The sequence below is a fragment of the Ambystoma mexicanum genome, chromosome 8 (genome assembly GCF_040938575.1).
Source record: "Ambystoma mexicanum isolate Mex_15411 chromosome 8, UKY_AmexF1_1, whole genome shotgun sequence".
Classification (NCBI taxonomy): Eukaryota; Metazoa; Chordata; class Amphibia; order Caudata; family Ambystomatidae; genus Ambystoma; species Ambystoma mexicanum.
The window spans coordinates 235,933,910-237,087,342 of NC_090929.1; the positions used below are offsets into that span (position 1 = coordinate 235,933,910).

Sequence of the window (1,153,433 nt, forward strand, 5' to 3'; positions counted from 1 at the left end):
TAGAGGCGAAAGAGAATCGTGTTTGAAAAGGGTATGCAGTGGGGAGCAGGGTTTCATTTTACTAAAACTCACATGGCATCGAGTATGGGGGTGACATGACCTTATTGTATTTATTTATTTATTGGACATGTGTAAGGCGCCTATACAACACGTGAGGTTTCAAGGCGCCGGCGGGGAGGAGAACACAAACGGATCAGAGCGGAGAGGATCTTGGGCTTGCCCCCCCCCCCTTCACCCCAGTACAGGAAGCCCTTACTTTATGGTGGGGGGTTGGATTAAGGGAGCTGCCGTGTATATGGCCTCGAGTGACTCCGCGGTTTGTACACGGATCGGATGAAGCTGGCCCTGCGAAGTCATGTCAGGGGTCGGGGGGGGGGGAGGGTTTTGGGTGACATCCTCACAGGAAGTCGGGCAGTGTCCACTTCAAGCCCTCGAGGCGAGGCAGGTGGCACCCGGGACAGAACCGCTGACTACAGCGCTTTCCTCCCCGTCCAGAGATACGAGTATTCAGCAGCGCCTAGACGGGCCCGCTGCAGCACGTACAATAATGATGAGAACATAGGCGCTACAAAACCAGGACCACAAGCACACGTGTGATTATATCTATAGCACACACACCGCGCGTGGCTACGGTCATTACGCACAAGGTCGTGAATGTGTGTCAGTTAAGGTGATGTATTACTTATAAGCAATTGCCACCCACGATATGTTCGCGGACCCACAGAGGCAAGGCGGTTGGCGATTATACACACGCACACACCTACATAGTACATTCTCCTTTCCTTGGGGAATATATATATATATATATATCCATCCATATCCAATTGAAGTACGCTCCCTCCTTCGGTTGGCGCACACACCGCGTCCTCTGTGGCGGCCGGCTGCGCTAGGAAAGCCCCTCCCAGGCTTGGGCTGTTAAGCGGCGGCGCCGCAGTGCCTCTGGGGCGGACGATTCTTAAGGAGCGCGGGTTTAGCCTCGGTCTCTGGGTGCACTCCGCCTTTTCGCGGGCGCGTTTTTCCGGCTGCGGCGTTTCCTCGGGGTTCGTCGCCGCGAGGCACCATCTCTACACGGCGCCGGTCCATTTTCCGTAGGGAGGCGAGTCGGTGCTCTCCTTCTAGCGCACCTCCGCCTTGAAGCCTAGCGTGCGACAAGTGACGCTATATTCTAAACCTTGACCTGGGCCGGTGCCGACAGGCCGGCTTTGCAGCGACTGCAGGTGGCCCAGCGTCCCCACTGCTCGGCTTTCTAAAGCCATGCACACATTTGAGGCGCACTGTTCTGGTTGTGGACACCACCAGGTGCTTGGAATGGCTCTGAATCCCTTGGGAACCCCCGCTGATGCGTCCATAGGGACGAGGGGCAGAAAACTCCCCTTCCATCCTTTGTCGTCTAAATCTTTCAAACGTTGCGCCCCACTTTATGCAAAGTGCTCGGTTACGGGAGAGGCAAGACAGGCCGGAGTCGATGGCTGGAACCGCCTGGAACTTTGGCCATAGACGGGTGTCCATCTATCTGTCCAATCCTTCCAGGCGCGGCCCTGTGGTCCTGGGGGTGGGGGGGGGGGTCGGTCGCCGTGTGCATCCGGCACAGGAGGACCCAGAAGCGCCGGTGGCCACCGTGGAGCTTCCCGGCTGAGCTTAACTGCGATGGGAATGCAGCGTTACTAGCCACACAACGGGGTCACAATATGCACACACACACACATTAGCAGACGACAGACACAACATGCCTAACTATACCCGTTATAAGGGTCCATTCAAAATCGGCTGTCCCTTGTTGGATAAAAACGAACACTGCCCGGTAAGAAGTCGGCAGCATTCCGGATCCCTCGTAACTTAGCCAGTTAGAGAAATCCGCGCCCCAGCAGCGCGCTTCAAATTTAATATCGGTGCCTAGTTGCCGCCCTTAATACACCGCGTAGGTTCGTTCTCAATCTCATTTAAATAGGCCTGTTTAACAACTGGGGACGTGTGCATCGGCGGGCCGGGCCGTCGCAGACTGCGGCATTGCTCTATTCGGACTCTCAAGTGGCTTTCCTAGAAAGAGGCGTGCGGGTACAGCGCGAGGTGCTGTGCACTTTACATCTCTCTCTCGCTATTGATCAGCTATATTCTGCCAAACAAGGATTTAAAACAAGCTATCTAGATAAATATATATATTCTGCAAAAATGCGTAAAACAAGTTTATCGAACAAAAAAATGCACCGAAACTTCTATGGGCCATTGGATGCGAAGTCAACCCACGTGAAGCCATCACTTTGGGGAAAGAACATTTCGAAAAATAACGTGTTAACGAAACACCCCGCATGTTAAAATTGTTCTAATTAAAATAACGGAATTGTAATCATTAGGTTTTATTATTTCTTGCCCTCACTTGCAATTGACAGGCAGACGGTGCGTCGCGAATTCGTTACGCATTCACTTAACGAATTAGAGGAGCCATATGAACGTGGTTTCATGTAGCGTTTACATCGCAGAGGTCCATCTGTGCGCTAGAACAACTCATGCAGCCATCAACCCAACTCTACTCAGGTTACCATAAGATGCGAGCCAAAACTCGCAGCAGGCGCTTTAGCCCCCCGAGCAGCTTTTTTCGAGAGAGCGCGTACTGAGCGCCACACAGCGCCGGGAACCTGGTTTGTTTTGCAGCCGCGTCCAGCAGCGCGTGTGCCAAGTCTAGGGTCTGAGCCCACGCTCCACCCCCATGCAGCTCCCTCTACCCGCCAGCAGCGGGCTCCAACATCCGATACACGCGAGATTGAACAAGCTATCGATTCATTGGTAACTCGATCAGTTCGGGGGCAGAGACGGACCCACCCACCCGTAATCCCCAATCAGTGCGGCCAGAGCGCCGGCGCTTCAAAACAAGCAGACATTTTATTCGATCTGACAGGCAAATTGGGCCGGTTGAGAGAAGCAGACGCGGGGCAGTGCGTCAGACGTGGCCAGAACCTGTATGTCCCTATAAAGTAAACACAATTTAGTTGTCGGCGATAGAGTGTGGTGCCTGCAGCCCCCTCCCCACAAAAAGTCCCACACTTAAACCCCATTTAGATCACTTTCAGCCTCTTGCATTCGATGTCTACTGAAATACATCTAAAGGGTTAACAAAATCGCCAGCATGCCTTAAAAGAAAAATCCGAAAAATATACAGGTTTAAATACCGGAACCCTTAAATGTCGAACGTTCTAAGCGTTAGAAAAAGCAAACGCCCAACATTTACATTTCGGGAGTCCGCTGTGAGCCCCGCCCGGGGCAGAAACGTGCCCCCGGACATGCCACAAGCGTTCAAAAGCACCAGGGAGGCAGTTTAGTTCTCGCCTCTGCACATACTCAACAGGCTGCAAATGGACCCATTCTAAAGCAGGCTCGAGCAATTACCCCCAAAGAAGCAACCCTACACAGCTCGACTCCCACTAAACCTTGACTTTCCATGTATTACGTTTAATCGCAACATCATACAGGCCCCGACAATGTTTCACCTCTTACCTTGGCCCAGCTACACTAGAACGACTTCCTTTTCAATATCCAACCCCCTACATTCGTGAACCAACTAATATGCTTGAATTGGCTAAAAGGCAATTAATTCAGAAGACACGGTGACAAATAGGAAAAATCATAATTTATTAAATCGAAAACAGTCAAAATAGCAGTTATTTCACAACAATGTAAGAAAATGACCAAGTCCATTTATTACCCCCCCCCCCCCCCGCTGGGGCCCCGTCCATACATGGGTGGTCATAGGCCAGCCGTCTTGTCATCTCATCTCCTGGGAGAGTGCGCAGATCCGGCATGGAGGCCAGCAGGGCCTAGCAGCGGTGCGCAGACAAGCCAGTGCTGCCCCCCCCCCTCCGGGAATGCGCATCACCGCTGCATTGGAGGCGGGTGGCTTGGAATTGGGAATGCATCTCCTATGGACTACAGCGGAAAAGAAACACCGTGGGACTGTACATACACAAGGCATCCCGGATCAGTGCAAGGGTGGTCCGACCCACCGCCGGTAGGCACAGCCGACACTGCGGCCAGGACACTGAAGGTGGCGAGATGGAATGGGAATGCGGCTCTTCGTGACTAGGCACAGCCTGCACCGGGGGATGCTCACACACTGGGGCTGGGCCACGACGCAGCCTTATTGCACCTCGTGCAGGCAGGCGCGACGCTGCGGCCAGTTCACTGCAGACGGCGACACGCAATGGGAATGCGGCTCTTGTGCAATGACAGTGCCTCTCTCTGCATAGCGCGGGAAATCATTGCGGCGGCACAGGGCTGCACGCATGCACGCTTGCGCCAGGCCAGCACACACCCACCCTCCACCCTCTGGGCAGTGCATGGCAGGTGCTGAGCTGAAATGAAAACGGCGAGCTTAGGGCATCTGTACACATCCTCTTCGTGTGACATCCTTCTGCCGCACACCGGGTCATTTTACAGAGAAATACTTTTTTTTTTAAAGTGCTTGGCGGTACAGTAAGCTATGGCCATTTGAAGCACCGCTAGGAACGCTTCGGGGGAAACCCCTAGATTTTGCGCTTGAAACGCAAGCAGAACCATGATAATTTCCAGCTGTTATTTGCTGCAGCACCTGGAAGTGAAGAGCAGGTCTAGCGCACGCGTCACATCCTGGGGACCAACAACAAGAGTGAAGCGCCTTTAAAGGGAAGAAACGTGCTTGCACATAGGCGCGCGCCAGTAGCACTCGGCTCCATGTCTCATTAGCTGCAGCAGAACCTAATAAGGGGCGGGGGGAGGGGGGCTGTGGGTGGGTGTTCGGGTTAACGGTACCATGTTCTTAACTGAGTGTGCCATCATTGTGCGCAGTTTGCTAATGACAAAGGGATTAAAAGTCAGATAAAAGACAAACCTGCCACGTGTACAGGCTCTTGCAAACCCAGCAAAGTGTTTGGGTGGGTCTCAATAGGCTGCTGGGCTGCGGTAGGAGGGACCCTTTGTGGCAGTGCCACTTTAGAGAATGCCACACACCCAGCGTAGATGAACTGTTGGGACACGACGCGATCTCTTGCGCGTGTCTCAAAGGGAAGGCGGCAGGATCTCGGAAACATCCCATCACGCGAGTGGTCTACACACGGGGCACGCCATGGAAGCACGCACACCAGATGCCCCTCCCTAGTCAAGGGCGAGGACCACCCAGCCACGCTTCCCTGCAGGAAACCAGCCGGCTAGACTCCCCAGTCCACACGAAATGACACCTGAATGCAGGCCTCCGTGGCAAATATTACAGCGCCGTTTAATAGAAGGAACTTGCTTATTCTGTACGAACATATCAGCAAATTAATATCTGTAAAAAAGGGAAAATTTTGTTACAAAGTAACAGGTGCAGTCTGCGCTCATAGATGCCCGCCACCCAATCCGCACACGCGTTTTAAGAGGGAGGGGCACGTGAAACAGTTTGTTTTGATCCCGTCGCCTCATCTCCTGGATTTCCAGCCAGCTCGCGAGTAAGGGGCAGTCCTTTTTTTCTCGACTGGTTTAAAGTAGGAGTGGGTGGGCGGGCCAGGCTGCTCCACATCCGGGTTCTCAGCCATCATTTTCAGCTTGGCTTCGATTGCTTTAATTTTTGCACTGACACTGAAATACAAGTGGAAAAAGACGAACACGTGAGGGTTGCAACATGTACATTTTACACAAACGCAGGCTGCACAATCAGGAGTGAGCACATTACATACTTTTATCAGCATTTGTGTTTTTCCAGAGCCAGCTTCTAGCCACGTATCTGGAGAAAGCAGCCTTAAAAGAATACCCCCCAGCCCCCTTCTCCATGAATGATCAGTACACCCGCTAAACACCTCACAGTACCTACAGAGCATCACTTGCATTTCAATCAGGGCACACGTTCTAAAAAAAATATACATAGTGAAATATGCAAACTTCATTGAATTTGTCTTTCCCAGTTGAAGAAGGTGTGCAGGACCAATACGCATTTGGCAAGAGAACATTGCTGGCAAAGTATAGAAGTTGTGCACCTTTTAGAACTAAGATTCGGTAACGAAACATGTCCTTTATGGCAAAGTGTCAATATGAGATATTTCAGTTTTCAAAATAAGAGAATTGTGTGGTCTTCTGCTTTGGTCCTTCAGCTGCACAACCTGCGTTCAAATCCCAGCCGCGCATTCTTTACTTCAATGGGGTGCAGCAAATTATTTGTATAATTCCTTGAAAACACAGAGTGGGGACAGAGTCTGCCCATGGATTGCTTCGACTTGTGCCCCGAGTTTGATGCACTTTTTACTACAACCCACCGTTGTACTCCATGGCCATCTTGTGTCAATGGAAAGTCAGGCCCGGTAAAAATGAAGTTTGACTGCTCTGGCGATATAAACCGGGGAATAAGCCCCTCCCTACTCGTGGGGCCTCAAGAAGCATAGAAATGACTACACGTTTACAAAATCATGTGACATCATGGAAAGGCAGGAAAGGCAGGATACACTTTTGCCTGAAATACATACATATATACATATACATATACATATATATATACATATACATATACATATATATACATATATATACATATATATACATATACATATACACATATATATACATATACATATATATATATTATATATATACACACAGCCTTTCTCAGTTTTTACTTTCATTACACAAGTGCATGTCACCAAAAATGGAACCCAAACCGGTTTCCTAAAGTAAACTGAAGCCAAGAAACTGCCCTGCCTCTTCAAATGTGGGGCAGATGGTTTACTGTAAAGAGAAAGAGGCACACAGAAGGTCTGAAATTTAATTGACAGAGGCGTCAAAAAAGTATCACTTTCATCATTTCTCACTTGCTACCACGAAAAGGGTGCACTTTTGGGATACCAATATCTATCTGCTTCATTGAGAAATAGCAGCCTGCAATTGCATGGAGTGCCACACAAACCAGGAATAGCCATGCAAACGTAGCCCCAAGACTGGGTTTTAAATTACTTAAAATGAACAGCGTTGGGCTGAAAGCTCATTCCTTACAAATGAAGGAACTGCATATCAGAAATGTGAAGAGTCCCAAGTGTATAGGGAATATGATCAAGTAAGAGGATACAGCAGCTGGTGCTCCAGACACATTAGTTTTAAAACGATAAAAGTCAAATGATAGGATGTTGTCAAGTATTCTGAATGGTACACCTATGCAGTTTCCTTGCTGTACATCAAAATAAGTCCAGATGAACCATCTTTTCATTCAGTCTCTCTAATCTAACTTTTTTCCGAACTATTCTCGGATTATAGTACAACATTTATAACATGGAGGATTTTACATAATATCTTACAGTGTAAACATGTAAAAAAGCAGAGGTTCGTTTGTGTTGGTTTGGAGAACACTCGTGTCATTTCAGCCCTATATGGTGCAGATTTCAGTTGACCAGAGCTTCTACCCAGAGTAAACTAGCCCCAACCCTTGGGAGGGCCCTACAAGAGGATTCTTACAAACAAATAAGTTAAATACCAACTATTTGAGATTTGCGATGTGATTGGAGATTAGCATCTGCTGGTCAACATCCTCCAATTAAAGTGAGAGCTTTTGATCTTTGCATTGCTATAAATTCAAACATATGGTCTGCCTAATACAGTGGAGCAAAGTGGAAATGACATGATATTCAAATCAATCATTGACTAAAGCAATGATGAAGGCTTGTTAACAGGAGTAATTCTGTTGAAACACAAGATACTTTCTACGGTTAAATGCATTTTACATACATAATTTGGATCATAACTTTGCAGCCATGTGACATAAAAACATAGCATTGGGTGCATGGTTATCATGAGGGTCCTCCAATCAGTATACACCCACATTTCCTACACATATTAACACAGAAATGTATTGTTCATAACTTTACTAATAAACATGCCGCACATTCACATCACATAGCTAGACGTGCCTGGGTGGTCGGCGCTTTACAGAATTCCATGTTTAATTAATGTACCATATTGCTGCAATTCGATAAATAAAAAAAAAACAATTTAGAATTCGATATTAATCAGAGCAAATTGCCCCCTCCTTAATTCCTATTCAGACATATGAATAGCCAATGGAGATCGGGTGTGTATTCTCTGCAAGTGTCTGACTGTTGAGCAAGCCAATGGAAAAATGTAACCAATTAAAGTGTGACATAAGCTTGGGAATACTGCACATGTAAAAACGTAGCAACACACAGGGAAGGGATCCTGCTCCTTGAAGAAACTGCAGGAAAGAATAGCACCTGTTCCTATTGGACCAGTGCTGAATATGGATATGATCCGGATTATCCATGATGGAATTGGAACCAACTTAATCCAAGGTAGCAGGCCTGCAGCAAAGTGTCATACCAGGCCTTTTTTATGCATTACAATCTTGTAAATGCACCACATTTAATCTTTACATGCATATTATTTCTGCACCAATTTAGAGTACAGTGCAGTTCGAAGGGCAGGTGTCTTGACAGAAATCGAGAGTAAATCTTGATTTTTATTTGCATGGATGAAGTTGGCATTTTTTCTATCAGCAGAAAGAAACCACACACAGTGAGATAGGGAATAGTTTCTTTCTGGTCAACATCTGCAGTATTTTGTTTCTGTAGATGCTCATGAATAGATGCATATTTGTTTTCTAACATTTTATGATTTTATCAGTAATATGGATGGAAAACCAGGTTACAATTGGAACTCATCCTTTTATGCTTTTTTTCATTGAATACATGCATGCATTGCACAAAAGTATATGAGGAGTTTGTGTATGGAACAAGTTACTTACCTGCAACTGCGCTCGAGCATGGGTCTGGCATGGATTCACATGCTCATGAATATTCCCCAGGCTGGGAATCCTCGGTAAAAGAAAATACAGTGACTGCCCTCTACCTAAGCCCCTCCTCTGGCAGCCATCTTCAGATTTGGTAGCATGTAAAGTGGCAGTAGGACCAAGAGAAGAGACGCAGACGGGCAGGCGGGAGGGTTCGCATGTTAAGCAATGCCAGACCCATGCTGGAGAACAGTTTCAGGCAAGTAACTTGTTCCTTCTCCAGCATGGGTTCTGGCATGGATTCACATGCTCACGAATAAAGAATACATATCAGTACACATGCACAACCACGTTAGGTGGCAAGGCTCAACAGAAGCAATCTTACTACCTCCTCACCAGGCTCACCTTCAAGCGAAAAGGTTGCATAGCACTGCTTAACCGACTCTGGACTCCTCCCTGGAATCGACGCAGTAGAATCTTGTGAAGGTGTGCGTCGACCTCCACGTAGCAACCCTGCAGAAGTCCAGCAGGGGCACACCAGACAGGAATGCCGAAGTGGCAGCGATCGCTCTGGTAGAATGGGCTCTCGGGACGGCCAGACAATGGTCAGTTTGCCAACCAGTGACAGTGAGTGATACAGCCGCAGAGCCACCTGGAAATGGAATCCTTGGACAGGGCCTTCCCATGGTTCACAGGACCAAAGTTCACAAAAAGCAGAGAAGTTTTCCGGAAACTCTATGTGCGGGCCACAAAAAACTTCAGCGCTCTAGCCACATCCAGCAAGTCCTTTCAGCCGGCGACGAAGATGTCCGAAAAAACGCAGGTAACACCAAAGGCTTGTTCAGATGAAAGTTTGACGGCACCTTGGGCATGAAGCAGGGGTGCATCCGCAGCACCACCCTCATCTCGTGGAAAGTCAAGTAAGGTGGTTTACAGGATAGAGCCTGGATCTCACCCACTCGTCATGCAGAGGTGATGGCCACGAGAAAAGCTGTCTTCCACGACAGAACAGAAACTTGAATGGGACAAAATGCATAGGCTCAAACGGGGCTCCCATGAGCCGAGTAAGTACCACATTGAGCTCCCACGCCGGGGCCGGAGCGTTCACCACCGGGAACAAGCGGCATAGTCCCTTGACAAATTCTTTGACTAACCGGTGCAACCACAAGGAGGGTCGTCCTGGCGATCTGGTGTAGTAGAAGACAGCCACCAGATGAACCTTGATGGAGGCGTGAGCCAGCCCACATTTAGCCAGCGACAGCAAGTATGGAAGTAACTGAGGGGCTGTGACCCTCGGAGGGTCTATCTTCTGCGAACGGCACCAAATTGCGAATCTCTTCCATTTGAGTACGTAGCATTTTAAAGTAGACAACGCTCTGGCCTTTGCGAGTACCTCCTTGCAGTCCGCGGGAAGATCGTAACCCCCAAATTCTAATGCTGCAGGAGCCAGGCCATCAGGTTCAGTGATCCTGGGTCATGGTGTAGAATTGCGCCTCCTTCCCTGGCGAGAAGATCTATGACCACTGGCAGCTTGACTGGAGGGGACGATGACATGCCGAGAAGGTCCGGGTACCAGATCTGCCTCTGCCACGCTGGTGCGACTAGGGGCATCATGCACCAGCTTAGTTGATTGAGGACTCGAAGAAGCAAAAGCAAAGGAGGGAACGCATACAGAAACAGGCCGTCCCAGGGGAATGAGAATGCGTCCCACATGTTCCCTGGCTGGGCAAACCTGCTGGTGAACCTCCGGCACTTGGTGTTAGTCGCTGTCAACTTGGTCCTGCCGAAGCTCCTGCTTGTGGCAAGAGCGTACCTCCCAGCTGAGAGAGTCGGTGACAGTGTTCTTTACTCCTGCCAGGTGGAATGGAATGAGGAACATCCCCTGGGCGAGGGGCCAGTGCCACAAGTCCTGCACCTCCCTGGAGAGTGCCGGGGATCTGGAACCCCCCCTGCTTCCGGATGTAAAGCATTGTGGTGGTATTGTCCGTGAAGACCCTCACCACTTTGACCTTGAGGGACGGCAGAAACGACTTGAGGGCCCAAAACACTGCACGTAGTTCCAGTACGTTTATGTGTCGCGTCTTCTCTTCCAGCAGCCACAGACCTCTGGCGTTAAGGGCTCCCCATCCTTCCAGAGACGCATCCGTCGTGACCATCTTCTGGTGCGGGGGACTCTGGAAATCCGTGCATCTGCGATTTTGGAGCGCACACCCCACATCTGATCACTCGTCAGAACTCCTCGTCGATCGCAACCCTATCCTGGAAGCTTCCAGACACCTTGGCTCAACAGGCATCGAGGGACTCCTGTAGAGGCCGCATCCATAACCGGCAGAGCTGAATCAGGTAAATTCAAGACAACATCATGCTGAGAAGTGCCTTGATGGTCCTCACCGTGGCAATCTTCACTGCCAACAGCCGCTGCACCTTGCCCAAGATGGCCGATATCCTATCCTCAGACTGTGGCGCCAGGCATGACATTGTGTTGAGCCTGGACCCTAGGAACACAGCGTCCTGCGATGGAGTTAAGCAGGACTTTGGCCACAATCACGAGGGCGTTGGCAGCCTTGACAGTCGTCGTCGCCGAATAGATAACCTTCCTACCCATAGAATCCAACTTCTTCCCCTCGTCGTCTGGAGGCGTGGAGGAAGCAAAGCTCGACAATTTCTTCCTGGCGGCCGCAGAGACCCCAGAGTCCGGCGATGGTTGAGACCGTAAGTGCAGAGTCCGGCATCCTGTACTTCTTTCTCCAATCGATCCCTCTTCGCTGGTGCTGTAGAGGGGTTCTTCAACAGAGCCAGCGTCCAGGAATGGTACCGAAAGGATGGTCTTCCTCGTTGCCTCCCGGCACTGATATAAGAAGCCTTCCTTCTTTTCCTCCGGCGTGAGCTGGAAAAGCTCTGATGATTGGGCAATCATCGCGTGGAACGAGCCCACCTCATCTGGCGGAGAGGCTCTGGGCAGAGGTGAGGAGAGGTCCCCCATACTGCCGCCGTCATCCGTGCCCCTTGTCGCCGTGTCCAACTCGGTTTCCCTTGGGGGGGGGGAAAGGGGGAGGGGCAGTGGAGAGCGGGGCGATGGGTGGCATGGAGGCGTAAGGTGCCTCCTCCTCTTCTTGGCCGATGGTTCCCCTGGTGTCAACGGGGTGGCCTGTACTGGCGCCGCGGGAGGTGTGGGTCGCCAGCATCCTCCTCTGTATCGGCATCCTCCTCTGTATCTCAGACACCAGCGTGTGTAGGGTAGAGAGGACATCCAGTGAAAGGTCTCTAGGCGGTATCTGGGGTGTAGGAGCGGTGGGTTCTGGGACCTCATCGTCCTGCAGCCCCTCGTCACCTCCATCGATGGTAGCCACATCGTAGTCGCCCCCGCTAGAGGGGTGAGCCTCTGGCATTTCCCTCGTCTTCACAGACTTGCCTTGTGTTGGGCCCCCAAGGGTGGGGCGCTCTCAAAGGACTTAGAAGCCGCTCAAGTTTGCCGAATCCGGGAGAGGGATGCCCCTGGGTGGCAACTAGGGTAGAGACCTTGGACTGAAGACACGCTTCCAACCGCTGGCGTCGATCCTTCAACGTGCGCTTTGAGAAGCCACGGCAAAACTCACAATCTTCTTCCTTATGTGTCAGATGAAAGCAGTACAGGCACTGGGAATGCTTGTCCATGTACACATTCCGCAAACCGCAGTCGGAGCAAAGCTTGAAGAGGGAAACGCCGTCCTTCTCATCTGACATGATCGATGCAGTGTAGGCCTGAAGAATCTTCTGGAAGCCTCCAAGAAGAACACTCGACGAAAACAGCCCCTGAGGGGCGCTGAAAAAGCAGCAAAACGGATCCCTGTTTGTCGGAAAGATGATTGATGGAGCACAAGGGCTCGAATGACCGAAAAATAGAGTAACTCTCAAAAAGGGAAAAACGCAGCAAAAAGCTTGAAGAGCGAAGCACGAGGACTCCCAACACTTGAACGTGCGGTAAAAATCTGCAGATGGCTGCCAGAGGAGGGGCTTAGGTAGAGAGCAGTCATTGGCTGCGGGCAGTAGACCCAGAGCTCAGTGATTGGTTTATGGGAGAAAGACAGTTTAGACACGAAACTGAAACTGTTTTTTCTTTGACTGAGGATTCCCAGCCTGACGACGGGGAATATTCATGAGCATGTGAATCCATGCCAGACCCCATGCTGGAGAATCTGTGCATGTATCATCAAGATGAATCTATGTGGTGTGTTCATAATCCTTAATATTTAGGAGAACAAAGGTAGTACATTATTTGTAGCGAGACAGCTTTGCTATTCAACTCGGTTTTGTTGTTAATGCACACTATTCATTTTCAAGTTTAGTCACGTTTTGGTTGCCTGTCGCAAACATTTTACACTCTTGCAGAGGCAACCTTTACTCTTACAATTTAATTTACAGTTCATTTATAAAAGCAGTGGGCCTCATTACAAGTTCAGTAGTGCAGTAAAAAAGTGATAGCAATTCCATGACTGCTACGGTATGAGACGATTAGCAAGGTATTGTCAATTCCCATGAGGCTAAAGAGGTGCAGCCGATACTCAATAGTCCCCCTAGGGGTGGTATGATGCGCAAGGACCACATGGGGAGGGACTCCCCCTCTGGGGGATAAGGACGATCACCTAGAGTATTGCCTGTTTCCCAACATTGCACCCCAACCTTCCAGCCCCCCGCCATGTCAAACAACTTTCTTGAGAATAGCCCCATGTATTTCTGGAACGTAAGAGAAACAACCACAACAAAGTACCAGGACGAAGAAGAGCACAGGAGACATGAAGAGTACTTACTCTGCTAGTACTGGTACAAGGTGGCATGAAGACCAATCCATCAAGCACAACAAAGGACTTTGACAATCCGCCAGGGTGGGACTGGCAACATTGTATAAGAAGAGATAAAGGACTGAAGACTTTGTCAAGCCCAGCCGGCATAGGCAGCAGGTGCGGGTGGGAGTTTATAACCCCGTCTGCTTACTGGAGAAGCAGAAGAGCGGAGGATGCCGGCAAGCTGCTGAGGGTGTTCTCCATGGGTCCAGTAGGAGCGGACCCCGAAAATTATGTAAGAAGAATCCGAGCAGTCCTGGAGCGCAGAGCTGCTGCAGAGGCAGAGAAAAGCAACGCAGAGCGATGCGCCCCAGTCCCAGGAAGCCCCGGTGGCCTAATGATGTCCCAACAAAGGTAACAGGAGACAACAGAGACCTGGAGGGGACAAGGGATGGAAGAGAGGCAGTCTCAATAAGCTCTCCGCCCACCCAGTACTAACAGTCAAACTGCTGGGAAAGGTGTATCAAGCATCAGAGGAGAACGTTCTCATTGCAGTGGCAGTAACAAACCCACTGACCGTCAGAAAAGGGTCTGAGACCTCGACAAAAGCACCTTGCGTATCCGAGGAAAGGATCCTCATCAGAGTGGCAAGGAAAAGTCCATTGAGGCCCAGAGCAGGACTTGGGACTTTGCCAATATGAGGAGAAGCGTGTCATTCGACTGGTTCTGAAAGGGAGAGAAACAGAGTACTTTTGAAAAAGGTGTCAGGGGAAGGGAGTCATTCCCCATGACTTTTGTGTGAACTTTATCGGAGGCGGTGAACCAATACCAGGAGCAGGGGGGGCATTCTCCTGGTACCGAAAATTGACTATTGTAAAGGTGTGTTGGAACCACAAGCTAGGGGAAGGGAGTCATTTCCCCATGCATCCTATTTACCAAAGAATATTATCCAACTACCAGGAGAAGGAACCTTCTGTTGACTTATTCTTTTGTTGTAGTGTAAGGGATAGTAGGTTTTGACACAGGGTAGTGGAGATGGATTCTGATGGACATTCCGACAGCTCATTTAAGTATTAGTTTGAGGCAGGGAAACCCTCTCTTAAAAGATAGGGAGGGTTTAGTTTTCATACAAATAAGTCTTTACCAACCACCATGCCACCTTTGTGTCGGCATCCTTCGACACGTTTACAATGACCACTCCACCGAAATTAGGAGGTAAAATGGATGAATCGCCTCCAAGTAACAAAAAGCTGGCGGTAAATCCTCCACTTACCTCCAAAATTGGCAGATTTACAGTGCAGTAATGCCTCTAATTCTAAAACCTGCCAAAAATCCCCAAGGAGACCTATGAACTCCTAAAATTGGGATTTGCACTGCTGTACCACCACTCATAATTCTGTGGTAAGGTCACCGGACTGAGTGGAAGAGTAATTGATTTTTGCGGTAAACTTTACCACTAAACGTGTAATGAGGCACAATGTGTAAAATACAAAAAATGTAATCTGGGGTACGGATGAGTATGCAGTGTCCTGTTAAACATCCATTCAACCTTAAATTGGAGTCAATGCAGTAAATGGTACTATAAATGGTCAGCGGCAGCAAGGTCCTTTGCTCAAGGGTGAGTGGATGCCATTAAACTAATTACAGAGCGGGAGGGGGGGGGTCACTATTGCTTTAAAATCTTCAAGACTACAATTAAACCAGACACCCCAGTCAGTAAAAAACTGTCAAAACAAACAAAAATGAAAAGGCTATATTTGCAACTAAAATAGAAACTCAGCAAAACATGTCCCTGCAGTGGTAATACAGAAAGGTATTTAACTTTGTTTATGTAGCGCATCATGTAGGGTTCATCCAACTTCTAAGCACTGCAATCATTATTAAACTCAGTCGATAGTCAGTTTACCGTTATCTAAAGAATTTGACGATAAGATGTAGATTTTAGCACTGAGCCCTTACCTCTCTGCACCAGCTTACCATAACACTGACATTCCATTAAATAGAACACGCTCTGGAAAATGAGCACTTTCATTAATCATCAAAAGACAATTCTGTTAACAAAACCTAATTGGCCAGGTTGGTTTTTGTCCTAAAAGTTAAAATATATACAGAAGAGACCAAATGTGCGGAGCTTTGTAGAGGAACAATGATGGGCGTATTGAGCGACTTAGCCTCCTGCATAATATTAACATCCCATTCTGAAACATGCTTTAGGAAGTGAACCAGCTTTAGAGTGACAAGGAATTGGTACAAAAATCAGTGTTTGTTCTAAGGTTGAATTCCCTCTAATTAAGGTTAACTAAATTCCTACTACATGGTGTGACAGGGCCAAGCATTGTGAACCTGTCAGGGGTGGGGGTTGGGGCCCATCCCAGCCCAACACTGGTGCCTGAGTGCAGACAGGTCCCCTTCACAGACCTCTTTATCTGCGGAGAGGACGGCCTTCAGGCCGTGGTTGGAGTGGGGCAGCCGCCCCAGGAAGAGGAGGCCGGCGCAGGGCCATGGAGAGCCCTACCACATCAAGAGAGCAGCCAGACTGCGGCGGCGTCCCTGTCACGGGGTACCAGCAAAAAACACCTCAACACCGGCCACAGGATGTGGCTTGGATAGATGTGGCACCAAGAAGAGCCGTGTCCATCACAACACCGGCAGGCTCCAGCAGACTGTCTGCTAGAGTCTGCACCCACAGGGGGCCCAGCTAACCCAGCAGGGATTATTATTAGTAATAAAGGCCCCCAGAAGGCCTTAAACCCACTATGCCACCAGAGAGTATCATTTTCAAATACCTTGAGCAAAACAACGTCCAGCAGGGTCCATGTTGAAACAGGGGCGGAGCTTACCAGCCATTTTAAGCCCTTGCATTGCCTTCCTCTGTCACATCCCATGGAGCTAGGTAAGCTATTTGTTATGGTAAGTGTCCAATCCTGGGAAGGGGTGGAATGTTTACGAAGGTGCATGCAGGTGGTTTAGCGTGGGTTAGTTAGGTGAGGAATAGAGGCAGTGGAAGATGTGGAAGAAGTGGAGGCGAGAGTGAAAGGAGTGCGGATGCCATTATAACAAGGGGGTCTTTGGAGTGATTGTGTGAGAGAGGGGAGAGTGTGAGTAGTAGAGAAGGAGTAAGAGTAGCATAGTGGTAGTAGTGGCAGTTGGGAATAAAGATAGGCAGGGGGAGTAGCGAGTGATGGAATTAAGTAGTAGAGTGGTAGTCCGTAGTAGATGGGTGAGCACTGCACAATATCACTGGTGTTTAGAGAGGAGAACAGAGTGGGAGTTTGGCAGTAGCTATTAGCGTAGAGTGAAATAGATTAAAACTAGAGGACTACTAAGAAGCAGGGAAGTGAGTGGGAGGAAGGAGGGAAAGGACGATAATGGAGATAGTGCGGTAGTTGGAGGTACGAGTGTTAGTAAGAAAAGGAGGAGGAAAGGAAGTAAGATCAAAGAGTGGAGGTGGAAAGGCAGAGTGCGAGATTGAAGGTACAGTGACATGGTATGAGACCAGTATACTGAAGGGTCAGGTTTGAGAGAGTGTGAAAGGAGTGAGCGTGACACTGGGAGAAAGAAGGCAGCCTTCAATAATCCCTGAGAATACTAAGTGGCAATAGGAGAGGGAAAGAAGATCCCAGTGTTACCAACATCCCTGATAGGGTCATCTGGATTAGGGAGGCAGGGACAAGGCAGTGGGAGCACAGAGAGAGTGTCGGCTGTAGCGCCAAATATCCCAAGCCCCGCTAGGCCCCGATATCGTTGCCACGAGAGAAGCCTATTCCATCTATAAAGAATCTTAATAAACACCATGGAACCCGCTAACAGAGTCATTGTGATTCTTCGTGGCGGGCCACCTTGTGGCAGTGAAGCTTTTTCTAAATGACTACTTTGTGGAGCTTTTATGATTCAGAGTTGACCTACATATTTGGACTAGTCCCCATCAATGCTATATTGGTTCTCTATTTGAAGAGGTTGCACCGCAGGGACAATTAATGGTTTCTGGTCTATGTGGGCGAGGGTCACACTGCTCCAATTATGCTGTACATTTTCTACGTGACGGGAGTTTGGATCACTGTGGCTCATGTTCTTTATGGTGGGAAAGTGGACTGCTGAGGTCTATGCTGTTCCAGTTCTATGTACAAGTGTAGCTTGCATTGCCTAGGGCCTTCATCTATCAGTTCAGTGAGAGATGCCTGCACTGCTGCATCCAAAACAGTTGCTCCTCTGTGGGTGGACCGTCTATGCTGTGGGCCATGACTAATCTGTTCGAAGTGTGACAATCGTGGACTGTCAAGACCCACAACATTCCTATTCTATGTGAGGAAGGCATGATCTACTGAAGTCCATGGCGTACCTTATCTATATTAGGAAGGGTGTGTGCACTCCTGCAGCCTATGCTGTACCTGCTCTGAGGGGCGCTTCCACAGAACAGCAGAAACCCATTCCTTATGTGTTGTGTGTGTCGGAATCTATCCTTGATTTACATTGCACTAATTCGCTCCGTCTATTCTACATGACGAAAGCTTAAATTGCTATTGATCAGACTCACCTTTGCCGTTTGTGTGAGGGAAGCCTGCACTGCTCCTACTCAAGCCAACTGGTTCTGTTTAAGCAAAGCATTCAAAAGCTTATGCTGCTGTTGCACCTATTCCTTGCATGCAAAGGAAGCTCAGAGGGTTAGCGCTCATCTCTTCCATTTGTGAGAGGGTGCTGTTCTACTGCACACTGTTTTTATCTGGTAATTGTGAGAGAAACCTTTTCTGTCACGATGTGGAGCGCTGCCCCACGATACGGATTACATACAGTTAACATTTTGCACGTTTATGATGGATGTCTTATGCTTTCTACTCTCTTGTGAAGGAGAAACCCCATTTTTACTCTCTTCAAATCACATTTACTTTCAAAGTTTAAAAATAGGGAGTAAAATACTGACACCTCATCCTATCTGGAGTACTGCAAAGTAGATTGGTTTTCCTGAAAAAGGAGTAAGATATCAGGAGGGGCCTGCTGACTGGGAATTCACTAGGAACACAAGATGGTCCCTGCTGGCTCTGTGCCTTTACATAATTACTGAAAGTGAGTATGAAAACTCAAATGAAATGATATATGCGCAAATCATTTGTTTGCCAATTTCCAGAAGGGGGTGGCCTGGAAAGGTGTTACTGCATATGCTTATTTTGTAATGGGAAATTAACAGTGCACTGTCACTGCATGTACAATCAAGTGAGATGTCCTTTCAATCTAATCCAAAAATATATTTCTGTGTTGTGTGATGCAGACATTTCTATGTAGTCTGACACTAGCTCTTTGTAAGTAATATTCTCATTAAATGGTACCCAAAGTGTTTTCACAGAGCTGGTTAACATTAAGCTGTGATATGAAGACGTCCATACCATAGCCTAATGAAGATTTACTTGATAATGTGTGTTCTGTGATGGCCAGAGATATTTAATATGGATTTGGAAATGGGAGCACGTTTAAGTGGGCCATGAAGGCAAATCCCATATACAGCTCACTGCGCAGTGGGACTATTTGTGAGGTGGGAGGGGCAACGAACTGGTCAATAAAATCCTAAAATATTTCTCTGAGGTACGGTGGGTTTGTGTGGTGAATCGATAACACTGTTTCCCTATTTAAAACCTGCAGAATTCTGGTGCAATTCATTATAAGCAGACTTTAAAATGCAAACACATGGGGGGGGCGCTGTTGCGCACGACAAAGATGGCCGCCTGAAGGGAGAGCTCCGGCCCGTAACATATCCTACTATAAAATTAATCCTGTTCAGGGCCACCTACACGCTAATAAACATCGGTTATCGGCAGTGGAAGACCTGCGGCATCATTCCACTGATTTCCCTGCAGAAACGCCGGCTCAATTCTGAGATATCGGACTGGAAACCTACACCGTGAGCGCGGCGGCGGCGGCATACCCGGACCACGGCTCCAGAGGAATCACGCGAAAGCCGGAGGTGTCGGCTCGTCTGCAGGCCGGAGAGGGGAGGAGCCGCGCTGTGCACCTTTTTGCTGCCGTGTGCCTTCCTGATACACTTCGGAGTTGCTGGTGAATATATCCTGCTGGCCCCCGGTCCTCCTCCTGGGTGTACACCGCAAGCCCGGCTGGAACATTACTTTTTTTCAGTGGGGTGCCGACCCGCTCCCTGAGCCGTTGCTGCCCCGCGGACTGATCCTTGACTGACTACCGAGTCGGACCTTGCCAACGGCGGCATGCCAGCTGCGTTCGCTCGTCGGGGCATGCTGATAACATCATAAGGTGGGTGCCCTTGTCGTGGCTCCTCCCGGGATGCTCTGGCGCATTTCCTCTGCATATACCGGCCACACAAGCAGTGTTGCCCTCGCCGCCCCGTATGCAGTGCATGCTGCCCACAAACTACGCTGATGATTGAGTCACATGCCTAAGTGGCGGCGATCGCTGACCACCTACTACCAATGGGCACCAGAATGTGTGTGGACGCAACCCAACAGATTTAATATATGGGCCGCAGCGAAAAGAAAAGTATGGGCCGCAAGAAAACTGGTCCGATGGACTCCTTTGCCAGCTTCCAGCCACATGGGTCTGCCGAGACTCCCGCTGAGCCCTCGGGCGGCCAACCGGAGTCTCCAATGGATGAGAGAGTGGACAAACTATTATTGATGGTCCAGAGTGGATTCCTGGCGGTTAACAGCAAACTGGACGATATAGGGGCGACGATCAGCTCTCTGAAGGCAAGGGTTGACAAGGAAAGTGCACGCACTACGGAGGCGGAGAACAGAATTGGAGTCAACGAGGACTCGATAGCACAACACAGCCGCAATATCGGCCAGTTAAAGGGTGACCTGCAGAAAACCCTGAATAAGTGCGAGGACTTGGAATCTCGTTCCAGGAGAAACAACATCCGCCTGGCCGGAGTAGCCGTATCCTTCAGAAAAGGTTCCATGGAACGCCAGGTGGAAAACCTCCTGAAATCCCTCTTGGGCCCTGATGCTTTCTCCGATCATTTTCTCGTGGAACGGGCCCATCGTACCCTGGCCCCCCCCTCCCAAGCCTGGAGCACCGTCCCGCACGATCATTGCCCGACTCCTGAATTATAGAGACAGAGACGCTATCCTGAGGCTTTCCAGAGAAAAAGGCTCCCTGCATTATGAAGACAACAGGATACACATATATCCGGATTTTTCAACTAATGTGCAAATGTTGAGGAGGTCCTACGAAACAGTCAAGAGACAACTGAGGATACGCCAGATACCATATGCACTTGCCTTCCCGGCTAAAATGTGCATCCAACACAGAGGCCGTGCACACTTTTTTGAGAATTCTACGGAGGCCATGATGTATGTCGAGGCCTCAATCCCCCTTACCCGGAGAGCCGGGAGACTAACCGAAACTTGCCACCTCGGCCGGTGGCGGAACCGGAGGACCATGCTGGCTGATGAAACTTACTCCGCACTGCCTTGCCACAAGTTCAATAACCCGTTGACGGCGAGGTGGCCCTGTCCACCATATGTTGTCGTAGGGCCGTGAGACCCCCCCCCCCCCATGGTGGTCGGTCACGTGAGTACAGCTCACACCCCCCAGGAGACTTCCCAAGTTATGGTTGATGGGATACATCATCGGATTGGGGTTGATGATGCGGGTGGGGGTTGGTGGGGGAAACCGGTAAAAGTTTTTCCTGGTGTTCTGCCAGGCATGGTTGGGGGTGTTACAAAGTTAAAATCAGGGGACTACTTTCCAGCGGGACTCTTCCATCACTTGAGAAATGGCGCCATACTTGGCAAACGCTCCCTCTGATAGGCAACTATGGTGCAGGCTAAGGGTGGGTTGAACATTAGATGACTCTCCTGGAACATTCAGGGTCTCAACAATCCAGTCAAGGCAAGAAAAACGGCCCCATACATTACACACCACGACCCCCACATCCTTCTGATACAGGAAACACATGCGCTGGGGAGTATCAATACCAAATTCCTCCCACGATGGGGTCCTCATTAGGTACTTCACAGAGTATTCAACACATTCCAGGGGAGACCCGACTCTTATACACCCCAAGCTATGCTTCAGGTATCTTTCTAGTAAGATAGACCCTCTAGGTAGATACGTGTTGGTATGGGGGGGAGGTGGCAGGATGGCAAATACTGCTGATTAACACATACGGTCCTAATATAGATGACCCGCTATTTTACTGCGCAATCCTTGATATGCTGTCCACATCGGAAGAGGCGCAAATAATATGGGGTGGGGATTTCAATATGATTCTTGATCACTTCCTGGATCGTTCATCTACCTCCCCCAGGGCCCCGTCCAAAGCGGCTCTTACTGTTAGACAGATGATGGAACAGACCGATATAATTAACGCATGGCGCACGTTACATCCACATGAGAGGAAATTCACTTTCTACTCATCTGTTCATGACTCCCACTCCCGTATAGATTATTGGTTCATTAGTTCATCCCTCTCTGGGGCGATCGCTGACTGTGCAATACACCCCTGCACGCTCTCAGACCACTCGCCGATAACACTAGACATCAGCCTAGATTACTCCCCACCTCCGGCTAAAAGGTGGAGAATGCCCTCTGCGATCCTTAGGGACCCCAATATCTGTGAGGCACTACATATTGAAAATGAGGAATTTCTGGAGTTGAACGATGGTTCGGTGAGCACCTATGCTACCCTATGGGAGGCATTCAAGGTTTGGATCCGGGGTACTATACTGGGTAAGTCTACAGGTATGCTGAAAGCGGTGAGAAGGGAACTGGGTGTGGCTGAAGCCACAATAGACACATTACAGATGGAATATAGCGCCACAGTGAACAAGGAAACCCTATCTAAGATGCACGCTTCTCTCAAGGAATTCAATGAGTTAGCCAGTAGGGAAGTCTTCTACATGGCTGCCCCGGCTAAGGCCCACAGGTACGGGGAGATTTCTGGCCAACATGCTTAGAACAGACAGGCACCTCAACCCAATCGCTAGCATCCAGAACCCGGCTGGGGTCACGGTCAATAAAGAAAGTGACATTAATTTTACTTTTGCTGATTTCTACTCTGCTCTGTACTCCGATCATGATGTTATAACCAGGGAAGACACGTTCAGGTACCTAGACTCCCTCGATCTCCCAACACTTACCCATACGACACGAAGCATTTTGGATCAACCCGTTACTATTTAAGAACTCACTGAGGCCATTAAATCTCTATCCGGTGGCGCCTGACCGCCCAACTGTACAAAGAATTTCAGGGTGAGCTAGCCCCACTATTACTGAAAGTGTGGGAAGAGGCCATGAATTGTGGTATCCTTCCAGACTCGATGCGTGAAGCAGTTATTATGGTCCTTCTGAAGCCACGCAGACCAGCACAGGATATGGCCTCCTACAGGCCCCTCTCCCTAATCAACACTGATGCGAAAATCTTCGCCAAGGTGCTGACCACCAGACTCCTGCCGTACATGCCAATCCTGGTCCACCCTGACCAAGCTGGCTTTATACCAACTAGAGCTACAGCTTTAAACCTGAGACGACTATTTAATGTGCTGGCGCAAATAGATCCGGAGGCAAAAGCGGCTGTAGTGGCCCTAGATGCCGAAAAGACCTTTGATTCCGTCTCCTGGACATACCTTTTCCTGGTACTCGAGAGGTTTGGCCTTGTGCCATATTTTATTAAATGCGTCCGGCTGCTATATACCCAACCATCCGCCAAGGTCCTAACTAATAACACCCTGTCCCCTTCTTTCCATCTACACAGAGGGACCAGACAGGGCTGTCCTTTCTCGCCCATTCTCTTTGCACTCACTATTGAACCGATGGCGGAATATATCCGTCAACACCACTCGCACAGAGGTCTCAGGATGACTGGCCCTCCCCAAATTATATCACTGTACGCGGATGATACGCTGTTATATGTCCGGGACCCACATGAGAATGTGCAACACATTATGTCTGATATACACGAGTTCTCGGCATATTCAGGATATAAAATCAATGTCCCCAAATCTGAAATATTTCCATTGACCCCTAATACAGGTGACCTATCTCACATTATAGGGTTTAAGCCTGCCCCCATGCAGGTAAGATACCTGGGAATCATGGTGGCCAGAGATAGACAGCTGCTGTACTCGCATAATCACGGCGAATTACTTCTCACCCTTACGACCAAGCTCCAACTATGGGCTAATCTCCCTCTGTCCTTATACGGCCGAGTGGCCCTACTTAAAATGGTAGTTCTACCCAAACTCTTATCCCTTCAACAACATCCCGATTTGGCCCGGTAAACCCCTTTTTTGCAAAACTTAAATCATTGGCGTCTTCCTTTATTCGGAACGGGAAAACTGTTAGGCTGGGTTGGGACAAGATGGTGGAGCCATACTCACAGGGCGGTATTGCGGCCCCCGATTTTGAATTGTATTGTATAGCAGCACAAGCACAATTTGTGAAGCATTGGTTTGACCCCGAAGACACAGCCCCACACCTTCTTGAAAAGCACGCAGTCCGCCCTAATGATATACGATCGGTATTTTTGAACCCCACTTATGGTAACAACTGCCCTTTCGACCCGGTATACATCACCACACGAGCTTGGTCCAAGGTTTACAGGAGGATTGGCCTGGAGATCCCCTATGACCCAGATATACCCCTGCAGAACTTCTCTAGTATTTCCCCGACTTTTGACAAGGCCCTTCAGCGAACCTGGGACCTGAATAAACTCTTCAGGATGTGAGATATGTTCCCCGATGGCATGTTTTGTGAACACAGACTTCATAGATGCGGGGGGGGGGGGGCGAGGGAATCAGCTTAAGCGGCTTCAATATTATCGTATGAGAACAGCTTTTGCTGCTAAATGGCCTTCCTTCTCGGCAGTACCCCAGACACATGAATGCATCAGAGCTATGGTGACGACGGATGGTCATGATAAGGGAATCTCGTCGCTATACACCTTGGTGCAAACACATTCCCCCTCACGAAACACTATCAGAGAAACCTGGGAGCGGGATGTGGGTACCAAGATTGAGGACGTGAGATGGGCCCGATATTGTCAACTCACCAAATCGGTCTCCATGAACTCAGGACTCCGACTGATCCAATTTAAAATCCTGAATCAGTTACATTACTCCCCGGCTAGGCTAGCTAAGTTTGTAGAGGGTTTCACAGGGACATGTTCGAAATGTGGCACCCCCGATGCTGGAGCGTATCATATGTACTGGTTGTGCCCGGTTATTGAGGACTTTTGGCGAGAAGATCGCCGTTATCTCCTCTCGTTGAGGAGATAACGGCGATCCCAGCAGCTCTGTCCACCCTGAACTACCCGTTTGATGACATTGGAAAGGTGAAGGAAACCACAAGAAGGTTTTTTAATATCTCATGTGTTATTGCCAAACGCTGTATCCTTAAATGTTGGAAGTCCGCCGCAGGGCCTACCCGATCCAACTGCCTGAAAGACTTGGGTATGGTGAATGATGATGAGGAACTTTTTGTCTTATCAGTCCCAACGCCCTGTCGTCCCAAAGATATATGGTCGCTTCTACGTATGTACCTGTGTGATTTGATGTCTGATGTTGATGTAACACCTACTCCGTCACCTTAGGTGACGATGCCTGCCTCATTGCCACTGATGTATGTCATTGTCGAAATTATGCACATGCTGTGCTGCACTGCTTATGAGAATTGTCTTGCTGTGAACCGTTCCCTTAATAAACAAAGTTTTAAAAAAATAAAAATAAAATGCAAACACATACAGCCCACAGGACCATATTTACATGGGAAATCTGAGACATGCAACACTTCTCTAATTTCATCTTTTGTTGGCGATATGAGGGAAAGTAAATATTTTTGGACCAGCTTTTTATTTAGGATATATCGTGACTACAAGAAGTGTGGTGACAAACGCCCCTGATAACAGATGGCTTTAATGTTTGTTTAAAGAAGGCTGTGAAAGATAAATGGGGTAGACCATTGGGTGGGCTCTTAATCACCACTAGGGTCACTCTTCTTGAAAATTTAGTTTGTTCAAGTTCTTCCTAGTGACGATGGGGAAAGGGTAAGGACGTGTTAATTATGAATATATATTGTAATTCGAAAGTGGAATGCAAGGATCAATTGAGATTCAAGCACAATAATATTTTTAATTGGTGGAAAGGTTCTGAGGGTCGACAGGGAGGGGATCTGCAAATTTAATCTGTGCAGGGGGTTTTAACTAAGCCTCCCCTATGTTACAACAGACGGGGCTAATAACTTAATACTCGTTACACTGCCCATCTCTCATAATAAGCATATTCATGTTAAATCCCAGTCCAGAGTGCAGAGTTGTACCAAAATCATAGCGGACTTACTTTATTAAATGAAATGGGAATTTAAAAAGGTAATATTCCAAGTCAAGTGATTTTGTCTCGATTGTCCTCCAATTCCACCATGGACTACATTTTGCATCCTCACCCATTTTTGATAAGTGTGGATCATTGGCAATAACAAAAAGTCCCCAGTGATCATTCAAGACTAGTTCTAAAGCTTCGATACAACCATAAGAAAATGATACTGTGCAATTATAACATAAGCAATATAGTGGTAATAATTAAGGCAGGTACTAGGCAGAAGTGGAACCCTAAGAATGTCAATCTTATCATTCAAAATATTAGCAGTACGTTGATAAAATGGGATAATCGAAGGTTGGGCAACTTAAAAACCTCCAGGACTTTTGGCCCAGATGGATGTAGATTATGGGGTAAGATTCGTATGACCATATCAACAAATATCAGACAGGAAAGCCCAAAAGCCATAATCTACAAAAAAGGGGGATAGAACACAAATTATCTACAGGCTGATCTCCCTAATCGACATCAGTAGTGAGGTACGGACGGCTTTTGTTCTAAAGAACATAATAAAGTGGGAAGATTCAACTGTTAGGTTCAGTATTTATCAGGCAGGATTTCCCAAAAAACAGGAATGTTTCTTAATGGGCTGATTTACTACATGTGCGGGTGGCAATCTGTTAGAGGCAAGGGTCGTTCCCTCTACTCGGTCTGTCTGGATTTGCCATCTGCCTTTGACAGTGTAAATAGATGGGTTGTGGAGGAAATTAGCCTCCTGGAATATTCTGGTAGGCTTATTAAATATGTTATTAATGTTCCACATGGATACCACACTTCAAATAAGACTTGACAGGCAAGGATCTGTATCTAGGGAGGTAGCCAAGTTCCCAGGTCTGAGACAAACCAGTGGCCTCGCTTCATGCCTACTCAATTTATAGGTTTCGGTCATAGAAGAGGTTCTCAAAAACTAATGTCCCCCCCCTCCAAAATAGCCACCTTACAAACAGGATGGTTGGCTGTGCTGACTATTTTATTGGACACTGTGCCAACAGGCCTACAAAAGAGCTTGAGAGGTTTCGCAAATTTTGCTCCAGAGAACAACTTAAAAATGAATACTGCCAAAACAAAAGTAATTAACTTTAAAAGAAATAGGCGGTGTGATGGCTTCAAATGGAATATTACGTCCTGCTCGAAATTCAGATCACTAGGTTTTTTAATTGGCAACAGGCAGCACATCAGTTTGATTTAAATAAAAAAGGTGGGTGCTTTTATCATACAAATGAAAATCATGTTAGGGAAATATAGGCAATACTCCAGTCAATAATAGACCATTTCAAGCCTAAAAGTACCTCTGTATTTTGTATGGTTTAGAATTATTGGATATCACAAATTGGAACTGGTTAATTACGTTAGCATGCCAGCTTTGACAAACAGATAGTATGGAGACTTACACCCTGCTTTCCTATTTTAGGTATTAGATTCGAATTAGGCATTCAATCATGGGAGTCTCATCAAATTGGAAAAAACTGAATCTCTATCTTAAGAGCTGCATAACAACGGAAGGTAATCGGTTTACAGAAGTCACAGAGATTGTTTTGCAAGGTAATGCAGAGGTTGTCAATTATTTTATGATCCACTGCAAAAACGATCTGAGAAACCCTAATTTGGTTAAACAATAAAATGAACCAGCTAAGATTGTAGAAAACTGGACTAAATTAACAAAATATAAGTCATCGAGTGAATATGTGAAATAACCACCACCAATGTCAACTCTGATGATGTATTTGAAAACATTTCCTTGTCCAGAGTACAGAAATTGGTACCCAATATTTAATTTGTTGTATATGTTGGAAGTGGTGTGTCCAAGGAGACACCTGGACCACAACCAACATAACTGCAGGATCTTTAAGATGAAGCTCAAGGAAAAAGACACGTGGTAACCCAGTGTGACGCCTTGGTGGTCATTATGAAAAAGGTATTTCAAATGAGTTGTACACTCATTTGAATCTCTAGCACACAAGTCCTTCTGGATACATGAATGCAGGATAAACGACCATTGTTGACCCTAGCACCAATTGTCTAAGGGATATTCACATTCTTTCGGGGGGGGGGGAGCTTTCCATGTATGTTTTGATTTGTTATGTCATAAAGGCACTGGATGTATCCTGTACAAACTAGACGTTGGTTTTAATTCAGAATGGATTTCTATTTTGTGCTCTGTAATCTAGGTATTTGTTCTTTAGTATTGTTTTTTTGCACGTCACCTTATGTATCTTTGTATTATAGGCACCTAGCACCTTCTTGAATCTAACATTTGTTTACAGTACCAATTTTTTGCTAAGGCATCTACCACTTATTGAGTACTGTCGGATGTTCATGCTGTAGCAGGCATCATGCACTTTAGCTGGTTGTATGTTCCACACTGAAGTAAAACCATGACCTTTTCTTATATGAATAAATTATGAATGTATTGTAGTTTATAATGTAAAAGATTAGTTTTTTTTAAATCAAATATGGATGTATTGTATTATCAAGGTGTGATAACATGTGAAAAGTTTAAATGGTAAAACCAGATCACAACATAAAATAAAGTTGTACAATTTCTAAATCCAAATGTGTGGAATTTAAAAAGGTTTTGAAGTCAGAGTTTTGATACAGTGACGACAAGTGGCAGAACTACAACCCGAATACCTATTGCTATTTAGAATTAAACACAGAATTGATTATGCAAAATAAACCCGGTGTTTGCGAAACAGGAAGAGTTTGTTAGGCAGAATATTTTACAATTATTTTCTTTTTGTCGACAAACTGCCTGTGATTGTTTAATATTGTGGTGACTTCCCATAAATAAAGCTTGAGGGCAAACCTTTTCATTGATTTTATTTTGATAACATGTTGATTCCTAAATTAGCCTGTTTATTGTCACAATAATTGTGGTGTGGGGTGGTATGTCGGGGGGCATTAAACCAGAGGTGCCCTCTTAGTGAAACAAACCAAAATATAGCAGCTAATATCTGTGAGTAGGCGCATTCATGTTTGTTCATTGTTTTTGCTTTACCAAATCACTTTAAACATCTTGGTTAAACTACAAGGTACTCCATCATCCTCTACATCTGTCAAGGATTCACTTTTCTATATGTTAAAGATGCAGCATGCACGCATTCCTCCAAACACATCAACAGACTTGTTTAATTGTTTTCAGCAATGAAAGGATGTTCTGCTTTGCATCCAAATTTCACTCAACATTCTCTGTTAATGTTTTATTACAGTTATTTCTCCCAGGTAGGGGGGTGGGAGCCTTGACTAGGGAGGTGAGCCCACTATTCAATAATCCCCCTCAGGGTGGCTGGTCAGCGGAACCTCACTGGGAGTGACTCCCCCGAGGGACAGGGACCCCTGTTCCACAGAGGAAACCCGTAAAACCCTTTCCTTTGATGCCAGAGGATCACCCTCAGAACAATCTATTGCAAATTACATGAAGAGAAAGAATGATGGAAGAGTAATAATCATTACTCCCTGGTCTGGAACCAATAATACTGTGACAAAGAAGATTGAACCGAGAATGAAGTGTGTTCAACAAATAGATGCAATGAGAGAGGAGAAAGAGGAGAGAGCGGAGAGAGAGGAGAAAGAGGAGAGAGAGAGGAGAAAAAGGAGAAAGAGGAGAAAGAGAGGAGAGATGGACGAGCAGAGGGGAAGAAAACCCCAAGACGGAGAAACAAGCAAGAGCAGTGATGTGACCCTGGAGAGGTGGACTGGTGAGTCTGACAACTACGCTGCAACCGTTGGGGCCTTGAAGCCACATAGAAGAATCCAAAACAGATGGAACGAGAAACCAAGCTGTCCCGACAACGCACAAAGTCCCGCTCCTGCGAACAGGCCCGGTGATGCCAACCCTCGAAAAGCAAGGCAACATGGACGGCGGGAGACCCGGCAGGGAACATGGCAATAAAGAATACTGTAAGCCTACTTGTTCCAGTGAGTGTCCCGAAGGTAAGAAGAGTGACATACACTGGGGCTCAGCCTACTCGTCACAGCGAGGGGCCAGAAGAGAAAAACCATTGTGAACCCCACCCTACTCATTTCAGTGAGTTAAGAACTGGATAAAAGAATTAATATTGGGTCTACAATAAGAATATGTGATGAGTCTGATGAGATCATCCTTAAGGTCCTGACAGTCCTCCTCTCATGTAGCCAGGGAAAGGCAGCCGCTACCTGATCCTGACCCTGGGGGTGGTATTATGCAGGAGGATCATATGGGAGGGGAATCATGTCAAGGGGAGTGGGAGACCTCTTTAGACAATTTCCCAAATGTTTCTAACACCCTAATGGCCTATTGCAAACAAACTTGACATTTTTGACATAAAAATCATTATGGACTTCAAGTCCCATAATGCTTGTGGTACTGGGACGAGGAAGAGGGCTTCAGAGCCGATGAAGCAGAATGAGCAGTCTAGTGGTTGAGGCAGAAAGCACTCAAACAGGAATTTTAAATGTATAAATGAGTTTCAGGTGCAGGTAGAGGAAGGAGAAGAAGCGTATTGTGCAGTAGTGATGGCAGCAGGACTACTTGTGGGAGACGCTGTGGGAGCAGAGGAAGCTTGGCAGTGCAGAGGATGCGCAGCGGGAAGCGACTCTGAAGGAAGCTACGGCATGTGAGACGAGCTGGCAACACACCGTGAAGTGCTCGGTACAGAAGTTAAACCGGAGATTATACAGAGCTATCAAAGCTCCTGAGGAAGACTACGCATCCGCGGCAGACAGTTTGGAGCAGACAGGAGTGTAGAAGGAAACTAAGAGCTCTGCAACAGAACCCGCAAGTCAGAAGGGGACGCCAAGGCACACCAGTGAGTTGGCCTGAAGCGGGTGACCCAGGGGCGCACCGAAAGTGACTGCTAGGTGAATATGATGATTTTGAATACAAAACACATGAAATAAAGTTGACTGGGCGCAACTCTCCTTACCAGGGATACTAGTTGGGAGACCATTGTAACCTACATTACCAGCAGCCAAGAGGTTGCCAAAGTATAAAACAAAGGCTGAATGAGAAAAGCCATCCTTGTAGGAGAAATCGACGGGGAGAGAACTGTAACCTGCATTGCCTACAGCCAAAAAGCATTAATAGAATATTACAGAGACAGCAAGGAAGCAACTTCACTTTTATGGAATACCAATTTGGGAAGAGCTGCAACCTACTGTTAAAAGTCAAGAGACTATAAAGAGACTGAGTTGTTCAAACCTCCTCGCTCAGAACCCTGCTAGGAAAGTTTTGGAACAAGCATTACCACAGATTCATTGATTGGCACTGCATACCTATAAACAGGCCATGTGCCTGTGAGGCGGCAGTGGAGCAGGCAGACTACTAAGTGAGAAATCTGAGGCACCCCGATTGCAGGCAGACCTTGTAGGATTGATATTGCCAATGCCGAATAAAGGAGCAAAGATGAAAAATAAGCAGACCACGCTGGAGACTTTTGCGACGAGCCAGACGCCCCAGTTGGAAGGAACAGATGGGGCAATGGGGCAGTCTCAGTCGCTAGAAAGCCCAGGACCTATCAATCAACAGCTACTGGATGCGATTGGGGTGCTGCAGACTAAACTGGAGGGTAAGATCGGTGCAGTGGCTATTGACCTGGCATTGATGCGCCAGGATGTCTGCACAATTGCAGAACGTACAAGCCAGTTAGAGGAACAGGTGAAGGAAAACACTGAAATTCAAGCACAGACGACGAAAGAAAGATGTGGATGTTCTGATGCAAAAAGTGAATCTGCTTGAAGATGGGGCGGAAGAAGCAGAAGGGCGAGCCCGCAGAAATAACATACGCTTCGTGGGCCTTCCGGAAAGAGCCGAGGGTGCAGACCCCACTAACTAAGTGGAGAATGTACTACTACTACTACAGGAAATAGGTGCGGGAGAACTTTAACAGGGGTTTACAATTGAAAGGGCACATCGCTCCCTTGGCAGGAGACTGCCCCCGGGCGCGCCGCCCAGGCCGGTGATAGCCAAGGTGCTCAACTACAGAGGCCGTGAGAAGATACTGGCCTTTTCTAGAGAAGGCGGACGGATAAAAAACGATTCAGCAAAAGTAGCTGTGTACCCGGATTATACATTTCAAGTCCAGAAAAAGAGGGCAGAGATCATAGTCACAAAGTCTAGACTACGAAAAGCTGGTCTCAAGTATATGCTCATATACCCTGAGAGACTGAAAGTGATCCACAATGGCAAATCCTTATTTTTTTAATCGCCTGAGGAGGCGCACGAATGGATGGATAGGAGACAGCTGCCAGAGGAGCCCGAGACCGGCCAAGGACCCGGATAGCGCTGGGGCAGAGCTGCACGTCAGAACGGCGTGGGAACCAACCAGGCGTCCGTGAGACAACATGGACTTTGAATTGCTGCTTAATATCTCAATGGAATGCAATAACTAAATATGATATGTTAACGGTGCAGGAGCATATTGGGTATTGCAGAGGTCCGGTAGAGGGAACGCCAAGCGGACCCTATACCCCCCCCTCCCTTTAGAATAGTTGAGGACCTAGTTTGTAGGGTTCGCCCGTAGGGCACCAGGAAACTTGTCATTTGACAGGTGGAAAAAGGATTATCCCAGCATGCATCACATAGCGGGACTAGTTACGTTTGTGGTTGTTGTAATGGTTGTAGTAGTGGTAGTTGGGCGTGGGGGACAGAGGGGGGGTTGGGGAGTGGGTGGGTAATGGGAAGCCTGTCACAAATTATATCAAGACGCATCAAAATCCTCCTTAGTCTTGCCAAATGGAGATGGCCTCACAAACCTTTCAGCACAAGCAATGATGGATAACACAATAAGAATTATGACCTGGAATGTGAGGGGGCTGAATAATTATTTGAAGCGTAAGAGGGTGAGCATGTATATCCGACGCCATAAGGTGGGAATAGCATTATTGCAGGAGACACATCTAGACAGACAGAAGCAAAAGACCCTAGAGAGGGCTTGGGAAAGGGTGCTGGTGGGCTCTACATATTAGACGTATGCAAGAGGAGTTCTTATCTGGATAGCTCCAGACGTACCATTCAAGGTATTGGCGGTGAAAACTGATAATGAGGGGAGGATGGTGATGGTTAATAGAGAACCGTGAGGTTTGTGTGGCGAATACATATGCACCTAATCACGATGCCACAGTGTTTTTTAGATAGTTGCACGCAAGGTTGGGGTTGCACAGAAGTGGCACTTTGATTTGGGGCAGGGACTATAATTGTACAAGGGACCCAGTCCTGGACAGGTCCGATTCCAAGCATAAGAGGTATATGTTTACAGGAGAAGAGAGCTGATCTGAATTCTCAGAGACTGAGTACCTAGACAGAATATTGTCGGATCACTGCCCGCTGGTAGCGAGATGGAGGGTGTCAGCCCCTAGACCACCGATCCCCACGGGGAGACCGAGGAGTGAGGTGCTGCAGGATGCTGCATTTGCTGAACATGTCAGGAAAAAAAACATACAATACATAAAGGTTAATGTGGGGAGCGTCAATGAGGTGAGCACAGTCTGGGAAGCATATAAAGGGGTAATTAGGGGAGTGATGATAGCCGAATCGGGGGAGGGGGGGGTGGGAGTACAAAAGGTATTGGTGAGGGAACTAGAGAAGCAGGAGGGGGAGGCCTTGGTGGGACAGCAGCAGCTGAAGGAGATGATAGCATTACGGCAATCCGGCCTCTCACAATGGGACAGGCTTGGGAACTTTAAATATGCCAAACATGTGGAGAGGAGCCATGCGTTAGGAGACAAGCCAGGGAAGATGCTGGTGTGGCTGTGCAGGCGAGAGACCGTCAGGCCTCGTATTTGCCTAATCAGAAATTAGAAGATGGAGGAAGTAGGGACGCAAGAAGGGATAAATACAGTGTTCTCTGAATATTACAAAGCATTATATGCTGCACCCCAAGATAGCACGGACGAAGAAATACAAGATGTACTTGAGCAGATAGATTTGCCCAGCTTAGAGGACTCCCAGGCGGAGTTACTAGAGGCTCCCATAACACCAGAGGAGGTGGCGGCCATTATTAGATCTCTGCCCACAGGGAAGGCACCGGGGACGGTTGGTCTTCCGGGTGAGCTCTACAAAGCATATGCAGACATTTTGGTGCCGCTGTTGACAAAGGTGTTTAATGAGTCGTTTGAGACTGGGTTGCTGCCTGCAAGTATGAGAGAGGCCCTGATAGTGCCGCTGCTCAAACCAGACAAAGATCGTAAGGACTGCGGATCCTATAGGCCATTGTCCCTATTGAATCAGGACAGCAAAATCCTAACTGCAGTCCTAGCAAGCAGGTTCCGGACAGTGATACACAAGTTGATACACCCGGATCAGACAGGGTATGTGCCTGGGAGGAGAATCTCAGAATTTGAGGAGGCTCCACCATGCGATTTACAGCACGGCAAATAGTCCCGTCCATGGGGCAGTGGCCTCCCTAGATGCTATCAAGGCATTTGATTCAGTACATTGGAACTGGTTGTACGCAACGATGGACAAAATGGGGATTGGTCCACAGTACTTGAGATGGGTGCGCCTGATATACACGTTAACAATGGCCAGGGTTAAGACAGGCAAGAGGTACTTGGGGGCTTGGCAACTGTACAGAGGTACTAGACAGGGGTGCCCGTTGTCTCCGATGTTATACATACTGGCAGCAGAACCCATGGCGGCATATACGAGAAAGGAATATGGGGATGTAGGCAGAGTTGCCTGAATGATGACAAAACGGAACTCCTCATCTTGGGCACAACAGCTAACCTTAACAAACTTGGCTAGAACTATTCTTCATTCAAAATTGACAAGAATACCGTTGCCGTGGCTAAGGAGGTAAAAACCCTTGGCTTCCATTTAGACTCCACACTAACATTCAAAAAAACAAGTAAACGCTATGGCTTCCGCCACATCCTATACTTGCAAACTCATCAGAGCAGCCAAACCTTTCCTCTCCTCCAATAATTGCATTACCCTAGGTAGAGCTTTGATCCTGTCCAAGTTGGACTATTGTAATGCCCTATACGTAGGCAGTAACTAATACATCACAAACCAGATTCAAATCTTGCAAAATAATACCTTAAGAGCAGCCCTCAGTCTCCCGTATAAAGCCCACATTTCAGATATTAGATCTGTCAACTGGCTCTCCACGACAGACAAGATCTTCCTTAAATGTGTCTCTATGATCCACAAATGTCTCCACCATTCTGCCCCTCCTTACCTGAAAAAGATTTACCAGACAAGCTTCCTGCTGCCCCTCCAGAAAGGCCAACTCAAACCTCCTATTGGTGCCGAGATTCAAAACACACTACGACCGGGGGGGCGGAGGGGGAGTAGCTTTCCCGTCAAAGCAGCACAACAGTAGAACTCTCTACTGCCACCCCTAAGGGAAGACCTTCCTTACATACAATTTAGATCCAATCTTATCCACTGGATCAAGGAACACGACAACTAACATACTTGCTCTTCTCACCTACCCTATATGCTTAGCTATAACTTGTACATTTTGTATATTACACTTTCTGTAAATATGTTTTATTTTATCTGTTCTCAATGATGCGGATGTGTCCAGTACTGTAACCATAGCTGGACTCCATCCATTTCGCCATATGTAACCTAAGCTACACAATCCTCTTGCTGCTCTTGCGCCCTGCTACCCTTGGGTTACGTGCGCATTGCAAGTAATAAAAACAAACATACATAGTGGTAGATGGGGGCAGACATGTAATATCAATGTATGCAGATGATGTGCTATTATATGTGCGAGACCCTGAAGTGAACTTGCCATACATGATGCAGGTACTGGATAACTCTAGCAAGATTACAGGTATCAAAGTGAACAAGATGTAATCGTGCCTGTTCCCCATGGCGGCCACTGCCTCATTGGAATCAGATAAGCTGCCAGTTCTACCGCTAACTTGGTGCAGGACCACATTTAGATACCTGGGAATTAACATCCACCGGGACCCCTCCCAAGAGCATGAGTATAATAAAATGCGTGCTAAAACAGGTTTAGTTGCTTCCATGGGGTTCTGGGGTAAACTGCCCTTGTCGGTGATGGGGAGAGAAGCTCTGCTAAAAATGGTGGCCTTGCCGTGACTTGTGCACTGCTTCGGGAATGTCCCATATGACATACCGGGGCGCTTTGTCAGGGAACTGGAGAAGTTATGCAGAGGGTTCCTGTGGCAAGAAGGGTGGCACACGGTGGCTCTTCACACATTGCAGAGGCCGTACGACCAGGGAGGGCTGCGGGTGTCAAATTATGAGTTGTACTTCCTAGCATGTCAGCATGTTGGATGGCTGATGAATCCACGACTGAGACAACGCTACTGCAGCCCGCACTAAGGGGATGGCACCTGGGAGACCTCCTCTGGGCCCCTGCGGGGACACAGATGGGGAGCCGTTACCTATTGAAACTGGGCATTCGAATCTGGCACAAGGCTTGCAAGGTAGTTGGGATAGCCGACCCGCTCTGTCCGCAGATACCGATAGTGGCGGTGGTGGGAAACAGAGCAGGTGACATGAGCACAATAAAGACAAGAAAGGAAACATATGGAGTGGCTACGGTGGGTGGGGTGACGGGGGTGGAAAACCTTTGAGGAATTGCGGGAGGGATCAGGGATACAGGTGGGTCAGTTCTTACTACATATTACAGTCCTGGGATTGGTCCGTAGTAGAGGGCCTGAAGTCATGAAGAGGATATTGAAAATGTTGATGTTGAGATGATTCTCACAGCGGCAGAAGGGGGACATGAGGTGTCCAGAATTTATGAAGTGCTGATGGGCTGTACTGCACGGGCGGATCTGCATAGTAGTAACAAATGGGAGAGGGAACTGTGGAGGGCATTCGAGGAGGAGGAGTGGGGGGGATTAAGCAATACCATAAGAAAGTCTCCAGAAATGCCAGGCTGCAATTGATACAACTGTACATTGTACATAGAGCATATTTTACACCGACGGTGATCAACAGATTCAAAGGGGCAAAGAACCAAGTGTGCCCCAAGTGTAAAGGAGAAGAGGCGGGGCTCACACACATGTTCTGGAGATGCCCGGTTGTACAAGGTTTTTGGGAAGATGTGGCATTAAAAGGTGGCCCAAGGCGGTATAGACCTTGATATTAAAATGCCAGAAGCCTTAATGCTGGGACGATTTAAAAGGAATAAGAAAGACAAATCGTTGCATAAACTAAGGTACTTGATATATATTACAAGTAAGCGTTGCATAGCCATGGGATGGAAAGATACGAGAGCACCGAGCACAGGCAGATGGTGGTGGGACTTCGAGAAGTGATGCACAGCGGAGACAGGAGTGTGGGAGAAAGCACTTAGGGCGCAAACGAAGGAGCCTGGGATAGATTTACAGAGATGGATAATGTTGACCATAACGTTGTTTGCAAGCACAGAAGGTAAAGAGAATACGCAAGAACGGGTGGATGGAGGTGCAATAATCATGACGGCTTAAAAGACACATGTGCAGGTTGGGGGCGGGAAGGTGTGGTCGTAAGGAAGAGGGGGCATTGTAGTTGAGCCTGTTGCTCTGTGTGGTGTATTTGTTATGTTATGGAAAAAAACGAATAAAAACTATTAAAAAAAAAGCATTACCATAGATTACAATTGTTGTACTAGGAATTATATCCTCCTGGCAGGTGAGTGAACTAGGAAAGGGACCAATAGTTAGTCCTGGCAGGAGCGTATACCAGGAAAGAAGAGGATGATTTAAAGTACTGTGGTTATGGTAAAAAGGTATGTTGAAAAAGTGTTAACGCCATCACCTTGTCTTGATGATCTTTTGCACTGCAGAAAGTGTTTTGTTACGAAGTATGATTATTAAGCTATCCTGACTAAAGTGTTTCTTTTGAAGAATTAAAAGAACAATTGTCCTGAATTATGCACTTGGGTTTTGAGGAAAATACTTTTGTTTAGCCAAGAAAGACTGTGGAAAAATGAACGTTGTTTTGATTAATGAAAAAGCAGTTGGAAGAGAGATATTCACTTTATCAAGTAGAAGGACATATTGAATGGAAAATACCTTATGTGCTACGTTGAATGGAACTGTGGTATTACACAAAACCTTCTTGAATCTGAACTTTGCTCAAGACAAAGTTTGAAATTGCCAGGAGCTATTTAGCTCCTGGTTATAGCCAAGGGGAGTCTGGTTAGCTTGACACCAGACGCTACCAGGAGCTTCACTTGACTTCTCGGGCAAATGGTGCCAAACAAACATAGCTATGTGATATTAATTGTGTAGTTTTGGGAATGCGCTTACAGGAAAATAATGGACAAACCTAAGGGACATATTGTATAATATGCAAATGAACAAGTTAAAGTTTGCATCTTGTGCTTGGGTTACATTTGCTGCACGCTATGGACAGACTCCTGGATTCCCCAGAAGTAGCTCCTGCCTAATGGATGATGCTCGATACCCAGGAGCTGTTTGCTCCTGGTCAACAAATCCCAATTTCGACACCCGTCGAGATATTCCTGCATTGATCCAGGGAAAGGGAGTCTAACCATGGTCACAAGGAGTACTTTCTAAAGCTTTTGAGTTTGAATTGATATGTTATTTTGTGGAACGTAAAACAGCCAAACAAACCTTATATGACTTTGTTGTGTGTATTAGTGTGAGGGTCAGATACCTTTTGGACACCAAGTCATTTTTCTTTAGTCTTAGTTTGTTAGGCTAAGGAAAGAGGCGTTTGGCTCACCCTTTTTATTTAATAAAATAGCGTCTTGTGAGAACACTTTACCTTTGTGTCAAACTGACATTTCTGATTCCTCACAAATAGCAAGAAGAAGACAGTGAGTCAGAAGAGAGGCAATAGGATATCAGCTGTGTTGTGCACAAAGAGTTGAAGAACTGAAACCAAGAGGTTAAGTAGCACACAAAGAGGGAATCAGCCTCCCTAGTGGAACCAGGGAGAGTAAGACTTAGACATCAGGATTTCCAAAGTTAACCAGGGTGAGAAGGAAACGCCTGCCAAGGGAACAAGCAGGGGAAACCAGGACTGGGAAAAGTCCCATGCAATAACTAAACCAATTACTTCAAGAGATAGCCAAGCAATATCTCAAGATTGCACACAGAAGCTGAAGAAGCATATCTTGGATAAGAATCACATTCTCCTGGTCTTTTGCTTTCTATTCGTGGTAGGGACAGACTAGATTAGAGTTGGCCGGAGGACAGACTGTTTTTGGACTTTACAACAGACAAGCAGTTAGTTTGGATAGGCAGGGAAGGAAAGCCATAGACTAGGGATGGGAATAGTTTCTTACCTGTAACTCCATTTCTCCAGCATTGGTATCTTTCATGGATTCACATGCTTAGAATATTCCCCGTCGTCAGACTGGGACCCCTCGGTACACATATATAGCCTTTTCCAATCGGAAAACTTCTGACACTTTTGTGTCCTATCTACGTCCTTTTAGGACCCGCCTACGCATGCGCCGTAGGCCGTCCCCGTATAAGAGGCTGCCCCCGCGGTTCCCCTTCAGATTTCGGCCCCTCCAAAGTAGGAAGGGTTAAATTTATCAATTAAATACATTACATTCCGGGGAGGTTGGCAGGCGCATGTGAATCCATGAAAGATACCAATGCTGGAGAAATGGAGTTACAGGTAAGAAACTATTCCCTTCTCCAGCATTGGATCTTTCATGGATTCACATGCTTAGAATAGATTGTATAGCAGTAACACTTGAGACGGCGGCGAGAATGTAATGTAATATACCCTCAACATACTACACAATGCATATGTACAGTAGGAATAAGTTAGCGCATATAACCTTACCCACCTAAAATAAACTGTCATTAAAAAAAGGTAGACAACAGATTCTCCACAGCGTGGAGCTTACCTTACTGAAACAGATGGCGCAGGACAGCTCTTCCCATCTGCACCTCGTCCGCATGCTGCCTGGCAAGGCAGTAGTGGCGGGTAAACGTGTGGGGCACTGACCATGCCGCAGCTTGGCATATGTCCGTCAACGGAATTCCTGCCCATAAAGCTGTTGAGGACATCGATCTTGTAGAATGGGCTCTAGAATGTCCTTGCAGTGGCCTTCCGGCCTTAGAGTGACAAAACGCAATCGTCGATGAGACCCATCGAGCCAATCCTTGTTTAGAGATTGCTTTTCCTCTTGTCGACGGACCATATGCGACGAACAGTTGTCTAGTAGACCTGAATTCCTGTGTACGATGTAGGTAAAATTTCAGAGCCCTCTTAACGTCCAGGGTATGAAGAGCTTTTTCTGCTGCCGATGATGGTGTGGCGAAGAAAGTAGGGAGAACAATGGACGAGTGTTTGTGATACACTGTCGGAACCTTTGGGACGAACATAGGATTAGTTGCCAGGACTACTTTGTCCTTAAAGAATCTTAGGTATGGCGGGTCTACGACCAGCGCTTGCAGTTCCGAGATTCTTCTAGCTGATGTGATAGCAATCAAGAATGCCAACTTCCACAAAATGAATTTTATGTCGGACGTGGCCATAGGCTCAAAAGGCGGTTTCATTAAGCCTGCCAACACTGTTGAGACTCCAAGTCGGGGGGAAACGTTTTTCCGGGGGAAAAGCTCGAAATAAACCCCTCATGAAGTGTTTTACAAGTCTGTCGCTAAATAGAGGAGACGACTGCCTTTTCCTTGTGAACCTCGAGATGGCCGCCAGGTGCACCTTTATCGATGTGAAGGATAATCCCCTCTCCGCCAAGAGGAGCAGGTAAGGTAGAACTTGTTCCGGCGTCACCGACAACGGTTGTAGGCCCTGTTGTCCCCTACACCATTCACAGAACCTCCGCCACTTATAGGAGTAGGATTTGTTTGTAGAAGGGGCTCTAGCCGCCTGCAGAATTTTTTGACAATCCTCCGAAACGTCTAAAGCACCGAACTCCGAAAAGTCAGGAGCCAGGCTGTAAGGTTGAGACTGTCCGGGTCGTGATGCCACACCGTGCCATTGTCCCGGGATAGGAGGTTCGGGGCTTTCGGAAACCCTATGGGATGTTCCAGCGACAGGTGAAGCAGGTCGGAGAACCACAGTTGCCTTGGCCAGTATGGTGTCACTAGAATTACCCGGCAATTGTATCTGCGTATCCACTGTATTGTCCTCCGTATGAGGGGGAACGGGGGAAAAGCATAGAGGAACATGTCCTTCCATGGGAAGGAGAATGCCTCCCCCCTGGAGCCCTCTTGAGGCCATCTGCTTGCGAATTGCTCGCATTTCTTGTTGTCTTTGGTTGCGAAGGCGCCCAGAGGGGGGTGACCCCATTTCTCGAACACTCATCAGGTGAACTGTGTCCAATTCCCACTCGTGTATCTGGGCCATGCTTCTGCTGAGGGAGTCTGCTTGGGAGTTCCTCACTCCTGGAAGGTGATGAGCCACGATGGAAATTTCGTGCTTTAATGCCCAATGCCATGTTTTCTGGGCTCCTATGGAAAAAGTTCTTGATCGCGTCCCTCCTTGTTTCCTCAGATAAAACATGGCCGTTGTATTGTCGGTCAGTATTCGTACTCGCAAGCCCTTGATGTGTGGTAGGAATGCCTTCAAGGCCCATCGTACTGCTCTGAGTTCTAACACGTTTATGTGTAGGAGTGACTCCGTTGGAGACCAGCGACCCTGCGTTTGGAGAGCACCCATGTGAGCTCCCCATCCGGTTAGGGACGCATCCGTGACTATGGTTCGCTGAAACTCCGGCTCCTGTAGGGGTACGCCGTTGTTCAGATTGTGGAAACTCTGCCACCACTGAAGGGTCCGAAGCAGCTCGTCGTCGTCGTCATCGATGGTTATCTTGTCTGACCACGATCCTTGAGCCTACGTCCATCGGTCCGCGAGGAATTCCTGGACTGGCCTCATGAATAGGCGACAGTTTTCCACCAGATGGATGCAGGATGCCATGGCCCCTAGGACCGAAACGTATTTTCTCACTGAGATCTTGGTGTTTCGCCGTAGTCGGCATGCTTGTTGATCGAGTCTTGAGGTTCTGTCGAGAGAAGGTTTCACTAGCCCTAACTGGGTCTCGAACTGTGCCCCCAGGAATACCAGCGATCTCGATGGCTGCAGAGAGGATTTTTCGAAGTTTATGGCGAATCCCAGCTGTTGTAGAAGCTGCATGGTGGCTTGTAAACTTGTGTTGGTCGACGCTGGGGAGGATCCCCTTACCAGCCAGTCGTCGAGGTATGGGTATACATGGTGGCCTTGCTTCCTTAGCCAGGCCGCTACTGGGGCCAGGCATTTCGTGAACGTTCTGGGGGAGGTCTTGAGCCCAAAAGGAAGAACCGTGCATTGGTAGCGAGTCCGCCCTATTACAAATCTTAGGAATTTCCTGTGTTTCCGACACATTGGAATATGGAAATACGCGTCCTGTAAATCCAGGGACGCTAGAAAATCCCCCTCTTGAACGGCGCGGATCACTTTCTGCAGAGTGAGCATCTTGAATTTTAGGCTCTTCAAAGATTTGTTGAGATCGCGTAAATCTAAAATGGGACGCCATTTGCCGTTCGGCTTTTTTACGATGAAATATCTTGAGTAGACTCCTTGACCTCTGTGATGTTGGAACTAATTCTATCACGCCCTTTGCTAACATGAGTGTTACCTCTTGTTGCAGTATCTTCAGATGGGAATGAGCGGTGACCGCAGGTGGAATTTGTGGAGGGCTGTGTTTGAATTGTAGAGAGTGTCCGTTTCTTATAGTATCCAGCACCCATTGATCCGTCGTTATTCGTTCCTATTCGTCGACATATGCTGAAACTCTTCCCCCCAGAACGGTGTGTTGTATGTCACTGCTGATCTTTATTTTGCTTGTCTCTCGACGACGACGGATATGATGGTCTTTTTCTGGAAGTCTGGAAGTTCCGGCGACAGTTTGCCGTTTGGGAGGCACGTCTGTATCCCTGGGAGGGGTAAGCTGATCTGCCAAAGGATCTGTCTTCAGATGCAGAGAATCTTGAATTACCTGAAGCCCCTCTAAAAGGGACGAAAAGACTTGTAGTTTCTGCCACTCTGGAGGGCACCCAATGAACGTGCCATGTCCGAGTCCTCTTTCATTCCCTTTAGGGCTTCGTCCACCTTCTCACCGAAAATAAGGTCTCCCTCAAAGGGCATATCTAAAACTTTGTATTGTACTTCTGGCCTGAAGTAGGTACACTTAAGCCATGACTGTCGACGTAATACAACCCCATTATTGACATGCTTGAAGCCTGACTCAGCGAGGTCCACCGCAATGTTTATTGCGTGATTTGAGGCTTCCTCACCTTCTCGGACGAGTAACATCGCTGCCTTCCTATGCTCTTCCGGAAGATGATCAAGCAACGGAGCTAGCCTGTGCCACATCTCCCTATCGTATCTGGCAACAATTGCCAGAGAGTTTGCGGCCTTTACTGTGGTCGCTCCCACGGATAGTACTTTCTTGCCAAAGGCATCTTGGCGTCTCGCTTCGTTCTCAGGAGTCGTCGTGCACTTGTGCTGGGCCTTCGCCTTCCTCGCCGCCGCCACCGACACCGACACCACCGAGTCTGGCGTTGGTTGGGAGGATAAACACTTGGGGGTAGACTCTGGAGCCTTAAACTTTTTTTCCAGGCGTCCTTTCACTGCCGGCTCTGAAAACGGGTGATGCATTGTCTGCAACCCCTCCTTCCATACATGGTCTAGTATCAGTATCGAGAACACAGACCTCCTTCTCTTACCCATGTGGTCGAACAAAAAACAGTCCTTTTTCTGTTCTTCCTGGGACAAACCAAATTCTTTGCATGCCTTCTCCATCATAGAATGGAATGACGCAATGTCGTCCGGAGGGGACGGGTGAGCTGGGCTTCTAGGGGTTTCCAACTCCACCTCTGACTCCCAGGTTGGATCCCTGGAGGGGGATGATGAGATATCCGACATGGCTCCCCTGTCAGACTCCGAATCTGGCAGCTCACCTTCCTCTTGTGCCAGTGCTGAGATTGGCGTGCGTAGGTGCGTCGGTTGACGGGACGGGCCCAGCTCGTCGACGGGTGACTGTGGCAGGTTTGCCTGAGGTAGTCTCTGGTCCAACGACTAACAACGATTGAAGCGTGGACAGAATTTCCAACGACAAAACAGATTGAGGATTGAGAAGAGGGGCAGATACCGGTATAACGGATCCCCTCGTCGACGACTTGTCAGCCACTCGTAGCCCTAGGTCTGCTGGGCCAGCTATTCTCTCATTCTCGTCCTCGGAGGACAGCAACAGAGCCTGTTCTTGTAGTAAAGTATCCGGGGGGATCGGATCAAAAACTTCAGGCCTCCTGTAGAACCCCCGTCGACGAGGACATCGTCGACGTCGTCGTCGGTGGGACGGTGGATGCCACCTGCGTAAGTGGCAGAGTGGAGGCCGATGACTGGGCCGCCGTCGACGACTTAGCAGGTGGTTTTGGCGGCCCCGCCTTTTCCACACTTGGCTTGCTTTTACTCGACTCTCGACTCGTGGTCGATCTATGATGATCGCCCGAGGAGGATTTCCTTTCCTTTGATGAAGATGATTTCTTTGACGAGGAGTCTCTAGTTGAGTGACTTCCAGATGACTCTTTTTCCGTCGGTCGAGATTTCTTCGCCGGTGGTTCCGACGAGGTAGCGCGGCGTGATGTTTTCGTCTATTGTGTGGAGCCTACCTCCGAAGGGGGGTATGCCCCCGCTCCCTCATTCAGCCATGCCACCAGTCGACTGTGGTCCTTGAGGGTATTTTGAGAAAACCCTTTGCATATGTCGCAGTTATCCGCCGAATGATGAGGGTGGAGGCAATATATACCATATGTCCGTCCCCCTCGTAAACTTTTTTCAAGCCGCACATCGCGCAAGGGCGGAACAGCGCTTTTCCTGACACGGAGGACATTTTCTGTACTCAAATTCCAGTAACACAACCTTGTACAAAATAGTAAGACAACGCGAGGAGATCCCACTACTTTGGAGACGGTTGAAATCTGAAGGGGAACCGCGGGGGCAGCCTCTTATAGGGGACGGCCTACGGAGCAAGCGTAGGCGGGTCCTAAAAGGACATAGATAGGACACAAAAGTGTCTGAAGTTTTCCGATTGGAAAAGGCTATATATGTGTACCGAGGTGTCCCAGTCTGACGACGGGGAATATTCTAAGCATGTGAATCCATGAAAGATCCAATGCTGGAGAAAGTAAGGCATTTTTCCTTTATCATTTAAATAAAGAATCTTGAAATGACAAGAAATGGTCTGTCTCCTCCTTCTGACCTACCACAAGCGTTACAGAACAGGTAACATAATTTGGCATTGCTCAAGATCTTGCATAATCTGCACCAGCAAAGCCACGTTTGCTTGCCGATGAGAACAATTTTCCAATATCCAAAATTAATGCTTTTAGAAGCTTCAGAAGAGCTGGACAATATTTTGAAAAAAAAGGACCCTGACCCAGAATAAAGTTGGTCTACTGTAGAAAAAATTACGAACACACTTGAAGCAAAAGAAAGTGAATTGCCGAACAAGGACCTATTGTGGGAATGTAAATATATTGTTTTTTGATGGATGCCTGCTGAACATGATCAAGATGTCGAAAGGCAATGCAGAAAATAATGGCACAACTTGCGGCAAACACTGATTACTTTTAAATAAAAACAATTGGAACAAACTTGGCAACAATGCAAGTTACCTGTGTGGATGAACGTTACCGTAGATTTCTTCCAATACCATTTCCCCATATGAGATTTCACTGAATATACTTCCCCGAAAAAAGGTAGGGTGTGTAATGCATAATAGGTGGGGTCTGGGGTAGGGGTATAAGTTAGGGTAGGGAGGGTTCAGAAGGAGGTCAAGCTCTGCATAAAAAAAAAAGAAAATAAAAAGAAGATTTCATTTTTCGGTGAAATGGATTGTGAAATCTCCATCAGGAGAAATATATTCGAAGAAATCACATACATTCCTGAATGAACAGTACAGCCTTTCATGGCCAGCTCAACCTCTGCCTAACTATTCACAGGTGCGGGGGTGTGGGGAGGAGAAATACGCAAAAATCATGTGCACTTTTGCTTAGCGATTCAGCATTCACCAACATAGACTGGCAGTATTTTGGACTACAGTTCAAGTCAAAGAAGTTATACTTTGAATACCTCTTCTCTGCAGTAGATGGTGCATGGTGACAAGCGCAGGCAGCACTGAACAATATTCTTGCAGGAAAAAGGCTTTGCTTGGCAAATGATGGTCAGTGTGGCAGCTTTGGATTTAGTGAAAAATAGAACTCCGGGACCTGTGCACTAGAAAATTTTAAGCTCCACAAGGGTCCAGATTCCAGAGAGTACTTCCTCTGTTGCGATGGAGAAGCATGGTTTTGTAAAATTGGACTTCTTCAATCTAAAGGTTTAGAAGCCAAAATGGCACCCACAGACCGCCATGTGAGCATAGCCAGAGTCATGAGAGAAATGTTGCCAACGATCAGTCATCAATTTGACGTTTCCGAAGTGTCTAAGTCAGTGGCCAAGAAAATCAATGCTTCAAGGGAAACAGGTAGTGAAGAGCTAAAAAATTGGCCACAGTTAATAAATAACCATCTTGGGCGGATTTCTCACAAATGTGATCACTAAGAAGACATACTGGTTGAAAAGTGGCAATCACCTCTGCACCACACTGGGAGGTGTACCACAATATGTGCTTCAAATACTGTTCCAAAAGATTCCATTTCAGCATCAATGGCATGGAGGCGAGGACACACTTTACTCTGTTTGCCCACAATGAAAATGTGTGTAGGCAACAGGCAAGAACTGGTGCAATGTGAAAGGAAGCTAATGGAGAAATGTGTTCTGGAGAAAAATAAAGGAAAGAAACAGAGGAAGAAAAAGAAACAAAGAAGCCACATTTGCAAAAAATTGAATTTCGAATGGGTGTTCTCATCTAGTATTATTCGTCATGGAAAGGGAGGGCCATTGCCATCAAATTGGATTTTGAACAGGTGCTGAACTATGCCCAAAAACATTGCACACAAAGGACGTCCTCCAAGGTATGCTATTGTCGCCAAACTTAGTAGCCAATTTAAATGAATATGTGATGTGCTCCTTTTTAAATTGTGAATCTGTTGCAGTCCCTATTAAAGTCCTATTTCATGAACCAATCTGCCAATGCTTTTTGTGTATACTGTAAAACTAAGGTTTGTTCATTCACTGAATGGAATTGGTGCATTCTTTTTGCATATCACGGAGGAATGTATTGTTCATGTACTAGAATCACTTCGAATGCATATTAGTAAGTGAGTGTATGCAAAGATGTCAGACCCGATTGCTCTGTGGGTCTACCACAGAGCTTTCTGAGGCGATCAGTGTTCATGTGCAAGACTAGAGTTGTGTCCTGCTTTTCGAAAAACAGTGGTTCAGAAACATATGTAGTAGTGGCTTGAGGATACAGCAGTGAAGACTGTGTGAATAAAATAGGTGCATGACCTGGGCACAGACCTTGGGAGGGTCCACCACATGGCAGCCTGTTTCAAAGGAGTGCTCCACATTTTCATGCCAAAAAAATAGCATGTCATGATTAGGTAAATAGCCATGCTGAAGCCATCAGCTTAAAGACTGCTGTCTGGCTGTTTTTGACAAGTACATTTTATCCATTCAGCCTTACGGGTTTCTGTGTTCCAATTAGTAATGTCTTATCTTTTTATTTATTTATTTATTATTATTTTTTTTTTGACCATTTCCTTTCTTAACAAGAAAACAGGCACAACACATATGACCTGAGATTCACAGAAGTGAGAACTGTATGCAAGCACAGTGTGCAGATAAGGTTCATAAGAAGAAAAGAAGTGTTCACAAATAATAAGTCATGATGTGGTAGCTTGGGGTCTCCCTTCCCCACGCTTTTTCCACAGGACAAGGCAGGACTCCTGAGCACAGCACACTCTTGAGCTTTCACAGCACGAGACAACAGTTCTGCTCTCCGCTTTTGGGACCTTCGGTGGTTAAGACTCTTTTCTACAAAAAAGTCTCCTGCCTCCAAGGACCTGAGATTCCAAAAAAATAAAACGAAAAGTTCCTTTCCAATGTATGTTGGGTGAAGACTTCACCCCTGAGTCCCCCTCTTCCGGGCTCAGACCCTTCTCTAAGTGCCAGCTTCCCTCTGTCGGGTTCACTATGGCTTGTATGCAAAGATGTTTTCACCTTTCGGATTCACAAATCTTAATGTCTTTTAAAAATTGAAAACATAATTTTATTAGCATTTTCAACTCAAACAACATTTACAACCCCCCCTCCACACTCCCCTCTGATCCCCGACCCCCAGGGCCGAGTTGCAACACCAATCTTCCCACATTTGGAGTTAAGCACCTTTTGCTCTTATTTACACAATGTTTAATATTCTGAGGTGACGAGGACACCATTGCTGTACAAGTCACATTTTAAAAAGTCCACGACCAATGCCCATTCTTTTTGAAATCTTTTGAATTGTCCTTGCACAATATACGTCATCCACTCCATTGTCATTAACCCCCACAATTTAAACAACCAATCCCTTATCGTTGGTGGCCTTTTCTGTTTCCAACCACTCGCTATCACCAACCATGCGGCAATCACCATTAACATAAATGCTTTACTATGCATTTCGGTAGACCGTTGGATCTCTGGATCAAACAAGCCACACATCCATTCCCTACGTGTCAAATTCCTATTTGGGGATATCATCATCTTTATACGGTTCGTAACATCCTCCCAGAATTATCCTATACTTGGGCACTCCCACCATATGTAGCTCCAGTCCCCCTTCATACCACATATCCCACATCCCCTCCAACATGTTTCGGTTGTTGTCAGGAACATTCTGTGCAACCTTACAGGGGTGTAGTGCCATTGAACCATGATCTTATAGCACATTACTCTGATTCGACCTAGTCAATTTGGAATGTTTGCCCATACATTTTCCCGATGATCCCTAGGTAATCCATGCCTAAAGTCTTTTCCCATTTATACATATATCCCAAGTCTGCCCCCCCCCCCTTCCAACAGCATTGCATATAGCTTGGACACCATTTGTCTAGTGCCCGTATGAGTGGTGATGAACTTTTAAAATATTGTAAGGTCTCTCCCGGCTGCTACCTTACCCCCCCCCCGCCGCCACAATTCAGTGCCTTAGTTGATAGGCCTCTTGGAGAAGGATAGATTGGAGTACTAAGGACTGTTTACATTCTTCAAATGAGCAAATATTTCCCCCTGCATCATCTCTCATCTTCACACATCCCACTTTCTATTATTACCCGACTACACAGCTAAGGTATGATGCCACCTAGGCGCTAAAGCATCCAGACTCTACAATGCCTCTATCCAGCCTGCCCTTTAGCATCACTGCCTCGGTGTGACTATGTAGGTGCAGGTTATCACCAGTCCTATTACCAAGTAACCTGCCTAGACCTACCCTGCAACCCACCATAAACCACAACCAGAGACCCAGAAAATGGGCTCCTAAGAAAACACAATGCTGAGCCTAGAAATAATGACCCTCTGACCAAGCAAATCATAGCATACTACGGTCCTACCTGTGAATCTACCTCAGAGTGCTGCTACTGCAAAACATGAGCACAACCACTGCCAGGAACAGTGGGCTCCTAAGAGTAAAGCATCTACTCCAGACACTCACCTCTCCAACCACTATGCTCACTCTCTACTTTACACCAACACACAATAGAGCACAGCTATAACCCTCGACCGATTTCGGGCCTAGCTGCACACATACAAACAATACTCCATGAACACCTCAACATCCTGCTAGAACGTACCTATACCCCAGCAAAGAAAATCAGCCTAGCTTCACACATAAATGACCTACACAGGCCAAATGCCGCTAGAATGCAGTCTCGGAGACCAACCACTAGACTGCACACATTCGACTGATCTCTCACTACCACCGCACCTAGTGTTAGGATGCAGCTACCATTAGGCAAATCACACTAGCTGCACACAAATTGAGGGCACCCAATCACCCTATACTACCCCACTCTCTCGACTGACCTGGACTACGGTGCCCAAGTGAGTTCAACCCACAAGCGCTTTGAGATCATACCAATGATATATAGGTCACTATATAAATGCCAAACAACAATTGTCAAAATGCTCCCTGTACCATTCCAGGGCAAAATTGCAGATTCCCGAATAGCGGAGTAAACGGAGAAGGACGCGTGGATAAGTTACCTTTTTCTAACAGCCAATCCCATATATTGCATACTACTACAAGTGCCTGACTAGCCTGAGTATTGGGTGGGCAGCCAGAGGACCTCTTCCAATGGAGACTCCGCCACCACCCTATCCATCTTTAGCCAGGGTTTTGTGGTATCCTCCATAAAACATTCTCGGATTACTCACATTTTACAAAGTTCAGCAAACCCACCCCACCACCTACTCTCGGTACCATTAATGTTCGTAAAGCAATTTTAGGGGTTCCATTACACCAGATGAATCTCAAGACCACTTTGTTCAGTGCTTTAAAAAAAAAAGTGTGGAACCTCTACCGGAAGAGCTTGAAACTTGTAAGGCAGTCTAGGGAGTACCACCATCTTTACGGAAGCTATTCTTCGCAACCATGAAATGAGGAGTGGGGTCCATTTCCCCAAGTCTTCCTCAACTTTCTGTAGTAGCTGCGTGTAAATGTTATGATACAACTGCAAGACCACCTTAGTTATGTTAACCCCCAGGTACTTAATACATGTCTCCGCTATAGCAAATGGCGAATAGGACAAAACAGCTCCTTCTGTGTTGTACTGAGTCCCACTTCTAGAAGCTCCAACTTCCCCATATTAACCTTCAGACCCGCCACCTTTTCTAGGTCTATCAATTCCCCCAGCAATGCTGGTATTGACTGTTTAGGATGTGTCAATGTTATCAACATGTCATCAGCAAAGACGACGATCTAACTTAATGCAGAAACAGTTCTAAATACAATGCATAAAGAGGCGACAGTGGGCATCCCGGGCATGTTCCACGTCCTATTTCTATAACACGGGACACTGGTTTATTGACCGCCAACCGCGTTTTAGGAGCCTGATAATGTTACGCTCACCTGGTTTCCACAGGGACGCCACCCAGCCGGGTTACTCACTGGTATGCTTCTCAGTTTTGCCCAGATGTGGTCTGTGGGGAAAGTTCTGCCTGAAAATACAGGAGGACTGTGTTCAGGACTGGCCGACCGGGGCAAGTATCCTCCCTCCACCACCGTATGATTTCAGCCCCTCAGGGGCCCTCTCCTCACCTTGTGGTAGAGTTAGGCGTGCTCTCTGTTCTGCCTTCTTGCAGGGGCACGTTGTCTTTCATGGGCGTGTGCGTTCCAGTTACTTCACTGACGCCGGCCCGTTTGATATCGTTCAGGTAGGTCTTATTGATGTTCTTTAGTATTGTTGCTATCCTGCATGCCTCTTGTTTAATAATGTCTCTTTTTCTCCCTTAGGTATCCGGAGCTTCAGCGCAGCGAACTGGCTTGGTTGAGCCCTGCTGGTAAATGATGGCGCTTTAAGAGCACTATGATGCGGTAAGTAAGCGCTATGCGCAACGCTGCGATGGCTTGCCTTTGCTAACCTGTTTTGTCTTCTTTCCTTGCAGCTTGCGGTGTTCTACAGCGCGTGTGGAATTTTCCGGAGTGGTGCCAGCCAAGAGGCGACCAGCCAGGTAAGCCTTTTGAGCAGTTCGTAATTTGCAATGTCTCTTCTGCTTTCTTAATGTTGCCTCCATCTTCCTCTTTCAGGTCGTGCAGTCTGGGAGGCGTGCAGATCCAAGGAAAGCTGTTCTCAGGAGCTGCAAGTAACTATAGATGAAGACTGGAGGTAAAATGCTGCTGCTAATGATGTTCGCTTTGTCTCCATGCAGGTTCTGCTTCTCCGAGGTTCGGGAGTATAACTGGACACGGTGAGCGTCAGGTTGCAGGCTGTAAAGTAACGCGAAGCGTGTTGTCTTGCTCTGGTGTGGTTTAAATAGCCCCAACAAAATAGTCCAAGTAAAGCAGTCCCTAGGCTGCCACACCCAAAACACTAGACTGCATAGCTTGGTTCTGAGGAACTAAGCTATGTGGATGCCTCCATGTTGACTGACAACACAAAGTAGTTCCCAAGCACATGTTTTTCATGGTGTATGAGCCTGGCACCATAGGCACTAGGACTGGCCCCAAGAGGGTTTTGGAAGAGGATACCAGGCTCTGGAGGCCCGAGTCCTGACTCCACCTGGCCAATAGGTTTGCCAGAGGGGGTTTTGGGCGAGGGTCGTGACAGATAATTCACCCGTACCATCCGTAGAAACTTAGCCCACATTCCAATCTGTTCCATTACGGCAAGCAAAAAGGGACAATACGCTGTCAAATGCTTTTTCAGAGTCCAATGACACCAACACTGATGGAATTTGTCCAGCATTAACCTTATCAAACAGATGTATAATCCTCCTATTATCATCAGAGGTCTGTCGACCTATGATAAAACCCAATTGATCGCCATTTATCAAGTCTGGGAGGATCGGTGCCAAAACGCCCATATATCATTTTGCATCAATATTCATTAATGCGATGGGTCTATATGACCCGCATTTCGTCGGGTCTTTACCTGCTTTCCCAAACACCACTTCCGCCTCCAACATCAACGTAACCCCCTCCCCCCTCCATTTGCCACCATCTTATTAAACACCTCTGCTAATCTTGGGGCCAGTTGCCTTGCAAATTTTTTTATAAAAAGGCAGCCCTGAACCGGCCATATCCCGACGCTTCATTCAGCGGCAATGCCTTTATTGCGGTCACTACCACCTCCTCCTCAATATCACCTTCTCACTCTGCAGTCGTTATCTTTGGCAGAGACATGTCTACGAAGTAGCATTGTATCTCTCGAGGATCAGGGTGATTTTGATGCATATAGTGTCTCATAAAACTGAGCGAAGGCTTCTGTTATAGCCACCTATTCAGTTAACTGACCATCTGGTTGCACAATCAGATTGATTGTTTTAGCTGCCACTGATCCCTTCAACTGACCAGCCAGCAGTTTATCTGCCTTATTAGCCCGTAAATAATACCTCTGTTTGGTCATCAATAGAGTTCTCTCGGCCCTATGGGTCTGTAATAGTTCTAACTGGCTATGTAGTTCCTTCACTTTTTTACATAGAGCCCTCGTCCTGTTTCACTATAGCCCGATGGGTATCTCAATTGTCCTTCCAGGTCCCCTTCTATTTTCGGCCTCCGTTTCTCCCGCTGGACCCGTAATGAAATTAGTTCTCCCTGCATAACTGCCTTAAAGGCATCCCAGGTCCCTTCAAGCGAGACCATATGTTTACTATTAACAGGGAAATACTCTATCTTGCCCTGTATCACTTACACAACTACTTCATCATTCAATAATTCAGCTGGAAAAGCCCATGCACACATCCCTCAATGTCACTATTAAAGGGCATGACCGACAATGAAATGGACCCTAGATCCATTTCCCTAATCTTCCCCCATTAAGCTTGGTGTTACCCACACATTGTCAATTCTGGACAGGGATTGATATATACGCGAGAAGCACGTACACCAACTTGCCTCTCCTCTCCTAGCCCGCCAAACATCCTGCAATGTTAAGCTTTGAAAAGGTTGTTTTAACGCCCGTGTATGGAGTACTGTCCCCTTCTCTGCACCCCCACTCCAATCTACCGTAGGATCCCACACCAAATTAAAATCTCCCGTGAATACCATTTCCCCTATTGCAAAATCTTCCAACTTTGCTACCACCTCCCTCAATAACCCAACCTGTCCTGCATTGGGTGCATACACCGTTGCCAGGGTGATTTGTTTATGTTCCAACTGTACTAATAAAAAGAGATATCTCCTCTCCATATCCACCAATGGCCACACAACCGTAAGTGTATCTCTGAATCCCATCATAACCTCTGATGTCTTCCCCGTTGCATTAGATTGATAGATTCGAAAGAATGATTGCAACTTAAACTCACGTTTTTTCTGCCTTTTAAGCAAAAAAAAAAAGAATAATTTTACAACCTTTATTTTGCAGTTGACGGTTACAATACAAAAAAAGCAAGGTACATTACAACTCGTGTATAGAATAGCAATTTACCCACAACTCAACTTCCTCAGGCTATTACTATAGTTCAGATGGACCCGGTAGATGAGGTATCACTCTTGGCATCTTCCTGTGTGTCCCTGAGATATCTGTGTAATGGTGCCCAAATGTCCTTAGGCCTACATACAGCTGCAACTCCTCTGACATAGCCTTCTTCACGTTCTTGTATTGAAATTAAGTCTGAGCCATGACAATGGACGGGGCCTGCTTTGCTTTCCAACGCATCAGAATGTTCTGTTTGGCAACTGCGCCTGCCACCCAAAAGAGCCTGCGCACTTTAATTGGTACTTTTCCAATGTCTCCTAAAAGATACTTCAGAGGAGTCGCTGGATTCCGTATATCCAGTATATCACTAAGTGTTTTGGACACATCCTCCCAAAATTGCCTAATCTGAGGGCATGCCCAGTACACATGCAGCAATTCAGCATGGGGGGAGTTGCACTTGGGGCAGAGAGCTTGTTTGGTGGGATCGAATTTATTGATCTTACTAGGAGTGATGTGTAGTTGATTCAACAACTTAAATTGTATTAACCTGAAGTTGGTGCAGAGAGATATATACTTGGTGAAGTTGCAGTATTTAGACCATTTGGTGTCGTCTATAGTTATGTTCAGGTCTTTTTCCCATTTGCACCTCATATTGTTTTTGGATGGGGTGTGTGTTTGCACCTCTTTATACAGCGAGTTGATGCTACCCTTGATCAGAAATGGGTGAGGGTTGGGGGGCGTGGCTTGGAGCCATGACGGTCGGAGCGGCTCCGTAAGAGCTTCCGGCTGGTGCCACGTCGCCAACGAAAATGCACCGGTAAATCCATCGCCCCAATAGCTTCAGATACAGCGTTCGCCTGCTGAAAGGCTGGTGCAGCAGATATCCAACTCCCAAGCTACACAGAGTAGGGGTTTGCAGCCCCTTCGGATCGGCGCCAAAATCGCTTGCCAGACAGCGGAACGAAGGCAAGATGGCGGTGACTCCTACTAAACATAACGGCCACTGAGAGGTCGCTCCTATCCCAGCTCCGTGGTTGAATCTGCTGGAGAAGGAGACGATCGGCAACAACGCGGGACCGGAGCTACATGGACGGCGGCCCATATCTGAGGAGCCCCTCGGGCGCCTACCCAGCGTCCTGCCCAGTGATGCCGTACAGATACCCAGACTCCAAGCGGATTCGGGACTCAGGCCGGTGGGAATCACCCGGCACACCGGAGGGCAGGGGAGCGCCCCCTGCTCTCGCATAACAAACCACCCAGACACCAACCTGACGAGGTGGTCTGTGGTACCAGGGCTGGGTGGTTGCACCCCCCTACTAGCCAGCGCAGAGGAGCAGCAGCATGACGCGGGAGTAGCAGGCACTGGGAAGAAGCCGCGAAGAGGGGAGCCACATGTTGGGGGAGGCCTGACCGGACCTTCTAACATAACAGTGGAGACTGTTGCCGCCGGACTGGGTGCGGGCCCAGACTGGTCCAAAGCTTCCAAGTAATCAGACCCTCCCCCTGACTATCTGATAACCCCGCCTGGCAGCCCCTGTCCCCCTCATCAAGTTCCCGGAGGCTTGAAGCGAGAGAGGGGGGGGGGGGGTTCTGCACCAAACAAAGGAGCCGGGCTTCTCTCCCCCCTCAGCCCGGAGCTGCAGCAGCCCCTGACATGCTGGGGCGCTGGCTCCTGAACCCAATAGAGAATCCGAGGAGGTCTGCTGGGGGCGCACTCGGAGACCTAGGCCCCTCTTCTACCACCTGACCAAGGAACTCAACGCCTAATGGCCCACACCGCACAGATGCAAAAAGCCTGTGGGGAATCCGCAAGAACACTCACCTGATGCCAACAGCAGAGCGTTAACCCCTCGGGGTACCTCACCTAAAGCATCCTACCCATGGGGCAGGGACCTCGACCCCACACTACCCAAGCTCAGCGGTACCGCTGATAAAAGGTAAATCGGCACCTGCCGCACCAGCGGGGGGAATTCAGCAGCAGCACAAGCAGTGTCTTCTCGCCCCACGGGACGAAACAACGCAAACTGACTCAGCCACATAGGTGGTGGACCTAAAGATCCTAGGAACTGGGATGGGCCCGCAGGCTCTTTGAGTCTCAAATCCCAGGCCAGAGCCGATTTCCTAACCTCCAGCAGCCTGAACTTAAACACCTAAAGCAGACCCCGAAATCCGGAGCGTCAGTGCACCCAGCGGCCCCAGGTTACCTGCTGCCCCCCCATAAACTGCCGCGAGTAGAGCAGAGGTTCCCCTGACGCCCATCAATAGCACCCAGAGGGGTCTCAGCAGCAGATGTAAAGGGGGAGGATTCCTGTTACGAGCAAATAAAAGCTAGAGTATTGACGGAGGGACTTCCCACCATTCCACCCCCCCCCCCACAGGATTGTGAATGCTCTCACAATGTCTAAGAATCCCAAGCCTGCCAAACAGACAGACATTGCTACACTGCTCATGACACGGATGGCAGAAAAAACGAAAAGGGGTGAGCGCAGCGACAGCGCAGCACCAAGTAACCGTGCAGAAGAGGGTCCTGACCAAGGTGCACAATCAGTCACAAAAGCAGACCTACAAGAACTCCTATCTGCCATCACTAAGGAGTATAAAAAAGGTACTGATGAGGTGAAGAGCAAGATTTCAACGCTTCACAAGCGGATTGGGGAAATTGAATCAAGAACTGTAGAAATCGAAACCACAGTCTATGAACAGAACTTCGAAATAGGGGAGGGGGCGGATAGGCTCGCAGCACAAGAAGCCACATGTGAAGCTCTTGAAGCCAAACAGGAGGATGCCGAAAATCGTTCCAGGTGCAACAACATCCACCTAAGAGGAATCCCAGCATCAATCCCAGACGAGGAACTGGGGGCGTATGTCAACGACTTATTCTGCTTCATCATAACCCTCCCAGACGAATCCCCGCTGGAACTCGACAGGGTGCACAGAACGAGAGTAAAGCAAAACTCCCCCACATCCTCGGACGTACTGGCAAGAGTACACTTCTACAAACTTAAAGAGGAAATAATGCGGGAAGCCAGAGGTATGCCTCACACACACTTCAGAGACGCCACAATATCTCTGTACCAAGACCTAGCTGCAACCACATTGGCAAAGAGGAAAGCCATAAAGCCTATGACGGAATGGCTGCGAGAGAGAAAAATCATATACCGCTGGAGTTTGCCCACAGCCCTCGCATTCTCATGGGAGGGAGTGCCCCGGCATATCCATACCCCAAGAGAAGCCGAAAGCTTTATGAACCCTGAACCAGATGTAGGCAAACCCGAGGAAACAAGGCCCAACAAGGAGAGAGCAGAGGGGGAACCCCTGAAATCCTGGTCCAGGGTGGAGGGTCGATGCAAATTACGAGGCCCGCAGCCCAGGAACAACAAAGCAAACAACCGCTAGGGGGGGACCCCCCCACAGACCCAATGCACAGTACACACTGAGCCGACCTTGCTGGGCTGACTGGAACTTGGACACAGCAAGGTTGCCCGGCAGAAGGCAAGTCAACAAACAGGATGGAACCCCCGGCTTCCTGACAACAGGCCTTGACCTCACAAGCCAATCTCCAGGTATTTGAGGAGACAGAGCCCTTGCTGCAAAGCACGCAATCCAAAAGAACGGTCCAAACCCAAGTGAGGATTGCTATAAACAGTCCGGAACTACGTCAGGTGTAATCGCCGCTTACTGAGTTGGTGACGTGGACCCAGCCGGTTGCCCTGTTGGTGAACGGCTGGACCGGAAAACCAGTTTATTTTCCTATTTCTTTGTGGGTTTGGGAGGGATGCGGGGGGTGGGGCGGGGTGGTGGGCAAACACATGACAAGGGGAAAGACTGGGGGGGGGAGAAGAGACACGGCAAAAGACAATTCCAACAGCAGTAAACAGCGCAATCGGCATGCGGATATCATGCAGCCCACACAAATCAAGGCACGCATTAAGCAAAGGGAAAAACAGAGTATTAATGGCCACCTCGAATAAGTAGCTAACCATGCTGACCTGGAACGTGCAAGGCCTAAACGCCCCAGGCAAAAGGAAATTGGTGGAGCACAGGCACTCCCAAATAGCAGCAGACATCGTCTGTCTACAAGAAACTCTTCTCCTAGCAGCTGACGAGAAACGAGTCTCCTTCCAACATTACCCAAGACGCTTCTTTGCCTCAGCGGGACAAAAGAAAAGGGGGGTGGCCGTGCTCCTGAGCCACAACCTGCCACTAACTCAGGTTACAGTCAAATGTGACCCCGAGGTTCGCTACCTCCTGTTGAAAGGCCTACTGATGAACTGCCCATCACTTTAGTCGCAATTTATTGTCCGAACTCCGCGCAAGAGCGCTTCCTCCGTAACCTTCTACCATCATGTCGGCCTTTGCCGTAGGTCGCCTACTAATTGGAGGAGACTTCAACTTACCCCCGGACCCGAATCGGGACAAGACACTGCCCCCATCGAAGGAAGACTTCGTTAAAGCGCTAGTCATGGTCGAATTTCTAAGGGAAACTGAGACCAATGACGTTTGGAGGCTGCCCAACGGGAGCGCAAGAGACTACACATTCTATTTGCACGCCCAATTAGGGTACTCGAGGATTGACCTGTTGACGACGGGCACGCTCATCCCATGCGTTGAAGACATTCAGATAGGACACAGTCATATCAGACCACACCCCAGTCATCATGCGCCTAAGGGTGCAGGGCCTACCGGAACCACCGTACTGCATGTGGAAACTCCAGGACCAGGTCCTAACGGACATAGCCAGTAGAACAGAATTAACAGACGCCCTAACCAACTACTTTAAGGAGAACATGACCACAGACTCCAAGGCGATCATCTGGGGTGCGCTGAAACCAGTCATCCGCTGGGTCGCGATGGACTGCACTGCAAGACACAGGCGACTAAACCAACTGCAGCAAGACAAACTAGAAGCAACGGTGGTGGGAAATGGAGAGAAGCTTCAATCAACGCCAAACCAGAAGAATGGGCCGAGAACTGAGAAAAGCAAAAGCCGCGCTGGAAATGCACATAGCGGACCGATCAGCCAGAGCACTGACCTACACCAAGCAATTTTATTACCTAAATAATAATAAAGCTAACCGCCTCCTGGTCCACAAGCTTAAGAAGTTAAGGTCGCGGAACAACATTCAATGCCTGGTAGACGACACTGGCACCCTCCGCTACACAAACGCAGAGAAACTGGCGGTTACGGCAGAATATCACAGGGAGATTATGGCTGGACCCCCAAGAGATAAAGCCACACAACTGCAATACTTAAGGTCTGCCCGAAAAGACCCACCGCACCCTCACCTAGAAGCTCTGGAATGCCCAATTACGGCAGAAGAGGTGTGTGATACCATTTGCTCCTTAAAAAACACTACGCCAGGACCAGATGGGCTCACAGTCCAATTCTACAAAAAGTTGGTGCATATCCTCACGCCCCAGCTAGCGGGTCTGTTCAACTCATTCCTCTCAACAGGATCCACCACCCCATCCATGGAGGAGTCACTAACTGTTCTTATACTAAAGCCCGGGAAAAGACCCTGCGCAATGCTCATCATACCGCTCTATAACCCTGTTAAACAATGACACTAAGGTGTACAGAGCTTAGCGCCACTTCTCCCAGACATGATACACCCAGACCCAACTGGTTTCATCCCGGGTCGCAGCACCCAGGACAATATCAGAAGAACAATAATCATTGAATCAGCAAATAGGACGGGATCGGAAATGGTGGTCCTGTCGTTAGATGCACACAAAGCTTTCGACATGCTAGACTGGGGGTACATACAAGCAACGCTACTGCACTATGGATTCGGCCCCAACTTTGTAAAATGGACATGAGCCAATTACCAACATCTCTCCACCAGGCTTAGACTAAACGGGAACAGATCGGACAGCATCAAGATAACGAGAGGCACCAGACAAGGGTGCCCCCTGAAACCCCTGATATTTGCGCTCTCAATGGAGCCGTTCGCCAGCAGAATCCGCCACAATCCAGCAATACGCAGCCTTGAAATCAAAGGGGAAATCGTACAATGCCACCCTGTACGTCGATGACGTGCTACTAACACTCACCCGGCCGGAAACATCGACGGTGGCTCTGTGGCAAGAGCTTGAAGCATTCGGAGGGGCGTAGGGATTCCAGGTAAATCTCTCCAAGTCAACAGCAATGGGCATCAACATGCAGAGGAAGCGCCAGAACGAACTAGAAGCCGATCTCCTGATTCCAGGGGCGAAATCACAACTCCGTTATCTGGGAGACCTGGTGCCTAACAAATCAGAAAGAATATACAAACTAAACTTCCTTTCACTGTTTAAAGAACTTAAAAAGGATCTGACCCACTGGCAGAAACAAATATCATGGTTTGGGAGGATCACAGCTCTAAAAATGAACCTGGTTCCGAGACTACTCTACCATTGCCTAGCCCTCCCAGTAACCGTTCATAAAAAGCCATACAGAAGCTGCAGACGGACATTCTGAAATTCGTTTGGGAGGGCAAGAAAGCGCAAATACCGAGACGCATTATGCCTCGTGGCTCAATGGTCGGCAGTCTGGGGGTCCCCGATGTGTCCAGGTACAACTTAGCAGCTCAGCTCTAGCAGGCCTTTGCATGGCGGACCAACACCAATAAACCCTGATGGCTAGATCTGGAGGAAGCCTGGTGCCAGGTCCCAATAGAGTCACTCCCGCACACAAAGAAACAAGTAGATCCCCCGAATACGGGGCTGCTGCCGGCGCCCAAAAACACAGTGTTGAACTGGCATAAAGCAGCCCGCCAATGGAAGTGTAGAACCACGACGGGGCCACTTACCCCAATCTGGGACAACCCAGACTTTACTCCAGGTATTACCTCAAGCAACTTCCACAAATGGAAAGAAGGGGGGCTGCAGCAGGCCACATACTTCTTTGAGGATGGAAACCCCCTGAACTTCGAAACCTGTAAAGCCAATTCAAGGTTCCAGAAACTGAGAGGTTCAGATACGCTCAGCTCAGGCACTGGCTCTCAGGCGAGATGATGAAGAAAAATGGAAGTAGAGAACTCACAGCCCTAGAGAAGACACTCACGTCAAACCCCTCCAAAGGGAAGATATCCACACTCTACAAGTTGCTCGACAGGACGGACTCGAGCAAAAAAAAGAGGCCTACATGTTCAAATGGGAAAAAGGCCTAGCAAGAGACATAGATCCCGAGGAATGGAGCCAAATCTGGGCCAGGGGGCACAAAAGCTCCAAATGCATTACCAACAAAGGAGCATTTAAAGTGTGCTACAGATGGTACAGAACTCCAGATATACTTAACAAATGCAACCCATCCATCCCCCACACTGCTGGAGAGGGTGCCGCGACAAGGGAACGCTATTGCACCTCCTATGGACATGTCCCAAAGCCACACAATTTTGGCACACCAACCTAGAACAAATTAAAGTGATCACTGGTCTCACGATCCCATGGGATCCGGGAATTGTCTTACTAGGAGCAACCGGGGATGGGCAATTCCCTCTGACCGGCCGAAGGGCAGACTTATGCTTGCTCCTCCTGATGGCTGCCAAGATATCCACAGCCAGACTCTGGAAACACCTGGAAGGCCCAGCAATTCCAATGTTGTGGTCCAAATGTTGGGACATAATCGCAGCCGAAAGTCACAGCCATCCGGTTTGGGAACAGAGACAAGTTCTACCAGACCTGGGCTCCCTTCCTGGACTACACGCAGCAGTACCCAGGGCTGGCAAGGCAACCCCCAACACTGCAATGGTTGGAGAAATTACACTAGAAGACTATTCGGAGGGCCCAAGGCATAACCCTGAAACTTGAGCATGGCAGAGGAACTAAACAGGCAGAACGCTCTGGGTCGACAATCACAGTTCCCTTTGTGTATTTTATTTTTATTTTAGTTATTTGTTACACGCCCAGACTCTCAGGTATCACGGCGTGGTTACATGAAGGCTTAAGAGTTATTCATACATTATTACAAGATACAAAAATGATTAACAGATTGCGACATAGTGCATAGCAGATGATAGTAGGAACAATATACAACTTTTACAGATTCCACTGGAGTGTTTACATTAGCAGGGCTCCCTGTGCTAATATTGGTTAAATAACCAAGTCTTTAGCAGTTTCTTGTAACCTGGGAAGGAGGGTTCTTCTTTGACATTGATAGGGAGGGTATTCCAATGTTTAGGAGCTAAAACTAAGAAGTGTGTGTGGGGGGGGGGGGGGTGCCAGTAGGAGGTTATTGTTGGATCTTAGTGATCTGGTGGATTCTTTTAACTGGAGAGTGTTGTTGAGGTATTTTGGGCCTTTTTTGGAGAGGTATTTGTGCGCAATGCAGAGTGTATTAAAGACAATTCTAGCTTTGATGGGAAGCCAGTGAACATCCTTCCTTGTCTTAGTAATGTGGTCCGATTTCTTTATTCCTAGTGCTGCCCTTAGGACTTTGTTTTGCAAGAGTTGCAATTTAGTAATGTTAGTATTGGACGTGCCTAATAGTAGCACATTGCAATAGTCCAATTTTGACAATACTAGGACCCTGGCCAACGTGAGGCAGTTGGAGGGGGTCAGGAATGGACGACAGAGCAATAAGTTTGGAGGTGTAAGCCGTGGAAGAGGCGAGTGTGTTAATATGCTTGGTCATAGTATGACTAGTATCGAGGTTGACGCCTAACGTTTTCACTTGCTTCAGCACTGGAATAATGGTTCCATTTATTTTGATAGAAGAGTAATCCGGGTGGAGAGCCGCAATTTTGGCTGGGGATCCTACAATGAGAACTTCAGTCTTCTCGTTGTTAAGACAGACTATTTAGTGCCATCCAATTCTGTATGATGACACATTTTGTTGATGGTAACAGTATCATGGTCATAGTTGCCTGTGAGTGGTATGAGGATCTGGGTGTAATCTGCAAAATAGTATAAATGACACCCATATCGTCTAGTGCTGAGAAGAGGAGTTTAGTATAGGCATTGTAAAGTGTAGGGGAGAGGCATGATCCTTGGGGCACTCCGATGGGGACGGAAATGCGGTTGGCAGCTTCTTTTCCCAAGAACACTCTGGAAGTGCGATCAGCTAAAAAGGATTTCACCCATCCAGTGGCATCGCAGGTAAAGTTGAAATGCTGAGCAAGTGAGGTGCATAGTTTATCATGGTCTACGAGGTCAAATGCTGCAGAGAGATCTAACAGCAGGAGGATGCATAGGTTCCCTGAATCTCTAATCGCATCCATCTGGATTTTAAGGTCCAAGAGTGCCGTTTCTGTGCTATGGTTGGGCCTAAAGCCTGATTGTCTGGTACCGAGGAGCTGATGCTGTTCCAGGTGTGCTTGGATTTGATTATAGGCTAACTTGTCAATGATTTTGAGTAAGAATGGGACCGTGGATATGGGACGATAATTAGTCGGGATAGTAGGGTTCAGAGTAGGTTTTTTGAGGAGTGAGGTAACCCAGGCTTTTTTGAGGCCTACTGGTACTATGTTGGAATTGAAGGATGAGTTGACAAATTTAGTGATAGTGGGAGTCAAAGTGGAGGCACATGCTTTGACTAGGTTAGATGAGACTGTATCTCCTTTGAAGTTGGAAGCTTTTAACTTGGAGATAGTGTCGAACACTAGTTCTTGGGTGACAGGGGTGAAATGGAATAATGATTTGGGGTTATCGATAGTGGTAGGGAGGGTGGTAGGGGGATTTTTGTCTGCTAATAGCAATCTTTTAGTAGTTATTTTGTTCTGTAGCAAGGCAATTTTGGCGGCAAGTGCATCTTGTATGGTAGTACACCATTCTTTACTGGAGTTGGTGGATGTGGCTATTGGTAAGGGGTTTTCTAGTTCTCTAAGGATAGAGAAGAGTTCTTTAGTGTCTGATGTTGCGTTGCTGATACGGGTGTTGTAGGAATTGGCTTTGCGAGAGATGATGGCCGTTTTGTATATTTTATTGGCATCCTTAAAGGCTATGGCTGAATCAGGGGTGGGGTGTTTACTATGCGCATGCTCAAGAGAGCGTTTAGTCCTTCTTAGGGCGACTAGTTCTTCATTAAACCAGAAATTTGTTTTTTTATTAGCATGTCGCGTTTTAGTTGTAATAGGAGCTACTTCATTGGTAGTGATGGAGAGGCATTTGTGGTAGTAATCGGCAATGTCAGTGGGATCGTTGCTGACAATTGAGTGAGTTGCTAGTGTTAAGTTCAGGGTGGTTAGAGGTCAAAGTTTCGAATGCATAGGATCGAATGACCAAAGGGTCGAATCAAAAAGGACCAAAAACCAAAGGGGCACATTTTTTTTTTGGGGGTGGGTCCACCAAAACCCCTTTTTTGTGGTCCAAAACGGAAACCCAAATAAATAAATAAATAAAAATAAATCGACTCTTTTGTTTTAGGTCAAATTGAGTCGACCCTTTGGCATTCGGTACTTTAACTGGACACCGTTCAGGGTAGGGTCAAAGTTCTCTACGGTGAGCTTGCGGGGGTTTCTGCTTTCAAAAGGTATCCATTACTGTGGTTTTAGGAAGGAAGGGGTCATCACTTGTGAGAGTGAATTATACACAGAAATGGTCTGTCCAGCTAAGTGGGGTGATTGGGCCCATGTTAAGTTTGGTATTAAGAGTGAGAATTCAATTGAGGGTTCTGCCCTTGCTGTGTGTGGGTGCATCAACAAGTTGTTTGAAATTCATGTCCGAGTGCTGGGTGTAGGGCTGCTGCTTTCAAATCTTGGTCATCATTGAATCCTAAATTCAGGTCCCCAAGAATGATACATTTAGTGTTAGGTTTTATGATGGGCGCGAGTAGTAGCGGGATGTCTATTTCTGGGTGGCTGTTAGTACTGGGGGTTCTATAGCTTACCACAATATTGATTGTGGTATTTTCATTCATGGCAAGTTTGGCGAGCAGTAATTCATACCCTGCAATTATTTCGATGGAACTTGATCCAATTTGGAGGTTGTTCTTGGAAACAATGGCAACACCACCTCCTGTGGTGATAGTTCTGTCGGTTCGGAGAATGGAGTAATCTGGTGGGATGGCCAGTGCTAAAAGAGGTCCTGAGGCTTGATATAGCCAGGATTCTGTAATTACTAATAGGTCCAGATTTAATTCAATGATCAGGTCATGTATTTCTATAGCGTGGGCTCCTAAAGATCGGGCATTCATGAGGGCATTTTTAAGGCTGATGGGCGGTTTGGGATCCTTTATGGGGACAGGCTTGGTCATCTGAGATGAGGGAGCATGAGGAGTTCTTTTGGTGTTTGCTGCAATGGGTGGGACAAACTTTTCATTTTTCCAGTGGTCTAGAGGTTTGGGTGGTTTGGGAGGCAAAGGATTGAGTATAGTATTATGATGGAGTATTTTGGTGCGTGCTCTTAGACGAAGCGTTCTGTCAATCCCTTTGATGGGGTACGTTTTGAAGTTGGCTAAATGTTTGGGGAGTGACAGGAGAGGGCTCTACTTCACTATCATGTTGTGGGCATTGAGGCTGGGAGTGTGTTTGAGGTTGGATGGGAATGGAGGCGTGAATGGGAGGAATGGGGTAGGACAGGGAATGGGGTAGTGTCTCGGGCAAGCCAGTCTTGCGAGGCCATTACTGAGAGTAAGGAAGTGATTACTTGTGCACAGTGTATTAACTTGGGCAAAGCAGAAAGGGAACATAATGAGGAGTATCCAGCCTAGCATAATTGTATCCGCTATGGTATGGCGTGGGAGGGCTAGATAGTCAACTCTATGCTGCAGTCAGAGCGGGAGGTAGTTGGTGTGTAAGTGGTGGTGTGCTAAAGTGTCTGGTGGGTTGAGTACTAAAGCAATAAGGGCAGGTGATATGCCCGAGCAGATATGCTCTGATAGGCAATATGCGAGTCTGGTCCTAGAGCTAGAGCAACGTGCTCCAGGACACTAGGAGGTGGATAGGCTAAATGTGGTATCAACACAAACGTAAAGTGGCCGGTGGGCTAGAAACACTAAGCTGAAAGAGATGCCAAATGCTGGATAGGCTGGGTGTAATAGTAATACAATACAAAAATGCAAAGAATATGACATAACACAGTGGCTAAGTATGACAATGCATTACTTACCGTAAAAGCATTTCTGATGGTTGTATCTGCTTAGATTCACATGCTGTGCATAGGTCCGACATCCAGTGGTCACTGCGGAGTATTGCATTTTGTTTTTCGTAGTCGAAAAGGGGACGTCGACAAGGCGTGTCTGTAACACTATCCTTATAGTGATGTGCGTTGTACCCACAATCCCTCACGCGTCGAGGTCAATCTGTTTGTATTTTTCTGCCCTGAGGGAGCCTTCTAGACGTGAGTGAGTACAGAAAAGAGAGAAATATAGGAAAGGATGTCTATGTTCCTTCCATCCGAGCGGGGAGGAAGGGCGGGCGCATGTGAATCTAAGCAGATACAACCATCAGAAATGCTTTTACGGTAAGTAATGCATTCTCTTCTGATGTTTGTTAATCTGCTTAGAATCACATGCTGTGCATAGACTAGCGAGCAGTACCCGGAGTTGGCGGTGGGTTATGAGAAGGAACAGTAGAGAAAAGATGTCTTAATACGGCCTGTCCCTCCTGGGAGTCAGATCTAGAGTGTGCATCTAGACAGTAGTGTTTTGTAAAAGGTGTGCACAGAACTCCAGGTAGCCGCTTTGCAGATGGACTCAAGGGGAACATTTGCAATGAATGCTATGGAAGCCCCAGTGCCTCGAGTGGAATGTGCTCTTGGCTTGAAGGGTAGTTCTCTCTTAGCAAGAGTGTAACAGAGAGTGATGCATTGTACAATCCATCTAGATATAGTGGACTTAGAAACTGCATCTCCTTCTCTTCCTGCTGCCACCGAGACAAAGAACTGATTAGTCTTTCTCAGTGTTCTGGTTCTTTCCATGTAGAACATGACAGCTCTGCGTACATCTAGTGTATGCAGACTTTTTTCTCCCAAGCTGGAAGGGTTTTGAAAGAACTTTGGTAGTTCTATAGACTGGTTTACATGAAATTTCGAGATGAATTTTGGTGCAAACCTTGGGTGTGTGCGTAGAACCACCTTATCCTTGTGAACTGTTACGAAGGGGTCTAGTACAGAAAGAGCCTGTAGTTCACTTACTCTTCTAATGGAGGTGATAGCTATTAGGAAAGCAGTCTTAAGAGTGAGGTATTTAAGAGTTGCCTTGTGCATGGGTTTGAAAGGAGTGCCCATGAGTCTAGAAAGTACCACGTTTAAGTCCCATCCGGGAGCTGGGTTAGCTATCGGAGGGTGTATTCTCTTTACCCCCTCCATGAAGGCCTTGATAACTGGTATCTTCCACCACGACACTTTAAGTTGGGAAGTGGTGTATGCAGAAAGTGCCGTTAGGTGGACTTTAATGGAATTAAACACTAGACCTGAATCCAGTAAATGGGTCAAGTACAGAATAATGTTAGTGGCAGAGCGGTCAACCGGGTTGATGTTCTTACCTCTACACCAGATGACAAATCTTTTCCACTTGCTGGAATAGCAGTGGCGAGTATTAGGTTTTCTGGCTTCCCTGAGGATGTCCATACATCTCTGTGGGAGATGTAAATGTCCAAATTCTATGATCTCAGGAGCCAGGCTGCTAAATTCATGGTCTGAGGGCATGGATGCAGAGTCCTGCCCTTGTCTTGTGACAGCATGTTGTAACGGGCAGGGAAGTTTCATTGGGGGAGATAGGGACATCTCCATCAAGTGAGCGAACCATGGCTGCCGGGCCCACATTGGGGCCACTAGTATCATGGTAACCTGCTCCTGGTGCATCTTGTGCACCACCTTGTTGAGGAGGGGAGTCGGGGGGGAAAGGCGTAAACAAATTTCCCTGACCATTGAATCGACAGACCGTTCCCCTTGGACTGGTTCTGGGGGTACCTGGAGGCGTAACTTTGGCATTGTGAGTTCTCCAGGGTTGCGAACAGGTCTATTTCCGGGAATCCCCATTGCGTGAAGACGTCTAAGACGATGTCTTCGTGCAATTGCCATTCGTACTCTTTGGGCAGGGGGAAGTCTCTGCTGAGTTTGTCTGCTAGCAGATTGAGTTCCCCTGGTACATGTTGTGATAGTAGGAACATGTTGTGTTTGAGAGCCCACATCCATATATTCTGGGACAGCTTGGACAGTCCTGGAGAGTGAGTGCCCCCTTGCTTGTTGAGGTAGTACATGGCTGTGGTGCTGTCTGTGAGGACCATCACTGTCTTTCCTTGTAAGTGTTCCTGAAAGGCTTTCAGTGCTTTGAACACCGCTAGTAGTTCCAGCAGGTTTATATGCTTGGATGCTAAGCTCGGAGTCCACACTCTGTGAGCAGTCTGATGGGATAGGTGAGCCCCCCATCCTGTAAGGGATGCGTCTGTGGTTAGAGTGGCTTCCACTGCAGGTGTGGCAAAAGTTTTCCCCAATAACAGGTTTTCCTTTGTCCACCACCGTAGCGAGAGAACCAAGGCCTGCGAGACCACCACTAGATCGTCCCATTGTCCGCTGGCCTGACACCACTGCCTGTAAAGCCACTCTTGCATTGGGCGCATGCGCAGGCGCGCGTGAGGTACCAAATAAATACATGACGCCATAATCCCTAGCAAGCGCATTGCTTTGCGTACCGTCACCTCTCGACCTGCCACATAACTGGGGATCTGAAACAGCATGTTTTGGACCCTCTCGTTGGAGGGGGAAGACGAGGCCGTCCTTTGTTCGAATTAGAGCCCCTAGGAATTGTTTGATTTGGCTGGGGTCTAAGCTGGACTTCTTTTCGTTGATGGAGAAGCCCAGTTGGGACAAAAGGTCTACGGTCTTTTGGGTATTGGAGAAGCATGTTTCGTAAGAATCCCCTGTTATGAGCCAGTCGTCGAGGTAAGGGTATACTGGGATGGATAACCTGCGCAGGTGGGCCGCTGCCACTGCCAGTACTTTCGTGAATACCCTTGGTGCAGATGCTATCCCGAAGGGTAGTACTCTGAACTGGTAGTGTTTGTCCTCTATCTTGAACCTGAGGTATTTTCTGTGCGCTGGCAACATTAAAATATGAAAGTATGCATCTTTCATATCTAGTGTTGTCATGTAATCCCCCTGTGATAACAGTGGGATTACTTCCTGCAAGGTTACCATACGAAACTTTTGGGGTTTGACAAACTTGTTCGCTGGGCGCAGATCTAATACAGGGCGCATGGTTAAATCCTTTTTGGGTACAAGGAAGTACACTGAATAAATACCTTCTGTTACCTGAGATAGGGGGACAGCCTCTATAGCTTCTTTTTTCAGTAGCTCTTCTACTTCTTGAAGAAGAATAGTGAGGTGTTCCGGTGTCATGCGTTGGTTCCGTGGGGGTCTGTATTTCGGGGAACCGTTGAATTCGATGCAGTATCCGTGGGCTATGGTGGATAATACCCAGGGGTCTGACGTTATTCCCTCCCATGCTGAAAGGAACGATGTTAGCCGGCCCCCGACCGGTGATGCATGGGAGGGGACCCGAATCTTCGGGTCATTTGTTGGTATTGGGCGTGGGGCCTTTGGGACTGGAGCCGCGACCTCTTCCTTTGCCACGACGTTGGCCTCTTTGACTGAACTGGGTGCTTTGGTTAGAGGGCCAGTTGGTAGCAGAGTAAAATTGCTGTTGGCTTTGCTGCTGGCGTTGGCCACGAAAGGAGCGTCTATTGCCATAGCTACGTCTGTTAGGTGGCCTAGAAATTTGGTCAAGAGTCTTGATGGTATCAAACTCTTTCTTCGCATGTTCTAGGGCTTCATCAACTGCTTTCCCAAACAGATGTGTTTGTTCTATGGGCTTATTTATTAGGGAAGCCTGGGTTTCCGGCTTAAATCCCGAATTGCGCAACCAGACATGGCGTTTGAGAAGTATTCCCTGAACCAGGGAACGGCCAGCCGTCTCTGCGGCATCTAAGGAGTTCTTTACGATGCCCTGGTTTACAAGAGTTCCCTCTGAGATTATAGTCAGCAGGCGCAAACGCAGGGGTTCTGGTGCGTCCTCTGCTTCGCTGCGCAGCTTGCTCCACTGTGCATCTGCGTAGCTAGCTAGTAGGGAATTGTTATTTGCAATCCTAGTTGAGAAGGCGGCAGAGGTCGTGATTCTCTTCCCAAGTGCATAGAGCTTCTTGCCCTCTGTCAGGTGGTGCCTCACTAGTGGATAGTGGTACCCCCGCTCTTTTTCTTGTATTAGTAACTACAAGGGAGTCCGGAATAGAATGTCCCCTGATGTACAAAGGGTCAGAGGACGAAGGGCTGAAGAGCTTTTCTATCCGAGGGTTTACCCCTCTGACTAAGGCCGGATTGGAAAGGGAAGGAGTTATTCTTCTCCTTATGGAAGCCAGGAGCGGAATAGATTGACTAACCGGGGCTTTTTCTTTAATAACTTTTTCTACAAAGTCTATGTCCGGAAGAGTCTCCCCTCTGTCTATTTCAAAATGCGCTGCTGCCTTGCGCAATAGTGCATTAAGTGAAGGTTGGTCATCTATGGGGGAGGTGTTTCCAATAGGTGAGTCCTTGAGAGGAGAAGGGTGAAAGACATCAGGGTCTGAGTGCACTGATGGGGATTGCCAAGGCTGCACTGATGGGGATTGCCAGGGCTGTGAGGTAGCTGTATCTTCTTCAAAAGCTCCTGCACTAGTGTAAGGTCTTCTTCAAACCCCTCTTCCTCATGTACTTCCTCTCCACCCAAACGCTCCTCATCTTCCTGGAGGTATTGCTCCTGTTCAGTGAGGTCATATGCGTCTGTAGAAGGGGGAAACAGCCTAGGAATCTTGACCCTAGGGTCATCCTGGGTCCATTCTCTTGGTCTTTTGGGCGTGGGTGGGTTTTGGCTACCCAAAAACCTTTCCATTTTTTCCATACAAGAATGGAGTCTTTCAAGGGTCTCATGGGGAACCCCTGAATAGTCTAGAGGGGGGAAATCTGTGTTTTCACCTTCAAAACGCTTCGAACGCTCCCACAACGTCGACGAAAGGTTTCCGTCGCCCTCAGAAAAGCCCTCCGGTAGTTTAGAAGTGCCCTTAGATGAAGGGGGCAGTTCCTGGCTACTCTTGTGCTTTTTCGGCGTTTCTATATCTGTTGGTGCGGTATTCGACGTCTGTTTCGTCGTCCGGTAACGCTGGTCTTCGGAAACAATTCTCGCCAGGCTCTCGACAACGAGTTCGTCAGTAGAGGGTTCTGGAGTCGACGTTGCCTGCGTTACGCGTTGTTTCTCGACGGCTGCTCTATGGAGCGTTACGTCGGATGTTTTTGAGGTAGCGCCCGTGTTAGATGAAAGCCCAATCGCTGGTCGCGGCTGCGTTTGCAGGTGGGGCTTGAGACCCTTACGGTCTGAGGTAGACGCCGGAGTGCCCTGCGTCCCCTTCGGCGCTGATGGATCCTTCGTCCTCGACGACGAAGAGCCGTGGTTTGTGTGCTTAGGCCTATGGGGTCTGTGTGCGTCCTTGTCGCCGGGGTGTTCATCCCCATAAGCAGGGCGTGAGCCGAGCCCGTCGGGGCTGGGGACGGACGTCGAGGAGCGCGAGCGCTCCTTCTGGGGGTTAATGACTTCCGTAACGGACGTCGAGTTATCACCCTCCTCGTCACTTTCTGTAACAGCGGCGGCATTTGAGGAAACTAACTTCGACATAGCATAGTCCGCCCACCTCTTAACTTTTCGTTCTTTAAGAGTTCTTGGTTTCAAGTGCTTACAGGCCGCGCAGCTGTCCTCTTTATGATCGAGGGGCAAGCAACGATTACAGAGCTTGTGTTTGTCCTTCCAAGTGTATTTGCCCCTACAGCGTGGGCAAAACTTAAAAGGTGTCCTCTCCATAGCTGAGGCAATAAAAACTGGTGATAACAACCCCAAGGGAAAGATAGGGGAGAAAGAAAGACATTCTCGACGAGAAGATAAAAGTTCGAACCCCCACTCTCCCTACTGTATGTTGGCCGGCGAGGCCTGGCCACGTATTCGGCAGCGCCGAAGGATCTCCTCCGTCTCTTCCCCTCTGTCGAAAACTTGCTCGGCGGAGAAAGAGCTTCACAGCTAACGTCGAGGGGAGGGATCTTTAACAATAAGTATAAATTAAGGACCGAGGTCCGTAGTAAGTGTTTTGCAATCTCTCTCTAGGAGCTCCGCGTAAGGCGACCATAAGCTGGGCGGAAAAAAACAATCTGAGGGACCTCGACGCGTGAGGGATTGTGGGTACAACGCACGTCACTATAGGGATAGTGTTACAGACACGCCTTGTCGACGTCCCCTTTTCGACTACGAAAAACAAAATGCAATACTCCGCAGTGACCACTGGATGTCGGACCTATGCACAGCATGTGATTCTAAGCAAATTAACAAACATCAGAAAATAGGTTGCGAGTAATGGCTGATAAGGTAGGCTCAGTATGGTAACATCAAAGCGAAGTGGCATGACAGGTAACAAGCTCATTGGAATACTTTGGCCTGGCGGAGGTGAATGCAAGGAACAAGTAGTTGTCTTACACATATTCGGGTGACATCACAATGAATGGGGGCCAGGTGGCATCATGGTGTGGCATCATGGTCAAGAGTACGGTAGGGCAGTACTAATTGCTTAGGTACAGAACAAACATCTAAAATAAAGCTAACAATGCGTTGAATAAAGCAATATAACAGACTTAAGCCCATATAAGCAAATATGTTTGATGCAATTTAATAATGCATGTAGTGTGGCAGTCAGTACAGCGTGGCTCGAGGTGGCGAGTCTAGGGGCTACAGTAGTAGAATCTGCGCACAAGAAGTTGTTTGTACATCGAGTCAACACAACAATATGCAGGCAAGAGTAAACACGTTACGGGCATGTCGAGTTAAAGGCCTATAGACTAATGGGTCTGCGCTGACAAACAATGTAAACAATCATTACCGAATACAGGCAACTCACTTTAATACTTGGCAAGATCTACGAGTAAGGGACAGTGTGGTAAAATGGATCAGCAGCAGATGGAGGTTAAGTGTATAACCTTCAGGCGAGCTAGACGACCAAGTGCGCCAATGTGCATTTCCTACCCAGATCATGTGTAAAGCGAAACTGCTGTCTCTCATGTTCCCTGTTCCCCCTTGTTCCCCCCCGCCAATGGACTATTTCTGTTGATGATTCTCGTTACCTTGTTCTTATGTTATTGTTTATCAGTTATCCTAGCTCTAATCATCACAATTGTCATCTGATGTGCGCAGAAAAGCTGGAATGTACAAAACCAATAAAAATAGATTTGAAAAAAATAAAATAATGGGTGAGGGTTTGGGGCTGCTGGGAACGATGGCCACTTGTGCTTACATGTAGCCCTCAGGCAGTGGTATTGCATTGCTGTGGTTCGGCCTCCCCCAACCCTATCCCTGACCTCTTCCAATTGGACAAATCGCCCCCCAGGAATAAGTCCCCTACGCACATCTCTTTATGCAGGTCCCAACTCCTTTGCAGTGCCGTGTCAAACGTGGGTATCATATATTGGAAGTGCCAAAGCGGGGGTATGTGGCCAGTACGGTACCTCACACCCGACTCTGCAAAAAAGGGCAGCCCAGGCTCGAGTATTGCAAGCCACGGGATTCACCTCCCTCATGTCGCTTTTTACCCTCACAAAAATTATAGACTTTAAGGGCGCCAGGGAGGCTGCACAATTTTCGGCCTGGATGTGTGCGTATGGTTCCAAGCTGCGCGACCAGTACTTCGCAAAGTGTGCCTGTGCGGCCAGATAGTATAATTGGAAGTCTGGGGCTGCTAGGCCGCCGGTGTCAAACGGTTCACACAGCTTGGGCCAGCTAAGTCTCACTCCGCCCCCTCCCCACAGAAAGTCGGACGCACGTTTTTGTATTCTCACGAAGAACTGGTGGCCCGGCCAGAGTGGGGTGTTGCTGAATAAGTATATCAACTTGGGCACTACCACCATTTTCAGTAGGGCCACTCTGCCATACATAGAGATAGAGATAGGTAGCTTGTCCCACACCCTCATCTTAATCTCAAGTGACGCTATATAGGGTTCATAATTATTAGTATATAGGGTATTCTTGTCTGTAGCTAGGATGATACAGAAGTAGTGGGGCGTCGTAGGAGACCACCTGAATTGTGTTGTGGCCAGTGATCCAACTGTTCCTGGTGTTAGTGGGATAACCTTCGTTTTGATTAGATTAATTTTGTATCCAGAGAATTTGGCGAAATTGTCAATCTCCTGCATTACTGGGGGGGGAGGTTAGTGTAGGGGTTACGCAGGTATAGCATAGTATCGTCGGCGTAAACAGATTTGAATTGGGGGGGGCCTCTAATACGAATGCCTCGCCATTAATGTTTATGCCTCAGATTTGCAGCCATACCCTCTATAGTGAGTGGGAAAATTGGGGGGACAATGGGCATCCCTCACTCGTCCCTCTGTGCAATGAGAATGCGGGTGAGAGGGTTTTTGCTTGTCCCGACTCTGGCTTTTGGATCATTGTATAGCACCTGTATACATTTCAAGAACCCAGGTCCAAACCCCATCTTACCAAAGCCTGCCTTTTTAATATGTGTCTCCTGCAGTGTAATAGCATTCACCTTTTCATTTTTCAATAGCTTCTACCTTTTTTCGCTTAACGGGGGAATTCAACTCCATAACATTGTAAGATATTACTTTGAATGGACCACATTAATTCTGCTAATCACCGACATATTCCAATCGTTCCTTAGCTTTGGTTGTGGCCATTCCTTCACACTTCCTCTGCCCCCCACACCTCCCAAACCCCCTCCACCCCCCATTTCTCCACCCAAACCCCCCCCCCCCCCCCCCCCCCAACTATCCCTCTCAGGACCAGACCTAAGATACCCTTGGGGATCATCCCCAAGGCTTGGGCCTAGACAAGTACCTGAGGTCACTCCCTTGGGGAAGCCTACTAAACCTCCCTTAGATTCCAAGACATTATCTGCCAGTTCTCTCCTCCCGACATCCCCAATGAAACATCCTGACCCCTTTTGTCTCTCCATCTCCCTTTTGTTCAACAGCAGCCTTTCACTCCTAGGAGGCCCCCTCCCTTCTTCCCTCTGCACCCCCTTCTTGCCCTGACCCTAGCAGGCCTTTCAATTTCACCTCTCTCCCTCCCTTCTTCCCTTGCACCCTGGACCAGTCCCATTGTCGCAATCCTTCTTGGGATGAAGTCCTCGGTCGCCTCTCTCCGTGTTCTTCTTCCTCCTCCTCCTCCAAATTCAGCAGTGCCAACCCTTCTGCACATGATGTTATACGATGCTGTACCCCTTCCAAGGTAAAAAGCAGTCCAAACTGAAACGTCCATTTATATGGAATCTGTTTTGAGATCAAAGCACGTGTGAGCTGACCCATATCTCTTCTCTTCTGTAGTGTTACCAGGACCAGATCTTGGTACAGCTGCACTTGTGACCCATTCACTGTAATGTTCACATTTGTTCTCGCAGCACACAAAATGTTCTCTTTTAATCCGTATGAAGTTAAAGCCACCAACACATCCCTAGGTCTAGCACCTGGTTCTCTCCTCCTAGGGCCAGCTCTATGAATTCTGTCAATTTGTCAATTCCAATGTCTTCCGGCGGTACTTCCGTTAGTAGATTTCCAAAGCATTGCTGGACCGTACACTTCAAATCTCTGTCCTGTATTGACTCACTTAAGCCTTTCACCCTAATATTAGTCCTCCTTGAGCGGTTCCCCAACTCCTCCGCCTGCATTTCTAAATTATGTGAGATTCTATCCAATTGGTCTAATCGTTCACTGTTTTGCCATACCTCAGACATTTCCGCTCTGCCCTGTTCGGTAAAATCCACTCTTTCACCTAGCGCTTTCACTTCTCCCTTAACTTCCATCAAGGAATTTCGTAGATCTTCACTTAGTGCAGTGAATGGTTGTTGAAAGTTGTTTGTAATTCTGCCTTCCATTTCACTAAGACATTCCTTTAGGTCTTCCTTACTAAACACCATTTCCTCACTCTCCGGGGTATACTTTCTCTTCCACCACTTCTTGGCCCCTATCTTTACCTCACCACTATGTTTCCAGAACCGCTCCAATTGACCTTCCTGCTCTGCTTGGGGCTGTTTTCTTTTAGCCAAGGTGCCTTTTTCTTTGGGTTTTGGCATCTAGGGAGGCGCCACCCAGCTTTATTATGCATTCTTCAACCTCCCAACTTGTATCCTCACCAATCACCCTTTTGCAAGGGCCCAAATGTCTTGCTATGGGGATCCTCCAAATTGTCACCAGTTTATATATTTCCTCTGGGTAATGCACGCTCCGGGCTAATTTCCGATATGGAGATCTTATTCTTTATGCTGCATAATATTTCTTAATTTAGCAGCAATTTCCACCAAATGTCAATACTGCTGCTTGAGCCTTATCCCCCCTCCCCCTGCCTCCTCCAGCCACCGTTAGCAATGTCACTTCAGTCTGGGTGGCTGCACTAGGGTTTTACAGTCACTACTGTTCTCAGTCTCTTAAATAGCCATTATGCAGCATGCATGCGCGCCTTGCCAGAGGTTTTCTGTTCATGTTCCTTCCAAGTGCTGAAAAGGCTATTAGTTGACTCAGGGCCAACGGGCAATTTCATAGATGCCCAGTTTGCGGTCAAACTGGGAATCCCCATGCAACAGAAGTCCAAACTGGAACCCGTAAGAGCGGTAGATGTTACACCTCTCTGCTATGGGCCTATAATGCATAGTACCCGTTTGGTGACCTTACGATGTGGAGGTTGGCATTGGGAAGAAATTGCTTTTGACATAATTGTCTCCCCGCAATTCGGCTTATGCTGGTATTACCGTGGTTAAAGAAACACGATCCTCAGATTCAATGGACCGCAGGGTTGGTCAACTTGAGCTCCCCCTACTGTCAGGAGCATTGTCGGCAAAAGGCTCAGCCGACTCCTCACATCATGAGTGTTACTAAAGGCCAACCCGAGGTACGTCCTGAAGATCTGCCTAAGGAGTATGCCGACTTTGTAGACTTCTTCAACAAGAAGACCGCATAATCTTTACCCCTGCACTGGCCATTTGACTGCCGAATAGATCTGGAGCCAGGGGTGGTTCTATCATGCAGTCGTATATATGCCTTAACTGAGGCTGAGAACGAACACCTCCGGGAGTATATTGCAGCTAATTTGCGAAGTGGCTTTATCAGACACTCCAACTCACCGGTATCTTTGCCCCTGTTCTTTATACCGAAGAAGTCCGGAGAACTGCAGACTTGCATAGACTACAGCGGGGTAAACCGGATCACTATTAAAAACTTATCCGCTTCCCCTTATTCCGGTCCTTCTTGATCAGGTCAGGAATGTGGTTATCTACACAAAATTGGATCTTCGAGCTGCATACCATCTGGTGCGGGTGCGCGAAGGTGACAAATGGAAAACCGCCTTTCGAACAAAGTTCGGGTTGTACGAATATAAGGTTATGCCATTCGGTCTCTGCAACGCACCGCCGCCTTCCAACACTTCCTGGATGAGGTCCTCAGAGTATCTTGATGTGTGTGCCATTGTTTATATCGAAGACATACTAATTTAATCTCATAGCCTCCAGGAACATGTCCAGCATGTATGCGCTGTCTTGCAGAAGCTAAGGGAGCACCACCTTTATGCCAAATTGGAGAAATGCTAATTCCACCGCACCATCGTGGAGTTCCTGGGATATTTTCTAACTCCAACCGGCGTACAAATGGATCGCAAAAAGGTGCAGGCTATTCTAGATTGGGCGCCCCCAGCCAATGTTAAAGATGTGCAATCCTTTTTGGGTTTTGCAAACTTTTATAAATGCTTCGTTAGAAATGTTTCTGAATATGTTACCCCAATCACGAGGCTTCTTCGTAAAGGATGCCCATTCATTTGGGACACCCTAGCTGAGCAGGGATTTCAACAGCTCAAGAAGGCATTCACCGATGCACCAGTACTGAAACACCCAGACTTGCCCCAGCCATTTGTGGTAGAAACGGATGCTTCTAGTTATGCGCTAGGTGCCATCTTGTCCCAGAGAGATCCCCAGATGGGCCTATTACACACAGTGGCCTACCATTCAAGAAAACTACTCCCAGCAGAGACGAATTACATAATAGCAGATCGAGAGTTATTGGCCGTAAAGGCCACTTTTAGTGAATGGCGGCACTACTTGTCATGATCACGGGCTGGTCACTAGGGGTTAATTCCCATAAGAGGGTCTTGAAAGGTTGGGCTCTGGCATGGCATGTTTGGCGAACTGCTTCAGAGTAGGCATAGGCTTTAATGTGGAATGGAGATACTCTGTCCTTTCATCATGCCCGCCTGCATTGTCCTCTGTATTACTATCTCGCAGGTCTAGGTGTCAGATCAATCCTTCCTTTTAAGCCCAATCCCCCTGGAGGTCCGCGCTTCGCGTCGTGACTGCTTTATGCAGAGCACCGCTTACCGCGAGCTCCGAGTTCCACAGAGTTTTCCTCAGAGAAATTCCTAGTTATCTCCGTATTTACAGTCAGAGTTTTAGTTCCTATCCATGTTCCCTTAGTTTCCAGTCTGTTCGTAGTTTTCAGTATTCCGCTACAATTCCCGTTAGATTCCTGTCAGCCGCTTCTCAAGTTCCAGTCAGAGTCAGCTGATATTCCTGTCACTCGCGGCTAAGAATCCTTGTCAGCCGCAGCTTCATTGCTGGGTTTAAGAACAAGATTCCAGATATTTATTTTTCTTTCGTGTCACGCAAGTACCGTTCACTTATATGTTACTTTTTTCATATGCATTAACTCCGTCTGTGCTTGCGTTTCCATGAGTTGATTTAAAGGTGCACAGCCGGTTGCGTATTCCTTGAGGTTATTTTAGGATACATATGAGCGCTGTTCACTAATGTTTTTCTATGGTTTTTTGGCTAAGCCTCCTGCACTATTTCCTTGGCGAGTTTAGGGTTGTGACTGGTTTAGTGCATGAAAGTCTTTCCTCAATTTGCCTACAGCAAGAGGTGTTTTTAGACACTTGCCACTTTTTTTTAGCACCAACTTGTTAATGCTCAATTAGGAATTCCCATTCCTTCCTCACTGCATATCTTATCCTTTCCCAGTCCCGTAACCCATTCTAGATTCCATACCACAGTTGTACGTCACGTTTTCTTCAGAACTAGCGCCCCTGCTTAAGTTCAGGATGGATAGCTCCACAAACTAAAAGCTAAGGTGAGTTAGTGATATTACTAGCAACCGAGATGGAATCTATTTACTAAGATTATTGGTTGTTAATAGTTTAGCAAGATAGCTTAGACCTCCCTGTTTTTTTCTTACAGAATTACCCTGAAACTTTTAGAAAAGGAAGGCATCACCAAGAACTTCCAAGGCGCTCCCGCAGAGTTCTCAGGTAAGCGTTACACTACTTGATGGGGGCACGTCACCCCGTGACGGTAATAACCAACCATCGCGATCTTCTTTATTAAGACTGCCAAAACATTGAGCCTGCGTCAGTTACGTTGAGCTCAATATTTTGCCGAATTTGATTTTATCATTACGTACAGACCTGGGACAAACAACCGGAAGGCAGATATTTATTTGCACTATCCGAAATCAGCAATGAAGGAAGCAGAGACCGTATCCCGGCCAATAATCTCTCTGGCACAATTAGTAGGTGCAACCACTAATTTCTTTGAGGCCATTCAAAAAGAATTTTCTGTGCAAGACATGCATCAGTGGTGTAAACAAGACCCATATCATGCCATTATAGCTGGGCTCCCCTATCATGCAAAGGCTTTGTATTTGCCTCCGAACCAACTTCAGGAAAAGGCCATGTCGTGGTGCCATGAATCATCCTTAGCGGGTCACCCAGGGAAAGTAAAAATACTAGAAATAGTGGCTAGACACTTTTGGTGGCCAAAATGGCAGCACAACATCCAGCAATATGTACTAAGGTATGAGGTTTGTGCCCGAAACAAGGCTGACCACCAAAAACCAGCAGGTCTTCTTTGGCCATTGCCGACCCCTACTATACCATGGCACACCATCACCATGGACCTTATCGTAGACCTCCCAAGGGTGCAAGGCTATACTTCCATATTAGTAATTGTGGACACTTTCTCGAAGATGGCCCATTTTATTCCCTGCAAAGGGGTCCCGACAGCCAGTGAAATCGCAGAGCTGTTCTTACAGAACGTGATCCACCCTCCACGTGTCAGGTTTTCACATTTTGTATCTCAAATTGGCAAGGGCTCTATGGGAAAAGGCTGTGTTAAATATAATTTTAGGAAAGGTAGAAAAGGGGGTTAGTTAAGTATTGTACAAGCCCTGGGTAGAGAATTAAAAGATTTAATTTTCATTTTCTTTTCTAGACTTACTCAATTTTCTTTAACTCACTTTCATTATAGAAAGAGGAAAAGCTCCCAAGTCAAGATGGTGGAACACCTAGCCAGCAGTGATTGGTTTAGTTCACAGCAGGCAGCATTGGGTTGTCATTTGGAATGTTCCAATTAGTTCTAAACTGCCTTTCATTAAAGTATTCATTAGAGTAGATCATGTTTTCCTTAGCTCTGTGAAAAATACAGTAAAAGTATAAGATAGTAGAATCTCTAGTTGTAAGTTTAGAGTCAAGAAAAAGGAAGCAGAAAATTAAAGTGGAAGAATTTCCAGCGTAAACCAGGAAGCTGAAGTTGCAGAATTCTTTGCACATCTTTCAAGGACTGAGCTAAGTGAATTCCCTATTGTGAAATATTCAAAGTATGGACTGTTGAACTGAGCTCAATTGAAGTTTTAGGAGAAACCTGTTTTGAATGTATTATATTAATTTTGAGTTTCAATATTAATTTTGAAGAGTAAACAAGTTCCTTAACGAAATACACCAAAAGACATTAGCGATTTATTCTTTGATGTAAATAATTGTATTATATTAACAAGGCGTGCGGATCGCTACCGTCACGTTACTAATGTACATAACAATCCTAAAACAAAGAACTAACAGTTTATAGTGGTTCTCCGTACAAATTTTTCCCGGCGCGTATTGTATTTATCTACGAGCGAGCGCGGACATTAGAAGAAAGGACCCTCCGACGTCGCGCGTGCGTCGCGGCCATTTTGTGGACTTCCAACGCTCTCCGTTCAGTTTTCTTCGTTGCTCATTGTACGAACAAGATCCTATGAGAAGTATATGTTGTTACTCAGTGTTTGTTAGATGAGCAGATTTAAACTTTCCACAGTTATCGGCGGCTTCAAAATATATATAAACAACCAGAGACATACTTTGAGTAGTATACACAGCGCGAACGAGAAGGTGTCAGTTTCAAGTAGCTTATCTGACGAGTGTTCAGCCACGCAGAAGGGCAAGTGAGAGCAGCTGACCAGAATTTTACTGAGACATTATTTAGAAATTATCTAGATTTTGACTTTCTGGTCAAGGAAGTCTGTGTAAGCTCTGACTTGCAGGCACCAAGACCATAGAGGGGGTGGTTGGTTCTGCGCCGCTCCTGCGCCTTGGACTTGAGTATCGTGACTCGTGACAGGGGACACCCAAGGATTCCCGCCAAAGGCAAAAAGCACGCACAGCCCCCACCCGTACTCCCCCCAGAATGGTATGGTAGCAGAAGGGCTGACAAAGAAAAACCACGCTACTGATGGGGGGAAAAGAAGGGAGGCCCCAAGTTGGTACTTGGGTGCTACTAGTGTGCACTACAGAGGCTATGGACATCGCATATGGTAGAAAAATCACACAATAGTTGGTAGAACCCGTCCAATGCCATCACCCATAACTAGGAGTCACAGGAGCAGAGAGGAGGCGATACTAGGTATCCCTTTGGCACTCCACATAAGGTGATGTGTGCCAATATCTCAGACTATAAAGCTCAAGTATCTCTCTATCCTTAAGAACTGTAGTTACTCGAGGATACAGAAAAATAACCTCAAGGGAGGACCCTAAGGGTCCTCAGCAACACTGTCCATAAGGAGCTGTGTGCTGCAATAGTAAAATACAGTTGCCTTTAAGAGTATATGGATCAAAAATAGACTCCATATGATAGGTACAATATAAAGAATAGCGTTCCAAAAGACAGACCATAAGAATGAATGAGTGGAAAAAGGTTCCAATCATTCAGGGTTTCAGAAAAAGGTCCAGAAGTCCAGCAAAAAGTGCTGGGCTTCTCACTAGGAGATGAGAAACCTAAATGTGTCTCACCCGCTGGTCCTCAAATCTGTCATCCAGGTGGCCAGGACACGGCCATCGCTATTGGATCCAGTTCCTGGGGCAGGGGGGGGGGGAGCATCACCTGTGCGAGGGGTCTTCGGGGAGTGGAAGTGGGACACTGAGGGTTGAGATGCAGTATCCCCTTCCCTGTTACACCTTTTCCCCATCTTACCCTGTAGGATATTTAGACGCTCTACCCCCACCCTTTTCCTGCACAAACTCTTTCTTACACTGTAACAGACAACGGACTGACACCAGAGCAGTTTACCTGACAAGACCCAATACACAGGTCAGGCAATTTACAATCACGCACACCTTACGGCCCTTTACCTGTTCCAGAGGGATAAAAAGCAGAGCACGAAAGCACACTTCGAGCAGAAAAGCAGAGGACGAAAGCACACTTCGAGCAAGCCTGAATGCAGGAGGAGGCAGCAACACCAAACCAGCAGTACAAAGGGAGAAGAAACACGGTGAGACCTGGAAGGACGACGAAGGGGGAATTGCCCTGTCTTTTTGAACTCAGACCAGCGAAGCCTCCAGAAAGGAAAGCGTAAGACCGGGAGTTACAGCTGGCGTGCTGAGCAACAGAGGTCAATGGTACACGGGGGCCTCCCGCTTTGATAACGCAGGCAGAGAGGCAAGCTTGGTACTGTGGTACTATCCTTGACTCTGTAGAATAAAGAAGACAATGGGTTCAGCACAGCCGGTGAGTCGGAGGAAGCTGATATCAAACCGAACAGTGTTAAATCCAAGGTTGCGAGTAGCAACATTTTGAACGCAAGAAGAAAGAACTGGTGTGTATGTTTGAACTTTAAAGAAAGCCCAGTTGAGGTCCAGGTGCAGATGTGTCCGGCGCCACGTGGCCGCTCATTCAACAGGCTCTGACCAGGCCTGTTTTGTTTGAAATCTACAGTGATCAGAAGGCACTAGGAAAGGGTGGCGTGCGGCATCAGAGTGGTCCTATAAGGGTCACATCAAACCCCTTATACAATCGAAAGTCTCTGACCTGTTGCCAGCTAGGGGAAGGGAACCCCGCTTTCCACTGAGATTGAGAACTGTGATAATAAGTGTGAACCCGACAGAGGGATACTCGAAAGAAAGCTAAAGAGAAGGAAACCCTGTTTTCTGACAAAACCAAGCTATACGTTAACTATATTATGTAAGGAACTCATGGTGGCAACAGTAAAGAGACAAGTGATCACAGTTCAAGTGTGTTTATGAACGGTAAAGTTAGGTTGGAAAAACACCCAATCTAAACTTAAATCTAAGATGGGAGCAAGCTTTGACCATCAAATAATAAGGCAGTCCTAGTGGTGTTGTGTCCAATAAAAGGGCCTATACTAAGAAAAACCTATTGCTAACCCCAAGTGTGGGATAAGGTTCTTAAGAAAGAAGGTAGTGTTCATAAATGATAAGTCAGGATGCAGTACTAGAGTTCTCCCTTCCCCCCCAGTTTTTAGCACGGGACAAAGGTGGACTTTGGAGCACAGCACATGCTCGAGCTTGACTAGCACGAGCTAACAGTTCTGCTTTTAGCAATCAGGACCTTCGATGGTTAAGTCTTTTTTCTTATCAAAAGTCTCTTGCCATCGTGGGCCTGAGGTATTCAAATAATCAAGCAAAGATTTCCTTTTCACATATATATTGGGTGGTGCCTTTTCCACCTCTGAGTCGCCCTCTTTCGGGCTCTGATCCTTCTCAATCGTTAGCCTCCCTCCGCCGGGTTCACTAAGGCTATCAACACAATCTTCTTTGTGACATTCACAAATCTTTATGTCTTTTTGTACAGTTCACTGTGGACATCCCTCGTTCGGGTTCACACTTGCCAATCTTGTTTTTTTCCATTCAACTCTTACGATTCAGGATTCACTTCCCTTAGCTTCACAATCATCCGTCGGTCAAAGACGTTGGACTGTATAGAGGATTTTACAAGACCCCTGTATGATCACTTTGACCCCTTTTCTAGCCTTTCCCAAGGCCTTCTGGTTACGGTAGTTTCAATAATTGGTTAATCGCCTAAAGTCTCTTTGCATTTTATGCTTTCAAATTTCAAGTGGCCGTTTGCTACTTTTCGTTCAACACAGTTCAGTTTCTTATCGACTCTCCCTTCGACTCACCAGCTGTGATGAACTGCTTGGCTTTCTTTCTCCTCAGAGTCAAGGTTGGTACCACGGAGACAAGCGTCTCTCACCAGCTTTGTTATCAGCAGAGGGGGGTCTTGTGTACCTTTGACATCTGTTGCAACATACGCCGGCTATTGTTCGCAGTCTTAAGATTCCTTCTGCAGCGGTCTCATGGGCCTTGGTCAGAAAGGGCATTGTTGCTTCTCTCCTGGTCACCCTCTCGGTATGCGCAGTCTTTCTCCTCCTCTTGATCTACTGTGCTGAGTTAGTGCCCTGGACGTGTGGTCTGCCTTGCTCGTACTGCGCTCCTGTTCTACAACCTTTTATCCTTGTGGGGAAGGGAAAGGGCCGTCTGGTGTGTGCAGTTCTGGTCAATATCCTGACCCGGCTGCTGGAACATGTCAGGTAAATGGTTTGAGTGTTAGTCCGTCGTCTTTCGTAATATGCGAAAGTGTTTGCGTCGAAAAAAGGGGACAGGGCTAAAGTGTTTGTGTATCCTACATGGTAGGTTGGGGAAAAGGTGTCATAAGAAGGGGGATACCGCGTCTCACCCATCGGTGTCCCACTTCCACTCCTCGAGGATCCCCCCTCCCCCATCCAGGTGATCCTCCCTCACTGGTCAACCCCCAGGAACTGGATCCAATAGCAATGGCCGTGTCATAGGCCACCTGGTTGACAGACCCCCCCGGGACTAGTCAGGGAGACACCTTCAGGTTTCTCATAATTAGGAATACATAAACTGTATACAAGAAGGGGGACATAGTGAACCCGACGAAGAGGCCCATTTGTACAAGAAGGCTCTGAGCTAGACAGAGGGAGGTCCCAGAGGCGAAGAGCATTCACCCAAAGAACTTTTGTTTGTTTGTCTTTGTGAAATCTGAGCGAAGAACAATTGCCCAAGGTGCAAGATCACATTGTTTGTCTTTGTGAAACACCACAGGCCTTCTGAGGCAAGAGACATTTTGAAGGGGACTTAGCATCTGTAGGTTTTTGATATCGTTGAAGTGAACTGTGACACTTGTGCTGACGAAGCCAAGGAGTGTGCTGTGCTCGAGAGTCCCGCCTTGTCCCTCTCACCCTTTCCACTCCCATAGACGGTCAGACACCAATCCCCCCCAGTCCCCCTCCGGACCTCCAACTCTCTAGTGCACTCTGGTTACCGAACAACACCTGAACATCCGATTGTACCTTGAACGTTGCCACTGAAAAGTGTCTGCACAGAATGCTAGAGTAGACAGACCACTAGAGGTAGCAACTGTAGCGTGCCTAGCTTGATTCGGGGACAGGACATGTTCTGCACTCAGCTGGGCCGACCTACCTAATTATCAAGGGGCTTACCCAAGCACTCAGAATGCTCAATTCATAGGTTTTCACTGGAGTTAGAGGGCAAGTGTCCAAGTTTAACCTGGGGTAAAGAACATGGTATGCACTTAGATGGCTCTTGGGGGTAGGGATGGTGATGCAATATGATGCTATAGGGCATAACACAACACACAGACAGTTGTTTCTTTTGGGGACAGAAAGTGATAACATTGGTCTTAGGTGGCAATGCCCATTTAATTTATATGCCTCTTGCACTCAAAGAATGCCACAAGCCAGGTCCTTACCTAAGAAAATGCATTTGAACGACCAGCTTACTGCCTTGGGAGACTTGGGGTCAGAAGAAACCTGACAAAGCGACATCGAAGATAGATGACCTCAGTCTGAATTTAAGGTATGTATAAATGCACCACGTCTGTGGACACATTCTGCAGGGCACAGCTCTCCATCTGTGCACTCTAGAATGCAGCTACGGCTATGTCAAATTCGGTCTAGCTGGTCACATACCCTACCTCACTGGAACCCCAGACGTGCCTCAATGCCTCTGCCACTCGGTATACAGCAACAACCTATGACAAATTCGGTCTAGCTGCACTAGCACACTGTCTTGACATCAACAGCAGAACGCACGCACCCAACCTCATGGATTGCTTATTGGAGCCTATCCAGCCGTCCTAAGTCCTAATCCCGGCAGAATCAACACATGCATTTTAAAGTCCAGTCTTCTAACGTTTTCCCATACCTGGAATTTGGTCCCAGAGTGCTTTCCAACCAAAAGGCACATTGATGCCATACAAGTGGGGGGGAAATGGTGCTATAAAAATGACAACTACAATACAGAAAACTACGACCTGCTTTGGCTCTTATTGGGATCATTCTGAAATGTCACTATATGCGGTTGCACAGAGATTCTTTTCAGCAAAGGCTGTCAACTCTATACCACTGGAATTATGCTTAAGTGATCTAGTGAAAACCTGGCTTTGCGAATAGTAAACTGTTACCTTCCTCCCTGGATCTGAAGGGGCATTGCTCTTTCTAAACATTTAGCACCAAGGTGAGGTTTTGGAAAAAAGGACACACTATACATTTTATTGAACATAGTCCTTTATACTCTGTATTATTAAAGATACTCCAATTGTGGGAACTCCAACGCTGTCCCTTAATGCCATAATTGTTCTAGAGGAAGCACATAGAAAAGGGGGCAAAGAGAAGACACTAGAGAGGAGAAGAGAAGAGCTGCGGTTCCGAACCTTCCACATATCTGATACTCGGTTCCAGATGGGTGTTTCATGGGGGAAGCTATCGCTTCCTACCTCAGCAAGACACATTCCAGTAATAGTTACCAGAGTATGATTCTTTATCACAATTATCTTAATGGTAGTGCCTACCGACGCCACTGACAATTCAGGTCACATAAAAACCCACCACTATAGTTTTTGACAGTGTATCGGCAAATGTAATACAGGTAACCTGTTCAGCGCACTTTTTTCCTTTTAATTGGTGCATCATCGAGGAAGCTGTTCCAGCAAGTTGGCAGATTTGTGTTTATATTTTTTCGTTTTATTTGGCTGAAGCCTGAGCTATCGAAATCATACCAAACGTAAGAAAGAGAAAAAATAATTAATAAATAAAATCGATCCGCAATCTCTTGCAGAAGAGTGCTTTGGAAGCAAATTCCTTCCGTGCAGCTGTGGAATATCACAACAACCTTTACAGATACTACCAGTGATTTCTTTTAGAGGCATTAACTCGACACGCTCCCATCGTAAGCTATCAATGTTCTGCTGAAATACCAAAACCGGAAAGTTCAGTTTCATTATACGTCATTTCTAGCTAAAAACTCAAAAAGTCACTGTATGTGCATTTGGCCTTTGGTTGTAGAAAACTGTAACATAAGAGCTTTTGATGACCAAGAAGAACACCACATTACTTTGGTGTAAAATTACAACATGCTTCTGTACAGCAACTTTCTGATTTCTTTGGCAATGATCTGCAAAAACAACTTCCACCGCAGACACGTTGGAATGCATCCACCTCAAAAAGCCAGTCACATTGCCAAGGGAACAGTCAACCAGACACAGCTTAAAGGAGCCCTAGAACATTTGAGACTAGAAGGTTTTACCTACTCACTGATGAACGGACCAAATTATGCTTATTCTCAGAATCAACAAACTTTCCCGCGTGAGCGCCTTTGTCGTGTCGTGTTTCCCCATCCAAAAACCTATACGGATGATGCTTTACTTTTGACTTTATGTTACTACTACTTTACCATGTGTAACATGTCTAGTAATTGTGGTTCTTTCTCCTTTCACTGCCATCCTTCTGCATCTGCATTTCTCAGCTCGTTTACATAGTTCTAGGATTTCAATTGTTTGATGGCTTATAGCAGTTTACTGAGTTTATAGGTTATCATTCTCCGATTATCCGTTTTACGACTTTGCTTAACAAGAGAAACACGATTCTTGCTTGCAAAAAGAAAACAACTGCAATAAAGCTGCTGACATACATTTCTGCATACATTTCTGCAAAAGGAATGTATAGTGGTGAACTGCTGATTTATTTAGCAAAATAATGTTGTTCAAAAAGCATACACCAAATACTTTGCTTTGAAAGAGCTCACTGTGCATATTAGATTATTGCTGAAGACTGCAAGGTGTAAGTAGCTCCAAAAGCCTCAGGTTTGCTGCTTGGAGGATTTATGAAGAGCCTTAGAGATGGAAGGCTGTACAGAAGTGGGGGCTGATCTAATTCAAACCTGAGGCCTCAGAAGAACATATGGGGAGTCAGAGTACGGCCTCATTCGACAGAAGCTGGACACCTTCCGACACCTGATATTTAAGGAAAGTTAGTGCTTCTGGATCATCAGTACCCCCAGATTGTCAGTTGTACCTGGCATATACTTCATTTTGTTAAAATATATTTAAGGATTCATAAAGCACCCAATGCATACTAGCCACTTCAAGATCCTCGGAAAGGGACATACAGGTGAAGGGAGGGTTGCGTTGGGTTGAGAAGAAATTAAATATGGGTTCTACATAACCATTCACAGTTAAGAATGTTACATTTCAGGTTACAGTTCAAGTACACACACAGATACAGGTTACATGATCAAGGGCTACTTCATTTACGTTTTTTTTCCAATATCTGTGTCCGAAAGATTACCTCGATAGCATTTTCCGGAATTTAGGGTGTTTTTCTTTTGTCCTCAGGGGTTTGTGAAGCTCATTCAGTAGTTTGTCCGCCATAGGCTTAAGTGATCTGCCGCCATGGATGCCAGAGGGTTTGGACAAATATTGGTAGGATCCTTTTGTAATATGCTGATCACAGCTTCCTGCCTGGCAGTGATTTTGGGTGTCCACGAGAGTGGTACCGTGCATGCTGGTCCCAGAAGGCCCTGCGGTTGGTACACTTTAACTTGCCACCAGCTGGCAGTAGGGTCTTTGAGACCTAAAGTGAGGTTCCTTTGTTCCATGCCTAGTAGCAGTCTGGCCCCTATTGTTTTGCGATAAATTGTCTTTCCGCACATGTCAGACCCAGAAGTAACATTCTGTGAATCATACAATGATACTGTTCTTAATGTCTTTTCAATGATTTTTCAAATGTTTAAAAAAGGAACTTTCACCAATGTCCGATTGTTTGCTAGGTTAAATGAATAATGAATTATGAGCAATTTAATTATTTTTTTTGCCCACCATAGCAAGTGTTCGCCATGGGTTTGGAGAAGATTCATCTATGTTCGCGTCTACCTTTGAAAAGATGCTCGGGGAGGGGTAAGGTTGGAGGAATTTACACGGGCTGTAGACTGGTCAAAAGCCTCCACTTTCCCAATTTTTTTTTTTTACATGAAACCTGTGGACCAGGAACCACTGAATGGGATGTGTTGACTTTGAAGATGTAGATGATTGGTTGTATGTACATCTTGCCAATCAAATGATGATTGTGCCTGCTTTACGGACTTCCCAGAAGGGATCCCCATGGCTGTATTCAAGTTAGAAGCTGAATTTTGGGCCTGTATTTTAGAAGAGGTCTCTGGTGTACTAAACAAGGGCTATGTAAAAACATCAGGAGTCAATTAAATTATTAAAAAATTAGACTGACAACTCGGGTTACCACAGACTGTTCAACCTGTTGGAGGTACTGAAATATTTGCCATGCTTCTTCTGGTCTATATTGAAGAATGGGTTAAGAGCAGACATTTTGATAACAGCATCTCAGGATGCATTTTGCTGTGAGTGGTCAGTGGAGGCGGGGTTCAATTATTTTTTTTAATCTTGTGGGATCCTCCCCCGGGAGACAACACGACTAGATGCACATTTTTATCCCGGTTCTGTGCACATGAGGGTGGACTTCGACTTTTTGGCAAGGCCCTTATTCTGATTGAAGCTGGGGCTTTGTGTATTTGCCCTTTGGATTTTGAGTAGTCTACATGAGCTCCATTCCGAAAATTGGGCACTCGTTAATCCTGGGTCCATAAATTGTGAAATAAAAATGCTGTGCACTAAGGTTGCATCTTGGACCCTGTCCTTTTCGATCTTCTCATTTCAGACCTTCCTAGGTCGAGGGAAGAGTGGTGTTCCTTTTTGCCTAAACTGAGTGATATCCATGAAGGAGCACTGAATATTCTGGCGATCCAGTCCTTTAGAACCAGACACCCATTGGGCTCCAATGGAAAATAATGCAGGTACAAAAGTCAATCTTTTTAAAACTAATGTTATTTTATTTTGGGAGCTGGAAAGCAACTGGGACTTAGCTTTGATGTATATGTAAGCTAGCGGTGGTGAAGAGCTATCGCTATCTTAGTGTGCTTTGCGATGGTCAGGTTCACTGTGGGATATGGCAAAAGGGGGCTGAAACCATTTCTAACCATATCCTGGCACCGACTGAGCAATATCGTTGCTCAGTTTGAAAAATATGGTCGCCCTGTGCTTGTCCCACAGGAACAGAGAAACTCAGGGATGCAGTAGTTTGGTCAAACAAAGAGCATACACATCACATGGCAAAAACATTCTCCTGGTTAATGACTGAAAAGTTGGGGAATCAAATGTGCTTGTATGCGGACTAGTCCAGAAATGTGTGTGAGCTACAAAAACCGAGCACATGAGAAAGGTACTTGGAATTAGGACAAGACATTAGGTGGGATGCAGTTGAAAGTTTGGAAAATTGGACTGCGTTATCCAACTGTGTGTGTCAAACTTATAAATGGCAGGTTTTCATTTATTGTTATGTAATCTGTTAATGGCAACATGTTTTTATTATAGATGAACAAGCTAGCAATCTTAATGTTTTAAAAAAGAAAAGGCATGTTCCCCGAGTGTTCTGTCCTCAGTGTTCTGAGGGTATTAGCCATCTTCCCGATGGTGCTGCTTGCCTAGTATCTGTCCCCTATGTACCAAATACTGCCTGCTCACCAGAGCGTTCCTAGAAATTCAATAAAGCACACTTACCTTGGACCAGCTGCCTACTGTCATCCTTGACCTCAATACTTCATTGTTACAGAATATCTGTAGCCATTTCAATGTTTTCTAGTGGAGTGCAGCCAATATAACTTTCATTAATAATAACGGTCCACTGTTTTCTCATCAGCTTGAGAGCTGGTAAACAACAGGTTGAAGAGAACAGAAGGAAGATACTGCTGATGTTCAGAATGTTTTGATACAAAGGTGTGATAGATCTATGGGTTTTTGGGCTGAGGTACTGGACATCATAGACTTGGTGTGTGATGGAAAAGTGGCAAAACCTCAGAGCATGTGATGTTGCCATGTGCTAGAGAGCAATTCTTCCATTAATAAAGGGGTACAACATTGGATAAATAGATAAGTAATAATTTACAAAAGAGAACATTTTAAGCTCTGTAAGAATAAATCGAAATTGTGTTCTCTATCAAGGCAAGAGGGATTAGTATTTTATTTGTTAAAGGTCAAAATGTCATTGTGTAGACAGTGGTCGGGGAGATTATTCTTACCAGAGGTTATACTAGATAACACTATGGTCGTCATTGGTTTAATCTATGGACCATGCAGTGCAGGAGGACTTACCATTATGTAGTTGAGTCTTTAATGTGAGTCAGGTAAGAATGAGTATCAAATATACTGTGGCAATAAGACCCGAGGCGGCAGGCCAATGCCGCCCATGGTAATGCCCCCGGGGCCGTAGTTACAGGCCCGAGAGTGGCAAGGGCCTTAACGAAGCCCCGCGGGGATTATCGTGGGCGGTATTGGCCCGCTGCCTCGGGTCTTACTGCCATTAGTACCCCGGCCGTTAGACCGGGGTACTAATGGCATTTTCTTCTGTTTCGAAACGCTGCTGCGTTTCAAACAGAAAAAAAAGTAAAATAAAAGTTGAACAAAAATGGCTGCCGGGAAAGGGAAAACGTAGTCCTTTTTCCCTTTCCATGGTGGCCACCAGGAGCAGACGCGCTGGGAACAGAAGTTTTTCTAGCGTGTTCGTTCCCAAGAAAAGAAGAAAAAAGAAGGTAAGTGGGGTTGGGAGGGTGAGGAGGGGATAGTTTGCAGGGGAAGGGGGGTGGAGGAAAAAAAAAACGTACCCGAGTCCCCGGCGTTGGACGAAAGCAGCCTCCAGCCATGGGGAGGCTAGGAGCGGGGATTGCCCAGTTTCGAGCCTCCTCATTGGCTAAGGGGTTGCCACGCCCCTCGCCGGGAACAGAGTACCCGGCACGCACTAACGTACACGAGAATACCGTGTGATATGGCTCGGAAAAGAGCCAATCCACACGTATTCCCGGTGCGCAGCGCGTGCCAGGTACTAATGATTGAGAAGGTAGTGGCTGTTGACATTCAGTAGAGATGGATATCTGATCATGCAGTTAAGTTTGTCATTTTGAATGAGATGGAAGCAGTCAAATCATTGAGGGAATTTACTGAGAAAATATTTTGTGGAAAATGAGAACACATCTGATGCATTTACAATTTGGGAAAGTTTCAAATCGGTGATGAGGGGTGAATTCATAAGTTGTACACATCATATTAAGAAAATAGGACCGGCAGAGAGATCATCATTAGAATAAAGTCTAAAAAAAAAAAAAAATTGAAAAAAGTGTGCGGTGTACGGAAACGAGGCGAAAAGACTTGGTTTTCCTAGATAAGATAAATTTGCAGGCCAAAAAATATTCGAGGGCAAACAAGCATACTGAGAAAATGGCGATAAAGGAGGCAGATTACTTGCTAAGAAACTTAAGGAACTTTACAGCAAACACTGGTTAGAAATTTTGTGGATGAGAAGGCTCAGAAGACTAACGAAGAATGAAGTGATATGTAAATGCTTTAGATCATTTTATGAATCAATCTATTCAGAGGATATTAACCCCATGCACCCTGATCTAGATTATTCTTTTGAAAAGATCGAACTGCCATGTCTGACCCCTCAGAATAGGCAAAATTTAGATCAAAATAACTTAATGCAAGCTGTGATTACAGCCACTGTAATTTGATCAATCATTCTCAAAGCAACTGGCTCCTGTATTATGTAACTTATACCATATTTTATTTGAATGCCAATTGTCTCCCACAATGAGAGAAGCATGAATGCTCATCTCAAAGCAGGGAAAACACCATTAAACATGTGGAAACTATTGCCAAATCTCACTGCTTAATGTAGATAAACAGATTTGCTAAAATATATGCACATAGATTCAAAAGTTGTATAGGCAAAGTTATACATAGTTCACAGGCAGGATTTGTTAGGTAGACATATGAATATGTTATCAGGACACTCATTGATGCGCTGCAATACATATAGTGTGATCACCTCAGAAACAGCCGTAACCTTTCTGGATGCGGAAATCACATTTGATATAGTAAATTGGAGATTTTTGGAACATACGCTAGATAAAGGAGTCGTTTCTTACCTGCAACTCCATTTCTCCAGCGCTGGTATCTTTCATGGATTCACATGCTGTGAATATTCCCCGTCAGGTTGGGAAACCTCGGTAACTTTAACTTAGCATTTTCCTATGGAAAACTTTGCCACTTTAGTGTCCTATCGACGTCCTTTTTGGGTGCTTTAGGCTACACCAATAGGACGTCCGGTATAAATAGCCCCACCCTGCGGCTTCCCTTCAGATTTTAACCACCTAAGTATAGGGAACCCAAACCAAGGTTTGCCTGCAGGGGTGGCCGGCGGGCACATGTGAATCCATGAAAGATACCAATGCTGGAGAAATGGAGTTACAGGTAAGAAACTACTCCCTTCTCCAGCATTGGATCTTTCATGGATTCACATGCTTTGAATAGATTACACACCAGTATGATCAATATTTTGGAGGTGCATGACAGGCAAACCATACCCCATGCCCAAGACAGAGATAATAATCTCCACCAATATGCATGAGAACAAACAACAGTAAGTGACAGAGTAAAATAGAACCCCCCTCCCCCCCGAAGCTGCAGGGCTCACCTTACTGAAACAGGCGTTGGAGGACTGCCCGTCCCACCTGCACATTCTCCACATGCTGCTGCCCCAGACAGTAGTGCCTGGTGAAGATATGCGGCACCACCCAGGAAGCCGCCTGGCAATCTGGCTGACGTAATCGCAACCAGAAATGCAATTTTCCACGAGAGGCACTTCAAGGAAACCGTCGACATAGGTTCAAACGGTGGCTTCGTCAGAGCAGAAAGCACAACATTGAGGCTCCACAATGGTATAAACCTTTTCACCGGGGGAAAAGTCTGAAACAGTCCTTTCTGAAAATGTTTAACCAGGCGGTCACTAAACAGTGGAGTAGCATGGCGCCGTCTTGTGAACCTGGAAATCGCTGCCAAATGAACCTTGATTGAAGATAATGCCAGGCCCCCCTGTACAAGGTGTAACAAGTACGGGAGAATCTGGGCTGGAGAGAGGTCCAATGGTTATATCTCCGGGCGACTCACACTAGGCACAGAACCTCGCCCATTTATGACCATTTGATACATTGGTAGAAGGGACCCTTGCTGCTTCCAAGATTCAATGACACTTCTGCGAGATACCTAGATGACCGAACTCGGTGTGGTCAGGAGCCACGCAGCCAGCCTGAGAGATGCCGGATCGTGATGCCACACTCTGCCTTCGTCTTGAGACAGGCGATCCGGGTCCATACCTAGACGAAACTGCTCTTCCACCGCTAGATGAAGGAGATCTGAGAACCACGTCTGCCTGGACCAAAACAGCGCTACCAAAATCACTCTGCACTGGTACTTGTGCACCCACTGGATTGTTCTCCGAATCATTGGAAACGGGGGAAATGCATACGCGAAGAGTCCCGTCCATGGGAACGAGAACACATCTCCCATTGATACCGGATGAGCCACTCTGCTGGCAAACTCTGGACACTGTTTTCCATTGTGGCGAACAAGTCCAGCAGGGGAGACACACATTTTCAGAAGATTTTTGCAACCAGCTCCTTCTTCAGATGCCACTCGTGCATCCGACTGGTGTCTCTGCTGAGCGCGTCTGCCTGAACATTCAGAACTTCCGGCAGATGGAAGGCTACAATATGGATCCCTTGAGTCAGAGACAAATGCCAAACGGCATTGGGAGGATCCTCCTCTTGGGAGGATAGCTCAGGGACAACATGCTTGCCCTGGAAGCAAGACGACACGGAGCACCACAGGTTCGATCACCGGGTCCGCGCTTAGAAACCTCGGGGTATTAAGCATGTTATAAATAACCTATCATATCACATAAAACCTCCTGAGCCTCCTTTGACAGGATCCGAGAATGCGTGCCCCCCTGTTTCCTCAAATAGAACATCGTGGTGGTGTTGTCCGTCAACACCCACACCACTGCTCCTCGAATGCGAGGGAGAAACGACTTCAGAGCCCAGTGCACCGCTCTCAACTCCAGCACGTTGATATGCAACAATGTTTTCTCCCGAGACCATAGGCCCGTACCTGTGACTCGTCGAGGTGCGCCCCCCACCCAATCTGGGAAGCGTCTGCCACGATCGTGAACTGAAACTCTGGTTCCAGCAGGGGCATGCCCCGTACGCAATTGTCTGTGCAAGTCCACCACCGAAGGGCTTCCACCAGCCCCCCTGTCGACAACCATTTTGTCCAACCACAACCCTCGGCTCTGCGACCAGCCGTCTGCAAGGAATTCCTGCACTGGTACCATGAACAGGCGGCAATCTGGAATGAGCGGAATACAAGAAGCCATGGCACCCAACAGCGACATGTAACTTCGGACCGAGACCACCATACCACAACCCCATTCGCTAGCCTTTGACTGTAAATTCACCACTCTTTCGCTGGAAGGTTTCACCATATTTTCCTGGGTAAGAAACTGTGCCACGAGAAATACCAATTCCCTGGAAGTCGTCAAATAAGATTTTTCGAAGTTGACAGCAAATCACAGCTGTTGCAACAGGCCATGGTAGCCATGAGAGACACTCTTGTCCTTTCCGGTGATAGACCCCTTACCAACCAATCATCCAGGTAGGGGTATACAGGATGCTTCTCCCTCTGCAGGAAGGCAGCCACTGGAGCCAGGCACTTTGTGAAAGTCCTGAGAGACGACTTCAGTCCAAACGGGAGGACACAGAACTGGTAATGGTCCTCACCGACCAACTTGCAGTGTTTTGGTCTCATTGGATGTGAAAGTAGGCGTCTTGCAGATCTAACAGCGCCAAGCGGATAACATCCTGAAGCGTGACCATCTTAAACTTCAGGCGTTGCAGATTCCTGTTTAGTAGCCGAAAAGGTAGAATAGGCCTCCACTTGCCATTGGGCTTTTTCACGATGAAATACCAGGAGTACACCCCGTGACCCCGTTCCACTTCGGGAACTGGTTCCATCGCCCATTTCTCTAGCAGGAGTACCACCTCCTGCCGCAAGACTGGAAGATGAGGCTGCGCCACATACAAGGGTGGAGTGGGGACCGGAGGATGCCGAAACTCCAACGCATGGCCGAGACTTCCTGTATCCAGCACTCAGCGGTCTTAAGTGATAAGCTGCCTCTTGGCGACGAGATTCACCACCCTGCCCCCCAGCAGATTGTGCATATGGCAGTCATTGCTGGGATTTTGACTGCCTGCCTTTAGCACCCGAGGCCTTTGAACCTTTCTTGAGCTGAGCTTGAAAGTCCCTGCTCTTCTGAGCCAACTGGAACGAGCGCCTGTAACCTCGGTCTTGGGAGACGGCAAACAGGGCATTACCAGAGGCTCAGCAAAGGCACGAAACGAGCAAACCGACCAGCCACTCTGCAGGGATCCTAAAGACTTCGCTGTCTCAGTATCCTCTTTGATCCCCTTCAGGGCATTGTCGATCTATTCCCCGAACAAGTGTTCACCCTCACAGGGCATATCGACCACCTTATAATGGACCTCCGGGAGAAAATCTGTGCACTTCAGCCAAGCCTGCCATCGGAGCAACACAACATTATTGATTTGCTTAAAACCGGACTCCGCCAGGTCCACTGCAATGTTGATGCTGTGGTTGGAGGCCTCCTCCCCCTCTCGAATCAGCAGCATTGCTTCCTTGCGGTGTTGCTCCGGGAGATCAAGAATCGGGGCCAACTTGTGCCACATCTCCCTGTCGTACCTGGCCATAATAGCCAAAGAATTTGCAGCCTTCACCGTGGTAGCCCCTACCGTCAGGACCTTCTTCCCAAATGCAGTCTGTTTTCTGGCCTCACTGTCGGGGGGCGTAACACATTCGTGTTGGCTTCTGGCCTTACGGCTAGCTGCCACCGAAACCACTGACTCGGGCGTGGGCTGCGACACAAGACATCTCGGGGTGGACTCTGGAGCCTTGAACTTCTTTTCCAGACAGCCCTTCACTGCAGGCTCCGAAAACAGGTGGCGCATGATGCGCAGGCCCTCCTGCCACACGTGGTCTAGAATCAGGAACGAGAAGACCGCCTTCCGTCGCTTCCCCATATCGTCGAAGAGAAAGCAGTCCTTACGTTCTTCCTCAGGAGCCAGACCAAACACCTGACACGCCTTCGCCATCATGGCGTGGAACGCCCCAACATCATGCAGTGGAGATGGTTGAGCCGGGCTACTGGGCTGTTCCACCTCAGGATCGGTATCCCGTGCATCGTCCATCGTTGGTGATGAAGACACTGTTGACAGGGTATCACGCGGAGCACTAACCGGATCAGAATCTGGCAACTCACCTCTTCAGGTTGACTTCAGGGACGATCCAACCCCACCGGCAACGGAAATCGCACCGGAGGTGACTTCCTAGGAGCCTCACAAGCCACACTCGCAACCACAGGAGCCGAAGGGCTCGGAGGCGGTGGAAGCCTCGCATCCAGTTGACCCAATAACAAATGGAGCCTATGCAATACCTGCAAGGAGAGCAGGGACTGTGGATTTAGCAACGGGTAAACGGGCGGCCTAGTCCCCACCCCACTCGACGTCGACGGGCGTGCACCTTGCAGACTGAATACATCTGCGCCGACGACAACAGTGGACCACTTTCAGTCACAGCCGTGGGAGGAGCCGATGACACCACAGTCAATGACGGAAAAGCAAATGGAACCCCCACCGTCGACAAGGGAACATCCGTCGACAACCCTCTCGTCGTTGGAACCACGGCCTCGGTCTTAGCCTTCTCCAGTGACGCAGACTTTTTGGAAGAAGAACCGGAACGGTGCTTCGAGGAGTCCCGGCTGGACAAGGACCTATGATGATATTTAGACGTGGAGTGCTTCAAGGAAGAAACCGTCTGCTTCGTCAGGCCTTTGTCAGACACCATCTCGGGCCTACCACTAGACCCCTTCGACCTGTCCGGCCTATCTGACTTGTACAGCGAGGAGCCATTCGCCCCTTTCAAATGAAGTGACCTGGACGTAAAAGACTTGCTACCTCTCCCTACCTCTGACGTAGGCAACTCTGTCCGGTGCTTCTTAGCAGGAGGTTCCGCCAACACTGCCCGTCGGTGTGCCGAGGCCTTTTCCGTCGTAACTGAAGACTGGCTCCCCCGGGCTCAACCCACTTCCGAAGCTGGGTAAGTGCCCTCGTTCAGCCAACAGTTGAGCCGCGGTTTTGGTCCTTCAAGGTCTTTTGCGAAAACCCTTGGCATATCTCGCAGGCATCCGTTGTTTACTCCCATTCCCATTTCAGCCCCCATAGGGCTGAATGGGAATGGGAGAGGGAGTAAACAACGGGCCATTACGAGATGGCCCGTTGTTTGCTGCCTCTTCCCCTCGCGGGACCCGGTATGCATGCCTGGTTTTCCCAGGCGTGCTTAACGTGTCCCGCGAGGGGACCTCGTAATGTGGCAGAACGGGTTGAACGGCGCCGCAGCCTTTTACGGCGCCGTTTAACTCGTTCCGCCAGGGTCGTAATGAGGCCCTTTGTATTAAAAAACTATTAAATGTGTATTCCAACTATGCAAGACACCTGGTGTACTCCCCTGCAAGGTTCGTCTCCACTTTAGTTTAACTTTATTCACAGTCTTGTTTTTGCCTGGCATATCCCTCTGCCAGGACTTCTTGTCTGCTTCATATACTTGCAAACTTTGGCTTTTCCTTGTATACTCTCCTGCCAGGACTTTTAGTGTTTGTCTTTTTTTAACCACTTGCCACTGTTCTGGTTTCACAAAGTTCATGAGGTGAGGTTATTCTCCTCTCTCCTGGACCTCTCTCTGGCTTTGCGTCCGTTACATGAGAGTTCCAGACTCAAAACTATTATCTTGCGAAAGTTCACAAATTGAGTGATTTTACTTCTTTCCCCTGTACTTTACTTCCCTTTCACACACTTGTAAAACTTGTATACTTCTTATACTCGTTTCCGTTACTTCTTTTTCAGCAAAGGTAGATGGGGGAACGGAATTGCAGTGCTCCGCCTCCAGTTTGCAGGCTCATCGGCTTCACGCGCCAGTCTACACATCCTTTGCAGCTCCCACCTGGTTGCTGAGACCTTCTCTTTGCTCGGGTGGCTGTAGTGCTTCTCTCTGGTTCCTGCGGCCGCCAACAAGACTTGCCTTTCTCTTCTGGCACGGTCTCAGCGCGGCAAACCATTTCCTGCAGTATTCCTCCTTCTGCCTTCCCCTAGAGCCAGTTGGCTCCACAGACTTGTCTCCAGTGGCTCGGTAGTTCCTTGATCAGCGTGGAGTGGACACTGCTTCCCCAGGTAGCTCTCTTCCTCCATTCAAGTTACGCTTTTTAAATGTTCCGGTACTTGTCACAATCTTGTGAACACCAGAGCACGTTCTGCACTAGTCTCCTGGATCTTCATTGCTCCCTTCAGCCTCCTGATCTCAATATTCTCATACAAAGTCTTTCTGGATTTTCTTTTTACATGATACTGTAAGAGGGTATTAGTAGGTCTGGTAGGGAGCTTTTACATTAAGTCATAAAAGCTTGAGGTATGGAAGAACATCCCTAAAAGGAAAAGGGGGTTATGTGCATTCATCTGAGGAGGCCATGTTATCCCCTTGAAGGTCACCTCCCCCATGTGGTCCTCCCTCAAAAAGCCACCCCTAAGGTCAGGATCAGGTAGGGCTACCGTCCCCTGGCCACATGGAGTGAGGAGGCCTCTGGGAAAGGAATGATGACATCAGATTCATCACACATGCTACGTAACAAATACCATTTAGGGAGACGGGAACTAACAAGATATACCAAGTTTAGATCACTTACATCAATCAGGCTTAAGATGTTGGGCACCCCCCTGGTGCATAGACCCGATCTTTGTAAACTACTTGACAGCCCCTCCTGAACAGCATCTACATTCCTCAAACTCATGCCTATAAAAAGGTGAACAAGTTGATCAAGGAAATGCTTACAGAAAAATTGGTCAGCAGAATTGGAATGTGATATCTGAACCAAACAATGGGAGAGAATAGGAAGGGTGTTCAATTCAAAATTAGATCTTAATATGCGTCTCATACAACAGAAAATAAAAAAAGGTTATAATGGACTAGGATTACTGGACAATGAAGTCTGCTGGCAGTGTGGGCTTTCTGTGCCATCCGTAGCACAACCTGGGCTTAAACTGGGATTTGGCTGGGTTCTCCTATGGTCTTGGTGCGGTCTTTGTTGCTGCAGAGTATTCACCAGATAACGCCTTTGTTGGACCTATTTAGTCTAGATCCCTGCTGAGCCATAAGCACAACACTCCAACGCACCAGTGCACGCACCCTTCCTGAGCAGACTTCTCTGCAACTGGTGCTGCAAGTACTTTTCCGTGGATCCTATTCTGATAGTCACATGGTCCTCAGTGGAACCATGGGTCTGGGAGTAGGGACTCCCCTGAGCACAAAGGTGGGTGCGGTTTACCACCCCACTACTATTTATATGGTGGTGTGGCGCCAATGATCTCTGCCTTAATGCCAGTAAGAAGGAGATTCTCCTCATCGGCACAACCGCTCCCTCCTTTCCTGTAACTCTCTGGCCAGCATCTCTTGGCCCTCTTCCTGCTCCCACCTGCGAGGCCAAAAACCTCAGGGTCATCTTCGACTCCACACACTACTTCTCTCCTCAAATCTCGGACGTCTCCAAGTAGTCACACTACCAGCTGCACCTCCTCAGAGGTATTCTTCCTTTCCTCTCCTTTCCCCAGAAGCTCACTGTCTCCAGAGCTCTGGTTCTCTCTAGGCTGGACTATTGCAACAGCCTCTTTCTAAATCTGCTTGCTTCTTCTCTCCCCCCTCTGCAACTCATCCAGAATAGGACTGCTAAACGTGTCCTTGGCCTCAAGCCCAGGGATCGTATCTCTCCAGGACTGAAATCTCTTCACTGGCTCCCAGTGCCTGCAAGGATTAAGTTCAAAACCGTCTGCTTTGTTCACAAGGCCTTCTGGGGCCTGAGGCCTCAATACCTTCACCTCTCTCTTCCTAAATATCTTCCTTCTCGAGCTCTTCGCTCATCCGCCTCCAACTCCCTCAGGGCCAGTCGCTTCTCCAAGCAACCAGTTGGTGGTAGATCTTTTTCTTCAGCTGGGGCCTCCCTCTGGAACAGCCTCCCTGAAACTTGAGGAGAACCATCTCCGGTTCCGGAAGCACCTCAAAACCTTCCTCTTTGTTTCTGCTTTCTCTCCTCCTCTCCCCTGCTGAATTCCTGGCTGTTAGGGCAATGGCTATCTTGCCACCCTCTGATCTCGGGCCCAGGTCCTCTCCCCCGCCAGTTACACACCTGCACTGCCTCCCTGGCTACCCCCGCACTTGGGGACTGTTCTCTGTATCCCTACAGTCCCCCACCAGCTTTTTTTACGCCTGATGTCTGCACTTACCCTTGCACTTGCCACCAGATGACCCTACTTCTCTTATTACTTATTTATTCTATTATCCCATGTACTGCACTGTCCACACCCGCCTCCCACTCCGCACTTTTCCTCTTCCACCTTCCCCTGCACTTGCGTGATCTGAATGATACTTGGCTTAGTAGGATCGTGGTCTGTCTTCCCTCCGTTTCCCCCTCCCCTGCCGCGTCGCACCTTGAAACACGTGTATATGCGCATTATAAATGCCATATCATATAATTATCTGGAATGAGGTTTGTGCTCCCTCTACAACTAGCTCTTCCTCTTCCTGATGGTTCCTCGAACACTGGGCTGGAAGTGATCTTGGGGGCTGGTGGGGTCCCTTTAGCTGGTGCTACGGATGACACATAAATCACTCCTAGTTTTCAAGACAGTGCAAAGGCTTAAAATGTCTTCATAGGGCCTAGGGCCATCCATCTCGCTTTGGTCTTATGAACCTCCTCCCTAAACAGGCATACTTAAGCCTGGGTTAGTGCTACTGAATGTTGACCCCACTGTCTAAACACGGTCTTAGGTCAAGGATAATTCCCTAAATGACGGTTATTTTATGAGGTCCTTGATGCAGCTTAGTCTACCATATCTATCCAAAGGTTAGTGTTCTAAAGGGGACCGAGAGTCCCTTACACTTAAGCTAGTTTGAATCAGACTATACTTGCACGTCAACCCTCTCCTCTTCCTCTTTACACTGACCAGTTCTCGGTCACTCCTCCCTCCTTTCTGAGATCGCCTTATTGTCTCACTCCTTCTGCTCTTGTCTACACTTTTTAATGTTACCTTTCCTCCCACTCCACTCTATTACACTTCTCAGCTACTACTCACTTCCTCTACAATACTACTCTCCGACTCCCACTAGTACTCACACCCTCTTTTCACTCTACACCATTCAATTCGTATTTACTCTTTACACTAATCCCTCTACTTAATCAGTCAAATAAGTTTATTCTGAATAACCAAAATCCAAAAACATCATACAAACATACACCCAATATTCCTGGGACATGCATATCAGCTAGGATAGATTAAACTCACAGTACCTAGTAATATTATTAGAACAACGTACATGCGATTCAAGTTTAATCTACTGTTAACGAAAGACCGCATGAAATGTTGGAAACATAACAAAAACGAGGGGAATAACTTGAATTGTAGATTTTGTATGAGTGATGTAAATGAATCCTTGAAACATCTAGTATTATACTGTATTTCTTTTGAGGAAGTTAGACAAAAATATTTGTGCAAATTCCTATTTGGCACCCTGGGAATTCCCCTAGAAATGTTATGGGTAGAATGTATGTGGGGAAACAGGATTTCACTTATACTTGCACTAGTCAAAGTACTACAAATTATTGAAAAAAAACTCGATTGGTTCGAGAATTATAGTAAAGAATAGAAAAAGATGTGAAATTTGTAAATGTTTTATCTAAGTAGGCCCAAGTACATTGAAAGCCTCATCCGATACTGTTTGTACTTGTAGTGCTGGAATTTAGACTTATAAATGCTCTTTTTATGTTGGTAGAAATATTTTATACTTTAATAATAATTGTGTTATACATTGAAGAACTATGTTTTATATTTATTTGGAAACTTGAATTTTATGTTTGAAGAAAAAAAAAAAATGGATGTTGTAAAGATTTATTATCAAAAACAACAATAAAAAAAAAAAAAAAATTAACTCACAATTAGATGAGTCAAATCTCATAATTCTTTTTATTCTTTTCCATGTCGGGTGTAAGTAGGACTTTCAGCATCAGGGATGGAAAGCAACAACATGAAAGCAGATTTTCAATATCTTAAACTACTAGCCTTTAGGAAACAAAGGAGATGCCGTCTCTGTAGATCATTGTAAAGAGGCCACAAAAGAGCAAAATGAGCCAGGGTTTCGGATTCCCCTCTACTCACTGACCACACAATTCAATTGCAGATCCACATCCACTCCTATGCCAATACCTCACTTTCTCCATGTATCTCCTCCACAAGCCGCTGCTCTTTCCTTCCATCTGCTGGTCTTTTGGTTGCCTTCTACCTGCAACCTCACCGGAAAAACCCACACTTCCCGTTTCCCGTCTACTCTTTAAATCCTCCTCTACCTGCGAGGATTGGTTACCTTTCCCTGGATCAGTCTTTCAAACACAGGGGCCTGCGGGCGTAAGCCCGGCCCACTTTCTCCAGTGGGGTTTGCAGTGTACCAAAGATGGTGACGTTGGTAGTCAAATCTTCCAGCCTCCCTTTTTCTTCCGTGGTGGTCCAGAGGGCTTTCGTGCTTGTGTGTGGCTCGCTGATTCTCTGGCAGCTCCGTGAGACCTTCCATAACTTTGTTCTCTCTTGCAGGGTTGTTGCCTCTGCCATTCTTCAGTGGCTGCGCTTAGGTTTTCAATGGCAGCCCCCTCTCGTTCTGTGAGCAATTTTATCCCTGTGATGGTGCAGTTTTCTCTTCTGCTGGGCTGCATTCTTGACTTCGGATGCAGGCAATGCAAATTTAACAGAAAAACACTGGCGAATATCTAATACACAAGGTGAGGCTGGAGACAAGGGTCTGCAAGCAGAAATACTGGCACAAAGGGGGGATAGGAGTCGGGGGGAGGACTGGCAGTGGATCTCTCCCTGGTAGGCATCCCAACCCCAGATGAGAGGGTTACCCGTCCCATCTCAACATGACCAGATCACTAGCTTTGTCACACTGGTTGTCCAAACAAGAATTTGCCAACTTTCCACATAATTGTGGTAGACCAAATGGGATCTGGCCCCATTGTTTCCTATGGGAGAGCTTTTGGAAACTTCTTAAACTGCTTCAAAGTGACTTGCAAAACATAAAAACCTGATCCATTTTTCTTTGGTGCCCATGGGGCCCTGGAGTTCATAGAACAAAGAATGTCATTTTAGACTGTACCAGTCTTGTATTACAGGATGGTGTATAATAAACAGGAAAAGTGTGTTGTTACAATAACCACAAGTGGTTTTATTGTTTATAAACGGGCCCTGTACTGCATTTCTAATTGTACTTACTGTTGACTGGCCGTTTGGGTCAGTTTCCTATATTGATCACCGTTTATGTTAGACTCCTAGATCGTGTTTCATGGGGCAAAGTGGAATACATTTTTAGTAGGGGCATGCTATATACTTACTTTGTTAGAATCTATAAAAATTATTAAAGTTCTTATTTGATTGTGTTATATCCAAACACAATACTAAATGTATGAATGTATTAATGTATGTATGTATGTCGATAGATTTATGGACAGTATACTATAGGTGGTGTAAATTTGTGGTGTAAGTTGTAGCAAATCCCTCGAAGTCATAACTTTTCCCCCAGAGGGGAATCCGTCCCAGAGGGCCAGGGAGGTGAGGCTGCTACCCGATAGTCCCCCTGGGGGTGGTACTCAGTGGGAGGATCCCATGGGAGGGGACCCCCTCTGTGGAAGAAGTAAAGACTATCAAGGGAGAATGCGGTATGTTAACCACCATTTATTTTATTTATTTATATATTTGTAAAGCGCTGGAAGCCCGCGGGCATCAGAGCGCTGACAAGGAGACAGGACAACGAATAGTGAAAAACAGGACACAGTGTGAATTGACAGATTTCCTCATGAACGATTTGGCCTGTTTCGCAGAGTTAATGCCGACAGACATTACTCGCCTAACAACATAAGTAGGGCCCAAGCACCCCCACGCCCTCAGCCTCCTCTTTACTCTGCTAGTTACCTCATACATAGCAGCCCTTTATATCAGGTAGACGATACTGTGATGAGGAAGAGTGAGGCAAGAGTAAGAATGGATGACTACAAAAGTACTGACATGAGAAAGAACAGACTAATGAAGTGCCCTATGCGGAACCAATACAAACATACGAGCTATCCGCGGCTCGAGAGTCAATCCGCCATAAAAACTGACCAAGTACTCCTCAGTGTCAGTCCAGCCCCAGAGGAGCATCGAGCGGGGGAGCGAAGCCACGCAGAGAGGAAGTGATACAGACCCGAACACCTTGAATGGGAAGGCGGGAGCCAAGAAGGTGGAGAAGAGGCAAGACTTAGCTGAAGGCTGGGGAACTAGATGTCTGGTGGCAGCCATCCGAGTGGCCCAGTCGGGACTCGAAGTGCAGAGAGGAACCAGCGTGGTGGAGCCACCAAGAGCAGACCGCGAGAGCCAAGGAGAAGCTTCCTAGTGTTGGAGGACAAGAACCCTTACGGACGAAGTTGAAAGGTACGCAGAGGGGATCCGGGAAGGCACTAGGAGACTGCAGAGGCTGTGGTTGTGAGGAAGTACAGAACCATCTTCCTTGTTCCAGTGGGACTAACGGAGAAATCAAATAAGAACATTGGGTGAAAGAACACACCAGAGAGACCCGAAGAGGGACCCAAATAATGAGAACCGAAGAATTGCACATGCAAGATAACGCCTGGCAGGTTAGTGAACCGGGGCTACGTAAGAGACATTACAAAGCTAATAAGGGTGTTTGGGTCCCACATAACAGGAAGAGAAGACCTCGGGATGAGAAGGGCATCCTTTGGAAAAAGACAGCAGAAGACCTCGGGAGGAGAAAGAGATCCTTTGGCACAAGTTATGAGAAGACCAGAGGAAGGAAGATGCATCCTTTGGCCGAAATCCAGATAATACCGACGCTATTGCAAGAGAAGCTAAAAAGACTTGGCGAAGGGAGACCCCTTTACAAATCTTGTTGTGGAACTATAAGTAAAACACCTAAGAAGGTCTGGGGAAGAGAGACCTCCTCTCATCGGTGTGGAACTGTCACGCACTCACACCTACATCTCAGGGTTCCCAGTACCCCTCCATTGCTCCCGATTCCCCCAGTTGTCATGCCCGGTTCCGGGACTCGCATGGGTCCTCCCCAATTTCCTGTGTGCCAATACGTGTGCTTCAACCTACAGTCCGCTCGCGGAGACGCCCACTTCAGTGGCGAGTTCCGTTGCAGTTACGGGACCGGTTTCGTGCTTCGCTTCCGCATGCCACGACCAACGCTCGTCACCCACGTGATGCGGTCATGATCCACAGGATCAGAAGGATAAGCATACGTGGTGTAATTGCGGGTCACGTGTCCGGAAGGACGCGCTCACGTGATGCGCGTATGTGTCACATGTCCAGGAAGTCCAGGAAGTGAAGGAAGCGCCAGTATTTAAACAGCCGCATCGGAACACTCTATGCTTCAGAGCTGTTTAATTTGGACACTGTTCGGCGCTAAGGATATTGACTTTTGGATTGCCTGGAAACCGACCTCGGATTGAATTAAGGATTTGCTCTCGGACCTCCCTGGCTTTGTCTTCTGGTTTTGTTCGATTTTCTCGTTACGGATCACAGACTGTTTCTTGGACTCCTGCTTGCTCAATCCTTTTGCACTACGTTCTCTGGTTTTCTTGCCCGGACTCTGATATCAGGTGGGCCCGTACACGAAACAACGCCTGACCTATTGGCACACATCCCCTGCTGAGGGGACGCTTGGTGGGTCCCAGAATCCCTACCATAGGTACAGAAGAGTCGTTCATTTGTTATTGTCTGGTTAGTGATTGCGTTTGGGCTTTATAACTTAACCGGTGCTTTCTTTGCAGTGGTCCAGGGTACCCAGAGGTCTGCAGTCCCGGAAGATCATCTCCCACCTGTGGCCTCAAAGGTTTGACTCTCTCTGTGCGGCACTTGTGGACAGAGGACTCTTCTGACTACACGACAGTCAAGACATAGACTGTGAAGCCATCCTGTCGTGTAGTCATGAAGGGGGCTGCGGACAAACTTTTGGCTGCTATGGTACAAGCCATAACCGTGTTATGTGCAGACATGGCCGCATCGAACACTGCCATACACCAGCGTTTGGACAATATCCAAAGCACAAGACATCCCTTGCCCCCCGATGCTGAATTCGGGGATACTCCGTCAAGTTCACAGCCCGTTCCGCCTCCTGTGTCACCTCCCCAGAACCCCCTACCGGTGGTACTTCCTTCTCCTTTTCCATTGGCTGCCCCCGAGAGGTATCATGGGGACCCCAGTAAATTCAGGACCTTCCTGAATCAGTGTAAATTACATTTTTTGTGTAGACCCCAGGCCTTTCCAGACTCAACCACTAAAGCAGCATTTACCCTCTCCCATTTAGCCGGTACAGCCGCCGCCTGGGCTAACCCCCTCTTAGAGAACGACAACCCAGCCCTTTATGACTTTGATCTACTAGTCACGGAGATGTCTCGGGTGTTGGATACACGCCACAAAGTACAGTCCCGAGACCTAGAACGCCTGGATTTAGGGGAAGGGAGAGGACCCCTAATCGAGTATATCACAAGATTCAATCAGCTCGTAGCAGAGACGTCTTGGCCCGAGAGTAAAAATGCCGTCGTGTTTTATAGGGGCCTGAACAATGCCATGAAGGACGTCCTTGCTGTTGTTCCCTCCTTGCCAACCTCATTTCAGGACTTAGTTGACTTAGCCTTACAGGTAGACGCCCGGCGCTCGGAACGCAGGGCTGAGGCCGGGTTTGCCCATGCTCCAACGCCATCTGTCACCCCAGCTACCTCCAATACTACTCAGGAACCCATGCAGATAGGGGCCATACAAAGCCCGATCACACCCACAGAGAGAGAGCGCAGGAGGGTGGACAATGCATGCTATTATTGTGGGCTAACCGGTCATTATGTCAAGGAGTGTCCTCGTCGGCCAAAACTCAAGACCTCAGGTTTTCGGACCGCTCGACCCTAGAATCGGGGGTTGGGTCGAGCGCTTCTTGTTTCACCCTGAATCCAATACCCGCTTTCGGTCGCATCAGGCCAATCCATGTGCAAGCCATTATCCAACCCACGCCTGAGGTCTCTCACCAGGTAACGATCATCATAGACTCTGGGGCTACGGGCAATTATATCGACATCGCACTTGCTCATTCCATGAACCTACCCCTTCTGACCAAGACCTGGCCCGAACCAATACAGGCGGTCGACGGAAAATCTCTGATCTCTGGGCCTATTAAGCAACAGACAGCTCCAATGCTCCTGACAATTCAATCTATACACAAGGAAACCCTGAGCTTTGACCTTATTGCAATGCCCCTATTCGGCCTGATATTGGGGATACCTTGGCTCCAGGAACATAACCCGTTGATAGATTGGAAAGCAGGTTCCGTGCACTTTGAATCAGCTCTCTGCCAACATTATTGTCTTCCCGCAATCACCAGGGACACCACACCAGCCCCGGCTTTGGGGGCCATTGCCCATCTGACCCTTGGAGATTCTACAGTCCCCCCGATAGGACACCATACAGTGGGTCTGATTTCCACACTAGTTCCTGTCCAATACCAGGACTATGCCAGGGTGTTTGATCGAGGTTCATCTGAAGTGCTACCACCACACCGCCCCTATGACTGTCCGATAGACCTGATACTTGACAGCACCATTCCCACCGGCCGGATCTATTCCCTATCCCCTGCTGAAGACCTAGTTCTGAAGGAATATATCCAGAAATCCCTCCGCTTAGGTCACATACGCCCTTACACTTCCCCAGAGGCAAGTCCCATCTTCTTCGTCCCCAAAAAAAGAGGGCGATCTACGCCCGTGCGTGGATTATCGCCAGATTAATGCTATCACAGAGAAAAAAACGTTATCCTATTCCCCCCGTTTACGCCCTTGCTTGATCGTCTCACTCACGCATCGGTCTTCACTAAGTTAGACCTTCGCGGGGCCTACAACCTGGTTCGTGTACGCCCTGGCGATGAATGGAAGACCGCCTTTTGCACTCGCTATGGGCTATATGAATACACAGAAATGCCATTTGGCTTATGCAACGCTCCTGCCACGTTCCAGAGGTTTATGAATGACATCTTTTCCGATATCCTGGACGTGTTCGTTGTGGTCTATCTAGACGACATTCTGATTTTCTCTCGGAACCTGAAAGAACACGTACAACATGTACGGGAGGTGCTAACCCGCCTGAAAAAAACACTCTTTGTTCGCCAAACCTGAGAAGTGTCAGATCCATGCCGACACTGGAGTTTCTTGGTTTTCACATCACGCCTGGTGTCAGTTCCATGCAGACACTGGAGTTTCTTGGTTTTCACATCACGCCTGGGGGGTTGGCCATGAACACATCCAAGGTGAGGGCTGTATTAGACTGGCCCGTTCCCAAAACGCTGAAGGCGTTACAATCATTTCTTGGCTTTGCTAATTTCTATAGGTGTTTTATCTCTGGGTTCTCTTCTCTAGTGGCTCCTCTCACCTCTTTGACGAGTCCTTGCAATCCTTTCCTATGGACAGAGACACACCAACAGGCCTTCGAGGTCTTAAAACTAGCATTCACTACCGCTCCTATCCTACAACACCCGGAACCAGAACTGCCATTCATTGTAGAGGCCGACGCATCCTCCTTTGCCTTGGGCGCGGTTTTGTCACAGACATGTCCCACCACCGGCCGGCTTCGCCCCATGGCTTTTCATTCTTGCAAGTTCACCGACGCCGAGGCTCATTACACAGTAACTGAAAAAGAACTGCTGGTAGTCATTGATGCCTTCCGTGTTTGGCGGCATCACCTCTTGGGTGCCAAAAACCGGGTCAGGGTATACTCAGATCACCAGAACCTGCAGGACTTCGCGTCCCTGAAGTGGATCAACAGCAGGCAGGTCAGGTGGCATTTGTTCTTTGCAGCTTTCGATTTTGTCATCAAGCATCGTTCGGGCTCTGCCCACGGAAAGGCTGATGCCTTGTCCCGATCCCCTGGGGGGAGGGGGTTGTGGCCTTGCCGGTATTTCCTGACACGCTCCTAGACTGTGGCAAGGTGGTTTGTTTATGCACCTCGTCTCTGCCATTACTGGAAGCTGTACGGAGGTAGGTTATCCTTCACCCGGACCAATTGTCAGAATGGGACCCTGTGTTTCGTGACGGTCTTCCCTTCGTCTCTGATCGATTATTCCTGCCCACTACAGATACCCGCAACATGGCCCTAGAGTGGTCCCACGACGCCCCTGTTCACGGACACCCCGGCCAATCACATACATTGGCATTATTGAAACTATGGTGCTGGTGGCCGTCCATGAAAAGGGACGTGGAGTGCTACGTCAACACCTGTGCAATCTGCGCCCAATGTAAACATCGTAGGGGTCGCCCTGTGGGTCTCCTCCTTCCCTTGCCTATCCCTCCTAGGCCCTGGCACACATTGACCATGGATTTCATCACCAACTTACCCCGGGTCCAGGGTTTCGACACTGTGGGTAGTAATCAATTCCGTTTCTAAAATGGCTCGCTTTATTCCCTGCAAGGGAATCCCCTCCGCTCCTGCACTGGCTAAATTGTTCTTTGTGAGCATTTTTTGTCTCTTCGGTCTGCCTTCGGTTCTCATTTCTGACAGGGGTTCTCAATTTACATTGCGCTTTTGGCCTGCACTGACCAAACTGCTCGGTATCGACGTCCGCTTCTCGTCGGCATATCATCCCGAGACGGACGGTCAGACCGAGAGGCTCAATCAAACCTTGCAGCAGTACTTACACTGTCTGACCCTGCAACAACAGTCATCATGGCTCCAAGTGGTGCATCTCGCGGAATTCACATATAACAATGCTGTTCATTCTTCCACTGGTTTCTATGTCCTGTATGGTCAGCACCCCCGTGTCTTGCCCATTCCTGATTTGTCTTCCTCCGTCAACCCAGCTGCTGCGGCTTGCGTTAGGGACCTGGCCTCCATCCATGCTCAGACCTCGACCCATCTCCTCGAGGCTCAGGCATCTATGAAGGCGCGGGCCGACACACGACGGGTGATGGCCCCGTTGTATTCAGTGGGGTCCTGCATCTGGTTATCAAATAGGCACTTACGGCTAGTGGGTTGTAGGAAGCTCTTGCCTCACTTTGTAGGTCCTTATGTGGCGTCCCGGGTAATTAACCCTATGGCCTATCGGCTTATTCTCCTGGTTTTCTATGTTTCCGTACCCCCAGTCCGGTCCTACTCGGCTTCGTGCCCCTGGTCCCGGTTTGTCTGGCCTCTCCTGATGTTTGAGATCTCCACGGTCCTGGGCTCCCGTGTTTGTAGGGGTCTCCTTCAGTATCTAGTGGAGTGGTCTGGTTATGGGCCGGAGGAGAGGTCCTGGGTCCCTGCTGTTGATGTCCAAGCTCCCCGCCTGGTGGCCCAGTTCCATAGGGACAATCCTTCCTGCCCACGGGGTCGTGGGCCTTGTGGGGGGGGGGGTGTGTCACGCACTCACACCTACATCTCAGGGTTCCCGATTCCCCCAGTCCTCATACCCGGTTCCGGAACTCACATGTGTCCTCCCCGATTTTGTGTGTGCCAATACGTGTGCTTCAACCTACAGTCCGCTCGCGGAGACGCTCACTTCAGTGGCAAGTTCCGTGGCGGTTACGGGACCGGCTTTGCGCTTCACTTCCTCATGCCACGACCAACGCTCGTCACCCACGTGATGCGGCCACGATCCACGGGATCAGAAGGACACGCATACGTGGTGTAATTGCAGGTCACGTGTCCGGAAGGACACGCTCACGTGATGCGCGTATGTGTCACGTGTCCAGGAAGTGAAGGAAGCGCCAGTATTTAAACAGCCGCATCGGAACACTCGATGCTTCACAGCTGTTTAATTTGGACACTGTTCGGCGGTAAGGATATTGACTTTTTGATTGCCTGGAAACCGACCTCGGATTGAATTAAGGATTTGCGCTCAGACCTCCCTGGCTTTGTCTTCTGGTTTTGTTTGATTTTCTCGTTACGGATCACGCACGGTTTCTTGGACTCCTGCTTGCTCAATCCTTTTGCACTACGTTCTCTGGTCTTCTTGCCCGGACTCTGATATCAGGTGGGCCCGGTACACAAAACAACGCCTGACCTATTGGCACACATCCCCTGCTGAGAGGACGCTTAGTGGGTCCCGGAATCCCTACTATAGGTACAGAAGAGTCATCACTGCCCCTGTTGGTAAGACCCTTCCATTTGTTATTGTCTGGTTAGTGATTGCTGTTTGGGCTTCATAACTTAACTGGTGTTTTCTTTGCAGTGGTCCAGGCTTCCCAGAGGTCTGCAGTTCCGGAAGATCATCTTCCACCTGTGGCCTCAAATGTTGTACAGGAAGTACTTTTGACTCTCTCTGTGCGGCACTTGTGGACAAAGGACTCTTCTGACTACACGACAGTCAAGACACAACAGGAACAATACAGAGAAACTTGTTAATAAGTGGAAGAAGGATATTTCCCCACTATTCACAAAGTGCGTAAAAATCATCCCAATGAATGGAGCTACCGTTCTGGAGTCCAGGTGTAGCCTACATTATCATTTTCCTTTGAAGTGTAAGGGACGGAAATAGGTTTGGGACACAGGACAGTGGAGCATTTGTTTTTGACGGACACTCTGACACTATCCTTAGTTTTGTTTGAGGAAGGGGAAACCCCTCTTAGTTATAGGGAAAGATAAGGTTTTTTTTTTATTTCTGTTTATGTCAACAAGCATGCGACCTCTGTCTCCCCAGTCTACCTCTGCACCCTTACAAAATGTATAGAACTAACTGGACTATCCCCTACTAAGTGTGAATGAACCCCAACTGCTGTGCTACGTTACCCATTGAGAGAGTGTTGGTCTAACTTGGTGGGCACCCCATTCTTCCACTCTGTATAGTTCTCTATACACCCCACACTGGAGCACTGTGGAAAAACATCTTTAACATACACAAACTGGGGGGGGGGGGCACTTCCTGCATAGTTCTGCCAGAATCTTCCAAAGCCTGCACCAGACCACCAACAAACACCCTTTTACCCATGTCCCAAAGTCGGCCATTCAGGACAAACTGCTCCATGTTCACTCCAGCACAGGTCCTCTCCTTTCAGCTACCACCGCCACCTGAGGCCTGGCCTGATTGTGTTGAAGGCGACTTGGAGGGATCTCCCTGCGAATCCAGAATATGACACAGGACTGCCCTGGATGAAAGTTCCAGAGGAACATGGAGGGGCCTTTGTAGATCAGCTGCTGGAAAGAGGTGCATTCAACAAGACACTCGCTTTGATCCCTGTGACATAGAACATGAGTCCCTGCTGGTAAGAAGGGTAATTTAGAAACGCTTCCATAATAAAAGCCACTTCTATTGAATCCTTTGATTTTTATTTATAAAAAAAATCAAATACAGGAGCACGACTGTATTTTGTGCTATAAAAAAAAACAGGCTTGATTTTTTGAAAAAGGCACAGACGGGACCAAAAATTACTGGGGGTTGGGGTGGGAGGCACAAATATGTAGGGGAGCAGATCGATGGTTTGCATATTCTAGTTGTCCATTGGTGCTTTATGCAGCACCTACAGGGGAGTTTTCTGGTCCAGTCTGTTGTAGGAGCAGAATTTTCCCAACTGCATGGGAGTGAGGGAGAGCCTAACGGATTCGTGAGTAAATACAATTTAAGAACTGCATAATGTAGAATGTACACTATGTGTTTAGGCTGCGGTATTGATCCATTTGCACCGTAAAGGGAAACCAGTCCAGAAATATTGGTGGGACGAATACAAACCATTTATTTCTAGCGTAGATATGTCACTGTGCACATGTTCTTCAAAATAATTCGAATTAAGAATCCGATTAAATTCCTTCATCAAATGTCTTCATGGATGTGAAGTTGGCCACATTTTCTTGTCTAACACCATATTCAGCAACTCCACCCCACACTCCAACACATTTCTTGAATACACTCCATTGCAGCCAGCTCTGCGCCCAACCCAACTCAACAAAACTAGCCCCTGCACAGACCTAGTACACAAACCCCCAAACAGTTTTTTCCAAATGAAAAGCTCATTCACCTTGGAAGTTCACAATTTGCACTTTTTGTAAGCAGTCTTATTTTTTCCAACTTTTGTTTTCAGAGTGTTCACATTCCCACAGTCCGCTTTTTCTATTTTACTGTCTGCTTCAGTCCAACTTCATCTCCTTATTCTTAAAATCAATCTAACAACCACATCCACCAAGTCTTCTATATTGCCCACATCAATGACGTTTAGCCAAACATTAACTCATCTCCCACTTGTACTCGTTTCAACTCTGAGCCTAAAACCTCACCCCTTTGCCATGGCCACAATTCTTGCGAGGGAGTCAAAGATTAAGTCTATGCATAGTAAAATTGCAAAAAGGAAGGAAGGGCAGGATCAGTAACAAAATGATGGGCAACGGTTGAAGGGAGAATTGAGAAAGTGACGACTGCATTGATTGAATTTGGTGTCCTGAGCTGGATGGAAATTGGTCATCTGCCCAAGTGAGAAAACTGCTCAGCCAGTGGGTTAAAGAGGATGGTCCATTCATGTTACAGAAAGGAATAGGACAATGTTGAGGGTTGCAGCAGATTATTGTGCACACACAATGGCGATCCAGTGTCAAACCCGGGTCCCATACATGGAGAGTACAAAGAACTGAATGAGCGCACGTGACTTGGAAAGTTTCAGGAAACGGGCCATTTGCTCATTGAGTGCAAACAGCGTTTGGGCGAAAAACAGCATATCATCTCATTCCATAGTAAATGTCTAGGAGTAGGCATTATTTTGTTAAGATGGATGTTCATGATGGACGCCAAAAGAGGCATCCATTATGGATGAGGTGGCGCAGATGAGCTCACAAGACCATATCAAGCACAGAGAAGTTCCTAGGAATGCATTCTCCCTCTGAAGGAAACCTGCGCTGCTGCACGTGCCCAATGGTCCAAGCAAGGTTGGGCTGTGGAAGGAAATGGCACATTCGGCATGAGTGAAGAGATGTCTGGAAAATTGCAGAGGCCCTGGTTATTTATTTATACCAGAAAAGGAGACCGTGCCTGTTGAGCCAGGGTGCAGAAAGTGTGCAATGCTTGCTTCTCCAACAGTTACAGACTCGAAACTTGTGTTCAATCAAATGTGATGCAGCTCCCACTGCTTTTCTCAGAGCTCTAAGGCATTCAGATCAAAGAACCCACTGAATATTCCGGGAATTGGAGACATTGCAAAAATGCAGTGTAGAGAGCAAACTTCAAACCGTAAACTAAGATCAACACAGTGCAAAATACGAAATAGAGCTTTAGCAGGTGCACAAAACACGGACAGAGAAGTGCAGACAGTGCTGCTGGTTTAAATCCTATAAATAGCCTTTTTGACCCACAGAAAAAAAAGTGCTATTGCCAGCCAGTTTTGCACTCCCGCTGCTGAAAATGAATGAACAATAATTCATGAATGCTTCTATTCTATTCTGCCAACAAGGTAATTGCGCTATCTTCTGTGAACGTGTTTGAGATGCCCACTTGTCTGTTGCAATTAGGCTTCTTTTGAATCTTCCAATCTTACAACCAGAATAACTCTGCCAGGAAAGAAGAAGAAAAAACTTTGGAGTTCTGCACTTCCTCCTTTCAGAAATTATGAACAATGGACTTTACAGCCCACTGTTAAATGCTGTCGTCAGACAATTTTCTGGACGGTTTCACTGCAAGCAAAGTCATGAGGCCATCTTCCCATTCATTTCGAACGTGATTTTATTTTGTACAGCCAAGCATGCCGGAGCGGACCACAAACGGGTGAAGCCTTGCTGTACAAAAACACCACTTCTACATTAATAAAAGTGAAAATGTATGTGTTTATGGCTTGGCGACGCGTTGTTCCTTGTACAATTCCACACCGTTTAACCGATCTACACCAAATTTGGCATAGTTACGTGTTCCGATCCTCCCAACATTAGTTGCTACAGAACATTTGGACACACTGCCCCTTTCCCTGGATTTCAGCACCTTCACCCATGAGACGGTTGGCTGAAATCAGCAAAACATCAATGCGGTCATAGAAGTACTGGTCTCGACACGAGGAACAAAACCGGTCTCGACACGAGGAACAAAATTCGAGGTCGCAAACCATGTTTAAAGGCCCTAGGATGCACGATTTCAGAGATATTTGCATCGCAATGAACTGCACCATGCCAGGGTGAGGCAACAGGTGGGGAGAGCACAGAATGTGCCAGTATGCAGAAGCACACCACTCTCACCCCCCCCCCCCAAAAACATCGGCACATGGGTATGTCAACCAGCCACACGCGCCCATTCTCAGTGCAGTTTACTTCAGAGTACAAAGCACATCAGGCAATAAGCCAATCGGAACAGCGACCTACAGGATCATTGATTTTCAACAATTGATGTGTCATCATGTCGTCTACAGAACCCGTTTGGAAAATGGGTACTTTTTGCTAGTTCTATATAGTTTTGAAATTCTAACTCTTTTTGCTTTCACTTTGTATCTAGTGTCAGCATTTGTCCATATAAAAAACAAATACAGCCCTGTGAAAAATGTCATATCCAGTCAGTACCCACAGGAAAACCTCAGCAAATTATTGTGGGCAAACTTTAACAGCCATCAACGGAAATCCATGGTTAATTGTTGGCTGTGAAGGATCAAACATAAGCACATGGTACATTCATAAAGCTGTTTACAAACCATGCTGAACCGTACGAGATTATCTAAAATACCGTTTCGAATGTCGCAAATTTTAAAATGTTCCATTTGGCCAGAAATTTGGATGAACTGAATGGATTTTCCATAATTTAGCAGAATTTTGAAAATGCATTACATGCAGGTCGGGCAAAACACTCGTACCATTGGTTTCAGTGGCCCATCTGGGTATACATGTGTGCACATTTCTTTATATACAGTGACAAGCTGTACAAGGGGTTACACACTTGCACGATGCCCACGCTAAAGAAGAAATAAAGGCATCAAACTGGCTCCCCTGCTTAGCAAGAGGTTTTCAATTGTAAAATCAGATGTCAGCAGAGCAGAGGGACCTAGATTCACACATTAAATAGCACCAAGACTTCCAGGGGAATGTAGAACGACAAAACAGACAGGATTTTATTTCTGATGAGCCACAGATGTACATGTCGCTTACGGAGCCGAACTGCAGGGGCGATGCCAACATACACCATGGTTTCAAAATTGCCACACCAAATAACACATTAATACGCACAATTTGCAGTGACAATGTGTGATTAACTGGTGCAATGTCAAGCCAGTTTCATTGGTACTTTGCCATGGCCTCCCCAGTAAAACACATTGTCATGCAACTTAAAGCCTTGCCCCAAAACACAGCCCCACCATTATGCCTCACACCAACACATTGCTAGCCAAAACGTCCATGCCCTTTCACTTTCCCAGGTGCTCTGTATCCCTTCCATATTGCTCTCCAGATGTTCCTTGCCCTTTTCACATAGCCCCAGACAGTTTTCACATTGCCTCAGCCTCCTAACCCCATCCTCCCACACATCCGCCCAAACACACCTACCCTGCTTTTTCTGCACCCGCAGCCACTGGTTTCCTCCTGGTAGGGCGGCCACGAAGTAGAAAGCAGGGCTAGATGTCAATCACTCATCTCCCCGATTTATGACTCCTGGATAGGCAACTGGACTCTAATGGGCTTTACTGTAAGGCTGAAAAGGGTTCATAGCACTGCCTCTATGCAAAGAGAGACAGGGCCAGCGTCGTGGCACCGACCAAAAGCTAGATCACAAGATCACAGGAGGCACCGACCAACAGCTACTTTATTTCCCCATTATGGACACCGGGGATAGGGAGGTGGGGAGAAGGCTGGGGAAGTGCAGACCGAGTGGGATGGTCCTAGCTCCAAATCTCCCAACAGTATCTGGTAGACCCTAAAGAACCTCGAAGACAGAAGCCATTCTGACCCTTTGTATTTTAATGAACACCCCTGGGCTTACAACCCGAGTCACCGTTTTTTTGTGGCGGGCCACCCCGTCACAAAAAAATACAAACTACTCACCAATGAGTGCAGTTCGGCCAGCATTAGTCTTGATCACACAAGGGCAAATGCACATGTTCTTTAAGTGCCTGTTCAAGCACAGCAATGCTGCCTATATGGGGTGCACTGCAATGCAGGGCCCTCAGCTTCATGGTACCAATGTTTTTGGAGGTGTTTAGTTTTACCAACTCCTAATAATGAATGGTTCGGACACTTTTCAACCACCCATTAGGGGCCAGATGTCACGTCTTGTGCCATTATATATGAGCTAGAACTGTTCTGTTAGAGAGGTTTTTGTGATCATAATCAGAATATGTGGTTTACTTCCCAGACTGTTCACGTGAGTATATTTACCTTAAATTAGACTGTGTTGGCTCAGTACTGGATGAGGGCTCAAGGCTGATTGGAAGAATTTTTTCGCTCTTGTGGTTGTCGTATCTCTGTAGGTAAGCAAGAATAAGGGACACAGATGTCAAAGATCCAACAATGCACGTTAAACACCACATGCTTAGACTTTCTCTCATAAATCCACCAAATTGTACTTCTGTGACATTCTACACATTATTGCACCACTAGACTGCAACTTGGCATGATCAGCGCCACTAAAAATCATTGCTACAGAGATATTAATTAAATGTATATAGCACTTTCATCAACACGGTGTGCTGTATTTAAAGATGTACACAAATAACTGGATTAGCAGAAGCTAAATAAGAGGAAACCATTTTCAGGAAAGGGTACATGGACAAGATGTGCTAGAAAAGAGTTTAAAAAAACAAGAGGAAGAAGACTAAACAGAAAGAATGAGCATTCCACGGTTTTGGGGAATAGTAAAGTGGAACCAGGTTAGTGCAGAAAGAGCATGAGGACGGGTTAGATGGAACAGGAATATAATTAGGGGTCTAGAAGCAAGCCAAAGAAGTAACATTCAGGACTATAGAATGGAGGAATCTGAAAACAGAGAAAGGGAGACTGAAGACGAGAAAGATATGGAAGGCAGAGACACGAAATGAGCAGGGGAGATGTGATGGGGAAGCTTAAATTAAATCAGAGGAGTCCATGGGGGCAAGAGAATAGATCTGGAAAAAAATAATAATTAGAGAGGTGTGAAAAAAAGTATCCATTTTCCAAACACTTTGAAAGTTCTGTATGAGGCTGAACAGTTTGGTGCACCACAATATACTACAAGTTCATCACAAATCCTTTCAGGAAAGAACCCAGTAATGTTACAAGTTCTGCTCAAATGATCATACACGTACCCACATATCGATGGGGATGTTGTCCCCCACTATCCTATGTACTCTGTTCAACCCAGTCAGACTGTGGTACTACAACATTATTCAGGTGGCCACGATGTAGAATGTTCAGATGAGTGACTACACTTGTCAATGCTCTAGCCTTACAATGAGTTTGTGTGTAAATCCACTGTCACAGATGGGAGGCCAACAGACAACTCAAAGTCAAAGTGTTTCTTTCTCTGCATTGGGTAAAATAAATGTAAAAAAATATATATTTAAAAAGCTGGAAACTGTGTCTAGTAAAGTCCACGGGGAGGGGTTGTACAGTATACACATCTTGGATTGCCTTGCTTTAGGACTGCAGTCCTACAGTCTCCGATGTGTATAGTCATTCTTGGCTAAAGCAAGATTTTGCGTAGGCCCTCCCAGAATGATGGAATACCTAGCATCACAACCCGTGGCGATTTACGCCATCTGGACTGAGATGAGGGCATCAGAATATTTCAACAGCTTTTGAGACCAAAAGTGTCAGGCTTCCTATCCCTCCACTTAACAGAGGTGGTCTGAAAAGGAGTAAGCTGAATGCAGAAAAGAGGTCTCTCTTTTTGGCATCCAATGCAACAACTCCACCCACCAGACAACTGCAGAACCCTCACCCAATCCTACATTTTAAGTGCGATTTCACCTGTAATCATGTTATGGGTCCAAGTCACATCCCAACACATCTCCCTTGCAATTAAAATAAAATGAAATGCTGTAAACCATTTACAACGTCCTTCAACCAGCATGGCACCTTTTCAGTCTAGTGGAGCCAGGCAGATTTACACTACAGTCAGTAATAACTTGAACATTGTCTCATGGAAGTACCAGCGAATCAACATGACTCTGCCGAGACCCAGTATGGTGGTTAGTCTCATGCTCAATTGGCCCCAGAAAGATATGTGCCAAGGTTTATATCCGGGCCAAACAAAGCAGTTGATGGCCCCATTCAGACCATACCTCACCAGGCAAACCAAAGTCCACATTTCTCCTTCCAAAAATACAACACTCTGTTTTACTGCACAAATCCTTTTCACATCCAGGAACATTACACCCTGGCATTTGGGACTTTCCTCGGGCTGTAAACAAGGACTAGCTCACTATCACTTCACTGCTTCACCTTGACCTTATCTTTTAGGTCAAACTGCTCCTTGTAAGCTCCTTTAACCCTTTCCATGGCTCTCATAATGATCCAGCAATTGACAGCAACATTTTCAGCATTACTTAGCCAGCTGGGATGGAGCAGAGTAACGGGCCCTCTCCCCTTCAGCAAAGCAAATGGTGATAGCCTGATGTTTAAGAATCTCCCTCCACGCACAGCAACAACTCAACGCTAGTCTAGTTGAATCACATTCTTGAGCATCCAGTTTGCTTGCTCCACCAAGTCATTGACCTGGAAGTGGCATAAGGCTGTCTTGGTCTACCTATGGCAGCCCTATGAAGGAAAAGCTGACGGCTTGCATGGCAAACCGCAACCCATTCTCAGTTACAATTGTCAGATACAGTGGGAATACCTCTCAAGAACTTGATTTCTATGTGTGGGATATATTGACCCACTCAGCAGAATTCCCATCCATAACTAAGCTGCACTTCAGCAGAACCAGCAAAATGGCTGCGCTAGCTCCTGTGAACACCATTGCCTCGCATCAAAACAACGTTTTGCAGCTAGAAAAGGATGGCTGCACTGTTTTGCCAAACACCATTGGGCAAGTTGGAACAGGGAGCAGCCCGAGAAAGGCTGCCAGGGTGTGTTCTTGTGTGTACTAAAGGAGCAAAGTGCTTCGCTGCTTTGCTGCTAGCCCAAAAGTTCCCAGTGAAACAGGGAAATTCTTTACATTTAAAATGATGCCGTTCTGATGCTCTTTTCATCTGTTCTACATTACGCTGCTGTTATAAGTGACGCCCTGCCATGCCCATCCATATTCAGATTGTGCCCCAGTAGGAGAGAGCATTATTCCTGAATGGCAGGCTGTGTCAGACCAGATCCTGGAAATCAACAGCTTTACTTTCAGCTGCACAGAAAAACACGACTTTTGGGCTAAAAAATGTCAAAAATCACTGCTTCAATGTTGGGAAGTAAGAAGGAAGAGAACATCTTTTGAAATGGTCAGCCCAGCAGACTTCACCATAGGTTAAAATGCGCTTTTGCAAATAAGGAAAAAGGCCCGTATTAAAAGTGTAATGTTGAAAGAAGGCCCTGTCTTGGCCTAGCAATGTAAAATTGGTTTTGCTGCGAAACATGCATGGGATGTTTTATTTCAATAGGCTTGCTTCGGATTCAGAACAAAATAAAATATTAAATACAGTGGCTGGACTGTGGAAGCTCCAGGTGTTTCTGCTGACTAAACTAAGGCCTCCCCACAAAAGGAGCCACCATACATTTCTGGGACACATGCATGTTAATTGCTACCTTTGATAACTTTGAATGGACCAAGAGAAAGAAATATCACATGCTCGTCAGACATTTGTCTGGGCTTCAGCTTGAGACAATGGATCTGGGACACCCATGTGTGAAGTGGGGGAAGTGGCAATACACCTTCAATCAAACTGGAAACCCCCATGGCCACCCTGGGCTGAACTGATATTTGGTGGTAGCCTGGAAAGACATGACCATATTTGGAGGACAAAGGCAGCCCCATTTGTCTCAAAATACTATTTGATGAATAAACTTTTAAAACTGTTTATTCTGTAACCGGACAGCACAGAAATGTAAAAGTTGGACAGTTTAAGTGTAATTTTTGTGGCTTTTAAACAAGACGTGTTAGCCTGCACTGGCATATTGTGGACAGAAATGGCAGAGAATTGGACATTATGAGGAAAGTGTATATGATGCCACTTTGAAATTCAATATTCACATGCCTTATGACAATATATACAGATGTATAAAGTTATAGAATTTTAGGTAATTCCATTGAAAATCCACAAAAAGGAACAAGTTACTTACCTTGGGTCTGGCATGGATTCACATGCTCATGAATATTCCCCGTCGTCAGGCTGGGAAACCTCGGTAAAGAAAAAACCAGTATCAGTTTCGTTTCTGATCTGTCTTTCGTAGTAATAACCAATCACTGGTCTCTGCGTCATACTGACCACAGCCAATGACTGCCCTCTACCTAAGCACCGCCTCTGGCAGCCATCTTCAGATTTGGAAGCACGTGAAGTGGCAGTATGACCAAGTGAAGAGCCGCAGAGGGGTAGGCGGGAGGGTTCGCATGTGAATCCATGCCAGACCCATGCTGGAGAACAACAGTTACAGGTAAGTAACTTGTTCCTTCTCCAGCATGGGGTCTGGCATGGATTCACATGCTCATGAATAAAGAATACATAGCAGTACACACATGCACAACCACGGGAGGTGGCAAAGGCTCAACATTAAGCATCACATCAACTCAACATTAAGCATCTTACCTCCTCACCAGGCTCACCTCAGGCGAACAGGTTGCGCAGCACTGCTTGGCCGACCCTGGACTCCTCCCTGGAATCCCGGTCGACGCAGTAGAATTTCGTGAAGGTGTGCGTCGACCTCCACGTAGCAGCCCTGCATATGTCCAGCAGGGTCACACCAGATAGGAACGCCGTGGTAGCTGCGATCGCTCTGGTGGAATGGGCTCTCGGACGGCCAGGCAGCGGTCGGTTTGCCAACCGGTGACAGCACATGATACAGCCGGAGAGCCATCTGGAGATGGAAGCCTTCGAGAGAGCCTTCCCCTGATTGACAGGTCCAAAGTTCACAAAGAGTTGTGACGTCTTCCGAAAACCCTTCGTGCGGTCCACGTAGAACTTCAGCGCTCTAGCTACATCCAGCGAGTGCAAAGTCCTCTCAGCCGGCGACGAAGGCGACGGGAAGAACACAGGTAACACCAAGGGTTCGTTGAGATGGAAGTCCGACGGTACCTTGGGCATGAAGGAGGGGTGCGTCCTGAGCACTACCCTCGTGTCGTGGAAAGTCAAGTACGGGGCCTTGCAGGAAAGGGCCTGGATCTCTCCCACTCGTCGTGCGGAGGTGATGGCCACAAGAAAAGCTGTTTTCCACGATAGAAACTTCAACGGGGCCGAGTGCAGAGGCTCGAACGGAGGTCCCATGAGCTTGGTCAGCACCACGTTGAGCTCCCACGCCGGGGCCGGAGCCTTCACCGGCGGGAACGATCTGAACAGTCCCTTCATGAACTCTTTCACCAGACGATGAGACCACAAGGACGTCCGCCCCGTGGTTCTGGTGTATCGGGAGATCGCAGCAAGATGAATCTTGATGGACGCGTGTGCCAGACCAGCTTTGGCCAGCGTCAGCAGGTACGGCAATACTTGGGGAGCCGTAATCCGTAGAGGGTTAATCTTCTGTGCGTGGCACCAGACAGAGAACCTCTTCCATTTGTGTCCGTAGCATTTAAGAGTCGAGGACGCCCTGGCCTTTGCAAGAACCTCTCTGCAATCGGCCGGTATGTCGTATCCTCCAAACTCTAGCGCTGCAGGAGCCAGGCCTGCAAGTTCAGCGACTTCGGGTCGTGGTGGAGGATGGCGCCTCCTTCCCTGGAGAGTAGATCCGCGTCCGCCGGCAGCTTGATCGGCGGGGACGCTGACAAGTCCAGCAAGTCCGGGAACCATATCTGCCTCGGCCACGCAGGTGCGACGAGGATCATCCTGCACCGTGACCTCTTGAGCTGGTTGACGAGCCGGATTAGCAGAGGCAAGGGAGGGAACGCGTAGAGGAACAGGCCCTCCCAGGGGAACGAGAAAGCATCGCCCATGCTCCTCGTCTGGGGAAACCTGCTGGCGAACCTCCGGCACTTGGTGTTTGTCGCCGTCGCGAACAGGTCGATCTGGGGTGTGCCCCACCGTCGGAAGAGGCGATCCACCAGATCCTGCCGTAGTTCCCACTCGTGGCATGAGCGCAGCTCCCTGCTGAGTGAGTCGGCGATGGTGTTTATCCCTGCCAGATGAAACGGCACCAGAAAAATCCCTTGGGCGACGGCCCAATGCCACAGGTCCTGCGCCTCCTTGGACAGCGCTGGGGACCTGGTTCCGCCCTGTTTCCTGATGTAAAACATGGTGGTGGTGTTGTCGGTGAAGATCCTCACCACCTTGCCCTTGAGGGACGGAAGGAAGGACCTGAGGGCCCAAAACACTGCACGGAGCTCCAGGACGTTGATATGCAGGGACTTCTCCGTCGGGAGCCAGAGTCCCCTTGCGTGCAGATTTTCGGTGTGCGCTCCCCACCCTTCCAGGGAGGCATCCGTGGTCACAGTCTCCTGGTGGGCTGGGGTCTGGAAGTCCATGCCCGCCGCCAGATGCGCGCGGGTGCCCCACCACCGTATCGCTCGTCGGAAGCTCTCGTCGAGCTTGATCCTTTCCTCGAAGCTGCCCGTCGTCTGGATCCAGCGCGCATCCAGGAATTCTTGCAACGGGCGCATCCGGAGCCTGCACATGGGAATGAGGTAGATGCAGGAAGACATCATCCCGAGGAGGGACTTGATGGACCTCACTTTGGCCGCGTCGGCCACCAACATCCGTTGCACCTTGCCCAAGATGGTCCTGGTCCTCTCCTCCGACGGGGAGGCCAGAAGGGACACTGTGTCGAGCCTCGCTCCCAGAAACAGTGCGACTTGCGCGGGCACCAGGTGGGATTTGGCGTAGTTCACGGAGAATCCCAGGTCCGTGAGGAGTTGGACGGTCCTTGCCGTGTGGACCACGGCGAGCTCCCTCGTCTTGGCGCGGATGAGCCAGTCGTCCAGGTAGGGGTAGACGTGAATCCCCTCGCGGCGCAGCTGCGCCGCCACCGGTGCGAGGCACTTGGTGAATACCCTGGGTGCCGACCGTAGTCCGAAGGGAAGGGCTTTGAACTGGTAATGACGCCCTTGGACCACGAACCTGAGGAATTTTCGGTGCCCCTTTAGGATGGGAATGTGGAAGTAGGCATCCTCCAAATCCAACGACGATAGGAAGTCTCCTTCCTCCAGCTGACCCAGGACGTGCTGGAGGGTGACCATCCGGAACTTCTGCGCCTTGATGAACTTGTTCAGACGTCGCAGGTCTAGGATGGGGCGCCATCCTCCCGTCTTCTTCTTCACGAGGAAGTATCTCGAGTAGACTCCGGAGCCCCGAAGCCTCTTTGGGACGAGTTCGATGGCGCCCTTCCTGAGCATCGCCTTTACCTCCAGGAGAAGCTGGGGGACGTGAAGTTCTTTCCTGGCCACGGGGGGGACGCGCGGGCACCTTCTTTGAAACTAGAGCGCGTGGCCCCGGGCCAGGGCGTCCAGCACCCAACGGTCGGTGGAGATGGACTCCCACACGCTGACGAAGCCCGCCAGCCGGCCTCCCACCGGGGTGCTTCGGTGGGGGCCCGACCCCACGGCCGGTTCAATCCTGCTTGGACGCGGCCTTGCCGCCTTGACCTCCTTGGCGACGACGGAGGGGTCCGCTAGACTTGCCTCGTCCTCTGTAGGCCTCTTGCGACGACGAGCGGGCCGCTTGACGGTAGGAAGCGAAACCGCCGCCGGAACCTTTGGAGGCGCCCTTGCCTCCGCTGCTCCGAAAGGGCGTCCGTCGTTGCTGCAGAACTCCAAGGGCCCGGGCCGTCTCAGTATCCGCCTTGATGGCCTGAAGGGAATCGTCCACTGTCTTCCCAAACAGGTTGTTCCCGTCGAAGGGCATGTCCAGGACTCTGGTCTGGACGCCCTGCCGGAAGTCCGTAGCTTTGAGCCATCCACGACGTCGAAGGCAAACGCCGTTGCCCAGCTGGCGGAACCCAGTGTCGGCGATGTCCGTCGCCACGGTGATGGCGTGGTCCGAGGCCACCTCACCTTCCTGCAGGATCTCCAGGGCCTCCGCCCTCTTGTCGTCCGGCAGAAAATCCAGCAGTGGAGCTATCTTGTACCAGAGCTCCCTGTCGTAGCGAGCCACGATAGCCAAGGCGTTGGCCGCTTTAATCGTCGTCGCTGCCGACGAGATGACTCTACGTCCCATAGCATCCAATTTCTTTCCCTCGCCGTCCGGCGGGGAAGTCGATGTGGAGGCCGCACCCCCCCCGCTTTCTTCCTGGCTGCCGCGGAGACGACGGAGTCCGGGGTAGGCTGCGCCCGGAGGCATAGGGGGGCCGTGTCCGGGACCCGGTACTTTTTCTCGTACCGGTCTCTTCTAGCTGGCGTCGTGGAAGGGTTCTTGAGGAGGGAAAGGCCCTCATCCCAAATGTCGTCCAACAGAGGCACTGCGAGGACCGTCTTCCTCTTGACCTCGCGCCGCTGATAAAGGAAGCCTTCCTTTTTCTTCTCCTCAGGGCACAGTTGGAAAAGCTCGGAAGCCCTGGAGATCATGGAGTGGAAAGATCCGATCTCGTCGGGCGGAGAAGCCCTGACGGGAGGCGACGACGGAATATCCTCGTCGTATGCCTCGTCGTCCGTACCCGTCGCTGCCGTGTCAGTCCCCGTATCATCCCCTCGGGTGGACGGGGAGGAGGGCTGGACGGGGCACGACGGTTGAAAAGGAGGTGGTGGATGGATCCTTCTTTTCTTGGTAGGGGGAACACCAGAAGGTCCCGGTTCTGGATCCCCCAACGGGAGAGGTTCCTCCGTCGGTAACGGTAGCCTCGTCCTTATCTCGGAGCATAAGGACTGTATGGCCAACAAAATGGCCGCCGAGTTGTCTTGCGGCGCTGGCAGAGGGGAATCCGACGGGCGAGCAGGGGCCCCGTCGGTATCCTCGACGATGTCGTCGTCGCCACCTGCGTCGGGGTCCATTCCGACGGGCTGGCCTTCTTCCACGCCTAGGCCGTGGCTTAAGACCTCGATCAGCTCCTCTTCTGAGGTTGAGGCCGAATCTACGACGACGCCCTGCCCCCCCTTCTTCTTCCCCACGGAGGGTTTCACGGGGGTCCTATCGATGGGCACAAAAGAAGACTCCCTCCGAGGAGGCAGGGAGATTCTGGGCCCCGAGGTCGCCACCACTGGTGCAGCCTCCACAGGCTGAGCCAGGGCCGCCGCGACCGTTTCGATAGAGGGCTTGGTCGGATGGATCAAGGCCTTCACCACCTTAGGTGCGCTCACCGCCTTATCCTTGAGGGAGGGGGCACTGCCACGCTCCTCCTCTGCCTTAGAGCTCGACCGGGGCCTCTCCAGGAGCTTCGCCGGGTGCTCGGCCTTCCTCTTACCCGACCCAGAGCGTTGGCTCGTGGTTGATGGTGCCGGGGAGGGTGCGCCCTGCCTGGCGCCCGTAGAGCCCGACCGTTCGGCGCTCCCGGTGCCAGCGGACTCGCGGTGCTTAGCCTTATGTTGGGCCCCGTCGCCGGGGCGCCCTCAAAGGTCTTAGAAGACCGCTCGGATTTCTTCTTCTTCTCGCCAGACGGGCTCTTACCCTCCAGCCAGTTGGCGAGACGTTGATGGCGGTCCTTCATGGTCCGTTCCGACATGTTGCCGCAAAACGCACAGTCCTTCTCCACGTGCGTCTTGTCCTCATGAAGGCAGTAAAGGCAGAAAGAGTGTTCGTCCTCCTTAAAGACGTTCTGCAGCTGGCATCCAGGGCAGACCCTGAACAGCTTTCCGGGCGTCGAGCTTCCCTTCTCCTGGGCCATCTCCGAGACCGGGCCTGAGAAGCTTCTGGAGTCCTCCGAAGTGTAGCTCGACGAAATCTACACCCTTGAGGGGCGCAGACGAATCCGTTGATCGGATGTAGGATCGGTGGAGCTTGAGGCTCTTTTGACCGAAAGAATCGAAGTTTTTTGTGAAAAAAGCGCGAAAAATAGCACTAACGCTCGAGAGCAATAGCACGAGGATCCCAACACATGAACGTGCGGTAAAAATCTGAAGATGGCTGCCAGAGGCGGTGCTTAGGTAGAGGGCAGTCATTGGCTGTGGTCAGTATGACGCAGAGACCAGTGATTGGTTATTACTACGAAAGACAGATCAGAAACGAAACTGATACTGGTTTTTTCTTTACCGAGGATTCCCAGCCTGACAACGGGGAATATTCATGAGCATGTGAATCCATGCCAGACCCCATGCTGGAGAAACTATTAGACGGACAAAACAAAGTCCTACAAACGGGAGAATTGGACCGCAATGTTCTGCGTGAAATATGTAATCTGCCTGTGTAATTTGTTAAGGTGCCACAACTGTACAAATGTGTAATTTATGTTAAAGACTGACTTTAGCAAAAGTAACTGTGGGATGGTCCTATGCATTGTAAAGCACACATCGTAAATCTGACATGCCCCTGAAACCAAACCGGCTGACAGCAAGGCAGTAATAATCATCCCGGGCCAATCCAGTGGTTGGAGGCATGCCTAGCCTAAACCTGCCCCATCATATAATCCTATGATGTCACCGTGCCTTATAAATATGGGAGGCTGACAGAACTCTAGGACACTCTCTCTCCTGAATTTCCAGCGCCTGCGTATCCTGACATTCCAGATCCACCTTTGCAAGATTCCAGACTCTACTGCAAGGCCAAAGAATAGCTGATCCTATCCCAGCAAGGCCAAAGCATAGCTGATACTATGCCAGCAAGGCCATTGATCCAGAAATTCCACTAAAGTCCAAATAACAAAGGGGAAAAGCTGTGGTACCTTGGGGAGCATCCTGTGACCAGACCTGACTTTTTTTTTCTCACTCCCTGCATGCCCGCTGTATCCTTGCCATCATCCAGTAACCAGACTTGCCCAGTTGTTTGCTGTTAGGAGAGCCGCCTTCCCGTGACCAGAACCTTTTGAGTCCCGAATCCGGTTGGCTGCCCAAATCCCCAAACTCCAGTGCTGATTGTATTTCCCCATCACACAGCAACACATAGTCTACTCATCTTGATGCCTTTTCTTTGTTCTACTCTTCAAGACATCCTATCCGTGCCTTGGTAACTTGTTTAAGACTGTTAGAATTCTCTGTGCATCTTGTCCTTGGTTCCTAGTGTTAGCGCCATTCTTTCATTCACCCCATCTTGTAACTCCTTAGCAATATTTGGAATAATCAAATTCCCACATAGATCTGAACGCGGGGTGAAAGGGTTCAGTTGCAAAATAACCTTGGATCGTACCGTGTCTTTATTTAACAATATAGTCTAGATAATTAAGTTTAAGTAAAACTTGCATTTCCTTTTCAAAACCGATTTTCTCTTTTAACGGCTCTATTTCCCTAAAATCGAACCTCATTCCACCTTGAAAATCTCATTCAATTGTCCAGCTATAGTCACTCTTTCACATTCATATTGTCCCTGTGATGTGCATCTATCACCCAGCCAAAAAAATGCATTCTGATTCTGTTTTTTTCACCCGTTTTAAAAAAGAAAAAAACGTTTTTGACATTTAAAGCTGAAAAAGAGAAAAATGCAACTCTTCCATGTGTGATTTTACTGCACTGTGTTTTCAATTTCAATCTGCTTTTTTGAAATGTATGCCTTTTGTGATACCTTACCTTAGAGTTGCTAGTGATATAACATCCCTGAGACAGTGAAAAAACATATGTACATCATTATTTAATTACACATATAATTAATGATTTGTTAAAATCCGAATGTCATTTTAGGCCATTGCAGGGTTATTTTGTGAGGGAAGGTCGGATTTTGATTCTGTTTGCTGCCTCATATCCGACTATCTGCTGCTTCTTTCTAACCACTCAGAATTCGAGTAATTGTTGGTTGAGGGAACATTTCAGGGGGAAACCTTAACGTGGGTGCCATCAATCCTAATTGAAAAAGTGCCCCTATTCATTTGTGCTTTGGAAATGTTCTTGTAGAAGGTTACCCAAGCGTATTACAGTGGTTTTCATTGTTATTATCACCCCATTGGTGATTGCTGCCCCATATAAAATTGCATAATTTTCTTTGAAATTAAAATAAATCAATATTGTATTTCCACCAACTGGCCTGGTCAATGGTCCATTGTGACCCGGGGTATTTGTAAAAAGGGGTGCGAGACGGGTTGGGTATCGGCTCAATTCGAATTCGTAGAAAATAGAGAAAGTATTCTAATTGGGCGCTACATCCTAGGCTCAGGGCAAGAGGATCCGGTGTGTGACACCCGGTTAGAATCCTTCACAGATGGTGGCAGTCTACCTAATTGAAGTACATTTTACCACATGTAATAGTAATAGTAGTCCACTAGCATCAAAATGAACCTGGGGTTCGACCCCAAGACCTTGCTGGGCTCCATTACAGCAATCTTGATCCAGGATTCCCACGAGAGGTCTAAGAGGGGCTTGCCTGTTGGTCGTGGACTTATCACTTTTCTCACACTCAACACAGGACCTGGCTAGTGTCTCCACAGCATTGTCAATGCCTGCTGTGAGAAATCTGAGTGTATCCTCATTTCCTCCCACCCCCCCACACCTCCCGGATCCTCTGCTCAGATGGTCAGGGAAAGGCCATTGCTTTTGGATCCCGACCGTGGGGGTGGAGAAGCGAGTGAGGATCACCTGGGTGGAGGGTCCTTGGGGATTGGGAAAAGAGTACCCACAGGCGCGACATGGTATCCCCTTTTCCCTGTGAAAAGCAACCTACCCCTCTCGTTAGCCTTTATGGGCTACTGTAAAACAACTCCCCTCAATTTTCCTCAATCTACTACAGTACTGGGACAAGGAAGAAACAACTAGGAGTAGTGAACACCAATGGGTTATTTCACCATTCTAGTACTGAGACGAGGAAGATGCCTGTAAAGTACCACAAAGGCAAGGCATGTCCCTCTAATTGTAGTCAGGCAGTGCTAATTGAAAACTCACACCTGCAACCAGTTAAGTGGTTGCAGGTGTATAAGAAGGGAGGAAACCAGCTACACAGGGACCAACAGCGAGGACTGTGTTGGGGACACCAGCAGGGAACCCTTTTTTATAAGGAGGCAGCTGTGGTGGGGCCTGCAGGAAAGCCAGGGCGCCGGGAGAGGACCCAGAAAACCTGTGGAGCCCAGGGCGAGTTAGGCCGGCAGAGTTCCACAGGTGTGGCCTATGTGGTCAGAAAGGAGTAGCTGGAGCTGTGAGCAAAGGAGACAGAAGCAAAGGGGAAAGCAGAGCTGCAGGCGAGCCGGGAGAAGCATCCGACTTGCGAGCAGGAGCTTGAAGTGACGGCAAGCCAGCTGGAGAAATGCCAAATGAACCAAATGGAATGCTGAAGGAAAAATTATATATGCAATGTGAAAAACGTAAAGGTGTTTCATGACTCAGTCCCCGGGAATCCCTTATTCAGGAGGCATGGGAAGGGCCTTAACAATTGGATCCCAACCCTGGGGGTGGACAAGTGAGGGAGGATCACCTAGGTTGCGGGTCCTCTGGGAGTGGGAAGGAGACACTGGAAGGTGAAATATGGTATTCCCCATTTCCCCGACAGTAATTTATCCCATATTCCCTCTAACTTTATGTCATACTACAACTCCCATAACTCCACTAATTTCCTTATCAGCCCAACCACTGAGACGAGGAAGAGGAAGAATGAGACTAGGGAAGATTACCACTAGTAACGTACTCTGGCCATGTCCCACTAATAAGGACAAGCATGGTCAGGCACTCAGTCACAATCACACACACCTGAAACTCATGGACCGTTTTCCAAACTATAAAAGGTGGATCGCAGAAAGACGCAGACACGAGACAGGGGACAAGAAGGAGGGCAAGCTGGATGGCGAGACGGAGGAGCAGCTGACAGAGCTGCCAAGAACCAGGCCAGGGAGAATGATATGCTGAGACACTGACAGGCTGCGCGTTGAGGCAGGAGAAAGCAGGCTGAGGGAGCTGCATCTCCAAGAAGCCGGGAGAATTCAGAGAAGGGCGCTGAGGGGCTAATCCCTTTCCTCCATGCGCCAGCAAACTGCTCGTTTCCTGCCCGAGGCCGCCCGGGTGTGTCTGAGGGGCAGATGGCCAAGACCCTGACTTCAACAAGCTGAAAACAGAAGGACACATAAAAGCAATCACAGCCGGTGAGTTCAAAGAAAGGGAGAGCCCAGTTTGTGATGCACACGATTGTGAAAAGCTACAATGTTAAATGCAAGGCTATGCGTTGAAGGATAAAGACATTGTACTGAAAGCTTGAATGTATTTAGCTGGCGAAGGAAACGATTAGAAACAAAGTAATGGAGCTGTGCCATATGAGAAGGCATGTTTTTTAAACGATTCTTGAGAGATAAAAGAACAGTGATAAATGAAAATAAAATGTGTTGAAAGCCATTGAAGGAAAGGGCACACTACAAAGACAGTGTGCAGAGATCCCGAAAGGCTAATGTGAAAGTGAACTGATATTTTTGTGAAATAAGGAACAGAGTGGCAAAGAGGGCCCATTCTGCAAAACCAAGTGTAATAGGCATGGACATTGAGAAATCAACTCTATTGTCAGAGTGGTCACGCATTGGGGTGAGAATACTGTGCGGTTGCGAAAGTCTCTGGCAAGGCAATAATGATAAGGACCTTGCTGTTGGAGTGGTAACACATGGGGATTATAATACTATGTGGTTGCAAAGGTCTCTGACAGGTGAACACTGTGAAGAAGTACAAACGTTGGGGAAGGGAGTTCTCCCCGAGCTTTGTGAAGTGCATCTGTTTAGCTGGAAAGTGTTTCAGCCAGGTTTATGTTTTTGAAGACAAGCAAGGGCAGCCAATGAAAGTAATTAAGAAGGAACTTTGTGAATATCTGTTTGTTTGAGAATTGTGAAGCCAGGTTAGGGAAGTCCGAAAGAATCCATTCAAGAGAACTGTGATGCATATTGAACCGACATTTAAATAGGTGAGGGAAGCCTCACAGATTTATAGGAAATCTTTGGACTGTCCATCTACCCACCTTGAAGGAATTTTGTAAGAACCCTAGTGAACTGAACTTGGAGAAGGGAGTGGTGAGCCAATTTCATTGCCATTCTGACATTCCTTTGATACAATCTTTATTTTCTTATTTTCTCACACTTGGTTATTGTGAAATTATAGGTTTCTGACACAGACCTTTCCTTTGTCTTACTGACTTGGACCATTTACTTTGATGGCTGAGATTACTCCCATTATAAAATTAGGGCCAGCTAGGAAGTGTCCATCCCCAATCAAACTTTATAAAGGTGTGTCTGTGTCCTTACTTGTGCTACACCATGCCTGCCTCAGAGCAAGTTGAAATAAACCCAAAGCCACAGGTTTAGTGAGAATTAAGCAGCAAAACAAATCATCATGAATATTGAATACCGAACTGAAAGAAAACATTATGGGCAAAGCTACGATGTGATGAAAGATGAACATGAAAGTGTCCTTTTGAAAATAACATACAAAATAAGAAAGCAACTGTGGAAGTTTGCGAACGAGCATGACAGAAAGGTGGGGAAGAATCCAAACCACCATGCAGTGAACTTTGTGCATGAATACAGTGCGGCAAGGCCAAAGACTGGCAGAGGATATTTGACACATTGTGGCAAAGCCAAGAGAATAACTAGGAGAGGCCAAAAGAGTGTGAACTTTCATATAAAGCCAAGAGTCCGACAAGGAAGAAAATAAGTGAGTGTGAATCTGTGCAGGGGGCAATTACAGAAGAACCTGTGTGGGATGAAGAGCCTAGGGTTCCTGATTGCATGACCTGTAGTGGGTGGACCGTGTGGTCTGATAACTGCACCTAGACCAGGGAACCAGCTCTTCAGGAAAGGTGCATATCAGGCCTTTTTACGCACAGAATTCTTGTCAATATGGCCCTTTTAATTCTTCCTTGCATACCACTTAGACAGGCTATTTATGGAGTTCACTCGTGACAGCTTGGCCAGCAGTAGCTTGCATACACTTTATTTTAGCAATGCACACAGTTCCCTGAAAGAAGCAACTGGGATGAGTCCTGGTCTGTTTATTTTTTTTAACACTCTCCTCTGTTAATGATTCTATCAAGATCATATTTTCTGAGTAATGTAGAAGGCAATTTATGTTTTGTTCACATTGTTCAACTGCTTGCGTTTTGTAGGTTACAGTGTTAGTAAAATATTTTGAATCATGAACATGCTTTTCACATTGCTTTAGGACACGTTTTATTGAGTAACATGAAAATTGTCTTAAACAAGGGCTGCATTTCTGCTCAATTGCCTTTATTAGAGGCAGCGCAGTTGCAGCAGCATGGGCATTTCATACTTTGTTTTCTTTTCATCACATAAGAACATGAATTGCATTTAATGGCTTGGGGTTCTTGGCGTTTCAGGGGAGCCTCCCAGCAAGCAGTTGTTTGGCATTTGTGAGAAGAACAAGTTACTTACCAACTGTAACGTTCTTTTGATTGGATGTTCCTCCCACGTATTCCTCATTTTATGATAATCGTATACCAGCTTCAGCTGCTTCGGATACTCATATCCCAGCTTCAGCTGCTTCGGAATTTTTTTTCACCAGGGGCGCTGTGTTCGAGACAGCAAAGTCGAAGTCCCTCGAGGGCCACCGTCGGACGTCGACGTTATCCACTGTATAAAGGGCTCGAGCAGCGCCCGTTAACTCAGTTCTGTTTTTATGGTGTTCATGGTCGCATCAGTTGATCAGGCTTTAAGTCTCGAGGCTCTTAAGGAAGTCAGAGTGCAACTGGCATAAACTGTACAGAGGGTTAGGATGGGAGGGTCGATGAGGAATACATGGGAGGAACATCCAATCGAAAACGTTACAGTTGGTAAGTAACTTGTTCTACGAATGGATTGTGTCCTCCCATGTATTCCTCATTTTATGATAGACTCCCATAGCAGTGGTAATTTTGGAGGTGGGAGTACTAGACATTTTTATTATGGACTGAATGAAGGACAGCTTTTGCAAATAGTCTTTGTTGGTATGAAGTTGAGTCCAAGCAGTAATGCTTTACAAAGGTGTGCATCGACGACCAGGTGGCCGCAGCACAAATATCCTGCACCGGGACACCCCTCTGAAGGGCCGTAGAAGTTGCCATGCCTCTGGTTGAATAAGCCCTTAATCCACCTGGAGGCTCTTTCCCAGCTAGTTTATAGCATTCAGAGATTGCTAGAATTATCCATCTGGATAGAGTTTGTTTAGATACCGCAAGGCCCAATTTGTGCCCAGTATATCCAACGAATAGTTAGTCACATTGTCAGAGATTTGCCAATCTGGAAATATTCGGTCCAGTCTATGTAATATTTCCTCTTCCTTACTAGCGTGAGGTGGAGGATAAAAGGAAGGTGAGACAATCTTGTGACAGATGAAAATCAGACACTATTTCAGGCAAGAAAGATGGCTTGACCTTTAAAATAACCTTGTCCCTATGGAAAAAGGTGTGAGGAGGCTTACAAGACAGTGCATGCAACTCACTTACCCTGCGTGCTGATGTTATAGCCACTAACAGAATTGTTTTAAGAGTGAGCAGTCTTAATGGACAAGAATGTAAAGGTTTGAAAGGAGCACACGAGAAATTTTAAGACTAGATTTAAATCCCATATGGGCACCTGAAAAAGTGTCGGAGGGTATGCATTTGTCAACCCTTTCAAGAATTGAATGACTAAAGGCATTTTAAAATAGGACACCTCTTCCGAGGAGTGCTTAAAGATAGATAGCGCTGCCAAGTAACCTTTTATCGTGCCAACTTGGAGCCCCAAATTGGCTAAGTGTAAGAGGAAAGAAAGTACTGTTGGAGTATTACAAAGAAATGGATCCACATTCTTATCCCTGCACCAGTTACTGAACTTGTTCCAACAACACCGATACAGGGATTTTGTTGCTGGCCTTCTGGCCGAAAGCAAAATCTCCATTACGTCATCCGGGAGGCCCCAATCCTTATATCTTAGCCTCTCAGAAACCATGCGTGAAGGCTGAGAGTCTTGATCTCTGGATGGAGAACCCGCCCTTCCTCTTGCGAGAGAAGATCCTCTCTTTGTGGTAGACGTATTGGAGGGCAGATGGACATGTCCAGAAGGTCCGGGCACCACATCCTCCTGGCCCAATCTGGGGCAATTAGGATCATGGTTTTCCTGAACTTTCTCAACCTCCTGATTACGTGAGGAATCACAGGGACTGGAGGAAACGCGTAAAGAAGTGGAAATACCCAGTCCACTACGAACACGTCCCCTAGAGCTCCTTTTGGGGGAAAAGTCCCTTCAGCAATACAGTTCGCACTTCTGGTTGGCCCCGATCGCAAACAGGTCCACTTGAGGGGTTCCGCAAAGGGCAAACCTCTCTTGCAGGACTTCCTGAGCTAGCTCCCATTCGTGGGAGACTGTGCTCTGCCTGCTTAGAGCATCTGCCATCGTGTTTAGCTCTCCGGCGAGGTGAACTGCCGATCGAGAGATTCCTTCTTGCATTGCCCAGAACCAGAGCTGCATTGCCTCTCTGCACAGTGGAAGTGATTCTATGCCTCCCCTTTTGTTGAGGTAGTACATGGCCACTGTGTTGCCTGTCATTATCAGGACATTCTTTCCCTGTATAGAGGGCAGAAAAGCCTTCGACGTTAGTCTGATTGCTCTCAGCTCAAAAGGTTGATGTGTAGTTTGGACTCCGATGGAGACCAACGACTGCTGATTGTCAGATCGTTGGTGCGGGCTCCCCACACCTCGAGTGAGGCGGCCGTCACTACCTTTATCTCCGGCCATGGTTGCCAAAAAGGTTCCCCCTTGAAGATATTCTCTTTGCAAGCCCACCATATGAGATCTTGAGCCATTCTGGTCGGAACTTGTAGAAGATCTGACATTTCCCCTGAAAACTGGGACCATTGAGTCCTGAGGGCCCACTGAAGGGATCTTATCCTCAATCTGTCCTCTGGCACCAGAAAAATGCAGGATGTCATGAGGCCTAGCAACCTTAGAAAGTCGAATGCCGGTATATGTTGGGCATTTTGAAATGTCATTACCATCTGCAGAATGTGGTGAGCTCTCTCCTCGGGAGGCGAGGCTTTCCCTGAGGAAGTGTCCAAGATCGCTCCGATGAATTGGAGTTTTTGGCTTGGAATCATTTGTGACTTCTTGTTATTGAGGGAGAAGCCCAGACTGTGTAAGAAGTGGCAGGTCAAGGCCAGATGTTCTTGGGCTCGATCGGATGAACTCTCCCTGATTAGACAATCGTCCAGATAAGGGCAGACGTGAATCCCCCTTCTTCTGATACTCGCTGCCACCACCGCCATCAGTTTGGTGAAAACCCTCGGGGCGGAGGTAAGCCCAAATGGTAGAACCCGAAACTGATCATGAGAACCACCAATTACGAACCTCAGGTACTTTCGGTGCTTGAGATGGATTTGGCACATCAAAGTAAGCATCTTGAAGGTCCAATAAAACCAGCCAGTCCTGAAGATGAAGAGCCTGAAGGATCTGAGAAAGGGTCACCATCTTGAACTTGTCCTTTCTGAGGAACTTTTTCAAGCTTCTCAAGTCCAAGATGGGTCTCAATCCTGCGTTCTTTTTGGGTATGAGAAAATAAGCGGGCGGGAGTACCAGCCCTTGTTCCTTTCCGCTACAGGTACATGTTCTATTGCACCTTTCTCTAGCAGGGTTAAAATCCCCTACACAAGGAGCGGGTCTGGAATTTTTACAGAGTCGGCTCTCGCGGGATGATCTTGAGGTCTTTGATGAAAAGGAAGACAGTAACCATGGGTCACTATCTCTAGTGCCTAGGCATCTGACGTAATACCCTGCCACTCGTCCAGATACCGAGTGATTCTGCCTCCCACCAGGGTTTTGTAGGTGAAGACCTCAAAGTGGCTTTGCAGCGGCTGCAGCAGTGGCTGAGGAGGTAGTAGCCGCTGCTGTGGCTGATCTAGCACCTCTCCCTTTTCCACCACGAAAAAGGTTTTCTCTGTTGGCCTCTGTGACTGGCCTGCCTCCCTCCCTTTTCCAAAAGAGGAATAAAAGTGAAAGGGGCGACTCTTCCAGGAAGATGAGCCTGCGTAAGAGAGTTGTTTAGGTTGCCTTATAGCGGCGTGGAGTGATTATGCTGCAGCTTTTGAGGTCTGTAGCTTCTCCAGGCTCTCGTCCGCCTTGCTGCCAAACAACCTCAAGCCGTCAAAGGGCATATTAAGTAATCTAGATTGCACATCAGGTGCAAAACCAGATTTTCTTAGCCATGTGAATCTGCACAAGACCGTGCTAGATGCCATGGACCTGCTTATACTATCTGCAGTGTCCAATCCTGACTGAAGGCATTCCTCCGTAGCCTCTTTACCATGCTTCACTATAGCCAGGAAAGCATCCCGTTCCTCACCTTCCGGGATGTGTTCAGCCGCCGACGACATGCAGTCCCACAGGGTATAAGTAAATCTTGCTAATGTGCAAGTAACATAAGTCGATTTCAGGGCCATGCTGCCCGAAGTAAGAGCTTTCCGGGCCCAAGCATCAACTTTTTTATCGTCCCTGTCTGGTGGTATTGATGGGTAAGCTGATTGCCTAGTGGAGGTTGCAGCTTGAACCACTAGACTTTCAGGAGATGGATGTTTGGATAAATATTCTGGATCTGACAAAGCTGGCCTATATTTTGGAACCAGTTTCTCATTTACTGCTGCAATTGAGTCAGGAGTATTCCAATTTATTATTACCCTTTTTTGCAGTGCTTTGGGAAATGGAAGAACAGGATCTTTTATGGACCCTCACTCAGGATGTCAGTCATGTCATCCTGCTCAAAATCCTGGGAAGCTGCTTTCCAACCCATAAAATCAATGACCCTTCCCATAAGATTCCTAGAACTAGGATCAGCATGATCTGTAGGATCTGGCCTTTCAAAATCCACTTCAGGTGCAGTGTAAGCCACTGGCATTTTGTAGACAGTCATAAAGGTCTGTTATCTTAGACTGTGGGTCCACTAATTCATCAGGAACCTCTCTGGCTCCAAATCTAACTCCAGCTGGGGTGACATCTTCTTCAGACGAATGTTCCTCATATATAGGTGACATGGATTAAAAAAATTCCTGTCTAGGTTGAGGTTGGAAAGTCTTCAGGCATAAAAAGTGGAATTTGCCTAGGCATAGACAATGGCGTTGACTTGGGTCTTGGTATCAAAGAAGGCCTCGAAAAAGGCGCTGAAGGCATCGATAGGGTAGATGCTGGCTTTGACGGTGTTGAAGGAGGCTCCGATACCGCTAAAGGTGTCAACGTCATTTTCGTCAGTGGTCTCGATGCTATGGTCGTCGACTGTCAATTCGGGTCTTGGTTTCGACTTCGATGTCGATTACGCTAGCCCCGATTTATGCACCGGGGGCTTAGACTTAGTGCGAGGCGTCAGGGAACTTTCCCTTGAAGACACTCTCTACTCTTTCAACCCTTGCGTGTTTGGATCTTGATTTTCCTCTGTCACTTTTAGAGAGTAGAGGCATGATCACCACGTGGCAACTTTGAGGGAGTCTGGCCAGCTTTCTCGAATATCTTAAGCATCGAAGCCCTCCCATTGTTTTGGGGTATCGTGTTTAGACGGCTAATTTACTCTCCTCGCAAAAGAGGACGAGGAGGAAGAAGACCTATGATGTCGCTTTTTTGACTTTCGAGGACGAGGAAGATTTCCATGAGCGGCTTTCCGATCTCGACCTCCTCGACTCGTGACAAGATTTTCTACCGGATTTATCGAATCCTTTTGTCTTTTCAAAGACTTCTATTTCTCCTCCCCCACCGCCAGCTTACCTCTGCGTTCCCTAAGAGCCTTATTTGACATGGCCTGACAGGACCCGCACTCATCAACCCGATGGTCTGGGCTGAGGCACCAGAGGCAATTCCGATGGGTCGGTTATAGACATCTTCCTGCCACACTTCAGACATTTTTTGAACCCCGTCTTGGGTGTGGAGGGAGTTGAAGACGGGACATTGTCAAAGAAATTCTTGATGCACTGTTCGTAACACGAAGCAGTTGCATCAGAAAAACGGAACTGAGGTAACGGGCGCTGCTCGAGCCCTTTATACAACAGATGACGTCGACGTCCGACGGCAGCCCTCGAGGGACTTCGACTCTGTGGTCTCGAACACAGCACCCCCTGGTGAAAACTATTTTCGAAGCAGCTGAAGCTGGGATACGATTATCATAAGATGAGGAATACGTGGGAGGACACAATCCATTCGAAGTAAAAGCTTTTTGTGTTCTATATGAAGATGTGTTTTCTTTAGTCTCAAGATTGCATGTGTATGCGTGCATGAAAGGGCACTGTACATAGTCTGTTATCTTACAGAGCAAGGAATAGCTAGGCATGTGGCTGAACTTTATTTTTTGAAAACATTTTTATTGTTTTCACAGTATAAACATAGTGCACTTTAGCAAAGTAACATCCCTTATGTCCACCCCCCTGCAAGACATGCTCCTTTTTCCAATAGTTCTCAGGAATGTCTATGAGCTGAATATGTCTGTTATTCTGATGTTGTGCGGGAACCATTGTTCCATATAGTCTGATTGCAGATATTCCAGAACCCCACCCCCCCATTCCTTCGTGAAAGATCCATTCGAGCCCAGTAAGTGGTGTGTGATCTTTTCCATGGCCATTTGTGACCAGACCTTCTCCAGCCATGTGTATATTAGTGGTGGGTCGTGCTTCTTCCAGTTTTGGGCGATCGTTGCCCACGCCGCTATGACCAGGCCCATAAAACTTCTCCATTGTGCCTTATTGTAGTTCTTGGCCTGTTGATCTTTCACTCCGCATAACCACACTTTCTCTCCCAGCTGGTCCGCCTCAGGGAACATCTTTTTCATTTCCGTTATCATTTCCGACCAGAATCCTTTGACCCCTTGGCAGTCCCACCATATGTGCCTCCACGTACCTGTTCTTAGCAGCCCCTCCAGCAGCGGTCAGACGTTTCCGGGTACATGTTGTTGAGCCTCTCCGGTGTGTAATGCCATTGGGTAACTATTTTTATCCACATTTCCCTGGTCTGCACTGCTCATGTTAGTTTAGGAATGCCAGCCCACAGCGCCAGCCACTGCCGTTTTGGAATCTCTTTCTCTAGTGTTATTTCCCATCTTTTCATGTATGTCCATTTTATTTCTTCATCTTGTGTGTTGATAAAGTTGTATAGAGAGGAGACTAGCTTCTTGGCTCCTGAGTTGGTTAGGATGTATTTTTCAAATAGGGTTAAATCCCTTGTGGCCGCCTGAGTGATCTCTGGCGTTGCCAACCAATGTCTGAGCTGCTCGTATTTGTACCTGTCCACCTTTGTCAAGTTCCACATGTTTTTACAGTCTGTAAATGTTGTAACTTTTCCCCTATTTATTTGCACCCTGCATCTTCCCTTTTCTCGAAGACCCCATGCTCTAGTGCCGGTGGGAATTGAGGGTTCCTACAGATGGGCTTGAATGGGGCGATCACAGTGGTCATGATGCCCTTCCGTGTTTGTTCGTCCCAGGCGTTCAGTGTGGATTTCATGACTTTGCTAATGCAGAGATTTGGGTGTCTATGTTGTTTGAGTTTCCATAGGACGTCTTCCAGCGGAGTTCTTGCGACCGCCCTGTCTTGTGTTACCCAGATCTTTGTTGGTCATCCCCCAGCCCTTCTTTCAGCACCCACAGTTGCGCTGCTTGATAATATTTTCTGAAGTGTGGAGTGACATTCCCCCCGCTCTGACATGTGTCAGAAGGTCGGATCTTGCAACCGTTGGGGGCTTCTTGTTCCAGATAAAGGACGAGACTGTCTTTGTCAGTGCCTTAAAATGAGTTTGGAATTGTTATCGGGAGGGCGTGGAAGTAGTACAACAGCCAGGGGAGAGTGTTCATTTTCACCGATTGGATTCTACCCCACCATGATATCATTAGCGGACACCATCGTTCCAGGTCCTTCTTCACTCTGGCAAGTAGTGGGGGGTAGTTTCCCTTGTATAGCAGGTCCACCTTATGTGTGAGCGTTATACCCAGATACTTGATTCCCTCCTCTGCTATTTTTAGACCTAATGTTCCCACCTCCCTTTCCAGTGCCCCTCTTTACCCCGCTAAGTGTAGTATTTCCTGTAAATTTTTAGGCCCGAGATCTCCCCAAATGCCTCTAGTTCTTGTAAGGTATGTGGCAAGGTCTTCCCCAGGTCTTCTAGGGCCAGCAGCATATCGTCTGCATAAGCTATTATCTTGTGCTCTCTGCCTGCCATCTCTATCCCCCTTATTTGGGTAGTTTCCCTGATTTTAATTAGTAACAGCTACAGAAAGATGGCATATAGGAGGGGGGGGATAGCAGGCATCCCTGTTTGGTTCCCCTGGTAATCATTACTCTATCTGTGATTTCCCCATTAATTGCTATTCTTATTGATGGGGAGTTGTAGTTGGCTTTGACCATATTTATGTAGTGGTCTCCAAATCCCATGTGCTCTAGTGTTTTAAATAGTATGGACCATTCCACCCGGTCGAAAGCCTTTTCGGGGTCTACTGAAAGCAGTATTGCTGGTGTGTGTGTGTAATGCCAACTTTTTCTATTAAGTGTGTTAGTCTTCTTAGATGGTCATGTGTTTGCCTGCCCGGGATGAAGCCTGATTGATCGGGGTTTATTAAGGAGGGTAGTAGTGGGGATAACCTAGCGGCCAGGATTCTCGTGTATATCTTAGAGTCCAGATTTATCAATGCTATGGGGCACTATGAGCCAGGGCGGAAAGGGTCTTTGCCAGATTTGTGGAACACCAGGACCTTTGCCTCATTCATGGACGGGGTTACGTTTCCGCTTTCCTTGAAGGTATTTAATAGTCTTGTTAGAATTGGGGTGAGAATGTCTGCATATTTTTTATAGAGGGGGGCTGTGAAACCATCTGGGCCGGGTGCCTTGTTATATGGGAGTCCTGCTACTGCCTTCTTCACTACTTCTTCCGTAATCTGGGTTTCCAATGCAAATTTTTCCTCTTCAGATATTTTTGGAATGGGGAGAGATTGTAGGAATGTCTTGGTCGCCTTCGTCCAGGCGCTCTGTCGCGTACAACTTTTGATAGAATGCCTTAAATGCCTCCCCTATATCCTTAGAGCGTGTTAGTGTCTCCCTTGTGCGTTTTTGATGTTTAAAATGGTCATTGATTTTTGTTTTGCGGAGAGTTGTCTTGCTAGGTATCAGTCTGCCTTGTTGGCTTTGATAAAGTATCTCTGCTTGAGATAGAGGGGGGATTTCTCTGCCTTTTTGTTGGGGAGTAGTTCCAGTTGCGCTTGCGCATGTCTCAATGCCTTCTTGAGGCTTCTGGTGGGGTGAGTCAATAGCTCCTCTCGTATGTCTAAGTTTCTTTTCCAGTTCTCTTTGCCAGGCGTGCCTCAGTTTGTCCTTGGTGGCTTTCAGACCTATCGCATGTCCCCCGGATTACTGCCTTGAATGCCTCCCATATAGTTCCCAGTGGGACGTCCCCTGCATCGTTTTGATCAAAATACTCTGATATTTTATCCCTTATTGCATCTCCAGTCACCGGGTCTAAGAGAAGATCTTGTGGTAGCCTCCACCGGCAGAGTCCTCCCCAACCTTCCCAGGGGTCCTTATATCCAGCCATAGCGGGGCATGATCCGACAATGCAATAGGACCCAATTCCATTCCTTGAATTTTTCCCATCATCCCCACCGACACCCAGAAGTAATCTATTCTCAACATTGTGTTGTGTACATGCGAGTAGTATGCAAAGCCGTTGTTTTGACCCTTCAGTTCCCTCCATGCATCACACAGTGCCATCTGATCCTTCTTTTGCTTGAGATGCTTGGACGGAGCACCCTGGCTTTGGGGTACCCCCGCGTTCCTGTCTAATCGTAGGTGCCATGCCATATTCAAATCGTCCCCAGTATTGTCTCTCCCTTCGCAAGCCCCTCCAGTTTCCCCATCGTATCCCGCAGGAAGCCATCTTCGCCCGTGTTCGGTGCGTATATCGATGCCAGAGTGAGCCTGATGCCGTCTAGCATAACATTGGCAAACGCGAACCTCCATTACCTGTCTGTCTAAGAGCGTTGCGTCCACTCCCCCCTTTGTTGCTATCATTACCCCCACTCTTTTTTCTATTGCATTTGATTGTACCAGTACATTGTACCCTCTGAGACATACCTTCCTTCTATCCTGGGCTCTTGTGTGCGTTTCCTGGAGCAGCAAGATGTCCGCTTTCTCCCTCCTGAGCATATGCTCTACCTTTTTCCTCTTCACAGGGGAGTTCAGGCCCCTTACATTTAATGTTAATATTCTGAACTTCCCCATTTCATCTAGCCCAGATTGGTTGCCATATGATCCAGAATACAGTGATCCCAACTGTCTTCCGGAGTAAACCCCCCCACCCCACGAACTCCCAATTAACCCCCCCAACTTTAAACAATAAACCAACTTGGATCCCGAGGAGGGCCCGGGTACCTATGGATGCTAGGGCGTTGCGCCTATTGCTCCCTGCCCTCTGTGAACTTGGGTTAAACTTTGCGGGGAGTCCTAAACCCTGCATCTTCCTCAGACCTTACTGTGTGTCTGTTTCTGATCCCCAGCCGGGCCGCTGGGTATTGCGATTTACGAGTTTCCTTCAGTGTGTACCTCTCCAGGTTCCTCTAATTGGAGACTGTCCACTACCGTCGCCTTGCATGGGTGTCTCCTCTACTAGACTGTTGTCGGCTTGGTGCTTCCCCTTCCATTTTGTTTCTTTTTCTGCTGAGCCACTTCCAACCTCTCAGCCTTTTCTGCTGTTCCCCCTTTGCGTTGGTGCCCCTGCTTACTGCATCCTCTGCCTTAATGTCCATTATTTGGAGCCCCTCTTCACAGGTTGTTACTCTTCTTTGCTTTCCTTCCCACTCGAACAGCAGACCGAATGCGAATGCCCATTTGTACCTTATTTCTTTCGGCACCAGCTCCCTTACCAGTGGGGCCATTTCTCTTCTCTTTAGTAGCGTCACTGACGCCAGGTCCTGGTATAGCTGAATGTCCGCCCCATTCATCCTTATGTGTTCTACCTGCCTAGCTCTCCTTAAGATATGTTTTTTCTGCGGGTACGAGGAGAGGGCTACCAGCTCGTCTCTAGGTCTTTCCCCAGAGGCGCCTGTTCTTTTTGGGACCACTTTGTGAACTCAGTCGATCCCTATGATGTCTGCTTCTTGTGCTTCAATTATGTCTCTGAACACTTCCTGTACCGCATTCTTAAGATCCTTATCCAAAACGGTCTCAGGCATATTTTTAATGCGGATATTATATCTATGGGACCTATTTTCTAAGTCCTCACACTGGATCTCTAAGTTGTGGGTTAATCGCACCAAGTGTTCTTGCGTTTCGCTGTTCTGTAGTGCTTAGTCTTCTGCATTTTGCACACTTCTCTCGAGGGTGTCAGTCCTTTCTTCCAGTTTGGCTACGTCTAGTTTCAGTTCTTGGACTACCTGCTTCATGTCGTTCCTCATTGTGGCGAATTGGTCCTGCACCGTCGACATGAATTTGTCCTGCAGCTCCACGAACCAAACGTGCATGTCGTCCCTCGACGGGGGGTAGGTTGTGCGAGTTGGGGGGGATGGCGTCAGCTGTGGGGTCTTCCAGTGTCCTTCCCCTGGTGGTTGCCGGGGTATCCGACGACCACATCTGAAGCAAGCTAGAGTCTTGTTTGGCCGATTGTGGGTTCGGTAGGGTCTCACCCACTTTCCCCTTCGCCTTGGACATTGCCCCTGTGTCGTGGTGGTCTTGCTGTATTTCTTAAGCCACTTTGGGGGACGGCTGTGCTGTTCCCTCGAGGCAGCGCCTCAGCGGTCCTCTTCTTGTTATGATGGGTTGGGCCTGTTTGGGGGTAGGCCTTATAGCTTTATAGCCTTATGTCCCTGTGGAGGGTTTATATTCCCTCCAGCCTCCTGGGGGCCCCTAGCTTGAAAGCCCACTCTGATGGTAGTGGGTCTGGGGGTAGAGGCTTTGTCTGGCTCTTCCTGTCTTATCCGCCCTGCCCCCCTGCTTGAGAGTCCGGTGACTGGAGTCGGGAGGGGGGGGGGGGGCAGTCTTTCCCCTGTTGGTTTGTGGCCTTATGTGGTTATGTGGCTGGGGGGGGGGAGAGTGGAGGGGGGCAGGTGTCTCGCATCCTGATTAGGCACTCCGGAGTCTTCTTTGATGGGGGTAGTGTGGGGTTGGGGGGAGCCTCTCACCTGTGGCTCCGCCTGAGCCCGTCGCTGGAGTTTCTCAGGACCTGTGTGCAGTGTGCCGCTTCCTCCGCCCGCACTTCTCCGCGGCTCTCTTGGCCCCTTCCGCGGCGCCGGAGCGGAGTCTCCTTAGCCCCGTAGTGTTGCGTGTTGCTTCTTTTGGTGTCGTGCGCCACGTTGCTGGGGTCCCCGCCTCTGGGTTCCCCTGCGCTTTCTGTCGCTTTCCTCCTCGGGTCGGGTCCGCGCTTTTCTTGGTGGGGGAGGGGCGAATTGTCCGGTGTGTCTGCGCGGCCTCCCGTGCCTTTCAGCTGGGCACCTTAACGGCCGCTGGATCACCACAGCCCTGTTGGGGTGTATGCCGCTTCACACCAGTGCCGCTCCCTGTCCTCTGCTGTTGGGGTCCCAGTGTAACGCTCACCTGGCTCCCACGGAGGCGCTGGCCTGGTCTGGGTTGCTGTGGCCTCTTCAAGCGTGATGCGCAGAATTCAGACCACCGATTGAACAGGACCCCCAAATCTTGCTTGTCTGGCCTGTAGGAATAGCCTTCTGCAGGTGAGAAAGGGGATTAACTGTCTGCTGAATAGTGTGCTTGCTCCCCCCTTTGTTCTTCTCCGCCTTCCTCCAAAACCCCCGGTTTAAGCTCACCTTATGGTTTGGAAGGATGAACTCTGCATCCTGCTTCTGGTGCAGGGGCGCGCGTTCGTCCAGTTACTTCACTGGTTTTCAGAATGGCGCTGGCACATCCACTTGACTTTTCTGAGCGATACGCCGTAAGTATGAAGATGCAAAAGTTCAAGTGTGAGCCTCCTTTTATGTTGTTTTTTTCTGTCCTTTATTTCAGGTGCAGAACAAAAGGCGATGCGTTGAGGGGTTAAATTGCCGGTGGTAAAATCAGGTGAGTTAGTGATGAGGGCGACCCCTCTAAATGTCTTTATAGTTCCCCAGTAATGTCTTTTGTCCTTTCCCCATAGGGGCCGGGGTGCGATGCCTGCCAAAGATGCGGCGCCGACCCGAGATGTGGAATGGTTCACCAAGAAAAGCCGGTAAGTAATATGGCTGAAAATTCGGCTTTCCTCTTGTGTTCCCTTGCTCACCTTTTGTCTCTTCTTCTCTCCCCTAGGTGCAGAGATGTGGCGACCGGTGCTGAGAGCCGCGATGGAGCCGGGCGGCGTCTCGGGAACAGGTGAGTGAAGCGCGGCGCTGCAGCGAGCAACGCGGTGCTTTTAAATGGAAGTCTTCCTTCAGGAATGCTGGCGTGAAGATTCCGGATGCAGGTAAGAAGGTTGAATAAGTTCTTGGTTTTCACCTTTCTCTTCTCTTATTCCCTTACAGGTGTTCCAGGTTCGAGGCGGGCGTGGCTGGAGTCCAGGTGCAGGAGCAGACACGGTGAGCGTTCAGCTGCTGGGATGCAGAACAACGCGAAGCACGTGTGGCTGTCCGGGCGTGGCTTAAATAGCTTTGGAAGAAGTTCCAGGTGAGTATTCTTCCACAGCCCCACCCAAGTAACAAAATAGTTCCTTCAGAAAAATAGTCCCTCCTAAGCCTCATTTGGTTTGGTTCTTCATGCAGCATGGTCTGCATCAGGTGAGTGTGCAGCATGGTCTGCTTCAGGTAAGTGCACCAAACACTTTCCCTTATGAGCCTGGCGCGTATGGCGCCAGGACTGATGTCCAACATGAGCCTGGCGCCAACAGCGCCAGGACAGAGTCCAAAGAGCCCCTATAAAGGGCTGCTGGGCTTTTACCCGGGGGCGTGATGCCTGCTCCCGGGGGTGCTAGGCCTGGCCTGGTGCTCCGGGGGTAGGCATCATGACACCCAGTCACAGCCTCCTCCTCCACCCTTGCTGCGTGGGTCGAGGCGCGATCCTCAGAGGGGGAGGGGTGTCTCATTGCATCGGCGCTGCCTCCTTTCTCTCCCCGGGGGCGATTTCCCTTTTCTGCTGCGCCGGCAGCCTCTGGAGAGGATCGGCTGTAGATTTGGGAGCGGATACCCTCGGAATCAGTGCTCAGTGTGGTGCTTCAGTGCGGCCCAGCAGGAGCGAGACTCAAACACGTCTCCCTGCACCGGCGGCCATCTTGGTCTCCTCCTGAACTTTATTTTAACTGCCATTTTGAACACCCACCTCAAGTAGGTATAGTGGATACAGGTAGAAGCAGTGCTGTATATATTTTCAGTGGCACAGATTGTATAGTTACCTCTCAAAGGGACTGCTATATTTTCAGGCAAAGTAGCCTAATTTATCAGCAGAGCTGCTATAGGCATGTCAAGGCACAATGCCAATTATTCAAAGCAGGGCTGATTGCATCATGCCCACATTTCTTAACAGGACTGCTATGTTTTGGAACAAACTTCATTTCTTAATAGAGCTTCTCTAATGACACAGCACCAACCTGTGTTGGCGTGTTCTGCAAAGAGCAAGAGTATTGAGCAAGAACAGTGTCTGAGCTCTTCCCACCATCCTCCTGAGCTGGTGTGATACACAATGGCAGTGTGAGAAGATGGCATTGCTGTCATACGCTTCAAACCAACCTGCTCATTCTTGCGCTTTTCAAAACATCTGCTTCTCCCATGTCTGATTACTGAGTCCCACTGCCAAAAATCTAGCACATTTCAAAGCCTCATTATGAATCTTCTGACTCATGTAAGATAGTTCAAACAGGCTTAGAGCTTTTGACATGCCAGTTATGTCAGGCAAGCCTCACATGGAACTGTCAGTGCCCTGACCCTATGTGCCTTTCTTAGTCTCCAACCTGTTGGGAAAGGTAGCTCAGTGGGTCAATAACCCTGCTGCAGAGATCATTGTGCAACCTGTTCATACAAATCCTGTTGATGGGTGACAATGCGTCTGCATCAGAGGTATGTGTTTATGATGCAGATAACCTTCAATTGTAATAGAACGGACTTAGCTTTCAGCTCATCAAAAGGACTACTAAATCTTCAGTGATTCAGAACACACATCTCTCATCTCGGCTGCTATACTTGTAATGGCATACAGTGCTGGTAAAGCATCTGCATTCAAGGAAGTGCTGCATCTGGTGAGACAAAACCGCTAACTCTTATGATTCCCAGCCTAATGGCCAAAAGAAGGTTTGCACACATCTAGAAGGAACACCCAATGCTAAAGCTGCACTAGATTTGTGTAGGCTTTTTTGATATTTATTGGTACTGTCAAAAGACAAACAAAAACAGGAGAGGAAGAGCAACTCTGAGCCTAAGCAATACAGGAGAATAAAGTGGGGTGGGGGCGCGAGGTCGAGTGAACAGAGAACATACTAGACAATCCAAAACAGGAATTCGAGCAACTGGAAGAGAGACCAATGTGCTACATGAGAGAGCAACAAAGAAAGTGAGAAGGGAAACAGAGGTAAATAACGGGACACGCACAATAGGAGCGAGGGATAGAAGCATAGCAAAAGAGACATTTAGAGACAGTAGAATAAAAAACCCAGATCAACAGCAGGCAGTGGGAGCTGCAAATTGACTAGAGAAAGGTAGGCAAATAACATAAGGGAAGGTGCAAGAAAGATAATCAAAAGGAGTAGCAACCACAACAGAAAAAAAACAGATCTAGCCCGAGTAATGACATGCGAGAGGAAGAGGAGTTTATATCAACGGATACTGCAAGATATAGGATTAAAACAGCAATAATAGAATGCAGAGACGGTAAAGAATGACAGAGCAACAGACCACAAAACTTGGTATAGCAACACTTAAGGGTGTGAGGCAGAGCATCAGAAAGTGAGACACCAGGGAAACAAAGTAGCAACCGGAAAAAGGAGAGCTGAGCAAGGTAGTGCCAGACAGCAACAGTATGGCCGCGAGGCAGAGAAGTAATACTGGTAGAGCGAAGGACTTGATTTATGATGTAACTAGCTGGAATCTGTAGTAGTTCCCAACAGAGTTTTTGTGTCCAAGTATAATGAAAATGAAGCTTGGTAGTACGCACCTACAAGTTCTTTGTCACTAATGTTTCTAACACAGTTTTAATTTTACAGCCACATTGGAGAGTTGTCGCACACTTTTTACACTCTTACGAAGGAGGAAACTAATTTTTACTGTCTTGAAATTTGATTTACTCTCCAATTAAAAAAATTGGAGTAAAATACTCTCTCACGCCAAAATCCTATCTGGAGCAGTGCAGGGAACCCTCAATTGTGAAAGCCAAAAACATTGTGGAAATAGATAAGAACGAGCCATTTAAGTGAACGATTAATTCAATCCAGAAGGAGCATCCCGTGGATTTGTAGTTGTGTTCAAAGTTGAAAAACTGAAACCAAGTTGACAAGCTGCACTTGGGGAAGGGAACCTTGAGACTGGATGAACTTTAATGCCATTTTGAGGACAGAGCCCTCAAGACCCTTTTCTTTGGAACTGCACTGCCTTGAACTTGGGGAAGGGAACCCCAAGGATTTATGGAACCGTTTGAACTTGGGAAAGGTAATCAAGACTTTTGAGGAACTTTCTTGATCTTTGGGAAGGGAAGATGAAAAGGAAGCTAGGAGCTGGAAGAAACTCAGAACTTCTTTTGTTTTATTTGTATCTGGTTTATTACACACCTTTACAAAATTAACAAGAATCAGAACAAAACAGTACAGATGATGTAGACAACTGCAAATTCATACTTTAGATTGACAATTCAAGCACAAAAATCCTATATTAAAATGCATCCGTAAATGGCAAATTGATCAACAATAAAAGCATGAAAGTGAAAAGATAAGAAATCCATTAATGAAATCCTAAATCAATTACATAATTCTAGACTCGATAAAATTAAGAAAACGATATAGAGATGGGATCAAAGCAATGAGATAGGATGCATCACCCAAACCGCAACAGCATACCTAGTGGAAAGAATACACCAAGCACCAATCAACAGGCCAAAACGCAACAAATACATACACCAACTCTCAATCCCAACATTTAACAGAGTGAAAGCTGGTGGTTCCAGCTTTGAATTTCTAGCCCCTAAAGCATAGAACTCGCTACCGCCCAATCTAAGAAGCGAACAATCCCTCTCCACATTCAGGAAATCACTGAAAACAAGGCTGTTGAACTAACTCTCAAATGCCTCTGCTTGCCGCTCCGCCCAACTGCTCTTGTTATCCCTTGTAACACTGAACCACGGACTGCTAACCTGTACTAGGTTTAATATGTTTTACAGCGTCACATTCCCTGTAACCATGAACTAAGGTCGCTAACTGTACTAAGTTTGAATATTCTGTTAACAGCGCTACGATGCCTCAGGGCAGCTGGGTGCTTTATAAATCCAAATAAATAAATAAATAAAATAAATAAATAAATGTTCTCACCCCACATCAGTCTAGACTAGGAGAGGTTTTGAGCATGATCACGCTCAAAATGTATTTCGGATGTGACTAAAATAAGGACAGTCAATTATCCAATGTTTGAACACATTTCGTTTTTTGGAGAATCGGCAGAAGTCTGAATCCTTAAAAGAGGCCCAATTTTAGTACGTTCTCTAGCAAACTGATTTAGGCAAAATTGCCTGTAAGTTGATTGTGCTTTGTTGCATGGGAAGCATTTTAGGTAGGTACGAAGTTGACGTTTTATCCTGTGAATCTAAAGAGTTTTTAACATTACAGGGACGATTAAGGAGTTCTTCTTTGGTGGAATCAATTTCATTGAAGAGTGAAAGCATCTTCTGTCTGTATGCATTCACTGAAATGGAACAGGCATCTTTCCTCATTGAGCCCGAAACCACATATAGGGAATTACATGGAGCTACTGCAAATTTAGCAAAGTTAGAAAGTTGCCTCCAGCGATATCTAGCGTGCAAAGAGATCAGTCTAACTTCATGCCTTATAATAGCATTTGGCAAGACAGACTACCTCTTTCCAGACCTGACCGTGTAGATAATTCAAGTAATCACCCAAGTCAACTAAACACATATCTAGGCCATACAGTAATATGGGCTCAATCTTCATCAGCTAATAATTTAAAAGTGGGAGTAGCGAAAATGTACACAACCTTGCATAAAGACATTTCATATGTGCTGTCAAAGGTCGAAGCTTTTCTAACAAGGAGGTCTTCCACATACTTAGGACGATAAATTAATAAGATGGTATCCCAAATATCTCAGATAAACATCTCAGTGTATTCAGTTATTTCCAATGTTCCATGGCATGGTTTTGAACTTATATCCTCTAGAAAACACAACTATTTTGTATTCAAGATCATTGACTTGCAAGTGGTTTGCTAATGAATATTGAAGAAAAAGATTCAGCTCAGAACTTTGTTTTGATCACTATTTATTGTATTGTTGATATCCCTAAACATTGTTTAGCTTTAGTTGTAAGGGGAAGAATAGCTTTTGGACATAGACAGAATTTTAAGTTGAACTTTCCGACTCAGAATTTCCTTAGTTTTGTTCAGGTAGGGAAATCCCACCTTAGCATAGGGCAAGTTAAGCCTTTAACCATCCTGACATTTGAGTGAATAAAACATTTTATTTTGAACTTTGAATTTGCTGCCGGTGTCTTGCTTCATAATGCATTCACACTGCCCACCAAAACATTTGTTACAGTCGTGTCTTGGACAAGTTGCTCCCTTGGCACCCCTCATGGAGCTACTTGGATTACGGATTCTCTTAAATTCTTAGTGGGTAAAATTGTGGTATTCCACCTAAGCCACTCCCGTCCCTGACAATAATGCACAACTCCTACTCGACTTTGTGCCACAGCCACCAGTCTCATCAATGGTAATTTTGCTTGACTAGCCACTCGCAGTTCATTGTCTGATGCATTTAAGAGTGGCCTCGTCCACCTCAGCGTGATCTTAGGTCTTCTCCTAGGTGGCCGCCAACCCCACATTGGCAACCACAATATCCTGCTAACTGGCTCAACCTAATCCAGCTCCTCAATTGGAAGGCGAGAGAGAGATAGTCAATTGTAGCCAATTTGTTGCCCGCAAGTGACACTACTAGTTTTGCACGGTGATACCGCAGAGGCCTTACTTTTTACCAGCATATAGCTTTCACTCGGCTCCATTAAGAGCCCTAGATACACAGAGGAGCACAATATTGGCACTGTTTGTTGTGTGAACTGTACAAGGCTTTGATCCTTATTCTAAAATTGGGCTTCAAACTGCTTACATGTATGGCTAGGCTCAAGGTGACCTGTCCCAAAGGGGATCAATAATGGACAATATAGGTTGAGGGGTAAGGATACAATCGTAAAACACAAAGGGATTGAAAAGCCCAGATTAGGTTGGTCTTGAACTACATAAGGGGATTAGGCAAGGCCATTTTATTGTAAGAGACCTTTTCTAGACAAAATGTACACAGATCTGAAGCTGCTTCCTTTCACCGTCTAAGAGGGTTAATATCCTATTTACAAAAAACATGTGATGCTCCATTGGTCGCATTGTGAACAATGAACATCGCTTTGTCATAGCAGACTGGAGTATTGAGGGTAAGCTAGTGGTATTGGGCAAGTCTCTGCATCTAACGATGGGGAGAGTAAATTCATCCACACGTTAGATGACAGGCTCTCTAAACTGTCCGGGGAATTATTCACATTAGGTGGGAACCTCAACATAGTTTAGGATCCAAGACTCAACAGAACAGGACATTTTAGTACTGAACCATACAGTATGGATTAGCTGTTCTTTAAAAATTCTTTGAATATTAAACATCCTTGACGGGTCTGTAACTCACTGAATAGTGATTATACTTTTTTCTTTAATATTCATTGTTCCCATTCAGGCACAGATTTCTTTATGACCCTCTCGCAACACGTTGGACTTGGTTCTGTAACCAGGTACAGGAGAAATTGCGATTTTAGATCACAGTCTTACAGTTGGACTTTTCTGACCATTGTGTGGGCCGAGCCCTGGAACTGAATCATGTCCAGTTATCAGATGAAGCATTCCTTGAAAAAAAATAGAGACAACCTTCACCAAGTACAGGGAGGTATATGTTTTTTCAGTGGGAGATTACTTAGTGTTCTCAGATGCCCCCCAAGGCATTTATTAGAGTGAAGATTATTCATTTTGCAGAAACATAGAAGCATACAATACATCTTAAGTAAAGGGATAAGATAAACATTAATTCTAAGGATAGAGAAGATTAAAAAAGAGATCCAAGCAAAAAAGCCAATTTGTTCTGTTGAGAGTCAAATGTAATGGCAGAAAAAGCAGAGATGCATTTTATTTATACTAGACAAGCATATTAGGATTAGAAGATAGCGTTCAGCTTCTAGCAGTTAGGCTTAAAAAAATGTGGAACAGAAGAGAATGGTGGACTACATTGTTAAGAGGATGGATCCTCTGTACACTAAAGCTGACATATGCTCGGCTCTCTGCACATATTACTTGGAACTCTACGACACACAGTTGGAACCGGGAAGAGGTTAAGATTAATTTGAAACCTTCCAGCCATCACCTCTTTTGTTTTGCTGTAGTCACCCCAAGTGGGACGGGTATGCCCAGATGTGGGTCCCTTGCCTGGCCTGCTGGGCCTAGAGACCCAAGCTTCTCCTCATTGATGAGGCCCCACGAGGCCGAAACATGTTTGGGGATGCATCTGGCCTCGTGCAGAGGGGATGTGACCAAGCAGTTCTGGCTGGACTGCCCCCTTTTAGGGTGGGTCCCAGGTTTGCATATGGTCTTTCCCCTTTTGTAATGGTTTGGCAGATGAGAACGATGGTCTGGAGGGTTGCCCAGAGCAATGCCAGAGGTTAAGAGTAATTCTAAACCTTCCAGCCATCACCTCTTTGCCTTCCATAAATGTTATCCATGGCCCCACGAGCAGGGATCTTTAATTCACCATGATTTTCTCTTCCTGTTTGCACATTCATCCCCCACCCGTACGGACCATGGTGGGAATTTTGGGATGCCACAGACAACATAGTAATGAGTCTACAGGATCCCATGTATTCCACCTACAGGGCCCATTTCGTGGTACACTGCCTTCAGTTTCTCCATTGCCCCATAACTTTGATCTTCTCACAGCCTTTATGGGCACCTGAGTGCTGGGAGAGTGTAAATACAGTAAAACATGATGCAAAAGTGGACAAAGAGCTAGAACATGCAGAAACAATAAAAACCTGAATAAAAAATATAGAAAACATCTAAATTAGCCACAATGCCAAAGTAGGAGCCTAGATTACTACGGGCCAAACAAATAGATTGACTGGCCATGTCCACACATCCATTCCAGACTTATGATAGGTTATTTATAACGCGCTTAATACCCAGAGGTTTCTAAGCGCAGACCCGGGGATCGAACCTGTGTTGCTTCGTGTCGTCTTGCTTCCAAGGCGAGCACGTTGCTGCTGAGCTATCCTCCCGAATCAGGAGATATGACCAGGTACAAAAGATGGTAAGGCAACCGTAGCGATAGAGGTGGTCACTATTTAGGATGGCTCAGGTCAAATGATTAATGGTGTCAGCTACAGAGAAGCCATAAGAAGGCAGTCTCTGGGGTCTTCAGTAGGCAGCATCGGGGCAAGGATTCTGCTGGAGGCAGCAACAGGGATGGTGGTAAAGTTCCAGTGAAGGTAGAACTCCAGAGAGAAACATTGAGCAGTACATTTTAAAACTGGAAAGAATGCAGTTTATCCAGAGATTGAGATGAGTCTCTATTAAAAGTCGAAAGCAAGCACATTTTTGATGAGATCAAAATCAGGCTAAAACATTTCGGCTCTCTGGCATTGAGAGTGGAGCATGTCTGTTCACAGCTCAAGCAGCGGTGAACAATGTTAAAAGCTAAGAGCTAATTTGATGGGGGAGGGGAGGCTGTGAGAAAAGATCAGCAAGCGCCACTGGTTCGTATAGGTTGTGCATGGAGCCCATGATTTTTAATATAAAATGAAAACACAAATGGAGAAATGGACCTGCAAGTGGCATGATCAGGCTAGCAGCATGGGGTCTGCCACTAACGCAACTGTCGGATTAGATGAAAAAAATAGGGGCATATTTGCAAATATATGGGATCTATTAATCCAAGGGTGGAGTAAATATATTTGCGTATTGAGAAGTCCAATACAACAATATATTTAAAATCACAGACTATCAGCTTTGAAGGAGGTGGTTCAGTGTGTTAGCAAAGTGATTATTGGAAAGGATACTGTAGGCTTGGAGAATTGAAGATATCGTGGCGATTTGTTAGAGAGCATGAGTGCAGCTGTAAAGCAAATACCACACATTAGGATTGCCATGTTACTTCAAAAGGAGGGTCTAACAATCGTAGCCAGGAGCAGAGCAAGCACGCGTTGGGTCTCCGGCAGGATTTCCAATGAAGATCAAGGTGATGCTTGACTGTAGGACACATATTGGGTGAGGCAATGGGTTTGATAGGTACTTACTGGCACCATGTAGTGTATTGTACATTGTGAGAATTAGTCTTGAACAGGTGCAGGCAGACTGTTAGAGGGGGTTTAAATCGGCAAGACAGCAGAGTTTGGTGAAGAGAACATGCAGCCGCCTACGCAGTAGATCGCAAAAGCAAAGCTAGCTTTTGGTGTGCTTTGAATATATGTGTTCCATTTTGAGCAATACACTTGCTTGAACTAGAAGAAAAGCAAACATTTTAAATTGGTTATATTTTAGGAATTTTGCAAAAGCATTAATTTTGCTTTTACTTAGTTCCGAAAACTTTTTCCACGCAGCATAAGCACAGCATTTCCTCAATACCATTGGAAATAAAGTTTATGTTCTTGAACTAGAATAATTAAATACACACACAGAATCTACGGTTTATTTGATTTCTTCCAGCTGGACTGGTTTAGCTATGCAGTCTTCATATTTCTGTAAAATGTGTTTGCATAGAGAAATGTGCTGTTATTGTTCATATTAGATATTGTGTGGAGAGGAATGACTAAGAAATGCACTACCAATGTTTATAATGCACATCAGAATGCGAATTATTAGTTCTTTGATTTAAATGGCTTGGAAAACCGACCTTGACATTTTACCCCACATTACAATAGTGAATGCAATGCCGTTCATTGGTATACGTACACAATGCACAGATCAAAAAGAGAAACCACAAATTTAAAATAGATCCGTGAACGAAGGTACATTATCAGTTGTGATAAAATCAACACAATTAGCAATGATAATTCACTCTTTTCTGCATCCATGAGCAGGAAGGAGAATTACTTCCTACCATTCTGAACAATACCAAACAACTTTGAAAAACAGGCTAGACATTGCATAGAATACACCCAAGACAAATGGGTAAAATTCCACAATTTCTGCACCTGTTCAAGTACACTGCATCCTTGCATAGCGGAGAATAATTCTACCCCATACATTTATTTTTCTCGTTGATTTACATGCCACTTCGTGCAAGACTCCAACATTTAAGAGCTTTACCGGGAAATCGAACACCTGCTGCTCCCGAGCTACCATCCCTGCTAAATGTTATGAATTTTCCCATGGAGGTTGACCAAGGTTGAATTCAACCATTTACACTTCTTGGCAGACAACTCCACCCAGTCTTAATCATGAGCGCCTCAAACATTCAGGATGAGCCACAGAAGATAAAATGGTAAGAGAAAGATTACAGGCTGTATTATGTGCCACAGTCACACCTCAAAACCCATTATGAAACACGGCCATATGGACAAAGTAATAATGCATCATCACCGTCACTTTCAGATGACAAATCTAATCCAGGTGGGAGGAAAATGAATTTGGGACCTAATCAACCAGGCCTCACAAGTGCACTAGATATATTTACCTTAATTTGTGCATGTGCCCATCGTACTACTAACTTTTTCGAGAGAGCCAGCTTTCCGTTCAAACAATGTATTGCTTGCTCAGCTTCCTGTATCAGAAAAGAAAAAAGATGTAGGACACAGATAGCAAACAGCACAAAGCAAATCATATGGGCGAATTGGGAGGAAGGAGAGACTTCGAATAGAAGGTGGCAAAATATTTTGGTAGAAGTGACAAACCCGCTGATAGAAAAGCTGTGCACATTTCTATAACAAATCATTCTAGCGTGGTGCGTACTCATACATGCCAAAACACGAGTCTGGCATTTCTAGCTTTAAACATGTACCACTAGTGAAGGAGCATTTCCACTTGAATAAAGCCTGAGCTTGCCATGACCTTACTGTGTTCCCGTTTCTCTCCCAGACCCCTCTCATATTCTGCAGCACTAGATCAAAGCAATTCTCCAAAGCCTAGATTTATCTGGGCGTTATTAATTCCACCCACCCACAACTCATAGTAGCACATTCTCAGACTAAAGGAAATCTAAAGAAGATAAGGGAAGCTCTAGTATTTCTGGGTGTTCATTAGAGTGGTGCATCTACGCTGCTCCTCAGTACCTCTCATCAAATTACAGGAGCCCCAAGAATGTATTGATGGAGGGTTGAGGGCGGGTGAGTGATAGAGAATGAATGCTGGTAATTTACAGTGACAAAAAATAAAAGTTATATTTGGCGGGTGTTAATCGTCGGAAGAATCAGGTAACACCAGCCACAGCAATGTAGGAAAGATCTTTAATGCATGGTCACGGATGTTGATTCTCAAAAACCTCTTCCATGGCACCAACAGAAGCAAAAAAATGGTGGCGGGATCAGCCTACTTTAATCTCCATGAAAAGTTTAGAATGAGGGATCCAGGTAAACTTTTTGAGGGGATTATTGTAGTCCTTACCTTTGGAAGTTGGGATTGAAAGAATTTTTTATGGGAGCAAGCAAGACAAAATAAATGTTAATTGCTTTAAAAAACATAGTATTTTATTTTAACCCATACTTTGTTTCCAGTAATTATCAGATGTAAATCCAATAGGCCCTCCCAGGTCAGGTTACAAAGTAGTTAAACACCTTTGTGTGGTAGGTATGGTTCATTCCTCTGCTCTAAACACATCAACATAGCACTGTAGGTGTAATACGGGGGATGACATTTACAGGTCACTCAAACTTTTATTTTCTTGGGCGTATTTGACTAATTTTAGTGAGTAAAATGGACAAGTATGCAGCTTCTCTGATGGGATTATAATGAAGATCTACCCAATGATTAATTCATATAGCAGATGTGCATTTTGACTCATGACCATCAGACAAAGAAATTCCCACTGATGCAAAGCCATGTTGGTAATACTAGAAGCTCTGGCCAGCATTACATTTCAAACTTGTTTAAGCAGAAATAATAGACCCACATTTGGGATTTACAAATATGTGAGGTCAGATATGATTGACAGCCTTGATCTTGTAAGCACTAGTGGAGGCTAAAGGAGTGCAACAAAACAAGTCACATTAGGGACATTCCTTTGGAAGTATGGAGAAGTTATCTTGCCATCTGTTTTCTTTATTTAAAAAGTATAAAGGAGGGAGGACAAACTAGTCATGGATTTTGGTACTGCATCATTAAACTGCAAGGGGCCAGCAAAATGAACATGCAGTACCGCACCACTCCACTGAGGGCTAAAGATTTCTTCCTCAGCTTCTGAAAATCCACCAGACAACAGAACATTTGAGCCAATTCCCCAGCAAAAAACAGAATAAAACCATGTAAACACCTTAAGAACTTCAGATTCATAAGCTATACAATTACAATCAGCAGGGGTCAAAATTAAGATTAGATAAGTAGCAGTTAAAAGCAGCCGCTGGGTATCCTGAATTAACCAGTGAGCAGGAGCTACCACCGGGGAACCAGGAGCTAGTACATTGTGTTCTACAAATCTAACTTCAACGTAAAATGCAAAGTTAACATTTTGCTTATTGTTATGACTCTTCATGCTTTAAATGCCATATAGATGTGTCCTACTGCTTATTTACAGATTGTCCCATATGCATAGAGTTAAATTCACATAGGTGTATTTGTTCGTCATCTGTTTGCATGGGGAGCCAAAAGTAGCTCCTGGTAGCTGTTGGCGCCAAGCTAACCAGGTTCTTCTAGGTTATAAGCAGAAGATAAATGGCTCCTAGCTCCCCGAAAAGATTGTGTTTCCACCTTTTCTCTGTGGTTTCAAATGCATTTTTGTACTGCATGCTTTTAGTTTAAAGCATGTAATCTGTTTTTTCACTTTCGTCAATTAACAAATACCATGACATAATACGCTCATAAGAATGTCATTGCAGTCCTTGCTTCCGATTAAGTACTTGTGCCTTTCAGGTTTTCTGTGGTGTTGAGTTTCTAACCAGTCCATGATTTATTGTAGGACTGAGAAAAAGAGATACAGGTAATACACATTGGTCAGATTCATGAATTGATAATTTCACATATTTAAGACTATGCCTTTCTTTACAAACTGGAAGGACAAGAATGCTCCTCTTGCAAGGAAATAAGGTAATTTTACCTAGTGGACCGGTCCTCTTAAGGAGGATAGGATTCAGATCAGCAGGATGGCTAGACTACCTGGTGGCTCCCAAAACAGGATATGGGCAACAGTTGCACTAATGAAATGGGTTCAAAATTAATCCCATTTAGAGAAAACATTTTGGTAATCTGATGCAACACTCAAAATGTCTTATTTTGTGCTCAAGCCTTTTAAGAGGAATACACATTACAGTTTAGTTCAATTTTATGGATAGAAATGACAAAGTTGAGGAGCAATAAAATAAATTGAAATGCACAGAATTGATCAATCGTGACAAGTCAAATGGTCAAAGTTCACAAAGCTTGTCATGAAGTGTACAGCTGTGCCCGGTTTCATTGCTTGCCACCTAGGCCGGTGCTATGTAAAAGCTGTATACACTAGCGATGCTGGACAGTTGCCATCTATATCCAAAGGATTTGGCACCACTGGTATATAACCCAGAAGAGACCACAGTAGGATATAGCTAGAATCACCATCCCGAAAGTGTTTGAAAATTAAAGAAATACACCCAAGAAAGGAGCAACTTGCTGGCTTAAACAGGAGGAAATTGCACTCAAGTGTCATAAAAGGTTGTAGGAAGTGTGCTATGCTCAAGATGGAATCCATCGTTGTTCCAAGTCAGGGGTGTCAAACAAGTCCTATGGGTCAGATCAGGCTTCTGAAGCCCATTCATGCAGCCATCCAACTGGATAGTAAATATATAACAATGTCCTCGGAGAGGCGATAACAAAGAAAAGACTTCTGCTGCAGCGGCTTCAGCTTCCATAATGTTCGAGAAAGATGCAGCCACCATTAGCTGCTTAACTGGAGCTTATCTGGGAACACCACTGAACTAAAAGCAAAATATCTTAAAAATTGATTGGATCTTAAAGCAAGGCAAACAATGTAGCGAGTTAAAACTAAACCAAGCAAATAAAAACAGAAATAATCTCTAACCTTACCATTAAACGTCTGCTTTCTTTTAAGCAAACAACACCCACTCTGCAAGAGGCAGTTATTCAGAGCAGAACAAGATACACACAAAATGGCCTACAAAAACATCGCTGGACCATACCATTTCTAGGATGCCATGCCCGAAAGGTGCTAAATATCTGAAATAAAGATTAATCTGCAATCATTGTTACAATATCAGCTGACATTCTTGACTAACACAATCTTACAAGGTGCAGTCATTTGCACCCTTACTTCAAAAAAGTACTAAACATAGTAACCTATAAATTGAATGAAAGTTGAGGTTTGAGATCCAGCTCCTTCAAACTTTTTAATATTTTAAGATAGTAAAATTACACAGATATCTTGTACAGTGTATATGAGAAACCTGAGGGTATCCTCACTCCTACTCCCCCCTGGATCCTCTTAAGGTGGCCAGGGAAAGGCCATCACTTTTGGATCCGGACCCTCTGGGTGGAGAAGCGAGGGAGGATCACCTCGGTAGGGGGCCCTTGAGGAGTGGGGAAGAAACACTGGAATACGAGACATGGTATCCCCCATTTCCCGACAATAGTTTGCCCCATATTCCCTCTACCTTTGTGGGATACTACAACTCCCATTTTTCCCCTCCATTCGGTGTCAGCCAACTACTGAGACGAGGAAGACTGAGATTGGGAAGATTACCCCATGTAATATGCAATGGTCCTGTCCCGGTAATGAGGCCAGGCAGGGTCAGGCACTTGGTTATAATCACACACACCTGAAAGGCATTGACGGCTACCTAGAGTATAAGAGGTGGAACATAGAGGCACAGTGAGCGAGTTGGAGATCAAGAAGGTACACGAGTTGGAGTTCGATTAGGCATACAAACTAGGTCGCCTATGTACCTCGAAATCTGTCAGTGGAGAACGAAGCACTGAAACGCTGAGGGCCTGCGAGGTGAAAAGGCTGCAGAAAGCATGGCGAGGCAGCATTGTCTACAAGGAGTCAGAAGGGGGGGGGGTCGCTCAAGGAAACATACTCCAAAGAGGAAGCCTGGTAAAGGTGCTCGTCCCCTCCCCCCCGGGCTGCAAGAAGGCCGGGAGTGTCGGAGGGGCAGTGGAGAAGACCCTGACCTCGACAAGCATCAAGCAGTAAAGAAAACACAGCCAGCGAGTTCCAAGCAGAAGGGAGCCCTGTTTGTGAAAGTCGCGAGGTGCGAATGAAATACAATGTTGAAAAGCGAGGACAGGCATATATGGCGAGAGACGCAATGAAGATGAATGCTTAAATTGTCCATTGTTGAAAGAGTGTGATGATAAACAAAGTGAATGCGATGCCGCATGCATGTTTACACGAGTAAAGAGATTTTCGAGATTGTGAATTACAGAGGGCTGGAAGCACGAGCTAAAGTGAAATGAGAACCGTTATATTTGTGGAGTTAAGAAGTGAGTCTGGGACCTGTTATGAGAATCAAAAAGAGGGTCTGGGATCGCCAAAGTGAAGAATGTGAAAAACAGTGCCGGGGCATGACCAAGTTAAATATAATACGAGGAGCATGAACTGTATGAACGGCCTCAGTAACAGAGTGGTCCTGCACACGGCCGAGCAATATACTGTGCGTTTGCGAATGTCTGTTACTGTACTATGAAGTAAAGAGGTGCCAAGGGCACGATTGTGTGAAAGCCTCACCGACAGAGTGGTCCCACACAGCGCTAGTGAATACTGTGCGTTTGCGAAAGTCTCTGTCACGTAAACCATTGAAGGATTGTTGAACTGTTGGGGAAGGGTACCCCATTTTCTTTCGTTGATGCTGAATCAGGCGAGGGAAGCCTGAGCCAACTCTATGCTGATGAACTGTGTGAATTCTGAGCAAGGTAAAGGAAGCCTGCAAGAACTGTGCCTCATTGAACTGTTTGAACTAGCCACCCAAGCTCCTAATGAATTACAAAAGCTTGGGGAAGGGAGTGTTATTGAACTCCATTGCCATCCTGATATTATTTGACTCACTCTTGTTAAGACCAAATCCTTTACATATTATCATTGTAGAATTAAGTGAGGGCAAGATTGGGTTTGACACAGACACCTTTATTATTTTGACAGACCGACTTTGACATCCTTTAGTTTAATTTCATGGTCGAGACTACTCCCATTATAGAGACAGGGTAAAATAGGAAGTCTCCAATCCCTGTTAAAGTTAAATAAAGGTTTTTTAAACTGTTCATTTGTATCTGTCTGCCTTGTGAAATCATGCCTATCTCACAACCATGACAAGCAGTCGATCATCAGTCATTTCTTAAGGGCTTTGGGAGGGATGCAGGGGTGTGTCCCTAAAGGGCCACCAGTGAAATAGGTCGTCTTTCAGTTTCTGACAATAGCAAAAACGAATAACAAGCAAATCAGTCAATCATGTTGGCATGCAACATACTTTTTGCCATTCAGATCAATTTGAATTTGTGGGTGACATTGCTGAACTGGCTATGGCAGACTTGCCAAAAAGCCTGGATTATTTGTAACTGTGTACAAGGATTAGAAGCAAAAAAGTGCTTCTGCGCAAGAACCCAAGGAAAAAACTGCTACATCTGTTTCTGTCTTAGTTTCCATTTGGCCCAACCTACTAATCTGTGTTAAGCTGCCCCAACCTACTCATTCGTGTTAATCGTGAATAAACATGAAAAAATGAAAAAAGCGACTTTCCACTCTACATCAGCTGCATAAAAATGGATGGGGAAAATCACAAAAGGAAAGCATCAACAGATCAAGACAAATCAAGTTGGTCAAACAAGAAAGTATACAAGCACTGCACTAATTCCAGGCAACAGCTGATGTTTTACGGTGAACTGCTCTTTAATTCATAATCGTTAAAATCTACTTTTTTCACTGAATTTGATATCCCTGGCCTGCAGAAGACTTATCAAATTAGAATAACTGAACATATGAAACCCTTAATGGCACAAGTAAACTGATACTGGTGCACAAGTTTAAACAACACTGTGTGCACTAAATGAAAATAATAGAAATTAAAGAATCTATAGATGGATTATCCATGGCTCAAAGGCAGCCTATCTGAAAATCTGAATAACAATGATGTGAGAATTAGGATTACAAGTGAAGTACATCCATAAACAGAAGGTTTTCCAGCTCAATGGATATATGGCTCCAGTAGATGGCCTAATTAACCATCCCTGGGCACTAATGCACATCCCAAGAGATGGTACATGCATCTACTGTATGTATTCAGCAACCATGCACTCAAGTTGAACCTCAACAGGTTTCAATGCTACACATTGTCTCTCACTGCATTCAGGAAACCTGGCCTGCACAAAATAATCTTGTGTAGTTCTTGAGAGAGGTACGCATGGTGTGGTCACCACCATTGACATGCCCAACTTGGACCTGTAAGAATTCTCATTACTCCTATCAAACGATGTTTCTTGTTAACCCTTCCAAACAAAGACATTTAAATCAGACCTATGGAGAAGACAGGAGGTAGGACACCGGATGATTTTGGGAATCTGGAAAATGTTCATTTATACACATCAATTCATATGGCCCGGGTGGCTAAAAATCTATATTTGTTTAATAGAAAACACAAAATAAAAATGCGATTTCATTTAAATTAGATGGTTTCATTTTTTGATGTATATGCTTCAAGTAAAATAAATAGGAAATAAAAAGGATTGTTCAATTAAAACCGACAGGACAAGCACTAAAAAAAGAAAGTAGCTAATTTTCTTGGAAACACTTTCAAACCTCTGTAGCAGGGTCAAACCACGACTGCTAAGGAGGATTGGACTAGGACATGGGCATCAAGCAATCATACTTAGAAAATACCAACTATAAATCAGTTTCAGGGGGAAGGAACAACAATTCCAAAAATGCATGTTTGCTGATGATGTTTTAGACAGTCACAGCAGTAAACTGGTGGAAGTTCTTTAACCCTCTGAATTCAGAGATTTGCAATAGCTTCTTCTGCCAGAGAAGAAATCATATTTTCCTCCTTTGGACCAATTGACTCCAAATTGTGAAATTGTTTTGGACGCTAGTACCGATTAAGAACCAATTTAAAATGAAGGTAAAAATGACAGATAGCAACAGGGGCCAATACTTAAAATTTCTCATGTTGACATATTTGACAGTTTGTTCGTAAAATCCTTTGAACTAGTTTAGTTAGAAACAATGTAAGTAAATTAAAAAAAAAACGAATTTATGTTCTACTAAATTCAAAAATTCATAAGATTACACAGAAAAAATTTGGTTGAATTAAAACCCATAAATCTGTTCTTTTAGTTAAAAGCATGTTTAAAATGTCTGTCTGGCGATATTCTTCTCGTAGAACAACATGGCAAGAAAATCCTAAAATCCTCCAAATATTAAGGATGAACCCGTAGGAGTGGGCATGGAGAAAGGCACAATAAAACTTTTGATTGTTGCAATCTCAACAGGTGCAGATATACAAGCGTCTCATAAAACTGGAGGGCTTTTTCAGCAAATGGGAAACAGCTGCAATTTTAAGTTGCTGAGAAATTGTACCCGCTTGTAATGAATGATTTGGCATAGGTCAGAGACTACAGAAGAACTCCATTGTTTCACATTTCTAGCTGGGCACAGAGCAAGATGGGAGCCTAAGGGGCGGCACGTCTCCATCAATTTGAGTAGAGCTTGTTCAGATATAGTGAATGTGACGGCTTGAACCCTGAGAAGGGGGGCAGGGGGACGGAGGGAGTGAAGTGTGAGGAGACCAAGGAAAAAGAGAACACACGTGGTGGGGTGCCGACTTAAGCTCGGATAATGACACTGCTTCACTAAACCCTAACGCGAGCAACTTGCACATTCCACAACTAGAAACAGAGGGGACTGCGAGTAATTGCTCAACCCGAGAGGAAGGGAGGAGAGGAAAACCTGCGGCCGTGACTCGGACACAGCCAAGCAATGAAGGACACGGCCTGAACCTTCCCTGTGCACCGCGGCAAGAACGGCCAGTGTATATGCAGACGGCACACCGCAGCCTCCATGAGGAATGTGGCCAACAGCTGCTCTACACGCAGAAAGGGAAAGAACGTCTGGGGGCTGTTCGGACGACCTGCCGACACACAGCCACGGCTCAGGGAAGGGGGGAGAAACCCTACGAGTTGCCGCAAGAATGGCGATTAGCCAGCACATATAAAAAACCCACAAACAAGGAAAACGAAAGTACACGCCAAAGTCCTTACCTCACGGCACGCGAGTGGAAGGCATCATGGCGAACGGCCTCAAGGAAGGAAGGGGGGGGTTTATCAAGGCTTAGCTGGATAGAGATCTCCGATTGGCCCAGAAGTGATCAGCCCCTATATAACCCAGAGAGAGATGTAGGACCAATGGTGAATTTTCCACTTCTTTGCAGAACCACATGGGAAGCGAAGCAGCAGGAGCCTCTTACCGGTGGGCTTACGAGGACTAAGCCCAGATTTAGTCCATATTCCACAAGTAAGCCTACAAGGGCTATATCCCAGGCACGAAGAAGGAGTACTTGGAAGCCTGACTGGGAAGATTAATTTCTTTATTTTCTTATAGTCTTCCTGCCATATTTTAAAGTTGTTCAAAAGTCAATAAAGACACATTTTTGTTACATCAAGCTGCCTTGTTGGAGTGATCCCTCACAAATTTGGTGGCAGCGGTGGGATTGGAGAAAGCCATGGAGGCAATCATAAAAGCTCTCACCGATGGATAGCAACAGCTCCAGCAATTAATGCAAGTGCAGTCACATCAAGCCCAGACTGACAGACAGGCTCTACAGCAGGCGTTGCAACTACAGGCGGCAACCCAAGATGCCATCAAACAGATAATGGAGACTATGAACGCGACCAGAGGTGCTTCCATAGCCCGTACAAATGTGTTACAAAAATTCCAACAAGGAGAAGACCGGGGGTATTTTTTTCACAAACTTCGAAAGGGTGGCGGGAAATTCACAATGGCCAGTGGACAAATGGGGCCATTTCATCGCTCCCCTCCTAACAGGCCCCATGCAAGGAGCATATCAGGCTGCTAACCCTGCAGGAGATGCCACATATGCTGACATCAAGAAAACCATTCTAGAAAGGATGGGGGTGGACGAAGAAGCCTACCGGGCCAGGTTACGTGAATCCAGACTACGAAATGGCGAAACGCCAAGACAATTATATTAAAGAATCCATGATCTAAGCGACAAATGGTTAAAACCAGCCTCAAGTTCAGTGCAAGAAATCATGGACAAAATCAAACTTGAACAGTTTGTAGAAGCCCTACCAATGGCAATGCAACGCTGGGTACGGCAACACCACCGACCAACTCTGGCGGAGGCCATTGACATTGCTTCTGCTTTCCAAAAAGCAGGCCAAACCGCTTGATATCTACAGACTTTCCAAAACCAGTACCCAGAGTATCAGTACCCACAGAGAACAAGAGTGGTCGCACCGAAGCAAAAAGCCCCACATGGCCCACCACTAACAGACAGCCACAATGCTTTGACTGCGGCGAATGGGGGCACATAGCCCTGTTTTGCCCGAGGAAGCCAAAAGCTGAACCAATGGAAATCGGATGTGTCCAGTCCAGAGACTTCAGAAGAAGGAGGGATCCCTATCTTGTAGACGTACGAGTATATGGAACACCCAGACAAGGTCTTCTTGATTCCGGAAGTTAACAGACGGCCATAAGACCGGAAGTGATCTTGAAGGGGCGGGGAAACATCCTATACAAATTAAATGTGTAAATGGGGACACAAAAATGTATCCTACAAAGGAAGTAGATCTGGAGCTCAAAGGGGTTAGCACAAGAATGAGGGTCGCCATAATGCCACACTTGCCAGCCCAGGTGTTGTTGGGGACAGATCTACCTTCATTTGGGGAATGCGTTAACGAAGCAGAGTGGTTAAAAGGTGCCCCGTATGCCCAGAGTGAGCTTGAACCAAGTGCGAGTAATCACCTAAAGAAAACACAAAAGGGAAGTGAGAGAAGCAAAGAAACAATGGGGAGAAAGAAGCCAGATAATAGAGGTAATCGATTGGTTACCGGAAGATGGCATGAAAACATTTCGGAGTGAACTATTGAACGATCCTTCCTTGAAGTATGCCAGAGAACAGGCCAGGGCTGATAGAGATACAGGGACAGCATACCCTTGGTTCAAATCAAAAAGAGGGCTCATTTATAGAATAACAACGGAACCAAATAGAGGAGAAATAGAACAATTACTAGTGCCACTGAGTTACAGAACAACAGTGATGAGACTGGCGCATGACGTATCGGGGGGCCACCTGGGTAAAGAAAAAACTCAAAAAAAGTTGTTAAAAAGTTTATTTTGGCCAGGGGTGTACAAGGAAGTGACCAAATACTGCGAGGAGTGCCGGGTATGTTAGAAAACCAACCCACATAAACCACAAAAAGCTCTGTTATGTCCGATGCCCCTCATAAAAGAACCCTTCTCCAGGATTGGTATGGATCTGGTTGGCCCTTTGGAACCAAATAGTCACGGACATAAATATATCCTGGTTCTGGTTGATTATGCCACCAGATACCCGGAGGCCTTTCCTATGAGAGGCATAAGCGCTCAACAGGTGTGTCAAGAATTGGTTCCATTTTTTTCCAGAGTTGGTTTGCCTAGTGAAATAGTGACAGACCAAGGCCGCATTTTTGTATCCGGAAGAATGCAGAAGGTGTGCGAACACAGTTACGTATTAAACACATACGTACCACCCCCAGACGGATGGACTAGTGGAGAGATACAATAAAACAATCAAAGCCATGCTCAAAAAAATAACAGCCCCGTCTGGAAAAGATTGGGACCATGTACTTCCGTGGGTCTTAATGGTCCTGAGGGACACCCCTCAGTCGTCCACGGGGTTCTCCCCATTTGAGCTTTTGTTCGGACATAAACCCAAAACAATACTAGATATTGCAAAGAGGGAGTGGGAAGAACAAGAGGAAGAAACCAATATAACAGATTACGTGATCGAAATGAAAGAACACCTCTTGAGACTAAGAGTTGGCAAGAGATAACCTAGGGAGAGCACAGTTGTCTCAAGCGAAGTATTATAAACCAAAATGCAAGGGTGAGGACCTTCAAAGTTGGTGAAAAGGTTTTGGTTTTGTTGCCCGACTCTTCAAACAAAATGCTGGCTCAGTGGAGGGGGCCATACACAATAACAGCCATAGTCGGTCCAGTGAACTACCAGGTGGAACAACCAGAAAGGAAGGAGAAACAAATAATCTATCAGATTAACCTTGTAAAAAAATGGAGAGAACCCGACTCCGACAAACGGGAGATTAATCACTTACAGGTTACAAGAACAGATACAGCCTTCCAGGCTGTCAACTGGGGATCTCAACTCAAGTCAAGAAGAAAGAAAAGAATTGGAAAAAGTCCTGGAGGCCCTACCACATGTATTCTCATTCTATCCAGGGAAGACATCTCTTGTGGAGCACAAGATCAACACAGATCCATCCCAAACGGTGAGAGTGAGACCTTACAGACTACCAGAATCAAAAAGAGCAGCATACAAGCCGAGGTGGAGGAAATGCTGCGCCTAGGGGTGATTGAGCCATCCACCAGTCACTGGTCATCACCAATTGTATTAGTCACTAAACCTGATGGGTCCACCAGGTTCTGTATGGATTACAGAAAACTCAACACCATATCAACCTTTCAAGCATACGCCATGCCCAGGATTGACGAGCTAATAGAACAACTAAGCACGTCCCAGTACATCAGTACAATAGATCTAACGAAGGGCTACTGGTATATCCCGTTGCGCGAAGAAGATAAATTGAAAACAGCGTTTTCTATGCCAACGGGTTTATACCAGTTTTCAGTACTACCTTTTGGTCTACATGGTGCCCCAGCAACTTTTCAGGCATTGATGAATAAAATACTGATTCCACACACAGAGTACAGCTCGGCTTATCTGGACGATATTATTGTGTTCAGCAGAACATGGGAGGAACACATGGATCATTTGGTGAAAGTAATTACCTCCTTAGGAACAGCAGGGTTACACATAAACCCAAAGAAAACTATCCTTGCAGCAAGAGAAACTAAGTACCTGGGATACCAGGTTGGCGGCAGGGTCATCAAACCACAAGTAGACAAGGTGGAGGCCATCATGCGGTTACCTATGCCCAGCAACAGAAAACAAATTAGAGCATTCTTAGGGTTCGTAGGATACTACAGAAGATTTATCCCTAGGTTTTCTACCATTGCGGGACCCTTAACCGAGGCCCTTAAATCCAATTATAAGGGTAACGTGGTACAAGACAATCAGGCAATAGAGGCCTTCAAAACCCTGAAAACCCTCATGTCCAGTCTACCAATCCTAAGGTGTCTGGACTTCAAAAAAACATTTTTTGTACAGACAGATGCATCTGGAACAGGGCTAGGCGCTGTGCTGTCACAAGGAACCGAAGAGGACTTGGTACCAATATCATTTATTAGTAGAAAACTTCTACCCCATGAGATGGTGTATTCCACTTTGGAAAAAGTGTGTCTGGCCATCAAATGGGCCATTGAAACCCTAAGATACTATCTGTTAGGAAGGTCTTTCACGGTATTCACTGACCACGCTCCTCTACAATGGCTGGCCACTCAAAGATTCCAATCAGAGAGTCCTCAGATGGTTCCCCACGCTACAGGCGTTCTCGTTCAGAGCAGTACATAAACCTTTATCATTTCAGATTGTACCCGATTATCTGTCCCGATTCCTCGGGGGGTGTGTGTGACGGCTTGAACCCTGAGAAGGGGGCCGGGGGGGACGGAGGGAGTGAGTGTGAGGAGACCAAGGAAAAAAGAGAACACACGTGGTGGGGTGCCGACTTAAGCTCGGATAATGACACTGCTTCACTAAACCCTAACGCGAGCAACTTGCACATTCCACAACTCGAAACAGAGCCGACCGAGAGCAATTGCTCACCCCGAGAGGTGGGGAGGAGAGGAAAACCCGCGGCCGTGACTCAGACACAGCCAAGCAATGAAGGAAGCGGCCTGCACCTTCCCTGTGCACCGCGGCAAGAACGGCCGGTGTATATGCAGACGGCACGCCGCAGCCTCCATGAGGTATGCGGCCAACAGCTGCTCTACACGTGGAAAGGGAAAGAACGTCTGGGGGCTGTTCGGACGGCCCGCCGACACACAGCCACAGCTCAGGGAAGGGTGGAGGAACCCTATGAGTTGCCGCAAGAACGGCGATTAGCCAGCACATATAAAATACCCACAAACAAGGAAAACGAAAGTACACGCCAAAGTCCTTACCTCACGGCACGCGGGTGGAAGGCATCATGGCGACCGGCCTCAAGGAAGGAAGGGGGAGGGGATTGGGGGGGGTTAATTAAGGCTTAGCTGGGTAGAGATCTCTGATTGGCCCAGAAGTGATCAGCCCCTATATAACCCAGAGAGAGATGTAGGACTAATGGTGAATTTTCCACTTCTTTGCAGAACCACATGGGAAGCGTAGCAGCAGGAGCCTCTTACCGGTGGGCTTACGAGGACTAAGCCCAGATTTAGTCCATATTCCACAAGGAAGCCTACAAGGACTATATCCCAGGCACTAAGAAGGAGTACTTGGAAGCCTGACTGGGAAGATTAATTTCTTTATTTTTTTTTGCCATATTTTGAAGTTGTTCAAAAGTCAATAAAGACATTTTTTTTACATCAAGCTGCCTTGTCGGAGTGATCCCTCACAGTGAAGCAGACAAAGACCCTACATTGGTTAATACAATCACCTGTGGTATTAAAACAGCTTGAGCAGGTAAGAGCAACAAATAGCTTCATTTTGGTCACCAAAAAATTGGACTAGATCTTCACAAATCAATTGAAACAGTGGAGTAGCATGATGGGATTAGTTTCTTACCTGTAACTCCATTTCTCCAGCGTTGTTATCTTTCATGGATTCACATGCTGTAAATCTTCCCCGTCGTCAGGCTGGGAAACCTCAGTAACTTTAATTTCGTCGTTTTCCGAAAGGGAAAAATATTGACACCTTGAGTGTCCCATCAACGTCATTGTGGGTGCTTTTGGCAGCACCAATGGGATGTCGAGTGTATAGCTCTGCACGACAAGCTTCCCCTCATATCTTAACCTCTTCAAATGGAGGATATCCTATACGGGATGTTTGCATGAGGGGGGAGGCTGGAGGGCGCATGTGAATCCATGGAGACATGGAGTTACAGTTCAGAAACAACTCCCTTCTCCAGCATTGATCTTTCATGGATTCACATGCTGTGAATAGATTTTGTAGCAGTATACATGTTTGGAGGGGTAAACCAGGAAAACACAAAATAGACCTTAAGCAGAGATGTACATTAAGGCAAAAGCATACATCTGTAGGCAGAAATCGTGAACAACCCCAGAAACTGCAGGGTTTACCTTACTGGAATAGTCGTTGGTCGACTGCCCACCCCAAGTGCACATCCTCAGTATGTTGCTGGTGTAGGCTGTAGTACAGGGTGAAAGTGTGGGACACAGCCGATGTTGCTGCTTGACAAATGTCTCTGATGGGAACCCCTGACCTGAGAGCCACTGAGGCCGCCGTGGCTCTTGTGGAATGTGCTCTGGGGTTCGATTGTAATGGCCTGTTGGCCTTTGCATGGCAGAAAGATATTGTAGATGCCACCCATCTTGAGATGTCCCGTTTCGAAATGGATCTCCCTTTGTTGGATGGGCCAAAGGTTACGAAGAGTTGTTTAGAGGATCTGAATGATTTTGTGCAATCCAAGTAATATTTCAGTGCCCTCTAAACATCCAGTGAGTGCAGTGTCTTTCTGCTGGAGAAGAGGCATTTGGGAAAAATGTTGGTAGAGTGATCGTAGAGAGGACCACCTTGTCCCTCATGAACCGAAGGTAAGAAGGATCAATAACCAAGGCTTGGAGTTCTGAAACCTGTCTAGAAGACGTAATGGCCACCAAAAAAGCCACCTTCCAAGTGAGAAACCGGACATGGGTTGTTGACATGTGTTCGAATGGAGGCTTCATAAGGCCTGCCAGAACCAGGTTGAAGCTTCATACAGGAGGAATCATTTTCTTTGGAGGAAAGGTTTGGAAGAGCCCTTTCAAGAAATGTTTAATTAGTCTGTCGCTGTAGAGCAGAGAAGATGTTCTTTTACGTGTAAATCTGGAGATTGCCGACAAGTGCACCTTGATAGAAGAGACCGCCAGACCTCCTATAGCTAATAGCAATAGATATGCCAGGAGCTGCTGATGCGTTATAGCTAGCGGCTGCAGATTAGGTTGTTGTGCACACCATGCACAAAATCTCTTCCACTTTTGGCCATATGAGATGTTGGTGGATGGGGCTCTTGCTGCTGCCAGGATGCAACAGCAGTCCTGAGTGATATTTAGATTCCCGAATTCGGAGTGGTCAGGAGCCATGCCATCAATTTGACGGAGCCTGGATTGTGATGCAGGATCATCCCGTTGTTCTGGGACAGGAGATTCGGCTGGGATCCTAGATGAATCGCATCATCCACTGCCAGTTGAAGCAGGTTGGATAACCAGGTCTGTCTGTCCCAGAACGGGGCCACCAGGATTATCCTGAAAGGAGCCTTGCTAATCATTTGTATGGTTGTCCTTATGAGAGGAAAGAGGGAAAACGCGTAGGCGAACATCTCGTTTCAAGGGAAGGAGAATGCGTCCCCACTGGAGTCTGGATGTGAAATTCTGCTGGCAAACTGCTGACATTGCATGTTTTCGGGAGTGGCGAAAAAAGGTCCAGAAGGGGAAGGCCCCATTTCAAGAAGATTCTGGCTACCTGGGTGCTTAGCAGTTGCCACTCGTTTGTCTGTGAGGAGTCCCTGCTGAGGGTATCTGCTTGCTTGTTCTGCATCCCTGGTAGGTGGAAGGCTTGAATCTGAATGTTGTGGCGGATGGCCGAGTGCCAGATGGTTTGTGCCTCCTGGGATAGGGCGTCCGACAGAGTCACACCTTGTTTTTGTAGGTGAAACATTGTGGTCATGTTGTCGGTGAGGACACATACCAATGAGGAGTTCTCGATGAAGGAAAGAAAGGGTTTGAGAGCCCAGTGAACTGCACGTAACTCTAGGACATTGATATGCAGTAAGGTTTCTGCCGGTGACTAGATGCCTTTGACCTGATGCTGGTCTAAATGAACACCCCATGCCACCTGGGAGGCACCGGTCACAATGGTGAGATGTAAAATTGGCTCCACCAGTGGCATTTCTTTTGTGATATTGAAGGAATGAGTCCACCATTTCAGAGTGTCTGCCTACGGCCGGGAGATGATCACCCTGTCCGACCAGGAACCCTGGATTTGGGACCATCTGGTTGCAAGGAATTTTTGCACTGGGCGCATGTGTATGCGACAGTGAGGAATCAGAGGGATGCAAGAGGACATGGTTCCAAGAAGGGCCATGTAAGAGTGGACTGTAAGTTGCTTGTGAGGTGTAAAAGAGCCTGCAAGAGCCAGTAATCTTTTGACCCTTTCCGCTGAAGGTTTTACCAGATTGCGGTTTGTATGGAATTGTGCACCAAGCAAGACCAAGCTCTTTGAGGGAATTAAGCAGGATTTCTAGTAGCTGATGCTAAAGCCCAATTGTCGGAGCAGCATCTCCTGGCGCCAGGCACTTGGTGAATGTCCTGGGTGCCGATTTTAGGCCGAAAGGTAGAACCCGGAATTGGTAATGGCTTTCGCCCACTCTAAACCTGAGGTATTTCCAGTGTGTTGGTGTATTGGTATATGAAAGTATGCGTCCTTGAGGTCCAGAGCCACAAGGAATGCTTGCGGTTGTACTACTTTTATCATCTCTTGGAGCATTACCATCTTGAGTCTTTGTTTTCTGATGTTTCTGTTTAGTATCCGAAGGTCTAAAATCGGCACCACTTTTCATCTGTTTTTTTTAGCACAAAGAACCTTGAATACACCCCCTTTCCTTTTGCTGAAAGAGATAGCTTCTCAATGGCTCTTTTCCTTATCAAGTGATTCATCTCACGTCGTAAGAGGTGAAGATGTGCATGAGATACCTTTATTGGGGGGGTTGGGGAGATTGGGAACTGTGGACGCTTGAACTCGGACAAGTGGCCCTACAGGATAGCATTTAGTACCCACCTGTTCGTAGTTCTAGATTGCCACTCGTTGAAGTGGAATGCCACATTTCCCCCTATTTGACTGTCCTTGTGGCAGTCATTGCTTTGTTTTGTTCTGCCAACCTTTTTGGGAGGACGAACCTCCACAATGTCTTTGTCCATGGTAATCCCTATTGCGCTCAGTACATTGGTAGTTGTGCTTGTAACCTTGTGAATAATACATCGATCTACTATAGCCCTTGTTGTCTCTAGAGGCTGAGAATTTTGAGTTTCCTGAGACTCTACGAAAGGGGTGAAAGGATCTCCTGCTTTGCAGAGTTGTAAACGATTTAGCTGTGTCTGAATCGGCTTTCATGGCCTTCGTCTATCTTGTCACCAAATAGAGTTTTGCCTTCGCACGGCATATCCACCTCCTTGTGCTACACCTCTTAGCGAAAGTTTGTACAGCAAAGCCAAGCCTGGCGTCTGAGAACTACCCCATTGCCGATCTGTTTAAAGCCGGTTTCGGCTAGGTCCACCGCAATATTGATGCTATGATTTGACACCTCTTCTCCCAATCGCACCAATAGCATAGCTTCCCTTCTTTGTTGTTCCGGCAGGTGGTCTAGCAGAGGGGCTAAATGATGCCACATTTCACGGTCGTATCGTGCGACAATGGCAAGGGAATTTGTAGCTTTCTCCGTTGTTGCTCCAATTGTAAGCACTTTCTTACCAAAGGCATCCAATTTTCAATTGTCATTGTCCGGGGGAGTGGGACAATTAGGTTGAGTGCATGCTTTTTCGTCTAGCTGCAGCTGAGAGCACAGACTCTGGCGTTGGTTGCGAAGTAAGGCATTTTGGAGTGAACTCTGGAGCCTTACATTTCTTTTCCAATCGCCCTTTCACTGCCAGTTCTGTAAAGGGATGCTTCATTGTACGAGGCCTTCCTGCCACACATGATCAAGAATTGGGATGGAAAAAACTGCTTTCCTCCTCTTCCCCATGTGATCAAAGGGGAAGCAATCCTTTTTCTCCTATTCTGGAATTAGACCAAACTCTTAGCAGGCTTTCGTCATCATGGAGTGAAAGGCACCAATGTCGTTCGGCGGTGCTGGGGTTGGGGGGTTGTGGCGGCATTGAGCCGAGTTACCTGGTGCGTCCTGGCCTGGTCTGGGTCCATATCCCATGTATCGGCTCTCCTCGGAGAAGAGGAGACAGTGGAAAGCGTGTCTTGCAGATCAGTGTCCGGATCAGTATCCACAAGCTCACCTTCTTCCTGTTCTCTCTGTCGTTGACTAAATTCCTGAGGAGGTGGAGGAGGCCGGGGAGGGGATTGCCTTCTAAGGCGAGAGCCCTGGTCTTGAGAATGGTCAGATGTCTCCTTTTGTCGAGGTCTAACCTGTGGGTCTCCATGTGGTTGGATTGTTGGAGCCTGAGACAGAGAAAGTCTGGGGTCCAGCTGACCGAGCAGGAGTTTGAAGTGTGGACAGGACCTGCATGGATAGCAAGGAATGAGAGTTTATGAGCGCTTATTGCATTGAAGTGCCTCCTAGGTCTGCTGACGTAGACCGTAAAGATGGCGTTTGGGATCTTAGGGGTAGGGCCAATCCCATAGATGGATTGTGGATGGGGGCCTGTGAACCTCCTTCCTCAGGATCTGATTCAAATACTGCTTGACCTTCATATGGTGGGGCCTCGAAATCAGATGTGATTTCGTGTTGCAGAATTTCTTCTGCAAAGCATAAAATAAGCAGGGTCACGGAGCAATTTGCTATGCAATTCTGTAGGATTGCTGATTAAATTGGTACTTGTGTAGCAAAGCTAGCTATTTAAGTTACCCTGTTCAATGAAAGCACAGCTCATGCAGCATTCCTCTTGTCTTCAGAGCCCTCTCCACCCTCGATTCTCTGTTGACTGCAAATTCAAAGGGGCTAACGGAGAGAGAGTGCAGCAGTAATCATCCCCTTCACTCATGTGCCAAAAGGCCTGTGTGGGAGTGCTACACACATTTTCTTTTTCAAATAATTGGAAACCAGAAATAATCGGGATAATACTGTTATTAAGTGAACTGTAACCTGTCTGCCAAAGACCAGTATGTGTTAGTTATTGTTTTTAAAATAGGCTTTCAATTCCTTTTCTAAAAATGTAATTAGTTACATAATGCATAATTACAGTATTGCTACAGTAAAACACTGCATCGTCTTCATGCTTTACAGTTAATGGTATCTAAATCTCAGTGTCAACTAGATTTCATTTTGGTGGGGAAGATGCATCAAATGATGAGTGGACACTTTTGAGAATGTACATGACCACGCAGCCAAATGCTTTGAGGGCAAACCTAGTTTACAACTGGTGCTCAACTCATGAGCTGATCCCATACTCCTTGACATTCGATCTTACCATATTGCTTTATACCTGCTACCCTGAATGTGAGATGGCCCGAAACTACAATATTCTGCCTAGTTTCCCCAGTTCTCTGCCTGCTACGCCATCCACACTGCTTAGTCTTTTACATAATGAATACACAAAGTTAACCTGATATTTACTTAAAGTAGGGATCAATTGTTTCATCCCGTCCATACATCTACAGACCCACTGCAAAACTGTACACTATAGTTGGCCTCCAGAGCTCACTTTGCTCTAGGATTATGATTGCATTATATATTTGCACCTGCAGTAAAGAAACTGGTCAAATTGTTTTCAGAGCCTTTCATCAGATCTATTTATTTGTGTCCATTCATCCAGCTAACCCTTTTACAGACACTCACCCAGGGCTCGCAAAGTATTTTCGCCCACTTGCATAGTTGCGTAGATTTTAAGAAGGGCCAGTACTATTTGCAGGGGATGTTGGAAGATTTAAATAAACTTTACTTTGTTTGCAGTAAATGTCAAAAAAGTTTAACTGTGTGTGGCTGGCCTCTGGGTGGCCTAAGTGTGCCAAACTAAGGCCCTGATTATTTGCGCCGAAAAAAAACGGGATTTGTGCGCCATTCTGCCCCCAAATCCCCATTTGTTAAACAGGGATTTGCGGGCAGAATGGCGCACACATCCAGTTTTTTTCGGCGCAAATAATCCATGAATCTGGGCCCATAGTGGGTTTGTGGTGACATGCACCATTTTACAGAAAGTGAAATTAATTGGCTTTCATCCGTTGCCAATAGTGCACGTCTCTTCAGGCGAGTGGGTAAACTAAGTTACTCAACTTGCAGGTCTAGTGGAATTTTAAAGAATTTGCAAGGCCCGACTTATCTCATCAATGTCTTACTTCAGCAGGAACACAAAACGGCTGTATTGTTGCTCATTTTATATCTTGGGTAGAAGTATATTCTGGTGGCATTAAAAACATTAGTACAACATTGCTAATTAAATGGGGTTGTTTGATAATTAAGAAAAAATGAATTAGCAAACTCTGCTAATCAATTTTTGAAAACTAATTTTCCCCTTGTTCTGTTAAGACCGCTGGAGACATTTCCAAAGAAGGCTGGTCGTGTAGTGTGGTGTCATGCCCGCGCCGCTGGCGCACGCATTGGCAACCATCATGGACTACTTGGTACTCATTTATCCTCCTAATTCTCCTTGAACAACTCCTTTTCACGCCTTGGTCTTTTATTTCCATTTGCTCAACTTTGGTTCTTTCTTATTTTATTCAAAGAACTACATTTCCCATAATGCACCTGGCTACAGTCCTCAATTCCTGGCTATTCTCATTCATCGTTATTAGGACCACAATCCCCAGAAGCCCTAGCAGCCAGTGCTGCTTCCACCTGCTCAGGACCAGAGAGGGAGGAGGCAGATTGTCTTCAGGTGTGCTGCTCCAGGTGCTGTCAATTAGCCTGCCTCAGAACAGGGCAGGGCTGTATATAAGCAGCTGCCTGCAGGAGCACAGTGTCTTGTCTTGCATCTTGAGATCTCCCCGCTCCTTTTTGCCTTGAACCTCTACTTTGTATGCTGTTCCTGCATTATCCTGTTTTGACCCAGTGCCCTTTCTGGGCTCCCTGCCCTGCAGCCGATCACGCTCCGCTGCCTTCTACCAAAAGCTCTTGTACTCTGGGCTTCCTGCCTTGCAGCCTACTACAGTCCTCTGCAGCCCTCTACAGTCAGCGGCCCTGCTCCTCTGGGCTCACTTCTTGCTGCCCTGCTCTTTTGGGTTCCTTGCCTTGCAGCCTGCCTCACTCCGGCTGCCTACAGTCCTTGTCCTCTGGGCTCCCTGCCCTGCAGCCTGCCTTACTCCGGCTGCCTACAGTCCTTGTCCTCTGGGCTCTCTGCCCTGCAGCCTGCCTCACTCCGGCTGCCTACAGTCCTTGTCCTCTGGGCTCCCTGCCCTGCAGCCTGACTCACTCCGGCTGCCTACAGTCCTTGTCCTCTGGGCTCCCTGCCCTGCAGCCTGACTCACTCCGGCTGCCTACAGTCCTTGTCCTCTGGGCTCCCTGCCCTGCAGCCTGCCTCACTCCGGCTGCCTACAGTCCTTGTCCTCTGGGCTCCCTGCCCTGCAGCCTGCCTCACTCCGGGTGCCTACAGCCCTTGTCCTCTGGGCTCCCTACCTTGCAGCTTGCAACCCTCTGCTGTCTCCAAGCCCTTGTTCCCTGGGCTCCCTACCTTGCAGCCTGCACCTCTTCGCTGCCTACAGCCCTTGTCCTCTGGGCTCCTTCCTTGCAGCCTGCTCCCTCTGCTGCCTTCAGCCTGTGTCCTCTGGGCTCCTTCTTTGCAGCCCGTCTCCCTCCGCTGCCTACAACCCCTGTCCTCTGGGCTCCCTGCCTTGCGGCTTGCTACACTCCTCTGCCTTACAGCCTGTTTTACACTTAGCTGCCTACAGCCCTGCCTCCTCTGGGCTCCCTACCTCGCGGCCCTATTCTGTTGGGCTCTCTGTCTGTCGCCTACTACTAATCTCTTTCTGTCCTGTTCTTCTGGACTCCCTGCCTTGTAGCCTACTACAGTCCTCCGCAGTCCACTACAGTTTGCCTGCAACTAGTGCCACTCTTGACTGCAGACCTGCTTCCTACTTCCTACTTTGCAGCCCTTCTGTTTTCCTCACTGCTGCTCCCTTGTTCTCTTCCTTGAGTCCTCTGTACTCCACCTTAGGTTATCTACTTCAGTCTAACTGCCTTTCCTTCATTTCCTTCTGCTAGATTGCTCATTGACTTCCTTTTCGCTGGATAGATCTGTTCTTGTCTTCTCATGTGTCTTATGTAATCCCTTTGTACAGAGCTTGCCTGTTGGTTTCCGGCAGGCAACCTCTACCCCTTCCCTCGACGCGTTTTCAGTGTTATAGACACCCACTGCTGTTCCCAGCCATGAGCATACAGCGTGGTCCTCTGTTATAGCAATCTGTGCAGAAGGCTGGAGTTTCCTAAGGTTTGTGGAACACTTTTTCCCATTTCAGCATACACCCCAAGAGGGAATCCAGTTTGTTTGTACCTTTGTATCTTTTGCCCCTTTGGCTCACAGCTACAGTTTCCTACTCTTCTTTCTGGTTGAACTTCCTGCTGTGTGTGCTTATACTTCAGCACAGCCACCCAAAACCTACCTGGGTACCCTGTGCCACTCTTGACAGAGTGCCATTCCTGACACGTGGGCCCAGATGGAGTTTTTAATATACCTCTCAGGAACAATACATCTGTCTCCATTCCTGAAAGCTCTGGCACCATAGACTATGTACGCATAGGCTTCTCAGCCGGCGATTTTTTTTCTTCATTGTCGACGAGGTGGTAATCGACGGAATGGTCGTCATCGGGGTAGCCGTCGACGGGAGATGAGACATAGGAGATGACACGACTATCGTCGAGGTGATCGTCGTTGTGGTTGCTGGTGTAGTAGACAGTTTGGATGACGATTTGGTCGTCAAGTGACATTTTGAGGACTCGTGCTCAGAAGAAATGTGGGATCCCAATGACGAGTGGTGTTCCTTGGAGCTCGAAGAGGACTTAGTCGCCGACGAGGTTGACTAGGAATTTGTAGTTGGCCTCGATTTATGCTCGTCCGTCGACGACAGATTTCTGAGGCACGACCGCGGATTTTGAAAACGGGTGCGAGCCCTTCTCCCTTGGTGTGTCCGATGGGGACTTTGACATAGTACTCTTAGAAGAGTGCTGGAGACTACGTGGGATTTGTCACCACTAGAAAGAGGCTTTTTTTTAAGAGGCAATGAGTGCTTGGCCTGGTCATAACCCGAAGCCGAATTAGCCTCACCTGTTCTCTGCTTTTTCGTCGCCGGCTCTTTGGATCTCTGACATGACGATGACCTCTTGTCAGAGGGAGTGGTTGCCCTCCCACTCCGTGACGAGCCAACCTCCAACGCTGGGTAGGCCCCCTCATTGAGCCAACAAATAAGGCGTCTATTTCCGTCTCTTAGGGTCATTTGAGAGAACCCTTGGCAGATGTTGCATCCTTCCGCCGAATGATTTGGGTACAGACTGTAAAGGCACTCAGAGTGCCTGTCTCCCTCATACACGTTATTCAGCCCACAGGTCTTGAATAGCCTGAACAAGGACTTTTTTGGTCCTGAAGATTCCATAATGGAGTTGGAACTAAAGCTTTTTCAGGGTTGAAAGACTGTAAAAGCCGAATGGTGAAGAAAAAGGTTTTCTTGAGTAATGTTATGTTACTTTGCATTCATATAGCGCCTTATGTACCATTGGTATGGTCTCAAGGCGCTGGTAGGTTGAACGCCCTCAGGAACCGAAGTTCAGGTCAGTAGAGAGAATAGAGAGACAAAAGGGGTGTGTGTGTGAGCATCGGATGTGTCCGCAGCTGGTGAGGCCTTCGTGCAACAGCTGCTTCTTAGCGGTAGGTGTGGATGCTGAGAGATCAAGAGTATGTGTTCGTTCTGGCAGGTTGTTAACCAGACCGATTTTGGCTGCGTTAGGCCTGAGGAGAACGCCTAGGCTGGAGGGTGTGTAGCCAGCAGTGTTTAGATAGGGTAATGGGGAGTATGAGGCAATGATGGTATGAGAACAGCGCTATACCGAATGGTGTCATAGTATCGCTGTGTTCTATTTGAGTGGTGGTGTAAAGAAGAGAGTAAGCGTGGATATATGCATATGGTGGTTTACTTTACGTGCTTGAGATCGAGCCCACTCCAATATTTCCATGCACTCCATCCGTTTCATGTACGCCGACTGTTCCATGCATTATGACAGTTTCAAGTACTCAAAAATGTTCCCTTCAATGCTCTTTCAAACGTTCCATGCCCTCCAAGCATTTTCTGCACTGCTCCTTTCATTCGTTCTACCCACATTATCCTTTCTCCATGCATCATCCATCCACATATGTCATCTTCACACGTTCCATCCACTTCTCCGGTTCACCCACTTCACCGGTTCCAAACACATCACGCGTTCATCCATCTACTTCATCCGTTCTACCATTTCACCCGTTCCACCCACTTCACCCATTCTAGATCAGTTCACCCGTTCCGTCCACATACTTTACCCATTCCGTCCACATACGTCACCCTTTCCGTCCATATATAAATCCATTAAAGATCCAGTGATGGAGAAATGGGGGATCTGGGGTGACTAATTCCTCAAGAACCCTGAACAGCTCTTTAGTTCTGTTAGGCCTGGTTAAGATCCGATTTGAGCAATTGGACTAGGCATTTCCCACTAATTATAGGCCGATGTCTCAACTTCCCTACGTTGGGAAACTGTAGCATCTTCAAAACTCCAAATATTAGTTCAATAACAGGATGATTTGACGATATTCACGGTTGTATCTGCCCAGGCCACAATGCAGAAGCAGTTTTACTGGCTGCGCTAGATGACCTAAAATTCTGGGTAGATGCTGGTGCAACTGGCATGCTCATTCTACTGGACCATCCGCAGCCTTTAATACGGTCGACCATACTATCCTTTTAAACCGTATAGAAGTTTGGTTTGCAGGGGAAGGTACGAGAATGTATTTGTTTCTTTTTGAATAATCAATATCTCTTCTTCCCTCCTCCCCCAAGCAGTGAAAGATGTACCATGTGGTGTTCTGCAGTGCTCATCCCTTAGTCCACTGTTATTCCATCTATAAAGGATTCCTCTGTCAGAGCTAATGCACAGCTTTAACATTACTTTTTATATGTACGCTGACACCCAGTTAATATTGTGATTGGGTAATACTAATGATAACCCTAGCGATCAGCTAAAGTGTGCTGCATCGCACATGTCAAGATTTGAATGACGACCAACTCCAATTAAACAAGCAAAAAAATAACAGAACAACAAGTTATTTACCCGTGATAACGTTCTTTCGACTGGCTGTTCCTCCCACATATTCCTCATCGTATGATATCTCCATATCCAGTTTTAGCTGCTTTGGAATTTTTCTCCAGCAGGGGGTACTGCACGTCGATGCCTGTAGACTCGATATCCCTTGAGGGCCTCCGGCTCAGTGTCAATGTCATATAGCGCGCAGCAACCGTTGGATTCAGTTGCAATTTTTACGTGAGTTGGTTTATCCTATGCCAGACAGCTACTCACCCTGAAAGCGCGTAAACTGTAGTAACTTGGAAATTCAACTGCAACGTAGGCTGGGAGGGGCGATGAGTAATATGCGGGAGGAACATCCATTCTAAAGAACGTTACCACGGGAAAGTAACTTGTCCTTCGAATGGATTGTGTCCTCCCACATATTCCTCATCTTATGATAGACTCCCAGAGCACCATTTGTACTTCCGGAGGAGGGAGACCGAATTTTCAGTTTCAAATCTAAATTTGGGAGTTCCTATTGGCCTGTGTGTACAGAGCGTAACACTGCCTTCCCGAATAAACCTTCTCGGCCTGTGGAAGAGTGCAGACTATAGTGCTTGGTGAATATGTGGACTGAAGACCACATTGCTGCCAAACACATATCCTTAATTGGGACTCCCCTCTGTAAGGCAGAGGAGGTAGCCATGCCCCTGTGCCCAGAGTCCCTCAGGGGGGTCTTTTTCAGCTAACTGCAGCATTCAGAGATTGCAAGGATTATCCACCTAGATGAGGTCTGTTTTGAAACCGCCCTATAATCAATTTATTGCCCGTATATCCAATAAAAAGGTGATTGTCTTGTCTCAATTTAAACATCCTGGAAATATAGAAACTAAGTGCACGTTTTAGGTCAAGACTGTGTAGCTTCTCTTCCTTTCCAGGATGAATTTGAGGATAGAAAGAAGGTCAAATGATCTTGAGTTAGATGAAACTCAGGCGCGGTTTTAGGTACAAATGTGGGTTTGACCTTAAGGACCACTCTATCCCTAAAGAAGACTGTAAGGAGGTTTGCAGGACAAGGCTTGAAGTTCACTCACCCTACGGGGTGATGCAAGGGCCACTAAAAGAATAGTCTTTAAAGTCAACAACCTTAAAGGACAGGAGTACATAGGCTCGAATGGAGCACACATTAGGAATTTCAGAACCAGGTTGAGATCCCAAATAGGGACTTGACAAGGGACCGGAGGAAAGACATTTGTCAATCATTTTAAGAACTGAATAACCAGTGGGATCTTGAAGAAAGATGCCTCTTCAGAATTTGTTGATCATCTACAGAATGTCTTGAGCCCTCACCTCGGGTGGCAAAGCTTTTCCCAAGGATGCGTCCAGGGCAACCCCACAATGAATTGGAGCCTTTTGAGATGGTATCACGTGAGACTTCCTGACGTTGAGGGAGAAGCCCAGTCTGTGGAGTGAGTGTCAGGTTATGCTGTGATGTTGCAAGGCCTGCTCGGGAGAGCGAGCCATGATCGGCTTATCATCTAGGTAGGGGTAGACGTGAACCCCCCGCCCCTGAGACTCGCTGCCACTACCGCCATCAACTTGGTGAAAACCCTCGGGCGGAGGTCTGCCCAAAAGGCAGAACTCGAAATAAATTGTTAATGAGAACCACCAACTGTGAACCTCAGGTACCTTCTGTGCTTGAGATGGATTGGCACATGAAAGTTAGCATCATGAAGGTCCAATTATACCATCCAGTCCTGAAGCTGGAGGGCCTGAAGGATCTGAGAAAGTGTGACGATCTTGACCTTGTCCTTCCTGAAGAACTTGTAACTCCAAGATGGGTCTCAATCCTCTGTCCGTCTTGGGGATTAGGAAGTAAGGGGAGTACAAGCCCTTGTTCCTCTCAGCTATAGGTACTGGCTCTTGATTTCAAAAATGTCCTGCATAAGGAGCAGATCTGGAACTCTGAAAGAGCGGTTCCCCCGGTGGATGATCCAGAGGCCTTTTTAGAAAGTTAAGGCAGTAACTCTGGGCAACCGTTTCCAGTGCCCATGCATCTGAAATAATACCCTGCTATTCTTTCAGATGCTACGAGTCTGCCTCCCACCGGGCTCTTGTGGCGAAAGGCCTCAGAGAGGTTTTGAGGCAGCTGATGCAGCGGCTGGGGGTAAAGCAGCCCCTGCCTGGGCGGTTTTAGCACCTCTTCCCAGTCCACCACGGGGGAATCTTTTCTGACCTCTTTGATTCAACAGTCCTCTCCCTCTTCAAACTGAGGAGTAATAGCGAAAGGACCTGCCCCTCCAATCTGTACTAGTGGCGCAAATAGGTGGCTGCAGCTTTGGAGGTCGGCAGCTTCTCTAGGCTCTCGTCAGCCTTGCTGGCAAATAAATGAGTGCCGTCAAAGGGCATGTTAAGAAGTCTGGACTGTACCAGTCTTTCTCAACCAGGCAAATCTGTGCGTTCTAGTGATAGCCGCCATTGCTCCGATGATACTGTCCGCAGAGTCGAGACTAGTTTGGAGGGATTCGTACATCGCATCTTTCCCATCCTTGACAATGTTTAAAAAGCCATCTTGTTCTGCCCCTTTGGGGATATGTTCAGGCACCATCGCTATACAATCCCATAATGTGAAAGTGAACTTGGCCAGTGTACAAGTGGCATTTGCTGATTTAAGGGCCATACTCCCTGCAGAGAAAACCTCTCTCGCTCAAGCATCACAACGCTTATCTCTGTCAAGGGGGAGGGGAGGGCTTATTGGGTATGCTTGTTGTCTGGATGTAGAAGTGGCAGCCTGAACTACCAAACTTCCAGGAGTTGGGCGTTTTTTTAAATAGTACGCATCACTACTTGCCATACGGTACTTACTGGTTAGTTTATTGTTCACAGTGGGAAGTAACTCAGGGGCCTCTCAGTTGGCATTAACTCTTTTGCAAAGCCACATGGAATGGTATAATAGGGTCCTCCTGGGGTCCCTTGTCTAAAATATCAGTAGGGTCATTTTACTCAAAAAGTGGTGCAGGCCTACTCCTTCCCAGATAGTCTATGACTCTAGACATGAGTGGACTATAAGATCCATTGACATTGTCCGAGGGGTTTGGCCTGCCAAATTCTATTTTCTGGGGATGTGTGCAATCCATTTACAGATTGCAGGGTGTCATTTAGGTCCCTTAATCTTGAATCCTCAGAAATTAAGGCCTCTGGTACATTTTGTGTCCCATACTGCAATCCAAATGGAGGAGATTCATCTGAAGATGGCTCATTAGCTTCATAAATTGAGGAAAGGGATCTGAAAAAAAATCCTTGGCAATGGAGTGTATATTTTCTCGACATCCGTAGAGGATTTGGGGATTTGCGTCGACAATGGCATCGACGCCTTCGATGAAGGCTTCAACGTAAACGGTTTAGACAGTTGTGGCGTCAAATGTTTCTTATGACTAAACGTGGAGTAGGTGCCGATGGCGTCGATGATGTTGATGGAGCCTTTTCCTTCGAGGGAACCTCTGAGGGTTCTCAATGGGTTCTCTCCTGGACACCCTGGCCCAAGTGTGCACAGGTTTTGTCCCTTGCCTTTTTGCTTGTTGGCACAGGCATGGCTCTTATCTTTCTTTGAGGGGGTTGAGGCCGCTTTCTCTAATACTTCAGACTAAAGAACTGCTCCCACTCGGCCAGCAAGGCCGATCTGGTTGGTTGCGAGACCCGTTCCCGGGGAGGAACTCTATGGCGAAGACATAGGCCTGTGGCGCCTTTTCTTCGACCGCCATGAGGAAGATAAGTGGTGTTAGCCACTGTGTGATCGGGACCTTTTAGCTTTCTTCCAACAAGGAGAGTCATCTCTCGACTCGTCTGAGGATCACCTTTTCGATGGGGCTGTTGAAGGGGATTTATGGGACCTACTTGCAGCCAGTTTGCCTTTACGCCCTTTCAGGGCCTTCGCTGTCATCGATAGGCAAGACCCACACTCTGACGCTGCATTAAAGGATCCCAGGCACGTAGAGACACCCGATGGGGGTCAGAGGGACATTTACGCCTCACTTCTTGAAACCCAATCTCGGAGTAGATGATGCCGACGACAATGCCATTTCACTTGAAATGTTTTTTAGTCAAAGAAAGGAAGCGCGCCGATAGCTCTTGCGGGAAAAACTTAACTAAATCCAATGGTCGCTGCGCGCGATGACGTCGACACCGAGATGGAGGGCCTCATGGGACATAGAGTCAACAGGCATCGAACAGCGCTCCCTGCTGGAAAAAAGATTCTGAACTAGCTAAAGCTGGATATGGAGATAGCATAAGATGACGAATACGTGGGAGGACACAATCCATTCAAAATACATTGGCAAACCTAATCAAGGCCAAAAGACTTGTAGATAAACCACCAGGAAATTGGGACTTCTAGCCACCTTCGAAGAGGGACACTGCCCAAAGCCTTCAAAGTCAGTATGCAATCTTGGAGTCCGTTTGGACGCAGACTTGAATTTAGGTGGACAAATCGGCAAGATGATTTGCCGTTCTTTTTCCAATTAAAAAGCGTAAACCCTTCCTGAGCTACTCTAGTCACTATAAGATCCCTACCAATCTTCGAAATCGAGATTGAGATACAAGATTATCATTAACGGTCCTACCACAGGGATCAATCCCTCGTGGTTCTACTAGAGGGATTAAGATCAGCCCCTCACACCTTCATCAAAGGTCATGGGTCCTTCGGGTGGAGTTGGGTGGGTCATGCATGCACAACAGATTCAAACCCATATCTACCTAGATTGACTGGCGCACACACACTTTAATTAACAGATGACACATGTGGAGGCATCATGAAGTAAGACAGACAACAGATTTGTTTGTCCAGAAATTACCCTACCAAAGCACAGGTGGTATATTAGTATATTATGTTGGCCGAAAACCAATCGCATCATATGCCCTACATCGCCAATACAGAATCGTCAGCATAACCATAGAGCGTCCATTTTGTGCCCTAGAGCCGCCATTTGCTTTTTTTGCCTTTCTGTTCAAACGCTTTGCAAAATGTATTTTATTTCATTCATTCTGCTCATACACGAAGCAAGGGCACAAGTTACATGTTGAGAGACAGGCCCAGACAGAAATGCCAAGCAGTACAGAAATAGATTGTTTTCCTCCCTCACAAGTCCTTGAAGGCGAGCAGAGAGGCATTTAATCACCAAGCCAGGTGCCAGCCGGTCTCGCTGAAACTGTAGAAATAGGCCGTTAAAGCATGAATTATACTTTCCTAGAGGCCCCCCTTTCGGGGGGCTCTTTAGATCAGGGTGACCCCTAGTTCACAAATAGAAACCAGAAGATAGCATGCTTTGGAATGTGTCTCTCCTACGAACACAGTTTGCTCGCTAAACAAGTGCTTTGTGTTCTTCATAACTAAGAACCATGTCTGCTTACTGCAAATTGCAACTGTTGCTAAACCAAGTAATAAGAAACGTGTCATATTTGTCATAATTGTCAATTACCGAACCCTAGCTCAAGAAGATACATTATGGGCGGTTTGATGTGTCACAAAGGGATTGTATGATTGTATTTTTATATATATATATATGATACTGTTGTAGAATGTTCGCTCTCTTGCTTCTCACGAGGTCTGGGTGATCACACGTTACGAGATGTTAGACCTGTCGGCCGACTGAGAATATTTGCTTTGCAATAAACCCTAGTATTTGGGAATTGAACCTCGTGTCTGTCGTATCACGTGGTGTATGGTGATTGTGCCTTGTTTCCATATGCAAGGGTCTTCAGGGCCTACCAAAAAATGGCGCCCGAATAGGGACCCCCTCCCTCATTTGCTCCATCGTGTACGTTGAATTTGAAGAAGGCGAAAACGATTCGAGGACGAGGCTGTTGAACCGGGATTGAAAGGTGTTCGGGGCGCCCCTGTGAAAGTGATGAGACTCCTTTGCAGATCTGTACACAACCGGTCCCTGATCGACGAGCAGCAGCCAGAGAGCATCGAAGCAAGGGTCCCGAAACTAGGCAGATTAAGCCAGATACGCAGACACGACAATTCTTGGTTGCGCCTGCATTGCATCCCCGGGGATTTGTTCATACTGTTATGAATCACATCTAGAAAGTACCACACTAGAAACACAGTGAACATTAGCAGCGTCACATCCTCGGACACCTGATAACGGGGCCTTAGGCCACATCTAGAGAGTGCCACACTGAGATAACACTGTGGTTATTAAGCCGTTTGTATACTGCATTTTGAAAGCTAGGCCTCTCTCCCACTATACAGGACTCTCAAACCTAGGCGAGCTTTTCTCTTGTACTCTAACCGCATTGTGAAACCTTGGCCTCTCTCCCACTATACAGATCTTTCAAATCTATGTTTTTTCCTCCCGTATGTGAGCTGCACCTGAAAGCTAGGCCTCTCTCCAACTATACAGGACTCTCAAACCTAGGTGTGCTTTTCTCTTGTACTCGAACCACATTCTGAAGCCTTTATCCTCGGTCTGGTGTGACGCACACCTATAAAGTGCCACACTGGGATACTATTGTGAAATATTTGCCTACGTCGCACACTTAAAGTGTTAATGTTTTATTGATTTACACCTAGAAGTCCCACACTGATATAGTACTGTGAATTGAGTTCCTCTATAGAACTGCCCCCTGCATTAGGCCCTTTCTCCCTCTGTCCTGGTCTCCAAAGCCTGGCGCTACTGTTACATTCAGGGTGATCGGTTATTACTTGCTAATGCATTAGCTGGTGTCGCCATGTTAGACTGAAAATGGTTAATACTCCATTGTACCTCATATATTGAGTACTACTATAGAACTGCCCCCTTTGTTAGGCCCCGTCTCCCTCTATCCAGGTGCCCCAAGTCTAGGCACGGCTGTCTGCACCCAGGTTGAGTGCATATTACTTGCAACAGCATTTCCTGCTGTCGTCGTAGTTACTCTCTCCCTCGATCCTGGTACTGTGAATCTAGGAGCTGCTGTTACATCTAGGGTTCTTACACACTCTGTGACTGCATTTGCTGATGTCCCGTGGGTGGCCTCTTTCCCTCTGTCCAAGTGTCCCAATCCTAGGCGTGACTATTGCATATAACCGTTGCAACATTTTACGGTTGCCCCCCATTTGACCCTCTCCCCCTGCTGTCCAGAATCTGGACGCAGGTGTTACACCTCGGTTATTGTATCTGCTGTTGTCACGTGTTAGGCCTTTCTCCCTCTGCTGAAGGCGGCTCAAATCTAGGCCTGCAGAGTTGCTACATTCCACTGCTGATCCCTCTCTGACCCTCTCCAACCATCCTGGTCTCCAGAATCTAGACACTGGTTCTTCATCCTAGAGTCACTACAGCTACAGTTACAAGTACATTAATCTCTAGGTCCAGCCCATTAACTTCCCCCGGGATGGAGATTCCACTTCAACAAAGACCACATCTCCGACACACCGCATTCCAGACATCCTTGCACCATACCTCCGCCCCCTTATCTCACACCTCCCTGCGCATAACGCACGCTCTAGCACCCAACTTCGTGAACCCCCCAGTTATCCCACATCTGGTCCCACCTCAACAAAGACCACCTCTTCGACCCTGCCTCCCTGCACTATACCCTCCACCCTTAACTCACCGCTCCCAGCGCATTACTCACGCACTAGCCCCCACCTTCATGAACCCCCCCCCTTTTATCCTGCATCTGGTCGGAACCCACGACCCCTCCACCCAAACATCAATACACCCGAATACTGCATGGCCACCATCATACCCCCTCCAGCTCTAAAAGCAGGAGCAGCACTCGACGCACCAAACACCCATCTCCTCAAACTCTCATTACCCACACCTCAACCCACCCAAACTCATCAACATCCACCTTCCCTCTAGCATCTATTGAGAACAATCCCACACTCCACGTCCAGAAACCACATCCAATATCAAACTCACAAGCCAGAGGATCTCTCTATCACTCCATACATCGTGTGTCCCCCTTCTCTACTCCCAACCACAGACCCACCCCTTCATATCTCTTCCAGGAAAGCGGCACGTCTCGCCCTCTCTAGAATAGTAGCTTCAACCCCTTCCCCCTCTAACCCTCTAGCCCTCTCCCACACTAAGGCGCCAAAACCCCCAAAAAGACGAATGAGTGTCTGGTCCCCTCCCTCATTCCTCCATACCTCACCACTTCTCAATCGGTTCAACTTCCCAGTCTTTGTTTCCCCAGCCTCCACCCACTTTCTCTTAAATGCTCACCCAAAATACTGAAAACCCCAGCGCCGTCCAGACTAACTAGAAACAACCTGCCTAAATCCCCACACCTCAAGTGATCTACTCACCACCCTCCCACCCCTGTCCCCCAATCCTCATCTCTCACCTACCACCGCCCGACTACTCTTCCCGACCCCCCTCCCCCATGGACGTACTCACTCACCCAACACTCTAAATCTGCTGACACCCAGCTTCTCCTCTACCCCCCAAAGCCAGTCTCCACCACCCAGAATGATCCCATCTCACCGCCCTCCTCAACTGACTAACATGTCCACCGAGCACCCCATGCAACAACCGTCACGAAAACCTCCTCCCCTCACAAAGTCACATGCATCTTCTTTAATGCCTGCTCCATGGCAAGAAACAGACAGCATCTTTGACCTCCTATCCTCTGACAATTCCGACCTCATTTTTATCATCAAAACCTGGTTCTCTGAAGATTTTGCACAAGTCGTGCACAAGGCCTTCCCCCCTGGCTACTCGCTCATCGCCCACAATACACCCTCCAGAGGTGGCGGAGTGGCAATCCTCTACCAACCCCATTTCATCATTTCAATCGTCAAATCCCAGGCGCCCAACGCATCCTGTGAGTCCCTTCTGGTAAAACTCTCGCCATCATCTACAGACCCCCTGGATACGACAGAAATTTCGCCAACAACCTCTGGGACTCAATAGCTACCTTTCACGTAAATCACCCATCTCTTACACTCCTGGGAGATTTCAATATCTGGTTTGATATGCCCAACAACCCCATGACCCACCCAATGGTTGACGGTCTTGATGCACTCAACCTCTTCCAACATTCCACTGGTCCAACCCACTCAGGTGGGCACACCCTCAATGCGATTTTCAGCTTCTACAACCTGGTTTATATATCCAGCCCCAAACCCCTTATCTGGACAGACTGCCTTACCATCCCTTTCTCTATCCACACACCTACTCCTACAGCTCCCCCTAACCCCACCCTTGACCACAAATTCTGGAACAAAGTTAAGGTACTCCCGACGTAGCCAAAGCCCTGCTACTCCGTCCTCCTGCAATGCTGCCCTGTGGTAAACCCTTAACCATCGATTCCGTCGACTCCTGGCTTAGGGAATCACTAATTTCTCTCACCCCCTTGTGTCCCGCAATCTTTGATCGGAAGACATCTTCCATCTGATTAGGTCGTAAGGGCGAGGTGACATTTTATGCCCCTCCCATGCCCTGAAGGTGGTCAGAGTGACGATTAGGCTAATTGGAAAAGCTGCATATACCAACTGAAACATATGTTAACTTGCGTTAATAAGCCTTTGTGCAACTTAACTGATAAACATACCATTAGCTCTATCTGTTTGTGAAGATTTCAAATACCAGTTGTGTTTTTAAGAGGGTCTCATAAAAGAGATTACCCATGTACATGTTATTGTTGACATTGGATGTGTGCGAGTGAGAATGTGTATGCAAGGTGGAATGAAATTGGTGTCAAATTTGAAAAATGTATTGTTATGTATAGGGGAAATTGTATGTTTTCTAATAAACTCATTTTGTGTATGAAAAGTAGTACTTTCCTTCCAACCTCATTGCCAAGGTCCATTTTTTGATTATCACAGCTTCCCTGCTGCTTCAAATATCTAAACCTATTGATTCATTTGTGGCAACAGAAGGGTTAGAAGATGGATTACGTTTTTGAAATTGTAGGTGTCCCCAATTTGTTTCAATTGAGTCACATCCCAGTCCCGACTCCATATGTAAGGAACTCATGGTGGCAACAGTAAAGACAGACACAAGGGATCACAGTTCAAGGGTGTTTATTGAACTTTGCAATGGGTGAGATAAACGCCCAATCTAAACCTAAATCTAAGATGGGAGCAAGATATGTTCATCAAATAATAAGGCAGTCCTAGTGGCGTCTTGTCAAATAAAAAAGGGCCTATACTAAATAACCTATTGCCAATCCTTACCACTAAGTCACAAAACGAGTGAGGGATAATGTTGACCAGAAAAGAAAGAAGTGTTCATAAAAATGTAAGTCAGGATGGTATGGCTGGGCCTCCCTTCCCCATGTTTTTAGCACGGGACAAGGCGGGACTTCTGAGCGCAGCATACTCCTCTGCCTCTGCCTCTGCAGCACGAGGCTCACAATTCCAGTTCGATACCAGAACCTTCAGGGGCCAAGTCTCTTCTCTGCAAAGTCTCTCGTCATAGAAGGCCTGATGGATCAAAACAACAAACAAAAGTTCCTTCAGTAATCTTGCACCTTGGGGCACTTGCTTCTTTGCCCCTTGGAACTCCCTCTGCCAGGCTCTGATCCTTCTTGCAACTTGGGCCTCCCTCCGTTGGGTTCACTACAACCTTTCAAATGCAGCTTGCAATATTCACAAACCTTACTTTCTTTTAAACTACTTCTTAACGTGCACAACCCTTAACCGGTTTCACTTGTCAACACAATGTTCACTTGACTTTATCACAATGTAGGATTCACTAGCATTATCTTTCCCTTTGGCAATGGGTCAGTCAGACTTTCGAGTGTACAAGGGATTTGGTGTGACCCTTGTAGGACACCTCTGACACCTTACGCCGCCCTTTCCAACACAAAAGGGGCCAGCAAGAGTCCTTCGAATGAGCACTCCTGCAGCGCCTGACAACTCTGCAGCAGGCCCTACTCTGGGCTTTCCCAAAAGTTGAAAACACCTACATTCTTTGTTCTCAAGTTCTTGCGTGCATGTAATGTTGCCACTTGCAATACGGTTTGCCATCAGTTTCCTCCGACTCACTGATTGTGCAGAGCCTGTTAGCTGGTCTTGCTTCTGGAATCAAGGATGGTACCACGGTAGCCAGCATGCATCCCCACCTGTGTTATCAATGCGGGAGACCCCCGTACACCGTTGACATCAGTTCCTCCACACGCCAGCTGTAACTCCCGGTTTTAGGGGGCTTTGTAGGTCTGAGTTGAAAAGGGCAAAGGCAGTTTACCCTTCGTTGTCCCTCCAGGTCTTGCCGCCTTTCTCCTCCTTTTGTACTGCCGGTTCGATGTAGCGGTTTCCTCGTGCGTTTGGCCTCTGCCTTTTATCCCTGTGGGAAAGGTACAGGGCTGTCAGTAGTGTGTGGTTATTGTCAATTGCCTGACTCTGCCTGACCCGTGTATTGGGATATGTCAGGTAAATGGCTCTGGTGTTAGTCCGTTGTCTGTTAGGCTGTAAGAAAGTGTTTGTGTCGGAAAGGGGGTGGAGGGTAGAGCTTCTAAATATCCTACCGGGTAGGATGGGGAAAAGGTGTGACAGGAAAGGGGGTACTGTGTCTCAACCTTTGGTGTCCCACTCCCCGACTGCCCAGGTGATCTTCCCTCACTGGTCCTGCCCAAGGAACGGGATACAATAGCGATGGCCATGTCCTGGCCACCTGGACGACAGATCTCCGGGGACTAGCAGGTGAGACACCTTCTGGTTTCTCACACCCGCTTCCTGAGGACTGGAGGCGAAAAAAAAAAAAAAGAGAAAATCTTACTTTGCAGCGTCGGATCCAACCGCGTAAGAGGGACGGAACCGACACTGCACGGTCAGAAGGAAGCGAAGAAGCAAAAAGTAAGTGGTGGGGTAGACGTATTGGAGGGGCTCAACATTTTTCTGGATTTGGCCGTTGCCAAAATGACCACGGTCCATTACGCTGTGAACAATTCTGGCACAGTATCTGTCGAGAATACTCCATCTTACTTCTAGGGCACGATAAGAGTTTTAAAACCCCTTTTAAAATCATCAATAAAGGTTTTGAAAATTGCAACTCTTGTGTCAGTGTCTACTTGTGGTGATGTGATGGTGTCCAGCCATTAATTCGAAAACAAAAAGGATCGAATTCAATACATTAGAGTCAAAAGGACCGAAAAAAACACTTTTTTTTTTAAATGTATTATTTTTTTGGTTTTTGTATAGGTAAAAATAATGTTTTTTGGGCAAAAAAAAAACGGTTAGGGGGGCAAACCCACCCAAAAAATAATAAATAAATTAAAAAGTGCATGGTCTTTTTTTCCCGGTCTATTTGACTCGAATGTATTGTTATTCAAACCTTTGTATTCAAATCTTTGACCCTAAACCACTTGTGATACCATGCCTTCCTCACAACAGGGAGTGATCAAACCCTCAGATAGACCTGGCTTTCCCCAATTGTACTTGTCACCATGCCCGATAGCTCTCGGCTGTTTTGCACTGATTTCCAGAGACTGAATTCCATCTCGTTTGTCTATCACTATCCAATGCCTAGGATCGACAAGATAAGAGACTAGAAAATGGCAGATACATCTCGACCTTAGATCTCTCCAAGGGGTAGCAGGCCCCCTTAACACCTCTGACAAAGAAAAAAAAGAAAAGCCTTCTCCACCCCTCCATGGTGGTTTCAATTGCCCTTCCTTTTGGCCTTCATGGCGCCCAAGTCACCTTTCAAAGGTGAACGGATAATGTACTAAGACCCTACTCCGCCTTTACAAGGGCACTTCTTGACAACATGGCCATTCTTTAGCAATAGTTGCGAGGAACATCTATAGCAGCTCTATGAAATCACTAGGCCCTTACGCATGTTGGGGCTCTGTGCCAATCCAAACAAAAGATCACATAGCACAAAATACTGTAAAATAACTAGGCTATTTTGTGGGCAATGGTCTTATCCAAACTCAGACCGAAAAAGTAAAGGCGGTAGCATTGACACCCTCCCACCCCCCCATAAAAAACAGAAACGAACTATGGGACATTCTGGGGATAGCTGGGTGCTTGAGACAGTCCATACCCAACTTTTCAACCTTCACGGCCAATCTCACAGACCAGCTCAAAAACACCCATTCAAATAAGCTTGTCTGGTCTTGCCACAATGAGAGATGTTTTGAGAGGTTGAAGCAGATGACCTGTGATGAACCTGTTCTAAAATGCCCGATTTCAGCCATGAGCTCATCTTACATACTGACGTGCCCAAAGTAGGATTGGGATAAGTACTTTCTCAGTTGTATGATGGGCGAGAACATGCAGTCCTACATACCAGCAGGAAATTGTGCACCTAAGAACAATCCTATGCAAGTGTAGAGTTGGAGGCTCTGGCTATTAAATAGTCTGTCACAAGTCTATGGAACTATTTGAAAAGGAGAACATTTCGATTGGACACTGACCATTCTCACCTAACATGGATGTGCCTAAGAAAATACTCCAAAGCCTGAGTCTTAAGATGGTTCTTAAACGTACAACCTTTCTGCTTTTACCATAAAACATCGAAATGGAAAAGAACAATAACGTGGATTTTCTCTTAGGGCACCTAGAGGAGGGGTCCAAAAGGGCTATGGAAGAAATCCAGGAAATGTGTGCCTTCTCCCAAAGGGGGAGCCACCCCCTTTGGGACTAGGGAGGGGATCCTGCTCTGCTTAAAACAGGGGACAGGGTAAGCGGGATCTCACTGAGGGCGACACCTCCTGAGAGGACAAGCAATCCTCCCTTTAACTCAGTCACAGGCGTTTGCTGTGTATAAGGGTATTTAGAAGTACCATGATGTGCAGGGCCCTTTAAAAGGTCACTGGCTTGTTTTTGTCCCAGTTCTGAACGCCCATCTCTGAAGAACAGCACCAATGGGGTCTCCTCCCTTGTTCCAGGAAGGAATTTAAAACAAGTGATGAGAGCCAGTCTCAGGGTGCAGTCTCCCTTACAGGAGGAGCCTGGAGGCAGGACTACACAGAACACTGCAGAGTCCAGGAATGCAGAGCGCTGAAATGCAAACTGGGGGAGAAGAGAGTCACTGCCTGAGCAGTACATCAGCATCCAGCCGCCTCTATGCCGAGATCCTGCCAGACAGAGACAGGAAGAACTGAAAGAGGAGACCCAAACGCAAAGATTTGGAGGTTGTGGTTTCGCAACGAATGGAGATAACCAGTGATGACTTAGGCTCTGCGAGTTACTCGCCTGGAGGAGGGAGATCTGCCCACTGTGGACAAGAGGAGCAGCTATTCAAGACAGCAACATGCAGAGAGATGCAATATCAACGAGGAGAGGAAAAATCTTTCAGCTGCAGGGGAAAGACTTCAGCCTACGTCATAACAGAAAAGCAGCACAGCCAAAAAAGCACAGTTGTAGAATTCGTACCTCCCATGTAAAGAGATCAGGGTTTGATTCCCCATTAATGACCTTGGGTAAAATGAATTTAAATTAATGAAATAAAAAATACAAAACCTTAAGTACTTTGTGAAATAAAAAAATCTTATATAAACAGAACAGAAGGGACACAGCGTGACACAACTATCCAGGAAGAGCAAACCAGATAAAATGGAGATAAGACCTTATAGAGTAAGGTTAATTAGAACCCTTAATTGACTTAACCGATATTCAAACTAAACAGTGAAGGGATGAACTACGGAAGCCAGACAGTTCAGCCAATCGGCAGCTGGCTAGTGGAGAAAGGACTGTATAAAGGGAGACTCCGTTTAGTTGCAAATTGTCTCAGCTGGGGACTGGATCCCTTTCTTGGGAAAGACCCCTGGTTTGGGGGAAACAGTGGAGGTGAAGCCTGAAGCAGGAAAAGGAAGGTTACCTCCCGACCAGTTGCTACCCTGCTGTGCTGAAGAGGGAAAACTGAGGGAACCCAGAAGGGGAGAAGAGGTCAGTACCTCTCTGATACAGGAGCCCAGAGGAGCTAGAAGAAAGGCACCCCGTTATTGCCTCCAGAAGGGGCTAGGCAATCTGAAGTTCCCCATTGAAGAAAGGGCTAAGGGCAACCAGACTACTCCTTGAGGGGAAGAAGTGAGATGGGTGAGCCCAGTTCGAAGGAGTCACATAAGAGACTGGCCTCATTGCTCTGAGTTCAAGAGACCCCAAGAAAGGGGAAAGATCGAAGACCCTGGAGCAAGTATAAGAGTGAAAAAAGAGAGAATTTCCCAGAGTCAAGAGAAAGTGTGGAAAAGAGAAACCACAGCGTAGGGTAAACAAGTAAGCACCAGCCAAAGTACCTGGAAGTACCGCTTAGCCACTTCAACCCTTGGCTCTCTGAACTCACCTATGGAGGTGATCACTGTTACAGTATTTTTGAATAGGGTGTTAAGCTCCGCCCCCTATTTACCCAGAAGCTTCATTAACAACCGTGCGCGCGCACTAGCGTGCACACCAGCCAAAGTACCGCTTAGCCGCCTGGCGGAGAGGTGAGCGTGATCTTCGCTAGCCTGAGTTCCATCCTCAATCACTTTTCAGGCAAGTCTTTACATTTGCCTTGTTTCCAGTGCACCATCTAGTCAAGAACAAACACTTCCTCCTTCCGCGTGTGCTAGTTTATCGAGATTGACTATGGCCAAAAATCCGTACTCCTTGAAATCGGATATACCGGTACTATCTGAAAACACCAAAGCGTCTTTGCAATCAAAGCATACGCCTCAGCGTGGCAACTGCTAACATTTTGACAAGCAGATCTCCTCTATTGTGTTCTCCCTCACAAAGGAAAAAAAATGATAGTACAAACCCACGACATAAGACAATTCTGTCAGCCGGGTGATGATAAAATGCCTGTAGCTCAATCAATCATGTTACAAGCTCCCGCGCTGACCCCTACGGTGGTTTCCAACTAGGACAGTGCGATTATAATACCAGACTGCTTATTGGTGGCTGGCTTTTCTGGCACCCTGCTGACTCCCCTTTTGAAGTCTTGCACATTGCTACCAGTCAAGTGTCTGAAACTTTACCACCAGTTGACCTAGAGACACTACAGATCCCGATCTCACTAGGAAAATGCATACTTGCGATTCACCACGCAATCTTGACTCCCACTCTAACCCGTGCATGAGCACATCCGACCAAGACACTTTAACCTCTGTCCCTTTCGGAGTGCCCATCACTGAGAAGCAAGCAGCACCGTCTGACCATAGTGGGCAAGACTCAATTAGTATTCCTTGAAACCTGGCTCAGAACTGCCCCAGTACACCAAAAGCTCCCCCATTTCGAGTTGACCTAGAAGAACATCCCGTCTCAATGCCATTAAAAACAACAGTTTCGCTCAATCTCCTATAATGTTTGGGTACTCTTTACAAAACTCCTCAGTTCTTTCTATGTTTTCACACGTCCAACTCCTCGTAAGACAAATATTCTGTCTGCGCCTTCACTAACGCCGCAAATACAACCTTCTCAGCCACCTTGGTGAACCAGTGCTTGAAGTTTGGGGAAGGGAAACCAAAGCTTGTTTAGGAAGTTGGTCTTGGTGAGCGAATGCCTGCAGCTTGGGGAAAGAGCCCCGAGTTCCCTTTGACAACATTGTCTTTGTAACTGTATCCTGAACTTGGGGAAGGGAGCTAGAGATTGCTCATGACTTTAATTTGGACACTATTTTGAGTCAATATATCCTTGCACTACATTTCGGTATTAGACGTGAGGGCATGCATAGGGTTTTAAGACAGACTTGTTTTGGTGCTTCTGGACATAGACCTTAGTTTCATTAGGTAGGGCAATCCCCACCATAGCTATAGGGCAAGTTAGGAGTTACACCCATCCCAACATTTTAATTAAGGTTTTCAAAACAGTTACATCTGTTGTCTGTGTCATCTTCGCTTGATATCATGCCTGTCTCACACTCCCCAGATGTTTTGGGCAACTCCCACGATATATCAACATCCAACTATGCTAGTTAAGGCTAATGGGAGTTCTAATCAAAAACATTTGGCAAGCCAAAGGTTGCATACATCTGCTCTACAACAATCCCACAATGAATGCAGTTCCCCTACTCTTCCCACAGGCTAACCTGAATCGGAAAAAGCCAGAAGGTGCATTATAGCATGTGGACAACATGGCCTACAACAATTTGCAGTAGTGTCCCCCTTGGTTTGGAGGGCAAGGTGGATTTGGCACAGTCTGCTGGCTTAGACCAATGCATGTCATCTATGTCACATCCCATGTCCTCCTAGCAGTCGGACCTTTAAGATTTTCACATTAGGTAGACCCTGACATCAGATGTTTTTGCATCGCTTGGGCAGATCGTATTTTTTGTTATTTTCCAACTAATGGGGACCTTTCACAGAATATCACTTACCCGCTTTGTTTCAAAGTTGACAAAACAATATCCTCTGGGTTGCCCTTCCAATGGTCCAGACTTGTGGAAAAGAAAGTCAAACTGTTTCACATTTCCAAACTTTTGAAGGAGTTTCAGAAGGTGGAACCTTGAGAAAAGCAAAGCATAAAACATCTATATATATTCAGAGCTTCCAAATGTTACACAACAAGTAGAGCTGAAAAGGACTGAAAATCACAAATATTTGAAGATTGCAAGCACCATTTGAAATACAAGACAAAGGCAATTGTAGAAACTATAATTCTAATTTTCATAAGTAACTTGCATGATTTATGGATTGGGTCAATGAAGCTGTTCAAAATTGTAGGAAGAGTTGAGCATCTGGGGTAAACAGCCCAATGCATTTATGCATTTGCCTCCGACTGCTCACGTACCATTTCCTCCAATTCCATTAACTGCATTTGCAAACACATAACAAGGCTTTACATTCCAAGTTTTTTAAAACTTTAAACTAAAGGCTTTCATGAGCCAACTAATGTTCAATATTGCTGTTGATGGGATAGATGGCAAAGGAGGCTTACGCTTTTTGGTTTGGCAGGAAGAAAGACCACTCCCGCTCGGCCCGTGATGTCTCCAAGATAAATCCCATTCATTTAACTGCACCCACAACATTGTTACATGCTATTATGTGCCCAGGGGCATCTGATCGGAATGGACAGCAATTAGGCTAGCTTATATATTTAAGAGAGTTTGCAGACTGGTAACTTCAGTAGCTAGATTAGACAAGACCTTTGGGCACTATTAGTCCCTTTGAAGGGCCCATTTAGCTCTTGGAAGATATTAACAAGAACCTTTGGCAAATCCAATAGTTCTTTGGTAGAAGTAGTTGAAAGGGGTACAGCGTGGAGAGAAAGTGAGGAGATCGCAAGCCAAGGTCTATGGATGTACAGATCCGGCTAGGGGGTGTTGTGCAGAGCACAGGGAGGTACAAAAAGTACCACTATAACACACCTCATGTGATTTATGAGGGGTGCAAAAAAAACATAGGTCAGCAACTGGATCTGTTAGAAACCATTTGAAAATGATCAATTCGAATTTCCAAATGCACACATAGCCTTTAAGCAGAATAACAGATAGTAGAGGCTGTTTAGGGAAGGGGTGGGATATCTTAAGTGGTTCTACCTCAGCTGACAGCAAAAACATGCCAGTGGAAGCTACCTCCAGTTTACAACCTAATGTTTTCTACAGTATTCTATTGAGACATATGCGTTTAAAGATATTGGAATCCCAATATATGCAAGGCAGAAACAACAATGAAAATGTGCATGATAAAATAAAATCACCCATGGAACATTCTTGTTATTTCAGGAGATGTATAAAACCACACATATGTGAACAACGGAACTCAAAAGAAACCATTGGCAAACAGCCAACTGGAATGTATCTATGACACAGCAAAGGCTGATTTCAGCAAGGTTATGATCTCTCAAGTGGCTCCATATCAGCAGAGACTAAACACACAGGGGCAAACACTGTTTGAATTAATAAATTTTAAGACTTTTTCGCCAAACGGGAAACACAGGAATGCAAAAGGAATAAGTTACTTACCTGTAACTGTTGTTCTTCAGCATGGGTCTGGCATGGATTCACATGCTCATGAATATTCCCCGTCGTCAGGCTGGGAATCCTCGATGCAGAAAAAAAAAAAATCAGTATCAGTTCCGTTTCTGATCTGTCTTTCCTAGTAGTAACCAATCACTGATCTCTGGGTCATACTGCCCACAGCCAATGACTGCCCTCTCCCTAAGCCCCGCCTCCGGCAGCCATCCTCAGATTTTTACCTCACGTTCAAGTGTTGGGACTCCTCGTGCTATAGCTCTCGAGCTTTTGCTGCGTTTTCGCAATTTTTCAAAGAGAATTTCTCATTTTTCGGTTAAATTGAGCATCAAGCTCCACCGTCTTTACATCCGATCAACAGGGACTCGTTTCGGAAGTTTCTACGCCCCTCAAGAGTGAAGATTTCATCGAACAACGCTTTTGGAGGATTCCAGAAGTTTGAGGCCTACCCCGGACATGGCCCAGGAGAAAGGGAGCTCGACGCCCGGGAAGCTGTTCAGGGCCTGCCCTGGATGCCAGCTGCAGAACGTGTTCAAGGAAGACAAGCATTCCTTATGCCTCTACTGTCTTCACGGGGACAAAACGCATGTGGAGGAGGACTGTGCGTTTTGCGGGAACATGTCGGAGCGGACCATGAGGGACCGCCATCTTCGTCTTGCCAACTGGCTGGAGGGAAAGAGCCCGTCAGGTGAGAAGAAAAAGAAGAAATCTGAGCGGTCTTCCAAGTCCTGTGAGGGCACCCCGGCGACTGGGGGCCCAACAGAAGGCCAAGCACCGCGAGTCCGCGGGCACAAGGAGCGCCAACTGTCGGGCTCCTCGGCTGCCAGGCAGGGCGCATCCTCCCCAGCGCCATCGACAATGAGCCAACGCTCTGGCTCGGGTAAGAGGAAATCCGAGAACCCGGCCAAACTTCTGGAGAGGCCCCGGTCGATCTCGAAGATTACGGCTGATGGGGAGCGAGGCGGGGAGCCCTCCCCCAAGGTGAAGGCCACAAGCACGCAGTCGGTGACTAAAGCCTTGATTCACCCAGCCAAGGCCTCTATCGAGAAGGTTGCGGCAAACCTGACGCAGCCTGCGGAGGTTACACCTGTGGTAGCGGCCTCGGGGCCCAGAGTCTCCCTGCCACTTCGGTGGGAGGCATCTTTCAAGCCCATCGAAAGAACCCCCACGAGCCCCCGGCGGAGAAAGAAGGGGGAGCAGTGGCCGTTGTGGATTCAGGCAAAGCCTCAGAGGAGGAACTTGTCGAAGTCCCTGAGAGTCACGATGCGGGCATGGAGGAGGACCAGCTGTCGAGAGGCATCCTGAAGAGGGGGACGACGAAAGCGACGGTGGCGCCGACGGGACCCCAGACGAACCGTCACACCCGTCGCAGCCAGTGCCGCAGGACAACTCGGTGGCCATTTTGATGGCAATTCAATCCTTATGCTCTGAAATAAGGACTAGATTGCCTTTACCCCCGACGGAGGAGCCAGAGCCAGGCCCGACGGAGGAGCCAGGGGCAGGCCCGTCGGGAAGTCCACCACCCAAGAGGAGAAGAAGGCCAGTATTCGCTGTGATCCGGAAATTGGTTATGCATATTAAAAAAGTAGGTATTTGGCATTTCCTTTACCGGAACAGTACCGTTATCGGGAGAAAGAAAGAAAGGTTAAAAGATTGTTTTGGTTAATAGACTGTCACAGAGTGAATGCTAGAAAAAACATGGAGAAACCTGGTCTGGGATTCTCCTCATGTGACCAGGGAAAGGCAGATGCTTCCTGATCCGGACACTGGGGGTGTTGTACTGCAGGAGGAATACATAGGGTGCTGGGGGGGACCAGGAAGCCTGGGATAACCCCCATTTTAACTTTCCTCGGAATCCCACCATTTTGATGGCTCTTTGCCAAAGTTGGAAAAACTAACTTTGTTGAAAAGAACTACATGTCCCGGAATCCTAGAGGAACTGAGAGAAGGACGAGGGCATGCAGATGTTGTGGTCAGGCAATTAAGACTAGAAGCCATTGAAGGAGTCACGCAATTGAAGCCAATGGCTCACACCTGAAGTCTATTATCAAACCGGTAAGGGATAAAAGGGCCTGTCAGGAAAGCAGGAGAGACAAAAGGAGCTGGAGCAGGAGTTGGAAGGCTGGTAGTAGTGGTAGTAGTAGTAGTAGAAGTAGTAGAAGAGAAGAGGAGAAGCACAAGGCCAGCAAGTCACAAGGAAACGGGAGCAATGAAGGGACGCCGGAATGTGGAGACAGCAGATTTCACCTGCTTGTTCAGCAGATGTGCAGGAGAGCTAAGCTTTCTCCATGTGAGCCTAATTGCTGTGGTTGCCGAGCTGCGGAGAAGAATCGGGAAGAAGCAGAAGGCAAGCCATCGGTCTCGGGAGTGAAAGGGGCTCCCAAAATGTGTGGCTGGGCCAAAGGCAATCTTGCTAGAGAAGGGTGTGGGTTCCAAGTGTGCCAGAAGTAGTAGCAGTGGTAGAGTAAGTCAGGGAAGCAGAGCAACACACAATCACAGTGTACCTGAAGCCGGTGAGTGAAGCACAGCGTTCAGATTTACTCCACAAGCCTTACCGGTAACTGTAGCCAGTTCCGAAGTAACTGCCGTAACGTTTAAAGTGAGTAAAAGCAGTTCGATATCTTTAAACTGTTAACAATGGAATTGTAGCACTTGCACTTCTGCAGTAAGCTGTAATGTTTGTGTGAGAAATGAAGAACCATTATATCCATTGTTGAACTCCTTTCGGATAAAAGAGTGGTCGCGTGTCCTTAATTGTGAAGGAACGCTTATTAAATCCATTCCGAATATCCAACATTGATGTTGTACAAGAGTTTATAGCAATAATAAGAAAACTGCATCAATGAAAGGTCGCATGTGACCAATTGCCTTTCCCAAAGTAAGTCTGAAGTGGTCTCCTTTAACGCTATACGCAGGGCTCGCAAAATCTACTAGCCCACTCGCATTGGCAAGGAGATTTTATGAAGGGCGAGTACCATATGCTTAGTACTTGACCTTGCTTGCCAGGGAGTATGGGGATGTTTAAACTTATTTGACATTTACTGAAAATAAACCTGTTCACACAAAATGTCAAATAAGTTTTCACTGCACGGCTGACCTTGGAGTGGCAACATTGAATCAAATATGTAGTGTGCAAATGGTGACATGCACCATTTTGCAGAAAGCACTGGTAAACATTTTGTCACCCGTCACCATGGGGCAAGGGCTTTTCTCTTAGGTTGAGTATGTAAACTAAGGAACTTGTCCTGCAGGTCCAGTGGAATTTTTAAGAATTAGCGAGGTCTGTTTACGGGAATACAATTTTATTAATCACTTTAAGGTTAACAATCTACCTTAAATAGTGGTATGGAGAAGCCCTGGAGTGCGTGCAGGCCCTGGATTGCCCTGCAGAACTGGTAAGGCTTTTGATCAAGTTGCATAGCAGTACTAGAGGCTGTGTGAGGAGTGGTGACCAGGGAAGTTGTACTGACTACTTTGCAGTTAATTTAAGTGTGAGCCAGGGCTGCGCCTTGGCCCATCTGCTCTTATTTTGAATAAATGGGCTTTATGAGACCTTAGACAGATGTCCTGAGAGTGCAGAACTGCAGTCTGCCTGTGCTTGCGTTCGCCGATGATACAGTGCTGATTGCAAGAACACCTGGAGCCTTACAGCACCTTATCACGGCATTCCCTGCTTTCATAAAACAACCTTGACCTTCAGGTCAGGGCAGGTAAATCTGCAGTAATGGTCTGCATGCCTGCAAGATGACTAGTCTTGATGCGCAAAATGTACACCAACAATGAAGAAGTCCCATGTGTAAAGGAATTGCGCTACCTTGGAATATGCTTTTCAAGTAATTTCTGCGAGGCGGGAGGGTACTTGCCATATTTTTAAACAAACTGTTAAATTTAAGCAAGCCATGGGCCGGGTCTTGCAGTTCATGAATCTATACAGGAACCAGCCATTGGACTTCTGTTTGTCCTGAAAGTTTATAATTGCACGGCAGTCACAACGGCAGGATATGGTGCCTCACTTTGGGGTACTCCTGAAGCAACCGATTTGCAAGTGGTAGAAAATGATTTTATCAAAAACATTCCTCCCCTACCACGCTGTACCCCAAATGTTGCTTGCCACCAGGAAATAGGTCTTGGTTTTTTGACCGACAATCTAACCAAGCAGCCTTAATTTCACTGGCTACGCATCTGAACAAACCTCAAAGCTAATCTTACCAAATCGATTATTCTGGAACTGCTAACAAAAAAAGGGTCAGATTTCAGGGTCAGGGAGCATCCCTTGGTTAACTCCTTTGAAAATAGATTTTGGAAAAATGGTTTGCTTGAGCTATTTATTGACACTGGGAAATCTAGACTGGCTTGCTGTATCCCAAGTGAAGGCTAGGCTTGTGGCTTTTATCCATGAGAGACGAGAATCCAACAAACTTGTCACTCCCTCTTATAGTTGGCACACCATTATTACTGCATCTGGCATGTAGGGTTATCTAACATGGGCGAATAACCCATCAGAAAGGCATGAGATCGCATAGCCAGATTTAATTGCTTGCCACTCGTGTCGGTAATGGCACTGTGGAATGGAAATTCCCTTCAGAAGAGTTGGCCTATGTGACTACCGGAAGAAGATAATCTGCTCCACTTTTTGTTCTTTTGCACAGCTTACAATGATATACGTGCAAAAACTGTGAAGATCCTTCCAAGAGCTTCGATGTATGTGGTGCTGCACAGCATAGTTTTATTTATTTTCCGTGGAGTCACCATGGATGGCATGGAGCTGATTACAATATGTGAGGCAGGCACTGTACAGAAGAAATAGTATAGTGAATGCTTAACCATTGCATAAATCTTTCTGTACAACTCGTTGCTAATGCCCACTATGAAATGTTGAGTAGATTATGTGGCAATTCAATTAATTATCCTGCAGCTCTAGCTGTGACCAGGTGGCTATGCGTAGACGGAAAATTTAGAAGTTTGGGGTTCCCATGAAACGCTAACAGAAACAAAAGTTAAAAATTACTACTCATAGTTAACATTTTACTAGCGATTGATATTGTGATCAACACATTTCCAGATGTTTGTTAATTTATAAATTGCAATCTTGATGGTATTGTGCCAAACAAAGGCCATGGTAGATTGAATTAGCATTTGCACTTCATCAGCCTAATCAACATAAACTTGTATTATTATTCTGAGTATGGAGGGAGTGGCCTCTTGACTAAATAATCTTCCCGCTGTCATGAACCATTGGACTCGTCCCTTCTGGACTTCCTGGTCCCTGACCCATATAGGCTTACACTCAGCAGTACATCCAACATGGCCAGCGACCGCGGAACGCTGCGCACCAGTTTCCGTGTCGCACGCATCACATTCTATAAAGCGGCCACGCCGCCGCGGCTCTGTGCGTCTCAAAGCTACCGTTTACTGTGGTTGACGTGTGCTGCCGAAGTTCGCTCTCGTTAACAACTTCTTCCTGGTTCCATTGAACCCTCCACCTACCTCCTTTCCCTTGCCCTCCTTTTCATCCCGGATCTCCGCGTACACTCTGCCGAGTTTAAGCTTCGCTGTTTCCAGGAATCCCCGGACATTCTGAACGATCCAGGACTCTGGAAGCCGAGGACATTCGCACGGGCTTATACAAGACCCGTACCGTACACAGGAAGACTCCATCGAAGAAAGAACACAAACAGGTGAGAAGGGGGGGAATCCTGTGACAGATTGAGACGCCAACAAACCGACAGTGATACGGACATGGAGGCGGCTGTCCAAGGCCTCATGCGCGGCATGCAGGAGTTCATAATCTCAAGGCCGAGAATGCCGCATTAAAAAAGTTAGTCCCATCACAGGATTTTGCGACCAAAGAAAGTGTATTGCTGGGCGGAAATGTGGATAAATATGATGGCTCATCAAGAAACCTTCGCGGATTCTTTGATTCGTGTTTAGTCCACTTTATTTTTAAGCCCTATTACTTCTCTACCCCCAGAGCAAAAGTGGGCTTTATGATTTTGCATCTTACAGGGAATGCACTAACTTGGGCTACGCCCATGGTTAACTCTGGAGATGCCCTCCTGGATGACTACGATGGTTTTGTACAAGCTTTAAAGGCCATGTTTGACCGCCCAGAACAGGTCTACAGTGCCAAGGAGCGGCTACTGGACTTCCAACAAGGTTCGTAGGATATGCTGACCTATGTGACACGCTTTAAACAACTGGCCAAGGACGCAGATTGGTCCCCGGAGGCCTGCTTTACCCTTTTTTTTTTTTCGAAGAGGATTAAATGAGGAAATCAAAGATGAGCTAGCAAGGGTAGCTCGCCCAGGTTCCTTCCAGGCTCTTATGGATCTCGCCTTACAAATAGACTTCCGTATCCACGAAAGGAAGGCGGAAAAGAAGAAGACTAAGATGACTTGCCAAAAAGGTTCCATAGAACCTTCCTCTAAACCTGAGCCATTTTCTGCCCCCTCTACAGACCCAGAACCTATGCAATTGGGGGGCCTTCCGTGGACCCATATCCCCGCAAGAAAGAATGCGACGGATCCACACTGGGTTGTGTATGTATTGTGCCTTAGACAAACATCTTGTGAGAGAATGTCCCTTGGCTCCCCCACTGCGTTCGGGAAACGCCAGCTCCCGACCCTAGATGTAGCGCAGTTTCGGGAGAGAGATGTTTGCTCCACATCTATTCCATCCTTTAACTCTCCTTGACAAAGCAATCTAGTGATCTTACAGGCCTTCCTATCGCCATCCAAGAAAGAAACCTACCCTATCCTGGCATTGGTGGATTGTGGGGCCATGGGGATATTTATAGATCAAGACTGGGTCACTCCCACCGCATTCCATATGAAACTCTGGGCATCATGCAGCCTGTAGAAGCTATCGATGGAAGACCCCTCTCTTCAGGACCCATCACCTTACAAACCAAAGAGATCCAGCTCTCCATAAACCATCATCGAGAGAATATCAGATTTGTCATCATAAAGTCTGCCCATTATCCAATGGTGCTGGGTATGCCCTGGTTGCAGAAGCACAACCCATACATCAATTGGGCAGCAGGATCCTTGTTTCTTGGTTCCAAACATTGTATATCTCATTGTCTATCCATGGATTCCTCGCCATCCTCCCGAAAAGATGCGCCCACAAAACAGCAAGGCCCATTCACAGTCTCAAATATTATCCAGGTTCCTCGGGCCTATCAAGATTACACAGATGTATTTTCAACTGCTATCGTTCAGTCTCTACCCCCTCACAGACCTGAAGACTCTGCTATAGATACTGAGCCTTCGGCAGCAGGGGTGTTGCTAGGTCTGAAAAAAGTCCCAGGGCTAAGCTAATGTCGGAACTGTTGGGACTGGGGGCTAGCTAGCCTTTTGGATGTAGCTCCCGAGATTCTATCCGGGGCAACAACCAAAAGACCAGGGGCTATAGCCCTCTTAGCCCCCCCCCCACCACCCTCCCAGCAACGCCTCTGTTCGGCAGTAAACCCCTTTGGAAGGATTTCATACTATCCGAGCCAGAGAAAAAGATCCTACGAGAATATTTGGATACCAACCTAGAAAATCGCACCATACGACCCTCCAAATCTCCAGCAGGAGCTTCGGTTTTTTTTGTTCCCAAAAAAGATACCAAGGAGCTTAGGCCCGGTCTTGATTATCGTGGTCTAAACAAATGTACCCTCAAGGACCGTTATCCGTTACCCTTAATCTTGGATATCCTGGAAGCAGTGAGAGGAGCGGTAGTCTTCACGAAATTGGATCTCAGAGGTGCCCATCATCTAATTCGGATAAAGGAAGGTGATGAATGGAAAACAGCTTTTAGAACACCCTTTGGACATTTTGAATATCTGGTTATGCCCTTCGGACTCGCCAATGCCCCGGCTTCTTCCAACGTTTCATGGGCCGAGTGTTCTCCGATATGCTGTTTCTCTTCGTCATAGTTTACCTGGATGATATTCTAATATACTCCAAGGACCATCTCAAACATGAAGAGCATGTTAAGGCAGTCCTACAGCGGTTACGTGAACAAACTCCTGGCTAAACCCGAGAAATGCCTTTTCTATGCCTCTACTGTTCATTATCTAGGATTCGTCCTCAGTCCTGAAGGAATCGGAATGGACCATTCAAAAGGTAAAAGCCATACTATCCTGGCCAGTCCCAACCACCGTGAAACAGATTCAATCCTTCCTGGGGCTTGCCAACTTTTACCAGAAATGTATACCATCCTTCTCGGAGATAGTTCAACCAATCATTACACTGTTGTAGAAGGATATTCCCTTTCTCTGGTCAGCGGCCCAAGATAAAGCCTTCCAACGACTAAAATCGGAGTTTACACAAGCCCCCAACTTGGCTCAACCAGACATCGATCGACCTTTCATAGTGGAGATGGATTCCTCCAACTACGCCATCGGAGCAGTTCTCAAGCAGGAACTTGAGGACAAATTAGAACACCCCTTTGCTTATCTCTCCCGAACCCTAACTCCCAGCGAGACTCATTATTCTGTCCTAGAAAAAGAACTGTTAGCCATCCGTCAAGCCTTTACAGAGTGGCAACATCTACTTTTGGGGGCAAAACATCCGTTCATGTCCATACGGACCATTAGAATCTTCAAGTGCTACAATCCCTGGAATGCAGGAATAGTCGTCAAGCCCGCTGGGCCTTCTTCACACAGTATCAGTTCCAAATACAACATGTTCCTGGAACTCACAACATAATTGCTGATGCCTTATCCCGATGTCCCGACTATGAAACTCTTTACGATCAATCCTTCCCCAAGATGTTTCCTCACTCAATTTTTGTAGCCCAAGCAATATTCCTCCTGGAAGACATCCAAATTCAAACCCAGTCCTCCGAGGTCTGGAAGGAATTTACTGGAAAGAATCGATGGAATCTCAGAACAAAGAATGGGTATCTGTTTAAAGGCAATGACCTGGTTATTCCCACACAAAGACTGCGACAAAGGATCATGAACCTCTGCCACGATACCCTCCATTCAGGACACTGTGGCATCTTCAATACTTTCCGTTTGATACAAAGACAGTTTTGGTGGCCTAAAATGAGAGTCGATGTCCAACGCTATATCCAAACCTATGCAATCTGCAATCAAAACAAGCATGACAACAAGAGACCGGGGGGGGCTCCTACTCCAACCAACAAGGCCCTGGGAATTCATTGCTACGGATTTTATTGTAGAGTTGCCACCTTCCAGGGGATACACAACTTTCATGGTTACCATTGACTTGTTCACTCACATGGCTCATTTTACGCCCTTATACAAACTACCAGCTTCCTCAGAAGTTGCTGGAATCTTCCTGGAACACATATTCCGACTCCACCGACTCCCTTCCAAAATCATATCAGACAGGGGACCCCAATACATATCACAGTTTTGGAAACACCTATGCCGTATACTAGGAATCCAACGGGCCCTCTCCTCAGGTTATTATCCCCAGACCAATGGAGCTACTGAACGTGTGAACCAAACCCTGGAGCAATATCTTCGCTGTTTCACCACCAAGGTTCCAAGACGATTGGTCACTTTTGATAACTGTGGCCGAATTTGCCTATAACAATTCGGATCACTCGGCTGTCAAAACCAGCCCTTTTTTCAGTAACCAAGGGTTCCATCCTTCGGTTCTCCCATCCTTGCTTCCACATCCTACACCAGTCCCTACACTCGCCTCCTGGATTGAAAACCTCATCAACGTGCACAAACAAGCCAAGGAACACCTTGAAAAGGCCCAAGCTACTACCAAGCTCTATGCAGACTCCAAAAGAAGACCAGGGCCCTCCTATGCAGTAGGTGATGAGGTCTGGCTATCCTCGAAACGCTACCATTTACTGTGGTTGAGGTGTGCTGCCGACGTTTGCTCTCGTTACATCTTCCTGGTTCCTGGCTCCATTGAACCCTCCACCTACCTCCTTCGCCCTTGCCCTCCTTTTCATCCCGGATCTCCGTGTACACTCTGCCGAGTGTAAGCTTCGCTGTTTCCAGGAATCCAGACATTCTGAACGATCCAGGACTCGGATCACGGAACGCACGCTGGAAGCCGAGGACATTTGCGCGGGCTTATATAAGACCCGTACCGTACGCAGGACGACTCCATCGAAGAAAGAACACAAACAGGTGAGAAGGGGGAAACCAGTGACACCCATCATACTGTGCCAGTGGATTCAAATATATACCTCTGGCAGAATAGCACTGCTTTAGGGTATCACAATGTTTATCAATATGTATAACCTTTTTATCGACTATGTTTTTGATCAATTTACATACTAAATTTTCCGGTTCATGGGATCGCTTTATCATGTATTTATTTGCTTTATGTTACAAGAAAGAATGCCCATCTCACCGTGTATGTACATCGATCACTTTTTAGATGACTTCTTATATTTAATGAACGACGTTTAAGTATGTTATGATGTGTACACTTTCATGGCAAACTTGCCGAAATAAAGTTATCGTTTGATATTCTGGATTTCCCTTATTCAAAAGATAGTTAAAGTCCCTGGTGTTTTCAAATGGGGAAATGTCCACTATCAGGGATCAATGTTGAGGCGTCCTTCCAGGTGCAGACATTATTAATTCCAGTAGCTCCTAGTGGCCAGATAACATTTAAGGACCTCACTGGTGGTTGCCAATTTCTTGTCCTTTTCTTAGCAATGACCCCATTCACTGCCAATTCCTTGCTTACAATGTATACAAAATAGGTAGAACTACATTTATAAGTATTCATTTATAGTGAGGTCAAAGAATGCCAGCCAGGCAGGCTTTAAAACTGGTTGAGGATTTTTCCATTTTTAGAGACTCGACTGCAGGGAAGGAGGAGCAGGATACGAATTAGCATTCATTCCAAATCATAGTAAATACAATCCAGCACTGGAGAGGAACAGCATAACTTTTTTTTAAATTACGAACTAACTGAATAACACATTTCGCTACATGAGACCTGTTTTGGTGCATTAGGTCCCAGGATCTTGGTAAAAAAGTTCAGCCATATTGAATGAAGGTCTACCTACATCGCTCCAATTCAGGATAGAACCAGATTTCATAATAAAATTGCTCTGCTCCTTCAACCAGCCAGATCTCCCAGTCATCTGTCATCCACTTTCACATATTTTTACTAGTTTTTCATGGTTCACCCAGATTCCAATGTACAACAATGTGTCTGGCACTAGCATCACTTAGTAGGGATTAGAGTGACATGAAGCGCTAGTGTTTTTAATGCAGCTAGAACATGTGGCCATTTGTTGCAAAGGAACTTGATGTCAACGCGCAAAGTTAGACGCTAACAAAACATTACTTTTCCTCTATGTCCTTTTCTCACGACCCCCATCAGTTACTCCAGCTTTTTAATAAAATAATCTCTCCTCATCCTCCTGTCCCTTCGATCTCTTCCACTTTTCTTTACCAATTTTGCAAAGTATTTTACTTTTGTCTTGTCTGCGTGCCTTCAACTCCTGCACTACCCTGTATGCCAATTGTGAGAAGCCTGCAGGCATCCTCCATCCTACTCCCCCTTGATCCTCTTCTCAGGTGGCCAGGGAAAGTCCATTGCTTTTGGATCCAGACCCTGAGGGTGGAGACGCGAGGGAGGATCACCTGGGTGGAGGGTCCTTGGGGATCGAGAGTGGGGGCCTGTGCGAGACATAGTATCCCCTTTTTCCTATTGAAGATCAACCTAATCCTCCCCCAGCATTTATAGGCTACTGTACACTATCCCCCCCTCACTTTCACACACTTTAACTATGACAGTACCGGGACAAAAAAAAAAGGCAACTAGGAGTAATGAACACTAGCTCCTTTCACCAGTCTAGTACTGGGATGGGGATGATGCCTGCGAAGTTCTGTGAAGGTCAGGCATGTCCCTTAAACTACGGTCCGGCAAGTTTAATTGTAAGCTTTCACCTGCAACCTGTTAAGTGGTTGCAGGTGCACAAAAGGAGACCAAATGAGCCACAAGTCAGAAACCGGGAGGCCTGTGTGAGGGCTAAGCGAAGGCTGTTACTTCAGCAGCAGGCGTGAACAATCTGAAGCAGAAGAGGCGTGGTAGCCACGAGGGCTGTGGCAGAATGAGTAAGCCGTCAGGAGCAGAGCATGCCGGGAATGAGGGAGGCTCTTTGGACTTGTGGATCCTATCATGTGATTGGCCAAGAAACTCGTACTCCGTGTGGCAGAGGTCGCGCAGCAGAAGCACTGAAGTGGGAAAAGGGGCAGTCTGAAGCCCTGTGGGAAGCCAGAAGCAGAGGCTGTTTGCCTTTAGGTTCGCCGTGCAATCCAGCCACTTCAAACAGCCAGGTGAGTTTGTCAGAGCCCCGAAACCCCGGATCGCTATGCACTCGAACACTGAAAAGTACTGCTGCAGTATGGCTAAAGAAATTCCCATTATTTGAACGGAAACTAAGAAACAGACCATTGCGCGAGCGCTTAGTTTACACGTCAATTAAAAGGAAATTAACATGTGAGGATTTTCAGAACAGGGAGACTGAGTCTTGTATTCCTGATCAAAGAAAGTGGTATTTAGTGCATTGAAGGGAACAAGAGAAACTCATTATAAAAGAAACCTATGGAATACCGGACTGAATGACAATTCACAGGAAAGCTAAATCATACGCATTGAATACAGAGTGGAGTGAAACTTTGTGGGCAAAGCTGTTCACTGATGAAAGTTAAATGGGCAGGTGCCCATTTGAAAATAACCTGCAGAAAAACAAGTGCGACAGAGACGTGGGAGATTGATAAGACCACTGCAAAGTAAACTATATGAATGCAGATGGTGTAGCAAGGAAAAATACTGGTATAAAGCATACAACCACTTTATACCGGGGGGGGGGTGAAGGGCCTAGTGTTCCTGGCTGCACAACCTGTGATGGGAGGGCTGTGCAGTTTGACAACAGCGCCTAGGCCAGGATACCCTAAAACGTGAAAAACAAAGTGAACTGTTGATACACCCCAGAGGAAAGATCAAGTTGACCTGGAGTTGTGTTGAACTTTAGAAAAACAGAGACAAGAATAAATAGCTACGTTGAAGCCTTGGGGAAGGGAACCCCGAGAATCGAGGAATTGCTCATGCCATCTTGAGGACAGAGCCTCAAGACCCTTTTCTTTTTGAACTGTGTTGCCTTGAACTTGGGGAAGGGAACCCAGAGGATTGTGTGAAACTGTATTGCTTAGAACTTTGAGAAAGGTAATCTTGAGACTTTTTAGTGGAACATTCTTGAACTTGTGGAAGGGGAGCTGAAAAGAAAGCAAAGAGCTGGAAGAAACTCAGAACTTTGTTTTGATCACCATTCCTTTGATTACCGACATCCCTACACATTGTTTAGCTTCAGTTGCGAGGGCAAGAATAGGTTTTGGAGACAACTCTTTGACTCGGACGTTCCTTCGTTTCAGTAGGTTAAGTTATGCCTTCTACTATCCTGACATTTAATTGAATAAATCATTTTTATCCGACAGTTTAATCTGTTGTCTGCGTCTCGCTTCATGATGCCTTCACACTATCCTCCCATTATTTTCTTCCTTTTCCGCACCTAACGGATTGTGATACTGCCTTTAATCTTGTACTCCCCCTCACAGCCTCTCACATTGACCCTTTTCCCTCTTCCCCAATTCCAAAAGTCTACCTGCATATTATTCCTTACCTTAACTCAGGGTGCAAAATGTCAAGCTACTAGCCAGTCATAAAAAAGCCACTTGCCACCATAATTCTATACATATAGACAGCACACCATTTCCTACTCCCTATGAGTTAATTCAATTATGCACTCTGCTACATGTCTTCTTAATCCGCCTACTTCCTCTTTTCCCTCCTCTAACATGCAGCTATCATCACATTTTCAAAAAACATTCACTTGGCCCCCTCTCCCTTCAAAGTTTTGCCCCATCTTCCTTATATCCGACCTTCTTGAATAAGTAATCTACAAACAAGTCTCACATTCCTTTCTCCCGCGGGTTCAATATGTTTTTCGTCCTGTACATTCCACAGAGAATGCTTTGCTACATGTATCCAACTTCCTTTTCTCCGCTCATAAGATCTTTCTGCTGCATTTGACACTGGACCAGCCCATTCTACATTCTTCTTTCTCAGCTCTGCGTTTCTCTGTAGAGGTTTTTCAGCAGTTTCAGTCTTGCCTAATTGCAGCTCTTCAGGGTTTCTGGGCGGGCTGCAACTCTACCTCACCCACACTTCACTATAGGGTTCTTCAAGGCTCTGTGTAATACTGCTATCCCCCCCCCCCATCAGCACCCATGGATTATTTTCATCTTTCCTGCCACTTCTACACAGACTACTTCCAAATCTATTTTCAGAAGTCTCACTAACCAAACTCTAATTTCTGCTTACTTAATGCACACAAAACCAACACAACCACCTCTCACAGCAAACCGCACAGACTTCACCACACCGCAACAACACACAACCAACACATAGATTGTAACAACAGCACGCGAGGTCCCACTTCGATCCCATTTGCACACCCAAGCTCAGCGCACGGTGAAAACCGAACTGAAGCTTCCAACAGTACACCATCTCTCACTTTCCTACGCCCTCTTCACCTACTAACCCACCCCGTCCACCTTTCTTTACAGATACACCTGAGCGCCTGGAGACCAACTCTGTTGGTGACGGTGCGCTATATAAATACCTTTAACATTAACGTTTGCACTCTACCGCCTCAACCTGCATCTCATCCATCCAATTATGGATGTCCTCTCACAGAAGTTGCACCCTCACGTCTCCTACTTCACACCCCCTTCTGGTCTTTCCTACGTCCGCTTATTTATTTTTTCACATGTAATCCTGGGGTACCATTTTACCCATCACTCTTTATATCTCCAATATTCATTGTGTCCATAGCTCTAATATTTTCTCGCCTTGACTATTGTTTGATCCTACTGTTTGGCAGTCCCTCTTCTCATCCTATGCCACTTCGCTTGGTCTTTAATTCGGATTTTCACTTTCTCTTGTCTGCATCTGGCCATCTCTTCTTTTCGCCTTCCATTCTTACTATCTCTTCTCCCCTTTGATTCCTGACTCCAATGTCACTCCCTTTGTATTGTGTGAAAGTCTTTCGACTGCTTAGCTCCCCATTATCTATCCTCTCTTGCCTCCCACTACCCTTCACCAGGACTCTTCAGTCTCAACATCTTCATCTCCTCTCAGTACCCAAGCCTCCCTGCACCCCTCGAGATCTCCCCTTTTTTGTGCCTTAACACTCAAATCCTTACCCTTCGATGGCCACTCCTCACCGCTACATATATCTTTCATACTCTTATCAAAGCTCATCTCCTTCCCCCCCTTCTGTTCACAAATAGGATTCCTTCTTCATTCTGACATTGTACCTCCATCCTAATAATAATGTGATCTACTGTTTTTCTTAGTTTGCACAGCATGTTGGTGTAAACACTTTATGAATATTAATAAAATACAAAAAGGTGGAATGGACTAGCGTTCTATACTGTTGGTACTTTTGAGCAATAAGTGACTGTTAGATGCTAGCAATTGCCAGCTGTGGAATTGAGTGCAAGGGGTAGCTACATGGCTGGAGAGGGCAGAGAGACAAGCTGCAGCTTCAGAGAAATACACCCCAGCCTCTTCCTTTGGCAGCATCAGCACAAGCTCAAACTCAGAGAGCAATGCAGCTCGTGGGGAAGACCTGGGTTGGAAATCTCCAGTGGGGAATCTGGAAAGAAATATGCCTAAATCATTGAAATAAAATCCCTAAAGGCTTGGGCACTGCGTGATAATACAAAAAAAGAGGGGATTTAAAAAAAAGAAGAAAGAACAACATTAAACAGCTAATAAAGACAAATTGAAGGAACTTGAACGGAGTCGGGAGCTATTTAGCTCCTGCTTGTAGCCTAGAAGAGCTTGGTTTGCTTGACATCAGCAGCTACGTTTAGTCTGCCGTGCCAACTGATGCCAAATAAATGCATCAATGGGAATTTAACTGTGCATTTGGGACACAATATAAATGAGCATTAGAATGCATCAGGGGTTATACAAATAAGCAGAATCTAACATTTGATTTTTAGGTTAGACTTGCAGAAAACCATGTACTAGCGCCTCGGTCCCCAGTGGTAGCTCCTGATCACTGGTTAATACCGGATACGCAGGAGTTGCTTTCAGCTGATGCTTATCTAACCTTAATTTTTATCCCTGAGGGACCAACGAGAAAAGAACTACCCGGAGGACCAGAGTGGAAAGACCCTGTTGCCCAATCATGCAGATATGTTTCCTAACCATTCAAAAGCCAACCACAGGAGGGAGCTCTGGCTGCATAAGCAGAGTGATTTCAGTCAAAGAGTGAGTCAGGGAGAGGATCCCTGAAACTCCTGGAGGTAAAAGAGGAAGAGCCGCTGCTGGAGAGGGGAACTCTGCCCCAAAAAAAAGAGGAGACTACCTGAGAGATGAGACTGCCTTGAAGAGCCATCAGGTAACGCTGCTGGGAGGGAAGTGCTGCAGTGGTGACTGTTACATTTGGTTTGAGAGGGGTGGGCAGGGTTAGGAGAGAAGAGAGCTGGAGTACCTCCTTCATCCAGAGAGACTCTGCATGAGAGAGGGAGAGACTTAGTGATCCAGGATCATTGGCAGAACGAGCAGAAGGGGTGAGCCCAGCTTGAGTATCACATAGGCTGCTCACCCCATCCTCCTTAAGAGTGCCATGGAAGGGGATCCACCAGCCCAGAGTGGAGTACAAGAAGAACAACCCCAAGAAAGAGGTGGATGCGCCAAAGAACCCGAAGACAGAGGTGGGTACAGCAAAGCCTGCCCATGAAAGAGGGAGGAATCCTGAACACTTCCGAGGAGTAAGAAAACACCATTTATAAAGACCAGTAAGGTGGAACTCTTGCTGGGTCAACAGCTTTAAGGGCCAACATACGAAAGACTTTTTTGTGGATTACAATGCTAACTTAACTAAAAAAGATCCTTAACATGTCGCAGCGTCCGGCTCAAAGTTTGAACCACCATAACAGCTATAATCTCAAATGGACATTTTGAAATCTTAGGTCAAATCGACTCAGTTTTTACTTTGGTCATGGCATTGAGTCTGCTACCGTCCAGCTGGTGGGTGATATTCTTTAAGATGTTTATGGCAGTGGCTCCTGTTTGTTGGTATTATTGAATCTCTGGATATGGTGGCAGGGGGGGCAGGGCACTGTGGCGGGGGAGTCCGTCCTGGATTGGTTACACTTTGTCCTCTCCCCGCCTCTAAATGCAAGGATTTCATTTAAATGAGGATGTCTGACTTGCAAAGCGTTGATGCTACCTCAACTGCAATCTTTTATCCAAACGAAAATTTTTGGGGCAACAACGTCTTTCCAGAGTTGTGAACAGCTCATTCCCTCTACACACAAGGCCCCAAAGAAACAGACTCACAAAGGCTTTTTCTGCCACAGACCCCAGTTTTTGGAATGCCCTACAAATTACCTTGGGACTGGCTCCTTCCCTCCAGGCTTTGACACAGCCTCCGTCAATAGATCTTCCCATTTTGCTTTATTCTCCTTAAATTATACATTATGATCCTGCTTTGAACAGGACTTTTATATGATATAGGGCCAAAGTTCAAGCTCCGCTGCGATCACTGGACTGGCCAATTTAAGGGCCAGTCCCTTTGGTTGTTCTCCTTTGCTTGGCATACAAATCAAAAATGATCAATTTGTTAGGATGGAGATTAACGTGTACATGGCCTATGGGATTTTTCCCTGTAACTGAAATGGGGGATAGCTCCACTGAAGGCGTCAGGCTAGAATTAAACAGAGCTACATTCCAAATAAAGGACCTAGTATTATTGACAAGATTCCCTACTCTGAAGTATAACAAGTCCCAGGGAAACAGTGTCCAGCACAATGCTCAGCTTAAAGGTAACATACCTTTACCAGCAAGAAGTTAGAAGCTCCCCCTCGCTAGGGTGTTCTCCTTTATACCACCAAGTATTTCCTCTCCCTCTCTGGGACTCATCAATATGGATGGGTTTAGGATAATTTTACCTAAACCAAAAAGTTCGACTCCCAAAAGTTTGACCCCCTATTTCCCGCATATATATGTGGGGGGGCTAGGGGGGGGGACAAAGTATATAAAAAATGTATAGGGGTAAGGTGGAGGGGTTCTCCCCCCACATATATATTTGCGGGACATGTAAAATAAAATGTAAAAAAAAATTGAACTTTTGGGGAAGTCGAACCTTTGGGTTCGGTAAAATCACTTAGATTCGGATGGATGTACAATAATGTTGTATAATGTATGTTAATTGGCTAAATACACAAAAATGCAAAAAAAGAAAAAGAAAAAAAAAGATTGATGACTTTCACCCAGTTTGGAGCCACCCATCTAGGTCACGACTTCCAGACATGACGAGTCTGGATTACTGGCTCACCCTGCAGACTCTAGTGATTCAAATCGCTCAAGCAGCCCTGCTTCTGCATCAAACTGACTCTTTAGCATGTACAGGCCCCCTGACCCTCTTCCATTACTTCTGCATCTGGCCCCTGTCGCAGGCCAGTATATAATGACACGTAGATTCCGCAGTCAGTTTCTTTCACCGGGCCGTTGGATTCCCTGCAAAAAGGTTCTGGCCACCAACAATGTGAGATACAGCTCCCAGACCGCCTTCCCAAAATGGTCTTCACCAGGGTCTTGGATAAAGCCCTCAGCAAACTCCTGGGTTCCTGCTTCTTGCCTGCAATTGGGCCACCCCCAATGGATGAGTCATAACCCATTACAGATTGTTAGGGTCTTCTCGCCTTCCGCTCAGAATGGTCTCCACCAAAGTCTAGAATATGGTCTCCAGGAGACTTAGACTTCCTCTTCGCTTCTTCAGATGGTTTCTGCCAGAGTTAAAGCCTATAGCAGACTCTGTACTCCCTTTTATGCCATAGATGTCATGTTTCAGTAATCCTCAGCCACAACCCCAAGGTTTACTCAATTTGATATTGGTTCCCGCCCAATTAGTTGCCTTTCAGCAAGACTGCTTTAGCCCAATATCCCCATCTCCAGTCCCCTCCTCCCCCCCATCATCGTTCTGCTAATACTCCTTTTCTAACTGGGGATGGTTAGGTGCAATTACGGTCCCTGCAAAGGCAGAGAGTTTAAAAACACTGCAAACAATTTTGATGTTGGGAGGAAATCTTCCTACTGTGGCTGCAGGGCTCCAACACACTACACGGCAGTTGAATGAGCCAATTTGACAGCAATACCAGGGAGCTAGTCAGCTCCTGCTTCTATCTTAGAAGAGCCTAGTTAGCTTAAGACCAACAATTAACATGATTTACTTTCGTCTCCTGAGGCCAACTGATGCCATACAAACATGACTGAGGCTTTGATTTTTGAGTGTTGTAGAATTCAAATAAAGAAAGCTCCCAGTAAACCTATCCAGTCCTTTGTGAATATGTCATTCATCCAACGTAGTGTATCAGGACAACTGAAAAAAAAAACATCTCACTCCACTGCTAAAGAAACCGACTTTGGACTAAGTGTTGTCCAATTATTGTCAGATAGCGGGCCCATGGCCAGCTAAAATTATCGAAAAAGTGGTGACTACACAGCCGCAAGATTTCTTGGAAAAAAAAAAAAAAAAGAATTGCATCCTTGATTCCTTTCAATCAGGATTTAGGCCTGGTCACGGCACCAAGACAGCCCTAGTGGCTATCTGGGATGATCTGTTGGAGGCTGCTGATCAGGGTGACCTCAGCATGCGTCATGCTCGACCTGTCAGCAGCCTTTGACACAGTGGATTTTAGAATACTTAAATATAGAATGTGCTCAGTGGCTCGCATATCTGAAGAGGCCATTTAATGGTTTTCCTCATTCTTGTCGGACCGCACAACAGGTTAAGGCAGGTCCCTACCCCTCTGAGGAATTACCAGTGACATGTGGAGTACCACAGGGCTCCTCCCTGTCACCCTTGCTATTTAATGTGTATATCTGCAGTCTCCTTAATATCTTTGCTCAATTTAATTTGCAGTACCATTCACACACGGATGATGGGCACATTTATGTCCGGCTAAAACAACCGGTGGAAGCAATGGAGCGGGTGGTAATTATATGGTAATCAGTGTTCTGAATCCTCAGAACAGAAAATTGACGGTGTATCGTCAATTTGTGCCAAAAATGAAAAATTTTGCATATCTCAATTAATTACAATTGCTCGTACCAACAGCGAAATGGCTTGGATAGAACCGCTGTTAAAACAATTTTTGCGTCAAAACCAAACTTACTTCCATCATAAGTTAAGGAGAAGATTATTCTTAATGTTTTGTCATGGAATTCATGCGGTTTCAGTAACATTCCGATTTGGCTCTCTACTATTACAAAACTACCGTCAATTTTTATGTTCCAAGAAATGAGAAATTGGACCCATTAGTTATCTCCGATTACCATTCTTACTGCTCTCCTGCTTCCAAAGGGGTTGAAGGTAGGCCTTATGGTGGCCTAGTGATTGCAGTTAACAATGCTGTTTCTTGAAGGATTACTTTGGTGTACTCATCTATTCATGTGTTGGCATTATTTTTGTGTATGAACGAGCAAGTTACAAAAGTATTTTTAACTATTAATTTGTATTATAATCCCTTGAAATATCGAATGTTGGAGGTCTTCGATGATCTTGACTGTTGCTTTGATGTAGCCTCAACCCTTTACTCTAACTACGATACTATTGTGGGTAGAGACTTTAATTCTCAATGTTACGAATCAACTGCATATAATTTTACTCCCAATCAAGTCAACACTAACAGTCAGAAAAGAGGAAGTGAATTCTGTGAGTACTTTGAGAATTGGGGCATGTCTTGTCAAATTTAGTGAACCAAATAATGCTTATACATGGAAAAGAGGAAAAGCTAGTTCCATGATTGATTTTTTCTGTGTTTCCGACACACTATTATTAAGCATTGATTCTGCTAATATTGGTGACTTTGTCTATAGTGATCATGCCCCAATTACTCTTACCATCTCTCTCGATATTAATCATTGGCATCTAAACCAAGGTTTACGTCTGACTGAGGTTAATAGGGATAATATCCCTTTGCGTTGGAACCCTACCTTATGTAGGAAGTTAGCTGAACATGTACAAAAACATCTTAAATGTACGATTAACTGTGATTCACCTGAATCTTATTCTATTGAATTGGATTGTTAATGATTGCATAGATGACACCATTGATCGATTCAGATCTAGAATACTTCATTTTACTAATACTCATAACCATCAGTTTAATTACAAAATCTAAATTTTGAAAAGAACTAAGAATCATGATATTAGAAAGCTTGAATTAGGGAATTTACCTCTGAATCAATATTTGTTAATAAAGCAGCATATTGTTCAAGAATACAAATTCAAAATTAAGGGTGCTCACATTGAGGAATATAACATTCAAAACAGCAATATGATTAAAGCAATTTGCTGCCGCAACACACAGGATATCTGGACTGTGCTTAAAAAGGGAGATGCTCCAAATTGTGTAACAAGTTTACAATAAATGCTGACACATGGGTATCCTATATTAGTAATAAATATAGGCTACCTGACCGTTTTGACTATATACAATATGAAGTAGATTCAATCCTCCCATCTACCAAATTTGTTTGGTCCACTTTTGACATCATGTGGGCTATTAAAAAACTGTCCAACTCACATGCTCCTGGCCCTGATGGGATTCCATTGTGTGTATATAGATCTGACCCAATTTTTTGGAGTATGATCTTAAAAATAAAATTTGATAGTATTCTACAAAATGAGAACATCCCGGCGTCGTGGGTCACTTCTATTTTAATACCACTTTATAAAAAAGGTGACTCTAGTTTACCTGAGAATTATAGACCGATCTCCTTAACTGACGCAGCGGCAAAGGTCTTTTCGATCTTAGTCATTTATGAGCTTGAAAAATATCCGTTTGCCCAGAAGACTTACTCTAAATGACAAGTAGGATTTAGGCGACAGATGGGAACACCTTTAAATGCCACCATAATGGCACATCTTATCGCTGGAGTTAAAAAAAAAAAAGAACTTAGTACCATTTACATTGCCTCGATCGATTTGTCTTCTGCGTTTAACACCGTCGTGCACAAAGTTTTATGGACTAAAATACGCAAATTTGGAATTTCTGAATACATTACATATTGGATTACTAAATTCCATACTAATACATCGTGCAGAATTCGTTTGACTGAGGGGGGGGGGGGGGGATCTTTGACTGAACCTGTTCAGCTCCATCTTGGACTAAAACAAGGCTGCAATTTTGCAGCCCTGCTGTTCAATCTTTACCTGTCCGACATAGACGAACTTTGGGAATCAAAAATCACGTTTCCTGCAAGGCTATGCTCACTAAGAATTCACTGGCTAGCCTTTGCAGATGATCTAATTTTTTTTTGATTTAACACCTGCAGGTCTCCAATCTAAATTAGATTTATTCTCAAAGTTCGCATTCGACCATAATCTTGCACCTAATCCATCCAAGACCTACGTAATGATTTTTAAATCCAATAACAAACAGAAGTATAGATGGAGTATTGGAGGTATTCCAATATATGAACTACAAGAGTCCATTTATTTGGGATACCGCCTGAGTAATGGGACAACCGTTGATTCATGGATGGACTATTTAAAACAAAAAGCCAGACCTCTTCCGAGTCAATTGACATGTATTTTCTTCAAATTTTGTAAATTCTCAATCACAGCATTATTGGAATTTCTTACTCTAAAAGTAGAACCAATTATCATATATGCATTGTATATTTGTGTCGTCAGACTGCATAAGCATTTGGATTCCTTACAGGGTAATTTGATTAAAAAAGCTATGTTTGTCGTCTGCAATCCCTAATTGTATTATTAGACACGAGCTGGGATTCATGTCCCTATCCACTAGGTTAACGTGGCGTGCTCTGTCTAATTATTCAAAAATCCTTAACTGCCCTGACAATTCAATCTATCAAGATTTTTCGGAATTTAGAAAAGGTTGCTCCTCCAGCTCTATTACTAGTTACTACGAAATCATGGTCAAAACACTACTTAGCCTGGGAGTTGATCAAGATGACTTGTACGTTCGTCCGGACTATGTGAAACATAAGTTATTCGAGAATGATTGGTGTAAAACCCTAGAAGAAATTACATCACTGAGCACATATAAAGAATATGCCAAATTTCCTCTTAAAAGAGATGGCTGTAGGAGCTATCTTATTATGTTTCCATGCAACATTACCAGAATGTACTATATGCGTTTTAGACTAAACCAATTTCATACTCTCGAACAAACCAAGTACTGGGGACATGAAAATGATAAGTTGGGCATTTTGAAATGTCGGTTTTCAAACTGTACAGAACAGAATGAAACTCTAAAACATTTGATTTTAGAATGTCCCCATTTCAGAGACGTAAGGACCAGGCTTTTGTAAGATTTATAAATGTGAATTATGTGGATTGTATGGTATCTCTATGGAGTCGTCTTATGCAAGGAAACGAGAGAGCGTTGATATTTGCTTCGGTGGATTTTCTAAAAATAATTGAAAAATAAATTGTCAGCAAAATGTCACATTCCAGCTCGATTTTATTTTTTAAATTTGTTTTTAAATTTGTTTTAAATTTGTTGTATTTCTCTTGAATTGTTTTGTATAATTATACTATAATGTATTGTTCTTACACTTTTGTAAAGGTTCTTTGAACCAAACACAAAAAACAAATAAAAAAAATAAAATAAAAAAAGAAAATGGAGCGGGTGTGCAGAAAAGATCAAAATATGGATGTTGGTAAATAAACTCCAGCTGAACCCGTCTAAACCAGAGATCGTTGTACCCCAAAAAATAAAATGGCTAATCTGCCACCTTTGATCCCCTGTCCAACCTTATTTGGAACTGCAACCAAATATAGTTAGTCAATAAGAAATCTGGGCAGCATTTGGCAGTCCAGTATGAGCTGCATTTCACAAGTCAATCAAATGATTCATCCTTAATCTACAAAAAAGTTCTCATAAAAAATGGGGGCTGTAGAGCGGAGTAGGTAGGGTCCTCACAGCGATCCCTCCAAGAATATTTAGAAATAAATACAGGAACACATGCTGATAGAATATGAGCTGCGAGCAAAGCATACATTGGAGGGATTATGATTCAATGTGGCTCAGTTAATAAGTGTTAAGACAGTTTATCTGAAGTCCAACTAAGGGCTTAGTAAAAGCATTCAACTGAGACCGTACAAGACTCCTTTAGTATAAGGCTGTACCACCAGAGTACATAGTAGCGTAGACAGAGCAGGCAGGCTTATCAGGAGGGAGAGAGGGGTGTAGAATCAGTACAAGGAAATTGTAGTACACATATAGTCCAAAGAAACACTATGTATTGTAAAAATAAAGGGTTTATTTAAATACAAGGAGATCAAAATAAATCTTGGGTAAATAAGTACTATCACAGATAATATAAACACATCATAAAAACACAACACTATGCTTCCAAGTACACATACCAAAGCATAGACCTTGTTCAGAACACTAACAGTATTTCTAGGTAAGTCATGCCTTATTACACACATTCAGTATAGGGCGCATATGTTCATGGGCAGTAAAGACCATTAGTAACTTTTAGATTACTTCCTGTAATACAAGAGTAGTAGATGCTAGCAGTTGTACCGTGATGTGCAGCAAAGAAATCACTTAGTAAACCAATCTGCAAGTATACTTTACTGAACAGCGGAACACTCAATTAAGGAACAGTAGAAACCCATAACTACTTCGAGGATAACAGTTATTCTAGGTGTGTAAGACCTTTTTGGAGTAATATACAATTACAGTTGCTTTTCGTAAAGAACCGCCGCAGCCAGGCTTGCAATTGGAAATTACAAGCGTTCACGTCACTATGGCAACGATGGAAGGGCTTCCAGCCTCATCCAAGATGGCTCCCGCAACTGCAGCATTGGAACGCAGTGACGTCTAACGTCACGGCAACCCGGAAAACCAATACCCCCATAAAGCCTGGAGAGACCCGGTAAACCCTGCACCGCAATATTGGTTCTTTCCATGTTGCACTGATGCAGTTTTCTCGTTCGGCCCCGACACCCCCATCTGTGTCGGCCTTTCAGCTATTCTGCTGCTTTTCTCGATTCCAGCGCTCGCCGCTCTTGCCAGCTCTCATACGCTGCATTTCTTCTGTGCTGCTACTGTGGGGAATATTGCCTTCCGTGTTCTGGAAACCAATAAACCCTGCTTCTACCCCGAATAGCCTACGGACACCTATCCTTCACGCTCCGGGGGATATTGTGTAGTGGACTACCTTCTTTATACAAGACCTTTCTTGGTCCTGCTTACTTGTCTCCAGCTACAATCAGCACTGTCATCCATCTTATGTGGACTTCCTCATCAGATCCACTATGAGTTTTCCCCCCCCCCATATGTTTTTTTTTCCCCCTTGTTGCTAGACTTGCCACCTTAGGAAAGCCTTCTCCGCCCTCCTGTGTATCCATTCAGACGGCGGAGTGTCTAATTGGGAGGGGGGACAGGCATTCCCTTTTTTCGAACCCAAACAGCATCAAAGGGTAAGGCCTGTCGCTGACAATTTTCAGCTCAGTGGAACACAGTCTAAGATAAGCAAGAACTCTTTACACTCATTTAGGATTGCATCAGGCAGACCAAGGTCAGTGACACAAAGAATACTTAATGGCACACCGCTATTCTAGGCAGGTAAAACCCATATAACTTTTTAAAGGAGCTATCGGCAAATTAAAAGGTAGGTATAAACCAGACGACTGTTTTAGCATCTGTATACAACAGACCAGGGAAAACAAAACCCAAGGTTACACTTTACGTACGACTCAATGCTATTCTAGGCTGGTAAAACCTAAGGCAGACTTAGTCTAAAAAGGCTATAAAGCTAGTTAGGTGACGCAAGACCCAGTTGGGAAACTTATAAACCTATTTTCTGAAAGAAATAGTTAGTGAAGCCAATAGCATTACTTTTTGGAAAGAGGCACAACCAATTCACAGGAGTAAATGAACCTTATATATACATTCAGAATGGCACAAGAAACATTCAAGGTAAAAACTTTCGTAACTGTTCACTCTCAGAGTTACAGTAACCAACTAACTCTTTCACAAGTAAGTACTTAACACTTGTTATGCTTTTCAAGACAGAATCCATTACTTATCCAGTCATTCCCTAATCTATTGCACAAGTTCACTCAGAGGCAGAGTTCCTTTGGAAGACTATTCAAACAAGTAAGTAGTTCACTTTAAAGTTAGTTAGGGTCCCGGGACTTCAAAGAAGACACCCTAGGAGGATTCCAGCAGTGGACCTGGGCGAACTGGATGAGAGGACACCCAATCACAGAAAACACCCCAAAAGCTTTACAGAAATCACACATGCTTAAGGTAAGTAAATACCCCAGCACAGAAGAAGTTACAGCAGAAGACGTCAGGATCTGCAGCCAAAAACCTGGTCGATGGATTCCTTTGCCATGAAGACGGAAGACAGGACTTTGGAAGGTAATTTGCAGCAGGGATCAACAGAGAAGGCTCCAGGCAAGTGTTTCTTCATAGGTGGATGTGGCTCTGGTTTTCGCACCCTTTTCAGGAGCCAGAAGACTGAATATCGCTGGTCGGATTATCGTTGTTTGCAAGGTACAGCACTCTGTTGAGGGGACTTTTAGGACTCAAATCGTGTCCCTGGAGTTCCAGCAGGATGCCACCAAAGTTTCAGCTCGATTCGGAAGACCATGCACCACACAATGGCATGAGGTCCCAGGGTATTGGGGTATTGTAGCTCTGCAAGGTTGTAGACTCGGGATGGCTCAAAATGCAGGTCATCTTGAGTTTAGTGGATCTCACCAGGCTCTGGGTGCCCAGGTCGATTGGAAGGAAGGGTTACAGCAGGCTGCGGTTACACAGTAGGCTCTCTGGTCGCTGGAAATCGCTACAGCCTTCGTTCATCTTCCTCTTCAGTTTCCGCTCCAGTGGGCGACTCCTCAGCAGCTTCTAGGTTCAGAGTTTTTATCAGGAACTACAGTACAACCTCTGCATTCTCTCACTGCATTTTACAGCAAGGGACGGACTGGTTGTCCTTTCAGGCAAGGTAGAAGACAAAGGGCTGCAGAGTTCTGGACTCCTTCCTCGCTTCCTGCCTTTCCAGACACTCTGGAGCCTGGGCTGGGTATCCACAGGATTCCTGCCAAAGACAAAAAACAGTCACTGAGGTCGTTCTTGCCTAAAATGGCAGGGGAAGACCTCAGAAACAGCAAGCACACAAGAAATGTCAAAAAAAGGAGCCCACCATGTCAGAAAAATAGTGGCCCCTCTGTGCATTACTGAGGCTGTACTAACAGCCTGCGGGTCATACAGACTAAAAGTCATAAGGTAAAACCACTGCCACCAGCCATTCATGTAAAACTCGCAATTGTAACAAAATGTTACCAGGTAAGAAAGGGGATACACTGTATTCCCCCCCCCCCCCCCAACACTTGACATAAGGTGGGGTGTGCTGGCTCACTATATAAATGTAAAGGGGGAAGAGACTCCCTCTTTACTACTTGGGAACTGCAGTTCACCCAAGTATATGAAAGAGAAATGAACAGGGGAGCCCAAAGGGGCACCCCGGCCCAAGACCAAAAGTTGTAGGAAACTATAACCTCAAACATACACCATGGGAACCTTTGAATATTCTTCTAAAGACACCAAGAAAGAACAAATTGAACTTCCACAATATCTTTCCTTAATCAGCAGAATATGACTTATTTCGCCTCAAGCAAAAACATTATGAACGGGGGAAAGGCAGTAAGATTATTAGCCACTCAACTGCATGCCTGGATTTTGTTACTCTACAAACAGGATGGTACTCCACTGTAAACCCCCAACCCATCAATGAAGAATTTTAAATATTTTACCAGTAATTCTTTACATCTGAGAGTACAGAAATATCTAAAAGATTCATAGGCCTTCTTAAACCATATACTCCTTCTGAGGCAGAGCAACTGATAGGAGTGCCACAATTAAAGAAGAAGAAATTCAAACAGCTATTAAATCTCTACACATGAGTAAAGCCCCTGTCCTTGATGGCCTGCCAAGAGAATGCTACAAGATATGCAGTACACTGGTTACACCCAACCTGAAACACTTTTACCAGGTCAGGACCTCGACAGCTGATCCGACCACAGTTTAACCACCCTTACCTGTGAAAATGATTGAGACCATACCAAAACGCCAGAATTATAGACCCATATGGGATACGTGGGGTGGCCAATCCTCTGTTGTTCAGGCAAAATAGCTTTGGAACGCTTCACCCTTTTTACTTTGTGCTATACAGGACAAGCAGTCTTTTAGATGAAACCTAAAAACATTGTTATTCCCTAGAAAGATTTGACAATCTTTTTGGTTGGTCCCAGATTTATAGAGCGCCTTGATGCATCCCTTGAGGAGAGTTGTTCATATATATAAAACTCCTACCTACTGTGACAAATTTAGGGAATGAGTCGCTTCTTCTCAAGGAAAGCCGCTCGCCGTAAGGCCGTAAGGCTCGGGAGGCAAACCCACTCTGCAACACCCTCCCTGGGGGTCGAGGCAAAGTGGGACCTCACCGGGAGAGACTTGTCCTTTGGGGACAAGGACTCCCATTCCCATGAGGAACTCTGATGCCCTCCAACTGATGGCTTATATGGACTTACCCAATACACCATAACGCTCAGTTTCATGAAGATAAAATGAAACTATATTATGAACAAGAAAGTGAGGATATCCCTTTAAATAAGAGTCTTCAATGAACTGTGAGGATGCTGAAAAGAGATGACAAGCCAAAGAACCAGTGAGAGGAGTCAGAAAGCCGAGAGAGGGCAGAAGTCACCTTATGTAACAGAGCCTGCCTAAACCACAGTAGTGCCAGCACGGAACGAGAAACGCTGGGAGACTGGCGTGAAAGAACAGAGGAAATCCAAACAATTTGGAACCGAGAGTTCGGTTGTGGCCAAGACCACGCAGCAATCGTGGTGGGCACCAGGCATGCACAACGACGCCGTCACCTCCAGCATGAGGAAGCAACTCCCAAAGGGAGTACCAGCAACAGTTCTACCCACAAGGGGAGAACTAGACGCATATGAAACAAGACATTGCGGAAAGTGAACCACACAGCTACCAAGAAGCAATGAGTGTAAAGTCCTACAGGTACTGACAATGTTACCCCTGAAGACAGAAGGTAATACGGGGAACGGAAAGTTAAAAAGGACTCGGTAGAAGTTAAACGAGTCTCGTCCCAATACTAATGGGAAAAGATTTGGAAATAAGCAGATGACTCAAATATATAAATGAGAAAGATAAACACAACAACAATATGGGAGAGAAATCGAGTTGGAATCGTATTGCCTTGGGAAAAGGGAAAGGTCAACCCATATCTCGAAAAAAAGGACAAAAACCAAAGAGACATTTGGGGAGTCTAGACCAGTGAGGCCAGGAAGATAAATATCATACATGAAAGAGCACTCCAGGAAGAGGTGAACTATAATTGGGAGATGAACAATCAAAATTCCAGATAGGGGAACCATACACAAGGGGCCACCTTGTCCAACAAGAGAGCAGGAACTTTAGCAGAACACAGCTAATCTCTAAGAAAGAGGACAAGGGAGCTACCAGTCCCTTAAAGGACTGCAGAACCTAGTCCAAAGGATAAGCAGAGATGATGTACATATGGCACAGGAGTAGGTGGGCAAACCTGGTTTGTAACGGCGCTGGATTTTGTTCACATCCTTGGGCGTGGAATAGTTCAGGAAGAAGGTCAAAACAATGTATAGTTGCCAATTTTTGTTTTTTATTGTGCACGCAAGTGCTAATGGTTATCTTGGCACATATAGTGCAGGTCACATGTCAAAAAGCCGACACGTGTTTCAACCGAAGTCTTTATCAAGGCAGGGTAAACAGATAGTGGAGGTCCTTGAATAGGGAAACTGGAAGGTGGAGTGTTTTGACCTCTGTATGGAGAACCTGACCCTCTTCTCGCGAGAGAAGGTCCTCTCTTTGTGGAAGATGTATTGGAGGGCAGATGGACATGTCCAGAAGGTTCGGGTACCACATCCTCCTGGCCCAATCCGGAACTATTAGGATCACAGGTTTCCTGAACTTTCGCAACCTCTTGATGACTTGAGGAATGACGGGGACTGGAGGAAACGCGTACAGGAGTGGATACTCCCAGTCCACTACAAACTCGTCCCCTAGAGCTCCTCTTGGGAGAAATTCCCTTTAGCAGTACAGTTCACACTTTCGGTTGACACAGGTTGCGATTAGATCCACTTGAGGGGTTTCCCAAAGGGTGGAAATCTCTTGAAGGCCTTCCTGAGCTAGTTCCCACTTGTGGGATACTGTGCTCTGCCTGCTCAGAGCATCCGCCGGCACGTTCTCCTGTTCAGCTAGGTGAGCTGCTGATAGACAGATTCCTTATTGAATTGCCCAGTACCAGCGATGCATTGCCTGCCTCTCTGCACAGTGGTAGGGACCCTACACCCCCTCTCTTGTTGAGGTAGTACATGGCCACTGTGTTGTCCGTCATTATCAGGACATTCTTTCACCGTACAGAGGGCAGAAAAGCCTTCAGTGCCAGTAGGACTGCTCTCAGATACAAAAGATTGATGTGTAGTTTGGACTCCAATGGAGACCAACTACTGCTGATTGTCAGATCGTTGGCATGGGCTCCCCCGCCCAGTGATTGAGGCGTCCGTCAGTACGGTTATCTCCGGCCATGGTTGCCAAAAAGGTTCTCCCTTCAGAATGTTGTCCTCGCAGGCCCACCAGAGGAGATCCTGTGCAACCCTGCTTGGAACCTGAAGTAGGTCTGACATGTTGCCTGAGAAATGAGACCATTGTGTCCCGAAAGCCCATTGAAGGGATCTCATTCTCAGGCGAGCATCTGGCACCAGAAAAATGCAGGATGCCATGAGGCAGAGCAACCCCAAAAAGTCGAAAGCCGGGGGACGCTGCGCACTTTGAAATTTGGTGACATTCTTCAGAATGTCTTCAGCCTCCACCTCGGGTGGCAAGTTCTTTTCCAAGGATGTACCCAGGACAGCTCTGATGAACTGGAGCTTTTGAGATGGTTTCATGTGGGACTTCTTGCAATTGAAGGAGAAGCCCTGTCTGTGGAGAGTGTGGCAGATGACGTGGAGATGATCCAGGACCTGTTCGGGAGAATGCGCCCTGATCAGCCAATCGTACAGGTAGGGGTAGACGTGAATCCCCCCCCTGTCCAGAGACTCGCTGCCACCACCGCCATCAGTTTGGTAAATACACCCGGGCAGAGGTCAGCCCAAACGGTCGAACTTGAAACTGATAAGGACCACCAACGGTGAACCTCAGGTACTTTCTGTGCTGGAGATGGATTGGAACATGAAAATAAGCATCCTGAAGGTCCAATGACATGGAGTTGGAGGGCCTGAAGGATCTGAGAAAGTGGGACCATCTTAAACCGCTCCTTCCTAAGAAACTTGTTCAATTATCTCAAGTCCAAGATGGGTCTCACTCCTCCATCCTTCTAGGGGATTAGAAAATCTGGAGAAGACCATCCTTTGTTCCTCTCTGCTACAGGCACGGGCTCTAGAACACCTTTCTCTAGCAGGGTCAAGTTTTCCTGCATTCGGAACGGATCTGGAACTCTCAAAGAATGGCTCCCCGGTGGATGGTTCTGAGGTCTCTGAATAAAGGCGAGGCAGTAACCTTGGGTTATGGTTTTTAGTGCCCAAGCATCCCAAGTAATGTCTCGCCATTCTTTCAGATGCTGAGACAGTCTGCCTCCCACTGGGGTGTCGAGACTCAAGACCTCAGAGAAGCAGTGACTGTTGGTAAAGAGGTCACTGCTTGAGCGGGCTTTGCACCTCTCCCTCGTCCACTACGAGGGACTCTTTGGCCTCTTTGCTAGCCATTCCTCTCGCTCTTCCAACTGAAGAGTAGTAGCAATGTTCCACTGGAGTGAAAAGGCTGAGGCTGCATAATAGCAGCACCAAAAGACTTTGCTGCCCTCTTCGAGGTCTGCAGCATCAAGACTTTTGTCAGTCTTGCTGCCAAAAAGAGGAGACCGGTCAAAAGGCATGTTAAACTGCACATCCGGTGCAAATCTTAACCACTCAAATCTGCGAATTACGGTGCTTGCCGCCATGGCTCTGCTGATGGTCCTTTACAATGGCCAAGAAACCGTATCTTTCATCCCCTTCTGCAATATGCTCAGCCGCCATAGAAATGCAGTCCCATAGAGTGTATGTGCACTTTGACAAGGCACATGTTGTCACAGGTGTCTCCCCTTCTCACCTGTCTGTATGGTTTGCTTGTGATCTTCGAAGAGGTCTTCTTTCGCACTGTTTGGGTTTTGTATAACCCTGTGCGTGGGTCCTCGGGTTCCAGCGTGCGGTTCGTGACCCGTCTCCAGGAAGCGTTCAGATGTCTGGGAAGATGTCCAGGAAATGGCGAGGTGCGCACTCGGAGAGCGAGTGCGATGGCAATCCAGGAATGCAAGGTGAGGAAAAAGGGTAAGGATGAAAAGATGAGGAAATTCAGGGGACTGGGAACCAGGAATCCGAGGAAATCGCTGTTCGAACTACGGCAGCACATGTCGGATTACTGCAAGCGGTAGCGTTGAGATGCGCAGGGCCGTGGGGGCGTGTCTGCTTTATAGAACGTACAACCCGGAGACTGGCAAACAGTGTTCCGCGTTCAGCGGCCATGTTGGGGGTATTGCTGAGCTCAGTCCCTTATGGGTCAGGGACCATGAAGTCCAGAAGGGAAGCGTACGAAGGTTCATGACACATGTGGAGTTGGCTGATTTAAGAGCCATGCTCCCAGCAGAAAATTCTTTTCTTGACCAGACATCTGCCCTTTTATCATGCCGATCCAGTGGTATGGTCGGATAAGCTCCCTTTTTAGAGATAGCGGTTGCTGTCTGCACCACCAGACTTTCTGGGGTAGGATGTTTCGTCAAGTAGCTGGGGTCACTACTTGGACAGTATTTCCTTATTTCCTTGTCAGGTTCTTATTTACTGCCAGACTTGACTCCAGTGCTTCCCAATCTGAACTTACTCTCTTTGAAGAGCAATACAAAAGGGTAAGATAGGATCCCTTTGAGGACCTTTGTGCAGGATATCTGTACGTTCATCCTGTTTGAAGGGAGGGTAGGTCTGCTCTATCCCAGGTAATCCACTACCTTGGTCATCAACTGCCTGTAAGAGGAATCTCAATGCTTGTAACGCTCACCTGAACTCTGCGGGAACCTTCTGGAACTCCAACTGACTTCTACCTTCCTGGGAACTAGACACAGAATTTCTGTGAAGAAAATAACAATTTTCCCTTCCTTAGTTTTCTTGTTAAATAGGAGGAACAGACTGGTAACTATAGGACCAGCGATAGCTCACCTCGTTATTTAATTTGGTGAGCTCTCCATCCTGTTCTATACAGGGGCGCAAGTCCTGAAGATGGGACACAGGAGAATGTTTTCTTTTATAAGGGGCTAAATGGTCTCTGATGGAGAGCAATTATCACTGGGAAGAGGAATGACTGAAACCCTATCCTAATTTGGCCCTAAAAGGGGCTAAATGCTGTGGTGAGATGCATGTGTAAAAATACAGACAAAAGAGCAGTGAAGAACTATTACGACTTGCCAACTTCCTCACAACAATGCGTGACAGAATAGTAAACCCTTAAAACTAAGTAGAAGGGTCAAAGAACTACTCAGTCGGAAACATGGAAGCACCTTATGACCTTGCGTAATATGAACATGAGTGTGACCAAAACATTTCTGACTAGAAACAAACTTCCAAGGCTAACTCCACAGCCAGGCACGAACCGTTAATGACAACGTAATACCCTGGAATGCGTGAGGAATTCTAGTAACATTTATACACAATTCAAGTATCTGATAAGGCAGCAAACGAAACAAATGCATTCGCACATCACTGGGAATACTTGCGTGAGAGAAAACTGCAACGGACTGTGAGGTGAGGAGACCGCAATGACAGGACTCCGGACTATGGACTGTGACGGAGCCGGGGCGACTGCAAACTGGAAAAAACAAGAAGGGAACTAATATCTAGTAATAGTTACTCAAGGAATGAACGGTAATTAAATGTGGACAAGGAATATTTAAGCTGTGACAGGAAACGGAGGTACGCGGCGAGCGTTCCATCTGAACTCAGACGAACGACGCGAAGCGTGAGCTTCCTGATGGGCGGGGCTTAAATAGCAGGCACATGAAAACAACTAGACCCGCTAGCTAACTGACTAAGAGGCACCACCTAGCGGCCATTAAAGAAATTCCAACCACCCATTAACATGGGGGAATTAGAATCAATAACCAGCTAGGGCAAATGAATTCCATATGAACCTGTATCTTAGGACTAGTATGGGGAAACCTAACCTGTGGTCATGACAATGCTCATCTGACTCAGGCTTTCCATATTGCAATTCAGGTGAAGTGTCCACCCCACTGGCTGGCTGCAAATTTTCATGCAGTTCCTTCAGTCAGGATTCCCCCGATATGAAACTATCAGGGACATTTGGTGTGCCTTACTGCAAACCAAAGGGCGCATCATTATCAGACGGCTCATTGTCCTCATAAATAGAGGTCAGAGATTTAAAGAAATCCTTTCTTGGTAAAGGAGTGAAGGTTTTCTCAGGTAAAGGCTTTCAAGATTTCGAGCCAGATGCCCATGGAGCCGTCAATGTCCTTGATGAAGACCTTTTCGACGTCGATGGCACTGGAGGCTTGGATGGCGCTGTTGGAATCAATGGTGCTGCTGGCGTAAACGACCTTGACTCAAAGGATCCCTCAAGGATTCCTTATCGTGTCGTGGCCTTGACGGCTCTCGATGGGAATCTGGCCTTCCCATTCGGCCGAGTGGAGGCCTTAGTGGAACAGGATATAGACCTCTTCGGAAAGGAGTCGGTCGAGGACGTTGAAGTAGGGGATTTATGATGCCGCTTCTTCGTCTACCTCAATGACGATGAGTGGTGGTGGGAGTCACTTGTTGACCTGGACCTTTGACTTCTTTTGTTGAGGAGCCTCGCCTCTCGCTTCGTCAGAAAAAGGCTTTTTCGAAAGGGATTTTTTTAATGGAATCTACCTACTGCCAATTCCCCCTTCTGCTCCTTCAGAGCTTTTCCGATCATCGATTGACACTTTGAACAGGCCGAGGTCTTGTGCTTCACACCGAGAAACCACCAGCATACTCAATGCAGATCCGTCAGCGACATCTTGGCATCGCAGTCGTGACACTGTTTAAACCTGGTTTTCGAGGTAGTCCATGTCGAAGACAAAGACATTTTTTTATATTTCTCGAGGACTTTTCTGAAGCGCGTCGTAGTTCTTGAAGCGCAAACAATCAGAAAAACGGAACTGAAGCCAAAAGGCGATGCACGTGCTATATATACCTTCGATGACATCATCCTTGAGACAGAGGCCCTCGAGGGACATCGAGTCCACTGCACAGTGCCCTCTGCCGAAAATAAATTCCGAAGCAGCTGGATATTGGAAATATCAAAGATGAGGAATAGGTGGGAGGACACAATCCATTCAAAAGGTTAGATTAGGACAGTGGACGGACTTGTTTTGGACAGTCACCTTAGTTAGTAAAATAGTTAGGGAACACGCCATAGACATTGGGAAAGGTGGGTCTCATTTTACTTTAAATAAACTAAATGGTAACCATGTCTTCACAGCATTCACATCCTCCTGATCCTCACACTGCCTGCCATGTCCATGATAAATATGCATATGAAAATGCTTGATGAAATACTAACACTAAGACTCTGGAAATTCATTTCTTATCCGATTAAGATTCGCAATCAGGTTTTGTACCGGGTCGAGGTCCAAGAGACAAAGTTATGACATCATTACACATACTACAGCAAGAAAGTCAATTCAAAGAAGACAAATTCGTCCTGCCCCTTAATGCCGAGAAAGCATTGGGCAGGGACGAGTGTCCTTATTGCTTCATGATTATGAACAGATGTGGGTTAGGATGGAACTTCGAAGTGGCGCTTTTGTACATCACCTTGACAGCAACAATCACAACTAATGGTTTCATCCATCTCAACACTGTTCAATATTACCAGAGGAACAGGGCTGCCAATAATCCCCATTTTTGTTTCTTTTGACTATAGCGATGAATCAGAGGATGTCGTCCCTTCTTCCCTGGGGGGGGGGGGGGAAGACCTTTTCCATGGGCCACAGTGGTGCGTCCACATGCACCAAGGGAGGATCACATAGGAAAGGAATTTCCCCCGCCCCATTGGATTGGGGACGACCATCACCAGAGAACTTGGTATAACCCTGCATCCTCCTTCCCCGACCCTGGACAGAGCGGATATATTTTGCTGTCAACTCAGTCCATCTAACCTATATGACAACACTGAAAAGCCAGAAAGAACAAAGTATCATGTATATAGCTTTAAGGCTGGTACTGGGACGAAGAAGATGGCCACAAGTGCAGGGATCTCTTGTGAGAAGCAGAGCGAGCAGTCTAGCTTCCTAAGGCCAGTGACTGGCCCAAAGCAGTACATCAATCCCACGCAGGAGTTTCGAAGGAGAAGCTCAAGCCCAAAACGCAGGCAGAGCAGAGACCTGAGCGAGATAGACATCCCCCGAAGAGGAACAGTGGGAGCCATGCATGGGAGCAGCTGACGCAAACCGCAAAGGAAGCGCGTACCAGAGGAAAGATAGAAACCAAGCGTGGTCAGTTAGGAGAGGACTACTCGCGTTGCTGTGAAGTGAAGTGAATCTTCTCTGCCTCCTAGAGCCCAGCGAAGCGCTGAAGAGACAGAGCAGCAAGAAAAAGGCATCAGACGACAGAGCCGCTGCAGACCCCACGGAATGCTAACAGAGCCTCCAGAAGGGACACAGCTGCCCAGGTACCGCAAGTACCTCCAAGAAGGAAGCAAACGGGTACCTGGTAGAGGTCCAGAGGAGCAACAGGGTGAGCTCACAAACTGGAGAGAGAGAGAGAGAGAGAGAGAGTGTCTGGGACCAGGAAGCCAACGAGAGAAAGTTGTATACTTGGCAGGAGAGTGAACCAAGTGGATAAGCAACAGTGCGAATCCGGGACCTGCACCCATATGAGAAGCTAAAGTTTGCTTTAAACAGGTTCTGGGACCCTGTGAGAGAAAGAAAATCCACTGGCTTGGCAGGCGAGAGAAGCAAGCCACTTTTGCGAGTCTGGTACCCGCACCCATATGAGAGACTGGTAACAAGAGGGTCAAGAACCCTAGAACTGACCAAAGGAATCCTACGCGTGGTAGCAGAGCGTGCCAAGCTGCTAGGATATAAAAACTGAAATCAAGAAGCAGTTCTTCGTGGATTATCCAGTAACTTAAGATAACAAAAAGACTAGGGGATAGGAGCACAACCCTAGCATTGGAGTCCTTTATTGTAAAACCTTACTTTGCATCACTTTATTTCCAGTGAAACTGGGAACTTTTCTATTGATTGAACACAATTTACGTTAAGAAGAAATCATCCTTGCACTGTTACCTTAGATTATTAGTGTTCGAGACAGAAGTAGGTTTTGGGACACGACAGTGGCAGACTTTTTAGTTTTGGACTTCATGACAATTTCACTAGTTAGCTTTGAGGTAGGGACCCTCGCCCCCCTTAACTTTAGGGATAGAGAGGCCCCTTTTCAATCCCTTCTTATTTAATAAAAGTCTACACAAAAACATGCCACGCCTTACTTATGTACCCTTACACTGCACACATAAGCAATAGCAATTAGGAATCCCCAGTGAGAGATATTAAGGTCCCCTTGAATGCAGATAATTCTATACTTACAATTAGTAATACTACAGAATCTGTTTGCAACATTATCTTGCCGATTATAGCATTTATTTTCTTGGTATACGATATTCTGGGACAGATGTGAAGCCCTGCCCTTCTCCCCTTACTCGCCCAAAGATTTAAGGAATTTCCACTTGAATGGGGTCGCAAAAATCTAAAATATCTTGGTATTAGATTGAATGCAGGCCTGTACATATAGGGAAAATTAAACTAGAATGGTGTAAATAGTCTGCACATAACCTCTTCCTCTTGGCAAGAAGGCCAATGTATAAAAATGATAGAGAGGACCAAAGCCGAGGGTCAATAAGCAAAAAGAAATATAAACAAACAACATCTGAAGGCTTACTTCTCCTGAACAAAGAATTTTCGTTCCTGGCATTGCAACTTCCTCAGATACTTCAAATGAAGACTGATCGCTGCTAAACCGCCTATTGGGTTCGCATAGAAAAGCAGATTATGAATCGGTTATGCAGGGGGATTTTTCAGATTCGCACCTTATAAATTGAGAAACCCAATTTTACAGATGAATGCGCAAAACGTGGGAAACAATTCACAAGTATGTATACAAAGTGGCTTTGATATGGCATAACTTTATTCAGATAAACGCAAACACATTACATTGGCATAACAAGGTATTGAAACATTACAGTACTTGTTCAATGCAGATGATGCGTGGTTAATATTTGGAGACTAAGCATTTCATGTTCATCTCCTTTCACATACTTATTACTATAAACCAGTGGTCTGCAACCTTTGCCTGGCCAGATGTCTTGGACTACAACTACATCAGCTCTAGATAGCACAGTGAAAGGTGAAGGGATAATAGTAGTTGTAGTCCAAAACATCTGGCGAGCTGGAGGTTGCAAACCCCTGCCATAGACGGAAACCCACATAACATCAGTGCCAATAATATACTATGCTTTAATAGACACAATATGATAACACGGCCCAGGAAAGTCCCAGATGATATGGAGTCAGTCAAAACCAAACAAAATAATGGAAGTAGACAGAGCTCAAGGCAAAACCCAGCTTTACTGACATTTGAAAGCAGTGACAGCATACAAGCATCAAAATCTTGACACTCTCCATTAATTCAATACAAACAATGCATTACATACTCAAAACTCGTCATTGCTGACAGCAGAATCTCACGGTACAAAACCTAAGGGGACTAAGGATTGGTTAAGGGCGATTGGCTACATACAGACTCCAAGTATAAAACATTTAATTGGGTCAACAGTCTGATGGCTCCACCTGGTACCACATCTGAATTGATAAAAAATAAAAATACATTGTCTCTGCACTCAGATTATTGGTTGGATTATAATTTGCTGCAAAGTTTAACCAACCAACCTTGAACGATTGACAGGTTGTCAAGAAATAAGCTAGCCGCGAAGTGGACTGACAAGTGTCCAGTCTGCAGTGTCTGCTGGTTTCTCTGCTCTTGCTTGCTGCTGCTCCTGCCTCCTAAGCAATTCCTACAAGGAAGCATATACGATACAGGCATCCCCCACAAAGCGGGCCGCGAAGTGGACTGAAGTGGCCAGACTGCAGTCCACGGCCCGAGTGCTGCTGGGTCTACCGCCTGTTGTAACGGCTGCAAGGTACTGTGCTACAGACGTGCTTGGTGAGTGCGCTCAACAGTCCAGACCTCTTTTTTTTTTTTTTAAACTATTGACTTGAAATGACCTAGAGACTGCAGGGAATTTGTCCCTTTGATCTAGGCTTGCCGCTTTCTCCATTCTGGTGGTATGGCGCACCATGCTCTGCTCACGCCAACTTTTTGAGTACACTTCCAGTATGAGATCAGGCCTCAGAAGCCAATCTACTCAAGACGATCAACCAGAACTACTGGCTCCAGAATGCTTTGCCAACAGCAGTATTCACGTACCTTTGGAGTCTGCCTCGCTCTGCAAATGTACTCCTCCCTCTTCCAGCGCTCAAGCGGAATGGTAAGTACTCCCCATTAATCACGACTTGAAGGGTATCCCCCAGCTTACCTTGAACTCTGATGACCAGTTTCATCCGGTCAGCGTTGAAAACGTGGGAATTGTTAACCCACGAGTCAAAGGCCTGGGGCCTGTCTAAACTCAAAAAAGAAATTTGCTAACCTTAAAACCCCTCGATCTAACTCTGTTTTCTCCCCAATTGCCGGCCAGCGATTCATGGATCAGTTTTGTGAAATCAATCGCCACAAACATGGAATACAAATCTGTGGCTCCAGTGAAAGGAATGGCCATGCTGGATCACTCCATTATGAAGGACCAAAGTGCGATGGTCGCGAGAAAAGATCTTACCGACCTCAGCATAATCGAATTTGCCGACCTGGCCCTGGAAAATAACTTCAACATTGTGATTCCAGCTAATGATACGGTTGGCAGTGTCATTCAACAAACATGCGATGCATCCAATTTGGCCTCTCCATTGGACTTAACCAATATCATCGATGAACACTAGATTACCAACAAACCGGATGGTCATTCTCGTGTTAGGTCAGAGTCCTCAGCCAAGGCAGCCGACCTTAAACGCTGCAATGCGTCACATGCTCTGTAAAGTGGACAAAAGAATTAATCCGACCCGCCCTATCATCTCTGCACTAAATATGGTCTAAAGCTCTTTTGTTGCTCTGTATGATAACATCTGGGATGAACTGAAGACCACAAACTCAATGATATCTGAGGTGAATGGCAAACTTGCCACCATCAGTTCTGAGTTGCATTTTTACCTGGTTGGGGACTGATTGGCAAACTGTGGAGGTGGGCTTAGGCCCCACACTGGAAAAAGTGTAGTCTCCGACAAGGTTATTGAGATAGCCGAATACTCTGTCGAGCAGTCTGCCAAAACTGTCTCGGCCTCTACCTCTGTCGCACCTTCTTCCCATTGCTGTAAACTGAAAGAAGTCCCTTTGCCCTCCCGTCCAATAAACACGGGCTGTGTTATGATTGATTCCACCCAGGAACCTTTGTTCCCTCTTAACTTGTACAAACAAGAAGCGGCTTGCGAGGGGTCAACTGTGTCCCGTGACTTACCCTCGCCAAATCGACATAGGTAAAAATGGCTAAAAATACAAAGAAAAAACTTCTGCTATCCTGGAAAAACATGCACAGTGCCTTACGACTCAATTCCAAGCTGTTTTCCCTGTCAAATATGTCTCCATTGCTGGAAGAAGGGAGAACGTTGGAACCAGTGCCGGTGAAGCCATCTACAGCAGACTTTACCTCTCAGACAGACTCTGTGCCCCAGGGCAGTTCAACGTCCCCAACTACCTCTCTATTGAATCAGAGGTGTCATGTGTGATCTATTGCCTAGGCTTCCTGCAACTCAGGTAGTCCAAAACATCTTGCAACTCCCTAATAGCTCGAAGTGCATTAATAACCTTTTAAACCGTGGCATCAGCTGAAGGGGGAAAGGCTACACTGTCTGAAAGTGATAACTTGCTACAGTCTTTATACTGTCCAGATACTCAGGTTTCTAACCACCTTATTACTTCTGGTGCGGGAGGGGGGAGGGGAGTGCAGTTAACCCCACCACCATGGGTTCCGCTCTCCCCTCATCACAGCAGACCTAAGATTGTAGGACCTTTTCTCAAAACCTGGAGCAATGGTCGTATGGTCCGCAATGCCCAGTCACTGAAGCCCTGGGCCAATCCAGCAATTCTGGTTCTGGGGGCGTAGAAAAGTACGGGCAATGGACTGCTTCTGGTGCTCGTGCCTTGGAGAATCTACCCCGTCCGCCCCCAATTTATAGCCAACTCTGGCAGCAGGAGTGGGACAACTCCTGTGGCGACTACACACGGCTAACATACATCGGCCAATTAGGGCCCATTCATGTAGTCTTGAGCCCAACAGACGTAAATCCTAAAGCATATTGCAGCAAGTGAGAAATAATGATCAGTTGGGCAGAAATGATAGAAACCAGGCGGGCCATAGGAAAGAACCGACTCAAAGTAAAACTCTGTTCTTACTAAAATTAACCAGCCTACTGGGCCCTAACATCTCGGTTTTCTTAAATATGTCTAATATCCTGTCCATTTTAATTCCAACATGGTCAAGGAGCTGGTCTACTCTTAAAGGCTTAGCCTACAAGCTCTTGGCTTTGATGTCTGCAGCATTAACTCGTAGGAGGGTGGCGACATAGGTCAACGAGGGGGCTCGCGCATTATGGTTCATCCCACGGGCCAGCAGGTAAGAAAAGTGGATAATGTTGAACAACCTGATGGCAATAATATCGATTGGCCGTCACTCACATCAACACTGTGGCGTAAGCCCGATCCACAGTCAATTTACTGGTGGCTCTCCTATGAAGAGAGATATGCCCCTGTGCATTCAATTGTGGAATACGAGGGGGAACCAATATCTCTTTACCAATCTGCTTGCTATGTCTACCCTTAAAGAGGCAAACTGCATCTTGCTCCAAGAGACCTGGCTGACTGAGGCCCCAGCGCTCGATGGCTTTCAAGTGTTTAACCAAGCAGCAAGGACCAGTAAGGGTGGGAGGGCATCTGGAGGGCTTCTAATTGCTGTGAATTCGGCTTTGGGAACGTCTGCTGTAATCTTTGATGAACTCCCATTTCGGGCCATGGAAATTGCTTTGACCTGACTTTCAAGCTGTTAGTGGTGAATATTTATTGGCACAAGGGGATTGCTGAGCTTTATTTCCTAGAGGCGATCTCCAAGTGCATTCTTCTATGGTCAGCTGGTAACCCTATTGGAAGGGTCAGGCTTGCAGGGGATGTAAATGCTAACTGTTTTACAGGATATGGGAAACGATTTGATTGAACTACCGTCTGAAATGTTCTCCCAGAATTTTAAATCCCAAGCAGGAAGAAGCTGGTGCATGGCTCTAGAGGCGTTGGGACTTCATCCACTGAATGGGACTTTGACAAAGCAATAAATATGCAAACATGGTTTAGAGGGGTTAGTTTATCGACTCTGGACAATATCTTTGTTGAGGATTGTTGTACTTCTTTCACTGTGCTCAGGAATGAATGGAGTGATCATGTCATTCTAAAAGCTAAATTCAATATTGTATTAATCACCAGGGAAATAAATAGATTTGTCGCATTCACGTACTACTCCTACAGGTAATGCAATTCGCTGGTCTGGCACGAATATTACGATCCTGAACCAAGAACTCCATTCCATTATGTTAACAACCTTGTTAGAGTGGAAAATTGAGACTGAACATAAACAGGTTTGAGGACATTATGTCTGAAATGGTTACTGTGTTAGAATTAACACTAGTTTAGACCTATGAAACCTATTAGACCCACCCATACACATAATGAAGAATTGGCCTTAGCTAAATCTCTTATGAGAAAAGAGATCAGAAAACGTATGGCCTCAACCCACAATCTTGTGACAGAAGTGAATTCTGCTAAGAAAATTAAGGAAAAAATACAAGAATTTCTGTACGTCCAAGAGAGCGATAATGATGCAGCGTGACACTGAAACCAAGTTCCAAGTCCTGATTAACTCCAATGTGGGGTCGTTTTGGTCCCCAATTAATAATCAAGACACTTTTACCATTACTAAGCAATTAAACGCAGTTCCGGAATTTCCACGGATCCGGTTATTTCAGGATCAATTTGGATCTTCCCCAGAGAATGATGGTAATGATTTGTCAAGATGTACTGCTAAATCCGATTATGTTTGGCAGTCAGAATTGGACATAGAAGTAATTCACAACCTATTAAAGAAATGCAAGAAGTCACGAGCCCCAGGTCCGAACAGCCTCACTAACAATACCTTTAAGGCCGAACCGGTTAACTGGGCGAACGTGCGGTTTTTGCAATTCGTAAGTATCCTCAACACTGGAGTAATGACATATTCTTGGAGCACAGCTCATGTTGTACCAATTTTCAAACGAGGTAGCAGGTCTGAGCCCAAAAACTATCGACTAATCGCATTAATTGATGCCGATTGTAAAATCTTCTCTTCTCCCTTATTAATTCATCTGGCGCAATGGGCTACTTCTATGCATAGGCTGAATAAACTTCAGACTGGTTTTCGCAAAAGTCACTCAACAAATATTAATGGTTTAACTCTAAAAACTATCCAAGAACCGGCTTGGGCAGCCCCTGCCGGCTGTACTTACAAGGCTTCAATAGATATAGCTGCAGCTTTTGATCACCTTGAGCGGAATCGATTTTGGATTAAATTAGCAGACTGGGCATGCCGAATGGCCTTTTGCAGCTAGTGATGGGAGTTTGCGTTAACACTGGCATCCAGGTCAGATTAAACAAAAAAGGTGATTTATTGAGCAGCATACGCTCTTATGTGGGACTAAGGCAGGGTTGCGTTTTGGCCCCATGGCTATTTAACCGATACTGGTCTGATGCGGCCAATTGCCTTGACGAAGTAGGCTTAATTACACCAAGGTGGGCCCATGTAAAATATCATGGATGACCTACGCTGATGATTTTCTGCTATTTGATAAATCTAAGGTCGGTCTTCAAAGACTCCTGAACAACTTTTAGACATATGCTAAAGGGAATGGGCTTTTAATAAATCCCAGTAAACCAGGATGTTGGCCTTCACAAAGGGAATGACAAAAAAATGGAATCCTTCTTGGTCTGTGGAAAACGTAGGGATTCAAGACTAGTGCCCGTCTTGTTTATTTGGGTTTCTAATTTGGCACACATTCGGGCTTAAAAAAAAAATCATGAGATTCTGTTACAAAACAGATCTCTGCTTCAGAACCAAATATCAATATTGATCGCAAATTCAGAAGATTTTCTCTAAAACCTGAACTAATACTTTATGAAGGCAAAATAGTTCAGAAACTCATATGGCCTCAAATCATATGGTGATCCTATCTTCAAATCTCTGGGTCTGGTTGAGGCCAAGATGTGGCGTAAGATACAGGGGGGTGGGGGGGGGTTCCCTAATGCGATCCTTATAGATTCGAGTTAGGAAATATCTCCCTAAAAGCTTGTGTTGAATGGTGTCTGCTATCTCTGTTCTCAAACTGAATTCCCCAATTCCTGACTATTTACAAGGTTTTGGGTGCCGCTTTTAAGAACTCTAATGACTCCCTAAGGAAGTAACAGTTCCTTGTTAAGTTTGGCCAGAAATGCAAAGCAATCCCATTAAGAATCCTACTGGATATCAACACTTTAATTGCAAAACGGACCAAGATTTAAAAAAAGAGCCCCATTTGATTTAGACTGGGTCACTACGACTGACCTGTTCCACTCTTATCCATCTATGAGACATTTAGCCCATGAGCACAAAAGACTTGGGACTCTCTCCATTCTGTTCTCATAGTTCCCAAACCGATACTACAAGGCTCTTCTCTTGCGTCTCCGCTGGAACTTGCTTCCAATGAAGGAGATCCTACTCAGGAGAAATGCATTACTGAAATCAATAGTGGCTGCAGATTCTGTAACTCCTCTATTGAGACTACTAAACATTTGCTGCTAAATTGGGAGGCCTTAATTGCTCGCAGGGTGAGGTTTATGGGGCCCCTTTGGGTGTACCATACAAGGTTGACAGATGAACTCCTATGGATGGGATGTTTGAATACCCAGAATGTTCTGGAATGCCTCGCAGTTTCGGCTTTCTTTAAAAGTTTAAATTTGATGTAATTTTACCAGAATCTGATCTAATTTTCTTTTTTCTACTGTTGAACTATGTTTAATTAATATTTTATTACCCGTTTCAACTTTTCTTTTTGAATTGTATTACTATGAAATGTAATGTACTGATTTGATGTTTCTGAGTTTATCTTGTATTTATCTTGTTTTGTAAAGGATTGTCCTAGACCAAATACAAATAAAAAATAAAATAAAAAACATGAGCCAGACAGGAGTAGGGGGAAGAGAGGTCTACAGGCTGCTTTCCATTCAATAAAAAAAAAAGAGATCATCCCCTATTCCTAGGCCATGAGCCAGGGTGATTTCTTTGTACGATGTCTCGTGTCTGGGTGTATGTGTAAGGAGTACACCAGGTGTCCGATCTGTGTTGGTTTCTAATGAATAGACAGTGTTCACCAATTATGGGTCACCTGTGATGGGACCATGGTTAGAGTTATTTTACCAAGCATTTTATTAGGATTTTAGCTAATATTAATATGAGTGTTAGGGTTCTTTTACCACTAGGGATACTATTGGATTATTCTGCATAGACTTTTCTTGGCTTAGTCTGTGTGCACCTGGCTAACAATGGTCAGTTGTGCTCGTCTCAATTGTAATTAATCTGGGAGTATACTTCTGTGTCCTGGGAATTGCTAGCCCGTGCCTCCTCTGCAAAGTCATGAATCTCCCTTGCTTTGCGGTAACCTTGGTTCTGGTTGCTGGCTAATGAATGAGCTCTGCACAGAGCTGTATTTCTGGGATTTCAGCATCTTGAGTTCTCGTGAAGCCTTGACCCTTTTGTTTAATTAGAAGCATGTCGCTGCTTCCATTTCAGAAAAGATGGCTGCCCATCAATGTTGTGTTTCTATGTTAGTGAGCCAACGCGCGTTGTTCATGTTGTATTCAGCTTATACATTGCTTATGTTAGTATTCTTCATGTCAAATGGATGCTATATCAATATTCTTCACGTATAAATGCATATTCATATTGAGCGCATATTTACTTTGTGTCCAATGTATGCACATGTATTGTCCCAACTTTAGTTTGGTTACTCTTGCCATCTTCGGCTTAGATCGTGTCCATCTCCTGCTGTACCATCCTGGGATAAGGGCAGTATGGTTGTCTTAGAGAGTAGCACTTAGTGCAGTATTGGGCCGAGGGAGGGGCAGAAGCTATGGATGACATTCATCTGCCTCTCAACAAATACAACGTACAAACAGCTGTGTATGTAGTGATGATGATAGGTTATTTGTAACACGATTAATACCCAGGTTTCTAAGCGCAGACCCGGGGATCGAACCTGTGTTGCTCTGTGTCGTCTTGCTTCCAAACAAGCACGTTACCCCCGAGCTATCCTCCTGAGGAAGACAAACTACAGCTAAATTGGTCTGACTTGCAATGGTTGTTTACAGTATCAACCCACAATTCCTACATTAAAAGAGAGACGGACTAACGCTTACACAATTTAAAATCCTCCATGATTGGTATTGGACCTGTGATGAATCCTGCAGAGTCCTCACAAAGACCCTACCTAAAGTCTCCTCCCAGGTAGCCAGGGAAAGGCAGCCACTTTGATACCATCCGTGGAGGTGGTATTAGCCGGGAGGATCACCTGGGAGTATAAAGGCCGGAAGGGAGCGTGAGGGCTCGGTTAGGTTAGAGGCGGTATTGGTCTTCCTCTAGTGAAGAAATATCAGGAATGCCAAAATATGCAATGGCTTGTTGACACAAAGGACTTTTATTTTCCCCAGTTGAATATCAACGAAGGGTGAAAACATTCATGACCACTTTTGCATCGGGAGAAATGAAACCCCTAATCATGGCGATTCATAGAGCTGGAAGCCCTGAATCCCAAAGGAATAGTAAAGATAAGCCTGTAACTAATACCAATTTAAACCCTGAAGATCTTTATTTCTCTGTAAAGTCGAATCTTTCAATTAATCCTTATTATATTCCTTTCAGGAATAGAATTAAGGAAAGAAACAAGCATGAAATTCAACTTCTCACAAGAAAAGCTAATTTTTACATTATGAACTCAAAGTGCCATAATCCCCAAGGTAGTGGGGCGAAGAAGAGGGCTGAAGAGGCATGAAACTGCAAAGTGCAGCTTGTTAAGGGAAATGACCCACACCAGAGTGGGACGGGGAGGCTTAAAAGGCCCCCTCAGGTGCAGGCCATTAGTAAGAAGAAGGAGCAGAGCAGTAGTCGTAGGTGGAGGAGTTGTCAACCCTACAATTTGCAGCAAAAGCAGAATCTGGAGGCGGAAGACAACGCCGGGACCACTGTCGAGTGTCGAGCAGTTGCCGGGCCTGAGAGCGTCTTTACCTCCAGAAGCCTTAATTGCAGAGTTTGCGCAGGCAACAAAAGTTTAGAAGGCTTTCCCCACAGAAAGAACAAGTTACTTATCCCTGGTAACGTTCTATTGACTGGATGTTCCTCCAACGTATTCCTCATCTTTGACATGTAATGTCCAGTTTCGGCTGCTTCGGAAAACTTTTTGGCAGAGGGCGCCATGCGTCAAGTCGATGTCCCTCAGAGGCCTCCGTCGAGGGTGACGTCATTGGATGATATAAGTAGCACGCATGGCGCCTGTTGGCATCAGTTCTGTTTTTCCCCTCCTCGTGCAGCAGATATGCCTATAACATAGGCTTGACAGTACTCAGCCTTGTTGGAACAACAGCGGTTATAGCATGGGAAATTCTACAGAGGGGTAGGATGGGAGGGCGATGAGTAATACGCTGGAGGAAAATCCGGTCGAAAGACTGTTACCAGGGGTAAGTAACTTGTTCTTCGAATGGATTGTGTCCTCCAACATATTCCTCATCTTTGACAGACTCCCAAAGCAGTAGCCAAGATAGGAGGAGGGTGAAGAATTTAGACAAGCAGACCTTTTTCTTTTTTTTATTAAAAGGCAGAGTAAAGGACTGCCTTACCAAAAGCAACATCCTGAGCATGGGAGGTATCCAGAGAATAATGCTTAGTAAATGTGTGTATTGATGACCACGTTGCAGCGTCACAGATGTTTTTAATAGGAAGGACCCCTTGCAGGGCAGTCTATGTGGCCATGCCTCTGGTGGAATGAGCACGCAAGCCCTCAGGAGGGTCCTTGCCAGCCAGTCTATAGCATTCAGAAATAGCAAGTATGATCCACCTAGACAAGGTCCGTTTAAAAATAGCCTGGCCCAGTTTGTATCCTGTACACAAAGAGCTAGTCGTCCACTCGCACTTTGTACATTCTGGAAATATAAAAGCTTAATGCTCTCCTAAGGTCCTTACTAGGATGCAGAGAATAGAAAGCTGGCTGCACCATTTTATGACTTAAGTGAAAGTCCAAAACTACACTAGGTAGAAAGGAGGCTTTCACTCTCAACACAACCCTGTCCTTGTGGAATATAGTAAAGGGTGTCTTGGAAGAAAGTGCCTGCAACTCGCTCACTCTATGTGCAGAAGTAATAGCAAACAATAGAAGTGCCTTAAATGTTAACAACCAAAACGGACATGCGTGCAAGGGTTCAAATGGGGCACCCATCAGAAATTTCAAAACCAGGTTGAGGTCTCAAACCGGAACCTGAAAAGTAGAAGGCGGGAACACATTTGTGAACCCTTTAAAGAGTGACCAGTGGGATCTTGAAATAGGAGCATTCTTTGAGCCCTTAAAGATTGAAAGCGCTGCCAGGTAACCCTTAATGGTTCCAACCTAAAGACCTTTGTGTGCTAACGAAAGCAAAAAGGATAGAACATCCGGAGTTGTACACTGAACTGGATCAACATTCTTTTCCCTGCACCAGTCGCAAAATGTGTTCCAGCGACAACGGTACAGAGCCTTTGTTGCTGGCCTTCTGGCCGAAGCAACACCTCCATCACTTCATCCAGGAGGTCCCAATCCTTGCACCTCAACCTTTCAGAAACCAAGCGTGAAGGTTGAGAGTCTTGATCTCGGAATGGAGAACCCAACGCTCCTCTCGCGAGAGAAGATCCTCTCTTTATGGAAGATGTATCGGAGGACAGATGGACATGTCCAGAAGGTCTGGGTACCATGTTCTCCTGGCTCAATCCGGGGCAATGAGGATCATGTGGGTCCCGAATCGCCTCAACCTCCTGAATACCTGAGGAATGACAGAGACTGGAGGAAACGCGTACAGTAGTGGGAATTCCTAATCGACCACAAACGCGTCTCCTAGAGCTCCTCTCGGAGGAAATTCCGTTCAGCAGTACAGCCCTCACCTCCGGTTGACACTGGTCGTGAACAGATCCATCCACTGGAGGGGTTCCCCAAAGGGCAAAGATCTCTTGAACGACTTTGAGCTAGTTCGCACTTGTGGGAGACTGTGGCCTGCCTGCTCAGAGTGTCCGCCGCCGTGTTCTCCTCCCCGGCCAGGGAGATTCCTTCTCGTATTGCCCAGTACCATAGCTGCATTGCCTCTCTGCACAGTGGTAGAGACGCTACGCCTCCTCTCTTATTGCGGTAGTGCATGGCCACAGTGTTGTCTGTCATTACCAGGACATTCTTTCCCCGTACAGATGGCAGAAAAGCCTTCAGAGCTTGTCTAATTGCTCTCAGCTCCGAAAGATTGATGTGTAGCCTGGACTCTGATGGAGACCACCGATTGTCAAATCGTTGGTGTGAGCTCCCCAACCCATGAGTGAGGCGTCAGTTACTAGCGTGACCTCTGGCCCTGGTTGCCAAAAAGGTTCTTCCTTCCGAATATTTGCCTTGGAGGCCCACCACAGAAGATCCTGGGAGACACTGGTTGGAATTTGAAGCCAGTCCGACATCTTGCCGGAGAACTGGGACCATTGTGTCCTGAGAGCCCACTGAAGGGATCCCATTCTCAGCCGGGCCTCTGGCACCAGAAAAATACAGGATGCCATGAGGCCGAGCAACCTCAAGAATTTGAAGGCTGGAAGACTCTGGGCACTCTGGAATTTTGTTACCATCTGGAATTTGTCTTGAGCCCTCACCCTGGGTGGCGAGCACTTTCCCAAGGATGTGCCTAAAACAGCCCTGATGTACTGCAGCTGCTGGGAAGGTGTCATGTGGGACTTCTTGAAATTGAGGGAGAAGCCCAGTTTGTGAAGGGAGTGGCAGGTAACGTTGAGATGATCCAAGGCTTGTTCGAGAGAACGTGCCCTGATCAGCCAATCGTCCAGGCAAGGGTAGACGTGAATCCTCTTCTCCTGATATGCGCTGCGCGGGACATTTAAAGATGGTTTTCATTGCCAATCAGAAGTTGGAGAGAGGAGACACAGCAAGAGGCAGAAACGCTGGTGAAGGCAGACGCTCGAGAGAAGACCGGGCTGAAGCAGGCAGGTGCTCCCAAGCTGCCGCTTATCAGCAATCTGCACCGGAGTGGAGAGAGACTCAGAGGTGCATGGCAGGCTCCAAGGAGAAGCTGTGGAGGGGACCGGCAGCAGAGGAGAATGAAGCCAAACAGAAAATCTGCCACTTTACCAGCGAGTGAACACGAGAGAGCGAAGAGCTGAAAGCAGGTCTGTAAACCGGGGGGGGGGGGTGACATTTCCGCATTGTGACTTCGCCACGGCATAGACACCAGTGAACTGTCCCACAGAGATGGTAACCCCAGGAGGTACCAACAGGTACACAGACAACTGAAAGAATATTTTGAACCCTGACCAAGTAAATTAAAAAAAAGTGAATTTGCACAATTTCTCATGCCAGAAATGTCAATATGGGGAAAGCAGAAGCAAATATAATTATAAGCAGATGAATGATAATGATGAAGCTGAAAGGCAGAGTTTGGGTGTCCATATATGAGGAGTTTAAATGGGGAAAGGTGGACCAAGCATTGTCGTAAGCAAATATGTAAAGTAAATAAACAGAACAAGTCCTCATATGTGAGAGGTTCATATGGGGAAGATTGGGACAAGTGAAATTCAGAATAAATGAAGTATAGACAGTACAGGAATACAACTGTGCTATACTAGGAAATAAAGGGAACAATGAAAGAAGACCTGTAAATGGGATATATCAGGCAGTAAGCCCTTTGGGAAAAGTTACCTGGCAGGAGAGAGCACCATGTGATCTGTAAAACCCAGCAGGGGATACCTGGCACGAGAGTATACCAGGGGGTCTGAGGAAACTATTGAAGAATTCCTGGTAGCGGAGTATGCCAGGAAATCATCTATAAAGCAGTTGTGTAAAAGAAACACTTGGGTAAAAGAAACACTTTTCCTAGCTTTGAGAAACTGTTACATGAAAGACATTCCTGCCCTTCTTAAAGAAACATTATTTGGGGGAAAAAACGTATTTGCCAGCCTTCCTGAAATAATCCAGGGGAAGGGAACTACCCTTTGGATTCAAGGACTTCTCCTTTGGAGAAACCATTTTTTTGGATTTATTCAATCATTTCACCGGTTTGGTTAAAGAGAAGTCAGAAACACTTTTTCCTTACACTTTTTAACTATGCATTTCAGTGTGAAGGTAAGATATGTTTTGGACGCAAGGATAGTTTAATTTTTAAAACAAGGCACAGACCGATCTTTAGTTTTAGTTTCCTAGGCACGGAAACCATCTTTTGGTTAGGGACAAAGAGGCCTTTATCCAACCCTTTTCTTTTAATAAAGATGTCTGATGTTGAGAACACAACCACTTTGTGCCCGGCTCTCATTTCTGACCCCTCACAGTGGGCAGTTTGGTCCAGAGCGTCAGCCAGTCGACCTCAACAAAAACAGCTCAGTAGTCCACAGAGACATAGTAAAGCTCTGCATTTTTCTTGATGTATTTGTTAAAAAGATACTCTGGATGCTCCAGGTAAGTTACTTAAGTTATTTATTCAATTACATTAGGTATCCTTAAGATCAAAGAGAGGAACACACTGGCTCTTACCACCCAAGCTACTTATCTCCAACTGCTTGGGTTGGAATGCCAGCACACCCTAGCATTCTCTCGTTGCAAACCATACCAACTTGCATCCATCCACCAAAGGACTTCACAACAGTATTCAGCAGAATATTTACCTTAAATGAAGTAAGCACTTCTCTAGCACATATTCTTAGAACTCAGATAAAATAAATAAATAAAATTAAGCCCTATTACGACTGCTCCCTTTTACTGCATAAGCACCTCAATGTATTGATGTAGTGATGTAGTAGGGTATCAACACTATCGCACTACAAGTCTATTTTGAATATCACGACTAACTGCAAGAGAAGCAATAACAAAATTGCCAAGAATTCCAACAAAAAGAATGAATACACTCTTGTCCCATGACATAAGCAGGCATACAAGGACAGTTAGGTCACCCAGGAAAACAATCCCATTACTTGTAAAATATGTTAATCTGGTGCCACCATCCAGGACCTTATTGCACTGGTAAAAAGTGTAAAACTGCTTCACATCTCTGGCTGTACTTGTATGTATGCATGCATGTATTTGGGTTTTATATGGTGCAAACACACCCAGGAAGCTGCAGAGCACTGAACATGCCATTGAGGGGGAACATAAGAGGTAATAAGGATGCGTTACAATATGTAGCAAGAATATTCCGGCCATGGGTGTGGGGGTCGATGTGTTGCAGGAACCCATAGAACCTAGGTGGCACATAAGTACTGACTGAAGAGTACGGTCTTGAGTTCCTTCTTGAACTGCAAGAGTGTTGGCATAGTCCAGATCATCCGGGATGGTGTTCAAGGAGGAAGGCCAGATTCATGTTGTTTCCTTGTATGCCAGTTTAGTCTCGAGCCAAGCAATGGCCTGGCTCCTGGAGGAGCAGGACCCATCTGAGCTAAAGAGTTTAGCATCTCGGCAGGCAAACAGTAGTTTCCTTATAGGTGATGTATGCAAGCAGTCTTGAAGAGTAATCTGGCTGGTATAGGAAGCGAGTGCAGCTTCCTTAGGATGGGAGAAATGTGGGCAACTTTCTCACTTTCCTTTAGGTGTCATGCTACAGCATGCTGGGCAGCTCAAGGGCCAGATGAGTCACTGGAAAGCTGGTAAGGAGGAGGTGTCCCTCATCCATGTGGGAGATTACCATGGCCTGGACTAGTTGTGAAGGGAAGCGTTTTATCTTCCAGAGAGGGTTAGCTGGTAGCGGTTTAGTCATTAATGTTGTTGTGCTGTAGGCTGGAGAAAACTCGCTGGACAACATTGTCCAAGTCATCGCGAAGTAACAACAGGAACAAAAGGCAGATGCTCAGCCATAGAACATTTGTATGTCTGCCAGGAAGAACGTATTATCTGAAGTGTCTCCTTTGACCCCATAGGCACAGCAAGTAAGTCCAACACAAACATTGCATTCAAGATTATATCAAATTACCCCAGATCCCTGCTTTACAACTAGGACAAGCTACCACACTTACTGTAAGGTTTCCACTACATGACCAGGTTGCACCTTAAGACAACAACCTGCCAACCATTGTGTACTGGGGCAAGGGTTGTCTTGTTCCCTGAAAAAAATCCTAACACGTTTTGAAAGGAAGACCTACCCCAATACAGAAAGGGAAACACAGTTTCCCTGGCCTCACCGTGCCCAGCACTAGACTACAAGAGTGCCATTAGAGGTTAAGCTGATGACTGGAGAAAATAACCAGGAAAACCTTCCTAGGTGGGAGTTTGAGCTTCCAGCCCATCATGCCATGGCACAATCAAACTACTATTAAGTAGGTTTTGGTCCTCCTATCATACAAGTCTATGAAAAGGTCTACTGCTTTGGCCCAAACTCACAACTTTCTAACAGGAAAACAGCTGCACACCAAGCCTTAGGTAGAATGGCCCGACAAACATACTCTGCACATCATCATTAGGTTTAATTTGAGGTTACCATGTTCTGTGTCTCTAGTCTCTCTAGTCCGACTAAAAAAGGAGTTTAAACTGACGAAGCACTGAAAGTCCACCTGATCCAAATCACTCAAACAGGGGACCTATTACAATAAGTGCAACAATTATGCAACAGAAGAAAGCATTACAGCAATATCTTTATTTTGCTCTCTTAATTGCAGTAGCTCTTCCGGCATCATCAGATTTAGATATTTCTCCAGTCTACAGTAGCCTTTATTTTCAGAATGCAGGGAATGGCAGGAGGGGGCAGGTGGGTTGGCAGGGGTAAGAGGGGTGCCGCGAGTCATTGCACTAAAGGGGGACTTTGTAAACATTTAGCCCTCTCTCCACACTCCATTGTAAAACATTTATTTAAACGTGGAAAACAGCAATTATAATATTCAGTTCTGTCTTTGAATATGTTGAACAATAATTTCGATACCATAGCTCACAGCCCTTTCCTCATCCATCGTTTGCTGCTACCTTTGATCATTCATTGTGTTTTGCCGCACAGATGTGACAATAGCAGCAAACTAAAGATAATGTGTGTCCCATATTAACAAGGACACAACTGTTGTTGGTCGGATTCAACGTCTGCAAATGCTGGCATTTCCAGCATGAAATCAACGAATCATCAGCTTTGTAAAGATGATGCGCAGGTTTTAAATTTATACCCTAGTGGCACGATGAGCTTCAATTACACTTGGGAGGGGCCGTTGACCTGATGGACCATAATTTGCTGTGTGGTAAAACATTTTACATATGCAAGCAGGTTTCCCATTTAAAATGGACTGTATATCGATTCCACAAATGCTTCGCACATATTCAGAAATACTTCTAGTATAGTGTGCCTTAAACTAAGAAAGCATACATCCTTCTTACTGCATGCCTGAATCGCCCAAATTGGCAAATGCATGAATGTAAAGAACTTCAGCAAAAGTCAGTTTCCGTAAAGCACAGCTTTTTGCAGGTCTCATGAAGAAACAGTTTTTTTCCAATCTCAAAGGCAATGTTCTCGTTTTAAATTAGTCCAGCAAGTAATACTCCACTGTTGAAAAAACCCGGACAAGTGACCCATTCTTACTCTGTTATTTTGGGATCCAAATTTCCAATCCATAGTCGATGCCCTTCCTGCAAAGAACCCTCTGAAAGAATGGATGCGTTCTCCAAGGGTAGAGCGTTGGTCTCCTCCTCCATCGACCTCTGTTCAACAAAAGAGAAGACATTTAAATATGTACCATCTTAAACTCAAAAATGGAGTGTCTAAAATACAGGAGTTACTTCTACACAAGGCATGCTCATGAAAAGCCAACTACCTGCACTTATTACAATATCTAACCACTTAACTGCAGACGACACCGCCACCGCCACACAGGCCCTTGGCAAACAGTACCATGTCATGATTGAGGATGTGGAACGACATTGTGACGAATTGGATTCTGCCTCGCAGGAGTACAAGGATGAGTAGAGGTAAAATGGCCCACTCGGCCCGAACACTTCTACAAACCAAAATACAAGGCAATCATAAAGGTAAAACGGGCAAAATCAAGAGATACACCTCCATTGCCTTTTGTGGTAACGTAGGTCGAGGGAAGGCTCTCAAGAGGGGTGTAAAAAGGTGATCCAGTAGTGACTCAGACAACACAGTCCAAAATAAAGGGAATGTCCAATCAAGGTTCTATAACAATGTATACACTTTAATTAAACACACCATCTGCAAGTACAACGAAAAGAAATTACTATTCAAAACCCCACCCCAAAAGGAAAGGCCAGAGGGGATGCAACAGACTAGAGAAAGTAGCCCTTTTGCTTCAACGTTCCTATTCACAAGGCCTTCCAGGGACCGGGTTTCTCCTACTCCCTACTTTTCACATCTAACCTAACCTGGCTCCCTTCATTTTGTATCCCTTGGCAACAGGGTCGCATCATATGTGTTGATTCAGGCCCATCGGACCAAATCACTCCTACCTATGAGATGCAAATGAAAAGGTTGGGGCAGTTGGTATAATGCGTAAACTTGATTTTTCTCAGGTCGTTAACTGTATTGCTTCCAAGCGCCCGTACCCTGCCATTCGATTATTCTGTTGAAAATGCATAAACTACTGCCCCATTTGGGACTGCTGATCTAACATCTGTGATTGAGGGGTTTCACCCTCGTTTTGTTCACATCTGTTCTGCAATAAATGCAGGGCTTAGATTATTTTTCTTGCACCCACGGCGGTTTAAGCCTAGGTGGGTTGGGAGCCTAGGCCTGGTGTAAACCTGCTGTGGATGCAAGAAAATAGTAGTTTGCCCAGTACCATCTGTGGCAAGTAAATAATTTAAAATAACACTCCAGTAGTATCTCATGAGGTAATGCGTGTCATCCTCTAGTCGGGATAAACAAGGAAAGTAACCAATACAGTTTACCCAATGCAAAATAAACATGTATTGGTGGTAGAGCTGGATTTGAATGTGCAGCATGTGCTGGAAAAACGTATTTGTGCATGGATATTTAGAATGTGTTAACATGAGGCAGCCTGGGTTCCAATCGCGGCTTCCACATCACTAACATTTTGTGATCGTGGGAAAATCACATTCTCATTTGTGCCAGTCTGATTATTTGGAAAAACGGGGGCCACCAAATGCTATACAAAAGCTAAATAAAATGTATTGTGTTATGCCAGTGTTTTCTGCTGATTCACAAAGTAATCTCAGCTTATCCACACTGGACCAAATGTATTGGCTGCCAAAATTCCCATAATCTCCAAGAACCTTGAAGTGTTGGGCTGCACTATAGTCCTCCTACTCCCCTCACCTTTAATTCGATTATAAAACACTGCCCAACTTGCAAATGAGGAGACAGTAAACCTGACATTTTATTCTGCTTCCCCAGTTGACTACAATTAGGTGATCCTGGAAAAACCAATTTATCCTGCTGTTGCTTGTTTTCAGGTGCTAGAATTGGGATCCCCCTCACCCCCTAGAGGCTTTCACTGTTGAAGTAGGCTAAATATTCAGACTTAAATCTTTTTCATCTAATAATGCATTGTGGCATTGTATACCATTAGGAGAAACTGATAGAAAGATGGGACATATGAGAGGCAACGCTTAGCATTGGCAATTTTATTGTAAGAGTTTTGCAACATTTGATTGTGCATGCTGGAGATACACAACCGGAAAGTTATGTCTTGGAAATGTTCCTCTGCGAATGTTCCTCTGTGAAAGAACAGGCTGCACAAGTTTGAATAGGTTTGGACCAGTAGTGCACGTAGTACCACAGGGAGAAACTACTATTGAAACTACTATTGTAACTGCCCGATTGGAAAAAGTAAAAATGTATCTTTTAATGTGCATGTTTTGGTGCAAATTAATTAATACGTTTTTCAGTTAAAACATTTTTATTTGCTTATAAAATACTCCCACTACCAAATTGTATCTGGATTACCGGCTGCCCGTCTCTCTTGGGGAAGTTGGACCTACATCTGGCTAACATCAGTGCCACTCCTCGTCCATGGTCAGAACACTATCTTATTATAGCCAGCTTCAACAGATTAGGCAAGCCCTATGGGTCACCAAGAAAAAAAAAGGAGCAGCTAAAAATTAGACCTAGATGAGGAGCGACCACAACCCTCGTCGCTGAAACCCTTCAGGGAATATAAATCGTTACTGGACACCCTGGGGAGACCCTCTGCAGTAAACACAATGAGATAACAAAAAACACCTGATCCAGGCCCAGTCATTACCAAGAGAAAAAAACAACAAAAAATATAATGATATGACAAGGAGTTGGCACTTTGAAAGGGAAAAATTGGGCTCTTGAATGGGTCCAAAGAAACAGTTCACGGTTCCCAAATTCATATCTTGCCCCCCATTCAGGATTAGTATGCCTTTTTCAACGCTGTGCATACTTTCTCCCGAGTTATGCCATGTTGAAAGAGTGCCCTCAAAGGGCAAGATATTGTTGCTGGAATTAAAACCGTTCTTAATGGGACATGTGACTGTTCTAATAGATTCTTGACAGAGTTGTGTTGCTGAGGAAACCTCAATGCGGACGACTTGCTTATTATATCTGTACAAAACCAGATGGGTGAAACATTTTGGGATATATCTGGACTGTTGATTCAGTACTATCTGTTAACATCCCTTTCTGGGCGGAAAATATCTGAACATCAGTCAAGAAACAAATGTGGTTTATGTGCATTCTTGGAAGTACTTGTCGCACAATTGTTTTTAGGCTTCCCGCAAGTTAACTGAAGTGATCATTCCTAGGAGTTTTTCCTCTGGCACTGCTATGATGTAGGAGCTCTATGGTGAGGGACCAATTGCCAAATTATTTAATGTTCCAGCACATGTGGAAGTTCCTTCTGAACAAATGGTTGCAGGTTAATTGGTACTCAGCTGAGATGTTGGCGCACTGGTCTCACTGAGGTGCAAATTAACTATGTCCATACAATTTTGCCAATCCCCTGAAACAGTGATGGGTGGGATGTTGGTGAGGCATTGAAATGTTTATGGCTGAAATGGTTATGGCTCTCGCCATCATTCGCCCTAGTAATTTGTCTACTGGGACAGCTCTTTGCTGTGCATAGATATCTACAGACATTGTTTTATCTTTGTATTTTAGCCACGCTGTAAATTTCCCGCAATTCTAAACGGGACCTTTTTTCAGTCCATGGGATTGTCATCAGCTCAGACTGATGACATAGTTTTGTTCTACCTCTTCTGGTATTCGGAGATTAACATTATGTGGAGCATGGCTCCAGTATCAATCACAAATCATGCAATGTGGTCACCCAGTGCCATCATGTAATTATACTATTGAGATCTACTGTCAGATCCCAAAGACGAGACTGTTCAATCCATCAAATTACATACATCAAAATGTTTGTAGTGGATTCTTATGTGTCTTTCAACTAGGTTTTATTTGGCGAGAGTTGCTTTCTTAGAATGTTGATGCATGCAGATCCGAAAAATTAAGGCGGTCTGTGGGGGTGCACATTTTAGATAGTTTGGGAGCTGTCTTGAGCACAGGTCAAGGTGCGATCAAGGTTTCCAACAAACTCTGGTTTCTGTCAGTGTTTTTTTTTTTTTTTTTTTTTAGCAGCGCAGAGAGTTGCGTAAGTAATGTCTGTAGTGGGTCGATGTGGCATTAAGAGAAACGTAGTGTAGACACTTGCTTTCTGGTGGTGTAAGCTTCACTGTGCAACTTGTGTTTCTGTGGAGGAGTTGTGTGTCGAGATGTGTTGTCGGTTAGGGTGGGAGATAAGGATTTTGAAATGGTTATGGTTACCATATCTTTCTCCAATTAGTGACGATTTTGATAGCATGGATACAATCATGCAAACATGGTAATTTGGGGCGTTCAACATGCAGCAAGAGCAAACAGAAAGAGGAAACGTTTGGCTTTGGTTTGCTTACCCCGGTGACTCACCAGGGAGCCAAGGAACAGAGAAGCTCAAACGAGAGCCAATGAATAAGGAGAGTGACTCACCACAGCAAACAAGGACTAGAGGGGTGACGGACAAACGCAGCCAACGACCAAAAGGCTCAGAGGAGCATCTCAAAAGGGAGTAGGTTTGAAATATGATGTCATGTCATGAATGACACCCTAATCCACTCCTGGGATTTGCCTTTACCTTTGCTTTACTTCAGTCTTTTTTATTAAACTTAGGCAACTGCAGTCAGAGGCTCACTGGCAACTACAAAGTGTACTGAGTTTAAGGCATGGGCTTGCCCTAAGCATTGAATTTCTGTGTTGCTCAATTACAGTTATTAATAGATCTAGTAGGAGAAAAGGATACAGAAATGAGATAACATTACCATTAAAGTTGCACCCGACAGAGCTGGATTGACTTACCGTACTATGCATATAGGAAAATGTCATTTGTACCTACGGACACTGCTTAGAGACCAATCCAGTGGAGGATAGTTCAGGGGCAACATGCTTGTCTTGAAAACCAGACAGTGCCGAGCAGCATGGGTTTGAACAAATATATTTATTTTTTAAATGAACACTCTGAGAACATAACATTCTAAAGGCAGAAATGTAAAAAACAGAAAATGGGTATGGGTGTCAAATGGCATCTGGGTTATTGTGAATGCACAGTTGGATCCAACATATCTATTTATTAATATACCAGGGCTCAAAAGTTGCACTCACCACTAGCAATTGGCTAGTGACATTTTCGTGGCTGGTAAGTAACTTGAATGCATGCCCCCCGAAAATGTTTGGATATTTTTGTCAGGGACAAATCTAGCACCCTTTTTTATTATTTCAAGCATTGTGTAGTCAAGCCCCAATGCACCAATAAAAAGTGCAAACCAAAGAACAAGTCACACCTGCCCCCCCACTCACTCCTTTTTGGATGCAGCCACTGTGCCGCTATTTTTTTGTCCACTCCACCACCAATTAGCTCCACATTCTTGGACTTAAGTTGTTGCCTGTCTGGGTTTTGACAGGACTGGACTTTTTTAGTGCCATTTCTAGATCACCTAATGCCAGCCATTTAGACCACTTTTTAGCTGGCCAACTCCCTCTGAACTCCACAAATTCACTTTGTTCTACCTTGCACACAGCTGCTAATTTGTCATGATGTAATAGATGTCTTCTTTGCTGCTATGCCACCAATTTGGCTGTTTTAGTTGTGTGTGTTCATCAAACCCCAGCTGTGAAGGACTTACAGTTTCTGATTAGAGGGTGGGGCAGATCTCTCAAGAGGACAGGGGTTCCTGGACACAAATTAAGAAGGGACCTTTAATTTAAAAAAAAAAAAAAAAAGGTTTTGCCTAAATAGCATGCCATGGGTAGTTTCTAAAAAGACATTACATAAAAACGAAATTATTTTAATAAGGGGCTGCAATATAATTGGGGTTCTTGATCTGTAAATAGCATAGACAAACTGCACACTATTCTAGTTGAATACAGTTAACACAGTCCTGAAGGAATGAGCAGTTTCAGAACCAATGGAATTCGTTTTTCCTAAAATAAACGTGTTCTTCTATTTCTCATTAAAATATATTTTGAGTACTTCATGCTGTTCATACAACTCTTACTACCCTTTTTGGAGTAGATCGATTTCATCCCAATATAAAAAGGGACATTCACGCTGCATGCACCATACTACAGATAAGAAATGGATGCGATATTGTTATAATGTTGCAGTTTTGCATGTATTTAGAATAGTTAACTGGTTTGTTAAAGGTTACTTGTGTTATTTTGCGTCAAGTGGGATACATTTTAGATTTGCATACATGCAGCAACATAAATTGTGTGACTTTAATATTGGAGAACACTGCAACTTAGCGCGATGAGATTTAAAGTAGAAAAGGCTCTTGAATGGGGAATCCATTAGGAGGGGATGCAGTCGTTTTAAACACACTTACATAAAAATTAACATGCACACATTCTTGTTCGGGAAAACCGTTTGGCTGAGGAAGAAAATATCAGTTGGCAGAAAGGCAGCTGCAACCACATGGGAACGTCTATTTGGATCGGAAATAGAAAAAAGAAGCATGGGCCCGGGATTTGGCTTGGAAATTGTTGAGCGAGTGGCTGAAGAGTCACCTAGCACTGTTAATCTAGGATTAGTGGCTAAAACTGTAAAAGTAGACATATGAGCAGGTCAAATAGATTATTAGGGAAAATATTATAGTAGGAACAGAGACCAAATGGATTGAACTGGTGGTGGCGCATAATGAAAAGGAACGAGGACGGCAAGAATAAATATCCAGCGTCTCAAAGTACTTGGAGAAACGAGTTAGTGTCTGATCAAAGGAGCCTTTTGTTAGTTCTCTATGGCCTCATAAAGTGTCCATACAATAACCATGCGTGGGTTGTAGGTCTGTGACCAAGTGGAAGCTGTACTAAAAATGTATTGTGTGCCAGTTTAGGGTTGCGGGTCATGTAGAAAGAAACTAAAAAGAAGAGGGCTGGGCTTGCAATGTCATGAAAATTGTATGTCTATCGGGATGGTGTAACAATGAAAGCAGTCAATATGTTGTTGTAGGAATTAGATTTCTTTGTATATGGCCAATCCATTTGTATTTTGGGTAAGGACTTGTAAGTCATTACTAGCTCTTGACTGAAACTTGTGCAGCATACCACATTATTGTCCATGTCAACAAATCTTGCTTCTAACATGGCTAATATCTCCGAAAACTCGTGCTCCTCTAAAAACGCATGAAACAGAAGTGCCTAGATCAAAAAAAGTCAACCTTGGTTCTCAATTGAACTCAGGAAACTTAAGTGCTCAGCGCTCAAGGCATATTACCTATGGAAATCGGCGCTGTCACCAAATTTGTTACTTACTTTTTATTTTACAAGAACCTAGTAAAAGCATACAAATCAGCAATCCTACAGGCAAAACAAAACTTTCATAACCTAAGAATAGACACAGCAGCATCAAATACAAAGGAAATGTTTAAAATTTTAAAAAAGAGCAAGAATCAGTTCCATTACCAGCAGACCAATTAGAAACTAGAGATGCTGCCTGGTCCCACAAAATTCAGGACGGTATGCATCATAAACTTTTAGGAATCATGACCGGTATGCAAGAAAGAACCTAGTAAATCCCCTGTGGATGCTCTGACCGCTTTTAAATGTCAACAAACCATACCCCAATTTCATTTCCACCCTATAACAGAGGAGGCGCTACAAGTAGTCATTGAGAAACTGAAACAGTCTCACTGCAAAGGTGATGCCTGTGCCTCGGTGATCATAAAAACGTGCCTCGCCTCACTTATTAAATCAATCTGTAAATTTGGTAATAAATCTTTGAACTATAAAGATTTTAGATAGAGTTACCTACGGACAAATCTCAGAACATTTAAAGTTATACCCCATCCTGAATGAACACCAGTCAGGCTTTAGAAGTGGCTTCGGAACCGAAACCTTACTTCTCGAACCTTCTTAAGAGACTGGACAAAGGTTCATTATCTCCGTTAGTCTCGCTGGATCAATCGGCTGCGTTCGATTTAGTTGATCATTCGATTTTGAAGCATGGACTCACAGATGTTGCCAACTTCTATCCCTTGGCGGCCTCCTGGATTATTTCCTTCCTAGAAAATAGAATTGTAGAGTCTGTTCTGACATAGCATAAGCTTTACCAATACCAGTCCTCTTTGGAGTACCACAGGGTGCCAGTACCTCTCCATGCATTTATAATTTGTTTATGACACCGTTCTTCTCAGAACTGGAAGAGGAGGGCATAATGTTCTGCAACTATGCTGACGACCCACAATGTGTCGTTCCTCTTTCCGGTAGCCACACGCAGGATGAACAGGAACTTAATAAAATATTCACCATCATTGAGAAACGGATGCTTAACAATAACTTATCCCTTAACAAAAATAAAACTGAGCTCATGATTGTGGGGCGCTCCGCAGCTATAAAACAATTAGATAGCAATTATAGTCTGTTTAGACTCGGAACCGACATGATCGCCCCTGTAAACAAACTTCAAATCTTAGGAGTTACGCTAGATCAATGATGGACTATGGAATCTCATGCATCAAGTATAACAGACTCCTCCACGTATTATATTGAACTCCTACACCATCTCAAGCCATTCATTACCCAAAATGTGTGCAGAGATAATCGCCAGAGCCATAATTGGCACAAAGATAGATTATTGCAGTAGTCTACTAGTGGGTATCAGCAAACATAGTAGTGGGTATCAACAAACACAAAATACACAGACTACAACGGAGCGGCCAGAGCGGTCTTGGGTCTTTTTAGAAGAGACCATGTTACGAATGCCAGACAATCCTTGCACTGGCTCCCAATTTAAGCTTGTATAGCTTTTAGGACACTTAACATAACCTTCAAGTGTAGGATGGGTAACATGTCACTTTACTTCCGGACCTCCATTATCGATAAACCAATTAGTAGGGATCTCAGGTCTAGCGGCCAAAATGAGCTCTTCCAGCCTAGATGTAGAACAATCAAAGCTGAAAAGAGGGCTTTTTTCTCAGCTGCTCCTAAACTTTGGAACAAGTTACCTAAAGAATTAAGACTCCTTGGGTCTTTACCCGTCTTTAAGAAAGCGTTAAAAACCCACCTCTTTGGATAATTGCCAACCTTCTGGCCTTTGTGGCTCAACCTTTCTATGTTATATGTTTAACAGTTAGAGCCTGTATACCCGAGGGTCCACAGTACGCTTAACAAATGTTGTAAAGTAAGAGAACATGAGGGAAATGTGGGAGTGTGTTAACTGTTATGGCAATGCATACATACACAGCATCTGTTCTATGGTTCAGGGGGTCTCCAGTTAGTTAAATCTTCAAGGAGTTGTCAAGCCGTTCTCCCAGCGGCCATTGTGAAACTTGATTGGCAAATTAATGGGTACTGGCAAATTAATGGGTACTGGATTGCTCACAGAAGAGGTCAAAAGATATTTGAAAGTTGAAAACCCCAAACTACCCACAACTGACTTCTTACCAAAAATACATATTTTATCTAAGGAAGTCCTGAAACTCCCCGCGTATTTAAGGGATACTACAATTAGGGGGACATTTTGAATGGTAAGAGGAGTATTGTTTGGTGACATTAGATGTCAAATATTTATATACCTCAATAGAACACCAATTTGGTTTCAAAATAATTGATCACATCTATGTGAATAGATCAGCTTCATGTTGGATGCACATCATGATGATTAAAGACATGTTAGACTTTACTCTGAGAAACAATGTATTTCTCTTAGACGAGTACCTGTACAGGCAAATAAAAAGGTGTGGCGTCACAATCGGAACTAACTATGCCCCTGCATTGGCCAACCTCTATATTTATTTTTTTCCTCGAAAATATATGCATACATTCTGACAATGTGTATAGACCAAGAATGACGCTTTAGAGAGGATTCATAGACCAGGTACGCCTTGTAGAATGTGTGCAATATTTGAATGCTAATAACATGAGCATAGAATTTACATGTAATAGTAATCCGACTTAGATAGAATTTTTGGATACTACATTGTATGTGAAGACTGATCGGATCATGTCTAATATGTATAGAAAACCTATAGAAGTGTACTTTGTGTTATTGGCAACTAGTTGTCATGAAGTGAGTGTTATTAATAACATACCGACAGGAGAATATGTAAGAACTCTGAGAAATTGTAGAGAAAATCTAGAATTCAAGAAAGAATGCAAGATGTTCAATACCAGATTTTTGCATAGGGGCTACAAAGAGGAGGTTCTAGCTAAAGCCAAGGTTAAGAGTGCGAAGATGAGATCAGACTCATCAGGTCTTGCAACCAAAAGATACAAATAAAAAGGATACACATGACAAAGTGAGAATGTTGACTCAGTATTCTGTGGATAAAAACAAAGTGTATAATATATATTGCGTAAACATTGGAAATTACTCTCTTGGGATTCAGACAGTGAAATATACTGAGAAGAAACCATTGATTGTTTATACCAGAGCTCTGACTTAAAAGAACACTTGGTCTCCATCATTTATGCAACCGACATCAATAACTAGTACGTGGTTGAATCAAAAATTTAATTGGCTTTCACAAATGTGGGCACGGTACTATGTGCAAATATACACGATTGTCAAACTATGAAAGTCAATATTGAAGAGGAGGTATAGATAATAGATTGCATTAATTTCAGGACAACATTTGTGGTTTAGACAAGAGTGCTGGGCTTAGAGCAACAGCTGGTCTGTTGGGCGACTCATTCAACATTAACTTAAAGCAAAAGATGGGTGTGACCAAATCCAAACTGGGGACAGGAATCCCCCCCTCTGTTCCTCACATTCATTGATCTGTCGCAAGTCACTGGACCGACGGTGAGCCACAGAGAAACCCGTCAAAAATAGTAAAATAGGTATGCAAAGGCATGCAAAAAGATCCAGGACATTGCAAATGTATTTTAATTTCATCTGTAGTGTGAAAAATGCCCTTCTAATTACACGTGTTTCGACCCCTATCGGCCTTTTTCAAAATAGGGCTGGTGTAATCAAACCACACCGGGGGTCATTGACTTCTCATTCTGGAAAAATGTATTGGGTCAAATCCCATTGTTATTTCAAAAGGAGAGTAGTCACTTGCGTGGGCTTCACTGATCAGGGCTTCACCGACGCGAGTGACTACTCTCCTGATAGGGGCCGAAACACGTGCAATTAGAAGGGCAGGGAGGGAACATTCATACTTTGCAGAAAGAGGATGTCAGGTTACCCTTAGCAATTAGATGACAAGGAAGGGATTAAATTCACTGGCTTGAGAACCGTCAAGTATGACCATAGAGGGGTTGACGAACAAAAAAAAAAAGAAGTTTCGTAGAATGGCGGCAAGAATGATATGCAAGCATAGAACATTGTTAAATGGATTGAATTCAGACCATGAGATGGGGGTTTTCCTCTTACTTGTACAGGTCATTCTATTATAAGAATAACAGACATGTATACCTTCATGAATTTGAAAGCATTGTTGAGATAACTTTTCTCAACCTTCATGATGCATTTTAAAAATAATCTGTATTGGTAAAATATTGGAAATACTGAGGTGCCATGGTAAACAAGGTACAGAGGTACATGGAGAGGCTATGGTATTGTGGACAATTTGTGTGTACATTGTTTCTAAATGGACTGTTTTGTAATGACAAATTAACGTATTGACAATTAACATAACTTGTACGGTGTACCTTTTGATGAATTGTGTAACATAGCACTGTAAAAACCAATGTTTGAACAATTAACTTCATTTTTTAATGGTGCATTGTGTGGTTTAACACTGCAAAAACAAAAGCTGGGTGGTCAAACTTGGCCTTAAGCCTGTAGAGGGATTGGTCGCTGCGTGGGCAGCTGTGCATCCATGTGTCCACCTAGAACACACTTCATCAGGTGAAGGTTACATTAGATCCTTACATTTAAGGTGGTTTAAATTATGTAATATAATGGTTATTCATTGGATTAAGTGTTTTGATCTTCAGCCACCTCCTTGAATGGATAATATATGTAGATCATTACAGATTGGGGCTAACATGTGACCAATCCTCAAGGATTACCAACGGAGTATATTTGCCTCTAATTTAGATCAAGAAGGTTGAATAATTAGATTGAAGTAGTAGATAACAGTAGTTGAGAAAGCAGCAGGTGCTTTTCTTTCGTTGTATGTATAAATATTACATTTCATTCATTGTCATTAAACATTGCGAGGAGTTGATGAGTGTCTTCGAAAAAGATTGATTTCATGGTATTTGTGCAATTGTTGGCGTAAACAAAATAAGATGGAATATTACAGGCTGCAGAAATGAGAACGCATGACGTTGGACGTACAGTCCACACCATGGCAACTAGATAAACAAAGACAGAACAAGGCCGCACAGCACGGAGCAGATCACTGCAGTCTGCGAGAAGGATTTGTGCCATTATGAGCAGCATATAGAAAGTGGATTAGATGTTCGTTTGGAGAGCTTCCAAAATGTTGGAATAGGTCGGGCTCAACACGGTTTTGAACACAATAAGTGAATGCAGTCTTTATTAATTTTGACCAGTGTGTCTAATGGTGGATCAAGTTTGACTATGCATTCTATTAGGTTTACACATGTCATGCGTGATTGGGGTTGATTTGGTATAGATCTTTGTTGTGTAGAGATGTATAAAGGGATTGTGGAAAACCGCATTATGTGGAGGAGCGGAAATATGATTTTGGCATTTTTTGATTACAGGAATCTGTTGAAGTAGAATATTGTGAAAATGAGTACAATTACTGTGGGTTTGCTTTAAATGAACCATCGGTGAAGCGGTAAGAATGTATGTATTCAATGCACAGCCAGGCGAGGTGGAAGGATAGTGTTACGCAAATCGGTTAACAGTCAAGTGATATAATTGACCAACAGGATGGTGTGGGGAAAGTTGATTGGTCTCTTCCCCTTTTCTGAAGCTATATAGGTATTAAATGCCAGTTAAAAGAAGAATCGGAGTACAGTGGATGAGATGAATACTTTTGAGACTAGGTAAGATTTGAATAGTGCACAGAAACTAATTGGTAGCAGGTGTGGTCAACTATAGACAATTTTAGTTGGGAATATAATTTGATGCATTTTTGCGCAGAAGTAACGTTTGGATGATAACTTAGAGGTTCGGTTTGGTGGTGGACACAGGAATGCACAGGGCCTTGGCAGTGGCTGACTTGTTTTAACCATATGGGTGCAAAAGTAACATATCAGGATGAGGAATATCCTGATGAAATTTGCTTATATACACGAGTATGATCTATATATGTGTTATATACTACATGGCCTGCGATAGCGGGCATGTAGTTATGGTTAAGTTGCTAAAATCCTAGGAAGAACACTTTTTCAGCGGCTTATAACTTGGCTCCCCCTCGACGAATCCTCACCAAACTTTGGGCGGCTCTTAATTTTTTCGCAAAGTTGGGTGAGTCGTTTTGTGCAGGGTTGGGGTGGAGTTATAGGGGGTCCCAACATTTTTTTTTGTCCCATTGGCTGAATGGGGAATAAAATCTTTGCGGATGGCTACAGGTCGAATGGCTGGATGGATTTTCAACAAATTTACGCCAGGAGCGGGGGCTTGGGCCAGAAAGCATGCTTTTGTGTGTTCGGTGGAAATCGGACCGGTACTTTTGTTACAAAACACTGAACTGCATTTTCCAAAAATGTGCGATATCTGGGTCCGCTCCGTGGACCCATTTCCTAGTTCGCTCCGCGGACAGAAGTGTCATTGGATCGCAGTACGATGTGGTGTCGGAGAAGATTGGATGCGCCCAGTGGTTAGCTGGAGGGAAGCATGCTGTGCGTCAACATTTTTTGGGAAAGCCGGTATGGTGTGTTGGAGGAAAGTGCAGCGGCGGCAGGGTCGGCAGGGTCTGAAAAATGTAGCGAACGCACTTTGTCGGCGCCCATAAAGGAAGGAATGGATGGGGGAGTGAGAAGTGGTTCATTTGACATACGTAGGCTATTATTTTCTGTGGTGATTGGAGGCAGCTGCAGTAACGGTCCCTTAGTTTCTGCCGTGACCTGTTTGCGGGGAACTGCTTTTGTGGTGAGTGATGGCAGCTCTTTTGCAGATGAGCAGTGAATTGCACATGAGATAGGTTGGGTGAGAGCGCGGGTGGCGGTGCGCTGCGGATGGAAAGCGGTAGTTGGGCACATGGAGGCATGCATGGGTGAATGAAGGTGCAGTGTGTCTGTGGAGTGATTACACTATTGGGTGTATGGTCGAAGACCGTAGCCTGTAGGGCATGCACTGAGGAGCGTAGGGCTGCATCATACACACCACATGAAGGCATGTTTCAGTCTTCATGCGGTGCAGGGTGGTGCTTGCAAAGTGTGGTGTGTGCCGATTGGTTGCAGTAGCGTTAGTGCTGCAAACTGATTGTGGGTAGGTTGGCAGTGACACTACTTTGTTCAAGGCTGTAGGTAGAGGTGGTGGAGGATGTGGTATGTTTGTGCATTCTGGTAAGTGCGACCTATGTTCGGGATTGCGCGTTTTATGGTGTGGGGGAGTTGGGGTGAAGTGCTGCTACCTACGTGTGCTATGTTTGTGCAAAATGGTAGCTGCCCACATGGCCATCATGGTAACTGTTGGCATTTGCTGCTGCGCAGCGCCGTATAGGTTGGGTAGGAGTGTTGGTGGCAGTGGGTCTATGTGCACTGTCGCAGAAGCGGACATGGAGACATGCATGTGACATTACATTGCCGTGAGTGTGTTCAAGGCGTAGACCATTGGATGCATGGCCAAAAGGCCATAGGCCATGCATTCAAGAGCCTAAGCCTTGAGGGCACGCACGCCAGTAATGCATTTGGCAATGTGCATTAGTAAGAGGATGGTGGCATGTAACGAATCGGTGTGGAGCCCATTTCAGCCGTTATAGGCCCGTTACAATTAGATTGTGGGTAGGTTGTGAGTGGTACAATACTTTGCAAATGGCAGTGGGTACGACCATAGTATTTGCTTGAAAGTGCACAGGAATGCAAGAGAGAGTGGGCCTCATTTAGAGTCTGCTGGTCCAGAAACAAAGGTGGCGGTAAACCCACCGTCACCGTTGTTTCCGGACTGGCATATTACAAGTTCTGCAGGCAGGAGGCTTCACTCCTGCCAGGTCTGACCTGGCGGGGGTAACGCCACCCGCCTGCAGACAGAAATGGAAACACCGGCTCCATCATAGATGGAACCAGTGTTACCATTGTCCCCATCCCCATGGAGTCCTATAGGACTCCATGGGAATGGGCATTTATGGACTTCCGCCTCCGGAATTTCCAGGTCACCCGGGGTTGTAAAGCCCCGGTGATTCCGGCAATCACGGAGGCGGTAATTCATTCCAAGTCCGGCAGCAACCTGCCGGTTTTTCCGGCTCGGTTACCGCCGGACTTGGAATGAGGCCCAGTGTCTCCTTTGTACATTATGGTAACACCTGCAATTTGTTACTGTAAACATCTGTGGCGGTGCTCTGTAGTTGGAGTACCTGCAGAGAGAAGTCACACTGTGTGGCCACTTGGTGCAATGTGTGGGGGGGAATGTGTGCAAGGAGCAGCCCCACTGGAGCAATGCAGGTTTGGCAGTGTATGCGGCACAGGGTGGTGATGTTTGGGAAATGCGCGAGGAGCACACTGGCGACGTGCTACAGCAGGACAGGTGACTTGCAAAGCGCGATTTGTGCATACCATGGTTGTGGTGATAGCTGGAACATGCCACAGTTTTTCGTGTGCTGCAGGAGATGGTGCAGTGAGAAGTTGGGTAGTGTGGCCGCAGAGTGCAGTGCGTACGTAATGTGACTAAGGAAGTGGGTATGGTTGAAGGGCAGCTTATATGTGGTTGGTTACTGTGCTGTGTGCAAATTTATTGAAGTAGGCCCAATGTTGTGAAGATGGGTTGGCAGTGACACAATAGAGTAGGGATGGTGCAGGCTGCAGTATGGTTGTGACTTCTGCTAATTGTGACACGTTTTTGTGCACGAGTGTTTTATGGCTTGAAGCAGATGGGTAGAACTGGCGCTACGTATGTAACGTTTGTGCATAATGTTGGGTGCCCACATGGTCGCTTGGAAAGGGTTGCAATGTTGTCTGCATAACTAAAGCTGTGCTGGGGTTGCGTTAGGATGTTTGTGGATGCTGCAATACTGCCTTCTTTAGCAGACATTTCTGGTGCAGGGGTTTTCCAAACAAACGGAAAGTGTAGTGCGAGTGTTGAACGGTAAAAAAGGAGTGGTGTACAGAAATGACAGTATGCAATGCAGTGGTTTTGTATGCGATTGGTGCATGCGTCTTTTGAATGTGACAGCACCCAATTTGGGGAGTGCTGTAAAAAGGGACTGTGCAAAGGGAAGAAGTATTGGCACAGCTTTATTGGGCCGTCGCCCTCACTGTAGAAGGGGAAGCGCACATGCACACAGACCTCCAGCTAAGGTGGGTAACCAGGTCTTTTTACGCATGAAAATCTTGCAAATACGACAGCTTTATTATTTTCCTGGGTACATTTACACACAGGTTTAGAGCAGAGAGAAGTGCAATGGTCAGGCTACTTGATAGAAACTAGGAGGCTTCTTTTGATTTTTATCTACATGGATGGAATTGCAAGCCACCTCAAACAGAATGCATTTCTCTGAAGCCTTTCTAAAAAGGAAACTGCACACTGTGATAAAAGGAATGGTTTCTTTCCATTCAGCCTTAGAAGCATTGTGTATAATTTCCTAGAATTTTAGGATTGTATAATTAATAAGATGGAAAACTAAGTTGCAATTGAGAATTAATATGTTGTAACAAATGATGCTTTTTTTTCCCCCCAGTGAAAGCAAACCAGTATTGCACAATTGTATTTTTCAGAGTTCCGGTGCTGTGTGCATAATCATGCAGAGGCAGATCATTTTTACACTGATAATTTAAGTTACACTCTAATTATAAGTGTGTAAAATGATGACTATGCACAGTCTAGATTACATCCATTCAACCTTGCAGTCAATGGGGTACATTACTATAAATGGTCAGTGGCAGCAGAGTCTTTGCTCAAGGGTGAGTGATGAAAACATCCAAAACCTGACTCTCCAGGAAGTGCAAGCGCGGTTCAAAAACAACCAAATGAAAGTTACATTGGTAATTGAAATAGAAACTCAGCAAAACCAGTCCCTGTGATAATCCAGATAGGTATTTAACTTCATGTAGTGCTTCATAAATGGTTCATCCAACATCTGGTACTGTGATTATTATACCTCAGTCGATACTCAGTTAACCGAACTCTGAAGGATGTTATCCAATAAGATAGCTCAGCCGGTTCAGCACTCATTGCTGCAATCTGTGCATGATCTGTAGGTTACAGGCTCGAATCCCAGCAGGGCCAACTCAGCCTTTCATCCTTTCGAGGTTGATAAAGGAGTACCGACTTTGGTTTGGTGATAATTGTGATAAAGATGTTCCATGTACAGCGCTTGGCCAAAAGCACTATATAAATAACCATTTGACCATTAGATTAGATGTAGAATTTAGCATGAAGTCATTGCCTCTCTGCACTGTTGTATCATAACATTGGCATACCATTAGATAGTAATAGCACCAGAAAATGAGGACTCATTAAACATCAAATGAAAATTCTGCTATCGAACCTCAAAAACACACAATACAATTCATGTTTGCTTTACTATGCAATTGGCTAGGTTTTTGTGATTTCAACATTTAAATATATACAGGAGAGATCAGATGGCCAGACCTTGAAAGGTGTATTCTATCACAATGCAGAAAGCTGCCGTACGGTAACGATTTCCATACAGTTTTTGCACGAGTCGGCTGGATGTCACATACATTTTACTCCCTTGCAAAGGAAAAAGTCATTTTTACTCTTAAAATCACATGTACTCTCAAAGTTTAAAAACAGGTAGTAAAATATTCCCACCTCAAAATTTTATCTGCAGCACTGCGTGCACATCCTCTCATTATGAGCAGGGTGTAAATGGAATTGTGGGAAATGGACAATTAGGAGTTACGGGCGTGGTTCATAGGAAGGGGCGTTACCATTTTGTCACAATACTGTGTCGCGAGGGTGGTCGACATGGAGAGAAGAACCGTATTTATCGTCAGTGATATCTTTGTGCGCCATCTGCACAGGTGTTACGTGCAAAGTGGCGTTGCTGGTAATTTCGGGTTGGAAGGAGTGGACGCTTTCTGGGTCTGTCAGGGTGACTGCATTTTCGGCAGGATGGTTCGCCTTTGTAGATATGTGGCGTCCGTTGTGGTGCACTATGGAAGTGCACATTTGGGTTCCATGCCGTGTGGACGATTAATCCGTCTACTGATGAGGTTGCTGACCGCAGTGATGCATATTTTCCCTACTGGCAAGGTGGTTTTCTTATGCAGAAGTGTGGGTCCATGACGGTGTCATTTGTCCCCCAGCCAGCAGTCGGAAGGTGTGTTATAAACAGATTTATGCGTCGGTTTATGCAGACTGCTGGCATGTTCTCCAGCCACTATGAGATCATGAGGTCGCAAAATATGCAGTGGTTCCGTAGAAATGGCATTCATTTGAGCGCCATTGGCAATTGTTACGCTCACCTGGTCTCTGCGGAGGCGTTGGGGCATGGTCGGAGCCCTCCCTGAACTTGCATCACCCCCTTCAGACCTCTCCCCTCAGTAGAAAAGCTGTGAGCGGTGGTACGTGGTGATACTGCTCCTGCGTGGAGATAACATTGTGTGAATGCGCCAATCTGTGATTGTTGTACCTCTCGATCCCTTCACCCCAAAGTACAGTTTCTGTGAGCATACGCCAGCCCATAAAGCTCACCTGTGAATTATGGAAGATAAACTCTCCGTCCTGCTACTTCTGGCAGGGGAGCGTCAAATGGGATCTAGTTCCTTCACTGATCCCTGATCAGGATTAGTCCATTCCAGCTGCGACTATGCTTCTCCTTATGATTGGCAAGTATTTCTTGAGCTCGTGTGATGCCGTTTGTTCCGTTTAATGTCTTTATATGTTGCTCCTATTTATGCCCGCAATAATGTCTCTCTTCTGTTTTCTTCCCCTAGATGGAAATGCAGCCTCAATGCAGCTGTGAAACGTGAGACGCGGCCGGATGGAAGATGGATGCTACCGCAATGTTCGACAGAAGGTAAGTGATGGTTTAAGGAAAAGCGCAAAGTATGGCGAAGTGCAACCTTAAACTGACTGTTTTTTCTATGTCTAACCTTGTCTTCTGTTTTTCCTTGCAGGTGCTGCTGTCGACCATGGAGCGTGTCGTACTGCGGTGCCAAGATGAAGATTCCGGCGTTCCGGAAAGTGTAAAGATGAATACTTGGTTCGCCGAAGAGATGTACAGGTAAGAACAGCTTCCCCCAGTTGGTAAGTATGCTGGCAGGAAGCAGGCTCTTCAAAAGGTAAGTCTGACCTCAGGCGACAGTGAGCGTTACGCTGCTTGCAAGTGCAGAATAACGTAAAGCGTCTGTCTTGAGGATCGGGGCAGCTTATATAGCTGAGATCGTGGGCACGCCCATTAGGGCCGGCTTACCAGCCACACCCTGCCACTCCTAGAGAGTGAGCACGTGCGAAGGCAATCCATTAGCAGCCACACCCAAGAATACACTTGGGGCTGCTTAATGGATGCAATGTTCAGGGTTAATGCATTCTGCTCGATGGATGGAATGTTCAAGGTTAACGCATCTGAAGTGCTATGTCCATAATAAAAGCTTTTTGGTGTTAAATGGATGTTCTTGTTTACTTTTGTTCATGAGCATGGCGCCAAAGGCGCCAGGACAGCGTCCACCCAGGTCTCCTGTGCATGCGACCCCTGCATGCCTGTGCCCCTGACTTCATGACATGACAGCAATGCCGTTTTCTTCCGTGCTGTGCAAGAAGCACGGACCAGAATGTTGTAAAAATGTGAGGACAGGCAAACAGAAACGCATACAAAGAGAAAATACAGACAAAATGTGCTTGCACGCAAGTAAAATAAAATAAGAATACAAAATAAAAAAAAAGCTGTCACACATACGCTGGAAGACTGAATCCCCTGGCTAGTTTCATATTGTTTAATTGTTTGTTAATGTTAAAGGACATTTGTACCGTGCACTATCACCACCCGAGTGGTCCCCTGGCGGCTCTGAAAGAGGGAGGGTGAGTTAGTAGGAGGAGGCTGGAAAAGTGCAAGAGTGCAGTGATGTGCTGTTGGCGGCCTGAGCCCGGTGGGTCCGTTGGCTGGGTTTGGGGTGTTTTTTCGGCCGGTAGTCGTTGTGTACTGTTGTGCGTGTCTGTGTGTTTTTGTTTTGTTGTTGCAGTGTAGTGAAGTTTGTGCGGTTTGTTGTGCTCAAGGTTTGTGGTTGTGTTTGGTTTGAAGTGTATGGAGAGGAGGAAATTGTTAGTGGTATTAGTTAGTTGGCGTCTCTATCCTGAATTGAGGAGTTGGGCTTGCGTAATCTCACCAGATGGGGTGCGTGGGCTCCCTGTGCCTCGGGATAGGTCTGTGCTCGTTCTGCATTCGAGGCCACTTTAACATCTCGCTGCCTCCTCCACCCGCTTCGCCCAACAACCCCACATGTTCCTCTCTCCCACTTATATGGCTAGTGCACCTGCCAGTGTACACACCTCACTTAGTGTGGTGATGGTAGTATCTCGACAGTTCCACAATCCAGTGGTGCCTAGTAGCAGCTAAAGGGGCGGTTGAGGATGTTGGTTAGGATTGGCTAGGTTTGTTGCCTCCGTCTCCATGGGTGTCGCCTGTGTACCACTCTGCCCGGCGTCACCCGTCCAGGTGCCGTGGGTGCTTCTCAGTCGGTTTTTGGGAGCTTGTCAATGTCCTTTCCGGTTTAGTCATTTTTTTCTTACTGTTTCGGTTTTAGTCTCTGGTATTAAGAGTCAGGTTTTTAGTAATTTTCTGAATTTTAGGTGATCTTTGGTGTTTCTTATTTCTTTTGGGATATTGTTCCAGGTTTTTGCGGCTAAGTGGTAGAAGGCAGTTCCTCCGAGTTTTTTCTTAATGTATGGTTTTAGTTCCAGGTGTATTTCGTTGGTTGACCCGAGGGGTCTCGTTGGCTTGTAGATTTGTTATTTTCTTTTGTAGGAATTCTGCTCCTTGTCCGCAGATTGCCCTGTGCATTATGCACATTGTTTTGAAGGTGATGCAATGTTTTACTGGGAGCCAGTGTAGTGTTTTTAGGGCAGGGGTGATGTGGTCTCTTCTGGATAGTTTGAGGAGTAGTTTGGCTGCTGTGTTTTGGATCCGTTGTAGCTTCTTCAGGAGGTATTCTGGTATTCCGAGGTAAAGGCTGTTCGCATGGTCGATTCTTGACATGAGGGTGACGATAGTGAGCATTGTGTGTGTGAAGGAGAGGAAAGGTAGGATTTTTCTTGCCGTGTGTAGGAGGAAGAAGCATTTCTTGACTGTTGCGTTTATTCGCGGTTCTAAGGTTAGTGTGTTGTCCATCAGGACTCCCAGATGTTTTACTACCTTAGACGGTGATGGTGCGGTTCCCATTTCTGTTGGCCACGGGATGGCGGTTTCGTTCTCTTGGTCTTTGGATATGATCATGATTTCTGTTTTTTCCTGGGTTGATTTTCAGGTTGGTGGCATTCATCCAGTTGAAGACTTCTTTTAGACAGTTGGTTACGTTTGAATGATCGGCTTGGGAGTCTTTGATTTTGTAGATTTGAGTATCGTCTGCGTAGTTGTAGCATGTAAAGTTGTGTTTCTTGAAGATTATGATAACTGGGGTTTGGTAGATGTTGAAGTACAGTGGCAATAGAGAGGATCCCTGTGGTACTCCATAGTCGTACTTGTGGGGTGGATTTGAAAGGTTTAATCCATACGGTTTCTGTTCTGTCTGCTAAGAATGATTTAGTCCAGCGTAGTGCAGTGTCTGTTATGCCTATGTCTTCTAGTCTTTTGGTTAGGGTGTCATGGCCAACTGTGTCAAAGGCTGCGGAGAGGTCGAGCAGAATAAGGGCTGAGGTTGTGTTGGAGTCTGCGTTTGTTTTTAGGTCGTCCCAGATGGATAGTAGTGCTGTTTCTGTACCTCTTGTGGGTCTGAAGCCGACTTGAGCTTGGTCTAGCAGGTGGTGATTTTCAACGTGTTCTTGGGTTAGTTTATATACGTAGGTTTCGAGGAGTTTTGCCGGGTAGGGGATGTTAGAGATCAGTCTGTAGTTGGAGGTCATCTACGTGGTCGCTTGTGTTTTCCAGAAGTGGTTTGATGTAAGCTGATTTGAAGATCCTTGGTACGGTTCCTGTTGCTAGTGATAGATTTAGAAGTTTTCTGTAACATTCTGATGGCGTTCCTTGTACAAGGATTGATTTGTAGATGTCTGGGGACAGGGATCCATCAGTAAACCAGATTTCTTGCTGTGTTTTACCAGCATTGCAAATGCCTCTGCTGATATTTCAGGAAAGTTATTGAGTTTGTGCTGTGGTTCTGAGTTAGGTTCATTTGGTTGTATGTTGCTGTTGGTTGGCATCTGTTGAATGGTTTGTCGGATATCATTGATTTTTTTCTTGAAGTGATCTGCAAGGTCGTTGCAGAGTTTCTCCGAGTGGGTTGGGGTGTTATGACAGCCTGGTAGGTTTCTCATTTCTTTAATGATGTGAAACATTTCTTTTTGTGTGTTGGTGGCATTTGTGATTCTGTCATCATAATGCCTTCTCTTTGCCTTTTGAATTTCCTTCTTGTATGTACGGATTTGCTTCTGGAACAGTGTTTTTTTTTTCTGGGTTGTAATCTTTCCTCCATCCCAGTTCCATCTTTTTGTTTTCCTTTTTCATGATGCTTAATAGTGGGGTAAACCATTTTGCCATTGCTCTCTTTTTTGATGGTGTTTATGGTTTTTCTGGGGTCATCTTGTCAATTCTATCTGCAATCCATTTGTGTAATATTTCTGCTTTCCCGTCTAGGTCAGCTAGCTCTAGTTCTGTTGTTGAGGGCTTGGTTAACTCCAGGTGTTCGAATAGATTGCTTTCTTTGAAGTCCTTCCAGTTTCTTTTTGTGGTGGTTGTGAGTTTAGGAGGTTGGATGCAGACTTGAGTAGGCAGAGTGATTACGAATGGGATGAGGAGATGTCGCTCCACAGTATTTGTATTGGCGGTGCCGTGGTGACAGAGTTTTTCCTCAGCGAAAATTGCGTCCAGTGTGTGTCATGCCGAGTGTGTTGCCCTTTTTACTAGTTGTCGTAGTTTCATGGTGGTGAGTTGTTCAGTCAGTGAGTTTTGGGAGTTGGCGTGACTCTCTTCGAACCAGATGTTGAAGTCCCCCAGGATGATAAGGTGTTCGTGGTTGATGGCTATGTTGGTGATGGCCTCTATGAAGTTGTCAACGAAGGATGCATCATAAATTGGTGGTCTGTACACCCGGATGAATGTGATGTTGGTTTTTGGGCTCACCGTTAGGTGTATGACCATGGATTTGCAGTTGAGGATGTCGAGTGGTTCGTCTGTTCTTATTTTTAGGTGTTCTTTGAATGCTATTGCGATGCCTCCTCTTTTTTGTTTTTCCTGTTTATTTGAAGGCATTTGAAGTTTGCGTGAAGTCAGCTTTGGAGTGCGATTTTGTAGTTGTCGTCCAGCCATGTTTCTGTGATGAATAGGATGTCAATGCCATTGTCATCGAGTAGGTCGAATATCTCTGTAGAGTGTTTTGACATGGATCTTGTGTTTATTAGATTGCAGTGGAGTTTGGAGGTGTAGTTTGATTGGCTTTTCTTGTTAGGGTCGTCTTCTGATCTTGTTGAGATGTAGGTTTCGGGTTGCGTCCTCAAATAGTTCTTCTAGGTTTTGTCTTGGGTTTTTGTTTTCATCGGGTTTGTCTTCTGGGAGTTGCGGTTGTCGATTGGAAGTTCTTCTAGCTTTGGTGATGTAAGGTGTTATCGCTTCAGTTGTTTGTTGTTTCTGGTGGTGTTCATCCTTCTTCTTCGTGATTTTGTTAGGTTGTTTAATTTTGCTGCTTCTGGCGTTGCGTTGGTTCGGTCTGGTAAGCAGTTCTAAGCGAGGTATGGAGTTAGGTAGAGGGATTTGTCTCTTCTCTCAGTGTTGGTTCGATTTTTGATCTCGTCTGTGGGGGTGCGTTCGGTTGTTGCGGTTCTTAGTTGCAGTTCCGGAGTGTTTGTTCTTTCTTCTCTTCTTTCCCTCGGGATGGGTCGTTTGCGTGGCATTGTACGATTCTGAGTTGTTTAGTCTTTGTTTTGTTTCCTGATGTCCAGTTGGTTCTGTTTTTGGTCTGGTTGTCTTGTGGTGTAGTACTTGATGTGGATGCTGTCCGCTACTGGTTTTAGTCTTTGTCTGTAGGTGGTATTTCCAGCTGATGTTGCCTATTCATTCAGGTGTTGTCTTGGTGGGGGTAAGGAAGGTGGTTAAGGGTTATAGGAGTTGAGGAGTGACTTTTGAGGGGTGCAGCTAGGACTTACTCCCTTGATGTAATCTGGGCATCGAAGCCCTGCTAGATTTGAGAGACAGGTCTATAAATGCAATCTGAGTATCATACAATGTAATTTGGAGACCGAACCCTACTAGATTTGAGAGACCTGTATAGTGGGAGAGAGACCTATCAATGTAATCTGGGTATCATACAATGCAGTTTGGAGAGAGAACCCTACTGGATTTGAGCAACCTGTATAGTGAGAGAGGCCCATCAATGCAATCCGAGTATCATACAATGCAATTTGGAGACAATAAAAACCCAGCTAGACGAGAGACCTGTATAGGTCTATACAGAGCAGTGGCTGGGATTCTGGGGTAGAGTGGTTGCTCTACTCCTGACCGAGGCCACTCCTACCTTAGTGGTCCATTGTATATGATGGTTGACGGCTGGCCACTGCTTCCCCTGCAGACACCTGCCGATACTTCTTGGAGATGCCTCTGTTGAAGCCGCCCTTGGCCTTCGGGATCTTAGCCGCAGGGCTGCCCGGGCAGGGGTCTGCCCTGGGAGGAGCAGTGACGAGGGTCGAGAGGACCAATGAGTGCAGGGGGGCAGGACGGGAGGCAACCAGAAGCAGGAATAGGGCGCGGGGTGCGAGCGGGTCTGCAAGGGGCCTCTGGCCTTCTCAAATACGCACAAGAATACAAAAGAAAAAAAAAAAAGAAAAACACTAGCAGCAAACAGGGGCAAGACTCCCGCGCTCCGATGGAAAATTACCATCCACCCTCTACCCCCAACCACACCTTCACTATCACGAAAAGGTAATGGATTACGCAGTAATTTCAGGATGGCACATGCCACATCCTGGGTGGCCATGTGGATGTATGCGGAGGAGAAATTGTGCATACATCATTGAACTTTGCAGTGGACCTGCTTTGGAATGGCACAACATTTGTAGTGTGCATGTGTAACGGTACATTTCAAGTGTTGCACAGCAGTGACAGTGTTCAATGATTGTGCCTTTAATGCGATTGGTGGATGCGTGTGTTCCGGTTTACCAGTTACCAGCTGCAGAGAAGATGGTGCAAAGGGAAGGAGGATTATACCCGTTTTACAGGGGTGCGGGCCCACACGCTACTTTGGGAGGTGCACGTGACAAAAAAAATCTGCCCTTTGCACCACCTTGCCCAATTGCCATGGCAGTGTGGGGATTAGCCAATCAAGTAGAGTGGGTGTGGTTAACAGGAAGGGGAGGTGAAACGGTTGCACATTCTACTCTGCATACTGAGAGTGGCTGACATGGCAAAACGTATTGCGTTGCCTGTAGGGGCTCCCTTTGTAATAGATGTGCACAACAGTGCTCCGCAAAGAAACTTTGATGACAATTTTGGTTTGGAAGGAGGGGACACATTGTGGAACGCTGTGTACGAGTGCCATTTTGTCGATATGCAAAGACGTCGGCACGTTTCCAGTAGTAGATGTTACCATCATTTCTTATGGTGGCATGCATATGGGTTACCTGCCTTGCTTACATTTGTCCCGTAGACTGAGGAGGTTGCTGTGGTCATGAGGACGCTTTTTCCCACCGCAAAGGTGCTTCTCTCATCTACAATATCGCGAAGAGCATGGCCTACTGCTCATGGATCTTGTGCCGAGCCAAACGAAGGAAGGTGTCACATCAACAGAAGCATGTACACTTTTTTGTCCGATTGTGAAATGATCTTCTGCAACAGTGACCTTATTACTTGTGGACATGCAGAGTGTTTCCAAGAAAAAGGCAGTTTGTCAATGGCAAAGCAGTTTCATTTGCTCGTTTACAGAATGCGGTGAAGAGTTTACTGAACTAATGTGCGAAGGAAGAAAACCCAAAATCTACTCAAAACAGACAAAAAAAGGTGTACAAGGATCTTAAACATTTTTTTTTTTTTTTTTAAACGACTTGAGTCGCCCCTTACTACAAACTCCCCCTGCCCTGGATGCCAAGTTATTCCCACACGGCCGCACGCAGCATGTAAGTCACACTACGGGTGGCAGCCATGAAAATTGAACTGTGGGGATTGTCCAATGAGTTGCTTAGGATATGCGGCAATCGGAAGAGGGACTCGTGCTGCACTGGGGACCGGCCCTCGACGTACTTGGGGATTCGCACGTGCCACATTCGATGCTCCTCACCTTGTTGGACTATGGAAATGGGACTGTAGCGATTGCCCCATCATGTGCTGCTCAGGGTGTGCGTCAGAGGAACGAGCGCCAATAGGAAGAAGGACTCCTCCGGCTTTACTGGGGCGCGGCCCTAGCAGTACTTGGAGAAAGGCACATGCCACATTAAGCGTTTGTGAGCATGCTGGCCAATAGAAATGGGACTATGTCCTTTGGCCAATGAGGTGCTCAGGGTGTACATTACAGAAAATAGGCGAAGAGGTCCTCCTGCTTCATCGGGGTGCCTCCCTCGCGGCCAATGCAATTAGGACTATGGCCTTTGGCCAATCAGGTGCTCTGGGTGTGTCACAGGAAAGGGAGGCATTCACTTCCCCCATTACTTTGTGCACTGTGGCTGGGAAACATGGCAAGCGCACAGTTTTCGATGTGGGGGGATTACTTTGTGGAAGATATGTGCGTGTATGCCCTCCAAGAAGACTGGTCTAGAAATTTAGGTTTGGAGGGAGTGCACGTTTTGTGGAGTGGTATGGAATCGTGCTGTGTCGGTGGACTGCTTCTAGAATGTCGACGTGTGGCCTCTACAGCAACTGTACACGTTGTGATCGTGCATTTTGGAGGCTTCTTTTGGGTTCCATGCCTTGTTCTCGTGTGTTCAGTCAACTGAAGATTTTGATGAAAGCAGTGCAGCACATTTTTCCTATTGCCAAGTTGCTTTTCTCATGTATACTGCCGAGAATCGCCTGCCATTATTCCAATTGTTCCTGTCCGCAGCCAGAGGTCGGAAGGGGTCTCTTCAACAGAAGCATGTGACTTCTTGAGTGCTGTTGGGATGTTCTCCTGTGAGAAAACATTGCTTTCCAATACATACACCTTTTCAAGAGCAATGGCATGTCTTAGTCGGCCGGTGGCAATGAAATGTTTGCGCACAATCTACAGACTGCACTGAAGACACTACTGTATTGTGAGCTGCAGTTCAAAACACACATTCACGTATGAAAACCGCAAAGAAAGTTTTTCTAGGGAAGCTCCATTATTATTTTTATTTTTTTTAAACACAAAAAGAACAGTTCTTTTAAGAGCCACCACACTCCACGACATGCGCTCCCCTGGTACAAAGTTATTTCCCCAGTCCTGTGCACGTGGAGCACGAAAAGTCCACAAATATTGCGATAGTTGCAGTGTGGCACGTGGTACATACGCCCCTTTTCCAGATGACGCCCATAGAAATGGGCCTGCAGAGGCTACGGGATTGGGCAATGAAGTTTGTGGGTGTGGTATGTACGGCTCGACAGAGCTACACTGTATTTGTTCACAGAAATGCAGAGGGTGCCGTTATGGGTGTGTTTTATGAGGCACAGCGTGCGGATTTCAGTGTATGCCGACATACATTCAGTGAAAGTGAATGGAAAACACTGTGCACTCACTACTCATTTACCAATCTCTATGATGTACATGTGTACTGCTATGGACTAGGTACAAGAAGTGCCCGATTTTGGTTTGTGCGTGTGATACGCAAACATGCGACCTTATTGTTGTTCATTGTGCATGGAACATTGCACAGCATGTTTCATGAGTTTCAGTGCCGTTTGCAATGATGGAGGCACTAGCCCAGTTCATGCGTTTCTTTTCGATCTCTTGCATACCTTTCTATCGCAGTATGCAGCTACCGATGTGGCAGCGTCATTTTCTATTTGGTCCGTCAATGGAAACAGCGCAGTACATTGCAAAGAAGTGTATTTGTGCATTTCTTTGTCATGTGCCAATGCCATATTTCGCCCATGCCATTATGACGTTTCACAGCAAGAGTACTTTTCTCTACCTACGGCGTTCAACTTACTGTGCCAGCTATCTCGATTTCTGCACACCCCATCTAAATAGGCTTGGTGCCTTTCTTGCAAGTAGTGATATTTTCTTTCAGCAATTGTTGCACTGCGACGGTCTTCAAAACGCTCTGCAACACAAAGAAACCTCTTTGTACCGCGCACTCCTTTCTAACAGACGGCACTACAGTGTTCTCCACAATGCCATGCCTCTCGCGCTGCATGCGTGCATTGGCAATTCGGTGCTTTCTTTGCTTACCTTTTTTCGTTCCCCAGTGCATGTTTATTTATTATCATGTTCTCATACACGCCACAGAAGGAAAGCCATGAAAAGTCCGATACAGAAGGGCCAGCACCTAACTATATATTATAGTGGGTGTGCCGGGAGATGGAATTATTGGGTGGCCATCACCTACATAGGTGGCACTCATTATAATGCTGCGGTAACGACCGTTGCAATGCACTTCCAAGTACCTTCCCTGTGCACAGTAGCGCATTGCACTACATGTACAATACAATGCCCTTTGCCAGGTAAGGGTCTGTAGCGCAGCATTTCCTTTAGAAAGGTTGTTTTACAGCTCCGCTGCCGTACAGGAGTGCCCCTCTTGTTGCCTGCAGCAGATGTGGCAAATGCTGTACATGAAAGTACCCAACATCATTCTTTGAAAGGTGGTAGCCGGCCCACTGTTTTTGTCCTTAAATTTGAGTTGTCACATGCAGTACAACCACTTTATGCTACACCATTACTGTTAGCGGTACCATTCGCGGATATTCATACATTGTGGAATACAAGAACGTTTACAACAACGCCAACCACAGCTTCTTTACCTATGCCACGAAGCCATTTATTCTGTGCAACCCATGCACATACAGCGCTTTTCCAACCACCAGTTAGCTCGTTTGCGTTCTGCATATTCTGCTGTTTCCTTACTTGCCTTTACATGCACTAGTATGTGCATGCTGAAAGTGCACCAGCTTTGCAATTTTGCAGCCGTATTACAAAATGGCCCACTTGCAGTTATAGCTTTTCTTCAACTGCGTAACCGGCAGGTGACCTGTTCGTACTTTCCGTCTCACTGCTCAGTGCACACACATGTATCAGTTTCACAGGTCATGGAAAGGGAAGCAGCAGATAAATCTATGTAATGACAAATTTAACACACCCACTTCACAGTGCAGGTTGCTTTTCTTTGTTTAGCAGTGGCCGTTATACAGTTAGGAGCACTTTAGTCAAACATTGCTAAGTTTGCAGAGCCTCCCACGAAGTGGACAGCAATACTTTAAATGCGGTAGCCTACTGCATGAATACGTAGGGCTGGCAACAGGGGTGGTGTTATTAGCATACACTGCATGACCTATGCATGGGTCTAGGTGTGGAACGTAAACATGTGTGCTTCCACAACTACTTAAAAGTGCATTTCAAGATGCAGACACTAATGGAGTCCTACGATACTTGCCGTGTAATTGCACATATGCCAACCAGTTGAAGTCTATATATGTTTCTAAAAAACTTCTCTTTACTGAACAAACTACCGTAAAGCAATGTTATGCTTGAAGTGCCCTACTAAAAATCTATGAAATTCACTAACACAAAACCTTGTGTTAGTGATATTATTTTTTTTTCTTTTTCTCTTCTTACTTTTCTCCCTTGCTGTGGAACACATTGCTGGTTCAATTACTGGTTGGTACTGTTTAATATTTATAATTTGTCAAACAAATTGTATTCTTTGAATTGTGTATCCATTTATTAATTGATTTTAATATGCATCAGCCCTGAGGAAGACCTTTGTTTGCGAAAGTCAAAACATGTGCTGGCAAGGCCGAGAATATTATGAAACACAGCTATATTTTACTGAACATTGATGAAACAAGATGTTAGATTATTTTTTTAAAAGGTACAGATTTATTAGTGTCATGCGCATTGGACAATCTTTGAATGAAATAAAATTGATTTAATGACAACATGTATTTACTTTTTGAGAGGTGGGCTATTTTAGAATAAAGAGATCTGAGGTTAGTTCTCAGATTTGATCACCTCAACCTATCTCCATTACCCCCAAGATGTTTTGAGTTTCCTGTCTGCACACATTGGCTGCTCCACTTTTCTAAGGGGACTAGTTATTGTGCACATAGAAAGCACCATATTGGTTAAAAGCGTGTCTGCGCCCTAATGCGTGGTGCTGCAGCCTAGCTGTGCAGGGCAATTGAGATGAGGACGCCCAGTTTATGCAAGTGCATTTTGACAGGAATTAGAGTGGGGTTTTGATAGGATTGTATCTTATTAGGGAATAATACAGTATGTGCATTTGGCTTTTATTTAATTTTGGCGTCACCAAAAAGAAATACTAAATGCACAACAGATGTTTTAAAACAGGATGGATTTTGGGATGCTTACCAGAACAGGGAGGCATCATGCCGCAATGCGACGTCTGTGAACTCATGGCTTTGCAAGGGATATTAGGTGTCTTAACTCTACTGTGTCAGCTGCTGCCAGCATATGTTCGATATACTACTCCTCATATGCAAACAGCCATACATGCCCCATCATCGCCCATTATATAACACAGCCCCTTTAGAAAAGCTTTTACGTAGTACCTTACTACCTTTGCCTCGGACAGAGTTTACTACTACATTTTAACCTATGGTTTATTTTGATGATGATGATGATGATGCATTGACGTCTGCTTATGGACTCCAAAAATCTGTTTGTTTTTTGCATTTTCAAATCACAATATGCATGTCTGTGTGTTGGTGAAACAATGACTATCCGCTGATGAGGTAAGGTGCGAGCAAGCCTTTGGGTGTACTACTATATTACTTTAAAAGTATAGTAGTAGCCCAAATTAAATGTTTAGGCATACATCAGTTTAAAATCTGGTATTTGTGGATATCTTCCATTTATGATAGGCAAAAAGATACAAATAGTTCAGAACGGACATTTTCCCAAATTTCCAGTTGGTCTATCATGTGATTTGTGTACTCCTGTATCACGTGAAAGTCAGTCAGGTCTACAAACCTTGAGTATTGTTTTAAGCAGGGGAAAACATTTCAAGTTGCAAGCTACTAGCCAGCCCTTAAAATGTACTTGCCACCTCAATTCTATACCTACGCAAAGAGTACACCATTGCTTATTCGCCAAGAGTAAATAATTACAAGCCAATGGCTAGTGTGACAGTGACTCAGGGAGTGCACATTTTGCACCCTGATTTTAAGTATTGAAAGTCTAACATTCAGAACTAAATTGCACTTTGCTGCACGAGCAAGGAACTAATGTGAAGGTGGTTTAATCCAAGTGCTGCAACCGGGCTGAAATACTAGCTTTGTACCTCTTAATAAAATGAGTGCGACCCTCAGTAACTCATGTAACCTTATATTAACTAGCTTTTCAAAACTGAATATCAATCCTTAAGAGTGATTTAACTTATTCTTGACATCACTCAAAAAGGTTTATGTGCTACTTGCTGCAATATATTATATTGTACATTGTTTTCTGGGCTTGCATAGCCTGCAAAATATATACATACATATTTTTATATAGATTTACTTAGAGCGGCTGAACTACCGACTGAATCCAGAGAGGTTTGTTTGTTAATAATCTGGAGATCACTGAGCTGCTAGAGCAGTACAGCAGAGTGCTGGCAAGGAGATCTGGTACTTTAGTTTGATGGAAACATTGATATGAATAGAGAAACAAGGATGAAGCTAACAATGACAGTTTCTTAATAAAATCATGGAACTCCAAGGTGACTAAGATGCGTTTATTGAGTTGAAGCCGTGGTATGGCCTTACTACTCTCATGGGGGTTTCCCCATGTGCTAAGTTTATTTTATTTCATTGGACTTTTGTATGGTGCCTATACACATGTGCTTCCATGCGCCAAAAGACTAGAAATTGGTTTGGGGAGGGGGAAAGGAGGTTGGGCATGGGAATCATAAGAAAACAACAAGAACAAAGAAACAGTTATATTAGCCTTGTGACAATCCTACCGTGCAAGTGCAACGAGGTGATAAGTGCAAGGGAGAGAACGGGGGTAAAGGGGGAAGTGCTATTGGGCCAAGGTGGAACGTGCCAGGGGAAAGAGGAAAAGTGCAGTGGACAGAAGGACTGGGTTGGGATAGTTCGGGAAAGAGAGCCTGAGAGCAAGTGTTGGCAAGGGATGCTGGGAGGGACTGTAATTTGGAGTGACTACACAGTGGTCAGAAACGCCAAGAAGCACATTTTATTCATCCTTTTAAATCTTTGAAGGTAATCAGGTTGGAGAGTGGTGAAGGGGCGGTTCCTGGTAAAGGGGCAGAGTAAAGCAGGGGTGCAAGCACTTTGGGTCTAGGGCAGCTAAAATTCTAAATACGCCACTCTATGTATGGAGTGGGATAGGGTGGTTTTGTGAGATGAGTGTTTGGCGAGAGTGAATGAACTATTAAATGCTGAAAGTCTTTTTTCAATTTTCTACCTTTATTATTTTATTGGTTAGTCAAAAGTAGTGTTGTGAATCCTTCTTTAGTCAGAAAAAGATAGTGTGGTAGTCAAGAGCACTGTAAAAGAGATGACGAGATAAAGAGGATTTTTTGGCCATGGCTGCGCAATAACATGCAGTCTTTTGTAAATAAGTGTTTTTGGAAAGAATAGGGAAAAAAGTTCATGAGACAAGTGTAGTGTGGCTAAAAAGTGGCTTTGTGTTAGGGTTTTGATTAGTTTTTTGGGCTGCAGGTTCAGTTTTGGTAGAAATATGGTTATATCCGGATTAAAATATGGAGACGATCATTTGTGTCACGTGCTTCCAGGGCATAAAATACAAATTGTAAAGTACCACAGGGAATGAGTACAAGAAACTAAGGGGAAAATGTTCAAATCACGGCCAGATGAAGGGACATTTGATAAAGGGATGTTAGAAAATACGCATATTTTTTCAGTTGTGCAGTACAAAGGGTTCCAAATTGGAAAAGTGATATCATATTTTAGAGTTATGGAACATATACGAGTAAAAGGGGACCCACAGGCATATGGAAAGGGGGTCAACTATGATAGGTGCAGAGGGTCCCTCTGCGCCACGCCCATATGGGTGTTATCACTTGGCGTCCACCGAAGGATACTCCAATCCAGATTATGAGTGCCCAGCAACTACCCCAATGGCTGCGGATAGACAAAGGCAAGAACCAACGCCTTGAGAGGGGCTATGAAAGATTGAGAATGGGAGGTAAAGGATAAATGATGCCTTTGTCAGCCCGGTGTGATAAATCCAATGGAGTCATCACGAATCCCGGTGGTGAACTTCTCCCATGTGGCCAGGGGACACCAGCCGCTACTGTAAGGAAGGCATGGTATCAACAGTAGGACAGACACGTGACCACAGTTCTAGGGTGTTTATTGAACTTCAACAAGGGTGTGATAAACACCTATCTAATACTAAATCTACAGATGGGAGCAAGCTACGACCATCAAATAATAATGCAGTCCTACTGGAGTTTTGTCAAAATAAAAAGGGCCTATTGGCAATCCTTACCTCTAAAAACAAATATAGTGTGGGGTAGTGTTCATGAAAAAAGAGACGTGTTCACAAAAATGATATGTCAGGATGTTCAGTCTGTTGGCCTCCCTTCCCCACGTTTTCTGCATGGGACAAGGCGGTTCACTCGAGCAGAGAACTCTGTCTGGCTTCTTCGGCACGGGGTTACAGTTCCATTACCAGCATCAGGGCCTTCTGTGCCCAAGTCCCTTTACTTATCAAAGTCTCTTGACTCAAGGGGCCTGATGTACCAAAACAAACAAAAATGTTCCTTTCCTTCTTACAAGTACTCAATTCGGGTGATTCACTCTTCACCCTGGATCCCTCTCTTCTGGGCTCAGATCCCTTTCTCCAATGTTCATAGAGTTTTCCTTCTCAGGTGACACACAGTTCACCCCGGATCCCCCTCAGCTGGGCTCAGATCCTTCCTCTTACACAATTAGTCTACCTCAGCCGGGCTCCGACCAATTTCGGTTTATATCAACTATCAAAGACTTTCGAATGTGTATAGGGTTTAACTTTGATTTCACAATTCCTTTTTAAAATTTGCCACCTCTCAGTTGGATACCTAACAGAGACCTTCGAATGAGACCCACTTGGCGCCGGACCACTTTTCCTTTTCTCACCTTCCCACAGCGGCTCACTGTCTCCAGAGCCCTGGTTCTCTCAAGGCTGGACTACTGCAACAGGCTCTTTCCTGCCTCTGCTCTGCGCCCTCTGCAATTCATCCAGAACAGAACCGCAAGACTTATCCTTGGCCTCAAGCTCAGGGACCACATCTCTCTGGCGCTGAAATCCCTCCACTGGCTCCCCGTGGCTTCAAGGATCAAGTTCAAGATCCTCTGCATTGTCCATAAGGCTTTCTGGGGTCAAGGACCTACCTAGCTGCACGTTGCCTACCTAAATACTGTCCTTCCCGAGCCCTCCGCTCATCTATCTCCAACCTTCTGCGAGTGAGCCGGTTCTCCAAGCAGAGATTTGGAGGAAGATCTTTACCCTCAGCCTCCCTCTGGAATAGCCTCCCTGCCGCACTCTGTCTTGAGCCTGATTTCCTTAAGTTCTGGAAACTGCTTAGGACATTCCTCTTCTCTTTCTTCTCTCTCCCTCTACCCTGCTAACCTCCCTCCTTTTCTGCGCAGCCTGCTGACTGGCCGCCTGGTGTGCCTCAGAGTCTCACAGGTCCCGGACACCCTCGCCAGTCCTCTTGCACTTGCGTCCAGGCTTTGCATGTGCATCATCGTTACTGCACTTTGTCAATGACCCATGAGAGTGGCATCTCTCAACACTTACCCCAGCTTCTGACTGGGTGGGTGCACTTGGTCCCCTCCCCCACAAACCACCTCCCCAAACCCCTGCACTTGTCCCACCTGCACCCGTGTAGGCACTTGCACAATCTGAATGCACCATGCCTTGAAGATCGTCTGTTTTTCCCCTGGTCTCCCCTCCTTGCATGGGGGTCGCCTAAATGCACTTGGAAGAACTCAGAATCGTCGGACCCATTTTCTGTTATCTACACCGTTAATTGTATTATATGCACTTGTTCCATGCACCCACTCTGCCTGTGCAGACTTGTATCGTTCAGAAATTCAGAACGACTGTCGTCCCCCCCCCCTTGTTCCCTCCCTCCTTGAGCACTTTGAAACACTTGCTTTGTGTATGGGCGCTTTACAAATAAGCAAGACCATATCATACCACTCTGTATACGGTATCCATCTGCTTCAAAGGTTCAGTCATTCCTTTGATGTACAATTATATTCACGTCACTCATCACATACGCTTCACGCGCTGTTCTCTTCAGATAATGTTGCAGCTTGAAACCTTGGCTCCAACACTGCTATCAGTTTCCCCAACTCACAGGCTGTGCTGACTTCACTGGTTCTGCTTTGTTGTAGGAACCAAGGACAGTACCATGGCAGCAATCCCTCCTCCCGCCTTGGCTATCTAAGCGAGAGAGGCCCGGGTACGTCTGACACACTATGCAGGTTTCTTCAGCTTTAATTCCATGTCTTATGTTTCTTAGTCTCGAAGGCACGTGAAAGTAACAGTTTTTCTCTGAAAAGGTCAAGGGGACGTCCCTCCTTGCAACCCTCTCTGATCTTGCCGTCTTTCTCCTCGTATTAAACTGCCATCTTGGAACTACTGCTTCCTTGTGTGTTTTGCCTTGTTTAGAGTATGCTCTTTAGTGTTCTGCCTTTTATCCGTGTGGGGAAGTGTGCTGGAAGTGAGGTGTATGTAATGATCAGTAATTGTCTGATTCTGCCTGACCAATGTTTTGGGACATGTCGGGTATACGGCTCGGGTGTTAAGTCAGTTTTCTCTCACAGTGAGCTGTCCGTCAGAAAGTGTTTTTTTGTCGGGAAAGGGGTTTTTGGGGGGGGGTTGTGTTCCCAAGTATCCTAAAGGTATTACAGGGATGGGGATACTGCATCTCACCATCCAGTGTTCCACTCCCACTCCCCCGAAGACCCCTCATCCAGGTGATCCTCCTGCACTGGTCCAACGCCAGGAACTGGATCCAAAGGCGATGGACATGTCCTGGCCACCTGGATGACAGATACCAGGGACTAGCGTGTGAGACACCTTCAGGATTCTCACACTACCTGATCCTGACCCTTGGGGGAGGGAGGGTGCTATATGAGGAAGGATCACATGGAAGGAGACAACTATCTGGCAGATGTCATGACTTCAGTGAACAAGCGGTATCCCCCACTTTCCCAGGAGGAAGACCTTCCGCCCAAGACCTTCATGGCTTATTGCCATGTGCTTGGTCCCCCTTGTACAGGAAGTAAAGAAGCCTCTTCCCAATAGTAGGTCAAACTCCCACCTATGACCTGAAGAATAAAAGCTCCAATAGCACCTTGTTTGCTTCTGGTGCACCTTTTTGGTGAAGCTGTTCTCTCAAGTTAAACCACTGGGGAAGACTATCTAAATACTCTATGTCCAGTGACAACCATGGACTCCAACTCCCATAAAAACCTAAGTTCTGAGACTAGGAGGATGAAGGTGTTTGTACGAGGTAACAGGAGCCCGAAGCTCAAGGCGCAGACTAGTTGTTCTACGAAATCACCTGTTTTCGGGGCATTTAAACATGGCAACCGCACTACGGTGAAGATGCCTGTTGCTCGGCAGGGGCTTACAAGCACTGGAGACAAACTGGTGTGGTGAAGTGGAGTTCACTGACACAGAAGGAGAGTTGCAGCACGCAAGTAGGAGATGCTGTGGAGACTCTAGGAGCTGCAAGAGTTCCCGGGCGCTCGGCAGATCAAAGAGGCAGCGTTCTCCTTACCGAAACCTGAAAGAGTGTGACAGCAGATCCACGAAGGAAGCCAGAAGGACATCTGCACAACCGAGAGTGGGAAGCGAGCTACAGAGCCACAATGTAGAAGCATGAACATGTCAGCAGATTCTGGAGAGAAACTTCAAGTCAGCCCAAAGCAAGTGGGGAACCCGGGGCATACCAGCAACCACACCAATGACCTTTTGAATGCTATGTGATTGCTAATACGGAAGACACAAGAAGATTGGTTGAAAGCAGAAAAGAAAGTACGCAGAGTCTTAGAGTCTGCAACGAGTCTGCAACGAGCTGCATTGAGCTCTGCTGTTTGAATCCTGCTTTCCTTGCTCGTTTGTGCTGCCTGGAGGCGGCGCTTGAGACTCTTCAAAGACTCCTGACACTCGCTGAGCGAGCGCAGAGTCAGCAGAGGAGTCCTTGGGAGTCATGGGGAAGGACGACTGTTTATGCTCCACATTGCAGTCTGTCACGCGCTGTAAAACCAGACATTTGGGACAGCCTTTGATGCGCTCGCGACTCCGGCAGGGATTTGTTGAACTCACTGGACCCGATATCCTGCCGGTCGATCGGTCGCGCCGCTCGTGGTAAAGAGGACTCTGAAGACCTTCAACTCTGCCAAGTAAGTGTTTCCCCTGATGTACGTGACCTTGGCTTAACAAACTGGTTCTCCTGACATTCTATGAAGGATTCCTGTATCTCCCAGCCTGATTCACATGTATTTTGTACTAAGTGTCTCCGACTTCCCTGTTTGGATGGTGCCAATATATGTGGCACGTGTTTTTTTGTTCCATCTCTGGCCAGTCAAATGGCTTGCAAAGACTCAGAGGAACAGGGCTTACCTTTAACCCACCCTAACTTATCTTCAGCTTCATTCTCTGCGCCCTGCCTTGCGGGACACGGAGGGTCTGCTAACCCAAGTCCGCCTTGTGTTGGCCATGAGACTTCTGGCAAGTGTTTGAGTGCCTTAGCGTGCCCTGCGACAAATGGTGGGTGTCTTGGTGCAGCTCCACTTAAGGAGGTCTCAATGCTACGGGTGCTGGCCTGGCGGATTGTGGACAGGCATTCTCTGGACGCAACTTTAACTGTTTCTACAAATTCACCGTTCTTTGCAGTGTCAGAAACCCCAATCCACTGCAGAACACCTGCTCCTCAGGACTGTGGTACCATGTGCACTATGTTCGACTTTTCTACAAACACAAATACTTTGTTGCTGCATGCCCTGAACACTATCAATATTCCGTGTACAGTTTAGGATGCACGACAATCTGAGCAGATGGCTTAAAAACTGCTTGTTCTCTTGGGGTGCGTGCAGTGGGTGATTTTTCTATGTCTGACTTGGCTATATTTGTAAATACACAACCTACAAATGAGTTTTTGGTGAATAATGAAAGCAGGCAAATAACTACAGAATGGGATGATGCATTCGAATGTTCAAAAGAGTCTGACTCTCACACCAAAATATGCCTCTATTAGAACAAACAAACCCCTTACTAGGTTCTGAAACGACAAACACTGAACATCTGACTAATGAAACAAATGAGACTTTTTCTAATTCGAGTAGAGCTATTTCGTCTAGGAGGAATTTGCTGGATGTAGTAAACAAACTACTAAAAGATTTACCAAAACTAAACCAATCTAGAAAGGAAAAAAGGAAAAAAAAAAAAACTCAAGAAGGGGACATTTCTAATAATACGAAAAACCTAACTGACACTAACAGTGAAACAGCTATTATAAAGTGTATGGGTTCCAAAACTGAGCATTGTCGTTTTGAAGATAGTGATTCACCAGGTCCCAATTGTTCGCAGCAAAGTGCTCTAAAAAAAATGATATGACCAAAACTTTGCATACAAACAGGCGGTTGGGAAAACACAGGAAAATGCTTATATCCCACCAACGACGACGAAAAAGCCTCAATCAAGCGACTCTTCTTCCAATGCATCTTCAACTGATTCTTCCATTATTGAAAGACAGTTTCCTAAAATAAGGCATACTCTGAATAAAACCCATTCTCAACGGCCTAATTCATCTGCCTCACTAGAAGGGATTGTTAATAAATTGCTCCAAGAACTACAACCTACTTTGACCTCAACCTTGTCTATGACGATCAGTCCGTTTCTTAAAATGTATGAGCATTTGAAAGATAGTGTAAACGATCTGAGCACACTGGTCGCCCTTCTGAACTCAAAGATGGTGAATATTGAAAATGACAACAACCTCTTTAAACAAGTGATTTATGATTCAAATAACAAAATTGATCATTCATTAATGGTCTTAACTGAACAAAAACCAAATAACAGTGAGGACAATAAACATCTGGCTGAAGTTGCAAAACAGGCGCTCAGCCTTTTAAAAATCACAAAATTCAAGTTTACGGCATTCTACTACCCAAGCAGCATCGCTTGTACAATTTAAAGGCGACAAACAAATAAAAGCATCACTATCGATGTTGTTTATATAAATGCCGCGGAATACCCGACGCCAGAACAAATGCAAAAAACAACCAACAAACCCTCTAAAAGTGTAACTTGTTCTATTCAACGAACTTTGGAAACTGTCAACGGCTATGCCAATTGTAGTGCAACCAAATGCTTTCCTTAACTCTGGCAAAGAAAATCTCGTCCAGCCTTTATGTGGAAAGAAGCTAAGGAGTTTTTCTGAAGCCGTTGTAAATTCTCAGTCTGAGACCAACCTGGCCAATGCCGATCCGCAACTTCCGGCCTGTTCAAAAAACATTGTTGATCTAAGTCACGATGATGACGAGCTGTCGTCACTGCAAATCCTGCTGCTTTTTCCATCTTTAATCCCCGGACCCATCAGAGCACTAGTCAGAGTGGCCTGAAAGTGACCCAAGCAAAGAAATCCGAAAATATACGAGCTAGAACTGTTAAAATGACAAATAATTCAAGAAAATTCTTGCAGAATATTAAAGCCGTTTATATGAATTTGCAAGCTGTGTCTGTCGCTGAACAGAATGTCTCATTACCTAAAGAGCGAGTAGCTGCTGACATCACCGTAGAACAACAAGTGGTCGATGCTCCAGATTCAACAGATCCTACGGTGCAGAGTGAACCAGAAGAGGGGAAACTCCACGCCGACGTCTTCTGGTATATCTGTAAGTTTGCTCGATCTGTCAACATATAACGACGAAGCGGAGACTGAATTTACAACTAAGGACCAAGATAAGGCAGCTGGGAAAACTAGTGTACCTATTTTACCTACAGCGAAAGTATCTACTTTAGCAAGTATGCCGTCTGTTTGTGACAAAAATGGAAGGGTCTGCAGCATAATTCCACCATGCGACCTGTTCCTTTAAGTCCGTCTTTCATGACTTTAGGACAAAGACGGGATAAGCTGATTGAAAATTATAAAAATTCACAAAAGACTATAAATCGAGATACAAATTGGCCTGTTACCAGCTCTGTGGAAGCATCGAATGCCCAAACGGGAAATAAGGACAGAAGGTTTCGAGAGCAAAACCTTGCTGTAGAACGATCTGTAGGTTGTCCCGCAACCAAACAAAACCAGTCAGTTACAAAAGAAAAATCACACAAAATACTGTTTGGCACTTGAACAAATTGAGGAGAATGATGATGCTCTTGTGCTTAACCGTAATAACGTATTGCGTCTCCTTCACTATGTCCCCTCATTACGAATGATTGAGACTAATGACGTAAAAGTTGTTGATTTTGTCGGCACAATATGGTGCAGCTTCATATTGACTCACGGATCATCTGCAATACACTGCTGGAAGCTGCCCCAGTGCTGATCTCGATGGGCTTTGACATCAGTGAAATTCATCAGAATAAGGAAGACGTTGCGAATGTTAAAGATCCATGTAAACGGCTGACTACTGAACACACAAGACACGCTCACAACAGTATTCATGCTGTAACTAAAGTTGTTCGCATGGAAGAAATTGAGTCAACTAAAGATACAGCTTCGTCTGAGGCTCATGATTCAGAGGCTGACAAAATCTCAATACTTCCTACTGAACAAATTAAAATCACCATCACACAAAATATTTGCCCAGCTTCGACTGATATAACTGAAGCACAAATAGCCTTAGTAACTGAGTCCTCTAAAGACTGGGGCTGGCTTTCCAAAGCACTAAACTCGCAACATCAAAGTTAATGCCAAATTGGTAAAAGAACTCATAACAAAGATTTCCAGTTGGAATACTTGTGGCCATATTCATTTGCAAAAATCCACTTGACTCGAAAGTATCGACATTATGTGTGCCCAGGAAACCTGGTCGATTACAAGCCCGGTTATAGAAGGCTTTAAGATCGCCTTTAATCCTGCAACAAAGAAAAAGCTTGGCAGACCAACAGTAGGATTACCGACACTGGTACGAAAGAGCTGGGGCTACACAATTATTCAATCTTTTAATCATGCTCCCTATATTCAGACAACGGTGCTTCAGTTTGAAAACCCTGGAAAAAAGAAAAAGAATCTCCTGCATATCCTTAATCTTTATTGGCAACATAAAGCTTCTCCTGCCTCCGTCTTCATTGATCAGATAAACATTATCGATAACATCTATGAGGTAGATGGGGCAGCAAATATATTGCTATGCAGCGATTTAAACATAAATTGCTTATCTATGTCTTCAAACAAATCCAAAACCTTTCCCTTGCAAAATGTGGCCCAAATATGGCTAGAGGAAATGGAGAATAGAAACATGCACATGTTGAATGGTCACACCACTGGGGATATACCACCAAAAGCCACGTGGAAGCGAGATACACAGGAATCCATTCTAGACTATTTTTCTGTTTCTGAGAGTGTGCATACCAAAGTGTTGAATTTACAGGTAAATTGAAGGAATGAAAGCGACCATAACTTAGTGAATAATTACCATTGCGGCCTCATCACAAAACATCTCTGAGAAATGGTCTTTCGACACAACATTAGAATCAAATCGAGTTCGATTACGTCTTTAGGAAAAAGAGACTCAGAATAAATCACGCATACCAAGAAGACAAAGCTAAACTTGAATATTCCAATATATTGGAAATATACAAAGAAAAAAAACGGATTGAAAAACCGTTGTTTTAAGAACTTGTATGCTTTTCGATTTAGAACTCTCTAAACGTAAACGTAAGATGAGAAGCGATATACGCGCTTGCAGTGGAATGTATTCTAGCAAAACTGTTAAAAAGATCAAGGATATAAAACAAGCGTATAAGAATTGGCTTAAACATAAAAAAATAATGCTACAATCAGATGCCGAACTTATGCTATCAAAACTGGGAAACAGCAATACACGTGATTTCTGGTGTCTAATAAACAACCTTTCCGGTTCTCAGAGTGCTGTACAAACTAACATGGATAGTGAGAGCGCTTGGATAACCCACTATACGAACTTTTTATGGGAAAAAAAAAAAAAAAGGTCTTACTGTAGACACTGGGTTGCCAAAAATGGAGCATTGGGATCTAGAGTTTCAAAAAGAAGACATCTTAGAAATAATCAACAACTTAAGTACCTCACGTGCCCCTGGGCCTGATGGGCTAACCAACTTTACCTTGAAAGGAAATCCTCTAATTTGGGCGAACTTTTGCAACACCTCATTTAAGAAAATTGTGACAAGATGTGAGAGACCAACATCATGGAGGAGCGCAATTATTGTTCCAGTGTTTAAAAAAGGTGACAGACTAAATCTGGAACATTATCGCCCGATTGCGCCGCTTGATGTTCTGAGCAAGGTCTACGCTACTATGTTAAAAGACAAATTCCTCAAATGGTCTCAACAAAAACAGCTCATCGATCCAAGACAAAGCGGCTTTGTAAAAGGAGTTGGATGCAGCTTGAATATGTTCATTATTAATTCCTTGAAAAAACAGGGACCAAGATTTACTTGGCAGTAATTGATCTATCCCAAGCCTTTGATAGTATAGACAGGGAAATACTATGGGCAAAACTTGAAAAAACATTGTGTCCTCCAAGCCTTCTCGCCGCAGTAAAAGATCTGCACACTGAGACAAATGTCAGAATTCGACTTGATCGTCAAGGGAAATTGTATGACTAATCTTGACGTATCGTGGAGTAAAACAAGGATGTCCACTTGCAGCTATTATTTTCAACTTTTTTCTTCATGACATTGACCAAACAATTAATGGAGAGGGATCATTTTCACCAAAAGTCAATGGGTCACATGTGAGTCACCTACTTTATGCAGATGACTTAATTTTATTAGATCACACACCAATTGTCTTACAACGTAAATTAACAGCATTGGTACGTTACGTTGAAAAAAATGAGTTATGTATCAACGCTGCAAAATCGGAAATCCTTGTGTTAAGATACTTACGTGGGCAAATAAACAATATGCAATCTACTTTCAAATGGCATATAGAATAGATACAACTTCACTCTATTATTGACACCAAATATTTAGGGATGAGGATTAGCTCGAGTTTGAATGATGCACCAGGGGTCGAACAAACAAAGCTGAAGAGTCGACAACTGACTACCCAGGCTATGGTATTACACAAAAAATACGGCCGGTATTCCATGCTTCCAGTTATATCCTTCTTTAAACAAAAAGCCACTCCAGCCTTGATTTATGGGGCTGAATGTGCCTTGGGATGTTCAGCCGATTTGTGGAACTAGATCGAAAACATCTTTTGGACTAAAGACCTTGGTTTACCTGGAGGTACCCCCTCCGCATGTATACGATACGAGTTGAGTATAACACCTATCAACGCATGTGACCTGGAATACATTGGCCTTGTTTTGTAAAATGTCTCTTAAAAGACCCTACTTTGCAGTTTAAAATCTTTGCAAACCCAGGAGAAAATAACAAAAACTCTGTCTTGTATCTATGGGTGCAACGCTCTAGAAATGTGCTTACAGAAATAGATACAGATCTTGAAACATTACACAACAATCCTGATCATGTCAAAACAAACTATGGAGACGTGATTGGTGCGAGACCTGTGACTTCAGACGCACCTATAAACTTAAGCAAGACGTTCCAGGTGAAAAACGATCTTTAAATGAGATACATAGCCCTTGGAAATTATTCCCTGATGAATGGAAAAGAAGACTATATATGATGTTTCGTCTGAACATATTTAAAACTCGGGAAAGAACAAACCTTTGGACAAAAAATAACTCGCATTCTGAACTTTGTCGACTATGTAACGAGACGAAAGAAACTTTACAACATCTTGTTTTATCCTGTACGGGCCTCAGTAAAGACAGAAATAGTCAGTTTGGAAGCATCACGTCTGAAAAATCAAGCTACTGTGTAAAAGATTGGTGCCAACTAATGTTCGATGCAACTGACCAAAAACTAATCCCGTCGCTAACTTTCATTTAGGAAGTAATGGCTTTACGACTTGAATGTGTCGATGTTGCAAGAATTAACGATGCAGGAACTCTGAACTCAGTTTGCATCTAATCATTTTCATACGTGTATGCTTCTGTTGTTCTATCTTGATGCATGAAGACTCGTCCGACTGATTGTGAAGCCTTTTTGCTTATTCTTTCATTTCTGTTAGTGGGACTTCAATTTAGTCCTGGATTTTGTTGTTTTGTCGGTTTGATTGCTTTTACGTTTCTCCCTTTTTAAAGGTTTATTATAAACAAAAAAAATGTAAAAAAATTAAAAAAATAAGAAAGTACAGATTCAAACCCCAGTAAAAAAACAAATGCATGAGATGCAAGAGTGGGACAAAGTTTAAATGAACATTAAAGCATGTAGATATAACGAGCCAAGTAAGGTATATGCAGTTCAGGTGATACAGTGGAATTGTAAAAGCACAGGAGACGTCCTGACATGGGAGTATAATAGGCAACTGAATGTACTAGAGAAGTCCTGGGAAGGAGAGAATACCAGGCGATTTGCAAAGCTACAGGAAATGTTAAAGAAGGACAGTATGTATTAAACAAAGAAGAAACTTGTGTTAAAGAAAGCCTGTTAAAAAACGTGTTGCCTAACAGGAGTGTTGTGAATCAAGGAGACTCAAAGGAGCGGTTAGTGAAGAGACATTGTCATCCAATTTAAGAATCCAAGGGAAGGGAACCAACCTCTGGATCCAAGGTGTTTTCTTCTTGGAGAACGCTTTTTTTTATAGCTATTCTAATTTTCACTATGAACATGGTTTGCCAATATCAGGTTGACATTTCTTTTCTCACTTTATTGTTTTGTTTGGGGTGCGAGGGTCCGGAAAGGACTTTCTGGACACAAGAATGGCTATACAGTTTTGGACATCTGTTAGGGTTCAGAAATGTGAGATGAACAAGTAGATAGGGTTTTCTCACAATAAGCCATATTATTAAATAAAAAGGTGAGATAAACACCGATCTTTCTCTAGCCTAACAAGGATTTCCCTACCTAACAAACTAAGGCTAAAAGGAAAATGACCAATGCCTGTCCCCTCACACGAATATACGTAGAACAAAACATACAGGAATTGTCGGACAATGCAAGCTTTACACAATAACTCAAATTTAGAAACCCAATCTTAAAGAATCCTTGTGATCCAGGTTGGATCCCCTTCCCCTGGATCAATACAGGATGGTTCAAACCCGAAGTTCAATTTCATTAGCCAAGCAAAATGCACAGTTCCAAAATCTCATTTGTCTTGGCTAATTTTACTAATTCAGTTCCAACAAACGTTTGTTATCTTGAAAACAATTATCACAGCTTCCACAATCTTTGCTTGGTAAACCAAAAAAAAGGTACTCTCGTCAGATGTCAAAAATCAAATATTGTCCACTTTGAAAGCAAATCACTTATTTCACATTTCTTCTCGCCTGTTTTTGTTTTTATTTTAAAGGAAATTGAATGATGGTAGATCAATTTCCGGAAAACGTGTGGAGCAACTGTCACAACACAGAAACCTCTGCATGCCTCTAATACCCGGGGCACCAGTCATGGAACGCGTGTCATTTGTAAGTTCAAGGTTTCCCCAGTCATCAGACAGAGAATACGCTGTTTCACCGCACCGTTCCTCCGGCTTTGGAGGTTGCCCTGGAAATGGGCCACCAAAGTCAGCTGTTGCCAGAGGAACGCCTCTGCAGCTTCCAGCATGGTGTGCGCTCAAGCAATGGCCGCTCAGTACCCGGTTCCAAAATCACACTTAAGCGCCATTCATACAGTGCGCACCGCTTCCGTTTGAAGTTGCTTCCGGATACCTTTCGTCCACTGCCTAACCGGTTTGCCTAATTCTGAAGTGATTAACTGTGTGCCGACTCCAGCCTCGTTACACAGACTCCTTTTGCTTCTTGCCTTGTTCTGAACTGATTACCTGTGTGCCAACTCCAGCTTCGTTACAAGGACTGCTTGTGCCCGTTGCCTTGACTGCTGTAGCCTGATTGTTCGCTCTCCAACCCCAGCTACGTCAAACGGACTCCTCTGTTGAACTCACAGGGATTATCTGGACTCTCTCCTACATGGGATTTGGCATTTGTTTTCTGTGCACCTTCCCGAACCCAGTGAGTCCCTCATGCCTCTTGGGTTAGCCTCCCTTACTAACTTTCCTGTTAACTGTTTTCTCCCACTGTTTTTCTATGCTGTTACATCCTACCATACAACCTAGACGTGTCAGAAGAAATGGTAAGGAACACCTTTCCAATGATAATCCTGGAGCATATATTATTGACTCATCCTGTTATTTAGTCTACCTTCTTATTCTATTGTTATAGTGATAAGACCTTGCGAAAGCGCCTCGTCAACTGCTTTAGGAGGGAGGGGAAACTGGTGGCTATCTCGCCTATTCTTTCAAATTGGTTACTGTGCCTCTATTTGCCACGGACTTGTGTTTTTTTTTCCTTTTCAGCTGGTACTTAAGCTGTGTGTCCCCCCCCCCCAGCACTTTTAAGCGATAGATTCCTTCGTCTGCTTACTCCATCACTTACTATCACCAGCAAAGGGGCATACAAGAGTTGTTCCATCCATAGAGGAGGACTTTGGTTCATTACCTCAGGCTCACCTATCAAGTCTAACGGTTTTATTCTAAAGCCTGGCTGTTCCACAACACCTAGCCACAGGTCCGGTGAGTGACACTAATCCGCACACATTTTCCTATGCTCACCGCACAACATACACAGAGCAGTGTACTCCGGTTGGACACAGCCTACAGGCGCAGTCCCACCTGTCATATTTAGTTGGGCTAGGACAACCAGGAGTACACCGTGTAATCTCAGAAGGGTGAGGGACAGACCTTCCCCCCTACCATGGCTATCCTACTTAACTAACAAAGGCTCCATGGATCCACCATGTCCCTTTGTTGATTCCCCGTAGCTGTTGGCAGCATTTGCATACTAATGAGAGTTTAATTCAAACAGGCCCACATGGGGCTTGGCTGCAGAGGATAACAAAGGAGACCGGAAACCCTAACACCCGTTCATATGCACTGTGCTAACCGGATGCCAGCTCCAGCCCTCAGTACCGGCAGTGAAATGTCATGTCTGGGATTGCGTTTTTACAGTAGTCACCCCAGCAGGGAGACCACATTCAAAGGTACGAAAATGTGGATTGACGGAGCCAGAAAGTCTGGTCTCATCGCAGCTTCAAGGTAGACCTGCCGCTTTAATCTGGAACCAGAGAGAGCTCCATTAACCAGATGGACCCATTGATCCATAACAGACAGGAAATGGGTTGGATTTAGAATTACATGTGTCAGCCCATTTACCTTTTCTGTTGCAAAGCACTGTGGTTATGACCTCACACATACAGGAGATTGTTGGCGGGGACCCAAGATAGGTTAATTAAGTTAGGCTTTGTGTTGTGAAGTGCTTGCCTGTGAATGAGAGACCCTGTGATGTCATGTGGAATGTTGATATGTGAATGCTGTATGAGTGTTCTACCTGAGGTCAGTTAAGCCTGGGTGATGGGACCCAGTGGTTATCCTTATATGTAGCTTAATGTAACTATGTAATAAAGTATATGTACGAAGCCCAAGAAGACCCCTGAAGTTACCTTATTACACTGGCGACAAGGATTACTGAAACAAAGAACCTGCACAAAGAAGAAGACTGTTGAGGGGTAACAGCAGAGGAAGGCAAGGAACCACTGCCCTCCAAAGATAAGAAGTAAGTCCCATCACCCAGGGGTGCAGAGCGCAAGGGACATAGAAGTAAAGAAAGCCCCAGGCAGGCCCAGGGCTCAAATAAAGAAGGGGCAGCCCAGCGCAGAAGCAGAGGGGTTAAGTCTTGAAGTGAAGCATCCTAGTGTGCGTTTTGCTTATGTGCTTATCTGTGTTTCATTTACTTTGATGCACATAGATGGATTGCAGGCTGGTATCTGGCGTTTTGTTTTTAAGTATGGATGGTATGGTTTGGATGCGATGAGTGTGTTTTAGATTTAACACTCTTGAGGATTTTCAGTTTAGGGTCGCAGCAAGCGACATGACTTTTAGTATGGAGTAAAGTGTATGGTATGATCAAAAACTAGTATGGAAGTCGAAGTTTTCCTGAATTTTTAGTTTGAGAATTTTCAGCATTTACATGGTCCCATAACATGGACTTTTCTTTGACAACATGGACTTTTAGGATTGGATTTGGGTCGGGTTCATGACATCTAATGTTTTAGAGACTAGATGCAACTTTTTGAGGATTTTCAGCATTTAGGTCGCTAAATAGCGACATGGACTTTTAGGAATGAATTTGGTTTGGGCTTCATGACATATATAGTGTCACGCAGCAGAGTAGGGATAATGTACCACAGTGGAGGGATAGCGCCCCGCAACAGAGTAGGGATAGCGTCCCACAGCAGAGTAGGGATTGCGCCCCGCAGCAGAGTAGGGATAGCGCCCCGCAGCAGAGTAGGGATAGCGTCCATCAGAGTAGGGATAGCGTCCCTCATCAGAGTAGGGATAGCGTCCCTCATCAGAGTAGGGATAGCGCCCCGGACCGGTATAGGGATAGAGTCCCTGAGTAGAGTGGGGAAATAGCATCCCCGCAGCAGTATAGGGATAGCGTCCCTGAGATATTTTCTTGAAAGCTGCATCTCTCTATAAAAGGATGTATGGTGTGGATGTCCTGTATGAGTGCCCTGTATTGTGTTGTGTTTCCCAGGCCAGTGGTGGTTGTAAAAAGGAAAGGGATGTGTTGTGATGGGTTTGTTGGTGTGGTGTGAGAAAGAAAGAAGGTGTGTTGTGAAATGCTTGTTGGTGAATGTCGTGTGGTTGTGCATCATTGAATAGGAAGGAGATGTGTTGTGAAGTGCTTGACTGTGAATGAGAGACCCTGTGATGTCATGTGGAATGTTGATGTGTGAATGCTGTATGAATGTTCTACCTGAGGTCAGTGAAGCCTGGGTGATGCGACCCAGTGGTTATCCTTATATGTAGCTTAATGTAACTATGTAATAAAGTATATATAAGAAGCCCAAGAAGACCCCTGAAGTTACCTTATTACACTTAGCCTACACCAATCCCCGTGGTCCGCTTGGCTTGAAAGGAAGGCCGAGCCCCTCTTTTGGCAGATCTGAAGGCTTCACCAGAAGCAGAAGGAAGAACTCATCATTGGACCCTGGCTGAAGGTACAGTCTGCCTTACATCTTCCGCAAATGAAGGAAGGCCATGACCTCCAAGAGGGAAGCAATATCCCTCCCGTAAACATCTCCAAGGGAACAGAGGGAGATACTGAATCCAGAGGAACCTCCAGCAACTCGAGAGTCGGTAACCATCCAGCAAACAGCATGCCCTGCTAGGCTCTGCAGCAAGCTTCCTAACTGGGAAGTGCCAAAGAGTCGCTGAACCAAACCAATGACAAGGCAGCTGCCTGCAACGCTCTCCTCAGCTTTGGCACGTCCGCCTTAAAGGATGGCACGAGCCCAGTGTAGAAGCTAGGTGGACTGCATGGACGAGCATCTACCGTCATCCGGCTTAAAAAGGACATTTGCGAGCCAGTCGAGCCCCTCGAGCTGTACTGACTGCACCACTGACTGTTACGCTGCAGTCACTAAAGCTGTCCCAGACGCCTTGACCAGTAGTTCAGAACCGCTGACCAGCACGGAGAAAACAATTCCTTAACCCGAGTTGCCGTGTAGGCCAGCCTGCAGCCAGCTGTCCAGCTTCGCTCGCCGAACTGCCTGCCGCCTGATACCCGAAGCAGTCTACCATCTTCAACTCTGTCGCAGAAGTTGTAAAGGGCCCTGAAACCGACTTGATCCCATCAAGCACCAAGAAATCCTACAGCACAAGGTATATTTGGGTTCTGTGCCCCTGGTCCTCCTCCGAAGTCCCCTAGTGACATTATACCACCCATTGCTCCCTTTGTGTTGAAACCAAGTGTTCTTGAACTACTGCTATTAATTACTATACCGACTACCCTCCGGTCAGTATCCAGAGTGCATGCATGTTTCTTCTTTGAAACTGTCTGTCCTCAGCGAGAGCTCTAGTGTTTACTGGCACACACCTGTGCATGGGAAATATAAGCAGCCCAAACCGAGAATCAAAGACAGCTGCTGTGGAGACTGGCGAGAGAGAGCTGCAACTCTCTGAGGAGCAGAGAACCGTAGAGCTGGGACTGGTGTGGTGGAGCCAGGGAGCTTACCTAGGAGAAGAAAGAAGCTGCGGAGCCAAGAGACACAGCGGGAACGCCAGGACCTGGTGAGGGACTCCTGGGCATTCGCAGATGGAGGAAAGCAGTGTTTCACTTACCAGAACCAAGAGGAAAGCAGGTGTGTCAAGTGGAAGCCGCGGAAGACCGGTGAACGAAGGAAAAGTGGCTGCGAAAGGGAGGAAGACAGGAATACTTCATCTACAGACCGTGAGAGAATTCGCCAATGCCAAGGAAAAACAGTGTGTCCACCAAAAAGCAGCAGGGACACTGCGGTGTATCGGCGAGCATGAACATTTGGGAACCACTTAACTGAGAAAGAGCTAAAGAATGCACTTATCCCATGCAACCCTTCTTCTAATGTGTACACAGTGTGAACACAGGGCTCAAAACGGAGGGGAGCTGGGAGCTCTTTAGCTCCTACTTCTAGCATAGTAGAGCCTGGTTAGCTTGAAACCAACAGCTACCAGGAGCTACTTTTGGCTGCTAGGGTCAACTGTTGCCTTACAAACAAGAATGTGATATTGACTTTGGGTATTTGAGAATGTTAATAAAAGAATTAGAACACATCTAATACACATTTAACACAATGGTTCACACAAAATGGACAGAAAGCTAAAGGAGATCGCGTACAGGGTGATGCCCGACACCCAGGAGCTGGTTTTAGCTCCTGCTCACTCAATTCCAAACCCTGCGAACACTGAAGAAGCAGACAGACGATAACATTTGTAAGGAACTCATGGTGGCAACAGTAAAGACAGACAAGTGAACACAGTTCAAGGGTATTTATTAAACTTTATGTGCGAGTTGTGAAAACGCCTAATCTAAGCCTAAATCTAAGATGGGAGCAAGCTACGACCATCAAATAATAACCCAGTCCTAGTGGCGTCTTGTAAAATAAAAGGGCCTAGACTAAGAAAAACCTTCTGCCAATCCTTACGCTAAATACAAACAAAGAGTGTGGGACAGGATTCACAGAAAAGAAAGAAGTGTTCACATAAGTCAGGATGCGGTAGTCGGATCTCCCTTCCCCATTTTTTGAGCACGGGACAAGGTAGGACTTGAGCACAGCACACGCTCGAGCTTTCCCAGCACAAGCTAACAGTTCTGCTTTCAGCTTATCAGGGTCTTCGGTGGTTAAGTTTCCTTTCTACAAAAAGTCTCTTGCCTCCGAGTGACTGATGTCTTCATCAAAATAGTAAACAAAAGTTCCTCTCTGCTTGCACGTTTGGTGATGCCTTTTCACACCTCATCTCCCTCTTTTGGGCTCAGATCCACAAAAAGTGTTTAGTAGCATCAGGCCCTTCGGTACTCAAGCTTCTTGCTTCCAAAGGTCTGATCAGCTCTCAACATATTAAACAAAAAGTCAACAAAATTCAATGGTTCTTCTCCGATCGCCTTGGTTTGTGTTGGACGATAGCTCTTCACCCCTGACTCCCCCTCTTCCAGGCTTAGACCCTTCTCGATTGTTAGCCTCCCTCGTTCGGGCTCACTATGGCTTTCAAGACAATCTTCTTTGTGACATCTATTTGAGGCAAAATTCTTAATGTTTGTTTGCACATCCCTCTGCCGGGTTCACTTTTGTCAACACACTATTCATTGGGACTTCAGACTTCACCCCCTTCTATCAGCATCCCTCGGTCGGGTTCACTTTTGCTAACTTTACAATGCTGAGCTCGCTTCCCTTAGCTTCACGATCATCGACTGTACACAGAATTGTACTAGACAGCTGTATGACTACTTTGACCCCCTCCTCGCCTTTCTGCCAAGTCCTTATGGTTATGGTAGTTCAACAACAGGGTAATCGCCCAGAGTTTTCCCCGAGTGAACATCCACATGGAGCTTGACTTTTCTATGCTGGCTTTCCCCTTGCCTATCAACCGTTCTTTGTACTTTCTTTAACCAGCCGCTTGCTACTTTTGTTCAACACAGTTCGGTTTCTTGTCAGCTCTCCCCTCGACTCACGGCTGTGATGAGCCGCTTTGGTTTTCTTGTCTCTGGAGTCAAGGACGGTAGCATGGGGCTTAGCGTCTCTTCCCGGCTTGGTTGTCAGTGGGAGAAGGACCCTGTGTACTGTTGACATCTGCTGCAACACACACTGGCTATTGTTCACGGTCTTACGATTCCTTCTGCAGAGGTTTTTATGGGCCTGGCTTGGAAAGGGCACGGTCGCTTCTCTTCTCTTCTTGTCACCCCGTCGGTTTGCACCGTCTTTCTCCTCGTTTTGAACTGCCGTGCTGAGTTAGCACTCTCGTCATTCAGTCTGCCTTGCTGATATTGTGCTCCACCTTTTATCCCTGTGGGGAAGGGAAAGGGCCGTTAGGTGTGTGTGTGTGATTCTGGTCAATTGCTCGACTTTGTCTGACCCGTGTGGTGGGACATCGGTAGATGGCTCTGGTGTTTGTCAGTCATTTTTTCCTGGTGAACAAAAGTGTTTGTGTTGGAAAAGGGGGAGGAGGGTGTATCCTATGGTGTAGGATGGGGAAAAGGTGTTCCAAGAAGGGGGATACCGCGTCTCACCAGTTGGTGCCCCACTACCACTCCCCGAGGACCCCCCATCCAGGTGATCCTCCCTCACTGGTCCACCCCCAGAAACTGGTTCCAATAGAGATGGCCGTGTCCTGACCACCTGGATGACAGATTCCCGGGGACTAGCCAGAGAGACACCTTCAGGTTTCTCACACATATCAGAAGGACATAAGCAGCTTTGGGAACGGGCAATGAACCCAAAGGAACAGAAGTCCTGGCAGGAGAGTATACCAGGCCATTGAAAAGGATTGTGTTAAAACACAAAGAAGAAAATACACCAGCTGAGAGAGAAATACCAGGTGTCTTGAAAGAAAACAAAATTGTAAAGCCAGAGAGTTTGTGTGTGCAAGTGTGGTAGTTGGCCAAGAGAGGCCAAGGGAATCATTGTGTATAAAAATCTCAAGGAGTAAAAAAGAATCCAGGGGAAGGGAACTACTGTCTGGAGTCAAAGCTTTCTTCCTTAAAGAACTTTTTGCTTGAACCATTTATTCTTCCTCTATGAACACTTTTCTAAACCTTCCAAGGTTAAAGACATTTCCCCATTCACCAAACAGTTTAGTTTATAGTGTGAGGGTCAGAATAGAACTTTGGACACAGGACAGTTTTGTTTTGACATCCTGACAGACAGATTCTTAGTGCTGGTTTAGGTATGGACAATCCTCCTAGAGCAGGGTCAGAAAGGCCTTTTCCCAATCCCTTTTATTTTCAATAAAAGTCTTTAACCAAAAACATGGAAAACTTGTGTCCAACTTTAATTCCCGACTCCTCACATATTGGAGAAATTGATTTATAGACAAGTAGTTTTAAGACTTGATAAATCTTCCATCAATGATATTCAGTTAGAGCTTGATGAGAATTGTGCTGCTTTACGTCTAGGATTTGAACAAGAAGGAAGAGAGATGGATGCAGCAATAGAGAAGGAAGAGGATTGGGAAGATGTGAGCGTAGAGTGAGCTCAGGGCATAGCAGCCCAGGCCTTCCCTGTAGCAGCGGTCACAGAACCCCCACCATGGGATCATGCAGTGGTCGCCGGATAGCAGTTGTAAGTAAAAGCGGGAAGAACAGGAAAAACTAGAGCAACGCAATTTCTGTTGCTTCAGAAAGGACAAGGTAAAGCTCATTATGTTCGCTAGTCGCACATTGACTGGAATGATTTAATGAAGGTACTGCCCTCGCTCACTGCAGGAACAGGGAATTAGATTTATGCTTTAGAAAAGCATACTGCTGGGGTCATGTTAGTTATAGGGGACATGAAAAGTTTACTTCAGGCTTAATTTGGGGAACAATCAGAAGATCTGTGGAGGAAAGCAGGGTACCCCAAAGTTAGATTAGAATCAAAGGAATATGATGGATCACCTTTTAATAATGGTAGGGCAGATGTGTGGAAGGCACTATGTGTAATGAACCTCGATAAGCCAGACATTAATTGGAAGGTGGTCCTGCCATACATATTCAAAGAATTCAGGAAATGTAGAGAGCAGAACAGGGGATGCATGGGATAGGAACACAGCAACTGGTTTATCATATGTTAAAAAATTGGTTTCCTAAAGAGGTTCAGCATGATATGGACAAAGTTGTAGGGATAGAGGCCAAGGGGTGGCCACAGATAAAAGGCACATATTATTCATTTTTGAAAAAGAAAAAGAGAATGCTGAACAGGCACAAAAAGCAGAGGCTGCATTTGTCCTATCGAAATTAGCTAAAATGAATCTGGAAGGAGCAGTGATGAGCGGCTCCACAGAGGTACAGCAGGGATAATCGCAACAACCGGGACAGTTTGAATCAAGATGGATATGGGAGTATGTTCCGGATTTAAGGTAAGTGGGAGGATTCATATGGGGAAGAGAAGCATTGCCGAGAGGAGGTCGTGCATTTGGAGGGTTGAGGCCCCAGATAATTGGGCCGATCGGAGGTCAGTACGGAGGGTTGTATGGAATGCAATGCTGGTCTTTTGGGAAAATGGGACACATGGCAAGAGATTGTCAGAGTAGTTCTCTGTAACTGTGTGCCATTCTGGTCAATTGCCTGACCCTGGTGTTGGGACATGTCAGAGTCCGTCGACCTTCGTAATATGCAAAATAGTTTGTGTGGGAAAGGGGGGGTAAAGTGTTTGCGTATCCTACATGGTAGGTTGAGGAAAAGGTGTCAAAAGAAGGGGGAATACCGCGTCTCACACGTCGGTGTCCCACTTCCACTCCCCGAGTATCCCTCCCATCCAGGTGATCCTTCCTCACTGGTCCACCCCCAGGAACTGGATCCAATAGCGATGGTGTATCCGGGCCACCAGAATGACAGACCCCCGGGGATTAGTCAGGGAGACACATTCAGGTTTCTCACAATACTAAATGCCATGTCCTCATCCATAACACTGTCAGTGGTCCCTGTGTAATTTCCTATTTTTAAGTTAAAATCACCACCTGCCAGAAATCTTATTTAGAGAAGAATTTTCTTAGCTCCTAACATCGTCCAATACCTCCAGCAATACTTGGATCGGCCCGCGGGTACTACTATCAGTCCTCCAGATAAGGTGCGTACTATGCCTTTTTACACATGAAAATCTTGTAAATACAACACATTTATTATTTTCCTGTGTACATGTACACAGAAGTTTAGAGCAGAGGGCAGTACAAAGTTCAGGTAATTTGGCAGAAACCGGAAGGCTTTTTGATTTTTATCTACATGGATGTTAATGCAAGCCATGGATAAAAGCCTCTGAAACAGAATGTATTTCTCTGAAGCCTTTCAAAAAAAGAAACTGCATACTGTGATAAAAAAGGAATGGTTTACTTCCATTCAGCTTCTGCTGTGTTGCTGCTCATGGAGCAAAGATAAGCACTGTGCATTTTTATTTTCCTAGCATTTTAGGATTGTAAAATTAATCAAATGGAAAACTAAGTTGCAATTGACAATTAATACTTTGTAACAAATTATGCTTGTTTCCCCCCCCAAGTGAACACAAACCAGAATTGCACAATTGTATTTTTCAGACTTCCTGTGGTGTGTGCATAATCATGCAGAGGCAGATCATTTTTACACTTCTAATTTAATTTACACTGTCATTATAAACTTATAAACACTGTGTGTAAAATCATGAGTATGCACTGTCTAGTTTACATCCATTCAACCTTGCAGTCAATGGGGTACATTACTATAAATGGGCAGTGGCAGCAGAGTCTTTGTTCAAGGGTGAGCGATTGTTATTAAACCAATCACGGGTGTTCTAGCCTCTCAAATCTTCAAGACTACAATTAAAACATCCAAAACCTGACTCTCCAGGAAGTGCAAGCCCCGTTCAAAAAACAAACAAATGAAAGTTACATTTGTAATTGTAATAGAAACTCAGCAAAACCTGGCCCGTGATAATTCAGATAGGCATTTTACTTTATGTAGTGCTTCATACATGGTTTGTCCAACATCTAGGCACTGTGATTATTATATCTCAGTCGATAGTCGGTTAGCCAATAAGATAGCTCAGCCGGTTGAACACGTGTTGCCGTGATCTGTAGGTTGCAGGTTCGAATCCTGCAAGGCCAACTCAGCCTTTCAAGGTAGATAAAGGAGTACCGACTTTGGTTTGGTGATAATTGTGATAAATATGTTCAATGTCAGTGCTTTGCAAAAAGCACTATATAAAATAACCATCTGACCCATGAGATTAGAATTTAGCATGGAGTCCTTGCCGCTCTGCACTGTTGTATCATAACATTCATAAACCATTAGGTAGTAAAAGCTGCAGGAAATGAGGACTTCCATTAAACATCAAAAGACAATTCTGCTATCGAATCTCAATACACACAATACAATTCATGCTTGCTTTACTATGTAATTGGCTAGGTTTTTGTGTTTTCAACATTTAAATATATACAGGAGAGACAGAATAGCCAGAGCTTAAAGAAATGATGAAAGGTGTATTCTGTCACAATGCAGAAAGCTGCTGCATAGTAATAATTTCCATACAGTTTTTGCACAAGTCAGCTGGATGTCACATACATTTTACTCTCTTGCAAAAGGAGAAAAGTCATTTTTACATTCTTAAAATCACATTTACTCTCAAAGTTTAAAATTAGGGAGTAAAATACTCCACCTCAAAATCTTATCTGGAGCACTGACTGCAATAGCCTTCTATTAAATCTACCTTCTTACTCCCCATGACCCCTTCAGCTAATCCAGAATAGAGCAGCAAGACTTATCCTTGGCCTCAAGCCCAGGACCACATCTCTCCTGCCCTAAACACTCTTCACTGGCTCCCAGGTTTCTGCAAGGATCAAGTTCAAATCCCTCTGCATCATCCATAAGGCTATCTGGGGCCGGTGACCACGCTATCTGCAACTTGCTCTCACTAAATAATCTCCCTCTAGACATCTACGTTCCGTGGGTACCAATTCTCTGTGTGTCAAGCATTTCGCTAAACAGAGGGCCTGTGGCTGATCTCTTTCCTCAGCTGAATCCCTCTTATGGAACAGCCTCTTCTTCTTGAGCGGGATCTACTCAAATTCCGGAAGCTGCTCAAGGCTTTCCTTGTCACCTCCTCCTTCCCTCCTTTGCTTATTCAACAGCTGCTGAGATTGGTGACCAGGGCCATGTGTCCTTCGGGGTCCTGGCCTCCACACCCAATCGCCTTCAGCCTCCGCCTTGCCTTGGCACTCACTGGCCTTTGCCACTGTAGGCCTGCACTTACACATTTATGTATTACAGCGGAATGTTCCCCAGCACTTCCTACACTGCGCACTTATTCCTGCTGCTCACTCACGAGCATGGACACTCCAGCACTTACCCCCTTACCCCTCTACTCTTTCGGCACGTGCATGCTCTGAATGCTCACAAGAACTAGTAGGCTCGTCTTTATCCTCCAGTATATTCATCGTTTTCTATCCGATGTTCCCTCCCTCTTACTCTGTGGGCACTGTGAAACAACAAATGTGCAATAAATAATTCAAAAGGAGCAGCCGAAAGGCAATTTATTTCTCCCTTGTAGTTCGTTTTGTAGTATTGAGAGTGTGAGGGTCAGATTAGGTTTTGGACACAGGAAGCTGAACCTTATTTTGGACATCTTGACAAGAACTGTCTCATTAGTTTGTTTTGTTAAGGCAGGGAAACCCCTCGTAGAGTTAGGGCAAGGGAGGCATTTTTCCAAAACCTTTTATTATTACTCCCATCCCTCACAATACATAAACCATGCGTGCCAGATTTAGCCTTGCAGGTCTGTGGCCAAGTGGAAGCTGTATTAAAAATGGATTGGATGCCATGTTAGGGTTGTGCGTCTTGCAGAAAGAAACTAAAGAAGAGGGTTGGGCTTGTATTTACAATGTCATGAACATTGTATGTCTAAGGGGATGGTTCCACAGTGAAGGCAGCCAATAAGATTGTGGTTATTAGATTTCCTTGTTTATGGCCAACTCATTTGTATTTTGGGTAATTACTTGTAAGGGAACATAAGGGAAATCTGGGAGTGTGTAACTGTTCTGGAAATATATATACAAACATTATCTGTTCTGTGGTTCAGGGAGACTCGGGTCAGTTCAATCTCCAAGGAGTTGTCTAGCCTCTCACCCAGCGGCCACTGTGAAATAAACTTTGTTTATTGACAACATACATTTACTTCGAGAGGTGGCCTATATGAGAATACTGAGATCCGAGGTCAACCCTGACACACTTAACATCCTACCACAATCTAGTGCCCAATTTTGAAAACTATTTGATGGGATACACTTCCCATATAAAAGAAGTTTTGACAAATCATAAAGGGTGTGTGAATGGGCACAGCTACACCCCTTTTCATCCCTATTATGTGAATGAATTTAGCAAGGGAATAGGGGATTAAAGTGGTTTTCTAGATTTTAAAAATGCTTCCTAAACTCACAAATGGGATATGAAATACCCAGAGCACAGAGCATTCCCCTGTGTCTGTTTGGAACAGGTGCAACAAGATTCACAATGTAGAAGAGGATCATGTCTTACCGTTTGATGCATTTCTTTTTAAGGTGGAACAACAATGGTACAAACCACTGCTGCCCTGATTGAATTTCTATCCCTAAAACAGGGATAGAAATCACATTTCTCTTTCTGTGACATTTCGCAGTGACAGGCCCTTTACTGATTTATTGATTTTGATCATTTGTACTGCGCTCCCAACAGACTTAACTGTATACAGGCGCAGATGGACACAAGCCTCAACAGAGGTAACAGACAGATTGAATACACAAGTTATCCCTAAACTAGGGAATTCTATTTAAACAGGTGGGTTTTGAGAGCCTTCCTAACCCCAAATAATGACTGACAAGTTCTAATCTCAACAGGGAGGTTATTCCACAGTTTAAAGACTCCAAATCTCCCATCACCTCTGGAGACACATTTTGTATGTGGAATATTCAACAAAAACTTGTCTCCTGAGCATTCACGCATTTATAAATCAAAACAGGTTACTTGAAATTTGATGCAGTCCTCGATCGCCAGCCAGTGCAGAGATCTACTGAGCAGTAAAACGTGATCCTTTTTGCACCAACCGCCCCCCCAGTCTAACTGCGGCATTCTGGGCCTTCTGCAGTCCATATATCTACTTGTCAGGAATGCTTGCCATCAGACTGTTGCAATAATCCAGTTGGATGTTTGTCATAGCCCCCACGACAACCGCATGGTCTTCCGACGGTAGGAAAGGCAATACGTTCCCAAGCATCATCAACGAGTAATAAACTGATTTGACCTTGGACAGTTTTGCTACCGAGGTTCTCTTGCCAAACACAGCCCAAGTTCTTAATTTTTTAGGCAAATTGAAGCTTCTCACCAAGGATATCAGGGGAGAAAAACAGTCAGTGTTATTCTCCAGTCGCTGTTTAGGCCCAAACAGAATAATTTCCATTTTTGCTGCGTTAAGTTGCAATTGGTTACTGGCCATCCAACTATCAATGTCAACCAAACACTGGTTGACTTACTGTGAAATATGTTCCCTTCACCCACATACGGGATGTGATCCAATCATACATTAGTGTTGCAAGCATGCTTCCGGCACGAATCTATGCAGGAGACTTCACGACAGATTAGTGCAGACACCAGTAAATTTGCAGGTTGCTTTTGAAAAAAGGTGATCTACGCATCTCCAAAAATAGAGCATCTCATTCTTAGATACTGGAAATGCTGTGTGAAACGCCCCCCCTAACCTCCAGTGATCCGAAGAATTGATTGTACTGTAAACCACATAAATGGTTGATATTTTCCTAAGGGATTACTTTTTCGTTCAATTCTGCCAGCACATTGCCAGACACTTATGTCAGCGGTGGTCCTAACCTCGAATACACTTCCAGGTTTAAGTATCTTTTTGCTTATGCAGGAGAGGTCTAGCAGGAGACTGACGGGCACTGCCCACCTCACCCCAACTGTGCGGGCATTATAACTGTTCCTTAAGAGAAAAGGTTCTGCTTTGTAATCCTACACTTAAGAACTAGACTTGAAACAGGCTAGATACAGTTTGAAAAAACACCCGTTTGAATGATCACTGATAGCATAATACCCGTATTGTGATTTATAAACATAAAACCTATATTTAGACAGATGACTAAATCTATTTGTTTTTCATTGTAGTTAGCAAGAACCCCTAGAAGAAAAACTATACATCCACTTTAAATACAATTGAATTAGCGAGCAGAAAAGCTAAAACTGCATTAAACTAACATTCTACACATACATTTATGGTGAAAACAAGTCCTGGTGTAACATCTAAATAAAATAAACGCACATAACAATGTAATAAACCAATCTACCAAACACTGCTTGACATGCATCATCAAGAATGATAATAGGTTTGATGAGCTGGGCATATAAAACATAGTGTGCCCTACGTCCGGATTTTATTTTAAAGAAAGGTAGTAAGTAACTCCTTCAGTTGAAATTGGCCCGAGGGGCTGCCCTCCTGTTGACAGTCTTATGACAAAGCAATCGGTACAAATTGTGCACATGTTACAGGCCGTCATTGCTGGCACCCTCAAGCCACCCTGGTCTAAAAGGATGACTTTAGAGACCATCCTGGGGTCATCTGATGATCATCGAACTACACTAGAAGTCATTCCCACATCAGACGTCATCACACTGTTAAAGTCATCAGTAAATATCTCAGAATGGTGGGTGATGATTTGGGATGACTTAATGAATATGCTAACATCATCCCCATTTTAGAAAGCTTTGTTCCTGATGCTTTTAGGATGACCTACTGATCACTTCAAGAAATTGCACGTTTGTCCCCGATGATTTGGGGCTGATTCTGGGATAACCTGCTGATTACTTCAAGAGCATTTTCATGAAACAGGTTTGTTCTTGATGATTTGGGGATGACTTACTGATTACTTCAGAACAGTACATTTGTAGGATGATATGCAGACTGTCATTCTACTTTTGCTTAGTTGCACTTATGCTGAATGATCCCCCACCATGACAAGGGTAAAGCCTGAGACTATGTTGGGCCAAAGTGGAAGCCAGAGGCCTAAACATAGCATGCACCCGTCAGAATCCTTTGCCATCCCAGTGAAAAGCAGGCACCCATCACCCTCACAAGCCCCAATGTGGCATGGATAAAGCCTGAGACTATGTTGGGCCAAAGTGGAAGAAAGAGGCCTAAACATAGCATGCACCCACTGGGTGAGAATCCTTTGCCATCCCAGTCAAAAGCAGGAACCCAGCACCCTCACAATCAATACATTTCTATGCTGACTTGTTAGGTACTAATTGGTGTAGTCCCACTGTGTGAGACTACACAACACTTATATGCTTGGTATTAGGTAAGCCCACCTTTTGGTATAGGTCTGAACTACACAGGTTGGCAGTGTGACTGAGCAGCCAGGTCTATCTCAACAGGGATAACTGTGAGCTGTAGAGCTGCACAAATGAAATCTGTAAATACAAGTAGCCAAGTAACACTTAAACAACTATTTATAACTGAAACCTTGAGTGTATGTAATTAACAACAATTTTTAAATAAGCGTTCTTTAGAAAGGCAATTCATGTAACAATGAATGAACAATGATGTACTTTAAAATTACTTTTCAGAATCAGAGCAAGTTATTGGATAATCTTTGGATATGCTTCATACACAATTGCTACACCCTGGGGTGACTTCAATCACAAGGACAGTAATGGCATTTATGTATCACACTAGGTTGCAGAAAGGAAAGGTTTAAGGAAGGAAAAAGGTTAAACAGGTTCTCAGTATATGTGAGGAAAACTAAATCTTCCAATGAAATCTAGACAAGCCTTTCCCAGCAGTAACAGTCTAAAACAAGTTGCTACCTATGAGGGACAAACCATATCAAAGTCAGTGAGCTAGAAGAGTCTGCAGGGAGCCAGGACAGCCAAAGTAAATTTGAAACAGTCTTTGGAGTGGAGGTACTTCTCAGAATCAAAAGGCTTGCACAAAGTTAGAGAGTTTGTTAGAAAATCACTTGTAGGATCACAAGCTGTGAAAACAGAGTTGGAATCAACTCTAAAAGTAAGCCACTACAATTCCCACCTGAGAAAAGTAAGGCTACAAGACAGTGAGGTTAAGTACCCAAAGTCTAAAAACAGTACCTCTGGTTTGAAGAAGATTGGTCCAGCTGGCTTCTGTCCTGCTACTGCGTTACAGACCCCGTGTTCCTGAGCCTCAGTTGTGGGGACAAGAGGGAGGACATCTGTGGTGGTACTTCGGAGGTCATTGGCAGCTACGGGCTCTTTTCGGTTTCAGCGCTTAGTAAACAGCACTGTTGCTGATCTGTGGTACCGATTGGGCTTCCTTCACTCCTTGGGTCTGGTGAGGGTTCTCTAGCTCTGGTCGTCCTGTTTCTGGAGGTCCTTAGGAGACTCCTGGGGCTTCTAGCCAGATTTCAGACGTTTCACTTGACTACAGATTACTCGACCCATGGCTCCTGGTTCTTGCAGCAATGAAGAAGTACAGCCAGCTAGGTAAGATGGTCCAGTGGAGTTCGTCTCTGGGTTAGTTGGTCCCACCAACCCAAGGGGACAAGTCGTCCATTCCGAAGCTTCTCTGTCTGAAAAAGGAGTTTCAGCACAGCAGCAGGGCTTCACCAGGCAACTCAAGTGTCCAGGAGGATGCAGCAAGCTTCGTTCACGGTTTCTTCGTCGGGTGTTTCTCCCAGTGGTCGACTCTGCCTCTAGTCTCAAAACCCTCACTTTTTAAGCAGGTTGCTCCCATTCATGCACAGCCTAGGCTGTCAATGACACATCAGGATCGCTATCCTGAAAGGACAGCCAGCCAGCCAGCCATTCAGGACTGGTTGCATTCAGGCATTCCTAGAGACGAAAGACAGGGGAGTTTCGGGACCCTCCCTCACATCCTGTCCTTCCAGACACACTGAAAACAGAGGCAGGCCTCATGGCTGAAGCGCGCCAAAGGCAAGACAAACAAAGGGCTCCAATCTGTTCGACGCAGAGTAAAACCCAAGGAAGTCCTCACAAACAGAAAATTGCAACCAAAAAAAAAAACAAAACAAAAAAAAAAAAAAAAGACCGGGCCGTTTTTTGAAAATGGTCACCCCCGGGTGCTATACTGCAGCTGAGGGTTCCGCCTGCTGTAGAAAAGCACAATGATAGGAAAAATTAAACCACTGCCACTAGCCATTTAAAAGTAGGGAGGGCAACATACAAATGTTACATGACAATGTAGGATAAGGAGCTACTATGTAACCCCCCCAGCACTCCACTTAAAATGGTGTGTGCTGGACCCACAAAGAGAAAAGGTAAGTAAAGTCAATTTCACTTTACTATTCTTGGGAACAGTAGTTTACACAAGAAAAGGTATTTTAAACCTTATGAGAAATGTACAGGATTTCTAAGTGACACTGCACTGAAGGTGCTGTGTGTCACCATACAAAAAGTAGATGCATACAGAGTTTGTCAGACTCCCAAAACAGTGAAAACACATTATCCAAAGGTCAAAACACATGAGGCAGTGGGAAAAGGGTCTCACTCACTCCAGGGTTAAAATTAAAAAGTCCTACAGTCCAGCAAAAGAGCTGGGGGACTAAGGTTGAAGGGAATTAGCACAGTAATGAGAATTTTCCCCAGAATCACTGCACCAATATATGGCAGTATTCACATGCCCTCCTTCACACATTATTCATATTTGCTTTGCGCAAAATCCAATAATCAACAACCATAACAAAGAGTACATCCAGGATAAAAAATAAAAAAAAGGATCCAAAAAAGAAAGAAGCAATAAACAAACGGAACCAAAGTCCCATCAACCGAGGTCTCAACTACCCACAACCTACCAAATACAAGCAACAAGAAACAAACGGCAAAGTGTAAACCCAAAAGACCATGAAAAACACCAATCGAAAGAGGATGCCGACTAAGGAACACAACCCACGCATCATGCCTCGCCACAAGAAAGACAAAGAAGTCAGAAAAGACAACAGAATTAATAAGAAATCCCAAACCACTTGGGAAGGCACGGACCAGCATGATCCCACAACCCCAAAAAACTCGGCACACATCTGAGATGGCCCAAGGAGACATACAAATAACAGAGCAAAGACTACAATGCTGGCTACTTTTCCACATACGACAACGCGGTAAACAAAAACAGCACACCAACAACGAACCGACAGCCAACAAGCTTCAAGAATACAGACCCAACCAGGACACAAACGGATGACAACTAATAAACCATCACAACAAATTGGAAACCATCACACTCACTCTACACCCCCTATATCACAAAGGCTGGAACAACAGAGGGGTAATTACCCTATTTACCACCCGGAAACAAACCAACCCCGCCATAAACCTCATCGGTCTACTTGACAGAGACTGACCAACAAAGAACCACCCCACCCAAAAGACTCAACCGGGAAAAACCCACCTGGAACGGAAACCCAAGGTAAATCCAGCAAACTACACTGCAGCCTCCTCAACATTAGATCAATGGCAAACCACTCAACAGAAATCAATGACCTCCTAAGCGAAGGAGGCACAGACATGCTCTTCCTTACTGAAACCTGGCTATCAGAACTATAAAGCCATCACAAACGAAGCAATACCCGACAATTATAAATTAATACACGCCAACAAAGAAAACCGAAGAGGAGGTAGAATCGCAATTATACACAAAAAACATGTTGGAGCATCTCGAATCATCACAACCAACACGGAAGACTATGAATCCCTCCAAATCAAGATAGAACTCAACGACCAATCCAACATAGTATTCCTACTGCTGATCTACAAACCATCTTCTTACAACCCCAACTTTGCAACAAAACTAGTGGACGAGGCCACCATGCTATCAACCCACCACGACAACCTAGGTGAAAGAGATCCCACTGATACAAACATAGATATAACAGAAGACAGACTCAACAAGTGGATCACCAAGGCCATTAACCAATTAGCACCAGCTAAAACATTCAAAGCAACACCAAAAAACTGGCAGCAAAATGGTTCACAGAAGAACTGAAAAAACGTCCCAAAAAAAAAAACACAACTGCAAAATGGAAACAAAAGGGAGAGAACAATACACCAGACAAGACTAAATAAAATACCAAAGACAACTCAAACTGTACAAAACAACAGTTCTCAAAGCAACAAAAAAAACAACAAAAAAACAAACAAAAGAAAACCTACTACGCCACAGAATCGGCAAACAATTCACAGAAAGAACTCCATCACCCCTACACACTTAGTGACAGACACTTACACCAGAGCAGGGTCTATATAGTAGCTGCACAGCGGTTACTGCCTCTGCGGGCTTATATATGTAGAAACTTACACCAGAGCAGGGTGTGTGTAGTAGCTGCACAGCAGTTACTGCCTCTGCAGGTATTATCGTGTGCAGGTATTATTAGATATGTACTCACTTACAGAGCACGGCCTGTGTAGTAGCTGCACAGCAGTTACTGCGTCTGCGAGCATTGCAGAGCCTGAACCCTACCGTAAATGAGCTTCGGAGCAGCTACTGTGTCTATAATACTAACAACAGGCTGCCCCGTGTAAATTCAAAACCAGATGTAATCACGTACTTACAATATTTAATTTCAACACGTGATAAGTACAATACAATGAATTACAGCTTCAATGTGCATTCCTAGAGGTTGCAAAAAGGCTCCTCTTAACAATATAACAACAAAGGGGTGATAACGTCTAAGTTGATGGATGCTAAAAGAAATGCATATAAAATTCACTAAAAGAGCTGGATCACATGCACTCACCTGATGCTGCCTGGAAACGGGACATGCGCGTTTCGTAAAGGGTACTTTTCTAGTTCCCATTCGAGAAATGGACACTACCAACGCTCGCCTCCACTTCATCACGTGGACTGCTTTGCATCACGTGGGTTTCAACGTCCGTTGCATCACGTGGGTTTAAGCGTGTTTCTGCACCTGTGCACTGTGCTTCTCAGTTACTTGTCAGGCACACTTCTAAATCAGTGCTTCTGTGCACATGCGCACTGTGCTTCTTAGCTACTTGCCAGAGTCACTGCGGATAGACTGCTTGGGGCTGCAATGTTTTGGTTGTCGTGACGGCGGGAACCGAAGGTCGGGGTCAGTGTACGGTGCTGGGCGGAGAGAGGACGAGGAGGTAGCTGCAGCTCACGTTCTCAGGGGAGAGAGTAGGCGGATCTCCAGTCACTCTGCAAGCCTGATTCCACTGGATCTGGGAGCGCGGAGACGAGGAGGCTGGAGTTGCAGAGAAGGGAAGACAATCGGGCACGGGAGGAGGAGGGAGCACTTTGTGAACGAAGGGTAAGGTGTAAAAGTGGCGATCTTTGTTGCTAGAGGGGCTGTGTGTGACTGGTGTTGGGGAGGGTGAGAGTGAAACGATAGTTGGTGGTTGATGCATGCGTGGTGGGTGGCTCTGCCTGCCTTTGAGTGGGCAGGGGAATGCTCTGGAGACAGCGGCTGCGGGTGGTGGTGCAAGATGGCATATGTCCTGCGCCTGGGAAGAGTGATCGGTAAGGGGACCGATGGGTCTACAGAAGTTGGTGGTGGTGCAACTGACAAGGTGTCCCTCAGGAATTCAGGGGGGAAAGGTGGGAAGAAGAATGGCAAGAGTGATGGTGGGAAAGGGAAGTTGGGTACAGGTGGTGGTCACCAGTCTCTGATGGAGGGTTTGGCAGGTGTTGATGTTGGGAGGAGGAGTTTTGGGTCTCTTGGGGATGACAAGGGGCACTGCTTCAGAGTAGGTCCCCTGTGGATCGGAGGGTGGAGGACAGCGGGGGTTCTGGTGGTGGTGGACAGCAGTATGTGAGTAGGAATGAGGCTGAGGTTGAATCCATGGAGGCAGAGTCAGGATGGCAGGTGGTCATAAAGTCGGCAAAACCCGATCAAGATCTTAGTGGTGTTAGCCCTTTTGTAGTATCAGAGTGGGTCCGGAAAGGAATTGGTGCTGTGCAGTCTGTTCAGGTAATTAGTGGGGGATGTTTGTTGGTTAAGGGTGTGGGTGAGGTTACCAGGAACAAGGCGTTGGATTTGGGATGCCTTGGGAAGACATCTGTTACTGTGTCAGAACAGGGTGATGTGGTATGTAAGGGAATGATTTATGGAGTACCTCTTTGTGTGCATGATAGGGATATGATGAATTCCTTGCAGGAGGTGAGGGTTTTGGAGGTGTGGAGGTTGGGGAGGGAAGTTCCTGATGGCAGTGTATTTCTACGACTGTGGCTATTCGGTTTAGGGGGAGTGAGGTACCGGAGCATGTGTTTTTGGGGTTTCAGCATTTTTCGGGTGAAGCCATATGTCCCAGCCCCCCTTAGGTGCTATAAGTGTCAGGAGTGTGGTCACATAGCACAGTCTTGTAGAAAGGAGAGGAGGTGTGGGAAGTGTGGTGGGCCCCACGATATTAAGGAGTGTGTCACAGATTGTACACTAAAGTGTTTTAATTGTGGTGGAGATCATGTTGCCTCTTTTAGGGGCTGTGTTGCACAGGTGGAGGCCTGTAAGGTTGTGAGCACTAAGGTGAGTCAAAATATCAGTTTTGCAGCAGCAGTTCAGAAGGTACGGGAGGAACCGGTGATGGTGGTGGGTAGTCCTGCTGCAGTGGTGAAGTAGGTGGAGGTAGGGGAGGCTCAGCCTTTGGGGGTTGAGGGAGTGATTGGAGGGGGTGTTAATATCAGAATGGCGGGTTTGTTGTGTTTTTATTATCGCAACTATTAACATGACAGCTGGTTGTCAGTCGAAATCGGACAGGTTACAGGCGGTGGTGAAGGCAGCAAAGATGTATTTAAGGATTGGAAATCTCACAGATAAGGATGTACATAAGATGATGAGGGGTGGTGGTGATCTCCGTGAGGGTTCAGGGGTCTGAGGTTGTGGCAATGGAATGCAAGGAGTTTGTTGGCAAATGAGCAGGAGTTGAAGAAAGAGTTGGTGAAAGTGGGTGGTGTTGACATCGTATGTGTTCAGGAGACATGGTTAAGAGTGGGTATTCATTTTCGTTTTCCGGGATATGTGTTTAGGAAAGATAGCGTGGCGGGTCGTGGGGGAGGGGTATGCATTCTGGTGAAGATTGCTATTCAATGTTCTGTCCTTGAGTTTGGAGGGGAGTTGGAATTGATTGGAGTGAGGTTATTTACGGGTTCTGATGTGTTGGTGATTTTGAATTTCTACAATCCGTGTAGACCTCTTGAAGTGGGGGCTTTGCAGCAGGCCTTGGGGCAGCGTGACAAATATATTCTTTGTGGGGATTTTAACTGTCACAATACGTTGTGGAATAGTGATTTGACAGATGTTAATGGGGCTAATTTGGAGGTGATGGCTGATGAGTGTGGACTTGTTTTATTGAACTCGCCAGGGCATACCAGGACTGATATTCATACTGTTATGGGATCTTGTTTGGATTTGACATGGGTATCAGCATCTATGGTTTCTAAGTGTGTTTGGAAATTGAGGACGGATGGGGAGTGATCACGGGTCTATATCCTTAGAGGTAGGTGTCAGCGTGGTGAAGTCGAAAAGTTCAGCCCCAAGGGGGTGTAACTTCCGTAATTTGGATTTGGGCGAAGTTTGGAGAGGGGTGTAGCAGGTTGATGTGTATGATGGGTTTGGGTGATGCTCAGGGGGTGGGGGTGCCACCCACTGTGTATGCAATGGATTTGGCTCTGCAAGATATCTTTCGGAGTGTTGTGGCAGAATTGGCCCCAGCTCGAGGTAAGATCTTCCAGAAACCTGAAGTTCTGTGGTGGTCGTCAGAATGTACAGCGGTAGTTCAGGATAGGAAAAGGAAGCGGTGGAAGGCCATGCATACTAAAGCAGTGGTGGACATTGTCGCATATAAAAAGGCTAGGGCACTGGTGCAGAGGGTGATTCGATGTCATAAGCGGATGTATTGGAGAAATGTTTGTAGTACTCTCTCTAGTGATACATGCTTATCAAAGGTGTGGGCAAGGTTTCGGCGTATGTCCGGGCAGGCGAGAGGCGGCAATCGGATTCCATTGATCAGATGCGGGGTGTGACATGTTGGATGATGGTGGTAAAGCAGAGGCATTGGGAAAGTATTTTGCAGGAGTGCACAGCACGGAAAATTATTCCCTGGTGTCCAGACGGAAAATGGCAGAGTTCATGGCTGTTAATCAGGGTGCGCAGAATGTTGTAGAAAAAATGGACATCCCATATGGATATGTCCTTCACTTTGAGTGAGTTGCGGCCTGTGCTAAGGGGCTGGCGGGATTCAAGTCCGGGGAAGATGGGGTACGGTATGTTTATTTGCAGCATTTGCCGGATCTTTGTTTGCTGGAGGTGTTGCGGCTGTTTAATGTTGTGTGGGATCACGGTACATTGCCTAATGGGTGGAAGAGGGCTGTCATCCTTCTGATTCTGAAATTGGGGAAGACAGCTGGTTTGTGCGGGTCCTATCGACCCATTGCTCTGACATCCGTGTTGTGCAAGGTGATGGAAAAAATGGTGTGTGGCCATTTGGAGCACTTTCTGGAGTCGGAGCAGCGACTGAGTGTGTATCAGCATGGGTTTCGTAAATCTAGATCCGTGATGGATGCAGTTGTGGCATTGGTAACAGATGTGAAGGAGGCATTGCCCTTTCGGGAAATGGTGGGGGCAATTTTTGTTGATATGGAGAAGGCATATGGTATGGAGGGATGGGTTGCTATTTGTGTTGCGAAAGAAAGGTGTTGAGGGGAAGATGTTTTCCTGGATTAAGAATTTTCTGATGAATAGGGCGTTTCGAGTGCATGTTGAGGACACGTTGTCCCGAGAGTTTTTGATGGAAAATGGGACGCCTCGGAATAGTGTTATCAGCTCTATTTTGTTTCTTGTAGCGGCAGATGGCCTTATAGAGAGAGTTCGGGAGTGTGGTTGTCAGGTGGGCTTCTATGCAGATGATGAAGTTATTTTGGTTACGGATAAGGTAGGAGTGATTCAAGAAAAGTTGCAGGAGGCTTTGGAGGTAATGGAAAGGTGGTATTAGGATTGGGGATTTAAGGTGTCCTCCTCTAAAACGGTATGTATGTTGTTCAACAGATGACGTGGTGATGTCAGTTTGGATCTCAAGTACAGCGGGGATGAAGTGGTTCGGGTGACGGATTTTCGGTATCTTGGTGTGCTCTTGGATCAGCGCCTGACATGGAAGTTGCAAGTGGAAAAGACGGTGGAAAAGTGTAAACAGTGTCTTCATTTGTTGAAGGCAGTGTCTGGTCAGGAGTGGGGTGGGGGGCAGAGGAATATGAGGATGTTGTATGTGGGGTTGGTCAGGAGTGTGCTGGAGTTCAGCTGCAGTGCAGTTATAGTAGAACTCAGCTTAATGTGTTGGATGGTGTTCAGGCAAGGGCAATGAGAATTGTGACTGGGACTGTTCGGTCATCGCTCACAGAGGCCGTGCAAGTGTTGGCAGGGATGTTGCCAATGGATTTGAGAAGGGAGGAGCTGAGTGCTAGGTATTGGCTCCGTTGTAAGTCCCTCTGTGTGGCATCCTGTGAAGAAATGTCTGGAGGTTAATTGGATGCATTCTTATAAGAGTGCGAGTTGGGAGAGGAAAGGGGGGACTTTTGGATTCCATCCGGACAGGCTGGTGAAACAATTGGGGGTGCAGGGGTTGTGTATGGTGGAAGATGTGGATAGGGTTGTAGGACCGATTTTGGATGCAACATGATCCAATTGTTTGTTTGGATCTGGCCTAGGTGGTGACCAAGAAGGGTGGTGATAGAGGAGTGATTAAGAGATTGGCGGTGCAGTATGTGGAGGGTAAAGTTGGCGCTCATGTATATACGGATGGTTCCAGGGATCCAGAGACGAACAGTGTTTGTATGGCATGCTATTTTCAGGCGGATGAGGAGTTTGGGGTGGCTAGGTTGTCAGATGATGTATCCATCCGCATGGCTGAATTAATGGCTATTAATGTGGCAGTGCTTCGGATTATAGAGGAACAGTTAGCTAGCGTGGTGGTGTTTGTGGATTCAATGAGTGCGTTGTTGGCTATCAAGGAGGGGAATTGTGATAGGAGAGATATAGTTGTGCTCATTAGACAGCGATTAGAGGAGTGTGTTACAGGGGGTACTGTGGTGGGTTTGGCTTGGGTTCCCAGTCATTGTGGGGTCTCGGGTAATGAGTTGGTGGATCGGGCTGCGTATGGGGCCATGTTGCGGGGGAGGTGGATGTGAAAGTTCCATTAAGTGTGGCTTAGATACAGGGGATGGTGCGTGAAAAAATTAAGGATATGTGGCAGGATCAATGGGATATGAGTACAAAGGGACGGCAGTTGTGTGCAGGGAAGTGTGGGTTCGGGCGTTTGAGGGGGGTAGAGCTGACACAAAGAGGGGAAACTATTTTGAATCGCCTTAGCGTGGGTCATGCGGGGTTGGTGGGATGGAAGTGTTTGATGGGTAGAGTTACATCAGCGGTGTGTGAGGCTTGTGGGTGCCCAGAGACTGTGCCTCGTTAATTGTTGGATTGTGTGAAGTTCGATGTGCAGCTGGAATTACTCAGAGTCTGGATGAGTGGCATTGGGGTAGTTGTACAGGGGTTATCTGATCTGTTCAGTTGGAAAAGAGGGGTGGTGAAGGAACAGTGTAGGTTCCTGCTTCAGTGTGTGCGGGAGACTGGGAAGTGAAATGAGATCTAGTGAAGGTTGCTGGCTGATTGGTGCTCTTTTTGGCGAACCTCTTCTTAATAGATCGAAATCGCCGGCTCCAGATTTCTGGGGTCTTCTTAACAAGAAGAAGAAGGGTTTAAGCGTTCACTTTGTCATCTGTTTTGCATGAGAGGGAAGGCAAGGCGTTGTGGAGCGATTCCTCCGTTGCAAAGGACACTTCGTATAGTTGGCTATTTGGTTTCTAGTAAGTTTTAGTTATCTCTTGTTGATTGTTACTTTAATGCAGAGCGGCAATGTTGGGAAGGGAGTATTTCTGTATATTTTGGGGTTTGTAATGTGCATCGGTTGAGATTTACTTAAAGTACAGGTGGATTCAGTTTGTTTTGGGCTTTTATCATGCAGATGTGCGATTTGCTCGTGGGAGATGTGTTTTATAGAGTGGGGCTGGGCACAGTGCGTTCCTCCCGTCCCAATTGGACTTCCACTGTATCAGCGAACGGTTAGTTATCGTTGAGGGTGGAGGGGGTTGGAGGATTTGGTATGTGCAGCAGATGGGGATATGTGTCTTATGCAGACAGAAGCATATGGGTACGAATTACCAGCAAACAGTTCAGTTCTTTATTTTTCCTGCATGGGGCGCGATTTGGCATTCCCCGGGAAGGGATTGTTCATTTACCCCTTTGCAATGTGTGGAAGAGAAGGCTAAATGGAGGCCTTGTATTGCTTTCATTATCAATCACACATTTAAAGTCCCTATGAGACCTGCTAGCATTGTTTTAAAGTTTGCCGATAGTTTTGGAAATGCCTTTAAGGCATAACGACTTGTTTGTTACGTGGTCGTGACATTTTCACGTGGGACGTCTATGTGCTTAGGAAGAGGATTACGGAGGAAGTAGTGGTCCACGCCATGCACGGGCAGGTTTTTATTGAGCATTTAGAATGGCCTTATTCATCTCGGCAAAGCGCCTGGTATATTTGATATTTTTATTTACATCGAGCTCATACACATGTGTTTCAGAGCACGGCAAGGGAGGGGAACAGGGGAGAACAAAACACTGATGGGTTTGTTTTTCCTATTTTGATTTTAGTTGCAACAACGGCGCATCTTTGTGTGTCTTCTTGGCTGGTATCCTCATCCCCGGCTCCACCCACCCCCAAACAGAATTGGTTTATGGCCGTGCCGCACACGCCGAGGGAATTTCATGGCAGATTCGGCTGCCGCCATCTACCACCTTATCCAGTGGTGGAAATGAGAACAATTTGGTGTTGGGGGGGGGGCACAAGGGCCGAGGTGAGGCGTGAGGTGAAGGGGGCGTTGCTCAAAGAGGCGAGGTTTGGGGCGGAGCTGGCAGTTGACCTCTGATCAAAGGAAATGTCTAAAATAATAGTTTTAAACGGCGCAATTTCTTTCATGCTACTTCTTTTCCAAACTATATATCAATTCCACTTCCATGGCACTGGTGATGTTACTTCACTATGTTAATAATAGTTTTGACCAGTGTTGCTGAGTAAATATTCTTTAAAATGCACAATGTATCACATTTTTAAACCCCTCCCACCCCCCACCTCCGTCCTTGGGTACTATTCAAACAGGGTTAGAAAAGGAATGAATTGCCATTTACAACTATGGGCCACTTTTTCATTGGTGCCCGAGACAATTTGATGGCCCAGTCCCACCAGCACATGTACACGGGAGCAAACCGTACCAGCCATCTGTGCACCTAAACTACCAACAGCAATGTTAGTCTACACTGTGATTTTAGCTCATGCAGAGCAGTATTTTAAGCAGACTGTGAAAGAATCGTTAAGAACAATTACTCTAGCTAATGGTAAAAGAGCAGATGGTCTGTGGGGAAACCATGTTTTATTTTTTTATTTGATTTAATTGTGTGAACAATGTTTTTTTACAAAAAGAAGCAATTCAAGTTCTCCAGTGCATTTGCTTTGTTATGAAGTTCATTAGCTATGTAGTCGCGTCTTTACTCTCTCATCAGCTTAGACGAACAAGTGAATATTTCTTTATTGGTCAGATCCTTTTTTGTCACTTATGCGACCAGGCCAATCATTTTGAAGAAACCCACCACTGCGATGACCCAGTTCGTCTTTTCACTGCTTATTAAGCCCACCATTCCTGTTCATCATAAACATATACGTTTTTAAGCAGGTGGCCTAGCCATGTGGATCTTTCTTGAGAGGCCTGTACAGGATAGGAGATGACGCCTTGTCTTGATTTGATTATCTTGGGTGCAGAAGCGGTATTTGTTTGAGTCCACCTGTCGCCTGATCGCTAAGATCTCATTTGTGCTGATTAAGTTCAGGTGAATTCTCATGAAACTTGCTCCTAGAGCTTTGTCTGGGATTTTCACGAGGTATGGTATAATCTTGTTTACGTTTTTTGGATTATATGGCAGATCCTTTACCAGGCTGCATTCAGAGTCTCTATCCAATCCATTTCCAGGATCTTTTTATTGACTTTCCCTGGATTGGCGAGGAGGTCCTTATTTTTTTTTTTCTTTTTTCTTTTTTTCAATAAGCTCCTGTTCTTTGATCTCCATTTTGTGAACATTTGGTTTTCATCGTTCAACATTGCTCTGTTGATTATCTCCAGAATTGATTTTGCAGCCAGTTGAATGATCTTCCTGTACAGCATCAGACAGCTTCTTTCTACGGTTGCTTTCAGGGAGGACCAACTCAGTTCACGTCGAATCAACACCAAAGGGTCGACTGTGGCAATGACAGCACTTGGCGCCAAAAGAGTCCCTCAAGCTTAATCCATATGGAGTCTGGAAGTGATGGCATCGCTTCAGCTCCAAAAATATACTTGGGATCACCTTTGATCTAAAGAATTTCAGGATTGGCATTAATGAGTGTGATATGGAAGCAGTGGCAGCCGCCCTGGATACTGGGAGAAAGGAGGGGTTTGCGGAAGGGGCCCGTCAAGTGCTGGCCATCAATGAAAAGAGACAGACTACAGATCCCAGAATGCCCCACGGAATACTGCATCAGGGAGCGGGCACACAGATGGGAAAGGATTAATACTACAGATCCCAGAATGCCCCATGAAATACTGCATCAGGGAGGGGGCACACTGATGGGTAAAGAAAGGAAAAAGAGGAAAGGGAGAACCTGTTTTCCTTATGTTAGATAAGCCAAGAGACTCAGGAGGCGTCTTATCTTGCAGGAGCAGCACGTGGCGATGGGCGCTGCACCCGAGTGGACTGAGACCAGGCAAGAATACGAGTGGGCTTACTAGTAATAAGCGGAAAGCCCACAGGTTGACGCCGTAACTGGTCTGAGGCTCAAGACATTCCAGTGGAGAGAAACGGCCGCCGAAGAAGAAGGATTCTGAGGGGTGAAGTGTGGACTATTGCCATTTGTTATTTTTGTCGTTTCCATGGCCAGCAGACAGGTTTGAAGGGGGAAAGCCTGTAATCGCCTGGTTGTTGTAAAGACTATTTTGGGAACTAATTAAGCCCAGCAGCGGAATGTGCGAGTAAAGCAAGGCACAGCGTCCGTGTCTACGAGGTGAAAGGAACCGTCATCAGTTGGCTGAAGTTATTGATCTTTCATAAGTATTTGTTGTGCAATAAACTGCTGTTAAAGGAAAACCTTGTTTGTCTCCAGCTGACTACTTAACAATGAGAAACGTCCAAACGTTCTGATCATGATTTTTGTTTGAACTATTAAGGTTCTCATCTTTGCTCGTAGATGGTCTTTCATTGGTGTTTCAGCTCTACTGTTGTTCAGTATTATCCCCAAGTATTTGAAACTGGTGACGTTTTCCAGCATGTTACCCCCCCCCCCCCCGTGAACAGTTAGCAAAGCAAGGCACAGCGTCTGTGTCTACGAGGTGAAGGGAACCGTCATCAGTTGGCTGAAGTTATTGATCTTTCATAAGTATTTGTTGTGCAATAAACCGCTGTGAAAGGAAAACCTTGTTTGTCTCCAGCTGACTACTTAACAGTGGTGGCAGCTGTGGGATATTAGCGGAACGCAAATCACCAGCAGCATGCAAGCCGTGTTAAAAGCACTGGCTGAAGGCCAACAGCAACTGCAGCAGTTGGTGCAAGTTCAAGGGCATCAAGCGCAGGCGGACCGGCAGGCCCTGCAACAGGCTCTACAAGTGCAAACAGCAGCTCAAGAACAGGGAAGAAAAGCATTGAGGATTCAGGGTGATTCAATGGCTAACCAACGGGCACATCCAGCCATTCCCCCTACCGTACCAGGCAGGGGATGACCATAGTTATTTCTTTGTAAACTTTGAAAGAATAGCCCGAGCAGCACAATGGCCACAGGACAGATGGGCTTTCTTTTTGGCGCCCCTGCTTACTGGAGTAATGCAGGGCGCCTATCAGGCTGCCAATCCCACAGGGAACACTCCATATGCGGACATCAAGAAATCAGTGCTGGAAAGGCTGGGGATCTGATGAGGAGTCCTATAGGCTCCAGTTTCGTGAAACTAAACTGAAACCCGGCGAGAGCCCCAGGCAACTGTTCTACCGCGTACAGGATTTAGCAGAGAAATGGCTACAACCCAACACAGCCACTATTGGACAGATTAAGGAAAAGGTAATGTTGGAGCAATTCATTGACGCCCTGCCTAGTCCCATCCAAAGGTGGGTAAGGCAACATCACCACCTTACTCTGTCGGAAGCCATAAATGTGGCATCAAAAAGCCGGAACACCCCGCACCTTCACAACCCTACCAGCGAGGCCCCCCAACAAAACTCCTATCATGCGCAGCAATTACAGGGAAGCAATCCAGGAACCCCGGAATAGGCCAGACCCTAACCCCAACAACGGAACCAGTGTCCTAAAGGGACAGGCACCCCAATGCTTCGAATGTGGGGAATGGGGCCATATAGCCCGGTTCTGTGCCAGAAAAAACAAGGCAGAACCAATGGACATTGGAACGCTACAAGCTCCAGGATATCGAAAGAAATTGCCCTATGTGATGGAGGTAACGGTGGATGGACATCCCCAACAAACCATGATGGACAGCGGTAGCAGACAGACAACCATACAACCGCATGTGAGTGAGCAAGACCCAGGAAAGGTGAGAACCATTGACATTAAATGTGTGCATGGGGATGTAAAAAGGTATCCTACGAAAGACATTGTGTTGGGGCTACAGGGACAAGAGATACCAGTTAAAGTAGCCATTATTCCTTCCCTACCAGCCCCGGTATTAATCGGGATAAATATTCCAGAATTCGGCAAATGGTTAAAGGAAGCTCCATTTGCCAAAACAGAGATCGGGGTACCAGCAAGAAGTCTGAAACTCATAAAAAGCCAGAAAAAGAATATGGAAGAGAACAGGGGAAAAGGAATGGACATTGCCCTCATAGACTGGCGAGTGGGAGACCATCTTTCCTCATTCCGGACCGAAACCGGACTAGATGAAACCCTAAAAAGGGCCAGGGAGCAAGCCCAAGCAATGAGTGACCTCAGTTACCACTCCATACTTCAAGGAAAACCAAGGGCTACTATATAGGGTGACCAGAAGTTCCGACAATCAGGAGAGGGAGCAATTGCTGGTTCCCCAGTCACACCGGAAAACTCTGATTCAAATGGCCCATGATCACACAACAGGGGGGGCACTTAGCGGAAAACATGACGGTGAAAAGGGTGTTGCAGAATTTGTACTGGCCTGGATTGTATGCGGAAATAGCCAGATATTGTCAAGAGTGTGCTATATGTCAAAAAACTAGTCCTCGTATACCGGCTAGAGCACCTCTACAAAGAATGCCCCTGATTAAGGAACCCTTCCAGAGAATAGGAATGGAGATTGTAGGGCCATTGGAGCCCACCAGTAGAGGGTTCCGGTTCCTCTTAGTGATTGTGGACTATGCCACTCGATATCCCAAAGCTTTCCCTTTAAGGGGAATCTCAGCAAGACAGGTATGCGATGTGCTTATGCCGTTCTTTGCTCGAGTGGGGATTCCCCTTGAGATAGTGACAGACCAGGGGAGTAACTTCATGTCAGTTGTTATGAAGGAGGTGTGTAAGACCTTAGGAATTCAACACTTGAAAACCTCAGTGTACAATCCCCAAACGGATGGGTTGGTGGAACGATATAACAAAACTATTAAACAGATGATAAGAAGAGCCACCAGCCCCACAGGGTTGGGATGGGATCGGGTTCTACCTTGGGTGTTGATGGTACTAAGGGATACCCCACAATCCTCAACCGGATACTCTCCTTTTTAATTGTTATTCGGGAGACAGCCCAAGTCCATACTGGGTTTACTAAAAGACACCTGGGAACAACAGGGGGGAAACCTCACTCACTGACTATGTTAATGACCTAAGAGAACATCTAGGTAAACTGAGAGACTTTGCTCAAGAAAACCTGGGGAGGACCCAAGACAGACAAGAGAAGTATTATGATGAAGGGAGCAGACTGCGAACTTTGACGGTAGGGGATAAGGTATTGGTTTTACTGCCTACCCACACAAACAAAATGTTGGCTCAGTGGAAGGGCCCGTATCAGATAACAAAACATTGGGACCTGTAAACTATGAGGTGGATCAACCCAAACGGAAAAATAGATTTCAGAATTATCACATTAACTTGCTGAAGCTGTGGAAAGAAGGAACACCGGACGTATTGTGTGCAACACTCTCAGATATGTCAGTCTCAGAGCAAATGGTTCCTAATAGCCATAGTAGCCTTCAAGATGTGGAAATGAGGGAACAGTTGAGTGAATCCCAAAAGACCGAATTATTGGATACCTTGAAACAGGTGGCCGAGATTTTTTCAGGAATATCAGGAAGAACACATATGGCTACCCACTCTATAGCCACGGAAGAAGGGAAAATTGGAAGGCTCAGGCCTTACCGAATTCCGGAGTCGGAACGTGGGGAAATAGCCAAAGAAATAGATAACCTGCTCGAATTGGGGACCATTGTGCCATCTAAAAGCGCATGGTGCTCGCCAGTGGTCCTAGTACCTAAACCTGATGGTACTACCAGGTTCTATATGGACTTTAGGCAGTTGAACGCAATATCCCAATATGAAGCCTACCCGATGCCCAGAATTGATGAACTGATAGAAAAACTGGGTTCAGCCTCATTCCTGAGCACCCTGGATTTAACCAAAGGGTATTGGCAGATCTCCTTCAAATAAGCAGACCAGGAGAAAACTGCCTTTTCGACACCTCAAGGCTTGTTTCAGTTCACTGTACTACCCTTTGGGTTGCATGGGGCACCGGCCACATTCCAGGCATTAATGGATAAAATCTTGAGACCACACGAAGAATATGCCGCGGCTTACTTGGATGACATAGTGATCTTCAGCCACACGTGGAACGAACACCTGGCACATTTGACCCAAGTGATACAAGCATTAAAAGAGGCTGGTCTGCACATTAACCCAAAAAAGACTAAACTGGTAGCACACACAACCAAATATCTGGGGTATGCAGTGGGGGAGGGGTGATAACCCCCCTTTTGGACAAGATTCAAGCCCTACAGCAGCTTAGGCCTCCCGAGACTAGGAAAGAAATTCAAGCCTTCTTGGGGTTTGTGGGGTATTATAGGAGATTCTTGCCACACTTCTGTACCATAGCTGCACCGCTTACAGATGCGCTGAAAACCAACCGTCCCCTACATATCACCTCGGAGGCAGTGCAAGCATTTCAGACACTGATCCGGATGATTTCCACAAAACCTGTTCTCCATTGTCCTGACTTTTCAAAGGAATTCTATTTGCAGGCGGATGCCTCGGGATGTGGTTTAGGAGCAGTGCTGTCCCAGGGGACGGAGCAAAACCTTTGCCCTATAGCCTTCATCAGTAGGAAGTTACTTCCACACGAGATTCCGTACTCCACGCTGGAGAAAGAATGCCTGGCCATAAAATGGGCTGTGGAGTCTCTCCGATATTACCTACTGGGTAAACGGTTTACCATTTTTACCGATCATGCACCCCTAAAATGGTGGGCTACACAAAAAGACTCAAACCATAGAGTTCTGAGATGGTTTTTGACGCTACAGCCTTACCAGTTCGTGACTGTGCATAAACCAGGGAAATATCAGAAGGTGGCAGATTACTTGTCACGTGCCATGGACCTGCCCGAACGGCATGGGTCCTTTTGGGGGGGAGGAGTATGTGATGTGGAAGCAGTAGCAGCCGCCCTGGATACTGGGAGAAAGGAGGGGTTTGCGGAAGGGGCCCGTCGAAGTGCTGGCCATCAATGAAAAGAGACAGACTACAGATCCCAGAATGCCCTACGGAATACTGCATCAGGGAGGGGGCACACAGATGGGAAAGGAAAGGATTAATACTACAGATCCTAGAATGCCCCATGAAATACTGCATCAGGGAGGGAGCACACCGATGGGTAAAGAAAGGGAGAACCGGTTTTCCTTATGTTAGATCGTTGGACGAGTTGGACCAAAAGAAAGGGACCAGTTAGAGGGTCAAGGCGGCCAGCCCAGTCCAGAAGGTTAAGGGATTATTAAGGGATTATTATTACCTTGTAGCAATCTTTAGAAAGGGAGGCCTGGTGGACACGGTACCTTAAAGTGGTGAGAATACTCCAGCGAGGGCAGTTGTTCCTGGCAGCGGATGCAAGTCAGTGCTTCGTCCGGGGGAAGAGAGGATCTCGTCGGGGAGGTAGACAGGAGTCCATTGCACTGCCAGGGAAGAAACCAGCCGCGGAGTTCAGTTAAAAGGAGCGGTCCCTTTATTCGCGGGCCAGTGGTAAGTGGCTATCCGATTGCCGGGGTGCTTGGCACGGGCAATTCGACCACAAGACGTCCTGGGATGCGAGGAAAAGAAGGTAAACTGGTTGTGCCCACCAGTCGGGGGAAGAAGTCTCTCCAGCCAGGAGATCTTCTCTGTCGTCGGGAAATGGTGAGTCGGTTCCGCAGGGCTCCAACGGTGGTGTCGTAGCAGGTAGGCTCAGCTTCTCCCTCATCGGATTCTCAGGTCCTGTGGCGACTTCTGAAGTTCCAGTCCCCAAAGCCCTGCTTTTATGCAGCACACCCCCATTCACTCAGCCTAGCTGTCAATCAAACATGCTAAGTGGTGAGTCTGCCGGCTCACCACTTGGGCCAATCACATAAGAGTGCAACTTGAGTTACCAAGGTAACTCAGTCCAGGGTGCCTAAACCCCCTCCCACACCCCCTGTGGTACCCAGACAGAGTGGCACCACTTTTGGATGCTTCTGTGGAGAAGCCCGCCAAACGTGGAACAAAGGGCTCGACTTGGGTTGGAGTCACAGAAGAGAACACAAACGCCATTTTAGAATCGAGTCCTGGCAAAAAATACCAACCGACTAATTAATATTAAATAAATATACCGGCGGTATGTTCGAGGCTATGAGAATAGCCTCGAACAATGGGAAAATCCCATAGGGATATATTCGCGGTCGAATATAAAAAGTAGTATGCACTGCCACCAGCCAAAACTCGATCAGGGGGGGGATGGAGACGTGCCCCTTCGACTAACAGACCCCGAGCAATCGAATTGCCCCGACCAGTACGTCCACAATATGATGGTTTGTACTGGTTTCTGTTCATAATTTGGGACTAGTAAAGCCAATGGTGACTTTACATGCCCTGGGAGACAGTAGTCAGTCCCAGGGTATGGAGTCTATGGTGGGGTGTCACTATGACACTCCTGTGTCGCTGCACGGAGGGTGCTGTGTAACACACATAGTAAAAACATAGTAAAAGCCCCAGCTGAGGCTGGGGCTTGGATTGCAGGAGCGAGCTGACAGTGGCATTCCAGGAAAACGTGTCTTGCTGAGGTAAATTGGGTCGGGTGGATCGGTGGAAGTTAATCAATTTCTGCCGAGCCACTGCAGCCCCTGTGCGCACAGCTGTTGCGTGTTGCTGTCGGAGGGCCGGGCAGCTCGGCTGAACAAAGCCCAGGGTGAAATGGAGACATTCAGCTGTGATGCTTAAGGTCTCTGTTTCACCCTGGGCCCATTTGCAATCATGTGAACTACTTTTAGGTGACAGGGCTCTGGCGAGCAAGCCCCATTGGACTTCCTTGCCAGAGCCCTGTCGTTTCTGATAGTAACTCATATGACTTGAAGTCATCCGAGGGTGAAGCAGAGACATTCAGCATATAGCTGCGTGCCTCCGTTTCGACCCTGGGCTCATTTTGTGTCATGCAAGCTCTTTTTAGAAGGCAGGGCTCTGTGCGGCAAGCCCCCTCGGGACTTCCTCGCCAGAGCCCTGCCGTTACTAATGGTAGCTGCAGCCTTGTTGGTCCCAGGATCTTATTTTGGTGGATCAACCTCTGAAGAGAATTTCTCGCGTTTGGTGTGCAGCAGGCCATTGGAACATGAATGAGATGTGCAGGTACGCTATTCCACTCAGCAGGAATGTAAAGGGAGAAATCCCAAAAGGGCCAGTCTGGGGGCGGAGTTGGCATTTGAACTCCACGCAAAGGAAATGTTAAAAATAGAAGTTTTAAAATGGGGCAACTTCTTTCATGCTGCTTCTTTCCAAACTCCACACTGCATCAGTTCCACTTTAAATCACTTTCCTGGCTGGGGTGCACCCAAAATACAGTTGGTAATACAGCGATTTTGAGTACATTAAGGGATCCATAGACACACTCTACAGTAGGTTACCAGGGTAGCTCAGCAGGTTGAGAGACTGTTGCCGAGATGTTAAATATTAAAAAACTGCTTGTTAATCGTATGACTTTTTTGCAATTCCTATAAAATGTGTTTGGCCAGGGCATGGTTTGGGCTGGTCACTGGCTTATATTCAGTGCAGAGGTTGGGGTATTTCTGCCCCTGTAGTGAATATCAAAAGTTGACACCCATGAACCCACAGTTTTTCCTAATAACTGCTGTTAGAACAACAGAAGCATTTATGTGATAAAGCAGTTTGTCAAGCATATAACATCTTTATAAATGACTTGGCATAGGTGCATGCCACAAAGTTAATATTTTACGGAATTGCGAATGTGCTAAAATGGCATTGGTTTTTATTTTTTGACTAAGCAGAATTTTGTGTGCTCAATTATTTTTAAAACCATAATAACACATTGAAATCCCCCTCAGATTACATTGCACGTGCAGTCCCAAAAGAAATGCACAAACGAAACGACACTTGTTGAAATCGTGGATGCAGAAGTAGGCGGATCATCCAACAAAAGGCAGAAGACGTATAATTTTCATCAAGAGTGGGAGACTGATTTCTTTTTCGCAAGCGTAAAAGGGAAGTGTGTGTTTAATCTGCAGTGCCAAGTTGCAGTGGGAAAGAGTAATGTCGAGGGGCTCTTTGGGACAATGCATACAAATGAAGCCGTCTGTGATCCCAAAAAGTAGCTGAACTAAAAGCTGCCCTGCAGCTGCAACTATCATTTTTTACCCAACCAGCAAAGAAAGCAAATGCTGCAACAGAGGCATCCTTCGAAGTTGCACATTATTTGTCAAAACACTACTGCACTTTTACAGATGGTGCAGGGGATAGTGTTCTAATTGCCCCCTCCTTTCCCCCCGCCCCCCATGAACCCTGCTCTACTCAATCTACGTTTAGTTTGTTCTACACATTGGGGAAATCGCTACATGATTTAATATATACAAATGTACTTTTCAGGGACTCGGATTACTGCATGTTCTAGTTATACTTGTGTCACATTCTCTATATAGGTTGATGAGGTTCCCGGAGGGATTTTATTGCCCCTTCAATGCTGTTTGTTTTTTTTTTCCAACCACTTGACCTCAGCAGTTAATTGAAGATAGTTTGCCTGTAAACTTTATTGAATGCTTGCTAGGGATAGTGATCCATGAAATTAATTTTGAAAATATCTTTTTTTGTTCAATTTTTATTATGATCTGGGATGAATGCTTTTTTATGTTTTTTTTCTTGTTCTCTAATGATAGGACCAGTTCATTCTCATTAGATGTTGTTGAGCTATTTTCATGCTTGTCTGCATTTTTAAGCAGCCTTGTGTATCAGAGGACTGATGCGGTAGCAGGAATTTTCTGACCTGGGTGTGAAAGTGCTGTTAATTGCTTTGGATGCCGCTGAAGAAGAGCCGAACGGCATTCTGTTATGCTGGAACGTGCCGAACGGGGTGATGAACACAGTGAAGTGGGCGTGAGGATTTGTGAAAGCTGATTTGGTAGTATGCGTCGCGCATGTCCAGCTTCGAGAACATCGTTGCTTCTTTCGTCATGAGCACTATCTCACTGATGCTGGGGAGTGGGAAGCTGTCGGTGAAGACTTCTAGGTCGAGGCATCTGAGGTCAATGCAGACTCTGAGGTCGTTTAAAAAGAAATCTTAAATGAGTACTACTGGGCTCAACCATTCAGAGGACTCTACTGTTTCGATGGTGCCCTCTCCGACCATCCTCTGGAGGTGGGCTTCCAGCGCGGGTCTCGCTGTGGCTGGTACGGACCTGACCTTGTGCTTTACAGGCACTGCGTTGGGTTTGAGGCGGATCTTGTGGACATAGTTCCTGATTTTTCCCGGAGAATAGCCCAGGGAATGCTTCGTTCCAACTCGGCACTCCTCCTGAAGATACCGCAAGCACTTGTTCTGGTGTGCTGGGATCTAGTCTAATGCTGAGCCTGTGTTGTTCGTCCCACCCTAGTACGGCGGGGCCCTGAGAAGCGAAGTAGACTTTTGTCGTGGTGAACCTGCCTTTGAACTCAATCCTTCCTTTAATGTAGCCGAGTAGATCCACGGTGGCACCTCCGAAGACCGTTGGCTTTTGTCTGGTGGTTCTGATTTCAACTTTGTCTCGTCCCACCATCTCTTTATAGGTGTTAATTGGCAGTATGGTGAGATCCAGTCTGCCGTGACTCGTGTCTCCATGCCGTCCACTTTTATTGTGTAGTGGGGCTTTTCTCTCCTGGCTTGGGGGGTGTTGACCATTATGACCATGGGTCTGTCGTGTAGCTCGTCGTCTTCACTCGACTCTGTCGCCGTCTGGCTTTTCCCGTCCACGTGCAGGCCTGGGCCACGTGACCGAAGTGTCGACATTTTGAACACTCTTTGTTCCTGGCGGGGCATTCGGGCTCACTGGCCATGTGTTGGTGCTGGCACATTGATAGCACTTCGGTGCATCTCTTTGTCTGGGCCCTTTGTCTCCCGACCTCTTTGCGCCTGCTGGTGGTTTCCTCTTTGGCTCTGGCTAATTGGATGGCCTTGTCGAGGTCCACTTCCTTCTCCTGGATGAATTTATCCTGCGCTTTTCTGGAATTGGTGTGTACCACAAGATTGTCGCAGATGACTTGTTCTGTATTGTCGCCAAATCCGCACAGGGATGCTAATTCCCTCATTCGGGTAATGTAGTCGTCGACTGATCTGTTGCCCTCCTGCTTGTGGGTGTAAAACCTCAGTCTGTGCAACACCACATTTTCTTTGTTGGTGAACTTCTTTATGATGCGGCGAATTGCCTCCAGGTATACATCATCATCGTCTTCACCAGCCGCTGGCATGGCATTTAGTCCTGCAAATATGTGCTGCCCTTCGACGACCCCTCCCCCCCCACCCCCCCAATTGCGTTTAACAGAATTGCTTTCTTCTGGCCGATGCATATTCCATTCCGCCTATCGCGTCCAGGTATGTGGAGAAAAGCAGTTCCCAGTGCAGCCACAGTTTCGCTGGGGTCCCGGGTGAGGGGAGGAACGCGGCGGGGGGGGAACGCGGCAGGGGGGTGGCACCTTGCATGGTGGTTGCATGGTTCCTTGTCGCCAATTATGTGGTGGCCTTAATGAAGACAGGATGCCGTATGAGGTAACTGCGGTATTCATTGGACACTGGAGGTAAGGTGATTAACTTGGGAGTATATTGTTCACAGGCAGGGGCATAACTGTACTCGCAGTCTGATGGTCTTTATCCCAGTAGGTGCTTCACTGCTACTTTGTGTGTGTGTGTGTGTGTGTGTGTGTTGGTGTGTTGGTGTGTGTGTGTTGGTGTTGTACAGGCCTGAGAGCCTGCTGGCCCCGTACTTTAGGAAGAGCGCGGGGGCCATCCTCTAGCAGCGCTATCCCGCCAGCTTCTGCCGCGAAGCTGCTCCTTCGTGCTTCCCGTCCGGGTAACCTCACGAGATCGCCTTCACGCAATCCCGCGATAGGAATTCCCCACAGTATGGGACGTTAAATTTAAAACTCATTGCTCTGAGGGTAGCGACTAGTTCCCATCTGAGAAACGGACCATAGCAACGGTCCACCCACTCTTCTTCACGTGACCTCTGATGTCATCCGTGTGATTTCCGGAGCACTTCAGTGAGCGCGGCTGAGCGGGAAGGCTCTGGCTGCCGGTGCAAGTGCAAACGGACTCTTCATGCTTTTTGTAGTATTTGGGGTGGGCATTTTCTTTTGGATACCACAAACGTTTCTACGAGACCCTGGAGCGTCCGACTTGATCTTGTCTGAGCGGCAAGGCTCTGGCTGCCAGGCTACAGGAGCAGCAGCAATCCGTGTGCTCTTGGCTGGCTGCGAATACAATTTGCATTTTCTGCGGGATACCGTGAACGTTCTGAAAGACACCAGATTTCGATAGGGGAGCAGGAAATTACATTTACTTTAAAATCATGTTCAGCTATTCAACATGAAAGGTATGGAGGGCTAAGAAAAGGAACAGGGAGACAGTGGATGGTGGTGTTTAACCGATCAAAGGGGACTAATGGAGTAATTTAATGTTTCATGAGGGTGTGTTTAGGATGGGTGGTTTTAGAGGGGGTCGGTTGGGGGTATCTGCGTGTGATTCGGGATCGGCACACAGGCATCTGTTGCAAGGGGAAGGGGCATCTTGCTATGTGGAGGGGGGATGGGGCATTATGGTATTGGTCTAGACTAGAGGTAGGGATGGGGCAATCTGGTGGTGTCTGGTTGGGAAGGGGCACATTGGTGTGGGTCTGGTGGGATGGGGCACATTGGTGTGGGTCTGGAGGAAGGGGGCACATTGGTGTGGGGAGGGAGGGATAGGAACATAGTGGTGTGGGTCTGGGGGATAGGGGCAGTGGTTTGGGGGGGAGGGCTGGGGTACATTGGTGTTGGTCTGGGGGAGGGATGGTGGATATGGATGTGGGTCTGGAGGGAGAGATGGGGCACAGTGGGTCTGGAGGGTGGTATGGGTCATCTAGGTGTAGGGTGGGACAGGGCATCTTGGTGTGGCTCTGGAGGGAGGGGGTAGGGACACATTGGTTTGGGTTTAATGGGAGGGATGGTGCACATTGGTGTGGGTCTGGGTGGAGGGATGGGGCACATGGGTGTGTTTCTGGAGGGAGAGATTGGGCACAGTGGGTCTGGAGGGTAGCATGGGTCATCTTTGGGGGTTTGAGAGGGTGGGATGGGGCAACTTGGTGTTGCTCTGGATGGGGGGCACATTGGTGTGTCTGGGGGAGGGATGGCTCATCTAGGTGTGGGTCTGGAGAGTGGGATGGGGGCATCTTGGTGGGGCCTGCAATGGATAGGGGCACATTGGTGTCGGTCTGGGGCGATGTGGGCATATTAGGATGGGTGGTTTTAGAGGGGGTCAGCTGGGGCTATCTGCCTGTGATTCAGAAGTGGCACATGGGCATTGTTGGAAGGGGCATCTTGCTGTGTGGAGGGAGGATGTGGCATTATGTTATTGGTCTAGAGCATGGGTGCACAACATCCGGCCCGCGGGCCAGTTGCGGGCCGCCATGCCATCTTGTCCGGCCCGCGAGGCACAAAGACTTTCCTAATGGAGGGCGGTCCGCAAGCAGCATCGGCCGCCCTCCATTAGGAAAGACTTTGTTGTCTTCCGGGCCGGACAAAACACTGGCCGCCATTGGCTCGGCACACACGCACCACGTCGCTCCTACGAGCCACGTAGTGCGTGTGTGTTGCACCGGCTGGCGTGGTCCATAAGGCTTGATGCCGGAAGGCATTTCAGCCTTGGACCACGCCAGCCATAGTACGATTCCAGTTACCTTGCCAGCGTTCCAACTTACCTGCCTTCCAGCACGTCTCCGGTAAGTGGTCGGTTTGTTTGTGTTTGTGTGTCGGGTCTGTTTTGCTGTATGTTTGTGTTGTGTATGTTGAGATGGGGGATGGGGGGGTGTCGGGTGTGCATGAATGTTTGTTTTGGAGTGTAAGTGCGGTGTATGTTGAGATGCAGGGTCTGTATATGTGCATGCTTGCTAGTTGTATGCTGATTTAGGGGGTGGGGGGTTCAGGTCTGTATGGGTGCATGTTTGAGAGTGTGCTGATTTGGGGGTGTGGGGGGGGTTTGAGTCTGGTGGGGGCCATGGGGCATATTGTCTGATTGGGGGGTGAGGGGGCCATGAGACATAGTGTTTGGTTGGGGGTGAGGGGGCCATGAGACATAGTGTTTGGTTGGGGGTGAGGGGGCCATGGGGCATAGTGTTTGGTTGGGGGTCAGGGGGCTGTGGGGCATAGTGTTTGCTTGAGGGGTGGGGGCCATGGGGCCTAGTGTTTGGTTGGGGTGAGGGGGTCATGGGCCATACTGTTTGGTTGGGGGTGAGGGGGCCATGGGGCAAAGTTTGGGTTGGGGACAGGGAGCCATGGGGCATAGTGTTTGGTGTGGGGTGAGGGGGCCATGGGGCATAGTGTTTGGTTGGGGGTGAGGGGAACTTGGGGCATAGTGTTGGGTTGGGGGGAGGGGGCCATGGGCATAGTGTTTGGTTGGGGGGGGATGAGGGGGCCATATGGCATAGTGTTTGGTTGGGGGTTGAGGGAGCCATGGGGCATAGGGTTTGGTTGGGGTGGGAGCCGTGGGGCATAGCGTTTGGTTGGGGGGTGAGGGGGCCATGGGGCATAGTGTTGCACTCCAAAAGTGAACCCAATAATAAAGCTAAAACGGGCACAATTAGGAGATGTACATCCTTTGCTTTTTCAGGAAACCTGACTCAACGAAGGCCATACTCCTCTTGAGCAACCCAAACGGCAAACTATAGCAGTCCAAAATAACGGAATGTCCAAGGGTCAATAAAATATATATAATTTAATTAAACAGACGATATACAATAACTAAATAGAAATAAATTATAACAATGGAAAATGTGTAGTACAAAATGGAAGTTTGAAATGCAAATAAAAATCGTTACCCCTCAAAAACATCTACTTTTTCCATGTGTTTAATACAAATTGGGGGTTGAAAAAGCCTCCTGCCACGCCCCGCCCACATTTACTTTTCGGCCCACTATAAATCAGTTGTGCACCCCTGGTCTAGAGGGAGGCATTGGCCATCTTGGTGGTGTCTGAATGGTTGGATAGGGGTACACTGGTGTGGGTCTGGAGGAAGGGGGCACATTGGTGTGGGCTAGAGGGAGGGATAGGAACATAGTGGTGTGGGTCTCGGGGGATGGATATGGACAGTGGTGTGGGATTGGGGGAGGGTTGGGGCACATTGGTGTTGGACTGGAGGGAGCGATGGGGCACAGTGGCTCTGGAGGATGGCATGGGTCATCTAGGTGTGGGTTGGGAGGGTGGGATGGTGCATCTTGGTGTGGCTCTGGAGGGAGGAATGGGGGCATCTTGCTGGGTGAATGGAGGGATGGTGGCATCTTGGTGGGGTCTGCAATAGATAGGGGCACATTGGTGTGGGTTTGAGAGGGACGGGGACATTGGTCTGGGGAGGGATGGTGGCATATTGGTGTGGGTCTGGAAGGACAGGATGGGGCACATTGGGATGGGTGGTTTTAGAGGGGGTTGGAGGGGCTATCTGCCTGTGATTCGGGAGCGGCACATGGGCATCTGTTGCACGGGGCATCTTGCTATGTGGAGGGAGGATGTGGCATTATGGTATTGGTCTGGAGGGAGGCATTGGCCATGTTGGTGGTGTCTGAATGGTTGGATAGAGGCACGCTGGTGTGGGTCTGGTGGGATGGGGCACATTGGTGTGGGTCTGGAGAGAGGGATTGGAACATAGTGGTGTGGGTCTGGGGGAGGGATGGGGTGCATTGGTGTGGGCCCAGAGGGAGGGATGGGGGACTCTGGTCTGGGGGTGGGTTGGTTCATCTAGGTGTGGGTCTGGATGGTGCGATGGGGGCATCTTGCTGTGTGGATGGTGGGATCTTGGTGGGGTCTGCAATGGATGGTGGCACATTGGTGTTGGTCTGGAGGTGTCAGAGAGCACCAAAGTATTAACTGAAAAGGATACAGTACTTAAAAGGATACAGGTGGTAGGGTCTTCCGGATCCCTGTTCACGCGTTTTGATAGTTGTGAAGTCAAGTTAAGACCTTCCAAATGATACAACTCTCTGACTGGTAAAACGGGCAGAGCGATGGATCACTGGAAAGGGCGTGGGTAAGGTATAAGAAGTCAGCCTAGAACAAAATAAAGTATCATGAATAACTGCCCCGACCTGGGTATGGTGGAATAGGAAATGTCATGAATGCACACACTGACCTTGAGTCTAGGGCAGATGAATCCAGCAGAGTCTCTTGAGGAATCCAAGGTAGAACAAACGACAAGGAAGGGAAGATTAGTAAGGGAGACTTATCCCGAACGGAACGAGGCTCACGCTAGATACCGGGTTGATGCACCACAGGATAGCGTCCAAAGTACTGTTCACTGTCACCTTCCAATTATCCTTGAAAAGTTTCCTTCCCACGTAGTGTAAAGTATAGAAATGAATCAATCCCCCTGTTAACAACACAGGTGCAGGAGTTGGAAATAGCGCTCCTTTTAAGGTATAAACAAAGTACACGCGGTTCTGGACAGCCGCGAAGAAAAGAGCGTGTGCGTGAGGATATACACGCGATTAGGATTCACGCAGTCCAGGCCAGCAGCGCTTGAAGACAACATATGCGTGTGGATTTTACACGTGAGCAGGATTCACGCAGTCCAGACCAGCAGCGCTTGAAGATAGCGTGCGCGTGTGGATTTACACGCGAGCAGGATTCACGCAGTCCAGGCCAGCAGCGCTTGAAGATAGTGTACGCGTGTGGATTTACACGCAAGCAGGATTCACGCAGTCCAGGCCAGCAGCGCTTGAAGATAGCGTGCACGTGTGGATTTACACGTGAGCAGGATTCACGCAGTCCAGACCAGCAGCGCTTGAAGATAGCGTGCGCGTGTGGATTTACACGCGAGCAGGATTCACGCAGCCCAGGCCAGCCGCGTTTGAAGATAGCGTGCGCGTGTGGAATTACACGCGAACAGGATTCACGCAGCCCAGGCCAGCCGCGTTTGAAGATAGCGTGCACGTGTGGATTTACACGCGAGCAGGATTCACGCAGTCCAGGTCAGCAGCGCTTGAAGATAGCGTGCGCGTGTGGATTTACACGCAACCAAACAGCTCCAGGAATCGGCGTGTGGCGGAAAACACGCTATAGAAGGCCAAACGTTAGCTGTAGTAACCTGCAAGGATGCAGACCGGAGGATCAGCTACACAACGCCAAATGATTCGATCAGAAGCAGCGAGTGAAGTTTCCACGCTGCTTAAATACGTAATGCCGTAGTTCACGTGACGAAGCAGAATACACGTGATGTTAGCGACGTGAAAAGTGCAAACGTCGTTTTCCCGGCAACGTGTCGAACAACCGCCATTTGGAATAGAACGGTCTAGCTGTTCTACGAGCGTGGGAGGTAGGACCACGTCCAGCATGCATGACAGGAGGGAGCGATGGGGCACAGTGGCTCTGGAGGATGGCATGGGTCATCTAGGTGTGGGTTGGGAGGGTGGGATGGTGCATCTTGGTGTGGCTCTGGAGGGAGGGGATGGGGCACATTGGTGTGTCTGGGGGGATGGTTAATCTAGTTGTGGGTCTGGAGGGTGGGATGGGGGCATCTTGCTTGGTGAATCGAGGGATGGTGGCATCTTGGTGGGGTCTGCAATAGATAGGGGCACATTGGTGTGGGTTTGATGAGAGGGATGGGGACATTGGTCTGGGGAGGGATTGTGGCATATTGGTGTGGGTCTGGAAGGACAGGATGGGGCACATTGGGATGGATGGTTTTAGAGGGGGTTGGCTGGGGCTATCTGCCTGTGATTCGGGAGCGGCACATGGGCATCTGTTGCAAGGGGTATCTTGCTATGTGGAGGGAGGATGTGGCATTATGGTATTGGTCTGGAGGGAGGCATTGGCCATGTTGGTGGTGTCTGAATGGTTGGATAGAGGCACGCTGGTGTGGGTCTGGTGGGATGGGGCACATTGGTGTGGGTCTGGAGGAAGGGGGCACATTGGTGTGGGTCTGGAGAGAGGGATCGGAACATAGTGGTGTGGGTCTGGGGTGCATTGGTGTGGGCCCAGAGGGAGGGATGGGGGACTCTGGTCTGTGTGTGGGGGTGGGTTGGTTCATCTAGGTGTGGGTCTGGATGGTGTGATGGGGGCATCTTGCTGTGTGGATGGTGGGATCTTGGTGGGGTCTGCAATGGATGGTGGCACATTGGTGTCGGTCTGGGGAGGGATGGAGCACATTGGTGTGGGTCTGCAGGGAAGGCTGGAGCATCCTGGTTTGGGTTGGATGGGGACATCAGTGTGTGTCTGGAGGGAGGGGATGGGGACATTGGTCTGTGTGTGGGGGAGGGATGAGAGCACATTTTGCGTCTGGGAGGAGGGATGGTTTGTCTAGGTGTGGGGCTGGAGGGCAGGATGGGGGCATCTTGCTGTGCATGGAGGGATGGTGGCATCCTGGGCTGGTCTGCAATGGATGGGGCACATTGGTGTCGGTCTGAACAGGTAGGGGGCATCTGTTGGTCTGGAGGGTGGGGCGGGGCATCCTGGTTTGGGTGGGATGGGGACATCTGGAGTGTGGGAATGGGTTACATTGGTGTAGGTTTGATGTGGGGGCTGGGCACATTGGTATGGGTCTGTGGGGAGCTATAGGGGCGTGGTGTGAGTCTGGAGGGATGGATCATCTAGATGTGGGGCACAATGCTGCCATCTTGCCTATTGGAGGGTCTGATGGTGGCATCTTGGGAGTTCTGCAGTGGACGAGGGCACAATAGTGTCAGTTGAACAGGTATGGGGCATCAGTTCTGGGGGTTGGCATGGGTCATCTAGTTTGTGGTTGGGAGGGTGGCATGGCGGCATCTTGGTGTGGGTCTGGGATGGATGGGGCAAATATTTCTGGGGCCTAGGGTGATATCTTAGTTTGAGTCTGGAGGGCAGGATGGGGCTTCTTCCTGTGTGGAGGAAGGATGGGCATCGTGGTATGGGTCTCGATGGAGGATTGGTGGCATCTTGCTGGGGTCTGGCATGGAGGGTTGGTGGCATCTTGGTGGGCTCTGGAATGGAGGGATGGGGCATTGTAGTATGGGTCTAGAGGCATGGTGGCATCTTGGTGTGGATCTGACAGTGAGCGATTGCACATATTGGTGTGGGTCTGAGAGGAAGGAATGGTACACATGGGTGTGGGTCTGGGGGGGAGGGATGGGGACATTGCTGTGGGTAGGAAGGGAGGCATAGGACACATTAGTGTGGGTCTGGAGGGTGGGATGGGGCACATTGGTCGGAGAAGCGATAGGGACATCTTTCTGTGTGGAGGGAGGATGGGGCATCATAGTATGAGTCTTGAGGAAGGGATTGGGCATCTTGGTGGAGTCTGGATCGGAGGGGGGCATTGTTGATCTGGAATGGAGAGACAGGACATATGATGGGGGCATGTCAGGGAATGATGGAGCATGTGGGTCAGGGCTGGAGCACTCTGGTGGGAAGGGAGGGGGCATCTGTGTGTGAATGGAGGAATGGGGTATGTATGTATGTCTGGCGAGAAGGATGTTGGTTTATTGTAGGGGTGGGAGCATGTGTGTGTTGAAGGGATGGGGTAATCGGGTGTGGGTATAGAGGGAGGGTGGATGGCGCCATCCGAGTGAGAGTCGGTAGAGGTGAAGCATGTGGGTGTGGCTCTGAGGGGTGGAGCCTGTTGGTGTAGGTATGGAGGGAAGGGTGTTGATGTCTTTGTGTGGGTTTGGATGGAGGGATGGGGCATTTCAGTGTGAATTGGGACATTTAGGGCTGGGGTATCTGCTTGTGAGTGGGCGCATGAAGGATCATTAACAGCAGAGCAGTGGGAGGGAGAACCGCAGGCCCGACCTCGGTACACCCACAGCCCGGGGCACCTCGCAGAGCGGTCCGGTGCGCGTGGTCAACCAGGCGCCAGGTAGCAGGAATTCCTTTCCACCGGAGTGGGGTCCATGACCCAGCAGATGGATTGGGATGCCTGGCAGGGATGGGTTAACTTGCTGGGGATGTCCCCAACCACGCACCGGAAAAGGAGCCCCATGCGGCCCCCTCTCCTCATTGAGCCCGCCTCTGCGCTGGCTAGAGGGCGCACACTCCTCTTTCTGACCTGCCAGCGGGTGGGCATTGGTGGGCACACCGCGGTCAACCGGGAAGCCCCCAGTGGGGGCAGCCAGGAGCCGAGTTCAGAACGCATGTTGGGTGCTGGCCCCCTCTGTTGCCACACCGGTGGTGGTGTGCAGGTGAACCCCCCTACCGGTTCAAGTTGCGCCTGGGCCTGGCCTCTCCCTCCCACCCTGTGGCGTGGCAGAGCAGGCCGGGCTGCCGGTGCCCGCGTGACCAACCTATCCACCCGACCTGCACGCGTCGGGGGGCCGGTCTTTGACGCTCGGGCCCTGCAGACAGCCCCAGAGGGTGCGAAGGTTGGCTCTGAGGCGGGCGCGCGGCTCCACCCGTTGCCATCCTACAGCAGGTGGGGCTACCTGGTTGATCCTGCCAGTAGCATATGCGTGTCTCAAAGATTAAGCCATGCACGTGTAAGTACAAACGACCGGTACAGTTGCAAATGGCTCATTAAATAAGTTATGGTTCCTTTATCTGTTACTTGGATAACTGTGGTAATTCTAGAGCTAATACATGCGTTTGAGCGTGGACCTCCCGGTATGCGTGCATTTATCAGACCAAGACCAATCCGGGCTCACCCTGCCGCTTTGGTGACTCTAGATAACTTCAGGCTGATGGCACGTCTCTGTGATGGCGACTATGCATTTGGATGTCTGCCCTATCAACTTTCGATGGTACTTTCTGTGCCTAGCATGGTGACCACTGGTAATGGGGGAATTGGGGTTCGGTTCCGGGGAGGGAGCCTGAGAAACGGCTACCACATCAAAGAAGGCAGCAGGCACCCAAATTACCCACTCCTGACTCCGGGAGGTAGTGACGAAAAATAACAATACAGGACTCTTTCGAGGCACTGCTATTGGAATGAGTACACTTTAAATCCTTGAACGAGTACCCATTGGAGGGCAAGTCTGGTGACAGTAGCCGCGGTAATTCCAGCTCCAATAGCATATATTAAAGTTGCTGCAGTTAAAAAGCTTGTTGTTGGATCTTGGGATCAAGCTGGCGGTCTTCTGCAAGGCGAGCTACCACCGCCTGTCCCAGCCCCTTCTCTTGGCGCCCCCTTGATGCTCTTGACTGAATGTCCTGGGGGTCTGAAGCGTTTACCTTGAAAAAAATACAGTGTTCAAAGCAGGCCAGTCGCCTGAATACTTCAGGTAGGAATAATGGATGGAATAGAACTCTGGTTCTATTTTGTTTTTCGGAACTGGAGCCATGATTAAGATGGACGGCTGGGGGAATTCGTATTGTGCCGCTAGAGGTGAAATTCTTGGACTAAGACAAACCAAAGTGAAAGCATTAGCCAATAATGTTTTCATTAATCTAGGAAGTCTGAGGTTCGAAGATGATCTGATACCGTCGTAGTTCCGACCATAAACGATGCGGATTAGCGATCTGGTGGCGTTATTCCAATGACCTTCCGAGCAGCTTCCGGGAAACCAAAGTCTTTGGTTGCAAAGCTGAAACTTAAAGGAATTGACGGAAGGGCACTACCAGGAGTGGAGCCTGCGTCTTAATTTAACTCAACACGGGAGACCTCACCCGGCCCTGACAATGAAAAGATTGACCGATTGCTAGCTCTCTCTCGATTCTGTGGGTGGTGGTGCATGGCCGTTCTTAGTTGGTGTTTGTCTGGTTAAATCCAATAACGAACAAGACTCCTCCATGCTAACTAATTATTTCCCATGAACAAGGAGTTCCCATTAAGTGCGGGTCATAAGCTTGCGTTGATTAAGTCCCTGCCCTTTGTACACACCGCCCGTCACTACTACCGATTGGATGGTTTAGTGAGGTCCTCGGATCGGCCCCACCGGGGTCAGCTACGCCCCTGGCGGAGCGGCGAGAAGACTATCAAACTTGACTATCTAGAGGAAGTAAAAGTCGTACAGGTTGGGTTAAACTGCTGGGGATGTGTTGCCACCGGAGAGGGGGGAGTCCCAAGCGACCCCCATCCTCACAGAGTGGCCCCTGAGCCGCCGGGTGTGGGTGCGCTCCTCCACCCTGAACCGCCAGCAGACGGGTGTTGGTGAGCACACCCCAGTCGGCAGGGAAGTCCAGAGTGGGAGCAGCTGGGAGCCGAGGGAAGCACGGCTGTTCTCGAGGGACGCCTCCCCAGGCAGACAGGGGCCCGGCGAGCCCTGAGCCATGGTGCACGTGGGCATCGAGGTTCCTGCCGCCCACATCCGTGGGTGAGCGATGGCCCGGCCCGCCAGCGCAGCTGGCGACCTTCCCTCTTGCCCAGGTACCTGGAGCTCGGCCCCGTGCAGCCAGGCTGGGGTTTGAATCCAACCCCCACCACCCCCCCGCCCCTGCCTGTGCTGTCTCTAGTCTGCCTCTTCATCCGACCCCCAATAGGGGAGCGGCGGAGGTGGTCAGGGAAGGATGAGCAGGATCGGGCAGGGTGGGATGGCGGCAGAGCGACTTGCCTCTGCCGTGGGAAGCGCTGCCGCCATGCTGCTCCAGGCGGCGGGCAGGCTTCCTGGGCTGATCGCCTGGATTTATTTATTTTTTTATTTATTTATTTTTTTAAAAACCCTGATGGTCTCAGCCGACTCCCAAGTGGGGAAGCTAGACGGGGCGCTGGGCAGTATCTCTGCGGCGGGCGGAACAGGCGTCACTGCCTCCACCCTGGCCTCTCTTCATCCCATTTTGCTTCTTCAGTTTCTTATGAAGCTTATTATTTTTTTGAACGTTATTTTTATTGCCATTTTAAAGTTTTGAACATTAACAATCCCTTTCCCCGCCGGACGACCGCCGCACCCCGCCCCTTGGATCACTGCGCTGCATATCTTCTGAGGTGAATGTACATGGTATAATGGGTTGTAGTCTATAGTATATCCAATAGTCTTAGTCTCTGAGGACACCATTGTTCACAGTAGTCTTTGTGCAGGAATTTCAGGATGGCATCCCACTCGTTCTTGAATGTAGCGTAATCCCCAGGGATAGTGTATGTTACCCATTCCAGTGAAGTCTAATGCCAAATTTTTGCAATCCATTCCTGTTCGCTGGGGATTGTGGTATATTTCCACTTTTGCACAATTAGGGAGAGTGCCTCCATGCTTGGGACCATATATGCTTTCCTCTGTGGTTTAGTCAGGAGTGTGTCCAGCATATCACTCGGGCCCAGCATAGCTTCTCCATTTTCTCTCCGTATTTGGGGACCAAACATGGCTTTCATTTCTTTGTTGACCACTTCCCAGAACGGTTTTAGGATGGGGCAGGACCACCAGACATGGAGCCACGTGCCTACTTCTTTGCAGCCCCGCCAACAATATCCTGGTCCACATTTCCCTGATCTGAACCCCTCATCAATTTGGGGATTCGCTGCCACACTTCCCACCACTGTTCTTCTGAGAAGCGTGCCTGCCCATTGTTTCATATAGGGCCACTGGACCTGTGCCTCTGGCATGGTGAATAATTTGTACATTTTACTAATCATTTGTCTATCATCGGAATTTGTTAGCAAGTAACTTTCTAGCGGAGTGAATTCTCTGGTGGTAGATTGTATCTCGAGAAGAGAGCCAGTGCCGCAGTTCAGCATAGCGATACCTATCCTTGGTTTGTTTGCAGAGCTGGAATGACTTAACCTCCTGTCCCTCCATCATGTCCCTTGCGCGAATGCTGCCCGCCTCTTTCCACCTGGCATATGCTCTTCCCACCTGGCATATGCTCCTTTCTCTAGCCCTGGGATTAACTGTGGGTTGCGGAATAGGGGAGTGATCGGAGATGGGTAGGCCATGATCTTTGCTTTTTTAACTATAGCATCCCATTTATCCCCCACCAGGGCTGTAACTCGGCTTCTGTACATGTTGGGGGCAGGGGGGCTGTCCGCTCTTGGGCACCTCATGACCTCGTGTCCAGGGGCCTTTCTACCCTATCCATCCTTCGCCATATGCTGTCGGGATTCTCATTGAACCAGTCTCGGGTGACCCTCAATTGAGCTGCTCGGTAGTACATTTCAAAGTTCGGAACTCCCATTCCCCATGCCCCCGTGGGAGTGACCATGACCCTCCAGGCCACCCTCTGTTTTTTCCCTTGCCAGATGTAGTTACGTACTAGTTTATTCAGGGTTTTAAAGAATCTTTGGGGACTGCAAGGGGGGAGAGCCTGAAAGTAATATAGCGCTCTGGGGAGAATTATCATTTTAATGACTGATGCGGCCCATCCATGATATGTGAAGCCTCCTCTCTCCCATCCAGGTCTTGATAGTTTCCACAGGTGGGGATAGTATGCTTGGTACATATCCTCTAGGGTTCTGGTGTCACCCCAGTTATCGAAGGGATCCCTCTGCTCGTGCGAATTGCCCTGTATCTGATTCTGAGGGCGTGCCTTCTTGTAGCATCATTAGTTCAGATTTGGTCTTCAGGCCTGATTTCCCCAAATTCCCCTAGGAGTTCAGTTAACCTCGGGAGGGAAGTGTCCTTGTCTGTATGCACGACCAGGAGTGTGTCGGCAAAGGCCATTGCCTTATGGTCTTCCCCACCAAATGTAATCGCTTTCATACCCCTCTCCTGTCTAATTCTAGCTAGGAAGGGTTAGAGAAAGATTGCGTACAGGACTGGTGACATGGGGCCGCCCTGCTTAGTACCCCTAGTGACCCGTATCTCCTGGGAGACATGTCCATTGATAGCTAGCCTGGTAAGTGGTGCTCCATAGTTGGCTTTTGCCAGGTGGAGAAAGCCCGGGCCAAACCCCATGACCTGCATGGTAGCAAACAAGAATGACCATTTGACTCGTTCAAATGCCTTCTCTACATCTAGCACTAACACCCCACCCTCAGGACTGCCCTGTTTGACTTGTCTATCAGTTGGGATATTTGCCTAATGTTGTCCAACGTTTGTCTCCCCTTGACAAAGCATGCTTAATCCAGGTGGATCAGGTCAGGGATTACTTTATCCATTATGGGCTACAGAGGGTTTGTTTCTTATTTGGCTTAGGGAAGAGGATTACCTTGGCCTCCTCCATGGACTGGGAGATGCAGCCCGTATCGGAGAAGGTGTTGAACAGGGATGTCATTAACGGGACTAATGTGGTATGGAATGCTTTATAGAATGTGGTGGGGTACCCGTCCCGGCCTGGGGCTTTATTTGGTTGTAGCGATTGGATCACCCCACGCACCTCGTCTTCGGTAATCGTCCCTTCTAAAGCGTCTTGCTGACTCTGTTCTAATCTTTTTAGTCAGCAAGATTTTTAGAAGGCCTTTTGGAGGTCACTCTCTGGTGCCTGCGTAGAGTAGAGGCTCGTATAGAACTCTGTGAACGCCTGCAGGATCACTTCTGTACGTGTGGTTTCCTATCCCCTCCCCAACATCTGAATGCGGCGTATTGTACCTACCGCCATCTTCTGCTTAACCTACCTGGTTAAAAGCCGGCCTGTCTTGTTTGCCTGGAGGTAATACTTCTACCTCAAGAATAAGAGCGATTATTTATTTATTTATTTATTTATTTATTTATTTATTTAGCTTGTTTAGCTAGAAGGATATTGATTAGCCCTTTGATATGCCTATACTCCCTCCTGATCATTTAAGCCTTGTCTAGGTCCACCTGGAGGGCCTTCTTCTGTTTGGCTTGAGATGCCTGCTTTGCTATGAGCACCCCCTGCATGGTTGCCTTAAAGGCGTCCCATACTACATGTTCCTGCACCTCCGGGATCTTATTTTCCCCACAGAAGTCGCGAATGTACTCGCGTATCTCGTTGCAAATTACTGCGTCTCTCAGCAGGTGGCAGGGGAACTGCCACTTCCAGAGTCCCAACCCCACCTCCACCCCCATATCCATTCCCATTGCATTTCTAGCTGCAGGGGAGTGTGGTTGGACAGGGCTATGGGTTTCCTTTCTATGATCTGTACTTGTCCAAGCAGTGTCACTGAAACCCATATGTAATCCATTCTTGTGAATGATCAGTGCATATGTGAGTAGTAAGTATACCCCTTGGAGTCCCATATTAGTTCATGCCATGTATCTGCTAATCCCATTCTGTTTATGCTAGCCTGTAGTTTACTAGATGGGCCTTTAGATGTGGGTGTCCTGTCGGCACTTTTGTCTATGGATGGGTGCCACGCCAAGTTAAAATCCCCTGTCCGTATTAGCTGGCCTGTTGTTAACTGGTCTAGCTTTTCCAAAACCCACTGCAAGTATCCACCCTACCCTGAATTGGGGGCGTACATCGTGCCAAATGTGAGTCACCCCCTGCCCCCCACCACACCCCCCACTGAAGCTGGACGAAGTGGAATCTACCTTCCTTGTCGGCTTTTGTGCCCTTATTTCGACATCAGGTAGGTGTCTAAACGCTATGAGGACACCTTGCGCTTGGCCTGCAGAACCTGCGGATACCCTCTCAACTTCATTCTGTGTCTGTCTTGCTTACGGCTATGGGTCTCCTGGAGCGTCACAATGTTGGGCTTGGTATCCTGGAGGAGGATCTCCAGTTTTCATCTCTTAGCTGGTGTGTTTAGTCCTCCTAACATTGAGTGTTAGTATGTGGATCCCTTTTCTGCTACCCATACCCCATTACGCCCTGAGAGTAACCATGTCGATGCGTTCCCCCCTCTATTTCCGACCCCACCTTCCCTCTTGCCTCCTCCGGCTGGACTCGGCTCAACTTCCCCAGGCCGTAACGTCATCCTAGGTTGCCAGATCTCGTTCCCATCCCAAAGAATGACTGTGCGGGGAGAGCCATTCCTCTGCTGTCCTCTGTTTCCAAGATCCGTCACCACAAACCTCCACCCGACCCAGTCTCCCCGAGCGGACCCTTAGGCTGATATTCTCCTTGTAACCCCACCGGGTCTTAACCCTTGTCTCGTGATTTCCCCCCGGTCCCCCCCTGCTGCTGCTGTTAAGTGGGCGGCCTATTCAGCCTGAGGCTTCGGTTGCTGCCCTCCTGGGCCCCAGCAATTGTTTGCGTCTTGTCTTTGGCCTCTCTACTATTCTCCACTTGCATGGCTTCTCTTGGTGGCCTTCATGTTCTGGCCTCCTATCATGTCCTCCCCCTGCATCTCCTTCATTTATTCTGGATCTTGAGTCCCTCATCCAACGTGTTGGTGCAGTTTTTGCGCCCTTCCCACTTGAAGACCATTCCAAAGGGGAATGTCCACCTGGATCTTATCTGGGCTTTGGTAAGGGCTTTGGTCACCGAGCCCATTTGCCTCCTCTGTTAGTATGGATTTGACCAGGTCCTGGAAAAGTTCACCTTTTTATCCGGGTTGCTTTCCTCGCCACTTGGAGAATAAATTAGTTTTGGTTGTATCGCTGCAAAGCCATCACCACTTCTCTTGGCCTTACCCAGAGTTATTTTCGCTGCAGACCCACACGGTCTATCTATGAGAATTTCTCCCCCAGCCTCTATAGCCAGCAAATCTTTGAACACGTGCTGCGTTGTTTCCCTGAGGTCAGCATTGCTCACACTTTCTGGCAGCCCCTTCACCCTGATGTTGGACCTTTCCAAGCAGTTCTCCAAGTCCTTGGCTTGGAGCTCCAACTTCTGTGTCGCTACTGCCTGCTGCTTCGCTAATAAATCTATCTTCCAGGTGTCTTCAGTGAGTTCTTGGATGGTGTTTTCATTTGTATCAATTCAACTGTCGCCTTTGATTTCCTGCAATGATTGTGCAAGTTCTGTGCGTATTGGGCTTAATTGTGTCTGAAAGGTGGCCGTCAATTGGTCACTGAATGCCTTAAAGCACTGTTGCAGCACCTTGCTCATGACATCTTGCCCCTGGTGGCAGCGTAGAGGGGTTCCTCCGACCCCTGCCTCTGTCACCGCTGGATCTTCTTCCTCCAGGGCTTCCCCCCTCATTTCTCCATAGCTTTTGGAGGGTCCCTTCCTGTTTTCTTGAGATCTTGGCCGCTGGGGGGCCCTTTTTGGCCTCCTTGGGCTTGTTGCGCGACATTGCCTGGTGATGGCGAGTGCCTTCCTGCACCCTACTGTAGGGGGGCTTCTCCCCAGGCCTCTGAGGTTCCTCTTGACCCCGGGGTATTGGCCAGTTGTTCTGTATGAAGGGAATGCTCCTCTCTCCCTCCTGTGTGCAGCGGGGGTCTAGCACCCCCCACCCCCTGAGAACCTGAGTTGGTTGCCCCCTGGTGGTCCTGGGGCTAGTACGCTCAAAGGTGAAAGTGGTCAAGGTCGTGGTGTGACACTGGCCAGGAGCTTCTTGAATTTCTTCCCGCGGTGCCCCCTGTGCTCCCACTGCTCCTGAGCCTCTAAGTATGCTCTTGCCCCCCTGGAGGTTCTGAATTTTATTTTGTGTGTTTATTGCGCCAAAAGCCCACAGGCATCAGGGCGCAGTAACATAAAACAAGGTTACAAGACCGACTCGGACAGAGAAGAAAATCTCTCGGTTAATCTTGCATTGCAGGTTTGGTTTTCATAAGGGTGGGTGGTGGAGCGGTCGGCGCTCTCCTGCGGAGTCAAATGCTGGGGTTTGGGAGCATGCGCCGCCATCCCCGGGGTTCCTTCCTTGGCTGTTAGCCGGGGGGATGCTGCAGGAGACTCAGTGCTGTCGCCTTTCTATTACTGCAGTTTGCCTCTGCTGTTGCTGAATGGTATGGGTTTGGGCCTTTGCCTGGGTCCGGGTGTGCTGCGGGTCTCCTGCCGTAGGGGGGGTCCCCTTCCAAGTGTATGTTATGGTGCATTGGGGCAGATGCTTTCGTAAACCTCCATGTCTGTTTGGGAGGGGAGCGTCGTGCCCGCTTCGTGGCTGCCAACTCCCTTAATTATGCCTGCTTACCCTCCCCCAGCTGGGGTGCATGACAGCTCATGGGGTCCCTGCGCCGCATGGTTCGTGGAGGCCCTACTCCGTGTGGAGCCGGGCTTGCTGTATGAACTGAGGCAGGCGCAGGATTTCAGGGGAATACTACCCGCTCCCTCTCATTACTTTTGTAGCTGGGTGTCTGTGCTGTGTCAGCTCTGCTAGATTGTTGCGCTGCAGTGCTTGCACCAATGCGTCCCAGTGGGTGCCGAGGTCCGGCAGTGGTCCGCTAACAATCCCCAGTCTCGCCTATGTTGCCGTGGCTGAATGGGCACCCCGCGTCTTCTGCATCACCCGCGGGCGTTCTCTCCGATCTCCTCCGGCTTGGCTGTCAGTCCCCACACAGGCATCGCTGCTGGCGGTCTCAGGATCGCTCACTCTGCCCCTCTGTCTTCACACGCTCTAGTTGGAGGTTTCTTGGGGACCGCTCGGTTCACTGGTCGTCCCCTTTGCTTTTGCTGCCCTAGGGTCTTGTTTTTACACTACTTATTGCTACTTTTTCGGGTCGCCGGGGAGCAACGGTCACGGTGGCCATCTTGGAATCTTCTTATGAAGCTTTTTGAAACCTTCCATTGCCCTTTCTTGAGTATCTTTCTTCTTCCACACTTCCCAATACGGTTTTCGACCAGGATGTGGTACAGAGGGGGTGCTGCTCTCCAACGTTGACGATCTGGTTTGGCTGCACGACTCGGGCGGCATCAGTGCTTTATTACTTGACTTACCTGCTGCCTTTGAAACCATTGACCATGCCGCCTTGCTCGTCCAGGCCAGCCTTTCTGGTGCCGTTCTTTCCTGGCTTTCTTCATTTCTCTCTGACCGAACAGTTGATTTCCATCCCCCCCTTTCACTCTGTGCCATCTGCTTTGAGATGTGGAGTCCCTCAGGTTTCCTCCATCTTCCAGGTTTTGTTTTAACATGTACATGCAACCTCTTATCAAGCTTATCTGCTCTCACGGCTTCCAGTGTTATTCTTAACTGATGACACAGATCCTGGTCCGTTTAGATCTCTCTTGTCGAGACAGCAACCAGATTAAGGGCCTGTCTCGAAGCTCTGGGTGCATGGATGTGTAATGGCTGGTTCAAGTTGACAGGAAAAAAATTGAGGTGTTGGTGGTGGGTCCTTCTTCCTCTACTGCCTTTTGGACCCCCTTTTTTTGGCCATTTTTAGGGGTAAATATATTAGCTTTTCTGTCTGCGGAATCTCAAGTCCAGTATGTCAAAGGGGCTATCTTCAACTGAAAACCCCATAGTAAGGTTCTTTGTTTACTCCTTTCTCAGTTGCGTGCCCCTGTGGTGTCCTTACTTGTTATGTCCTCCATGGACAACACCCTATTTCTACTTCTTATGGCACCTTTAGGTCCTGCAGAACTCAGCAGCCAGAGTAGCCACTTACACACCTAGTTGTGCTCACATTACTCCATTTGTGCACCATCTTCATTGGCTCACCATGGCCAAGCCCATTCAGGTCAAGGCATAATGTCTAATTCATCATGCTTTTTATGGAACCCGGCCAGAATATCTACAGGCCAAATTCTGTCTGTACATTCCTGCTTGGCTACTCCGCTTTGTAATATACAAATCCATTATACATCCATATAAAAGTGCTGTGTGCAAAAATGCGTCTCAAAGTCAAAGCAGAACCATATTACTTCACCAAGGCAAATCGTAACTATTGGAAATGCCTGAGTAAAGTGGAGAGTATAACGGATTAAAAAAATGCCAGGTGTGCTTGAGAAAAGTGTCGAGTGTTTGTTCCACTCTAATCGCATTTTTTATTTTAGGCAGAGCGAGTTGCTTTTCATGTTATTTTAACGCACTGTCCTATAAATCCATATTTCGCGTGACATTTTAACTTGGAAATGTTCTTTCTGAGATCTTTAGTTGTCTATAGTTTACCCTTACTTGTTCACACTACAGCACCATTATGCAAAGCAAATAATTTATAGATCTATATAATTGCGTCACAAACCTATGGCACTGTGTATTCGTGTGCCCCTGCTGAAGGTCTGAAGTCGTGATATCTGAGCCCTTACAGGAAATATTGTGACAAAAGGTTGTGAACATTTGCAATAATAAAGTTTACTTTTCCGGGTAAGCAGGTTCACTCCAAATGGCTCCACCAATGCGATCTTTTGTTGACGCATGTATATGTATCTGTTGCTTTACAGTGTAAGCACTTGTCATAATAAAAACACTTCCATTACCCAACTGTCTATTTTTTTCTTTAAGCTAATGTGTTTTTTCTTTTTAACCCCGTAACTGCAATGGTCATCTTACCCCCCTGAGCTAAGCCCTTTTTTAGTGGTTTTGGTATGTCGCCATTCAATCCCTTGTAACCTTTTTTTTTACATGTGATATCTCGGCCAAATTTGGCCCTTATTCTTTCCACTTGTAGGCGTTCATAATGCCAACATGGAATCCTAGTTTGCTGTATGGGGGTGAGAGAAACTAACCAAAAAGGAGCTAATTTTTTGTTTTTCCAGAAAATGCCAATAAAAGGATGTACAAAGAAGACTGTCGTTTCCTTGTAGGAGCTAGGAACAAACGGTTTGCTGTGCTGAATTTGCCATTTTCCAGGCTTTCAAGAAAAGGTTGCATGGAAACAAAAAAAATATATTTTAATAAGGTTACCATCAATTTTGTGAGATCTATGTGATTTTACTCCTTTTTTCCCAATAGTCCATGCGTGGACGGAATGGAGGAGGAGGGTAGGATCACTGAATGGGAAGACAAAGGCATACATTCTGAAAAGTAGTCAAAATTCCAAGTTCAAGAAAGGGTGATTTGTATAGGTTAGGCAACATCTATGTAGGGGAAATGCCCAGAGTCTGGGGAAAAATGACAGATAAAAACGGTATGTGCTGGACATGGTTGGACTTGTAAGGTAATGGCTTCTGTGAATATTGGGAAAAGCAATGCCCCGCTACATTCCCCTTAATTTTCCAGTTAGGAAATCGCAATTTTTTTGTATTGTTTCACAAAACAAGCAATACTACAAGCCAAAAACGGAGCCAAGGTACACAGGATTTTTATGCTGATGGCCTAAACAGACCTACTTTGCATGTGTAAATAAGGAAAATAAATGTGAGGAATGGCAAGCATACAATCTTTGAAAGGGCACATGCAGACCTTTTCAAGGCTAGGTGACTTGTGCAGGTTACAAACTCCATGTAGTTCACATTTGGGAAATGAAAGGGTTGTGTAACAAAGTGCAGTAGCAAATGTATGAAAACCAAGAGAAAACAACAAATGTCCTACCTTCCCACATTCTCACACGTGTCCTGACGAAAGCGGTACCTCACATGTGGGGGTGCACCTACCTGGGCACAAAGGGAAAAGGCTAAACCACTGGTAACCCAAGTGTTTCAGGAGAGCAGACTCCCACCGGAACCCACAGAGGTCTGACTTGCGCAAATTGCCCTAGTAATTATTAGCCAAAAGCCTGGCAAAGTCTGAAATTTAGGGGGGAAAAACTATTTTCAGACATTTCAACCTGGGAACTACTGAAACATACTGCCAACAACACATGTCCTACCTTCCCACAGGTGTCTGGATTGAAACAGTACCTCATGTGTGGGTGTACCTACCTGGGTGAAAAAGATGGTGTCAACCGTCCCCAAGTCCAACGGCAGTCCCAAGGAGCCCCAGCAGGGTCCCCATCCGTTCCCTGAGGGGACATTCTGTAATGCTGCCTAGCCAGAGCTCCAGGATGGTCGGGTTGATGTCCCAGCCTTGAGCAGCTGTCTCCCATATGGAGTGACCATCTCCAAGTGCAGCGGCTGTCCCAGGGAGCCCAGACAGGGTCCCCTTCCCTGAGGGAGTGGGACCCTTCCGGGCTTCTTGGACCCACTGCTGGGCTGTGGGGCGGTCAACCCACATGGGAGACAGCCACCCAAGGCCAGGGATATGACCACAGACCATCCTGGAGCTCTGGCTGAGCTGCGTTACAGCTTGTCCCTCCGAGGAAGAATGGGACCCTGCTGGGGTTCACTGAAACTGCCACTGGACTTGGGGACAGTCGACCCACATGGGTGACGGGTGCCCAAAGCCAGGGACATCACCCCTGACCATCTTGGAGGGTTGGCTGGCTGTGTTACAGGATTTCCCTTGGAGAAGGGATCGGGACCGTGCTGGTGGCTTCCTGGGACAGCCGCTGCATTTGGGGATGGTTGCCCCATATGGGAGACAGTTGCCCAAGGCCAGGGACATCACCCCGACTATCCTGGAGCTATGGCTGCCCTGCGTTGCAGCTTCTCCCTCTGGGAAAAGTTGGGGACCCTGCCAGGGCTCCTTGGGACTGCCGCTGTGCTTGGGGAGAGTTGACCCCACATGGGAGATAGCCACAAAAGGCTGGGGACATCACCGCCAACCATCTTGGAGCTCTGGCTGGCCTCTGTTACATCTTTTCCCCACCAGGGAGCCCTGACAGGGTGCCAATACCTCCACAGAGGGAAAAGCTTTAATGCAGCCCAGCCAAAACTCCAGGACGGCTGGAGGTGATGTCCCCGCCCTTCGGCATCTGTCTCCCATGTAAGTCCCCCATCCACAAGTGCAGGGGGCCTGGCCCGGCAGGGTCCTCTTCACAGAGGGAAATTGTATAATGCAGGCCAGCCCAGAGCTCCAGGTTGATTCTCTGTTTCTTTGTTTAATTTTCCATTATCCACATTGAATTACCAATGCCTAAAAATGGGGCCTAATTAATAAAGGACACTGCAATTGTTTTTCCAGTATTTGGATTTGCACTTTCCTCCAATGATGCAAACTTATGTAGATGTATTAACCTTAATATGGAGATGTGTTAGAACTGTTACTACGATAATTCACTGTAGTATAAATGTATGAGGACAGGACTACCGCCCCCCCATGCAAAAAAAAAATAGAGCTCCAGGTTGGTCTGGGGTGCTATTGGGCGGCTGTCCCTCATGTGGTTTCACTGTCCACAAACCCAGCAGCGGCTCCGGGGAGCCTCGGCAGGGTCTGCCTCCTTCCCAGAGGGGGAAGCTGTAACGCAGCCAAGCCAGAGCTTCAGCACCGTTGGGGGTGCTGTCCCTGGGCATTCATTTCCCATATGGGTCTATCGCCCTTCAGCACACCAGATGTCCCAGGGAGCTCTGGCAAGGTCCCTGTCCTTTCCCGGAGGGAGAAGCTGTAATGCAGGCCAGCCAGAGCTCCAGGAAGGTGGGGGTGTTGTCCCTGGCCTTGGGTGGCTGTCTCCATGTGGATTGACCATCCCCAAGTCCAGCTGCAGTTCTGTGGATCCCTGGCAGAGTCTCCATTCCTCCCTGGAGGCAAAAGGTCCCCATTCTTCCCTGGAGGCGAAATCTGTAACGCAGCACAGCCAGAGGTGCAGCCTGGGCTTGCGGACAGTCAACCCACATGGGAGACAGCCGCTCCCAGGGAAACACCAATGTTTTGCTGACATGAGCAATTGTGGCCTCACCCTGCATTTGTGTCGCAGCCCACCAAAATACCTCCCCAGACTGCCCAATCCCGTAGAATAAAAAAACTACTTGCATAACGAGTTGCAGCTCCTTTCGTAAAGAAACCTGTATACAAAAAAAACATTATTTACCCATGTTCAGCCCAGCAAAAACAAATCGTAACGATCACGCTTCGATCACTGCCATCCCCCCGCCCCCCCTTTCAAGCCAGACCTGGTGGTCTAGTGACCCTCACACCCCAGTAAAAACACATTTGCCCCTTCTTAGGGCCAGATTTGTATTATTAGTGACCATAACACCATTTAACAGTATAATTATAGGTTTATGGATTTTGGTCGACCACCCCCCAAACTGGTTGAGAATCCCCTGCTCCTTCCCCTCAATTCCTTTACATTTTTTATACCACCAAAGGCAGATGGTGGGTTGGGGTCAGGCCATATTGGATTGTGTAAGGGGTGGGGAGATGGGTGGTGGAGGGGCGACCTACCCCAAAATCTGACATTAAAAAAATTGGGTACAGAACATATGGAAACAAAATGCAGCTAGTTCAGGTTCAATTTGAACACATCGATCCATAATTATGCCAATGGCTAAGATATCTCACACTTTGTTCCAATTAAATGGTTATAATCTTGAATATGATAAATATGTAAGAACCATGAACTGATAAAATAAGGCCTACTTTAACAATATAAATACTTTCATGGAATATAAATGACTGAAAATATGAAAATGTCAATGAAAAAAATTATATATTGAGTACAACAATGAGTGACAGCATAAAAAAAGGAGAGAACTGTGACCATGTTTCTAGGTGGACACATGGGAATGGAGCTACGAGACCTTGGGGGTAGTGGGGTCCTGTATCTTAAGAAAGATAATAGCCAGTGTATAAGGTATTCCCAAGGCGTCTACCCAATCCACTTTATCCTTTGCAAGGTACCAGTCTGTAATTCATGACCTGGTGGAGTTTTGAAGAATGAACAACTCTGCATTAGAAGGAAAAAAGGTCTGTGAGTATCGTCTTTGATCTCACTAAAAGTACATTTGAATACACAGTCTGCAGGATGGACTGTGAAAAATATCTGCTTGAGGGTATGCAGGGAAGTTGGCAGTTGAGGAGGTTCAAGGTTGGCAGAGTTATTGTGCAGCTGCCTGAAGGAGGCACAATGGTGGGGTCAGGCAGCTACCATGACAGTGCTGCTTGACTTCAAGTTGGCAGCTGACAATTTATAACTGATACAAATCACTAGATCTGAAGATGGGGAGTTACTCGGAAGAGCCAATCACTTTGTCACGTATATAAAAGGACTTGGGCACATTAACATCCTTCCTTTTCCACTTTCAAAAGGGGCAGGATTATACATGGAGGCTTTGGTAGAAGGTCTAGTATGGGAGTTTGGAAACAAGCATTGCAGTAAAAAGCAGAGTAAAAGAGGAAGAAGGAAGGGGAAGGGAGAGTAAGACTTGAGGTGGATGGGAGACAAAGGTGAAGATGCGTCAAAAGAAGGGAGAGGGGAGAGCAGCGTGAAGAGGGGAAAACTAGCAAGGGGGGGAAAAGGAGAGATAGAAGGTGAGACACAAGAGACAGGAGGAAATTACTTGGAGAACAGTTTGAAAGGCACATACAAAATCTGTGTAGAAAGTTGAGGGCCACCGATGGAGGAGCATTTTGGGAGAGGTACGGAGGAAGAAAAGGAAGGTGAAGGAAGAAGTGCAGAAGGTGGACCCTGAAAAGGAGGTACATGCTGTGGAAGAAGACCATAAGTATGCTAGCTGGCACCTGGTCGTACATCTTAACTTAATAAATAGCCCATCAAAAGTAGAGGGGTAGTGGAAAGATGAGGAGTGCAGTACCCTGGGTAAACCAACTTGACCATGGTTGAACACCAAGCTGAGTGGGCCTCCCTTTGGTTTCTGGCCCTGCTGATGCATCACATCATCGGTTCTGGCCCCTGGAAGGGCCTATCTTTGTCTTGAAGCCCAGGAGTGCCAGCACATCTTCAAGCCCAGGACAGACAAATGGTCTTTCTGGCCAGGAGAGCAATCAAATCTTATTCTGATCTGATGGGGCCAATGCGTTGTCAGTCCTAGGGCGGTCAACCCATGCTCATATAGAGCACTAGAGGGGGACTAACTGAACCATTCACACTTGGCAATACAACTCTAGTTGACTAATATTAGAGTATCGAAAGTGGCCATGATAATAGTCCTCTAGAAGAAAGGTTGACTCCTCATGGTGTTAGGAATGTCAGCAGTGGGAATGTTATGGGTGTGGAATGCGAACAGAACACACTAGAAGAGAATGCAAGGCAAGTAGTACGGTGGTTGGTGTAAGGGTGAGGACAGAGAGAGTTGTTACCGCATAAAGATGAACTAAAAAGAAATTAAGTGTCACATACTGGCTGTGTTCTGGTTCACTTCTTAACTGGTGATGAGTTGCGGCAATGACAAAGAGCCTGCACTTGCCATTGATTGTGGTTGCCCTGGCTGAGCAGGTACAGGGTTAGTTGCACAGTCGAATGGTGGCTCATTGGGAATTTTCAGGCCTGTATTGGGGATTATCTGGGATTTGCGTGAGCCTATGAGGACACAGGAAGAAGCATAGCTGTGCATGCACACGACACAACACGTGATCCAAGGACGCATCGTCCTGTGTTGCTAGTTGTTAGACCTGATAAGGAGTTGACATGTCTGTTGCTTAGCTATGTAACAAGATGAAGGCCTTGACTGCGGGCACTGTACTCCGTGCTGTGCCCATCCCACATGCAGTGTAGCAACCGAAAGAAACAAGCACACATAAAGGGAGCATGCCGTAGCACAATTGGCTGTTACTCTGAGAGGGGATTTTCATTGCACCTTAAAAGGGAGATTAGGCATTTGTCCCTGTGAACAAGGTGACAAATACCAAGGGCACGAAAATAGCAAAGCAACAGAAACAAATTCAAAGATTATGGCAAATATACCAGGCACTGGGTTATTCCTAGGTTATTAACTGGAAAGAAAGATTCCAGAAGTATATGTTGGCAGTATATGGTCCTAATTATTTGAGTAAAAAGAAAGAGCCACTGTTTCATTGTCGTGGTCAGGCTTGCCAACAATGTCTTAATACTAGCTGAGTGCATCGAGATGGGCAACCAGTTTGATATATGCATAGCCAAGATGGACAAGCATTACGAGGTGAAGGGGAATAACGTTTTGGCTGATCAATTTGCCATCAGACAACAGAGATATTGTGAGACCATTGGGAGTTTGTTACAGCACTGTGAGGGTTGGCTATAAAGTGTTTTGAACATTATCAGAGTACATTCGGGACAAGTTGATGATCAACAGGAGAGCAAGAGGTCCTCTCGTCTAATGGGAACTAGCCCACTCACACTGAAGCAGCTATTTCCCATTAGATAAACGGCCCTCCGACTTTTCTGCCTCTGCAGGTCGGAGGGCGGTTTCTCTAATGGGAAATAGCTGCCTCACTGTGAGTGGGCTAGTTCCCGACGAGAGGACCTTTCTGCCTCTGCAGGTCGAAGGGCCGGTTCTCTAATGGGAAATAGCTGCTTCACTGTGAGTGGGCTAGTTCCCATTAGACGAGAGGACCTTTCTGCCTCTGCAGGTCGGAGGGTCATTTCTCTAATGGGAACTAGCCTTCTCATTGTGAGTAGGCTAGTTCCCATTATTAAGCAGGACTTGGCCACTAGGGGAGCAAAAAGGGCTATTTCTCTAATGGGAACTAGCCTTCCACTCACACTGAGAAGGCTAGTTCCCATTATTATGCAGGACATGGCCACTAGGGGAGCTAAAGGGCCATTTCTCTAATGGGAAATGGCTGCTTCAGTGTGAGTGGGCTAGATCCCGATAAGAGGACCTTTCTGCCTCTGCAGGTCAGAGGGTTGTTTCTCTAATGGGAACTAGCCTTCTCAGTGTGAGTGGTCTAGTTCCCATTATTATGCAGGACTTGGCCACTAGGTGCAAAAAAGGGCAATTCCTCCAATGGGAACTAGCACACTCACACTGAAGCAGCTATTTCCCATCTGAGAAATGGCCCTAGAAACTGACCATCCGTTTCTCGGATGGGAACTAGTATCAACCTTGCTCAGAGTAAGGCAGAAGATGAGAGGAATACAATTTTACGCCTAGGAGAAGAGAGAAATGCACATTTACGTCCAGTAATATTTGAATCCTATGTCGAGACCGGAGGCTCGGATTATGTTTCTCTTTTTACTTATAACTCAAGCAACATATAACAATTACAACTCACAAAACTCACAACTCACAAAAGAATATATTATCAAAAACTACATTTCTCAGATAAATATCTTTTTGTGTAGTACATTCTTTTTATGTCCATGAAAAAACCATGTGACCTTTCCACCAGTCACAACACACTGTCCTTTATCCTCCTCTACATCTGTGTTCTTTCTCTTTATTTGCTGCTCGGGCAGCCAGATAAGTACTTTCCCATTATTACGGCTGCGTGTGTCATTGAGTATTGTTGTAAGGGAGTTTATAATGTTGAAGGTGCCCATGCGTATGTGAGAAACGTTGAAATAGGTTGGTGGCGTGTATTCACAATCTTTAGAGGTACTAATGTATTCGAGTCAGATCCACGACAGGGCCTAAGGCTCTGGCAGGCTCAACATCCTCATCCTCATTCTCACAGAGGGGGCACTGCTGCACAAAACAACTACGAGGTTCCGGCGCTCAGTAGTCGTGGTTTAGATTAAGGAGTGGATTGATTAATAAGCTGACATCAAAGTAAGATAATGGGGAACATGCAGCAGCACGTCAGATCATAACAACTACCATCTGACACAATGGAAGGATCAGCAGAGTTATTCATGGCCACGCCACCTAGTGGCCAAATATACCGGACGCACAGCGAGTAGGTGGTGGGGAATTTTTCCCCTAATATCTATTAAAGAGGCAGCAGCTGTCATTGCAGAAGGTGTTAAGCACTGCTAAATGGGCACAGACCCAAGTAACCCTGGTACATTTATAACCCACACCCACTTAGCCACAAGTGTAAGACAGGAGCAGGCCCACGATCCCGGCAATGAACCCACCAGCATTATGATGAACCGCTCCAGCAAAGAGTTTGAAGAGCCCTATACCAGCAGGCAGTGGACAGTGTCCAACAAAGCCGGAGCAGTACAGTGCGTACTGGGAACAGGTTTAGGGGTAATGTCACAAGGTAGGAGCTTGGTGGAAGATCTTATTCCGTTCTCCCAGGGTATGGAAGCCCTAAAGGGAGAAGCCTGGGTGAGGTTCCGAGAGGGGCAAGGGGGAAGAAAGCGGGCATGAAAGGTCCGCAGTACAGTCCCCACGCAAGAAGAAAACTGGTAAAGCTAGAGTGAGGTCTTGGGAGGGGAGAGGCACGGGATATACAGAGGAAGAATGGGACGGGGCATCCGAGGAAAGCTTGGGAGAGCGTGGTACATCCTCCCCAAGCCCTCAGGCATAAGGCTGCCAAGAAAAGAAAAAGACAGAGGGAGGATGAGGAAATGGGTGAGGTATTCCACCCACACTCACTCATGCATCCCAGGCCGGCGGAGTGGGAGCCCCCGCCAAGATTGGAAATTATTTAAAAAAGAATCCGTAACTTCCTGTCGAAGGAGGCCAGACGCAAATTACAGGCAGAATGTCCCAAGTGCCAGAGAACATGGCGGAAACGCCAGAAATAGATAATTATATAATTGTCTTTCATGGGGTGCTACGGCAAGGGCATCAAGAAGGAAAGAGATCCTGGAGGTCGTGCCAGGATAAGCTCTTGGATGTCCTGGTCCTTTGGCAAAAATGTGGCAGATGGCTGAGGAGGCTAGACAACCGGAGCAAAGAGTGGACCCGGAAATCTTAGCGAGCTGGGTGCAGAGAACAATACGCCTGCTCGGCAACGCTAACGGAACAAAGGACGTACATCCTCGTCAAGATAGACCCCAAAATGAGTGAACTAGCAACGGCTGAGTCGACATCCAGCAGTAAGGGAAAGCTGTTTGGCGATGCATTCATCAAGGAAATGGCGAAGTTTGCTAAAACCTACGCCACGATGGATCAGGCACAAGCATCACTGAAGAGTTTTTGGTCACAAGATTTTCATCAGGGCTGGCAGAGGAAGTGCCCGCTCGGCTAGCCGATTCTCCTCTTACAGGCCCAACTCCAGTAATAGAAACGACTGGAAAAACCATGAAGAGCACCAGCCCAACCCCTTCTTCAGTCGAGGAGCAGGGGTAGAGGCTGGAGAGGCGGCAACAGAGGCCAGCAGACGAATACAGGTGAGACAAGATACAGACGTACACAGGCAGATGGTGATTACAGTGACCCCGGTAGTAGGAGGGAGAACAGCACAGTTCTTAGAATGGTGGAGAGAGTTATCGGGAGATGCATGGGTTGAAGAGACAGTGCAGGGTTTCCACCTAGAACTCTGGCGAGAACTGATACAAACAGAAGAGCCGAGGCACATAAGGTTCATGCGAGAAGACAGAGTTGCTAGACAAGAAGATAGAGGAGCTAGAAAGGAAAGGGGCCATCACTTGGGTGGCCGACTCTTTGAATAGGTTTGTGAGCAATATGTTCCTGGTCAAGGACAAAAAGAAGCACAGACTAGTGATAAACTTGAGGCAACTCAACGAATTCATAGTATACAGGCACTTCAAGATGGAGGGCAGCCATCTGCTAAGGGACGACGTATTACAGAGGGAAGACTGGTTAATCAGGATAGACCTCAAATATGCATATCCCACGATCCCAGTATCACAAAGGATCGGAAATTCCTATGGTTCTGGTGGAGAGGCCTGTAATGGCTGTTCACATGCCTCCCATTCGGTCTGGCATCAGCCCCCTGGGCCTTTACGAAGTTGATGCAGACTGTAGTGGCTCACCTCAGGGCTCAGGGCATCAGACTGATACATTTAGACAACTTTTGTCTGATGGGTCAAGACAGGAAAAGACTTCTAGAACAAGCAGAGAAGACAACCAAATTATTACAGGAACTAGGTTTTCTGATAAACTGGGGGAAATCCGTGTACCGGTGCAGACAATAGAGTTCCTAGGTTTCGTCGTGGACACAGACAGCCACACTCGGGCTACTGATGGACAAAATGAATGCAATCAATAAAGAGATCAGCTCAATAATAGCCAAGGGAGAATTGAGTTAGCCAGACTTGTGGGAAGACTACTTTCATCCATTCAGGCGCTCTTCCCTGGGCCGCTGCATTACAGGGCTCTCCATTGCCTAAAGATACAACACCTGGGGAAAGGGTTATCGTACGAACAAAGGGTGTCGATCTCAGCCGAGGCGAGGACGGAACTATGGTGGTGGTTCAAACGCATGGAGGCCTGGAACGGGAGAGCGATATCTGGACAAGGAATACGCTGTCCCCCCCCCCCCCCATTCGGTATGATACAGAGGATGATTGCGCAGGTCAGGAGACAGCAGGTGACAGTAATTCCAATAACACCAGACTGGGGGAGTCGGGTGTGGTTCCCAGACTTTCTGGAACTGTCAATCGAGAACACTTTGGTGTTACCACAGTTCAGGGAACTGATCCAGAATCCAGTGGGAGAATTTCATCCACTGAACCAAGAAGGAGAGTTAAGACTGATCGCAGATGCCAGGACTTTTGGGAGATGCTGCAAAATATATTGAGGAAGCGTGGACACCAGGTTCCAGAAAGGCCTACAAATTGGCCTGCGCAAGGTGGTCTAGCTCGTGTGTGGAACGGCATATACATCCGAATAGAGCAGATGTCTGCAGATTGTACATTTCTTAGCAGCTTTGGCGGTGCAAGGGAAGGCATATAGAACTGTAAATATGTGTAGTTCACCAGTGTCGGCCGGCCACCCGAAAATGGAGAACGTGTTAGTGGGAGAACATCCACTCGTATGTAGACTCCCCAGAGGGGTGAGACTCTTGAAGCCACCATTACCGAAATGCACTCAGACACGGGACGTGAACTTAGTCCTGATTATGTTTATCAACTGGCCAGATAACGACAGATTGACAAGGAAGACAATATTGGCAAAGCTCACCACACTGCTCAGCCTCATAGCCTGCAAGAGAGTTTCAGACCTGAGAGCACTGGAGTTAGAGAAGTCATTCAACCCCTCAGGGGGGTCACTTTTCACATTAGCAAGAGAACTAAAACGGGTATCAAAACATTTTCCTACTCAGCTTTTCTGGACCAGCCTAAGTTATGCCCAGTCAGGTGTATAAAGAAATATGAGGAAATGACGAGTACGCTTAGGCCCGCTGGGGTGTCACAACTGTTTATATCACTGAGGAAACCATTCAAGGATGTTGTGGGAGCAACACTAGCCAGATGGGTTAAATGATGCATGCTGCAGGCAGGCGTTCACATTGGCACATACAGGGCACATTCTATTAGGGGAGCTATGGCATCTAAGGCCTTTAACGCAGGAGCTAGGTTGGAGAACATCCTCGGGGCAGCAGACTGGTCTAAGGAGTCGACATTTAAATAATTTTATTTCAGACCAATAGAGGAGATGTCTGCGTTTGTGGTAGGTAAGCTTTAAACAAGCATAATCTGAACCTGTGGTCTTGACGTAGAATACTGATTTTCCTACTAACGTTATAGAAAGTCAAGATTCTATTAAAGACACAGGGGCAAAGGATTATCTCACCCAAGTAATCGTCATATGAAAATGTAATATTGTTTTGTATTTGTGCTAGATTGGGACAGAATGGTAATGCTTATGTTAAAAGACATATGATAGTGGTGCATATCAAAGTGATGTAATGATGACCCACCCTACTACAGCTAGGCTCAGTTAGTTTTTTTGGATTACTTTTCAGGTGAAGAATGCAGGAACATTAGGAGGAACAGAAAGTTGAGGATTAAGAACGCGTTTACCGATTGGGCCGCAAAGTTAAAGTTGGAGACAAAGAAAGAGGAAGGATAAAGGACAGTGTGTGTTGTGACTGGTGGAAAGGATCATGTGATTTATTTTTTTTTTTTTTTTTATGGGCATACAAAAATGGACTACACAAAGACATTTATTTGGGAAATGTAGTTTTTGATGTAATAATCTTTAATGAGCTGTAACTGTTAAATGCTTCTCGAGTTATAACTAATGAGAGAAAGCATCCTTTGCCTCTGTGTCTTTAATAGAATATTGACTTTCTATAACGTTAGTAGGAAAATCAGTATTGTTAATGATTACATAAATGGTAGGAGACCATTGCACTGTGACGTCCAGTATATGAATTACTTCATATTCACCTATATGGCAATATCAGGACTGAGACTTTTTTCAATTAGCAGAGTGAGCTGTGTACACTGTAGACATGTCAAATGTTGGCAGATAAGGCATAGTGAGATAAAATAATTTGCCTGGGAGCACACACTTTGATTGCACTGTGACGTCCAGTATATGAATTACTTCATATTCACCTATATGGCAATATCAGGACTGTGACTTTTTTCAATTAGCAGAGTGAGCTGTGTACACTGTAGACATGTCAAATGTTGGCAGATAAGGCATAGTGAGATAAAATAATTTGCCTGGGAGCACACACTTTGATTAAGTGCCGTAGCCGGGATTTGAGACCAGTCTGCAATTCATGCACTTGAACACATCTCTTCCCAAATGTATTTGGTCTGAAAACACCACTTGACTGAAATTAATTTTAAAAATATGGTGATTGTGTTTTGCTAATGACGCTAACTGCTGTTTTTGCACGTTTCATAATTGTTTTTTATCTTTATTCTGTATGTATTCGCCCATATTGTCCACACTAGCAATATGCTTAGATTTCATAAGCTACAGATACGGTTTGACTGTCAAAAGAAATAAACTCCAAGCAGGTTCCAAGGATGCCGTATCGGTGCAGGGATTTGGCAGGTTGCATATACTGCAGGATTACCTTCTATTGCGATAGAGCCTATTTACATGGGAGGTGTTGAGGCAGTGAGAGTAAGCAATTTCGAAATGTAAATAAACAGTGCCAAAGTCCTAAATAAAAAAGGTGGTGTTTCTCAATAATACACCAAAACCAGATGGGATGCCTCATGGAACCACTATTCTATTTAAATTATTCTCAAAATAAAGAACCCTGAGTCATATTGGAAGGCTGGGAACGAAAACTCTGTAGGCTATTTATGTATCCATATTGTTTATGATCAAATTCTTTATAAAATAGATACTTATCTTTAAAAACAAACACAAGCATATCACAAATCTACATATAATACTACAAGTTTTACATCACTATCTATTTCATTAAGTTTTACATATATCAAAAAGGCCTTTAAATGATTAGGTCTTGATGAATCCTTATTCAGTGCAAACATTGCTTGTGCAAAAAATAGAAACAACACTAAAGGTTAGTTAGCTCATGCATATATTACCATACCAAACATGTTCACTAATGCTGAATTGTTCCACTAAAGGAACACTATACAAGTAATAGCAGACTGTAGGTGTTTGTGGAGTATTCTGCCTGCTAGCATATTCCTCCCTATGTAGTTAACAAACATCCCTCAACCATAGTTTCAACGTTAAGCTATCTAGGGGCCCATACATGGGTACTGATGCCAGTCTTCTTCAGAAATTGTACAAAGATGGAACATGTTCTTCCCATGTGGTAACTTGAAATATTTTACTAAAAAGACAATACAAACAAAAAATATTCCTATTAAAAATAGCCCCACACTGATGCCTCGCTCAAAGCTTATACAATTAGTCATTCAGTTCCTGTATCTTTATTTAAGTGAGGAACAATTACCTAGTGTCATGCCTGCCAGACAGGCTTCATTGGCCTCTGCGCAATCCCCTGCCAAGAGGTGTAGGGTTATGCAGTTTGCCTGGTACTTTGCAAACAGAACGGCTGCAAGACCTTTCTACTCTCAGTACAGAGTCACTGGGAGATTCCCATGGAAACATTACTAAGTATGCATGTTACTTGAATAGAGTCACATGGTTGGGGGTGTGTCTTCTCTACTTAAGCCCTGTGGTGACCTAATCTGGTGCTTCTGATTAGCGTTTTGATTTTGGCCTGAAGCGAACACTCGTTCCCAGCTAGCGAATAGTGTTTGTTACTTAGCTGTCCCATTCAGCATTCTGTTTCATCCCTCCGAATTCATTGTAACCCGCGCGGGCTTGTCAGCCGCCTTCTCCCTCCACTTGGAGACTGCTGCTCTCGCTGGTGTTCTACCAGCTTTCATTCAAGCCTGCTTCGGGGGGGAAATCTTCTATCCGGCACCTGTGATACAACACACAGGCACTTTCCGCAGCTGCAGCCTGTCCTCGCCGCTTCTGAACCTCGTGGCTTCAGCTCCCATAACGCCGCACGGAGGCCGCGTCCCTCAGCTTCTTCCCGACGCCGCAGGAAACGTGGCAATTAGCCGCAGCTGCAGACCTTCCCAAGGCCGCTCCAAATCACGCAGCTTTGAGCACCCTCAACGCCGCACGGAATCCGCAGCTTGCAACCCGCTCCAAATCACACAGTTTACAGCACTTTCAACGCTTCTCAGAATCACGTGGCTCAGCCCATCAACACCTCAGGGAGCACCCAGCTTGCAGCTCTTACCATGCCGTAGGGTGCTTGTGGCGTCTCTTCAAACCTGTTGATATCCACGGCTGATCAAACTAAACTCAGCTGCCTAACCTTTTTCACCCAGTGCAGCCTGGGCCCACGCGCCAGCATCACCTCTGACATTTAAACAAACACAAAATGTCAGGCGCGATGCAGTGTCACAACGAGGCTGGGCGTCATCTCGGTTGCTAAGCAACCGTCTATTTCAAATACTCCCCTCCCCCCCCATCCGCTGGCAGGTTGAAGAGCTGGCCCACCGAAGGCCACCTAAGGCCCTTCTTGCCCCCAATCTGGTATTCATCTTCAGCCAGATGGCGAGGGCAGGAGCCCCCACCTACCCGCACCGGAGGACCTGATCTTCATTGCGGACCCGACCCACTTCAGCAACGATCGACGCTGCCGCCAAGGCCCCTTCTCACCCTTCCATACCTACTGTTCATAATTTGTGCAGCTTACCCCATCCAGCAGCCCATTGTGCCCCCAGCTGCCCATTTTCACCCAGTGCAGCCCGGGCCCACGCGCCAGCATCAGTGCCCGACATTTAAACAAAAACAAAATGTTGGGGCGTGATGCTGCGCCACAACGAGGCTGGGTGTCATCTCGGTTGCTAAGCAACTGTCTATTTCAAATACTCCCCCCATCTGCCGGCAAGCGGAAGAGCAGGCCCACCTAAGGCCACCTAAAGCCCTGTTTACCCCTGTTCGCGCTTGTGCGCACAATCTCTACCATTGATGACTCATATCCCCTGATTACTTTACTTCTTGTCCTGACACTGAAAGCTCCAGGACTCCATAACATTTTTTTATTGCCTCTCAGCGACAGGTAATGACATTCATTGCTGCAGCTTCAATGTATAATTATGGTCTGCTGTGATACCCGCCCCTTGCGTTTTACTCACTGTGCAAACCGCATATTATTTTGCCAATGCTGCTCCTCAGCCTGCAATGCTAATGTGCCCAATGCTGCTCCGTAGACTGCATTGATACTCTGGTTACTGTTGCCCACTATTTGGTTATTTTGCCCACTGCAGTTTGCTCTCTATGTGTAGTAGTGGACCGTAGTGATGCCTGCTAACTGCTGCCTGCCCACCGTGTTAATTGCAGCTTGCTGCGACACCTGGCCTCTGCCTTCCCACCCACACCATGCTGCCCAATCTCGCAAGTAAGCTTGCCCGTAAGATACTCACCAGTCGCTCCACCGCCATCACCACAGCATTTGCTCTCATACTCACTTTAGCCGCCCACCTCCACTTCGTTACATTCTCTAACTCTTCTTACATTCAAACACCACTGCACCACTCCGCTCCGCACCTTCACGCTAACATGTCCAGCCTCATCACCACCCAACAACCTCTAAGCCCACACATAGCTACCTCATGCTCACCATTCACTAGATGCTCCAGACTTGGAGCCAGAACTCGACCATTAGATCTAATTTACTCTCCCATGTCCACAACTCACCGTAATCTCCGCCTAGGCTCCTGTTCCTCCCTCTATCGCACCACGCACCTCACACCTCACACACATTCACACACAAAAATTCAAACCCACAACACACACTACGCCTAACGCAGGCCACATCCATGCTGGCATCAAGCTCAATTCTGCACCCTCCACACACCTTAAATGTGCCCACCTCACCGTTCGCTCACTTCCAGCACACGCCCTAGAAATATACAATCTCATTTCCAACCAGAACCTCGACTTATTGGCCATCACAGACACATGGCTACATGAAGCATCTGGCCCTGCGGTCGCTCTCGCACTCCACCCTGACTACACCATTTTCAGACAAGATAGACCAGAGCGCATAGGAGGAGGAGTAGCCCTCATCTTTAAAGAAACCCTCGCCAGCAGACCTGTTAGGATGTTGGAATTTCTATCCCGGGAATGACCATCTGTCAAGCTTGCTCTGTCCCCCAATAACACCACCAACGTACACATTCTATATCGCCCCCTGGCCTCCCATCAGACTTCCAGGGACACCTCACCCATGTACTTAGCGATAACATCAAAGGCTCTACTAAGACCCTTTTTCTTGGAGACCTAAACTTAGGATTTAATGACTCCCAAGACAAAGCCGCCACCTCCCTCACTAAAGAGCTCACTGACCTAGGATTCACACAAAAAGTCTCAAGCCCCACTCACTCCAAAGGCCACACCCTTGATTGGGTTGCAGACCACAATTGTTTCACCACTATCACAGCCAACACAGCCTTGCCATGGACTGACCAAAACTGTATTGAGTTCACCTTGCCCTTTTCCTCCACGCCAAAAATCCTCACAGCAGCCCCTGCTCCAGAAAACTCACACAGGACAACCTACGACCTTACCTCAACGTCCCAGCACTAGCCCCACCTTTCTCCAATGATCCGAACACCTTAGCGGACATATACAAAGATACCCTCTCTACAGCCATCAACTCCATAGCACCACTTGAATACAAAAGGAAAAAAAGCCGTTACACAAATTCCTGGTTCACTGAAGAAATACATTCATTACGCTCCCTTAAAAGGCAGGCTCAAAAATGCTGGCAAACCAACCCCAGCGACAACACTAAGAATCACTTTAACCTCATCTCCCGCCAGTATAAAGAAGCTATTACTAAAGCCAAAGCTAACTCCTTCAATGTCCAAATCTCCAATGCCAACTCAAAATCTAAGGAAATCTTCCCCATCTTCAATGAACTCATCTCTCGTCCAAACACTCCAGATGAGATCATCAAAGATAAGCATGGTGTGCCAGTATCCAATCTGCCATGCTCAATAAAATTGACCCCCCCCCCCAAAAAAAAATTAAGGACCACTACAAAGCTCTACCTCACCATGCTGACCCCCCATCCCCCACACCTAACACCACCAAACCTCTCTTAACTTTTAGAGACATCGCTGAACCCAAAGTCATCAGCCTCCTCAAAAACCTTAAACCATCCATGTGCAAAGGGGACATCTGTCCTCCCAATCTCTTAAAGGATTGTGCAGACCTCCTTGCCCCGCTCCTGACAGCTTTCATTAATGCTTCTTTCAGAACAGGCACCATTCCTGCTAGCCTCAAAGAAGCAGGGTTACGCCCCTTCTGAAAAAGCCCACATTAGACCCAGCATAACCCAACAATTGTAGTCCCATAACCACTGTGCCGTTCCTCCTCAAGATTTTGTATAAAGCAGCCCACTGCCAAATCCAACAATTCCTTGAGTCTCCCTACATTCTCGGGACTAGGCAATCGGGCTTCCTCAAAGGTCACAGTACGGAAACTGCCTTGGTGGACCTAAAAAAAAAAAAAAACGATCACCCAAATCATGGACAAAGGGGATGCCAGCCCTTCTACTACTCCTGGACCTGTCGGCAGCTTTTGATTTGGTTGATCATAAAACACTCACCTCACACCTCACCCAATCAGCCAACTTCTCAAATGAAGCAGCGCTACGGATCACCTCCTTCCTGGAAGGCTGGGCAATGAAAGTATTCTCCAACATAGCCAAAGCTGCCCCTACAACCATGCACTGCAGAGTATTCACAAGGCTCCTGCACAGCACCCACATTAAACCACTTGTTTTCGAAGCCCCTCTTCTACAAGCTTGACGCCCTAGGTATTACATATACCAATTACGCCGACGATACTCGGGTACTCGTACCTCTCACCGGCTCTTACAACAAGGACACCCAAGGTCTTCACTCTATATACACCACCATTCAAGCATGGATGGCAGCCAATGGCCTTTGCCTCAATGGGGAAAAGACCATCATCATATTAGGTCAAAAAACCACACTAGACAAATTGTACTGCAACTTCACCATTGACAAGACAACCATCCCTGTCTACACATCTGTCAAGGCTCTAGGTGTTTATATGGACTCAACACCATCTATGACCAGACAGGTCAGCACCATCTGCCTCAGCCCACACCACCAAACTCATCAACGCAGCCAGAGCCACCATTGGCGCAAAACTAGACTACTGCAACGCCCTCCTAGCAGGCACATCCACAAAAACATTAACTGACTCCAAGTCACGCAAAACAATGCCCTCAGAACTGCCCTGAGCCTTCCCAAAAGGGAACACATCTCCCTTGCCAGACAGGAAGCTCACTGGCTCGAGCGCATCACATTTAAAATCCTCACTCTCGCCCACAAATGCCTTAACCTCACAGCACCATCATACCTTGCAGAGACTATAACTAAATCCAACTCAATACGACCCACCAGGACTTACTACGCCAACCAACTACACATTCCACGCATTAACAGAGCCAAAGCTGGAAGGCTGGGCTTCCCCTACATAGCTGCTAATCTATGGAATGCTCTACCCCAGAGATTAGAGCGGAAAACTCCTTGCCTTTCTGGAAAAAAATCAAAACCTCCCTTTTTATCTAACCCTCTATGTTCTTACCCTTGCAAAAGATTCTATGTAAAACTGTATGCATGTAACTGAATTTGTTGTCCACTGTCCATTGCCTGTAACAAGCACCACAATGCCTCTGGGCTGCTGCGCGCTCTACAAATCTGAATAAATAAATAAGGGCATGCTACTCCATGTTATTTAGACTTTGGTTACCAGTAACTACAGGTGTCGCTGGCCGTTTTCTCTAGTAATCAACTACCTACACTGAACTAGTGAAAGACCTGGGGCTCATCATTACTAGAATCTGTTTTTGTGTTCTTCATTGCACCGGACTTCTAGACGATCTGCTGTTTTTGTGCACCAGCTTGTCACTAGTGCGTCCCTCCTGTCGTACGGGTTTAGCCCCTTTCTAACCCTCTTCCTTTCCCTTGTTTTCTTTGAAGCAATTCAGTCTGCAAGTTCCAGGTCTTCAAGAGTCTGCAGTGTTTGTACTTTCTTATTTAGGGGGAACAGCAGCCTCTTGGGCTAATCCATTGTTGGAGACTTAACAGTCAATTTTTATATGACTGTGATGCACTGCTTACTGCTATGAGTAAGGTTTTTGACATGCGGTATGCCACGCAGGCAACAGATCTAGAACTTCTCAATTTGCAACAAAGCACACAGTCCTTTTTGAGTTATTTGGCCAAGTTTAACCAATTAGCGGCCGAGACGGACTGGCCCGAGGGCAAGAAATCTGCGTTTTTTACAAGGGTCTTTATGAGGAATTGAAGGACACTCCACAGTACCCGTGGTTCCCACAGGGTTCAGTGAACTAGTAGACCTGGTTCTCCAGATTGACGCCCGAAGGTCTGCTAGGAAGGCTGAAAAGAGAGAACCGTAGGAAGAACAATCTTTGTATGTACTGTGGTTCCGCTGAACACCTTCTAGCTACTTGCCCTAACAAACCTACTAAGACATCAGGAAACGCCAGAGCCCAACAATAGTTGGAGTCCGTTTGCCGGGTTTGGTTTCAGACTCCCTGATCTCGTCCTCGCCCATTGTAGTGCCAATCATGTTGTATTTTGCGTCCAACACTAAGCGAGTGAATGCCGTCTTAGAGTCAGGGGCTACCAAGAACTATATGGACCAGCAATACTTTAAATCTTTGTGAATTCCTTTACAGGCTAAGAACCATCCCGAGACTGTGAACGCGGGCGATGGCACAGTGTTGACCTCTGGCATGGTCACAGAGGAGGCCATTCCGCTGCGCATGGTTACCCAGGAAGGACATTCAGAAGACATGGTCTTCGATATCATCGCTGCACCACAATACAAGGTGATTTTAGGGCGAACATGGTTAACGTTACATAATCCTGCTGTTGACTGGCTGAATCTGGAATTGCAGTTCCCTTCCATTTACTGCAACAGTCATTGTTTTCAAGAACAAGGAGTCACTCGGAAGTCGCATTTTCTGGCCTTGTCAAGTCTGTCTTCTATGGTTGGCTCGGTATCAAGCAAGGAGAACATGGTACCATCGGAGTATGCTTCATTTTTAGATGTCTTTGACAAAGGCATGGCAGAACAGTTGCCCCCGCATAGACCATATGACTGTCTGATTGAATTACTACCGGGGGCCAAGATTCCTGCAGGTCGGGTTTACTCCTTGACACAAAAGGAAGATCTGGTCCTCACAGTACATCGATAAGGCACTGCAGTTGGGTTTCATTCGCCCATCTACGTCACCTGCCGCATCTCCATTGTTCTTCGTTCTCAAGAAGGAAAGGGATCTCCGCCCTTGTATTGACTATAGGTCTCTCTCTTCCATCACTGTGAAGAACTGTCTTGATATTGGGCAAATCTTCCTCGGGACCAGCCCTTGGGAGCAAAAATTACCCAATTCAGCCCAAAATACAGGTTCTATTGTGCCGAGCAGTGAACTCATGCTAGTGACAAATGACACCTTCAAAAAGTTTTAGTATTTATTCTAAACAGTGAATTTCAGCAACATCTTGGGATTCAAGTTAGAGAAGATTACAAAGCACAAAACTTAGAGAAATGCAAAATATAGAGAAACATAGAACTTGGAGAAACACAGTCTTACGCCCCTTCAATCAGCACTGGGAGACCCTGGCCCTCATAAGCTAGCTGTAACAAGCCCCGCTCAGAGGACAGCGCTGCAGGGTGCCGACAGAGCCACAAATTCCGGACACTTGATCCTGCTCGAACCAAGTCCACAGATGGATCTCCCACCTGAGTCATGTGGGTGTGCATTTTTATAATCTCGTGCTGTCAGTCCATGATGCACAGTTCCAGAACTTTCCCTGTGCAAAATATAGGCTTGCTCATGGAAAAACCCAACTCTGTGAATTTCCACTGTGCTCCTTTTCTGTGCCCCTCCCTATTTGGAGCCCATCTGCGCGAAAGCTCAGGAATGTCTTATCAGTGCCTTCTCAGAGAAAGAGGATTTGTTTACGAAGCCATGCAGGGCTACCGTCTAAGAGAAGCCGAGATTAATTAACCCCATGTGAGCAAGCTCTAAAAGGCATGCACTCATAGCTTAGTGTTCATAGCGCTTAAGACTGGCTATCTAAGCGCTATATAGGTGCCATAATGTTCCAAACATTCCAATAATGTCTATTAGCTACAGAGCTGGGGCCTTCGCCCTGCCTGTTTATCTACAATGCATAATGTGACCTACCACCCCTACTAGGCCTGCATATTCCTTGTAGCTCACTACTGCATAATGGAAGTGCTACAACAGACTACTGTCAGCATTTTTGGCACATACTTTGAATAAACTATTGGCTTTCAGCGGCTAATGCTGTCATCTAAAGCCCTGATTGGCAAATTTGCAATTTTGTGTATCACTACACTCCACCCCTATTCAAAGTGTGTGCGACAATGCTGACTAATACCCATCAACATAGTATGTAGTGCAGTGATAAAGACCTTGGGGCTTTGCAAGAGGTTTAAGCAAACTATCTTCTAGCGGTTAGTCAGCGTGGCATGCAAGGTTAGTAAAAACACTACCTAAACAAAAATGTACACAAAGTGAACAGTGACATATACCCTTGCCAAAACCTGGCCTACACAAAAAAAAGGCCTACACAAAGTGAACATGGATATTTACTCTAGCCAAAACCTGGCCTACACAAAAATACCTAAATAATTATTGTATAACTGATTGTCAGTTAAAAAGCAGCATGCAGTTAGAATGTCAAGGCAATCCGGTGTAGTCTAATCTACAATGCACTATTGCATTTATGTATGGTTACCAATTCTAAACCTGGCAGCCTTTCACTCTAAGGGCCTACCCTCCCCCTGATCCCAGGGCATTCAAACGTGACTATGGGCTGTGTGATTAGACACTTCCCCCATGTATGTGGAACCCAACCAAAAACCATCTAATTTCATGAGCAAGGTGAACCCATGGGCACCAGGTTATCAAAATAAAAACAATTCTACTAATTTGCATTAAAGCATGGCATGTGTTATTCATGCAATCAAAAGCAAGCGATTTGATCCATATGTTTGCTGGTAACTGTAGCTCTGTGTGCCAGTGTGTTGAGGATGGTCGCCCCCACTCGGAGCGAAAAGCCAACACCTGCTGATTAAACAATGTTTACCATTAAATGCATTGTGTATTTAGCAGTCTTGTTGACCTGCCCTATGGCAGAAAAAATGTCTTCATACCTAAAGTTTTGCCATCTGCAGTGGTTGCCAATACTTGTAGCAGTGTTGGGCGTATCAATGGGCCCCACTAGGCCAGAAGTATTATAGCAGAGCTGGCATCAGAACCCATAGTGGCTAGCTTATTGTGCACAGTTTCTATGTCAAAATCGTTTAAAGCTCCTGTTACTCCCCGTTGCTCCCGCAATTAATGAATCTAGCTCCCTAGCTACGCGCACTCTAGTGATGGGCCACAGAAATGGACTCCATTTGTAGCAGCTTGGTAGTACTAAGGAAACATTGCCTCATGATAAATCTATGTCTAAGTGTATCACTGTAATAATAGAGGTGTGCATTACCAGCCTACAATTTAAATGTTGCCTTACTACTGGAAAATCTAACATGTTCACAGTTTCTACCTTGTGTGACTTGGAGAATACCCTTCTCCAAGTAGGATGCCTACCATATACAATATTAGTTTTAGCTACAAACACCATACTACCATCCGGCAGTGGCTGTTTCATCACACCATTGTGTGAAATGTATTTAGTCAATTTATAGTCCATAAAATCTTGGCGAGAACACTCGCTGCAGTTCTTGGTCAGAAAAACAAATCGTTGGATCCATTCACTGAAACATTTGGTCTTAGGATTTCATGAACACCAGTCATATGAGTCAGTGACAAAAGATGCCCGACAATGTGCCAGGCCAGTGCGCTAGCAATTCCATGTGGATACTCATTTGTAGCTCTTTTCCAAAGAATTATTCTACATGTCTTCAATCAAAAGGTGACTCTTTGCATTAGTGTGCTGGAGACAGCTGTCCCCACAAAAAACATGAAACTGGTTGGTTTAACAAAAAAACCGTGTCACACTATGTGTCATAAAATCAAACATCAAGTCAGTCATGGTTTCATTTTACCCGCCTTAAGGCTGGCTGTAAAAGTATCCAGTGTTTCAAAGGTTTCCATCTCAAATTAGAGCTCACACACTTGGCAGCATTACTTCCAATTAAGAACCTTAACCTACGCACAGCTGACTTTGGTGTGCGCACTCATTTTATCTCAAAATAGATTACGCTCCTGCTTGCATAATCCTGCTGCCCCAACAATTCATAAATCATTTTCCTGCCTACGTGCAACGTAGAAGTTTTTTTTTTCAAATAAGCAAAGCATCTCTGGTTAAAGCAATTCAGTTGGAAGAGCAAAACATTTCGTTTTTTCAGATTCATCTCAAAAATGCATTTAAAAACCATTTTTCAATGTGTTAGCATTCAAGTGCTGTGTCACACAGCTGTTTGTGGTGCATGATGTTACAGTCCACAACTCATTGTCCACAGTCCTTTAAACAAGAAAGGCAAAACATATCAACCAGGTTATTTCCAGCAACTGAATCATTTGAATGTGCAGCATCAAATGTTTGATAACTAGCCAAGTCTGCACCGTGCCAGTTTAGCAAAAGTAATTACTATGTTGAACACTTCTCGCAGGTTGCCGAACAAATGTCCTCATACGTCATGCATGTTAGCAGCATTGAGTGCGGTGCAGGACAGGTTCAAAGTTCACATATCATCTCGCAGTGACTCGCTTTCTCTGAGAATGCGTCTGCTTGACTGATCAGTGTCACCCGCAAATTGCACACATCTACCCCAATCATGGCACGCAACTGTCTTGATTTTTTGCCTAGGCAAAATACAAACAGAAATGTTAGGATTTCATCAAAAGTACAATGTCATTATTCTTCATGTTAGGATGTCATCAAAACTTCAATATCAGCGTTATCCACCCCTTCCCTTAACACCACCCCCCACCTTCAGAAGTCTCATCAGGTAACTACACACTTTATCATTGCTACCACAATTATTTGTCACCCTTCTGCATGTTTCTGGGGGCTTATTTGCACTCAACCATACTGGGTGTAACTGCCTAGTCCCAAACTCATTTGTGCAATGCGATCCTAGTTGGTCAATGGTACTTCAGACTGATCTGTGATTTTACAAAAGCCATATAATAAGTACGCAGGTCGCACTTCTCAATGGATCAATGCTTTTCTTTGTCACCAGAGCGATCACGAATGCCAGGCGCCAACTTGCTTCCAGTGTCTCATGATCTTGATTTAGGTTGCCCTGCTGGCATCGCTCCATATTTCAAAGGTAAAGTCCTTCAGTCCCATACCGCCTGCAGTTAGTTGCACAAGCAGCTTTGTTTATTTTTCTCCATACAGCTAGTGTCTTTCAAGCCTCTGGTTTTCCACTTATCATTTTCCCAAAGGGTGTCTGCTGATTTCTTGGCCCACCCCTTTGAGAGCGATAGTCTGAATCAGTTCCTTTTATTTGCTTCAACAAATCATTCATTCTTGCACTAAGCCGTGAGGCTTCTGGATCATGGCTAATGTGCAGTGTTCATGTTCTACTCCAAAGCCCCGCTCTGCATGTTGTCTCTTGCAAAACGGCTACCTTTGTCAGTTTTGCTTCCATCTGGAACGCCATAATGTCCTTGTCAGTTACTCCAGCCCTGGCAATGTAGCTTGCATTTTTTGCCAGCTGTGTATTTTCACTTCTCAAAGCGCCTAGAGGTTTCTTCTCCAGTGCACAGCGCTTTACTTCAGTTCACATCACATGGAGCACTGGGATGCAGCTTGCACGGCAATGTCGCTTGAAATGGGCAGCTGTCTTTTCTTAGCCCATTCACAGATGCACAGGTTCCCCAAATGTTCAGATGCGATGTGCCCGTCTGCCATCCTGCATGCAGCATTTGTTTTCCTTCCAGTGTTGTTACTGGGCAAATTCTTTACTTCTGATTAGCTCTGTTATTGCATGCCGGTGTTAGAAAGCATGCGTACATCAGCATGTAAGGTAGATTGCACTCTTTTTCAATTTCTCACTCACAGCAATGATTGCCTTCAGTTCTGTTTCAGCATTCTGTCTTTGCACCCCCCTCCTCAGTTTTTGCTCACACTGACGGTGTCTCTCACAGGGGATGGAATGCAGGAATGTCATTGTTTATCTTTCATGTGCACATGGCAGCGCCATGAGCACGCAGCAAACTTATCTCTTTGCCTATAACTCTTAAATTGGGGCGGCTTCAATGAAAGGCACTAGTTTCAGACAGTTCATCCAGATTAACTGTTTCCTGCCTTCCTCCAACAGTTTTTTTTCTTTCGCGCACCTCGCCCAAGACAGTGCAAGTTATCTTCAAGGCACAAGCTCTACACAGCAAGACTCTTATTTTCAAAAGAGGCACTTTTTCTTGTCCTCAGATTCTACTCCCTGTAATTTTGCCAAAATGTCAAAGCGTCTTTTAGCCTGTTTTGAACTGATCAATGTTCCATTTAAAGGCATACATTTTTCTTTTCTTTTTCCTCATAACCTTGTAGTTTGGCTTCACAAACTCACTCCAATGCAATGGCGATCTTTAAAAAGAACCCGCAACCCACTAAATCTTTGTGCTGTCTTATCGCACACAGATTTTTCATTCTGTTGTACCATTGCCAGAATATAACCACTTATTTCAGTGCATTTAAAACATGCCATGTGTAGTGCAGCTTCCTGCACGTTTTTTTTTTCTCTGCAAGAGCAACCCACACTCTATATTGCTTGTGGGCTGTTAATGTGTCAACAACATTTTTCACCATGTACCTCAATCAACAGGTCACTATTTCCAAAACATACATCACTTATAACGCAACAGTACAAATCCATGGCATAGCGTGGGAACAGTCAAAAAATACTCCAGGGGCAATTTGGGGGCAATTTAGAAAAATATAAATTGTCTTTTCCCCCCAAAACATTGCAAACTGATTCTGCAATTCCAAATCAATACACAAAAATCGAAAATCCAAATACCATTCACTCACTTCCTTTTTTAAGTGAGTCTCTCACCCATTGTAAGCATGGCAAAGCTAAAATGCAATGTAGCCATTTTAGTGTGTTTCCTTTAAACAGAATGCACCACCAGCACATGGAATTTACAATTGCCAAAAGAAAAACAAACCCTTTAGGCTCTCAACACAGATGTTACTCTTTCTCCTAAACACGGCTCATTCCCACGTTATCTTCAGGAATGTCAACACTTCAAAAGCATACATTTAAAAATAAAAAAAAAAAAAAAAGCGAACCTTCACCTCCGTACATTACAGCCCCCCACTCGCTAGCACACTGGGGCTGAGTCAATGGTTGAATTACTATTCACAATTTGCATGTCAAATCCTCGCAACTATTTTCCTGCCCTCATGACAGAATAGAGTTGAGAACTCCGTCTCACTTTACATTTCAAATTACAACTTTAAACTGGGGAAACCGCATGATAAAATTCTTTCCTAATTGAACATAAATCTTTCTTGACCATTCATCGGAGCGCTTTAAACATAGCCATTTCCCGCTTGTTTATCGCCTTGTGCTCCCTGGCTCCATTCCCAAGAAATAAGTCAGCCACGACTGATTTACTGAAGGGAGTCTTAACCACACAAGCTATCGGCCACGGCAAGCCGACACAACGTTGCTGTCTTTTGTGTCTCAGAGCTGCAGTGAGACCACCAAGGAAATGCAACAGCATGCTCATCACTCTACACTGTGTTCTCTCAGACATTTTGTCATTTCACAGCAAGGCACTGCTCTGCACAAATCCCCAAGCTGCCACCAAATGTCTTGATATTGGGCAAATCTTCCTCGGGACCAGCCCTTGGGAGCAAAAATTACCCAATTCAGCCCAAAATACAGGTTCTATTGTGCCGAGCAGTGAACTCATGCTAGTGACAAATGACACCTTCAAAAAGTTTTAGTATTTATTCTAAACAGTGAATTTCAGACACATCTTGGGATTCAAGTTAGAGAAGATTACAAAGCACAACACTTAGAGAAATGCAAAATATAGAGAAACATAGAACTTAGAGAAACATAGAGAAACACAGTCTTACGCCCCTTCAATCAGCACTGGGAGACCCTGGCCCTCATAAGCTAGCTGTAACAAGCCCCGCTCAGAGGACAGCGCTGCAGGGTGCCGACAGAGCCACAAATTCCGGACACTTGATCTTGCTCGAACCAAGTCCACAGATCGATCTCCCACCTGAGTCCTGTGGGCGTGCATTTTTATAATCTCGTGCTGTCAGTCCATGATGCACAGTTCCAGAACTTTCCCTGTGCAAAATATAGGCTTGCTCATGGAAAAACCCAACTCTGTGAATTTCCACTGTGCTCCTTTTCTGTGCCCCTCCCTATTTGGAGCCCATCTGCGCGAAAGCTCAGGAATGTCTTATCAGTGCCTTCTCAGAGAAAGAGGATTTGTTTACGAAGCCATGCAGGGCTACCGTTAGAAAGGCAGAATAGTCTATGAGAAGCCAAGATGAATTAACCCCATGTGAGCAAGCTCTAAAAGGCATGCACTCATAGCTTAGTGTTCATAGCGCTTAAGACTGGCTATATAAGCGCTATATAGGTGCCATAATGTTCCAAACACTCCAATAATGTCTATTAGCTACAGAGCTGGTGCCTTCGCCCTGCCTGTTTATCTACAATGCATCATGTGACCTACCACCCCTACTAGGCCTGCATATTCCTTGTAGCTCACTACTGCATAATGGAAGTGCTACAACAGACTACTGTCAGCATTTTTGGCACATACTTTGAATAAACTATTGGCTTTCAGCGGCTAATGCTGTCATCTAAAGCCCTGATTGGCAAATGTGCAATTTTGTGTATCACTACAAGAACCAATACTCGTTACCCCTGATTTCAGTCCTTTTGGATCAATTGGGTTCTTCAGCAGTGTTTACCAAGCTGGATCTCCATCGTGCCTACAATCTGGTGAGGATCTGTCAAGGGGACAAATGGAAAACAGCATTCATGACACAATATGGTATTTTCAAGTATCTAGTGATGCCATTCGGCTTATGTAACGCCCCAGCAACGTTCCAATACTTCACAAGCGATATCTTCAGTGACGTCTTGGACCAATACGTCATCATTTATCTGGATGACATTCTGATCTATTCTCCTTTGTATCAACAACATGTAGGTCACGTCACAACAGTTCTCCCAACGTTTGTGGGACCACCATCTGTTTGTCAAGGCGGAGAAATGCGTTTTCAATTAATCAGAAATTGAGTTTCTGGGTTACGATATCACCAGTCAGGGGGTGCGAATGAATCGCTCTAAAGTAAAGGCTAACCTGGAATGGCCTTCACCGACTTCAGTTAAGGCTTTGCAGTCATTTTTGGGCTTCGGCGTTTCATCCGTTCTTTCTCGGCAATGGTAGCTCCACTAACCGCGTTGACCAGTACCAAAAACTTCTATTGTTGGAATGATGCCGCACAGGGGGCTTTTTGCTTCCTGAAGAAAGCATTCACCTCTGCTCCAATACTACAGCACCCTAATTCCGAATTGCCTTTTGTGGTTGAGGCGGATGCCTCTAGTATAGCAGTGGGTGTGATTCTTTCTCAAGAATGTCCTGAGACCAAATTGGTGCATGCTGTGGCGTATTTGTCACGGAAACCTACACCCTATGGGAGAAATGCAGTCACTGAAAGGGAGCTACTTGCGGTCAAGGATGCTTTCAAGGAATGGTGGCATCCCCTCCTCGGAGCACATCATCCCGCGGTGGTATATTCGGACCATCGCAATTTGCAGACCTTCAAAACTATGAAGTGCTTGACTGCACGCCTTGCTAGATGGCATGCTTTCTTTGCACAATTCGACTTCTTAATCACTTAGACCACCTCGTCACATTGCTAAAGCAGACGCACTGTCGCGTTTGGACGTAGGTAAGCCTTTGGAATCGCCCGCTCAAATCAATGTCCTGTCTGATCATGTAGTCTGCATCTGTACTGTACAACTCCTGCTGAAAAAAACTGCAGGAATGGGTAACTCAAGGTCCGACAAAAATACAGGAGTATAAGCTGGATGTACTCAACGGTTTGCCTTTCATCCAAGGGGTTTTGTTTTTGCCTACAGAGAAAAGCCGACTTCAGGCTTTGAAATAGGGGCACGATTCCTTAGTTGCTGCACACCCAGGTCAGAAGAAAACGCTTGAGTTACTTCATAGATGGTGTTGGTGGCCTTCCATGTCACGTTATGTAGTGGACCATGGGTCATCTTGTTATATATGTGCTCAATGCAAGACCACTCCCGGGAAACCAGTGTGATTGTTGCATCCGTTGCCTTTGCCTCACAAACCATGGCATATGGTGTTCATGGATTTTGTTGTGGAGTTACCATCTGACCATGGTTATGACTCCATCTGGGTAATCGTTGATTACTTCACTAAGATGGCTCTATTTGTTCCCTGTACTGGCTTACCCACTGCTCCTGTACTGGCGGATTTATTTATGACGCAGGTTTTTCGGTTCTTTGGCCTACGCTCACTCAGCAAAATTATCAAGTACGCTCACTTCAGAATTAGATAGGAGCCTCATCAATGTATGATATATTTTATTTATATCGCGCTCATACACAGGTGTTTCAGAGCACGACCAGCAAATGGAAAGGAACAGTGGAGAGAACAAACACAACGATCTTACTAGGCCCAGTGACATTGAGCACGCGCAAGTGCATGGGGAAGGGGAAAGGGGGAAAGTGCATGTGAGGGGGGAGAAATTCGAAAGTGCAGAGCATAAGAGAAGACAAGATAAATAATAAGTAAATGAATAAATACAGTGATCCAAAACAGTGGTAGTGCGGCCTGTGAGGGCCAAGTGCAAGTTTAGTCAGATAGGGAGTATCTGATCAGTGCAGACAAAGAGTGGGGGGGCCTGTATGGGTACAGATACAGGCCCGAGTGCAATGGGTGGACAGGGGGGCAGTGCAGGAGGGTGGCAGGGTGAGCAAGTACCTGTGGCCAGTTACAGCATTGCTGAGAGAGAAAGCAGATCAGCAGGGGAGAAGAGGGGCAAAGGCAGAGGGGAAGAGGAAGGTCTTGAGGAGCTTCCGGAACCGTAGATGGTTCTCCTCAAGTTTCAAGGTGGCAGGTAGGCAGTTCCAGAGGGAGACCTCCGCAGAAGACAAAGATCTACCACCAGCTTGTTTCTTTGAAAAACGACTGACCCGGAGGGAGTTGGAGGTAGAGGTGCGAAGGGCTCTAGAGGGGATGTATTTACAGAGGGATAGTTGAAGGTAATTTGAAGCGGCTGGGCAAGCCCGAATTGGTCTCCGGATGTACCCCGTGAGTCTTGTTTGGCTGGGCCAGAATGCCAAACAGGTTTGGCAGGGGCAGGAATAGTGTCAGGTTCACGCTCCTGGTCCGTCTTTGGTCCAGTGGGAATTTAGGGAAAGGGCGCAAATACTAGGACAAACTGGATCCACACACCATTTGTAATTAATATAATGCACGCTATATTATTCCAAGAGCTTTTATAGTGAAAAAACAGAGAGAAACATGCGGTGACAAAATGCACGTTTCGTAAAAGCTCTAACATTTCAAAAGCAGACAATATTGAAGGGCGACATAAATCTGTCATTCTGTACGTGCTTTCATTATCTAAGAGAAAAGTTCAGCAACATTGGCGTTTGGTACAGTCTGTAATGTCTTGTGCAAGGAGGTTTGCTACCTTATCAGTTGCTTAACATTTTAACATTTTATTTCATCAAAATGTGCTTACTATTACTTTCAGTGTCAGGATTGCATTGATAGCAATCTACTTACCTGTTTCATAACCCATTACCAGGGTTTTACTGATTTTCATTGCGTCTGTGATTTTTCCTCATTGTTCTCGGCCCTTCCAAGATAGCTGCACCACTTTACATTACCTGGACTTCCTTGGCCAGTCCCTACTCCCGCTCCTGTTTGTCGCATTGGTACTGAAATGCCAATGGAAGTAACCGGGAGGCGGCCCATACACCAAAGCCCACAACGAAGGCCCCTATCTGCTCCCTGTCCGCTACCACTTCGCTACGAGGACTTCATGCTCCCCCTTACAAATGCGCTGAAGATGTCGATCCCTCACACCACAGTGGAGCCTGAACTACCATGAGCACTTTGCCCCATCAACCTTGGGTTAAGCTCCTTTCTGGCGGTTCCTTCCTGATTCTCTCCCCACATCGTGTTACTATACAGTGCCTTATACCTTTTGCTGTGAGTGCGAGTTCAGATTGTTTTCAATAATTTAGCCTACTTTCAGTGACTGCTGTCATCTCGATTTTAGCCTGTTTTCAACTGCCATTGCAAATTCGAATTTAGCCTATCTTTCAGTTGTTGTTCCTATTTTGAACTTAGCTTGTTGTGAACTGCTGTCGCCAATCTGAAACTCTGTTGCTCCCCTCTGGCTGCATTGTTTGCTTAGTTGGCCTAGTGATTGCATTGTGCCACTCTACGCTGCTATTTTTAACTCTATCTTCCCCCTCGTTCTACCTCACCTATGGCTCTTTCTCTCATACCTTATCAAACCCTGCTTAGTCATCGCCATGTGATCTGATGTAACCTCCTCACAATATGAGGTCAGGCTTTCCCATTTCATGTACCTGGACTATCCATTTGTAACTGCATGCCTTGATGTAGCCACCTCGCAACATGAGGTCAGGCTGTTCCAATGCGTGAACTTGGATATTAATGCACTTTGTAACCTTTGTAACCACATTCTTAAGCTCAAAGCGCCCATATAACTTGGTGTTCGGTGCGCTATACAAAAGTCAAAATAAAATAAATTCGCAGTTAAAGCATGGCTGGAGTTCGCCAGCAGCCTTGTCTTCCCACTGCTCATTATGTGATCATTTCACATTCCCTGAATTAACACTAGTTGTAATGCAATTGAAAGCAGCAATTTAAGATAGCGAAGTGTAGCTGACAAAATGGTAACCTGGGGGGAGTTGGTATAATGTTACAAAGGCAAATCAGCAGGTCAGCTGACTGTTGCTGAGATGTTATGTTTATTGGAGAAAAAGGACTCAGGGTAGATGGCCGTCGGTGAAGCCTGCACACCCTAAAAACCACTTAGTGGTCTAGAAAAACATTAGGTCTGTTAGTCCATCTTCAATAACAGTAAGTAAGAGTTCACATTTTCAAATGAAAATGTTGTTTGCTCGATTTTTATTATGTCACTTTCATGCGCAGATGATATTCCAATAGATTTCGGATTTAGTCTAGTCCATCATCAGGGCAAAGATCTATATTCTGATTAAAGTCAATGTCAATAGTAAATGTGTTTCAACATATTGGATCAGTCATAGGATCGTTGCCATAAGTAGATCAAATTAAATAACATATCCAGTGTGAATTCACATATTGGTGAAACCCAGTAGCGGCAAACGGTTACCAAAAGAAGTAAGTCGGTAACCATGTGAGAATCCAGGATGAAACAAATTCCATAACAGTAATGAAAAATCATATGGAAAATTCTAAAATCGGAGGAACATGCCAACATAATGTGAAACCAAAAAAATTGAGATAATCACATAAAATCGTGCAAAAGCAATAGTAATCATGAAAAATGATAAAGCACTGTGCGCCACAGACAAAGACAACACGGATAACAGAATAGACAACGTAGAGAGGAAAACGTATAATATGCAGAGTCAATTGGGAGAAGTCTCTCATTGGTGCACATGTGCTGCTAACTCTAAATGAGCTTCCAATAATAGTCTGTCGTGATAAGTAACTACAAAATTGCATTTATTGCATTTACTAGTGAGTGCACATATGATAGTGTGCTGATGGTGCACGTACTTCTATGCCTATACTGAGATGGATAGCGGGCATATGGTGAGCCGTAATAGTACGATACCGGCTCCATAGCTAAGCATTGTGCTGTTGCGTGGGCCGCACATGGTGGCATGTCATCAGGAGTGCGACGTGAAGCAGTGTGGCTTTAGTATTCTCTAATAATGAAAATCGTGTTAATTAAAATGTAGACCTGCGTAAATAAGTCCAGTTTCCAGAACTGGATTTATCGTCAATGTGGTGTGTGGATGCTGCCTGCAGAGAATAGTCATGCGAGCTGGCGTGTTTGTAAAACCTACTTACATTCTCTACTATTAATCCAGGACGAATATGTAAATACTTGTTCAGCAAAGGTGGCAGTAGTACTACCCATTTCTGCGTCCCTGCAATCCATGGGAGCTGTTCGAGCGCCTCTTTTGGGACGCTCACTCTCGCGTAGTAAAAAAAGTTCTGTCATTGGCCTCTGTGATCTTAAAGTCACGTGGACGTGACATAGGATCATGTGACTGATATGTGGGTTTCTGCACTATATTGTGTAAAGCAACACATCAACGCCTGTTCTCAATTAAATGAGTGGCCTTGTGTGTGTTTGCATTGCGCTTACCCAAGTTACAAATATGCCCTGCAACTACTGCACAGTGCGTGCCTCTAAGCCAATTTCATCATAATTATTCACGCATGCTCAGAAAAGACCTAATATAGATTTGATTAGCAACTAATAAAAGCCAATTTGTGTGCGAGTTAGAAGGTATCTGAGGTGGAAATGTCTCGTGGGTACATAAGGCACAAATGCTACCTATTAATATAGAGTTGTTAGATTAGTGACTCATTAGAGCCAGTTTGTCTGTGAGTTACAAAGTATCTAAGCTGGTAATGTTTCCACGTATCGTGGATACATGTCGAACTTTTTTTATTGTAGATTGAATTGATATTTTGTTTCTATTGCGATTGCGCTCGCACACAAGTGTTTCAGAGCGCGACAAGGCAAGGGAGGGTAACAGGTGAGAACAAAACAACAATATTACTAGGCCCAGTGACATTAAGAACACGCAAGTGCATGGGAGAGCGAGAGGGGAAAAGTGCATGGAAAGGGGGAGAAGTGGAAAGTGTGGGGCAAAAGAGAAACAGATAAATAATAATAAATACATAATAAAGGCAACAAACAGTGGTAGTGCAGCCAGCAGGTGGCAAGTGCTGGATTTAAGGCAGGAGATGGGGTAGGTCTGATAAGTGCAGGAAAGAAAATGGGGTTAGTGTGTGGGTACAGATACAGACCCCAGTGCAAGGGGTGGCCCGGAGACAGTGCGGGAGGGTGGCAGGGTGAGCAGGTACCTTGGCCCGGAGGACAGTGTGTGGCCAGGTGCACGGTGCCGATAGAGAACAGATTAGCTGGGGGATGGGGGCGTGAAGGCAGAATCAAAGAGGAAGGTCTTGAGGTGCTTCCGGAACCAGAGATGGTTCTCCTCAAGTTTGAGCTGCAGGGAGGCTGTTCCAGAGGGAGGCCCCAGCCGAAGACTGAGATCTAACCCCAGCTTGTTTCTTTGAAAAACGACTGACCCTTAGGGAGTTAAGAGGAAGCGAAGAGCTCAGGAGGAGAGGTATTTGCGGAGGGATAGCTGAAGATATTTTGGACCCAGGCCCCAGATAGCCTTGTGGACAACGCAAGGGGTTTTGAATTTAATCCTTGCATCCGCTGGGAGCCAATGGAGAGACTTCAGAGCTGGAGATATACGATTCCAGGGCTTGAGGCCAAGGACAAGTCTCACAGTCCTGTTCTGGATTAGTTACAGAGGGCGGAGAGTAGAGACTGGTAGATTTAGAAAGAGGCTGTTACAATAGTCCAACCTAGAGAGAGCCAGAGCTTGGGAGGCAGTGAGCTTCTGGGGGAAGGCGAGGAAAGGCAGAGTACCTCTGAGGAGGTGCAGTAGGAGGTTTGACTTTTTAAAGACATCAGGGATGTGGGCGGAGAAGGAAAGTGTAGAGGCAAAAATGACCCCAAGGTCCTTAGCCTCACTGGTCGGGGTAAGAGGAGGGCCGGCCAGAGAGTGAGGGGAAAGGATGGTGAAGGCGTGCTGATGAGGAGGATCTCTGCCTTGCTGGCATTCAGACAAAGATCGTTTCCGGCACACTAATCTTGAATGGCAGTTAGGCAATCTGAGAAGGAGAGGAGGTGGCTGAGGGCAGCCTGAAAATGAGTTGTGTTGTCAGCGTAGAACTGGAAATTTGAGCAGAAAATGGCAATGCAGTGGGCAAGAGTTGCCAGATATTGGTTGAAAAGCCAGGGTGAGAGGTTAGACTCCAAATCTTAAGCATACAGGATATTGTCCCCGGTGTTGTGAAATAAACTTGCATTTTGTTATATAGAAGAAAAATAAGCACAGTACAATTATGCTCCCTGGTTGTTCTCGTACTATGTCATGAGCCAGATGATACCCAACTACCATCGGTGTAGTAGTCGCCATTAAGAGGCCTTCGGTCTGCTATTGAAAATGTCTTTACAGAATACCTGCTATTTATATAATAGAAAGAAACAAGAAAACGAGGAATAACATTTTCTGGAATGACACTTGCAGAAAACAGTACAACTCCCATTCTTCATTCATCCTGTTTGGCGTGAGTGTGTCCAATCGGTCAATCCAGTAAGCCCCGCAATGTGCTTTCTTCATGTCTCCTTTGTAGTCTTTTGAGTTGATGACCTCTAGAACGTGAAACTTAATTTGCACAATGCTACAGCCTTTCTCGTGAAAATGTCTGGCTACTGCCAAAGTCATGTTGCGGGTTCCTTATACAGGATTTGTATTCATTCATCTATATTCAGATTTTGCACGCTGTCTCTCCAGCGTAATAAAAGTCACAGGTGCACTTGATGCCATTTATGGCGTCAAACAGGTGGCAAAATCTTTTCGTGTGATCCTGTCGCCTTTCTTAGGATGAAAGGCAAATGGTCCTTTGATGACATTATTGCAGTCCCGCAACTCAGGCATGGATATGTTCCTTGTCTCTTCTCTTTCTTGGGTTTTGAGGTTCACTTTTGGTATTCACTAGTAGGTCTCTTACATTTTTGCTCCTTTGGTAAGCGATTACAGTAGGATTGGGAAATAGATTGCTAGTGCGGTCATCGTTTGTTAGAATGTTCCAAGGCTTGGAAATGTTTCTCTTGATGTGGTTGCTTTGGGTTATATACTTGGATATGAATACCAGTGGTGGAGATACGTGCTCTGTCTTAATTTGTAATCATGTGTTAGTAGATTCCCTAGTTTATGATGTTATTAGGTTTTGATCGGGATATCTTATTTTCCTGAGCATATCACATATTTTTGAGACTCTTGCTTCACATTCTGCTGAGTCCTCTTGATTCTTAACATTTGACCATAAGGTAGATTTCTTAGTGTTCTGTGAATGGAAACTGTCTGTGAAGGAAGTTGTTCCTGGCCATTTCTTTTACATACAAAGTGATTGATATTTTGCAATCCTGCACTCTTATAAAAAACAAACATTTGGTGTGCCTATGTCTGCTGTAAACAGGATCCTTTGATGTATTGCGTTGCTGTAACTCAGGCGTTCATGTAATGTCGCCATGGAGCCATGCCAGACCCAGAAAATATTGTCAATGTAGCGTACCCAGTTCTTTAAATATGTATGCCCAGGTCTTTAAATATTTATGCCAAACAGGGTGCTTCAGGACGTGTGTACTCTCAAATCTGTATATGAAACAGTTTACATATGCTGGAACCATGGTGGCTCCCATCAAGGTCCCAGATGTTGGTAAGTAGAATTGATTGTTATATTCAAAGTAAGAGTTGAGTGAAATGAAGTTTAATAGTATCATTATAAACTCCTTAGATGCTCCAATCGAGTCCTCCTGTAACAGCAGCCACTCTACCGCCTCTTGTCCTTCATCATGCGGGATGCTCGTATATAGGCTACTGACGTAGATGTTGAATAGAATATCCAGCCTTGCAGATAAGGGGTGTATCAGACTCTTTTACTCCCTAAAAATAGCCAAATACTCCCACAAAATAAAAGTAGGGAGTGAAAATACTCCCATTAAAAAAAATGGCAAATGGACACGTAGGAGCTTGTGCCCTTGCCTTTCCCCAAATAGTTCCATGGATGTGTTTGGACCAGTAGTTCATGTAGAACCACAGGAAGAAACAACTAATTATGGAAGATATAAAATGTATCTTTTAATATGTATGAATAACTTGGTGCAAAGAAGTATTTCTCACAAAAACATGTCTGTCTTCTAGTTGAACATGTTTACTCTACTCCCATTGGGAACGGGATTCATGTTTTTACTTCCTAAAAATAATGTCACTCTCACTTTCAAAAATGGGTAGTAAAATACTCCCACTTCCCAATCCTATCTGGAGCACTTATTGACCCACTGAGCTGCCTTTCCCAACAGGCTGTTGACACTGAAAGGCACATAGGGTTAGGGCACTGGCAGTTTCATGTGAGGCTTGCCTGACATAAATTTCTTGTCAGAAGCCTGTTTAGACTATCCTACATTAGTCAGGAGATTCATAACAGGGCTTTGAAATGTGCTAGATTCTTGGCAGTGGGATTGAGTAATCGGACATGGGGAAAAGCAGAGGTTTTGAAAAGCGCAAGACCAGGTACAAGGGGTTGAAGTATATGACAGCAATGCCATCTTCTCACACTGTCAGAAGTTGGTGGGAAGAGCTCAGACACTGTTCTTGCTCTGAACTTTAGCTTGCTGCAGAAAATGCCAACACATGTTTGTGCTTTCTTAACAGTAGCTCTGATCAGAAATTCAGGCACTTTCTCAAAACCTAGCAGTCCTACTAAGAAATGTGGGCATGAAGCTTCAGCCCTGCTGTGAATATTTGGCATTCTGCCATGACATACTTATGGTATAGCAGCTCTGTTGATAAATTAGGCTACTTTGCCTGAAAATATAGCAGTCCTGTTGAGAGATACAGGTACAATCTTTGCCACTGAAAATATATACAGCACTGCTTCTACCTGTATCCATTATACCTGCTTGCGGTGGGTGGTCAGAAAGGGAGTTAAAGTTCAGACCTCATGTCTAGCTATGCAATCGGTGTGTTTCTGTGATGAAAAGAAAACAAAGTATGAAATGCCCATGCTGCTGCAACTGCGATACTCTATTAAAGCCAATTAAGCCGAAATGCAGCCTTGTTTAAGACAATTTTAATTTTACACAATACTACCTGTGTCCTAAAGCAAAGTGAAAAGCATGTTCATGATTCAAGATTCTTTAATAACACTGTAACCTACAAATGCAGGCAGTTGAGCAAAGTGAAAAAAACAGAAATTCCCTTTTACATTACAAGTATTATCTTGATAGAAAAGGAGAGTATTAAAAAAAAATGAAACAGACCAGGATTCATCCCAGTTGCTTCTTTCAAGGAACTGTGTTGATTACTAAAGTGGAGAGTGGATTTACATGCTGCTAGCCAGGCTGTCACCAGTGAGATCCATGACTTATTGGGGTGCTGCCATAAATAGCCTGTGTATGTGGTATGTAAGGAAGCATTAAAAAGGCTGTATTTATAAGACTTCTGTGTGTGTAAAGGCCTGATACGCACCTTATCTGGAGGCTGCATTGAGCAGTTATTTTGCCACGAAATCTCCACCTACAATCCAACAACCTGTCCCTGCAGACACCGATATGGCAACCTGTGAAGTGAGTAAAGGGGATTTTAGTGAGGCAGGTTTATATAATGCCAAGCCTCTTTCACTGCCTATCTGAGGTCCAATAATGAGACGGAAAAGACTGTGTCTCAGTTCATCTTCATGTAGGGAAATCCCGGCTTCCCTCAAACCACAGTCAGAGGCCCCCCCCCACTCAAAGTGGGGCAAAGAGCTGTGCAAGGCGCCCCTCTGAATCGGAGAGGTGTCTCTCCCAGGATATTGTGTAAATCCAATCCCTAATCTGTGTTTGGAAATGATTTGCTACAGGGCACCCATACTCCCTATAAGGAGCCTGCTCCTCCTGTTTTAACTTTACTGACCTCCACGGACTCTATTGAGATAGGAAATTTGCCGGTTGCAGGAACTTAAAGTGAGAGGGCGAGCCCGCTGTCACTCAGGATCCGGCAATCGACTGCACAGACTGCGATGGCCCCTCAACATGGAGGGAGAGATGACCATCCTCCACCCGGGTTGTCGGATTTCATTTTAGAGGGTACTGTGTCTATGCAAGGTCCCATCCAGCAATGACAAACTACAAGTAGCTCAGATGACGGCTATTTGGATGACTCGGACAATGAGGCCTCTGTCCGGCAAAGGTTAAATGGGAAAAAAGGCTGGCCAATCCATCACGCCGGAGCCCATGATGGAAATTCAAAATATTGTCATGGCGGCCATAACCGTATCGTTGGCTCCCTTCATGAAAGTATACGAGGTAATCCGTGATGCAGTAAAAAACCAATATGTATTACTGCCCATGATTCATTTTAAACAGATTTTTCTGGAAACCTTTGCCGCAAAAATACAATCTCGCCTTGATTGAGAGGCAGAAACAATTGCCCAGTGGCAGGCTCATTTGTTTTACTGGCCGAGAGGTGAGCACTCTGACAAAATGACCACGATGTCTTCAATTCTTGAACTGATTAAACTCTCCTGACAAGATAGATGTGCCATGCCAACCCAAGTTGAAACTATCATCTCTGATCCACCTAGGGCAAAGCCACAGACAATGAAAGTCCCACAACCAGAGAGACCACTTGCAAAAGAGATCCTTGTATGGGAGAATCTGAACAAACTACACAGGAATCCAGGTGTCATTTGGGGGTCGCCAGGGGTCGCAATTGTGTATTTTTTTTTCTCCTTTAAAAAAATAAATAATATATAAATGTAAGCTCCTGGGCTGTGGCCAGCACCATGCCGCTCTTTATTTTTGGAGTTGCTGGCCTTCTTGTTCAGGCATTTTAAATAAAACGGGGGAGTTCCACAAATGTAACACTTTGAGCAGTGATCCTATATAAGAAAGAATAGGCATAACAAATCATTTGTCTTTCTGAAATACTATACAATAATTGCTAGACTCATTAAAGGTTTAGTTCAGGCACACTACAGGGGGTGAGTCACTGATTTAGTCTGTTAATAAACACCTCAACTCAGCCTTTCATCCACCTGGTACCTTCCTGGTTGCTGCTCTTTTTCCCTACTTAAGAAGCGCTACAGCCTCTTTTCCTTTGCAGATGGGGAGCAGGTGCACATTGATCTTGGTGACCCGTCCTAAGCCCCACCTACCTAGTGCCTTCCTGGAACAGCTCATCCTTCATTCCTCTTACCAGCAGTGCTACCTCCCCCATCTTTTCAGTGTTCACTGCAAGTTCAAAGTGGCAAATGGAGAGAAAGTGCAGCATTAATCATCTCCTCCACTCATAAGTGAGTGCTAGCAGCACTTTATTTTCCTTTTTTCAAATAATTCCAAACCAGAAGTAATTGAGAATACTTTTATTGAGCTAAATTTTCTAAATACAAAAAGGTTAGTAGGCGCCCCACTCTAGAAAGGACATGGCATGATAACCTGTTCAGTGGTTTTTGCCCCACTTTGATAGTCCGCAGCCATCGCCTGGCACTTTTTTTTTTTTTTTTTTTTTTTTTTATTTTTAATTTTTTATTTTTGCAAGGAACTTGGGGTTGGTCACTCTGTTACCTGCGGGAACCCAGACATGGACCCTTTGCTCACTGTTCTCGGAGTGGCACAGATCCACCTCACTGAGGCACCACCAAGGCTGAAACGACGTGCCTGGGGTTGCTGTTGGTATTCTTGTTAAAAGGAGGTTTGCCTGGCATTTTGGTGAAGGACTGTCCGTGTGGGCGGACAAAAACTGATATGCAAATGGATATATATATATGGATAGTATTGCACCACTCATTGTTTGTCCCCTACTACAGTAGGAGTACATATTCCATCTGAAATAGAAAGATGTCTGAGCATTCCATCTATTAGTCACATTAGTAGGATTCCTGATTGTCATCAGCGATTTCTGTCAGTTTTCTCTAACCCCAAATTTCCTACTCTTCCACCTCATCGCAGAGATGATTGTCGTATTGACCTATTGCCAGATGAGCCTCTTCCTTTTGGCCGCATGTATGTACTATCCCAGAAAGAAAAGGCTGCTCTAAAAGAATATCTTCACCAAAACCTACAAAATGGGTTGATCTCACAATCCACTTCCCCTGCGGGTGCATCACTATTTTTTATTCCAAAAAAGGACTCAGAAGAATTACGACCGTGAATTGATTTCCGCGGTCTAAACCGGATCACAATCCCAGACAAGTGCCCCATGCCACTTATTACTGACATCTTGGAGGCCGTTCAAGGAGCCTCGGTTTACACCAAACATGATCTCAGGGGAGCTTATCATCTCATCAGGATAACACCGGGAGATGAATGGAAAACAGCATTCGGCACTCCCTTTGGCCATTACCAATATCACGTCATGCCCTTCGGGCTACCCGGCGATCTTTCAAAGATTTATGGACCACCTATTTTCTGATGTCCTCCTTCACTTTATCATAATTTATCTCGATGACATCTTGATTTTCTCTAAAAACAAAGAACACCACATCAGTCATGTAAACCTCGTATTATCTCGTCTAGAAGAAAATCAATTATATTGTAAAGCAGAAAAGTGCGAATTTCACCAGAGCCAAGTTACATTTCTAGGATTTGTGCTGTCCCCTCAAGGGATTTCTATGGACCCCAGAAAGGTTTCCTCAGTATTGGATTGGCCTCCTCCATCGTCAATAAAAGAAATCCAGAGGTTTCTAGGATTCACTAATTTCTACCGTAAATTTATCCCAAGCTTTTCAGAAACCGTTTAACCCATCACCAGACTGCTTAAGAAGGGAGTTTCCTTCAAATGGAATACTGAGGCGCAGACAGCCTTTGAAAAACTCAAACGTCTTTTTACTTCTGCTGAGATATTGGCTACCCCGGATCAAAATCGACCATTTGTGGTAGTCGGATGCCTCTCACCATGCTCTGGGGACCTTGTTACTCCAGAAGAACGAACAAGGAGACGAGAAACCAGTAGCTTATCTATCCAAGACATTCAATCGTTCGGAAGAAAACTATTCCGTTCTTGAAAAAGAGTTATTTGCCATTAAAAGAGCCTTTGAAGAGTGGAGACATTTGCTCTTGGGAACGAAGTATCCAGTGGAAGTGCGCACGGATCACCAGAACCTTAAGGTGCTGCAGCAAGTATATACCACGAATAGCAGGCAGGCAAGATGGGCACTTTTTTTTTTTGCCTTTTAGGATCGAGTTCACCTACCTCCCTGGTAATCTTAATCTTCGGGCAGACGCTCTTTCACCAAAGGACTACTCCTCCTATAAATTCTCTCCAGAACCCTTATTTGCCAAAGCTAAATTTGATGCAATGACGGGTGACTTTCTTCAAGAACTAAGACTGGCCACGTGCCAGAACAGACAAAGATGTGAAGAGTTAGCTGATCTTCACTCGCGCAATTTGACCCAAGGTTGCTACTTTCACAAGGATCAAGTTCTTGTACCTTCTGCATCCTTACAAAAACAAGTGCTCCACATGTGCCATGATTCCAAGGCTGCAGGACACAAGAGGAGTTTGAAACACTCTAGAACTTATATCTCGACATTTCTTGTGGCCCGCGATAAGGAGTGATGTAAATGATTATGTCTCCGCCTGTGTCAACAGTCTAAAACTCCTCGTGTGTCTCCATACGGTCTGTTAAACCGTATGCCTATCCCAGATCGACCCAGGATGTACATTTCTACGGATTTTATTGTTGATCTTCCCGTTTCATCTCAACACACGACCATTGTGGTAACTATCGATTACCTCACTAAAATGGCTCACTTTTCTCCTCTTCACAAGCTTCCTGGGGCAGAACAGATGGCAAAGATATTTTTAGCGGAAATATTCTCCCGACATGGCCTTCCAGACACCATTGTTTCTGATAGGGGTTCTCAATACACCTCTAAATTCTGGAGAATTTTATGTGGGAAATTGGGCATCAAGAGATCCCTTAGTTCCGGATACCACCCGCAGACCAACAGTCAGACGGAACGCTTCATCCAGACATTGGAAGGGTATCTACGATGCTTTGTCTCCGCAGCTCAAGACAACTGGCTGGAGTTGCTTCCACTAGTAGAATTCGCATACAATAATGCGTATCATTCTGCATTGAAGACTACTCCTTTCCATTGCTCTTATGGTTATCACCCTTCCTTTCTCCCTACCGTCTCTCCTTCTTTGTCACAATGCCCAGGGTCAACCACATTATGAGCAACATTCAGGAAGGTCATCGCTTGGCCCGCAGGTCTTTGAAGGACGCTCAGGACCGAGCCAAACGATATGCAGATCATCATCGCAGACCGATACCTACACTTCAGGAGGGCGACCTGGTTTGGCTGGCTTCCCGTTTTCTCCCCAAACATTTAGTTCCTTCTAAATTGTCTCCTCGATTTTTTTTGGTCCCTTTAAGATCCTCTCCTTGGTAGGATCTTCGGCGGTACGTTTAGAGCTGCCTCGTTCTTGGTCTCGAATGCACCCGGTCTTCCACATCGCCCAGATTAAACTATCCATACCAAACCGTTTTGTGCGAAGACCTAATTCTCACCCTCCTCCAGTGGACACAGACACAGGTCCGGAATACGAAGTGGCCAATATCTGTGACTCAAGATTCAATCGAGGTCGACTTCAGTTCCTTATTGACTGGAAAGGGTACTCCCCTTCAGAAAGGACGTGGGAAACGCTTTGGGGGTTCATGCCCCCAAATTGGTGAAAAGGTTCTACCGTTTCCACCCCGGAAAACCAGGAGCACCTCCCCTGAAGAGGGCTCATACTGTACACATTATCAACATTGGTCATGGTGGCAAAGCCGTAGAATAGGGAGAACGGCGCATAACGTGATAATGCAGGCTCCCATAACGGCGACCTTTCCTAGAGACAACAACGGTCTAGTTGTTTCACGTACATCTGACGCACTCGCGCCGGGTCACGTGACTCATGATAAGGAAGGAAGTGCTGTCTGTATACGCGTCGCTACTGCCTTTGTGGACGCTCGGTAAGTTCGCTTCTAGGACTCACACTCCTTTCCTCTACTGACTCAAGTTTCTCCTTATTACTTACTTCTGTTCTGATTTCTATTCCCTTGCTTAGACTCAGCTGCTGGCCGTATTTGGTGGGATTTGTGGGTTTTCTGGCAGGTTGGCCGCCCGTGTTAGTGAGTACAATCAGACTCATCTCCCTTCAGTAGATTTCTCTCCCCGGCATGCTAAAGCTTACTTTCTATTCTCTGTTTGCTAGCGCCACCACATCCCCGGAACAGGACCGGCTTCTCAAGCCCTCGGACGCTTCCGAGAGCAGTCTCTTTCCTTAGAGGACACCCTCCTTAATCCCTTGTACATGGTTTCACACTTCCCACTCTCACTTATTTCTCTACCAGTCTTCCTGGAACTTACCTGTTCTATCTTGTTTCCTTGGAAAGGTCTCCGACCCTCTTCGTTGTCCAGCGTGCATAGAGGATCCGTCGAGACTTCCACCTCCCGTTCCGAAGAGTTGCAGCGGCTCAGGGTTTTTTCCCCCTGGATGGTTTCCCTGGGGATCCTGCTCTCCTCCTAACTGGTTTATCATTCAGGGAGCTGGGAAGCAGGACTTCCACAGGAGATTCATCCATTTCCACGACATCCGCCATTTGTCTCCATTCCGGGTCGCAGTCTGCCCAGGTTAGTGCAATTTGACGAGGGCTCAAGACATTCTTCAGATGGTTTCAAAATTTCAAAATGCCCAAAATCTCCAGGCTTACGACTTTCTACGGTTGCTCAGCCTCATGGCGTCCTGGATTTATCTGGTGCCAGAGGCACGCTTGAGGATGAGATCCCTTCAATGGGCCCTAAATACTCAGTGGTCCCAGTTCTTGGGTCAAATGACGGATCTTCAGATTCCGAACAAGGTCAGACGAGACCTTCTATGGTGTACCTGTGCAGAGAACATCTTAAAGGGAGAACCCTTTTGGCAACCATGGCCGGAGATCACAGTAGTGATGGACGCCTCACTCCTGGGGTGGTTAGCACATGCCATCGATTTGACAATAAACGGTCGCTGGTCTCCATCGGAGTCCAAACTACATATCAACCTTTTGGAGCTGAGGGCAATCAGACTAGCGCTGAAGGCCTTCCTGCCATCTGTCAGGGGAAAGAATGTCCTGATAATGACGGACAACACAGTGGCCATGCACTACCTAAACAAAAGAGGAGGCGGGGGGGTCACTACCCCTGTGCAGAGAGGCAATGCAGCTCTGGTATTAGAGAGATTCCCTTTTGAATCGCCCAACATCAATTCATCTAGCCGGGGAAGAGAATATGACGGCAGATGCTCTGAGGAGGCAGAGCACGGTGTCCCACGAATGGGAATTGGCTCAGGAAGTCATTCAAGAGATCTTCGCCCTTTGGGGAACTCCCCAGATAGATCTATTCGCAACCAGTACCAACCGAAAATGCGAAAGGTATTGCTCAAGGGAATTTCCCCTGAGAGGAGCCCTGGGGGACGCGTTTGTGGTGGATTGGACTTTCCCACTATTGTATGCGTTCCCTCCGATTCCCGTCATTCCTCAGGTCATCAGGAGGCTGAGACGCTTCGGGAACCGCATGATCCTAATTGCTCCAGATTGGGCCAGGAGAACGTGGTATCCGGACCTTCTAGATATGTCCATCTGCCCTCCAGTGCGTCTTCCTCAGAGAGAGAACCTTCTATCTCAAATGGAAGGTCAGGTTCTCCACCCAGAGGTCTCAACACTCAACCTTCATGCTTGGTATCTGAAAGGCTGAGATACAGGGATTGGAACCTTCCAGATGATGTTATGGAGGTGTTGCTTTCAGCAAGAAGGCCAGCAACAAAGTCTCTGTACCGTTGCCGTTGGAAAAAGTTTTGCAACTGGTGCAGGGAAAAGAATGTCGATCCTTTTCTATGTTCTATTCCGGAAGTACTATCTTTCCTTCTGATCCTAGAACATAGAGGTCTGAATATCGGAACAATAAAAGGTTACCTTGCAGCGCCTTCCATCTTCAAGCGCTCATCGGAAGAATGCTCCTACTTCAAAATTCCTTTGATAACACAATTCATAAAAGGTCTCACTAATGTGCTTCATCCTCACCCATTTCAAGTACCGATTTGGGATCTAAATTTGGTATTAAAATTATTAACGTGCGCCCCTTTTGAGCCTATGCACACGTGTCCATTAAGATTATTAACATGGAAAACAGCATTTTTAGTTGCTCTAACATCAGCAAGAAGAGTGAGTGAATTGCAGGCACTATGTTCTGGGCCACCCTATACTGTGTTCCATAAGGACAGAGTTGTGTTGAGGGTTAAACCATCATTTTTACCGAAGGTAATATCTGATTTTCATTTAAATCAGAAAATTGTTTTACCCTCATTCGATCCTCCACCTCATCCTTCTAAGGAGATAGAAAGACTACACAGACTGGACCCAAAAAGAGCTTTAAGCTTTTACATCTGTAGGCTTTCTAGACTTAGAGTGGACAACCAGTTGTTTATAGGCTACACTGGAAGAAAGCTGGGTCAATCAGTAACAAAACAAACATTTTCGCGCTATATCGTGCTTTGCATTTCAGAATGCTACAGACTAGCACAAAAAAACCCACCTGAAGGGTTAAGATCTCACTCCACCAGAGGCATCGCCTCCTCTACAGCCCTTCAAAGAGGTGTCCCAATAAGGTCCATTTGCGAAGCAGCAACTTGGTCTTCGCTTCACACCTTCTCAAAATTCTATAACCTGGATACTTCCCAGTCTAGGGAGCTAACTTTTGGAAAAGCAGTGCTTTACTCTGCCATCTAAGGGCATTTAAAAAATAAAATAAAATAAAAATCTGACCCCTCCTCCAGAGAAGCTTTGCAAAAAATACTGCTTTGGGAGCCTATCTAAGATGAGGAATATGTTGGAGGACACAATCTATTCGAAGTACAAGTTACTTCTTACCTGGTGACGTTCTTTTGTTTGGATGTTCCTCCAACGTATTCCTCACCGCCCTCCCAACCTACCCCTCTGTAGATTTTTTTCCGGGTTATTGCCATCTCAAATCTCGCAAGGCGGATACCTGTATGCCGGCACAATACACACAATACAAGATCAAAGACACAAAAGAGGGGAAAAACAGAACTGAGGCCAACGGGCGCCGCGCATGCTACTTATACACCCGAGGACGTCACCCTCGGCGGAGGCCCTCGAGGGACTATCGACTCGACGACAACGGCGCCCTCTGCAGAAAAAATTTCCGAACAGCAGCAAAGCTGGATGGAATACATCTAAGATGTGTCAACTGACAGACGATCCATCAACTTTAAATGCTTAAGAACGGTGGAATCTGCTCCTTTTGGAGAACATAAGTTTAATTTTCACAGTGCTGCTGTTTTGGAAGGAAATCATTTCCAACCCAAATACCAGTATATAAAGGAGGGGATTTCCGCTGTATCCAACTTGGATCATCTTTGGGAAATGGGACAAGCGGGGACCGTATCATTTGGACTACTTCTGAACAGCTTGATTCAGTAAATGATTCGGTCATCGAAAGTGGATTTTGTAAATGTTTTTAGTTTGTCTTAATTTTATTCTACTTCGGAATGTAATAAAAAAGTGAGAGGTTTGTAATAACCACTAAAAGTAAAAAAATATATATATATACTTTTTCTGTATTACATTTGTTCCCATTTCTGCTGTAAACTGGTATTTCTACCTGGGTGTCTGTTGCTTCACTGAGTGTAGGAACTTCTGCCCCATAGTGAAAAACAAAGACTGTTCTTTAATATTTTATGCAAGGTATAATCTCCATATGTAATGTGCATCCCTCCCATGTCAAGTTGCTGCTGTCCTATTTGAATCTCAAGCTGAAACGTTGTGTTACATGCTGAGTTTTGTACTTTTTCACCTTCACTCTTGCGACGCCTATAGATCAAAGAAATTAAAAATGTTCTAAGAATCGTAATAGATAAGACATAAGAGATGGCTTCAGTCTCCTTTTAAAGATTATGAACTGGGATGTTTTTCTTAAGTGCCCCAGTATGATGCACCCAATTATGGTGCATCATAGCCAGGGTGCTGGCACAGTTTTCTTTAAATGCATGATTTGCAACTATTTATCTGTGAATATCATTTTTTTTATCCTGTCATTTTGGCCCAAGCTGCTTTAAAATTTAGGATTTGGCACAGTTTGTTTTCCTAATTTTTCCATGTATAAGTGTCCCATAACCTCCCTATAAATTATTTTTAGCTTGTTAACAGCTACCAGGGGCTCTGCTCCCCAGGCCTGTGGGATATCTCAACCCACTAGTCCAAGCCCTGCAACATAACTGTGCATTGCTTTCAGCGGAAACATCATAATGGCTGCCGGAAAGCATGCTGCTCGCTAAAAATCACCAGAAAGTGCGCAGTAAATATCTGAAAAATAGCCCGCCATCCACTTTTGCCTATGTCAGTGGTAACACAGGAGACCACTGCCAAAGCCCATCATTTAGCTGCCCACAGAGCAAAACCATTGCAAAAGAAACAGAGCTGTTTAAAAAATCCGTTTTTATTGGTTGTCAAATTTGCAAAAATCATGGCTCACAAACCACCCAAAAAGATCCAACCTCCCTGTTGGGTGTTAAACATCATTCTACTCCAAGAATCCATATAAATTGTCATGATGCCTACCCCCGGAGCACCAGGCCAGGCCCAGCACTCCCGGGAGCAGGCATCATGCCCCCGGGTAAAAGCCCAGCGGCCCCTTATAGGGGCTCTTTGGACTCTGTCCTGGTGCCGTTGGCGCCAGGCTCATGTTGGACATCAGTCCTGGCGTCATAGGCGCCAGGCTCATAAAGGAAGGTGTTTTGTGCACTTACCTGATGCAGACCATGCTGCAAGATTCAGGCCTCCCTGAGACCTGAAAGGGACTATTTTTTTCATCGGGACTATTTTGCCACTCGGGCGTGGCCGGGGAAGGATACTTACCTGGAACTACTTTGGGGGCTATTTAAGCCACGCCCAGACAGTAGCTCACGCTTCGCGTTGTTCTGCATCCAAGCAGCTGAACGCTCACCGTATCTGCTCCTGCATCTGGTCTCCAGCCACGCCCGCCTCGATCCTGGAACATCTGTAAGGAAAGAAGAGAAGAGAAAGGTGAAAACCAAGAATTTTATCAAACTTCTTACCTGCATCCGGAACCTTCAAGCCAGCGTTCCTGAGAAAAGACTTTCATTTAAAAGCACCGTGTTGCTCGCTACAGCGCCGCGCTTCACTTTCCTGTCCTCGGGAGTTCTTCTGGCTCCACCGCGACTGTCTGCACCGGTCGCCACATCTCTGCGCCTAGGGGAGAGAAGAAGAGACAAAAGGTGAGCAGAAGGAACATATGAGGAAAGCCTAATTTTCCGCCATAACACTTACCAGTCTTCTGTTGGTGGACCATTCCTCATTTCGGGTCGGCGCCGCTTCTTTGGCAGGTACCGCACCCCGGCCCCTATGGGGAAAGGACAAAAGACAATTACTGTAGGAATATAAAGACATTAAGAGGGATCGCCCCCATCGCTAACTCACCTGAGTTTACCATCGGCAATTCAATCCCTCAACGCATCGCCTTCATTCTGCACCTGAAATAAAGGACAGATCACAGGTTAGGAAGGCAACAGAAAAGGAGGCTCAACACTTGAACTTTTGTAATCTTCATACTTACTGCGTTCCGCTCGGAAAAGGCAAGTGGATTTTGCCAGCGCCATTCTGAAAACCAGTGAAGTAACTGGACAAACACGCGCCCCTGCACCAGAAGCAGGATGGAGAGTTCATCCTTTCAAACCATAAGGTGAGCTTCAACCGGGCATTTCGGAGGAAGTTAGAGAAGAACGAAGGGGGGAAGTGGGGAGCAAGCACACTATTCTGCAGACTGTTAATCCCCTTTCTCATCTGCAGAAGGATATTCCTACGGGCCAGACAAGCAAGATTTGAGGGTCCTGTTCAGTCGGTGCTCCGAGTTCTGCGCATGGCGCTCGAAGAGGCCACAACAACCCAGACTAGACCAGCGCCTCCGTGGGAGTCAGGTGAGCGTTACATAAATACAATGTCCACAGAAGTACACTTATCAGAGGAAAATCCACATTGAAGATTGCTTGCTGGAAGAAATCTGTCAAAAATGGGTGTAATACCGTTACTTACCTCTGTCAGAAGCTGGCGATTTAAAACCTAAAGTTGTACATTGATCTCAAACTATGCCAAAGAAAGACTTTCTATCAGAAGCCTAAGAGGTGGAGACAATTCAAAACTATATTCTAAAAAGGCTTGTAGTAAGAAATTGGTTGATCTATTTGTTAAAAATGTAAGTTATATTTTAAGACCAGATCATTTCAGACATTGGGTTTAAAAGTTAAAGTTTCCCACACTGGGCTTCAAACACATTCCACACCTTCTCCCAAACAAACGAAGCTTCCCCCTGCTAAGAAACTGGCAGGTTGGTGTGAAAAGGAACTGGGAGGGGCACCCTGGCCTGTTGCCCTGAGAAAGAAACAATGGGTTCCTTGAGCTGAATGGACATGCTAATTTGGGGCGTCAATAGAAACTGCCCTGGCAGGAAGAAGGCCATGTGACTCTCTGACTCAGCAAATACCTTGGAGGCGGGCCAGACTGAAAATGTGGATTTGACATTGGATTAAATATATGTTTAAGGAAAATACTTCTAAAATAGTGTACCGTACTGACAAAAATATGAAACATAGGGATTATTAAAATGAAAAATTCGCTCCCAGTTTAAAACTAATCTGGAATCGGTGCGATGTTCTGAGACTGAACCACAAACGTTTTTAATATTGTAGCTACTGTGGTTGTGCTAGGAACATGAAAAATTACAGAAGTATGACCAGATGGTATGTGCATGTATATGTAAAAAAATTGTACAGATCCGAAAATGTGTAACCAACCAAAAGCGCGAAGAAACTGTCATTTGTGAACCGAAACTCGATTGGAACATGGGACTTGAACAGAGACGTGCCTTAATTCATCTGTGATGTGTATATCTAATACAACAAGTTGTGCCTCTTGGAAATATGTTTTTTGGGAAAAATAGATTTTCTAAGTAAAAGCAAAGGGGAGGTTCTCCCCTGGATTGTAAATGGCAGCATCATGATGACACCTCATTACACACTGCTCCCTTCTCAAATCGGGGGACAGGGAATTCTCTGACCTATCAGATCCTTCGAGGGTTGGGCATAGACAATCGGCCTCCCCACCCACTTTGGAAATACATAAATATGGACTGCTGAGGACAGGCAGGGATGCACACTTTCCACTCATCAACTGATTCCTTGGCGAAGCACCCTGCAGGAAGATCCAGGCTCCAGACACAGATCCAGAAACCAGACTCTAGAACTTTGAAGCAGAAGGGCCCAATCACAAAAGCTGAACTCTTCTCAGCTGGCCTTCAGAATCTTAAGCAACCTGATTCTAACCCCTAAAACTTCCAAGGGACACCACAAAATCCAACAGCCTGGCTGAGCTGTTTTGCTGTTCTAGCTAAGAACCCAGTGCTAGAACCAAGATCCAGACCCACAGAGCTGTAACCCAGAACCCGTCAGATCCAGTCCAAGAGGCAGCGCAGACCAGAGTGCCTTACTGAGAGCAGAGTCCAGGTGCCCTGAATCCTGTCCGGTGGCGAGTGAAGTCCAAACCCTTGACCAGATCTTTGGCGGGCCCACTGCATTCCAAAGCCATAGGAGTGAGTATTTAGTCTAGAACTGTCCATAGCCATCCCTTAGTTTAAAGTAATCCTATTCAATCCATTTCAACCTGTCCATAACTGCATTATAGAATCTTGTGTCCATCCTGAATTCTTCTCATTATCTTGTCTGTGATAATTGTAGCAATAATCATCTATGCGCTTTTATTTTTGAAGAAAATCAAGTGTCCTGGCGCACAACAATCAGAGTGGAAGGCACCCTGTTCTGGTGGTTGTCCCGTTGGGTATCTTGTACTTTTATAGCCCCTTAGTATAAATCCATATTGGTTCCGAATCTTGAAAAATCTACCTTCACAAAAACCTCTAACTTTTGACCCTACGTCCTAGAAACAAAATTTAAATGTCATTGTGAAGCTAACATCCTCAGCTTTCCAACAAACCCAAAACGGCATTCCAATTCCTGATAGTTTTGCCGTAATCGTGTAAAATAGCTGTTTCTTGCTTTCAACTTCTGAATTTCGTTTTCCATTTGCTAATCATTCTATCATCATTGCTAGTATCGACTTGAACCAATCCAAAGCCACTCTCACTAGTTCTGAAACCATTTAGTGAATTAAAATAATTTTTAGCATTTTTCCCATTTCAATCAAACTTCATTAAAAGCGATTGACCCGTTTTAAAATCATACCTGTTCTCTCTAAGCTTGCTAAGGGAACTGGGATTGAACTGCATTGTTGATTGATATTCCTGAAACCTGTGTGCCGTCATTCCATCATCTTCATATTGCATACTGGGGGGAGTGAGTAATAAAAGGGGGAAAGAGTGATTATGCTGTCTTTTGATTTAAGTCATATCAAGTTTTATTTCTGTGTTGCATTCTTTCCTATCATTGCATTTCCTTGAACCGCACCAAGTATTCTCTGCTACATTAATCCTCCTATTCCTACTCCTAATTGATTAAAGAGATTGTTTATATTGTAATAGTACCCATTGCTGATCATTGTTCATATTCATAAGTGTGATATTCAGATATTATTCATATTCATAAAAGTGTAATCTATATATTGTTATTGTTCAATTCTTCAAATAAATCTTTTAACTTTGCAAAACAACCTATTTCTTGGCTCAGTGAGGCTGGGGGGATTCAATGACAGGGGCATTATATAAGGGTACATCATCCAGAATTAAATGAACTTTTGACATAAAAATATACAAATAAGGGTTTCCATTGGGCATCCCATAGTAGGCATTGACTTAGTTGGAGTGCTGGATTGAAATCACTTACAGGCCAACTGATGCTGAACAAATACACCTATGTGAATAGTGTTTTTTAAATCTACATTAGTACCAATCTATACAACATTTAAAGCATAAGGAGTCCTAAATAGACAAAATGCTATGTTTGTATCTATGTGGAAATAGGATTTGCGCAACACTATGCACTAGCTCCTCGTTCTCCATTGGTATCTTTTGGTCACTGATGAATGTTGGATTCCCAGGAGCTGCTTTTAGTTCCTCGGGCCCTGCCAAAGCTATTTATGTGGAAAGAGCAAATGATGCACACAAATACTTACTGCACTACTGCTTCCCTTCACCAATTTGTTCACCTATCTATTTTAACCAGAATCCTCAGTGAACACCAGTTGTATGAACCCCTACACCGAAGGAACCCTCCATGGGATTGTCCATATTCAGCCTATAAAGTTTGAATGTATTTGGGTTAGCCCATGTAGCTGCCTTTATATAACTCCTATATCAGCACTGCCAATCATCATACTCCACTGTGAAACCCCAATCAGTCTTTCAGCCTGAAGGGAACTTTCCTCAACTGGATCACTTTGTTCCTGCAAAGCCTTGAGGTTGTTCAGATTAGCTCTATATCCCAACCTCTCTAAGCTCATTACCTACTCCTGCGGGTTGCCAAAAAATCTTCTTGGCTGTTCAAGGCCTACTTCAAACCACTTGCTGACCTATTGCTTCCATTCTTGGCCACATTCTAGACTTATGCTGACAACACCCAAATTGCTTTCAAGGTAAAAAGCCAAGCTGAACTCCAGCCCATCAATGCCTTCCTTGCCACCATCAGCAACTGGATGATCCTCAATGACCACTGTTTGAACCCCTTGTGGTAGGTCAGAAGGAGGAGACGGACACATGGATGTCATGTGCAACAAGATTCTTTATTAAATAATAAAGAAAAGGCCTAACTTTCCTTCCTTACCTAGCTCAACTAAACTAGTGTGCTCGTCAATAGTGAATCCGTAACCAAATGTTTGTCCTCCGTCCCAAAAATAACCTAGCCTGATCCTACCGCTTGTAGTAAATCACAGAAAAGGCCAGGAGAATGACTCCCTTCTCCTGGGTTGCTTTTTCAGCACAGCTCACAGTTCTCCTTAATAGGGAAGCCTCTGATAGTTCCTTGCTACTTCTTGTAGCAAGCCTTCTAGTTCTTGAAAGGGGCTCTTCCAGGCACTTGCATTTGGGTTCCTTTTCTTTCTCTGAATAATTCTCTCATTGCTAAATCCCTTACTAAACTATACAAGTTGAGTCCTTGTTAAAACTTCACTCTTCTTTACGTCGAGACCGGGGGGGTGGGGAGGGTAGGGAGATCCCCGTCCCCACAATCTATATAATGTTGTCTAGGTAAACGCATCCCCCAAGTTAGAGTGGATATCCAGGGAAACCCCAGAAAAAATTAAATGTTTTTTCAAAAGTAATATTTGCATACTCATAAAGGTGGTCTCTCGTGTTGAGAGCTTTTCTCTTGTTCTGTTATGTAATAAAATCACAATAAAGAGAATTAAGAAAACCAAACAACTTCACTCTTCTTATGATTCTTTGTAGGATTCTCACTCTTCTCACTAGTTTTCCCTTCACTGGGACAAGTATGGTTTGTCCCGCTGTAATTCTCACTCTTATAGGTTTGCCAGTCACTATGACGAATATGATTTAGTCCCACTCTGTTTATAGATTTGCCACTCATTGGGCTGAGAATGATTACTCTGTCATTCTCTCTCTTCTTGTACGTTTCCCACTCACTGGGACTAGTATGTTTACGCCCCTCTTATGTCCGGTTTCACAACACTCGCAGATGTTACTGTTCCCTTTTTTGTTCTCACGTCGGTTTTTCCGGGTTTCATTTACCTGCACTGTAATGGGGCTGCGTCACCGGTTTGGCATTCTTCCTAGTTTCGGTTTCACTTTTCTTCAGGGTGGCTTTTCTGCTTTCTTCCAATTTCTCTGGGGACACTCTCCGGTCACTGAACGTTGTGTTGGCTCTGCGAGGGTTCTTGCTTTCTTTCTCCCTGTTGGCCATCACCTCTCGTACTGGTTTCCTTTCTGGGATTCGCTTCAGTCTGGCAGACCTGTCCTGGTCTGCAGTCTGTGTGCTTTATCCACGGTGCATTGGAGTTGGGGCTCTCTGTTAGCCCTGGTTGAAAGTCCCTCCTGGCACTACAAGCTTCTGGACACTCCTCCCGTCAGATGCTTGCTCTGTAGTGCTTCTCGAGCACTGCTTGTCTTGTTTGGTTTGCCGCTGTGCAAACCAGCGTTCTTTCTGATCTCAGCCAGCCAGTTTGAATCTCCCAGGTTTCTTTTACTGGTTCTCTGGTGTTAGGCAGAAACCTGTGCAGTTCCCTTAGGGACCACTGCAAAAGATTTGACTACAGGTGGTTGGCAGTAAACCCAATTGGTAGCAGTCTGTACCACCCAGATTTACCTGGTAGCTGTGGCTGAGCAGTCAGACTTCTCTCAAGATGAGTTAGGCAGTATATAGAGTATACACAATAGGTACAGAGATACAGTAGCACAAGCAAACACTGACCAGAGCTTTGGTGTAAAAGTATATAATTATTTATTTAAAGACACACTTGTAAATTACACTAGCACAAAAAGAGGTAAGTAAATTCAACACACAGTCACTATTATATATATACAACCCTAATTACTTAGTAGACAAGTCTTAGTGAGAAACCCCACTTATTTTCAGACAGAGGTGAGCGCTTAATATAAGATGGCACTCTAAGTTGTAAAAAAGGGAGGGAAAAGGCAAAGTTATGAAAGCACACAATTTCAATACCTTCCAAAGAACCACAGTAAGACAAAGTCTACTGGAGAGCAAGGAAGTTCAAATGCCAAACCCACACTTGGAGAGAGCAAGCGAAATGTGTCCAGGATCACACAGTGGGGTTATGCCCAAAGAGTCTTTGTAGATAGTTCACAAAAGTTAGAGATTAAGTCAGGAAAAGTTAGTTAGCAGGCCCCAGGCTAACCCAGGTTAGAAAGTCGAGGATTTACTGTCAACCCGAACGATCTGTCGCAAGGGAAGCCAGGCGGGACACAGTACCTGAAAGTGGGAAGAATGCTCCAGCGGGGGCAGTTGTTCCTGGCAGCGGTTGCAAGTCAGTGTTTCGTCCAGAGGAAGAGGAGGTCGCGACGTGGAGGAAAGCTGAAGGTTGTTGCACTGCCAGGGAAGAAACCAGCCGCAGAGTTTCCCTGTTACAAGGTACTACCCTTTCCTTTGCGGTAGTGGTAAACCGTGGTATGCCGGTTGCCGGGGTGCTTGGCACAGGCAAGGCGGCCACGAGATGGTCCAGGAAGGCGAAAAGACGGGCAAACTGGTTATCCCCACCAGTCAAAGGAAGAAGACTCTCCGGGCTGGAGATCTCCTCTGTCGTCGGGAAAAGTGGTGAGATGGTTCAGCAGGGCTCCACCGGTGGCGTCGTCGTTGCAGGTCGGCTCGGCTTCTCCCTCCTCGGATTCTTTAGGTCCTGTGGCGACTTCTGAAGTTCCAGTCCCCAAAGCCCTGCTTTTATGCAGAAAACCCCCATTCATTCAGCCTAGCTGTCACTCAAACATGCGGCTCACCATTGGGCCAATCACACAAGAGTGCTACTTGAGTTGCCGAGGCAACTCAGTCCAGGGTGCCTAAACCCCCTCCCGCACCCCCTTTTGTACCCAGACAGAGTGGCACCACTTTTGGAAGCTTCTGTGGAGAAGCCCGCCACAAAGTGGAACAAAGGGCCCGACTTGGGTTGGAGTCACAGAAGCGAACACAAACCCCATTTTGGAACCAAGTTTCGGCAAAAAAAACCAACCAGTGAATTTATATTAATTTAATAAACCGGCGGTATTTTTGAGGCTATTTTAAAAAGTGGTAGCCTCGAACAATGGGAAAATACCATAGGAATATATTCGCGGTCGAATATAAAAAGTAGTATCCACTGCCACCAGCCAAAACTCGGGTCGGGGGGAACTGGACAGTACCCCCTCGAACAACAGACCCCGGGGCAATCGTATTGCCCTGACCAGTACGTCCACTATATGATGGTTTGTACTGGTTCTGTTCACAATTTAAGACTCGTAAAGCCAATAGTGACTTTACATACCCTGGGAGACAGTAGTCAGTCCCAGGGTATGGAGTCTATGTTGGGGGGTCGCTACGACACCCCTGGGTTACTGCACGGAGGGTGCTGTGTAACCCACATACCAAAAACACATGAAGCCCTATGGGGTAAAGGACCCCATAGCCCATAAAACACATACAAAGTCAAAGGAACACCTCAAATCATGTCTATGAGTGGGAAAAAAAGAGTCTGACTCTTAGCAGGAGAAAAAAAATAAACCCCAAAAATCCAGCAAAGCTGCTGGGGGTCTCACTAGGTTTGGGAAATTAGCCTTAACAGAGAATTCTCCCTAACATCTCGATCCTCCTACTTTTATCACACAGCGCTGGGGCTTCCTCAGCCTCTCACCATAGTCCTTACTTTGTGTTGGACTTGTATTCTTTATAACTCTGTATCGTTTCTTCGTATCAGTGGTTGACAGTCATTCTTCAATACGTGTGCATTCTTACTGTTCACAGATCCATACTGATTTTTGTCTTCATTAACTATATTACAATAGCATATGTAGGTGGACTCTTGGTGTCTGTCGCTTGATAGAACCATATTGGGTGTTTGAGGATAATACAAAGTGAGTCCCTTTTGGAAAGGGAGTCTTTATCGCCAAGAGGGCAGTCTCTCCCTATAAGGTCCCGCTTACCGCCACGCCTAGGGAAACTGTTGCATAGTGGGCTCACCTCCCTAACCTCAGAGGAAGGGGCTCCCACTTGTAAAAAGTGACTGAATCCCTCGACTCGTCACCGTCTCCAAGACAAATCGCCTATACCTCATGGCCTCGACCCTCAGCCCAGCATACTCAGCAACTGTTAAAACTCTAGGCATCCAATTTGATGGATCCTTATTGTTTACGCCCCAGTCGCATGACCTCATCAAGAATTTGCATTCTCCATCTGCATATTCCAAGGTGCGTCCTTCCGCTCCTTGACAGGCAAAAGAGAGTAGTATTCACTTCTGTCATGGTCCTCACCTGCCTTGATACTGTAATGGGCTCCTTGTAGGCCTTCCTAGGAGCCTTGCACAGAAACCGCAAACCATTCAAGATCAGGCTGCTTGAATCATCCTCAGACTGTGGCCTAGGGACAAAGTCATCCTGCCCTTGTCTCCCTGTGGACCTGAGCATCACTTTAAAGACTTTGTCTTGTGCACTACGCTTGTTGGAACTTTGGTCTTCCCTACATTTCCTGAAATTTCAGGAGATCTTGCCCGGTGCAAACCCTCTGATTGACTGGAAGTAAGTTCTTCTAAGTCAGCCCTTTCAGATGAAAGTATGTGTTGGTCGGACCTTGGAAACAATGGGCGCTACGGTATGGAATAAACTTCCTCTCTGCATGAAGGAAGTCTCGAGCCACTTAAATCAGGAAACGCCTCTGACTCACTTCTTCAAGTAAGCTTTCAACTTACGGAACTAAATGGCCCTTTGTTGAACTTATCCTCTGCTGGTTTCTGTGATGAACCAAATGACGTTCTGCTAGATTTTTAACCTCTCATGAGCCACCTGAATCTGGATATATTGAGTGCTATCTGCATTTGTTACGTATGTTTCACACTCCACTAACGAGTACTCCTGACACCTGAGTTTAGTTTCTGTGAGGTCCATCACTGTTTGCAATCCACACTTCCTCTTGCCGCATCCCTCACACCGAACTGATCAGAAAGTTTCCTGGCTTGAGAATGATTAATGTCCCCCGCCCCCCGGCCCTTCCCTGCTCCAGTATGTAGACACTGCAATACATTTGTTGCAGTTTTACATTTATATATTTGTACTGTGCACAAAGTGGCCCGGTGGCATACAGGCGCAAATTGAGAGTAGATGGAAAGACCGATAATAAACAATAGGACGAACAACGGCTAGGGAAAAGATACACCTACAGCTAGGCACATCTGGTATGCATTCCATGCTCTAGAGGCCACTGCTATAAAAATGCATCTGCTGAACTGAGTGTTTTGATCTAGGCACCATCAGCAGATTGGTGTTAGACCCAAGTGTTCTCACTACAGGTTTCCTCTTTAGTGCTTCCTGAAGGTATAGTGGACCGGTTCCTGGCAGGCATTTGCGTGTGATTAGTAACAATCGATATTCTATTCCAGCCTCCATAAGAAGCCAGTGTAGTTGTCTTCTTGCTTCCGATGTGTGATCCCTCCTTCTCAAATTTGCTATCACCCTCACTGGGGTATTTTGGATCACTTGCAGTCTTGCACAATCGCCTTACCAATGCCAATCAGCAGACTGCAGAAATAATCAATCTTAGTGCTGATAATGGCCCTGTCTACCGCCTCGCAACTTTCTTTGTTAAGATATGGTCTGTGAGAGTAGCTTGACATAAAAAGCTGAAGCTGAGACAAGGCTATTAACTTGAGCACACATATTGAGGTTTTGATCCCGGTGTATTCCCAGAGTCTTTACCTTTGGTTTAGTGGCAATACTGCCACCTGAAAGTGAAGGTATTCCGAACCAAGCTTCCCTATCTTATTTTCTGTGCCAACCACCATCGGCTCTTTCCTCGTCACAAGAGCTAGGCCACTACTAACCATCCATGCTTGAATCAGCCTGTACACTTTGTCAATGGTGTTCGCATCCTCTTCATAGGTTGCTGACGGGTGAATAACGTGTTGCGTATCATCCGCATTATTAGTAAATCATAATCCCCTGCCTTAAAGCATCTCAAAAAGATGAACAGTAAAAATGTTGTACAGACAAGACGAGAGGCATGCCCACTGGGGCACCCCATATAACAAATGCACTGGGATAGCCTCTCCTCTATCACTACAGACTCGTATCAATCTGTTACTAAGAAAGGTCTTTATCCATGCTGCTGCACTATTGGAAAAAGCAGTGACCTATTTCAACCTCTCAATGAGTTACTTATGGTGCACTAAATCAAACACAGCCGATCCAGCATCATGAGCAGGACCGCCTGCTCTTTATCAATAAATCACCTGAAGCAAACTGGATTTTAGGTCCACCAAGGCTGTTTCAGTTCCGTATCCTGGTCCGATGCCTGGCTGCCATTTATTCAAGATGTCATTAGATAGGTGTTCTAGAATCTGCAGATAGGCTACACGGTCTAATATTTTCAGTAGGAAGAGGGTATTCGTAATGGGCCTATACTTAGCTAGCACTCGAGGACTTAACCCTGTTTTTCTTTCTTTTAGTAGTGGTGTTATCCACACAAGGAATGATGCATTATTGAACTTCGTGAGGATCCCTAGCAGTGATGGTGTGTCTTTAATAGAATCAAGACTACCCTGCGTTGTAAGCATGTGCAATCTTCATTGTAAATGAGACATTTGTCCAGCAATTACAGTCAAAGCTTGCACACCGTTGTGTGGGTGTCTGGCTGATATCCCTTTGCCAGGGCTGTCTGCCCGACCTTTTCCTCCTGGTCAGCTTTTTGCTTGGCCAGCATAGCTTCCAGCATATCCAAGCGCTGTGCAATAGGCTGCACTCCTTATGGTACTGCTTGGGCTAGAGAGTCACCTGGGACTCTTTTAAAATGAGGGATAGCTCTGTCTCCCCCTCTATGGGTTCCTGTACCCACTCCTCTACACTTCTCTCTGGTGAAGTAAACTGGGAAAGTCTTGGTTCCTTATATTGAGCCATGATGCCTGAATTGGCTTTCGAGTGGCTCTGATTGAAGTCACTGATAACTTTGTCGTGCTTCTTTCCCCCTTTTTTTTCTTCTTTTTTTAAAATTGTTTTTTGTGCCTTTCTCTTTGCGCTCCATAAATTCTCCTTTTCGCACTGCCGTTGGAACTTGGCGGGCGAAAATGTTGTTTGGTCAACCCAGAGGATGATGGGAAGGCTACGTGCCTCCCGCTCCCCTGAGTAGTATTGCGTTTCTTTTTTGCCAGTGCTGTTACGCGCCGGGAAAGCAGAGATAAACATACACACAGAGCGGGCCAGCAGTCTAATGGGAGCGCGTTCGCTCACGGCTCCGGCCCAGAGACTATGGGGATTTCGCACCGGGTAGAACTGTGCTTGAACAAGCTGAGAAGAATTATTTTGCACATGTGTGTGCACACAATAAGGATTGAGTAACTAAAACAGCAATAATATGCTAAGCTAGCTAAGCTAGCGTTGTCCATAAATCTAATTTTCTTACTCTTTATGTGAAGAAAATATGTTCGAGAATAAGTGTATGGTAAAAATGACTTATCTTTTTGAGCAGCAGCTAAAAGAAAGAGGAAAGGACCTGGGTCAGGGGCCTCTTGTACTATGACCTAGGATCTGATAGGTGGAGGACAAGAGCCCCAAGACTACCAAATACTAGAGGCTCATGGGACTAGTTGTTCCAGTTGTACTTTTTTCCTTTAACTCTTTAGGATTTTGCTTTTTCTATGGGTCTAAAGACTAAAATGAAAATGGCATTCGTTGCATTAACAGTTGTCTCTAGGAATGCCCTGTCTATCTCATCATGCGGTTTCCATATTAACTAACTCTCTAGATGGAGGGGCAATTCATGTTTCCGTTGCCTGGGGGAGAAGTCTATGTATATATTCCTACTAGTAATCCAAGTTCTCTCTGTCTCAATAGTCCCTATACTTTTTTAAAACAGCAAATCTACATGGACAAAGAAATTATCCAACCAGAGACGCAGCAAAATGATTGGCACACTTGTAATATTATATGTTGCCACCCAATCCAAGGTATTCCCCTTTATATGTGTAGCCTGATGGGCTTCAGTCAATTGGTCAATGTTTCCAAGTGACCCCTCCAATCCTTTAGACACAAGATCAGTATCGTCCCCCAACCAGAAGTTAAAATATCCCAAAAAACACATCCTTGGTGGTTAATTTTAATAAAGGTAATATCTTATTACCTATTTTAGAGGCACAATCTGGCATTGGTGTAGGAGGTCAATAAAACAAAACATTAACTGATGTATTTGGATCTAAACAAATGTGTACATGAAGCGTGTCACATCCTTCTGGCTCCCGAATGTCCACATGCCATACTTCTAGGTCCGATCTGTATATTACAGCAGCTCCGCATGAAACCTACAACTTGCTCATAAATAAAAATAAACTATTTACCTGGTCAGACTGGTGGCTATGCTTTAGCATCCGCCTGTTCTTTGATGTTGTGAATACCTCAATGACTGACGGTACTCCATAATGGGAAATGCTGTAAATGTTCCAGGGGCTCAGTCAGGGGTCCAAAATGAAAGCCGGACACAGTCATTATGTTTTTGTTTAGACATTTATTAAATAAAAATTGGTTTGGGAAAATACCTCTCTGACCTTATCCTAAAGAGGAACTACCAAAAACTAAGGATCTGTCTGTGTCAGGGTCCCAATGACGGAAAATGTGTCCTTATGTCCAAAACGTCCCATCCTGACCCTTGCACTACAAACAAAAACAAAGTGTGAAAAGAAATCTATTCAACTTGTATTGCGGGGGGAAACATTCGCAACTAAAACTAAGAATAGTTCCAACGAAAATGTTCTCCAATGTGGAAGCCCTTGGATCCAGAGGGTGGTCCCCTTCCCATGGATTCTTAAGTAGGATGGCAATTGTCTCTTTTACTAACAGTTCCTTTGTGTCTCTAGTTCATTTACAAGGTTCCTGTTTAGGCAACAGATTCTGTAACAGTCATTCTTTAACACAAAGGTCTCCTTTGTATAGAAAACACTGTCTGTCTTTATTATTTCTGGTAGCTTTACAAGTTGCCTGGTATACTCCTCTGCCAGGACAATCTTATGTGATTCAATTGCCTAGTTTCCTTCTCTTGCCAGGACTTCTCATACCTTTCAATCGCCCAGTGTTTTTCCTCTTATGTGTTTCACAGTTTCTCTGTATCACCAACACTGCATATATTGTTTTTGGCTTGGTATATATGTCTGTGGTAATGTTTGTTCAAACTTTGCCCCACACTTGAATCTCACACATTGTAGCTCATTGGGGTCTTCACTCTGTTGTTAAAACTACAAGAAAATTGTTTAAATACAGTGTTGCATTCAAATTGTCATTGGCGCAGTTGCCGGAATGCCCTGGGATCTGCACTGGCTTCGGGATGACTCACTGTTTCTGTCCAGCGTCTCTGGTCCAGTTTGGGCTGCGGTGTGGCTCTTTCACCCGCTTTCCAATCTGGAGTGTACAGATGTCCTACCGGCTCCCTTCACGGCTCTGTGTTCACACGCCTGCTAACCTTAAGGTCCGGAATGGAGAACGCTGCCTCTTCGAGCTGCCGAGCACCCAGGAATTCTCTTGTGGCTCCCAGCATCACCATGGCACTTCCTGCTCGTGCGCTGCGTTCCTCCCACTGTCTTGGCAAACTCTTCTGCTTCGCTGCACCGGTACATGTCTTTTGCGTTCGTGATCCTCTGCATAGGAACCAAACTCTTCTCCTGCACTGCCGCACTAGGTAGTATAGTTGCCATCTTTAAATGTCCCATGCACAGGTAATTGGGTAAAACAACAAGACTACATGTTGTGCTTCGTTCTCATCTTCTCAGCGCTTGAGTGTTTCTGGGAGTTGGAGTCCATGGGTTTCGTTGAACACGTGCCCTGTTTTAAATATGCTTTCTTGTGATTTTACATAGTTACTTCAGAAGCAAAAAGTGTTGTGTTGGAGCTTTTATGTTTAGGTAATGGGTGGGGTTTTGACCAGAAAAATATGAAGGGGTTTATTTACTTCCTCAACAAGGGGCAACACGCAGCTGACAATAGGCCATTAAGAAATTGGGTATTGGAGGGTCTTCCGCATGGGGAACGAGGGAGATAATGCACCTCGTCCAAAGAAGTCATGACAGCTCCCCGGTAGTTGTCTCCTCCCATGTGATCCTCACTAATATAACCCCCCTCCCCAGGGTCAGGATCAGGTAGCGTCTGCGTCCCTTGGCCACATGGGAGGAGGTCACTGCTGGGGAATCTGTGATGGGTCCATTGGATTCCTTACAGGTTGTCTGTGCCCTGCTGTTTACACGATCCAGGGGCTGGCTGTAGTGTGCAGTGCAGTGAATGTGTTTGAGAGTATGAGTCTACATCGCAATGGACTTTCCTGTGCTCCAAGAGATGAGTGCTGTCTTGTATGTGAAGTGTAATTTATGCTCTTTGTTACTAGACTTTACTCTAGACTTTACACTTGTGTATGGGCGCGTTATAAATGCCATGCCATATCATATCATATACTCTGCAGTGAGCAGTGGAGTGAATGTGCTCCAGTGGCTGATCCATCCTTTAGTTAGCATTGCAGTTGGTTTTTCATGTGGCTACCCTTACTCACATTGGAGTGGATGTGCTCCATAAATTACTGTATCCTGTGCTGAGTGAGCTCTAATGGCTTACTGTACAATGCACTGTGGGGAATATGATCTGAGTGTCAACTGTTCCCTGCAGTGCTGTGATTCTGTGCCAAGTGCTGACTGAAGCATGTGGCAAAATGAATGTGCTCCACTAGATATAACTGTACTACAGTGCAGCAAGTGAATTGCAAGCACTGAATGTTGGTTATTAAAATGCTCTAAGATGCAAATGCACACTTCTGGTATTAGTGCAGTGAGTTTATTCGAAAGGCTTGCTGTAATCTGCTGTGAGCTGTTGTGAATTTTCTCTTGTCCTTGAGTCTCCCCAGAATACACGTGACGACATTTGGGTATTTATACCTTCATATCTATCTATCTCTACAAAATGCCTATCCTCTCCTTTGCCCTAAAGACACTTAGATGCTAGCTGGCACACTTGATGTTTGGAATTGCTAATGATTCTCAATTTGCTGGATGTAGAGCAGGACTGAAATGCAGAGCTTGGCAATCCACACCAACATTTTGTTTCCTTTCTTTACTTGAAGTCAAGAACTACCTGTATGTACGAGGAAGCACATTGTTCAGAATCCTAAAAAAGCAGAAAGGTCATCCTCAAGGGTGATCCAGCCACGTATATATGTCTGCACAAGACCACAAAAAATCTGACTTTGATTGCAAAACACTACACACTGAACAAAGGAAACACTATAATTATAAATACAGAGTCCCCATGAACCAGGCATAAAGAAATAAATCCCACGATAGCCCAAACCATTTCAAGACAACAGAAAGAAGAAAGAACAGTGGATGTACCAGTAGTTCGCGGTGTTTACTTAGAGTAAAATGGAGTCACGCAGGGTCATTCCTTTCAGTCTCCCTAACTTAAATGTACTGGTACCCATCATTTCTCATGCGTCAATGTCCTTCTATTTTTTTTTTTATTTTATATTTTTATTGGGTTTTGTTTTAACCCTTTAAAAAGCAAGAGCAAACACAAACCAATCCTTAGCATTCATCTCGAATCAGTGCCGGCCCTCATCTCCCCATCTATTTCCCCTAACATGAGCTCGGGTGTGGATCGCACGGCGGCCCAACAATCATGTCCATCGAGATATCGTGTAGATGATCTTTTATAATACGAAGAAAGGATACTAGTGCATATAGCATTGCTCTGTTTGATCCTTCAAACAGGGCTCTCCACCAATCATCTCGGGTGAGGAACTGAAAGTTCATTGTTATTGGACTAAAGATGTTAGCTCTTTTGGACTCAAACACAGGGCACATTAGGATTAGATGTTTCAGAGTTTCTTTAGAAGAAGCACAAAAACGACAGGTCAGATCTTCGTCCGGAGATTGTGACCAGTAGCAGAGGCGTTCTTTGGTTGTCATGACATTCAGTCTAAAATGGAGATAAAGAGCCCGAGCCCATTGGTCAGGAAAACAGGCCAAATACACATCCATATGCCCTTGCCTCGGCCAGCACTTCGAGCATAGACCTCGATTTGGCTCGTTTGTCACAGGTCTGAATCCAGTCATTTCTCCAGATCTTTAGTTTTGCCGCATCTGGATTTTCAAGCAGCAGTTGCATCGTGATGTTGTACGTATTAAGCACTTCAAGGCATAGCTTGTTCCATTGAAATACAATTGTAGGGGCCTTGGCAGACTGTAGGTTGTGTAAAATATCCATCTGGGGCAATGTGCTCTTCATGTTTAATTTCCTGAAGATGCTTAAGAGGTTCCAGGCAACTCTCGCTTGCAAAGATATGTATCCAAGTTCATATCTAATGCACACTGTGGCGGTGCCCTTGGGAAGATGGAGAACCCTAGACCAAAAGATGTTTTCTAAGGAATTCCACACATCAGATCCACACCCAAAGGCATTTTCGCCAGCGTATATCAGAGACGGTACCACCTTCTGCTGAAAGAAAGTTAACGTTGGTCTTAAACTAAATTTGCCAAACTTTTTGTTGATTAAGACTGCTTGGCATGCCAGTTGACGGCATTTTTTCTTAGCTGAATCAACCCAGGGTGCATCATTTATGCTAGCACTTATCTGCATGCCTAGGTATCTGGTGTTAAGCACACGCTCAATGGGTTCTTTGTTCACATACCATTTAAATTTCTGCCAAAGCATATTGGATCCATGGAGTCTTTCAAGGACCACGACTTCACATTTCCCTCTGTTGATAACCAGCCCGTTCTCTGTTAGATATTTCTCCACGGCGTTCAGTTTCCGCTGTAGACCTATAGGAGTTGAGTCTATCAGTATGATGTCATCTGCATAGACTAAGTAGTCCACGTATGAGCCGTGGAGTTTTGGCGGGAAAGTGCGGAGACCACAGAATACATTCTTAATGTCGGATATGAACAAGTTGAATAGGATTGCCGCAAGCGGGCATCCTTGCTTGACGCCTCGAAAGGTGTCAATTGGTGAAGAGAGGTTGCCCTTTTGGTCTAGGCGAACTCTGATGTTCGTGTCCGTGTGAAGATCATGAAATGTCCTTCTATTGTTAATTGTTTCGCTGTGAAGGCATCAGGAATGCAACACAGACAACAGATTAAAGCTTGGTCTACAAACTTTTATTGACTAAAAATGTAGGGTGGAATAAGGCCTAACTTGCTCTGTGCTAAGGTGGTATTTTCCTACCTAAAGAAAACCTAAGGATAGTCTGTCAGGAAGTCCAAACCAAATGTCTGTCTGTGTCCAAAACCTATACTTGTACTCGCATCTAAATGTATACAACGTGTAGGGATGTAGGCATCAAATAAGGGTTCAGAGCTTCTTCCAACTCCTGGCTTGTAACAAGCTTTCCCATCTGCAAGTTCAAGATGGTTCACAAGGCACAGGGGTTCCCCTCCCCAAGAGCTCAAGTCTTTCAGCTTTCCAAAACAACAAAACACAGAAACTACACTCCTGAGCACCCGTAAAGATCTGCTTTCAAATCTCGACTCTAGCGCTCTCCCTTTTGTCCTCATTCTTCTCGACCTTTCCTCTGCTTTTGACATAGTCGACCACAATTACTCGTCTGCTCGAGACTCTTGCCATCAAGGATCAGGCTCTGGTATTACTGACCACCTTCCTCCTGGACTGAACCTCCCAGGTCCAGTTTAGCTCCTTTTACTCCACCACTGCGCTCTACATGTGGTGTTTCCCAGGGCTCTATCCTCGCCTCCTGGCTCTTCAACATCTATCTGGCCCCTTTGGCCCTCCTGATCTCTATATTTACTTTTTAACTTTCAGTGTTATGATGAGCCACAGCTCTTTCAGGCTACCCTCGGCCTCCTCGCTCATCCCTGGCGGTCTTTCTTTTATTCAGTCACAGTGTCCCTCTAACAACCTCTGCCTCAATGGCAGCAATACTGAGATCCTTCTCATTGGGACCCCTGCTCCTGCTTTCCCTATCTCGCTCTGTCCGCCCTCCTTGGACCCCGTCCCCTCACCCTTTGCTGAGGCAATAAACATTGGAGTGATCTTCGACTCCACACTCTCCTTTTCTCCACACATGACAGACCTTACCAAGAAGGCCCACTTCCAGCTGTACCTCCTCAAAGGTATTTTCCTTTTTCTCACCTTCCCCCACAAGCTCACTGTCTAAAGAGCTCCTATTCTCTCTAGGCTGGACTACTGCAACAGCCTCTTTCTCAATCTGCCTACCTCTACCCTTCGCCCTCTTCAACTCATCCAGAACAGGACCGCAAGACTTATCCTTGGCCTCAAGCTCAGGGACCGCATCTCTCCGGCCCTGAAATCCCTCCACTGGCTCCTGGTAGCTGCAAGGATCAAGTTTAAGACCCTGTGCATCGTCCACAAAGCGTCTTGCGGCAGTGGCCCTCTCTACCTTCATCTCCATCTTCCCAAGTACCTTCCTCCAAGAGTCCTTCGCTCGTCTACCTCGAACTGTGCGGGTGAGTCGCTTCTCCAAGCAGAGATTGGTGGGGTAGAACTCTCTCCTCTGCAGGTGCCTCCCTGCCTCTCTCTACCTTGAGCAGGACCTCCTTAGGTTCTGGAAACTCCTCAAGACCTACATTTTTCTCCTCTTCTTCCTCTTACCCTGCTAACCTTCCCTTGCCCCTGCACCGTCAACTGACTGGCTGCCTGGTGATCCTCTCAGTCTTGTAGGACACCAGCCCCTCCCCGACTAGTCCCCCTGCACTTGCCACCTGGCCCTACTTGCACTGCCTCCTGGCTAACCTTGCACTACTGGGCTGGGATTGCCCCTTGAGCCCCAGCCTCCCAGCACTTAACTCGAGGGCCCTGCTGCTCTGGGTGCACGTCTCCCTGTACCCTCTCCCCTACACTTCTTGTTTGCGCACTTGCACAATCTCATTGACACAAAGCATAGAAAGATTGTTGTCTTGTCCTCCCTCTTGTCCCCCTCCCTTTCCTTGTTGCACCTTGAAATACTTGTATATAGGCACATAATAAATAACAAATCAATTCCTAAGGACTCTTCAAGTTCGGCTGATATGATGACCTTTCACCAATTCACATATGTAGTTCAGTTCCTTGACTTCAAATCACATAAAAGTCCCTTGCAATTCAAACACAAGCTTCTTTGTGGGTGCTGTATTGCATGGTATCAAGCAGTGCTCCAGATAAGATTTTGAGGTGGGAATATTTTACTCCCTATTTTTAAACTTTGAGAGTAAAATGTGATTTTAAGAGTAAAAATAACTTTTCTCCTTTGCAAGAGAGTAAAATGTATGTGACATCCAACCGACATGTGCAAAAACTGTGTGGAAATCATTACTATGCGGAAGCTTTCTGCATTGTGGCAGAATGCACCTTTCATTATTTTCTCTAAGGTCTGGCCATTTGATCTCTCCTGTATATATTTAAATGTTGAAATCACAAAAACCTTGCCAATTGCATAGTAAAGCAAACATATTGTGTGTATTGAGGTTTCATAGCAGAATTGTCTTTTGATGTTTAATGACCTAATTTCCTGGAGCTATTACTACCTAATGGTATGCCAATGTTATGATACAACAGTGCGGAGAGGCAAGGACTCCATGCTAAATTCTATATCTAATCTAATGGTCAAATGGTTATTTATATAGTGCTTTCGTCAAAGCGCTGTACATCGAAAATATTTATCACAATTATCACCAAACTGTAGTCGGTACCCCTTTATCGACCTTGAAACGATGAAAGGCTGAGTTGGCCTTGCCGGGATTCGAACCTGCACCCTACAGATCATGCACAGATTGCAGCAACGAGTGCTCAACCGGCTCCGCTATCTTATTGGCTAACATCCTTCAGAGGTCGGTTAACTGAGTATCGACTGAGGTATAATAATCACAGCACCTAGATATTGGACGAACCATTTATCAAGCGTTACATAAAGTTAAATACCTATCTGGATTATCACAGGGACCGGTTTTGCTTAGTGTCTATTTCAATTACCAATGTAACTCATTTGTTGGTTTTTGAACAACGCTTGCACTTCCAGTAGAGTCAGGTTTTGGATGTTTTAATTGTAGTCTTGAAGATTTGAGAGGCTAGAACACCTGTGATTGGTGTAATGACAACCTCTCACCCTTGAGCAAAGACTCTGCTTCCACTGACCATTTATAGTAATGTACCCCATTGACTGCAAGGTTGAGTGGATATAAACTAGACTGTGTACAGTATCATTTTACACACTGTTTTTATAATTGGAGTGTAAATTAAATCATAAGTGTAAAAATGATTACCTCCGCATGATTATGCACACAGCACCGGAACTCTGAAAAATACAATTGTGCAATACTGGTTTGCTTTCACTGTAAAAAAAAGCATGATTTGTTAAAAATATTAATTCTCAATTGCAACTTAGTTTTCCATCTTATTAACTATACAATCCTACATTTCTAGGAAAATAAATATGCACAGTGCTTCTGTTTGCTCCATGAGCATCCACACAGCAGAAGCTGAATGGAAAGAAACCATTCCTTTTATCACAGTGTGCAGTTTCTTTTTTGTATAGGCTTCAGAGAAATGCATTCTGTTTCAGAGGTGGCTTGCAATTATATCCGTGTAGATAAAAATCAAAAGAAGCCTTCTGGTTTCTGTCAAGTAACCTGACCTTAGCACTGCCCTCTGCTCTAAACATGTGTGTAAATGTACACAGGAAGTCATATTTACAAGATTTTCATGCGTAAAAAGACCTAGTACACACCTCCTCTGGAGGCCTGGTATCAAGAGTAGACAAGTGATCACAGTTCAAGGGTGTTTAAACTGTATATGTATGGTGGAAAGACGCCTAAATCTAAGATGGGAGAAAGATATGAAAATCAATTCAAAATAAGGCAGTCCTAATGGCCTCTTGTCAAATAAAAAGGCCTATTTCCAATCCTTGCACTAAATACAAAAGGGTGTGGGATAGGATTCATAAGAAATAAAGAAGTGTTCACAAATTATACGTCAGGATGTGATCGTAGTGGTCTCCCTTCACCACATTTTGAGCACGGCACAAGGCGGGACTCTGGAGCACAGCACACGTTTTAGCTTTCCCAACACGAGACGACAGTTCTGTTCTCGGCTATCGGGACCTTCGATGGCCATTCTCTTGCCCTGAAAGTCTCTTGCCTTCGAGGGCCTGATGTATTTAAAATAACAAAGTTTCTCTCAATATGTACTTGGGGTGATGACATTCACCCTGGGATTTCCGCTCTTCTGTGCTCAGATCTCAAATAGTTCTTAATGATATCAGGCCATTCGAGAGTTGGCTTTCCTGCTTCCGATGGCCTGATAGTTTCATAATCTACAAACAAAAGTTCCTTTCGTGTTGCATTTGAGGTGTTGATTCTTCACCCGCTGGGTACCCCTCTTCCGGGCCTCAGACCCCTCGAATTTCGGCCTCCCTCGGTTGGGTTCACTATGACTTTCAATACAATCTCTTCTGCTTGTATTCTCAAATCCTACTGTCTTTGTGGACCACCCTCTGCTGGGCTCACTCTTGTCAACACACTGTTCTTTGGGACTTCAGACTTTGCCCCTTTTCATCGGCATCCCTCCTCCGGGTTCACTCTTGCCAATCCGCAATTCCTTTTGCTTTCTTTAAATGTGGGATTCACTTCCCTTATTCACGATCATCTGCCGGTCAAAGACTTCGACTGTAAAGAGGATTTCACTAGACCCCCGTATGACCACTTTGACCCTCCTCTCGCCTTTCCTTAGGCCTTCTGGTAATGGTAGTTTCATCAATCTATCGGCCAGAGTTTCTTAAGTGAGCACCCACGTGGTGCCTGGCTAATCTGCAGTTGGCTTTCCCCTTTTACATCAACAGTTCTTTGTACATTCTGCATTAGCCGTTTGCTACTTTTGTTCAACACAGTTCGGTTTCTTTATCGGTCCTCCCCTCGACTCACCAGCTGTGATGAACTGCTTGACTATCTTCGTGTCACGAGTCAAGGCCGGTACCACGTTAGCAGGCATCTTCCTCAGTCCTGCTTATGAGCATAGGCAGGCTCTGTGTACCTGCTGCAACACATTTGGGCTATTGTTCGCGGTCTTACAATTCCTCGCTCTGAGGTCTCACCAGCCTTGTTCGAAAAGTGCAAGGTCAGGGGAGGGGCCATGGGAGAGAAGGGGGGGGGGTGAGAGGAGGGAGTGAGAGGCGGGAGGCTCTCTCTCTCTGTCCAAAACTGCTGCTTCTAGATATTTGGCCTGTGATCAGATCCCCTTCCCCCAAGTTCAAAGTAGTTAATCAAGCGCAAGGGTTCCCTTGCCCAAGTGCACAAATCTTCCAGCTTTCAAAAAGGTCTTTTCACAACGCAAGCTTCTTTGTAGCTGTTTGCAGTGGCTTTCCCATTCAGCGGGTACCTGGTCTAGGGACAGGTGTCAGGCCACATGGTCCACCCATTGCAGGTCACGCAACTGGTAGCCCTCCTTGACTGCTTTTCCATTAACACCAGTCCACTGCTTCTCCTACACAGTCACATCTGTGTCGCTGTATTGTGGCTTGGTTGGCCACCATGCACTTGTTAGACTTTTATGTTTCCTTGGCTCTTGTCAATGCTTGTTTCCTTTATAATATACATTTCTTTGCACTTTGGCCAATGCTGGGCTTCTTCTATCATGCATACAACTCATTGTGCTCTCTTGGCTTTGCTTGCACTTGTTTTCATTTAATGCAGTTCATTGTTTCAATGCAGTTCAAAACTTCCTTTCCGTAGGATTCCGTCTTTCTTTCACTCAAGATGTAAGAGTGTTCCCAACCTGCTTTCATTTAGTTCGATATTCAAAATGCTTTATATTCACTTTAACGTGCATAGCAATGAGAGGTTTCCATTTCTATTCATGTCCATAGCTTTATTTCTATGACCGCTTGCCAGCCCGGTATTCCCCCTTCTGGTTTCACTCACCAGTCAGATTTACGGCCCCTTGCGAGGACCTCTGCCGCCACAGGCCTTCTTTTCTCTGTGTGGTCCCTTGCGTCTTCTCCCAGCAGTCTTCTGTGGCTCGCACACACCCAGCTGTGCGTCGGGATCCAAAAGCGATGAACTTTCCCTGGCCTCCCGAGAGAAGGATACATGGGGTGGGGGCAAAGAAATGAGGACATTCTTGGGGTTCCTCACACCACCATTGGTTGGTCACATGCAAGTCCATGCAGTAAAATATTTTTCAACTTTGTCAGGTTTCAATGCCATTAGTATCACTAGTCGTAAAGTCATTGCTGACCATGAAAGACTTCAGACCGGCAACAACCTTTTCCAGTCGACTATCACACCAGTGCTACTAGTCAAGAATTTCATTCTGCCTTCAGGCGCATAGAAGGGAGAGTGGGAGTGGGAGTGGACATTTCATGTTTCCAGGGCCATCAAGAATGTTGTTTGGCTGCCACACACCTACATTCACAACTTGCCCCATATACATCTCGCCTTTATGGTCTTGACAGACATTATCACATGAAACCCCTGGAAGGCAGGTGCACTTGGGTACAACAAGTTACCTCTACAAACCCTATATCCTCAGTCACGAAGTACAGGACACTGACAACTAAATTTCCATCTGGTTCAGATTGTAAAGAGTATATTACAAAGAGGTCTGCATCTTGCTAATTTGTAGCACACCATTTATACTTCCAGCATAGTTCAACTGATACAATAGGTAAGACCTCTTTCTCTCTGATGAGTTACAATCTTCTGACTCCTGTAAATACTCTGGACTGACAATTTTTCTTCTCTTGCTTGTCTTTCTTCCCCTACAATTGTTCCTACCAACTGTGCATCAACGCCTACAATTGATAATGTGATTCAGTTATTTGTGTTTTCTTTACATACCATTGCCTCAATAATTGGATTAATTAATTTGTTCTTTCTTTTTCCCTGTTTTTCCTTTTGCTTTCTTCTACTACATTATGAGTCTATTCTTGATTTATGTATAAGATGATTGTTAAAAGTGGCATTTTTAATATGTTTGCATGATAACGGCTGTTGAAGCCTTGAAAAAGTCTGCCACAAGTTGAAACCTGTGTCGGCCATAACCGCAAAATAATAAATAAATCAAGAAGCTGGTTTTACGGAAAGACTCGATGAGCTTTACAATATATGTACGGGATGATCCCGGTATACGTCGGAAAGGGAGTTTGCACGTGCTAGCACAGGCATATGTTACAGAGGTTTTGGCTTGTGTATAGTGTGACGAATCGAGGATGCCGTCCCTTCTCACCTATGGGGAGGTCTTTCTTATGGGGCCGGATTGTCCGTCCACAGTATAATAGTCCCCCCTGGGGTGGTGCGCTGAGGGAGGATCACATGGGGAAGGAATCCCCCGATGGGATTGTGGAGCAGCATCACCAGAGAATGCAGTATCACCCCGCTTTAATACCTCCAACCCCTTCTCTAAATCTAAATCCTCCTTGCCCCTCGCTGGATAGAGCTAATATATTTTGTCAACTTAGTCCACCTAACCAATATGACAACACTGAAATGCCAGAAAGTTCAAAATATCATACATATAGCTTTAAGGCTGGTACTGGGAAGAAGATGGCTGTGAGTCTAAGGATCACTCGTGAGAAGCGGTCTAGCTTCCCAATGCCAGTGATTTGCCCAAAGCAGTACATCAACCCCACACAGGATTTTCAATGTGAAACTCAGACGAAGCTTGGACGCAGGATAGAGAGCCGTCCCGCAAAGGGGAACGGTGGGAGTCGTGCACTTGAGTAGCTGACACGAGTCTGAAGGGAAGCCCGAACCAGAGGAAAGAAGAGTGTGGTCCTTTACGAGAGGACTACTTGGGTTGTGGTGAAGTGAAGCCTCCCTGGCGAAACTCGGAAGAGAACGTGCAGCCGGGAAAAGGCATTAGACTGCAGAGGCGCTGCAGACTCTGCCGACGGCCAAACGCTACAGGGCCTCCCAGCGAACCAACGGAAGCAAACCTGTATGAGGGTTTCCCGGGAGCTGGTGGAGGTCCCAGGGAGCAACAGGGTTAGTTCAGGAACTGGAAAGAGGGGGTCTGGGACCCTGAAGCAAGCGAGTGTGAGTTGTATACTTGGCAGCAGAGTGACCCAAGTAGATACAATGGAAAAAGTGAGTCTGGGACCCGCACCCAAGAGAAAGAGGGTCTAGGATCCTGAAGCAAGTGAGAGAGAGGTGTATACTTAGCATGAGAGTGGACCAAACAGATACAACTCAACAAAGCAAATGATGGATCTGGAACCCTGTGAGAAACAATTCATGAGAATCCACTGGCTTGACAGGAGAAAGAACCAAGCCACTTCTGCAAGTCTGAGACCCGTAGAGATATGAGTGACTTGGAACAACGGGGTCAAGAACCCTGGAACTGATCAAACTAATCCTACGCTTAGTAGCGGAGCGTGCCAAGCTAGTAGGATATAGGAACTGTGACAGCAAGAAGCAGTTCTTCGTGAAATATCCAGTAACCTAAGAACTGAAATTTCTAGGGGAAAGGAGCATAGCCCTAGCATTGGAATCCTGTATTTTGGAATTTCATTTTGCATCACTTTTTTTTTTTTTTTTTTTTTTTTGTACAAGCCGAGCTGGGAACATTTTTGTTGAAAACACCAAGAACACCATTTACTTTAGTAAGAGACCATCCTTGCACATTTATCTTTGACTATTAGTGTCCGGGGTGGAAGTAGGTTTTGGGACACGAGTGACTGACATTTTAGTTTCAGACTTCGTGACAATTTCACTAGTTTCCTTTTGTGTAGGGAAACCCCTCTTAACTTGAAGGCTGGAGAGGCCTTTTTCTAACCCTTTTTTATTTAATGAGAGTCTTTACCAAAAAATATACAACCAAAATATTGATAGGTGGAAGGTTATGAATAAATCTGAACAACTGGCAATGCTCTTGGCAACCTTCCACACCACTGTTTTTCAGCCCACCTTTACCCACAAACATGCCACCATTGTGTCCAAGCCTTGCTTCTGCAACCATACAATGGGTATTAGATGGCCATTTGCCTGGCACTGCTTTTACATGCCGCGATAGTTGAACCATTATGCAGCTGCTACCATTAGTAGCCAGTTAGTACCATTATGGCAGTGCCTGGGGAAATGCCTATCCTGCGTGGAGTGTAATGTAAATGAATGCACAATTATCAGTCAAATGGAGCCAGTTCTCTACATACAGCAGCCATTACGCTGATTCATTATGCAATGCCTTCATTGCATATAGAAGAATCTGGCGTCCAGTGTTCATCCTAACGCTCCCCCCATACCCATCTGCAAGGACTGTGTGTCCATTGTGAAATATTCCCTGGTGATCTACAACAGGATTACATCCATTCTCAAAAGCCTGAACCCACACAATCCAGATGAGAAATTAGGGTTAAAACGAAGTTTAGTTAAAGGAGCGTGGAATAAGGGAATCTGATACATAGGTTAACCAGTCCACACTTTCATCTTAACTTCTGTTATCTTGCTTGCCTAAACATTGATGGAATCTCTTTGTTGGCATGTCACATCACCCTTGCTAGCCAGTGTCTCATTACTGGATGTTCCATCCATGCTCAAATGTTCCCTTTTCCTGTATTGCACCGTTGTGCTTCATTATACTAGCTCCTAGAATTAAGTAGGACCATGGTAGCGCTCTGTTTTGGCGCTTTTACCAGCTTTTAGGAAGATGAGGCTTTCTCCCTCCCATTTTTAAAAATCAGGATCATTCTGTTAAGTTGGGTAAAAAGACCAATGGGTGGTAGAATTATGAGAAGTACTAGAAAAACATATCTGATGGTCTAAGCAAAATATTTATATTGGCTGTCTGGCCCACCCACAAAATCTCTAAAAGGCGATGAAATCTGCTTTGACCTGACGGACTAAAGGTAAATAGTTAGTATGAAATAATGATCCTAAATGGAGGGGTTAACATAGATCCCCAAGTACTTTAATCAACACATGAAGCAGTGCAATTTTTGTAGACTTGTTACAGGGAGGCCTTGCCTAAAGACTTTTTTTCCATTTCTGATTTATATACATCGATGAAACCGCCAAATGTATTTTCTGCTCCTCCATCAGAATAGGCAGGAACTGTAAGGGTTCTGGTAAGGACTGCTGAAGATAATCTGTAAAAAAAAAAAAAAAAAAAACATTGGAAGGGGGGGGGGGATTATGTAGGTCCCTTTTTTATGGTCCTCTTAATTTGTTGCTTTCGATTTCTCTTTCTCTTTGGTTCACTGAACTATTTGTGGTGGTCAGAGAGACTTCTACTAAAGTCCTCCTGCTACTGAAACCCTTTTGATTCATTAACAGTACATGGTCCAATGGGTGCTCATAAGGCTCTTGGGGCAGGGGGTGCATTTTCAGCACCCTACTAGCCGTTCCCAGCATAATACACCATTCTAGTATATGTTAAAGGTCAGCATTGGTCAGTAATTCATAGGGTCACTGCTGCCCCCTTCTTAAATATCAGAATGACTACTGATCTCTTCCAGGAAGAGAGATTAGGTCCCTGTGATTTATTAATGGTCATTGAAAAGGCTACTGTCTTCTTTTGAATTTGAAAGGCAGATTTGTATGAGATGGAGTGAGAGGTATGCACGGTATAAGTATCTAAGTCCCATCAATTACACAGTCCTTTATGATGTCTTTGTAAATCTTGTTCCATTGCAGAGTTCCTGAGATGGCATAAAATTGCGTAGTAGCATAATTACAGCACCTACTTTCAGTTTTAGTTTGTGAGGAAGCATTCGTCCTACAGCATTTAGTTCTTTAGAGACTGAAACGTTGAGCCGGTAATTAACTAATAATTGACACTGGAACTGCCGTGCCCTGTGCAAAGAGAAGTGGGGGTGGAAAGAAGTAACTTTAAATTATTCTGAATGTTTGCGATAGTGGTAACCTATCCCTGATAACATTTCATCAGCTTCGTACGGGAACATACCAAAGCGTTTTTTTTATATATTTATATAGATAGATAGATAGATTCTGGCACCAGGGTGATCATAGTATCCTACATTGGCTTTTAGGGAGTAGACTGGTGTTGGCTATTATGTTTGGCTTCACTAATGTACCTTTTTGTAGTGATTGGGGTACCAATGTGTAATGTATCTTTTTAATCCTCTTCTTGGCCATTTTATTTTAGAGGCTTTCTTTGCTCAGGCAAACCAAGTGGTAGGCCTGTAATGGCATTCTACGTATGTGGACTCTTTGTGAGCCCAGCCATGAATTGCCTATAGTGATTTGAATTGATGTAGGCCTGTTTCTGGACTGGCTGTATCACATTCTGTGGGGTGGTCTGTAGGGATTTCTGGATTTAGGGGCCAACCAGATTGGCTGGCCATCAAACCCCCTGTTTGTAGCCCCCTAGAGTGATTAGTGGGCTAGCTGAGGCCAGCCCCAGCGGGAATAATTAGGTTAGAACCTGTGCCTCCACTCAGTTCTGACTGTATTTTCTTGGAAGGCAGGTTACGTATTCTCACCATTTTCCTGCTGCTGCTGCATTTTAAGGGCTACTTCTGGCCATATTGATTGGATCCTGTATCCTGTACTGATTTCTGATTGGTAGTTTTGGCTTCTGGTCGTCCTTCCTGAGCCTCATCGGTCATCATGCTGGATCCCCTTGTATGTTGGGCAAGGCCATGCTAGAACCATCCCTAGGCTGTTTACTGCTAGCTTCCTGCCTTACTGTCATCCTCGTCCCGTCACTTGGATGGGTTTTGAAACCCTAACACCTTGCATCTGCTCTTCTGGACCGTTCTAAGTCATTCCCTCTGTAGTCTTCATCATGGATCAATTTTCTGTGGGCTGGGCACCTTGTTTTATTTTGTTTATTTTATTTTTGGATTCTTCCTTACCCCTGCCTTTGCTTTTGCTTCAGGCTTGAGAGTCCCTGTCTAGGCTGGGAACAAGTGTTCTTCTTTTCCACTCTCTGTTGTTGTTTTTGGGGTTTTGTAAACCCTACCTCCAAGGATGGCTTAAGGTTATTTAGGACTTCCTGAACCAACTTTTCAGGCCCATCAAGGTAAGTACCTACCTTTTGGCCCCTGGTTTGATGGGTTGTTCTTTATACTTACCGCCAGGGATCTCTGCGGTCTGTCGTCTAACCGTTTCACAGTCTGACTTTGACCACATTTCCCATTAGTTTACCTTGATGCTAATTCCTGCTGTGCTGAATCTCCTCTCATGGCTGCCTATTCCAGAGACTGTGTGTGAAGACCTTCCGAAGTGTTTCCTCCATAGTCCCCTTGATTTGTTTCCTCCCAATAGGCACCTGTGGGTAAAACGGTAACATTAACTGCCTTTTTCCCAAAAGCGCAGATTGCCTTCTGACTTTGTCCTGGTTATTTCTATGGGAACATTTACTCACATGAAACTCTTCTAAATTGACTTGAGGATTGGGGTGAATAGGCTGCTTCCAGTTTGTGCCCAGTGAGTTTTAGGCGAAAGACTGCAATTTTAGCTTGCACCTGTGATTTTTTTTTTTCTTCTTTTTTTATATGTATTTTCTGCAAATGTGAATGCCTGATTTCAATGCGCCTTTCACCAGTGACACTATTTTTCCTGTAGTATAATGACCAGATGCTATCAACCTAAATGTATCATATTTTGGTGGCCTCTGGATATGTTTTAGAAGGCTCTACATTGATTGTGAGGTGCACGTTTGTATTTTCCAAATACTGTGTTCTAGAGGTCTAGAAATACTGTGACTTTGTAGGTGTTGGCAAATGAGATCCTATTTGTCTATTATAACTGTGTGTTTGAATGTCTGGGTTTCTTCTCGTACCACCCTTTGTCCATCTGTATATGTAATGTGCCTATCACTAGATGGTGGATCTAAAATATAGTATAGGAGTGTGTTGTGTACTTTATGACAATGTACTGTTTTTATAAATACACTCTGTATTTTTACTGTGGGTTTTGTTTACCAAAATACTCAAACTAGTAGTGGTATATGTGTGTAACTGGATAAAGGTGTATATTTTTCAGTATACCATTGTGCTGTATTTTCTATGGATAAGAGTGTGGTCTAATAGTACCTTTTGTGTTCGCCTCCCAACCTCCCTCCCCACCCCCCTCCCCTTGAGTGAGTTCTGAAAGATCGGAATCGCTACGTACTTTAAGGGTTTGGATTCTGTGGCAGATCAGAAAAAGGACACTATGGACATTTCAAGGGTGTTTTATTGAAGAACCAAAATTATAATGCCTAACTCTCTCTATCTCTATGGGGTTCCCTACCTACCAAACTAACTACAGTACTCGTCAGTCGGTGAATGTCCAAAAGTAAAAGTGTCCACAGTCCAAACTAACTTCCACTGACCCTACCACTTATTATAAGAACTCAATACTGGGTCTTTCTTCCGACAAGTTTCCTTATTGTATATTCCTCTCAATCTGATATGTTCAAATTGTCTCTTGTGACTTATTTAAACAGTTCCTTGAACAGTTCCAACTACTATAATCGTATAGGATGGCTTTCCCCCTTTCTGTGGGCATATTTTTACAGTTCTTTCTTTTTAGTCTATGATGTACCCTTTTTCCAGTTTCTAAAAGGATCTCTCACTTTGCCCTTTTTCATGTGGCGGTATTCTCTCATTCTTAATGTGTCTTACAATTCTGATTTATATTCATAGTTCCTTTTTTTAACACTTCATTTTTTTGGGGTTCTCTGGCTTTAAAGAGATGTTCAACTTTCCCTCTCTTCAGTGGTCATTATCTCACTCTTAATATCTCTTGTCATCCTTATTACATAGTCTTCTCTTGTCATGCTTATTCCATTCTCTAACTTTCTCATATATATGACTGGGACGAGTACAAGCAGTTCTTTGATCTATATGACTGGGACGAGTATGAAGGCCCACTAAGGCCTTCTGGGTCTCCTGTTCTCCCAGTTACCTGGACTTGACTAGGATAATATCACCGGGGCCTACTCGTGCCTGTGTTTTGCCACTTTTCTCTTCCTCTCTCTTTCTCGATTCGGTCCAGCGTTCCATGCTCCGTATCCTTTCTACTGACGGAATGACTACTTTGCTGGTAAGGGGTTAGAACGGCTAGTGGTCTTGGTGTAGTTTGGCGAACCGCTGTTCCACCACAGGATCTCTGTGGTCACGCCACCACCATGACCCTCTTCTTCGTTCCTGAAGGATGCACTATGTGCCTTCCCCCTGCTGTCAGCTTCACTGCAGTTTTCAAACTCTCGGATCTTCTCGTCAGCTGAGTCCTCCGCCCATCTCAGGTATTGGATTGCTGTCTGGCTTCCCTTGTCAGCGTACATCTCCATCTGTCTGCTGATCAGTGTCGCCTTCATCCCATTTAAATGTGAATTCATATTTAAAGAGACATATTGGTTTTTCGGTTGACGATAACAATTGTCAACTCCTTTATCTTCTTCGTCCCAGTTATTATTTTCAATGTCTTCTATGTTGTTGGCTATTCCAAAATAGCCTATTTTGGCATATTCTTTAGGGAGTTGGTATTCATGAAGGCTAGTGGCCTGTATGAAGCACATTTGGTTGGCTCTCTTCCTGGTTTAGCATGTAATGTATTACTGGATTCCAAAATTGTAGTAGGACACCAAAACTGTGATGGGAAGATAGCTCTGTGGCAAAGCGCGGGGTCTGAGAAGCAACACCACGCTGAGAAAATGCAGGTTCCAATACCGGATCTGCGCTTGAAAAGAACGAGCGCGTTATAAATAACCAGCACTTCCTCAATTCAATGAAACTAGCACCTAGGTACCTATGGGTTATGAGCGCTGCAAATAAATGCAAATAAAATAAAAAAAATATAAAAACATTATGCATCCTCTCCTCCCCCCAAACGTCAATAAAACCCTAGTGCTCTTCTTTTTTCTTCAAAAGGGAAGAAGCTAAATGTACAAAGCTCGACCTATCCTGTACAATCACCTATAAGATAAATCTCCCCCTCGGCAAAGCTATCAATCCTAAAGAATACCTCTGAGAAAGGATTCTTGTTTGTATTCAGTGATTATACTAATACAAATATAATCTGAGAGCATCCCCATTGACACTTGTTGCCCATTTTTATCAGTTAGATGGCCAATGTTTACAAATGGAGCATCTTGTGGAAATATATTGAAACTCTGCAAGTTTTGCTTTGAGCTGTGGCTCGAAATGTTATTGGATAGGACTTGTGGAGGAGCCTTGTTGAAAGTCTTTTAGCGTGTTTCTGCAATACCACTAACATTAGGATGTTGTGTCAGGTAAAAGTGCCAGATTTTACTTTGTTTTGAGGGGGGAATTAACTCCTTAATGTTTATTAATCAAATCTTCTCTATGGCTTGGCTATAGGTGCAGTTCTAGTCCTGGCCACGAAATATGCCTATGGAATTCAACTGTGCAGGACTTATTTTAGAAAACAAATGACCTTGTTGAGCTTATCCCGCTAATATCAATTGGCAGCTGGACTCTTCGAGAAGTGCAGAGGATTGGGGACCCCTCTCAGCCTAGGAAGGTGGCCTATCAGGGCCTTTGTCAAAGCCAGCCTTGCCCCAGAGACTGGGCAAGGGTTTCGGGAAAGCCAGTCTCTGTCCCTTCTACATGTCCCTGGATACAATTGTCAAGTGCCACTTGTTTGCTCTGTAGCTGCCTTGCCCCTTTCTGGCCAGTGTTTTCTTTCTTCTATTCCAGGACTAGAGAGCCTAGAAGTCCTTATGGCGCAGAGGGAACGTGCAACCTTCCACCAAGAGAGCTGGCAGTGAACATCAAGCCAGTGGAGCATTGTGTGATGGAAATTCAGGCGCTCATCCCATCCCACACTGATTACCAACTCAAACTATGTCTGATTGTAGTTGACCACCATTGCAGGTTACTGGCAAACTCACTTTCAAAAAGGGGGTGTTGTGCTTCAGGAGGGTATTATGGGTTCCCATCTCTAATAATTGTCCTAGGGAACTAGGTGGGTGCTAGATCCAATGGGAGGAGGAAAAAAGGGTGGTAGGGAACAGCGCAGTGTGGGTTGCTCAACTGAGGTCAAGGGAAACTAGGCGGGGGAGGAACGGTGCAGCAGAGCATGGAGCAAGATTACAGAGAGCATGTGCAAGGTGAGGTATTAATTGGGGTGATAAAGTGGTACTTGGGTGTCAGTGCATGTATAGTACGTAAGTGAATGAGTGTAGGGGAGTAAGTGAAGCAGAGTGAGGTAGGTGTTACGCTCCCCTGGTATCCACGGGGACGCCACCCAGCCAGCTGGTCGCTGATGCCCTTACTGATGGTTCCCCTGTGGCCTCGGTGTCGAGGGAATTCTGCTTGGAAAATGAAGACTGTCAGGACTGGGCGACCGAGGTAAGCAGTTTAATCCCCCACCTCCTTATATTTCCAGCTCCTCCAGGTTCCCTTCTCACCTGGTTGCCGGAATCGCTGGGCTCTCCGTCCTGCTCTCTGGGAAGGGGCGCGGTGGCTTTTGTGGGCGCTGGCGGTCCAGTTACTTCACTGACTGCAGCCCTTGTAGTGTCTTTCAAGTAGGTCTTATTGCAATTAATGGCGTCGTATTTCTTGCATGCCTTTTGTCTGTTCTAATGTCTCTTTAATCTCCTCTAGGAGCGTGGAGTGTCCACTCAGAGAACGGGATGTGCTGGTTCTCACTGGGAAGTGATGGCGCGCTATAGCGCTATGATGCGGTAAGGAGGTGCTTTGCGTAGCGCAGCGATGCCTTGTTCTCACTGACCTGTTTTTGTCCCTTTTGTAGGTTGCAGAGTACCCAGCGCAGATGGGGTTTCCGGAGCAGTGCCGGTCGAGAAGTAGCCAGCCAGGTAAGTCCTTAAGCGCTTTTATGGTTGTAATGTCTCTAGTACCTCCGTTAATGTCTTTCTCCTTTTCTCTGGTCCCTCGATTCGGGCGGAGAACTCCTCCAACAGAGATGCCCAGGAGCTGTGAGCAGAGATGGATGAAGATTGCAGGTAAGATTCTGCTGCTAACAATGTTTCTTTGTTTTTTCTGCAGGTCTGGAATTCGTCGGGTTCGCGAGAAGCTGGAGCGTCACGTTGCTAGAAGCAAAGTAACGCAAAGCGTGTGTTCTTGTTCGGGTGTGGTTTAAATAGCCACTGTAAAGTAGTCCAGGTAAAGTAGTCCCTAGGCCACCACACCCAAAACACTAGACCGCATAGCTTGGTTCTAGGAACCTAGCTATGTGGATGCCTCCATGTTGGCTGAAAGCCTTAATAAAATAGTCCCTTAAGCAGATGCCTCTCCCAACTGATGAGCCTGGCGCCAAAGGCGCCAGGACTGGCCCCAAGAGGGCTTGAAAAGTGGAAGTCTGGACTTATTAAAGATCTGAGCCCTGATCCCACCTGGCTTGTGGGCTTGCCAGTGGGGGTTCGGGCTGAGGGTCGTGACAGTAGGTGAATGAGAGTGAAAGTATGATGGAGAGTGTACTGTAGAATAGTGGGAGGAGAGTGTACTGTAGAATAGTGGGAGGAGAGTGTACTGTAGAATAGTGGGAGGAAAGTGTATTAGAGAGCAATGGGATCAGAGTGTAGTAAAGAGTAGAGAGAGGGCATTAGAGAGGAGAGTTTAGATGAGTAATGGGTGCAGTAGAGTAGCAGTAGAATGAATATCGGAGGGACAGAGGAAAGAAGGAGGGGGGGAAGAGTGGGAGGAGAATGAGGGAGAGGAAGGAAGGAACATCAGGGTGAGCAGTACAAGAACCTGAGACGTAAAGTCTGAGTGAGACCTAGACGATTGGAAAGTACAACTTCTTACGACCTTTCCTTTGGTGGGAGCCCAGGTTAGGAACCCGCAAGAAGATCCCTTAGGCGGTAAGAGAGAAAAGACAGGTGCCCATTAGATAGTAGGGGTTACCAGTCTCTAGCGACTATCTTGGGGTTTAGGGGCGACTGGGCCATGCGAGACGAAGGAGAGATGGATGACCCTTACTGAGATCCTACTCGAACATTGTAATAAAAACACTTGAGCTGTTTTTTTTAGAGAGTTGTGTGATGAAACCAGTGGAGTCATCACGGATTCCCCGGCTGTGACCTCCTACCATGTGGCAAGGGGATAGTAGCCGCTACCTGATCCTGACACTTGGGGCGGCTATATGAGGGAGGATCACATGGGAGGAGGCAACTACGGGGAGATGCCATGACCTAATTGGTCAAGACGCAGTATCCCTTCCCCTTTCCCATGAGGAAAACCCTCTAATAATTACCAAAGACCTTAATGGCGTATTGCCAGCTGTTTGTATCCCCTTGTCGAGGAAGTAAAGAAACATCTTCCCAATACTCTTCAGGTCCCTCATGTAATACCACTGAGGAAAAACACTGTATGTCCAATGACACCCATGGATTTAATAACTCCCATCATCACCTAAGTACTGAGACGAGGAGCATGAAGTTATTGGTACAAGGTAACAGGATGCCGAAGCTCAATGTGCAGACTAGTTGTTCTACAGAATCCCCTGTGACAGTTAACAATGACAAACTCACTACTGAGTGTGGCAGTGCAGGAGAAGATGTCAGTTTGTATGCAGAGAGAGGCTCACAAGCGCTGAAGACACGTTCCGGTGTGGAGGAGCAGAGACTGAAGGAGAAATGCTGTGCATGAGCAGAACGTGCCGTGGAGATGCCAGGAGCGGCAAGAGTGTTCCTGGGTGCTTGAAGAGGCCATGTTCTCCATCTCTTTAGAAACCTGAAGGAAAGCAGGTGTGTCACTGCAGCGCCGTTAAGGAAGCCCGAAGGACAGCTTCATAATCCAGAGTGGAAAGCAAGCGGCAGAGCCACGCTGCAGAAGCGCAAACAAGACCGAAGATGCTGGAGACAACCAGTGAGTCAACCCAAAGCAAGTGGCGGACCCCGCGGCATTCCGACGACCGTGCCAACAGCAATTTCAATGTTATGAGATTGTCAATACAGAAACTACAAGAAGATTGTTTGCCGAAAAGACAAAGTACAGATCCAGACCCCAATATGATATGAATGCATTACATGCAAGTGTGGGGCACAGTTTGAACAAACATTAAAGCAGAGAGATCTACTGAGCCAAGAACGCATATGCAGTTTTGGTGTTACAGAGGAATTGTGAAGTCCTGGCAAGGGGAGGATACCAGGCAATTGAAACACAAGAGAAGTCCTGGCAGGAGAGTACACAGGCAGTTGGAATTGCATAAAGAGTCCTGGCAGGCAAGTATACCAGGCAATTTGAAAAGCTTCAAAAAATATTAAATAAGGACAGTGCTTGCTAGTCAAAGGAGACATTTTTGTTCAGGGAAGACTGTTCAAGAACTTGTCTAACGAGAACATTGTGAATCAAGGAGAGATATTGCCATCCCATTTTAGAATCCAGGTGAAGGGAACCACGCTCTTGGTCCAAGGTCTTTCACCTTGGAGAACATTTTTCATTGGAGCTATTCTGATTATTTTTTTTGTTGTGAAACACTTTTTGCCAATATCAGGTTGAAGACATTTCCTTGCACACTTGGTTTTGTTTGTGGTGTGAAGGCTCAGGATAGGAAGTTTTGGACCCCAGGATGGCTTTTCAGTTACATTCTGACACCAACGGATCCTTAGTTTTTGGTTTTCTGGTAGGGAAACTACTCTTTAGAATAGTTCCACAGAGGCATTTTTCCAACCCATTTTCATTTAAATAAAAGTCTTTAACCAAAAACATGACAACTTTGTGTCCCGCTTTCATTTCTGACCCCTCACAGTTCGTCTGTTGTTGGGGCCCTCTGTCACATTCCCTAATTGTATATCCTCCCTCTCCAAAATTCCTGCTATGAAAGTTAACAGGAAAAGAAAAATAAATTATTTGAACTATAATTTGAAGCATTATCTCACAGTAAGTACATGAAGACTTCACTGCATCAATTGTGCTGGCTCGGCGGACCATGAGATAGCAGTGAAAGTTAGCACATGAAAAGATATGGTACCTGGAATGGAAGCTCTGTCCCAACGAAGTTGCGATCAAGACGCTAGCAATGAAGCAGGTAAATCCTATCCGCCAGTCCCCCTAAAAAACTTGGATGCTTCCCATCCTTTCCTAAACATTCACTGCATCAATATTATTTAGAATACATTCTATAAAGAGTATACATCAAACTACTAATGACTTTCTTTTTTTTTATATTTCATATTTATTAAGCTTTCATCAAATAACAAAGTTAATGCAATGCCAAATATAAATCATTATAATAAATAAACAATACACATTAGATGCACATTCAATCCTACTGCCTTCGCATGAAGAATATTTAAAGTGACCAGTTGTCTTGTAAGAATTACTCAGTATTTAAAAAGACCTTCTATTAAATAGTCAATAAGATCAGGTAATAGATTTCTATATGTAGCTGTGTTTTCCATATAAATATATGCTTCATTTTCTCATTTTGTTTAAATGGTTATGGGACTAAGTCAGAAATATTTGTCATATCCTTCCACTCATTTTGTTTTATTAAGGAGGTCCTACTTAATATCCTGGGTGCATCTATTCTTTAAACCAACATAGATGTTAACTATTATGCTCATTTCTCCTTTCCTGAATGAATACAATAATGTGCAGTTTTAAATGCAAACAGTAAATAACCGTACAAGCATACAGTTTAAGGCCATGTCAATGCTCAATCAAGGTTTCTCTTGCATGCAGAAACAAATAGTCTCTGAAAGTGGAGTTATCCGAAGAGCAGTGTCTACCTTATGATTGTTTAGTAGAGGCCCTAGTACTGTTCATACCCCCAACCCTCTTCCAAATCCAGGGTTGGGGATCTCTTGGTGATCTTTCTCTGGAAGGCCCTGTGCTCTCTGAGCTGTCCACTTGCATGATTCTAACCCCTCCTCTTTTTTGATGATTCTGTGCATGCAAATTTTAGCCCTAAAAGGTCGAGCGATTTATAGCGAGTTTGATGACTGGTTAGCTCCTTAATGGTACGATGAAGCCCTTGTCTCGTTACCAGTGTACTCAAAACACAAATCATGGCATAGCTGTAATTCGGAAGCCGTAGAGGAGTCGAGCCTTTTTCCAATCTATGAGGAGAATCTTTTCCCATACTTTGCAAGAAGTCTGCTTGACCACTAGGTCTGTTGGTCTGCCTTTATCAGTGTTCAGTCTAGTGCCAACTCTGTGACTATGACTACTTCAGGTGTCTCTCCACATGTTGAGCCTGGGATTTCCTGTAAAATCCATGTGGCACACTGTGTGTTCTCTGACCTCTTTGTGTCCTCTTTACGTTTTTTAATTCTGATATTTCCTTTACTGGATTGGTTTTCCAAGTTATCAGTGTGTTTCCAGCTCATGTGTTATGCACTTTAAGTTCTTCACTCTGCATTGATTTAATTCTTGCACCGCCTACTCTGTTAGGTGCACTCTTTACTATATGTTGCACATCTGAGGGAATGTTTGAAATGGAGGATGTAAGTTTAGACTTCAATTGATCATAGGCACTCCTGGAATGCCTACAGGCACTGCATACAAACTGTTTTTGTGAGGGCTAGTTCCCCAGTGGTTCCACCTCCCTTGTCAAAAGCATTAGGGACCCACATTTCAATCGCTGTCTTGCCTGGGATACTGATTTCATTTTCAGCATCTGTGAATCTTTCCCTGCTGTTAAAATTTCTGTTACTTCTTTGTTCAGACGGAGGGAAGAAAACCTTGTGTCGAATGATCGTTCAGGGGTTTGGTAGTGAATTAGGTGATACTTTTTTCAATCTGCAGCAGGTGGCTTTAAGCCCTTTTGTTGGTGTGATCCTCCTTCCCAACCCTGGGATAAAGGGGTGCTCAGATTCTGAATCGGTCAATATAACTGTGGATCCAGATACTGATCACTTTTGTGGCAAGGTCCGCTTTTGCAGCTGTTCAACGTCTCCAAGGTTCTTCTGGCATGGTGGTAATCCGGGAGGTAGTCCTTTAACAACACTTCAAGCATCCATTTGGTGCCAGACTGCTCTTAATACATGTGCCAAAACACATTCTCCTCCTATTAAAAAAAAAATAAAACGCATGCAGAGCTACTTTCTAGAAATGTCTTTGGACTTCTTTGCCCCAGGGAGTACCCTTCGTCATCCCACTGCTATTTTCTGCCTACTCTCCTGTGAATATGTATCTGCTAAGATTATCTATTTCTGTGTCCACACCATGTTTGGGTAAGAAAATTGCTCATTGTCCGTTTCAGGTAAAGCTGCTGTGGGATCATGGGAGTCATATGCATCCAAATGCGAGGCAGCTTCAAGAGCCCCCAAGCAATGGGATAATCTCTTCAGCCCCACTAGAGATCTCGACTACATTGATTTATTGACCAATACATTGTTTGTGGTTTACATCACATCACTCCACCTCCAACCCCCCCTGTCTCCCTGGTCGCCTTCTGAAGGGCTGTATGTCGGTTCCTGTTATCGCTACTAAATTTGTGTCTTTATTTGCTGCCTGTTTCCTTTGCCGGCAACCCTGCAAGGCATCCTGCACCTTTGTGGGTTGCCAAACACCCCGGTCACCGGTACGCCATCTCCCAGATCTCAGTCAGCACCATGAGATTGCCATTTTAACACAGCCAGAGGCTGCTTGATGTGGGAACACAGACATGAAACCTTGTTTCACTTTGCTATAATTGTCTACATTTCAGCATTAGTGTCTTGGTACCGCATCAGCCATATAACAAGTGGGGAAGCCAATATTCCAAAAGCAGCAAGTTGGCACATTGCTACATCGATTCAATTTCCTCTCCTTGCCATTTTGTTACTGAATAAATTACTTTATTCTGGTGTTCAGTTAATTTGTTAGAATTCTCATAACTTCCACATTTTCCAGGTAACCAACTGAAGAAAAGGGGGAACTGTATAGAATGACACTAATTTGGGCGTTGGTAGAAACCAGGACTAAAATTGGTGTCATTATTTCACCAACATCATAGGGGCTGCGGAAAGATTATTGGCTAGGGTCATCCAATTTTGGATCAGGGTGTGGGGGTTCACAGATTGGACATCTCGCAAATATTGTCCCCTCAATGACCTCCCATGTCTTTCGTACCCAATAATAGGCCAGTGTATGCTTTTTTTCAGCACTATTTTTTGGAATCCTGACACTCCAGTATCATTATTTACTGAGATTTATAATGTGTACCAATACCAAACTGTTAACAAAAATAAAAGCTAAAGGCATATTGACATTTGAAAAGATTAGTCAAGAAATTGGTTCAATCACATCGGTTTTATACAGCAACCGATGCAGATGACTTACCTGAGGCTCCAAAGTGTGATTTAGCCACTAGTCCACACGTCACCTCATAGGCCTTTATTGTGTAATGTGGTGCTATTTAATAATGTCAAGCTTATTTCTAAGCACTCCCGAATATGCAGGTAAGGAAACAACAAGGAGATGGTGATTTTGTCCAAGCTCCGGTTTGTTTAAATGGGGAAAGTCAGGATTGAAACCTTGAACTTCTGGGTCCAATGTTGGTAACTCAACTCTGCTCCCTAATCCATTTGAAGTGCCAAGAGTGCTTTGATCGCATGTCCAGCTTCACCTACCCCACCCTCTTAGATCAACTGTTTTCCTGCTTTCTAGTGGACACTTCTGGGACATCAGGGTTCAACAGCGCTGGGAATGCCTTTGTCATCTGAAGAGCTCTGCCTCCCACCCATTCCACCCACTTCCATCAGCAGCAGCTTTCCTGCCTTAAAGCAGAGACTTGTGGGGTTTGAGGGGTCAGAAATGAAAGCTGGACAAAAAGTTGTCATGTTTTTGGTTAAAGACTTTTATTAACATAAACCGGTTAGGAAAATGTCTCTCTGACCCTGCTCTAAGAGGAATTTCCCTACCTATAACTGAAAACGAAGGCTCTGTCTGTGTCAGGATGTCGGAAATGAAACCGTCCTTGTGTCCAAACGTACTATCCTGACCCTCACACTACATAATAAATTGAGAAGAGAAATGTCTTTTAATTTTTTACAAATTTGTAAATTTGCAAAAAGTGTTCATAAATGAAATTAGAACAGCTCCAACATAAAAGTTCTCCAAGGTAACAGAACCTTGGTTCCAGGGGGTGGTTCACATCCCCTGAATTATTCAATGGCATAGAAATGTTTCTTGGTCTAACAGTAATTTGTGTCTTTCTTGGCCCACAACAATCCTGTTTGGTACAAAGCTTGCTTAGCCTTGCAATCTTTATTCAACAAACAGTCCTTTCTTTGGACTCCTGGTAGGTTTTCAATTGCCTGGTATACTCCTCTGCCAGGACTTATGCACTTCCAACTGTACAACAAACACTACCCCTACGAATGGATTGTGGCCTCCCACGTAGTCCTCATCTTTGATATTCGATAACCTCAGAAGCAGCTGAAGCTGGATTTTTTTCGACAGAGGGCACTGTGCGTTGATGGCGTCAACTTGATGTCCCTCGGCAGCCTCCGTCTCGAGGATGTCATTGAATGCATATATAGCACGCGCAGCGCCTGTTGACTTCAGTTCTGTTTTTCCGCAAATGTTGCTTCGAGAAATCGAGAATGTCTTGGTCGACAATGACAACCCTGAAGACCGGGTTCAAAAAGTGTTGTGATTGTGGGTCAAAAAATGTCATTGACCCATCCTCATCGTGTGTTTGTGGTGCCTCGGGTTAGATCACAACAACTCGGACTGCTCCAAGTGCCTGTAGATGACAAAAAAGGCCTTGAAGGAATGAAAGGGGAAATTGATGGTAGGTCGAAACCCCAAATCTTCTACCCCAACCAAAAACCTTCGAGTCGAGAGGTGACTTTCATCGGAGGAAGAAGGTTAAGCGGTCGAGATCGAAGAGTGGCTCCCACCACTCCTCATCGTCGTATAAGAAGTCTTAGAAGAGGCACCAAAGGTCACCTTATTTGACTTCATCGTCAGACCCTTCCCCTGAGAGGGTATCTTGCCCAACTAAAAAAATCAACTCCGGCCGAGTGGGAGGCCTTCAGAGCAGAGATGCTCAAGATATTTGAAAAACAAAAGCCTCCAAGCCATGCTCCTACCGCGCCTTCGAAAGAAGCCGGTAAGGAAAGGACTCGACCGGAATCCCACACACCTTTGAGCCCGGGACGCAGCCCTGATCCTCATCGGGAGGCATCGATCTGATGATGTAACATCGAAAGATTTGTTGAGCCGAAAGCATAAATCGAGGTCTTCGACAAATTCGCCAGCACGCCTTCGATGCCTGCCAAACCATCGACCTCCAAGTAGAAGGCATTGATGTTGTGCCATCGACACTGAGCGCCCCATCAAAGCCTATGTCTTTTTGACGGCTCCTCCAATGTCGATCCATTGTTCATAAAACCATACCTGAGAAGATCTAAAACCCCTCGTACTTGAGAAGACCTATGTGCCTCTTCCAAGGAAAGACTTATTTTAAGTCCCTTCTATATATGAGGAGAATCAGCCCTCTGAAAACTGGACTCCATTTGGCCTCCAATTTGGTATGCCAAATGTACCAGAAAGTGTTCTCAGAGGAGTCAAGGTTGAGAGACCTTTATGGCAACCTGCAGACAGCCAGTAGGGTAGACAACTCACCTGCGTTGGAGTTTGGCAGACCAGAGGCTGCGGAGCTTGCTGATGTGTCTTACAGACAACTCATGTCCAAGTTAGTGGACTAAATTGGGTGGACTAGGCCTTCATTGCCATTCGAACAGGATGATCTGACTGACATCCTGGATAATGATCCTTTATCAGATCCTATATTACCTTTTCACATTGCTCTGCAAAAAAGGGTGGCGACGAATTGGGAAACACCGGAAACCAATCTGTCTGTGAATATAAACTTGACCAAGAAGTACCGGCCTTCCAGTAGTGACCCCAACTACCTGCCAAAACGCCCCACTCCAGAGAGTCTAGTGGTACAGGCAGGGCTTACCCTACCATTCCTTCAGATAGGGACCACAAAAGAGTAGATGGATGGGCAAGGAAGATATTTTCTGCATGGAGTATGGCACTCAAATCAGCCAACTCCACATGTGCCCTTGCAAAATGTACGTTCACTCTATGGGACAGAATTCCAATGCCGGCAGATCACATTCCTGAAGGGGATGAAAGAGACGGGGTCTTAGCCATGGTGAGGGACGGCAAAGAAGCCATGTGTGAGTCTCTTGAGTGAGGTCTGGATTTTGCTGACCGGATCAGCAGAGCCATGGCTACTTGCACTGTTCTGCGCAGATTTGTGCAATCCAGACTTCTCAACATGCCCTTTGACGGGTTCTCACCTTTGACATCAAGGCTGACGAGAGTCTTGAGAAGATGCAGACCTCAAAGGCGGCAGCCACATCTTTAGGTGCCGCTATTAGGCAACCTCAGCCTTTTCAACCTAGTGGACAACCTTGGAGGGGTAGATCATTTCGCTACTACTCAGTTTAAAGAGCTAGAGGAGTGGCTGATAAAAGGGGCCAAAGAAGATTCCCTCGTGGTGGACGAGGGAGAGGTGCAAAGTCAGCTCAAGCAGGGGCATCTTTACCATCTGCCACTGCAGCAGCCACCTCAAAACCTCTCTGGGGTCACAGTTCACTAGTGGGGGCCAGACTGTCTCAGCATCTAGAAGAATGACGATACATTTCTTCGGATGATTGAGCCTTGCAAACCATAGCCCACAGTTACTGCCTTCCTTTTATACGGAGACCTCAGAACAATCCACCGGTAAACCACTCTTTGAGGATTCCAGATCCACTCCTTGTGCAGGAAATTTTAACCCTGCTTGAGAAAGGCGCTATTGAACCGGCGCCTGTAGCAGAGAGGAACAAGAGTTGGTATTCCCTTTATTTCCTAATACCCAAAAAGGACGGAGGACTGAGACCCATCTTGGACTTCAGATACTTGAACAAGTTTCTCAGGAAGGACAAGTGTAAGATGGTTGCACTTTCTCAGTTCCTTCAGGCCCCCCAACTACAGGATTGGATGGTGTCATTGGACCTGCAGGATGCTTATTTTCATGTGTCAATCCATCTCAAGCACAGAAAATACCTGAGGTTCGCGGTTGGCAGTTCTCATTATCAATTTCAAGTTCTGACGTTCGGGCTGACCTTCGCCCAAGGGTTTTCACCAAACTGATGGTAGTAGTGGCAGCAAATCTCGGGAGAGTGGAGATTCACGTATAGCCTTACCTGGACGATTGGGTCATCGGGGCACGTTCTCCCGAACAAATCCTGGATCATCTCAACGTCCCCAGCCACTCCCTTCACAGACTGGGCTTCTCCCTCAATTACAAGAAGTCCCATGTGACGCCCTCTCAGAAACTGAAGACATTCTACAGATGGCCACAAAATTGTTAGTGGCCAGTGTCTCCCAGTCTTTAATTTTATTTATTTATTTAAATGTTGTTGATGTTGCCCGACCTCGTGGCATCCTGCATGTTTCTGGTGCCAGAAGGCCACCTGAGAATGAGGTCCCTTCAATGGGCTCTCAGAACTCAATGGTCCCAGTCCTCAAGGAAGATGTCGGACCTACTTCAGGTTCCAAGCAGGTCGCACAGGATCTTCTGTGGTGGACCTGCGAGGACAACATTCTGAAGGGAGAACCTTTTAGGCAACCATGGCCGGAGATGACAGTAGTGACGGACGCCTCACTCACGGGGTGGGGAGCCCACACCAACGATCTGAAAGTCAGCGGCGGTTGGTCTCCATCGGAATCCAAACTACATATCAATCTTTTGGAGCTGAGGGTAATCGGACTCTGTAAGGGGAAAGAATATCCTGATGATGACAGACAACACAGTGGCCAACAAGAGAGGAGGTGTGGGGTCACTACCACTGTGCAGAGAGACAATGCAGCTTTGGTACTGGCAATTCAAGAAGGAATCTCCCTGTCGGCAGTTCACCTAGCCGGAGAGAACACGGCGGCGGACGCTCTGAGCAGGCAGAGCAGTCTCCCACGAGTGGGAACAAGCTCAAGTAGTCCTTCAAGAGATATTCACACTTTGGGGAACCTCTCAAGTGAATCGATTTGTGACTTGTGTCAACCGAAAGTGCAAATTGCACTGCTTCAGGGAATTTCCCCCCAAGAAGAGCTCTAGGAGACGCAATTGTGGTGGACTGTGAATTTGCACCCCTGTACGCGTTTCCTCCAGTCCTGATAATTCCTAACGTGATCAGGAGGTTGAGAAAGTTCGGGAAACACATGATCTTAATTTCCCCAGATTGGGCCAGGAGGTCATGTTACCCGGACCTTCTTCCATAAAGAGAGGACCTTCTCTCGCGAGAGGAGCGTCGGGTTCTCCATCCAGAGGTCAAAACACTCAACCTTCACGCTTGGTTTCTGAAAGGCTGAGATACAAGGATTTGGGACCTCCCGCATGATGTAATGGAGATTTTGCTTTCAGCCAGAAGGCCAGCAATAAAGTCTTTGTACCGTTGCTGTTGTAATAAATTCTGCGACTGGTGCAGAGAAAAGAATGTAGATCCCTTTCTGTGTAAAACAGATGTTGTATCCTTTCTGCTATCTTGAGATAATCTGGGGCTCTAGATTTGTACTATTAAAGACTATTTGGCAGTACTGTCCATCATTAAGCGCTTGTCAGAGGAATGTTCATTCCACTGGTGACACAATTTCTAAAGGGTCTCACCAATGTTTCCCCCCTCCACCCACATCTTATTTTCAGGTTCCAGTTTGGGACCTTAATCTGGTTCTAAAATTCCTAATGTGTGCACCTTTTGAACCTTTACCCTCCTGTCCTTTTTAAGGTTGTTAACCTTTACAGCCATTCTATTGCTAGCTCTATCACCAGCCCGTAGAGAGAGTGAGTTGCAGGCACTTTTGTCCAAACCACCCTTTACTATCTTTCATAAGGATAGGGTTATTCTAAGGGTTAAACCTTCATTATTACCCAAAATCATTTCTGATTTTCACATGGGGCAGATCATTGTTTTACCTTCTTTCTATCCCCCACCCCATCCTAACAAGGAGGAGGAGAGGTTACATAGGTTGGACCCTCACACAGCTTTAAGCTTTTATCTATCTAAACTGTCAAACCTCTGTATTGATGATCAACTTTTCATTGGTTATACGGGCCACAAACCGGGTCAGTCTGTTACTAAACAGACCTTATCCAGATGGATAATTCTGTCTAACTCTGAATGTTACAGGCTGGCAGGGAAGGATCCTCCTGAAGGTTTAAGGGCCCATTCCACGAGGGACATGGCTACCTCCACAGCCCTGCAAAGGGCAGTACCGATAAAAAGTATTTGTCAAGCAGCAACGTGGTCTACTGTTCACACGTTCACTCAGCATTACTGCCTGGAATCTTCCCTCGGTCAGGATGGGAGCTTTGGAAAAGCAGTCCTGCACTTGTTTCATGAAAACCATTAAAATCTAAATTCTACTCCCTCCACCAAATCAAACAGCTTTGAGAGTCTATCAAAGATGAGGAATACGTGGGAGGGCACAATCAATTCGAGGAACAAGTTACCCCTGGTAATGTTCTTTCCACTAGATGTTCCTCCCACGTATTCCCCATCGCCCTAACCCAACCTACCCCACAGTAGAATTTCCCATGCTATTACAGCTTTCATTCCTTCAAGGCCGAGTACGGTCATTCCCGTGGTTATGCAGGTATTTCTACTGAAAGAAAAACAGAACTGAAGCCAAGGGGCCTTGCACGTGCTATATATGCCTTTAATGACATCATCCTCGAGACAAAGGCCTTCGAGGAACATCATGTCAACGCCATCCACATACAACGCCCTCTGACAAATTTCTTTTCCAAAGCAGCTGAAGCTGGATATCGATTATCCAAGATGTGGAATGTTTGGGGTAACAGCCAGTCGAAAGAACGTTACATGGGGTAAGTAACTTGTTCTTCTTTGGACGTCTTATACTTCCAACTGTTTACCAGACACTGCCCTTTCTTTGGACTTTAGGTTTACAACTGCGTGGTTTACTCGCCAGCCAGGACATCTTACTTCCATACTTGTATTACTTTCTTTTTACATCCAAAATTCCATACATTTTCCTTATTCATATCTCTAGTAGTTTCAATGTTCGCTTCAAGTTATCCCCATATCTGCATTCTATGCACTCGTATCTTGGTGAGGGTTGTGTTTGTATTCTGACTTTTTGACTCGCAAACAACCTTCTTGTTGTTTCTGTCACTGCAGCTTTACAATGTTCAAACTGTTTAGCGCGGTCACCGCAACGCCTCAGGGTTCTCACTTTGCTTGGGCTGGCCCACCGGCTGTGTGTGGCGTCTTCGGTCCTGTTTGCGCTTATGCGGTGGAGCTTTGCCGCCTGCTTTCCACTCTGGACTGCTTTGACGTCTCTCCGGCTTCTCTCTCAGCTCCGCTCTTGCGCGCCTTCTTGCCTTCATGCCCCGGTGAGGGTAAGTTGCTTCCCCCAGCGGCTGCTGAGTGCCAAGGAATCCTCTTGTAGGCACGTTCTGTTTGCGCACAACGTTACTGTCCCTCTCTGCTGGAGAGCCCCTTGGCTTCGCCACATCATCTCGTGCCTCCATCTTACACAAGCCTCTGAGGGAGATGTGAAGTGTTCTCCTGCACAGCCTCTCTCAATAGTTTGTCCCCCCAACATACCGGCTGCGCCTCCAACAACAGCCACTCATTCTTATGGAAGGCGTCCCCCCTTTCTACATCTCTTTTGAATGGGAAGGCGTTCCCATCCCCTTACTCACTTGCACATCTGACCCATTCCTCACTTCACTTTAACTCTGCCATGCCTACCAAATACCCATTGACCAAACCGCACAACGGAGGAGCGATCCCACTTGTGTTTTGGCGCAGTGTCTCCACAAACCAATAACCACCCCTCACACCAGTGAGGTCCCAAACCATACCATACCATACATACCCAACTCGAGATATTTTAACATTTTGCACCGTGATAGACATGCAGCATGGAAACACCTTATAACCTGAAATCTGCTAGACAGGTCACCCTACCCAAACTCTTTACTTAACTTTTTTACAAAGAACTAGTTCACCTGTAGGAAGTCCACAGCTGAACACAGCTCTAAACCTGTAAAATCTGAAAAATGTGTTCGTCCCTAGCGTTTTTAGGTTCATGAACTAAAGGTCCATAGCTGTGCACAGCTGTAAACCTGCACATTCTCAAAAATCTCAATTCCCTGGATTAACAAGATGAGATTCACATCCTACGAGTTCATAGCTGCGATCAGCTCTAACCTGTACAATTCTCAAAAATTGTTAGTCCCTACCCTATAAGTCTAACATCCAGACCCAACTACATCTTCCACACTACTGCACCAACCATTACCAGGCGCACAACTTCCTATAACATGCACTGGTTACCAAACTGCATTTCCTAGCTTACAACAAACACCCCACATATGGGTATTCAGTTATATACCCATAAATCATTAACACATGGTCATTATCTGGTCCAATAAAGGATAGACGTTCAGTTGGGCAGTGTAGGTACACCACCATAGGAGAAATGTCCAAAACTCTGCTCCATTACTCTGTTTAACAAATTTCCCCAAACCCACTCCATTTCTCCATTAGGAAACAGTACCTCACTTCAGGGTATTAACAAAGAACATGAGTTGCATGTCTTTCTATGATGACAACCATTTGGAAATTGTTATTATGGTCATAATGGGATAAGGGGGGTACATGCACTTCCACTGAGACCTATAAACACATAGGGTTCCCAATGCATATATATTTTACACAGGTTTTGGGGCATTGGAGGCCTATAGGAGATCCTCCTGCCACTGTACCGGCTAATCAGCAAGCTACAATTATTGGGGACGGAGCAACCAATTGCACATTATATAACGGGACTCTTTGGCACCTAAACCGGTTAATGTGACACACAGCTGGGCATTGTTCTGGTTGAGTATTCATCCATTCATACACTATTACAGGGAAAGGCACTTACTCTTGCCAAATGGTGTATTGTGCTGAACCCCATTCTCTTAGGTGATCGGCAAATATATGTGAACCACTTGGAGACAACATATTATACACAGGGATCGAGTTACTTACCTTTAGGAGGGACACAGAGTGATTTGATATATAATTTTAAACTATCCACTGATTCTATGGTGCACTCACAAGTGCTTCCCTAGGCTTATTCAATGCAACAGCAACTAACAGTAAATGAACAACACTAATATGTTATATGGACGCAGTTTGTTTTTGCTTTCTATGTAATCAGGAGTAAACCTAATGGAATTAGACTACATTTCCCGGTGGGCCGTGCGCTGCAAAACGTGATGTCATCACGTCCGCGCGCTGCACCCGCAAAATGCATTAACAACAAATCTTTAAGCTCCCGCGAGTGACACATGAGGAGCATCCATGAAGTGATTCCTTACAAGACACTTCACTCAAAATCTTGTAAGTATGGCCTTTCAAGTAAATTTAACAATGTGTGGTTGACACAATATAAGGGGCAACAGATGACTAGCATTTGTTTAATATTTTACAGGACTCCAACGAGGGATATAATTGCTGTAACACTATCTACCACATCAAATTCTTACTTTCAAAAGAACGCTCCAATCCACTTACCTGTAAGTACACAGGAGCATGTGTATAGAAATAAGCAATACTGACTATGGATGTTTTGAACAGTATGACCCAAAGATAGATATAATAAAGGGCAACATATGATTAGCATTTGTGTAATATTTTACAGGATGATTTTATATACGAGGGGGACAGTTGCTTTAACATTAACAACATGAAATACCTTACCTGTAAGTACACAGGAGCTTCTGCCTAGAAGGAAGTTATAATGATTATGGATGTTTTGACTAGTATGTTATAAAAATAGATACATTTTCTGTCTTTTGTCTTACAGGGCAACTTCTAGAAAGACCCAATTGGTTTAACTTTGGGTGGACTTAACAAGCTGCATGTAGAGTGGCACAGAGGGACACCTATATGCGAACTAAAGATGAAATAAGGGTGACATGACCTGGTATGAGTATATAAGGACTCTAGCATTAGTGGCGGAAGCACAACTCACTTTAGCATTTGTAATAGCAAATATACACGGTAGTAACCATGGGTAGATATTTAGGGACACCAAAGTAGTACCCATGTTGCATGGGGATCTATAATGGTTTTTGAAGAGCACATAGTGCCACCTAGGGTTATATCAAACATGTAATAATGTATTGTTGTATGTATATATTTTTATTTCCTCTTCCTGGAATCCTGTTTCCTGTGGGTATGTACTGATAAATGTTACGCAACTTACTGTACCTAAAAACTATTTGACCCCATGTACGACCATTTGCAACTCCACAATGACTGTGGCAAATATCTAATGTCAAATCAATGTTAATGGTACAATTATTATGGTGTAACATGTTTATAAAATATGAATGCACATCTTTGAGAGAGATTTTCGAGTCGAGGTTGGCTGTTTTTGCTTACCTAATACCAGACAGTAAACTGGTTGAAGACTTTGGGATACTGTATAAATGGATAATTGTTACTAATTATATATATTAGCCAAGAGCGGAGTGCAGGTGGTTTCTGTTCTGACTTGAGTGTCGTGTAGACCGATGAGACCTCCGTCCCCAAGTGATGCACAGGGGAACTAAAAAGAAACCCGCTGTGCGACCCTTGAGGCCACAGGTGGGAGATGACTTCCCAGATCCACGGAACCTCTGGAACACCGATGCTGCTGTCAAAGAGGAACGAGGTTAAGTACAAGGCAATCACAATACATATTAAGTAAACCAAAGGATCTAAAAGGTCTTACCTATCGGGTGTTAGGAAAACCCAGGAAACCTAGTAGAGGTTCGAGACTCAGATGATGCGGCGGTCCCTGAATAGTAGAACCGTAGGTTAGCGTGGATGTAGGATCAGCCACCTGTAGGAGTGAAGGCGTGACTTGAATTCCCAGAAGGGAAATGGCGTAGGAGTTCAGTGAGGTACCAAGGGATGATCCAAAGACAGGTCAGGATGTAGTCCAAAATCCGGCAACAGGTAAACAGTTCCAAGCAAAGGTACAAAGGGGTATCCGAAGGAGTCCGAGGTAGAGTTCCGTGATCAAAAGGTAACAGTGGAGCAATACGTAACACCAAACAGAGTCTGAAGACAGCTGAGAAGCAATGAGTGTTCTGTCTCTCAGACCTTTATACTGTGCGTCTCTGGGTCATGTGACGTCTCTGGGTCATGTGACGTCCACCAAGGTCACGTGAGGAACGCCACTCTGGATCACGTGATCGACGTGGAGACGTAACACCGCCCCTTCTGCTGTATGCTCTCCAAGGCAATTGCCAATGCAGAAAGGGTTGCAATCGAGCCCGTACACCATAGCTGGTACGGAGTTTTCGGTCCTTTGGGTTCACCGAATCAGTTGAGCCTCGAACCGTGGAGGGAGATGTTGGGGAAATGTGAGCAGTGTTCTGGTGTGTAGTGGACTGGTGTGTAGTGGACTGGTGTGCAGAGGATTGCCTAAAATAGCCCCCCCCCCAACGGCCCACGACCCCGTGGGCAGGACGGATGATCCTTATGGAAGCGGGCTACCAACCGAGGGGCGTCTAGATCCAAGGCGGAAACCCAAGAACGCTCCTCCGGGCCATAACCCTTCCAATCCACTAGATACTGGAGCCTACCCCTAAACCATCGGGACCCCAAAATGGCCGACACCTCAAAGACATCAGGAGAGGCCAGGGACACTGGCGCAACAGGGGCTCGGAGACGGACAGAATCTGGACAAGGCTTGAGGAGGGAGACATGGAATACAGGATGGATACGCCAAGAACTAGGAAGCACTAGACGAAAAGTCACCGGGTTCACAACCTGAGAGATCACACACGGGCCGACAAAGCGAGGCAGCAATTTCCGGCAACCCACTAGGCGAAGATGACGTGAAGACAACCAGACCCTAGAACCCACCACCAAAGGAGGAGCAGCCAGACGTTTGCCATCCACACGGGCCTTCATAGAAGCCTTTGCTTCAGTGAGATGGACCACAGTACTAGCATGTACAGCAGACAGATCCCTAAGACATGTCGTGGCCGCAGGATTCGAAGAAATAGAAGCATCAGGGACCGGCAAGACCTTGGGATGTTGGCCGTAGAGGGCGTAGAAAGGCGAATAACCCGTAGCTGAATGAGCCGCGTTATTGTATGCGAACTCCGCAAGCCGTAAAGCGGCCAACCAGGAGGTCTGGTGTTGCAAAATAAGGCAGCGAAGATACTGCTCCATGGATTGATTCGTCCTTTCAGTCTGCCCATCAGTCTCAGGATGATAGGCCGAAGAATACCTGGTATCAATGCCCAACAATTTAGTCAACGACCTCCAAAAACGAGAGGTGAACTGTGATCCCCGATCGGATATAATGACCGAACGGAGTCCAAATAACATGAATACGTGTTCAAAAAACAAGTCCGCCAAGACCGGAGCCGAAGGAATACCTTTACAAGGAACAAAACGAGCCATTTTTGTGAACGTGTCCACCACTACCCAGATGGAGTCAAAACCTTGTGACTTGGGGAGATCGGTAACGAAATCCATAGACAGTGTATGCCAAGGTCTGGGAGGTACCGGAAGCGGAAGTAGTAACCCCACCGGTCGGCCTCTCCGATGTTTAGCCTGAGCACACACTGCGCACGAATTGACATAACACTCCACATCGCGCTTCATAGAGGGCCACCAACACCAGCGCTTGAGAAGATCTAAAGTGCGCTCCTGACCGGGATGGGCATTAAAAGGAGCATCATGAGACCACTCAAGGGCCAGATTACGAGTGTCAGGTGTGGGAAGAAATAGGCGTTCATGCACGAAAGGCAAACCATCAGAATACACGGGGTCCCATTCTCGCAACTGTTCGGAATGAATGCTAGTCCAGGATCGGACTGAGTCTAATAATGACAATGAGGGCGTACAGAGACAAATTACATGACTCTTTCCGAGAACAGTGTCAGGGAAGGTTGGCAACTCGACCCCACCCGGGGAACGTGACAAGGCGTCTGCTTTACCATGTGATGTTCCAGGACGATGCATAATATGAAAATCAAATGATGAAAAGAAAAGATGCCACCGAACCTGTCTGCTATTAATGCACTTCAATGAAGCCAGATCCTGTAAATTTCGATGATCTGAGTATACAGTGATCGGATGTTTAGCCCCCAGAAGATGATGGCGCCAAACACGAAAGGCGTCCATGACAGCCAGGAGTTCCTTCTCCGTAACGGTGTAGTGAGTTTCAGTACTGGAGAACTTACGGGAATGGTATGCCACTGGGTGTAATTTGCCTGTTGTAGGACATGATTGAGACAATACCGCACCGAGAGCAAAAGAAGAGGCATCCGCCTCAACTATGAACGGAAGCTCAGGATTGGGGTGCTGGAGCACCGGTGCGGTAGTGAAAGCGGTTTTCAAAGCCTCAAAAGCCTCCTGATGTTCCCTTTGCCAACGATAGGGTACCTGAGGGCTGGTCAGGGCCGTGAGCGGGGCAGCGATTGTGGAAAAGGAGGAAATGAAACGCCTATAAAAGTTGGCGAAGCCCAAAAAGGCCTGCAAGGACTTGAGTGTTTGAGGTACTGGCCACTCTAAGACTGCTTTGACCTTGGATTCGTTCATGGATAACGCTCCCGGAGTAATGTGAAATCCCAGAAACTCAACAGACGTTTTGTGAAACTGGCATTTCTCAGGTTTAGCAAATAAGGAATGTTCTCTGAGACGGGATAGTACTTCTCGGACATGTTTTACATGGTCATCAAGATTACGGGAAAAGATCAAGATGTCGTCCAAGTACACAACCATGTATACATCCAGAATATCCCTGAATATGTCATTCATAAAGCGTTGGAATGTGGCCGGGGCATTACACAGACCGAAGGGCATGACTAGGTATTCATACAAGCCGTAACGAGTACAGAAAGCAGTTTTCCACTCATCCCCTTCGCGAACACGCACTAGATTGTATGCGCCGCGCAGATCAAGCTTGGTGAAAACAGAAGCATGTGATAAGTGGTCCAGAAGGGGTGTGATTAACGGAATTGGATATCTATCCTTTTTTGTGATGGCATTAAGACGCTGATAATCCACACAAGGATGTAAATCCCCCTCTTTCTTAGGTACAAAAAATATAGGGCTTGCAGCTGGTGAAGTAGAGGGGCGGATATGTCCTAAACGAAGGGCGTTCTGTACATACTCTTTCAATGCTTGTTCCTCCGAAGGAGATAAAGAATAAATCCTGCCCGAAGGAATGGTGGAATCTGGGATTAATTCGATTGGGCAGTCGTATGGTCTATGTGGAGGAAGTACCTCGGAAGAGCCACGATCAAAAACTGATTCGAATGCTTTGTACTCAGATGGAATCCCAGACACCAACCCCCCAACGGTATGAGGATTCATAAGCTCAGATCCATCAACACTCAGCGTGAGTTGAGCTAAGGTTCCCAAGGCCCGAGAAGGGGTATCAGTCGTTTGATGGGTCGGGAGACAATAATTCTGACAGATCTCGGATTCGAAGAGCACAGTGCCTGATTGCCAATTAATCAGCGGATTGTGTTCACGTAACCATGGTATCCCTAATATGATACCGAATTGAGGTGTGGTGATTAAGTCAAAACTTAATGTCTCTGTGTGAATATCTTGTATGGTCAACAAGAGAGGTGCAGGTTGGTGTCTAACAGGACCAGAAACTAACGCAGAGCCATCTACGGCTTGAACTGGTTCAGGTCGGGATTTCACCACTAAAGGTAGATTGAGGGAATGGGCTAAAGCAATGTCTATGTAATTTCCAGTAGCACCTGAATCAATGATGATTGTGACTGCATGAAGAAGGCCTGTAGAGGGACACAGAGTAGCGTTTACAGAAACGGGTTGAACACGAGCAAAGGCAAGAGGGGTACCCGGAGATGGAGACGGAACACTCGACCTGCTCTCCGGATCTAAGGTCGAGCTGTCCGAAAAACCTGGCTCTTCTTGGGACGTCGAGGACACTCTTTCACATTATGTCCCGTAGTGCCACAATAAAAGCATGCATTATCCACCCTTCTACGTTCCCTCTCAGATGTAGTAATAGGGCTACGTAAACCTCCCACTTGCATAGGTTCTTCCGTACTGGAAGCAGGAGTACTGGCAAGTGTAGGATGGGAAGAAACCCCCAACTCTGCTCTACGCTCCGATCGCCGTGCATCTACTTGCAGGGCAAGATCAACTAGTTCCTGATACTGAGTGGCCATAGAAGGGATCACTGCTAAAGCATCTTTCATTATGTTACTCAACCCTCTATAAAAGACAACTGCCCGCTTGCTTTCTGGCCATGATGTTTCAGCAACTAATTGATTGAACCGGGTGATGTATTCTATCAAAGTCCTTCTACCCTGAGTTAGTTCTAACAACTCCAAATCCCTAGACTGTGCCTTGTGTCGGGTATCAAATACTCGAGACATTTCTAGAACCAACAGATCAAAGTCATAAAGGACTGGGTTATTATTCTCCAACAGAGGATTAGCCCAAAGGGCAAAGGCGGCTTTAGCAGTGGAAGTAGGGAAGGCCAAAGGTCTGCACAAGAAATGTAACTTACACTGATTAATGAAGGTCCTGAATTTCTTGGGGTCACCTTGATAACGTTGAGGAGCGGCCAGGGGGGAAGGGGTTGGGAGGATCACCGGAGTTGGGACTGTAGTATAAACCAAGGGAGGAGGTGTGGTTGAGGAGCTAGCATCTCCGAACTCAGGGTCTGCAGGAAGGGAATGCTGAACACTCTGTATGGAGTCTAACCTTTGGTGGATCACCGTATTAGCGGCGGCCATGTCTGTCCTTAATACTGTAATCGCCTCGACTAAAGCAGCTATGGGTTCTTCCGTGGATCCCTGCATTGTCTAACACGACTATACGGCTTCTCAGTCTGTTCTGACTTGAGTATACACGGTAGTAACCATGGGTAGATATTTAGGGACACCAAAGTAGTACCCATGTTGCATGGGGATCTATAATGGTTTTTGAAGAGCACATAGTGCCACCTTGGGTTATATCAAACATGTAATAATGTATTGTTGTATGTATATATTTTTATTTCCTCTTCCTGGAATCCTGTTTCCTGTGGGTATGTACTGATAAATGTTACGCAACTTACTGTACCTAAAAACTATTTGACCCCATGTACGACCATTTGCAACTCCACAATGACTGTGGCAAATATCTAATGTCAAATCAATGTTAATGGTACAATTATTATTGTGTAACATGTTTATAAAATATGAATGCACATCTTTGAGAGAGATTTTCGAGTCGAGGTTGGCTGTTTTTGCTTACCTAATACCAGACAGTAAACTGGTTGAAGACTTTGGGATACTGTATAAATGGATAATTGTTACTAATTATATATATTGGCCAAGAGCGGAGTGCAGGTGGTTTCTGTTCTGACTTGAGTGTCGTGTAGACCGATGAGACCTCCGTCCCCAAGTGACGCACAGGGGAACTAAAAAGAAACCCGCTGTGCGACCCTTGAGGCCACAGGTGGGAGATGACTTCCCAGATCCACAGAACCTCTGGAACACTGATGCTGCTGTCAAAGAGGAACGAGGTTAAGTTACCAGGCAATCACAATACATATTAAGTAAACCAAAGGATATAAAAGGTCTTACCTATCGGGTGTTAGGAAAACCTAGTAGAGGTTCGAGACTCAGATGATGCGGCGGTCCCTGAATAGTAGAACCGTAGGTTAGCGTGGATGTAGGATCAGCCACCTGTAGGAGTGAAGGCGTGACTTGAATTCCCAGAAGGGAAATGGCGTAGGAGTTCAGTGAGGTACCAAGGGATGATCCAAAGACAGGTCAGGATGTAGTCCAAAATCCGGCAACAGGTAAACAGTTCCAAGCAAAGGTACAAAGGGGTATCCGAAGGAGTCCGAGGTAGAGTTCCGTGATCAAAAGGTAACAGTGGAGCAATACGTAACGCCAAACAGAGTCTGAAGACAGCTGAGAAGCAATGAGTGTTCTGTCTCTCAGACCTTTATACTGTGCGTCTCTGGGTCATGTGACGTCCACCAAGGTCACGTGAGGAACGCCACTCTGGATCACATGATCGACGTGGAGACGTAACACCGCCCCTTCTGCTGTATGCTCTCCAAGGCAATTGCCAATGCAGAAAGGGTTGCAATCGAGCCCGTACACCATAGCTGGTACGGAGTTTTCGGTCCTTTGGGTTCACCGAATCAGTTGAGCCTCGAACCGTGGAGGGAGATGTTGGGGAAATGTGTGTAGTGGACTGGTGTGTAGTGGACTGGTGTGCAGAGGATCGCCTCACAGTTTCTCATTTTACACGTATTTATGTAATGGCATCAGGGTGACCACCTACTACTCGCCACGCAGCTGGCACACAACACCTCCCCAGTGCAATAGGACACAGTTAACCCCTGTTCTGTTGTTTTTTTTTTTTGCTCATAACAAAATCAGACGACACATTGATAACTTCCAGTGAACAATCCCACAATGTGAAGCACAACCATGGCCCTCCTTCCAAATAGTGAATGCCTCACTCAATCATGGCATCTTTCGGAGCAGCCTAAAAACAGACTAATCCGCCCACTCCCCCAGAAACCCCAGCTTAGTCCTAGGTGACTTCACCCACTACTGGCCGATCATTAGCCTTCCGTTTATCATCAAAACCATTGAGAAAGCAGTGGTCAACCAACTTCATGATTTGAAATCAACTAGGTCTACTCTGTGACCACAAATCCGAAGTTGGACCCACGTGCAGCTCAGCGAATGCTATCATCAGGTCATAGATGATGCTCTACAGATCATGGGCAGCAAAGGAGACACCTGCCTCAGAGTTCCCCTTGACCTCACAGCCACGTTCAACTCAGTCGACCATGCCTCATTAATCAGTCTCCCTAATGGAATGGGGTTCATAGGCATAGTGTGCAATTATTATGCCTCAAACCGCAGATGGGCACCAAGCAGTCCAGATGGGCAACTTTAAGACGGACCATCATCTGGTCACCTGCAAGGTCCCACAAGTCTCAATTCTCTCACCAGTGATGTCATCTTCAGTTGCTATCCGAGGCAGCTGAAACCCTTTTCACCGACCCAAACATATCACTTTACCAATATGCAGTTGATAAACTTATACCGGAGAGCTGTGCTTAAGGCATCTCGGGCCTCAGCTAGTGCCTTGCTTCCATCCAAACAGCAATGACGAGCACCTACCTGAATCTCAATCCTACATAAACACAATGTGTCTTAGTGGGCCATCCAACTAAACGGGAGACCATTAAAGGGTGGCTAAGAGACGTGCACCTTGATGTATTAACTCCTCAACTGGCCCCAGCTGCCAAATCACTGGTTCGCTGTACAAAGCGACCTCTGCTTTTGGCACATTACCAAGACTGCCTGGTACCAATTAGCAATCTTGCTAAAGATAAAACCTTGCCTCCGATCAGAGGACTTCACAACCATGGTCCAACTGCTAGTCATTTCACACATCGACAGTGGGAACAATCCCCTTGGCAGCATCTCAGCAAAACACCCATACCCCTAAGGGCTGTTCCACACACTGTCACATGCCTGATCGCAGGCTTAAAGAAACGTAATCACCTCCCCCCCCCCCCACCTATCCTAAAAGAACTACACTGGTGACCAATCCCATCCTGGCTACCCTTCAATATAGCCTACTTCAAAAACCTGGAAACTACCACCCAGCCACCCACCTATCTCTCAACAAAACTCACTGGTTCAGGTGTTATGTTATTTGGCTTTTGTACTATGCAGGTCACCACCATAATGGTCTTAAAGCGCTGAAACCTTGTTCATATGGGCAAACTGTGACCCCACCCAGGTTGTATTCAGACCATGGTCTGTGGGGTGAAAAGGAAATGGGGAGAAGATTTGCAGAAAATGTCAAAGAGGGAAGAGAGTTGGAGAATGAAACAGGCAGTCAATAGGCTACAACAACAAAAGGAAGGAGAACATAAGGTTGAGTCATAGTGATTGCTGGGATGCATGTGTAGTAGATTGGGTTTAGACCAAAAAACGGTAATGAAAAGAATGAGGAACTGTCCATATTGGATAAGTCAATTATCTTGTCAGTTAGCAGTGCAATGTGTTATTTTTCAAAATCAATTTATGGATGTGTGATGGCCTTGAGGTGTGCGCAAGAGTTCCTGTGAGTTGTGGGGGATTTAAACCAGCTATTTGTAATGAGGTCCCTTGTAAGGAGTAATTAAGAGTTCTGGTAAAGCTGGGCTCACTTACCAAGGTTTCAGACCTGAGAAATTGGCTGTGTGCTGAATGAAATCTGGGGACACAAAAGTATAATATGAAAACAACCCTCCCCCCCACCTTCACGAGCCATATTGGGATAGCTTCCAGTGGAGGGGAGAGAGCGAGTGTCACAATTATATAAAGTCCTGTGCGCACCATTATCCTATTTTATAGGGAACCAAAAGAAATTATAATGATTCTAGCACTTTATTGTGCAGTGATCGTGGCACTTTATTGTGCAGTGTTCTGTCTGGATTCAGTGGTTGATTACCCTAGAAATCCCTGTGCCTAATCTTGCTTCAGGAGCTTTCTTAGTGACATATTAGGCATATTGAACAATGACCTGCAACTAACACCTCCAGGAGTCGGAAGTTGATAATCTCGAGGCAAAGCTGGAAACCAGCATTTTCTTTCTATGCGCCAGCCTACTGGAAAACGATCCCGATTTCAATTAGGACATGCCCGTCACTCTTGCAGTTCAGGGAAGCCTTCAAGATCCTGCTCTTCAGGGATTACCTAGGGAACAGGTACAGCTTTCTGCTCTACTTCCCAGGAGAAGACCACCACTGTTGACCAGGACCTACTAGATCTGCACCGGGAACTCTTCCCAGTTTACACATTTAGTCTAATCCTCAATCAATATTGTTCAGCACTCTCTCTTGCTTCATAGATGGGTTTGCACTATATAATCTCAAATTAGATAAATTAGAATATTATCCTTGTTTTCAGTTTATTTCTTGGGCATTCCCCCTTTTGGGGCTAAAGGAAACTGATGTACATAGAGCTTCAGTGATGTACCCAAGATCACATAGTTTTGGTCATATGGCAAAAACAAGATTAAAATCCATATACCTCTCTTGACCATTCTTTCTAATGTAATAAAGCGCTTTTAAATTGTTGCCAATTTCTTGCACAGAACCGTGCCATTTGGCAGGTAAGCAGACAAAAGCAAAGTGGGATCACAGTGATGTTACCAAGATCATAACATTTTGGCAAAGTGGGGAACCTGGGATTAGAACCGAAGATATTCTGTTAATTTAACTGCCAGGTCCTCTTTTCCTTTCCCTCCTTGCCCATTCTCACCACCGTTCCTGACCCTTTGTCCTCTTCTCTGCTCTTTGCCTTCACCTCTTCTATGGCTAAGCTCCATAGAGGGAAGGTAAGGTGAACCTTTACCTCAGAGTGTTGATGGAAGTTGGTGTCGAGTCTGTGCAGGTTGGAGAAGTGGATGGAGGGGTCGGAGTGGGGGGTGGGGGAGTTTGGCGCCTGTAAAGGAGGGATGGGCAATGCATGCATTTGGGCGAGTAAATATGTTCTCAGTGTGGGTTGAGTTTTGGACTGTGGATGGAGGAGGTGTTTATGTTTGAAGTGCGTGTGTACCTGTGAGCTTGTAGATGGAGGGTGGTGAGGTTGTGGTTATGAGGTGTAGGTGATTATTTGTCTGTGTGGATGAAGGGTGGCCTAAGCAGTAGGTATTCAATGTCTTATTCATAACTATTGCAAAACCTGCGTGAGTTACGACTGATGGTCTTTAATGATACCATCATATTTGGTAAATATTACATATCCCTTGCCTGAGGGCATATGCCAATTGAACGGTATACCAAATCCCCACCTTCTCATCGATATTGGTAAACTTGCTTCGTGACCATCAATACTAATAGTGCTGATGGTCAATATTGCTAATCCACTGCTTGCTGTCATTTTTGATGATGGCTTACCTGCTTGTGTGTTTTATTCTTACTCCCAATGGATGGCCTTTTTTGCTAATCCTGCATGTTCTCATTTTTTTTCTGTAGGAGCCAGAAGGGTTATAGTGTCTTATGTTGAATGGCATTTGTTGAGCACACAGTTACCACCAAAATGGCATTGTGGTGCTTTGGGAAATCCTCGAGGATGACCGTAACAATATATGATCTGGCGTGGCATTTATAAGGTGCCTGTACACCAGTCTTTCTTGGCGAGACAAGACAAGGAGGGACTGGGGTGGGAGGGCAACAAAGGGAGGACAAAATAACTACCTTACTAGGCCGTGTCATTCAGATTGCGCAAGTGTGGAGAAGAGAGAAGGGTAGAAGTGCCAGGGGGAGGGGCAGTGGGAAAAGCAGTTAACTCACAAGTGCAGATAACGGATGGCTCATAAGTGCAGAGAGAAGGGACTGTAGGGTTACATATACAGACCCTTAAGTGCTGGGGAGCCCAGAGGCAGTGCAAGGGCAACTGGACATGCTGAAGCCTGGGCCTGAGTTCAGAGGGTGACCAGTGCGCGGAGCAGTCTGGTGCATTAGAAGGGGAGAGGAAGAGAGAAAGCGGAAGCGAAAAGGAAGGTCTTGAGTTACTTCCGAACCAGAGGTGGTTCTTCTGAATTTGAGCGAGGCGGGGAAGCTGTTCCAGAGGGAGGCCACAGCTGAGGAGATGGATCCGCCCCCAACTGCTTGGAGAAGCGTCTGACCCTCAGAATTGGAGGTGGATTGACACGTGTTTCAGAGGGCGATGAGCGGAGAGCTTGAGTAGGAAGATGTTTTGGATGAGAAAGTTGGAGTTAGAGTGGTCCCGGGCCCCAGAAAGCCTTGTGGATGATGCAGAGGGTCTTGAAGTTGATCCTTACAGCCACAGGGAACCAGTGAAGAGATTTCAGAGCTGGAGAGGTATGATCCCTGGGCCTGATGCCAAGGACAAGTCTTGTCCTGTTGTGGATAAATTGTAAAGGTCGAAGTGTAGAGGCAGGAAGATTTAGAAAGATGCTGTTACAGTAGTCTGGCCTAGATCGGACCAGAGCTCTGGAGACGGTGAGCTTCTGGGGGAAAGTGAGTAAAGGAATAATACCTCTGAGGAGGTGCAGCTGATAGTTTGACTTGTCAGAGATGTGAGGAGAGAAGGAGAGGGTGGAGTCGAAGCGACACCAAGGTTATTAGCCTCAAAGGAAGGAGCAGGAAGAGGGCCCAGAGTGGGTGGCCACAGAGAGGGAGGAAAGGAGAGAGCGGCTGTCCCAATGAGGAGGATCTCTGTCTTACTGGCATTAAGGGAGACATTGGCGGCACACCATTCCTGATTTGTGGCCAGAGAGTCTGGTATATGAGACGAAGCAGAGGTGGCTGAGGGGAGCCTGAAAGAGAGCTGAGTGCCATCTGCATAACATTGAAAATTGGACCTGAAAGTAGCAATGTGGTGGGCAAGAGGTGCCAGGTAGTTTCTGAAGAGTTGGGGAGAGAGGTTAGACCCTTGTGGAACACCACAAGTAGAGAAAGAGAGATGGATGAGAGGAAAGAACCCAGTTGGACCTGAGAAGGTCGGTCGGTGAGAAAGGAGGTCAACCAGGCCATGGCCTGATCTTTACATGTAGTTAAAGCTTAAAATAGTAGACGTGTAGTAATTTGAACATGGACACCAACTGGGCACATCATTCTGCTCCTTATTAATTCTCTTCCAATTTAAACCACTGGGCCATGGCCAATCTACACTCCACGCGATAGACGCAAACATCACTGGATGTAACACATGTTCCCTTTTACAAACAGTAAATAGTTCCCAAGGTAACAAAATCACACACATTAAAACCTAGGCAGACGCACACAAACTCCTTCCAATCCACACATCCATCGCACAATGACCAATGTCTACATTACACAACATGTGCACTCAAAACCAGCCGGACTTGTTGGCTCTGCATGTGCCTGCTTTTTATTTTGTTCACTCTTTCTAAGGCAACTGAAGTGGGAGGACTCCTTGTGCTTTTATACTATGAAGTTGCACAAAGCTAAAATAGCTGGAACCAGTCGCACTCTTTTAGTGCACAGGTCTGGGTATTTAAGGCATGGAAGGTTCCAGTGATCCGAGGTACTGATGGTTACCACTCCAGAGCGGCGGTCTCCAAGCTTGCTGTGCCGTGTTTGGTTCAGATGACTGGTACACCATGCTCTCAGCTGATTTCAGCCGAGTGCAACACATCTGAAACATGGAATGCTGTGTTCCTAAAGACACTTTAAAAGAAAATGGTTCTATATTTGATGAAGCATATCTGAACTCCTTAGAACAATGGGCAGGCTATCAATCAATTAGAATTTCCAACGCCAATTCTCCTTCACGTTTTTGAACGTATTCAGATCATGTATCCTGGCCCCATTTTGTAAGGGATTCTGCATGAGAAGTAACTTTTACTTCTATTCTGTAAATATTCTGTGTCTGTTTAGCTTGATTTACTTACAATGTGTTGTACATTTGCTTCAACACCTACCTTCTCTGGAGATTGCTGAGTGAGCTCCGCTTCACACAATGTGGTGATGTAACTGGTGTCATTTTATAGCATTTGTGACTTTTAGAGACAAACTGTTTGTTGCACGACTGCCTCAATTTTCGTGGTCTCTTCATGATTTGGACCTGCAAGTGTATAGCATACATTCCACCATTATTTATTCCATTTGGGTGGTGCTAGTCCAGTCCTGTGTTTAACTTTGCATTCTGGGACTTGTCATGAAATTCCCCGATTTATACATCCAGTCCTACAAGTTCCAGAATGCAAAGTTAAAATCGGTACTGGTCTATCATCTCCTGAATGGATTGGGTAATGTTGGCTTTGGTTACTAGCGGGGAAAATGCGCCGTGTAAGATTACTTGTTGTACCAATTACTTCCAGATCGTAAGGAAACTGACTGTGTACGGTTAGATTCCAGTTGATTTTGGCATGTAGTCCTATGCAAAATGGCCTTGATGAAGCCTGAAGTGGACATGCTTATTGAATATTTGGTTGTGGTCTTTTATTATAGTCTTGAGTCTGGGGTGATCTTTGGGCTTGTTTTGGGTGACCTGAGTCAGTTGGTGCAACTTCAGATCAGGGCTTAGTTATGATTTGTTGTTTATGATGTTGAGGGTTAAGTTTTGTGGTGAGATGTCATGTCAGTTTTGGTGTGAGACGGGCTGACTAGGTACTAAACCTCAAACAGCACCTTAACATCAGAGGTTGTACCCAAGGGAGTTATACTGCTGGGGGCTGTGTCAGGTCATGCATTAAACGGCCAAGAAGCCATTCTAGTTTGAGGCTGGATTCTTGTAGATTCTGTGGTGGTCCAAGATAGCTCATTCTCCACGGGGGGAAAGATCGTTGTAGCTCAACGTATACATATTTTAGTTTCTGATCTAATTTTTATCTGAATGATATTGAAATGTTGAAAAATACTTGTACCAAGTAAAACAAAAAATGCCTGAAATTTTTTGATTTTCTCTAATGTTTACTGCTTTATATTTTGTTTTTAAGGTACAACGTTGATATTCTGAAGATGGCTTTGCGATGCGTAAACCAGTTACATTATGTGTTGTGCACATCGATCAATGTGCTAGCAAGGCCGACATTGAGAACATATGTAAGAAGTACCGCCATGTGTCTGAATGCCTGCCGTCAATGTGTCGGTTCACATACAATGCAGACAAGACATCTGGCAACAAAGAAGAGCAAAGGTAATCAACATCTTGGAAACATTTATTTATTTGGTATAATTAATTCTGGTTAAAGACAGTGCCTCTGTCACTGCTAGACATTATTATTTGTATGGCTAATGCTTGTGCTGTTTTAAAAATGTAGTGCTGCAAATAACAGGTGTTTCTCTTACCCATCTGAGCGATACTCCTTAAAGTCTCAAAATAATGGAAGGCTGAGTGGGTCCTTCGCAGATTCAATCATGTATACTGCAGGTCGAATGCCCCTTATTGAGAAAACAGGCCATCGTGTTTACTTCAAAATCTGTTTCACATAGACTGTCACAAGAAGAACTCGGTTTCTTTATCCAGTATAGCAAGTCTTTCCCCACAAGGCCTTTTTGAGATCTGTCATAAACGTTCACCACGATCACTCCATTCACATATCCCCCTTTCCCAACATAGAGCCTCCTTCTGACCATTGGAAATTGCTTTACTAGGGGCCATGGCAAACCTTTCACGTGGTTGGTCCTGCAATTATCATCCATTTTGAAACTACTGCTATCACCAAAGCACAAGTTCCTGAGGCGGAGCAAGTAATTTTTCATAGGACTTGTAGGGAAATATGGGACTGCTGTCACAGCTTCTGGCCTCATGTGGAAATTGCACAGTAATGTTACATTGGGGCCCCTTTTATTTCTTTGATCCGATGGCAGTTTATTTACTGGGGGTGGGTGAAATTAAGTACATGCAAGAATGAGAGTTGAACTAATTCTATTATGATGGACCTGAGTGGCAACTCCTTCACCTATATATGTGTTAAATTCCAGAGTTTGTAATGAAGCCTCACATGATTCTCTAATAGAAACCCAGCAATTTCACCCAATTCCATATCATTGTATTGAAATTTAATAAAGCGCGAACAAGACCAATAAAGGCATCAAGGCGCTAGGGAGAAGAAAGAGGACAGTCCAGAGTGCTCATAACAGGGACGCTTTTATTGATTTATGGAAGGAGAGAAACTAGAATATTGCAAATCTCAGGAGGAAGAGCATTTCACAGGGAAGGGCCAAGCATGGAAAAGGACCTTCCTCCGGCACGAGTCCGGAGGAACCGTCGAATGCAAAGTAAAGAAAGATTGGACGAACAAAGAGCTCCACAAGGTCTATAAGGTATTAGTTTAGATTGCAGGAACTCTGCTCCAGCTTTGTGAATAGCTCGATGGACAAGACAAAGAGCCTTAAACTTAATACAGCCTTTTACAGGGAGCCTGTGAAGATGACAAAGAAGTTCTTGAGAGTGAGCCAATCTGGACGCATTCAGAGCAAGACGAGCGGCCGATTTCTGAAGAATCTGCAGGCGTTGCAGCAAAAAGTCTGGTTCACCAAGGTATATCCCATTACAATAGTCTATAGAACCCATGATATAGGTCGGGACAGTTTTCAATCTATTTTTTAAATTATTTTTTATATATTTAACTTTATCATGTGCACAGGGTTACAGATATAAAAGAATACCATAATCACTTTGGTTGACCAGTGTCAACATAAGCATAAAATGGAATACATCGCATTTCCAATACAAATCAATTATCATCATTGTTTGCACTCTGGCGTTCCAAATACAGTCGGAAATCACCCCAAATGTCCTGTAGACGGCAAGTCGGGGCTTGGAGATTGGCAAACATTTCTTCTGTATCATTAGCCCAGACCATGTCCTTTAGCCAGTCAACGTGAGGGGCACTCCCTCCACGTCCAGTGCATCAAGATAACCCTCTTTGCCAATATGAGGCCTAGGTTCACACATCTACACTTCAGAGGTTTCAGTTTTCTGGCATGTTGACTGTTCCCATAGTAGGGGCTGGCTCACAACGTCATCTATTGCATGGAATATTGCCTCCCAATACCCCACAATGCCTGACACGACCACAGCATATGTACGATGTCCGCATCCAAGGCGACACACCTAGAGCATCTTCCTTCCGGGAAGGAAAACATTTTCTTAAGGAGGGCAGGGGTATAGTATGTTCTATTTATAATCTTGTAATAGATCAGTTTATGCCTACTGTTCAGTGACACCCGCTTAGTTAATTATTTGGGACCAATGAGCATCAGTAAAAGTGGTGCTTATATCCTTTTCCCATTTTCCTCTTATGTCCACCGTCTGTGTGCTCCAAGATGCCTGTGCCAGTTTATATAATGCCGACACAGATTTCTTCCCCGTGTCAGACAAAAGCAAGTAGTGGAGGCATGGGTGCGTTGCCAGTTCTTTCAGGAACCCAGGCCACAGTGATGCTATGGCTGAGCAAAGCCGGAAGTATTGGAGCCTGCAAAGCAGTGTCCCCAACCTCAGCCTTCACCATATCCCAGGAAATGGACACCCCTTCATGGAATAGGTCCCCCAGGTTTACTATGCCAGCCTCGTGCCAGTGTGATGCCAGTAAATGATCTTGTGTAGGGCCCAGGAATGGCATATCTCAAAGCGGTATAGCACGATTATACAGCACTGTGTTAGTGTCAGAAATCACCAATGTATCAATTGAAAAGGATACGGTAACCAAAAAAGGATACAATTGGTAGGGCTCTTCCAGATCCTTTTTCACACGACTTGATTGTAGATAGGTCAAATTAGACCTTCCAAATGATACTCTCTGACTGATGAAACAGGCAGAGAGGTGGATCACTGGAAAGGGCGTGGGTATTGTATCGGAAGTACGCCTAGGATAGATAAAGTATCATAAGAAATTGTCCCAAACTCAAATCACTATTATAGCACAGTATTAGCATTAATTCAAAACACTGACCTTATGGCAAAAAACTGAAGTATTCAACGAAGGTCTCTTGAAGAAAACCAGGAGTTGAACCAACGACAAAGGAGGGGAAGATTAGTAAGGGAGACTTATCCCGAACGGCACGAGGCTCACGCTAGATACCGGGTAGGTGCACCACAGGATAGCGTCCAAAGTACTGTGCACAATCACCTTCCAATAGTTCATGGAATACTTCCTTTCCCACGAAGAACAAAAATTAGAAGTTCACCTGTTAACTGTCACAGGTACCAAAGGTTCAAAGTAGTTTCAGAAAACCATGTGCAGGATTGCACACGACAGCGTACACGCAGCCAGGATAGCCGCGCTTCGAGACAGCGTTTCCACATGGAGATTTAGCACGTCAGGATACGCGCAGCCTAGGACAGCTGCGCTTGAAAACAGCGTCCGCGTATGGAAATTTGGCACGCGAACAGGATACACGCAGCTCAGGACAGCCGCGCTTGCAGACCGCGTCTGCGTGGAGATTTGGCACGCGAACAGGATACACGCAGCCCAGGACAGCCGCGCTTGCAGACAGCGTCCGCGTGGAGATTTGGCACGTGAACAGGATACACGCAGCCCCGGACAGCCGCGCTTGGAGACACCGTCCGCGTGGAGATTTGGCACGCAAACAGGATACATGCAGCTCAGGACAGCCGCGCTTGAAGACATTGTCCGCCTGGAGATTTGGCACGCGAACAGGATACACGCAGCTTAGGATAGCCGCGCTTGAAGATAGCGTCCGCTTGGAGATTTCACACGCGAACAGGATACACGGCTCCAGGAATTAGCGTGTGGAGGTAAACGCGCTCCAAAAGGCCAAAGAAGTTGCTGAAAGGAATGCGAGGACGCAGGTCCGGAGTTCAGCTACAAAAACGCCAAAAATGAATTAATCAGAAACAGCGATCGACGTTTCCACGCTGCTTATGTACGTACTGCCATGATACACGTGACGGAACTAAGTCACGTGAATTTAACGACATGAAAAATGCAGATGTCGTTTTCCGGGTAATGCATCGAACAACCTCCATTTCGAATAGAATGGTCTAGCGGTTCTATGGGCGTAACTCATTTTGTATGGAGAGGTTGTTCCCGGTCCAGAGATATGTCCAGCAGGCATGACAGTTAGGATGCTTCACTAACCTAGCCCAAGCCCTCTGAGTGGCTTCAACGGGGTCCAGCTGATAGGTATGGTGATGTACATCCCCCCCATGACTGTATGTAGCAACAATAGTGGTGCAGCCCCCTGTCTCTCTAGCCATATATGTGACGATTGCGGACTCTCATTTACCCAATATGTCACGTAGTGTGCCTGTGCTGTAAGGTAATAAAATTCTAAACCAAGAGCTGCCAACCCCCACCAATTTGTATGCCAGCATAAGCCTCTGCTATTTTACACATATATGTCCCTTCCACACAAATGATGCACACATCTGAGCGATGCTGTCAAAGAAAGATCTACCTGGCCACAACGGTATATTGCAAAATAAATGGAAAACCGTAGGTAATATGGTCATTTTTATTAGTGCCACCCGCCCAATCAATGATGTGGGAAGCGGTTTCCACCGTTCAAGTTTGAAGCTAATTTTGGATACCAAGGGATCCTAATTAAGTGACTTGACAAGCCGATGTATGCGCGTTCTCGATGCCGAGATATTTTATGCTCGTGGCGGACCAGCGCAATCCAAACATACTGCGGGTTTCCCACGTGGCATTCGTTAGCGGAAACACCTCAGATTTATTGCTGTTTAGGCAGAGTCCGGAGTACTTCCTGAATTCGTGGACCACAGCCAGTATCTTTGGCAGATGTTTCTCTGGGTCTCTAATGTACTTTAGTATATCATTTGCATATAGCGTAATGAGTTCCACTCGTGTTTTGCTTTAGCTTGGCCACGTGGGGAGATTCCAGACCTGAGCAAAATCAGTTATTGGACTTGGATAGGCAAAAATGAGACATAGCAGTGGTCATGGTTATAATAAAAATGGCGCGTTATAGGCCCTTTATTCATACATAACATACAGAAAGAAGAATAAACAAATCAGTTATACATAGACAAAGGGAAACAAAATCACTGTTATATTGTTGCAGAAGACACCTTCATCTCGTCCAATACGACACTGCTTAGTCCCACAGCAGGTAGGCAGAGAGATTGATCGTCCTAACGGGATCTGTAGCGGAGCGTCCTCCCTCTCAGCAAGACTGCATCACCCGGGTCCAAATTCTAACTGCCTTCCCAAGAGTAAAACCTCTTATCTTTATGGGGCTACTTTCGATCCCCGCCCCTCATGAGTTACCATGCTCCCCTCAGCTGAAGAGCAGACAATAAGCCTCAAGTTCAAAAAGAGTGGAATATTACAGTTGGAAAAAAAACAGCTTCTCTCCTTGCTGTCGTTCCCATTGCTCCTTATCACTGCACCTGCCGAGCGCTCTGACTCCCTTTCTGGCTTGTCCTTCAGTGGACAATACAAACAACTATTCTCCCCGGCTTTGTCATCTGACATAAATATGTGACCTTGTCTTCGCTGCAGAAATGCATATTTACTTGCTGAGCCCGTGAAAACGTAGGCTTTCATTGCTATTTCATTGCGGTAAATGGAAGTGAATATCCAAGATGTCCGCGCATCAGCGCCATGTTTTCTGGCTCCTTGCCACACGCACTACACTCCATACCTTGAAGATTCAGCTACCATAACTCAATGAACGAAAAGGAGGTTCCCAGAACCTGCGAAATAGAGATTCGGAATACAGGAAATGCAACAACAACAAACTAAAACCGCAAAACTCCAAACCAAAGCCGAACGCAATGCTTCAGGAATCCAGGAAAACATTTGACCCCACCACTCCCAGTTCTTATCCTGCGTCACTCTGGCAACTAAATCTTTCAAGTCCTTAATATAGCATTATAGACCTGCAGCGAGGGCCGTACCGGGCGTTATGGGCCCTGAAGATCGAGTTAATGGCCCGAGCGAAGCAAGGTCCTTTAACGAGGTATGAGGAACCAGAACACCCTGTACGGCCCTCGCTGCAGGTCTATAAAGCTATTGGAACACCCTCCATGTTTAATTAAAGTTAAATAAATGAGACATGTTTAATTGAAGTACAAAAAAATTGCAAAATAGTAAATAAATGTTGCAGACATTTTTTGTACTTCAATTAAACAGGTTTCATTTTTTATAGGGTGGTGGAAGGTACTAAGGTGGGAGAAGTATCCTAGTAAAGTGGAATCAGGTGTGGGTATGCCTGCCCCATGCTCTAATTAAGTTTACTTTAGGTGTGCTTCCCCCCCACTATACAAATGTTAGCTACCAATTACTCAACTCAAACATGCAGGTCATATAAATCTGCAAGCTACATCTGCACATACATTAAATTAACAAGCACTTTACTTACCTTTCTGTGCCCTTTGTCTCCATTGGCACTTCCCTGCTCCACTGAACGCCCAGAAGTGCACGGACTAGCATTTCATTTCACTGCTAGAAACTTTTTCACACGTTCCACCTAACGCTGCAGTGCAGCTTATGTCAGCCCCATTTCTATTTATGTGCAACGCTACTGAAGCGTTCCCTTTGCTTTCATTCCCCAGTTTCATTTCCCTGGGTGTGCCTACATGGACACGTTGGTTTTGTTGCATGCCTTTCGGAACGGAAAGTTAACTCTTAACGTTCCGAAGTGACATGCAGACCAACACGTCCGCTTTTGCAGGCTTCCCCGCCCACCCACAGCCTCGGATGTTCAGGTATGTAAATGTAACCTGAACAACGGTCTGTAATCAATCTGTGGGCTATACCAGTGCGTATAGCCCTCAGATTGAGCAATCAGCTTCCTGGAAACACCACTAGGGTGTTCTAATATGGTCTTCAATAGAACAAGAACGATCTTCCAAGTCAAAACAATACATTCCTTCTACAGCGCTACATCCCAAATTATGCTTCAAAAACAGATCAATAGCTTCTCTGTTTTGTAAAATAGCTTTCCTAAAATGTCTATCTTCTAGTAATAATTCAGTTAAAGCCTGCAAAGTCTCCTGAACTACAATGCAAGCACATTTAATCATGATTTTATATCCCCCAGCTGCCAGTCCCGAAATCCCCACTAAGGAAATACCCAATGCTAAAACTACAGTCTCAGACAACAAATGTACACCAGAATTACAATCGGGTGATAGAGCATTGTAGTAGGCGGAGCGTGTGGACCGCCAAATAGCAGGGTGTAGAGGAAATAGCATTAAGCTAAAGCTTGTTAAAGTACAAGGACAACCTGTAATATTGGCAGGAATATATGAATAAGTTTGATTCCCACAGGAAAATAGCCAACCCGCAGGAAGTTTCACATGGTTCAGTTAGCTGGCTGTTAGAATAGTAAAATTACACCACGTATTATTGGAAACAACAATGCAAGCAGAAGTTGGTTGAGCGCATAGGCTGAGCTTGAAATCTGTCCTCTTCTCACCATTGTTTAATTCCAGCTGTTGGCATTTGCCAACAAAGTTCGGATTGCAAGTCATTTGATAACAAACATCGGCAGGGGCAGTATTGTGAGTAATAATACTGGTCATATTTCTCCATTTGCGGTCCGTGTCTGCACAGAATTTACAATATTCATACACTGAAAAATAACTGCACATCTGAGTTGTCAACCAAGGAATCCTTATGCATGACTCCAAATATTTTTCGTAACACCGGAACAGGCGTCGGTATTGCCACGAGACATGTGGAGACCAAAGTAGTGGAGTCATGTACATCCAACCTACAGAAATGTGGAATGTTCAGCACCTGTTGAGCCAAGTACACCCATATATTTTCGGACTGTCCAACGAGTGTAGGATAGTAATTTTGCACCGCGGATAGAGAAAAAGCAGAAAGGTGCAAAGCATCGCACTTGCGTCCACGTCGTTTCCTCAAAGCACTGCGGTACCAGTCCGTACAGCCCGCAAATTGACCAATCGGGAACGTCAAACACCCTCTAGGGTGTTCTAATATAAATTTGGCCACTCGGTCTCCCTTATGGATAGGTAACATATTTTCACCACTATTTGAGAATAACCTTGATTTCTCCCTGATAATCTGCATTCACAATCCCTCCCAACACTTGTGTGCCTTTCAAGGCTAATCCAGATCTAGGGGCTATCGGCCTCATATGTTCAGACAGGATTTGTACCCCAATTCCCATATCAATCACCAGAATATCCCTATGCTAAAGTCGAATTTCTTCTCTTGCATGCAAATCCACCTCAACTGATTTAGGAGTGGCATGATAAGGGGACACCATGAGATATTTCACAATACAGCAGAGTTTCCACGGTGCTCTGGGTTCTAAATTGTAAGGCTGGCGTTAACATGCGCATCAATGGAGTCTCTCCGTTCTCAATGGAAAAGTTATTAAGTATCTGAACTGCCTCTAGTACGCGTTCCCGCCACCCTTTCAAAGTACCCTCTTCATTTTTACACAATTTTGCTTTCAACAATCCATGCATTCTCTCCATTAATCCTGAAGCCACAGGGTGGTAGGGGACAGCAAAAATCCATTTGATTCCTTTTTCTTGACGATAGTCTGAAACCAACTTTCTCTTAAAGTGGGGCCCATTGTCGCTCTGCAAGAGAACACCATAGTGCACAGCTATTTGATCTAACAATTTAATCGTGTTCAATTGTGTGGCTCTTTTACATGGTAGCACCATCAAATACCCAGAATATGGAGCTACAATAGTACATGCATATTGACATCCCCTGCTAATGGGCATGGGACCGATGTAATCAATTCGCCAAATCTGTTCTGGCAATTTGCCTCTCTTTAATGTGCCATGAACTATATGTGGTATAGATCTTTGCTTCTGATGTTGACACATGGCACACTGTAGGATTATTGTTTTCACAATCTCTAACGGGATGCTAATTCTCCAGCATGGGGTCTGGCATGGATTCACATGCTCATGAATATTCCCCGTCGTCAGGCTGGGAATCCTCGGAAAAGAAAAAATCAGTATCAGTTTCGTTTCTGATCTGTCTTTCTTAGTAGTAACCAATCACTGATCTCTGGGTCATACTGCCCCTAGCCAATGACTGCCCTCTCCCTAAGCCCCTCCCCTGGCAGCCATCCTCAGATTTCTACCGCACGTTCAAGTGTTGGGAGTGCTTGTGCTATAGCTCTCGAGCTTTTGCTGCGTTTTGGTGCTTTTTCAAGGAGATTTTCTCATTTTTCGGTTAAATCGAGCCTCAAGCTCCACCGTTTCTTCTTCTGATGAACGGGGACCCGTTTCGGAATTTCCTACGCCCCTCAAGGGTAAAGTTTTCATCGAGTGACGCTTCTTGGAGGATTCCAGAAGATCTGAGGCCTACCATGGATGCGGCCCAGGACAAAGGTAGTTCGACGCCCGGATCCAAGCTGTTCAGGAACTGCCCTGGATGCGGGTTACAGAATGTTTTCAAGGAGGACGAGCATTCGAGATGTCTCTACTGCCTTCATGAGGACAAGACGCACGTGGAGAAGGACTGTGCGTTCTGCAAGAATCTATCGGAACAGACCATGATGGATCTTCGTTCCCACCTCGCCAGCTGGCTGGAGAAGGGCCCAGCAGGTGAGAAGAAGAAAAGGTCCGAGCGGTCTTCTAAGTCCTGTGAGGGCTAAGCACTGCGAGTCCGCGGGCACCAGGAGCGCCAAACGGTCGGGCTCTTCGGCTGCCAGGCAGAGCACACCTTCCCCGGCACCATCAACCACAAGCCAACGCTCTGGTTCAGGGAAGAGGAAATCCGAGAACCCGGGTAAGCTTCTGGAGAGGCCCCGTCGATCTCGAAGGATTCAGCCGAGGGGGAGCGAGGCGGTGACCCTCCCCACCCCGCCCCTCAAGGTGAAGGCTTCAAGCGCGCCCAAGGTGGTGAAGGCCTTGATTCACCCGGCTAAGGCCTCTATCGAGGGAGTTGCGGCGACCCTGGCGAAGCCTGTGGAGGCAACCTCGGGGCCCAGAGTTTCCCTGCCACCGCGGAGGGAATCCTCTTTACAGCCCATCGACAAGACCCCCGTGAAGACCCCGGTGGAAAAAGAGGAGGAGCTGGTGAAAGCCGTGAAGAGCCTCAACGAGAGGTTCGAGAAGGTACGATCCCCCGGGAGAGATCCCGAAGAGGTGGTCGAAGATAGCAACGGTGGCGCCGACGAGGCCCCTGTGGAGGAGCGGCCAGCCCTCCCGTCGCAGCCATTACCCGAGCCTCAGGACAACTCGGCGGCCATTTTGACGGCGATCCAAACCTTATGCATGGAGAGAAGAACGAGATTACCACAAACCCCGGCAGATGATCCAGAACCGGGCCCGTCGGGAAGCCCTCCCAACAAGCGGAGGAGAGTTCACCCCCCCCCCGCCCTTCATGCCCTCGCGGCCCGTGGCGACTTCATCCCTCTCTCCGGATCCCAGGGATGGCACGGCGACGGGGACGGATGACGACGGTGGTGTCGACGGGATGGACCTTCCATCACCACCCCCTCGGGCTTCCTCGCCCGATGAAATTGGCTCCTTTCACGCCATAATCGCCAGGGCATCCAAGCTCTTCCAGCTCTGCCCTGAGGAACAGAAGAAGGAAGGTTTCCTCTATCAACGGCGAGAGGCCAAGAGAAAGACGGTCCTCGCGGTACCATTACTCGACGATATCTGGGACGAGGGACTTGCGGTCCTGAAGAACCCGTCCACGATGCCTGCCAAGAGGGACCCGTATGAGAAGAAGTACCGGGCCCCTGACGCCGCCCCCTTGTGCCTCATGGCTCAGCCGACTCCGGATTTGGTTGTCTCAGTGGCGGCCAAGAAGAAGGCGGCGGGGGCGACAGCTTCAGCCTCCACTTCCCCACCTGACGGCGAGGGAAAGAAATTTAGACGCCATAGGGCGACGGGTCATCTCATTGGCGGCGAGGACAATTAAAGAGGCCAACGTTATGACCGGGAGCTATGGTACAAGATGGCTCCCCTACTGGACTCCCTACCAGACGACAAGAGGGCGGAGGACCTAGAGATTTTGCAGGAAGGTGAGGTGGCATCGGACCACGCCTTAACGGTGGTAACGGACATTGCCGACACCGGGTTTCGCCAGTTAGGCAACAGTGTTTGCCTTCGACGACGAGGCTGGCTCAAGGCGACAGACTTTCGTCAGGACGTGCAGACCAGGGTGTTGGACATGCCGTTCAACGGCAACAACCTGTTTGGGAAAACGGTGGATGAGTTGCTGCAGGCCATCAAGGCCGACAGACGGCCCGAGCCCTGGGAGTCCTCCAGCAACGACAGCCCTTTCGGAGCACCAGAGGCAGCCAGGGGGCCTCCAAGGGATCAGGCGGTGGTTCCTCTACGTACCGCCAGGCGGCCCACTCCTCGTCCCAGGAGGCCTACAGAGGTTGCGGCAAAATAGGAGGATCTTGTCGTCGGCACCAAGGCTGCCTCCAAGCAAGATTGAACCGGCTGTAGCGTTGGGCCCCCACCGAGGCACCCCGGTGGGAAGCCGGCTGGCGAAGTTCATCATTGTGTGGGAGTCCATGTCCACCGACCGTTGGGTACTGGATGCCCTGGCCCATGGGCACACTCTCGAATTCCAAAACAAGTGCCCCCGCATTCCTCCCGTGGCCAGGAAGGAAAATCACGTCCCTCAACTGCTGTTGGAGGTAAAGGCGATGCTCAAAGGTGCCATCGAGCTCGTCCCCAAGAGGCTCCGGAGTATACTCAAGATACTTCCTCGTCAGAAAGAAGACAGGCGGTTGGCGCCCCATCCTGGATCGACGTCGGTTGAACAAATACATCAAGACACAGAAGTTCAGGATGGTCACTCTCCAGCACGTGCTGGGACAGCTGGAGGAGGGCGACTTCCTATCGTCGTTTGACTTGGAGGATGCTTACTTCCACAGCCCCATCCTAAAAGGACACCGAAAGTTCCTCAGATTCGTAGTTCAAGGACGCCACTACCAATTCAGAGCCCTGCCATTCGGATTGAAGTTGGCACCCAGGATGTTCACCAAGTGCCTAGCACTAGTGGCGGCGCGGCTGCGCCTGCAGGGGATCCACGTCTACCCCTACCTGGACGACTGGCTCATCCGTGCAAGGACAAGAGAACTCGCCGTCGAGCACACGGCAAAGACCGTCCGCTTACTCACTGAGCTGGGTTTCTCCAACTACCTGAAATCCCATCTGGTTCCGTCGCAGGTGGCACTGTTTCTGGGAGCGAAGCTCGATACAGTGGAACGATTGGCATCTCCGTCAGAGGAAAGGACGAAGGTAATCTTAGGCAAGGTGCAGCGCCTGCTAGCCATGGACGTGGCCAGGGTGAGATCCATCAAGTCCCTCCTCGGAATGATGTCCTCATGCATCTACCTAGTGCGCCTGTGCAGGCTACGGATGCGTCCTCTACAGGAGTTCCTCGATGCCCGCTGGATGCAGGCGGCGGGCTGCTTCGAAGACAAGATCCCGCTCAACAAGTTTTTCCGTCAGGCGATTCAGTGGTGGGTCACCCGTGCACACCTCAGGAGATGGTGACGACAGACGCATCCCTGGAGGGATGGGGTGCGCACACCGGAGATCTCCACGAAAGAGGCAAGGTCGTGAGGATCTTCACCGACAACACCACTACAATGTTCTACATCCGGAAGCAGAGAGGCACCAGATCCCCAGCCCTATCCAAGGACGCCCAGGATCTGTGGCACTGGGCCGTCGCCCAGGGGATGTTTCTGGTCCCCTTCCATCTGGCAGGAATAAAAAAAAACATTGCCGACTCACTCAGCAGGGAGCTGGAACTACGCCAGGGTCAAGTGGATCGGCTCTTCCAACGATGGGGCAAACCCCAGATCGACCTGTTCGCGACGGCGACAAACTCCAAGTGCCGGAGGTTTGCCAGCATGTTTCCCCAGCCGAGGAGCATGGGCGACGCTTTCTCGTTCCCCTGGGACGGCCTGTTCCTGTATGCGTTTACTCTGTTGCCGCTGCTGCTTCGACTCATCAGCCAGCTCTAGAGGTCCCAGTGCAGGATGATCCTCCTCGCACCGGCGTGGCCGAGACAGATCTGGTTCCCAGACCTTCTGGACCTCCCAGCGTCCCCACCAGTCAAGCTGTCGACGGACGCAGATCTTCTCTCCAGAGAGGGAGGCGCCATTCTTCATCACGACCCGGAGTCGTTGAACTTGCAGGCCTGGCTCCTGCAGCACTAGAGTTTGGAGGGTACGATATCCCGGCTGACTGCAGAGAGGTTCTTGCAAAGGCCAGGGCGTCCTCAACTCTCAAGTGCTACGGACATAAGTGTAAGAGGTTCTCTGTCTGGTGCTGTGCTCAGAAGATCAACCCTCTGATTACGTCACCTCAAGTGCTACGATACCTACTGTCGCTGGCCAAAGCTGGACTAGCTCACGCTTCCATCAAGATACATCTGGCAGCGATCTCCCAATACACCAGAACTACAGGACGGCCGTCCTTGTGGTCTCATCGACTGGTGAAGGAATTTATGAAGGTACTGTTCCGATCGTTCCCGCCGGTGAAGGCTCCAGCCCCGGCGTGGGAGCTCAACGTGGTGCTGACCAGGCTCATGGGGGGGCCCCATTCGAGCCTATGCATTTGGCGCCTTTGAAGTTCCTGCCATGGAAGACAGCGTTCCTCTTGGCCATCACCTCCGCACGACGAGTGGGAGAGATCCAGGCCCTATCTTGCAAGCCTCCATACTTGACTTTTTATGACGTGAGGGTGGTGCTGAGGACGCACCCCTCCTTCATGCCCAAGGTGCCGTCGGACTTCCACCTCAACAAGCCCTTGGTGTTACCAGTTTTCTTCCTGTCGCCTTTGACGCCGGCCGAGAGGACTTTGCACTTGCTGGATGTAGCTAGAGCGCTGAAGTTCTACGCGGACCGCACAAAGAGTTTTCCGAAGACGTCACAACTGTTTGTGAACTTTGGGACTGTGAATCAAGGGAGGGCTCTCTCGAAGACTTCCATCTCCAGATGGCTCTCCGGCAGCATCATGCACTTTCACTGGTTGGCAAACCGACCGCTGCCCGGCCGTCCGAGAGCCCATTCGACCAGAGCGATCGCTGCTACCACAGCGTGCCTGTCTGGTGTGCCCCTGCTGGACATCTGCAGGGCTGCTACGTGGAGGTCGACGCACACCTTCACAAGATTCTACTGCGTCGATCGGGACTCCAGGGAGGAGTCCAGGGTCGGCCAAGCAGTGCTGCGCAACCTGTTCGCCTAAGGTGAGCCTGGTGAGGAGGTAAGAATTGCTTAATGTTGAGTTTTGGATGTAATGCTTAATGTTGAGCCTTTGCCACCTCCCGTGGTTGTGCATGTGTATACTGCTATGTATTCTCTTATTCATGAGCATGTGAATCCATGCCAGACCCCATGCTGGAGAAGGAACAAGTTACTTACCTGGAACTGTTGTTCTCCAGCATGGGTCTGGCATGGATTCACATGCGAGCCCTCCCACCTACCCCTCTGCGGCTCTTCACTTGGTCATACTGCCACTTTACGTGCTACCAAATCTGAGGATGGCTGCCAGAGGCGGGGCTTAGGGAGAGGGCAGTCATTGGATGGGGGCAGTATGACCCAGAGTTCAGTGATTGGTTACTACTAAGAAAGACAGATCAGAAACGAAACTGATACTGATTTTTTTCTTTACCGAGGATTCCCAGCCTGACGACGGGGAATATTCATGAGAATGTGAATCCATGCAAGACCCATGCTGGAGAACAACAGTTACAGGTAAGTAACTTGTTCCTTAGCCAAATCTAACACTGCGTACCATTTTCCCTCAAAGTTTTCTAAGTTTTCATTAGTCACCTCATCAGGCACTACTGGTTATTAGCAGATGAATAGGTTTTTTAACTCTCGATAATCAACAGTCATCCTGTAGCTTTCATCTGGTTTTTTAACAGGCCAGATCGGATTGTTCCAAACGGTGTCACGACGCAACACACCAGCTTCCACGTTCCCTTTAAAGGTTTCTGAAATCTCCTTTTGCCCCCCGGGAATTCGCTATTGTTTCATGGACACTATTTTAGTGGCAATCGGAACCTGCACCAGGGCCATATTTAACTGTCTCACCACCGCGGGGGCCCAAGAGAACGCACTGAGCCCCCACACTGAAAGTTTACCTACCAATCAGAGTGTCAGTCCTTCCAAAACGTCAAATCCAATAATCTTTTCGGGAATCAGAACAACCAGTACTAGATAAGTGTCCCTCCTTTAGAATTACAATTTTCATTTCATATCTGTTTGTTTGAATGGCAGGGGTCTCTTTGCCCCCTAACCGAGTAATCGTGAAATGTCACCCCTTAAAACTTGAAGGATTTCCATTTATTAATGAGGGCCTCTACCCCTGTATCAATTAAATCATTCAATTGCATTTTCTGTGGGACGCTCTGCCGGGAGACTCCAGACTTCACATCCATCAATCGTCAGAGACCAGAAATTTACTTCAGAACTTAAAGCAAGGGCCTAAACCCACAAACTGAGAACTCTTCTCAGCAGGCCTCAGCATCCTTAAAATCATTTGCAAACTATTCCACAGCCGGGCGAGCTGTCTGAATTCTTTGCCAAGAACCTTTGCCAGTACCCAGAAAGCAGTGTTACATCTAGAATCCACTTGATCCGGACCGGAAAGCAGAGCAGTATCCAGAACCAGAGGCCGCTGTATCCAGAGAGGCTTGACCAGCAGAGCAGAGCTGACCCAGACCGCTGTGAGCAGAACCAGAGATCTGGATCGCTGTGAGCAGAACCGGTGCCTGATTGACCCGCCGAGCAGACAGAACCGCCGCCGGACGTGTTGACCAGATCCGTGACGAGGCCTAGTTCAAATTTATATTGCGAGTACCTAGCAGAACTGTGCAGAACCCAATCTCTTAGTTAAAATAATCTAATCCAAACTATTTTAACCTAATTGGAGCAGCCTCCTAGAAATCGTGTTATCTGTCAGTTTTAAAGCTGCACAACTGTCACCTGTCAATTCTGCAGCTGCAAGCTGGCACCTGTCATTTTGAGTTTACTTTAAATCCGAAAATCTACCTTTATTAAATCGTCCGTATCTCTTGTACCGTTTGGGCTAGGAACGTGGTTTAACTTTCATTTTAAAGCTGTGATTCTAGACTTTCCAACGAACCTAGAACCGACTTCCTACTCCCTATACTTTTTACATACTTGCGAAATTTACCGCCTTTTGGCTCAATTTCTCCACTTGTCAAAATAGCAGCTCCATCCTTTCCTTTGTTAAAATCCGTTTGCAACCTGGTAATAACTCATAGAGCATTGCTAAAGTGAGCCTGAACTAATACCAACAAGCATCTCTCACTCACCCTGAATCTCTAGAGGGAATTAAAATCAGTTAGCACCTTTTCCCATCCATTGTCATCACATTTTAAAAGCATTTTGGGCCTGTGTTTTAAAAAGCATACCTGTTGTCTAAATTGTATTTGATTGTATTCCTGAAGACTGTGTGTGTTACTTCCATCTCCTTGCATTGCATATAGGGGGGGGTGAATTGCCACCAGGGGAAAAGTGAACATATTATCTCTTGTGAAAACATATCAGTTTATTTTCTGTTGTTGTTCTGAAATGTGGTAAACTAGGGTTTTTTCTCCCCTCGCAGGATTCTCAAACTTACGTGGCCTCTTCACTGTGCACCAAATACGCATTACTGTTGTTGTTCTGAAATGTGGTAAACTTGTGCTTGCCGCTCTCTTCCTGTCTGCGTGCTCTCGCATCATCTGTCTCCCCCCCCCCCACTCCCTCCTACTCCATGGTGCTCTCTATCTCGCCTATCTTCTCAAACTGCTTCTCTATTGACTATCCTGCTCTCCTCACTAAATCTGGTAGGAAAAAGTTTAAAAAGGACATCCTGGTCTCCAACCCAGGCCTCCCTATCGCTGACACCTACACTAGTGCCTGCTCTAAGGAAACTCTCACTGACATCCTCTTTTTCGTGCCTTCGCCTGACCTATGGACCCCTCATATGGTCTCTGTGCTCTCTCCTTTTTCCTCTTCTCCCATTAATGGTGGCACCCGTTGGGATGTCCTCTTGGCCCCCTTCCGCTCCTCTAAGGCCATCATTAATGTCTACGCTAATGGGACCGTCTTGGTCCAAGGCCCTCAGGCCAACCTTCACCTCTTTGATAGACGCTTCCCACGCCTCATCAACTTCCTTTCCTATCCTGCTGTCCCCCCTCCTCTGTCCTCGGCTACCTTGCCTCTACCCTCCCTCCCTGCCCCCTCTCGTGCTCCTTCTTCACCTCCTTCTTCTACACCTCCGCAGGGCGTACCTCTAATCTGTACCCCTCCCCGGAGGTCCTTCAAGGATGGCAACCTTCTCCACATTGCCACTCTTAACTCTCGCTCTGCCATCAAACATTCCTCTGACATCTGTCACCTTCTTGAGGAACTGGACCTTGACGTCCTCGGTCTCACTGAGACATGGTTCACGGCCAGCTCTGTCAACAGCTTTGACACACTCCTACCTGACGGTTCCAAGATCCTCTCCGTGCCCAGGCCCAACCGTGCAGGGGGGGTGTTGCCCTTCTCTTCCCTGAGTGGATTCCTGCCACTGTCACTCCTACGCAGACCTACTCCTCTTTTGAATGTCTTCTCTGCCGACTCTCTCTCTCTCTCTCCTAGCCATTCCCTTACCGTGGCTACTATCTATCGGCCACCTGGTCAAATTTCATCCTTCCTCTCTGAGTGGGCTGACCTCTCCTCCTCACTTCTGTCCTCTACCACTCAACTCATCCTTCTTGGTGACTTCAACATCCACCTGGATGCCTCCTGTCCCCCGACTGGACTCTTTCGTGACCTCTGGGACTCTCTCTCTCTCTACTCTCCCGTCTGGGCCTACTTATCCTGCAGGGCACACTCTTGATGCTCTGATCTCTTCTGTCCGTCCCTCTCTCCACTCCTCTCTCCTGGAGTGATCACTTTCTCCTATCCTCCCACCTCACCCTCCCTACCCCACAGGCAAAGCCACCCTCAGCACTGCCACCCACCTTCTCGGTCATCCGACCCATGAAGCGCGTGTCAGTTGAGGCTTTTGCTACCACCTTCTCGCCCCCCCCCTCCCGCTTCGGCTGACTCCCACCCTGACACAGCCCTCTCCATGCTCCACTCTGCTATATCTGATACTCTTGATATCCTTGCCCCTGTCATGAGAATCCGTCTGAAGCCCAAAGCCAAATGTAACTCCTGGTATGACTCGGATCTCGTCACCCTAAAACACAAGTGCAGGGTGGCAGAGAGGAAATGGCGTGCTTCATGTTCATCCTCTGACAAACTGGCCTGCCGCCTGCTCCAAAGGCAATACCGTCTCTCCGTTCTCACCAAGAAGAGAGCCCTTATCCAAGCCCGCATCTCTGCAGCATCTAACAACTTGGCTGAACTCTTTAAAATCTGCAAGGGGCTTGCCAACCCTGCTGCAGTCTCTACCTCTCCTGTCCCCTCCAAGGCCCTCTGCACTGCACTGGCCTCTCACTTCATCTCTAAGACTCAGGACATCCTGTCCTCACTCTCCTCCTATCACCTCCCTCCCTCTCTTCCCTGCTCTTCATCTGGCCCTTCTGCAGCCACCCCGCCTCCCTCCTTCTCTGCCTTTCCCCTTTTTTCTGCTGACGAGATTTCCAGACAAGTCTGATCTATGAAAGTCTCGTCTAAACAGGTTCACCCCTGTTCCTCCAAAACTATCAAGGACCACATTGACTCCCTGGCTCCTGCCCTGGCTGACTTTTGCAACCACTCCTTCGCCTCTGGAGTCTTCCCATCCCCCCTCAAGCACTCCCTTGTGCACCCTCTTCTCAAGAAACCCTCTTCCGACCCTTCCTGCCCAGCTAACTATCGCCCAATCTCCATCACTCCCTTCCTGGGCAAGCTCCTGAAGAAACTGGCCATCTCCCAGCTTATCCTCCATGCTGAATCTGTTGGTAGTCTTCATGACAACCAATCTGGCTTCAGAGCGGCCAGAAGCACGGAAACTGCTCTCCTGAACATCCGTGAGGACCTGCTCTTGAACCTCGACTCCAACACTCTGTGTGTTCTCATTCTGCTCGATCTCTCTTCCGCCTTTGACACTGTCAACCATGCCATCCTGCTCAACCGTCTGTGATAACCTGGGTATCACTGGTCAGGCTCTGGCGTGGCTGACCTCTTTCCTTTCCAATCGACTCTCCCAGGTCAAACTTGGGTCCTTCCTCTCTGACATCTTTTTCTCCACCTTTGGTGTTCCCCAGGGATCTAATCTCGCCCTGTCTGTTCAACCAGTATCTGGCACTCCTTGCCCACCGCATCGCTGGCCTCTGCCACAACTTTCAGTGCTATGCGGACGATACCCAGCTCATTTTCAGGCTACCCTTGTCCTCCTCCTCTCCTTCCCTCATCTCTGACTGTCTGTCTGCTATCCAGGAATGGTGTGCCGCCAATGACCTCTGCCTTAATTCCAGTAAGACTGAGATTCTACTCATCGGCACACCCACTCCCACCTTCCCTGCAGCTCTCTGGCCAGCCTCTCTTGGCCCTCTTCCTGCTCCTACCTGCAAGGCGAAAAACCTCGGGGTCATCTTCGACTCCACACTCTCCTTCTCTCCTCATATATCTGATGTCTCTAAGAAGTCACACTACCAGCTGCCCTCCTCAGAGGTATTCTTCCCTTCCTCTCCTTCCCCCAGAAGCTCACTGTCTCCCGAGCCCTGGTTCTCTCGAAGCTGGACTACTGTAACAGCCTCTATCTAAATCTGCCTGCCTCCACTCTCCGCCCTCTGCAACTCATCCAGAACAGAACTGCGAGACTTGTCCTTGGCCTCAAGCCCAGGGACCGTATCTCTCCAGGACTGAAATCTCTACATTGGCTCCCAGTGCCTGCGAGGATTAAGTTCAAAACCCTCTGCATTGTCCATAAGGCCTTCTGGGGCCTGGGGCCTAAATACCTTCAACTCTCTCTTCCTAAATATCTTCCTTCCCGAGCCCTTCGCTCATCCGTCTCCAACTCCCTCAGGGTCAGCCGCTTCTCGAAGCAACGAGCCGGGGGTAGATCTCTCTCCGCGGCAGGGGCCTCCCTCTGGAACAGCTTTCCTGCCTCCCTGAAACTTGAGGAGAACCATCTCCGTTTCCAGAAGCACCTCAAAACCTTCCTCTGTGCTTCTGCTTTCTCTCTACCTCTCCCCTGCTAAATTCTTCACTGAAACTGCACTGAATCTGCAACTGGGCCACCCTCACCGACCTCGGTCCTGGGCCCAGCCACTCTCCACTTGCACTGATGCCCTGGCAACCCCTGCACTGTGGGACTGTCTCTGTATCCCTACAGCCCCCCCTTCCCAGCACTTGTCTGCACTTACCTTGCACTTGCCACCAGCTGGCCCTATTTATTTATTTTTTATTCTACTTACTTTGTACTGCACTTCCCCCTCCCCTCCCCTTCCCCTTGCACTTTTTCCCTTCCCCCTACCCCTGCACTTGCGCGGTCTGAATGACACGTGGCCTAGTAGGATCGTTGTCTGTCTTCCCCTTGTTCCCCCCCCCCCCCCCGCCTCGTCGCGCCTTGTGTATAGGCGCGTTACAAATGCCATATCATATATCAGATCATCGTTGACCTCCTGTACATTTCCTGATTGCCAAAATAATTTTACTTTCACATGAGGCCGCCTTTCTATCTTAATTTGGGCATTTGCTACCGGAGTTTGACCATCATCCTATTCATATTTTGAGTGCATGTTTTTTGATTCCATCTCCACCATCGCACTCACCATTTTTCTCAAATCTGCATATGTCGGCTGGGATTGCATGGACATACCTAATGACACATCTTCCTTCTCGGGAGGCGATACTAAAGAATCCTCCTCCCTCTCAGGTTTATGCACTGCTTGGCGTTTCACCTGTTTATAATGCTCTTTTCCATCCAGACCCTGCTTTTTATGTAATTGATATATTTCCTGTGTCTCAATCCCATCAATATCCCCTCGAGGTATCCCATCTTTCAGTAACGCTAAGAACATATCCTTTCGGGATACGTGTGAATCACTGCTATCAAACCTCTTCCCAGGAGTGCCTCTTTCACTTCGCCCCTTCCTCTCTCGATCTCAGGGATTTTCCTGTTTTTCTCATTCTCCCAAATCCAATTGTCTACATCCACCACCTCATCCGTCACTTTACCAGTCATTCCCACCAGTAGGGTCATTCTGATATTCTTATATGCCGGGGGGGCTGTACGAATAATAGTATTTCTAGTCAAACAGATAGCGCCACTAACGCCATATGTTCGGGATCATCCAAATGGATTGCCTCTTTCATGGCATGTTGTCTCACTCTTTGAATAGCCTCTTTCAACGTGTACCATTTTTTAAATCCTCGATCGGCTAATCTGAGAAGATCAGATACTTACGATTACATCCTTGGGCCGCTAATTGCAGCAATGTTACACCTAGGGGACAGCGGGATCCTCACGCCGATAGGCGCGTGTTTCTTTCAGCCCGTCGCATGGCCGTTCCTGTTTGGCAGCGCTGGAGGTTGCCATGGCTTCAAGCAGTAGCTCAGGTTTCCATGGAGCAAACGCTTAAGCAGCGTCGCGTGACACGTCGGCTGCCCTCGCCCTGACGCAGCCTCACAGACGCCACCTACCGCACTGTTTAAAAGCTGCACTCTGCGGTAAAATGCTGCTTCTATTTGTAGCGTTACTCTTTCCTTTTTGTATCCTGACTTGATCCTTGTTTACGGCTACGCTTAACAGACCTTCTATTTGCCTAATCCTTGTACTTCATTGGAACCATTTACCTAATCCTTGTACTTCATTGGAACCGTCTGCTGACAATTTGGATCGCTACACAGACTTCCTCCGTCTTACGTTCTGCCTCCTATTGCCCAGCTGTTGCCAACCTCAGCCAGCTTATTGGACTCCTTTTGCCTTACGCTTTGTGCCATTATACTGCAAGCTTCTCACTATCAAACTGCTGATCAACACCTGGTAAGCCTGCTGTGGTGCTTCTACCTTGTCTATGTTTAATTACTACCTTTTTTCTGTCCTTGTGGGGGTTACGCTCCTAGTCAGCAGGCAAAGCCCAACCAACTCATAGCTAGTTATTTCATACCAGGGGTTCACGTACTCTTGGTTTCAGTCATACTCACCTGCTGCCAGTCACTGCCATACGATACATTGACTTTCTTCAGGACACATCTCTATGTGAGCATCACAAAGGGGACTCTCCCAACAAGATTTTCCCGCACTCCATCACACGCACTCACGAACGCTTTGCTGGTCTTGTGCACCACCCCGTAACTAGTGCGACCCTCGTGTCGGCCGGGAGACTTCCCTGTACTAACCTTCCTGTTTGTTGTTTTCTCCCTGCCGTTGTTTCTGGACTATTGCATTCGTTCATAACTCAATTCGATCCCCTCTGTGGTAAGCCAGTTACCTTAAGTCTTTTGCTTGTCCTACAATTGTTGATATGTCTCAGGTTTAAGGGGATTAATCATTAACATTGGTTTTCCTTATGTTCTTCTTTTATACGCCTTATTCGCCAAAGTTCAAGGTATTACAGGGAACATCTGGGAACAAGCCGTATTTGTTCTTTCTCCACTTGTGTTAACCTGTTTCTTGTGCTTTCTTACAGCCTTGGTTTGGCTGTGCGTGAGTTCCCCGCTCTTTTGTGTGATTGACCCTTCTGCCTGTCTAACGCTAAAACAGCAGAGGGGTATATCATAAAGAAGAGTTCCCTCAAGTTGAGGAGGCGTAGGTTCTGGGTGAACCCCCGGCTTACGAGTGGAGATCCGAGGGGTTGGCATCTTACCTTGCTATCCAGTTGACTCAAGGTTCTCTACTCAACACCCCGGCTAGCTTGGTGGTGAGTAAAAACCAAGGACATTTGGACCTCTCCTCCATTGGCCACTGGCAGGGGGCCCACACGCAGAATCTGCAGTATCTGGACTTCCTGCGTTAAAGGTAAAAAACATGCAGTGTCCGTCGCATTATTTCCCCAATTACTTGCTGTGAATAATCCTCAAGTGCAATCATATCCACTATCCCACCACTGGGATTATTGGGATTACGACCCATCCGTCGTATTACCGGGTTATCCGATCTGATTTGGGTATAACTTCTGGTTCTGAACCACTCTCTGTACTAGTACTATGAAATACATCTCCATCCCAATCTACCCCAGCTGTAGCAAATACAGTAGCTACCTTACGAGCCACCCTTGCAGCAGCTCTCTCGACTACCACCTGATATTTGTCTGCTTTATTGTGATAGTTTCATCTGGAGCTGCTGCATCAACGCAAGTTGTTTCTCAGCGGCCAGCTCTTTTTCCAGTTTCAGGACATTCGCCTGTAATTCCACATTCAAATGAATTGTGTCCTCCCATGTATTCCTCATCTTATGATAAATCGTTATCTCCTGCTTCGCTGCTTCGGAAAAAACAATTCTCGGCAGAGGGCGCTGTGCTCGAGGTCGTGGTGTCGATTGTCCCTCGACGGTCTCTGTACTCTGTCGACGTCACTGATGGTATAAATAGCTCGAGCCGCGCCCGTTGCTTCAGTTCCGTTTTTCCGGTCGCTTCGCTATCGAGAACGGCACGCTTGAGATTTTCTGTGAAGACAATGTCTTCTTCGACGCCTTCGACACCAAAGACTGGGTTCAAGAAGTGCGTAGATTGTGGATTGAAAATGTCGATCACGGATCCCCACCGAGTTTGTCTCTGGTGTCTCGGTTCCAGTCACCGGACCGACGACTGTAGTTTCTGGTAATCCATGACCGAGAAAGCTCTTCGTGAGAAGAGAGGTAAACTGTCAGTGGGGAGGGAAGCCTCTAAGAAGGCTACATCCAAAAAACATAAGAAAGCGACTGATTCGAAGGAATCGGATCGCCATAGGCATTCAAAGAGATCTCGATCTAGGAGTAGATCGAGACACTCTTCTTCCTCGTCCCAAAAAATGAAGAGGAGACCTAGATCTCCCTCATCATCTTCCGAGTCGACCGAAGAAATTCGATGTCCGACAAAATCGGATTCTCCCAGAAAATGGCAAGAATTTCGTAAAAAGATGATGGAGGTATTCGAGAATGCGGCCCGACCCCCTCGAATGAACCTTGGAAAAGCCATACCCCTAAGGTCGCTAAAGGGAAGTCTAAGACTACCTTGGTAAAAACCGGTAGTGTCGAGGATACTCGAAAAACTCGAGTCGAGGACTCTTTGAGAGTCGAGCACCTATCCAGTGCCATATAAAAAACATAAGTCGTCGAAGGCTTCGACTTCATCGACGCCATCGGCGTCGACCGTTTCGGCATCGAAACCAAAAATAACCTCAACGCCTGTATCGAAGTCATCTTCGAAGTCATCGAAGATTCCTTCGACAACTTTGAAGGATTTTTCTATTCCTTCGACGCGTATAGTAGAGGAAGAAAGAAGATTTACTCCGTTGCCCAGGTCAGAATTTTTTAAGTCCATGTCCTCAATTTATGAGTAATCTGGCTCTGAGGAAGAGGAAGTTACTCCCTTTGGAGTTTCATATGGCACGAAACAAGTTCCTGAGGAACTCCTTGATCAAGAGTCCAAAATGAGAGACCTGAGTGACACTCTACATTCTGCCAGTGGAATTGACACCTCCCCAGAATTAGTTTGCCAGACCTGATCCTGCAGAACATGCAGACTCAGGGTACAGGAGTCTTATGACCAGAGTAATTGAGTATATGGGTTGGGGTAACACTTCACCCATTTTTTTAACAAGATGACATGACGGATAGAATTGTCAGAGGTCCTCAAAAAGATCCAGTTCTCCCCTTTCACAGGGCTCTTCCGAGGAGGGTGGAGAAAAACTGGGAAAAGCCTGAGAGCATTGCTGCTGCACATAGTAATTTCCCCAAGAAATACAAACCAGCTGGTACGGATCCTGAATACTTAAACAGGCATCTGACTCCAGAAAGTCTAGTTATTCAGGCAGCATCCACATCAAAGCAAACTGCATATCCCACTATCCCTCCAGATAGAGAGGATAATAAAGTTGATGCCTGGGCAGGTAAAGTTTGCCATTCAGGCAGTATGACCCTTAAATCGACAAATGTCACCTGTACCCTGGCCAGGTTTAGCCATACCCTGTGGGACTGTATTTCGGCGGCGGCTGAGCATATTCCAGAAGGCGAGGAAAGGGAAGGCTTCCTGAATATAGTCAAAGATGGGAAGGAGGCAATGGGGGAATGTCTCCAGTCTGGACTGGGTACTGCTGATCGTATCAGCAGATCCATGGCTGCAAGCATTGTGCTACGCAGATTTGCGTGGTTGAGGAAGTCGGGGTTTGCACCAGACGTGCAAGCCAGACTCCTCAACATGTCCTTTGATGGCTCGAGGCTGTTTGGCAGTAAGGCTGATGAAAGCCTAGAAAAACTTCAGACCTCGAAAGGGCAGCTAAATCGCTTAGTGCCTCCATGCGCCAGCCTCTAAAACCCTATTCCGGCCCATCTTCCTGGAGGGGTCGTTCTTTTCGTTACTACTCCTCATTTGGTAGAGGAAGAGGACAGGCTTCTCAAAGGGGCAAAAGAAACTTCCCTCGTGGAGCACGAGGAAGAGGTGCAAAATCAGCCTGAGGAGCGGCATCTGTACCCTCAGCCACTCCTGCAGCCGCCTCCAAATCCCTCTGAGACCTTGTTGCACAAAACACCAGTGGGAGGCAGGATCTCTCAGCATCTGAAGGAATGGTGGGGCATTACATCAGATGCTTGGGCACTGGAAACAGTAGCTCAAGGTTACTGTCTCCCCTTCCAAAAAAGGCCTCAGAATCATCCACCGGGAGCCAACTCCGTAAAAACTCCAGACCCGCTCCTGTTGCAGGAAATTTTAACCCTGCTAGAGAAAGGTGCCATAGAACAGGTACCTGTAGCGGAGAGGAACAGGGGATGGTACTCCCCATATTTTCTCATCCCTAAAAAAGGACAGAGGACTGAGACCCATCTTGGACTTAAGAAACTTGAACAAGTTCCTCAGGAAGGACCAGTTCAAGATGGTCACTCTTTCTCAGATCCTTCAGGCTCTCCACCTCCAAGATTGGTTGGTATCATTGGACCTTCAGGATGCTTACTTTCATGTGCCAATCCATCCAAAGCACAGAAAGTGCCTGAGGTTCGCGATTGGCAACTCTCATTATCAGTTTCGGGTTCTGCCATTCGTGTTGACCTCCGCCCCGAGGGTTTTCACCAAACTGTTGGCAGTTGTGGCAACGAGTCTCAGGAGAGGGGGTATTCACATCTACCACTACCTGGACGACTGGTTGATCAGAGCAAGTTCTCCAAAACAAGCTCCGGAACATCTTTCGATCACTTGCCACTTTCTCCACAAATTGGGCTTCTCCCTCAATTTCAAGAAGTCCCATATGATACCATCCCATCGGAGCAGTCTTGGATACTTCCTTGGGAAAAGCCTCGCCTCACGAAGTGAGAGCTCTCCACATCCAGCAGATGGTAACGAAGTTCCAGAATGCCCAACGTCTACCGGCCTTTGATTTTCTCAGGTTGCCTGACCTCATGGCATCCTGCATTTTCCTAGTACCAGAGGCCAGGTTGAGAATGAGATCCCTTCAATGGGCACTCAGAACTCAGTGGTCCCAGTTCTCAGGGAATATGTAGGATCTTCTGCAAGTCCCGAGCGCAGTTGCTCAGGATCTTCTATGGTGGGCTTGCAACGACAACATTCTCAAGGGAGAAACTTTTTGGCAACCATGGCCGGAGATAACAGTAGTGACGGGCGCCTCACTCATGGGGTGGGGAGCACACACCAATGATCTGACAATCAGCGGTCGTTGGTCTCCATCGGAGTCCAAACTACACATCAATCTTTTGGAGCTGAGGGCAATCGGATGAGCACTGAAGGCCTTTCTGCCCTCTGTACAGGGAAAGAATGTCCTGATAATGACGGACAACACGGTGGCTATGTACTACCTCAACAAAAGAGGAGGAGTAGGGTCACTGCCACTGTGCAGAGAGGCAATGCAGCTATGTTTCTGGGCAATACGAGAAGGAATCTCTCTATCAGCAATTCACCTAGCCGGAGAGAAGAACACGGCGGCAGACGCTCTGAGCAGGCAGAGCACAGTGTCTCTCACGAGTGGGAACTGGCTCAGGAAGTCCTTCTGGAGATCGTCGCCATTTGGGGAACCCCTCAAGTGGATCTGTTCGCCACTGCGATCAACCGGAAGTGCGATCAGTACTGCTCAAGGGAATTTCCTCAAAGAGGAGCTCTAGGAGGCGCATTCGTAGTGGAGTGGAAGTTTCCACTGCTGTACGCGTTTCCCCCAGTCCCCATGATTCCTCAAGTAATCGGGAGGTTGAGCAAGTTCAGGAAAACCATGATCCTAATTGCCCCGGATTGGGCCAGACCTTCTAGACATGTCCATCTGCCCTCCAATACGTCTTCCGCAAAGAGAGGATCTTCTCTCACAGGAGGAAGGTCGGATTCTCCATCCAGAGGTCAAGACACTCAACCTTCACGCATGGTTTCTGAGAGGTTGAGATACAAGGATTGGGATCTTCCGGATGACGTAATGGAAGTCTTGCTTTCAGCCAGAAGACCAGCAACAAAATCTTTGTACAAATGTCGCTGGAACAGGTTTAGTAACTGGTGCAAAGATAAGGATGTAGACCCTTTTCAATATGGCACTCCAATGGTGCTCTCTTTTCTGTTACATCTAGCCAATTTGGGGCTCCAGATAGGAACAATAAAAGGATACCTTGCTGCGCTGTCCATTTTCAAGCGCACCTCGGAAGAGGTTTCATATTTCAAAATACCATTAATCATTCAATTCTTAAAAGAGCTTACTAACGTATACACTCCAGTACCTTTTCATGTCCCAACTTGGGATTTAAATTTAGTGCTAAAATGTTTGACTTGCATACCTTTTGAGCCTCTGCACTCCTGTCCATTGAGGCTACTAACACTAAAGACTGTCCTTCTTGTGGCCCTATCGTCAGCCCACAGGGTTAGTGAACTTCAGGCTCTCTCATGCAAACCACCATATACTGTTTTTTATAAGGATAAGGTTAAACCTTCCTTTTTACCGAAGGTAGTTTCAGACTTCCATTTGTCACAAAAAATAATACTACCAACATTTTATCCTCCTCCTCATTTGGGCAAGGAAGAGGAGAGACTGCACAGACTATATCCCAAGAGGGCTCTTAGTTTTTACATCTCAAGGATGTCTAAATTACGACAAGATGACCAACTGTTTGTGGGTTATACTGGTCATAAACTGGGTTTATCAGTAACAAAACAGACCATATCCCGCTGGATCATTTTGGCCATAATTGAATGCTACAGATTGGCGGGAAAAGACCCACCAGATGGGCTTCGAGCCCATTCTACAAGGGGAATGGCTACTTCTGCGGCTCTAAAGAGGGGAGTTCCGGCAGCAGATATTTGTTCAGCTGCAACTTGGAAAACAATGCATACTTTTATCAAGCATTACTGCTTGGATACTGCCTCCTCCAATGAGGGGTTATTTGCCAAGGCAGTTCTGCATTCTGTCCATGAAAACTGTAATTGGTACTCCCACCTCCAAAATTGCCATTGCTATGGGAGTCTATCCTAAGACGAGGAATACGTGAAGGACACAATCCATTCGAAGAACAAGTTACTTACCGACTGTAACATTCTTTCGACTGGATGTTCCTCCCACGTATTCCTCATCAACCCTCCCATCCTACCCCGCAGTACAGTTTACGTTTTCTTACACTTTCCTCTCACGAAGAATGTATCTGTCATGGGGCACGCCTGGGTGTTCCTCCTATATTTTCATCGAAAAAACAGAACTGAAGCAACGGGCGCGGCTCGAGCTGTTTATACCATCGGTGACGTCGACAGAGTATGGAGCCGTAGAGGGACAATCGATGTCACGACCTCGAGCACAGCGCCCTCTGCTGAGAATTTTTTTTTCCGAAGCAGCGAAGCTGGAGATAACGATTTATCATAAAATGAGGAATACGTGGGAGGAACATCCAGTCGAAAGAACGTTACAGATGGTAAGTAACTTGTTCTTCTTCTGATGTATTTTTCGGAAGGCATGTAAAAAAAAAAAAAAAATCCAGCCCCTCCTACCTAGAGCCGAACACTCCATTTTCCACCATCTCCTGTTGCAGACAACCCACTACTTCAGCCGGGCTTGCCTCTCCTATACTGGTGTCCCATTCCCCGCTCAAACCCGCACTGCATGCCTAAGTCTGTGCGACTTTGTCATACAGACTCTTGGTCCACCCTGCAATAGTCACCTCTGGACAGCCTCCGCCTGCGGATCTTCCTTTTTTCCTAAATGGGGAACTCATGTTACCAAATGGATATTACACGTCCCTATCATTAATACCTTACCACACACTACTCACTTCTCAAATGTTTGCCTCTCTGAGTCCAATAAATCTTATCTCATATAATATTGGCAGGGACCTTTGGCATAAATGTCAGCACAAAGACCCTTCTCACAGCACCAATTGTTTCGCTTTAGCTTGGCCACGTGAAGATATCGCACGTTACGCTCTCTGGACCCATGCGATGTCAGTTATTGGACTCGGGCAAAAATGACGCATATAACAATGTTATGGTTATAATAAAAATGGCGCGTTATAGGCCCTTTATTCAGTGTAGTGCATGTGCGAAATGAGCCAGAAAACATGGCGCTGATGTGCAGCCATCTTGGATATTCACTTCCATTTACCTCAATGAAAGCCTATGTTTTCACAGGTTCTGCAAGTAAACATGTATTTCTGCAGTGAAGACAAGGTCACATATTCATGCTAGATGGCCAAGCCGAGGAGAATAGTTGTTGTATTTTCCACTGAAGCACAAGCCAGAAAGGGAGTCGGAGCGCTCTGCAAGTGGTAATAAGGGGTAATATGAACGGCAGCAAGGAGAGAAGCTGGGTTTTTTCTGCTTCTAACTGGAATATTCCACTGTTTCTGCGCCTCAGGCTTATTGTCTGCTCTTCGGCCGAGGGCAGCATGGTAACCCATGAGTGGTGGGGATCGAAAATAGCCCCATAAAGAGAAGAGGTTTTACTCTTAGGAAGGCAGTTAGAATTTGGACCCCGGGTGATGCAGCCTCGCGGAGAGGGAGGACGCTCTGCTCCAGATTCCGTTAGGATGATCAATCTCTCTGCCTACCTGCTGTGGGACTAAGCAGTGTCATAGTGGCCGAGATGAAGGTGTCTTCTGCAACAATATTAACAGTGATGACTTTTCTCTTTGTCTATGTATAACTGATTGTCTTTATTCTTCTTTCTGTATGTTATGTAGGAATAAAGGGCCTATAACGTGCCATTTTTATTATAACCATAACCATTGTTCTTTGTCATTTTTGCCTATCCGAGTCCAATAACTGATTTTGCACGGGAACGGAGAGCGTAAGTACCCGATCACCCCACGTGGCCAAGCTAAAGCAAAACAACTCATCCAGCAAAAGTGATTCCAGCTTTTTTTACAACGAGCACGCATGAGGTGCGCCAAAGGTTCTATTCCTAAGGCGAACAGCAGGGGTTACAATGGACCCCCCTGCCTAGTGCCGCCCTCCATACAAACATAGGGGAGAGCTCCCCATTCACACACACTCTGGCATGAGGCCACTCGTACAGGGTCCTCACCCATTTCTGAGAATTCGGTCCAAACCCATAATTGTCTAATATTCTAAACAGGAAGGGCCAATATACTGTGTCAAATGCTTTCCGCATGTCTAGTGAAATTACCACCCTGTGACCACCCCGTGGTATCTGAGCGATAATGTTAAACATCCGGCGGATATTGGATTCAGTCGACCTCCACAATATAAACCCTGCTTGGTCCTCATGAACCATATATGACATTAAAGGGTTCAATCTAGTTGCCAAAATCTTTGCAAACACTTTTGCATCCGTGTTTATTAATGATAACGGTCGGTATGATCCGCAGTCATCAGATGGCTTGACTGGCTTAAGTAATAGAATAACTATTGCCTCGCGCATGGTCTCTGGGAGAGCCCCCATCTCCAAAGCCTCCCCCCTTAGCGACAACAACTGGGGAGAGAGCACATCCACAAATGCCTTGTAGAATTCAGCCCCAAGTCTGTCCGACCCCGGGGCCTTACCACTTGTAAGATCGCAAATGGTGGCCTTATTTCATCCAGGTGTATCGACCTGTCCAGCGCAGTGCGCTTTTGCAGTGTCGTGGGAATACCTGCAAGATACTCATCTATTTCCAACTCCGTGGCCACGCTTTTAGGGGAGTATAGTTCCCTGTAAAAGTCATAGAACACAGCGTTTACCTCGTCTACTATATTAGCTATTGAGCCAGCCAGGTGAGCCACGCACAGAATGGTAGAGCTGCCCCTATCATTGCAGACCGTTTGTGCTAGTTCCAGGTCTATCTTGTTCCCTATATCAGTGTGCAGCTGCAGGTTTATCAAAGTACCACAGTTCTCTGTTGGCAGCGTCACAATATTTATCTAGGGTTTCCTTAATAGCATAACTTGTCTGAGGGGATGGGTCGATGCAGTATCTCCCCTGGAGCTCTGCCAGCGGCTCTTCATGTATCGCCAATTCCCTTCTAATATCCTGCATCACCCCGAAATCTGTGGACATAGACATACCCCTCATATATACTTAAAACGCTTGCCACAAAGTGGCATACGTGCTCACTGATCCTTCATTTGTGTCAAAAAAATGTGCAATATGTTGCGTTATATTCATCCGGAAAGCCAGGTCTTCTAGTGATATCGGCTTGAAGTGCAATTGCGGCCTTGGTATTGTGTTTCCAAGGATGTCAAATGAAATGAATACAGGGGAATGCGAAATTAACCACAGAGTAGAAAGTGTATATGCGCTGAGTGCAGTTAAGTGCCCGCCGCATGTCCTTAATCCCCAGATCCTCTGTGTGTAAGTATTGTTCGTGCTGCGCTGGTCAGTAGCCTAGGTATTGTTGAGGTGCAATCCATCTGTACATCCAATATAGTGCTAAAGTCCCCTCCACATAAAATTGATGTTGTGTGTTACTTGGCGCATTTCCGAAATAAATCCCCATAACAATCTGGATCGTCCACATTGGGCCCATATACATTTATCAGGAGAACCTCTGAATTCCCCAATTTCCCATGCACAAAGACCAACCTACCGCAGTCGTCCTGTATGAATTCAAAATGAACAAATGGTAGAGACCGGTGTACCAAGATCATGACCGCCCGTGATCTAGTAGAATAGGAGGTATAGTATCATTGATCACCCCACCCGAATACGAAGCCGGGCCGGGTAGAGCATAGCGCACGGTACTGCACGCTCCCGTAGGGGCTTCTTGACACCTGTAAAGGTGCACCTCTCCTGTTGCATCGCCATGGTGTAGTCTGGAAAAATTAGGATCACACTGGATCCCATCCTCAGCCCCTGCTTCTCTCATGAGGCCTTTAACATCAGGTCTCTATCCCTGTAGTTCATTATCCGGGTTAATTATTGGTCTGAGGTACCCCCCAGGTCTTGGCCTCGTTGTCAGTGCTCTATGTGCCCTTTCAACGACAAACAATGGGGACCAACCCAGATCCCCCAGCAGTTCTTTCAGTAACTCATCCAGCGCGGTCTCCATTGACCCTTTCAAGGCGTCCTTCGGCACACCTATAATCCGAACGTTATTGCATCTCGACATCGCCTCCAAGTCTTCACACTTAGTTTTGGCATTGCCCTGATCTTTAGCGAAGGGACGTGACAGTGCTTTGTAATGCTGCAATGGCATCCTCTGCACTGTAAATGCGTGTTTCTGCCTCTGTAATCCGCTGTGTTGCCTTGTTTACCTGAGCCCGTATGGTAGTGACTTTAACAGTGATGCAGTCTAATTTAACATTGACAGAAGCAAATCCTTGCTGCATCAAGACCATCACTCCCTGTACGTCAACTGGTTGCGCTGCCGCCGCCACCTCAGCCCACACCTGACTGTGCTTTCCCATGCCCTCTCCACCACCTTGGGTGTTGGCTTCGTAAATGTATACATAGTGCCGCTTTTCCCGCTCTCTCATGTAGTTTAATGGGATTTTGAACTCTGTTTCTTTTGGTTGTGGAGTCTGACAAACTCCATAGGCATCATCTTTTACATTGGGTCACACAGAACCTTCAGTGCAGTGACACAGGGAAGTCTTTTCAGATTTCCCAAAGGTTTAAATACCTTCTCTTGGATAAACTACTGTTTCCAAGAGCAGTGAAGGGAAATTGACTTTACTTACACTTGTAACTTTCTAGACCCAAAACACATTACCTTACAATAGGGTGCTGGAGGGGTTACTTAGCATTCTCTTTGTCTAGCTTCTCATGTAACAATTGTATGTTACCCTTTCCTCAATGAATGGCTGGTGGCAGTGGTTTACTTTTAACTACAGTGGTGTGCATTTAACGCGGGCTGTATTTGCAGCTGCAGTAAAGCACCCAAGGGTGCAATTCTTTTGTCAAAATGGCCCGGTCTTCTTTTTTCGCTATTTCTTTGTGGAAAGGTCCTTCTTGAGATTTAGTCCCTTTGTTCGTTTTGTCTTTGGCGGGATTCACGAGTGAAGCCCGCCTCTGGCTCCAGGGTGTATGGCGGGCGCAGGAAGCGAGGGAGATGCCCGAAACTCGCTGTGCTTCGTCTCCTAGGAGACAGGAATGTACTCTTAGGTGATTGCCCGGCTGGCTGTCCGGCAAGGACAGGGAAAGAGGTATGGGGTGGGAGGCACAACAGAAAGTAATAAAAGTAATACTTCATATGATAAATGCAAACATGGATACTCGTTCCAACAGATTCAGTTCAATAATTAGTTAAATTTCAGGTGCAGCAGGGTAGACCTCGAGGCCACTCGAGATCCAAATCTAGAAGAACATAGAACAAACATCGGGTGTTACCAACCGATAGCCCTGTGCTGCACTCCTGATGGGATAGATTCCCCAATGTGTTTTAATAGCCAGTTGTGAAATGGGATCTCTAAGCAAGGGGAAGACACCTTTCATTCACTATGGTATATGTTAGACTCTTCGAGAGAAAGGGTAATCTAGTACTCATATGTGTTCATAATGTATATTAGCTGTGTTTTCAAATTAAGGGATGTCCACCTGATAGTGTAGTCAAGAGCCATCAAGAACATTCCCAGTACAGGTGCACAATATATATATTTTATATGACAAAAAGTATTCAAAAACAATACAAAAAATAATACATGAATGGTAAATCAATTCAAATCCAAGTCTCATAAATACAGTTGTTTAAGGTGTCAGACTCATAATTATCAGATCACATCAAAAAACAAGGTATTGTACAGTCTAAGAGAACATACCTCGTGTTGTGTAACTGAACTTGTTCTCTGTTGGTGAGACCTGTGGTGGTTGCTCTGTAGAGTTGCTGATAGCTTCTTTACTTCACAAGCCTAAACGGCTTGTGGCCCTGCTTTGAATTCTTCTTTTCTACAAAGACTTTTGCCCAATTGACTTTGGCCTAGCCTGGCTTCCTGAATGACTCTTCTTCCCTCTGACATTGTGTCTCGTCTCCCTTCCAGGAAGGGGTTAAGTAACTTTGCATTGGGAGTTACCAAAAGTACTTGCCTGCTTCAGAATATTTGTGGGATCTCTTGTTCTGTTCTAATAACCTTTTACTTTGCCAAGCTCTTAAGTCTGATTCTAAATGCAACCAGTGGTATATTAATGTCCACAGTGTCCTAGTTACTAAAGTCACCTGAGTGTGTAGGAAGTGTCTCTGTGCCATCCCAAAAAGGTTGCTTACTGATTTAGAAATATGATTTTGGAGTGTATTTGTTTTACTATTATATTGCCCCCTTCCGAAGGAGGCTTACTCTAACTTACTGTTAAATTGAAATTGTTTAGTCAAGAAACCTTGTGTGTAAGGGTTTATTTAAATACTTGTCACTGTGAATCTCTGTGTAACTCCCCTACAGCTCACATTGACTCCTTTTGAGATAAGCCTGGCTGCTCAACACACTACCAACCTATGTAGTACAGACTTATACCAAAGGTTGGGTTCCTATTGCCAGGTGGTCAGGGTTGTTGTAGTACACCCAAAGGGTACTACATACAATCTTGCCTAACAGTGGGTTCAGGACATGTGCAGAGACAGGAAGGTCGGTAGTCAGAAGTATAAGTAAAAAAGTGAATTTAGCAAGAGCCGGCATATACAGATTAAACAGCAGAGGAGAGAGAGCTGAGCCCTGTGGGACCCTACAATCCAAGGTAGTAGGAGAAGATGTAAAGAAGGAAGAGACACAGTCTGGGCTCGGTTGGAGAGAAAGGACGAGAACCATTTCAGGGGGGGTACCAGAAATTCCAGCTTCATGAAGACCGCGAAGAAGTCTGATGATCAACAGTATCAAAGGCTGCAGAGAGGTCAAGAAGAATAAGAGCAGCAACCTTTCTGCGTTCCTGAAGTAGAGCAATGTCATAAAGAATAGAAACCAGGACAGATTCAGTACCCATGCCAGGGCGAAATCCTGCCTGGAAAAGATGAAGAAGACGATTAGTCTCAAGAAAAACAGAAAGGTGCGAGTGGCAATAGCTTTGAGCAGTTTCATTACCACAGGAAGAAGAGAAATAGGCTGACGGTTTTCAACTAGAGCAGGATCTAAATGTGGCTTCTTTAATAGAGGAGAGAACACAGCATGTTTGAGTGTATCTGGAATATAGCCCGTAGAGAAAGAATGTTGAAGGGCTGAGGTGAAAAGGGGAACAAGTCTATGAAAAAGAGTTTGCAGAATACAAAGTGGAATAGGGTCAGTGGGAGAAGCCGATTTAAGCTTAGAGAGAACAGTAGAAACCATGGTGTCCGTCACTATCGTGAACTATAAACTATTAGCAGAGGAAGTGGTTGGGAGAGACAAAGGATCAGAGGGAATGTCAAAAAACATGTCTGTCAGAACCAATCTTCTCTCGAATTTTAGAGATCTTTTCCTTGAAGAAAAGCACAATTTGAACGCAGTGTATTTGCATAAGTAAAATAGCGGGGGTGGGGGATGGGGTTCAAGGTGGTCAGTTCCTTGGCCACCCGAAACAATTCCCTCGAGGAACAGGTAGTGCTCAAGATTTCATTCAGCAAAGTGTTGAGCTTTAGCCTTTTTTGGTGGCACCTTGATAAGTATTGCACGCTTGAACAGTTTGGTAGAGGGATCGATGTCATCTGCGTTGGATTTGTCTATATTTTGGCTTCAATATTCGTAATTCAGAAGAATAGCAAGGAGCAGATTTTTTGGCACAAACAATTAAGTTTCGAAGGAGCCAGATAGTCCGCAGTTGATTGTAACGCCTCAATCAACAAATCACAGGGATTGATATCAGTGAGAATACCTTGATAAGTAAGAGTTTCAATAGACGTGGCAATATTTTCAGTTGGCACGTCAAGCCATCAGCGCTGAAACTTGTCTAGGGAGGGGGGCTGGTCTGATTCTGCGCGTCACAGAAGGAATTGTGAAAGCTACCAAAAAATGATCAGACTAGGGCACTGGTAATAGGGAGAAGGACAAAAGATCAGGAATATCTGAAAAGATGAGATCAAGCTGATTGCCAGCCAGATGGGCAGGGCTGTGATTTCTAAGGTTTAAACCAGTGTCGTCATATGGATGCAATACCAATATATGATCCTCTTGTTTCTGTAACATCGAGAGAGGAATGATTTTAAGTTCTTAGCCTAATGAGCCTGCATAGATTGTGGCCCATGTGGAAGTATGGATTTTCTTTTGCACGTTTTTCAAGGTACTAGATTAAACATCCACTTCTTTCCGCAAAGGGCTTCAACTGAAGGATTGGAAGTAGCCATTTGCAAATTGACGATCTTCTTTTGCCAGTGCAAATTGCTGATAGATTACATATTCTTGCCAGTTATATTTTCATCTGGGGCTGCACCGTGCTTGCTACAGATGTGCAGTTTTGCTGTGTGTCCCATTTGTTTCCGAAGTCTACAGAAGTTGCAAAGTGTTTCTCCTCCAGTTTTCCCCACCCTCTCCTCCAGTTTTCCCCACATTCAAGCTTGCCAACCCCAAACCGGTGCTGCTGGGCTGCCCTTATTGTTCTTTTTCATAGTGATGGGTGGCATCAGGAGACCAGTTAAACCCCTGCTAGTGAGGCAGGTTCAGGATGTGGGTGCAGACGGCATGAAGAACCTTGATTCTAAGTCCCTGCACCATTTCCCATTCAGCCATGTTCGTTTGTACCTTTTGCAATGGGAAAATTGGCACACATTTGTCATACAGTCTGGTTCTCCATTGGGGGAAAAAACACTCTGGGTTGTGTGTCTGAGACACTTGTAGCGTTATCTACCTACTTCTGCAGTACTCTTTGGTGGTATTAGCCCTGAACCCTTGCTCAAAGGCTCAAGCCAGCAGGCTTTTCTCGCAAAAACTCGCCGGAGAAGGAGGTAGTTAATGCTACATCACAATACAAAACTGCATTTCAATAGTACATGCTTTTGCATTGGCAATCTCTAACAACAAAAAGAGTACACTGCTACGTGATCTGTTACATCTGGCCATATGAGAAGTTATTTGGTATTAGATATCGAGCTCTTAAGACATCTGGCATCTTAGCAGAGGCCTGCAGGGCCACTTTGAAACCTGGCCAGTCCAGTCTTTTACCCCTTGATTGTTGATAAAGTATCACTGTGCAAGGTAGTAACTGCTACTAATTAAGTACTTGGAGACCATTCTGTTTGTGGTGTCCATTGCAGCTGGGCCTGAGTGCATAGTACTGTTGATGTCTTAAAACGATCACTGCACCACTTGCCTGATAAAACACCCTTTGGAGGACTGGGCATCCTTGTTTGGTTGCATTTAAACATAGTACCATGTTCAGCCCCCAACAGTAGGTAGTAACTCCCTGCCTCACATCTGTAGCTATCAATAATCTTTGTGGGGGGGGGATAGTAGAGGGAACAGACCTGTGAGTGAGCCGCCCTTATTGTTTAGTAGATAGCAGGGTGCCACTGACCAATATGGGTGGACATCAAAGTGTCAAATATGTGCTTATCTGTGAGTATACAACCATCTCATACAAATATGCCTCTTAACAGTGTGGTGAATCGTATATGCAAGTTTCAGTCCAAAAAGGGCTGTGGTTTTAAAGTGTTGTCATGGTTGGTAAGCCAACAATAACTTTGTGCCATGCAACTTATGAATTATCTATATTACTATTTATGAAGCAACTTTATATTTCATTATTCAGTGAGGAAGGATTTTCTTTAATAGCATGAACTGAATCAATTCTCGGGACTCCAAAATGTTGGCAATAAATAACAGCAAGATTGAATTATTTGCCCATGATCTGTCATGGTGCAGGTTTAGTGGGCATATGAGCTTTCTCTTCCGCCAGGGGATTCGGGCGCTTGGGTTTATGCCACTCACCTGCTGGGACACTGGCTCCACACTCTTGTCCTTGTCTGCACTTCGGGTAGAAGCATTGCCATGTCAGGATTTGTGCTCTGTCGGGGTTCTCCTGGGAGATGGGCAGACATGCAAAGTGGACACCATGTTTGGAAGCAAAGCCATATGTGTCCAGCATATAGGCCTTTGGGGATCTGCCATTCCATCATGGTGGCAGCTTTTAGGCTATCTGTGATCGCTTTTGGTGCACAGAAGTCAGCTTTCCTTAACACTCTTGGGAAAGGGCACAACATCAGACGCTCTGTGTCTACTCAACTGAGCTGCATGCTTTTCCTCTGTCTTTAGCTGTTTATAAGCTTCCTACTTGCATCTGACTTCCCCTTTTTATCTCTTCTGCATTTCCTTTCCTCGTGCCATTTTTCTTCCACCATCATTCTTCCTGTGTTGGCCGTTGTTGTTTTCTGCCCTGTGTACTTGCTCCAGTTCAGCTGGACTTTGAGCCCATATTTGGACCTTTCAGGCTTTCTCTGCCTGCTTCCTCTGCACATGATTTTTGCTAGCTGGCTTTTTCCTCTGCCCTTTAGGTTCATCCTCCGATATAGATTATGCTGTGCTGGCTTCGACAGCATGGCTTTGGAGTAGGATCACCTTTACTATCAGAACTCCAATAGACGATGTAAGGAGCAAGAACCCTTGTGTCCAGCACTTGACAGGAACTTTGACTTTGGCTAAAGAGTGAAGCTGAGGCTTTAAACCACTGTGCAATTTAAGACGTGCCGACATATTGTCCAAGCTCTGGTTGGTCCAAATATTTAACTTTTGTCTTTAAAGAACTACAGTAATACTGCCTGAGAGAGATTTCTTGTAAGTATACAAATTGTATAGTAAAACACCCTGATGCAAAAAATTTTATTAGATTTTAGCTTAAATATCCTCATTCTGAATGGAAGACTACAGGTCCCAGAATCCAAAGTAATGTGCACCTGAAACATCTCCTATTTTACACCACTATACATTCGGCACTTAAAGGCACACTAGAATATAAATTATGCTCGAAGGTCACCTGTCACTTGTGATTGTTTGGCACTAACTTCCAGTTTGTTGTGATAAATTATGTAAATGATGTTAAGAAAAAATGAATTTCCACCAAAAGGCAAACCCCTTTTTTGTATGCAAAGTAGCAGACATCCTGGTTATAAAATTAATGTAATTTTTAAAAATGTTACTCTCTTTAATTGTTTTGCAAGAAGCCTTAAACCTGGTAGGCAACAGAGCTGCATGTGCATGCTGTTAATTGAAAATGGACCAATCGCAGTTCCAATTAAGTAAACATTCACACATAACAAAATGTACTTTTGACATATTAGAGATTGCTTAAAATATAATTTTCAGCTTTTCCTGGGGTTCTGTCGTGGAAGTGTACTCTCTGCGCTTCCAGCAGATTTAGCGAGTACCTTGTTCCCCGCATAGCTTAATAGAATTGTTCATTCTTCCCGCACTTGCGATCTCGCATGCAGCTCTTCTCCCAGCTATGAGCTGCAGACATCTGGTGTCGTTCATAGTAACTACATCTCCCGGCAACACCAGTCCTCTTCAACATGTTGGCAGTGCGTTAGCACCAGCGTGTTTGAAGAGGCCGGCTGGCACCGGTTAGCGTCCGGTGAACTCTGCTGGGTACTCCTCTGGGCATAAAGGTACAGCTACTTTTGTCTCTAACGATTGCCTATTCACTATGCAATGTGCTCACACTGCCACAAAGAAGCACGTTTTTTTGACCACTGTCGACTCTCTGCTTCCTCCTCCTTGAACGCGCACAATATGGCCATCCCACTGCTATCTGGCACTTCATCACTCATACCGCCAAAACCTCCTTCCACTACCAGCCACTTAAACACTAGCCCATCCGTTATCACTGATGAGCTTGGTCCAACCCCGCGGGGCGTACCCCTACCATCCCTTATCACTGATGAGCTTGGTCCAACCCCGCGGGGCGTACCCCTACGTTTTTCCCTTCGTAACACCAGATCCCTTCATGGTTCATTTCAGACATGGGTCTGAAATCAAGGACCCGTTCTCCAACTCGGCAGTGCTTTTTCCTGCTGTTGCAGAATCCTGGATACTCCAATGTTTCGGAGTGATCGACGGGAGAAAAAAGGTGGGGGGGTTGCTATCTTATGCAATAAATGTTTCAATTACCATCTGACCCCCTGTCAGTTACCTGATGATTGTGAAAGTCTTGTGGTAAAACTTAATATTAACCATAAGTCTCCCTGACTATTCTTGCTCATCTACACACCGCCCAAAGTAATGCCTTCTTTTGAAGAGCAATTTATGGGCCTTCTAAATAAGCAGACTAAAGCCAACACTCCTGTCCGCATCCTAGGTGACTTTAATCTCTGGGCCGATGACCCTTCTGATAAACCATCCACCTCATTACTGTCATTCCTAGACACCATAGGGTACTTCCAGTCTGTGACTGGACCAAGACACCCTGGCAAGCACACTCTTGAGTGGCTTCTCTCACACTGCCTGTCCATGTCTGATGTCTCTGTCATTGCGTGCCCATTGTCAGACCACAATCTAGTGTCTTCTCTCGTCCAACCTCCACCCCCCCCCTCAGAGGAATAATGACACCCCCTGTTGTGCCAAAAAATCAAGAAATCCGAAAAAAGTTGGGCCTGACAACTTATCTCCCATCCTTCTAACTAAATTGATCAGCCTTGAATAATTTGACAAATGCAACATATCTGGCTCTCTTTCTTGTGGATACACAGAATGAAGCTGTCCATCTCCTCGCCCCCCTCCAAACCACAATAATTAAATCGGTTTCCATTAAGAATTCATGGTTCAATAAGGACATCCTCGATCTAAGGCACACTAAAAGGGCAGCAGAAAGAAATTGGCATAAAAACCCCCTCTCCTTTGACTCTCGTCCATTACAAACAAACGGCAGTTAAAGGCAGGTATTATTGCCTTTAAGACCGCCACCTTTATCAGGATCATTCGGGCCAATTCTAACTCAAAAGAGCTCTTTATGATCTTGAGGCAATTTGATTTCAAGTTGGCCATGGAGCAAGGAACCATCAAGGACTCCAGTTGGTGTCAGGAAATCCATGATGAGTTAAAATGCAAAATCATCAAGCATCAGGACTGCATCTATAACCAAATGAAGACTAACCGTCCCACACTGGGTGATGCTATGGCCACCAGATTTAATTCCAGACCTTCTACTTCCCCTAAAGAGAATGAGTTTTTCTTTACCTCGTGCGCTGAGGAGATACTGGGCCTCATTACGAGGCTGGCGGCAGCCGTGCCTGTATTAGAGGCAGGGCTGCCGCCGGTATCCATTTTTTTTCTGCCACCCGTGAATGGGCAATTGCCAGGTCATGCCAAGTTTGGCAGACCCGGTAATTCCCCATTCGCGGGTGCCGGTAATAAGGGACTCCCATCCCCATTCGGCCCCATAGGGCTGAATGGGAATGGGGAAGGTGGTAGCACCGTTACCGTTAATAACGGTACCGGTGCTACAATCCTGTTCTGCTCGCGGGTGCCGGTACGGCCACCACGTCAGACCTGGTGGCTGCAAAGGCACCCGCGAGCAGAACTCGTAGTATGGCGGTACGGTAGCAACGGTGCCAGTAGCGCTACCGGCACCTATGTTGCCTTACCGCCATATTTGTAATGAGGCCCACTGTCTAAAATTATAATTGCCATGAAACCTACTGTTTGTCATGGTGACATTTGCCCCAATAGTGCCTTTAAAAACTGTCTGGACATTCTAGCACCCTGGGTGACGAAAATGGTGAACCTTTCCTTTGCCGAAGGTCATGGGCCCCAGTTCCTGATAGAAGCATGGATCAACCCACTTATGAAAAAGAGAAAGTGAAACACAGGCAGCAGGGGTACACGCAGTATCTACAAGCACAAGCAGATATATTTGTGCTACGATCCACCTAGAGCAGAGGTACTGATGTGAATGCCATCCAAGGGATACCTGTGACGCATACAAAGTTACCAGATGATTTCCTAGAGGTGAAAACTCTGCAAGGGAGATAGAATGTCCACTTTCCTTTCCCCCATGCAAGTAGTGCTCCTAGCTGAAGGGACTTATCCATGGGCAGGATGAAGTCGGGGAAAGCTAAAGAAAAGTAAGGTGCCTCCATCAGATACCTGCTTCAGCACCCAAAGTCACCACCAGAGCAGCCACCGGCACTGGAAGATGAAGCCAAACCGGCCGCTAAAGGGGACATCCTATGCCCGTTTCAATCCCTACAAAAGGGAATGGCAACGATGGCAAAAGACCTGGAGTTCTTTCCAGGAACTGTCTTGCACGGTGCAACAGAATGAGTCTAAACTAGAAGACCTTGAATCTGCCTTCTGTGAACAAATGCATGCACAAGACCAGCTGAAACAGAGATTGGCAGCATTGGAATCTTACAGATGCTTGGCAGAAAAAAAGCAGGAGGATGCCAAAAATCATTCCCGCCGGAATAATGTACAAATCAGAGGAGTCCCGAGAGACGTCCGAGACCAGGACCTGAAGAAGTATGTCCGAGCTTTGTTCCAAGAAATACATGGAGATGGAGCAGTAGATCTAACACTGGACCATACACATACAGTATTCTACAACTTCCAGATGCAACAAAACCTCCTCCAAGATGTCCTGGTGCGCGTTCATTTCTTTAGACAAAGGACCTTATTTTCCAGACAGCGAGAGTAATAGGGGATCTACAGTTCCACGGATCAACCCTACATCTATTCCAGGACTTCTCCTATGGAAGAATCCAAAGGAGCAGACAGATGAGACCACTGGCCAGTTGGCTCACAGAAAAGGATACCGCTACAAATGGGGCTACCCGTTGCGAATCATGGTCCAACTGGACAGGACACAAACCCAATTTACATTGCTACGAGTGGCAGTGGAAACCCTGAAGATCCCAGAAGTTGAAATGCACTTGCCGGAGGACACGGGGCCCGGGACCTCGACAGCCCAATGGTCACAACCACAGTCGAGGAAGAACAGGCGCCAAGAATGCAGGAGGCCTTCTATGGACAAAAGGCAAAGGAGCGAAGACCCAGAGACCCCAGACTGAACACTGAGAAGGGAAGTTTAAATCAATCCAGGCTATCACGGAAGCCACATTACAAACTCGAACTGTAGAACACTTTGGGACTATAAAGCTAAGCAGAAAGGTGACAGCGACATTGATCATGGTTACTGCTGTAGGTTGCTTAAATAAGTTATTCATACATATTGGGGTGTTAGATGACCATGCCCTTTTTTCAAGCAGATTGCTTAAAATCCCACAAAGGCTTATTTTGGTTTGGTTTTCCTTTTTTCTTTGTCTTCTTGGTTTGTCATGCATTCAGAAGATATGAGACTCTGTAGATCCGCAAGCCTAGACGGTTTCTACCTAAGGGGAGGAAGGCGGGGGGCAGCACTTGAACTATACACCTACCTAAACTACCAAGTTGGCTGATATAAAATTTGTTTCCATCAACGTTCAGGGATTAAAAAATTCTAAGAGGAAAAGGAAAAGTGTCCTCACCGAACTAATAGACCTTAAAGCAGATATAGCCTTGCTCCAGGATACCCACCTCTTGCAGCAAGACGAGAAGAGAATTGGGTCACAATGTTTTCTGCACCAATACTTTCCTTCCTCTTCCACCAAAACAGCAGGAGAAGCCATCTTGATAGTTAAATCTTTACTCTTGAGCAAAGCCACATGTCTTCTTTCGGGCCTCCTCTGGCTATATTAATAAACTCCTCAGCCACATTCGCCCCTTTTGTGTCACCTAAGAATATCTGTCTACTAGCTTCAGCATTGGTGAACTTGCGCCTGGTCTACTGTAATAGTTTGTTCCTGGGCACCCCGCAGGCAAATTTCACAGCACTACAGGTGATTCAAAATGGTGCAGTGCGCATCACTAGGGGTCTTGCAATATGAGTTCACATAACCAAGGCTAGGAGGGAGCTCCATTGGCTCCTAGTGAAACATTGCGTTACTCACAAGGCCTTGTCGCTTAGTCACAAATGTCTTAATCACTTGCCCCCCTCATATCTTATTGAGCACACTAAGGTCTATCATCTAGCCTCACTCTCGGGTCCTGTGGCCAGGTGAGTCTACAACAACCAAAATTCAAGCACAAAGGGTTCAGTGGCACTACGTTCAATGTTCAATGTCCAGGCCCCCTTAGTTTGGAACGCCCTCCTAACCGATTAGAGAAAGATGACCCTGACTGACTTCAAAATACCCAATCCGATGAAGATAACCCTGACTTCAAAAAAAGGACCCATCTTTTTAATCTTGCCCTGTAACTGATTACCTGCTATCCCCTCTCTGTACTATGATTCACGTTGTTGGTCTTGTTTTTGTCTTGTGTGTGCCCTGAGACCTATGGGTGAGCGGTGCGTTAGACACATTTAAATAAATAAATGTGGTCCAGGACCTTGTCCTAACCACTGTTAACACTAGCTTGCTGTCCTCCTCATGAAAGCTCGAGCCACATTCTGTGATTGACATCTCCGAACTTAAGCGGGTTGAGGGTCAGTGGAAGGGCTAAGACCCAATCTAGCTCAGAAAGCATCCTTTTGGAATTGACCTTAATTGTGAAGGTCATCCATGAAGTCAAGATCAACCAGGATATTCAGGGCCAAATGATGCTGAGTGTTAACCAAGGATAAGTACTAAACCCAATGTTAAAGATGGGGCCCAATTTTAAAGGTAGTACATTGCCTCAGGATCACTCGGGTGTCTTTATGAAGCTTTTTCTAGTCTAGTCGGGGCATAGGCAGGGTCCACTAATGAGCTTCCCCCTCTCATTCTTCAATGAGCTCCCTCCACCCGAGCCCAAGCATCCAAAAAACAAAACGGGTCTTCGAACTAGCGATCTGCAACTCCTACTATCTGATGCTAGCCATAGGTGAGGGCCTACAGGCCAAATGCCTGATTTATCTGGCTCCCTCTGAGAATTTTCTTGGGCTGCCCTAAACTAAATACTCCTGAGGTTTCTCAACAGGATTTCTTTTTTCTTTTTATACATGGCAGTGTCTGACACTCTGGTGCAGTTTCTTCTGTCTCTCCTTTTCTCCTCTACCGGGTCTCACTACTCCCCCTGTTCTACTCCCTCTCCTGTCCTGTCTCACTCCCTCCGGTCATCTTCTGTTCCTCTGATGTTCATCCTTCTTCTCCTTTCTCTGCTTTACTCTCTACTCTTCCCTTCTTTACTCCTCCTCTCTTTGCCATTCTACTCGCCTCTCACCTCTACTTTCCTCTCCTCTCCCTATTCTCCTCTCCTCTCCCTATTCTCCTCTCCTCCTCTGCTCTCTTCACTCTTGTCTTCCTTCCGCTCTGTCATCGGTACACCCACTCCCTCCTTCCCTGCAGCTCTCTGGCCTGCCTCCCTTGGCCCCCTCCCTGCTCCTACCTACAATGCAAAAAACCTTGGGGTCATCTTCGACTCCACACTCTCCTTCTCTCCTCATATTTCTGACGTCGCTAAGAAGTCGCACTACCAGCTGCACCTCCTCAGAGGTATTCTTCCCTTCCTCTCCTTCCCCCAGAAGCTCACTGTCTCCCGAGCCCTGGTTCTCTCGAAGCTGGATTACTGTAACAGCCTCTATCTTAATCTGCCTGCCTCCACTCTCTGCCCTCTGCAACTCATCCAGAACAGAACTGCGAGACTTGTCCTTGGCCTCAAGCCCAGGGACCGTATCTCTCCAGGACTGAAATCTCTACACTGGCTCCCAGTGGCTGCGAGAATAAAGTTCAAAACCCTCTGCATTGTCCACAAGGCCTTCTGGGGCCTTGGTCCTAAATACCTTCAACTCTCTCTTCCCAAATATCTTCCTTCCCGAGCCCTTCGCTCATCCGCCTCCAACTCCCTCAGGGTCAGCCGCTTCTCGAAGCAACGAGCTGGGGGTAGATCTCTATCCGCGGCAGGGGCCTCCCTCTGGAACAGCCTTCCTGCCTCCCTGAAACTTGAGGAGAACCATCTCCGGTTCCGGAAGCACCTCAAAACCTTCCTCTTTGCTTCTGCTTTCTCTCTCCCTCTCCCCTGCTGAACAGCTAATATTCTTCACTGAAACTGCACTGATTCTGCAACTGGACCACTCTTAACGGCCTCGGTCCTGGGCCCAGCCACTCTCCACTTGCACTGATGCCCTGGAACCCCTCTGCACTGCGGGACTGTCTCTGTATCCCTACAGCCCCCCCCTTTTCCAGCACTTGTTCTGCACTTACCTTGCACTTGCCACCAGCTGGTCCTATTTATTTATTACTTTATGCCACTTACCTTGTACTGCACTTCCCCCCCTCCCCTTCCCCTTGCACTTTTCCCCCTCCCCCACCCCTGCACTTGCGCGATCTGAATGACACCTGGCCTAGTAGGATCGTTGTCTGTCTCCCCTTGTTCCTCCCCTCCCTGCCTCGTCGCGCCTTGAAACACCTGTGTATAGGCGCGTTACAAATGCCATATCATATCATATCATATCATACCCATCTTAGTCGCACACAGTCAGTCTACTACTTTATATATTACTATCCCTTCTCACATGATCTTATCCCATCTCCCACTACCCACACCTCACCTGCAACAAACAATTTTTGCAAGCCTCTGCTCCACTGTCCTTCTTTCACCTGATCCCTCAGGCCACCTCCACTCCACCTGACCTGACCCTGACACCCGTCACTCATTTTGGATTTCATGTGTTTAAGTCTTGCTTCCTTCCTTTTATTCCCATTCCATTGGTTGTTTTGTTCATCTGATTCCCACAACCAATCGGGGATCACTTATCCCCATGAGGTTGGCCCAGTGTGCTTGGAGAGCTCAATACCCAATCTAGCCCCAACCCCTTTCCTGTGAGTAGCGGTCACATTAGTCTCGCCAGTGCTGGGCCTGGCTATCAGGCTGCCACCTCAATATGCAGTGATTTCCCCCTTTGTTCATTTGGCATTCTGTTTGACGGGTGCTTCCATTCGTAAATCACTCACAAAGCCACTGGTTTATTTCTGAAAGGGTGCAGTGACTCAGTTGCTGCATTGCCTTCTGGATGTGTAGTTCTGCATCAAAACAAAATAAATTCTGTGCAGAATAGGGGTTGGCATGCATTGGGTGATTGACAGAAGTATTACTTTCCCTCACCCCACCTCTGCTGCAGGACTGCCTCTGGTGAAAGCCCTCGTAACCCTTCAGCCCCAGGTCTGTAGGGGTACTGTTCTTCCATCGGGTTGGGGTCATGACCCTGACTCTGTCATAGAAGGTAATCTGAGGGATCTATGATGTTTCCTCGCAGCAATTTGATCGAGTCCCATTTGTATGAATTTTTCTTTACCACATTTCGCAGCCAAAAAATTCAGGGGGGATCCCCCGCAACTGCCCCACATCCCGCCTCACTTTTCTAAATACCTAAACCCAACCCCCACCTACATTTGCTGTGAAATATGTTTAAAAAAAAATAAGGAACAAATGGGCCTAGAAAAACAGCCCTACAAGGAAATTGGCCAGTTCCAATCTTGAGAGCTTTGAACCTTGCAGTGCTGATATCCTCAAATATTTCTGACCAGTGAGGGACAACCTTTTGGTCCTTCCGGTGGTTCCAGTGATGCACCGGCAGCTCTGGTGACAACTAAAGAGTATCATCAAGCAAGAAGGACTGATGTGGAGCTGCTGGTGTTGCAACAGACATGCAAGTGATAGTGCTATATGTACTTATTAATGATCTACACTAATGAAAGAGCAGTTCTTTATGGTTATGATATGCTTCCTTGTACAATTAATGATATATGTAACCTGGATGAGGCAAGAGGTCAGTGTGTGTCTTTTGCCGGGCAAGCTTGATATTGGTTCCTGGAGCCCAGCTAGGCGCATAGCTCTGCTCTCGCCATGAATTCTGTCCCATCTCCCCACGGCCTCTCCTTTACTGGACACCTGTGCTTGCTCAGTCAATGGAAAGGATCTCTTGTTCGTTGTTTCCCTTGTTGCTTGGAGAACTCTGGTGTTCACAGATACCAGCAAAGCTTTGACTTCAGAACTGGTCTTGGAAGAGTGTCGAGAGCAACAGAGCTTCCGCATTGTTCCTTTTCTGGTTGGCGTCTTCTTCTGTGCTTTGGGACTTGTCCCCATTTTGGACAAGGTTGGGATGCATAACCATCTGTTAAATATTAACATGGGAGCTAAGAGGTTTCTCAACTCCCAGTTACACAGGTTTCATCCATTAAAACTTTGAGCAGCTCCCCAGACCACCTGTCTGCTTCAACTTTCACCAGCTTCTCTTCTGGGCTTTTCTTTTTTTTTTTTTTTATTCTTTTTTTTTGTATTTTTTTTTTTAAAAGCTTTTATTTATTGGTAAATGAGTTGTCACATTGTTATTTTGCATTTATATAGCGCCTTATATACCATTAGTATGGTCTGAAGGCGCTGGTAGGTTGAACGCCCTTGGGAACTGAAGTTCATATCAATAGAGAGAGTCAAAAGGGTGCGTGTGGGCACCGGGTATGTGTGCAGCTCGTGCGGTATCTGTGTAATAGCTGCATTCTAGCGGTAGGTGTGCTGGTTGAGAGGTCAGGAGTATGTGTTGGTTCTGGCAGGATTTATCCAAACCGGTAGTGGCTGCGTTAGGCCTGTGGAGAATGCCTGGCTGGGGGGTGTGTTACCAGCAGTGATTACTTAGAATGATGTGGAGTGAGCGGCGAGTGTTGGTATGAGAACAGTTATACCGTATGGTGTCATAGTATCACTGTGTTCTAGTTGAGTGGTGATGTAAGGAGAGAGTAAGCGTGGTGGTGGGACAAGATGGGTTATATACCCTTTCAGATATTCTCTGCATTCCAAATCATACTATATACGTTGCATGCTCCAGTCCGTTCCATGCACTCCTATCCATTCCATGCATCCCAGTCTGCTCCATATATTTCGGTCACGCATTCATGCATTCCGGCTTGCCGCGTGCGTTCGAGTTCGCCATGCGTACTCCAGTCATTGTGGGTTAAATGCTCTTTAAGCGTTCTCTGCGTTCCAAACCATACTTTATACATTATGCAATTCTATGCACTTCAGTCCGTTCCATGCCCTCCTATCCACTCTTGTCTGCCCCACGCGTGCACTCTTGTCTGCCTCAAGCATGTACCCGCTCACCCCCTCTACGCGCTCACCCCCTCTACGCGCTCACCCCTTCTACGCATTCTTCCTCTCTACACGCTCAACCCCTCTACGCAATTCAGCCCCACTACGCACTCATCCCTCTACGCATTCATCCCTTCTACGCACTTATCTGATCCCTGCACTCACTTGCTCCCCGTACTCATCTGTTTTAAGCGCTTGTCTTTCACTCATTCAACATCAGTATCCTGTCCTATATATACATCTCTACACTCGTCTGTTCTATACCTTCATCCGTTCTGCACACTCATTCACTCGGTACACTTATCCACTCTGTACACTTATCCATTCATATGCTCGATCTACTCATCCGCTTTATCCACTCATCCACTCTATTCACTCATCCGCCCTATCCACTCATTCTCTCATCCGTTCAATCCTCTCTTCCACTCCTCCGCTCCATATACTTCTGTGCTCTGTACACTCCTGCGCTCTGTACACTCCTGCGCTCTGGCAATTCCTCTGCTCTAAACGCTCATCCGCTTTGTACATTCGCTAGGTCTACACACTCTTCACACTTCCATATTCGTGCGTTGTCCATATTGATGTGCTCTACATACTCATCAGGTTCACATACTCGTCTTTTCTACACACTTAGCCCGTATACTCTCATCCGTTCTGGACATTCATCTGTTTTACGCACTTCTGCATTCTACTCGCTTCCCTGTATTACGCGCTCATCCGCTCTACACGCTTGTCCATTCCACACATCCAGCCGCTCTACACACTCATCCACTCAACATGTTCATCCATTCCATACTCATCCGGTCTACATATTCATTTGATTCCCACATTCATTCAAACTATATAGTTATCTGTTCTAAGTACTTCATCTATGCCATTCACTTTGTTCACTCCGCATGCATTCTATCCATTTCGGGAGTTTAAATCTCTTTCCTGTTCCCGTATGATTTACTCTTATTAACCATTTCACTGCTTTGATCTACTTTATTAATTTAATTCTGTTTGCCCTTCTATATTACATTGGGGGTCGTTAGCTGTCAGTTTCTCGCATCAGGTGGTTTGATGGATTGGTGTCATTGAGTTGCTGTTGGTCTGTTTGGGTTAGTTTGGTACGGGTTGGTTTTAGGGGAAGAGCCAGGTTTTCAGCAGTTTGCGGAAAGCCATTAAATCCTCAGTCTGGCGGATGTGGGGTGGGAGTGAGTTCCATAGCGTGGGGTCCAAGGCTGAGAATGATGATCCGCCTAACCTAATTGAGTTTGTCTTCGGAATGACTAGGAGGCCGGCTGAGCTTGATCTTAAGGTGCGTGGGGGGGGGTTGTAAGGTTTTAGCTTGTCTTGAAGATATTGAGGTCCGGTTTTATGCAGTGCTCGATGGGAGATGCACAAGGTTTTGAAAGTCACCCTGCGGGCTACTGGAAGCCAGTGCAGCGTCTTAAAGGCTGGGGAGATGTGGTCTCTTGGGCCAAGTGCAAGAAGCAATTTGGCTGCTGCGTTTTGTGCCCTTTGGAGTTTATTCAGTTGATACGCGTGGACTCCGAGGTATAGGGGGTTTGCGTAGACCAGTCTTGAAATAACAATTGATTGGACCGCGGAGAGTCTGTTGGGAAAGGAGAGATATGGAAAGATGCGCGTAAGGGTTTTAAGGTGGTAGTGGCAGGACTTTGAGACGTTGTTGACTTGGCGCGAGAGTGTTAGGTCAGAGTCAAGGGTGCATCCAAGATTTTTCAATGAGTTGGAGGGGGTCGGAGACTTGCCCATGGCGGATGGCCAGGGTAGTGGTTGTGGGAGAAGTTCCAGGTTGCTACATACCATGATTTCCGTTTTGGAGGGGTTTAGCAGGAGGTGGCTTTGGGTCATCCAGAGTTCTATGTCAAGGAGGCAGGAGGCCAGGTCAGGTCTGCAGTTGGGTCTTGAGTTCAGGAGTTTTAAAATTAGTTGAGTGTCATCAGCGTAGTTGTAGCACAGGATGTTGTGCGAACGAATTATTGGTGTGAGGGTGATCAAGTAGAGATTGAACAGGAGGGCGGATAGGCACGCTCCTTGTGGGACTGCCGAGTTGACTGGTCAGGCTTGGGAGGTATAGTTGGAGAGTATCTTATTTGGTACCGATCCTTGAGGAATGAAGCTTTCCATTTAAGAGCGGTTCCACGAATTCCTAGGGACTGGAGGCGGTCTAGGAGGATTGAGTGAGTGATTGTGTCGAAGGCGGTGGATAGGTCAAGAAGGATTAGTGCCGCGCATCCCACGGAGTCTGCAGTCATTTTAAGGTCATCCCAAATTGAGATTAGGGTGGTTTCAGTTCTGTGACGGGCTCTGAAACCTGATTGAGTGGGGTCTAGGAGATTGATGGCTTCGACAAAGGCATTTAGTTGGGAGTAGGCAGTTTGGTCAATGAGTTTGGCAAGGAATCTGCTGTTTGAGATGGGGCGGTAGTTTTTGGGCTTGAGAGGGTCGAGCAAAGGTTTTTTAATTGGAGGTTTGACATAAGCCGGTTTGAATGCGTCGGGAAAGATGCCAGAGGAAAGGGAGGTATTTATGATGGATCTTGCGTGTTCACCTGCGCAGGTGGAAGTGAACATTTCTTTGATGGTTGTGGCTGGGCAAGGGTCCAGTGGCGAGCCAGATGGTTTGCGGGCAGATAGAAGTTTGTGAAATTGCTCTGGTGATATTGGACTAAAGGATTCAAACGTTGGTTAATGAATGGTTCCATCTGGTGGCGTGGCCGGTATGGGGGGAGAATTTCTTGGAGGATGTAAGAGAGCTAGGTTGGTGGCTAGAGTATTTGTTCTTTCGAGAGCCGTGGTGAAGAAGTGGAGGGAGAGTGAGTCGCACAGTGATTGTGAGGGAGTCGGGACGGTCGTGTTGCAAGCTGGATGGGTGAATTTGGAGATGATTTTGTGGAGTTCTTTGCTTGGGTTTTTGCAGGTTTGGATTCGGGAGTTGTAGTGGGCTTTTTTTGCTTTCCGGATTTCGGCCTTGTACTGATAAAGGTGTCGGGTCAAGGTGGCCCTATTCACCTGCGTTTTGTCTTTCTGCCATTTGCGTTCTAGGTATTTATATAGTTGTTTAGTGATCTTCAACTCAGGAGTGAACCATTTGGGGAAGAGGCCGCGGCGGGTTGATGGTTTGCAAGGGGGTGTGAGCCGCGTCCGAAATCCATTGAGCCACGAGTCAAATGTGTTGGGGGGTTAGTTGTTTGTTCAGTAGGCAGGTAGGTGGTGGAGACTGGAGGAGTGCGTCGGCTAGGTCTGGGACGATAATTAGTTTTTTCCAGCATTTGCGTAGATTCGGAGGTTCAGATTCAAGTACGGGAAGGCGGTCGGGTGAGTGAATGGTGAACGAGAGAATGAAGTGATCTGTCCAGAGGATAGGGGTGGGGGTTTTAAATGAATCAGGGTGTTGGAGCTAAAGATGGCATCAAGAGTGTTTCCTTTGTAGTGAGTCGGGCTGTTTGTGTGTGGTTGGAGGTTAATTGCGTCCAAAACGTCGACCAGAGAGTGTGTCATAGGGTTGGTGGGGATGTCGAGCCATATGTTGAAGTCTCCAAGAAGGGTGAGTTTGGGGTGGTTTAGTTGAAGGGTGGCAATAGAGTCGCAGAGGTTATTTGTGAAATGTCTATCGTAGCCAGGGGGTCTGTAGATTATTAGGAAGCTGTGTGAGAGCGACGGGGAGAGGGATAGTCTAACGAGGAGAGATTCGCAGGATGGAATGGAAGGTTGGCTGTTGATGATTGAGGCGTGGAAGAGAGAGTTGAAGACGAATGCTATTCCTCCTCTAGAAGGACGGTTCAGTGGGATGCAGGAGTATTCGGGGGGTGGGGGGGAGGCTTCACTGGGCTTGAGGCAAAGTCGTCCGAGAACCAGGTTTCGGTGATGAAAACCAGATCTGGTTTGTCCGAGGTGAGGAAGTCAAAGATGCAGTATCTGTTTTTTGCTACGGAAAGGGCATTAAATAGGATGCAGTTCACATCGGGAGGCGAGGTTGGTCTCGGAGCAGGAGCGGAAGGTGGTGGTGGCTGAGGGAGAGGGGTAGGGTGGGAGACTATCGATGGGAATAGTGGGCGAGCAGCGGAGTTGGCGGGTTTCGGGTGGGAATGGGTGGCTGTGTGAGTTAGGAAGCTCGGGATTGGCTCGGGGGATTTGAAGGTAGGGTGTGGGTGGGTTGGACTTTCGGTTGTAGTCAAAGAGAAGTCGAGGGAGAGGGGTTTCAGGCAGGGTGAAGCTACGGGGGAAGGAGGTGATTGGGGTACAGAGGTTGCGGGTCGAGACAGGGGAGGCGCGGAGTGCTGAGAGATTGACACAACACATGGCATTTGTAGCTATCATCTGAAGATTCCTTCAAATAACCGCACCATTTTCCCCCCCACCGTATCATTAACCGTATTTGTAGAACCAGTACACATGTTAACCAAGAAGAATTTAACAATCACTGTGGCGTGATCCATTCGACTATGTAGTCTTCACACTTCACCTTTGTATAAGCGCTGTATAAATAAACTATGAATAAAATGAATATCAGGACGGACATCTTTAAAGTAAAGAAATGTTCTTCAGTAACGCAGATCTATAGTAGTGGTTTTCCCGTGCTGCACAAACTCCTGAAACATTAGCCACAACTCAGAAATATCTGGTAGGTCCCATATGCTAGAGCACACACCTTTTCCATTGCCACAACTTTACCCACCATAGCACTACCCCCAGGCTTTCTACAGTCTTCCATTGATGAGCCAGGACCATTCCGGCTGCGGTCAGCATATGCGTAATTATCTGCGCCTGGGCCCCACTAGCCGCATATGATCCTTCCACCACTGCCCCCAGAAGTATTCTGACGAGGGAAAGGGGCAACTGCACCCCTGCAATATCTTTAACATGCCCAGGATCTCCTTCCAGAAACTCTGTGCTTTATGACAGGACCACCACATATGGTGCAGATCTCCAACCTCCCTGCAATTCCTCCAACATAACGAGAATATTGTTTGTGTATTTTATGGAGCCTCTGTGATGTGAGATACCAACGGAAACATAACCTCTAGGCAGCTTCTTTAATTGTGGCACACCTCAAAGCCTTGTGGGCTCTCGACCAGATTTGACCCCATTCCTCTGCAGAGATTATAACACCCAGATCTCTTTAGAGAGCTCACCATGTATAAGAGCCAAGCAACAGAGTCCTTTGAAGCAATGCAATACGGGTGAACCAGGTCACAATCTGTTTGTGCCACCTCTGTAGATCATCCGTTAATCTCACCCACAGTTGGGGGAATATTGGCCTAATATAGACTTCCATAATCCGCCATCAAATGTATCCCTAAATATTCCATGTCTTTCTCTATCCACTTGAGAGTAAAGCCCCATACAGCACCCCTTAATCTCCCCAGGATTATCGGATGTATTAAGTCCCTTAGATTTAGCGTAATTGATTCTAAATCCTGATACCCCTGCAAATTCCTCCATTACCATCATTACCTTAGTCAGCGACTGGGAGGTATCTCAAAGAAACAATAACACATCTTTGGTATATAAAGCTATTTTGTGCTGGTAACCAGCACCCTGCACCCCTAATATTCAGATATCATGCCAAATCACATTGGCTAGAGGCTCCATGGCCATAGCAAAAATTAGAGGGGGGCACCTCTGCTGCGTACCTCATCCAATATCAATCTCTGCAGAAAACCATCTGTCCAGTTCTCCTGCCCCAGTCAATTCCATTTATTACCCCCCTGGTATTATCCTGTGTATGTCAGCCCAGTATAAATCCTGCTTGATCAGGATGAAGAATTGTGGGGAGTGTGCCCATTAAACGATTGGCCATTATTTTGGAATATCATTTAGCATAATTATTCAGAAGGATTATAGGTCAGTAACTCCCATATTGCAAGGTCCTTATTTGGTTTAAATATGAATGTCATGGATGAAATACCCATGTCCCGTGAGATCACACCCTTCTCTTTGACCATATTAAATAGCTTAGTCAAAGGCCTTATTAGTTATGGCTTGAATGCTTTATAAAAACCATTCCCAAACCCGTCGTGCCACGTCCCTTATTGGGTGGGAAGGAATCGATGGCTCTCCCCACTCACTGAGTGGTTATCGGACCTTCCAGAACCTCCCTATCTTCCACAGTCAACTGGGTTAAGTTTGCTTTGCGCAGAAAAGTGCTTTGGTTTGTGGGATCCAAAGTCTGTTTTCACCCGGTGCCTGTAAAAAGCTTCCATTGTCTGGAATATTTCTGCCTCCTCCCTTCGCAGCTCTCCTGAATCTGTCCTCTCTTATGGGCTTTTCTCCTGGTGCTGGTTCAGGCTTGATTGCAGAGACCATTCACAAGCCTGTCATATCTGTTTCTGGCTTTTCTCTTATTACTTTTTCTTCTTGGATTATACTTGCTATGCTTTGACTGTTAAGAGTATGAACAATAACGATTCTTGTTTCAATGTTGCAGTCTCTTTATCTTGACTGGTACGAGTATGAATGGTCCCTTAACAAATTTCCGTCCCGAGTCCCCCGTTTTCGCCTTTGGCACTTGGGGATAATGTCACCAGAGCTTCTACTTGCTCGGGTCGGTTCACTGTTCCGCCAGCCTGGTCCTTCTAATTTCTTCAATGCGGCTTCCTGCATGCCGTTGTCTAGGATAGTCGTAGGGTATTTTCAATGCTGTTAGGTTCCGCACCTTCAGTCGCTTAATGGTTTTGATGTTGTTTCTGGGACCACCGATCTACCTCAAGCTTTTCTTGGTGACGCCATCATTTTCCATCTCTCCGTTTCAGGATGCCACGCATCCGACTTCGCTTCTCCCGATTTTATTAGATGCTGTGCATCTAATTCTGTTTGTCATGCTTCCTTGGTTACAGGACACACCTGCAAGGCATTTTGTTATTCGCAGGGTTTCTCTCTCCTCCTATCTCCTCCCTTCACATATATGATGTAGTTACAGGTCTCTCTCTCTCTCTCCTGCCTTCACATATATGATGTAGTTGTAGGTCTCTCTGTCTCTCTGTCTCTCTCTCTGTCTCTCTCTCTGTCTCTCTCTCTGTCTCTCTCTCTGTCTCTCTCTCTGTCTCTCTCTCTGTCTCTCTCTGTCTCTCTTCTCCTCATATCATCCTCCTTGTCCCAGTTAAATGGGATTTTTCATTTAAAAGAACACTTACAATCTCCTATTGACAATAACATATGTAAGTGTTTTCTTCATGCACGTTTTCACAGGATATGTTGAAATAAGTATGGTTGTGATGTTTTCTAGGGTGTTCCTAAACTGAGCTGGAGTCCTTATCCCCCCAAGGGGGAGTCCCTCCTGTTGAGGTCCCTCCCGGTGAGGTCCCTCCGAGTGAGGTCCCACTTGCCTCGACCCCTAGGGAGGATGTTGCGGAGTGGCCTTGTCTCACTAGCCTCACAGGGGGGGGGGCTCCCCCTTGGGGAGAAGGGAGGAATTTGCGCTATTCATCACATGTCTTTCCCCTTATTTCTTTAGCTTCCCCTTCTCCATTTATCAGAAACTGGCCTTTAAAGTCCACGTGTCCTTGTTCTTGTCCCTTTTTGATGTTAGATGGTAAAACAAAATGGTTGCAAATCCAAGATCCAGCTCATTATTCTGGCATTGGTATCTTTCCTTAAGTTCATCTAGGAGAGTGATCTACAACTAGTGTGAAGGGTCCAAAATCAAAATGGGAGGCGGACACAAAGTGGTATTGTTCAACATCCGGCATCTTTATTAAAATAAAAGGGTTGGATAAAGACCTATCTGTTCGCATCCTAAATAGTTTCCCTACCTAAGAAACTAAAACTAAAGATGTCTGTGTCTCGTCGTCAAAATTGTAAACACTGTCCTTGTGTCCATAACTTTAATCTGACCCTCACACTAAAAGTGACCAACTAAGAGTGTAAGAAAAGTGTCTCTGATGTAAGTTCAGAAAAAAAGTGCTAAAAAACAAATGGACAAAGAAATCCAACAAAACAATCCTTGGATCCAGAGGGTGGTTCCCTTCCCCTGGATGCCTCACATAGGATGACAAAAGTGTCTCTTCCAGCCAATGTTTCTTTAAAGATGGCAAAAGTGTCTCCTTTAAGTAACCACTTCTTAAGGACGGCAGAATTGTCTCCTTCGAATAACCACTTCATATGGATAGCAAATGTCCTTCCAACAATAGTTCCTTAAGAATGGTGAAGGTGTATCTTTTTAAAACCACTTTTTACGAAGAACTTCCTGGTATACTCTCCTTCTAGGTATCTTCCCACAATGTTAGCTTATTTTTATTTTTTAACTTACATTTTATTGTCATTTTGTCAAACTGTTCAGTTACTACATATAAAATTCTCAGCAAAACAACCACAATAACAACTGAAAAGCTCTGTGGCACCCTCTGCGCCCCCCACCCCCACAACTAAAAAAAAAAACAGATATGCTTGACTAAAAACTAATACCACTTCCTACACCAGGTTGGCCAGGTGCGAACCAACTGTACATCTCAGACTAGTAACCATGCTTGAAATAGCTCAGTACTCCCGGGTGGGGGGAGCCCCTCCTCCTCCTCCAGCACTCTGGGATACACTCCCAACACCAGCTCATTATCCCTTCTCTCCACCAGATTTCCTTTTCCCCACTTCTCAGCTCAACCCCCGTTTACCAATCAATGGTCCCCGTTCCTCATGAAATGTTCCCACATGGTTGCTTACAATGGCAGTTAACTTCTCCTTCGTGCAGATGTCCCTAAGCTTCTGTTCCCAGATCACATTGGCTGGGGCTCCTGGGGACTTCCACTTTTGCACCAGTGTGATCCTACCTGCCCACAGCATCGATTTCCTTAATCTCGGAAACCTCACCTCCCCACTCTCCATCGGAGGAAGTCCCAATGGGTTCTGGAGAGGATTCAGGTGTAGGGGAACCCCATGACTTCCTCCATCTAGCGAAGGACCTTTGCCCAGTAGGTCTGGATCACTGGGCAATCCCACCACATATGGAACCATGTGGCCTGTAGTGCGCAGGCCTGAGGGCAGAATGGGGAAGACCCGCAAAATATCTTGAAGAGTCTCTCTGGATCCCTATGCCATCCATGGTGAACCTTAAAATGATGCTCTATAATGGACATAAACAGGTTAACTTGGAAGGCAATTTTAAAAATCCTGGACCCAGTTCTCCCACAGCTTCTTAAAGTCCAGTCTCTTCCCCACCTCAGCCGTAATCATAGCCCTATATAAATGCAAACGGATTGCCCTCCGACCCTCTGTGGAAGCTAGAACCATCTCAAATTGCCTCAAGTTCCTACACAAGTTACCTTCCCACTTCCTGTCAGTTAGCAACCCTATCAGACTCAGATATTCAAAGATGGATAACATGTCCTTCCCTTCGACATCGAGCAAGGCTTCACAAGCTGTGAAAGCACCCTCCGAAACAACTGTCCTGCCTTCTCTACCCTTTTGTCCAACGAGATCTGGGAGTGCCGAAAATGTTGCTTCGCTAAGTCTATTGGGGGGCCCCCAACCCAAAGAAAGCTGGGATGGCCAGAGGACAAATGGCCATTCGTCTTAGATTCTCTCCATACTGACGGTAAAACCCCTAAACTAGGGTGATATTGCAGGGCCTCAGGAATTGCCCGCAGTGGGGACCACAGGTAATCTCTAATCTTCTTTGGGTGTGCTGCAACATCTTCGATTAAAGTACAGTAATTACCCAGATCGTCCCTTAAGTGTTCCACTAGCACCCTCAGATGGGCCGCCTTTTATAGGTGTGCAAGCCGGGTTAAGCAAATACCCCTGCACCCACAGTCTCTAGGCAGTGTTAACTTCGAATGTTCAACTCCTTTATTTAACTTGGCTGGTACTTGGTCTGCCAGGACTTAATATCATCTGATACTTGCAGCTCACCTGGCATACTCTTTCCAGGTATTTGCCCACAATTTGTGTCCTTTATATATTTCAAATGGATTACCTGGTATACTTCCCTGCCAGAAATCCCCCTTGGCACCTGCAGCTCTCCTGCTATTCTTCTCCACCAGGTATCTTCTCGTCAAAGGCTTAATGCCCGATGCACATCTTCCTCCAGGAGTTCTTTCAAATGTTTGTGTTTCAAACAGGATCGCCTGGTGTACTTTCCTGTCAGGAAACCCTTTCGAGGGGATTGGGTCCTGCGACGTATTCCATATCTATGACATGTAATCACCACAGCTGTGCTGCTTCGGAAACTTTTTTCGGCGTCTGCGTCCTGCGTCGATGACGTCGATGCGCCGTCGTCGAGGACCTCCTCCGACGTCATCCGATGTGATAAGTAGGACGCACGACGCCCATAGCCTCAGTTCCGTTTTTTCCACGAACGTGTTGCTTCGTGATTCTCGGTTCACCCCTCGACTCTTTAGAGTTCTGTTCTTCTCGGTTCTTCGAACCTGTTCGTTTTGTGAAAATCCTTCGTGTGAAGATGTCTTCTACTTCGTTTTCGACCCCGCGTCCGGGTTTCAAGAAGTGCGGCGAGTGTGGGTCCAAGATGTCGGTGACGGACTCGCATGACGCCTGCCTCTGGTGCCTCGGGGAGGCCCACGACACGGATGACTGTATCGACTGCCAGTCGCTCACGTCCAAAGCCTTACGCGAACGTAAGAAAAAGTTGTCGGTAGGTCGGGTGTCCAAGCCCAGGAAGTCGAAGTCTGCGGGGCTTTCGACGGATGATTCAAGGGGTGACTCTCCGCGTCATCGTCGGAAGTCTCGTGGGTCTCCTTCTAGGAGTCGGTCTCGCCACTCCTCAGCCTCTTCGAGGCATTCTCGGAAGCGCCGACACCAGTCGTCTTCCAGGTCCTCTTCGGAGGACTCTGCCCGGCACGTCGCTTACCTCACCAGCCGTGCGACGCCGGAGGAATGGGCTTCCTTCGGGAAGAAAATGCTGGCGATTCTTGAGTCGCAGAGTACTATGCCGTCCGCGTCCCCGAGTGGGGTCGGTTGTGAGAGGTCGAGAGACACCGCTCGCAAGAGTGGTCGGCACGAGTCACGGGAGAGGTCCCGTTCGGACAAGGAGACTCGTTCTCGCCGTACCTGTTCCAGGTCCCGGTTCTCGACGCGTTCGAGACCGTGTGCACCTGTGAGGTCTTCGAGGAAGACATCGACGTCTGAGGCATCGAGGGCGTCGACACGCTTTCTCGAGGCTTCGGCTCCGAGGAAGTCGTCGAAGCCGTCAACGCTCCGGTCGTCGAGGGACATGCTCGGGGCTTCGGCCTCGAGGGCTGTGTCGACGCCGCCGATGCTGGAGGCGCTGCATCTGACGTCGACGCCGATTTCCTCGACGTCGACGCCGATCCTCTCGGCACCGATGCCGGTTCTCTCGGCGCCGATTCGCTCGACGCCATCGACGCCTTTCGTGTCGGAGGTACCCCGTGGCACGGGAGAACCCCCTAGGAAGGCTCTGGTTAAGAGCAAGCACTCTCGGGTGCCTTCTTTTCGCCACATGGACTATATTTCAGAGGCGGATGAGGATTCTGATGGCCTGGTTCCTAGTCAGGTTCCAGATGAAATTGTCTCGGGCCATAGTCGGTTTGACGATTTGAGACAGTCACTGCATGATGCCAGTGGACTGGACACCTATCCGGAGGTGGAGTTTTGTAGACCTGAGCCTGGCTCTCATGCCGATTCCTCGTACCGGCGCCTTATGGCTAGGGTTTCTGAGTACTTGGGTTGGTCTGCTCCCCCAGGGGAGTTTGTGCAGGATGATCTGACGGACATCCTTGATGTTGGTCCCCCAACTGATCCGGTACTGCCGTTCCATATGGCTTTACAGAGAAGGGTGGCGGCGGCGGCTTGGACTGCTCCGGAGAGTCTCCCGGCGGTGGGCAGATCCTTGTCGCGAAAATACCGTCCAGCCATTAGCGACCCCTGCTACTTGACCAGGCACCCTACTCTGGAGAGTTTGGTGGTGCAGGCGGCCACGGCCCCGGCAAAGCAGGCGTCGTGCCCTACCATCCCTCCTGATAGGGACGACAAACGTTTTGATGGCTGGGCGAAGAAAGTGTTTTCTTCTGGTGGTATGGCGCTTCAGGCGGCCAACTCCATTTGTGCCTTGTCTCGTTTCACACACACTCTGTGGAACTGTGTTGCGTTAGCGGCTGAACATATTCCCGAAGGGGACGAACGGGATGGTTTCCTTGCTATGGTCCAGGATGGTAAGGATGCCATGTGTGAGTCCGTTCAGTCGGGTTTGGACTTAGCTGAATGCGTCAGTAGGTCCATGGCGGCGAGCACCGTGATACGCAGGTTTGCGTGGTTGCGGAAGTCAGGGTTTGCTCCTGATGTGCAGTCTCGGCTCCTCAACATGCCCTTTGACGGTGAACACCTTTTTGGCAGCAAGGCTGACGAGAGCCTTGAGAGGTTGCAGACCTCGAAAGCTGCAGCGAAGTCGTTGGGCGCTGCAGTTCGCCAACCTCTGCCTTTTCGTCCTAGGGGACAGCAGTGGAGGGGTGGTTCCTTTCGCTATTACTCGTCCTTCAGTAAAGCGAGAGGAGCTGGCAGTCAAAGAGGCCAACGAAGGGGTACCAGAGGTGGACGACAGGGTACCCGTGGTGCCAAGGCCGCTCGGGCAGTTGCCTCTTTGCCCTCAGGTAACGCCGCGGCCGCTCCCACTCAGTCATGAGGCCATGTCCCATGGTTCGCCGGTTGGGGGAAGGCTGGCGCAGCATCTTGTAGAGTGGCAAGCCATTACTTCAGATGTGTGGGTTCTGGAGATCATAACCCACGGCTACTGTCTTCCCTTTCGGCACAGGCCTCGCGACAATCCACCGGGGAACGTCTCTTTGCAGAGTCCGGATCCGCTCCTGGCGCAGGAAATTCAAGCCCTGCTGGAGAAAGGCGCCATAGAACTGGTGCCTGTAGCGGAGAGGAACATGGGATGGTATTCCCCTTATTTTTTTATTTCGAAGAAAGACGGGGGATTGAGACCCATCATGGACTTGCGCGGTTTGAACAAACTCCTCAGGAAGGACAAGTTCAAGATGGTTTCTCTCTCTCAAGTCCTCCAGGCCCTTCAGCTTCAGGACTGGTTGGTGTCACTCGACCTCAAGGATGCTTACTTCCATGTGCCGATCCATCCCAAGCACAAGAAGTACCTGAGGTTCGCGGTTGGCGACTCGCACTTTCCGTTTCGGGTCCTGCCGTTCGGATTGACCTCCGCCCGAGGGTTTTCACCAAGCTCATGGTGGTGGTGGCAGCGCATCTCAGGCAAGGGAGGATTCACGTCTACCCCTATCTGGACGATTGCTTGATCAGGGGGAGCTCTCCCGAGCAAGTCCTGGATCATCTGTCCGTCACCTGCCACTCCCTTCACAGGCTGGGCTTTTCCCTCAATTTAAAGTCCAATTTGACGCCAACACAGCGGCTCCAGTACATCGGAGCAGTGCTCGACACTTCCCTGGGGCAGTGTTTTCCTCCCCAGGTGAGGGCTCTTCACATTCAGCAGATGGTGCACAAGTTTCAGCATGCCCAGACGCTCCCAGCATTCGAGTTCTTGAGGCTGCTCGGCCTCATGGCATCCTGCATTCTTCTGGTGCCAGAGGCTCGCCTGCGGATGAGATCTTTGCAGTGGGCGCTCAAGACGCAATGGTCGCAGTCCTCCGGCAGGATGTCAGACCCGGTTCAGGTGCCGCCCTCGGTCGCCCGGGACCTTCTGTGGTGGGCCGTCGAAGGCAACTTGATGAAGGGGGCTCCTTTTTGGCTTCCCTGGCCGGAGGTGACGATCGTGACGGATGCATCCCTCACGGGTTGGGGAGCTCATGCCAACGGGCTGACAGTCAGCGGTCGTTGGTCTCCGTCGGAGTCCAGACTCCATATCAATCTGTTGGAGCTGAGGGCCGTCAGGCTAGCCCTGAAGGCTTTTCTGCCGACTGTGCGAGGAAAGAGTGTCCTGATCCTGACGGACAACACAGTGGCCATGCACTACCTCAACAAAAAGGGGGGGCAGGGTCACTGCCTCTGTGCAGGGAGGCGATGCAGCTCGAGTTCTGGGCCATCCAGCAGGAAGTTTCGATCTCGGCAGTTCATCTGGCCGGAGACACAAACGTGACGGCGGACGCTCTGAGCAGGCAGAGCACGATCTCTCACGAGTGGGAGTTGGCTCAGGAGATTCTCCTGGAGATCTTCGCCCTTTGGGGGACCCCTCAAGTGGATCTCTTCGCCTCCAGTGTCAACCGGAAGTGCGAAAGGTTTTGCTCGCGGGAATTTCCTCCGAAAGGAGCCTTGGGAGACGCGTTCGTGGTGGAGTGGTCGTTCCCGCTGCTGTATGCGTTTCCTCCAGTCCCTGTCATCCCGCAAGTGCTGCGGAGGTTACGGAAGTTCGGTTCCCGGATGATCCTCATTGCTCCGGCGTGGGCTCGGAGGACGTGGTACCCGGACCTTCTCGACTTGTCCATCTGCCCTCCGCGTCGTTTTCCCTACCGAGACGATCTGCTCTCATGGGAGGGGGGGTCAGGTTCTCCATCCAGAGGTCAGATCCCTCAACCTTCACGCTTGGCTTCTGAAACGTTGAGGTATATGGATTGGGACCTCCCTGAAGACGTGATGGAGGTGTTGCTTTCGGCCCGAAGGCCAGCAACAAAGTCTCTGTACCGTTGCCGTTGGCGTAAGTTCTGCGACTAGTGCCGAGTTCAGAATGTGGATCCTTTTGCATGTGACATCCCCATGGTTCTGTCCTTTTTACTTTCTTTGGCCCACAGGGGCTTGCAAGTGGGTACCGTTAAAGGTTACCTGGCGGCGCTGTCCATCTTTAAGCGCTCGTCTGAAGAGTGTTCTTACTTTAAAATCCCTTTAATTTCACAGTTTCTGAAAGGGCTCACTAATGTGTTCCCTCCGTCACCTTTCCTGGTGTCCGGTTGGGATTTAAACCTTGTTCTTAAGTTTCTTATGGGTGCTCCGTTTGAGCCTTTACATTCTTGCCCTTTGAGGCTGTTAACTCTGAAAACTGTGTTTTTAGTTGCGGTTACTTCCGCTCGCAGAGTGAGTGAGTTACAGGCACTTTCAGTTAAGCCACCCTTCACTGTATTTCACAAGGACAGGGTTGTCCTTAGAGTTTGTCCTTCTTTTCTTCCGAAGGTAGTGACGGAATTTCATTTGGCCCAGAAGGTTGTTCTTCCGGCATTCTATCCTCCTCCGCATCCTAGTAAGGAAGAGGAGAGGCTCCATAGGCTTGATCCTAGGAGAGCTTTAAGCTTTTATGTTTCACGCATGTCCCGGGTCAGAGTGGACGATCAACTCTTTATTGGTTACGCTGGAAAGCGTTTAGGGCAAGCTGTGACGAAACAGACTTTGTCTCGCTGGATTTTTTTGGCCATCTCGGAGTGCTACCGCTTGGCGGGTAAGGTCCCACCGGCTGGCTGCATCTACTGCCCTGCAGAGGGGTGTTCCTATTCGCAACATCTGTGATGCAGCCACCTGGGCTTCAGTACATACATTTGTACGTCACTATTCCCTTGATTCCATCCGAGCACAGGATCTGGCCTTTGGCAAGGTGGTCCTTTGCTCTGCTATTTGATTGGCTATTCTAAATTTTGATTCTAAATTCTTTCCCTCCTCCTTGCTCTGGTACTGCTTTGGGAGTCTGTCATAGATATGGAATACGTCGGAGGACCCAATCCCCTCGAAGAACAAGTTACTTTCTTACCTGGTAACGTTCTTTCGATGGGATGGTCCGACGACGTATTCCATATCGCTCCCGCCCTGCCTTCCCCGCTGCAGAATTTCTTTTGCGATTGCAGCTTACGTTCCGCAAGGCTTTGTGTCTGACTGGCAGTTGACTAATGTCACACGTTCTGGGGGAAAAAACTACAACTGAGGCTACGGGCGTCGTGCGTCCTACTTATCTCATCGGATGACGTCGGAGGAGGTCCTCGACGACGGCGCATCGACGTCATCGACGCAGGACGCAGACGCCGAAAAAAGTTTCCGAAGCAGCACAGCTGTGGTGATTACATGTCATAGATATGGAATACGTCGTCGGACCATCCCATCGAAAGAACGTTACCAGGTAAGAAAGTAACTTGTTCTTCTGGGGCTTACAGATCACCTGGTATGCTTCTCTTCCAGATATCTTCTCCCCAAATGCTCACTACCTGGTGTGCTTCTTTCACCAGGGCTACTTTATAATCTCACTGCTTTTCAGCACAGCACAGCTGTATTCCTTCGCTGTATATACTTTCTTGGCTTGAGGCCCACTTGTTCCAACTTTACCCAAATTGAGATCTCATATGTGGAGATTTGTTCAAGTTCGACCTTTTAACTTCTTCAATAGTATTCATTTACTTTTGGAAACACTTGTTCCACCTTTCCCCATACTTAATATCTCATACATGGACTTGTTCCAGCTTTCCCCTTACTGACATCTCATACAGGAGACCTGTTCAAGCTTTGTCTTTTAACACCTTTACTAGCATTCATTGGCTTGTGGCAACACTTGCTCCAACCTTTCCCATATCGACATCTCATATATAAGGACTTGGGCACATTCTGCCTTTGTCTTCTATTTAGTCGTTATTCATAGCAAGTTAAGGGCTCATATGCCTGGTATGCCCCGGGGTCCCCAACATCTCGGGGCAGACTCGCTGGTGTCTTACAGCACCTCCGACATGTAGCTGCGTTGAAGCCTTCACCTTGGGATGGCTTTCTCCACTCTGCAGTCCTTCTTTCGCGACTCTTCTGCTGGCTCTGCGTTTTACTGCCGGCAAGCCTGCTACTTCTGGACTCGACCGCGCTGCCGGTAGCTTTGGTGTGGCTGTCGTTCCTCTAGCGGTCCCCTTACGGTGCCTGCAGTGTCTTCTGTGGCCTTGCACCACTACAGTAAGTGCAGTTTGCACGTGGCAGGCTGAAAGCACCCGCTTTCTCCAGCACAGCCCGTTCCTGTGCTGCGCCTTCTCCCGTGGCTCTGCTTCCTTCATCTGTTCGGCTTCTCTTTTGCCAATGCGTATACCATTTTTAAATGTGTGGCGCTGTTGGATCTCTTTGCAACATCTAGACTGCGTGTTCAGCTTAGTGTTGCCTTTAATTCTGGTTAACTCCTCCTTCCTCGTCTCCGTACTTGAGGCTTTATGGGAGTTGGAGTCCATAGGTTTTATAAGACTTCTAAGGTAATTTTGTTTGGGATTTTTGGTTAACACTAAAACATCAGAGACCGGAGGTGTTATGTATGTGTTTGGTACATATGAGGCGTAAATGGTATTCTATCTAGAATGTGGCAGGAAGGTGTTTCTAAGTTGTGTAACTGGAGGAATGTTTATAGTGGCAACATGGCATTAGGAATCTAGGGATTATAGGGTCTTCTTCATTTGGAAGGAGAAAATACTGCGTCCCCACTGATGGGGGTCACCACATCCCCCCCCCACCCCCAACAGCCATCTCATGTGATCCTCCCTCATAATGCCACCCCCAGGGTCAGGACCAGGTAGCGGCTGCCGTCCCCTGGCCACATGGGAGAAGATATCTAGCTGGGGTTCAGTGATGACTCCACCTGATTCATCGCACAAGTCTATATTTTCTGCCAGTCAAATGGTATCTTAAATGAGTGATGACCAAAACCTCCAGTTCAACATTTGCATAGGATTGCTCCAGAGGACAAAGCTCCCTAATAGCATACAACACTGGATGTTCTATACCATCATATTCCTGGGAGAGTATAGCCCCTAATCCTGTTTTGGAAGCGTCTGTTTGAAGAATTAAATCTCTATAGATGTCTAGCATCTTCAAGACAGGTTTGTTACCAAGGATATTCTTCAGTCCATCAAAACCTGGTTGTTGTTCCTTATTCCATAGATGTTTTTGGGGTTGCACAGTCTCTAGCTTATCCGCAAGGTCATCCGCTATTCTAGAATAATTAGGTCTGAACCTACAGTATTAGCCGGTTATCCCTAGAAAAGCGCAAAGTTCCCACTTGGTTTTAGGTGGAGGGGTTTGTTGGACTGCTTTGGCTTTTTCATTCTGGTGCTGGATCAAGCCGTTCCCTACAAAGAATCTGCTATATTTGACTGCTGATTGAGCGAAGTGACATTTTTGGGGGTTGGCAGTTGGTCCCTGCTTCCTCAAAGCTTAGGTAATCTCATATAGATGGTGTATGTGGTCAGGCCAATTATTGCTATGTATTACGTATTCCAATGTCAACCAGGTACGCTCTACAAAATGTTACATACAGCCTTAGTATTTTGTCCATAAGGCGTTGGAACGTGGCAGGTGAGACATAGCGAAGAACTTTAAATGGAACAGTCCTTAAGGTGTTGTTTTCTCTCGTTCTGATGGATTAAGTGGGGCTATGCCAGTAGCCGTTAGTCAAATCTATAGTAGATGTGTACTTGGCAGATCCAAGTTTTTCAATTAGATTGTCGATCTGTGGCATTGGCAAATTGTCAAATACAGGTTGTAAGGGTGTAGAAGTAAGGCGATCGACACAGGTGGTATGCTTCTTGCTAAAGACTTTTATTTAAAGAAAATGGGGGCGAAACGGCTATATTTCTCTAAGACTAAGCACGGTTTCCATACCTCGAAATAACCAGTCTGTCAGGATGTCAAATGAAAATAAGTCCGGAGTGTTTGCGGAGTGTTTGCTTCTGCTGGATTACTCAGCTGAAAGGAGTATGGAGTCAGAAGGCACACTCGGCGAATTGAACCCTCGACGGTCGAAGGATGTCATTTGTGTACAAGACAAAAGGTACGTTTAAATTTGCGCCCTGAAAGAGATCCTCCCACACCTCTCCCGACCACTGCCAACATTGCAATTGCGGAATTAGACGCTGCATCAGATACAGCAACCGTCTGTGCTTACCCGCCACAGCCCATTAGCAGTAGCACAGGAAATGACACTGCAGCGACTCGTAAGTGTTTTCATTCAATGAGGGACAACATGATGTAGCGCAAGCAGTTTGCGGGGGATGTGGATGAAGTGGACGCGGACACTGAATTACATTGGTGAATGTGCGCGGCTGGGTAGGGCTCGGTGACTACTGTAGTGGTGATTGCTGTGTGGGGCATCCCAGCCGGGAAAGAACAAAACCCAAGGTGCACACAGCGTTCAACTCCTATACAGGAGACCCTTGAGCATGCAAAAATGCATCCTCCTCCCCCCAGAGGAGGCAGACACACAGAAAACATTTAATTTCACAAAGAACTATTGCCACCAAGAGTCCACATATGACCCAACAAACACAGAAGAGGTTGAAACCAGTACAATTGCACACAAAAAAGATGCTACTCTATATCCAATATGAAAAATCTGAAGTGGCACTTCAGATCACAAAGAGGGCTGTGAGTATGCCTCAGCTGAAATAGAGAACCGACAGAATAATGTAGATCTGTCGCATCTTCCTACAGAGTCGGACTGTGACAAACAAAGCATTGTGGAACCAGCTGTTGACTGGAACAACCCCACAGATGAGATCTTGTTGGGGAGCGTATCGTGTGGCCTGAACATCTTGCATGAAACCATAACCGCATTGGTTCATGGACTCCTAAATATGCTGGATGTTAACATAAGGTTCCCCCAAAATGACTTGTTGGAAAGTGAGGGGACTGGAACGCACCTTGAAACTCCTGCTGTCCTCCTGTTAGAAATCCGAAACTTGCCAAGCACCCAGAATCAGGAAGCTCTCGGCACCACGGTTGAATGCTCAAATTCAGCCCTCTGCCTCTCTGAAACCACACAAAGACTGGCCTGGCTCCAGAGTGGCATGGTTGAACCAAAAAAAGCTGACCTAAATGCATCGAAATATATGAAGGATCTTTGTTGTCGAAAGGAAACGAGATTGATAAAGGGTCATTCAAACCCATATCTAACAACTCTGAAAGATCACCCTATAGAGTTGGTAAACTATATTAAATGTTTTGATGAAAATCTTCAGTCTAAAAGGATTGCCCAGGAATCTGTAGAGGATTTGGCCTCTGCGGTAAGACTCACGAAAGACATTGCACATTTAGCCCTGAGTTTATCAGATTTAAACACAAGAAAAAATTAAAAGATCAAATGTGGTCTTAAATGGAAACAAGCGACCCTTTGACGGAGATTCCAGCAAAACAAGTCAAATTGCGCAGGCCGCAAGATTCACTGAATATGGCTCCCAAAAGTTTCAGCATTTCCAAAAAGAGAGAGAGAGCTCCAATAGTGAAGACGCGCAAAAGAAGGAAAGCTTGAGTGACGACTCTTCTACAGACACAGATTCCACTCTGGGAGATTCAATATCCTGGAGCCAGAGAGCGATCATCCAGAAGACTTCTTCAGCTGCAAAAAAGCAAAGTAAGACCGTAGTGAGTGAACCTCGAGAACCTGCCTGAGTCAACCAACTACAAGCAAACATACATTCAGCAGTCACCATTACCTTAGCGCCTTACCTCAAGATGTATGAGTCCTTAGATGAACATTTGAGGGATCAGACAACGCTACTTGCACTCATGAACTTCATGTTGGTCTACGTCATCACAGCCATTGAATCAATGAAAGAAAAAATGGTGAGAGAAAAGAAAATGGACGGAGTAATACTCAAATCCTTGTTAAATCTGATGCAAGACGCAAAGACAGACAAAAGGATTTTACTTCAAGGAGTTTGTGAGATAACTGCTTGGCCCATGAAACGAATTTCAGAGCAGCCAGACGATGGAAAACAGCAGGAAAATGCCTGGAGGGTGTACCCTCACTCGAGCCAGTACAATGTCCGACTGTGAACGCCATAGAAGCAGTGACAGAAGATCATTAAGCACCTCCAATTCGGCAGTTATGATCGTAGCTGCAAATACTACAACAATGGAGAGTGTCGGAAGGCTGCCACAAGCCTCCTCAGATGTCTGTGAAGATGCCTGAGGCCGCCCTCAGTAAATCCAAGAAATGCTCTGAATCTCGAGAGAATCTAAATCCCTTCTCTATTTTCGAGCAAAAGCAAATAATTGGATCCCATAAACCAGCTGTGAGCCACAAACGGTAAACAAAATATGAACACTTAGAAAAAGGCTAAATCTTGTGGATCAAGAAGCTTCTTGAGGAATCTCAAATATTGAAAACAATCAAGGCAAAAATGTCCTCTAATACAGAGGATGCGGCTGCTGTGGCACCGTCTTTGATGTAAAAAACGCAACATAGAAAAGGCTTAGCAGCTGCCGCAGCTGATGACTAGGAATTACTAGAACTCTCCATTTATGAAGATGAGTTCAATGATTCGTATGTTGGGCTAATAGCGGCCTCTGAACCTAGTCCTTCAGGAAAAGTTGTCTTTGCCTCCAACTGTCAGGCTGCTGCCTGTTCCTCTCCACCTATACTATGGACAGAGATTCTGGTTGCCCTAAATCTAGCCTCTCCTACAACAATTTGACAAGAGATCACCAACCTACCCAACATAAGTAAAAATCAGGAGACTTTGACCCTCCTATTTTCACTGGCAGTGTTCACTATCATGGTCTTCGCTACCCTCTAAACGTGCCCACCTAAGGACAGAAATATGAGACGTAGGGCAAGACTGCCCCGCCTCTTTGAACCGAAAACAAATAATACAAATAGATGCATCAGACAGACCTTGCCCTACGCCAATGATCCTTTTCCTAAGCGAGCTCAGGCACCCAAATCTAACACCTCTAAAATCATAAGCCAGAATACTCTCACAGCGAAACTCCCATCTATACATAAACCTAAGAGCACCATGACGTTAACTGGATCACTCATCAACGCCAGATCAATGGTAGCCCACGCAACCGAAATAGCGGACATCTTAAACAACGATAATCCTGACCTGCTTGCCATAACTTGGCTTCATAAGGCAGCAGGACCAACCCTTATGATAGCTGTCCCTGACAGCCACCAGTTTCTTAGAGCAGACAGGCCCAATTCCAGAGGTGGCGGACTAGCCATCATCTCCAAAATCGCCCTCCCCATTAGGCTTGCCACCTCACTACCTTGCTCGTCCAGTGAAATACTCACAGCTAAGCTACAGTTATCCAACAACCGTACGCTTACTATCCATCTGGTCTACAGGCCACCAGGACCCCTAGGAACTTTTGAAGACGTCCTAACTAGTCTCAGAGCCAATAACACTAAAGACCACTCACAAACTTTGTTGGGTGACTTTAATCTTGCTTTTAATTATACTGATAACAAAAATGGCCAGTCTATCGCAGACTTACTAATGGATCATGGACTTATTCAAAAAGTCCTCTCTCCTACCCATATCAAAGGAAGAACCCTTGATTGGGTATCCGACCTAAACTGCAATATCGCCATTACCGATATTGCCCCTCAACCTTGGACGGATCACTCCCTAGTTAGATTCTCTGCTACACTTGACCTCCTTAGCCCTAAAACTACCAGCATGGCACCGCCCCTCCCGACCCAAAGCAATAAGGAAATCTCAGCCGAACAACAAATCCCCTACCTCCTACCTTACTTCAACGGCTTGGACAATGAGGCCGATCCTGACACTTTGGTAAATACCTTTTAATAACGCTATGACTAAAGCACTAGATACTATTGCACCAGTCAAACTGCGTAAAGGAAGGCAGGAATCACATCTAAATACATGGTTCACGCCCCATCTAAAAGAGCTAAGATTAGAAAAAAGAAAACTCCAAGCTATCTGGCGTCGCTCCCCTACCGAGCCCAACAAAGACAAACTAACCAAACTATCTAAACTTTATAAAAAAAAAAATAATCAACACTAAAAAAGAATACATTCAACGACAGAATTGCAACAGCCAAATCCAACACCAAGGAACTCTTTTCCATCCTGCGGGAGATGGAATTCCAAACCCAAGTTATAGACATAGTTCCTAAGGATAAGACATGATGCACCAACATACAAAACACGTTCTCGAATAAAATCTTCTCTCTCCAACTCAAAATGGCTAACAAAAAGGCCACACTTGCCCTCCTTGATCAGCAACCACTACAACATATGGAGAACAGAACAATCCCGCTCTTCAGCTTCAAGACTATCTCCATCATCGACACCGAAAAAGTCATACACTCCCTCAAACCCTCAAACTGCAAGTGCATCAGCTGCCCTGCACAAATAATAAAGGATGCAACTAGGTACCTAGCCCCATTTATATCCAAGCTTATAAACTCCTCCTTTAAATCCAACACGGTGCCCACCAACCTGAAAGGATCCTGGGTCCTCCCTCTGCTAAAAAAGCAAACCCTCGACCCTGCCGTCCCCACCAACTACAGACCCATCACCACTGTGCCCTGCCTACTCAAAATTGACAGTCGCCTACCTACAAATTCAGGATTACCTAGAAGCCAACCACCTGCTAGGTACACACCAATCTGGCTTCCGCCCCCTCCATGGCACAAAAACAGCCTTGCTGGACCTTAAGACTCAAATTGAGGAGCTGAAAGATAACGGAAAAACAGTCCTGCTACTTCTACTGGGCTTGTCAGCAGGCTTCGACTTGGTGGATCACGCAGTCTTATGCAACCACCTTAGGCTTGCTGCCAATTTCTCAGGGGAGGCCATAGCATGGGTCCAATCCTTTCTAGCCAACCGCTCGATGAGTCTTCTCCCCTTCAGCCGCTGCTGATCCCATACAAATATCTTGCGGAGTTCCCCAGGGATCTTGTCTCACCCACCATGTATAACATCTTCACCAAGCCACTATTCGATAAGTTGGATAGACTGGGCGTCACCTACACTAACTATGCAGATGACACCCAAATCCTCATACCCCTTTCGTGCAACTTTGAAGCGGATTCGGCCTTGGTGAACAAGATATACATCCTCATTCAGGCATGGATGGCATCACATGGCCTATGCCTGAATGACGAAAAAACTGAGATACTGCTCCTGGGCTCTGAAGCCAATCTCAGAAAGCTAAATCCAAACTACGCATCCTTTAACATTGATAACAATATTATCAAGGTGATTCCCATGGTTAAAACTCTAGGGTTCTATCTGGACTCCTCTCTCACCCTTAAGAAACAAGTTAATTCCTTTGCCTCCTCAACAGCCTACACCTGCAGACTCAGTCGAGCCGTTAGACCATATCTCACTAGTGCAAGTTGCATTACCCTGGCCAATGCTCTCATAATGTCCAGATTAGACTACTGCAACGCCCTGTACTCGGGAGCTAACAAGTACGTCACCGATAAAATACAAAGATTGCAAAATAGCGCCCTGAGTGCAGCGTTGAATATCCCTCACAGAGAGCACATTACTAAATATAGGAAAGAGGCTGAGTGGCTAAAAATAAAGGACAAAATCTTCCTCAAAACAGTCTCTCTCACCTCTAAGTGCCTGAACAATTTAGCCGCCCCCTACCTCTCGGAAAAAATCACGAGGAGAACAGCCACCCGGCCCACGAGAGCTTCCAACTCATCCAGGCTGGAGATCCCGAGATTTAAACGCTCCACGGCTGGAGGTACCAGTTTCCTGGTCAAGCAGCGCAATCCTGGAATATGCTCCCACTTGACCTCAGACTGGAACAGCCCTACCCTAAAATTAGACACACTGTACTTAAATGGCTTCGTACTAATGACTCATAACCAGATCTGCCTACTCCTCCTCCCTCTCCTCTACCCGATGTGACCACCACACCTATTGCACCTGACTAGGCATCACACAATATGCTATGTACCTACCTCCACCTTGTTGTAACCACATGCCTAGTATCATATCCTGCCAGAAGGTTGTTTGCACTTGGAAACTTGTATGTAATGGTTTGTATATGTATGCAGATGTATATGTAATGTAACTAAGCTCTAAGATTACTTGTACTGCTGCGCCCAGCATTACCAAATGAATAAACAAACCATTTCCAACTACTTTTACAACTACCTTGTTTTCACGTTGCTCTGGTGTGCTGAGTAGTAGTTTTCAGGCTTCTGTATCTCCTCAAGTATAACAACACACATTTCCTTTCTAGCTGCGGTTGTGAGCTGATGTGCGAGTAATAAGCAAATCCGATTCTGCCGTTTTGCTCCTTAAACGGGTTTTCATTTTCTTTTCTCATTTTCTTGTCTGGCTTCCCATTTTGGGATGGTGGGCTGTATTCCAAATCCGATTTTTCTCTCTTTATACTTCCATCCAGCGGGAATTCAGTTAGCTAATGTTTGGGGGTGAGTGTTGCAGGGGGAGTGCTTAACCTTAGCAATCACATACTTTAAAACTATTTTTCCTGTTTGCCATTAAAGATTCATATGAACTGTGTTAGGATTTCTGAACTAATTGTTCTGTAGGAAACATCGCATTGTGTGCCACAACATTGGTGGCTGTGGTCAAATTGTTTTGATTTTGTTTTTTCCATTGAATAATTAATAAATATCTTCTTGATACGCACCGGCCTGGTTCCTAGTCCATTGTGACATGGGGTGTTTGTAAAGGTGGGTGCAAGACAAGTTGGAGGCCTACTCAAACAAAAGAATCTGTGGGTTATTCAAGAAAAAAAACGTTTTTATTGTGCGCCACATTCATTGTCCAGGGAAGGAGTCTCTGGCTGGAGTGTGCCGTGTTCTAAAACCGTGACAGGTCAGGCATGTCCCTTTTGATTGTGGTCAGGGCTAATTGGATGTCCACACCTGCAGCCTGTCGAGGGGCTGCACGTGTATAAATGGAGGTCAGCCAGACAGAAAAAGAGAAGAGAAGAGGAGAAGAAGTAGAAGCGCGACCAAGAACTAGTCATTCCCAACTTCAAACACCAGAGAAGGGTATCCCCATCTACAGCATATTTGTTCTTCTGTGAGCCAGGAGGCTAGGGGTCAGCACATTCAATGGTGCTCCATGGTGTATGCCGAAAGGTCCTGAAATATTTGTATCTTGACCCCCTCCCCACTCCAGGTCTGGGTTAGCCCTGGCTTTGTCCTTTTAAACTAGTGACACTTGGCCACCACCTATCTAGGGCCTTCCGGTCTAGCTCCTCTATGGGCTCTGTCAAATTGAACCTCCCTGGGACAGATAGCTGGCAAGAGTGTAGCCACCAGCCCTCTCACCCTGGTCTCCAAACCTTCTGGGGTCTCCCCTGTCTGGATGGGCCAAGCCCCAGATCCTAATGTTGCTTCTGTATTCCCTATTCTCGATGTCGTCAATCTTCCTGTGTGTGCATCTCTGCCCAACTGATCAAGCTCCTTAATATTCGCCACCTGATTTGCCTTCATCATGTTTGCCGAGAGCTGCTTATGCTCCAAGGTTTACACCTTATCTTCGATTTTGCCTATATGGTCCTTCATTTCCGCCATGGAGCTCTGTCCTTCTACCCTCATTGCCATTATCTCTGCCAAGATCCAATGGACATCTGATTTTAGACTCTTCCCCCCCACCCCCCAATCTCTGTAGCTGTTCCATCACCTCCCTCAGGGAATCCATTTATGTTACTGGGTAACGCCTCTCCCTACTATTCCCAGAGCTCAGCCCGCTCCTTGGTGCTTGTGGAGCCAGCCTGCTACCAGGGCCACTTCATGAACTAGATAGTCTGGTGCTCTTCTCCACACTATGCAGGCTCTGTCCCTCCCAGTCCAGAACTGCTGGGAGGGATGGTGAGTGTTGCCCCCTCACAGTATCCCGTTTTCCCCCTTGTATCCTCACCTGACTGTGCCTCCCCGGCTTCTCTGCAGTTTGATCTCTGGGGGTGGCCTATGTCTAAGAGTCACTCACATCTTTCTCTTAGATCCCCCTGGGCAGTGTTGTCTCTTACCCTGCCAGTAGCCCATGAATAGTGCTCCAGTGCCCTCAGCCTCTCCTTCTCAAAGCCTCAGGGCGTCTGCTCAACTATCTGTTTATAAATGCGAGAGTTTCTCCTTCAACACACCTCTGTTACTGTCACAACCTTCCCCAGTCCCAAGAACCTCTACATGACACAGATCACTGCATTGCTTTATACTGATGCACAGTGAATACGGTTTGTTGTGTGTATGGCCTGAATTTCATAATGGGTTCTTGTCTGTATTTCAGTGTGCCCTAAACAAACCTTATGGCAGAATATCCGTGCTATATTACAAACCCACGGTCGTGGAGGCATGCAAATTCTCTGATTTCAATACACGAATGAATGTATTTCCCCATCTCGGAAAAGACTACAACCAGCAGTGTCCCTTTCTTTATCACATGCGAGTAAAGATTGTATCTCTAATTCTTGTTCAGGTTTAACTACCTCCAACTCTCTTCCTAAATATCTGCCTTCTCAAGCCCTCTTCTCTTCCACCTCCAACTCTCTGAGGGTCAGTCGCTTTTCCAAGCAAAGATTTGGGGGCAGATCTTTCTTCGGCAGGGGCCTCCCTCTGGAACAGCCTCCCTGCCTCTCTTAAACTTGAGCAGAACCATCTCCAGTTCTGGGAGCAACTCTTTGCTTCTGTCTTCTCTCTTGCTCTACCTTGCTGATCACCTGCTTGTTCCATGTACTGGTCACCTGGCCACCCTCTCAATTCAGGTCCAGGTCCTTGCTGTCCAGCTAAAATCCTACACTGCCCCTTGGCTCACCTGCACTTACCCTACAGTCCCCTATCATGCACTTATTTGCCACCCTGTGGCTGCACTCTGTTTTTTTCTCATTTGTCCTGCACTTCTCCATCCTCCCCTACCCCCGGCACTTCTCCCCTCACCCCTTCCCTGCGATTTGAATGACACAAGACCTAGTAAGATGCTTGTTTTGTCGTCCTGTTTCCCTCACCTTGTCATGTCGCGCCTAGAAACACTTGTGTACTGGCGTGTTATAAATGTCATATCATAATTACCATTGGAAACCTAAAGGAACACTAGACATTTCGTCAATTACCAGAACTCTTTTTTCGAAGGGATTGGTTCCTCTGACGTATTTCACATCTCTGACAGGTAATCGCCACAGCTGTGCTTCTTCGGAAAATGTTCTGCGTCCTACGTTGATGACGTCGATACGCTGTCCTCGAGGGCCTCCGTCAAGCTGACGTCACTGGATGTTATAAGTAGGACGGACAACGCCCGTATCCTCAGTTCCGTTTTTTCCGCTAACATGTTCGCTCGGAGATCTCGGCGCGCCTCGGTTCTTCTGAGTACTTCTATCGGTTCTTCGAACTTGTTTGTTTGTGAAGTTATCACAATGTCTTAGTCTTCTTCTACCCCGCGGCCGGGTTTCAAGAAATGTCGGCACTGCGGTTCCAAGATGTCGCTGACGGACCCGCACGACGCCTGCCTCTAGTGCCTCGGTGAGCACCACGCCACGGATGATTGTGACGATTGCCAGTCGTTAACATCGAAGGCCTTGCGGGAGCGGAAGAAGAAGCTTTCTGTCGGTAGGGTGTCCAAGCCCCGAAAGTCGAAATCCACTGGGCATTCGACCGTCGATTCGAGAGGCGACTCTCTGCGTTGTCGGCGTAAGTCCAGGGGGTCTCGGTCCTAGAGTGGGTCCTGCCATTCCTCTGCCTCTTTGAGGCACTTGCAGAAGCGCCGTCACTGGTCGCCTTCCCTTCCTCGTCTCAGGACTCCTCCCATCGACGGGTTGCTTGTCCCAACAAGCATTCCTCTCCTGCGGAATGGGATACATTTCGTAAGGAGATGATGGCGATTTTTTAATCGCAGGGCTCCGTTCCGTCCGCGCCTTCTAAAGAAGCAGGCAGGGAACGTGCTAGGGCCACCGCTCATGCGCCTTCGGGCTCGGGTGGTCGCCCCGATCATCAGGAGCCTTCGAGGTCCCGATCGGACAAGGTGGATCACTGTAGACATGCCCGCTCCAGGTCCCGGTCCTTGACGCCCTCGAGACCGTCGGAGCCTGTGAGGTCTTCGAAGAAGACATCGACGCCATCAGCGCCGTGTCCGTTGAGGGACTCTCTCGAGGCTCTGCCTCCGAGGAAGCCATCAACGCCATCGGCGCCGAGGCCGTCGAAGGACACGCTCGGGGCACCGCACTCGAGGCCTGTGTCGAAGCCATCGGGGCCACGCTAGACGCCGATTCCGTCGACGCCCTCGATGCCTTTCGAGGAGGCTTTATCGGAGGTGCCCCAGAGACCGGTGGAAACCCTGAGGAAGGCTCTGGCCAAGTCAAAAAATGTGTTTGGGCCTTTTTCTGTGCCCTCTTCCAGGGATTTATTCCAGCCTCTCGATAATATTTCTGAGGTGGATGAAGGGTCTGAGGAAGGTTTGGTACCTGATGAGGTTCCTGATGACCTGTTATCTTTGCACGACGCCAGTGGTCTTGATACCTCCCCGGAGGTTGAGTTTGGCAGGCCTAAGCCTGGTACGTATGCTGAACCTTCGTACAGGCACCTCATGTAGAGGGTGACGGAGTACTTGGGGTGGTCTGCGCCACCAGTGGATTTTCTGCAGGATGACCTGACAGATATCTTGGACCAAGGTCCACCAACTGACCCGGTACTGCCATTCCATATGGCCTTGCAAAGAAGGGTGGCAGCGACTTGGACTGCTCGGGAGAGTCTCCCGGCAGTGGGCAAGTCTTTGCCGAAAAAATACCATCCAGCCAGTAGCGACCCCTGCTACTTGACTACGCACCCCACTCCGGAGAGTTTGGTGGTGCAGGCGGCTATGGCCCCAGCAAAGCAGGCGTCGTAACCTACCATCCCTCCTGATAGTCAGTCGGGTCTGGACATGGCAGATTGTGTCAGCCGGTCCATGGCGGAGAGCACCGTAATGCGCAGATTTGCGTGGTTGCGGAAGTCTGGGTTTGCTCTTGACGTACAAGCCCGGCTTCTCAACATGCCCTTTGATGGTGAACATCTTTTTGCCAGCAAGGCTGACGAGAGCCTTGAGAAGTTGCTATTAGGTCTAAGTGTGGTACGTGCTATCATTCACAATTCCAACTAAGAGTGGGAGATGCTATCATTCACAGTGTACCTACGTGAGGGAAATGCTACCAGTCGTAGTTCTGTCTAGGAGAGGCATATGCTCAAAATCGCAATAAGTGTGATGCATGCTATTGTTCACAATTCAAGCTAAGAGTGGGACATGCTAACATTGTTACACCTGTCGCGAAGTGAGGCTGGTTAATTTTCACTATTGTCTCTTGGAGTGGCACAAGTTAGTAATGCAAGTATGTTAGACTGTTATGCAGAACGAGGTTTACAGTCCAGCCTTGAATTAGGTTGGTGCTCGGATCTCTCTAGGAGTGCATGGTGTAATTCTTTGGCAGTTTACGTTAAGGGAAGGTAAGGTAGAGTGGCAGGGGCTTTCTGGAGTAGAGTAATTGCTCTACACCCCACCTATGCCACACTTACAGGTTTGTTGGTGTCTGTCCACTGCTGGCTTCACTGTCTTCCCCTGATAACACCTGCAGACACTTTGTGGAGCCGTTGCTGTAGGAGCCGCCCTTTGCCTTGGACACTTAGCCGAAGGGGGGCTGCCAGGTAGAGGGCTGCCTTAGGTGGGCGGTTTTGACGCTTAGGCTCACCAATAACGGCACAGTGGGTGGGGAGGGAGGCGAGCGGGACAGGGAACCAGGAAGGCAAGCGATGCCTGGGCTGCCCTGGGAGGGTCAGTTAAGACCAGTATGGATAGCCAATAGGAAGCAGGTGGGAGGAGGGAGGGAGAGAGAGGGGAAGGGTGCCTGGGAGGAGCGTGGGTCGAGTAGGGAACAAGTAATGGGCTAAAGGCCAGCAAAGGCAAGAAGGGTTGCATGTTTATTCCACTCACTTGGACCGTTGGCTGGATTGCCGGATGGGGATGGTATCTGGGGATCGGGCCTGAGTGGGTGGTTACAGACAGATAATTTCAGCAATTGCAGCCTCAGAAACAGGGGGGCACAAAAGTGTACTCACAGGGCAACCACAGACTCCAAAGTAGAGCTCCTTAGTTTACACCGTGCTAGACCCAATGCAGGATGATGCAAGGACCAATCAGGGGAGGAAGGGCGGGTTGGGGGCGGGAGGAAAGGTGAACCAGGAAGCGGGTGTGCGAAGGAGCGGAGAGCGCGGCAAGGGGATCGGACCCCACCCCAAAGAAATAAATGGGTAAACACTATTGGATTTTTGGGAGTATGCCTCAGTTTTTACTATTGGTTGTAATGTTATAGAATTACGATAGAATGTTAGAATCACATTCATGTTGTCAAAGTCGATCTATTTTGCAAATAGCACAGTGTTTGGGTTTACATCTAGAGCGGGTGAAATGGCGATATTGATAATTACACGCCATCAGTTACATTTAGATGGGAAGGTGAAGGTGGAATATAATCTGGGCATAGTGTTGATATATTGTATTGCGGAGCTGTTTTACTTTCATTTTTCCTTGTTAACCTAAATTACAAATATTTTTAAAAGCAGGTTTGAAGACTATTTTCCCTTTCTATAGTTTGTTAGATTCAAGTAAACTTCATTTTAAAACAGCATTTTTATTTTTTAAGCCCTTCGTTTGTTTAATTCTTTTCAGCAAAAGGTAAAGGACAAAGCCAGGCTAGAGTAAATGTCAATGCTGCCCTGGTGGAGGATATTATCAACTTGGAAGAGGTAAACGAGGAGATGCACTCTGTGGTGGAGTCTCTGAAGGAGGATTTGAGCAAAAACCTCAATATTAGAACTTCCCCAGGTGAGTCCTGTACATAAGTAGTGATGTGTGCTGTCCCTTAAATCATTTTGATTCTGCCGAAACAAAAATAGTACTTCAAATATATGTAAATACTTGAATCTAAATGCTTAGTTAAAAAAAAAACGTATTGTTGCCACGATTTGTGAAAAGCAGTTAGTAACACCAAAATAAATGTTCATGGTGCTGCAACATTCATTCCTATACACTGTGAGGAGCCACAAATGAGACTCGGACACAGGCGATTCATGTTTTGATCAAAGACTTATTAAAACAAAAGGCTAGTTGGAAAATACCTCTTCACTGCCCCAAGAGGTTTCCCTATCTGAAACCGAAACTAAGGGTCTGTCAATGTCAGAATTTCCAAAGCAAAACTGTCCTGTGTCCAAACTACTATTCGAGGGGATTGGGTCCTCCGACGTATTCCATATGTATGACAGGTAATGTCCACAGCTGTGCTGCTTCGGAAAATCTCCTCCGACGGCCGACGTCACCCGATGTGATAAGTAGGACGCACAACGCCCATAGCCTCAGTTCTGTTTTTTCTGCTTCGTGAATCTTGGTACGCCTCGACTCGTTGGAGTTTGCTGTTTTCAATTCTCGGTTCGCTGAACCCGTTCGGTTTGTTGTGTAGACATATTCGTGGCGATGTCTTCTTCGTCTTCAACCCCGCGTCCGGGCTTCAAGAAATGCGGGGACTGTGGGTCCAAGATGTTGGTCATGGACTCGCACGACGCCTGCCTCTGGTGCCTCGGGGAGGCCCACAATACGGACGACTGTGTCGACTGCCAGTCGCTCACGGCAAAGGCCTTGCGGGAACGCAAGAAGAAGCTGTCGGTAGGCCGGGTATCTAAGCCCCGGAAGTCGAGGTCTGCGGGGCTTTTGACGGATGACTCGAGGGGTGACACTCCGCGTCATTGTCGGAAGTCCAGTGGGTCTCCTTCCAGGAGTCGGTCTCGCCACTCCTCCGCCTCTTCGAGGCATTCCCGGAAGCGCAGGCATAAGTCGCCTTCCCCGTCCTCTTCCGAGGACTCCGCCCGTCGGCGAGTCGCTTATCCCTCCATGCAAGCGACACCGGAGGAATGGGCTTCCTTCGGGAAGCAGATGCTAGCTATTCTTGAATCGCAGGGCACCGGTCCGTCCGCGCCTCCAAGTGGGGTCGGTCGGCACCGGTCGAGAGACGCCGCTCGTACGCCTTCGGGCTCGGGTGGTCGGCACGGCTCGCGGGAGAGGTCCCACTCGGACAAGGGTAGCCGTTCTCACCATGCCCGTTCCAGGTCCCGGTCCTCGACGCGCTCGAGACCGCGTGATCCTGTGCCATCTTCGAAGACGTCGACGCCTGTGGCGCCGAGGTCGTCGGCGATTTCTCTCGAGGCTCTGCCTCCGAGTGGGTCGTCAGCGCCTAGGTCGTCGAGAGACACGCTCGGAGCGCCGGCTTCGAGGCCTGTGTCGACGCCGCCGATGCTGGCGGTGCTTCAGCTGACGCCGATTCGCTCGACGTCGACGCCTTTTCTGTCGACGCTGGCGCCGACTCGTTCGGCGCCCTCAACACCTTTCGAGGCGGTGGTGTCGGAGGGGCCCCGTGGCACGGGGTTGGCCCCTAGAAAGGCTCTGGCTAAGGTCAGGCACTGCTTTGGTCCCCAGAGGTCTTCCTCCCCCATCTGGAGTACATTTCAGAGGGTGATGAAGGCTCTGATGGCGGCTTGGTTCCGGTTACGGTTCCCGATTAACTTATCTCGGGCCATAGCCAGTTTTATGACCTGCGGCAGTCGCTGCATGATGCCAGTGGACTGGACACCTCTCCGGAGGTGGAGTTTTGTAGGCCGGAGCCTGGCACTCATGCCGATTCTTCATATCGGCGCCTTATGTCTCGGGTCACCGAGTACTTGGGTTGGTCAGCTCCCCCAGGGGAGTTCGTTCAGGATGATCTCACGGACATCCTTGATCTCGGTCCCCCCACTGACCCGGTTTTGCCTTTTCATATGGCTCTGCAGAGAAGGGCGGCGGCGGCTTGGACTGCTCCGGAGAGTCTCCCGGCAGTGGGCAAGTCTTTGTCGCGAAAATACCGTCCAGCCAGTAGCGACCACTGCTACTTGTTTAGGCACCCCACTCCGGAGAGTTTGGTGGTGCAGGCGGCTACGGCCCCGGCAAAGCAAGCGTTGTATCCTACCATCCCTCCGGATAGGGATGATAAACGTTTTGACGGCTGGGCGAAGAAAGTGTTTTCTTCGGGTATGGCGCTTCAGGCGGCCAACTCCATATGTGCCTTGTCTCGTTTCACACACACTCTGTGGAACTGTGTTGCGTTAGCGGCTGAACATATTCCCGAAGTGGACGAACGGGATGGTTTCCTTGCTATGGTTCAGGATGGCAAGGATGCCATGTGTGAGGCCGTTCAGTCGGGTTTGGACTTGGCGGATTGTGTCAGCCGGTCCATGGCGGTGAGCACAGTAATGCGCAGGTTTGTGTGGTTCCCGGCTCCTCAACATGCCCTTTGACGGTGAACACCTTTTTGGCAGCAAGGCTGACGAGAGCCTTGAGAGGTTGCAGACCTCCAAAGCTGCAGCGAAGTCGTTGGGCGATGCAGTTCGCCAACCTCCGCCTTTTCGTCCTAGGGGACAGCAATGGAGGGGAGGTTCCTTTCGCTATTACTTGTCCTTCAGTAAAGCGAGGGGAGCTAGCTGTCATAGAGGCCATCTTAAGAGTGCCAGAGGTGGAAATAAAGGTACTCAAGGTGCCAAGGCCGCTCGGGCAGTTGCCTCTTTGCCCTCGGGCAACGCCGCAGCCGCTACCACTCAGTCATGAGGCCAGGTCCCATGGTTCGCCGGTTGGGGGAAGGCTGGCGCAGCATCTTGTAGAGTGGCAAGCCATTACTTGGGGATGTGTGGGTTCTGGAGATCATAACCCACGGCTACTGTCTTCCTTTTCGGCAGAGGCCTCACGACAATCCACCAGGGAGCTTCTCTTTGAAGAGTCCGTATCCGATCTTTGTGCAGGAAATTGAAGCCCTGCTGGAGAAAGGCGCCATAGAACTGGTGCCTGTAGCGGAGAGGAACAAGGGATGGTATTCCCCTTATTTTTTGATATCGAAGAAAGACGGGGGATTGAGACCCATCATGGACTTGTGCGGTTTGAACAAACTCTCTAGTCCTCCCGGCCCTTCAACTTCAGGACTGGTTGGTGTCTCTCGACCTCAAGGAGGCTTGCTTCCATGTGCTGATCCATCCCAAGCACAAGAAGTACCCGAGGTTCGCGACTCGCACTTTCAGTTTCGAGTCCTGCCGTTCGGATTGACCTCCGCCCCGAGGGTTTTCACCAAGCTCATGGTGGTGGTGGCAGCGCATCTCAGGCAAGGGGGGGATTCACGTCTACCCCTACCTGGACGATTGGTTGATCAGGGGGAGCTCTCCCGAGCAAGTCCTGGATTATCTGTCCGTCACCTGCCACTCCCTTCACAAGCTGGGCTTCTCCCTCAATTTAAAGAAGTCCCATTTGACACCAACGCAGCGGCTCCAGTACATCAGAGCAGTGCTCGACATGTCCCCGGGGCAGTGTTTTCATCCTCGGGTGAGGGCTCTTCACATTCAGCAGATGGTGCACAAGTTTCATTTTGCCCAGGATCTCCCAGCGTCCGAGTTCTTGAGACTGCTCGGCCTCATGGCATCCTGCATTCTTCTGGTGCCAGAGGCTCGTCTGCGGATGAGATCTTTGCAGTGGGCACTCAAGCTCCAGTGGTCTCAGTCCTCGGCAGGCTGTCGGACCCTGTTCAGGTGCCGCCCTCGGTAGCCCGGGACCTTCTGTGGTGGGCCATCGAGGGCAATCTGATGAAGGGGGCCCCATTTTGGCTGCCCTGGCCGGAGGTGACGATCGTGACAGACGCATCCCTCACGGGATGGGGAGCTCATGCCAACGAGTTGACAGTCAGCGGTCGTTGGTCTCCGTTGGAGTCCAGACTCCATATAAATCTGTTGGAGCTGAGGGCTGTCAGGCTAGCCGACTGTGCGCGGAAAGAATGTCCTGATTCTAACGGACAACACGGTGGCCATGCACTACCTCAACAAAAAGGGGGGGCCGGGTCACTTCCGCTGTGCGAGGAGGCGATGCAGGTCGAATTCTGGGCCATCCAGCAGGAAGTTTCGATCTCAGCTGTTCATCTGGCCGGAGACGACAACGAGACGGCGGACGCTCTGAGCAGGCAGAGCTTGATCTCTCACGAGTGGGAGCTGGCTCAGGAGATTCTCCTGGAGATCTTCGCCCTTTGGGGGACCCCTCAAGTGGATCTCTTCGCCTCCAGTGTCAACCGGAAGTGCAAAAGGTTTTTGCTCGCGGGAATTTCCTCCAAAAGGAGCCTTAGGAGATGCGTTTGTGGTGGAGTGGTCATTCCCACTGCTGTACGCGTTTCCTCCAGTCCCCGTCATCCCGCAAGTGCTGCGGAGGTTCGGTTCCCGGATGATCCTCATTGCTCCGGCGTGGGCCCGGAGGACGTGGTACCCGGACCTTCTAGACTTGCCCATCTGCCCTCCACGTCGTCTTCCCTACCGAGATCTGCTCTCACGGGAGGGGGGGGTTAGGTTCTCCATCCAGAGGTCAGATCCCTCAATCTTCACGCTTGGCTTCTGAAAGGTTGAGGTATAAGGATTGGGACCTCCCTGAAGACGTGATGGAGGTGTTGCTCTCGGTCAGGCGGCCGGCAACTAAGTCTCTGTACCGTTGCCGTTGGAGAAAGTTCTGCGACTGGTGCAGAGTTCAGAATGTGGATCCTTTTGAATGTGACATTCCCATGGTTCTGTCTTTTTTGCTTTCTTTGCCTCACAGGTGCTTGCAAGTGGGGACCATTAAAGGTTACCTGGCGGCCCTGTCCATATTTATGCGCTCGTCTGAAGAGTGTTCCTATTTTAAAATTCCTTTAATTTCGCAGTTTTTGAAAGGGCTCACTAATGTGTTCTCTCCGTCACCTTTTCTGGTGCCAGGTTGGGATTTGAACCTTGTTCTTAAGTTTCTTAAGGGTGCTCCGTTTGAGCCTTTACATTCTTGCCCTTTGAGGCTGTTAACTCTGAAAAACTGTGATTTTGGTTGCGGTTACTTCCGCTCGCAGAGTGAGTGAGTTACAGGCACTTTCAGTTAAGCCACGCTTCACTGTGTTTCATAAGGACAGGGTTGTCCTTAGAGTTCGTCCTTCTTTTCTTCCGAAGGTGGTTTCGGACTTTCACTTGAGCCAGAAGGTTGTTCTTCCGGCGTTCTATCCTCCTCCACATCCTGGTAAGGAAGAGGAGAGGCTCCATAGGCTTGATCCTAGGAGAGCATTGAGCTTTTATATTTTGCGCATGTCCCGGGTCAGAGTGGACGATCAACTTTTCATTGGTTACGCTGGAAAGCGTTTGGGACAAGCTGTGACGAAACAGACTTTGTCTCGTTGGATTATTTTAGCTATCTCCGAGTATTACCGCTTGGCGGGTAAGGATCCTCCGGCTGGCTTGCGGGCCCATTCTACCAGGGGAGTGGCTGCGTCTACTGCTCTGCAGAGGGGAGTTCCTATTCGTCACATCTGTGATGCAGCCACCTGGGCTTCAGTACATACTTTTGTACGTCACTACTCCCTCGATTCCATCAGAGGGCAAGATTTGGCCTTTGGCAAGGCAGTTCTCTATTCCGCAATTTGATTGGGCACGCTAAATTTGTATTCTAATTTCTTTCCCACCTCCTTGCTTGGTACTGCTTTGGGAGTCTGTCATAGATATGGAATACGTCGGAGGACCCAATCCCCTCGAAGAACAAGTTACTTTCTTACCTGGTAATGTTCTTTCGTTGGGATGGTCCGCCGACGTATTCCATATCGCTCCCTCCCTGCCTTCCCCGCTGCAGAATTTCTTTTGCGATTGCAGCTTGCTTTCTGCAAGGCCTTGTGTGTCTGACTGGCAGAAAACTGGTGGCACACGTTCTGGGAAAAAACTATAACTGAGGTTATGGGCGTCGTGCTTCCTACTTATCACATCGGTTGACGTCGGCCATCGCAGGAGGTCCTCGGGGACGGCGCATCGACGCAGGACGCAGACGCCAAAGATTTTCCGAAGCAGCACAGCTGTGGACATTACCTGTCATAGATATGGAATACGTCGTCGGACCATCCCATCGAAAGAACGTTACCAGGTAAGAATGTAACTTGTTCTTCTGGCCCTCAAATTCTAAATATCAACTCAAAGGTTTAAAGGGAAAATGACTTTGGTATTTAGTAGTGTAAAATGTTCAAAAAAAGGAAATGCGGAACTCCAACACAAACGTTCCAGAAGAATAGAGTTCCTTGCTCTAGAGAGTCCCTTGCCCTGTATTTTTCTTCACTCTGTTTTATATTCAAGAATATCAGTTCCTTGGGTTTCTCTTGATCAACAACACAACTGGTATATAAAACAACATGGCTGTTAGTCTGTATCTTGTTAGGATACATTGTGCTCCTTTCAAAAGAAGGCAAATACTGTGTCTCATTCCAAGGATTTCTCTCACCTACCTGAGCCTTTTCCCCTCCAGGTGATCTTCCTGCAAAGCAACATCCCCCCCAAGGTCAGGATCAGGAAGTGTCTGCCTTTCCCTGGCCACCTGGGAGGAGACTTTAGGCAGGGGTTAAGTGAGGGATATATAGGATTCGTCACACCAGCCTTTAAAAAAAAGGGTCTCCCCTTCCTGCCTGTCCTCCTCTTCTGGTAACGCGTGAAGGAAAGCTTCTGCAAGCAAGGGAATCTTTCCTTTGGGCGAATGCCAAATCCAGAATAATCTCTGCTTTCCCCCCCAAGGGTTTTAGGTGGTACTGCCTCGGTTATAGATGAGGAATCTGTCTGCCTCTCCAAAGCCTTTGCTCCCCCTCGCAGTTTTGTCAGTTGTATTAACTTCCTCTGCTTTTGGAAACAGAGCCCTCTCCAGGATCCCCTGGCCCATTTTCTTTCTTGCCTTTACTTGGTATGCCTCCTTCCCACTATTCTGAATCAGGATCTTTGTCACCTCTACAGTCGGATCTATGATGCCTGCTAAGACGTCTAGTCCATACCACCAAAAGCGTAACTGCATCACAAACGTTCCAGAAGGATAGAGTTCCTTGTTCCAGAGGGTGGTTACCTCCTCCTAGATTTCTCTTCGCTCTGTTTTATATTCAAGAATATCAGTTCCTTAGGTTTCTCTTGATCAACAACACAGATGATATATAAAACAAACTTGACTGTTAGTCTGTATATTGTTAGGATACCTTGTATACTCTCCTGCCAGATTTTCTCTCCAACTTTAATATGTCTCCACAGCAATTTGATAGTCCTGATGTATCCATATCAGGACTTCTTTGGGTACTGTCTAGAACACACTGTTCAACTTGACAATGCCTGGTGTGTTTTCCTGCCAGGGATTTCTTACATGAATCCACTACAACTTGCACCTGCCTGGTAGGGCTTTCCTTATATGAACACACTTGTAACTTGCATTTGCCTGGTATACTCTCCAGCCAAGTCTTTTCTTGTATGTATTCTTGCACCTCTAAATCTGCCTGTTATACTCTCCTGCCAGGGCATTTCTTATGTGTGCTCTATGCACACTCACAAACTTGATAGTCTCTTTTACTTGTTCTGTCTTCACTTGAATTTCGCCTGGTATACCATCCTGCCAGGACTTCTCTTACAAGTGTACTGCATGCACTTACAAACTTGACAGTTTCTTATACTTATTCTGTTTTGCCTCTTTAAGAAACGTTTACATATTAATTCCCCTCCTTTGCTTCATTCACATGAATTCAGTTTTGTCAGGGTTGTCCATACATCCCGGTGTCCCCTCTTCCCTCAGACGGACTAACCGGCTCTTGCTGACATAGGTTGGTTACCCTGCGAAAATCCTGTGGAGGTCTTTCGGCATTCTGCTCCCTTTCGCCACCTCGGCTGCTTAGCCTGCCTTCCATTCTCTTCTGGCGGCATCGCATTCTACTCCCACTGACAATCTGCTCCATTCTTCCTTCTCAGCGAGATGGTTTGCTCCACAGACATTGCTCCAGCCCCACAGATTCTTTGTCGGCACGGAGAGAAGCAGCGTTCTCCAGCCAGTGTCTACTTGGTCGGATGGTCCTAATAGTTTAAATCTCCCAGCATCAGACTTTTTCTTGGAACAACTAGATCGGAGCGTCTGTTTCTGGCTCCCAGTGATTTGCATTGCTCAGCTCATCTTCTTAGTCACAGTGCTTTTGTTTATAGGGCAATAGTAGTCTTTTTCTGATCGCTTATATCTATCCTGAAAAAGGGTTCTTGGTGATTTTAAAAGGCTAGCCAGTTCTTGACGACTTTTATGCAGAGTTTGAAAAAATGTTTTCAAGAGTCTTGAAAGGCAAGTCAGATTTTTGGGGCTTGTATGCGGAGTCTGGAAAGTTTTTTTTTTTAGGAATCTTGAAAGGCAAGTCAGAGTATGCAGATCCTGTGAAAGTGTTTCTAGTACCTCTCTTAGGTGGATGAGGGGGGGTAGTATGACAGTATGTCATTTAAAGTATGGGAAATGGCAGGGATATCCTCCTAAGGAAAAGGGGGATACCATGTCTCATCTGATGTCATGACACCCTCCTGCGGGCTGCCTCCCTCATGTGATCCTCCATCATATAGCCGCCCCCAGGGTCAGGATTAGGTAGCAGCTGCTGTGCCCATGCCCAAGAAGTGATGATGCCATCAGATTCATCACATGACCTTTCCCTAATGCTCTGGTTCTCTCAGTACTGCTTGGGAAATGGGAAAGGAAGTCTGCATTTCCCTGTTCTCTTACTTTTTAGTGCTCTACCATGAAACAATAGGGCTGCATGTCTAAGAACCAGTGCATGACCCATTCATTAGTGCTGAGGCTCATCCATCTTAATGGTGAGTGATCTGTGCCCAATCTAAATTTCCTGCTCGTGAGGAAGTTTTTAAGGTATGACACTAACCAATTTATAGCTAGTTCCTCCAGCTCAATTGTGTAGTTCTTTTCTCGGGGGGAATAGTGTCTTACTGATCTAAAGAATCAGATGTTCAATGTCATTGTGATCTTGAGAAAGGACATTTCCCCCAATTCGACATGTGAAGCGTCTGTCTGTAAAATGAACTTTGTTAAAATCTGCCACCTTTAACACTAGTTCACTACTCAGAATATTTTTGAGTTGATCAAAACACAACTGGTCTTCATCTCTCCACTTTATCATTTGGTGCTCTACATTCTTAGGTTTATCAGTGAGTCAAGACTTAATGGAAGAATAACTAGGGCTAAATCTATTATAATTCTACACTAAACCCCAAAAGACTCTTAGATATTTCTTGGTTCTGGGCACTGGAGTTTCCTGGATCGCTTTCACCTTAACACTTGGGGTTGAACCAGCCCATTAACCACACAAAAATCCAATATATTTGACTGCAGATTGTGCCAAGTGACATTTTTTGGGGTTTGCTGTGAGCCTGGCTTTCTTTCTAGGCTCTGGTAACTAGTTATAGGTAATGTAGGTTTTCTTCCCACGTCCTTCTATGCATGATTATATCATCAATGTAAGCCCCACAAAAAGAGTAAGGCCTCAGAACTTGGTCCATTAACCTTTGAAAGGCGGCTGGGGATCTGTGTAGTCTGAAAGGCAATGCTTTGAACTGGAATAGTCCCATAAGGGTGGAGAAAGCGGTTTGCTCCTTGACACCTGGAATAACGGTAACTTGCCAGCATCCCTTCCTCAGATCAATCGAGGAGAGGAAGACAGCGGTCCCCATTCAATCAATTACATAGTCTATCCTTGGCATTGTGTAACGGTCCAATTGGGATACCATGTTCACCCTTCTGAAATCAAAACAGAACTTCCACGATTGATCTGGCTTGGTAACAAGTGCTATCGGAGAGGACCAAGGGCTCTGAGATGGCTCAATGTCGGATCATAGCATATTCTCCACCTCCTGTATGACTATTCCTTTTTTGGTTTCTGGGATCCAATAGGGTTTTAAATGGACCACTTTCCCAGGCGGCATACAGATGTAGTGAAAAATCCCTTTTACTCTTCCTGGCTCAGATCTAAAGAAATTGGGAAATTGTTCCAGCAACTCCAATAGATCTTCTCTATGATTCTGGAATAAGTGGGACGGAATCCAGGTATTTTTCTCTGATCTTTCATTTAGTAGACTGGTTAATACTACTGCAGTGTTCTCAACAGGATCCTCTTTCCACTCCTTAAGGAGATTTACGTGATAGTTATGGGTCTTAGTTCTATCAGGTTGGGAGACTCAATAATCATATGGCACTGTTTGCTGTATTACCCTAAGGACCATGCCATTTGGACATCTTATTCTCACATGATGGGAGGAGAACAAGAACCTTTTGTCCAATAGAAAAGGTCCTGAGCAAAGCTTTCTTATACTAGAGCTTATGGTTTTCTTGCGCTTTAACCATGTGTGCTTGAATTATTGTTCTGACAGTAGCCATATGCTCTTTGAACTCTTGGGCTGTTTGGGAAAGGGGCCAGATAGCTTTCTCCTGTTGTTCCCAAGTCTCCCGTAACATGTCAAGAACATCCTGTGGCTCTCTCACATAATAATTCATGGAGAAAATCCTGGTTAGGATTGTGGGGTTTTTCATACAGCAAAAAGGGACCAAGTGTCATGATATCGCAGTTTTTGCTGTCTGCCTCAACTCATTTCTTTAGGACGTGCTTCAGGGTTTTATTGAATCATTCCACTAAACCGTCAGTTTGCGGGTGATGAATGAAAGTCCTGAGCGTTTTTATATGTAGGATTTCCTTTACCTCTGCCATTAGCCTACTCGTGAAGGTAGTCCGCTGTCCGCTAGGATCTCCTTCGGGAACCCAACTCGCAAAATAAAATGGGGTCAGCTGTTTGAGAATTTGTTTGCTCATATTATTGCGTAATGGGAATGCTTCTGGATTTCTGGTTTTATCTTCCAGTTTTGCCAATCTATATCGGATCCCTAATTTCGATGGTTCAAGGGGCCCAACTATGTCCATGCCTACTCGGGGAAGAGGGTTCTCAATAACGTAACGGAACATATTACATGCTAAGAGTCTTGCCCACACTAATAGACTTTATTGGTCTTAGTCACTGTTGGTTTCGGTCTTTGGTACTTGAACACACCCATAATATCTACCTTGATTATATATTCAGAGAAGGACTAATTTCCATGCTGTGAAGATTACCATAAATGTTGCTAAGAAAGAGACCTTGTTGAGAAGGTGTTTGATGACCACATAAATTGGATGTGATGGTGGTACCTATCTCATCCAGCCTCGAGTTTACAGCTGCAAAGCCGTTCTGCAATGCTACCATGTAGGGGTTTGGGGAGCCCCCCCTAGGGCTCCGCGGCTCCGGAGTGGCGGCCCGTGATGATTGGGCTGTTTGGTCCCCCATGCTGGTGCTAGTGAATGCGTCCATGGGCCCCCTTTTGTTGTGCCCTTTGACCATGGGCATATTATGCGCAGTATGGACTGTGCTTTGATGCAGGCCCACCAGCCTTTGTTGTGCGTGGAATTACTGCGCCGCGGAGTCACTGCGGTTGCGCCCCGAGGTTCGGTTGTACTGCGCCGCGGCTAAAACGTGTTCCTCCAGCCGGAGCACTCAGCCACTGTGTTTCAAGATATCCCCCATCCCCCATCACCCCATGGGGTGATTTCCTGCCGAGTTGTACTAGGGTTAGGACCCAATAGTATTGCACGTGGGTGTTCCCACCTGTGTCCGTAGATATCAGCGGTAGGTATTATGGTGCTGTTTATCCTCCACCACTATGATAGGGTAGGGTAGGGTGGTCAGTCCAACCAGTAGTCTTCAGGGTGGGGGGGGGGGTCCTCGCCTAAGGGTGATCCCTCTCCAATCCTCCTATTGGTCCTGAGCTGTGTCGGATGGATCCTACCACAGTCCCAGTGTGTTGACTGCCATAGGGCCCGTCAGTATTTCGGCTATCCTTGGGCCCCTCCCAAGTCAAGGCCTCTTTGTGTGGGGTGAAAGCGGAGAGGCACAGAACCCGCGGCCCCCAGCAGCGCACGAAAGAAATCCCGCCCTTACTGTGGGTTGCCCACTCTCCTAGCAGACCGTATATGTATGCCGGGGGGAGCAGTTCCGCCCCGGCGGACGTCTGGCAGTGTTTTAGGGGGGGCACCCTCGACCCGGCCAGCCTGCCGCTCACTCCCAGCGCACACCGCGCCCGCTGGGGAGGGTAAGCCCACTTCTGCCCTTTATGTGGTTGTTCCCAAGCACCCGTGCCGCTGCGCACACCGTCGGATCACCCCACGCTGCGCTCCCCGCACTCACCCGGCCCTGTGTCTCGCGAACCTCGGATGGTGGGCACCGGGCCCATCACTCGTATTCCAGGGCGCGTCGGGGAGGCAGGATAAGGGGGGGGGCCTCGACCCGGTAGGCCAATTCTGAAGGGCTGCCGGGAGGGCAGCCCTTCAGAATTTTTCTTTGCCTGCGACTCCGGCTGCTATATGCCGCACTTCGCTGGGGGAGGGGCAGGAGGCCTCGCCAGCCCCGCCCTGCCCGAAGCACAAGAGCGGGCTCCGACAGGTTTAGAGGGCAGCCGTCGCCTTTCCCTTGAGTCAGTTGGTCCGCTGGGGCAATCGCTTCTCCATATGCCTCGATTCGGGTGGGATAAAGTTATGGATGTGCAGGATATTGTCAGGATTTTAAATTAACGGTGCAGCTTTGCTGTCAGGCGGCCATCTTCGTTGGCGTCCGACAGCGCCCCTTATGACCGCATGCATTAAGATGCACTGTCTAGTCACACCAGTCTATCACTTTTCCTGCTCACTTTGGTAGTATACTTTAGATTTCTCCTAATCCAAATGATGAACATAAGCTACCACCATTACAGTATTGGGGCATTTGAATTAAACGCTTTATCTACAGGGATCGAAATGAAGATTTGATGAAGGGTAGCTATAAGTGACTACCGGGTAGCAGGCATTACCTACTAATCATAAGTTAGTACATCATGTGCACATGTTTAATTTCCATAGGAATTGCAAACTACAACTTTGTTATTTATATATGACCCATGGTGCTTCACATGTCTTCTATTAGTTTCGTATTTTACCTTTTATAATCATGAAGTGTCATAAAGGCATGTTTGTTTGCACAAGTTGGCCGTAAGGGTCAAATGTAGCTCCTGGTAGCTGTTACTGTTCAGACTACAAGCAAGTTCTTTATGGCTTTCAAAAATGTTCAGCCCTAATCCGGCAATAGAGTACTGTATGTGTGTTGATTTTGAAAAGTATTCTTGCTAGAAATAGTCATCATACATGTTTTAAGGTGATTGACAATATTATGTCTGGTTTGCCGTTGTTTTTCATAAGTTCAAGGGAAGAGCACCAAGGGTTAGTGTAACCTAAGTAAGGGGCTGGATTTAGGCACAGTGCAAAGAAGATGAATATAAGAAAATACAGCAAAAGGTTGTTAGTGAACTCGAGAGGTATATCAAATTTGTGTACAACTAGAGAAAAGGGTGAAGTACTTGAAAGTTGCATGTCATTGCTACTTGTGATCGCAGTTGGGTAGAGGAGGCCAAAGATGTTAAATTTCACAGATACCAACCATCACCTAGTGTGTAGAAAGTTTTTTCAGAGCTTCTCATTTGCAATATTTGTGGGTATAACTTTTCTGTTTTTATTGTAGGTGCTCTTGACCATATCATTGTGGTAACAAAAGATGGGAGATTACCATTAAATCAAATAGGACAGATCTCTTTAAAGTCACCTCAACTAATTATTGTAAATATGACAAATTTCCCAGAGGTAAGTAAACCTTATTGCAATTACTTATTTTATATTTGAAGCCTTTAAATACAGTCTCTCAATTCTACCTTGTATTTCAAAACTAAACCTACACAATGTTCCCGATGAACCCACTTAACTATGCTAATATGTTATGGCAAGATGGGGTGGCGAGTAACGTAAGCATTTGTACATTTCACTATTTTCCTACACTCTTTAATGAATATAGAGACCAGAAATGTTTGTTTGTAGGCGTGTATGCTGCATCAAATCACTACCTTGGTAGTTTCAGAGCGCTAGGATTTTCTGTGCAGGTGGCATACTGTGCCCTCACCAGAGATATACAGAGTTTAATCTGCTGGAGTAAAGAAGATGAGCAAGCAGAGGAGAATACGAGAAATGATGCTAAAAGCAAATGGAGTGCGGGAATGATCGGGGAAACAATTTCTTCTGAAAGGATGACTGCATGTCAGTCCTAAAAGTTGAACCTCAGCTCTGCAAACAATATGAGCATAATAATTGGCTTGTTTCCAAGGCAGATTTGAGGAATTGTAAATTACTTCACAGTGTAACGTTGGCTGTATGAGGGGCTGAGAGCATGCTTGGTCAACCCTGGAAGCTTGGTGTATTTACCCGGGCATTGAATCCCTGGTCATTTCTGGGACCATGAAGCCTGAGCCAAGAGTGGCTTTGTAAAGAATAGACTGTGTATGAAGACGTTTTTGGCAACAGAAGGTAAGGTAATCGTGGCCAAAACCAATGTGGTTACATTGAAATTGCCTGGCCCTTTGATGTCAAACAGGCTATTTTGAAGAGTTTGTTCTGTGTCGTGCCATGCTAGACTTTTATTTTAGTTCACTGTGAGGCATTGAGGAGAAGGGTATTAAAGTATAGTAATACATACCCGTCTATAATGAGAAAAAATATATGGAGCTTCCGGTGCAGCCTGTGTTCATTCAACTGTGTCAAAGGCAGATGTAGGACAAACAGAGTAGGTAGGGGGAGAAAAGGGCCAGTTCTCCAGCATGGGGTCTGCCATGGATTCACATGCTCATGAATATTCCCCGTCGTCAGGCCGGGAATCCTCGGTAAAGAAAAAATCAGTATCAGTTTTGTTTCTGATCTGTCTTCTCAGCAGTAACCAATCACTGGTCTCTGGGTCACACTGCCCCCAGCCAATGACTGCCCCCTCCCTAAGCCCCGCCTCTGGCAGCCATCCTCAGATTTTTACCACACGCTCAAGTGTTGAGAGTCCTCGTGTTTAGCTCTCGAGCTTTTGGTGCGTTTTTCGCGCTTTTTTCAAAGAGAATTTCTCATTTTTAGGTCAAATAGAGCCTCAAGCTCCACTGTCTCTACATCCGATTAACGGGGATCCGTGTCGGAGTTACGCTTCTTGGAGGAACCTAGGAGTTTCTGCGGCCTACCCGAACATGGCCCAGGAGAAAGGAAGCTCGACGCCCGGAAAGCTGTTCAGGGTTTTCCCTTGATGCCAGCTGCTGAATGTGTTCAAGGAAGACGAGCACTCGAAATGTCTCTACTGCCTTCATGAGGACAAAACGCATGTGGAGAAGGACTGTGCGTTTTGCAGGAACATGTCGGAACGGACCATCAAGGACCGACACCTTCGTCTCTCCAACTGGCTAGAAGGAAACAGCCCGTCAGGTGAGAAGTCCGAGCGGTCTTCTACATCCTGTGAGGGCGCCCCGGCGACGGAGGCCCAACAGAAGGCAAAGCACTGCAGGTCCCCGGGCACCGGGAGCGCCGAACGGTCAGGCGCCTCGGCTGCCAGGCAGGGCGCATCCTCTCCAGCGCCATCAACCATGAGCCAATGCTCTGGCTCAGGAAAGAGGAAGGCCGAGAACTCGGCGAAGATTCTGGAGAGTCCCCGGTCGAGCTCGAAGGATCCAGCCGAGGGGGAGCGAGGCGGTGACCCTCCCCCCAAGGTGAAGGCCACATGCCCACAGAAGGTGGTAAAGTCCTTGATTCACCCGGCCAAGGCCTCTATCGAGGAAGTCACAGCGGCCCTGGCACAACCTGCGGAGGCGACCTCAGGGCCCAGAGTCTCCCTGCCTCCGCGGAGGGAGGCCTCTTTCAGACCCATTGAAAAGACCCCTGTGAAGACCATGGTGGAAAATGAGGGGGGGTGGTGACCATTGTGGACATGGATACAGCATATGAACAGGAGCTAGTAGAAGTCTTAGAGGGCCTCGACGAGGGCGTTGAAGAGGCCCCTTCCCACGGGAAGGATCCTGACGAAGAGGACAACGAGAGCGACGGCGGCACCGGCGAGGGTCCTAGTCACCCGTCGCTTCCAGAGCCGCAGGACATCTCAGCAGCCATTTTGTTGGCATACAATCCTTATGTTCGGAGATAAGGACGAGATTGCCCTTACCACTGACGGAGGAACCGGAACCAGGCCCGGCGGGAAGCCCCCCAAACAAGAGAAGACAGATCCATCCAGCCCCGCCTTTTCAGCCCTCGCGGCCTACTGAACCTTTGCCCACGTTCCCCGTCCCTGGGGATGACACAGGAACGGACACGGCCACGACGGGTACCGACGACGACGGGACGGAGCTCCCATCGCCCCCAGCCCGGGCCTCCCCGCCCGACGAGATATCGGATCTTTCCATGCAATGATCGCCAAGGCATCCAAGCTTTTTCAGCTCTGCCCCGAAGAGGAGAAGGAAGGTTTTCTTTACCAACGGTGTGAGGCCAAGAGGAAAACAGTCCTCGCCGTGCCTCTGCTGGATAACATCTGGGACGAGGGTCTCACCCTTCTCAAGAACCCGTCTACGACGCCTGCCAAGAGGGGATCAGTACGAGAAGAAGTACCGGGTCCCCGACACAGCCCCTTTGTGCCTTAGGGCACGACCGACCCCTGACTCAGTCGTCTCAGCGGCGGCAAAGAAGAAAGCTGTGGGGGGCATCGGCCTCAACATCAACTTCCCCGCCGGACGGTGAAGGAAAGCAGCTGGACGCAATGGGACGAGTCATCTCGTCGGCGGCAACAACGATTAAAGTGCCCAAACTCCCTTGCGATCGTGGCCCGCTATGACAGGGAGTTAAGGTACAAGATCGCCCCCCTGTTGGACTTCCTACCGGACGACAAGAGGGCCGAGGCCCTGGAGATCTTGCAAGAAGGCGAAGTGGCGTCGGACCATGCCATAACGGTGGCAACGGACATTGCAGACACCGGTTTCCGCCAGCTAGGCAACAGTGTTTGCCTTAGACGACGAGGGTTGCTCAAGGTGACAGAGTTCTGCCAGGACGTTCAAGCCAAGGTTTTGGACATGCCGTTCGACAGGGACAATCTGTTTGGGAAAACAGTGGATGAGTCCCTCCAAGCCATCAAGGCGGACACAGAGACAGCTAAGGCTCTAGGCGTTCTCCGGCAACGAAGGCCGTCCTTTCGGAGCACCGGAAGCAAGCAGGGTGCCTCCAAGGGATTCAGCGGTGGCTCCTCTACGTACCGCCAAGCGACCCGCTCCTCGTCGCAGGAAGCCTATAGAGGACGAGGCAAGTCGGGTGGACCCCGCCGTCTTCGCCAGGGAGGCCAAGGTTGGCAAGGCGTCCTCCAAGCAAGATTGATCCGACCGTACTGTCGGGCCCCCACCAAAGCACTCCGGTGGGAGGCCGGATGGCGAAGTTCGTCCATTTCCACCGACCATTGGGTGCTGGATGCCCTGGCCCAGGGGCACGCCCTCGAATTTCTAAAAAAGTGCCCCCGCATTCCACCTGTGGTCAGGAAGGAAAATCACGTCCCTCAACTGCTATTGGAGGTAAGGGCGATGCTCAAAAAAGGTGCCATCGAGCTCGTCCCGAAGAGGCTCCAGGGCTCCGGAGTATACTCAAGGTACTTCCTCGTGAAAAAGAAGGCAGGAGGATGGCGACCCATCCTGGACCTGCGACGACTGAACAAGTACATCAAGGCACAGAACTTCCAGATGGTCACCCTCAGCACGTGCTGGGACATCTGGAGGAGGGCGATTTCCTGTCGTCGTTGGATTTGGAGGATGCATACTTTCACATCCCCATTTTAAAAGGACACCAAACGTTCCTCAGGTTCCTGGTCCAAGGGCGGCACTACCAGTTCAAGGCCCTCCCGTTCGGACTGAAATCAGCACCCAGGGTTTTCACCAAGTGCCTCGCTCCAGTGGCGGCGTGGCTGCGCCTACATGGGATCCACGTCTACCCCTACCTGGACGATTGGCTCATCCGCGCAAGGACAAGGGAGCTCGCCGTGGAACACACAGCGAAGACCGTCCAGCTACTCACGGACCTGGGGTTCTCCATCAACTTCCCCAAGTCCCACTGGTTCCCCTCGCAAGTCGCACTGTTTCTGGCAGCCAAGCTCGACACAGAGGCGCGTCTGGCTTCACCGTCGGAGGAAAGGACAAAGGCCATTATAGGCAAGGTGCAGCGTCTGCTGGCCACGGACGTGGCCAAGGTGAGGTCCATCAAGTCCCCCCTCGGGATGATGTCCTCTTGCATACTTCTCGTGCGCCTGTGCAGGCTTCGGATGCGCCCTCTACAGGAGTTCCGCGACGTCCGCTGGATACAAGCAACGGGCAGCTTCGAAGACAGGATCCCTCTCAACGAGACCTTCCGTCGAGCGATCCAGTGGTGGGGCACCCGCGCTCATCTGACGGCAGGAACAGATTTTCAGATCCCCGCCCACCAGGTGACGGTGACGACGGATAACTCCCTGGAGGGTTGGGGAGCGCACATCGGAGATTTTCACACGAGAGGCCTTTGGCTCCCGGAGGAGAAGCCGCTCCACATCAACATCCTGATTCTCAGGGCAGTGTTCTGGGCCCTCCGGTCCTTTCTCCCGTCCCTCAAGGGCAAGGTAGTGAGGATCTTCACTGACAACACCACCACAATGTTTTACATCCGGAAGCAGGGTGGAACCAGGTCCCCAGCCCTATCCAAGGAAGCCCAGGATCTGTGGCATTGGCCGTTGCTCAAGGGATGTTTCTGGTGCCGTTTCATCTGGCAGGGATAAAAAAACACCATTGCCGACTCACCCAGCAGAGAGTTGTGCTTGTGCCATGAGTGGGAACTACGCAAGGACCAAGTGGACCGACGATTTCAACGATGGGGCAAACCCCAGATCGACCTCTTTGCGATGGCGACAAACTCAAAGTACCAGAGGTTCGCCAGAAGGTTTCCCCAACCGAGGAGCATGGGCGATGCTTTCTCGTTCCCCTGGGACGGCCTGTTCCTATATGCGCTCCCTCCGTTTCCGTTTCTGCTCCGACTGATCAACCAGCTCAAGAAGTCCCGGTGCAGAATGATCCTCGTCGCACTGGTGTGGCCGAGACAGATCTGGTTCCCGGACCTTCTGCACTTGTCAGCGTCCCCACCAGTCAAGCTGTCGATGGACGCAGATCTTCTCTCCAGAGAAGGAGGCGCCATTCTTCATCACGACCCAGATTCGCTCAACTTGCAGGCTTGGCTCCTGCAGTACTAGAGTTTAGAGGGTACGATATCCCGGCCAACTGCAGAGAGGTTCTTGCGAAGGCCAGGCGTCCTCAACTCTCAAGTGCTACAGACATAAGTGGAAGAGGTTCTCTATCTGGTGCCGGGCACAGAAGATTAACACTCTGCAGATTACGGCCCCTCAAGTATTGCTGTACCTACTGTCGCTAGCCAAAGCTGGACTATCTCATGCTTCAATCAAGATACACCTGGCAGCGATTTCCAGATACACCAGTACTACAGGGCGGTCATCCCTGTGGTCTCATCGCCTGGTTAAGGAATTTATGAAAGGACTGTTTCGATCATTCCAGCCGGTGAAGGCACCAGCCCCGGCGTGGGAGTTCAACGTGGTGCTGACCACGCTCATGGGTCCGCCATTAGAGGTGTTGCATTCGCCCCGTTGAAGTTTGTCGTGGAAAACAGCGTTCCCGCGGGCCATCACCTCCGCATGACGCGTGGGAGAGATCCAGGCGCTATCCTGCAAGCCTCCATACCTGACCTTTCACGGTACGAGTGTAGTGCTGAGGACGCACCCCCTCCTTCATGCCCAATGTGCCGGCGGACTTCCATCTCAACGAGCCCTTGGTGTTATCAGTCTTTTTCCCGTCGCCTTTGTCGCCGGCCGAGAGGACTTTGCAATTGCTGGATGTAGCTAGAGCACTGAAGTTCTACGTGGACCGAACAAAGAGTTTTCGGAGGACATCACAGCTGTTTGTGAACTTTGGACCTGTGAACCAAGGGAAGGCTCTCTCGAAAGCTTCCATTTCCAGATGGCTCTCCGGCTGCATCATGCACTGTCATCGGTTGGCAAACCGACTGTTGCCCGGCCGTCCGAGAGCCCATTCGACCAGAGCTATCGCTGCTACCACGGCGTTCTTGTCTGGTGTGCCCCTGCAGATGCAGGGCTGCTACGTGGAGGTCGACGCACACCTTCACGAGATTCTACTGCGTCGACCGGGATTCCAGGGAGGAGTCCAGGGTCGGCCAAGCAGTGTTGCGCAACCTGTTCGCTTAAGGTGAGCCTGGTGAGGAGGTAAGAAATGTTTAATGTTGAGTTTTGATGCAATGCTTAATGTTGAGCCTTTGCCACCTCCCGTGGTTGTGCATGTGTGTACTGCTATGTATTCTTATATTCATGAGCATGTGAATCCATGCCAGACCCTATGCTGGAGAAGGAACAAGTCACTTACCTGTAACTGTTGTTCTCCAGCATGGGTCTGGCATGGATTCACATGCGAACCCTCCCTCCTACCCCCTCTGCGGCTCTTCACTTGGTCATACTGCCACCTTACGTGCTACCAAATCTGAGGATGGCTGCCAGAGGCGGGGCTTAGGGAGGGGGCAGTCATTGGCTGGGGGCAGTGTGACCCAGAGACCAGTGATTGGTTACTACTGAGAAAGACAGATCAGAAACGAAACTGATAGTGACTTTTTCTTTACCGAGGATTCCTGGCCTGACGACGGGGAATATTCATGAGCATGTGAATCCATGCCAGACCCATGCTGGAGAACAGTTACAGGTAAGTAACTTGTTCCTAATCAGACATTATTAAACTTAACATATATTATTTTTAACATCATGTCGCGACACATTTACTGGATTGATCTCTGCTTCCGCAGGTATTCTCGGAAAGGCTCCCAAATGTCCTTAGGCCTGCAACTTAGTGTAACCAGGGAAACATATCCCTCTTCCCTCTCCTTAGCATAAGTCATTTCTCTAATCCACATTTTAATATTCTGGGCAACCTTCGATTTCCAATGATGCAGTATACATTTTTTGGCGATCAAACAACCCAGATTGAGAGGCCATGTATTTTAACGGATACCTTGCCAATGCCACCAAACAAGTATTGTGATCTCATACAATTTGCAACCAGCTGCCAGAACTGGGCTACCCGCGGGCAGCTCCAGTACATGTGATAAGAATCAGCCACGTCAACGCCACACTTGACACAAACGCCATCAGCTGCGGGAACGAACCTAGCGATTCTTGCGGAGGTATAATGCAACCTATTGAGTATCTTGAATTGTATCAGCCTGTGTCTAGCGTTGAGAGATACCTCGTTGGTTAAGCGACACCAGCGGAGCCACTGATCATCGTCCGCTGACCAAATCTGCCACCCACCTTTCCTTGAAACTTTGAGCTAGAATCTGAGCACCCGGAAATTTCCTATATAGCCTGGCTACCAGCCCTCTGGGATTTCCACCAGGAACCACAGTCCCTAGTATTTCACATGTGTTGGGCTCGGCAGGGAACGATGGCCAGCACCTCCTGACCGCTGCTCTCATCCTGTAATATTGTAATCATTTAATTGGATTATTACCCAGTTTTTCAAGTCTGCGTGAGTAACAAAGGAGCCATAAGGAAAAAGATCATGCATTGTCCGTGTTTCCTGGGGGTCCCACCCTCTCTGTATGTCCTTGTCATATGTTGGAGGGAGGCCTGAGCAATTCCAGAGTGGGAGTGCTCCGAAGTAGGGGGAAGATGCACCAAGCCTCTTGAATATTCTGGCTCAGGCGTTCACAGTTGTGCGGACCGGGTCGATTTTGCATGTGTCGCTGTGTTGGTTGGCAAGGACAGTAGTACTCAAACTCGAAGGGGAGGTGCTGTACTTTCCGGGGCTACATGTATCGCCCGTTCTTGTGGAGAGTACCAGTAACCTGCAAATTTCGCCTGTGATACCTCGTAATATAGTTCGAAGTCTGGGGCTGCAGGCCCCCCTGTTCAAATAGCCTGGTCATACCCTCCCATCTCATCTGCTGGATCCCAGCGCCCCAGGTAAAGCAGATTACCAATGATCGTAGTCTATCAAAAACACGCGGCCAGGCAAAATTGGAATATTAGTAATGTAATACAGCAATTTGGGGACCACAATCATTTTTAATAAGGAGAGCCTGCCGTATAGGGAGATGGGAAGCCTGGCCCAGAGACTCAACTTGTCCGCCAACGTGTGTAGATATTTCTCATGATTTTCAGCAAATAGAGAGCGATGTGTGTGTGAAACAACTATCCCTAGATATTAAAATTTGTCCGGGACCCATCTGAATCCAGCCAGATTTGGGAGAGCAATAGAAATATTGTTTAGCAGAAATAGCTCCGACTTGGATTCAGTGATACGATATCCTGAGTAGGTGGAGAATTTATGCACCTCCTCCAATATCTGGGCCAGATTTGAATCCGGATTTCATATGTACAACAGCGTATCTTCGGCGTAAAGAGAGATTATTTGTGGCGGACCAGCTATATGCAAGCCACAGTGAATGTGTTGAGGCGCATTATGCACGCAAGGGGCTCTATAGTGAGCACAAATAGTAAAGGACAGCAGGCAGCCCTGCCTCGTGTCACGCCCCAGCAAAAATGCAAGAGTGCGAGACCCTGGCAGCCGGGGAAGCATATAGCAAGCAGACACACTGAATAAAGAAATCTCCCAATCCCATCCGACCTAGCAACGAGAATAGAAACTGCCATGAGACCTGAACAAAAGCCTTCTCCGCATCCAGTGAGGCAGCAACCGGTTGCACTCACGGGCTCAGCTGTGAAATAATACTGAATAGTCTTCACAGATTAAACGCTGTTGACCGTCCGGGGATAAATCGTGATTGATCCGGGTGAACCAGCTTCGACATGTATGGAAGGAGCTGTGAGGACAACAATTTAGCAGAAATTGTAGTGTCCGAATTTATCACGGATAACGGTCTGTATGAGTCCATGTCAGCGGTCGGTCTGTTTGGCTTCAGCAGCACTGTAATTACCGCTTCAGAAAGGGATGGGGGAAGTCGGCCAAGCCAGAGCGACTCCTCCCACACATGCAGCAGGCTAGGAACAAGGGTGACACGCATATCCTTGTAGAATTCGATGCCCAAACCGTCCGAGCCAGGCACCTTGCCAGACAAAAGTGAAATAATGGCATCCGTAATCTCCTCGGGGGTCAGTGGCTGATTAATTGACAGTTGCGCCTCTAATGGCAATTCTGAGATTCAAATAGCTCTCCAGATCTGCAGCCAAGCAGCCATCAGATCTTGAATAGAGAGACTCATGGAACCTATGCAATTCATCATTTATCGCCTTTTGGGGTAGTAAGAGTGAGTCCAGAGGATCCCTTTATCCCCGTGATATGCTGCAACCCTATCTCGGATCCGACCGCATTAGCAAGAAGACGGCCCGGTCTATAAGCCTCACCGTATCGACGCGCTCGAAAGGGATAATACAGCAAATGGACCTCCCTATCGGCCAATTCCCTGAACTTCAAGCGATTACCCTTAATACAACCAAGCAGGGCACAATCTTGTGTGTTGCCATATTAGTCTTCTAGCTTCTTAAGGTCTGTTTATACCCTGCCCAGCTCCCATCTAGTGTCTTTCAGAGCACCGGAAGCAAGAGATCACCTCCTCCCTGACCCACACCTTGCTTGAAGGCCTCCCAGATCGTGCTGTGATGTTATACTGTTCCTTCATTTCTTTGAATAAATGTTACCACTCTACTATGAAGCGTCTCCAGAAAGACCGGGTCTGACAGGCATTAGGGGGACATGTGCCATGGAGGGCACGTGGAGTGGCCTGTCCATCCCACATCAACTTCATAGTGATAGAGGAGTGGGCAGAAATTGTGCGAAAGAGAATCTTGCTATCTTTTACCTGTTTCATCAGTGTAGCAGGTATCGGCCAGTAATCAACTCTTTGATGGGCGTCGTGGACCGACGAATAGTATGTGTACTCTCGTGTATCAGGGTTGCAACCTCTCCATACGTCTATGTTAAAGGTGTTGCATTATGTTCAAAACTGTGTGGCCTGCATTGGCGAATTCCCATTGAGTGGATCTGGATCTATCCAACACAAAGTCTAGTATCAGATTAAAGTCTAGTCCCCAAATTATACGTGTGTCGGCTCCCCCTCATAGGACGTCCAAAACCTGACCATAGAACTCATGGTCATCAACATTTGAGCCATATGTGTTCACTAAGGTTGTGGCGATACCTGTTAATTCGCCCCATAGAATAACATATCTACCTAGTGAGTCTATTCAGCGTTTAGTTTCTTGAAAAGGGATAGATCGGTGTATAAACGTCATTACCCCACAGGATTGTGATGAATAATTAGTGTAGCCTCACTGGGGCCGCCAGGCCGCAGCAAACCCTCTCGTTAAGGACCCCCAGGGCGTGCGTCTCCGGTAGTCTCACCACCGTTGGGGCTTGGCGGTTCATGTACTCCACAACCTTTGGTGACTTAATAGAGTGATTGAGCCCTCAGATATTCCATGACTTGAATGCAATATTATTATACGTTATGTCTTATTTGTAACAAATTGGGGCCCAAGTATGGATTGGCGAAACCTAGGACAACATTGTAACGTGTAGTCAAGGAGCAGTTTGCACTGTTTTTCAACACTGTATTTAATAAAATCGAAACAACTTGTGAAACCCGTACATCCATGGCTTACTTGTTTCATCAATCGCAATTTTTTTAAAAAAAAAATGTTTTATTGGTTTTTTGATACATAGTGAAAATACATTACATTATGATGTATGTTGATATTCTTTAGATACCCTTACCCGCCCCCCGCTCCCCACCCCCTCAATACCTCCCTAAACCCAACTTTTTAACAAAAAACTTGCAAAAAACTTGGTCACAGGTTATTGTCGTCCAGTTCGTACGTGCCCAGGTCATTGTCTCTGAAGATGATGTGCGCTTGCAATCATTGCGCTTCTTGGTGTCTCTTGTTCAGTGCAGCTTGGCTGTTTATCAGGTGTTGCGCTTTCAGGTGGGCCTATCGTCTGGAGAGATGAATAGTTCTTGTATTATTGTGTTCCAGGCTGCTATGTCTATTGAGCCTTCTCTTCTTCCTGTTCGTACCGCTTCATGCCAGACCGCTGTCTCCGCTATAGTCCACCTTCTAAGGTCTTTCCACCATGTCTCTATTTTTGGTTCATCTTTGGCCTTTCATCTCATCGCTATTTGTTGCTTGGCTAGTGCCCATGCCAGGTTAATCATCTTTTCCATTGCTTTATTCTTTTTTGGGAAACTGTAGAGGCCCAGAAGGCAGGCTTCGATGGTCCACATTTGACCTTTCATCCCGTTTTCTCTCAGGCGCTGCTCTATTTCTCGCCAGTATCCTTGGATTTTTGGACAGTGCCAGAACATGTGTCCCAGGTTGGCGTTTTCTTCTCCACATTTTGGGCAGCTCTGTGTGGTGGCGCCGGGGAAGTGTGATCGTCCCCAATCTTGACACTTTTGCTCCTTCCTCCTCCATCATCATTACCCCCAACTTGACGATGGAACCCATAAAACAATAGAACACACTTGGATATCCCCTGGAGAGCACCGTGAGCAGAGAACAGTACTTTTCAGATGGCTGCCCTCAGCAGCCCGCCCCAATTCACAGAATTTGTGTACCCATGGTAATGAGGGGGAATGACATAGCACCATATGTGAAAATCAGTCATGTCCATGATATTGGGCTCCTTATTGCGTGCGAAGGGACTGCCCCGGCCACCTCGGTCTCTCCTCGGGAGCGGTATGGGAATGGAGGATTCGATGTAGGCTGTTGCTTCTGTCGGATTTTCAAAGAAATGCGCCCTTCCAACATGTTGTATGCTCAGTTTTGCCAGGTATGGTAACGCATATGCGACCTGCCTCATGCCCAGTAGCTTTTTAACTGAGTCATATGACTTGCGCTTAGCCTGTACATTGGCGGAGTAGTCGGGATATATTTGAATATCTGAGGATTCATACAGCAGAGCCCCTTTTGTCTGGCCATACACAAAATTAGGTCCCTGTCTCTGTAGTTTGAGCTTAGTAAGGGTGGTACGAGGAGGAGCCCCGTGCTTGGGGACATGAGCCAGAACGTGGTGCGCCCTCTACCCAACAAGGAAGTGCTGTGAGAATTTAGCTTGATCGAAGAGTGTTTTCAACAGGTTCTCGACAAAGAGTTCCATCAGGCCTTTTCAGGCCACCTCCAGAATCCCAATGGTACGGATGTTATTTTGTCGATAATGCGATTCCAGGCCGTCAAATTTATTGCCGATCTTGCTGACGACCTGCTGCAAGTGTGCTATATCACGATGGTGTTTAACAACTTTATCTTCCGTCTCGCCAATCCTCGCTTCTGTGATACGGGCACCCTCCTTCTCCAGTTTGGACTTGAAACAACGTCATCTAGTTTCATGTTTACTGCCATGAAACCATTTTGCATCGCCGCGAGGAGGTGGTCGTCTTGGTGTTAAAGCCAAAAGCTGTTCATCATCGGCTGGCAGCTCTTTAGGTCCCAGGGTTTTAGCGTGGGTGTTAGTATATGAATCCACTGTCTCTTTTTTCTTGGCTTCTTCGTCATGTTGCCTCACCACAGAGTACCAGCAGGACACACTATTTCAGAAAAGATGACAACAGGCCTCCAGTTATCCTGCTGTTATGCTCACGTGATCTCTGCGGGGACATTGGGGCACAGTCGCAGCCCTCCCTGGAAGTGAATTCCCCTTGTCAGGCTTCTTCTCCTGCTCGTGTGCTGTGGGCTGCGCTGGCTGTTGGCACTGCCCCTGTTGATTAATGATGACAAGCTCTCCGTCCTGCTTCTCACAGCAGGGGTGCGTTGGTTGGAAGAGTTCCTTCACTGATCTATGAGCGTGGCAGCCCAGCCCGGCTGTGGCTGGACCACCCCTAAAGGTAAGTGTCTCTTGCCCTTTAAAATATTGTAGTGTTGATGCTTGATTATTGTCTGTATCCTTTTAATAATGTCTGTCCTCCGCTTTCTCCAAATAGGTGATATGCAGCCCAGCGGTAGTTGCGGTGCAAGAAGCAAGGCCAAATGGGAAGAGAATGGAGTCCACGGTGTTCCAACAGATGGTGAGTTTTGGTTTTAGGTCAAGTGCAAGGATTTGTTTAAGCGCGACCTTAAACGAAATGTCTTATCGATGTCTAACCTTACCTTTGTCTTTTTCCCTTGCAGGCACCGTCTGTCACGAAGTCGGGCTGGAGCGCTGCTGTCCGGAGGCCTGGAGATGGAAGATGAATGCCAGCGTCCACGTTGATGCGTGTCGAAGGAAGCGGATTATAAGGTAAGTGCTGCAGCTGGTCGCTGGAGACAAGGTAAGAGGCGCTCTGGCGAGTAGCTGAAGACCGGTAAGATGCGCTCTGGAGAGTTGCTGAAGACAGGTAAGATGCGCTCTGGCTGGTAGCTGAAAGCAGGTAAAATGCACTTAGGCGGCAGTGACCGTTACGCTGCAATAGCAGAATAAGGCGAAGCGCGTACTGCGAGGCAGAGCAGGCTCATATAGCCTGCTCTGGCCACGCCCATAGCCATGACTTATCGGCCCCACCCTGCCACTCCTAAAAGGATGCTTGCACGTGCATTCTGCCTCTCTCAGCAGCCACGCCCGAACCAATGCATATGGGTGGGGGAGGGGGGTGCCCTGCAGGGGAAACCAAGTACCTGCACCCAATAAAATGTGCTGGTGCATATTTATTTGAGCCAGCCACTGCTGATAGCTGTTTGTTCAAATGTTGGGCACAGCAGGAGGTTTTAGAACTTAGGATATCGTGGGGCAGGAGCTCTTCAAACAGGCGGCCATCTTGCTTGGCTGCTCGACAGTGTCCCCCAGGGAACTTACTTCTAGTCCGACTAAGTATACATTGTTCAGGTTTGACTGGTCCAACACCGTAGATCAGCTAGGCTCTTAGGGGACGATAAGAGTATGCTAAATTTCTAAGAAAGAGAGAGGATATACCAAAATACATCTATCTCTTTCCCTGCAACAAAGTATGCAGCCTCTATCTGTGTTTTTGGCTAAACCAACTTCCGACCTTAGAACTCTCAGGGTGCTGGGCAGGTAAGGGGCTACTACCCCTTCCTTGTAGACTTAATGGGAATACAACCGTTCCAGGAACACAAACATCTGGTACTTTAATTTCCAATATTGACTGGCACCAGAATGCACCACTTTAGGTCAGTTATTCTGGAAGGCATAAATTGGTTGCGAGAGATGTTTTGGGCCAGTCTGATGTGGGCCCACAATGTTCCTTGATTTTTGGCCCTGTACAGGTTTCTAAGGCAAATCTTTGATATCTTGGAAGAATGCAGCCATCGCTCAATCATAAATTGATGATTGGACTTTCCTATTATATTGACGGATGCTTTCTTTCCTCTATCTAATTACTCAGTTTCTTCTTTTAGCACATTTTGTTATGCATTTGATGTTTTGCTATGTATTTCTCTTGTATGCGTTTACTTTTTTTCTATTATTTGTATAACAATGAAATATATGTTGTGAAAGGTTTAACTTTAAACCAAATCACATAATAAAAAATAATTTAAAAAGAGATTATAACAACCCCCTCTCCTCCACATTCACAAGTACAAATATAAATGTGTTGTCGTTGCAGAGGCAGTTTCTAGGACCTTCCTCCAAAGTACTGTTACAGCTCTTGTTTCACCTGAACCGAGATACCTCTCTTTCTCAATTTCAATCATTTTTCTTAATTTTATACACGTATTTCAGATATAGTGATAGGCTCGGTCAATTAGTACAAGCATCATTTTTAGATGATGCAGACAATTTAGGGAGCAACCTGACCCAACCACAACCTGTTTCGTGAGACTATCCAACCGCTGTAAAAGGAGAAAAGCTTGGAGTGATCTTTGCTATTTCATGAGTCACTAGATTAATCATGTTGAGCAACATTGTTTCCATGTGACTATGAAATTCAGGAGAATGTTGTGTTTCATCCAAAAAAGATCAATGTGAAGTGGTGGTTGGAGTTATGATTTAACTCTCACTTAGAGTTCTGCAGTGCGTTTTTAATTTGTGTACCCAAATGTCTTTTTCCAAGCTTTAAAATGTTCAAAACTCTGCAGTCAGCATCATTATAAAGATGAGGAGGTTATTATTCAGTCTCTAAGACCAGGAAAAGCACACAATGGCAATCTGTACTCGAAAAGAATCCTGCTCAAAAGACCTGAATCTGGTATACAAGAATTTGTCTGGTCAAGCAAGATTTTGAGATTTCTTCTTATAGAAGGGAAACACAGTCAGATATCTTGCTGCAAAATCAAGCAGGTAACAAGCGAAGAACACAGATGGTCAATCAAGTAGAGGGGGAGAAAAAAACACATAAATATATAAACTGTGTTATGTAATGGTCTGTATAAATCTAGAACGTACTGTTAGTGGTTCCATGTGTTAATATCCCCGCAAAAATATCGCATTTCCTGCCCTGAGGTTGATTGTAGACATCCAGTTTCACACCACTACGTTAAACTGCAACTGATGTTGCCTTTTTAACCTATAGTTTGGCCTCATATGTGCACCTTATCACAGATCGTTCAAGTGTATTAGAGAGTCTGTTAGTGGGATGTTACGGCAATGCACCATGTTGAGTCTTTCCAGGATGTCGGACCAGTACTGTGTAACGATCTAGCACATGCAGTATTAGTCTATATTGGATAAGTGTAGTTTATACATCTTTTCAGGCATCCAATACAACTTGAATGTAATTCTTTCTTGGGTGAGTGTGTCCTGCAATCTTATGTTAAGGCCCTGCTTATCTTTGATAATAACTTGGAACCTAAATATGTGCTAGACGGCTGTGGTCTGAAGTTGAGGGGCTACTTTGGGCTTTAGAACATTCTTGCACAGGGGGGGGGGCGCTGTTGAGCAGCCAACAAAATGGCTGCCTAGCTTAATTGCTCCGTGTACCGCCGCACTTCATCTGTTAGCATCTGCGGCAATCTACATCCTGCATTTGCACCGGTCCCCCTGCACAGCTGTTATACTGGGCTACCTGCGTGTGCAATCTGGGCCGAAATCGGTGCCCTGGATCCGTGTCTCGGGCCATCCTGCCTTCCCCCTGGGCTTGGCCGGCCCTGCCATTGATGCTTGCTGCCGAGGGGACTGGCAGTGTGCTGCAGGGAGCCGCCCCCTGTATGGACAGTGACTTTTGCCGTGCTGCTCACGTCGGAACTGCGGCCGGGCGCTTCCCGCTGCTGCCTACCGGCTGCTTCGCTCGCCTGGGGCCTGCGTCCCGCACTGAGTGCTGTCCTGGGCCGGAGCGGCTCGCGGAGCTTCTTGCTCTGGACGGTATCGGACAGCTGTGCGCCCGCGGGCCCGCTCTGGATCGTGGCACCCCGCCTTCCTGCTCGCCTGCCCCGGATCGCTCCTTCCCCCTGGTTAGTGCGAATCCGTGCCCTGGTCGAGGCTGCGCTCGGCGAGGCGGGACGCGGCACCCCGGCCCTCCCGAGCCCCGCCGCGGTGTCCGCGTGGTCCTGGCAGGCCCCTGTGGGCCATCCATGCTCGTGCGGCCGGCCGGGCCCAGCACACAACAGGTGAGGGGGTGGGCACACAGAGGGACTTCGCCGCCCCCCCGCACTACATCTTCGCCTCCCTATGGCATCTGGCCCCGGTGTCCTTCAGGCCCTGTGCACTCCCACTCACGTTGTGCCGTGTCTGCTGCAACAACGGACTAGAGTCAGCTGGACTGCTGTCTTTCCTGGCCTGCCAGCACTGGCCGTCTGACATACTCACCACGACTACTGTCAACCTACATTCGTGGAGCTGTGGGGCCCCATTGACTACTGCATTGACAGCATTCTTCTTCACTTCGAGATAACCCTATAAGCATTAATTGCCTGCCTCACCATTTGCAACTTACCTGTGGCACTGAAGAGGGTCCCTTGCCCACTTGAAAGGTCAGTGGTCCGTTCTTACTTTCATCTCCCTGCGCCACACATCCACTCTGCCGCCTGACACCTCACCCCTGCAGCAAGAGAACCATTCTTGCATGATGTCGAACAGATCCAGGAATGTAAATAAGTCCGGCGCAATGGACAAATTTGCCAAGGCGACCCTGAGGCTGGATGCAGCCCAAACGTCTGGAGAGCAGGCAGACGAGGCAGTCCCTGCTTAGGCATCAACCTCGGAGTTAACTGTAATGATGGAGTCCATGTCCAGAAATTTTGCGTCCTTCCATGAGAAATTGGATGACATCAATGCAAATGTCGCATCCCTCAAAGCCAAACTGGATCATCATAGCTCGAGAATTACTGAGGCTGAGATCAGGATAGGCTCTAGCGAAGACTGCATAGCCGTGCTGCAAGACACGGTGACCACACTGGCGCGGGACATGAAGTCAGTCAAAGCCAAATGTGACGATCTCAAATCTAGATCTCGCAGAAATAATATACGCATTATTGGTGTTCCTGAAAAATGCGCTCAAGGGCCGGCTCGAACTGGTAACCGAAGATCTTCTGAGGGAACTTCTGGGCAATCCCGTCCTATCCCCCTTCTTCACTGTCGAGAGAGCTCATAGAGCACTTGCCCCACGCCCCAAAACGGGGGACTTCCTGTGGCCCATCATCGCGAAAATTCTAAGCTTCAGGGACCGAGACCAGATCCTCCGGCTGGCGCGAGAGAAGGGTGAGCTTAGACTGGAGTCGCAGGTGATCAGGATATTCCCGGACTTTTCTACTGGAGTGCAGCAGGAACACCGCCAATTTCTGGGGGGGTCAAACAATTGCTCAGAGAAAGGAATATTCCTTACGCCATACTGCTCCCGGCACGTTTGAAGTTTACGTTCAACAACAAACTTTATTTTTTCACGGTACCTGCAGAGGCTGTAAAATTCATAGAGGCACATATCCCCTTGCATGCCCCTGCTGACGACCACATGGACAATGATTGAGCTTCTCTCTCCCCTCGTACTTTGAATCTTCTGCTCACATGGTGACCGGACGTCATTTTTTCACTGGCATCCAACCAGCGGCCGGGCTCAGCTACGCCATGCACCTCGCCTCCCTGATCCTGTTGTTCAAACCGCATAAACCCCCTGGGGTGCTGGCTGCTGGGCTTACTCTACATTGGCCCATACCCCTGATTATCCCTATAGTTCACTAACGGCCAAGCTCTACTACCTTGTGTTCCACGTCTTCCAGGTGCCCTGCTTACTTGCATACTGAGAGTCTGTCCGAACATTGGCCTTACTCTCGCCTGACTTTTCTGCCTTGATTGCCTTGCTACACGGCCTTGACTATGCGAATGTCGCTTACCTCATCTGGAACACACAATGCTTTATCTGCGTAATGCTGAATTGTTTACCCTGATCATATCTTTGTTTATCTGTGTTTAAACTGCTGCACTCTAATTCCGTACTTAGATCCCTGCTCTCCACCTAGAAATGCAGGGACATGCACTAAATGACCGCAGACACTGCTCGTTTTGTAACAGAACCATTTGGTTCTAGGCGTGCTTGTGCACAGCAATGGCGCACCCCATTGCGATTGCAGTGTTCTTTGATACATCTTTGCTATGGGTTAGCCCCAGTTGGGCTTTCGTACAAGTTGAGCCATGTTGGGGGCGGCTCAGCCGTGTACAGTTAAGGGTGTTTGATGGTTACACTGCTACTTTTGGGCTAGTGGTGAGGGAGGTGGGAGGGTATGGGGTGTTACTAAAAATTGGCACACAAGGTTGCACGGCACACGTACTGAATGGCCACGAGCTCATCCTCAACTTCAATGCTGGGAGCTCACACTATCGCTGGATCTGGGACGTTCACTAAACGTATATTATGGGATTAGATTTTTGTTACTGAAATGTCTACCAACATAATGTCCTGGAACGTCCGGGTATTCAGCAAACACACCAAGGCCCGCAAGAATATGGCCCATGCTAATAGGCATAGCTGTAAGATACTGTTTTTACAAGAAACACACTCTCAAGGATATATGCCAAGGACAATGGCCCCAGCATGGGGCCTCACTAGATACTTCACTTCCTTTTCTACCCAATCCAGGGGCGTCCTCACGATGGTCCATAAAACTATAAAATTTGTGCTACACAAAAGCTACATGGACCCTGAGGGACGCTATGTTATATTGCACTGCATGCTGGTCAATAGGGAATATCTACTTGTTAACACCTACTGCCCCAATGTTGACTCCCCCGAGTTTTTTGACACTGTATCCACCATACAGTTGGGTTATGTTGGAGTTCAGGTTATATGGGGGGGAGACTTGAATCTTATCCTGGACAATGTCCTGGACCGAACTGGTACTGCTTCCCGAGCCTTGCCCAGTGCGGCGCATAGGTTACATGGCCACATCAAGGCACTCAATATCTGTGATGTTTGGAGAGTGCTACACCCCCAGCGGCGAGAGTATACTGACTACTCATCTGTGCATGACTGCTCATCCAGGATAGACCCATTCCCCAATTACACTAGCTGTGGGGCTGGGAATACCTATTCCGACATTCAGCACCTGGTGCTTTAAATCAGAGGCCCTCAAGGATATTGTGTTTAAGCCTGAAATACTGGCTGACATCGAATCCTTTTTTGAACACAATTCCCTTCAGGACACGTCAGCTGCGATCAGGTGGGACGCCTTCAAGGTGTTTATCAGGGGAATGTCTATCTCCCGCGAGGCTGGGGTGCTGAAAGCAATCTGGGCCGCCCTTGGTCGCTCTGAAGCCAAACTGAAGCAACTGGAGCTACAGGGCTCCACTGGTGCTGATCCCGCCATACTCGCCCAAATTGGTGATGAACACCACTTGCTACCAATGAGGTCCAGTACTTCAGCCGCCCACAGGCCGCCAGGAAATACGGTGAGGGTGACAGACCAGGGAAAACATTAGCGACACTTGTGAGAAGAGAATCTGGCCGGACCCAGATCGCTTCTATCAAAGACGAGCACAGCGATGCACAGTGGGCGGACCAACAAATACTAAACATATTCACTGAGATCTACAAATCCCTTTACTCCCAGCCTGCTGAGCACACCGAACAACACATGCGCAAACTTCTTGATCAGATCCCCACCACAGAAATTTCCCCCTCTACACAGGACCAGCTTGACTCCCCAATAACATTAGACGAAATCGTAACGGCCATCTCAGATCTGCCCAAAGGTAAAGCGCCAGGCCCTGACGGGCTCACCACCGAATTCTACCAGGAACACATCGCCATCTTAGCCCCCAGATTGCTCGAGGTGTGGGACGAATCACTCCGAGTCTCTATCCTCCCCCCCCCTCCATGCGTGAGGCTGTCATCACGGTTCTGCTCAAGCCTGGTAAACCCGACGATTAATGTGGGTCCTATAGACCTCTCTCCCTCATGAATCTTGATACGAAAATCTTCGCAAAGTGTTTCCTGCCCATTATGACATACTTAGTCCATGAGGACCAGGCAGGTTTTGTTCCAGGAAGATCCACCTCCCACAATATTAGAAGATTGTTTAATGTGATGTCCCGTATTGACCAGGATGTGCAGGCTGTGGCGGTCACGCTGGACGCCCAGAAGGCCTTCGATATGGTCTCTTGGAGATATATTTGGTTGGTAATGGAGACAATGGGCGTTGGCCCAGACATGATTAGGTTCATTAAACTTCTATATACCTCACCTGTGTCGCGAGTAAGAGCTAATTCATTGACATCCAATCTCTTCACACTCTTTAGGGGTACTCGACAAGGATGCCCCTTCTCCCCGATCCTGTTTGCCCTAGCAATAGAGCCGATGGCGGATCATGTCCGTGCACGCCACGCCCGCAAAGGAATTAGACTGAAAGATAACCCCGAAATCATATCCCTATATGCGGACGACGTACTACTATACATCATTGACCCTGCAACCCATCTTGACCCTATACTGAGAGACATCACTCGCATCGGCACCCACTCCGGGTTCACAATTAACTACTCAAAATCTGAGATCTTCCCGCTCACTAAATCTACCCAACAACCTGCCACCGAATACCCTCTTCGCTGGTCCCCGGACAGTGTCAGATATTTGGGCGCTCGGATATCCCTTACCAAATCCACCTTGCTTACTGATAACTACTCTGCGGTGGCACAAATAGTCAAGACTAAAATCTCACGGTGGCATACTCTTCCATTATCCATGGCTGGTCGGCTGTCCCTCATTAAAATGATACTACTTCCTAAGCTGCTTTACACTTTCAGCAACATACCCGTATGGCCTGGGAGGGAATACTTTGTCAAACTACATACACTATGTGAACAGGTCCTATCCTATAGCACTGTGGCGCGGTCCGCAAGAAGTGGACTGACATGGCGCTTCCATACAAACAAGGGGGACTCGCGGCTCCGGATCTATCATATTACTGGATCGCGGCCCAAGCCCAGCATGCCACTCATTGGTATACACTACACTACAATTACCAAAACTGCGGTTGATCCCGATCCTTTAGCAGTTCTATTTGGTGCCTGGAGAACAGATGACACTAGACGTTTAGCTAAATTCTTGAACATAAGCTGCATGATAGTTAAAAAATGCATACTCCAGAATTGGAAAAGCTCTTCTCCACCGGCCCATCAGAAATGGCTGTGCTTGCTCACTTGGTCGCGAAACTGTGAGGAGGAATACCTAGCCATGCTTCCGACCCGGTCTCGTCCCAAGAACATACGGGTTGAATTCAACACTTATCTTAACAATCAAAGTGAGGGTACACCTGGGTCTGGCCTATCCCCTGCCCCATCTGGGCCTACTTCTACACCATGATCTTTAGTATCCTCTCCTCTCATGTGACGATGTACGGACATTGTTGTGACTAATGTACTATGATTGTTGTACTGCTCCAGATTTTTGTTTTTTGTTTTTTTTATATACAATTGTTGCCATGATGTATGTGCTTACTGCAAACCTCTGCCACCAAAAATAAAAGTTTCAACAACAAAAAAAAACATTCTTGCACAGAGGGTGGATAGTAAGTCTGGTTCACTGTCTTCTTTTAAATAAGTAATTCTTGTTAATCAGCATTCATCCTCTTAGTGCCGAAGAGGAATGGTGGCGTGGGGGGGTGGAGGGGAATATACGATATAACAGAGGGGCAAATATATCGGCATATAACAGTTACAGTAATAACGTTTACATTACAGTTTCATTCATGATGTGCTAGTAGGTAGTCTGTGACACAGTTCATTTGCACCCGGGGAAGGGCGCTCCGCCAGTCAGGTGGCTGGGAAAGCAGGTGAGAATATAGTGTGTACCATCCATTCTTTCCAGCCACCTGAGGTCCTTCCCTGGGTGACGCCATCTTGATTGTGGGGTGGTAACAGGGATCCTCTACCTGTTGCCTCCCCACATCCCCACCATCCCCCTGTCACCCCCTCAATGACTTTAGCACCCTTTCCCAACCACTTGACCTCAATCCCACTTAACTGCTGGAACAGAGCTTTGTGCTCTTTTTCCTGCGCTCCTCCCGGCCGCAGTCGATGCCATGGAAAAAAGGAACAAAGTCCCTCTTCCAATGGGAGTGGCCATTTTTTTTTTCGGGTTATTTGGTTCATGCAATAGCCTGGAGCCCATCTCCCGAGGGGGAGGGGGGCAAACTATTTGCCTCCCAGCCAGATGGGCGTACATGGCCCATAACGGCCTGCAGCCCTGTCCTGTTTGTTTCATAATTATGTTGTAACCAGCGCCTTGATGTCTCTGGGTTTAGTGTGGTAGTGGAGCAGGTGAATGCTTTCTCACTATTTCCTGCCCCCTCACCCCTGACCTATTGGAACAGCAGACGAAGAGCTATGGCTAGGCCCCCTTGTGTAATTCCACTACCGCATTGAGTGTATGAGAGACATTATGGACTCAGACAGCCATATAGAATGTACCCTTGCCCTGAAAATGTGGAAGTGTGTTTCATGGAAGAATGTCAGCACGCACCTATGGAAGGATGTCAGCACGCACTTATGGACATCATGGAGCGTTAAGTGAAATCTGACGAGGGTAGAGTGATGGCATGAAGATATATGATCCTATGCTGAAACGATACGAAAATACTTAAGAGTGACAATGTAACTTAAGCTCTCTAAGAAAAATATGTATCCAAAGCTAAAGTAATCATGGATATGAAGAAGAATTATGTAACTGGTTAATATCTGTAAATGTGCAGTAACACAAGATATATGAGACATATAGTAGCTTGCTATATAGGAATATGTAATGTGGCAAGGACGGCCATGATAGGAAAATGTATGCTCGTTCATGTCGAATTCAACCAATCTACCTCAGACGGACCAAGGCTGCAGGGTTAGGAGACGCTTGAAATGCAGTTCATGTGCAAAACAGTGAGTCGAGGTTGGCCTAGGATCAAGGCTACTATTTTAAGGAATAATTGCAAGTCACAAGGGGAGTTACATGGATAAGCTCTGAATGTGAGATATTCCTCTTAGATTATTGAAGAAGAAAACATCTGGAACAGCCAAAGTATTGGACAGTTAAAAGTGAATGAAGTCTGTGCAAGAGAGTGAGCAAGGAGCAACAGCACCCTGAATAATTGAATAAAATAGCAGTACATAAGAGGCTGAAACTGACAAATGTTGGGTCCCTTCACATGGGACTCAGAAATCGAAGACCAGGACTATTCATTAGAGCCTCAGACGAAGATAGTGGTGTGCTCACACTCCCCCAAATGCTCCGGTTCAGTGAGCAGGCTACAGGGTCAACTACAGCTGGAAGACTTTGACTTATGGCCCACTGATGAGGGATGATGGATTCATTGGGAGTACTGGGAGTAATCTGACACAATTCAAAGCACATGGGTTTCGTTTCATGTATGTGCTGCTAGAGAGACGGAAGTCCAAGGTTGGGATAGTATGCCAACCAATCACTGGGTCTAAGGGACAACCTGCTATACAATGTTGCATAGACAAATCTGCTATTTTGTCCGCTATAATCAGTACTGTACGCATTTTAAGGTGGTTCAAGGCGTGCCCTACAGATTAGGGGCAGCCAATGATGTATTAATTCTTATATGTTCTATATGTATATATTTTCTCCTAACCAATCCCTCCCTTCAATAGGTTTTATGATTTGCCACGTAATATGACGACATAGATGACGCATATTGAAATGAATATTGATATGAATAAGAGCTCTGTGTAGTCAAGTTAATGTGTGAGTGTGCATGCATCAGCCGAGATACACAGCGAAAATAAGGAAATATTCAGAATAGGTACGAGGCACGACTAATAAAAATCATGCCGTGGCCTCAGGAGGGTTCGCTGGCAAAAACCACATTGCAGAATGACAACACATTTACATGCCGCTGTCATGCTTCCTGCCCCTCATGTCCCCATCCCTCCAAGATGTCAGGCTGGAGCCAGGCCATTATCACCTACATTGCCCTCAAGGGCCTCTCCATCCCTCCAAAGACCCACTTGGAGTCCGACTTGGCGCTTGTGGCACCAGACTCACTCACTCCCATAAGATAACATTGGGGATTGGACTTGTAATGCTTTGATGGGGACAAGATGGATGCCCCCACATATTTTGGTTCCCAAAACTACATGTGCCGTCTAGTCTATTCGGTGTGGTTCAGCACAGACACACCTGGGATACCCAGAGACTATTTAAGCCACGCCCAGGCTGAGAAACATGCTTTGTGTTTTCTGCACCTGCAGCGTGACACTCAGTGTTCGGATCGGTCTCCAGTAGGCCTGCATCTCTCTTCTGCACTCAGCTCCTACAAGAACACTGTTGGGAACAACCTTACCTTGCGGCACTTCTCCCCATCATTCATCGCTCCTTCTGTTCTGCGGGCATCTTCAGCAGTGTCATTCCCATCCCGGCACGCCGCTTCCTACGGAAAAGGGAAAAGAACAGAAAAAAGGCATTAGTAAGCATTCAGCAAATCTTCGCTTATTTTTAAAGACTGTACGAGCTTCAAACGCTTACCTGAATCCCAGCCGCTCTTGGGGAACTCTGTCTCTGGAACTTTTCATCCATCTGCAAGAGGGAAAAGACACTCCAGGTTAGCGTGGAAACATCTAGAGGCGCCGCATACCACGCTTACTCACGCTGTTACGCTCACCTGGCTCACACAGGGGCGTCGGTCGGACCCGGACAGCTGCGGTCTCCACCCACGTGATGCGTAGTGCAACGATGACTGACTGGATCTGCCCTCCTAATCTTGTCTGCTTAACCCGTAGAAATATTTTCCTGCAAGTGGAGAGATGGATTTAGCCACTTGTGGATTCAAGTGATGGCACCCCCACAGTCCTCCCCCAACTAATCACCTCAGAAATGCCCTCACAGTTCACAGCAATTTGAAAGATGAGCTCTCCACCCTGCATGGATTTGCAGGGGCGCGTCGATTCCAGTTACTTCACTGGTTTGAAGGCTCGGGAGAGTTCCGGAGAGTATTGACTCTGAGGTTCCTGGTGAGGACCAGTAAGTATTAAGTTCATAGAGTTCAATATGTCCGACGTTCACTCTTGTTCCCCCCCCCCCTTCCTTTCTTGTCTTGCAGCTGGATCGTAAAAAGATGCTCTTGTGGCAGCTGGTGGCGCTCAGGTAAGAGTCTGTATTACCCCGCGCTGTCCGGTAAATGTTGCATGTGGAAAATGTGTTTTGTCTCTCTTTACAGATGCGGCATTTAAAAATATGGAGAGTCACAAAAGGATGCCTCCGGTGGTAAATCAGGTAAGTCTATGGTGGTAAGAATTATATTTGTTGGTTCCCTCGGCTCCCTTGTGGTTTTCTTTTGTCTCCTAGGTGCCGAAGAAATGATGGCCGCAGCGCGACCCGAAGGATGCTGTGAAGACTGGCGAGTATGGCGCGGCGCTGCAGATGGAGGTGCGGTGCGTGCAGAATGATGTTCTTTACTGGTCCTGGGACGAGATGGATCCAGAATCAGGTGTGGAATAGAAATACGTTAATTTTCTAACCTTGTCCCTTTCTTTCCTCTTTGTTTTAGGAGCTCCGGATTCGAGGCGGGGGTGGCAGAAGACTGGATGCAGGCTGCAGGCACGGTGAGCGTTACGCTGCTGGATGCAGAATAACGCAAAGCGTGTGTTGCTGGTCAGGCATGGTTTAAATAGCCTCAAAAGTAGTCCCAGGTAAGAAGTCCCTAGAACCACACCCGAGTAAAAAATAGTCCCTGTAGAAAAATAGTCCCTTTCAGGCTTCATGTTGGATTGGAGCCATTTGCAGCATGGTCTGCCTGAGGTAAGTAATGACTATGAGCCTGGCGCCTTAGGCGCCAGGACTGATTTCTACTATGAGCCTGGCGCCTAAGGCGCCAGGACTGAACCCAGATAGCCCCTAGCCGGGGCTGCTGAGGATTTACTAAATGTCTAGATGCCTGCTCCCGGGGCTGATGGGCTTGGTCCGGATGCCTGGGGGAAGGCGGCATGACACACGCATCACGCTCTCACTCACCTTCAGCGCTACTCCTCTCAGCAGCACGTCGCCATCCCCGGACGCCAGCCATCATCTAAGGAAGGAAAGGAACGAAGTTAGAGAACTGTTCAAAAGACTCATTATACTTACCTGTCGGACTCTTGCCAGTGAAGTAACTAGGCAGCAACAAGCCTGCATCAATCAACGCGCCCCTGCGCTGAAAGCAGGACGGAGAGCACACTTTCCAAGAAAACAAGGTGAGCTGTGGATCAAAGGGAACGGTTAGACCCCGGGGAAGAAGGGGTTCAAGCACACAGAGACAATAGGGAGTTAAACTCTACCAATCATGTGTTTCGGGCCCAGTCTCCAGTCGAGTAGACTCCAGGGAAGGGTTTGAGGTCGTAAGAGGTCAGAACAGGCTGAGTGATGTCCCCGTGGATACCAGGTGAGTGTTACAGCCACATACAAGGGAAAAAAGTTACAGAAAAGGCTGGCCATTTTAGAACTATGGAAGATGTACCAGAGTTAGAAAGAAGATCCAGCCGAGAGGGAGTGGATGCTTAATCAGCATAAAGGGAATGATAAAAACGCCTTTGGCTGCCCTTTCCCCTCCTGAAGATGGACATCAGCAACAGAGTATGTTAAACCAACATATGCACCCCCGCTTACACCAGCAAGGATAATGTGGAAGAGAGCAAAAGTAGAGAATACAAAAATCTATCAAAACGCGATGAAAGCAAAGGGCGTGATGAGAGAAAGGACAGGATAGACAGACGGAGATAGAGGAAGAAGCAAGGGAACAGAAGGAAATAAAGGATAAAGCTAAGGGAATATAAATAGCACAGAATGAGTGGATGGGGGGACAGATATTGCTTAAACTAGATTAGGGCATTGAATGGGTTCGGAAGCTGCAGATATTTGAGGATGAGGAAGTGACAGTGTCCTATGACTCCGCTTATGTGACCTCAACTGTACACGCAGGTTTGCCACGTTGGACAAGGAGGGGCTTCCTCCCTGCAGACATTACTGCAGTGCAGGCTTATAGAAGCATTTAGTCTCCCATTGACCCTAGCAGTCGTAAAATGTGCGGCGCGATCCAAAAGAACAGATTTTATCTCGCACGAAAAAACGAAGCCACAGATTTAGAGGCCAAAAAAGCAGCCTATTATCCACCCATATCTAGGCTTGAAGTAGAAGATGTTAAACAGATGACAGGAAAATGCATGTTAGCAAAGGAGGGCTTTAACATGCTGTCTATTGTGCAGTTAATTGAGGTACAAGGTGGAGCCCCACAAGAAGAACAGGATTTATGGAGAAAACGGGGGGTTTTGTTTAATCCCCAACTGCAGCAATTCGGGGACAGTATAGCACTGGAAAGCCAGTTATGCCTCTAGCATTGAGTAGCACTGGAGCAGCTCCACTACCTAGCACACACAACTTGAGAGAGTCTTGCTGCTACAATTGCAGAAAAATGTCTTTCCCCCACTCTGTTGGAACATGTGCAACAGTTCATTGTAAATTGCATCGTGTGCCAGAAATGTATCGCAGGGCACCCTTTGCAAAAAGTACAAGGAGCAATTCCAAGACCGAATGGCCCATTTCAGCATCTACATATAGATTATGTGGATATGTTCCAGAAATGCAATGGCTACAGATATATGCTGGTCGTCGTATGTCCTTTTTCTAGATGGATCGAGGCAGGTCGAAGGGTGCACCCTGATGCCATGTGTGCTGTCAAGTTCCTTGTACACGAGGTGTTCCCCAGGTGGGGACTGCAAGGTTTTGCGGTCTGACAATGGACCGCATTTTGTAAATGACATGTTTGAACAAATAGTTCTCCTATTAGGTGTTAAGAACATCTTTTCTTCTGCTTATCACCCACAGGCGAATGGTGTCTCAAGAAAGATTAAACGGACTATTAAAGAAAAGAATAGCGAAACTTAAAATAACCTTAAAGGGGTGGCTACATTGACTACCACTTGCCCTATATGCCCTCAGAAATCAGCCTGGTTCAGATCACCATCTAACTTCTCATGAGTTGCTGACTGGATGTTGTATGAGAACCCCACTTGCTCCTCCTACTAGGGTAAGAACTGATGCCTGCAGTGTAGCAAAGGCATTAAGTGATGAGATGTAAGATTACCTAACAATGGTTGCATGCATTTCTTTCATGTCCCAACAGGTCAAAAACAGAAGGGAGGAGGTAAACAAGAAGCGACCAAGACCATCAACCCAATGATTTAGAGGATTTACTGCAGCCACCTGTTTTATATATGAGACAAGGCGCTGGTACGGAAATGTGTGCACACCTGGAACACATCTCGTTTTGGGGGTACCTGCAAGGTGGAGGAAGTTAGAACCACCGCAGTAAAGTTAAAAGGACGGTGAGCTTGGCTGCATTTCCGTCATATTGAGCCATACAAAGGAGAAACACTGACCCCCTCCTGCAGCTATCTGCAGGGAATCAAGAGAAGTAGTTCTGCGTGTCCTGGCTCGTTCAATTACCAAGAAGCAAGAACAAGAAGAATGATGAGCACATAAAATCATCTTAAACAAGGGATCAATCTTTTCAAATTTGACAAAGAATAATTAGACTTGCAGTTATACGGGGTGCTTTGCTTCTTTTCTGCATAGGGTTAGGGAACAATGGGACAGAAGAACCAGAGCCAGAAGAAAAGAAGCACATTTAATGTTTCATGATACCTATTGTAGACACTATACATGTTTGTTCCTACATGTTCCAGTCTTACCTAGCTCTAATAAGACGATCAACGAATATAGTGAAGTTGTTCAGTAATTCAAAGAATAATCATACCATTTTTTAGAATAATAGTAGCAATTGACTTAGTTTTTGATAAAGGTGTGATCCAAAGGGAGATAACAGACTTGCATATTTAAGTAAATACAAAATGGAGAGGTTAAGTTCACCACCATCCAGAAAGTCAATACATTTTCATGGAGTATTATTTGTGATACTTTGTATTATGATTTGTTTTTTCTTTCTTATTATGATGATGTTAGAGATATCAAAAGGGACAATACAGATATGGAGGATGTTAATGAAATGACTATTTTTCCCACCAGAGGCACAGTATGCTCTTTCTATAATATAACTAAACATCCATGGTCTCGATTTAAAAGGGATGTTGTGGAGAACCATGACAATGTAAAATTGTATCTTGACAATTCGTCTAATTTAAAGAATACTCTATGATATCAGCACATAAAAATGTGTGGGGAGAAGAATGTTGGATAAAAGCTGTTGTATGTTCCCTTATAGCTTGTGCTCTGGGAACATCTCAAGTATTCATAGCAACAGTGAAGAAGGCACATTGCCTGACGCATCTTGTCTGACAAGCGTAACATTCCAAGACAGAACAGCATCCATAGTATGGGTGAGTAAAAAAAAGTCTCAACGACAAGACCATTATGTACAAGATATAAAGTCGAGAGAAAACCAAGAGACAAAGCATTGTATAATAACAAATGAACAGCCTGAAATAAATGGAACAGGAATCAAGATATAAGATACTCCAATGTGAAGACAAGACTGGGGAGGAAAGACCAGATTGCTGGGAAAGCGGCCAGCTATGAATTAAAGGAGCAGTGCTCACTCCTGAAGGATGGGTTGATGGATTGTTTGTGGGTAAAATACTAGCATTAACAGGATAATGGGAAGAAGTTGTGATGAACGCAGAAAAAGAATGCAAAGACCAATGGCCTAAGACTGCAAGATTAACATGGGTCGACGATGAGAAGGGACCCTTGCAAATACTACCCCTGAAGAATGCGTCCTTATGTTTCAGAAAATGGTGCAATCAAGGTTGGATAGAATCTCAATTGTGGCTGAGTTTTTGACGTCCCGGACATGAAGAATGTTACAGCAGTCCCGATGGACCACTATTGGGCCTGTGGATCAAGAGCATATATAAAATGCTGCCAAAACAGGGAAGAGTGGGTTAATTGGTATTGATAGCCTTGCCTTGCTAGTACCACAAAGTGACTTGCAGAAAACGAAAACACATTTCCCAAAGATGGATGCACACCTGAGGAAGAGAAAGTCGTTCAGCAAACACCGACAAAGAGAGAATTAAGTCTCCCCAAAATCAGTAGACGCATATGATGATATTCCAGATGAGCATAAACTGTTCAGCAGAGAAGCAGTGATATTTACATCTATCTTCATGCCAGGAATTCAGACTGCAGTGAATGCAAAGTGGTTGCAGATCACCAGCTGGGAGCTGCTGCAGACGATCAATACGGCAATACAAGGATGTAATGCAATCACAGAAGAATTGAGGGCAATCAGGCTTATGGCCCTCCAGAACAGTTACATCCTGGACTTAATCACAGCAATGGAAGGAGGTGTGTGCGCCAAGATCAGGCCTTCTTGCTGTAAATTTACTCCTTGCCATGATGAGGAAACTGGGACCCTGAAAGAAGCAATAATGGTGGTGGTGTCAACCCTGCACATGAAGATGGCGGATTAAGTAGATGAGGAGACTGAGGAGGATGATTGGTTTACATCTCTGTTTTCGTGGGTTCTAACCTGGCTGCTGAATGCCTTCAAGCTGCTTGGAGCAATCATAGTTTTTGTATTGCTAGGATTTTGTCTTTTAAGGATCACCTTGGGACAATGCCAGAAGACAGCCAAGAAAGCTATTGGAATGAGAATATAAAGAAAAGTACTCTTGCACCTCCATGAACAAAGTTCTTCGACAAAGATCATTAAAAAAAAGTAGGATGTTGGATATTCTGTCCACCATCTGGAGATTGTTGCCACATGACCTGGAGTGTGGCTGAGCATATAAAGAAGGGTCACCTGAGGGGGGTGACAAAAGTATGGATACCAAATACACGACAATTTGAAGAAAAGATGGAGGCTGAAGAAGAGAATTTGGTTGAAGATTCGACCAGAGGGGGTGGGGGGGGATATAGAGGATCAGGTGAATGCTTTCTCACTAGTTCCCACCCCATCACCACCGACATATTGGAACAGCAGACAAAGGGCAATGGCTGGGAACCCTTGTGTAATCCCACTACTGCTTTAAGGGTATGAGAGACGTTATGCACTCACAGCCAAATAGACTGTACCCTCGCACTGAACGTGTGGCAGGATGCTGCATGGAAGGATGTCAGAACGCACTTATGGACATCATGGAGCGTTGAGTGAAATCTGAGACGCTGGAAGTACAGTTCATGTGCAAAACAGCGATGAGACTAGGTTGGCCTAGGATCAAGGATACTGTTTTAAGGAATAATTGCAAGTCACAAGGGGAGTTACATGGATGAGCCCTGAATGTAAGACATTCTTCTTCAAAGAAGAAGAAGAAAACCTCTGCAACAGCCAAACTATTGGACAATTAAAAGTGTGTGTGAGCTGTGTGTTCTTGCTATCTGTTACCTGTGGAGAAGAGTAGTGCAGCTACAGTCTTTCTTTTCTGGTGGCTGTTGTAGAGGCGGCGCTACCAACTACCAGAACAAGCCCAAGCCCATAAAAACGTATTGCCACACGTAGAGCGAGCTGTGTGTTCGTGTAAGCTGGTCGGCTGGTCTGCTGTGCTACGGGCTGACTACTGAGTTTCTTCCGTCTGAGTTTCCTGCCTCTCCTTGAGTTCTTTATCTAAAGCTGTGTGTCCAAGGTTAGTGGACGCTTACAACAAAGTCTGTCTTTTTAGTCAAAGTGCCAACTAAGCCTGCTCCCGAAAGCCGATTCTGAGAACTGATATTTATGCCATAGTTTTGTTGAAACCTTCTTTTACTTGGCCTCAGCTAATCATAAACTCTAGCTTGCATTTTTGCCAACTATAACTATTCAATTGACTCCTTAGAATTAAAGAGTGCCTACAGACCTTAGCTCACCACAGGTCATAGGATACTGAAGTGTGACCAATATAAGTGGGTGAGGCTAAGGCCGATTATGCTGACGAAATACTTCTTGCATAGTGGAGCCCCAGCGGATGATCAGAGAGCGCCAGAGTGGGATAGATCATTTATGGAATCGATTGTCAATAACACAGGCTTCCCTCAGTTTCCGCAGGCTGATCAACCCTTATTGACTGGGCAGGAAGTAATGGTGAGTGCTCAAATCCATGCCTGTAAATATATCCGGGAACTCCAAGTTTGCGGAAGGAGTCTAGCTGGTACTGTGAACTCTGAACAATGACTTCAATTGGGATTGGAGTACACCCTTACAACGACAAATATCAAAAAGAAAATCGGTGACTGTTTTCCAAAGAGAAGGCATCAGAGTTGGGGAGATCTGGACTCGATAATGTTGTCTGGTGGGGTTTCTCCCTCCCGACATTTGGACATAGAACCGGACGTACGTTGGTCCTATTTTGGGAGAAGGTATCTCCCAGGAGGGGAGCCGGTCTCCAATAACAAATAAACTAAACAGACCTTCTCCGCAAAGTTTAACTATGGATCAATCCCCTCTATGTATATCTGGATTAGGTCAGGAAATCCAGGATGCAGCAGGACAGCAAAACCCACGAGAGGTCTTGAAGGATCCACAAACGAGTGATGCTACCCTGTCAGCCCTGAACTTTGTATTGAATTTGTTAGTGAACGTGTTTGAACTTTTTCGGGAATTTTGTTGAAACTCACTTAAGTATCGGGTCTGTGTCAATCCTCAATGGTGGATCTAAGGAGCGCTCTAAATGCGTCAGTAATACCATTGTTAAAGGGCCTGATGGAGGAGGTCACAAGGCAGGGCCTCGATGAAAGCCTGATCCATGGGGCTCTACAGGAAGCAAAGATTGAAAACAAGGAGCTCCAGGGAATCGTTATCGAATTACTAAATCGCACCAGCAAAAGTGGCGAACCAGCGATAAAGGAGGAGATTGCGCCTTTGGATGGCAGGCTGGGTTTGACTTTTTTTTTTTTACTTCCACATGTTTTAGCATTTGGGTTATAACATACAGTAAATATCGTAACACATCTCCTAGTTTCAATGATGACATTACCCCCTCCCCCTAGACCACTTCCCTGTTCATCCATGGAAATTTTCTCTATTGCTGTATCAAAAGTAGGGCGCATTATACTTCTCTTCATTGCACGCTCAGGGTAGCACTATCATGTACGCTAGACCATTGGGCATGTTCCCATCCATCTTTCATTGTTCCTCACGTGCAACATGCCCCCTGAGCAGAGTGTCTCCCTTAGACTTACAACCCACAAGGGCATTCCATCAGGCCTCCCCCATCGCCCATCACATCCATGTTTTTCAAAAAAGGGGAGCCACATTCCTTCGATGCTCGTCCTAGACTCATCTATGAGTGCGTTAGAAACTCCATTTCATAAATTGCGCAGACTTTGATGATCCACTCTTTCTCCGCCACCAGCATGACCTGCAACATGTGCCCTTGTATCGCACCACAGTCCCCCTCCACGTCGACCCCAAAAAGCAGCCATGGGCATTGGGTTCTTCCCACTCCATCCACTCCCTTTATCCAGGACAGGACTTCTCCCCAGTACATCTGCACCATTGGGCAAGTCCACCACATGTGTGCATAGTCTCCTTTTTCAGTGTGACATTTCGAGCAATGTGGGTCGTATCCCTACCTCATCCGGGTTATCCCCTGTGCAGGATAGTGCCATCTGTGCAGCACCTTCAGAGCCTGATGTCGGTACTGCAGCGAGGCAGTCGAGCGATTGGCCTGTCTGCACATGCTGGACCATCTCTCATCATCAATCTCTTCCCCCAAATCCCTCCCCCAGTGCGCCCGTGCGGGTGGAGGATCCCTTGGAGCTGCCAGGAGCAGGAGTTTGTAAAGGTTAGATATCACTTGCTTGGTTCCCCGTCTAGAAATGAGGAGTTTTTCAAATTCTGTTAGGTCTCCTCAGGGTATCACCCCCATCTGGCTTCAGTGAGAGCCCCCTTTAGTTGCACATAACGAAAAGGTGAGAGGCTACCCACGCCCAGGGCCTCCTCCAGTTCCTTAAGAGACATAAAGGTACCCCCCACCCACAGTTGTCCTGCCCTACTGAGGCCAGCCTCATACCACTGTTGGAACGCAATAGTTCGTCAATCCTGTCTGATCGTGGTGGCCCAAATGCAGCTTAAAGGTGAGGGCCATGTCGTGAGCCATCTATAATCACACCCTTCCCTCCACACCGACCATAGGACGCCTAACGCCTGGTGTTGCAAAACCCTCCTCGGAATACGTGTCCTGGGGACCCACAACCACTCATCCAGTGTGACTGGGGCCAAGACCTTGTTTTCCATTGCCACCCATTGCTTCCCAGTCCCCGGAGTGAAATGGTCCACCAAGATCCTCAACTGGGATGCCTTGTAGTACATCTCTATATCTGGGAACCCCCCTCACCCTTCCTCCTGCGGTCTTATCAGTACATTGTATGAGATTCTATGCTTTTTACCCGCCCAGAGGAAATAGGGCAGGGCCCGCTTTACCTCCGCCTGAAATGATTTGGTCACCAGTATCGGGAGCATTTGAAACGGGAATAAGAACTTGGGGAGGATTACCATTTTCACCGAGTTGAGATGTGCCATCCATGAGAGTCCAGCTCCCACCCACTGCTCAATATCTCTCTTCACCGCTGACCAAAGAGGTAGGAAGTTACTGGCAAAGAGATCTCCAGGACCCTGTGTCACCTGGATCCCCAAGTAACAAAATCTATCTCTTTGAATTCGAAAGGGTAGCCCCTCCACAAATTTCCCTTCTGTGTCGGATGGGTTACCTGTCATAAACGCCACTGACTTCCCCAGGTTAACCTTCAAGCCCGACAGGGCTCTATACTGCTCTAAGCTTTGTAGCACACAGGGCACCGACTGGGATGGTCTGGTGATATAAAGTAATGGGTCGTCGGCAAACAAACCAATCTTGCAATGCGTGTCCCCTATTCTTACCCCACTAATCCCCCCCCATCATTCCGAATAGAAGTTGCCCAAGGTTCCATCACTAAATCATATATGAGCGGGGATAAGGGGCATCCCTGCCTTGTGCTCTTCCCAGAGGTAACGACCCTGACTCGTCTCCATTAGACTCATCTCCATTAGACACTACCCTCGCTGAGAATATAAGGCCGACATCCAACCTATCCATCTAGGACCCATCCTCAGGGACTTGAAGACTTCCCCCATGAAGGCCCAGCTCACCTTGTCAAAGGCCTTTTCGGCATCTAAAGATAATAGAAGAGGCCCTTCTCACGGACCACTCTCGAGTTCAGCACATGGAAGGTCTTTTGCATGCAGTCTGCCCCCTGTCTGTCCAACACAAATCCCACCCGATCCGGGTGAATCAGCCGGGGAAGTATCTCTCTAGACGTGCTGCCAGAACCCTGGCAAAGATCTTTGTGTCTACATTTAAGAGGGAGATGGGCCTATATGAACCACATTCTACCAGCACATTCCCTGGTTTAGGTATCTCTGCAATTAGGCCTTGAAGGAATGTTGGCGGGATTATGTCCTGCCCCCAGATCCGGTTAAACAAATTGGCCATTGGTTTCACCAGGATGGATTGGTGGTGTTTATAGAATCGGCTGTGTAACCAAGCTCCCCCCTACATACCCGCCCCCCCGGGCCTTCCCCGTCTTCAGTTTTTGGATAGCTCCCTTCACCTCCTCCTCCGATATCTCACCCTCCAAGGCCTCCCGTTCCGAGTCCATCAGTTTGGGAAAAGGTTGCCCAGCCAGGTAGGTCCAGACGTCCCCTATCAACTCACCCTCTTGTTTAGTGTACAGTTCTTTATAGAAATCCGCAAAACATTCTGCTACCTTCCCTCCCTCTCCACACAGCCTCCCCCCTTTGTCCTGGATACTTCCCACCCTCCTCTCTATCCCACAGCCTCTCGCTCTATGCGCCAATAAAGTCCCCACATTATATCCCCTTTCATAGTACCTCTATTGCGTGTACTGCATCTTTTTGACTACCTCCCCAATAAGGACTGCATGCAGTGCCTGCCTTTTCTCCCGCATTGCCACTAGGAGAGCTTCCCGATTCTCATCTTTGCGGGTTATCTGTGCCGACATAGCCCGTAGTTCGTCACAGAGTTTACCCTCATTCATTGTCTTTTCACGTTTACTTCGTGACCCCTCTGCAGTCCCGAGGCCCTGAAAGGTGGCCTTTGCCGCCTCCCATACTACAGACATTTCCGTTTCCCCATTGTCATTAGTCTCAAAGTAGGCTTCTATTTCTTTCCTCAGGAATTCTTTAAACACACGGTCCCTTAGCAGTGTATCATTACCATGCCACCTATAACTCCTTGCGGTCCTTGGCAGTAGCCAGTCCACCAGAGGTCCATGATCCGACCAGGTGATGGCCTCCACACTCGGCACCCCAACCTCACCCCCTCCTTCCTCCGATATCAATAGGAGGTCGATTCTTGTATATGTGTGGTGTGGGGGGGAGAGAAGAAAGTGTAACCCGCCCCAGGCCAGGCCACGATTTACGACACATCTCCACCCAGTAATGTTCCTGCAAGAGGCCCCTCAGGGCTAGGCTGTCCTTTGTAACCTCCTTCACCCCCGCCCCCTTTGCCGACCACCATTCTAGTTGCGGGCCCGCTATAAGATTAAAGTCTCCACCTAGGAGCATGGCCCCCTCTGCTCATTCTTCCATAACCCTAAACACCTTGCGTAGAAACTTTATCTGTCCCACATTGGGTGCGTAAAGGGTGGCCAATGTGATCTGTTCGCCCTCGCAGTTACCCTTAACCCCCAGGAACCACCCTCCGAAGCCCCTCCTGGTCTCAACATCCGTGAGGTGTAGTGACTTGCCCAAAAGTATGCCCACCACCTCTTTCTTAGCAGTCCTATGGGAAGCCCAAAAGATTTCCTTCCCCTTTATTGTTTACTCATCCCCTGCTTGTAGTGCGTTTCCTGTAGGACGAGAACCCCTAGTTTCTGTTTGTGGAACATGTTGCTAGTAAGGGACCGCTTATTTTTTGAGTTCCCGCCCGTCCTTCAACCATCCTTCAACTGGATTATCATTGCTAACCATATCCTCAAAAGCTCCCATTCGCCCTACTTGGCTGAAGGCCACTTGCAAACTGAAGATCCATGGTTTCACTCGACTAACCCCCCTCCATCTGTACCCCACGCACACCCTCCCGTTCCCCCACCCCCTATTCCCCTCACCTTGCCCTCCCCCCACCCCCTTCTTTTCAAGGCGTTCGTCTCCATCCCCCAGGATTGCTGGGATCAGTTAACAAACCACCAGAGGCTTATCCCGTGCCCCGGGTTACTTATCTAACCAAGATCCATTTCGTATCTAGGCCATCACATTCATTTTATCCCAATAGCCCTGAATCAGGGTCCCCAAGGCCTCGTCCCCCACACCCCGCCCCGACCCCACCTTCCCAGAGCAATAACAAAACCTTTTAACTTTTGGCCCGTCACGCCTCCAACAACCAATTGAACCTTATAGGTAGTGCGTCATCGGCCACAACAACATCAATGCGAACATGGAAAAAGGAACAGGTCTACAGTGATGAGATGCCCGGTCAACACCCCCCCCGTACCCCGCCCCAAACCTTCAGGGCCCTGTCGGGGCCAACAGGGAGTTTGGTAACATATAGATCGTTTTGCAGGATGCTTTCGTTTCACTTTGTGTCCCCCAGAGGCGACAGGGGGGGTGTTTAATTTTTTGGAATTTCCGGGTTCCGTTCACCCTGAGCTTCCCCCTAGCCAAGCCCGGGCCACTAGGACCCCGAGTGGGATCCAGGGCTCCCTCAGTCCGCTCCTCTGAAGGGCCCTCACGACCACCTTTGCAGCCTAGCACTTGCAAATTGCTGGCTGCACTTCCACTGTTTGTTGCCTTTATTATTTATTTATTATTGATCTGTTTCTCCTCTGCTTCGCACTTTCCACTTCTCCCCCCTTCCATGCACTTTTCCCCTCCCCCTCTCCCATGCATTTGCGCGTTCTCAACGTAACTGGGCCTAGTAAGATCGCTGTTTTGTTCTCCCCAGCTCCCCTCCCCTGCCACGCTCTGAAACACTTGTGTACGAGCGCGATAGAAATAAAATATTAATATCAATGTCACCCACCAGGTCTTCGGTTACTCTTTGGATGTCCTCCTCGGCCACAAGATGATGCCTCTCTCCCTGCCACTCAAAAGCCAAATAGAACGGGTGTCCCCAGCTGTAGCTGACCCCTTTTTCTTGTAGCCATTTGGTTAGGGCCCCACATTTTTTCCTCATCAGCAATGAGTGGGCCGAGAGGTCCTGAAAGATGGCCACCCTGGATTCTCCATACTGTATGTCTCGAAGGTTCTTCACCTTCTCCAGGATCTTAACTTTGTCTCTATAGTAGTGTAGCCGTGCCAGCACTGAGCGGGGACCTCTCCCACCTCCACCCGCTCGATGAACTCTATCCATCATGACCTCTTCTTCAGCGTCCGCCCATAGGACTATTCGTATTGTGTCCTGAAACTTGGCTTCCAGACCCAACAGGGTCTCGCCCTCCATTTCTGCCAGGCCGAAGATGCACATGTTATTTCTCCTCTCACGATTTTCCATGTCGTCTACTTTAAAGCGGATTTCCTCCTCAAGGCGCTGCATCTCCATGAATCTCGCCTCCATCTGAGTCTCAAGTAGATTTGTGGACAACTGGTTGTTTTCAACTCCATCCATTCGATTTTCTAATGTTGACACCTTGGTTGTGAGATCCGCCAGCTTGGCCCCCATGTCTGTTCTTATCCCCCTTATTTCTTCTAGGATCATTTGGATATTATTTTGCATGGTGCCCAGGTCTGGCACAGGTGTAGAGGGGGCCCCAGTTTCCATGTCAATACCTCCTGTCGAACTGGTATTAAGCTAGGGCCTTTTTCCAGCTCACGGATCAAACCACCTCGGCGCTCCCATGCTCAGCAGGGGTTATGCCTCAGTGCCACTGAGGTGCGGGTCCGGTCCCGGTCCCTGTGACTCGCCACAATGTGGTTGGCCTGCAAGGCCCGGTGTCTGAGAGGGGGGGCGTCCGATCTCCAATAGAATCTCACCGTATCTGTGCAATCCCTGTCGATTCTCTCATACGTGGAGCCCTGGGCGTGCTCCGTGACGGCCCGGGCCAGGAGTTTTCCTCCGGGGTGGGCCCCCAACCTCACTGTACCCACCCAGTGAGTAACCGGGCTGTCTCCCGTGGCAGGGTGGGGAGGCCACGACCCCAGCACACTTTGTATATCGTAGGAAAGAATGATCCCAATTCCACTGGGCAGGACTCCTCAGACTGGATGCAATTCCCAGTGTAAGGCGAGTATTTCTTTACTATGGCTGGTTTCCTGTCTACGGAGGGATCGGTTCTCCCCCAGTGTGCAGTTGCACCATCCCGGGGCGGTTATGCAGACCACAAAGTCTCTTCAATCTCTACACAGGGAGTCAAGTGTCTGCCACCCCTTTCGGTGCCCTAGGCGCTCTCCTGCGTCGGCCTGGTCCTGGGGGGAGCAGTCCTGGTCGACACCCTGGTGGACCCTTCCTCAGGACACATTCCCAGTGTCTAGGATGTCAACAGGGCAGCCTCCTTGGCACGGCACCTCACTCCCCCTCCTCCCTTCTATAGCGTAGGGCCACCAGCAAAAGCACACTGTCCCTGCGTTGAATGCAGCGTCTCCTCAGAGGGGATCTGGGGTGGCCCTCCTCGCATGTGCTCTCCCCTCTGCTGCTGCTTGCCTTATCTCCCCCAAGGCAGTCCCCTTTTCCACTATACCTTGGGCGTGCTCCCACGTCTGCCTAGGCTGGAGAGACCGTCTTTGTTACTGTTTGCGCTGTGGTGCTGCTGCCGGCAGCATCAGGCCTCCACCGCACCCAGAGGACCCCTCAGGGCTAGTCACTGCACGCTGCTTCGTTTAGGCAATAAATTAATGCCCGGGGGATTCCTCAGGTGCCAGGTTTTCTTCCCCCACGTTGCCACAACTCGTTGAGTGGAGGAGTCGGGTCCGCCGTCCAGGGTGCCTCACCTGCCGAGAGGTTCTCCTCCGGTCACCAGTGAAGCACGTCGGTCGCCTGTGTCCCAGGTCTGATGTGGCGACTCATTCCAGCCGCCGTCTTCCTCTGGCTGATGGCTGCGACAGTTGCTTACTCTCGGTCGCCGCGTGGAGGGTGGCTGGGGGAGGGGCGGCCTCGCCACGAAGGTTGCGCTCCTCAGTGCAGAGGGAACCCAGAAACGCCCAGAATTCGCCCTTTCACTGGCCTTCAGTTCCGACAGCCATAAATCGAATTGTATTGAGGGATGAGTCCTCCGCATGGACTCCTCAGTTTTCCCGGGGCTCGGGACAGAGCTGATGGCTCAAGCGGCCATCTTTCCTGTGCCCCTGGTGGCCTCTGGATTTTACTTTTGATGATACCCCCCTCAGAATCAACCTTGGAGTTGTTTAGAAGAATGGCACAAGTAGCCGAGGGTAAAAGTGCCGATCCATCAGAAATACACGCAGACATACACCCTAAACCTGTCCTGGTGGAGGAATCTACTGAAAAAGATTGGATAGAGAGTGCACACGAGAATTATCGTCCGAGGAGAAATGCCCAAAAAAGGGCATCAAAAACCGGAGACTGCAGTCTATCCCCCAGGTGGAGAAAAAAAAGTAAAAGAACCAAAATTCTAGGACATTGAAGAACACAGGCACTGCTAGTTTCATCAAGGCCTTAACAGAACCATGTCCAGCACACTCATGGATCTGGGAAATTCCTGGGGTCCATTGACCCGGCAGGGTCGAAAGTCCAGGAGAAAGATTTCATAGTGAATGAGGATCAGAATCCGGTCACCCGAGATAAGCGCTTAGTAAAGAAGTGAAAGTTCCAGAACACTCCTAGGGTACAGGTAGGTGGTCAGGGCCAGTATAAGCATAAAGACTGAGGTAAGGAATGACAACATAATAAATGCATCTACTGATTGTCCCCGGAGTACAAAAGGTGTGGACAAAAGGTCTGATAGTTAACGGTCCCTTGATAATTCTGGAGCTGCTCATAACATTACGCTAAAGCCAACAAAATGGGCCCCCATTTTTCTGCAGGGAAAAAACAGATACCACAGCAATTAGGTAATCAGAGTGCTGAAACTGCAATACCTAAACCCAAATTGTTAAAATGGGCTGCAATATTTTTGCAAGGAAAGACCCAGCATCAACAGGTGGGCCCGAAGAGAACCCTATTGCCACTCCCTGGAGGCCCACTGATGGGGGTCCAGGAAAGTTGAAGGACTATCGTGCCAGACAGAATCCCTCTTATTGTATCAGATGCTTAAGGGGAGTATTGCCTAAAGGGGGATGAGAGGAGGAGGAGTAGTTGGCCATAAATTAGGAGATAACTCAAAACGAGGAGATAGCTCCTTCCACCATCCCAAGACTCTGGCTCAAGAGTTCAAAAAAGGCCATGAAACAGAAATATCTGAATCATGACGCTGTTCTGACCTTCAAGAAAATCCCAGATTAATATCTGTTTTCCTCTGAGGATATCGAGTTTGTTCAGTTCCCACTTGAACATACTGTTTTTTTGGCAGATGGGGCCAAAATCTAGGGTGGGGGCAAGGGCAATCTTAGCAGCTACTAAGGACCTCTAGAAACACGGCTTAGTGGTCTGTACGGCTCAGCCTACTAGGGAGCCGGGGGCAAATGTGGGGGTCCAGCACAAAGAGCTGAGTGTAAATCGAGTAGGTGCTCTAATGACGCAGGTATCCCTAACTCGGAATGTGTAAATGGAAGTGCTGGCCAGCAAGGTGACTCGCAAAACAAAGTCTGGTTAATGCTCCCTGAAATCCTGAATCAAGTATTTCAGAAGTTGGGGGTAGGGATGGAGCCTCTTTAGTCGCAAAGGAGTGGCGATTTGTGAATTGAAATACGCGGGGGTCCAATTCTTTGAAGACTACAACTAGGAAGGAGATCATTTTTGGAAAGAATGATTTGATGTTAATTACCCCGTGGGGGGGGGGGCTTCCAGACCCTCGGGTGGCCTTACCATCGCCACCCGCAATATCATAATAACGGAGTCGGAAGTTATAACAACTACAACAAAAGGAATATTGGCAGTAAAATGTGGGATACAAACTAGGGACTGGTTGCAAATGTTGATAGCCATAAATATATATTGAAACCCTGCTTGTGTCGACCTCAGTTTTCTGAGAATCCTCTGCCCAGGGTGAATTTAGACTACCCTGGGATACATGTCCTCCTAGCAGGGTACTTTAATGCACAATGTATCGCCACCCTGGCCAGTGAAGCTAGGTTGACTGCTAAGAGTCACTGCCTCGGGTAGGAGATGGTTAACGTTTCTTTCGGAGTGGAATATGAAAATGGTGAATGGCACAATAGAGGGAGATGGTCCCACTGCAGTGACCTGGAGATGAGGCAGCTCAACCTCTACCATTGACTGTTTCTCTCCCCTCAGCTACTCGAAATCTGTAATAGCTTTTGGGTCAAAGATGGGGGTACTTGTGACCATAGTCTCCTCAAGGTTGTAATATCCTGGGATTTCTCTAGGAATGTGGACCATCAATACCAACCAGTATCTGTTAATAACGGTAAAAATAGGTTGGTAAAGTATAGAAGGGATGGTGCACATTTAAATGATTTGCGATGAGTTTTATGATTTGCCACGTAGGATGACGACAAAAATATCACATATTGGGGTATAAGATCTCTGTGTAGTCAAGTTATGCGCAAGTGTGCATGCATCCGTCCGATGCCTTTCAGTTCTCCCTGCTTTATTAAATGAGAGTAAAGTAGTACTTTGCCATATTCCTTGAGTCTGTCCGGTTATTTGGTCTTAGATCTGTATTTGTAATTACATCTAGCCCAAAGGACGCTTCCAAGGTGCTAGAGCACAGTGCACTTAATAAATGTAAAAATAAATAAATTCCTCCGATGTTCATTCGCAACTCCAGGATCTTTTCTTCCATTTACTTTTTCCTTGTATTTTCTCATATTCCATTTTGTACCCTCCCAGGTACTCCCAACGTTTGAGTCTCTCTCCTCTCATTGCTCCACTCTCCGGTCCTCAGCAACCTCTCTCCAGTGCTCACAGATCTCCTCACAGTTTCCAACATTGCTTACTCTTTGTGTGTCACTCTCTGCTAATTTCCAAGCAAAGTGTCCACACGTCCAGGTCTCAGACTGCCTGGGTGTTTATGACCTGAACCCATCCCCAGCAAAGCCAGAGTGCCTAACTGCACTCTCCAAACCAGTTCTCCTCATGCCTTCTGCAGCTCCTGTTTCTGGCTGACCTCTTCTAGGTCTCCACCGCTTCCACCCCTTTTCTGTGATGCTTCCTCTTCTCATGCATCTCCACTCAGTACCCTAATAGTGAGTAGTTACATGACTTGCTTTTCCTGGCCTAATTGGTGTACTGGCCTAGACTGCCTCCTCATTTCCCATCTTTTTCGTTCTCTGACCCAGAAGTGATAAAAACCAGGCAGACTTTTTAGATCCCCCCACCCCCTGTTTCTTTGGGGCTGTATGGGCAGAGGTCCTGTCTGTTTTTCGGCTTTCCCCTCAAGGTCTCCCTATAATGGATAAAGTTGTTTTGGGTAATTGGAGGGGGTCCTTTTTCTACAGTAGAGTTTAGGAACCAACACTTAGGGGGCCATTACAAGGTTGGCGGTAAGGGGTTAACGGCGCTGGTAAAGGTGCCGGAGCCGTCGACCCCTTACCGCCACATTACGAGTCTGCTTGCGGGACCCGCTAAGGGCGCCTGGTTTTACCAGGCGCCCTTAGCGGGTCCCGCTAGCAGACGAGGATGCTAACAACGTGCCCGTTATTAACGGGCCCATTGTTAGCATCATCCCCTTTCCCATTGAGCCCTATGGGGGCTCGAATGGGGATGTACCGGGTCCGGCTTCTTTGAATGGGGAATTACCGGGCCCTCCAAGGTCTGAATGGCCCGGTAATTCCTCATTCGAGGAACCCCGACCCGGTACCCGGTAAGGGGGTAGCCATGCCGCTAATAGCGGCATGGCTGCCTCCAAACTTGTAATGACCCCCTTAGTCTGTTGGAGTCATCTGCAAAATTGCATGTAATTGTTTCCCTTCTCACCTGTATCTGTTTGTTAGCTCAGAGTTTGAGGCCAATCACTTTTACTGTTCTTCCACTGCGCCACTCCTCAATAGGGGTGAGTTTAGCCATTTATGAGATTAATTTGGGATTTCGGATTGGGATATATTTGTTGATTTTGAGTGAAAAACCACTATTCATTGTTATTAAGAACGTTGTATGGATCATAGGTGCCTGAATGTTACTTTCTAATTGACGGGCAGCCACTGGAGGGGTTTTAGACCTGCAGCAATGTAGTCCTTCAGTTTTGGGCCCAGTGTAATCCTGACTGCTCATTAAAGCATTGCATTTGTTGTTGGGTTATTTATTTTGTATTTGTGTGAAGTCTCGTATATAGGCCATTGGGTTAGTTAATTTGAAATAGAATGAACGCCTTAGTAATCTTCACCTTGTGAGATTTATGTAATGGGTAGGATACACCTGAGGAGGTAAAGTTAGAAATGGTTTTTCTTGGTTTTTGTGTTTACCTGTGGAAGGTTTGTTTGCAAATGGTGCCATCCGGTATCTGGTCTCCTTGACCCAGATAGGGAAGTCACCCTATCCTTTGGCTTACTTGACTTGAAGGTTTGTTTGCTGGAAGGTTTGTTTGTGTTATTATGCATATGGTGATGGTTTAGGACCTGGCGTTTTAAGGCATGCACTGTTGTCCATCACCCAGTCTTGGATGAGCGAATGACAAGTAGCTGGATTATCATTTGTACCTCCATTTATCTTCAATGCTATTTGTGTCACCCGTGTACACATGTAGCAGAGCGTGAGGTTCTATTATCAAAGAGGAGGTTGTAGCCTCGCGGCACTTCGCATGAGTAAGGGCCTCATTACACGGACGGCGGTAAGGGTTAACGGTCACCGTTAATGGTACCGGTGACCGTTAACCCTTACCGCCTTACTACGAGGTCCCTTTGCGGGTTGGAGACTTTAACGCCTGCTTTTTGCAGGCGTTAAAAACCAACCCGCAAAGGGACCAGGGAGCTAATTACGGTACCGCAATTTGCGTTGCCGTAATTAGCACCTTCCCCATTCCCATTATGCCCTATGGGGCAAAAATGGGAATGGGGAAGGGCAATGGGGGAAGGGGGAATTACCGCCCCACCAACATTGGAATAGGGTGGTAATTCCCCTTTCCTCCAAGGCGGTGCCGGTATTTTACCGGCATGGACCAAGGTGCTAGTAGCACCTTGGTCCACCGCCGTCCGTGTTATGAGGCCCTAAAACTGTAGTGGGGATAGTTGGTTTAATGATTTTACTAAATCTGTTGGTTCGCCTCAATAAGAGGTTGTAGTGTCCAACCATATCTCATTTGTCCAATAAGTCTAGTACAGACGTTCTGTTAGTGAATCCTTCCCTTCAGCTTTTGGTAGTTCTTCTCACGTGTGCAGTAAAGGATTGTTTTCTGCTTTGAATTAGGCACATAGTTTTGAAGGGAATATCTTTGTTTGCAGTGATTTTGACATTGTATTGGCTTCCTAGACAATAAATACCTTTAAGAAATGACAGCAAGCCTAGTGTACACCGAAACGAGGAAGAGTACATGTAATGGACAAGGGCATTATCCCCAGAGAAGTCCCCTCACTTTCACCACAGTCCTCATCGAAGGCCTGAAACCGGATAAAAGATGCACGCTGAAAATAAAATCTGAGGGGACTTGAGAGATTTAGGGGTGGAGGTGTTTTTTTTTCTTTTTTCTTTTTTTTTGCATACATCTTGTTTTGCCCTCATTGTAGGCGTATGTAGTGTAACACAAGCCTGAGTGCAGTAGCTGGCCAAAATAAGGCACTCCTCATTAGCTCAAAGGGCAATTAAGAGAGCTATATTTATCCTAACAAGTTTCTCCCTTGAAGTTTCTTGCAGATGTATACGTCCAGGCTTTCCAGTTAAAACCTGCATTTACATGTAATCTCAGAAATAAACCATTTCTTTCCAACACAATTTGACCTTATTTTAGAACAGTTGTACTATGTGTTTCCATTTTGACATGCTTTAAGGGTTGCTGCATGTTCTTTTGGTATCAATCTTTTTTTGTAATCAGCCGAGTATATTTCAGCTTCACGATTATTATTTTTCTGACCTGCACGTAATGTTTATATCGAAGGACATCTGTCAAGAAAAGGAAACTGCGCACAATTCCACTTTTGCTTTTCCGAAATGCATATGTTTACTCTCAAAACAGAATTTCTCCCTGAACTGCAGCAGGCTCTCCTGCCTGATCTGATAACATTCTCTGCTTTTATACGGCAGATCCAGTTTATAAGCCAAATACAATGCATGAACACTTTCCATTATTTGTTTAGTCTTTTTCCACCTTGGCAAAACACTTTATCATAACTTGTGCTTGTCTTTTAGTACAAATCCAGTTAATTTCCATTTATACTTTTCATAGTGCATAATAGATGTCATATTAATCGTTGCATGCAAGCATTTGGACTGTTTTAATGCAGACTAAAATTGTCAGACCCTTACATAGTAATTCCTCCTTAAAACCTTCCCATCCCCAGAACAAAAAATCTTGAGCAACATTCTCCAAATTGAAGGTCCTTTGACACAACTTTTATCTTTTCTAGGTTGTAGACTTAGTGCATATATATCTGCATGTTTCTTTGCAAAATTCCATGATGGTTCTTGAAATGTCTGCTTTCTGCACAGCCTGCATATGAACAAGTAAAGATACCCCTCTTTGGTGTACCCTTTGCTTGATGCTCACCTTGATAAGGTTGTGGCGGCTGCTGGAAACGCTGACCCGTCTTCCCAAGTGATTACTCTGCCTGAAGTTGATGTTCTGCTAGCTGGACTCGAAGGACGCTGACTTTGCTTCCAGATATTCCATTGGGACAGATCTGGAAACGGTGTCCTTCCCGTTGATCTCTAATGGAGTACTCCTTGCAGTCATGTTTGTCAATAACTGCAACCTCTTAAGGAAAAAAGTCAACGTTCTATTGATCAAATAAGGTGTCGACCTGCTCTGGGATGGAAACTGCCTTGATTTAGAAGAGCGAGACTTGTCGATTTAAGGTGGGCATGGCATCCAACAGTTCTTGTAGTTTTAAATTTGTTAGCAGCCTTTGAATCTGCAGGTCACCCCTTGGTGATGGGAGAAACTTCAGCGCATGATTAGAATTGTGATAAGACTGGAAGACATGCTGAAATCTTTCCTTGCTGTCCACACCCAGTAGTGAAAAATATTCTCATCTGGTCAAAATTCATCCTACTCAATATTTGTACATTTGTACATTTAAATAAGACCACTGTTTTCAGATGTGGTGAAAGAGAAGGGCTACCTTGGAAACATAATCCATGACTGCCTAACTGAGATGCATTTCTTGATGAACAGTTGTAATAAATTGGCCTCTAATGGTGCCAGCATCGAAGAGATGAAGGGAATCCAACTTTGTTTCCTTTTATTCTGACTTTGATTTCATCCTCTGCCACTGTTCGGGGGTTAAAGATCTTTGTGGTTTTCAGCCACAATCTGTCAGTTAAGGATGGTCAAAACTTCTATTTCTCCTCTGTATGTAGCTGGAAACTGAACAGCAAGGTTTCTTACTCCCAAGTCTTTATATATTACCGTGATTTCAGTTTTTTTTTAGCCAAGACAGAGTTAAGGCAAAATGGCTCAATGCAACAAAACCCTTGAAATTTAGTGAACAAAAAGTTTGTTAAAGTGACACTAAGGTGCTAGTTTAATGCCATGAAACCCTTGAAATTCGGCAGGTGTTTGAAGCTATGCCCCTAACTCCAAGACCCCCTTTTACGCAGCCCTTGAGCACAATGATGACCTCACAGATGACATCAGATATGCCATCACATATGATCTCCCCTGTCTGGCCCTGTGCGCTAGGCAATGCAGCACTGGAGCACCAGCTATAACACAATGGTCCTCAACAAAACATCCAGTGTGACGGCAGCAGCGGAATTACTATGCACTGCAAGCCAAGCTTACAGTGGGTCTTTGTGTGATGCAGCCTGATGACTTTATTTAGAAATACCCCGTTGGGCTTTGTGTGATACAGTCAGCTAATACTCCTGGATTTTTACAGAATTACGGCAGTCATTAAAAATGGCCGTCACGACGACGATGGCCGAGGCTCATGCATTGCCTCGGTTGAGCCTGACCGGTACAGTCTGATGTCTCAGAGCTCACGCTCTTCCTATACCAGGCCATCCCTCCGATCATTAGTACATAATATCTCTAATCCACACAACCTCCCAGATCCCAGCATTGCTCCCCTCTTGTATTCAAGTTGACTAGCCTGTCCCTTACCTTTTCTACCTTCAAAGTTCAGCCTTCAGTCCCAACCCCACGCCACATGGCACAACACAGGCAGACCCCAACTCAGGCCACTGCCACACTTGACTAATGTATCCCTAGATACAGGTAGGCACACACACCCCAGTTCCCTTTACAATCTAGACTGTTTCAATCTACACCGTGTCCAGCAAGCATAACCTTGCACATGCCCAAACTGTATCGGGTAATAATGTCCCCATACAGAATGTCCCATACATAATGTTGCCGGGAAAAGCCATTGGCGACATTCTATATTGTGACATGTATGGGGACGGGTTGCGGGGATATCCCCTGCACCCATTAAAATTAAGAACACAGGGTTGCAGGGGTATCTCCCGCATGTTCAATGTAATAACGTCCCCGCAAAAAATACTTTTTTGTCAGGCGACATTTTTGCGGGGACATTACATGGAGCCGCCCAAACTGTGCTGGAACTCTACCATACCAAATACCATGCACTATGCATCGACCATGCTTAAAACCTAGTATGGCATATCCTCTTCTGCAGTTGTTCCTGTTGCATCCATCAAGTCTTGCCCCAATGGCAGCCCCACCTATATGTTACTGCAAAAGGTGACTAAGCCAAAACACCCCAAGTCTTACTTGACCACTAGCAGCCATCTATACATTGTACAATGCCCTGCCCACAAAGGACACAAGGCTGTATCCATCCCTACTCCCATCTCAAGATCCCATGCCGACAAGACCACAAGGTCCCCATCCTCACTGAACATTAGCCCCTCACTCACCCATTCATTAGGTAGGCGCACTTTCTGTGCATTACTGCACCACCTGGGGAATTATTGAACCAGAAAAATCGAAATTTGAAAAAAAAGAAAAATAGAGGAAATTTGCATAATATTGTTGGAAAGGACCGTTTTATTTGGCATTTTCATCATGCAGCCATTTTTTGAGCTTTTTAATACCTGGAGCTGCATTGCTATTTTGAAAGCACTCGTTTTTTCTTACTATTGCTGCTTATTTGACTGTTTTTGGCCCTTCCAAGATGGCCGCCGTTGTTTTCTTTGTTGTGTAGGCAGGCTGTGCTGAATCACCTCTCCCTGTGCTGCACTCCCATTGGTTGCTGAGTGTTTTCTTCCATCCAATCAGGGACCGGCAGGCTTCAGCTGGCCCTCTCAGAAAAGTCCCACTTCTAAGGCCCCTGTCTGCTCCCGGAACGCTAATTGGGGTCCTCCCTGCACCTTAACCACTATGATGCTGCCACCTCACTCCTTTAAGAAATCCGGACTGCCTTGACTTTGCCACCTCCAGAACTATGGGTTAGTTCCTTCCTTATGGACTCACTTCTACTGCCTTCGCTGTTCTTTCTGCTTGTTACTCCCATGTTGTCATCCTGCTGCACAGTGCTTCCTAAAACCCTTTGCTAACATCCGATTCCAAGATTGAAAAAGTCAAATCTTGCTGTTTTTGCTTTGTTCAAAAAAGTCAAATCTTGCTGCCCATTGCGAAATTCTCTGTATTTTGCTTGTATACTGTTTCTTCTCTGTAACTTGCCAGCCCAGTGACCTTACCACTCTTTTGTCTCACACCTACCTGCCTTAGCCCCCCAGTATCTCCATCCTCTTTTTACTTCCACCCCAATGGCGCTTTGTTTCTCCTATCTTCTCCAACTGCTTCTCCATTGACTATCCTTCCCTTCTCACTAAGTCTGGTAGGAAGAAGTTCAAAAAGGATATCTTGGCCTCTAATCCTGGTCTTCCTATCGCCGACACCTACTCCAATGCTTCCGCCAGACAGACTCTTACCGACATCCTCTTTGTTGTTCCTTCGCCAGATCTATGGACTCCTCATATGGTCTCTGTGCTCTGCCCTATCTCCTCCTCTCCCATTAATGGTGGCACTCGCTGGGAAGTTCTCATGGTTTCCTTCGACTCCTCTAAAATCATCATTGTCTACCTAAATGGCACTGTCATGGTCCAAGGCCCTCAGGCCAATCTCCTCCTCTTTGATGGGCGCTTCCCTCGCCTCATCAATTTCCTCTCATCTCCTGCTGCCCCTCCCCATTGGCTACCTTGCACTCGCTCTCCTCTGCCTCCTCTGCCCCTTCTAGGGCTCTTTCTCCTCCGCAGGGCGTACCTCTGATCTGTACCCCTCCCGGGAAGGTCTTTAAGGCTGGCAACCTTCTTCATATTGCCACTCTCAACTCTCGCTCTGCCGTCAAACACTCCCCTGACATCTGCCACCTCCTTGAAGAACTAGACCTTGATGTCCTTGGTCTTACTGAGACATGGTTCACGGCGAGCTCTGTCACGAGCTTTGACACTCTCCTCCCTGATGGCTACAAGATCCTCTCAGCACCCAGATCCTTCCGGTCCGGTGGGGGGGGGGTAGCCCGGATCTTTCCTGAGTGGATTACTGCCTCTATCATTCCCACTCAGACCTACTCCTCTTTTGAATGCCTTGTCTGTAGGCTTTCTCTCTCGCCTACCCATTCTCTTACTGTGGTTACCATCTACCGGCCTCCTGGCCAAATCACCTCATTTCTCGCTGAGTGGGCAGACCTCTCCTCCTCCCTCCTGGCCTCTACCACTCAACTCCTCCTCGGTGACCTAAATATACATTTAGACTCTCCTTGCTCCTCCTCTGTACTCTTCCGTGACCTCTGCGACTCCCTCTCCCTGTCCATCCTCCCCTCTGGCCCGACTCACTCTGCAGGGCACACACTTGATATTTTCATCTCCTCTGACCTCCCCCTCTCCATCCCTCTGACCACTCCTCTCTCCTGGAGCGATCACTCCCTCCTCTCATCTCATCTCTCCCTCTCTTCCCCCCCAAGCCAAGCCTACCCCAACACTGCCACCTACCTTCTCGGACATCCGGCCCATGAAGCGTGTGTCAGTTGAGGCTTTTGCTGCCACTTTCTCTCCCCTCCCCTCCACCTTTGGCTGTCTCACATCCTGATACAGCCCTGTCTCTGCTCTACTCTTCAATTTCTGATACGCTTGATGCTCTTGCCCATGTCATGAGGATCCGTTTGAAGTCCAAAGCCAAGTGCAATTTCTGGTATGACTCTGACCTAGCTACACTTAAACGGAAGTGTAGGGCAGCTGAGAGGAAATGGAGGACTTCCTGTTCATCCTCTGACAAACTGGCCTGTCGCCTGCTACAAAGGCAATACCGACTCTCTATCCTCACCAAGAAGAGAGTCCACATTCAAGCTCATGTCTCTGCGGCATCTAACAACTCTGCCAAACTCTTTAAAATCTGCAAGGAGCTGGCCATCCCTGCTTCTACCCCTCCGGTTGCCTCCCAGGCTCTTTGCAATGCCCTTGCCTCTCACTTCATTTCAAAAACCCAGGACATCCTGTCCACCCTCTCCACCCACACCCCTCCTCTTCACTCTCCATCTGTGCTTGCTGACCCTCCTTTAGCCACCCTCCCACCATCCTTCTCGTCCTTTCCTCTTTTCACCCCTGACGAGGTTGCTAGACAAGTCCGATCTATGAAAGCCTCTTCAAAACAGGCTCATCCGTGTTCCTCTAAAGCTATCAAGGACCACATTGACACCCTCGCTCCGGCCCTTGCTGATTTTTGCAACCACTCCTTTGCCTCTGGATCCTTCCCCTCCCCTCTGAAGCTCTCCTTTGTGCATCCTCTTCTCAAGAAACCCACAGCTGATTCTTCTTGTCCAGCTATCGCCCAATTTCCATTACTCCCTTTCTTAACCTTCATTCCAATTCTGTTGGCTGTCTCCATGACCACCAGTCTGGCTTCAGAGCTGCCAGAAGCACAGAAACTGCTCTCCTGAACATCCGTGAAGATCTGCTCTCCAACCTTGACTCTAACATTCCTCTGTCCTCCTCGATCTCTCTTCTGCCTTCGACACGGTCAACCATACCATCCTGCTCAACCGTCTCCGTGAAAACCTGGGTATCACTGATCAGGCTCTGGCCTGGCTGACCTCTTCCTCTCAGATCGACCCTCCCAGGTCCAACTTGGGTCCTTCCTTTCATCTATCTTCCTCTCTACCTGTGGTGTTCCCCAGGGGTCTAACCTCTCTCCCTGGCTTTTCAACCAATACCTGGCAACTCTCACCCACTGCATTGCCATTTTCTGCTCAAATTTCTAGTGCTACGCTGACGACACTCAACTCATTTTCAGGCTGCCCTCTGCCACCTCCTCTCCCTCTCCCTCTCTCATCTCTGATTGCCTAACTGCCATTCAAGATTGGTGTGCCGCCAATGATCTTTGTCTGAATGCCAGCAAGACGGAGATTCTCCTCATCGGCACACCTACTCCATCCTTTCCACTCACTCTGTGGCCGGCCTCCCTTGGCCCTCCTCCTACCCCCACCTGCGAGGCTAAGAACCTCGGGGTCATCTTTGACTCCACCCTTTCCTTCTCCGCCCACATCTGAGGTCTCTAAAAAGTCAAATTTCCGACTGCACCTCCTCAGAGGTACTCTGCCTTTCCTCTCCTTCCCCCAGAAGCTCAAGGTATCTCAAGCTCTGGTTCTCTCTAGCTTGGACTATTGTAACAGCCTCTATCTAAATCTACCTCCCTCTACCCTCCGCCCTCTGCAACTAATCCAGAACAGGACTGCGAGACTTGTCCTTGGCCTCAAGCCCTGGGATCGTATCTCTCCAGTTCTGAAATCTCTCCACTGGCTCCCAGTGGATGCAAGGATTGCATTCAAAACCCTCTGCATTGTCCACAAGGCTTTCTGGGGCCAGGGTCCAAAATACCTTCAGCTATCCCTCCGCAAATACCTCCCCTCTCGAGCTCTTCTCTCCTCTACATCCAACTCACTCAGGGTCAGTCGTTTTTCTGAGAAACCAGCTGGGGGTAGATCTGTCTTCGGCTGGGGCCTCCCTCTGGAACAGCCTCCCTGCCACTCTAAAACTTGAGGAGAACCATCTCTGCTTCCGGAAGCACCTCAAGACCTTCCCCTTTTCTTCTGCCTTCGCTCCCCCTCTCCCCTGCTGATCTGTTCTCTTGGCACCGTGCACCTGGCCACCCTCTGTCCTTTGGGCCCAGGTACCTGCTCATCCTGCCACCCTCCCGCACTGCCTCCGGGCCACGCTTGCACTGGGGTCTGTATCTGTACCCATACAGCCCCCTGTTTTTCTTCCTGCACTTATCAGACCTACCCTGTCTGCTGCCTTAAACCTAGCACTTGCAAATTGCTGGCTGCATTACCACTGTTTGTTGCCTTTATTATTTATTGTTATTTATCTGTTTCTCCTCTGCTTCGCACTTTCCACCTCTCCCCCCTTCCATGCACTTTTCTCCTTCCCCCTCTCCCATGCACTTGCGCGTTCTCAATGTCACTGGGCCTAGTAAGATCGCTGTTTTGTTCTCCCCTGTTACCCTCCCTTCCTTTGCCTTGTCGCGCTCTGAAACACTTGTGTACGAGCGCGATAGAAATAAAATATCAATCAATCAAACCCAACCTCTCTACAATAAAGGAGCTACCCAGCCTTGTTTGGGATCCGCCAGACTCTTAGAACAGGGTCTCTGTTGCCCCCCACTCCTGAGCACATGTTCCCCTCACTAGTGGCCTCAAGACTTGCTAGACTAAACTTTTACACAAGCCCTCTGCCCCTGCTGCCAACTAGGGAAGTATATCGGTCACCCCTTCCCCCGCCCCCAAGCCAGCCCCCTGCCTCCACCTAAGCTACCTGATGCTCTAAAATTTGCACTTATCAGTGTACGCTCTCTAGGTGCACATGCAATTGATGTTCATGACCTCTTACAGGAACACCATCTAGGCATCCTAGCAACCACGGAATCGTGGCTACACAATGCCTCAGGCCCAATTCTCTTACTAGCCATTCCCCCTGGCTATATTATCTTAAGGTCTGACCGCCTTAAATAATAGGAAGTGTGGGGTAGCCCTCATACCAAATCATCTCTACTCAGCTGCCCACTAATCCCCACACGAATGTCTCTAATCACCCTAACCTTGACATTGCCCTCATGATCACGCCACTCATGAAGCTTATGACCAAATTAATTATCCGGGTTGACATCAACCTTGGATTTAATGACGCTTCTGACCGCAAAGCATCTGCCCTCGCACTAGCTTTAGGAGACAGGAATTTCACCCAATTGGTAGACTTTCCTACACACATCAAAGGCTGAATGCTGGACTGGTTTATCATGGCTAATGTTACCATTGACCTCACTACTATTAGTGCAATACCATGGTCCAACCACTTCCTTATCCACTTTAAATTCTCTATTGCTACTCCTCTCATTGTCCATGCTGACACGCTGAGCCCAGTATTTGTTAGGAATACCCGTAAACTGGCACATGAGGATCTGAAACCTCTTGACATCACTCAAGTCCTGCACCCTATCTAACAAGAATCCTCAAGACATAGCCAACCAATACCATGCTTGTCTATGCCACACCATTGACTTGCATGCCTTTATCACTGTTAAGATCCCCAAACCTCACAAACCCAATAACACCTGGTTTACTGAGGACCTCGTCATCCTATGCCAGGACAAAAAGCTCTCAAACACTTATGTAAACAGCATCCATCCTCTATCAACTGCAAATCCCTCGCCACTGCTTCCAGCATGTACAAGACTGCAGTTGTGACCCACAAAACTAACTCCTACAATGTCAGTATATCCAATGCAGGCTCCAATACTAAAGACCAATCCTCCATTCTGAGAGAGCTTGACACCCCATTTCTATTATCTCTACAACCCAGGCTGACAAAAAAAAAAAAAGTACAACATACAAGAAAACCTCATGCACAGAATTGAGTCACTTTGTGACAAAATTAATGCAAAAAAGGCAGTCTTGCTGCGAAAGTCCCCACACAGATCGTTCTTGACCCCCACCCCAATGTGGACCGGTCCTCTTCCTTAGCGCCATTCAAGTTTAACAACGGTAAAAGTAGTAGAAGGGTGGTTGTCAAGAGGAAAGCAACAACCCAAGAAGAAGAATCCTGACAATTGTACCAAATACACGACAGGGGTCATAACCATTTATAATGTTGTAGAAGGAGAAGTTGTTAATATTCTTTGAACTGTGGTAAAACAATCTTGAGAAGATGATATCCAGGATTACCTTTGGTGCAATTTTCTTGGCTGGAATTGGAAGGGGATCTTTTCAACTGAAAGCTGAAGAACTGTTACTGGTTGATTTGTGTTTGAAGTTTTGTTTTATTTGAATCTTAAAAGAACTGGTTCAAAGCTTTACTTTTCCATTTACAACATTTCGGGAAATCGATTTAGGACAATCCTGAGGATGGGATTCACCCATCACAGGTGATTGTCATCCAAATTGCTGGTTATTTATTTTCACTTTTATGTTTGATTTACTTTTAATGTTTTGTTGTTTAGTGTGAGGGCCAATTTGTTTGTTAGGAGTTATTCCCTTGTAGACCAGGTAGGGAATTCCCTGATGAAGTGGTATTAGCGAGGATTTATTTGAAACCTTTTTCTTTGATAAAATGTTTAATTTTGAGAAAACCACAATCAATTGTCCTCCTCACATTACTGAACCCTCACAGGTTTCCCTGCCTCAGAACTAATGCTAAAGGGTCCATCAGAATCTCTGTCAAATCTCCACTGTACTGGGTCACAACCTACTTCTATCCCTTGCACTAAAACTAAAGGATAAACTAACAAAGTTGCTTCTTCAGGAGAATGGCTCATCTCTGCCGGTTCTCGGATAGTGTCCAAAAGAATATTCTCTTACAACAGAAATGCCAGGGAGGGAAGGACTCCCTTCCCCTGGCTTGCGGGTTTCACCCAGTCTTTATTCAATTTCACATTCAGGAAAATGGCTCCCTTCTCCTGGTATTGCTTGGCAGAGTTCTTTTTCACTGGGTTCAGCTTGATGTACACTTTCCCACTCTGGTTTTTTGTTAGCAAAGTCCCAAATCTTGTTGGGGTCCCAAACCCTTCTCAGGTGGTCAGTGGTTTTCTCTTTCCCACTGTGACAAGGAAGATTTCCTCTAATGCTCTTGATATCTACATTTGGGTCCCACACCCTTCTCTGGTTATACCAAGTAGCTGGCTTCCCACTTCTGTGGCAAGAGAGCTTTGTGAACCAGCCTCCCTTCTACCTTCACGATCACTGCGGTTCTCCCGTACCTCCCATTACTTTGTGTGGGATTGTGGTACGTCACCGGGTCTTCTATCCGGTTCTGCTGGTTCACTGCCATTGCTCTGTTGGCTGCGCGGTACTTCCCCCGTCTGTTTTGCGGCTTCGCTCTCTTGCTTGGTCTTCTGCCCGGGTTCGCTCCTGCATGGTGGACTCCCACGGCACTTCACTGGTATCCTTTTTCCTCCAGTCATTTGGCAGCGCCTGGATCTCTTGCGCTGGTTCTTGCGATGGTTCGCCTCCACACTTGCTACCAGACCCGACGGGATTTGACACGGCTGGGCTTGACCTATTTGATAGTACTTTGTTCCTTTTTATACATTGGATCCAGTTCCTCCCATGCAGATTGTAAAAGTCCTTTGTGTCTGTTACCAACTTAATCGTAATGCCCCCTCTGGGTCACCTCGCACCAGTACTAGCAGTCAATTACCTTAATGTCTCCTGTGATCTTCCTCATCCTAGTAATTTTGCCTTTTTCTCCTAGGTTACAACAATACATAGGTTTGCTTTCAATTAAGTGGTTTTGAGCATTGGGGAGGGATGGACGTTCTTTTTCTTTGGTACATCAGTAATGGTGTTTTGATTGCTTTTCCACAGCAGCTCACATTCCTCCTGAAGAGTATAGCCTGCTTTCAACCCATGCTTACCTAAAAGGTGAAGGAGGCATACATGTTGGGCTATGCTTGTTTCTCCTTCATGATTGGGATAACTGCTGCTTTAGTAATAGTGTTGGCTGAGTAAGGATTTTATTCACTACTCCTTTCTGTACCCCTGCATAGGAGTGCTTTTTGCGTCAGTCCTCCATTTGTGTACTCATTTTGCAGAGGTGCAGAGTCATTGATTGCACCTGTAATGGATTCTGACATGTTTGTTTGTTTATTAGGTTTATATAGCGCTTTAATCCAAAGCGCTTTACAATATAACAGCAAGGTACAATAATGAAAGCAGCATATTTACAATCATGAAACAAACCAGTGAGAAAATATTTAGAACAATTTACATAAGGGAAGGTTGGAGGGGGATGGAGAGGAGGTAGTAAGGGGAGGGAGGAACACCATTTCAAATGTCTGATACAAATTCAGGGGGAGTGAGAAGGGAGGGTAGAAAGGAGATAGGAGGGGGACAGGGCAGCTGGAGAGCAGAGATTGTAGGGAAGAAAGTCTGGGGGGAGTGGAGAAGAGGGGCTTTCAAGGAGGTGCGGAAGGAGGAGTAGGTGGAGATGGAGCGGATTGAGAGAGGTAAGGAATTCCAATGAAGGGGGGGCCAAGAGCTGAAAGGAACGGAAGCGTGAGGAGGCACATGGGGAAAGGGGTACAGTGACTAAGAAGAGGTCAGCCGAGCGGAGAGAACAGGAGGGAGTATAACATGAGATGAGAGGAGAAGAGAGATATGGGGGAGCGAGGTCATGGAGAGATTTGAAAACCAGACAGAGGAACTGAAATTTAAGTTGAGAGAGGAAGGGAAGTCAGCCAAGGTGGCAGAGTGAGGAGGAAATAGTCGCGAGGACCAAGGAGACAGAGTGTACGGATAGAGGAGTGGTAGATGGATTTGAGGGGGGCCAGATAAGAAACAGAGAGTCCAAAGAGGAGAGACGAGCAGTAGAAGAGACGGGAGAAAATGAGGGAGGAGATTAATACTTTAGAAGCATGGAAGGTGAGGGTGGAGCGGATCTTGCGAATGTTGAAGAGATGGTGACGACCGGCACGAGAGGCGGGGGAGATATGGTGGGAGAAGGTGAGGGAGGAGTCGAGGTAGAGGCCAAGATTGCGAGCATGAGAAGAGATGGGGAGATTGGAAGGGGGGGGGTGTATGAAAGAAGGCGGGGTTGAGGAAATTGAGTTACAAGGAAAGAAAAGGACTTCCGTCTTGTCAGTGTTGACGGAAAGAAAGTGGGATAACATCCAGTTTTTGATGGCCGTAAGGCAGGAAGCTAAATTGCGATGGAGGTCAGGTGTGAAAGAAGAGAAGGAGAGATGGAGTTGTGTGTCATCGGCATAGAAATGGTGAGAAATGCAGAAAGAAGAGATGCCAGGGGTGAGAAGGGAGGTATAAAGAGAATAGAAAAGGGACGAGTACAGAGCCCTGGGGGCCACCGTATTCCAAGGGGAAGTTGGAGGAAGTGCGGCCGCCCCAGGAGACAGCAAAGGAATGATTGGAGAGGTAAGAGGAGAGCCAAGTGAGGACAGAGCCTTTGAAGCCAAAGGAGGAAAGAGTACTGAGGAGTAAGGGGTGATCTACAGTATCAAAGGCAGTAGAGGATGAGAATTGAGGATTGCTTAGCGTAGCGAGCAGTGAGGAGGGAATTGAGCACATGAGTAAGAGCAGTCTCAGTGGAGTGTTTAGGGCGGAAACCAGATTGAGGGGGTGGGGAGGAGAGTGCGAGTGGATACAAAAGCTGATAGTTGAGAGTAGGCTAGGCGCTCAAGGAGCTTAGAGAGGAAGGGGAGAAGGGAGATTGGACGAAAGTTGGAAGCAAGAAGAGGGTTAGCAGAAGGTTTCTTCAGGGTGGGAATGATAGTAGCGTGTTTGAAAGCTGACATCCCAGTGGTGTTCCTGCTGACAGTATACTGAGACCTCATCTCAACATGTGAGATTGCAACAGGCCTGGCTCCTTTGGGCATGTATATATGAGCCTGCGTGCGGTTGAGAACAAAAGACATGCTTCCTTCTTTCTACTGTCCATGTGTGTGGCATAGCTGTGAGCAAGCGAAAGCCTACAGTGACATAAACAATTCGATGCATGTGGGCACCCATTTGCAACCCAAAAAAAATGAGTGTAGTGTTCTTTGCCTGCGTGAGTTATCACTGGGATGTAGAGGATGCCCTCTGTGCCATAAACACTGCATTCTCTGTGCACTACTTGAGGAGAGGGGGGCACTCGACATATGAAGAGACCTAACCAATAATTTATGGTAGATGAATCGGGATGAGGTAACACATTTTAGGAGCAAGACATTTCATTCACAGTCACCTGAGAGAGTGCAAGAGCCGAGCTGTGGTACTTTGGCTTCACTCTGACTACGGACAATTTGGAGCTCCAAATCTCAAAGATGGCATGCTAAGAATGGCCATCAATGTCCCTAGAGTATTCCGATTAGTATAGTTCACAGTACCCATGGGATGGTCCCAGATCAGTGCGAAAGTGGCAGAAAATGGATATTGGAAGAATCAAGTTATATACAATGGAACATCCAAAAAGTCAGAAAAAAAAGACCGAATGGGAGATTTGGCCAAAAAAGTTCGACCGAAAGCCCCAAGCAAATGGGCAGTAATACAGTATGAGAGACTTTTCATACAAGTTATTGTGATTTGTTTTTATTCAGCGGGGGCTTCTTTTGCTACATCCTGCAATGTCCGCCTTGACCACATTCCAGCAGCATTGCTCTTCCAATGGAACATTCATACTTGCAGTTTGTCCTTGGGAAGGGGCACAGCAGTGATTTTCTGCACAGCGCTACATGCTTATATTGCAGTAGTTTTGCCTCATCTGTGATGCAGTAGTCATCTGATGAAGCACACTGTGATGAAATTACTTTGCAGGAATATAGGGTTAGCAGTAGCTAAACCACTTGCTCAGCCCTCACACTTCTGCAAACTGTGGCTGGTCAGAAGAAGGACATGGAGATGGTTTTTATATGTCTTAGCTGATTTATAAAATGTTAAGAATACTGCCTTTTTCTCTCGCTATTGCTATCAGAGTTTTCCATGCCCATATAAATAACTGGTGCTTATCAGTCATCCACAAGTCTCCAATGAAAAAAATTGTCTGCTGTCCAAAAACCATTTCTTTCTGACCATACCACTATTCTAACCAAAGTAAATGAAGTCACAAGAATTACTCCCTTCTCCTGAATGTCTCTTCTTAAAGAGTTTGATCTTCAATCCAAAGTATTTTAATATGGTATCTTTAAATAGTCTCATCACTTTCTGTATTAGACCTTGTTACTCCAGCGGATTGTTGGGATTACTGTTTCTTCCCCAGTCAGTTTTCAATGCATCTCCTCTTAACCTTTGTCTTATCCTTTGATCAAGGCTACTATGCCCTTTTGATTCTTTTGACATATAATTTCTTAATGGGGACAGAGTTTCTTGGTATTTAAGGTTTTCTGTCTCCTGAGATCGTTTACTTGGCGTTGCTTTCTTACTTCATACTCCTATGATTCTCTTCTCAAAATGTTCCACTGTGCACTTTGTCTTATGGGATATCTCCCCTTCTTCCCAGGGTATGTGTACTCGATACCTATTGGTCTCTTTTACAGATTTGCTCTGGACTCTTTTTCACATTGTTACAGTTCCAGTATATCACCTTTCCATTCCATGTCTTGTCAATTTCACTGGGACGAGTTTTTCCAGATGTGTAATGATTTCCTGGCTGCCTCCCGGTTCACCCATCTTTCCTGTTATCTGAGTTGGTAGGAAAGTGTCCCCAGGGTCAGTGCATGCTTGGGTTCTTACTTTTGGCTCTGCCTCATTCGCTCTTTGTCCGGTGGCGTCCTATTCTCTGTCTCATTCTTCTCGTCAACCAATTTCATTTTTGATATACCGGATCTCTCCCTGTATCTTCAGCAGGGTGGTTTTGCTGTCTTTATATGGGCACACTGCCCACCACAAAGCTATCGTGGGCACATCACCACCAGGACTTGGATTCCTGTCTCCGCCCTTCACCTGTGCAGGGAGTCGCTGTGCTTCCAGCATTTCCCTTCAGCAGTCCAACCAATTCTGAAAGTCACAGGCTCCAAGGCTTTGCTTTGCTCCACCTCTCAGCTGTGGTGCTGTCAAGGGGCTTCCCCTGCTTACGCTCTCTCTCAGCCTCGCCTCTCCTCAGTGTGTCCTCCTCTGAGTTTACTCGGCTCAGTTAAATGGAGATTTTTCTTTAAAGAGACAGTTTCTCTTTCTTGCTCATATTTGCTTATTATGGTTTTCTCTTCAACCAAATCTCTAGATTTCACAATGTTCTTTGTCTCTGATAGTCCTATAGATGCCATTACGGGAAATGGCCTAGGGAATTCCTCGCAGGAAAGGGAGTCCTTGTTCCCGGGTGGGGGTAGTCTCTCCCAGTGAGGTTCTGCTTGCCACAACCCCTTGGGAAGAGGTTGCGCAGTGGGCCCACCTCCCTAACTTCACAGGGGGGGCCTTGACCTTGGGGAGAATGGAGACTAATTCCCTAGATTTGTCACAAAACTAACACGGATCTCAGACACAGTTAAGAGGTCTACCTCCTTTGCCTCTTGTGGTAACGTGGGCCGAGGGAAGTTTATACTCTCGAGGGGTGAGAATGTGATTCAGTAGCAACCCACACAGCAAAGTTACACAGTCCATAATAAAGGGAATGTCTAATTAAGGTTCAATAAAAAGAAATCTACTTTAATTAAACACACTATCGGCAAAAATAACTAAATGGCACAACACTGTCAAATCCCTCCGCTGTGGAAAGAACAGAAAATGCAATAGAGAGAATGATGCCACACTTTGTAATAAGACTGAGATGACAGGCAATTCAACAACCAATGTTCTTTGAAAAGGATCTTTCTTTAGAGTGAAAAAAGCTCACATGTGACCTAATCAATCTCTGGTCCAAAATGGACCAAAGGGACAGTTAAGGGCCAATGGTACATTCTTGGTGGTTCATTAGCATTGAACCAGGCTTTTAGCTGTCTTGTGAGCAGATCAAGCTCATTTCAGATATGGTGGGTCGTGTAGGCCCAAGCAGCAAACTGGCATCAAGCCAGTTTGAATGCGGCATCTCATAGCGGTTTGCGGAGTGACTTTTGGTGATGCAGGTCAAAGTGGTCACCAGGATCAGTTTGGAGTTGAGCCGGTTGGAGATGTGTGGTAACTACTGGTTTGGGTCGATGCACAATTCTCCAGAAGTTAAAGTCAAAGGTTAGCAGCGGTTCGAAGCGCTGATCCTGATGTTCCGGTGTGTAGTTGAGCGAAATGGTGATTTGAGGTGAAGCCTTTCGGTAAAGGCTGGTTTGAGTCGATGAGTGACTCTCCAGGGGTTCAAGACTATTTCAGCGATCAGCAGTTGATTGGAGCCAAACAGGTGATGGGCTCTGCAAGGACACGTTCCAGCATCAAACTGATGCGAACTTGCAAGCACAGTGGTTCGACGAAAAGGATAACATGCCCTTTTCCCTTAAAACAAACACTGCATCAACCAGTGCACATGCATAAAATAAGCCCAGTAATGGGGAGATCTAGTTACTGGGGGGAGGAGGAGGCCCTGCACGGATGTAGGAGAAAAGTACCAGCAACTTTCTAGTTGTTTAGCTACGGGAAATATTTGTTCAATAAAAAGGGGGAAGAGGGAAGAAATTGCGCACAGAAGCAGCAGGAGCAGTTGTGGTAGCAGAAGCACTAGTAGCTGGAATAGGACGACATGTGGAAAGAGAGAGACGAGATGCCTGTGTGTAATGGGAGGGGGAAAATGGAACGGAACGGAAGGCACAAACCACCTATACAGGAAGAAACTTGTAAATTAAGAAAGCCCAAAATTCGGAAGCAACAGAAAGCCAGGGCCGGTGTCGGTAAACTCGCCGAGGGACACTACCAGCAAGAGTAAAGAGACAGAGAGTAGCTGGAGACACTGTCACTTCAAAGGAGATCCTGAGAAGGACTTTGCCATAGGTTACGGACGCCATCTTCACAAGAGATGGCAGTGTCCTGAAAAGGACTTTGCTGCAGGTTACAGGTGCCATTTTCACTGGACCTGTTAAGCTATTGAAAAGGATTCCTTGAATGCTGCAGAAACCTTCTGCGAGTAAAGAAAACCATATCGGTAGTGGAAGGACTCCGCTGGAACCGTCATCCGTGTGTGAGCCAGCCATGCAGAGAGCCAGAAACCCAGTATCTGAACGCAGACAATGCTCACTACAGAGGAGAGTGCAACAGCCCGTAGCTGAGGTGGGATATCGGAAGGAGTGAAACACTGACCAACACGTTGAAAGACAACATGACCTTAGCTGCACGCTCGGGAGAGAAGCCCATTAACCAAGAGCTTCACCAACTGGTGTTGGGAGGTGTGGGGGACAAAGAGTGGAGAAGAACAGATATGTCCGGGAAGTCAGCTGAAGTGCCCAAGAGGCAGCTGAGAGACGACGGAGGATCCACATTTTAAAAGATACAGCGCACAGGGCGGGAATGGTGTTTAAGTTGTTCATGATCAGAACCAAATTATCTAACCCTAAATGTTAATGAAAAAATACTATCAGTGAATGATAGTCTAGGCAGGAGAGTAAACCCATTCTATCAGTGGACTAAAAAGAAAACGAGAGATAACCAGGCATTAATTAGACGCCATGTGTATGCCTGTATGGAGCCAATCTTCCTCGTTCCAGTCATTCTGAGAATTATAATTTGGCAGTACTTGGCAGGAGAGTAAACTAAGTCTGTCAGAGACGGGGAGAGCATTATTTTTGCAGTTGCTCAAAATAAAAAAAGTGGAAAGACCAGGGGAAGGGTGTTGTACCCTGTGGCACTACTGGACTCTCTTTAGGGGCAGGAGTTGCTCTCCTCAACAGTAACTGGACACCACATGTAAGAGATACTTACTTTAGGTTGCGGGAACTTTCTTTTGGGACACTTTGGGTTTTTGGCTTTACTTATTGGAACTTTATACTACTGAGCTGAAGAAGGCTACAGATGAGCAGCCGAGAGACGCAATGATTTTCCCCTTGTTGCATCTTTTAGTAGAATTCACAGTGTGAGGGTCAGAATAGGTTTTGGACACAAAACGGAGAACTTTATTTTGGACATCCTGATGATGAATGTTCCATTGGTTAGTTTTGTTGAGACAAGGAAACCCCTCATATAGTGTTAGGGCTAATGAGGCATTTTTCCAAACCCCATTTTTATTTAAATAAGTCTTGACAAGAAATCCACTACCTGGGGCTGTCTCCTATGCCTGACTCTTCACAAGTGCCAGAAGCCGCACCAATGGGTTCCTCTGGTTCAAGATGCAGAGAAAATGGTTAAAATGTGGTATTATCTGGCAGAACAGGGAGCCTTAGCTGATCTAGTTCCCCTAATACTTAAACCCTCTCTAGGGACTCTAGGTGAGGATGAGTCCGTTCAGGGTCTGCTCTCTGAGCCTTGGTGTATAGTGAAAGTCCCTAGTCCACCGCAAGAGTCACCCCCAATGTGCCATGGGATTGGGTAGGAAGCAGGGCTTGGATCTGCCTTGGACTGCCCCTTCACCTCATTGGCTTGGGGCTTTGGGAAGATCAACTCCCTCGAAAAAAGAGCTCCACATGAATGCTTCCTCGGGTGGTGTTAGGACACTTTTTCTTAAGTCCAACTAAGGGTTTAGTAAAACCATTCAACTGAGACAGTAGAAGACTCCACTCTTGGTATAAGGCTGTACCACTTGTGTTCATGGTAGCGTAGACAGAGCAGCCAGGCTTATTTTAGGGGGGGGAGAGGGTTGTAGAATCAGTACAATGAAATACAAATGGTGCAAAGAAACACTAAAACACTATGTATTGTAAAAATAAATGGTTTATTTAAACACAAGTAGGCCCAGATAAATCCTGGGCGAAATGAGTAGGATCACCGATCATATAAACACATTATAGAAAAACACAAAACTATGCTTGAAGGTACACAGACCAAAGCATATAACCTAATTTGGAACACTAACAGGAGTTCTAGGGAAGTCAAACCAATAGTTACTTTTTGTATTACTTTCAGTAATATAGGGGTAGTAGACCCTAGCAGTTGTAACGTGACGCTCAGCAAGAAATCACTTAGTAACCCAACTGGACAATATACTTTTTGTGAATAGTGCATCACTTCTTCTAGGAACAGTTTAACACCTATAAATCTGATTCATGATAACGGTTATTATAGGGATGTTGGACCTTGGGGTGTAATATTCAATTACAATTGCTTTTCAGTATACAGACTAAGGGAAGCTCTAACTTATTTTAGGATAACAGTTATGCTCAAGGTAAGTAAAACCTATACACTTTTTACACTTTTTACAGGAGCTATCAGCCACTTAAAGGCAGGTGTAAACCTAAGACTCTTTTTGTGTGTGTCTAAAACATGACTCAAGGTTATTCTAGTTAGATAAAACCCAAGGCAGACTTATTCTGGGCAGGCTACCAGCAAGTCAGGGGAAGCAAGACCCAGTTGGGGACACTCCAAAATGTATCCTAACATGAATAGTGAAGTGAAACCACCAGCTTTACTTTTGGGAAGAGGCACAGTCAAATCATAGGTGAGTAGTATACCTATACATCTACTTTCTTTTCGAATGGCGAAACAGTTTAGAGGTTACATATACTTTTCAGAATGGCAAAACATTTCGAAGGAAAGTAAAACAACCTTATACATACTTTCAGAATGCAGAACATTTCTAAGGTAAGTAATAACCTTTATAACTGTTCACTCAGAGTTAGTTACCAACTTCTTTTGCAAGTAAGTATCTTTTAAACACTTAATTCTCATTTCAAGGTAAAAGGCCCAATCTTTGGAAGTTTTTCCCTTATTCTTGGAGCATGAGTGTTCTCAGTGGCAGAAGGGGGGGGGGTCACTGGGGTCTAGTGTCCAACAGGCAGGTCAGGATAGGTTCGAAAGTAGCAAAAATCATGTTCCTAAGGAATACTGTTAGAATAAGTAAGTACTTTAGAGTTAGTTGAGGGTCCAGGGGCTTCACAGAAGACGCCCTTGCAGGATTCCAGCAGGGGCCTGGTTGCACTGGACGAGAGGACTCCCAATCACAGAAACCCCCCCAAAACTACACAGGAATCACAAGAGACGTAAGGTAAGTAAGTACCCAAGCAAGCACAGTACCTCAGCACAGAAAAAGATTTTGCCGCAGGATGACGTCAGGATCTGCAGCCAAATACCCAGTTGTTGAAATCCTTCACCAAGAAGACAGAACACTTGAAGGACTTTTACAGCAAGGATCACGGGAAAGGCTCTAGTCAAGGTTTTCCTCACGGCTCGATGCAGCTGTGTGGATTTGGCACCTTTTTCAGGAGCACAGAAAACGACAGAATATCACTGGTCAGATCCTCGTCGTTTGCAAGGTCCAGCACTCTGGTGAGGGACTTTGACTGGAATCGTGCCTCTGCAGATCCAGCAGGATGCCCACGAAGTTTCTGCGAGGTTCGAAATTTGGAAGACCTTGTACCGCACAATGGCCTGGGGTCCCAGGTTATTGAGGTATTGCGGCCCGCAAGGTCGCAGCACGGCATGGGATGCTCAAAAGGCAAGTTTTCCTGAGTCTAGTGGGTCCTGTCAGGCTCGGGGTCCCCAGTTCGATTGAAAGGAAGGGCTACAGCAGGCTCCAGTTACACAGCAGGCACTCTGGTCCCTGGAAATCATTTCACCTGCAAATTCTTCATCTTCCTCTTCGGTTTTGGTTCCAGTGGTCGACTACCTCTTCAGCTTCCAGGTTCAGACTTTTATGCAGGAACCCAGCCAATCAAACTGCCTTGCAACATTCATACTTGGGCGAGGGGGGGGGGCGTTGCCAATCCTTTCTGGACAGCCAGCCTCCCAGTTTGAACTTCAATCTCACAATCCAGCTGGAAGACAAAAGGCTGAATAGTTTTGGACTCCTCCCTTGCTTCCTGCCTTCAGACACTATGGAGCCTGGGACGTGGGAGCCAGAAGAGAAAAATTGCACAATGGAATTCCCGGCCACGATGTCAGAGGAGGGGGAGGGGGGTCGGACAAGGAACACTAAACTTGCGAACAAACCTAGACGGGGCCATTTTGGTAACATGAAGTACAAACTGGCTGTGTAAAGGTGCACCAAATTAATAAAAAGGTTCACTTCCACCAGCCATTAAAGGTAAGTTTGTCCTTGTAACATAAATGTTACATTTACAATGAGAAAGGGGATACTCGGTTTCTCCCCAGCATTCCACATAAGGTGGGGGGGGGGGGGGGGGGAGTGTGCTGGTCTCACCTAATAAAATGTGAAAGGCATACAAAGATTTTCTACCCTTGGGAACTGTACTTCTCACAAGCCTAGCCAGAGAAAGTTAAAAGGGGAAGGCCCTAGGGCAACCCAGCAACAATAGGCACTTATTGCCAAAACGTTGTCAGAGGATAACTTTTAAAAGACACTATGGAGAGTCTTAAAAATTACAACCATAAAAAGAGTAAATGTTTCTGAGAGTGTGGGAAAAGGTTCCCACTCAGAGGTATACGGAAAAATAATCCAGTAAAAGCAAAGGGTTCTGGGTTTGACACAGGTCAGGAAGATTTATCATTGCTATGAAAATCTTACCTAATGGGTGTTTCTCCAAGAGTAAATCAGAGAAGGCTTGGGAGATTCCCCCACTCACTTCACTTAGAGGCAAAAGCCCATAGGAGATTGGACTAAAGCAAGCCTGTCCTTCCGACATCATAGCCAAAGTAATTTTTGTTAAAGGAAGTGGAGGGGACAAGCAAGGCAGGTATAGAGAGGAATCAAGGTGATGGAACCTTTCTCAAGCTGGTCTAAGCTCCTTCTGTCTACAGTAACTCTGCCTCTTTCACTTGTCATTCGCATCAAGGCCCTGTGAAGACAGCCTGTCAAGTCCCAAATTACACAAATTCAAACCAGACTCAATAACGGAAATGGACAAAGTGCAAGACAAACCCCAGATTTATTATCTTCAAAATAAAGCGGGTACAGCATACAAGCATAGAACTCTTGGTGCTCTCGCTGGTTACATAAAAAAACAATGGTTAATGTATTCAATATTTGTCATAACAGACATACTGTACACTTCGTTACCAAAACCTACAGGATGGAAGGATTGGTAATAGTTGTGACTACCTATACATTCTAAAGGGGTTCAATTTCTGATTGGGTTACTCGTGTCTGATGGCTCCTCCTGGGACCACCTCTAAATTGATAACGGTAAAAAGAAATGTCTGCAATATGTAATTGGCTGGTACCTTGATTCATGGGCGACATAACATTAGAGATTTTCATTGGTTGGCTTCTTACTAACCAACCTTGGATGACTAACCGGACGTTAATATGTGAGCCAAACAGGAGTAGGTGGGGAGAGGTCCACAGACTGCTTTCCTTTGGATTAAGGCGCTATATAAATAACACATCATTATTATTATCATTCAATTAAATATGTCCTCTCTCTCATTTCTAGGCCATGAGCAAGGGTGATCTTTGTATTTGGCCTCGTTTGGTGTCTGGGGATATGTATAAGGAGTAAGGCAGGTGTCCTATCTGTGTTTGTGCTAATGAATAGACGGTGTTCTTCGGTTATGGGTCACGTGTGATGGGCAAGTGTTATGTTTTTTCTTGCCACTAGGGACACTCGAGTTGTTCTTCATGGAGTCTTTTGGCTTATAGATGTCCTGCACCTGGCTTACAAAGGCTGTTTGTTCTCGTATAAAACCTTAAATCATCTGGGAGTATCCTTCCTGCGTCCTGGAAATTGCCATCTCGTGCTTTCTCTGCAATGTTCGGACCCTCCCTTAATTCGTGGTAACCTTGGCTGTGGTTGCCAGCGCCTGCCTGAGCTCTTCACAGATCTGTATTGTTATGATTCCAGCATTTTCAGTTCTCGTGAAGCCTCGAGGCATTTTGATTACTTCGAATAAGGTTGTGGCTTCCATTTTGAAAAAGATGGCTGTCCATTACTGTTGCGTTTCGTTAATGAGCTATATTTGCATGTCCATGTTTCATTCAGCTTATTCATTGCTTATGTTGGTGTTCTTCATGTTTTATGGATGTTATGTTAATATTCTTCTTATATATATATATAAGTGCATATGTTACCTAGTGTCTGAGGTCTTCATGTTGAGTGCACATTTGCTTTGTGTCTAATGCACATCTATTGTCAAAACGATAGTTTGGTTGCTCGTGCCATATTCAGCTTAGATTGTGTCTTTCTCCTGCTTTACCTGCCTGGGATAAGGTTGGTACAGTGTCTTAGTGAGCAACGTTTCTTACCTGTGCAGTATTGAGGTGGGGGAGGAGGAGAAGCTCTAGCTAACTTATTCATCTGCCTCTCAACAGCCCGTTTGTTATGTAACACCCTGGTGTGATACTAGTCCTTTTGGGATGGGTGTGCCCTTTGATTCCTGTTTCCAAGGCTAGCTCCTGCTATGAGGCTGCCTCACGGAGAGGGTGTTACCCACCCACAGAGAGGATGAAAAGGAGAGTCCTAGTCATCCAGTTTCGTGCCCCGTCACTTGGCAGTGCCTTGCTGTCTGACCATAATACACATAACCTTTCTACAGCTGAGCGGACAGTGCCGACACATGATATCAAATGGAATTGGCTGTAATAAGTGCCAACATATACCCTAACGGGTATGTCTTCTGTTTAATGTTTACAACTACCACCAGGGTAGTAACTCTCGTATTTATGTAGTTTGTGATCAGAGGTGCTGATCTTAAACTTGGCTCTCACTGCAGCTATGAACAGGGCACTTGTGGCCTGAACTGCTCTCTGCCATGGGAGAACAGGGGCTACAGATCTGGCTACTGATTCAGAAGGGCACACTTATACCTATGCTTTTGGTGTGGAGTTTGTGGAGAGGGGGGAGGTGTCTGGTCAGCAGACGACACTCTCTGAGAGATAATTGCCTGCAGCGTACCTACATCATTTGATAGTTTATCAAAATCAAAAAAGCCAGGGCGTCTGCACCCTTGTAAGAAGGCAAACCTTCTCACACACAAATACACACACATTGATATGCAGTGTGTAGAGGGAGGGCTAGCATTGTGGATGTAGAAAGTCTGCAGGTGTACTTGGGCTACGTTTTAGCTCATGTTACGCTTTAGCACCACCATTAGTTTTGACTTATAGGTGACTCTTTAACATTGCATATTGATGCCACATAGTTTTGGTTCCTAGGTTTTGCTTTATTGCCACCATATGCCGTAGCTGGTGCTTAAGAACTAAACTGGGGTAGCCAAAGATAGTGTTATATATTAACGGGAGTTGCGACAGACAGGGCCTGCTGAAAAGCAGTGGTAAACGATTGGTGGATGGGGAGGGGGAAGTTAAGTGGTGCTACATTTGTCACTTGTGGTGCTGCACATTTGTCTTGCAAGCCTCCACTGTCTCTGTCCAAGAGTGGGTTACGTGACTGCAGGAAACCGTTGCCAGTCCGTTCTTGTATATTCTGTACCGGGCCTAGTATGTCTCCTATTAGCTGGAAGTCTTCTGCATTATCTGTCTTTAAAAAGAAAAACTGAATATGGTACGTAATGTGGTCTTTTTCATTATCTCAATTCACTGAAATATTTGTCAACATCATAGACCCCTTTTATTGTGCCTCCTAGTACCTCCCCTCATGAGTGAAGTGTTTGTGATCAAAAGCCATCTTTACCAGTGAAAGTTGCGCTCTTGTTAAATGTCTTGAAATTATTGACTAATTTCTGTTATGCTTGGTCTGGTTTGTAGAGTACAGCTGCAGCAGAGAAGGCTATTAGAGAGAGTAAAATGAACCTCAATCCAGAAGTGGATGGGTCGATTATCCGAGTGCAAGTTCCTCCGTAAGCGTTTAATTTTTTTTGTCTACATTAATTATTTTGTGAAATTAGTTTTGACTGCAACATTTGTGGTTTTAACCACAGCTGCCTTGAGTAGGTGATGTTTCTTATTTTAAAGTTTGGATTTTGCCATGGCGCACTGTCAACTCTATATTTGTTGGTTGGAATATCTTTACTGTTTTTTTTTTTTTTTTTTTTTTTTTAATTTTAACTGATTTGGAGATACATAGGACTTCCCACAGGGAGTGAAGCTGGTCACCCACGCTGATTTCATAGTGGTGACGCTGGTTGGAGGGAGTAAACTGTCCCATTACTTTGATTAATAGCTAAAGTCATTGTTACAGGGAAGAGAGACCGTCTCTGTGCAAATATATGAGGACATTACATGGCTGCTTAATTTATTAACAATGCATATTGCTTAAAGAAGATGGTATAAGCAAGATTAAATTAAAATCGTTGCAAATGCTATACAATAAGAATGTTATTAACATTATGCTTTTAAAGCCACACTCCCATCGTGAGCTTTCTGCTGGCACTGTCGATCATGAGATCCACCTGCCAGCCATGTTAAGATTTGGGATCGCTGTCACAGCTCTTATGGTTCCTTTTTCTATGGTATGGTGTGTCTTTCTTGTAGGGTCTCCCCTAAAGCACTACCAAGGACCATCTCTTTTCGCTGAAACCCATGTGCCGCTGACATCAACTGCTTATTTGGTTCCACTACTATATTCCTTTCAAACCTCACTGGATGGCCCAGTGCTGCTGATTCTCAACATAGCCACAATCAAAATGATCTATATTTTATGTTGGGGGCTGCCTTCAAAATGCTTTTCTAGAGTTTTACTTAAACATGCATTATATACCCCTGTTACGTTATAATTATCGGCGGTCTTGAATTGCAGGATTGTCCATTGCCTTAGCCTAAAGGGGCCACCAAGCAATAAATCCTCTTAAGCCTCCTAGAGTGTCGAGTGTTTCGACTCCCCTGGGCCCATGTGTGCGCTCCCTTCCATTTCCCCTCATGTTAGACTGGATGGAAGGTGCGGAACAGACTGGCATTTGCACACAATAGGAACCCGCAGAGCTTGTCCTAATGAGTTGTGGTTGGTCTGCACTGAATGTGAAAGCGGGCAGTCTGGATCTGCACTGCTTTATGTAAAAAGCTACTCTTCTTGACTTGTGCTTCCTAGAATGTAATCCTACTTTGTCATCAGTGCGTTTACTCATTGTTTGTTCAGGGACAGTTCCGCACAGTGCTTTCCGTGCGCTTTTACCTGGGACCACGCATGTGCTTATCCAGTTATATTTGGTGAATTCAGAAATCAACGAAAAGGGGTGTAATACACATTTTCTCTATACCTCATTTCATTGAGCAATCCCCTGTAGCGTGCAGCCTAGAACAGCCATGTGCATGCTGTAATGGAAGTAGAGTGCTAATTCGCGCAGAAGCTTGCTGGAGAGTGACGATTGAAGGGAGCTGCAGTTTAGTGAAGATACCCCAGTGTGCATGGCTACGTGTGTGGTGTGGGGAACATGACCACCAGAGAGGAAGTTTGCAGATGTCAAAGTTCAGCATGCACATTGGCAGATGGTATTCCTAGAGATTTGTAGTTTCTAGATAATGGGAAGATGCAGAGGCTGTGTGTTTTTTGACTTGTAGTGTGCGGGTTGGGCAACACGCTGTGCAGATCGGCTCTGAGGCAAGAACTATTATCTTTGTTGATGATATATTTATTTCTGAGTCTTGTTGAATCTGCTTAGATCACATGCTGTGCATAGCCCGACATCTAGTGGAATCTGCGGAGTATTACAGTTTGTTTTTCGAAACTCGAAAATGGGCGTCGACACAGGGCATGCCAGTAATACTATCCCTAGTGTGACGTCCACTGTACCCATGATCCCTCACGCATTTAGGACCCTCAGATTGTTTTTTTCCGCCATGCTGGTCGGAAGCATTCCGCGGAGTTCCCTGGCTTTAGCCATACTTTTGCTAAAATATTGTTATATTTCCCCGTTTCTCCACCCCAACATCGAGTCACCGAACATCCACACTCGACGCTGGCACGGAGAAAGAATCGCCGTCGAGAGCTGCACGACGGATTTGGGCCTCGGAAGGCCTCTGGCCTCGGCCCTGCAAGTAGGGAGAGTGGGGGGGTGGACATACTCTACACTCTTTTTGGTATATAGGTACATTCTTATATATTCCTACACTTATTAACCCGCTGCCACAAGGTGCGTATGGAGGGTACCCCTTTCCAATTTTGCCCCAAGTGCACCGCAAGTACCCTTGGGTTGACAGGCACGCCACGTGCAATCTCTGCTTACCGAGGGACCACCCCGAGGCTAACTGCAGAGCGTGTAGTAGGTTCAAACCGAAAACACTCAAGGAGCGTTCGATCAAGTGTTGGGCCCACCACGCCAGGCGTCAAGACGCCTGGCACTGAGGTTCGGGGGTAGTGTCCCTATCTCTGAGTAGTGGAGGTTGGGACTCGGGAGCAGCAGTTGCGCAGCCTGTTGACGCCGACTCCTGGAGTGCGGACTGGGGATAGAGGTCGGCTTCGTCTCCGGAGGGGAGAAAAACAGAGTAAACACTGTTCCACACACGGGGAAGGTGAAAAACAACAGAGGAAGCAGTCTCAGCCTACTTCCACACCTCAAAGACTTTCTACCCCACTTAAACAGATGGACAAGTCTCAGTCTTCTGTTACCCCTAAGACTCCTGTTCAAACCAGTAGGTCTAGTCTAGATAAGACAGGGAAAGGCCTTCAAGAAAGAATCATTCCCAGTTCAAGAGAGTGGTCTACTGATGACATAGACAGAGTAATGTCAAGGATGTCATCATTGGCAGATTTCTACGCCAAAAACCCTCAACACTTTCTCTCTTTTACCCCAGACGGGTCAACTCCCTCAGGCTCTAGGGATCCGATACCCCCAAGTAAGAAGTCCTGGGTCGAAGCTCCTGCTTCAGACCCCTTCAGTATACAGCCCTATTCTCATTATCAGGGAGATCCATCCCTTTATGAGGATCCAGATTTGGGCATGTTGGAAGAACAAACTGGAACAGGCTACTATGGGGATGACGAGGACCAAGAGGAGGAGGAGGAGGACAACCCAGAAACCTACAGACTAGATTCCCCGGTAGATAAAGAACCCCTGGTTACCGACTCCCCTGTCGATAACCAGCTTCTTTTGAATGAAGTGCTGTCCAGAGCGGCAGAACACTTCCACATTGACACCCAGGGTGCACAGGAAGAGAGGGATTTTGCCGAGGAGTTAGTGGGAGAAAGGAGACCTGTTGCCCAGGCCATCCCTATCCTTAAGTCTATACAAAGGAGGATGGACCCTTCCCTTGTTAATCCCTATCTCACTAGGGCGGTAAAACCCCAGAGTTGAGAAGCTTTTCAGGGCAGCCCAAACAGACCCACTGTACTTAAGAGGGCATCTGAAACCGGACTCCCTGGTAGTTACTAACACCTGCAAGAGGGTGGTAACACCCTTGTTATCGTCGGAAGCTCTTCCCGAAAAGGAGAGCAAGAAGATTTATGGCTTGGGCAGGAAAGTAGCCTCCACTTCCGCCTACCAGGCAAGGATTGCCAACTCCACCACCCTACTGGCGAGTTGCAACTGCCACCAGTGGGAAGAAGTCGCGGCACTCATAGATTCCACCCCAGGACCCTTAAAAAGCCAATTGGCACGAGTTTCGGCGGAAGGAAGAGCCGTGTCCGGTTGCATATTAAAGGCAACCTTTGATGCCGCGGATAACCCTGGCAGATTGATAGCAGAAGGTACTGTTATCAAAAGGCATGCTTGGTTGCGACAGTCTGGGTTCAAGTCCGAAACCCAGGCTTTATTGATAGACAAACCGGTGGAGCTGGATCTATTGTTTGGAAAGGCGGTCGAGGACGCGCTGAAAAATGCCAAGGACGAGTATGAGACACTCAAATCCCTAGGCCAACTAACCAATAAACCCCCTAACCAGAGAGGGAATGGCAATTTCCATTGCCCACACGGACAAAATTCCCAGAGAGGGTCTAACTATTCCCAGGGGCAGGGTACACAATGGAACAACCACAGCCAGCAGTCTACCCAGGGTTATGGCAGGGGTAATAAGAGAGTGCGTGATAAGGGTAGAGGCAACCCCAGTAGAGGTGGCGGCACGCCTCCACCAAAACAGTGACGTTCGGTTCAGGGTCCCTTCTCACACATCCCCAGAAGGGGGACGCATTTCTAACTTCACCCAAGCTTGGGAAGGGATCACTTCAGACAGATGGGTGCTGTCCACAGTGTCCGCAGGATACTGCATAGAACTAGAGCGTCCCCAAAACCACCCTCCACGACAAGAAATACATTCTTTGGACCACCAGAAGATCCTCCTCGAGGAGATAGTCAATCTTCTAGCAAAGGACGCGATAGAACTCGTCCCGGGACACCAGGTAAACAAGGGTATTTATTCAACATACTTCCTTGTGCCAAAAAAAGATTTGACTATGCGCCCAGTATTGAATTTAAGGCCTGCAAACAAGTATGTCAAGCCCCAAAATTTTCGCATGACTACTCTCCAAGAGGTAATCCCCCCCTCCTAAAAAAAGGGGGATTACATGGCAACACTGGACATGAAAGATGCCTATTTTCATATTTCCATGTTCCCAGCGCACAAAGTATTTGCGCTTCAAGGTGGACAGTCGGAACTACCAGTTCAAGGTACTGCCCTTCGGGATAGCCTCGGCTCCAAGGGTATTCACCAAGGTACTGGCGGTGGCGGCAGCACACCTACGCAGGGAGGCAATCCCGGTGTACCCTTACCTGGACAACTGGCTCATCATGGGGGAGACCCCAGTAATTTTCAGAACAAACATTCAAAGGACGATCAACCTCCTCTTCGAATTAGGCTTCTCAATAAATGAGAAGAAGTCAAGTGTGGTGCCAAGCACCTCCAAACAGTTCCTAGGAGCTATCCTAGACACGCAAGAGGGGTTGACCTTTCCATCAGAGGAAAGAATTCGGAATATACTGCTGCAAATTCCGCAATATCAGGCCGGTCGCCAGATAACGGTACGCAAAGCAATGCGTTTTCTAGGCATGATGGCGTCATGTATTTACCTGGTACCCCACGCGCGCCTGCGCATGCGTCCCATGCAGGACTGGTTGGCGAAACAGTGGTCTCAGGCAAGTGGTCAGTGGGACGATCTAGTGGTCGTTTCGCCAAAACTGGTACAAAGCCTTCACTTGTGGACAAGAGAAAATCTGTCCTAGGGGAAACCCTTTTATGATCCCGAGATACAGGCGGTAGTCACAACCGATGCATGCCTGACAGGGTGGGGAGCTCACCTCCTCCACCACACAGCTCAGGGTCTCTGGTCTCACTCAGTGGCCAAGAATCACATCAACCTGCTAGAGCTTCTGGCAGTATTCGGAGAGCTTCAAGCATTCAAGCCCTACCTGCTGAATCTGTCAGTGCAGATCCGGACAGACAGCACTACAGCCATGTTTTACATAAAGAAGCAGGGAGGGACTTGTTCTTCAAATCTGTCCAAGCTTGCCCAGAAAATTTGGATATGGGCACTCAGACGGAAGATCTTCCTGTCATCTCAACCTGTTCCAGGGGATCTCAATTCGCTGGCGGATGCTTTGAGCAGAGATCCCCTCCCAGAGGAACACGAATGGTGTCTACACAGGGGAATCGTAGAAGATATCTTCTCTCAGTGGGGTTTCCCCACTATAGACCTATTCGCCACAAGCGAAAACAGACAGTGCCCAGGATTTGCATCCAGGTTCCCCCAGCCAGACTCCCAGGGGAACGCCCTGTGGATGAACTGGTCAGGGATGTTTGCGTACGCTTTTCCACCAACACCTCATCAGGAAGGTGGTCAACAAGATGAACAGAGAGTCAATGACGCTCATCCTTGTTGCTCCCATGTGGGCGAGACAACCGTGGTTTCCACACCTACGCAGACTAGCGGTGTGCGAACCCATCAAACTCCTGGGCTGATACAACCTACTGTCCCAGCACCAAGGTCAAACGGTGCATCCTCAACCCAACTCAATGAACCTAGCAGCATGGCTCCTGACGTTGTAGAGTTCGGACATCTCCAATTACCACAGAGATGTATGGATATCCTAAAGGAATCTAGGAAGCCAAACACGAGGCACTGCTACTTTGACAAATGGAAACGATTCGTTATCTTGTGCCAGAATAACCAAGTCAACCCAGTTGATTGCACTCCTTCCACAGTTGTCGCGTACATGCTCCACCTGCTGGATGCAGGACTGGTATTTAACTCACTGAAAGTACACCTGGCAGCGCTGTCAGCATACACCACATCCCATAGCAAGGTGTCGTGGTGGAAGATACCAGTGGTTAAAGCTTTCATGGAAGGAGTAAAGAGACTTCACCCTCCTATTTCTAACCCACCACCATGATGGGACCTTAACGTGGTGCTATCTAAACTCATGGGCCCCCCATTCGAACCCATGCATAAAAGCAGTCTGAAACACCTGACTTATAAGACGGCCTTCTTAGTAGCAATAACATCTATAAGAAGGGTCAGTGAAATTCAGGCTCTGTCAGCGCAGGATCCATTCTTTACAGTTCATAAAGATAAACTGGTTTTACGTACACACCCTAGGTTCTCACCTAAGTTAATTTCTAAATTCCACGTCAACCAGTCCATCGAGCTTCCGGCTGTCTTCCAAGACCCACAAAGCTCAGCTGAGGTGAAACTACACACCCTAGATGTGCGTAGGGCGGTCCTCTACTATGTAAACAAGACCAGACCGCTAAGGAAAACAGATCAGCTGTTTGTCTCCGTAGCTACAGGCAGAGAGGGAGATCTTGTCTCTAAAGGTGCCATCTCCAAGTGGATTGTTAACTGTATCCAGATGTGTTACTCTCTTTCTGGAAAGACTCTGCCTTTCACGCCAAAAGCCCACTCTACTAGAGGCATCTGGCTTTCATTGCAAATGTACCCCTTGACACCATTTGCAAAGCAGCTACTTGGAGCTCTATTCACACTTTTACTCGGCACTACTGTATTGACACCCATTCCAAGACAGATACTCAAGTAGGACAAGTGGTTTTAAGACCTTTATTTGCTCATGACCCCTCTCACATCACACCTCCTTCTTCTAACACTGCTCGCTAATCTGTGCACAGCATGTGATCCAAGCAGATTCAACAAGCCTCAGAAGAGATGCATTACTCACCGTAATTGTATTTCTGATGCTTGATCTGCTTAGATTCACATGCAACCCACCCTTCCTCCCCTCTGAGAGAAGGCGCATGGATGCTTGTAGTCTTATCTATCTGCTTGGATTATCTGTACTCGCGCTACTCCTCGCGCTACTCCTCATGCTACCTCATGTCAGAAAAAATACAATCTGAGGGTCCTAGATGAGTGAGGGATCATGGGTACAGTGGACGTCACACTAGGGATAGTATTACTGGCACGGCCTGTGTCGACGCCCATTTTCGAGTTTCGAAAAGCAAACTGTAATACTCCACAGCTTCCACTAGATGTTGGGTGTGAATCTAAGCAGATACAAGCATCAGAAATACGATTACGGTGAGTAATGTATTATTTATATATATATATATATATATATATATTTTTTTTTTTATTTTTTTAAATCCTCCTTTTGATAATTGGTAATTTGCAAATATACAGCAAAACAGGTGATGGCTGGAAGGTTTAGAATAAATCTTAACCTCTGGCATTGCTCTGTGCTATCCTCCAGAAGATCGTTCTTTGCCTGCCAAGTAATTACAAAAGGTGAAAGACCATATGCAAATCAAGCTTGGTCCCACCTCAAAAGGGGCAGGCCAGCCCGAACTGCTAGGTCACATCCCTTCTGCACGAGACCACAAGCATCCTCAAACATGTTTCTGCCTCCTGGGGCCTCATCAGTGAGGAGTAGCTTGGGTCTCTAGGCCCAGCAGGCATTGGATCAAATATACATCATTTGCGATTTCAGTTGCTTCAGGGAATACCTTCTTCAGCTAGTATTACAAGGTAGATTTGTGGGAGGCACAAATGGGCCTACAAAAGGATACGTTTTGAAAAGAAAACTGGGATTTTATTCTGACTAACAAAAGGCTTGCATGACTCTCTAGTCATAAATCATAATTAATTTCCCTTCCCTTCTTGGGACCCTTCTCGTCCCAAGAACCTCATTGGTTGAGGACAATGTCAGGCTCAGGTGATCTAGGCTTAGAAAATGTCTGAGGAATTGAGGTACCAGATGAATCTTTGCAGCACTGGTTCACTCTGCCAGGCCTAAGGGCTTGACCCGGGATGCACTTTAACCAAGGTCCACTCCCTGCTCTTAGATTCTGGCCATGAGGACATCTGCTCTCTGCCCCCTTCTGTCGTTAGCTCCCTGGCACCCAGTGTAAGGGCACCATCTTGTACTGCCTCTCGTCAAAGCTGGATTCTGCAATATCTTCCCCTCTGTTTCAGTATAAATATCAATGACTATGCTCACCTTCTGCTGCCTTGGTTCCTTTGTTGTAAATTCCTCTACATGCGTCCACTCTTCCGCTTTCTCTTCCACTTTCTCTTCCACTTTCTCTTCCGCTTTCTCTTCCGCTTTCTCTTTCTCTTTCTTTCCTCCAAGGCAAACTCCTAACTGCCAACACTTTCTCCCACATTGTGCTCATTGTTCCTCCAATCAATGATCTCCTTCTGCTCCTCTCAGCACTCCCTATACTCACTGACTAAGCTGGCTGCTTCTTATAGTGGGGTCTCAGCTCACTTTGGATGGTGCTTAATAGCATAGTCCTGGTCCAGACAGGAACACATACTATAGACCAGGCACCAGGCTGGTGGATACACATGCAGACGTGGCAGGTACGCACACACCAGGGAACCAAGACAAATAAAGAAATACACAAGTGTGTGGCATCCTGGAGCCATTTAATAGATTTGTGGTGAACACAACAGCCTCAGAGGACCGAAAGCTGAAGAAACATATGCAGGAAGTACCTGCCGAAACCCTGTGAGAGCACCAACACTGGTGATACACTGATCGCGGTGGGCATCTTACCAGGCACTCTCACCTTCCCCTCAGCATATGCTTACCATTAGGTTACATGACGAGATCACTGAGCAGACACGCACCCTATGTAACGCTCACCTGATTCTCGCAGAGGCGCCGGTCTTGACTGGGCGACTACCGTATCTTCAAAGGTGATGTGTAGCACCCGGTTGGCTCTTTGGGCTGGACCTCTGTGCACTGTATGCCTGACGTGTAGAGTAAGATGTCTTAGGTAAGTGAATGCCGAGCTCCCCATCTGCCTCGGGGCAGGGTGCTGTAACCAGTTTCTTCACTGGATAGGTAGCGCAGGCCTCTTGACTTCAGAGGACTGCTGTCCGTCGTTTACTGCACGAACGGTAAGTTTCGAGTCATTCAAATGTCTTTAAAGTCTTTAGTAATGATGTCTCTTGTTTTGCAGGGTTCCGGCGATGGCGGATGACGGGCTGAAGTGAGTTGAAGATGGAGCCCGTGTGATGAATAGAAGCGCCTGGAAGCACGTAAGTAAGCGCTTGTTGCCTGCTTCACGATGCGCTCTAACTGTCTTTTTATTTTGCAGGTACGAGTTCGGAGTGGCTGCAGGGTGCCGGAATACCCACTGGATTAGATGTGGAAAGGAGTAATGGCACGTGAGTATTAAAGTTCCCCAATGTCTTTAAACGCACCTTGTTTTGTCTTTCAGATGCGGGATGCAGCGCCGAAGGCCTCCGGAGCGTGCGAAGAGTTGGTAAGCTTTTGCCTTTCAGATGCCGGAATGCAGTGTGAAGACCTCCGGAGCGCACGAAGAGTAGGTAAGCCTTTGCCTTTCAGATGCCGGAATGCTAACCTGTTCTTTCTTGTCTTTATAGGTGTTGCTGAAGACTGGATTCAGGATGGTAAGCCTTTTTCCTTAGGCCCAGGACCGGATGCAGAAGACACGATGAGCGTTCTGCTGCAGAGGGTGCAGAATAACGCAAAGCAAGATTCATCCGCCGGGTGTGGTTTAAATAACCTCCTGTAGTGCTTAGGTGTCTCCTTCCACAGCCACGCCTAAGTAAGAAAAGAGTTCCTGGTAAGAAAAGAGTTCCTGCCTTCCAGAAGAGTTCCAGTGTTCTGAATCTAGGGAGTGGCTCCAGCCCCACCCAACAGGAAAAGTAGTTCCAAACAGAAGAGGATCAGAGGCTCAACTGGCAGGCAAGTAAGCAGCATGGTCTGCTGCAGGTAAGTCCACCCAAGCATTATGAGCCCGGCGCTTCCAGCGCTGGGACTGGGCATATTTATGAGCCTGGTGCCACTGGCGCCAGGACTGGGTCCAAAAGGTCCCAATTGGGACTGGTTGGCACTCGGAACCTGGGTTATGGATCTGCTTCCAAGGGAGTTGGGAAAACCCTGACCTTTTGGAAGCAGAGAACATGACACCCTAGCGCCATCTACTTGAAGAAACTACCTGCAGAGGAGTGCCTGGGGCCTTCAGTGGATATCCGTATCAGAACTTGTCTGAACCAAGCTTCCTTGCATCGTGAAGACCCAAGCAGATCCAGACCACACTTGTCTGTATGCCCACACCTGGATCAGCCATTTCAACTTAAATACCACTGAAACAGAGCACTGGTAAGATGAATCACTGACTCGAGTACCAGATTAGGTCACTCTTCTGTGTTGACACCTGGTATACCTTCAAAGGAAAAGGTGGAAAGTTGCAGAGCTGACCCTAAAAGCAAGACTTTTTATACATTGAGAATTACTGAGAACCTGGACCATTAAGACGACATTTAAAGACATTATTCAACGCAGCTTCTGTCAAGCTACTGAGAACGTTGAGCATAAAGACTGTATACAAGGACATTATTCAACACAGCTTCAGTAAAGCTCCAGTGAAGCTACCAAGCCGCCAACAAGAGTTGACGTCTAGCAGGACTACATCATTGGACCTCATTAGATAACTGGTCCATTCACTCCGCAGAGCTCACAAGATCATATCAAGCTTGTGCAGACAAAGCTCCTGAAAGTAAGGTGCAGTAGAATCATAAGAACCAAGACTATTGAAGGGCAGCTGGTGGACAATTCTACCCCTCCCCAACAGATTCTGCTTGAGCTCTTTAGAAGTACAGGAGGAATCTGTGGGTGAGAGGTGAGGGCCTCTACTGCATCCTCATAAAACCATTAGTTCAGGTGAGCGTTACAGATATTGACAGCACCTGTGTAGTAAGGGTTGCACTGTTTGTGATTGGGCCATGTATTGGTTGTCATGTAAGTTAGAAGGGGGGTGGCCTGAGCTTGCATGAAGGCCTGCCTCCTTCTTGGATTCCAGAAAAATCATGGATATGTGTAGAGTCCCCATCCCTCCTCCTGGGACCCGCACTGTTGTTGCCTGTGTGGCCGGTCAGAAGGGCAGAGGTGAGTATCTTCCATTTTTGAAAAGATTATTAAACTTTCAAATAAACTCCTGTCTGTCCCTAAACTATGGGTTTTCCCTACCTAACCAAAACTAACTCTGGTGCCTGTCAGTCTTCGGTGAGTCCAAAAAGGAAGAACGGTGAGGTGCTGTTGCGCGTGCCCATGATGGCTGCGTAGCTGTTGAGCTCTGCTCCAGCAGAAATCCTATTGTAGAAATTATCCTACTTCGGAACCACCCAAAGACATAACTCGGCTTGATACCGGTATGGGAAAGGTTGGACCCCCCCACACCCCTGCCCCCAGACGAAAAATCACAGCAATCCGCAGTCTCCTGGCTGAGATATTTGTTCCGGGGACTCGAGCGGAGGCGAAGAGGAACAGTCTGGAAACTAATACCGCAAGGAAATCACCTTAAACTGTGGTGTAAGCTGTGCCCTCAGGCCGCACAGAGGGTGGAGCTCAAAGTGCTGCCATCTTACGTCTGGGCCTGAGGACACCTCCCCGCTCTCGTGCGTTGCAACCACGAGAACTCTACTGCCGCTCCTTCGGGCTGAGGCAAACCCGAGCGGGTCTCCAGTGATCCTGCAGAACCATGCAACGAATTTACCCCGGCTGAGGAGATCCAGCAGTGATCTATCCGCTGTGAGTGACAAGAGCGGTGGACACACGTGGCACTGGCCCGCACCGTGACGAACGGCGAGTCGCTAACTGCCAGGCCATCTTGCGACCAGCCGTGGCCATAACACCGGGCCCTTGCAGAGTCCCGGTTTGATCGTTGGAGCCGCTGAGACAGCGATTGAAATGGAGAATGGACTCCGGCTGCTCCCGTCCATCTTGCCTACGCTGACCCTTCCCCCTCCCAATGTAGGCCTGGACCCGAAGTGCAGCGCAGCCAGGAGGTGATTCGTAATGGAGGAGGAAGGCGGACATTGGTTTCTCAGACACATGTTCCTTGCGGATCGATTAGTTACGGACTGCCACAAAGTCAGACATACTGCACATGCTGGGCCTGCCGCTGACACATACCCAACACATGAGGCACGGAAGACTGCGGCCTATGGCGGAAACCCTGAGATACGCGGCCTTGCCTAAATCCTTTCAACGAGAAGGAGGTCTGTGTCAGATACTTGGTAAGCCAACTCCTTGCCACCATGCAGAGTGGGTTCCTAGCTGTCAGTGTAAAGCTGGATGATATTGTCTCCACGTTGGGTCACTTAAAACACGCGTGGATAAGCAAAGTACCCGGGTCACGGAGGCAGAAGCCAGGATAAGCGCCAATGAAGACGCAATTGGTCAAAACCGCTTAGACGTTGCTCTGCTAAAAGGGGAACTCTCTTTAACACTATCCTAGATATGACACTGGATAGATCCTCCACTACTCCCCGTAGGCCCACGAGGGCTGCCATCACTTTGCAGCAAATAATGCTACAGACACCTCTAATGGACGCCTGGTGCATGCTCCACCCGACGCATAAACAATAAACATATTACTCCTCAGTCCATGACTCTTGAGTCTCGCATAGACTATTGGCTCCTTTCCACCTCCCTCTCAGATTCGGTTTCAGCATGTGACATCCACCCTCGTACATCTTCACATCATTCTCCGACCTCCTTGAGCCTTAAACTCTGTAATGTCTCCCCACAAGTTAAATGTTGGAGGATGCCCTCAGCTATCCTTAAAGATCCTAATGTGTGCGAATCCCTACATGTGGTGATGGAGGAGTTTTTTTGAGATAAATGAGGGCTCGGTTAGCTCTTATGCGACATTGGGCAACATTTAAGGTATGGGTTTGTGGCAATTATGGCTAAAACCGCCAGGCTACTCGCATCAGCACATCAGTTAGGAAAGAACTGGGTCAGACGGAATCTCAACTGCTGGTACTTGAACAGAACTATAGCACCACACATACAAATAAATACACCCTTGCAGACATCCATAAGTTACTTGGCGATTTTCACAAATTGGCCAATGGAGAGGTACAGTGCATGGATGCCCCAGTCCGGGCCCGCAGGTATGGAGAGGGCAATAAAGCAGGTAAATCCCAATATGCTGAAAGCCGAAAGCTACCGTAACCCAATAGCCAGCATCCAGACGACGCAGGGGGCAGTGGTGAACCGGGAGGAAGACATAAATTCCACAATCGGAGTTTTACAGCATGGGGTCTGGCATGGATTCACATGCTCATGAATATTCCCCGTCGTCAGGCTGGGAATCCTCGGTAAAGGTAAAATCAGTTTCACTTCTGAAATGTCTTTCTCCTAACAACCAATCACTGGTCTCTGGGTCATACTGCCCTCAGCCAATGACTGCCCTCTACCTAAGCCCCTCCTCTGACAGCCATCTTCAGATTTTTACCACACGTTCAAGTGTTGGGAGTCCTCGTGCTATAGCTCGCGAGCTTTTACTGCGTTTTGCGATTTTTCTAAAAGAGTTGTACTCTATTTTTCCGGTCAATCGCGCCTCAAGCTCCATCGATCCATCTTCCGACTAACGGGGACCGTTTTCGGATTCTTTAGTGCCCCTCAAAGGCGATTTTTCGTCGAGTTTCTTCTTGGAGGATTCCAGAAGCCTCTTCAAGGCCTACCCTGCGTGGAGATGGCAGAGGAGAAGGAAGACTCAACGCCTCTGTTCAGGATTTGTCCAGGATGCGACCTACGGGAACATCTACTTGGACAATGGGCATTCTGTGTGCCTCTACTGCCTACATTCACACCAAACGCGTGTGGAGGATGACTGTGTGTTTTGCCAGGAGATGGTCCCCCGCAACATGAAGGACTGGTGAATGCCCCTCACCGAGTGGCTCCAGGCCAAGGCCCCTGCTACGGGTGAGTCCCGGCTGCATCCCTCCGCCAGCCACAAGAAGAAATCTGAGCGGTCTTCTAAGACCTTTTGAGGGCACCCTGGCGACGGGAACCCAACATAAGGCCAAGCACCGTGACTCTGTGGGCACTTAGAGTGCCATTGCTACGGGCTCCTCAGCAGCCAGGGCGGGCACAGTGTCTCCGGCACCCTCAACCACGAGCCAACGCTCTGGTTTGGTGAAGAAGACTAAGTCAGACCACCCGGGTAAGCGTCTGGAGAAGCCCCAGACGGCCAGTCGGAGAAGCCAAGGGGGAGCGGGGCGCTGACCCTCCCCCCAAGGAGAAGGCCCCTAGCTCGACCAAGGTCGTGCAGGCCCAGGTTCGCCCGGTGAAGCCTTCCATCGAAGGCGTGGCGGCGTCCCTAGCGAAGGCCGCAGACGCGGGTTTCCTCCCCAAGGCGAGAGTTTCCCTGCCTGCCAGGAGGGAATCATTGTTTCAGCCCATGGAGAAGACGCTGGAGAAGGTGATGCCCATTATTTCCCCAAAACCGTCTCCCCTGGTCGAGAAGAAAGGTAGTACTGCAGCTCTCTATTCTCCAGACCATTTTGGGGAAGAAATTCGTCGAGGCGAAGGCCTACGGGAAGGACCCCGACGAGGAAGACATGGAGAGTGGCAATGAGACCGTTGAGGACTTGAGAACCCTACATTGCTGCCTCCGTTGCTCCCATCTCCGCCACCTCAGAAACCACCTCAACCACCAGCAGACAACTCGGTGGACATCCTCCAGGCACTTCACACCTTGTGTTCAGAGATTCGGATGAGGATGCCTCTTCTGCCGACAGAAGACCCTGCGACACCAGAGGATCCCGCAGCACCGGGCCATCAGGCGTACCCCCTAGTAAGAAGAGGAGAGTTCATCCTCCACCGCCTTGTCACCCTTCGTCCCCCTCCCCTCCACTGAGGGAGGATACGGACCCAGACATGGAGACGACTGGCACAGATGATGAGGGTGGATTAGGGGACCTCCCGTCTCCGCCGCCCAGAGCCTCACCACCCGACGAGATAGGCTTGTTCCATGCCATGATCTTGAGGGCCTCAGATCTCTTTCAACTGACTCCGGAGGAAATGCAGAAAAAGGTTTCCCTGTACCAACGCTGCGAGGCGAAGAGGAAGACTGTGCTGTCAATCCCTCTGTTGGACGACATCTGGGACGAGGGACTGGCCCTTATGAAGAACCCGCCCTTGGCCCCGGCAAGGAGGGACCGGTATGAAAAGAAGTACAGGGTGCCGGACTCTGCACACAAGTGCTTGAGGTCCCAGCCTTCCCCGGACTTGGTGGTCTCGGCGGCGGCGAGGAAGAAATCTTATGGCTCTTTCACATCAACTACCTCTTCCCCCTCCCCCCCCCCCCACCCCCAAACAGCGAGGGGAAGAAGCTAGACGCCATGGAACGACAGGCCATCACGTCGGCAGCGACAACCATCAAGGTGTCCAACGCCCTCGCCATCATGTCGCGCTACGACAGGGAGCTCTGGTTTAAGATCGCTCCCCTCCTGGACTTCCTTCCTGATGACAAGAGAGCGGAAGCGTTGGAGATCCTGCAGGAGGGCGAGGTGGCATCAGACCATGCCATTACATTGGCCACGGACATTGCCGACACAGGATTCCGCCAAATGGGCAACAGCTTTTGCCTTTGGCGGTGAGGATGGTTGAAGGCCACCAGCATTCGCCAGGAGGTGCAGTCGTGGGTATTGGACATGCCCTTCGACAGGGATAATTTGTTTGGAAAGACCGTGGATGAGTCCCTTCAGGCCATCAAGGTGGATACCGAGACGGCTCATGCCTTGGGCACGCTGCAACAGCGACGGCCATACTTACGGACCTCCAGAGGCAAATCCCAAGGCTCCTTCAACGGCTTTGGCGGAAGCTCATCGTCTTACCGTCACCGTCCCGCCCTTCAGCCCAGGAGGCCTACAGGGGCCGCAGCAAGTCCAGAGGAGGTTGCCGTCGTCACCAAAGTCCCCAAGGCGGTGCCTCTGCAGCGAAGCAAGATTGAACCGGCCGCGATGTCGGGCCCCCATCTGTGCATCCCGGTGGGAGGCCGACTGGTGAACTTCGTCAGTTTGTGGAAGTCCATCTCAACCGACCGCTGGGTGCTGGACGCTCTGGCCCACGGACACGCTTTGGAATTCCAACGAAAGTATCTTCGCATACCACCCGTGGCCAGGCAGGAAAACCACGTCCCTCAGCTTCTGCTGGAGGTGCGGGCCATGCTGAATAAGGGCGCGATAGAGCTTGTCCCAAAGAGGCTCCAGAGTTTACTCTTGGTACTACCTCGTCAAGAAGAAGGCGGGCGGTGGGAGGCCCAACCTGGACCTCCGCCGTCTGAACAAGTACATCAGATCCCAGAAGTTTCGGATGGTCACCCTTCACGTGCTAGGACAGCTGGAAGAAGGGGATTTCCTATCGTCGCTGGACTTGGAGGATGCCTACTTTCACATCCCCATTCACAAGGGACACCGCAAGTTTCTGCACTTCTTGGTTCAAGGGCAACATTATCAGTTCATGGCCCTTCCCTTTGGACTGAAGTCGGCGCCAAGGGTTTTCACCAAGTGCCTGGCGCCAGTGGCGGTGCGGCTGCGTCTACGAGGATTCTACGTTTACCCCTACCTGAACGACTGGCTCATCCAAGCGAAATCGAGGGAGATTGCCGTTGCACACACAGCTGAAACTGTCCAGCTGCTGACGGAGATGGGGTTCTCAGTGAACTATGCAAAATCTTGCTTGGTGCCATCGCAAGACGCACTGTTTCTGGGGTCTCGACTCAACACAGTGTCATGCCTGACTTCTCTATTGGAGGAGGGGATAGCGGGCATCCTGGGCAAGGTACAACAGCTGTTTAACCTGAAGATCGCAAGGGTGAGGTCCATCAAGTCCCTTCTCTGCATAATGTCGTCATGCATATACCTCATTCGGCTGTGCAGGCTGCGGATGCGGCCACTGCAAGAGTTTCTCGACGCTTGTTGGATTCAGGTATCGGGAAGCTTCGAGGACAAGATCTTTCGACGAGGAGTTCCGTTGAGTGATACAGTGGTGGGGAGTCCGCATCTGTCAGCGGGCGCAGATTTCCAGACCCCACCTCATCAGAAGACGGTCACGACGGACGCCTCCCTGGAAGGATGGGGCTCACACACCGAAAGTCTCCATGCATATCAACGTACTGGAGCTACGGGCAGTGTTTTGGGCCCTCAAGTCTTTCCTTCCATCTCTCAAGGGCAAGGTGATACGGGTCTTCAAGGACAACAACACCACAATGTTCTACATCCGGAAGCAGGTGAGCACCAGATCCCCAGCACTCTCCAGACAGGCGCAGGACCTATGGCACTGGTCCGTTACCCAGGGGATGTTTCTCATCCCGTTTCATCTGGCAGGAGTACCATCGCCGATTCCCTCAGCAGGGAGATGCGCTCTTGCCATGAGTGGGAGCTTCAGCAGGACCAAGTGGATCTTCTGTTCCAATGATGGGGCAATCCCCACATCGATCTTTCTGTGACAGCGACGAACACCAAATGCTGGAGGTTCGCCAGCAGGTTTCCCCAGCCGGGGAACATGGGGGGGGGGGACACATTCTCATTCTCCTGGGACGGCCCGTTTCTGTATGCGTTGCTTCTGCGTCTAGTCAATCAACTCAGACGGTCCCGGTGCAGGATGATCCTCGTCGCACCGGCATGGCTGAGACCGAAATGGTTCCCGGACCTTCTGGACTTGTCAGCGTCCCCTCCAGTCAAGCTTCTGGTGTTCACAGATCTCACCAGAGAAGGAGGCGTCGCTGAACTTGGAGGCTTGGCTCCTGCAGCGCTAGAGTTTGGAGGCTACGATATCCCGGCGGACTGCATGGAGGTGCTTGCCAAGGTCAGGGCTTTGTCTATACTGAAGTGGAAGAGGTTTGCATTCTGGTGCCGTGCACAGAAGATCGACCCTCTACAGATTACGGCTCCACAGGTGCTGCGGTATTTGCTGTCGCTGGCTATCTCCCGCTACACCAGAACTACGGGACAGTCGTCACTGTGGTCACACCGCCTGGTCAAGGAGTTCATCAAAGGACTTTTCCGTTTGTTCCCACCGGTGAAGGCTCCGGCCCTGGCGTGGGAGCTCATGTGTTGCTGACTAGGATCATGAGTCCACCTTTCGAGCCTATGCATTCTTCGCCAGTGAAATTTTTGTCGTGGAAAACAGCGTTTCTTTGGGAGAGATCCAGGCTCTCTTGTAAGCCACCTTAGTTGACATTCAACGAGAAGAGGGTGGTGCTAAGGATACACCCCTCCTTCATGCCCAAGGTGCCATCGGACTTTCATCTAAACGAGCCCTTGGTGTTACCTGTATTCTTCCCGACGCCTTCTTCGCCAGCTGAGAGGACTTTGCACACTCAAAATGTGGCTAGAGCACTGAAGTTCTACATGGACCGCACAAAGAGTTTTCGGAAGACGTCACAACTGTTCGTGAACTTTGGGCCTGTGAACCAAGTTAAGGCCCTCTCTAAGGCTTCCATTTCCAGGTGGCTCTCCGGCTACATCACCCATTGTCACCGGTTGGCAAACCGACCGTTGCCTGGCCATCCGAGTGCTCATTCGACCAGAGCGATCGCTGCAACTACGGCGTTCCTGTCTGGTGTGCCCCTGCTGGACATCTGCAGGGCTGCGACGTGGAGGTCGACGCACACCTTCACGAGATTCTACTGCATGGACCGGGATTCCAGGGAGGAGTCCAGAGTCGGCCAAGCAGTGCTGCGCAACCTGTTCGCTTGAAGGTGAGCCTGGTGAGGAGGTAAGAGGTTGCTTAATGTTAAGATGCTTAATGTTGAGCCTTGCCACCTCCCGTGGTTGTGCATGTGTGTACTGCTATGTATTCTTTATTCATGAGCATGTGAATCCATGGCAGACCCCATGCTGGAGAAGGAACAAGTTACTTACTTGTAACTGTTGTTCTCCAGCATGGGTCTGGCATGGATTCACATGCAAACCCTCTCGCCTACCCCTCTGCGGCTCTTCTCTTGGTCCTACTGCCACTTTACATGCTACCAAACCTGAAGATGATGGCTGCCAGAGGAGGGGCTTGAGTGTAGGGCAGTCATTGGCTGGGGGCATTATGACCCAGAGACCAGTGATTGGTTGTTAGGAGAAATACAGTTCAGAAGTCAAACTGATTTTTTTCTTGAGGATTCCCAGCCTGACGGGGAAAATTCATGAGCATGTGAATCCATGCCAGACCCACGCTGGAGAACAACGGTTACAGGTAAGTAACTTGTTCCTTTTACACAGCACTGTAGTCCAATCATGACGAACGATCTGCTGAGGAAACATCTGATTTTCTGTTTGGGCTTGAGCTCCTTTTCCTATTCCCTGAAAGCAGATCCACATTGGACCTGCCTATCGCTCTAGAGCAGGTAACGAATGGCATCAAGACACTGACATCTGGGAAGGCACCAGGCTCTGATGGGCTTGGTGCTGAACTTTATAAAGTTTACCAGGAGAAATTAGCCCCCATCCTGGTGAAGGTGTGGGAAGAGGCTATGGACATGGGCACACTTCTGGATTCTATGCGTGAAGCCATAATAACTGTGCTCCTGAAACCCTGACGCCCTGTATATGCCATGTGCTCATATAGGCCCCTTTCCCTAATCAACACGGACGCTAACATTTTCGCCAAAATCCTTGCAACTAGAATCCTTCCATATATGCCCAGCCTGGTACACCATGACCAGTCTGGCTTCATCCCTACGCGATCCACAGCCCTTAATCTCTAGACACTGTTTGGGGGAATGGCACAGATCTGTCATAACGCACATGCAACGCTCGCCGCACTCGACGCCGAGAAGGCATTTGCCTCGGTCTCCTGGGCCTATCTGTTCTCGATGCTTGAATGCTTTGACTTTGGGATATACTTTCTAAGAGGCGTCGGATTACTCTACACTAACCCGGGCACCAGAGTTCTCACCAACCACACTCGATCCCCACTTTTCCCCCTGGGCAGGGGTACCAGACAGGGCTGGCGCTTCTCGCCCATTTGGTTTTCCCTCACAAATGAACACATCGCCGAATTCGCCCGGAAGAAATGGTCACATAGAGGCACCAGAATGACAGGCCCTCCGCAGATATCGCTCTACACGGACAATACTCTGCTTTATGTTCGAGACCCTGACGTAAACCTGGAACTCATCATGAGCGACATACAGGACTTTGCACGCTACTCTGGGTATAAAATTAATAACTCAAAATCTGAACTGTTTCCTCTCACCCCCGCCACCAAATGTACATCCAATATTAGTGGGTTTAAATGGTCTCCGATACAAGTCCGCTACTTGGACATTATCGTGTCCAGCGGTAAAAATATGTTATACAGAGAATTATGAAGATTCCTTACAGATACTGGGCCTCATTACAACTCAGGCGGTAAGGGGTTTACGGCGCCGTAAACAGCGCCGACCCTTACCGCCTGAGTACGAGGTCCCTTAGCGCCATGGCGGATTTAACACCTGCTTTTAGCAGGTGTTAAAATCCATGGCGCTAAGGGACCATGGAGTTAATTACGCCACCGTAATTTACGGTGGCGTAATTAACGCCTTCCCCACTCCCATTATGCCCTATGGGGCAAAAATGGGAATGGGGAAGGGTAAATGGGGATTGGGGACTTACCGCCTCGCCAAACTCGGAATGGGGCGGTAAGTCCGCCAACCACCATGGCGTAAACGTAGTTTACGCCATGGTGGTAAAGTCACGGCCCAGGCGGTAACTTACCGCCTGGGTCGTAATGAGGCCCACTATCAGCTAAGCTCCCTATCTCTCTATATGGCCGTCTAGCATTCCTCAAGATGGTCATTCTCCCCAAACTATTGTACTATTTTGGTAACGTCCCCCTCTGGCCAGGCAAGGCATTCTTCGCAAAGTTACAATCACTAGCCACTTGATTTATTTGGGGAGGAGGAGCTGCAAGAATGAAATGGGACAAACTGGTGGAGCCATATTCGAGTGGCGGTATGCAGAACCAGACTTCGAACTTTACTATTTGACGGCACAGGCCCAATTCGGGAAACACTGGTTCGACTTTGATGACACAGCCACGTCACGCATATCCCTATAGAGAAATATGTGGCTTCTCCTACTGACCTTAGGTCTGTCATATTCAGTCAGAGACATAAAGATTCGACCCCCGTCAGCACTACTGATCATGCATGGTTTAGAATATAAAGAAGAATCTGAGTCGCTGTTCCAACTGACCCGGAGGTTCCGCTCTGGCACTTCCTGGTTTTTCCCTGGTTTTTCCCCCACCTTTGGTAAAACTTTGCAGATGACATGGGACCCAGATAAACAGCTAAAAATGCGGGACGTGTACCCAGGAGGTACAGTGTGGGTGATTTCGTGGAGACTGTGGAGTGTGGGTGATTTTGTGGATACTGTTGTGGGTGGACAGCTTAAACAACTTCAATATCCTCGCAGGAGGTCTGCGTTTGCCGCGAGATGGCCCACATTTCCCAAAGAACCCACTACATATTAATGCATATGGGCCATAACGGCAACCAATGGGGAAAAGGTGATCTCCAGGTTATATGCCTTAGTGCAAACACATTCCCGATCTCTTAACACTATAAAAACAAGGTGGGAAACGGACTTGGGTATAACGCTGAGCGAGGAACAATGGCTTAGATGCTGCCAACTAACCAAAACTGTGTCTTTGAATGCTGGCTTACGCTTAATTCAGTGTAAGGTTCTCAATCAACTACATTATACCCTGGCCACATTGGCTAAGTCTGGTGTGGACTGCTCTGGGGAATGTTCGAAATGTGGTGAACCATCTGCAAACGCTTTCCATGTATACTGGGCATGTCCTCTGATAAGTGTTCTGGAGTTCAGTTGCAGAGATCCTTGAAAAGATTACATCAATACCGGCATCATTGTACCCCTTGAAATACTTGTTTGGGGACATCATAAGGTAGCTGAAACCACCAGACACCTATTTAATGTGGCATGTGTTTTTGCAAAATGTTGTATATTGAAATGTCGGAAAGCCCCCCGCATTGATGACTTTGTATGGGAGCTCACATTTGTCAATGAATGCGAAGAGCAATATATACTCACTATGCAGGTGACTAGCCGCCCCAAGGACATATGGGCCTCTTTCAGGGATTACCTATGTGACCTGTTATCCAAAAGTGACTTTTCTCCAATGTCCACGTCCTGATCCATTGTCTTGTTTATCACATATATTCTGTTACTTCTATAGTGCAATGTCTTTAATTCATCTGTAACATGTTTGCGCTGATATGATTTTCGATTAAATAAAGCTTACAAAAAGGAAGAACTGTCCTCTGTATAAATCTAGTCTACTCTGTCCCTACCACTATTCAGAAAGGTAACTAAGGCACAGGAGTAACTCCCGTATCCTGTGTTCTACTTCTCAGCATTCAGTATGTAATCTTTAGGTAGTTCTTGGCAACCGCACTCAATAGTTCAAAGAGTTCAGAAATGGGTTCCTTCAACTTTCCTCATGTGTCTTTGACACAGTGCTTTTTCCTTCTGATGCTCCTTATCTCTCTGTCTTGGGTCCTTGCATGTATTACTCTTTCCACTCGTAATGTCCACACTCTTTCCTGGCTGGGCCAGTTTATTTCCTACTCTTCTCTATTACTGGAATGTGCTTTGCAGTTCGAATAATTATTCTCTGCAATATTCTTCTCTTCACTGTTACTGGGTTAAGTATGATTGTGTCAAGAATGATTCACACGTGAATTCCACCCTTCAGTGTTACTGGGGCGAGTATGATTGTGCCAGTAATAATTCCACTGGGGTGAGTATGATTCATGTACTCTTTAGCTCCGCTATTCCTCCCGGGTCTCCTGCTGTCCCGGTTACCTTCTTTCCTTAGGTTTAGTATCACCGGGCCAGTTCGCTGGACCGGAATCTCTCCTCGCTCTTGTCAGGTTGGCTTTCACTCTTCTCTTTCACGCTCTCTCACTCTGCATTCGCTCTCTGATGCGGGAGAGTCTGTGGTCTCGGTGGTGTTGCTAGACTGAACAGTCCACTGCGTCACAATCAAGCCACCACACACTTTCGGGTTTCTTCTCTGGGTTTCTCTTTCCCCAGTTTCCTCGGGTATCAGCTGTTCTCGCATCCTGTTTCCACACAAGCAGTCTCTCCAGTCTGAATGCTGCACTTCTCGGCTTTTCTCTGCTTCCGCAGCTAGCCGGTTTCGAATCCCACTGGCTTCTTTCTCTCTCTCTCTCTGCCTAGACTCCTCCTTCTGTTTTTGACTGACAGCAGGGTTTTCCCCAGCATAGTGATATAGTGTGCTTCACTTTCCATTGAGTGTTCGGTATTGCTCAATCACTCTTCTCAGTATTACCAGAGTTGGATGCTTGAGTGTTTTGTGTTACTTGATCACTCTTCTCAGTATTTATGAGACCAGGATAACTGAATACCAACTAGTTAATGATACAAACAGAAACCTTAACATTTTTAATATGGATCAGTTAAGCCGAGTGGAAGTTGCAAAAGCATAGGTTCCCTTATAGGGGACTATGATTGGGGAAAGCTAACAACTGGCATTGCCAACAGCCAAGAGGCAGGTAGAAGACCACAATAAAACAGCAAAGGCATAAATCCCCTTTTAGGAGATATACATTGGGGAAAGCCTAAATCCTGCATTGCCAACAGACTGTGACACTATACAGAGCCGACAAGGGCGCAACTGTCCCTTTTTGGAATTTCAACTGGGGGAAACTTGTAACCCAAACTGCCAACAGTCAATAAGCTGTCAAGAAGTAGTTAAGATACACTTTGAGAATAATTATTCTATGTTAAGTTCTCAGTTTGGGGAAAGCTGGAACACACATAACCAAGAATCATGAAACCTATAAGCAAAGGCAGTTATTGTTCAGCCCTCCTTCCAAGAGATATTGGTGTGGAAAATCTTGGAATCTATATTGCCACCAAATTTATTGTAGTTGCAGGAGGTTTTTCCTGGCAGTTGAGTGTACCAGCAAAGGGATCATAGTAGTTGGTGCTGGCAGGCGAGTACACCAGTTAAAAAGAAGATGGTTTGAAGAAGTATGTTTTTGGCAAAAAGGTGTGTTGGAAAGACCTTTGTTGAATCACAGAATGCATTAACCGCATCACCAAGAGCAGCTGTGCTATCCTTGCAAAAGTAGTTAATTTGAAGAATGTGTGACATGCTAATGTTGACATTTAAAAAAAAAAAAGCATTTTTATGTTGTGGAACTTGTGTTACGAAACACATTTTACTTCTCCAAGAAGGACACAGTGGAAAACACCTGTGGTTTTTGAATTGTGAACTAACATTGTGGAAAAGCTATTTGCTGTGTCAATGGGAAGGACACAGTGAATGGAAAAGACGTTTTGTGTTGACTTCAGTGGAACTTTGTTGAATCATAACTGTGCTCAAAGTACTCATAAATCGATTGAGGGGATGGGAGCCCAACCCTGTTCATAAGGAGTGCTTACAAAAACCTTTTAAAGTTTGAATTGATACATTGTCTTGTTGAACTAAAATCTGCCATACATTCCTTGTATGGTTCTGTTGTGCTTATTAGTTTGAGGGTCTGAGACCTATGGACACTAGGTCACTTCTTTACTTTTAGTTTGTTAGGCAGGGGCCTCATTGTTAGGATAAGGGAAGATAGGCGTTTATCCCACCCTTTTTCATTTAATAAATGGGAAACTTTGAGAAAACTTTACCTTTTGTGTCCTCCTTGAATTTCTGACCCTCACAGTACATATTGCATCCACATTGCCTGCGTGTTCTAGCTTGTGTTGTGTGCCTCTCCTAACCCCAAGTGATTTGACACGAGACCCAGGCAGTGGGGCTCTGCAGAGAAAACAGCCTACTGAACTATAGTAGAGCGGCCTGGAATCCTGAAGCTAAGACATCTGATCTATGTCAGCTGGTGAACTGCCATTTAAGTATTTGTCTCCTTGGACCGTCCAGTTGTGCACCACAGGGACAGCCAAAGGAGGAAGAGTCTAGTTTTCATTTGTTTGTGTAGCTTTTTGCTATTTTCGGTTGCTTGGTTGGCACCTGAATTTGTATGACTGTTGCATAAGGGAGGCTATATCCTGCCTAGAGGCCCCTTACCACGTGGCGTGGGTTTATCGTTCCAAACCCAGTGTTCTGATAACCTTCATAACACACCCCTGTGACTGTACTGTCTTAACTATGCTGGGCTGGACCATGATAAAAAAGCTGAGTTGACTTTCTAGGATTTGCACTGGCAATCTACAGGTTAAACAGACCACTGTAGCAGATGCTTAATGCGCTGACTTATTTTACAGAGTTTTGCAAGTGTGACCGAAACTTAAATCCAATCTCTGTAATAGTTGTGCAACCTCCTTAGCTAAGTAACTGGTATTGTAAACTCTGCTCTGCAAATTACACCCAGTGCTCTGCAGGAGATTCCCAACCTGCTAAGCTATCTAACGGAGCTTTGAATATCTGATTTGCTGGTTTCACAGATTGATTTCAAGTTCCCAACCCATTGAGATGTCTTGTTGGTATTGGAACCCCTGGCAAGCATGTTGCACACCAATCTATTTTAGCATTTGTCTAGCCCAATGAGCTATGTCTCTGGTATCGAATATCCTTCGCCATTTTCTGCATACACACACATTTTGACAGAAGATGCTAAACCCAAAGAGATCTCTTGGTGTGATTGGAAGTAGTGTTGTGCTGGTTGCCTAGAAATACAGTTACAAGTGTATTGTGTATCATTTGCGAACCTTGGCCTTTCTCCGTCATCTTGCCCATCTAACTCCAGCACCTTTGAACCTCTTCCCCATTAACCTCTCTTATTCTCTCTTCAAACGGATATTCTTCAAGCTCCATCTCTCAACTCCAATAGGGTTGAGCTGTCAGTCAATAAGAGAACAGTAAGGCAGTAGGCTGAGCAAGGCAAGTCAGGGTTTAGGTGGAGTAGGATGGAATTCAGCAATGGGGTGATTATGCAAGCAATATTATAATAAAGGGTGTGAGGTTTGGATATGAGTCAAAGTGCATACGAGTATTTGTAAAGGAGGGAAGGCGACACTCGTCCTGGAACAAGAGCTGAATGTGTAGTGGCACATAATCACCCATCCTACCACATTCATGTTGACAATTAGAAATTCCTAGCTCACGTCAATGATTTCCAAGCACACAAACCTCATCATATGCTCCAACATAGTCACCATTTATTTATTTATTGCATTTCTTAAACACCCAAACCCAGGGGTATCACAGCGTTAGTTACATAAGAATACTTTTTACAAACATGTCGGTTACATTAAGCAGAAAAACACATAAAACAGTATGTCGGATGCGAGGTGAAATTTGGACATTAGTCGAATTTGTCAAACAGCCAAGTATTGATATTTTTCTTGAAGCGTTGGTGAGATTGCTTGCTTCAAATGTGTGCCGACAGAGTGTTCCAAAGCGATGGTACGGGGAAGCTGGAGCCACCCAACATTTTACTCTTTTAGTGAGGAACATTCAAACGTGTGCTGGTGCATGATCTTAGAATTTGAGGTAGGACTTTTTGGGGCACCCCGTTATTCAAGTAAGCGTACAGGTCAAGTAAGAGTAAGATGCCTATGTTACCAGAGTTTCGGATGCTATCCACCGGGATTTTTAGATCCAGTAGTGCTGTTTCCGTGCTCTGTTTGGGGCGGAAGCCTGATTGTCTGGCTCCCAGAAGTTGGTTGTTTTCAAGATAATGTTGGATTTATGTGTAAGCTAATCTGTCAATTATTTTAAGTAGAAGGGTAACAGTCGTGGTGGCACGGCACGGTAGTTGGTAGGGATAGTGGGGTCAAGGGTGGGTTTCTTGAGTAGTGGGGTTACCCAAGCCGATTTGATGTTTGTGGGGATTGAATTGGAGGCAAATGAAGAAGTCAGTGATATTGGGCACTAGGGCTCGGGCACAGAGTTTAACCAGCCAGGCGGGGAAGCCATCGCCTTTGAAGTTAGAGGGTTTGAGGATAGCGATAGTGGAAAGTACCTGTTCTTGGGATACTTTTCTGAATTTAAATTTGGGGAAGGTGGGTTCATCTTTTGGGATATGGATTGTGGGTGCATACTTTTGCTAGCTGGTGAGTCTCTCTTAGTCTTTATTTTCTCTTGTATGGTGTGGATTGTATGTGCCAGTGCGTTTTGAATAGTAGCGCACCAAGTTTTTTTTATTTCTTTTTAAAAATGAATTGTTGCATATGGTTATTATTAACCTTTTACAACTGTTTCACTGTGTTTTTCAAATCTTTTATAATATAAAACTGACATACTTCATTTAAAACAAATAAAATTGTACATGTATTCCAATTTAAATAAAAACATTTTCCCACCCAAAACAGGAGAAAACAATACAATAACAACCCACATTCTCTTTATAGTGGGGATAGGGCAAACACTTGCAATGTTCTTGAGCTGAGTTTGCAATCATTTTTCAATAACAGATCCAGCTATCTAGCATAGTGATGAATGATTTTGGAAAACATGTCCCTGATTCACAGGCTAGGATTCGATTTTACAGCTCTAACATTTGTATCGCTGCAATTGTCATTTCATGTGATTGCCCACCAATCAATCTTTCCCACAAAGATTCTTGTGTGTAGTATAATGCAGATTGTGCGAATTTACTAAAGAAATGTTGTCTGGCTTCTGCTGTGCCTTCACAAACCAACACTAGATGTTTGGTAGATTGCCGTTCTGGATTTTCACAGATCTTACACAGCTTTACTGCCCGATCACCCATTCCTCTTTTTGCCAGAACTTCTCCTGTTTTGGTAATATTCAACCTTAACCTTAGGAATTTACTCCTAATTCTCCAGTCCGGGAATCTTACTAGATATTTATTTAAAAACCCTGTCTATGATCTGGAGAGGGTTCGGGTTTGGACCTGCTCTTATTTTCTCGATAGTGTGGATCCAATCCATTTCGTCCCATTTCTTTTTTGCTTTCGTCGGGTCTTCTGATAGAAGTTTTTCAAGCATTCGACAGTTACTTTTCCACCAGCAGCTTTAAATTGGCCAATATGGTTGATTTACCTGATTCCATATGGGCTTTTACGGCTGAGTATAATGAGTCTTCCTAAGCAGTGGTGATCTTTTGCAGGAGTGTTCTCAATTTCCAACCTGCTTGAGATGAGGGAGACCCAAGGCCCAATTAAAACCCGAGGTTGTCTACTGATAAGCTCAAAGGCAGCCCTAATGCACGCTTCCATAGGAAGCGGCCTTCCCATTTTTGCCACTGTGTATTCCACAACTGAGGTTTTGCCTCCAAACCATACAGTAAGATGGGCACGACTTTCGCTTGATAGAATTTTATTACTGGAATAATGGAGAATCTTCCATATTTCCCTGAGTATCTTTTTCATCTGGGCCGCCAGGGGTTTTAGCTTCAAAGAAATCTCATGCTCCATCTTATGCACTGCTGGATTAGCATATATTTTGTAGCCGAGGTAGACCAGTTCTTCTACTCTCATTATTCTTTCCCCCCCATCGACCAGTGGTGAAAGGTGACATGTTTGTTTTTCTGTCTGTATACTAGTATTTTAGATTTTGTTGGATTAAGTGAGAGTCCATTAATTCGCATATTGAAATAGTCCATTTAACAATCGTTGTAGGCCCATTGCTGTTTTATCTAGAACTACAACATTGTCTGCCTAAGCAAGCCAGTGTAGTTTTACCCCATTCAGTACTGGACTTGCTAATGCATAAGGCGCTAGGAAGTCCCCCATATCGGATGTGTAGAAGTTGAAAAAGAATGGAGCCCCCAGACACCCCTGCCTCACCCCCCAGTTCGCCCTCACTGGTTCTGATAGATGGACCTCCTTGTCGTTATTCTCCCTGTGTAGTTCTATTAGCATACCCAAAATTCCTTCTGGTAGTCCCTTTGATATCAATTTCTGCCAAAGCCTTCCCCTGTCCACTTGGTCGAAGGCCTTGGAGAAATCCACCCACGCCCCGTACAATTGTTCTTCACCGCTCTTCTGTCTTCTCGCTTAGTAAGTTCAACATGATGTAATTTACTGCAGTGGAGAGGCCCTTCCTAAAGCCTGTCTGGCATCTTGATATGATCTTTGCCTCTCTTTCCCAAGTCTCCAACTCACCCAACAATATTTTCATGAAAATCTTACTGTCAATGTCCAAGAGGGCAATAGGACGGTAGTTTGATGACACCGTCCTATCTCCCCCCCCATTGAAAAATTGAATTATGGTTGCAGAGCTCCATGAGGGAGGAAATTGCTTTCTAGCCATGAGCTCCACAAAAAGCCAGCTAAGCAGTTTGCCCATAGATCCGGTCTATTCCTCATTACTTGGTAGGTAAGGCCGTTTGGGCCCACTGCTTTTGAAGAGGAGCCTTTCATGATCAGTTCTTCGATGTAAGTTTCATCGAATGACAGATGCCAGCTTGCATGCGTGTCACATTCACATATAGTTTTAATAGGTTTCCCAAAGACCAATTTTAATTGGCTGACCCAGTCTTCTTTAACCAGATTACAGTGCTGGGTCGCAGAGTTTCCCTCTAGTTTATGAATGACAGACCAGAAATCCTTTGAGTTATTTTTTTGCAAGCAAATCTAGCATTTGTTTACCATCTTTCTGATGTCTATTTATTTTCCTTGACATGGACCAATCTTTATAATTTCTTTTCAACAGTCTTACCTCATCTTTTATCACCTCATTATTTCCCCTGTTTTTTTTTTTTTTTTATCAACAGTACATTCCTATTGTGTTATTTTTTCTTTACCATTGTCTCCATCATGTGCATGTTTGTGTATTTGTTTAGGACCGTCCCCACTTGCTTTCGGCGGGCAAATTGACCAAATAAGTTTTGCAAAACCTAAAAGTGAACAGTTCTCCTGTTGAATAGACTCGGGCAAGGCTGAGAGTTTCCCATTGAATTTCAATCCCCCTGCCTTATATTTCTGGATACGTACTCTTCCCTTCCTACATTCCAGTTTTTGTTTATCTCTCGTCTGTGTTTCTAGTAGTATTTCTGGGAATGAAAGTTCTAACCTAAGATGATCACTACCTCCCCCCTCCCGGATAACCAGCATTACCTTCTGTTCAAATAATGAGCTTGAAAGGAAGAGGTAATCTAGCGTTGAAACCGCCGTGCCTTGAATTCTCGTCGGTTTTGCTGGCATGTCCCCTGGTAGAATACCATTTGCCATTTTCAGATCCCACATACTTAGAAAGTCCACCCATGAATGGCCATTCTCTGTCACCCTCCGGCCTCCTTGATTTGTTTGTTCTTTTGGCAGATTCAAGCATTGGGAGTTAAAGTCCCCTCCCAATATTATTTCAGCTTCTGTAAATAATATTTTTGCTTTTTCCAAGGACTGCTAATTTGTCCAGAAAAAGACCCAACCCTGAACACGCGGGGTTCCAGTATGTATTACAAATTATCAACTCCAGGTCCTGTTGTTTATTCTTCAATGTTGCTTTACAAAGTTGCAGCCCTTGTGTTTTGCAGTCAATTGTGTGTATGTCCCTAAATTTAGAGCACTTGAGGGCCATAGGCATCCCGCCACTCGGCCAACCTCTTGCTTTTTGGGAAGCAGCTTGTGCCTCTATAAAAAAAAAAACCTCTACTGCTATATGATTTACCGTCCACGTTTCCTGTAACATGTTAACATCTCCCTCCCCAAAAAGATATTTTTTTCATACACCTGGAGGAGAAATTATTTGGGCCCGCGTGTTCCAACAACATTTTTTTGTCACCCCTGGAGCTTCCATTGCGCTTGGTGCTGACTGAGAATCCAACCTAGAGATGTCTTTAATCCCCCGAGATGGGGTGCTTTTCAGGCCACTTCCCCCTTGCAGTATCGAAGTCTCCGGCCTTGCATTTGAAACTAATACATTTTGTTTCTTGAAGTCCTCCTTTGCCCCATTGATGGCCGTGTACACCTCTCTTAATGCGCATCCGATCTCTGCCACCAGAGGGTGTGTTATATCTGGAAATTTCACAAACTCAATATCGTTGCTATTGATGAGATACAGACACTTTTTTTTAGAACTGATAAAATCACTCGATTTAGAGATTTTATCTGGTTTTTATTTGCAGTTGATGACAGCCAAATAATTGGCATGGCAAATGGTGAAAGTACTTTTGTTTCTCCTTCTATTTGTTCTTTTGGGGACTCTACCAGGACCGTTGTTGTTGGATTTGGGGTTGACTCCTCCTTCACTTCTTTTGATTTTCCCGCTCTGTTCCCAATCTCCCCAGTCCTCCTGTGCTTTCCCTCCCCCATCTTTGTTTTCTCTGGTGGCTGAATTCTTTTGTTCTAATTTGGCCTTTTTCATAAATATCGGGGCAATCTTCAAAGCGGTCTTCACTTCACCACCAGTCTGTGTTTTTAACTTTTTTTTACTGTTCCTGCCTTTTGCTTCGTTCTTAGGAATATTGGTGCAATTGGTAGACTGTTATTTATCCTCACTAGTTCTGCGGGTCCTGCCAAGCCATCCTTCTCAGAGTCTGTTTGACAGCCTGTCGATGTCCTTGATGGTTTCATGTCTCCTTTCAGGCTGCCCAACTGACCTTTGCAGCTGTTCCTTTTTCCAGCTTTGTTTCCTAGTCAATTCTGTTTTCCCACAAGAACCCTCCTCTGAGTCTAATTCAATTACATCTTGTTCTACCCTTGATGGCATTACTGGGGTATTCATCATTTTCTTCAGGAAATTATTTGTTTCTGAGTTATTATATATCTTTCTCTTTTTAGTATTTTCGATTTTTTTTTTTTTCTTTAATTTATTTTTAATTTATTTTCCCCCCTTTTTTGTATTAGGCTGTCTTTCAGTCTTCTTTGTCTCCTTGTTTCTCTTTTTATTTCTTTTTTCCCTCCCAATTGTACAGAGTGATCACATTCTTCTTCCACCCCATTCATAGGTGGCTCATTCTGGTTTGTTGTCTTTGCCATCGGGTCAGATGTCTCAATCTCTACTTCTTGTAGACCATCAACTACATTGGCCAGTCTCCTGAACTCTTCAAGTATTGATTCCGACAATGGGGTGTCGTCCATCTGTGAGTTGTGGTCTACCGACTCTCTTATTTCCTCTATGGCTGACTTGCTTTGATTCAGGGTTTGGAGTTGCAACAAGATGTCCTGATGACTCCTGGTATTTTTTCTGTGCTGCCAGGGATTGATGTAGAGCTGATAAATCCAATCCCTGTCTAGTGCATTCTATTCTCATCTCCTGTAATCCCTGCAGGACACTTGTGTTTAGTATATAGTTACAACCGACTATTTCCCCGTCCAAGCTTGCCATCTCGTTTGTCATTTCTAGGAGGGTGCCTGTTTGTGACTGAACCTCTCCTTTTAATATTTACAATACTGAGACCAAGGAGCTCAGAACATATTTTAATGCTTTCATTTACTTGGTTGTCTCGAGCTTGGGTTTCCTCAGGGTAGGGGTTATTTGCTTCCAAGCACAATTGTCGGCCTTCCACCTTTCTTCATTACCCAGTGATGTGGACTCGTGATTCTTATCAGAACTGGACAAACTTTGTTCTTCAGGAGTCAGTTCACTTGTGTTCAGTCCCAATATTGTGGGCACTGTGGTGTCTGCTTCACCCCTATCTTTTCTTGATCTTTTACTAGGGTTCAGTGTATTGTCTTTCATCCATGTCATCTCTTCATCACTTGCACTTTTTGTTCTCCTTTTATCAAAGTGCTCTTCTATTTTTTCTGTATTTTCTTAGTTGTCACCGTATATTGTAATCCTTTTTTCCAATGATCCATTCTACAATACTCTTCTTCCCTTATCTCTCTGCTTTTTAGGGGTGTGAGGGGTACTGCCCCTCTATGTACTTGTGCTGTGCTATTAAATCAGTCTACAGAGGTATGTGAATCTAGCCCAGCTTGCTTGCCAAGTACCTCTGGAGTAATGGGTGCTGCCTCGACTTCCAGTGTTATGCCATCCCATTCTGGGTCTCTCCGATTATCCTGATTGCTCCGTAGTTTCTTAGTTACTTTATATAATTGGTGAACTTTTAGTTGGTTGCCCCTCTGATAGAGTGAGAAAGTCTCTGCCTTTTCCAGTTTCTGTTGTCTTTACTTTATTTGGGCTTTCTTAAAGTTTATCTTGCCCTGGGTCAATGTACATAGAGAGCTGCCTCTAAGACTGAGACCTACTGCTGGAGTAAGGACCCAGCGGTTCTTAAGCCGCCTCTGTGGGCGTGCACAGCTCTGCACTCTGAGCTCCCCTGGCTATGGGGAAGGACACCGCCCACTAACAGGGTCCTCCGTTTGCGCTGAGCCTCCCTCCAAATCACCCCGTCGACCGAGATCAAAGGATCTCTATCCCACAGTCTCAGGGCCTGACGTCGGTGATGCCCCACTCACGCATCAGCCTGGGGAGTACGGAGAGACACTGCCCACAAGGCACCCGTTCCTCCAGGCATGCCGAAAAGTCCTCCGAATCATCTCGCTGGCTGAGATCAAAGGATGTGTCCCGCAGTCTATCGACCTGGTGAAGGTAGGTTATGTCTTGCAAGCCGTTTATTCTGTGTTGCTCAATTTGTGACAATTTAAGCCTGACACTCGATGAAAGTCTCCTCCTACTGTTTGTCTCATCAGTAGTCAAGTTCTAGGAGACTATTGTTATATGCAAATGTGGTGATACTTGAAGTAAGGGCAATAAAACTGTCTTTTGCTGACCAAAATAAGCTTTACTTTGATGTTTGTTAGTTCTTTTTGCAGTAAGTTTAAGACACTTGCCCCTTATCCCAATCCGATGATGGTTAGCTGTAAACTTTATTTTCTTGCTTACCGCTGTGGGGGGGGACATATGGCCACCGTCCTCACCAGTCCCCAACGGACCACGACAGACCACTTACACACCGCGCGCGCTCCACGTTGGAAGTGTGGTTTTGACTCTGTGTGGCTGAGAGTCTGCAGCAGGCTCCTCCTCTTAACAGCCACAGAAAAAATCCTCCCAAAATCAACAGAGTGGACCACGACAGACCACTTTCACCACTTCCACACCACAAGCTTTATCTACGTGGGCATCTGTAGCTATAGGGATGGATGTTTATAGTTCCCCAAGTATGGTGAAGAGCTCTTTAGAGGCCACTGCAGATTTGTGAGTTTTGGTCGCTAGGTCTAAGGCGTTGGTCGTAGAGATGGTGGGGTTCTTTTTGTGTAGGTGATCTAGCGCTCTTTTGTTACAGCAAAGGGTTGTGAGCTCTTCATCAAACCAGTGGTTCACTTGCTTAGGTTTGCAAGGTGTTTTGGAAGTGAGTGGGGCTACTATGTCAAGTGTGGATTTCAGACATGCCTGATAGAGTGGAGATGTTATTAGGGCTAGAATTGGTAAGAGTGAGGTTCTTAAGCACAGCTTCAAGTAGTGGGTTAAGATTGTCGGCTGAGAATTTGCGGGTGTTTCTAATGGATCTGGGGTTGAGATGATAGCGCGTGGTAGCCTGCGTCTTGGTAGCAAGGAGGTCAAAAAGTATCCGGAAGTCGTGTGACCAGGTGACTTCAGAAATGGATTCTACATTGATGGTTGCGTTGGTTGTAAGAATCCAATCAAGGATTCTGCCCTTATTGTGTTTCTTATTGTGTTTAGGAGTGTTGACAATTTGTGTGAAGTGCATGTCCTGGAGGGTCGAGGTGCGTTCCACAGCTTTGGAATCAGTTTTGTCATTAAATCCAAGGTTAATATTCCCTAGGATAATGAATTTGGTGAGAAGTTTTAATAAATGAGTAATGAGCAGGGGGCTATCAAAGTCTGGTTTGTTGGTGTTAGGTTGTCGGTAGAGGAAGTTATAGGTGGTTTTAGGGTCAGTGGTGAGCTTTAAGAGAAGGAGCCCATAACCTGGTACGGAGTCTATGGGGCATGGTCTGATTGCCAAGGAAGTTTTGGGGATTACTGCAACTCCATCTCCTGACACATGCGCATCTCCCCGGGTGCATACATGCTGACATCTATGGACCTTCCTTACACATATACACGAGCCCTGGCATATAGCCACATGTATACTATAAATGCAATTTTGGATGATTTTGTATTCTGAAGAATTTGATACCCTTGATAAATAATTAATATCTGACCAAAAAATGTGCATTCGGTGGAAAACTAGTAGAGAAGCATGTTTCACTAAATGAAGCGAAAAAAATCCCAAAATAATGTTAGAGCGAAACCCCGTTCATCCTTCCTTTGGTATACATGCATTTCGTCGTCCACTTTTTCATTGTGGGACTTTTCATCGCCGAACCTTTCATCCAGCATTTTTTTAAAAAAAATGTTTTTTGGGGGGGGTGTTTGTGAGGGTTGGGGTATGATTATTTAAGTAAGGGGGCGGTTTGGGGGGGCGCAGTCCCCCCATAAATAAAATAAAAAATAAAAAAATAAAAATGTTGGTGATGAAAGGGTCGGCGATGAAAAGTCCCACGATGAAAAAGTGGTCGACGAAATAACATAGAACCCATTCCTTTCTAGTAAAGGTATTTCTCTTTGTGCTTCTTTTTATTCTCTCATACATTCTTTTCATCTGACCTTACTTTCTATCCTTTTTTCCTGAAATGGCTAAATCTGCACCATCATCTCTTTTTTCCTTAAGTGCACTCCCTCTCTTCAAGCCCCCATACTTTCCCTTTGTTGGGGGGGAAATGTCATCCCTCACCTCAGTCTAATGCAATCTTGGCACTATTTTTGTTGGTGACTGCTGCTCACTTAAAGTCCACATATTTTTTTTTTAAAATGGAGCTACTCAAATCCAGCAATTGTAAGAATTGAAATAACATTTTAGCCACTTTTGACACAATCGCAAAACCAGATGTGTGCTATTCAGTGGGATGAAAAATCATTGAAAATGTACTTGCAGTTTATTTAAATAAAAAAAGTTTATCTCCAAGAATAGCCCAATTTTTATGAACATTTTCAATAATTCGATGGAATTCTATTTTAGTCAATAAAAAATATATTAGGCGACAATAGTGCTGGTCAAAATTTGCTGGGTGGCTTTTGCTTCACAGAAAGAATTCCATTCAGGCACACAGGAAGAAAATAATATCTAGAGGGGGACAACAGTTTCAATAGTATTCAAGTTATTTAAGTGAAATTCTGTTTGAAAAAGAAATGTAAAAATATGTGTATGTATACTTCTGGTTCTACAGGTATGTGCTCATGGCTAGTGTGACACAAACAATAACTGTATAACAAAGCTCATATGAAATAACACATTAAAATACCTGTGCACTCTTAGCGTGAAAAATAACACAACCAAATTCAAAGTACTAGGAGTTCTGTAAACATCAGTGATATCTTTATGTACAAATTCATGTGGTGCAAAAAGTATATCAATCAAAAATAATGAACAATGAATCCTATAAATTCACCAACTGGTTTTTACAGATCAAAAAGTCAAAACAAATATAACAACAATCAAGTGAACTTATCAGAGGATAAGAGAACTGTTGCTGATGTACTTCGATTTGTTTGTGTCTAAAAAGAAAAAAATACAAATATACACTGTGTGTCCAATCTTTGCAGATATTCTCGTAGGTCTTTATAATCAACAAATTGATGCGGTCTGGAGAGATGACTTTGCTATTGCACTATGCATTTCAGGATGTGGGTTCTCCCTTCGTCAGGTGTGGGACATGAAATCTGGGTACATTTCAAATGTGGATTCAGGTCTAACAGTTTGGATGGAAACTGTTAGACCTGGATCCAAATTTGAAGCAGCTGTTCCTGGATGTACCCACATTTGCATACCGAAAGAGTAACTCGATTAGAGCTAAGGTTATAAGATCCGACATTAATTGTCAGAAGAACACCAGTACCACCCACAAAGGGACTCTTCTGTGTAACAATTGCCAACATTGCCATAATATAATTAAAGGCAATTCTATCAATCACCCACACACTGGCAAGGCAATCAGCCTGAAACCTACAAACTGTGATTCTGCCAACATGGTCTATGCGCTTAGTTGCCCTTGTGGCATCATGTATGTGGGCATGACTACACGCAAAGCAAAAACCTGTTGAACAGGGCACAAATCAAATATTCACACTAAATCCGACAAATCCCCAGTTGCCCAACATTTCACAACACCAGGACACTCAGTTGCTGAAATGAAATCCGTCATTTTAGAGCAGGTAAAAGATCCCCCGCAGTGATCGAGATGCAGTAACATTTTTCCTACAAAAATAAATATTCTGGATAGATCAACTGGACAGATTAGCACCTAGGGGAATGAACGCAGTTTAATTTAAACTGTTATCTGTAACACAATCCACGAGTATGATGATATCCGGCTTGTCCATGTTTTCTGGCCCGTTGGCTAATAGTAACATCTGTTACAACCGTGAATTAACAACTGTGAAAATCTTTGTGTTGTATTGAAGATTCCTACTTATAACTTTGTATGTAGCAAACATCAAGAAGTGTTGACCCCGGCCACAAATGTGACAATGATGCTATCACTACTTTGAATTTGCACTGCCCTGTTATTAGAGGGGCAGTTATGTTTTTCATTGCACTTCTTATTGGACATGTTGTCCATGTAATGTCAGAAGAAAGAGCATTGAATGAAATGTGGTGTTCTGTACAATTGCATGTAAATAGTAGCAACATCAATTATTACTTTTGCTTTACAACTGTGACTTTAGTTGATGTATATTGAATATGTTTACTTATCTGAGTTTGCATGCAGCTTGGATCATGGGATGTTCATCCCGCTTTGAGTCTTATAAATACATTTGTGGTATTCACTCACTATACATGTCAGTGTAACGGGATTGCCTTTCAGCAGTAAAATCACCACGCTCGGGGTTGATATTGTTTGGCCCTCAATGCCTTTTTGATGCAATGTCATTTGCTCAGAATGACACTATAAAATGGAGTGTTTCTTGGTTAGTGTAAAGTATACTGGCATGAAGGGTGGTCTTGCGCTTGCCCGCAGTCACTATTAGTGCAAAACCAATTTTTATATTACAGACATGCCAGCTACGTCGTCATGCCGGCGGCCGCACAGTGTGTGACAGCGCTCACCCCAATATTAGTGTGGAGCCGGGCAGGGGACTGGAGGTCGTTCTCAGAGCGGCTTTCTTCCCACGTCCGGCTCCACACATCATTCAACATCTGAAGGCTGAGTTTTATGCAACACTATGTATGCAATCCCGACCAACATCCCCCCTCCACCCCACACTTTTTTCTACATAATAAATGTATCCAACACATTGCCATTCAGGCTAAAGGATACATTGTCCCAAGCTTTCCATGAATGTTCGTTTCTTTCGCTTACCCACCGCCATTATCAGGCGATTGATATTTAGTTCAGGAATCCGAAGAAAGTGAAAATTATTAACACTTTGGGTCATTCAGATTTTTGCAAATACTATATCATCTATAGATAGACTAGAGAACTTTATTGGTTTCTTTTTTACCTTCAGCATTCTGAACAAAAATTGTCCCATGAAGTGGGACGCTAGAGAGCCCAGCCAAGATGGCCACAAGCCTGTGAGCTCCTAAGTACCTCGGCATTATCCGGTAAAAAGCCTGCAGTTCCCTACCAGCCTGATGTCTCGCACACGGTGCAGTGTTTAATTACACCATCGTGGGAAGTTTGGAACTGTACAGAGCCCATGGCCAGAGGATACAGGGCACCACTTCAAGGGGCTGTTGAACAACGGCCTCAGGACTGAGGAGGAGCTAATCCTTGCAACCTGCGCCAGCGAGACTCCACTAGAGTGGGGCACAGGCGGCAGCGAGTGGAACAGACGTGAAAGCTACGCCCCGCAGAGCAGGTGGGCTAAAGATCTGCACCCCGGGAAGAGCTGCCCATCCGAAGTACACAAGTGACGGAGGCTGAACGGGCGGAGTGAACGGCTTGGCGGCCCACGTGCCTAACAGCACCGGACCTGATTCCAAAGCATGGTGGAGTGGGGGGGCCGTCATCTCGTCTGCCTGTTGAGGGGCAGAGAGGAGGCCTGTACGAAGCGGGACGCCCGACTGGAGCCTCAGAGGAGATGTGCTCATTAGACTGGGCACGGATCAAGGAAACACTGACAGTGCCCTGATACACCCAGCGTGTTGCAGGTGAATGCAGCAACATGGCCACTGGCGCTGTGGGAGCGTGTCGAGCGGGGTAGTGCCGGCCTGCATGCTGAGACACCCGAGGGAAGGATCACGAATCAGACAGCACACCTGCAGCTCCTTGCATGCTGGAGCCCTCGGAGGCTGCACTGCGCTCTGATCACCTCTGTGAGACACAAAGCTCGGAGGTGCTAGCACTAGATGAAAATAACTGGCAGAGGCGGCTCACAAGACAATCGAGGAGGAGCTGATACAGAGAATGAAGCTCCACATGCAATGAGCCTCTGGATGGTTAGACCCTACAAGGTACGTTACAGCACAGCGGGGGCACCCCAGGGACAGAGGATCGCCCCGGTCAGACCGTTGTGCGGTCACACCCCACCCTCCCAGTCAGGAACAGACCGGGACGCCTGAAAGCAGAGGCAATCGGAGACCTGGGCACACGCTGCCTAGTGGAGGAGATACTGCGAGAGGAACTGGGTGCTGTATTTATTGTGGAAACGGCACACCATGTACCGAGCAGTAGGAAGCCGATTCCGGGTGCCCAGCCTCCTCCAATTATAGCCCATGTACTGAACTATGGCGTCTGGGATCTCTCTCTCCTTAAAGCCAGAGAGAAGGGAGCAGTGACCGAAAAGGAGGACACAATCGGGATCTTTCTGGATTTTTCAGACAAAGTGCAAGGCTCCAGAAGAACATACATAGAAGTGAAGAAACAACTATGGGAGAGGGACATTCGCTATGCTGTTATTCCCAGCCAAGCTACGCATAGAACACGAAGGACAAACCATTTTCTTTCACACCCCGGTAGAGGCCACTACTTTTCTTGAAATGGTACCTAGAAACCCCAGACGACGAGGGAATAACGGGCGACATTTCAACCCGGGCACTATATCATTATAAAAGAAGTATGATACCGGGGAAACAGGAGGGCCACAATAGCTGAGGTTTGATGGATGGCTGGGCACTGAGCCAGCCCCCATGCGGAAGTGCCAGTTTGTTTTAACGGGAGGAGGGGGTGATGCTGATAAGCTTGGGTAATAAGTGGGGAGGGGGAGGGGGCAGGTTGGGGTGTTGGCAGGGGTTGGGGGGGAGGCAATCCAGAATACTGCCAAATTGGAGTTGTCGGTGGGGGTGGGAGATGGGGGCGGAGGAGTGATCGGTACGAGAACTACATTGCATGTGAAGTGTGTGGTGTTCACGCAGTATAGCCTACCGGGCATTGAAGGGACAGAACACTTGAAGGCTCAATCCCCTGGAGCTATAGGAGCTCTAACAGTAATCAATGACACCTCTTAGTTTTATCACCTGAAACGTCATGGGTTAAATTGCCCGTCAAAGAGCCGTAAGGTCCTGCTGTATATGCAGCGCCACCAGGTGGGGATTGCCTTTTTACAGGAGACCCATTTAACATCGGAGGTGGAGTCTAAATTCGGTAGGCGCTGGGGCTGCCATAGATACTTTTCATCGTATTGCTCATATGCAAGGGGGTTGAGTACCCTCATCCAAAACTCTGTTGGGTTCCTTCAAACCAATGTTGTTAAAGAGCAGGAGGGGAGGGTTCTTGTGGTGCAAGGTACTATACAGGGGAAACTCTATACCCTAACTATTATGGTCCAAATCAAGACTCTGCAGAAACGTTGGATTTGATTGAGCCTCAGCTGGGGAAGTTACCAGCAGGGAAGATAATTTGGGCCGGTGACTTAAACGCGGTTATGAACCCAGCGCACAACCACACATCGAATGACCACTGCCCAGGGGGCAGGAGGACAAGTAAAATACAGGGTATGGGCCTCACATGGGAGATTGAGGATGTGTGGAGGGTCAGGAACGAGAACACGCCGCAATACACCCACCACTCCGCACCCTATAACTCTGCATCACAGCTGGACTTCTTTTTAACATCACAATCACTGTTAGAACGGGTTAAAGAAGTAGTAATCCTTGCCTGCACATTGTCAGACCATGCCCCTGTGCTACTGACTGTTGAACTATTGGGCTGGGTGAAAGAGATGCTCCCCTGGAGATTTAAAGGTAAGGGTCTTACGGACACAGTGTTCCGGGAAGGCTTAACGGGGGCCATAAACACCTTTTTCTAAATCAGTGAGGGCTCGGTGGGATCGACAGGGACACTGTAGGAATGTTTCAGATGCGTGATCAGGGGGAAGTGCATAGCAAGGGAATCGGGGATACAAAAGCAAGTTAGAAGGGAATTGGCTGCTACGGAAAATAGCACACAAGCAAAGCAAAAGGCAGCGCCCACACCATGCTAAGAACAAGATGAGATCCTGCAACAACTGCAGGACTGGAGTTAGCACAAAGAGAAGCCAAATACATATGGTGGGGAGTAACAATACGTCAGTATGGGGAGGGGCAGACCCCATGCAGGACAATCAAAATGGATAATCCCAGGGGCACAATCCCAGCGATAACGGATGAACAAGGGGTGGATAGATTTGTGGATAAAGAGATAGTCCGGGAATTCCTTGGATTTCTTGACCGACTTCATCCCAAACTGAAGCTTCCCAACCAGAAATAGATACATACCTAGAACAGGTTGCTTTATATTGGTGCACGGATGAACATAGGGAAAGGTTGGGCCGTAAACTGACACTGGAGGAGGTGCTAAGTGCTATTAAGTCCCTACCGTCTGGAAAATCTCTGGTACCTGATGGGTTTACGGCAGAATTTTACAAACACTATCCCAGCAAGCTTGCTCCCTACTTGCTACAGATGTATCAGCAGATGCTGGGAGAGGGGCATCTGCCAGAATCCGTGGGGGAGGCAATGGTAGTGGTACTACTAAAGCCAGACAAACCCTTCAACGATTGTTCCTACCGCCCAATATCACTTGTTAATCGTGACAACAAAATGTAAGTGAAAATCCTGGCGTCCCGACTGTCACCCCTGATGCACACAATGGTGAGAGCGGACCAGTCCGGTTTTATACTCAATAGTGGCTTCCCTACTGGATTGCCACCAAGGCGTTAGATTCAGTCAAATGGCCATTAATTTTTTCTGTGCTACGCCGTATGGGGCCGGGGGAGCAGTTCATTGCCATGGTGTCATTATCATACACACGTCCGGTAGCCAAGATAAGGGTGAATGGTCAACTGATGCCGACCATAGTGCTGAGAAGGTGGACACGACCGGGGTGCAGCCTTTCCCTTTTGTTGTTTGCCCTGGCAATAGAACCGTTGGCGGAAAGGATAAGAGAATTGCACCTACATTGCGGAGTCCAACTGTAGAACCATAGAGTAGTGATATCACTGTACGCAGACAATATGGTGGTGTTTATCAAAGATCCCAGTACCAACATGGACCCAGTTATGCGTGATGTCCAGAGATTTGGGGAAGTCTTCGGGCTAAAAGTGAACACCACTAAATCAGTCCTCTTCCTACTAACGGATAAGGTGGAGCAGTACCAAGACTGGTCGGGGGTTCCAATGGCATATGGCCCAGACCCGCTATTTAGGGATCAATATAGCAAGGGACACTAGGGTTGGGTATAGTAGTAACTACCTGAGAATCCTGGAGCAAGCAAAGGTGGCAATGTCCAGATGGAAGAACCTCCCTCTTAACCTGTACGGTAGGATATCAATGATTAAAATGACATTGCTCCCCAGGTGTCTCTGTTTTCCTTAATGCCCCAATAATGGTGCCCAGGGATTACTTTCGGGAGCTGAAGTCAGCAATGCTACAGTTCATATGGGCGGGTAAACAAGCCAGGGTCTCCTGGGACAAACCACTGGCACCTATACACGAAGGGGGTCTAGCGTTGCCAGAATTTTAAACATACTATAATGTGGCACAGGCAGGGTTTCTTCTCTACTGGTTTGGGGAGCGGGGAGACAGAAGACATGTGGAGGTGGAAAGGACAATAGCAGCACGAGCTCTTTCGCAGTTCTGTGATCCTCACAGTGCCAGGTAGGGCAGATCGGGCACATAATATGGTAGATGTAACCTGCAGAGCTTGGACCCGCATAGAACGCAAGACCAAGGGGGAGGTCCTGTACTCCCTTAGGCTCCCTGTAATACATATTCCTGAAATCCCTGTAACTGGTGAGACAGGCTTCATGGCCCTGGTGAAGAGAATGGGAGTGACACACTTCAGGAAGCTTTTCCCCAATGGGACATTTATAACATTGGAAACACTGAAGCAGACAGGGGAATTATCGGTACTGGGTATATTCCTATATTACAGATTGAGGGTGGCCCTGCGCCAACTGTTCTCAACATTCCCCAGGCAACCACCAATCACTTGCACACTAGATAAACTGCTTCAGGGGTCCTTGGCAATAAAGTATCATCAGGACTGTATGCAATGAGTCTCAACTTTGGGGTAGAAACAAAAGCCTCCCCGCAGAGAAGATGGGAACAGACCCTGAGACGGGAGGGTTCGGAGGAGATGTGTAGGTACTGTTGTGAGCTCACAAGAAAGGGGGCCATCAATGCGAGATTTAAATGAATCTATTTCATATATCTGCATCAATTCTACTATACACTGAATCAAAACAAGGGTTACTTTCAGAACACCTGGGTAAATGTATTAGATGCCACAGTGTACTGGCCGACTTGCTCCATGTGGCCTGGGTTTGCCCTATCCTAAGGCAATTCTGGGAGCAGGTATTTGAAACAATCAGCGGTGTCACAGGGCAGGATATAGAACTGAATCAGCTGATGGCTCTGCTACACTAAACTGATCCCCAAACATACACACGAAAAATGGTTGGACTACTCTTGATATTGGCCAAGCGACGGGTAGCAATGCTGTGGAGAGGGAAATGAAAGCTAGCTCAATGGAGGGCCGATATTTTATATTGTAATGATATGTAAAGTGAATGGGGCTCCCTGACCCGTAACCTGCATGGCGATAGATGCATGTGGAACCTTTGCACGCAATTTCTGATCACACAATCTGATGACAGGAGGGTGGAACTCACCACACACTAGATCAAACTACCGGAGGCATATGGAACAACGTATCGCAATGTTATACATGCAGACTCTTAAACACTAATGCGAAGTACCGAGAAAGAAGAGCCGAACTGGGCAGTACATGGAATAACACGTAAAATGTACCATGTGAAATGGGCGGGCTGTACCGAGGGGTGGGGAAGGGGATAATGTGATTGTTGGCACACTGGTGCCGGCTGTGTTTTAAATGCCAATAAAGAAATGTTTAAAAAAAAATAACAATTGTCCCATGAAGATAGTTGGACACAGCTTGACCACCCCAAATTATTATTTCTCGAAGTTTCACATTTCAACTCCATCAACGGTCAGTATGACTCTTTTTCTTATATACCTCACAAGTTGAGTTCAATTCACCAGTTAGAATCAGTATTAACATATTTTATTTTAGGGCAACAGGATATCCCAAACCTGTTGAAGGAAGAACCCGCATCCCATGGTGCAATAGCAGAGCTATCTCTCCAGACAACATCAATTTGTTGATTATTAAGACATATGAGAATCTCAGCAAAGATTGGACATCCAATTTATATCTGTATTTTTGTTCTTTTTACACACATAAATAACTATGTACATCAGAGTCCGTTCTCTTATCCTTGGATGATAAGTTCACTTGATTGTTACATTTGTTTTGACTTTTTTCTTGATTGATTTTTGATCTGTTAACCAGTTAGTGAATTTGCATGATCATTAATTCTTTTTGATTGATGCATTTTATGCACCATATGAATTTGTACATAAAGATATCACTGAGGTTTACAGACTGCACATGAAACGACACGCAAGTTAACTAAGAGGGGAAATGAAACCTTTTTGATAATTGAGAAAAACCTATGCCTCGATTAAAAATTGGTACCCAGCATGGAAGAAGTGGTCAATGGGATTGATGTGATCACGGCTGTAACTGCCAGTAGCAGCCCATATTATGAGTTTTCTCTCAGCTGCCCCCCTTTTTCTTGCCTCCTGCCTCGCACCTCCCAGTCCTCATCATCGTTTCCCCTTCTCTGCTGCTCTTCGTTTTACGCATGCATCCCCAAAATATCAGAACAGTCTGAGGAGAGGTTTGATTACTGAAAAAGATCACATGTGTGTCTTTCGCAGCTCAAGGAAGAGCTCTTCACTCACCAAGTGTGAGATGGCAGCTCGGTTTTAAATGGCACATGTTTAAACCTTTAGTACCCCAGACGATGAAGCATCTGGAGTAAAAGAGTAAATGTATCCACACCTCTTGGACAGGTCATATGTCTAATGTTGGATTGGTCTCCCCCCATACTTTACTGGAATTCGTTTTGTCCCTCAACCTTACTCTCTCCTATGCAGTGTACCAGAACTGTATCCCTATCTTAAGATAACAGCGCAGTAAACCCAAGCACTTCCTCCATGGCCTATACATTCTGTGAGACTTCCATAGTAAGTTGTCTTCTTACAAAAGATGTGCCACTTCATGACAGTCCCAGTTATGAGGTCATTTAAAGACATTTGTCAGGTGTTTATGCCTCTGCTACATTTGCTGGTCTTACCACACCTTCGAGATTTTTCCATTCCTCTGCAAAACCCTATTATACCACTACCTCATCTGTCACCTCCAAATGCAATCACACTCTTTGCTCCTCCTGACTGCCCCACCCACAGGTTTCTACCTTTCTAAACCAATGAGGACTTACCTCATGAAGGATCTACTGGGTGATGGTGAACTGCCATCCTCTTAATCTCTCTGCCCCAGAACAAGTATCTGCAGAGGGTTCATACCAAAATAAAGGATGTAAAAATGTCAACGCCCAAAATGCTGAATTTCGAGAGCCCCATTTTCTGTATTTATAGGCAGGGGTGGGGTTAAGTTTAAAGAAAAAAAGGTGGAGGGGTATCTGGGCAAGGGAGTGCTGTGCGGGGCATACATATTGGTATTGTGGATTCTCATTTTTTTCCTGCAATAATCCCATAGATTCATCGTCTGTTGGGGACAGTGCTTTCAGGGGATAAAAGGAGAAATGCAGAATACCTTTTGTAGCTGAATGTCATTAAAGAGAATATTGAAGTCTACTGCACAACATTTCAGACAATGACTAGTGAAAAGTTATGCCTCACCTGTAGCCCGTCAGCCCATTTGGGGGAGGTAGAGGCTACCAGATCTCCTGGCTGGCACCCAGTGCTCCGCTTCGGAAGAGCGAACTCTAAACAAAGTTTGAATTATGTGATTACCAAACATCATGATCCCTTTGAATTTAGAAGGGAATTCCTACAATTTATGCGTAAATTGCACCTCAAAGAATTCTTTGATCAAGAATATTCAGAAAGCTGCAATGCTAGAGGTCTTCGCAATCCCTCCACTTTTTGTGCCCCGGGACATACTTTTACTCATGAGTCCATTGTTTTTGAAAAAAAGACACTCGAAGAAATTTCTAAGTTGGAAAGTATGGATAGAGGAGTCAATTCCAATTTCAGTAAAGAACAAAAAACTCTCATGCAAAATTTGGCTAATGACCATCATATCATCATACGCCTGGCAGATAAAGGTGGAGCGATTGGGGTTCTAAATAGGGCCGATTACATAAGAGAATGTAACAATCTCCTTCTAGATAGGAACAGTTATCGGGTTCTTCAAAGAGCTCCTACAGAGGAAATGGTTAGAATCATTGACGAGAAAGTTTCTGCAGCACTAGAAAATGACATGATAGGGAAACAGGAAGCAGAATATTTAAGAAGAAAGAATGGTAGAGTACCGGTCTTCTGTATTCTGCCAAAAATTCATAACCATCTAACTAGACCACCAGGGCGTCCGATAGTGTCGGGAGTAAACTCCATTTTGGAGCCATTATCAAAATTTGCTGACTTTTATCTGAGACTGTTTGTTCGTCAAATGAAAAGCTATCTTAAGGATACAACCGATGTAATCAACAAAATTGAAGGGGCCAGGTTCGTACCAGGTACTAACTTGTTAATCTGTTTGGATAGTCAGTCCTTGTACACAGTCATTCCTCAAAATGCCACCCTTGAGGTGGTTGAGGAAACTCTTCTGGGCCGCAAAGACAATCACCCTGTGAGTAACAGCTTCATTTTATGGTGCACAAAATATGCCCTTACTATGAATTTTTTCCAGTTCGAGCGAACTTTTTACCAGCAAGTAGAGGGAACGGCCCTGGGGGCGGCCATGGCTCCTAATTTGGCTAACCTATATGTGGAGATGTTCGAGAACGTGACCATCTATGCCGACACTAACCCCTTTAAGAACAATCTGCGACAATGGTCGCGGTATATTGATGATATTTTCATCATTTGGGAAGGGGATAGAGCTACAGCAGAAGAATTTGTGGTTTGGCTAAACCAGCAAAATAGGTTTTTGTAATTTACGCAAGAGATCAAAGATTTTGAAATCAATTTTCTTTATCACCATTTTCCATCAAGCAGGTGTGTTGCGAGTCAAACCTTATAGCAAAGCGACAGACCGCAATGCGCTTTTACATTTTTCTAGCCATCATGCACAACACATCGGACTCAATTTACCTTTTGGTCAGTTCTTGAGACTGAAACGTAATAGCAGTTTGAAGCAACATTACGTGGAAAGTGCCAACATTCTCCACAATAAATTGGTTGCACGAGGGTACCCGGAGAGTCTTGTTAAACAATCAGCCAAGCGGGCGTACAATGATAACCGTGAAGCCTTGCTGGAACAGACTGCAAAGGAAAACAAGAGAGAAAATAATTTGGTGTTTGTCAACACTTTTTCTGACCTGTCATACAAGATCAAAGGTGTGTTCTACAAGAACTGGAAGAAAGTGTATAGTAAGGAGAATGGTGCCCCACTTGTGGCTTTCTGAAGAAGTCAAAATTTGAGAAACATTCTCATCAGGAATGACATTTCGGCCAAAAAACAACCAATAGTCAAACAAACAACTTTGTGGGGTTTTCCTCCGGTAGTTGGTAATTACCCATGTGGTAACTGTGTAATGTGTAACCTTACGTTTTCCACGAAGGAGGTAGACATAGGGCTGGCAAATAGATGGAACATTACTGAATTTTGTAATTGCAACAGCACAAATGTGGTTTACATGATAACTTATCCATGCGGTTTGCATTACATTGGGAAGACAAACCGTAAATGTAAAACTCGCATGATAGAGCACAGGAGCTGTATCAGGGCCAAGACTTTACAGGCACCCATGGTCAAACATTTTCATTGCTAATGGCCATTCACACGAAGATTTGAGGTGGGTGATCCTTAAACGGGTCAATGGACCCAGCAAAGAAGTTATAGATCAGAGCCTAGTCACCTTAGAACAAAAATTCATCTTTAAAACCCACAGCCATTTGGTTGGATTAAATGAAGATGTCGAGTGGCATAATGTTAGGGCTATGTAATGATGAGGGCCCATGCTTCTGGGTGCCCTAGTCCTCCCTGTGCAGCTTGCCGTGCTCTTCTTATCATGCGAGTTATAATGGACATTATTGGCTGTATTTATTGTACACATCTGTCATGCTCTGTTGTTTCTCATGTCGATGACTGCATATTTATATACATTTCTTTGCCTTATACTAACCTGGGTTAACATTATTAATTATGTTGTTCCCTGTTCCATGCCTGTTTGGGGCTCTAAATGTATATACACATTGGGTGGCCTGTCCTCAAAGATTTTTGGTGCTGCACGCAATTTAGGGCAGTAAGTTATTTAACCTTCCTAGGTGTCTCATATAAAGGTCCAACATGAGGTGAGAAAACAACCATTGACAATTAATAGGTTTTTTTATGGTAGCCTTATTTATTTCTTAAGTAGCTTTTTTTCTTTTTTAGATTTATAAAAACGAGCATTTCAAATTCAACTTGACACAAATCAGCATATACAGTGTGCAACAACTTCTTATGTTTTAAGAAAAAAGATAAAGAAAATGATTGGTTGTAGGTGTGTACATAATTATTTCATGTCAAAACACAACCACCTAATACCAATCATTTTCTTTATCTTTTATCTGAGTAGAATGCTGTAGAATATTATATTTAGAGTCTCTCTCGGTCTTGGACCAGCCTAGGCTGGCCACCATAATTTCTGAACCACTTCAACACAGAGGTGTTAATTACTTTAACAGAGTATTATATGTAAAGAATTTGAATCTAAATATAATATTCTACAGCATTGGTATTAGGTGGTTGTGTTTTGACATGAAATAATTATGTACACACCTACAACCAATCATTTTCTTTATCTTTTTTCTTAAAACATAAGAAGTTGTTGCACACTGTATATGCTGATTTGTGTCAAGTTGAATTTGAAAACTGTAAACTTCTTCTCGTGTTTGCACAACATAGTCCTAGACCATCGTGTGACTGAATCATGCAATGTTAAAACCTTGGTGCTTCACTGCTCATGTTCCATGCTTCTTTCATGCTTTTCCACTTTAACATTGGATTCTAACTGAATGCTCGTTTTTATAAATCTAAAAAAGAAAAAAAGCTACTTAAGAAATAAATAAGGCTACCATAAAAAACCTATTAATTGTCAATGGTTGTTTTCTCACCTCATGTTAGGGATCCTTGGACCTTTATATGAGACACCTAGGAAGGTTAAATAACTTACTGCCCTAAATTGCGTGCAGCACCAAAAATTCTTGGAGGACAGGACCACCCAATGTGTATATACATTTTGATCCCTCAGCCCACTACATCCTGTCCGGTATTGGGGCTGTCCCTCCAGTTACAAATGTTTGGGGCTCTAGTCTTACTGTTCTCATTGGTGTAAAGAGGCCAAGGAGTTGTCTTTCTGAATTACTCGGACAAAAAACATTTTTTGATTACTCCCCCCGTTTTTTTAGACTGTGTGGTATTTCTCCATGCCCTTTGTTGTGGGTGATTGCCTTGACAGAGTATTTTCCATTAGTGGTTGTTTTCTTCCTTGTCCAAGTTATTTTCTTTTTTAGTCAGTTTGTAGGCTGGCATGAATTTTCAAAATGTAGAAGTGCTTAGTGCCTTTTTCACAGTTTGTTTTCTACTTCATGAGTCCCTTTTTAGTGTTATTTTACCTTGCCATTTGCATTATGGGTAAAAGCTACTTGTAGACAGTCTTTCCTGGCGTTTTTTTGTGTGTTTACAACAATGGCGTTGAGCGGATTGTATGGTGGTGCCTGAACCACGGCAATCGGCGGTTGAAAAAGAACTTTGGGCTTTTGTTGGTTCATTACGGGTAAGTTTACCGTTATAAGGTGTTGTAACTTGTGCTTTGTTTTGGGGATGCATGTAGTAGTTCTTAGGAAACGTGGTTACATGCATGCAGGCTCTTTTTTGAAACTGAGTAGAAACTGGACAGTGGATGCAGCACTGATTTTAAGAATTCTTGCGATGCAGTATGGAGATGAGTCTTTGAGTTAAACAGTTTTCAGAGGCTCACGAGTGTGGACCATAACGTGCATGTGTTGTTTTCAAACGGAGTGATATTGCACTTTGGAGGCAGCACAAAGTTTAACAACATTTGACAGGCGGCATGTAAACCCTTTTTTTGGGATAAACACTATACGGAGGCTCAGCAGTGTGTAGCATTTTATTATGCTAGGCTGAATGGAGATGCGTTTTTGTTGGGCTAAATAACATATTGAGCTCGGGCTTAGGATGTGTATATTGAAGCTCACTATTGGCGTATATGCCTTTATTTGGGGACGCACTTTGTAGATCATTTATGTGCCTTTTTTCGTGGCCTTGGAACTACAGGAAAATTGTTTGTTTAAATAATACCCTAGTGAACACAGCGGTTGATTACTTCTTATTGTGTTTAATCTCCACAGATTGTGTTTGAAGAGTTAGAAATTGACACAGTAGCCGTTTCACGTTAAAGACTGATCATTCTCCTCAAAGGTGTATTCTCTTTTGGGAACACATTTGGCTACCGTATTTTGCAAGGTATGTGCAAGCATGTTCCTTAGGGGGTGTTTTGACTTTTTATACTCCGGTATGATTATAGTGTGACACAGTGTGTTGTTATGTTTTCTTCTCTAGTGTGTTCTTACTTAAATCCATTGAAAAGGATTACTAATATAAGCGGCTGATATCCGGCTGGATGTGACTGTATTATTGGCGACATTGGATCCTTGGAATACACAGATCCCAAGGTATATATGTTTACAGCAGATTTTTGGTTCTAAGGGTTCCCGAATGGGGACTAGGTACGGGTGGCTTTATTAATTCAGGCTTCCGCGTTTGTGTAATGTTGACATATGACATTAAAAGTAGGTAAATCTTGGGAAATGTTGGTGCACACACAATTTTTTAATATGGTTATATGTTTTTATAGATTGCATTAAGGATCAAGTTCAGATCCATGCCCACCAGGACTGGAGGGGACGATCACTGTAGAAATTTAAGAAGAGCTACCCCTGATGAATGTCAGACATCTAAGAGTCAACAGACAGAAACATGTTGGGTTATATATAGATTGCAACAAATGAATTTTTCCCTGATATTTGTATGGTAAATGTTTTTTTTTTTAGTTAATGTGGTATGGTTGTTTTTTTATTTTTACATTGATGTTGTGTATGTAATCGTCCTGTTTTTTGATAACCTGGTTTTAGGGTTGTTCCTTAATCTGTGTATTATTTAACACAGTTTTAATGAGAATTATGTCTTTTTTCTATAATAAAATATTTTTCTTAATGATATAGCTTTTGTGTGTTACACCTTTCCTTCCCATTAAAATGTGAATTTTAACTGTTTTCTTCTATACTATAAAATATTGTCTTGGGGTCCCCAGACAGTGAAAACAGTAGGTCTATGTAACGGACCTTGCTGTGGGGATTGTTTTTGTTTTGATTTGACCTCATTTGTACTGCTACCCAGTGTTCTCAGCCTCATCTTTTTGGCTCCCACAGAAAGACTTAAAAGACCCTGGATTTAAAAGGCAAGAAATTTGAGCAGGGCGCTAGACCTACCCTAACCAGTTTAAACCCTATTCTAGCCCCATGCACTCGTACATTGTGAAAGGACATATAGTTTAGTTTGCAGGGCACCTCTCACAGGACAAAATAGATCAGTTCCTGTGTTACGTAGACACAACCTCAAACCCGTGTTGCACAGACGCAACCTGTGTCTGGTCCTAGATACCACAAGAGACTATGCAGTCCTTCGCATTTGATGGGTTACTATCGTCGTCCTGTACAAAAGCTGAAGAATTGAACAAAGATGAACACTACACTAACTACAAACATTTTAGCAGCTATAACTAATGCCCTGCTCAAATCCTTTATTCACACTGGTCAGAAAGGAGAAAGACGCTCAGCATTTGAAGGTATTAAGGGGTTCCAGGCAAAGTCCCAAGATTGGAGGGACCAATGGGGCATATATTCCTCTTCACACCTCAAAAAGATAGAGCACACCTTTAAGGGGTTCTTCTCTCCTCTAGTGTCTCACCTTACAAACCCAAGTGTCACTGGTGTTGAAACAGGAGCTTAGAAGGTGGATCCAACTGGTGAATTTAAATCTAAAAGCAGGGAGCCACAATGGGATCTCTTTGTAGGTGCATGATCTTTGGGTCCCTTCGAGTCGGTCCTTTCACATCAAGGTCCTAGAGCCCAAGGCAGTCTTCCTTGTGCTAAAGTTTTTTTGCCTACCATCCAGGGTTGAGAGTGCTTATGACAGACCATACCGTGGCCATCTTCCACTCCAGCGAGCAGAGTGGAACTCATATCTACAGAATAGTTGAAACAACTCCTGGTAGCCAATCCACAACAACATATTCCCAGTGGCAGGGGTCCTCTAAGTGGGAGGAGTTTTGCTAAGCTGACTGACTCGTACCATTCCCGAGCTGGAACTGTCAACTTGGGAGTTGAACTGTCAAATCTTCAACATGTGGAATTTTGCTCTATTTTCCCGTTGCTCTCTTTCAAAAGAACATTTTCTTATTGTATTCCTTGTGAAGCATGTTGGAAACAGCATCTCCAAGAGGTGTGTTCATTCATCCTTGGGAAGGACAAATACTTGGCATGTTTCTCCCCCTCGTCTTGTTGGCCAAGGTCCCCCACAAACTCAAGGTGACCCAACCTGTCATATAATCCCAATTGATCTGACATAACTCAAGTGTATGTGTTTTTCTATTTTTACATGGGTTACAGGAGCAAGAAATTGTACATGTTTTTGCAACTGGAAACTGCAAACAAAGGTTGCTCCCATAATATGTACCGTGTGTGATGTTTTGCCCTTGGTTTCAGAGCTAGTTGGGCCTGGCATCTATTGACCGATTTGCTGGCATTGGGGACAAATTATAATTCAGTGTTGAACCATCTTTATGGTGCTATGACCAAATTCAGCATTACAATTTATCTGATCCAATTTTGCCTGGCCTTTTGCACGCGTTGCTCTGTTCCTTTTTTCATGCTCCACCCCTTCCACCTCTGCTTGGCTGCTAATCCTGATCTCCCTACCACTGCATCATGATCGATTAAGCTGCACCATCTTATGGAAGCCTCACATTGTTCCCTGGTCTTGTTCTACTTCATCATGACTTCCTCCCTCCCTTCCCCCAGGGAAGGCCCCCGTAACAAACTTCCCCTCCCTCACACCCTTTCTTTATTCCGTTACTTCCTGCATGAGATGGAGACCCAAAATCCAGCCTCCTCGATTCCATACCACATCCTTTTGGACACCGCCTCATTGTTCATACCCATGGTGCATTGCTTTGTGGCTCCTTTCTGGACGTGAACTTCCACAGATGGCTACTAGATGGTGCTGTGTTCTGTGTGACTTATTACCTTAAATGGTCTATTCTACTCTAACATTACCGGTAGAAGGTTCTTTTCTTGCTTTTCTTTTTAATACAGCATGATCCTGATGATGTAAACCTTCCACAATGCTCTAATCTCAAGTATGTCAACCTGTGCCACCTTGACGATTCCAGAATTAGATTGAAATGGGTATATGGTTGGTTGTGATTAGTCTTGGCATTTATAAAGCTGCGTATAAAATAGCACTTCCACAGAAGACAATGACTATTCCCTTCATAGAGCAAAAAAGCAAGCTTTTTACGTAATTTATTTTCATACCCATGATGCATTGCTGTGTGCATCTGATCTAGAAGTGGACTTCAAGGGTGGCTACTAGGCAGTGCTGTGGTGTAAGCGTCTTATTCACTGAAATGGCATATTCTACTCTAGCGATCGTAGCTTCAAACTATAAGGGACTTCATGCATATTGCCTTACAACTAAGGCTGCTTCAAGTAACCTTCCAGTGGCATGTTCCTATCGAGGAAAACTAAGAAGCATCTACACGAGCTACTCCCCAGGCATTCTGTCCTATGCAATATTTTTGGATACATGTTCTCTTACTGTTTTCAGTATGTTGGGGTTCTTCCATCTGCCCAAGTTCTATGTTTGTAAGAAAATAGATGGGACACAAGTTACTCACTGTTGTGACTACTGTGCTCTCACTAAGTAGTCCCGTTTTCTCCACTCTTCATCCCCCAAATAAGTGCCTAAAATTAATAAAAGGATTGGAGCATGAGTAAATGAGGTACCAATTGTTTACTTGTGTGAAATCTCATGCTCTGGTCCCGTTTGTATGGACATAATGGGGCCTCCTTATAAGTTTGGTGGTTATTCGTCCGTAGGTCTGTAGAATAACTGCCAAAATGATTTACTATTGCCCCTGCTCGCGCCCCCAAAACTTCAATGGGATTACAAGTGGTGTTAAAACCTATTTTTGAAGTCCATAGGATTTTTTTCAGATTTACTACCCGTGGTAATTCCACTGCGGTAAATCCGACAATTCGAATTTTTTTTACATATATTTTTTTGCCTTTAAAGGTGACGATTTACCTCCAAATCCTTTTAGAGCAAAACCTGAGCATGGTGATGCAGCAATGTGGCAGTTGTTCCATTTCGTTTTACTTTTTTCCCACACCGCCTTACTCCTAATGAGGCCCAACCTTCCCTAAAGTATAAAGTAAAGGGGGATTATGGGTTAGGATTACACTAATCACTACAGTGAGTAACTTGTTATTTTATCACCCTATTTAAGACAAGACATCAAAAAATGTATATGCAGCTGATTTAAGGTTTAACGTTTTTGATCAGACAAAACCTTCGTGTCCTGGAACCCCAATAATCCAGCAAAAAATGTGGTTTAACGTTCTACCTTTATTCTATGTGGCCCTTGCTTTCTTAGCATTCTACTCAAGTACTTTACAGAACAACATTTCTCACCTTTTTCAGAGTTTCTTTTCTTTTAATCTCAAATGTGCTCTCGTCTCAATCTCGGGCTAATAGTTCAGCCCCACCACTGCTGCTTGCACGCCTTCTTCCTGTTTTGACTTTCTCCTCTTTTCCTGCTCACCCTGCCCCCAGATCCTTTTTGCCTGACATTGAATGTTTGGCTCTGCTTATTTATTTTGTTTTTTTGTTCACCACTACATGCAATGAGGTTCACTTTGAAATGCCTGGGAGTGGGCAGAGGCGTAATCAGTCTGGGAGGAGCCCATCAAATCAGCATGTTGTCATTAGGTTATTTACAAGTAGAACTGTTTTGCACTCAGTTGCTCCCTGGGTCAATATCCATCCGTGGTAAACCGAGAGGGGACCATTGGGTGCATTATAGGTTGTAGCCAAAGAAAGAATTCTGTCCCATTGCCTTTCCTTTTTTTCACACTGTAACTCTTGCTCAGGCACGGTTGGGAAGGTGGCCCTGATAAAGATGCCTGGAAAGCCTGTTGGAGACTGCTGGTATTCACATTGAACCGTCATTTAAGTGTATATGCCTAATCGGATGTTTAGGGAAGCAAAAGAAAACTCTGGTACTTATTTGTTGACTTAATGGTTATGATCAAACGCATGGCTTCCTTTGGAACATATCTCTGTTAGCACTATAATTTGGATCAATACATTTCTTTTGGACGCTCTGTAAGGCAGGTGTCATGCCTGTAATAGAGTTGCAGTCTGTGCATACAGCTTACTGGATACCAGCCATGGACCCAGTGCCCTCAATCACAATCGCCACTTTGATGTCAGAAAGCCTTAAGTGGCTGTCTCCCGTTCACATATAATGTAATATCTGTGGTCGATGATGGAAGAAAAAAGATTAAATGAACTGACCTGCAATGAATTTACATTGAAGACCATTTAAACGGCACTTATTAACAGAATGTTTCAATCATTTAAATGTAATGGCATGGAGTAAATGTAAGGGGGTCAGCTAGTGCAAAGAAAGCATGCACATTTATATATTTTGTATTGTTGAAGATTTTGTGGACGTCTGGTTCTGGCAATTTGCAGCATAAATGCATTCCACTGTAGAAAATTGCTTTTTCGTTCTCTGGATGAAATGCGTTATCGTGAACATACGTGTGTAGTCCTGAATGATGAGGCCCTCATGATCTCAATTTCATCAGAATAATTTATGAAGTTCTAGTCGGGAGACCATTTTGAATGGCTAGTAAGTAAGGACTGTTAATTGAACAGTAAATAAAATGACATGTTATCATACAAATATGGTGGTAAATATACTGCCACTTCCATTTTGCACGATATTTCAAGTCTTTGTGAATTATCTGGCATAAAGCAGTGATGAACGGAAGCCAAGGTTTTGATGGAAAGGCCAACAGTAAGATTAGAGAGAATAATAATTTCTCCTACAGCAGGCACAGTTTATTAACAAACACCATGCACAACAGCACACGGGACACATCTCCAAACATTTTACATATTAGAATCAAGGAGATAATATCTAGTGCAGTGCTTAGCACTGTCACTGAAAGTTTGGTGTTGGATAGGCCTATCTGTTGCACTGCTCCCCACTGCTCCTGTGAGAATTGGTTGGGGGAGAGCTTGGTTTTGTAGCAAGATGCCGTCTTTATTACCACTCCTTGAGAAGGAGGTGGTATTGAAGATTCAATCTGGTAAAAAGCAGGAGTGTCCATTATTACCATTTTAACATTTGTAGCTATAGTATTACAAGCTTGGTGACAATATGAAGGTTAGACTATACGAGGGAGCACTATGAGATCCTACTATTTGTCTACATAGTGTTGTTAGTGGGCAACCAGACACATTTCTGTTGGCCATGTCTTTACACCATCACTAAATTCAGCACATTCTCCGGCAACTCGTACAATTGGGAAAATCACATACAAGCTCTCCTGATTTACACAGAGGCACCTTTTATTATAATTATTCTTTTAATAGCGCTACGAACCCTCGGGCATCTGAGCGCTGCTTATTACCCACGGTGTGTGGTGCTCATTTATCGACCTCGGAAGGATGAAAGGCTGAGTTTGTCCTGCCCAGGCTCAAACCTGCGCAGGCAGGCTCTGCACGGATGTCAAAGCGAGCACTCTACTCGCTGTGCTATCTGACCTGCTGACTCTGACCTTAGCTGGCTGTTTCCTCTAAATAGCAGAAACTGCTATCAAATGCATGGGAATGTTTTCCAAATAGAATTCCAAAGAAGGCTATGCTCTATATTTCCACTCTTCTCAAATCAGTTTTCAGGAATATGGAGAGTGTCTTTATTAAACCTGGGTTTATGGCCTATCCTTAACGTAATTGAAATGACATTGCTGCCAAAGATTGTATACAGCATAACCAACATTCATTCAGTTGTCCCTAAACATTCACTTGTCAAGATTGACAAATGTGTGGCTGTTTTTTTCTTTCTTTAACGGAAAGGTAAAAAGACAAAACTATCTTAGAAGCCATTACAGTCACTTGCACAAAGAAGCATATTCCATTCACCCAACATTCAGAACTATATTTTAAAGTATACCTTGCAAGATTGTCCCAAATGGGACAAAATCGAATGTGGATAAACGGAAAACAGCAAGGCAAGTTCTAGCACCAAATAATGTAACGGGTAAACAATGTACAGGTTGTGAGAATGATTGTGGAGGGCACAGTGAGAACGGTCTCTTGGAACACTTGCCTAGGCTGCGGATTTGCAGAGTGGTACATCATCTTAAGAAAAGAGAATAAATGAAAACAAGTTCAAATATTTTATTTAGCTGAGAGCTGAACTGATGTCCAGAGCACTGAAGTTTGGAATTGTCTCTGATTGCTTGGTCCTACATGATTCTTAGAATCTCCCCAGCATACCTAGACTGCAAGTCTGGATGGTATGGTTCCAATAATACTGTTAAAACTGAAGGAATGTAGTCGGATTCAATCTATCCATGAATGAATCCAACCAGATATCTTCCTTTACTTTTAAAAAGGTGTTAACTGATGTAGAGAGATCAAAATTAATTTAACAAGATAGCAACAGCGGTTGCTACTCACAGATGTACGAAAGATAAATGGCTCAGGTTGATGGAACAGAAAACCTTCCTACAACATTGCCGAGCTTCTGAAAAAAATGTACAAGGCTAAAATGTAAACTATTGATGGTGTATAAGATATTTTGGCAGTAGGGTCTCATATGCCAACTTCTTAATGTACTGGCCCAAAGCTGCACATATATGGTCAGAAATATTTGAGCAAGTTAACTTCACAACTTCTATAAAACTACTCTCTTTACAGATCTCTCCCTGAAGCCTAAATGCTGCAATGCAACAAGGAGTTGTATACAAAGTGACTTATTTACAATGTCTTGAAGGAGGCATAGAACATGTGAAAATCCCCACTTTTTTCTCCCTGTTAAAAATATTGTAATTAGGTATTCGAGGGGATTGAGTCCTCCGACGTATTCCATATCTATGACAGGTAATCACCACACCTGTGCTGCTTAGGCAAATTTTAGGCGCCTGTGTCGATGACGTTGATACGCTGTCCTCGAGGGCCTCCATCGAGCGGACGTCACCCGATGTTATAAGTAGGACGCACGACGCCCGTAGCCTCAGTTCCGTTTTTTCCACGAACGTGTTCGCTTCGGAGATCTCGGTGCGCCTCGGTTCTTCTGAGTTCTGTTCTTTTGTTTGTGAATTCTAATGATGTCTTCGTCTTCTTCTACCCCGCGGTCGGGTTTCAAGAAGTGTCGGGACTGCGGTTCCAAGATGTCGCTGACGGACCTGCACGCCTCTGGTGCCTCGGTGAGGACCACGCCACGGACGATTGTGACGAGTGCCCGTCGTTAATGTCGAAGGCTTTGCGGGAGCGTAAGAAGAAGCTTTCGGTCGCTAAGGTGTCCAAGCCCCGGAAATCGAAATCCACTGGGCTTTCGACTGACGATTCGAGGGGCGACTCTCTGCATCGTCAGCTTAAGTCCAGGGGGGGTCTCGGTTCCGGAGTGGGTCCCGCCATTCCTCTGCCTCTTCGAGGCACTCACGGAAGCGCCGTCACTGGACGCCTTCCTCGTCCGAGGACTCCGCCCGTCGGCGGGTTGCTTGTCCCAACAAGCATTCCACTCCTGCGGAATGGGATTAATGCTGTAAGGAGATGATGGCGATTTTTCAGTCGCAGGGCTCCGTTCCGTCCGTGCCGTCAAAAGGCGCCGGCAGGGAACGTGCTAGAGACGCTGTTCGCACGCCTTCGGGTTCGAGTGGACGTTGCGATCACCGGGCACCTTCGAGATCCCGGTCGGACAAGGTGGATCGCTCTAGCCATGCCTGCTCCAGGTCCCGGTCCTCGACGCCTCGAGACCTTCGGAGTCTGTTGGGTCTTCGAAGAAGATATCAGCGCCGAGGCCGCCAAAGGACTCTTGAGGCTACGCCTCTGAGTAAACCGTCGACGCCATCAGCGCCCAGGCTGTCGAAGGACACGCTCGGGGCTCCGCCCTCAAGGCCTGTGTTGAAAGCCTTCAGCGCCACGCTCGACGTCGACACCGATTCTGTCAACGCCTTTTGAGGAGGCTTTATCGGAGGTGCCCTGGAGAACGGTGGAAACTCTGAGAAAAGCCCTGCAGAAGTCGGTTAGGCCTGTTTTTGAGCCTTTTTCTGTGCCCTCATCCAGGGATTTGTTCCAGCCGCTGGATTACATCTCTGAAGTGGATGAAGGGTCTGATGAAGGTATGGTTCCTACTGAGGTTCCTGACGAAATCAGGTCTGGTCATAGCCAGCTTGAAGACCTGCGTCGGTCTCTGCACGACGCCAGTGGTCTGGACACCTCTCCGGAGGTTCAGTTCGGGAAGCCTGAGCCTGGCACGCACGCCGAGTCCTCGTACCGGCGCCTTACGTCGAGGGTGACAGAGTACTTGGGTTGGTCTGCTCGACCAGTGGATTTTCTGCAGGATGACCTGACAGATATCCTGGACCAGGTCCACCAACTGACCTGGTACTGCCATTCCATATGGCCTTGCAAAGAAGGGTGGCAGCGGCTTGGACTGCTCCAGAGAGTCTCCCGGCAGTGGGCAAGTCTTTGCCGAAAAAATACCATCCAGCCAGTAGCAACCCCAGCTACTGGACTACGCACCCCACTCCGGAGAGTTTGGTGGTGCAGGCGGCCACGGCCCCGGCACAACAGGCGTCGTACCCTACCATCCCTCCTGATGGGGACGACAAATGTTTTGATGGCTGGCGAAGAAAGTGTTTTCTTCAGGGGGTATGGCTTTACAGGCAGCTAACTCTGTGTGTGCCTTAGCACGTTTCACTCATACTCTGTGGAATCGTCTCTTTGGCGGCTGAACACATTCCCGAAGGGGAGGAACGGGATGGCTTTCTTGCTCTTGTTCAGGATGGCAAGGATGCCATGTGTGAGTCTGTTCAGTCGGGTCTGGACATGGCAGATTGCGTCAGCCGGTCCATGGCGGCGAGCACCGTAATGCGCAGATTTGCATGGTTGCGGATGTCGGGGTTTGCTCCTGATGTACAAGCCCGGCTCCTCAACATGCCCTTTGATGGTGAACATCTTTTTGGCAGCAAGGCTGACGAGAGCCTTGAGAGGTTGCATACCTCCAAAGCTGCAGCAAAGTTGTTGAGCGCTGCAGTTTGCCAACCTCTGCCTTTTTGTACTCGGGGACAGCAATGGAGGGGAGGTTCCTTTCGATATTACTCATCTGTTGGTAGATCGAGAGGGACTGGCAGTCAAAGGGGCCAACGTAGGTGTACCAGAGTTGGAAAACAAGTTACTTGAGGTGCCAAAGCCGCTCGGGCAGTTGCCTCTTTACCCTCGGGCAACGCCGCAGCCGCTTCAGCTCAGTCATGAGGCCATGTCCCATGGTTCACCGGTTGGGGAAGGCTAGCGCAGCATCTTGTAGAATGGTGTGCCATTTCTTCAGATGTGTGGGTTCTGGGGATCCTAGCCCACGGCTACTGTCTTCCCTTTCGGCAGAGGCCTCAAGACAATCCACCAGGGAATCTCTCGTTGAAGTGTCCGGATCCGCTCCTTGCGCAGGAAATAAAATCCCTGCTGGAGAAAGGCGCCATAGAACTGGTGCCTGTAGCGGAGAGGAACAAGGGATGGTATTCCCCTTATTTTTTGATTTTGAAGAAAGACGGAGGATTGAGACCCATCATGGACTTGGGTGGTTTGAACAAGCTCCTCAGGAAGGACAAGTTTAAGATGGTTACTCTCTCTCAAGTCCTCCAGGCCCTTCAACTTCAGGACTGGTTGGCGTCTCTCAACCTCAAGGACACTTACTTTCATGTGCCGATCCATCCCAAGCACAAGAAGTACCTGAGGTTCGCGGTTGGCGACTCGCACTTTCAGTTTCGGGTCCTGCCGTTCGGATTGACCTCCGCCCGAGGGTTTTCACCAAGCTCATGGTGGTGGTGGCAGCGTATCTCGGGGAAGGGGGGAATCACGTCTACCCCTACCTGGACGATTGGTTGATCAGGCCGCACTCTCCCGAGCAAGTCCTGGATCTTCTGTCAGTCACCTGACACTCCCTTCACAAGCTGGGCTTCTCCCTCAACTTAAAGAAGTCCCACTTGACACCACCAACTCAGCGGCTCCAGGACATCGGAGCAGTGCTTGACACGTCCCTGGGGCTGTTTCCTTCCCCAGGTGAGGGCTCATCACATTCAGCAGATGGTGCACAAGTTTCAACATGCCCAGAGTCTCCCGGCGTTCGAGTTCTTGAGACTGCTCGGCCTCATGGCATCCTGCATTCTTCTGGTGCCAGAGGCCAGGTTCCGGATGAGGTCTCGGCAATGGGCACTCAAGATGCAGTGGTCACAGTCCTCCGGCAAGATGTCGGACCCTGTTCAGGTGCAGCCCTCGGTCACCCAGGACCTTCTGTGGTGGGCCTTCGAAGGCAATCTGATGAAGGGGCTCCATTTTGGCTACACTGGCCGGAGGTGACGATCGTGATGGACGCATCCCTCACGGGATGGGGAGCTCATGCCAACGTGTTGATAGTCGGCGGTCGTTGGTCTCCGTTGGAGTCCAGACTCCATATCAATCTGTTGGAGCTGAGGGCCGTCAGGCTTGCCCCGAAGACTTTTCTGCCGACTGTGGTAGGGAAGAATGTCCTGATTCTGACGGCCAACACAGTGGCCATGCACTACCTCAACAAAAGGGGGGGGGCAGGGTCACTTCCTCTGTGCAGGGAGGCGATGCAACTCTGGTTCTGGGCCATCCAGCTGGAAATTTCGCTCTCGGCAGTTCATCTGGCCGGAGATGAAAATGAGACGGCGGATGCTCTGAGCAGGCAGAGAGCGATCTCTCACGAGTGGGAGCTGGCTCAGGAGATTCTCTCTTCGCCCTTTGGGGGACCCCACAAGTGGTTCTCTTCGCCTCCAGTGTCAACCGGAAGTGCGAAAGGTTCTGCTGGCGGGAATTTCCTCCAAGAGGAGCCTTGGGGGATGTGTTCATGGTGAAGTGGTCCTTCGCAATGCTGTACGCGCTTCCTTCCGTCCCCGTCATCCCGCAAGTGCTGCAGAGGTTCCGTTCCCGGATGATCCTCATTGCTTCGGCATGGGCCCGGAGGACGTGGTACCCGGACCTGCTCGACTTGTCCATCTGCCCTCCACACAGTCTTCCCTACCGAGACGATCTGCTCTCATGGGAGGAGGGTCAGGTTCTCCATCCAGAGGTCAGATCCCTCAACCTTCACGCTTGGCTTCTGAAAGGTTGAGGTATAAGGATTGGAACCTCCCTGAAGATGTGATGGAGGTGTTGCTTTCGGCCAGACGGCCTGCAGCTAAGTCCCTGTACCGTTGCCGTTGGAGAAAGTTCTGCGACTGGTGCAGGGTTAAGAATGTGGATCCTTTTTCATGTGACATTCCTGTGGTTCTGTCTTTTTTTGCTTTCTTTATCCCACAAGGGCCTGCAAGTGGGTACCATTAAAGGTTACCTGGCAGATCTGTCCATATTTAAGCGCTCGTCTGAGGAGTGTTCTTATTTCAAAATTCCTTTAATTTCTCAGTTTCTCAAAGGGTTCACTAATGTGTTTTCACCGTTACCTTTCCAGGTGCCTGGTTGTGATTTGAACCTTGTTCTAAAATTCCTAATGGGTGCTCCATTTGAGCCTTTACATTCTTGTCCTTTGAGACTGTTAACCCTTAAAACTGTATTTTTAGTTGCAGATACGTCCGCTCGCAGAGTGAGTGAGTTGCAGGCACTTTCAGTCAAGCCACTGTGTTTCATAAGGACAGGGTTGTCCTTAGAGTTCTTCCTTCTTTTCTTCCGAAAGTTGTGTCGGCATTTCATTTAAGCCAGAAGGTTCTTCTTCCGGCGTTCTATCCTCCTCCGCATCCTGGTAAGGAAGAGGAGAGGCTCCATAGGTTGGATCCTAGGAGAGCTTTAAGTTTCTACATTTCACGCATGTCCCGGGTCAGAGTGGACGATCAGCTCTTTTTAGGTTACGCTGGAAGGCGTTTGGGACAAGCTGTTACTAATCGGTCTTTGTCTAGATGGATTATCTTGGCAATTTCTGAATGTTACTGCTTGGCGGGTAAGAACCCTCCGGTTGGCTTATGGGCCCATTCTACTAGTGGTATGGCTGTCTCTACTGCCCTGCAGAGGGGTGTTCCTATTCGTTAACATCTGTGAAGCAGCCACTTGGGCTTCGGTCCATACTTTTGTAAGACACTACTCCCTAGATTCTATTCAGGGGCAGGATCTGGCCATTGGCAAGGCGGTCCTTTACTCTGCAATTTGATTGGGCATTCTAAATTTCTATATTCTAAATTCCTTTCCCTCCTCCATACGTTGGTACTGCTTTGGGAGTCTGTCATAGATATGGAATACGTCGAAGGACCCAATCCCCTCGAAGAACAAGTTACTCCCTTACCTGGTAACGTTCTTTCAATGGGATGGTCCGACGACGTATTCCATATCGCTCCCTCCTTACCTGCCCCGCTACAGAATTTCTTATGCAATTGCAGCTTAAGTTTCCGTAAGGCTTTGTGTGGTCATACTGGCAGAAGATTGGTGCCACAAGTTCTGGGGAAAAAACTACAACTGAGGCTACGGGCGTCGTGCGTCCTACTTATAACATCGGGTGACATCGGCTCGACAGAGGCCCTCGAGGACAGCGTATCGACGCAGGACGCAGATGCCGAAAATTTTCCAAAGCAGCACAGCTGTGGTGATTACCTGTCATAGATATGGAATACATCGTTGGACCATCCCATTGAAAGAATGTTACCAGGTAAGAGCGTAACTTGTTCTTCTGCATCCCATCAGGGAAGATCCATCTGGATTCCAAACCTTCTGTTCAGCCTTCCATTTCTGTGGCAGCTATATTGGGTAGGCCTCCTCTTCCTTTTCCTTCTTGGCCTCTGTGGCCTTGGGCAAGAACGACAAGCTCTGGGATAATCTTAACTGCAGATCTTATCAGAACTCTCTCTGTGCTACACTGTGTCCGGTTAATACTAATGCCCTACAGTCAATGTAATAAATTCAGGATTTTGAGAAGACACCTTTCAAGACATGCAAACCCTGTTCTGGACAGGGCTTTCAGAGGGAAGGCAGGTGACAGTGGATATCATGGAGCCACCATTCCACCACATCAATATCTCCCAGCAAGCATATGCAGCTGCACTGATATGAAAAGATAAACTTGAGATATACAATGATATTTCACAACAGATGTTTAGGAAAGTCTTAGAACTGCCCTTTAACAGCATCAAGCTTGTCCGCTTTTCTACTAATGAAGACAACCTCCTCTCAAATGGCCTATTTCTTAGTTTCTGTGAGGAACGTCCCTAAAAGGACCTTCTTTTCTCATTCTGTAAGCAATGACTGGTGTGAAGGCATAATGAAGCAAGACACAGACAACAGATTCACTTTCTTAACAAAAAGGACTTTATTTTCTATGTCAGGATGGATTAAGGCCTAACTTGCCGTATGCTAAGGTGGGATTTCCCTACCTAAAGAAACTAAGGGTAGTCTTGAGTTAGTAAGTTCAAACAACTTGCATTCTCCTTGTTCTGTGGTCTATGTCTTCTTCCACCACCTTGCATTCACCTTGCCCCCTCTTTGTTAAACAACATGTCTTTTACGCTTGCTTTTCATTCAGTTCAACAACTTGTCTTTTGCACATGCTTTTCATTCAGTTCATATATATTCATGACCGCTTTCACTTTGTTTCTCAATGCTTTCAGCAAATCTCATTCCTTTCAAAATAGCATGTTATTTGTTTCCATGTGTGCTATCATTTCATCATTTCACATGATTTCCATATCTTTTTTTTGTTGTTTGGTATTAAATATATATTTGCCCAAATACTTGGCACCTTTTTTCATGATTCATTAGTCCTTCATTGTACTTCCCAAAACGCTGAGCAACTTATTCACGATTCATTATTTCTCCACTCTGGTTCCAAAGCCCCTTCTTATAAGCTTTTTGCTGGTTTGCAAACATTAAATGTCTTGGATCCGCCACAGAGCACCCCGAAACAGGCATTCCCTGTCTCGCACTTACTGGAGCTGCTCTGCTCTGCTTTGCCGGGCGTCTTCGTGCCTTTCTCCGTCCTGTTCCCTACTCCTGGATAGATGTCGGCAGCGCTCGCTTTTGGAAACCCTTCGGCAACAGTCAGTTCTCCATGTTCCCCAGCTGGGAACGCAGGCAATTGCTGGGGCTTCGGTCCTCTTGCGACCTGCTTGGGTCACGGCAACTCTCTCCTCCCCTGGGAACACACAGCATCCTCTCTGCCTGTCGTGCTCCAGCCTGCTCATCGCCACATATCTGCCACCTTCTCGCCAAGCAGGTTCTCTCTGCTCTCCATCTTGGGCCTGCCTTTAAGCACATTTACCCTTCCAATAGTTTGCAGGTGTGAATAGTTTACCTGACCCTCCTTACACAAATGAACTGGACCTGCCTGATCCTTTATAGGCATCTTTCACGTCTCAGTACCCCAGTCATGAAACTAACTACAAGTATGAATTGCTTCTAGTCGCCTCTTACTCGTCCCAGTTTTAAAGGTATACACTTTAGGGTCATGGTATTTGTGTGTAGAAGAGGTAGGGACTGTGTGATCTGGGGACTACTCCCATTTGTTTACTCTTTGGTTTGATCTATGTTTGCGGGATCTGGGAATCATCATAAGAGTTTTGAAGTGGTTCTGCCTTGCCCATATTGAGAGAGGTCCTTCTGGGTGGTCTCTTTCTAGTTATCTTATAATAAGGATGTTTCCGCTGGTCACCCTGACGGGAGGGAAAGGTGGGGTCTGATGACCTGGCCCTTGGAAAGCTTCCGGGATTGAAGGTTCATCATGAAAAGGGAAGGGGAATACTGTGTCTCACCTGCAGATATCCTCTTCCCCCAATGGCCCTCCACCCATGTGATCCTCCCTCGCATATCCACCTCCGGGGTCTGGATCCAAAAGTGATGGCCCTTCCCTGGCCACCTGGGAAGAGGATTCTGGGGAAAAAGAAGTGAGGACACCCTTGGGTTACTCGCACTGGATAGGTCTAGATTCCTGAATGGGTCAAGGCTCCCGTAACAGGGAGCATTAACTACAAAAAGGCTCCCCCCCCTCCCCCTGCAAACCAAGAACAAAGCAGTAAAGGACTACCCCTAAGGGGGTTCTCTTTGCAGCCCCACCAACAAAAGATCAAAACAATGACTTCCCAGTTCCAGATAATCAGTCCCCAGTATGGTACCGGGTCATTGAGGTCTCAGAGTTGAATGTCTGTTTCAACTGACCTTGGGTTCACTCTGTGATGGATAGTAGATACTGGACCTCATTTTGAGTTCAGTGGTATCTTATGGTAAAACTGCTTTCGTCACTTGGTCTGGTGAAATTACCGCCACATTACAAGCGGTGGTATTGTAGTGTCAGTCCCCATAATTAGAGTGCATGGGGATTTTGGTGTAATCAACGCCATAAGGGCAATTACTTTGCGGTAAGGTGGTGGAATTTCCTCCACCTTACCTCCAAACCCATAGTTCAGTGGTGCTGTAATGCTGCACCGCTGAAATCGTAATGAGGCCCATTTTCTTTTTTTCTTTTCAAATAAGTTTATTCGAACTGGATCCATTAGACGATAAATATTAACTTTTGGTCATTAGTACACTTATTTAAAAATCAATCTTAAGATTACAATAAAATCAGTAGAGCGCAAATGTGAAACCATTTTCCATAGCAAAATTAAAACCTCACTGTTCACCTAAAAAGCCCTTTCTCTGGTGCACAGCCCTTTTCAGATAGCACAGCAGGGCCCAAGCAGTTGCTGCTGTCAGCAGTCAGAAGGAAAAGGAAAACTAAAGCCGACCTGTCTAGGCGAATATCAAAGCACCTAACAACTGGCAAAATTGTGGACCTTCTTACTTCCTTATATGCCGCGCAAAACAGCACGGAATGCTTCAGGTCTTCTCTTGGCGCCCCATATGCTGGGCAGCTGGAATTATTGCGAAGGCCAGACCACTTTGCAGTGTTTCCTATTAGTTGTAAGCAGTCAAACCTAGCCCTCGTAATCAGCCACCTTTCTCTCTTTTCCGCACTCCTAAGAAGGTAAGGCTGAATCTTGTTCATCCTGCTCATCACTGCATGGTTTCCATCTGAGTTAGTATCGAATTCCGTGCTCTCCCTTTTTCCTTCATCGTCCGATACAAAAGCTGCTTCAAATCTTTCACCTGCCTATTGGACAACAGGCCGTCGGTCGAAGAGAAGGTAGGGATGTTGCTGTTAGACTCTGTAACAAGGGCTAGCCAAGGGATTCTACGCCACTTGTTCTTCCCGATAAGGCTCCTAATAATAAAATGGCACAATGTAGCTTGCTCATTTGCCCACAGACGGAGCCAAAAAGTGCTTGCAGCTAGTGCCCGTTGGTCTTCCCAAAACTCCATCCCCAATTCCCTATACACTGAAACACAGGGGAAGGAGCCCGGGAGACCGAAGAGCTGTCGAAAGAACTGGTTTTCCCTCACCTGAAGCTCCACTGCATTTGTGTATTCCCATAGTAATGAGGCCCATTTTCTGTCTCTTCTACCATCTGACATCCTCCTCTTTTCCAGACAGGCTCAATAACTCTTTACAGAGATGAGTATTTTTTTTCATGCAAATAAAATAACTAGTCCCCTCCCCAGTTCATGCGACCAGTTTCTTTACCATTCTCTTTGCAGTACCCCCAGAATAACCAGACTGACCTGTGTACTCATTATCCTGGACTTGCTTCACCTCCAATTCATTGCTCTCATGAGTTCAAGACAATTAGGGCACTGAATTGGTGTGGTGGATTGTTATGCCCACCTCTTTTCCAATTCCTGATGTACTCTACAGGGACTTCCAATACAGGGTTTGCTCCTTATGCCTCAATGCCGAACTGACCGTTTTTTCCCCAGACATGATGGCAGCAGTTGCAGGCCAACTCTGGCCTCGGAGTACATATTTACCCTTATTTAATTGATTGGTTTCTTTGAGCCCCACCCCTGTCAATCTCCCAGCTTCTACCAAAACGGTCATAAACCTCATCTTCTCCCTGAGCAACAAGTCATGCCTTGTCAAAGTCTGACATACATTGGCTTCATATGTGACACTTGGGAGGGGCAGGGTGATGTTTTCTACCCAGGTCAGTGCCTACGATATTTAGCATGCAATACTGATCTTTTTGATCTGATGAACCCTCGGAGCATGGTATTGCCAATGTCTGCTAGGTCTCATTGCCTCCTGCATCCTGACAGTGTCCTTTGCTAGACTCGAGATGCACAGTACAGCCCACCATCAGTCAATCTTATGTCAGCTTTCCTAGTCAGAGCATGTTCTTCTACAGATTCCGTAGGCTGGTCCCGGACAAGTTCTGCGGTTTGTCCCAGGAGAGACATCTGTTGCAAGGTTTTTACATTTGTGTTAGGTACGTTTTTCTAAAGTCCAAATGGTGTGGGACTTCATAAGACTTATCTCTTAGTATTAGGGACTAAACTCTTAATATAGGCCTGTACTACACAAGTCGGTAGAGTGGCTGAGAAGCCAGGCTTATTTTAGGAGGGAGTAATGTGAGCTGTGGAGCAGTACAATGACATTAGTTCACACAGATATCCAAGTAAACACTTACTTAGTTATATTAACATATATTTTTTTTATCTATACATAAGGTACACAAGCAAATCTAAAATGCAGCAACTAACCCTAACATTCAATGTGAAGTGGAATCAATGTATTTACGAAACAATAATGCAAATGAGTAACTTTTTCTGTGCTTGACGTATCCAGCACACATTGTGACGTCAATTAAGGTCAGTATCAGCACTTATATATATATCACCTTTGCAAAATTGGGATGGGAGGGAAAGTTTCAAAGTTAGGCAGAACACAACTTGCAACTGTTAAGAACAAGTACGCTCTCCCAGCGGGATACATGCAGTCTGTTTCCTAGCAATATAAGTGTTTACAATTAAAACCTATGGAGGAACCAGCATTGCCAAAGCCAATATGAGCAAGAGGAAATTGGACCTTTGGGAAACCAGGACAGCCAAAGTCAAATGGACAGTTCCAGTTCTGATGATGATCTTCAGAGGAAAGGTTAGTTAATCAGTCAGTGATTCTTGAAACAACACAGGAGCTCAAGGGGAGCCCACCTGATAGTGCACAGACTGCAAAGCCTGCACAGAGGAGTTGCGGTCAACTCTCATTTGAAGAAAACTGACAGGAAGCACAGAAAATGGCAAAATGTAATTACACCCCGTGCCCCACAGTACCTTGAAAGTGAAGAAGATATTGTAGCTGGTTTCCTTCTAGGTGAAACGTTGCAGACCCCGATTCCTGCTCCTTGATCGTGGTGATGGAAGGGGGGAAACCCTGGTGGGCTTCTGCGGCAGCGCTCGGGAGAAGGGGTCGGCAGCAATGGATTCAGCTCACTCCAGCGGCTCTTTGTGGTTTTGCCACCTTTTTCCTAGTGCCAAGAAGAAACGACTATCGTTGGTTGGATTCTCTATGATTAATCGATCCCGAACTCTGGTGAGGGGATTTTTGGTGAAGAATTCCTGCGTCTGGAGGTCCGCACGGATACCTGCAAAGTTTGAGCCGGATTCCATCTTCAGAAGACGATGCACTTGATAATGGTCCAGGTACCCCAGGTATTGGGATTCTACAGCCCAGGAAAGTCACAGCAAGTCAGGGGATGGCCCAAAATGAAGGTCTTGAGGTTAGTTGGTTCCACCAGCCTAAGTGAGGAAGTTGGCCTTGGCGGATCTTCCATGTCTATGTAAAAACAGAGTCAACACACCTGCAAGGCTTCACTGGTGCTTCCGCGGTCCTGGAAGATGCTGCTGGCGTCTGTGCTCGTCTTCTGCTTCGGATTCCTTGTTCCAGTGGTCGACTGTCTTTGGTCCCAAAATCCTCGCCTTTTATGCTTGAACCCATTCATTCACACCCCTAGAGCTGTCAATCACCAGGGGGTTAGCTGTCCTCATGGACAGCCAGCCGCCCAGATAGAACTGGTTTCAGCCAGGCATACCTACAGACAAGGACAGTTAAATTTGGGCTCCTCCCTCACTCCCTGCCTTCCCAGACACATTGGAGTCTGGGCAGGCTTCAGGGCTGAAGCCTGCCAAAGGCAAAACTCACAAAGGACTCAAATCTACTCTAACAAATAGAAGAAAAGCCCAGAAGGAACTGACAAAAGAAAAATGCTGAAAGACGACGGGGGCCATTTTGGGAAATGAGTCTGCTGGTAACCTGCACAGAAGGTAGTAAAAAGTAACCACTGTCACCAGCCATTTAAGTTTGTCTGTGTAACAAAAAGTTACATGAGGAGGGGGTGAAGGGGTTACAATGTAGCACCCCACATAAGATGGTGTGTGCCGGACCCACTAAAGAAAAGTTAAGTAAGATAAGTTATCTTACTATTCTTGGGAAAAGACAGAGAAAAGGAATGGGTGAGTGGAAAAAGGTTCCACTCACTCGGGAGATTAAAATCCAGTGTCCAGCAAAAGTGCTGGGGGTCTCAAACTGAAAATTCTCCCTAACAATTCAGAACCTCGTTCCCGAAGTAATGGGGACAACGGATTCCTCCAGGTTCAGATGGGCGCAACCCTGGGGAGCCTTTCCAATCACCATCTTTTGTCTGAAAAGGACTTCTTGGAACAAATCAACATTACATTACATTTGTTATGCGCACTATTGGCGTTCAGGCATAAAGGTGCAGACTAGACGGACAAAAAACGAACAGGGAAGAAAAAAAAGACACAAAAGAATGAGGGAGAAAGAGGAAACACCGAGTAGTGTAAAAACAAGGGTCCCACGCAAAGCAACTGAACACAGGGCATTGCATCATAAAACTGCATTACTAAGAATCAGAAAGGTATGATTCCCGAGTCCTGGTGAAGCCGGATCGAAGAAGAGAAGGAATCTGGAGAAGAGGAGCGTTTTCAATTCTTGCTTGGAGGGAGTTAAGGCTCCTTAAATTCTGACAGGCAATTTGTTCCAAACGAAAGGCACCTTCACTAAATGCCCCATTTTCTGCCTTTGAGGTCTTGCATCTAGGCTGTATTATCAGATGTTGATTTCCTGATCTGAGAGTTCATTGATTACACTTCTCTTTTATATGGCTTTGTAGATAGGCGGACATTACTTGTAGTCTGCATTTAAGTGATAAACAGCACTCTAAAAGAGATCCGGGATTCAATGGGAAGCCAGTGGAAAGAGCGCCTGTCCTCAGTTAGGTGGCTGTGCCTAGGAAGTCTGAGAACTACTCTAACCACCCAATTCTGAGCTACCTGCAGCCTGCACAGCTCCTGCCAACTGAAGCCCAACAATAGACTGCAGCAATAATCCAGCTTTGCGCCAATTATTGCCCTGGCAATTGTCTCAGCACTTTCTTGAGAATTCATGGGCCTCAAGTGAGCCAATAGTTTGATATAATACACTACTCCCGCCACTAGAGACATGAGCCTTCATGCTCAGTGTCGAGTCCAGAGTTACCCCCAGAATTTTTGTTTTAGGTAGAGGAGAGATGTCCTCTCCCAATTTAAAAGAGCTATAGGCTTGATCTAGTTTAATGCTTTAGAACTTCCTACAATCAGCAGCTCTGTCTTGCTTCGATTCAGGGCAAGAAAATTATCCAACATCCACCTTTCGATCAATGCAAAGATTCTATTAACCTCTAACTCATCAGTCTCATGATGTCCGGTTAATGAGATGACACATTGGGTGTCATCTGCATAGTTTGAGAATACGACCCTCTCTTCCTCTAGCATGAAGGGGGCCATAAACCGATTATAGAGGCAGGGCGACCTACTTGCCCCTTGTGGAACCCCATACAGCACTGATAACGGAGTGGCTTCAGCAGAAGCTGAGCAAACTCTACTGCTTCTGTGCTCCAGAAATGATGCCACCCACTGGGCTGCTGAGTCAGAGAGGTTTGCTACCTCCTGTAATCTGGGGATAAGAATGGAATGTTCGATTAAATCGAATGCCGCAGATTGGTCTATTGAGATGATCAGAGACAGACCACTTCTATCCATTTCTCCCAAAAGTTTAGTTTTCAGCTCTAGAAGAGCGGTTTCTGTCCCATATGTTTTTCTGAAACCTGACTGGTTAAGATGGAGAATAGGATGCAACTCCAAATGCTCAGCCAACTGACCATAGGCCACCCTGCCCAAAATTTTAAGTAAAAAGAGTGTGTTGGAGATGGGGCAGAAATGTAACGGATTATCCATTGCCAAACCTGGCTTCTTGAGAATTGGGGTGACCATCGTAGATTTTAGCTCATCTGGTACAATGCTTTCCTTCAGAGAGGTGTTTATGAAGGTGCACACAGCTTCGATGAGACGCGGCAGGCATGTTTTAATAATCATAGAAGAGCAGGCATCTCCTCTGCACTGTGAGGGTTTCATTTGCTTTATTTTTTTGTTCACTCTGTGATGGGATGAAAATTGAACTGAGGAACTGAGGGGTTGTGACTGAACCATTTGTTTGAGTCCTTACTAGAAGGAATGGAGGAGTTCTTTTTTGTCTAGCATTGTTGTCCAAATTTTATGTAGCTTATAGTGTAAGCCTTCTTCTATGAGTTGACACCAATTCTCATCGTTTTTAACTTGAGTATCTAATGGAGCGGGAGTAATCGCCTGTTCCTTTAATATCTTAAAGATTTCCCTTGTATTAGATTTTTGCCATGTTGATGCAGTCATTATGAAAGTCTCTCTTTGCCTCAAGAATGGACTTTTTCTACTCGCCTACTAAGTTTTTATACCTTGCTAGAAGTGCTGGGTTGTGTTCCTTTTTCCACGCAAAGAAAGCTTTACTGACTTCCCGATTTCTTGGTTCTGAGATCCGCAGAGAACCATGCTTTGCTTTTATGTTCAGTATCCTTTTATCTTTTTTAACTTAAGCGGCACCAACTTATCTGATATACAGGTCAGGTTGTTTATCAAGGTTACAGCCATGTCCTGGGAAGACATTTCAGTTTGAGAGTTTAAAAGTGTATTATCTAACAGTGGATCAATGTTATCAGCTGTGATATGTTTAAGATTCCGCAGCCATCATTTGGGTTGCTTGATCGGAAATTTGGTAGGAAAAGGTACATGCAGTGTGAAGTGCACAAGAAAGTGATCAGACCAGGGACATGGACTGGCATCAACCTTGCTGCAATTAATATTAAGACTACCAAGCCAATCCAAGGTGTGACCGGATTCATGGGTGGGGGTTGTCATATGTTGGGGAAAACCCCAAACTATCTAGTGATTGTTTAAATTCTGAAGCTAAGAGATCAGTATCTACTCCCAACCAATAATTAAAATCACCAAGGATTAGAAATCTGGATGCTGATTTCAGATGCGGTAATATATATGTACAAAGTGTTTCTGCCAGATGTAGTGTAGAGGAAGGTGGCCGATATATTAGCAAGATGTTAATTGTGGATTCGGCATTCATGACAATTTTCAAGTGTATTGATTCAATACCTCCCAGTATAAATCCTGGCATTTACCAGATTGTAAGGGAGTCCTTCACAATTATTGCTACTCCTCCCCCTCTGCCTTCTAATCTATCCCTCCGTATCATTACATATCCTGCTGGTATGGCTAGATTGAGCGATGGGGAGGATGCAATGGTACCCCAGGTCTCTGTTAAGGCACAGAGATCGAGATTATTTGCCTCAATATAATTGGAGATCTCCGTAGAATGTTTGACTAATCTTGTGTTAAGCAGCATGCAACGTAACTCTGACACTAGATTGAGTACTTTGGTCAGAGGTGTGGCATGCTGAGTAATATTTTCATTAATTTGTCAGGTGTATTGACCCATGTTCGAGTTATTATGCTGCAACATTTGGTGCTATGGGCTTAGAAAATCCAAGATGGCCGAAAAGTCCACTTTTGCACCAGAATCCAGGAAAACCGCGCAGTTTTTGCGCACACCAAAATTGTCGCCTGACCTGCCACCCACCAGTGCGAGCATGATGGGCCAGAAGCGCCATGAGTGAAATGTGGTGCCAAAGGAAAAACAGCAGTGCCTGTTAGCTCAAAAAGCGCTTTGAAATCACCTTTGTTTCTCTGAATGCAAGCCCAAAATGCCTATTTCAAACATTGCAAGATCGTGTCAGCAGTCTCCACTGATAGGACGTCAATATCACCGCTTCCCTCCTCCACCTCCTCAACTGTTGAATCAGAGTCTTCTTCAATAGAGCTGAGAGTTCAATGTGCTCCGTAGTCCTTTTCTTTTTTTTTCTTTGTTGCGGATGTCTCCCACGAGAAGAAGCCACAGTGAGAGCGATGGAAACGCCCTGACCCCCTCCTGGGAGGGACCGGAAAGGGGGGAAAAAAGCCAAGTATAGGCAAAAACCCTGGTGAATAACAACGGCAGGTGGGTATCCTGACGGAGGTTGTACTAGCAGAACTCAGCGGATATCAGCAAATCTCAGAAATGGAAAGCGAGGAAAGAATAACCAAGAAACAGAAAGGTTAGGAAATTACAATAGCTCCTACTGCAGGAAAACGGAAAACTGCAGGCAAACAGGACGGGAATAGCAAAAAGAAAAAGAAGAAAATAGAGAGAGAAGGGGGGTCCCGGTAATCGGGACCCGAGAGGACGAGGAGGTGCAGAAAGAAGAAAAGCTCAGCGGAGCAGAAATACAGCATATAGCAAACCGCGGCAGCAAAAGAAAGCACAGCTGACCGTGAAGGGGTTGCAACGCACAGAAGGAAGATGGGGTGTGGCTTAAATAACGCCACGTTCGCTTAAGCGGAAAAAGACTAGAACGCTAAGTAGACGTGACGCGAAAGACGTGACAGGATTTAGGAAGTGCATAATCGGAATCGGGGCCACAGGCGCCAGGTAGGAATGCGTCGCATAACAGTATGCCCCCTTCCAAGACACAGACCCCCCGGTTTACCGGGATGTAATCGGCGAAACTTTCTGAGAAGTCTTGGGGCATGGATATGTGAACGGGGTTCCCAAGAGTCCTACGTATGAGAAAAACCCTTCCAATGCACCAGGTATTCCAGGCGCCCTTTGCGGTACCTAGAATCCAACAACTGGGAAACCTTGTATTCAGATGAATCAGGGGAGTGAGAAAGAATCGGGAAAGGTCGAGCCTTGTGAGACTGATTGGCACTCTTAAGAAGTGAAGCATGAAACACTGGGTGAATCCGCCTCAATGCATATGGCAGTTTTAGGCGGAATGCCACTGGATTGATTTTCTCAGTGATAGGATAGGGACCAATGAACCGAGGGGAGAGTTTAGACGGTCGAGACCATCTTGGGAGGTATTTAGTGGATAACCACACTTTAGAGCCCACTTTCCAATCAGGTACCACCTGCCGGTGTCGGTCGGCCTGTCTCTTATAGACTTGTAAACTGTAGTTCAGGTTTACCTTTGCTTTTTCTTGAGTATCTTTTATCCTGGACAGTGTTTCAGCAACCGCCGGAAGGGTAGGTTGAAAGGGAGAGGAAGGAATAATGGCTCGGGGATGAAAACCATATGAACAGTAGAAGGGAGACATCCCACTTGCCGAATGGCTGACGTTGTATGCGTATTCTGCCGTTGGCAACATGTCCACCCAGTTATCTTGTTCCAGGTTCGTGTAGCTGCGTAAGTACTGCTCCAAGGTGACATTCAAGCGTTCCGTCTGGCCATTTGTGTGGGGATAATATCCAGACGATAAAGCACGCTGGATGTTAAGGGCAGCGCAAAGTGATTTCGAAAATTTAGAGACATATTGACTCCCACGGTCAGATATGATTTTGTCTGGGAGACCATGGAGTCCAAAAACGTCTTTTATGAAAACCAATGCCATGCTGTCAGCAGTTGGGAGACCTGGGAGCGGAGAAAAATGGGCCATCTTGGTGAGAGAATCGATACTACCATTATACATGTGTGTCCCTGTAAGGGTGGTAAGTCCACAATGAAATCTGTGGATATATGACTCCAGGGGCGATCAGGAATGGTGTTTTGTTACAACAATCCAATGGGCCTCTTAGTACTGTTTTTGCTCTGACAACAGACTTTGCAGGTCCTTACATACCGTTTAACGTCCTCAGGCAAACCCTGCCAATAGGAGGCTCTTCTTATCAAGTCCAGGGTACTGGCTTGCCCTCTATGACCTGCTGTCTTGTGATCATGACACCAAGATAAGATGTTTTTCTGGAGGGTCTTGGATGGTACCCATATTTTTTGACCTTTGAGCTTCTCTGAACTGTTGAAAAAATGAAGTGATGGTAGCAACTTTTCGATTCCTTGGCAACAGTTTTTCAGGGTAGGAAGAGGCTGTCTGGGAGGTAAGTGTCTTTCTGGATAGAGCATCAGCCAAGGTATTCTGACTTCTGGGGATGTAAGTAATCCGGAAATCATATTGTGAAAAAAAATGTGCCCATCTTGCTTGTCTGGAATCTATGCAATCCATTGACTGTAACACCTGTAAATTCTTGTGATCAGTTCGAATTATGAAGGGGTGGCAACTCCCCTGTAGCAGATGCCTCCAAACTTCGCAAGCCTTTTTCATGGCTAAGAGTTCTCTTTCGATGACAGAATAATTCTGCTGACTTGTTGTAAGGGTTTTGGACAGATAGGCTATCGGATGTTCTGTGTTGTCATATTCTTGTAGTAAAACCGCTCCTATGGCTGCAGCTGAAGCATCGGTCTCGAGGATAAAAGGTTTCCTTTGATCTGGCTGACGTAGGATGGGAGCACTACAGAAACTTTTCTTCAAGAGTTGAAAGCTGTCTTCAGGCTGAGTGCTCCAGGCAAAAGGCGCGGATGACTTCTTTAGTAAACTGGTGACAGGTAGAACAATGTTTGAGAACCCTGGTACAAATCGCCTGAAGAAATTTGCCAAGCCCAGGAATCGCTGTATTTCCTTAACAGATGAAGGAGCTGGTCATTGGAGAATGGCATCGACCTTCTTTTGGTCCATTTGAATCCCTTGAGATGAAAGAATAAATCCCAAGTAGGGTACAGAAGAAACTCTAAAAACACACTTTTCCCTTTTGACCAATAGTTGATGCCTTTTGAGTCGCTCTAGTACTTCTTTGAGATGTATTAGATGTTCTGGCATGGTCTGAGAAAAAACCAGTATATCATCAAGGTAAACGACAACAGACACAAATAACAAATCTGAGAAGATACGGTCGATAAACCTTTGAAAAACGGCGGGAGCGTTCACTAGTCCGAAGGGCATCACGTAGTATTCGTATAGGCCAAATGGTGTTCTGAATGCAGTTTTCCATTCATCACCGAAACGTACTCTGAGTAAATGATAAGCGTTGCGCAGATCCAGCTTTGAGAAAACCGTTGCCCCTTGTACGGATTCCAAGATGTCTGGGATCAGTGGCATGGTGTAACGCTCACCTGATTCCCGCAGAGGCGCCGGTCTTGACTGGGCGAATACCGTATCTTCAAAGGTGATGTGTAACACACAATTGGCTCTTTGGGCTGGACCTCTGTGCACTGTATGTCTGACTCGAAGAGTAAGATGTCTGCAGATAGAAAATATGGGATTAATGAACTGGGGTTATTGGGTGTCTCTCTCTTCTTCCCCTTCTCTTCTCCTGTAGAACCCCAAAGGTTAACGCTCTCACCTTAGGTAAGTGAACGCCGAGCTCTCCATCTGCCTCGGGGCAGGGTGCCGTAACCAGTTTCTTCACTGGATAAGGGTGCAGGCCTCTTGACCTCAGAGGACTGCTGTCCGTCGTTTACTGCACAAGCGGTAAGTTCCGAGTATTTCAAATGTCTTTAAAAGTCTTTTGTAATGATGTCTCTTGTTTTGCAGGGTTCCGGCAATGGCGGATGACGGGCTGAAGTGAGTTGAGGATGGAACCCGTGTGAGGAATAGAAGCGCCTGGAAGCACGTAAGTAAGCGCTTGTTGCCTGCTTCACGATGCGCACTAACTGTCCTTTTATCTTGCAGGTACAAGTTCGGAGCTGCTGAAGGGTGCCGGAATACCCACTGGGTTCGGCGTGGGAAGGAGTAATGGCACGTGAGTAATAAAGTTACCCAATGTCTTTAAACGCACCTTCTTTTGTCTTCAGATGCGGGATGCAGCGCCGCAGGCCTCCGGAGCGTGCGAAGAGTTGGTAAGCTTTTGTCTTTCAGATGCCGGAATGCAGTGCGAAGACCTCCGGAGCACGCGAAGAGTAGGTAAGCCTTTGTCTTTCAGATGCCGGAATGCAGCGCGAGGCGTTGGTGACAGCCGATGGACAAGGTAAGAGAAGCGCTGTCACTGAAGACCGTAATGCTAACCTGTTCTTTCTTGTCTTTATAGGTGTTGCTGAAGACTGGATTCAGGATGGTAAGCCTTTTTCCCTTAGGCCCAGGATAAGATGCAGAAGACACAATGAGCGTTCTGCTGCAGAGGATGCAAAATAACACAAAGCAAGATTCATCCATCGGGTGTGGTTTAAATAGCCTCCTGTGGTGCGTAGGTGTCTCCTTCCACAGCCACGCCTAGGTAAGAAAAGAGTTCCTGCTTTCCAGAAGAGTTCCAGTGTTCTGAACCTAGGGAGTGGCTCCTGCCCCACCCAACAGGAAAAGTAGTCCCAAATAGAAGAGGATTAGAGGCTCAACTGGCAGGTAAGTAAGCAGCATGGTCTGCTGCAGGTAAGTCCACCCAAGCATTATGAGCCCGGCGCTTCCAGCGCTGGGACTGGGCATATTTATGAGCCTGGTGCCACTGGTTTCCAGTCAATGGTGGGATGGTGTTGAGGCAACCAGGAGATCCCTAAAATCAGAGGAAAATGGGCTGCCCTGATAATGTCGAATGTGATGACTTCTGAATGCTGAAAAATGGTGAGTGGCAGAGGTTCAGTTGTCTGTACAATGAGTCCTGAACTCAAAGGTGTACCATCCACCCCCTCAACCTTTTGGCCGTGTCTGCGATCAATACGCTTTGCTCCAACTTTGTCCACCCAGAGTGTATCAGCAAGATTCCCTGCCGCACCACAATCTAAAAGTGCCAGGGTCTCCACTTGATTACCATGAATGGTAACTTTTACTGTTAATACCATAAGACGTGAGTCTTCTGAGGGATCTGAAGAATCAATTGACATAGTCACATAGGGACTGGAAGATTGCCCTCGATAACCCGTCCCTTTTAGGTACGAGGGATCGCGTTTTCCGCCGGTTTATGAGGCAGTTCTGTACAATTATGTACTGAATGACGATCCAAAGCACAATAAGCACATAGGCCAAGTTCCCTTCTCCTTTCCTTTCTTCAGGGGTCAGGGACCGACGAGTAGCTCCGATTTGCATGGGTTCGTCATTATGTTTGAGTGTAGCTGAAGGAGGTGAGGAGGTTCTGGTAAAGGAGGGGCTTGTCTTGCGTCTCTCCTGCCACCTTTCTTGCATCCTGAATTCCATCTGAAGCGCAGCAGTCATCAGGTCCTGTAGTGAGGCAGGACGAGGAAAATGAGCCAATTCGTCTTTAAGTTCCTCTCTGAGGCCTCGGCGAAATAATATGAATTGAGATTGCTGTGACCAACCAGTCTCCAATGCCAGTCTTTTGAAGGAGGAAATGTAAGACAACACATCGGCTTGGCCCTGGCGAATGCCCATCAGGTCTTCCCCTGCTGCCACAGATACTTCGGGTCTCTCGAAAGTGCGTTTTACTAGGTCCACAAAGGCATCGAAATTTTGTAGAACTTGTCGGTTCCTGTAACTAGAGGGGTGGCCCAAGCAAGAGCATTCCCTGTCATGTTAGATATTAGAAACACGACTTTGGCATGATCGGATGCATAGGTGCGAGTTCTAAATGAAAAATACACCCTGCAAGCATCAAGGAATTTTTTTAGGGTCTTAGGAGACCCAACGTACTTCCCAGAGGACAAAGACATGGGAGGTAGATCTGTTGTGGGTGGTTCGCGTGCCGTCACCATTTGTTTCAAAAGGTTATTTTCTGCTTTCATGTTTTGCATTTCGAGAGAAAGATTTTGAACAGCAGCTATTAACTCTTGCACTTGCTCAGGAGTAGCCATTCTTGAGGTTTGGTGGCGTTGCAAACTGTCAGCAGTCTCCACTGATAGGACGTCCATATCCCCGCTTCCCTCCTCCACCTCCTCACCTGTTGAATCGGAGTCTTCTTCAATAGAGCTGAGAGTTCGATGTGCTCTGTAGTCCTTTTCTTTTTTTCTTTGTTGCGGATGTCTCCCACGAGAAGCCACAGTGAGAGCTATAGAAATGCCCTGACCGTGACCCCCCTCCCGGGAGGGACCGGAATGGGGAGAAAAGCATAGGCAAAAACCCTGGTGAATAACAACGGCAGGTGGGTATCCTGATGGAGGTTGTACTAGCAGAACTCTGCGGATATCAGCAAATCTCAGAAATGGACAGCGAGGAAAGAATAACCAAGAAACAGAAAGGGTAGGAAATTACAATAGCTCCTACTCCAGGAAAACGAAAAACTGCAGGCAAACAGGACGGGAGTAGCAAAAAGAAAAAGAAGAAAATAGAGAGAGAAGGAGGGTCACGGGAATCGGGACCCGAGAGGACGAGGAGGTGCAGAAAGAAGAAAAGCTCAGCGGAGCAGAAATACAGCGTATAGCAAACCGCAGCAGCAAAAGAAAGCACAGCTGACCGTGAAGGGGTTGCAACGCACAGAAAGAAGATAGGGTCTGGCTTAAATAATGCCACGTTTGCTTAAGCGGAAAAAGACTAGACCGCTAAGTGGACGTGACACGAAAGACATGACAGGAATTAGTAAGTGCGTAATTGGAATCGGGGCCACAGACGCCAGATAGGAATGCGTCGCATAACAGATCGTTAATACCGGAGACCATTGCCAGACCCTATCCTTTGGATGCACACAGAGCAAAAACCAGTGCAAAGGAATATGGTGCTGTTCAAAATCCGTTTTAATTGATGTCAAAAATTGCTAAAATCATGGGCACGAAACCACCAAACAAAAAAATCCAACTTCTGGTGGGGTGTTCTACATTACTCTACTGCAGAATTCACATCAATACAATGTTAGCAAGGATCATATGCTATCAAGTAAAATCCCTTTTTTTAAAAAAAAAAAAAATGCATTAATTCAAGACAGCTGCCAAAAAAATGGGTGCAGTACCAGTGCTTGACACTGACCGGCGCTAGCGATCTAAACTCTGACAGAAGACCTGTATTTCAGGAGCTGAAATAGAACCTGAGTCAGCTGGGACTTCAAAGCCTTGCTGGTCAAAGAGAATTCTTCACACCTACTGTTCCCAGGCCCTATACCAGAAGGCAGTCTGATTTAATTAAAAGTTCAAGGGGCCTCTGTCTATGGGAAACCCTCTGCTGCCCCACCAAAAGGAGATCACACCTCTCCGATTGAATCAGGAAAGGGGAACCTGGGACTGTAGGGAAACAGAACAATGAACTTCCCTTGGCTCAAAGCAATTGCTAAATCAGGGGGTCGTAAATGGCTTCCTCTTGGAAGGAACTGGGAGGGGCACTGCCTCTGTGAGCCAGCTGAGCTTGGAGGCGGGGACGAACAAGGAATTCCCCCATGTGATTTGGGACCTAAACACGCCCATCTGGGCCAGAGCATAATTTTCAAAAGATGGATAATTCATAGTACGAAATTGTCAAAATTATATAAATATCATTATTCCTGTGATTTTGCTGTGCACATTTTAAGAGGTGTTAGGACTCGTTACGATGTTCTGAGACCGAACCCCGTGATTTATTAATGCTACAGATACTGTGCTTACACTAGAGAATTGAAAACTTATTGTAATGTGCTCAGGGAGGGGTTGCAGGTCTGTGTAAAATTTGATGCCGAACCGACCATGGCAAAACCCACTAAAAGCGCAAAATGTTGTCGTTTCTGGACCCAAGCTCGCAGGAACATGGGACTTGAACAGAGAACTGTCTTAAATTCATCTGTGATGTGTACATGTATTATGAACCACTTGTGTATCTGGGAAACATGTTTGATTATGAAAAAGTGGGTTCTAAGTAAAAGCAAAGGGGCGTTTCTTAAATAGATTGTAAAAGGGTAGCATCACTCTGACTCACAACTCAGTTATCCAGTTAAAGGACAGAAAATCCTCTAACCTATCAGGATCCTTAGAGGGTTGGGCATAGAAAGTTAGCCTTCCCACCCACTTTCAAAAGACATAAAAAGAGCCACTGAGACCCAGGTAGGGACATTCACTTCCTACTTCAAACTGATTTCTTGCGAAGCACTTTGACGGACGACTCCAGATTCCAGAACTTTGAAGCAGAGTGCCTACTGCAAGCTGAACTCTTCTCACTTGGCCTTCCAATCTTGCAAACTGATTTTACCCCAGACTTCCAAGGGGCACATCAGAATAAAACAGCCGGGCTGTGCTGTTTCTGCTTCTTTGCCAATAACTTTTGCCAGAACCAGGCCCAGAAAGCAGAGCTGTATCCAGAACCGCAGACCAGACTGCTGTGCAGTGCCAAGAACTTTTGCCAGAACCAGAGATCCAGACCAGCAGAGCTGACCCAGATAGCTGTGACCTCAGAACCACCCGCCAGAAGTCCAGTCTAAACCTGTTGACCAGATCTTGACGGCCTATTTCAAATTTATAGTGTGAGTATCTAGCCAGAACTGTGCAGAACCAATCTCTTAGTTTAAAATAATCTAATTCAAACCATTTCCACCTATTAGAACTGCATAGAAATCGTGTGTCCATTCTGTGGCTTCAAAGCTGTGAAAGTGTCATTTGTCATTCTGAATCGTTACTTCATTTCTGAAAATCTACCTCCACTAAAACGTTTGTATCTTTTGAACCGCACGTCCCAGAAGCGAGATTTAACTTTCATTTATTTTAAAGCTAAGAACCTAAGCTTTCCAACAAGCCCGGCTTTCCATTCCTTACAGTTTTTCCGTAATCGCGATCTCCGCACTCGGAAAAAGTGCTGCAAATTGAAAACTAGCTCAATTTCTCCACCTGTCAAAAATAGCTGTCCTTTTGCTTGCAACTGCTGAATTCCGTTTTCAACCTGATAATCATTCAAGAATCACTGATAGTGTTGACCTGAACTAATTCAAAGTAGCTGTCACCTACCCTGAATCTCCTATAAGGAATTAAAATCATTGTTAGCATATTTTTCACTTCTTTGCAAATCACATTTAAAAGTATTTTGACTGTTTAAAAGCATACTGGTTGCTCTAAGCTTGCTAGGGGGAAACTGGAATTTGTATTGCATTTGATTGTATTGCTGAAAACTGTGTGCTCTCCTTCCATATCCTTAAATTGCATAGGGAGGGGAGTAAATTGCCACAAGGGGAAAAAGTGATCATATTATCTCTTGTTGAAACCATATCAGTTTATTTCTGTGCTGCATTCTTTCCATGATTGCTTTTCCTTGAAACCATAAAAGTATTCTCTGCTACCTTATCCTTTCTATACCAACTCCTAAGTCATTAAAGAAGTGTGCTAGTGTAATATTATCCATTGTTGATCACTGTCATATTCATAAGTGTGCTATCAAATATTAATGTATTCATAAAAGTGTGATATATTGTTTAATTTTTCAAATAAATCTTTTAATTTGCAAAACAAACCTACTTCTTGGCTCAGTGAGGTCAGGGGGATTCAAAGAGAGGGGCGTTATACAAGGGTTTATCATCCAGATTTATGAACTTGTCATAAAAATATATAAATAAGGGCTTCCCTTGGGTATCCCAGACTAGGCATTAACTTAGTTGGAGTGCTGAATTGGAGTCACTAACAAACTATAGGTTGTTCTACTCCTGAAGCTGGCAACAGATGTTACTTAGGTTTGATATTAGCAGCGTCTAAGAGGAGTAGCATTAGTATTCTGTCTTTCAATTAGAGGTGCGGTGTCGCTAACCATCCTCTTGTTCTCTTGGACACACACTGGTTTAGCGGTCCAAAGACTATATGTGGCGTGGTAAGCATGTCACTACCCTTCGTTTCTAGTGTTTTGTGTACACAATTGCATGACTCTTTCCTTACACTTACCATGGTATCGAGGTGATGTGCCCTCGTCCTATTGAGTGATTTTTCCTTTTCGGACGTGATGACTCGCAAAACATCCTCAATTCCCATGGTAGCCCCAACTGAGGTGAATGCTCTTTGTACGCGGACTGGCGCAGACTGGCCCCAACTCGTCCGCGCCAGGTTTCTAGAGATGAACCCTTCCGTACTACAATCGTTGGGGGGAATTGTAGTTCAGTGCAACAGTGAAAGCGTGCGTGCAGACGTCCAATGAAGGAGTCTGTTTCAATTTGCACTGCTTCAGTTGCCTTACAAGTGTTAGACTGCCTTTCAAATACAATGTGTTCAGTTGTACACAAAAACAGCTAAGCACAGTTATTTAACAAGCAAACAAAATGTGACAATAAAGACAAACCTAATCTATAAGACAGATTCGAATTCAGAGCACAGCTTTTCTAAAATACGGCGCTATTAAAAAGTTTGTATAAAAATGCATGCTCTGTCTGCTCCCGTGTAATATCTATCTCTAACATCCTGAAACTAAAGGCTATTTTTCTGGCTATCAAGTCCTTTCTCCTGCTGACTTGGTGTGTTGAAGTCATAGCCCCACTGACAATACAACAGCTATGATTTTTTATAATCCAGCAGAGCGTGATGAACATCTTCCCTGACTATACATACTAGCGTAACAGCTTTTGGAGTGGGAGGGCATTCGACAGAATATCTTTGTTGTGGCTTTTTATCTGTTAGGAGAGAGCAATACAGAGAGATACTCTCTCAACTGCCATGGATGGGAATGCAGGTTATAGCTTATATCTTCCAGACGATGAGCAGTCAACAGATGGCCTACTTTGCTACCAATTTAAACTCAGTGACTGTGCTATACTTCGTAGATGGGCAAGGGATCCTCCTCTCAGGGTGTTGGCCTTTCCATCAGGTGGGACAGTCTGGGCACTTATGCTCTCCCCTGTTTCCAATGACTCCTAGAGTGGTTCACAAGTTATGAATAGCAGCAGTTGCTTGTGATCCTCTGTGAGTAGCCTGGTTCTTGGATCGGCTCTTCCTACTTGGTTCTCTCAAGTGACCTAGAATATCTCACCTAGCAAAGGGAAATGTTGCTCCACCCCTCCCTCAATTGACGAACTTGGCAGCTTTGTTCCTGAGCAAGTGACCCTGGCGAAACCAGGCATTTCAGGTGATAACCTGTCTGTCATCATGGCAAAGAGAACGCACCCCTGCTGATAGCAGTATCACAGCAAATGATTACATGTTTGTCATTTCATCTCTGGACAGGGGCCATTCCATTCTTGTTTCGGTTTTGTCTTTTGAGTCCTTGGCTAGATTGGGTTTGCTGGTGGTTACTTGTGGCACCTGCCTCTCTCTGTGCAGAGCCTTCAATACTGAATAGAAGTGTTTCCCTGTTGACAACTCTGTCGTAAAAAGACACGTAGGAAGTGCTTTTCAATCAGTTCCACCTCCACTCATCCCTAAGCTCTTTGTCTCCTGCACCTCATCAATGCTCCACCATGTGCTTGTAACTTTACCCCTCATACTCTTACCCCTCACAGGCTTTGGACGTGCCTGCTCCATCTGCTCACTTCCTCTTCTTTTCGTGTCTTACTTATATTTTCCTCCACCCTCCCCACTGTAGTTTCTCCTAGCCTACATGATGTTCTAGCCAATGTCATGATGCCTACCTCCAAGGAGCCAGGTCCGACCCAGCAACCCCAGAGGCAGGCATCATTTCCCCCAGGGGAGTGCCAGCGGGCCCAAGCTGGGGCCCTTTGGACGCAGTCCTGGCGCCTCAGGCACCAGGCTCATGTTGGACCTGTGTCCTGGCGCCTTAGGCGCCAGGCTCATAAAGCTAGACATGTGTTCAAGTGTTTTAATGTGCACTTACTTGATGCAGACCATGCTGCCACATCCAGGCCCTCTTGAGGCCTGAATGGAACTACTTTACCTGTGGGACTACTTTCCACCCGGGTGTGGTCGGGGAAGGATACATACCTGATTGGAGGAAGGATACACACTTGGGACTTCTTCCAAAGCTATTTAAACCACACCCGATCAGCAACTCACGCTTCGCGTTGTTCTGCTCCTCGCAGCTGGACGCTCACCGTGTCAGCTCCTGCATCTGGACTTCAGCCACGCCTGTCAGCATCCTGGGTCACCTACAAAGGGAGACAAGAGACCTTACCAGCTAAATCTGCACCACGGAGACATCACCGACGATCCTGAAAGGGAAGACATTATTTTTAAAAGCATTTCGTTACGATCGCTGCAGCGCTGCATTTCACTCACCTTTCCTGGGTTCCTCCATCTTCAGCAACGATCATCCGGATACACAGCCACTTCCCAGAGCCTAGAGAAAAAGACAAGAATAAGAGGTGAGAGAAGGAAGGGAATAAGACTTACCTGTTGGGTCATTCCCATTTAATTTCGGGTCTTGCCGCTTCCAGGCATTTTCCGGACCCCGGCCCCTATGGGGAAAAAAGACAAAGACATTGAATGAGCGTATGCAAAGACAGTTCCCGAGCGCTCATCCAGAACTAACCTGCCATTTACTGGAACTGCACGTTTCACTTCGGGTCAGCGCCATATCTCCGGCATTCCGAACCCCGGCCCCTAAGGGGAAAAAAGACATAAGCATTAGCGCTTGCTGCAAAAAGACAATGAACATTATTATTAAGCTTGGACTTTTGAACTTGCAACAGAACTTTTACAGAGCCTTACCTGAATAGTCAAGCTTACCTGAACTCCCATCAATCCTCAATCCAGTGAAGTAACTGGGTTTCAACGCGCCCCTGCATCGGAAGCAGGATGGAGAGCTCATCCTTCCTGACCCTAAGGTGAGACTTCACAGGGATCGTGGAAGGGTATCGTGGAGGGTTGGAAGAGAGTGGGAGGCTTGAGCATAACTCAGTCAGTAGGTAATACTCCCTTTTCACGCACAGGGGAATATTCCTGCGAGCCGGAGAAGCCAGAGTAGAGGGCCCTTCCTGTCCATCTTCAGAGTCCTGCGCTTCACCATTGAAGAAGCATCAGCACTCGAAGCCAGACCTGCGCCTCCGTGGGAATCAGGTGAGCGTTACAGCCAACCTCTCTCAGCATTTTCTCCCAACCTCTTCCCTGATGTAATTTCCTCAATTCTTACTCTTTCAAATCCTTCTATTTTATTACCTCCTATAACATCCACAATGCTCACTCCTTCCATCGCTGCTCTCTCCAGTCTGCCTATGCCACCTCCTCTTCACACTTTTCCACCTCAATCACTTATTTTCTTCTTCTCCAACCACTTCCATAACTTGCATCCCCAACTTCTTACTCCAACACCCCTTTTAAAATGCAGTTTAACTTAATTGGTGTCTTAACTCCAGTTCCTGGCTGCTGTGTGATTGGAGCTGTGTTTTCACCTTCATCAATGCACTTCAATATATTCAGGTCTTCCTGCTGCACAATGTTTTAGCACCGCAGACCAAGTCTATTTCAGTCTATGCTGCCATGTTGGAACTTCCATGCCCAGGAAGGCTGCTTACTCGCGCCTGCTCTGCAGGCTTAACAGACTACATGCACACAGCGTCTGATACTAACTAGCTGGTGATGTTTTTTAGCATTGTCTTGGTCTCTCTTCCCGGGCTGCCTACAAGCTAAGTCACAACTTAGTCTATCTGCACAATACTTGGGGGACATAATGCTAGGGGATTCTTCCTAAAGGGACAGAGTCCTTACCGGCGAGTTGTAAGTGACTTCAATCCAGCACCCCAACTAAGTCTATGCTTATTATGGGATGCCCAATGGAAGCCCTTATTTATATATTTTTATGTCAAAGTTCTTTAAATCTGGATGATGAAGCCTAATATAACGCCCCTCTCTGTGGATCTCCCCGACCTCACTGAGCCAAGAAGTAGGTTTGTTTTGCAAATTAAAAGGTTTATTTGTAAAATTGAACAATATATATATATCACACTTTTATGAATAAAATAATCTCTGAATAGCACGCTTATGAATATGACAATGATCAGCAATGGGTAATATAACAATCTCAACCATCTCTAATCAGTAGGGAGTAGGAATAGGAAGGATAAGGTAGCAGAGAATACTTTTGTGGTTCAAGGAAATGCAAGATGGAAAGAATGCAACACAGAAATAAACTTAATATGATTTCAACAAAAGATAATATGGTCACTTTTTCCCCTGTGACTACTCACTCCACCCACTATACAAGATGAAGAGATGGAAATGAGGGCACACAGGTTTCAGAAATGCAATCAATAATGCCCCAGCAAGCTTAGAGAAAACCGGTATGATTTTAAAACAGGCAAAAAAACTTTTGAATGTGATTGCAAAGAAAAGGAAAATAGGCTAAAATTATTTTAATTCACTAAATGATATTCCGCACTAGTGAGAGTTACTTTGGATTGGTTCAGGTCAACACTAGCAATGATTCATGAATGATTATCAGATTAAAAACGAATCTCAGCAGTTGCAAACAAGAAACGGCTTTTTTGGCATGTGTTGAAATGGAGCTAAATGGCAATTAACTTTGACAGTTAAATTTCGGTTCTAGGACGTGCGGTTCAAAGGTTACAGAGGTTTTTGTGAAGGTAGATTTTCAGAAATAAAGTCAAGATTTCAGAATGACAGATGCGCTTTAAAGATTCGGAACCAATATGGACTTAAACTAAGGGGCTATGAAGAAGCAAGACACTCAACGGGCAGCCACCAGAACAGCGGCGCCACCGCTCTGATCTTTGTCCTTCACAACACTTGTCCCTCTTCAGAAAATATCAGTGCAAAGATGATTATTGCTACAATTATCAAGAATTATGTGGAGGAGAGAAGAATGTAGGATAGACAAAAGAGGTTTTATAATGCAGTTCTGGACAGGCTAAGATGGTTGGAATAAGATTACTTTAAACGAAGAGATGACTATGCACAGTTCTAGACTAGATACTCACTCCTAGGCTTTAGAATGGAATGGGCCTCGTCAAAGATCTGGTGAAGGGTTTGGCTTCACTCACCACCGGACAGGTCTCGGGCACTCTGGGTTCTGCTCTCAGCACTGCACGGCGGTCTGGGTGGCCTCTTGGACTGGATCTGACGGGTTCTGGATACAGCTCTGTTTTCTGGGTCTGGACCTTGGTTCTAGGACAGGGTTCTTGGCTAGAACAGCAAAACAGCACAGCCCGGCTGTTGGATGTGAGAGCCCCTGGAAGTTTAGGGGTAAGAATCAGGTTGCTAGATTCTGCAGGCCTGCTGAGAAGGGTTCAGCTTGTGAATTAGGCCTCTCTGCTTCAAAGTTCTAGAGTTTGGTTCTAGAGACTGGTCTCTGGATCTGTCTGGAGTCTTCCTGCAGGGTGCTTTGCCAAGAAGAGTTGAGCAGTGGAAAAGTGTGTGTGTGCTATCTGTCCTAGCAGTCCTTATTTATATATTTCCAAAGTGGGTGGGGAGGCTGATTATCTATGCCCAACCCTCTAAGGATCGGATTGGTCAAAGGATTTCCTGTCCCCTGACTGGAGAAAGGATCAGCGTGTCACCCGGTGTCATGTTTATGGCTTAGGTGAAAACACTCCCCTTTGTGTCTGTACAGCATATCTGATTTTTCATAAAACCCATATTTACACTATACACACCTTGTTAATGCTACCTACATTGCATGACAGATTGCCTAAGGTACATTTCTGTCCAACTCTTATCTTCCTAGGAGCTTTGGTTCAGAAATGACCACTTTTTGCGCTTTTGGTGGTTTTCACAATATTATTTCTGCACCCATTTTTAGACATGTATTCATATCCTCTCTGGGCATATTACTGTAATTTCTTATGTTCATAGCAACAACCCAGCAGCTGCAATATGAATAAATTCCGGGGTTTGGTCTCAGAACATTACACAGCGTCGAGCTTAGTCTTAAATCGTGAGGGAATTTTTCATTTTAAGAACCTCAAAGTTTCCCATTTTTGTCAACTTGGTACAATTTATTATAAGCATTTTTATAAAACATACATTTGCTTTCAATTCACATCTCAGTCTGGTCCGCCTCCTAGAGCTGGGCTGACTCAGGGGGGTCACATGTCTTGGTTCCTGCCAACACTTTGTTGACCGTTACACCCGAATTTAGCATATTCCTCTTCATCCCAAAGAATCCATTGTCTTGACTGAGGGCAACAGGCCAGGGTGCCTCTGCTAGTTACTGTTCACACCAGCCTGTCAATCTCTTTGCCAAGGGCAGGGGAAGCTTCCTTTGTCCAGGGAAAAGGTGTGAAGGGTTCTCGGGGGAAGCAAGCCTTTTGGAGTTTTATCAAGTTTTTTTCAACATGAGATCACTGTGTGGCACTCTATATGGCATTTTGATGGAATTCTCTTCTTTTGGCATAGTTTGGGTTCAATTGTTCAACTTTACACAAATGGTTTTAAAACGCTGGCTTTCTGGTAAAGGTGAGCAACGGTATTGCACCCATTTTTGACAGATGTCTTTCCATCAAGTATCTTTAAAATAGGATTTTGTTCTGAGAACATATGATTTTTGCTGACATTGTATTGATGTGGATTCTTGCAGTAAATGATGTGGAACACCCAACAAAGAGGTTGGATCTTTTAGGTTCTTTGTGAGCCATGATTTTAGAAATTTCTGACAATTAAGAGAACAGATTTTCAAACAGCTCTGTGTTCCTTTTTCAATCAGCATTGCTATTTCCAAGTGGTTTCAGGCTACTTTGTGGGTAGCCCAATGGTGGTTTTTGGCAGTGATCTCCTGTGCTCACTAGGATAGGCAAAAGTGGATGGTGGCCTGTTTTTCAGGTTTTCACTGCGCAATTTCTGGTGATTTCTAGCGAGCAGCATGCTTTCCGGTGGCTATTATGATGTTTCTGCCCCCAGCAATGCACAGTGATGATGCAGGGCTTGGATGAGTGGGTTGATACATCCCACAGAGTCTCCAGTGACGGGCACATGCCTTACACCAAAGGCCAGGTGGAGGTGTCCACAGGATACACCATGTATCTCCTTTGACCCGCAACATCACTCTGGGGGTGGTGGCATCTAGCCCCCATGGCCGACCCATCCTCTATCCCCAAGGCCAAGGCAGTGAAATGCGTCACACCTAGCAATGCAGATCTGCAAGATTCATGCACTTTCTGCCACTAGACAGACACTGTCTATTACAGGGATATGGTGATGCTCTGCATTCAACCCTCATTTTCACCCAGGGTTCACATAGCTTTTTACATCAATCGGGAAGTATGACTACCTACTTCTTTTTCAGACCCATCTTCACATTCAAAAAGGACTTTGCATTCCATAGATGTTTGCTAGGAACTCATTATATTTGCACAGGTCCAAGACCATTCTTTTATCTGCCAGACTTTGCTTCGTATTGTGTCTCAGATGCAGGTAAGGAGGCCTCATTTACAAGAGGGGTAATGCCATGCATTATAGAATCCTCCACAGTTCAAAGGTTATCTTCACCTAGGGCAATTCATGCTCACCCAGTCAGGCTCAAGGTGGTCTGAGCTGCCTTTTAAAGGCATGTCCTTATAGACATGCTATATAGTGCAATGTGGACATTTGGGCCTCATTTTTCAGTCTTATACATTCCTTATGTATTGATTCTGGTTCCAGGGTGGATGCTCAGTTTTGTCAGGCTGTTTAAGGAAAGTGGGTTGGTTCTGCATACGGTCAGATCATCCATCGGTTTTGAAGATTGCTGTGAAATCTCCCATACGTGCAGTACCTGGGAGTGAGTTTTCTACGTATTGCTTCTTTTTGTTGGCCAAATTGGCCTCATCATCCAAAGATGTTGATGCTGGTTTAAACCCAATCTTTGATGTTAGTCATGCACAGTCTGTCGATGCGCTGGTTATAATTTCATCAGTAGGTGGCTCCTTGCCATTCAATAGGGGAGGAAGCCACAGGCGGGCTGTGAGTGGGAGGCGGGTGTTCAGTAATCCTAGAACATATCCCTTATTTCGCTTTTGTTTGTAAATTTGCTTTTCCCTCATCACTGTTTTTTTTGTTTTTATATACTCTGTTATTTTGGGATGGAGAAAATACGCAATGGAAAATCTCTGGCAACTGTGCACAGGGATACATGTTTTTTAATTTATCCGTAACTGCTTTTATAGTACATACTGAAATCACTTTCTTGGCATGTACAAAATACAATACAAAACGGCAATCATCTACAGTAACGTATCGATGAAACTGCACTCCACCACCTTAATTAAAGACATTGTTCAGCTCAAGCTCAACCTGCCTTTCCCTTGCCCCTCAGTTCTTAGATACCATGGAAAAGGTGTAGAATGCAGATACCTTGCAAGTGGCCACAAGCGATAATAAGCACTCTTCAGGAAGGTAACAATCTGGTATTGTTTGAAGAGTAAGAAGTCAATAAAGGAAGCCCAAGCAGTAGTGGGCATTTCAATAAAGCAGTCACCCTGAAGAGACGACATTCTGCTTATTGGTATTTTACCCAGAAACGGTGAGTGATGTCAAGCAGTCCCGATCCCGCACTATTTGATTCTTGGAAGGATTATTTCAAAACATCCCTGGGCATTTCAAGACTATCTCCCAATAGAATGTCATCTTCCAATAGAATGTCAAGGCACAAAACCACTCGGCCAACCAAGCCACAATGATAAATGCTGCTCCAAGTGTACATAAGGGTACAGTAAATGCATTACCGTGAACTGTTTTTTTTGCATGAAGACATTACAACAGAATTACATTTTAAAAAGGCCAATTTCAAAGGATGTTAGCAGGGTTAAAAGTTGTTCCTCCTCTGTCTTCTTGGCGCCCGTGGTAAACGCTCTATTGCTTCAAAACCAACTCGGTGAAGATGAAGCCAAGAAATTCATAGACTAGTATTAACCCATCCCCAAATGTCGTTGTGCACTCTGCTGCAAAGTGACAATAACATTTCACCAATCCTAGCACTTTTACAAAACCAACAATAAGAAACATTGGCAATGCTAGTTTTGGATTTTGTATGATTTGCCAGGCATTCACCATATACCAGTTATTGGCATTGTTTGCTTTATTATTCACATCATATGAGAGGTATTACTATCACATACCAGCTATAGCCATGAAAACACTAGGTTTTCACACCATTGACCAGTTTTCACACCAAATGTCCAGGCACTTTGAGGGCTTTCACAAATCAGAGGCGGACATACAGTTTAATGTTTTCAACATTACACATCTTTATTAAAATGAAAGGGTTGGATAAAGGCCCATCTGTCCCTATCCTAAAGAGTGTTTCCCTACCTAGGAAACCAAAACTAAATATCAGTATGTGTCTCGTCGTCAAAATTATATACACTGTCCTTGTGTCCAAAACATTAATCTGATCCTCACACTAAAAATGAACAACTAAAAATGTAAGGAATACTTCTTTGATTCAGGCTTGGCAACAAGTGTTTAAAAGCAAGTAAATAAATCCAACAAAATAATCTTTGGCTCCAGAGGGTGGTTCCCTTCCCCCGGGTGTCTTGGGTGGGATGGCAAAAAGTCTTTTTCAAACAACCACTTTTCAAGTATGGCAAAAATGTCTTTCAAGCAACCACTTCCTAGTGATAGCAAGTGTCTTTTCCAATCAAAAGCTCCTTAAGGATGGTGAAAGTGTTTCTTTTAAAATAATTCTTACGGAGAACCTTCTGGTATACTCCCATGCCAGGAAGCCTTTAGTAAGTCTATCAGATCCCCCGGTATACTCTCCTGCCAGGTATCTTCTCCCTGAATGCTGTCTGATGTGCTTCTTTCACCAAGGCTTCCTTTAAATGTTCTCACTGTGACCGAGCAGGGGCGTGAAGGGATGGCCGGTTTGCCTGCCCTGGGACTTTGGTCCAGTGCCCCTTAGCATTTCTTTGCTCTTATGGGTCCAGGGATACTGACTTCCTTTCCTCTGCAGGTTGGGCTTGTGTAAGGGGTGGAGCTGCCCTACAGTACATACTAGGGCATATCTTTCCACCTGAAGAAAAGCCAACCACCACCCATTAAAGGACACATGCACACATAGAAACCATCTGCTACTTGTTGGGACCGTCTGAAGGGACCCCTGCTGGTGGTCCTTTATGATGTTACCTGGTGTTTCATTGTTATATAATCGGGCCAAAGAAGAAGAAAAAAGGTTCTCGCTGTCTTTCAGTATAGCAAAGTTGTATTCCTTCACTGTATGTACTTTCTTGGCTTGAGGTACTACTTATGCCAACTTTTCCCACATTGACATCTCATATATGGAGACTCGTTCAAGTTCGACCTTTTAACTTCTTCAGTAGTATTAATCTGCTTTTGGTAACACTTGTTCCAACTTTCCCCATATTAATCCAACTTTCCCCATATTGATATCTCATACATGGAGATTTGTTCAAGTTTTGCCTTGTAACTCTTTCATTAGCGTTCATTGGCTTATGGCAATACTTGCTCAACCTTCCCCATATTGACATCTCACACATGAGGATTTGGGCAAATTCTGTCTGTATTCCATTTTGTTGGTATTCAAAATAAGTTCTTACTGGCTCACATGCCTGTCGGTATGCCCTGGGGTCACCATCATCTAAGGGCATACTCACAGGTGTCTGGCAATGCCTCTGACCTGTGGCATGTTGCTGCGCTAAAGCTCACCACGGGGATGGTGTTCTCAGCTCTGCAGGCCTTCTCTCTGCTTTTCCGCTAGCTCTGCGTTTGTCCACCAGTTAGCCTGATGCTTCTGGGCTCGACCGCACTGCCGGTAGCTGGGCTGTTGCTGCTGGTTCCCCAGCAGTCCTCTGGCAGTGCCTGCGGTGTCTTCTGGGGCCTCACACCACTCCGGTAAGTACTGACAGCAAGCGGCAGCCCGAGAACACCTGCTCTCACCAGCACAGTCCTTTCCCGTGCTTCTGCCTTCTCCTGTGATTCTGCTTCCCGTTCAGCTTCTTTCTCTTACAAACGCAGACACCGTTTTTAAATGTCCCGCAATATCGACTTTCTTCCTCTTCTCAGTACTTGGGGCTTTATAGGACTTCTAAGGTGATTTTCTTTGGGATTTTTGGTTAGCATATAAACATCAGAGACATGAGGTATTGTGTGTGTCAAGTACACATGAGGTGTAAATGGTATGCTGTCTAGAATGTCTAGCAGGAAGGGGTTTTATGTTTTTACAACTGTAGAGATTTGTGTAGTGACAGCAGGCCATAAAGATTAGGAATTATAGGGTCGTCTTCATTTCAAAGGGAAGAATACGCAATCTCTCCTGATGGGGTCACTACATCTCCCAGACAATCATCTCCTCCCATGTGAGCCTCCCTCATAATACCACCCCCAGGGTCAGGGTCCAGGTAGCAACTGGCATCCTCTGGCCACATGGGATTAGATCTCTGGCTGGAGTTCAGTGATGACTCCACAGGATTCATCAGAGTACCCACACCATTACATGCAATTGACTTCAACAAGCCTACCCCCTTGACATCCAAGACCTCATTGCCTCCAATAATCTAGACCTCCTAGCCCTCCCAGAAACGTAGCTACATGCTGCCTCAGGCCTTACCTTATCCATAGCGATCCCACTGGGATTCACTATCTTTCGCAGTGACTTGACTCCAAAGGTGGAGGGGTAACATTGATTGTGAGGATACCCTCCCTTTCAGGCTGATGAGCCAATTGTGACACTCCATCAAATTATCCCTCCCCAACACTTCTACCATCACCATACGCATTATTATTATTTTTTTTTTGTTTTTTGTTTTAAAAGAAAAACCTTTACAAAAGAATAGTGCATTTCCTTAGATAAAATTACAAAAGGTTCTCGGAAACCAGGGAATAACTAGAATAACTGAGAGGCCAAAGAATGTCAACCAGGAAGCTCAGTAGGCTGTGTCATCTTTTGATACTTTGTTAGAATAGTAAGTTTCTCTGAAACTTTTACTATCGCTGCAGTGAGCATGATTTCCTGGCCGGAGATCAGTCTGTTCCAGAATGCATCTTGAGTTAGACTCTCTTCTCTGCTGACAAATCTCCTCAATAAAGACACTCTTATGGCCCGTGTGCTTTCGCACTCCAGCAGTAGATGTTTCAAGGTTTGGAGGTTCGAAGTTTTACAGATTTCGCAGAATTTTATTGCCTTCTCTCCCTGGTTTCTTTGAGCCAATATTTCTCCTGTGTAGGCTAAGTTCAGACGCAGTCTGTGAAAGCTGTTTCTTATCTCACGATCTGGGAATTTTTCCAGGTAACGTGGCATGGTTCCAAGTTTCCTGTCTGCTATCAAGAAGGAGTTCAGTGTTTTTAGGTTTCTGACTCTTGTGATTGTGTCGATCCAGTCAGCCATTTTTAGTTTTTTTTTTTACTTTCAAGGGGTTTTGTAGAAGGATTTCTGTTGGTAAATCAAGCTTATGCAGAATCTGTCCAATCTTTTCTTCTAGGCTCGATAGCTGGTTTGATTTTGCTTTCTTTAGATGTTGGTTTATATCGAAAAAAAAGAATGGCCTTACTGGCTGTGATTATATTACGGTAGAGTGAGAGGAGTTTCCACTCTGCCTGGCAGCTCAATGAGGTCAAGCCTAGTTTGAACCTCAGACTGACTGACGATGTGCACATTGGTAGCGAAATGGATGATTTCCAAATAAGGCCCTCAATTTTGTTCCAATCATAGTTCCACAGCAAAGGTTTTGCCTCCAATCCATAGAGGAGGACAGGAACTGCTTTGCCTACGTAGAATTTCTTGAGTGGTGACAATGAAAATTTACAAAATTTTCCGTTTAAGTTTTTCATTTGCGCGATGATTTTCGAGGTCTTATTGAGAATTGATGAGTTCACCTTATTTACAGTTGGATGGGCTAAGACTTCATATCCCAGGTATATGAGCTCATCTACTCGGGGAATTTCCTCGTTGTCCAACACCCAGATCCTTGATGTTACCTTTTTTCTTGGGTGTTTGAAAATCATGACCTTAGATTTTAGTGGGTTGATTATTAGGCCATTTAACTTGGCATATTCATTGAGTTTGGATAAAAGATGTTGCAGTCCTAATGCTGATCCATCCAAAAGAACAAGATCATCCGCATAGGCCAGCCAGTGTAGTCTTCTGTTGTTAATCCTGGGACAGATGAGCGACGCCGAGGCCAGAAAGTCTCCAATGTCTGATAGAAAAAGATTGAAAAGCATTGGTGCACCCAAGCATCCTTGTCGTACCCCTTTAAGGACCTGGATTGCTTCTGAAAGGTTGCCGGCGTCATCCAGCCTCACTCTGATCGTAGTATTTTTATGTAGTTCGACGAGCATAGCCAGCAGGGGGGCTGGAATTCCCCAGTTGTTCAGTTTCTGCCAGAGGAGTGATCTGTCCACCAGGTCAAATGCCTTGGACAGATCTACCCATGCCCCATACAGCGGCGAGCCTTCTTTCTCATTTGAGCTTTCGCTCAACAGGTTCAGTGTAAGGCCATTAAGGCTGGTAGAAAGACCCTTCCTGAAACCTGTTTGGTGCGGGGGGAGAATCTCATTTGAGTCCACCCATAGAGAAAGTTCCCTCATTAATATTCTCATGAATATTTTACTGTCTATATCCAAGAGGGCTATGGGTCGATAGCATGTTGGACTTAGCCTATCACCCCCTTTGAAGAATGGAATAATCACTGCATTCTTCCACGATGGTGGAAAAGTTTTTTCCCTCAAGATTCCTTGAACGAGATGGAATAGCAGTTTTGACCCGAGTTTTGGCTGATTTTTTAACACCTGATATGTGAGGACGTTCGGACCTGCGGCTTTCGAGGTAGAGGATGATGTTATAAGTTCTTCAATATCCTCTTCGGTAAAATCCAGAGACCAGGTGATGTTGCTGATGCTAATGTCTCTTGAGCCTGTTGCTTCGAAGTTCTTGGCCAGATGGTCTACCCACTTGTGTTCCGACACTAAGTTGTAGAGAGAACTATTTTGGCCAGTTTCAAGTTGATTTAGAACTGCCCAAAAGTTTCTGCAGTTATTTATACTAAGAAGCGAAAGCATTCTCTCCCCATCCTCTTGAATTTTTAAATGTTTGTGATTCTTGGACCAGTTTCTATAAATTTGTTTGGTTTTTTTAAGTTTTTGAATACAGCCTAGAGGATCTTCTGCTCTGGTCTGTCTTATACTTCGCAGTGTTTGTCGCAGAATTCTTTTTCTTTTGAAAGTTTCCTCGTCGAAGTGATGGAGATGTGTCTGTTTCCCCACTATTTGTACTTCACTTGGTCGGCAAGTGGACCATATAAACTTTCCGAATCTTTCTCGATGGCACTTTTCGGCCACTATTGAGGGATGAATTATTGCTAGCTGATCATTCAAATTTTCCCCCCCATGTTTGTACTTGACTACTTTCAGTTTCCCTTTAGAGCCCTCCAAGTCCTGTCTGATGCGTGGGTTTGCAGAACACTGGATTTCAGGAAAGTAGAGTTCCATCCTCGCGTGATCACTTCCCCCTTCCCAATCTAAGGTGAGATGATGTGGGTGCAGGGTAAGTGATGGTGAGGCGAAGATGTAGTCTATTGTTGATTGCAACCTTCCCTGCCGCCATGTTGGTCCGGGGTTGTCCGTACTGCTATCGTCTTCAGATATCATGTCGAGATCCCATGATTGGAAGAAGTCCCACCATTGTTTACCTTTCTGTGTGGTACTGTGTTTAGGTAAGCTGTTTTTCCTATTTCCTACACTAATGAGATCTGTGTTCAGGTCCCCTGCTACAATCTGTGCTCCTATGTGATTCATCTTGACCATGGAGAAGAGTTCATTTAGAGTTTCTGTGAAGTCTCGGAGTTTGGAAATGGCTGGGTTCCAATAGATGTTTACCAAAATGAGATTGGCCCGGCAGTCACTCTGTCTTATCTCTGCTTTACAGGCCTGAATGCCCACTGGGTTATTGCAGAGCGTAACCACATTTTTAATGGCAGAATTTCTGGTTGCTATTATCATTCCTCCTGCTGGTCTTCCTTTGGCTTTTTGAGAGGCCATGAGGTTTTGCACTGTGAAGCCCTCTATCTCGATGGAGTTAGCTAACCATGTCTCCTGGAATAATAAGATGTCATTGCGCTCTAAGAGGTCGTTTTTGAGTTGCTTTTTCTTCAAAAAGCTTGGGCCTCTGGTGTTCCAGGAGACTAATCTAAGGCCTCTCCGACTAAAGACTGTTCTGTTCCTCGCCCAGTTTCTGGAGGATTTGCGAGATGATTTCTGGGAGTTTAGTTATCAGATCGTCTTTTAATCTGAGACCACTTGTTACGTTGCTTTGGAGCCCTCTAGTAGTTCCGGCAATACCCACAGCAGTGGGTGCGGATTCCTCTACGGTCTGATTATGCCACCGGTAATTTCCAGATATTCCTTCTTCCTCTGATTCATAAACCCAGAGCCCTTCTTTAGCCAGATCGTCTTTATTATTGATAAGCGCCTGTTGTGCCTTTCTTGAGGTAAGAGCTATCTCCACAAAGAATTTATCTTCCCTAAATGGGAAGGCTAAATATTCAATGTCCTCTGAATCGAAAAGAAAGAGATTGTAATTCTTTTGAATTTCTGACAATAGGACAGATCTACATAGTGATGTCTTTGTACTCTGATTCTCTAGTCTAAGCCACAATCTTGGGATTGTAAAGTTTGATGCCGCTACTTCCTCTTTTCCTACAATAGGGGTTTGTTGTTTTTGTTCGTTTTTCTCTCTTTCTCCATATTGAGGACACATTTCCAGGTTTTTAAATTTCCCGGACCCGTTCCAGCAGACAACTTCATTGAATGAGAGGCTTGGTGATGTCAAATCTTTGATGGCTGACACGGGAGGTGTATTTTTTTCTTGTAATGCAGGAGCCTTTTTGCCTGACGGTTTTAGAAAAATGGGGGCCATTTTTATAAATGCTTGCTTGGGCTCCCCGCTAAGTTCCTTTCTTGGTTCTTTATGTAAATTTTGTTTTAGAAATATTGGAGCAATCTTGATGTTTGTAGAGACCGGTGTGCTTTTTTGATTGTCGGAAGCTGCAGGTAATGGAAATAAAAAATCCGTTTGCATACCAAAGTTTGATGTTTGAACCTTGATTTTACTAGGACTCTCTCTGCCCGTTCGAAATTCTTCCAAGATTGAGTCTGAGAGTGGTGTGTCATCGAAGAGATCTTTTGGCCCTTCTTCGTTTAGAGTCTTGTTCTGGATTTGCAGTTTTTGAATTTCCGAGGGTATTGTCTTTATGAGTTCATGAGTGGTTGAATTACTTTTTGCCCCCTCCTTCAGTAGGCTTTGAATTTGGGTGATGTCTAACCCCTGTTTGATGCCCTCTATTTGTGTTTCCTTCAGAATTGGAATCAGAATGCTATTCATGATATTGTTTACAGCAACCATAGATGATTCGTTTTTCGCAATTTCCTGCGACATTTCCAAGAGATGTCCTGCTTGTGTTTGCACCTCTGTTCTTAGTAGTTCGAACACTGAGACCAGAGAATTTAAAACATAGCTCAGGGCTGCCAGTGTGTTTTCAGATGCCAATGGAGGACCTTCTGGTGAGATGGCCAATGGTTCTTCTTGTTGGCTACGGTTTCTCAGTAAGATTGCCCTGGTTCCTTGAGTTTTGTTTGTTGGGGTAGTGTTTACTTCTGACCCCTCTGTTGGTGTATTTGTGGACGGGGTATTGGGTTTATGTGTTGGTAATTGCCAGGTAGTGTCAATAATGTCCTCTAGGTCATTGGTACTCTTGTTCCTTTTCCTAGGGAAGTGATCGTTGATTCTTGTCTGGATTTTTTCAGTTGTCAGAGTGTACTCTAGCCCTCTTTTCCAAATTTTTGAATGTTAAGGTTGGGGAATCTTCCCGCTGGAGTTTGTTGTGCGTCAAAATGGGTTTGAGTCTCCTGTGAGGCTACTGGATCTGCGTCTGAGACAATAGATGCCCCCCTCCCTGGCTCGCACCCTGCCTCTAGGTAAGACCCCTCTTGTACATCCATGTCTTCTTCGAGAGGCGAGCTGCGCAGTCTCATTGCGGATGTTATAATTATTGCTTGATGGTGTAAGTGCGCGCAAAACGCGCTAGTTGTTTACCTGTTGGGTGCGCCACAGATCGCCAAACAGCCGCACAACAGCCGATGGGCTTGTCTCCTGCCGGGCTTAACGCTGCGAGGGTGGTAAACTCCGTCCTTTGAGTCCGCCCCAGATCACGTGATCAGATCACGTGTCCAAACGAAGCCGCGCCTCCTCCAGGAAGCGCGTTGCAGTGATCGTTGCTGGCAAGAGTCTGGGAGAGAACTCGCAGTGCCAGATAGGATGTAAAAGGTAGGTCCGCTTCCAATCTCAGCGCTTTTGTGACTGAGAACACATTATACGCATTATCTATATCCCCTCCCGCCCCTCCGGCCAGCCTCTATCATTTTGAGAAGGATCACCTGCACCTGCTCTGCACCAACATCAAGCCAACCTCTAAACTAATTCTCCTTGACAACCTCAATCTAGGCATTAATGGCATAGATTACACTGATGCCTCATCCCTAGCCAACACAACATGTAGTGACTCCCACTCACTGTAAAGGACGTATTCTAGACTGGCACGCAGCCTCAACTGCCAGGCCACTGTCCTCTCAAACCTTCCTTGCCCCTGGACTGACCACCATGTTATATCCTTTATCATCCACACCAGCGTCCTACCAACACCAGCCACCCCACACCTGCTGCCCACCTTAGCTCGTAGTTCACAAAACGTGACCAAATCCAGGATTCTGCCGCTGCTCGGTAAGCTACAAACAGCATCACTCTCTCATACTAATCAAGCCATCATAGCCAACCTATATCACGAAACCATCAAGCAGGCTATTGACCCTATTGCCCCCATGGTGCCATGCAAACCTAAACACATTACGCACCGTGTGGTTTACCCCAGACATCTAAGCCATGCACTGTAAAAAATCAGAGGCCAACTGGAGGAAAACTGTCTCTGACCACAGCAAATCCCTCTTCACTACCTCAGCCATAGAATACAAACAGGATATAATACGGGCAAAAGCCACCACCTACAACACCTGAATATCCAATGCGAAATCCAACACTCACGAACTCATCACCACCTTAAGGGAACTGGACTCAACCCAGTCTCTGAAGCTGAAGTCCCACTCATCCTAAATGCTCTAAAACCTTTGCGACTCAAAGAAGATGCATGCCCAGCGTCTGTAAGAAAAGACTGCTCTGACTCCTTGACTCCTTTCATCACAAAGTTGATCCACGCCCCATTTACCACCTGCTCAGTTCCTACAAGCGTTAAAGAAGCCTGGGTTCTTCCACTGCTCAAAAAACCCACCTTGGTCCCTGCTAGCCCCACCAACTACCGCCCTATCGTGACAGTCCGTTTTCTTCCTAAAGATACTGGATCAAGCAGCTTACCTCCAAATTCATCAATACCTCGAGGCCAACAACATCCTTGGAATCTGACAATCAAGCTTCTGCCCGGTTTAGGGCATGGAATCTGCTCTGCTTCACCTAAAATAACAGCTTGACAAGCTCAAAGATGCAAGAAAGCCTGCACTTCTTCTACTTAGACCACTCTGCAGCGTTCGACCTGGTAGACCATAAGATCCTTTGCCAGCACCTCACGTCTGTAGCCAGCTTCTTCCACAAAGCCACCAGTTCGATTGCCTCCTTCCTAGCAGACGGAACTATCAGGGTGTTCTTGGAAATCGCTTGTGCCCCACCATCACCAATCACTTGTGGCATGCCCCAAGACACTTGCGCTCTCCCACGCTCTAAAACATCTTCACTAAACCACTATTCGACCTCCTGGACACACTTGGCATCTTGTACACCAATTACGCAGATGACAAATCCTCATTCCCCTTTCTGGTGACTACTCAGCTGACTGTCACACTACATGCAGTTTACCAAACCATCCAGGCCTGGATGGCCACTCCTCTTCTGTGTCTCAATGACGACAAAACAGAAATCCTCCTTGTGGGTTCTCCAACCACACTCAAGAACATTAGCCAACTATACGTTTCTTTCTCGACCGGTGGCAACTTGATCGCTGAAGTCTATGCTATCGATTCATCAGTGGCCCACACCACCAAAATCATAAATCCTTGCAAACTATTTCTATCCACGAACGGCTGACACCAATAGAGCCAAAACTAGCTTTTCCAATGCTTGCTTTGCTTGGTTTTGAAACCGTGTAAATGGAAACAGAAAGACACACTCTGAGAATAAATGAGCATTGCGTGGCGCGGTAGGGTTCAATGAGTGTCACTTTGTAACAAATCACATATTGACCTATGGGGATGAGTTGATGGACGTGTACACCTCTCCAGCATTCATCTCCATGGTGGTGATGAAGATTGGGGGAGCCTAGGCCTAGCCTAGCCTAGACTCAACTCACACAGCCAACGCTTTTTTTTTAAATTGTATTTTTATCACTTATTTTGTTTTGATGTCCTCAAGCAATTGTATTAAAAAACAAACAAGAAATAAAAACACAGAATATGTACTGTGGGTGCGCTTATGTTCACTCAGCGCAGCATGTACCCTCACGGGAAACTGCACTGACTTGTTGCTGAAGGTAGTCTCTGCATGTATCAAAATGCCCAGAAATGCTACCAAATGACCCCTCCGCCAATCAAATATCAAAGGTTCAGGAGTGCTTTCCAACCAATGTTTTTGGCTTTTAGGTAAAATAATTGCAAAAATGCCGTTTTTAAAAAAAAACTTTCTTATTGCCATGAGCGCTATGGTTTGGGCTGTCTTTTTATTTCATATTTTTCCTACAGTATCTTTAAATGTATTGTTTTTTTAGAGAGTACTTAATAGCTCCTCGGTTCGCAACTTGCACCTTGTCATCTGGAACCAGGTTACTGTCGGTGCGAACTACTGAGGGAGGTTAAAAGGTCAGCCCTAACAGGTTCTCGACTCAAAACGTGTCTGCTTGATTATAGAGTAAACGAGCATTGTTGGCATGACCGAGAAATGAAGTCTGCGCACTTTACACAGACCTCCAGTGTACTGCATTGCCTAGCACACGATTATAATATTAAAAAGTGCAGTGCAAGCATGTGCCGGTTTCTAATGTTTTCAGATAACGGTTGGATTTTGCAAAAGACAAAAAAGTAAAATAAGATTGGTTGGCATGGGGGGGTCGAAATGTAGCAATGAATGTGAAACGGGAGTTATTTATTAGCCCTCACTCGCATTGTTTACTTAGCCATGAGATTTGCTCTATACTGTACGACCTGCTATACCAATCTGCTTATTTTATTTTTTTAGTTCTGTAATAAAAATAAAAAAGTCCAATTCCAAAAGGATGTTGGGCCAGGTCGGTATTCAGTCAGCTCTCAATACTGCTCTTCATTTAGAGGGCCATGTCGTATCTACTTGGCAAGCCAGCGCTGGATGAGTGAAGTCTGCAGATGAGCTTGAACACGTTCTCATACATCATCCTGCACTCTGCTCCGCAAAAACCTGCACGTGGGCAGTGTAGTTTTAGTCTACTGCCATACCCTGGAGGGAGTGGTGAGGGGCATGCTACTACTTTCTATTTAGGTGCATCAGAGAGGGGGGCGTGGAAATCGAGCAGAGGCCACTTGACGAGACAACCGGTCTTGCTTCAGGGGACAATGAGCACATTGTGTAGCTGCTGATATTACCATTGTCCAGCATAGGCACTCTATGGAGGAAAGCTGGTGGGGTGTAGGTCTTATTGTTTGGGAAGGTGCAGAGATACAGGCAGACGACTCTGTCGATTGGCTGAATAGTCTTGACTCGCACCTCAAATTCACTAGCCATGTTAAAGGAGAGTTCCGGGACTTTTTTTTTATTGTCCCTACGGTTCGGCCATGTGTTTTTAAGCATAACTCGGTAGATCGTGGAAAACTTTCCTATGGACCTTACCCGACTTTTCGTCCATTAACGCACTCGAAATCAGCCGCCATTTTATGATAATCCTATCACTTGCCGCATCGCCCTGGCTCACCTGCTTTTGCGGCACTAAATCAAATCCCCCGCCCCTGAAACAGACTTGATCAAAACATTCATATTCCCCGCCTCTATCCGTGACGTGACTGAGCTGCGTAGGCAAACGCGCCCAGGCGTCTTCTACGCGACTCCACACAGAACCAGGAAATCAACACAGATGAGCTCAAACAACACAGCGCGCCACAATTGGGAATATGAAACTGTACTTTTAAATTAAACCGCAAGATTGTAAATTTGGTAAAGTAAATTTATTTGACATCAAATGTTTTGAGAATATTCAGCGATTAGCATTTTTATTTGCACATGTTCCAAAAAGTTCCGTTTCGAGGCACACGATGTTCCTTTGCTGTACACAGGGTCTTAGATCATCTCACAATACAGCGCCACAATTCGGAATATGAAACAGTGGTTTAAAAGCAAACGGCAAGATTGTACATTTGGCAAAGTACATTTATTTGACATCAAATGTTTTGAGAATATTCAGCGATTTGCATTTTTATTTGTTCACGTTCCGAAAAGTTCGTTTCGAGGCACACGATGTTCCTTTGCTGTACACAGGGTCTTAGATAAATGAATTTTTATTTGCTCTCGATCCAAAATATTTCGTCTTGAGGCAAGCGATGTTCGTGTGCAGTAGACATGGTGTTGGTTTACGATAAAATAAGCTCTTCGGTCGCACTGATAATCGCATGGCTATTCCAACAACGAGGCACTAGGGCACCACAACGGTCTGTATGTTGCATCTAGCCATTAGTACCGCGTAAGGGCATACTTGTACTTGGCGATCGTCCCACAAAATGGTCAGGGTGCTAACGTTGTTCACGCGGAGAAGCAACTGGCAATTATAGAAGCCATCCGCCGGTGTCTGGTACTCGTGACACAGACAATAATGGACGATGTATCTATTTGAAAAACATAAAAAAAGGAAATTAGTCTCACCATCAGATCTTTATTAAAATTATTCATTTTATATATTAGGTCTGGAAATTATTTCATAGCTAGGACAGTGCAACTGGGTTTTAAACGTCAAGGGGGGCTGTAGGATACTGAGACAGTCCCCCAGTGCAGGGGTTGACAGGGAGTGCAGGTGGAGAGTGGAAGGGCCCAGGACCGAGATCGCAGACAGTGGACCAGTTGTAGCAGGGGAGAGGGAGAGAGAAAGCAGAAGCAAAGGTTTTGAGGTGCTTCCGTAAAAGTATGATATGATATGATATGGTATTTGTAACGCGCCTATACACAAGTGTTTCAAGGCGCGACGAGGCAGGGAGGGAGGGGAACAAGGGGAAGACAGACAAACGATCCTACTAGGCCAGGTGTCATTCAGATCGCGCAAGTGCAGAGGTAAGGGGAAAAGGAGAAAGTGCAAGGAGAGGAGGTGGGGGGGAAGTGCAGTACAAGGTAAGTAGCGTAATAAAATAATAAATAATAAATAATAAATAAAAAGGGCCCGCTTGAGGCCAAGGACAAGTCTCGCAGTTCTGTTCTGGATAAGTTGCAGAGGGCGGAGAGTGGAGGCAGGCAGATTAAGATAGAGGCTGTTACAGTAGTCCAGCCTAGAGAGAACCAGGGCTCGGGAGACAGTGAGCTTCTGGGGGAAGGAGAGGAAGGGAAGAATACCTCTGAGGAGGTGCAGCTGGTAGTGTGACTTCTTAGAGACGTCAGATATATGAGGAGAGAAGGAGAGTGTGGAGTCGAAGATGACCCCGAGGTTTTTAGCCTTGCAGGTAGGGGCGGGAAGGGGGCCAAGTAGACGGTTCTCCCCAAGATAGTGCGCGGTACAAAACAACATGCCACATAGAACGAACAAGTACAACTTAACCTGTCTTTAAAGCAACTGTATAGTAATTAAATTGCGGTATAAACTCATCTAAAGAGTTACTTACATTATATTTGCATTTTCCATTGCGTCTGTGCGTAGGGCAGCCCCGAAATACCACTCCTTCTATGCCGACGTTATTTCTTCTAATGAACGAACATGAAATGGCTTTCGTTTCTGAAATTATATTCATTATCGTTTCTTACGTGGTCCAGGCCTGTCAAGGTCAAAATACAATAGAACCTTATTCTGAGTCGTGGGCCATTCTGGCACCCGAGAAAAAATCAAAGCAGCTGACCTTCACTTCGAACGAGCACACATTCCAAGTTAGCTACATTCAGTGTAAGGCATTCTCACAGGACTTGAAATTTACACTCCATCTTTGCATTTTGTCTGCGTGCTTTGCAGCCACACAGAACCATAAATACGGAGAGATTCTATATTTATTGAAAAATGATTTATATTACTGTTTGGTTTAATTTAATGCGCAAATGAACAAGGGTGGAGAGACACATTGCATGTACACTGAGCAATCACTTTTATTTACACAATACATAGATACACATATTCAATGGGCCTGCGACATGAGGAGACTTGAGAGAACAGACAATCAAATTACAATCATTTAAACCGTGATGTGTATTTCTCAATGAGTTCTTCTTTAGGTGGACATGGAACAGATGCAATGTTGGGTGGCAATGCAGTTGTCCCCTGCACAGGTTCGTTCACAGCTCCATTTATGTGCCTATCTAGGACGTCAACAATAAGTTTCTCAATAAACTCATATTGCATATCCTCAAACACTGGTTTGATCACCCATTGTTTACTTCTTTTAGTGAAGGCCTTATTGTAGCGAAGCGTCCCTAAAGTTCCGGTCGTCCTACTTTGTTGACGGCCAACATTATGGTTATGTGCCAAGACCGCTAAAAGAGTCCGATTTATCATGCCCTCCATGCCAAAATGCAATCGTTTTGGCCTGTACTTTAGGCACATATTGTGGAACACCTCCAAATCTCCTGTGTGGCAGAATTCCGTGAGTCCCCTCAAAGCTTTTGTTATAGTTTTATCAAATACAATCTTTTCAATGGCTTTGTGAGTGGGTGATGAAGGAATCAACCACTTCTTCTTCCGTGCCTCCTCTGTGGACAAATGGCCATGTTCACAATTGTGGAAATGTTGGTTCGTGTTCCATCGGTGAACATTTGTACAGTGTGGCATTACTGACCGCCATTTTTCCAGTAGAATTTCCAACGACCCTCCACATGTTTTTGAGCTCCACCAAAGATGGTTGCTGATTGACTTGGACCACTGTGAAATACCTTGCAATTCTTTTTTTTTTACCTGCAGCCGACAATTTTTTATTGATTGATTTTGCAAGATGCCAAACGTCAAATTGGTGATTTATATTTTTGTACTGTTCTCTCATTGTCTTGGCAATTGAAACGTGTCTGTCCGTGGCTATCAGGTCGATCACCATTCCCCGCGATTGTAGTTCTTGCAATGATGCTACAAAGCCAACTTTCTCCATGGCCACTGAGGATGTACTTTGTGACACCTGCACGACCACCGAACTCACAATTTTCTTACTTTCCATGTCCTGAAAGTGGTAGGTGCAGTACTTGGCTGAAAATCCTGGGCTGTCGCACTGTCCATCACCGGCTAGCCTGAACCGTTTGCCCGCGAATGTACTATCAATAGACATTTTTTCCATTCTCCAAGCTTCGCTAATGGCTGGAAATAGATAATCGGTTTGGTATTTGTAGAACTGAGTTTTCGCAATGAAATGGATTCCCACAAACTGAAAGAAAGACTCTAATTTTTTAAAACTTGAACCACTAAAAAGTGCAGCCGCTGCACAAAGTAGATTGCCTGCTGGCAGTTGTCCCAGCATAGGTTGTGCAGACCATGTGAAAGGATGATATTTTGTACAGGTGGCATGTATTTTAAGGTTAGTGCCTCGAATTGCACGAGTCACATTAATCAATGGCTCCCCACATACTTCCCCACCTACCAAATGCCCACATTTAATCCGAATAATAATATCAATCAAACAACTATCGAATACAATGAATTTGGCCTCTTTCCTTATACTGTCACTCTGCATCCCAGCTGGTTCGGCCTGTAACGTTGAGGACATGTCACTCACATGAAAGGTAGAATCTCTGATATCGTCTTCCGCTATGTTCAGTGATATTGATGGTGTTTCATTGTCGTCTACTTCATTCTCTTCCATTGCAACATCTGTTCCTTCTCCGGCGATGGGTGAATAAAACAATTTCTTCAACTTTCTCGCCGTCTTAGTTTTTGCGGGTGTGGATTCTGTGAATTGATCTCCGACTGCATCCGAACTACCAGGAGGACATTCACTATCAATGGCTGGTGGTGGTATAGCTCCGTTGTCAATCACTTCATATTCTTCCCATTGGCACGATGCTTCTCCAGTCTCAAGTCCCTGCCAAAAGGTTTGACAAGCAACATCTCTCGTTCGCTTCACTGTCTGTGTAGATCTAGTTCGTACACCCACTCGCAACTAGAGGACAGATTGGAAAAGGGGTGTTCAGTTTAAACACAACTTACAGTATTGAACTATTAACAGTGAAAAACAACATAATATAGTGACCAGGACACTAACCTTCTTTTGCTTTCTTTTCTTTGAAACTTTCTTGCCTCGAACTTCAACATCAGGACGCTGTTGCTCCGACTCGTGTGTGCATGTCTCCACTTCCTCTTGCGCTGCAACGACTATGTTTTCCTGATAAGCACATCCATCACGCACTGACGCTCCATGGACTCCCTGAAACATAGAACTTTCATTAGTATGTATAATAATATCGAAAACGCAAAATGTACTTGGGGACCAATACCCACGTACATCTCAATAGCAAAACACGAATGAACGCTTTGTGTAGAACATTCAAACGACAATTATTCACGCATTGTTGATCTAGTTAGATGGAACTGTCAAGATCCATACCTCGGGCTCCTCATAGACTTCCATTGATGATATTATTGAAGATGATGCTTCAGTGACTCCCTGAAACACAGTAATTGCATTAGTATGGTTTTCTATTTTGATAAAAAGAACAGAAAGTTTGTGCAGGCGTGAACGGCTCATCTAAATAGACCTGCACAAATGATCAGTTGTCTAAAATAAATAATGGATATCTAAATATGATTCGATTTGCTCGATCGTTGGAAGTGTCACCACCCAGAAATCTGCATCAACTACTAGGGGTGATGTTCTTGTAGAAGAAGCTCTGTCATCTCCCTGAAACATAGTACTTGCGTTAATAAAGAAGGAAGTATAGCGGATGTAATCACGTCATATGATCTCGCTTGATCGAGCTGTCAGTATCCATACCTCGAAATGCATAAGAACATCAAGGGACGATGTAACTGCGGTGCACACTTCTGCAAGCTGTTGCGCCGACCCGTAACTGCACGCTCCCCCTTCTTCTTGGACTAATGCTCCATCGACTCCCTGAAACATAGGACTTTCATTAGTAATGAACACAATATTGAAAAAAGAAGACACATAGGAGGGCGACGACAGAAGGACATATCAATGGCTAAAAACGAAAGAAACATTGTGTGTAACAATCACGCTACAAGAATGCAAGATCTGATGATCTCCATCGATGGAACTGTCCTGAAACGTACCTCGAGCATCTGAGTGACATCAACGGTAGTCGTCAATACGTTGGACTCCTCAGCATCTCCCTGAAAGACAGTACTTGAATTATTTTGGATAACAATAATTATAACTGAAAACAAAGACTAGAGGACGAGTACAAGGGTGTACCATTAGGTAAAATAATTACACGATAAATTAAAACTATTGATTTACATGCCTAAAACAAGTCAGTGGCAGAATAGCCAAGTAATATTACCCGATAGGCGCTTGAAGTGGCTGATGACTGCAATAACGACACGGATGGAGAATCTTCCGCCTTCATATTGAGTGGATACATAAATGGGGAAATTATTGTTAGCTAATGCTACACACTACCGCAAGGCCGAGAGATAAATACGTAAACTTGACTCACCAGTGGAGGGATGTGGACGAATAGAGTGGAAATAGCGGTTGAGAGCAATTTTCGCCTCGCTCGCGGTGTGTTCTTCTTTATTAGCAATGATGTGGAGTACATGTCAGAGGTAAAGTGCCTGCTGCAGATGCGGTATCGATCACCCCTCTTGTCCGCAAAGACTTCTAGGACTCTACTTTCAAGCTCAGAGGGTGGATATCCGCAATATCGGACCCATTCTCTTATCTGATCTATTGTCTTAGGGAAAACATGCATTATAGTACCTTCAGATTTATTATGGGTCTTCGAAGGACAACCGCCAATGGAACAGGCAGGCATTGTGGAAAGTTCTGAAAAGTAAAGATCAACAATTCTCTATGAATACCAATGTGTTAAAAAATTAAATACATAAAAGGTTCAATGCAAGGTATGTTTTGGTTTTTGGAACTATACACGGTATTCACATGCGGATAAGTATTTGAATAACTTTAAAAAAATACAAAAATAATTTGACTAAACTCAGAACATGTGACTAGTTCCTTGCATGTACTGTCTTGAACGAAAAGAAATTGGACGCAAAATGAGTATGGTACATGGCCTTACCTTGACGAGCAAACAGTTAGATGCAGGGATCAGAGTAGTTTCTTGTCGTAGAACAGGGAGCAGTTCACAGGTTGCAAACTGATGAGTTTGCTCAAAGTGGTCACGGAAGTTCACAGAGACGAAGAGCAGACAACCAGCACCTTCACGGGTTGACTAGCAAAGCGCAAAGAAGTTCTCATTAGAAATATGAAGTGGGTTATAAAGAATTCGAAACAGGGGTGTGTTTGTGAATGAATGACGTGTGGGGAGATGCTTGGCAGGAGACACGGGGTCTGGCGGTAGACATGGGAACAACAACCCATGCTCTATAGACCACTTTGAAGTGTACATGGTCTTTGGCACCTCTTGGCCTTTATCGCTCCCTGACAGCTCCACTTGCCAGCGCAAGTACCCCGGTGCGAACTGCCTTTGATAGGGCGGGGGGTGGATTGGGGCGGTGGTCGTGCAGACAAGACACAGGAAGACTCGTGAATGGAGACACACTTATGTGGATTGCAGGGGGCCGTCCAGCGTGAGGGGAGATGCTTGGCAGGAGACACGGGGTCTGGCGGTAGACATGGGAACAACAACCCATGCTCTATAGACCACTTTGAAGTGTACATGGTCTTTGGCACCTCTTGGCCTTTATCGCTCCCTGACAGCTCCACTTGCCAGCGCAAGTACCCCGGTGCGGGCGGTGGTCGTGCAGACAAGACTCGTTTGCCGTAGGGCCTCACCAAGGAGAGGCCATCTAACTGCATGTAAGAGGCAGGCTGCAGGATCTAGTACATGGAAGGCAGGGGGGTGAGTTTATAAATACCTCAGCCTCCCAGGAGAATATATGGGTGCAGTTCACCCTGGAGACCCTGAACAAAGTGGTGTGGTAAGTATTTTTGGGGGAGGAGGCAAGGCCGGGAGGCTTGATGCCAACCCGCAAAATAACATATGTATGTCTGCTGCATATGGGTTCAACGGTTATGTGGATTGAAGGTGGGCGGCCAGCGTGAGGGAGGATGCTGGCCGGAGACATGTGGTGTGACAAGACAAGGCACAGGAAGACTATTCAATGGAGACACACTAGATTCATTTAAAAAATCAAAACAACCATTGTTAAAATATATGTTGGGTTTTATTTTAGATCTTAATTTCAATTGAACATAAATAATAAACATTACACATTGTAAAGTTGCGGTTGCAGCACATCCCGGGAAAAGCCGCGGTATTGTCCACTGTCGCTGGGGAAATGTTGTCTAATGGCAAGTACCGCACAGGCAGGTATTACTCTCCGAACGCGGTGTCCGAGCCTCCCGTGAAGCCACCAAGTGAAGCAACGATAGGCCACCAGCCTGTACCACCTGTGAAAATGAAAGATGCAAACTGTATTAAAATGACAACTTTCTTATCACTGTCGATTCAGGTACAAAAATGTCATTCTGCTTTGAAAAAAATTCTATCTAGAAAATGCACAACATGGAACCAATTTACATGCATTCGAATGATATGTAGATGTAGTTTTATATGTGGGAGACGACCATGAAATAGTAGTGGCATCACTGACATCACAACCAGAGTATACTTACTCGTTACTCGGATTACGCGGACGAACAGTGCCGCAAAGTTCGTGCATAAGCACCATCATCATCCTCAACACTGTCCGTGAGAGGCAGGCTTCCCTGAACTCTGGCAGCTCGGTGATGCATTGCGGACTTGGCTCGCCTTCCGAAATGTAGGCCAAGCACCCGGAATTTTCACGGCAGCAGCAGTTCTCCTCCTCAGTTGGCATTAGCTCGCAACGATTGCACGTGCACCAGGTGGAGACGCCGTCCATGCGACATGGTCCAGGCTCTTCATCCGTTGACTGGTCCTCCCAACTGCCGTCCGAATCCCCATCGTTTTCGCGTGCTTGCCTTTCCAGTAGTTCTTCCTCGGTGTACTCGGGCTCGTACATATACGGCATTATTGTAGCCATTGTGTGGTAAAGAAAGTAAAATAATTTATAGCGGTGGTACTGGTATCTGTTCACACGGGCTACAATCAACGAAGGTAGCTGACCAGAGCACAGAAACGAGTCACAGAATACTCAAAGTAACACAGCGAGAGTAATGGAATCGAAAATCTGCTGCTGTGTGTTGTGAAACGGTGTGTTTATACTTATTGAGGAAAGAGGCGTCCTGCCGTTTCCATGGCGACACTTCATTAGCTGAGGCGCAGCGATTGTTGACACGAAACGTGCTTTGGCGTTGGGAAATGGGCGGTACGCGTCTGCTGATGTCAGCCTCGGGGGCGGGGGATTTGATTTAGTGCCGCAAAAGCAGGTGAGCCAGGGCGATGCGGCAAGTGATAGGATTATCATAAAATGGCGGCTGATTTCGAGTGCGTTAATGGACGAAAAGTCGGGTAAGGTCCATAGGAAAGTTTTCCACGATCTACCGAGTTATGCTTAAAAACACATGGCCGAACCGTAGGGACAATAAAAAAAAAGTCCCGGAACTCTCCTTTAACTCCAGTGAAATCGAATTATTGGATTGAACTATTTTCTGTGACTAGGATGTACACATGAAACCATACACCGAACTCACTGCCAGCAACTCTTGGATATGATAGTTTCCATCCACACTCACTACCTACCAATCAACTATATACAGGCAGTTTTGACACCTTGGCCATAACCATACCAACAGAGATGACTTTGAAAGATAAGCTAGCCTTCTGGCGTTCACATTTTCTCAGAAAGGGTTCCAAGAATGGTATTCGTCAATCTCAACACTGCACCAGTAATAACAATCGCTTTACTCTTGGAACAACACAAAAATAAACGGGTCATTGACCGCCTGGTTTGTGTTAACAAATAACTCCAACCTGTCTTACAAATTGAAATCTTCTCAATCGTTCTCAAACATTGGTACTTCTTAGAAAATGGTCCTACGAAACTTGATGCACCTCTGTTTGCATTTAAGAGGAACAGTGTTTTTGAAAGATATCCTGGTACATTCTGACACCACTATCAAAAAGAGTCCAAAAGCACTCTTGAATTACTGGGGGTCTTCAACCCATCACTGTACAGCATCCATGTGGTTCCTGCCTGATGTGTCGATACACAACAACCAGTTCAACTGTTGATTTAGGATTAAATAAAGCCTGGAACCAAAAAACATTTACCAATTGCAATACCACTAGAATTGTTGATCTTATTGCATGCCCATGCAATAAATGTATATTGGTATGTCTATGATGAGTACAAGAACAAGAGGCACTGAACATCGTAGCTGCATACACACCAAGAATACGGTTTGGGTTGATTACATCAAATCAACTTGGTCATTGGAAAATTGATGGGATTTTTTCTTTTGACAGCTACATTTCGCTGCATATATTTGTATGTATTGTTTTATATAGCTCCTTAATCCAAGTTGCTTTACAATGAACAATAAAATACACATTAAACATGGAACAGTAGAAGCAATAACGGTAAATATATAACATATATATGTCTGGGAGGCCCCCGCATACCCTCCATACCCGCTACACATTAATTAGATCCCTAAACCCACCCCCCACATATATATGTGGCAAAATGCACAATACAAATTGCAACAATTTGGACGTGCAGTAATCAACAAACACCAAGAATACCAATGCAGCAATGGTTGAACATTTTCTGGTGCATGGATACACAGATGGTGACATCAATTTGGACCATCCTCACCCGCATTACTTTGCCATGGACCCAAGGGTTGAAGAAAGACCATCTAGGAACAATGTCTTGTTTTGAAGACTTGGGGCCTCATTATGAATTTGGCAGTATTTTGGTGGTAATTCTTCAGTATTGCAACCAAATTCAATTACTGTTTCCGCCTTTTGGTCCCTGGGGGTTAGCACAGGATTACAAGTGATGGTAACGCCCCATTTTTGTAATCAGGTAATAAAATTGCGGCAAAAATGTCACCAGTAAAAAAAAATTGCTGCAAAAATGCTGTCGTTTGACCCGGTAAAGGTGTACCCATTATGCCATTAAAGGGGGGCGGGGGTGTCCCCCGCTCCCCTTAAATGGTATAATGGGTCCGGGGGTTGCAGGGGTGTCCCCGGCATCTTTTACATGATTGTGGCGGCAAAACCACAGCATTTTTGCCGTAATATTTTGTAACCTCAGCCATTTTTGCCGCAATTTAAAGACATGGAACCCCATTTTTGGAGTCCATAGGGATTTTTGGTGGGTGTACCGCCAGCGGAATTACCGCATGGTAAATCCAACGATGTTTGCAGGTAAAGTGGAGGATTTAACTCCAGCAAAAAGCTGCAGCTGAATCTGCCACGTTACCTCTGAAAATGGTCATATTTACTACACTGTAATTCAGCCAGCAGGAAATCAACCAAAATTGTAATTTGGGGTTGCGGTAAAAGTGGCGGTAATGAGGCCCTCAGTTATATTTTGAGTCTAAATGAAAACTATACCCCAAGATAACTACCCCGGCACTTAGTTTTTTTTTTTTTTGTTTTTTTTTTTCCAGCCATGAGTCGCTTTTGCTTGCTAACAATACTGTTAAAGTTTCAATTTAGGATTTTTTTTTCTGATCTCCTGCATTAATTTATATATTTCAAGAACATGTTTTGCTTTTTGACTGCCAATGAGTTATAATTTGTGTTATTATTTTCCAGTTTGGCCAATTCATGAGTCATGTCTGTTTTGGATAATGGAAATTGTAGTAGGACTACTTGAAATGTTCTTTTCCAATTCGTGACATATACATAAATTGTGAGTTTGTTTTGACCCTATAGGCAGAAATATGGAACGGTTTGCCTCGTTTCCCTCTGCTTGAGATCCTTCCAACTGATTAAATTACATTGACACCCTGGGAGGCGCCCGGAGGCAATGCAAATGTTCGGAACGCAGGCTATATTCACAGAGGTAAGCCAGCATTCCGACCATTTTCATTAAGTGTCGGGCGCTTCCCTTCCCCGCTCCCCATTCCCACTCAGCTTAGCACCCGTGTAGTTTCCTAAACGGGTGCTAATGGTGTCTTTTCTTGTTTTGTTTTTGGGGGCTGGGGGCGTACCTTTCTTGCGTGGTTTGTTGTTCCACAGTCCGTTTTCATGTTGATGGCGTTGTGGTCATCAACAATGAAAACACTGTGGCTTTCAGTGGCCCAGTTGGGGCTGCAGGAAAGGTAAGCTTCTTTTTTAAAAAAATCATTAAATACTTTAGCACCCGTGTAGAAAATTACACGGGTACTAATGGCAATATGCCCTTCGGCGGTGGTACAAACCTATTGGTAACAGCACCGCCGCCCTTGTTAAGGGACCCTGGCTGCGCTTGGCGGCGGGCCGTCACCTGCAGGGTCTGCCTGCCACCTCGAGGGATATTGCCTTAGTAATAAGAATAAGACACAATTCAGCTCAGTTCTCTTATTAGTTCAGAAATATGATCACCCTCCAATTTCAACTGCCCCTGATGAAAATCCCACACCATGAAGGGGTAGCACATTTATATTTAAATTGCTACTAAAGATGTATTTTTTGTAAATGTGTCGATATAAACATATGCAGTATTTACATGTTAGGTTAAAATGTTCATTGACTTAACACCTGGGTGTTGATCCATGTGTTGTTTAGGGCGATTCCCCTCTTTGATTTAATTTCTATAAATGTTTTATCAAAGGTCAACTATTCTGCAAGGTGGTATTTTCTATGAGATGCAAGAATCCTTTTTGCACATATATAGCAATTAGAGGTGCACTTGGATAGTGAGGGTTTGTATGTGCTTGTTAATTCTGACTTACCCTCCTGTCCATTCATTTCACGGACCCAGCCTAATGGGTAGCTATATAAAAGATTCTGGAACCATGAAAAAGAGCTGAATATTAAATTTGATAGGAAGAAGGTGTCCCATATACGATGCAACTCCGCTGTTCTTTAACCACATTTTACAATTACATTTTGGAAAACTGCATTACGGGAATAGAAGTCATTTTCCTTCTTCCATTTGAACAGACTGGCATTTGATGAAGGATCCTTAGACTACGAAGTGCCATTTGATCTAGAAGTGTATTCGGATCTTCTGACAAGTAGCTAACAGATGTTTTTCAGTCCTGTAGCTTTGGCAATTCAATAAATCACTTTGAATGCCTACTGTTTTAAAATACATGGTCCATACAATAAATGATTAAGTGGAACACATCCTATGCCCTTTTTCAGTTTGAATCATTTTTATGTACCAACATTTCATCGGCTCAATGGTAGCGCTGCCCTTGCTACACAGGAATTTTTGTAAGAAAATTAAAAGCAAGGTCAGCTCTGTCATATATTAGACAATTTCAGACATTGCCCCAACATTATTACCTGGCGATGGTCAACCAGAATGCAACAAGCATTCTGATTGGCCCTCACCAGGGAATTACCAGGCCGGGAATCCCTTCCACGCACGTGCGTGCCTTTTGTTCCCGGCGGGGGACGTGGCGGCCCCTTAGCCAATGAGGAGGCTCGAAAGGGGGCAATCCCCGCTCCAAGCCTCCCCATGGCTGGAGGCTGCCTTCATCTCGGGTACGTTTTTTGTTTTGGGGGGGGGTGGTTTCCTCCACCCTCCTCCCCTGCAAACTATCCCCTCCTCCCCGCCCAACCCCACTTACCTTCTTTTTTAAAAATGTACTTCTGTTCCCAGCGCGTCTGCTCCTGATGGTCGCCATGGAAAGAGAAAATGGACTACATTTTCCCTTTCCCGGCAGCCATTTTATTGACTTTCCCTTTCCCGGCAGCGTTTTGGAACAGAAAAAAATGCTATTAGTACCCGGTCTAACGAGCCAGGGTACTAATGGCTATAAACCCCTCGACAGCGGGCCAATACTGCCCACGGTAATGCCCCCGGGGCTTCGTTACTACAGGCCCTGGGCGCATTACCTGGGGCAGTATTGGCCCGCTGTCTCGGGGTTTATTGCCACAGTAGTAACCACTCTCTACTGGACCCACTTAACAAGAGTATAGACATGATCATCGCTGCAGCCATGCTTAATCTCCTCGGAAGCACAGATGTGAGTGGCTAAATGCATGCCTACGGCTTTAGAAGATATAACCAGGCGTTTTGGATTTTTGGGATTTTAGTAAAATCTATGTAATCGGTTTTCTGCCGCCTCCCACCCCCTGCAAATAATGTTCCCTACTAGGGGATTCTGAAAATGTCACCTAGATGGTAGCGCTGACCTTGCTACAAAAAGATTCTTGTATTAAATAGAAAATGAAAAACATGGTCAGTGCTGTCATATATTGAGCATGGTTGCTGAGATTAACAATTCTATACTCTGTTGAGCATGGCCTGCAGAGTGTGATTACTATTGGTGGGATCAATCTGGTTGTGTGGGGGGGGAATCACTGAGGGATGCATCATTGTCAACAGTGGCAGGTGGGGGAAGCACGAAAGAATGTTTAAAGTAGTCTTGGGTGAGTGTGTGTGCAATGCAGTGAGTTCACATGAAAAACTGTGCCTTCAACTTTGATGATACTGGTAGATCCCTGAGGACTAATAAAGATAACATTTTATGACTTCCATAGGATCCATTAGCAGCTGTTGTGTTGTCCTGCTGTGAGGACAAAGCAAAGGTTTAAGAAAGTCATAATCAACTGCTATGATGTCGCAGTGCAGGGATGCAGCATTTTTTTTCTTTTTAGGGTTCCATGAAGTGAAGGTAAGGGTACCTGGGGCATCATTACAAGTTTGGCGGTATTTCCTAGAGAAATACTGCCAACCTTGTTTACAGTTTTCACCACTCACCATCAACGTAAATCCACCTCATTATGAGTGGCAGAGTGCCAAGTTTGATCCATATTCCTAGTGTTCATTGGGGATTTGGTGGATTTATGGCTGGTGGTCATTCCCCCCGCAGCATTTCTTCCATTCTTTGGAGGCAAAGTGGAGAAAAAACCATAAGCAAATGTTGGAGGTAATTCCTCTATTTTATCCCCAAAGTCAGAATTTGGCAGTGCGAGTAATTGGAAGTATTGGAACTATCACTACTTTACTGGCATTTTTTCCTACACCGACAAACTCATGATAGGGCCCTTGGTAATTTGTTTATTAATGTTATGAGTATATAGTGCCTCATGTCTCCACTCTACACTCCCTGCAATGCTGGTCCTTATGGACAAAACAGGGGTTCGACAAGAGGCTCCGGGGTTGGGGGCATACACAACATAAATGTTTAGATGGGTAACTTGCATCTATGGGTGCATGTCACTGCAGGGTTCTGAGCGGCATAAAAACTCTATCTTGGCTCTAATTTCTTATCAGTTGTCGCTCTGAACCCTGGAGTGGAATATAGCTCTGTGTTTGATAGTTACACATCTATTATTCTGTGCATATTGTGTGTGCCTCTCTGTATTTGCCCTTCAACACTGGAAATGATCAAGGAAACACTAGTAAATGGGATCTGCTGAACAGATTCTTCCAGGCTAACTGTAGAAGCTACAGCAAAAAACCTGTCCTACATTTGAGTAGCCTATGGCTGAAGAGCTACTTATTGCTTATGTCTCGAATCATGTCAGTTTTTTAAATGTTTTTAAAATATTAAAATTTTCAAACCTTTTCCATGATCTGTTTCAGGAGCACACAGATCTTGCAGTGTCATGTCAGATTAAACATAGACATGGCATAAATGCTAATACCACCAACCAAAATATCAAACATTGACCAATTTGCAATGGTTAGATAGGATAGCATAATTTTCTGTTTACTTACTATTTAGCACATGCATTTCATGATCTCTAACAGTATTTGTTTTCTTATTAAGAGTCACAAGAGACCACAGAGAAAACCTGGCAAAACTTGCAAAGCAATTAACCAACAAGGCTAAGGATTCCCTCAGGAGAGTTCGGACAAACGCTGTGATTGAAATTAAGAAATCCAAGAACAGTGTTTCAGAAGACACAATTAAGCTTTTAGAGAAACAGGTATTTATCTAATCTCAGAGTAAATATGATTATGATTAATGCTGCTTATCTGTTTTTGTTAGGTAGCTCTTGATTATTTTTCTTTTGCTTATACTTAAGAATTGAATATAATCTGTAATCCACAATGCATAGTTGACTCACTGGTACAAAATAAATGCTGCCCTCTCCCTAGAACTTTAGACCTTCATGTGTGCCTCTTTGGAGGGTTGCCCCTGTCTTTAGGCCCACATCTTTCCTATCCCCTGCATTGCATAGCTGTCCCATTGGTGATTGGTGGTTAAACTTGTGAATAAGCATACAACCGAAAAAATGTATCTGGCCTTTAAACGTTTTTAATACTTTTTGTTCTGAAAGAAATGACTGGATGTGATACACAATATGTGACGTTCGAAGAAAGATTATTTAACTTCTGTGCCTTGTGACAGCCATGTTTGAAGGAGACTGGAGGACTCTAGGAGCCAAGGCAAGCTGCCTAAATGTAATGTGACCCCTTGGGGTGTAAAGTAGGCAATGTTTCCTGATCCCCTACAGTAAGAGAGAAGCTTTTGACAGTAGAACATCTGGAGAGAAATGATCGCTTGGGACAGAGGTGCCTAATATCCCAGCATAGGAAAGAATTGGGGGTCAAAGTAGTTCTCCAGCATTGGATCTTTCATGGATTCACTTGCTTTGAATATTCCCCGCCAACAGGCTGGGAATCCTCAGTAACATTTTTTTATAGCTTATAATAGTTTTTACACTCTTTATTAGCCACCCATGTCCTTTAGGATGCATTCTGCCTCAACCTATGGGATGTTCAGGTATTAGCCCCACCCAGGAGGCTATCTTCAGATTCTAACCGGACATCGTGCTGAGGAGTCCTCAAGCCTTTCTCTCCTGGAGAAAAAAGGGCAGAAACCAGAAATATTTCATAAAACCCTTTGGAACTTTATAAAACCACAATATCTATACAGAGAAGTGGTTTTTTCTTTTCAGATTATGGAAGAAAAAATGGAAAGCTCTTTTCAAGGCATGCCAGTAATGTAGAATCAAGAATATGTATAAGGGATACAGGTATTCTGAATGTATATATTGTCTCTAGCCAAATCACATACAGGAAGATTGTGAAATGTGTGCCACCATTAGCACAAAAACTCTGATAGAAACAGGAGACTGGCCCTTTGGCTTAATGAGCGAAGATACCCTACTTCAGAGGCGGAGCCCTCTAGAGGTGTGGTAAAGGACAGATTATACAGCCTCAAAACTTATAAGAGGGCATCGTCGGAGGAGAGAATGTCTTCCTCTTCTTCTTTCAAAGGAACAAACGAAGGAAAAACGGAAATCACCTGTTCGCCCCCTGCCGAAGATGGATCCTCTGAGGGTGAAAACCGCGTCGGAACCCGCATCAACTGCTCTGTCCATGAGCGCAACAGCCTCCGCCGTAGCCCGAAAGTAATGGACATCAGCATCATGGTAGTCCACGACACCATCGTCGTCACTGGTCATCAATGCATAGTTGTCGACGGGCAAACAAGGTACAATAAAACCCTTGACGACCAAGCCATCCAACGCAGTCTACATGCCCGTCGACGGCAACCATACCCACAAAGACTTGGTCATCGAAACCGTCCATGGAAAGCCATACAACATTGACGGTACATGGAAATTCGCCAATGCCAATGTTATCAGCATTGTTGACAGGGGTGGGAGTCCAAAAAAGCAGGGTAGAGCGTCCTCGGCACACAATCTCCAAAATCAGGAAAAATTAAGGAATATTGGAAAAATCAAAACACACATAAATCTGGGGACAAACATATGCCCGATAAAACGGAACAAGAGCCTATAGATGACTCTCCACCAGTCAACAGGGCCTGATTGTTATCAAACTGCCTCTTAGTCCCTTAGTCACCCAACACCATGGAAGACCAGGCCATAATATCAGGAAATGTGGAAACCATCACCTACTCACTCACCCAAAGGGGCTTCTGACCAGCCAATAGCATCCAATGGTCCAGCCCTATCCCCAATCTTGTTGATTTTATCAGACCAGATACTGGAACACCATATAGATTCGAATTTTGAACCGGGCTACCCACCTCAGCTCTCGGAAGAAGACTTGGTATTCACCACGGGAAGCACCATAAGACCAATTTCGGGAAAGTCACTGGATCCTACATTGCTGGCGCCGGTTGCGCCTTGCAACCAATAGAACCCCTGTTTAACCCGCAGTCTCGGTTATTGTTACAGGTCCTATCTACTCTCCAATCTCTGCTTCAACAACTAGATACTAGGCTACCAAATGGCCAAGTCCAGCCACAGGAACCCAATGAGGCACTGGGACCCTCAGGGGAGCCCTACAGGCATAGCAAAATAACTCGGAGAGCAAGGGGGTGATCATAAAAGCAATACACCTACCAGATGTACAGTCTTGCCACAAAGGGAACCGCCGGCCATGCGTACAATCTCACCACAAAGAGAGCCTCCTATCAAACCTATGAGGCACACCAGACTAAGTAGAACCAGCAGCCCTGTCGCAGCACCAGGTGGTTGCCCAAGGCCGCAACACTCCCCATACAGTCAGGAAGAGGGAGAGCTCCAATCCTTTACCACGGACGTTGAGGGATGTAATAGAGACACTGATACTACTTCCTCCAAATCACGGCAGCCAAATAACTGGGAGGCCCTGGACATGGGTCTAAACCAAGACTCGGAAGAACCATTTTGCCACTGCCCGCCCGACGACAAACCACGTTTCACAATACAGTTCAAAAGGCATGTGAGGAATTTGGCCTAATACCCTCTGAGCAGAAAAAGGATTGTTTCCTTTTTGACTTAAAGCACAAGCGCAGAAAGGCGGTAATGTCGACTCCCAATGTAGACCATGTATGGGAGGAAGGACTGTTACTCATGAAAAAACCCTTCTTAGAGCCAGGCCAGCATAAAAGGCAGCTTGGACAAGAGATTTACGGCACCGGAGGTGTCCCCAAAATACCGGACGTCTCCACCAATCCCCGACTCAGTAGTGTCAGTGGAGGCATGCAGAAAATCAAACGCTCAAGGTCAGAAATGCACAGTGCCACCTGACGACAGCAGGAAACAAGACGCATTTGTTAAGAATGTTTTGGCCACAGGAGCCACAACAGTTAAAGCAGCAAATTCACTGGCAATAATCTCGAGATACGGCCGCAAGATGTGGGACCGGATGGCCCTGCTATTAGAGTACTTGCCAGAAGATCAACGCAAACCAGCCCTGGACATCCTGCGCGAAGGGGAAGATGCTTCCAATCATGCCATCAACATTGCAGTTGACATAACAGAAACAAGTTTCAAACGGATCAGCAATGGTGTCATACTATGGAGACAGACATGGTTAAAATTCACAGATTTCAAAGCGGACGTTCAATCCAAGATGCTAGACATGCCCTTCGAGGGAGGCCAACTTTTTGGCCCCAAAATAGACAACACCTTAAAGCGATAAAAACAGGCACAGATACAGCGAGGTTGCTTACCACCCTGGCTGTCAGATGCACTTTTCTCTCCTTCCGGGGACTCTCTGGTCGCTCCACAGCAGCTAATAGAGGTGGTAAAGTATACCAACTGGGAGCCTCCTGTTCACAAACCTACTACCAGGGTGTTAAATTCATGTGTGAGTTTTTCAAAAGGATACCCAGGTAGGCTGCAGGTATTCTTCAGGACTCTTTAATCAGGTTGCAGGGTTAATCCGGTCACATCCGGTATATCAAGGAGATGGGGAAGTACAGAGGGGAGCCCACTGGCTCCCACCACCCAGGCTACATCTTCCAACTGCCATGGGTGGAATCACCTCCACGCTCAAACTTTCCAGTCACTCTCCTAGCATTCCATTCATGACATCATACCTTGCATTCACACCCCATGCATTCAGGAAACTGGGACCAGGCTGGAAAGTCACAACACAGAGGTATCGTGGAGCGTACCTGTACAAGAAGGCGGCAAACGACATCTGCCACCAGGGGCAAGCAGCAAAAACAAGCCAGACCTCCATCGACCACGGACACCCACTTTCGAACTACAGCAAGTGGGGGGCAACTTGCAGTACCACCTGCAACAATGGCTACAGTTGACAACAGATGGGTGCGGGACATCATACAAAAAGGACAAATAATAGAATTCCAGGGAAACCCCCCCTCTGACGCCTCCAATATTGCAGCATCAGGCACACGTTAACATCTTGATAAGCGAAGTGGAGGAACTGCTCATGAAACATGCAATCTAAAAGGTCCCAGAACATCAAAGGGGCAAGGGCACCTACTCCAGGTTCTTCGTGGTCCGAAAACTGGACGAATCATGCCGACCCGTTCTGTACTTAATAAGACTAAACAGGAACGTCAAGAAACAAAGTTAAGATGGTCACCTTAACAGATGTCATAAAATCAGTACGGGAAAGCCACTTCCTAGCGTCTCTGGATCTCAAAGATGCATATTTTCACATTCCCATTCAAAAGGGCCACAGAAAGTTTCTAAGATTTGTGGTGGGAACAAATCACTATCAATTCAAAGTCCTCCTGTTTGGTCTTTGCTTAGCCCCAAGAACATTCACCAAATGCCTAGCCCTGGTACCCACTTTGTTCAGGAAAAAAGGATACCACGTTTATCCATATCAACAATTGGTTAGTACAGGCACCATCGCATCAGGGGCGAAAATGGCAATCCGACAGGTGTCCAACACCCTCTGACGCCTCAGTTTCCCAATAAATTTAAGCAAATCCTGTTTCGAGCCATCGAACGCGCTAGTGTTCCTGGCGGCACAGTTCAACACCACCAAGGGCAGGGTACGTTCATCAGTAGAGAGAGCAGCATCAATGCACTGTCTAATCATGAAATCTAAGCCAGAATCTGTCAGAACATTCATGCAACTACTCGGCCACATATCGTTGGGCATCCCGCAATACAACATTGCAGGTTAATGAGACCGCTACAAGAATCGCGTATCGATGGTCCCAGCTAACAGGGTCATGGAACGACAAGTTGACAGTAACGAAGACAACTTGCAGTGGTGGCTCACACCATCTCGCATCACAAGGGAGTCCGATTCAGGGATCCTCCATTTCATGAAACTCTGATCACGGATGCCTCACTGAGAGGATGGGGCGCTCAAGCAAACCAGCTTTCGATAAAGGGCCGTTGGTCTCCGGCTGAAACACAACTCCATGTCTACATCTTAGAACTGAAGGCAGTAGCACGTGCCCTTCACTCATTCCAACAAGTGCTCAAGAACAAAGTCGTAAGGGTGTTCACAGACAACACTAACACAATAAATTATGTGTGAAAACAAGGGGGCACAAGGTGAAGGACACTGTTGAGGGAAGCCCAGCGGTTATGGCTTTGGACCATCAAAAACATGCAATTGCAGGCATTCCATCTTCTGGGAAAAGAAAACGAAACAGCAGACCAACTGAGCAGAGCCAACAACCAGTCACACGAATGGCAACTGGTGGACAACTTAAACAAATCTTCAACAAATGGGGCACACCGACCATTGATCTGTTCATCATGTGGGAGAACAAGAAATGTCCCCAGTTGTGAGTAGGTGTCCTCGCCACCAATCTCTGGGTGACGTGTTCGCAATTTCATTGGAAGAGATCTTCACCTACGCATTCTCACCAACACTGGTGATACACAAGATACTTCAAATGATTACAACATACAAGTGTACAGTCATTCTAATAGCACCAACATGGGTGAGGCAACTGTAGTTTTTCGAGCTATTTCACCTATCCCGGGACCTTCCAATCTCTCTGGGTCAGGATCCTGACCTGCTCTCCATGTGCAACTAGAGGCTACTCCATCACAACCCAGGAGTCCTCAACTTAAAGGCCTGGCTCCTGACAAGTCCCACTCACAGAGGAATGCTAAAACATTTTAAAGACAGCCTGAGCGGAGTCCACAAAAAGATTCTAGGTGTTCAAGTGGAATCGTTTTTGCAATTGGCGCTCTCAACAACAATTGGATCCATTAAATATAGAACCTCATCAAGTCCTCCCATACTTACTAAAAATAGCAATAGATGGTTTGTCACACTCATCCATCAAAATACATTTAGCAGCGGTCTCTAGATACACCAGCAAGCAAGGTAAAACTCCCATATTCGCGACCCGCATACTAAAACACTTCCTGAGAGGTCTGTTCTGCATTTACCCACATCCAAAGAAACCTCTGTGGAGCCTAAATACTGTGTTATCACCCCTAATGAGACCTCAGTTCGAACTTATGGCAACTACAGATCTAGAGTTTGTGTCCTGGAAAACTGCTTTTCTAGTAGCAATCACGTCTTTAAAGCGTGTGTCGGAAATACATGAACTATCTGTTAGACCTCCATGTCTACGATTTGAGAAGAAAAAAGTAATCTTAAAAACGAATCCTAAGTTCGTTCAAAAAGTGTTGTCCAATTTCCACCTGCAAGCCGAAGTAACCCTAGCGGGATTGTTCGCAAATCAGTCTACGCCAGCGGAACAATCTTTGCACTCACTAGACCTTCGAAGAGTCCGGAAGTTCTACATCAGGGGTGCACAACTGATTTTGACAGAGGGCCGAAAGTACCTTACATGAGGGCTATAGTGGGCCGAAAAGTAAAAGTGGGCGGGCGGTAGGTGGGACATGTCAGGAGGCTTTTTCAACCCCCAATTTGTATTAAACACATGGGAAAGAATATGTTTTTGAAGGGTAACGATTTTTATTGCATTTCAAACTTACATTTTGTACTACACATTTTCCATTGTTATCATTTATTTCGATTTAGTTATTGTATATCGTCTGTTTAATTAAATTATATATATTTTATTGACCCTTGATTGGACATTCCGTTATTTTGGACTGCTATAGTTTGCTGTTTGGGTTGCCCAAGAGGAGTATGGCCTTCGTTGAGTCAGGTTTCCTCAAAAAAGCAAAGGATGTACATCTCCTAACTGTGCCTGTTTTAGCTTTATTATTGAGTTCACTCTTGGAGTGCAACACTATGCCCCATGGCCCCCTGACCCCCAACCAAACACTATGCCCCATGACCCCCTCACCCCCAACCAAACACTGCCCCCTGTCCCTCACCCCCCAAGCAAACACTATGCCCCCTGTCCCTCACCCCCAACAAAACACTATGCCCCATGGCCCCCTCACCTCGACCAAACACTATGCCCCATGGCCCCCTCACCCCCAACCAAACACTATGCCCCATGACCCCGTCACCCCAGCCAAACACTATTCCCCATGGCCCCCTCAACCCCAACCAAACACTATGCCCCCTGTCCATCACCCCCCAAGCAAACACTATGCCCCATGGCCCCCTCACCCCCAACCAAACACTATTTCCCCATGGCCCCCTCACCCCCAACGAAACACTATTTCCCCATGGCCCCCTCACCCCCAACCAAACACTATGCCCCATGGCTCCCACCCCCCAACCAAACACTGTGCCCCATGGCCCCTCACCCCCAACCAAATACTATGCCCCATGGCCCCCTCACCCCCAACCAAACACTATGCCCCATGGCCCCCTCACCCCCAACCAAACACTATGCCCCATGGCTCCCACCCCCCAACCAAACACTGTGCCCCATGGCCCCTCACCCCCAACCAAATACTATGCCCCATGGCCCCCTCACCCCCAAGCAAACACTATGCCCCCTGTCCCTCACCCCCAACAAAACACTATGCCCCATGGCCCCCTCACCCCCAACCAAACACTATGCCCCATGGCCCCCTCACCCCCAACCAAACACTATGCCCCATGACCCCGTCACCCCAGCCAAACACTATTCCCCATGGCCCCCTCAACCCCAACCAAACACTATGCCCCATGGCCCCCTCACCCCCAACCAAACACTATGCCCCATGGCCCCCTCACCCCCAACCAAACACTATGCCCCATGGCCCCATCACCCCCAACCAAACAGCATGCACCCATACAGACCCGAACCCCCCAACTCAGCACACACACTCTCAACCATGCACCCATACAGACACGAACCCCCCACCCCCTAATCAGCACACTCTGAACCATGCACCCATACAGACACGAACCCCCCACCCCCTAATCAGCACACTCTCAAACATGCACCCATACAGACCCGAACCCCCCACCCCCCAACTCAGCACACACACTCTCAAACATGCACCCATACAGACACAAACCACCCACCCCCCAACTCAGCACACTCTCAAACATGCACCCATACAGACCCGAACCCCCCACCCCCCCAACTCAGCACACACACTCTCAAACATGCACCCATACATGCATCTCAACATACACAACACGAACATTCAAAAACAAACATTCATACACATCCGACACGCCCCCCATCTCAACATACACAACACAAACACTCAAAAACAAACATTCATACACATCCGACACGCCCCCCACCCCCCCATCTCAACATACACAACACAAACACTCAAAAAGAAACATTCATACACATCTGACACCCCCTTCACCCCCCCATCTCAACATACACAACACAAACATACAGCAGAACAGACCCGACACACAAACACACAGACCACTTACCGGAGACGTGCTGGAAGGCAGGTAAGCTGGAACGCTGGTGAGGTAAGTGGAATCGTACTACGGCTGTCGTGGTCAGCAAGGCTGAAATGCCTTCCGGCATCAAGCCTTACTGGCCATGCCAGCCGTAGGGCTGGCACTCCATTGGTGCAGCACACACGCACTACGTGGCTCGTAGGAGTGACGTGGTGCGTGTGTGCTGAGCCAATGATGGCCAGTGTTTTGTCCGGCCCGGAAGACAACAAAGACTTTCCTCATCGAGGGCGGCCGATGCTGCTTACGGGCCGCCCTCCATGAGGAAAGTCTTTGTGCCTCGCGGGCCGGAAAAAACATCATGGCGGGCCGCACCTGGCCCGCGGGCCGTATGTTGTGAACCCATGTTCTACATAGACAGAACCAAGAATTTCCGATGCTTGTCACATTTGTTGCTTTCGGCGCCCCTAACAAAGGTCAACCTATTTCAAAGCAAGTTATTGCCAGATGGGTCTCAACTGTGTTTTCAGCAGTGCACACTCAAGCCAATCGACCGTTGCAAGGACCCATCCATGGTCATTCCTCTAGAGCAAGTGGGGTCATCGTGATTCCCCTGGCAGACATTTGCCGCGCAGCAACCTGGGCAGTCCTGCACACCTTCGTCAAGCATTACTGCGTGAGGGTCCGAAGAGCCGTCCTACAAAGCTTGTTTCAATAAGTTATGCCTTCTCCCTTTACACCTCCTTTTAGAGAATGTTAACTGCTGTGGCAATCTATTCAAAGCATGTGAACCTGTGAGATCCAAAGCTGCAGAAGGAGTATGTTTCTTACCTGTAACTCCTGTTCTCCAGCTTTGGTATCTTTCATGGATTTGCATGCGCCCACCTACCACCCCTTCGGGTGCAATACTGTATCTCACCAATGCTCATCTCTATGGGGTTATAATCTGAAGATGGCCTAGTGGGTGGAGGTAGTCACTCGACATCCCATTGGCTGAGGCAGAATGCCCCTTAAAGGGCGTGGATGGGCTACCAAAGTGAGCTTAAAAACTCTAATACAAGCTATAATAAAAATGTTGTATTCCCAGCCTGTCGGCGGGGAATATTCAAAGCATGTGAATGCACGAGATACCAGTGTTGGAGAACAGGAGTTAGGTAAGCAACATACTCGTTGCTGTGAGTTGGCACTGCCTTGTGTACTCCGCGACCCAAGCTTGATGGGAGCGGAGCCAAAGGTGCTCTCTGCAGAGAAAGCGTGATAGTCCTGGCACACATGATCTGAATGAAAGGAAGAAGGAAAATGTCACGACCCTCGCCCAAAACCCCCTCTGGCAAACCCATTGGCCAGGTGGAGTCAGGACTCTCGCCTTTAGAGCCTGGCATCCTCTTCAAAAGCCCTCATGGGGCCAGTCCTGGCACCTATGGCGTCAGGCTCATACACCATGAAAAACAATGTGCTTTGGAACTACTTTATTGTATTGTCAGCCAACATAGAGGCATCCAAATAGCTTGGCTCCTAAGAACCAAGCTATGCGGTCTAGTGTTTTGGGTGTGGTAGTCTAGGGACTACTTTACTTGGACTATTTTTTTGAGGATATTTAAACCACACCCGAGCAAGACAACACGCTTCGCGTTACTTTGCAGCTTGCAACGTGACGCTCACCGTGTCCAGCTATTCCCTCGAACCTCAGAGAAGCAGAACCTGCAAGGAGACAAAAGGAACATCATTAACAGCAGCATCTTACCTGCAGTCTTCATCTTTAAACACTCGCAGCTGCTGAGAACAGCTTCCTCGAATCTGCATGCCTCCCGGACAGAAGGACCTGAAAGAGGAAGATAGAGGCAACATTAAAGAAAGCAATAGAGACATTTACAAATGACGAACTGCTCAAAAGGCTTACCTGGCTGGTCGCCTTTCGGCTGGCACCACTCCGGACATTCCACTCGCGCTGAAGAACACTGTGACCTACAAGGAAGGAAAACCCAGGTTAGCAAAGGCAAAACTTTGCAGCGCTGCGCATAACGCTTTCTTACTGCATCATAGCGCTCTTAAAGCGCCATCATTTACCAGCGGGGTTCAACCAAGCCAGTTCGCCGCACTGAAGCTAAGCATACCTAAGGGAGAAAAAAGAGACATTTTAAACAAAAAAAGCCATGTAGGATAGCAACAAAACGGGCTGGCGTCAGTGAAGTAACTGGACCGCACTCGCCCAAGAAAGACAACACGCCCCTGCAAAGAAGGCAGGACGGAGAGCACGCCTAATTCTACCACAAGGTGAGGAGAGGGTTCCAGAGGGACTGAAATCATACGAGGGTGGAGGGAGGATACTTACCCCAGTCGGTCAGTCTTGAACACAGTCCTCCTGTATTTTCAGGCAGAACCTTCCCCGCAGACCACATCAGGGCAAAGCTGAGAAGCATACCAGCGAGTAACCCGGCTGGGTGGCGTCCCTGTGGATACCAGGTGAGCGTAACAGAAAACACACACGAGCGAGGTGACTTTGAAAATTGGCAGCCAATACCAATTCCCCAAACTAAGAATTAAAGGGCCTGGACAACTACAATTTTTGAGATATTTGACACACAGACCAGAGTACATCTAGATAGTTTGCCTGTGCCACATATCGTAATCAAAAGGAAGCAGAAGTAGGCTGTTACGGTAGTTAGGACATTGTTTCGGAATGGGTTAGTGATGAGTGCATTAGAAGGAGAGAGCAGTAGGTGGCTCAGCCAAATAGCTTAAACTCTAAGAATTCCTTTGGAGAAAGATGCCGGGGCTGGAACCCTGGAACTGACAGAAGCCAGGACTCAATGAGAAGTAGTACATTGATTGGCCTTCTGAGACCCTAGCCTAGACCTAGGAACTCTTAGATCACGTGTAATTGGAGATTGAGAAAAAGTATAGTAGTATCATCATGCTATGGCTGTATCCTGGCAGGGATTGACAACTCTAAGAAGCTGGAGAAGGGCCTGAATGTGCTCAAGCACCCGAGACTGGATGGGGGTATAACTGAAGCTGCATAAAAATGATCCATGTAGTGGTTGGATGAGGATCCTACCTAAAGCTTCCTCTAGGGAAAGATGGTAAGTGAAGAGTTTTGCCCCGGTAGGAGAGTAACATCCAGAGGTCCCCATGGCAAGAGTATGGAAAACCTAGGGCCGTTCCCGCTAGAAGAATTTCCATCCGAGATCCCATGGCAAGCAAGTAGAAACATACAATTTTGTTCCTCTCCTTGAAGATTGTTGGAAACTAAAGCCCAGACTTCAGTGAAAGACCTACCAAGACCAAGTGCCACCATCAAGAAAGAAGCATGCTTATGTGTTTTAAAGCTTGGTGTTTTAAAGCTTGCAGAGACTGTGAATGCTGCCACGGTAGGGCAACCCTGGAACTCTATTAAGTAGCAAACTGAACATTGGGCTCAGGTCTTTTACATTGTACTCCTGCACACAATTGATTAATCCTCCATCCTGACACTGTATTTCTAGATAAACTTGTTTGTTTTAGTTGATAGACCCAAAGAAATGGCTGGCGATTCTTGATTCAGACACTGGTTTTCCATTTAATAAGAACATGATATGATCTGACACTTATAACATGCCTGTACAAAAGTGTTTCTAGGCGCGACAAGACAAGGGAGGGAAGACGGGGGAGGGATGGCGGAGGAGGATATGACAAACAATCTTACTAGGCCATGTGTCGTTTTGTTAAACAGAACAAAATGCAAGGAACTGTTGAACCAACTCATGATGGATATTCTTTCAGACAAAGAGTTTAGTTTTAATAGGCTAGGTGTGATTCAATCCGTCTTAGGTGAGGTGGCAGGGCGTTCCAATGCGTGGCTGCTTGGGTGGGGAAGCTGGAGCCTCAAGCTCGCACCTTTCGTGAGGTGGGTGTGACAATCGTGTTGACATAGTGTGATCTTCTCCCTTCCTTTTTCTCTTGCCCACCTAATCTGGACAGATGTTCAGATAACAAACTCATGACTCTGCATTCTGACAACCAAACTACCAACATGTCCGGACTCCTTATTCAGGCCCTTTGACTCAAAAATAGCCTTTAAATAGCCTTTTATGATCGGCCTTAACACTAACTCTGCTCACAGGAAATTCTAAAATTTCTCAACAGCCTAATGATAAGCCAACTCTTCCTTCTCCAATACTGAATACTGTTTCTCTTTGCCACGTAAAACTCTCGAAGCATGTGCAGTTACTCTCTCGTCTCCTCTCTGATACTTGCATCAAAACCGCTCTAATACCCACATCACTAGCATCAACGGAAATCACCAATTTTCTTTAGCAGTATCAAATTGCTTTAGCACCCTTGCCATGTCAATCTCTTTATCTCCTGAAACGCCTTTTCAGATCTATCATTTCACATGAAACACTCACCTTTTTTTTAGCAGCTTCCTAATTTCTCCTACCTTGTCAGCAAAATTCTTAACACATTTTTGGCAGAATTTGATTATTCCTATAAACCACCTGATGTAGTTGAGAGATCCATTGTTCCACTGCCCCCATTTGATGTTTACAGGTCCAGGAGAAGCCATAAATATAGGCAGACTTGTTACGCTCTGCATGGCCATGTTCCTACACACAGCGATCTGCCACACTTGCCCTAATAATTTCTCTGACTCTGTTCACCACTACTATTGTTAAGACAGTAGGCTGTTTTCCGAGCAATGTGCACTGTTACTGTCAGTACTGCAAAGCCTACAACGTTCTCTCCTCTGGCATTGCCCTGCACCGAGTGCATCTTGTAGCCAACCCTGGTGCCCAGTGCAGTGTTTTTTGTTGTTGTGGTTTTGTTTCTTTCACAACCACACCTTTCGATCCTCATAATGCCTTTCCATTCGTCGAGGCGTGTCCTCTCTGTTGCCAGGCAATGGTACGATCCACTTATTCTTCCCGGCAGACACGTTTGGCATGTAGAGAGGTTCCTTCCTCTAATAGGAGTGAGTGGCCGTGCTCACGCCTTCCATGGCTGCACTCCACCACTGAGGGGCAGTACATTGAGATGCTATTCTCACCCCTATCCTCGTCGCCAATGAAAAAAGCTTCTGAAACAGGAGTAGGTTATCTTCAATCTTCTTTATTCACGCTTAAGTCCTAGCGTAGCAGCCCACCAGGCTCATCCAGCTCCGGCCCAATTGTCTCTACTGGATCGCAACTCTACACACTGCCTCCATTCCAAAGCACCCAGCTCAGATATAATACATTCCTGAGGCTCTAGGTACTCCCCTACCTGCCTGCTGCCAACCTTGACATGCACACAGCACGCTTCTCACATGGAAGGCATAGTAGGAAACATGCACCACTGATGCCTTTAGCCAACAATACTTCGCTAATGCCCTTTTTTCAAATAAAGTGTGGCCACAGAATACTTGGGAGCGAAGGGACACACCAAGTGCTGCATCTTGTGGAAGAGGATCCAGGGAATCCTGTGGATTGACTATGGTGGAGAATGGGCTACTGTGCCTACACATCCATGGTGCTTCAATTGTAATGTCGCATGAAGCTAAGGGGCAGTATACTGACTGACCTTCTGCTAAGATGATGGGGCTCTTTGCTGATTGTGCTCAGCACTGAAGGAAACCGATGGTAGACATGCACATATGAGAATTAAAATAGAAACCCACCGGTATATGTACTGATGTGGTCACTACAGTATTTACATTTAAAACTCCTGGCTCTGTGCATACGTTACTTATTCAACTTATTACTACGGCCTCCTTTCCTTGTGTGAGCCTCCATCCCAATATGGGCTGTTGAGCATTTCTCTGAAGCATCATGTTTTCCCCAGCATGGGCCTCCTCTCTGGCACAGAAGTTTCGTTGCCCTCTAATAAGCCTTCATTCCTGCTTCTCTTGCTTCCGCTTCAGTTGCTTCTCTCCCACTAGCGCAAATATGGTTATTATGTAACCGAGCTAGGGAAGGTGAGTGGATTATATAAAGGAGGATGGTCTTGAGGATTATGAGCAGTCTTTGTGGTGAATACATTTTAGATACCGGAATGCCCTCTGGCTCCCAGTTCTTTTCTAGAGTATGAAGATTACTAAGCATGAGACAAATAAAGAGGGGTTGGCAGCTAACAATTGTCGCAAGTCAGCAAAGGCTAAAATGTTGTTTAGCATTGTGGGATACCGAGCAGAGCACTCGCTCAATACTACTAAACCAGTGCATAGTGCTCAGAGCAAGTGTGAACTCTAACCCATGTGGCTGCTTTCGAGATCACATCATTCAAAGCTTCTCGTTTTACAGTCCACTTTGAAACCCACTGGAAATGGATCTTGTTGTAAACTTTTTTCTGTGGTTGGGGCCGCAGTAGATTACAAATAATCCATTGGAAAAGCAAAAAGTATGTTCGTGCCCCAGAATAAAAAGGTGAAAGTTGTGTCTGTACATCAAGCTTATGGATTCTTCTATCAGCAATTGAAGGATTAACGAAGATCTGGAGAATGTTTTCTAATTGATGTGGAAATCAAAAGTACCTCGTGAGAAACTTGTCCAGTCCTCATCCAAACGTTATAATATGTTTGTTTAGGGTCGACACTTGCGCTTTCCAAATCAGGATTTCTTGTAGATGTTGTAAATTACAAATATTGTAGAATTTAAAATGCAATAACTGACTATTGAAAATGCAATCGGTGGTGAAATCGTCAGCCTCTGAATCCAGGCAAAGGCCCCAACAGCAGGAATTTTTTGAATACTGCGTAATCCTCTGATAGCTAGCGCAAACTTTCCAGACTACGTCCACAGAACCAATTCCAAAGAGTTCTGCTCGGATCAGCGACTGACATCGGCAGAATGGTTTAATCCCAGATCAGCATAACTACCTACTTAGTGTTCAGCCAGGTGTCTGTACCTTAGGTGATAATGCAGAAAAATACTCTTAAATGTAGCTCCACTTTGCAATTAATATTGAAACTGTATTTTGTGCTAGTTTTGTGACATTTTACTATGAACGTGTGTTTAGGCCTGCATGTAAAAGAAAGCATTTATTTTATATCGGTATTGCACTAGAGCATATGGCCATACATTTTTTTTTCATTTATCTTTGCATGTTCTATTGTGATTATTGACCTTGATCTTAGTCAGAATTGCAGCTGCTTATATTAACTGATATCATCGTGTTATAGATCTTTATATTGCACTTCTTTGAGGTTTTTAAAAACTTTTGGGACTAAAGCTTATAAACGTTACCATAGCCTCTACGCTGCCACCACCATTCGACCACACACATGCAACACACACTAATGTGCACAAACAGTGTTGCTAGATCTGGAAAAAATCTGGGGCTATGCTACTGTTGGGAATCTGGGCTAGCTAGCCTTTTGGTTGTAGCCCTTGAGCTTCTATCCAGGGATACAACCAAAAGACCCAGGGCTATATAGCCCCCTCATCTCCCCGCAACCCCCGTAGCAACGTGTCTGGACTTTTGTGCACCAATATCATCTGATTACTCTTATTGCTGCCATTTGAGCATAGCTGTACTTTATTTCTTGCTGCAGGTTCAACAAATGGCAGATGACGTCGCAACAGAAATGGACAAGCATCTGGCAACTAAGACTAAAGAACTTCTAGGCTAAGACGTTTTATGTGGTACATTACCAACAATAGCTCACATTGTGTAGCATGTTGAAGTGGATTCAAATATCAAGTCTAGCTTGGGAAACCTGGAATTTGTACAGAAATGTGTCTTCCCCTTATGTAACAAAAATTTACATAAAATTAGGGCTCATAATTCATGGAAATTGACTGTAACTACAATGTTGCATGTTTTTCCGTTCTCGTCAAAATGTGCTTCGATGTTGAATAAACTATTAGAATTGGTTAAAAAAGAAATTGGTGATCACTTATACATTTTGTCACTTTTCTGTTTGTTCCTTTAATCTGTACCTCCAAACACTTGGCGATCGTAAGTACACTCCAGGGTTCAGTTTGCACAAAATCTTCTGTATGCATTGCCACTGCACTCCCTTCATCCTAGTCTCTTTCAAATCTTTCACAATTTAAACCTGTTGGGATGCACGTTTAATTCACTTTAATATTAACCTATGGAAATTAGCACAGTACGTTGTAGGGGAGAGGGGTGTGTGTTATCGGTAGGGATAATTGGCTGTTGTGGGAAAGCATACAGGGGAAAGTTATTCAGTAATGTTGCAATTGAATTACGGAGGATGTAGTTTACATACATAAACAGTCATAACCTGAACTAACATTGTGTATACGAGTAGGTCTGAATCCTCACAGGCCTGTGTTTTCACAGAAACACAGAACAATGAGGTCTTATCCCTCGCCACAACATTGCATCCTGATTTCCAGGCACGGCAAAGGAACATGCATATGCCCCCACATCAGTCTGGCCTTTGAACTAATGGGATAAGAATGTGTGCAACTGAAGAAGTGAAGGGCTGCAGCCTGGTACCAAGGTCGTATTCCTGGGAGCAAAGGCAGATGTCTCGGGATAACCAAACGTGAACCAAGATTTAAGATACTAGCACCCCCATCACCCCCCCAGATCGATGGTTACTCTATTTGAACAACCAGATGCACAGGAAATAGCCTTGAAATCCTTTGTGAACTGGATTGATTAGTGGAACACTACGTTCACTACGGGGGAGGGGAACTGATAAAGGGAAAAGTGGAGAACGACATGATCATGTTTTGTGCCAAGCAGAGCTGTGAATGATGCCCATACAGTGCGCGCCACCGTGTCTGGGATGAGAAAAGAGATGCTTAGTTTGCAAGGACCATGCTGACCTTGAAGTTGCTCACTGAGTTCACGTAGATAACCAGGTGCATGTCACATGGTTGGAATCAAAGATAGGGTGGTGCCAGTTGACGTTAAAGAGGATGTTACTCATGTGTGCTGAAGAGGCGCATGAAGGCAGCTAACCCAATTGGAAGATGGAGTATATGTAGCTATTGGCATGTATATAGGCGGCAGCTAATGAGGGTGGGGGATTAGCACTGTATATTGAGTGAGTCATGAGTGACGATGTGTGCGTTTATAATCTGAATTTTGTACGAAAGAGAGCTCTTTGGCAGTGGGTTTGTAATACCCTGTCGCCTTTTCCTTTTGTATACAAAATACAAGCTCTGGTCTTTCTTGGAAAAAAGGTGCACCCAGCCTTTTTCCTTAGCGGGTTGTATTTTCTCGGTCTGATCGCTGGGAGTTGGCCTACAAACCGCATCCTCTCGCACCCCTCCCCGGACTCTGCCCCATCATTCTTATTTTCTCCAATTTTTGCTAATTACTTCACTGATGAAGTTAAACAACTCAGATCTTCACATTCTCATTCTCCCCCTTTGCACTAATCTGCCTGCCCAGCCTCTTCGTCTATTGACTCGTTCTTCCCCCTAGAGGATTGTGACATGGCCTAATTTCTAGCTTGTGCCCACCCCACAGTTTTTCCTCCTTGATCCTCTTTCATCATCTTATACCCAAAGTCTTCTGCAACCTTCTCCCCTATCTTACCACATTTATCAATGTGTCCCTAGTCTCTACTACCTACCCACTCTAGCTTTAAACAAGCTGCCATTATCCCCATCCTCAAAAAATAAAAAACTTGACCCCTGCATTACTGACATTTGTTCCATCTCTCTTCTTCTCTTTCTGTCCAAAATCCTTGAACATGTTGTATACTCCCAAATTGCAATGTATCTTGATCACCACTCTCTGCTTCCTGAGCACCAATCTGGTTTTTGCCCTTTACTCAACTGAAGCTGCCCTTCTCTCCGTCTCTAAATCTCTGCTAGTCATTCTTAACACTCCTGTATCCTCATTCTATTAGATTGTTCTTCTACTTTTGACACCGTTGACCTACCCTACACTTATCCATACTCTTTCTCTGTATTTCTTGTACAGCTTTAGGATGGTTTGATTCCTATTTGGCTAATCTCTTGTTTTCAGTTTCCTGTGCTGCTCAGTGCTCTTCTACTTTTCCACTCCTTCATCGTGTCCCTCAAGGCTCTGTCCTGGGCCTGCTACTCTTCTCCCTATACACTTCCCATTTATCATCCATTGTCTCATCTTTTGGTCTTTCGTCCCACTTTTATGCAGACGACTCGTAAATTCCTGCTACCTGCAAGCTTTCATCCTGGATGCACACTCATTTTCTTGATCTAAACCCACCAAAAACTGAGATCCTTGTCTTTCCATCCTCTTTCCATTCCCTCACCTACACCCCCCAGACTCCATCTTCTTCCTCCCCTCTCGCCTCCCCCCCCTTTGCCTCAGCTCGGAATCTGGGTGTTAATTTTGATCCTTCTCTCACCTTCGAATCTCATATTTCCTCTACTGCCCGCACTTGCTGTTTCCATCTTTATAATATCCTTAAAGCTTGCCCCTTTCTCTCTTTTCACGCTACTAAACTCCTCATCTCTACTCTCGTCTTTTATTGCCTTGATTTTTGCCCAGCCCTGCTTTTATTTCGGTCTCCCATCCTATAAGCTCGCTCCACTTCGCTCTATTTTCAATTCTTCTGTTCAGACCCTCTGCACTCTCGCCTCATTCCTCTATTAAACCCTCTCTACGATCACTCTCCTGGCTTTCCTTTGAATCCTGTCTCCTCTTCCATTTCCTCTGCATTGTCTTCAAGTGTCTTCATGGACATCTTTCTTCTCTTTTATCTTTCTATATCCCATCTTGCTCTCTGAATCAATTTAGACTCACTGAGCCGAAACCTCCCTGTGCCTCCTCCCACTTCAGGTCCTTTGAACTCCTTGCGCCGAAGCACTGGCATTTTTTCTCCCTACACCTTCGGTCCTCTTATTCTCTCTTTCACCTCAAAAAAAGGTTTTTGTACCGCGCACCGTCACCAACGGAATTGGTCCCCAGTGGGTCAGGCGGATCTGAAAACAAGAGGTGGGTGGGTTAGTCGGGTAAAGAGGGAGTAGGAAAGTGAGAGAAGGGGTGTGCTTTTAGCAGCTTCAGTTAGTTTTTCGCCATGCGCTGAGCTTTGGTGTGAATATCGGACCGATGCGAGACCTTGTGTGCTGTTGATGCAGTTTGTGTTTGTTTGTTGCAGTGTGATGGAGAGTGTGCGGTTTGGTGAGCGAGAAGATGGTTGTGTGGGTTAGATTAGAGCATATATTTAGTGAGTTATGTATCTTAATCTTGTTCTATCTATCCGGTTTTCCTATAGGTATGCATATTTCCACTTTTCTTTGCTGGCTGTCTAGTTTTGGGACTGATGGCGTGGCCCTTTCCCAGTTGTGGTGTTTTTTAACTTAGTGTAATAGGAAGGGGCGTATCTTGTCCCCCCCACCCCTCTGGTATTGGTACTGTCAATTAGAAGTCACCCACTGCCTTGCCATCTATTTTCTCTCGGTGGTACATTGTTGCCTGTGTGTAGTTTGTAGGCCAAGGTGTTATTGATAGATCGTCCTTGCCCTTCCATCCCAATCTATCTGTGTTCATTCTATGGTATCGCCCTGTTATATCTATCTCTCAGTTGGTAAGTTCATATGCCGTAAATTGTTCTTCCTTAACTTCTGTTTGTGGGCGATAGCGTTCGAGTGATCGCAAGACTGTTTTCTTCACTCAGCGTTGTTTCAGCTCTGTATATGCCCCTGTGGACTCTAGTTATTGGGTGAAGAGCCAGGATTTGAGGAGTTTACTGAATAGTAGGTGATTTCTTGTTACCTTTGTTCTTTGGTAGCTCGTTCCAAGTTTTTGGGGCGAGGTGAGAGAAAGAGGATCCTCCGGATTGTCTTTTGGTGTAGGGTTTTGGTTCAAAGCGGATATCACTGCTCTACTTGAGCGTCTTGATGGGTGGTGTAGGCTTAATTTGTCTCTTAGGAACTGTGCGCCTTGGTTGTGAATTGCTCTGCGCGTAATGTACATTGATTTGAACTAATAAACTCATTCGATAAAAATACTAATACAAATTCACGACCCCCGTCATCTATCCGGTATGTTGAGGTGCGATTTCCGAAACTAAGTTAGTTGTTGGATGGGCCAGGAGTATTTGTAAACAGTGTCACTTTTCGCCACCTTATTTTAAGTAATGATATGGCATTTATAACACGCCTATACACAGTGTTTCAAGGCGCGTCGAGGCAAGGGAGGGGAAACATAGGGAAGACAGACAGCGATCCTACTAGGCCAGGTGACATTGAAATCGCGCAAGTGTGGTGGAGGAAGGGGTAAAAGGGGGGCAGTGCAGAGCATGGGATGAACAGTGAATTAATGAGAAGAATAAATAGGATAGGAAGTGCAGACATCAGGTGTCAAGTGCTAGTAGGGGCTGTAGGGATACAGAAACAGTCCATGAGTGCAAGGGTTGCCAGGGGGGCAGTGCAGGTGTGCAACTGGTGGGGGTGAGGGGACCTGGGCCCGAGATCAGAGGGTAGCCAGGTAAACCAGTGCAGTTTCAGATTCAGCCATATAATGCATTTATGTGTTGCATCACAGAGATTAGATACTGCGCCACTTGTGGCAACGTGGCAGAACTGGATTGACATGCACTTGGCCTGTTTTGTCTGCCTGATCTAAAGAAGTAAGATTCCTTTGTTCACCAGACTTCAATAGCGCACATCAGGATATTGTATAGCATGGCACTGAGGCTCTCAACCTATTTCCTGTCTGTTTTGGCAAGTACATTCTGCCTCGATCAATTCATCATGTAATGCTTTCTGTGTTCACTGTGGTGTATATAGTTAGTGTGTTCCTTGCGGCACAACTCCTGTAACATTCTTTCCTTCCTGTGGGAATTATTTTGATCATGTGCAATGGCCAAATTTGAAATGCATATTGGTAAATTGAGTGCTGCAGTGGTTCAGAAGTCTGCTCAGTGTGTTAAGCATTTATTGCAGAGATATGTGTTCCTATGCAATATTAGAATAGCACATTCCTGTAAGGCCAGCTGAGCCTTTCCTGTGTCTGAAGGTTATAAACCTGCCTGCGTATGTACTTGGTCTTGCAGCACAACAGGTGCTATTATCAGCAATGTGCCTTCACCATATAGGGGTTGCTATAAAAACGAACATGTCCTCCTTATGGTGAAAGTCTAGAAATTGGTTTGTTCAGATGGGGTGTTGTAAAGCCTAGGCAATCACCTCCAATGAGGAGCATAAATTGTTAGTCCAAGAGATGAAGAAGTATCCAAGTTTGGCACCAAAGCATTCATGCTTGTATCCTGGCTTTGCCAGCAGACAATCCAGTGATACTGGTCAAATCATCTAATATCTCGTACATTACTGTACTGTCTTCTGTGAAGTTTGCCTACTTGCCTGCGGGTGGCATCGTTTAGCACATTACTTAATCTTTCTTCTTATGTAGGCCATTTGAGTGGAAGGGGTGGTAGGCAGAAGGGAGCGGACCAGATGGTGCAGGACTCGGGCAAGCATATTTTAAATTCTGCTCGTTTCACACAAAAAACGCTGTTTCATTTTTCTAAAAGTAAAAGGTTTTTCAACACGTTTATAAATTACAATTTCACAAGCCAGTGTATTTAAAGCTTTAAAATACAAAAGACCAACCCAGATTAAATCTGTTAAATCACACTGATTGGTATGCTGATACTTATATACTTCTCTTGATGGAGAGAATGAAACTAGAAACATTCTGTGTTACACCCTTCTATAATAATATTTAGTTTTTAAAAATTGTCATGTTTGGTAATGTGATTGGTGTACTTTCCAAGTCAGTTTTATAAAATTAGATTATTTTATTTCATGTTAAGAACTGGCTTAACTGGTTAAGAAATTGCAGAGTTGGCACACATTCGAGATTCACCCTTTAACCAGTGTGTGTAATGCTGGGCATCTAATTTAATCTTGTATTGCCTAGCCTCTCGAAATTGCCAGTCCCTAAACCTTTCGACATTGTCAGCCCTGCAGGAAAACCTCCTTCTGAGGGTATGATCTTCAAAACAGACTCACTCATGGTTTCCCTGGCTATTTTGTTGCTTCCACTATAATAGTGAGCATTGATATATTGCACACCACAAGCACTTGATTCTTTTGATCTCTAATGGCAACACTATTTGAAAACAATGTCCCATTTAAAATCAGTCTGTCTGAATGCAGACACCTTCCTGGTAGCTTCTAATCTACATCCACTATCCATGCTATGGTATGTGTAGCTTTCTCCTTCCTACCAATTCGTCTCCTCTCTCCATGATTGAGCATTTCTGCATTCTGTAAAGCAGCAAATGTGAGTTCTGTCTATTCTGGGTTATATGTAGCTTTTACATACAGTCCTGCATTAATACTACAGGCTGCATACCTTCCTGGATTCTATTGATAAAACGTCTCTTGAATCTATGCTAGAACGGAAGTAACCTCTTCGTAGACTGATAATGTTGGCCTTCAAATGGTACTTGTTTATCATTCTGATCAGTGCAAGAGTGAAGAGGGTAAGGGGACTTAAAGGAGTAAAGTTCCTTATTTTTAATGCTTTGAGGCAGCATATCAACCTACGGGTTGTGATTGCGGCAGGGCCCTGGGGGGCAGATATTCTTGATCACTTAATTCATTTGGTTTGGTGGAGAGGGGCCCCAAAGATGTCTGTGACCACGGCCTCAAAAGTGCTTAAGATGCCCTGGACCTTCCATCAAAACATATCACAGACGGATGCATTTAAGCAGTTGTGGACTAATTACAATGTCAAACTAGTGAGTCAGCAACGCTGGAAACTGGCACGCTGGCAGCTGTCCTGTTGGGGAAACATGCCATTTGAATTCTTATACAAACTAATGTTTTGAAGGAGACAAGAAAAAGGCATGTCACTCGCTTTGTCACACTAACAGAAGACAGGACATTTCAAACATCACCAGGTGTGTCGCTGCATTTCGAATCTGCATCCGTGTCAGTTGTGCTGTAAAGGCAGTCTTCCAACAGGGCAAAAGGCCCCCATCATTCTCTAGTCCCTCTGCTTCAAACCCCCACACTCCTGCTCCCTAGCAAGGAGAAGAAAGACCTCCATGGGTGCCATCATGGCAGCATGAAGCTTAAGACTGCGTTGAAAAACAGCACAGGTGTTTCAGGACATGTTGGATGGAATTGGCAGTAGGACATGTCAACACATCTTTTAGGGGCTTATGCTAGGGCCTTGCAGTTGGATCTAGCTGAAGAGCACAACACGTATTGCAGAAGTCAAGGAAAAGATCAGACCTCTTCCTTTTGATGGCATATACACCCTCATTATGAGTTCAGCGGTGCAGTAAACAGAGGCAGCAATTCCGTTACTATAACAAAACGAGGTGATGGCTGGAAGGTTTAGAAATAATTTTAACCTCTGGCATTTCTCTAGGCAACCCTCAAGACCATCGTTCTTTGCCTGTCAAGCCATTACAAAAGAGGAAAGACCATATGCAAATCAGGCTTGGACCCCACACCTAAAGGGCGGAGACCAAGACCAATTAGAACTTTTTTCTGGCAATAACGGAATTACTGCAATTATTTTGTACTGATTTTCTGAATTCTGACTTTAACCTTGAAGTTGAGGATTTACTTCCTGCACCGTGCTGACTAAATCCTCCACTTTAAGGTCAAAACTTGGTGGTATTTACATGGCATGACTACTGCACGCGGTAATTGTGCCAAAATCCCCATCTAGTTGTATGGACTAAAAAAATTGGGATTTACACTGGCCTTCCAGCACTCGTAATCCTGTGGTAAACTCACAGGAGTGAGTGGCAGCAACAGTAATTGATTTTGGTGGTAATTCAGCAGATTTACTGAAACTCGTAATGAGGCCAATAGCTCTGTCATCCAACAGGAAAGGAACTGATGTATGAAAAGACCAATGCACTAACCGCAAAATCACTGAAGGCCATTTCTAAGCAACCTCACAGGCCAAAGTTCAGTTTACCCTTAAATGTGACGGGGGCAGCTCCTTTCTGGAATTCAGAGGAGATCACACAAGGCAGCAAGAATGGAGGGACATTTTTTTCAGCACTGTGTACGGCCAGCAGACCATAACGGTCTATTTCTCTGAAAATTGGTGTATGCCTTAGACAAGTCCAAAAGCGGACGCAGTATTGACCAAAGAACACACAACCCCCTCTCGGGAAAGAGTTGATCCCTTACACAGTGCTGCTGGGTCCATTATTTTTCGGCCAAAGGTTTTTGACTCCCACTCCTTACCAACATCCTTTTCTCCACCCACCTCCCCACCCCACATGCCAACAACTTTCATCTGGTTGTTTTTCTGTGATTTCAAAGTTCTTGTAAAAAAGAGGTTTAACAGGGACTTTATTCTCATTGCTTTAAAGTGCCCAACAAGGACAAACAGCCTTTCCCCCTCAATCTCAAGGTATCTGACTTATTGGCGTGGCGAGGCAGGTGAGGGGAACAAGGGAGAACAAAAGCAACGATCTTACTAGGCCCAGTGACATTGAGAACGTGCAAGTGCAGGGGAGAGGAAAGGGGAAAAGTGCAGGAGGGAGGGGGAAAAGTGGAGAGTGCTAAGCAAGGGAAAGTAATAACGTGTTAGTGTAGCCGGCAAGTGCTATGTTTAAGGTGCAGACAGAGGGTGTCTGATAAGTGCAGAAAAAGTGGGGACTGTAGGGTTACAGATACAGACCCAAGTGCAAGGGTTGCCAGGAGGCAGTGCAGGTGCGTGCCAGGGTGAAGCAAGTACCTCGGCCCGGAATCGGAGGGTAACCAGGTGCACAATGCCAAAGCATAACATATCAAAGGGGGAGAAGAGAAGCAAAGGCAGAAACAAAGAGGAAGGTCTTGAGGTGCTTCTGGATCCAGAGATGGTTCTCAAGTTTGAGAGTGGCAGGGTGGCTGTTCCAGAGGGGGGCCCCAGCCAAAGACCGAGATCTACCCCCAACTTGTTTCTTTGAGAAAAGACTGACCCTGAGGGAGTTGGAGGTGGAGGAGCGAAGAGCTCAAGAGGGAAGGTTTTTACGGAGGGAACGTTTTAGGTATTTTGGACCCAGCCCCCAGAAGGCCTTTTGGATAATTCAAAGGGTCTTGAATGTAATCCTTGCAGACACTGGGAGCCAATGAAGAGATTTGAGGGCTAGAGAGATGTTATCCCAGGGCTTGAGGCCAAGGACAAGTCTTGCAGTCTTGTCCTGGATGAGTTGCGAAGGGCAGAGAGTAGAAGCAGGAAGACTTAGAAAGAGGCTGTTGCAGTACTCCAACCTAGAGAGAACCAGGGCTTGAGAGACAGTGGGCTTCTGGGGGAAGGAGAGGAAACCAGAATACCTCTGAGGATGTGCAGTTGGAAGTTTGACTTTTTTGAGACATCAGAGTTGTGGGCCGAAATGGAAAGCGTGGAGTCGAAGATGACCCAAAGGTTCTTAGCCTCGCAGGTGGGGGTAGGGAGAGGGCCAAGGGAGGCCAGCCAGAGGGTAACTGGAAAGAAGGGTGAGGGTGTGCCGATGAGGAGTAGCTCAGCCTTGCTGGCATTCAGGCAGAGATCATTAGCGGCACACCACTCTTGAATGGCAGACATGCAATCCGAGATGAGAGAAGGAGATGTGGCCGATTGAAGCCTGAACATGAGTTGTCATCTGCATAGCACTGAAAATTGGAGCAGAAAATGGCAATGCGATGGGCGAGAGTTGCCAGGTATTGGTTGAAAAGCCTGGGTGAAAGATTAGACACCTAGGGAACACCACAGGTAGGGAGGTAGAGGAAAGGAAGGACCCAAGTTGGACTTGTGAGGGTTGATCAGAGAGGAAAGAGGCCAGCCAGGCCACAGCATAATCAATGATACCCAGGTTGTCAGACTGTTGAGCAGGACTGTATGGTTGACTCTGTCAAAGGCAGAAGAGAGAGCATGTAGGATGAGGACAGAGCGGATGTTAGAGTCAAGGTTGGTGAGCAGATCTTCACGGATGTTCAGGAGAGCAGTTGCCGTGCTTCTGACAGCTCTAAAGCCAGACTGATGGTCGTGGATACAGCCAACCGAATCAGAGTGAAGATTAAGGTGCGAGATGTCCAGCTTTTCTAGGAGATTGCCCAGGAAGGGAGGGATAGAGATAGGGTGATAATTTGCCAGGCAAGAAGGGTCAGCTGCCTTTTCTTTTTCTTTTTTTTTTTTTAGAAGAGGGTGCACAGGAGAGTGCTTCAGAGGGGAGGGGAAAGCTCCCAAGGCAAAGGAGAGGTTGCAGAAATAGGCCAGGGGAGGAGCAAGGGGGTCAATGGGGTCCTTGATGGTTTTGGAAGAACAGGGGAGTAAACTCCTCTAAAAGGAGAGATTCAAGATGGACTCTGGAGATTCCGATGGTCTTTCAGCAAAGAAAACTGACATGACCGTTGATCCTTACATCCTTATATGCTTACATAAATACTGCAACCTGAAATCCTCACTGCACATTTCTTCACTTCTCGTTTCACCCGTCCAGCTTAGCCCCAAAGGTATTTGCTAAGGTGATGGCTGAAGTGGTGATCTTTCTCAACAAGAGATAATCCACATTTACCCAAACATGAACAATTGACTAATCAGAGCTTTCCAGTTCTCTGAGCCTCTTCCTCCCACTGTGCGACTCTGGTCATAGGTCCTCAGTTTGGCTGTAATTTGGTAGTAAATCCGTCCAATTACCACCAAAATGTGTTACTGTTACTGCCACTTGGTCCTGTGGGTGGTGATGGGATGATGCAATTCCCCATTTATGCAGTCCACAGGACTCGATTGGGTTTTTTGGCAGACAACCAGCAACAAGCTGGAGGTGAATCTGCCACTCTGTCCAGAAATCGGTGGATTAACCGCACCGTAATTCCGCCAATGGTAAATCTGCCAAAATTATATTTGGTTGTGCAAAAAACTGCGATAATTTTGCTACTGCCAAAAAAGTGGCGATACCAGAATTGCTGGCACTTTTTGCCTGCACTACCAAACTTAGACCAATGCTCGTAGTGTTTTCCTTGTGCCTTTCAGTAGGCTACAGGAAATTCCCCCTTGTTGCTGCTGAGATTCTAGTTAAGGCATAGATTTCCCATGTGATATGAATCTGGGCAGAGCTTTTTTACCTCTGCAAAAGAAGTTCACTTGACTGATTCCAAGATGATGCAACAACCCACATATCTGCTCTATTTCATGAGGAGACTGGGTTTAATGTCATCTTTTAAACTGTTGGTGAGGGTCTGGTATGCCAGAGGTGTGGGGGTTACTATGAGCTCACCTGTTCAGTTCTTTTACATTGTTGCATGGTTACAGGATTACTATTGACCCTTGTCCCCTGCCATCCACCCCTGGATTTCTGTCCCCTGATTGGCTGGAACTGGTCTTCTTAGGCCTGGGACCCAGTTCGGTTCTCAGCTCTCTGTGCACCTCTTCAAGGTGTTGTGAATGACTGTGTGCCCAATGTATCGGATAGCAATACTACATTTTCTTGTGAGAGTGCTCTCCATGTTGCAACATTGATAACTTGTTCATGTTTCACTTCATGTCTGTGTTGCTGAGAACTGCTCGTCCTCCCACCGCGGGTGAATTGTCTAGGTCAGCCGCATCACCTGGTTGAGGACCACGAAATCGAGCTCTTCTGGTCTGCAATTATGAGGATTTATTCTGTTTTTGTGCAGATGGCCCCTTGTCATCTTAAGTTTGGAATGTGCTGCTTGTCTCTCAATTTGGATATGAGCCCTGGCCTTCCTGCTTTAGGCAGCCTGGTCCTGCAGTTTGAGGCCTTATGTAATTTTCATTATACTTCTACTGCGATTTTGCACGCTTATATTATACTATATTTCCTATAGGTTAGTTATATTTGGTCCTGCCATGCTCCTTATATGATCCTGTAGTTCCATAGGGTTAGTTGCCATAAGCTTCTGCAAGCTTGCTCTGCATCTCTTCGTTGCCTTGCGTTCAGCGTTTCTGAATTTGGCTAAATGAGAAAAATAAAAGCTTTTGACAGCATGTATATGTATTCAGCCTCTATCTACAGAATTGTGTAAGCATGTTCTTTGTGTACACAAGTGTGTTTATGTAAATCTGTGCATGGTTGTGCGTGTACTTCACAACTTTCGTGGCTATGTCGTGGTGTCACTAATGACGTCAGCTCAGTGGTTTCTCTGCATTTAGTCAACATCACCCATCCTGACCACTGTTGAAGCACCTGTATCCATAAAGACATTCACTGGATAAGGTTTGAATTGCTGTCTGAGAGAGAATATTTCTCTGCATACGTGTCAGTCACTGGTGCTCCTGTGTTCTGTCCAAATAGTGACTGGCTTTGTGCATTCTTGACTCTTTGGGCCGTCTTGCTCATGGGGATGAGGAGGGGCATTCCTGGGACCCTCTCTTCAGAACTGGTAGTGCCACATGCAAACACACTGCATCAACCCGCTGTGGATTGGAGCTAAGAGATGCAACTGCATTCGGACGTGATCTCTGTGGCATGGGCGCAAAGTGATCACCATGAGGGTAGTAGACCTTGCAATGACTTGGATTCTAAAATCTCAGTTATGACAGACTCCTCCGTTTATTGTTGGGGGTGGGCCACCATTTGAACACTTAAAAAACCACGACCTACCTCTTATGTATAGTGACGTACTGAAACTGAAGGCCTCTCTGAACTGAGTTTGCCAGTGTTGACAGATAATAACGCACCAATGTCTTTACTAAAGAAACAAGGGGTATGAGAATGCTTCAACTGTGCAATTTCCTCCAGGAATAGCCTATACAAAATGAGATGTTCCTTCGTGCAGGCATTCTCATTGTGGGAGTGGATTCTTTAAGCAGACCCCAGCACCTCACGATGAAGAATTACTATTTGACCATACCATAATCAAATATTCAAGCACTGGGGACCAATACGACTGATCCTTTTTGCAACTAATTCTAACAAGAAAAGCCTCCTGTATGCATCCTAAAAAGCATAGGTGGAGGATTGATTGGAAGATGCCTTTCCACTACCATAGGTGGGGCAGCCAAGTCCTTACCTTCTATGACACTTGCTAAAGTTGTACACAGTTCGGAATGCAGTTTCTCTACCCATTAAATGAAAGAGAATGCTGTTCCACTCACTGGCTTTTAAAGACATGTCCATCAGTGAGCACATTCGGGGCGGCAACGTGCAAGAAATTGCACTTTATGTACCTTGCTAAATGAGTTTATATAATGGCTTTGTTTTTGGTACATACTCTACATTGATTGAGGTCCCTGGGGGCACTGTACATAAGTACATCAATGGGTCAGCTGAGGCAGACAAATCATGCAACACGTGGTTGCTGGCTGTATAATCTATCACGTGTGGACCAATCCTAAGCACGAACACTGTAGGCATGATGAGCGGCCAGCGAGTAGTGATTTAAACTGGAGAGCAGAGCATTAACAAAGGCCAGGAAAATCCTTCTGTATAATTGGGAACTTCTAGGACACATATTTAGGAATGGAATGACTTCATAGTTAATATTGCAGCATGCACAGAGATCATTTATTGCCAAGTCACCGGCTCTAAGAACAATGTCATGTTAATGAGCTCCTAGCCATTAATCCACACATAATAACCCATTTCTGGGCACCTGCTATTTTCCCTTATGCTGCTAGTAGTAGCTGATCCCATTTTGCCTCCTTGGCCAATTTCGAGCAATCTCTTCCTTTATAACATTCGTGGAACTACATCACAAGTTTATCAAGGATTTCTTAAAGTGACTCATCTTGAAGCACATCACCCTTCCTCAGCCACACACCACTTGTACTGCTCTGGCTATTTCCTGCTCATCTTTACAAAGTATATTTTTTACATCTCCTATAAGGAATGTTACCAACAATATCCCGGCTCTGTACCTTGCTCCTTGTTTGAGCAGCAAAAACACATGCCAGTTTCGTGGTCACTCAGGAGTGACTTGCCATTCCACCTTACGCCTATAGGCTGTAAAGTGGTTCACCACACACATATTGACTTGGTTGTTTCACGCTCTATGCATGTGCCGTCAAATTCAAGCGCAAGGTTTCTCTACTTGAGAGTGCGCTCTAGCAGCAAACACCAGTACTGTCTTCTGCTTGCTTTTGAGTTATGGCTATGCACCCCAAATCCAGTCATGCTCCTATCAGTATTGACTGCCATTGCAAACTGCATCGATCATACTCAAGAGTGGCAATTGGCATATCTTTCCATTTCCCTCAGAGCTACTAAAACTGCACATTTACTTATTCATCAATGCTTTCAATGTTTGATTTCTCCAGGAAACTCTAAACATTAAAGGTTTCCAATCCTAAAAAGGTTTCCTGTTCTCCTTTATTAGACATTGCAGAGGCTTTCATATCAGTATTTATAAGACTGATCTTCCTCTTAATTCCACTCTTTTTCTTCATCTCCCGTGTAGGCCATGGATGAAATTCTAGAGTATGGCGATACACCCCATGTTGGTGGCCGGTACCAGCAGGTAATGCCCTAAAGCAAAGAAAAGACCATTACCAAGGGCTATGGACCGTTACCGCCTGCCATCTCAGGGTTTATCACTATTGGAACCCCTGGGGTCACATCCAGGGTGCAAGGTCAAAAATTAGTTGAGGATAATAAATGGCAAATAAGATGGCCACCATAGAAATGGCGTCTGGGCCTCAATGCAAACATCTCTACATGTCCATGGCCACCATGGGCCCTGAAGAGGGGCTGCACACAGAAATGAGGAGCCCTGTGAGCCAGGTACACCGATAGGGGTGAATGCAGGCAATTGGTATATAGTTGTTTCAGCAGGGTATTCTGAGGTGAGTTTCTGAGCAGCCAAATGCTTTCTCAGAATGTAACCTTATAGCAGCTGGTAAAGTATACGATGCAAGGTCCCTGATTGGTTGCTCACATGCTGTTTGTGGTTAATGAATTCCACTGTCCAGCCATGTTGATAAAATGCCCCCTTAATGTTTTAGTCCATAGATATCTCTCCCTTTAACCTTTCATTGACTTTATCAAAACCACCAATGTTGGTTAACGGTTTCAACAATGATACCGCCTCTGTGACATGCATGTCAAATGTATTTTTATACTATGGGGCATCATTTCATCACTTACAAAAACGCTGTTTGAGCCCCTTCGAATGCCAATTATGCTAATTAGGATGGAGATTATTTCCTATTGTGTAAGTGTATTCTCTTTGTCTATTAATACTGGGTCCTCTTCTTTAGTTTTCAGGTATAGATTCAATGTCTGGGTCTTCTCGTCTTTCATCCTAGTAGTGATGGTCTCTTCCTTGCATCGTACAATTCTCCAAAAGCCTTCTTTTCTTTATACTATATTTCCACTTCTATCAAATACACATTATCAACAGTTATGGCTCTACAGGCTCTCGCCCTCATGTCAGAATGTAGTGTTCCCTAACACATTTCATCTTAACCAAAACTTTATTCGATTTATAATTAATTTCTCAATGTACATTATTGCTACAAAGATGGAGAACCTGAGGCTTTGTTCTGTTTCTCAACAATATTTAATTCCTTATCGCCCTTTCTTTCTTTTCCACTGTCTTCATTCAACTTTCTATCTCATTTCACAACTGTAAATTCTTTTAATTTACATGATCTTCACATGTGTGTTATTGCAGCATGCTTCTTCAAATTGGCAAGACCTGCTCCCCTTCCACATATTTATAAGATTTCCTTTTCACAATGATCGCCTCCTCGTGTTTTACAACGTGTGTGCTTTCTCTTTCTCATATTGATTTCTCTTCTTCCCAGAATCCTTTGCAGAGACCTAATCTAGTTAGTATTTTCCCTCGCACAGCTTTGGCACACCTATTCTTCATATGCCTTAGCTTTTTTGATTCTTTTTCTTTGTTTCCTGTGCTTATGGATCCTCACACGTTAAACTGTCGGTATACTTGCAGACAAATTCTATGTGCTCTGTCTATGTCGTGGATCTATAGTGATCTATGGATTTTAGCTGTCCAAGGTAGAATCTGTACGGTGATATTGACCTTATTTGTGTACTCTATGAACCATGTAATGGTAATGGCATGAACATCCTCATTCATGCCTCTTTGATCTGCTTTGTGAATGTATCTAAAATTGTTCTATCCTTGTGAACCTAACAAACGTAAGTAGGGAATATTTAAAATGTTATGCTGAATGGAAAAATGTGACCGGCCTGTCTAAATCACCCAATCCCACCAAAGAACAGACTGTTATCCTGGGCACATGTGGAACGCGTGGGGAGCACTCAGGGGTAATGCTTTTTCTCACTTTTGTCCATAATCCCATCCCTCTTTACCTCCGGTGGCAAGGAACACTGTTAAAGACTCCAATCAAGCAGTCCCACTAAGTCAGTGCCTTGTCTGGGATTGCTCAAGGGAAGCCCTTATTTATATGTTTTTATGTCCAGTTCGTGTACTCTGGATGACAACCCTTATATAACACCCCTCTCTTAGAATCCCACTGACCCCACTGAGCCAAGAAGTAAGTTTGTTTTGCAAATTTAAAAGGTTTATTTGAGAATTAAACTATATATATATATATATATATATATATATATATATATATATATATATTGCACTTTTATAATAAATTAATAATTGATATGACACTTGTGAATATGAGCAGTAATCAGCAATAGGTAATCCTACAATAGCACAGTTATGGTGACTTATGACTAGGAACAGGAGAATAAGGTATCAGAGAATGCTTTATGGTTTCAAGGAGATGCAAAGATGAATAAAAAGCAGTACAGAAATAAACTTGATATGATTTCAGCAAAAGATAATGTGATCACTTTTTCTTTGACAATTCACTCCCCTGTCTATGCAATGTAAAGAGATGGAAGTAACACACACAATTCTCAGGAATACACACACATGCAATACAAAGTTCCAGTTCCCCCCAGCGAGCTTAGAGGAAAACAGGTATGATTTTAAACACAGGCAAAATCCTTTAAATGTGGTATGCAATGAAGTGAAAAATATGCTAAAATTATTTTAATTCCCTCTAGAGGTTCACGGTGGGTGACAGCTACTTTGTATTAGTTCAGGATCACTTTAGCAATGCTCTATGAATAATTATCAGGTTGCAAACGGATTTCAGCAAAGGAAAGCAAGACGCTGCTATTTTGACAAGTGAAGAAATTGAGCCAAATCGCGGCAATTTTTCCGAGTGCGTCGAGCACGATTACTATAGAAACTATAAGGAGTAGTAAGTAGGTTCGTTGGAAAGCTTCTAATCCTGGCTTTAAAATGACAGTTAAAACTCGCTCCTAGCAGCAACGGTTCAAGAGATGCAGACAATTTAGTGGAGGTAGATTTTCAGAATTGAAATTACAGTTTCAGAATGACAGATGCGCTTTGGAAGGTTTTGAATCAACAGGATGGACACGATTTCTGATGATGCAGTTCTGATAGGTTAAAATAGTTTGAATTAGATTATTTTAAACTAAGAGATTGGTTTTGCACAGGCCTCAGGATACTCACTCCTAATTTTGGGAAGGACTGGGCCTCGTTACGGATCTGGTCAACAGGTTGGACGGGACTTCTGGTGGGTGGTTCTGAAGTCACAGCGATCTGGGTCAGCTCTGCTCCCTGGGTCTGTCGGGCACCGGTTCTGCTCACAGCAGGCTGGTCTGGGTCTCGTCTCTCTGGATACGGCACTGCTTTCTAGGTCTCTGGTTCTGTTCTGGATACACAGGATTCTTAGCAAGCAGCAAACCGCACAGCCCGGCGGTTTTATTCTGGTGTGCCCCTTGGAGATCTGGGGTAATCAGTTTGCAAACTTGTAAGGCCAGCTGAGAATACTTTAGCTTGCAGTAGGCCTTCTTGGTTCAAAGTTCTGTAGTCTGTCTGGAGTCTCTGGATGTGAAGTCTGAAGTCTGGATGTGAAGTTGTCTGTCAAAATGCTCCGCAGAAAGTGAAAAATCAATGTCCTGCCTGTCATACACTGTTTCCTTTTATGTGTTTTGAAAGTGGGTGGGTCGGCTCATCTTCTATGCCCAACCCACTCAGGGTTCTGATAGGTTGAAGAATTTTCTGTGCTCTCACTGGAGAACAGAGTTGTGTGTCAGAGTGAGTCATGAGGTGTCATCCTTTTGGCATACAGAAAGAACACTCCCCTTTGCTTTTACCTTAGAAAATCATTTTTCATAACTACACATATTTCCCAGATACACAGTTGTTTGACATTACATGTACATATTACAGATTACTTATGGTCCATGCTTGTTCAGCTCTGATCTTCCTAAGAGCTTGCATTCAAAAATGACAACTTATTTTCGTTTTTGGTAGCTTTTGCAACGTTGGTTTTTCATCAAATCTTTACACAGACCTGTACCCTCTTCCTGAGCATATTAATCTAAGTTATCGTGTCTCTAGCATGCTGTCATGATGCCTACCCCCAGAGCACCAGCCCAGGCCCAGCACCCCCGGAAGCAGGCATCATGCCCTCGGGTAAAAGCCCAGCGGCCCCTTATAGGGGCTCTTTGGACTCAGTTCTGGCGCCTTTGGCGCCAGGCTTATAAAGGGAGGTGTTTTGTGCACTTACCTGATGCAGACCATGCTGCACGCTTCAGGCCTCCCTGAGACCTGAAAGGGACTATTTTGTCATAGGGACTATTTTTTCACTCGGGCGTGGCCAGGGAAGGATACATAGCTAGTTGGGGAAGGATACATACCTGGGACTTCTTTGGAGGCTATTTAAGCCACGCCCAGACAGCAGCTCATGCTTCGCGTTGTTCTGCTTACTGCAGCTTAACGCTCACCGTGTCTGCTCCTGCTCCTGGACTCCAGCCACGCCCGCCTCGAACCTGGAAGACCTGCAAGGAAGGAAGAGAAGAGAAAGGTGAAAACCAAGGACTATTTCAAACTTCTTACCTGCATCCGGAATCTTCTCGCCAGCATCCCTGAAGAAAGACTTCCATTTAAAAGCATCCCGTTGCTCACTGCAGCGCCACGCTTCACTCACCTGTCCTCGAGACATCTCCCGGCTCCATCGCGGCTGTCCGCATCGGACGCCACATCTCTGCACCTAGGGGAGAGAGGAAGAAACAAAAGGTGAGCAGAAGGAACACAGAAGGAAAGCCTGATTAACAGCCATACTTACCGGCTTTTCTTCCACATTTCGGGTCGGCGCCGCCCCGTTGGCAGGTACCGTACCCCGGCCCCTATGGGGAAAGGACAAGAGACATTTCTGGGGAATGATAAGGACATTTAGAGGGATCGCCCTCATCACTACTCACCTCGGCAGTTTAACCCCTCGACGCATCGCCTTCATTCTGCACCTGAAATAAAGGACAGATCACAGGTTAGAAAGACAACATAAAGGGGGCCTCACTTGAACTTTGAACTTTCATACTTGCGGCGCATCGCTCAGGAAAGTCAAGTGGATTTTGCCAGCGCCATTCTGAAAACCAGTGAAGTAACTGGACGAACGCGCGCCCCTGCACCAGAAGCAGGATGGAGAGTTCATCCTTCCAAACCATAAGGTGAGCTTAAACCGGGGTTTGGAGGAAGTTAGAGAGGAACGAAGGGGGGAAAGGGGGGAGCTAGCACACTATTCTGCAGACTGTTAATCCCCTTTCTCATCTGCAGAAGGATATTCCTACGGGCCAGGCAAGCACGATTTGGAGGTCCTGTCCAATCGGTGTTCCGGGTCCTGTGCATCACGCTAGAAGAGGCCACAGCAATCCAGACTAGACCAGCGCCCCCGTGGGAACCAGGTGAGCGTTACAGAACGCGAAGCCTTCCTACAAATTCCCACCCAGGCGCTATGGAAACTTCCGAAACTGACCAGTTGGCCCAATTACTGGGGGAATTACGGGCCGAAGTACACGCCGCACGTCAAGAGACTAGTGCCCTCAGGAGGGAAGTGATTGTAATAAAGGATAGAGCTGATGACCTGGCTAGACAGCTTTTGCAAGGTCAAGCTGGACAAACTCCTTTACCCGGTTCCGGGGGGAACCCCGCTCCTGTGGTCACCAGTAACCCGGTGCAGATTAATCTACCTGGAAACATGCCGCTGGCCCCACCTGAACGCTTTGCTGGGGACCCCAAACGATTCGCCGTATTTATGAATCAGTGTCGTTTGCACTTCCTATGCAGACCTGGGGCCTTCCCTAATGATCAGACCAAGGTAGCCTTTGTGTTGTCATATCTCAGCGGCTGTGCTGCCGATTGGTCAGTCCCACTGGTAACTCAAGATGACCCGATTCTTCGTGATTTTCAAGGATTTCAAACAAGCATGGAAAGGTTATTTGCTCGACACTCCCAGGGACAGGCTCTGGATGACGAACTTCTATCTCTGCGACAGGGCAATCAAGACCTTCTATCCTACATTGCAACCTTCAATAGGCTAATTGTGGAAACTGGTTGGCCAGAGGATAAAAGAATCACGTTATTCTATCGAGGTCTACGCGGAAAACTTAAAGATGCCCTGGCACAAGTTGTAAATCCGCCCCAAGAATGCACTGAATATAGAGACTTAGTGGTCCAATTGGATCACAGGCTGCAAAACAGAAAAGCAGATCGGTCCAAGTTTGAAACCCGGGTGTTGGCCAAGACCCAGGCTAACACCAAGGGGGCTGATGGCTCGGAGCCTATGCAAATCGGAGGGGTTAAAGGACCCCTAACTCAAAAAGAACGGGAAAGAAGATGACAGATGCAATTATGCCTTTATTGTGGGTCCTCTGGACACTTTCTACGACATTGCCCGGTTAAGCCGCCCAAGAAGGTGGTAGGAGCCGCTGATAAAATCCATGGAAACTCTGTATCGGGAAACGACCACGCCCGGCAAGCGTAGGGGTCCGCTTGCCGAGCTTGAAAACTAACTCTCAGACCTCGCATTTCATTGTGCCAATGGTCCTCGTAGATCCGGAACAGCCTAAATGGTTGCATGCTATAAAGGCATACATCGATAGCGGGGCTATAGGAAACTATGTGAATCGAGAATTGATCTCTAGGATAAACCTCCCTCTGCATCCTAAAACCAACAAAGATGTCATCACCACAGTAGATGGAACCGAAATTGCCTCTGGACCGGTAACACATTCCACAGCTGACGTGACACTTGTAGGTCCGGATGGCCATCGGGAGGCAGTTGTGTTTGATGTAATCAAGGCTCCATAGTTTCAACTTATTCTCGGAATCCCTTGGTTAGAGACACATAATCCTCGAATTGATTGGCGAGCAAAGAGAATAACCTTCCCGGATTGTGCACAAACCTGCTACCCAGAAAATCCAAAGATTAATCTAGCATCAGTAACCTCTGTCCCCATGCAACTATCTCCAGAGTACCAAGACTTTCAGGACGTCTTCCAAAAGGAACAGGCCAACACGTTACCTCCCCACAGATCGTACGATTGCCAAATCGATCTGGTGCCCGGTGCACAACCCCCTTGTAGCAGGATTTACGCCCTTACTGAACCAGAGAATCTGCATTTGAGACAATATTTAGATCAATACCTCGCCAATGGTTTCATTCGCCCGTCAAAGTCCCCGGCATCCTCAGCTTTGTTCTTCGTGCCTAAAAAAGAAGGCGACCTTAGAACTTGTATCGATTACCACGCATTGAACCAGATAACTGTTAAAAATCGTTACCCTCTGCCTCTGATCCCTGAACTCCTTGACCAGGTGAAGGATGCTTGCGTATACATCAAGTTAGCTCCCGGGGGGCTTATCATCTGGTACGAGTAAAAGAAGGCGACGAATGGAAAACGTCCTTCCGTACAAAATATGGACTATTCGAATACCAGGTGATGCCTTTCTGGTTGTGCAACGCGCCTGCAGCCTTCCAATTCTTCATGAACGATGTCCTTCGGGAACTCATCGATGTCTGTGTTGTCGTGTATATCGATGACATTCTTGTGTACTCCTCTTCGGAATCTGATCACAGAAAGCATGTCAGGGCCGTCCTAGAGAAACTGCGCCAGCACAAACTGTTTGCCAAGCTGGAAAAATGTGTTTTCCCATACCACCGAGGTTGAGTTTCTCGGATTCATCCTGACACCTAAAGGGGTCCGAATGGATTCACGGAAAGTGGATGCCATCCTCAAATGGCCATCACCTAGTTCGGTGAAAGGTGTCCAAAGCATGCTTGGTTTTGCCAACTTTTATCGCAGGTTTATTCCGGAGTTTTTACGTGTGGTGCAACCCATCACTGCACTCTTGCGAAAAAATAAACGTTTTGAATGGACCGAGGAAGCCGAACAGGCCTTTCAGGAGTTGAAAGCTAAGTTTACGTCCGCACCTATTTTGAAGCACCCGCGTCCCGATCTCCCATATATAGTCGAAACCGACGCGTCCAGCTTAGCCATGGGAGCTGTCCTGTCTCAGAGAGACCCTGAAACCAACCAACTGCACCCCGTAGCATTTTGGTCCAGAAAGTTCTCGCCGCCGGAGATAAATTATGCGATCACCGATAAGGAACTATTAGCCATTAAGTCCGCCTTTAAGGCTTGGCAGCATTATCTCCTCGACGCCTGGCATACCATCACCGTGATCACTGATCACCGAAATGTACAATATTTAAAAACTTCCAAGGCTCAATCGTCTCGACAGCTCCGATGGGCTTTGTTCTTTGCTGAGTTCGATTTTGTAATCACCTACCGCCCCGGCTATAAGAATGGTAAGGCGGACGCTCTATCCCGAATTGGAATGGAAGAAATAGACACAAACTCAGAACCTGTGCCGATAATTCCCGAACAAAGAATTTTGGGGATAACCACTTTACAAACCCTTGAAGACATTCAAGCACGAGTGAAACAATTCCTGGACTCTTCAGCCTTGCAGGATTGGATCAAAAGGGGGTCTAACTTTTCAGTCAAGGATGGCTTACCTTACTTCCAAGGACGCTTATTTTTGCCAGAAAAGGAATTGCAAGAACTGGTTATTTCCAGTCATCATGATACCCTGATGGAAGGACATCCTGGCATTGCCAAAACAGAGGAAAAGGTTAAACGACAATTCTGGTGGCCTTCCTGGCGAAAGGATATTAAATCTTTCGTGATGTCCTGTGGAGTTTGTGCCCAAAACAAAGGTCAAAAGACAAGACCCGCCGGTCTTCTTCAGCCCTTAGACATTCCACCAGCACCTTGGCACACCCTGTCACTAGATTTTATCACGGACCTGCCCTCTTGTAATGGTTACAATACTATTCTGGTCGTGGTGGATTTATTTTCCAAAATGGCCCACTTTATTCCGTTGAAAGGATTACCTTCAGCCTTTGTTCTTGCCAAGGAATTCCTCGAAAATATCATCCGTTTGCATGGATTCCCGTCCATACTAGTCTCCGATCGGGGAAGCCAGTTTATTTCTCATTTTTGGAAAAAGTGTTGTCAACTGGCACAAATCGACGTAAGACTCTCGACCAGCCACCACCCACAGACCGATGGTCAGACGGAGAGAACGAACCAGACCCTTGAACAATATCTACGATGTATGTTGCACCAATCGGAGGGTAATTGGAAGGACATTTTATGGGTGGCTGAATATGCATACAATAACTCGATACACTCTGGAACTGGTCAGAGCCCCTTTTATACCCTATATGGACATCACCCTCATACTTCAGACTTGGACTCACCTCTGAGCCTTGAAATGCCCACAGTGGACCATTTGCATTCTACGATTACTCAAGCCTTCAAGGATGCAACTGCACATTTGCAACATTCGAAAGGGAAATACAAAAAGAATGCGGATCTGCATCGAAGAGAGGCGCCTCCATACCAAATAGGGGATCAAGTATGGTTGGCTACCAAACACCTATCACTCAAGGGGCCTCGAACTTTTAATCCAAGGTATTTAGGCCCTTACTCGATCAAAGCTATAATCAACCCAGTGGCAGTCAAGCTCGATCTACCAGCTAACATGCGGATTCACCCCGTTTTTCATGTGTCACTTTTGAAACCAGTGCACCCAGGAACCAGGTTAACAAAGCCACCAGAACCGATTCAGATAGATGGGGAGCCTGAATTCGAGGTGAAGAACATTTTGGATTCTAAGATTTCAAAATCAAAACTTTTCTATCTAATTGATTGGAAAGGGTACGGGCCTCAGGAAAGGTCTTGGGAACCCAGTGATCACGTACATGCACCTTGGCTGGTAAAAAGGTTCCATCGGAATTTCCCAAACAAACCGAAACCTCCAGAAGGAACGACCTTGGGAGGGGACTTGGGGGGGGAGTGCTGTCATGATGCCTACCCCCGGAGCACCAGGCCAGGCCCAGCACCCCCGGATGCAGGCATCATGCCCTCGGGTAAAAGCCCAGCGGCCCCTTATAGGGGCTCTTTGGACTCAGTCCTGGCGCCTTTGGTGCCAGGCTCATGTTGGACATCAGTCCTGGCGCCATAGGCGCCAGGCTCATAAAGGGAGGTGTTTTGTGCACTTACCTGATGCAGACCATGCTGCACGCTTCAGGCCTCCCTGAGACCTGAAAGGGACTATTTTTTCATAGGGACTATTTTTTCACTCGGGCGTGGCCAGGGAAGGATACATACCTAGTTGGGGAAGGATACATACCTGGGACTTCTTTGGAGGCTATTTAAGCCACTCCCAGACAGCAGCTCATGCTTCGCGTTGTTCTGCTTCCTGCAGCTTAACGCTCACCGTGTCTGCTCCTGGACTCCAGCCACGCCCGCCTCGAACCTGGAAGACCTGCAAGGAAGGAAGAGAAGAGAAAGGTGAAAACCAAGGACTATTTCAAACTTCTTACCTGCATCCGGAATCTTCTCGCCAGCATCCCTGAAGAAAGACTTCCATTTAAAAGCATCCCGTTGCTCACGGCAGCGCCACGCTTCACTCACCTGTCCTCGAGACATCTCCCGGCTCCATCGCGGCTGTCAGCATCGGACGCCACATCTCTGCACCTAGGGGAGAGAGGAAGAAACAAAAGGTGAGCAGAAGGAACACAGAAGGAAAGCCTGATTAACAGCCATACTTACCGGCTTTTCTTCCACATTTCGGGTCGGCGCCACCCCGTTGGCAGGTACCGTACCCCGGCCCCTATGGGGAAAGGACAAGTGATATTTCTGGGGAATGATGAGGACATTTAGAGGGATCGCCCTCATCACTACTCACCTCGGCAGTTTAACCCCTCGACGCATCGCCTTCATTCTGCACCTGAAATAAAGGACAGATCACAGGTTAGAAAGACAACATAAAGGGGGCCTCACTTGAACTTTGAACTTTCATACTTACGGCGCATCGCTCAGGAAAGTCAAGTGGATTTTGCCAGCGCCATTCTGAAAACCAGTGAAGTAACTGGACGAACGCGCGCCCCTGCACCAGAAGCAGGATGGAGAGTTCATCCTTCCAAACCATAAGGTGAGCTTAAACCGGGGTTTGGAGGAAGTTAGAGAGGAACGAAGGGGAAAAGGGGGGAGCTAGCACACTATTCTGCAGACTGTTAATCCCCTTTCTCATCTGCAGAAGGATATTCCTACGGGCCAGGCAAACACGATTTGGAGGTCCTGTCCAATCGGTGTTCCGGGTCCTGTGCATCACGCTAGAAGAGGCCACAGCAATCTAGACTAGACCAGACCCCCGTGGGAACCAGGTGAGCGTTACACATACATACCGTGTCAGTAGTATTAATAATTAGCGGGGTTTTGCCTCAGAACATGGTACAGAGTTGAGACTAGTCTTAAATTGTGGGTACTTTTCTTAGATTAAGGATCTCCAAATTGTACATTTCTGTCATCTGGTTACAATCAGTTATCAGTGTTCTTATAAAACATATATTTGCCTTCAATTCACTTCAGTGTTTGGGTCCGCCCCCAGAAACTTGGGAGTCAAGGATCACATATCTCTTCTTGCTGGCAGAGCTCTGTTTACAGTCCACACCCAAATTAACATACCCCATTCAATTGCAAGAGCCTATTGTGTTGGGTTCAGCAGGCTGCAGGAAGTCCCCTCCCTCTCAATCACCAGGGCCACGTGATATCCTGCCTTCTTGTGTGTAGTTCTGAGGTGAGAAGGTTTCCCAGCCTCTTGCAATGTTAATTGAATCAGCCTGTCTTCAGGGAACAGCAGGTGTTTAAAATGTTTAATTAACCAAAAAGGCTTTGAAGTTTCCAGCTGTCACAGGAGGCTGATTAGCTTCTGAAATAGCAGTTCTCCTGTCAGAGTTTAGACCGCTAGCACCGGCTTGTGGAAAATGCGGGACTGCACCCATTTTTGGGATCTGTCTTGAATAAATGCATTTCAAAAAGGGGATTTTGCTTGATAGTATATAATCCTTGCTTAACATGGCATTGGTGTTTTTCCTTTGGCACCACATTTCACTCATGGCGCTTCTGGCCCATCACGCTCACACTGGTGGGTGGCAGGTCAGGGGAACATTTTAGTGCGCGCCAAAACGGCGCGGTTCTCCAGGATTCTGGCGCAAATGTGGGCTTTTCCGCCCTCTTGGATTTCCTAAGATCACAGCACCAAATGTTGCAGCATAATAGTCCAAACGTAGGTCATGACACCCAACAAGCCCCCTTTCCCGACTGCGCTTTGATTTCGAGTTGAGGGGGAGTCGGGTGCAAAGGATGTTTTGATCCACGCGTTGGTATGTCCGCATCCTCTTCTTCCAATTCCGCAGATGGCACAGTTCAGCATCTTTTCCTCCATCCGGTTGGATTGATCGGTTCTCCTCGCCTGTCCTGATGGGAATATTGGGCGGTACCCCAGGCCCCTCGGATCTTTGCTCCCGGTCTCCAGGTCATCTTCCGTGGTCAGTCTCCGGGTTTCATCTCTCCCAGGATGATAAAGCAAAGCGGCAATACACATTCCTAGACATTTCTTCCCCACTATTGATATAGTGGGGCGGCATATACATTTTATAGTCAAAAACATGAACATATACATTTTTGTTAAATCGGGAGGCAAGAACATATTCAAGAATCATAGAATTTTATAGGCTCTATGTGGAATATTTTAGGGTGGAACTGAATTCATCTGGAGCGGTCCCCTCTGGTATTGCAGAGGACGACTCCAGTTGCTGCAGAGTGTGCCTGGGATGGCAACACTTTAGCTGATTTATATGGACCCACTTGTCTTCCCCTTCCGCCAGACTACCTTTGGGGATGCAGATCTTATAAACTACTGGGGAGATCTTGTCTATAATTTCAAACGGTCCCTTCCATGTAGGCAAACATTTTCGCTGTTTGGCCTGGTTCCTTTGGAAATTGTATAGATAGACCCGGTCTCCCACATTATATTCCTTCCTGGTTGTCTTCAGGTCGTAATGGGTCTTCATGCTATCAGCTGATCTTTCTAGATTCCGCTGAGCATAGGCAAAAGCATGTTGAAGGTGTTTCCTTAAATTCTACACATACTCATGAGTTGTGGAGGCATTTATCAACGTCTGCTCTTGGGTCCTGTAGAGCAAATGCTGGGGAAGCACCATCTTGCGTCCAGTCATCAGCTCAAATGGTAACATTTTAGTTGCAGATTAAGGGGTAGATCTGATGGCCATTAGGACCAGAGGTAATCGGATATCCCAACTTGGCCCAGAATCTGCCACAAACTTTTTTAATATGCTCACAATGGTTCGGTTGTATCTCGCTACTGCTCCAGAAGAAGCTGGCCGGTAAGCAATATGTAGCTTCCTTTTGACCCCCAGTATCTCCCACATCTTTGTCATCACTTCACTACTGAAGTGGCTACCTCTGTCTGACTCAATCCTTTGAGGTAGACCAAAATGGGAAAAGATGTGGTTAATCATCAGGGCAGCTGCTGTTTCTGCCTTGCAGTTTGGGGCCGGGAGACATTCCACCCACTTGGTAAGCAAGCATGTGACCGTCAACATGTACTTGTTTCCTCTAGACGAGCGAATCACAGGGCCTACGAAGTCGATTTGCAAATCTGACCATGGCAGTGTCATCCCCCTCTTTTGGAGAGGCGCCTGGTGTGTGAGGGATGTTGGCTGAAATTGTGCACACACAAGACACCCCTTCAAGTATTGGCCGAGGTCCTGCCCCATGTGTGGCCAGTATGCAACCTCTCTTAAGATTTCCAGTGTTGTGTGAAACCCCCTATGACCGGCGGTGGCCGCATCATGGGCGTGACTTAACATCAGGCTTCGGAATGAGGTAGGAACCACCCACTGATCATGGCCAGCTTGGGATTTCCTTACCAACAAACCGTCTTGGATTCGGAACATTTTTGGACATTTCATCAACCCTCTTAGGTCCTCTTTCCCAACGTAGTCGGTATCCGTCAGGGGAAAGTTCTCAGGGTCCTCAATGTGTTGGTAAAACTTACCAATTATTGGATCCCCCTTCTGAGCCGTAATTAAATCAGCATCAGGGGTCTTCTTACTCCATTGTGCAGTTGAAAGATCACTGTGAGCATTTGTCTGGGACCTAGTGATAGCAGTCACCTGGATTTCCCCCAACAGGGACTCTATTTCTATTAGATCCCCTTGGATGGCCCCGGCTTTGGCCAGCTGATCAGCTAAGTCATTTCCAGTTTTGTCTGGTCCCTCTACTTTGGAATGACCCTTGATCTTTTTCCAGTAGATGGTCAACCCATTCGATGTGACCAGATCATCAAGATTTTGGATTAACTTCCCATGTTTCAGGGGTTTGTTATTAGCACATAACATGCCTCTGGTTTTCCAATTGACCAGGTGCTCCAAAAACCCGTTCCGTACATAATCTGAATCTGTGATTATGACCAGTTTGTGGAGTTGATGTTGGACAGCAGTGAGGATGGATTGATGCACAGCCATAACTCTGCTACCTGACTACTTCGGGGACCAATTTTGTCCCCAGCGGAGGGTTCTGGGGACTCATTCACCCATGCATTCCCTACGCCGGCCACCAGTCCTTTCTCCCCGTTGTTGTCAACATGGTAAGAGCATCCATCCACATAGACAGTGGGCATTCCCTCACACTTGTCTTCTTCAAAGACTTTGTGTGGGGAATTAAGGTATGCCTCCATGTTGTCCTTGAGTTTTAGACTTTCGTCCTCAAGACAGTTTTCTCTGGCACAATCATGCAAGTCAGCTAGACCTTGCGTGAGGGGACTCTTCTTGTTTTGGCCATATCTGACCTCCACAGGAAAGCCTTGCATTGACAGAATCCAGGAAGTAATTCGGGAATTACTCACATTTCCGGCCCGGATTCCGTCACTTTGGAGGTATTGTAGAGGCTGGTGTGGAGTCTCCACTATGATGTGTTCCCCCTGGATGAACGGGCGGTAATTCTTCAAGGCCCACACCGTTGCCAGGAGTGCCTTTTCACAATCGTTGAATTTTTCCTCCACAGAGGATAAAGTTTTGCTCGCATAGGAGATTACTTTATTGACCTTGTCATGCTTTTGGTATAATACTGCCGTCACGCACGTATTAGAGAACCCTGTCTCCAGGAAGAACTCCTTGTTTCTGACAGGGTAAGCTAGGCAAGGCGCTTGTGAGAGGCTTCTTTTGAGTTGTCTTACTGCCTCAGATTGTTCTGGACCCCATTCCCACTTCACCCCCCCTTCAAGAGATGAATCAGGGGTCTTGTGATCTCTGCGTAGCCCTCAATGAACTTTCTGCTGTAATTAGTCAGTCCAAGGAGGCTCCTTAGTACCCGCAGAGTTGTGGGGTCTTTTATTTTCTGCAGTGCTTCCACTTTTGTTTCCTGGGGACAGAGACCCGGAGGAGTAATCTCATGCCCCAAGAAATTAACACGGGTTCTACACCACTGTGCTTTCTGAAAGGAAAGTTTTGCTCCGGCGGCCCTCAACTGTGTCAGAACATAACGAATCTCCGCTATATGTTCCTCCACAGATGAACTTTTGATGAGGACATCATCTACATAAGCCAGGTTACCCCTCGCACCCAGGTCGGGCATGGCCTTATGTAGGAAAATGTTGAATTAATTGTCAGAGTTGAGGTATCCAAAAGGAGTTCAGGTCCATGTGTACTGCTGGCCTCCAAAGGTAAAAGCCAGTTTGTTTTGGTCCTCCCTACTGACAGGCACGGTCCAGTATCCATTGGTCAGGTCTATTGCTGTGAATACCTGTGACCCCTGAATCTGGGCCAGCCCTTGGTCAATGCAGGGCAGAGGCCATCGGGAAGTATGGACCCATTTGTTGAGCTCCCTAAGGTCGGCGCAGAGTCTCCACTGGCCGTTTGGCTTCAATATACCCAGTACCGGATTATTGAAGGTGCTGTGTACTGGACGGATTATTCCCCGGGACTCAAGGTTCTTAATTATTTCAGTAAGGGACTCCATTGATGAGAGAGGCAAGCGATATTGCTTCACAAACACTGGAGTCATGCCAGGGTCCGTGGGAATTGTTGTTGTGTGGATGTCGGTGCGACCACAGTCATGAGTCTACCGCAAAGAGATCTTGGAAATCCAAGAAAACTTGTTTCAACTTTTGCTTCTGTTCCAGAGTCACACAGGCATCAGCTAGGTTGAATCTCTCTTCCCCCATCTGCCTGAAGCCTGGAAAGACTTCTGGTTTTGCTATCTCAGCGGCCTCCTCCAGCTGGGTGGAGAAGTCCCTGGTCAGAGTGCTGATTTGGACTGGAGGCTTCAGGTGGGAAAGGCAGCCCTCATGGACCTGGAAAATCACCTCATCCCTTCTGAAGTCGCAAGTCACGTCTTCCTCACCATAAGGGCAAGAAGTGTACACCAGGAAGTTCCCCCCCATGCCGGGTAAAGATCCTGTCTGGTGTTGTATTGTCATCACTGTCAAAGTCAAAACAGTCCTTGGGGATTGGTCCTAACAGTTCATTTCCTAAATCAATGGAGAAATGTCGGTCATCAACCGCCATTCCAATAATGGTGGCTGCAGCTAGAGTAATACTGTTTAAGTCGCTGTTATCCACCTCTATTGGAATGGTGTCATGTTCTATGTTGACTAATGGTGTTGGGTTTACCCCTAACCCTTGTTGTTGGAGAGAAGCATTTAGATGAATATAAGCATCAGGGTTTTTCAATTTTTGTCCTCTTTTAACTTTCACTTCCAGGGAGAATTGTCGGGTCCTTTCTGGGATGGTCACTTCCTCTTTAATCTGAATTTCCACTGCATAAGGTAGCAATTGAGCTGACCTAAATGCTTTTTTCTGGATCATCAAAGCCCATGGGATTATCCGCTAATCGGGACCAAGCTTTGAAGTTTATTAGGTCCAAATTAATGGCAAAGCGATTGAGAATGTCACTGCCTAAGTAAAAGGCGGCAGTGACATCTCGCGCGACCCAACAATTATGGACTATGCTCTTGTTGCCAATGGAGATTTTGAGCATACACCTGCTTGGCAGGAGATGTTTGGAATTGGGTGCTTCCAGGTCCATTTCCCATTTGTCTATCAGTTTGAATGTGGGAATGGCTGGATCTTTTGGGAGTTGGCGGTACATGGCTTCGCTGATGAAGCTCTTACTGTTGTTTACACACACTCGAGCGAGAACAGAGTCCTTACCATCATTTAACTGAACAGGGATGAACAACTGCTCTCCAATCTGCTGAATATCAGCCAGGCTCTGAGCTGATTTCACATCTTTCTGGACTATCGGAGTGGGAATGTCTGATTGTGGATTAGTAAAGAATTTCAGAGTATTTCCTTTCAGTGTGGAATACCACCTTAAACTCGAAGGACGGTTGGTTTTCAGAAATATAGAGTACCCCCCATCACCAGTCTGTTGTCCTACTGCTATTACTGTCACGTCTGGAATTTGGTTGTTCTGGAAGTGAAATTCTACTTGGTCAGATTTTTGTTCAACCATGTGGCAGGTGCCGTTTAAACTAACATGGTTGACACTCTGTTTTAATTTTATTGGTCGGCTAGTCTAGGTCCAGAGGACTTTGTTTACGCAATCTATTAGGGGTGACAACCTTCTCAGGAGGTCATTCCCTAGTAAACAAGGGGTGCCCTCTGGAGTCACTACTATGACCGGGTGTTTCACCTTGTGTTGGCCAATTTTTATGTCCAAATCTGCAGTCCCCTCGACGGGAATTTCCTTCCCAACAAAGTTCTGAAGCTGTCCAGGAAGAGAGGTGAGGGGAATTTGGTACTTCTCCCCCCTACCTGAATTCAGTTCATCAAAGGCCCTTCTGGACAGAAGGGTAGCTTGAGATCCAGTGTCCACCAGTGCCAAAATTGTACCCTGCCCCTGTACTTGTACCGGGGCATAGTATCTTCCCTTCTTCTCCTCAAGGGGGCACAGATAATGCACATTTTTGGACACCTGGTGAGCTCATTTTCTGGTTTTGGACATTGAGAGAGAAGCGATTTGGGCAGAATTCTGTGGAGAGTCATGGGAATCTGAAAGAAAAAGTTTGCAACTGGATATTGATGCGGTTTTTAGTTCCCCTGGTTCCAGTTCTGGGCCGCCCCCCCCTTTTTGGAGGCAGTCACCTGGATGGGTTTGAACCAGGGGTTTTCAGTCTTGTTGGTTCTGGGATAGAATGATGGGCGGCAACAGCTCAATCCCCACATCTACCCAGTCTAGGTTGGAATCCCTTGGGACCCATTTTTCCTTGGGAGGAGTTCCCCCATCTCTGAAGGAGAAGATCTTTTTCCCAGGATCATCTGAGGATCCCTCTCCCTCAAATTGGAAGACCTGTACCTCCTCCACAAAGTGGGTCTGTTTGGGTCCTTTGTTTCTCCTACCTCCTCTCTGCTCCTTGGGAGGCAGGGTTTCAGGGGTAGGAGATTTTGTTTCCGGTTCCTGGTTTTCCAGGGGCTGTTTACAAGTTGGGAAGGAAGCTTCCTCCAAGGCTTTACACCCCCCTTCCCCTTGTGCCTCCTCCCTGGGAACCGGTGCGTTATCGGGTTGCTGCCCCTGTCATTGTTCTGGAGCACCAGGCCCAGAGATTGGGGCATTCTGCGGTGGCATGCTCATCTGAGGGTTCTGTTGAGCCCTCAGTTTGTGACCCAGATCCCGGGCCATATTTTGGACCTGGCGCTCAAGTTGGGAAACCCGCTCAGGCTCATACGGGGTTCTGTTTTCTCCCCTGGGCTGATCCCGGGAACGGTAGCTATCCCTTCCCTGGTAGTACGCTGGGTTGGGAAGATTTGGGTACCCATCCACCCTTGGCCTCCCCTCTCCCGGATTAGGTTGTCTTGGCTCAGGAAAGTGGGGAAAGAAGGATGGATGATTTTGGGGCTGGAAGTTGGGTGGATACCTGGGGAACAAGTTCTGCCCAGGATTTGGTGAATTTCTGCCCTCCTGGGGGAAGTGCAGAGGGAAGTTCCCTGGGTTGGGCGCTTGGTTGGATCCCCCCTCTTGGGCCGGAGGAGTCCACACATAACCCAGGATTGGTCTGTTTCCCTTATAGCAGGGACTTACATAGTCAGGGAAGCGGGGGATCCCATTTGTGGGACTACCTCCTTGACTCCCTGTCTGTGACTGGCCCGAGGGCCTTCTGGGCTGTGAATTATTTGGTGCAGGCAGGTTTTTAGGTCCCCCCATCTCCAAACCTAAAACGGGGGCAACCTTTACCTCCGCCACCTTCACAGCAGCAGGGGTGCTGTTGGTTTTGGGGTTTTACGGCTGATTCTTATTTTCCACCAGTTTCTGCACCTTGTAGATGCGGGTGGCTTGCTCAATGACCCAGTCTAAAGATCTTTTCTCGTGAAAATCTCTCACGAGCTGGGTCATTATGTATTTGGGGAGTGCATTGAAAAATGTGTTGATGAATTCTCTGCTGTCCGTGCGCACCCTTCTGGTGGTCTGCGCAAAGGCACGCTTCAATTCTTGCACAAATTCTTGTGGGACCTGATCCTCCCCACATTGCAAATTGTAGGCTGCCTTGCGAGCCTCTTGGGGATTCCGGTGAACAGAAACATGTTTCAAGATGGCTGCCCTATATGTGGACCATCTTGAATGGTTTTGGTCCTCTAGCCCCGCAAAGAAACTGGAGTATTCTGGGGAGAATGTCCATTTGATGTACTGGATGCAGCTACTGCTGTCCTTCAAATGGAAAGTCGCCATCATTTGCTCAAAGAGCTCCAAGTGTTCCCAAACATAATACTTGGAGTTCTTGTGATAAGGGGTGATGATACTCCTTATTGCCTTGATCTGCTTTAAGGGGTCCTTAAGCAAGGCCCGTTTTGCCTTATTGGCCTTTTTGGTTCGGGTAACCCTGATCCACTCATCCTCTGACTCAGAGGCACTGCTCCCAGAGGTGCCCGTCTGATCTTCCAGGTTTTCCCGGATTCTGCGAGCCTGGGAATGGCTGGCAGAATGTGGGGACCTGGTCTCCTGTGTCCTGGGCCGCTCAGAGGAGTCTTCAGATCCCTCCTTGCTGCCAGGATTTGATGGGTACCCCCCCCCCACTGACCTAACTGGGCAGAGGTTTTTAGGATGCCCTTAGTGGGCCTACTCTCCTGGGGCTTCCCACTAAATTGCACTGTGCTTAGGTGCCCATACCCGGATGCCCGCCCATCCATTCCTGGGAGGAACTGGCCTATGAACCCCATACTTTTGGCCGGATAGTAATCTGCCCTCCCTGTGGCCCTGTGCTCATGTGCGCCAGGGGACATGGGGGTGGCAGAGTCCAAGGACTGGGAGAGATTAAGGCCTCTGGTACTAGGGCTCCTGAGGTTATGCTCAGGTGTTTCCCTTTCCCAGCGAACTTCATCTCTATCAGCCCCTGCTCCCTGTTGCAATGCAAGAGCCTGCGCTTTCAGTTCCTCAGTTAAGGCCTTACTAAACTCTATTAGTCTCTCTTGCATGGCTACCTGTTGCTGGAGCCTATCATTGTGCTGACAGAGAGCCTCATTCTCTCTCTGTGCTTCCTGGTTGGTCCTGGAGTACTGGGCCAGTCTTTGCTGCAGGAGGGTTACCTCCTGAGTCCCATCCCTACTGGCCTGCTCCTTTCTTGCCAGAGCATCTGTCAGCCTCCTGGTGTGCTCTAACAAGTTCTGATGCTCTTTCTGGAGGTCGCCCAGCCCCTGGAGGGCCAGGTGATTTCCTTCAATGTTTTTCTTTTAATTGGCAGACTTCCTGGCCTAAGCTGTCCCTTTCCTGACTAAGAGCCTGCATCTGTGCCGCCATGTAGTCCCTCTGCCTTTGAAAGGCACCAGCTTTCTGGCGTTATTGATCAAACTCTGCCTGGGTATCCAGGTCTTTCAAAATCAATGTATTGCTTTCCTCTTTCTCCCTATCTAGGTGGCTTTGCAGGGTGACTACGTGCTCTGTGCATGCCCTATTGAAGTCCAGGTGTTGCTCCAGCTTTTTCTGGCTCTAAAGTAGGGCGTCCAAACCTTCTTGGTACTCCTTCTGCAAGGCCAGAAATCTGTTATCCTGGTCAGACTTTTCCTGTTGCAGGATATCCATTTCCTCCTTTATTTTAATAATATACTGCCTACTATCATTTTCTGACTCCTGGCTCCTCTGCAGACTCTGCTCAGAAGAGACCAGGTCAGATTGGGCCTTCTCTAATGCCATCAGTTGCCTATTTGCCAGATCTTGGCCTTCAGCACATTTGTCCTGTATGGCTCCCATATGTAAATATAAATATGCCGCTATCCTGGCAATCTTGTTGTGCTCATCCTTGGCCTTAGGGGCCATATATAGTTCACTCAGGGCCACATGTAAGGGACCCTGATCTCTCCATATATCTGACCCTGTTTCAGTGATCTGGGGTGCGACTGCCTGCAACCAGACCACCTGGTCCTGATGAGCCCACTCACCTCTCACAAATAGCTTATGTAAGAGGTGTTCTCTGACTATTTTGATATCTACCAAGGTCGTCATTCTGGAACTTGATTTCCTTCCTGACTTACAGAAGTTTGTATTTCAATTTGCAAAACAGACCGTTTCCTTAGAGCGTTCCTTTAAGGAGTGCTTTACAACGTAACACAGCGTGGTGATCTAACCGGATGTATGTATCCCGTCAGTTAGCACACTGTATTTAAGCTGCACAAATGGTAGATCTAATCCAGAATCCCCGGCTATGAGCCCCCACTTTGTTAAAGACTCCAATCAGCAGTCCCACTAAGTCAGTGCCTTGTCTGGGATTGCTCAAGGGAAGCCCTTATTTATATATTTTTATGTCCAGTTCGTGTACTCTGGATGACAACCCTTATATAACAACCCTGTCTTAGAATCCCCCTGACCCCACTGCGCCAAGAAGTAAGTTTGTTTTGCAAATTTAAAAGGTTTATTTGAGAATTAAACAATATATATATATCGCACTTTTATAATAAATTAATAATTGATATCACACTTGTGAATATGAGCAGTAATCAGCAATAGGTAATCCTACAATAGCACAGTTCTGGTGACTTATGACTAGGAACAGGGGAATAAGGTATCAGAGAATGCTTTGTGTTTTCAAGGAGATGCAAAGATGAATAAAAAGCAGTACAGAAATAAACTTGATATGATTTCAGCAAAAGATAATGTGATCACTTTTTCTTTGACAATTCACTCCCCCCCCCTATTCAATGTAAGGAGATGGAAGTAACACACACAATTCTCAGGAATACACACAAATGCAATACAAAGTTCCAGATCCCCCCAGCGAGCTTAGAGGAAAACAGGTATGATTTTAAACACAGGCAAAATCCTTTAAATGTGGTATGCAATGAAGTGAAAAATATGCTAAAATGATTTTAATTCCCTCTAGAGGTTCACGGTGGGTGACAGCTACTTTGTATTAGTTCAGGATCACTTTAGCAATGCTCTATGAATAATTATCAGGTTGCAAACGGATTTCAGCAAAGGAAAGCAAGACACTGCTATTTTGACAAGTGAATAAATTGAGCCAAATCGCAGCAATTTTTCCGAGTGCGTCGAGCGCGATTACGGAAAAACTATAAGGAGAATCTTAGCTTTAAAATGACAGTTGAAACTCGCTCCTAGCACCAACGGTTCAAGAGATACGGACGATTTAGTGGAGGTAGATTTTCAGAATTGAAATTACAGTTTCAGAATGACAGATGTGCTTTGGAAGGTTTTGAATCAACAGGATGGACACGATTTCTGATGATGTAGTTCTAATAGGTTAAAATAGTTTGAATTAGATTATTTTAAACTAAGAGATTGGTTTTGCACAGGCCTCAGGATACTCACTCCTAATTTTGGGAAGGACTGGGCCTCGTTACGGATCTGGTCAACAGGTTGGACGGGACTTCTGGCGGGTGGTTCTGAAATCACAGCGATCTGGGTCAGCTCTGCTCTCTGGGTCTGTCAGGCAGCGGTTCTGCTCACAGCGGTTTGGTCTGGGTCTTGTCTCTCTGGATACGGCACTGCTTTCTGGGTCTCTGGTTCTGTTCTGGATACACAGGATTCTTAGCAAGCAGCAAACCGCACAGCCCGGTGGTTTTATTCTGATGTGCCCCTTGGAGATCTGGGGTAATCAGTTTGCAAACTTGTAAGGCCAGCTGAGAATACTTTAGCTTGCAGTAGGCCTTCTTGGTTCAAAGTTCTGTAGTCTATCTGGAGTCTCTGCATGTGAAGTCTGGATGTGAAGTTGTCTGTCAAAATGCTCTGCAGAAAGTGAAAAATCAATGTCCTGCCTGTCCTGCACTATCTCCTTTTATGTGTTTTGAAAGTGGGTGGGTCAGCTCATCTTCTATGCCCAACCCACTCAGGGTTCTGATAGGTTGAAGAATTTTCTGTGCTCTCACTGGAGAACAGAGTTGTGTGTCAGAGTGAGTCATGAGGTGTCATCTTTATGGCATACAGAAAGAACACTCCCCTTTGTTTTTACCTTAGAAAATCATTTTTCATAACTACACATATTTCCCAGATACACAGTTGTTTGACATTACATGTACATATTACAGATTACTTATGGTCCATGCTTGTTCAGCTCTGATCTTCCTAAGAGCTTGCATTCAAAAATGACAACTTATTTTCATTTTTGGTAGCTTTTGCAACGTTGGTTTTTCATCAAATCTTTACACAGACCTGTACCCTCTTCCTGAGCATATTAATCTAAGTTATAGTGTCTCTAGCATACATACAGTGTCAGTAGTATTAATAATTAGCGGGGTTTTGCCTCAGAACATGGTACAGAGTTGAGTCTAGTCTTAAATTGTGGGTACATTTTAGATTAAGGATCTCCAAATTGTACAGTTCTGTCATCTGGTTACAATCAGTTATCAGTGTTCTTATAAAACATATATTTGCCTTCAATTCACTTCAGTGTTTGGGTCCGCCCCCAGAAACTTGGGAGTCAAGGATCACATGTCTCTTCTTGCTGGCAGAGCTCTGTTTACAGTCCACACCCAAATTAACATACCACATTCAATTGAAAGAGCCTATAGTGTTGGGTTCAGCAGGCTGCAGGAAGTCCCCTCCCTCTCAATCACCAGGGCCACGTGATATCCTGCCTTCTTGTGTGTAGTTCTGAGGTGAGAAGGTTTCCCAGCCTCTTGCAATGTTAATTGAATCAGCCTGTCTTCAGGGAACAGCAGGTGTTTAAAATTTGTAATTAACCAAAAAGGCTTTCAAGTTTCCAGCTGTCTCAGGAGACTGATTAGCTTCTGAAGTAGCAGTTCTCCTGTCAGAGTTTAGACCGCTAGCGCCGGCTTGTGGAAAATGCCGGTATGCACCCATTTTTGGGATCTGTCTTGAATTAATGCATTTCAAAAAGGGGATTTTGCTTGATAGTATATAATCCTTGCTTAACATGGCATTGGTGTTTTTCCTTTGGCACCACATTTCACTCATGGCGCTTCTGGCCCATCACGCTTGCACTGGTGGGTGGCAGGTCAGTGGAACATTTTGGTGCGCGCCAAAACGGCGCGGTTCTCAAGGATTCTGGCGCAAATGTGGGCTTTTCCGCCCTCTTGGATTTCCTAAGCCCACAGCACCAAATGTTGCAGCATAATATTCCAAAGGTGGGTCACGACACCCAACAACACATGGTTGCAAGCACTAACGACTAACAGCCATGAGTTGCTCCCTCAAACCCTGCAGATTAAGTATAGTGATAAATGCATGCCAGCGAATTCACGGTCTATAATATCTCCCTCACCTATATTTGAAGTTCAGTGCCACTAACACACGTTTATAGACAGTACCAGAAATCCTCCACTTCTGGCTAATACTCTAGGTATAACCTTGGTGTAGTTGGTTCTTCAAATATCTCTTCCCACAAATAAGTCATATTTACTCCATCCTGTATGTTTTCTCTATGCCATGCAGTTGATATCTCATGCGATCTAATGTCATAATTAGCAGTTATTTGGGTATTGGAAATGCCACATGCTTTTGCCATACTCCAAACGAGGCCCATCCTCTCCTTGAGGCCTGCCTCCAACCTAGCAGTTGCTTGTCTCCAACCTAGCAGTTGCTTGTCTCCAACCTAGCAGTTGCTTGACTTTCCTCCTGGAAATATATTAACTTAAACGCAACCCATTGACCTATTTCTTTGAGTGCTCATCACTCTCTCACTTTCTGGAAGTGCTCCACAAACCATTGCTTGGCTGCAAAGCATGCAGGCATGCCCAGCACGTGCATTGAGAGACCCTGGTCCAGAATTCCTCTGGTGCGTGCGCATTCACGGATTCACCGCTAATCACCTGAGAGTTCACACACGCCTCTGGGGCAATTGTTAAAACATGTTCCATGGTCCAACCACCCTCTTCCACACGTATCAAATCGTTTTGTCGGACCTTTTCAATATTTGTTGTCTTCACTTTATTACAAATGAACAATTGAGTACCACTTTCTGTAATCAACGTTCAAATAAAGGCCAGTCTGAAGGTGACTTTTGTTAAAAATGACGATTGCAGGTTGAGTTGTAGGGTTTTGTGTTTGTCCCTAGGCCAAAGCTATGATCGGGAATTTGAATATGTTTCCACATGTTATCAAACTACATGGCTGAAGTATTTTTTATTTAACTGGCATCAAAGTGATTCCAGCAGTCTGCCATGCGACTCGAATTTAGTTTGAGGCTGGAAATCAAGTCGGAGTCGCCAGCAGTTGTATCTCATTCCAAGCAGCGAAAACTACATCATAACCCTTAAGCAAAGAACGTTTATTTTCTGCGTGGAGGGGAAGACGATGACAACTTTTCTGGGCTGGAGAGATGCACGTCCCAGCCATTTCCCTGCTCGCTGACTGCCGGCTAAAAGCAGTTATTTCATGATTATTGAGGAAGGGGAAAATCACATCCCTCAGCCAGTTCACCGCAAGAAGATACGTTTCAGCTGAGTGTTCAATTTCTTTTGACATTTACAAAATAGTTCTTCAAGCAGTAATAGTTATGCGCTGCAGTTGAAGACGATGGATAAATGTGTGTGCTTGGCTTAAAGGGTGTACAGCAAGCCAGAGTGGCAGATCGTTCTCCAGGCCACTGAATCTAATGTAATGCTGTGAGCAGCTCTATACACAATGAGGAGATCGATGAGGGGGGTCTGCCGTCTCCTTCATGAATGTCACCCATGAAACATGCAGCAGACCCCTCTGGGGGTAATTCATGAAATTCTCAAGGGAACATGTGTGCAGGGGATGGGGGTGGCTGCGGGAGCAAGGGATCAGGGCTTCTAGCCCCTACCTGCAAATATAGGTTTATTTAAAAGCGACCGGAACATGCATGACGCCTATGTAGGAATTGTCCTGCAGCAACGCGTGGTTGCTGGGTATATATACTTCCGTCACCGCTATGAAATGTAAGGAAAAAAATATATATTATTTATAACGCACCTATGCACAAGTGTTTCAAGGCGCGACGAGGCAAGGGAGGGGGAACAGAGGGATGACAGACAGCGATCATACTAGTCCAGTTGTCATTCAGTTCACGCAAGTGCATGGGAAGGGGGAAGGAGTTAAGTGCAGGGGGGCGGGAGGAACAGTGGGGTACATGGGATAATAGAATAAATAACAATAGGCAAAGTACGGCCAGCAGGTGGCAAGTGCAAGGGTAAGTGCAGAAATTGGGTGTCACGTGCTGGTAGTGGGACTGTAGGGGTACAGAAACAGTCCCCAAGTTTGAGGGTTGCCAGGAAGGCAGTGCAGGTGTGCGACTGGCGGGGGAGGGGACTTGGGCCGAGATCAGAGGGTGGCCAGCTAACCAGTGCAGTTTCAGTATCGGCCAGGAAGTCGGCAGGGGAGAGGTGGGGAAAAAGCAGAAGCAAAGAGAGAGGTTTTCAGGTACTTCTGGTACCGCAGATGATTCTCCTCAAGTTTCAGGGAGGCATGGAGGCTGTTCCAGAGGGTGGCCCCAGCCGAAGCAAGAGATCTACCACCAACACGTTGCTTGGAGAAGCGACTGACCCTGAGGGAGTTGGAGGCGGATGAGCGAAGAGCTTGAGAAGGAAGATATTTAGGAAGAGAGAGTTGGAGGTATTGAGCCCCCAGTCCCCAGAAGGCCTCGTGGACAATGCAGAGGGTTTTGCACTTAACCATCACAGCCACTGGGAGCCAGCGCAGAGATTTCAGTCCTGGAGAGATATGATCCCTGGGCTTGAGGCCAAGGACAAGTCTCAACCTTCATGTCAAGCATGAGTGTTTCTATTTGGTCAGCTCAAGGCAGGCAGGAGTACACAGACAGCTGTCTGCATTGCAGTTCCCCTGGACCTGGCTTATGGCACGATTCAGAGATGCTCAACGATGCCCCTGTGCAAATTCTGCAGATGGGGTGAATCTGCCCATGCAAAGTGCTTTCTGCATGCATGCTCATCATCGTTAATCACCCGGCCTGCAGAGTGTGGGCTTTCGGTCTACTTGAGAGTGCCCTCGAAAATGGAAGCACATGTTACTGCATCGGCCCCTGTGAGGGATGCAAGATATCCCATTTCACTTCCTTTTCAAGCACACCCACGTGCCAAACTATCCATGTAATGTATCAGTTTGGTTAAAATGCATTGGCTATACATGAGGAGCTTCAACAAATAATTGATTTTAGAGTGCTGCATCCTGAGTAGCTCCTGCTTCTGTGCGCTGTAATACTAGTTGCTATTACCCAACTTAATGGTTCTCAATTTGTCGACCTGGAAGGATGAGGGTTGAGTCATTCCAGGATTCGAACTTGGAAAGTTCAGGCTTGACCCCAGTCTAAGAAATGCACTTAACCTCTTCGAAGTTATCCAACCTGATTGTATTTGCAGCCACAGAACGCATGCAAGACTGATCAGTTACTGTGTCTTTTGAATAATCTATTGTTGAAATATAACAGTGTTAATAATATTCATGATGCAAGCCATCGCACACGTGATTTTACTCCAGGTGCCGTTTGCCAAGTCACATAGGCTGTTGGCAGGCTTCTTAGTAATTACATTTTACTACCCCATTTTGGTGACTAGCCGTCATGTAATTGCCTTTACTAAAGAAATGGCTAAGCAAATAATAATCGCATCACGGGGGCTTCCAACAGAATGAAGTTCCCAGTGGATGCTTATATCTTATGGCATATAAATGGGTTGAGGCTGTTCCCTCTGAACAGTGCCACCTCTTATGCAATGGTGTTTTCCACCCAAATCGTAGAGGTTGAGAACAGTCGAATACAGTACGCAACCCAAATACATTTCCTACGCGCTAGGTTACTCACCCGCTCCTCACAAAAAAAATCTTCATAACAATGTTGGTTTAATTTCTCGATTCTGCAGCACATGTTACTTTTGGCTCAAAAGCGCCACCATGTGGCGATAACAATGCAACATAGAGAGAAACGAAAAGGGGTGTTGATTGATTGATAGGTTTATAATCGGCCCATACACACGTGTTGAGCAGCCGAGTATCTACTGGCATACAGTGGCTTTGTCACAGATGTTCTTTTCTTGTACTGCTACTTTTCACGAGTCTTTTGCCAGCATAGTACAACTCGAGCACGAGTGAACAAAACCAAACTGCAGAGCCCTGAAATGTATACAGATTGAGTTTCTCACACTTTCTCATGATAGTCTCTCCTATTCGTATATCCTTAGTCCTAGTCTATAATCTTAGTAATAGTCCCCACTGGTCATGATAGCCATTGTGTCACGTTTTCATCGATCATCCTTGTCCCTTCTTTTCAAATTATGTTGGCACTGCGTCCAGAAGCAGTGCTGAAGGGGAGTTTATAGAATGGTATAATACGTCCAAGTACCACAACCAAACCCTTAGCAGTGTTCATCGGCATTTGTTTGCCTAAGAAACTAAAGGAGGACTGAATGGAAATGATTGTGTCACAACAGAAAGTTATCCTGTATGATACAGTAACAGTTGGCAAAGGCAGTCGTTTGGGCTTTTGTAGTTTACTACAATTTTTAGAATTATAGGCATGGATTTGTGTTGGCCTGTACAAAACTGGCCCAGCTAAAAGAGCATGTAAGCTGAGGTGTCAGCCATAACATGACTATTGTTAGGGGGCCTCTTCACCTCATCTGGCTGCTTAAATCAGCATCTGAGCCATGAACCCTGTGGGTAGCATAGCCTGTGCAGAAGACCCATAAAAAGCTTTTGATTTCTGTACCATCAAGTGTATGACTGGGCCCCTAATCATCTTAACCAAGCAGGCCCACCCCTTAAGGAACGAGTGCATGTTTGAAAGTAAAGCAAGTGTATTGTACAATCGTCCGGGGAGAAGCTAGGTGACCCTGTTTAGTCCAATTAACCCATGTTTCGCTGAACCACATGGATTGACACATTATATACATTTTTGCAACAGTTAAAACACTCCCATATATTTTATTACAATCCACCCCCCACATGTGATTGGTCAAAACGTACAGAAAGAAATCCCATCTTTCTCCAATTTCTCTATTCCCATTGGTCATCGATATCTTAACTACCATCTTCAGATAGTATTCATAGCACGCCCCTTCTTGGGATTCGTCGATGGTAGGTTGTGACATCATGACATGGTTACACATTCATATACATACATAATTCATTACAAATAACAAATGGGCTGAGCCTTTTAACCTTCATCGTAATTGCACGTGGTTCACATGGATACTTCAACATGAGAGAGAGCAGAATAAACCAGTTCCCTTTGAACTATTGATAGCTTTCTCATCCACCCCGGTTAACTGGTGTCCCTCGAACATTCTAATTTATACGACTACCAATTCAGCACGCATGGCCTCTAGTCACATCCTGACAGAAGAATCAAATTGCAAATCAGATCGCTCAATTTGGCCTCGAGCGTTACCTCAACCCACATTTAAGGTAAATGGCTGGACCCCTTCCGCAAGCTCCCATGTACTTAAGAGATTACATGAGTTTCTGCGATACTGCCAGGCCATACATTCTTGGTCAGTTGCTAGCTGCCCATCTGTTCAGTTAATCATTACTCCTCCCTCTGCTCTCAACCCTGTACAACCGGACTTTCCCAGTCACCTGAAATTCACTGCGCAACTGCTGAATTCATAAAAGCCTACTACGGATACATTTATATGTTCCCTATGTACATATTGCAGTGTGCATGCATGTGTAATCAATATTGTCTCTCCTTTACAATGGGCCTTCTGTTACCAGTCCCCTTCCTCGCATGCACATTACAAAACTTCCCGTCACCCAGTTTCCAGGCACTTCGCAGCACCCCATATCTGAATCGTGTTTTATATTTCATTTTGCGATTTTGACATTTGTCTTTCTAAGCTTGTGGAAATCTACTAAGTATCTACTTGAACACAAAATAAACATTTAAAGTAACATATCCCATTCAAATTTAACTACACTGGATACATATGAAATTGCAACATTGCACCCGTTTTACCACACCCTCTGTCACAAATATGGCACGCGCAACATGAATCCCTCTACCACAACATTCACCCTTTAGTTAATACTTTAACATAAAATCATCTTTTTGGGCAACAACCCTACAATCATCTCTCATAACGGTCCCAAAATGGGCATACTCCTATGCTGAACAAACCCAACTCGTCCTCCCACCATTTCCGCAATCTACCCACTGCTCCACACTATCCTCATAAATTGGTGGATAACACAAGACAACTTCAATCGAAGTACCCATGTGTGATGAACTGGTAGTGGTCCTAGATTTGGACAGGGTCACAGTCATCATGGCAGCTGATTTCAGTACCTGGGCAGAAGAACATTGTAAGAGCCTTTGGCTTGAACAAAAGATAATCTAAAAAAAGCAAAAATAGGCAGTAGAATCTTCACAGCGAGGCTCATCCAAATCAGCACTCAGGAAAAAGTCCAATCACGGGTCTTTTGTGATCCCCGCCTCATTCTCCATAATCACTCTGATCTTATGTAAGGCGGCAACAGAGTGAGTAAGTGACCCGTTCTCTGAATCATTGGGAGGCACAAACGTGCAACATGTTCCCCCTATTTTCTGACAAACCCCTCCCTCCATAGCCGTTAGGAGGTCGAGTATGTACCTACTTTGTAAGGGCCCTAAGGGCCCGTAGTTCTTCTTTGATGGCACTGAACGCTAACTCGGATGAATTGACAAACAACAAAAGTGCATACCGGGTCACCTGGAGCCACTTCACATTTGCCGCTGTTTGGACCTCAGGCACCAGGTGGGACATGAAGAAAGTCTCTGTGTGACTTAACAGCTGGTACTGTTTAGGAATGTCCATTAAAGCTTTGGACAATGCTACTGAGATGTAATTGCCAGTCGCTACCACCTCTTCTTCAATGTTCACAAAATCCATCCCTGCCTTACCTTCCACGCTGCCAAACTCTTAATCTCTTCCCTCATCTTCTCCCACCTTTTCTACTGCTCTACTCTCCTCTTTGGTCTCCCTGCCTCTCATCTTGCCCCCTCAAATCCCTTTACCACTCTGCCATCCATTCCCTTTGCCTTCTCTCCCCTCATGATTCTATTTCCTCTTTGCTTTCTTATCTTGACTGGCTACTCTTTCATTCCCAACTTAAATTTAAATTCCTCTGTCTTGTTTTTAAATCTCTTTATGATCTCGCTCCCCCTTACCTTTCCTCTCTCCTTTTGTTCTATGCTCCCTCTCGCTCCCTCTGTTCTGCTGATCTCTTCCTACTCTCTGTTCCTCCGCCTCCTTGTACCTCTTCCCGTTTACGATTGTTTCAGCTCCTAGCCCCCCTACACTGGAACTCTCTACCTCTCTCTATTCACTCCATTTCCTCTTGCTCCTCCTTGCGAGCTTCTTTGAAATCTCATCTTCTTCATCCCCCGTCCTGACATCCCTCATTACTTCCCCTTTTCCCCTCACTTACACCTCCCTATCCTCTCCACTTCCTCTTAAGCTTCATTCCCTGACCGCTTGACATTTCTTATTCCTCATCCCCATCCTGACTGCCCCATTACTTACTTCTTGCTCTTCCTCTATCCTATTTCTTGTTTATTGTCTTAGGTAAATTGTTCTGCATACTGTTTTTGACGGTTTGTCTCATGTTTTGCGATTATGCTTCTATTTTATTATATTCTAATGTATTCCTGTCGTATTGTAAAGTGCTTTGGCGTAAAGCGATATATAAATGTAATAAATAAAATAATTGGACTGCTTGATCCACCGCAATAGTCTTTCCTTTCCGTGGTCAGCCACAGTCATTGATATGTCCATGTGTGGTGATTCAGGGGACACAAGGAGCACAGATATGACTTGGGGCATCTAGCGGGCCAGGGCATAGTGTTCCTCTGGGATAACAAGGCCTGGCACGTGTAGTGTGGTGAAACTGGACACACCTTGCCAGGCTGGAGGCAACTGCCTGTAAGCATACGATCCACCTGTCCAAAAAGTGTCCAAAATAGCAGCTGTGCCTCCAATTAGATCAGCGATTCGAAGCGTGTGGCTGCATTTGTGCCAATGGGCACCATGCCATCGCTCTTAAAACACAGAGAAAAATGAGTGTCTCTATCTTAACAGTATTTCTTGGGACCTTGAGCCCCGTCCGATGCTGCAGGTAACTTTGCCACACATTTTCACATTCTTGATTTGCCTGTGCCACCCCTTTTTCTGAGAATCCCCTCATTCCTCCAGGTCTACAGCTCTTCACCCCTTGCTCCCATTGATTGTGACAAATCAACTTCTGGGGCACCAATGGTCAGGGATGAATATAGGTTTCTAAACCATCAATCAGCCCCACGCCTACTATGTAGGACTCACAAGCAGAAAGGCAAAAACAAGATGGGGAGAGCATAAGTCGAATATCCAAAATGACTCGGTGAAATCACCGGTAGCTCAACATTTCAATACACAAAACCATTCAATCGCCCAAATTAAGTTTGTAATTTTAGAACATGTCACATTGCCAAGAAGAGGGGGGAATTTGGATAGGTTGCTCCAGCAGAGAGACATATTTTGGATTGAAAAACTTGACTGGGATTTGAATTGCTATCTCTAAGTTGTCAGCACATTGAAGCTGTTGCATTTTGACATCTCTAATGACTTTTCAGTATCAAAAATGAATGTGCATAGTTACCTCTGACTAATTCAAATGTGAAGAAATGTCTTATTACGATTGGAAGATCTAAGTATTTCTTGCCTGTATGATGATGTCTGTAATGGCAATTGAGGATTGTTAAAATACACGTTCTACCTTGAATCACTCTTTATCATCAGGTCTATTATTTCGCATCAGTTGAGGATTTCGAAAGAAATAGGCTTTGACCGCGAAGTCTGTTAGCATTTGACCAAAAAATGTCCTTTGAAATTGTCTTACAGAACATGTCAAGACCATATCCACAGTCTTACACATAGATCCCCTTTTTAAAAATAATCCTGGCAACTTTCTGCATTACACACATGCACAATTACTTATCACCACACATTGGAGCCTTGCACGCTATCTTATTCCACCAAGATGGCGTCCAAATCATGACCCTGAACGAACAAAAATGACAATTGAAATAAGCAGTAACGGTGGGTCCGCTTTGCAATGAGCCGATGCTATGTGGCAGTAAGGACCCAGCACAGCAGTAGCGAGACAAGAGCTTCTGAAATCGAGTGATCGACAGGTATGCGCGACTTCTCGACCAATTCATTTAGAACTCATTATAGAGCACTGTAAGCCGCTCACATGGAGAATTAAATTTATAACTTCAGTAATACTGCGCCGAGCAATCCGCAAGGCCGAATGATTCTCTAAATTCCATTACGCTGAACACTGGAGACGCTTACCCCATCTCCCAGACAACACAACCTAACTACCTCGAACACAGAGTTTTGTCTCAGAATTGAAGGTAGGCGTTTACTTCTCACTCATGATACCCGTGGCCCATTTGTGGGCTTTACATCATTACTTTAGCAGTGAACAAGGAACTAATAGGGATTTGCCGTCTTTATTCCTTTAGACAGAAAGATTGTGACGTCTAACCAGATTCGCCATTGAATAGGATAGACACTACCTATGCAAGGCATCATTGATAGAGGAGTCTAATTGGCTTATATTTTAAGGCACGTTATATGTACTGAAACTATAGGGCTCCTCAGAGGGACCCAGTGCCTTAATCCGTGCCTTGTCCCTCTGGGGACCCTTAATTTTGTACTAACTAATTGGGGTTAATGCGACGTTATCATTTTTTCAACCGCTTTTTGTACACATATGACTTTTTGAAAATCTTGTGCCTTTGTCCAGATACCGATTGACAGGCTAGTACCTGAGAGCACCCTAGAAAGATGTACAGCAGTAGTTATTGACTCTATTTACATGAATATTAGTAATCTAGAAAATATTTTTATTTCTTTTTTCTAGAAACAAAAGCAAGAAAAATCCAATATCTAAAACCTGAAGAAGGGCAAGGAACGCCTGAAACGCGTAGTTTAGGATAGGATACACTAATCTGGGTTGTCCCAGAGTAAGCTTGAATCTAACCCTATCAAGATATTTGGATAGAATGACAGAATCAAAAATGAATATGTCACACCCTTGCACTTATGTATTTAATATGTATGATACAACAACAATGTGATTTGAACTTGTTTAAAACCATTGTGAAATGAACAGGAACCTAAGTTATGTATTGTGAATTTCTTGCTATTGAACATGCACAGAAATATATGTTGATTTGTTTACCTAACTGCATTTTACACTGATATATATACAAAAAAACTTTTATTTCTAAATTAGAAATCTGTACTGAGTTATTTAAACTATCTGATTATTTGCAAATCTTTTGGCAATTGAGTGCCCTAGTGTGTCCCCCATTTTCCTTCGAGCGATGACCCATTGCAGCATTATCGTGGTAACACTTTACCAACTGGGAGCACCTTTAAGTAAGTTAAATGATGATGAATCACATACGTTGAATATTTATTAAACAGTTAGAACACAAGTGCACCTCCACACCCTTGACCACACCACACCTCGTACACCAGAAGGGATCCGAACTGATTGAAAACACAAGTAAATAACAAACCTCCTTGTCCAATTTTGGTAACGTGGACGAAACGGCAGGCTTATCTCCGTAAGGTTGTGGATCGTTGGTTAGTTGCAACACAGCGAAAATACAATTATTACCCAGTGATAAACGGGACTGTCCAGTCAAGGTAGTATACAAATATCTACTTTATTATTAGAACCGACAGAGAAATTCCACTTGCTGACTTCCCATTATGGAGAGAACCTATTGGGAGTGAATGTGTTGAGAGAAATGTACAGAGTGATTCAGTGCAGTTCTGATGGTGTATACTTGACAGTATCCTTGCAGAGAAATGCTTCTACACAGTACTTAGCATTGCGTTCTGATTGGGTGGGGAAAGGTGAAATTGGGGAAATATGACAGCAATTGTAATAGCACAATTTTGCCAGCATATAGAAACGGTGACAATGTTCCCAACCATTTTCCAGTTTATGTAGAGGACAAATTGACCATGATTTCTGCACAGGGAATATGTTTGTTTATTAATTTGTATTGCGCACCAGACCCAAGGGTATCAGGATGCATGTAATACAGGAAGACTTTCAGCTTAGGTTACACAAGAATATACAGAGGTACAAATGGGGATATAACATCACAAAATATACAAATTACTGGTAGGAACAAAAATAATGAAGGGAGGTGTTCTACAATGAGGACAAGATTTCAAGGAAATAAATACTATGGAGAGATACTATAAAGTCAGATACTGTACAGTCAGAACAATATTTCAGCAAATAAGCTGAGGGCTATTTACAATGCAGGTAGAATGAGAGACGGTTACATCAGAGGTCATTGTCTTTGAACCAGTTGAATGTGTTGAATATATTTTGCTGTGATTGATGCATTGACCTTTGCTGGAATGCCACGAGGATACACAGACAGTACTAGCATTTACAGTAGAGTGCAGGTTGATAGATTAGAGTTGCCACAATATTGCACATTGTTACTAGTTGCAGCAGACTGTTGTGAAGTATGCCAGAATGACACTGTTAGTTTACTAAAGGATCTTGCAAATGCAGGAGAGAAAGTTTCTTTGAATGAGTGCCAGTCTTGTCAATCTGAGGACGCCTATGGAGGCTACCTCTTGTTGAAGGAGGGTATGAGAATGGCTACAGAGATTGCTCCAGAGAGAATACATGTTGCATCAGCATTGCCATGGTATGCTTATGGTCAGAATCGGGATGCTTTTGTCACACTGAAAACAGCCTTGTGTTGTGCTGCAGTCTTGGAGATTTCAAATTATGTGAAGAGGTTTGTTGTGTTTGTGTATGTGAAAGATGGATGTGCTTTAGCAGTGCTAGTCCAAGAACATGATGGGAGAGATAGTCCATGGGATATTTTTCCTTTGCATTAGGTCCTGTTGCTTACGTGCAACCTGAATGTCTTAGAGCAGTAGCTACAGCGGTTGCATCTTGCAGAGAAAGTGAAGGCAAGATGCTTCAGAGTTGACATCAGCTTGAATTATGACAGACCTTTGTCAGTACCTGAACTAGTACACATTGAATGGGAATGGCCAGACACTGAGATTCTAGCATTGCTGTCTCTGACAGAGGCTAGAACAGGTTTCATCTTGTATGAATTGTGAAGAGCAGTGGAATGAGAAATGAATAGCTTTGCCATGTGTGAAAACAGCGATACGATATATGCAATCCTTGATACTGCGCTTTTTCTTGATTTCTTGAGATGCATCTGATCCAGACTGGCCTACTGATCCAGACTGATCAGGATACAGACTTGCCTGACAACTGAACATCCGTGCCAAGCGATGTTGCAGACGGCAGCAAATCGGTGGAATGCCGTGAGGCCTTAAAGTACGAGCCAGATAACCGCTGCGCTTTGAGAAGTACACAGAAGAACCTGCTGGCTGATTTCTGGGCTGACAGAGATTTTCCTCGTAGAAATCCCTGCAAACTAAATCGAGATGTTTTTCCTTGCTGTGTTTGGAAATGGGAAAGTTGATCACAAGTCTGTTATGCAAGGTGTTCGCATGGACGGCGAGAGAAGAATTTTGAACATTTACCTTTGCCTCTGCACCTGCTATGGGTAGAGGGGGTGGGGGGGCTATGGGATGGAAAATAGGTACCAATACGTTCCCCGGTGCTTTCATTGAGAGAGAGAAATATTGATTCTTGTTTTGAGCAACACGATGGGCTGTTGAGATCTGCATTTTCTGAATTGTTCAGAGATCACTCTATGCAAGAGTGCCACGATACAATCTGTAACAAAGGATAGATGAAGGAGAGAACTTCTGAAGTGAGGAGAGCCAGGAAAGTGTTGCAGCAATGGGAATTGTGCGGCACCCACATGAAACCAACAATTTGTTTGCTCCATTTTGCCCAAAGATGCTTGCTTGAATGCAGGAGGGGCAGTGAACAGATGATTTGAATCCTATGAATGAACTTATGCCTATAGTCTATGTAAGGGCGGCTTCTTGATAGACACTGATGAATGTCCACATGCTGGACACTGGAACTATGCCCATGTTTGGGTTGTGCAGATGTGAGGATATGCACAGTTTTGACAAGAAAGAGAGAACGAGAGTGCACATCTGTTGCTTTAATCAATGTCTTATAGTTTCCCGTATTTGTTTTATTTGTTAAAAGTTCATTAGTAGGGTGCAGCCCACTGGTCAGTGCCACGGTGTAGGACACTGTAAGTAAACTGAAGCAAAGAGACCAAGACTTTTAAGCCTTCGGTGTGGGCCGCACAACCTTAATACCCACTTCGGGTTCAGCAGTTTTGTGAAACTTTGTTAAAAAATTCTCATTTAAATATGGTTATGTTAAGATCCTTTATTTCTCAAGTATCTCTTGGATTTCAATTATCCAATTTTTTCGAAGTGCAGCTTCACCAATTAGGCTAATGCTGTATCAGAGGCAAACAATTATGCAACCCGATGTGGCTAATGCATTTCGGAATGAAATCCTTCTTCAGAGCCATGTTGTAAATGTCAACTAAATCATAAATACCAAGAATACATTATATATTGGAATGTTCAAATCAATTATGCATAAAGACATTAATGAAACACATTTGATCCATATAATATGTACAGGGCGCCCACAGTTACAAACACACAATCAACAGTTTACTTACAGTGTCCTACACGGTGGCACTGACCAGTGGGCTGCACCCTACTAATGAACTTTTAACAAATAAAACAAATACGGGAAACTATTAGACATTGATTAAAGCAACAGCTGTGCGCTCTCGTTCTCTCTTTTTTTGTCAATATATTCACTTCTGTGTAATATTGAGAGTAAGCAGGCGATTATGTCATACGAGGAAATTGGGAAACTAACAGAACAACGAGCAACAACGTTAGGCTATTCAGCTGAAGAGGCAAATGCAATCCTAGGACTAATCAAGGAAACTAGCAGTTCAACTAAAGATACAGACCCAAACAAAAAGATTAAACAGCTAGAATATATCATCAGAAAAACAATCAACCACAAGCTTCATGCAGTAACTCTAAGTCACTATTATAAGGCACAAAGAATACCACGTGGTCTCAGAATTGGATTGAAACCGACTTTGTGTAAGGAGAATAAAGAATTTGTACAGTAGTGGGAACCAATCCCAAACAAGTGTTCCTTAGATTTAATATTGCTGACTATTAAAGAACTTTCAAACAACTTGGAGTGTTTGGAACAAGAAATACAAACACTATCTGAAGAGATCACTGCCCTTACAAGTACGGACATACTTGAAGAGATTCTTACAGATATCAATAAAAAACTGGAAGCGTACAAGGAAGATCTAGAAGCCAGAAAGATCAGGAAATTTAGGAGAGATACGTTTGATTATTCACACAACGAAGTGTATACATGGGCGGATAAATATCAAAACCAACCACAAAGACCACGTAACCCTAATTTCAATTCAGATAACAGTAGCTCAGACGCCGACTCAAACAGAGGTGAACAACCAACCCAACCAGAACAACAAAGAACAGGAGGACCGAGAGAAAGTAGCAGGAGCCCTCCAGGCACAAGTAACACCAACGCTACATCACAACAACCTTTTTTAGACAATCAATGAGGAGGAAATGAACAAGGAGGGGCAAGAAGAAAAGGTGCGGGAGTACAGACGAGATTCCAAGCATGAACAACTTAGTGGTGAACATCTCCAACAGAACACTTACAGAACCAGAAGTGAGAGTTCTACAAAAAGGCTTGAAATTTGTTCCGACCTACAACACCAACCTATTCAATGCCAAGTTTGAGTTACATAAACTCAACAGAAAGTTGAAATCGAAAGTTTTCTTCTCAGAAATGGAAAATACAGAGTCTATGCAGACACCACCAGACTTAGTGGAGTTTAAACCTATAAGTACCTTTTCACCTCCTATTAATGTTCCAGCAATAGACATCTTTGAAAAAATGGTTATATCAGACCTCAAGAAAATTAAGTACAATACTTCAAAAAATGGAACTCTAAGTAGAGAAGAGATGTCTATAATTCAGAACTTATATTCAGATGACGCAATAACTATAAGACCGGCAGACAAAGGAGGAGCCTTAGTACTACAAAACAGAGAAGATTACGAGAAGGAATGTAAAAGACAACTCGACAATTCCAACATTTACTCTAAAATTGACTATAACCCAATCGCACAAATACGAACAAACTTGGAAGAACTACTTGATAAAGCAGAAGAAAGAGAAATGATAACGAAGAAAACTAAGGACTATTTACTTAATCCAAATCCTAAGACCGCTCATTTTCACCTGACACCAAAAATCCATAAAAGCCTCAACGACCCACCTGGAAGACCAATAGTGACCGCCACAGGAGGCATCCTACAACCATTAGGAACTTATATTGACTATTTTCTACAGCCTTTGATACAGAAAACACCTACTTAATGTAAAAGACAGTACTCACTTTTTGAACATTCTGGAAGAAATACACTTAACAGAACTAGATATCCTTTTTACCATCAATGTAACCAACCTATATACGAGTATCCCTCACGATTTGGGGCAGGAAGCAGTGGAGTGGCTACTTTTACAAGAGGGAGAGATCAGAGCAGTAAAAAAATTCATCCTCACTTTACTCACATTCATATCAATCAACTCTTATTTTGAATACAAAAAGGACTTCTACATACAAACCTCAGGAACGGTTATGGGAGCAACAATGGCACCTGCGTAGGCGAATGCATTCATGTACAGATTTGAAACAACACAAATATTACAGAAACCCGAATGGAAAAGTCAACTAATAAAATTGGTACGATATATAGATGATATTTTTGGAATTTGGTGGGCAACGAAAGAATCATTGGACACATTTGTGATTTACACTAACAATATAGATCCGCAGATGCAATTTACTTCAGAAATTGGATGTCCTGGTATACATTACTTGGACATTAAAGTAAACATACACAACAACCAGATTACAACTTCTCTCTTCACCAAACCTACTGACAGAAATAACTTATTGCACCGCATGTGTTTTCACCCACAGAATACCTTGAGGAATCTCCCTTATGGACAGATGCTACGTTTAAAAAGGATCATCAGCGACCACCAAGAATGTGAACAAGAGCTAGCAAAACTGAGAGAAAAACTGAAAGAAAGGGGATATCCTAATGAAGATTTACAAACAGCTAAAGAAAAAGTGGATGCAAAGACAAGAGAAAGCACACTTATACCTAAAGACAAGAAACAATCACCAACCCTTGTATATGTATCAAAATTTTCATTGCAGAGTATGCAAATTAAAAGATGCATCACCAAGCATTGGACGATACTGAAAAATGATGAAAGAACGAAAAACCTTTTTTCAGATGCCCCTACTTTTGCCTATCAGAGATCTAGTAACGTGAGAGATTTGCTAGTCAATACCAGAAACACAAAGAAGAATAAACCCAAACGAATAGGAACCTTCCCTTGTCTGAACTGCAGCAACTGCAATAACATCATAAAAGGGGAACTAGTTCCCCACCCGTACACCGGAGAGAAGATCACAATTAAATGTTACGCCACTTGTAACACAGAAAATTGCATTTACTGCATACGATGCCCATGCGGACAATACTATAGGGGAAACAGGCAGAAAAATAAAAACCTGCATGAATGAGCATAAATCATGCATACGCAATCACAATGCAAACACAGCAGTTGCAAGACATTTTAACAAAAAGAAACACAACATCGCACAGATCAAGTTTCAAGTGTTGGAAATTATTGAAGCACAAGGTTCCAAATGGACATCAAGAGAAGAAGGCAACAGAAAGAAGCCTACTGGATAGACCGATTGGAGGCTCTATCCCCAAGAGGACTAAATTAAGAATTGGACCTTAACTGTTTTCTATAATAACAATGAGATATAACGTAACTCTAATTGTTCTTTACAAGAATGTGCATAAACAGTATTTATAAATTTGTTTGCGCAATAATCAGTAATCTTGTATCCTAAATGTTTAAGATGCCCATATATCATCATCAAGAATACAACTGACCCATTATCTTGCAGCCAACACAAATATGTAGTCATTAGACAAGAGTACATAGACACAGCATCACTATGTTTACAACTCTGTGAGCCGTCGACAAAAACGAGGGAACAAAGTTGCCCCCACCAAAATGGCCGACGCACGTAGCTACGTGCGGTCATGTTGGTACCTAGCGTTGATATAGCAACGCTCAGGACCTTAGCAAACATTTGCAGCCGGCACGCGAGAAGGAACGATTGTACGCTTGTAACAAGGTAAGCGACCGCAACAGTACGGCGGTTACGGATCGCTTAGAAAACATTATGCCGATATTGTTTAAACTGATAGGGATCTGTTAACACGATCTTACCTCCTATTGTAGAGTGAGCATTACGAGATAGTGTATCTCGTCACACAGAGAATTAATACGGCAAACAGGTCAGTAGTTCACATAGGGTGCATATTGCCACAAATACAAGAATACTCCTCTAATAATTAAATTACACTATATGAGGGAAGAGAATATTAACAACAACAATGGGCACACTGCATGGGTATAGACCAGTAAGCAAACTCTGATAATGTACACGACAATAGAGAGGGATAACTTCACGTATATATCGAACAACAACATTGGCACTGGGCATGATAAATAAGATGGTTCACAGATGCTATGAGGAATGACAATTGGGAATTGCTATAACAGAAATGCTATAACAAAATATATTCATGAGATCCTTTTTGCTTATGTTTTCTCCTATCTGTTGATTGTGTGTTTGTAACTGTGGGCGCCCTGTACATATTATATGGATCAAATGTGTTTTATTAATGTCTTTATGCATAATTGATTTGAACATTCCAATATATAATGTATTCTTGGTATTTATGATTTAGTTGACATTTACAACCTGGCTCTGAAGAAGGATTTCATTCTGAAATGCATTAGCCACATAGGGTTGCATGATTGTTTGCCTCTGATACAGCATTAGCCTAATTGGTGAAGCTGCACTTCGAAAAAATTGGATAATTGAAATCCAAGAGATGCTTGAGAAATAAAGGATCTTAACATAACCATGGGCGTAATTTTAGGGGGCACGTGGTGTTTGTCCCCCCCAACTTTCATGGCACACGATTTTGTTCCCATTCATTTGAATGGGGCATTTTTTTTTCTGATGACATCCCCCCCAAAATTTTCAGCAACGTTACTCCACTGAACATAACCATATTTAAATGACAATTTTTTGACAAAGTTTCACAAAACTGCTGAACCCAAAGTGGGTATTAAGGGTGTGCGGCCCACACCGAAGGCTTAAAAGTCTTGGTCTCTTTGCTTCGATATTCACAGTTTTGCCACAAGAAAGAGTCAGGTCCATGAGAGGAGACCATTGGACAGCTAGAGACATACGTTATACTTGGTCTGCTAATGACTGTGGAAGTACCAAGGACTGTCTCTTGAGTCCAAGAGAATGTACAACATCAGAGAGAACTGTTGACCATGTCCATATCACATATTATACCTGCTTTGGTTTGCTATGCTTTGTTTTCTTTTTGAGTACACACGCTTGATTAGACACGCTTGATTGAGTACACATGCTTTTTTTAAAAACTTCTTTTTATTAGGTTTTTCAACAAGAAAACAGCACAGGTACACATTCATGATCACAAATAAGAGACTCAAAAGCGGGAACATAGAATATGACATTGCAGTTAGTAGTGAGTCCCTCAACCGGAGGGTTGCTTCAATACCCCATGAGGCGGTTCAAAGTGCATCCAGACTCTCCCCGTTCCTGGTACTGTTCATATTCCTCCCACTTCCCCCATATTTTCAGGAACTTCCGGCGGGACCCCCTTGCTGTGTAAATTCGCCTTTCCACGGAGGCGCACCTGTCCATTTCATTGGTCCACCGATCAATGCTTATCCTGTCCACAGAGCCCCAGGTGCTTGCCGTTAGTGTCTTCCCCAGCCCTAGCGCCACGCTCAGGAATGATTTTTCGTATTTATTAAGGTCTGTTTCTCCCCCTATTCCCAATAGAATAAGTTTAGGGTCCTTTGGGATTGGGGCGCCCAACACTCTGGAGAGGCGCGATAGGCATGTTGTCCAAAAATCTTGCAGTACCCCACATTCCCAGATCATGTGGCAAAAGGTGCCCTCTGCCCTTTTGCAGCAGAGGCAGGTCGTATCGTCGTCTCCCCCCCCCCCCCCCATCTAGATATTTGTGTTCTGGAGTAATAAGATCTATGTAGGATTCGGAGCTGTATCAGTCTGATTTTTGCGTCTATGTCAATCTCTCGCGGGGACATTAGTGCCTTCGTCCAGTCTTCTGCTTTTAATGCCCCCAGGTCTTGCTCCCATTTTCCTCTGAGGTGTGCGAGTTCCCCAGAGCCAAAGGAATTGATCACTTGGTAGAGGGTGGAAGTCACCTTGGAGGGAATTCCGTTTGGGAGGGTATTTGTCTCCAGGGGCAGCATGCAGGTATGTCGGTGAGGCTCTGAAATTGTGCACTGATAGCGAGTGTGAGTTGGAGATACCTGAAACAGTCCATAGGCATTAGTCTGTGTTTTGTGTTCAGCTCATCGAAGTCTCTCAATCGACCCTCGTGCACAATATCTGCCAGTGTGGATATCCCTCTTCTCTCCCAGGCATCAAAGTGGCCCAATCGCAGAATTTTAGGAAGGTGTGCGTTGTGTCATAACGGTTGGATCAGGGCTGATTTGCCCCCCAGCCAATGTGACTATGTATTTCCTTCCAAATTCAACGGATATGCAGGGACCTCTTGGGGACCCCCTTCAGATTTTTATTGTTGTTGTAGAGTATTTGTAGGGGGGGCGGGAGGCCAGTGTCTTTTATTTCGACCCGGATGTGTGGGAGCGCTGGGTCCCCCTGCAGCCATTCATTTGCCACCCCTGCTTGTGCAGCCCAGTAATAAATACGGATATCGGGTAGTCCTATGCCTCCCTCCCAAACCGATCGGCAGAGTGTTTTGAGGGCAATGCGGGCCTGTTCCCCTCCCCAGAGCAATGTGCGTAGGGACTTGTCGATATCTGTGAATGTGGTTGCCGGAATTGGGAGTGGGGCATTCTAGAGGACGTATAGAAATCTCGGGAGTGCCAACATCTTAAATAGTGCCACCCTGCCCACTAGTGAGAGTGGGAGAGTTTGCCAGTGAGAGACGTCATTCTCGAACCTTTCCACTATTGGGCGTAGATTCAATTCGAGAAAGTCGCCTGGTGCTGCAGTTATGTGTATACCCAGGTACGTAAAGCCTTGGATCGCGACGGAATATGTGCATGGTTCTGGGATTGCTTCGTCTCCCCCTTGGACAGAGAAGTATATTGTATTTTGTGTGTTAACGCGAAGGCCCATGAAGTGCTGGTATTCCTCCAGGGTCCTGGTTACTATCGGGCAGGAGGTTACTGGCTTGCTCAGGTAAATCAGGAGATCATCCGCATATAGTGAGATGCGTTCCTCGCCCCCTGCTGGCCAGGCGAACCCCGTCCATCGTCTATCTGTACGTAGTCTGATTGCCAAAGGCTCGATGGCTAGAAGAAATAGCAGGGGCGAGAAGGGGCAGCCCTGTCTGGTACCCCGGCCCAGCAGGAATGTCCTGGATGATTTCCCATTGACCCGCACTGATGCTATGGGGAGGGTGTAAAGAAGTTTGACCCATGACATAAAGTAGTGCCCAAATCTCATATGCTCCATTATATCCCATAGGGCGTCCCACCCCACCGAATTGAAGGCCTTTTCAAAATCCACCACCATGAGGGCTAGCGGGTCTTGGATCTCAGCCGCTCAGTCATTCGTGTAGACTTGTCCGGCATGAAACCGCACTGGTCCGAATGGACCAAAGACCCGATCACCCCGAGCAGCCTGTTTGCCAGGACTCTAGCTAGTATTTTAGCTTCCCTGTTAATTAATGATATGGGCCTGTACGAGGCACAGCAATCTGGGGGTTTCCCTGCTTCGGTGATGACTACTACATTTGTTCTCCTGAGGTCGGGAGGAGATAGCCCTGTTCCTTGCTGTGGAGGAACATGTTATGCATGTGTTTCGTCGTCGTTCCGCTTAATCGCTTACAGGTCTCCACCGGGAAGCCATTGGGGCCAGGGGTCTTCCCCGTCTGTAGCTGTGATAGGGCTTCCCCGATTTCTTCTTCGGTGATGTCAATGTCTAGTTGTTCTGTTTGTGGTCTGGAGAGTTGGGTGATCGTGATCAGCTCAAGAAAGTGTAGGGCACTTGGTGTGGGATCCTCTGTTGGTGGGGAGTATAGTTCGTAATAATTGGCAAAGGCCTCCGCGATATTGGAGTCGCCCGTTAGCATTTCCCCCTCCTGGGTTTGAATGTCCCGTACTTGACCTTTACTCTGTTCCCGTCTTTCTAGCCAGGCCAGGGTCTTGCCGGCCTTGTCTCCCCGTTCATATATCTGGCTTCGAGTTCGCCACTGGGTGGTTCGGGCGTTGTCTAGGGCCCTGTCTTAAAGGATTGCCTGGGCTGTGATTATGTCATCTTGTGCCTCACAGGTTCTTGCTGCCAGCAGTTGTTCTTCCCGCCGGGTTACTTGGGTATCTGCTTCAGTGATTGCCTCATTGTGCCGTTTTCTGTGGGCATTTACAAAGGAGCTGGCCTCTCCTCGCAGGACAGTTTTGTATGATTCCCAGCACACGGTTAGGCAGGCAAACGCTTCTTCGTTTAGGTCGAAGTATTCCAATGTTTTATTAGCGAGCCCTTCCATTATTTCCGGTATTCCCAGGTAATTGGCACTTAGACGCCAGGTGGGATCCTGCTTCTGTTGTATCCCTTTAAGTTTGATCAGTAGGGGGGAGTGATCCGAGATCCCTCTTGCCAGGAATTCTGCGGATATTAGTCAGTGATTAGTCAGTGTGCCATGTTCTTTGGGGTGAAGAAATAATCAAGCCTAGAGAGGGATCTATGCGTGTTAGAATAGAACGAGTAGCTCTTTTCTGATGTGTGGATTGTCCTCCACGTGTCAGATAGTCCCATTGTGTTCGCGAAGGTGTGCAGCTTGGTCGGGGTATCTGCGACCCTGTTGCCCCTGTGTGATCTATCTTGCACTATTTCCATAACCTCATTAAAGTCCCCCCCAATTGCCCATGAGTCCGCCCGTTCCGCTTACATTATGGCTTGGAGCTTCGTGAGGAGCTCCGCCGTCAGCATGGGGGGGTGCGCACACTGCAATAAAGCCCCAGGTCTCCCCCCACATTTCCCGAGTACCATCACAAACCTGTCCCGAAGGTCTGTTTTCACTTTTTTGGTCTGAAATGGGACCCACTTATGTAGGAGGATCATAACTCCCCTGGAACATCTGGAGAAACCTGCTAGGTATGTGAGTGGGTAGTTGGATTTCCTGAAGAAGCCGCTGGTGGTACCTATTAGGTAAGTTTCAGTGATAAATGCGACATGTGGGGAGTGCCGATTGAGATATTGGAGTACCAGTTTCTATTTTATACACGTCCCCAAACCATTCACATTCCAGGTCATTAGGGAGATCTGCCTCCTTTGTACTATGTCTGCGTGTTTTCCATTTTTTGCTGGTTCTGAAGGATGTGATGCGTCTTCCGTGTTCCTGACACATGCATTGTTTTGTTCCGTTCCGGGCACTGGTGCCCTGTCATGATCCCTCTCGTTGTGCTTTCGTTTTGGTGTACTTCATGTGCAAACCGTGAAACTTTTAACTGTGAACTTAAGGCCGGCTCAGTTTGAGTATAAGTGAAGATGCATGGGCCCCAAGGAGTGGCATGCCTATTCCCTTTATTTCTGCAACGGGAATGGGTCCGGTTTGTTATATCACTGGCCTGGGGTGCCTTTTTTGTCTTTGAGCCGTGTCTCTTAATAACTAGAACTCCAGAACTCCCCCCATCCTGCACTTCCCCCCAACTAGAAGCACCTGTCGCCCAAACCAAACGAACCATAAAACTAAATTGTGTAGGTGGTCAGGAGGACCAACTGCACCAACTTGTGCAACTTGTGTCTACTCTGAGTTCAGATAGAGGAGAAGGGGGGGTGCTCCTTTCGGCTCCTCTCCGCCTGGGCCGCCCGGCCTTAAAGTTTCTTCTTCATTCCTTTGAGTCTCGTTTCTGTATAGCTGGGTTCTCATGTGGGCCCCTTTTTGGCCGTTGTCCCGATCATCTCGTCCGTCCCCCTTGGAGGTCTAGACTGCTCAGGGGGTTGGTGGCTGCCCTCGTCATTCCTGCGGAGTGTGTCTCCTCTCGGGCTGGGTGGGTGTGGGTCCGAGAGAACCTGTGTCTCGAGCCAATCCCAGGTCTTCCGGGGGTTGTGGAATACCTGCACCACCCCTTTGTGGTTTAGGGACACCAGCTTCTTTTTTACGGAGTCATACGATTGCCGTGACTTCTGGACTTCCCTTGTGTAGTCAAGGAAGAAGCAGATCCGGTTGCCATTATAGGTGATTGGGCCCCTTGCTCTCGCCATCTGGAGGAGTGTGTCCCGGTCTCTATAATTCATGAGCTTGGCGATCACTGTGCGCGGGGGGGCCCCAGGAACCGGTCTGCCTGTCGGGACTTTGTGCGCTCTTTCAATGGAAAATCATTTTGAGAGTTTTTTAGGAGCCATCGGGTCTGCTAGCCATTCTTCCAGGAAGAGTTCCATAGAGGGTCCCTCTTCTTTCTCGGGCAGGCCAAGAATGCGAAGGTTGTTGCGGCGGGATCTTCCCTCACTGTCCTCGGCTCTGTATTCCAGGTGGGTGATTTTTCGTTCCATTTGTTCCAGCCGGTCCCCTAGGTTTTTAGCAGTGTACTCAGTATCAGATATTCTCTGTTCTGTGTCTCCTACCTTAGAGGTTAGGTTCCTCAGGTCCTGTCTCAGGAATGACACCTCAGAGGCCAGACCATCAAGTTATGCTTTCACCGAGGTCTGGGCGCGGCTGATAGCTGCCATGATGTCTGCAATTGACAGTGCAAGGCCCGTGCCCCCACTACGGTCATCATCTTCCCCCTCGTTCATTGGTCCGGGGGGCCTTGCTGGGGTACATATTGTATATTCGTGGGCCGTTGCGTCCCAGGTCTTCTTTGTGATATGGTCTCTGCTTATCTTCCGTGTCTGAAGGGTTTCTTATGCAGGGTGTGCGCCTTTTCCACAGGTTTGATTGCTGGCGCACCCCCTTCCGGATTCTTTGCAGGGCTGTGGGTCTTTTTGTCCTAGATCCCCGGTTGAGGGGGGGTCTATGCAACTGGTGCGTCTCCCTCCGAGCTGTTCTGTGGGCACCGGGTCGCTATGTCTTACATCGCTGCCTGGCTTCTGTGTCCGGAGGGTTCCCCTCTCGGGACATGCGTCCTGTCTGCCAGACTGTTCTGCTAGTGTTCGTGCGCATGAGTCCCCAATGGTTCCAGTGTGGGTTTCTTTCTCCCCAGGTCAGGGTAGCGGATGCCTCGAGTTCTATGCCTGTCTGGGGTGCCGGTCCGGTGTTTTGCTGGGGTGGGGTGGCCACTGTCTTCGTGGGCTGCAGCAGTGTCTAACCGGCGGTGTCGTGGGACCGGCTCACCCCCTTCTCTGCTGCCCGCAGGTGTGCCTTGCCTCTGGACTCACCTCCACCAGTGTCGGTGCTGTCAGTGGGGCACCCCTCAGCCTGGGTACCCACTCACAGCGCACACGGGTGGCACCGGGGAGGGGGAGCCTTGTGTATCAGCTGCATGCCGGGGTTCAGGTTGTCCAGCTGCTGACCATTTGTGTGGGTTTCGGTCAGTTTTGCCCCCGCCGCAGTGTTAGTCTCTGGATGGCCCATGTTTGTCTAATATGGGCGTCCAAACGCCAGTGGGGGATGGGTGGCATGGCCCAGTGGCTCAGCACGCCCCTGCGTCTTGTGGAAGGGGGCGGGTTGCAACAGCAGGTATGGGAGGCCCCCGGTCTTATCTCCACCGTCACTGGATGCGCCCACGGGGCACCCCTCGACCCAATCGCCCAGCCACTCGCACGCAGCGCACACGGCGGGTGCCGGGGGAGGAGGAGCCCCCTGCAGTGGCAGCGGTATATCTGGACTCGCTGAGTCAGTGGAGGGGGAGGGGGAAGGAGGGGATGTGCAGCGTGCCCAGGCCCGGCGGGTATGAGAGGCCCGGGGTCCTGTCTCCGCCGCAGCTGTAGGTGCCCGCGGGGGAACCCTTGACCCGAGTGCCCAGCCTCTCGCACACAGCGCACACGGTGGGCGCTGGGGTGGGGGGGCCCCCCTGCAGCTGCGGTGTGTCGGGGCACACCGAGTCAGAGAAGGGGGGAGGGGAAGCCCCTTGTGTGTGCGGCCGTTGCTGGCTCGGTGGATCCCCGACACGGCGGCCATTTTTTACGGCAGGTTTCGCAGTCGGCCGCAGTGGATCTTGAGGAGGGTGAAGGGGGCCTTAGACGGCTCCGATTTTTGTCGGACTTTGGAGGGGGCGGTCGCGGACACCGTCCCCTTCACGATTATAGTATTTTCAGTGATGCGTGCTCCAAGAATACAGCAGGATTTGGCAGGATAGGGGCGGCCCCGGCGGAGCGACGGAGAGTTAGAACGGCATCCAACGCCCCCTGGTGATCCTCCGAGTACACATGCTTGATAGTTTTCATTATAAGCATCAGGATGAGATATTCATATATCCTGCTATTTACACGACTTGCTATGTATCATTTAGAGAAATATTTTCAGGTTATTAGGATAAATGCACCACTTTTTGTCACTATTGCAGTGCTTGCAGTCATCAACTTAGGATGCTGCCTATGTATAGAATGCTGCAGCTTGTTTAGTATCCATGCAATGTATCATAGTAGATTGCCAGAGATGTGCCTTCTTGCACTAAGAGAATATTGCACCATGTTATTGCACTATGCCTGAGTATTTAGCTACACTTCTTGCTTGTTTGTTATCCATGTTTTGACTGACATCTGTCATGTTACTTGCCACACTACCTGTCTAGTATTAGTATCCTGAGATGGATTAGCACATGCTAAAAAGGACCGTTTGTTAGTCTGCATTTTTATATGATAGTTTAGCATGAGCTAATCCATCCATTCATTCATTCATGCATCCATTTAGCATAGACCATGTTTAAGCACTATAGTTTGTTTTGATTATAGATCGATATTTGCTGAAATCTATGCAGATATATTTAGCTTATTTTGTAGAATGCACTTTGTAGTGTGTTTCTAGGCGCTATTGCTATTGTGTTTTTGATCATCATGAATCTGGCTCATGCTAAGAGCGGAGAGAGAATTGTGTTCGCAGACGTACACAGTGGAAGCGATGTTGCCATAATAAAATATCTCTTGGCAGAATGTTGGAGAAATAACCTTGCTGGCTGCAGAGAAATGCTTGTTTTAGTTTTGCATGAGACTGTCTCGATGTTCTTAGAAATAGAATGTAGAAGAGAACATGTCACTGTGAACTAGTACAGTATACGATTATGCACGCACGTAGTATAGAATGCACGTAGGTTGATGTAATGCTTTCTATGCATACAATTGTAAAATGAATGCGTCATTGTTCTGTATCTAGGGGGAGGGAGGCTGCCTCACAGCTGGTTGAGGGGTGGCAGTCTCAGAGTCTTAGAGCCAGATAGCTGGCTGTGTGGGGGTAGATCTAAGGCTAGGAGGGCTGGTATTAATGAAGCCCTCATTGCTAGAGAGTGATTGCATTTGCTTGGCTTGTTAGTGACTAGTGACTGCTGCCATGCATAAAATAAAGATGCATTCTCTGTTTTGTTTACATAGCAAAGCATATATTTCGTTTTACACGGCAGGCTGGCCTACACAGCGGCTCACGGTCAAGAAACGTTGTCTGTGCTGGTTGGCGGATCAGGAACGCTGGTCAGGCATCTCAGACGGCTTTAGTGACTGCAGCATGACCAGTCAGTGGTGCAGCCGGTCGCGGTTCGAGGGCTCAACTGTCTCGTAAATGTCCTTAAAAGATGGATGCTGGTTGATGCTTGTTGTGGCATTCCTCCTAGTTACTTCCCAGGGCTTGTGTCGTCCTTTAAGACGGACGGCCCAAAGCTGAGGAGAGTGTTTGCAGACAATGGCCTTGTCCTTTGTTCAAAGACTGACACTTCCCACCTAGGAAGCTTTGTGGCAGAAAGTAGCAGAGCATGCTGTGTGCTGGCTGGGTACCAGTTCTGGAGCTGCTGGATGGGTCCTAAGAGTCTGGCATGTCCCTCTAAGAGAGGGATCTTGCTTCCCTCTTGGAAATCCTGGCCTTCCTTCTCTGGCGGAAGCTGTAAGGCAGACTGTACCTTCAGCCAGAGTCCAAATTAGTCCTTTTTACTCCTTTCAAAGTCATTGGATGATCTGCTAAGTGAGGGGCGCAACCCTCTTTTAAAGCCAAATGGGCCCCAGTGATTGGTGCAGGCTAACGCTACCTTAATTAATCCTGGGTCCCCACCAACAATCTTCTGTTATGCGTCAGGTCATAACCAGAGTGCTTTGCAACAGGTAACTGTCTGTTGTGGATCCAAGTGTCTATCTGCTTAATTGAGCTCTCTGTGACTCCTGATCAAAGCGCAGGTCTCCCTTGAAGTTTGTGGCAAGAACAGACTTTCTGTCTCCATCAAATCACATACTGGTTACCTATGAAAGTGGGTTCCCTGCAGGGGTTGTCTACTCTAAACAGTTGTTGCGAACATGTGTAAAGATTGGAGGGGGTATGTGTACTTCTGCCCTCTATATGGCAGAGCAGAGGCACAGAGCACCCCAGCCAAGGTTCTCTATATGGTAGCTATGGACGAGCAGCCGTGGCTTAATTTCTCTGGAGGTGATGCAGGCTGGTTCTTAAGTACAGTGTGGTCCCCAAGCTGCCTCAAAGTAATGTCCACATAATGTCCACACACTATGTTATGTGCTAACACAGTTCTTTATATAAAAATAATTTATAACACACTTTGCACTCTGGCAATTCTAATATGGCAAACATATACAATGGGCCTCATTACACGGTAGGCGGTGGACTTTTAGCACCTTGGTCCATGCCGGTAAAATACCGGCACCGCCTTGGAGGAAAGGGGAATTAGCGCCCTATTCCAAGGTTGGTGGGGCGGTAATTCCCCCTTCCCCCATTGCCCTTCCCCATTCCCATTTTTGCCCCATAGGGCATAAATGGAATGGGGAAGGCGCTAATTACAGTACCGCAAATTGCGGTACCGTAATTAGCACCCTGGTCCCTTTGCGGGTTGGTTTTTAACGCCTGCAAAAAGCAGGCTTTAAATTTTCCAACCCGCAAAGGGACCTCGTAGTAAGGCGGTAAGTGTTTACCGGTAAACCCTTACCGCCTATCGTGTAATGAGGCCCAATGTCTATGTGGTACCACACCTAACTATTGGTTCCTTTAAAATGCATCAACAACTGACAGTTATAATGGCATACAAATCATGCAGCAATGTGGAACTGAAAAGGGCCCCTAGGGGACCCTGACATCTACTTTGAATCGGGGAATGACTCACCTGATAAATCAAGTCGTCTGTATACTGACGCACCAAAGGACTTCGTGTCTGCGTTTCTTGGCTTCCGCCTCGTTTCGGGACCCTCGCCTCCTTGTTCTCTAGCCAGGCACGTCGATCAGGGATCAGATGTGTGCAGATCTGCAAAGGAATCTCATCACTTTTACAGGGCGCCCCGAACACCTCTTGATCCCGACTCGATCGTCCCATCCTCGCCATTCTTCGCCTTAATCAATTACAACGTTATGCGATGGAACAAGTGGGGGAGGGTCCCAATTCGGGCGCCATCTTGAAAGGGGCCCCTAGGGGACCCTGACGTCTATGGAAACAAGGCGAGTCACCACACACGATAGATACGCCAGGCACGAGGTTGTATTCCCAAAGCTAGGGTTTATTGCAAAGCAAAAGTCTCAGTTGGCCAACTCGGTCTCACGCCCCGCGACGTGTATCTCTAGACCTCGAGGGACGCAAGAGAGTGAATTACGTACATCAGTTACATATATACAAAATGCATATCAAACAATCAGCTATGGCATGTTTAACACCCCCCTTTTATTGGGTTTCTTTGAACTTGGTGTGATGATGGACATCTCCGACAGCTATGACACCTTCAAACATCTATTCTAGTAACAATTTGCAATTTGTGAGTGCGGAGGCATCTTTCAGTTGTTGAATAGAACACAGCGCTTCTGTTCTTGGAAGCGAGCTACATACGGGGGGAAAATTTGCATTCCGGACCTTGCTATCTATTAGGTGCTATTCGTGTCCTGGGAGCCGACACGCTCTAGTGGGCTCAGCAAAAGGGGGGCCGTAAGAAAAGCATAATTCAAGCCTTTAGCTGTATTATTCTAACATATTCTACCATATACCGAGACTGGCTGGCAGATGCAAAATGATTAAATGCCCTGCAGCTCTGCTTCAAGGCTACATTCGGGAGGGAGCCGGGCATTCTTCCTGGCGCTGCCTACGTTTGTGTTTCAACAAACTCTTGTTATCCTCTCGGCCCTGCGGCCTTGTCCATACAGACAACAATGTTTTACAGTCGAGCAGTGTAAGCGGAAAATATACTGCGAAGCAATAGGAACAGAAAGAAATGAGCAATGGTTAGAAAACAAAATGGCGATTCTTGTTACATCAAATTGGCCGTTCATTGGCAAACTCGAAAACCTATATTCTGTCATATCGTGCATGAGACAGTTGGCCCACGGCCACCAAAATACGTTTGTGGTCACAAAGTATAGGTATCCATTTTTCTAGCCTGCAAACCCTCCTTTGACCGTATGCCAAACGTCTCATCTATTTATTGAAACCTCCTCTAGTGATGATGAGTCTGAAGTACTTATGTCTGAATTTTGCATGCTATCATAAACATCATCGTCCTCATCAATATCTATTGCCATCAACTCTTTTACTGCTCTCATCTCATTTGGGTTTGGGTCAGTTCGTCCATGAGGTTGTTTTATCTTTGTCATCATATGCATACATCCTTCCGTACATCCCTCAGTTACCTCAGTGCACACTATGGGTAGACAATGTATACAACAACAGCACGTTAGGAATATTCCAAACACCACTACTAATATTGAGATCAACTTCCATCCCCAAGAACGTAGTATTCCCCAAAACCAAGATCCTATTCCCCAGCTTCCTTCTCCAGTAGGGAGTTCAGAGCTTAGGATGTGCATTTTCTTTATTGCTTCAAAGATCGTGGGGGAATAGTCATCGACATAAACGCAACACGCTGATCCCACTATTTTGCAAATTCCCCCACGATCAACCAGGATCACATCGAGAGCCATTCTATGTTGCAGCGTCATTAACCTGATTCCTCTTTCTTCCAACGTCATGTTAAATAGTATATCTGTTGTTGTGTTTATTGTATTTTTTAGGATTCTGGACAGTTGCCTTATATTATAGGAGTTCACTATCTGCCCTAAGAATGGAATGAATGATTTTGCTACATCAGTTGCTATTAAAACACCCTTGTCAGTCCTTTTGACCCTAGTTCTAGATAATCTGGCCATGGCTGCTGTTTCTAAGAGGAATACTCCTGGGAACAGTAGCCCTAGGTAACATGTACCTCCCCAGTTTCTGGGCAACCAAGGATATGCTTTCTCTCCACATATAAAATAAACTGGATCACCTACATATACTGGTTCTATTTCCCATTTTATTACCACTGTATTCATGCATCCAGTATATGTTCCGACTGAAAAAGAGCCTTTCTTTTTTAGACAAAAAGGGACAGTTCTTTGGCTATAATTTACCGTGTAAGATGGGGGGATTGCATCTTTGTCCCCTTCTGTTCTTACACGAAACATCATTACAGATGTTTTTTCTGGTGGGGACAATCTATCTCGTCTAGTTTGTCGTGTTATCTTTCGTGTACTTTTCCTCGTGAGCTCTGGGGCTATTACTTGTGCTTTATGGAAAATGGAACAACCCACAGGCTTCATTATTTTCTCCTCAAACTCATTCATGTTGGTTCTGTCTAATTGACCCGTATTACTCTCATTCCATTTCCCATAGAACATTGCACCTAAAGATGCACTACATGCAGAACTTAATGGTAGTGGCTGCACATACCACCCTATTCCTTTCCCAGCATGCTGTGGTAAATGGGCACATACCCAGCAATTTGTTTTCTTCAGAATTGCATGTGTCATGTTCATGATCAATAGCAAAGTATTATTTCCAAAACCTTCCCGGTGTCTTTCTTCCATTGGGGGCAGGGTATAAGTGATCACCTGAACCGGGCTTTCAGTAGTGAATATATTAATTATTGGTAAAAACATTTCTAATAGGTGTATTGTTTCCACCCACCATAATATTAGGGCTGTCGATATTGGTTCTACCACACTCATAAAGCACATTATTATTGTCAGTGTCAGCATACAATTCGTTTTACCATGTGTTTTTCTCAAGCTTACAGTCTTTATAATTGACTCATTCTCATCGGTGGTGGTGCAGGAGGAGGCTGGAACTGGTCCCGACATGTTTCTCATCGTCCTTCTTCTTTCTTATCACAGTTCGTTGTGGATCTCTCTCTTCGTCGCGCTTGCTCTGATGTCAATAAGTTCAACGGAATTGTCACAGTTCAGTTCTGCCTGTCCTTTTTTTAGCCTGAATTCAATTATTCATTTTTAGGCGAGATCACTTGTCCTGTCTTATACTGATCAGAGGACCTTTGATCAGTTATCTTATCGCCTTAGTATCATGTGCGCTCAGCTTGTCTGCTCTGGTTCCGGACACATGTACTTTTAATCAGTTATCTCATTTGCAATAGTGCCATGTGCGCCCAGCTTGTCCGCTCTGGTTCCTGACACATGTACTTTTTATGATCGCACCGAGGAGCTGCAAGTCTTGAATTGTACGACTTGCACAATTCTCATGCTTCTCTCCTCTACACCTCTAGTTCCTTCTCTGTCCATGAGCTGAACCAGAGGTTGACATAAACGCCAAAAAGAACTGCGGATCACTTTGTCTTTCGAGGCCGCAAGTTGTATCGCCTCACTCCTGGTATCGTGTGATCCGTGAACAGTGCCGGTGCACTTCCAGATTCAGGGTCAAAGTCAGCCTGTGGCGCTATTGCAGGTGCTGGTGTGCGCCGCGCCAATGATGCAGATCCGTTCTTTGGCGTGCTGGCAAGTGCTGGTGGGCGCCAAAGGGGTAAACGATTTGTTTCTGCTGGTATTTGCAAGGCAGATTTCGTGTCGGCCAGCAATGATGTCGATTCTGCTGGGCAACGTTGGGGCACTCTTTGCCCTTCCCCCTCTTTACCAATCGTCTCAGGCTTTGTTTCGAGTTTCACTTCTCGTTTTGGCAGATTAGGTGGCTGCTTACTGGCAACAGTTTCTTTCGTTTCTGGGACCGCTGTCTCTTTCCGGTCATCAGTGTCAGGCAAGTCTTTCAGTGCAGTTGGAATCTTCTTGGCATGGGTGGCATGGATCCACGACTTCCATCCACCCGTATTGCTGTCTGCGTCGCCAAGAGTACTTGATAGGGCCCACGCCACCTGGGTGCTAATGATGACTTTCTTTCAAAGTTTTTAAGCAGCACCCAGTCGCCTGGCTCCAGCGCGTGCCCCGGACCGGTGTATCTCACTGGTAATGCCTCCTGCACCTGCTGATGAATCAAACGCAATTTCTGCATTAAAAGTCCACAATAAGTACTAAGCACAGGATGTTCTATCTCACTAAGTCGTTTTGGCTGTGGTGCGCATCATACATTTGCCGGCCCCCCATCACGATTTCGTACGGGGAGAGCCCAGTTTTAGCCTGTACAGACGTACGCATTCATAATAGTGCTATTGGTAATGCATCCACCCAACTCAACTTGCTTCCCACCCAAATCTTGCTAATCCTTGATTTAAGAACCCTGTTGTGCCTCTCCACAAGACCGGCAGAACTTGGATGCCTTGAACTATGGAATCTCTTATCAATCTGAAGACCAGCACATATCTGTAATACCACTGCGCCCACAAAATGTGGTCCATTATCAGACCATAGGACACGGGGCAAGCCAAATCTGGAAAAGTACTCCTTCAACATTACTTTTGCCGTGCTCATTGCTGTGCTGTCCTTCAAGGGATATGCTTCCACCCACTTACTGAATGCACAGATCACCACCAAGACGTATTTTACGTTTAGGCACCTCTCCATCTCTATGAAATCAAAATGGATCACCTCAAATGGCATAGAGGGCGGGCCAAAACTGCCTGTTGGAGTCACTGTTCCCTTCCCTACATTGTGTTGCAAACACGTGATACAGTTCTGCACCAACCTCTCTGCATTCTTTTTTATGTTTACATTCTGCCAAACTGTAGAAAGGTGCTGTATTATTTTCTTCGCATATATGTGCGTAGGGCTGTGGGCCATTGTGACCATTGCAGTCATGTACGAATTTGGCAACATCTAGTTTCTAGTTCCCTTGTCCACCCAACAACCCTCCAGATCCAACTCAGCAGATCCCTCTGCCCACCCCTGTATTTCATCGGCCGTAGCTTCGGCCTGCATTTCTTTGACAGTGGCAACTCCATTTTCTATCATACAGGGTACTTCCTCCGTCTGAACCGCCATCATTTTGGTATTCAAATCAGTGGCAGTCTGTTTCGCAATTCTGTCTGCAAATGTGTTTCCCTCTCCTATTTTGCATGTTACTTTTTTATGTGCCTCGCATTTCACTATTGCTAGGTGCTTTGGAAACGTGAGTGCAGACAGCAATCGTACAATCAAAGGGCCATGTTGAATTCTGGCGCCATGTGATGTCAAAAACCCTCTCTCAGCCCAGAGTCGACCAAAGTTATGGACCACTCCAAAAGCATACTGACTATCAGTATATATATTTACATTCAAATTTTCAGAAATCTCGCAGGCTCTGGTTAATGCTATTATTTCTGCGGCCTGTGTTGAATTCTAGGGAATTCTTTTGCTTTCTACAATGCTCTCTAGGGTAGTGATAGCATATGCGGCAGTTGTCGTGCCATCTGGTAATTTAAAACATGAGCCGTCACAAAATAACTCTCCATCTGGCTCTTACTGTGGGATATCACTTAAATCAACTCTCCCCTTGGTTTCTTCCTCAGTGACCATTAAGCAATGGTGGGGGGGTGATTCATTCTTCCCAATTTCTTTTATGGTTGGTGGCATTAATTCTGCAGGATTCAAAGCGCTACACCTCATAATTTGGATATGGGGTGCGAACAAGATAATCTCATATCTTGTCAATCTAGCAGAGGTGAGGTGATGCGTCTGTGTCCTATTTAATAGAACATCTATGGCATGTGGCACCATCAGAATTAAAGTGTGCCCCAATACCATCCCTTCCGTTTGTTTCACTGACGCAGCAGCCGCCGCGACAGATCGCAAACATCGTGGTAGTGCACGCGCTACAGGGTCCAGCGCAGAAGAAAAATAGCTGCACGGCCTATTTCTTCCACCTTGTTCCTGTGTCAAAACCGCTAATGCACATCCTTCACTTTCACACACAGTCTAAAAATGTTCTCATAATTCGGCATACCCAAAATTGAAGCCGAGCATAATGCAGTTTTCAATCCATCAAATGCTTTCTGACATTCCTCATCCCACTGCAAAGGCATAACTGCATCCTTTCTAGTTAAATTCACCAACGGCTTCACAATTAACGCAAAATTACCAATCCATTGTCGGCAATATGAAGCCATGCCTATTATGGCTCTGACTCCTTTTTGTGTCTTTGGAATAGGCATACAAGAAATACTTTCTATGCGCTCTGGCGTTAGTCTTCTCCCTCCTTTCGAAAGTAGGTAGCCCAAATAGGCCACCTCCTTTCGATTATATTGAAATTTCTTCAAACTAGCTTTATGGCCATGTGCCGCTAGGTATGACTAATAATACAGTGCTTTCTTTACAAATCTCCTCTGTGTCTGCAGCTAGCAATAGATCATCTATGTATTGCAAGAGTACACAACCCACGGGTAATTCCAGCATGTCTAGCTGCTCTTTTAATGCTCTACTGTAAATACTTGGACTTTCCGTTTAACCTTGGAGAACCAGCGTAAATGTAAATGATCGTCCTCCTAATGTGAACGCGAACAAATATCTGCTGTCCTTGTCCACTGGAATGCTGAAGAATGCATTTTTCAAATCCACTACACTAAAATATTCTGCTGACACAGGTATCATTGTTAATATTGTAGTGACATCTGGCACTAGAGGAAATAGTGGATCTACTACCTTATTCAATGCGCACAAATCAATTCTGAAACAGTATGGTACCTCGTTGCCTCCTTTTCTATAAACCGGAAGAATCGGCTGTTGCATGTACTGCCTGTAATTTCCTTGATTACCCCTAATTTCACCAAATCTATAACAATACTCAATCCTTTCTCACCTTCAGCCTAAATTATGTATTGGGGTATTCGCGGTAGGGTAACACCTTCTTTTAAGATGATCTTTACTGGCTCTATCTTTAAACATCCTACATCATTGTCATGCATTGCCCATATACAGGTTGGTACTTTACTTAGTTCCCCTGGTAACGCTTCAGACATAAATTCTGACACAGGGGCATCGTGTGGCCAAATCGTCAGAAACACCAGTTCTGCCGTGCAATGTATAACGGAACCTAGTTTCTTCAACAAATGTAATCCCAACAAATTCTCCCCACAATTTTCTGTTAAAAGGAAAGGACAATGTTCAGTGAATGGTCCTATAGTAACTGGGACTGGTTTGGACACTGGGTTTATGACTGGTGTACCTGCGAACCCTACGGAAACATTCTTTTGCCCTGACAGTGGTATATCCGGAACCAAGTGGTGGTCTATTGAACACTTATGTGCTCCTGTATCTACAAGAAAGCGGTGCTCCTCATTCCCGACTCTCACTTCTACTGCGCCCACAAAGGGCAGAGGGTCCTCTCTGATTCACGGGAATAGACTCTGGTTCCGACCCCTGTCCTGGGCTGTCCTATTGGGGAAATAACACTTTGTCCGATGTGTAATCATTGCTGTTACTGTAATACGTGTTTGGCTGTGTATCGAAAACATTCCCACTCTTCCCTCTATTTCCCCCACTCTGGTTTCCATATTGTTGATTTTGCTGTCCCTGACTCTGGTTTGGGGCATTTTGGTTTTGGCCTTGGTTTTGATTACCTCCGTTATTGTGATGCTGCTGCATACTATTCCTATTTGGTCCATTCGCTCCTGGGTGTCCTCTATGCTGTCTCCTCTGACCAGACCCATTTCTATTCTGTAGATGCGGACATTGTGCTCGCCAATGTCCTTCCTCCTTACAATACGCACACTGATTCGGTCCCACTGTTCCCCACGCATATTCAAATTACTCCTTCCTTGTGCGTTCCCTCGCCCTCTATTATGTCCTACTACTTGCTGCATTAATACCTGTGTTCTCAATAGACATTCTTTCAAGTCTGCCCCCACCTGTTTTAGCAACGATAATTGGTTCACCATCTCCTTCTGCCCCGGTGGTGGTAACTGCTGCCGTTTATTATGCGACCCCTTTTCCCCCTTCCCAGGTCTCCCGATATCCCTACTCCTGTACGTAGGTGTAGTAAACATTTTGACAGGTGTAGTAAACATTTCAACATAATCATTATCTAATTCATCTCTAAGCTCAAAAAGTCTATATACATGTTCTCTCACTTCTTCATCCCTCTCCCTACAGCGTGCTAATGCATTCAAATCTAACAGTCGCTGCGGTGGTAATTTCCCAATTAACTCTTTCCATTTCTCCACCAAATATTCACCCATGCATTCCAACACTACCTGTCTTTCGTTGCTTCTACGGAAGTCATATATCGAAGCCAATGTTGTTGTCCCATCATTCCTGTCTATGTACATCTCTGCCTGTTGCTGCAATTTCACATTCCTTTCTTTGCTGATTGCGCTGCGAATTACCCTTGTGCATCCCCGTTGGTCAGTCCCGCCTCTTGCCCCCGTGGTTTCAACTTCAACCCCGGGAGGAACGGACATTACCGAGTCTGTGTCTGAGGCGGGAGGTGCGTATGGGACAATGGGAACAGGGAGTGTCTGTTGTGGGCCTGGTTGGCTAATAGGAAGCGCGGTCTGTGGCTGTGGGAGGGTTTGAGCTACCAGAGGGGGAGCTTGGGCTACGGGCGGGGTCTGGGCAATAGCTACTGACATGTCTGGTCTTACTTCTGATCTTGGGCCTTGTTTTGTATGGGTCAATATATTTTCTATTAATTCATCTGCTACATGTAATTCCCGTTGTGGATATATCTTTTCTATATTCAACTGGTCTCGCCTACCTGCCCTTCTTAGACTCTCAGTCCACTCCTCCTCTTCTTTCTCGTCCGCTACTGCACCTTTCGATTTATGCCTGCGCGCATGCTTCGCTCTGCTTTTAAATCGGAGAATTGCTTCCTTTCTCCAGTCTTTAATAGTCTCAAATGCTGCAGGGCGCGCTTTCTTTCTTATCAACACCCTTTCCCGGTTGTCTATCCTCGTATCTCAAAACTACCGTTAATCGGCCACTGATGGTCTTGTTGCTTTCTGGTTTGCCTATGCCAAGTCTCACAGAATATTATCGCACCCACTCCATACTTCACATACATCTCATACGCTGGCGTCCCCCCAGGTGGTACAATTTGGCCATCTTCCAAAGATTGTCTACCACAGCAGAATAACCGTGCTAAGGTGGACAATGCCCCAGGCATGCTTCAACCTTCCCCCTGGTTAATCAATCTTACCTAGGGCGTTTGATTTTGCAAAGTCAACTCTCAACCAATATCAGGATTACTTTGAATCGGGGAATGACTCATCTGATAAATCAAGTCGTCTGTATACTGACGCACCAAAGGACGTCGTGTCTGTGTTGCTTGGCTTCCGCCTCGTTTTGGGACCCTCGCCTCCTTGTTCTCTAGCCAGGCACGTCGATCAGGGATCAGATGTGTGCAGATCTGCAAAGGAATCTCTCATCACTTTTACAGGGCGTCCCGAACACCTCTTGATCCCGACTCGATCGTCCCATCCTCGCCATTCTCCACCTTACTCAATTACAATGTTATGCGATGGAACAAGTGGGGGAGGGTCCCTATTCGGGCGCCATCTTGAAAGGGGCCCCTAGGGGACCCTGACGTCTATGGAAACAAGGCGAGTCACCACACACGATAGATACGACAGACACAAGGTTGTATTCCCAAAGCTAGGGTTTATTGCAAAGCAAAAGTCTCAGTTGGCCAACTCGGTCTCACGCCCCGCGACGTGTATCTCTAGACCTCGAGGGACGCAAGAGAGTGAATTACGTACATCAGTTACATATATACAAAATGCATATCAAACAATCAGCTATGACATGTTTAACACCCCCCTTTTATTGGGTTTCTTTGAGCTTGGTGTGATGATGGACATCTCCGACAGCTATGACACCTTCAAACATCTATTCTAGTAACAATTTGCGAGTGCGGAGGCATCTTTCAGTTGTTGAATAGAACACAGCGCTTCTGTTCTTGGAAGCGAGCTACATACGGGGGGAAAAGTTGGATTCCGGACCTTGCTATCTATTAGGTGCTATTCGTGTCCTGAGAGCCGACACGCTCTAGCGGGCTCAGCAAAGGGGGGCCGTAAGAAAAGCATAATTCAAGCCTTTAGAGGTATTATTCTAACATATTCTACCATATAACGAGACTGGCTGGCAGATGCAAAATGATTAAATGCCCTGCAGCTCTGCTTCAAAGCTACATTCGGGAGGGAGCCGGGCATTCTTCCTGGCGCTGCCTACGTTTGTGTTTCAACGAACTCTTGTTATCCTCTCGGCCCTGCGGCCTTGTCCTTTTTACATACAGACAACAATGTTTTACAGTTGAGCAGTGTAAGCGGAAAATATACTGCGAAGCAATAGGAACAGAAAGCAATGAGCAATGGTTAGAAAACAAAATGGCGATTCTTGTTACATCAAAATGGCCGTTCATTGGAAAACTCGAAAACCTATATTCTGTCATATCGTGCATGAGACGGTTGGTCCGCGGCCACCAAAATATGTTTGTGGTCACAAAGTATAGGTATCCATTTTTATAAACTGACAGAACAGCATAGATCATAGGAAGGAAGGAAGGAAGGCAAGTACCATTAAACAATGACAGAATGCTGTCCCCCTCTACCTAGAGGCAGTTCTGAGTGAGGATCCCACCACCTGGGCAACCTGTAATAAAGAATATTAACAAGCCCAGTCCACTAATGTTTAAATAGTCTTGTTTTCTGGTTAAAATGTTAAACTACCCCAATGTATCTGAGTTAGAAGGGTTTCTTCAATGGTTTGTCAACAGATCCCTTCGAGAGTGGAATCCCTTTAAAGCAGGAGCAACAGGGCGTCGAGATTCCTCGAAGAAAAGTGAATACTTGTGACGAAACTGCAACTTCGACCTTTGTGTTGCTCTTCGACGATTGATTGTGGAAGTCCTGTGGAGATGAGGTGTACGGTCCACCTCGATGCAAAGAGTTTGGTGCCGCAAAGAAGATTCCGTGATGGATGCAAGCCCAGCAGCGGGCGTCTGGTGTTGGGATAGCTTCGGCGATCGGGACTCGACCACGGTCTGGACTTCGGATCTTCATATCGTCAGTGTCCTCGGGATGTCTTGTGGTGGCGGGAAACCTACCGGTGGACTTTCCTCAGTTGTCAACAACCTCGACTTTCTCCAGCGGGACAAAGCGGTTGACGGTGATGGCAGGGGAGCCCTTTGTTGAAATGTTCTTAGGCAAAGGTGGAGCGTTGCGGCTCCGGTCGCCGAGCAGCACAGCGTAAAGCTGTCCCTGCTTCTGGGCAACACGACTCAACTTGCTTCCAGTAGTTACGGAAATCCTCCGAACCCAAGTCGATGGCAATGGACTTCAATGGCCTTGAGGTCCTGGTGCTTTACTTCAGGATTCTTGGTTGACCCCTTCTCTGGTCAACAGCCTTTCAGGACTGGCTTCAAGGGTACCTCAATGAAGATCAGCTTTTGTATGATGGTGCCTCATAGGTCAGGGAGAGGTCTCCCAGACAGGTCCTCTCTCGGATCAGTCCTCGACAGACTCGGCAGCTTTTAGATATTGTTGAAGGAAAGCAGCAGCAATTCTTCTTCCAGCTGGGCTTTAAGGATAAGCAGCTTCAAGTTTCAACATCAGTTTATGAACAAATTGGGAAGTGAGAGGCCCCCAGATATACACATCTGTCCCTCATTCACTCTGGCCGAGCCAAGCTCAGTCAGCCAATCACACAGAAGGGCATTCAGGCAGCCAGCCAATCAGGCTCACAGGCATTCAGGCTATTCGCTTCCACCCAGACACCAATTACAAGGAATGTGGATTGGGGCAAGCACCCAGCCTTTCAGCACACCACACTGCATTCATGTCAGTTTCAGGCAAGGCTGTCTCATTCATTGTGTCACACACACAGAAACCAGACACCCATAACATAGAATGCATATTGGTCACACACTCTATTCTCACAGGTCCTACCACAAGGGTGTACCCACAACATACAGTCACTGGGAAGGCTCCATCCAGCCTGGCGGACTTCCCCACAATACCATATATGGTTCTTCCACCCAACTACCAGTGAGGGGAAGGGACAGAGTTAGGGCTTCCCACGACTTTGGGAAAACAAGGTAACAGGCAATAGAAACCAAGAGCCCACAGGGGCCATCTTGCCTTCTATCAGGAATCCAATGATTCCTATGGGAGGGCCTGGGTATCCCAAAATAGAGTATACTCAGAGCACCTGTCAAAATCAGAATGGAGCTGCCACCAGCCAATACCCTGCTCTGTGGGCAGCACACAGGTGCCCAAAAACATACACTAGGGGCATAGTGTTGTACCCCCACCCATGGGTGCCATAAGGGTATCCCCAGGGTCTCGCATCTTTAGAGGCTGCCAAGACTGATCCTATCACAGAGGTGCCATACCCGTTTTTTTGCAGGTGCCCTCAACGCCTCTGACGCCTGTGACTCCCCTGACTCCCCTTCTCTGGAACGGACTTTGGCACAGGACTCTACACAGTGCAAGACCGTGAATCAGTCACTCAAATAGGCACACACAACCTGTCTCAATAGTTCCCTCATTATCGTCCGCTACCAGGATGCCCCAAGATGAGTCGCTGTCCCCCCTTTGCCGTATGGAATGTGCCCACCTGATTGACATTTGCATCTCTATGTCGCAGCCACCTTGCAACATGGGGTTAGGCTCCATGAATGTGCCCACCTGATTGACTTTTGCATGTGTGACGCAGCCGCCCTGCAACATGGGGTTAGGCTCCATGAATGTGCCCACCTGATTGACTTTTGCCTCTTTGTGTCGCAGCCGCCCTGTAACATGTGGTTTGGCTCCATGAATGTGCTAATTTCTGAACTCTCTTTGGACTTGCTTGTGATGTACTTACCCCTATGCTTCTTTATGTTGTTAACACTCTCTCTGCTTCCTTTCTGTCCCCAGAACCACTGTAACCAATCTCTTAAGCATAAACACCTAGATACCTGTGGGTTTTGTGCGCTATATAAATAAATCAATCAAATTAACACTCACTCTCTGTGTGCACATGATACTGAAATCTCAGACCACATTTCCCAACACAATCCAGACTTATTTGCTGTGACCGAAACCTGGCTGCATGAGGTGGCCCAAATGACTGTAAATAATGCTGTCCCTGTGGTTTATAACATTTTCAGCAGACCGCACTGGAAAGAGAGCGGGGCGTAGCATTTATAACCAAAGCTCACTTGGATTGTTAATCCACCCGTGCTCCCTTCTTAGAAGGCTGTGAAAACCTTACGCTGAAGATTAAAATTGGCTAATACGTCTCTTACTTTCCTCCTCATCTATCATCCCCTCCAGATTACTCCTCTATTTGAAGAGCATTTTCTCTAGCTTATTAACAGCACTATAAGCATTAATGCTCCCCCTTTTATCTTGGGAGACTTCAATTTATGGGTGGATGATTGTAACGATTCAAGAGCTTCTTCTCTCCTATCTTCTCTCAAGGAAATCAGGTTGACTCAACTTGCTGACCAACAAACACACCAAAGTGAACACACACTGGACTGGATTTTAGCCCAAAATGTACCAGTCTTTAATCTTTGTGTGCAGGATTGCCCTTGGTCAGATCATTCTCTGATCACTGTAAATATAGGATTACCATCAGCTCCCTTTAAACTTAGCACTAACCCCTGTATTGAAGTGAATTATAGGAAAACCAGAGACATTGCTCCTTAGGACTTTTTCTCTTGTGTCAAATTTGGGCTCTATTGCCCTGTTTAATGAACCCTCCGATTTAGCTCTTCATCTGGTCAAAGCCCTCCAGGTATCCATTGATGCCCTCACTCCAGAGGAAAATCATGATAAAGAAAACAGAAGTCCTGGTTTAATGATACCATAATCGGACCGACAAAAGTAAAAAGAGCCTCAGAACAGGAATGGACCACTTATAAAAAGGTGGCCCATAGTTACAAAAAATCTATTCTTGAAGCAAAGGCTAAGAATTTCAATTCCTGCATTGAGAAAGCTAAATCATCATTTAGCAAATTATTCATTATTCTTAAGGAATTTGAATGTAAGGACTCCATCTTTCCCCCTATCCTCAAAAACTCTAGTTGATATCCATCTGTTCAAGATGAATTCCTTGAAAAAACTGCTGGCCACAGAGCTAAAATAGTTTCCCAACTGGCCCTCATCGTCCATAAAGATATTTCTACACCCACTAAAAGCCCTCCACCTAGTGTCATATCTAAATTTGATTTTCACTAGTGTACTGGGAAAGAAGTGCTGGACCTTATTTTAAATCTTAATCCTGCCACATTTACCAGCGACCCATGCCCTACAATTCTCCTTAAGGATTCTCTTGACGTTCTCACCCCCAGGATCAACAAACTGGTCAACACCTCCTTCAAGGAGGATACTGTTCCTGTTCTGAAAAAGGCTTGGATTACCCCACTGTTGAAGAAGACCACATTAGATGCAGCTGTGGCAAGGAACTATTTTCCCTTAAATAATGTTCTATTTTTGTTAAAGATCATTGATAGAGTGGCCTACTTGCAATTACAAAGTTTTATAGAGGCTAATGAGATACTGGTCTCGCGACAGTCTGGCTTTAAAGCGCAGCATGGCACCAAAACAGTGCTGTTGGACCGTAAGTCCAACATCTCCAACATTGTTGAAAAGGGCCACCAATGCTTCTGATGCTGCTTGACCTCTTTGCGATGTTTGATCTTATAGGTCACCACCTCCTCCGGGAGATGATGGTCAGCATTTCTAACTGCTCATAGAAAGCAGTTTAATGGATTGCCTCCTTCTTGGACCCTGCCCAACGCTAGGAGCACTAGACCCAGTGCGTCTACTACCTCTACTTCATTCAGGATAAACATTCTAGACACACCAGAAGCATGGGCGATGAGAGACTCGATGTAACAAAATCCTACAGATCTCTCTCTCACAACTTTCCTCATATGGTTGTACCACGCATTATCTGTTGTGAAACCATGTGCATCTACTGTTCGGTTTATTTCATCATCCTCATTGTTCAAGAAATCAACATTTCTTCTTGACCTTTGCAATATATTCTTAGATTCTGTGAAACTAGATACATTTGAGCCATACTCATTGCCATATTCCAACATGATGACAAAAGATATATACACAATCATCCTATGCAAATTCAGTTTTCTTCTTTTTTCACTTAAAACACAGACATCTAGCTCCTGCATCTCTATCCACACCACCCTTCTCCACTGGAAAGAACAATGAATCCTTAGGGCATACTTAATTTTGAGTCTGTGCCAGTGGAGGGATACCGGTATCTCTTCATGTATCCCTAAGGTGCACCCAGCTCTTGTTACCTTCCACCTTCACAGCAGTCAGAGTCTCATAAATCACTCGGTACAGACCATGGAAACATTGCTCATTCCAGCAGTGAACAACATCCATATGTAGATCCAGTAGATCCGGTCGCCTGGAAGTAGTGGTCGCCTGGCCGCTTTCCCCTGTAGACTGTTGGTGAGAAGACACAACCTGTGAAGATATAATCTTGACACTTTTGGTTAAAGCCCTAAGGTACTCCCTAAACTCCTTGTCTAGGACCTCTGCTGTCTCATGTTCATCTGATACAGTGCATGCAGGTGAGTGTTGTGTGTAGTATATGCCACATCATGATATGATATGGCATTTACAATGAGCCTATACACAAGTGTTTCAAGGTGCAACGAGGCAAGGGAGGGGAACAGAGGGAAGGCAGAGACAACAATCTTACTAGGCCAGGTGACATTGAGATCACGCAAGTGCAGGGCAGGAGAGGAAGGGGAAAGTGCGAGGGGGGAAGGGGAAGGGAGAAGTGCAGTGCATAGGATAAACATTAAATAAATAAAATAAATAAGAACAATAAATAAGAAAGTGCGGCCAGATGGTGGCAGGTGCAAAGGTAAGTGCAGGCATCGGGTGTTTGGGGCTGTAGGGATACAGAAACAGCCCCAGAGTGCGAGGGTTGCCATGGGGGCAGTGCAGGTGTGCAACTGGCGGGGAGGGGACCTGGGTCTGAGACAGAGGGTAGCCAGGTTACCAGTGCAGTTTCAGCCAGAGGTTCAGCAGGGGAGAGGAAGAGAGAAAGCAGAAGCAAAGAGGAAGGTCTTGAGGTGCTTCCAGAACCGGAGATAGTTCTCAATTTTCAGAGAGGCAGGGAGGCTGTTCCAGAGGAAGGCACCAGCCGAAGAAAGAGATCTACCACCAGCTTGTTGCTTGGAGAAGCGACGGACCCTGAGGGGGTTGGAGGCGGATGAGCGAACAGCTCAGGAAGGAAGATATTTAGGAAGAGAGAGTTGAAGGTATTGAGTCCCCAAGTATGAGGTATGATCCTGTGAGGACTGAGGTGGTGCTCTTTCTCTGGCTAATTTCTCAAATACAACTGCACCAAAGTCAGGCAGTGCAGCCATGATTTTCTAAAATTGTTGCACATCTTGGTCAGCCGGGTCTTAAGGTCCCCATTTAACCTTTCTATGATTCCTTTGGCCTGTGGGTGGTACACGGAGCACAACCAGTGCTTGATTCCCAAGAGCGAGTCATTTCTGCAAACAAGGCATTTCAAAAATTGGGTTCCACCTTCAGATGTCAAGACATCACAAATTCCCCACCATGGAAATAACTCTGTAACCAGAGGTTTAGTTGCAGAGTTAGCATCAGGGTGTATGCAGGGACCAACCTCAAGTAACTAGGAGAATGGACAAACTACCACAATGAGGTACTGGTACTGGTTCCATTTCATTCACATAGTCACAAAGTCAATATGGAGCTCCTGAAATAGCCCAGACGGTCTCGGCAAATCTCCTCTTACTGACTTCATGGTGTTTCCAAAATTTAATTCCTTACAAAATATACAGTTCCCTCCAAATCCACTTGCCTGTTCCTGGAGGTTTGGTATGAACCATTCCCCCTGAAGCTCTGCTGCAATCTGTTATCAAGAAGTGTGTGACAGGGAATGTAGTTCTACAGGCATTACTACCTTCCCTGTCAACTCCTATCTCCACAGCAAATCCATGGGTGAGCGGGCACATCCTCTCTTCGCCTAAAGTTCCTGTTCATCTTTAGGTGCTTTTCCTTGAAATTCTATGGTTTGAAGCACCGGGAGTGCAGTATATGGGGCTGTTAACTGTACCTGCTAGGACACGACTTATGTTTTCTGGGAATCTGTAAATGTGAATAGGAGGCTTCCTTCGCTGCCCTGTCTGCACCTTCTTTGGCAAGTGCTATGCGGTTAATACAATTAGTATGGACAGCACACTTTACTAGGCCTACTTCTGTAAACAGAGTTAACACTTTGATTAGTCTGGATAGCAGTGCAGCATGCTGGTCAGGGGTCCCATCAGATCTCCTAAACCCTCTTAGCTTCCATCTTGATAACACTGAATGTACGATAGAGGTTACGTACGCAGAGTCAGAATAAATAGTGACCACCTTCCCCTTACTCATTACTAGCACCTCTATAAGTGCCACTAGTTCCTCTACTTGCTCAGAGAAATGCGAATGCAACCGCTTCTTCAGTCTGACCTTGTATCCCTCCTCCACAAGACCCATCAACAAAAAGTACCTCACCTTCCTTCAAGGCATCATCCTCAATATTTATCCTCTCTTCCTCTTCTCCCTCATAAGTTGCACAATCATGAGCAATGTCATCAGGATTCACTGGCTCGGCTACAAATGTCGCAGGATTGACTAGGTGACACCGTACAGGATTTTTCGATCCATTTGATAAAATTACCTCATACCCCAAAACTCTTTGAGGATTCAAAGTAGACTTGGACTTTTCTAAGATTGCATAGACCACATGTTCCACGTACAGTGCCACCCGACAACCCATGGTAATGGTCGAAGACTTTTGAATTCCAAAAGCTGCTGCTGCTTAAGCTTTCTCACAAGGCAATTGTCCCTGCATCACTTGGTCTGGTAGTCTGCTATAATATGCTAAAGTTTTATAGCCTACTAATGTTTGCTGGGTAAGGACCGCTGTCATTACCTGCCCATTCAAGTTGGAAACAAATAAAATGGTTTCGTGTTATTCGGGATCGCCAAGACCAGAGCATTTCTAATCACAGCCTTGGTTTCCTGGAAGCAAGTCACCATTTCTTCAAACCATTCTATCGGCCCTTCACCTTCTGTGCCCCTTTAAGTGCCTGCAGTAAGGTCCTCGAGAGAAGTCAAAGATCCACAATCTATAACTGTTACAGAGCCCCAAAAATGGCTGCATTTGTTTCACCAGGATTGGCTGAGGTGTATTCTGAACTGTGGTGGCTCTCTCTGGCATCACTATTCTTCCTGTGAGCGATATTACTTGCCCCAAATATACTACCACTATCTGGCAGTACTGCAATTTTTCTTTGTCCACTCTGTACCCCTTCTCTGCAAGCAGGGTGAGGGGCGTTATTGAATCTCCTCGACACTGCTCTTCTAAAGTGATACAGACTAGCAAATCATCCACGTACTGGATTACTGTACTTGACACATGTAAATTCCCCAAATCCCTTTAAAAACACTGAGATTCACAGTACCTCTGGGGCACACTGTGTGCTCGAATCTCTGAACATGATATGTAAATGCCGTGAGGTGCTGAGAATCCGGGTGTAAGGGGACTGAGAAAAATGCATTTCTTAAATTAATCACCATGAAATGGGTCAACCCAGTAGGGATATTACAGAGAATGGTGGCAGGATTCAGTACCACTGGAAATTCTGTCTCAACAATATTATTGAGGGGGCGCAAATCCTGGACCATCTTCCAACTGGACCCCTTCTTCACAAGGTAGATGGTCGTGTTACATGGAGGGACAGAAGGTTGTATTATGCCTTGCTTCAACAACGCTGTAATGGTCTCAAATACCCTCATTCGCCTCTTTAGACAAGAGGTTTTGTTAATCCTGTGGTAATATCGCACCAGTTTTCAATTTTATTTGTACTGCTCCAATACTCTTTAACAGCCCCACTTCATGAGGATTGCTGGTCCATAAATGGTCTGGCACCTTTTCCAAATCCTCCTTCCATTGTGGTGACATATTTCCAACAATAAGCATGGTCTGTGGTACTTCCCTTCATTCTATTGTTATTTGGGCAAGGCACCCCAATCTCAAAGACCATCTCTCCTGTGTCTTTGGTATCTTTGAACAATTGCACGTCATACACGTCCCTTAGCAATAAGGTTGGATCGATGCATAAAAGTGTGTACCGCTTTCTGCCTACCTCATCAGTGTCTGAGAACCATCCTGCTCTTCTTGATCACTACTGCCTCAAAGAGAATTGGGATAATGGTGCCTGGTGTTACCTCCTGTGGCACAACAGACTGAAACAAAAACTCAATCGGTACCCACCATGTCTGATTTCTGATTACTGGGAACCAACCCAACAAAACCATTAACCCACAAATAAACAGAGTTGAATGTACAAGCACCCCGCTTATCGCGCTGCGGCTACAGTATGGATAGAAACCTGGAGTCGAGCATACTATACCTTTCTCCATTAAAGCAATCAACATTCGAAGCTGGATCAAAGGGTCTCTACCCAGGAGATTTGCTGGAGTATCTGTACAATGCAATAAAGGAGCAGATACATTTTGTGTCCCTAACTTGATATGGAACCAACAGAATAGCCCCAGAGAATCCCTGTGTGTCCATCATTTTGCCTGACAAGGTGTTCTCAACTTCCCAAATGCAAGATTTTGTGGGCCCCATATTGACCATGAATGAGAATGGTTGATCACCTACCTGCACACCTATCCAGGGTTTCTCTTCTGCATTGGTGGTAACGGACAGGACTGGACACATCAGAGATTACTGCGGGCACCAGGGAGCAAAAATACCTTGGGGTAAAGGAGTTTTCTCCCATGTCTGTACCGATGCTTGGGCTGTAATGGTTGGTGGGATCCCATAGGGCTTTGCAGCCGCAGTCGGGTTTCTTTTCAAACTGTACCCGCTGCCAATTGCACACAACCTGGGGCATATGGCAGAGTTGGGGATTGCATCTGCTGACCTCCCACGTTAGAATAAGGTGACCTGTGTCGACAATCTTGCAACACATGTTCCATCCATCCACACGACCAACACTGAATCCCATACAACCCTCCTTAGTTATTTCCCATTGGCCCATTAATCCACGGCCCCATTCCTCCGAACCTTCCAAATGACCCACTTCTTAGTGCAAACCCTCTCCTACCCCTCAGAAACCCTCTCATTTGCCTTCGACCGGGAGCATACCCGTCCATCCAACTCTGTGTCAAACCCGATTCACCATGTCCCTGTTGTCCCAATTGTCCCTGCTGTGCCTACATGGAGCTGGTAATCACTGCCCCTTCCAAACAGATTTGTGCTCGATTTTTCTGAACAAGCTTTCCCTCTACCTTTTGTGCCTACTCTATACTTTCCTTTTCCTTCGCGTGCCTCCTTTTACAAAAATGCACGATATGCACCTTATTTTCCAGCTAACTCTTGGCTTCCATCCCTACTACTTTATCTAAATCATGCTGGACTTCCTTGGGAGTCCCTTCTTTAGCATGTGGTAAAAGATAGCCACATTCTTGTCCCACGCTTCTCCTGTCTCTGCTCTCCACATCTCCTGAATTAACTGGATGTGTGTGGCAGGATTATCATCCTACTTCATAGTTTTAGCTACAATAGAATTTATATCCTGTGTATCAGGATACATAATCCGCAGGGCCCCCCATACCTGAGCCCTGCAATTATTAAAAACTGCTCCACCGTAAGCATTTGTATCCAACTGAACTCCTGGATACCCTGCTCTCTTTCAAAGCTCATCTGACCGCCCCCCCCTTAGAGACATCAATACATTTTCCATGTCCCCTATGGGCCAACATGACGCCGGCTGTGTGTTTTTGGAATGCATAAATGGATTTCCCCGCCCCTGCAGTGAGCGAGGGGAGTGACTCCATCAAATTATTCCGGTCCATGTGCAACCATACGACATGATACGCCTTTCCCAGAACCTTCTGGAGCAACGGAAACTGAGTTACACCTACTTTTACTGGTGTTTCCCCATCTCTTCCCGGCTACTTACTATGGGCGTGCTAGTGCCACGGCGTGTCCTAAGGCCTCATGGTGTAATCTCTATTGCTGCTAGTGAAGCGGGAGGTAGGGCTGCTATTCCCTGCTCAACATCCGATTCCCATTCCTCTTAGTCTCCTGCTCCTCTTATTCCTTCCCCTGACACTTCTATAGGCATGGAAGCATACTGCGCACTACCATAGGGTGCTAGCTCCTGTCCTCCCTGCTCAAACCCTTTACCTATGGCAATATTTCTGTTCTCCATGTCCACATTAACCTGCTTAATAACTGATTTATCCCACCTAACAAGAACTTGTACATGCCTCCACCTTCCTTCCTCTACATCCTTTGCCTGTTTACTTACTTCTTCTCGCTCTTCATTTCTTTGCCACCGTAACCGCATTCTCTCTTCCTCCGCTAGCCTCACTGCTTCGTCCATTTTTCCAGCTCCATTGTATCTACTACTCTTTGCAGCCTATCCGCTAGCCTATCAGAGAAAGGCGTAGTCCCCCCTTTTCCCCTCATTCTCACACCTTTATCTAGTCTTCTAGCTGCCAGCCTCACTGTCTCTCGTACCTCCACCCTTATTCTGTCTGCTAACCTAGCAGTCCGGGAAGTTATTCCCTTTCCGCTCTGCATTCTCAATATTTCTACAGCCCTAATCATTGAAGGAGTTAGCCTTCCACTTTCCTCGCTATCCCATTTTCTAGAAATCATAGGTGATGGAGGCGTTACCTGTGTCCATCTCGCAACCACTTAGTGGCCGCTGTGGAAAATGGAGGTTCGAACTCAGGGTCTGTGTAACCCTCTGCGGGCGATCAAAAATAGCACCCATATGGGGGCATAGTGGAAGGAAATCCTGTACCCTCCTTTTTCAGCCCCTCTTCTGAGATTTTAACACTATGGCCCTTCTCGCCTTTTTCATACATCTTCAAGAGCTCTAAGATGTTCAACTGCTTCTCTAATATCGAACCCTTGAACTTCGTAGTTAAAAAGTATGCAGGTTCTCCAATATCCCCTTATTGTAGGTCCCCTCGATAGGCCAAGAACTGAGCATTTTACCCTTAGTTTTCCTTAGCCATTCCCGATATTTTAGACTCTTTGCTTTATAGCCAGGAAGTACCTGAGGCAAATGATTCAACAGAGTCTGCATACTCCAACCCAAGTTATCCAATTTTTTTTTTTAAAAGCTGGAGCTGAACTCGCAGCACAAAACCTCTACCCAAGGAACCCCCCTTTGCTCCTTCCTGGTTTCTTAATCTTTCACCACAATCCCTCACCTTACTTGCTTTCACCGCGATCACCTCACTTACCTATTTACTTTGTTTATACTTCTCACTTTTACACATAAAACATCTTATCAAAAAAACACACGCTAGCCAGTATCTCTGAGATATCTACTTCACTCGAGCATAGGAGTGCAATGTTTTACACTACAACAGTGCTTCTCTTTCTCTCTTCATCACTAGTACAGTCTTCGCTACTACAATACCGTCTTTTCCTGACTACAAGAAGTTTCCATTAACTACTTTGACTAACCAAGAAAAGCGAGGCGAAGGCTCCACCCGCACAGTAAATACAGAATAAGGAATGCCAAGGGTGTACTCCAGGAAGGCATCTACGGGTGGATTTACCTCTATATGAGGACTCGCGCTAACCAGACAAGCAAATGGAAGGGTATCAGGATAAACCTCCAAATGCATGTGCTGTGTAGGATACCACCTCACACCTCTAAAATAACAAACTAGGTACAAAATATATACAGAGGACTTACAACATAAAACATTGTACTCACTCCTTCAAGGCATTCACCCTTTCAATCCCTGTAACCTTGACTAAGCCCACACATACACCCAGTTTCGAACCTTACCAAACCCCTTAAATCAAAGAATCAACCCTCCTTTTCTCCTAATTCCCCTCTTGCTTTACTCCCCAAAAGTGCACTAACATGAATCCAAAGTGCTCAATGTGGTGTTCCGTCAAGTTGTCCTGCACAGCAAACCACGTTACCATGCCTATGGGGAACAGACAGGCCTTTAACCAATATGACATCCGTAAACCTCTTATTCACTGTACACAGAGGACGGTCCCCACAGAGAGGTGCCACAGCTGAGTTGTGCAGACAGGAGACCCCCAATGTCTCAGAAAGCCTGGCTTCCCTGTGTGGTCGCCAAATGTATGGATGGGCCCCTACTCACCTTAACCAAGCAGGCCCACCACTTAAGAAACAAGTGCATTTTTGTATGTAAAGCCAGTTTATTTTACAATCGTCCGGGAAGCAGCTAGATGACCCTGTCGAGCCAAACTAACTCAAGTCTAGCCGAACTATATAAATTGACAAAGTATATATATTTTTGCCCACATGGGATTTGTCGAAACCTATACAAACAAATCCCATCTTTCTCCAATTCCTCCATTCCCATTGGTCATCGATATCTTAACGACCATCTTCAGATTGTATTTATAGCACACCCCTTTTTGGGAGTGGTCCATGGTAGGTTGTGACAACATGACATGGTTACACACTCATACACAAACATAATTCATTACAAAGAACAACTGCCATGAGCCTTTTAACCTTAATTGTAATTGTACATGGTTCGCATCGATACTTCATCATGAGAGAAAGCAGAATAAACCGGTTCCCTTTGAACAATTGATAGCTATCTCATCCGCCCTGGTTTATTGGCGTCCCTGGAACATTCTAATGTATACCACTTCCAATTCAGCACGCATGTCCTCTAGTCACATCCTGAGAAAACAGTCAAATCACAAATAGTACCAGTCACTTTGGCCTTGAGCGTCACCTCGTCCCACATTTATTAGTTGTCAAAGCAAATGGCTGCAGCCCTTCTGCAAGCTCCAATGTACTTAAAAGATATTCCATCTGCGTTCTGCAATACCGCCAGACCATACATTCTTGGTCAGTTACTAGCTGCCCATCTGTTCAGTTAATCATTACTCCTCCTCCAGCACTGCAGGACCAGACTTTCCCAGTCAACTGAAATTCACTGGGCAACTGCTGACTGCAGAGTCTAAATGAATTCATAAAAGTCAACTGCAAATACATTTATAAGTTACCTATATATGTATCTCAGTGTGCATACATAAATATTGTCTCTCCTTTACAGTGGGCCTTCTGTGACCAGTCCCCTTCCTCGCATGCACATTACAGCTCCCCGTCACTCTGTTTCCAGGCACTGTGCAGTACACCATATCTGGATCGTGTTTTAGATTTCATTTGGTGATTTTGACATTTGTCTTTCTAAGCTTGTGCAAATCTAATATGTATCCACTTGAACACAAAATAAACACTTAAAGTAACATATCCCATACACATTTAACTACACTGGATACATATGAAATTGCAACATTGTGGCCATTTTACCAGACCCGAGTCACAAATGTGGCACACGCAACATGAATCCCTCTTCCCAATGGGACCTTTCCTGACCCTCCCAACATTACCATGGTATCATCCATGTTACAGCACACCCCGAGATCCCATTATCTGGTCTGTCAACAAAATGCAGCAGAGCGGTGTAACCCCTAACGATCTGTTAACTATAAAGCCAAAACCATAACACTCAAAGAATAGAATGCAGGCATACATGATATATGACCATGGACAGAACTGTCAACTGCCCCGCGATACACAGATTTGGCGCAAAAAATAACAAAAAACGTAAGGGCCGCAAAAAGTGTCAGGAAACCCGCAAGCAGGGTAGGCTGAGAACAAAGGTAATCACTTAATAAACTGATTATCCTTTTATATGCACAACGAGGCTCTCATCTAAGTGCAGTGGCTTTACTGAGGTCTGCTTCTGCCACTGAGACAGCTCTGACCTCCTAATGTTTGCAGATTTTGCAGCCCAAAAGTGTATGCTGCTGAATCTAGAAAAATGATATCACAAATTGTATTGGTGGGGCTCAGTTAAAAAAAAGCTAATTTCTGGAAAGTGTTTACAATTGGGTTCATTGCAAGTCCAGGTAATAGTGTTTGCCACATCAATACATATATTTATCACTGATGTTTCAATTTGTCAAGAAAGTCACAGATAGTGAACACACCTTCCCAGAACAACCAGTTTTTTGCCCAAGATCACAAGGAAGTTCAGTGCAATCCCATCGCTTCTGAATAACTATCAAAGTGTACCTCAAATGTACAATAGAGCTTGATGCTAGTAAAATGAAGTGCTTGTATGTCAAACTAGGCACACATCACAATCAACCCATGAACGGTCACCTCTGTTGGGTGGGAGGCCGAAACATGGCGCTCCTATTTGTGGATGACGCTGTGCTACTCACTCACATGGAAATCACAATGCATGCACTATTTTGTTGCAGTAAGGAGTTACCGCATTCGCAAGAAGCTGTCAATTAACGAAAGCTAAAAAAAAGTAAATGGAGATGGGTCAGCTGAGTGCTCCAGGAGTTTTTGTGTGAATGGTAGCTGTTTAGAGGTAGTATCTCACTTTGACTAACTGGATACCTGATTTGACAATAAAACAAGGCAGGAGGGAAACAAATGGAATCGAGTCGAAATAAATTGAATTGAGACAATCTGCTGCTTGGGTTTCCGAGGTTCAATCAGAGATTTGGTTGTAATTCCCTTGCACAAGCCCTTCAGGTAAAAGTGTAGATGGTGCTGAAGTCTGGGGCTTTGCACCAGGTGCTCCATTGGTTGTGACTGAAAATCCCTTCTTTAGAAGCCTCTTTTCATTGTCGTATGTAACTCCAACAGGACTCCTGCATCTAGTGACCAGTGTATCATATCGCCCTCTTACCAACTGTATGTTGGATTAGATATGGGGCAACCTGAAAGTCGAAGTATACCAAGCCACATTGAAAGGTAGCTTAGGCTTGAATGCTTGTTTTTTAAATGTTTATTATTTTTTTATTTATTAAAGTGCATTTTTGGATGACTGGCATCCTTTTCACACTAACATATAACAAAATACAGATTTAGATTAATATTATTAAAATGCATAAAATTAACAGTTCCCGAGACTGACCTAATTTGAAAACAGGGTTAAAACAATCTTAAAAACAGTCACCATTAATATTCGTTATCTTTTGACATGCCACCTCCCACACATTCATTGCCACTGTGATTTAATACTGATGAATCAGCTCCAAACAGGCCACTCCAAAATACATCAGAAGTCGGGTCATTGTATTTTTCGTACGCCCACTTATATGTGACTCCTAATTCTTCACATTGTGTTAGCAAGTGTCTGGCAGACTCTTTGGTTTTCCCACAGAGTCTAAATAGCCTTTGGTGTTGAGGAATGCCTCTCCATGCACCTGTGTTTTCTAACACCTTAATTGTTTGCAGCCTGACTGACGGCATAAACCTAGTCATTACCGGGTATCGTTTCTTTATCAGGTACGACTTACGGCTATTTCTGTCAAATGATTGTTTGACATATTCCCTACATTTCTTTAATGCACTAAGGTGAATCAGAGCAGTATCTGTATCATCAGTCCTTGCTTTTACAGGATTTCTGGCCAGGTTGAATTCCAACCATGTCTTTGGAAATGTGTGTAATTAAAATTTTAAGCATATAGTTTGTTACTCTGGTCTCCAGGTCACTAAACCATTTGCTTGTCTCATATCTGCTCGCATGTTGGACAGTAAGCAAGAGTAGGCTATCTGGGCCCGCTAACTCAAACTTTATTTTTGCCCATAAATTAAACAAGGCTACTGACCACAGCATGCCCAGAGAAGCGAGCCCCATTTCTAGTCTAATCACCGGACAGGAGTACCAGGAGGTAAGCTTAACATTGATTGCAGAATCTTTCCTTCTAATTTACCGATTCTACCCATTTCCAGGGGAAAACTTCCAAGGCGTACATGGTTGTGGGAACAATTGATATTTTGTACGCTAACATTTTTGCTTCAAGGCATTTAACCCCTTGGGCATCAATCATCTTCCTCAGAACTAGCCACCTCCCCCATGCTTTTTGTGTTACTTCCTCTAGGATGGCAGCAGCCGAAAACTGTGCCCTTATGGTGATTCCCAAATAACGATAGCTATTGGTGGTTCTACTCTTCCTTCCCTTAACCACCAGACTTTCTGTTTTTTAGCAACAGTAGTTCCGCCAAATACCGTAATCTTAGTTTTTTAAATATTTGACTTTAGTGACAACTCCGATGAAAAGTTGGACAAAGCAAGAAGTGAGTGCTGTAGGCCCACTTTGGTCCTGTTAAGGAATACCACATTGTCTGCATAGGAAATGCATACTAGTCCCTTGCTACCATATTGTGGGGAGGTGTTGTGTACTTCCCCCAATCTTCTTACCAACAAGGAGAGGTAGATGTTAAAAAACAGAGGGGCTAGAGAGCACCCTTGCTTCAGACCCCTCTGTGTAGGGATAATATCTGAAAGGGCCCCATCCTGTGATAACCTGATTTTTACTGCAGTATCTCCGTACAGTGCTTTTAGAAAATACAAGAGGGAAGGATCTATTTCCCAATCCTCTAGCATGGTCCACAATTTCCCTCTGTCGACAATATCAAACACGGACAAATAGTCCATGAAACAGGCGAACAGAGCCAGCCCCGGTTTAACTTCTAGCTCAGATATCAGTGTCAACAGGGTCCAGATAGGGTGAGTTGTTGAACACCCCTTTCTGAACCCTGTTTGATGATAAATATGCATTTTTGGGCTACCCATTCCGTGAGTAGCTCCAGTAGGATGTTGGCAAATACCTACCCATTACAGTCCAGAATTGCCAAGAGTCTGTAGTTTTCTGGCCTATCTCTTTGACATTGTTTAAACACAGGGATCAAGATGGCATCTTTCCATGACTCTGGGATCACCCTAGTACGGCATATGTGTAGGTACATATATTTAAGCGTGCTAGCCCAGAGCTCAGAGTCACTTTTCATGGTCAAGTTGTTTAGGCCATCCGGAGCCGTGGCAATGGATGATTTTAGTTTCTTGATTCAAAACTACAAAATCAACTGTTTTGACATATTCACCTAGTTTGCTATTTTGCATGTCACGGGGGACCTGATATAGATTTCCTGGGCCCTGAAAGGACCTTTTAATAAACTCTATCCAATCAGCCACTGTTACCGCAACTATTTCCTTCTGTGCTCCGGGCAGTCCCCTAGCCTTCCCCAACCTATGCCAACATTTTTTTGTGTCATTTACTCTTATTAATTTGTTCAGATATTTCCACCCTTCATCATCACAGGACTTCCTGTGATTCCAGAGCCATGATTTATAATTGTTCCTTACAGCAGTTATCAATTCTTTAAGGTCTAAAGGAGGACCATTGGTTTTTTTTCCAAATTTCCTTGCAATAAGTGGATGCTACTACTTCAGTTGTGACTCTACACAGCACTTTAGCAATAATATCTTGCCCCCTAGTCCCTTCTCGAACCGCCAATTGGGTCCTCAGGAGAGCGTTACATCTAGCCATCGTCTTTGGAGTCCAGCGTAGATGATTACCACCAGAATTGACCTCTAGACTATTTCTCAAATAACCTTTTGGTCGCAGGATGTTTTTGTATAATTTAACACTACGCATTACATGGTCACTAGCGTCGGTATCCATTAAATTTAACTTCAAGGGATTTGACTCTCCCTGATTATTCACAAAGATAAAGTCGATCCTTGACGAGAATTTACCATTCGACCCGGTGGTATTCTTTACCCCAGTGTTCGGGTAGATAGGTGTGAGATCAAATTCTTCCCTAGTTCTCACCCATGCTGTAGCTCTCTGGGTGCCTTTAGTCCCATACATCGTCTTTCCACCTCGATTTCACGTAAGGGTTTGGCAACAATCCACATTAAAATCCCCAGTTATCATCATCACCCCACCCTTATGCATGACTTGCCATACTCAGAGAGTTCTAATCAGAGTATCTCTAATTTCAAGAGTCATGGCCCCTCCTGGGGGAGTCACATAATGTTGCCACCAAAATAGGTATAGCTCTGTCATTGGGGTTATCAATGGTAGCTGCCAGAAAATACGTATTTAGGGGACCCTCTGTGTATTACACCATATTGAGCCAAGTTTTAGCCCCTATGCACAGGCCACCTTTTGGTCTTCCCGTTACTGGATGTTCTGCTAATCGAAAAATCATTGTGTATCCATCTAACACCCATGGCTCACATAGCCAGGTTTCTGGTAAGCAGAAACAAGACATTTCACTCATTGCCAACAGCACCGCAGCATTACACAAAAACGACCAATGCCCTCTAGAGTTCCATGATAGAATTGACAGTTCCCTAGTAGGGCTCATCGAGTTCTTTTGTCAGTGGGAGGTTGCCTGGATCTCTTCCAATTGGCCTTCCAGTCTTCAGACTTCTGATTCAGCTGCGTTTTTGTTGAAAGCCCTCCTTCTTTGCACATTTGTGATTTCTTTGTAGAGAGACTGTTCCTGGGCAGTAGGAATGAATATTTGCATTTCAAATCCTAGTTGGTTTAATGCTTCATGATTTTTGCATATCCTATCAATCAACCCGGGAGAAATGCAAATCATTATCACCCAGTTGTACACGCTGTCAATCTCGGGGAGCTCCAGTTTTACAATATCTTTAGAGGATATCAAAGCCAAGTCTGGAACCAGATGGAACAACTCCAGCAGCCACTTTCTTTTAAGAAATGGGCTGTTTGCTGAGGGGTTTATTTCCACCAATTTCATTTGAGTTAAGTCCTTACACCACCGAGAATCTTTAATTTGCCTCTCTTTGATGACTAGTCTTGGCCTTAACTGCTTTACTCGGCCCTCCCAAGTTGTCGTAGGATCTGGGTCCCTTGCTTCCTCCATCCTGTTTTGCCCTGCAGACAGTTCCGCTAAGATTGTTGTCACTACTGGCCCTACTTCTTGCCCTTTGCACCCTGAATTCTTTGAGAGAGCAGGGGGGAAAGGTAGATTTGACTCGGCTGGTCAGTGGTCCCTTCCAGATGTTGCTGACCTCCTACCTGCTTATTCCTTGCATTTGCGTCAATACTAGTATGGAGAGGTTGTGGTTTAGAGATCCATCCATCCAGAGGGCCTCTGAGTTGAACTTGTCTGGTTTCCCGTTCCAAAAGCTTGTTTGTCACAATTGCTGGAGTTTTGGTCTTGGGGAGACTTTGCTGTTTGGGTCGTTGCTCTTGGATATCTTTCTTATGTGTTATCTTTTGCTTTTTCCCCTGACCTGCAAATGCCTTAACCCACCTGTATTTTCTTGGGGGAAGACTCACTTCCCCCTAGATGCTTCTTCTTCACAAGCCATACTGGCCTCTTCGTCGTCAGTTTATGACCTCCTCTGAATGGGCTATTGAGGACAATAGCCCATTCAGAGGAGGTCGTGTATTGTTCCAAATCAGGTGAGGCTGATAAATTTGATGTTAATAAGTTCTTTGAGTCTAGATCACCAGGCATCAAGGAGTTACTTTTTGCCACACTACATAGTTTTGGTAAAGACCCATTATTGTCGATGGAGAATAGCGATTTCTGTTCTGCGGTGCCATGGCAAAGTTCCATGGACCGTTGGGCCTTTGGTGGTTCATCCTTTGGTAGGAAGAACAAGTTTATATTTTTTTGTGCATTTAAAGGTGGCATGGTAATATAACAGACTGACTCCCCCCCCCGTACAGAGCATTTAGCCCACCTTTGTTTGAGTTTGGGCTTCTAACCCCCCCCCCCCGAGTCCTCAAAATATGGGGGGATTAGCTGTTGGTCTCCGACCCGTTAGTTTAAGCTTCCACTGAGGTGGACATGGATATACATAGCCTTTTGGGGGCAAACCGAGGCCGCAAGGTACAGCGCAATCCAAATCCTCAATGTTGTTATAAATTATACAGGTTCGGGATGCTTTCCTTAAGGCTCTAATACCTTGAAGCTTCTCACCAGCGCAGGGATCCAAACAACGTCAGTGTCAGGCTGGAGGAAAACGCAAGATACAGAGTTCAAAATACATTAAAATAAAAGAAGCGGGGATGGCAAATAATACCTGACCCCCTCCCTGATTACACTGTGAGCAGTTCTCTCAATGGAGACGCTGCCTCTAGCCTCCGCTAGTTTACGGCGCTTACCCTCGGCGTGGAGCCTTGGTGCCCTGGAGCCTCGTTGCAGCATTCCGCTTTCTGCCAGCTGCCTGCTGCCCAAAGCGAAATGGTCAGTAGCCAGCAGCTCTGCGTACCTGGTGCTGGCTGCCACAGATGTTATGTGGTGCCGGCTCTCATCAACTGGCTCCTAGCAGAGCTTCAACACTTCCTACTTCTGATTCTAGTTAGAGGAAAGGACCACAAAAACACATCAAGCCGCAATGGGAGTAAACCCACAGTGAACACGCAGCCGCTTCCAAGAATGCTTGTTTGAAGATCCTGTGACTGGGCTTGATGAAGAAAACTTTGCAACACAAAAGAGGTGATGGCTGGAAGATTCAGTATAAATCATAACCTCAGACATTGCTCTGGGCAACCCTCCAAACCTTCATTCTTCGCCTGACAAGCCATTACAGAAAGGGGAAAGCCCATATGCAGATCAAGCCTGATCCCACCCCAAAAGGGGCAGTCTTAGCATGCATTGGGATTCAGAACCATGTCTGGGTCTCCATCTAAGATTACTAGAGATTCGCTTCTCACTGACTGCGATTGACTGGGCTCGCAACCTTCTTCAGGCACATAAAATTAAAACCCATAAGGAGGACAGTCTTTGTATGCATTGGGCTTCGGAACCATGTCTGGGTCTTCAACTAAGATTATTAGAGATTTCCTCATCACTGATGGAGATTCACTGGGTTCTGATCCTTCTTAAGGCCAAACAATATTAAAACCTAGAATGAGGACATGGTCTACTGTGCATTCGCTAAAGATGAGAGGGTGGCAGAAGTAGTGGGCCACCATCTCACTGAGGCCTGGTATGAAAGAAGGGCCCTTGCTTTCCAGGTTTGCACCCCTTGGTAAGACAGATGTAAGGGGAACTCTGATAAAGGAGCATGGTGTTTTATGTCATTTGTAATTTGTATTGTTCTTGTCTTAGTATGGGAGTGTGTTTATGGATTGTGATTTACCCTTGATAATTCTAGTGTATATTTCTATAATGATATTGTATTGTGATAGTTTTGCTACACAGTAATTTAAGAATGAGAGAAATAGATAGCAGTAAAGAGAGAATGTGTGTGTGAGAGAGCGAGAGAGAGAAACACAAAGAGGCACCTATGGAGAGGGGGGGAGAAGAAAAGATAGATGACGCGATATGGGATGGAGGGAGTGAGATAGACTTTTACGCTACTTTACAATGCCCGAGACAGTTACACTAGGAAAAAGGAGAAGGACTATTATGATGGACTGAGGCAAAGAAGGACTCTGGACTGTAACACAGTTGATTGACTTTGATGGAGAAGAACTGTGACAAAAAGGAGAACCTTGACACAGGTCTGTAATGAAGAAAGACTCTGACAAAGGTGTCAGATTGCCACTAAGGACTGGTTCAATTGCGAAGAAATGTGATGGCATGGACGATGAAGGAGAAAACTGTAGCCAATTGGCCTCATTACGAGCATAGCGATAGCCGTGCCCGGCACTGTTCATACCGTGACCACCACATTTATAATGAGGCCCAATGACTGTGACAAACGAGCAATACTTTGATGAAGGTGAAGCAGAGAACAAGGGCTGTGACAAAGGATTATAATCATTATTATATCATTATTTTGATATCTGAGCATCATCTGCAGTACCATCTTCAGTTGGGTCATATTGTATGTAAATATGTGCTCTGTAAAGCGCTTTGGATTAAGGCGCTATATAAATAACACATCATAATTATCATCATTATCATTATAATTGTTGGGATTGGGATTTGGGATTGGGATTTGAACCTGTGTTGCACTGCATTGTCTTGCTTCCACGTTGCCCCTGAGCTATCCTTCCTCACCCAAGGAGGAGGATTGTGATGGCCTGAGATAAAATGAACCATGATGGAGGACTGGGATAAAGGGTGGATCAAGGCTGTGGCATAGAAGAGCAGACAAAGGAGAAGAACAGTGATGGAGGACTGTGACAGAGGGATATGACCAGGACGAAGGGCTGTGATAAAGGGCTGTGATAAATGACTGATTGACTGTGATACACTGTGAGAAAGGAGGGCAGCTGATGAAGGAGAATGACTGTGATGGAGAAGGCCTGTGGTGGGACGGGCTGTGATGGAGCACAACAGTAATTGATGAAGGACTGTGAAGAACCAGCAGAGTGTAATGAAGAAGGACTGTGATGTAGCACTGATAAAGGATAAGGGCTCTGATGAAGAATGATTGTAATGAAAGGGAATGATTGACAAAGGACTGTGACAAAGGAGGAGGACTGTGATGGAGAAGGACTGTGACAAAAGCACGGATGAAGGAAAAGTTCAGTGACTGTGTCACAGGCGAATGTCAGTGACAAAGGACTGTGATCAAGCAGAAGGACTGCGATGAAAGAAAATCACTGTGAGGAACGAGTAGGACTGTAATGGAGTAGAATGACTGCTGAAGGACTGACAAAGGATATGGACACTGATGAAGAATGACTGTAAGGATTGCGATGACAGAGAAAAACTGTGACTACTAATCATGACAAGGGCAAAGGAATATAATGGACGTTGATGAAGGATAGAAATTTAGAAGGGCAGCCAGTGAAGGAGGTCTTTGATGAAAGAGAAGGCCTAGGACCAAGCAGAACTATGAAGAAATTCTGTGATGAAGGAGAACAACTGTGGCAATAGACTGTGATGAAAAAAGGACCATGATGTGGAAGAACTGTTATGAAAGAAAAGGACTGTGGTAATGATGGACTGTGAATGTGAAAGAGAAGGACTGTGATGAACACTCTTTGTTCAGGAGCAGCCGATAACCTTTTTCCTGAAGGTCTCGAAGGACTCAATAGTTTTAATGTTGAGTGGTAAGATGTTCCAAAGTTGGGAGGCAAGTACTGTGAAACTGGCACCTCCAGTACTTTTTAAGGAGAATCTAGGCACTGTCAAGCATAAGGTGTTGGAGGACCTGGTGGTTCTGGTTGCGGGTTTCAGGGTTTCAGGGTGAATTTATTGGTGAGGTATGGTGGGGCTAGGTGGTTTAATGCCTTGTATGTGAGGCAGATGGTTTTCAGATACATTTTTTGTCGTATTGAGACAGCTCGTAGTGCGTTGTTTTGAAGTACCTGTAATGTTTAGGCAGTTTATAACTACATAACTATGGAACAACCTGAGATTGCTCAATTCAGACCTGGCTAAGATATAAGAGGACACACATGTAGCACCTAACATCTTGCAAAATGATTATTGTTTGCCCAGCAGCAATTCGATGACCCCAGGAGGTGAAAGTAAATTTGAACAATATGGGCAACGCACAAAGGGAATGGAAACTGGACGTACAGTCTAAAATCACTTCCTAACATTGGCTGAGCAAGATGAGTTCTGTGTGGCCAGGGTCGGACTGGGCCATACAATGTTCTCTTCCAGCAGTGAAAAAGTGACCCACAGTTGGAAATGGTTATTAATTCCTTTTGTGACACTGTTTGAGTAGTACCCAAGGCGGAGTTTTCTGATAAAGTGTGATGTAAATTGTGCATTTTAAAGAATATTTATTCAGCATCAGTGGTCAAAACGACTAGCCGCAAAGTGAAGTAACTCATCAAACTGGCCAACATTTTCCCAAAAAACTGGCCCACTTTGACCAAAAAAACTGGCCCACACAGCTTTCTGAGTTTTTGGTTCGTCCATGGGTCTATTGCCCTACAGGCCAGTCTGAGCCTGTATGTGGCATGCAAGCCTGAGCCATCAGTTTACCTATACCTAGCAGCGCATTCATCCATGCAGCGCCTGGACCCTGCTTAAGATGTACATGTCATGCCTGCTGGATAATGACCATTGTTGGAGGGGCTGTGCACCAGGGGACTAGATGCATTCATATGCCCCAGAGGTGTCACAACTGTGGGAGGAACTAGGTCAAAGGATCCGACAGACATTGGATTAACTTGTTCTCCTTGATAACGAGCCACTCTCTCCACTGATGTCCTTAGGGTGAGAATTCTAAGAAAAGTAAACAGGCAATGGGTGACAAGACGTCTAACAGTGGCCAAGAACATGGTTCTTTGCAAAAGCCAGACTTCTCCCAGTCAGGAAGGCTGCACAGACGAAATGGCAGTCCCGATGCAGATAGAAAGAATTGTTACGCATATCTGGAACTCTTTAGTAGACCTTTGCCATGCAGAGAACAAGTTAAGGGAGGGAGAGATTTCACTTCATCACACCCCCTGTAAGTACATCAATCCAGGTGAGGCTGCAACTGGTGAGCAGCTCCTCTTCATTCACTTTGTGGGGGTGAGAAGGATGCCTACTGGGTTGGGCATCCTTTACACATACTGCCGCTCCCACATTACTGTTCTTTTGTCAAAGGCCCGGGAGGTATGGGTGGGGCTTGGGGCATGTGAAGTGCTTGTCTGATTCTAGGCTCTAGGTTTGTAAATATATTGTATTCTATCTGTGGAAATACTCTCGTGCCTGTGACCCGTGCAGCAGCAGCCTTTTAGCCCTCATTTCTACTCGTTCCTACGTGAAATACGAGCCGCCTGAGGCTCTTACACCCACGGACTCCCTACACGCTTCCTGGAGGAGGCGTGTCCTACATCACGTGACTTGGTGCAACTTGAAAGGCCGGAGGCTACCACCCTTGTGGCTGTAAGCCCGGTGGAAATAAGCCCACTGGCTGTTATACGGCTGTTGTACGCTGGTGGCGTGTAAGTGGGCGGGAGACTGCGGAGGCGTTGCCTCTTTGATCCCAGCCCGCGGCGAGTCCTACTTGCACCGGGACCCGCTCTGACGCTCCAGCGCCTCAAAGGACCAATTTTAGTTTGGACACCATCTACCACCAAATGACGCTAACAGCAGAAGGACCCCAGACGAGAAAGAAAACTCTCCAACATCGTCGCATGCTCAATCCATGGACAGGGATGAAATCAACAGCCAGCACAAAGGTAAGCAAAACTGCTGGCCGAGTCTTGCTCGCATCTCTTACTCTACCAGCTGCGCTATCCGAGGCCCATTCAGAACAGCCCTCTGTCTGTCAACTACCTAACATATGTCATAAAGCTTTGAGACACGAATGCACAATTGAAGATCGACCTCCCAGGCGCTCCTGTCCCAAAGACCACATCTTAAATACCAATTTAGCCACTGTCACTGCAGTAAACCTACTTGTGAAGCAAATTCATCAGGAAGGGCACGGGCAACTAGTCCACTCACTGAGTCAAGATTCTCTTAACGCCACTAGTAACGATGTCCTAGAAGTTCCCGTGCCAGCTACCTCTCCTTCCGTCCCTGTTGTCACTTTGCTGCCTTCTCAACCAACCAACAACAGGGGCGAAGATACGGCAGCTCAGCCTGACAGTGCTCCTCTTGTCGTGACAGCACACTCTACGCTGAGCTTAGCTTCGGCCACAGCACACTCAATTTCGGACACGATTTGTGACCCCTCGAATCATCTAGCTCCAACAGCGCCTGACGCACCAGCTTCCCAACCCCGGCAGCACTTCATGGTGAGCGACGACGAACTTCTAAATCTGCTAAATAATGAGGCAGCGCCACGCTCTTCATCCTGCACACACGCTATGAATCCAACAGCTCTATCTACACAGGAGAAATCTTCAACAACGGTCTCAACAAAAAACCCCCCTCAAACTCTACACCCCTCAAGACCTGCATCTAGCCTTTTAATCTCTTTGCCCTCACCCAATTTGGCAGCGATGTCTGCTAAACACTCATTAGAGCACCCAGGTCAAGGAAACTGTAGTAGCTATGCATGCCAAGCCCCTGAAGATCAAGAAACGCTGAGACCTCCGAACGGACTTCACCCAACCTCGTCTTTACCAGTAACAACACACAAGCCTTCCAGCTTGGAGTGTAGCACGCTTGCTAGAGCAAGACGCCTACAACGAATTGCAAAATTAAAGTCAAACTTTCAACAACTGGTACCATTACAAGACCAACAAACTGCCCAAGCAAGCACTCCATCTGCCACGAACAAGTCTTCCCATGGCGAAACTTTACAGTCTTCTTTACCTCGAACCCTGTCACCCATTAATTCGAAGTTTCATCTGGATTGTTCCACTTCATCTTCAAACGAACAAGACGCCTCCTTAGCAAACACCTTGCAAGCTAGCACCCTATCTGAAGTCATCATGCAAATCCATAACAACGTCCTTGCAGCCTCTGCTGTTGCTTTGGCGCCCTTTACCAAACTATATGAAACTCTACAAAGCCAAATATCTGACCAAGGTGCTATGATTCAGACTCTGGTCAAACAAATAGACAAATTCGATCACTTTACAGGCTTTCTCCAAACGCAAATGGAAAAAAATGCTGACCAGACAACAAGATGGCAAGAGCGGCTTGGTGACTTGGCCGCCAGACACCACTGCCAAAACGACACACTTACAGAAGGCCTGCTAGATGCAGTGAAATGGATGAGGAAAAACGTCAACTCGAACTCCACTTTGCATGCAACACCATCGTGTTCAAAATGTTCCCCTTCGGTCTTAAAGGATACCGGACACCAGCCCGACGTGCTAATCCTTGAGACAACTAATGCAAACGCCCTTTCAAAACCTGACATCTCTGCCGTTGCTCCAACCCAATTGGCGCAACCTGCTCATGAGCAACAGAGCGATCAACCAAGACTCACTTGTCATACAAACCCTCTAGGAAAAAATGCCTCTCCCCCGACGAATCTTGTAGCAAACCCTGAGGATTCACTTGCTTCAGTGAGCTTCCGACCTTCCTCATTTAACATTTTTAGCGCTCCTGCTAAAACAATTGCCATAGCGAATCCAACCAAGAAAGGCACAACTACAGACAAACAGAAACGTTCTGAAGGTGGTCAAAAGGAATCCCAACAAAAAAAAAATACACGTCATACTGTAAAAAAATTTATAAGAACTCTGACCACTCCAAAAAAAACTGGTTTGTTTGAACGTAAAAATGTTCATCAACAACCGAACTCTTCACAAACCCAAGTACCTGCCTGGCCAAAAGATCAGAACAAAGTCATGCCTAAACAAACAGCAAAACGCCGACGCATAGACTCGATTATTGAGAGCCCGGTCCGCTCGGCAAATGAATCTTCCGTAGACCTGTGCGATCTCTCTACATATTTAACTGGAAGTGAAATAAACAACTTCTCCTCTTACGAAGCCACGCCAGCAAAGGTTGCTAACAACCTGGCATCAAAACAAACTTCAGCGAATGAAAAACCGCACAATCGACGTCCTTGCGACACTCCAAAAAAGGATTTTTCAAATGCTGAAAAGACCTTGCCTGTTTCTGTCAGCTCAAGATTAAATCCAAAGCTAACAACAAACCAGAGAAAAATCGATTCACACTTTCGTTCTAGAGCACATGGCGACATGTCAAAACTTGCAGCAACCTCATGGAAACTCCGACTTCAAAACATCTTATCTGACGAACACGAATTAAACTTAAATAGAACTAACGTTCTAAAACTGTTTACTTGTGTTCCTCAACTTCGGTCCATAAAGACAGACGACATCAAAATTGTTGAATATGCAACTGAAAAATCCACCGATCAAGTGCTACTACATTTAACCTCTTGTACTGCAAAAAACATCTTACTGCAAGCTGCTGAAGAGTTACTAGTGTTTGGGTTTGACATTTCCTTGGAACCAGATCTGACAAATCAAAACCGAAACCCGACCAGGAAGCACAACGCAAATAAACCTGAAAGAAACATCAGTCGAACGTCCTTACGGAAATCATTATCACTTCCATCTAGATCTCGACAAGAGCTGGTTCTCAAAACAAGAATCGATAGGAGCAGACAAGAAGTCAGCAGAAGAGACGACCAAAACCACTGACAATGAGCAACACAGACACAGCTCTGTCTGATCTCCTGGAATACCCGTGGCTTTACGCACCTGTTCAATGATTTTGTAGAACCTTCAGACGAGGTCTTCATGATCTGCCTCCAAGAAACATGGCTTCGCGAAGCACCATCTAAAGACGGATTCAGTGTTTTTTTGAACCCCGCAAAAAAAAACTCCAAAGGCCGCCCTTTCTCAGGCCTACTAACTCTGGTTAAAATCTATAACTGGATGACCCCAATTGTTACAATAAATCCGAATCCTTTTGTGCAAGGAACGATTATCCGATGTGACACGAAAATCCCAAAGACCCACAGTCATTTACTTGTAATCAACAGTTATTGGAACCCAGCAAAGATCTCCACCACAAACTTTATTGTTTCAGTCACAACTCTAATTGACGATGCCTTCCTTAATTTTACTGACCTATCGGTAATTATATGCGGCGACTTGAACTGCAGCTGGTTTCAATTCAATCCTCACAACATGGAGAACAACCCCATACCTGAAGCCGAAGTCTCTGAACGAGGCAAATTGTGGTCTCGAGCACTTGCCTCACGAAACTGTCAGATGGTCAACGGAAACACAAAGGGCGACCAACCCTGCAACACAACCTGGAAGCGACTCCAATGCAGGAAAACCCTGGACTATATTTGGGCCTCTCGAAACATATTCGAAAGGGTGGAATCACTCGAGGTAATCCCGAAGTCCGCTAGTGACCACGACATGCTATGTTTATTATTACATCACGAGACCCCCTTTTTGTCTGAGACTTATGAAATACCTCTGTCGATAAACGCTGCTGGAAACCGGCTTAAAACCAACGGCCCGAAAATCATGAAACTAGTCTCCGACCTTGATGAGTCTAATGACGTTGAATATGTTCCCCTGCTGGCCGCATTTCTGCCAAAACACTCAAATTTAAGATTCTATGGCAACGCTACAAAACACCTCTACAGCAATAAAATAGTTGCAGCAAAAAAATCATTAAGAAAAGACATACGGCTGATAAGAAAGTCCAAACACGATCAAAATGACATACAAAAGGAGATAAAAACGCGCCGCCAAGCCTTCAGAAACTGGCTTAAATCTCACTCTGCGATCATTGAACAAGACAGAGCTGAAATTATGTTAAAATTAATAATCACCAAAAATTCTCGTGACATATGGGCCATACTAAATAAAGGAATAACAAAAACCAACCCAAATATGTCAAATGAAATTCCTAGCGCGAAGTGGGTCGACTATTTCACAAAAGCATATGAACAGCCGCTCCAAGACACCCGAGACTTCTTCTTTGCCTCCTCCAAAGCCTGGGAAATAACACCCTCACAGGAAGACCTGGCAATAGCAATTGGAAACCTAAAGAACTCAAGTGCAGCCGGACCTGATCACATCTCCAACATTACACTAAAAAAACATAAACATCATTGGGCCAAATTTATGGAAACTCTATTTCGACAAATCTCAAAGTCTAGAAAAACGCCTGCATCTTGGGCCAAGGCCATAGTGGTACCAATCTATAAGAAAGGAAGTCGTGACGAACCTTCGAATTACCGGCCTATTGCCCTGCTGGACACGATGGGGAAAATATTCGGATTGTTCCTCCGCTTGAAACTGACGGCTTGGGCTGCCAAAGAAAAACAAACAGACTGTCGACAAACAGGTTTCGTCGAACAAGTCGGTGTTGATGTAAATCTCACCCTGTTATCCATCTTAAAACTAGAAGCCCTAAAAGCGAAAAAAAAAATCTTTTTTGCATTTGTCGACCTCAGACAAGCGTTTGACGCAATAAACCGCGGCAAACTTTGGTCTAAATTACGAGGGTGGAACTGCCCAGCACAACTTCTTGACCCCCTTATAGCGTTGCACTCTAGCACAACAATACAAGTGAAGGTGAACTCTCAAGGTACACTCACAGAGCCGATCCCCACGCATAAAGGGGTCAAGCAAGGCTGTCCCCTTGCTGCTGAATTATTCAAACTTTTCATCTCTGATTTACCACACTGGCTTGAAACTGTCCACTGTTTCTCTCCAAAAATAAACGGAACCTCCATTAAATGCCTCGTATATGCCGACGACATCGTGTTGATCGACCTAACTCAGATTGGCCTACAACATCTACTACTTAGTTTGAACAAGTACTTAGAGGCCAACGACCTGCAACTAAATACAGACAAAACAAAGATCATGTGTATTGGAAAAAATGTATCGAGAAAAGATAACAACTTTAAATGGGTAATTGAAAAAGCAGAATTAAACATTGTATCATCTATTAGATACCTGGGCATCCTGGTTAACAATTCCATCTGTGAATCTGCATGGACAAGCGATCTTCTAGAAAGAGCAGACAAACTAGGTCGCCAAGGAGCCAAAATCAACAAAGACTTTGGAAAATTTTCAATAGCCCCACTACTAACATTCTACCTGAAGAAATTTATTCCAACCATAACTTTTGGCGGGGCGACAGGCTGGAACATCGAGCATTCCCTGTGGCAACAGCTCGAAGGGAAGTTCTGGAGACGAGCTCTGAGTCTTCCAAAATATATTTCAACTATAGCTCTGAGATACGAATTGACGCAGAACTCTCTCTACATGACAATACTATGGCAATCCCTATCATTTATGAGGAAAACACTACTTGGTTCACAAATTCCAGCATATAGAATTTTTGCAAAGGAGTCAGAATATTCACAATCAAACATACTTCAAACATGGAAGCGTAAAATAAAAACCATCATGGAAGCCGCTAACATCTCTATAGATGAGCTGATCAACCGACCTCAGCACGCAAAAAAAAAACTCGAAATCTGGGACTGGATATCAACTCACAAGCTTCGTGTAACTCGGAAAGCCACTCTCCGAGACTTGACGAGTATGCTGAAACTACACTCCCCCCCGAAGTATCTTACAACGTGTCCATCTCGTTACCACAGGAATCAATTCCTGAAATTCAGACTAAATGTTCTGAACAACAGAGAATCATTATATCAACGTCGATCTAAAGTCACTCCCTCAGATAAATGCAGGTTTTGTAACTCTGGAGAAGTGGAATCACTAAAACATCTAATAACATCCTGTACAGAGCTTACCACTACCCGAGAACTACACCTGCACTCTTACAAACCCATTTTATATGACGCAGATGAGTGGTGGGAAACAGTTGCGGCCGGGCAAAACATCAAACTCACATGCAGTATAATAAACTTCCTAGACGCAATCCTGACCACAGATCAAACCTGAGGACACGAGACAAGACCTCATCATGCGTGAGGAAAAAGGATAAAGAAATAAAAGAAGCGGAAACGACAATGTCAACTTAGCTTTACTTGGTGTATAACAGCCAAAGTGGGAAACTCTTGTAACAAAAGTTTGATACATGTATTAAACTGTAGTTTTACAATAAAAAAAAAAAAAAAAAATATTGTATTCTAATACTAAGATATACTAACTGGATGAACCCTGTTTGAATTAGCAGTATTTCTATTGCTTTTAAGCAAATACAAAACCCCCAAAAAATTGGATGTTGGAAAATAGGACTTTGATGGAAGATAAGGACTGGCGTTTTTTTTAATTGAGGGGCGTAAATATTTCCCACCAATATCCCAGAGCGACAGAGCGTAGCGAGGCAGCCTGAACCAATCAAGCCAGCTTCCGGGGGCTTATCCCCAGAGAAATTATTTTGAATAATTGGTTAAAATGGTGCATTATACAGCACACTTTCTGTGTAAAATCGGGTAAAAAGCCAGAAGGTTTGCAAATACTTTCTGTGAAAAATCGGGTACAAAGCCAGGGAGTTTGCAAATGGTTTTGTAGTGTAACTCCAATCCAAAAATGCTATGGATGCAAGTCACCAACAGTGCAACGGAGCATTTCATAATGTGTTTTCATGATGTCTTTGCCCACAATATATGCCAGTATTAACAACATGTTCATGCTGGCTTTGCCCATACATTTTCAAGCAAACTACACCAATATATTCCAGTATTCCTATAGAACAGACTCCGGTTTGCTTTGTGCATAATGTCAGTAATGATACTATAAGAAACCATGTCCTTGCGGGCTCTTCCAATATATGTCAGTATCCCCACATAAGAACATATTCATGTTGGCTTTGCCTTTAAAAATGCCATGCCACAATCAGAAAACATGCCCAAACTCGCGGCACAACGTAGTCCAGTTCAGACCTGTAATACCACTTATCGTGTTTATTTTATGCTTGATGCCCTGTAAATAAATGGCATGCTACAGTAACAAAACGGCTAGACTGGCTGCCCCAAAATGCTAGCCTAGCCACATAATAAATATTACATACCTATTTTTTTTTTATCAACAGCATTTCCTACTGGGCATTAAAACATACTGTTGTTTTGTTGGATTTACTGCAGAGAGAATTACTGTAAGGTAAACATGCCAATTTGTTTTGTGGTAAAGTTGTAGGCTAATCTTCCACTCTTCCTCCAAAAATCATCAGGTTTGCTGTGCGCTAATTCCGCCAGTGGTAAATCCAACAAATTTAGCAGTGCAGGAAAAATGGTAGTAATGGAACTACCACCACTTTTTTCTGGACCACCAAATTTGTAATAAGGCCCAACAACTTCATTTTGGATAAGCTGAAAGCCATGCAAGAATTAGTACAAATCATTTTCTACTGAATACTTCACCAATTAACATCTTGTAGTACAATGTAAAAAGTGTAATAGTCTAATAATATGCAATACATTGCCGCCACGTACGATGCATATTAGCTCCACCTTAGTAAAACATGCATTTTGATGCTATTCCATGTTAATCCCCCCTCAGCTTTATCGAGCACCAGTTGGACCCTATGTTTCATTACTGCTAAAAAGATACCTACATAGCATAGAAAAGAACAATACATCCAGTGTTGCTGAAAAACCTTCTATAGCATGTCCATTCAGATACAAACCGAAATGTATAGGCAAACGTTAAACATTTTGGAAATGCTTAATGAAGTACTAACAAACACAAAGGGCCTCATTACGACCCTGGCGGAAATGGAAAAATGATGGCGGAAATGCAATACCGCCATCGAACACCGCTCGTTGCGATTATGACCCGTCACCGTAAAGTACGATGCCATTAGCGACACCGCAGTGAACGGCAACGCTAACTGCACCAAGTACGCGCACGCGCGCCTTGCAAAACCGGAATCACCGCCATGGCGCAACGGTACGCGAATTCTGACCCTAGCGGACATGTACTGAACGCCATCAAGCACGTCGTAAAGTACCATTCCGCCATGGCGAGAAATACGGCATCGTGAACCAACCGTAAATGGCCCACTGAGTGCCTGTACTCCACTCCCTGGCCACATTGCACAACTCCTGGCAGGCGCAATGTACTCACACTATGCAACCAGTGAAATCTACAATTCACCCATGCATGCCAACGTAGAAATGCATGCAGGGGCTCAAAGCGCCCCGTGAGTGGGCATCCATGTACGGCATGTCACCATAGCCGTACTGATGCAGCACAGGCATGTGAAGGTACAATACATCAAAATGAAAATCAAGAACACATGACACAAAACAACAGTAGTCCCCCATCGCTTGCCACCAGCGCAAGGCAACATCCAAAACAGCATCCTGAGGGGGATTGCACCAGCCCTGTACTCTTGCCAGTAAACAAACCAACCATCAGCAGAAGCATGTACCACACAAGTTGGCAGAGTGACTGAGCAGCCAGGCTCATCCCAAGAGGGGCCGATGGGAGCTGCAGGGCACAGATGGCATGAATACAGAAGCTATTCCAATGGACATGACCCCAGTCCCCCTCCAACAAACGCACGCAAACACAGGCACCTGTGACCAGCCACATTCTGAACATCCCATCATTCCACCAATCGACCTGGCTGACAGGCACCAGTCGGCCAAAAGCCAATCCCCCGCCCCTGAACAGCACATCATGTAAACAGTCACAATGGCAGCCCCTATCCGTGACCATACTGTGCTACGTAGGCAAACGCGGCCAGTACTGTACCACACAACTCAACTCAGAAGGCGGAACACAATGCAGATCATCTCGCAATACATACCGCCACAAATTGAAAATCGCCACATCACCTGCAAAGAATAACGCAACACGACAAATATCGGAATACAATTTAAATGCACATCCAAATGACAAAGGCCCCACAGCAATTTGCAAAATAACACCAAAACATCCATCATCACCGAGGGCTGCATCTGCAATAATTGACCAGCTTCCACTTGTGTGACGCCCTGTACCATCATGGCACACAGGGCCTACATCAACGTTCCAAAAGGCAACATGGAAGCGGCAAGAACCGCAGGTCCGTCCCATGAGGCAGGCACTAGTCGAGCTGAAAGGCCGAAATGTTGCACCTAGCCACCAGTACAGCGTAAGGGCATGTGGCCCATTGGCGATCGTCCCATAAGATCGAAATGGTGCTCCACTGATTCACCCGAAGCTGCAGGTGTCGAGAGTAAAACCCATCTGGAGGAGTGGCGTAGAGATGGCATCTGCAATAGGGCAGGAGATACCTGTCACCCAAATGAAACACAAATTAACCGATTGCATTACGGGACTCATGATGCATTACAATCTTCATTCAACACACCAAATCCACACCCATATGCATGCTAGCCCACTCCAAAGGAATATACACACCCCTAAATCAGTATCGATTCATAACGAAATCAATCGAGGTAAATACACCATTGGCAACGTCGGTTACTGTGCATGCGTCCGTCAAGATAGAACCCATGACATGGGATTAGTAACGTGCCTAGACACAAGTGTATGAAGGCGCGTCGAGACAGGGAGGATCCGACAAGGGCAGATAGACGTAAGTCCCACTATGGCAGCCTTGCATCACATAGCGCAGGGGAAGGGGAGTGATTCAAAAAACCCATGTACATGGCAGACCCTAAACGGAATCATCTGTCCATGCATCCATTCATCATTCCCTCATCCCGCAATGAAAACGCATGAATATTCACTCACATAATATGTGAAACTTCCATCGCGTCTGTGCGTAATGCAGTCTGCAAAAACCACTGTGCTCCTGGCCGGATCTGTAGTGTTGTGAAGCAAGATGGATTTGGGAACGTCCTGCCTTATCGTCCACTACGCTATTGCGCATCCCATTCAATTCATATCATTCATTGCTTGCTCGTTATGGGCCATGTCCCAAGGACATTCTACAATAGAACGTTACATTTCCAGCCAGACCTGTGGGCGTATCCTCGCCGCTACTTCAAAACCAAAAATGCTGGCCTTCGAATTCCTCACTTGCAACATTACGTCGAAAAGGCTTCTGTGAACGCTTGCATTCACAATTACATCAATGTAGTGCGGCTGTGTGTCATAATGCTAACTGGCTGCAATCACAAATGGGACGCCACGCCCGTCGGTGAAGTACGTTACTGTGCTGCATGAGGGTCGGCCATCGATCGAGCCCTACATACCACTGACTCTTCACAGGTATGTAAGCGGCTGCAATCATAGCATGTGTAACAATGGGAGCATAGCATGAAAATCAGTCAAAGTACATCACACTGCCATCGGGATTTGATACATGATTCCAATCCCAAGATGCCATGCGGCCAAATGCAGCCTTACGTGCGGGACGTGCTCGGCCAGAAGGGATTGCATCTGCCACAGATTCATTCAATCAGCACAGGTGGAGGCCATACAGGCCGACAGCACATATATAGCAGACCCAAACCCCTCCCACAACCACTCCCACTCCAAAATGCTACCGGCAGGACTAGCGATGTTGGGCCTGGGGGACCAGATAGCACTGCAAGTGCTACAACTACAAGAAGACGACGAACAACAACAGGTACAACAACCGGGCGCACAGGGGAGACGGAGGAGAAGGAGGAGGAGGAGGGCAAGGCAGGGTCAGCAAGGCCCACAAGCACTGCCACTACCACCACGCAGGCGGCCCGCAATCCCACGCCTCCGAGCTGATCCGTTCAACCTCACTGCTGAGCAGATCCACACCCTCTACCGTTTGGACCGGGACACCATAATCGCCATTGTGGACATGACACATGCTGACCTCGTGAGCATGATAGATAGCCCAACCGCCATCCCACCCCTACTGAAGGTGGTGTCTGTACTCCACTTCCTGGCCACAGGCACCTACCAGCACACAGTGGGACAGTTGCATGGCATTTCACAGCCACTGTTCTCACGGACACTCTTCCAAGTGCACGATGCCCTCCTGAAGCACGCCGACGACCACATCACACTACCACGCACGTACCAGGAGATTACCAACGCAAAAGTGGGATTCCATGCACTTGGCGGCATCCCGGGTTGCATTGGTGCCATCGACTGCACCCATGTTGAATTGGTTGTCCCACATGCCATGGAGGTCCAGTACCGCAACCGGAAACAATTTCATTCAATCAATGTGCAAATGGTGTGTGACTCCAACAAGATCTTTACGCATTGTTGTGCCAGATTTCCAGGATCTACCCATGATTCTATGGTCCTGAGGAACACAAGAATACCACGCTACATGGAGCGACACGCAGGGCACAGATCCTGGCTACTCGGTGAGTCTCATTCCATGCATGACATCGTGGCCCATTTGATGCGTCAATGACCTTGCAGGAGGGGGGGGGGCTACTTAGCACTATCATTCCACTGACACCCTTTATTCGTCTCATACAGGTGATGCCGGGTATCCACTGAAGAGATGGCTCCTTACACCAATCCGGAACCCACAGAACGAGCATGAGGAGGACTACAACCATGCCCACTCACGTACCCGTGTGGTCATTGAACAGGCATTCGGCCTACTGAAGGCTCGTTTCCGCAGCCTCAGCAGGTCTGGCGGGGCACTCATGTACAGCCATGAGAAGGTTTCTAAGATGGTCATGGCATGTGTCATGCTGCACAACATGTGCATACGTAGGAATGTGCCCATGCCCCCTGACGCTGTACTGCATGCACCTGAAGATGATGATGATGATGAGGGTGGGGATGTGGAGGCACCTCAAGGAGTCCATGAGGCACAGGATGCACGTGCAATCCGACAGAGCATCATAGATGCATGCTTCTAGCAACCACGCATGGTGCCTATTACACGGAAAGGGGACCTGTGGCACTGTGTGTGTGTAGTACAGGCACATTGTGGACTGTACGCCTATGAAGGCCTCGTACGCAAATATCAATGTCCACACATGTCATTGGATGATAATGAGGTGCTGTATTGTTAATGTGATTTGATTTATACACCCTATGGACCCGCCACCCAGTGAAGCCCAACACACCCCCTCCACCCTACTACCTCCCCCCCCAACACCAGTGTCCAAATATGCATGCTGTCCGTGGGTAGACGCTATTGCAAGCCCCCTCTACGGGTATCAGGGGCACCCCTGCCCGTGGAGCGCAGGTTCCTGCCAGATCTGCGTTGGGGGCTGCCCTGGACGGAACTTGCCACGGATGATGTCTCTGCCTGCTCGCGTCCATGCATGTCTCTGAGGGTTTGTGAGAGCTCCGAGAGCACACGGCGCACAGCAGCAAGTTCAGCACAAACGTCTTTGGACGTCGCATGCAGTTCCCTACTCAGGCTCTCGGTGCTTTTCTCCATTTGTGCTCTCAGGCTCTCGGTGCTTCTCTCCATTTCTCCCCTGAGGCTCTCACTACTTTTCTCTATTTGTGCCCTGAGTGTCTCGGTGGATGTTTCCATGGCTGCCCTGGAACCCCCGCATTCATTTGCATGGTCCTTGAGTAGCGTGGACACTTCCTGCTGTTGCTCGATCAGCAGGTCGAGGGACTGTTGCCTCTGCTGGGCCATGGACATTTGCGGTGGTGTGACAGGGGGGCTGCTCAACACATGTTGCCTTGGCACAGGACTTGTGGGGGTTGGCCAGTCGTCGTCTTCAGGGTGCCCCTGCGTGGTTTCGTCATGGTGTAGGGGATGGAACATGCAGGGGGATTGGGAAAGGTCATGGATGGTACCTACGTCGCCAGCACTGTTTTCCGTGTCGGAGCATGCTGGCATGACAGCTGTGTCACCTATGGTGCTGCTACCACCAGAGGCAGTGCCATCAGATACGTTCTTTGGGGGGACCTGTGGTGCTGGGGTTGTGGACTTGCTGGCTGCTGGGGTGCCTGTTGCAGTCCCCTCCAGTGTGCTGCCACTTGATTCCTGCTGCTGCCGTGTCTTGATCCTTGCACCTGAGGTGGAGGCTCTTGGGACGTTGGTCCTGGCCCTCTTTGCAGGCGTGCTGGTAGGGGTGTCCTGCAGCTCGTCGTTGGTATCGGACCCTGTGGTGGAGTAAAGAGGGGCGAGCGTTAGTTATGGGTCTGTCGGATTTGGAATGGCAACGTATCAAATGCATTGGGGTGGTACATGAGGCTGATTTGGGACTGGGCCTTGGAGGTGGTCTCATTTTCGTGTGGATTGAGGATGCATTCATTTGGCTGCCTGCAGTTAGGGGGTGCATGCTGCACATGTAGGGGTTGTTTATGGCATCTTGATTGATTTGTTTATTCATTCTGACTTTTAGAGGGCGCTGTCAGGGCAAAGTATGTATTGCACTATGGGGTCACATGGTACTGCACATGTTCGTGTTTTGTGGATTTCGCATTGTTTCTCTTGGCCAACCTACCTGATTCTCCGGATGTCGGCACTCCTTTCTCCATCCCTCCGACTCCCTCTATGCTCTCCATTCCTATGGTGGAGGCGCAGATATCCTCCCAGGGGGTCAACTTGATGGGCGACTCTGAACCCCCCCCGGTAGCTGTGGCGATGTTCCTGTTCGCAGAAAGTATGCTGCGTACGCGGATCCGCAGGTCGTCCCACCGCTTGCGACATTGCTGTGGCGTGCGGGGTGTTGTCCCCACCGCACTTACGCGCTGTGCCACCAGGGCCCATATGGCCTTCTTGTTGGCAAGGGCCGTCCTGGTCATTTGACTGGAGAAGACGACGGCGGCATTTTCCTGGAGGGTCTCGGTGAGCACGGTCAGTTCCTCTCGGGAGAAGTGTACCTGCCGCTTGCGATCACACGCTTTCTTGGCTACCTTTCCCATATTTATTTTTTTAACTGGGGTTGCTAACGGGTTGGGATGTGTGTCAGGGTCGGATTTTTAATGGTTGTGTTGGGATTCGGATTTTATAGTTGTGCGGCGTGCTGTTTCCCGTTCCGGCCACATGCTTTTACTTCCGTTTCCGTATATTTACGGTGCCCGTAATTTGCGGTGCCCGCTCGTTACGGTGACCGCTCATTACGGTGACCGCTAAGATGGGTGGCGGTATTGCACCTGGTGCAGCGTACGGCGGCGGTAAGGGCCGTTTTGGGGTCATTTCCGCCATCGCAGCCTTTCGGATTCCGCCATGGCGTAATGCTCGTGCCCGATGGGTCGTAATTAGCCGCACTTTGCTCCTTCGTGCAATGGCGGAAACGCTATTTACGCTGTTGCGGTCCGGTCAGTCACTTTCCGCCAGGGTCGTAATGAGGCCCAAAGGCTACAAATGTCTGACACAGTAATGGAAAATATCACGCAGTTCAATATTCCCAGGGCCATATGGGAAACACTTAAAATACACCAAAGGGCTAAAAGCCGCACACATTGCCAAGTACCTGTTACTCATGTTAACATCCTCCTTTAAACACTTGGTTCCTCATCATTGTTTTAGCTACGAAAGGAAAACCTCCCGAGCAAAGTTGTGTTGTTTGTCCATCATGATATAGAACCTTTTCTAAATTGAGCGGGGGAAAAACCGAAACATTAAAAATGGGCACAGTATGTATGCGATCAGTCACCAGATTCAGTACTGATATGCCTAGTTTGGTCCCTTTCTTTCTGAAAATCAACTGTATCCATAGGGCTGATCTCTGCAATGGTCCCAGCTCCCATGACCCCTATCTGACCCCATCACTTTCTCGACGGATGCCTAGTATTAGTATATTACTTCTCTTTAGTTTGCGACACTCGCTCCCCTAGTTTAATGTTTCCTTTGTAGTTCACCTGTTTTTGTTTTTTTGTTTTACTCGTGATCTATCTATGTCCCACCCTCATAAACTGGCTCCCCACTTGTTCTCGTCCTTGGGCTGCTGAACAGGCACTGCCTTTTCAGCAAACTTCCTGAGCCTGCTGCTTGGAAAATCTTGGCTTCGCCCCAGAGACACAGAACACGTGCGGTGGCACTCACACGAGCTTTGCTTTCCTCTGTTAAATAACAGAACTTGCTCGCTCCACAGTCATAGTTCTCATAGGCAACTTGTGTGGGAGCATAGGTGTCCATTTATTCGGAAGCTGATAATACACATCAGTGCCTGGTGTACTTGCTGCCGAAGGCTTTATTTACACATTTGAATATTTGTATTAGTTCATTCAGCCGAGGTCATTTAAATAGTACCACTGATATGGGGAACAGTAGTGCCGTCAAGGTGACAGCATTCTTGCAGTGGCGTGTATTTGTAAATGCCCAGCACTGCTTTAGTTTAGTCTTCAGAGATAAAAGTAATGCATGCATCTGTCTCCCTTTATCAAGAAAGTAAAATAATGTTTCACTTATTAACTGTGAGCAGCTGTTCTTGGGTCACACGTGTGTATGCATCAGCATGAATACAATTCTCAATAGTATATGCGGGATCAGAGTGTAAAACAATATCATTTTAGAAAATCAGTCTTTTGGGCGTAATGTTGACAGGGCTCACAAGAGGAATACGGGGCAGTCTTTTCCTTTGCTGTGCTAAAGTAGATGCAAACTACGCATGATAAATGACCCTCTGTAAGGCCACGTTACCGCAAACCGGGAGCTAGATCACTTTTTGTTCTGATGGTGAAAAATGTTTGACACCTTTCTCAGCAACAACACTTAATCCGCTTATGTCCATGACTGCTACAGATACAAGATTTTAAAGGCTACACGTGGGAAAAGTAGCAGAGCACATCTGCGATGTTCACTTAAAATCCCATGGATCGCATGCTACTGCATCCACAAGACAGTAAATATCTCTATACCATTTTGACAATACCTGCCAGAGCCATAGAAGAAGACCAGATTTAGCATAAAGAACCCTTAGACTATCATTTTGAGATGCTGAAATAATAATAGATTTTCTACTGTCGCCTTAAGCCCCCCTCTCCCCTCCCCGTTCCAAGGGCTGGAACCCGGCCTTAATGCCATCAGCACCTCGGGCTACAAAAGCGGTAACCCGGGATGCTGAAAAAAATATATATTTTCCTTTGCTCAACCCGACATCCGCGGCGTCCCGCTGTAGGAAGGAAAATCCTTTACAAAAATGGCCGCCATGGAGAGTGAAGGCAGGGCTCTGTATGGAAAGCCATGGCAGCATGTGGGAGGCAAGGGGAAGGAGCGGATGCTCTACCCACACCCTCACTTAAGTTAAGTGAGGGAGCGGGTGGGTAAAAAAAGGCGATGGAGGGTGGGAGGAAGATGGTGGCAGGGGGAGCTGGTCATCAGGCGGCATGGAACGCATGCTTGCACCGGCAGTTCAGGCCCACGTTCCTAGCCATCTGATTAGCTGTTTCCCCCCCCCCCCCGCCAGGGTGCTAATGACTGTGAAAGCCTTTCATGACAACAACATGAGCAAAGTTATCAGTAAAACATCAGAACATTTGAGTGACAAGTCTGAGGTCTAAAGCTTCATGTGCATTGTAAGATATTTTTTGCCAGGTCTCCTCTTTAAACCTTTAACTCAAAAGACCAATTCTAGGAGTCATCAATACGGAAGTCCACATGATCAATTCTAGTGCATCGCAGAGAAGGACAAGGAGCCCGCCCAGAAGATGTTTGTGTGTGGGGGCACACTAGCATATTGCAGTTGAATTGGATAACCGTTAAGACATGCAAAGACCAATTGCATTGATTTGCCAGAGTTGTATCCTAGGAGTATAAGAGATAATGAACCAAGATGTAAAGGGCCCCACTTCCCAAACCGAAGATGGTTGGAAGGGTATGAGTGGAGAACATTTCAGGAAACACATTTTCTCAATTTCTGTGAATGATAGAAGCAGTATTTTGGAGCATGTTTGAGAAATATATTAAAGACATTAACCGTGATCTCCCATTAAGTATGTTCTGGGGCTTGGTCCACAGGTCCAACTTCGAATGGCGAAAAGTCTGTGATGGGTGAGAGCCAGGTTTTTTAGAAGCTGGGTTCAATATGCTCCTTCTCCTGCTTCCAAGAATGTGCTGAAAGGGAAACCTCTTTGTGTGCACTAGACTGCAACACGTTTGAAGTGCAGTAGAGTATTCCTCCCTTGTGGATCCCACTCTTAGATCAGGGTGCAGTGTTGGTATCCACCCAGAGACCAATTGAAAGTCAGCAGTAGCAAGCAATACCTTATTTACCTTATATAAGAAACAATTGAAGCTCATTGCTTTCCTGGCAGAAATTCTTTCATGGATTCATCGCGTACCAGAAACGACTTCACAAGGCCACCCCTATCCCCATGGTCCATGGAAGACCATGTCTGTCAGGACCAAAGTCAATGCTCTTGCAGAGAGCCTATGCTCTGTGGAAATGGGTGGACTTCACAGGCGATCACTGTAGCAGGACAAAGCATGGATAAGCAACTGAGAGACTGGCGCTTATTACGATGAGTCCCCGGAGAGGCAAGACACACCACACATTTGTGATTTGTGACCAAAATGTGGAGGTTCACTTTAGGTGCATGAGCTACTTACGAACTTGTACAAAATCTTATAAGTGGAAGCTTTGAGCTCAAAAGGAAAAACTCGTCTTGTAGAAACAGCAAATTATTATCCTCACATCCACTATAAGGTTACCCCTGACCAGCTGTTTTTCACTGGAAACCGAGGAAAGTGTGTTTGAAAAGGATTCATTTGCAAGAACTAGTTGTATTTTAGGGCTATTTATAAAGATAGTCCAAGTGTTACCTTTTAGGAAATACCCAGACAGAAGTGTGAAAAGTAGGTTGCATACAAAAAGAGTACATTTTACTGTAGCTTGGTCATTTTCCATTAGGTATGATTTTGGCATGGAGATGGCATGTTAGCCTTATAAAATGCATGTCAAATATTTTTCTAGAAGCAATATACAGAAATAAGTTTGTGTACAACATACTGGACATCCGAGCATTGTTTGTTCTTGCATAGTACTCATTCCTGTAGCCTGCGCTTGCACTTAAATGTGCACTTAGTATAAAGGTTCATATATTGATTGCATCATAAATTCCACCCTTGCCAATGACTATCTTTTTAGGTCCTAAAAAGTCTATTTTTCCCAGGTTTTTCCTACTGCACATGCTCCACTTTCCATCTGCATCAATATTTTTCCAACTGCACATTCTGTGTCCAACTGCACAGTAAAATAAAACCATGTACCAGACCTGAAAGGCCAAGGTAAGGCACCCAGACAGCACACAGCCGTACCAGAAGCTAAACAGTGTTCCACCAAGCCAGTAAGAAGATTGCTGAACACCCAGTGCAGGGGGGTTGCAAGTATCAAACATTGAACCCTAAATCCGTCTATTGTCTGGGCACGTTATGTGGCCTTGAAGCTGTAACCAGTGCCTTGCAATTATTATATTTTTATTCAGATGGAATTCTGAAAGTATGTATTTACTCTGTGGTTCTTCCACTATCATCAAAACAATTGCGTTAATCGGATCTGCCCTCTAAGATCTTAATATCAGGGGGCATCCGCCACCAGTAAAATGATTTATAGAATCCCCACATCAGGGATATTTTTCAGGATGGTTTCTGTCCAGGAATGGCTACAGAGACTGTTACTGTGGTTACTTCTGTATTGGATGATATCAGAAGACTATCAGATTAATTAAACCAGAAACTCTGATCTTCCAGACTTTCTCAGCGGCGTATGACAACGTCGACCATAACATTCTGCTTCTTTGGCTGGCATGCGTTGGGATCACTATGGTTACAATGAAATGGATCAGCTCATATTTCAGCGGCTACTCCTATTCCGTGGAGCTTGAATGTTATGAGTCTCAATCGAATCAAATAACTTGCATTGTCTGTCAAGGCTCAGCATATCACAGATACTCTTTAATTTATACTTTCAGCTTTTGGCCCAATTGCTACATTCCTATGAAATGGTCTTTGGCAGATTACATGAAGGTTCCTAGATTTCGACAATGGCAAGGACAATTAGGCTGACAAATTTAACACCTGCTTGAATTTCATAACTGGACGGGTCTTAAATGGTGGACATTCATCGCAACTGATCTTGCTGTGTGGCTTGCAGGGTATAGGTTGGAATAGAATATACGACCGGAATATCATGGATTTTTGTTCAACCCGTGCATGTTCAGTCAGGAACCTACTTAAAACTTCTATTGTCTAAAACTGATGAGGCGATTCTCAGCTTGTTTTCATGTCTTCTGCAATTGACCATAGTAAGTGCCTTCTGGCTTCTCCTTATAGTGCTACATAGGGAGCATATCACCCTAGAGTTGTGCCTGCACCATTAGTTCCCAGTGAGTCAACAAGCAAAATTGAGGGGTTAAGGCCCTCACCATGAGTTTGGCGGTAAGCAGTAAATCTGTTACTGCTACTTTTACCACTCGGCCAAATTAGAGGTCCCAGAAAGTTGTCTGCAGGAATTAGCACTAAGAAAAGGGTGGAATTACATCTGGCGCTAGATCCGCTGGCAGAACTACCCCCAAGTAAGAGAATCAATTCACATGTGTCAATAATTGCCACAAAGAGAGTATTTAAAGCCCACACCTTCCCCAAACACACTTCCAAGCAACATCCAGCCACAACCACAGATGAACTGCGGCACCCACAATCTGCTACTGTACAGCTGCAGCGGCATGCAAGGCTTCATCAGGGAAGGATACAAGCACCACAAAGGCATAGGAGACGTGTGTTGTGGAGGCCTGCCATACTACGTGTCCATCCATCCCCCTGGGCACTGATGAACAGTCTTGCTGTACTACTTGGATCGAAACAGCATTGCAGACCTGCTGACCCTGACAGAGGCTGATCTCCAGAGTGCCATCACCATCAGAACTGCCATCCCACCCCGGCTGAAGTTGGTGTCCGTCCTCAACTTCTGTGCCAAAGACACATTCCAAGAGACAGTTGGGTCGCTGCATAGCATGTCCCAGCCAACATTCTCAAAAATGCTGGATCAAGTGTTGGATGTGTTCATGAGATATGTCCATCAGCACATCTTTCTGCCCACAACCCAGGCGCACACTAAAAAGGCACGCTTCTACACTATCGCCAATTCCCCCAATGTCATTGCTGCATTCGACCGCACACATGTGGCATTGTTGCCCTCTCTCCCCAGGCTAGTGCAGCCTGCATATCGTAATCTGAAAAAGTACCATTCCATGAACATCCTGGTGACATGTAGTGCCAATCTCGCCAACAGCCACTGTTGCACCCAATTCCCAGGTTACACACAAGATGCCATGGTCCTGTGGAACAGCACCCTCACTGCATATATGGACACACACACAGAACCATGTATCTGGCTTTTAGGTCAGCATGAAATCTGACAATTAGGCAACACAGAGAAGACACCCATGGGGACAGGCTTGAGAACACATGTGAACAAACTACAAATCCCAAATTCCCTATGCCTTGTAGCATAAAATAGCCCATCACCTATCTACCACATACCACAGAATCACCTAATAATACTCTGTAGGCGATCCTGGCATGCATGAAAGAAGGCACACGATTCCAGCAACAATCAGTGACCCTGTCAAATCCAATAAGCCTTTCACAGCCAAAGCACAGGGATGGATCAGTAAGTGCCCTATCCCCATTACCATAGCATTACTTTCATGGGTGATGCCCAAACGGACAGAAACACATGCACAATGATGCAAGAATGCAAGACACACTGCATTCTCCTGCTTCTGGCCATAGTAAGGTACCACCCCCTCCCATCCCTGAGAAGTACAGGGTGTCACCCTAAAACACATATGAGCACACAAAGGTCACCAGCACAATCGTGATTAAAATGAACATTTACTAGACAGTCGTATAGAACACTGATCTTTCTATCTGTTGTAGGTGACTCAGGCTATCTGCTGTTACCTTTGTTGATTGCACCAGTGAGGACACCTTGCACTGCAGGTGATGTCCTATACTGAGGCACAAAAGAAGACAAGAACATGCATTGAGTGTTCATTTGGACTGCTAAAGGGAAGGTTCAGGTGCCTACACCAAACAGTCGGGGCACTCATGTACAGGCCAGCAAACGTAGATACAATTGTTGTCACTTGAGCAATGCTTCACAACATGTGCATACAATGGAATATTCCCATGCCTCCAGATGAGGACATTGCACCCCCTGACTCAGAGGATGCTGAGGATGCAGGTGACAACAAGGGCACTTCACAATAGATGTGAGGAACTGAGAAAAGGACGGATTTTTCACCAGGACTTGATGGACAACTATTTTTGAAACCACACATATGCCACTCTGCTGTTAACTTACACTGTAATGACATGATCACCGGATCCATTGCCTGCATTTGAAAGTGATTTATTGAACATATATACACCCCATCACCAAAACCAATGGACTTCCACGACCCACATCCCCAACACCCTCCCACCACCCTCATCCCCAACACCAGTGCCCTCACATAACCTTCCCCCAAACACCAATGCCCACATACCACCATCATCTCCAAACAGAATGAGATTGACATGTCTACCTGGGCCTGTGCTTGCTATATCCGGCACAGGTGGTGGTGAGCATGACAGCAATCTCTGTGATCTCTGTACCAGAGTGCTGAGGACAGAGCTCTCAGTGGGCATTGCAAAACTGGTGCTGTCAGTTTGCCCCTCCTGTGCTGAAGTGTGAAGATGATGGCCCTCAGGACTGTCTCATTAATGGCTGTCCTTACCTCAAACAGCTCATGCACCCTCAGCACAACCACAGTGATAGCAGATGTGCCATCACCTATGCACCTGCTCTACCTGTCCATTGTGCTGCCCATCCACCCGATGCCCCCTGCACGGTATCCCTTATGGCCTGAGAATGGCCCAGTTCCTTGCACATTTGCTCCATCTGCTCCTGCTGCTGCTCCATGGAATTTAATCGCTCCCAAATCGTGGTCAGGATGATCTGGGGTACTGAGGAAGAAGTGCTGGGGATCTGCTCCCTCCCCGATGGCTGTGCAAAATGCACAGACGTGCCACTGCCATCCGTGCCAGTGTCTGACTCCTCTTCACTGTGCCACAGCTGTGCACAACAGCTTGACATGGGAGAGGATGTGTTGTGGAAAGAGGACAATAGCAGTAGGGGATGGGAGTCTGGTTGGTTGATTCCCCCCCCCCCCCTGACTGTGATAGCAGCACTTGCGATGTTGGCAGTGACGAGTGCAAGCAGCCACTTGCTGGCCAGTAGTGCTTTTAGCCTTAGCAGTGGTGTCCCCACATGCACATTTAGCCTGCTTCGATGGTATGACATAGGGGTTGTGTTTCATGAACAGGTGGGCCTGTGCAAATGTTAACAGGGCATGGTTTTTGTGAACACAATGCATGTGGACAACCTACAGGCCATATGTGGGTGTTGGAAATGTTGTGCCAGACCTTTCTTGGGTCTTGTCGTGTTGTGCACCTTGACTGATGTGTGCTTCATGTTATATTGCCCTTGTGGCAGTTGCTTGTCGCCAATGGCATTGTTAATGCCTGACAGACATGAGATGGTACCATGTTATGTAAATTGTGCATCACATGGCTGTCTCCCCAGATGTGGTGATCAGGGGTGATTGTGTTTTAGTGGACATGTGTAAAGGGGAGTGGAGCCATGATACTGGGGATCTCATGGACACAGCAGGTCAAATGGCACACCTTTGCAATATAGCTGTAGGACATTTACTGACATTTTCGAACTGCATGTCAATGTGTGTGTGGCTATGGCCTGTATTGAGCACTAATTGCTGGTGCTGCATGTGCTATGGCGGCAACAGTATGTGGGTTCCTATTGTATTTCAGTAGGTTGGATGTTTACTCACCACGGTCTGCAGGTGTTCCTAACTGCTCCCAGTCTCCTCTCATTGGGGTGAGCTTAGGGGGCTCAACAGTGCCTCCACCTGTGGATGCTGTGCCCCAGTCATGTTGCACCAGTACCGTGGCCTCAATGTCTCTATGTACAGTCCCCAGTACTGCCACGTTGTCATGCTCTTCGCTCCAGATAGCAGCCTTCTTCTGGTGTGTGGATGTTCTGCTCTGACCACCATACAATTCCTCAGAGTGGGCCACAACCTCCTCTTCCAGAACTGCCAGCTCAGCCTCAGTAAACTTGGGCTTCATGATGCACATTTCAGGATCTTTGCTCTTTCCCTTTTCCCCAGTTATTTTCCACCCTGTTTCACGCTTGAATGGCTGCAGGAAATGCGTGATTAGTAATGGATTGAGCCTTTAAAGATGGCTGCCGTGCAGCTTCCCATTTCATTCATGACGTCATTCCCGTCTGCGATAATTCTGCTAATATTTAGTGGAAGGACTGTTCTGTAACAGTAATTCCACCAGAAATTGGCAGAATTACTGTAGTGGATTTTGGTGGTAATTCCGCCAGGTGGTAATTACCATTACCGCTGATGGTTGGTGCACATACCCGTCCACTTCTGTGTGGTGGTAATTCCACTGGACACATTAGCAGAAACGGTAATTCCACCAACCATATATGCCAGAATTACTGTGGTGGATTTTGGTGGTAATTCCACCAGGTGGTAATTCCACTAGGTGGAATTAACATTACCGCTGATGGTTGGTGCACATACCAGTCCACTTCTATTATGGTGGTAATTCCGCTGGACACATTAGCGGTGACGGTAATTCCACCAACCGTTTTTACCACCTGACTCAGAATGAGGACCTTAGTCTTGCACATGAAAACCTTTTTGAAGTGGAGTCTTCATGTATATGTTGAAAACATTAGTTACATTTATGCCAGGCTGTACCTTACGTTCTGAGGATACAAACCTTGCAAGACTTATTTTATGAAAAATTCAGTAGTAGGTCCTTCACAATCCAAAAATGGGGGAACAGTTTACCTGACAATAGCTTACCGTTGTTCTATCTGCTTTCTGCTTTGTTAGTGCCTGTGCTTACAAGTACTGATAACATAATATATGGCCTAGCATAACCATGTGTGCTGTGACGAAACAAGAGGATTTACCCCTTCTCCTCTGGGTAGAGCCACCCCTTTTGATGCTAGGAGGGTGAACCTGCTTTGCAAGACCCTCCCTAAGGGTCTAGGCAAGTGGGCTCTCACTGGGAATGAGCCTCACTAGGGGACAAGGACTCCCATTCCCACAAGCAACTCCCTATGCAACAGACCTTATTTGCATATATGGGACTAACTATAACAAGGAATACAATACCCTATGTCCTTTGGCTTAAGGCAATGCTGGTTTTGTTAAGAATCCTGAAACAAAGAGGTCTGTGCCTTTAACAGAAAACCTGTATGTAAGGAAGATGTGTGGATCAGTAGGACGAAGAGAGATCCATACGCCCTGCCGGCTTGCAATGTTGTGGAGGGGTGGAGGAGCATCAAGCTGCGGAGCCGACGGAAATCGCAGAAGCGAGGAACACCAAGAGGAAAAGCAGGAGCCCTGGCCAAAACACCAGCACGTTAACCGTTGCTTGAACGGAGGACCATCCAAGCTGGTGGCGGGGCCATGGAACCATCGTGGTGGTCCGGGCAGCTGCAAAACGAACCCAACATGAGCACAAGCAGGAGTGCTGAAACCTCACGTCAGCGAGCGTCGCTGAACCTTACCATGCACAGAGATGCCGATAACAGGACGGAGCTGAAGCCTGATACAGAAGGAAAAGAAACTGACAAAGGAAACCTAAGCGAGCACCTAGAACCAGAAAGTATTTTTTAATACATTAAGTACTTCATGAGAGGACTCCCGATCATCTCTGATATGTTGCTACCAACATTGTAAAGACAACCCCTTGTATAGACTTTTTCTCTGAATTAATTTGATATGTGATGTTATCAGTGATGTCATCAATGACATTTGTGATGTCATATTGGATGTACTGGGTGTTAGTCTTAGCAGTGCACAGTGGTGGTGGAGGTATGATTGCTTAGCTTACCATAACTGGCGAATTTCTGTTTTTTTTTAGATATTACTTATAACAATAAAATCCCTTTAACAACGTTTTCTCACTGAATTTCATAGGTTTTTAACAGTGCACCCTATTTTGCTACAGCTTCCTAATATCATACTTACCGCCAATATAGCATAATTTTTAGCCAATCTAGGAAGTTTCAAGTGAACAATGTGCCACTCCCCACCTTCTAGTAATATTCTTAACACTTCTATCAACTTTCTCCAACATTTTACACTGTTTTCTGACATCAGCACAGACTTTCCGGACAGTGTCACGTGTCCACGTGTGCGCACCCTGATGACGTGTTTGCAAACGCATCCATACTTCGCGTACTGAAACACTTGTGTATAGGCGCGTTACAAATGCCATATCATATCATACATTTCGAAACTGCATTTTCAGCCGATCTAGGAAGTTTCAAGCTGAAAGTTCACCTTTGCACAGCTCCTAGACTATTCTTACTCCTTTTTCATCTGCAATCCAGGAGAGCACCTACTTGAAGAGTATTAGCACACCTGCTATTTAACTTCAAAAATGGCATCAGCCTGTACATCCCTCCTCCTCCTCAGGAGCCACCACTACCACCAGCTGGAGGCCCTGGACAAGGGAAAAGGTGCAATGATGCAGAGGATGATCAAGAGGACCAGGAAGATGAGATAGAGGAAATGCCTACCTCCAGCACCCACAGAGAATCATGGTTGTGGCAGGTATTTAAGACCAATATAAGGGGTACCAAAGGGTTGGGATACCCCTGTTGAATGCATTGAGCGTGGAAAAGTCGCTGACAACATTGGAAGTACTCTTTTGGTACCATGTCCATGCACCACCACACTGGCTTATTCCACCCAGGTGCTCTGAGAAAGGCTGATCTTTCTCAAGAAGTAGTAGGCTGTCGTCCTCTACCTCATCTTCCTCAACCACTACTGCCACCACACAGGCTACTCCTGTGAGGCAGAAGATCCCGCCAGCTACCTTGCAAGCCATAAAAGAGGCTGCCGATCCATATCTTTCCAAGACAACACTACTCTGTTTATACTGCAACACACGACTGTGCAGGGGAGCATGAGAAACACTACCCCCTACCTTAGATTTAAAGCACGCCCACCATCTTCCCCTGTCCACCTGCCCCTCTGTATCTATGGTTGGTGCCCCTTCCCTCATTTCCCTGCAACACAACTTACTTCCTGGCCTCTCCTTCAAAAAAATTAAAATACAAATTCAAAAAAACACCCAAAAAACGTTCCTTTTGGAGCCACCTTTCACAGTTAAGAACTAGAAGAAAAAAAGTAATCTTATAGATTCCATCTGCTTTACATTTTTCAATAAAGTTATGATATGCTATGATATGGCATTTATAACACGCCTATACACAAGTGTTTCAAGGCGTGACCCGGCAAGGGAGGGGGAACAGAGGGAAGACAGTGACAATGGTCTTACTCGGCCAAGTGACATTGAGATCATGCAAGTGTAGGGGAGAGGGGAATGGAAAGGTGCGAGGGGGAGTGGGCAGTGCAATACATGGGGTCAACAGTATATATAAATAAAAACCAATAAATATAAAGTACAACCAGCTGGTGGCAAGTGTGCAAGGGTAAGTGCAGACATCAAGTGTCAAGTCCTGGTAAGGGACTGTAGTGATACAGAAAACAGCCCACAAGTGCAAGGGTTGCTATTGGGGCAGTGCAGGAGTGCAACTGGCGGGGAGGGGACCTGGGCCCGAGATCAGAGGGTAGCCAAGTGACCAGTGCAGTTTCGGTTTCAGCCAGGAGTTCAGCAGGGGAGAGGAAGAGAGATAGCAGAAGCAAAGAGGAAGGTCTTGAGGTGCTTCCGGAACCGGGGATGGTTCTCAAGTTTCAGAGTGGCAGGGAGGCTGTTCCAGAGGGAGGCCCCAGCTGAAGAAAGAGATCTACAACCAACTCGTTGCTTGGAGAAGTGACTGACCCTGAGGGAGTTGGAGGCGGATGAGCGAAGAGCTTGAGAAGGAAGATATTTACGAAGAGAGAGTTGAAGGTAAAGAAGCCGCAGGCCCCAGAAGGCCTTGTGGACAATGCAGAGGGTTTTGAACTTAAGCATTGCAGCCACTGGGAGCCAGTGCAGGGATTTAAGTCCTGGAGAGATACGATGCCTAGGCTTGAAGCTAAGGACAAGTCTCGCAGTCGTGTTTTGGATGAGTTGCAGAAAGTAGAGGCAGGCAGATTTAGAAAGAGGCTGTTACAGTAGTCCATCCTAGAGAGTACCAGAGCTCTGGAGACAGTGAGTTTCTGGGGGAAGGAGAGGAAAGGAAGAATACCTCTAAGGAGGTGTAGCTGGTAGTATGACTTCTTAGAGATGTGAGGAGAGAAGGAGAGTGTGGAGTCGAAGATGACCCCAAGGTTTTTAGCCTCACAGGTGGGAGCTGGAAGAGGGCCAAGAGAGGCCGGCCAGAGAATGACAGGAAAGGAGGGAGCAGGTGTGCTGATGAGGAGAATCTCAGTCTTACTGGCATTAAGGCAGAGATCATTGGTGGCATACCACTCCTCGATAGCAGACAGTCAGAAATGAGAGAAGGAGAAGAGGTGGCAGAAGGCAGCCTGGAAATGAGCTGAGTGTCATCCGCATAGCACTGAAAGTTGGGGCAGAGAGCGGCAATGTGGTGGGCGAGAAGTGCCACGTATTGGTTGAACAGCCAGGGAGAGATGTTAGACCCCTGGGGAACACCACAGGTACAGAGAGAGAGATAGAGCAGAGGAAGGACCCAAGTTGGACCTGAGAGGGTCGATCAGAGAGGGAAGAGGTCAGCTAAGCCAAGGCCTGATCAGTGATACCCAGGTTATCACAGAGATCGCTGAACAGGATGGCATGGTTGACCGTGTCAAAGGCAGAAGAGAGATCAAGGAAGATGAGGACACAGGGGATATTGGAATCGAGGTTTGAGAGCAGGTCTTCACGGATATTGCAGTTTCCATGCTTCTGGCAGCTCTGAAGCCAGACTGATGGTCATGGAGACACCCGACAGATTCAGTGTGAAGATTAAGCTGGGGGATGGCCAGCTTTTCCAGGAGTTTTCCCAGGAAAGGAGTGATGGAGATCGGGCAGTAGTTAGCCGGGCAGGAGAGCAGAGAAGGAGGGAGGAGAGGTGGCCAAAGAGGGGCCAGAGGAATAGCAGGGAGTAGAGATGGGAGCGAGAGAGGAAGAAACAGAGGACAGGATGAGTTTTAGAGATGAAATGAGAAGCCAGATTCTTGCAGAGGGCCTGGCAGGGGACAGGAGAGGTAGAGGTAGAGACTGCAGCAAGATTGGCCAGCTCCTTGCAGATTTTATAGAGTTTGGCCGAGTTGTTGGATGACGTAGAGATGCAGGCTTGAATGTGGACTCTCTTCTTGGTGCAGACAGAGAGATGGTGTTGCCTTTGGAGCAGGCGGCAGGCCAGTTTGTCAGAGGATGTACCGGAAGCATGCTATTTCCTCTCAGCCACCCTGCACTTGCGTTTAAGGGTGACAAGGTCTGAGTCGTACGAGGACTCGTACTTGACTTGGGGCTTCAAGTGGATCCTCATAACAGGGGAAAGAACTTCAACAGTTATCAAACTGGGCTGGCGGGCTCACCACTTTGTCAGGTAGATCGGTAATGTCTTCCTCATCAGTAGAACTCAACTCGTCCCCCGGTTCCCTTTCCTCCTCACCTGAACTCGAAGAGTAATTTAACTTCTTTCTTCTGACATGCAGAGCGGGAAGTCTTTTCTTCTTTAAGAGGTAAGGTCGGCCTCGAAAGGAAGCCACCGCGGCTCCTCACAGGAGGCACGTTGACCGCCCTCCGCGACGGACTATCAACAGAGTGAGGGGAAAAGCCAAATGGCGGAAAAACCCCTCCGGAGTACTGGAGCAAGTAGCAACGGAAACAGGACAACTCAGTGAAGTACACTCTGGCGATCCTATGCGAGGTGAGTATGTGAGAGTACAAAGAGAGGCAAGCTCCGTAGGCAGAGATGAAGCAAGACGAAAACAGCAAGGAAAAGGAACCCGTCCGGTACCCAATAAGGGAAGGAACACTGGGAAAGCAGGAAGAGAGAGGCGAGCCAGGGATGAAAAAGCCAGGGCAGGGAAAAACTAGGACAGAGCGGGCGGAGCACCGCCAAGGAGAAAACAATGGAGGAGCGAGAGCAACAGAGGGAAAATCCGAAGTTGCAACGCGCCGAACCGCCTAGCGCGGAAAAGTAAATACGCGTAGGCGGCGGCCATGTTGAAAAAGACTAGAACGCTGGTGCTGTCAGGGAAAAAACATGACGGCACAATATAATGGCGGCCCAGCTTCCACCTCTTCCACAGCCGCCAGTGCCCAGCGGTCGTGACAGTATGCCCCCCTCTAGGGCGACACCCCCCGGGCTTGCCGGGTTGCAGGTTGTGGAACCGGCGTAACAAACGGGGTGCGTTAACATAAGATTGGGGTTCCCAGGAATCCTCGGACGAAGGGAAGCCTTTCCAATGAATAAGATATTCCAGGCGACCCCTATGGTAACGGGAATCCCTGATGTGGGAGACTTTGTATTCTTCAGAGTTAGGGTCGGGTGGAATGTGAAGCCTGGGAGCTTTCTGCTTTCTCTCATCAGACACATAGGAGCGGAGTTGTGAGGAGTGAAAAGTTGGGTGAACACGACTGAGCGACTTGGGTAACTTGAGGCGGTAAGCCACTGGGTTGATCTTGGACAGGATGTCGAAAGGACCAATGTACCGGGGAGACAACTTGGAAGTTCTGACCCAACGGGGTAGAAACTTGGTAGACAGCATAACCTTTGATCCTTTTTCCCAAGTCGGTACCTGTCTCCGGTGGCGATCTGCTTGGTCTTTGTACTGAACGCTAGCCTTTTGAAGACTCTGTTTGGCGGATATGTGAGCTTCTCTCAGTTGTGCCAAACCGGATTCAATCGATGGGATAGAGGTATCCTTCCAGAAAGTGGGTATGATGGATCTGGGGTGGTATCTATAAGTACAATAAAAAGGACTCATACCTAAAGAGGCATGATTCGATTGTTGTACGTGAACTCAGCAGTTGGGAGAAGAGAAACCCAATTGTCTTGTGACTGATTTATGAAACACCTCAGATATTGTTCAAGGGTTCCGTTCAGCCTCTCAGTTTGGCCATTAGTCTGAGGATGGAATCCAGAAGAAAGAGCCCTCTCAATCCCCAACAATTTGCACAATGCTGACCAAAACTTTGATCGGACACAATCTTTTGAGGGAGGCCATGCAATCTGAATGTGTCCTTAAGAAAGACTTCAGCGGTAACAGAAGCAGAAGGTATGCCGGACAATGGGGAAAAATGTGCCAATTTGGAATAGGTATCAACAGTTACCATGATGCACCTACAACCCTGGGATTCAGGTAAGTCGACAATGAAGTCCGTAGAAATGTTAATCCAAGGACCCGGAGGGATCGGGTTGAGTTGAAGTAACCCCAACGGTTTCTGGGTGGAATTCTTGTTTTGTAAACAAGTCAAACAAGTTTGAATGTAAGCCTGAGTGTCTGCCCTCATGTTGGGCCAAAAAAAAGTTATTTGGAGCAATTTGAGCGTTCCGCGTAAACCTCGATGACCCGCGACCTTCGAGTCATGACACCACCGAAGAGCTTGTACCTGGAGGTTGTGTGTAGGTAGGATTAGTCTTCCTTGGTTGAAATATAGTCCATCCTTTTCCTCGACAGGTAATCTTCCTAGACTGGGAGTGGGTCCTTCTAAAGGAGTATAAGCCCCCTTCACCTCTTCTAGAAATGATGACACCACCAGGACGATCTTAGTATGGGGAAACATGAGTTCTTTCTGATATGGCTTGTTAACTTCGTTTCTTCGGGACAACGCGTCAGCGACTTGGTTTTGAGACCCCGGAATGTACGTGATGGTGAAATGAAATTGAGCAAAAAAGTGTGCCCACCTGGCTTGTCGGGTGTTGTAGCATTCCTGTTGCCTCAAGATCTGCAGATTTTTGTGATCAGTGCGTATCTGAAATGGGTGCACAATTCCTTGGAGTAAGTGTCTCCATTCCAGACAAGCCAATTTCATAGCCAATAGCTCTTTCTTGATGACAGAATAGTTCTGTTGACTGGTTGTCATGGTCTTAGAAAAATAGGCTACTGGATGTTCCATGCCGTGGTTGATCTGCTGGAGAACAGCTCCTACTGCAGCAGCAGAAGCGTCGGTCTCCATAACGAAAGGTTTCAGCTGGTCTGGTTGCCGAAGAATGGGGGCCGTGCAGAATCTTTCTTTGAGACTGACAAAACTGTCTTCAGCCTCTTTGTTCCAAAGAAAGGGTTTAGAGGACTTCTTAAGTAGAGAAGTGATGGGCAGGGTGAGCCTCGAGAACCCAGGGATGAATTTCCAGTAAAAGTTAGCCAGACCTAAAAATCTCTGGATATCCTTGACAAATGAAGGAGATGGCCATGCGAGAATGGCCTCAACCTTCTTAGGATCCATGGTTATCTCCTCTTCAGAGAGTATAAAACCCAAGTAAGACATGGATGATTGGGCGAAAGCACATTTCTTTGGTTTGACCACTAGGTGATGTAGTCGGAGTCGGTGTAACAACTCAAATACCTGGGAAGAATGTTCTTCCTTCTTCCCGGAATATATCAGGATATCATCAAGGTATACAACTGTGTTGATCCCCAACAGATCGGAAAATATGCGATCCATAAACCTCTGGAATATAGAGGGGGCATTTACCAGTCCAAAAGGCATCACTCGGTACTCGAAAAGCCCGTAGGGAGTGCGGAAAGCAGTCTTCCATTCGTCGCCGGATTTGACCCGAAGCAAATGATATGCGTTCCGAAGATCGAGTTTAGTAAACATTACCGATCCCTGAACGGCTTCAAGTATCTCAGAGATTATAGGCATAGGGTATCTGTCCTTGATCGTGACTTGTTTTAGACCCCTGTAATCTATACAAGGTCTCAACTCCTTGGAGTCTCTCTTGGGTATGAAAAATAAGGAAGCACCTGCTGGGGATCTTGATGGTCGGATCAATCCGTTGGCGAGATTGTCATCCAAGTAGGCCCGGAGAACTTCCTTTTCAGCCATAGAAAGGGGGTACATTCTTCCAAAAGGGACCAAGGCCTGCGGTATGAGGTCAATACTACAATCTTCCGGTCGATGAGGAGGGAGTACCGAAGGTTGTTGTTCCTTGAAAATGTCTGCAAATTCCTCGAATAGCCTGGGTATATTGTGGATGGAGCTATTCTCAGTAGCACATATAGGCCCTCATTATACCCTTGGCGGAGGACCATGGTGCTATTAGCACCATGGTCCATGCCGCTAAGGTTGCAATTCCGCCATGGTGGATGGCGGAATTACCGCCCCATTCCAAGGTGAGTGGGGCGGTAATTCCCCATTCACCAATGGCCCCTTCCCCATTCCCATTTTTGCCCCATAGGGCATGATGGGAATGGGGAAAGGTGATAATTACGGCACCGTAAATTACGGTGCCGTAATTATCGCCAAGGTCCCTTTGCGGCATGGCTTTTAACGGCTGCAAAAAGCAGCCGTTAAAAGCCATCCCGCAAAGGGAACCTTGTAATCAGGCGTTAAGGGTCAGCGCCGTTTACGGCGCCGTAAACCCCTTAACGCCTAAGTCGGAATGAGGGCCATAGTCTTGACTTTCTCAAACACAGGTCCTGGCAAACACTTTTCTTGACAAAAGGAAGAGTGAAAACTCAGTAGATTGTCTGTCCAATTTATTGTTGGGTTGTGTTTGCGCATCCAACCAATTCCCAATATAACCGGGAAATGGGCGGCCCTGATGATATCGAACTTCAAAGACTCAGAATGTTGTTGGATAGATACTTGTATTTCCTCAGTAGTGTGGGTAATGAGCCCGGAGCATAAAGGAGTACCATCCACCCCTTCTACCTTCTGGTCTTCCTTCTTTGGAACTCAGAGAAGACCCACCTTGTCTGCCCACAAGGTGTCTAGGAAATTTCCAGCAGCTCCACAGTCGAGCAAGGCTTGTGTATCTATCTCCTGTCCTCTGAACTGGAGTTGTACGGCAATTACCATCAATCGATGGTCTTCGGAGGTCTTGGCAGAGGTCACAGAAAGTAAGGGAAGGAACACTGGGAAAGCAGGAAGAGAGAGGCGAGCCAGGAATGAAAAAGCCAGGGCAGGGAAAAAGTAGGACAGAGCAGGCGGAGCACTGCCAAGGAGAAAACAATGGAGGAGCGAGAGCAACAGAGGGAAAATCCGAAGTTGCAACGCGCCGAACCGCCTAGTGCGGAAAAGTAAATACGCGTAGGTGGCGGCCATGTTGAAAAAGACTAGAACGCTGGTGCTGTCAGGGAAAAAACGTGACGGCACAATCTAATGGCCGCCCAGCTTCCACCTCTTTCAGAGCCGCCAGTGCCCAGTGGTCGTGACAACAGTATCAGATATAGCAGAGTGGAGCATGGAAAAGGCTGTGTCAGGGTGTGAGTCAGCCAAAGGGGGCAAGAAAATGGTGGCGAAAGCCTCATCTGACACACGCTTCATGGGTCGGATGACCGAGAAGGTACGTGGCAGTGCTGGAGTTGGCTTGGCCTGAGGGTAGAGAGGGTGAGATGGGAGGATAGGAGAAAGTGATCACTCCAGGAGAGGGGAGTGGTGAGAGGGATAGAAAGGGGAAGGTCTGAAGAGATCAGGACATCCAAAGTGTGCCCTGCAGAGTGAGTCGGGCCAGAGGGGTGGATAGAGAATGAGAGAGAGAGTCACAGAGGTCGTGAAAGAGTCCAGAGGAAGGACAGGAAGCATCCAGATGGATTTTAAAGTCTCCAAGAAGGAGGAGTTGAGTGGTCAAGACCAGGAGGGAGGAGGAGAGGTCAGCCCACTCGGAGAGGAAGCAGGAGATCTGATCAGGTGGCTGATAGATGGTAGCCACAGTAAGGAATGGGTACGAGAGCGAGAGAGCCTGCAGACGAGGCATTCAAAAGAGGAGTAGGCCTGCATGGTAATGACAGAGGCAGGAATCCACTCCAGGAAGATCAGGGCTACACCCCCTCCGGAATGGTTGGATCGGGGCATGGAAAGGATCTTGTGGCCATCAGGGAGGAGATTGTCAAAGCTTGTGACAGAGCTGGCTGTGAACCATGTCTCAGTGAGACCGAGGACATCAAGGTCAAGTTCTTCCAGGAGGCGACAGATGTCAGAGGAGTGTTTGACAGCTGAGCAAGAGTTGAGAGTGGCAATATGGAGAAGGTTGCCATCCTTGAAAGACTTACGTAGAGGGCTACAAATCAGAGGTATGCCCTGCAGAGTTGTAGAAGACGCCAGAGGGTGGGCAGAAGAGGAAGGAGGAGAGGGAAAGGTAGCCAAGGAGGAGAAAGTGGGGGGGGGCAAGGAAGCCGTGGAGGGAAGAGAGGGGACAGAGGGGGAAGAAAGGAAATTGATGAGGTGCATGAAGCATCTATCTAAGAGGAGAAGGTTGGCCTGAGAGCCTTGGACCAAGACGGTGCCATTCAGGTACAAATTAATGATGACCTTAGAGGAGTGGAAGGGGGCCAGGAAGGCCTCCCACCAGGTGCCACCATTAATGGTAGAAAAGAAAGGAGAAAGCACAGAGACCATATGAAGAGTCCATAGGTCTGGCGAGGGAACGACAAAAAGGATGTTGGTGAGGGTTTGCCTGGAGGAGGCATTGGTATAGGTGTTAGCGATAGGGAGGCCTGGGTTGGAGACCAGGATGTCCTTTTTAAACTTCCTCCTACCAGATTTAGTGAGGAGAGCAGGGTAGTCGATATAGTAGCAGTTAGAAAAGATAGGAGTTAGACTCAATAATATTCTCCAACATTTCCATTAGCATTTTTTACTATGCTATTGGAAGTAGTGGACAATTGTATACTAGAGAATAAGAAAAAGGACAGAAACAATTTTCTGTCACACATACTTTTCTCTAGGTTACAATAAGGACCCTAATCCCTGGACCTTCATGAATATATACATATCCTTCACAGTCCCCCTTCCAGGCCAGGCATCATTGAAAGACCCGATGGCACATGCACACCATCATAAAGCACAGCCCTTCTACCCTTTTTAGATTTATGTTTGTAACACCCCCTCACTGCCTGCTTTCAAACAGTCATCCACCAATCACTTCCAAAAACTCTATGTGTAACCCTATCAACAAATTAAACTTCCACACACCAACTGTGTACAATGTAGTAAAAATCTTTTGTATCTGCAATTCCCTTACTTATACAAAAGAATTGTACATGGTGATGCTATAAATGCACACATGCATTGTGCAGTGAGAGAAGTGCATGAATGGAAGGGGGAGTAGGGATGGGAAAGTGCTGATGGGAGCCTGTGAGGGAAGTGCCAATGGAAGCCAAAGTGTGAGGCCACTGTCTAAGTGCTAGGGTGGAGGAGTCCAAGGGGTGGGGTGCACAGCTGGCAGGCGATAGGCCCACAAGGGCAGTGCTGAGAGGATGGTGGTTCCGGTGTCAACTATGTATAGGCAATGGAACCAGTGAGGTTCATGAGGGACCAGACCACCAGCCTCAGTGGCAGTGGTATGAGTTAGCAGAGATGGGACAGAAGGAAAGAGGTAGTGAAAAGCAGAGTTTTCAGAAAGTTCCAGAACTTAAGGAAGTCCAGCTCAAGTCTGAGAGGAGCAGGGAGGCTGTTCCAAAGAGAGTCACCAACTAATGAGAAACCTGCCTCCCGCTCTCTGTTTGGAGAAGCGTTTGACAAGCAGAGAATTCGGGTTAGAGGAACGGAGGGCTGTAGCAGGGGAATATTTAAGGAGATAAAGTTGGAGATAGCATGGTACCATGCCCCAGAAAGCCTTGTCGATGATATAGAGGGTCTTCAATTTCATCCTCGTGGCCACCAGGAGCCAGTGTAGAGATTTTTGGGCTCCAGAGATACAGTCCCTGGCCTTGAGGCCAAGGCTAAATCTTGCAGCCCTATTCTGGATTAGCCAAGGGGGCATAGGGAACAAAGGGGAAGTTTGAGGAAGAGACTGTTGCAGTAGTCCACCCTAGACAGGACATGGGTTCTACAGATGTTGAGATTCTGGCTCAATGTGAGGAAAGGTAGAATGCCTGTAGGGAGTTGAAGCTGAAAGTGGTCTTTCTTTACAAGTTCCAAAATGTAAGGAGTAAAGGAGTGGGAGGACTTAAAGATGGGCCCAAGGTTTTTGGCCTCACAGGATGATGAGAGTAGAGGCTCCAAAGAGGGCAGTCAGATGGTAGGAGGAATACAGAGCACATGTGTCACAACAAGAAAGATCTCTGTCTTACTGGCATTGAAATTGTTAGCCGCACACAATGCCTGGATGGCGGTCAGACAATGAGGGATAAAAACCGAGGAGAAGAGATTAGTAGAGGGAACTTTAAGGAAAGCTGTATGTCATTAACATAACACTGGAAATGAGAAAAGAAGAAGGACATCAGGTGAGCCAGAGGGACAAAATAGATAATGAAGAGGTTGTATGTGATTTTTTCAAAATCTTTTTCCGAGAATTATTTTTTAACTAAACATTTCAAAACAAAAAACATTAAACGAGCGAGGGAAGCCTGAAAGGGAGCTGAGTGTCCTCCGCATAACACTGAAAGTTAGAAGAGAAAGTGGAGTTTAGGTGGGCCAAAGAGGCCAGATAGACATCGAGTGAGAGGATAGAGCCCTGCGAGACACCACATGTGGAGAGAAAGGTTGTGGAGAGAAAGGACCCATGTTGGACTTGGGAGGGTCAGTTCAGGAGGAAGAGGTCAGCCACGCCAGGGCCTGATCGATGATGCCAAGGTTCTCACTGAGACGATTGATCAGGGAGGCGAGATTGACCGTATTAACAGCATAGGAAAGGTCAAGGAGTATGAGGACAGAGGGAAGCTGGAGTCAAGATTAGAGAGAAGATCTTCATGGGTGTTCAGGAGAGCAGTTTCCAGGCCTCTGGCTGCTCTGAAGCCATACTGATGATCATGGAGACAACCAACAGATTTGATGTGGAGAGGAAGCTGGGAGATGGCCATCTTTTCCAGGAGCGTGAAACGAGTGATAGAAATCGGGCGATAGTTAGCCAGACAGTTAGGATTGGCAGAAGACTTTTTTTAGGAGTGGGTGCACAAGAGAGTACTTAAGGAGAGAGGGGAAAGATCCAGTGGCGAAAGAGTGATTGCAGAAATCCTCCGAGGCTGGAGCGAGGGTGGCAATGCTGTCCTTGATGGTTCAGGTAGAGCAGGGAATCACCTGTTTGGATGACACTTTCATGGATCCGACTTGTCTAGAAACATTGTTAGGTGTTATCAGAGAGAAGGAGGAAAAAGGAAGAGGAGAGAGAGAGGTAGCCAACGGGGGCCTGAGAGAGGTAGAGGGAGAGGAAGAGAAAAGTGAGGACAAGATGTCCTGAGTTTTGTGAAATGAGAGGCCTGGGTTGTACAGAGGGCATGGGAGGGAACAGGACAAGTGAAAACTGCAGTATGATGGGCCAGCTCCGTGCAGAGTGTGGCCATGTTGTAAGAGGCTGCAGAGAAGCAGGCTTGAAAATGGAACCTCTTCTTGGAGAAGACAGATAGTCTGTATTGCCTTTGGAACAGGCAGCAGACAGCAGGCCAGTTGGTCAGTGGATGCACCCGAAGCTCTCCACTTCCTCCCAGCCACGCTGCACTTGCATTTCAGGGTGGCGAGGTCCGAGTCATACCAAGAGTTACACTTGGCGGTAGGCTTCAGACAGATTCTCATGACAGGGGAAAGGATGTCCAAAGTGTTGGAGATAGCTGTGTCAGAGTGTGAGTCTGTCATCTGAGTAGGAGGAGCAGAGAAAATAGAGGCAACGGCATCCAATGACACTCGCTTAGTGGGCAGAATGACCGAGAAGGAAGGTGGCAGTGCTGAGGTAGGCTTTTACCTAGCGGAAAAGAAGTTTCAGGTGGGAGGAGAGCGGAAAGTGGTCAGTCCAAAAGAGAGGAGTGGTTAGAGGGCTAGAGAGGGGATGTCTGAGGAGATGAGAACACCCAAGGAGTGTTCAGCAAAGTGTGTCGGGCCAGAGGGTAGAAAGGAAAGGGAGAGAGTGTCACAAACATTACTGAAGAACACAGAGGTGCGATAAGAAGCATCCAGGTGGATGTTGAGGTCTCAGAGTATAAGTTGAGAGGTAGAGGCAAGCAGAGAAAAGGATAGGCCAGTCCATTCTGAGAGGAAGAGGGTGATCTGGCCAGATGGCCTGTAGATGGCGGCCACAGTCAGAGAGAAGCCAGGAGAAACAGAGAGCCTGTAGACCAGGCATTCAAAGGAGCAGTAGACCTGCATAGGAATGACAGAAGCAGGGACCCACTCTGGAAATATGTAGACCACTCCACCTCCAAGCAGGTTGGTTCTGGGCTCCGAGGGGATCTTGTAGCCTTCAGGGAGGACAGTGGCAAAACTTGTGACATAGCTGGCCCATGTGCCAAGTCTCGGTGAGAGCGAGGACATCCTGGTCCAAGGTAGCAGATACCAGAGGAGTGTTTGACAGCAGATTGAGAGTTGAGAGTAGCGAAGTCCAGCAGGTTCCCACATTTGAAAGACTTCTGAAGTGGTGTACAGGAGTGAGGTACACCCATCAGAAGTGGTAAATGGGCCTGAGGGTGGGCAGAAGCAGCAGAAGGAGGTGGCATAGGTGCCAGAGAGAAGGAAGAGGTAGAGGGGGAGGAGACAGTTGACAGAGGTGGAATAGTGGCCTTACAGGAGGAGGAGTGGGGTGTGCCAGAGAGCCGGTGAAGGAGGAAGGAGGTGAAAGAGGAGCCAAAGAGGTGGTAGGAGTAGCAGGAGAATGGAGGAAAGTTAATAAGACGTGGGAGACCACTATCCAGAAGAAGGAGTGGGAACCTAGAGAGTGGGAGAGAGCCTAGTGGACATAGAAAACACAGTTACCAATGGATACCAACAGTGGAATAGGAACCTAGAAGGGGAAAAACAGACCTAGATAGCACAACAGTGACCGTTGGAGGGGGAAAGTGTACCTAGAACACAGCAGTTAGCCGTGAGGAGGCATAGCAGCACCGGGACACAACAGGGAATTACAAAACACAAAGTATGGCTAACCACAAGAAGGGAAAGCCTATGGCAGAGACAGAGCAGGCTAAGCCATGCGGTTAATAAAAGTATGTGCAAAGGCCGGGCAGTTTAGAAGTGAGCAGTAGTGTCTGCTCCCATTGCCAGCACCTTACTTACCTTCAGGTCTCTGCTGGTTGACAACTCTGCACCGTACTCACACAAGGTGCCGCTACCACTTCGTCACCAAACACCTGTGGTGAACAAAATCGTGGCCTTGTCCTGCTAGGGCTTTGTCACAGAGGGTCCGATCCTCAGTTCTTAAAGGATACGCTGCATGGATGTAGCGCAATGTGCAATGTATCAGGCGGCCAGTGTCTCCTGCGGACCTGAGGCGCACAATACTGCGGCATTGTCCTACACGGGCTTTGCCACAAAGGGTCCGATCCTCAGTTTTTAAAGTATATGCTGCGTGAATGTATCGCAACGTGCAATGTACCAGACAGACAGCATCTCCTGTGAACCTGCTGCGCACAACACTGCAGCCTTGTCCTGCACTGACTTTGCCGCAGAGTGTCCGATCCTCAGTTCTTAAAGGTGAAGTTGCTCAATCCCCACATCACCAATAGGACTCAGAATAATGGACACATCCCAGTAGGGAATGAGACCAATTGGTTGGTTGTGAGAGGCAACAAAGTCTTTATGTAAGATTCAGCATCCAGAGAACTATGCTGCCTTGAGAGCGCTCTGGCAAACAGTACAGATACAATAAATTATAAAGTGTTACAGCATCATCAGTGACATTTTCTATAGTCTACAAGTTACATTTGGATTGGTGAGGGAATGGGTTTCAGTATGGTGCTTTAGGGGCCGGCTCCACGAGATTGGCTGGTGGCTTATTGGGATGTCGGGCATCACCTGGTTCAGCTGGGCTGGCCCGTGTGAGGTGAAGGTCAGGTTGGGTCCGGGAGAAGCGGCTGCTACTGGCTAACTAATCTACATACTATCACAAGACACACAGTAAATAATAACCACTACTCCACCTTTGGTATTAAGAGAGGCCTATACATTGTACACATGTATTTACATTATCTTGCTTCAGATCATAGGCGAGGTGAAGGGTGTGGGGGTCTTGCCCTCCGGGTGGCATGTTGGGGGGTGGGATTAATAGCTGTCGGGTCTGGCACATCAGAGCGAGGGGGAATGGAGTGATACATGTTAGTTTAGGACTAAATATATTATGACAGGAGTTTGGTTTTATTGGGGGCACTCTAGTGTGGTCAGCAAAGAAGGGTCACACTTCTGCTACATCAAAATAAATCTTTGTAGGGGCACAGGGTTGAACAGGCAGTCATTTTCCAACAGTGGGGGTGAGAGCTGCAAGAGCGGGTTTGTAGATATAGTTGGCCCACAAGTCATGATTCGACGCAGTCACACACAGGGAAGTGATCTCAGAGGAAGTATGAAAAGAATACATTGCTTGCAACAATTCGCACCAGAGCATCTGTGAGAAATGGACTTGGAAGGCACAGGCGCGGGAGGAAAATATGGGGGCTGTCAGTGCTCACGGTGCGTGGCGCTGCTGAGGGGCGAGAAGGCTTCACAGATACCAGAATGTGTCCTAGTCCAAAGATGGAGTCTGGGGTACACAACATAGAGTCCAAATGTGTCTTGCAATAGCCCCACCGCTGTATGTGCCAGGGACTTTTCCACTGAGGTCACAGAAGAGCAAGGAAGGCGTCCCTCCACTAGTGCAAGAGCAGGTGGTCCCTTTCACGTAGAATGTATGGGGGCAAAACCGACCCCGCTGTCATGATGCCTGCCCCCGGGAAACCAGACCAGGCCCAGCAGCCCCGGAAGCAGGCATCACGCCATTTGGAGCATGCCCAAAAGCCCCAGTTAGGGGCTGTTTGGGTGCAGTCCTGGCGCCTTTGGCGCCATGCTCATAAGGACAAAGTCAGTCCTGGCGCCATAGGCGCCAGGCTCATTAATGATAACTTACCTAAAGCAGACCATGCTGCTTACTCACCTGATGCAGACCATGCTGCATGAAGACCTAAGCCAAATGAGGCTTAGGAGGGACTATTTTAATGCAGGGACTATTTTCTTACCTTGGTGGGGCAGTGGAAGAATACTTACCTGGGACTTCTTCCAAAGCTATTTAAGCCACGCCCGGACAGCCAAACGTGCTTCGCGTTATTCTGCAGTAGCAGCGTAACGCTCACCGTGCCTGCAGCAGCTTCCAGTCTTCAGCCACGCCTGTCTACACTCCGGAGCTCCTGAACCCTGCAAGGAAAGCAGAAGGAAAGGTTAGAGCAAGAGTTTTATTCATACTCACCTGAATCCTGCATCTTCCCGACTTGGACCTGGAAGAAAGAATCCATTAGACGCTCTTGCCGCGCCTCCTGCAACGCCGCGCTGAACTCACCTGTTGCCATTTTCAGCATTCCATCACGCGCATCTTCAGTTCGCGGCCGCTCTTCATCACCTATGGACATAATAACAATAAGGTGAGCAACAGAGAGTTATCTAAGACAACAAAGGCAAATATTAAGACTTACTTGAGTTCACCGGGGATACTCACCTAATCTCGGGTCGGCGCGACCTTCTCCGCATCTCCGCCGCACCCCGGCCCCTATGGGGAAACATTCCGCTACAGACTTACCCGGTTGGGGTAAACGCTTCAATCCACGGATCTTCCTCCGAATGGATGCCTGAAAAGGAAAAGACCACAGGTTAGAGCAAGCTTCCCTCTTTATTCCGAAACAGCTTTTACAAACACTTACCTGCGCATCTCTGGTTGCCACGTGAACTCTTTCCAGATCCATAAGGGCAACCTAGGGGAATTGGACAGAGTGAATTCCAGACGTTTTGAACTTTTTATAACTATTACCTCTACGGAGTCAACACCGTCTGCAACTCGCCAACTTCCCACACCAGTGAGGCAACTGGTCATCTACGTGCCCCTGCACTTGAAGCAGGATGGAGAGTTCATCTTTCCAGATTATCAGGTGAGAATCTAAAGGAGTCCCAAAGTAATTCATGGGGAGAAGGTGGGGTTAAGCTTAAACCTCACAGGTGGTTAATTCCCCCTTTCTGCATTACAGAAGAGTATTCATACGAGCCGCACAGACCAAGCTGGGTGGCCCGGTCCACTCCGTCATCTCAGCACTCCGTGTATCATTGGAAGAAGTAACATCAGGCCGGTCCAGATCAACGCCCCCGTGGACACCAGGTGAGCGTAACAGAACGCGAAGCCTACCCACAACAAGCCACCTGGGCGTTATGGAGACCTCAGAGACGGATCAATTAGCCCAATTATTAGGGGAGCTAAGGGCTGAAGTGCATGCCGCCCGCCAGGAAACTAATGCCCTTAGGAGGGAGCTGATAGTTTTGAAAGAACGAACGGATGATCTAGCCAGACAGTTATTGCAAAACCAAGCTGGGCAAACGCCACTGCCTGGCCTCGGGGCAGGTCCAGCTCCTGTGTCATCGAGCAACACTGTTCAAATACACTTACCAGGGGCTGTTCCATTGGCTCCACCCGAACGTTTTACCGGAGACCCAAAAAGGTTTGCCGTATTCATGAATCAGTGCCGCTTACACTTCTTATGCAGACCTGCAGCCTTTCCGAATGATCAAGCCAAGGTAGCCTTTGCGCTGTCATACCTCAGCGGCAGCACAGCAGACTGGTCCATTCCTCTAGTTAATCAAGATGACCCCATTCTTCAGGATTTCCAGGGATTTCAAACAAGCATGGAAAGACTATTTGCTCGACACTCCCAGGGTCAGGCCCTGGATAACAAACTCTTATCCATACGACAGGGGAATCAGGATCTTCTTTCCTACATTGCAACCTTTAACAGATTAATAGTGTAAACTGAATGGCCAAAAGAATCACATTGTTCCATCGAGAGCTTCGAGGAGAACTCAGATGTCTTGGCCCAGATCGTGAACCCGCCTCAAGATTGTACCGAATATATAAATTTGGTGGTCCAACTTGATCATAGATTTCAAAATAGGAAGGCCGATAAAGCCAGGTTTGAAAACAGAGTCTTGGTCAGAACTCATATCAGCCACAAGGGGGCAGAGACTTCAGAACCCATGCAAATCGGAGGGGTGAGAGGACCCTTAACTCAGAAAGAAAGAGATAGAAGGCGACAAATGCAGCTATGCCTATATTGCGGGAATTCCGGTCATTTTTTGCTGAACTGCCCCACAAAACCGCCCAAAAAGGGGGTGGGGGCTGCGGATAAAAACTTTGACTCGGGAAACGATCCCGCCCGACAAGCGTAGAGGTCCGCTTGCCGAGCTCGAAGAAGGACACTAGACCTCGCATTTCACCATTCCAATGATCTTCGTAGATCCGGAACAGCCATCTCGGATGCACGCGGTAAAAGCGTACGTAGATAGCGGAGCCATAGGAAACTACGTGGACAGTGAACTGGCTTCCAGGATGAACCTGCCTCTCGCCCAGAAACCCACTCTAGATGTCATTACCACAGTTGATGGAACGGAAATTGCCTCAGGCCCCGTAACTCACTCCACCACAGAAATGACATTGCTGGTGCAGGATGGGCACCGAGAGACTTTTGTGTTTGATTTAATCAAGGCTCCGCAGTTTCAAGTAATACTGTAACGCTCACCTGATTCCCGCAGAGGCGCCGGTCTTGACTGGGTGAATGCCGTATCTTCAAAGGTGATGTGTAACACACGGTTGGCTCTTTGGGCTGGACCTCTGTGCACTGTATGTCTGACTCGAAGAGTGAGATGTCTTAGGTAAGTGAACACCGAGCTCTCCATCTGCCTCGGGGCAGGGTGCCGTAACCAATTTCTTCACTGGATAAGGGTGCAGGCCTCTTGACCTCAGAGGACTGCTGTCCGTCGTTAACTGCACGAACGGTAAGTTATGGGCACTTCAAATGTCTTAAAAGTCTTTTGTAATGATATCTCTTATTTTGCAGGGTCCCGGCGATGGCGGATGGCGGGCTGATGAGAGTTGAGGATCGAACCCGCGTGAGGAATAGAAGCGCCTGGAAGCACGTAAGTAAGCGCTTGTAGCCTGCTTCACGATGCGCACTAACTGTCCCTTTTATCTTGCAGGTACAAGTTCGGAGCTTTAGAGAAGCTGAAGGGTGCTGGAATACCCACTGGATTCGGCGTGGGAAGGAGTAATGGCACGTGAGTAATAAAGTTGCCCAATGTCTTTAAACGCACCTTCTTTTGTCTTTCAGATGCGGGATGCAGCGCCGAAGGCCTCCGGAGCGTGCGAAGAGCTGGTAAGCTTTTGTCTTTCAGATGCCGGAATGCAGTGCGAAGACCTCCGGAGCATGCGAAGAGTAGGTAAGCCTTTGTCTTTCAGATGCCGGAATGCAGCGCGAGGCGTTGGTGATAGCCGATGGACCAGGTAAGAGATACGCTGCCACTGAAGACCGTAGTGCTAACCTGTTCTTTCTTTGTCTTTACAGGTGCTGCTGAAGACTGGATTCCAGGATGGTAAGCCTTTGTTCCCTTAGGCCCAGGATCAGAAGCAGAAGACACGATGAGCGTTCTGCTGCAGAGAATGCAGAATAACACAAAGCAAGATTCATCCATCGGATGTGGTTTAAATAGCCTCCTGTAGTGCTTAGGTGTCTCCTTCCACAGCCACGCCTAGGTAAGAAAAGAGTTCCTGCTTTCCAGAAGAGTTCCAGTGTTCTGAACCTAGGGAGTGGCTCCTGCCCCACCCAACAGGAAAAGTAGTCCCAAACAGAAGAGGATCAGGGGTTCAACTGGCAGGTAAGTAAGCAGCATGGTCTGCTGCAGGTAAGTCCACCCAAGCATTATGAGCCCGGCGCTTCCAGCGCTGGGACTGGGCATCTTTATGAGCCTGGTGCCACTGGCGCCAGGACAGGGTCCAAAAGGTCCCAATTGGGACTGGCTGGCACTCGGAACCGGGGTTATGGGTCTGCTTCCAAGGGAGTCGGGCAAGTCCTGATCTTTTGGAAGCAGAGATCATGACAGCACCCCCCCTCAAGGCCCCTCCCAAACCGGGCTTCTCCGGGGGTTTGGGCTTGTTAGGAAATGTTCGATGAAATCTTTTGATTAGACGAGGCGCGTGGACATATTCTGCAGGTTCCCAGGATCTTTCTTGGGGACCGTAGCCTTTCCAGTCAATCAGGTAAAATAGTTTAGATTTGGAGATCTTGGAATCCAGGATGCTTTTGACTTCAAACTCGAGTTCTCCATCAACTAGAATAGGTTTTGGAGATGTAGTTAGTCGGGTTTGAGGTTGCACGGGTTTTAATAGAGAGACGTGGAAGACCGGATGTATCTTCATGTGAGGGGGCAAGTCCAACTTGACCGCTACTGGATTTACTATGGTAGTGATGGAATAGGGACCAAGGTATCTTGGGTTGAATGTGCGTGGTCCTTTTAGAGGTAGATATTTGGTGGATAACCAGACTTGATCTCCTACTTGATATTGGGGGGCTTCCTTCCGATGTTGGTCTGCTCCTTTCTTGTATTGTTCTTTAGCCCTTTGAAGGTGAGAAACGGCTTCCTTAAAGGCTTGGGTGATTGTAGAATGCAAGTGGTCTACTGCTGGTGTTCCAAGATCTTGGAGTGGATCCAACTCCGAGGTTCGAGGGTGACTACCGTATAAAAGAAAAAACAGGGTCTTCCCAGTTCCCGAGTGGACAGAGTTATTGTAGGCATATTCGGCTATCCAAAGGATATCTTTCCAAGTTTTTTCAGTTTGTTGTAGCATGCAGCGCAAATACTGTTCCAGAGTTTGATTGGTCCTCTCGGTTTGTCCGTCGGTTTGAGGGTGGTGGCTGGTCGAAAGTCTCACATCAATTTGAGCCGACCGACAGCAACTTCGCCAAAAATGAGAAATAAATTGACTACCTCGATCCGAAATTAGAACTGAAGGAAAACCGTGCAGTCGGACGATGTTTTCGAGAAATTCTCGGGCCAGAGTTGCTGCTGTTGGTAAGCCTTTGAGTGGAATGAAATGCGCCATCTTGGAGAATAGGTCCACGATTACTAGGATCGTATTGTATCCGGAGCATGGAGGTAGATCGGTGATGAAGTCCATAGAAAGCGTATGCCAAGGGAGAGGCGGGATGTCAATAGGGCGTAAGAGGCCGGCTGGTTTTTCCTTTTGACTCTTGTTTTGGGCGCATACTCCACAGGACATTATAAAGTCTCTGATATCTTTTTTCCAAGACGGCCACCAGAAGTAGCGCTTGATCTTTTCCGAGGTCTTGGTCATACCGGGATGTCCTTCCATTAAAGAATCGTGATAACAAGAGATTACCTTTTTCTGTAAATCTGTGCTGGGCAGGTATAACCGTTCTTGGAAATATAATAGGTTGTCCTTCACCGTAAAGTCCTTTCCCTGCAGATGCCAATTCTGTATGTCTGCTGGAGTTACCAGTAGCCTGGCTTTATCCTTAACTTCCTCTATGGATTGTGTGGCGATTACACCTAGAATTCTTTGTTCGGGAATGATAGGTACAGGTTTAGGATTGATCAAATGTTCTTCCACTCCCATCCGAGAAAGGGCATCAGCTTTACCGTTTTTTGTACCAGGTCGATAGGTAATTATGAAGTCAAACTCGGCAAAGAATAGTGCCCAACGGAGTTGCCTAGAGGATTGAGCTTTTGCGGTTTTCAAATATTGCAGGTTTCGGTGATCTGTAATCACAGTAACGGTGTGTCGGTCCCCCAGAAGATAATGCCGCCAAGCCTTAAAGGCGGACTTGATAGCTAGAAGTTCCTTATCAGTAATAGTGTAATTGATTTCAGGAGGCGAGAATTTGCGGGACCAAAATGCCACGGGATGCAACTGATTGGTTACTGGGTCCTTTTGTGATAGAACTGCCCCCATGGCAAGGCTCGAAGCATCAGTTTCAACGATGTAGGGGAGTTCTGGGCGAGGATGTTTTAAGATCGGTGCAGAGATAAATCTAGTCTTCAAATTCTGGAAAGCTTGTTCTGCCTCGGTAGACCATTCAAAACGTTTGTTTTTCTTTAACAAGGCGGTGATGGGCTGGACTATTCGAGAGAATTCGGGGATAAACCTGCGGTAAAAGTTAGCGAAGCCTAACATGCTTTGAACACCTTTTACGGAGGATGGCGATGGCCATTTGAGAATTGCATCGACCTTCTTTGAATCCATACGCACTCCGCTAGGTGATAATATGAATCCCAAGAATTCAACTTCAGTCACGTTGAAAACACATTTTTCCAACTTAGCGAAAAGTTTGTGTTGACGCAATCTCTCGAGGACCATTTTCACGTGTTTCCGATGTTCAGTTTCCGATGAAGAATAAACGAGGATGTCGTCAATGTAAACAACAACACACACATCTATGAGCTCTCTGAGGACATCGTTCATAAAATATTGAAAGGCGGCCGGGGCATTGCAAAGTCCGAAGGGCATGACCTGATATTCAAATAGCCCATACTTGGTGCGGAAGGCCGTCTTCCATTCATCGCCCTCTTTTACTCGTACCAAGTGGTAGGCTCCTCTAAGATCCAGCTTTGTATATATGCATGCTTTTCTGACTTGGTCCAGGAGTTCAGGGATCAAAGGTAACGGATATCTATTCTTAACGGTGATCTGGTTCAGGGCGCGATAATCGATACAAGTTCTAAGGTCCCCTTCTTTTTTTGGAACGAAGAACAAAGCTGAGGAAGCAGGGGACTTGGAAGGACGAATAAACCCATTCGCTAGGTATTGATCCAGGTATTGTCGGAGGTGAAGATTCTCAGGCTCGGTGAGGGCATAAATTCTACTACAAGGAGGAGTAGATCCAGGTATCAGGTCTATTATCTGGCAGTCATAAGACCTATGAGGAGGTAGAGAGTTAGCCTGATCCTTCCGGAAAACATCTTGGAATTCTAGGTATTCAGGAGGTAACTGGGGAGCCTCCGAGGAAATTGCTGCCAGTGCAACACCAGCTCGAGGGTGACAAGTAGAGACACATTCTGGAAACTGAACCGTTCTTGCTCGCCAATCGATCTGAGGATTGTGCTTCTCTAACCAAGGAATTCCTAGAATAATCTGGAACTGAGGGGCCTTGATCACATCGAACACGATCTTCTCATGGTGTCCATCTTGACTTACTAGCGTCACTTCTTGGGTGGTATGCGTTACTGGTCCGGAGGCTATCTCCGTACCATCCACTGTAGTAATGACGTCCTTTACAGCCTTTGGACAAAGAGTCAGATTCATCCTCAAAACCATTTCATGATCCACATAATTGCCGATGGCACCGCTGTCGACGTAAGCTTCAATCGCATGTAATCGATCCAGATGTTCAGGGCTAATGAGGACCATAGGTATCACGAAATGCGAGGTCACTGAACTGGTTTTAACGCTCGGCAAGATACCTCTATTCTTGTCGGGCGAGGTCGTTTCCCTGCTCAGAGTTTGTGACCCTGGTAACTGCAGCTCCTACTGCCTTCTTGGTTGGTTTCACCGGACAGTCTCGAAGAAAGTGCCCCGAGTTTCCGCAATAGAGGCATAATTGCAGCTGTTTTCTCCTTTCCCGCTACTTTTGTGTTAGTGGTCCTTTCAGGCCCCCTATTTGCATGGGTTCCCCGGAGTCTACTCCTTTGGTAGGAGTTGGTGGTTTGGAAAATACTCGCGCATCAAGCTTGGAACGATTGGCCTTCCTGTTCTGCAGTCTGTGGTCAATTTGAACGACTAAGTCAATATAGTCCGAACAGTCTTGCGGGGGATTCACTACTTGGGCTAACACATCTTTGAGCTCTCCACGTAGACCTCTATAAAACAGCGTAATCCTTTTGTCCTCAGGCCATCGAGTTTCCACTATCAGTCTGTTGAAAGACGCAATATAAGCCAAAAGGTCTTGATTACCCTGTCGCAATGAAAGGAGCTCATTGTCCAAGGCCTGCCCCTGTGAATGTCTTGCAAACAGTTTTTCCATACTGAGCTGAAAAGCTTGAAAATCATGGAGAACCGGATCATCTTGATTAACTAGAGGGATCGACCAGTCTGCCGCATTGCCACTAAGGTACGAAAGCACGAAAGCTACCTTAGCTTGATCAGTTGGAAAGGCTGCTGGCCGGCATAAGAAGTACAACCGGCACTGATTAATAAATACTGCAAACCTCTTTGGGTCACCAGAAAATCGTTCGGGCGGAGCCAGAGGTACATTCCCAGGTAGGTTGATCTGCACTGGGTTCGTAGAGGATGTTGAAGGAAGATTTGCCCCTGATGCGGGTAACGGAGTTTGTCCGGCTTGTGACTGTAGCAATTGTCTAGCGAGATCGTCTGTTCGCTCCTTGGAAATAATCAGTTCCCTTCTTAGAGCATTTGTTTCCTGACGGGCTGCATGCACTTCTGCTCTTAGTTCCCCAAGTAACTGGACTAGCTGGTCGGTATCCGAGGTTTCCATAGCGCCTGGGTGGGAGTTTTGCGGTAGGCTTTGTGTTCTGTAACGCTCACCTGATTCCCGCAGAGGCGCCGGTCTTGACTGGGTGAATGCCGTATCTTCAAAGGTGATGTGTAACACACGGTTGGCTCTTTGGGCTGGACCTCTGTGCACTGTATGTCTGACTCGAAGAGTAAGATGTCTTAGGTAAGTGAACGCCGAGCTCTCCATCTGCCTCGGGGCAGGGTGCCGTAACCAGTTTCTTCACTGGATAAGGGTGCAGGCCTCTTGACCTCAGAGGACTGCTGTCCGTCGTTAACTGCACGAACGGTAAGTTCTGGGCATTTCAAATGTCTTAAAAGTCTTTTGTAATGATATCTCTTGTTTTGCAGGGTTCCGGCGATGGCGGATGGCGGGCTGATGAGAGTTGAGGATCGAACCCGCGTGAGGAATAGAAGCGCCTGGAAGCACGTAAGTAAGCGCTTGTAGCCTGCTTCACGATGCGCACTAACTGTCCCTTTTATCTTGCAGGTACAAGTTCGGAGCTTTAGAGAAGCTGAAGGGTGCTGGAATACCCACTGGATTCGGCGTGGGAAGGAGTAATGGCACGTGAGTAATAAAGTTGCCCAATGTCTTTAAACGCACCTTCTTTTGTCTTTCAGATGCGGGATGCAGCGCCGAAGGCCTCCGGAGCATGCGAAGAGCTGGTAAGCTTTTGTCTTTCAGATGCCGGAATGCAGTGCGAAGACCTCCGGAGCATGCGAAGAGTAGGTAAGCCTTTGTCTTTCAGATGCCGGAATGCAGCGCGAGGCGTTGGTGATAGCCGATGGACCAGGTAAGAGATGCGCTGCCACTGAAGACCGTAGTGCTAACCTGTTCTTTCTTTGTCTTTACAGGTGCTGCTGAAGACTATTTCCAGGATGGTAAGCCTTTGTTCCCTTAGGCCCAGGATCAGAAGCAGAAGACACGATGAGCGTTCTGCTGCAGAGAATGCAGAATAACACAAAGCAAGATTCATCCATCGGGTGTGGTTTAAATAGCCTCCTGTAGTGCTTAGGTGTCTCCTTCCACAGCCACGCCTAGGTAAGAAAAGAGTTCCTGCTTTCCAGAAGAGTTCCAGTGTTCTGAACCTAGGGAGTGGCTCCTGCCCCACCCAACAGGAAAAGTAGTCCCAAACAGAAGAGGATCAGGGGTTCAACTGGCAGGTAAGTAAGCAGCATGGTCTGCTGCAGGTAAGTCCACCCAAGCATTATGAGCCCGGCGCTTCCAGCGCTGGGACTGGGCATCTTTATGAGCCTGGTGCCACTGGCGCCAGGACAGGGTCCAAAAGGTCCCAATTGGGACTGGCTGGCACTCGGAACCGGGGTTATGGGTCTGCTTCCAAGGGAGTCGGGCAAGTCCTGATCTTTTGGAAGCAGAGATCATGACAAATACTGGGGATACCTTGGTTGGAAAAACATAATCCTAGTATCGATTGGCGAGAGAAGAGAATTACCTTCCCAGAATGTGCGCACACCTGTTACCCAAGAAAATCTCAGAACACGATCCTGGCTTCAGTAACTCCAGCTACCATACAACTACCTACAGAGTATCTAGAGTTTCAAGACGTCTTCCAAAAAGAACAGGCAAATACCTTTCCCCCACACAGATCATATGACTGTCAAATAGACCTCATACCAGGCGCACAACCTCCCTGCAGCAGGATCTATGCCCTTACGGAGCCCGAAAATCTTCATTTACGTCAATACCTGGACCAATACCTTGCTAACGGTTTTATCCGCCCATCTAAATCCCCAGCATCTTCTGCTTTGTTCTTCGTGCCAAAAAAGGAAGGCGACCTCAGAACGTGGATAGACTATCGCGCACTGAACCAAATAACCATTAAGACTCGGTATCCGTTGCCTTTAATTCCGGAATTACTTGACCAAGTAAAAGAAGCCCGCATATATACTAAACTAGACCTCCGGGGGGCATATCATTTGGTACGTGTCAAAGAAGGTGACGAGTGGAAAACTGCTTTTCGCACGAAGTATGGATAATTTGAGTACCAAGTGATGCCTTTTGGATTATGCAACGTGCCGGCAGCCTTCCAGTTCTTCATGAACAATGTCCTCAGAGAACTTATCGATGTTTGTGTCGTCGTTTATATTGATGACATCTTAGTTTACTCCTCATCAGAAACTGATCATATCAAGCACGTCCGAGCAGTGTTAGAAAAGCTGCGCCAGTACAAACTATATGCCAAATTGGAGAAATGCGTTTTCCACACCACTGAAGTGGAATTTCTAGGATTCATTTTAACCCCGGGAGGAATCAGGATGGATACACGAAAAGTGGAGGCAATTCTCAAATGGCCTTCGCCAAGCTCTGTCAAAGGGGTACAGAGCATGCTTGGTTTTGCCAACTTCTACCGCAGGTTTATTCCAGACTTTTCGCAGATTGTTCATCCCATCACAGCACTCTTGAGAAAAAACAAACGCTTTATATGGACAGACGAAGCTGAAAGCGCCTTTCAAGAATTAAAGGCCAAATTCACATCTGCACCGATCCTAAAACACCCACGTCCTGAACTCCCGTACATAGTGGAGACTGATGCATCCAGTTTAGCAATGGGAGCCGTCCTTTCTCAAAAAGATCCCGAAACAAACCAGATTCACCCAGTGGCCATTTGGTCAAAAAAGTTCTCGGCTCCTGAATTAAACTATGCCATTACTGATAAGGAGCTGTTAGCTATCAAGTCCGCCTTCAAAGCTTGGCGACACTATCTACTCGTAGCCAGGCACACCATCACGGTTATCACTGATCATCGAAATTTACAATATCTAAAAAGAGCCAAAGCCCAGTCTTACCGTCAACTCCGTTGGGCATTGTTTTTTGCCGAATTTGATTTTGTAATAACTTATCGGCCCGGTTGTAAAAATGGTAAAGCGGACGCCTTATCCCGAATAGGAATGGGAGAGACTGAAGTGACCCTGGAACCTGTACCCATAATCCCTGACCAGAGAATTCTTGGTATAACTTCAGTACAGACACTGGAAGACATTCAAGGGATTGTCCGGCAGCTCTTTGATCCTCAAGCCTTACAAGATAAGGCCAAGAAAGGCCCAGATTTCTGCATCACCAATGAACTACCATATTACTGAGGACGTCTATTTCTGCCACAAAAAGAACTACAATAACTAGTCATCTCTCATTATCACAATACGTTACTAGAGCTAAAATCAAGAAACAATTCTGGTGGCCCACCTGGCGAAAAGATATTAAGTCATTTGTCCTATCTTGTGGCATCTGCGCCCAAAACAAAAGTCAAAAAAGAAAACCAGCTGGGCTATTACAGCCTATGGACATCCCACCGATTCCTTGGCACACCTTGTCATTAGACTTTATCACGGATCTACCCCCGTGTAACGGTTTCAATACTATCCTAGTAATAGTGGACCTTTTTTCTAAAATGGCCCACTTTATTCCCTTAAAAGGGATACCCTCAGCCTCAACCCTGGCCAAGGAATTCCTTGAAAACATTGTTCGTCTACACGGTTTTCCATCTGTGTTAATTTCAGACCGAGGAAGTCAATTCATCTCGCATTTCTGGAAAAAATGCTGCCAACTGGCACAAATAGATGTCAGGCTTTCCACTAGCCACCACCCCCAGACCGACGGCCAAACAGAGAGAACTAATCAGACTCTCGAACAATATTTACGTTGTATGCTACATCAGTCTGAAGGCAATTGGAAGGACAGCCTATGGATCGCTGAATATGCGTACAATAATTCAGTACACTCAGGAATTGGGCACAGTCCCTTTTTTACCATATACGGACATCATCCTCGAACCTCGGATTTGGATTCACCCCAGCATTTAGAGATGCCCGCAGTAGATCATCTTTACACAGTCATTACTCAAACCTTTAAGGAAGCAACAGAACATTTACGAAAAGCCAAGGAAAAATACAAGAAAAACGCAGATCAGCTTAGAAGAGAAGCACCACACTACCAGATAGGGGACCAAGTGTGGTTATCTACTAAGCACATTCCTCTCAAAGGAAAACGGACCTTTAATCCCAGGTATTTGGGGCCTTACTCCATCAAGGCCATAATTAACCCGGTGGCTGTCGAGTTGGAACTACCTGCTCATATGCGAATCCATCCCGTCTTCCACGTGTCTCTTTTGAAACCAGTGCAACCGGGAACTAGGCTAACCGACCCACCTGAACCTATCCGCATAGACGGAGAACCCGAATACGAAATCAAGAATATTTTGGACTCAAAAAGAGTGAGATCTAAACTCTTTTACCTAATTGACTGGAAAGGTTATGGCCCGCAGGAAAGGTCTTGGGAACCTAGTGACCACGTGCATGCACCTCGTTTGGTGAAGAGGTTCCACCGGGAATTTCCAGACAAACCACGGCCAAGGAGAGGAACGACTTTGGGAGGGGCCTTGAGGGGGAGTGCTGTCATGATGCCTGCCCCCGGGAAACCAGAACAGGCCCAGCAGCCCCGGAAGCAGGCATCACGCCATTTGGAGCATGCCCAAAAGCCCCAGTTAGGGGCTGTTTGGGTGCAGTCCTGGCGCCTTTGGCGCCAGGCTCATAAGGACAAAGTCAGTCCTGGCGCCATAGGCGCCAGGCTCATTAATGATAACTTACCTAAAGCAGACCATGCTGCTTACTCACCTGATGCAGACCATGCTGCATGAAGACCTAAGCCAAATGAGGCTTAGGAGGGACTATTTTAATGCAGGGACTATTTTCTTACCTGGGTGGGGCAGTGGAAGAATACTTACCTGGGACTTCTTCCAAAGCTATTTAAGCCACGCCCGGACAGCCACACGTGCTTCGCATTATTCTGCAGTAGCAGCGTAATGCTCACCGTGCCTGCAGCAGCTTCCAGTCTTCAGCCACACCCGTCTACACTCTGGAGCTCCTGAACCCTGCAAGGAAAGCAGAAGGAAAGGTTAGAGCAAAAGTTTTATTCATACTCACCTGAATCCTGCATCTTCCCGACTTGGACCTGGAAGAAAGAATCCATTAGACGCTCTTGCCGCGCCTCCTGCAACGCCGCGCTGAACTCACCTGTTGCCATTTTCAGCATTCCATCACGCGCATCTTCAGTTCGCGGCCGCTCTTCATCACCTATGGACATAATAACAACAAGGTGAGCAACAGAGAGTTATCTAAGACAACAAAGGCAAATATTAAGACTTACTTGAGATCACCGGGTATACTCACCTAATCTCGGGTCAGCGCGACCTCCTCCGCATCTCCGCCGCACCCTGGCCTTTATGGGGAAACAGTCTTCTACAGACTTACCCGGTTGCGGTAAACGCTTCAATCCACGGATCTTCCTCCGAATGGATGCCTGAAAAGGAAAAGACCACAGGTTAGAGCAAGCTTCCCTCTTTATTCCGAAACAGCTTTTATAAACACTTACCTGCGCATCTCTGGTTGCCATGTGAACTCTTTCCAGATCCATAAGGGCAACCTAGGGGAATTGGACAGAGTGAATTCCAGAAGTTTTGAACTCTTTATAACTATTACCTCTACGGAGTCAACACCGTCTGCAACTCGCCAACTTCCCACACCAGTGAGGCAACTGGTCATCTACGCGCCCCTGCACTTGAAGCAGGATGGAGAGTTCATCTTTCCAGATTATCAGGTGAGAATCTAAAGGAGTCCCAAAGTAATTCATGGGGAGAAGGTGGGGTTAAGCTTAAACCTCACAGGTGGTTAATTCCCCCTTTCTGCATTACAGAAGAGTATTCATACGAGCCACACAGACCAAGCTGGGTGGCCGGTCCACTCCGTCATCTCGGCGCTCGGTGTATCACTGGAAGAAGTAACATCAGGCCGGTCCAGATCAATGCCCCCGTGGACACCAGGTGAGCGTAACACCCTCCTTCGTAACACCCTCCTTCCTTACATTCCCCCCTTTTGTTACATTTAAAGTAACAAATTACTTATTAGTATTATTAGCATTCCTGTAGTGCTCCTCCTCCAGCACCGCCTCATCCCAAGCCTGTGTCCCTTTTATTGGCATCCACGCCCTACAAACTCCTAGTAAGCTTTGACCCCTTCTAGCATATTCATCAGGGGTGCATGTCATTTATATGCCACCATCCCCATCCAGATCCACCCACACTTCCTCATACCATTGCAACTCTTGGAGTTGTTTGGTTGTGGTATGATACAAACTATCCACCCTATCCCCTGGGTTACGATATACCGCAGGCATACGATATTTGGGGTTGCTAGGTTCCCCGGTCTGCATTTGTGCATCCTTCATAGTATGCACCTTTGTCGGTTTGCATTGATTTTGCGCAACATCGAACCCTTACCTGGCACATACAAGAAATCAACAACAGGAAAACTATAATGGGAACAAGTATTTTCATCACAGTTGCGAACCAGGAAGGGACCCAATCAAAAATGTCGTTGAACCAGTTGCTTGGTTGGATCCCCCCTTCTTTCTTTATTCTTTAACCAAGGTTGTGCACTGCAGATATCACGTGTGATAAAGTTCCGTTGTCAGCATCCACATAAAGTACGAAAGTACAGCATGCACTCCCGATTTTTCGGCAAACACCGCCGTCCATTGCTGTGAGGAGGTCCAGGACCTACCGGTTTTGCATGATCATCAACCGCAGGGCTCGGAGTTCCACTTTGATCACGTTGATCCCTCTTCTGTGTCATTGGCCAGCTGAATCAACTCCCAGTGGATGATTTGCAGCCATTCGGCATTCGCTCACGCCTGAATACTTGGCACAAGGGAGGCAAAGAAAGTTTCTGCTCTGTTAAAGAGTCTGTATTCGTCAGGAATTTCTGCCAGGAGGTCTGAGGACTTGCTGGAGATATAGTTTGATGATCACCTCTTGCGGGACACTCTTTCCTGCAACTTATCTTCTGACAGGATGTCGTATGTGGGGGCTCTTCAGTTGCTTGCTGGGGCGCTGAAGACGTCTTGATTGGCATCCTCTCCCCTTGGACATGGCTTTCCGGGATCACCATCAGGACCGAATGCAGGGAGGCCATGGCGCAGGTACCTCTCCATGATGGTGGGAGGTGCAGGTACGCTTGCTTACCCCATATCCAGTAAGTTTCCATTAATGCTGCTGTGCCTTTCTTCATGTCTGGGAGGATGAGCCAGACATGTTTGAGCCCATGGACACCTTCCCTTCTCTGTGAAAGCAACGTTCGTACTGTATTTCTCGTTGTATCTTGATTGGTGTTTCAAGGGCTGTCACCCAGGTCAGTTTGGCGATGTTTTGGGACCACGTTGGAGTGTATGTTCGTTTGACTCATTGAAATTTTTCTACCAACAGTCCTTGCGGTGCTTCTGCCTTGTACGTTATTGTCTATTCTTGCCATTTGTTTTCAACGAACATTTTTCCTTTGATGATAAAGAACGGCTCCTTCACACAAAAAAAAACTCCTTGGGGTTTGCCATTGCATGTTCTCTCGTTCTGCAGCATTTGTACTGTTACTGTGTGTGCCTGGAAGGTACTCCGAATCCTACAAAGGGCTAGATGAACAAGACACTGGGCATCCGACAAAGGCGTTTCTTGGGGCACGAGGACTTTGGGCATTCCAGAGGCGCGGGGTATCAAATAGCAGACATAACTTTCATTGGTCGCCTGTTTAGCCATGGCACTTATATCTGAATACCATTTATTAGATAGGGCAGGGTTGTGGGGGTCTTCTACAGCATCTAATCCCAGGCCAGGGTATGCGTCGTACCTTTTGTGTTCTGCCCCCCTTTTCTGTCTTCTATTCCCCCCCCAACCCATTATATTACTGTTTCACTCTCTGATATCATATAGGGAAGATATCTGTCCATGTTTCATCATTGTGTTCACTATCAATCTGCCAAGGCAGTGGTATTGAATACGTTTGTGGGGTTGAGGCATGGGCCTTAAAGTGCATATTCTCGCCATCCGAGGTAGGTTCCATGGTTGTGTGCATATATACATATGGCGATACCACTACATCAAACTTTGGAGCATCAACATTATAGTCATTTGATACTTCGTCAACATCATATATCATAGCACCATATGTAAGAGATGGGGTTTTGATAGTTCGTTTTTTGTGCAGAGTGGTGAGATTAATATTTGTAGAGGCATTGTGGGCCCATATTATGTAAAAACCTATTCCAAATGAGGCTAGATCCATCTTGTATTAGTTTTACCCCGTCCCCCCCTCTTTTATATCACCCAATATAAAAGTAAGGCTCCAGTATAACCCTAGACAAAACAACACTACAGAGAAAACAATGGCGACAAAATATAACCCACATTCCTAACTATAAGCTCTAGTAGCACTAACTTCATCCCTATTTCTATCGACATTTGTAGCGTGTTAGTGAGGGTCCTCCTTTCCGCCATGTTTCCACCTGAAGGGGCGATATGAATGGATTAAGTACACACAGATAAACAATATACTATCATGTGTCACCTCAACAGGCAATTTATTTACATTTATTTGAGGACTAACAGTTATTCGGAAAGAGAGATAGGGAAAAAGTGAGAGAGATAGGGAGAGAGAGAAAATAAGGAAGGAGTGTGAGACATAGAGAAATAGAGAGAGATAGGGAGAGAAAGAATAGGGAAGGAGTGCGAGAGATAAAGAGGTAGAGAGAGAGGTATAGAGATAGCACCTTGCAGTTTATATACAATCATTTTTTTGTACTTCTCATTTTCATATGTATTTTATAATACTGTACATGGTGACGGAATTCTGCACCCATATTTTCTTTTTCTACCTTTTACTTATGGTACTGCCCTTTCCCTTTCTTGTGGCTGTTCTCCATGGGGTGCTGTGCTATCGTGTGCTTTTCTTACACCAGAGAGGTGTATCCAATATTTCAGGCCCTTAACCTTCATAGTAGAAGGTGTGCAAAACACCTCTTCATAAGGGCCGTGGAATCTTGGAGAGTTACATCTCCGCATGAAACTATGCACATATACACTTTCACCAGGCATTAAGTTCAGCGTCGGACTGTCTGCTGCTGGGGTGTTTGTGTCTGTTTCACTTTCTCGTGCAAATGGGGGCGCTATTTGTTTGGCTATACTTCGTACAGCTCGTGTCCTTTGGGTGAGATATTCTTTAAACTCCTCCCCCAGCACTGTAGCAGCTCTATGAGCGTCCGACGCCTGCCTCACTGGATATAGTGGTGTTTGAATGCGCCTCCCCATCACTATCTCGTGCGGGGACAAATGATGGTCCTTACTAGGCTGCGTTCTGAGTTGAAACAGTGCTAGGGGCAGGCAATACACCCAATTCTTTTTCAGGGTGTGACACAATTTAGAGAGTCTGCTCTTGAGGAGGCAGTTTATCTTCCCGACCACCGCGTTAGCCTGCGGGTGGTAAATCGAATACAGTTTGTGTTTTACACCTAGCAATGATGTCCCTTCCTTGAAAAGGTCATTTACAAAATGAGTGCCATTGTCTGAGGATATCACATCACAAATTCCCCACCTAGGGAATACCTCCCTTACCAGGAACTTTGCCGCACATTTTTCGTCTGGGTGTGCACACGGTCCTGCTTCCACCCAATGTGAAAAGGGGCACACCACCGCAATGAGATATCTTGCTCCTTTGCACCTCTCGCCCTTGTCGGCATAGTCAATTTGTGCCTCTCGGAATGGTCCTATTGGGCGTGGCATTGTTGCCTGCAGCGTTCTAAGGGTCATCCTGAAATGTATGTTTGACATGTTATGCATTCTATTATTAATTTTTCAAAGTGTTCTTGGAGGTTTGGAACAAACCATTCCTCCTGGATATCTGCTGCTATGTGTTGCTTGGTAACATGTGAAGGGAAATTAAGCTGTTGGAAGGCCAGGTGCAATAATTCTTCTGGCATCACCAGTTTTCCTGTCATTTCTTGATGCCAGAGGAGGTCTGTGGGTAACTGCTTGCATCCCCTCTTTACCCATATCTCCTGTTCCTCTATTGGGGCGCACTTCTATAATTCTATTATTTGCAAGATTGGCACGGAGTTGTACCCCTCTTCCTTATTGTTTTGTGTGTTCATTTTTACTACACATTCTATTGCCTGGGGAGCGTTAAAGTACGCTGTTTCCTTCGCAGCGGCATCTGCCGCCGTGTTTCCAAGTGAGATGGCATCAGTGTTATTCGTGTGGGCCTGGCATTTCACCAAATCGACCACTGATGGCTCAGCCAATGCTACAATAAGGTCATTAAACAACTGTGCATGCTGTACTGGGGATCCATCCGCTCTCCTGAATCCTCTTCTTTGCCATCGTGACAGGCCAGAGTTCACCGTCACTGTCACGTATGCTGAGTCAGAGTATATTGTCAGTGCGCATCTTTTGGCTGTGTGTAATGCTTCAATTAGGGCTATTCATTCTGCCGCCTGTACAGAAAAATGGGAAGGGAGACGTTTGTGCACTATAACCTCATATTCATCTCCTTCTATTCTCACCACTGCTGCCCCTACGTGTTTTTCCCCTGTCTCGGGATCAATGGACGCTGATCCGTCCATGAAGTACAACTCACCTCCTCGCCACCTTCCCCCTCATATGTGGCGCAGTTGTGAGCTTTCATGTCTTCTACTGTGCAGGGCTCTGTGATGAATGTGGCTGGGTTTACAGTCTTACAGCGTACAACGTGCACGTTTGGGCTTGAGATGATTATCTCATATGTGGTGACTCGCTGCGTGGTGAGTGTGGACTTTGATCTTTCAAGTATTGCAAACAAAGACAGTTCAACAAATAGCTTCACTGAACATCCCATTACTATGGTGGCGCTTTTCTCTATTGCCAAGGCCGCTGCTACGAGGGCTTGTTCGCAGGCGAAGTGCCCTCGCATTATAGAGTCCAATGTGCCACTGTAATAGGCCAATGGCTTGTGGCCTAGTGATGTTTTTTGTGTAAGTACTGCTGTCATTAGCGTGTCACTGCAGTGGGAGAACAGATAAAACTCCTGATCATAGTCTGGTGTCGCTAGGACGGGTGCTGTTGCGATAATGTCTTTCAATTTAAGGAACTGTGTGATCATCTCCTGTGTCCATTTTATGGAGGCACTTTCCTTTTGGGGCTCTTTCAGTGACTGGAGAAGGGGGCGTGTGTATGCTGCGTAATCGAGTATCCACGCACGGCAATAGTTGCATATGCCGAGGAATTTCTGCTTCTCTTTTACAGTTTTGGGCATTAGTGTTGCACGTATTGCTGCTGCTCTGTCTGGGATTATTCTCTTACCGTCCTTGGATATTAGCTGCCCCAGATACAACACTTCTGCCAGGCAGTACTGCAATTTTCCCTTGTCTACTTTCTACCCCTTTGTTGCTAGTAAATTCAACAAAGTTATTGAGTCTGCTCTACATTGCTCTTCACTTTCACTGCAAACTAAAAGGTCGTCTACATATTGAATTATTGTGCTCTTTAAATCAATGTTGCTGAGGTCTTTTGTGCAAAATTCTGTTAAAAATGCTGGGGCTCTCGCAATAACCCTGGGGCAGTCTGCAATGTTCATATCTTTTTCCCCCCAGGGTGAATGCTGTTGGGTATTGGGAACTGGGGTCGAGTGGCACTGAGAAAAAAGCATTCTTCAAGTCCACCCTTGGAAGCATGTGTCCTCTTTTGGAACACTGCACAAAATGGATGCAGGATTTGGGACTAGGAGGAACTCCTTCTGTATGATGTCATTAAGTGGGCGTAAGTCCTGTATCATCCTCCAAGCCCCGGCCTTTTCTTTTTTTTTATCAGATAGATAGCCGTGTTGCACAGTGAATTTGATGGCACGATAATGCCCTTTTGTAGTAGTGCATTTATTGTCTCTTTTATACCTTCCTCTGCTTTCTACGACAGTGGGTATTGCTTTACTCTGGGTGGCACTGCACCAGCTTTTATTTATTTTTTTATTTTCATGGGTGTTACATCCTATAAGAGTCCTCCATCGTGCGGCCCTGTTGTCCATAAATTCGGCAGTGCTTGTTTCATGTCTTCATCAAAAATTTAAGGTGGTGCACTGACACTGGCCATGAGGGGGTTAATTACTTCTCTATTTTGAATCATTATGTCGCAGGGCATATAAATGTCCATGATTATCTCCCCATCAGTGTCACTGTCAGTGAACAGCTCTTCATCGGTAAGATCTCGTAGCGCTATGTTCGGGTCTATAGACAACACTGTTCTCCACTCACATCCATGCGTGTCCAGTCCTATCGCCACAATACGTTTAGCTGATACTTGTACCCCTTGTAGGTCAATCGAGAGGATAGTACCCGGCACAATTTCTGGGCTTACCACTGGGCGAAAAATAAAATCAGAGGGTACTCGCCATTCTTTTTGTGTTATTTCAGGCACCACTCTAGCTAGTACCTGTATCCCATAAATGAACATGTCAACATTCGTGGGCACTCCCCTTACTGCTACTTCATTTTTCATGGTACTGATCATTAGCATTGCTCTTAGAGTGCATACCCCCGGAGTGGAGCACACTATTCCTCGCTCTGTAAAGGAGATGGTCATTTTGTTCCTGGGACAGAAAAAACGCTTTCCCCGACCATGGCTGTTCCACGGAATGGCGCAGTTGCAACATTCGCCGAAGTAGCGAAAACATTTGTGTGGGTGTTCCCCATAGTGTTTTGACATGCTAATTGTGGTTGCATGCACTGTTGCAGTGTTGATGGCCCTTGCTGGATTGGTTGTGTTCCTTGTTGAAAATTATTGTAATATTGCTCCTGTTGCCCATGACCACCCATCGGTAATACGTAAGGGCTGCCTGAGTAAGGGTGGCTGAATTGCTGCTCATTTCCAAGTCGTTGGGTCCCTTGGTAATATGCCATGGGTCAGGCGCGGCATTCCCTTGAAAGATCTCCCCACCTCCTGCAATTCCAACAGGTCCCCTGGCCCCCTCCCCGAGGCCCTTGCCCTCTAAACCCACTTCTCTGTCCTCTGTACCCACCTCGTCCTCTTCCAGGCCTTCCCTGCCATTGTGGTCCCTCTTATTGCTCCTCGGCAGCCCATTGTCCCTGTCCATTTGCGGACCATGTTGCTGCCATCCTTGCCAGTGAAACTCCTGACCCCTCCTCCCCTTCTCCCTGTCTCTCAGTAGGCAGGGCCGCTGTTACCGCAGCAATTTTAACTAGCTTATTTTGTACCAGTTTGGCCTCGTCTGCTAGCCTCCTCTGTGCAATTTATTTTTCTCTTTCTTTGACCCCCCTACAATGGTGTACTATAATGCTCTGAATTTCAGTCCATCCTTTGGCTTCTATCGTGGCAATTTTATCTAGGGCCTTCTGTACCTCCTTCTGGAAGCCTCTCTTGATGATAAAGTAAAAAAGGGAGGCTGATTGGTTCCAGGCCATGCCCCTCTCAGATCTCCACAGGTCCTGCACCCGAAGAATGTACTGCGCAGCCTCTTCCTCGTCCCCCATGGTGCATTGCATCACCGAATGTAAATCTGGGGTGTCAGGGAAGGTCCTCTGCAGTGCATCCCATACATGAGCCCTTACATTATTAAATGCTCACCCATCATGGCGGTCACAATTTATCGTCACTTCCAGGAAACCAGCCTTCACCCACACTCCATCTGTCTGGTCTCCCACAGCAGACACCAGCAAACTCTTTACGTCCCCTATAGCCAGAGGGACCCCGACGGTATGCTTCTCAAAAGCATATATCCACTTTCCCACCCCTCCCGAAAGTGTGGGAAATGCCTTCAACAAATTATTCTCATCCATCTGTGCCCATGGTATGTAATGGGGCCTCCCTGCTCCCTTGTGAATGAGGGGCATTTGCAACTTCGTTTTGCTCCTTTTCTTACTTACCTTTGCTCCTTTTGCTTTACTCAATGTACTTCAGAGCCTCCCCTGCCACCTTTCTCGTACCACCCTATCCTCCGGCTCTTCTCGTAACGGTAGTGGCATTCCTGCCACCGCCACTCCTTCCTCATATTCGTCTAGATCACTCCACATTTCATTTATCTCTCTGTCATATACTACACTTCCTTGCTCCTCACTTGCTTGGCTACCTTATTTTCCCACTCGTACTAGCTTTATCGGGGTATTAGGTGGAAGAAAAACTCCCCCGATTTCCACTTGTCTTCTGACTGGCTAGGTGGGTTCCTGGACAGGAGTGGTGATGGTGTTGGCCTGCCCGCTGAGATGGACAGCGGCACCCCTCGCCCGGGCAACATTTGGCCCCTGTCACATAGCGCTCTCAATCGTGTCAGTTCCATTTGTGTGGTAGCGAGTTGTCTTTCTAAATCATTAGTTTGGTGTACGAGATTTACTGGTGGGGCACACATGGGACCGTACAACCATCTAGGGTTATAGGGAGGCGGGGCTGTCGCTGGGCAAGCAGAGGGTGTGTTTGGCACAGGCAAATAAGATGGGTCACTGTACCCCGCAGCGGGCCTAGTTAACAGTGGCGAAAGCCTAGTGAGCTCTTTGTCCCCCATTTTCATCACTTTTCCCATCATCCACTTCTCCCGCCCCCCTGCTGGGGCCGGTGCCGGTTTGGACGGCACTTCCTTATCTGTACCACTCACAGGGGACGTTTCTTCAAACATCCTCCACAGATCTAACACTTCTTGTCTATTTTGAAGTCGCTTTCCCCGGTACTTTGCTAATAAATTGGTTGTCACAAGATCTAATATTGTTTTGTTGAACGACCCCCCTTCTGGCCACACTTGGGACGATCCCTCCCCCTTTATCTCAGTGAGCCACTGTTCATGGTACTTTTGAATTTTCTTACTGTACAGGGGGAGGTGCTGGCAAATATGGGCTAACGGTGTATCTCCCCCCATAATTTCCTGCTTCACTCTCGTGTACACTCGTGTATGTGTATGTGTGTCAAATAGAATCAAAAAACACTTCTGTTTACCTTATAACACCTTAATAGGCAACTTATAACGTCAGTTTAAAGAACCTTTCACTTACACCTTTTCGACTCCAGCATATATAAAAAACATAATCTGAACAATTTCAACACAGAACAAATGTACATATACTCTTAGAGATACTGACACGATTAACCGTGACGACAATTAACATAAAATACAGATCTGCTGCCCTTCTAGTTACACCCCTGCCCTCCCCTGGATCACACTATCATAGTCTTCTCCCCCACTCACTCTCCCCGCTCTCCTTCCCTGAGCTCCTTTTGGGCTGGCCTCTAAAAGAGTTATGCACACAAGAAAAAGAATTTGCTAATATCTCCCGAGTCCATTCAGTACACAAGACTCTTACGTTTTTTTCTACTTTATCTCCACTTATATCCTGCACTGTTTGAGACAATGCTATGCGGCGCCGCCTTCCACCCCCTTTCGGAGCTAGGTTCCCGTACTCTTCCCGTATTCCGTTACTTCTATATTTACAACCTAACGGCCATATAAAGAAAAGAGAAGAAAAAAGCCTATTCCCTCATCTTTACACTTATACTCATCACTTTCTTTTTAAATCCCCCTCCTTTGAGGTTCTTACAACCAATATTCATGTGTCCGGGGTGATCCGAGAGCCTCCGTTCATGGTCTATCCACAATCGGGGCCGCACCCCAACCAAGCCGTGACCCTCCTTGGTGAGTAGTCGGGTATTTGCAATGGCTGGGACCCTTGGAAACTCTCTTGTGCCCGCTCATTGGTCAGCCGCAGGTGGTGATGATTTTGCTGGGGGGCGTCCCAGATCTCACCACACGACACGGGGGTATTTCGCAGTGCACCCTTGGTCACGTCCCAGGGGTCACCAAGTGAAGGCGCTCACTCCCCAAATCACCAATAGGACTCAGAATAATGGACACATCCGAGTAGGGAATGAGATCAAGAGATTGGTTGTGAGAGGCAACGTCTTTATGTAAGATTTAGCATCCAGAGAACTCTGCTTCCTTGAGAGCGCCCTGGCAAACAATACAGATACTATACATTATAAAGGGTTACAGCGTCATCAGTGACATATTCTATACATTCTACAAGTTACATTTGGATTGGTGAGGGAATGGGTTTGAGTATGGTGCTTTAGGGGCCGGCTCCACGAGATTGGCTGGTGGCTTAGTGGGATGTCGGGCATCACCTGGTTCAGCTGGGCTGGTCCGTGTGAGGTGAAGGTCGGGTTGGGTCTGGGAGAGGCGGCTGGTACTGGCTAACTAATCTACAACTATCACAAGACATACAGTAAATAACAGCCACTACTACACCTTTGGTATTAAGAGAGGCCTATAAATGATACACATGTATTTACATTATCTCACTTCAGATTATTGGTGAGGTGAAGGGTGTGGGCGTCTTGTCCTCCACATGGCATGTTGGGTGGTGAGATTAATAGCTTTCTGGTCTGGTACATCAGAGCGGGAGGGGATGGAGGGACACATGTTAGTTTAGGACTGAATATATAATGACAGGAATTTGGTTTTATTGGGGGCACTCTAGGGTGGTCAGTAAGGAAGGGTCACACTTCTGCTACATCAAAATAAAGCTTTGGAGGGGCACAGAAGGATGAAAAGAATACACTGTTTGCTTGCAACAATTCACGCCAGAGCATCAGTGAGAAATGGACTTGGGAGGCACAGGCACGGGAGGAAAAAGGTGGGGGCTGTCAGTGCTCGCTGTGCGTGGCGCTGCTGAGGGGAGAGAAGGCATCACAGATACCAGAATGCGGCCTAGTCCAAAGATGGAGTCTGGGGTACACAACATGGAGTCCAAATGTGTTTTGCAATAGCCCCACCTCTGTATGTGCCAGGCACTTATCCACTGAGGCCGCAGAAGGGCAAGGAAGCCGTCCCTCCACTAGTGCAAGACAAGTCGTCCCTTTCGCGTAGAATGTATGGAGGGTCAAAACCGACCCCTCCTTCCTTACAAAGGATATGCTGCATAGACGTAGTGCGACATGTGATGGTGATGTATCAGATGGCCAGCGTCTCCTGCAGAAGTACAGTGCACAACACTGCGGCCTGGCCCTGTGTGGGCTTTGCCACAGAGGGTCCGATCCTCCGTTCTTAAAGGATTTGCTGCGTAGACGTAGTACAATGTGCAATGTATTAGACAGCCTAAGGACCTGTGGCGCACAACACCACAGCCTTGTCCTGCACAGGCTTTGCCACAAAGGGTCCAATCCTCGGTTCTTAAAGGATTGGCTGCATGGATGTATCGCAACGCGCAATGTACCAGTCGGGTAGCGTCTCCTGCGGACATGCGGCACTCAACACTGCAGCCTTGTCCTGCACGGGCTTTGCCGCTTAGGGTCCAATCCTCAGTTCTTAAAGGATATGCTGCATGGATGTAGTGCAATGTGCGATATATCAGTCAGCCAGCATCTCCTGCGGACCTGCAGTGCACAACACTGTGGCCTTGTCCTGCGTGGGCTTTGCCGCAGAAGGTTCGATCCTCGGTTCTTAAAGGATACGCTGCCTGGCCGTAGCGGAAAGTGCAATGTATCAGATGTGGCCTTGTGCTGCGCGAGCTTTGCCACAGAGGGTCCTATCTTCCATTCTTAAAGGATACACTGTGTGAACATAGCACAATGTGCAATTTATCAGATGGCCGGCGTCTCCTGTGGACTTGTGGTGCACAGCACAAGAGCCTTGTCCTGCAGGGTCTTTGCCGCAAAGGATCCGATCCTTGGTTCTTAAAGGATTGACTGCATGGACGTACCACAGCATGCAATGTACTAGGCGGCATATCCTGTGGACCTGCGGCGCACAACACTGCAGACTTGTTCTGCACAGGCTTTGCTGCATAGGTTCCAGTCCTCAGTTCTTAAAGGATACGCTGCGTCCCTCTTCCCCCAGCAATCACCCCAATCAAATTTGCAAAACATAAATCAAAGACTCTCTCCCACCCTCCCCCAGATAATGACTTTATTGGAATCCCTAATTCTCCCATATATGTTTCCCTGTCTAATACCCCACCCCTTTCATAAATACATTTATTGTTTCTACTACAAATAACTTGTACATTATTGTGTAATAAATTCGATTTGTTTTCTTTAAAACTCAAATTAATAGACTGCAGACATCACAATGGTCCATTTATGCAATGGGGCATCCGCAGACAGCGCGCCCTATCTGGGCCCGTCCGGACTCGAATGACGCACTTTTATTTACTCTGCGGACAACCCGCCCATTTGTGGACATCCATTTGCATGCTCCGCCGTGGATGCTCCCGGGCGTCATCATGTGACCAAGCCTATGCATCGTGAAGGCGTATCCTCGGATGGGGTCCGTCAACGCAGACAGTTTGAAACTGCATTTACGGCCAATTTAGGGTGTTGCAAGCTGAAAGTTTACCCTTCCCGAGCTCTGTAAGAAAGTCATGGCATCAAAGTAAGACAGACACAAGTGATCACAGTTCCAGGGTGTTTATTAAACTGTAAAATTGGTAAAATAAACACCTAATCTAAACCTAAACCTAAATATAAGATGGGAGCAAACTACAACCATCAAATAATAATAATATGGTCCAAGTGAAGTCTAGTCAAATAAAAGGGCCTATACTAAGAAACCTATTGCCAATCCTTACTGCTATGTTACAAAAGAGTGTGGGATAATGTTCACAAGAAAAGAAAGATAAATTCACAAAATGATAAGTCAGGATGTTATGGCTGGGGTCTCCCTTCCCCGCGTTTTTGTAGCATGGGACAAGGCAGGACTCTTGAGCACAGCACACTCCTGGGCTTCTCCGGCACAAGCTTACAGTTCCTTTTCTCAATATCAGGGCTTTATGTGCCCTAGTCTCTTCTCAAGCAAAGTCTCTTGCTTCAGAGGGCCTGATATCTCAAAACAACAAAACAAAAGTTCCTTCGGTTTGTCTTTTTACATCGGGTGATTACCGTTCACCCTTGGATCCCCCTCAGTCGGGCTCTGTTCCTTTTCTCTGTCGTCGGCCTCCCTGATTCGGACTCAGACCAACCACCCACTGTGGACATCTCTCAGTGGGTTCATACTTGTCATCACAATGGGTCTCATTACAATTATGGAGGTAGCCATGCCGCTTTTAGCGGCATGGCTACCCCCATACCGGGTACCGGGTCTGGGTTTCTTGAATGGGGAAATACCAGGCCATTCCGACCTTGGAGGGCCCGGTATTTCCCCATTCAAGGAACCCGGACCCGGTACATCTCCATTCCCATTTAAGCCCCCATAGGGCTCAATGGGAATGGGGAGGATGCTAACAACAGGCCTGTTAATGATGGTCCCGTTGTTAGCATCCTGGTCTGCTCGCAGGACCTGCTAATGGTGCCTGGTTGTACCAGGTGTCCTTAGCGGGTCCCGCGAGCAGTCCTCCTAATGAGGCGGTAGAGGGTTCACAGCGCCGGCAGCTCTACCGGCGCCGTTAACCCTCTACCGCCTTCCTCACAGTGAGGCCCAATGTTGTTTGCTTAGCTTCTTCACAATATGGTATTCCCACCCCTTCAATCTCAATCTCCTTATTTGAAATATTCACAAGTCTTAATGTCTTTTTAACCTTTTAAGTGCAGGGCTATTATGCAAGTCTATGCAAAAATGACAAGCATACTCGTCCTTGGCAAGTCAACCCCTTCCGTTTAGTGAGGTCCCCCTCTTCCGGGCTCAGACCTTCCAAAGCACTTGCCAATCTTAAACAGAGTCTTCCGAAAGGCGATCTCGTCTCGCTGCTGGGTCACTCTGTTAGGCTACAGGTGTGGGTTTTCAAGCATAAACAGTTTGCACAGCGTTTCCCACAGCCGGGCACAAACGCCCGTTTCACATGTCAAAACGTCTGCAATGGGTCAAGGACTTTTGATTGTACAAGGGATTTGGCTTGACCCTTGTATGACCACCTTAACACTTTATGCCGACCTTCCCTATGGCCTCTTGGTATTTGTAGTTTCTTTCTTCCTAATGTTCAATACAGTCTCTTTGTTCATAGGATGGGTAACCGCTAGAGACCTTTCGACTAAGCGCCCAAGTCTCGCCTAACCCCTCTACTTCAGGCACCAAGTTTCTTCACAAAAGACCTCATGTCTCATTATCTTCTTAATGTTGCCACTGCAACCTTGAGCCTAACACAGTCTGGTTGACTGTCAGGTTCTTCCGATGCTTCGGCTGTGCTGAACACTTTGGCGGTTCCACGCTGGCTATCAGTGCGGGAGGGTTCCATGTACCGCTGACACCCATCACACCATTTGCCAGCTACAATTCCCAGTCTTATTATTCTTTCATCGGAGGCTTGTCAGGTCTGGGTTGAAAAGGGAGAGGGCAGCTCCCTCCTTGACGTCCTCTCAGGTCTCACTGTTTGAACTGCCGTCCTGGAATGGCTGCCTCCTCGTGCATTCAACCTTGTTCAGAGTGTGCTCTTGTGCTCTGCCTTTTATCCCAATGGGGAAGGGAAAGGATAGTCAGGTGTGTGTAGTTATCTGCAATTGTCTGACTCTGCCTGACCCCTGTGTTGGGACATGTCAGGTAAACGGCTCGGGTATTAGTCCGTTGTTGTTCACGCTGTCAGAAAGTGTTTGGGTTGGAAAAGGGGGGTAGAGTTTCCAAGCATCCTAGTAGGCAAGATGGGGAAGAGGTGTCACAAGGAAGGGATTACCGCGTATCAACCTTCGGTGTCCCACTTCCACTCCCTGAAGACCCCTCATCCAGGTGGTCCTCCCACACTGCTCCACCCCTAGGAAACCTAGGTGTGGACCAGTGTCCAGGTGTCTGTGGACTATGCACACTGTGATTTTTATTTTTAGTTCAATTTTTTAACTGTGAAAGGTGGGTCCTAACAGAACCATTTTTTGTCTTTCTGGCATTTTATGTTATATTATAATTAAAATCTTGTTTTTCATTCAAAAATTGTGTGTCTTAAAAGAACCTTTTTTATTTTTTCGGGGTTTTCTATACTGAACTAACAAATGTTCTACTGAACATAATTATTTGTTCTAGCTTTCTCAAATACTGCTTCTAATTCTTTTTCTGTTTTTGTTTTATTTACTACAACTACTAAAAAAATACTTGAGGACATATTTAACGAGTTCACAAAAATAGTTTCAGCGCATTTTGGATATTCAAAAGAAAAATCTGATTTCCAACATCAGTCAAATGCACTCACTGCTTGATAAATATTTATGCGATCCAACTTGATATTTTTGTTGTCAAAAGATGTAATTCCCAAAGCATATAAAAACACACATACCTTTATTGACATGCTGTCTAGCTTCTTCCATTTTCAGGGCAAAAAGTGTGGCTATCTCCAAATTTTTCTTTGATTTCAGAAACAATTATCTTTGCAGCTGGAAACAGTTCTAACATTCTCAAAAACTGCTTCTAATTCTTTTTCTGTTTTTGTTTTTTATTTACTACAACTACTAAAAAAATACTTCAGGACATATTTCACAAGTTCACAAAAATAATTTCAGTGCATTTGGATATTCAAAAGAAAAATCTGATATCCAACATCAGTCAAATGCACTCACTCCTCGATACATATTTATACCATCCAACTTGATATTTTCGTTGTCAAAATATGTAATTCCCAAAGCATATAAAACAACACATACCTTTATTGACATCCTGTGTAGCTTCTTCCATTTCAGGATAAAAGAAGTGTGGCCATCTCCATATTTGCCTTTGATTTAAGAAAAAATAATCTTTGCAGCTGGAAACAGTTCCATTAGGCTTCTGAACATATCCTTCATGGCAAATCGCAAAGATCCTGCAGTCATATAGCCCAAACTGTTGCCTCCACAATGCACAATAATAATATCTAGACGTTTAAAGTGAGCCATACTCTCACAGAATGGTAATAAAGTTACCCAGTTTAAACCACAATCAGCATACCACGAAATTTCCACTTCGCCCAATCCAATATTAGCAGAGATACCACGAAAGTCAGTATAAACCTTTAAAGAATGGATCCAATAATCTCCCACCATCCACATACTATGCTTCTTCATATCCATAGCCATCTTTACTACACACAACAAAGAAAAAACTTCATACCCTGTACTCCTGTACACTTCAACTTATCCTCCAGACCCACAAAAAGCCTGATTGGATAGTCCCCCAATGTCCTCTTTCCATGCCAGATATCCTTAAAAGACCCAAATGGCACATGCGGATTCACGGACAACGTTGCACAGGGCAGCCCTTCTACCTGCATTGGCCAAAACCACCATAATACAAACAAACCATATAACAAATATGTAAAATATACCTTCAAATAACAAGACTCACCCTGAACTGCCCCCACTCCCAGTGTAGTCCACAGACAGTAAAGATGGCCGCGGACTTGGCGGCACCTGCAACACTTTTATTTACTTATAAAAACAGCTCCCTATCAACTTTTTTCCACTCCTTCACCCTTTCCAGACCTACCTTCGGCCACAAATTAACTCTAAATATGTTTTCCAGAGTTTTTGCTTTTGCTCACAGCGCTGTCCTCGGACAACGGCGGCTGTCCGCAGATCCAACATAGCGACCATTCTCAAAAAATCGGACGCAGTTCATGTTTTTGAACATCTAATTAGCGTGCATCTTTGGTGTCCATGGACATCAAGCCACCCCCTGATTGGTCCAAAGGCGTTCGCGGATCCCAAATCAGGAAATTAGTCCACGGACTGGACCCAGATATCACAAATTCTTTTTTTACCTACTTTTTGGCCATTTTTAAAAAACACTACTGGACGGATTTATACCAAATTTTCAAAAGCACACTTTCAGGACCAAGCCGCCGCTCCTGGCGCAAGTTTGGTGAAATTCCGTCCAGCGGTTTGGGCTGTAGGCACGATCAAAATATTTTTGCCATTGTGTCTATAAAGATTTTTAAAATGTTGGTACCTCCCTTTTGCCCCCTTGACGAAACCACACCAAACTTCTAAGAATCGTTCCAAGGCAGCCATATATTTATTTTTGCAAAGCTTGGTGAGGATTTGTCCAGGAGGGGCAAATTTAGAAGCCATCCAAAAAGTGCTCTTTCTATGAGTTGAGCAACTTTACCATAACTACAGGGCCCTGTAATATATCAGTCTTTGTGATTTGCAGCAGAGAAGCTGAGAAGCTTTTCGGAAATGAAAAGACACTATGTTCTTATTTGCTTGATGCCAGTGATTGCCACATTACCAGGAGAAGCCGCAAATGAAAGAACTTAAAACGTTATTTGGAGGAGGAAAAAGGATGCCATCTCACTTTGGAATGAACTCCTCCACAACCTTACAGAGTCTATTAATATTCTTGACTTTAGAAAAACACTCAAAACTCTTCTGTTTATGTAGTCACTTCTATGGGAACACTGATTGTTTTGAACCACAGCGCTTAGGTGGCCTGGCTGTAGGTGCTATATAAATACTAATTGCAATCACTCAAGGCTAGAGGTCGGGAGTGCGAAAGAAGACACCATGTGAAGTTGGGGATTTGGGGGGGTTGCGGAGTCAGTTACGGTAGACCATGTTGCTATTTATCAGGGGAAGACTGCAGGAATCACACAAGATTAAGATGTTGACTATCAAACATACAGATTTGTTTTGAAGTGATTTTATGTTGCAACTTAATAAATATCTATTCTTTACTTTTTACAAATAACTTATTACCTATTTTCCCTTTTTAAATGACCATATTGCATGTTTATGTTCATAAAGAATATAGAACATACTTTAAAACTTAGGTTCTAGCAACATTAAGGAGCATTATTTAAACCCTTTGGCAATCTAGCTTGATGTGCTAGTATAGAGTAATTGCACGCAAGTCATTCTACTTCTGTAAGCACCCATGTTTTTGAAATGTCCAAAGTGAATGAATGCTCCCTCATGAAAAACGATTGCATATGTTTTCAATATTTTTATTACAAATGGAAACCTGACTTTTTACAAAGTTTAACACAGCAGTGTTCATTTTCCTACCATCCATACTATATCTTTGAAACATTATTAAAGGATACTCATTATAAACTATTTTTTGCAGTGTAGATTGTAAATTACAACGACACTCACTGCATCTCATTTCATGATATGCTTTTTTTTACTAGATCAAAAAAAATTAACTTTTCTTTTCTGGCACAGGAAGATATATCAATCTTTCTTTAAGATCTTGGGTAATTTCCTGTTTCAGACATTGTGGACACTCAGGTTCACTAACAAGACATTTCTACATATCTATCTACACTAAATTGTTTCCTGCTCTATCACCTCGAAATAGTCGTTAAAATGATTGACTATCTTCCCCAGTGTTTTCAGAAATTTTGAATTAAGAATAGAAAGTTCTCTATATATTTTTTTTCTACTGTTGAAGCTATTCCATGCATCAGTGGCATAATTTGAAACGTGCACAAATCTGCATTTGAATAGCATTCAACCCCTGTTCCATTACTAAATCTACAGTGGGAGTACATCATATTTGATTGGCTTTTCAACACTGGTAGACTGTCTTCTTTTGTGGTTTTAATAGGAACCTCTTTGTTTGAATGTAGTTTTACTTGTTGCTTATTTTTTCTTGTTAAAAGCTTAACAAGAATAGGAAGAAAGTTGAGGTAAGGAAGGAGCATACAGCACACGTAATCTATTATCTTCAATACATGAAATGTCAGCTGTCACTTTAGACTCCTCAAAGTTGATCAAAAACAAATCTTCAACAGGGTTTACATGTGACAGTGCCACATATGGCATTCCTTCAGTAAACACTGTGACCAATGTCAGTGATTTATGCACAGTAATTACATATGCAGAGCACAATGGAAATTGTCCTCTTTTCATGATATCCGTAAGAATCATGAAGCATACAGAGGAATGAGAATGTGTACAATACCTGTGTACTGCGAGGGGAAGTATGAAATGCCACCACTCTTCCAATTGCTCCATTCACTAGACCCATTTCTACATTCAAGTTCTGGTTTAACATAACTCGTGTATTAATGGACAGTTTTAAATATGATGTTTTTTAAATAGATTTGTCTAATTGAACTAATCGTTCCTTTGCTTTTTATCTAATCATAGAGGCATGAACTGTCGATCTAAAATGTCACATGATTTTATCTCTATGTCTTGCTTCTCAGACGGCAACATTATAAAGTTCAGCTTGTTGCACTCTGTGACAGTACACATCAAAGCAACACAAGACATGATCTTTTCTTGAAGGGCCAACATGACATCAGATCCAGTACAACCTGCATGAAACATATTGGAAATCATTCTGCATTTTAAGACTGTTTTCATGTTCTCCTCAAAGATAGCTATTCATATTTTATTTAGCAAATCTGCAGATTGCCTCATATTAATAGTAAATTCCTTGAACTCAAAACTCTTCCAAAGGTTCACATTATTAATGATACCTATAGTTTTTGAGTATCTTTAGATTGCAGCATCTTGAAGACTGGTTGACCTTTCACAGGAGTTAACTGTAACACATCTCCAAAAACAATGACATATTTCCCTCCAAACAAAAGATCACAGTCAGTCTTCAAGACCTCTTGCATTTGCAAGTGAATGAAAGCTAGCATCAACTTTGACACCATGCTCACTTTATCTACAATCAACACATTTAATTTGCTTGCAACTCTCCCTATTTCTTTTTCTGCATTTGATGCAAGTTTTCTATATTCCAGTTTATTATTGTGCCCCACAGGTACCATCAACAATCAATGCAAAGTAACACCACCTATGTTAAATGCTGCTAAGCCTGCAGGAGCAGTTACAAGACATGACCTAGAGCAATCAGTGACATGTTGTATGATTGCTCTCAATGCATGAATTAAAAAAGATTTTCCTGTTCCAGCGTGTCCAATAACAGATATCAATAGAGGTCTATATTGGACACAAGAACATTCATGCTTGTCATGTTTTCAACAATTTAATAACCTATCTTAGATTCTACCATGAACTTCTTTCTGCTCTTCATTTAGTGTACTTACTAATGTGTCATAATTTGGGAGTGCAACATTAGTCTGTTGCATTGCATTGTCTACTTATTGCATTGCAATCTCAAAATCAGTTTGAATAATTGGCTCGCCTAACACATTTTGACTTCCTTCTGCAGAAGCTTGATTGCCCTCAGGATTTGGTTTTGCCAATTAAGCTGCCGAAAGTTCTTCTTGGTGAAGTTCTTTCTCCAGTAGCTCTTAGTGCTGGTCAAACATTCGATATGTAATAATTTTTTTTGCAAAAAATGACTGTTTCAAAACCTCCAAACAAAGCAAAAAGCAAAAATAAAAAAACAGATTTTTCTCTGCAGTTTGGCGAGACACTTTCATTTGGTTGATGAGATTTGGCTTTTCCTGTCTCACTAGACAACCAGTATTTCTATGTACTTTAAGCCATGCTCTGTTATTGTTTTATTCAATATTTTGATGAGTAGCATTCTGCTACTTCATACAAATAAAGATCCTCCAACTCTGCAGACCTATTTGGATAATAGGTATCTATCAACTTGGTTTTCAAGATCTCTGTACTATCAGGTACTCTTTCAGCTAACTGTTGAATTTCACTCAAAGGTTTTAGTACCCGATTTCTTGTAGTAGCTGGGTGAAGACTTAACCATACTACATTAATGCAATGTCCATATAGAGGCACACTAGTTAGCCGATCTGCAGCTTCGTAACTTCCACACACTCTCTGACAGAGCATCATCAGACCAAAGCTTAGATGTTTTTGACTAAGACTTTTGTCAGCTGATAAGTCTGCCCACACTTCAGCTGCATTGCTCTTTTCAGCTTTTGTCATGTATGCTGTAACATAGCGAGCAACAACTGTTGTATTATTTGCAATATACTGTACATAAATATTTGCATTCCAACGTTGAACAATGACAGATTGTAATCATTATTGAATTGCAAAATGTATGGATAGATGGGCACCGCATGTTACTTTCCAAAAATCTTCTCACTTTAATAATTGTGCACATTTTGTCAAAACATTTTTCAGAACACAATTCTATTACTCTGGGCACCAGAGTACATAATACAAATCCAAATCCTAATGTCGCCTTTGGAAAAACCATATGCTCATGCTTGGCTCAAATAAGAACGAAAATGTCATTATTACATTGTAACATCTTTAGAAATTCTTTCCATAATACATATATGCAGACTATGTTCAAAATTGTCACCATAACAATTGTATTTAGTGAAGAAATGCCTACACAAGGTCTATCTTGGCCAATGCATTTCAGACTGCGTCCATTATCAGGGCTAGACCCTTAAAATAGAGCAGCAAGGGCAGCAGCCATTACTGCTCGATTCCCGCTCCTGTATATAAACAGTTTTCAGTGTAAGCCATGGGTGATGTCATCAGTGCAGTGACATCACACGCTAGTGGCATCAGTGGCGTGGAAAGGACACTTGCGGTAGCGTTTGATGTTTATAAACCTTAGTGTGCGCCCATTATTTCGAGTGATGGATAGTGCTTAACAAAAATGATGGTTCAAAATGGCAACATATATTATATGTATGCTGAATTACTGCGTCAAGTTCACAGAAATGCAGTTTAACACAATACAACATCCGTCCATAATTCTTCCATACCTATTGGCTGGTGAAGTAATGAGCTGGGTCTCAAATGCAGAGGATATCTCAGCTTAAAATTGTACTATAGGTAGTTGTTTGGAGCTACGGTGCCATTTGAATTACATTAAACCACCAGAAATACCTTTTTCTTTGGAACATGATGTATCTTGCAGTAATTATGAAGGTAAAATTTGCAGATCTCAACATATCTTCAAACCTATTGCATCACAATATTAAAATGACGTGCACATTATTTAATGTGTGAAAAATTCCATAAGTTGAAGAAACATACATAGTTCATCCTAGGTGCATAGGAACATTATTTTTACAATCCTGTGAAGCAGCAATCTTTAACATGTCTTCAACATGTCTCTCTTTAGTTAAATGTCTATGAAAGGCTTTTAAAAGTAACACAGAAAGTTGGTTTCTTCATTAATGCTTTTAGCTGCCATAGCGTCCAGCCTCTTGACCCACAATGTTTCTCTTTGATCCAATCTCACTGCAATGTCTTCATTCTGCCCTCTTCTTGTTACAACTTCCACGATTTGAAAGCGGATCTGGTAGATATTGTGTCGCTTCTCAATCCAATGTCGGGCTACTGCTGAGTTCATGTTGCGCGTCTGAATGCAGGTTCTGTGTTCATTCCATCTTAATTTACATTGTCGCATTGATTGGCTGACATATTAGATTCCACGTGGACATTTTATCTCATGTATCACATTTTTAGTATCACAAGTAGAAAAACTACGTATTTGTATTTTCTCTTCTGATCTAGGGTGATTTATCACATTTCCTTTAGCTACAAGGTCACAGGCTTGTAGCTAAAGCAAATGTGATAAACCACCCTAAATCAAGGGAGAAAATACAAATACATTGTTTTTCTACTTGTGATATTCGTACACACAAAACCAACTCAGCAGTAGCCGGACATTGGATTGATAAGCGACACAATGGGCCTCATTCCATGGTTGGTGCTAGTCATGGCGTTATTAGTGCCATGACTAGCACCAATACCGGAACCGTGTCTGCCCTCTTTCAATGGGGATTTACCAGTCTAGTCTGACCGTTGCGGGACCGGTAAGTCCCCATTGAAAATACCATTACCCATTCCAATTTGAGCCCCCATAGGGCTAAATGGGAATGGGGAGGGTGCTAATAGCGGTACCGCAATTTGCGGTACCGTTATTAGCTCTGAAGTCCATTTGTGGGTTCCGTCCATAAAGCCTGGTCAGGCCAGGCGTTAAGGACAGGGCCGCAAAGGGACCTCGGAATAGAGTGCAAAGGGATTACCGGCACCGGGGTCCTTACCGCTCACCTCGGAATGAGGCCCAATATCTCCCAGGTCCTGCAATCAATAGCATAAAATACTGTTCTGACACTATGGGATCAAATTTACACAGATCTTGTCCACTTGTGTGCAAAACAACTGCATTTAGAGCACTAGCTCATTCACAAAGATGAATCAGCCCATGCTAAATGATTTTCTATGGGCACGTACACTTTTGAGACTCAGCCCAGGTGCAGAAAGATTGTTGGGGATTATCTTCCACAGATGAAAGCTGATGCGCTTTGACTTTAGGCAGATTTAGGCTGTGTTCATTCTCCCCGGTTGCAGGCAGGGGTGTGCAGTCAAAATATCGGAAAAAAATGTTGAAAGACAAAAAAATCGAAAACATAACGCAGGAAAAAAAAGTCGAATAATTGTTTTTTACATTTTTTTTTTGGCTCTCATATTTAAATAAAAAAGTAAAATAAAAAAAATAAAAAAAAGTAGGGATGGGGGAACCCCCCATTTTGAATAAAAAAACTTAATAAAAAAGAAATTCGACTTTTTTTTTCAACTTTTTTTTTCGATATTTTGACTTTTCGGCCTTTTTGTTTTCGATTTTTTTTACTATAAACCGCAGGCAGGTACAGGGAACGGTGAAGGCAGTTTCAGGCTCCTGACAGCATTGATCCGTGTTAGGTAAGAATTTGCAGAGTCTAACTAGTGTGGGACTTTACAAGACTTATCTCTTGGTATTTGGTAACCCACCTTTTAATATAGGCCTGTAATACATAAGTTGGTAGACTGACTGAGCAGCCAGACCTATCTTAAGAGGGGTAATGTTAGCTGTAAAGCAGTACAATGAAAATAGTAAATACAGGTATCCAAGTAAACTCTTACACACTTAAAGTTATAGTATAAATATGTATTTATAGGATAATTAGACAATTTTTAAAAAGCAGCAAATATTAGTAAAATTAAATCAAAAGTTAGTATTCAGTTCAAAAAGTGCAATAAAGTAGGTGAGTAAGCTTTAATTAAGCTAAACATGTTCCAGCATACTGAGTGATGTCATTTGAGGTCAGTATTAGCGCTTATTTGTGATAACCAATACAACATTGAGTTTCAAGTAAGGAAAAGTCAGATCAGAACATACTTATTAAGTAGTAAATCAGTTAGATTCTCCCAGAGGGATATAGGCAGTCTTTTATCCCAGCAATAATAATGCTCAACAATTATAAACCCATGAGGGTACACACACTGCCAAAGCCAACACGTTCAGAAGGGGAGCCTTTAGGGAGCCAGGACAGCCAAAGTCAATAGGGCAGTGTAAGGAAGGAGGGGGTCGGTTGAGCCCCCCCAGACATTCTACGCGAAAGGGACCACTTGCTCTTGCATTAGTGGGGGACGCCTCCTTTGACCTTCTGCAGCCATGGGGAATAAGGCCCTGGCATAAGCAGAGATGGGGCTATTGCAAGACACACTTGGACTCCATGTTGTGTACCCTCGACTCCATCTTTGGACTAGGAGGCATTCTGGCATTGCGAAGTCCCTTCTCCCCTCAGCAGTGCCGCGCACAAAGCAAGCACTGACAGCCCCCACGTTTTTCCTCCTGCGCCTGTGCCTCCCAAGTCCCTTTCTCTCACAGATGCGCTGAGACAAGATGTGCAAGCAAACAATGTATTAATTTCAATCATCCTTTGAGATCACTGTCCTGTGTGTGACCGTGCTGAACCATGACTTGTAGTTCATCCATCTCAACAAACCTACTCCTGCACCTCTCACTCCTGCTGTTGGAAAATTACTGCTTGTTCAACCTTGTGCCCCTCCAAAGCTATTCTTTTGATGTTCCAGAGGTGTGACCCTTCCTTGCGGACCACTCTAGAGTGCCCCCAATAAAACCAGACCCCTGTCACAGTATATTCTGTTCTAAACTAACATGTGTCACTCCATCCCCTTCCTGCTCTGATGTGCCAGACCTGACAGCTATCAATCCAGGCCCCCACTGGTTACCTCAGGGGCAAGACCCCCACAACCTCCACCCCGCTAGCAATCCAAGGTCATATAGTGTCAACCTCCATGTACGATTTATAGCCCTCTAATACACACTTTAAAGGTATTATGATGATCATTATTTACTGCATGTCTAGGGTAAGTGTGTAGATTAGTTTAGCCAGACCCAGCCACCTCTCCAGGCTTGACCCAACCTTCACATCGCACGGACCAGCCCAGCTGAACCACGTGATGTCCAACCTCCCGCCAAGTCATCAGCCAATCCCGTGGAGCTGGCCCTTACATAACTATATGTGCACCCCCTCCCTAAACCAATGGAACTGTAACTTGTAGACTATATAGAAATGGTCACTGATGACACTGTAACCCTTTAAAACATATTGTTTCTGTATTGTTTGCCAGAGCGCTCTCAAGGCAGCAGACTTCTCTGGATGCTGAATCTTATACAAAACATTTGCAGAATCTCCATATCAATCTCTTGGTCTCATTCCCTACTGGGATGTGTCCTTTATTCTGAGTTTTGTTAGTGATGTGGGGAGGGAGCGCCTTCACTAGTTCAAAGTTCTGATGCCCTCTTCTTGGAAATTGTTTTAAAATAGTAGTTCAGTAGAAAAATCCCAGAAGCTCAAGCGGAGCCACCTTGAAGAAGCACAGGTTGGGAGGCCAGTGAAGGTGAGTTGAGGTCAACTCAAAAGGGCTTCAAAATATAACCACCCCAAACTAGGAAGCACTACAAATGGCGAAAGGTAGATGTACCCCAAGCCCCACAGAACTGAAGACTTGGTTCCAGCTGGCTGCCTTCATGTTCCAGTGTAGCAGACCCTTGTTCCTGGTGCTTGGTCATGGTGACGAAAGGGAGGCTGTCTTGTGGGCTAGTGCAGCAGCACTCAGGAGAGTAGATTTGCAACAATGGATTCGCCTTAATTCTGCAGCCTTTTGTAGTTTTGGTGCCTTTTTCTCGAAGCCAAAGAAGAAAAAACTGCTCTGGCTGGAAGTTACTTGATCCCTCGGTCCTGGGCTCTGGTGAGGGGACTCTGGGTGAAGATGTCCTGCTTCTGTATGGTGCTCTGGATGCCCACAATGTTTTAGGTGGATTTGCACTTCCAAAGACAATGCACTTGATGATGGTCAGGGTTCCCCGGGCATTGGGATTCTGTAGATTTGGAAAATCACTGCACGTCGGAGGTTGCGCCAAAATTAAGTTTGTCTCAGGGCTAGTTGGTCCCAGCCCAAGGGAGTAAGCTGTCCCTTGCGGGTCTTCCCAGTCGAAACAAAAACAGGGTCAGCACAGGTACAGGGCTTCAACTGGCAACTCGTGCTCCAGGACGCTGCTGCTGGTGTCTCTTCATGTCTTCTTCATTGTATGTTGTCCTCCAGTGGTCGACTCTGCCTCTAGTCCCAAAAACCTCACCTTTCAAGCAGGTTCCCATTCATTCACAGCCCTAGGGCTGTCAATCACCAACCAGGGTGGCTTTCCTCCCGGACAGCTAGCCGGCCAATCAGAACTGGTTTCACTCAGGCACACCTAGACACACAGGACAGGGAAGTTTTGGTACCCTCACTCACTTCCTGACTTTCCAGGCAGGAAGTGAGACACACTGGAGCTTGGGCAGGCTACCAAAGGCAAAATGCATAAAGGACTTTAACCTGGTTTAAACAACAGAGTTAAAGCCCAGAAGGGACTAACTGACAAGAAATGTCGAAAAAAGAAGACAGGGGCCATTTTTGAAAAAGTGTCACCCTTGAGTGCTGTACTGCAGCTGAGAAATCAGCCTGCAGATACATGGCATAAAGGTGGTTAAAAAGAAACCACTGCCACCAGCCATTCAAGTTAGTTAGTGTAACAAAATGTTACATGAGAAGTGGGATAAGAAGTTACTATGTAACCCCCCAGCACTCCATATAGGGTGGTGTGTGCTGGACCCACAAAAGAAAAGGTAAATAAGACAAAAGTCATCTTACTTTTCTTGGGAACAGTAGTTCACGCAAGAACATGTATTTCAACATTTGGAATTCTCAATGGCACTGCACGAAATTTGCTGTGTGTCACTATGCAAAAAGCAGATGCCTATGGAGTTTACCAATAATCCCAGTCAGAAAAACACAGGGAGTGGGGGAAAAAGTCCCACTCAGGGGTAAAAATGTAAAAACCCAGAGACCAGCAAAGGAGTTGGGGGTTTCTAGGGTTAAAGGGAATAGGCACAGAAATGAACATTCTCGCTAACAATACTCCCAGAATAGAAACACTCATGCCTGGCATGCATTTCTACATAAGCACCTCCCGAACGGAGGCAAAAAGGTAAAATAATACATTTAGGGTGAGGGGACTTTTTTGACACTTCACTGCAGATTCACTCACAGACCCCATGTGGGAAGGGGGTTTGACCCAGCCCCTGCCTTCCTGGGGACTGTGAGACAATGCATATTCAAGTGTTGGAAGTGGACCAGACACCAGATATGTATAAGAGGCCTGGATGCAGGCATGGGGCCAACTTTAGAATTTCCCGGGGGTGACATTGCACAGATTTTGGGGCAGTGGTATTGAAAGGGTATTAACATTGTTAGAGGTTGGTTTTCTCAGTGGGGCTGTGTGGGGACCAGGCACCAGAGCACCTGCGTACACAGTCACACTGGATTCAGGTCACTTGCTGCATCCTGCCACTCCTCCATGCAAGTTCCCTATGTGAATCTGGGGCATTTGAGGAGGGATCACCTACATGGAGAGTTACAAGATCAAATGATGCATTTGTCTCTGTGCCCAAAGAGTATGGTCAATTACCCATTCAAAATAATTGTTACCCTGTGGGTATAATGGCATTTTGTGTGAAAGACATTTACAGCAATTCCATCAATTCCTTGAAAACCAAATGAATCCTTTACAGATCCAAGAAAGCTTTGTCACCATTTGAGTTATTTTCGCTATTTCCCTTTACCGTTTTTTTTTTAGCAAAACCCTAGAGAACTTAAATTGTGTATGCGCTTTTCCACCACAAAAAAACATCTTTTTACAACCTGACCAGCTACAAAGAGCCCTTTGCTGTATCACCAAGGATAACCTGCCGGTACTGGTGAGTGATTTGACCCACTGTAGGATGGTTCCATGTGAATATGTCATAGGTAGGTGACTTATTTCCTGACCCCTTAAAATTATTTCCCCGTATATTCTAGGAGGGGTATAATTATATATATATACATATTACCTCCGATCCTAGAATATTTGGGTAACGTGTTGGATTTTCTGGAGGGTGCATTTTTATAGAAATGACACCACCTGCAGGCCAGTTCCACGACAACATAATCACTGGATAGCCTGTAGGACAGCCTATTATATGCACAGGTTTGTCCAACAGACTTCTAAAAGTCTCTGAGTAGCTCAACATACTTCTGTCATGCTCATTGGTGCATTATGTAGAAGAGACAAAATCTACACGTCGCAGGAGCCAGATTAAATTTTAAACTGGGTTAACATCAATAATTCTCGTATGCAAAGTTAAAAATTAAAAGATGAGTCCGCATTGCGGATACACATGGGTGCTAAAGAGTAAAATGAATTATGAAAAATGAAAACTCACCTTCATTTCTGTGACACGCTGCTTCTGTGTTAGGGAGTCTGTTTTCAGTGTTGGTCAGTCCACCGCCTCTTTTGACAATGTGTAAGTATAGAATGCAAGTTCTAACCACCTTTAGAAGCCTACTTTCCATGCGTCTCCTTTGTTCTTCTCACTGTTTACAGCTCTCTAGCCAATTAGCAAGCTTAGAATGGAATGTAAAATAATATTGGCTTTCACAACTGGCACATAGGGCCTCATCACGACTTTGGCGGTAACCGTTAAAATTGGCGGCAACGCTATTAGCGCCGATTTTAAGGGTCCGTCGAATCACAAGTCGAAATACCGCCGGCGCCATTACAGCCGGCTCAAGTACAGCCGGCTGTAGAAGCGCCAGCCATAACAGCCCCAGGAACCATTCGCGCTAAAACATCAGCAATCACAAGTCCGGCGTAGGCGCTATTAGCGTCAGAAAAGCGGCGGATAATCAGCCGAAAATACCTCGAGCAAAAAGTTGGAGGTAACAGAACACAGGCCTAGGCCCAGGTGGAACCAATGCAAATCAGAGGCCTACAAAGGAGCCACCCATGCACAACACACCCTCCCCAACACCATGCTGCCATTTGGAGCCGGGAGCCTTGATGTTGACTTCTACCTGCTGCGCCTGGAGCTACAGAGGCCAGCCAACCAGGCCAGGGCCCTGGCAGTGCAGGGGGCAGTGGGGATGAGGAGAAGGAGGAGGATAGCAGCACCACCAAGGTAGCCAGCCATCCCCAAGGTCAGGCCAACACCCTGGGCCCTGACTGATGGTCAGTTGGTGACAGAATATCGGCTGGACAGGGCAACCATCACCCAGTTGCTGGACACAATCCAGGCTGACATTGGCAGCCGCATAGCCACCAGCACGGCAGTACCTCTCCTAGTGAAGCTCATGTCTGTGCTTCAATTTCTTGGGACTGGCAGCTACCAACATACCGTTGCCATGATGCATGGAATGGCCCAGTCCACATTCAGTGCCATGCTGGGACAGGTACTTGATGCACTGTTGAATCATGTGAACAAACACATTGCATTGCCAGCCACACAGGCACAGGTGCACCAGCTGAAGGGTCAATTCTATGCCATTGGCCAAGTCCCGAATGTAATAGCAGCCCTGGACTGCACACATGTGGCACTCGTACCACCCCAGGCACATGAGGATGCCTACAGAAAGTGTAAACAGTACCATTCCCTCAACGTGCAGATGACATGTGGTCCTGACCTCACCTTCAGCCACTGCTGTGCCCGCTACCCAGGATCCACCCACGACTCCATGGTCCTGCGCAACAGAACCCTGCCGGCGTACATGGAAAGGCACCGAGGCCAAAACACATGCTACTGGGTGAGACAAATGTATGCCATAAAGCATGTCAATCCACAACTGATGGTGCCAGTCACAGAATCCATTATTCACAATAGGCAGCAACATGACTGCAGCATTCACATTCAAGCACCTTGCACGATAAACCTTGGACATGTCCAACACAGCAGAACACACCCATGCAGGATGTAAGACATGTGGCGGCACAGTGACATATGGAAGCCCCACCACAATAAAGCCTCCTGTGTGAGTAGCACCATGGCTCCCAACACTGAGACAGTACAGAAATCCCACCCTGGCCATCTGACAGTAATGAAATTCCAAACCATAAGCTGGCACATCCACAAATGCACCACACATAAGTAGGCCGAGTAATGACAATGTACATCCCACGAACACTGTCCCCAAAAGGGCCAGGTAAATGCATGGAGAACAGTACAGAATAGTGACGACCAGCAAATGCAACTGTAGCCAAATGGATTTGCAATGACACATGAGGCAGCCACTTCTGTCATGCAGAAGTAGATGGAAGGGCCCCCTTATCCTGCGACAAGTGAATGAGTACTGTTACTTACAGAAACATAGGCGTACCAAGTGGAGAGTACCCCATTGATTCAATCGTGCCCGTAGGACAGCACACTCCACAATGTCATAGGCCAAATGACAAATATGGCAAATTCACACTGATGATAGAGCTCTGTATACCCACTGGACTTACCTTGTCCCCATGCCGGCTTTCTCTCCCCTGCAGGTGATTCTGGATATCTCCAGTACACGTGGCTCATGATCCCTGTGCGTCACCCACACAAGGTGGCGGAGCTGGCATACAAACTTGGCCATGCCCGTACACGGATCTGCGTGGAGAGGGCATTTGGACTGCAGAAGGCACACTTCTGGTGCCTCGACCGCACGGGAGGGGCAATGATGTATGCACCAGAAAAAGTTGGCAAAATTGTACTGACATATGCCATGCTGCACAACATCTGCTGTTGCAGAAATGTGCCACTGCCCCCTGATGCTCATGTGCAGCCACCTGAGGATGGTAGTGAGGGCGGTGAAGTGCCAGAAGGTGTTGAACATGCACAAAGGATTGGGCTAAGGGAGGGGAGGTTGGCAAGACAGGGATTGATAGATGGATTCTTTTAGAAATGGGTAATGGGTAAATTGGAAATATGTCACTTCAACATTAAATTGCATTAGTAACAATCACTACTGTCCATGCATTGTGATTTTTCTAGCGTGATTTATTTTCCGTCCAACAAACCCCCCTCCCCCAGTAAACACCCAGCACACAATCCCACCTCCCCCCAGCAAACACCCAGCACACAATCCCCCCTCCCCCCAGTGAACTACCCCAACTGTGCAGATAGGCACATGTGTCTTATCAGGGCACCAACAACGATGCCATGCACCACTAGGATGGTCGTGGGCACTTTCCTTTTCCGGGCCCCTCTGGTGTGCATGCCTTTAGGTGGCACATGGAGCGGCGCCTAGGAGATGGCTCGAGGGAACCCTCCGTGGGTGTGGTCGATGTCGAAGGGACTGAAGGGCGGCCATCATGTCCTGTCGCATGAGGTTGTTTCCCTCCCTTGTTTGCTCAGCAAGTGCTGAGACTGCCTCCGTCAACTCCCTCACTCGTTGCCCGAAGCCTGTCAGGGAAGCGGTACATTGTTCAACGACTCTGTGTGTGCGCGCATTGTCCCGTGCTATGTATTTGCACCCATGCCGTATATATGCACTGACAGCCTTGATGTGCCGGCTCTGCACCTTGGCCATTGATTCCACCCTGGCCTGTTTGGCCTCAATAATATCGAGTCGGCCCATCACTGCTGCCTGTAGGGTATTTTGTGGAGATTTGGGGCCTGACGGTATTTTCTTACCGCCGAAATATAACTTAGCAACAATCACTCCTTGTATTCAGATTTGGCCATGTACGACAATAATACAGTGAACATGCATTATTTCAGCACCCAGGCATGCATATTTGGTATGCGTGGGTGGTAGGCGCGGTTGGTGGTATTTTGGTGAGCATAATTCCCTTGTTTTATTTGTGGCCCCAATGTCCAAAATCCCTTATCTTTGCTTAGATTTTTCGTGTGATCACTAGAGAGACCTCAGACCTACATTTTAGGAATACCACATTTTTCAGTAATAGTGATGGTGTGCCACCATGGGCGAACTCACTGACTTATTTACGACAGAGAGCTATATATGGTAGTCTTGTGGTAATTTCCACTACCTTATATACGGTAGGGAGCTATGTTCAGAGAGTCTCTCTTCCCGTTGGCTCATGTACCTCCAACAAGCTATGCTACAGTCACTCACAATTATTCATACTGATTCTGACATGCACACATCTGTCTTAAAATGACAATTGCACTGTTTAAAAATCTCCCCACATCATCGGCATTGTAATGGTAAATAGTAAATACACCACCCGTCTGTTTTCAAATATTTTTCTGTATTATAAAAGTTGCATTTAAACACGATCTCATTCTTTACAGAAATAAATAAAATGGTACAGTAAAAGCATTGTCTATGACACACTGCAAAGAGAGTGGCGGAGAACAGAACTCAAATTGCAACATTAGCATTTGATTAAGGCATGCACAGGAATCCTACACTGACTGCATATTACCGTACACACTCAGCTCCCACACTTCTCATTACCTTATCTTTTTAGTTGTTCTCTTTGGCTGTTCTCTTTGTGAATGTGGCTCCCTTGAAGATTAACTCCAGCAAAAAGGAACGCTTGCCTTCTCAAACCGGGGTCATTGCCTGGAATTCTCAGCTTTTGCAGATAGGAACGCCTCAGCCAGTGGAAAGGTCCTTCTTTCAGCTCTCCCCAATCTCGACTGCAGCAGGACGCAGGAATCTGCATTCAGTCAGGAGTCCCACAGCCAGGTCTTCTCCCCAGTAGTGCAGAAAAATCTCTGCCTGTCTTTTTCCCCGATACTGCCCACTAAAACTTTCATCTCAGCCCTCTGTATGACGTGTCCCAATGAAATCCATCATCTCTCATCCTCCTACTCTCAACAATAGCTTCGCTTATACATTTGCAATTGTTGCAAATCTGACTTCCTTCTTCCTGCAGTTACTGTGCACAAAAACACGGAGAAGCAGGCAGAGAAGAAAAAAAATCTGCACACACATTTAAATGGCTTTCAGAGTATGCCTAATTCTGCAGTGGAGAACACATTTTATTAGTGGGTTATGTTAAATAAGGTTTTATTAGTCAGGTTAATGGTTAATAGGTTAGCTGTTAATTTTCAAATGTGTCTCTAGCAATATAGGCAGAGTATGCATTTTTAATGTAAAAATGTGTGCTTTTACAATGAGGAACTGGATTTGCATTTTATATTTAAAACCGTTTTTGACTGAATAGCCTGTCTTTCCTTGTTAATCTGGTGACCCATATAGCAATGCACCGCACCCTTGTGGTGGTGCTGCAAAAAAAAAATGTGCTACTTGTGCAGTAGTGCTGTACTCTGTGCTGTTTGCTACCTGTGCAGTAGTGCTGTACTCTGTGCTGTAACATGCCAAATATCCTTACGATATGGACAAAATAAAAAGAGCCCAATTGCTCAAGGGTTAGCTGACTTACATGACTGTGCAGCTGAACAAATACCAAATGAAATGGAAGTGGAAACTAGTTTGCAGGAATTTGAACAATCATCACACAAAGCTTTTGATGAAAAAACATGCAAGGATTTGCCAACTGTATATGTGGATGGTTGTGCTTTTCACATTGAAAATGACAGTAATAAACAATTAGTGGCAGGAATAGGAAATGTCTGGTTGAAATGTGAAGGCGTCCCCAGTATAGGGATGAGGATTGGAGATAGGAGCAGTCAGGTGGCGGAATTGGCAGCCATCTATAAAGCAATTGCTACTGCAGTTGATAAAAAGTTCAGTGAAATTGTCCTGGTGACTGATTCTGACTATGCACGGAATAGCTTTGTGGAGTATTTGCCTGGTTGGAAAGCCACCCTGGCCTGTTTGGCCTCAATAATATCGAGTCGGCCCATCACTGCTGCCCCAGTGACGAAGGGCATCCCTGGTGTGTCATGTGCTGGCCTGCGACTTGTGTGCTGTCGGAGGGGGGGGGCTGCATGGCGACATGGCGCCAGCTTGGACTGGGCTGCCTGGCTCGGAGTGCCGGTCTTCTGGGCTGCCATATGATGGCATGTCCACGTCCGGCTGTGGTGTGCGGACACGACGCACAGGCACATGTCGACTTAGTGCATGGTGTGTGCCTGGGCTTGGGCTTCCCTGGTGTGTGACCATCCATTCCCATAACTTCTTGAGGCGCATGGGTCAGCTGGGCTCGTCAGGGAGGAGTCCGGGGTCAGGCGATGTCTGTGCAGTAAAATTTCTCTCTCTCTCTAGTCTAACACATCACATTAATCCTAGTCATGCAAAATTTAGTGTAGTAAATACACTTCAACATAATATATATCACATAGACATTTGACCTGGGCCACAGGGAGAGCAAAGGTACATGGGTCCAGGTGCCTTATCTAACACAGTATTTCACATTACGTTGGTTAAGTGTCTCTTGGATCAAACAAGGGTGTTTTACTCTTTGTTAGTACAAGAAGAATATATGGCCTCGCAGGATTAGTAATATGGGGGTGAACTGGGGTGGCACATGAGCAGGGGTCTTGCAACTGTTACATCAAAGGAATATGAGGTTAGGGGGTTTGAGGTTTATGATTCTCAAGGAGGGGTCTGTCAGTGCAGAGGCAGGTTTGTGGAGACGGATGTTTTTTCTATGGCCAGGCTCTAGCCCGGTCACACACAGGGCAGTGATCTCAGAGGAAGAAGAGAGATACAGTATTAACTCGCAACAATTCATGGCCAAGCTTCCGTGAGAACAGAACAGCTGCAGAGTCTGCAGAAGGGAGGAGGTGGGGGGTGGCAGGCTGGCTGTGCACAGTGAGTGAAGGGGAGAGGTGCAGGCCTGCGTTCAGGGAGTATGTGTGGCCCAGTAGAAAATAGAGTCTATAGTTTATACAAAATGGAGTCATGGGACATACACTGTTATGTATCATTAAATAGCCACCTCACCCCTTGGCCAGAGGTGTGCTGTTAACCGTGGAATGAGCATATCATGTGCGTCATCAGGAATGAAGGGGGACCTGGGAGACCCTTCCTCCCTTATATTCCCCCCTTTCGTTACTTAAGTAACAAATAATGTAAATCTTCCAAATGTTTCCGTTCATTTTCCTCAGCCACTGCTTCATCCCAGGCTAGGGTTCCCTTTATTGGCATCCAAGCCTGCACACCAACATGAGGCTTTCTCCCCTCCGTGTATATTCATCTGGGGTACAGGTCATATATATACAGCCCCATCCCCTGCCATGTCTACCCACACTTCGTCGTACCATTCTAATTCACAGGGTTCTTTAATTGTAGTGTAATAGAGAGGATCTACAATGTTCCCAGTGTTATATATAGCAGCCATTCTATATTCTGGTTCTGGGTCTTCTCCTGTCTGAACCTGGGCCTCATGCGTTACTTGAACCACCTTTGCTGTGTTGCCCATTGTCACCATATTCATTGCACTGTTAGAAATGGATTTTGCACAGCACCTAATTCCCATCTGGCACACGCAAAAAATCAGCAGAAAAAAGATGATGATAGGTATCAGCAGCTTCACAGCCGTCCCGAGCCATGACGGGACCCACTCAAACAGATTATCGAGCCACGTGCTGGACTGCACTCCTCCTCCTTCCTTCATCCTTTCGCCAAGATTGTGCATCGCTGCTATTACGCGGGACAAAGTTCCATTATCTGCATCAGCAGAAGGTACTAAAGTGCAACATGCACTTCCGATTTGTCAGCAAACACCACTCTCCATTTCTGTAAGGAGATCCAGGACATAGCGGTTCTGCATGGTTATCAGCCGCAGGGCTCCTAGTTCCACCTTAATGACGTTGAATCCTTCTTCAGTGTCGTTGGCCAGCTGGATGAGTTCAGCGGACGATCTGTAACCATTTTGCGTTTGTTCGAGCCTGGATGCTTGGTATGAGTTACGCGAAGAATGTCTCTGCTGAGGTAAATAACTTAAACTTATCAGGTACTTTTGCCAAGAGTTCTGAGGATTCTGTGGAGATGTAATTTGATGCCCTCCATTTTCATGACACTCTGCTTTGCAGCTGCTCTTCCGACAAGGCATCATACGCAGGGTGTCCTTCAGTAGTTGACAGGGTGCCTGGGACATCTTGGCTGGCACCATCTCCCCTCGGATGTGGCTTTCTGGTATCACCATCAGAGCCGAATGCAGTGTTGCCAGAGCGCAGGTGCCCCTCCATGATGGCAGAAGGTGCAAGTACGCTTGTTGGCCACATACCCAGTAATTGTCCATTAAAGCCGATGTCCCTTTCTTCATGTCGGGCATGTTGAGCGTCTTGTTGCAATGCTTGTTTGCGCCCAGGGGCACTTTCGCTTCACCATGGAAGCACAGTTCATATGGTATTTCACATCGTATTTTGATTGGCTTCTCGAGAGCTGGTACCCACGTTATTTTGGCAATGTGCTGAGACCAGATTGGAGTGCATGTGTCTTTAATCCATTGGAACTTTTCATCCGATAGTCATCTTAAAGCCTCTGCTTTACACATCACTTGCTCCTCCTGCCACTTGTCGGCAAACATTGTCCCTTGGATCACAAAGAATGACTCTTTCATGCAGATTACTCCTGTTGGCTTGTTGTAGCAGGTTTTGCAGCATTTGTAATGAAGCAGTGTGCACCTGATAGGTGCTTCTAATTCTACACAGTGCTAGATGTATTAGACACTGAGCCTCAGCAATAGGCACCTCCTGCGTTAACAAAACATTGGGGGTCCCTGAGGCGTGGGGAATCAAGGAGCACACATAGCAGCTTTCAATAGTTGCTTGCTTTGCCATTGTGCTCATATCTGAGTAGCACTTGTTCAATTGATCTGGGTGGCGTGGGTCTTCCACTGAATCTAAACCCAAGCCATGATATGCATCATACCTTTTCCGTCCCGCCCCCTTCTGTTACTACACTGTCATGTGCCTTTCGCATGTCTGATAAATGGATCCAATATTTCATCCCTTTCATGTTTACCGCAGTGGGTGTGCAATATATTACTTTGTATGGGCCATGAAATCGTGGAGCATTCCATCGTCCTACGAAACTGTGCACATACACCATCTGCCCAGGCAGTAGCTGCGTGCTGGGGCTATTTGCTGCTGTTGTTACTGTATCAGTTTCATGTTCCTGTGTAAAGGGTGGAGCTATTTGTTTTGCTATGCTCCTTGCTGCTTTAGTCAGTTTTGTTAAATACTCCTGAAATTCCTCACCCAACACTGTGGCTTTACTATGTGCATCTGATGCTCTTCTTAAGGGCGATTATTGGGGTATGCATGCGTCTCCCTGTCACTATTTCATGCGGGGACAAGTGGTGGTCTTTGCTAGGCTGTGCTCTCAGTTCAAATAATGCCAACGGCAAGCAGTACACCGAATTTGTCTTTAGGGTGTGACACAATTTGGATAATCTGCTTTTAAGAAGGCCGTTGATCTTTTCTATGATTCCGTTAGCTTGCGGGTGGTAAATTGAGCAAAGTTTGTTTAATGCCCAACAGTGTCGTTACTGTCTTAAACAAGTAATTTACAAAATGTGTCCCGTTGTCAGACCATATGATGTCACATATTCCCCATCGGGGAAAAACTTCCCTCCCTTAGAATTTCGCTGCGCATTTCGCATCCGGGTGGGCAAAGGGTTCTGCCTCCACCCAGCGTGAAACGGGGCAGACCACCACAATTAGATATCTCCATTACACCTCTCTCCCATGTCTGTGTAATCAATATGCAGTTCGTGGAATGGTCCAATGAGGCGGGGCAATGTCCCTCTCAGCGTTCTCAAAGTCATTCCTGAATTGTATCTTTGGCATGTTATGAATTCTATCGTTAATTTTGCCACGTGTTTCTGAAACCCTGGAACAAACCAATTTTAATGTATGTCTGCTGCTATGTGTTGTTTTGCAGTGTGTGCGGGGAAGTGCAGCTGCTGGAATGCTATTTCTAATAATTCTATGGGCATTACTACTTTTCCAATACAGTTTTGCTGCCAAAGGAGGTCAGTGGATGACTGTGTACACCTTCTTTTTGTCCACAATTCTTGTTCCTCAAGGGGGGCCCTTTTTTGTAAATCAATTATTTCTGATATTGGCAACGAATTGTACCCATCACCTTTTTCTTCTTCCACATTCCCTTTTAGTATGAACTCTCTTTGTACATATTTTCCTAAATAGGCTGCTTCTTTCGCCACATCGTCCGCTGCCCCGCTTCCCATTATTCTGATTTGTGTAGGCCCGGCATTTAAACAGGTCCACCATTGTCGGTTCTGTTAATGCTTCTATTAGTTCTTTTAAAAGCCTTGCATGTTGTACTGGGGACCCATCTGCCCTTCTAAATCCTCTCGTCCCCCGCCTTGACAGTCCCCTGTGTCCTGTTGTGGTCATGTAGGCCGATTCTGTATAGATCTTTACTGCACACCCTTTGGCTATATGCAAAGCCTCAATTAGTGCCACTAGGTCTGCTGCCTGGGCTGAAAAGTGCATAGGTAACCTCTTTTGCACTATCATCTCATACTCTCCGTCCTCCAACTGTGCCACTGCTGCTCCTAGCTTTTCCCTTGTTTCTGGGCAAACTGACGCTGACCCATTTATAAAGTACACTTCCCATTCTTCTAGGGCATTTTCATTCACTCTGGGCATGTCATTCTCCTCCCCTTCGTACGTGGCACAGTCATGGGTCTGTATATCTTCTATTGTGCATGCTTCTGCAATAAATGTTGCTGGGTTTACTGTCCTGCACCGTACTATATGTGTGTTTGAACTGGACAAAATGATTTCATATGCTGTCGCTCTCTGTGTTGTCAGTGTGGAGTTAGATCTCTCAAGAATGGCAAACAAATTATGCTCAACAAACAGTCTTACTGACCATCCCATTACAATGGTGGTGCTTTTTTCAATGGCGAAAGCGGCGGCTGTGAGAGCCTGTTCGCACGCAAAGTGCCCTTGCATTACCGCATCAAGTGTTCCACTATAGTAAGCTAGAGGCCTATGTCCTAGCAACATTTTCTGCATCAATACTGCTGTCATGAGTGTTCCATCACAAAGTCAGAACATTCAGAACTTACGGTCATAATCAGGAGTCACTAGAACTGGTGCGGTTGAAATTAATTCCTTCAGTGTGTCGAAGGCTGTGTTCATTTCTGGGGTCCATGCAAGTGTAGTGCCTTCTCATCGTGCTTCTTTGAGCGCTTGCAATAAGGGCCTTGTGTATGCTGCATAATCTAGTATCCATGCTTGGCAATAGTTACATATGCCAAGAAATTTCTGCATTTCTTTCACAGTGTGGGGCTTACTAGCCGTGCGCACTGCAGCTGCTCTGTCTGGTAGTATTCTCTTGCCATCTTTTGATATCAATTGTCCCAAGTACTGCACTTCTGTTAAGCAGTACTGTAATTTTTGTATGTCTACTTTGTACCCCTTGTGAGCCAGTAAAGTAAGCAATATGATTGAGTCATTTCTGCACTCATCCTCATTTTCTCCACAAATTAGTAAATCCTCCACATACTGAATAATTGTGCTCTTTGTGTCAATATTCCCAAGATCTTAATGTAGTATTCTGTTAAAAATGCTTGGGCTTTCACAATACCCCTGGGGCAACTGGCAATGTTCATATCTCTTTCCCCCAAGGTAAATGCTGTCAAATATTGTGATTCTGGGTCCAGTGGTACCGAGAAAAATGCGTTTTTCAAGTCTACCACTGTGAAACATGTTGCTGACTTTGGGATGCTGCACAAAATGGATGCAGGGTTGGGAACAAGTGGGAATTCCTTTTGTATGACGTTATTGAGGGGCCTTAAGTCCTGTATCATCCTCCAAGCCCCGCCCTTTGCTTTCTTGATAGGATAAATACAAGTATTACAGGGTGCATTTGATGGCACAATGATCCCTTGTTCTAGTAGGGCATGTATTGTCTCCTTTATCCCTTCCTCAGATTCTCTTGACAGTGGGTACAGTTTTACTTGGGGTAATATCGCACCTGGTTTGAGCTTGAGCTTAATGGGGGACAATTCTTGCAGGAGTCCTACATCATGGGGACCAGTAGTCCATAGTATTGATGGTACTTTTTGCATGTCTTGGTCAAAAAATGTCGGTGGTGCACTAACAGTGGCCATGAGGGGATTTGTTACTTGTCTGTGTTGAATCATTATCTCACACGGGATACAAATGTCCATTATAATTTCTCCATCATTGTCACTGTTGGTGAACAGCTCCTTGTCTGATAAGCCACATACTGCTACATTGAGATCTATACACAGCACTCTCCGCCCCTCACACCCATGGGTGTCCATTCCCATTACTGCTATTCGTCATGCAGACACTTGCACACCATGCAGCTCTACAGACAATATTGACCCGGGTGCCACCTCTGGGCTGCCATGGGACAAAACACAAATTCCGACGGTACTCGCCACTGTTGGCGCGTTATTTCAGGCACTACTCTTGCCAACACTTGTATCCCCTGTACAAACATGTCTGGGTCAATTGGCACTCTGCAAACTATTAATTCATTGGCCATTGTGTGTATCAATAGCATTGCTCTCATGGCACATATCCCCGGTGTCGAGCATACTATTCCTCTCTCTGTAAGAGAGATAGGCATATTGAGCTTGCTGAGAAAGTCCCTCCCCAGTAAATTGATTGGCGAGTCTTCATAGTACAGTAGGGGTGCTTGCACTGTCTATCCCCCCCACTGTTACGTCCAAATCTTGAGTGTATGGAACCTCAACTACCGCCCCAGAGAATCCCTGCGTCTCCAACTTCTGGTCGAAAGTGGAAACCGGCTTTCTTTTAGACATGATTTTTCCGCTCCCGAGTCCACCATAAAGATGAACTGCTTGTTTCCTATCTCCGCCCCCACTAGTGGTTCCTCGTCTGGGCTTAGGGTCGTTGACAGGATGGGACACGCAAGTGCTCTCTGTGGACTGTCCTATGCTGGGTGTCTCGTCGTCTTGTGGTGGTTAAAAACATTGGGCCTCATTACGAATCTGGCGGTAACCGCGGCGGTAAAACCACCTGGTTACCACCGGACTCGTATTACCATTCCGCCTCCGTGATTCCCGGAATTACCAGGGCATTACAACCCCGGTTTTCCGGGAATCACGGAGGCGGAATGGTGTTAATCCCCATTCCCATTGAGTTCTATGGGACTCAATGGGAATGGGGATCATGGAAACACCGGAAGCATCTCGCAATGCTGCCGGTGTTTCCTTGTCCGCCTGCAGGTGGGCGGTGTTAAACCCGCCAGGTCAGACCTGGCGGGAACATCTCCTCCCGCCTGCAGGAGTTGTGATTGCCCGGCATGGAAACAATGGTGGCGGCGGGTTTACCACCACCGTTGTTTCCATACCGGGCGATTTGTAATGAGGCCCATTGTCTCCCACCACAGCTACTCCTCCAAATGGTGCTGGTGCGCTGTTTGCCATGGTGACAAATGGGTTGCTGCGTGCGTGTATTATGAGATTGTGTTGCGGTAAGCGCGGCTGTGTACCCTGCAGTGGTGCTCTTTGTTCATGTGTATACCGGGGGTCTACTTGTTTGTCACGTCTAAATCCACCCATTGCCAGGCCATAGGGGCTCCCTGGGTGGGGTGGCCATACTGTTGTTCAATCTGGTAAGGTGCCATGGGACCGCTACGACATTCCCTTGAAAAATGCCCCCACCTACCACACGTCCAACACACTCCTTGTCCCCCTCCACTGGGCTCCTGGCCCCCATAACCCACTTCTTGGTCCTCGGTACCTACCTCGTCCTCCTCTTCTGGCCCTTCCTTGCCATTGTGGCCCTCAATACTGCTCACCAGCCCATTGCTCTTGTCCACTTGCTGCCCAGTTTGCTGCCATTCTCGCCTGTATTGCTATTGGCCCCTTCTCCCCGTGTCCCTGCCGTTTTGTGGGGAGGGCTGCAGCTACTGCTGCGACCTTCACCAATTTCGTCTGCACAAGCTTTGCTTGGTCTGGCAATCTTTTCTGCGCTATCTCCTTTTCCCTTTCTTTGATCCTCCTACAGTGGTGTACTATAATACTCTGTATTTCTGCCAGCCTTTGGCTTCTATCCCTGCAATTTTATCGAGTGCCTTCTGTACTTCCTTTGGGAGATGCCACTTAATTATAAAGTAGAGAAGGGAGGTGGATTGGTCCCAAGCTGTGCCCACCTCTGCCCTCCACATATCCTGCACCCGAAGAATGAAGTTGCAGCATCCACATCCTCCCCCATGGTGTACTGCATCACTGATTGTAAGTTGGGGGTTTCTGAAAATGTACTCCTCAGTGCTTCCCATACCTGAGCTCTCACAGTGTTAAATGATGCACCATAATGGTGGTCACAATCCAATGTTACTCCAGGGAATCCTGCTTTCACCCACACCCCGTTAGCCTGATCACCTATTGCTGATACCAACAAACTTTTGATGTCACCTATTGCTAAGGGAACCCCTGCAGTGTTTTTCTCAAAGGCATATATCCATTTGCTCGATCCCCCTGAAAGTGGTGGCAATGTTTTCAATAGATTGGCTTTATCCATTTATGCCCACAGGATATAATGTGGCCTCCCCGCTCCCTTGTGTATCAGTGGCATTTGTAGGTTGCTCTTCCCATTTCCCTTACTCACCTTCACTGCTTTCTTCCTTGCTACCACCATTCTCCCCATTCTATTCCTTAATCTCCCTGGGTGCCCTCCTTCCTCTTCCTCCCGCTCACTGGGCGCCAACCCTCTAGGTAGTGACACTCTAACTGCTGCATCCTCCTCCTCATCCTCGTCTAGGTCACTCCAATATTCTTCTTCCCTTTCTGATGTCGCACTTCCCTGTCCCGTACTCACATGCCCCTCTCCTCTCTCTACTCGTACTATTTTGACGGGGGTGTTATCAATGCTGAATAAAAAGTCTCCCACTTTCCAGTCATCCCCCAATGTACTTACTGGGGTATTGGGCATCGGGGGTGGCGGTGTTTGTTCGCCCCCCTGTGAAAGCTGGCTCTGTTCACATATCCCTCTTAACCTCGTTAGTTCTGCTTGTGTCATTGTTAATTGTGTTTCTAAACCCTGTCTTAGCTGCTCTATGCTGACTGGAGGTGTGCACGTCTACCCGTACGACCATTTTGGATCATAAGGGGGAGGAGCTGTTGCTGATGATTTGGGGGGAGCGCTTGTTTTTGGTATATACACAGGGTCACTATATCCTTCTGTAGGTTTAGTTAACAGTGGGTATAGTTTTTTGGGTTCTGTTCCTTTTTCCCCATTCTCTCCCCCTTCCCCTTCGCTGCTCATTACCTGGGTTGGTGATCCTTTGCCACTGTTTTTGCCTCCACAAATCTAACACTTTTCTTCTATTTTGGAGTTGCTTACCTTTGTATTTAATGGTCAAGTATGTCCCTACCATGTCTAACATTGATTTATCAAATTAACTATCTTCTGACCATATCTGTGGCATTCCCTCCCCTTTCATTTCTTTTCACCACTGTCTGTGATACTTTTTTATTTTTCATACACTGGTAGGCTCTGGCATATATGCATGAGTGGCGTTTCCGTCCCCACCATGTCCTGATTATTAGCTGTGAGAGGCGTGTGTGGAGTGTGAAAGGGTTGGATCCAGGAAAGTAAGCCAGAAGGAGCTGTCTGTCAACATCAGGCATCACAGCAGTGAAAGGGTAAAAGGGTGAAAACAAGGAGGTGGTCCTTGGGGGTTTGATGGACAGGTCACCTATTGAGTGCGAAAAGAAATATCAGCTGTGAAGGTGCTTTAATCTAATGCTGCTGTTTGTCGTTGGCCGGGGAACAGCTGATCGAGAGGAGGACGTCTGTTATTGATGGGTGTATTAAAACAGATACGGTGTGAAGATCACTGTTACGTTGTGTGACCTGAATCGATAATTCGTCGTTGTTGTGCCAAGTCCCTTAAATTGATTGACTGTATCCTGTAGTGTTAGTGTGCCGAGGCAAGGAAAACTGCCTCTGAAATTGACGAGGCTCGTTGAATCCAGCTGGTGGAAGAACCTCCTCGAAGGGGCGTGACTCGTGAGCCGGCAGCCCCGGTCCTGATCACCTGTGCTGCGTCTTTGTAGTATTAAAAGACACCGGCAAAGCGGATCAGCTGCATGGGGGCGTGGCCATTTAGTTGCCAGCCGGGGCCTAGTCAGCTGTCGTTCTTATGAGTCACCACCCACAGGAGTGCAGAGACATAATCCGCCGACGAAGCTGACAGCAAGCAAGTACGATAACCGCTCCTGAAGTTAAAAGGAGAGAACGAGCGACAGAAACACTCAGCCAAACGAAAGATGCATGTTGGAAAGCTAGGAAGTAACCCCTTCTGCAGAACTGGGAAGAACTGTATGAGAAGGGATTCCTACGGTGTATAGAACTGGGGAAAAGAGCTTGTCCGTACCAAAAGGGCCAGAATTTCACCTCCAAGTTTAAAAGTATACATGGTCATGAGAGAGCTCTGCATCCTGACTGTATAAAAGGGGAAATCCGCAAAAGAGAAGAGAAGAGGAGTTATGTTTGTTAGAGACAGAGAGAGTTACTTGAAAAAATCTTAAAGCCTAAAACGTAGGAAACATTTATAAAGTGACTGGCCACAGTTGAGCACGAGTCAGGACAGTCCCTGTACTGAAGACTATAGTATCCTGGACAGAGGAAGTTATGCAAGAGACCTGGAGGATTACCAATCTCTTGTTGTTTTTGTAGAGACAATTGTTTAATAAAAGTTACAGTTTGAAACCTTACTAGTGTGTTGTCCTTCCTCCCACCACGAAAACGTGACATGGAGGTCTGAACAATCTAAGACCAACCTTTGACAGCCTACTGTTACAAGATGCTCTTCAGAACAGAATCATTTTTTGAACACTCTTATAGTAACACCTTCACAATATGCTTTCTTAAACCTTTAAGCACTTCATACCACCAAATGTAACTGTCATCAAAACAAAATATAACAGGACGTTGGCCACTTGACGTTTAACACACAAATTGACATACACAACATATACCTTACAACATTAAGCAAAAATGTTATACGTGAACATTAAAACACAGACCCTAACTTCCTGTTCTCCCTTGCCCCTTACTTCACCCAGAATCTTCCCCTTCCCTTGCCCCTTCTGTACCTCCCTCTAGAGACCTTATCTCCTTAGAAAGAAAAGAAAAGAAAGCAAAACTAATGGTATTCCGAGTCTTCCTCTTATACAAGACTCCCACTTTGTTTATTTTTTCACCATTTAACTTCTTGTACTAGTCGAGATAGCACTAGGCGGCGGCGCCGCCTTCTACCCCCTCGCAGAGCTAGGTTCCCGTACCTCTTTTCACCTTATCACCTCTTTATAAAATCCTAATGGCCATATGCAAAGAAGAGCAGTAAAGAAAAGACCCCCAGATCTACCCCCCCAGATATCCCCAGAACACCTTAATCTGACTCCTTTCCCATTTCCCCACCTCCTTTTAGAATCTCTCACAATTGATAATCACATGTCCGTATTGATCCGAGAGCCTCCGGACCCGGTCTATAAAAGCACCGCCCCGCATTCAATGGCTAAACCCGGCTCCGGCGAGCAGTACAGCCGGGTATTTGCAAAGCCATGACCCGTGGAACCTTCTTTCCTAGTGTGCGCACTTCTAAAGGGTACCAGTTGCCTTAGGTGGGCAGCCTTCATGGGGGCGCCCTGGATCTCACGGCTGTGGCCGGGGGACGTCTCGTACCAAATAATGAAAGAACGCTATTGCGTCGGGGTCACCAAATGAAAGCTGGTATTCCCTACTCATGCAATGAAATAACCAAATAATGAGACACAAATGGAAACACCCCAGTAGGGAATGAGACCAGGACCAATTGCGAGTGAGTAAAAGAGAGATCTTTAAAGTTAAAATGGGGCACGCGGAGGACTCTGCTACTCCGAGAGCGCTCTGCCCAAAATACAGAAAATACTCATTATATTTCAAAAACACGTCATTGGTGACGTGTGCTATAGGGGTTACAATAAGTATTGCTCATTGGTTGGAGAGGACAAGACATTACAGAGAGCGAAGGTACATGGGTCCAGGTGCCTTATCTATAGTATTTCAGGATACGTTGGTTAAGTGTCCCTTGGATCAAAAAAGGGTCTTTTACTTTCTGTTAGTACAAGAAGAATATATGGCCTCGCGGGGTTAGTAATATGGGGTGAACTGGGGTGGCACATGAGCATGGGTCTTGCAACTGTTACATCAAAAGAATATGAGGTTAGGGGGTTTGAGGTTTATGATTCTCAAGGAGGGGTCTGTCAGGGGTCTGTCAGTGCAGAGGCAGGTTTGTGGAGAAGGATGGTTTTTCTATGGCCAGGCTCTAGCCCGGTCACACACAGGGCAGTGATCTCAGAGGAAGAAGAGAGATACAGTATTAATTCACAACAATTAATGCCCAAGCTTCTGTGAGAACAGAACAGTCACAGAGTCTGCAGAGGGGAGGAGGTGGGGGTGGCAGTCTGGCTGTGCGCGGTGAGAGAAGGGGAGAGGTGCAGGCCTGAGTTCAGGGAGTATGTGGGGCCCAGTAGAAAATAGAGTCTATAGTTTATACAAAATGGAGTCATGGGACATACACCATTATGTATCATTCAATGGCCACCTCACAACTTGGCCAGGGGTGTGCTGTTAACCGTGGAATGAGCATATCATTTGCGTCATCAGGAATGAAGGGGGCCCTGGGGCACCCTTCCTCCCTTACATTCCCCCTTTTTATTACTTAAGTAACGAATAATGTAAATCTTCAAAACGTTTCCATTCGTTTTCCTCAGCCACTGCTTCATCCCAGGTTGGGGTTCCCTTTATTGGCATCCAAGCCCGACACACCGACCTGAGGCTTTCCCCCCTCCGTGGACCTAATTCCCATCTGGCACATGCAAAAAATCAGCAGAAGAAAGACGATGATAGGTATCAGCAGCTTCACAGCCGTCACGAGCCATGACGGGACCCACTCAAACAGATTATCGAACCATGTGCTGGACTGCACTCCTCCTTCTACCTTCATTCTTTCTCCAAGATTGTGCACCGCTGCTATTACGTGGGATAAGGTTCCATTATCTGCATCGACAGAAGGTACTAAAGTGCAACATGCACTTCTGATTTTTCGGCAAACACTACCGTCCATTGCTGTGAGGAGGTCCAGGACATATTGGTTCTGCATGGTCATCAGCCGCATGGTTACACCTTAATGACGTTGAATCCTTCGTCTGTGTCGTTGGCCAGCTGGATGAGTTTCCAGCGGACAATCTGTAACCATTTTGCGTTTGTTCGAGCATGGATGCTTGGTATGAGTGACGCAAAGAATGACTCTGCTGATGTAAATAACTTAAACTTATCAGGAACTTGCATCAAGAGTTCTGAGGATTCTGTGAAGATGTAATTTGATGCCCTCCGTTTTCGTGACACTCTGCTTTGCGGCTGCTCTTCCGACAAGACATCATACACAGGGAGTTCCTCAGTAGTTGACAGGGGTGCCTGGGACATCTTGGTTGGCACCCTCTTCCCTCAGATGTGGCTTTCTGGTGTCACCATCAGGGCCGAATGCAGCGTTGCCAGAACGCAGGTGCCCCTCCCTGATGGCGGAAGGTGCAAGTACGCTTGTTTGCCGCATAACCAGTAAGTGTCCATTAAAGCTGCTGTCCCTTTTTTCAACCGCAAACATCCCAATGATGTGAGGGGGCTTGTTGTTTTGGTAGGCGCTGAATATATGTCACCAAGAGTAACATGTAATCTACATATAATTACTGAAACATAATTTAGATGCTTCTACGTCCGGGTAGAGATGTATGATTTATTAATGTCACAGAGGGTAGGTGAATGCACAACCTCTTTAATTTCACTCAACCTCGTCAGCAATAAGTAGAGCAAAGTTAAAAGAGATGCATCACCCTGACAATATAAAAGGTGATTGTCATAAAAGTAGTCCAGCACTATGAACCTCATGTCCCATATCACTTACTTCCTCTCTGAGAGCATACTGAAGAAAGAGAACAAGCCTGCAGCATCTGTCTATTCAGCCAGGAGAAGACAACGGACCAGGAATGAAGCTCATTGGCTAAACGACAATCACAGGAGAGGAAGTAAGAAGAAAGACCAGTGAAAGGAAGAGACTAAGAGACAAACACACCCAGGATGGATAACCCAGGATGTATAATTGGAGCCTCCTTTATAAAATCAAAATGCTCTACCCATGTCTAAGGAGAATCTGAATTTTATAGTAAGACATAGAGCTAGCATCCTACAAGTTCAAAGCCATGTTACCACCAAGGATGAAAAGTGCTTAATGGTCGAGATGCTACGCCAGTCCTTGGCCTTGTTAGTGAGTATGAGAATATGGGTACATTAATCCAACGTCCCCAACCTGCATCAAAATATAAGCTGCGAAAGTCACTGTGAAAAGAGTGTACTGCGACGAAGCAAGCAGCCCCATTTAGCAAAAGGCTTCATGCCTAAGCCAACAGAGCATTAATAGCTACACATCAACCAGGCCATAACATACTCTTTGTAGATTAACATAGCCATGTACCTTACTTAACCCCAGCTGCATTTAACATTAAGTAGAGGAATGTATAAGTGTTCATATTGATGACTGCATGATCATTATTCTACATTAGCTGAATACATTACACATAGGCCCAAAGATTTAGTTAGCCATTCTTGAAGCATGAAAATCTCCCCATCACCCCATAGCAGAAAGCTGCAGTCAGACCCTCACTGAAAGACACACAGTCCCATTTGCAACATTCACACAGCCATAGGCTGAATGCCGCGCAATGATTGGCTAAAAGCAAGGGGAATCGAGTGCTTTCACAGGGTTTAGTCGCAGGAGTGAGCTCATGGAAGAGCAACAAACAATGATACTAGCCCCTGGAGTTTAAGTACAAGACACTGTGCCCTGATTGGAGAGACTACAATGGGTTTGTGGCTTTCCTATAGCCATGTCCCAGCGAAATATAAAAACCTGTCTCTCTAGACAGAATAACTGTAGAGATAGACTGATCAAAGCACAACACTGCCATCTGTAGGAAACATCAGAGCTGCAGAGCTCTCTTCTTTAAAGAAACAGTTATACAGAAGACAATGTTCTGCTGTGCAGCCCAAGTAGAAGTTAGTGAACAACACAGAAGATTACACATAGCACATTATGTGAATGCAATAATAATAATGACAACTTGTCTAGCCACACCACACACCAACAATATTATTTATACTACAGCATTAACCAGGAACCTGAGGTCAGTACAGTAGTTCACATCTTAATCACACTGCATGAATGTACCAGAAAAATAAAGACTATTTAATGGTAATAAACACTGCACAAACACATACACATTCTGCACCATTGAAAAAGAGCAGAGTTTGTAAGCTGTTAGGCCCCAGTCTAGGAGGTCAGGGTCCAGACAAATGCAATCATGAGAACAAGGAAGGACATTGTAAGAAGCCTTTCCAGCAAGAGCTGCAAGATAGACTGATAGTACATAGTTCATAATGATTGGAACTGTATTCTGGTGCCAACCGCTTAGATAATTTAGGGAGGAATTTAAATGTTATCATTTCATTTCACACTGTCACATCTCATATTCTGATTGTTTGAGAGGTCTGTGCTTGCTCACTCCATATCTACTCCTCCTGGAACAGTCAACAGAGAACCAAATCAGACTGTTACAGGTTTTGAACAATCACCAATCATGGAGAGTGAGAAGGAGGATGTCTTCACTGGACATGAACTAATGAGCATCTACGTCACTGTTACCACATGTTTACAATAGGCCAATGAAATTGTGTAATGTATGGAAGCACATATACTATAACTCACACCAGTCAATGACTGAGAAGAAATTTGTAACACATTGTTGCTTTTTTGTCTTCTGTAACCACGATAAAACCATGCATTTTAGAATTTGAATGTCTGCTAGATATTTCCGTGCCTAGGCAGTTACAAATACATTTTTGTTTTTCTCATATCTCGTGCATCACATTTTTGCACTTTTTGGATTCCTTTAATAATACCAAAAGAGACTTGCCAGACAGTCTGCATAATTTCAGACAAGCTGCTGGTAACCAAATACGCTGTAGATGCCACTGTGTGCATAAAACACAGTGCAACAAGAACAGAAACATCCATCTCAGCCTCCCAAATGATGGAAAAAACTCACTGAGAAGGCATTGATGAAGGGATATGGCCTAGAGGTCAGTGAAAGGAGTTCAGGATCTTGGGAGCACCAGCATTCACAAGGAAGCCCCCCTGGACTCATGCATATGGCCAGAAAGAGCATAACCTAGGATAAACTCGATGAAAGATTAGAAGACATATTATGTCCTGCTCGTGAGGAAGAAACAGACAACATCTGGTTAGAAGGACTGAGTCAAGATGTCCGGACACAAATGCCTGTGACTCGTCAGGCAGTCGGAAGGAAAAGGGCCCGATTCACATCCCATAGGGACATAGAGGGAGGCATCTGGAGCCTCTAAAGTTAGATGCATGTTGAGGAGCAAGTAAAACCAAAGTATCATGACTAACTAGAAAGCCATTGAGTCTCTTGTCGCCTGCGGATACCACCATCAATGCATATTTATAACAAGATGACAGGGTGTAACAGTTTAGTGAAACACCCAAGTGCAGAGCAGAAAGTCAAAGATAAGGCAGGTGAACCTCTATTTCCTGCTCCTCATCAGAAGCAAAGAAAATACTACTGATGCCCCTCAACTGTGACACTCCAGTATGTGTCTTTGAAGTCCAAGTAGGCAAAGGAGATATTGCTTCAAGAGGGAGTCTCCCTCCATCTTGAGGTGCTGATATATGACCCAGTAGTTCAAGTCCATGATATATATGAGACGTCTTCTGCCACATCGTCCTTTTTTTTCACAAGACAAATGATGCTCACAAAGACATGGGAGGAATACAATACATCAGCAATGATCCACTTTTCAAATCTCTGTGAACCTTCTGTTCTACCAAGAGCATATGATCAGTCTGAAATGCTAGGAGGGAATGGCTGGACCGGGACAACCAACAACTCCATCTTGTAGCCTGGAGTGTCCCCAGAACGCAATAATTTAAAATAATCCAACACTATACTGGGACAAACAAGGTGTGTTGTGAACCTACCTGAGCAAGGAAACAGGGGTATATCAAATAAAGGTGACCACTTACCAGACACAGAATCACACCGTGAACCAGGTCCTGCTGGGAAGCCCTATGCCCACCACATGTCATCCATAAATCAGGAAGAGGTTTGGGAAACGTTAGTGGGGCCTAATATCGGCATGCCCAAAGGTTTGCCCAACCGCCTGAGCATGGCCGAGGAAATCTAATTGACCCAGCCCTTCCCAGAAAATGGCCCATGCCACTAAAGACCATATGGATGTCCATTTTAGATTTCTTGAGCTATAGTTTCCATTTGCATTTGGACATTTCCTTAACAAAGGGCTTGCCTCCTCTAGTTGGAAGGGTTTGACTTGGATAGCTTAGTGTCGATCTTGAGCAGTGTTGCGCCCCCCCCACATACACACACCAAAAATGTCACTGGCACTGCCATTCTGTAGCCCCAAGGACTCCAGTGGGGTATTGGAAACATTAACCTCCTCAGACTGTTCTCTGCCTGCCGACAAAGGGCAGCATTTTGGGGACCTACTCTGGTCTGGGTTCCGCAGGATCTTGGAGTAGGGTGCTGGCCTGGGCCACCCAGACCTTAAGTGGGTGTGACGCTCCATAGACAATGACTTGTGCAGACAGTATTCAACATAGTGCACACATGGAGAACTGGTAGCCAGTGAGGCGAAAGGGGGTGCTTAACCTGTACAGTTTTAAAGATAAGCTTTGCAAAGGATACTAAATGTTCTGCTGAGCTTTCCAGAGAGGGAGGTACCTCGCCACCGAGCGGGGCAAAGGGGCAAGCATGCCCTCTTAAATCTGAGTCAACAGTGGAGGGGCACTAAACACTGAGGGTGGCATCGCTACCTCTGGACTTCAAAACAACATCATGGGATTTTTAGAAGACTGGGCCACCTACCACAGGTCCTTCAAACACGGGACCCTTGAGTGCCCCTGCCATGGGCCAACAAAGTTGGCAGACAGGGTGGTGGACAGATGGCGACCCAAATTCCTATCTTGAAATCCACCCATGTGCTGCTCTTACAAGGAGCCTTTCATCACCTAGACCTAGGGGGACTGGTCTGCATGGGTCAGAAGAGAAGGCCTGGTGTGAGAAACGATTGCAGAAAAACAGGCATCTGAGTGGAAGCCCAAAGACTCAAAAGCTATCCCTATGCCTTTTCCATGCCAACCTTGAACCTAATTACCAAAGAGCCATTGGGTTCAAGAGTACGAGTACCAGGTTCCATGCCAGGGTGGAGCAGCAGAGGGGATTAAACCCAATTCATTCTTAGTCCCTTAGTATGTTCACAACAAGCAGGGAATAGCCGCCCTTTAACATGTGCTATGACTTCTTCTTTGCATTAATGTGAGAAAGGCAAACAATTCGGGCCCAGCAGGAGAGGGTGTGTTGTAGAGAGATTCTAGAAGGCAGTTAAGTAAACGTAAAACACAAACGAAAAACCATCAAGAAATACAGGGCATTCCTTAACGTTAAGCAGCCTTCTTGGCAAATACGGCAAAATATAACACAACGGATGTCAGCAGCGGTAAATGACAAAATAGTCAAAGAAGAGAATACGAAATGTATCCAAACTTCATCAAAGCCAGACAACAAAACAGCCAATTAGAGAGAGTACAGTGAAAGACTTATCTGAGACAGAGCAGCGGGAAAGTGGGAGGTGAGATGCCTGCGGGGAGTTTTATTGCTGGCCTACCATTATGCCATCATCCTTTATGCTGTCAGCATGATGTATGTCTTTCAACCTTGTTCTGGTTCCACTCTGAGGTGGCGTGCATGCGAGAGGCTGTGCATTATGCTAACCTCTGTGTCGTGCTCGATGTTAAGTCAGTGAACATCTGCTGATAGGTAGAGACGATCATGAGAGATGGCTGCATACAAAGGCGCGAGGGCTTCAGACATCCGCAGCATTTTCCTGATTTCCACGCGCCTCCTGACTGCTCCAAAAAGAGAATACACATTATTACTTTGGTCTGTTGCAGAATAATCCACCCCATGAGGGCCTTGAAAGATATCATCAACCACCGTGAAATGTGGTGCGTGTGTAAAGCATTTGATGTGCTGGATGATTCTGCTGTATGTGGCAAAGCACGTGTGCACAAGTTATATGTGTGAACATTATTCTTAGACTAATTGCAAAGTTAGGTATTTGTCAGTTGCATTTTTGAAGCCAGGCCAAGTAACACGCCATTGACGTGCTTTCGACTGATCAAGAATTCATTTTTATTTATTTATTTATTTGGATTTATAAAACGCCCAAGTGGCCAGGAGGAATCGTGGCGCTGTTAGAGAGTATACACTTAGTACACTTTCGGACAAATATTTCAGAGGCAGTAACACAAGTTATGACTGATATGATAGTATTTAACCTTCCAGTGGGTTTCTTTATTCAAGCAACTCAAGCACATAAAAAGCCTTTGCTATTGCAAAGGCTCACTCATGCCGCGGGCTTCCATGCCAGCTGTAATTTGTTAAAATAAAGACAATATGATTAAGATCGAGTAAGAACAGTTTGATGAAATGTTAAGGACCTCCATCCATTATGGGACATCAGCACATGTTCTCCTGCCCCGGGACTGATGGTCTTTTTTGGCTCTGAATTTCATGTGTACATGCCGCAGTCTAGACACACCACTGATTCAACTTTTCACCTCTGCTAAATCCCTTATTTTGCCACGTGATCCCTCTTCTGATGCACTTCCTCTCTAATTGCACAGATTATTCATTTTGCTTCTGGTTCTTTTTGGCGATGGTGTTTTCCTTCTGTCTCGCATAGACCATAGCAAGGCTGATATGATATGATATGGCATTTATAACGTGCCTATACACACGTGTTTCAAGGCGCGACGAGACAAGGGAGGGCAAACCGGACAAAAACAGCGATCTTACTAGGCCTAGTGACATTGAGATCTCGCAAGTGCAGGGGAGAGGGGACAGGAGAAGTGCCAGGGAGTGGAGGGGTGAGGATGGGCAAGTGCCAGACACGGGATCACAAACAAGTAATGCAGCCAATAGGTGGCAAGTGCGAGTGTTAAAGTGTAGACAATAGGGGTCAATAAGTCCAGCTAAGGGGACTCTAGGGTTGCAGATACAGACCATAATTGCAGGGGATGCCAGGGGGTAGTGCGGGTGTGCAACTGGGCAGGCAGAGACATGCGCACGAATTCAGAGGGTAGCCAGGTGACCAGTGTAGTATCAGATAAGAGATTAGTAGGGGAGAGGAGGAGAGAAGGCAGAAGTAAAGAGGAATGTCTTGAGGTGCTTCCGGAACCAGAGATGGTTCTGCTCAAGTTTCAGAGAGGCAAGAAGGCTGTTCCAGAAGGAGGCACCAGCCAAAGAAAGAGATCTGCCCCCAACTCGTTGCTTGGAGAAGGGACTGACTCTCAAGGAGTTTGAGGTGCATGATCAAAGAGCTCGAGTTGGAAGACATTTCCGAAGAGAGAGTTGGAGGCATTGCGGTCCCAGGCCCCAGAAGGCTTTGTGGACAAAGCAGAGGGTCTTGAACTTGATCCTTGCTGCCACTGGCAGCCAATTGAGAGATTTCAGGGCTTGAGAGATACGATCCATGGGCTTGAGGCAAAGGACAAGTCTCACAGTCCTGTTCTGGATGAGTTGTGGAGGACAGAGTTTAGAGGCAGGCATATTTAGAAAGAGGCTGTTGCAGTAGTCCAGCTTAGAGCGACCCAGAGCTCTGGAGACAGTGAGCTTCTGGTGGAAGGTGAGGAAAGGAAGAATATCTCTGAAGAGGTGCAGCTGGTAGTTTGACTTCTTAGAGATGTCAGAGATGTGAGGAGAGAAGGAGAGTCTGGAGTCGAAGATGACCCTGAGGTTCTTAGCCTCACAGTTGGGAGCAGGAAGAGGGCCCAGAGTGGGCAGCCAGAGAGTGACAGGAAAGGAAGGTGCAGGTGTGTCATAGAGGAGGCTCTCTGCCTTACTGGTATTAAGGCAGAGAACATTAGCGGACACCTGTCCTGGATTGCAGACAGACAATCCTGGATGAGAGTGTCATCCGCATAGCACTGAAAGTTGGAGCAGAGAGCAGCAATGCAGTGGGCAAGAGGTGCCAGGTATTGGTTGAAACGCCAGGGAGAAAGGTTAGACCCCTGGGAAACACCACAGGTAGAGAGTGAGATAGAGGAAAGGGAGGACCCAAGTTGGACCTTGGTGGGTTGGTCAGAGAGGAAAGAGGTCAGCCAGGCCAGGGCCTGATCAGTGATACCCAGGTTATCACTGAGCCGGCTGAGCAGGATGGCATGCTTGACCATGTTGAAAGCAGAGGAGAGATGGAGTAAGATGAGGACAGAGGGGTGATTGGCATCGAGGTTAGAGAGCAGGTCTTCACAGATGTTTAGGAGAGCAGTATCTGTGTTTCTGGCTGCTCTGAATCCAGACTGATGGTTGTGGAGACAACCAACAGATTCAGCATGAAGATTAAGCTGGCAGATGGCCAGCTTTTGAAAGAGTTTTCTTAGGGAAGGAGTAATGGATATCGGGCGATAGTAAGCCGGACAGGGGGGGTCGCCTGAGGGTTTCTTAAGAAGAGGGTGCACAAGAGCGTGCTTCAGGGGGGGAGGGAAGGTTCCATTGACAAAAGAGTGATTGCAAAAGTCTGCCAAGGCTGGAGTGAGGTTGTCAATGTGGTCCTTGATGGTTTTGGATGAGCAGGGAAGAACCTGTTTTGATGAGACTTTCATAGATCGAACTTGTCCAGAAACCTCGTCTGTGGTGAACAGAGGAAAGGCAGAGAAGGGAGGAGAGAGGTGGCCACAGGGAGGCCAGAGGTAGAGAAGGAAGCAGAGGGAGAAGGAGGAGATGACGAGAGGGTGGACAGGATGTCCTAGGTTTCAGAGATGCAATGTGAAGCCAAGCACGTGCAGAGGGCCTGGCAAGGGATAGGAGTGGTAGAGACTGCAGCAGGATTGTCCAGCTCCTTGCAGATTTTAAAGAGTTCAGACAAGTTGTTAGATGCTGCAGAGACGCAGGCTTGGATGTGAGCTCTCTTCTTACTGAAGAAAGTGAGTCGGTATTGCCTTTGGAGCAGGCAGCAGGCCAGTTTGTCAGAGGATGTACAAGATGCCAGCCCTTTCCTCTCTGCCACCCTACACTTGCATTTAAGGCTGACGAGGTCTGAGTCGTACCGAGAGTTGCACTTGGCTTTGGGCTTCAAGCGGAGCCTCATGACAGGGGCAAATACATGAAGAGTGTCAGCGATAGAAGACACACAGCACCTGCTGCGTGTATTAGTAAACAGCCTCACCAGGCAGTATCCACTTCCTCTCAACCTTGACTTGCTCAGCTTTACCTACATAAATGCACACTAAATAAGAATGTAGGCTGCATTTTTGGGTTAGGGTTGATGGCTTATTGGTGAATATGGTGGTGCCACTGGGTAGGGGAACGTTATAGCATGGGGATACAGGTATTTCTTCCTCTTCCCCCAGTCGAAATGTTGAGAGGCAAATTACCTGGTAAGTCTTTTTAAGGATATAGGAGAACTAGTGGGAGTGATTGGGACACAGAGGATATAGAGTTTTGCCTTTTAATAGTATGCATATACTTTCTAAATTTTGGAACATTTTGAAATTAAAAATAGGTGTTAGATATTTGCTGTTTTTTATTTTTATTGTTTTTTAACCTTCTGTTTTTACTTAGAATTCATTCTCTTCCAGTTGAGCTTCTACACCGATGGGGGATACAGGCTTGGACTGGCCTATAGGGCAAAAGGGCAATGCCGGAAGTGCCAGCTCATGATCCGAGTATGTGCAAGATTATTGGACCACTTTTTTGGCAAGACATATGTTACTCCACTCGTTTTAACCAATGTTACTAAGCAAATTATCCTTTCAAAGGCATTATTAGCAACATATGTTACTAAAAACTGTAAGTGATTTCAACCCGGCACTCCACCTAAGTCAATGCCTAGCGTGTGATGCACAGTTGGAACCCTTAATTATATATTTTTGTCTATAAGTTCTTTTATTTCTGAATGAAGTACCCTTATATCACGTCCCTCTCTTTGAACACCCCCCCCCCCCCCCCCCACCCTCCCTGGTCTCACTGAACCAGGAAGTAGGCTGTTTTGCAAAGTTAAAAGATTTATTTTTATGAAATTGAACAAGATATGTATCACACTTTTATGGATTTGAACAATATATATAGCACACAATTAATATTTATACAATGATCACCATTGGAGTGATGTCACAACAATCAACAATCTCTTTAATCAGAATGAGTATGGACAAGAAAATAATGCAGAATAGAATAATATTTGATATGGATAGGAAAACAATGCAGCACAGAGCAATACTTGATATGGATAGGAAAACAATGCAATGTCACTTTTCCCCCTGATAGTACTCAATCCCCCCCAATATGCAGTATAAAAAGATGGAAGGAGAGAACACAGGTTTCAAGTATATAAACTCAACAAATACACTTTCAATCCCAATTCCCCCCAGCAAGCATATAGAGAAACAGGAATGATTTCAAAACAGTTCAAATGCTTTTGAATGTGGTTTGTAATGAATGGGAAAAACACTGAAAAATGACTTTAATTCTCTAAATTGGATTCAAAGCTAGTGGGAGCTGCTTTGTATAGTTTCAGGTAAACATTAGCAATGATGGTTGAATAACTGGCAGATCGAAAACTAAATTCTGAGGTCAGATGCAAAGAATAGCTGTTTTACACGTGTGGAAATTGAGCCAAATGCAGATTTGTGGCAAACTTTCCAGCACGCAAGAAACGCGATTACAGAAAGACTACAAAGAGTTTGAAAACTGAGGATGTTAGCTTCAATTTGACACTTACATTTCGTTTCTAGCATATACGGTTCAGAAGTTATGAAGGTTTTAGTAGAGGTCGTTTTTTCAGAAAGAGTCAAGATTTTCAAATGAAAATGCGCTTTTGAATATTACAAACAATGATTTTCCTTACACTAGGGAGTCTATGAAGATACAAGATACCCAACGGGGCAGCCACCAGAACAGCGGTGCCTCTGCTCCGACTTTTGCCCGCCGAGACCCTTGTCTTTGTTCAGCAAATATATTAGCGCAAAGATGAATCTATCACTACAATTAACAAAGGACTATATGGATGAGGGAAAGATTCAGAAAAGACAAAAAAGATTCTACAATGCCGTTCTGGATAGGATGGGATGATTTGGATAAGATTACTTAAGGATGAGATACTGGCTATGGACAATTCTATGCTATGGATACTCACAACTATGGTTTGGAATAGGCCTGTCAAAGATCTGGTCAGAGGTTTTGGAATGGAATTCTGCTAGCCCATCGGTCAGGATTCAGGCACCCGGTTCTGCACTCAGCATGGCACTCTGGTCTCTGCACGGCCTCTGGATTGGATCTGACGGGTTGGTCTGGGTTGCAGCTATCAGGTTACAGCTCTGCTCTACTGGTTTGGATCTCTGGGTTCTAGCAAGAGTTCTTGGCTAGAAACAGAAACATCACAGCCAGGCTGTTCAATTTTTGGTGTGCCCCTTGGAAGTCTGGGGTTAAAATCAGGTTTCAAGATTTTAAAGGCCAACTGAAAGGGTTCAGCTTTGGACTTTGGGCCTCCTGCTTTCAGAGTTCTGGAGTCTTGGATCTGGAGATATTGCAGAGGCTGGTGTGGAGTCTCTACTATGATGTGTTCCCCCTGGATAAACGGGCGGTAATTCTTCAATGCCCACACCGTTTGTTGTTGTGTGGATGTCGGTGCGACCACAGTCATATGAGTCCACCGAAAAGAGATCTTGAAAATCCAAGAAAACCTGTTTCAATTTTTGCTTCTGCTCCAGAGTCTCACAGGCCTCAGCTAGGTTGACTCTCTCTTCAACCATCTGCCTGAAGCCTGGAAAGACTTCTGGTTTCGCTATCTCAGCGGCCTCCTCCAGCTGGGTGGAGAAGTCCCTGGTCAGAGTGCTGATTTGGACTGGTGGCTTCAGGTGGGGAAGGCAGCTGTCATGGACTTGGAAAATCACCTCATCCCTCCTGAAGTCACAGGTCACATCCTCCTTACCATAAGGGCAGGAAGTGTACACCAGGAAGTTCCCCCCATGCCGGGTAAAGATCCTGTCTGTTGTTGTGTTGTTATCACTATCACTGTCAAAACAGTCCTTGGAGATTGATCCTAACAGTTCATTGCCTAAATCTGTGGAAAAATGTCAGTTATCAACCGCCATTCCAATAATGGTGCCTGCGGCTAGAGTGATACTCTTTAAGTCGCTGTTATCCACCTCTATTGGAATGTTGTCATGTTCTTTATTGACTAATGGTGTTGGGTTTACCCCCAACCCTTGCTGTTGGAAATAAGCATTTAGATGAATATAGGCATCAGGGTTTTTCAATTTCTGTCCTCTTTTAACTTCCACTTCCAGGGAGAATTGTCGGGTCCTTTCTGGGATGGCGACTTCTTCTCCGATTCTCCAATCTGAATTTCAACTGCATAAGGCAGCAATTGAGCTGACCTAAATGCTTTCTCTGGGTCATCAAAGTCCATGGGATTATCCGCTAATCGGGACCAAGCTTTGATGTTTATTAGGTCCAAACTAATGGCAACGCGAATAAGAATGTCACTGCTTAAGTAAAAGGCGGCAGTGACGTCTCACACAACCCAACAATTATGGACTATGCTCTTGTTGCCTATGGAGATTTTGAGCATACACCTGCTTGGCAGGAGATGTTTGAAATTGGGTGTTTCCAGATCCATTTTCCATTTGTCTATCAGTTTAAATGTGGGAATAGCTGGATCTTTTGGGAGTTTGCGGAACATGGCTTCGCTGATGAAGCTCTTACCGTTGTTCACACAGACTCGGCCGAGAACAGATTCCTTCCCTTCATTTAACTGAATTGGGATGAACAACTGCTCTCCAATTTGCTGAATATCAGCCAGGCTTTGAGCTTATTTCTCATCTTTCTGGACTATAGGAGTGGGAATGCCTGATTGTGGATTAGTAAAGAATTTCAGAGTGTTTCCTTCCAGTGTGGAATGCCACCTTAGACTGGAAGGAAGGTTGATTTTCAGAAATAGCGAGGACCCCCCATCACCAGCTTGTTGTCCTACTGCTATTACTGTCACGTCAGGGATTTGATTGTTCTGGAATTGAAATTCTACTTGGTCAGATTTTTGTTCAACCATGTGGCAGGTGCCGTTTAAACTAACATGGTTGACACTCTGTTTTAATTTTATTGGTCGGCTAGTCTGGGTCCAGAGGACCTTGTTTACGCTATCAATTAGGGGTGACAACCTTCGCAGGAGGTCATTCCCTAGTAAACAAGGGGTGCCCTCTGGAGTTACAACTATGACCGGGTGCTTCACCTTGTGTTGCCCAATTTTAATGTCAAAATCTGCAGTCCCCTCAACAGGAATTTACTTCCCATCAAAGTTCTGAAGTTGTCCAGGAAGAAGGGTGAGAGGAATTTGGTAATTCTCCCCCTTCCCGAATTCAGTTTATTAGCTTGGGATCCAGTGTCCACCAGTGCCAAAATTGTACCCTGCCCCTGTATCTGGACCGGGGCATAGAATCTTCCCTCCTTCTCCTCAAGGGGGCATAGATAATGTACATTTTTGGACAACTGGTGGGTTAGTTTTCTAATTTTGGACACTGATAGAGAAGAGATTTGGGCAGAATTCTGTTTGGAGTCTAGGGAATCTGAAAATAAAAGGTGACAACTAGATATGGGAGAAGTTTTGGGTTCCCCTGGTCCCGGTTCTGGGCTGCCCCCCCCCTTTTGGAGGCAGTCACCAGGATGTGTTTGAACCAGGGGATTTTCATGCTGTTGGTTCTGGGGTTGGATGATGGGCGGCGCTAGCTCAGTCCCTACATCTACCCAGTCTGGATGTGGTTCCTTTGGGACCCATTTTTCTTTGGGAGGAGTTCCCCCATCTCTGAAGGAGAAGATCCTTTTCCCAGGATCCTCTGAGGATCCCTCTCCTTCAAATTGGAAGATTTGTACCTCCTCCTCAAAATGGGTCTGTTTGGGTTCTTTTTTTCTCCTACCCCCCTCTGCTCCTTGGGTGGCAGACTTTCATGGGCAGGAGATTTTGGTTTCCGGTTCATGGGTTTCCAGGGGCTTTTTACAAGTGGGGAAGGAAGCTTCCTCCAAGGCTTTACACCCCCCTTCCCCTTGTGCCTCCTCCCTGGGAACCGGTGGGTTGTCAGGGTTCTTCCCCCGTCATTGCTCTGGAGCACCAGGTCCGGAGTTTGAGGCATTCTGTGCTGGCATGCTCATCTGAGGGTTCTGTTGAGCCCTCAGCATGCGACCCAGATCCTGTGCCATGTTTTGGACCTGGCGCTCTAGCTGTGACACTCGCTCAGGCTGATACAGGGTTCTGTTGTCTCCCTGGGCTGATCCTGGGAAGGGTAGCTATCCCTTCTCTGAAAATACCCTGGGTTTGGAAAATGTGGGTACCCCTCCACCCTCTGCCTCACCTCTCCCGGATTGGGCTGTCTGGACTCAGGAAATTGGGACAAGAAGGATGGATGGTTTTGGGTTTGAAAGTTTTGCGGGTACCTGGGGAAGAAGTTATGACCAGGATTTGGAGAATTTCTTCCCTCCTGGGGGAAGTGAGGAGGGAAGTTTCCCGGGTTAGCTGCTGTTTGGTTGGATCCCATCCCACCCTTGGGCTGGAGGAGTCCACACATAACCCAGGATGGGTCTGTTCCCCTTGTAGCGGGGACATGTGTAGTCAGGGGAGTGAGGGATCCCATTTGTGGGACTACCTCGTTGGCTCCCTGTCTGTGACTGGCCCGAGGGCCTTCTGGGCTTGGGATTATTCTGCTGTGCAGGTAGGTTTTTAGGCCCCCCCCATCTCCAAATCTAAAATGGGGGCAACCTTCACCTCTGCCACCTTAGCAGCAGCAGGGGTGTTGGTTGCTTTGGGCTTTTTGCATTATTTTTGTTTTCTATGGGCTTTTGCACCTCATAAATTCATGTGGCCTGTTCAATGACCCAGTCTAGTGATCTTTTCTCATGAAAATCTCTCACTAGCTGGGTCATGATGTACTTTGGTAGAGCGTGGAAAAAAGTATTCACAAATTCTTTGCTGTCCGAGCGCACCCTTCTGGTGGTCTGTGCAAAGGCACGCTTTAATTCATGCACAAATTCTTGTGGGGCCTGATCCTCCCCACATTGCAAGTTGAAGGCTGCCTTGCGAGCCTCCTGAGGATTTCTGTGCACAGAAAAATGCTTCAAGATGTCTGCCCTATAGGTGGACCATCTAGAATGATTTTGGTCCTCCAGCCCTGCAAAGAAGCTGGAGTATTCTGGTGAGAAGGTCCATTTCACATATTGAATACAGCTTTGGCTGTCCTTCAAATGGAAAGTTCTAAGTGCTCCCAAACAGAATACTTAGCGTTCTTATGATAGGGCGTGATGACGCTCCTTATCACTTTGATTTGCTTTAAGGGGTCCTTAAGCAAGTGTTACGCTCACCTGGCTCCCACAGGGGTGTCGGTCGGACCCGGACAGCTGCGGTCTACACCCACGTGATGCGTAGTGCAGCGATGACTGACTGGATCTGCCCTCCTAATCTTGTCTGCTTAATCCGTAGAAATATTCTCCTGCAAGTGCAGAGATGGATTTAGCCACTTGTGGATTCAAGTGATGGCACCCCCACAGTCCTCCCCAACTAATCACCTCTGAAATGCCCTCACAGCAATCTCACCTTATGTTTTTATTTTTTTTTTTATTATTAGTTTTATATGGTTTACAGAGAAGAAACCTTTAAAACAGATGGCAAGAAACACTTCTTCCTACTTCTTTCATCAGCCATATGTTGTTTAGACATTTTGTCAAACAACTCCTCCTACTATCTCGGTCGGTTCTTTTAGCCGAATTTTCAGTTCTTTCAACAGTTGAACTAGACTAAACATGATTTTACGATCAACACCCTCAAACATAGCTTTCCACCAGTCATCAGCAGTGTAAGTGCTTCGTGCCTCAAATAGCGGTCCGAATAACTTTGTTCGCAAGGAGCGAAATTCAGGGCAGAACAGCGTCAAGTGTTTTAGTGTCTCTATCGAGCGTTTACAGAAGCGACATATTAAGTCGCCAGGTTCCTTATTTAGCCAAGTACTTGTACGATCTTTTGTCATGAACAGATTGAGCCTGAAGTGCAGATATATTGATCTTGAAATTTGATCGGGGAATTGCATCAGATAGGGTTGTAATTTGTCTAGCTCTCTTGCCTCTGGTGGTACTTCTCTTAGAAGACGAGAGCTGAATCTATCGTTACAGGTTTGATGCCAGTCCGCACTCCATAGTTTTCGTTTGGCCTTCTCGGGATTTTCAAGTAAGGTTGTAATGTTAATATCATTTGCATCCAAAATTTCAGTACATTGCCGATTCCATTTAGCCAGCGTTGTATATTCGGGCTCTAAATCTGGTTTATGTATTATGTTGAATGGAGAGGCTGCATTAGTGAGTTGTGACTTCCTGTATAGAATTAAAGCATTCCAGCAAACTCTCGCTTGTATGGAGGTCAATCCTAGTTCGAATCTTATGTTGCTAGTCGGGCATCCTTTAGAGATGTGTAGCGCTCTGGTCCAAAAGTTGTTTTCAAGTGTGCTCCATAACTCATATGAGCAGCCAAACATGTTTTCAGCACCATAAATCAGGGTCGGTATTACTTTTTGTCTGTAAAAGTTAATCACCGGTTTTATAGAAAATTTCCCGAATTTTTTGTTTATGCACGCAGCCTGACAAGCCAATTGTTGACATTTCCTTTTGGTGACCTCCACCCAAGGATTGTCATTTATGTGTGCACTTATTATGGATCCCAAATATTTTATATGAGTGGAGATCCTGAGGGGTATTTTTTCCAAGTGCCACACAAATTGGGTTGATCTCTTTTTGGAGGCCGATAAGTTGCGCAATATCAAGATTTCGCATTTCTTCTTGTTTAAGCATAGCTTATTTTCCGTTACGTATCTTTCTAAGGCATCTAGTTTTCGCTGTAGGCCGACCGGTGTAACGTCCAGGATTAAGAGATCATCCGCATACAGCAAGTGACCCAATTGCGAGCCGTGAATTTTAGGTGGAAAAGCCTTTACCACATTTAATGCGTCTCCAATGTCAGAAATAAAGAGGTTAAACACAATTGCAGCCAAGGGACATCCTTGTTTCACTCCTTTATAAGTTGGAATTAAAGGAGATAAGGAGCCTCCTTGGTCAAGTCTGACTTGCATAGTGGTGTTAAGATGGAGCTCTTTTATTGCGTCTATAAGATCTGCTGGACACTTCCAATCTTTGAGTTTTTCCCACAGAATGTGGCGGTCAACACTATCGAAAGCGTGTGAAAAATCGATAGATGCGACGTAGATGGAAGTGTTAGTTCGTATTGACTCCATTTTTAGTAAGTTTAGCAGAAGGGTGTTAAGCCCGCAACCTACGCCTTTAACAAAGCCCGCTTGCCGAGGGTCATTACGATGATTTTTGTGTGCCCATGATTTTAGGGTTTGTTGAAGTTGAGTTGCATAGATTTTACCTATCACATCTAGCAAGGCAATCGGTCGATAGTCTCTCGGGTCAAGTCTGTTTCCCTTTTTGAAGATTGGCACAATTATGGCATTTTTCCAAGATCTTGGGGTAGCTCGTTTTATTTTTATTCGTTCGAAGAGGAGTAGACAGAGCTTTGCCCATTCTTTCGGGTTTTGTTTCATTGTGTAGTTTGTGCGGCCATTCGGCCCTGGAGCTCTGGATGCATTGGAGTTCGTAATTGTGTTTTTGATATCATTTAAATCGAATTCCAGAGTCCACGGGATTTTATGCTCAATTGTGCTTTTATGTTCTACTTCAAATGAATTAAACAAGTGCGTATAGTGTTTTATCCAAGTTTCTTGGCAAATCGGAGATACTTGTAGTGCTGTTTGTGGGGCGGCAAGATTGTTTATTACACGCCAAAATTCAGCTGAGTTTTTATTTTTGAGTTTGCACATCATTGCTTCGGAATCATTCTGCAGGATTGTAGCGTAGTAATTATTTCTCCAATTTCTATATTTTTGCATTAAGCGTTTTTTGGTTGCGACGTGTAATTCTTTGTTATTTCTAGGTAACATCCTTATGTCTTTGCGTAAAATTCGTTTTTGTTGCAAAACTTGGAGATCAAACTTGTGTTTGTGCTGTGTTTTTTGTTGTTTAAGCCCTTGTTTGCATTCCACGAATTGGAGCAACAGATGTTGATATTCAGTCTCCCCTGGGATGTTCTCCAAAGCAGATGTAACCGCATTTATATCCTTTGTTTTCAAATTGAGGCGAATTCTTCCAGATCGATACGTGGTATCGTGAGGCCATAGTTGTTGGAAAGTCTGGCTATGGACATTGAACGACATCTTTAGCATGTCGTGATCACTATGTTTCATTTTGGTGATCACGAGTTGATGTACTTTGGCTGCAAGGTCTTCAGACACGAAAAGGTAGTCTATCGTAGAAAATTGATTGTCGCGTCTCCATGTGGGCTGTGCCGGGATATCACCCGGTGTGTTCCCATTCAAAAGTGTGAAGTTTCTCAGATTCATTTCGTTCATCCAAAGCTGTCCTGTTTTTTCGTTGACCTTATGATTCACGAAGTTTCCCTTTGATGCTAGATTCAATTTTAGGCAATCAACGTTGAGATCACCACAGAGCAGAACCAAAGGTCTATTTGAATTTTCCATTATGTTATCCAATATGGCGGTCACCTGGTCTATGAACTTGACGACGCCAGTTGTAGTGTGGTTCCAATAGAGATTAATTATGTACATAGATTCAGATTTGTCTAGGGAGTTAATGCCCACTTTAGCAATTTGTATGTACGGTGAAACATTTTCTGTTTCAATTATTCTGAGTCCACGGTCTTTTTTGACCGCTATCAATAGGCCAGACATAGGCCTACCTTTGGGTGGTTTAATGGCTGGATTTGCCACTATCTCAAAGGCAGGCAACAGCGGACAGGTTGTCAGCCAAGTTTCTTGTAGACAAATCAGATCTAGATTGTTCGTCCAAGGAGAGTTGAATAGATGAACAAAACCGCATGTGTTCCATGATCCGAGAATAAAGCACTGAGGTGAACTTCGGTTTGAGCGTTAATCATGGTTTTTGTTGTTTAGGTTTGCAGCTAGCCATGCCCAGTTTCCATCTTCTGTATCGTTCTTTTGAGTTATTCCAGTATTTTTATTCAGCCCATCGACAGTTATTTGAATTTGATCATTTAAGTGTAACTGAGTTATTTCTAGGTCCTTTGGTTTGGTCTCAGTTCGAGATGGTGTGCCAGATTTCAAATCTTTGTAATCTTTGTATTTTGTACCCGAAATAATTCTTTTCTTTGGAATTTCCAGTCCTTTGTCATGTGTGTTATTCAGACAAGGCTCTGGAGTTTTATCAACTAGGCTCAATGGATATAGGTCAAAGCCTAGGGACAGCAGTGCAGGTACTGCATCCAGCAGCATCTCGCGAATAATTTTGGAAGCAAGGTGTAGAGTCACCGTGTCGTTTCTTTCTTCACAGTGAAACTCCACTATTTTCACATCATCGGAGTTGAGTGTTCGCAGACTCGGTATTAAGTAGAATAGTTTGGATAAATATTGTCGATTTAAGATCATATTATCACAACAGTCGAGTCTTTCTAGAATAAGTTTTTCAAGAGAAGATTCTTTTTTTGTTGTCTTTGGTTTGAACGTCTTATTTTTAGAACTTAGTTTACATTCGTCTCTCAACTGTTTGAGCACAGGTTGTCGTTGGGGCTTTGAGCGACCTGGACTAGTCAAGCCACTTATTCCGGTTTCCGTGGGTTTGTCGGAAACCTCCGCTTGGCTGCAATCCCATTCATGGTCCTTCTGATTCTTTGACACCAGCTTGAGCCGCCTTTCAGCTAGTGTTTCAAAAGGTGAGTCAGGATTACCGATTGCCTCAGTGATCGTTCGAGTGACCCTTTTTTCATGCATGTGAGAAGACGTTGATTGACAAACTACCGGTTCGGAATCCGTAGTGCGTAAGGCCGCCAATTTAGATAATCTTTCAGCCATTGTTACGAATGGTGAATCCGGGTTGTTATTTCGATCAGAGCTTGTATCGACAGCACTGATGATCGTGCATGTACGTCGTGTCTTTGTTGATTTTTGAGTATCTGATGATGCATCGGGCCGTTCTTTCTCCATGTTGTCGCTTGGATGGAAAGCTTCCACTCCTAGATGTTTAGAGGGTGAGCTCTCGTTTGCAAGATCTATCAGCTCTTCTATTTGGTTTGTTTCATCACCATCATATATTGATAGATTTATCAGCTCTAGATCATCATCTAAAGTTCTTTCAGGAGAACAGGTTTTAACGTTAGTGTTTCCCGTTCTTTGGGCGGTTTTTGGATTAGCAGGGATGGAGAAATTACATCTCGTACCAGCAACTGCTAAATTCACTGTTTTCAGATTTCGCAGAAACTTTCTGGAACCATTTGCACGTCTCGTATTATTGGATGGTAAGTTTTTAGATTTTTTCTCACAGTTGGCAGGCTTCACCACAGCGTGTGTGGGCATTGGTTTTGACAGCTGTTTGTTTTTTTTGAAGATATCGTATACCTCCACTCTAGTGGAAGTCGATACAGCACTCGGTCTTGTCGGTATTCTGTTGTCGTTTGTGTCCATTTGCTTTGGGACCAGTTTACTTCCAGAAGATGATGCCAATTGGGGGTCAGCGCGTGCAGGATTGCACGGATGGCTGCTAATTTCGACCATCTCGTCAAATGTGGCTATCATTTGCAAGGAAGAGTCCTTATCCTGCACGTTAGGCAGTGGGATAGCGCACTCATTCTGTGAGTGTAGACCAACGGTCTTATTAGCGTTCATATCCGACTGATTCGTTGTGTTTTGTTTTTGGATCTCTGAGTTATAACTCAGTGTATTTCGGTTTCCTTGTTGTGTTATAATTGTTGCATCAACCGTTCTGTCAGTGTCGCTATGCGTCTTAACAGGGTTGGTTGCTACCGAATTTGTGTTACACACCGACTTCCCAGGCTGATCTTTGAAAAGTTTTAAAGCTTCTCGTGCTACTTCTGCCAGTAGTTTTTTGTCTTCCGTGTTGTTTGCAGTAAAGCTACAGACCGAGTTTAGAATACAGTCAATTTTGTCGTTAGTAGAGTTGAGTTTAGTATGCTGTTTCGTTTCGTTCCTTTCTAGTTCGATTATTTTTGTGTTAAGGAGGGCAATTAAAGTTGTGAGATCTTTTATGTTTTCGTTCATCTGCTCGTAAAGTTTTAAGAAAGGTGCAATGGAGATTCCCATGGATGCAATGATGACAGCTTGTAGGTCTTTAGGAACAGATGCATTTCGTGGTAGCTCTTGTTTTTTGGACGTACGTGCTTGTTTTGAGGAGTTTGATCGTCTGGAAGATCTAATTTTAGGGTAGGGGCGCTCCATGATCGAGGAGTCAGATGACGAAGTTTCTGAATCAGAAGCATTTTGTAAGTGTAGGTGTCTAGCTATTTTAGAGCGTTCGACATGTTCGACTGAGGAGGGGTCGGAGCTCATTTGGTCATTGAGAAAATCTGCAGTAGAGGTGACTTTTGGCTTTTTTACCTGAGAGCAGCGCAGCGGTGATAGACTATCTGTATTAGTCCAACTGCGTTTTGTTCCAGCAGTTGCTGTGCGTGTGATACAATGGGGTCCACTTTTTGTCGCTTCATGGGTCACTTGTTCTAGCCGTTCATTTCTAAACATGATGTGCCCTTGATTCGCTGTTTCGACATGTCGATTTTGTTGGAGTTTAGTCATTAGTGCTAGATCAGTAATTAGCTTGTTGGCGATGTCTAGTGAATGTCTACGTGTCTCATGCCCTTGTATTGTAAATGCCTCAGTACAAGCTTCCAAGTTAGGTAATGCAGAAAGTATAGGTACATTTCTGCTCATGTCGTCTCTTTGTGGAATTTCAGCACAAAAGGTATGTGCTGTTTTAGTTGTTGGTATAGCCGATACTTCATAGACAGCCAAGCTGTCCTGTTTGAGCAATGCCACTGCATCAGTGGGCATACAACAAGGAGGTAGTGAATTCCCTCTGACACTATCGACCATGATCTCAGGGTTGATGTGTAGTTCGTGTAGTTTGCTGTTACAGTCATCTAATTTCATGGGGATCGTTACACCATTCTCCTCGGTGTTAGAGTCCTCATAACACAGTGTATTCAAACGACTTTCGTCAATGAGGCTGTGTTTTTGAGTGTGATCAGTAATCATCGTTGTTACTACTGCCTCTTCCGTGAAGTCCGGCTTTGTATTTGCAGAAGAATCATGATTAACATGACAAGCACTGTGCAATAAGCTATCTGAGATAGGGTCAGGGCTGTTAGTTGGATTATCTGGTGGGCACTGCTCAATGGAAGTATGTGTTAGGGCATCATCAGCGTGCTCGACATTTGTTTCCATATTGTTAATATCAACCTCGACCATTGTGCGAGTAGAGTCGCCTATCTCAGCGAAGGCTTGTATGTTCAAAGTACTTACAGTTGTTATGTTCAGCTCCCCGCGGGGAGCTACAGCTGTCATCTCAGAGTTAGAATGTGTATCCGTTGAAGACCATTTCCTGGTTTGTGCGCGTGTCTTGGCGAGGTGCATCAGGGTCGATGAGAGTGGAGCAGTTTGTTTCAAGGAGTCGGCGTACATCAAGCGGCAACTAGCGTATTGTTTGATTCAGGCAGCCCGACCGATTCTCCAGCCGCAGAACCACGCAGAACAGCAAAACAGCACAGTACTCGCCCTTTCGCCGAGGGCTTACGCCGCAAGGGCGGGGAGGCGGCTCTTTTAAAGTCAGCTGATCCTCCTTGTACAGCTGACTTAAAGGCACACGCACCTCCGAAAAGTTATTTTCCACGTCAACACTCCACAGCACACGCGGGACACCGGAGGGGATTCCGCAGTGATTTCTTCAGCAAAACAGCACAGTACTCGCCCTTTCGCCGAGGGCTTACTCACCTTATATTCTTGAAAGATGAGCTCTCCATCCTGCGTGGATTTGCAGGGGCACATCGATTCCAGTTACTTCACTGGTTTGAAGGCTCGGGAGAGTTCCGGAGAGTATTGACTCTGAGGTTCCTGGTGAGGACCAGTAAGTATTAAGTTCATAGATTTCAATAAGTCCGATGTTCACTCTTGTTCCCCCCTTCCTTTCTTGTCTTGCAGCTGGCTCGTGAAAAGATGCTCTTGTGGCAGCTGGTGGCGCTCAGGTAAGAGTCTGTATTACCCGGCGCTGTCCGGTAAATGTTGCATGTGGAAAACGTGTTGTTTTGTCTCTCTTTACAGATGCGGCACCTGAAAATATGGAGAGTCACAAAAGGATGCCTCCGGTGGTAAATCAGGTAAGTCTATGGTGGTAAGAATTATATTTGTTGGTTCCCTCGGCTCACCTTGTGGTTTTCTTTTGTCTCCTAGGTGCCGAAGTTTGGCGAAGTAATGATGGAGGCACCGCCGACCCGAAGGATGCTGTGAAGACTGGTGCGTATGGCGCGGCACTGCAGCTGGAGGTGCGGCGCGTGCAGTAATGATGTTCTTTACAAGTCCGGAGACGAGATGGGTCCAGATTCATGTGTGGAATAGAAATGTTTGTTTTCTAACCTTGTCCCTTTCTTTCCTCTTTGTTTTAGGAGCTCCGGATTCGAGGCGGGCGCGGCAGAAGACTGGATGCAGGCTGCAGGCACAGTGAGCATTACGCTGCTGGAATAACGCGAAGCGTGTGTTGCTGGTTGGGCGTGGTTTAAATAGCCTCAAAAGTAGTCCCAGGTGTAATGCTCACCTGATTCTCGCAGAGGCGTCGGTCTTGACTGGGCGACTACCGTATCTTCAAAAGTGATGTGCACCACCCGGTTGGCTCTTTGGGCTGGACCTCTGTGCACTGTATGCCTGACTCGAAGAGTAACATGTCTGCAGATAGAAAATATGGGATTAATGAACTGGGGTTATTGGGGTGTCCCTATCTCTTTCATCTTCTCCTCTCCTGTAGAACCCCAAAGGTTAACGCTCTCACCTTAGGTAAGTGAACGCCGAGCTCTCCATCTGCCTCGGGGCAGGGTGCTGTAACCAGTTTCTTCACTGGATAGGTAGCGCAGGCCTCTTGACTTCAGAGGACTGCTGTCCATCGTTTACTTCACGAACGGTGAGTTCCGAATATTTCAAATGTCTTTAAAAGTCTTTTGTAATGCTGTCTCTTATTTTGCAGGGTTCCGGCGATGGCGGTGGACTGGCTGAAGTGAGTTGAGGATGGACCCGTATGCGGACTAGAAGCGCCTGGAAGCGCGTAAGTAAGCGCTTGTTGCTTGCTTCACGATGCGCACTAACTGTCCTTTTATTTTGCAGGTACCAGTTCGGAGCTGCTGAAGGATGCCGGAATGCCCACTGAGTTCGGCGTGGATGGAGTAATGGCACGTGAGTATTGAACGTTACCCAATGTCTTTAAACGCACCTTCTTTTGTCTTACAGATGCGGGATGCAGCGCCGAAGGCCTCCGGAGCGTGCAAAGAGTTGGTAAGCTTTTGTCTTTCAGATGCCGGAATGCAGTGCGATGACCTCCGGAGCGCGTGAAGAGTAGGTAAGCCTTTGTCTTTCAGATGCAGGAATGCTGCGCGAGGCGTTGATGACAGCCGATGGACCAGGTAAGAGATGCGCTGTCACTGAAGACCGTAGTGCTAACCTGTTCTTTCTTGTCTTTATAGATGTTGCTGAAGACTGGATTCAGGATGGTAAGCCTTTTTCCTTTAGGCCCAGGATCAGATGCAGAAGACACGATGAGGTGTTCTGCTGCAGAGGATGCAGAATAACGCAAAGCAAGATTCATCCATCGGGTGTAGTTTAAATAGCCTCCTGTAGTGCTTAGGTGTCTCCTTCCACAGCCACGCCTAGGTAAGAAAAGAGTTCCTGCTTTCCAGAAGAGTTCCAGTGTTCTGAACCTAGGGAGTGGCTCCTGCCCCACCCAACAGGAAAAGTAGTCCCAAACAGAAGAGGATTAGGGGTTCAACTGGCAGGTAAGTAAGCAGCATGGTCTGCTGCAGGTAAGTCCACCCAAGCATTATGAGCCCGGCGCTTGCAGTGCTGGGACTGGGCATATTTATGAGCCTGGCGCCACTGGCGCCAGGACAGGGTCCAAAAGGTCCCAATTGGGACTGGCTGGCACTCGGAACCTGGGTTATGGGTCTGCTTCCAAGGGAGTTGAGTAAGTCCTGGCCTTTTGGAAGCAGAGATCATGACAGTACCCCCCCTCAAGGCCCCTCCCAAACCGGGCTTCCCCGGGGGTTTTGGCTTGTCAGGAAATGTTTGATGAAATCTTTTGATTAGACGAGGAGCGTGGACATATTCTGCAGGTTCCCAGGATCTTTCTTGAGGGCCGTAGCCTTTCCAGTCAATTAGGTAAAATAGCTTAGATTTGGAGATCTTAGAGTCCAGGATGCTTTTGACTTCAAACTCGAGTTCTCCATCAACTAGGATAGGTTTTGGGGATTTAGTTAGTCGGGTTTGAGGTTGCACGGGTTTTAAAAGAGAGATGTGGAAGACCGGATGTATCTTCATGTGAGGGGGCAAGTCCAGCTTGACCGCTACTGGGTTTACTATGGTAGTGATGGAATAGGGACCAAGGTATCTTGGGTTGAATGTGCGTGGTCCTTTTAGAGGTAGATATTTGGTGGATAACCAGACTTGATCTCCTACTTGATATTGGGGGGCTTCCTTCCGATGTTGATCTGCTACTTTCTTGTATTGTTCTTTAGCCCTTTGAAGGTGAGAAACGGCTTCCTTAAAAGCTTGGGTGATTGTAGAGTGCAGGTAGTCTACTGCTGGTGTTCCAAGATCTTGGGGTGGATCCAACTCTGAGGTTCGAGGGTGACAGCCGTATAAAAGAAAAAACGGGGTTTTCCCAGTTCCTGAATGGACAGAGTTGTTGTAGGCATATTCGGCTATCCAAAGGATATCTTTCCAAGTTTTTTCAGTTTGTTGCAGCATGCAGCGTAAATACTGTTCCAGAGTTTGATTGGTCCTCTCGGTTTGTCCGTCGGTTTGAGGGTGGTGACTGGTCGATAATCTCACATCAATTTGAACCGACCGACAACAACTTCGCCAAAAATGAGAAATGAATTGACTACCTCGATCCGAAATTAGCACTGAAGGAAAACCGTGCAGTCGGACAATGTTTTCGAGAAATTCTCGGGCCAGAGTTGTTGCTGTTGGCAAGCCTTTGAGTGGAATGAAATGCGCCATCTTGGAGAATAAGTCCACGATTACCAGGATCGTATTGTATCCGGAGCATGGAGGTAGGTCGGTGATGAAGTCCATAGAAAGCGTATGCCAAGGGCGAGGTGGGATGTCAATAGGGCGTAAGAGGCCGGCTGGTCTTTCCTTTTGACTCTTGTTTTGGGCGCATACTCCACAGGACATTATAAAGTCTCTGATATCTTTTTTCCAAGACGGCCACCAGAAGTAGCGCTTGATCTTTTCTGAGGTTTTGGCCATACCGGGATGTCCTTCCATTAGAGACTCGTGATAACAAGAGATAACCTTTTTCTGTAAATCTGTGCTGGGCAGGTATAATCGTTCTTGGAAATACAATAAGTTGTCCTTTACTGCAAAGTCCTTTCCCTGCAGATGCCAATTCTGTATTTCTGCTGGAGTTATAAGTTGCCTGGTTTTATCCTTAATTTCCTCTATGGATTGTGTGGTTATTACACCCAGAATTCTTTGTTCGGGAATGATAGGTACAGGTTTAGGGTTGGTCAAGTGTTCCTCCACTCCCATCCGAGAAAGGGTATCAGCTTTACCGTTTTTTGTACCAGGTCGATAGGTAATTATGAAGTCAAACTCGGCAAAGAATAGTGCCCAACGGAGTTGTCTAGAGGATTGGGCTTTTGCGGTTTTCAGATATTGCAGGTTTCGGTGATCCGTAATCACAGTAACGGTGTGTCGGGCCCCCAGAAGATAATGCCGCCAAGCCTTAAAGGCAGACTTGATAGCCAGAAGTTCCTTATCAGTAATAGTGTAATTGATCTCAGGAGGCGAGAATTTGCGAGACCAGAATGCCACGGGATGTAACTGATTGGTTTCTGGGTCCTTCTGTGATAGAACTGCCCCCATGGCAAGGCTCGAAGCATCAGTTTCAACGATGTAGGGGAGTTCGGGGCGAGGATGTTTTAGAATTGGTGCAGAGATAAACTTTGTCTTCAAATTCTGGAAAGCTTGTTCCGCCTCGGTAGACCATTCAAAACGTTTGTTTTTCTTTAACAAGGCGGTGATGGGCTGGACTATTCGAGAGAATTCGGGGATAAACCTGCGGTAAAAGTTGGCAAAGCCTAACATGCTTTGAACCCCTTTTACGGAGGATGGTGATGGCCATTTGAGAATTGCATCGACCTTCCTTGAATCCATACGCACTCCGCTAGGTGATAATATTAATCCCAAGAATTCAACTTCAGTCACGTTGAAAACACATTTTTCCAACTTAGCGAAAAGTCTGTGTTGACGCAACCTCTCGAGGACCATTTTCACGTGTTTCCGATGTTCAGATTCCGATGAAGAATAAACGAGGATGTCGTCAATGTAAACGACAACACATACATCTATGAGTTCTCTGAGGACATCGTTCATAAAATATTGAAAGGCGGCCGGGGCATTGCGAAGCCCGAAGGGCATGACCTGATATTCAAATAGCCCATACTTGGTGCTGAAGGCCGTCTTCCATTCATCGCTCTCTTTTACTCGTACCAAGTGGTAGGCTCCTCTAAGATCCAGCTTTGTATATATGCATGCTCTTCTGACTTGGTCCAGGAGTTCAGGGATTAAAGGTAACGGATATCTATTCTTAACGGTGATCTGGTTCAGGGCGCGGTAATCTATACAAGTTCTAAGGTCCCCTTCTTTTTTTGGAACGAAGAACAAAGCTGAAGAAGCAGGGGACTTAGAAGGACGAATAAACCCATTCGCTAGGTATTGATCCAGGTATTGTCGGAGGTGAAGGTTCTCAGGCTCGGTGAGGGCATAAATTCTGCTACACTGAGGAGTAGATCCAGGTATCAGGTCTATCTGGCAGTCATAGGACCTATGAGGAGGTAGAGAGTTAGCCTGATCCTTCCGGAAAACATCTTGGAATTCTAGGTATTCGGGAGGTAACTGGGGAGTCTCCGAAGAAATTGCTGCTAGAGCAACACCAGGTGGAGGGTGACAAGTAGAGACACATTCTGGGAACTGAACCGTTCTTGCTCGCCAATCAATCCGAGGATTGTGTTTTTCTAACCAAGGTATCCCTAGAATAATCTGGAACTGAGGGGCCTTGATCACATCGAACACGATCTTCTCATGGTGTCCATCTTGACTTACTAGCGTCACTTCTTGAGTGGTATGCGTTACTGGTCCGGAGGCTATCTCCGTACCATCCACCGTAGTAATGACGTCCTTTACAGCCTTGGGACAAAGAGTTAGATTCATCCTCAAAACCATTTCCTGATCCACATAATTGCCGATGGCACCGCTGTCGACGTAAGCTTCAATCGCATGTAATCGATCTGGATGATCAGGGCTAATGAGGACCATAGGTATCACGAAATGCGAGGTCACGGAACTGGTTTTAACGCTCGGCAAGAGGACCTCTATTCTTGTCGGGCAAGGTCGTTTCCCTGCTCAGAGTTTGTGACCTTGGTAACTGCAGCTCCTACCCCCTTCTTGGCTGGTTTCACCGGACAGTCTCAAAGAAAGTGCCCTGAGTTTCCGCAATAGAGGCATAATTGCAACTGTTTTCTCCTTTCCCGCTCCTTTTGTGTTAGTGATCCTTTCACGCCCCCTATTTGCATGGGTTCCCCGGAGTCTACTCCTTTGGAAGCAGTTGGTGGTTTGGAAAATACTCGAGCATCAAATTTGGAACGATCGGCCTTCCTGTTCTGCAGTCTGTGATCTATTTGAACGACTAAGTCTATATAACCCGAACAGTCTTGTGGGGGATTCACTACTTGGGCTAAAACGTCTTTGAGCTCTCCACGTAGACCTCTATAAAACAGCGTAATCCTTTTGTCCTCAGGCCATTGAGTTTCCACTATTAGTCTGTTGAAAGATGCAATATAAGGCAAAAGGTCTTGATTACCCTGTCGCAACGAAAGAAGCTCATTGTCCAAGGCCTGCCCCTGTGAATGTCTTGCGAACAGTTTTTCCATACTAAGCTGAAAGGCTTGAAAATCATGGAGAACCGGATCATATTGATTAACTAGAGGGATCGACCAGTCTACTGCATTGCCACTAAGGTACGAAAGCACAAAAGCTACTTTAGCTTGATCAGTTGGAAAGGCTGCTGGCCGGCATAAAAAATGCAACCGGCACTGATTGATAAATACTGCAAACCTCTTTGGGTCACCAGAAAATCGTTCGGGCGGAGCCAGAGGTACATTCCCAGGTAGGTTGATCTGCACTGGATTCATAGGGGATGTTGAAGGAAGATTTGCCCCTAATGCGGGTAACGGGGTCTGTCCGGCTTGTGACTGTAGCAATTGTCTAGCAAGATCGTCTGTTCGCTCCTTGGAAATAATTAGTTCCCTTCTTAGAGCATTCGTTTCCTGACGAGCTGCATGCACTTCTGCCCTTAGTTCCCCAAGTAACCGGGCTAGGTGGTCGGTATCCGAGGTTTCCGTAGCGCCTGGGCGAGAGTTTTGCGGTAGGCTTTGCGTTCTGTAACGCTCACCTGATTCTCGCAGAGGCGCCGGTCTTGACTGGGCGACTACCGTATCTTCAAAAGTGATGTGCACCACCCGGTTGGCTCTTTGGGCTGGACCTCTGTGCACTGTATGCCTGACTCGAAGAGTAAGATGTCTGCAGATAGAAAATATGGGATTAATGAACTGGGGTTATTGGGGTGTCCCTATCTCTTTCATCTTCTCCTCTCCTGTAGAACCCCAAAGGTTAACGCTCTCACCTTAGGTAAGTGAACGCCGAGCTCTCCATCTGCCTCGGGGCAGGGTGCTGTAACCAGTTTCTTCACTGGATAGGTAGCGCAGGCCTCTTGACTTCAGAGGACTGCTGTCCATCGTTTACTTCACGAACGGTGAGTTCCGAATATTTCAAATGTCTTTAAAAGTCTTTTGTAATGCTGTCTCTTATTTTGCAGGGTTCCGGCGATGGCGGTGGACTGGCTGAAGTGAGTTGAGGATGGACCCGTATGCGGACTAGAAGCGCCTGGAAGCGCGTAAGTAAGCGGTTGTTGCTTGCTTCACGATGCGCACTAACTGTCCTTTTATTTTGCAGGTACCAGTTCGGAGCTGCTGAAGGATGCCGGAATGCCCACTGAGTTCGGCGTGGATGGAGTAATGGCACGTGAGTATTGAACGTTACCCAATGTCTTTAAACGCACCTTCTTTTGTCTTACAGATGCGGGATGCAGCGCCGAAGGTCTCCGGAGCATGCGAAGAGTTGGTAAGCTTTTGTCTTTCAGATGCCGGAATGCAGTGCGATGACCTCCGGAGCGCGTGAAGAGTAGGTAAGCCTTTGTCTTTCAGATGCAGGAATGCTGCGCGAGGCGTTGATGACAGCCGATGGACCAGGTAAGAGATGCGCTGTCACTGAAGACCGTAGTGCTAACCTGTTCTTTCTTGTCTTTATAGATGTTGCTGAAGACTGGATTCAGGATGGTAAGCCTTTTTCCTTTAGGCCCAGGATCAGATGCAGAAGACACGATGAGCGTTCTGCTGCAGAGGATGCAGAATAACGCAAAGCAAGATTCATCCATCGGGTGTGGTTTAAATAGCCTCCTGTAGTGCTTAGGTGTCTCCTTCCACAGCCACGCCTAGGTAATAAAAGAGTTCCTGCTTTCCAGAAGAGTTCCAGTGTTCTGAACCTAGGGAGTGGCTCCTGCCCCACCCAACAGGAAAAGTAGTCCCAAACAGAAGAGGATCAGGGGTTCAACTGGCAGGTAAGTAAGCAGCATGGTCTGCTGCAGGTAAGTCCACCCAAGCATTATGAGCCCGGCGCTTGCAGCGCTGGGACTGGGCATATTTATGAGCCTGGCGCCACTGGCACCAGGACAGGGTCCAAAAGGTCCCAATTGGGAATGGCTGGCACTCGGAACCTGGGTTATGGGTCTGCTTCCAAGGGAGTTGAGTAAGTCCTGGCCTTTTGGAAGCAGAGATCATGACACCAGGTAAGAAGTCCCTAGAACCACACCCGAGTAAAAAATATAGTTCCTGTAGAAAAATAATTCCTTTCAGGCTTCATGTTGGAGTGGAGTCATTTGCAGCATGGTCTGCCTGAGGTAAGTAATGACTATGAGCCTGGCACCTTAGGCAGCAGGACTGATTTCTACCATGAGCCTGGCGCCTAAGGCGCCAGGACTGAACCCAGATAGCCCCTAACCGGGGCTGCTGAGGTTTTACTAAATGTCTAGGTGCCTGCTCCCGGGACTGATGGGCTTGGTCTGGATGCCTGGGGGTAGGCATCATGACAGCAAGGCCCTTTTTGCCTTATTGGCTTTTTTGGTTCGGGTAACCCTGGTCCACTCCTCCTCTGACTCAGAGGCACTGCTCCCAGAGGTGCCTGTCTGGTCTTCTAGGCTCTCCCAGATTCTGCTCAGCACACGGGAAATTATAGGCTCGTTTGAAAGCTGAGGATGTTAGCTTCAATTTGACACTTACATTTCGTTTCTAGCATATACGGTTCAGAAGTTATGAAGGTTTTAGTAGAGGTCGTTTTTTTTTCATAAAGAGTCAAGATTTTCAAATGAAAATGCGCTTTTGAATATTACAAACAATGATTTTCCTTACATTAGGGAGTCTATGAAGATACAAGATACCCAACGGGACAGCCACCAGAACAGTGGCGCCTCTGCTCCGACTTTTGCCCGCTGATACACTTGCCTATCTTCAGCAAAGATGAATTTATCACTATAATTAACAAAGGACTCTATGGATGAGGGAAAGATTCAGAAAAGACAAAAAAAAATCTACAATGCAGTTCTGGATAAGATGGGATGATTTGCATAAGATTACTTAAGGATGAGATACTGGCTATGGACAATTCTATGTTATGGATACTCACAACTATGGTTTGGAATAGGCCCGTCAAAGATCTGGTCAAAGGTTTTGGACTGGAATTCTGCTAGCCCACCGGACAGGATTCAGGCTCCCCGCGTCTGAACTCAGCACGGCACTCTGGTCTCTGCACAGCCTCTGGATTTGATCTGACGGGTTGCTTCTGGGTTGCAGCTATCAGGTTATTGCTCTGCTCTACTGGTTTGGATCTCTGGGTTCTAGCGAGAGTTCTTGGCGAGAAACAGTAACAGCACAGCCAGGCTGTTCAATTTTTGATGTGCCCCTTGGAAGTCTGGGGTTGAAATCAGGTTTCAAGATTTTAAAGGCCAACTGAAAGGGTTCAGCTTTGGAGTTTGGGCCTTCTGCTTTCAGAGTTCTGGAGTCTTGGATCTGGGTTCCTCCTGCAGAGCGCTTCACCAGTAAATCAGTTGATGGGTGGATCTGTGTGTGTCTCTAGGTCCTAAGCAAACTCTATTTATGTGTTTCCCTAAGGGGTGGGTAGGCTAATTATACTAAGCACACCCTCTAGGAATCCTATTGGTCAGAGACTTTCCTGTCTCCTGATTTGAGAAGGAAATCTAGTGTCATAGTGATGCTGCATTTTACCATCCAGGGAGTACCTCCCCTTTGTTTCAGTACAGTAAATCTATTTTTCACATAAATCATATTTACAATATCACCAACTTGCTAATAATACATATTCACATTACAGATTTAGTAGAGCACGTATCCGTCCGAGCCCCAACTCAGTGGGAGCTTTGGTTCAAAAGTGACAGTTTTTCATGCTTTTGGTTGGGTACCCAGTGTCAGATCAGTCCACATTTTTCTCCATACATGCGCGTGACATCTGGGCATAATCCTGTGAAATTTCTCATTCCTAGCATTATCACAATTGCTACAACATCAAAGTTTTGGTAGTCCTGTCTCTGAACATCACACACAGTCCAGAATAGTTTCAAACTGTGAGCAGATTGTTTATGTTAACAACCTATAAATTACAGATTTTTCCACATTTTGCACAGTTCTCTATGAGTCTTTCTTCAAAAAGATATTTCCCTGTGGTTTAAGATACACATATCTGTCTGGTCCCGCCTCCAAGGTTTGGCTGGGCCAAAAGCAACCCAGGCCTCTCTTCTTGCTGGCAGTTTGTTTCTGTTGACACCCGGATTTGCATTTCCTTTCAGTTCAGGAAGCCTACTGTCTCTTTCCCAGAGAAGCAGAGCAAATCCCCTCCTCCTTTCATTTGCAACTAAATGATAGTTCCTGGGCAGAGAACAAAAGGAAGGCACCCTTTGTTGGAGCAAACTGTGGAATGTGCTTTTGAAGTCCTCTGGCTGGTATCCTTTTTCTGTAAAACACTGTGTTTAAAATTCGTCTTTTCTAAATAAACTTTACATTTTCAACAAATATACACACAAATTTCTTCATTCCAGTCTGTTTAAAACATAGAGATTGAATTGTAGCAACCTATTTTGCTTTTGATGGCAAGTCTCCCCTTTTCCACAATTTGATTTTAAGACACAAGTTTTAAACTGCCCATATAAGTAAATGACAGCTTTGTCACAGGCGAGCGGTGGTACTGTGCCCATATCTGACATATTTTTCCAGGCAAGCACCTTTTTGAATGGGGATATTTTTGTGCTGAAATGTGCTTCTCCTGACATTGTGCTTAGGTGGATTATTTAAATAAAGTGATGGTTAACACCCAACTACGATGTTGGATCTTTTCTGAGGTTAGGGAACCATGATTTGCAATTTCAACAGCCAAGGAAAAAACGATTCTAAAGCACTGCTGGGTTTTCCTTGGAATGTAGCACTGCTTTTTCAAGTAGTTTCATTTCACTGTGTGGTCAGCCAATTGACAGCTTTTGACAATGTGGTCTCCTGTTTTACCACTGACATAGGCAAAATGGATTGGCGGCCTATTTTTCCGGTTTCCCTGCGCACGTCTCAGAGATTCTTAGCGCATAGAGCTCTTTGGCGGCCATTCTGTTGTTTCTGATGAAAGCAGCACACAGTGATGTTGCAGGGCAGAGACTAGTGGGTCAGAACATCCCACAAAACACCCCACTGGATGCACTCAGACTGTCTGTTCTAACAAAGTGCGATTGTGGAAGACTTTTTCTTTGGTACCTGGACTAATTTTATGTCCTAGTCTGACTCCGGGGGGCACAGGGATAGGTGCCTGTTTGATCAGTATTACAGATGGCACCCTTAAGACTGCACTAGACCTTAACTCGGGCTTCGAGGAAGCTGAAACATACTTCCTGTTCCTCCAGGCTGTGCCTGTATTCTCTGTTTAGGGCCCTTTAAAAGACTGTGGCAGGGAGACACAAGGGTACCCTTCTATTATGCTGATGGGGGCACCCTCCTTTCCCCCTTCACCAATAGTTGTGTGTCTTTTTAATGACAATGACACTGATTATAACTCAAAAAGTGATCGGTGGAAGGTTTTGAATTAATCTGAACCACTGCTCTGGGCAACCTTCCACACAACCATTTTTTAGCCCGTCTGCGCCATTGCAAAAAAGGGTCCAGCCATATGCAAATCAGTCAGGTACTTTCACCAATGGAAGCAGCCCATCCCAAACTGCTACGCCAGGTTCCTGCTGCACAGAAACACAAGCAACCCCAGACATGTTTCAGCCTTGTTGGGCCTCATCAGTGAGGTGCAGCTTGGTTTCCTATGACGCTGCGAGCAAGGGACCCAAGTCTGGGCATTCCCTCTCTCACATAAGGAGACAAACTATAATAAAAAAAGTGATGGGTGGAGGTTTTAAATTATCTGAACAACTGGCGCTGCTCTGGGCACATTTCCACGGACACTGCTTATATACAGCGCTGTCACACATACACTGACACTCCTGATACAAAATTCAGACAATGCTCACCTTGGAATATAGAATGTGGCAAAAGGAGAGGCATCTTTTTGGTTATTACAACTGTTTGGATCACTTTAAGTCAGTTGATCAGTTTTATTTGTACACGCCAAAGTAGCAAAGAATAACCAAAATTCAATTACTTTCTCGGTCTAAGAACAGTATTCAGGAGGCTGCTGGTCACATACCAGGCCCTGCCACTCAGTTGCTCCGCCCACCACCAGTTTTCACACCTCTCAGACAACTACTTAAGAATGCAAGGCCGGCTACAGGCAGATAGCAATGGGAAGGCTGCTGGTCATGTGACCAGGCCCTGCCACTCAAAATAGGTCTGGGAATTAAGAGATTATTTTTGGATATTGATACCACGTCCTGATCTGGTCAAATAATCCACACAAATAAGATGGTTGCTTCACATGTATTTGCTCAAATTTAATAACACTTAAATATTATGCAACAATAGTTATATATCAGTATTGTCATAAACCAGAACAAACCAATATATATGCAACATGTGTTTCGAGCAGTGTGCTCTTCGCCAGCTCATGTTATTGGTGTTGTTATTAAAAAGTGATAATATTATTAAGTGTGACATAATCATTCAACATTCTCTGAATGTCTTTGATCGAAGACTCTTGTACTTCCTCATCAATTTAAATTCAATGTGTTTTGTCATACTCTCCGAGTGTGATGTATCTCATTCAGAAATCTTGTCTTATTGCATATTTTTGACAATTGCTTCATATTGTCTTCTCTCTGTCTGTGTTATAATGACTTCCGGACCGTAGTGCAGGTCCTTTAGGTCTCGCACATCGATGGGGAAAATGACATTCTGACAGGGCTCCCAGCTGCTCACTTGGCTCAGCTAAAAGCAGTCTGCAACGCTACTACATGTCTTATTATGGGTGCATGGAAATTTGGCAAAATCTCCCCTATCCTACGTGAACCACATGGGCTTCCTCTCCACCCCATGATACTGTTGAACAATGCATGTATCATCTGCAAAGCAGTTATAAAAAGCATATCAGCGTACCTGGCAGCTAAGCTCCACATACATGGTGACACACGCTCTTCGCACAGCAAATTGACCAACTGGCTCAAATCACAACTCGTCTGCAAAGAGAGGACCTTCAAACAACCCTACTATTATCACCCACCCACCCTCTAGCACTCAATCCTGGTATCGGCATGAATGCCACCACAATTCTCCAATTAAGCAGATCTCTCAAAATGTGGCTTTTTCAACAGAACCCGACCAAGGATTAATTCCAGTGGACACACAGACATGCGCACAGACAGCAACTCGCAGTACTGCACTACTGTTAAAAGATGCCTGCCTAAACGCTGGCTACCCACACCCTGTACAGTGATCTGCTGCTCTCAGGCTATGTCCGTTCTTTAAACAATAAAATGAAAGTAAATAAGAAAAAGAAAAACTGAGAAAAAAAAGCTTTGTGAAAATGAGTTTCATTAACACATCTAAAAATATGCCTTAGCAGTTGAAACAATTATGTTAAAATTGCAGATTACATTAGACAAAGCGGTTATTTACTGCATGCATATTTGATAAATTCACTCATGTGTTTTTGCTGAGTTTAAATGCATGTTAATTTCATATTTGTTGTCACAACAAATATTACAAGGTCTTGTCAAAATTAAACATGGTAGGGCAAATAATACACATGTAATCATTCAGAGTCCCATGTATCAGTTAAATATGACTTGGCTGGGTTTTAATCAGTTCATGATGAACCTTTGAGTCTTAGAAAAGTGGACATATTTTTCCCTTAGGATCTATACAAATGTGTTATTCTGGTTGGGGCGGTGGAAGATGGAGGGGCTGAAACCTCCATCACGTGACCAAATCCCCTCCCAACTTCTAGAAATCACCAAGCAAATTATTATCACTATCTTCAGCTCTCGGATTGACTTCCTTCCTTCCTTCCTTCCTTCCTTCCTTCCTTCCTTCCTTCCTTCCTTCCTTCCTTCCTTCCTTCCTTCCTTCCTTCCTTCCTTCCTTCCTTCCTTCCTTCCTTCCTTCCTTCCTTCCTTCCTTCCTTCCTTCCTTCCTTCCTTCCTTCCTTCCTTCCTTCCTTCCTTCCTTCCTTCCTTCCTTCCTTCCTTCCTTCCTCAAAAAAGATCACATCTGCTGGAAGTTTACTTAAGCAACAATAACCTGTGTCATTGTCCCATACTATGAGTGTATATGGCTAGTAACACCCCACGCCAAATGCCCACGGTGCTTCGGGCTTACAATTTGTATGAATAAAATATGTGTTCTATTTCTAACTGATTAAGACTCCTCCACTAAGCTCAGTGTTGCAGATAATTGTCACCCTACTGTTTACTCGGGGTCAGTAGTATTGCCCACTGCCACACTTCTTGGCATATGATGCCAGGAAAGGGCCAGGTAACTTGCATTTGGGTGGTGAAATGTGAAGGATTGTGTTTCCTGTGGAGTTTGTGCAGGGTCCTTACACTGGTATAGATGTGGTGTTTAGGTGGCTGTGCCCCACCTGCGCTTCAGACGTGTTGCAAGATGAGAATGAGCCCAAGTTGCCTTGTGGGGCATCTACTTGTGGAATGCCACACCTTGTCCTCTCACCTTTAGAGCAAGAAAACATAGCACCATCTAATCTGCCCCTATTCAAGCTCCACCTGTAGAACAGACTCTCAGTTCAATGACCCTTTCTTGCTCTAGGCCCCCTTACCTTTGGGATGTCTCTCCTGTTCGTCAGAACGACTTTATAGAACTATTAACCTATGGCACATTTTCACTCTTTTCCTCTTGATACGCTACTGAGTGAAAGATTTAAATCTCTATTACAGATTGACAAGATAATCAGCTATGCTCAATAATGAACTCATAACTACAGTTTTGTTTCTTCCCTTCGGTGGCAAAAACGGCTATGAGTTCAAATTCAGTAGAGTCAGCTAATTATTATCTAATTTCCCCATCTCATAAGGTTGCTGGGGAAAGTTGTTGTGAAACTACATTACGCTGAAACAATGAGTAGGGGGAGGGGATATGTCCTAATTATACTTACACTGTCCAGTACTGTTAGATCTCGCAGCAGCCTTCAGCCAATGTAATTGTGCAGCATCTCCATGAGTGCAGAATCTAAGGGACGGCTTGTGACTGGTTTTGGTCATTCTTGTTAGATTGAACCAACCTGGTCTTCATCCCTCTTTAACATCCCAGCTTTGATTGGTTAAGCACATTGCCCCCCAAACCCCCTCCCACCAACACTGTGCTCTGCTTAGTCCCCCATTTATGTATTTATTATGCATGTATTTATTACATTTGTTATACGCCCAGACCCTGAGGTATCACTGCGTAGTTACAGTCAAAATCAGATACAGTACTAGTGGTGATCTTTACAATGAGGCAATACAGTTTTGGTTACATTTCTACAATATATACATTTATGTACATTTATATACAGTGAAGATACGGAGTAGGTCTGGAAGAGAGGTGTCTGGGCTGTATTAAAACTGGTTGAATAACCACGTTTTGAGCAATTTTTTAAATTGTGGCAAGGACATTTCATTCTTGATGTTAATGGGTAGTGCGTTCCAATGCTTAGGGGCAAGTACTTTGAAACTACTGCCCCCAGCTTTTTCTCTCTTGTATCGTGGGATTTTGAGGTTGTCACTGTTGTTAGATCTGAGGAGTCTGGTTTGGGTTTTCTTAGTGATTGTGTTGAGGAGGTATTTGGGCGCTTTTTAGGTGATACATTTATGGGTGATGCCAAGGGTTTTGAAGAGTATTCTAGCTTTAATGGGCAGCCAATGATTTTGTATGCTAATGTTGGAGATATTCTCAGATTTTTTTAGGCCCAGTGCGGTACAGATGGCTTTGTTCTGCATGAGTTGGAGTTTAGATAGGTTGGTGTTGTATGTGCCTAAGAAAAGGATGTTGCAGTAATCGAGCTTTGATAGAATGAGTGCTCGTGCTAGTGTGATGCAGTTTTCTGGTATCAGGAATTTGCGATTAAGAGGTATGAGTTCGGCTGTGTAGGAGGTGGATGAGGCTAGGGTCTTTACTTGCTTAGTCATTGTTAGAGTCGCGACAAGGTAAACCCTGAGTGTCTTAACTTGCTTAAGTACTGGGATTGTGGTGCCGTCAATGATGAACGATGAGTAGACAGTCTGGAGGGAAGCGATTTTGGATGATGATCCTAGTATGAGTAGCTCTGTTGTGTCATCGTTAAGGCAAAGGCTATTGTTGGCCATCCAATTTTGGATTAATGAATAGATTTTATTGATAAGCAGTGAATCTTGCTCATGGTTACCTGTTAGCGGGATTGTCCCCTTCTCACCTGAGACCGATCCTTGCTGGACTCCGTGGGCGGTGTCTTCTTGCGGACAGACCTGGACTTGAATAAGGCTGAGCGAGTCTCTTCCGACTCCAGCATGGGTTTAAGATTCCGGAATGCAGCAATCCGGGGATCCGGGAAACGAAGAAGACGTGCTGATGGCGCACGAGTCCCGGAAGCAAGAGGAAAAGGGAAAGGTGCAAGGAATGGAAGTAGAAAAGCTAGGAACCAGGAAAGCAATACTGCGAACTACGGAGCACAATTCTGATCGCTACTTGGCAATAGCATTGAGACGCGCTGAGCCACGGGGGTGCAGTCTATTAGTAGAATATGTTACGTCCAACGTATAGACCGTGGAAGGCGTGTCACGCTGGTTGGCCATGTTGGGAGTGTCAGGGAACGCAAGGCCCGTTGCGATAAGGACCAGGAAGACCAAAAGGGGCGCGTCCTGTGGGTCATGACAGCATGCCTCCTCCGAAAACCTGTTCCTTCAGGTTTGCTTGGGTGTATGAGGTGGTATCTTCTGAGCAGTCGAGGGGTATTCAGATTAGAAAGTGGTTCCCAAGTTCTTTCACTGGGGGGATATCCTTTCCATTCAACCAGGTATTGAAGCTGACCCCGTTTATACCTGGAGTCGCATATCCGGGACACTTCATATTCCAGTTGATTGTCCACCACCACAGGAGTGGGTCTGCAGGATTTCTGGGAGGATTGAATGTAAGGTTTTAATAAGGAGGTGTGAAAAACTGGGTGAATCTTTTTCCAGGATTCTGGTAGCTTGAGCCGGTATGAGACTGGTTTTATAATTTCCTTGATGGAAAACGTACCATAATACCGGGGTGCCAATTTGTTTGGCCGTAGATGTCGGGGTAGTAATTTCGAGGACAACCAGACTTGATCTCCAACTGAATAAGAAGGCCCAGGTCTTCTTTTGGCATCCGCATATCTCTTGGTCTGTGTTCTGGCCTTCTCTAAGTGCTCTTTGGTCTCCTTATGTATGTTGATGAGTGTTTCAATCCAGGAGTCGACAGTAGGTACCGGTGTGGGTTGTGGAAGAACAGAGGGCAGAACTGAAGGATGGAATCCTTGGCTGCAATAAAAGGGACTGGTCTTAACTGCTGAATGATCGGAATTGTTATAGGCGAATTCAGTCACGGGTATCAGGAGCGACCAGTCATCCTGAACCTTAGCAAAACATCGAAGATATTGTTCCAGAGTCTGATTAGCACGTTCTGTGGCCCCGTTGGTTTGAGGGTGATAACCTGATGAAAGAACGCGTTGGATTCCTAAAATTTGACAGAGGTGTTTCCAGAATTGTGAGACGTATTGAGGTCCTCGATTGGAAATTATCTTGTAAGGAAGTCCATGAAGGCGGAATATGTGCTCCAGGAAGATTCCAGCCAGTTCAGATGAGGATGGTAGCTTATTGAGGGGTGTGAAATGAGCCATATGTGTGAACAAGTCAATGGTGACCATGATGGTGGTGTACCCTCTGGAAGCGATACATTCCCATGGCCTTGTTGACAGTGCGGATTGTAGCAGAAGACCCGCTGGCCTCTTGTTGTCATGTTTATTCTGACTACAGATTTCACAGGCTTGGACGTATAGTTGTACATCAGTCTTCATTTTAGGCCACCAAAATTGTCTTTGTATGAGGTGGAGGGTGTTGGTGATGCCACGATGTCCGGAGTGAAGGGTATCATGACAGAGGTTTATCATTCTTTGTTGTAATTTTTGTGTAGGAATGAGCAGAGCGTTGTCCTTGAACAAATAACCTTCCTTGACTCTCAGGTTCCATTGATTCATTCTTGAAATATTCTTCCAGAGTTCAGAGGATTGGGTTTGTACTTGGATTTCTTCCAGGAGGTTGACTGCTTGAGCTACAAATATCGTGTGGGGAAACATCTTAGGATAGGCCTTATCTTCGGTAGTTTCATAGTCAGGCCATCGAGATAAGGCGTCAGCAATCAAGTTTTGTGATCCAGGAACATGAATGATGTGGAACTGGTACTGGGCAAAGAAGAAGGCCCAACGAGCCTGACGATTGCTCCGTAACTCTAATGACTGTAGAATTTGAAGATTTCGGTGGTCCGTGCGGACCTGGACTGGATATCTAGCTCCCAGGAATAGATGTCGCCACTCAGTGAAGGCTTGCCGGATGGCTAAAAGTTATTTTTCCAGGACGGAGTAGTGTGTCTCACTGGGAGTCAGGGTTTGTGAAAGGTAAGCAATGGGGTGTTCTAGTTTATCCTCAAATTCTTGCTTCAACACCGCTCCAATGGCGTAGTTAGAGGCATCCGTTTCCACAAGGAATGGTCGATCAATGTCAGGTTGGGCCAGAATGGGAGCTTGAGTAAATCTTGTCTTCAAGAGTTGGAATGCCTTATCTTGCGGAATAGACCAGACAAAGGGGGTGTCTTTCTTCAGGAGAGCAACAATCGGTTGAACAATCTCAGAGAAGGTGGGTATAAAGCTCTGGTAGAAATTGGCAAGCCCCAGGAAGGATTGAACTTGTTTCACGGACGTGGGAGCAGGCCAGGATAATATAGCCTTTACCTTTGAAGGGTCCATTACAATTCCCTCTTGAGTAAGGATAAATTCTAGGTAATGAACAGAAGCAACGTGAAACAGACATTTCTCCGGTTTGGCCAAGAGTTTATGTTCACTGAGTCATTGTAGTACTGCCTTTACATCCTCGTCATGCTTTAGAAGGTCCTTGGAGTAGATCAAAATGTCATCCAGATCACGATGACGAAGAGGAATAGCATGTCAGAGAACACCCTGTCCATAAAACGTTGAAAGACTGCTGGGGCATTAGCTAATCCAAAGGGCATGACCAGATATTCGAAGTGACCAAAGGGTGTTCTGAATGCTGTTTTCCATTCGTCTCCTTCCCGGATACGAATCAAATGATAGGCACCCCGGAGGTCCAGTTTCGTGAAAATTACAGCGCCTCTGACCGCTTCCAGGATATCCGAGATTAAGGGTAAAGGGTACCGGTCCTTGAGGGTGCATTGATTTAAGCCACAATGATCGAGGCAGGGTCTGAGTTCCTTAGTGTCCTTCTTAGGAACAAAGAACAATGAAGCTCCGGCTGGAGATTTTGAAGGTCTTATGGTGCCATTCTCAAGGTTGGTATCCAAGTATTCTCGGAGGGCCTTTTTCTCAGGTTTGGAAAGGATGAACATCCTGCCAAAAGGAATCACTGCTGAGGGATCCATGTCTATGGCGCAGTCTTCAGGCCTGTGAGGGGGTAAGGCCTGGACTATGGCAGTTGAGAACACATCAACAAATCCCTGATAGGCCTTAGGAACCTGCACGATATTGGAAACCATGAGATGTGCTTGATGGTCTATTGGTGGTTCTTCGGAAGGGGTCAAGGAGGGATCCAGGATTAGACAGTGAGACATACAAAACTCTGAGCCAAGGAATAGTGATCCTGCTGTCCAATTGATATACGGATTGTGTTTCTGTAACCAGGGCATGACCAGTACTATGGGGTAATGAGCTGACTTAATAATGTCGAATCGAATCCGCTCTTGGTGGTGATTAATTGAAAGCTGGATCTCTTTGGTCTGCAGGCTTATGGGCCCGAAGTGAGGGGTCTTCCATCGATCGCTTCCACCGGCTGCATGATGCTTCGTGTTTCGTATGGGATGTGGTGACTAAAAACCCAATCTTGATCAATGAATATTCCCATAGCCCCGCAGTCTACCAAGGCCAAAACAGGATAGGTCTTATTCCCGGAGGTTGATAGGAAGGCCTGTAGTATCACTAGATTGTTTTGTCCAGGAGAGTTCAAGGATGGAATTGATGTGGAGCAAACATCTCTCTCCCGAAGCCCTGCTCCATCTAGGATCGGGAGTTGGCGTTTCCCGAACGCCGAGGAGGGGCCAGAGGGCATTCTCTAACCAAGTGTTTGTCTGAGGCACAATACATGCACAACCCCGTATTAATCCTTCTCATCCTTTCTTGCGGGGATATGGGTCCACAAAAGGCTCCTATCTGCATGGGTTCTGGTTCGGTTACTGATCGAGGGTTTGTGTCAGATTTGGAGGTACTCTCAAAGGATACCTTCGGAGGGTTTCCTCTAGATTTTTTCTTCTCTGCCTTCCTTTCCTGGATGCGAAAGCTATTTGCATGGCAAGGCCCATAAGAGCCTGGAATGAGTTTGGTCGGGCCACTCTGGCTAACTCATCTTTAATCTCCTCATTTAGTCCTCTCCTGAAAAGGGTAAAACTTGCCTCCGGAGACCAATCAGCTTCCTTGACCAATTGCTTGAAGTGGGTTACATATGTGAGCACATCCTGGGATCCCTGCTGAAAGTCTAAGAGGCGTTCCTGGGCACTAAAGACCTGCTCTGGGCGATCAAACAAGGTCTTTGGGGCCCGTATGAAACCATCGTAGTCATCAAGGAGAGGGTCGCCGGAGTTAACTAGGGGTGTAGCCTAGGTTAAAGCATTTCCGGAAAGGTGAGAGATTATGAACCCCACCTTAGCCCTGGGAGTGGAAAAGTAATAGGGCTTAAATGTAAAGTGAACCAAACATAAGTCCAGGAATCCATGAAGGGTTTTTGCCGACCCATCGTATTTGTCAACAATGCCGCCCAGTAACACACTTTCTTTTGCGGCTGAATCACGGGATAGAACTCATTGCTTGAGAGCAGCGTTTTCTGGTTTTAAATTCTGCACCTTGGTGGTTAATTCTTGCATACCTCGCATCAGGTCCTGGAAGGCCGCTTCCATGTCGACTTCGAGTGCGGTCGATAGGCGTCTCAAACTGTCACGGAGTTCCCCCCTTCTCACCTGAGACCGATCCTTGCTGGACTCCGTGGGCGGTGTCTTCTTGCGGACAGACCTGGACTTGAATAAGGCTGAGCGAGTCTCTTCTGACTCCAGCGTGCGTTTAAGATTTCGGGATGCAGCAATCCGGGGATCCGGGAAATGAAGAAGACATGCTGATGGCGCACGAGTCCAGGAAGCAAGAGGAAAAGGGAAAGGTGCAAGGAATGGAAGTAGAAAAGCTAGGAACCAGGAAAGCAATACTGCGAACTACGGCGCACACGTCTGATCGCTACTTGGCAATAGCATTGAGACACACGGAGCCGCGGGGGTGCGGTCTATTAGTAGAATACGTTACGTCCAACGTATAGACCGCGGAAGGCGTGTCATGCTGGACGGCCATGTTGGGAGTGTCAGGGAATGCAAGGCACGTTGCGATAAGGACCAGGAAGCCCAAAAGGGGCACGTCCTGTGGGTCATGACAGGGATGAGGATCTGGGTGTCATCTGCAAAGTTAGTGTAAATGATGCCCATGGCCTCCAGGGCTGCGAAGAGCAATTTGGTGTAAGCGTTGTATAGGGTGGGGGATAGGCAGGAACCTTGCGGGACGCCGATTGGGACTGGTATGGGATCTGCTGATTCTTTCCCAATGGCCACTCTTGAGGTCCTATCTGCGAGGAATGATTTGATCCAATCTCTGGCATTGTTGGATAGGTTGAAGTTGTTGTTTAGGGTGGTACAAAGTTTGTCATGGTCGACCAAATCGAACGCAGCGGAGAGGTCTAGGAGCATCAGCAGGCAGAGTTTACCAGATTCTCTCGTAGCATCCATTTGGATCTTTAGGTCGAGAAGGGCTGTTTCTGTACTCTGGTTGGGGCGGAACCATGACTGTCTGTCCCCTAGTAGTTGATGGTGTTCTAGGTGGTTTTGAATTTGGGAGTAGGCTATTTTGTCAATGATTTTCAGTAGAAATGGGACGGTGGTTATGGGACGGTAATTAGTGGGGATGGAATGGTCCAGAGTCGGTTTTTTGAGGAGGGGTGTTACCCAAGCTTTCTTGATGCTAGCGGGAACTGTGTTTGAGTCGAAGGAAGCGTTAACAAATTCAGTGATTAGTGGTGTTAGGGTATGGGCGCAGAGTTTGACTAGGTGAGAGGGGAATTGGTCTTCTTTAATTGGAGGCTTTTAGTTTCATTATGGTGTCTAGTACTTCTTTATTAGAGACTGGGGTGAAGCAGAAGGGGGGGCAGGTGGTGGTAGCGGGAGGGTTGGAGGTTATGTTGGGAAGCGTTTTGTCAGATAGGATAGTTTTTTTGCTTTCGATTTTCTTTTGCATTAGTATAATTTTAGAGGCTAATGCGTCTTGTATTGTGGTGCACCAGGTTTTGCTAGTATTATGAGGTGCTGTCACTTGCCATGGGTTCTCAAGCTCTCTAAGGATGGAGAATAGTTCTTTGCTGTCAGAATTGGCATTGGTTATGCGCCTATTAGGGGCGTTGGCTTTATGAGAGATTATGGCTGATTTGTATGTGCTCGAGTGCTCTTTTAGTGCGTTTAAGGGAGACTAGTTCTTTGTCAAACCAAAAACAGGAGTGTTTGTCTGGTTTGCGAGTTTTGGTGATGATAGGGGCGAGTAAGTCAATGGTACGGGTGAGACTTTGTTGATAAAAGTCTGCCAAATAGTCAGGGTTGTTTGCATTAGGGGTGACATTAGCGATGGCCAGGTGTGGAATGGGGGAGAGGTGGTCTGTTGTGAGTTTTTTTATATTTCTGGATTCAAAGGTGTCAGGTGCCTTGGGACTGGTGGAATCCAAGTTGTTGTGTTCCAAGGTGAAAGAGATGGTAAAGTGATCTGACCATTCTACGGGAAGGATGGAGTCTTTGGTGACTTGGCAGTTGAGGGATAGGATCCAGTCCAGTGTGCTACCTTTCTAGTGAGTGGGTTCATTTACCAACTGGGTGAAGTTCATATCTGACATTGCTGTGTGAAAAGGCGGCAGCATCCGTGTCAAGGGAGTCGCTGTAGCCTAGGTTGATAGCCCCTAGGATGATGCATTTAGTCTTTGGCTTAAGGAATGGCGTGATCAATAAGGGGATGTCCAGGTTGGGGTGGCTAGTTTTATTGGGGGATCTGTAGACTACTAAGAGGTTGGTGGTGGTTTTAGGGTTAGGGGAGAATTTGGCTAGTAAGAGTTCATAGCCCTGTACTTGTTAAAGTGGGCACGCTCTGAGTTGCAGTGTAGTTCTAGCTATTAAGGCAACTCCACCGCCTTGGGTGTTGTTCCTAGTTTCAGTGACTGCTAGTATGTCGAGTTCTTGATCTATGATGAGGTTGTGGATTTCTATGGCGTGTGCAACGAGAGATCGAGCATTGATGAGTGCTCCTCTGATGCTAGGGGTGGGCACAGGAGGAGAGTTAAATGTTAGATTTGGAGGCTGAGTCATGTTTTTGGTTCCTCTAGTTGGCTTGGTTTGTTTAGTAGAGGGGTCTTTGAGTAGTCTATTGGAAGGAGCGTATTTTGGTTTGGTGCAGGTATCACTAATTTTAGTGGCTCTGGGCGCTTGGTCGTTGGGGCTGGTTCTAGCTCTGAGTCTGTTAAGTCTAATGAGGCCCGTGGATGGTATGGTTTTGTGGTTAATTTTGATGCTAAGGGAGGCTGGTGATAAATTTAGGATGGGAGTAGTTGGCGCATCTGGGTAAGTGGTGTTGGTGTTAGATATATTATTCGAAGCACTAGTATGAGGGAATGGGGGGAGGGATGGGAGGAATGGGGTGGGGCAGGGGATGGGGTGGTGGCGTTGGCAGCCTAGTCATGCAAGGCCATCTTTGAACACGGTGAAGTGACCTCCTGTACAGGGCACGACGTGGGGCATTATACAAAACGGGAACATGATGGCGGTTAGAAGTGATAGCATTCTTGGATGTGGTGGGTTTGTTCAATACTGGTGGTTAAGATTAGATAAATAATTGCAAAGGTATCAACAGTTGTTTATGTGGTCAGGGAGAGGGGTGGGTCAGTCTAATTGTGGTAACATGTGTTATGGTCAAGCACAGGCAAGGTGAGGCATTATGAGCACACTAACTAATCTAAATGCAAAATACGACCATTCGAAATGAAGACTAAAACCATCTAAATGCAGTCTAGAACCATCTAAATGCAATGTAATAACATCTAAATGCAGTCTAAAACCATCTAAATGCAGTCTGATACCATCTAAATGCAGTCTAGAATCATCTAAATGCGAAGTTATACCATCTAGATGCAGTCTAAAACCATCTAAATGCAGTCTGATACCATCTAAGTGCAGTCTAAAACCATCTAAATGCAAAGTAATACCATCTAAATGCAGTCTACAACCATCTAAATGCAGTCTGATACCATCTAAGTGCGGTCTAAAAGCATCTAAATGCAGTCTAGAACCATCTAAATGCAAAGTAATACCATCTAAATGCAGTCTAAAACCATCTAAATGCAGACTGATACCATCTAAATGCAGTCTAGAATCATCTAAATGCGAAGTAATACCATCTAAATGCGGTCTGATACCATCTAAATGCAGTCTAGAATCATCTAAGGTCAGTCTAAAACCATCTAAATGCAGGGTAAAACCATCCCAGCTGTAGGTTAAAAACGATCCTAATGCAGAATAAAGTCATTCGATTGCATGGACTAGAAAATCATGCTTTGATCCGGGGGCAACCATGGGCAAATAGTGGTGGTGTGCGGTTGGTTTAGACCAATTTAGGAGAGAGTCACTTAGCGAGTCAAGCAGTCAGCATAGGTAGCGAATATTCAAGCAGGCAGTTGTGGCAGCATTAGGTTTAGCGTGGTGTGCAGGGAAATGCAGAAAGTTCGAGTCGTGTTTCGCCAAGTCACAGTGATATGCAACTGGGTTCTATGGCGTTGTTTACAGCGGTAGTGGGTTAATCATGTTGCTCAATGATTTGGGTGCACCGAGGGGAGCGGTCATCTTACCGGCATGTGTGCAGCATGAGGAAGTCTATTGGTGGTCATGCAGGGTTCCTGGCCCCAGCCTCAAACGTCTCGAGACAGACTCTAGACAGGCATCCATCCTTATGGAGTGGATCCTTCGGGAGAGGGCCGGCGTTCACCTGCCGGCGCGTGATTGGCCAGAAGTAACTGGTATTGGCCAATAATATCACGTGGGTCGGTCATGTGGTGGGAAGGAAGGCAAAGCTGGGTCCGGTGGCCATCTTAGGTAGGGAACACCTTGTGTGTTCCAATGGTGGATATTGTTTAATATCTAGCTTCAGCCTCTAACTTCCCGAATTAGATCCTATGTTCATAATTGCTTCAGCTATGATGACAGTACAGATGTCGGTACCATTCACAGGTGGTGGGAAGCTCAGAGCCCCACTGACTTTCCAAACTGGATCCTGGCTCTCGATCATTGGATGTAACGGAGCCCTGCAGCAGCCACCCCCTGCAAGATGGAGCTTCTAGTGGCTGACCCCCAGGCTACTGTGATGTCTGCCTTTTTGGCCTAACTCTCAGTGGACTATGCTCCCAATTCCTGTACGGTTGGTGAAAAACCCGGGGATATATTTAGACTCCGATATCTCACTAGACCAATAGGTTGTGCGCATTGATATTACATCATTTGAAGAAGTTGTCTCTCTGTTTGACAAATTCCTACTGAGTTCAGCCAATTGCTCCACTGCTGCTGCCAATCTACACTGCACCATGCAGTCCCTTGTTTTCATCACATTTCTGCAGTTTTTAGATCACCCCACTGGACCCCGGCTGGATACGTTTGTTAGTTTCATGGTTGTATGCATGGCTAATGGAGCAAAGCATAATATTGGACTTCCATTCTTGATCAAGTGACTTAGGCCCCACAGCCTTCTATGGGCCATCAGATATAGCTGTAGTAACTTGGCCACTACTCTCTGCTATAATGAGACGAGATATGTGTATCCTATACTGGCCCAAATCTATCAAATCCCTCCACCAAAATCTTTTAGGAATATTTAGGATCATAGCCATTATGTAAAACAATGAAAACACTCCTACATGGACTAAAGAGCAGGAAACAAGTAGCTGCTCAGATATCACCCCCAAACTCCTTATGGCTTGGCAACAACATGGGGGTTGGAGTTGGGATTGCTGATTGAAGGCGACAAACACAGGCAGAGTTGGAAGGGGAGAGGGGATATTTCAGAGATTCAACCACTGGCAGGGGAGAGCAATCAATTGGTGGAAATAATGAACCTCTATGACTTTCAGTGTCGCTGCAAAAGGCATACAATCTCACGACACAGTCTCTTAAGTCTCAGGATAAAGTCTCTGAAGAGTAACTGTTGTTCCAGGGCGTCCTGCCTTCTGTGTTTCCCTAGACCTGCCATGGGGACTGCAATGTCTTCTAGCCCCAACTTCTCTAGAACATCACCCTTCCTAGAGACCTGGAAATATGGCACAGAGGGTTAATGTCTCCAACCCTACGCGTTCCAATGTCAATAGAAGCTGTGTAAAATAGCTAGATACTGCACATCGCCACTCTACACATTCAGGGCAAACTAGGTGGAGGTTGCAATGCAGAATGCCTCTAACTGGTCAGATGAGAACAATGCCTGCAGCTCTTTCCTTTGGGCAAGGTCTAGGACGTGATCCCACGCATCACTCATGCCTCTTGCCTGCCCAAGACCTGGATTGCCACAAACTGTGGCCTTCATGCGTGTTTTTTTATTGATTTATTGGGTATTTATAATGCGCCTATACACAATGTGTTTTGAGACGCAACAAGACAAGAGGGTGGGGGAATAAGGAGGACAAACAAGAGAAAATATCCTACTAGGCCTTGTGACATTCGGATTGTGCAAGTGCAATAAAAAGAAGCGCTGGACAGAGGGGAGGAGGGCAAGTGCCAGTAAGGGTGGAAGGGCCTGTGAGAAAGTGTGTGCCAAGGGAGGCCGGCTGGACAGAGCCAGGGGAAAGCAGAGAGTGCAGGGGAAGGAAGGTCCACGAGCTAAGTGCGAGGGAAGGGGCTGAAGGGCTACAGAGGTGAAGGCCAAGCCAGGCTAGTGTGGGGGAAGGGCCCGGAACTGTTGTACAGGATATATTAAGTCAAACGTAGCTGGGATACAAAAGATCACTATATGTAGGGGCAAACGTCACAGGGACCCTCTTGCATGCCACAACCCACATAAAAATGCCTTATTAGATTCCTATAGCTTACAAGACATTCTGAGAAACTAGTGGGATTTTGGGAGAAATACTAGGAACTTTCCAAGAACCTGTAGACATCCTTATTCTTTTTGTATTTTTATACAGTCTTCTGAGATTTAAATACACTTTTTTTGGGATACCATAACATTCTGATAAGATTTTTGTAAGAAAATCAATATGCCATTTTTGTTTTCGAAGACCCTATCCTAAAGGTAGTTCCCCTATCTCTTGGACTGGAGAGGTCTCTGGCATGTTGGGATCCAGGTAACTGCCCAGCGTGCCCCCTTGTTTGTCAGGTCCTATGTTGGCATAGTGATGCCGTGCTTCACTCCCAGCCAGTTTCTGGATCCCAGACCATCTTGACTAGCTCATGCTAGCTCATGCCTCGGGCTACTAGTGGCAGATGTAGTCTCAAAAGTCATTGCTGCACTTCCAGCCCACTGTGGATTCAAGATAACATGGGAGTAGAGCTACAAGGTCTATGAGTCTGTCAGCCCAGAATGGACTTAGGGTTCAGTGCCCCTTCCCAGTAACCCATCTCAAGACACATTCAGTCTGCAGATGATATGATATGGGATTTAAAACGCAGCTATACACAAGTGTTTCAAGGCGTGACGAGGCAAGGGAGGGGAACAAAGGGAGGACGGACAACGATCCTACTTGGACAGGTGTCATTCAGATCACGCAAGTGCGTGGGAAGGGAGCAGGGACAGTGCAGTACATGGCAAAGATGATAACAATAAGTAAGTAGCGGCCAGTATGTGGCAAGTGCATGGTAAGTGCAGACATCAGGTGTCAAGAGCTGGGAGAGGGACTGTAGGGATACAGAGACAATCCCCAAGTGCGGGGGTTGCCAGGTGGGCAGTGCAGGTGTGAAACACTGGCGGGGAAGGACCTGGTCCCGAGATCAGAGGGTGTCCAGGTAGCCAGTGCAGTTCCAGTTACAACTAGGAGGTCAGCAGAGGATGGGAGGAGAAAAAGCAGAAGCAAAGAGAAATGTTTTGGGGAGCTTCCGGAACCGGAGATGGTTCTCCTCCAGTTTAAGGGAGTCAGGGAGGCTGTTCCAGAGGGAGGCCCCAGCCGAGGAATGAGATCTCCCACCAACTTGTTGCTTGGAGAAGCGACTGACCCTGAGGGAGTTGGAGGGGGATGAGCGAAGAGCACGAGAAGGGAGATATTTAGGAAGAGAGAGTTGGAGGTATTGAGGCCCCAGGCCCCAGAAGGCCTTGTGGATGATGCATAGGGTTTTGAACTTAATCCTCGCAGCCACTGGGAGCCAGTGCAGAGATTTCAGTCCTGGAGAGATACGATCCCTAGGCTTGAGGCCAAGGACAAGTCTTGCAGTCCTGTTCTGGATAAGTTGCAGAGGGCGGAGAGTAGATGCGGGCAGATTAGAAAGAGGCTGTTGCAATAGTCCAGCCTAGAGAGAACCAGAGCTCTGGAGACAGTGAGCTTCTAGTGGAATGAGAGGAAAGGAAGAATACCTCTGAGGAGGTGCAGCTGGTAGTGTGACTTCTTAGAGATATCACAGATGTGAGGAGAGAAGGAGAGTGTAGTGTCAAAGATGACCCCAAGGTTTTTAGCCTTGCAGGTGGGAGCAGGAAGAGGGCCAAGAGAGGCCAACCAGAGAGCTGGAGCGGGTGTGCCGATGAGGAGAATCTCAGTGTTACTGGCATTAAGACAGAGGTCATTGGCGGCACACCACTCCTGGATAGCAGACAGACAGTCAGAGATGAGGGAAGGAGAGGAGGAGGCCGAGGGTAGCCTTAGAATGAGCTGGGTGTCATCCACATAGCACTGAAAGTTGGGGCAGAGAGCGGTGATGCAGTGGGAAAGGAGTGCCAGGTATGGTTGAACAGACAGGGAGAGAGGTTAGACCCCTTGGGGACACCACAGGCAGAGAAAAAGATAGCGGAGAGGAAGGACCCAATTTGGACCTTGGAGGGTTGGTCAGAGAGGAAAGAAGTCAGCCAAGCCAGAGCCTGACCAGTGATACCCAGGTTTTCACAGTGACGGTTGAGCAGTATGGCATGGTTGACAGTGTCAAAGGCAGAAGAGAGATCAAACAAGCTGTGGACACAGGGGTGTTAGAGTCAAGGTTGGAGAGTAGGTCTTCACGGATGTTCAGGAGAGCAGTTTCCTTGCTTCTGGCAGCTCTGGAGCCAGACTCATGGTCATGAAGACAACCAACAGATTCAGTGTGGAGATTAAGCTGGGAAAGGGAGTAGGGTGAGGGAGAGGATAGGAGGAGTGTGAGGACAGGATGTCCTGAGTTTTAGAGATGAAGTGAGAAGCCAGTGCCATGCAGAGGGCCTGGGAAGGGACAGGAGAGGTAGAGACTGCGGCAGGATTGGCAGTTCCTTGCAGATTTTAAAGAGTTCAGCTGAGTTGTTAGATGCCGCAGAGACGCGGGCTTGGTTATGAGCTCTCTTCTTGGTGAGGACGGAGAGCTGGTATTGCCTTTGGAGCAGGCGGCAGGCCATGAACCCAAACCCCTAACCTGCAACAGCTCTAGAATCTAGGAGGGAGCGTCTTTGCCAAAACCTGAAAGGGGACATCTGCAGATAAGCCCTCCCACTAAGGGTTTCCCTTCCAGCAGGCCAATCAGTTTGGTCAACTATGGCACAATGTTCAAAAGCCTCAGGAAGTCATTATGGCAAGGGTGGCATAACTACCATCAGGGGTGACTGGCTTCTATTGACTATGATAATAACACACCCTGCACAGATAGAGGCGAATACTGCCATGTTTTAAAATATACTTTGACAGGTAACCACTGAAATCAACACTGGCTCTAAATTAATTTCCAACATTGTTATTTGCAATCTCTCCCTCTCTCCCCCCGTAAGCTTCAGCACAGCAGACTCAAGTAGTGCCTGAGAATGTTGGCAATGACTTCCCATAGTGACCCTCTGACCTGCTCTTAATATGTGCAAGTAGTAGCTGCTACAATGTGAAACAAGAGGTATATGTTGGAACTATTCAAAGAGGTAATTATGGGGACGTATTTTCCACAGATGTTGGAGTTACCCTACTAAAACATAACAAGGCCAAATAATCTGTTCTATAGAATGATACCCACTCAGGAGATTCTTCAACATTGTGTTTGCTCACATTGCCTCTGTGCTGCCAGCGTATGGGGTGCATCTTGAAGCTTCGGTCTCTAACTCGGTCTGCTTCCATCTGCTCACTTCAACATCTCAGGGCTTACCTACTTGGGCTGGTCTCGCTCCATGTATTCTACCTATGACCACCTCTGTGTTGGACGTGGGTGAGTGTTTCTCACTACTTTCTCTGCTTCTTACTTCAGCTTCATCCTCCTCCACTTGCAATACAGAAGACTGAAGCAGAAGCATCACCTGACCTCCACCCCTCTCTTGCAACCATCCTTTTCCTTCTGACAGTTGGCCCATTCTCCTGCAGTGTTGCGGGTCCAGTCATATGAGCATCTGCTGAAGAAAATTCTCATTGGTTGCTGTTTATTTATGGGCTTCCAGGGTACTTTCTCACGCAGATCTGCCCTAGACAAGTCTGTTCATGTATACATCCATTCAAGAAAAAAGCATAAAACATGTTCCCTAATGTCATGATCAGTAAATTCCTACAGCAACCCCAATTACTATTTAGAGCAGACAATCTGTTTGTCTCATTTGATATCATTGTCAAGGGATTCAGCACACTGGCCCTCCATGATCATAAAAGTACATATTAAACTGCATATTTAAAAGCAGGAGCAGGAATGAGATACTCATAGGCGGCAGTGTAGTAGCGACAAGGAAATGCACCTTGTAGATGCTTCCTGACTGCTACACAGCAACCTAAAGAAAAGAGCTGTGCCTTAGATTTAGAATTTAGGAGGTCTATAACAGTTTTTCTGGGTAAGCCATATGAAATAAAATAGAGCATCTTAAGACAGAATGTGATCACCCTCAGATATATTGAAAAGAAAAATGAAGTTGCACTGAAGTGAATCAATGGGGTACTGTACTAACCCTGCCATTATTAGAGAGGTTGCTATATGTTTAAGAAGAGCAAAAAAAGGTCTGGAGTCCTTCTACCGACACGAACACAACCCATTGACATGTTCTTGGGTGGATGGCTCCCGGGAGAGTCTCAATCACGCTTTAGCTCACTGCACTTTTTACAGCGGAGAAATGTCCATATGCATATCAGTCTTTGTCCCACCCAGTCCAGCACCGAAATGCTATGCAAATCTCCTCTGAACAAGAGTGTTAGTACCCTTGCTTGGACTGCAGGCCCCAGTACATTCACACATGTACACTGGGCCTTCCACACTGGACACAGACAGACGGAGCCAGGGTCTCATCAACCTTCCCATTATTCTCTCCTTTCCACGACAGCCTTTCCTTCCTCCCTCCTCCCCCTTTGCCGCCCACCCTGTGCCTCCAGCTTCCTATTCCTTTCTTAAGGTCGTCCTGCATTTAAGGCAGTCTGTGGTCATTTCTGATCACAACATCTCCCCCTACTTAACATTGAGCTTCCCTCTCTTTTGGTCAGTTCACCTGCTTAGGGTCCTTTAATCTTCTGATTGCTTTTGTTCTCCATATGGTCTTGTGTCCATTCTTGAGTACCTGTCGGTTGCTTGATTTGCTTTCCTGGTTCCCACAGGCGCATTTCTTCCAGAGCTCTTGTCATTCTTCTTTGCAAGGATGGGGTGCCGTTTGGCGGGAACAGCACCCCATCCCTGCACACCTCCTCGAAGTGGCTCTCCCTTCCACATCTGGTACACTTGTGGCCCATTGCCGGGCACGGCCCCCGGTGGGGGAACGACAGGCCACACCTGTAGCACATTCGGTCTCCTCAGTTCTGCTGGGCTGTTAATTGATGAGGTGCTGTCTGTGCTGCGTTGGACACGGGGCAGTGTAGCGCGATCTGCATGTATGGCAGCGATGGTGCCGGCCTCCTTTGGGTTTTCAATCTCTGCAGCCTGCAGATCCACCCTTTCATAGATACGGGCCAGCTCTAATATTTCCTCCAGTGGGAGAGGTTTCTTGAGGAGGTGCTTTCGAAATATCAGTGACTTGCAGCCTTCTATTATTCTCAGCCATATTGCTTCCTCATTGGAGAAGGTGGCAAAGTCGCAATGCAGAAGCAGTGCACCGACCTCTGATGGATCGTCCAACATTACGGTAAGCCTGTGGGCTACCGTCATCATTTACCAGCTAGAGCGGAAATTTGTAGGAAATCTGGTTTCTACACACCTAATTTCCCTCTCTCGCATCCGCTTATTTCATGCATCCAGTGCAGCAATTTGTGCTGTTTTCACGTCCTTTTGCCCAAACTCAGCACGATTTGTGTTTGTATGACCACAAGGGCCTCCATTCCAAAATGGCCACTATGCCGTGGTAATTTGCCCCTCACCTGTGTCTGAAGCCTGCCCCTGCAAGGCTACTCCAGATTGGTCAAGGCCGCCTACTTCACTGCCTGCCGATTCGCCGGCTGGCGAGGAGCCGGCCCGCCTACTAAGGCACGACTAACAAGGCTCCCCCTGCCCTGAGCCTGCCCAGAACTGCCAGACGCCTATGCCAGGAATTCTGCCGGCTTCTCGTCGCATCTCCTGCATGAGCATTGCATCCTGTTACCTTCCCATCAAAGCTGGGTTTATGGCCTTTGGCAGTCATACAGTAACGCTTCTTCACAGCTGAACGAACATTGCTGGAGGTAAGCACCGTCCGATTAACAAACTCCACCTTCAACTCTTGTTAGCCACTATTCCACACCCTCCATGTTCCGACCCAACTTGCCTGAATTGGCCCATGTTCACAAAAGTATATGATTGTTGCCTACTCCCTATGTCTCATTAGTACGTGCCCAAAATGCTACCTACTGCACTATATGCCTACCACCTTCTACAGTATATCTAGCTTTGTTCTGCTTTAGCACTACACTTTGTAGCTTAAACCATATGCATTTGCTGGCTGTACTGACCTAATCCGCACCACGCTTTGCAGGCATTTCCAACTGCACGTGCCCAAACCGCCCAGTACGTGCCGCACCAAAGCCCCACACTCCAAACTACTCTGAGTACCGTCCTGCATATGCCTTGTTATTCACTGCTTGCATTATATGTATTATTATTGCTGTAGCACTAGCCTCCAATCTGCATTATACTGATATCTATCGCCACCGTGTATGCCTGCATGATTACACAATTGAAAGTTTGTCTATTGAATCCAGGTGCCAATGAGAACTTCTCTTGCCTGTGCTACTGCTCTCGCTACGTCCATGCTACTTGTCTTGACTTGTTTTGCCTTGCCTCCTGGTGAATGTGCCAGATTTCTCTGTGGGCTTTCACCCGACTGCCCTACTAACTCGACCTGAGGCAGGTCCATGCAGCACTGCACACTCAACCACGACAATTGGCTCGGTGCCTCTCGCACATTTAGTTCCAGCCTAGTATCTTGCCTACATGCGTGCACGGTTGACTTTAACAGACACTTGTCTCTTGTTGAGCTAAATTGTTAAAAATTGAACTTCCTGCTTGATAACACTCTGTTGAGCCAGTATGGAACTGTTTCTGCTTGCTGCTATGTGAAGCGTTAGAATTGAACTACCCTGTTTGCTGTTGTCTTGAAGTGCTTTCAGTAATTGCTTGCTTAACACTGCTCTGAAGTGGCAGAATTGAACTACCCTGACTTTGCAATCGCCCTAATATCTATACCTGCTAGCGAAGCCTGGTCCACTTGCTCTGAACCCACGCAGCCCCTTCATCCTTCCTACCCACACCAACACTTATAATGTATTTCCCTGGTATCTGCCTAGCCCTATTGAGAGTAATTATCCATCTTATCTTCTCGACCAGTCAGTTTGGCCCAATCTTCACCTCTGCCTCTACGAACACCCTACCGCTCCACACTATGGCCTCCACCCAGCTGCCCACACCACTCACCCACTCATCCTCACGACCCACATACGAATGACCTAACATGTCCACCCACTGCAGTCCTTGCACTAGAAACCTCAGACTATGCGCAAGGTTACCTAAAATCTTCAAACCCTGTTCCAGAGACTCCCCCCACACTAAGCGTAGCACCTGGACCACACCTAAGCACATAGGCACTCCCATACTGCCCATAGACAACCCGATTGACACCCATGCCAAGCCTAATCCTGACAATCTGGCCACTGGGTTAACCCCTAAAACCACTCCCCGCTCATTAGAGGTGCCCTTATAAATGCATGCTCCATGGTAGCCCATGCTACAGCATAGCCGACCTCATACTAACCAGAAAATTGGACTTCTTAGCCATCACTGAGTCCTGGCTCCATGCAGCCACAGGCCCAGCCCTCACGTTAGCCATCCCGGAAGATTACACTATCTTCAGAGCTGACAGAACAGATTCTAGAGGTGGAGGCCTTGCCATTATTGCCAAGACTCATCTTAACATGAGACTCGCCCCCTCAGATAAGTCCAACTCCTGCAAATCATTAACGGCCAAACTACCCACCGTCAATTCTCAAACCTTGACCATCCACCTCCTCTACAGACCCCCCGTTCCTCTCAGGTCATTTGAGGAAGACCTAAAAACTATCCTCACCAACAATTTTTAAAAAATTCAACTCAGAGCCTACTCCTAGGCGACGTCAACCTAGGCTATAATGACCCTAAAGACACACAAGCCACACTTATTGACAACACCTTATCTGAACTAGGATTTGTCCAAAGAGTGACCCTTCCCACCCACAAAAAAGGGAGGACTGGGTTGCGGACTACAATTGTCTCGCCTCCATTACAGCCATCTCCCCCCAGCCTTGGTCTGACCACCATCTCCTCTCCTTCTCCCTGAAGGCCTCAATCCCGACCACTATCAACAACACACCAGCCCCAGCCATCCCCACCAGAAATAAGAAAAACATTACAGCGGAAAAACTCATCCCCCTTATCATCCCGACACTGAATTCACTTACTGATACTTCCAATCCCTACTCCCTTGTAGATGAATACAACAAAATAATGGCTTCAGCCCTGGACTCCATCGCCCGCTGAAACTTAGAAAAAGCAAGTCCAAAAGACATCTGAATACTTGGTTCTCTCCCTACCTAAAATCTCTTAGACTCGAAGAAAAGCAAAAATGAACAGGCATGGAGACAATCTCCCTCGGACAACAATAGGACGAACCTCAACAAAATAACCGCTTCTACAAAAAAGAAATCTTACTTGCCAAGCAAGAGGCCTATAATTTAAGAATATCGCAAGCTAACTCCAGTATAACTTTTTACCATCCTTAAAGAGCTGGAAACACCCACCCCAGTACCAGACACTTGCGTGAAAGATAACCAATGGTGCACCAGCATCCAAAATGCCTTGTCTAACAAAGTGACAGGTCTACAAGTCAAAATTAACAATAAGAAAGAATCCTTACTCTGCACTGCCAGTGCAGCCAACACCCCCCTCCCTCTCAAAATTTCACACACAAACCGCCCCCTCCGCTTCAATTTCTCCAAAGTATCAATGTTAGAGGTTGAGAAAATGATCCTCACCCTTAAACCCTCGAATTGCTAAGGTGACCCCTGCCCTGCACAAATCATCAAAGACGCTGCTAGTGACCTCTCACCATTCATCACTAAGCTCATCAACTCATCCTTTTCCTCGGGCACTACCCCCAGCAACCTTAAAGAGTCTTGGGTTCTCCCCTACTCAAAAAACTTTCCTTAGACCCTTCACTATCCACAAACTACAGACCCATCAGCACCATCCCATTCCTACTCAAAATTCTAGATAAGATAGCCTATCTACAAATACAACAATACTTAGAAAAAAACCACCTCCTGGGAACCCGGCAGTCAGGCTTTAGACCACAATAAGGGACTGAGACAGCCCTTGTTGACCTTAAGGCACAAATTGATACTCTTAGAGACAACGGGAAGACGGCCCTACTACTTCTTCTTGACCTTTCGGCGGCATTCGATTTAGTAGACTATAAAATACTCTGTGACCACCTCGATTCGGCAGCCCACTTCTCCCAAGAGGCGATTGGCTGGATTCAATCCTTCCTCAACAATAGGTCCATGCGTGTCTTTTGTACCATAGCCTCCGCTGACCCTATCCCCATTACTTGTTGGGTCCCCCAGGGCTCATGAGTCTCCCCTGCTCTCTACAATGTGTTTACGAAGCCCCTTTTCGACGATCTTGATGGTCTTGGTATTACCTACACCAATTACGCTGATGATACCCAGATCCTCCTCCCGTTGATGGGAGATTACGACAAGGATTTGGCCTTGGTTAACAAGGTGTACCACATCATCCAGACATGGATGGCCTCTCACAGTCTATGCCTGAATGATGACAAGACAGAGCTCATTATCTTGAGCACCCCCCCAACCTAAACAAACTCAATCACAATTATTCTAGCTTCATCATAGATGTTAACCTGATGAATGTAGCCAAGGAAGTTAAAATGTTAGGATTCTATCTCGACGCCACCCTTTCCTTCCCTAAACAGATTCCATGGCCTCATCCACAGCGTACACCTGCAAATTAATTAGAGCAGCCAAACCCTTCCTATCAACCCCTAGCTGCATCACACTAGCCAGAGCCCTAATCCTATCCAAACTGGATTATTGTAATGCCTTATATGTTGGAGCCGACAAATATATTACAAACAAAATCCAAATCCTGAAAAATAATGCTCTCAGAGCAGCTTTGAGCATTTCCAAAAAAGACCACATCTCCAACACCAGGAGAGCCAACACCTGGCTCACCACGACTGACAAAATCATGCTGAAGGTAGCCTCACTGACGCACAAATGCCTCAATAATGAAGCCCCACGCTACCTCGTAGACAGATTTAAGAGGTACACCCCCAACCAATCGACCAGAACAGCAAACACTAACCTCCTCACTGTGCCCAGATTCAAACGCTCCAAAACTGGTGGGAATAGGTTCCAGGTGAAAGCGGCCCAACACTGGAACTCTTTCACACCCACCTTAAGGACAGCCCAACCCTCCCTCACTTCAGGTGCAACTATATCAACTGGATAAAGGTAAATGACTGGTAACCACCTACTCCATGCCTCCTTATGTACATTATGTAAATAATTGTGATTGTACCTGCCATGTACCTGTACCTGTAATACTTTGTATATATCTGTAAATAATGTACAGTAATGTAACCAAGCTGAGAATATCATTGCTGCTCAAGTGCCCTGATACCCTTGAGTCTGGCATGCACTACAAATGAATAAACAAAATAAACAAAGCAATGGGCTGTTTTCTTTTGTAGCCTAGTGAAAAAGTCTCCTATTGTTTCGCCTGGCAGTTGCTGGCATTGGTTGAATTCATATTGTTCAAAATCCTTGTTTGGCTTGTTTGGCTGTGCAACCAGTCTCTTGTTCAAAGCGGCGATGGCAAGGTCATATGTTGCTTTCTCCCGCGGTGGAATGGTCTTAAGAATTCCCTTTATCTCTTTCCCAGCCAGGTTGGTTAAGATGTCAAGGAGGGCTGTAGATTTGTCGTCTCCTACCGCTTTCATGAACTCATAGAATTCCTCTACCCATTCCTCCCAGCGTGGGCCCCGGTCCTGCTGTAGCTGTAGTTGGAAGGGTTGTGGTCTTCTTAGGAATAGCGCTCTGATCTGGCGGTTACTTCGGCCATTTCTTGGGCCTCCTGTTCATCTTCAATGACTGTCTCCCTGGGGTGCTCCTTTGCATTCCGGTACCCTGGGTTGACTCTTTAGGGGTGATACTTGGTCCGACTCAGGTTTCTGGCTTGTGTATGGTCTCTTCTTTTCCCTTACACCTTCGGAGCTGGAGTGTCCTTTGACGTGGAAGTCGTCCCTGGTTTCCTTTTCGTCCCTGTGTTCTTTGCCCCTCCTTGTTTGAAGTGATATTGGGTGTAACTGTGTGCCCGTGTCAAGACCCTCACAGTTGCAGCAGTCATCTCCCCTCACCCGTATTCTTGCCGGTTGCCGGTCTGCGGCGGACTGCCCCCCTACGCTTTTCCTCCTACTCAATGAGGCTCCTGGCCCCTGTATGCAGTGTACAGGAGGGAATCCACTACCCACCTGGGTGGATTGACCCTTGATCTCTGACAATCTTAGAGGCGGATTGTCCCTTCCTCCTGATGCAGTGGACAGCCGTCCATGTAGCAGTCTTCTTGATCGGGCGGATCGCCCTCCTTCCCCTAGAGCCGAGGTCGGATGTGTGATTGGGCAGATTGACCCCCGCCCCACCTTTCCCAAACCAGGGCTGGCTGTCCTACTGGGCGGATTGGCCTCCTTGTAATTGCCCTGGAGCTGGGTTTGACGTCTTGGTGGGCTGGAGTGTCCTCCTTTCCTTCTTTTGGTTTTATTTTCCGAAGCTGTGGAAGGCTATGTAGCTGGGCAGATTGCCATGATGCTCTTCATATGGTGGACTGTTGTCTCGAAATCGGATGGATTGCCCTTTTCACCACGGGTGGACTGCCCATCACACCACGGGCGGACTGCGCCCTTTTCACCACGGGCAGGCGGCCCTTCATACCACGGGCAGACGGCCCTTCATACCACGGGCGGACTGCCCCCTTTTCACCATGGGTGGACTGCCCTTCGTACCACGAGCGGACTGCCCTTCATACCACGGCCGGACTGCCCCCCTTTCACCATGGGCGGACTGCCCTTCACACCACGTGCGGACTGCCCTATACATCAGGGGTGGATTGCTCGATTAGGGTGCCTGAAGGCGTGATCAGCGGTGCTCAGTTGCCAGCACGGATGAGGCGGGACCCGTCTGTTTGGACGGCGGAGTGCCGGAGTGTACCGATGGTGGGGTGGCATATTGCCTGGGCGGCAGAGTGCCGTTCCAGGGCAATGCGGTTCAGTGGAGTGCAGCTGATGACGCAGGATCCTTCCTCCTTCTTGTCGTCTGTTGTTACTACTCTTTCTTGGACTGCAGGCCCCAGTACATTCACACGTACACACTGGGCCTTCCACACTGGACATAGACAGACGGAGCCGGGGTCTCATCAACCTTCCCTTTATTCTCTCCTTTCCACGACTGCCTCCCCTTCCTTCCTCCTCCCCTTTTTCAGCCCACCCCATGCCTCCAGCTTCCTGTGCCTTTCTTAAGGTCGTCCTATGGTCATTTCTGATCACAACAAAGAATACCAACAGCAGCCCCAGTCACGTGTTTGGGCCTAGTTGGGCCTGATCAATTAGGTGGAGCTGTGCCTCTCTGAGCACAGTGAGCAAGGGGTCTACGCCTGGATTACCCTGGTAACTTCGCGTGAGACCTCAAGCACCTCGGAATATACAAAATAAGGTCTGTGAGTCCCTCTACCAGCACAAACACAGCCTATTGACCTGTTCTTGGCTGGTTGGCCCTCGGGAGAGTCTCAACCCCGCTTTAGCTCACTGCACTTTTCACAGAGGAGAAATGTCCATATATATATCAGTCTTTGTCCCACCCAAAGGCAGTACAGCACCAAAATGTTGCGCAAATCTCCTCTGAACAAGAGTACCAACAGCAACCCCAAAACACGTGTTTTGGCCTAGTCGGGCCTCATCAGTGAGGTGGAGCTGTGCCTCTCTAAGAACACCAGTTAACAGGGTAATCCAGATGTGGACCCCTTGCTCACTGTGCTCAGAGAGGCACAGCTCCACCTCACTAATGAGGGCCGATTAGGCCGAAACATGTGTATGGGGTTCTGGAACAATCATGTGAAAATGATATAGAGCATGTGTAATGGGTAATTTATGGGACAATTCCAAATTCTGTAAGAAGTTCTTCAATGCACCAGTTAGAGAGGCATACAGGGACTGAAAGACAGTAGACTCTCTTTGAAAATCCAGCAGCAGGAATTTTCTGGACCATTACTTAATTTTTAAACAATTCATTGCATATGAACTATACGTGGATACGGCTGAGACTTTAGAAGTTTAGATTATGAATCTCGCAATTGATGAATTGTGTGCCTAGTTGCCCTTTAAATATTCCAGCAGATTGCCCCATATGCACCTATCCAAAAGAGGATGAAAATCATTTCTTATTTTTGGGCCCAACCCTCACTGATTAAAGGCATTTTTGGCGTATTCCATTGCGTAGGGACAATAGCGTAAGGAATTTATAAAGAGAACTTTATTTATGAGAATCTACATCTAAAGACCATTCCATCTTCACTGCTGTTCCTTTTTTAAAACATGCAATGGGCAGAAGATAAACTTTTTAAACAGATCAATGGACATTGAAGTCAAGATTTCCTAATCTGCTGTTTTAAAAATAATGTAGTACTGTATAGTGTGACCAGTTATTCTTTGTTTAATTGTGTGCTTAATGGTTTTTAATGGCCTTTCCAATGTATTTTTGCATATTGTGGCAATAGGCCCTGAGACAGCGGGCCATTACCGCCTAAGGTAATGCCCCCGGGGCCCATAGGTACAGGCCCAAGCATAGCTAGGGCCTAAATGAAGGGTCCACGGGCATTACCGTAGGCAGTAATGGGCCGCAGTCAAGGTGCTTATTGCCATTAGTACCCCCGGCCCGTTAGACGGGGGCACTAAAAGCATTTTTTTCTGTTCCGAAACGCTGCAGCAAAACAGAGCGGCCATTAAAAACATAGGGGAAAAAGTAAACAAATAAAATGGCCACCATGGGAAGGGAGAAGGGACTACAAGTAGGACCCTGAAGTGTTCCCAGCGTGTCCGCTCTCGAAATGGAAAAAAAAAGAAGGTAAATGGGGGTGGGAGGGCAGGAAGGGAATTCAGGGGACAGGGGGTGGGGGAGAAGACTTACCTGATTCCCTGTTAAGGGGCGATGGCACCCACCGGCCGTGAGGAGGCTCAGGGTAGCGGGATTACCATGTGGTAATGCCCACATTCTGAGCCTCCCCATTGGCTGGGAGGCTGTCACACCCCCCTTGCCGGGTACTAATGCGTAATCTAACCATACTGTTTTGATTTGTTTGTCTTTTGTGGAACTTCTGATTCTGAAATAAAGTGACCAGCAGCAAAGCATTACAACATAGACTGACTTCTTCCTCTGCCCCCAGGGATACAATGAACAACTTTGGTACACCTGTGGCGGTTAGTGGTTCACCATACTCTGCTTCCCCTCAGGTCATCGCATTATGAGAGATGTTGTGCGGGTTTGAGAGAACAACTTCCAAAATCGATGCAAAGCTTTGTAACCTTAACAAGGCAGTCCTAAAGTTTGAGAACCAGGTTAATATAATAGGACGATTCTCCAGACTGATGCAGATTAAGTCTCTGCAGCGCACTGGGCTGATCATGGAATTTGGGGACATCAGTGTCTTCCTATTCAGGGAGAATAGAGCCATGGGAGCATGTATTGAGCAGCTTGAAAACCACCAGACGACCTCAGTGGACAAGTAGATGGGATTCCCAGAAAGTGTGGAGGGATTCTGAAGTATCTGGATGCAGAACCAGCTGGAGTTTTTGAATGAAGATGGACAGCTCAGAATATTACATTATTACTGTTTGCCACACAGAGATGTGATGTGTAACGGTGTGGCCTGGCCGTCATGGTCCAATTGGGAAGTGGTACAGAGAGGCAAGAGGGCAAGGAAGGGCCTGCTCCACTGTGCAGGGAGGAGGTTTATGTTTTCCAACATGTACATGTGGGGACCAGCTGTAGAAGATGGAAACTTGAGGGTGTCAGGAAGGCCTTTTTAAAACAGGGACTGAAGGCAACAATACTCTCTCCCACAAGACTAGGAGTAATAGGGGTGAATTAGTTGCTTTCCCTGAGGAAGCCAAGAGCCTGCTGGACTTGCTGGCTGGAAATAGGCAGAGCTCTCCTTTGGCTTCTGAGAGTCTGGCATATGCTAACACGACAGTTGCTCTTGGCAAGAGACATGGAAGTGCAGTTATGATCATTGATATCTGAGGAATGCTCTTGTCATTGGATGGGAGTGAGTTGGGTTTGGGGTGCCAGATTCTGCCATTTCTAAGGGGTTTTCAGGAGATGATTCCTCCTGGAGCCTGATGGCGATGGATACTTTGGGTCTTGTAGCTGAGGACTCGACCGCCATGTACTGTAGTAGTTGAGAATGAAAACTGGGGCACTGAACACATCTCCAAAATCAGGAGAGACAACCACTGGCTCCCTATCAAAGCCAGGATACTATTCAAAACCCTTAGTATCACTCATAAATGCCTCGCCAACAAAGCTCTGAAATACCTCCTCAATACAGTCACTAAGAAAAATCACACTGGAATCCTCAGATACAACAACAGCGAAAACCTCGAAATCCCACGATATAAAAGAGAAAAAGTGGGGGGCAGCAGCTTTAAAGTTCTCGCGCTCAGGCATTGGAATGCCCTACCTACCAATATCAAGAATGAAATGTCCTACCCACAATTAGAAAAATCATTGAAAACATGGTTATTCAACCAGTACTAATGTGAACTAAAACCCCCACCCACTAAGACAAGACTCCCCTCATCTATTGTACATAAATGTTTGTTTTTTATCACTTTCTGATTTTACTGTTTTCTTGTATAATATTAAGATTTTATTTACCCATTGTCTGTAACTATGCCGTGATACCGTCGGGTCTGGGCGTATAACAAATGTAATAAATAAATAAATAACAATCATTGTACTGTGCTTTATGTGGCGCTCTAGTCAGTGATGATGTTTTCTTTTTTACAGACATGACAAAAAAGATATATTCTTAAAGCAATCATCTTAGTCTCAAAATATGGTGTACAACAAGTCATAATATGCCACAGCACAGGCCATATCATTTCCTCAGCTCTATTTGGTGAACCACGGATTTCCACTGAAATCCTTCCAGTCCTTCAAAAAACACAGTATGTGTGGCCTAGATCTACCATTTCCTTTAAGTCTCATAAATCAGATATCATGATAATTGTAATGTAAGCTCGCCAAAGCTGGCCCTTATTCAATGAGAAGTAGTGTGCTGCTCACCCCCACCCCCTTGGTTGCCCGTTTGTTATCTATGCCTACCTTTCCCCCCTGGTTGCATGTATAATGCGTCATGTCTCCTCACACCACTCTGGTAGCATGGATGATGTGTTCTGTATCCACCTACCCTAATTGTTGCTTTGATGTTCTCCCCCACCCACTGGTTGCCATTTGTTGCCCCAGTTCGCCCCCTCACCTCGTCTCCCCTACCACACCCGCTCAAACTGTCCAAAGTCATCAGCATGATGCTGCCACCCTGTAAGATGGGATCGGCAACACGTTAGTGCCAACTTTTTTTGGACCTCGTATCTATATGCCGAAGCAGCCCTGAAACATGGGGCCGTTCAGCATGTCTGCGCCACCCGAATTGACTCATGCACTTGCATGCTACTGCCACCGTGTAAGACGGGGTAGGCTACACGCTCGTGCCTCCTATCTGGACTTCGCACATTATGCCGAAGCGGACCTGCAACATGGGGCCATTCAGCATGTCTGCGCCACCCAAATTGACTCATGCGATTGCATGCTACTGCCACCCTGTAAAATGGGTTAGGCAACACGCTTCATGTCACCTAGTTTGACCATGCATCTTTATGCTGCTGCCACCCTGCAACATGGGGTGGTGCAATCATGTCTATGCCACCCAATTTTACTTTTGCATTTAGATGCTCCTGCTGACCCGTAAGATAGGGTTGGCAACATGTATTTATCTGCAACTTCTCTTTGTAGCTAAACGAGCCACACTCCACTACATGGGGAGATGTAACATGCATGTTTGGATGTCTTCACAAGCACTTATGTAACCAAGTAAGTCTTCTTGTACAGCGCTGTGATGCCCGAGGGCAGTTGTGCGCTCTATAAATGCAAATAAATAAATATAAATACATTAAAATAAATAAAATAAATAAATCACACCCTTCCTTTAACTGTCTCAGGAGTATGAGAAGCAAATTAAGCAACATTGAAAAATTACACCACAACTCCACACACCCATTGTCAAGAAGCTCTGCACCACAGAGGAAAGCTAAATCTTCAATTTAACCCCAACAAAGACACAATTCACACATTTCTATTGTCTAGAGTCTGCCATTGTCCTCTTTTCTTATAAACACTCTTATTTGTTCTCCCATTCTCTAGCTTGAGGGCTTTCCCACAATCGTAAGAGACTGCAATGCTGCACACGCTTTACCCACTTTCATCACAACCACCAACAGCTCCTGTTAAGCATCACTACCTAAAATCCACTGTACTTGCTCATTGCACTCTCTTTGCAGTTTCATTGAATGCTATGAAACAAAAGGGGTTGTTCCTACCACATAGTAAATTCATGACAGTACATTTACTCATATGTCTGCTGTGATTTCCAACCAAGTCATACATATTGCTTCAAAAGTAAGCTAGACGTCCCTTGACGTTGTGGTGGGTGTGTGGACTCAATCCATACATATAACATAGAGCAGTGGTTTAACTCATATGTCTGCTTTATTAGTTAAGTAGATCTTATCGTCTGTTTAATAGACAAGCATCTTTAGTATTTTTCAATTCATACTTTTTGACAATGAAAATATACAGCGTATTCTTTGCACAGTTGGGATATTAAGCAAGAGAAAGCATTGCTCCAATTACAAAAGTGTTATTGTGAAATCATACAAATATTTCATCATATTTGACAATCACATGTATATTAAAAACAGAGTTTAGGTTCTGAAAGGAAAAAGAAAAAGGAAAGAAGGGCAACTAAGACTCCAATGTTTCCTCAGTGCATTAGAACAAATTTGTGCTTTAGTCCTATGTGATCTGAAGGTGGATAGAAGTCTGCTTACTCAGTCAGACATGTTGTCTGATTCCTAACTAGGGGGACCAGACTTTAGGTCAGCTAAATGCTGAATCAGAGGACCAAACCGTAGGTCTACGCCAGGGGGCAAAACCCCCCTAAAGAAGTGGTGGACATGTAAGCTTGCTGTTAACTGTGTCCACTGGCGTTTCGGCTGCGGGTTGTTAAGCCTTCTTCTGGGCCTCTGGGATAGTCTCTCTGGATGTAGAAAGAAAGGAGAGAGGGAGCAAAAGAAGAGCAAACTAAGACTCTTGCAGTGATATCATTATAATTACAATCAAAAAATGAGTTTGATTTTGGGGGATTTGGTCTCTGTATAACTTGTAAGTGTTTTGATTGGTGTTTTTCGTTGGTTTTTATTTTCAATACTTAATGTCTCATTAAAAGACATAATGATAGGTGCTGTGTTGCTTGGTTGCAAAAACTCTTACCTATCATTATCACACAAATTGAAATACATTTCATTGGAGCGTGGCTCTGAACAATAAGGCGCTAAGTAGGAGCTTTCTCCTTTTTTATCGGTTAAGGCTCTGCTGCACTTGGTAGGGGATTCAATTCTCTGAAAATTTAAGAATTACATGCACATTTTCAACACAAGTGCAACGCGCCCAGTTGTCAGACACCACAAAAGTGAACTTAGTTTGACCCTACTCACCTTAAGATCCTAAAATTAGGATAAAATGCTGATGGTCTCCCATAGTGACATTGAGCACATAATATGTGCTTTATTCATGTATACACTTCCTCTCTCTCTCACTCACTACACTCTCACTCACTCTGACTTGCTCACTCACACTCCCCCTGCAATAACGCACAACGTCATGAGAGGAATGAATGCCCCTGATGCAGACAACATGGGGATTATGTGCAAATAGAATGAACACTGTCTATATGGACTCCCTTGTGAATGTCACTGGGCACAAGCTTGTACAGTCCTTAAAGGTTGTAAAGTCAACCTATTTGCCTAAATGGGAACATCCACATTGCTGATTCAGTGAACAAGTATATGTACAGTAGCCAGAATTAAAATTCAGGCCCAACGCGTGTGACTGGAAGCACACCACTTGCAGGAAGATTAACTGATGGACATCGGAAGCACACCACTTCTAGCCTTGGTGAGCTCCACAGTCAAAAAGGCAACATTACACCTCAAAATTGATATGATTGAAGTCCTTATGCGCAGAAGAGAGGGGCCAAAATTGCTCTCCGAAAGTATAGGCCTAGATTTTGATTGTGCGCCTCCCAGGTTTCTATAACACCCCAATGCGAATGGCATGTCAGAGTTTATCGCGCGAATACATTTCGCCAGTGCACGTCGCGGAATCTATCATTCTAATCTGAGCCTCCCATATTCAGTGTTGATTAGACACTATTTCTACCCGGATTTTCAGAAGACTCAAGTGCTTTTTTAATCACTACAGAAGCTCATTATTGCTTTTCAGTGACTCTTATGTCCTTCAGCTATCCTTTTAGATTAGGTTCTATAGTCAGATGAATATTGAATGATTTCGTTGCATACAAATGCAATCAACAGTTTTGCATAAATTTCTCCTTCTTTTCTTGAGATTCAATTGACCTTAGCACCCATGCAGGCAGGCACAATACAAATGCAAATGAGCCAGCGCGCGACGAGGAGATGAAGATATCAAGACAGCAAAAACAAACTGTCATATAATGGGGGTGATTTGTAAAATACATCTTTGGGAATAAGAAATTTGGAGAAGATTGAATAAGCATCAGAGATGTGTGAAGCTGAATTTTACTCATGTCTTGGAAAGGTGCAGCAGAACACAGTGTTTTCGCAATATCAATTTCTCGGTTATGGTAATGATCACAGAGCTAAGTATATTTCTATTCATAACATTGCAAAAACAATTACGCATCGGATCACTGGAAAATAAACACAATATGCATCAAACGTTGATATGTTTTGTACAGTTTTTAATCTTCGTGATATTAAATGAAGGCTGCAACAAGTGATTTTTTTCCGGAATGACAACATTGCATTATTTGCTAAAGTTTCTCCAACCAGTTGAAAGTGATGTATATTTTAGCATATACCCTCTGCTGCAAAGTGAAGAGAACATGATTATTTGCAGAGTCTCATCTCCCACATTCAACCGATGATGCCTGGGGTCTCAGAAGTCACCACAACAGCACGTGCGTATTCTGTAAATCATATACACCCAATTTGGGTTTTTAACAAATAGACTCTTTCATCCTTGCAAACTCAACAAACAATACATGTTATCTATGTCAATTAATCAAGATTGTATTTGTTCATCACTGATAGGATGGCTGCAGGTAAGCCCTTGAGCCCAGTCCCCCAAACTGACCAGCAAATTCTCATAGGTCTTTGATTTATGAGTGTGTTAACTGTGAATATTGTCAGATCACTTTGGGGGGCGCAAACAAACCTATCCCACCCAAAGCCGCCAGACTCCTCCTCCTCCTCCCTCCCTCCCTCCCTCCCTCCCTCCCTCCCTCCCTCCCTTCCTTCCTTCCTTCCTTCCTTCCTTCCTTCCTTCCTTCCTTCCTTCCTCCCTCTTCCTTCCTTCCTGCGTTTCCGTATATTTGTTCGAATGCGATTTTACCTAAGGAGAAGTGACCGAATTTATTCCACTGAAAATGGTAGATAAAGTGGTATGTATATAGTGAACAATAGGTGGGGTGTGGGGGAAAGGTATAAGTTAAAGTAGGGAGGGGAAATGGGGGCAGCAGTGGGTCTCCTCCCGCATTATTAAAAAAAAAGTAGAAAAGGTAAACAGTTAATTTCGTTTTTCGGTGAAATAAATTCATAAAAGGTTTTTGATTAAATCACTGACACCCCACCCACAGCAATCCAAGAATAATGAACACTCTTTTTCTACTTAATGTGCAAGAGCACTGACACTAGAAGGTTTAACCTGCCCCATTGCCCTCAGGGGGCTGTGGGGCATGTTATAGCACCCTGCGGGGGGTGGCGGTAGCCTAACTTCCTTCACAGGACCCTTATTGTTGACCCCTGGGTGAACCAAGCATGTTTCTATATAAATCTTTGGAAGAATTCAAAGTACCTCATACCACCCGAAATATGGGTGGTGCGAGTTGCGCCTGAGCTAGTTCGAACAACAATTGCCGTGACAGTATGAGAGCATCTGTATCATTTACCCGTCATGCCACAGCGATGACCTCAAAGCAGGTCCAGCTATGTTCTTTTCTCCTTTCCATTTTCGCCAATGATCGTCATTGTTTGCCTCATAAAATGCCATTGATGGAAACGGCTGTTTTTTTCTGAAAGCCCCCAGGCAGATGAAAGAGGCCCATGCACGTCTAGAAATGTCCCCACGACCACGTCTCCCTGACGGCAGAAGTGCGATAACCACGAGTGTCCCAAATGGAGGTCCACATCGGATCATGGACGAGCAAGTGCTGCCTTCTTAGGCAGTGCAAGCAGTTAACATCTTCCGAAATCATCGGGTTTCAGAGGCTACTTCAACAGTTAGTCACTGATGACGCAGTTAGAATGACATCTGTTTCCTTACCTAAAAATGTCATGAACAAATTGCAAGATAGAATCGCGAACCTCACTCAATCTTTTCAGGAAAATTATAATACGGTTCTTTGTTTCAAGATAAAAATATATATGACAGATCATGGTTGCAAAACACTTGCGGGCCTTCAGCTAATGGCCTAAAAAGTACAAAATAAAGTAAAGAGTCACACACACAAAACCTGTGTGAACAGTGTTCCACATTCCCCGAGGAGCTCACTCTTAAAGTATATTGATAATAATCATGATACTCAACAGTTATTCTGTTATTTTTGCATATGCTAAACAACACAAGTATTTTAATTTGTTAAAAAGTACAATCAAACCTTCGCATACACATTTGTACCACATATGACATATTCACTAATCTTTCTACAAACACATTTTCATCCTTAAATGAAAAAATCGAAGAAAAAAAAATGTCAGCCACGTGATGACAAGCCAAGGTAAATGAGGCGTGCACGTTTGAGCACGAGCTCATGATACTAACTTCCTTGGTATTATCACCAACCATGGTTTCCACACCATGGCGCTGGCAAGCGCTGTCCTCTGTCTGTCAAACTCTTTGCCCTTATTGCCATGAGATGCTCTTGTTAATGTATTGGGTAAAGTGCAGCTCTTATCTGCAGGATCTTTTGCATTTGATCAGATGTCTCCTCCTGTTTATGCTCAGTGATCGAAGTGAGCAGGAACGGTCGGACAACCATATTCACCATTCTATACAGAGGATTTGTCCATTCACATCCCTGTGCAAGTGTAAAGTTGTAATAGGAGCCTTAGTTACTAGTCACTTAGACTATTGCAATGCCCCGGCCACAACACCTTGCTCCATGTTGCACTATGCCTCCGCTTACCCTCTCCTCTGCCGAGACCACAGTTCCACTACTTTTTTCAGTACCCTTCTACCCTGTTTAAGCTCCTTCTGAAGTCTTGGTGACCATGTCAGTGGCATCGCCCCCTTGTTCAGTACAAGTAGTGGCCATCTATAGAACTCTACAACGCGGCACATCATTCTCTGTTAGGAGCCCATTAATGAGCATGTTGCGACAACGCAGCACAATGTTAGCCTTGTGGCTTTCCAACCAGTAACTTGGGGGTTCCAAGAAGGTTTCAGGCAGTGTTTTATGTGAGGACCTACGCCTCAATGTATATTCAGGCAATGTATCTGTGACCCACGGCCATTTCCTTGATATTAAGCAGAATGTGTGTGGTTATGGCAACCCCTCCTGTCATAGCAATAATGTCATTAGGAAGGCTCCATGGAGGTGATCCACATTATTCCTGATTAATGCTTTGCGACAAGGCTAGAGTGCCGCTCTTCCACACCCTGCCAATTGATCCTTATGATAATACTACGACACACTACAAGGTATGTGCTGTTACAACAAATGGCTTAAAAGCATACATTAATTCACAATTACTTTCAATCTGTACATCTAACCACGAATTGGGTTTTGATGGAGCCCAAGTGGTGGGGGTTAGGAGTAGGGTTTTCACAAATGTCACTCTTGCTCTCTTTAGGGACTTGTTCCTCAGTTATTTCGTCTCCCCCTGCTTCAGGACGACCGTCTTGGTGGCAAAACAATTGTGCACAGTCTCTTGTATTTATTGTGTCCAGCATTCCTTTCCTAGCATTTGCTGTGTTTATTTTCGTCTTTGATGAAATCATCAGGGCTTCACATTGATCCATCTGGACTGCCCTACTAGTTATCTCTAACTTGTTCCCTTAGGTCTTCTGATGGGGTCGAACATTGGGCAACTGCACCTTTATCAGAACCTGCGGATATTGTTGGTTCCCTTCCTGATTGTAAAACAAGCTTCTCTCTGTATATGGTCTAGGCTTATGCTCTCTGGTTTGAGTTCATATCGTTATTCAGGGTCCTCCTCCATGACCCTAGAAATACTTTCTTCACCGAGGCTGTGGAGTCCTTTCTGGGCTTTGCCTTCGTTCCTGGGTTAAAAGTTCCTTTTCTTTCCAATCTAGAGAATTCACTGGACTGCGGAATCTGGTCTATGACATGTGATCTATCTTTCCGTCTTACTATTTGTTGCTCTCCCTTTTCTTCCTCTCCTCTCTTCTGATAGGCCTTCTCTTTCTCCTCTCTTCCTCTGTATTTTCTCATATGTTCCTCTTCCTAGTTTACCTTCTCCTTTAATTCTTCACCATCCCCTTCCCCTCTAGTGTCTGTTGATGTTCTGCCTCCTCTACCTTTTATACAGAATTTATTCAATTCATGTCTGCTTCCCCTCCTCTCACCTCCTTTCCAACTCCTTCTCTCCATCTGTATACTTCTGCTCTCCTCCTTCCCCTTTCTCTCCTCTCTACTGCTTCCTCTTCCCGAGTCCTCCTCTTCTCCTCCTCCTCCTCTCCATTATACTTTCTTTCTACCTTGTACTCCTCACTTACCCTCCTTCTTTCCACTTTCTCGCAGATCTGCCATGCTCTATTCTGCATTCAACTCTCCTGCTGTGGCACACTCTGACATCTAACACCCACACTTCCCCTTTGATGGGCTCCCCTTACAAATCTCAGTGGGGCCAGGATTCATACTTGTGTGATTGTGGGCAGGTACATGAGTGTCGAAAGTGTGTTTGATGATTTGACAGTCCCTGGGCAAACTACAATTTCCTGCTGTAGCGGTCATGTAGTTATGGTTATGTTGCTAAACCCATAGGAAGAGCACTTTTTGGGCGGCTTTTAACATCGCTCCCCCTGGACGAATCCTCACCAAACTTTGCAAATAAAGTTTATGGCCCGCCCTGGATTTGTTTGCAAAGTTCGGTGAGGTATTGCCCAGGGGGGGCAAAGTTATAGGGGGGATCCCAGAATTAATTTCTTTCCAATAGACTGAATGGAAAAGAAATATCTGTCGCACCTACAGCCCAAACCGCTAGATGGATTTTCACCAATTGTGCGGCAGCAGCGGCGGCTTGGTCCCGAAATTGTGCTTTTGTAAATTTGGTTAAAATCCATCCAGTAGTTTCTTTTTAAAACAACCAAAAAGTAGGTCTCAAGAAATTAGTGATATCTATGTCCGCTCCGTGGACACATTTCCCTGTTCGCTCTGCGAACAGGACACCGATTGGATAATCAGCTTGTGTCGTGTCCGTGGACACGCAACATGTTCTATGATTGGCTGGGTTGAGGCGTGAGGTGCGTGCATTGTTTTGATGCGCCCACCATATTGGATCCATGGACGTAGCGGACAGCACAGCGTGGAAGTGAGTATAAATCCAATTTGTGGGAGTGTGTTGGTGTGTATGAGTGCTTGGAGAGGGTGGGGGAGTAAAAGATGCATCAAATACTGGATTTGTTTAGGTGGGAGAAGGTTGTGATGTGTTCACGGTGTCCGTGGACATAATAAACACTGGGAGCACTACTGGCTATTTTAGTGCACTATGATGTTGGTTTTGGGTCATTAGAAGAGCATTGGGTGAAGAGGGTATGTATTGAAGAGTTTCTACGTTGGTTTTAATTATTTTTTAGAATGTTAATTGAAGTGGGTAGGTTTTGAGGTGGATGTATTATGTTTTTGGGTTGTGGTTATTTGGTAGGTGTATGTTTCTATGGGTGTGTTATGCTGCAGTGGTTGTGGCCAGGGCCTAGAGTCTTGGGTGCATGGCCGAAGTGCCGTAGGCCTTTGGCCATGCACCCAAGACTCTAGGCCCTGGCTACAACCACTGCAGAATAACACACCCATGTTAACAAAGATTTTAACTGTGGCATGTGGGCTGCTTAGGGGATATGTTTTTAAAAATGTGTGTACTGATTGGTAGTAGTTTAATAGGGTTTATATGACAGTGAGATGATGTGTCTTAGTTTGTTTGTTGGATTGTGTTCAGAATGTTGGTTTTGAAGACTCTAGGCATTTTGGGTTGTATTTATTGGTGAGGTGTTCGTTTAATTATTATATACTTAGTGTTTCTTTTGGTGAGGCTGTATGAAGAGTTTTGGCCAGCCCATGCAGTCAAGATTGTAGAGTTTGGCAACAAGCGCTGCATCATAAGATACCCATGGAAGCAAACATTTTGGATTGCAGTCTATGGTCATCTTTGATGTCCTGGGTGTTAGTCTTAGCAGTACACGGTGGTGACCCGAGCTATTGTTGCTTAGCTTACCGTAACTGGCGAATTTCAGGGTTTTTTCGGTTTTACTTGGAACCATAACGTCCCTTTAACAAACTTTCTTTCACTGAATTTCATCGGTTTTTAGTAGTGCAACATAACCATAACGTCCCTTTAACAAAGTGTTTTTACTGAATATATATATATATATATATATATATATATATATATATATATATATATATATATATATATATATGTATATATGCACACACTGCTGTAATGTTGTGAAAAAATGCCTTGTGTTAGACACTCTAACACCATACAGCTTTAAACACAAGCACTCAGCCCCACATAATAGTGCTAAAATTTTACTTTTTTTTAGTATCAAACAACATTAAAATTCATACAAGTCAGTATGGATTTACACACTTTTAGCAGGGCTCCATAGCCACTGTTCTGTGCCACGTGTTCTGTCCCTACTCGAGGACTTCTTCAGGCTAGTTATGCAGTTAAAAGCTCTGCAGCCATTTATCAAGCATTCAAACAGGATGTTGTAATGCAACCTGTCATGTGACTTTCTTAGTGCCATACAATATGGTTAAACCAAGCAGACATGTTGTGCTAATCAATATTGTCTGGTTTCTCCTCGGGAATGTTCTAATAAATATTAGTTTAACATTTCACATTATTTGTTTGCATTTATTTTACCTTCCTGTTTGTTGCATTTATAATGTTCTAAAATTCTGGCAACAATGATAAAATATCATTTTTCATTATAAAATTATGATTTCTATGCAGTCCATCCTGCATGGCACCGGTTAGAGCACCGCTACTTCTGAAGGCTGTTGGAGCCGCGGTAATGATGCCGCCCTAAAGCATTTAAAATCTTTAAGTTCAAACACATTAATATCTATGCACATGTGCCCTCTAAACTCAGTTATGATGATACTAAATAAAAGCTTTAGCACTAATATGTGGGCTGAGTGCTTGTGTTTAAAGCTGTACGTGTTAGAGTGTCTAACACAAGGCATTTTTTCACAAAATGACTTCAGTGTGTGCTTAATATTGGTTTTCCCTAAACCTATATGAGCACCTGCTGAATATAGGTTGGGCACCACTAGAGAAAGAGTTTGAAGTGCATATATATATATATATATATATATATATATATATATATATATATATATATATATATATATATATATATTACACAGCTACGGTAGTGGCTGTGTAGTTATGGTTAAGTTGCTAATCCCATAGGAAGAGCACTTTTTGAGTGGCTTATAACTTCACTCCCTCTGGACGAATCCCCACCAAACTTTGAAAAAAAACCATATGGCCCACTCTGAATTTCTTTGCAACGTTTGGTGAGGTTTGGTCCAGGGGGGCAAAGTTATAGGGGGGTCCCAAAATTTCTTTTTTCTCCATAGACTGAATAGAGAAAAAACTTTGTGCACGCCTATAGCCCAAACTGCTGGATAGATTTTCACCAAAATTGTGGCGGGAGCAGGGGCTTGGTCCCGAAAGTGTGTTTTTGTAAATTTGGTGAAAATCCGTCCAGTAGTTTTTTTTAAAACGACTAAAAAGTAGATCACAAAAAATTAGTGATATCTATTTCCGCGGACACACTTCGCTGTTTGCTCCGCAGACAGGACAACGATTGGCTAATCAGCTTGCGTCATGTCTGCGGATATGTGATGTGTCCACTGATTGGCTGGAATGAAGTGTGAGGTGCATCGGATTGTTTCGATGTGCCCGCCATCTTGGATCCGTGGACATCCGCGGAAAGCGCAGCGATGAACGGGGGAGAAATACAAGTTTGGCGAGTGTGTTGGTGTGTAAGAGTGCTTGGGGAGGGTGGAGGAGTAAGAGATGGGTCAAATGCTGTGTTTGTTTAGGTGCCAGGAGTCCCTGATGTGTTTGTCATGTCCGCGGTCACCTCGGCTGTCCGCAGACATAAAAAATGCATTGCAGTAGCCCATATAGCACAGTTAAATTGTTTGATTCTATGGGTGTGTTATGCTGCAGTGGTTGTGGCCAGGGACTAGAGTCTTGGGTGCATGGCGGAAGGCCGGAGGCCGCAGGCCGTGTATGTGATAACATATTGCTGCACACGTTTTCCGGGCTCAACACATGACTCAATGGTACTGCAGAATTCGACATTGCCACGGTACATGGAACGCTATGCTGGACAAAGCACATGGCTATTGGGTGAGTACAGCTGCCAATGCACCGGCCCTGTGGAAGGGGGGTGTGTGTGTCCAGGGCAATGAGCAATGTGAGTGGGCTGCTGCAACTGCACATGAATCACCCCCCTGGCCACTCACTGAATAGACAGCACAACCCAAACATCACATATCAACACATGACAGGTTGACACAGTGTGCCCGTACACACCCTGCCACATGACACACACAGCGAATACTGCCACTGGCCCATATACCTGTAGCCACTGCATACCTCCACCCACAATATGCAGCACTGCCCTCCCAATGCACATGATGCCTGCACATGAGACATCCTGCTTCGACAACATCATCACAGTTGATTGATTGACTCTGCCAACTGTGCACATCACGGCACAATGCCATACTTGCCAACCAATGTCACCCGCAGGGCAAAGTACACATGCACACCAATGCGTTGGTCAATGTCCAGATGCCGACGTCCACTACAATGACCAAGGAATGGTAATCACCCACCGGTCCAACCACTGCATGCCACATTTGCATGAATGAACAATGACACAAGATTGCACTGCATCTGATGAAGACATGGTACAACAAATACTGACATGTCCCCCACATCTACATCCCATGTAGGTAATGCTGGATATGCACTCACACCATGGCTGATGACGCCTGTACGGAGGCCAATGAACAGGCATGGAGATGTGTACAACAGGGCACGTGGCATGATTGAGAGGACATTTGGACTACTGAAGGCCCAGTTCCACTGTTTGAGCAGATCTGGGAGAGCACTGCTGTACAGCCCAGTGAAGACAGGTAAAATTACGCTTGTTTGTGCAATGCTGCACAATCTGTGCCTGCGCAGGAACATTCCAATGCCCCCAGACGCAGATGATGAAGATGGGGATGGAGATGGAGATGGAGACGGGGATGGGGGTGGGGAGGGAGATGGGGATGGGGATGGGGATGGGATGGCTCCAACTCCTCCTGGGGGTGCACTAGATGGACAACGAGCACGGGATGCACTGATTCACATTCACTTCTGAGAAACTGCACATTAACAGCATTGCATGGATATGACAATGCCAGTCAAAAAATTGATGTACTGCAAATGAAATGATGGATGTCCACTCATGAATGTTTTTTCAATGATGATATATTCATAACATTACAACAGGGAAGGAGGTGCAATGGTTAGGGAAGCTGTACACCTGTGCCCACCCACCACCCAAACGTACCCATCCCCAACCAGACCCCAACACACAAACCCCTAATGGACCTCCCCCACCACCCAAACGTACCCACCCCCAACCAGGCCCCAACACCACTAATCCCCTAATGGACCTCCCCCACCACCCAAACGTACCCACCCCCTTACACCCTTCTAGTCCACATGTGTCCTGCAGTGCCAAACACACATGCCATCATTTGCGTGTGCGCTTTGGCGCTTGTGCATCCTTGCCCGAGGGCCCTGTTAGCCGACTTGAGCACCTCCGTGGACTGGCAGAAGTGGAGTTGGATGGGGTGGTACTAGTGGATGGCACTGTAGCTGGCATTGGTGGCAAATGTGCAAGATATGCCTGGTGGGCAATGATCATGGACTCAACCATTCTCGAAGTGCTGTCATTGCCCTCCCGCACATGGCGTGCCAGGGTGACTATTGTGGTGGCGAAGCGTCCAATCAACCTTGAGAGGCGATGTACAGATGTGCTGTAGCTCTCCCTCTGCAGCTGGATTCCTCAAGCTGACTTTCCACCAGCTGGGTGAGGGTAGCCTGCTGCTCCTCCATCCGCTGCATGCGGGCATTGCGCTCAGCCATTGAGGGAGTAGGTGACCTCATTGCACTACGGAGTGATGTGGGGCTGAACTCCAGGTCATGGAACGATGCCAAGTCATCAAGGTTGGGCGCCTCCCCCTGTGGCCCTAAATCAGACTGCAGTGCCGGGGCACTGTTGTCGCTAACTGTTGCCTCCTCTGTAGTGCATATATTTTTTGTGGTGGGTTGGGTAGGCATGATGGGTGCCTGTGGCACCGGTGTTGCATCAGGCAGCGTGGAGATGGTGGAGATGTTGGTGCTGGTGGCCGGCACATGTGTACCAGATGCTACTGGGGCAGAGTTGCAGAACTGCTGGCAGCATCCTCCTGGGAAGGGGAAGCTGGCTTGCACACACGTGCAGGAGCCGATTGCCTGGGCTGTTGTGCGGTGTCACTGTCATTTGATATGGCTGTGGGGACACAGAGGGCATGAAATTAGTTGTGTGGTGGTGCCTAATGGGTGCATCACATGCATCAGACAGGTTGATCAGTTAACAGTAGCATATACATGCATATGCTTGTCCATGGTCATGTATTGTAGTGATGTGGATCGTCATCTGGATCATGATTGTGTACTTTGGGCCACTCATGCACTGGCTGGGGGGGTTGTTAATGGGTCCTTTGGGCCACTCATGCACTGGCTGGGGGGTTGTTAATGGGTCCTCTGGGCCACTCATTCACTGACTGGGGGCTTGTTAATGGGTCCTTTGGGCCACTCATGCACTGGCTGGGGGTGGGCTCACTTCTGCCTCAGCATCCCCGATCCCATGGATGCCCTCAAGGTGGATGACACTGCTGCAGCGCTCCTCCCATGTGTGCAGCCTCAGTGGGGAAGGGGGTCCTCCACTTGTCCCACTGCTGCGTTGGCGGTGTGTAGAGATCAGGTTCCGCACCCTCAGCCTGAGGTCGTCCCACCTCTGTGGCAGTCCTTGATGCTCCTCGCAGTCACGGCCACAGCTTCCGCCCACGCTTCCTTCCTGCGCTGCTGTGTAGCATGCCGTTGATCAGCACTAAACAGCATCTCAGCATGCTGCACTATATGGTCGACCAAGACAGTTAGCTCCGCCTCAATAAAGCGCTGTTTGGATTGCCTCTGGGCTGGAATCCTGGCAGACATGCTGGTGGTCCTTTTTGGCTTCCCCGTGTGTGGATTCTGCTTGTGCTGACTCTGGATAGCAATGGATTGTGCTTTATATGATGGCCGCCTCTGTGTTTCAGGTTTTCACGATCATGGTATTTCCACTTCCATGTCCGTGGCGACGGCGGCGTACACGGTTTTTACACTACTTGTGGCGCCGCTATGTCCATTTCCGTGGGTGTTTCCGTGGCAACGGTGACACCGTTTCCGAGTCCGTGTGGTGCGTGCGACCGACAGCACGTAATCGAATGATCTTTCCGCAACCTTGTGGATGCAGAAACTTTATTACCGTCACCACAGAATCACTGCATTCCGGACTGGAAAAATTGAAAGGAGGCCCATGGTGTTTTCTACTTCTGTCATAGCTAATTCTGCCTCATTTACTATTAGTGGCTGTCCCAGTGTTTCTTGGCTTCCTGTTATAGAAGGTTGACTACTGTCGGGAGTGTCCTTATCTAGTTGGGCCTGGAGTTCTTCTTCGTATTGCTGTTCATTGTACAACATTGTTTTGTACTATGTAACATTTACATTGGTTATAGTGCTTTCATTTCATAGAAGTCATAGATATCTAGTAACTCTTCTTCTTTTCTCCATGGTTTAAAAAGTTGTAGCAGGGACATGTAATATAGTTCTTTATGTTGAGGAGTTTTTAATGTCAATTTGATATGATTAATTAAGCTCCGTTTGGTAAGTTTCACTAAGCTGCCTTCACAATTTGTCACTGTGTATCTACCTTTTTTTTCATCAGGTTTTATATTATTTTCGTATGTGAAGTTTTGAGCTATGTGGTATAGACACATGCTGCCTCATTAAGACCCAGGCGCTAAGTGGTTAACAGCGCCGTCAAAGGCTGTGGCGCCATTAACCACTTAGCACCTTACTATGAGGTGCCTTTGCGGGACCCGACCTGAACGGCTGGTCTGGACCAACCGTTAAAGTAGGGACCCGCAAAGGGACCTCGCAGGCAATTACGGTACCGCAATTTGCGCACCATAATTGTCGCCTTCCCCATTCCCATTGAGCACTATGGGGCAAAATGAGAATGGGGAAGGGCCATGGTGAAATGGGGAAATACCGCCCCGCCAACCTTGGAATGGGGCGGTATTTCCCCATTTCACCATGGCGGACTCGTTACAACACCGGCACCAACCATGGTGCTAATAGCGCCATGGTTTAGCGCCGGTGTTGTAATGAGGGCCATGGTTTCCAAAGTGGTACTCCTGTTTTGGTAGTATGTGTCTAGTAAATAGTTTTTCAAAATGTCTTAACTGTTGGGATTATTTTTGGCTATTGTTTCTATGTCATAGTATGATTTGAGAACTCTTTTTCTAGATTTAGCAGGACCAAGACTTAGCCATACTATATTTTCAGATTTTCCATACAAAGCAGTACCGGTTAAAGATCTGCAGCTTCATAGCAGCCACATTCTCTATGAGAGAGCATTTTTATGCCTAAGCTGTACAATTTCTGAGACAGTGTTTTGTCCGATGATAGGTCATTCCAGAAGTTTTGAAGCTCTGTTTTTCTGCTTTGGTTAAGTAGGCTGTAACATATCGTGCAGCTGCAGTGGAATTGTCTGCAATGTACTGCACATCTATGTTTGCATTCCATAAGAGGGCAATGATTGCAATATGTGTTCTTAGGTGATTTACCTTTAACACTATGTCTAACTGAAGACATGAAGTTGTTCACTTCACCTGTTTCTGCAACTGGGCTAGGGAAACCAAAGCGGCTTTTGGTGTAGTATTTACCTTTGTTTTTGTATTTGCGACGACAATATTTCCCAAATTTGTGTCTTTGAAATTGTACAATTTGTGCATGGAGATCACTATTTGTTGCTTCCGATGGAATTTCACAAGTGACATATTTTTCGATAAACTGCAAAACAGTGGCATCACTGTCTTGACCCAATTTAGGAGCATCTTTAATCCATAAAAGCATGTGGATATGTGGTGCTCTTCTGGCTTGATATTCTTGTCTCCAAAAGAAGTGTTGCACTTCTCCGAGGGGAGGAACAGTTTTATTACAAATAAAGGGTAGCATAGCAATGAAGCAATGATGGAAATATCTTGAAACATTAGTAGGATCTAGAGAGCAAAGTTCTCCAGGTGTTAGTATATCTATGTTTGTTTTGTTTTTGTTTGATATGCGTAGGAAACCATGCATATTCTGCACAACTTAATGTGACAAACCAAGTGGGTGGGCCAAGGTTTCTTATCATACAACGTACATCTCAGTGACGTCGGAACCAGTACTCTTTAGTACCACGCATGTTTGTAACAGATTTGTAATACTTGATTGTAAAACCTCATCTTTTTCTTGCACTTTTTGAAGTAATTGGATAGGTGAAATATTTTGAAAGTGGGTTCCTGATTTCAATGTGTGTGCAACTCCGTAACATAGAGTTGCCAGTTCACGTTCAAAGATTAGGTGGAATATGTATTGCACATTTTGTCTAAATCTGGGTTCTTCAGAATACATTCGTAATGAGCGGTATTCTGATGCTATTATCTGAATGGGTCTATCATTGTACCTTCCTCCTTTCCCAGTAGGAAAGAGTAGAGGAAAAGCATGTGCTTCTATACTTTTTTCCCATATGCTGATTGGTGATCCTTTGGTTTGTCATATTTGGAACGTTTCTAGTGCATCATCTATGGTGTCATTAGAGTGTAATGGATGAATTGTACAATGCTCTAAAATATTGGATACTGTAGCAGGATTAGAAGTTCAAATTGACCAGTTTCTGGTGACTCTTGAATTATTTCAGTGCTTTCCCTCACGTTTTCTTCAATATTAATTTCTTTGTAGTATTCATTATTGTCTTTTAGATATTGCAAGGCTTGTCTAACTTTATGTAAATCTACGAGTTGTTGCCAAATTTGTTTGTCTTTTGTAGGTACACCATTTACTAAGACAATTAAAGATTGCTCTATTGGACGTTGCACTCCCTGAGTGTGCACATTTTCTTTTAGCTCTAATGGTAAACTTTTTGCCACAAATGCCTTTCACTAATTCAGAGTGAGGTAATTTTGCTGTTTTTGCTTGAAGGCGTATTATTGCTTGAAATGGGTGCACTGTTTGAATTATGATGCTCTCATATAAATTGAGTTGTTGCAGCAGTTTTGGTAGTGGGAATAATTCTAAGTTATTTGTGATAGCACGTGAAGGAGTTTGGCTGTTGTCAAGATTTGTAGTGCAGTAATTGCAAAGTATTAAGTGGTCAGTTATTTCGTATTTGTTTTCTGCTGTAAGGTAGAAAGCTAATTCAAACCATTTGGAATCTTCATTGTCTTCTATTTTGTATGTAATGCCTATAGTTTTTGTGTTACTTTTATAAAAGGTTCTGCGGCAACACACACACACATGGTTTGGTACTTCAGCGGATGTACTTTTACATTTTAGTATTTCTTTTTTGTATGTGTGTAGTAGAAGGTTGCCATCTGTACAATTGTTGCTAGTCTGTTGTAAAGCTATTGCATTTTGTAAGTGGCTTTCACTTCCAAAATATTTTCTCTGGATATGCTCTATTTCTTCGAGTAGGTCTTTGGCTGTACCATGTAGAAGATTGTTATTTAAATTGGCTAGTGCTAAAGCAGGACTTTTAGCACAGTACAGTTTATAGACTAGATTTCTTATAGTTGAATGATGTGTTGATATCATTTTGATATGATGGAAGGTGCTTTTGCAAATAGGTCCTGATATGCAGGCTAATGAATGTCCTTGTAGTCCTGTGTATTTCCGCACTGGACAGGTATCCATATTTTGTAGCAGTTTCATTTTGATTTTATCTTTGCCTTTCACATACTGATTGAGGAACTGGCTTAAAGATTTGAAAAATTTTTTGGCAATGTTACACATTGATGTGCATGGCCATTTATATACTGGACGTTCAGGTTCAGTCGAATGGAGAGGTGATACTGAGTTTTCTGGGGATCTTTTTGTAAGCAGTATTTCTTGTTCCATTATGGTATTATTAAGGTTTTCATACCCTTGTCCACTGCTATGTATGGCAATTGTGTTTGTTTGCTTTTGTTTGTAAGCTTCTTCATTGAAATATGGTTCTATGCTCGTGGTGTGACTCCATTCACCTCCACAGATATTTAAGAAGTTATTTTTGTTTACATTCCGTTTATTGAGAAGTCTTTTTTATAATTTAGTAGTTGGTTTTGTTAGTGGTTTCATTCTGTTTAACACTAAAATAAATAACTTCCTTTTGAGAAGGATTGCACTGTCTATCAAAGCTTCTAAGATTAATTTTCTGCGGTAGGTTTTAAGGGTTGTGCATGATTTGTCTCCGGTTTTTATAAGATTCTGAAGGACTCTGTGGTGGAACATTTTTGCTAAAATACTTTTTTTTGGTATGGTTCCTTGCCAGTACATCAAGATTTATAGGAGCAGCGTTAGCAGTAGTGGTAGCTGAATTCTTGTTAATCACTTTCTGTTTCGTTTTACATTTTGATAGATGAGGCAAAGTTTCTGTACTTGAGGCTTGTTTTGTTTTGCTTAATGACTGCATTAGCTGTTTTGTTTGAACTTTTTGTACAAATTCTGCTAGAGATGGATACTTATTTTGGACACTTTTATTTTCATTTGCTCTACTTCTGTGTTGCTTTCTAGAGACTTGCTTTTTGGTAGGCATTGAAAAAAAAAGAAGGTATGGGTTGGGCTGTTCTGCTATGTATGTGTGCTGTGTGCATGAGTGTCTGAGTATGATGGTAAGGATGTATGTGGTGGTGTGTGATTCTGCATTGGGCAGCTACAACTAGTTGGGAAGGCTATTCTTAAATTTTTGCATGTTACTATACTGGGGTTCAGATGACATTAGAAAGTAAGCTAGTGGTGAGGAGAACCACTAATACTAAATCTAATGGTATAGAATTAAAACAGTTCTTTGTTCTGTAATACTAACATTCTAGGGGCTTAGTTATGTCATTTGTGTGATGGAAAAGGGGGATTCGTGTGCCATTCTGCCTGCTAATGCCTGTTTAACAAATGGGGATTTGTGGGCAGAATGGTGTACAAATCTGCGTTTTTCGGTGCACAAATTCCATGAATGAACCCCACAGTGTGTTTGAGTAACAGTAAGAATATTATGGTAGCATTGCACCTACTCTTTTTGTGTGGAATGAACAGGTTTCTTCTGAGCTGTTGTTTGTACTTCAGATGCTGCTGCTTTTCAGGAGAGTGGTCTTCACCGCAATTGTAAAAGAAAGAAGTTAGTCATTTTGTGTGTTTATAGCACTGATGTTAAATTAGACGTTGATTTTTATGTTTTTGTAGTAGTATTCTTGTTTGATATATGAACATAGCCGGGCTGATTCATGGAATTTGTGCACCAAAAACAGGGATTTGTGCACCATTCTGCCTGCAAATCCCCATTTGTTAAACAGGGATTTGCAGGCAGAATGGCGCACAAATCCCTGTTTTTCAACGCACAAATTACATGAATCAGCCAGAGTGTGTGCATGCAGTTTCCTTTAACTATGTGCAGCCTTTATATTTTACTTACAATATGCTAGTTCAAAATGCTTTGAAAATGAGTAGAGTACTAAGTGTATGAAACTCACTTCTTTTTTAAGGCTGTGTTATTGAATGTTAGGAGAAAGAAGAAATAATGATATACTTATTTTTCAATTTTTATAAGGTAAATGGCAGATACTGTATAGAAAAGCATGGCATGTATGCATTTGTGAAGGTGTGGGTAATGAATCAGAAGGATGTGATTTACAGGCAGTGGTGTTATTGCAGCTGGGAGCTTTTCAATGATAGTGTCTATCTGTGTGAGTGTATGAAGATGCATGATCCTATCCTGGCTGTGTGCAATTTTATAATACACTACTAAGTGTTTTTCTACAATTATACTGTTATTTCTCCCATCTTCTAATATTATAATTTTTTAGATAGCTGTGTGTGTCACATTATTTTTAGATAGCAGACAGGTTTGGAAGCGACCGTTGATTATAGCAGATGGGGAAAATGGCAGTAAGTTCGTTTTATAGGTTATAAACGTTAAGTGGCAGTTACTCTGTTTATATGCATTCCTAAGAGTTGTACATGTACTGTGCAGAAAATATGCATACCTGTAGTTTGTATTCATGCATGTGGGTATGCATGCAGCTGCAAGTAGAAATCTTGGAGACTTGAAGAGTCGTTTTTGTAGTAGGTGCTTTCCAATGATATGAGACTTGTACTCAGAGTGATCAACAGTACATTTGAAGTGCGGAACTCTGATGATGGAGTTAGATGTAGAGGTCTTGGATGTGATTGGTGGATGGTTGTGTGACTGCTTAGCTGTATCCAATGAGGGAATGGCACAGAGAGTGATGTGGAAAGGGTACAAGGGCTGGCTAAGAGTTATGCGCTTCGTGTACACCACGGCTGTCCGCGGGCAGGGCGTGCCACATCTGGGGTTTTCCAGCAAATCCAGCATGGAAAGGGGACTGTAGGGATCAGCCAATCAGATGTTGCGGTTGTGGATTTGTGTTGAAAGAGAATGTGTGTAGTGAAGATGGCAAAGGTGGAGAAAGTCAGGGTGTTAGTGCTTGGAGATATGTTTGTGCATGATTTACAGCAGTATGCTCAATTCAGGCATGTGGCAAACAATTTTGATGTTAAAGGAGTTGAGGTGGTGTGGAGCACTGTGCCTGATTGCAGTGTACAGGGAATTGTACAAGTTTGTGAAGGTATGGGCAGTATGAATAGTCCCCATGTGGTCGTTTTGCACTATGGTACTTTCCATTTGGGCTATGTCAGTGCCCCTACTTTGTTGGCAGATTTGGAACACTTGGTTCAAGCAGTAATGAACATCCTTCCAAATACGAAAGTAATTTTTTCTGGATTAGTACCTGGGGCAATGTGGGACAATAGTTCTGTTTTTTGTCCTCAGCACAACATTGCTAGGTGTGCAATCAACTGAGGCAGGTGTGCTTTCATGCTTAGAGCTGGTATGCTCTTCTTTAATAATGAGAATATTGATTTCAGTAATGATGTTTATTTTAAAGAAGATGGCATCTCTTTATCTTTTACGGGAAATGCCATGCTGTTTTGGAATGTAAGGGTTGCTTTGGAGAAGGTTATGTGAAGATCTTAGGAGTAAAGTAAGAAACAAATACAAAATAACAGGTGTCTCAAAGGGGAAATGGGGCACGCTATTTAAATTTACATTCACCACGCTCAGATTTTCGATATGTCCGCAGACATGACGGTAGTCCACGGACAGAGCATATTACATATGATGATTTTGGGGTGGAGAGGCATACAAATGAGAATGAGGAGAGCAAAGGATTGGTCAGTAAAGTTTACTGGGTGTGTTGTATAAGGAAAGAGTTTGTCAGAAAGAAATTTCCCTGAGAGAAGAACAGATAGCTATGGCTGTGTGTTTCAGAAAACAGATTATCTGGATTTTGGGAGACTCATGGATACATTGGTTGGAGTTGTATGCAGAACGCTGTGGAGTAGCTGTAGATCTTAGATTCCCTCATGTGGAAGTGCACTGGCATGGAGTGCGTGGAATGAAGTGGCTGGACTTGGTACCTCTCTGTGTTACTTTAGAGACAGAGCATCATCCAGACATAATTATAATTCATTGTGGAGGGAACAGTTTAGGACATGTGTCTGGAATTTCATTGCAATTTGCAATGAAAGAAGGACTTGGGAAGGTCATGGACATGTTTCCAAATTCCCAAGTAATTTTTTCTCGTATTGCGCAAAGACAAATGTGGCTGCGTTCGTCTACATTTGGTCCACAAATGGAGAAAGCAAGGCGCAATTTCCATAAGGCTGTTTGTGCCTTTCTAAGAGATGTTGGCATGTCCTCTTTTCACAATGAAAATATTATGTTTCTTAGCGCATACATTTTTCGCAGAGATGGAGTCCATCTTACTTATGGTGACAATCAGATTTTTCTGAGAAATGTACAAAATGCATTGTGACCTTTTTTGGAATTACAGTCTTCTATTTTGCAGTAGATGTTGACGATTTCAAGTTTTTCAAACACACAAAACCACCACCAAAAGGCTCTTTTCAGAGCCACCACTTCCTCCCAGAGAAAAGTGCATTGGTTTTTGCTAGGGCAGCACCCTAAAACTTTATATGTCCTCGACCTGTCCGCAGACTTTTAAAAATTGCACATGGCCCTGCACTATTTATTTGCCACTTCTAATTTTAAACTGTGAAAGGCAGCTCTGAAAAGAGCCTTTTTTCATGTTTGTTCTTTTATATTTTTTTGGTTTTTTACACAAAACACAGTAGGAGAGGAGGGGAAAGGAGGGTAAGGAAGGGACACCAACTACGGGGATAAGAAAGGACAGGTGGACAGAGGAAGATGTAGGGTGGGCCTTATTTGGGTAGTGGGCAGGCCTTCACATGCTGTGTGACCACAGTCTCGAAAGCACTCCGAAGACTCTCCCCCTGCAGAGTACTGCATGGCAGTACATACACAATATTGTGACCCTCGAAAGTTAGGGGTCAACAGCATCGTGAATAGCCTGTGAGGCAGCTGGAGGGATGCGCTCTCCCACAGGAGTGTCTCTTGTGGTGAGAGGAGCGGAAACGGAGGATGTGGTAGAGGAACTCAACTTACTACGTTCATCACAAGGTACAACCTTGCGAATGGGGGACATTAGGTGTCGCTTCATGCATGTCGTACCAAAGCTGTACAAACCACGCCTCCCATGACTCAGCACCATTTTGCACTGGTTGCAGGTGACCTTGTTCGCATGTGCTTTTGGTATGTCACCATGAATGGTAAACAACCGCCACACCCAAGACTCATGGCGAGTGCTGGTAGTAGGGACTTCCACTACTTCATCTTATTCATCCTCTCATCCTCCTCCTCTACATCCACACGCCTGTTCCCCTCTGAAGGCCCTTGGGGAGGTGGTGTTGGTGGAGGGGTTGGGGTGGTGCTGAGGCAGATGTAGCACCAGCTGGAGCAGCAGCAGCCATGGATGCCATCAGGGTTGATGAGATAATCTCAGCAAGAGCAGCAAAGGCAGCAAAAGTCAATCTGCAATAGCCAGAAGCACAATGAAGATCAGCTCTGTAGTGTGGCCTTTTATAGGGGTGGAGGGGTGCGCTTCGTGGACAGATCCGAACACCCCAAAAGATCGAACACCCCAAAAAGGTTCAAAAAGTTCCAAAAAGTATGTGGAAAGCCAGGGTCATTGTCTGGGACATGTGCAATGGTGAATTTTTACTGTCAAATACTTTGGATTGTCTGAAAAAGTACTTTTAAAATGTTCGGGTACCTGGACAGTGCCCACAAATCAGAACACATGCTCAGCGTGGGTGCGGTCCCATGATGACGTCGCAAACACGTCCGTGAAGGGAACGGGTGTCCGCAGGACACCAAATGCACAGGAACGGTTGTGCGCATGCGCGCAGGTATTCTACGGACAGTGTTCGGGTCCTCAAACAAATTAAAAGTGCGACACAAGTGAGACGGACAGTTACGGACAGGCGCGATGTTCGTAGGACTTATTGGTGTGGTGCACATGTGCGTAGATGTTCTGCATACTGTACAGACAGGTATAGTGTCCTTAGGACGCCTCCATTTTGTTTAATTACGGACATCACCAATACCGCGCATATTCTTAGAACAGTTCCATTTTGCTTGTATACAGTACGGACAGGTATAGTGTCCTTAGAACACCCTCATTTTGCTAATTACGGACATTCCGGACCAGTGTGCTGTCTGCGGACACCTCAACTGCCTTTTAAAAAAAAATAAGACACAAAGGATTGAATTAAAAGACACATAATATTTGTTTTTATTATATACAGATACAACATTTATGAAATAGAGGGGGGAGCAGAAACTGACACAAATACAGGGGAATTAGGGGTTTGGAGAGGATGGATGGGAGGAGATGAAGGGATAGAAGTCTCATCAAAACGTTTTTCTTGGTGTTGAGGGTTTGGGGATAGTTGACTGGGACATTGAGAGGGAGAACAGGTGCATGTGGGACAATGATATTTAATGTTTTCTTTTATGTGGTCCTCCACAAAATGTTTCAAAATATTAACATTTTCCATAAGCATGTCCATTTTTTGTTCCATGCGCTGCAGTATATTTTCTAATGTCTCTTTGGTGTATTATTTTCAATGTTTGTATGGTCTGTTAAAAAAAATATACATATGTTAAGTGCACATAAAGTAATGATTATTAATTTGCTTATAAAGAGAAGTGTCTACCATTAGTATCACTGTTTTCAGACATTTCCTCACATGGGAAATTTTCCTGAAGCCATTCCAAAGTACTGGACATTTCTGTGAAAAAAAAATATTACTTTTAGTGTACCTAAAAAGTTTACAGAAAGTTTAGAAATGTATAAGAACAATTAAGTTTACTTACTAGTTTCTGGTAAGTTGTGTTCTTACTGTTGTGTAGGTCTGCTGTTGCTACTAGCTGTGCAGTTTCTGTGAGGTAATTATGGTGGAAGCATATCTTTTTTGTTTTGGTATATTCCATTTGAGTACATGTGGTATTTAAATGGATGGTTGATGTGTTACATATATAGGTTTCACTTCTTATTTATTATTACATATAATATGTTTATATGCTGCTTTTTTGAACTTGTTCAGTGTTTATATAGCATGATTGAACAATCTAAGATACCCCCTAAGTTTCTGGGTAGTTTTGCTGTTGTCCGCGTCCGTCGGCAGACATGCGCACAGTCCGCGGACATAAATCACTAGCAGGGGGGTTGGTATGTTCTATGTTACATGTATATAAAGTAAGGGAATCCTAGTATACATCTATCAAATTCACACTATGCATATGTGTATTCAGTAAAAAAAAACTTTGATAAAGGGAGGTCATTGTTAAGTTGCGCTACTAAAAACCTATGAAATTCAGTAAAAAAAGTTTGTTAAAGGGACGTTATGGTTCAAAGTAAAACCAAAAAACCCCAGAAATTCGCTAGTTATGGTAAGCTAAGCAACCATAACTCGCGCCACCTACGTGCATTGTTAAGACTAACACCCAGGACATCAAAGATGACATCACAAATGGGATTGATGACATCACTGATGACATCATATGTGCATGTACTTTTCATGAAAAGTATGTACAAGGGATTCTTATAATGTTGACAAAAAAGTGTTAAAGATCATTGGAATAGATGTCATGAGCTGTGTAGTGCATTAAGCAATGCATTGATATAAATAGCATTCTATCATGAAGTTCTTTACAGTATAATAATGTACTCATGTATACACATAAGCATTGTGTGCAGCATACATGATGGAGGTGCAATATTCATAATATTCCCATGTTAAATAGTGAAATGCTAAATGCTTTCCTATTAGAGTTTTGTGTACTGTGCAACATGTTATAAGTAGCTAATGAAACCCACTTCCTATATCATTTCATTATTACATACAAAGCATAGAAACACAACAACACATACAAATATGAGTATATAGAGGGAAAGTGAAGTACGCAAACAAGTATCAGTAGAATCAGAAATTGTTCATAACCTACCTGATTATCTTTATGCACAGAAATTATTGTTCTGCTTCAAACCTACTACTTCCCTATTTATACCTATCACATGATGTGACTGCACCCTAAAGAGAGTAATGTGAATACAAATATGAGCATATCCAGAGAAAGTACAGTAATAAAAAAACAGCAGAACAATAAGAAAGTGTTGATAACCTTACTGATTGTCTTCATGCACAGAAAGGATTGGTATCTTTCAAGTATGTATTCTACTTATGTATATGTTTCATATGCTGTGAGTGAACGCCAAATGAATTACTGTAAGAACATATTTGAAGTATAAGTCTACAAATATAGTACTTTTTGATTTCTTTGTTCCTAATTATTACTGGCTAAGATATGTCAGTAACGGAAAAAAGAGGGAACCAGACATGTGATGTCATCAGTGATGTCATCAATGGCATTTGTGATGTCATCTTTGAAGTCCTGGGTGTTAGTCTTAACGATGCACGTTGGTGGCGCGAGTTATGGTTGCTTAGCTTAACATAACTAGCGAATTTCAGGGGGTTTTCGGTTTTACTATGAACCATAACGTCCCTTTAACAAAGTTTTTTTTACTGAATATATATATATATATATATATATATATATATATATATATATATATATATATATATATATATATTATATATATATAACTGGATAACTTTGGAAAGGGACGATATTGTTAAATTGCACTAATAAAAACCTATGAAATTCAATGAAAAAACTTGGTTAAAGGAACACTATGGTTACAAGTAAAACCGAAAAACCTCAGAAATTCTCCAGTTATGGTAAGCTAAGCAACCATATAACTCGCGCCACCAGCGTGCACTACTAAGACTAACACCCAGGACATCAAAGATGATATCACAAATGTAATTGATGACATCACTGATGACATCACATATCTGGGCAACTTGTTTTTGTTCACTGACATATCAAGGCCAGGTGGTTTTATTCACTGACAGAATATTAAAATTCAAAGGGTGCTATATACCCAGACATTAACCTTGTCATATGTTCTTAAAGTACTTTCCTTAGGGTTTGGTCTCAGGTCATGGTGCACATACATGGGGAAATAAGCAGGCCTTAAACTCACAATTCATTTGTGTACATGAAGGGAAACTTTAATATTATTAACATTTTCTGACTATGCGGTTTCTTTCTTCCTTACTTTAGTTTCCCTGTATGTGCCTCAGATTTGTATGCATTCTGAATCTTCATAAGTATTGTTTGTACTAGCACAAGTGTGTAGTAAGTCTTGAATTGTTAACTAGTTATTACATGTTTAACATTACTCGAAACTCTGATAAGGGTGCATTCATTATTGTAGTATCCAAAATTACAAGAATATAAATATTGTACTTCTATGGTGCATGCTGCAGCCATTGCCTATCTTTATGTATGATTAGGTTCCTGTATTGACAACAACACTCCAATACAATGTTGTTTAGATGAGTACATTCTTTAATATATTAAGTAGTTCATGGTAGGTCTCCCGATCAGCACTGACATCTTGCTACCAACGTTATAATCACAACTCCTTGTAGGGACTTTTCATCAACATTAAGTGCACATGTGATGTCATCAGTGATGTCATCAATGACATTTGTGATGTCATCTTTGATGTCATGGTTGTTAGTCTTAGCAGCGCACAGTGGTGGCGCGAGTTATGGTTGCTTAGCTTACCATAACTGGTGAATTTCTGTTTTTTTTTCGATTTTACTTGTAACCATAATATCCCTTTATCACACTTTTCAACTGTGTTTGATAGGTTTTATTAGTGCAATTTAACCATAATGTCCCGTTAATAATGTTTTTTCGCTGAATTTGATAGGTTTTTATTAGCGCAACTTAACCATAACGTCCCTTTAACAAAGTTGTTTCACTGAATTTTATAGGTTTTTACCAGGATACCCTTAATTTGTGTACATGTCCCATACAGCTTACTGGCCCCCCTGGCCCAACATGATAGTCACAGAGTCTGTGGACTCCATGACAGTCCGCAAACACAGGGCCGCATCCACACTGCCCAAAAGCTCAGGGGTTGTCTTACATTGTTGTAGCGTGAAGCAAACAGGCAGAAGATGTTTAAAGGGCAACACATATGTATACTACAAGCAAAATTTAAGTCTACAAACTCTGTACTTATAAAAGAAGTTCAATTGCATAGGCTGTGCAACATAATGGAATGCACCAAGCAGAAAAATAACCTGTGCATTGTTAGATATATGTTCTAGAGGAGTTACACCTGATCTTGTGGTATTTTATTGTTATGGTAAATAGTGGTATCTTATTGTGGTATATTATTATTGTGGTAATTCATTGGTGGATTCCCTTTATAGTGGTAAAACTCTTCTCAGAATATAGTCTAACATATATCCTTTTTATCCCAGGGTTACTCACAGTACCAGATACTGGAGGTATGACACTTAATTTGGGACGGTATCCCTACCTCTCAACACCTTATTTACGATGTTGATGTATGCTCTAGCAGCCAAAGTGCAAAACATATATTATAAACAAGTAATTGTATACACATACACTCCTAAACTCACTTACTAGGAAAACCAAAAGTCTACATCAGATTTTACCACCTGTGGTAAAATGAATTACCACTTATCGTAAAATAGGCCTAGTCCCTGTGAAATCTCAGTCTCTGTGCTAATGAACGCAGTCATGAAATGATAACCCAAATCGCTTGTTTTAAGTTTCTAATTTTATATACAAATGAGATTCAAAGCTGTTCAGATAAAATACATCATATGATTCAATCCATGTGTACATAAGAATGTGAAAAGGTATTGTACATTAAAATGCTCACACACATTAATAGATTCCTCTGAGAATTACCTTACCAAATGACCTTGTACATGAAGAAATTGGCAGGAGAAGCAGTTTGAGAGAGAGAAAACAATCACTACAGCAATGCAACTTCCTTCATGAACTTTTGAAATCATATTTGCTTTAAACATATATAAACATTACACATGAAAACAATCTGCTAACCCTGTCTGACTCCTGGCCAAACATTCTGCTTGCACCTCACATTTTTACTGTATATTACCTAGATCAGAAGGCAATACTTCTGGTCCAACTTGGCAAGGAATCCGGGGTCATGCAGATAGCCCAGTGAGCAGCCCTCCACTTGAGATTCTGTCAGCCTGCCACCCTGCTGCAAATCACTGTCCCTTTTGCTAGGATCTCAGCCTGCCTCATCCCGTCCCAGCTCAGCTCAGCTCTCGGAAAGCTATTTGCCTGTCTCCCAAGGGGTTCCTGAACGTCTGTCCAGCACACCCACTCACAGTCCCTTTTATGACCTCCCGCTGCCACTCAAAAGGAATCCTTCCCCCGACTAGATCATACTACTTCATCCGTCCTGCCCAGTATTTTTCCCATTGAGAATGACAGCCCTGTTAAACTACAAATGTAACATCTTCTTACTGCGCAAAAATACAATGGTGTTCTTTAGAAGCGCATTATTTCATATTTCACAGCTTGCCCCAAACTGCTGCTATGCTGCACATTTAAAAAAAAAAAGCCTCATTGCATGGAGCCACGAAGCTCCTACTTGCACAATTAAACCTCTTTGCATGAAAGCATTTACCAAACTCATTTGCAAGTTATTTCATGTGGACCAATTTGCACTCATTTATATTAAGGACATGTTACAGGTTACTGGGAAAGGGTTAGCCTGTTAGTTTATATTAGTATTTAGATTAACTGCAAACCAGACAAAATGAAATATTGGGCCTCTTTACGAGTCTGGCGGTAACCACGCTGGAAATTCCGGCAGGTTACCGCCGGGCTCGTATTACCATTCTGCCTCCGTGATTCCCGGAATTACCGAGGCATTACGACCCCGGTGACCCGGGAATTCCGGAGGTGGAATTTGGGAAATCCCTATTCCCATTGAGTCCTATGGGAATGGGGAAGTGGAAACACTGGAACCATCTCGTGATGGTGCCGGTGTTTCCACGTCCGCCTGCAGGCAGTTGGTGTTAAACCCGCCAGGTCAGACCTGGAGGGAATGACACCTCCGCCTGCAGGACTCGAGATCACCTGGTATGGAAACAACGGTGGCAGCGGATTTACCACCGCCGTTATTTCCATACCGGGTGACTCATAATGAGGCCCATTATCTTAAAATAAAACACTTTTAAACAGGTGCTCTCTGTGAGGATGTGTGCATTTCCCATCTGGTGTGCGCACCAGCTGAAATTACCATTGCTTGCTGTGTTTCTATTTCCCTGTCTCTGCATAAGCCCACTAAAACTACATATGCATACTAAGCTAATAAACCTGTGTAACACATAGCCCCCTAGAAATTCAGAGCCCCCCTCCTACAGCAGCCAACAATATTACCTCAGTGCTGCTTTGCATACACAGTGAGAAGCAACTGTTACAAGGAATTCCAACGTACTAAGAGGAGAACCATACACAAAATAGTAAGTACACTATATTTCTTCCTGTAACTGTGGAGTTTGTTCTATGTACCTGACTAGTAAAAATCATAATTCTTTTACACAGAAAATGGCAAGCACACTGTAGTGGCTCAAGGAAAATTTCCCTCATGATTAAATGAGTGACGATAGCAGCTCTAATGGTAGACAGTACAATTTTTAAAGTAGGAAAAGTAATGCACATTGCTTCACATGCAACTGAAACATGCTTCTTTTTTAACAGTACATACTGCAAATGAAGGAAATGGGCGGGAAGTGCCAGCTAATGTACAAGAGGATGGGCACAGCCACATCCAAAGTGCAAATGTGGGAAATGAACTGATAAGCCTGTGTGCAAAAATGGATCTGCTGAACAGCAATTTGCAGACTTGAAAGTATTTGTCGAAAGGCATGTTATGGGCAATATTAAGTACCACTGCCCCACTTGTACCTGTACCCATTCCCCCCTGTCCCAGCCAACCATCCCCACAAATTCCTTGCAGTCAAAGACGCTATGATGGGACCTCAATCCCTTCCTTCCCTGATGACCAGCCTGTGTAGAACCACAATTCCCCTATACATGTTTCCTATTCTGCTACCCCTTCCCTTTCCTAATGCAAAGTTTTTGGTGTGTGTTAATATAGTTCTGTGTGTTTACTGTTGCTGTGTGTGTGTTTAAAAAAATAACAAGCCCAGTTTGGAGTCCGCGGACCGCTTGACTGTCCGGGCTCTCTTTACTCAAAATGGTGGTGTCCTACGGACAGTGCACCTGTCCAGACAAGTCCGCAAAACATGACGCACCTTTATATGATTTGGGGGCCCAGGCCGTGTCCTGCCGACACCTGGGAGCATGTGCATCCGATCCCCTGTGCCCTCCGAACACTGCACCTGTCTGCGGATGTCTGTAAAGTTGTGGCGTACTTTTAATTAGTTCAGGGGTCCTGCCCCTGTCATATGGACACCTGGGCGCATGAGCATCTGATCCCCTGTGCCCTCGGAACACTGTTCCTGTCTGCAGATGTCCGTACAGGTGTGACATACTTTAATTAGTTCGGGGGTCCTGCCTCTGTCCTATGGACACCTGAGCGCATGCACTTTTGATCCCCTGTGCTCTCCGAAGACTGCGCCTGTCCGTAGATGTCCGTAAAGTTGTGGCATTCTTTTAATTAGTTCTGGTGTTCCAACCCTGTCCTACGGACACCTTGGTGCATGCACGTCTCATCCCCTGCACCCTCCGAGCATCCTGCCTGTCTGCAGATGTCTGTAAACCTGTGGCATACTTTTAATTAGTTTTGGGGTCCCTTCCCAGTCCTACGAACACCTGGGCACATGCGCATCTGATCCCTTGTGCCCTCTGAACACTGCGCCTGTCCGGAACTGTCTGTTGCATGTGTCACGCTTTTAATTAGTTTGGGGATCCCACCCTTGTCCTACGGACACCTGGGCGCATGCTGCACATCGCATCCCCCACATCCGTGAATGTTCACAACATCATCATCTGACCACACCCACGCTGAGCATCAGTCCATATCTGTGGACACTGTTCAGACCCCCGGATACCTAAAAAGTGTTTTTTTACCAATCCAAGTTGTTTTAAGGTGAAACTTCACCCTTGCAGAGGTCCCAGACCATGCCCTGGTCGATCTGGAGACTTTCTGCTACTTTTAGAGCCCAGCTTGGGGTTCAAAGTGTCCACGGAGTGCACGACTGTCCACAGAGCGCTCCCCTGCACCTCTATGAAAGGCCACACCCCAATGCTGCTTCTTATTCTGTTTTTGGCTGACCAGGACAGAGCACTATTCCAGATTACTGGTTTGCAGGGTTTGCTTTTCTGCTGTGCTGTGCTGCTTTTGGTGTGCTTATCTAAATGGAAACCATGGTTCCTACTGCTGCTGCATCCTCTGTATCACCCCCACCACCACCTTTTGGAGTGCCTGGGTAGGGGAACAAGCGTGGTGATGTAGAGGGGCATCAGGAAGAGGAAGAGGGTACGGTAGTAGAAGTGTCCACTTCCAGCTGCCAATGTGAGTCTTGGGTGTGGAGGCACTTTACCACAATTGGGGGGTGCCCGAGGCACTTGTGGCCAAGATTCGCTGCACTGTACATCTATGGGACCACCTCCATGTGGCAATACCTGATGGTGAACCACAAGGCAGCAGTTCGGAGGGTCGTCTCTTACGAAAATGGTAGCAGGTTGAGTTCCTCTATCGCATCCTCCCCATCTGCTCCTGCCACCACAAGAGACACTCCTTTGGGACAGTGGATCACTGACCAGGCCTCACAGGCCATGCACAATGCAGTGGACCCTTACCTTTCGAGGGTCACTGTACTGTGTATGTACTGCAATGTGGTACTCTGCACGGGGGAACAGTTCCGTAGTGCTTTCGAAGCTACGGTCTGGGAGCGCGAGGAACATTGTGCTCTACCTAAGTGAGGCCCACCCAACATCTTCCTCTCCCCACCTGCGCCTTCATCCCTGGGGTTTGTGCCCCTTCCCTACCCTCCTTCCCTTCCCTCCCTTCTTTGTCAGAGCCACCTTTCAAAGTTTAAAAATGGAAGTACCAATGAAATGGTGCAGGCCCCTGCACAGCCTGCGAAGTCCGCGGACAGCGCGGTAGTCCACGGACATCCCAAAAATGTGGATGGTGGTGCCATCAAAAACATTCTAAACTTTTGCGTGAGAACGTGGTGGCTCTGAAAAGAGCCTTTTTTGTTCTTTTTTAGTTTTTGAATTTTTTTTGCAAGGTTTAAAGAAAAACACATACTGTAAAATGCTTGCTATGGTGCCAAAAAAGGCTGCAAAGCATTTTGGATATTTTGCAAAAAAAACGAATTGCCATCATCAGTAAGATGGACTCCATCTCTGTGAAAAGTATTGCTGCTATGAAATGTTATGTTTTCATTGTGGAAGGACAACATGCCAACATCTCTCAAAATTGCGCAAACAGCCTTGTTGACATTGAACCTTGCTTTTACCATTTGCGGACCAAATGAAGTGGAGCGCAGCCACATCTGTCTCTGCGAAAAACATTACTCGGGAGTTAGGAAACATGTCCATGACTTTCCCAAATGCCGCCCTCATCGCAAACTTCAGTGCGATTCCAGTAACCGGGCCTAAACTATTCCCTCCACAATGAACAATAAAAATGGCTGGATGACGGCGCGTCACCAAAGTTGCACAAGTTGCGATGTATCTTACTTGTACCCATGTAACTTGCCTGTAACGCGACTTGAGAACTAGGTAATAAACCTTCCAAGTAATCCTAACAAGGCTGGAGGTCACTTTGTAACATTGGCAATGAGCTGGTCCAAAAGAGGAGGAACCTACGTGCAAAGAGAAGAAATGAAGCTGGAGAATCTGCTGCGGGGGGTGCAGAAAGGAGAAGGAAGCGGGCACACTTTCCCCAAAGACAAGTAAGACCCATCACCCAGAGTGGCAAGGGGGAGCTCCATTAATTGATAAAGGAAGTGGTGCGCATGAAGTGTTGAAGGGGGATGTGCCCACAAGAAAGGGAAAGGGATGTTTTCCCAAAAGTTAAAGAAGGGTACAGTTCCTATAATGGAGAAAGGAGCACTGTCCATAAGTAGGAGTTAAGTGCAGTACCCATAAGCAGGAGCGCACTGGAGGGGCAGAAGAAGGGAGGTTAGGTTGATGGAAAGCCTCTTGAGATGAAAGGGCGTTATAGCATCAAGTGTCTTACAGAGTTTGGCAACGTGGATTTAGAGCATATAAAGTCTCTATGCAGTAATAGAGTGTAAGCTGGACTACTTTACCGAAGGAATATGTGCGCGATACTACAGCACAAATAGCTGCAAAGCTCGTAAATGTACCTGTTCGATATGAAGTGACGGTTGGAGATGGAGCTCTTCACAGTGATGCACCCTATGGGAAATGGTGACATCATCAGTGCTGGCAAGGGAGTTGCCGAATGGGCGGAATGCCCATGTAATCCATGAGTCGTTGCTCCAGTTTGCTTGAATGTGGCTGGCAGTGCGTGGCATCCGATCAAGTTATGGATCTTGAGTGCCGTTGGCAACTTGCGGCACGGTTAAGAGTAGGAGAGAAGTACAAGAAGTGAACCCTACGGCGTAAGACTATGTTACCAGGAAGTGTCTTTGACGCTTGGAGGGGTGTGGTTTTAATATCGTAAGCGCTATGGGTTATGGATCTGTTGTGGAGATGACAGAGGTTCTTATCCGTGCACTCGGTCAAGACTGTTACACGATCACAGGTGCTATGGATTGTGGATTTGCTGCGAAATGATGGAGGTTACGATCTGTGGACTCAGATGGTCATGTTGTCATGAGAAGCACCAGTGTCAGTGTGGTACGGTGGTAAGGTACTCCAACGACACGGAGGAAACTATAATAACTAAAGGAGACGTGGTCGGCCTGGCCATGCATAAGTGAAATTAAAGATGGAATGGGTGGTTAGTGTTTGATGCATGTTAAATTTATGTATTTACTGTGTTAAGTTTCCCTATATGCGAAATTATGGTTAATGTATTTGAGCCACTCCATGTGAGATGTGGATATAAATTGTGGTAAATACTAAGTGAGGAAAAGAATTAATTGCTGAAGCAATAACAATTTTTGAAGAATTCCAGGTCACAGTGCCCTTTGCTGTGGACTTTTAGGATCCTAAAAGTACAGAGTTTCGACTGGAGCAATCCATAGTGAAGAAGTTTTGGTGTAAAGGTGTCTCTGTGCACGTGAGTGCAGTGCTGGAGATAATCCAGATGAGTGTGGTACTGGTTGTGTATGGAATGTTAAGTTATAATATTCTGAGGATTTACAGAAAGGTATCTGAGACAGTGCAACATGGATCTTCAGTTGTTTGGTCAATTTCGTTGTAGTGAAATGTGGTTTTCATGTTAGATGAAATGTTCTTGAGGATTTGCAGGTTAAGGTTGCAAGGATGCAACGTGGACTTGTAGGTCTTGAAATTGCAAATATATGTATATATGTATATATGTATTAAGTAACTAGAAATGTTTTAGATTGTAAAAGTCAACGACTTAATGTGAAGTTAAGGTGTTGCTGAAATGGCATGGTAAGGTTTGTGGCGTGCATGTGTCATGCCCTTTTTGATGAGTTTGGTTGGTCTGATGGTATGTGAGTTACCAGGTTCGCACATATGGTATGTATGAGTCATGCCATATAAACAGTTTGGTTGGTCTGATGGTATGGGAGCAGTACCAGGTCAGAACATGTGGCATGTGGATGTCATGCCAGATGGATGAGTTTGGTTGGTCTGATGGTATGTTAGATACCAGGTCAGCATGTAGTGTACGTGTGTGTCATGTTGGATAAATACTTTGGTTAGTCTGATGATATGGGAGATACCAGGTCAGCATGTATGGTGTGTATGTGTCATGGCAGATAAACGGTTGGTTAAGGTGCATGTATGTCATATAAAGGTAGTCTGGTTAGGGAAGTTTTGTGTGTCTGGGTATGACTGTGGTATGTGAGTCATGCAAGGTCAATGGTTGATTAACAAAGTGGTGTTGTCTGGGTGGTAGTGCCCCCAGTTTTAGTTTGTGGTGTGACTGTGGTGTGCGGGTCACATACAGTTAATGGTCGGTTAAGGCAGGTGTGTTGTCTGGGTGGTAGTGCCCCCAGTTGTAGTTTGTGGTGTGACTGTGGTGTGCGGGTCACATACAGTCAATGGTCGGTAAAGGCAGGTGTGTTGTCTGGGTGGTAGCGCCCCCAGCTCAAGTGTGTTCATGACTGTGGTGTGTAGGTCACACTGGGTCAATAATGTATGTACTTGTCTAGTGGTGTTTGACCACGCCTATATGTTTTTTTTGAACACACTCACCACTTTGTGGGTGTTTTGTGTTTAGGTTACGACTCTACCCCATCTTCTACAGGGTGCAGCACTGGTATCAATTGTTATGGGTGATGGACTCGATGTGCCTGGCCAGCATATTGAGTGTGTAGGTATGAAGGAAAAGTATGGGTGTTGTACTTGTGCCTTGTGTAATCTGAGTCAGTGTGTATATATGTGTGTTGTGTGAATGAGAGGGGAGATGTGTTGTGAAGTGTTTCCCTATGTGTGTGTGGTGTCAACATAAGGGAAGGATATGTGTTGTAAAGTGTTTCCCTGTGTGTGTGTGATGTCAATATAAGGGAAGGAGATGTGTTGTGAAGTGCTTGTCTACATATGAGGGAAGACTGTGATGTCATGTAGAATGTTGTCCGCTGAATGATAGAATGTATGGGTGAGGGTTCCAAGCCCAGGCAGTTAGGAAGCCGCCTGCCTGGGTGATGGGAGCCAGTGTTTGTCTTACTCTATGTAACTTGCCTGTAACGCGACTTGAGAACTGGGTAATAAACATTACAAGTAATCCTAAGAAGGCTGGAGGTCACTTTGTAACAGCTGGGGACAGAGGACATTGGGGTTGTTCCATACTGCTCTAGGTGGTATGTGTGAGAAAGCACCTTTGAACTGGGAAAAAAACAGCATCAGTGCCTTCACCCAGTCCTTCAGTGCACTGAGCACACTTGGAGCACTGATGTAACCCAAATGCAGTGCTCCACAATGCAGCACTGCAACATCAGGAGTACTGAAAGTGGCTATAACTCTGCAAAGAGCAAGCACTCCTTGCAAATTGTGGCCAGGTACACTGCACCACACAGCCTCTACTCCTTGAAAACCAAGATTGGCAGAAATTCTTCTTTCCTTTGCATACCTCTGCAGAACACTTACAAAGAAATCTCCAACCATCAACACACTGACTTTCTGCATCTCTGCCATCTTCACTGCACACAGCAATGGGAAACAGTATTACCCTCTCTTCCTATGAAGCACAACCTAAACACCTGATTTGCTAATCCCCACAGTCCCATTTCCATGCCAGGCATGCTGAGAAGCCCTGGATGTGGCACGCCCAGTCCACAGACTACTGTGGTGACCACGGACCCTGTAACACAGGGAAGCCCTTCTTCCCTTTCCACTTCACTCTTTACTGCACTCCCTCATTGGCTACTGTTTAGCAGTCACACATCTTCCATCCACCAATCACATCCAAGAACTCTATCATCATCAGTTCAACACTTTAGATGTACTGTTCAACACTCCTGTTATTCCAAAGCACCTCGAGCAAAAAGTACTGTAAATCTCTCCAATATTGCTGCTTCCAGATTCATGCACATCTGCATCCATCAACACGCACTACAGGTATGCATATATTTTGTAGAGTATATTTGCAACTCTTTTAAAAATGCATGTGAACAGGGTACCTGCCACTTACCCTGCATAACCTACTCAATAATCATACTCTCATTTGTCCCATCTCCTAACATCAAGTGGCAGTTACTTACAATGTTGCATGCTTTCAAAGTGTTCTTTTAAAGCCCACTTGCATAATATTTGCAAACCACATATTTCAATTTTAGCAGCACTCTGTGATTTTTTTGTAAAAAAAAGAAAACCACATTGGGAACATTTGCACATCATGTTCAAGTGCCCAATCCTATGTGACATGTCAATATATTACCATGACATGCATGCTTGCCCATATCACCCACTCTAATGTGCAAACTGTTATTTTCTTCTTTCCTTCTGTCACTTTTACAACCACTTCTCCCACTAACACACCCGCTGTAAAATGCCCAGCCTGAACACAGAAAACAAAAACTGCATGTATGTTACCAAAGCATGGCAAGTACGTAGATTGCAAAATTAACAAAATGCACAATGCTTACAACTACTCATTTCAGCACCATTTGAAGGAAAGCAAATACATGCATGTGTACATTTGCAACAGTGCAATCTGTACATTTTGATAAAAAAATGAACGGAACAGGAAAGGATTTCTGCAACATACTGCAATGGCACTCTTATAGCAAGCATCTATGTGTGGGAAAGTTAATAAAATTGCACACACTAACATTATTCTTTCTAATCTGTACATTTTTCTTAGCTTTCTGCCTTTTTCTCATTCTACTAGGACTTGCACTACTCAATTTCCAATGCAAATAGTGCAACAACAACTCACACACTTGGAAAACTGCATCATCGTAGGGCATACTTATCACAGCACCACTGGCCCCCATACCAACGATGCTAATTCTGCCAAGTCCCCATTCCTATACAGTGCTGTACAATTACACATACATACAGACTAACATTTTCGAACAACTGAATTTCCAGGCCAACATGGCCTGTAATATCCTAGTGACACTGGGAAGCTTCCTGCCAAACACGTATTAGGAATCTAGTGGAAACCTGTCTCCACCAACACGTGTAATGGTACTAACTCTTCTTCCCAACAGATCCTCCTACAAAGTAAAATAATGTGTTCTCCTAGTACAATTATTGTGCCATTAACACACATACCCACATACACACATACCCACTAACTTCCTTCTTTCGCAATTGCAGTGACGAACAGCCTACTGAAAGACAGAAACGTCTCTACTGGAAGATAAAACCCAGACAAAACCTATTCTTCACATCCAACAGAGTAAGTGCAGTACTGTAGTAATATTCTTCCTGTTACTCATACAGTGCAGTGTTGTTCTATAATAGCCTACGAAATTCTATCCAAACCAACAGCATTTGCTTCACTCTTACTCATTGCACCGCAGCAGGTCCACTCTTTGTATTCTCATCTGAACACCAGTATCGTAACAGCCACTAGTTTCGTGAAAACATCATAATGTCCTTACATATTCATGCGCAGTACACTGTACATATTCATGCACAGTACACTGTCATACACACTGAAGCAAAGCTTTCACACATCAACACACACACCTTCTAGTAGAACCTTCCCAAACAGAAGTAACAGCCGATTGCACAATCACACACCCCTCTATTTATGCCTATCCTGATATTCAGGCACTCATGCACAGTGCATGCAAATACATTGCACAACTTTAGAACCCACATTTCCCTTTTTTCTCCAACAGACAAAAGAGAATGCCTACCAAGAAGCAACTCCATAGAAAACAACTCAAAAATAGAGCAGATAAAACTAAAAGCATGCAAAATAGTCATCCACCTCTAGCAGAGTTTGTGTGAAATGTTCAAACAAAACAGCTAATACAGTCACTGAACAAAACTGAACCAGCTAGCAGGAAAAAAAGTGTGGACCCTCTTCCAAAATGTAAAAATAAAAAGAAATGTATTAAGTAGAATACAACTACTAGTAGGGTTAGCACTACATCTACCAATGTTAATGTAGCCACAGGTAAGTAGTCCCAAAAATGCATTTCATAAAATAATTTCCACCGTATAGTCTTTCAGAATCTTATAAATACAGCAGAGAAATCACGCTCAACCCTTAAATTTACCATAGAAAACTAATCCTGGAACCTCTTATTGACAGTGCAATGCTCCTTAAAAGAAAATTGTTTATATTCATTTTAAACAGAATGAAACCACTAACAAAATGTATTAGTAAACTACAAAAAATACTTCGCAACATGCACAATATCAACATAGATAACTTTGCAAACTTCTGTGCAGGTGAGGGGATTCACACAATGTCACGACCTGTATAAAAAAAAAAAAAAACACTGGCCAGCCCATACTTTGTGAGGACTTGTGTTTTGGGACTACTGTGTTTCCAGTGCCAGCCAACATGGAGGCACCCACATAGCTCGGTTCCTTTGGAACCAAGCTATGCGGTATAGTGTTTTGGGTGTGGTAGCCTAGGAACTACTTTACCTGGACTACTTTTCTGAAGCTATTTAAACCACACCCGATTTGAATGACACGCTTCGCGTTACTTTGCAATCCTGCAATGTGACGCTCATCGTGTTCAGCTGTACCTGAGAACCTCGGAAGAATAGCATCTGAAAAACAAAAGGACATCGTTAATAGCAGCAGCTTACCTGTAATTCCATCGCTAGCTGCCCTCAGCTCCTGCAAACAGCATCCAAGGATCAGCGGGCCTCCCGGACCGACGGATCTGCAAAAAAGGGAGAAACAGGGCATTAGACATTTTACAATCCTGCCGAAAGCTTACCTCACGAGTCGCCCATTGACCAGCATCGGCTTGGGTCTTCTTGCTCCGGGTGAGCACCGCAATCTACGGGAACGAAAAGGCAAGGCATCATAGCGCTGCGCATATCTCCTACTTACCGCTAAAGGCGCTCTCGATGCACCATCATTTACCGGCGAGTCCCAACTCAGCCAACGTTCCACAGTGAACTTCAGCGCACCTAAGGAAAGAGAAAAGACATTATTTAAATCAAAGAAAGGCATACAAGCACAACAGTAATAAGACCTACCTGAAAGACTCAAAAGGGCTGGCATCGGTGAAGTAACTAGATTCGCACTCGCCCACAAAGGACAACACGCCCCTGCCAAGAAGGCAGGACGGAGAGCACGCCAAAACCCATAACAAGGTGAGGAAAGGTCCGGGGGGGTGCTGCGGGCATACGGGGTGTTGGGAGGATCTTACCCCAGTAGCCCAGTCTTGAACATTGCCCACCTGTATTCCAAGCAGAACTTCTCCACTGATCATACCTGGGAGCCACTGAGAAGGATACCAGAGTCCCTACAGCTGGGTGGCGTCCCCGTGGATACCAGGTGAGCGTAACAGAATGCGAAGGCTGCCAAACCAATCCTCTGGCCACCATGGAAACATCAGAATCAGACCAATTGGCCCAATTGTTAGGAGAACTTCGTGCCGAGGTTCATTCTGCCTGACAGGAGACTAATGCTCTCCGGAGAGACTTATTGGTGACTAAAGAGCGTACCGAAGATATCAGCAGGCAAGTCATGCAATCACAAGCGGGTCAGACGCCTCTACCTGGGAACAACCCACCGATGCAAAATCCTACCATGTCATCCACTGTCTCTACTCCGCTGCAAGTTGTGTTACCAGGTACAGTTCCTTTGGAACCACCGGAGAGGTTTGCTGGTGATCCACGAAAATATGCAGCTTTCATGAATCAGTGTCGCCTTCATTTTCTTTGCAGGCCGGGAGCATTCCCAAATGACCACGCCCGTGTAGCCTTTGTTTTATCATACCTAAGTGGCAGCGCCGCAGATTGGTCGGTACCATTGGTGTCCCATGATGATCCTTTATCACATCACTTTGGGGGATTTCAGCGGGAAAAGGAAAAACTTTTTGCTCGCCATACCCGAGAACAAGCTGTGGACAATGAACTCCTTTCCCTCCGACAGGGGAATCAGGATTTGTTAACGTACATCGCTACTTTCAACCGATTGGTTGCTGATGCTAGGTGGCCTGAAAACAAAAGAACCACGTTGTTTCATCGGGGCTTACGAGGCGAATTAAAAGACATTCTAGCTCAAGTGGTTAATCCTCCTAGAGATTGTTCTGAATTCATAGACTTGGTTGTGCAACTGGACCACCGGTTGCAAGACCGAAAAGCAGACCGTTCTAAAATGGACCCTCGGCCAGTGTACGTTCGACCTAGAGACGTGTAACTCAAGTGCAAGAAAATACTATGGAGCCCATGCAAATCGGAGGGGTACGACCCCCACTAAGAAAACAAGAGCGAGATAAAAGGAGACAACAACAACTATGTCTGTGTTGCGGAAAGTCAGGGCATTTCCTGAAGCACTGCCCAGTGAAACCTCCGAGAAAGATCGTCGGGGCCACGGAAAAAGATGAAGAGAAGGAGTGTCAGTCGGGAAACTACCCTGCTCGGCAAACGTAGAGGTCAGTTTGTCGAGTGAGAGAAAAGAGCCACGACCTCACACTTTGCAATACCGGTGATCGTAATTAATAACCAACGATTGTCAAGAATGCATGCCATTGAATCATACATCGACAGCGGAGCAGTTGGGAATTATATAGATCAGGACCTGGCTGCATAGATGGGGCTTCCCCTGTGTTCCAAGCTGACTACAGACAAGGTAACCACGGTGGATGGGACAGAAATCGCTTCCGGACCCGTAACCCAGCGCACAGCTGAGATAACCTTGCTGTGCCAGGACGGACATCGGGAACTTATTTCGTTCGATCTCATCAAGGCACCTCAATTCTGGCTCATACTAGGGATGCCATGGTTAGTCGCTCACAACCCTTTGATTGACTGGCGGGCAAGAAAATTAACCTTCCCCAGCGACTGCTCCCCAGCCTGTTATTACCAAGAATCGAAACCAGCTTCAGTATCTCCACGACTCCTGAAGTGGCAATCCTGGGAGTGACTAATACCTTGCCTGAGGAATACCACAATTTCCAGGATGTATTCCAGAAGGACCAAGCAAACACGCTGCTGCCGCACAGGCCCTACGACTGCCAGATTAACCTTGTTCCCGGTGCTCAAGTTCCTTGCGGCAGAATCTATGCTCTCACGGAACCCGAGAACCTTCATCTGAAGTCTTACTTAGACCAGTACCTCGCAAATGGATTCATCCGTCCATCTAAGTCCCCTGCAGCTAGTCCTTTGTTCTTCGTACCAAAAAAAGAAGGGGATTTAAGAACCTGTATTGACTACCGCGCATTAAACCAGATCACTGTGAAGAACCGTTACCCCTTGCCGCTCATCCCTGAAATGCTGGACCAGGTCAAAGATGCCCAAATTTACACCAAACTGGGCCTTCTCGGAGCATACCACCTGGTGCGGTTCAGAAGCGGTGACGAATGGAAAACTGCTTTCCGCACCAAATATGGTTTGTACGAATATCAAGTCATGCCCTTTGGGTTATGCAACGCTCCTGCAGCATTTCAGTATTTCATGAATGACGTCTTGAGAGAGTTAATTGATGTCTGCGCCCTAGTGTACATAGATGATATCTTAGTGTACTCAATTTCAAAACAGGATCATATCAAACACGTCCGTTCAGTCCTCTCCAAGCTCCGGGAACATTGTTTATATGCAAAGCTGGAGAAGTGTTTCTTTCACGTCACCGAAGTTGAGTTTCTGGGTTTTATTCTTACTCCAGGAGGCATCAGAATGGACCTGCACAAAGTAGATGCCGTTTTGAAATCACCAACGTCAGTAAAAGGGGTACAGAGCATGTTGGGCTTTGCGAACTTCTATCGCCGGTTCATACCAGACTTCTCACAGGTGGTACAGCCAATCACCGTATTGCTATGAAAAAATAACAAAAAAGTTGCCTGCATCGAAGAATCAGAAAAAGCTTTTCAGGAACTCAAGAAAAGGTTCACCTCCGCGCCAATCCTGTGACATCCTCGCCAAGATCTTCCTTATATCGTGGAAACAGACGCTTCCAGTATAGCGATGGGAGCTGTCCTCTCACAAAGAGATCCAGAAACAGGCCAGCTACATCCAGTGGCCTTTTGGTCGAAAAAATTCTCTCCTCCGGAGATGAATTATGCCATCACGGACAAAGAACTCTTGGCAATCAAATCCGCCTTTAAGGCCTGGCGGCGCTACCTTCTGTGGGCCAGACACACCATTACAGTTATCACGGACCACCGAAACCTGCAATACCTTAAAACAGCTAAAGCCCAGTCTTCACGCCAATTGCGGTGGGCCCTTTTCTTCGGCAAATACGACTATGTCATCACTTTGCGACCAGGGGTCAAGAATGGAAAAGCTGACGCACTCTCTCGTACAGGCACTAATGACTTGGTATATACGAACCCAGACCCAGTCCCCATCATACTGGAAGACAAGCTCTTGAGACTTACTACGGCCTTAACCCAAGTAGAACTGAGGGATAAGATTCAACGAACCATGAACCCAGATGCCTTCCTCGCATGGCAAGCGCAAGGAGAACAATATTCCATTAAAGATCACTTACCCTTTTTTAAAGATCATTTGTATGTACCCACCAAGGGCTTACAACAACAAATCGTTTCAGGTTATCATGATTCCCTGATCAAAGGGCACCCTGGAATCACCAAGACTCTAGCCAAGGTAAAACAGAACTTCTGGTGACCTGCCTGGCGTAAGCATGTCATCCAATATATTCAGTCCTGCGGAGTCTGTGCACAAAATAAGTCGCAAAAACAAAAACCATCCGGCCTTCTGCAACCTTTGGACATTCCTCCCACTCCATGGCACACTCTTTCCCTCGGCTTCATCACTGACCTACCTCCCAGCCAAGGGTTGAACACCATCCTCGTAGTTGTGGACTTATTCTCAAAAATGGCACATTTTATTCCACTCAATGGCCTCCCTGACGCATCTACGCTAGCCAAAGTGTTCCTGGATGGTATTGTCAAACTACATGGCTTTCCATCAGTCCTGATCTCCGACCGAGGTAGCCAGTTCATCTTCAACTTCTGGAGAAAGTGTTGCGCAATGGCGCAAATTGACGTCCGGCTATCAACTAGCCATCATCCTCAAACGGACGGTCAAACCGAGAGGACCAACCAGACCCTCGAACTATACCTATGATGCATGTTGCACCAGGAACTAAGAGACTGGAAAGATTTACTTTGGATAGCCGAGTACGCATATAATAATTCCTTGCATTCAAGTACTGGACAAACAACCTTTTATACCCTTTATGGTAGACATCCACGTACCTCAGAACTGGATCTCCCAACCAGTTTGGAAAGGCCAGCAGTAAAAACTCTTCACACCAACATCACTCAAGCTTGCAAAAGGGCCAAAGAACATCTTACTCACGCCAAAGAAAAACAAAAGCAATTTGCAGACCAACACTGGAAAAAGGCCCCTGACTATCAGGTAGGAGACAGGGTCTGGCTGGCCGCCAAATTTTTACCCATTAAAGGAACCCTGACCTTTCAACCCAGGTACTTAGGGCCTTAGACCATTAAAGCAATTATTAATCCGACGGCCGTCTAACTGGATTTACCAGCTAACCTACAAATCCATCCGGTATTACACATGTCCCTTCTAAAACCGATGCAGCCTGGTAAACGGATTGGGACACCACCAAAACCCATACTTATTGACGGGGAACCAGAATTCGAAGTCAGAAGCATCTTGGATTCCAAGTACTTAAGGGGCAAGCTTTACTATCTAGTTGATTGGAAAGGATTTGGACCCCAAGATAGGTCCTGGGAACCTTGTGCACCACGTCTAATCAAAATATACCATTGAAACCTCCCAACTAAGCCTGGGCCGGACACAAGGAACACCTTGATAGGGGTCTTGGGGGGGAGTGCTGTCACGACCCGTATAAAAAAAAACCCTGGCCAGCCCATGGGGCAGGAGGGGCCTTGGATCGGGTCTCTAACAAACTCAGACATCCTTTGCTGAAGCCCTCATACTTCGTGAGGACTTGTATTTTGGGACTACTTTGTTTCTAGTGCCAGCCAACATGGAGGCACCCACATAGGAACATTGGAACCAAGCTATGCGGTATAGTGTTTTGGGTGTGGTAGCCTAGGAACTACTTTACCTGTACTACTTTTCTGAAGCTATTTAAACCAAACCCGACTTGAATGACACGCTTCGCGTTACTTTGCAATCCTGCAACATGACGCTCATCGTGTTCAGCTGTACCTGTGAACCTCGGAAGAACAGCATCGGAAAAACAAAAGGACATCGTTAATAGCAGAAGCTTACATGTAATTCCATCGCTAGCTGCCCTCAGCTCCTGCAAACAGCATCCAAGGATCAGCGGGCCTCCCGGACCGACAGATCTGCAAAAAAGGGAGAAACAGGACATTAGACATTTTACAATCCTGCCAAAACTTACCTCACGAGTCGCCCATCGACCAGCATCGCCTTGGGACTTCTTGCTCCAGGTGAGCACCGCAATCTACAGGAACAAAAAGGCAACAGGTTAGCAAAGGCAAGGCATCATAGCGCTGCGCATAGCGCCTACTTACCGCATCAAGGCGCTCTCGATGCACCATCATTTACCGGCGAGTCCCAACTCAGCCAACGTTTCACAGTGAACTTCTGCGCACCTAAGGAAAGAGAAAAGACATTATTTAAACCAAAGAAAGGCATACAAGCACAACAGTAATAAGACCTACCTGAAAGACTCAAAAGGGCCGGCATCAGTGAAGTAACTAGAACGCTCTTGCCCACAAAGGACAACGTGCCCCTGCCAAGAAGGCAGGACGGAGAGCACGCCAAAACCCATAACAAGGTGAGGAAAGGTCCAGGGGGGGCTGTGGGCATATGGGGTGTTGGGAGGCTCTTACCCCAGTTGCCCAATCTTGAACATTGCCCACCTGTATTCCAGGCAGAACTTCTCTGCTGATCATACCAGGGAGCCGCTGAGAAGGATACCAGCGTCCCCACAGCTGGGTGGCATCCCCGTGGATACACAACTAGCACAGAGCCATATTTCAATGAAGTGGCATTCAAAAAAGAGCAGACAAACACAATCACCATACATAGCAGTGGCCAAGGTCATGAAATGGTAAACCACACCATTATGGCAGAAAAAACGCTCATTGAACGAATGTCCCCAATAAACTCTCTATTCCACCAAACCAATCCGTCCCGTCTACAAATGGCCCTGCTCCTCAATGTGTAATATACAAAAACAATCCTTTAAATCTTTACGCAATTCCTCAATCACTATGTAAAAGCGAAAGAGAAAATGAAAATGAAAATGTTGCAAACCATAGACTCCTGTCCAGCGTGCAAATAAACAGGACTGCGAGGACATTCATTAGCCTGCATTTCCAGGCCTGCTTGCGGAAGCACCTTCCACCACATCAAAATGTTAGCGACACACCATTGCACTATACAGAATCTTGTCCAGCGACTGTAGTATGCAAAAGGTCCTACCTAGAACTTGAGCATTTAAATCACATTGTCCTACATGGCACAGCCAAAGAACTCCTGGAAACAATAGACTACATCCAAAGCAACTATTGTGGAAGTGAAGAGCACTTACAAAATCCAGTAACTTTAGAGAAGAGTAGCAACAACCTTACAGATGCCAACCTTCTAATACACACATACAAAAAAGAAATAGAAAAGTTTAAAAGCACATCTGCTGAAGTACCAAACCAAGTACGTGTGTGCTGTCGCAGAACTTTTTATACAAAGAGCACCAAAACTGTAGATATAGCATACAAGGAATCCCAATGGTTCCAATTAGCTCTCTACCTTATATCAGAAAACAAATATGATATTACTAACCCCTCTATACTTTGCACATACTGCACTACAAAGCTTGATAATAACCAAATGCCTACACAGGCTATCACTAATAACGTGGAAATATTTCCACTTCCAAAACCACTCCAACAGCTTAATTTGTATTAGAGCATTATAATCAAACAGTACACCTATTTCAAGCTATAATACGCCTTGAACCTAAAACAGCCAAGTTGCCACCTTCTGAATGACTAAAGGAAATAAACATTGAAGAAAACCTGAGGTAAACCACCAAAATAATTCAGGATTTCTCATCAACTGGTCAATTTGAACTTGTAGATCTTATTACAGCATCCAATATTATAGACCAGTATACAATTCACCCACTGCACTCCAAAGACAGCATATACAATGCACTAGATGCATATCAAATACGACAAGCCAAACGATCGTCAATCAGCATATGGGGAAACAGTGTAGAAGCACAAGCCTTTCCTCTACTCTTTCCTACTGGAAAAGGGAGAAGGTATGATGAAAGATGCACACAAATAACACCATCAGAATACCACTGTTTACGAATGTAGTGAAGACCCCAGATTCAGACAAAACGTTGAACACATATTCCACCTCGTGTTTGAAAGTGAACTAGCAACTCTAAGTACAAGACAAAGATGAAGTTTTGCAGTCAAGTATCACATCTCTTGGCACACATGCATGGTACAAAAGAATAATGGTTCCGACGTCATGCAGATGTACGGTGTATGCTACACAGCCTTGGCCCACCCAAATGGTTTGTCACTTTAAGTTGTGCAGGGTATGCATGGGAAGACATGCACGACTTCCTACGCATAGCAAACTAAAACAAAGCAGGGTTAGACATAAAAAAAACTAGGAGAACTCTTCTCTCTTGACCCTGTAAATGTGTCAAGGTACTTCCACCACCGCTTTATTGCCATGCTGCACTTCATCTGTAATAAAGCAATTCCTCCGCTCAGAGAAGTGCACACTTCATTTGGAGAAAGGAATATCAATCCAGAGGAGCACCACACATCCACATACTTTTGTAGATAAAAGATGCTCCTAACTTTGGTCAGGACATTGATGTCACTGTTTTGCAGTTTATTCACAAATATGTTACTTGCAACATCCCTTCAGAAGCACACATAGTGAGCTACATGCACACATTTTGCGGTTTCAAAGACATAAATGTGGCAAATATTGTCGACGCAGATATAAAAGTAAAGACAAATACTACACCAAATGCCGCTTTGGTTTCCCTAGACCAGTTTCAGCAAAAGGACAAGTAAACAGCTTCATGTCTTCTGTTAGACGCAGTATGAAAGGCAAATCGCCTAACAAAACATACTGCATTAAAAGAAGCGAAGAGTCAAATTACATCAATGATTACAATGCAATCATTGCCCTCTTGTGGAATGCAAACATAGATGTACAGTAAATTGCAGACAATTCCACTGCTGGGGCATGATATGTCACAGTCTACCTAACCAAACCAGAAAACAGAGCTGAAGGAACTCTGGGATGACTTACCATCTGACAAAACACTGTTGCAAAAAATTATACAGCTTTGGCAAAAAATGCTCTCCAATAGAGAATTGTAAGAGGATTCAATTCAACACTACAGCTAAGTCAATGCCTAGTCTGGGATACTGAATGGAAACCCTTATTGATATATCTTTATGTCCAGTTCATGAGTTCTGGATGACTACCCCTATATAACACCCCTCTCTTAGAATCCCCCTGACCCCACTGAGCCAAGAAGTAGTTCTGTTTTGCAAGTTTAAAAGGTTTATTTGAGAATGTAAACAATATATATATATCACACTTTATAATAAATTAATAATTTGATATCACACTTAATCTGAGAAGTAATCAATAATGGATAGTATGGCACTAGCACACTTCTTTATAATCAATGATGAGTGGGTATAGGATGGATAAGATAGCAACAATACTTTTATGGTTTCAGATAGATGCAATGTGGAATGAAAATGCAGTACAGAAAATAGCTTGATAGGATTTCAGCAAAAGACAATGTAATCACTTTCTTGGACAATTCACCTCCCCCCCCTTTATGCAATGTAAGGAGATGAAGAGGAGAGCACACAGTTCTTAGGAATGCAATCAAATAGAATTCAGTTCAATTCCCCCCCCCCCAGCAGCTTATACAACAGATAGGAGTTTTGAAACACAGGCAAAATGCTTTGAATATGGTGACAATGAAGTGAGAAATATGCTGAAAATGCTTTTAATTCCCTTCAGGAGGTTCAGGGTGAGTGGTATCTAGTTAATATTAGTTCAGGCTTACTCTAGCAATGATTCAGGGATGGTTCTTAGGAGGCAAACGAAATTTTTAGCAAGGAAAGAAATGACTGCTGATGGTTACACGTGGCTGGATTTTTAACCAAATCGGTAGCAAGTCGGTTTTAGATCCGTTGAAAGGCTGAGATTCTAAGCTTTCAGAGGAAAGTTACAGCAAGTTTCTAGCCCAAACGGTTCCAAAGATATGAACGATTTTGTAAAGGTCGTTTTTCGAATTTAAAGTAACTCAAATTGACAGGTGACAGCTTTTAAAAATGACAGGTGACAGCTATGCGGCTGCAGAATTGACAAGTGACAGTTAGGAGGCAGTTCTACTTAGATTAAATAGATTGAATTATATCACTGGAAACTAAGAGATTTGGTTTCACACCGTCCTAGCTGTACTCACAATGTATTTGGAAGGTCTAGGTCTCACGGCTCGGGTCAAGATGGCTTCGGTTCTGGTTTAGCCCCGGATGGTCTCTGCGCACAGTGTCTGGTCTCTGCTCTGTTGTCTCTGGGTACAGCACTGCTTCTGGATCTTTCTGGCGCAGGGTATCAGGCCAGAATCAACAGCTGAGCCCGGCTGTGAATAGTCTGCAAATGATTTTTGGGCCTGCTGACAAATACTTTTGCTTGCAGTGGGCCTTCTTGGTTCAAAGTTCTGTAGTCTCTGTTTAGCTTGGAAGTCTAAGTGTAGGATCTCTGGATGTGAAGTCGTCGGTCAGCATGCTCCGCAGCAAATGGAATTGAATGTCTCTACCTGTCCCAGCAGTCTATTTTTATGTGTTTTGAAAGTGGGTGTGTGCCTGGGCCTAGCTAAGCCTGCCCCTTTCTACTTGTCATTGGCCCAATTCTCCAATCTCCCATGATTGGGGGAAGGAAATGTGAGTCAGAGTGATGCTGTCGGTTTTATGGGTCAGAGGATCCTCCCCTGGTCAGTTTGCCCACAAATCTATATTTGATTCAAATACATATTGCACAGATACACAGTTGTTTAAAATTACATGCACCCATCACATATCACATGAGGTATACTCTGTTCAAACTCTGCTCTTCCTGGGGGCTTGCATTCAGAAATGGCAACATTTTGCACTTTTTAACTGGTTTTGCAATATCGGACATTAACCCAAATTTACACACATGTGCGCAAGGAGTATGGACATTAATTGATGAAGTGTCAGATTTTTAACATGCAGACATTTGGAGTGAGACCCTATTTTCCGCTAGCAACCCCCCAGATCATACCACCAGGTCCTAAAACCGCTTAAAATGTGGGCAGAAAAATCACAAGAATTATGGTATCATTTAGATAATTTTGACAAGTCCGCACCATGAGTTATACATCTTTCTTAAAATCATATTCTGGCCAACAGGGGTGTGTCTTCCCAGGTCACATGGTGGAGAAACCAGTCTATCCAGTTTCTTTAAGCTCAGCCTGTCCTCAGAGGGGCTGCCCCTCCCCGTTTCTGCCAAGAGGAAGCCACTTTACGACCTCCCCTATAAACCATCTGCCTGAGTCAAGGAAGGGCTTTGTTCAAAAGGAAGCCATTTACGACCACCCTAATAAACCATCTGCCTGGGCCCAGGGCAGGCCTTTGTTCAACTCCCTGTAGCTGCTCCAACCCTAATCTAATCAGAGAGGTGACAACTCCTTTTGGCAAGGGGAAGATTGGCTGAGCAGGTTTTAACTCCTGTGGGGGTAGATGTCAGGCAGAATTCAGTTTCATTAAGCCAGGTTTCGGCTAAATGTCACTTTTTGTCCCCCAGTTTAAGTCTATTACGATTTTTACATACACATTAAATAATTACTTCCTTCAAGTCATTTCAGAGTATAGTTTTACATTGTATCCACCTCTTAGCAAGTCTTTCCTCGGTCTGGTTTTGTTTCATTTGTTCAGTTTTACACACAAGTCTGGTGGTTTTAAAACGCCGGCTTTCTGATAGTGGTGAGTACTGGTAATGCAACCATTTTTGGGATTTAAGAAAATGAATTCCCCACAGTTCTAGGTTGCTTTTGGCAATCAGCATTGCCATTCCCAATGGTTTCAGGCTACTCTGTGGGTAGCCCAATGATGGTTTTAGGCAGTACCCTCCTGTGCTCACAACATAGGCAAAAATGGGTGGCAGCCTATTCTTCATGCATTTCCCTGTGCATTTTCTGGGAAGTTCTGGCCATCATGATGTTTTCCATGCCAGTACTGCACAGTTTTCCTATTCTGGCGTACATGTGGGCTTTTTGGCCATCTTGGATTTTCTAAGCCCACAGCACCAAATGTTGCAGCATGATAGCTCAAACGTGGGTCAGGACACCCAACAAAGCCCCCCCACGCGACTGCACTTTGAATTTGAGTCGATGGGGAGTCAGGTGCACAGAATGTTTTGACCCACGCACTGGTATGTCCGCATTATCTTCTTCCAATTCTGTAAATGGCACAGTTCAGCATCTTTTCCTCCATCCGGTACTGATCGATCGGTTCTCCTCGCCGGTCCTGATGGGAATATTGGGCGGTACCCCGGGCCCCTTGGGTCTTTGCTCCCGGTCTCCGGATCGTCCTCCTTGGCCAGTCTCCAGGTTTTCTTTCTCCTGGGACGACAAAGGAAAAGCGGCAATACCTATTCATGGACATTTCTCCCCCACCATTGATATAGTGGGGTGGCATATATATTTTAGAACTCAACAGATAAGAACATGCACATTTTTTTAAATTAAGTGACAGGAACACATAGAATTTGATAGGTTATATGTAGGATATTTTAGGGTTAGAATTGAATTACTCTGGAGCGGTACCCTCTGGGATTGCAGAGGACTCCTCCAGTTGCTGCAAAGTGTGCCTGGGATGGCAACACTTCAACTGGTTTATGTGGTCCCACTTGTTTTCCCCCTCTGCCAAACCGCCTTTGGGGATGCGGATCTTGTAGGCCACAGGGGAGATCTTGTCTATAATTTCAAACGGTCCCTTCCATGTAGGCAAGAATTTTCGCTGTTTGGCCTGGTTCCTTTGGAAATTGTATAGATAGACCCGGTCCCCCACCTGATATTCCTTCCTGGAACTTTTCAGGTCATAGTGGGTCTTCATACTCTCGGCTGATCTTTCTAGATTCCGCTGAGCATAGGCAAAAGCATGTTGAAGGTGTTTCCTTAAATTCTCCACATACTCATGAGTTGTGGAGGCATTTATCAATGTTTGCTCTTGGGTTCTGTAGAGCAAATGCTGAGGAAGCACCATCTTGCGCCCAGTCATCAACTCGAATGGTGATATTTTGGTTGCAGATGAAGAGGTAGATCTGATGGCCATTAGGACCAGAGGTAATCGGATATCCCAACTTGGCCCAGAATCTGCCACAAACTTCTTTAATATGCTTTAATATGCTCACAATGGTTTGGTTATATCTCTCTACTGCCCCAGAAGAAGCTGGCCGGTAAGCAATATGTAACTTCCTTTTAACCCCCATTATCTCCCACATCTTTGTCATTACTTCACTGGTGAAGTGGCTACCCCTGTCTGACTCAATCCTTTGAGGTAGACCAAAACGGGAAAAGATGTGGTTAATCATCAGGGCAGCTGCTGTTTCTGCCTTGCAGTTTGGGGCTGGGAGACATTCCACCCACTTGGTAAACAAGCATGTAACGGTCAACATGTACTTGTTTCCTCTGGACGAGCGGATTACAGGGCCTACAAAGGTGATTTGCAAATCTGACCATGGCAGTGTCATCCCCCTCTTTTGGAGGGGTGCACGGTGCGTGAGGGATGATGGCTGAAATGGTGCACACACAAGACACCCCTTCAAGTATTGGTCGAGGTCCTGCCCCATGTGTGGCCAGTATGCAACCTCTCTTAAGATTTCCAATGTTGTGTGAAACCCCCTATGACCGGCGGTGGCCGCATCATGGGCGTGACTTAACATCAGGCTTCGGAATGAGGTAGGAACCACCCACTGATCGTGGCCAGCTTTGGATTTACTTACCAACAAACCGTCTTGGATCCGGAACATTTTTGGACATTTCATCAACACTCTTAGGTCCTCTTTCCCAATGTAATCGGTATCCGTCAGGGGAAAGTTCTCAGGGTCCTCAAGGTGTTGGTAAAACTTACCAATAATTGGATCCCCCCTCTGAGCTGTAATTAAATCAGCATCAGGGGTCTCCTTACTCCATTGTGCAGTTGAAAGATCATTGTGAGCACTTGTCTGGGACCTAGTGATAGCGGTGACCTTGATTTCCCCCAAAAGGGACTCTATTTCTATTAGATCCCTTTGGATGGCCCCGGTTTTGGCCAGCTGATCAGCTAAGTCATTTCCAGTTTTGTCTGGTCCCTCTACTTTGGAATGACCCTTGATCTTTTTCCAGTAGATGGTCATCCCATTCGATGTGACCAGATCATCAATGTTTTGGATTAACTTCCCATGTTTCAAGGGTTTGTTATTAGCACATAACATGCCTCTGGTTTTTCAGTTAACCAGGTGCTCCACGAACCCGTTCCGTACATAATCCGAATCTGTCATTATGACCAGTTTGTGGAGTTGATGCTGGACAGCAGTGAGGATGGCCTGATGCACAGCCATCAATTCTGCCACCTGACTACTTCGGGGACCAATTTTGTATCCAGCGGAGGGTTCTGGGAACTCCTTCACCCATGCATTCCCTACGCCAGCCACCAGTTCTTTCTCCCCGTCGTTGTCAACATGGTAAGAGCATCCATCCACATAGATAGTGGGCATTCCCTCACACTTGTCTTCTTCAAAGACTTTGTGTGGGGAATTAAGGTATGCCTCCGTGTTGTCCTTGATTTTTAGACTTTCGTCCTCGAGACAGTTTTCTCTGGCACAATCATGCAAGTCAGCCAGACCTTGCGCGAGGGGACTCTTCTTGTTTTGGCCATATCTGACCTCCACAGGAAAGCCTTGCATTGACAGAATCCAGGAAGTAATTCGGGAATTACTCACATTTCCGGCCCAGATTCTGTCACTTTGGAGATACTGCAGAGGCTGGTGTGGAGTCTCCACTATGATGTGTTTCCCACTGGATAAACGGGCAGTAATTCTTCAATGCCCACACCCTTGCCAGGAGTGCCTTCTCACAATCGTTGAATTTTTCCTCCACAGAGGATAAAGTTTTACTCGCATAGGAGATTACTTTATTGACCTTGTCATGCTTTTGATATAATACTGCCATCAAGCATGTACTAGAGAACCCTGTCTCCAGGAAGAACTCCTTGTTTCTGACAGGGTAAGCTAGGCTGGGTGCTTGTGAGAGGCTTCTTTTGAGTTGTCTTACTGCCTCGGCTTGTTCTGGACCCCATTCCCACTTGACCCCCCCCATTCAGGAGATGAATCAGAGGTCTGGTGATCTCTGCGTAGCCCTCAATGAACTTTCTGCTCTAATGAGTCAGTCCAAGGAGGCTCCTTAGTTTCCGCAGAGTTGTGGGGTCTTTCAGTTTCTGAAGTGCTTCCACTTTCTTTTCCTGGGGACAGAGACCCTGAGAAGTAATCTCATGCCCCAAGAAATTAACATGGGTTCTACACCACTGTGCTTTCTGAAAAGAAAGTTTTGCTCCGGCGGCCCTCAACTGGGTCAGAACATAACGGATCTCCGCTATGTGTTCCTCCACAGATGAACTTTTGATGAGGACATCATCTACATAAGCCAGGTTACCACTTGCACCCAGGTCGGGCATGGCCTTGTGTAGGATTTGTTGAATTCATTGCCGGAATTGAGCTATCTGAAGGGAGTCCGGGTCCATGTGTACTGCTGGCCCCCAAAGGTAAAAGCCAGCTTGTATTGGTCCTCCCTACTGACAGGCACAGTCCAGTATCCATTGGTCAGGTCTATTGCAGTGAATACCTGTGACCCCTGGATCTGGGCCAGCCCTTGGTCAATGTAGGGCAGAGGCCATCGGGAAGTATGGACCCGTTTGTTGAGCTCCCTGAGGTCGGCGCAGAGTCTCCAGTGGCCGTTTGGCTTCAATATTCCCAGCACCGGATTATTGAAGGTGCTGTGTATTGGACGAATTATCCCCGGGACTCAAGGTTCTTAATTATTTCAGTAAGTGACTCCATGGATGCGAGAGGCAAACGATATTGCTTCACAAACGCTGGAGTCATTCCAGGGTCCATGGGAATTGTTGTTGTGTGGATCTCGGTGCAACCACAGTCATATGAGTCTACCGCAAAGAGATCTTGGAAATCCAAGAAAACTTGTTTCAACTTTTGCTTCTGTTCCAGAGTCACACAGGCATCAGCTAGGTTGACTCTCTCTTCCACCATCTGCCTGAAGCCTGGAAAGACTTCTGGTTTGGCTATTTCCGCTGCCTCCTCCAGCTGGGTGGAGAACTCCCTGGTCAGAGTGCTGATTTGGACTGGAGGCTTCAGGTGGGAAAGGCAGCCCTCATGGACCTGGAAAATCACCTCATCCCTCCTGAAGTCACAAGTCACATCTTCCTTACCACAAGGGCAGGAAGTGTACACCAGGAAGTTCCCCCCATGCCGGGTAAAAATCCTGTCTGGTGTTGTATTGTCATCACTGTCACCGTCAAAACAGTCCTTGGGGATTGGTCCTAACAGTTCATTTCCTAGATCAATGGAAAAATGTCGGTCATCAACCGCCATTCCAATAATGGTGCCTGCGGCTAGAGTAATACGCTTTAAGTCACTGTTATCCACCTCTATTAGAATGGTGTCATGTTCTATGTTGACTAATGGTGTTGGGTTTACCCCTAACCCATTGCTGTTGGAGAGAAGCATTTAGATGAATATAAGCATCAGGGTTTTGCAATTTCTGTCCTCTTTTAACTTTCACTTCCAGGGAGAATTGTCGGGTCCTTTCTGGGATGGCGACTTCTTCTCCAATCTGAATTTCAACTGCATAAGGCAGCAATTGAGCTGATCTAAATGCTTTTTCTGGATCATCAAAGCCCATGGGATTATCCGCTAATCGGGACCAAGCTTTGAAGTTTACTAGGTCCAAACTAATGGCAAAGCGATTGAGAATGTCACTGCCTAAGTAAAAGGCGGCAGTGACGTCTCGCACGACCCAACAATTATGGACTATGCTCTTGTTGCCAATGGAGATTTTGAGCATACACCTGCTTGGCAGGAGATGTTTGGAATTGGGTGCTTCCAGGTCCATTTCCCATTTGTCTATCAGTTTGAATGTGGGAATGGCTGGATCTTTTGGGAGTTGGCGGAACATGGCTTCGCTGATGAAGCTCTTACCATTGTTCATGCACACTCGAGTGAGAACAGAGTCCTTCCCATCATTTAACTGAACAATTGCTCTCCAATTTGCTGAATATCAGCCAGGCTCTCAGCTGATTTCACATCTTTCTGGACTATAGGAGTGGGAGTTTCTGATTGTGGATTAGTAAAGAATTTCAGGGTGTTTCCTTCCAGTGTGGAATACCACCTTAAACTGGAAGGAAGGTTGATTTTCAGAAATAGAGAGGACCCCCCATCACCAGTCTGTTGTCCTACTGCTATTACTGTCACGTCTGGAGTTTGGTTGTTCCGGAAGTGAAATTCTACTTGGTCAGATTTTTTTTCAACCATGTGGCAGGTGCCGTTTAAACTAACATGGTTGACACTCTATTTTAATTTTATTGGTCGGCTAGTCTGGGGCCAGAGGACCTTGTTTACACAATCTATTAGGGGTGACAACCTTCTCAGGAGGTCATTCCCTAGTAAACAATGTGTGCCCTCTGGAGTCACTACTATGACCGGGTGTTTCACCTTGTGTCGCCCAATTTTAATGTCCAAGTCTGCAGTCCCCTCAACGGGAATTTTCTTCCCGTCAAAGTTCTGCAGTTGTCCAGGAAGAGAGGTGAGAGGAATTCGGAGATTCTCCCCCCTTCCTGCATTTAGTGCCTCAAAGGCCCTTTTGGACAGAAGGGTAGCTTGGGATCCAGTGTCCACCAGTGCCAAAATTGTACCCTGCCCCTGTACTTGTACCGGGGAATAGTATCTTCCCTCCTTCTCCTCAAGGGGGCACAGATAATGCACATTTTTGGACAACTGGTGGGCTAACTTTCTGGTTTTGGACATTGCTAGCGAAGAGATTTGGGTGGAATTCTGTGGAGAGCCTTGGGAATCTGAAAGAAAAAGTTGGCAACTAGAGATCAGAGCCATTGTGGGTTCCCCTGGTTCCGGTTCTGGGCCGCCCCCCCCTTTTTGGAGGCAGTCACCAGGATGGGTTTGAACCAGGGGATTTCGGTATTGTGGGTTCTGGGATGAGATGATGGGCAGCGGTAGCTCAGTCTCCATATCTCCCCAGTCTGGATTGGAATCCCTTGGGACCCATTTTTCTTTGGGAGGAGTTCCCCCATCTCTGAAGGAGAAGATCCTTTTCCCAGGATCTTCTGAGGATCCCTCTCCCTCATATTGGAAGACCTGTACTTCCTCCACAAAGTGGGTCTGTTTGGGTCCTTTGTTTCTCCTACCCCCCCCCTCTGCTCCTTGGGAGGCAGACTTTCAGGGGTAGGAGATTTTGTTTCCGGTTCCTGGTTTTCCAGGGGCTGTTTACAAGTTGGGAAGGAAGCTTCCTCCAAGGCTTTACATCCCCCTTCCCCTTGTGCCTCCTCCCTGGGAAACGGTGTGTTATCGGGGTGCTGCCCCCGTCATTGTTCTGGAGCACCAGGTCCAGAGTTTGGGGCATTCGGCGGTGGCATGCTCATCTGAGGGTTCTGTTGAGCCCTCAGTATTTGACCCAGATCTCGTGCCATATTTTGGACCTGGCGCTCAAGTTGTGAATCCCGCTCAGGCTGATACAGGGCTCTATTTTCTCCCCTTGGCTGATCCCGGGAAGGGTAGCTATCCCTTCTCTCGTAGTACCCCTGGTTGGGAAGATTTTGGTACCCCTCCACCCTTGGCCTCCCCTCTCCCGGATTAGGTTGTCTGGGCTCAGGGAATTGGGGAAAGAAGGATGGATGATTTTGGGGCGGGAAATTGGGCGGATACCTGGGGAAAAAGTTCTGCCCAGGATTTGGAGAATTTCTGCCCTCCTGGTGGAAGTTAGGAGGGAAGTTCCCCGGGTCAGGTGCTTGGCTGGATCCCCCCCCTTGGGCTGGAGGCGTCCACACATAACCCAGGATTGGTCGGTTTCCCTTGTAGCAGGGACTTACATAGTCAGGGGAGCGGGGGACCCCATTTGTGGGACTACCTCCTCGACTCCCTGTCTTTGACTGGCCCGAGGGCCTTCTGGGCTGTGAATTATTTGGTGCAGGCAGGTTTTTAGGCCCCCCATCTCCAAATCTAAAACGGGGGCAACCTTTACCTCTGCCACCTTGGCAGCAACAGGGGTGCTGTTGGTTTTGGGGTTTTTCGGTGCGTTATTTTTATTTTCGATAGGCTTCTGCACCTCATAGATCCGGGTAGCCTGTTCAATGACCCAGTCTAAAGATCTTTTCTCATGAAAATCTCTCACGAGCTGGGTCATTATATATTTAGGGAGAGCATGGAAAAATGTATTGACAAACTCTTTGCTGTCTGTGCGACCCTTCTGGTGGTCTGCGCAAAAGCACGTTTTAATTCTTGCACAAACTCTTGTGGGGCCTGATCCTCCCCACATTGCAAATTGTAGGCTGCCTTGCGAGCCTCTTGAGGATTTCTGTGAACAGAAAAATGTTTCAAGATGGCCGCCTTATAGGTGGACCATCTTAAATGATTTTGGTCCTCCAGCCCCGCAAAGAAACTGGAGTATTCTGGGGAGAGTGTCCATTTGACGTACTGGATGCAGCTACTGCTGTCCTTCAAATGGAAAGTCTCCATCATTTGCTCATAGAGCTCCAAGTGTTCCCAAACGGAATACTTGGCGTTCTTATGATAAGGCGTGATGACACTCCTTATTGCCTTTATTTGCTTCAATGGGTCCTTAAGCAAGGCCCTTTTTTCCTTATTGGCCTTTTTGGTTCGGGTAACCCTGTTCCATTCATCCTCTGACTCAGAGGCACTGCTCCCAGAGGTTCCTGTCTGATCTTCTAGGTTTTCCCGGATTCTGCGAGCCTGGGAATGGCTGGCAGAATCTGGGGACCTGGTCTCCTGTGTCCTGCGCCGTTCAGAGGAGTCTTCAGATTCCTCCTTGCTGCCAGGATTTGATGGGTATCCCCCCCACTGACCTAACTGGGCAGAGGTTTTCAGGATACCCTTAGTGGGCCTACTCTCCTGGGGTTCCCCACTAATTTGCATTGTGCTTGGGTGCCCATACCCGGATGCCCGCCCCTCCATTACTGGGAGGTACTGGCCTATGAGCCCCATACTTCTGGTTGGATAGTAATCTGCCATCCCTGTGGCCCGGTGCTCATGTGCGCGAGGGGACATGGGGGTGGCAGAGTCCAGGGACTGAGAGATATGAATGCCTCTGGTACTAGGGATCCTGAGGTTATGCTCAGGAGTTTCTCTTTCCCAGCGAACCTGGTCTCTATCCGCCCCTGCTCCCTGTTGCAATGCAAGAGCCTGCGCTTTCAGTTCCTCAGTTAAGGCCTTACTAGACTCTATCAGTCTCCCCTGCATCGCTACCTGTTGCTGGAGCCTATCATTGTACTGACAGAGAGCCTCATTCTCTCTCTGTGCCTCCTGATTGGTCCTGGAGCACTGGGCCAGTCTTTGCTGCAGGAGGCTTACCTCCTGAGCTGTGTCCCTATTGGCCTGCTACTTTCTTGCCAGAGCATCCTCCACCCTCCTGGTGTGCTCTAACAAGTTCTGATGTTCTTTTTGGAGGTCACCCAGTCCCTGGAGGCCCAGGTGATTTTCTTCCATTTTCCTTTTTAAGTGGCAGACTTCCTGGCCTAAGGTATCCCTTTCCTGACTAAGAGCCTGCATCTGTGCCGCCAGGTCGTCCCTTTGCCTTTGGAAGGCACCAGCTTTCTGGTGCTCCTGATCAAACTCTGCCTGGGTATCCAGGTCTTTCAGAATCAATTTATTGCTTTCCTCTTTCTCTCTGTCTAATCGAATTTGCAGGGTGGCTACCTGCTCTGTGCATGTCCTGTTAAAGTCTAATTGCTCCAGCTTTTTCTGGCTCTGCAGTAGGGAGTCCAAACCTTCTTGGTACTCCTTTTGCAAGGCCAGAAATCTGGTATCCTGGCCAGCCTTTTCCTGTTGCAGGATGTCCATATCCTCTTTTATTTCAATGATATACTGCCTACTATCATTTTCTAACTCCTGGCTCCTCTGCAGCCTCTGCTCAGAAGAGACCAGGTCAGATTAGACCTTCTCTAACGCCATCTGTCGCCTATTTGCCAGATCTTGGCTTTCAGTACATTTATCCTGCATGTCTCCCATATATAGGTACAGGTATGCCGCTATCCTGGCAATCTTATTGTGTTCATCTTTGGCTTTAGGAGCCATATATAGTTCACTCAGGGCCACATGTAATGGACCCTGATCTCTCCATATGTCTGACCCTGTTTCAGTGACCTGTTGCGCGATGGCCTGCAACCAGACCGTTTGGTCCTGGTGAGTCCACTCACCTCTCACAAATAGCTTATGTAAGAGGTGCTCCCTCGCTATTTTCATGTCTACCAAGGTCGTCATTCTAGAGATTGATCTCTGTCCTGACTTAGAGAAATTAGTATTTTATTTTTGCAAAACAGACCTTTTCCTTAGAGTGTCCCTTTGAAGAGTGCTTTACAGCGTCAAACAGCGTGGTGATCCGACCGGATGTATGTATCCCGTCAGTTAGCACACTGTATTAAGCTGCACAAGTGATAGATCTAACCCAGACATTCCGGACGAGCCCCCAATTTGTAAGAGGATTCAATTCAACACTACAGCTAAGTCAATGCCTAGTCTGGGATACTGAATGGAAACCCTTATTGATATATCTTTATGTCCAGTTCATGAGTTCTGGATGACTACCCCTATATAACACCCCTCTCTTAGATTCCCCCTGACCCCACTGAGCCAAGAAGTAGTTCTGTTTTGCAAGTTTAAAAGGTTTATTTGAGAATGTAAACAATATATATATATATATCACACTTTATAATAAATTAATAATTGAATATCACACTTAATCTGAGAAGTAATCAACAATGGATAGTCTGGCACTAGCACACTTCTTTATATCAATGATGAGTGGGTATAGGATGGATAAGATAGCAACAATACTTTTATGGTTTCAAATAGATGCAATGTGGAATGAAAATGCAGTACCGAAAATAGCTTGATAGGATTTCAGCAAAAGACAATGTAATCACTTTCTTGGACAATTCACCCCCCCCTTTATGCAATGTAAGGAGATGAAGAGGAGAGCACACAGTTCTTAGGAATGCAATCAAATAGAATTCAGTTCAATTCCCCCCCAGCAGCTCATACAACAGATAGGAGTTTTGAAACACAGGCAAAATGCTTTGAATATGGCGACAATGAAGTGAGAAATATGCTGAAAATGATTTTAATTCCCTTCAGGAGGTTCAGGGTGAGTGGTATCTAGTTAATATTAGTTCAGTCTTACTCTAGCAATGATTCAGGGATGGTTCTTAGGAGGCAAACGACATTTTTAGCAAGGAAAGAAATGACTGCTGATGGTTACACGTGGCTGGATTTTTAACCAAATTGCAAATCGCGGTAAAATTCACAAGTGCGTGAATCATGATTGCGGAAAAAGTATAAGGAGTTGCAAGTCGGTTTTAGATTTTTTTTAGCCCAAACGGTTCCAAAGATATGAACGATTTTTTAAAGGTCATTTTTCGAATTTAAAGTAACTCAAATTGACAGGTGACAGATTTTAAAAATGACAGGTGACAGCTATGCGGCTACAGAATTGACAAGTGACAGTTAGGAGGCAGTTCTACTTAGATTAAATACAGTGAATTATATCACTGGAAACTAATAGATTTGGTTTCACACCGTCCTAGCTGTACTCACAATGTATTTGGAAGGTCTAGGTCTCACGGATCGGGTCAAGATGGCTTCGGTTCTGGTTTCGCCCCAGACGGTCTCTGCGCACAGCGTCTGGTCTCTGCTCTGCTGTCTCTGGGTACAGCACTGCTTCTGGATCTTTCTGGCGCAGGGTTTCAGGCCAGAATCAACAGCTGAGCCCGGCTGTGAATAGTCTGCAAATGATTTTTGGGCCTGCTGACAAATACTTTTGCTTGCAGTGGGCCTTCTTGGTTCAAAGTTCTGTAGTCTCTGTTTAGCTTGGAAGTCTAAGTGTAGGATCTCTGGATGTGAAGTCGTCGGTCAGCATGCTCCGCAGCAAATGGAATTGAATGTCTCTACCTGAAACCAGCAGTCTCTTTTTATGTGTTTTGAAAGTGGGTGTGTGCCTGGGCCTAGCTAAGCCTGCCCCTTTCTACTTGTCATTGGCCCAATTCTCCCCTCTCCCATGATTGGGGGAAGGAAATGTGAGTCAGAGTGATGCTGTAGGATTTATGGGTCAGAGGATCCTCCCCTGGTCAGTTTGCCCACAAATCTATATTTGATTCAAATACATATTGCACAGATACACAGTTGTTTAAAATTACATGCACCCATCACATATCACATGAGGTATACTCTGTTCAAACTGTGCTCTTCCTGGGGGCTTGCATTCAGAAATGGCAACATTTTGCACTTTTTAACTGGTTTTGCAATATCGGACATTAACCCAAATTTACACACATGTGCGCAAGGAGTATGGACATTAATTGATGAAGTGTCAGATTTTTAACATGCAGACATTTGGAGTGAGACCCTATTTTCTGCTAGCAACCCCCCAGATCATACCACCAGGTCCTAAAACCTCTTAAAATGTGGGCAGAAAAATCACAAGAATTATGGTATCATTTAGATAATTTTGACAAGTCCGCACCATGAGTTATACATCTTTCTTAAAATCATATTCTGGCCAACAGGGGTGTGTCTTCCCAGGTCACATGGTGGAGAAACCAGTCTATCCACTTTCTTTAAGCTCAGCCTGTCCTCAGAGGGGCTGCCCCTCCCCGTTTCTGCCAAGAGGAAGCCACTTTACGACCTCCCCTATAAACCATCTGCCTGTGTCACGGAAGGGCTTTGTTCAAAAGGAAACCATTTATGACCACCCTAATAAACCATCTGCCTGGGCCCAGGGCAGGCCTTTGTTCAACTCCCTGTAGCGGCTCCACCCCTAATCTAATCAGAGAGGTGACAACTCCTTTTGGCAAGGGGAAGAGTGGCTGAGCAGGTTTTAACTCCTGTGGGGGTAGATGTCAGGCAGAATTCAGTTTCATTAAGCCAGGTTTCAGCTAAATGTCACTTTTTGTCCCCCAGTTTAAGTCTATTGCGATTTTTACATACACATTAAATAATTACTTCCTTCAAGTCATTTCAGAGTATAGTTTTACATTGTATCCACCTCTTAGCAAGTCTTTCCTCGGTCTGGTTTTGTTTCATTTGTTCAGTTTTACACACAACTCTGGTGGTTTTAAAACGCCGGCTTTCTGATAGTGGTGAGTACTGGTAATGCAACCATTTTTGGGATTTAAGAAAATGAATTCCCCACAGTTCTAGGTTGATTTTGGCAATCAGCATTGCCATTCCCAATGGTTTCAGGCTACTGTGTGGGTAGCCCAATGGTGGTTTTAGGCAGTGCCCTCCTGTGCTCACAACATAGGCAAAAATGGGTGGCAGCCTATTCTTCATGCATTTCCCTGTGCATTTCTGGGAAGTTCTGGCCATCATGATGTTTTCCATGCCAGTACTGCACAGTTTTCCTATTCTGGCGTACATGTGGGCTTTTTGGCCATCTTGGATTTTCTAAGCCCACAGCACCAAATGTTGCAGCATGATAGCTCAAACGTGGGTCAGGACACCCAACAGAATGTGGTTGCTATTAAGCTACAGGCCGTTTAACAGACACAGCCTTCTATGGGAATTTTGAAACCACAGTCTGGCTAAGCATTGGCCCTGTTGCAACCAGAAAAAGAGTGTTCAAACTGTACCAAGACATAGAAACAATAGCCAAAAACTATGCCAACAGCCAATACGTTTTGAAAAACTATTTATTGGACATGTACTACCCAAACAGGCGTACTGGTTTGGAAAACATGTGTCTATACCACTTTGCCCAACATTTCTAATACAAGAATAATACTAAACCAGATGAAAAAAGGTAGATACATAGTCAAAACTTGTGAAGGCAGCCCCGTTAAACTTACCAAACCCAGCGTGATTAATCATATGAAGCTATCATTTAAAACTCCTCATCATAGAGAACTATACTACATATCCTACTCCAACTTTTTAATCCACAGAGAAAAGAAGAAGATTTATTGGATACCAATGACTCATATGAAGATGCTTTCAATGCAAATTTAAGCAGTATAATAAATATCAATTTCAAGCAGTACAAAAACATGTTGGACAATGAACGCCAACAAGGGTACAAAAGTTCAAGCAGAACTAAATGAAGGCACTACTGGGGCAGACAACCATCTGTTTTAGGAAGCCAAGAACTACTTGGAGAGCCACTCATTGTAAATGAAGCAGAATTAGCGATGACTGAAGTAGAAAAAAACATGTGTCAATGTGAGAATCTGAAGGAAATGTTGCTCTACTGAAAACACAACTCAATGATGAACAATGCAGCATTTTTCTGGAAGCAACTAAAGAAATTAAACATGGTGCGCAGCACGAAACTAAAACTTGTAGCTGTAAAAATTATAAAGCTGTACTCCTGTATGTAAGTGGTGAGGCTGTTTCAGGCAGTACATTCTTAATAAGAATCATCAGCAAGTTCCTGCAAAAATGGACAAACAAGCTTTCAGCTACTGTAACAGCCCCCACAGGTTTAGCCGCCTACAACATAGGTGGTGTTACTTTACGCCGACTGCTGCTCCTTCCAGTAGAACACCAAAAAAATTAGAGTACTACAAACTTTCAACAGAAGCTGTGATGGAGCTACGCAGAATTCTGAAACAAATGAATATGCTACTAATAGATGAGGTGAGCATGGTCTCCAACCTAATGTTGGCTTTGATTCACCTCAGACTGCAAGAGGTCTTTAAAATGAACTACGAAGAACTCTTTGGACGAAACACATCATTGTTTTCAGAGATCTTCTACAATTAACACCAGTGAAATGTGAACCTATTTTTAAAACCTTAGGACACAAACGGTGCCGTAACAAACTTGGCAGGATAGGAAATGTAAATCTCTGGCAACATTTCCAATACAGAGAACTAACTCAAAACATGCATCACTCTGCAGACCTCACCTATGCTAACATTTTAAAAAGCATTCGGATTGATCTTCTTTCTAAGGATGCACAGTCTATCTTAAATAGTAGACTCATCCATGAGCTATATGGGCATAACACATCTGTCGCTGATGTCATGGAACAATTAGCACACAAAAATGTGAAATGTATGTCCTTAATGTCAACCCTAGCAAGCTGTAAACAATTCAATGAAACAATGTTAAAAAAGAAAGGCTACCAATAGTGCAAATTAACTCCATGGACAAACTGGAAGTGCACGGTATGACACTGCCTATGTGTCAAAAATCCACAGCATGACTAAATAGCTTAAACAACCCTATTTCCAGCACAGCTGGTTTGGATAAAATGTTAACATTGTGTTTAAACTGTTGAGTAATGCTAAAACATAACCTTGACGTGTAGCAAGTTTTAGTTAATGGAGCACTTGGTACAGTTGTTGGCTTCCAGACATATCCACGTGACAACAACATTCAGTTTGTCAACATCCACTTTGACAATCTTTCAGAAGTTAAAAGGATAGGACGCTCAACACCCTGATTCCTCCTTTTCAAAGACATGTATGTACGCAGAGAACCGTTCTCTCTGTCTCATGCATATGCAGTTAATATTCATAAATCGCAAGGTCTAACCCTAGATCAGGCATTGATTGACATTGCCAGCACAGTCTTTAAATAAGGTATGAGTTACATAGTACTGACACAGCTACGTACACTTGATGGACTATTTCTAGTCAATGTTGATACAAACAAAGTCAAGGCTGACATTCCTTGCATTGTAGACTACAACAGACTACGTGCACACTAGAAACCCCATCTCGCTATGTACGATGATCCTCAAAAATGAACACTTCTTAAATGAAAAGAAATGCAAACAGAACTTATAAGAGAACTCCCAATAGTACCACCAAAGAAAGTGAAAGCAGTTACTACTCCATCAAGTAGCACAACCTCAAAAGGATGTAGTGCAAACGGAAGTGCACACCCAACAGCACGAAGAAAGACGAAGTATGTCTTCTAAAAAAACAAGTGGAGCTCCAGCAAATGACACAGACACAGAACTGTCAGGTCCATTCAAATTTTCCAACACAACCGGTGTAAATTGCTATGCAAATGTAGCAATCAATGTTCTGTTCCAATTGCCACCAATTGTTAAAACATTTACTTGAACTGAGCAGACCAGTTGTGTTTGCAAATGCTCCTCCTTCATAGAAATGCAACAAATAATCCTGAAAACATTTACAATTGGACTACTGTGCGGGAATGGTGAGATTCACCATAAATACACAAAAAGATCCACAATAATTTCTAATGTACTTACGGCAAGTGCTCGAAAGCAAAAATATACCTATAAATGACATCTTACAGATTTCATATATGTGGAAACATACATGCACTCTCTACAATCATGTTGCGCAGGATCAAGTCCCTAATGAGCGCTTTGTGTATGTATATATATATCTATACCTAATTGTGAATCCATTCCATTTCAGCAGCTGATGCAAATCATGGCATATTATGTACTGTTTACAATTCAGACAATCGTTCCACTTTACACATAAACTCACATAGCCAATACGTAATAGTAATGCTTTTAAGATACAACGCAGATGGTACCAAAAACAACTGCAAGCTTACTGGCTTCACACACGGGCAAGTATCGCTTGGCAAGAAAACCTTCACAACAGTAGGCATAATCTCGCCACATGGGTGCAGGTCACTATACATTCAAAAGAAATGTGGGTGGTTTGAATGCAATGATACTTCTGTTACTCTGAAACAGAGATTACCAGCACATCTAACAAATGCCTACTTAATATTCCTGAAACCTTAATTTACTAACTGACCTGTAAAAGTAGCATAACCTACTGCCCGGTAGACATGAACAGGTATGTAAGAGCAAAAGAAAAATACCCTTCTGCCCTGTGAAACTGTAAGAACTTAGCATACACCAACTGGTGCGTGAGTACATCAGTTGCCCTGCAATGCTGTTTGTGAAATGGAAAATAGTTTCAATATAGGAACATATGTGCATGTTGTTCATTTTCCATAATGCTATCCTGTGTTTTCCGCAATGACCCAATGATTATAGGCACAGAAACAACTGTGGAAAACACACACTAATATTGTTTCATCCATAGTTCTTAAAAAGTACCGAGTATGAGGGTCTACAAACAGTACTCACTAACCTGTAAAACTGCCAACTGTTAGAATATGCCAACTGCTGTCTAAATGTGCCCATACCACTGCACTGAATACGGCAACTGGCATCTAACTGCAGCCATAATACTGCAATGTCACTTGCCAATAGTGAAAAACTTGAAATCCAACAACGGGAAGGAAAGTGCTTCAAAACATACCCTGCAAAACTGTGAAACTATGAACAGTTAGAATACACCAACTGGTATCTAACTCCACCCACAATACTGCAATATTACTTTCCATTACTATAAAATTTAAAATCCACCAGCAAAATGAAAGTTCTTCTGAAGATGCCCTTCAAGACTCATAAAGTATCAACAGTCAGAATACGCCAACTGGTATCTCAGTACACCCACAGTACTACAATGTTACTTCCAGTGGTGAAATTGCTCAAATCCGCCTTCAAGAATCATGGGTGTTGCTAGGTCTGGAAAAGATTTGGGGCTACGCTTCTGTCGGAACTGTCGGGACTCAGGGCTAGCTAGCCTTTTGGTTGTAACCCCTGAGATTCTACCCTGGGATACAACCAAAAGACCTTGGGCTATAGCCCCCCAGACTCTTGGGAGCATGGCCTACGGCTTACGGCCTCCGTCCATGCACCCAGTCTAAGGGCTGGCCACAACCACCATAGCATAATATGGCCATACACCCAAGAATCTGGCCAGTGGCCACAACCCACACACAACAATTAACCCTTAACTTCCCAATTTGAACACCATCTGCACATGTTGAAGTAGACCGCCAACCCTATTTTCCCCAATGCCAATATCACCATATAATCCACACTCCACTCCCCTACTGTAAGAAGCCCTCATGCAGTCACCAAATAAGCCCAAACATGTTTCTGCAACTGACCACCAAACACTAGCTACTGCAATAGTTGTGGGTAAAGTCTTGTTGCATGTCCATATGATAGTGCAGTTGTTCTGCCAGTGCCTAGATTCTTGGACTTTTGGCCTATTTTTAACCTATCCAAACATCCTCATACCATCTTCATTCCACTCCCCTACCCTAATAAAGCCTGCCTGCAGTCACCACATAAGCTGTCCACCCAAAGGCCTGGTTTATGCACTACTGTACACATATTATTGTAATTGTTTTTTCCAATAGCCAATTTCCACTTCTATTACAGTACTTGCAGCCAGTGGCTAGACTCGAGTCTGGCCACTGACCACAACCAACACACGACACTTTGCCCTTTTTCACCAACGCCAATTTCAGCATATCATCTAGATTGCACTCCCCTAGATCAATCGTCTGATGTGCAGTCACCAAACAACCCCAAACATATTCCTCCAAACACTAAATACTGCAATAGTTGCACGCAAATTCTTGGTTGCAAGGAAAACAAACGAGCAAGGTCACAAAACCCAAAACACCCACTCCTATTATGGAATACCACATTTGACAAAGGTTACTTTTGGCAAATTTAATACATAAATTGAAATAATGTTCAATTTACAAGCTCTCACAGGAAACTCAACAAATTACATACAATATCCATACATGATACAATTTGTGCTCATCCACCACCACACACTATTCTGTGTGAATTTGATACCTTTGAGTAATTGGTAACAAGAGCAGTGTCGCTGGGTCTAGAGAACAACAATTATTACCCAGATAACTTACAACGGGAAGAAAGAAAAGCCTTGATCTCTCTGAAGAATAGCAAGTCCATCACCATCAACCCAGCCGATAAGGGTGGGGTATAGTCATCATGGACACAGAGTACTACGACAGAGAATGCCTACGCCTCTTAGGCGACAGAGAGGCCTACCGGATCCTGGACCAAGACCCTACAAAACATCTACAAGAAGAGATTCAGAGTCTCACTCGGCACGCAGTAGAACAAGGCTGGATCTGTGATGATAAATGCATTTTTCTCAACAAATCGCATCCACGTATCCCGGCCTTCTACATTTTACCCAAGGTGCATAAGAATGCGACAAAACTGGCAGGTAGATCCATTGTGTCGGCATGTGACTCACTTTTAGAACCCCTGTCACTTTAGAAGACGGAACTATATTGCAAACCAACCGATCAGAACAACCTTCTACATTTCTATAGTTACCATCTGGACAGTTTAAAGTACAATCTACCCTATGGGCAGTTTCTATGACTAAGGAGAAACTGCTCAGACAATGAGAAATTCCACACACATGCTCTGGATTTTCAAAAGAGATTGTCCCATAGAGGATACAACAAGAAGGATATTAAGAACGCCAGAAAGCGAGCAGCCAATACGGACAGAGAACTATATTTTACCAAAAAACCAAAGAACGATCTGGATAGATTGGTGTGCACGAATACATACAGTCACCTGAGTAATCTTATAAAGAACACAATGAAAAATCATTGACACATGATAAGGAATGCAGGAACCCTCAACAAGATACCGTTATTTGCCTTCAAGAAAAATCAGAATCTGAAAGAATCTCTTGTTCACACATTCCTAGAACCCACTACACCACCTAACACACTGTGGAATCTTCCACCAGTTCAAGGACATTTCAAGTGTGGTCAGTGCCTAGCATGTAACTTTACCAAGACAAAGAAGATCTTTGAACACAAGAACATCTAGTGGGAAGTGAAAGACCACACCAACTGTAACAGCAAACAAGTCATCTACATAATTGAATGTCCATGCAGACTTCTATACGTTGGACAAACCATGAGGGCCATCAAGACAATAATATCAGAACGCAGGTCCTGTATAAACAACAAAGTGCCAGACAAGCCTCTGGTAGACCACTACAACCTTAAAAAGCATACCAACACAGACTTCAAGTGGTTTGTACTTCAGAAACTATCCACAAAAAGAAAAGGTGGCACCACGGATAAAGCTTTGACCCAACTAGAACAAAAGTGGGTACACAAACTGAACACTGTGAAGGAAGGCCTGAATGTTACCGGGGATGGTGGTGATGGTTGTGGCAAAGGAGTTGGTGCAATCCCAGATAACGGAACCTGCCCTGCGTGTGTCTGGAGCATTTGCCTTGCTAAATCATCCGTCCGTTCCCGGGCTACAATAAGGTCTCTCCTCAAGGCATTGGTCTCTTGCCTAGAGGCATGCACTTCAGCGCGCAGCTCCCCCAGTAACTGGGCCAACTGGTCGGTTTCAGAGGTTTCCATAACGCCCAGGCAGAGATTCAGAGAGGCTTCACGTTCTGTTATGCTCACCTGGTCTTTGCGGGGACGTTGGGGCACGGTTGGAGCCCTCCCTCAACTTGGCTCCCCTGGATCGACTCTCTCCCCCAGTTGCTGCGAAATCAACTGCTCTGGATACTGATATCGCCCCTGAGACAAGATGAGAGGCAATGAGAATGGCGTGGTGGTGTCGTGAGTCCCCTCGACCCTTTCGTGCCAGAACGAAGTGCGCAAGCTTTTACCCATGCAAGTTCACCTGTTTATTTGTAATTCTGAGCTCTCCGTCCTGCTTCTCGTAGCAGGGGCACTTGGAGTGGACCTAGCTGCTTCAGTGGCCCGTGGAAGTGGAGATCCAGACCGGCTGCAATCAACCATTTGGAAGGTGAGTCTTTTAGCAATGATTATTGTTCATTAATTATAATGTCTTTTGCCGTGATTGTAGTTCATAATTCTTGCAATGTCTTTTGCTGTGATTATAGTTCGTAATTCTTGCAAATGTCTTTTCTCTCCTCTATAGGTGTGAAGATGGCTGCCCGGAGTCGCAGTGTTTGGAGTGAGTCCAGTGATTTCCCAGAGGATGATGAAGCCTTTGAACTAGATGGTAAGTTGGCTTTTAATGTAGAACGTTAGGCTTAGGTATAGTGCGGCCGAGCGTTAGTTATTTATATGACTCCTAACCTGTTGTGTTCTTTTCTCTTGCAGGAGAAGTCTGGCGGCGTCGAGTGGAGGCTGGGTGTTTGGAGGCTGGCCCGCTGCTGCAGGATGGAGGTTCCACGAAGATGAAGAATGGAAGATAAGCTCCCGCATAACTGGACGTCCGGATCAGGTGAAGAAGCTCTCCAACTCCGATGCCGATGGGAGTCAGGTAAGAGGCGATGCGCTGCAGACTATGGAGTGCAGTAGATAGGTGAGATGCGCATGCCGTGATGCTGTAGCTGGAGACAGGTAAGGTGCGCTTTCCACGATAGTGCAGCTGGAGTCAGGTAAGATGCGCCTTCAGCGATGGAGAAGCCGGAATCAGGTAAGATTTGCCCTCAGCAATGGAGTAGCTGGAATCAGGTAAGATGCACAACGAGGAGAAGAGCAGGGAAAACAGGTAAGGACAGCGGTAAGTGTTACACTGCAGAAAGCAGACTAACATGAAGCACCAGTATGTGGGCAGTTTGGCCTTAAATAGGCTGGCCCCGGCCCCTCCCTTTGGCCCGCCTTGCGGCTCCACCTTGCCACTCCCAGAGGTTCTTGCACGTGCTCCCCAATGATCCTCTATGGCCACATCCAGCCTTGATGCACGTGCCTTAGGCACAAAGTGTCCAAAGCACACTTTTCTATGGGCCTGGTGCCAGACGTGCCAGGACTGGGTCCATTTGGACCCTGTATGTGATGAAGACATGGGCCCTTGCCCTGTGGCCATGACAGATCTTTTGGATCAGTCTCCACATGGAGACCCTTTCTAATTAAGCATTAGTTGCCATTGATTAATAAGTTGACTGTCTGCTTAGAACCCCATACACTCCTGATTTGCCTCTCTCTCTGATTTTCCCGACAGAGTCCACAGGATAGACCTACTATAAATTTGCTCGTTCCTGATGAAGGCCGATACAACAGCAGCTACATAACTTAGCCCTATTAGGTCGAAACACAGTCTTGTTGACGATATGACTTTAAGTCCCAGTGTCTAACGTATACTCTTTCAGTTTAGTGCATTGAAGCACCTTGTATTGTGCATGTGCATTTGTTTCTGATGTCGATCCTGATAGGATCTTAGGGAATGTTTTTGTTTTAAATCACAACTCAATGTATTAACTTTGGATGAGCACAAGTTGTATCATGTATGGTTAGTGTATGTAATCTGTTCAGTTTCCTGTGAGAGCTTGTAAATTGAACATTATTTCAATTTATGTATTAAATTTGCCAAAAGTGACCTTTGTCAAATGTGGTAATACATAATAGGAGTGGGTGTTTTGGGTTTTGTGACCTTGCTCATTTGTTTTACTATTCTATTTTTAACCTACACAAACATCCTCATATCATCTGCATTCCACTCCCCTACCCTAATAAAGCCTTCATGCAGTCACCACATAAGCTGTCCGCCCAGAGGCCTGGTCAATGCACTACTGTACACATATTATTGTAATGTTTTTTTCCAATAGCCAAATTCCACTTCTGTACACATACTATTACAGTACCTGCAGCCAGTGGCCAGACTCTTGGGTACATGGGCATGTTATGCTGTGGTGGTTGTGGGCAAAACCTAGACTCTTGGGTGCATGGTTTACGGCCTCCAGCCATGCACACAAGAGTCTAGGGTCTGCTTACAACCACAACAGCATAATACGCCCATGCACCCAAAAATATCTGGCCACTAATCACAACCAACACACAACACTTTGTCCTTTTTCACCAATGCCAATATCAGCATATCATCTAGATTGCACTCCCCTAGTCCAACAGGCTGGCATGCAGTCACCAAACAACCCCAAACATGTTCCTCCAAGTGCCCACCAAACACTACCTACTACAATAGTTGTAGGCAAAATCTTTGTTGCATGGCCGTATGATACTGCAGTAGTTGTGCCAGAGCCTAGATTCGTGGGTGCATGGCCTAATTTTAACCTACACAAACATCCTCATATCATCATGTTTCCCAGCCCTGTTCTGCACCGCGCTATCGGCGGACAACCGCGGCTGTCCGCGGATAGAACATGGCAGGTGTTTTCGTAAAAATGTGATGCACATCACGCTTTCCACCAGCCAATCAGTGGGCGCGTTGGGTGTCCACGGACATGACGTTGCCCTTCGGACCAATCAGAGTCCTGTCCATGGAGCGAACAGGGAAACGATTCTGCGGAGCAGACACCATATATCACTAATTTTTTTGGACCTACATTTTGCCTGTTTTAAAGAAAACTACTGGATGGATTTACATCAAATTTACAAAAGCACACTTTCGTGACCAAGCAGCCGCTCCTGCCACAAATTTGGTGAAAATCCGTCCAGCGGTTTCGGCTGCAGGCGTGAAAAATATTTTTTATCCATTGCGTCTATGGACCCCCCTATGACTTTGCCCCCCCCTTGATGAAACCTCACCAAACTGGCCAGAAATATTCAGAGCAGGCCATATACTTTTTTTTGCAAAGTTTGGTAAGAATTCGTCCAGGGGGAGCGAAGTTATAAGCCGTCCAAAAAGTGCTCTACCTATGGGTTGAGCAACTTAACCATAACTACACGGCCTGCAGTAGCGGCCGTGTAGTTACGGTTAAGTTGCTCAACCCATAGGAAGATCACCTTTTGTGTGATTTATAACTTTGCCCTCTCTGAACGAATCCTCATGAAACATTTCAAAAAAGGTATGTGGCCCCGTCAGATTGATTCTGTGAAGTTCATTGAGGTTTCGTGCAGGGGTGGCAAAGTTATAGGGGGTCCCAAAATGGGTCATTTTTTCCCATAGATGCAATGCAAAATAATTTTTGCTCATGTCTACAACCCAAACCGCTGGACGGATTTTCACCAAATTTGCGGCAGGAGCCGCGGCTTGGTCCCGAAAGCGTGCGTTCATAAGTGGTGTAAATCTGTCCAGTCGTTTTTTCAATTTTATTTTATTTTTAAATTTGTTTATTGGTATAATCGTCAAACAGCAGGTGCTTACAGCAGTCAGTTATAAGGACTGTGAGAGTATCTTACATAGCTGGATTTAGAAAGAGATGCAAACAAATAAACATACAGTTAAGCAGAAGAAATAAAATGAAAGAAACATAACAACAAAGTAACATGATTCTCCAGGCATGTTAACTAGGCTCAGGCATAAATAAAGGATTTAGGGTGTACACTGACGACAATGCTTCACTCTAAGCTTCACAGGGTGGGGAACTGGGCGGCAGCGGGATGGAGCAAAATCAGGCTGGGGGGTGGGAGGGTGGGAGCACAAAACACTGGCATTTGTTCTAAATACAAGCAATGTAGCATGCAGGTAGTAAACTGTTCACAGAGGTTTATCATCTGAGGGGTTAAACATATCAAAGACAAGAGTCTTCTAGGATTCATAGGAGTCCCCAAGGGTGTCGGCCAAGCCATGCAACGATCTAGCCCACACTCTTGTTTCAGCTTCATACCAAAACTTCAAATTCTCAGTACGACTGTTTGTAATGTGGGTCCCCCCCGGTGACTTCCAGGACAGAGCAAAGCGTCGTTTGGCTAGGATACAAGCCAGATCCATGAATCTAATAATATGCTTATGTTCGCTATTCCTAGGGTTCGTGCCAAGGGGGCATTCTGTAGGGTCTCAGTTGTATCTAACAACCCCTGCTGTTTCGCAGGCCTGTTCTATTCGAGTCCAAAACCTTTGCACTTTAACTCATTTCCAAAACATATGGAGTGGGTCCGCATCATCTTGGCGGCACCAGGGGCAGACCGTGTTCTTATGTTTGTTAAATTTTGCAACTCTGCTAGGAGTCATTTAAGTGCGTTGAAGCACATTAATTTGAATCAGTTTGAAGCGAGCATTCCAGGACACCTTTTCAGGGAAAATAAGCATCCTCTCCCAGGCCTGTTCCTCAATCTTGGTTCCCAAATCTGACTCCCAGCAAGCTTTTAGTTTTAGAGGATTAGGTCTGTTCAGCAAACAACCATATAATCTGGATACTGGTCTCAGCCATCCTCTAAAGCATACATTAGTGCCAATAGTTTAGTTTCCGCTGGTTCAGCAGGCCCCTTGCTCCACTTCCGTCTAGCTCTCCACCACCCTAAAGCACCAAAGGAATTGTCCTCTGGGCAGACCGGTTCATTGGGCCAGGTTGTCCAGATTGCTGAAACTATCATTCTTGGACATGTCACCCCATGTGGAAATGCCCCACTTCTCTCAGTGTCTCATAAACCTCAAGATTATCCCTGTTTTTACACACGTCTACCACCATTGGGATATTAGGCAAGTAAATGTGGGAAATGTTAAGCAGTCTGAACACCTGAACCATATTTCCCTGCTCAGCTCCACTAGCAACAGGAAGGAGTTCATGCAGGCACTTGAAAGCCATAGCATGTCATTAAGGTGGGCAGGGGCCACCAAGTGTTTCAGTAACCGCGTTTCAGGGGTAATATCATCAGATAGCCATTTTTCTTCAAAGCTGAGCTGGGCCGCTAGGTAATGGAACTCTAACCTGGGCAGTTGCACACCACCATCTCTACAGGGTAGGTGTAATACTGCCAAAGCAAGTCTGTGTTGGGCCGGCCCAATAGGAACCCTTTAATCAAAGTGTCTAATGAGACAAAGAAGGAGGTTTTGATGTAGTAATGAACGTTGGTAAAGTAGTAAAGAAATCTTGGGAGAACAATCATTTTAATAATTGCTATTCTACCTGAGAGTGGTAGTCGGGACCAGAAGGACATGGATTTTTTAAGACCCTTCACCACTCCCAGGGTGTTACGGGTGTGAATGTCTTCTGGCTTATGCATAATCTGGACACCCAGGTACTTAAAGGAGCGCACAGCCCACGGGAGCCCCAGGCTCGGTACAGTGATTTCACTCGCTCCACGGAGACCAGCCAAGGGGAAGAGGCAGGACTTCACTCTATTAAAGGAGATCCCAGAGAGTGTTGAAAAGTTATCCAACATGTCCAGGATCATTGGTAGGTTGTGGTCTGGCTCACACAGGTATAGTAGAACTTCATCGGCGTGCTGCAATCTGAGCGTGATCTGCAGGTCGCAGGTTTGAATCCCGGCAAGGCCAACTCAGCCTTTCATCCTTCTGAGGTTGATAAGTGAATACCAATTTCGGTTAGTTGATATTGTATGTAAATATGTGCTCTGTAAAGCGCTTTGGATTAAGGCGCTATATAAATAACACATCATTATCATTATCATTATGCCGGCAGCCTAGTATTCTTGGTGCAGGTAGACCGCCAATGTCTCAAGCGCCTGTATGTATAACATAGGAGAAAGCGGGCAGCCTTGGGGTGTCCCCCGTTGGATATTTCATGTATTTGAGATATTTCTGCCAGATTTGACCCTAGCAGTGGGTGACGAATATAACAATGCTAGCCAACGAATAAAACACTCTCCTATTCCAAAGCCTTGCAACACAGCAAACAGCCATTCCCAATAAAGAGAATCTAAAGACACCTAGCAACAGTTCAAACCAAGTAGGTTTAAAGAAGTGCTGCGGCCTGGAACAAATCCAGTTTGGTCAACGTGCATCAGGTCAGCAATGAATTTACAAAGCCTCCCAGCCAATATAGCGGTCAGTATTTTTATATCATAATTTAGCATAGCTAGGGGGCGGTACGAGTTGCATCTTTCTTTGGGCTTCCCAGGTTTAGGTATGGGTACTATCAAGGTTTCACACATGCTGGCCGGGAGTACACCTTTAGCATAGGCTTCCTCGAAAACCTTTAATAGAACTGGGGCTAACGTAGGGCTATACGTATTGTAAAATTCAGGGGTGATGCCATCGCTTCCAGGCGCTTTACATGTCGCAAGTGAGGCAATTGCGTCCCTCAGTTCTTCTAATGTATTTGGTTGGTCCAAGAGTGCCTGCTGCGTGTCAGTGAGCCACGGGAGCGAAATGAGGGATAGAAATTAGGTCACTTCTCCATGGGTAATTTGCTCTGTATGACTATATAGCTGGGATTATGAAAATATCGTTAATTGCGAGTTGGGATCTCCATGGGGCCCCACATTCATCATGCACGGAACCCAGATAACACTAATTTATTTTGACCAACTTTATCGTTGTGTTGTAGAAATTCAGACAGCGAGGTCTGTAGCTCATTTTTAAAGACTTTGTCTGTCAGTGCATCAGTAGGCATACGCCACGTTGGAAATGGGGGTCTGTGAGTCCCGGTGGTCCATGTAATCACAAGAGAGGAGTGATCAGAAAATCGAGCAGCCTAAATACTCAGCATTACAGATATCACCCATGTGGTGCCTCCAAATAAAGAAATAGTCGATCCTAGTGTACAAGTCATGGGGGGACGAGTAAAAGGAGTAACATTTAGCCTCCGGGTATAGTTCCCTCCAGGTGTACACCAGGTCCAAGTCAGTGAGTGCCGCTTTGAGAGCGGCAGTTGTCAGGGACAGACCCCCACGAGGTGTAGAGGATCTGTCAAGGACAGTGTCTTTAACACAATTAAAGTCACCCCTCCAAAGGAAGAAACAATCTCGACTAGACGAGACCTGAGCGCATAGTGTGTGGACATGAGATGGGATGCCATGATTTGGAAAATACTAATTGACAATGCATATCTCCTTGTGGTCAGGATCAGATACCGCCTTTCTTTGTCCCGGTCAACTTGTAACAGTTGATCCATCTATCCATGTAAGTACTCCCCAGGAATATTTAGAGTAAGTAGCTCTGAAACCCGTCCCGCCCCAGTTTGTTGAAAACCTCTTGTTCTTTGGCCAGCAGGTGGGTCTCCTGAATTAGGGTGATTGATACCTTTTTCCGTTTCAGATAGGACTTCACCCTGTTCCTACGACGATAGGAGCCCAACCCACGGACTTTCCAGGTCAATATTCTAATGGAGGCCATGGCTGCGATATGTGCCACACAGACCACACAGACCACGCATCGAGCAAGTGACCTCTCCCACAGCCACCAAAGCCTGTAAAAGCAACACTTCCAACACAGTTACGTCCAGTCCACCTGTCCCGTAGCTAAAGTAAGAGTCTAAGTACACCATACCAGTTCGGTAGCTTGACCAACAGCAATACCCTATGGGCCAAAATGCCTGGAGAGCACAAAATAACATCAATGACAACAAAACTAGGTAACAACGCCCAGCAAACATTTGTCGCTAAGGCATTCCTGTACCACTGAGGCCAAACCTGACCATTGGGTACTGGGAAACAGCGTCCAGTAACAGCCTGGTGCCTATTATTAACTTAGAGCAGGCCAATAAGGACAGTGGCAGGGTGATAGAGCTTTCCTCCCTCCGAAAGTGAATAGTCTCAAGCGGTTATCAGACATTATGTTGCAGCAAACTCTAAGACACGAATAGTAACATTTCAGGAGCATACCTACGGTGCCAGCGGTAAGGTAGATGAGTTCAATTCTTGGATCACCCAGTATTTCGCAAGCCCATACAAAGCATTGTCATGTGCCTGCACAGCCTGCTGAGAGCCAGGGGTCCTATAAGCGTGTGATCAGATTAAGTGGGATTTACAGAGGTCGGGCGTCAGCTCCATCATCGCTGGTCAGGTTGTTATGCTTTAACCACATAGTCGCCGCAGCAGGGGTGTTGAGGAAGTACGTTCTGCTATTGTAGATAATCTTTAATCTGGCAGGGTATATAAGCTTATATTTGAGATTTAGTTGCCTGAATCTTACTTTAATTGGTACAAACAAATTCCTTGGCTTTTGGACCACAGGCGTTTAGTCGGGGTAAATGGCAATTTTGGAATTGTCTCTCTGTATGTCCCCGCTTTCCCTAGAGTATTTAAGGAAATACTCCCTGTCTCAGAAATTCAGTATCCTTGCAATGACCGGTCTGGGGTGGGATCCAGGCGGAGTTCTCTTCTGCAGTGACCTATGACCTCGTTCAACCACAAATCCCTGGAACAGATTACCAGACCCAATCTCATGCTGTAGCAAATTTTCAATGTACGAGGTTGGGTCCGTACCCTCCGCCCCCGCCGGAAACCCCAGCACCTGTATATTGTTTCTGTGGGATCTTCCCTGAGATTCCTCTGTGCATAGCTCCAAGGTGACGTTTCTTCTTTCCAGTTCTTTGACCCTTGTTACAAGATCTTTGGTGGTATCCACATTTTCCCTCATTCCAGATTCAACGGTCGTGACTCTCTCAGCCAGTTGTCTTAAATCATGACGGAGCAATTGAACGTCAATCTTTACCTCATCAATCTTTGTTTCCAGTGAGGCTCTCATAGCAGCAATTGCAGCAAGGATCTGACCTTCCTGAGGTTTTTGTGCTGGGGTACCGGTAGTCGTTTTTGTAGCTTCCATGGGCTGTAAGGACTCACATGTTCTATTTTGGCCAGCAAATAAGTCCATTATAGATGGCTTCCCCTTGCTTTTGGTGAGCGACATTGTGTCCAGAGGACTTCGAGTATTAAGGTTCAGGTGAGCCGCCTCCGAGTCGCAGAGCAGAGCGACACTCCATTATTAGCACTATGCAGGATATAACAAGTATTGGTCTAGTGTGCCTTGACCTTCGGGGTGCCTGAATAAGGTTGTTGTGACAGGCAATGGAATGTGTAGCAGCAAGGGGGTGCTTTACGGGCCAGGTTTCCTCAGGCAGGTACAGCCCACTGCTAACGCAAGCAGAATTGCAGACAGCAATATTTAGGTGCTTACACGCAGGGGGGGACTCGAAATGTGTGAGTCCAGCAGTGGGCACACCCTGTCCAAGTGCACCGACTGGGAGAGAATAAGGGCACCCAGGACCCAGCAAGAACCACATGCCCCCCAGTTTGCGCTTTCAGGTGCCTGAGGAAGTGAGGAGGGGTTGGTGTCCACTACCCAGGCCCTGCGCCCCTCAAGGACCTGCAGGTACCAAAGTAACAGCTCCAGGGCACCGCATACATGATGTTGGGTGCGCCAAGACAATGCAGCGGGGGCAATAGACTGAAAAGGTTGTCCCACAACCCAGCGCCACAGCCAGAGCCATGTCAGGAAGGTGGTATCCCCTGCAGGCAAACACCAGCAGCCACGCCGTGCAAAGAGGATCTCTGTTCGGCGCTGCAGGTGAGGGTGGAGCGTCCCTCCAGCCCGAGCACACCAGCGATTCCAGTGGTTGTCCCAGGCTAACAAAGCGGCTTCCACCCACCATAAGGAGGCCTGTTTAGCGATGTTCCGGTGAGGATGGAGTGTTTTCACCAGCCCAAGCGCCCTGTGAATGCAGGGCACATCAACAGATATCACAGGGGCAAACCAAGCAACTCACAGTTATCGCAGGTAGGTCCACGCTAAGAGGATCTCAGCTCTGACACCCGGTCATCTTGGGGCTCTCGGAATCCATTTTTCATTCCAAGTTTCACTGGTTCTTGTACTCCGATTTTCGTCAGAGCAGGGTCGGGTAGATAGATGCCGGCTTCCTATACAAGAATATTGCTTTGCAGAGTTTCCACAATAGCATTCGTCCCCGCAAGACAGGGTCAGACAGGATCACGGTGGAAGCTCAGTGGAACCATGTCCTCACCACATGAGCTCAAATCCAAATCCAGTTTTTTTTTAAAACGGCCAAAAAGTTGGTCAAAATAAATTAGTGTTATCTGGGTTCCGTGCGCCGCCTCAATTTTCTGTTCTGTCCTTGGATGGGCCTCCGATTGGCCAAAAGAGCGGTGTGAGGTCTACGGATGTGCATCATATTTTTGCCCGTTGTCTGTGAACATCGCAGTCAAATCATATTAAAAAACACAACATTGCACTTGCCAAACTAATGAAACAATCTCTGGGGAGGTGAGGGGTGATGAGGGTTGAATGGGATATGGTTATAGAAAGCCAAAACACGGGCAATTTTCCACCTTTGAAGTTTGTGGACAGTTCGGGACAACCCTGTGATGTTCGCAAACATCTCAGATGTTCGGGGGTATCCATCCATATTTTTGCATTATAGGGTTGGTGAAAAGCAGTTTTTGGATGGTGTATAACTTTAGCGCCACTCAATGAAACTGTGTAAAATTCTGTGATATTATTCTAGACGTGACCTTGAATGGTCCTACAAGGTGTGGTGCTGTTTTGCCAAGAGGGAACAAAATTAGAGGGGTGTCCCAACATATTTGAAAGGCTTATAAATTTGGCGCCGTGTCACAAATCTGCACACAAGTTTGCAAAAATATTTAAGACTCAGATTTGAATGTGGTTGCAAAGTTTGGTGGGATTTTTTGAAGAGGGGGCAAAATTAGAGGGGGGGTTTCAACATTTCTAGATGGGTTATAACTTTGTTGCCATTTGACAAATGTGCACAAAAGATTTTAGAAAGATCATAGACCGAACCTTGAATTGTTCTGCAAAGTCTGAAAGGATTTTGTCAACTGGGAGGAAAGGTATATGACTATTCCATGCATGTACATTTTGACACTTTTCTAAACATAAAGCATGGATGGACTTGCAGGAAAGTCGTGCAAGGAACATTGGCAAGTACTTGAAAGCATGGATTTGCAAATGTGTCTGTGTTTTAGTTTTTGGAAAGTGTCATAATATCGGTACAAAAAATAGTGATATACCATTGGTGACTGAGGTATAGCCGGAGGCCATGGACAGTGAGCAGATTGTCTAAGTTATGGCCTGTGGCCACGGGCAGTGGCCAGATTGTCAGAGTCATGACCTGTGGCCATGGGCAGTGGTGAGGGTTTTCATAATCGGGATAGGTTTGAATGGGAAATAAAATTCTGCCCATGGCAAAAATTCTGTCTGTGGCTACAGCCCGAATTGCTGCACAGGATTGCATGAACAGATCGCCGTGACTATTGCTGCATAAAGTCTGAGACAATGCTAATCAACAGATAATTACCAAGCACGCTGAAACAGGTGACCGCTTGGTCACCAGGCCACCCCTTGAAATCATTACCCACTGTTATTTGCCACCATAGTGGGACAAGGTATTGGGATTGGATGCTGGACTCATTTCCACAACCTTGCAGCAATGACTGGCCCACAATCCACGTGCCTTGAGAAGGACTCTAGAGAGTCGAATTACGTGTCGGCTGAGTTCTAACAATCTAGCATGAAGGACTGTTTTGAAGGTTGCTTCATAACGACAACAGTTACTTATTGAATAACCCAGTGCTGAGTTGAACAGGGCTCACTCTCCTATTCAAACCCCAACACTTGATGAAGGAAGAGCACCTTAACAAAAGAACCCTATCACCAGCAGCAGGGTAATCTGTTTAAAGTACGAGATGGAGAGCAGTGATCTACCCATTCTACCTCCCTGCAATTACTTGATAATTGTGTACTCTGATTTGATTATTGGGGCATGCAGCATGACCAAACTCCAGGTTTAAATGGGAAGACATATTTTGCTTGCAAGGACATCTGTTTTGTGTTTTATTTTTCCAAAGTGCCCAATGTAAGCACAAATAATTGTGGTACCATTTTGGTGCATGGACAATGGGCCTGTCCATTGGCAAAGACCAATACCTACTGTGAGTTACTTATTGGGGCATGCAGCATGGGTGAAGCTCTAGGTTGAAATGGGAAAGAAAATTCTGCTTGCGGCTGCAGTTCAGAGTGCTGGATGGGATTGCAGCAAACCTGCGCAAGGGGCATCAGCAAGGATCTGAAACGATGCTTTTGCAAATCTGTCCTGTGTTTTATTTTTTGGAAAGTGTGGAAACGCAAGTACAAAAAATAGTGATATAACTTTTCTGCCGTGGGCAGTGGCACAAACAATAGTGAAAGTTTAGTTCATGGTCAATGGGCCTGGCCCTTGGCAAGAACGAATGCCTACTTTGATTTTGGGGTATGTGGCATGGCCTAAGCTGTAGGTTTAAACAGGAAAAACATGATCTGCTTGTGACGGCAGTCCGAGTGCTGGACAGGATTGCAGCAAAGTTGTGCGAGGAGCATCAGCTAGGACCTCAAAGGATGCTTTTGGAAATTTGTCCTGCAGAGGGTCTGACTTACATAAGTATGCGATGCAAAAAATATGCTTGTTAAAGGAGGTTCATAGTTGTTTCATGTATGTTAAAAGAGGAATTATGAATAACTTATATACAGTGATGTAACATTATGAAACATTTTCACTTACGAAAACGTATTCAATTGACAGAAAAAACCTTGTTAAAGGGAGTTTACGGTTAAGATTTACCCCACCTTTGGGACTCCTCTGGCCCAGCAGTTAGCTAGTGGATCCTTTGGCACTTCCCTCATGGCCTCCCACGAGCACTTGTCCATCTGTACCGCCCCTTTTATTTATTCACTTCTGTCACTGCACAATGCATATGTGCATTTATAATAATAATACCTTTATTGTGTTTTAGTTCAAAATTAGAACTTTACACAAACTTAATCATATAAAATACACAATTCAAAATGTATATAAAATGTCAATTCAAATTAGATGAATAAATATAATAATAGAACACAATAAAACAGACATAAAATCAATACAAATCCATAGTTCATAATTCATGAACATTGAAAAGTAAAGTTCATAGCTTTCCAAGATAGCAAAGGTTAAACAAATTCATCAGTTTGTATGGGAGGCAAGGTCCTTTGAGACCCCCTCCCCGCCATTCTAACCCCATGTGTGGATTATGATTTATCCACCAGCCACCCAGGCGCCTGTCGCCAGGGATGCGGGATGGCTGCGGGATGACCCATATGCATGCACACAGTGACAAAAAAGATGATCCCAGGCTCCATTTTGTGCTACACCAGACTCCATTTTGTACATAGTACCACATGCCTCATAGAAAACGGGTGCCGACATTGCTACAGCTCTCCCCTCGAGAATCACGCACAGCGAGCCTGTCATCTCCCTCACCCTCCTCCCCTCATACATCATGCAAATAGTACAGCTGGCACTAGTGTAACAGTGCTCTCTACTGCCCCACATAATCACTCTGAGTTCAATATACTTGCAATGAATGACCCAGACCCCTCCGAACTTCCCTGGTTAAATGATTTTCCTGACACAACTATATCACTTGAACCTGACACAGCAGAGTATGACACAACTGGGCCATACAAGATGCCCAAACGCATAGTGAATGATGATGAAAAAACTGCCAAATGATTCATGGTACTATATAATGAGTGGGAAAAGGGGGGGATATGCGGGGTACCCTTAATGCAGCAAGCTGAAACGAAAACTGGGGGGCACACAGGAGAAAATAAAAGACGGAAAAGCGAGGCGGGACGGAGAAACTATGATGAATACCACGGTTGGGATTAGATACAATAGAGGACCCACAACCCCTACACCAATCCAATAAATGGTACGCAGACATGAGTAACACTGCAAAACAAACAACAAACAAGAGCTGTTATGTGTGCTCTCTGATACCCCATGCCTCTGGTACTCCTAAAGTACTGTTACTACAAAAGTAATCTATTGCAGATGCACAGTGTCTCCTTCATCTTGCACTATGCAGAATTAAAAACACTTTTCAAGCGCACACCGTCACTTTTGAAATGCTGCAAAACGAAAAGACTTGGTATTCGAAACCCAAAGGAGTGATATATCTGAAAGAACCCTTTGTAGTGATAAAAGGAACATTATATGTGGACAATAAACGACAAAACGAACAGATAACATGCAGAGCAGAGGCACTATGAGGGATGGCGGAAGAGAAGTTACAATGGATCCAACAAACATGCGCCCCAATATGGAATGAACACTTCTCAAAACTAACATGGGTAACGGCCCTTGAAAAACCATTGAAGCTGCAGAAAGAGATCAATTCTGAACTTTGTTTTCTTGGAGAGGGAAAAGTAAACATGGGCACAATCAAGAACAGTAACAAACCACTCATCATCCCAGGCATGAAAAAAGGAACTGCCGCCTTAATGGACACATACTGGGTTTGCGGCAAACAGGCACATCTGCACCTTCCACAGTCTTGGAGGGGCACATGCTCCCTGGCAAAGATGTATTCCACTCGGATGGTGATACCCGAGAGCCATATCCAAGGGGAAAAACAACTGTCGCCCGCCAACAATCGAGAACCTGTGCAACCAACAAAAGAAGTTCCCACATATGCCATATCCGAAGAAAGCATGCAGACCACAGTCTAGCCTCAAACTACATCACCAAGGCATCCTCCGAACTCTTGGTGCAGATTCCAGATAGATTCCAGCTGTTTAATTCTGCTGAGAAATGTTTTGCATCTCTCATTCCCACCATCCAAGCGTGGGCCAATGCAAAATGGCTCCAATTCATTCGCTGGGTGGAGCTGATCCAACTGGAAAATGACAGATGAAGGATTTAATGTAATCAAGGTGGAGCTAAGGACCCTGTGGTTGATGACAATGCAGAACAGGTATGTCCTAGACCTGTTGACAGCCATGGATGGAGGTGTTTGCCGAAAAATCGGGAGCGCATGTTGCACTTTTGTACCTTCTGCAGACAGAGACAATGGAACTCTGTCCCATGCAATAGCAGCCATGTATAACCTTGACGAGCGAATGAAAGAGGAAGGCGGGGTACAGCCAAGCACCTGGTTCAACAAAATGTTTTCATGGGTACCGTTGTGGCTGGGAATGACCATCAAGCTGCTGACACATGGCATTGTTTTTCTTCTTTTAATTTTTTGTGTGTGCCAATTATGACTTAGGTGTTGCACAAATGCAGTACCTAATGGTGCAATGATGATGGTGACAATGGGCAACACAAAAGGAGTGGTGCAGATGACACAAGAGGCACAAGTACAAACAGGGGATGACTCAGGACCAAAATATAGAATGACAGCCATATATAATGATGGGTACATTGTAGACATGCTATATCATACCACAATAAAGGAACCCCATGAGCTAACATGGTATGACGAGGTATGGGTGGACTTGGAGGGAGATGGGGGATGTATCCATATAACCTGCACACCAGATGAGAATGCCAGGGCAAGGGAGAGCCTCAGAGCAGTGTGCAGGGCATGGATGCCCCGGAAAGGAACACCCGCATGGGATGAGGCAGTGTCTGAGCAAGAGGAGCGTAAAAGGCTGGGTGAGTTGCAGTATTTGTTACTTAAGTAACAAAAGGGGGGAATGTATGGGAGGCAAGGCCCTTTCAGACCCCCTCCCCTCAATTCCAACCCCATGTGCGGATTATGATTTATCCACCAGCCACCCAGGCGCCTGTTGCCAGGGATGCGGGATGGCTGCGGGACGACCCATATGCATGCACACAGTGACAAAAAGCTGATCCCAGACTCCATTTTGTGCTACAACCAGACTCCATTTTGTACATAGTACCACAGGCCTCATAGACAACGGGTGCCGGCATTGCTGCAGCTCTCCCCTGAAGAATCACGCACAGCAAGCCTGTCATCTCCCTCACCCTCCTCCCCTCTGCGGTCCCTGCAGAAGGCCTGGTCCCACAGGAGAGTAGGCGCAAACAAGCTACATGACAAACACTGTATCTTTCACCTTCCGCAGTCCATCACTGACCTGTGAATGACCGGGTAACAGCTTGGGTTTAAAGAAAACAATTAATCTGCAGACCCCACATTTATGACATACACTGTGGATAACCACCCAACCTTGTTCTCCTTTTGAAGTAACAGATAAAGATTTTAAGCCTGTGTGCCACCCAGGTTCACCCATACTGCTAATCCATCTGTGAAGGTTATAAATCCTCTCATGTAAATGTTTATTAAGGGGCTAAAATCCAGAAAACGAAACAAGAAGATCCTCACCTATGTTCAATACACATGAAGCTATTGGTCATATGCCCAAGCCTCATATTATTGAACAAATCTTGCCTTTTTCTGCATGATATGTTGATTTACTCGTTTGATGCAATACAAAGCACACATTCCAAATGTTCACTGGCTTTTCAAATATACGTGTGTTTGCAAATATGATCAACTTGCATACTGGTCCCAATGTATATAATGTAAGACAGTAAAGTTACAAGACTGTAGTTGATAGAATTTACTTTGCAACATGGTACCCATGATAAACGCAAACGTGTAAACTATACAATGTTCATAAGCTTGCATATTGTTCCTGTAACTAAACTGGCTTAATCCTACCCTGCATTCTAAATCAAATGTATGTAACCCTGTAAAGTAGACGAGCTAGAAGCAACAGGGCTCTCTCTCTCTATTCTCCTGCAGCGCTGCACACGCAGCCCCCACCTTCCTCCCACCTCAGGTCAGGCTGACAACTAAGGGCCCTTATTTCATTGACAATATGTTGCTGTAACAGTAAACTCTCACCCCTCCACTAAGCCTGCACCAGGCATCCGCCCTCCCCTAAGCCCCTAGACCCACAATAACACAATAAAACTTGTTTCACATCCCGAGACCTTGGTTAAAAGAAATATAGGCAACAAGCCTCTCATCCCACTGCCTTTTTGATGTTCCAGCTATGTGCCCTCCGATCAGATAGTACCTAAACTCACCCCAACCCCAACTGACCATGGTGGCAGTATGTTTGCTCTTGTGCTCTTGTGCTAAAATACTATAAAGATGTCCCCCAATAGATCTAACAAAGCAGAATGATAGAGGCATCCCTGACATGTGCCCCCTGATAGGGTACCTGAACCGATGAAGCAGCCCCTTTTTGTATAATGTTTTTATGATGATGAGATAAGAGCACCCAGGGTTATGTGCTGTTTCTCTTGTGATGTTAGATTAACAACTTGTAGGATTTACAGGGCATTAAGAATGATAATGGACACTGAATGAGTATGTGTGGCCACAAGGGCAAATGTCACTGCAGCCAAGATGTATCAATTCAAACATCTCCTCATCCGACACTCCACCCCGATGAGCCCAGCTGACCTCCAAGCATTGCCGTGACACCGCGTGGAGCCTCACCAATCCTGGAGCTTCAACCATACGGAGTATATACTGCTTTTTCCCCTTCTGCCCAATCTCAGCGATTCATGTAATCCCTCACTCCCACGTCATAGGTGACGTGGTTTTGTAACAAAAGGTGGACGTTTTCTGATGTTTGGCAGAGCGCTCTCAGAGTTTGTAGAGTTCTCTGCTTGTCCTATTTTGGTTTTTGGATAAACTTACTTTTTACCTTCACCCACACTTGGTCTTGGTCTCATTCTCTCCTGGGGTGTGTCCATTATTGACTCTCATTGGGGAGTGTTTCCTTGCATTTTTGGGGACTCTCACTTTCAAGTGGGGACCCCGGGACGTGATTTGTCCCTTTGTTCCTTTTGGCACAAGACGTCCCCCGGCCAAAGCGGAGACCCAGGGCACGCCCCCTCAAGAGAGCTGCCCGCCTACGGCAACCGGTACACTTAGACGTGCACACGCAGTAGGGTGATAGGGTACGGGTCCCATCTGGAAAAAACCATCGTACCGCTCGCCGGAGCCGGGGGCGGCCATTGAGTGTGGGGCAGCACCTGGACAGACCGGGTCTGGAGGCACTCGGATCAAGACGGACATGTGAGTATCAAGTGCAAGTGACTTTAAAGGTAGATAGAGGAGGGGTATAGGGGTAGTATACGGAGTCAGATGAAGGGAAGAGGAGATAAAAGAGAGTAAAGAGAAAAATATTTAAAGGAGGTCCCGTAGGTCTAATATGTTCTTTCTATTTCTTTCTGCATATGGCCATCAGGACAAGTTGAGGAGATTACGAGGTGAAAGAGGAATACAGGAACCTAGCTCCACAAGGGGGTGGAAGGCAGCGCCGCATAGTGCTATCTTGACTAGTACTGGGAGTAAAAAGAGAAAACAAGTGTAATCAGTAGGGGTCTCATATAAAAGGAGGCTCAGAGTAGTACAATTTAGAAATGCTTCTTCTTTCTTTCTTGAGTGGAGGGGAAATATAAAGGGGACAGACACAGGAGAAAACATAGAATAGCAAGGGGTGAATAGCAGGGGTCATAGGGGATAGGTAGGAAGATCTGTGTTAAATGTTATGTGTAATATGTCTTTTGGTTAATGTTATGTCTTATTGTCTTATTGTGGTTGTTGCAACTAGTGGCCACGGACAAGCCATGGCAGAATAGGAGTTGTATTTTTGGTTTATTCATTTTATGCAGAGTAAGTGTGACAACTTGAACATAGACTTTGAATATTGTGATGCAGAATTGATATACAAAGACACAAAAACACTGGATTATTGTGAAAATAGCATCACTGTAACATAAGTATTACCAGGTAAAGTTAAGACTGTGGGAAAGAAAATGGGTGCAGAAACAGCATTGGATCACATTTGCCAGAGTTTGCTAGGTTATGCCGACAAGATTGTAAAATATCATGATCAGTGGATTACGGAAATAAAGGGGTACCTCAGGTATGGCCCAAGTGCGGATCATTCGACAAGAATGTCCTGGATATGGTAGCAACATGCCTGTTCATAAAGTAGAAAGGCAAAAAGTTACAAAATAGGAGAGAGATATTAGATCTATGGAGGTTATTTGAAGAGGTGCCTCCAATCAAAAGAAAAGAACAAATAAAAGAACAGGTTCCATCTCCCCTGGTAATACAGAATAGCAGGAAGGAAGGGGAAGAGAAGGAGGGTCAAATAGAGGTTGCACGATTGTATCCCCTCCTGCCAAAACCAGTACCAGCCGAAGGGTGCAGTGACCCAGTATATGTGTCAAAACCCACGCCCCCAACCACACCTAAACCCACAGCCCCGCCCCCATACGAGTGCCCGAGATCGAGTGGACAGGTGAGTACCGCGGCAATAGATATTGAGAAATTCACACAAGACTTAGACTCAAGGTTAACAATGGCCCGGAGTGAATTATCCCGGCTGAGAGATATATGCGAGCAAGCAGGATCAAGCACCCCCAGAGTAGAACAGACACCAATGTTCCAGTCACTTGACTGGTCAATGGAAGAAGGATGGAAGAAGGGGGAGATCCTGTTCCGGATAAATGACACACCTACAAGAATAATCGAGGTAGGTCAGGAAGTAAACAAAGGGGAGGCGGAAGGAGGGGGCATGACATCAGATAGAGAGGAAGAATTCTGGTGAGACATAGAAGAGCAAGAACAAGAGGAGAGATACTTGGAATCGCCGCAGGTGGGACATCAGTGGGGATAGGACAGACACCATTGGGAAGGGCAATGGAAGAAGAGTGGAATGGGAGATTGAGGAACAGAATGGGGCAAATGGCAATAGTTGGTAAAAAGGGAACAAAGGTAAGTTCAGGGAAAACATCAAAAGGAAAGTTACAATTGCCACTGTTACACAGGGGGGGAGACCTAATTACATCCCCTGGGCCCAAATGGACAAGGCAAATTTACGCATTTGAGAAAAATACTGCAGGGGTTCCCCTGGCAATAGGTGACATTTACTGGTGTCCACAGTGGGTGATAAAGCAGACATGGTGTGGCAAAAGCAGGTTTCCCCGGAATAACATTAGATTGTGACCGCCATGATGGGGCATCCTTCAACACGGTAAGAGCAAGAATATGGGATGCATTAAGAGAGACATTTCCCGATACACCAGATTTGCAGTCTGTAATGCAATGCACAATGGGTGAGGAGGAAGATGCAATGGCCTTAATTCTCCGGGTGCAGGAGATGTGGAGAACGGAGACGGGCACGGTGTGGGACCAACCCACCTACCTATTTTATTTCATAATAAAACGAGGCCTCTCCAAAGAAGTTCAGAAGGCGCTTGATAAAATAGCTGGGATAGAAGCCAAAGGCTGGCCAGAAATACAGAGCATAATAGTACATCATTGCAAATGAATCAAAGAAAGAGAAAGAGAGATAGTACAGAAGAGACTGACGGACAAGGCTGAATTAATTCAGACGAAACTAGTGAAGGTCACAGCAGCAGTAGCCGCCCTCCCCACAGATAGAGAATGAGAGGAGGAGGAAGGGTCTCTAGCAATACAAGCAAGGATGGCAGCAAACTGGGCAGGGAATGGACAAGGACTGTGAAATGGTGAAGAGCAATACGGAGGGCCACAACGGCAGGCAAGGAGCGCCCGCGGAGGAACAGGTGGGTACAGAGGATTTAGAGGAGGTGGTTATGGATACGGAGGGTATGGGGGACAGGGACCTAGAGGGGGACCTGGGAATTGCTGGAACTGTGGGAGGTGGGGCCATTTTTGGAGGGAGTGTCGCAGCCGACCAATGGACAATTATCAAAATGAACAGCAGTATGGTCACTCCCACCCAGGAAGTCCACATCCACTGCCAATGGGCGGTGGGAGAAGGGAAGAGCAAGAGGATCAGAGGTACACAGATGATCGCCGAGCACCCCCTCAGAATGTACAACAACACCCAAAGTTGCGAGAACATATGGCCCCTGTCCGAGGTAACCCCTTCGCCACGGCAAATAGTGCCCCAACACCCTTTGGAGGAGTGGCGGTAGTGGCAGGAAATGTTTTTGATAACGATGGAAACACAAGATATTCAACATAGGACAGCCCACAGAGAGCACTTGCCTGTCCTGTACTGTCAACAACCCTCAATGCAGCAGAGGAACCACTGGAGGGGGCGGAGATAGGAAACAAACAGTTAATTTTCATGGTAGATTCAGGAACAGAAAAATCCTGCCTACGAGAAGGCAGGTTTCCGCTACCTAATCTCAAACTCGAGACGCAAGGATTCTCTGGGGCGGTGGTCGAGGTTCCATATACAGAAGAATTAGAGGTAACAGTGGGAGGTAAAACAGTGAGAGCACCTCTATTATATTATAAAGAATCGCCAATAATTTTGCTAGGGAGGGACCTCCTTAGTAAGCTCAACATGACAATTTCTTTCACAGAAAGGGGGATAGTATGTTCTACCCCTGGGATTTGCCCAATGAGGGCCATGCTAGTAATACACACACGAGCCACGGCACCAGAAGTGCGTGGGATACCGGTCGACCAAGACATGTTCATTCAAGGGCTAAAGACACTAGCATGGGTGGTACCTGAACTAAAATGCCAAAAATGGAGAGTGCCAACAGAATTTGTGTTTCGTCCTGTGGCACGCCCGAGATAATGCCAGGGACAGTGATGTCCCTGGACTTGCAGGGAGTGCAGGTGTCCGCACAAAGAATAGCAGTCATTGGAGTAGACATACATGGATGTGAATGGCGAACAGGTTGTGCACCAATGCCAACACACCCCTGGGAGATTTAGGAACTGTTCACTGACTCAGACAGTGACGGAGAAATAGTAATGGAGACAGTCATTCCCTGTGACATAGTTATTCAGACAGGATAAGTGCCCGTACAAGTGATGGCACTGGTGGGCGCACCTGAAACACTTGTGTACGAGCGCGATAGAAATAAAATATCAATCAATCAATCACCTAAATTTTTCAATGATGACATGCAACTTGTGCCAAAGGAAGTGTGGACTACAGGCCCACATGACGTAGGACTATTGCGTGCAGTGACCCCAGTGAAAATAAAACTCAAACCAACAGGGGCATTGCTGCCCCGGGTGAAACAGTACCCCCTACCACAGGAAGCAGAAAAAGGGATAAAAGAACCATTATCTGCTTTATTACAACAAGGGATTATAGTACCCTCAAATTCACCCTGCAACACATACCCTATCAAAAAAGCAAAGGGAGGGGCGTGGAGGATGATACAGGACCTATGCCCACTAAATGACATCATACAGAAGGAATTTCCACTTGTCCCAAATCCGGCATCAATTCTGTGTAGTATACCAAAAGATGCTCCATGTTTTACAGTGGTGGACCTGAAGAATGCATTTTTCTCAGTGCCACTGGACACGGATTCACAATATTTGACAGCATTTACCCTAGGGGGAAAAAGATACGTACATTGCAGGTTACCCAAGGGGTACTGTGAGAGCCCCAGCATATTCAACAGAATTTTACATAAAGATCTTGGAAACATACACACAAAGAGCACAATCATTCAGTACGTGGATGATATGTGAGAAGAACGAGGACGAATGCAGGCAAGACTCTGTGACAATATTAACACTCTTGAAACATAAAGGATACAAAGTAGACAAGGACAAACTCCAGTACTGTGTAGCAGAAGTGTTGTATTTGGGCCAGCTAATATCTATATAGGATGGTAAAAGAATAATCCCCGACAGTGTAGCTGCAGTGTGAGCGGTGAATGAACCTAAGACAGTGAAGGACATGCAGAAGTTTCTCGGCATGTGTAATTACTGCCGTGCATGATTTGCAGAATATGCAGGGTACACAAAACCGCTCCTACAGTGCCTCAAAGAAGCACAGAGAGAGAGCGTAGCAAAACAATGGACACCAGAAATGCACGCTGCCTTCAGTACACTGAAAGGACTGATATCAACAGCATCCGTCCTAGCAAATCCAGATTATGAGTGCAAATTTCATTTATTTTCAAACTGTGATGGGACACCAATGGCATCAGTATTGACACAAAAAACATTGTTGGGCCGCAAGCCTCTGGCGTACTACAGTGGTACACTAGACACAGTGATACAAGGACACTTCGCCTGCGAACAAGCTCTCGTAGCCGTGGCGTTCACCATTGAGAAGAGTGCAACAATCGTCATGGGATGCTCCGTGACATTGTATGGAGAACATTCACTTTTTGCCATATTAGAATGGTCTAAGAGCACACTGACTACACAGAGAGCCACAGCATATGCGATCATACTCTCAAGCGCTAATATACACTTAGTGAGATGTAAAACAGTAAACCCAGCCACTTTCCTCACAGAAGCTTGCACAGTGGAAGACATGCAAACACACGATTGTGCTACATACAGAGGAGAAGATGATGGTACGCCCACAGCTAGGGAGGATGCACCGACTGAAGGGAAGTGTACTTTATAGATGGGTCAGCTTCAATTAATGGAGAAACAGGAGAAAAACAGGTGGGGATAGCTGTGGTACGCCTAGAAGAAGGTGAATATGAAGTAATAGTACAAAAAAGGCTGCCCACCCATTTCTCAGCACAGGCAGCAGAATTGGTAGCACTAATTGAAGCATTGCACACGGCAAAGGGATGTGCTGTTACAATATAGACTGACTCAGCATACATGACCACAACAGTGCATGGGGGATTGGCATGCTGGGGAAGGAGGGGATTTCGAAGAGCAGATGGATCCCCAGTGCAGCACGCCAAATTGTTAATGGAGTTGATTGAAGCACTAAAAGAAGCAACAGTTGTGGCATTGGTGAAATGCCAGGCCCATACAAACAATAATCACGTCCTCTCCTTAGGGGACTCAGCAGCGGATGCTGCTGCAAAAGAAGCATCATACCTAGTGAAAGATGCTGCAGGTGAGTACAGCTTACAAAAACATGTAGAAGAAGAGCAGAGGGAAGAATACAACTCCATGCCGATCTCACAAATATTGGAGTTGCAACAAGAAGCGCCAGCCGAGGAAAAAGAGGGTGTAGCCAGTCATTGACAGATCTTCTCTGGCGACAAAATAACACAGGTAAAATAGTAATGCCTCAAAAATTACTAGAAATAGCCTTCTAACAACTGCATTTCCCAGCCCAGCTCACAATGCAAAGCAACATATAGCAGCAGAAATTCAGGAACATTGGTTTGTTCCAGGATTACAAGAAAAAATATCAAAGCTGGCAATGGAATGTACAACATGCCAAATATACAACTCAGGGATGACACTGCGAATGTTGCGAGGAACATTACCCAAGCCAATAGGACCATTTAGAGAATTACACATAGATCATGCCGATATGGGCGAAAGATGCAATGGGTCCCGATACATGATAGTGGTAGTGTGTCCTTTTTCAAGGTGGGTGGAGGCAGGCCCTTGTGCCTACCCAGATGGCAAGTGCGTGGCAACATTTTTGGTGTGGGAATTGTTTTCCCGCTGGAGAATATGCGATGTTGTACGCTTGTACAACGGGACACACTTCGTCAATGATCTATTCAAAGAAGTGACAGCAATGTTAGGAATAACACACAAATTGTGCACAATTTATCACCCGCAATCAAATGATATTGTTGAGAAGATAAACGGACTCCTGAAAAGCAGACTCTCAAAACTATGCTACACAATGAAAAAAAACTGGGTATATTGTTTACCCCTAGCCTTATTTGAGTTGAGAAACCAGCTCAGTAAGGACCACCATTTGTCCCCCCACGAGATAGTGACAGGAAGACGCATGCACACAGCACACTCCCCACTGCGAATGCAGTCAGATGCACACAGGAGTGTAACAATACTAGGCGAAGAATTTCATTAGTATTTGACAAAACTTACAAAAGCAGCGATTATGATCGCAAAACAGCTCACACCAACATTCACACATGAAGCAGCAAATGACACTTCAACACCAGCCACTGACAGCCCTACAGGTAAGCTTGAGCCAGGGGACATGGTGTATGTTAGGAGTTTCGTACGTCGGTGGAATACTCCAAGATTTCATGGCCCATATGAAGTGGTGTATTGCACACCAACCACTGTAGAGGTAAAGGGGCTGAGATACTGGATACATTTGTCCGACGTGCGAAAAGCTTATGACAGTGTGACACCAGAAGTGGAAACAGGCAGGACAGAAGAGGTGACTCAGACTTACGAAAGACATCCAAGAAAAGAAATGCATGATGCAATGTAAAAGAGAAAATATTAATGCAAACAACGACAGCAATGAAATTGAAATGGAAAATAGTTGACAGACAATATCACTCTCTCTCTCTCTCTCTCTCTCTCTCTCTGCCTCTCTCTCTCTCTCTCTCTCTCTCTTTCTAATGGGACAAAAGATAAAATGTATGTAAATGCTATTCAAACTGAACAAGAAATAAGATAATGAGACATATATTGTTTATGAAAAATGTTTTAAGAATATATATATATATATGAATGCTTAATACGCTTTATGTATCATTATGCAGGAACAACCATGGCAACGGAGGGGGCCCCCGATGTCAACAACATTAGAGTAGATAGTAATGGAAATGTAAATTTTAATCTTTGAAAATATTGTTATGAATGTAGTGGTTACCAGACATTTCATTGAAAAAAATTGGTCGACTGGACAAATGGTCGAACCAATTTTTTTCGATGAAATGTCCGGACACCGAATGTAGTTGGTTTGTGTGTGCCATAATATTATTTTCAATGTTGTTTGGACTGGTGGTGTATTGGATAGTTGCATTTATATCAATAGATATATATGAGGGGGGGAAACGGAACAAACATGGTACAGAAGGGGATCCATTTGATCTGGGACGGGGTGAAACTGATCTGGGAACATGGGAGGAAGAGGAATGATATACATCATGCAAATAGTACAGCTGGCACTAGTGTAACAGTGCTCTCTACTGCCCCACATAATCACTCTGAGTTCAATATACTTGCAATGAATGACCCAGACCCCTCCGAACTTCCCTGGTTAAATGATTTTCCTGACACAACTATATCACTTGAACCTGACACAGCAGAGTATGACACAACTGGGCCATACAAGATGCCCAAACGCATAGTGAATGATGATGAAAAAACTGCCAAAAGATTCATGGTACTATATAATGAGTGGGAAAAGGGGGGGACATACGGGGTACCCTTAATGCAGCAAGCTGAAACGAAAACTGGGGGGCACACAGGAGAAAATAAGAGACGGAAAAGGGAGGCGGGACGGAGAAACTATGATGAATACCACGGGTTGGGATTAGATACAATAGAGGACCCACAAGCCCTACACCAATCCAATAAATGGTACGCAGACATGAGTAACACTGCAAAACAAACAACAAACAAGAGCTGTTATGTGTGCTCTCTGATACCCCATGCCTCTGGTACTCCTAAAGTACTGTTACTACAAAAGTAATCTATTGCAGATGCACAGTGTCTCCTTCATCTTGCACTATGCAGAATTAAAAACACTTTTCAAGCGCACACCGTCACTTTTGAAATGCTGCAAAACGAAAAGACTTGGTATTCGAAACCCAAAGGAGTGATATATCTAAAAGAACCCTTTGTAGTGATAAAAGGAACATTATATGTGGACAATAAACGACAAAACGAACAGATAACATGCAGAGCAGAGGCACTATGAGGGATGGCGGAAGAGAAGTTACAATGGATCCAACAAACATGCGCCCCAATATGGAATGAACACTTCTCAAAACTAACATGGGTAACGGCCCTTGAAAAACCATTGAAGCTGCAGAAATAGATCAATTCTGAACTTTGTTTTCTTGGAGAGGGAAAAGTAAACATGGGCACAATCAAGAACAGTAACAAACCACTCATCATCCCAGGCATGAAAAAAGGAACTGCCGCCTTAATGGACACATACAGGGTTTTCGGCAAACAGGCACATCTGCACCTTCCACAGTCTTGGAGGGGCACATGCTCCCTGGCAAAGATGTATTCCACTCGGATGGTGATACCCGAGAGCCATATCCATGGGGAAAAACAACTGTCGCCCGCCAACAATCGAGAACCTGTGCAACCAACAAAAGAAGTTCCCACATATGCCATATCCGAAGAAAGCATGCAGACCACAGTCTAGCCTCAAACTACATCACCAAGGCATCCTCCGAACTCTTGGTGCAGATTCTAGATAGATTCCAGCTGTTTAATTCTGCTGAGAAATGTTTTGCATCTCTCATTCCCACCATCCAAGCGTGGGCCAATGCAAAATGGCTCCAATTCATTCGCTGGGTGAAGCTGATCCAACTGGAAAAGGACAGATGAAGGATTTAATGTAATCAAGGTGGAGCTAAGGACCCTGTGGTTGATGACAATGCAGAACAGGTATGTCCTAGACCTGTTGACAGCCATGGATGGAGGTGTTTGCCGAAAAATCGGGAGCGCATGTTGCACTTTTGTACCTTCTGCAGACAGAGACAATGGAACTCTGTCCCATGCAATAGCAGCCATGTATAACCTTGACGAGGGATGAAAGAGGATGGCGGGGTACAGCCAAGCACCTGGTTCGACAACATGTTTTCATGGGTACCGTTGTGGCTGGGAATGACCATCAAGCTGCTGACACATGGCATTGTTTTTCTTCTTTTAATTTTTTGTGTGTGCCAATTATGACTTAGGTGTTGCACAAACGCAGTACCTAATGGTGCAATGATGATGGTGACAATGGGCAACGCAAAAGGAGTGGTGCAGATGACACAAGAGGCACAAGTACAAACAGGGGATGACTCAGGACCAAAATATAGAATGACAGCCATATATAATGATGGGTACATTGTAGACATGCTATATCACACCACAATAAAGGAACCCCATGAGCTAACATGGTATGACGAGGTATAGGTGGACTTGGAGGGAGATGGGGGATGTTTCCATATGACCTGCACACCAGATGAGAATGCCAGGGCAGGGGAGAGCCTCAGAGCAGTGTGCAGGGCATGGATGCCCCGGAAAGGAACACCCGCATGGGATGAGGCAGTGTCTGAGCAAGAGGAGCGTAAAAGGCTGGGTGAGTTGCAGTATTTGTTACTTAAGTAACAAAAGGGGGGAATGTATGGGAGGCAAGGTCCTTTCAGACCCCCTCCCCTCAATTCTAACCCCATGTGCGAATTATGATTTATCCACCAGCCACCCAGGCGCCTGTTGCCAAGGATGCGGGATGACTGCGGGACGACCCATATGCATGCACACAGTGACAAAAAGCTGATCCCAGACTCCATTTTGTGCTACAACCAGACTCCATTTTGTACATAGTACCACAGGCCTCATAGACAACGGGTGCCGGCATTGCTGCAGCTCTCCCCTGAAGAATCACGCACAGCAAGCCTGTCATCTCCCTCAACCTCCTCCCCTCTGCGGTCCCTGCAGAAGGCCTGTTCCCACGGGAGACTAGGTGCGAACAAGCTACATGACAAACACTGTATCTTTCACCTTCCACAGTCCATCACTGACCTGTGAATGACCGGGTAACGGCTTGGGTTTAAAGAAAACAATTAATCTCCACAAGCATGCCCCGTCCCCCTGCAGACCCCACATTTGTGACATACACTGTGGATAACCCCCCAACCTTGTTCTCCTTTTGAAGTAACAGATATAGAATGTATGCCTGTGTGCCACCCTGGTTCACCCATACTGCTAATCCCTCTGTGAAGGTTATAAATCCTCTCATGTAAATGTGTATTAAGGGGCTAAAATCCATAAAACAAAACAAGAAGATCCTCACCTATGTTCAATGCACATGAAGCTATTGGTCACATGCCCAAGCCCCATATTATTGAACGAATCTTGCCTTTTTCTGCATGATATGTTGATTTACTCATTTGATGGAATACAAGGCACACATTCCAAATGTTCACTGGCTTTTCAAATATACGTATGTTCACAAAAATGATCAAATTGCTTACTGGTACCAATGTATATAATGTAAGACAGTAAAGTTACAAGACTGCTGTTGACAGAATTTACATCGTAACATGGTACTCATGATAAACGCAAACGTGTAACCTATACAATGTCCATAAGCTTGCACTTATACATGTCCCCCACTAGATCTAACAAAGCAGAATGATAGAGGAATCCCTGAAATGTGCCCCCTGATAGGGTACCTGAACCCCTGAAGCAGCCCCTTTTTGCATAATGTTTTTATGAAGATGAGATAAGAGCACCCAGAGTTGTGTGCTGTTTCTCTTGTGATGATAAATTAACAACTTGTGGGATTTACAGGGCATTATGAATTATAATGGACACTGAATGAGTATGTGTGGCCACAAGGGCAAATGTCACTGCAGCCAAGATGTGTCAATTCAAACATCTCCTCATCCGACACTCCACCCCGATGAGCCCAGCTGACCTCCAAGCATTGCTGTGACACCGCGTGGAGCCTCACCAATCCTGGAGCTTCAACCATACAGAGTATATACGGATTTTTCCCCTTCTGCCCAATCTCATCGATTCATGTAATTCCTCGCTCCCGTGTCGTAGGTGACGTGGTTTTGAAACAAAAGGTAGATGTTTTCTCATGTTTGGCAGAGCGCTCTCAGAGTTTGCAGAGTTCTCTGCTTGCCCTATTTTGGTTTTAGATAAACTTACTTATTACCTTCACCCGCACTTTGTCTTGGTCTCATTCCCTCCTGGGCTGTGTCCATTATTGACTCTCATTGGGGAGTGTTTCCTTGCATGTTTGGGGACTCTCACTTTCAAGTTCAACAATTCATCAATCAATCAGCTCGTAATGGCTAAGCCCATTGCAGCCCTAGATCTTAGAACTCCCAAAAAAAATAATAACCCGGTAATTAAGCAGCAAGGATTTAACATACACCCATACCCGAAATACAGCAATTTGCATGGTGATAGTATGTGTATTTAGACCATAGTCCCAGAAGGAGACTGCTATAATTTCCTCATATCTATGTATATGTCTGCCCAAGTTGCACATATGTGCTTTTATAGGAGCACTATGTAATTTTTTTGGTATATGTATGGGAAATGTAGATGCAAATGATTTGTAGAACATTGTTAAGTAGCAGTTGGAAGTGTAATATGTTGATAGGCTATATGTAGAGTTTTTTATGTGATTGTTGGAAATATTTGTGAATGGTTTAAAGCAGGCAATGAGGGAGTGTTACAAACATAACAGTAAAAAGAGTAGATGGGCTGTTTTGTGTGATGGTGTGCATGTGCAATCCGGGTTTTCTAATAAGACATGGGCTCGACAGGGGAATGGGGAGACTGTGGATAGTTATCAACGACAATGGATTATGGTGTGCATTGTATACTAGAGCAAAGAATTTCAGACAGAAATTTGTCTCTGTGCTTTTTTCTTTTTCTCTAATATACAATTGTCAATTATTTTCATTAGCATAGTAGAAAA

General features: G+C 46.1%; 2 protein-coding genes and 1 long non-coding RNA gene across 7 annotated transcripts; 2 read left to right on the forward strand and 1 right to left on the reverse strand.

The window, feature by feature from the left end:
* Window positions 1-3,603: 3,603 nt before the first annotated feature.
* On the reverse strand, window positions 3,604-324,042 carry RBM18 (RNA binding motif protein 18). Of its 2 annotated transcripts, none has more exons than XM_069609659.1 (6): window positions 323,858-324,042; window positions 257,662-257,780; window positions 200,893-201,019; window positions 157,971-158,057; window positions 118,480-118,565; window positions 3,604-5,583 (listed from the first exon to the last, which is right to left on the reverse strand). In XM_069609659.1, the coding sequence occupies exons 1-6, from the start codon at window positions 323,954-323,956 to the stop codon at window positions 5,424-5,426; spliced, it is 678 nt and encodes a 225-aa protein (XP_069465760.1). In that variant the 5' UTR covers window positions 323,957-324,042; the 3' UTR covers window positions 3,604-5,423. The 2 variants fall into 2 exon arrangements, with proteins under 2 accessions (XP_069465760.1, XP_069465761.1); XM_069609660.1 differs by lacking the exon at window positions 323,858-324,042 and adding an exon at window positions 257,917-258,054.
* On the forward strand, window positions 324,008-780,716 carry MRRF (mitochondrial ribosome recycling factor). Of its 4 annotated transcripts, XM_069609658.1 has the most exons (8): window positions 324,257-324,391; window positions 329,769-329,931; window positions 477,356-477,555; window positions 557,973-558,128; window positions 571,760-571,878; window positions 643,209-643,300; window positions 764,225-764,384; window positions 780,383-780,716. In XM_069609658.1, the coding sequence occupies exons 3-8, from the start codon at window positions 477,378-477,380 to the stop codon at window positions 780,458-780,460; spliced, it is 783 nt and encodes a 260-aa protein (XP_069465759.1). In that variant the 5' UTR covers window positions 324,257-324,391; window positions 329,769-329,931; window positions 477,356-477,377; the 3' UTR covers window positions 780,461-780,716. The 4 variants fall into 4 exon arrangements, with proteins under 4 accessions (XP_069465756.1, XP_069465757.1, XP_069465759.1 ...); XM_069609655.1 differs by lacking the exon at window positions 329,769-329,931 and having other exon boundaries at window positions 324,008-324,391; XM_069609657.1 differs by lacking the exons at window positions 324,257-324,391; window positions 329,769-329,931 and adding an exon at window positions 462,726-462,845.
* LOC138471822 (uncharacterized) lies at window positions 693,804-695,194 on the forward strand. Its single transcript, XR_011268519.1, has 3 exons — window positions 693,804-694,445; window positions 694,542-694,654; window positions 694,837-695,194. It is a non-coding gene; the product is annotated as an uncharacterized lncRNA (long non-coding RNA).
* Window positions 780,717-1,153,433: the final 372,717 nt, after the last annotated feature.

Bases quoted from the DNA above. Each gene is read 5' to 3' on its own strand.
- RBM18 (XM_069609659.1), bottom strand. From the start codon at position 323,956: ATGAAGTGGAGGCGAGCGTTGGTAGTGTCCATTTCTCGAATGGGAACT. The intron at 201,020-257,661 runs GTAAGAATGGGT...GCTTTTCTCAAG, and splicing joins TTGGATCCCAAAATAACAGA to GTTCCACCTTCTGAAACTCC. The intron at 5,584-118,479 runs GTAAATATACTC...CTTGTATTTCAG, and splicing joins CCAACACAGTCTAATTTAAG to TGTCAGTGCAAAAATTAAAG.
- MRRF (XM_069609655.1), top strand. From the start codon at position 324,090: ATGCGCACTGTGCTTCTTAGCTACTTGCCAGAGTCACTGCGGATAGAC. The intron at 558,129-571,759 runs GTGAGTCCTGTA...TTTTTATTGTAG, and splicing joins CAATATTAGAACTTCCCCAG to GTGCTCTTGACCATATCATT. The intron at 643,301-764,224 runs GTAAGCGTTTAA...TTTCTTATTAAG, and splicing joins ATCCGAGTGCAAGTTCCTCC to AGTCACAAGAGACCACAGAG.